At 45.5% G+C, this 1,100,946-nt stretch overlaps 8 protein-coding genes, 4 long non-coding RNA genes and 1 pseudogene across 23 annotated transcripts; 7 read left to right on the top strand and 6 right to left on the bottom strand.

The window, feature by feature from the left end:
* Positions 1–2,937: 2,937 nt before the first annotated feature.
* Positions 2,938–3,951, top strand: LOC124084509 (stathmin-like; annotated as a pseudogene).
* A 37,139-nt stretch (positions 3,952–41,090) lies between these two features.
* Erv3-1 (endogenous retrovirus group 3 member 1, envelope) lies at positions 41,091–49,966 on the top strand. Its single transcript, XM_046431813.2, has 2 exons — positions 41,091–41,531; positions 47,067–49,966. Exon 2 carries the CDS (start codon positions 47,599–47,601, stop codon positions 49,369–49,371), a length of 1,773 nt encoding a protein of 590 aa, XP_046287769.1. The 5' UTR covers positions 41,091–41,531; positions 47,067–47,598; the 3' UTR covers positions 49,372–49,966.
* Positions 49,967–55,782: 5,816 nt separating this feature from the next.
* On the bottom strand, positions 55,783–68,710 carry Tm4sf18 (transmembrane 4 L six family member 18). 2 transcript variants are annotated; one of them, XM_046431949.2, is made up of 5 exons: positions 68,205–68,710; positions 65,384–65,473; positions 61,531–61,589; positions 57,418–57,598; positions 55,783–56,506 (listed from the first exon to the last, which is right to left on the bottom strand). In XM_046431949.2, exons 1-5 carry the CDS (start codon positions 68,379–68,381, stop codon positions 56,492–56,494), a joined length of 522 nt encoding a protein of 173 aa, XP_046287905.1. In that variant the 5' UTR covers positions 68,382–68,710; the 3' UTR covers positions 55,783–56,491. The 2 variants fall into 2 exon arrangements, with proteins under 2 accessions (XP_046287905.1, XP_046287904.1); XM_046431948.2 differs by having other exon boundaries at positions 61,531–61,673; positions 68,205–68,700.
* A 17,019-nt stretch (positions 68,711–85,729) lies between these two features.
* On the top strand, positions 85,730–87,340 carry LOC124084522 (uncharacterized). Its single transcript, XR_006849124.2, has 3 exons — positions 85,730–85,973; positions 86,592–86,719; positions 87,231–87,340. It is a non-coding gene; the product is annotated as an uncharacterized LOC124084522 (long non-coding RNA).
* A 17,433-nt stretch (positions 87,341–104,773) lies between these two features.
* Positions 104,774–112,989, bottom strand: Tm4sf1 (transmembrane 4 L six family member 1). Its single transcript, XM_046431823.2, has 5 exons — positions 112,679–112,989; positions 111,129–111,218; positions 110,878–111,023; positions 107,617–107,797; positions 104,774–105,600 (listed from the first exon to the last, which is right to left on the bottom strand). The coding sequence occupies exons 1-5, from the start codon at positions 112,853–112,855 to the stop codon at positions 105,586–105,588; spliced, it is 609 nt and encodes a 202-aa protein (XP_046287779.1). The 5' UTR covers positions 112,856–112,989; the 3' UTR covers positions 104,774–105,585.
* Positions 112,990–131,438: 18,449 nt separating this feature from the next.
* On the top strand, positions 131,439–134,067 carry LOC131423715 (uncharacterized). The gene is made up of 2 exons (XR_009225633.1): positions 131,439–131,611; positions 133,799–134,067. It is a non-coding gene; the product is annotated as an uncharacterized LOC131423715 (long non-coding RNA).
* Positions 134,068–142,161: 8,094 nt separating this feature from the next.
* On the bottom strand, positions 142,162–147,364 carry LOC124084416 (uncharacterized). 2 transcript variants are annotated; one of them, XR_006849109.2, is made up of 4 exons: positions 147,053–147,364; positions 143,977–144,040; positions 143,367–143,544; positions 142,162–143,166 (listed from the first exon to the last, which is right to left on the bottom strand). It is a non-coding gene; the product is annotated as an uncharacterized LOC124084416 (long non-coding RNA). The 2 variants fall into 2 exon arrangements; XR_009225629.1 differs by lacking the exon at positions 143,977–144,040 and having other exon boundaries at positions 147,053–147,355.
* A 47,137-nt stretch (positions 147,365–194,501) lies between these two features.
* Positions 194,502–215,562, top strand: Tm4sf4 (transmembrane 4 L six family member 4). Its single transcript, XM_046431679.2, has 5 exons — positions 194,502–194,902; positions 195,603–195,692; positions 205,460–205,596; positions 211,794–211,977; positions 214,951–215,562. The coding sequence occupies exons 1-5, from the start codon at positions 194,729–194,731 to the stop codon at positions 214,966–214,968; spliced, it is 603 nt and encodes a 200-aa protein (XP_046287635.1). The 5' UTR covers positions 194,502–194,728; the 3' UTR covers positions 214,969–215,562.
* A 26,614-nt stretch (positions 215,563–242,176) lies between these two features.
* Il12a (interleukin 12A) lies at positions 242,177–247,899 on the bottom strand. Its single transcript, XM_046431923.2, has 7 exons — positions 247,881–247,899; positions 247,140–247,288; positions 244,434–244,547; positions 244,118–244,159; positions 244,004–244,045; positions 243,764–243,907; positions 242,177–242,377 (listed from the first exon to the last, which is right to left on the bottom strand). The coding sequence occupies exons 1-7, from the start codon at positions 247,897–247,899 to the stop codon at positions 242,216–242,218; spliced, it is 672 nt and encodes a 223-aa protein (XP_046287879.1). The 3' UTR covers positions 242,177–242,215.
* A 41,935-nt stretch (positions 247,900–289,834) lies between these two features.
* Schip1 (schwannomin interacting protein 1) lies at positions 289,835–852,831 on the bottom strand. 6 transcript variants are annotated; one of them, XM_058574880.1, is made up of 10 exons: positions 852,547–852,831; positions 735,626–735,690; positions 721,787–721,922; positions 396,431–397,111; positions 315,816–315,934; positions 298,761–298,878; positions 297,595–297,792; positions 296,766–296,889; positions 294,090–294,183; positions 289,835–290,456 (listed from the first exon to the last, which is right to left on the bottom strand). In XM_058574880.1, exons 1-10 carry the CDS (start codon positions 852,553–852,555, stop codon positions 290,405–290,407), a joined length of 1,596 nt encoding a protein of 531 aa, XP_058430863.1. In that variant the 5' UTR covers positions 852,556–852,831; the 3' UTR covers positions 289,835–290,404. The 6 variants fall into 6 exon arrangements, with proteins under 6 accessions (XP_058430863.1, XP_046287198.1, XP_046287197.1 ...); XM_046431242.2 differs by lacking the exons at positions 721,787–721,922; positions 735,626–735,690; positions 852,547–852,831 and adding an exon at positions 416,912–417,219; XM_046431241.2 differs by lacking the exons at positions 721,787–721,922; positions 735,626–735,690; positions 852,547–852,831 and adding an exon at positions 397,295–397,468.
* On the top strand, positions 397,625–425,253 carry LOC124084233 (uncharacterized). Of its 2 annotated transcripts, none has more exons than XR_009225627.1 (2): positions 397,625–398,302; positions 424,620–425,253. It is a non-coding gene; the product is annotated as an uncharacterized LOC124084233 (long non-coding RNA). The 2 variants fall into 2 exon arrangements; XR_006849062.2 differs by lacking the exon at positions 424,620–425,253 and adding an exon at positions 400,707–401,654.
* A 158,782-nt stretch (positions 852,832–1,011,613) lies between the features above and the next one.
* On the top strand, positions 1,011,614–1,012,630 carry LOC131423722 (P2Y purinoceptor 4-like). The gene is given in 3 exon segments (XM_058574916.1): positions 1,011,614–1,012,207; positions 1,012,210–1,012,511; positions 1,012,513–1,012,630. Coding segments are annotated over 3 exon segments (1,014 nt in total).
* Positions 1,012,631–1,030,610: 17,980 nt separating this feature from the next.
* Positions 1,030,611–1,050,403, bottom strand: Mfsd1 (major facilitator superfamily domain containing 1). Of its 4 annotated transcripts, XM_046431837.2 has the most exons (16): positions 1,050,250–1,050,403; positions 1,049,125–1,049,177; positions 1,047,770–1,047,882; positions 1,046,269–1,046,311; positions 1,045,948–1,046,015; positions 1,044,759–1,044,867; positions 1,041,652–1,041,754; positions 1,039,880–1,039,978; positions 1,039,187–1,039,298; positions 1,038,045–1,038,101; positions 1,037,537–1,037,693; positions 1,036,007–1,036,104; positions 1,035,329–1,035,441; positions 1,033,480–1,033,527; positions 1,032,639–1,032,696; positions 1,030,611–1,031,248 (listed from the first exon to the last, which is right to left on the bottom strand). In XM_046431837.2, exons 1-16 carry the CDS (start codon positions 1,050,392–1,050,394, stop codon positions 1,031,245–1,031,247), a joined length of 1,380 nt encoding a protein of 459 aa, XP_046287793.1. In that variant the 5' UTR covers positions 1,050,395–1,050,403; the 3' UTR covers positions 1,030,611–1,031,244. The 4 variants fall into 4 exon arrangements, with proteins under 4 accessions (XP_046287793.1, XP_046287795.1, XP_046287794.1 ...); XM_046431839.2 differs by lacking the exon at positions 1,047,770–1,047,882 and having other exon boundaries at positions 1,050,250–1,050,371; XM_046431838.2 differs by lacking the exon at positions 1,030,611–1,031,248 and having other exon boundaries at positions 1,032,635–1,032,696.
* Positions 1,050,404–1,100,946: the final 50,543 nt, after the last annotated feature.

The following is a 1,100,946-nucleotide window of genomic DNA, read 5'->3' as shown; positions in this document are numbered from 1 at the left end:
TGTGCCTGGTTATTCTGTAATGCTATATGAAAATTATTAGCAGAGCAAAGCAGGGATGGATAATTTTGTTTGAATCAAAGAAAGAAGCTATAAGACAGGCACCATGTTACATGCCTAAAGTCTCAGCTTTTTGGGTGGAGACTGAGGCGGGAGGATTACTTGAGCCCAGGAGTTTAAGAACAGCCTGGAAATCTAGTGAGACCCTGTCAAAAAAAACCCCCCAAAACAAAAAAACAAAGAAATCTGCCATAAATAAACCTGCCTTCAAAGTCAAAGAATCATCTTAGTAGGTAGTCATAACCTAGCTTATTAGCCTTCGATTTCTCTCCTTCAAGTGGACATGAATTTTAGGCTGGAAGACTTTTCTTGGAACCTTGTTTTCACTCATGAAACATGTATCTAAATGTATAAAAGTGTTTTTTTTAGATTGAAGAAAATCTTGATAGCAGTGGATATCGCTTGTTAGTCTATTTTTTTTTTCCTCTAGGACACCTTAAAGCATTACTGAGTATTTACCAAAGACCGTTGATTGAAATAAGCTGGCGTGGTAGGAAATAGCTGGCATTTGAACGATCCGTCCAATGCTAATGAATGAGCCCTACTGTGTGCCTGGCTCCTATCTAAGCACAGAGGATACAGCAGCGAATAAAACACTCCCCTTGCAAAGCTTACTTCCCCCTCAGGAAAAACTGCCAATATACAAATAAGAAATGAAATACACAACATTGGTGGTAAGTGCTATGCCTAAAAATAAATCAGGAAAAGCAAATAATAATGAGTGCTGGGAAAACAGCAGGATGAAGATCAAAATCTGATGCTATCAAGCAACCTCAGGCAAGATTCTTAACCTGGGGTCCAATTTCCTGTTAAATATCTGCCTCAGAGGGTTGTTGTAGAGATTAATTTAAATGAACCATGATAAAACACATGATAGAGGAATTCTTTCCACCAGCTGGTAACAGTTGTGTGCATGCGTGTGTGTGTGTGTGTGTGTGTGTGTGTGTGTGTCTGGGAACTGAACCCAGGCCTTTCACATGCTGGGCAAGTGCTCTACCATGGAGCTACATCTCAGCCCTGGCTGGTAATCATCTCAATTAAATGGCCTGATACAGAGAGCAGTGTCGCAGCGCTCAGGATGCCCCAAGACTCCTTCCAGAGCTGCTTTGATCCCTGTGCCCTCCAGTCCACCCAGAGAACTGGAGTGGGGCTGAGATCCTGCCCAGATTCCACGGGCCAAGCCCTGTGCCTTGCACGGGCTGCTCCTTTTATAAAACAGGACCTAGAGGGCTCTTTGCCCCAGATGGCCACATGAATGGGCATCCTTTAGCATTTCATTTTCTAGAGAAGGGGCATATTTCTATCTGGCACTAAGCCACTGTGTGAGCCAGCAGATGTCCTGGTCATTTCCTTTTCAATCTCTAGTCTGTGCTCAAACTCAGCACCAGTGCTAGGGGTGGAATGATGGCAGTCAGAGTAGGGCAGCCAACTCTGAAGTCCCTCTTCCAGCAAATTCTACCAACCAACCATCCGACAAACCACCTTGAATGGTTGCTGAGGGCCCTGCAAAGTGCACTCATTAGGGCTCGTAGTGGAGGTGATGTGAAATGGCTAAACAGTGACCCCCGGGCTGGTCCCCGTGAGCTTTCTATGGCTCAATGGAAGAAGGTCACGAGGTCCATATTTCCGTTCTGTTTTGTGGTGATTATCTTCCCATCAAAGGCATGTGGCTGCTATGTGGCAGGAAGTGGGCAAGTTCTCTAGACCTACGGATGTTGAAATAAGGAGAAGCGTTTTAAGGGACCAGTGGTTGGCAGAGTCTTTGAACGTCACCATCTCCATAACTATAACTCTGGAGTTGGTACTTTGGATAATGGACTTTAGATAATGTTGCCCTTGAGAATTTTCTGCACTCAGAGCTACATGGCAATGATATTGACTTGGGTAAGTCAAGGAAAGCAGGATTGGGGACACTAGCAGAAACTCGGCAAGGACAATGACATGTTGGCTGCCAAGCAGCATGTCCTCCTGACTGGGCTGCCAAAGTTTTTTAGAAACCCCAGGATCCCGGTAGACTGTGTAGGTTGTTATAAACAAGTTAGCTGTTTGATCATCCAAGTAGAGTTACATAGCACAAGTTTTAATCGTTTCCTGGTTCCTTTTTTGTTGCTGTTTCCTTAAAGAATTCTGGAGTGTGTGAGTCTTATCTGTACTTAGCCACTGAGATTTTCTGAGACTGCATTTGGCTTCTGTTGATTCCTGTCTGGCAGGATGGAGCCCCTCCTCACCTCCCCTATTCCTGCTTCTACCCCTGGTTGTTCTTGTGGGTCCATGAGAATTGGCTCCTGACCTCTGCTCTGTGCCAGAGGAATTTCTAAGAAGTGAGCCTCCACTCCGGGCTGTCATTCACTCTGACCGTCAGAGACTTAAGTTTAAAACAGCAGGTCATTCTATCCGTGGCCAGGCTGACCACTGTTCTGCTTTCTTTTTTACAGGAAATTGTGTAACTCTGTAAGTTTACTGGGGTGTGCGGTTATGTACAGGACTGATAAGGAGCACACCTGCTGACCTGCCCTGGCACAGAATGAGCATGGCAGACCCTCTTCCCCCGTGTCTGCCAGTTCACTGATACGTAGGCAATGAGTTCTCAGCAGGACTTTGGTCACTCCATGACCCACCAGTGGGTCATGGCCCTGCTCAGCAGATCCTGGCATGGAAAGCGGTCACAAGCAGGGCAACAGGGAAAGCCCTGACTCTAATGTGCTGAAACCTGATGATATCAAGGTCTGCAGGAGCATGGGAAAACGGCTTTTTAAAACATAGCATGAGGCTTTCATCCACCCTTCATTCTTATTCTCTCACTAATTGAATGAGGCAGAAACAAAAGCACGTGACTCAGGAACAAAACAGAACCACAATAATGGAATCATTTTTAAAAAGATTAAAGAAAGTGTGGCCAGGCGGCTTGGACAGAGCAGGGCTTTCCTTACCAGTGGATTGTGTAGAACACACTGCCAGTCTCTTGTCTTCTATTCACCATGGTTTCTTCTGATATTCAGGTGAAAGAACTGGAGAAGCGTGCCTCAGGCCAGGCTTTTGAGCTGATTCTCAGCCCTCAATCAAAAGAATCGGTCCCAGATTTCCCCCTTTCTCCTCCCAAAGAAGAAGGATATTTCCCTGGAGGAAATTCAGAAGAAATTAGAAGCTGCACAAGAAAGACGCAAGTCTCATGAAGATGAGGTCTTGAAGCAGCTTGCTGAGAAACGAGAGCATGAGAAAGAAGTGCTTCAGAAAGCAATAGAAGAAAACAACCACTTCAGTAAAATGGCGGAAGAGAAACTGACCCACAAAATGGAAGCTAACAAAGAGAACCGAGAGGCACAAATGGCTGCCAAACTGGAGCGTTTTCGAGAGAAGGATAAGCACATTGAAGAAGTGCGGAAGAACAAAGAATCCAAAGACCCTGCTGATGAAACTGAAGCTGACTAATTTGTTCTGAGAACTGACTTTCTCCCCTTCCCCTTCCTAAATATCCAAAGGCTGTACTGGCCAGTGTCATTTTATTTTTTCCCTCTTGACAAATATTCTAGAAGCTAATGTAGGACTGTAGAGGTAGATCCAGACTGTAAGATGTTGTTTTAGGGGATAAAGGGGAGAAACTGAAAGTGTTTTAATCTTTTTCTAAAGTGTTGGTTTTTTTAATGTAGCTATTTTTATTGTTGCATCTTGTCTACTTCAGTGCACTTGGTGTACTGGGTTAATGGCTAGGTCTGTATTGGCTCTGTGAAAACATGTTTGTGAAGAGTATGTAGTGGCTTCTTTCAAATTGTTAGATGCTGAATATCTGTTCACTTTTCAATCCCAATTCTGTCCCAATCTTACCAGATGCTACTATACTTGAATGGTTACTAAAACTGCACAGTGCTGTTGGTGAAAAAAAAAAAAAAAGATTAAAGAAGAATTTGTTGGCCAGACTTGATCACACCAAAGTTCAGTGGCTGACTTTTCTGAAGCATTCTCCTCTCTTGACATCCCTGACTCCATTTTCCTCTGTGTCTATTCTCTGTGTCTATACTCCCCATAGCTCTTAACAATTTGATTTGTCCCAGGTCTTCCTTTGTAAAAAGTGACTGAGTGACAACACAGGCCAACGCCCTTGAAAGAAATGCTTATTGCTACCTATAGTTCCTCTAGAAGCAAGAGGGTTGCATGCCACATAGGGATCCATGGTGAAGCACTGGGGTTGGTCAGGAAGCAGCCTCGATTGGGGTTTTCATGCAAAAGGCAAGGGACAGCAGGGTCAACTCCTTAGGCTAATCTGAATAATCTCAGTGGGTTTAGGGCATAATTGCTGTCCCTAGTTGTCTAATGCTTGGCCCTGTACTGATAGAGGAAGTCATGGATCGGTGCATGAGAATTAGATAAAGAAGGTTGCTGGAATGGATGAGAGACTGGCTTACCAACCATTTCTATTATCTCCAGGAACTCACTAGCTCTGGGAAGAGCAGTCTCTTCTGGACAGAAAGATTGCCCCCAAGATATTAAAACACCATAAACTATAGAAAATGAAAAACATAATTTATACATACTTCATATTAGAATTATCTACGTTCATGACTCTCTCCTCAATTAGATTGGGACAATGGTTGTTCCTGTTTTGTATTGAGTCCTCAGCACTCAGGATAGTCTTTGACATACAGTTTATCAAATATTTTGCCTTGTGTGGTGGCACATGTTAGTAATCCCACCAACTGGGAGGCCTAGATAGGAGAGGAGGATCCCAAGTTTGAAGTCAGACTCAGCAATTTAGCAAGACCCTGTCTCAAAATAAAATGTTTAAAAGGGCTATGAGTAATACAGTATTTTCCTAGCATACCTCCTCCTTCAATACTCAGCACTGAAAATAATAATAATAATAATAATAATAATAGAAGGGAGAAATAAATGTTAACTATAACAATAACAATATTAGATGATTATGATGTGCTGGGCTCAGTGCCAAGAATTTCATAAATTTTATTTAATCTTCACAACTATTAGGTAGATGTATTAGTTTTCTATTGCAGCTATAACATGTTACCACAAATAGTAGCTTAAAACAGCACAAACTTATCTTACCAGTTCTATGCATCAGAAATCTGAAACATATCTCACTGGGCGAAAGTCAAGATGTTATGGGGCTGAATTTCTTTTGGGAGGCTCTGAGAGACAATCCATTTCCTTGTTTATTCCAACTTCTGCAGCCCACCCAAGTCCCTTGGCTTATGACCCTCCACCATCTTCCAAGCAACAATGGCAGGTGGAGTCCTTTGTCCCTTGTGCCATTCTGAGCTTTTCTTTGCCTCCTTCTACATTTCCAGAACACTTTTGATCTCATTGAGCAATCCAGGATAACCAACCTATTTAAAGGTCAGTTGATTAGCAAATTTAATTCCACCCGGAACTTTAATTCCCCTTTGCCATGTGAGGAAACATAGTTTCTGGGATAAGGATGTGAACATCTTTGTGGGAGGAGGGATCTTTGTTCTGCCTACAAAATATTATAAATAAGTATCCTGAGAAACACACTCACCTCTCCAAACCCAAAGAACAGACAAAAGGTACAATGGAATGAATGAGAGACTGGCTCACCAACCATTTCTTTATTATCTCTAGGAACTTATTAGCTCTGGGAGGAAAGATTCCCCGCAAGATACTAAAGCACCATACACTATAGAAAAAGAAAAACATAATTTATACATACTTCATATTAGAATTAACTTTTTCTGATGGTCTTGCAAGACTGGTTGTTTGGGTGAGCAAAAGCACTAGAGGGGTTACAATTGGTATTTTATCCCTAGAGTGCAGGGTCCCTCCCCTGGGTTCCTCGCTGGTGGAGTACTATGGGGTGCAGTTTCCCAACATGGCCTAGGTTTTGCTATCTTCTTTATTTAAAGAAATGTGCCTTTAGTTGTCTCCACCTGCCTTTGTTCTCTGGTGTCAGGAAAGTGCCCTTGGATAGAGGCACGTAGGTAGTTGGTCAGGTGGGCCCCTTCTGTCTCACCTCCTGTTTGTTAGGGGGCTATGAAATTTTCTCTCCCTGGTATTAACTGTTTGCAACTTCCCATTCTGCTCTGCCCTCCTTCTGTGTACATCCCAAGTAATTTTATATTTAAGGATAAATACTGTATTCTGAAAGTGGACCACAGGACGTTCAGGTATTATTATTGTCTCTATTTTACAGATGAGGAAACTATGGACAGGAGACGTTTTATACCTTGCCAAGACCCCACAGTTAGTGAATGGAGCAGTTGGAATTCATGCTCAGACCCACCTGACCCAGAGACATTGTGGCTCTGAGGCCATCAGCAGGTGGCTCCAGGCCCCTGAGACTGGGCTTCCCAGTCTCTCTGCATACCAGAAGGATTTCATCTGACTGTCATTTGGCAAATTTGAAACCTTCATTTTGACAGTTTACTTAAAGCAACTAGGTTTAAAGGGTTGTGTTGGAAAATAAATAAAAATGATGATTTATTCACTTAAAAGTCAAGGAAGACGGGCATGACTTAGGCTTTTGGTCTTTTATAAAATTCAAATTTAGGGGCATATGGATTTGCATTTTAAAGACGGATTCAAATGCTTGCTCATGTGGGTGACAATATGCTGTAATTTAAATGTTTACTGGTGTTGCACTGCAGGGTTTTCTTGGATCATGTACTCTTGTTGGTAGGGTTTTTCCACCTAATTGAGCAAGACTTCAATTTGCACTTGCTCTCTGCCCCTTCACCTTCCCCACTGCCATTTGCTAGAAGTCTTGCTGAATCACTACAAACAGTATGGATATCTCTGCAGGGTCAGTTTACAGAGAGGCCATAGCTCACACATGGAACTAGAAAAATTCTCCTGGTACCCCAGCATGAAATTTTTAACTGGCTCCCAGGCCCCTTGGTCCCTGGAGTTTTCCTTCTCTGTGGCTTTGCCTCTGCTCCTGGACCTCTCACTGTTCCTGTCACGAGACATTTATGCCGCAGAGAAGAAAGCTTCCAAAGTTTACTTGACATTACAAAATAGTGCACAGTTCCACATTACAACACTAAACTAGAATTACTGCATACATACAAGGAAGAAGTGCAATATTTATATTAGTCTTAAGAGCATCCTTGGGGGCTGGGATGGAGCTCAGGGGCGGAGTTCTTGACTGGCCTGTGCAGGGCCCTGGGTTTAATCCCCAGTACCCCTGGGGGAAAAATAAAGAACACCCTTAACATGATTATCACCACTGCTGTCACTAAACTTCATTTATTAACAGCAACATTCCTGCCACCCTCCCACAGTGACGGGAGATTTGTAGACCCAGCCATGCAAGGCTTCATATTATCTGAAATGCAGGATCTAGATTCCCAAAGAAGCAATGTTAAAAATGGGTAATTTATTTCTTGTACAGCACACCTCTTCTCTAAGGATGCAGGTGACAGCCATAAGAGTAGGTATAATAATTATCATTGTATGGGGAATTATATTATTATTGGTATTAATAGGATATTGTAGGTCAAAGTTATGTTTTGGTAATACATATATATATATATATATATATATATATATATATATATATTTTTTTTTTTTTTTTTTGGTGAGGAAAGTGTCCTTATATTCAGACAGCAACCCGAGGACCCGTGCTCACAACACTCCTTCCCTGATGCTGTTGCTTCTCTCCGTTGGCCTAGCCCCATGAAGAAACAGCCACGGAACAGAGAGCTGTCTGGCTCACTTTAAATGGGGCATGGTGTCTATGTCAAGTAGTTTTCTGGCTCACTTTAAATGGGGCATGGTGTCTATGTCAAGTAGTTTTCCAGATTCTGGAAGCAGTTAAACTTTACAGAAACCTTGGAAGAAATAGAAAATCATAGAATAAAATGAACATCTGGGAGAATAGGTGCATAGCCTTTGCAAAACTTTGGGTTCCATTCCCAGCACCAAAAAACGAACACCAAATAAATAAATAGACCTCACTTATAATTTCACCACTAAAAGTGTCTGTCAATATTTCAGTAAATTAATCTCTTTCTCATATAAATACATGTGTATATACATGTAATTTAGACAATATTTTATATTCTATTTTATAGAATGTTTTATTATCATTCAATATGTTATTATAAGTGTTTACCTATTAAAATTTTTAAGGTGTGATTTTAAAAGTTGAATGACACTTAAGATGAAAAAATAGCAACATTTATAGATCATTTGCTTGTTTTCGGTTTTCCACTAGCATCAGATAACATGGTGATAAATCTTCTCTGCATAGTTAATAATTTTTCTGAAATCAACTGCCAGGTGCAGTTACTTGATTAAACTCTTAGGATCATTATTTAGGTTCTTTCAAGAGCCATCAAACCAGTTTTTATTCATCAAAGCCTATGCAATTCATCTGCCTTACCATACTGTTATTATTACTATCATTACTTAAAGAAAATTTTGCCTAAGTATTGTTACTATCATTAAAAAAGAAAAATTTGCCTAAGATACTTTGATGAGGTATCCTGTTGTTTAAATGTGATTTTAAATGATTTATTAGCAAGTTTGGATATTTTTCTATGTTCCAAAGACATGAATATTTCCTTTTCCATGAATGTATCATGTAAATCTGGAAATTACCTTTAACTCAGAGCATCTTTTATCAGATACAAGTTCTGACATCTTTTAGGTACATTTTTTATGGAGTCATAGACCCCAGGAGGAAGGCTATAGGATCAGATAGGTAAGTCCTGGATCCTGATAAGGAGACAGAACACTATCAATGGCTTATAGATCTCAGTCATTCACATATCTTGCCATCTGACTGCCTGACTGTAATATATTTTTCTAGGTGACAATTTGAAAACATGAGGCATTGTTGTAAAGATCCAGTCCTTAGGGCTGTTATTTTCTCCACTCTGAGTACAGTTGAGGGTTTACAGTTGAGGTGAAGTAAGTCTCACAACATTCTTGGGTTAGACACACAGAAAACATCTCCCTCTGTGGTCAGTTCTGCTGCACTCTGTCTAGTGGAGAGCTCTGGATTTCAGAGAACCATCCAGTCTCATAGATCCTTCAGGTTCTAACTGAAATATTTCCAACTAGAGGTCCTGGTGATGTCATTTCTCAAAATACAGCTAATTAGGAAAACCATAGTTACCAGAAAAAGAAGAGCAGAGGAAGGGGAAGGGGCCGCCGAGCTGGCTCCCCAGGCACCTGCGGCCATGTCCGCCCTCTCAGGGATTGGGACTGACGGATGAGTACACTGGATAGCTAATTTCTCTCCTACAGAGGAAACCCAGTATTTAGGAAACAATTTCTAAATTACTTTGAGTTTGAGAGATGAAGGGGGGGCCAGACCTGAAGAATTAGGAGGCAAGAGGCAGAAAATTTGTTCTGTAAAATAAAAATGAGGGGTGTTATGTTTGGATTCCCTCAAAGCTCATGTGTTGACAGCATGGTCCACAGTGTAGACAGATTCTGAGGTGAGGCCTATAGGTTAGATTGGATCTTGAGGCTCGGAGCTCATACCTAGGTTAGTCTAATGGCTCCATCAAACAGGTAACCCTATGATGGCTGGAGGGACTACTGGGAGGTAGGACTTAGATGGAGAAAGTAGGTGCCCGGGGACATGCCTTGGAGGGGTTTGTCTTCTCCCCCGCTCCTTACTCTCTCTTTCTCTGCTTTTCAGCTGCCCCGAGCTGCACAGCTTTTCTCCACCACACCCTTCTGCCATCATGTTCTGCCTCACCTCTGGCCCAGAGCCATGGAACCAGCCAACACCGACAGAATCCTCTAAATCTGTGAGCCCAAATAAACCTTTCCTCCTCTAAGCTGTTCTTGTCAGGTATTCTGGTCCCAGTGATGTGAAACTGACTGACACAGGAGGCATTTGCAGGTTGGGAGTGAGTAGGGAGGTGAGTTTGAGGACTGCAGCTCAAACTGGAGTCCAGAATAGTTCGAGGAAAGAGGAGGTGATGGAGCAGTCTGGAGTGAAGAAATGTGGAGAAGCAAGTCCTGGAGTTGGAGTGGAAAGTAGGGGAGCCAGGAGCTCTCAGGGATGCATGGTTATTGAGGACAAGGGCATTCAATGTCAAATGATTAATTAATGCTTTCAAAACATTGTATTGAAAAAAAAATCCTTATTTATTCCCTGGCCCCGCTCCAACTTTCATTAAAAGTCTATGACCCACAATGACCTTGATTTTGTGGTTGTTAAAGAGTATCCAAGGAAATGGGGTGGATTCCATTTCTGAAACTGCACAGAGAGATGAAAGAGGAGGTGAAAGACAAGGCGGGAAAAGCAGATGCCAGAAATTAGAGCTGGGCCACTAGAAGATATTTGGGCTCTCAAGGCTCCCTGAAGGCAGTGGGCAGCAGGCAAGAGGAGGCCTGAGCTATTTATTCCAGGTGTAAAGTGGGAGCCCATGCCACTGTTAGTCAGGAAGATTGATTTTTTTTTTTTTTTGCATCTAAGATAAAAATAACATGTTGTGTAGGATGCATTTCTTTGACGTCAGAAAATACTGAGAACGAAACGAAAAATTTTCACAATGAATTGGCAATCTAAAAGTCGCCACAATCAAAATGGAGTCACTTGTGTTCATCCTAACAACAACAAAAAAAAAACCAGAAAGTTATAAAGGAAGCATTCTCACACATGGTTGCCTAGTAGTAACAATCACAAAGACTCTGCCAGAATATAACCATACAAAAAAATATGTTCACAAGGTCATTTGCCCAGCAACTGTGCTTAATCTCAGATGGACTCATCCTTGCTGTGAATCCTTGTGACCAAGGATTCGTGTATCAAAACATCTTATTGTTCTCATTGTTGCCTTTGAAAATTTCCCCTTACCTCATCCTCTTTAACAGGTTCCTGGATTACTATGTCACAATGCTTTGCTAGACTCAAAAAAATATCATTATTCTTTGGATTATCTCTTTCCAGTTGTTACTTTGATTTGACAAAATGTTCTAGTCAGCTTTTTCACTGCTGTGACTAAAAGACTCAACCAGAACAACTGTAGAGGAGGGAAAGTTTATTTGAGGGCTCACGGTTTCAGAGGTCTCAGTCCATGGACAGTAGGCTCCATTCTTCTGGCCTCAAGGTGAGGCAGAACATCATGGCAGAACAGTATGGGTGGAGGGAAGCAGCTCACATTATGATCAGTAAGGAGAGAGAGAGAGAGAGAGAGAGAGAGAGAGAGAGAGAGAGAGAGAGAGAGAGAGAGAGAGAGAGAGATATTATACTCTAGATACAAATGTATACCCCAAAGCCACGCCCCCAATGCCCACCTCCTCCAGCCACACCTTACTAGCCTTCAGCCACCAATTAATCCCATCAGGTGATTGATTCACTGATTGGGTTAAGATTCTCACAACCCAACCATTTCTCCTCTGAACCCTTTTATATTTCCTCACATGTAAACCTTTGGGGGACACCTCACATCCAAACCATAACACAAATATTTCTAAGACACTAGTAAATATGCAATAAGTATCTGGAACCCTGGGCCCCAGGGAGACTATTGCTTTAGGGGACAAACCCTGGTTGGCTGGCTTGTCTCAGAACCAGGTTAATAACCACAAGGTGTGAGCTGGGGCTAGGGCTCAGAGGTAGAGTGCCTGCCTAGTGATAGGCACTAGTTCGATCCGCAGCACCACATAAAAATAAAATAAAGATATTCTGTTCACCTACAACTAAAAAATAAGTGTTTAAAAAAAATAACATCAAGGGGCCACTCTGCTATGCCCACAACCCCCAACCCTGCCCCTAGAGTTGTGGAGAGTAAAACTCAGAGGCCACATCTTTCTGAAGTAATGAAATTCAACCTCAAAGTGGGATCCTAGGTGAGCTCACCTGCAGTGGGTTGAGAGTAAGTGACTTTTGAGCTAAGAAGTGGTGATAACAGGCTCTGTGGCATAAATAAGATCATTTTTTTTTAATTTTTAGGGGAAGTTGTTTTGTGAAGCAATTAATAGTGAAAAGCAGCATCTAAATTCAACTCATACCACTTTCTGCTTGTAGGAAAATTCTTTATCTTGCTAACCTTTCATATGAGGGGATATGAGGGGATTTGCTGAGATGACAATGTCAAATATGCTATGACATTTAAAACCCGATTTTAACCTGATTCTTTTTTCTCTTAATTTTTTAAAGTCTTTAATATTACATTAAGAATAATCCTAATATCTAGGCTTTTGCTTCAAAATGTGTGGAGTATAGAAATAAGCATGGAAGGACCGTGGTGGTTGAAGCTGGCTTATGTGCAGTGACATTTTTGTCTTATTACTCAGTCTACTTTGTTATATAAAATTTCCCACAAAAAGACTTTTTTTTTATATATGCCAGAATGTTAAGTTTAAGAGGAACAAATTTGCTCATTAAAGGGTGGCAAAGTAAGCAGTACACGAATGAGGCTTTGTGCAAATCAAGTCAGGTGTGCTGATTTAATTTATTTTTACAATGGACACTGTGCAGGAAGGAACTGTGAACATAATACATCTAGAGCTCAGGAATGATTTATGTGCAACTTTATCAGTGTGAAGATGTGGATTGCAGTAATTTAGTGGTTGGGTTAAGTAGCCAAGGTGTCAAGTGCAAAGAACATAATTGGTTCTAACTGAAACACTGTTTATATAAATAATTAAGATGAGGAGGTTAAAAAAAAGTTCCATAAGTAAATGAACAACACTAACTTGGAAACTAAGACTAGAAGAAAAAAATTTGGAGGAGGATACTGGGGATTCAACCCAGGGGCACTTAACCTCTAAGATACACCCCCAGCCCTTTCTTATTTTTTATTTTGAGACACAGCCTCCATGAGTTCCCCAGACTGACCTTGAACTTGCAACACTCCCCGTCCCCACACCCTAGCCTCTCAAGTTGCTGGGCTTACAGGTGTGTGTCTCTGCAGGGCTAAAATTTTGAATACTTATAATCAATTAGAGAAATGATGCGTCAAAGAGCTCATAAGAGCAAGTGGAAGGCAATGAGACTGTTGGGGGGAGGGGAAGCAGTTCAGACGTAAAAAGATCAGAAGTACAAAAAATAGAGAAAGTGACTACGAAGCCAGCTGATGCCTATCCTGCTGTGGCTGTTTTGATTGTAACTACTGAGAAATGATAGAAAGTCATCATTTTATAATGCCATGATAAAAATTGAGTCAGGCAACCATCAGCAATGGCTGCTTTGTAAAGCAACAAAAACTGTTGGAGAATAAGTAAATGAATGCACATCACAGATCATTTGTTGGTTCCAGAGGAGGAAGAAATGCAGAGAATCACCCATCACCTTCATCAAGGTGGCAGACTCAGCCTCACTGTGGCCGTCACTCACCTCTGGATGTGCTGATGGGAAGTACATGTCCCAGGCAGTGTTCTTGCCAAATCTGACCTGGATCCAACCATAGGGAATTATCCATCCAAGGTTGAGTATGGAACATCCTACAGATCTACAAGCCTGAATCCTTCAAAATAGAAATTTTACAAAAGAACAAGGAAAACTATGGTAGGGGGCCCCTTGTGATTTTAGAAAAGATGTGCAGTGGGCCATCAAATGCTATCGTGAATCTTTATTGGGTCCTGGATTAAGAACAAATATTGCTAAAAAGTGTAGATTCGGGACATCTGGGGATCTTTGAACGGATTGCACGTTTAGTCCGTATGACTGAAGTAAGTTTAATGTGGGGGGTGTTATATTGTTATTGTGGTTGGCATGGGGATTGTCCTTGTTCTTAGGATGCTTTAGTATTTAGAAGTAAAAGTCATGATATTTGCAATTTACTTTCAACTGGGTTCAAAAGAAATAAATAGGAGAGAAAGCAAATGTGGCAAAAGGTGTATTCGTGTTTGGTGTATTTTTCTTGTAGGTTACAGAGGGTTTGAATTTTTTTTTTAAAGAAAAGAAAAGTTAGAGACAATGATAAACATGTTATTTATCTGTTGAGTAAGATCAGAGTAGAGTGGAAAGGCACTTCGTTCTCAACCCCCCCACATTTATCAAATATCCATGGGAAATCAAGAGCTAGGTGTATAGCTATTGCCTGGGAGTGTGGATTGGGCATGTTGAACTTCTAGCATGATTTTCCCTTTCCAGTTCCGTTATCTTGCTCCCCCAGTAACTGGCTTGAAAAGACACCACAATAATTGAATGACTGGGGTTGCTGAGGACTCTCACGGGTATCAAAGCTGTGGTTGTGAAAAAAAATTGTGTGCAGGTCAGGTTCACCACCCACACCAATCAGATCCCATCCACTCGATCTCCCATATGCAATGACAGCCCTTCATTATCTCCAAACATTCTTCTGTTAATGCCGAGTGAGAGACACAGGTTATCATATACAAGGATTTAAAATGAGGTGTTTCTGGGCTGGGGATGTGGCTCAAGCGGTAGCGTGCTCGCCTGGCATGCGTGCGGCCCAGGTTCGATCCTCAGCACCACATACAAACAAAGATGTTGTGTCCGCCGAAAACTAAAAAAATAAATATTAAAATTCTCTCTCTCTCTCTTAAAAAAAAAATAAGGTGTTTCTAAAAAAATCATCACTCCCGAAGTATCATGGATGTTTACAGAGGATATGAGGATTTTAAATCTAGCTCAAGGAAGCTTTTAAACATGACCAGACCATCTATTCCTGGATCAGTCTAAGTCTGGAGTTTTTCTTGCCTGAGGAAATGAAGCACTGACTGTATTGACATGAGGTTAAACTTCACCATTTTACAACTACAAGGACTTAAGTTGGGGGATACTTACATACATATATATATTTAAAATTAACACAAGAATCTGAGAATATTAGGAATGGGTGTCCCCATTTAACTGTTCAAAGTCAGACCTCTGTGGCCCCTTGCCTGAGGTCCAGGACCCCCTCTGAGCAGCCATTAACTGTGCCCAGCTTGGTGAGGGGGACCTGATCTGTGTCATTGGGGAGGAGCACTCTGTGGGTTCCAGTGGGTGAGTCACTGTGCAATCTGTTGCCAAGGTCACAGTCATCATCCTTCCTGTCTGTTATGGTTCCGGAAAATAGGTATTGATGCTTTCTTCCAAGTTCCAGGATTTGTTTTTATTTAAAGTCATGAAGTGAGAACTTGGCAAACTTTGCTGGCTTTGGTGATTTTTGTGACAGATGACCCAAGGGCCTACCAGTCACAGTGTCAGAACCTGAAGGAGAAAGCTGATGTTGCACTGTGGTTTCAGCTAAAAATATCTGCCAGATAATAAAAAAGAATAGAATCGAGTTTTAGTTCTGGTGAGAGGAAGGCACAGTGTGAAGCACTTGACAACCGACTAAAGACATACCGAAGCTTGGCTCATCTGAGGTGAAGTCCTTAGAGAACAGTGAGCTCCTGAAAGGCCGTTGGGCCGTTGGACACATTTCCTGGTGGACTTAGCTCTAATTCCTAAATTTTAATTAAAAAACAGAACTCAGTTTTAATTAGAATCCCCTAATGTTGGAGCAGGAGGGCGGGGACATCTAAAGGACTCTCTCTTCACAGTTAGACCTTTGTCCTGCTGCATCCTTCAGTTGGGAATCTTTATTTATCTTCATTTGGTTTTGGGTTAAATCTTTGTGTAGATTCTTGTTCCCCGCAGATGGTGGGCCAAGATAAGTAAGAATTCAAAGAGAGAACTATTTTTTTTAATGGAAATAAACTTGAACTCCAAAGTCAAAAACTTAAAAAAAAAATGTATATTGACTTCTTGTTCATTATAGATAGAATGTTTAAACTCCATGGTTTGTTTTCTGTAACCCTGATTCTTTTCAATGGAACAAAGTGTAGGATGTTATTATGTAATCAGATTTATATTTCCCACTCACAGGGACATTTTGGAAAATATCACCATCTAAATAATCATCATAATTTCCTAACTCTTGAAAATGCAAGGTTTAAAAGTGAGTTGTGGGCTGGGGATGTGGCTCAAGCGGTAGTGTGCTTGCCTGGCATGTGTGGGGCACTGGGTTCGATCCTCAGCACCACATAAAAATAAAATAAAGATGTTGTGTCCACTGAAAACTGAAAAATAAATATTAAAATTTTTCTCTCTCTCTCTCTCTCTTCTCTCTCTCTCTCTCTTAAAAAAAAGTGAGTTGTATTCATGTTACTGAAAGAAAGTTTACATAAAACTAAGATTTTTTAAAAAAAGAATGATAACAACCCCCTCTCTTTCCATTATAATGTCTAGGAGGAGGTGTAGAAAACTGTGACTGGATTGAAGTTTACCTTAACCTTGACTACAATCCAATGGTAAAGCCAGGGCACTTGAAGTCCTGGGAACCAGGACTAGTAGTAGCTCTATCAGGACCTGCCAAGTGTATGTTTGAATCTCTCCTAAAAGTAGGCAAATAAAACCGGTTTCAATAGAACCCTTCATAGATGTCTTTGTCGAGCATTGGAGGAAGAGGAAACACTGAAACTAAGGAAGTGTCAGGTCAACTTTTAATTCCAGCTTTGTGATCTAGGTCCATTTGTTTACATTGTCTGAGCTCCTATTTCCTGGACACATAGAATGGGCATCTAGAGCCTACATGATTTTTCTGTCTCTGAAGTCTTTGACGTTTGCCTGGGCTACTAGGCGTCACTGGGCTGTTAGGTTTCCAGAGTTGCTGGATTAAACCTGATATATCCTGCCAATGAAAAATGTCAGTCGTTAAATATCTAACTTATTTGTCCAGTGATATTTTAGTGAAAATAACTTAGGATTTGAGATGTGACAAAGCCTGAATCCCACCTCTGAACCCTCCAGTCTGTGGCCCACACAGGCTTCCTCCCTGCCCCCCAGCTGTGAGCACCAGCCCTGTTAAGCTTCTACTCTGTACTATTGCAGGTCAAGGTCTTCAGGGGACTGCCCTTTGATCCTGCATCCACCCTTTCTGGAGGCTTCAGTTAATGATTTTAAGTTGACAGGGTCTTCTTCCTCCCCTGCCCAGCCCTGGTCCTAGCCTTCCCCTTTCAAATCTTCAACAAAAGACTTAGAGCCGGCCCTCACCTTCAGGCACACACAGGCCTGGCACATAGCAACACTTGGAAGTGTCTGGAATGTGTATAAGACAGCTTTCCCTGGCTAATCAGAGTAGAATGCTAACTCTCACACTCCCATGAAGGGTCATTCCTGTTGAATTGTCTGTTTTTAAAAATAAAAGGAAATATTTCACTCACCCTCAAAGTCTACCTCTTACTCCTCTGCTTCACAAATCTTTGCTTTCTGAATCTGCCTCTTTCTTTGATCCTCTTCATTCCCAGGAAAACTTGCTCTGGTGGGCAGCTGCCCAGAGGTCCCTCAGGAATGGAGGACTTGCTGTAGCAGGGGGGTCAGCCACCTCCAGAGACAGCCTCGGCTGAAGACACACTTTACCTAAGCCTGCGACCAGTGACCGCCGCAGGATCCAAAGGCCCGGCTCTCACGCCTGCTCAGGACAGCTGAAGGTTATTCCACCTTCAGGACCTTCCTAGGGCTGCTGTGACCTCAGCTGAGGCTATGTCAGTGCTCAATGTCACCCCTGCCCAGTTCTACTTAGTCATTGATTCCTAGGGGTCTATGTGCTCGCTTATCTTCATTTCGGAGTCTGCTTCCTGGGTGTTTTAATAACCAGTATTACTCTCTCTGGGGCTGAGTGTGTTGCAGGGCAGGGAGACCCCAGCCGTGATCACATGGGTGATCACTCCTGTCCTTCCTCTTATCTGCTTGGCACTCTCCTGCCCTGCCTCCCTTGCCTTCTGCATCATGTCCTCACTCCCACATCAGCATCTGATTTGGACATAATGAAGAGTCTCAGAATGCCATGCATCTGGACAGGTATAGAGGGGAGGACAGGGTGGCCCCAGAGGAGAAAATGTATACACTGGTGGGAGGGGTGAGCCCGAAGACCAAATACTGCCCCCATAGTTCTACCCAGGGCACCCCAACATGGAAAGCAAGCTCATCTTGCCAAAGGAACCCCCCTTCCAACTGTTCAGGCCCTTCTTAGTAGTTCTCAGCAGTTCCCTCTCCTCTGGAACTCGCATGTATTTCAGGAAGAACATCAGCCCCCGCTTTTCTGCACAAAAGCCTTGGGGGTGTTCTTTCTCCCAAAGTGGTTAAACTGGCTAAGCTAGAACAACAGTGGAATGATGTGGTTTCACTCCTTGAGCAGGAATAGAATATGGACCCCAGGCTTTAATTTGGAACACAATTCAGAGCATTTGATCAGGACTGAGAAACATTGACAGATCTAGGGGAGATATAAAAAGGAAACTGTGTTAGTAATTGGGGTTGACTTTACATTATTGAACCATCAGCCCTCTGAAGTATTTATGCAATTGACTTATCTTTTGACTGAACACACGGTCAGATTAAAAAAAAAAAAAAACAAAAACACTCCAACAAGCTGCTCCTCGCTCCATAAAACATGATTTTCCCCTGAAAAATTTTAAATCGGCTAGAATTTTTATATCTTCCTTCTGTAGAAAATGTACTTTAGTGACCATGAGCTAATGTCTGGAAAACTACACTGTTTAGGAATGGAACTATCATTTTCTTTGATAACCAATACCATTATTCTCTTGCCCCTTTACCCTTGTGGAACATTCCAGCAGTTGGGAAGCCTTTTTATTGAGGGAGGGTGAAATTTTTCTCTTGAAAATATCTCCTCATTTTCCCATCTTTCTCTCCTTCATCTTGGACAAGAACTGCAGGAATGAAATTTGTCTTAAATTTTTTTTTCTATCATTGGCTCTAAAATTTCTGGTTTTGAGATGAAATCAACAGAAAAATCTCTCCTCAAACTGCTATATTTACTGAAATAAGAACCCGAAAGCCAGATCTGTTTTCCAACTCCACCATCCCATGACAATTCTGTCTTCCCAGTGGGCTTCTTTCCTTTCTAGTAACTGCATAGCCCAAGCACTCAAAGGCCTTCGTCCCTATTGTAAGGTGCAGATTGAGCCACAAGGTCAGGTGTCTACACAGGATGACAGCAGCCATCTCAAGAGTCATGCAGTCATCCCCAGGACAAGTTGACCAGGACCCCTGATGGTGGCAGCTGGGGTCTCCTGTAAGACATAAACATTTTTTGGAACCATGCCCCTGGCCAGCAGAAATTTATCAGCCTCTAGCTCATCCCAGCCAGACAAGACAAGCTGGCATCTCTTCTGTTTGGGGTCCCTGGTCAGTGCTGCCTGCCGGCCACTAAAGCCCAAGGTAAAGGCCCACCTGTGTGGCTACGCCCACTCGACTTCATCCTCCTCCAAGAGAGACCCCTGGAGAAGGGTCTTTTTTCCACTCTAAGTGCTCTCCATCACATGTCTGTCTATTAGGAAATAAATTTTAAAAATTTGAAATGGACAAAGTGAAGTCAAGTGTATCATCTATTTCACAAAGTGTCAAGATACCTGTGGGAAGCCACCAGTAAATTATTTGAGCATCTTCACTCGGCCTTGATCAGGAAGATTTAGGTCTGGCATTGCAAACTATTTTGTGGTCCTTCCACTCAGTGGATTGACAATGCACGTGACCTCTGTCTTTGCTCAGCTAGGAAGACCACTCTAGTGGGGGTTGTGATCCACTGGAAACTGGCCAGCCCACTTCTTAACTTATTTGGCAAAAGAACATTCTATGAAAAATCTCTGATGTTTCCCCCATATAAATAAAGCAAACATGGGCTCTTGCTCTCTTTCCAGTGTGGAAGCTCTACCCCTAACGTCAAAGAGCCATCCCATCTCTGCTTTCTAAAATTACTTTCTGTGTCCTGTGGTTTCTTCCCCATTTTCTCTTTCTTAGCTTTATTTCTCAGCCAGCCAGTTACACGCAGAAGAACGCCAAATTTCATTGCCTGCACAGGACATGGACGAGAGATACCAATCTATGGGACTCGTAGAGTAGTGAGCTCATTGCACAGCCAGTATTTGATTGGTGTCAGTAATTTTTGACCAAAACAGACAAATTTTGTTTGGGGGGGCGGATTGGGGATGTATCTGCAGGGATAAAGACAAAACTGATGATTTTTGAAAGTCTAACACACACCAGGTACTTCAGTGCATTCCATCCATGTCATGGGGGACATTGCCTCTTCCTTCCTGTGTAGGATGAAGTATTTGCGAGGTGTCTTTTACAAATGAGCAGACTTAAGTCAGAGGGGAGACGGGTCCCCTCTGATCTCCAGGCAGTTCTCTGATAGGGGTACCTTTTCTAAAAACCGTTGCCAGCAAGGAACTACCTCACTGAGGCTAAAACAAGTACCTAGAGAGCCAAGATACTTAGGAAAGAGGTGGAGAGTTCCCCACAGAGGAAGATGATGGGAAAGGTAGAAAGAGGAAGGAGGCCTCAGAGACAGACAGAAGAGCAGGAAGTGCTAGAGTAAAACAAAGTAAAAGGCTTCAAGAATCTCAACTGCTTTTGAAGAGGGTGGGTTGATCTAGGGCCTGGAGGGGGTTGGAGTCCAGAGTGGTGGATACTAAGGCTCCTACTAGGTAAATGGATCAGGGCAAAGCTCTCTTGAGCACTCATTGTACTGGTTCTGTTTTCTTATCCTGTGTTGTACAAACAGGACGTCTGGTGCCTGAAGGCTGTGCTTTTGCATACTCTGGACGTGTCTCAGGTTGGAGGAGAGGATCTGCAGCTCACCTGTAAACTCAGGTATCATAGAAGGTATCTCAGAAGCATAGGGAAACACAGCACAAGTCCCTTCCACTCCTAAAGAAGTGGGGTATTTCCTGAACGTTGCAGCCCATGTAAATTTACCTCTAACCCCATATTAAAGATCAGCCATGAAACATTGTGTCCTAAGCATGTGAGTAGTCCAGGCTGGTTTCCATATAATTTTACCCATGTATGATTGCAAGACATTTGTGACAAAGAAAAGATTTAATTTACTGGTACTTGTTACCTTTGAAACTCCACACAACACTAATTGTGATACCATTCATGATTTGAAATGAACTGTTCAAAGTTTTTTTTTTTTAACTTAATTTTATAAAGTTGTTCACAACTTTCCTCATAGTTAGTCACTTCACAAAGATTCCAGTGATACAGTAGAATTTTCGATGGCTAAACTGGGTGATTCTCTCACCAGATCCTCCAAGTCAGTCTCATCTCTCAGAGATGAGGAAACCAGGGAAGCAGTTGTCTCCTGTCATTCAGCTCATGAAGGGTGCTGTTGTCCAGATTCTAGACCAGATTCTAGACCAATGCTTTTTTCCTACCTTCTAGAGTCTACAAAACCCAACAAGCAACAACCCACTCTCCCACCCTGCCAGCTCAACAAACACCCACCCCACCCTCTCCACTTCATCTGGCAATGAAGAAATATGAGACTCTTCTATTTCCCATTCAGTGATACATCAAATGATGTATTATACCAAGAAGGTGTTGCAAATATTTAGCAAATAAATTCAAGATAATTACCCTAGTAGACAATATTTCTACTGGGAAATTATATTTAAAGGAAACATGAAACGTGTTAGCCAATCATTGTCAGGAAATCTCTCTTAATCTGGAATTCTTTAGACAAAATGAAATTTGAAAAGTGCTTAATGCATTTATCTGGATGCCCAATTTCTCCTTATGGTACTTTTTGTTAGAGTCTTGTAGGATGGGACCCTCTATACCCACTTTTTCCTGGCTCTGTGTTCAAGGTTCTGATATTTTCATCCAAGAGATAATGTTCATCTTTCTCCAACATGGTGACAGCAGGTATGACTCTTGGTCTACTCCTACCAGGTGGCAATAGTAAAAGAAATAGATGTGAAGTATACATAATCCATATTCAAAATCCAGTCAAAGGGCTGATCTCCATCCAGGATTTCCCACCAAGGAGCTGCATCCAGTGCTTTCTCTATACACTTCACAGAGAGGCAGGGTTCCCAGTGATTGGCTGCCCCAGAACTAACAAGTTGGGAGAAATTGCTTTTTTATATGCAGCTCTGACAGTAGGGACCCCTACATCTGAATTCCATAAAGCTAAGCCATATAATCACAGATGGTTATAGTGACTTTTTACATAGGATGCTCTGTGGAAAGTAAGTTAAAGTGTTTTCCATTCCTAAGGCTTATGAATACATTAAACATATATAATCCATATTTTTAGATAAAATATAGAAATCATATGCACTGTAAGAATGAGACTATTCATATGACTTTTTATTATTCAGATGAATATGAGTATATTCAAAGTTTTGAATGAAACATATATTCAATTATACATATATTTGTAGATTTATGAGACTTTATTACCTATGAATTTTTTAATATAAATGCAGAAGAGAATTTGGGTATTCATTCACTTGCAAGTGAAAACAAAGGGAAACATCCATTTAAGCATCTATCGAGCACCTACTACATGTCAGAGAGGGGTTTTGGTTTTTACAAAAAAATTAGTAAAACCTTGTGTATGTTTTCAAGGAACTTACAGCTTAGTGGGAAAGTTAGGACTATAAAAATAATTGCCTGGGTAAATGCTCTAACAAAAAACGTTCCTAAGAAACTATGTAACCTTCAGGAGTTTGAACTAACTTTAGTTAGGGAGTATTGTTTCAAGGAATGTACCCTCCGGCTGAGTATTAAAATGTCTCCCCTTTGGGCAGGTAGATAGTGAGAAAAACCATTGCAGATGGAAGAAGAGGAGATAAAAAATCAAAGATGTGAAGTCAGTTTTCCCTACTTGGGGGCTTCCAGGCCAGTCAAGAAGGGCAACATCTGCCAATGAGCATTAGCCAGCTAGGAGAAGCTAATTCCGGATCTGAGGGACTGGCAGATCTAAGGTGTTGGCTTCTGAGCCAAGGACTGTGGGTGACTTTTAGAGTGGGGAGTGTCATAACCAGATTTGAAAGGGAGGAGTGCAGAGCTAGATTGAAACATGACTAGAGTGAGAACAGGAGGAGTGAGATAAAGGAACTCAGGCGATGGTGCCTAAAATAATCTCTGGTGTAAGACTTGATGATTAATATGGAGATGAGAAAAAAAAAATGGAGTTGTTCCTGGAAGACCCAGGTTTGGTGGTGTCGTTAAGGAAGAGAGAGAGAGAGAGGAAAAGAAGTGACTTGGGGGAGGGAGGGATGGTAAGTGGCTTCTGAAGATTAGTGTTGAAATGATTTAGAGATGCCTGCGAGACCTGCCAGGGTGGGTGTTTATAGGGATGTAGGTCTGGAGTGGAGGAAAGATGGAACTGGGAGACACCAGCCCCCAGAAGTTGAAGCAGATGATCCCCTGGGGCCCCAGGACATGGACATTCCTCTGCAGTCCTGCCTAACCTGCCACCAAGGCATACCTGGACACAAGCCTCATGATGTACCTGTTAGCCAGCCTCTCCAGACTGCCCTTTCTATACACAAGGAGAGGCCCTACAGGGCCACTGCTGCTGCCTCCTGTTCCATTTATGGAGTAAGAGACGAACCAGGGCAGCAGTTGGGACCTGTGGAGGCAGGACCTGCATCTTTTGGAACTCTCCATGTTACACAAATGAGCCAGGATTAACACTGTTGCGAGGAGGGTGCTAGTGTATCCAGTAGGAAATAAAATATTTATAAAATGAACCTAGAAATGTGGATATCCTAGTCTCCACTGAGGTCTCTGAGGGCAGGTGCTGTGCTGTTCTCCCTCTGAGCATCTTGGGAGAGAGTTAAACTGGGGGCTGAAGGAGTAATTTCCACAAAAGCACACAGAACTGTTACAATGTAAGTTTAGAAGTTTTATTCTAGAAGTTTTATTTTCCTACCTCCTTGGAACCTCCCTAGAGCTCTCCTCATGTCCTCCAGGTGTTTTATAGAAGGAACCCTCATTCTTCTATTACTGCAGTCCCTGAGGCTGAGTGCTAGCTGAGGGCAGAGAAGCATTGTTAGAAAAGTGACCTTGATGGAGCTCAGTGTAGTGGCCCACGCCTGTAATCTCAGCTGCTTGGGAGGCTGAGGCAGGAGGATCTCAAATTCAAGGCCAGCCTGATCTACTTAGTGAGACCCTGTCCAAAACACAAAAACAAAACAAAAAAAAAACGAAAAGGACTAGGAGTGTGGTTCAATGATAAGTAAAGCACCCCTGGGTTCAATTCCCAGTACTAAAAAAAAAAAATGACCCCCCACCTCGATGGTCTGTCCCACTCTGCCATAATGACAGGGCTTAGAAACCAATTATTGGTAGTTAGAAGTTTTCATAAAAGTAATTGTCAGGAGGTGCTGCTTGGCTAAGGTTCTTTTGAGAAGTTACAAGGATAATGCGTTGAACCAGAACAGGGTCCACTTGCAAGAGGTCTAGATGACTTGGCTCCTATAAAGTCAGTTTGGATCATATGAAGACATTAATCTCATTGTATTTTTAGGGATGAAAGAATAGAATTAAAATCATCCTGTGGATCAATGTATTCTTTTCATGATGTTATGAAATTATAGCACATGTCCCCTAAACTGTGAGTTGATAAATACTATTTTGATTGTGTAAATTACATATAATCTTACCAAGGGTTTCAAGGAATTCTCTTGCTCTCTGTATTTGGAAGGAAGCATCTGTGTATTCACAGTAAACTAGTAAACTAGATTTTTTTTTTTTTTTGTAAATTCTTCCAATTCTTGTTGAGCCATGTTCTACTTTTCTACAGGGAAAGTAGATACGTGAAGAACTTCTGTATTTATGGTGAACATGAGAACAGAAAGCAAAAATCTATAATCACCTGTTTAAAAATACTTGTAATTTATTTTTGATTGCAAAATAATATATGTTCATTATAGAAAATTGTGAAAATACATTGAAGAAAATTAAAATTTCCATAATCCTATCATCTAAATATACCCACCACCAATACTTTCCATAGAGACCCTTTCATTCTTTTGTCATATGTAATTGTCTGTGTGTATCTACCTAATTATTTTTCTTCAAATTTTCTTTTGAAATAAAAATGAAAAAGAACTTAGCTTTGCTATTTCTTCCCAGGCAAGTAGTCACAATACTGTTTTGAAACTACTATTTGCAGAGAAGCTGAAATATGAAGGGGAGAAATGTCATTCTCACTTTTTTCTATTATAGGCACAAGTGGAAATATCACAATAAAACTCATGAATTTGTAAAAGAAATGTGTGCTAATAATTAAATTTAAAAATTTAAAAATGTTTGTCAGTAGGAAAATGGTTTAAAAAAGTAGGCTATATCCAAAACATGGAAAACTATGCAACCATTAGAAGGAATGGGTTAGGTGTCACGTTTCTCACGACTAAAACACTCAGGGTCACTCCAGGTGACCTGGGCTGCATGAAATAATCGCACAAGAGACAGAGAGATACCTTTTTCTTTGGGTCCTGTGATGGCTTCTCTGATCTTAGGGGTCCATGGAAAGAGAGAGAGCAAGCCCGTGCTGAACCCTTTTATTGAGGAGAAGCTATTCAAATGAGGAAAGGGGTCAGGTTTCCCAGAGTTGAATCTAGCCTTGTGATGTCTGCTATCAACAGTTTGACTGACATTTAGGAAGGCCATGCCCAAAGGCAGAACAAGAGAAGGGGACACACAAAGGGTGCTTTCATGGCACATTCTATCTCAAACAGGACAAAGGGGTAGTATTCTAAAAGAATAGGTAAGTGGCTCAACCCCATGGGTGACACGCCTATACCTGAAGACATACCTTCTACTTCCTGGGCTGGGATAATGCCCAAGTCACCATGAAATGTTGTGGTTGGTCAGAACCTCTTGCTTCGACAGGAAGGCATGGGTCATTCAGAGTGGCTCCCCACAGTTAGGTATGTGTGTGTGTGTGTATGTATGTGTGTGTGTGTATGTGTGTATATATATATATATATATATATATATATATATATAATATATGGAATGTCATAGAAAAAGACTTGGAGACTTCAATATGATGAAAGCAAGTCAAACATATCATATACAGTGTGATCTGCTTGTATAAAACAAAACCCAAAATAGCCATGTATTTTTCGTTTCCCATTGTTCATATATACTATGTGAAAGTGCATAGTAAGCAGATTTGCAAGTGTTCACAGCAAATGACACCAGTGGTCACTTTTGGGGGACAAACTGGGACAGTGGTGTGGTGGGGTTGGACTAAGGCAGCTCTCCAAAGCAAACTCTCAAAAATCTGATTTATGCACTAATTTTTGTTGTGTAACCCTTCCTCGGTGACCATTTGTAGCTACCAGGAAGCTACCAGCTGGATTATTTAATCATCAGTGCTGTTAAGCCATTGTGAACTGGTCCCTCCCACCTCCAAGGCTGCGGCTTTCCCCCAATCTCTCCTTTCTCCCACTCCCTCCTTCCCTCTTTCTCTGACTCTCTCCCTGCTCCTTTCCTCCCCTGTTTCCCAGCAAAGGTCAACTTACATATTCTTGTAATTATGACAGAGCCCAAAAGATTGGAAGTAATTATAAAAAACAACAAAAACTGTAGAGGGACACAGAAAGAGAGGAAACATGAAGGAAGTTCTGGGTTCCACCAGCCAGGGAGCCTTGTCCTGCTTTTTTGCCTGTGTCCAGGGATGGCCTTCATCTTCCTGTAGCGGAGGTGGGCAGACCTGGCCTGAGGGCACCATCTGCAAGCAAAGGGGTCTGCAGGGTGGCTGGGGCTAGTGTGAAGTTCAGCACAGAGCCAGGGTTCCTCTCTAAGTGACAACCATTTATTGTTAACTTTAGTCTTTTATTTATAGTAGCAGCAACTCTCTTTCCCACAGCCCAAGGAGAAAAGATAGGAAATACTGACAAATACTAACAAATGTTTTGGATTTACGTGAGGAAAGTTTTTGATCAGAGAAGTAATCTCTGAGAAGAAGTTACATTCTTCAGTTCTAATGGCAATTATGTTTTCTTATAAAAAGTAAAACAAAACATTTATACAATTATATATAGAGTTTGGTAGTCTTTAAAACTCAGAAAGATAAATAACTTCAAAACTGAACATCCTATCAATAAATGGTGAATGTCATTGGAGAGGGAAATATACTAAAATAAGGAGGTTTGCTGAATGCTGGATGAGAATTAATGGGTCCTGCAAAATGCCCAGCTCTGCTTCTCATTGAGTTTGGGCAAGTGTTTTAATCTCTTGAAACCTGTTTCTTCCATTAGGAAAACAAACAAACAAACACACCATACTTGTAATGATATTTGCTCTATCTGACACTCAGGGTTCTTATGAGACTCACCAGCTAATACATATAAAAGGTTTTGTTTCTTTTTTACTTTTTTTTTTTTTTTTGGCAACAACAACAACAACAACAAAATTCTAATAGGGAACAGAGTTCATGTAGGGTGAAAGGTCCAGCCTTGTCTTCATCTCCAAAAGAAATGGGCTCACCTCTTGGACATCAGTTTCTTCATTTTAAGATGACACGTTTGTAAGGAGTTGTAACCTTGTAAATTCTCTGGTCCCATATTATGCAAAAGTAACAAATCTTGAGCTGGAGCTCTGGCTCTGTAGTAGAGTGCTTGTCTAGCATGTATGAGGCACTGGGTTCGATTCTCAGCATGACATATAAATAAATTAATAAACAAAATAAAGGTCCATTGACAATTTAAAAAATATTTTTAAAAAGTAACAAATCTTTTCCATTTATCTGACATCTCAGCATCCACTTTTGGGGACCTTTGGCCACCATGAAGACATCTTTCCAAGAGATAAGAAAGATGGCATGGGGTCCTCTCTATGACTTTGAGAGATCAGAGTTTCTCTGTAGACAGATGAGGTGTCAGATGCACCATCCATGCCAAAAAAAAAAAAAAAAAATACCACTTGTGCCTGTCTTCTGCACAACTTGTGGATTGGGCTGGTTTCCACAAACGTATCCATTTATTGTTGAAAATAAATGCATGTTAGCCGATTAAGCATGATTAACCATGACCAAGTGGTAACAACTCTAAGCATTTCCTCCTGTATAAACAGCACCATCAGCATTGTTCTCACACTCAGTCTATAACATTTGATTTGTATGTCTTGAAAAAAAGATCATACATGATTTGAAGTGAGGGAGCACAAAGGTTTAGAGATAAGAGGAGGAAGATTAGAGAAGTAGAAAGATAGGGAGAAAAACTAAGTTTATGAAAAAAAAGAAAGCAAGGATAAAAATGACTGAGACTATGAAAACATCTTTTAAAAAAAAAAAAACAAAACAAACATTCTATGTTGGATTAAAACACATTTCCATAAATATTTGGTTAGTTATGTCTTTGGTCTTCCCATAACAGCGAAACCGGATTTCTGGTCTCAGATGCTGTAGTATACGCAGACCCTAGCTGCCTGCCAGTGCCTTCCCGTGAATTTGAAGAATGAAATCAACAAAGAAGGGAAAGCTTAAAAAGTAGGTTTTATTCCAGTGAGAAGAAAAAAAGAACTCCCACAGGGCAAGAGGGGACCCCAAAGAGGTTGCCACTTAAGCATACTAGTCTAAGGGTTTATGCAGCTACGGAGTGGGGTCATTGATCAATATCTATGCTAATCTGGTATTGGAAAAGTGCTAACACTACTGGTCAAAATCTATGCTAAACAGTTATTGGAAAAGTATCAAGGTTATTGGTTCTGCCTGTGACTTCCAATTGGCTATGCCCTTTTAGCCCCTGAATTTGAACTTTCTAGTTACCTCTGGTTGGGTCCACCCCCACTTCCATGTTCTCTCTGTTCCAGCACAAAGGCTTGGCTGGAAGGTTTGGAATGGTTCCGACTATTTTCATGGAGTGGCCTTTGTGTTTGAAAAAAAGCCTGAATTAACTGGGGACCATCACCCTGACTGCCTGATCATTTTACTATCTACCCTGTTTTATTAAATATTTTATCACTTTAAAAAAAAAATTTGTAGAGCACTTGCCTAGTATTTTAGTCAGGTTTTTTTTTTTTTTTTTTTCCACAGTGACTGAAAGACCTGACAAAAACAACTTTAGAGGAGGAAAAGTTTATTTGGGGCTCACCATTTCAGAGATCTCAGTCCATGGACAGCCAGCTCCATTCCTTGGGACATGAGGTGAGGCAGAACATCATGGCTGATGTGTGTGGCTGAGGAAAGCAGCTCAGGAAATCCACACCAGGAAGCAGAGAGAGTTCTGCTCACTAGGGACAAAATATAAACTTTAAGGGCACACCCCCAATGACCCACCTCCTTGAGCCATATCCCACCTGCCTTTAGTTACCCTTCATTAATCACCTCTCAGAGAATTACTGCAACAATTAGGATAAGGCTCTCTGAATCCAATCATTTCACCTCTGAACTTTCTTGCACTGCCTCACACATGAGCTTTTGGGGGACACCTCACATCAAAACCATAGTACCTAGCATGCACAAAGCTGTGGGTTTAACGCCCAGTACTGAGAAACAACAACAACAACAACAACAACAACAAAAACCCTTGTGTTTCTTGTGTTGTTATCACCTACTTTTAATCAATATCAGACTTCAGAAAACAAGTGTGTGATTCCAGTTTTACTTGCTATAAAACAGGAAGTGAGAAGGTCTTACTGGAAGAACTTCATGTCAACTAGTTGGTACATTCTGAAAGAAAACTGAAAACCGTAAAGTCAACTAAACCCACAAAGAGAACTAAGGGAAATGACTAAATAGGATCCACCTTAAGGCATAAATTTAAAAGTAAAATCTTGCACCTGTATGGATGCAATGCAGGGAAATCACCATAGCCCTTCTCACTTTCCTATCTCCTCCCAGCAATGTCTGCAAGGAGTCCAAGGAGGCAGAGATTTTGCCAGAGGGTGGGTAAGGTGAAGTTTCCTGGGCTTGACTGCCACTTAGTGGCAGTCTACATTACTGACTGCACTGAAGGTGGGATTTGGGATTGCTCTGTAGGGCTGAGTCTCAGAGGGGAGGTCCATTCTCCACTAGAAAATCAAGGGCAAGAGAGCAACTAGAGCAAAATCCCCCAGGAGAGTGGGGGAGGGTGTGCTTGACTCTATGGCTGCAATGGGATTTTTAAAATGTTTCCTCTTTTACAAGTAAGGATGGTCCATTAAGTCCCATGGCAACATCTTTCACAATGTCAACACGGGAGCCTTAAGTACTAGTCACATGGTTCCTGTCACCAGGGCCAAGCAGTAAGTACTGGTCACTTTGTTCCTGTCACTAGAGCCAGGCCCCTGGGTTTCTGATTTTCTTCTGCATGCCACTTGCAGGTGAACTGCTTCCCTGGCTCCAGAGAGTCATCTTCTCTTTGCAGTCCTGCTGGATGTAAGGGTAGAGGACCTAGGAAACCCCTGGCACTGTGGTTTGGGAAACCAGTGGACACGCTGTGTTGAATGTGACATGTGCTTTCTCCATTAAGCCATGCGTGGGTGTTAATTTATATTTTAGGACAAAATGAATTTCTCTTCACCTCTTCCCCACCTCTTGTCTCCCTAAATCCCCCTCAGCTGACTTCCACCTGCATTTCAGCTGGGGCACAATTTCTAGATTACATTGTAATGAGACAGGTAGTATACTAACAGACAATCACCACCTTTACTAATGGATTCAACCAATATTTTTTGTACACCTACTATGTGTCTAGATTTCAGTCCCAGAGGTGGCCTCTGGACCCTGAACCAAACTCCATATTTTCTTCTTTGCCCCTCAGACTCAGGACACAGCATCAAGGGGCATCCAGGTCACCTCCACGTGGCCTCAGAGGTCTGAAGGCGGTCCTTGGCATTTTTCATTAGCTCTAGTGTTCATTGACTTTCTGATTTTGAGAGCTTTCTCTCTTTTCTTTCTTCTTCTCTGGGTAGAATTCTCCTTATCCTAGATAAAATTTCTTTATTTAACAAAAGCTTTGAAGCATGAACAACCTACCATTTTCTACCCATATTTTGGGACCCTCCTGCTCCACATTGAACATGAAGATGCCTGACCAACTTCTGCATTTTCTCCCTGCTCAGCTGCCCATCTAGAGCTATCTGCAGCTCAATGCAGTGTCCTTTGTATCTGTCTCAGTCCAGAGAATTAATTCAGGGTCAGTTTCCAACTTCCTCCTCATGCTCTTCAAACCTCAATGGAAGACTTGAGTGTTGGGTTAAAAACAAACAAACAAACAAAAAAACCTTTGTCTACAAAGAGCTGAAAGCCCTTGGTAGCATTTATCCCCTTACAAGTCTAGAATATATAATGTCTTAAAGGGCAGCAATCACTCAAGAAGTTCACGTCACATGGAAATAACTGTGATGGGCGAGTGGATGGATATGCTATTTTCACTGCCCTGTATTTTCCTCACCCCTCTTGGGGTTGCTACTCCTATCAAGTTGGACTCGAGTTCTAAATTGTCCACACATTATGCTGGACCTTTATAAAAACACACTCCAAACATGGGGACAAAATACCTCTGTTCCACACAGACGGGTCCAAGCTCTCTTTCCCTAGCTTTCCATTGTCTCCTGAAATCTCACAAACCCTACTGGTTGGAGTTCTTGTCTCTGCCTCTTCCCAGCACCATGACTCTAGCTGCACAGGAGAAAAGACTCTGGAAGGTGGTGATTTCTTTTGACACTGGTATCTTCCAAGAGGTGAGCTTCCTTTATCAGGAAAAAGAAGAGATGGGGACAGAACAGGGTTCCTGCTGACTGAACATTCCCCTGCCAGTGTCTCCTACAAAAAACTTGACACCTTCAGTAAGTGAGGGAAATGTGGACTTTCTTTCTTAGGAATTGCAGAAGGGCTGTCACTCACTCAAGATGAGAGGCTGAGAAGGGACCATATTGGGTATAAATATTAAAGACATAGGAAGCGAGAGTGCATTCACCCCAATCTAGGCCTGGGACTTTTAAAAAAGACATATTGAATTATTTGGACTGACTGCAGGTGGGTTGCTAGCCCCCCTGTTGGGGTCACCTTTAGCTCTCAAGCTTTAGATCGGCCTCCATGACTTGGGACTGTTCACACAGTTAAGTGGATTTATGGGTTTATTAGTATAGTTGGAGCATTTTGTCCCCAACCTTTGCTAAATCAGAATCCCAGTCATAACCTCTAGATTTCTCCCTCCTAATTATCCAAAGAGAAAAGCCAAGAAGATCAGTGCACTCATGTCAGAAGAAGAGCTGTTGTTCTCCACCAGGTTGTTTCATACAATGGGAACAGGACTGATGCTGAACACAGAATTAATTAGAGATCGGTGACATCAAGTGTCAGGAGGGCCAGGGTGGAAAGGATGGCAGGAAAGAGCAGCTTCTGATTTAGATCGGTATCTCTCTTTCCTTCCACATTATGCTAAACAAAGTGGTCCATCATGAGAAATTCTTCACCAGCCGCATTTGGTCAATGAGGAACGATGACCAAGTTTGACTTATGACAGTGACTTTCTCAGTGTCAAGGTGTTACAGATCTGAACAAGGCTTTGATTATCTGAAGGTTAAACAGTGCAGATGTTCTTTTTTAAAAATATTTATTTTTTAGTTGTAGATGGGCTCAATATCTTTATTTTATTTACTTATTTTTATGTGGTGCTGAGGATCGAACCTAGGGCCTCGCACATGCTAGGCAAGCGCTCTACCGCTGAGCCACAACCCCAGCCCTAGAACAGTGTCTTGGCCAAGGTTACCATTAATAAAGATACCTTTCTAGGTCAGTGCTGGAAACATACTTTCATTTAAATAGCATGGTTTCCCCAATATGAATGGCCTATAATTTATTTTTTTAAATACACAAAATTAAAGTGTGTTTTCCTCCGTGTACAGAGATATCTATATATGCTTAAGAAAATTCCCCCTAAACACAGCAAACGAAATACCATTTTGAGAGGAAGAGAGATTATCATACTTTTAATTTTTATAAGAATGCACTTACCTCTTACTTGATTTTTAAAAACCAACAAGGTGTTTGCATTTTTCCTTTTTGCACACACACACACACACAAAAGCCTCCAATTCTTCCTTATAAGCCACAGTTACTATACAGGTTCAAAGTCCTAGCTGTCATATCACAAAACTCTGCATGTTATGAGTTTTCACAGGAAGCTGGGTCAACACCCAACAGATCTTGCTTTGACAGACTAGCAGATGTTGGAAGGAATTCAGAGAAGTAGGCCCAGAAACACATTGGCAAGTGGATAAATGATCCAAAAAAGGGATTCACCTGGGCCCCTTAGGGAAACATGGAAAAGGTGGGATGTGTCATAGGAGGAAGGGATTAGAGATGGACTGCCTTGAGAGAAGATGCAGTTGGGCTGGAAGCTACAGGCCCACAAACTCTGTTCTGTATGTGGAAGGACCTTTGTGTCCCCCATGGCCCAGTGGTCTGGACCAACAGTGGCAGAAGGACCCACCCATGCCATCCAAGGGCTGGAATTCCTTTAACGGGCTTTGAAATGCCCCTGCATCCCGAGATCCTGTGACTTGCAGCTCATATTCACAGGAGTATTAATTCTTCTCTGGAATGTGTGATCGAGGGTTCCCTCAGCTGCCATAGTTCTTTCACAGTTGGCACCTCGACCAGAGCAAGTTGGTCTAGGGTCGTCAGATCCAAGAGATCCATCTCTAGCTCAGCCCCACCTTTATTAGCTGTGTGACTTGGAGTGAGTTGCATAATCGTTTCCAGCCCAAGTCCCCTTATCTGTAGCACACAGGTCATCACAATTAAAGTTCAAGGCTCCTGTGAGGATCCAGCTTCCAGTCTGACACACAGTGAGTGGGCAGAGAAAGTTCCCTCTCCCCAGATAACGAAAATGGTGTTGGCAAATATTGTTTTCTTTTCAACAGGTGACTAGGAAAACTGGTTTCTATTTTTTTTTTTACTCTGGGGGGAGGAGGAGGAGCACATTCACTTAATTAATGTCATACTTTACGGTTTGTGAACATGGAAATAATTTTTGCAGACCTGTTCCTCTTTTACCATGTCGCCTTCCATAGATCAATCTTTTGCGATGTTCACGATTGAACTCAGGGCCTCATGCAAATGTTCTGCCACTGAGCTACTCCCAGCCCTGCCAGCCTTTTGATATGGAATTATTTAAAGCTGGTCACCTTTCTTGGTTTGTAACTAAGAACATAAGTCTACTAGCTTAGTTAAGCTTTGTTGAATTTGACCAGAAAATGTGAACACCTTGGAGGAAAATTTTCAATTCCTTCCTGGTTTTCCATTCCAGGACTGTAAATAAGTTTAACAAATATAGCACATGAAATTGTGCCTAAAGGCCTAATGATAACAGCATCTTGTATCTGTGAAAAGCTTTACAAAATATAAAACACCTTGTAAATGAAACATGTGACCCCATGTAATTTTTCCAACATTCTGTCCCTGAGACCCCACACCCGCCTTAGAGCTGCTTTGTTGATGAGACAGCAGAAGCTCAGAGGTCAAGGAACTTGCAACATACACATTCCAAGTCATGGTGCCAGGAACGGAGTGTAAATTATTGGGTTCCAAGTCAAACATTCCTTCTGCACGACCTTATTAATTGGCCCTCATTGTTTAAACATGTCTACTTCTACATTAGCAAAAATTCTAACTTTTGCACAAAACATAGGGTGGTAATTGTGTCTTCCAACAAGGCAGAAAAATGGGATATAAATGACTTGGAGGCAAGGTGGGGAGTTTAAGAACAATGTGGCAGATTTTAGTAACTGCTACATCTATTTCTATTCTTTCCATTACTTCTACTAACAACCATCATTTGTTGAAATTCTGCTCTTCATTAGCCACTTCCTAAACATTATCTCCAATGGTGTCAGTGACCCTGAAAGGGAAGTCTTAGTGCTTTTTGTAGATGAGGAAACCAGAATATGGACATTTTTTCAATTACATATTTTTATTTGTTCTTTTTAGTTATACATGACAGTAGAATGTATTTGGACGTATCATACACACATGGAGTATAACTTTCCATTTTTTTTAAAGAGAGAGAGAGAGAGAGAGAGAGAATTTTTTAATATTTATTTTTCAGTTTTTGGTGGACACAACATCTTTATTTTATTTTTATGTGGTGCTGGGGATCGAACCCAGTGCCCCGCGCATGCCAGGTGAGCGCGTTACCGCTTGAGCCACATCCCCAGGCCTAACTTCCCATTCTTGTGGTTGTATATGATGTGGAGTTATACTGGTCATGTGTTCATATATGAACATGGGAAAGTTACGTCCAATTCATTTTACTGTCTTTCATATTCTCATCCCCCACTTCCTTTCGTTCCCCTTTGTCTATCCAATGAGCTTCTATCCTGCACCCCCCCACCCCTTATTGTGTATTAGCGTACATAACAGAGGGATTTCTGGGGATTGGCTTATTTCACTTAGCATGACAGTCTCCAAGAACATGAGATTTTAAACAACTTGCCAGAGCAACCAAGTTTCATTGCTAGAATTTAAACACTGTCCTTAAAGGCTAGCAGATGTTCTTACCATGAACTTGTCTTGTAGTCTGGGTTACTCTGTGGAAACCATCAACCAGACCAGAAGAGCTTAGGAGCTGCTGGTCGCTGGGGATAGATAATAGGTCCAATTGGGCTGGTGCCATGTGTCCTTCACAGTTATATAATGTCAGTCTTTCACAATGTGGGGGTAGAACAAGGTGCAGAAGGGAATGGAGGTAAGAGATTGAGGATCAATGAGAAAGAAAAGAACAGCCCAGATAGCCAGGCCTGGAACACTAGGAGCTGGCTCAGCCTTCTCCTCTTGCACGTAAACAGTTTCCCAGAATGTCAACATCTGACCACACCACTCTGACCAGGACAGGTCAACACTAAAGCAATAGCTCTCCAGCATTGATCTGAATGCACGTGAGAAACACAAACAGTATCTGTTCAAAATGAAAGTTTAGTCTGGGCCCGGGTAGAGCTCAGTGGTAGAACGCTTGCCTAGTATACACAGGACCTTGGGTTCCATCCCCAGAAGCTGCCCACCACAGAAAACCCTGATTTAGACAAATCATTAGACAAATTAAATCAGCAGAGTGTCATTGAGCAAAGAATCATTTCTTTATCAGGCAGCCTTAGAACCAGAATGTATTCAGAGAAATTCTGGTCTGCAGTGTGGTCTGGCAGTATTTATGCCCAGAAAATGGAAACCGGGTGCAGAACATGGAAGTGAGGTACAGAGGCAGCGTGATTGCTGGCTACTTGGCCTGTACCCTACTTGAATATGATGTCAACAGCCGGTCTCCTGTGATTGACCCAAGCTCAGCTGCTGTGATTTTCAGAGACTCAGCACACTGTACACACCTAAGTCAGAATTTTAATTGTTTTACTTACTAAGTGAAGTCACAGTGTGTTAAGTAAGGACATGGAGGACTTTGAAGTCTTAGGCCCTGTAGCTACAGCAAGAATTAAACAAACCTCCAATTCTAGCCAGATTTTCATAAATCTTCACACTTAAGGTCTATTTACCTCAGTTCTTATTTTACCCAGTACAATATTTTAGCTTAAACAAACAAGCAAACAAACAAAACATACAAGTCATGCCAAAAGGCAAGAAAGAAAAGTCTGAAAAGACAAACCAAGAATCAGACCTAGATATGACACAGATGTTGGAATTACCAGACAGGAAATTCTAAATAACTCAGATTAGTACATTCAGGGCTCTCTTGGGAAAACAAGACAACCAACAAGATGGAGCAATGTAAGCAGAGAGGACATTCTAAAATAGAATCAAAGGAAATGTTAGAAATAAACAACAACAACAACAACAACACTGAAACAGAAATGAAGAATGATTATAATGCAATCAATGAACTGGACATAAAGGATCAGTGAACTGCAAGACAGGTGCATAGAAATTTCCCAAACTGCAATTCAAAGAGAAACAAGCAAAAAAGAACAATGAAACAAAGTGTAGCATACATGAAATTGTTTTTTTTTAATTGATTTTTTAAAAAAATAAATGACAACAGAATGCATCCCAATTCTTATTACATGTATAGAGCACAATTTTTCATGAAATTGGACTACCAGAAGGAGAAAAAAAGAAATGAACTAAAATAAATATTTGGAATAATAATAACCATAACTTTCTGAAACTTTCGGACTACAGATCCAGGAGGCTCAGATAACTCTGAATGGCAGAATCAGCAGCAAAAACACAAAAGATAAAAACTCCCCAAACTGCACCTGGGCATGTTCTATTCTAATTGCAGAAATCCGAAAACCTGGAAAAAAGCCAGAGAGCAGAACATGCTTGACCTCTTAGGTGATGAACCGACCTTGATCACACTCTCAGCCACTTAGGCACCACCTTCCTCCTTTCAGTTCCTGGCAACTCTAGCCTTGTGGTCATTCAGGCCAAAAAACCTCAGCCCCTCCCTTTTTCATACTTGATATCCAACCTGGTACCTGTTCAGAGCGCATCCACACCTAGCCATGACCTCAACCTCCCCCAGTTCTGCCCCGTGCAAGCCACCTGGGTGCTTCCCTGCACTACTGCATGGCCTCCGAGTGTCTCTGTTTCTACCTCTTTTTGATTTATTCTTTTCACAGCACCCCGAGTGACCCTTTGAAAATATCACTCTGATCAAGTCACTGTACTGTTTAAAGACTGGCAATGGGTCCATATTTCACACAGTAAAAACATGGCATCCTCTCCATGGGCTTTTGAAGCACTCCCATATCTCTTCTTTATGCTTCTTCTTGCATCTCTGAATCTTCTCTATGTCACCCACTGGGCTCCAGCCAGGCATGGCTCCTTGCTGTCCCTTGAATAAATCAGCCATTCTGGTACCTTAAGGCCCTGGTACACACTCTGCCTCGCCTGGAATGCTCTTCCCTCTGACCTATTAGTGGCCTCCTTCTTCCCCTCTTCCAAGTCTTAACTGAAATGTCCCCTTCTCAGTGAGGTCTACTCTGACCACCTGTTTTATGTCACCATCTCTCCCTTCCTCACCAAGGGTCCCAAATCCTCAGGATACCACCCCCTCCAAAGCTTTTTTCCGCATGTTGCTGTGTATCTTCTAATTTACTATAAAATTCTTTTAGCTGTTGCTGGAAAAGGAAATTTATCCTTTCTGCACCATAGACTTTTTTTTTTTTTTTTAAATTGCAACTTGTGCCAGATTTTTTAAAAGTTCTATTTTGGGCTCACAAAATGGCATCCCTCTGCATCACAGTTGTATGTGCTCTGATGCACAGCAGACAAAATGTCCAGATAATGACTCCATAAAGCATGGAACTTGTGGTTCTGTGAACACAATCCCTGTTTTTGTAAACAAATGACACAACAGTGCCCGAGAAGACCATATTTGGGGGCATGATGATAAACTACTGACAAATGTCATCCATTAAGGCTCTTCTTGTATCCTCAAGGACAGGAACATAGAGATTTAATATATCAACATTCTTCAAAGAAAACAGAACTGTTTTAAACAGACACATAAATCAAAACTAGACACAGCCCAAGTCCCACTCTTAGGCTAGGTCAGGACTCTTGGAGAGAGATTCCAGGGTGTGGAGGCTGGTGTAGGTCAGTGATATCCAACTGGCAAAGATTATTGGAGTGAAATAAGGTGTCAGGCTTAATGAAGAAAAGTGTACCAGAAAAAAAAATTGTCTTCTTTGTCCCCCAATCACGAGGCATTTCTAACTGTCACTGTACTTGCAGGTGACAGTTCTAGAGAGTCAGGTCTTGATTTAGGTATTCAACACATGTTTGACATTCGGCGGATGTTGGAGGGTTTCTCTGTGCCCACTCTTCTGCAATTGCTAAAGAAGGAATGAGGTTTACTTATTGAAAAGGTGGTATAATGAGCACAGAGGGCCTGCACAACTCTGAACAGTCACAAGTAAGTATGGACAGGCGAATCTCCTTCTTACCGGGACCTTCTTAATTCCCAGCTTGCTGACATGTGGATTTCTAAACCAACCCCATATTCAGTGTGTGAACATTGGCCATCTTGGAAGGAAGTCAAAAGAATTGTTGCCCCAGAATTTCAGGGCAAGTCCAGAAGGAGACCCAGCAATGGTTAGAAGCTACGACCCCACAGCTAAAATGTCTGTGTGACCTCCCAGGGAGATGACTAAGGACATCTACATTTACCTGCAGGGCTTATTCTGCTGCCTCTTAAACAGTCATCATACGTATGTCATAGTTGCAGCTCTCAGCACAGGCAGCTTAAAAAAAAAAAGTAGGTGAACTGCAAAACTTAATCTGCAATTCGTCAATTCATCGTTTGGACCTGAAATAACTCTTCTCCACCGACAGCATGCTGTAGCAATTGATGGCCTTTCCTCTTTGGCCCTCCAAATGCCAACAAAGGTAAAATAACCAGGGATACAAATATCGGAAAATAGTCACTTCAAGTGACTCCACTTGAAATCAGAAGCAAAGTAAAATATTTTATTGGGACTTTATTATCAGAAGTAAAATCAGTTAAGAAAATACGCTTATATTAGTTTAAACTTTACTTTTTGACTTATAAAAATGACAAATCTGCATGGTTCCATCTCATATTTAACATGATTTTGATTAGGCTGTGAGTCTGCACCAATACTTAGAATGAACCAAGAATTAATCAAGTGTCATTTGAATTTGAAAGCTACAATTTTTTCCCCCCTGTGGACAAAGCTTTAGGAGAATACGATATGAAAACATGAAGGCCTTTTGATTTTTTACAGCACCTTCATAAATAAGGTCTTCTTGCCTAAACTTTAGATATTTTGCCTAAACTTTTCCCAGATTATCTTCTTGACATACATAGCCACCAACATTCTGCTTTACTTTCTTTTCTTCAAATGTTTACTGATGTAGCCAGATCTTTATTTGCCAGAACTTTGTGTAATTTGAGGACTTCCTCCCTTTTGGTAACATTGAATAGACATTTTCTTTGCACCTTGAGAGTTAGGAACATATCGACACAGTAAATAAAGATGTTTGTGGAACCTGGAAAGACTTGTTTGAATGAGGACTAATATCCTGAGAGGCCCTTCAAACAAAACCCAGATTCTCATCCATTTAAATTATAAGAAAAGGGTAGAAGGCAATGCAATTCAACTCTAACAACTAAAAAAAAAAAAGTTTAGTTTAGTTTCAGAAATCTTATCTTAAACATTGAAACTTTTTTTTTTTTTAAGGAATCTTTAATTAGAGAAAATTCAGCATAGGCTTAGTGATCCAGAAAGAGCCCTTTTAAGGACTGTACAAGCCAGCTGGACATTGGCCTTAGAGGTTAATGAATCAATTCTTTATTATGTGCAGTTCATTTGAAAAACATATTTTCCTCTTCTTCTTGAAAGTGCTCTTTCAATGGGATATACTTAGACATGTCACTTCAGAGCTGGGAATGTGGCTCAGTGGGAGAGTGAGGCCCTGGGTTCCATCTCAACCACCCCAGCACTAAGGGAAAAAAAGTTACTCCATAGAGCTGTTTGAGCCTTTTATGAAAGCAATTTTCAAAGCCACATTGCCAAGTCTCTTGATTTGTAAATAGTCTATGCATTTTTATATTTTAAAGATTCTTCCTTGGCCCCATCTGACATTTTAGTGAAAGTTCAAAATACAAAAAAAAAAAAAAAAAACTTGCAGAAAATTAATACTATAAATACTTATATCCCCTAGCTCTGTTTACCAATAATTTTGCTGCATTTTCTTTGTCTCTACATATTTACTTTTTCCTCTGAATCATTTAGAAGTAAATTGTAAATATGTCTCTCCTGATGTTTCAGCATGCATCTCCTAAGAATAAGGACGTTCTCATATGTGACCATGATGTCATTATCACAACAAAGAAATTCAACACCAACACTAAAAATTTGTGTAATTTGTAGTCCATAATCAAATTTCAGCAATTATCTCAATGTTGTCCTTTATGGATGTTTTTCTTCTCTGCTCTGATCTGGGGTCCAGTCAGAGAAGGTGCTTGCATAGGCTTGCCATGTTTCTTTCACTCCTTTATTTTAGAACAGTTTCTCCACCATTTTTGATCTCTGTTGCATTTGCGTTTTGAAGAGCATAGACCAAATATTTTGTGGAATGTTACACCATGTGGATCTGTCCAGCCTCAGGCTAGACCTTCTTTGGCAAGAAAACTATATAAATATTGGGTGTCCACTGCAGGGCATCTGGAAGCATATGCTCTCCACGCACACCTGTGCTGGTGATGTTAGGAGTCTTTTTTTTTTTCTCCCAAAAAGCAGACCCTGAGACAAAGAGTTTAGTACAAATGGTTTATTTGGGACATGATCTCAGGAAGCACGTGGGAGTGAGGAAGCAGGGCAGGAAGTGGAAAAGTCCACTTGAGATGGGGTGACTGCTATGAGCACGTGGGGCCAGCCCAGCTGGGGACTCTGAGCAACTGAGCCACACCACCGTCAGAGTGACCTTGCTGATGATGTAGGACAGATGAGGCTGGACACCCGAGGAATTGAGGCTCATACTGAATAAAATCCTCTGGACCACTGCAGCCAACAATCTGCTTCCTGCTAATTCCTTGGGTGCCCAGCACTAACTGTCCTACATCATTTGGTGACCCAGATGGGATGGTGGAGGTGAAGATGGCTTTTCTGCCTTTCTTGTCTAGGGGTCTGGCTTTTCTGGGACAGTAGAGGACAACACTTCTCTTTTGTGTGACACAGGTGACTCTTTGCCTGCAGGTGAAGTGACTTACCCAGTGCCCTGGAGTGGCTGCCCCAGCACAAGGGAGCCCAGGAGGAACAGGAAGCAAGACTAGGGAACTTGGAGCACGGCCCGACTGAGCAGGTAAGACCCAGGTCCATTAGTGGTAGCCCACCCGACTTCCCCATAGAGGCCTAAGCCGGTGGAAGATAGGCTCGATCACCCTCTGAGGGTCCTGAGTAACTTCCAAAAGGAGTTGGAGCAGAAAAGGACCCAGGGAGTCGCCTGAGTAGTCTCTGTTTGGGGTCAGCCTGCAGAAGGGAAACCATGACTCCTTCTTTGGTTTTGGAATTTGTGGAATTTTGGGGATTTGGGCAGTATAGAAATTTTGCTCTGATCACGTCTGTGTGAAGGTGTGTGAAACGTGTGAAGAGACAGATGAAGGAAGGGCTCCAACCTGACCCGAGGGCCAAGCGAGTGTGAAGTTTCAATCTGCGGTTCTGTGGTGCCACGTACAGTCTGTGGTGGACCCCACCAATCAACGTCCAGGTGAAAGCTCCAGGTTGGGGGTTGATGCCAACCCTCAAGGCTGAGAGGACCTTAAGTCCCTGGGAGGGGAATGGCCCGAGAGGGCCAGAGTGAGTCTTGTCCTAATTGTGAGACTCCATGCAGGGTGGAACATGGGAGGCGCACAAAGGAAACTGAGTCCCTTAAACCCCTTGGAATGTATGTTGAGAAACTTTAAGAAAGGTTTTAATGGAGACTGTGGAATGAAACTCACTCCACAAAGGTTGCATACTCTCTGTGAATTAGAATGGCCCATCGTAGGTGTGGGCTGGCCACCAAAAGGATCTTTAGATAAGCCTATCAATGCTGAGATCTTGGGCTGGGGATGTGGCTCAAGCGGTAGTGCGCTTACCTGGCATGCGTGCGGCCCAGGTTCGATCCTCAGCACCACATACAAACAAAGATGTTGTGTCCGCCGATAATTAAAATATTTTTATTAAAAAAAATTCTCTCACTCTCTCTTTAAAAAAAATGCTGAGATCTTTTAAATAGTTGTTGGAACCCCCAGACTAGCTCCCTTACATTGATTGCTCCCACGAGATAGTACAGAAACAGCCCCCTTGGTTGAGAGTCTGTCTAGATGGACAGTCCAGGTTGATGTTAGCTTGGACTATAGCGGTCTGTAAGACCTCCCAAAAATGCAACTAAGCAGAGAATACCTGACAAAGAAAAGGAACCAGTTTTGCCCAGTGAGCCAGAAGAGAACCCATCAACTTACATGCCACACTACGGGACCTTTCCAGGACCACCAAGACAACAGGCTGGCCCCTCAGACCCTTTGTCCCCAAAGACAGCAGATGATGGCCTTTTGACACAGGCTACTCCTTCCTCCTTGATGTCCGTAGGGCCAGAGTCTTCCCCAGGGCCAAAGATTCCTCCTCTGCCCCCCAAGACCAAGATGGGAACCTGTCCCAAGACCAGAGTCACGACCCAGTTAAGAGCTCTCCAGATGCTCCTACGAGACACAAGAGGACCTGCCAATGTTGACCAGGAGGGAAATGTCTGCGGAGGACAATGCATTTTTGTGTATCAGCCTTTCATCATCACTGATCTCTTGAATTGGAAAAATCATACTTGCTCCTACACAGAGAAGCCCCCGGCCATGATTGATCTGTGCAATCCATTGTCCAAACACATCAGCCTACCTGGGTTGATCACTGCCAGCTCCTTCTGATTATTCAATATAGAGGAGCATAGATGGGTGATCCAAGCAGTTCCATGTGAGGCCTTCCACCTCTTCACTCCCTTTGATCCCGCGGCACCAGACATCAACAGATAATCAAGGCTGCCTTTGTGGGACAGGTTCAGGGTGACATTTGCTGAAAACTACAAAAACTAGAGGGTTTTTCTGGGAAGAATGCCAGTGAGCTGGTTGAAGTGGCCACCACAGTGTTTGTCAACCAAGACCAAGAGGCCCAGCAAGAAGCAGACCAAAAGATGAAGAAGAGGATGGGTCTCTCCTTGCACTTGCCCTTACTGCAAACCTGAGAGCCACCCAAGCCGGGGGAGGGGGTGTCCCACCAGGACAAAGCCAAAACAAATATCAAAATTGGGGCCAGATGCAGGGTGGGAGGAAGGTCTGGATGGAGGGACCACCTCACCAGGGGAATAGGCTGAGACTAAACCAATGTGCCTGCTGCCATCTAGAGAGCCACTGGGAAAATGAATGCCCCAACTGAAGGGAGACAACTGGTTGCTACTACTCCTTACCAGGATGAGAGGCAAAGCCATTCAAGGGTAATACCAGGCCTAAATCTGTCCCCCATGAAGCTCAACACCGCAGACACCCCATGATAAAATCACCCGAGGAAAGATTTTGTGGGACTGGCAGCCATGGAAAATTATGATGAGTGCTAGGACTGACTGGGCTCCATCCCTCTGGGGTACGAATGCTTATAGGGGGCCAACCTATGGAGAGTGAGGCCCTCCATTCTGTGGTGACCCAACCTGTGGGCCTACTTTCAAAGAAGCATACCACAGTTGTGGGATCCCTGGGCAACAAAGCTTGTCATCCTTTCCTGTTGTCTCAGTGTTGCAATTTAGCAGGTCACGAAGTGGTCCATGAGTTCCTGTACCCGGTGCCGCTGATGGGTTGAGACCTGCTAGGAAAGCTCTGAGCCCAGATAATTTTTGATGCAAAAGGCCAGGCAGCCTTACCATTGGGAAAACCTGAGCAAGAATTTTAACCCTCACAATTCCCTAGGAAGAAGAGTGGTGCCTCCTCAACCTTGTACAGACACCATAACATGGACCAGAGCTCCCTTGCCAAGTACTGGGAGTATGGGCAGAGGACAATCCACCTGGACTAGCCCAGAACATTCCCCCAGTGGTGGTGAATTTAAAACCAGGAGCCATACTGGTACACCTGAGATACTACCATATTCCTCATAAGGCACAAGTTGGAATTCTCAGGCCTTGCCAATCACTAGCCAATCAACCTTTTGTGCCTGTCCAGAAACCAGGAACTGATGATTACTGGCCAGTCCCAAGATTTATACGCAGTAAGTCAAGCCACAGTCACCTTATATCCTGTGGTCCCCAATCCACAAACTCTCCTAAGTCTTCCCTAGCTGAAGCAACCTATTTCACATGCCTGGACCTTAAAGATGCCTTCTCTGCATTCAACTGGCACCACAGAGTCACTACCCTTTGCCTTCCAATGGGAAGACGCCAATGAGAACAGAGGCCAGTGGACCTGGAATAGGCTATGACAAGTTTTCAAAAACTCACCAACCACCTTTGGGATAGCGCTGGCCTCTGACTTTCCTGAAAAGCAATGTGGGTATACATGGCTGCCATACATAGACGATCCGTTGCTACCCAGAACAACCAGAGAGGACTGCATGAAAGGGACACAGCTGCTTCTCACTCTCCTATATAAGCCTGGATACAAAGTTTCAAAGAAGGAAGCCCAGATCTTGTCAAGAAAAAGTCAAGTACCTTGGTTTCTATCTGACTCAGGGTCAATGGCAACTGGGCCCCAAGAGGAAATAGGCAATCTGCTAAATTCTGGTCCCTTCAACCTGCTGTCAAATCAAAGAGTTCTTAGTACTGCTGGATTCTGTCACATATGGATCCCCAACTTTTTATTTATGGCAAAACCCCTCTCTGAAGCCACAAAGAGGGGAGAATGGGAGCCTCTGATGTGGGGGCCCAGTGCAACAAAAGGCCTTTGAGGATATTAAACAAGCCCTCACCAGTGCACCTGGACTAGGGAATCCCTGACCTCCCAAAGCCCTTCTCTCTGTATGTCCATGAGCAGTCTGGAATAGCTGTATGAGTCCTGACTCAAATGCCAGGGACGTGGCATGGTCCAGTGGAATATCTTTCTAAACAGCTGGACTCTGTAGCCCAAGGTTGGCCATCTTGTTTATGGGCCTTTGCAGCCAGAGCCCTTCTGATGTTGGAAGCTGATAAACTGGCTATGGGACAAAAACTGATTGTCAGAGTTCCTCATTCAATTTTGGCATTGTTAGAGTATAAAGGATAATATTGGCTGACTAATGAGAGGATGGTCAAATACCAGGGCTTGCTATGTGAAAATCTATATATCCGTGGTGAAGTCGTCCCAACTCTAGACCTAGCAACTCTGCTGCCTGTGGAACTGAACAACCTGATCACAACTGTATTGAGGTCAGTGCAATAGGCCTCCAGCAGACCAGACCTGGCAGATCACCCCCTCAAGGACTCTGATGCAGAGTACTTCACAAATGAAAGCAGTTTCATAAAGGATGGGATATGTCTTGCTAGATATGCAGTGGTCACTCTGGACTCCATTGTTGAGGCAGAACATATTGCTCTGACCTGAGCACTCCAACTGGCAGCAGGAATCTCTGAAAATATCTACACAGACTAAAAATATGCTTTCACCACCCTTAATGTTCATGGGGCCTTATATAAAGAGAAGGGGCTAATTAACTCAGGAGGGAAAGGCCCAAAATATAGACAGGAAATTCCTAATCTTCTAGGTACAGTACAGGCACTCAGAAATGTGCAGTTATAAGTGCCAGACCACCAAAGGGGAAACACCATGGTTGCTCAGGGCAACCCAAAGAGCAGACAGAAAGGCCAGCTTAGCTGCCTGCAGGAAACAGGAAGGAAATCTAGTCTCAGGCTTAACTGCCATTTCTTCTGTCTGACCCTCGAAGAAAATGGAAACCCAAATACTCCCAACATGGAAGTAATTGGTTTAAGACTGAAAAAGGAAGATATCTCCCAGGCAGATGGTAGAGATTTTCGCAAGCATCTCCTGGGTGATCTGTGAACAATGTGAGATTTGTGCCCACAACAACCCCTTGCCAGGGGCCAAGGCTTCCACCAGAAATCCAAACTACAGGAGGATCACCTTGTGAGGACCTGGAAGTAGACTTCACTGAACTGGTTTTTGTGTGCTTACTCTGGCTGGGTTGAAGCCTTTCCAACCTGCACAGAGAAGGCTAGAGATTTTTCCCAGATTTGGCATCGCAATAACCATTGGCTCAGACAATGGGCCAGATTTCGTGGCAGAGTTTAAATATCAGATGGCAACTGGGTCGTGGCTCAGGAGTCGTGCACTTACTTGGTATGTGTGAGGCACTGAGTTCAATTCTCAGCACCACATATAAATATATAAAATAAAAGTCTACCAATTAATTAAAAAATAGATCAGATGGAAGCCACATACTGGCCGTAGGTCACAGAGTTCTGGTAAAGTTGAAAAGATAAATTGGACTTTAAAGGCTCAACTGGGTAAACTGTGTCAGAAAACTCACCTGCATTGGGATGAACTCCTCCCTATTGCACTGTTAAGAATTAGATCCACTCCCACTAGGAGTACTGGATTCTCTCCTTATGAGATAATGTGTGGGAGCCCCCCCGCCCCACATACCAGGGGATTACAGGGAGACTTAAGAGACATAGGAGAATTAACATTGAGACAACAGCTTCTGGCTTTAGGGAAAACCTTACAGACTCTCAACCAATGAATCAGGGGAAGATTGCTAGTAAGTTTGACCACAGATGCACACTCCTTCAAGCCTGGAGATTTGGTCTGAATCAAAGAATGAAACGCTCAGCCCCTGAAACCTCTTTGGAAGGGTCTTTTCACTGTTATTTTATCTACCCCAACTGCAGGAAAAGTTCCGAGTTGGTCCCTGGATTCATAACACCAGGCTCAAGCCCGCAGCTGTGGACTGAGTTGCTCTCCAGACCCTGCTGCATCCCTGAAGCTGCCCATCCAGAGGAAGGAAGCTCTGGAGAAGCTTGAGGATCAGAAGGACAACAGCCCTGTTCTAGTCACTCCGCAAGCTGACTAGACTGCGCACGGTCGAAGCTCGAGAAGACCACAACCCTGCTTTGGCCACTCAGAGGCTGGCTGATCAACACACAGAGGAAGATAGACTTACCATCAGGACAAATAGACTCTTTCAGCTGCCAAGATAGTTCTTATACTGAAATGCATTGACACCCCTTACTTCTATCCCTATATATAGTTTTCTGCTTGGTTTTTGCTACAGGTTTGATAACAGTGACTCCTACTGACTGGACTCTTGGTAACAAAATTTTATTTGTCCTTTTTTACCTTGCTTTATAGGTTTACTCGGGTTTGTTTGGTGTTCTTAGTTTGGCTTTGTTAACTTACACTGTTTAGCCTATCCTAACCAAAATGTTGGTCTACCATTTAGTTTGGTTTCCTTTGATAATCTTAGGAAGCTCTACCCCACTCCTGCCCCAAGAGTGGAAATCATGTGAACCATGTGTCAAATCAATCTATTATAATGAAGGGGTGATTCAAACTATATATTTAGGATCTGCCCCACCAGAAAGATGCTATAAGAGGATGACTGTTTGTCTCTGGGAAAGAAAAAGAGTCTACATGGCTTGGATTGAATCCCAATATAAGGGGGATATAATTTGCCCAGGGAATTTCCCCCCTACCAATGGAATTTGGTATTGCTGGCCGCTGGATCCTCAGCCTCTGACATGGGAAAACTTTATAAAAAGTGATTCAAGTTCGATTGCTCTAAGACCCACCGTAAGTCCTAGCCCTGCTGCTAAACTATATGGGGGATTAAGTCCAAATCTCAACCTTCCTTCTTTGGGGAAAAATCTCTTTCTGGACCTAGCAGAAAGAATAGCTAAAAGCCTTGGGGTTAAAAACTGTTGGGTGTGTGGAGGGGCCCTGATGAGTGAAGAATGGCCCTGGACCGGAACAAGTCTAGATGCTTACTCCTTACTACTGTGGAATAAGACTCATGTGGAACTAAAAATTGAAAGGCCCCAGGGCTGGGTCCTCACTTCAGAAGTACTTGGTAAGGAATGTATTGGAAGATTTGGACCTCACCACACCCAGTGGGTAGGTGAAACCCCGTGTAACAGAATATTGTTCTGGAATTCCACCTGGTGGCCTAAAAAACCTACTTGGTTTTGGGCAGATAAACCACATTGGCTGGGGATTAGGGGTCTTATATGCAAAAAGCCCTTAAAGAAAAGAGTTCTTTTTAACTGTACCAGTTCAGACACTAACCAAATCAGTTCTTTTCGGAGCATCCCTGAGATCCACAAATTCTGGAGCAATCCAGCCTCCTCTAATTGGAAAGCACCTGATGGACTATTTTGGATCTGTGGAAAAAAGGCCTATACCCACCTCCCAACAAACTGGAGGGGAACCTGCACTATTGGTACTATTAAACCTGGATTTTTCCTATTGCCAAATACAACTGGAAAAGACCTAGGGATCCCCTTGTATGAGGACCTAGGGCCAAGGAAAAAGAGGTCCATTGGGAAAGGACTTGATCTAGGAGGTCAACAAACTTGGGCTGAGGATGACTGGCCACCTCAGAGAATTATTGCCACTTATGGTCCCGCTACCTGGGCACAGGATGGCAGTTGGGGCTATAGAACTCCTATTTACATGCTAAACAGGATCATTCGCCTACAAGCTGTACTAGAAATTATTACTAATCAGACTGCCACAGCCTTTGACCTCCTAGCCACACAACAAACACAGATGAGAGCAGCTATCTATCAAAACCGCTTGGCATTAGATTACCTACTGGCTGAGGAAGGGGGAGTGTGTGGAAAGTTCAACAGCTCAGACTGTTGCATCCAAATAGATGACAATGGACAGGCAGTCAAAGACATAGCCAGCAACATAAGAAAACTAGCACATGTGCCAGTTCAAACCTGGAAGGGTTTTAAAGCTTGGGATCCAAGCTCACTGTTTGGAGGATGGTTTTCAACTCTTGGTGGATTTAAAAGCTTAATTGGTATAGTAGGTCTTCTGCTATTAACTTGTTTATTGCTCCCATGTTTGGCTCCCCTGTGCATTAAAACTATTGGGTCTACTATGGAAGCAGCTATTGAAAGAAGGACAACAAATAAGATTTTGGCATTATATAAGACTTTAAGGCAAGAAGGTGATAATGATGCTCTTTAATTTAAAAAATTAAATTGTGGAGCACAATATTAAAGGGGGGGATTGTTGTGACACCCCCCCTCCACTAAAAATCTCAATTAAGCTTCTCTAGAGACCCTCACCACAATTGTTCTGTTTTTTTTTTTTTTTTCTCTTTTGTGGTGCTAGAGATTGAACCCAGGGCCTTGTGCATGTGCGGCAAGCACTTTACCAACTGAACTATATCCTCAGCCCACAATTGTTCTTATTAACAGAATTGCAGCAAAAATCTCTGTTAAAAAATTCCATACGGGTTAGGAATTCCTATTTTTTGTGAGGACAAAGTTGTTCTGTCTTGCAAAGCTAAGTTTGGCTGAAGACTTGATGATGTTACTTCTGCTTTTGTGATAAACCTGTAAAACCTGTCTAATCTAAAAAGAAAACTGGGACGAAAAACACTTTCTGTGAATTAAAATTTTATGTAGATTCCTACAAATATGTAAACCTCCAAGCCCCCACTCCCCACCCCCAACTGGGTATGAAGTTCCAAGAATTTCCAGACTCGGGGTCCAGAGGACTTTCTTGCACACGGGCCTCACTCTGAATCACTGTAGCCAATAAACCTGCTTCTTGCTGATTCCTCCGGTGTCCAGCTTCATCTGTCCTATATCACCCAGAGGCACGGAAGTCATGGGATTTATCCAACAACACTCACTGGTCGAACCACATGCTCCCATCTCCAGAGAGTTTCTTCAGGAACAGAGATGCAGAAGTTGTCTGCCTATTCTGGAACAGTCTGGAGAGGCCCTGTGTGGTGGAACAAGGGAAATTGGAGGAGGATCCAAGGGTCTGCTATGCTCAACTTGGTCTCTTGGGAAAGGTGGTGTCTACTAGGTCTCTCCATTGCAAAGGTAACATTTACCTTTGTGATTGAGAAGTCATTCTCAAAGATGAAGCTTGAGATCAAATGAGCATCTTATTCCCCAAAGACACTTTAAAAAAATGATTTAGTATGATTCACCCAGAACTCCTCTTAACATGAAGAATCTGCTGTGGTTTCCATATGGTTTGAGAGTGTTCCCCAAGAGTTCAGGCCCTTGAAGCCAGGTCCCAGTGTGATGATATCATGGTAGGACCTTTAAGAGCTGGGATCTCATGGAAGGTGATTAGATCATTAGGGCTATGCTCTCAGAGGAGGTTAATATAGACATGGATTGTTATAAAGACCAAGCCTCAGCCCTGAATGCTTCTGGCTTCCTGCCTCTTGGTGTGATGTCCTGCTCTCATATGTTCCTGCCTTGATGCCATCTGCCATGTTGCCAAAAGGCCTTTACCAGAGGCTAAAGCAATGGGGCTAACTGATCTTGGACTTGCAGCTTCCAAACCAGTGAGCTATTTAAATAAGCCCCCTTTCTTTATAAAGTACCCAGCTCCCCATATTCTGTCATAGCAACAGAAAATGAACTAATTACAGGAGCAATCTCTATTTCTGGTCCCTGAGCTCCAATAACCTATAATTAATGGAGTTTAAAGATACCTGGCCCCTGAATTCTTTGAGTGAGCCTCATTCTGCCCCTTGCTGTCCTCTTATGTCTTCAGGTCCACAGGGACTTGTCCTTAGTGGTTTCCTGCTATTATAGTCTGACTCAAGACAGGAACTGCTTCCAGGATTCTTGTAAATACTCCCCTTTAATCTCATCTCCTCTACTCTTAGGGTTGGTTCTAACCACCTCTCTGCCAAAGTAGATGAAAAGGAGAGGCTCAGGGCTCAAAGTCAGAGCAAAGAGACTTGCTTTCTCATAGCCAAGAGCATCAAGAGCCTCATTTCCAGCTCAGAAGAGCTAAGAGACCCCTCCCTGAGGGGAAGTATCTGCACTTAATGGAGATTCCCACCTGCAGAACCATGGCTTCCTAGACTGCAGGACTTGGCCAGCCCCATCCTTCCCTGATGTGGAAGCTCCTGGGTCCCACTCATGTCCTAGGCTCTTCATTTCTAGGGTCCCTTTTCCCTAGATCCTTCAGGAATGGCTTCATCAGGGGCCCAGAGACCAAGACAGCCCAAGGCGTCTATTCTGTAGGGTTGTGTGTCTGGGGTCTGCAGAGGAGACTGTAGCTTCCATTCCAGAGAAGCTTACGCAGCTCCCACGGCCTGATTCCTTCCCCTCCCATTCTACCTTGTGTTTCTCACCCTAAGCAATATATTATTTACTTTTGAAGAAAACAAGAACAGCAAGCGTAAGCCCATCCAAGTGAGAAAAGGCAGCTCTGCCAAGGTGGGAAGAGGCTTCCTGGGAGAAGATGAGGGAGCTGCCTCAAGGTCAGTCTGTATCAGCCCTGAGGTTCAAGAGTCTTTCTCGGGATAAACCCAGGGCACAGCAGTCAGCCTCTCTGTCCCTCTTGCTTCTAAGCTCCCAGTGGAGAAGCCTTGCTGTGGCGTGGAAGGGATGTCCTCAGCTGACCCAACAGGGGGGAAGTAGAGGGGAAGGCGGGAGCAACATCAGGATGCTTAAGTCCAGCCACGGAAGATAAGAACCTTGCCCAGGTGTATTGTCTAGAAGTCTAAAGGGCGGTGCTGGCAGCAGGGCTCCAGGGCAGTGACTGTGCTTGGCCTGCAGGTCTCGGTCTCTAAGTCACAGGCTCCCTCCAGTGGACTCTGTCCCTGGTGAACAGCTGCCATCCTGGGACACCCTTTCCTTCTCCCTGGGGATTCCCTCACCTACCTCCTCTTTCCTGAATCCCATTTCTCCCTCTTTTTGGAGGAAGACAAATTCTCTCATTTGGAAGGAGTGCATTCTCCAGTGGCTTCTTGGTAAAGGGGATTTTTTTGGGAAACTTGCTCATTGGAAAATGTCAAGCATCAGGAAGACAATTTCCTTTAGAATTCTGAAGGTGCCGCTCCCTGGTTGGTCCAGTTTAGCCCATCAGAAGCCTGAAGCTAAGTGAGTCCCTCTATTTTCTGGGTGACCTATTCTTTTTGTTCCTGGAAGCCTGTAGAATATTCTCTTTTATGCCAGGATTTTATTTTATTTATTTATTTATTATTATTTTTTTAATTTTAATTTTATTTTTTTTATTAGCTACACTATGCCAGGATTTTAAAGCAATGATTGTGCCCTCTGATTCTCTGCTCCTTCTAGAAATTTCTGGTATTTGACGTTGGACTATTTGGCTAGTTCTCTAATTTTCTTTGACTTTTGGTCCAGTTTTAAAGATTTCTTATTCTTTTTGCTCTGGTCTCTGAGGGAGTCCTTGACCTTATTTTTTAAATCTCCTATCAAGTATTTGCTTATTTAAAACATGAGAATATTAGCTTCTTATTGCGCTACGACAACCCCCACAAACTTAGAGACAAAACACAGCGCAAATTATCTTACATCCAAAGTCAGCTTCCCAGGCCTGAAAGTGCTGGCTGGCCAGGGCTCCTTCCAGGGAGAAGTTGCTCCTTGTCCTCCCAGGTTCTGGTGTCCACTGTGTTCCTTGTTTGTGCCCCTTACCCCATGTCCAAAGCCAGCAAGACTTTCTGCTCTCTGGGTTCTTGCATCATATCTCTCTGTGCCTAACACTCTTGTCCCTTTTTGAGGATGCTGGTGATGTGTGAGGCTTACCTGGCAACCCAGCAGGGCCATCTCATCATTCAAAACTCCTCAACTTAATCACTTCTGCTAAGCGCTTTTCTAGGTAACATACTTGCGGGTTCCAGAGATTAGGACATGGCATTGGGGCAGTGGTGGGTGGGGGTGTTATTCTGCCTAGCACAGCCAGTGAGCTTTTCCTCCTGGCCAGACTCCCTAGAGAGTCTGTGTAGGGAAGTGATAGGCTGGATGGCCACCAACTTTCCGAGATCTGTGTGGGATAAGAGGGCTCACAGGGAGGAGTGTCCCAGCATCCAGTATTTGGGCCATGCAGTCATTTGGTCTCTGGGTGCAGTAACTGTGTCTAGTTTTCTCCAACTCTGGGACCCTCTGTTTTTACTTTTCCAAAGAATAAAATTTCAGATACCTGCCACTTCCTAGTGGCATAGAGAGAAGAGAAATGGGACTCACAAAATCCTTCTTGGTCCAGTGGTCCATTTGGGAGTCTTTTTAAGGTCGGGGTAAAAGGACAGTGTAGGCAATGGATAATTGGGCCAGGAAGATGGAGTTCAAAAGGAAATAAAATGCTGATACCTCCAGAGCACTTCCCCCTCCTCCAACCTGTTGCCAAGGTGACCTGCCTCCAGGGAGCTGTTCCTCACAGCAAGGGATTGTTAATGAGTGCCTCCCTGCCCCACCTCCCCCACGGTCCCTACCCTTCTGAGCAGTTCCTCTCTGGGAGGAGAGGAACTAGTCACATAGGCAAGATAAGAGGAGGAGGGCGCATGAGGAAAAAGGAAATCTGAAATGAAATAAAACCAGCTCTGGATCCCCTCGCCCTGGGTAAAGTCTGTGTCTGTTCTATCCTTTAAATAAAACTTCTTTTCTGAGGTTGCCTTGGTGTTTCTTGGGTGTTCAATCTTCAACACAAGGGCAACGGGGACCCGGATCCTGATTTATTCTCAACACGGGTATCATCTCTGGTCTCCTTTTGAGGTTTCTAATATATAAACCAGGTTGGTTCTCAGTGTTCCGTGGACAGCTCGAGCTTGCCGTGATTCTTGGGTTGGTTACTCAGATACCTCTCAGCTTCTACAATTTTATTGTGGTTATCTTTTCCCCTCACCTCTCCACATTTGTGGTCTTGTGTCTTTAAAAAAACTGGATTAGGCTGGGAGTGGTGGCGCATGCCTAGAATCCCAATGGCTCAGGAGGCTGAGATAGGAGGATCCTGAGTTCAAAGCCAGCCTCAGCAATTTCACAGGGTCCTAAGCAACTTATCGAGACCCTGTCTCTAAATAAAACATAAAAAGGCCTGGAGATGTGGGACAGTGGTTAAGCACCCTTGGGTTCAATCCCTGATACAAAACAAACAAACAAAACTATTATAAATTCAGTGTCATTTTAGGCAGGCATGAAATTATAGGGACCTATGTGTATCTGTTTTTATCTCAGTCCTTAAAAAGCATTTTGTCTGATTTGGTTAAGTTCTTTGGACCAGGCACTGTGTTATTTCTGATCCAAGTGGCCTGGCACCAAATCCAACGCTCTTTCTAAGTAAAAAGTTGTTGTGTCTGGTTCTATATGTCCTGCCGGCCTGCCCAGCTACCTGGCTGCATCTCCACTCCTGACAGATGCTGTAGCTCCTTCAGGACTGATTTTGACACCATCTCCCACAGCAGGAAGCACTGGCCAGTGTCTTTCCTAACATGACCTTGAATACCCGCCCCTCTCCAACCCCCAGCTTCCCAGGGATGGAAGTGCACAGGCCACAGGCAGGACTTCCAGGAACCTGAGGACCTGGCCACTAAGCTCATAGTCTCAGCTGGTGACATAAGGAAAGTTGAGCTTCTTGTTCTAATGGTCTTCCTTATACTCTGGATTTGGGAGTCTAACCTAGTATTGCCTGCCTCTTACCTTCTCCTCCTTTCTCTCCCACATTTGGATGCCATGTCACCTCTGTGGCCCTATTTCCTTCCTCTGCCCTTTTCTTTGGTTGCTTTTGTAGTACTTCCAAGTCTCGGCATCCCAGATCTTGGGCTCCAAGTAGACCTAAGTTCTGATTTAAGTTACCCCATTTCTAACGGTGTTACATGTACTAACCCACTTAATCTTCACAATAAAATGATGATTATTCCTGTTTCGAGGCACAGAGAGGCTAAGTAAACTTATTAGTCCCACAGCTAATAAGGCAGAGCCCAGACTTCAACCTGAGCAATCTGTCTCCAAAATACATTTTTCCTCACTATGCCATAGACCACATTCGTGTACCAAATACTCTTTTCTGAGAAAAGTATGCAAGTTTGTGTGTGTGTGTGTATGTGTGTGTGTGTCTCAGAGCAGGTGTTGACTGTGTGCATGGAGGATAGCAATGGGGAATGGCAGAGTGCTGAAGCCCAGCAGGTTTGTGATGGAGACGGTGCCCAGCAGAGAGATAAGGGAGAAGGGCCTGGCGTGCATGTTGACGTGGAGGGCCTGCAGGCCCACTCTATGCTAGGCCCCACAGACGATGGGAAAATATAAGACATGGCTGGTGTCATGGTGTGTGCAGATGGAAGGTTTGTAAATGTTCTACCTTAAATGCTTTTGACTTTAGCAATACAGGTCAGTGGTAATTCCCAGGACACAGGCATCTACTGATCCATAGATTCTCCATTGCCCAGGTGGGAAGGTCCCCAGCTGCTCATTTATTTCAGTGCTACTATTCTAGTCCAGCATCCCCACCACCAGGAGTGAGAGAAGATCAAGATATGCGTTTATATAAAACTTCTTGGGTTATCTAGGTCACTATTTTCCTCATTGAAAGTTGAAGTGCTATTTCATGATTTTTATGAATATTAATTGTTGAAAAACACTTGAAGAAAGCATGTACTTTTAAGGGTTGAAAAAATAGAAAATTTTAATAGTAAAAATATGAGTTTTAAAAAACATTTATAGTAAAACATATTTAATAAACACAACTTTAAAAAAGTATAGAAAAGTAGGAAGATAGATCATCTATGACCCAAATCAATCACAGTTGATATTTTGTTGTTTCTTACTAGATTTAGTTTTTATCCTAAACTTTGATTATTTGGTGGTTTGTTTTAAATAGTTATGCTAATGCTGTAAACAGAAATTTGTAACCTTTTTTTATGTAGCATTATTCCTAACCTCTAAAACATCATTCATAATTATCATATAATTTTACATTTAATGTACCACTCTTTAATTCTTCCCCCAAAGTTAGATTTTTGGAGGATTTCCTATTTTCCAGAATATTAGACCATGTTGTAATACACATTTGCAAAGAATTTTCTCTTATATTCTTACTTGTTTTCATAGTACAGATTCTTGGAAATGGACTTATTTGATTGAAGGGTATAACTACATATACTTGTGAAGTTCCTGACACATTAGTTCGAAAAAAATTCTCAATGAAAAGGTGGCCCGATTGGCACTTCCAGTGAGGACTGTAAATTTCACAAATGGGCATGATGAACACCAAATGTAGGAAATGCCCTCATCCAGGGTCACCCTCAAAGTACTCAGTGGGCCTGAGGCTTAGGTTGACAGCTATATCTTGACAATAAAAACATTCTTGTCCATATTCAGATGATTCCAGGCTATGGAAAAGAAAAAAACCAAAGTGAGTCAAGTTATAAATTGTCTTGATTAATAACCCATCATCCAGGTAGCAACTTAAACATTTAGCATATTCAAAACATGATAGGAGCTGGGCATGGTGGTGCATGTCTGTAATCTCAACATCTCAGGAGGCTGAGGTAGGAGGATCGTGTGTTCAAAGCCAGGTTCAGCAAAAGCGAAGTGCTGAGCAACTCGGTGAGATCCTGTCTCTAAATAAAATACAAAATAGGGCTGGGGATATGGCTCAGTGGTAGAGTGCCCCTGAATTCAATCCCCAGTAGCCCCCACCCCCACTATTTGAAACTATCTATTTGAAACTGCTCCAGAGAGATGTTGACATTATATGTTGTTAAAATGTGAGATTCCTTGTTCAAGATTTCTCTTCACTCTTGACTTGTTGAATAGGTTTAGTAGTTTACCATAAGTAAATTATCAGTATTTTAGCAGATGAAGTTGAATAGTTTCAATAGGATGAGACATTTCCCCTCTTCTCAAACCACTTGTTAGTGTCCTCAGTATAAAGAAGTATTATTACTTGAATATAACAATAGTGAGATAAAGTCCTGAGCCTTCCATTATCTCATAAGCATGACAATTCTTAATAACAGTAAAATATCATCATGCTTTTGGTTATCTCTACATAGAGAAATGAAATGCACTCATTCAAAACTCTTAGGCTATTTTGACCATACAATATAGTGCATCGATTTGACAGTTGTTGACTTAATTCATTCCATTGAGGCCAGTCAACAAATGACTGGAATATCAGAAAAAAAAATTGAGATTTTAGAGTTTGAGGAAAAATAAGGGCAGTAGAAATGGGGGTAAATGAGGGATTGCAGAGACCTTCCCCCAGGATAAAGGGGAAAAGGCTGGCGGCCAGCACTACCTGGATGATGACGGAGTAGGTGCCGCACAGGATCTTGGAAAGCTGAATGGAGATTCTGACGAGGCAGACGATCACCTGAAGCCCACTCAGGGCTATGAGGATGGAAAACAAAATCATGTTCCACTCCACCACGTGCGTGGGCTCCAGACACTGGCTCCACATGCTGGAATCTGTCAGAAAACTGAGAGAGAGGAGGGAATGGCCAACCAGAGCCTGGGCTTGGGCTTACATTGGATCCAAGGCTGAAATTACAGCCACTCATATGTTTGGGAAGTTAGTACCTTATCATTAAACTGTAACAACTATAACATCATATTAGCGTGTAGTAATATGAATTAATATATTTGAAAAGTCATTCAGGTGCATCTATTGAACACTGTATGCTTAGTTACTGAGTTAGACCCTTAGTTTAAACATGGTGTCTGCCTGGGAGGCACTCTCAGTTGATCAGGAGGTAAGACAAACCCCAGACAGGTCAACCACAGCGGAAGGCAGCAGAAGGTTGCAGATTCCAAGAAGGGGAGTTGAGAAGTCAGTCAGGGATGGAGACTTGTTCTGGACATAAAATCACATTTATGGCAAAAGGACAAAAATTGCGCTAGAAATTCCTTGACACTGTCCAAGCCCTTTCAATAAAGGCAACCACGTGAGCCAGCATCGGGATGACAGGAAGGCCCGTGAGAACCCAGCATGCAGGCCCCACTCCACTGCGCTGGCTCGGCAGGTCCGGAGGAACCGAGTTCCAGTTCTAAGTCTCCCAGGGTGATGCTGCTGTTCTCAACTCTGGTCCCCATAAAGAACCTCTTTTTTTTTTTTTTTTTTGCAACATTGCTGTCCCAGCTGAAGGAGACTCAGATTATGGGATGGGAGCACAACGGCCCACATTTCAATGCATCCAGTTTAGCACAAGGATATGAGATCAAACCACTCCCAGGACAAACCAGAAGCTACTTTGGACCAACCCAGTTGGCAGGCTCACCCTGGCTCTCTCATGGTCGTGGGAACTTCTAAGGGCCAGACTGTATGTTCAGCAACACTGAAATGGAGAACTGGGCTCCCCAAAACCTGCCCCGACAAAAATAATTGTCACATTCACAGGGGCAAAATGCTTGGCAGGGTGGCTTTTCTCAGAGCTGTAGCCGGCAGCCCATGTCCCGGCCTTGAGGCTGTGGGCACCAGGGTCAGGGGTGGGAAGGGGTGGATTCCTACTCTGGTGACCATGCACCCCACCTTGACCTCTCCTCTGTTTTTCTTCCTCTGTGCTCCATTCCTCTCCTACTCCTTCCTCTGAACTCTTTCCTCTTCCTTTATTTCCTTCTCTCCTATGCTCTGGAAACTCAGAAGCACTCTGAGAATTTCTCGATATTGCTAAGGGTCCTCATCCCCAGCCATAAAGAGTCGGCACCTGGGATTGCAGGGCCCTGGGAAGGGACTTTACCCCTCTGACCACCAGAGTCTTATCTGGATGATGGGTTAAAATAGCCCATGATTGGGGCTGGGGATGTGGCTCAAGTGGTAGCGCGCTCGCTTGGCATGCGCAGGGTGCTGGGTTCGATCCTCAGCACCACATAAAAATAAAGTAAAGATGTTGTGTCCACCGAAAACTGAAAAATAAATATTAAAAAATTCTCTCTCTCTCTTCTCTTTCTCTATCTTTAAAAAAAATAGTGCATGATTGTGAATATTTGGTGAGACGTGTGTAGAAATGTTTTGGAACCTGTAAGGCATAATACAGATGTGATTTTCTGCAACCCTTGCCCTTGACCCATCCCATTCCCTGTCACAGCCCAGCTCCCTCTCAGCCAGCCATGAGGGAGGCGGGTCCCTCCTGATCCCTTCTCTAGACTTCCCCTTGCACGTTGTGCACAGATCATTCAGCACTTAAAACCCAGTCAGAAGAGGGTCTCTCTCACCCAGGCTATGGTAAGGTTTATTCCTCTTATAAATTGCAGCAACAGGGTGGGGGAAAATAGAGAAGCTGTCTCAGAATTGACTTTAGGTATGGGAACTCCACCTAGATGTTCATTCTATAAATCTATGTCTGCATCTGTGTCTGAATCTGCTTCCATTTCCTAACCAGACTGCCGTCTAAGGGCCCTGATTCTCTGAACAGCCAGGTCTAGACCTAAGGCAGTTCCCAGTGTCACGAACAGATTAACAAATGTTTGTTGATTGAAAACTGATTCAGGATCCTCACTAGTCATTTTATAGTGGCTGGAACTGCTAGCTAGCTGGCAGATGGGGAATTCAAGGGACATAAAGGAGTCTGCAGAGTAACTATATTAATAATATTAAATCTTGGAGCTGGGCACGGTGGTGCACGCTTGTAATACCAGCAGCTCAGGAGGCTGAGGCAGGAGGATCATGAGTTCAAAGCCAGCCTCAGCAAAAGAAAGGCGCTAAGCAACTCCGTGAGATCCTGTCTCTAAATTAAATACAAAATAGGGCTCGGGATGTGACTCAGTGGTCAGGTGCCCCTGAGTTCAATCCTGGTACACCCCCCAAAAAATAAAAATAAAAAAATAAATAAAACCTGTCACACCATGAGCATTTATTACATCTTATTTGTGCATCACATCCATTATAATTCTCAGCTCTAAAAGGTGGATATGATTATTTTCCCCAACTTAAGAGGCTCAGAGACAGCCATATATTTGTCTAATATCATACAGCATAGAAAGAGGGGTTTGGAGACTTAAGTCCAAACCTATAAGCATCAAAGACCTGTGTGCTTCAAGGGCAAACTTTACCCTAAGGCTTCCATCTCAGTAGACTCTTTTGTCAGGTCTGTGAATTCTAGAAGGGAGGGAACCTCTGTAATTTAGCTGTGATTCTCTAACACTCATCCCAAGTTCTAAACATAATAGATGCTCAATAAATATTTGCTGCATAAATGAAATACTAATATTCATCATTTTGATATTAATCCTTTCTCTACCCTGCATTTACTAAACCTTGGAAACTTCTCTAGGAGACCAGAGACTTAGCTTTCCTGCATGGTCTGCAAACAATTTTTCTCCTCTAAACACTTTTATGTAGTCAGAGTCAGGTGAAGACCAACATTCAAGGTGTCTGAACAAAGTGACGGAGAGACTTGTGGAAGGGAAAGTGGCTTTGGTTTGGGGGTAGGAAAAAGTTGGTATAAAAAAGGTCTTTGTCCACTCGGGAATTTCTATGTTGAGATCTTCTTTCCTGAGCCCCTTCAGTACCACAGGAGTGTCACCTCCAATGCACTAGAAGGCCTGAGGTTATTGTCTGTGTTCTCCTGACCTGAGGAGAGCCCTGTCTACTAAAAGAGGTCAGCAGTGCCATGCAGGCCCAGGTTGCATGTGAGACCTCACACAGACAAAGCCCTGGAACAGATAGTGGAGCCAGTTATAGGGCCTGGGGAAGAAAATGCAGCCTCCCCAGGGAACGGTATATGCTCCCCACTGTATTCCATTCTATTCTGAGCACAGGATAAAGACAAGGAGATGCACTGGGCTTCTCCTGCATCCCTTTCTGGGCTCTGCTTCCTCCCGAGCTATGTCTGCAGGTAGCTGAGTAAGGCCAGCGCAAGGCCAGTGCAGGCATTCTGAGATACAGGGTGGGGGTGCTCAAGCCACCAGCCTTCTGAGCAAGGGCATCTCTCTGGATCTTTCTTCATCACCGGCTGGGGAAGCCTCTGGATGCCTCCACAGCCTCCTGTCCCGAGTTGTGATCCTGGATCTGACTGCACCTCTCTGCTCGTCCAGCCTGGTTCTATCTCCATGTCCCCTGCTGCTATAGCTCAGAGTGGCACTCTCCAAGGGCACCACGATTCCTATCCTGCCACTGCAGCAGACCATGTCCAAACTGGCTACAAAAGAAGACTGAGTCACTGAAACCCGACAGATCCCAGCTCCGTTAGTTGCCAGATAATCACGAGGTTTTAATCTGAACTATGGGAAAAACGTAACTTTCAATGATGGCTTGCCTCAAAATATTGAGTACATATCACATTCAGAAACCAGAGAAGATTACCAAAGGTGTGTGTCCATGTGGAACCCCAGGGCAATCGTGGACGATGGAACTGAGCATGAGGACAGAGTTTCTGATTTTCTGAGCTCCTTGGTTTGGGGAATGAGTCCTTACCGTCCTGAGGTGTCTTCGAAGGCATATTCCCAGCCATCGAGGGTGCGGCAGTATGGGCCCTGGAGGAGACCCAGAGCAGATATGACCAGGCTGTATCCAGAGAAAGCAATTCCCAGAGCAGAAAAGATAATCGACAACATGGTCTAAATAAGATACAGAAGAAGATTTAGAGAATGAGCAAAACAAGGAGGCCCTTTATTCACAGTACCCTTTGGGACCCGCCCCTGCTTGTCTGAACCCAAGGTAGCCCATGTAATTCCAAATGCCATATAAAAATGGGAAAATTTGGTGCTGGGGCGGTAGCTCAGTGGCAGAGCACTTGCCTCTCATGTGTGAGGCTCTGGGTTTGATCCTCAGCACCACATGAAAATAAAGACACTTGGTCTATCTATGACTACAATTAAAAAAAAAATGGAAAAATTTGATCCAAACCTGTCTGATCATAAAATACATTTCCAAATGATTTTTTTGGTTATCATTCAGAGGGTATCAGATCATTTACTAAATTTCTTCTATTTTTCTGGAAGTCTGCCATCAAAATAATGATGACCTTTTATAGAATCATGGTGAAGGGGCGTGATCCATCAGCCTGTAGCTATTTGTTGGACCTGTTATTTTCTAGGTAGGGCAGCTTCTCTAAGAATAAGCTCTGACTTCTGGTTCCCTTGTGAAGATGGTGTTTTAAAATCTTCACATGTAAGAATGTAACGGGGGTTAGAGGTGTTTGCTAGGTGTTCATGTTCAAGTTCACACAGAATGGAAAGGACCTGAAGGGCTTCTCTGTGTGGGGAGCAGGAGCAACGGCACAGGCAGATGTGAGAGAGTGGGTAGTGCTGCTCTGACCTGAGAAGGGCTCATTCAGAGGCTCGAGGGAGCAGCTCTGAAGACCAGATGGACCTGGGGTTAATGTTGGGGAGACAGGCTCCACAGACCCTATTCAACCCCCAAGGAACTTGGGAAGCAGCATGGATCTAGGCTAGAGATTGCTTGCATACCAGATCAAGGAGTCTGGACCTCTTCATCCTTGGCAGGGGCATGCCCTGCTCCAACATTTTATTAAAAAATGTTTACATCCACAGCAAAAGTTGAAAACATAAAACCACAAAGCCCTCTGTACTCTTTATCTAAACTCACCCATCACAAACATCTTCCCATGCTGTGCCCTTGCTCTGTGTGCATGTGTCTTTGCACATGTGTGTACACATATGTTCGTACCCACACACACTATTGTTTTGTTGAACCATTTGAAAGTGGGTCTGCAGACGTTATGATCTTTCACCCCTAAATACACAGCATCATCTTTCCTAAGGTTAAAAGCCTTCCATTATTTTGGAACTCTTTTTAATGGATCCAATGAAGGTTTATGTGCAAGGTTATGTCTCTCTACACTAGTCTGACTTTGTTTCTCATAGTATCAGATTTTATGAAGAATTCTACCAGTCATCTTGTGAAGGTCCCATATTCTGGGATTTCCTGCCTATTTCTTCACGTTTGGGTGCAGACGTCTAGGCAGGAACACCGGAGTGGTGAGGTGCACTGTGAGCCTCTCCTACTCTGAAGCTGAGCATGTTCCCTTGGCTAAAGGTGCCCCTTGGACCTCTCTCCTATAGGTACATTTTCCATTTTGAAATTAGTAAATAACTGGTGAGGGAGCCCTTTGAGACAGGGTCAAAGTCTGTTTCCTAACATTTCAAGTGATAGACCTGGCATCCACTGATGACCTCAATGGTCACCAGTGAACACACAGGGTATTGCAATGAACTGCTTTATTGATTCTATCATTTCTCTGAATTTTAGGTGACCCTTTCTTACCCAGAAGGACTTCCATTTCCCATTTCTCTCTCCTCTGCTTCTCTCTTTCAATATTATTGTGGACTCATTGATTTTATAATCCAATGTGCAATAATCCATAGCTGCTACTACTTTCTCAGATGCCCAGAGGGTCCAAATTTGGCCACAGGAACCCCCTTTGGGTCAATTCCTTGGCCTACTCCTATCATTCTTGAACAATTCCTTGTTTCCTGGTGCCCCAGGTTCATTTGGAATTTAGCCAGCCCCAGACTTTGAATAGGCTGTTTTTCTAACAAATCTTGGAACTGATTTTTGAGCAAGGAAATAACGTGACCCAATGTGCTTCTGGAGGCATGCTCTGGCAGTGGAGGCACAGAGCTGGAAGTGAAGAGCCCACAGGTGAGGGCCCCGCTGGAAATGACTTGGAGTTGAGGTGACAGACAGTCACTGGAGAAAAACACATTAGGGAGAAATGAGACAGGAGATGGAATTATTAAAAAAAAAAATCCAGAGTTGAAATTTAGATGAAAAGGGGAAAAAAACAAGGATGCCAAGAAGTATAGTTTGGTTTGGGAGAAAAACTAATTTATTTCAGAAATGTTGATTGGAAGGGGAGAGGAAGACAGGAAGGCAGTGACATGCAGATAAATCTAGAAGCTGAGACCAGAAGGCGGAGGACACACCTGCAACTTTAGGAATAAAAATGATGCCAAGTTGCAATCCTTTGTTCAAAATTATGTCACTGGCTATAACATCAGACTATTCCTAGCAGCCTTTTGTGCTGGAGATGCTAATTGGAAGTCAACATAAATTGGACATGTTGATTTTGGTTCTGTACTTAATGATACATACATTTGTTTCCTAGAATTTCCTTGACTAGCATGGCTTACGCGTTTACCTCAATCTATTGCTTCACCCAAACAATTCTGAAAGCTCTTCTGTAATTGTAATATAAGTAGCTATGGGACAGAGATGTCTAAGTGTATTGGTTGAGAACACACACACACACACACACACACACCCCTCAGGAACATAGTGCTAAATTAAGTAATTAATTTTCCAAAGGCCAAGAAATTTGGCCAAACCATCTTGGCTATAAATCCAAATCTGCTGGGGAGATTTTTAAAGAAATCACACCTATGTTGTATCTCAAACCAACTAAATGAGAGACCTGGGGTGGGGCGGGGGTGGAATTCAGGTACTAGGTTTTTTGCATGTTCCGGGTGGTCGCAATGGGAGCCTCTGCTGCAGAGTGCCCAGGAGAGTCTGATCAGGCTCCTCCTAGTCAACCAACACCAAGTTCACTTGGACCCACAGGTGCCTCCTCTGTAAGACAGCAGCCACGACAATCTACCCACTGGGCAAATGTGAAAGAACTAGAAATTGTCTGTAAATGTGATTTTAGGAAGGAGAGGAAGAGGAGATGGTGGGGAAGCCAGAGCCCAGGTGTGCCTGATGAGCTTGGGCTTAGGAGACTGGGTGGAACTATTCTCTCTGATTCTATTTTAATTATTTTTAAAGTTTTAAACCCAGCAACATGGATGAATATACAAATCATTAAGTCAATAAGAGAAATCATATAAAAAGAAAAATACGATAAGATTCATTTTTATATAAGATACTAACCAATCTATAATGACAGAGTAGATCAAAGGTTACTTTTGGGGGGTTAATGGAAATGTTCCATATGTTATTATTGCAATAGCTTCAAGGTGCATCCAATAGCCCCAACTCATAGAATGCTGCACTTTCGATGGATGCCATTTATCATATGTAACTTGGTCCTCAATGAAGTTGGCATGGAAAAAAATAGACTCCTGGAAACCCAGTGAGGAAAAAATAGTGCTCTTTCCTAATTCCATGTGCCTTTCAATTCTGGGATTCTAGAAAAGTACCATCAGAACAAAGGCAGAGGAAATAGGTAAGCGAAGTGGAAGACATCTCGAGTACTCTCAGTCTGAACCAAGGACCAAGAGTGTGAGATGACGTCAGTATGCTATGGATTGACAGGAAAGGAAGCTGGAACCCACCCACCCCCCATCCCCTGAGCTGCTGCTCTTACCATGTATTTTTTGGTGCAGTTTTCACTCTGGCAACACTTATAGCGGCTCTCATTGTCCAGGACAAGAAGAACCACAGCTACCATCAGCATCTGTGGGAGGAGGAGAAAATGTCAGAAATGGACACTCATTTGACACTGGTTCTGAGCAGAGGACCTGGATTCGAAGCACTGAGTCTGGAGTCAGGTGGACTTGGGTTCAAATCCCAGCTCAGCTGCTTTCTAGCTGTGTGAACTTGAGAGTCATTCTCTAAAATGTAGGGTTCAGAACTCACCCTGCTGAGTTATTATCAGGCACTATATAGCGCTTTGAGTTCAGTGCTGGATTCATAGTGATTGATCAATACTGGCTATTACTCTCAAGGTTTGCAATAGTCAAAGCTAATGGATAAGGAGGATTAGGCGGTACAGCCGTGAGCACCCCACTTTGGGCAGCAAATCTGCATTTTCTCTGCCTCAGTTGTGGAGGATGAAGGAAAATCCTTCACCAGAGTTTGCAGCCTGCCACTCTCTCCACTAACTGCCCTTGGGAAGGGTTAGTCTGAAACTTTATCTCTTTAAAGGAAGCTCAGTTTCCCATGCAATCAAAAATTTCCAGTGTGTTTTGTCTGTTTTAGGCCAACATGCTGGGATAATTCAATGTTTTCTGCTTCTTTTCTTGGTATCTTAGGCAAAGGACTCAAGCTCTGGAAAGGACGTGGATTTTGTTACTCTGAATTTCTGGCTAAGAGAGGTATGAACCAGAGCTTATGGGAAATTCCCCACCCATCCTTTGATCTCACTGTTGAGCACTAAATCCTAAGGTGAGGTCACTGTCACTCTACCATTGGCAACACCTCCAGTGTCCAACACCTTCAGCTTTCCTTTCTTTGTCTGTCCCTTTAACTGTTTATCTGTATTTCTCAAACTTCTCTTAACAAGGAATCAGAACTGCAGGAAATCATGACATTACAATAATATTTTGCAGCAATCCTTAGAAAATGAAAAATAAAAAAATGGGTTCTTCTTCCAGTTTTTAATCTTACCTGGAATACAAGTCAAGGAGTCCTATATTTTTTCTCCTTCCAACAATGTAATTATTACAGATTCTTATAGATTCTGGTTTAATCTTATTTATGTGTATTTTCCATTCATTACAGATACTTATTGAGGAAACAATGTTAAGATAAAGCTGAAGTAACAGTAACCAGTATCATTATAGTATTGGTACTCATAATTAGCCTTAGACCCTAGAGTCCTGTTGCTTAGCTGTTGACTGTTGAAAGAGAGGCTGCCTTTATTTTGTTAATACCACATGGTGGAGGACTCACAAGCAATGGAGGAAAATTACCCACAATTCCGCCCATCTTCATGTTTCCATATATTTATTTCCAGAGTTTTTTCATTTCCATGTTTTCTATAGTTGTAATAACAAATGTATCTAACTTTGTTGCATCTTTGTTCACTTAACATAAAATAATATACATTTTCGATGTTGTTATATTTTCATAATTACAATCTTTATCACTGTATGAAGGGAGTGTACCATAATTTATTTAGACCCTTTTCTGCTAAGATGCTTTTTAAAATAATGCTATAACAACCATGGTTCATATAACTCTTTCCTTATTTTGGATTATTTCCTCAGAATGAATGATGAGATTTAGGATTATCAAATTGAGAGACAACAGCATTTTCATGGACCTTGATGTTTTGCACCAAACTCTTCTCCAAAGGATTTGCTTTTATTGGCAGTGCCACTAACATTAGTTGTATACCCATTATGTGGCAACATCCATAGCATTGGGTATTAATACTTAAAAGTCTGCCAATTTAATATGCAAAACCAAAATGAAATCAAAAGTAAATGAAAACTGCTTTCCAACAATAGCTATTCAAATGTTGTAATAAGTAAATTCCTCCAAATACAGATAGATATAATGCCTTTTCTTCCACGTTATTGGAAGTCTCAGGAGATTACAGTGCACAATGTATTGTTTTCAGGAATGGGACCACCAGGAAGAGCGTCTTTTCCTCTGAGTTGCCAACATGAATTACTATCAGCTCATTTATTTTTGAAGAACACAAAGCCATCAGGAAAACATTCACGGATTCTTTCCAGTGATAATTTTGAGTTCCTATTTAAGAACATCCTCCATCATTGGAGAGGTGATTTGGACTCCTTACTGATAATGTGGCCCATTTTTAAATAAATATTTATAATTATGACAGTCACTGGCTACATACTACATGTCAGTCTCTGTCCAGGGCACTTTATCTGATTTTATTTAATCCCTACAATCACCCTGGGAAGTAAACATCATTATTCACATTTTGAAAATGTGGACAGGGAGGCTTTAAGTATCTTGCCAAAGGTCTCCTGACACAAATGACAGAGCCTAGATTTGAAAGAAAGTTTGTCTGCATCTCCAAGTCTCTGATTTTTCCATGCTGTTTTAGTACCCCTGCCCCCAGGCTAAAGAAATCCTGCGTGCAGACAGGAAATCCATTCTAGAAAAGAGTAATGCCACTGGAAATTAAGTAGCTTAAATTGATACACCAGGTTCATGATTTTTTTCAGCATAATATTTTTATAGGCCAGTGTCCCCCAAACTTTACTTGGACTAGTTTTCTGTATTGCTAAAGCCACATTGCTGAATAAGTTTATCCAAAACAAAGCTACGCCCCAAATCTTAAAGGACTCATAGTCCCTCCATCCCCTCCCACCTTCCAAATCTGAAAGTCAAGATTCATAGAACGCTTTTCATCACTTTGACTGTGTACAAGGCCATGCTTACTAACGGATCCCCATTCTGCAATCTCAAGTCTCCAAAATCACACTTACCATGACACCCGAGAAACAGATTCCTTCAAAATACCACACGTAGTTGGTAAGCTTATTGCTGGCTGCGTAGGAGACCTGCCCATTGGGGAAATACAGTAATATGTTCACAATGATGCTCCAAAGTGCAAGTGGAATTAGCAGGCAGCTCAGGCAGCCCCCGCACTTCCGAGACCCCATTGTATCCTGCTTACAGCTCGCAGAGTCCAAGAGAGAATTGCATACGCCGGTGGTCCTTTTTCCTGTCTGTCTTTTTCTTTTTCTTTCCTTCTTTCTTTTTTTTAAAAATTACCTGCCACTTTCTGGGTCAGAGCCCTTCACTTCAGATTCATGAGGAGCCAGGGCTTGGAGTACAACTGCAGCCCAGAACAATCCCTGTGAGTACTGGTTTACTATTTGGAGAACAATAGACAATGATCAAGGGCTGAGGAGCTGAGCTGGTCTTCATCCTGTGCCAGAGGAATGTGCTGTTTGACACTGCTTTGGAGAATAAGTCATTTTCCCCTGGATTAGAGCACTGCAGACTTAACCCTGAGCAAGTCTGGAGAAGGAAGTTGGGGGAGGCAGCTGGAATTGAGTCTGGCAAATGTCATCCAGCAGTGGAGACAAGGTTCAAGAGAAACCACCCAGGAGGCTTGGGTTACAGCATGGCCTCTTCATCCCTTTTCATCTCTCTCCCTTTCACCAAGGCTCTTGATGATTTTCTGTAGCTATTATTAGGGGTCATTCATACTGAGAGGGGTGCAAGGGGACTAAGGGACAGGGGATGGGGAAAGCCAGTGTCCCAACTGATGACTTGACTGTCCAAGTTCAGCACCGCCTTCCTCCCAAAGCGCCCGTCCATCACCTCTGCCTCTCTGAAAAAGTCACAGCAGGCACAAATGCATACGTTTCCTACTGTTAAGGAAAAGGAGATGAATGAAGGTGGTTTAGGACTCTGTGACCTTTTAATGAAGATCAGGAATTCTCTCTTTCAAATGACTGCCTTAAATGCAAAGAGCCACGGATGCCCTCTAATTATGATGACGTGAGAAGAAATTACTGCAGCAGGTTAAAGACCGAGTGGACAGTGGTGGATGCAAATCCAACAATTGCTGGACCAGTTCCTCCCCTTTCTGCTGGATCGGCTTGACTTCTCCTAAATCTCAACTTCTCAAATGTGAAATGGGAATTAAAAAAAAAAATAGTACCTTGCCCAGAAAGATAATGTGAAGATGTTTAAACAAGATTATGTGCACAAAACAGTTCCAGCTGCACATATAGACAGACAGACAGCCAGCTATCAATGGGAGCCATTAGTAATCATCTTTTATTTTTTTTAGTGCTGGGGATTGAACACACTTGCTAGGCTTGTGCTTTATCACAAGGCTACATTTCCAGTCTAGGGGTCATCATTAATAAAACAAAGAGTTATTAAAGGAATATAATTATCAAAATAGTACAGAGATTAGAAGAAAGTTTGCTTATTTACTCTTCAGTATACTCATGGAGTTCTGAATCATGGTCCTAAATCCAGACCCCATTATAGTCCTCTTTATAGTCTTCCTGAAACTGTTAATACACTTCAACATATATGCTTTTAATTTGGGAAAACAAAAATTTATTTTTATGAGAATCATTTTCAGATTACATGATTATAAAAAAGCTTTATTATACTTTTTTAGAAAATTAAGATATGTGGAAGCACTTCTGGATTGAAAGGAAACAAAAGTAGAAACCAGTGGTCTTGCACTATGATGGTCAGAGAGTTCTTAGCACCCCCTTATGTGCATGTGTGTGTGTATGCCTGTGTGTGTGTGGTGTGTGTGTTTTCTCTAGCATTTTTGATCCAAGTGCATCACAGTTCTGGACAATAGATCTCCCTCCCAAAGACATGGAAGCAGCCTAAAGTCACATTTATGGGCGTTCTTGCAATGATTGGAAAGAAAAGCATCACTTTTGATTGAATATTAATTGAGCACCTACCATCTGCCAGGTACTGTTCTAAGAGCAGAGAAAAGATCTGTGAATAAGAGTCCCAATCTCGGCCTCTGTGGAGTGGACACTCAATGGAGCACCTTAGGTGGCGATAAGTCTGGCTCAAATAAATCAAGAAAGGGAACTCGAGGCACCAGAGAATAAAGGTAGGGATATAATTTCAAACATGGTGATCAGGGAAGACCTTAATGACAATGTGACATTTGAGCAAAGATCTGAAGGAGGTAGAGGGTGGGAGCTGTTCAGAGAACTAGGGGGAAAGCATTCCAGATGGTGAGAACAGGAAGTGTTAGGAGACCTGGAGGTCGAAGTAAGCCACAGCAATGAGATCACTGGGGCTAGAGCCAAGAGAGGGAGATAAGAGGAGTTAAATATAAAAGATGACTTCTGAGCAGAACAATGATTTGGTGTTAACAGACTCACTCTGGCTGAAGGGCTGTGAACAGATGATATAGGCTGTCCATCAAAGAAAGGAGATGAGTTCTGACAGTGTCTTAACCATCCAGTCAGTAGCTGAAGGTGGCAGACCATGAATCCAGCAGCAGAGCTGCTGAGGACAGGCTGGACTTCGGAGGTAGAGCTGACAGAATTTGGTAACAGATGGGATGTGGGTGTAAGAGAAAGACAGGTGTCAAAGACGACTATCTGGTTGGGGCCTGAGCAGCTGGGGCCATGAGGCTGTGATGAACAGAAATGAGCAAAAGAGCCATAGTAGGTTGGGGAGGGAAGATGGCGTGCTCCGTTTCAAACATGCAAAGTTTTCAGACACTGGTAAAAAATCCCAGTGCAGATGCCTGATAGGCAGTTGGATGTATAAAAACAAGTTCAGGCAAGAAGATGAAGTTCAGGCAAGAAGCCTGGGATGAAGTGTACCCAGGACAGTCTCCAGTGGTGTGAATGGTATGTGTCAACAGGAAAGACGACTAAGGACCCACTCCTAGAAAGTCCAGAGCTGAGCTTGGGGACACGAGAGGAAGCCAGCAAAGAGCCTGAGAAGTGACCAGTGAGTTACAAGAAACACCAGGAGCCCATCCTGGAAGTTGAGGTTCCTGGAAGAGGGAGTGGACCCTCTGAGTTAACTGCTGCCAGTCAGACCAGTGGTGTCGGGGACTGAGCCCTGCGGAGTCAGTGGTGGCCTTGGTAAGAGGAGCTTTCATGATGGAGAGAAGAGACTCAGCTGGTGTGGGGTTGTGAGAGAATGGAGGAGAGGAACTGGAGAGGAGAGGTGACACATAATAATGGAGCCATCGCCAGAGGGAACGTGGGAATCAAGGAAGACTTTCGGGTGGGAGGTGGGGCCAGACAGTGCGGAGAGGAAGAGGAGTGCTGGGGTGTGTCCTTGAGTCAGGGAGAGGCGGGGAGCAGGGCTTAGGTGGCAGCAGGGGCAGGTCACTCCGGCAACAGAAAGGAAGACAGAGCACTTGGGCCTGGAGGTCATGAGTGGGAAACTCTGATGACTTCTGCTTCCTCAGTGAACCAGCTCATCAGTTGAGACGAGGATGGGCCGTGTACTAGCTGAGACCAAAAGACCTGACAAAAGTCACGTAGAGGAGAAAACTTTATTTGGCTCGTAGTATCAGAAGTTCATTGCCAGGTTCGTGACTCCATGACCTCCTGAGGTGAGGCAGAACATCTGGTGGAAGGGCATGGTGAAGGAGAGTAGCTCAGGACATGGCCACAGAGAGAGCTCCACTCACCAAAGATAAAATATAAACTCCAAAGGCCTGGCCCAGTGACCTCCTCCAGCTACATCCTACCTGCCTACAGTTAATCCACATAAGCGGATTAATCCACAGATTAGGTTATACCCCTCATGATCAAATCACTTTGTCTCTGAAAATGCTCGCATCCTCTCAACCATGAGCTTCTAGGGGACACATCATATCCCAACCAGAACAGGAAGGATGTTGAAAGCTTAGAGAGAGAATTTCAGACAGTTGGCTTAGAAAGGAGGGCGATGAGTGGACTAGGGCAGTGGGGCAGGCGCTCCAGTACGTGACCATGGATTGAGGATGAGGCCAGGCAGCTTGGGTGCTCTTCCCTGGGAGCTCTAGCTGCAAGGCATAGGCAGAGTGGGAAGAGAGCCGGACTCAACCAGGACTCGGAACTTGCTAGGCAAGAACCACGTAGACAGAGTGGGGAAGAGGATCAGGAATAGACGCAAAGAGCGGTTCTAGTGATGGGCTGGGAACACTGTGAGAGAGTGGGAGGAACAGGAAAAGAGCAGCAGGATTTTTAAATTGTGCGTCCCAGTGTAACAGGGGGGCTGTTGGTTTGGGGTGACAGAGCAAGAGTGGGCTCTAGGAAGACGACTGAGAGCAGGATGCTGAATTTGAGGCTCTAGAGTCATTTCGGGAACTGGTGAAAATGAGGCCTTGGAGGGCTGACATGGACTGGAGCATGTTCCCTCCAAATTCCCCACCTGGAATCCTGCTCTCATGGAGCCTCTAACCAGCACTGAAGGAAGGAGCGAGAAAGGAGAGAACAGGACGATCACAGAAGAGGGCCACTGGCTACCAAGATCCCAGGAGCTGCTGGGTTGTACAGACCAGTTTGCAAGGGTCTAAGAAGGTTCAATCAGGTGAGATGTCTTTCGAAGTGCTGATTGCCAACACTGGGTACTTTGGAGAAGTGTAAGCATACATTTCTCAATGCTTATGGAGACTGGAGTCTTAGAGGTTTTCCCACCTTGCGGAAAGGCCATGGCTTGTGGGAATTGTCCATGTCAGTGAGGACAGCTGTCATTCTCAGTCAGGGCCTCAAAATAACCATGTCCAACATCTCTTGAGAATCCTCTAAGTGAGTCAGTGAGCCAGAAGCTTTTGCAAGTATTAAAAACAAACAAAAATCCCCCCTAAGAAATTCTTACAGTGACACTGAGGTGGAAGACATGGTTAGGCCCATCTTACGTGAACACAAAAGCATGGATCTAAGGAAAGTTTTAAAAACGCACTCAAGAGCTAGAAATGAAGCCCCAGACCTTCATACAACTTGAACTCTTCCATCACGTCCTTCCTTGCTTAATATATTTCTGTGTATGGATTCTCCTTCTTCATTACAATTAGTTTTCAAGTGCGGAGCGACTTCTTAATAGTGGCTCCCTGTGGCACTGTTTGGAAGGGATGAGGACTTCAGGGGGAGGGACATACAGGCCAGAGAGATTACCTAGATAGATTAGTGATGTCTGTGATGGAGACGGGGTCAGGGAAGGGCGTCGTGCCTGGCCAGTGTTTCCCAGTCTCGGTCACTCCCAAAATAGTGTCTCTAATGATGGTTTCAGTTCATCAGTAGTTATGAAAACTTGAGGGGACACGAATGACCAGTTGTCATTTGGGAGACTGTCCAGAAACAGCAACAGGAGTGAACAAAGAATGCATAACTGGCTGGAACATTTGATAAGATTATGAAAAAGGAAATTGGAACAAGTTCCTTGTCTTTGGTTATCCCATCAGCGAAAATATCTAATGAAATCTCCCCAGAGAACTAAAAAATGTACTCCATTTTATTTCTAAGAAAACGTTTTTAACTTGCCTCGGAAAGAATCTGTCTGATCATAAATGACATCCTTTTGAAGCTATTTGCCTCCCGTAAGCTCCCGATTTTCTTGCCAAGGAATTTCTTACTAAATCAGGACTTTCTTGCTGATCCCCAGCAACAGGGAAGGGTCACGGGGGGGGGGGGGGGGGGCTGTGTTCATTGGCTGCTTGTGGCCTTGGCTTCCTGTTCTCCACAGCGGAGCTGAGGAAATCCGCAGGATGCCTGCTCTTGGGCTGGGTGACTCAGGAGGAAACACTCCACCTAAAATAGTCTTGGCGCACAACGTCTGAGTCACCTCAGAGTCAGAGTTAATGTGTGATCCTGGAATTTGTCCCACAGGTGATGGGAAGGGGGGATTGGAAGAAGCATCTGAAATCAATGTATTGACAAGAAAAGTTTGCCACGAAGACTAAACAGCAGAGAAGGTGACTATTCGGGAGTAATCTCATCCTGAGAGTTCAAAATAAATGAATGGTGATTTCCTACATCGTCTAAGAGCACACAGTCCTGGTCAGGGTCCAGGTTAGAGACCCACTGGGAGTAAATATTTGCTTAAAAACACATTAGAAAAAACAGCAGGAGAACAGCTGTGTAAACAGATGTGGGCCCTTTGGACAAAGCCTTCCTGAGTTCTGTGTTTATGATTCTTCTCTAGAATTATCTGGCCCAAACGCCAACAACGCCAGCAGGCTCTGGGTTGATCTCCAGCTAATGGTGAACATGGAGCTTTTTGCCCACGGAGAGGAGGAAATGCGTAAGCAATTCCTACCCAAAGCTCCCCAGCAGCCGTATGCCGGGGGGCACGTCCACCTGGATCACTGTCATGCCCCCGGACGTCAAAGTCCATTGAGTTCTTTGAGCTTCTCACAGTGAGAGCATGAGAAGCTGATTTTGGTCTTTATTCTGAAGATACATGTTGGGCATCGACAACCAAGGGGAAGAGCACCACTCCTGGCCTCAGGATGCCCAGAGTCGAGTTGAGGATAACAATGTGTTTAGCAGCAGATTTGCAATACAAAATGTTGAGCCTCCAACCGATTTAACCTTGGCTTCTTGAAGGGAAGCTGGGGTTCAGGGGGGATTTCTCACAAGGTTGGAACAGAAATGAATCTTCAAGTTAAGATGCTTGTGACAGGGCAACCAGGGACTCGATCCAAGTGAAATGTGCCATGGTAGATGAAATGTAGGATATGAAACTTGAAAGTGGTAGAAGGACGTTGTGAATTGGGGTCTAACAATGGTGCTATGAAGAAGATTATTTTAATATTTAGGAGACACATACACCTTACTCTTAGGAAAATAAGGAGGAGGAAGAGAATAATGATAGATCCATAAATAAAGCAAATGTCCCAAAATATTAATCATTGCTGAATTTGAATTTGGAGGTCCATTGTACCAATTTTTTAACTTTTATGAATTTGGAAAATTTCTCATAAAAGATCATTGAAGAAGGTGCCTAGGTAGCCACTTACTTGTGTGAACGGCAATGCTGCCCAAAATTTGAAGGGTATTTTCATCTTGGGAATTCCAAGTAGGAGCTGGGGTTGGATGTGGGGAGTTGACAACCAAGGGGTGCCTAGAACTTTCAGGGGAGGTAGAAATACTTTATCCAGTATTTTTATATGTTCCTTAAGCAATTAAAATATATGCAAAATGTTTTTTAAAAAAATTCTAATTTAGAAAAATATACTACACACTATTTTTTATTTTAATTAAGAATACCTGGGGTTGGGGTGTGGCTCAGTGGCAGAGTGCTTGCCTAGCATGTATGAGGCACTGGATTCAATCCCCAGCACCACATAAAAAATAAATAAATAAAATAAAGGTATTGTGTTCATCTACAACTTAAAAGAATTCCTCGTTTAGAAAGAATTTAAGAGAGCAGAATTTTTTTTTCTAGGAAGTGACATTTTTTATAAGATTTTTATAAGATACACAGGGGCATATAGATCTATCAAACAAAAAACCATAACTGTAGCATTTGATGAGAAAAGACTGGATATCAACCTTTCCATGAATAAGAAACTGGTTAAATAGATTGTGGCATAATCTGTATAATGGAATACTATGATGATACTACAAATTGTGGCATAATCTGTATAATGGAATATTACGATGATACTAAAAATGATAAATCTACACATGCTGATACGCAGTGATGGCTGAATTTTTTAAAAACCCTGTTTAGAATATATAAAGCAAATCAAGTGACTGTCTGCACTTATACTTACATAGGCATAGGGTTTCTGGAGGACTATGACAAGAAGCTATTTTACTGGTCAGAAGTCATACATTGATTGGAATAGAGAAGGTTTAGTATAAAGAATGACTATTTGTATATTTCCAGAAATGGAAATTTCTGAAGAGGAATAAAAGGACTCTGAAGAGTCCCCTAGGGCTGAAAATTCCCCTATATAAGCATATCTTATAAGAAATGTCACTTCCAAGGAAGGAGTGGCCCCGGAAGGGGTGCTCCCCAGGGCTGGATGCAGACCTCATGGAAACAGCACAGCCTCCCAGGTGGTGAAGGATTTTTCTGGGTTGTCCCAGGTCAGTGCTGATCACTTGGCAATCTGGGAGTCACAGGCCAGCTTGGGCAGGCCAGAAACCCCATCACTGGGCATCCAGCAGGCTGAGGCTGAGGGCAAGAAAGCATTTCCTGGGAGGTGCTGACTTGGTGGGGAGGCCGCTGGGCCCTCACTGGACTGCTGGTGAACTGCCAGGGAGCTTCCTGAGGTCTGCCCTGGATCTGCTGCAGGGGAACCAGTCAGGGCACCCCAGACTGGTTCACCCTGCTGGGGTGAACTCTGACTTCAGTCCCTCCACCCCCCAACCCACAGCAGCCCAGGAGCAGGAGAGACAGATCACCAGAAAGAGCATCTTCTAGCTCCTCCATTCTCCCTCTACTGCCCTCTACTGGCAAAGCCCAACACTGTGTCCGCTGAAAAAGGCAAGAGGACTCTTATCACAAGCAGAGACTTGGAGGACGGATCTGGCCCCAAAAGGAAATAAATTCATACATGCCTCGGCTAATAATAATCATATCCATGGAGAACAACTGGTTGATGAGGTTCAGATGTGAGAGACAAACTTACTTTCCTCTGTAAATCTCTGTGCTGTTTGATTTGAGGGAAGGACATTGGGAAATTTCCTTTATGAATGTAAGTCCACTTCGTGTTGCTATAATAGAATAGTACAGACAAGGTCATTTAAAAAGAAAATAAATTAATTTGGCTCATGGTTCTGGAGGCTGGGAATTCCAGAGGCACAGTATTGGCATCTTTTTGGTGTCTTTTGAGGGCCTTCTTGCTGTGACATTCCCTGGCAGAGGTGCAGGGGAGAGAGCATGAACCTGTGCTGCAGTCAGTGAGGACCCAACCTAATCCTCAAATGCAGATAGCATTGAACTTCACTGCAACACATCAATAGGTATCTGCAAAGACCAGGAGCATCCTTCTATAGGACCACACAGAAAAGCTTGGGTCCTGATGGTATTAGTATAGTTGCTTTTATTCTTTATGATATAGATAAAGCAGCCTTGGAATAACAATACTAATATTACTGCTAATCATAAATCTAAGAAGTTTAGATTTTTGGTGACCTCTTTTCTCCTAAGAATATAAGGACACTAGCAACATGCAGTCTGGTATTGTGTTGGGTACAGAAGAGTTATCCAAGGGCTGCGGATGGAGCTCAGGGGTTTCACGTGTGCCTTGCTTGGTGGAGCTCTGGGTTTGATCCGTAGCACCCAAAACACAAAACAGCAAACGTGCAACTCAGTCACTTTTGCACACAGTTCTCTACACATCCTTGGTGACTATGATCCAAGGACAAAAGGGCTGCAAAGAAATCTTGTCATAATTTGATACACTTGTTCATTTCCTTTTATATTCAATTTTAAAGTTTACTTTTAAAGATATTTTATGACATATTTCTAATGAGTCACTTGGTTCGAAAGTCAAAGCAATATAAAAAGATAAATGTGAAGACTTGTTACTCTTGTCCTTTATTTTCACTCTGTTTCTACCCTCCTCCATAAGCAGGCATTTCCATTAGTCTTGATTTTATCTTCTCTGTTACTTTCTTTCCCTTTTTTGGAAAAATAAGCAAATTACATATATACATATATGTAACGTGTATATGTATTTTTTTAAGAGAGAGAGAGAGAGAGAATTTTTTAACATTTATTTTTTAGTTTTCAGTGGTCACATCTTTATTTTTATTTTTATGTGGTGCTGAGGATTGAACCCAGCGCCCCGCACATGCCAGGCGAGCGCGCTACCGCTTGAGCCACATCCCCAGCCCACGTGTATATGTTTATATACACATTTTAAAAATTTTCCTCTATTTTTCACACAATGTGCCATATATGTGTCTTGTTTAATTTTTGCTTTGTACTACAGCCTGGGAATCACTCAGCATCAGTTTTTATCCGTCTTTCTTCAGTTGGTTTTTTTTTTTTTTTTATGTCTTCATGGTTTCCATCATGTGGCAACACTGCCGTTTGATTCGTTAGTGGTTGTTGGTGTCATTTCTGATATTTTATCTATGATAATAACAGTGAAAGTCTTTGTACAGGTAATCCTTTTTTATTTATTTATTTTTTGTGGAGGTATATCTTCAATGTAATTTCCTAGAAGTGTTTTTTCTGGGCCAAAAGGTAAACAACGCCATCATAATAGTTGGCTATTGCCTAATTCTCTCCACCGAGGTTTGTACAGTTTTGCATTTCCATAAGTGTGTTTGTCAGTTCATGTTTCTCCAACAGCCTTACCAAGATGGTGTCATCAAGCTTTTGAATTATTGCCAGTCTGGTAGGTGAGAAATGATATCTCTATGTGGTTTTAACTAGCATTGCTCTTACTATGAGTAATGTTGAATGCTGTTTTACATGACTAAGGGCCCCCTGTGAATCTCTTTCAGTAATCTGTTTATGATTATGTCTATCGTCCTCCATCATGTAGATTTTTTTAGTTTTATTCTTTTTTCTTTTTTGTTTAGGGAATCTTTATATATTAAAGTGATCTGTTTTTTTGTCTGCAGTATAAGTTGCAAATATTTTCCATTAGTTTTCATTGGTCTTTTGTCTTAGGACATTGTAGGCCTTGCTGAAAAAAAATGCCTTTATTTTTATGTTGTCAAGTTTATCAGGATTTTCTACTATTGCTTTAGGAGCCTTCTTTATAACTTTAAAAATCCTTTTAAACCCACTTACAAAGAATTCATTTGTATTTTCTTTTAGTACTTTTACTCCTTCCTTATTTTTACATTTAGACTGCTGATTCACTTAGAATTTGATCTGGAATATGGTATCATATAGCGATCTGATATATTTTTTCGAAATGGCTATACCATTTTGTTAAAATTAATATTTTCCTAGTGACCTTTAAACTTCCATATGTCAAAAATAAAATCAGATTGAGTTAGACGAATTTAAAGAGTTTATTGTGCATGCAGAAGAATGGTTCGCCAACCAAGAGACTTAGAACAGAGAAGCCAAGGTGGTGTATGCAGTGTGAAGGGGGACATGAGATCAGCAGTTATACACTAGCACTCTTTTTTAGGGAGTAGAGCCCTGTAACCTGATTTACCTATTGCTGGTTGGTCTAATTTCACAGAATCACACTGATGAAGACATAAAGCTCATGTCTTGTGCAGAGATTAGTGTTGGAGGAAAATCAGGATGACTGAGTTGGGGTTATATGGTTATGGGCAGTTGCCCTTGGGACACATCTAATGGCAGCCTCCACTTTTATTTTTCTTCAACACTTACACACTTGAAGTGTCTCACCTCTTCCACTTGTCTGTCTACTCCTGCTACATAGTTTTAAACCCTATGCAAGTACTGCTTCTCCATTCCTCTTGAAAGTAATTTTATAGAGTGCAGTGTCCTTGGGACCTGGTGACTAATTGAATGTGGAGACTGAAAGGGTGGGAAATTGTGCAGGCTAATTCCTGGAATTCTTTCCTAGATGCCCTGAGTGGAAGGAGGCTATCTATTAAAAGGTGCCAGGGACAGAGTGTACGAAAGGATCAGCACCAGAGTGTGCCCTGGAGGAGGAAACCACATAGGATTAGAACAGTCCACAGGATGTGTATTGGTTTCTTATAGCTGCTGTAAGAAAGAACACAAAGTAGGAGGCTCAAAACAGCAATGATTTAGTGTCTCACAGTTTAGGAGATGAGAGGCCCAAATGCAAGGGGACTGGTGGCTTGGTTCTTGTGGAGGTCCTGAAAGGGGCTCTCTTCTGTGCCCATCTCCTGGCCTGGGTGGCTGCCAGCAATCCTCAGCATTCCTTGGTTGGAGCACATCCCTCCCTCCCCTACTTCGGTTATCACATGGCCTTCATCTCTGTGTCTTCACTTGGCCTGCTTTTAAAAAATTGAGTTCTTAGCACAGCTGATTGCACAAAATGAATGGGTGTCATTGTGACATCTCAGTGCATGCATGGATTGTATCCATCCACCCTCTAACCACTCTTACTATCCCTCCCACCTCCTCTTCTTCTCCTTGCCCTGCCCTAAAAATTCCCCTTCTGCTTTCATGTCATCTTTCAGATTCTACAGATGAGGGAAAATACATGATATGAGTCTTTCTTATTTTGGCTCTTTTTGCTTAACATCATGACCTCTAGTTCCATCCATTTATCATCAAATAACATAATGTCATTTTTCTTTATGCCTGAATAATACAAATATAAATAAATATAAATACAAATATAAATCAGCTTTTTGGCTCCTGTGATTAAAAGATCTGACCAGAACAATCACAGAGGAGGAAAAGTTTATTTAGGGCTCATGATTTCAGAAATCCATATACAGCCAGTTCCATCATGGTGGAAGCCTATGGCAGAGGGAAGCAGCTCACATGATAATCAGGAAGGAGAGAGAAAGAGAGAGAGAGAGAGAGAGAGAGAGAGAGAGAGAGAGAGAGAGAGAGAGAGAGAGAGACTCCACTTTCCAGATACAAATATACACCTCAAAGGCACACCCACAATGGCCCACATCCTCTAGCCACACCCTACCTGCCTTCAATCACCACTCAATTAATCCCATCAGGTGATTAATTCACTAATTGGTTTAAAGTTCCTACAACCCAATCCTTTCCTCTCTGAACTCTCTTGCATTGTTTCACACATGAGTTTTCAGGGACACTTCACATTCAAACCATAGCAGTACTCCATTATGTGTATAGACCACATTTTCTTGAACCATTCATCTACTGATGGGCATATAGGCTGCTTCCATAACTTGGCTATTGTGAGTAGTGTCATGATAAATGTGCTATGTAGGTACCTCTATAGTATATCCACAGATTCCTTTGAGGACAAACCCAGGAGAAGTGTAGCTGAATCATTTTATTTTTAGCTTTTTGAGGAAACTTCATATTGTTTTCCACAGTGGTTGCCCTAAGTTGCATTCCCAACAGTGTATGAGGGTACCTTTTTCTCCACATCTTCACCAGCATTTGTTATTTTTTATTTTCTTGGTAAGAGGCATACTGACTGAGGTGAGATGAAAACTCAATGGTTTTGATTTGCATTTCCCTGATGGTTAAAGATGTTGAACATTTTTTTTCATGCATTTATGGGCCATTTGTACTACTTCCTTTGAAAAGTGTTTGTTCAGGTCATTTTGCCCATGTTTGATTAGATTAATTGGGGGTTAATTTTTTCAAGTTCTCTATATATTCTGGATATTAATCCTCTGTCAGATGAATGGCAGGAAAGATTTCCTTCCATTCTGTAAACTGTCTCTCTATTCTGTAGATTATTTTCTTGCTATGCAGAAGCTTTTTAGTTTACTATAACCCCATTTGTTGTCTCCTGTTATTAATTCCTATGCACTTGGAGTCCTACTCACAAAATCATGGACAATACCAATGTCTTGAAGGGTTTCCCCATGTTTTCCTCTAGTAGTTTCAGCTTCAGGTCTTATAGTAAGTTTTTTCATCCATTTTGAGTTGACTTTTGTATAGGGTGAGAGATAAAGGTCCAATTTCAATCTTCTGGATGTCCAGTTTTCCCAGCACCATTTGTTAAAGAGGCTGTTTTTTCTCCAATAAAATTTTTTGGTTCCTTTGTTGAGAATCCAGTGGCTTTCAATTAATGGGTTTATTCTTGGGTCTCCTATTCTATTCTATTGTTCTTCATTCTATTTTATGCCAATACCATGGTATGTTGTTACAGTGGCTCTATAGGATATTTTGAAGTCAAGTATTTTGATGCCTCCTGCATTATTCTTTTTGTTCAGGATTGCTTTGGCTCTTCAGGGTCTTTTGTGCTTCCATATGAATTGTGGAATTGTTTTTTAGTTCTGTAAAGAATGTCATTGGTATTTTGATGGGGACTGCATTGAATCTGTAGGTCACTGTCAGCAGCATGGCCATCTTAACTATGTTAACTCTCCCAATCCAGGAACAGAGAAAGCTTTTCCATCTTACAGTGTCTTCTTCAGTTTCTCCCTCCAGGATATTAAAATTTTCATTGTATAAGTCTTCCACTTCATTGGTTAGGTTTATTCTGAGGTATCCAATTTTCTTTTGAGGCTACTGGGAATGGGATGGCTTTTCCAATTTCTCTTTCTCTGACTTAATTATTGGTGTTTAGGAAAGCTACCAATTTTTGTATGTTAATTTTGTTTCCTGCTACTTTTCTAAGTTTGCTTATCAATTCTTAAAGATTTTTGGTGGAATTTTTAGGGATTTCTAGGCACAGAATCATGGCGTCTGCAAACAGAGATAATTAGGCTTCCTTCTTGCCTAGTCATATCCTTTTTTAATTTCCGTCCCTTATCTGTTAGTTCTGGCTAAAGTTCTCAGTATTACACTGAATAAGAGTGGTGAGAGGGGACACCATTGTCTTTATAGAAATTGTTATCAGTTTCCCCCTCATTTAGTATGATATTGGTTATAGGTTTCTGGTATAGAGCCTTTGTTATGTTGAGATACAATCCTTCAATGCCTCATTTATTCTGGTTTTTTTTTTTTCCCATGAAGGCCTGTGAGTTTTATCAAAGGCTTTTTCTGCATCGGTTGAGATGATCATGTGATTTTTATCCTTGATTTTGTTTCTGTGATGGTAGAACATTTGTCGATTTGCATATTCACATGGTCTTCTTATAAGTACAGCATTCATTGAATTTAGGGCCTGTGTTTGGCAGCTTTTTGTCACTGTGACAAAATACCTTGGGAAAATCAACTTTGGAGAAAAGATTTATTTTGACTCAGTTTTACAGGTACCAGTCCATGGCCAGCTGGCTCTATTGCCTTGAACCTGAGGTGAGGCATAAGATCATGGCGGAAGGACATTGGAGAAGGGATGCTGCTCAGCTCTTGGCCACCAGAAAGGAGAGAGGGATGGAGAGAGATGGAGAGCGAGAGGAAGGGGCTGGGGACAAGACACACTCTTCAAGGCACTGCCCCAGAGGCCTTCCTCCAACGAGGCTCCACCTCTTTGTAGTTTCTACCTCTTCCCCAAAATGCCATCAGATTCTTAGTCCATCAATGGATTAATCCACTGATGAGGTCAGAGCCCTCCCTCATGATCCAGCCGTTTTCCCATGGCTCCACCTCTGGACATTGCTGGGTTGGGGACCAATCCTTCAACACAGGAGTCTCTGGGAGACATTCTGGATCCAACCCATAATAGGGCCCACTCTCATCCATCAAACTAATCATCTTAGCTATGCATATCTGGGAGGACCTGTTTAGTAAGTAAGCTCACATTCAGAGGTTCTAGTTAGATGTCAATTTGGGGGACACTCTTCAAACTATTGTAAGATAGGAAAGAATCTAGTGGGGGGAAAGTTGTCTCCAAAGGGAGACATCTACAAGGGTCACCAGGTCCAGGTCAGGAGCCTGATGGAGAATTGTCCCACCACTGTTCATGCCCCCACCCCTCACCAGTTCCTTTCAGCTGCCCAGATAGCAGAGCATGTCCTAACCTGTCTTTGTTGCTCTTTGGGGAGCATCCGTTCTTCAATTCTCATTTTGGAGCCTGCAAGGGTGCTTCACATCTACTTCAGAAAGAAGTGAATCCAGAGTCTCTGGCCAGGCTTGCTATGTAACAGGTTCCTAACATTTGTTCAATGAATGAATGTATTTTCAGGTAAAGGACACTATGCAGCTATATTATTTTATAAGTTGTTTTTTCTGTTGTCACCATTTTTTTTTCTTCTTAATAAACCAATCAGTTTACTTCCTGGGCCCTTCCTGCACACATGACAATATTTGAAGTTCTGTTCTCAGCCGCCTGGAGTATGCACTCTCAAATTCGGTATTTCAGTTTAAGGTCTCACCACTAAGACGTATGTGAAAGTTAACTTGCCCTCCCCTAGTCTGGCCTTTCTCATGCATCTTGGAGTAAATTACAGGTGACATAATGAGTGCTGAGTTAGACATGGTATTACTATGTTCCAGCTTCTGTCTTAAGCATCCTACTGATATGAACTCATTTAGGCCTCACATGAACTTCGTGAAGTAGGTACTATTATTACCCCATTTGATGGGAAGGGAAACTGAAGCACAGTGAGATTAAATTGATTGGCTGAAGTCACAGGCCTGGTTGAGTTAGCTGGGACCCACACTTGGTCATGCGATTCTGGGTGGGGTATGGGCGTGGGGATGCCTCTCAACACACCTTTCATGGAATGCACTGGCACTTTCCAAGCCTTCTTCTGCCATGGGAGATGAAGAGATCAGCCTGCCTGCCTGTTCATGGTACCCCACTGCGTGCTCCACAGGTGCCCTGAGCTGTTCCCAGCACAACATTCTACCCATCATTCAGTTCAAACTCAGAAACTCACAGCAAAAGGACTCTATTTGAGCTCTTGGGAATTGCAGTGCTGGAAACAGGTTCAGATAGCTCTGAATCAGGGTCCCCAAGAATGCAGAAGATGCGGGTGCATGTTAGGTTAGCTGCACAGAGCAGCAAAGCTTCCTTGTGAGAAATGTGTGTTGAATGGAGAAGGAACATTGCAATCTGCCAGGAGTTATGTGACCGTGAGAAGGCAGAGAAGAGAATGTATATTAGTAAAAAAACACCCATAAACATGAGTCTGATGACCTCTTGCGTGCATCTCGAGTCTCTGGGCAGAGTGTCTGTTCCAGCGGCAGCAGTCACAGGGTCACCAAAGTTCACCCTCCCAGGAAGCAGCTGGAATCATGTGTAAGTCCTTCTCCCTGAGTGGCCTCCTGGCCTCATGTCGAAAGTCTCTCTCCTAGTTTCCCCACCATGTTCACAGTGCACAACTCTATATCTCACTCAATGACATCACACCAGTCCAGATCAGAGCAGGAAAGCATTCCCTAAAGTCACCATGATGCAGAAGGGCATACTTCTGCTTAAAATAGTGACCACTCCCTTTACATCACTAACCAGAACTCTTAATTTAAATCCTGGCAACTTTCCTCTTTCTCAATAAAATTGCATGGACCCTTGTGCTTTTTATTTATTTAACAAAAACTCATTACAACAGGGCAAAGGGGAGGGAGGGGAAGGGAGGGGGCAGGGGGATGGGAAGAGGGTGGAATGAGATGGACATCATTCCTTAGGTACATGTATGAAGACATGAATGGTGTGACTCTACTTTGTGTACAGCCGGAGACATGAAACATTGTGCCCCATTTGTGTCCTATGAATCAAAATGCATCTGCTGTCATGTCTAACAAATTAGAACAAATAAATTATTTAATTTATAAAAACTCATTACAGCACTTGTTTTTCCACAACTGAGGAGTCATTGTGCCCCGTAGACCCAGCCCTAGATGGGTACTTTCCTAGGGCTTGTCATGAGAGTCATTGATTAGGACAGATAATAGGGTACTGCAGTACTGTTTTTGTGATAACTTGTATTCCAAGTTGTTTTAAGAATGTGATAGGGTTTATATATCTGAGTCATCGTGGTTTTGCAATAAGGTGGTGGAAAAACTAACAGCAGTCAGCAGAAACTGTAATTCACAGAACAGCAGTTTCTACAGATTCAAAAGCATCATGTCTCTTCTCCACTGGGCATTTGGTTCCGTCGGTAGGTTATGGTTTACAAAGTGCTTTGCCAACACAACCTCACTGAAGGAACAACCCTGCAGATACAGAGGAAGGTCCTTCTCATCTCCAAGGACACATGCAACAAAGCCCAGATGGAAGGGGCCGCCAATGCCCACAGCTTCTTGGTGGATGAGGGCACAGCGGCCTCTGCAGTCTACTCTCACTCCAGCTCTCCAGGGACCTCACAGCTGCTGGCCAAGGAACAGGACTGGTACTGAAAGGGACTAGGGGTATCTCGGGGGGCTGGAAGTATGATTTTTAGCACTGATTGGTGGAGGTGATGCCCTTCTCTCAGTGGTAGTTTCTAAGAAACTTCTAGCTCATGTAGGTGTAAGAGGGGAAGTCTTTATCAGCGACTTCTTCAATCACCTGTGGTCAAGCACATTTCTGCCCACCCTCCATAGTCGGCGAGTCCCAACCCCGGCTGCACACTAGTTCCTGATTGAAAATCCTGATGCTTGAGGTACACTCCAGGGCCTGGCACTGGCTAGGCAAGCACTCTAGCTCTGAGCTACCCCTCAGTCCCTGGATTCATCATTTTAAAACTAGGCAGCTGAGTCAAACAGGCAGCCAGGGTTAAGATCCAGAGAATTAGAGAAGTACCACAAATCTCATCTGTTCGAAGCCCACAGCCTTTTATTAAAGGGGCCAACTCCTGATTTGAAACATAACAAAAATGCATTCGAGGTCAGATTGATCTACAAATTTGGGGCTCATTATGATTGTTACAATAAAATTCAACTTACAAAGATTTCTTCCCAGCACTGTACTTTGCCAGCGTTTTCTAACTTAAACCTCCCTTAGGATAGATATTCTTTCCAACTCGCAGGTAAGGAAGCCAAGATACCAGAGGGATGCCCAAGATCACACACAGATACGTGACGGAACTGGGATTCAAAACCAAGTGGCCTTGACTCTAACACCTGACACCAAATTCCTGAGCAAACTGCCTTCTCAGTGAGTTGCTGATTTCATGTTTGGTTGTTGGTATCCGTGCTTTTATGCCTCTCAGACTCAAGGGTGGCAACAGACATTGGCTCAAGTCTTCCTCCTCTCTGCTCTTAAAAACACCCTGTGGTTTTCTATCTGTTCAAGGAGCCTCCTGAGTAGAGAAGCTGGCTCTGCTGTCTACACAGTACCTTCCATACCCAGAAAAATGCCTGACATCAGTGGAGCTCACTCTAAGCCAAAAGAGCTACTAATTTACACGGTGTTACTCTGATGTATTAATAAATGCTTCCAGAAACTGATTCTGTGGTGATCACCTAGGAATAAAACATTTCAACAACTAGACCTCCCCAGTGAGTGGCAGGCCAAACTTTCCCAGGAGATCCTAAAATAATTAAACAGTTCCATAAAAAAATTGTAGACATTTGAGCTGGAATTTAGAGAAAAATGTTAGGGCCATAGAGTAGTCCTGTTTGAAATTCAAAATGTGGGTCCTCCCTCTTCCTTTTCTTCTTTTCAGAAAACAGGTTGGCATCCCAGGCAGTGAAGGAGGAAATGAAGCCAAACTCAGGGTCAGTGGCCGGGAGCAGTTCTCTGGACCTCCCACAAGCCTGCAAAAGATGATATTATGTAGTTGCAAATTTTCAGAAATAAAATTGATTTTTAACATTTATTTTAGAATTTATGACTGGTCCAGAGCTGTCTTTACTTCTCTAGGCCACACGGTGTCGCTGTTGAGGACCTGTTGGTTCATGGTAAAATCCTCTGCTCTGAGCAGCCTGGAGTCAAGGGGTCCTTCATGACATACAGGGGCTTCCCGCTCAGCTCTGTCAGGTGCTCCAACATGGCAGCCCTTTCAACCTAGCTCTTTCAGTCTTTCGCACCTGCAGCTGGCCCCAGAAGCTCTGGGTTGCAATGGATTCTCCTTTTTACAGAACTCCCTCCCATCCTCTTGTGATGACCAAGGGCTGGTAGCAGTGTCGTTTCCACATCCACTCCCAAGCTCTCAAAACTCCAAGGGTCTTCTTAATACCGCCTCCCTCTAGACAATCTAGGACCACCTTTTGTCCTTGTATTCTCTGGTTTGACTGATTTGTATCCTCTTAAGGAAAAACTTCACACACTGGTCCATGAAGGCTTTTTCTATACTGGCCTATGAAGAAAAGTGACTTAGCACCTCTCCCACTAAAAAGTGAAGAGTTATAAGTTCTTGTCTCATGGAAGGCTAAGATAAAATAATGCTGAATATCTTTTCATTCTATCATTTTTATTTTTCAGCGAGGTTATAGATCTGTAATATAGTATTTTTGAGATTGCAAATACATCCAATCCCCTTTGGAGTATTTTATCCTTCCATTTACCCTACCCAGGCCCTGCCTATGTTTTCACCATCCTCTGTGTAAATGTCTGGTCTAATGCCATGTGCACTGGGAAGGGAGTGAACTTGACCCAGCCAGGGGTAGACCAGGGCCCTCATTCTTGTCTGTGCTCTTTTGTAGAGTGATCCTGCATCTTCATTTCTAGGAATACCACCAGGCTGGGAAGGCCACAGCATTGCCCAGAGGCTGGATGGGAACTGGAAATGAGTGGGGTGGGTGTGGTCAAGGCAGCCCCTCAGCGTCAGCTCTGGTTTTCTGCATTCTAACTTGGAACACACATGCTTCTGACCAAGGACAACTTAATTCAAACTGCAGCTGGAACCACTGTATTCTGCTCCCTATTTCCCACGTCCCCCTCTCTCCATCTCAGGAAGAAAGTATTCCCACAGAGTATACTCACAGTGACCATGTATTACAGCTTAAGCTGCCTGAGATTCAGTTTTTCTTTCCTTTTCAGAACTACCCTCCAGCATTTCACGTGATTCTGGTGAGTTTGCCAATAGTGGTGGCCTGTCCCTGCTTCCCACTGGATTAGAGACATGTCCCATGCCTGGATAGTCAAAATATCCCCACTCCAGGGCTGTAGTGAGTTGGTCTTGTGATCTGTGTCAGTGCATATGTGCTGCTGTAACAATCCCAGAGCAGATAATTTATAGACTATAGAAACTGATTTCTTTCAGTATGGGGTCTGGAAAGTTAAAGATCAGGGTTCTAGAATTTTGTGTCTGATGAGGGTCTTCTTGCTTCACTCTCAACAGGCAGAAGGGCAAAACATGGCCTAAGCTTTCTTTCAAAAGAGACACTAGGGCCCTGAGATTCTCCATCTGTATATAAGCCAGACTGCATCTGGCACCAGCCATGCGAAAGAGTCAAACACAAAAGATTCTCTTCAACATCCTTCCACTTTGATTCCAGAGGCCACCCGAGCTGTGCTGCCTCAGAGGTTGGCGCTGATGAGTTTGATGGCAATACAAACCCAAGCACGGACACACTTTCTTCTAGCTGCATCCATATCAGGTAAAAAGGAACGTTCCATAAATGGGAAAGAAACCAGCGTTTGCTTCTTATGTTCTTTGTGTCACTGTGTGTGTTGATGCTGTAAATAGCCAGGCTCCAGGCATGGTGGCCTCCTGTGGAGTCCCCTCTTACCTTGCAGCAGGGTTAGTCTGTGTGATAACAGAAGACTGTAGAATGAAGGATGGGTGACCTCCAGGGTGGTGTAAAAGACAGCAGCTTCCATCTTGGGCTGTCTCTCGGCTCCTCTCCCTCCACTCTAGGAGAGGCCGAGGGCCTTGTGAGAAGCCCTGCAGAGAGGCTCACAGTGTCCAGAGCTGGGGTGTCTTATCAACAATCATGCTAGTGATCTGGCAAGTAGATTCCAACCCAACTTCATCCAGCTTCAGCAGACCCAGTTGATACCTCTTGAGAGACCCTCAGCCAGAACCTAAACTGCTCCTAGATTTCCTACCCACCCAAACTGTGAAGTGAAAAATCAGGTTGCTGCTGGCTGTGGTATAATTCCAATGACTTAGGAGGCTGAAGCAGGAGGTCACAAATTCGAGGCCAGCCTTAGCAATTTAGTGAAACTCTGTCTCAAAAAATAAAAAGACTGGGGACTGTCCCTCTAAAGTAAAGAACCTCTGATTTAAACAAACAAACAAACAAACACTTGCCACATTACAATGAATACACATACTTTTCCAATGTCACCCTCAACAACTTTGAGTGATAATATTGCTCCATTTCCTCAAATCTAAGATGCCTCCATTTCAACATACCCATTTATTTTAGGAATCACTTAAAAAGGAAAGAAAAATGCTGCCAACTGAACCATGACCTGCCTTCAATTTTAAGATGTACTCTAATTTCAGGTACATCGCAGGGCAATAATAACACACATCTTAGGAGAGATGAGACGTACTTCTGCATTTTGTTACAGGGTCTTCTTCTGTGCTGAGGAAATGAAGTTTTCTTCTTCAGTGCCACTGTTCTGCTTGGTGTGGATTCCGAAGACGTCTGGGTCTTGTTTTGCATAGAGAGGACTCGTGTCCAGATGGCCAGATACAACTTTCTGACTACAACTGGACTCCGAATAAATCTTGAACTTAACTATAAATACAAACAGGAAATTGTTTGAAGACACAAATTCTTGGAATTCTCACTTTGCTGAAAGGAGGCCGCCTTCTGAATTCATCACCAGCACTGGGTTCTACATTTCCCCCTTCTTCAGTGCTGATTTACTTCGCATTTGGCTCCTGAAAACCAGCCCCAGGCTCTCAGTCTCTGCTTAGCTGACAGTCACCGTGTCTGCTCTGGGCTGGACCGTGTGGCTCCCACCAGACAAATGAGAGAAGAGAGACTGAAAGATAGTAGGAAACCCCACTTCAAGGTAATGAAACAAGACCAAGGAAAAGGCTGAGTCCCACCTGGCCACTTTCACCAGAACCTTGGGCCTTCTGTGAGGAGCGGTGGTGGGGCCTGGCCCAGTCCCTAGAGGACTGTGACAGCAAAGAAGACAGCCAAGTCCTCTGAGAATTTTCAGAGGCCTCTAAAGGTGCCTTTCCATGAATAACATACTGTCTTTCAACTGGGAACACTGAGTGTTTTGTAAATATTATCTCATTAGTCCTCATAACACCAGCCATTTTCAAACAAATGAGTTAATGTTTGCAGAAAGTCCTTGAGATCTAAAGATTGTACACACGGTATGAACTTACAGCATTGTCCTGAAGCCTCAGCAGCTGTCACAGAGTTGGTCTGTGACAACATCAGACCTTCCATGTCATGAAGGTGGAGGCAGGAAGCCCAGAGACAGGTGTGACGAAGGCATCATTGGCTCTGAGAGTGAGTGGATCTGCAAAGCAGAGGTGCCCAAGGGGATTCCATGGGCATCTCTGATCTATTACTGATGCCTGTCTGGCAGGTGGAGGAGAGAAGCATCCCACGGCCTTATCCAGCTCCCTGGGGAGGAGTTCTGGGAGTGAGGAGTGATGTTTCCCTTGGGTGCAGGACTGCAGGATTAGAAGTACCCACCGTAGGAAGTTACCCTTCCTGAGATCAGCACTTCTCAGTGTGGGTTGTGTGTCTGAATCATCAGAAGAGTTGGCGAGGATGTGGGGAAAAGGCACACTCATACATTGCTGGTGAGACTGCAAATTGGTGCAACCACTCTGGAAAGCAGTATGGAGATTTCTTGGAAAATTGGGAATGGAACCACCATTTGACCCAGCTATCCCACTCCTCGGTCTATACCCAAAGGACTTAAAAACAGCATACTACAGGGACACAGCCATATCAATGTTTATAGCAACACAATTCACAATAGCTAAACTGTGGAACCAACCTACATGCCCTTCAATAGATGAATGGATTAAAAAATGTGGCATATATACACAATGGAATATTACTCAGCAATAAAAGAGAATAAAATCATGGCATTTTCAGGTAAATGGATGGAGTTAGAGAAGATAATGCTAAGCGAGTTTAGCCAATCTCAAAAAACCAAATGCCGAGTGTTTTCTCTGATATAAGGAGGCTGATTCATAGTGGGATAGGGAGAGGGAGCATGGGAGGAATAGAAGAACTCTAGATAGGGCAGAGGGATTGGAGGAGAAGGGAGGGGGCATGGGGTTAGAAATGATGGTGGAATGTGATGGTCATTATTATTCAAAGTACGTATATGAAGACATGAATTGGTGTGAATATACTTTGTATACAACCAGAAATATGAAAAATTGTGCTCTATATGTGTAATAAGAACTGCAATGCACTCAGCTATCATATATAAACAAAAAATAAATAAATTAAAAAAAACACTGCTAGAGAGCAGAAAAACTGGATCAGAATTTCAGTGAATGGGGCCTTGCCATCTATATAGTTTTGAAAATGGCCAGGTGATTTTCATTGGCAATTCTACTCTAACTCTAATTGCAATTTAATTGGTAATTTTACATTAACTCTAATTGAGATCCATGGCTGTCTAGGGCTGTAGTTCTCAGCCTTGACTGTAATTGGGATTTCATGGGGGTATATTAAGTGTATATTAAGCTGACGATATCTAGTTCACACCCCATATATCCTGATTTAATTGATCTTGGGCATAGTCAAGGCATTGCAATTTTTTTTTCTCTGATAGAGTCTTGCTGTGTTGCCCAGCCTGGTCTCAAACTCATTCAAACAGTCCTCCTGCCTAGGCCTCCCAAGCAACTGTAACTACAATACGTGACACTGTGCCAACTTTGGCATTGGGAATTTTGAAAGCTACAGGGTGGGTTTCTAAATAGAAACTTTATTTTTTAGAACATTTTTAGGCTTACAATAAAATTGAAAAGAAAGCACAGAGAGTTCAGTTCACATACACTTCCTGTCCCCACATACACAGCCTCTCCCACTGTCTACTGGAAAACTTGTAAATATGTGGAAATTAAATAGCACACTTCTGAATAAACCAAAAGGGAATTTTTTTTAAATCCTAGGACAAAAAGTGGAAATGCAGTGTATTCCAAGAACTAGAGAATGCAGTAAAAGCAGTTCTAAGGGCGATATTAAGAAAGGCCAAAATGAAGAAAAAAATTTTAAGTTAAATCTAACTTTACACTTAAGGAAATAGAAAAACAACAAACCAAGCCCAAAATTGCAGAGGGAAGGAAATAAATATTAGAACAGAAACAAATAAGAAAACTAAAAATACAATTGAAAAGATCTATGAAACTAAGAGTTGATTTTTGAAAAAAAAAATTACAATTGATAAAGCTTTAACTAGACTAACCATGAAAAGAGAGAGGAAAAAGAAAGGATAAATGAAGGAGGAGAAATTATGACATTACAAATGATACTACAGAAACATAAATAATTATAAGAAATGATTATGAATACCAAAAAATTGAATAATCTAGAAAAAAACCCAGATCATTTTCTAGAAACACACAACCTACCAAGATTGAATCTTGAAGAAATAGAAAATCTAGCTGGGTGCAGTGGTGCACCCCTGTAATCCCAGCTAATTGGGAGACTGAGGAAGGAGGATCACAAGTTGGAGGCCAGTCTGGGCAACTTAGCAAAACCTTGTCTCAAAACAAAAACTAAAAAGCTCAGTGGTACAGCACTTGTCTAGAAAGTGCAGGGCCATTGGGTTTGATATCCAGTTCTGCAAATAAATAAATGAATGAATGAATAGGCAAGAAAGGAAAAAATAGAAAATCAAAACAGAGCATTAATGAGTAAGTAGATTGAATCAGTAATTAAAAACCCTCCTCCAAAAAAAAACCCAGAACCTGATGGCTTCACAGATGAAGTCTACCAAGCATTTAAAGAACTCACGTCAATACTCCTCAAACTCTTCCAAAAATTTTAAGAAGAAGAAATACCACCAAACTCATATATTATGAGGCCAGCACTACCTTCATACTAAAGCCAGATACAGACACTGCAAGTAAAAAAAAATATTATAAACCAAATCTACCCCCAAAATAAATGCAAAAATCCTCGACCAAATAACGGCACATAAGAAGGATCATACATCCTGATTAAGTGGGATATATACCTGGATTGCATGTATGATTCAACATATGCCAATCAGCAAATGTTAACAGAATAAAAGATAAAAACCTTGAGATGACCTCAATAGAGGCAGAAAAAGCATTTGATAAAATTCAATGTTCTTTCATTGAATTAAAAACTCTCCACAGATCATATAGAGAAGGTATTTCAAGATGATAAAAGTCATATATGACAAGTTTACATACTCAATGATGAATTTTTTCTCTAAAACCAGAAATAAGACAAGGCTGCTCACTCATGTCATTTCCATTCAACAAAGTGCTGGAAATCCTAGTTGGTACATTTAGGCAAAAATAAGAAATGGAAGGCACTCAAGCAGGGAAGAAAGAAGGTAAATCCCTTTTGCAGACGATGAGAACTTATATACAAACCCAAATACGCCACCATAAAATTATTAGAACTAATACACAGATTCAGTAAAGTTCCAAGACGTAAATCAACATATAAAAATCAGTTGCATTTCTAACCACAAATTATTGGAAAAAGAAATGGATCATTCCATGTATAAGAGCATCAAAAAGCACAAAATACTTAGGAATGAATTTATCCAAAGATGTGGAAGAGATAGTTATTGGGAACAGTGCTGCAGTGAGCATAGAGATGCAGACACCTCTTTGAGATTTCATTTCCTTTGAGTAAATACCCATAAACAGGATGTTGGATCATATGATAGTTCTACTTTTAATTTTTTGAGGAACCTCCACACTATTTTCCATAATGGCTACACCAATTTACATCCCCCCTGGCAGTGTATATGGGCTTTCTTTTCCTTAAGCCCTCTCTTTTTTTTTTTTTTTTTTGATAATCATCATTCTTATTGGGGTGAGGTGATTCTCATTGTGCTTCCAATTTGCATTTCCCTGATGGTTAGTGATGTGAGCACCTTCCTCTACTCTTGTGCCATTTGTATATCTCCTTTGGGAAAATGACTATTCAGGCTCTTTGCCCATTTTGAAATCAGCTTTGCTACGGGTATGGAAATAACATAAGTGTCCACTGATGGATGAAAGGATAAAGACAATGTCTCACACACATGCACACACACACACACACACACACAAACAATGGAATCTTAGCCATAAAAAGAAGATCCTGCCATTTGTAATGATATGGATGAATCTGAAGGACATCATGCTAAAATACATAAGTCAAACACAGAAAGAAAAAATACAGTATGATCTCACTTGCGTGTGGAATCTAAAATAGTTTAATTCCAAGCCAGGTGAAGTCTTGTGTGCCTGTGGTCCCAGCTACTTGGGAGACAGAGGCAGGAGGATTGCTTGAGCACAGGAGTTCAAGATCAGCCTGGGCAACCTAGTGAGAAATTGTCTCAAAAAAATATACAAAAAGAATAAATGTAGTAAAGAAATATTTAAAACTTAAAGATAAAAGCATTGAATTTGTAGAAGCAGAAACTAGAATGTGGGTTTCTAGGAGTGAGATGGTGGGGAAAACTGGGAGAAGTTGGTCAAAGGATACAAACTCAGCTATTAGATTGTTTTTTTTTTTTTTATATTAGATTGTTATAGTTAAAGCTTCGTCCCAGGGTTTCATAAACTGACTTCCAGACCACTCACGTATAACCGAATCAAGCCTTTATTGAAGCACACCGGTGGCAGCTGACCAGAACATAAAGCTGTTCCCCTGATCAGCCCCGAACAATTGCAAGGGCGCTCCTTATAAGCCTGAAAACTGCAAAAGGGATGTTCGGGGGCGGGGGGGGGGGGGAGTCTAGCCAATGCAAGCAAGCCAGGTTACAGAAGCGGGACAGTCAGTCAAGTGGAGGGAAGCCTAACCAATCATAGTTAGCCCAGTCACCCCAGTTACAGAAACAGAGCCCTGTTACCCTAGTTACAGAAACAATACCCCATTAGGTAGTTCCGTGTTCTTAAAGGTTTCTATAGCAAAAGGAAAAGAACATCTTGCCCCAGTCATGACTCTTCTACGTGGCATGGTTGTTTTACAGGATGAAGTCATAAAACAAAATGGAGTCACATTTGCTCCTACTATCACAAGATAAATAAATTCTGAGAATCTAATGGTGGCTATAGTTATGTATATCATAGCATATATAACATTATATATATATATACACACATGCACACACACACATATATATACACACATATATATCTATATAACTAAAAATTTGCTAAAAGAGTAGATCTTAAGTGCCCCCACCCCACATACACATGCACAAACACACACACAACACGGTAACCATGTGTGCTAATGGGTATGTTAATTAACTTGATTGTTGTACTCAACTCACAATGGAAACATTCATCAAATTATCCCATTGAACGTCTTGAGTATATACAATTTTTATTTGTCAGTTTTACCTGAATTAAGTTGGAAGGGGAGGAATCCCAGATTGCACGAGTTGGGTTAGGAGGAGGAGAACTATAATATAATCAAACTCTAACTCTGGTTGTTTTTTTTTCCTTCATGGCCAAAATAATAATATCTGAAAACTTTAGAATTATAGCCAAATTTCATGTGGGGTTTCATTTAACCCTGGCAAGCAGCCCGGGCAATATTATCATCTTCGCGTTACAGATTAGAAAACTGAGGCTCAGAGAGAAAATGGAACTTTCCCAAGATCTTGCCCATGACTCAGACTCAGAGCTCCTGAGTCTCAGAGTCCTCTCTGTGTTCCTTCAGCTGTTCTAACTTCCCAGGTGCCCCAGCCGCTTCAATGTGCTTACCAAGTATGAATTCAGTTGTCATCTAATTCCTTGTTACACTAAAGGAGAAATAATTTCCAACGAACAACAGAGGAGTCTTCAATAAGGCAGAAGGAGAGAGCCACCTACTTTGGGTCTTGGGGACCGTTTGGCTTGTTCTACCTTTAGAACTGTTTCTGAATGCTGATGGGAGGGAGGAAGATTGGAGCTATGAAAAAGTGATGTCCAAGGTGGGTTCAGGGACCCTTCATGGTCCTCCCCACTCTTTCTCCCTAATCTTGAGCCCATTCTGCCACCTGACTCATCCCATAACCACTAACCCTAATGTTTTCAGATGCTTTAGGAGGTCTGGCTGAAGGACACCGATACTTGATACTTGTCTTCTTATGCAAGTTGATACCCATCATTGCCTCCAGTGTGCTACCTCCCTGGGCCAAAGGAGCTCCCAAACACTCCAGATGACCTGACTCACAGGGCACGTTGACCTTATGGCCAGAGACACTGAAGATTGAGTCATTTTGTTTACATTTGCAGAAACTGTTGACTAACTTGTCATGTCATTCGACTCTTTCAACATTCAACCTTGTCTGCCCCACATCCACCCCATGTTCTGGCCCCCACCCTTCTATGCCACACACAGAGGATGTGTGGACAATGTACATGGAAGTTACTTTTCAAACTTTGCAGGGATTTGTAGGTGACATATACCATTGCCCCTGCTTCTCACAAGTACACCCATATAGGCACATTGGGACTCAGAAATATGATTGGGTGGGAGAATTGTCTTGACCCTAAAGTATGGGGGAATGAGAGGTCTTTTTAAACATTTTTTAAAATTTGTTTTAGTTAGTTGTACATGACAATAGAATGCATTTGTGCACTTTGATATATTACATAGATGGGATATAATTTCTCATTTTTCTGAGTGTACATGTTGCATAATCATATTGATCATGCAGTCACATATACACATGAAGTAATAATGTCTGTTTCATTATACTATCTTTTCTATCCCCACATCTCCTCCCATCACTTCTCTCTACCTAATCTAAGGTAACTCTATTCTTCTCTGGTGCACCCCCACCTTATTGTGAATTAGTATCCACATATTAGAGAACCTGCCTTTGGTTTTGTGGGATTGGCTTTTTTTGCTTAGCATAATACTCTCCCACTCCAACCATTTACTGACAAGTGCCATAATCTCACTCTTCTTTAAAGCTTTGTAATATTCACTTGAGTATATATGCCACATTTTCTTTATCCATTCATCTATTGAGGGACATCTAGGTTGGTTCCATAGTCTAGCTATTGTGAATTGAGCTGCTATAAACATTGATGTGGCTGCTTCAGTATAGTATACTGATTTTAAGTCCTTTGGGTATTAACCAAGGAGTGGGATAGCTGGATCAGATGGTGGTTCTATTCCCAATTTTCTGAGGAATCTCCTTACTGCTTTCCATAGTGGTTGCCCCAATTTGCAGTCCCACCAGCACTGTATGAGTGTACCTTTTCCCGCACATCCTTGCCAACATTTATTGTTGCCTGTATTCTTGATGATTGCCATTCTGACAGGAGTGAGGTGAAATCTTAGAGGAGTTTTGATTTGCATTTCTCTAATTGCTAGAGATGTTACTTACAGTTCTGAAATTCTATCGTCTCTCCTATTCAGATAAGTCTTTCTTGGAGACCAAGTCAGCTACAATAGAAATTTTTTCCCCCAAAACTGCAACAATGGAGTCAGGATTTCCTCCAATCATGCCAAACTTAGGGAGCATGATTGTTTAAAGGGCACATCTGTTCCCCTGGAGAACTGGAGCAAAATGGGAGGAAACACTGCAGACCGACTGGGGAGCAGAAGACAGTAGCCAACTCTGTGAGGAATTTTCTGCTTCCCAGCTAAACTCTGGTTGTCATCCAAGGACACCTCTGAACCCACCCACCTATTGTCATTTAATGAGAGACTATTATGTCCTCAGCTCTGTGCTTCTGTTTCCATCTCCTCTCCTCTTACGCTCTTTCCAGAGATACAGTCCTAGGGTCTGCTGGTCAAATAACTTGCAAGTTTTAGGTAAAACAGGTTTTGACAGCGATGCTTTTCAGAATGAGTGAAATGTTAAATGGGGCAAATATTCAGAAAGATTTGCACATTCTGCACTATTTCCCAGACTTTTTCAAGGGCATCTTTCAGGTCTTATATCTGATGAGGTCTTTGACGGAGACTGCTTTGTCTTCCTCTGTAAAGGGTTAAATTGTGTCCCCTTCCAAAACAAAAGCAAACAAACAAAAAAACACAACAAAACCAACCAACCAACAAAAACCAGGTTGAATTCCTAACACCTAGTACCCCAGAAATATGGCCTTTACAGAAGTAATCAAGTTAAAATGGAATCACTAGGGTGCATCCTAATCCAATATGACTGGTGGCCAAATTTGCATACAGAGACAGACCTGCTGCACAGAAGGGAGACAATGTGAAAAGGAACCTGCAGGCAAGAGATATCTGAAGTCTCTAGAGGCTAGGAGAAGGGCCTCCACAGATCCCTCCTGGGAGCACAGACCTGCCACACCGTGATTTTGGGTTTCTAGCCTCTTTCTAGCATGAGATAATACATTTCTGTTGTCCTAATCTAACCTGTGGAGCTTTGTTATTGTAGCCCTAAGAAACCAATACAGCCTTAATATCTGTTCTTCTAGCTGGATGGTAGGCAAGTCAGATTCACGTCTCTTCCCTCTACTGAAAAAAAAAATACAGCCCCCCCACACATATGCGAACACATATACATGCATATATGAAAATTTCTACAGCTTTAAACTAACAAAACTACTTATTTTTCTCCTTCTCCATTGTACTAGAAGCACCCATTTTTAGCTAGGCGAAGGCCAACTAGACAAACATTTTCTGTAAAGGGCCAGGGAAGAAATATTTTAGGCTGTGTTACAACTACCTAACGCTACCAGTGTGGCAGAGAAAGAAGACAGGTGACAGGTAAGGAACTGATGTGACCGTGTTCCCATATTGCTTCGTCAATAAAACAGGCAGCTGATGAGTGAGCGTTGGCCCGCAAGCCACACTTTGGTGACCATCCATCACTGAGTACCTACTGAATTCTGGTCGCTGTTTTAGAAGCTGGGCATGAAATAGTCAGCAACGTGATCAAGATCTCTTTTTTCACAGGCCTTGGATCGCCTTCACAACGGTGCCTGCAGCACAGTTTGAGGATTTGTAAAACTCAGTTGATGGGTCGCAAGCCCCTCCAGTGGATAGAGATGAGCCAAGCTAGAGATATGAGCCTGGGGAGCATTCTGGGACCCCCTGGGAGGCTAACTACAGCAACACAGAAGAAACACCATTGACAGCTTCATACCTCGTCAAGGCAAAAACAAATATCATTTGCACCAGGAGATATGGGTGGAATATCATAGAAGCACACTCCCTAAGATCCCCAAACTGGAAGTGTCCCAAGTGTTCATTAACAGAACATGAGACAACATGGATGAACCTCCCAGAGAACCAAAACTATCTGTTGCCCCCAGTCACATGCGTGCACACACACACACACACAAAAAAAAAACTTAGGCACTGAAGACTAAAACCAGAAATTGCTCCTCAGCTACATGAAATGATTTTCTCAGTCCATCTCTTCGTTAGCACAGTTTTCCTGATATAGGAGACTCTTGCCCAGGCGAATAACTTCATTATTCACCATTGGAACTTCCTGAAAGGGTCATCTTCTCTTCAGTAGAAAACATCACAGTTCAAATTTGAACCTCTTGAAAAAACAGACACAGAAAAGGACCTGCTTTATGCATAAATTTATGTAAAATTCAAGAACACATCTATGGAGATAGAAAGCAGAGTTATGTTTTACGTGGGTGTGTCATGGTGTGTGGGTTGCACATTACCTGGGAAAGACATGAGGGGGTGGCCAAGGGACTGGAACTATCCCAAATCCTGATCTGGATAGTGGTTATGTGGTGTAAATATATATAAAAATTTACCAAGCTGTATATTTTTATGTGCATTTATGGCATGCAAAAATGTAATGTATTAGGAAGGGTAAAATATGATAAGTTCCAGCAATTATTAGAGAGCTGTGTTGGCTTGAGGATCCTGCTTTAGTCATGACTGCCTCCGGTGGAGTGGAGTTGGCTATGTGGGAGATCCCGGCCCACTACTCTGGTTTTGCTTTCAAGCTCTTCTCGGCATGGTCTACTGTCTGAGAGAGGAGGGGCCATTGCAATTGGCCCTGAGTCCTGCACCAGAAGCAAGGATATCTGAACACAGGTAACAGAGAGGGGTGTGGTGAGAATCAGAGCAAGTGGAAAGTTCCTTAGAGGCTTCCAGCGGCAGAAGGCATCTGGCGAATGCAGATGAATGCAGACACCTTGAAACAGCGTCCATGGGGAATCGAGCATTGCTCCTGTATAAAAACGCTGTGAGAAATGTGCCCTCAAAGGGAGCCACCTCTCTGTTCTAAGGATTTAGCTGTGGTAGTTGAGGTTAAACCAGAATTGTCCTCACAGATCACGGGGATGGTGTGGAGAAATGGTTTGGGTTCTCATAATTTGTAAAACTTCATCCAAATTGTCTCATGTAGCAGTAATTTGCTCTTTTTAGTTGCTGAATACTAGAAAAATGTGTGTGTGTGTGTGTGTGTGTGTAGGGGGCGGGGCAGAGAGGGAAAGAGAGACTGATTTCAGGGAAGTAAACCTAAACTTGAGCTCTAGAAAAACCTAGCAGTCTTCTTTAACTGCAGTAATTCAAATAAGTATCTAAACCAACCCAAACTCACACACACCAAAAATTTAATGTTAAAAGAGAAGGAGTAATTTGTACCAGCTTAGTGTGGATGGCAGTTTCTCTTCGTGTGAAGGCACGTTGGGGTCATTTCCCTAAAGAAGTTGGACCGAGTCCTTTATTTTTGCTTTAACCTTCCTTTTACCTTAGAATAGGACAACCAGGAACATTGAGGCTTTGCTACCAAAAGCCCTGATAAAAGGCCAGCACACAAGGTAAAGCTCTGAGTAGAAGCCACACACTCACTTCACCCAAACCCAAATAAAAGTGTGGCCCTTTCAATGCTGTCAGCCTGCGGGGCATCGGCTTTGCCCGCCCCTCCCTCCACCCCATTGCAGGTGTGACCCTCCAGTGTCTGGGCAGAATGAATCTTCTGTCTGAGAGGAGAACAATGGCTCCTCACACACCTGGGAGTCTCTTTAAAGACCGTGGACTGCTTCCTGAACAATTTGGGGCCTGAATCTTTTCTCATTTTTGTTTTCTTTCCAAAAGAACTATGCCTTTATTATGTAAACTTTAGAAAATACAGGTAAGAATTAAGAAAAAAAATCACCTAGAATCTGTTCAAATTACTTTTTCATACATATCAAGTATGTACGAACAAATCTGCATAGACAGAAGCCCATCTTTTCTCTATTGAAAAGCCTTCTCTTTCATGGACGGTATGGTCAACATTATTTACTTTAATTCATTATTTACCTTTATCATTTCATTGTATTGACTACTTTCTAACAAAGCAATTCCTTGCTGTCAGACATTTTGGTCATTTTTCTTGGTATCATAAACAATACAGCCCATAATTATCCCTCGAAGCTGAACTACTGGGATCATCCTTGATTATTCTCTTAAATTTCTAAAATTTAAAAAAAAACTGGCTAAAACTGAGTTATGGACTTTGTAGATTGTTGATACACAGCACCAAATTGCTGTTCTGAAAATTTACACCAAATTCCACACCTGTTCCCACCATGAGTAAATATAATCAGAGGAAACAGAATCCAGGAGATCTCAACACATAGAAGAAATTCAAATGGCAATGAAGGTAATGTTCCATCGGTTTTCTTAGATTTCAAGAGATTTCTTTCATGCGGGTTGTTATCTGTGAATTTGGTAACTATGGTGAATAGACATTCAGAGGCCAAGAGTGCTACTGAAATGATTCAGATTCTACAGTAATTTGTATTGATTTTATGTTGCTGAGTAAGAGTGAGCTGTTTCAGAACAATTCCGTAGGGAGTTTCCAGCCAAACTGAGAGATCTAGAATATTTCAGACCAGGACATAAGGCTATAAACAGAACTTTACAAGGCTACATGGTAATGTGTGCAAGCTCTTTCCTCTGGGCAATTCAATGTCTATTAAAGAATTTACAGACCAGTGGAAACTCTGAGTCATATACTCTGGGATAGGGTGATAGAGAGTCCCAGGGGTCTGTCACAGCCCCCAGTAGGTGGGTGGAACATCTGAGTTTTAGTGTTGGACCATGAGAAGACTCCTGCTCATGGGGCGGAGGGCGGGGGGTGGTGTTGCAGAGGGAGGAGGCAGAGGAGAGGGTGGGAAGGGCACAGGTCTACAGGTTAGACTGACCTGGATACAAACCACAGATTCTGTTTGCTAAACATGAGGTCTTGGGCAGATAACTTAACCTTGCCAGAGTATTTAGTATCAGTATTTTGTGTCGGCAATATTTCTGCTCTGTAAAAGAGAGCAAAGAGAGATTTTAGTGAAATGAAACGTGTAAAAACTAATTACAATAACTGGCCCATTGAAGGAATTCAATAAGAATTGCCATTATTACCACAATGATTAATAATTATTATTTCCACTTCCTTTAAGGATAAATTTAAGTAAAAATGGTCTCTAAAACTGGTTGCTATGCACTTTTTCTTTCTTTTAGGATTCTCTCTTTCAAAATAGAGCTCCCTAAAAACCCACCCATAGACATCTTGCTGAGGGCAAGGAATAGAACATGAATAGAAAAAGAAAGGATGTTATTGATTTTTTCTAATGGTTAACCAGATTTAGGTATTTCCTTTAATCATGATTTTTATGCAACAAACCAAAATAGCATCAGCAATACTGATTGCACTTTGATCTATAGGATAAAATTTATGGGTGTGTTTTATGTCTTCTTGGAAAGAAATATATGTTTTAATATCACATTTAAGTTGCTGTTGGAATTTCAAAATATCTTTTTACTTGCAATCGCATTTCAAAAGCACAGTATGTTCTTAGATGGATTCATTAGATAGCAGCTATAACACACTCTGTCTACAAAGGTGAAGTGATAGAGCTGTCAGGACAACTACAGTATAATTATGAAAGAACATTTGGATAGAATATCCTAATATGTTGGTTTGCTTTGTAATCCTATGTAGCTTATGTATTTATAAACTTTTTTTTTTTTTTTTAGGGAAAGTTTGTAGCCTTCACCAGACTGACAGAGGGACACAGCACAACCAGGTTAGCAGCCTCTGTCATAGGCCACCTGGGGCATGTGGCTGGCAGGAAGAGCCAGCTGTTTAATAGCCAGAGAAGCTCTCTATTAACCTGCTATCTGCTGCCCAGGGCAGTGGACACCAAAAGCACACTATTCCTGTAGATGGCCAGGGGTTCTTGTCAATTCAGAAAATTTTTCTTTCTTTTCTGTATAGAGTACAGAAAGAAAGACAATGTCTGTTGCCCTCCCCAGGAGTCTGATGTCTAGAGCATCTTGGAGAGAAGAAAGTCATCTCACCAGGGTGGTGACCCCAAGGGATGGCACAGAGATGACAATATCCAGGTAGTAGAGGAAAGCAGAAGAGGGGTTGAGGAAAAGAAAGTGACATTGGGAAACCAGAGAGCAGGATGCCCTCAGCAACAGGGATCATGCAACCTGCAGACTGGGAACTAGTAGTAGACAGACTCGAGTGGTGGGACACAAGGCTAAAGGAATCATTCTGTAAACTGGGTCCACTGTGCTGACCCCCACATGCTTTCTTTTCCAAGAAGCAATTTACCTGTAGCCCTGCCTGGCTTAAGTGAACGGGATATGTCACATTCCTCAGCAAACCACCTGTTAACTGCAGAGAAATGCAGGCCTGAGATAATGTTGATAAGAGGAACCCAAATTACTCTAAATAGGAAGCCTTTTGTGACTCTTTTCATAGACCAGATCCTAGAACTCAGGGAGAGAAGGATAATTCCTCCTAACCAAAAAACATCTGTAATGCTTTTTGGTAGAATCCATTTAGAATCTGTCAGCAGAGGACCCAGTGACCTAAAGTTGTCATGGCAATGGGGACTTGAAAGTCAGATGTCATCCTGCTGCCAGTCAGAAGACAAGAGGTGACCTGGATAGGACTCCAGAAACTTCTCTGGGATCTCCAATAAAACTGGAATGCAAGTGAGGCACGCTGTCCCTCTCCTTTCTGAGAGGACCCACTCTTCCTTGAGAGTGGCCCCCTTGCCTTCTCCTAGGTCTTCTAATAAACTTATGCCCATTACTCTGAGTGACATGTCTGAAATTTCTCTGACTTGATCTCAAGAATTGGGGCTTGACGGGGGAGGGGGAAGGCCTCAGCCCTGTAACAGGAACAAAAACCAGAAAGAAAAAAAAGGAGGAACTTTAAGGACCACAAAACAAAGCAACAACAACAAAATGGTAGCAAATACTTTATTTCATCAGGGACATTGCATTTGGGGAGTATTTCCTGTGGCTCTCAGTCTGAGCTCCTCTCTCCCATCTCCCCATGATGTGGGTCAACTGCTTTTCCGTTTCCCATCTTTCTTCTTGTCTGATTACCCAGGCCAGAAACTCTTTAAACACAGAATCCTCAGTACTTGTCTTTAAAGGACAAAAGCTTTTCACATGTCAGAAAAGCTTCGGATCTGTGGTGCTCACAGAACTGTTAGAGTCTAACACAGAACCAGCAGAGCCACGTGGTTTGGCTTATTCATTTGGGTCAAAGCATTCTCAATGGACTCTCGTGATGGGGCAAGTACTGGTCTCCCTCAGAACAGGAAGCAGTTCAAAAGGCCTCTTAGTAGAGATCTGGGCATAGCAATGGGAAACACCATATAAACAGTGAAAAAAAAAATACATCTTTTCAGGTTGCTGGGTTTCTTCTTCACTTTAAAAAAAAATCTAGACATCTTTCATTTAAACACACACACACACACACAAGCAAATGTAATGTGCTTTTACCCTAAACGTTACAGATTTAACCTCAGATATGCTGAGGACTATCACTCAGTCTGTAAGTTACCTCCAGAGCATAGTTCGTTTTTGTATTAAAAAAAAAAGTTTAAGTTCAAACACTGACATCATGTGAAGACGCCAGTTTTTATACACCTTTATAAAAGTAGAATATGCAGAGTATGATACACTAGTACAAAGTTTTACAATAATACAAGTAAAATATATAAATTACAATGAAATAGAGGAAGCCTGTGGTTTGTCTGGGTGGTTCTTTCAGCAGTCATATCGCTGTAAAGAAAATGAAAGATGCATTAGTTTATGATCAGGGCACATGAACAATGGCAATTCTCTCCTTTACATTCCTGTTTGAGCAAACACAAAACAATAATCTCAACTTCAGTGGAGCTTCAGCTAACCACTGCTAGGGTGTAGACAATGCCCATGACAAGTTTCCTAAACAAACAGGCCCCATTGTCTTCCCCAGTAAAGCTGCAGAAAGTGCTCATGGAAACCATGGGCCCACGGTGTGTTTGTGTGGGGCTCTCCTTTTAAGGATTTAGAAGATAATGTCATGGGAGTCTCCCACTGAAAACTCAGTGTGGGTAGTTTTCTAAGTTAGGAGTTTCATGCCTCAAGCTCCTGGCTATCAGTTTCCTGGCCTGGCAGTTTAGCAACGCTAACCACAAGTGCTAAGGATGTGGTTTCACTATCGGCTCGCTACAGCAGAGCACCCCATCCTGTAGGCATTCCTATCAGATTCTTCAAGCACTCATAGCTGCTCATAGCTGCTAGCTGCAACTGTAAACTGAAAGTTATTCCAACAGGTAGCCTTTCAAATTAAATGCTACCAAGTTAGCAACCCACTGTTCTACATGAAAGCCCTGTGCTTTGAAAGTATTTTTGTCTAATTACAAGCTAAGGGATCTTGTGCAGTGTCTGGGGAGAAGCCCCTCCTACAGTGCAGGATGGAAACCCAGTGTCTTTGCCTAAGTTAGGGAAAATGTCACCTCCTGCCAAAACAACCACCAACTGACTTCTTATGCCTGTCCTCAGTGCCAGGATTCACTGACTTTAAACTCTGCTTCCTTGTGAAATTCGAGGCTAAAGAAAGGTCCATCAGAAGTCCCAAGAGAATTCTTTTCTGCAGCCCCCGATGTTGTGTCCTGAACACAGCCCACACCCAAAGGGTTCCCACTCAGTTGTTTTCCTGGAAATTTGGCAGGATCTCAAAGAAATTATTAGTCCCACTGTGCTTGCCTGATAAGGAAAACTAGATTTTTATTTTAACTTCCCTTCAAAAATTATAGAAAGTTTCCATTTATTTACAACCAAGGTTTTCATGGTTGCAATCAACTTTCAGTTTTAATTAGGTTTTTGTATTATTTTAAAAGAAAGTTAAGCGAACTGGAAATAGAAGAGAATGGTTTGGAATATATAAATGAAATAAGGGTCAGTTTAACCAGAATCCCATTTCACAGACTAGGACCTAAAAGGTCCCCAAAATTAGACCGAAGCTTGACTTTTATAAATTCAATAGTGTATATTTTTCAGGAGAATATAGAAACAAGAACTTTCCCCTGCTTCAAAGAAATGCATATTTCTCTCCTAAATCATATCCCCAGGAAACAAGTGCTTCCTGGTTTTCTTTCATGATGAAAGGTTTTTTTTTATAGCTGCTATTCAAAGGCTGCTAGTACTTGGCTGCTCATGTACTTTTGTGACTCCCTGTTAGGAAGGAATGGTATAAAATCCAACAGGACAGTGAGCATAGTACCCGGTTAAGAGCAAGAATTGTGGTTCAAGATGACCAAGGGTTTGAAGCCTGTTACTTCCTGACTAGGTCATCCTAGACATATTACTTAATATCTGAATCAGAGTTTCATCTGAAAAGTGGGTTGAGTAATGAATGTGGCCTCTTCCTTACATGTACCAGTTGGGAACATGAGAGCGAGCAAAGAGAGGGTAGCCCAGACATCTCTTTTGTGTCTCTGCAACCAGAGCAGAGCGAGTGAAGGGAGCAATGGATCTGACCCTAAAGCAGGCACTGTGTCCATGGGCAGCATGTTCCTGTGCACATAGAGCTGACTGCAGAAATCCAACATGGCCCAGAGACCATGAGGGTCACGAAAGTCTGGGATTGAGAGCAAACGTCTTGGGTGCATTGCCACAGACATGTTATAAGAACAAGTTCTGGTAGCCTGAGCAGATTTGGGTTTGTCATTTCTCTTTGATGAAACAGAACAGTGCATCATGGGAATGGAATATACCAGGACCAGGCCAGGACATAGTCACATAGGTTCTTACCTGTTGGCGAGAGCAGCAATACCCACAGATGCCTCCAAGCACTCCATTTATTATTTGAATGAGACACAAGATGAATTCAATTCCACCAAGAGCCAAGAGGATAGAGAAGAGAGTTACATTCCACTCCACAATGTGCCTAGGCTCCCTGCACTCGGACCAGGTGGAGGTGTCCATCAGGTACCTGTGGGCAAGAGGGAAACTCTGACATGGGTCCACACCCAATGGGATAGCTCATGAGTTACTTTTTTAATGGTGGTTAGAAATCCTCACCCTATAATGATGTTTATATTCTCTAACAGATATATGAATATTTGGAAACAAAAAATGCAAAACCGTATTTATGCCATGCTTAAAGCTATAAAACTCATGTATGTGTATAGATTGTATGGATGTGAACTAACAGCAGATGTGGAAAAGTGAAAACACTTCATATATTAAGGTAGTACAATTACAGAGAATATCTATATTTTTTTACTCAGCTTTCCAAGTTGCTTAATTGCTGTCTATGTAAAAGGCAGTTGAGTTAATATTTATTTAGTTATTGAGTTTAGTAATATAAAATATTAATATTGAGTTAATATTAATTTAGAAAATATGATTTCTTTACATTAGTTTTTTTGAACTTTAAGATATTGATTTCGATCATTTCATTAAAACATAATTTGTTTCTTCTGAGAATTATCCAAGTTCTGGATAATTTTGGAGGCTTAATATGCTAGAGTTTGGAGGCTTAATATGCTAGAGTTTTCAACTGAGACATCATAAACAAAATTAGTTTTTGCTTTTAAGAAATAATTAATTTGCAGTGAGAAACACAGGTATTAAATCTGACCAATTTGAAGCCTTTTCTTCACTCTCAAGATGCTGTGCCCACACACTTAGAAGAACATGTAGCACACTAAATTCAAGACAATAAGAACGATGGAGTTCTTGGTATAAGTCGCACACCAAGCAGGAGGTGGGAATATGATGGGGGAACTTATCATGGGTTCTGTCCTAGGAGAACCTTGTGTCTAAGGGAAGAGACAAGTACTGGCAGTCTCAATGCCAAGTGCACTGACTAGTTACTCTCAAGGCACCTAACCTAGAGAACACCTGTGGATGTACCTATTCAACAAGGCTGAGCAAGGTAGGAATTGGACCTATTTGGCTCTGTATACCCAGCTGCCAGAACAGTATCTAGTACATAGTAGGTACCAAACACATTTTTAAAGTAGCTAAGTGATAAATAACTACCTGAGGTTACTTTGTGAAAAAAAGTCATCAAATTGTGCTGAGGTTCTTTCATTTTTATATATACATATATATACCCATACTGTTATTATTATATAAATGATTTCAGGCATTTTCTAATACCTGGATATTATTCCTGTCTGAAAAACAAACAACAACAACAACAACAACAACCAAACTACAGCTCTGATTACCTTCCCAGAATTTCAGCCTTTGCTATATCACAGAACATTTGGAGTCTTAATGAAGTCGGATTTAATCATGTGGGAAAATCAAGAATTGACTTAACTCCACAAAGAAGTCTGGTACAATTCTTTCCTTATCACTTCTTCCTGCCCCAGCAGAACAAAGCAGCTTGAAACTCAAGACATAACTGTGAAACAGCCCATTAAGTCAATCAGAGATTCAACTTACTGATTTAAAACAAATGCAAAAACAAAATTCTGTCCTATCTCTGCCTCTCTACATCAGTGGAACAAAAAAATCTGTATTTTCAGGTCATGACATCAAAAATTCCTTGGCTTCATTTGGCTACTGGGAAACGAAACCAGTGGTGTGGGACTGTTAGTTCCTCCCATATTGAAGTCCCTGGACAGGCTCAAATGAGGAGTGACGCAGAACAAGAGCTTCTTGCAGAAGCTCGAGCAGATGATGGGAGGGGCACATAAACAACTATAAAATTTGACCACTGGTACTCCTAGCTCTCTCTGCATTCCAACTGCATAAATCACAACTTTTTTAGAGACAGTTTCATGATGTAGTTTTGCATGTTTGCACAGATATGAGTGATCAATTTCCACTAGTACATTCAGTATGTTCTGAACAAGGATGAATTACATCAATGGCAATTTTGAAGACTAAAACTTAGAACTCCTGTAAGTGCCAATTTTCCTTCAGAGGCTACCGTTGTTTTGTGTTCATTGTGAGCTAAGTGAATAGCTAACACCTGTAAGGAACCTTCCTCTGTGGGAGAATTGCATGTATGTTATCTCATTAATTCTCATAACAACTGCCACTGGTTTTATTTTACAGATGAAGGAATCGAGATGCAGAGAGGTCAGTTCACTTTTCCCTGTTTTTGGAGAGGAAGTGTAACTAATTCTAAGTTCATGATCTCATGAAGGGGGGAGACATATACATATACATAGCATCACTAAATGCTATACAGGACAACACTCTTGATGATATAAGGGCAATCCAAATTCACCAATACTATTTTCACTCAGGAAGTTCAAACCCAAAACTTTCCAAATTTAACTTTAAAAAGTTGAATCAGGAGATCAACTCAGGATTAACTCCTGCCAAGAGAAATCCGTGGCTCATTCATTACTACATACATCAGTTTCCTGTTTCTCTTCCTTTCTCCATAAATGATCAAAAGGAGAGGCCAATGTAAAAACAATGGGAGCTCTTAAATCACTCTGATTTTAAAGCTATATCGCCTCATAATTTTAAATAAAGGATACATCATATATAGTTCTGATATTATGTGTGTGACTGTGTGCCAATGGGGATGGGTGTAGGATCTGCCCTGGGTTTTATTAAATTCATATAGTTGCCAATCCTATTATATAAGGATACTGTAGCATTGTCTTATAACAGTAAAATGTACCGCATTTAATCGGCCAATTATTCTGGTATAACACAGGACCTATCTGAGCTCAAGTCCTACAGCGGGACTGCCAGGTTCAAATACTGACTACCACTTCCTAGCTCTATTGCCTTGGATAAGTTATCCATCTTTCTGGGCCTCATTTTTCTCATCTGTAAGATAAGATTAATAGTGGAAGTAACGCCAAGGGGTCATTAGGAGAGCAAAATCCGTGAATCTATTAAAAAGCAAGTAGAACGTGGCCGAGTCAGTAACTGGCCCTCCACCCTAGGACACCTGTCGCCTGAACTGTGCCCATGTCAGTGTCAATCAAGGCTGGCTGGGTGGATGATGAATGGATACTTAGTGTGAGGGGGTTGTCCCTTGATGTATGTGGTAAGTAAGAACAGATCGTCGTGAACAGAGCAATTACGTACTGTCCCTCGGTTTTGGCAAAGGTGTAGTTCCACTGGCCGAGGTAATCCTGACACAGGGGTCCTTCCGCGAGGCCCAGAGCTGCCACGATGACGCAGTAGCCGGACCCTGCAATTCCGATGAGAGCGGCCAGGACCGAGGAGAGCATCTAGGGAAGGAGGAACACAGGCTGTGAGCCATGGAGCCCCAGGGCCTCCCACGGAGGGATCCTGCCCCGTGCCCGCCCAGCAGGCCCGCCCAGCAGAGGACCTACCGCGCATCTCTTGCCGCAGTTCTCCTGGCCACAGCAGCCGCAGCAGTCTTCCTCCTCCAGCCCAATGAAGACGAACGCCGGCAGGAGCATCTGCTCAGGAAGCAAAAGGAAGTCACTACTGTCCTCCCAGGTTCATGGGGGCAGTCCCAGCATCCTTTAGTAAAATGGATTTACTTCTGATGGTGTCAACTGGCTTTAGGTTGAGGATCTCAAAGAATGAAAAAGTCAGAGGAGAAACAAACTCTGACTTTTGCTGATTTTCCTGTGATGCATCAAAGCACTTTTCAGGGGGCTGGGGTGGAGCTCTGATGGCTATGTGTTCACGAGTTGAGGACCTGGGTTCCTTCCCCAGCTGGGGCTGGGGGAGCAAGCGAGGCTATAGAACAGAGGGGTGAAATATAACCTGTGTGCTTATGCCACAAAGGTTCATAACAGTTCCTGACACAAACTGTTTTGGAACCTTAAATCTTGTGTTAAAGTCTGACCTTTCCCCCCTAGTAAAACATAGTAGATACCCACAAATCCTTAATAGAATAACTGAAACTATTTTGTAAGTGGGACAGATGAATGCTACCTATAACAAATATGATTTACTTCTTTGAAGATACAAAACGTACTGTTTTAGCATTACAATAAAGCTCTTTAAATAAGGTGAGTTTGAAATATTTGAAGTTTAAAGCAAAAAGGAACTTCGAGGGTAATGTTACGTTACAGATTATGATCCCGTTAATTCATATTAATTATATTTGTATTAATGACTGCATGATAATAATGCTTAAACTCAAAGAAGATTTGCCCTACTATAATGTCTTTTAGTCTCTTTTACTTGACTAAGAAAAATTATTCTGTATGGTATTAACACTTGCATAAAACTGCTTAAAATTCTAATCCCAGCATTTTGAAGTAACAAACTCAAGTTTGCCCACATTCTTTCCATGCTGAGGCTGAAGCTAATACTTTCAGCTCCTAGGTTGGCAGGCAAATTCCTTTCACTTCAATAAAAACAGACCTTGGAAAAAATAACACATTCCACTATTAACTTCAGACTCTGATCTGCTAACTGTAGGATTTTTTTCCTAGACACCACACCTCAGGAGAAAGCTTACATTCTTTCTAAAGAGCAATGTACTCAATTCATTATTTTTCCCCTGTCACATATGCCCAAGAATAAACAGCAGAGAATTTGGATCCTAAACTGTAAACTTAGAACCAGCCAACCCCTCTGAGCTCCCCAGAGCAAATGTTAAACAACCACCGGAGTTTCTCCGGTGCCAGAAACTCCATGGTTAACTGAATATGGGTTTCCTAGCTGGAGAATAAAAGAGTTTAACAACAACAACAAAAAATAGTTCACTTTCAGTTAAGATTTGTGAAATATTAATAATAATAATAAAAGTCTACCCTGACCTTTTGCAATCTGTTTTCAAAAGAATGAACAAAACAAGTCATTAGACTTGGAAATATGCATGACAGAAACTTTCCATGAAAATAAGGAACACTTCTGATCAACAGAGAAATTTCTGAGCTTATGATAATTGGGAAGGACTTACCAGCACGCCCCCTCCCACAATGCCGGAAAAGAACCACACGAAGCGGCTGAGGTGGTCATCAGAGGCATACTTTGTTTCCCCATTGGGAAAATAAAGCAAAATATTAGCTACGATGCAGAGGACGGCTAGCCACACCAGAGAATGTCCGATGCATCGGGCGCACTTGCCATAGCACATGGTGGCGGCTGGAGCCTGTGAGGTTTCTGTCCCCCTTCGCTCTGTCTTCTGTTGGTGATCCCCAAATCAGATGACAGCCCTCGTGTGTACAGAAAGCAAAAGCACTCCCCAGCCCATTCCTGCAACCTCTTAAATACTGGCAGTTCTTAATCACCGGAGGATGAGGTCCTTTGCTTTCATTGGTCCTGATTGCAGGCTCCCCGTGGGGGTGGAGTGTGTGGAGGGAACGCCCTGCTCTTCAAGTGAAATCTTGGGACAAGCGAAACCAGGGGCAGGACGTGAGAAACAGCTCCAGTCACAGGCAACAGAGAAAATGATTAATTCTCCACAAGGAATTCACTGTGCAACTCGTCCCCAGGATAAAGCATCCACAGGAAAGTCTAACTGAACTTTCCAGTAACTGCCAAGTGTCCACGGTGTGGCTGGCTGAGTTGAGACTGAAAGGCAGCAGGCTGAGACCCTCCTCCTCCCAGCCATCTGGAGGACCTCCAGGCAGAGGGAGGGCTCCGTGCTCACTTCTACCTCTGTGCTGATTTAATTTGTGACCTGGGGCAAGTTTCCTGAGCTCTGAGCTCCCTTCCTTGTCTGTTAAAGACAAAATGTCTTTAAAATTACAGAGTAGCCTTCTTTCCTCTGTCCACAGCGAGCTCTGCAGGAGGGATCCGACAGCCCAGTCTTCCTGGACATCTGCCTCCAGAAGAAATCTGCGCCACACAGAGGTGGCATCTGTCAACACAATGGGCTCAGGCACTTTTATTCCTGAGTGTTGCTTTCAGGCAAAACCATGTTAGGAAGGGCCAAGGAAGGCTCCAATGCTGGGAAAGGATAAGAGGAGGAGGAAAATGTAGACAAGGAGGAGGAGGAGAAGTAGGAAAGAGGGAGGGAGGGAGGGCAGAAGGGAGGAAGGAAAAGGACCAAACCGAAAAAAGACTTGGCAAGGCAAACAGAACCTGGAGTGATAGAGTCAGAAACCATGGACCAGGGTGTGGAGGTGAACAGGTGATCCAACCAACTGGATCCCAAGACAAGATTTCATAGACCACCCCCGTGAAGGCAGAGACAAGCTGTGAGTCTCATGGTTTCTTGCAGAAGGCAGGGTTGGACATGGAATAAATTTAGCCCTTGAAGAGCAGTTGCAGGGTAGGGGTGGTGACCAGGTAAGGTCATGACTGGAGGGGCCCTATTATCAGGACAGGAAAGACGATATAGAAGAAAAGATGAAAAAGGCCAAGGTGGAAAGTTGTTATTTCTTAAAGAAGGTGAGCAGAGCAGATGAATCCTGAAACTTAGGGTATGGCCAGAGTCTGAAGGATTCAGCCTCAAACTAGAGAGGCAGGGTGTGGACCAAATTTGATCAGCCTGGGAGAGCCCAAGAGGCAGTGTGGACGTGGACGGAGCATCCTGGCAGCGGTGAGACCACAATGTATCCTGGCCTGAGGAAATAAATCAGCTTTGTCTTCAAGTGCTTAAACCCTTACCTTCTTCCCCCCACCCCATCCCTGAAGTCAGCAGGGCAGAGAGGAGGAGAGAGTGAGGGTCTCTAAAGAGATCACCATCTCTGCTGTTCTTCAATTTCATGGCCTCAGGTGAGTCACTTACAGTCCAGGACCGTTTCCTCATTCCTAAAAAAGAGCAGGACTAGACAAGAGGCACCTCACCACTTGTTAAGGGGTTCTTTATCAAGTTTGTGAGAATCTTCAATGATATTGATCCTCTCCCCAGAGAAAGAACTGAACATATATTCAAACAATCATATTTTTTCATTCTATTTCTGGGGGTTCCCAGATTCCCTGAAGCACAGTAGTGAAGTCTCTTCCACATTTCCCGAGGTATGTCCTGTCCTGTTGGGGGACCACTAGAACTACACATGCAGATTTGGGGCCCCGCCCTCAACATAATGAACAGGAATTTCTAGGTGGGGTCCAGTAATCTGAAAAACTGAAAAACATTCTCAATGAGTCATTTGTTCCCTGGTGTTTGGGGATCACAACCCCAGGTAAGTATTATTTGTACTAGATTTTCTAGGAGGCTGTGCCTGCCTCCAATGGTTGCTCAGATCCGGTCCACATGCGGTGAGGATGCAAACTGTGCTGGGGACACGCTGCAATTTTAAGGTTGTATGTAAGGAATTTTCAGACTTGAGCTGACAGAATTCACTCATAATGAGGAGTCTCTTCTCCTTACCCACCCTCCTGTCCTTCTGTGAAGCACCCTTTGCTTCTGCCCTTCTGATGATCACCTCACCCTGGAAGAAGCAAGGTCTTTTCTGGTTTGGCTCCTGGCTTATCTGAAATCCCAAACATTCCCAAATCTGGAACCCAATCCTGGAAGGGATGCCACAAGTGAAAAATTCCACACCTGACCTCCTATGACAGGTTGCATCAAAACAGAAATACACTGAAAATATTGGATACTATTACCTTAAGCTATGTGTGTAAGTTACATGGGAGATAAAAGTGAATTTTGGATTTAGACTTGGGTCCCTTCCCCAAGAGATATCATTACGTATATGCAAATATTCCAAAATTTTGAAAAAGTCCCTGAGAATCCAGGTTACTTCTGGTCCCAAGTATTTTGGATAGGGGATACTTTCTCAAAGACACTCTCCCTGAAGACCTATATGATGCTCTGTCCCCACCAGTTACTCTCTAGTACATTGCCCTGGTCTGTAATTATCACAGAGTTTATCATTCCCTGAAATTATTCTATGTATTCATTTGCTTCCTTTTCTATTTCTGTTTCCCCTCCCTTCCGATGCAATTCCAGAGTCTTCTGCCTTGCCCACCATTGTTTCCCCCCATGATAGGAGCTCAGTAAATATTGTTGACTTGTCGAGTGAATAATACAAGGGAATCAGTGTGTTGTTAAACCTCCTCTTAACCAGGCAGATGGCTCATTCCCTCCACCCTCAATTCTGTCGCGCCTCTCGGTGAGCTCAAAATCTCATTACAAAGTCCTCGTAACTGCTCACACTGTTGCTTCCAGGCCTTGCCACTGCCAGGCTATTTGTTTTAACTCGAATTCTTGATCACTGTGTACCTCAGTTACTATCATTCATTTATTCACTATTGAATTCTGATTAGTTTTATATTTCCTAAGTGCTGGGAATAGAGCAATAAGCAAAACGAAACAAGACAAAACAAAAATCTCTGACTTTAAGGAATGTCTACTTGTTATCTTTTGAATCTGGAATATTCCCCAAGAGCTCATGTATTGAAGGTTGGTCCCCAATGCAGCAATGTCCAGAGGTGGGACTTTGGGAAAGTGACTGGATTGTGAGGGCTCTAATTTAATCAGTAGATTAATTCACTTGATGGATTAATAATTTGAATGGACTACAGGGAGGAGGAGAAAAGGTAGGCAAGGGGGTCATGGTTGGAGGAAGTAGTTCACTGGGGGAGCTCTTGGGACGATATCTTGTCCCTGGTCCCTTCCCCTACTCCTCTGTTTCTCTTCACTTCCATCCTTTCTCTCAAGCAAGGGGTCTCTGCTCCATTTATGATAACTTTTATTTACTTTCCTGAAATTCCACCCCTCCAGTACATGTTAGATCCCTTTGTTGTCTTTCATGACAAAATTTTAAATACTAGAGTTCCTATGGTTATAGGGTTATAGCACAACTCACTCCTCTTGTTTCTCTCTGCTTCTCACCATGAGGAGAGATGCTTTTTTCCACCACGCCCTTCCGCCATAACTTTTCTGCCTTGGACTCAGCTGACCAAGTACCTAAATCCATGAAACTGTGAACCAAAATAAGTCTTTCTTCTTTCAAGTTGTTTTTCTCAGGTAAAGTAACACAAGAGGATCAACTCACCATTCTATTGAAAGGAGCTCTCTCTTTAAAATAATCATAAGTCAATAAAATACAGAGTGTCTTAGATGGTGATAAATGCAGAATAGGTGGAAGACGGTGGAGAACTTACTGAGGGAAACCCTCTGAGACAGAATAATAATAGAATCTACCTCCCAGAGTTGTGATATGCAGAAGTGAGTCAACGTGTGTAAGCTTGAAGCATGTCATTAGCAATCACTCAACAAATGTTACTTACTGTTTCCACCCACATTTTTTTCTCAGGCAAGATGTCTCAGCTTCATTTATGATGCATTTTATTTACTTTTCTGGGATTCCATCACTCCAGTGCATGTGGGATCACTTTATTATCTTTCTTGACAATTTTTAAATACTAAAGTTCCTACCATTATAGAAAAACTCACTTGTATTTCTCTCAACCCCCATGGAATCACCCTCTATCCATGGCTACTTTTGGAAGGAGCAGTTTTATTACTCTTCAATAGGACTGCTGGCCCCTGAGCACTGGGCATGAGTTCTTAACCCCATGTTTAAGTATCCAGTCCCACTAGGAGGAAGACCCTGTGTCTCTTGTCCTGGTCTGTCCCACCATGCCTTGTTCTCTAGCTGAGCTCAGTATTTCTTTCAGACGCCTTCTGGCACATCCCTGCCCCTGGCCACTCATGACTTCACTTTGTGCTTCACATTCCACACTCATATGGCAACACCCATTAGACCATGATGTAGGAGTATATATTCTCAGCCTCCCCAGCTGCTCTGAGGTATCAGGGAGCAGGGACCTTTTATTTTCTTCTTTGTGGACCCGACAGTTAGCATAGTGTGAGGTATATAGCTGGCTGTTAATAAAAGTTGCCAAATGTCCAAATGAATAGGGAAGGTCAAGTAGGTTCACTTCTAAGACTATGTGCTTTTAAGCAAAATTAAAACAATTTATGAAAAGTTAGGCAAAATTGACATTTATTGTATTTAAATTTGGAAATTTTAGTTTTATTCATAATTCACATAAGCAGCTGGTATAGGCTTTGTGTGTCTGTGGGTGTGCGCATGTGGTGCTGGGGATAGAAACTAGGGTCTCATGAATACTAGGCAAAGTGCTCCACTACTGGGCTACATGTCCAGCTCTTTAAAAATTTTATTTTGAGTCAAAGAATTGCTGAATTGCCCAGGCTGGCCTGGAACTTGATCCTTCTGCCTCAGTCTCCTGAGTGGCGGGGATTACAGGTGTAATCTGGATTTCCTGCAGAGTTGGTTTCCCCTTGGCCCTGAGTCCCATCACCCCTCCTGCCTTCTCATCTTTGGGCTTCATAGTGAAGGCCCTTTTGGTTTAGTTTGCTGAACTGGCTTCTGCTACTTGCAATCAAAAAGCTCTAATAAGCATGGTCTTTACCTATGAATCATAACATCTGTCATATAAATGAGCAAAAAATTTAAATAAGAGACAGGAAATCTGGGTTCAGATCTTTTTCTTAGTATCTCACAATCACATAGAATCATAGAGCATTGTTGTTAAATCTTAAAGGTAATCTGATTCCACTACCAACAAGCTAGATGACTTTAGGAAGGGTTTTTAACTCTGTGGGCTTAATTATGAGATAGTCATAGTGATCCATGAAGGGGTGAGAGTTGAACAATGTTTGTGCCCTATGGAGGCTTCCTTCAACATAAAAACCACGCCCAGATGGTCCATACTCCTTATGGTTATCTCTGTTGTTCATTTGATGTACAGAATATGGCTTCAAGAATAATTCCAGGGGAAACTCCCTTTGATAGTATCAAGCATAAAAACACAGGTTCTTATGATCATCGTTCATAAGAACATCTTATGAACATCGTTCAGCTCTCACCCCTTCATGGATCACTATGGCCATCTTATAGTTAAGCCCATTAAAAGCCCTTCCTAAAGTCATCTAGCTTGTTGGTAGTGGAATCAGATTACCTTTAAGATCTAACACCAATACTCTATGATTCTATGTGTTTGTGAGATACTAAGAGAAAGATCTGAACCCAGATTTCCTGTCTCTTAAGTTTCTTGCTCATTTATATGACAGATGTTATGATTCACAGGTAAAAACCATGCTTATTAGAGCTTTTTGATTGCAAGTAACAGAAGCCAGCTCAGCTACCTAAACCAAAAGGGCCTTCACTATGAAGCCCAAAGATGAGAAGGCAGGTGGGGTGATGGGACTCAGGGCCAAGGCGAACCCAACTCTGCAGGAAACCCAGAATGCCCCACTCATCCTCCCTCTTGCATCTTTGACTCTTTCTATCCATATACTTTATTCTTTGTACTGCAGACTCTGCTTCTCAGTTCACACAAAAGAGTATGGCTGCTCATTTCATTTCAAGAGACTCAATCCAAGCCCAGATTCTGATGGAGGCAAGACTGGGATGGGCCCACCAGTGGGTAACAATGGGTCCTGGAACCATCTCTGCAGCCAGTTTCTGAGTAGTTGTTCTCAGGAACAGGTGAGTATAAGTCCGGGCAGTGAAGCCAGTTACTGTTCTTTATTTGAAACTAATCAGGGCATTCAGAGGAAAGACAGACTCTGAAGCCATCTCTCAGCCTCCTGGCTTTTCCCTGGCTTATAGGCCACAGTTCAGTATATTCACATCAAAATAAACTTCTTGGCCCAACTAAAACCAGAGTTAATCTTTACCCTCATCCCCTCACTCCTGGATTGGCTCATTCCCCTCTGGTAGTTTTAGTTGTACGTCTTGCAGCCGCCATCTTGGTTGATGGATCAAGCCAGAGAATCCCTCAGGGCTCACTTGCTATTTTCACCTCCTGTGGTGCCTGCTGAAGATGTGGGTCTGGTGCTCTCTTCCTAGGTCTCACTGCTCCAAAGGACTGACTTACTTACTCCTGTGAGATGGCAGAGATGAGGGCATTCAGAGTGAACCTGAGACAACCAATGCATAAATTCTTTGAGAGAGAAGGCTCTTGTTTCTGAGTTGAGTACCATTTCCTTGGGTTTTATAATAGCTAGAGACTGACATGTGAGATGTAGGCACCTTCAAAGACCACCTCTGTGGCTTTCTAAAACTAATCTACCTTTTAAGCATCCCTATCCTCAGTCACCAACTGATTCTGATGAACTGATGTAGGCTGTCCAACTTTCTAGTTTTATAAACGAGGCTACGAGGTCCAGAGAGGTTCATTTCAGTTAAGAAGAAAAGCCAAAGGTAAAAATAAACAAAAATAAATCTGAAAACATTAAAACTGATGAATTAATTTGTTTGTATGTTTTGAGCTTGGTTGATCAGGTAGCTTTCTTTGTGAGGCCCAAGAAGCTGCAGATTCCCAAACTCCCTCCTTCACATGGGAAATCAGGTCCTCCTTTAGAAAAATGGGAAGCCTTCCTCCTGCTGGCTTACCTCCCCAGGTCCCAGCTTCCTGCAGGGAGGGTGGCAACTGCTCAGGGTTCCTGGGTAACACTTAACTGCTTCCTGTGCATTCAGGGGCAGGAGGTGGGAATAGGAGGAGGACAATTGAATGGTGCATTTCACACACATGTTCCAGTCACTCCCTGGTTGTAGTTGGACTTGATAGTTCCCTTGTATGAAGGGTGCTGTTCACAGGTGAGGAATCCAAGGCTAATGGGGATTAAGTGTGCAGGCCAAGGTCACAGGCCTAGCAAGTGCATGATCTGGATTCCTCTTACACAGGTCCCCCTGACTGAGACATTCACACTCTTTTCTGCACACCTTTGGCTCATCTTCACAACTTCTGTTAGGTAGCAGCTAGCAGTGAGCAATGAGATGCATGGTGAGGTCACAGGTTTTCTTGAAGTTACTCTTTAAGTTTTCTTTAAGTTACTGCCAAGGCAGATGAGTCAATCATTCATAGCAGACAGCCTCTAGGGAAATATCAGTACAGAAACCTTGAGGATAAACAAACGTAAAAGAGACAATGAGGGGGGGTATCTCAAGAAAGAAGGATTTATGGGACTAAGTCTTAACAGGACCCGTAAAAGTCAAGATGAGGTGCCAACTGTCTCCTACCAGCTCAGAAGAGGAGATTCTTTAGTGGTGCAGGTGCACTAAGGTAACCTCCAACTGGCCACTGACCCCAGTGCCCACATTAACAGGGATTGACTTGAAGATGAAGCCCCCATGAATGACATGACCACCATGACAGTTCTGGAGAGGACCAACTAGGGTCGAAAACTCCATAGCCCGATGTGATATGAAGGAGGAGTTGAATATCTGACTGGCAAAGAGTGCACAAGGTGTTCCCCAGTTCTCAGGGTAAACATGAAGCAGTGATGAACTTGGAGCACTCTCAAGACAGACAGTGGGCCGTCTCCACGAGTGCTCTCTGCTTGAACCTCACTTTGGTTTAACTTCCTTCTCACCTCACTTCCACTCCACTGCCACTTTTAATAAAGTTCTCTTGCACGACTTTTGGTGTCTGACTTTACGTTTCCTTTCATGGGAACACAAGAACTGAGGTTTGGAATTTCAGCTCCCTGCTCTCCTGTGACACTTTAGGGTACCTGCTTCTGATGAAAAACATTGGCCAGAATTAGGAGCCTCTTATCTGCCACTTCTGAATGAGATGATTTTGAGATTCATCACTTGGGTTCTACTTTCACAGGATAAATCATTTTAGGTTAATCTGGCATGGTTCAAATAAGATGCTCCACCCTTGTGGTGAGACTCTGGTGAATGGGTCAGAGCTGAAGCATGGCTCATGGTCAGTAAGCTTGGTTGTACTGTAATAAAATGGAAGAGACAAGAGATGTGCACAATTAAAAAAATTTTTAAATGAATTTTCTGCAATAGAGGAGAGAATTATTAAAGCCTATTTTCATTTCCTTCCTGGGTCTAACTAGTGAAGGCTCCCCCCCCACACCCCTGTCCTCCTGCCCTGGGTCCAGAACACTCCCTCTCCTGCTTTCATGCCATTGACAGCTCAGCCCTGCAGAGCTTTGTCAGCAGGGAGTGAACAGAGCCACAGACCAAGAAGTGACTGTGCTTGGTTCACAGCTGGTCTTTAGACACCACTTTTCCAGGATCCCTGGTGACAGTGGAGCTTTTTAATGTGGTCAAGTTCTGAATATAAAAGTGTACATTTGCTCCGCCGTCTCTGTGACTCCTGCTCTCCTGCAGAGTCAGGATGAAGCGTAAGTAACAGGTAATGTGGTCATTCTCCAAGTGTCATTCCACGGTGGTGAGCTCAGGCTCTGCTCAGACCTCGTGACCCTGCAGCTCTCAGTCATACTGGTTTTTGTGGCTGTCAAACTCCAACATGGCAAACTTCCCACTGATACTGAATGAGCAGAAAACTCAGATTACTGCTGATTTTGCCAGAGGGAATTTTATCAAGAACAGTCTTATAGTGGTGGGGAGTTGAGACTCAGGGTGTGTGTGTGTGTGTGTGTGTGTGTGTGTATGCGCGCATGCGTGTGTGTGCCTGCCTGTCTTGGAAACAGACACCAAGGAAGCATGACAGATTGTGATGGGCTGTGATTTCGCTGCTGGCCAAGGTGGGCAGCTGACCCTCCACCCCCTTCCTGTTCTCAGTCTCTGCCTGGCATGGATGCCGGAGGGCTGAGTTTGGAATAAGCATTACCCTGGCGTCTAACATAAACACCATGCCTCATATTTCTTCCCAAGAAAGGGAGTGCAGATTCTAAGTAGCTGAATCATCTGGGGACAACTCCCTTCATTGTGTAGGTTACAAAAACATAGTTGCTTACTATGGGAACCCAGATGGGAAATCCATTCCACATTCAGGTTAGACCGTTAGCCTGGCCGGTTTTAAATGACTAAAAGATTCTACAGGCCGTGATTTTTTTTTTAAAGAATGCCTTCACAGTGATTTGGAATTCCTTTTTGAAGAGCTGAGAAAAAAAATTGAGCAAGAGTTTTGAAGGGACTGAGGGAAGGACCGATTTGCAACGTAAAAATTACCTGGGGTACTTAGAACATGTTTATTTCTTGCTCCCAAAGCAATCAAATAAGCTGATGTGTTGAGACCCTTCAGGGTGACTGTCCCTGAGAGTTTTAAGTCAGGAATTTGGGGTGACTGGTGAGAAGGGTTATTAAAAACAAGCTCGGGTGGAGTCTCCGTGGTACTTTGGCAGGAGCAGGTCTGTGGTCCTCAGTGCCCCTCATAGGTGCTCCAGGGGACAAGGGTGACTACAGGACCCCCTGCTTCCTGACCTCCTCCTCTCATGCCCTGTCTTCTCAGTGGCTCTGGTGTCATCAGTGATGACTTGATGATTTTAGGAGTCAAAGCGCCAAAGAGTCCCAACATCTAAGTTTGGCACCAGGCTTAGGGAGCTTCATTCTGGCTTTTTTTTTTTTCTTTAATGAAGAAAGAAGAACATAAACAAGAGAAAAAACCTTCTATCCCCTTCTAGAATCACATATAGATAGTTGGCAGGGATTTATTTCTTCAAGCTTTTCACAGAACAGAAAAAGACACTCAAAAAATTATTGTGGGGGGATTCTTAAGGGGAAATAAATATTACCATAAGAAAATGAAGATCTCTGACAAATTCACTTTTTATTTTATTTTTTTTAAGGGAATGTGGGGCAGGATTCCCCCTCCCCACAATTTTCATTCTTCAGCCTGAGGCTCTGATCCACCTGAGGTTCATTCAGTCGACAATATTTCCTGAGCAGCCTCTGTGTGGCTGGCCTGAGTGTCTCCCTAACTCTCCCAGCAGCTCTGAGGTGGTCACTATTTAACTACCACCCATAGGCCACAAAACTACACTAGCTCAAGTGACTTTTCCACAACTTGGCCTCACAACTTGTCCATGAGGGCAGCCTTCACTGGGCACCAGGCCAGGGATAATTGCTCCTATGTGAAGAACAGTAGGAATTAGTCACGAAGCACAAGTTTTGACTTCAAATTCCTGACAGCGCTACAAACCCAAATAATGTGATAAAAGATTACATGTCATTTGCATTCTTTGTACCAATGTGACACTGGTGGTACCTTAAGTGTCAGTGGTCCCCAGTCTCTGGAGTTCCCAAAGTGGCAAAGGGAATTTTTAAATTATTTCCAGGTGTTAAAGGTGAAGTCTAACAAGAATTGTTTTCCTTTGAAATAATTTCGAGTTTACTGAAAAATTGCAAGAATAGTACCAAAATCTCCCATATATCCTTTCCCCATATCTATAGGCTGTGGTGAGGCTGTCTCTCATTCTTGTCCCTCTGTCTCCTGCCCACCCATGCTTTGCCACAGACCCTGCATGTCAAGCTACCTCTTGTCTCTAGGACCTGTGAGGGTATGAGATTGTCTTCCTGAGCCTCTGCATTTTGCCATATTTATTTTGTCATTTGCTATATAACCAATATGATGATCAACATCAGGAAAATCAACAAAATAGTCTTAACCACAGTTCATACTTGAATTTCACTAATTGTCCCAGAGATTTTTTTTTTTCCCCCTCTGATCCAGCATCCACTCCAAGGTCACATCTTGTGTTTAGTTGTTAAGTGTCCTCAGTCTTCTTCCCTGTTGCACATTTTCTCAGTCTTTCCCTATAGCCATCACCTTGATATGTCTGAAACTTGCAGGCAGCTTTGGAAAGAGTATTACAGAAGAGCCTGTTTTCCTTCTCCACATGGCACAGTCACTGACCACAAATAAGCCAGCAGTTTGAAATAGCTGACACTTATCACATCGCAGTTCAGTGCATCAGGACGCAGGATTCTGGAATATTTTGTGCAAAAGTTGTGTGTTCTTTTATGAGATGAACAGTATGGGTACTCTACACTGTGACTGAGGTACAAACGAGAGCCAAGTCCTCCTGTTGAGGTCCTGTTGGGAAAGGGAAACCCGCTGAGGTATTGACAGAGTTTATCTCCTTGGGTTCCTATGGCTCACTCTTCTTCAGAGTCAGCAGGAGATCAAGATTCCTGAGCAGGTCCTAGCAGGACGAGTCCAGTATGATATTAGATAATCACTGGAGTGACAACCCACTACCTTAGCCATCTGCTATTAATTAGAAGCCAGTCACTCAGAGAAGGGGGTTTGTGAACTTCAGGAGGCAGCTGTTGTGGGGGATACATGAAAGTCTGATGGCATCCTGTTGACAGCTGTGCTCATCTCTTACTGCTGGTGATGTCGTCATGAATCCCTTGACTAAGGTGGCATCCACCATCCTCCTCCAGGGTGAAGTCACTCTCTTTTCATAAGTAGTATTTATAGGGAGATACTTTGGGACACTGTCAACATTGCATTTTCATCAAATTTTAAATTAATTAATTAATATGTATGATCTCATCCATCCCTGGTTTATCCAATGAGTTATAGCTCATGACTAATACCCAAATTGTCCCAGACTTGGCCTGTGAAACCCTTTAAAGCCTGCTCCTATGTCCTTTGAGCAGGGATCCATCATCCTCAGAACACTTTCTTATTTTCTGGCTGTATTTTTTATATTTTTTTTTATTTTCTGCATATTATGCATAGTGTTTGGACATCTTGGGAGAGATTGTCCATTTCCACGTTCAACTGTTCTTCAGAGAAGGCAGAAGGATCAGCCAGGTGCATGGCTTCAATATGCAACCTAACCAAGTCAGACCTTGTCCCCTCTATTGGGCCTGCACCCCAGGAGGCAACATGTCCCTGCTATAATCACTCCAAGGCCAGGCACCAGGAAATTAGGACTGCCTCTACAGTTTAGAACCTGCCAAAATTATTCAGCTACCAACCCTAAACTTTACCCTGCCCTAAACTTTAACCAATGAAGGCTGGGGTGAGGCTGTCCCTCACTCCTGTCCCTCTATCTCCTGAGCACCCATGCTTTGCCACAGGCCCTGCATGTCATGCTTCCTCCTGTCTCTAGGACCTGCCAGGGTATAAAATTGTCCTCCTTTGCCTTTCTTTTTTCTTCTTTTAAGGCATCCCCTAACTGATCGTCTCATAAAATAACACACAACTTTGGCACAAAGTATTCCAGAATCATATTTTCTTTGCTTCAGCCCTGAAACCAACCATTTCTCCAGAGACCCTCCATTTCTCTTATTGGAGGATGGTATTTAGAAACCAATGTCTGGATGCCAGGTCAATTTGACTTCCACCTGTGGTATTGACACCTGTGGTCCAGCTGGCTCCCATCAGACCCAGCCCAAGACTGGAGGCAAAACGGTGTGAACTAAAATCCTGGCCACTGTGGACAAGTTGTGAGGCCCTGGGAAAGTCACTTGAGCTCTTGTAGTTTTGTCCTGTGGGTGGTAGTTAAAATCGTGACCACCTCAGAGCTGCTGTGGGGGTTAGAGAGGCTGCTCAGTAAATATCTGCTGACTCAATGAGGCTCATGTTGATCAGAGCCTCTGGCTGAAGAATGGACATGGCTGGGGGTGGGGGTGGGGGGTCCTGCTCTGCATCCCTTTAAAAAAAAAAGTGAATTTGTCAGAGATCATCATTGTCATGTGGAAATATTTCCCTTTGAGAATTCCTCCCAATAACTTTTTTTAATATTTATTTTTTAGTTGTAAATGGACACAATATTTTATTTATTTATTTATTTTTATGTGGTGCTGAGGTGTTAGAGTCTGTAAACAAGTCAGGATGGCGTCTGGCATTTTGCCAGAGGGAGTGGTTTATGAAGTAACACCAGCGAGCCATTAAGTGTGGAGAGTCCTTATTGGCTGACTGCTGTATCTAGTTTATGTTAATTAGATAAGCTGTGTGGAATGTATATACCCCTCGGGTCCTACGATAAATGGCTTCCACTCCTGCTGTATCAATCTACACAAGTTGCTCGTCGGCCCCCCCCCCCCCCCCCCCCCCCCCCCCGTTATTCTGCTGCAGCCGGACTGCGGCAGATGGTGGCCCGTACCGGGAGCCCCGGGACACTCGGGGGTAAGTGACGGAAAAAAAAAAAAAGCTGCCCGTCCTTAGAAAGATAGGACGGGTCGTCCCTAGGCAGATAGGGCGAGAGGAAAAATGGCCATTTTGAGAAAATGGAGAAGATTGATACAGTATGTTTGTGTCTTGTTTTGTCTTAAAATGTTGTATTGTCTTTGTGATGAAAATATGGAAGGGGTGTTAAGTAAATTACTAAGGGAAGAAGGCACCCCAGTGGAACCAAGAATAGTTAGGGCATGTGTTGATGGAAGCCCAGGAACTTTAGTCAGAAAGAAAAAGAAAGTTCAGAAGAAGAAGGATTATCAGGAAAAAAGCTGCAGCAAAAGGCTATCACTGAATACTTTTCATTACCGGAGGGTGCGTGAATAGGTGCAGCAGCTGCCACGTGCGTGAGCCTATCATGGCACAGCAAGGAATTTCCAAGCAGCGGCAGCCAGCTCTTCCCCGCCCCCTGCCCGGGGAGTGGGAAGCCACTACCGAGAGCCCAAACCCAAACCTGACCCAGAGGCACAGTCTCGCAGGCTCTTGCTCCCTGTGCCCGGAAGCAGTTTGAGCCCCAGACTCTCCCTGGGGCCATCTGGGGCTGCCCGGGATGCTGCAGGGGGAAGACAGCTGTCCCTGAAGTTTGATCATTTCCAAGGCAAGTAACTACAATGGTTCTCCCACACCTGGAGGCTAATGAGTAATGAGCGCTATTAAGGCTTATTTCAAATGTAAAAAAACCTTGAGATAATGTACTAAATTGTTCAGAAGGTTGTTTTCTTAGTGTAATGCTACAGGATTTTCTTTAGCAGCATTGCTAGAGTTCACGCCTTCATCCCAGTGCCGGTGAAAACGAGGGTGGAAGAATTTCCAGTGTTGCTGAAAACCGGAGGAGACTTCGGATCAAGCTAGCTGCCTGCAGAACTTACCTGGACTGTGATTTACCTGGACTGTGAGTTAATCTATTGAGACACTGCTTTACCTGGACTGAGACAACAAACTGTAATCTACAACAAATTGTAACTCGGTATCTTTGCAAACTGTGTCATTGCTGGTATAATTTTTCCAAGGGCTTTTTGCATGGAGCCATCAATTGGCTTGGTATTGTGGCATTTTGTATCCTCCCCTTCTGCTTGTAGCAGATTATTTATGGTGTTTGTGTAAAAACCACTATGGTCGTTATTTAAATTAAACAAAAGGGGGAAATGTTAGAGTCTGTAAACAAGTCAGGATGGCGCCTAGCAAATGTTAGAGTCTGTAAACAAGTCTGGATGGCACCTGGCATTTTGCCAGAGGGAGTGGTTTATGAAGTAACTCCAGCAAGCCATTAAGTGTGGAGATTCCTTATTGGTTGACTGCTGTATCGAGTTTATGTTAATTAAGATAAGCTGTGTGGAATGTATATATACCCCTCCTGTCCTACAATAAATGGCTCCCACTCCTGCTGTATCAATCAGCCCCCGGTTATTTTGCTGCAGCCGGACTGCGGCACTGAGGATCGAACCCAGGGCCTCACACATGCTAGGCAAGTGCTCTACTGCTGAGCCACAACCCCAGCCCTGCAATAACCTTTGTGAATGTCTTTGACGTACTGTGAAAAGCTTGAAGAAATAAATCCCTGTCAACTGTCTATGTGATTCTAGAAGGGGCATAAAAAAGTTTTTCATTTTTTTTTATGTTCTTTCTTCATTAAACAAAAAAAAAGAAAAAAGAAAAAAAAAAGCCAGAATGGAGCTGCTATAAGCCTGGTGCCAAACTTAGATGTAATGTGATGGCAGGTCATCATCCTGGGTGCTGTGGGCACGGTCCCCATCTCCTTCCAGCCAAAGGCCCTCCTGGGCCACCTGCTGCAGGGATGCTGAGAGTGTCAGCTGGCCACAGGCAGCTCTCCCTGGTGCTGGAGGCTGTCTCCTAACTCTCTGAGGGCAGCCCACTTCTAAAGACTGAAAAGGAAAATACATCTAGCCTGGTAAGGCCACCCCAGCTCCAGAGCTCCTGTGGGCCTGGCCCATGCATCTACTTCACAGTTCTCCTCCCCTGCTGCCCAGCACACCCCCTTGCTCCCCGACCTTACACGTGGTGACCCCAGGGTTCTCCCTGAGAACCTGAAAGCTCTTCTCTACCCACAATCCTGTGCCCAGAAACCAGTCTTCAGCATGGACCTCCTTCACAGCCCACCTGCCTCCTCTGAGCTCTGGGCTGCCTGACTACATTGCCCCTCCTTCCCATGGAATGCAGGCAGGAACATTTCTGATCCAAAGGAGTAAGGATTTTTAAATTTGGATTTTTAAAAAAGAATGTAGCAACAGAACCTCATTCAAAAGAAGTGATCCTCTACCCCTTTGTTTTAGTCAAGTTTTGTGTCACTATGACTGATACCCAACGAGAACAACTTAGAGGAAAGAAAGTCTATTTGGAGTTCACAGTTTCAGAAGTCTCATTCACAGATGGCCGACTCCATTGCTCTGGGCATGAGGTGGGGCAGCACATTGCGGAGGAAGAGCCTTTGATGAGGAAAGCTGCTTGGCACATGGTGGGTCAGGAAACAGAGACAGAGGGAGGAAGGGGCTGTGCAGGGAGCACACACCCTGCCATGGCATGCCCTCAGTGACCCACCTCCTCTAACCACGCCCCGCCTGCCTACAGCTACCACCCCATCCTCCAAACTAGGATGATTGATTAGGTTACAGCTCTCACAATCCAGTCATTTCACCTCTGAATATTCCTGCATTCACAGGAGCTCTTGGGGGACACCTCATATCTAAATCATAATAGCCTCTGCTGCCACAATGTCCTCATTCAGAACAAACTGACCTTTCATGATTTTGCTTAAATTCTTAAAATATATATGAAGTTAGAATAACATGTAAACACCTACAGATCTTCCTCGCCTCAGCTCCAAAAGTTACCCCTGGCTAATCCTCAATACCTCAACTGCTCCCAGATCACTTGGAACATATTCTAGATGTAGTATTTCATCTGTAAGTTTTTCAGTATGGATTTTTAAGAGAATGGCTCTTTTAAAAACATAACCACCAGCTGAGCATTGTGGCAGACTCCTGTAATTCCAGTGGTTCGTGAGGCTGAGACAGGAGGATCACAAATTCAAAAGCCAGCCTCAGCAATGACAAAATGCTAAATGACTCAGTGAGATCCTGTCTCTAAGTAAAATACAAAATAAAGCTGGGGATGTGGCTCAGTGGTCAAGTTCAATACTCAGTACCAAATATATATATATATATATATATATCACACCATGATATTGTGCAAAATATTATAAGTTAGTAACAATACTGCCTTAATATCATCAAATATCCTTTTCAGTGTTCTCATTATCCAATAATTTTGTAAATGTTGGAAAAGCCATTTTGCTTTGTTTCTACAGTTTGTGTGTTTGAATCAAGATGAGGACAAGGTCTCTGAGGCTCCCCTACCTCTCTTCTCCCCTCCTTCTGAGTTCCTTTGTTAGAAAAGCTGCAGAGTCAGGTGCAGTGGCGCACGCCTGTAATCCCAGCAGCTCAGGAGGCTGAGGCAGGAGGATGGGGAGTTCAAAGCCAGCTTAGTAAATTAGTGAGGTGCTAAGCCACTCAGTGAGACCCTGTCTCTACATAAAATATGAAAAAGGGCTAGGGATGTGGCTCAGTGGTCAAGTGCCCCTGAGTTCAATCTCCCGTACAAAAGACGGAAAAATAAAAGCTGCAGACTTTCCCACAGCCTGAAGCTTGTGGTGTCCAACAGACAGGTTTGTATTTGCTGCAGGTTCACAGTTGGGCCTGAAGCCGTCATCAAATTCTAGTTTCCTTCTTGCTTTGCTCTCTCTCTTATTTTCCTTTTTGGCAAGACAGCTTTTACCTGGGGTGGTATTCTTTTACCAGGAGGACTTACAGTTATAATGCTCACACCATGGGTGACCAAGGCTTAGATACGACCATCCATTAGATGTTAAAAAATAGAATGTTTTATGATTTCATCTTATTGTATTAGCCAGACTACTTTTTATAAGAAGAAACTTCTCTTTGTCTATGATGTGGTAACCCAGAGACAATATGGATAAGAAAGTTAAGGTAAATGCTAGATAATTCTTTCTGTTGATTTACCAATTTTTAAAGCAATAAGTTGGTTCCCCATTATCTTTCAGTATGGCCAATTAATTTTCCTTTAGTTCAGTATCATTATGAACTTTGCAAGTTGTATACAGTTCAGGCCATTAGTTACTGATGCTGCAGTGGCTTGGTCTTTGGTCACTAGGAGCCTCTCAGTCTGGCGCTTGAGTCCTCTCCCGATGTTCCCGTTGAATTTGGTAACTTTGCCACCTGGCATGACAGATGAGAGGTGACAAGCTCATCTCCCACAATCTCTGCAATCAATCATTTCTCTAAGGAACTCTGGCCCTTTCTAGTGGCAAAGAGTATTTCAAACCACAATATAGGCTCAAGGAGAAGTGCCTAGTAATTTTTATAAAACTCTTACTCTGGAAAGAGGTAGAAAAAAGGGATTCTTGTACTGCTGTTTTATACCCCTCTGCATCAGTGAATTTTTATCATGTACATTTATTATTTTATTTACTGTGCACAGATTACATATAAACACATAGTTGAAAAAGATCAAAGTAAAACTTCCTTCCATAGCCTTCCAGACTACTTCTCTCGCCAATGAAAGCTACAGTTAATGATTTGCTCTGAATTCTTGCAGACATTTTCTTAAACAATATTGTTACCTAAATAAGACAAGTGAATTTTGTATTCCATATTTGATTTTAATCTACTCAGGTGGTTCAAAGAAACAGAAATCTGATGGAAAAGTACAACAAAGAACAATGTACATCTTCACTGGGACCATCTGCTGCAACCCCAGGGGGTGCTGTTTACACTGCTGTCTCAGGGACTGGTGTCCACTGCTGCTTGCAACACACCAGGAACCTGCCCAGGAACCAACAGGACAAAGAACAAAGGGCACTAACTTTTCTTTTTTTTTTTTTTGTACTGGGTATTGAACCACATAGTCAAATTCTCTTTTTATTTTTTATTTTGAGACAGGGACTAGTTGCTGTGGGCCTTTCTAAGTTGCTGAAGCTGGCCTCCAACTTGAATTCCTCCTGCCTCGGCCTCCTGAGCCACTGGGATTACAGGTATGTTCAACATGCCTGGCTAAGAAAAGGGTTCTTAAATACAAAAAAAAAAAAAAAAAAAAAGGATTTTCAAATGTGCTGGTATGAGATAAGTGCAAAGTAAAACTAAACCAAAATACAACTTTTTTTACTTCTCAGATTGCCTAAGGTTGAACTACTTACTAACACACCCTCATTCAAAGCAGAAATGACTGTATATTTCTGGCAGTTTAACAACAGGCATTTAATTATGAAGGTATTAAAAGCGCTTCTAAGAATATACCCTACAAATATGTGTGAATGTTTGGGAAATACTGTACATATAAAGTAGTGAAATACTGTACATATAAAGTAGTGAAATACTGTACATATAAAGTAGTGAAATACTGTACATATAAAGTAGTGTTTCTTGTCTCTAGCTGAAATTTATAACTTCCTCTAATTATGAGGCAGACAGAAAACCACAAAAGTGCCAATAGCTGTCTTTGTTACCAACAAAAATCATAGATACTTTTTTTTTAACGGTATCATTAATCTTTACTCATGACTTAAGTCCTTACATTGTTGCAAATATACAAATCATAGATACTTTATGTCACATTACAAGTGTGGCCAGGATTGTGAAATAACATTTATACTCATCTGAATCCCCCAAAATTACAGTTGTAATTAAGCTCACTGATAGACCTTGTTATTTAATTCATTAATACATAAGTCCATATATTTCTAAATACAAATATGTTTATGACTATATTCCAGCATAACCGACTTTCTTTGAGGATTGTATTGTCAACATTTTAAAACATTAGTGTGAGAAGAAATTCCTAAGCTTCACCAAATGCCAAAAGGGTTCTTGACACAGAATAAGTTAGGGATGGCTAATCCATAGCCTATATGCTTCCTCCCAGATGGCAGCAAGAAAATAAGGCAGATCAATCTAGGGAGTGGACTCTACCAGCAAAAAAAAAAAAAAAAAAAGAAAAAAAAGAAAGAAAGGATGCATATGTATAAAATATATCTTTGCTTGGTGGCTTGAAATTGCTCTGGAGGACACATAGCAGCTGGGAATGTCGGTGGCCTCCAGGCTTGAAAACTGAGTAGCTGGAGGCAGGAATATTGAGGAGATTTTTCCCTAATAAACCTGGTAGGACCTCTAATGCTTTTGAATCTTGTGAATATATAATCTTTTCAAAAATTAAATAGATAAAGTCTAACACTTCAAACTCCTTGTAGACTCTGCCCAGGGGACAAGTCTGTGGCCCACAGCGACCTCTACCTTGCAGTCCCTCCTCCTCTCTGGACCTCAGCCAGCTCTGCAGCAGAGCCCTGAAGGATCTTTGCTGCCAGCTCCTTCAGATCTCAGTGAAAACTCTCTCCAAGGCTTCCTTGGTTTCTGCCTTTCTTTACACCCACAGCATTTTCTCCTTCAGAGACAATTTTTCATTCTTTCAAATGCAAACACCACATCTTGTCCCTATTTGGGTTTCATCACAGGTTCTCACAAACTCAGTTGGCACTGGTGGAATTTTCCAGATGGCACTGCAGGAATGCAGGAGCATTCGTGAGATAAGCAATTTTTTTGGTCTTCAATATTAATCATTCGTGTATAATGTTTATTTTAAAATGGAGTCCTACTGGTAGGAGGGAGGCAGATTTTTTAGTTTTGTTAGTTACAAATGGGACCTAATTACAACTATTTGTAAGAGGATATAAATATTATGGGGTTGGATCATTAAAATATTTTTTCTTCCCAAACCCCTCTAAGGAATTTCCTACTCTTTCCAAAATGAATTCAGGTTACAGCATAACACAGAGAGGGCTACCATGACTACCCTTGTCCAATACATCTCTGGAAACGGAAAGTTCATTTATAACCCCAAAATAAAATATTTGGAAGAAGACATGAATGCTAAGTCCTGAGTAACAATACTATCGTGAATGATTATCGAAACCATGCAAATTGCCAAACAAATTGTGGGCAGGAGTTATAAATATTTGTCTGGAGTCTTCTATATAACAAATGTAGACTCTTCCTGAGATTTCATTCTGAAGCAGGATGCTCATTTGTTTTATATTTTGGAAAATATTTTTTTTAGAAGCAGACTTGATTTTCTTTGTACGATAAACAAAACTATAGCAGGGTCTTGACACAAGAACTCACATGGATAAATCATTTAAAATTAAAATGTAACCTTATTATTTTTACAGCAGACTCTGGGAAAATATTTGAAGTCTCAACAGAAACCTCCAGCTTGTTTTTGAGTGAGAAACGTGTTGTTTTTGGAGTCATGAACAGGATGAAGAAACCTAGGACAATTGCCAAGACCCTGTGTCCTTGTGCTGCTGAATGAACAAGGGCTGGGACATCAGGGAAGCTCAGGGCCACCAGTAGATTGGGGAGGGGGGCGTGGAGAGCAGGGGGGACACAGTACTTCTGAAGAACTGCATAATAAAGTGAGTTATTAAGAAACCAGTAAGTGGTGTCTCCAGCTCCTTTGCTGACCCATGACATTCAAAACAAAAAGTTGCCCAGACTGTATTCCCTGGAGAAGGGGCATGGAGGTTAGGGCTCGGGAACTGAAGACACAGACGCTGCCTAATTGAGAAAGAAGTTTCTTTTCCTCAGGCCAGGAGTAGGGGTGGACTCAGGAATCCTGCGGGTTTCTGGAAGGGTCTGTGCTCCTTGGTGTGTAATTGGCTGTCAGAAATGTCTTCCAGATGTGTTTGAGAAATTCAGTGCTTCCCTCCGGGCCCATGTGTGGCAGAGGAGTGGCCAACCTGAGGGGCATCTCTGTTCTGACTGGGTCATGCAATCTGTCCAGTGCTTTGGAAACCTGGTGAGCTACAGCAGATGGAGTAGCTGATAGGGACCCCACAAACTTCTGGCACCCCAGGTATTGGAGTACCTTGAATGAACACTCAGTCTGCCAAATATGACTGTCATGGAATTTTCTGTCATTTTAGAGTGAAAATGCAGGATTATTTTTTCTAAATTATAGAAATGTAACACCTATAAAATGGCAGAGTGATATTCATACTTGCTACATTGAAAGTATGTATATATGGTATAAAGATTTCATCCTTTATATCATTTGCCCCATGCAAACACACACACACACACACACACACACACACAAACCCCTGTCAACCTCTTGAATGTGAGACTGGCCGGGGCCAACTGGCCTCATACCTTTCCTCATACCTCTTAGTCTCCATGTTGGCTGGCACATCTCATTGTCTTACGTGATTGCTTCATTCACTTTTCATTCAATGAATTCTGCAGAAAACCTTGAAGACCTCGTTTTTGTCCATAACTCAAAGGCATCATTTCAGTTTCAAGATGTGCAATGTTGAGCAGAGGGTGGGAGAAAAGGAGTGAGTGAATGGGTAGGGATGTGAGAACAGTTCCTGGTTCCAGGAGAAGCACTGAGCTCAACCTGAGTGAGGAGAGGGGCCACATGAAGGTTTTGTAAGGAACAGATGAGTTCATAGATATTAGGTTGTAGAGAATAAATGGGCACTGAAACCAGGGATATGGATTAGTCAGGGAAAGCACTTGGGGACATGAAAAAATATGGTTGTCTCCACCACCATGGAAGTTAGCATCATAAAAAATAGAAGCTACCAGGGGAACAGTGCAAATCACATATGGTAGATTCTGCATACAGCCCTTGACAATTTTCAAACTCTTTTCTCAAAGGTTCTGCCCAGTGTGGTTATATGTAAGACCAAATAGCACATCAGACAAAAATGATTTCTAGAAGCAAAATGGAAGATTGAATCATTAGGAGTGTTTTACTTGACAAATCCTATCTATGTAGGAATCCTGAAGTCCCCTGGTATATAGGAACAATCAGAATACAGTAGTCAAATGCCTAGACCCTTTTGTTTTTGTGCCCAGGTTAAGAATCGTGATATAATGGTTTTCTGAGACTAAGCACATATTAGCAGATGTTACCACAACAAATATATTCTCTCATGTGTACAGATCTAATGCATAATTTAGTGCTCACCAGTTGAAAATGAAATTATAAAATTACTTCATGCACAATTTGATTACCTGTGGTTGAGAGGACACAGAAGGGTTGGCGCAGGGCATGGCTTTTCCCATAAAGACAGATGTTGTTTTCAGACTCGAGGCAGAACGTCCTCTTCAAGGTAAAATCTCACCGGTGGCTAACTCCTGCATGCCAGTATTCCTTCCCTTTCCACTTTATTCTCCATCTTAAATCTTCTCTCCTTTTAGAAATTGTTCCATGAACCCAATTTGGTGTGTTTTCAGCCTTCTGCTCATCTTTCCAAAAGGAAAAGGGATTATAATTTCTATGAATATTTATTGCAGTTGTACTGTTTGTCAAGAGTTCCTTAGACGGAGTATACCAATAGAAGAGATGATGACATTCAGGAATTGTCCCAACTTCTCTCTTCTTTAAAATAAATGTTTATAAAATTTTGTTCCCAGTGAATAATTTAATATTTTACAGTAAGTTTTTAAAATATTTACTTGTACTGTGGACTCAGGTGGCCATGGACTGGTACCCATACTCCTTCTCAGACTAATGTGTTTAAATGTATAAGGTAAAATACCCAAGATGACAATTGCAATGGAAAAATAATTATGTAAAAATACAGTGATCAAAATGACTTTTAAAACTTTGTGGAAAAATAACGTGTCACGATTAAAACATTAAATAACAAGAGCCAGCTGCAAGTCTAATAACTGCCATATTTTGAAGTTGGGATAAGCGTAAAGGTTATTTTCAATTTATCTACAATCATTGTAATGTGACAGGAAATTCTCTTTGGTCTCCCTTGGTGACAGACTCACGGGAACCACTAGTGATTGCTATGATTTGGAGTCTAAATTCATAACTGAGAGAAATGATAGAGGTTCAGGAGATCAAAAGGAGGGGATGTTTCTTTATCCAAACCCATGGCCAGCCTGCACTGAAGAATCCACAGGCCTCTTTTTGCTCAGGGTCTGAGATCAACACAGTGACTCCATTTCTACTGTTAATGTGGCGGTGACCCTAATGACTCCAATCCTGGCACAAGAGGCCAGGGACTCCTACATTCTGAGTAGAAGATGAGAAAGGAGAGGAGGCCTACCATCATGTTTCCTTCCTAGATATTTACACTGCAAATTCATTCCCACTCTTTCCTTAATCCTTTATAAAGATTTCAGAATTTTTTTAAAAAGCGCTTTCATTCAGAGGCAGCACAGAAGAATCAGACAGCCATGGCTTGTCAGGGGACCATGTGGCTTCAGCTTCCCCTCTTGTCTGATCTTGGTAAGTCCCTTAGCTTTGATCCCCAGGGTTCTCACCATAGAGGCACAATCTTCCCTACCCAGTGTCATTAGGGTTATTTGTGAACATGATAACATCTATGAAAATGATGTGTAACCCTACCAAGGTCCATCATCCATTATAGAGGGTTGGGTCTCCTCTATTTCCTTTTCTTTCTATCATTTTTACCACAGGGCCTGGAAAGGCAAAATCAAGGACAGACTGCTAAGAAGTGGCTGGGCTAGAAGTGGCACAGAGCAGAGAAACATGGACTATCCCCTGCATGCCAGAGGATCCCAGAACTGCTTTCCCCACTCCTTTATGGCTACAGGAAGCCAGCCTGCTCTTTTAGCCCCTACAGAGGCCAAAAGTTCCCCAAGTTGGCTTTAACCACCCAAGTCACCATTTATCCACCCACAGTTACCAAAGGAAGTGAGAAATGACCTCTGCAGATGCCAGCCAACTGGAATTGCAGAAGATCAGGGAATACAATGATCCTTCTGTTCAGAAATCAATACTTAAATCTGCAAGTATTTGTGGGCAAATTGTTAGATCTCAGTGGACAATTCTTACTCTTCTGCTTATATTCCGCCAAACTCTCCCAACACTGAAATCAAAGCCCATTTTCTGTGAGTGGCAATTGTTTGGATACTCACACATATCCATTAGAATACACACAGAGGTATTTTTGGATAAAATGATATGAAGTATGGGTAAAATGAGGCTGGCTATGTGTTACTATTTGTTGAAGGAGAACACCGGAGGTGTGAAATTTTATCATATTATTCTTTCTGCCTTTGTATATGTTTGAATTTTTCCCTTAAAGAATATTTTAAAATTTTACATGTCCAGAAAAAAAAAAAACAAAGGTATTCTCTACCCACATTAATCAAATGAAAGTAAATATAAAGTGAATGGTATTATCAGAAAATTTAGATTCTATGAGGCTCATTGGAAGATAAATATTATTTAATCCTAAAATCTTTTTACTAATATTATTGATACCTTTGTGTAGCAGAGAACAATAAACATGGTGATAATCAAGAAAACATTTTTTTTTCTGTACATTCACCTTTTTTTCAGCTAGATTGATGGCCAATGGGGACATCTTTGAGTTCTCCTTGTTTAAATATTTGTTGGCTTTTATGATAAAAGATGGGATGCCTGCGTTATTCTATGTTGAAAACACATATGGCTGATCAACAAGGCAATATATTTAAGAATCCTGTGTATAAAACATGCAGTGTGTATTTAGAGTAGAATCACAATTCATGATGAACACACTGTGTCATTTATTGAGTGGTTTCAAGAGTTGTTGTTTCTTCAGTACATGCAACACATATGGCAGTCCTAGAACAATCGAGATATCTATGCACAGCAAGTTACAAGCAAGTCACAGTTGGAGATAACGTATCTCTACGTAAGTCATTCACCACTTTATCTCATAGCCAAGCCATAGCCCTTTATAAAAAGCATTATCTCATCACAACATGAAACCGGTGAGTACAGTTTATTAAGGCAACGGGATAAGATGGCGGTAACCATTCACAGACCATCCTGAAGATGAAAGTTGAAGAAATTTTAAAAATGCTTCTCTGGTGGTTTTTCTTTATTTTTTCCTTACCTCCACTTCACTAAAATTTTATACTAGAACAAGTGCGTTGCATTCAGGAATGATGGCTCAAATCAAAAGGAAATGAGAAGTTCTCCATTCTAAAAAAGGAACACTTATTCCTTCTGTGGGCTTTTATATCTCTTTAAATTCATATCTGTCTGATCTATATTTATATCCTTTCCTATATTTCCATGGCAACTGGTCTCAATGTTAGGGTTGCACCATACAACAAAAACAAAGTAAATGAATGTTTTGTTAATTATTCTTCTCCCATTCTATGTCAAAACTCACAATGTCCTGTCATACTGAGAGTGACTTGCTACTACAGAGACCAGCTCCTGGTATGACCAATCTGTTTTCTCTGGGAATTGGGAAGTCTTCCTGCCCCACCCAGGGAGCTGGTTCATAGCAGAAAGAGATCAACTCTCATGCAGCCATTCTATGTACCATTCATTTTCTAATTAGTGCAAATCAGGTCAAGGATAATTGCCCAAGTTCTAATGCCTTTAAGAAAATCTAGTAAGTCAGAAAGAAATAACAAGTTATATATGTTTATCCAATGTGACTTGATTCTGGTTTGGTTTTGGCAGCTGTGATTTAGTTATCTTCCAAATGAATAGGTTTTGTCATGATTTAAATATTTCAATCACATATGGATAGCATTCAAGGTCACATTTGCTTTAATCCTTAGAGTGATATTTTGCTAAGTTCAAAAATGGGAAGCAAAAATTCAAAAATAATATGGAGAGTATATTCTTGACTAACAATAGCTCCATTAATGTAGACTTTTATGGTCTTGGCTCTTCTAAATTCATAAACAAAACATAGAGAAAAGGGCTATATGATTGTCACACTTAGTAACACAATTGAGCTATTCCATGTAATGCTAAAAACAATGTTATTATATAGGCAGAGAAGGTGTTATCATCATGATCACCATTATCATTATTGTTATTTTATAGTTGGGAAAAACAAGACTCAGAGAGGTCGAATGCCTTGCCCAGAGTCCCAGGAAAAGGGGCCCCAGACCAGAAGCAAAACTCTTTCTCCTTGATCCTTGACGTTTTATCCTCCTGACACACTATGCAATTTCTAAGCTAATTATGAGTGATTGACCTTAAATCACTGTTTACCCTTGGAAAGCATTTTTTCTCTCTGGGTCCCCAGCTGCCTGGCACCAGCCTTTGGTCCAGGATCTTGGAGTCATGTTGAACAGGAGGGGAGCAGGTGGCAGCTTGGCCATCTGCCATGGAGAAAGCCTGGGTCACTTCCTCTGGGTTAAGTGTTCCCAAGCTCAGGTTTGTCAGGCATTCTAAAACAGAGAAAAATCCATCTACTTCTGGAGCGAGTGGAAAAATAAATACCAAAGTCAGTGTTTTTGGGTTCCAAATGCAAACAACTTTCTAAAGGTAATTCATTGGTTATTTTTAGAAAGAGAGAATAAAATTTCAGCTCTGTGTACCAAAACTATAGTATCCTCCATTAGGGGCACTAATGCAGAAACCAGTAGAAACTATGCAAAGCCTGTAGTTCCTATATGACTAGGTAATGCTTAAATAAATAAATGGTTCCCATCGTACAACCCCATGTTTAGCCAAGTCCAAACATACTGCTGCCAACATTTTAAAGTCAACACTGATATCTAAAATAAACATAGGGCTGACTAGCACACACTGGTACTTTGACAAAAATACATTGCGAAATAACTCCTGGCAAACAGAAGTTCTTGGGGTCTTCCTCTGGGTAGTTGATTATCTGGAATAATATTAAGCCCTTAAATTTTTTTTTTTATTCATCTATTCAATAATCTTGTTCGTTCGGTTTTGGTTTTGAGCACTTACCCTCCAGAAGGAGGATCTCAGTGAGACTTTCTCCTAGTCTGAAGCTAAGCTAACCTGACAGTTTCACAGAAGCTGGTACACGTCACGAGACTCCTGGGTCAGAGAGAAAGGACTTCCTAACTCACAGCAATAGTAATAGCAGTGTCAGCATTTGAGAGGGACCCGAGGGAAACCAGGCATGCACATTGCTCTTGGGAGAGACACTTTCTCACTCTTCCAAGGCAGTTTGCTCTACAAACATACTTTAAAAACCAGTTCAGAATAAGTGAGTCCGTGTCTACTCCCAAGACCTGTAGACATGTGGGAAATCCACGAAGAATTATCTCCTTCACTTACCTCCTACCAAACACTGTGATAGATGCTAAAGATATGAAGATGAAAAGGAAGAACACAGTATCTACTTCTTGATAAAAGCTGACAGTCCTCATAAATTGAACCATGACTTCAAACTCACAAATTTTGCCTATAGGCGATATGGAAATTTCAGTTTGCTTAATATTCTTCTTTAACTTGATCCTTGTAACCAAGAAAGGATCCACCAAGCAGAAATCCTGTCCGTCCATTGCCAACATACTTACCAGTGGAGTGTTACCGTGCTAAGTGCTGGCAAAATGGAACCCACGTGTCGCGGTTGCATTAGAGTGCAATATTCCAGCCTTTCTAGGGCATCCGCCCTGCCACATAATGATCCAAATTATATAAAGGTAAAGGTCATTGGCCCAGGTAGTAGATAACAGTGTTTAAAGAAAGAAGTGAAAGCCGATAGATAAATATCATGAGGGAGACTTCTCTTAAACGTATTGGTAGGACTTTGCTAAAAAAGAAATTTTAGAATCAAACATCAAAATTCAGACCAAAATAGCAAGCTCTAGTAAAAAGGGGACTTCCAGACACCTTTAGAACATTATTTAAAGGTGAGACTCTCTATGCAGACGTGAGCCCCATCATCACAGTGCATTAAAATTCCACCGAAAATGCACTTTTGAGCCTTTGAAAAGGACCTAGACATAGTGTCCAAATCATTTCAACTTCAGCTGATTATCTGTAATGCCACATCTCCTTGGATTCTGACCCATCAAGCTTTGTTCTGACCTTGTTTGACTTCCTTGCAGGTTTTCACAGGTGAGAAAAAATTCTGACAGAACACAAACATTCCAGATTTCTTAATAGCACTATTTTTTTTTTCCACTCCAAATTAGTTAATTGGCAAACAGGTTGACCAATAGGCTCTTGTGGATTTAGTTAGCACCAGCCAATTCCATCAGAGCCTGACTTCCCCTGAGGAACATGAAAATAATGAAGGAGAATTTTTAAAATGTAAGTCTACCATCAAGAAACATTGTATCCATCAGTGGGCTTGTCCTGGGTCCCCACTGAGGAATATAAGCTTTCTGAGGACTTGGAATGATTTACCAGCTGGCCCTTCTCCTTTTGACACTTTTTCAATGTCATAATGATTCTGTTCTTTTCCTTTGACTTTTCCATAAAAGTTAAAATTCAAGAACCTCATAGAGATCTATCTATAGTTCAGTACACAGCACATTTCCTACATCTGAATATTATATATCAGCAACTATCATATTCTTTGGTTATCTATGACAATTTCTAAATTGTTTAATATATAGTCATGCCTGTGATTCTTGGATTTATCACAGGTACAGATGTTTCTTCTAAGATTTTATATATATATATATATATATATATATATATATATATATATATAGCATATACACATGAACCAAGAAGAATATATGTCATGCTGGATCTTAGTGGTATGTATGTACACACACACACACACACACACAGCCCTACACACAGCTGGCCCTCTGCAGGTACAGGTTCTGCATCTATGGATTCAACCAACTGCAAATTGAAAACATTTTTTAACAACAGTCCTGTACTAAAGGTGTACACTTTTTTCCTTGTCATTATTCCCTAAACAATACAACATAATAACTATTTACATATTGTTTACATTGTATTGTGTGGTATAAGTATCTAGAGATGATTTAAAATATACTTAGAAGATGTGTGTGCATTGTATGCAAATACTGCATCATTGTATATAAGGGACTTGAGCATCTATGAATTTTTTGTATCTGAGAAACCAATACCTGTGTGTACTAAGAGACAACTACACACACACACACACACACACACAGATGGTCCCTGACTTGAGACTTAACAATGCTTCAACTTGCAATTTTTGCCTTTACAATGATAGGAAAGCAATATATATTCAGTAGAAACTATACCGCAAACTATACCTTTGATCTTTTTTCCAGCTAGCAATTGTGGTAGGCTACTCTCTCCTGATGCTGGTGGTGGTATTGAGTCACAATTCCAAGTTAGCCACTGTATTGTGAGGGTAAAGGACCAATACTCCACTGTGTGGTATGTTGATAAACTAAGATGTTCAGTAGGCTATAGGTATTAAATGTGTTTTCATTTTATACTATTTTCAACTTATTGTGGGATTATTAGGACATAATCCCATTACAAGTCAAGAGGATTTGTGTGTGTATGCACATTGCATGTTTCTGTATGTAATTATTAACATATATGTGTAATACTTTTTAGATATGGAGGAATATTGGATGACAAAGGCCCAATTGGAAATACTATATATGCTTGAGCTATTTAAATCTATTTAATTTTAATGATATGAGTTTATTGTTCCAAACTCTTGAACTCACTCAAGAGGAAGTTGATTCATATCCCAGTGTCTTGGGCTCTTGTCCTGAGGATATTGCCTCCTGTGTTCTTCATGGGAAAGAGCTCTGGAGGGAGTCAGCATCTTCATATTTGCATGCATCTAATGTTCTGAGGGCTCTTAGAAAAAAAGATCAGATTATAAAAGTCATGAAAATTACTATTGTGAAAAAAATAATTAAATTTTATTTATGGTATCTATTGCCCAATGTCTAAGGAGTTGCTCAACTAAGCCTCCTGGGGGTGTGAGGCAGAGATGGGCAGAAAAGGTGCAGGAGGCCCTGGTAGAAGTACCACTACAGCCTGCCGCATAAACTCACCTGCTCACTCACTGCCAGGGAAGACTTCCAGAGCAGGTGTTCCTTGGGTGTGTAGGGAGGAGGGAAGGAAGGAACAGGGCACTGGAGCCAAGCTAGCTTCTCTGTGCTGTGTTCTTGGATCCCCATCCATCAGCAGGTGTGTGCTTTTCAGGGTGGTCATACCTCACTCCATTCAGAACTGCAAAATGACAAGCCACTTGATTTAGCAGGAAGGGTTGCGAGCATGTTATTTGGAGACAGATAAGACATGCATATAGAAGGAGGGGGGTCTGGTAATAACACCTTGAGTGGCGTTTCCAAAATTTGCACACTTTAAAAACAAAATTCATTCTCATAAAATTTGATGTCTTTAAGGAATTACTATGAAGGACTGGGGATGTGGCTGGGTGGTAGAGTGCTTGCCTAGCATGCCCAAGGCCCTGCGTTTGATCCTCAGCACTGCAAAAAATAAAATAAAGGGGAGGAATTGCCTTGCTATCACAGTTGTGAAGGTTATTATGAAAAGACAAAACAGGAAGGAGTGAGCAAGCAGGAATCCAGTACTCCTGAGAAGGACAGCACCTTCCCCTCCTGGGCTTGTTCCTTACCACCCCTATGAGGGTTTGCTCACCAGCAGTCTGCCCCAGAGATTGCACTGCCAGGTTAGAACCTGGTTACTCCCCTGAGCAAGGAATCTGGAAAAAAAGGAAGAGAGATGAAAGAAAGAAGGAAAGAAGAAAAAGCAAAGTATAGCACGCGTTTACCTGAGTAAATCTTAGCTGTTCTCTGTCTGGACTCAGTTACTTGATTGAGTCTCAGTTTCCTCACCTATAAATTGTCTGTAACACCCACCTTTCAGAGCATTATGAAAATAAGGTAAAGTTTGTATCTTGTGTAGGTTCTCAGAAGGGACCTTAAACAAGGATTTGAGTGCAAGTAGCTTATGTGGAAGGGGGAGGGGTTCTAAGGAGAGGGCACTCTGAGCAGGGGGCATTAAGACAGCAGCATTAGCCAGCCACCTGCCCCTGTGGCTACTGCAGCTTAATAGGTCTCAATAATTCTGTAAAGAAAGAAAAAAGTTACACACACGTGCATACACACACACACACACACACCCCACAAATATGCATGTATATTTGTTCAGGCAAAGTATACATTTAAATATATGGCAACAGCCTCTGGATAAGAAATTGGAGAAGAGGAAAACATGAATAGGAGGGCTTTTTTATACTGCCCTACTATTTCCATGTTTGTGTATATTTTGAAATATAAAGAAATATAAAGTTTTAAAAATTTGCCAATTTTGGTCTTTTTTCTACCTTACTCTCCTTTCTTCATTGATCTTGAGGTTCATTATCTAACAAACTCAGTGCTGCAAAATGACTTTTAAAAGTTTTACATGGGAAAGACCTCAAATGCCCATTAGTGGATGGATTGTGGTATATGCAAGGCAGTGTTATGTAGGAATGGAGTGCTAACACATCTTGTGTATGAACTTGGAAAATTTAGGCACAAAGGCCACATGTTGTCAATTTCTGTTTATAGAAAATAACCAGATTAGGTAAATCCATAGAGATAGAAAGCAGATTAATAGTTGCCAGGGGCTGGGGAAGGAGAAAACAGAGACTGGTGATGAATGGATATGGGATGATAAACATGTTTTAGACCTAGATACAGATGTGGTGTACAACACTGGGAATTCATTAAAAAGAACATAATTGTTCTCGTTAAAATGGTTTATTTTATGTTAAGTGAATCTTACCCCAATAATAAAATAAAATGTTCTTTAATCATGAAAGGAAATCAGTGTTTAGGTTTGATTTAGAAAGCAGAGGTATAAAGAGAAAGAAAAGAAAGAAGGGAGAAAAGCCGGAAGGCAGAGAAAGAGAAAGATTATTCTATCCCCTGCTCAGAGGAAATCATTCATTTTGCTATCTTGGCATTACCTGGTAATATATATATATATATTATATATATATATATATATATATATATATATATATATATATATATATATATATATATATAATATAGTCAAATATATCCCAGATCATAATGCAAGGTATAACTTGCCTGTCTTTTTTACTTTGCATGAATATACTTCATTTAAAATTTGAAATGGAATTATGTTGTATGTATACTTTCACTTCTGTTTTTTCACCTTAATATGTCACGATTTTTCATGTCATTAAATATTCATCTGCAGTATGATATTTAATACTGCATCGTATGCCAGAGCATGGAATATGTATATAACTTACTCAATGAATCCTTCAGCATGAGCTACTGAGGCACACAGGATTCGTGTTAAGAGTTGAAAACGTGAGGACCGTGGTAATGAAACTGATCTGTGAGTGACTTGAGGTAAGGCCTCCTTCCTAACAGCTGCACCTTATCCATGTGACATTATCGCTGCTCTTCCTACTTTCTCCAACCGAACATCTTCCCTTAGCCAAAATCATACCTGGAGTACTTTATAAAGAAGCCTTTGTTACCAATGGGTAGCTGAAAAAAATATCATGCATTCAAAGGATTCTTCAAATTATTTTGCTCAAGATTATAGCACTGATTGGAACTAAAAGATTCTGCATAAGACTAAATTAAAGGAATTATCTTTTTATATACTTTTTAGTACATTTGAGTTATATACAATAGTGGGGTTCATTTTGACATGCTCGTAAATGTATATAACATAGTTTTTTTTTTCCATTTAATTCCCAGTATTATTCCCATCTCTCCCCCTCCCTGATAAGGGATTGTATTTTAATTTTTTATTTATATATATTTTTTTATATACTGGGGATTGAACTCAGGGACATTTAGCCACTGAACCACATCCCCAACCCTCTTTGATATTTAATTTAGAGACAGGGTCTCACAGAGTTGCTTAGGACCCTGGCTCAATTGCTGAGGCTGGCTTTGAACTCATGATCCTCCTGCCTCAGCCTCCTGAGCCACTGGGTTATAGGTATGCACCACTGCACCCAACTATATTTTAATTTAATTTTAACTGATACATTAAAACATGAAAACTGGACATATTAATGGAATGCCACGTGATGTTGCTATACATTTGTGTGTTACATAACGTTTAATCAGGTTAAGCCTATTTACTAATCTCCTCAAACATTGATCATTTCTAGCTAGTAAAACTTTTTGAAATCCTTTCCTTGAGATTTGGTATTATCTTTTTAAATGTTAAGATACAAGGAGATTTTCATTTTATTTTACAGAAGGTATTACGAGGCTTGAGAAAATTTATCCAGAAACCAGGACATTTACAGAACAGAAATGCTGAGAGAAAATGGAGCCTGTTCATCAAATAATGTAGATAAAGTTATCAGCGGTTTGATAGCTTATGAAAACAACAAACTCTTATATTTAACAATGCCATTTCCACCATCTGTTCAAAAGCTACAGTTCCATTTGAGGTCAGTTTACAAAGGTATAGAGCTGAAGGGAACTTTTAAAATGCCCCCAAGTCCCTTTGTGCCTCCACCCTCCAGGCCTTGAAAGGTACTCTATCCACAGAGCCACTCAGGACAGGGGCCCCTGTTCCAATGTTTAGACTTGGAGGATCTGGGTAGTGCCTCTGTAGTAGCAGAGAGGTGCTAGCTTGCTAAAAGTATAATGGAAATCATTATCAGAATAATACTTATTTTTAGAAAGTATGATATTACAATCCATAGATATCAAACTTGGCCCACCTGTTCATAAGTTCTTCAATGTGTATCTTGCACCTTAAATAATATTAATTGATGCTTGTCATTCATTCACTAGATATTTATTGGGTGCTTAGTGACAGATACTTTCTTCAGTTCTGGGGATATGAAGGTAGAAAGGGCAGATAAAGCACTTCTTTCATGGGTCTTACATTCTCTTGGGAGGAACCTGCAATCAGATAAATGAGCCAACAAATAAATCAAATAATTGCAACAAATAGCATTAAGTGCTATAAAGGAAATAAACATGGGCTGCAATTGAGAGAAAGCAAGGGAGATGTCCTGATCTAGTTGGAGGCCCCTTGAACAAGGCCTGCAAGCCGAAAAGAAGCCTGGATTTTTCTTTTCCTTTTTTTTTTTTTTTTTAATTAATGTAAGGCCAAGCATAACTTCTGTAATAATGCTTTCCTAAAAATCCTACATTAGAAGTTAAATAAACTCAAAGTCAATAAAACTCGAATTGTTTTATTTTAATAATAAAGACAGAAGAGTATCCTTTTAAAGATATTTGGGAAACTTACAACATCAGTTAGCTAAATCCAAGGAAAATCCAGGAAAAGTGGATGGGGCCAGGGTGCTGTATATGCTGGTGTGCTCTGAAGAGCCCCAGGTTACACCTCCATTCCCAGCATCCTTTTGGTGTACAGTGTTTGTCCCAGATATTTCCTTTTTAAATGGAGTGTGTTTATTAGCAATTGCATTAAAACAAACTGAAAAGGGTAGAAAGCCACTTTGTACTCCCAGTTTCTCTTCTGACCTCGGGGGCTAATGGGTGGCTTGTGGCAGTGCTGTCTTCACTTTAGCATACAGTAAAGCCAGAGAGAGATCAGCAATAACCCATTTCTCTCTTCTCAGCTTATTCAGAGTGATGTCGCTAATGCTTCCTCTTCAGGAGCACGGCTCAGAGCCACCATTGTTAAAATGAGGTTGCTTAGTCATGTGCCGCAGTCTGGCTGGGCACAAATCACGAGCCACTCCGACTCGGCTGTGGCCCTCAACAGTCATGGGCTGGCACGGACAGACAGCTCCTTCCTGTCTCACGTGGAGATTGAAGAAAGGTCGCATGACACTGAAGCTGTAAGACCCTTGGGATATCAGTTTGTGCCACTGTCTGTAGATTCACAAAGTCACCGAGTAAGTGGGAAGGACTGGAAAGTACAAGTTAGGTGTACATAAAATGTGTACAGAAAGTAGACAAGCAGTCCTGTTGATGAACTCATTGTGCTGTCTTAATGCTAATGCCAAGTTCAAATCAGTGTCATATAGCAACTGAAATAAAAATTCAATTTATTATAATAATAGTTAAAGATTTTTGTCCAAAGTAAAACTTTTAGGGTTTTATTTTGTTGTAAGTGAAACATCTGAAATTATTATGAATGTCCTTGGGAATTCAGTTACAGGTTCAACATTGAGGAATAAATCATATGCTTTTGCAGTTATTATATGATTACCAATTTTTGTGGTGTGCAGCATTGTGGAAAACACAATCCTCTTACTAAAGTAAACCCTTGGATTAGAAATTTACTTGGAACCCACTGCCATACAAACAATGCACAATTGTGTTCTACCAATTGAAATAGAAGCTGTGTTGTCCAAGTCCACAAGTTTTTTTACATACATGCAGATAGGCCTAGTGTGGTCACAAGCTTGTTAACCACTCCCTGGCAGACTGAAGCAAGAGAATAGCAAGTTTGAGGTCAGCCTCAGCAACTCAGAGGGACCCTAAGCAACTTAGCAACAACCCATCTCAAAATAAAGTCAAAAGGGTGGGGATGAGGCTCAGTGATAAGCACCTTTGGGTTCAATCCTCAATACCCCCCCCCCAAAAAAAAAGAAAAGAAACAAAAACAAACAACAACAAAAACACACAACACCACCAACAAGAAAATGTACACCAAAAGAAATGTACATATATGAGATAAGATTACTGAACTACACAGTCTTCATGGTGACACTGATACTGAAGTGAGAAAATACTTAGATATGGCAGAATGTGAATTCATTCTTCACTGACTATCATTAACTAGTTTAAGAAGCATTCAAGTCTTTGAAGAACAAATTTGAAACTCAGCCCAAATGTACTACAATGGCACTGAATGCTTTTTGCAAACGTGTTCTTGAAATTGTGGTGTGTTTTCTTCAAAATCAGATGTAAATCCTTAATCAAATTATTCAATGAATGGAGTATCCCAACACTTTAGTACTTAAACTTTAACAAATTGCGATTATTGAAGACAAAAGCTTGTAACCAAGAAGATATTGAAATCACACCAAATAAAAGCAAGTGAAGAACTGAAAAAAAATAAGAAGTGAGAATTCAAATGGATTATAAGATTTAAATTTAAAGTCTGTGATTGCTCTTTGGGCTATTTAGACTTATATGAAGAAATATTTGATACATTCCTTATTTTTAATTGTATAATAATTCCTATACAACAATAAAAAGGAAATTGAAAACACCTATATTTTGCAGCATCTATAGTTGTTTAAAGTTCTAAAGAATCATATTATGGAGTGTTTTTTTTTTGTTGTTGTTGTTGTTTTGTGGTGCTGGGGATCACACCCAGGACCTTGTGCATGCAAGGCAAGCACGCTACCAACTGAGCTACAGCCCCAGCCTGTTATGGGGAATTTTTGATGTTTCTTTCCTTTAAAAAAATGTGTCAAACAAAGATATGAAATTGATAGTCAAAAGAAACTACCTATGGAAATATTTGAATTAAAACATTTACACATTTAAATACCCCCCAAAATAAATAAATAAAATTAGAGTTAAAACTCTTACAATTGGTGTGAATATACTTTGTATACAACCAGAGTTATGAAAAATTGTGCTCTATATGTGTAACAAAAAATATAATGCATTTCTGCTGTCACATATAAATTTTAAAACATTAATTTTTAAAAAAACTCTTTTTTTCTTAGAATTTTCTGTGAGCTTATCAGGGATTATCTAGACCTTAAAATTTTTTATTTTTCTATTTAAATTGTAAAGATAAAAAAGTGCTAATAATTTCAAATTCATTACAATACAAATTTGAAGGTGGTTTCAGTTACTTTTATTTAAAAATTAAAAATAAAAAGACCCTACTGAAAAGATAATTTTCAGAAAAAGTACCCATGATGTTATTGGAGACAGAGTTTATCTAAGAAACTTATTAAAGTATATTACTATGTACCAAAAATATTATCTTTCTTTGTCTTTATTTATTTATTTATTTAATTTTTTTAGTTGTAGTTGGAAACAGTACCTTTATTTTATTTATTTATTCATTTGTATGTGGTACTGACGATTGAACCCAGTGCCTCGCACATGCTAGGCGAGGGCTCTACTTCTGAGTCACAGCCCCAGCCCCATCCTTCTTTGTATTTTTATGTTCAAGAATCAATATTTTTGTTTAATTTTTAAAAATTTTGTCTTACTGTATAAGAATATGCTACTTTTACTTTTAGAAACAAACTTACTTATTTATTTATTTGGTACTGGGGATTGAACCAAGAGGTGCTTTACCATTGAGTTACACCCTCAGCCTTTTTTATTTTTGCTTTTGAGACTAAGTAGCTGAGATTAACCTCAAACTTGGAATTCTCCTGCCTCAGCCTCCCAAGTCACTGGGATTATGGTTGTGTACCACCCACCACCATGCCTGATACAATTTTACTTTTTAAAATAGCTTTTGAATAAAACTATCTTGTAAGTTCAATTACAATATAATGAATTAATGATTCAACAAACATTTTTTTAAAACTATATACTGTGGTTCTAATTATTTTTAGCAATATCTTTTTTTTATTAGTTACACATGACATTACAATGATCTTGGCAATTCATACATTTGAATCATTGGGGTATAATTTCTCATTTTTCTAATTGTACAGATTGCAGAATCACACTGGTCATAGAGTCACCTATATACATACAGCAATCATAATGTCTATTCTATTCTGCTGCCCTTCCTATCCCCCCTACTCCTCCCATCCCCTCCCATCATTTCTCTCTATCCAATCTAATGTTACACACTTTTTTTTTCTTTTTCTCATCACAACATCATACATGTATTCTGTATAACGATGAGGGTCTCCTTCCATCTTCCATGTAACTCCCCTTCTCCCTAAAAAACAAATGCCGAATTCTTCTCTGATATAAGGGGGGTGACTCAAAATGGGATAGGGAGGAAGAGCATGAGAAGAAGACTACCACTAAATAGGAAGGAGAGGTGGGAGGGAAAAAGAGGGAGAAGCAATATCTTTTATTCTTAGAAGTGCCTGGCCTGTACGATAATTTTTGTGGTCCCCCTAGTTAGGCCTGTGTCTCAGACACTTGCTGGTTGGGGCTGAAATGGTGTGGCGAAGCCACCTGGGAACCCCTTTGTTTAATTTATGTCTCAGGGCATGAATGCTTGGTCCCTGCTGGCCCTGAGGCCTTCTACGTTTTAAGAAGTAAATTTTTAAAAAATGCACACAATCCTGGAAAAAGGCTGCCCTTGGTGCACATGGCTCTGCCATGAGAAGAGCCTGAGAAACTCTGATTCTCAGTGTTTGGTATGTGTCAGTCACATGCCCCGAGTGCCTTGCCAACTAAAGAGCAGGTGCTGGCCAGGTGTGCCCTTCCTGCGCTGGTCCGGTGTGGCAGAAGGACCGGCGCGAGAACGCCAATGAAAGGCGAGGTCCAAAGAAAGTTCTGCTTTGAAAATGCTGGCAAAAAGGTGTTTTCAAAGAGCCAGCCTCCAGGGCTAGAGAGGAGGGAAAACATTAAGTGTGGAAACTTGTGGATCCTCAGGGGCAGTTTTTAAGCTGAGTTTGAAAACAATTAAGGAAAGTTGGAAAAATTCGCAGTTTCCCTCCTAAGCCATTTGATCCCAAAGGTCTTGCTCCACAAATCACATGAGATTCCAGTGTTTTCTCAACTACAAAAACTTGGAAAATTCTCCTTTCACTGTGTGGAATGGTGTGTCCAGCTCCACCCTGAAATAGCAGAGTTCAGAGGTGTCTTAGCACTTTCCATTTCTCATGGTTTCTGACTCTCAGAAGTGGAAAATCTGCGACAGATGGGTTGGGATTGCTAATAAGGAAAAAATCAGACATTTTAGTTAAAGTTAAATATTCCAGAAAGTTAGATGAATCAAACACAATTCATTAAAAAAAAAAGAAGAAAAGAAAAATCAAGCACACCCTCATCATGTCACTTCAAAAACATTCCAGTTTACTTTAAAATCTAACTTCTGAGACACTCCTTTTCCAGGTTCTGTATAACACCGGACCTCTACATTTTATGTTCTTATAATTCTTGAACTTGAGCTTCTCTGCCCCACCCTTTTGTCTTTGTACTGGGGATTGAACCCAAGGGTGTTTAACCAATGAGCCATATCCCCAGCCCAATGGTGACACCATCTATCTAGAGCTAGTAGAGAGGTCTGAATAAATGATAGAGCCCTATGGCTGGTCATAGTAACTGCCAATCAATGTTTGCCATTGCACTGGGGGGCAGCATGCTCCTAAGAAAAATGGAGTGGTGCTCTGGAGATAGGTATTTGGATCTTCCAGCACTGGGTACCAACATCACTTGACTCCTGCTTATAAAAAGGGGGTAGCAATTCCTATCTCATAGTGGAGGCAAAGGTCTTCCTGACCTTGGTATATACAATTTGTTTTTTTCCATTCTTATTTCCTTGGTGGTAATCTATTCATTCACTCATTCCCTAGATATTTGTTAAGAGCTTAGAATCCAATTGTGAATGAGACATCAACCGTTTCCTCTTCCATGAATAGGCAGTGGTCCTGCTCCAATGAGGACAATGTGGAAGGACAACTGATCCAGACTTGGGAGGTCAGGGAAGTGGGAGCTGAAGGAGGGTGGGGATTGGTGGCTGGGAGAGAGGGCTATGGTGGTCATGCATCCCAAGCAGAGGCACAAAGCCCATGCAGACACCTAGATGTGGAGGGTCCCAGCACAGGTGAGTTTGACATGATTGGACCCAATGTAGACTAGCTAAGGCAGGACAGGTGATGTGCATGTAGATATGTGAAGCTCTTTAATGTGTGTAAATACCATCCGCTCTGATCTTAAATCAGCCCAGAGATGGTTGAGGTAGGAGAGTGGTCCTCATTTTAGAGATGAACATACAAAAGTTAATAAAGATTAAATAATTATTCCCAAGTCAAAAGCCAATTTAGGTGAGGTTTTGTGGCAGTTCCTAGGCTACTATCAAGGACATACTTAAGCTCTTACTTCCTTAGTTTTGAGCCAGATAGTAAGAGTACTAAGACTAATCCTTGATTTAAAATATTACAGTCCTCACAATGCAAGTCACTTAGTAGGTATTCAGTAAGTGTGTGTAATCTTCACATGAATTAATTTACTTTCTACACTTCATTAGGGAGAGACAATGAACCACAACAGTATTAGAGCTGATATGTGATAACCAAAAGCCATGGGGTAAAATTAAATCTTATTTAAACCCATTACAAAGCCTCTGCATTATAGTTAAATAGTAGGTAAGTAAATGATGCAACATCCATCCACAGTTCTATTGTGCAGCCATGACTCTGACAGAGAGAGAGGGAGATATGATATATCCAGTTGGGAACAAGGTGCAAAACAGTGTTAAAGTATTTTAGAGCCCAATTTATATTCAAAATGATATGGCTGGGGGAAAATAGGCCACATGCTTGCTTTTGTACAGACTATCTCAGAGGAGAAGTTCTCCCAGGGTCGAGGCATGCTGGTAGGAGGGAGATTTTCACAGTATACCTTTTGAACCATTTTATTGAATTGTCTATTTTAATTGCATCAAATTTAAAATATAGAAGATATTTTATATCAGAAACTCTAATTTCACTGTCTGGTTTTCCTGGGTTTTTGACCTCCCATGAAGCGTAGACAGAAACTAGTCTTGTAGACATTAACAATCCTTACAGTTGTCTGGAGTTTTTATAATTTCAAAGGCTCGTTATCCTAGTATCAGTAAATGTTTAACCCTGGCCCTCGAAGTAGTTTCACTATGAATATTGGTTGATATTTTTGTTTATGTGAACAAGTAAGGTGAAAGTAAAACAATAAAGATAAACATCAAAACCCAACTCATTCATCAAAGATGGGAGCAACTCTGCTGAATTGTGTAATGTTTTTCAGAAGCTGAAAGAGTATTTTCTTCCAGTTTTATTCTAGCGGCAGAACACAGCAGCTGCAGATGTGACACATTTTAAAATTGAAGCTACATTATTGACATTTTCTCCATCGTGTTCTTAAGTTTAGACAATAAAAAATGATAAACTGAACATTGATTTATAGCATTTTAAGTTTTGTGGTGTAAACACTCTCATCGAGAGAGATATGATATATCCAGTGGGGGAACAAGGTGCAAAATAGTGTTAAACTGAACATTGATTTATAGCATTTTAAGTTTTGTGATGTAAACACTCTCATCGAGGCTGATTTCAGGCTACCCACGTTACTCCACTGAACGTAGAACTGGGAACAAACATGCAGCAGGGATGACAGGGGTAAAAACCTCAGAAGCCCAGGTGACAGTAAAATGGAGCAGCATGATTATGAATCAAGGAGCTTTTAGTATTTTTAACTTCATTTTAAATATATATTTAATTGAGATTTTATATTTTCAATTTGTATAATAACTGCATTTAGCTTCTAAAAATGTAATACTCAACTCCCAGGAGCCTATAGGATTGTCTCCAGGGGACCATTGCTCTGCAGGAACACAGGCCTGCCTTGTTCCACAGAGCCTCCCAGAATATTTCCCTATGGCAGAAGCATATTAGGAAGTAATGTTAATAAAAGGGCAAATAATTTAGCAGACAGAGTAGGACCTGCTGACTCTACCCTGAATAAAGAGAGATGGCTAGTCCTGGTGGCTCACAATGCAAATCTCAGCACCAAGCCATTGAAAGTAGGAAAGAGGGGGAGAGAGGGAGAGAAGAAGAGAGGGAGACAGAGGCCCAAAGTCTCTTTTAGCTCAAATACTCTAATAATGGAAGCTTCTATGCTCCAGATGCTGTCTTTGTACCTTGGACAAGCTGCTTGGCCTTTTGGAGTCTTGGTTTCATTAAGAAGACTTTAAATGAGAAGAAATAGTGACTCTGACGGTTGTGAGGAGATGAAATACCATCCGTAAGTCATCAGAAACAACCAAGCCTGCCCCAGCAGGTGACTGGATAAACAACTGTGCTTGCCATACAATGATGGACTGCTAGTCAGAAAGTGTGAGGACTGGGGAGGGTGTGGGGTGTAGAGGGGGGATTCACAAGGAGCACAGGCTTCAGGGAGGTCATGCAGACGTCCATTTTCTTGAGTGCAGTGAGGTTTCAAGGCAGATACATGTGTCAAAATGCATCCAATTTTACATACCTTTTAAATACATGCAATTTATCATGTCAATTCTGCTTCAATAAACTGTTAAAAAAACAAAAAAACAAGAGACCAAAACCAGATTCTTCCTCCAGGACTTGAGTCTGCAGTGAATCCCTTCTTTCAAGGAGCTGCTGAGTTAGGGAGCAGTGCTTCCCCATCAGGAAGGAGATACAACTCTCACATAGTTTGTCCCCTTAGAGTGTCCCAGGGGATCCATCCACACGACGGGTGGATCACAAGCTAACAAGTCTCAAACACCCAAGTACTTACAGGAAGCTTGCAGCATGTCTATCTTTCAAATTCCTGACTTTGAACTCTTCGAGCACCTCGCTTTACATGGTGCTGCCCACGTTTTACATGGGCACAGCCGTTTTGCAATCTGCTGTCTACCCAAATTGCACACTAACTCGACTCTTGGGAAAAAGTAAAAATAAATAAATAAATAATAATAACATGGATAAGTTAATTGAGAAATTGGTTGGAATTAGCATTTCTATTAAAATTTCAGGACAAAACTATATGATTTAATGTTTTCAAGGTGATATGTTCACATGGTACGTATTTAAAAATCCAACAGGGTGTATGATAAACAGTCATTTTCTGGCCACTCCTTAATGGTGACTGCCATTAGCATATTTGTTGCTATCTTTACAAATGCATGAGGAAGTGTGTATATGTCTACATTTCCCCTGCCCCCAAATCCAGTCCTGTGGGTTAAATAAGCTCACCAGGTGAGCCCCATACATAGTGAGGTTTGAGAAGCAATGAGTGCCATCAGCTCAATTATGCTCTCAAATTTGTGTCTTGAAGCCCTGACTCCCACGTGACTTATTTGCAGGTAGGGTTGTTTAGAGGAAATTAAGGTTAAGAGGTCATTGGGGAGAGCCTGACCCCAATAGGACTAGTGTCCTCAAGAAGAGAGACGGCTCCCTTTCCACATGCACACAGAGGGAAGGCCATTGAGCATACCCAGAGGATGGTACCTGTGAGCCAGGAAGAGGGGCCTCAGGAGAAACCAGTCTTCCCCTGGCACCTTGATCTTGGACTTCCAGCCCCCAGAACTATAAGAAAATAAGTTTCTACTGCTGACACCACTTAATCTGTGATTCTGTTACAGCAGCCCATGAAGACTAATACCCTGAAAAATCTTGTCCCTTTCAGTTTTGTCAGTTATAAAATGTGGGTGTTTTTGTCAAATTTGTGAAGAGTGTGTGTGTGTGCACACGCATGTGTGTGTGCACACGCGCGTGAGTGTGCATGCTGGGAATTGATCCCAGGGTCCTGAATATAACAGGCAAGTGCTCTACCACTGACTACCTCGGGTCCTGTCCAGAATTCTTGAGGCTATAATGACAAAACTTGACTGAGCTGGAAATGGGGATGAGGGTCAGAGGAGAGGACAAATGAAAGGGAAAGATCCAGATGACATTTCAATTGGCCCCTCTACCTCATTTATTATTTTAAACTATAGAACAGCTTAAGTCACAATATATAAAAGTCATGAAATCCTCCCACTCATAGATAGCATATTGATGGATCGATGAAGGGAATGGGACCTTATTTAAGATGTATATATGCATAAGCTCAACATTTTCCTTTCCTCACTAGTGATCCTATTTCATGTTTTTTTTTCTTTTTTTATTTATGAGTATCATAAATCATATTTCCAATGAGGAAGAGGAAACATGGATCCAGTAGCCAGTGGGGACAAGGGTAGGTCACAAAGCTGCAGACCTGTCTTGAAGGCCCCCGGAAGGTGGTGGTATCTGCAGCCATCCAAGCAGGCAGATAACACTGAGCAGGCCACTCCAAATGGAGGGACAACTGGTCCCTTGAAAATCAGTGGACAGTGGAGAGAGAATAGAAAGAATAAAATCGCAGGGACCCCCCACCCCGCATCCAGTAGTGTTAGGATTAACCTTAGACTCAGTCTAGACCAGCGCCTAAATTAGGAGTGCAGTTGGAGGGACGGAGAGAGTGGTGTAGACTCAAAGAACAATGGGTAGATGAAAACGTATGTGAAGGTGACCACAGGAAAAGGAAAGGGAGGGGAATAACAGGTTTTCCAACTTTCTCTGCCAAGAATCATCTTGGTCTTGCTAAACCTACAGAATTCCCAGACGCCTTTCCTAGAGATTCTCACTTAGTAAGTCTGAAGTGAAGCCCAGGAATCCACGTGTCTTTCCTACTGTGAGGGCAATGACTTCCAGGTCTCTGGCTCAGGTGACTTGAGTGGAAGGAACATAATTAACTGACTTCAGTTTTGGATGTGTTCAGATTGAAGTATCTTTGGAAAATAAAAATTATGTTGATTAATTCTATTGAGCATTTACTCTTTACCAGGGCTTTAAATACACTAAGCTTTTAAAATCTGTACATCTTTCATCTGAAAGAACTCATATTATTACACCCATTTTGCAAGTGAGAAAGCTGAGCTGTTGAATACATCAAGTCATTTTCTATTAATGACACAATGAGTAAAGGGCAGATTTGGGTTTCAACCTAGTCACATCTTACTCCAAATTCTTCATTCTTTCCAACTATGCTTTTTTAACTGCTAAATGGATACAGCTTTGGGAAGGAACACTGAGTCAAATTACAGATCCAGTCTGGAAATGATGATTTGAAAGTGGAAATTTGTTTGAGATTGTGCAAGGAAAGCCCAGAGAGAAAAGCACTGGACAAAGGTGGAGATGTGTTTCTGTTTGAACAAAAGGGCAGAAAATGAGAAAGTCTCTAGGGTCAGAGAGATCCAAAGAGAATGAAGGGATGAGCATTGTATAAATGGAACAAGTCCAATTGCCAGACAGAGTACATTTAAATTCAGCAGAGAGTTCCAGGAAAATAAATTTTCATTGCTTGGGACAATAGGGGATAATGGTTGACCTTGTCCTGGAAGGTGGGGAGAGAAGCCCTGTCTCTACAGATTATGAATTGAGAAATGAGGAAATGAAATGTGAGAGAGAAAACTGTTCAATGATACTCATCATAGTATAGTGAAGTCAATTTTATTCAGGATCTTTGTGATAGACACTACATGCACTGGGGTCTTGCAGTGGAGGAGAGAGATTGGGCTCAACTCAAAATACAGAAAGGGAAAGTGGGAATTTATAGCCAAGAAGTAGGGGAAAGCATTTTCATTACAAAACACCATTTCATAATGTGATTTTTTTCACTTAATTTTATGGCACTTTATCATGTCATTAAATATTATTTTAAAATATCTTATTACCTAGTGATTTCTTATGTAGGTTCTCTATGTTTAGGGCTAACGAAACATTTTCAGATTACTCTCTAGGAAAATTAGATCCATCTCTTTTTCATCAGAAATATATCGGTCCTACTTTGCCATACTCTACTGGGGGACTATCAATCTTTTTCATCATTGCCAATTTGACAGGGAAAATAGGAGGTAGAATTGTAGATTTTAATTTGCATTTCTTTGATTATCTTCAAGATTAGCCATTATCATTACTTAAATATATCTCTTTTGAAATGTCCACATCTTTTCATCTATTATGAGAGTCATGCTTTTATTATTTTAAAATAATTTTAATATCAAAGACATTAATACTTGTCTGCCATCTTGATCACATTTTTTAAGAAAAAAAAATTCTAGGTGTAGTCAGACCTCTAAATATCACGGTACAGACATTGCAAAATAATGGATGGTAAAATTTGCAAATATTTGTGAATGTTCTTTCTGTATTATATGTTTTAAATATCAGGAGACATCTTCATCATCATCATTAAAACCATTGCCATGCTTCAACATTTACTCCAGGTATTCTTTTCTTGATTCCTTACTGGAACTAAAGATTTTCCCACTATTATTGTTGCTCGAATTTTACCAATGCCAATAACAATGGGCTTTCTTCATGGAACACTGTTTGTAAAGCAGGCATCAGATGAGCTGTAGGGCTTTTCAATGAAAGGTCTAATTCTTTTAATGAATTCAAATGAAAGGAAAATCAGTGTGTCATAGTATTAGGAGTGGCTGTAGACTTTGGAGTCCTTGTTCCCCTCTTAATAGCCATAGATGTATCCATGGGCCATGTTTCCTCTGAGTTGGTTTCTTCCTCCGTAAAATGGGAATGCCCAGTCTTGCAGGATTTTTGTGAGACTTAAATGAAAGGATGCAAGCCAAGTATTTGTTTCCTAGCCTGACACATGGCAAGGACCCATAAATGCTACTACCATTCTTGGCTAATGCAAGGCCATCCCATGGCTTTGTTCAATGTGAGTCCGTTTCACTCATCTTTCTAAAGTCCCTACCTCCACCGTCCCTCTAAAGTTCTGTTCTACTTAACTTGATCCTTTTGTGAAATTGTGATGGAATAACACAAGGAGAATGTGATTATTATTTCCCAGTGACAATTTTTCTGATAAGGAACTTGGAAAGAGCGGCTAACTTCCTATCTAACAACATCAAAACTGGATATTATTGTGATCAAATACCCTCAACAATTGCTTGAAGAAATTCCAAATATTCAAAGATATCAAGGGAACTTATGAATGAGAAGGGCATGGAAAAGGTAAACATAAAGCAAAATGGTCCCTTTCACCTGAAAGAGAAGAACGGAGCTGGGATTCTTTTGGTGATTGCTAATGGATGGACATGGAGAAGCATGGCTCCTGGGGAAGATGTCTCCTGGTCCATCGCAATTGCTTGAAACACAGAAAATAGTAGTCAGGGTTTGATTAGTAGTTGATTTGAGTTCCTTCAATGAATCATAATGGTGCCAGACAGAGGTTACAATAATATTTATTCTCCCCCATGTCAACTTTTCCAACCTCCAGACCAATAGCCACTTTCTGGTTAGCTCACTTTCAGGATCTAGGAAGTGGAAACAGGAGGCAAGATCTGTATCTTTTTGAAGAAACCAAAGTCAATTCTATACAGTACTTCAGTTTCTGGTGGTTCCTGGGCAAATGCCAAATTTATCTCCTCCTTTAATTAACTGTCATCTCATATTGATGGGCGTGTCCCTGACTGCTCTAAGGGGTTCCTTGGTGATATTTCTGTCCAAACACCTTGGAGGGTGTTGCTTGGTTCCAAGTGGAACACCTTCTTAATCACTTATTTGTGCTGTGCCCAGGGATTGCCTTCCTTTCTGGAACGGGAGCTCCATGGGAGCAGGGCAGCTGCCCCAGCATGTCCACAGGAACCCACAGTTGGCCAGGCATCATGGAGGTGCTCCATTCATTTCCTCCATGCACACTGCTGAGTGAGATAGACACCTTCTAAGACAACACTTCAAACACATCCTCTCCACATCCACACTTCTCTTGGCATATGCTTCTCTTTGCATTTGATGGAGACATTCCTGAAATTTCTCCAGGCAGATCAGCTCAGCCCCTTATCTGCTCTCCCTTTGTCCATATTAACTCTTTCCATGGGTCCCAGGGTGGCAGATGGAACCCCCCATGGAGATGGAACACCCCCCACCCTCACCACCGTACTGGAATTTGTTCAGAAGATCAGTAATCCCATAGCTAATCTAGGAACCCTCCATGCCTTCAGTTGTTCAATAAATATAAAGCTAAAGATAGTCAAAACAACAATAACCAAAACAAACAAGCCAACCCTCACCCCCTTGCAAATACTGGAGCTTGCCTTTATTCCTCACCCCTCAACTCCAGGCCAGCCCACTTGGGACAGAGCTCTTGAGAGCTTGTATTTTTGTTTTTCAGGTAACTTTGTTACAAAGTCATGGTTACACAGAAACACAGGCAGCACTCAGAAAACACTGAGTACTTATATGAACTGTTGAAACCAGCACCAGCCCACATGGAGCAGGGAACATCACCAGGTTTCTGGCATATCCTTCCAGAACTTTTACTTCCTATGTTCTTATTTATCTCTGTAGGTACAGAAATAGCAATGGAGCATTTTCAAAAGGAAACATCTTTTAATCTGCTACAAACATTTACTTGCTTAAAAAGGGCAAAAGTTTTGTTGTAGTAGGAGGAGAGTAATGATTTGTTAGTTTAGTTTAATGGCTATAACTCAGCGCTTGGAAGAGTGCTTGACTCCATAAACTCTTGTTTGAATGGGTAGATAAATGAATGAGTGGATGCAAATGACATCATTCTGTTGAGCAGAAAGTTTTTCCATATTGAGAAGATCATTTGTTGATGTATGTTTCTTTCCTGGGGTAACTGTCCCTATCTGCAATCCTCCCCACAATTCTTCAAAGCAAATTACAGGCTTCCTGTTCAGGGAGGTCTTTTGGAGTGCCTTGAGGTCTTTATAGTGAGCATGTCTAGGGTCTTTAGCCAAAGTTTAAGGGGTTTAATTTAAAAATTCAAGTCAGTGGAAAGTATATATCTTTGTTTATTAAGAAGAAAAACTTTTGAATTTCTGGCCTGGTCACAATATAACAGAATTAAAAAGCTGCCATTTGAACTTGTAGGAGGACAGAAAATTTTTTGCCTTCTACCCTTCTAGGTACTCTGTTGGGACCCCTGTAACAAAGTACAGATTAAGAGGAAACCAGAACTCTACTAGCATGCAAATCTCATGTATACAAGGGAGAAACCCAGGAGATGGATAACCCAAAGAAGAGGCTTCAAATTTAGGCTTAGATACCATTTTTTTTTGCTAAAAATAAAGAAGTAAGGGTTCAGAGGTTCTCAGAGGCGGAGGCTCACAGTGTTGCCTCTGTGTATGTCACATTATGGTATGTGGCATGGGGTAAGGGCTGGGGGAGGATAAAAAGGCACCTGTGTCTCCTACAATCATCTAGGTAGAATTTTTACCCAGAATGTGTAAATTAATTTTGATACACAATCACACAAACCCAAAATATGTGTGGGGGGCATTCTGGGAAGGATTGTAAAAAATGAGCCAGCATGATTATGTTGACTACCAGAAATTGCAGTAGAGTTTAGAAAAGAAAGACACTTTCCCTACTGCCTCTTATTTCCACTGTCGAGATTCTGAAAATGAGCCAGCCAGGAAGTGGACTCTTGGGCTCTGGAAACTAATAAGGATGGCACAGCAAGGTCCATCCTTCACCTACATCATTGCCTCAGGCCAGAAGCTGGAGACAGCATCCCTGGAGTGCACATTTGTGAGTGAAGGAGTAAAAGCCAGATCACACTGTGTCACTCAAAGTTCTGCCGCGTGCCCTCCTGATCATGGGTGCCCCATGCACTTGCTGCCTGATATGAGAGACTGGCATCTCGGAGTTTTTCTGTATTTTCTATCAGCTCCATTTTGCAGCATGGAGATCATTGGTCTTAGCCATAGAATGAAGGCCACATCCACTTGGGGAGGAATGGAAACCTTTATTCATGTAAAAAATGAAGAGGATAAGCAGTTCCTACCCATTCCCCAGCTTCCACCATGATCCCCATATAAACAATCACTTTCCATCCACACCACATGCAGGCCCAGTCAATCCCCAATAGATAATCTTGAACCTCATTCTAGACATCAGTATTTCATTTATACTTTCGCATGTTTCTAAAACATAAAAATACTCCTTGTTTTTCGTTTAACTACAAGATAAATATAGCTGATACTTTTCATAATTCTTTAATGTGTTAAAATATCCACATTGTATGGCTTAAGTAGTTTTAAAGCTTTTGATGTACATTGTTTAAACCGCTTTTTAGGAAGTCTGAGCAAATTTGTATTCTTACCAACAATACTAGAGACTGATTGCTCACCAAATCTTCATTAGAATTATTTTTCTTACTGTGACCAATTTTAATAAGCAAAAAAAAAAAAAAGGAATCTTACTGATGTCTGAATTTACACTTGCTGGTTTGCCCATGCTGCTGGGTATTTTTCCATTAGCTTATGAATTATTTATACTTCCTCTTTGGTGCCCTTTCTGTTCCTGGCCTTTACATCTGCCAAGGAGCCATCTGGCTTCTGTTTGATATTTCTAGCAATAGAAACTTTACTATTTCAGGGTCAGCAGTTCTGAACAAGGGCTATAATTACTAGGGAATGCCTTCCATTGAATTGAAGACTGTAGATAAAACTTAGTAAAGTCTACCTAGCTCTATCAGGTAGAGTGATTCAAAATGTCTTTCTTAGCAGATGTCATTATTTAAGTTTTGATGGTAATTAGGATGGCCCCTTACATTCTCCAAACCAGCATCCAAGTTCCTTTACCTACCCAGTTACTGTAATTTCTAAGCACCTCATTATTTGGTCCAATCCCCTTTTACACACACCAGAGCTTAACGTCCCTAAAAGAATGTCTCCAGCTCCTTGTTTCTCTTCCCACAAAATGACTTGCAACACAAAAAGGTGATACTCAAATTTTTACCTTCCTGCTCTGTAAAACAGTATAATTTAGTATTTTAAAAGAATCTTTAAATGGTCTACAGATGTAAGTTCAACCTTAACACGAAATCAAACTTTTAGAATTAGGAACCATTATAAATCATCTTAGTTTGTAATAAATATTATACTGACATTTTCTACCAAAAAACAGTCCTACCAGTTGTAAAGTTTTCAGATGCTTTATAAATCCAAGACCAATTTAGGTTCTGTGTGGATTTCTATGTTAGAGTATATAACTGTCCATATGTATTTTCCTAACCTTCAAAAAATTTGCAAAAATGAGATTAGGAAATATTTCACCCTTTTTTAGGGCCAAATGATTTTTTTTTAATGCATTGAATTTCAAGTATGGAGAACATCTAGGGCCAGCTTCCTTTCCCAGTTTTCTGGAGAAACAAGTTGGAGTTCAGGGAGGGTAGGAACTTTTCTCCAGGAAACAGGAATGGGGGCTAGTTTCAGAAGTAGAAGTCAGGAGGTCAGTCCTTTCTCTGAAGGTCTGTCTGCATCTGGGATCACTCACTGGGATACAGGGACTCATGATCTCTTTTCATTCTCAAAAGTTTTCCCTCCTCAAAGATATAACAGGTGGTGAAATCTGCCAAAATAACTAAAGTGAGACAGCAGGAAAAGAGATCATAAGAAATGGTACCTTTGAATATTAATTGTCAGGAATTTAGGGAGAACTTGGCTGTATCTTTTCTAAAAATACAAAAATAATAAATTTGTTAAGAGTTCTTGCCACCGTTGGGCCCACAGATCTGTGAGAAATAATGAACTTTTATTTTATGCTATGAAAGTTTATGCTATGAAAGTTTAAAGCAGTTTACTACATAGCAATAGAAAACTAGAACGAAATTTCTAAAACACCCCCAATTCTTATTTGTCTTTTTTATAAACCTTTTCCCAATAGATACAATGTGGGAAACCAACCTCACATGTGACTGAGTCACACTCCCCGGCTCAGTGCTGAAGTGCTCAGTCACAGAAATGTGGCAGAGCTTTCCTCACCCTTCTTGGGTTCCAGGGTCGGTGTCTTGTGCATGGGTGTGTCTTGCTACAGCCCCATGGGTGAAGCTATGTTCACCTGTTCCTTTGTAATATAACCCCTTGCACTGTTTAGGATAGAATCTTCCATGGAAGTGCCTTGTGTGTGTCCCCTTCTCTTACTGTGCCCTTGGGTGTAGCCTACCCAGATGTCAGTCAACCTGCTGACATCATGAAGATAGACTCAGCCCCCTGAAACCTGACCCCTTGCCTCATTTGAATAGCTTCTCCTCAATAAAAGGGGTTAGCACGTGTGCACTCTCTCTCTCTTCCTGCGGACCCTTAAGGTCAGAGGAGCCTTCACAGCTAATACCAAAGAAAAAGGTATTTGTATCTCTTGAGTGGTTATTTTGCACAGCCCAGTCAGCCCAGTTCAACTGGAATAATCCCTGAGCCTTTTAATCTAAAGAACAGAAACCTGGCAATACAAATCATTATTAGAAATTCTAGTGAATGGTGTATTTGATTCCTTAATACTAATTCTGAAAAGCATTGGCCCTCTTTCCCTACCCTAGATATTTAGGTTTCTGATGATAGTTTAACACCTGAAGAACCGTTTAGGAAAGACACTCCCAGTCCCACTTCACAGAGGAATCACAGTCTGAGACTTCGAAGCCTGACCTTCAGAGGACTGGCAGCCGGCTATGGTTGTTGCTCAATGGTAGAGCACTCGCCTAGCATGTGTGAGGCACTGGGTTTGATCCTCAGCACCACGTAAAAATAACTAAATAAAATAAAGGTATTGTGTTCCATGTACAACTAAAAATATACATATAAAAAGAAAGAGGACTGGCAGCTTGGGTTTCTTCTCTCTTAAAAGGGTCTTTTGAAACGCTTGAGAATACCCCACCATGAGGAAACCCAGGTTAACCATTGGGGGAGAACCGGGGCACACTGGCCCACAGCTGCAGTGACCCTCATCCCCCAGTTCACTTTGCCTCCAGCTGAGTACAGCCACTCAGACTCCAGGAGGGACCAGCAGAACAACTGCCCACCAAACACTCAGGACTGTGGGAAACAGTGAGCAGTGTTATTTTAAGCTACTGTACTTTGGGGTGATTTATTATTTAGCAGTAGATATTAATGCTCAATAAAAATAATATTTATTATACTATCATTCAGAAGACTGCATAAAGCACAATGGTGTTTATTTAGATAAAATTGCTAAAATAAACCTGTTTGCAAAGTGGGAAATGAGAACAAGGTTGAGAAGATGGAGAAAATGCTCTTAAGCCCTTCATGACCTGGGAAACTACCACCACTATGATTGTTAAAAAAATCCCCCAAATGAAATCTGAGTCACTTCATCTTTTTTTTGTTGTTGTTGTTTTTTTTTTCCTGTTCAGTCTGGAATCATGTGACCATCAAATGCCTTTTAAATACATGTCTTTACACAGTCTTGCTTTCCTGTCCCACCCTCCGCCCCCAACTAGCAACTTTGAAAACTGCTAAGTAGATATTGCAGCAATTGTTTATCAGATTTCCAGATCCAAACCCACCTTCCTGGGAGATATGAGCATCTTGTCTAGGCCAGAATATGGACATTCCAATTTTCTGCCACCCCCAGAGTGTGGTGAGCCACTTCTGCCGTTTCTGCAGACTATGGTCGCCATTACAAGATGGCGCTGGCTCCGCTGTGGTCTGTGACAAACAACTCCTTATTTGGGAGAGTTGGCGCGTGGTTTTTCACCACCCTATGAGAAAGCTCCACGTGGCAGCTTCGCATTGGGGCTTGAGATGCTTTATTAAGGCTGGGAGGGGCATCCGAGGGAGAGAAGAAGAAATATCAAAGGCCTGAATAAACTGCTGAAAGAAGATTCCTGAGTTGCGTCTTCCTTGCGGGCAAGGGGTCGCGACACCAGAGATCTGGACCTTTCATTTTCCTTGTGTACTTTAAACAAGAAAGATGTTAGTGGAGATCTCTCAAGTTAAAAAAAAAAAAATCTTTTCTTCCTTTAAACAGCACTTAGCACCTTAGAAGAAATTTTAATTTTTTTCCCCCAACAATAAAATATTTTTTCCTAAGGAAATTCTGAGGAGAAAAGGAAGGAATCATGTTTGCAAATAAGGATGTGAGCTCTGCATACATTAGAAAAGATGGTGAATGCTGCACCCGAAGTTGATCACAGCTCCCTCCCAAATCTCCATTTACACAACTGGAAAGTGTTTTTGTTTTGTTTTTTTTAAGGTATAAACCCATGAAGATGTGGTGATCAGGGGAGGAGGTAAGAGCAGCTCTGCAGCAGGACAGGTGACAACTGAGTCTGCAGAGAGGAGAAAACTGCACCCTGAGTGTATCTGTTGGCCAGAGCTGCTGTAACAAAGGACCCTCCATTGGGTGGCTTAAAGAACTGAAATGCATTATATGGAGCCAGAAGGCCAAGTTCAAAGTGCAGGTGGGCCTTGCTTCCTTCTGAGGCCATGAGGGGCTCAGCTCCCTCCCTCGCGCCTGACTGGTGTGCCTTGCTGGCAAGTCGTGGCCCCTGGCTCATGGAGGCATTGACCTCAGTCCTCGCCATCACCCTCACGTATGGGGCACGCTCCCTGTGACTCTGCCTTTGGGTCTAACTTCCCCTTTCTATGACAGCATCAGTCATGTTGGGTTAGGTGGATCCTGATGAACTCAGCTTAATTAATGGAAGGTGCAATGATCTGCTTCCAAAGGAAGTCACGTTCTGAGATATGGGCAGTGTCAGGACTCAACCTATGAATTTTGCAGAGGACGCGGTTCAACCCATAACACTGAGCCTGCAGTGAAAAGCTGAAAACCAAACAAAATGTACCACAGAGTCCCTCAAGGTCTAATGTGCATGAGCGCTGGCTGTGCAGGAGTGGGGGTGAAGGGACCAGGCTGACGTAAGTAGGAGGAGATGGCACCTGTGCAGGTAGCTGGGCAATCGAATGCCCACCCCAGTTGGAAGCTAATTCTCCAGAGTTGAGTCCAATAAGAAAGTCAATGGCCAAACCTGGCTAACTAATTTTAAATTTCAATAAATTAAAATTAAATAAAATTAAACATTCAGCCTATAGCTACTTTTTAAGTGCTCCGTAGCCCATGGCTACCTTATTGGAAGGTGCAGATATAGGACATTTCCATCACTGCAGAACATGCTCCTGGACAGCTCTGCTCTGGGGAAAATACAATAGAAGCTATCTGAACCCAAGGAGTGGCAGATGCAGTGCAGGTAGACACACACTAATAAGAGACCTGTGCTACTGGATGCTGAGAACCCATAATCTGCTGCTCTCTTCTTCCCCTCATCCACCAAATCACGCCTTTGGACAAAAACAGTGCATAAATTCTTTCCTCTAGCCACAAGTGACTTCAGTGCTGTCCTTGTAGGAGGAGGGAGAAAAAGGAGGGCATGTACACCAGCTTTTCAGATTTATTCAGTACCACATACCAAACATGCCACATACATTATCTCATTTAATCCTCACAACTCAATCAATGCAATGGGAGTGATTCTCATTTAGCAGATAAGAAAGCAAAGAATCAAGAGGGCTAAAAAATTTGTTCAAGTTGCCTTGCGTTTAAATGCAAAAACAGTATTTAAATGCCAGGCAATTTGAATCCAAAGCCTACATTTTACTTCCATTACTCTACACCACTTGCCTACATGACTCTCCCTCACTCACTGGGTAAGCATCAGCAGGTCTTTTAACTTCTCTATGTCTCATTTTCCCCCTGTGTAAAATATGTCAAATAACATCTGCTCTAAGAGACTACCTAAGAGAGGCCTGAGGGCTTTGAATGAGGGAACCTGTGAATGTTTATTTAAAAGTTTGCACCACTGTATGCAGAAATAGCCTTTTATCCATGCAGGAGATGCTACAGGAAAGAGTATGCACATAACCTTAAAGACATATTTGGGTTACTTTATATCACTCCACCACTCACTGATAAACTAAGGATGGAAATTCAGCGGCTGCAGGTGGATGTGGCTAGCCACACTGAGTCAAAACTTCAGGTATTTCCTTGTCTTCCTAAAATAGGTTTGCCAGCTGGATCTAGTACTTAACCTAGGGCAAGGTTCATGGCTGGTGCTCCATGAATAATTAATGAACCATTCAATGAATAAAGACATCAGTGAATTCTTTAATCATTTTTTTTTAGACTATAGGAAACTGAGACTCTAACCAATGCATGAAGTCCTCCTCTGGTATATGCCACTCTGCTATATTATTTAAAAATTCCAAGTATGTGGGACCATTAGGGGATCCATCATAGGCCTATGTCTCCTACAAGTGACTCACCAATAGCAAGAGACACCTGATATTTTATTTCCATTGGAGATGGCTTGCATTTGGGCTGAGCCCACTGCAGGCATGAGGACAGTGAAGTCTTCTCTGGCTTTGTCTTTGCTACATGGAATGAAGATAGTCCTAGGAGTTCCTTGCAGTGCAAAGTACCATCATGACTGCCAACAGGGAAAAGAGCACAGAGTTCCTGGCTGGCGCCAAGGAGCCTGGGAGTGGTCCTCCTTGGCCAGGCTTATCCTTAACAGCAGGAGTTGGCTGTAAAATGTCCCCGTATGCAACTTCTTAAAGGTCAGTGACTCAAGTGAGTTCTCTGGGACACTAATTTCCAAGTGGACGTGAATTTGTTCGGTGCCACCTTTGGTATTTGTCAACATAGGGTTAACTCTTCCAAGCTGTAGCATTGGTTTTTAAATATTTAAAAAAATGCAATGACATTTTAAAATCCATTTAGAAGCAAAGATTGTTTCCTGATTTTTTTTCCAGGGCAGGATATGGTTTCTAGAAAATTTGATTTTCTTTAGTTTCAATATATCTTTTTTTAATTGGAAATTTTCTTGGGATGATTATAGATTCATGTGCAGTTGTAAGAAACAACGGTGGCATCCTGTTCTCCTTTTACCTGGCTTAAGCCTATCCTTGTAAGGGTTTGGGAGGTGCCGTTCTTTTCACTAAGTGATGGAATTACTTTGCTTCTGACTCAGTATTGATGTTTTATAAGCCTACGAAACATCAACCTGGCCTGACAACCCTGTCTCTCTCTCTCTTTTTGCAACCTCTAGTCCTCATTTTTTTTTTTTTTATGTTTAAAAGAAAGGAGTTGTTCTAATCTATTCCTGAGGTTTCATCCAGTTCTGATATTCTATTAGAATCTGAGATTATGGTCAAATCAGGGCCATCACTGTTTCCGTACAGCCTACAAGCTGAGAATGGTTTTACTTTTTTTTTTTTTTTTTTTTAATGGTTGAAAAGGATTATTCTTTTAATATGTGAGAATATACAGGATTCAAATTCAGTGTTCATGATCAAGTTGTACTGGAACATGGGTAATGGATTCATTTACCTGCTGATTTTGCTGCTACCTTACAATGACTGTGGTAGATACCATCTGTCCCATATGGCCTAATATATTTGCTATTTGGTCCTTTACAGAAAATGTTTTGTGATTCCTTTTTTGAACTATTCATGCCCTTTGATCCCTGCAGTGCCACTTTTAGGAATTTATTTTAAAGGAAAAGCAGAAATTCCCAACACTAGGGATTCATTACATAAAATGCATTACCTTTATCTGATGGAGAAGTCTGTAGACCAGGCTTCATAAGGTATGTAATGATGTAGGAAATTCTCAGAACATATGTTCTACTAAAAATAGAGACAAAAACAAACAAACAAACAAAAACATGCCCATGACACCAATTTTGTGAGGAGAAAAAGCCAAACCTCTCTACACATTTATATGCCTGAAAAAAGACCCCAGATAATGTTGTGCGTGCTCATCTTTGGGGGAGGGTTTGTAAGTGATTTCCTTTTTCTCTTCCTTGCCTTCTGAATTTTCCAATGTCTCTAAAATGAACTTATTTTAATTTACTTCACCTGTAAAAACTTTTAAATTTTATGCTAGATTGTTTACTTTCTAATTCTGCTTACTAGAAATGTTATTAGCTGAAAATTAATATATTTCTTTGTGGTTTGGCAAAAATCATCAGAATGTATAACAGAAAAATTAGAGTAGGAGGGAACTGAAATCAGAATCACATTAGAAACTAATGTCAACAAAAGGCCAAAGCATTTAGCTGACAACATGCAGTTATTGCAGTCCAAATTGTATAATATATTCATATTCACTTTAAAATGAAGGCAGTTTCTGAAATACCATTTACACCTATCAGATTAAAAAAAATCTTAAAAGTCTGAGTGTGGTGGAGAAACATGAATTTTTATACACTTTCCTTTGGAAAACAATTTGCCAACTTCTAACAAGATTGAAAATGTACATCTCTTATTTCCTAGCATGTCTATTTCCAGGTAGAAATTTTTTTTGCACGTGCATAAGAATAAAAAAATCAGGGCAAATATGTTTATAAGCATATTTTAAAGAAGACTTAGAAACATTCTACTGTATATGGTCACATTTAAGAAAATATATTCATAGCTTGTGCTTTATTCATGTGACAATCGCATACTGTAATTAGTGTGAACAGATCATACATCTCATCTGTTTTGTAATCTGGAATGAAAAGTAAGGTATGTATAACATAGTAGCTCTGTAAGTGTTAAAAATTATAAGATAGCAATTATTTTTTACATATGCAAATTAAAAACATGAAAATATAAACTTAAAAGGCACATTTCAGATTTATGACATCATTGACTCTGGAGAGGGAGGAAGAGAATTCAGAGTGGGGAGAGGTAAAAAGGGGATTGCAATTTTTTACTGTGAAGTTTTTTTTTTTTTTTTGCAGATTTTAAATAATTTGTAATAGTCTAAGTTAATAAAGGTTCTCCATGTGACATGTGTAAGGGCAATATAGTTTCCTAAGGACAGTTTTTAATGAACAAGTTATTTTTTTCTTTCATTTTTTATTTATTTCTTACATATACTGTGAAGTTTTATTTCATTTCTAAACAAACTTATAAAAAGCAAACATATATGAAAAAAACATTAAAAATAAATATATATGAGAACTTAAACAGATATGAAAATAAACATGAAAACTCTTGTTTTGGTTAAATGTGTGCTCATATAGTTGTAACTGTTTGCTTTTATTTTACATAACTTGAGTTTTTCCTTAATGCTATTTTAACAGCCCGAAAAACTGAGGTGGACAGGGTTCACTTCAGTAGGGAAGTGGGAAGCTTTCTCAGAGTGGGTGGGCTCCAGCTGTGGCACAATTATTGTAACTATTCTGATTCCCTGTATTTAAGGATATTCTTCTGAGCCCTCCTTCTGGACCTTATCCCCCCCGGAGGTCCGAGGTTGCTGGCCTGCTTTGGTTTCATGTTGTGATTAGAATCAGAGCCACTAAGTTAGTAATGCTTCAGAATTCATTTATAGTTCTGATCATTACCAGCCTTTAAAATAGCTAGGGAAAGGGTAGGGGTCTTCACATCAGAAGATAAAGACAACATCTCACACTGCAAGAATTACCAAGTTTCTGAAGAAAGAAAAAAAGGAAAGAAGAGAGGATGAAGAGAGGGAAAAGGGGAGGGAGTTGGCTATTAAGAAGATAATTCACAGGATTCTGTTCTCATAGCAATTACTAATTAGCATCAGCTTTCAGAACAGGTACCTATAGTTCACCTACATTTTATCAAATTCTGTACACAAAATTTTAAATGAATTTCTATCCATATATAATATTTTTAAAATATATATATATATATATTTAATATGTGTATTTGAATTTCTATCCATATATAATATTATTTAAATATATATTTAATATATGTATTAAATATATATAATTTATATATTATGTGTTATATAAAAATTTTAAATATTATATATATATATAGAGAGAGAGAGAGAAAGAGAGAGAGAGAGAGAGAGAGAGAGAAACACAGACACCCACATAAATACTATTTGTAAATAACCGAGAGGCCAAGAGCACCAGGGTTGAAGTCAAAATGCCTGGGCTTGAATCCAGATCATAAATTTGCTACTTATGCAACATGAGGGAAGGAAGTCAGCCTCTTTTAGCAATTGAGTTATTTTAGGTATTTAGCCTTCAGTTATTTTAGCTTCCTTGTCTGTAAAATGAGAATAGAGTTCTATCTCACAATTACATTGATTAAGTAGGTTAATAAATATAAAGTGTAAAACATACAAAAATGGCTGGATAAAAGTTAGCTCTTTGTATTCCTTCAATACGTTCATTACACGTACCTTAACAGCAGCGTGATTTTCCCTAAATGTCATGCATGAGTAAGTACATATTCACAAATAAGGAGCCGCCTCAACCAGGACATGGAACCCAGTGAATCACTAGGAAAATAATTGCTGGAGCTTTGCATCTACTCCTACATGTTTAGGCCCACTGTTCTTATTGTTTCACATCACAACGTTCTCCCCCATCACAACTGCCTCCCCAGTGCCACAAAGAAAGATGACATATGAGCATGGCTTCCGGAAGGCATCTAGTTCTGCAGAAATGGCGTGGCCACTCCAAATTTAGACAGTGACAAAATGGTAGATGCTTCGGAATGTTGAGCTTCCTATTTAACTTTCTCATCTCGGAACCCAATCATCCTAACTCCTTTAATCTTTTCTTACAGATGTTGCCCACTCAATTAATGTTTCCTTTGATTCTTCCCCCTTGTGGGTACCTTAAAGAGATTCCCACATTGAAAAGGAACATCAGCTGCTTCCCCACTCAAGTCAGACCTGGTCCTATCAGGACAGAACAAACGCCAGCCACCTTCCAAAATAAGAAAGCTACAACAGTCACAAAGGCTCTGCCTCCAATGCACCATGTCTCCAGCTCAGAAATTATGGTTTAATATTAGCTTATACACAGATATATGATTAGCATGCAGTAGCCCTATGCTCCATAAAATTGAAGTCTGCCATGTACAATAAATTTTGTGAAGATATTGTGACCATATGGTAGTAATTCCATATGTCTATTTTGATAAGTATAACCATGATTTTCCCTACATTTTCACCTTTCCATAGATGTTTCTTTGGAAGCAAACCAGAAAAAAAAATATAATGAAGATTCTGTGATTGAAACATAAAGAGTCATAAAAAGAAAAAAAAATCTTGTATCTTATTATTTGGATATGTGTACTTTGATTCTGTTGAGCATCAATCATATTCAACTTCTCAGCCAGGAGTAAGAGAATCAAATGTACTGCAGAGTTCTATTAAAAACAGCACCATCCAGGTCCTCCCAAATTAAGACTTTAGCTTTTATAACTGAAGTGAGAAGCTCAATAAGCTAAAGTCAGCATGTGGAACCCCTCAGGACCTGAAGCTGCCAGTTGGGCCTCCTGAGCTTCACACACTTTCTCTCAGGTCTTAATGGAAAGATTCCTCCTTTCAAACCACATTAATTTCATGTGGCACATTCTATCAGCCAAGCCCCAATATTAGGCAAAGGCTTCAAAAATAAATAAGCAATTAAAGAGAAGGAAGCAATTAACTTTTATTATGCTATTTTGATATGATTAGACTTCTTGGTTCCCAGTCATCTTGACTGGGTTTGCTCTACTTATTTTTAGCAGCAGTAAAACAAGTATTTCTTCCTATCGTCCTGCCCATGTGTTCATAGACCTGACTGATACCTAAGGCATTTTCTAAATGGAGATCTGCCTGAGGAAAGAACAGCATGTAGCCTGAGGTTCTTGGGGCTCATCAGAAAATGGAGATCTGTTCTGTTTGTTCGTGTGTGTGTGTGTGTGTGTGTGTGTGTGTGTGTGTTTCCTTCAAAATGGCTGGGTGATTGGAATACAAGGTGTAACTTCTGATGAAGGCACCTTCCTCACTGTCATCTGTGAGTTCTGGGTCCAAACCTTACTGTGAAATGACAAACCAAGACTAGCATTCCAGTGTCCCTTGCCTTGTCTGATGCGGAGTCCTTCTGTGCTCCAAACCCTGAAGGCAATGATCCTGGGTGAGCCTCTCATCTCCAACTTCAACACTTAAACTCAGATAGAAAACACTGTCCTGTTTTAACCCCCGCCCTTTGAGAACCTAACATGGGTTTTCTATGGACTGAGTTCTTATTGATGGCATTGAAATGTCCTTTTCAAAGGAGTTCTTCTCCTGTGAATACAGGAGCTATAAGTTCTTATCAAGCTGGAAAAATAGAAAGCCTGTTCTAAATGTCAAGAAGGGAACAAAGGTTACAGGAAGCATGATGTGACACAGGGCACTTAGTCACCAAGCCAGGCCCCAGGACATGACTGTGAGTGATGACTAACAGGCTGTGAGATAGCTCTGCTCCAGGCACAGCAGGTCTCCCTGCTATTGTAGGGGAGACTCCCAGGCATGGCCAGCCCTCCTGCTGAGTCCTGATTTGGCAAGCCTCCCTTTCTTGGTCATTGGCTCCCAAAGAGGGCTCTACCTGTAGGTTCAAGAAGGGTAGGGCTGAATGGGACCTGGATACTGAGGTCAAGAAGAACAATATGACACCAGTGCTCTAAACTGGGGATGTCACTCAAGCCATCATCTCAGTGAGATGCCAGTTAAACCAGGGCTTTCATTTCCAGAGAGAGATAGAAAGCCCTTGCACCAGCCATGGGAGAGACAGCTATAATTTCCTATGGAGTTTCCTGAGGATCCACTCTGAATCCCACAGAACTCTGGTAGGCCTGTGGCTAGATACTCCTAGAGGTTACCAACTTGGGTCTAAGAGCGTCACCATGATCTATATGGGGTAAGGTGAATATCACCCCCACTTCAAAAAGCCTCGTACATTCTACACACACTACCATCAGTTCTATTAAGGGATTCAGAATCAAAACCATCAGATCTGATATTGACAGGGAGCTGGCATCATTAGGAAAAATGCCAATGACAGAGGCCATCAACATCTCAGATGGCTTCTCTTGCAACTTCCTGGTAAAAATGTCTGGGTGATTGGAATACAAGGTGTAACTTGTGATACACTTCTCACTTAAACTTCACAGGGCCTGAAACCATCACCTTATTGCAGAGGAAACATAAAGGGAAAAGAAAATCAATCTTCTACTGTAGACAGAGTGCCATTTTGGTTTGGGCTGCAACATTTCTTTGGCTGGAGACGAGGTCACTGTATTCAAGTACAATTTTTCTACTCTTTGTTCCCTAAGCAGGAAACTTCCACTGGAAACTCACAGCCAGATGAAGTATTTTCAAGGAGACTTGATGACCTATATGGGGTAAGTTGGAGACTTAGATTTTTTTTTCTACCTGAGCATAGTTTTGTTTAAAAACAAACGTGCTTAAATGAATCAAAACTAAACTGTTGAATCTTAGAGGGGAGTTTGAAAAACCACCTCCACCTCATTTTCTTCAGATAGCTCCAAGGAAATACAACTGTTTTCGAAATCTCAGTTCTGGGTCTAATGCTAAGTTGGCAATTGTATAAAATGCTAAATGGGAAATTGTACTAATTATAAAACATGGGAAAGCCACAGAGTCACTATACTTGAAACTGAAATTAAATTTTTGACCAAGGAAGTCAATATATATTTTTCGATTGCATTTTTTTCTAATATTTTTTAGGGGGGTACCGGGAATTGAATGCAGGGACACTCAACCACTGAACCACAGCCCCAGGCCTGTTTTGTATTTTATTTAGAGACAGGAATCCACTGAGTTGCTTAGCACCTCACTGTTGCTGAGGCTGGCTTTGAATTCATGATCTTCCTGCCTCGGCCTCGCCAGCCCTGGGGATCACAGGTATGCAACATCGTGCCTGGCTCTAATAATTTTTAATGTATTGTTCCAATAATTTTATTTGAAACCAAATAAAATGTTTATGTAATACTTTAGATGGTGCTTTATGGTTTGTAAAACATATTACATATATCACCTCATCTAATCTTCACAACTGATAGATGAGAAAATTGAGGACAAAGGAGCCTGCCCTCATCCAGGGACTCCACACTGCTAATGTTCCTGGGTGCAACTTAAGCCAGACTGCAGACTCCAAACCCAGAGTTCCTCCTGCTGTGCTTCACATTTCTCATCTTCGGTCATTCTCCCAAGTGGTCCATTTTCAGATATTTTCCTGAAATCAGGTCCCAATCACTGTAAGATGGAAACATGCAGTGGTTGTCAAGGCCTGTGTTCTCTTCTGAGAGTTATCATGCAATCGAGTCCACACATGTTTAATTAAGCTCCTTGATGGGAGGCGGTATTGCCGTAGGCTGAAGCTCTGGAGACAGACCACCTGCCTCTGAATCCCACCCACCAATTCCTTTAAGTGCAGTGTTGGGCCGCTTTCCCTGCCTGCGCTTCCCCATCCGTATCAGAGTCTAAGGTTCTCTACACTGTGGAGTTGTTATGGGAACTTCATGATGTGATTTATCTCAATCATGTAGAGCAATGACTGGTAAGAACCAAATTAATACTGGTTAATATTATCTGGAGGGACAAAGATTTGTGGTGATGCTAACTCCATAAATGACTCTTCGACAAGCATTAATAACTCCACCACCCACACGAGACTGATTAGTGCCATGAAGCAGTAATTAGCCCCGTGTTATTGTGGCCCAATTAAGGAAGGGAGAAGCCCAAGGAGAGGCTGTTTGAGATGGTTGGTGAGCAGTGGAGGATTCAAGAATCTGGGGTTTTAAAACAAAATGGCAACTAAAATTTGTAGTTGATTTAGTGTTTGTTTAAAGAAGCACAACCACGGGGCTGAGCTTCAGGAGTGGAACACAGAAAATGGAAGGGCTTCCAACTCCTCGTCCCAAGCAAGCCCCTCCCCTGGAGAGCTGAGCTTCTCCCCACGTTGCAGTACAGTGATGTCATCAGGTTTCAAGAAGACCAGGACTCTGGATGCCTCCCCCCCCCAACTCTGTGCAGCTCTGACTCACCTAGGTAAAACAGCTTCTTAGGGGCCCTCTTCCCTCCCCTCCCATATTATTCTACTTAATGATGTTCCTGCGGAGGCTAAGACTCACACCATCACCCTGTGAAAATACAGAATGCCCTGTGGTTTAATGATGACTAAACAAGGAATAAAATTTAAACCAACAAAGCGTAGCACATCTTAATCTTCATGTGAACTACTTGCTCAATGACCCCAGACAATTAATTGAATCACGTCTCAGACCCTGAGGCTTGATACTGCTGTTTTATAGAAGAGTAAACAGTGACATAGAAGCAGTTTTCCTGATAGAACTCGTGAGTCAGCAGTAGGGTTGGTGAAAGGCCTCCAATCCCTGGCCTCTGGCTGAACCAGCAGCCCAAAGGTGACTTCCACTCACTTCCCTGACACCTTCCTCTGCGATGGCATTTGTGGATCAGGGAGCTGTCATCTGGGGCTTAAAACTAAGCCACAGGAAAAAAACAAGTAACCACATTTTAATAGCCTTGAAAAGTCCTCCAGCCTTGTTGGCAGTGACTCTGTCCTTCAAAATAGCACCTACACACACACACACACACACAAAAAAAATGCATGTACATGTACATCCACTATATATCTGCACACACACACTTACTTATATGTGACTTGTACTTTAAACCTACCAAGAATCTTTGCAATTCAATAATAGGAAGACTTCTGAATAGAAAATGGGCAAAAGCTTTGAGCAGATACTTTCTAAAAGAGGATACACATGAAGGACCAATAAACACATGAAATGTGTTCAAAATCACGAATCATTGGAGAGATGCAAACCAAAACCACAACCTACCATTCCACATCCATTGGAATGGCTTAAATAAAAAAGGCTGAAGATGCAGACCCATTCAACCATAATTCAACTCATGATTCTTTTGACTTTGCAACAATGCAAAAGTGATAAACTTTCAGAAGAAGCTATATGGTCATTCAACATTTTTACTCTTATTATAATATTCAATAAAACACTTGAGATACTCAATGAATTATTATAAAGTAAGCTTTATATTAGGTGAGTTTCCCTAACTTAGACTAATGTAAGTGTTCTGAGCACATTTAAGATAGTCTTGAATATGATGTGAGAGTTACATGTATTAAGTGCACTTTTGACTTAAAATATTTCCACATTACACTGGGCTTATCGGGGCACAGTGCCATCAAAAGTTAAGGCACATCTGCTCTGATTGTTGCCAGGCTTATACAGCAAATGGGACTCCCCTACCTTGCTAGTAGGGGTGTAATAGGACACAACTGCTAGAGAAAACAATTTGACAATCTCTTATATAAAAGGATTGTGTGAAAGGATGTGGATATAGCTCAGTGTTAGAGAGCTTGCTTAGTTTGCTTGAGGCTTCAGGTTGCTCCCCAGCCCCATAAAAAAAAGAAATAAAGTATTATAAAATCCAGCAATTCCATTCCTAGATATTCACCCAAGAGAAATGACAACATGCTGCTTTAGTCAATTTTCTGTTCCTCTGACAAAATACCTGACATAATTAACTCATAAGGAGAAATATAGGGTTGTTCGTCTCTTTGGGTTTTACTTGCCATGCTGGGGATCAAACCCAGGGGTTTACATGTATTAGGCAAGCACTGACCACTGAGCTGCTCCCCAGCCCTAAAGGTATATTTGGGCTCACAGTTCTAGAGCTTCTAGTTAATGTCAGCAGCTACATTTCTCTGAGGCTCTGGAGAGAGTGGTACATCATGGTGAGAATGCGTGGTGGGAGCAAACCACACACTGGGTAAGCCAAGAAGCAAAACCAGACAGGAAGAGATAGGAGATGAGGGTCCCACAATCCCCTCTGAGGGCATGCCACCTAAGGACCTCAGGACCTCCCACTAGGCCTCACCTCCTCTCAGGAGCTCCACACTGGGAACCAAGCCTTTAGCACCCGGACCTTGGGAACACACTTATCTAAACCATAGCATGGGTCCACATGAAGACTGTACACAAACTTCCACCACAGGCAGCCTCTGAGATGGAGCCCAGTGACCCCCGCTGCAGATAATTCAAGTATTTGCATAAGACCCTCTCCTGAGTGTGAGCTGAACCTTAACCAAGAGAACATGGCAAAAGGCATGAGTTGTGACTTCTGAGATTAAGTCACTCCAAGGCTACAATCTTCACATTGTTTGCGCTCTCTCCCTCTCTAGCTTGCTGGATTTGATGAAGCTGGTGGGTACATCAGGAGCTCTGCTACTGGAAGGTCTCCCCCTCCCGTGACAAGAAATGCCTCTGACCAACAGCCAGGAGGAAAACTGAGGCCTTGGTTCAAAAGACTGCAGGAAACTGAGTCTGGCCAACTACCCCAGCGCAGGGGAAGCAGCACAGCCAAGGCTCTGTGCACTGCTCTGAGACAGTGAGGCAGGAGTCAGATAAGTGGCACCCAAGTTTCTGACCACAGAGAAGGCGAGGTCTTAAAGATTTGTTATTTAAAATCATAGGTTCTGCAGTAATTTATTACACATCAATAAATAACTAACACATATCCACAGGAGTCCACATGAGCTTATTTGAGTCAACAAACACTAAGCCCTACCTTTTGAGACTCTTCCCGAGAAGACTCCCTAGCTCCTTAACATAGGGCAGAGTTTTGACGTGTTTTTATTAAAACTACACAGGGAAGAAGGAGATGTCCTGAGAAAGTTTTAAGCATGTTTAGCACATACCCACTCTGCAAACTCTAGACTACCATGATATAGCTCATTCTGTATCAAAGATTGCTCAGAAGCCAGGGGTGGTGGCACATGCCAGTAATTCCAGCTACACAGGAGGCTGAGGTTAGAGGACTGGGCAAGTCTGAGACTTAAGGGGGCAACTTAGCGGTTGCAGAGGTCTAAGTCGCTGTGTGCTGTGTGTTGTGTAGCACAGCTGAGTGCTTAGCATCAAGCTGGGGGGAAGATGGATCCCAATGAGCCCTGGAAGTCTGCTGCTCACTGCTCCAGGAGCAGCCTCTGAGCCCAGGGTGGAGACTCCACTACCTGGGAATGTTGGAGAGGTGCTGAGCGGCTACAGCTTCCTGCAAGTTTGGAGGTCTGAAGAATGTGGCAGGTCATTTCTGGGCCTGCCATACCTCACAACTGTTCCTCTTAATCTCCAAGATCTGTGCATGCTCTAGGCTTTCAGATAGCTGTTGGAGCCTTCTGTATTCTGACCTGGGTGATACTGAATGCCAGGGAGCATTTCTCTGGATAACAGGGAGGCTTTTATCCAAGGGAGTACCAGGCTTTTATCTGAGGGAGTGTGAGTGAATTCTTATATCCTCTGCACCTCCAAATTCACTTCTTCCCACACTCACACAAAGAAAAGCAAACGTCAAAGAGTTCGGTCAGGCTCCAAGAGACAGTTGCTAAGAATCTGCCACTCCAATGTAGAAACTTTTCAGTGATTTTCATGGGAGACTTGTGAGGAATTTCCCTCAGACGGGTGTGCACATTTTAGGCAAGGTACCTGGCATTGAAATCAAATAGACTCATCAACTAGGCTCAGCTATTCAACAAATTTATAACCTTAGTTTTCTTATCTATAAAATGGGGCTATTGCATTTCCTCTTTTCTATAGTTGTTTTGCAAAGGAAACAAGACAGCATATGCCAAGTTGCACAGTACGGTCCCTGGCTCATAATAGAGCCTCCACAAATAGCAGTCTTCCCTTGGCCTCTGTGCTTTCACACAGGTTGGCTTGGAGTGCAAGACAACCCACCCCATCCTGTTAAATTAATCTCTGTTCATCCAGGTATCAGTGATCTCCAGCACATAAATCTTACACTGGGTGCTCAACAACATTCTTTGAATGAATTGAATTGTTCCTTCTCTCCAGAATCACTTCATACTGACAGACGATCAACTCCATTAATATGGAAAGAACTTTTAAAAATTATTTTCACAAGCATGGTGTTTCATTTTCAAGTATCAGACCTTAGAAATCTTGATATTCAGTTTGAGAAAAGGGAAATCATTTGATTAGTGGCTCAAGCGGTACACAGAAAGGAGTTTTCTTTGAGAATCTCCTCCATAGCAACAACCTTCTGTTCAGGCATGCCAGGCTCGGCTGGGGGATGTTTTTGGATTGCAATTTCCATTCACCATTGCAGACCCCCTTACTATGCTCCTGTACCTCAAATTCTTTTGCAATTGCCTCCTACCTGGTGGCCCCACCACTTCAGAGGGATGGTGCAGCCGGAGAGAGCATGCGGCTGAAAATCTCCCTGTGCTCCTTGTTCCCCTTGGTCATTTGGTCATTTCCTTGTGCAGCCTGTGCTGCCTCCCCTCACACACATACAACGCTGGAATCTTCTACTAGATTCCAACCTCCCGCTTCCCGGGATGTTTAGATGTAGGCTTATTTTATTTTGGTGGTCCCAAAGTGGGAACATTGATGAGCCTTTGGACTCCAAGAATCTTTTGATTAGCATTTTTCATTATGGAGATAAAAATAATAATAAAATAAACTTTGATATACCCATCACCCTGCTTTGGTTATTATCAGTTCATGGTCAGTCCTATTTCCTCCACCCCTACTATGTTCCCTCTTCCCTGGATATTTTGAAGCAAGTTCTAGACATCATTTGAGTTTATCCATTTGAATTTCAGTGTCTGTCTCCAAAAAATAAGTAATGTTGAAATACATTGTGCACAGTTGGAAATTCCCTGACACACACACACCCTTACCAAACTCAACATATTTATCCTCACTCATAGTGATTTACCCCCAAAATTTTCTGAGTGCTGGCCCTCCCTCTTTGTCACCCTCATATAGAGGTAACCTATGTTGGGAAGTATCTCAGGATGCTCATAACTGATTTAGACTACATCCAGCCCTGAGTTGTCAACACAGAAACAATGACACAAAGAATGACCTCTCCTTCTGTATCAAGGCATGCCTGCAAAGAGCGCCTGTGGCAGGCAGGCCATCAAGTCCCATCCCCACCCTCATCATTCTCCGCATTAGTAAAAAGAAACCAGATTTATCCACAGGAAGTTAAAGAGATCCTAAGTGGAGTTTTCAAATTTACCATCAAAAGAAGACTTAAACTTGACTTTGAATATCCAGGGCCAGAGAAGTCAAGAAGCTGATCACCCAGAGCAGATTAGAGACCAAAACAGAACAGAGTAAGCCAGCCCAGGCAGAGAGCTGTAGGGTGGACCTATGGGAAGTGGGAGGGTGGGGGTGGTGATGGATATTGAAATAGAGGGCGCATTGCCAGAGTGGAGGCGAGTGGGAGTCATGCTGGGAGGACCTGACCTGAGGGGACCCTGGACAAAAGTGGAGCTGTGTTGGGCTGCCCAGCCCTGCCAGAGTGAGCATAGCCTTCACAGAAGGAGGCTTTGAGCCAGTGCCTTCGCCTGCCTGTTGTTGCTCACCCAAGGACAGCCCTTCCACCTTCCTGAACTTAGTTGTTTTGGAGTGTAGGCCCCTTTAAAAGGAAGGACATTCTGGCCTACAGTGCAACATGAATGAACCTTGAAAACATGCTGGTTGACATAAACCTGACACCAAAGCTAAATATTACCCGATTCTGCTCCTATGAGCCTCCCACTGAACGTGAACATAAACAGAAGGTTTCTGACCTTCCTGTGTGTTCCAGCACCAGGCCCTTTGCCTTCTCAGCAACCTGCCAGCTCTGCCTTCCCCCTTGCCCCACTGCCTCTGGGGTGAGGCTTTCCCACCTGAGGGCCTTTGCCTTGATGTCTCCCCTGCCCTGAGAGAGCGAGGCTCCCCTCTCACCCCCAGGTTCATGGTGACCATCCCTGAGCACTGGCAATGCCAGTCCTGCCCTCAGCAACGCCTCCTTCATTGTTCTCTATCTTCCTGTCCCCTCCGGTTCCACTATTGGTTTTTTATCTCCATTTTAGTTGATTTTCTTTGCCTCTGTCTGCGTTCTCCAATTCAGCCCCACGAAGGCATGAACAGACCAAGCCTGCATACCCAGCACTGCAGGCCACAGAACTGGCACTCAACAAAATATCTGTTGAATGAATAAATAAGAAGGACAAGGGAATCACCAGCAAATAAAAAGATTATGAAGAAGGAAGGCAGTGCCGGGAGAAAGAAAAGTGTGTGTCGTTTGCTTTCAGAGTCAAGAGAGACTTCTCAAATGCATGTGGAGGACGGTGTGTATGTGTGTGTGGGGGGGGGGGGGGGGGGGGGGGGACAGAGAGATTTGATCAGAGAAAGGTACAAGTAATCACATTTTTAAAACATATTAATTATGTCCATGGCATATGGAGCACATGCAGCTGTTTTACATTTTGCACTTTTTGTTTACCATGTTTCAAATGTGAATACGTTTTTTTCCATGATGACCTAAATAAATCAGGCATTTTCCCCTTGATCTGCATTTCTATGGAGGTCTAAGAGAACTCTGTGGTTTAAAAATAGTTCTCAAACTTTGGGTGATTGTAAAATTTTGATATATGATCTGGGAGAGATTAAGGAATAGAGTCTCATGTGACCCTGGGGAAACAGGCATGAATTCAGAAGGCTGGAATCCAAGGCCTTGGGCCCCATCTCCCCAGGCTCCTCACCTCCTCTAGAACATAACCAGTTTGCCCAGCTGATGTTCCAGCTCGGTCAGTGTCTGATTCCAGAGCATAAAGTAGTCCTATCCATTACTTATATATAATATGTATCTTCTTTAGCACAGAATATATCTTATATACATTAGATGGTCATTTCTATAATTTTATACACATTAAATGATCATTTTACAATATATATACATATACATACCTATGATATGTATCTTCTTCATCGCAGCCATCACAGGCTTCTTTGGCCACTAGCACTGTGTACCTGCACCCATCCACACCAATGGTGATTCTGAAGCAAAACCCTAGGCATCAGATCCTGCCATCTGCCTTTTTTTTTCTTTTTTTTTTTTAAGAAAGGAATGGAGGAAGGAAGGAAGAAAATAAAAAATTTTAAAAAGGCTAGTGCTTTAATCTGGTGGATTTCAATGTCACCTTTGCTGATAAAGATCCACAGATAGTTTTTTGTTTTTGTTGTTCTTTCTAGATAAACATGATAGTAGAGTGTATTTTGACATATTATATATACATACACAAAATAAGTATAACTTTTGTTCCCATTATTTTGGTTATATGTGACGTGGAGGTACACTGGTTGTGTGTTCATATATAAGGATAGGAAAGTTATGTGGAATCCATTCTTCTGTCTTTTCTATGTTCAATCCCCCTCCCTTCCCTTCATTCTCTGTCTAGTCCAAGGAACTTCTAGTCTTTTCCCTTGCTGTGGGTTAGCATCCACATATCAGAGAGAATATTCTGCCTTTTCAGTTGGCATGATAGTGTCCAGTACCATCCATTTACAGGCAAATGCCATAATTTTATTGTTCTTTAAGGCTGAGTAATATTCCGTTGTGTGTATTTACTACATTTTCTTTATCCATTCACCTGCTGAAGTACATCTAGGTTAGTTCCATAGTTTGGCTGTTGTGAATTGAACTGTTATAAACATTGATGTGGCTGCATCCCTGTAGTATGCTGATTTTAAGTCCTTTGGGTATAAACCAAGGAATGGGATAGCTGGGTCAAATGGTGGCTCCATTCCAAGTTTTCAGAGGGATCTTGATTTTGCTTTCCAGAGTGGTCGCACCAATTTGCAGTCCCACCTGCAATGTATGGTGCGACTGCAAACAGGCAACAGTTTTAGAACACAGAAGTGATTTTAAGAGGCATGATGATCTAATAGTAAAGAAAAAGTAAAAAGTGAAGACATAATTTTTCTCAGTGTATTCTTGGCATTTAAAGGCAGTCTCTGTAAGCCAAATTGGCTGCTCTGATTGACACAATCCAGATGAGTGGTGTGGAGGTAATGAGCTAATGTGTGGGCTACCAAGTTCAGGTCCAGCAAGTCAGCCACAGTCTGCCATTTCCCCAGAGTCTTAGCTCCGAGAAGGTGAGGGTCATGTTTGACATGTTTTTCACACAGCACTTGCTAGCTGATGTAGAAGAAAAAAAACAGAATCTTTGATCCTGATGTTTTCCATTTAATGTGCATACGAATCAAGTCCCTCACAGGTACTTCTTCAATTTGCCTTTCCCTGACCAGGGAGGGAAGGGAAAGAAGGTGGTGAGGGTGCAGGAGACTTGTGCACAGGAGTTGAGAGCAGTGGCTGGTGTCACATGCTAGAAGGCTTTCTCCTGTGGACACTCTGCCCTTCCCAGCCCAGGAGTAGGAGGATGTCATGCTCACTCTGGGCCTGTCACTTGCTGGCCATGTGAACTCTTGAGCTCTCTTTACTTCTGGGGCCTCATTTTCTTCATCTATTAGAAAAATGGCTACAACAACCTCTAGCTGGCTAGATCACCTTGCCGACAGGGTTGAGAGACATGAACAGTGAAGACTAAAAGATGGTCACATCATACTCTGGCTTGTGGTGGCTCTGGCTGGGGCTCAGGGGTCTCAGTAGGTCACACTGTGTTTTTGTCTAAACTATTCGAAACGTCTGACAAAATCCATTCATTTGAAGGGAAATCTGTGTTTGGTCTGGTAGGATGCCAAACGCCTGCATTGCATCCTGTAAAGTAAATACAGTTTTGTGGATCCTAACATATGTAACCAAGGCACTTGACTGTTGCATGCTTGGCCAACCCTGGCTGGCTCACTATTCTACATCTGGGATGAAGTGACTGAGGCTCCGTAGGCCACCCACTTTCTAAAGGACCACAGTTATTCATTGGTAGAGCCAACACTTAGACTCAGGAACACTTCCCATTCTCCCCTAGCAAGATCTCTCAAAGAACTAAAGGCAGGCTGGCCTCAAAGGCACACACGTGTCATGGGCCTCCAGAAGATAACTTCATTTGCCATCATGGCCAGGAGTCTCTACAAAAACAGAGCTGAAACTTCAGAGGATGAATCCCTCAGCCAGGGGCTCCATGGACCTTTTTATTTCTCCTCTTCACTTGCTCCAAAGCTGGTGGATGCACCATGGGGCTCGCAGGAGCTCTTGAAGGCCACCAGGAGCCTAATGGACAGTAAGTGAATGTTAGACGTGCCCTGGTGGGCAGAGGAAGGCCTCGGTGACTATCAGATCATGCCCACTTGGCGCTTGTCACCTGGTAGGAGGACTTTAGCCGAAGTTTCCATGCACCTCTTCGGTCTAAAACACAATTGTTTTTTTTTTTTTTTTTTTTTTACCAGAATGTGTTCCACAGTATGTCTTTTTCAGATCTTCATTTTTTTTTTTTTCTGATGATAAGGACAACTGTGCTTGAATCAAGAAGAATAATCTTTCCTCATCAGCTTTCCTTCTGTACCCCCACAAACCTCATTCTGCCACTTACATCTGCACACCTAAATGGCTCTTGATTCAATTGTGAGTGAGTGGTTTTCTGAGGTATAATGGCAAAAGTTTTAATATAACCACTGATCTTCATAAAAATAATTTTGATATTTTGTGCCTGGGCTCTGAGCAGCCTGTACTGACATTCCTACATAAGCACTTCAACCAAGTACAGATGCTAAAAGCAGAGTAACTAAGCCTAGCCTAAACAAAGGTACATAGACACTGTCATGTGATTTTTCTTCTTGAATCATTTTTGCTACACTCTAAGTCACAATTACACGTCAATATGTAACTGATCTATAGAATACAGGTTGAACTTGAGGTAGTGAAGCATCCTAGGTGAGGAAGACAATGTGGAAACCTGAACATTTTGATTTTAAGATTCCTGATCAACTGAATTTTTTTTTTCCAGTGCTGGGGAACGCCAGACCTCATACATGCTAGGTAAGCACTCTACCACTGATTAGTTATTTTTGTGTTAACTTGAATTTTAAAATACATTCAAAATGACCTTAGAATCACAAGAGCATGGAAATTCCAGCCTCAGAAGCTTAGGTAATTAGATGCAAGGTTAATCCAAAAAGCAATCAAAACTAAGGGTTCAGGGTCAGATAAATGGTATCTTGTGTTTTCTGCAGTCCAGCTGTACAGTGGTATGCAATTGACAGTCACCATCTTCATCATCACTGCTATCAGATAGTATTTATGGTGCCTTGATTAAAGGAATGCACTATCCTAGGAGCAGTTAAGAACTTTACCTCTCCAGAGAGATAGTCACCATCTTGAAGGAGTGTCCTGTTTCCACTTCTAGGTCAGAGTTAAGATTAAAGATTTTGATCAGAAATAAGTTTGAAAAACAAATATAGCCCCAAAAGTGCCAGAGCAAGCTTCAGAATGTTGATGTCCAAAGTCCTCCCATGGAGAGCCCATGGTAATTCCAGCTGCCCAGAGATAGGTCTCAGAAACCATGAAACAGTTCAAAGAGGTCAAAGAGGAATGGAACCTCAAGAATGGCCACTGAATTCTCTAATGCATAATGGCACCGGTGAGGTTTTCAGAGTGAAACCAGGCCAGGAGCCAGATGGCAAGAGGTTAGCAAATCAGAGTGGGCCAGAAACTGCAGAGAGGGGGTTGGTCACAGAAGGAAACCAAGATGTGGGGTGGTAATTGAGAGCAGGAGCAGGGCCAAGGAAAGGTGTTTCCAAGAAGGCAAGAATTCCAAGATGGCGGATTATGTGAGAAAGTTTCTTCAAACAAGCAGAACCAAGGTCATAGGTCTGAGCAGCCCAATTATGATTATCAGCTTGCACTCATAACTTTCTACCCCCTGGGCAGCTGGAGTCTGAACCTCAAGGTCAAGGACTGATAGCTCTATGGCTGGCACAGAACCTCCTATTGAACAGGGTATTACCATAGCAACGGGGCATTCTTTAATCAGCACCTTCACACAGAAAGTTCTTGGGAAAGGTATCACCTCCGTCACAGGACTGCTCAAGACCATAATTCAGTTAGTTCTCCCAATAGACCTTTTATTTTATTATTGTTTTTGATATTTTTCTGAGTATTTTAAAAGTAAAATGATTGGGAAAATAGTAATAGTAATAATAATAATAATAAACAGTTGGGGAAACACCCAAGCAAAGGCACAGACAAAAGAATAATACATAATCACACTAAGTCAGGTTTCAGGAAATAAAAAAATTCAGTGTAAACTGGGGAGGGAGTGGAGTGGGGGAGGGGAAGCAATGAGGGAGTGGGCAGAGGGCCTGTGCAGAGGGCTGGGGAAAATTTCTCTGTACTTTAAACCCATATGAATTTCTAAATTCAGTGTCCTTTAGAACTCTTGTGTGTATTTAACTTTGAAACGAAGAAAGGGAAACTTGATGAGTTCTCCATGATGCTTGGCTTCATGGAGAGTGGTCAGAGTGAGGGTTAACTTTTCACCTGTAACCAAGGCAACGTGGGAGCATGCTAAGAACAAATCGATCTGTAGACAGGTTCATGGGGTCAGATCTATCAGCCAGTGTTCATGCCTCTCTGAGAGGTCACAGTTATGCCTCTTGTACTGACCTGTGTTAGGGAAGGCCACAGCACGGACAGCACCTCTCTGAGTCACGAGGCAGGACTGGACTTGCATCTGTGTGTTCACATTTTGAAGCCAACTGGAGATACTGATTTTTAGATGGTCCTCCTTGATCCTTATGTCCAAATCCTAGCTCAGACTGTGGCCACTGACTCAAAATGGAGGGAAGTACCCAGATAATTAAATCTGTAGCTGAAAAATGCCTTTGAGTTGAACCAAAATGAATGTAGACAGCTCTGTTTGTGTTGATCGAATGGTGAGTACAGGTTTTGGTGTTTGAAAGCCTTATACTGTAGTGGTTAGCATGATCCCTGGAGACAGACTCCCTAGGTTCAAATCCACCATTACCCCTCTGGTAAATTAAAGATGGCCTCAAATTCTCTGATACTCTTCTCATGAGAGGTGAGGTCTATTCCTCTCCTTTCCTCTGAGGTGACTCTGTGACTATCATGACCAATAGAATATAATAAAAATGACCCAGGCCTGGTTTCTAGCCCTTGCCCTAGAAAATGGCAGTTTCCATTTCTTAGCCTCTTACAGCCTTGAGCCACCATGTAAAATCTGACCATAATGCTGAAAGCGCCACATGAAGACCCTAAACAGAGATAAGAGGGTCCAGCTGAGCCCAGTTCTATGGCTGTTCCCATTAATTTCTGACACGCGAATGAAACCATCTGGGCTCACAAACAAGGGCCCCACTGGCTGAACCAATGCAAATAACCCCAGTCAGTGTCATCTGGGGCAGAAGAACCACCCTGGGGATCTCAGCCATGTTCCTGACCCACAGAACCATAAGTTGTGATACCATGGTTAGAAAGTTCTATGCATTAACCAATACCCAGAACAGCACTTAGCAGTTGTTTTGGTTTCGTTATCTCTAAAATACGAGCAATAATTATAGTACCTGCCTTCCTCACTTGTTCTGAGGATTGATGATTTCATAGCACGGAGCATGGCCATCAGACTAGTGCCCAACATACAGCAAGGGTTATGTGGATGTTGGCTCTTGTTATCTCTGAATATCAGCTCTGGATGCTGACAGAGAGAAGTTGGTGGGCCGGTGAGTCTCTGTATGGCCCTCACCTCTGCCGGCCAGTTCACCCTTTTGTACTTTGGCCTCTCCCAGGACAGTGGCTCTTTATGGAATTTTTATGTTGGAAAGGCCTGTGCATGGAGGAACCAGACATGCCAGCTGGAGTTCCTTGTTCCACTGAAAGAATAGCTCCTGCCTTCTCCCAAGCCAGATATTCCCATCCTTTAGGTCAGTGAAGGCCAAGTTGGTTCCCAGCCCTGCTCCCATTTCCCCATCCTAGGAAGGGATGTGCTGCTCATCTCATTCTGTCCAAATCACTCCTTACACCTCGTCGACCTTCACACTGGGTATAGTTCCATCACCTCCCATGACCACTCACCTTCTCTCTACCAGCACAGACTCCAACACAAGCACTTGGGAAATGAGCTAGCTCCAAGATTCCCAAACAAGGTGCTGGAAGTCCTGGTCCTACAAACTACCCTACAACAGAAGAACTCCACAGGCACGGAAGTTGGGAAAACACTGGACACTCTATTTCCCAACCCTCCTTGGATAATCACAAGTATAGCTGCAAATTAAAAACCTAGAAAGTACTGCCATTTAGGAGTCTGTTTGGCTTTGCTTTGCTGAATTTCCCAAACACATCTGGACCGTGAAATGCTTTTCTTATAAAGCAAGCTGCTTAGGAAAAGCAACGGCTGAGCTGAGTCCTGGGGAGGGCAAGGGGGAAGCAGGTGAAGGGGCAGAGGAGGAAGCAAGAGGGTGGGAGGCTTGACTTGGCAGGAAGGTAAGTCAGGGAGGCTAAGTTTGGACCATAGGGCTGTGGGAATCTCCTAAAGCCTTTAAGCAAAAGCATGGAAGACCAGTTTTGCATATTCAAAGCTCACCACCTCTCCTTTGATAAATGTCACTAACCCACACTACCTTTTTTTTAATCTTTTGGTTTTTTTACTGGAAACTTATGAAAAGGAAAACATGGTCCATTAATACCAAATATCTATGTGTACATTACAAAAGTTTCCTAAGATGGCTCTTGTTACACTCAGTACTCATTGATATTTTCTATCATTTTTTCATACTTGGAAAATCACGTATAACAATCTGTTCCAATAATCTGGGCAGGCTAAGGTGGGGCCTGAACATCGTAACCTCTGAATGCAAGTGTGGGAAGACCCCCTTATCTGCTCCTCAGGATTCTGGGAATAAAAGACAAAGAGAGGGAGCAGGGGTTGTGGCTCAGTGGTAGAACACTTGCCTAGCATGTGTGAGGTACTGGGTTCGCTTCTCAGCACCCAAGTAAATAAATGAACAAAATAAAGACCCTTCAATGTCTAAAAAAAAAAAAAAAAGACAAAGAGAGGAAGCTATTCTTTGTTTTTATGCTAAGAAGTCAAGCACTCATTTAACAATGTGCAGGAATTCCCTTATCTCTTGGCCCAAGCAGGAGGAGATTCTTACATTTAGTTCTCTAGGACAATATTTGGCATGTTGTGGATGCTTGGCGGGGACATCGGAGACACTGACGGACTGCCTTTCATTGGGCCAGACAGATGGCTCTTCGCCCTTTGCCAGGTGAGGAAGCCCAGCAGGCTGATCAACGTCATGTCAGTACTGCGCATGCCCCCAGCAGGCAGCAGAGGCACAGAGACCTCCGCGGTTCCTGTGCAGGTTGGTTCAGGACTGAGCGGCTGCAGCACCACAAGGAACCTCTGGACTCCTGTGGCACAACACTGTGTGGGGAGGCTGAGGCCACGAGGACAGCCACCCACCATGCTCCCAGTCTTCTCCCTTTCTTCCTCCGAGGGTCCTACTGTCTTTCTGTCTCTTCCAAAGCTGCCATCTGTGCTGGTTTCCAAGGTCTTCTTCCCAAAGGACAGTCTACATAGCGAGGCTTGGTCTCCCTAACCATCTCCTGGCTGGCTGACCAGGAGGGCTCAGACCCTAAGCTCCCACAAGCACAGGGACCGAGACAGAGACCATCAAGCAGGGGCATCACAAGGATGACTGATGAACCTCTCACGATTTTCTATAAGGCTTCCAGAGTCTGTCAGGGACCACTGCCTAATGAAGGTGCATTTCACCAAACCTCCCTTCCTCCCACCATCCCCCTTCCACTTCCTGCCTGAAGGTCTGAAGGCACAATTAATAGTCAAACAATTAATGAGTTGGTCATTAATTGTGTTTGGAGTTTCAAGCAGCCAAAGTATTCCAGAAAGATGTAGTCCATCATCTCCCTTCCTTCCATCTACTCACCCAGACAGTATAGACAGGCAACTCCAGTTGCTGGTCTGAAAAATCTAGGACCTTCCGGCTATGCTGGTCACCGTTATCAAATGCCACGATGGTAACTTCTAGAAGAAAAAGGCCCAGTCCATGGAGCAAGAAGAAAGCGCCTGGTTCCCAAAGGGGAGCTGCCTACCTCCAAGGTGGTGTACATAGGATTAGCCATGTTTTTATGCTAAGAAGTCAAGCACTCATTTAACAATGTGCAAGAATATAAACAATGTTTATATTCTTAGAACCTTTGTCTTCTTTGGTCCACTTGTTCCCCAGGCTCCCTGTGGAATGCTGGTGGGTCCTGGGTCAAGGCCAGGGCACCTGCTGGGGTACTGGAACATAGCTGCCAGCAAAGTGCTAAGAGACCTTCCTTGCTAGTAGTGGGAACACTGCTGGCTTTCCTTTCCTTCCTCCTGCTCATCTGCATACTAAATTTGTCTCCCAAAAGAAAATCACATATTATTTTGTAATAAGAAGTAAAATCATGCCATGGCACACACCTGAAATCCCAGCAGCTGGGGAGGCTGAGGTAGGAGGATTGCGAGTTCAAAGCCAGCCTCAGCCACTTAGCGAGACCCTAAGCAAATTAGTGAGACACTGTGTCTAAATAAACTATAAAAAAGGGATGGAATGTAGCTCAGAGGTTAAGTGCCCCTGGGTTCAATCCCTGGTACCGAAAAACAAAACAAGGAATAATCCCAATTTTTGTGGTTCCGAAGGAAGCATCACTCATTTCCCACAGTGTTCCTGTTGACAGAGTGAATTTGCTTGATTGTTTCCAAAGGGGAAATGCTGTTAGAGAGACCACAGCCTGGGTTTTGGTGACCCAGAGTCTTGATTTAAAGTCTTTCTCCTTCTCTTATGCTGGGAGGACCTTACTCACAGTAGCCTCTGTGAGCCAGAGCGGCCTCATGGGCAGAGGACTGCTGATGCCTTCCTCGGGGACCTTGAGGGGCCCTGGCACTGAGCTGCCATGTGGGTCTGCTCCAGGATCTCTCCCTGCTTTCCTTCCTCTTTCCTGCTCTGCCCCTGAGAGCTCCAAGTGTCTCCAAAGGGCCAGCAGCACACCTCACAGAATGGCTAGGGGGGCCTCAGGGTCCCTCCAGTCCCGCCTCTTGGAATCCCTTCCCACAGCTTGCCTGGGCAGTGGTCCTGGGGCCTTGGCAGGGCACAGTCCACTGCTCCCTGGAAGCCAGTGGTCATTCCCATGACAGGACAGGTCTTGCCACGATGAGAAAGTCACTTGCTTTTTATCTGGCAGAGCTTTGGCTCCCTAGAAAGCCGACCTGTTATTCTTAATTCTGACCTCTCAACACTCAGGGAAGAGCCAGCAAGATGGCCTGCTCCACCCTGCTGTCCTTCAGCTCCTACGCCACACTGGTACCAGGGAGTGTCATCGCACGATGGAGAGCTGGGTCTGGGCGTGGCAGAGACTTCCTAAGTGACACAAAGCAAGCTGGCAGCTGAATCACACTGCTGAAAGCTGGCAAAATGTGCAGTGGGCGTGCCGCTCCCCCACCCCATGCACTCTGCCCGCCCTTCGGATCTGTCCTCTCTGCCCCCGTGGAAGCACTGGTGCCTCTCCCCCTCTCTCCAGGCTCACCTGGGGTCCTGGGTTTTTATTCCTATATGGAAGAGGCAGCTGAGCAAGTAGTTAAACCGTTTTATGCTAATTCCATGACATCGTGAATGGAGGAACACAGAACTTAACTTCTCGAGTCATTACGAAAGACAGCCATCAGGCAATAAAACAGTTCTTCTGATTTTTATCCTTTAAGAAATCCTCCAGGCCTGAGCTCAACAATATCCAATTAGACCATCATATGATTTCCATACTGGGGAAAACAGCAGTTCTTTGAGGGTAACCCTGCTCTCCAGGCTCTCAGTGGAAAAGACCAAAATGCACACTGTAGACATTAAGTACCGGGAGATATGAGTTTAACCAGGATGTAACTCGATTATGTGAGTGATTTGCAGGGAGCTGGTGGAATCCTCCTGTTTGGCAGGGGCATGGTCAGATTGAAGGTGCAGTGCTTCTAAATGTTGCTTGCTCCAGCCTCTCTCTGAGCACAGCCACAGGGTGTCTTGTCTGTCTGGTGGATTATTAACAGAGGCTATTGGTCTCCATGGCAAAACCATTGAACGATTGAGCTGAACGTAATCTCATTTATGGGGGTGCAGGAAAAAAAAAGGACTTCAGGTCAGGGAGAATGTATAAATGCCCATCGTCATCGAGGGCCCGCTAGAGTTGGGACGTCAAAGCAGCTCCGTGGTTCACAGAGATCGCGTTCTCCGTCCCAAAGTACTGATTGGATTGGGGACAATCACTGGGACACCCAGTCCAAAAGCCTTGAAGAGGCTGGTGGAGGGGGCAGCGACCAGACTTTATCTCTGAGCCTCAGTGTGCTTCCCCAGCATGTGTACTGGGAGCTGTGCCAAGTGCTTGGGGGGCAGCCTCATTCCCCTGGCTCTGTTTGGCTTTCTGGCTAATGTCCTGCTGTTCTTCCCTGGAGGAAAAGTGATAGAGGACAACAACAATCTTTCTGCGGAGATCTGGTATTTTGGAGGAATACTGGGAAGCGGGGTCTTGGTAAGTAGGGAAACTTTAAAATCCCCCTTAAGGAGACCCCTGCTCCTATCCTTTTTCAGTTGGGTACTTAGGAACAGGAAGCTATGCGGCAGCTAGCGGAAGCCCAAGCACCCACCACAGGACAAAAAGGTGGTGCTTTCATGTACACCCCTCGTCTTATGGGCTGACTAGGACATGTCCCTTTACTAAGTGATTTGTCCCCGGGATTGGGCTGGCAATTCTGTGGGACATTTGAGTTCCATGGATCAAACTGAGGGCCACATAAATTCTTTATTCTAACTAAATGATGTTGAAAAGAATTAAGTCACAAATAGTGCTTTCCAACAAGTGGATTGACTTCAAACCACCAAGGGACACAGATGTCTGCAGGGATGGCTTTACCCTTTGTTTCCAGTAAATTGGGCTGGGGTGGCTCACTTTTTATGATAGTCGAGGGTAACTGTCTTAAGCTTGTCCTAGTCCCGCTTCTGAATCAAAACTCGGGGTGCCAGAGTGGGTGTGCCACCTCAGAGAAACTGAGGTCATTCAGGGCACCTGGGACCCCAGCAACACACCACCCGCCCCACAGCCACTCTGTCCCTTCTTGGCACCCACCCCCCGGAGCCTCCAGGTCCCACATTGCAGATGGGGCTCCATTCCTCAGGTAGGCAGGGTGCTCCCTGGAACCCCGGATGCCTCTGAGCTGCTTGTCTTGCTACAGATGATCTTCCCTGCGCTGGTGTTCCTGGGCCTCAAGAACAATGACTGCTGCGGCTGCTGCGGCAACACGGGCTGCGGGAAGCGCTTCGCAGTGAGTTTCCAGAACTGCTCCCGGGGCGCAGCTCCCTGTGGTAGGCAGTGCCCAGCCATGACTCTGAGGGCAGCTGGTGCAGGGCTAGAGCTGTGTTTCCTCCCACTGGCCACACACTGAGAGGCATGGACACTGTTCTGGGTTCCCCACCCAGCAGGGAAATTAGAGCCAGGACAGTGCCGCCATGTACCAAGGCAGGCTGGGAGGCTGAGGGTGTAGCTCTCCCTCTGTCACTGAAACCTCAGGCAATGCACTTCCCTTCCCTGGCCCTGCTGACTTCATGCGTAAAGGGGATGTGGGACAGGGTAAAAGATGGCAAGGTAACTTCACCTCCTCACGAGCCCCCTGCGTTCCCCATCTTTGCCACAGCTGGGCTTACTGACTCTGAGCCCCCCCCCCCCCCGCCCCACTTCCACCCAGATCCTGCCTCAGGACTTCTGCTTGTTCTCTTGTTTCCTGTGACCATCCATCTTTTAGTAAGTGAGCTAGAGAGATCAGAGATGCACATTCCAGGGAGGAAGAGAAAGAAGGCAGGTCTGTGGGGTCCGGCCCCTCCCTGCAGCTGGCCAAGACCCCGTACTGCCCTGACCCCCTTTGCTTATCTGTAAAATGGGGAAGCTGGACTAGATCAGAATTCCTCAAGCCTGGGGTCAGATGTGTTCCAAACCCCAGAGGATGTTACTTACTCCCTTTGCACGTCTCCTTCATCCTTTCGGTTCTATAAAGGAAAAGAAAATCTTATTTTGATGGAAATAAATCTTTGCTCTTCTTAACCCTTCACAATCTGCCCTTTGAGCAAAGGAAGAAGGCGCCTCAGGCTCCAAGTAGCAGCATTGAGCTAAAATCTATTGATGCTGTGTTTGTGCTTGCTAGTGATTTGGCTGTTCTTTTGTGACAGTGGCATAAGTGAATAATATAGAAGTTGGTTTAAAGAAAAATATTAAGCCTTCAGGTACGTGAATGTGGGAAACACACATCAGGTGGGGCTGGAGCTGCCTGGCACAGTGAATGAGGCCAGAGCTGTGCCTGGAGGATGGGGTGGGGGCTCGGGGTTCTATCTAAGAGGCTCCGGGCACCCCAATAGTGAACTGTTCATACTCTACCTTCTTAAAGGTGTATCTGTCTGTCCTGAAACAGTCATTTTAACATTTCTTTCTCATCATGATTTGCTTGTCCGTTTAATAAATAGTATTTATTGAGCACCCAGGAAGGGCTGAGGCTGGGGCAATGTGTACAGAGTTTTCAACACAAGGTCACAGTTCATTTAAAGAGAATGTTTCCACCTGCTCTGTGTTGTAAGTCCCAAATAAGCACAGATAATTGTTACTTTATCAATTTAAATCATTGCTTATAAAGAAGGTAAAAATAGCCACAAATTCTTTGATATAATTATGTGATATAGCTGGGCTTGGTGGCACATTCCCTTAATCCTAGCAATTTAGGAAATTTAGGAGACTAAGGCAGGAGGATGGCAAGTTCTTAGGCCAGCCTTGGCAACCTAGACCTTGTCTCAAACTAAAAAAATAAAAAGGCTGGGGATGTAGCTCAGTGGTAAAGCAACTGAGTTCAATCCCCAGCATCACACACACACACACACACACACACACACACACACACACATAAATTATATAATAAATGTCATATATAATAAAGATATTTGTGTGTAATTATAAAGGAAAGGAAGCAACATATAACTCACTTTCCCCTTGAAATATAATGCCATTACACCTTGTGAACTTTCGGAGAATAAGTTAGAGATGCAAAATAGAAAAAAAAATAGTAATTAACAAATTTGAATGAAGAGAAAGAATAATCATGACTTAGAAATCTGACATTTCATTCCTGGGCAGAAGGCTAAAGACTCATCAGTATAAAACAAAGGTATAACCACAGCAAGAGGTGAAATGGTGTTCAAATATTACATGAAACTTGGGTGTTTTAATTAGATTTATGTAACGTCCAAGAGGAAGGCAGAAAAGTTTGTTTTTACAAGCACAGCTGAGTTGATAGGGTCTGAATTATTTGGTCTGGCCAATAAACACTCTCTGTTGGGGCTCCCTAGCCCTCCCAGGTGCTCCCCCTTAGTCAAGTTGAGGATGCCACCCCCAGGGACCAGGCAACGCCCCAAAGGACCAGCTGTGCCAGACATAAAGCAAGCCCCACACTGTCACCCGGGACCCAGCTCCCCACTTGCTTGAGAGCCGGCACAGGGGCCTCTTGATTTTTTGTTTGTATTTTAATTAACTACCAACTAAAAAAAAAAAAATAGAGAGATAGATGGCTTACCTTTGTTTTCAAAAAAGAAAAAATTAACAAGGCAAGCTAGGTCCACGCTAAGGTCCAACAATGACCAGGCCAGAGGGCTGTGTTCCATAGGCCCATCCTGGCTGCTGCATTAGGGTCCCTGCCCCAGTCCTGGGCCACAGCTCAGGCCTCTGTTTTGGAGTTCACATGCTCCAGAGCACCAAGCAAAGACATTTGCAGATATTTTGTCAGAAAAAAAGGCACAGCCTAATCAGGACTATAATGCCAAAGGTGAGAAAGTGCTCAGGATGTTCCCCTTCAAGTGCTTAGCAGACCCTGTCTTCTGTGGAGCTTTGTTTAAGAAGCTCTGCCAGGTGCTTGCCTTGCAAGCACAAGACCCTGGGTTCAATCCCTAGCACCTCCCTCCCCAAAAAAAGAAGCCTGCCAGGTCTTTCTGGAAGTTTCCACAGATGTCAACGGTACCATTTTCTTCCTTAGGTAGTAAAATCAGGAGTAGGAGTTGGGAGATAGGAGAAGCAGGATGTGGTGGCTGTGGAGATGAAGTTGGACCCTGGGCTGGAGAATCTCCACATTACCTAATTCTTCATGTTGAATCTGAGAAAAGGACCTAGGGGTTCTGTGAGGAGAAAGGCACTGACCCCAGAGGTTTGCATACATTCAACAGAACATACTAAAGGAGGATCAGGAAAAGTGAGAGATGGTGACTTTCCAAGAGGGCTTGAAAGTCCTGCCCTGGGTCTGTGTTCAGGACACAGTCTCCTCCTCCCAGGACAGGGTCCTGGTGGCTCCTGGCTGGTCAGTGCCTCCTGCCCTCTACTCCTTTAAAAATTTTGCTCTCTCAAGGCCCAAAAGGACAGCTAGTTAATTTTATCAACCTGTTCGTGTTGAAGTATGTGCTTTAATCAGGACCTTTGGGAGACCTTGGCCTTGACTCAAAGGAGTGCCTTTAATAGTGGGATGGGAAGTAGATTACAATGCAGATACGTGGAAGCAGGTGGCATTTCAGCATCCTTAAACCATAACAGGCAGATAAGGCCCCTCTGGGCCCTCCCAGGCAGGGTGGGGTAGTTAACCCATTCTGTAGGAAGGTCTGGGTGCATCTGGAAGCAGTGTGTGGCCATCCTCAGCACTTCTTCCCCAGCTCAGCTCACCCTCGCCCCCTAGGGACACCTCTTGGGAGAGCACTTCTGGGGACTCCCAGAAGCCTTTACTTGGAAAGATAGCCAGTGGGAGGGGGATTTAGGAAAGGCAATGCTTTTGAAGGATAGATTCTGTAGAAGAAGAAATTATAGAATTATTTTTCCTTCTTCATCTCCTATGTTTTGAACTCTTCTGCTGCAAAAATAGATAATGTCAATTGCTGCCTCTCATAAACTTGTTGAAAGGACTGTGGTAGGGGAATCCATCACCAGCATCAGCATAAAGGTTGGGGAGCACCAACTAAGTGCCTGGGGTGTCAAGGACACACAGGTCATCCATGAGTGCTTGTTGGGTGAGTGAAGCTATGAATGCCCAGAAGTTTCAAGGGATTTCCACACTTTATCAGATTCAACCTTGCAATGACCCTGGGAATTAGGCAATAAATTCCCTGTTCCGTAAATGAGAGAACTGAAATTCATGGGAGTTAAGTTCCTGACTGCCACCCCCACCCCTTTCCACGCCTCACTGAGGCAGAAAGTATAGGACATTGATTTTTTTTTACTTTTAATTTTTTTCTTTTTCTTTCTTTCTTTTTTTTTCTTTTCTTTTTTTTTTTTTTTAGTTGTAGATGGGCACAATACCTTTATTTTATTTATTTATTTTTATATGGTTCTGAGGATTGAACCCAGTGCCTCGCACGTGCTAGGCAAGCGCTCTACTACTGAGCCACAGCCCCAGGTCAGGATATTGCAGGTGGTCTCTGTACAGCTCTTAGCACACTTTTCAAGGAGGCATGCCCATGTTCACCAGAGATGTTTCCCCACCACTTGTCATAGCCCAAGTCTCCATACCACCCACATTTCTTTCCTTTCCCGCCCTCACTGTCCCCTCCATTTGTTTTGGCCAATGTAAGCATAGAGATGGACAAAGACCCAGTACTAGCAGGGACAGAGCTGGGATCTAATGCCGAGCCTGGCAGACTGGGAGGTCCTAGGCTGGCAAGGGTGAATGGGAAGGAATCTGAATGAGGGTACTTCTGCTCTTCCATTTCAACGGAGGCATTTGCAGCATGAACTGGACACCTGTTTCTTTCACAGTGTGAGCAGAACATGTGTACTGAGCAACCATTGGAGAACCAGAGTGCTTGCCTTTATTTTTCTCCCAGAGTTTTGCTCTCTGTATTTATAGAGAAGTGAGAGTTGTGAGGATTGGACTATAAAAATAGAAGGATAATCATGACATGAATTGAGTGCTTGCTAATGTCATGGGAAATTATCCAAACCTTAGGAATAGGCCAAGGAGATTTCTGTGTTCTATCAGTAAAGTCCTGGGCCCCACCTAGGAGCCCCGCCCCACCCTACCCCAGTGGTATCTAAAGGTGTGCCCTTGATTTCTCCTGTCTATGGGTCAGGTCCCCTTGCACATCATGACCTCTGTGAGGCAGTACATATTATTGAGCTTTATTTTGCAGAAGAGGAAGTGGAAAAAGAAAGATTAGCTTCCCAAGTTCATGAGGGAGGAACCAGCTCCATCAACCTGTCACCCATGCTGGTGACGAGGATGCAAATGTTCATCTTCACTTTTTGTCCAACTAGGAAGAGCTATCCTGTAAAACTGTAGAGAAAGCTCCCATTTCTGACTCCAAATTCAGCAACCCCAGAGGTCTCTCCTTCTAGAGATATCCCAGGTCTTTTGTCTACTTTAAGGAGTATCAATTTTAGAGTGTCAGTCCTAACATATTCCATTTGATCGAAATAACTCTTTAGTTTTTTTGCATGAAACCCATGATAAATTGAAGTTATTCCATGCTACTGTTAAGACTGACCATATCTATGAGTGGTGAATTTGGCAATTTCTTCAGATTTTCCAATGTAAAATAACCTAAAGAAACAAGATGTATAGTGTACCTTCCTTTGCATGGATCATCCATTTTGGAAAAATTATGAAAACTCAGTATGGGATGTTTATTTTGCTAATTTAAGGTGAGATTTCAAATTTGAATTTGAAAATGGAACATATCACTTGTAGCATTATGAAACAGAAAACTATTGATATATCTTCTAAGAAATAAAACATTAATCCAACTGAGAGTCACCACATTCTCTCTCCATGGCATATTCCCCCTCTTGAGAACTCAGTGCAATATATCCATGCATTTTTAAATTCTGTACTACTAAAAATAAACTTCTCAAATGTTCTAGATTATCCACATGTAGCTACTGAGACCATGAATGTGGCTGGTCTCCATTGAGATATTCTGTTTGAGTGGAATACACACCAAGATTTCAAAGAAATGCTACAAAAAGAAGCATGTAAACTATCTTGGTGATTTTTATTTTGTTTGCATGTTGAAATGATGATATATTAGAGATACAGAGTTAAAGAAAATACAGCATCAAGCTTAATTTCTCCTATTTCCTTTTAATTTAATGGTGGTTGCTAGAAATGTTAAATTACCCAGGTGGTCAACACTGTTTGCACTGGATGGTGCTGATCTGGAGGTGCTTATGATAAAGGGAAAATCATCTCCTCGTGGATACTTTATGTTAATCTGACCTTCCATCTAGTTGGACTTACTCAGCTTTTGCATCGCCCAGTGCCTACCTGCTGACATGTTTTGTAAGCATTTTCTAAAATCCTTGGTGTAGCCAGTTCAGCCCAAGTCAGAGTTGTCATCTCACTGCCAGCTACAGAGGCGGAACTGGGCTGTTCCATCTCTGGGAACCTTCTAGATCCATCCACCCTTTCCTTGTTCACGATGGTGAAGCTGAGGGGGCTGAAACAGGCCTCCCCAGAGACCTCACTGTCTTTCTGAGAGCACAGTGTCCTCTCTCATGGCAGCAGTTTAGACCGGCCTATGGCCCTCATCCTCATGGCGTCTGGTCTCTGCAAGAGTTGGAACCCAACATGAGGAAGTCTAGTTAGCACAAGGCTGTATTTTTTTTTTAATATGTTGTTTTATTTCTGTGAGAACACCAGTGTCATTCACAGGGAAACTTGCAAATAACAGAATATCCAGAGCTAGTGGCTCTGTGTGTGTGTATGCGTGTGTATGTGGTGTGTGTGTTGTGCATGCATGCAGTGTATGTGTGTGGTGTTTGGTGTGTTGTGTGTGGTGTCTGTGTGGTCTGTATTAGGTGTGTGTGTCATATGTGATATGTAACATGGTGTGAGTGGTATGTGTGTGTGTATGGTGTGTGTGTGGTATGGTGTGTTGTGTTGTGTGTGTATGTGGTGTGGAATGTGTGGTGTGGTATGTGTGTGTATGGTGGTGTGTGTGTGTGTGTGGTGTGTATCGTGTATGTGTGTGTATGTGATGTGTGTGTGATATGTGTGTGTGTGAAGGGGCAGAGGGTTGAGGGCCCTGGGCTGGGAGGAGATTTGTGTTCTTAATCAGACTTGGTGCCTCCTAGATGTGACTCAAGAAACCACAGATCAGGGGTGTGGTCTTGGAAAGCCAGGGCCATGTGCTGATCCCATATCTGCCTCTTTGCCATTGTCTTAGTTTCTGGGGTCTCAGTTTCTCACTGGAGAATGTAGATGAGTACACCCACTCACAGGTGTGTGAGAGTACTGCCTGAGGTCACGCACACCAGGCTGCTATGGGACAGAGCTGCTCTTATTAGCTGGACCGTCGGATGGTTGCACTGGATGGCTTTTTAGGTCAACTCTCTTATTAAAATATAATGTTAAGTGTATTTAACCATCTACTTAGTAGAGATGCTGGCTTTTGAATACTGTCAGCCAGTTTTAAGAAGTGAGGGACCCTTCCTTCATGGAACCTGTTTTTCTGTGAGACCACCCATCTGTCATGAAGACAACCCAGCCTGCCACATGTCAGCACTGTTTTTAGACCTCTGAACCCTTGCTCTGAGCCTAAGATCACTTGCTGGGATATTCTGGCTCTCCCTGCAGTCACGGCAGCTGTGATCTAACTGAAGAGCAATTCGGGTTGGAGCAGGAGGTGGATCAGAGACAGAAACCCAGCCAGATGAGCTCTCACTAGGAACCACATTTCTCAAAGTGTGTTCTCACAGGGACTCACAGAGAAGCTTCCAGGACTCAGACGAGACCAGAGAACTCTGCAAATTACCACAAGTACCATCGTGGAAGGCAAAACTGAGTATAAAACCATCCCTTATTTTCTCATAAAGAGACTTCCCACAGAGAAGTTTTCAAAAGCTGTTTACCAACATTCATATATAAACTTTCAGCAACAGAAATGTATTTTAAGTCACATGCTTATAAAATATAAAACAATTTTAATATGCCCACTCTTGAACTCTGATGTTTTAAAAATAACTCTCAGTTATTTTTAAGTGCTTTCACGTTTCTCCGACATCAACTTTTGCTAATACTGAAGATACTCTTGGGACCATCAAGAATTTCCAACATCACTTCTTCCTTTCATTTAAGTTTGGACACCGTTTTTCCATCCATGTCTGAAGCTGCCCTTTGAAGTTTTGTCATAAATGTCAATTCCCAAAAGTCAAAGGTGGGGTGCTGGCATTCCTCTTTCAGAGGAATAATAATTACTGTTAATAATCCCCACAATTTTAAACACTAAGCATGCTCATTTTAGAATGTCTTTTAAAAGGTTTAAAACTATAGTCCTGAACTAGGAATTGCAAGGTCACCCTCCCTAGAATATTGAGCAAATATATGTTAAGAAAAAAGTTTAAACAATGTTACCATCTAACATTGATGGAGTTTCTGACTCCTGTCTTCTCCATGAAGTTTTTGTTCCAAAATGAAGTATCAGAGGCAGATGGAATAAGGGCTCAAGCTACTCCTTCCTTTAGCAGGATCACACAGAGCTGGGGACTTTCCTTAATCCCAGAGCAAGAACATACCTTCCCTTGGAGGTCACACACGTTAGCAATAAATGCCCTCAAAGTCCAACAGGAGTGAAACCAATTTAACTGCACATCATCCAGAAAGTTCCCCAAATTATTCCTTTTGGAAAGAGATTGCCTGTTCTAACACGAATGGACCAAAATTTTCATTTACTAAATTTTCATTCTAACCTAGATGGAGCTCACGGCTGGTTTGTGAAAGTGTATTTAACATATCCCAGGCATAAAAACTGAGGGGGGAATCTTGTTAAATGAATCACATGAAGCCTTAGTCATTGAAAAGGTCTACTGAGCTGTTCTCCAGGGCTGTTGATAAGCTCTCAGGGAGAATACCCTGCCCAGGGTGGTGAAGTGTGAACATCCATCTCCATAGGACTCACTGTCATGGCTCCAAGGGCCTCATGTGTGTCCATTAATGTCCCCTAGGCCTGTGCTCTGACCCAAGTTTGCATGATCCAGAGTACACTGGGCAGAATGGGTCAGCGCTATGAGAGCCACACGAGGCTTCATAAGGCAGGCAAGGCCAGAGCTCGGGCTTGCCAAATTGCATCCAAAATGCATGCATAAGCCAGGCACGGTGGCACATGCCTGTAATCCCAGCAGCAGGGGAAGCTGAGGCAGGAGGATTGTGAGTTCAAAACCAGACTGAGCAAAGGTGAGGCACTAAGTAATCCAGTGAAACCCTGTCTCTAAATAAAATACAAAATAGAGCTGGGGATGTGGCTTAGTGGTCAAGTGCCCTGAATTCAGTTCCTGGTACCCCCCTTCAAATGCATTTATATGGAACCAACAGTAGCTAAAGTATGAGTTCTATTACTATGAAATTCCAATTGCCCAGGCACAGTTTCTCTTCATCCCTATATGCCCTAGCCCCCCAAACATATACTATAACACCAATATTAATAATAAAAGGATGGGGGAAGGGATGGGGCTGGCATTTAACTCAGATTCCTACAACTAATGTTCACAGTAGAGCTTTATGTTTGGCTCTAACATGCCTATTTTACAGATGAGAAAGCAGGACTCTGATACCTTCATAGCCTTCACACAGCAGAAAGTATCAAGGCTAAGATTTGAGCCTCACTCTCCTGATGGTTCAAACCCTTGTGTTTTGTTTCTGAAGCTATAGAAGTGATCATTTTCTTTCTTCATTTCCAAAATCATGCATGTTTTCCATATTGCTGCTAACTACCATGTAGAATGGACATTGCAAACACTCTTAATGTCTCCAGGCCTGGGTTTTTCATCTTTAAGTGGGAGTTAGCTTGAATGGGCTCCAGGATTGCTTGGGCTGCTCGATTACTGAAATTTTATTTGGATTTTATCACTGAAAAAGAAAAGACGCTAATGCAATCTAGACTAATTAATCTCTGACATATAAAACTATTTGGAAGAACATAGAAGCTGTAGTTTTCCTGGGTCACCACGCTCAACAGGTGGGGTGGGTTTGCTGAGCGTCATCTCTGTACCCACGAGAGCTTGACTGTGTCTCTTCTTCTCTTCCAGATGTTCACCTCGACCATATTTGCTGTGATTGGATTCTTGGGTGCTGGCTACTCGTTTGTCATCTCAGCCATCTCGATCAACAAGGGTCCTAACTGTCTCATGTCCAATAACACGTGGGGCTACCCCTTCCACGACGGGTAAGGCTCACCTGGCAATGCCCACAGGTCAATTCAAGGGCTGGGGAAGGTGGACTACCAACAGGGAGAGGTGGCTCACCAAACCACATCGTCCTTGTTACCCAGATGTCAGGCAACGACACTGTGGGGTAGGGAGAGGCTGCACCAAGTCTCCCCTCTGACAAACACAGGGAGAGATAACTGAAAGAGGACACCTCAGTTGGCCCGAGGGGAGGAGATTTATGGTATCACTACTTGCTCCCAGATGTGAACTAGCATTACCACAAGGCAATCAATAATATCAATACCCAGTAGCGATTTCCGTTGCAGACCTTACCATAGAAAACAAGAAGGATTTCTCACCAACTGGGCTCAGAGGCTTTCCCCACACCCAGACTGCCTATAATTGAACAATCTGGTTAACATGTGACATGTGCCACTATGGCCACAGGAAGGCTCTTTGCAGGGTGGGAGCCAGGCAGATGGTGCCTGGCTACACCCCTCTGCCACCTACAGCACCTCATTTCATCCTGGCCTCCTGTTCCCTCTCTTCAGAGACCTGGATGCACAGCACATTCCTTTTTGGTTTGATGATATGGCTGGTTCAAGGTCTTCCCTGTGACTCATGAGGAGTTTCTTATCACAGGAATTAATCCTCTATTGCTTGCTGGTGTTTAGTATCAAAATCGAGTCACTCACAATGTGTCATTTGATTCTCATCCAATGAGATTTGTAGCCTTCTCTCAGAGGAAGGTAGCTGAGGCCTGGTGACCAGCTCGAGGGAACATGGCTTCTAAATGACTGCAGCTGGACTTCTGATTTTCTCGCCCGGAGTCACCTGGCTTTTTTCTAAAACACAACTCATGCCGATCATGCTTTCTGCTCTTTGCTGAGATTCCCTCTGGCAACGCTCATGTGCTCTGGCTTCACTTTTCCTGGCCAAACTAGACTCGTGTCCCCATCAGATCCCCAGCACAGGGGCATCACAGCCATGGTGACAGCTGCTGAGCAAACCACTGTGAGCAGAAAGGACAGACTCCAGACAGCTGTCACCCCTCCCACCACCAGACGGCAGCGCAGTATGATGCAGGGTGACCGCTCCTCCTGTTCTCTTTCTCTTCCTCTCCCTCTCCTCCTCCTCCTCCCCCTCCCCCTTCTTCCTTTTCCTTCCCCCCTCCTTCTTCTTCTATTTTTTCTTCCCCTCTTCCTCCTCCTCCTCCTTTTCTTCCCAATGATAATTGCCAAGCGTGGGTGCATTATCTCAATCTTCCTGTCAAACCTGAGAATTCTTACCCCGGAGGAAAAAATGAAGTTCAAAGAGGCTAATCCCCCCAGGGCCCCTCAGCTAGGAACCAGGAGAAGAAATGTTTTAGCTGCACAGCATCAGTACCTGACTTAGTGCCGAAGCCCATCAGAACATGGAGTGAGGAAGGACAGATGAGGCGCAGTCCCAGGAGCACGTGGTTAGTTGCAGGGGCAACAGGAAACAGAACTTGTCAATGTGGAAAGTAGTGGAACCCTGAGGAGGGGACATGGCTGGTTTGGGAGCATGAGCCTGAGTTTGCCTTCCCCACAGGGAGGGGAGGCAGGCGTGGGCCTCGGGGCTCAGGGGATCAGATGTCAGGATGCTGTGACCTGAAGCTCAGGGAAATGTTGGGGGGAGGAACAGAAGGGGCACCATTGACTGTGGCAGGCTGGACACTTGACAGAGGCAGGCTGCAACTTGGGGACATCAGAGGAGAGCAGAGAACATCAAGAAGGATGTGAGGCAGCCACTTGGGAGATTGGAATAATGACATTAGTGACGTTGATGTGGAGAATGAATGGAAGAGCTCTGTCACTGAGGAGGGGGAGAGAGGCGGGGGCCGAAGTGATGATCCAGGTGAGGTTCTGAGCTTCTCCAAGGTTACAGAATTGGGGCAAATTTCAGAGACTGTCAGAGATGGGCTTGCCCAGCATTAGGTGTGAGGAAGGGGAAAGGTTATTTAGGCAAATGCTGAGATTTCCAACTTGGGCATGAAATCCAGGGCTCTTTAATGCCATAGAATTTAGCACTGTTTTCCTCAGAAATGCATGTTGGTGAAAATATTAAAGAAGCAGAGTTAATTAACTTTATCCATCATGAGAACCATATTAAGAAGCATTCTACACCAGGTACAGTCAACCCTAGCAACTCGGGAGGCTGAGGCAGGAGGATCGCAAGTTCAAAGCTAGCTTCAGCAACTTAGTGAGGCCCTAAGCAACTCAGTGAGACCCCCCTGCCTACCTCCAAATAAAAAACAAAAAGGGCTGGATGAAGCTCAATGGTAGAGCATCCTTGGGTTCAACCCCCTGCAAAAAGAAAAAGAAAAATTTAAAAGAAGCATTCTGGAAGGAAAAAAGAAACCTGGGGTATTTTGAGGCAAGCTATTCATTTCCTCTGGAGTCGAGCCTCCTCCTATCCAAAGGCTTCTGTACTGAGACAGTTGCCACCCCACCCCTGATCCAGAGCTGCTGGAAGGGCAGCACTTTGCCCAGCATGTTGGGTCAGCCAAGGTCGGGAAGCCAAGGAAGTTCAGTGGTGGGAGAGGGTAGCAGCCAGTGAGCAGGGCACCTCCCGTTCCCTGGGCAAGAGCTGACCCCTGAGAAGCCAAGAGCAGCTGAGTGGCTGGCACACTGACACCCAGAACTGAAAATAATTAAACCCTCCACCTGGACTCCCAGCCAGGACCATCTGCATTTGCTCTTTAAGATGACTTATTAGCAAGAAGCCCCATAAACTGTTCAAGAAGACATTCCTGAGGCTGAAAGTCTCCTGGGTAGGGTGCGATTGCATTGCAAGCACACGCAGTGTTCACGCCGCAGAAAGAGCATCACAGATGTTAGCAACCTGTTTTGCCCCAAGCCAACTTAAAAGCCAGGCACAACTCTTCCATGCACCAGCAGTGGGATCTTGGGCCCTGCAAACTCAGACTCCTCAGTGGTGAGATAGAGGTGGCAGCAACATCTGCTTCACAGCTTCAGGTGGAAATAAAACAGCAAAAAATGAAGAACATCGTGGAATGTCAAAAATGCAGTGGGCATTGTGCATTTTTGACATTCCACGATGTTCTTCATTTTTATGAATTTTTGGAATGGAATTCATTCATGTGCATTAGAACTTTCTAAAGTGTTACACTTTTCTAATGATTTTGTGACTCGGTGTCAATCCTTTCAGCCAGACCCAGGAAGGTTCAAAGAGACTCATCTCTACGATGACACAGTAAACCTTGGTTGGCATATTATTACAGATAGCATAAAGAAAATTTCATAAAGAAATCATATTTCAAATGTTCTAAAGGGATATAACTACTTGAGTACAATTTGTATAAGGGCACTGGCTTTGAAATTAGACCTCAGATCAAATCCAGCTACTTCTAGTTACAAGTTTCAACTTCTTAATTTGCAAAATGGATATACACATCCATTCACTCAGGAAATATTTATGAGGGCTGCTCTTTGCCAGGCACTTTTCCAGAAGCCCATCTTTGTAGTGTTAGGAAGGATGATATAAAGCAAATGGCCCAGTGCTCAGTCCCTGGTCAAGACCCAGTGAACGAGGGCTGCTGTGTATTGAACATCCACTGTGCTGGACCTGGGGACACAGTTGGGGGGACATGGTCTCTGCCCTTGTGGGTTTCTAGTCCTAGAGCAAAGAGACTTGTGTAAACCATAGCTTTCTGCTCCCAAGTTGGTGGGATTATTGTGGTTCAGGTGGGAATGCCCCTCGTGATAACCAGGTGCTTTAAAATACCAGTTAAGCTGGGCATGATGGCGCACCCCTGTAATCCCTGAAAGGATTGACATTGAGTCATAGGAGACTGAGGCAGGAGGATTGCAAATTCAAAGCCAGCTTCAGCAATTTAGTGAGACCCTAAGCAACTTTGAAGTCCCTGTCTCTAAACAAACAAACAAATAGGCCTGGGATGTGGCTCAATGGTTAAGTGCCCCTGATTCAATCCCTGGTACCAAAAGCAAAAAACAAAACAAAGCAAAAAAGAAAACCACCAGTTAAGTGGATTGACACTGCCTCAGCTCTCCCTGCCTCACAGAAAGTAGAAACATGTCAACTACCAGGTCCACGAAGAACCCAGGACCCCTCCCACCCTGGGCTTGGGAGCACACTGTGCGTGCCTGTAGCCTTCTTTGATCAGGGTCTCCTACACCCTGAGATTTGAGAGTTGTGAGTGGAGAAGGGCCTGAAGATGGCTACCAGTGGCCATTTGGGAGCAGCTGGAGTGCAACTGGATTCTCCAGGCATCCAGATTATTCCTAGTTTCCTCATTCCCAGAGTATTTTATCAATCTCATCACCAGGTGGCGCTGTCGCCCCATCTCTGGACAAATTGCCTCTAAGTCTGTTTTCTTTATATAAATCAGCGTGCATGAAAATTACCCTATCTTTACCAACTTTCATAATCATCAAACTCAAAATTGTAAAGATAGCAAGGATTGCGTGTAAGAACAAGTGAAACAGAAAGATGGATGTTTGATGTGAAACAGCAAATTTCCAAAATGCAGGCTCTTTTCATTAGACTGTGTGGATCAAGTGAGAACATGACAGTACAGGTATTCAGCAAGCACTTACTATGTGCATGTCCTGAGCACGCTACTCGTATTAGCTTATGTAATGCAGTAACACTAAGACGTGGCTCCAGTTTTACAGGTAAGGATGAGGCCCCACGGCAGGTAACCCACTAGAACAGGCCTCTTAGGGAAACTGAGTCAAGGGTATAAACAGCTTTGCTTCTGAATCAAGAGTGAAGCACTTGTACCTTCATTTCTTCACCTTTGTTCAACCCCAGGACATCTCCCATCATTTGTAAGAGTTTCTAAAATCATAATGTATTAAATAAATGTGTACTGGTTCACCTGAGAATTCCTAGGACACAGAGGTCATCATGAAGATCTACATAGCTGGGCACAGTGGCACCTGTAATCCCAGCCACTCCAGAGACTGAGGCCAGGGGAGGACAGCAAGGTCAAGTCCATCCTTGGAAGCTTAGGGAGAACCTGTCCAAAATACAAAATAAAAAGCTCTTGAGAATGAGCTCAGTGTGAGAGAGCCTCTGGGTACAACCCCCAAAACCAATAACAAGAACAATCACAATAAAGATCTGGAGCAATAAGGTGAGTGCTAACTTGGTAGCTAGAGAGTTTCTCACAGAGGTCCAGAGGGTGGAGGAAATAGAAAGGAGAGGGGCGGATCTGTGGCTCTAGGAATGTGAGAGAGAATCTTAATAATCCAAAAGCATCTGCCCACTTTGCTCTTTCTTGTCTTCTGGGGAGCAGAGCAGATTCACCTCTCCTCTGCAAGACACAAGGCCCTGCGTATGACAATGAACTGGCCCCCACCCCCCGCTCTACACACACACACACACACACAGTATAGATGTGAATATGAGAAATTGCAGTATATATATATACAGCAGTTTCTCTTAATTCAAAGTTTATGCAAATTATATGTATTAAGATAGTAGATTACTTCTAACTTTTAAAGATAATTAATTAAGCATTTTTTCACATGGAATTCCTACGTGTTGAGTCAAATTCACAATTTGGTCAAAATCAGACTCTTCCCTTTAGTTGATATGACATTTGTATTTTACATGGTTTTAGATCTCCGCTGAGTTTAACAGATAATTTGTCAAAAGTCAAAATGTCTCGAATGATGGTACTGCTAAAAAGGCTGTCATTTGTGCAATTTTAACTCTGACGTGTTTTTGTTTTTCTGCCCTGTCACAAATATTGCTCTGCTGCTTAGTAGCTGTGTGACCTGGGATAAGCCACTTAAACTCTCTGTGCCTCAGTTTCCTTATTTGTGGTCTGGAAGGAAAGAATCATAGGTTTCTGTGAGGAATAAATGAGAGAATATGTGCAAAACATTTAGAACATGATCTGGCACATAGGATGTACTCAAAGTGTTAGTTTGGGGTTGTTTCATTAATTTATTTGTGTATTTTTCTCATGGAACTTGTTTTGGATGGAAAGGTTTTGTCTTGTCTTGTTTTTGTGGTGCTGGGCTGGAACCTATGGCCTGGTACATGCTAGGTAAGTGCTCCGCCACCAAGCCACACCGCCCCCCAGCTCCAGACGGGAAGTACTGCACAAGAAAAATCTTTATGTAGACCTCCCAGTCTAGGGGATGACTCCGTATTTAACAAATGTCTCCTTCCACCTTCCCCACCCCGTCACCTGCAGGGATTATCTCAGTGACCAAGCCCTGTGGAGCAAGTGCCTGCAGCCTGACAATGTGGTCTCCTGGAATCTGACCCTCTTCTCCATCCTGCTGGTGATCGGAGGAATCCAGATGATTCTCTGTGCTATCCAGGCGATCAACGGCCTCCTGGGGACACTCTGTGGAGACTGTCAGTGCTGCGGTGGGGTAAGTCCCAGTCTCTAGCACCACTTCCCTGCTTGCAGGGGACCCAGCCAGACACCAGCACCATCAGGATGAGGGATGGTCAGTGTGGGGTCCACAGGGAAGTCCAGGCTCCACTGCCAGCTGTGGGACGCAGGGGTGGTAGGGACTCTGAGTTGACATGCCCAGATGCACAGTGGCCACAGCTTCCAGCCTTGTCTCCAGTTGGCCTAGAGACCAAGGACCCCATCCACATGTAAACTTCACAGAGACGTTCACGTGAGGGCCCACAGGGGACGAGTCCTTGTCCTGTGGGCACAGTGTCAGCTGTGGTCCTTCATGGTCTGGCCCAAGACTTCTTTAGGTCCTCAGGTGCATAGTACCCACTAGGGCACGACCTGTCTTCTGGTATAGAAAAGAGAAGCCATTCTCATAGAAAAAGGAAAAAAAAAAGTGGAAATCTCTCAAGATTTAGTCTCTAAACATCCTCATAAAATTTCAACCACAAAATATAAAAATAAGCTTGTGGACATTAAGATAGTCTGATTGTTTGAACTAGTGACCAAATCAGATCAGGCAATTATTCACTCACACACACACATGCACTGATGTATTCAAAAGCACGCAGATCAATGCATGAGAAAAAAATATAGAACTCATGAGCTCCCTCACTGGAGAATTATATAATATGCCAAGGCCTTAAATTATTCAAATCACTTTATTTACATTTTACTAAGCATCATATGCACATAGTTCAAAATTAAATATGCATATATACATACAGACAATTTACAGAAATATATAAATATACTCAGTGGGAAAGTGTTCCTCCCGGCACCTGTCTTCTGTCCACCAGTCACCACCAGTCTTTCCATCACATAAGCCTACATAATTTCTTATATTCTCCCCGTGTCTTTATTTATTTTTTAATTTCCACAACATAAACGTTTCTTTTCCCCAAAATTTTAATAATACTGAAAATGCTAATAAGATAGTGTCATTTGAACAAAGCAGGATACAAAAATTGTACATAGAATACCATTTCAAAAAATAAGAAAAGAAAACCACAATGATAGACAAAAAGAAAAATGCCTCGAGAAGAAATGTCATCAAAATGTTAAGTTCTAGCTCCTTCTGGGTTTGAAGATGGATTTTGTTTCTTCCCCCTATCCTATGATATTCAAAAAATTTAAATTATCACATATTGCTCTTAGAATATAGAAAATATAGTCTCTGAAACCAAAAGTGAAATGCATAGTACCCCCCAGGGCACGACCTGTCTTCTGATGTGATTTGTATCACATCATGAATTTGTATCACAAATGGATTTCACTGACTATTGAATTTTTGTTCTATAAAATTTTAGTTCTATTTTGTTGTATTTAATTTTTTTAAATCTTCAAACATAATTGGGAATGGGGGAATTATTAGCTGGCAACCGTCACTAGTATTTTTATGACAGCAAGTAGAGATATGGAATACTTAAATATTATAATTTATCAAAAATGAATCAATGCTTGCAGAATTAGCTAACAGTCATAGTTTAGCCAGGCAGGAAATTTTCTTTGGAAGATTTATCCAAAATTTGATTTCTCTTTGAGTGGATGGTAGGACTTTATAAATCTAAGGATTTCCTGTTGACTTAAAAACATATCCCCAGGTGCTGGTACATTGGCTCTCTTCAGTGAGGTTCAGGCACCATGTTCTGTTGACCACAACTACTGATTACCTGATAGGTGAAAGACAGGATATGGCTCTGTGGCTGTCGATGCAGGGACACTGCAGAGTCCCCGGGAGAAAGCACACTGTCAGAATTGCCTTCTTTGCTTCCTTCCTTTTCTCACTCTTCCCCCATTCCCACCTTTCACTTTGAAAACTTCAAGTCCACATAAAAGTTGAAGGAACAGCCAGGCAGGGTAGTGGACATCTGTAATCCCAGCTACTTGTGAGGCTGAGGCAGGAGATCACAAGTTCGAGACTGGCCTCAGCAATCTTGCAAGACCTTGTCTCATCACAAAAAGGGCTGAGGATGTGGCTCAGTGGTGGAGACCCCTCAGTCCCCAGCACAGGGCACGTCTGGGCACCCCACCTCTACCCTCTGTGGCTGGCATTTGCTTCCCCTCTACCTTTCTGACCTCTTGGAAAGTAATTTGCAGGCATTGCAAAACTTCAGCACTAAGCATTTCAGTGCACAAGGGCCACAGAGTTTAAAATTCCGAATGCTGAGGATTTCTGACCACACCTCACCAAGTGCCAGCATTCCCACCCCAGGGGAATAGCGTGTAAAGTTCTGCTCTGGCCCCATGCCACACTTACCAATGGAGAGGCCAAAGTAAGCCGACTGATTTCTCAGGGTCTTAGTTACCCCGGTTGCCTGTTGCCTAACTCAGGGAGGTGTGCCCATCTATCTCCATCCAGCAGGGCAGAAGGGACCTAGCCAGAGCTTCCCGAGTCTAGCCAAGTCCTCGACTGGCGATGGATGGGCACCGGCCTTGAAATGCAGGCTCTGAGACCTGATGGGATGCCAGCTGCATGGTCTTAGCCATATCAGTTGCCCTCTGTTTGTCTGTAAAACATGGACACTGACACCTAGCTCTTCAGGCTGCTCCATGCCTCCCAAGGGCTATGCAGAAGCCTCCGTCAGTGACAGGAAGGCAGCTGAGCTTCCAGGAAGGGAAAGCAGCTTTGGGGTTCCACCTCCTGGTTTCAAATCCCAGCACTCCCAGTAGCCCTGTGGTGTCCAACACAGTGCTTTTCTCAGCGTCTTCTACAAAATTATGCCTAATGAGGCAAAATAAAATGGATTTTCCATTCCTATAATCCAAACCCAGGTAAGTCACAGATTGAAGCTCTGAGACAAAGGAAAGTCCAGGAAACATTCACTAGGCCACCAAGAAGGACAGGAGTGACCCGTCGGGAGAGGGTGGAGGGAAGAGGAAGAGGGAGGGAAGAATTTTAAGAGGACATCATAACAGATTCACCTTTTCTGCCCTCTAGGGAGATGGACCAGTTTAGCAGGCCTGAGAGCACTGCCCACCCTGCAGCAGGTGGACGATCCTCAGTTAGCCTCCTCTTCCCTGCATTGCTCATGTCCTTCTGCTTCCTCCACCAAAGCCTGGGGGTGGCGGGGCAGGGTGACCCCCTCCCCTTTCCAGCCAACTCAGTTCAAGGTAGAAGTCTGTTATTTTCAAATTTAAAAAAATGGTTTGGTCACTTAACAAATTCTATTTATAAGTCTTGCAAATGAGCTCCTCTTAAATTTAAAAACAGGGATCAAAGCCAATTTTGCAGATTCTTTCCTGAAGAGTGTAAAAGGTGCCAAGGCGCATGTTCACCATGTGCCCTCTCTGTACATACAATGTATCTTTGGAAGCTTTCCTTAATTCAAAGAAGGAAAGCAAATGAAATACAAGGAGCTGATTTTTTGTTTTCAAGATTTATGGGAGAAATAAGAATGATTGATGTACCATACATAATTTTTATTTGATGCCTTTTTTGCTGAGTTGTTTGAGTCTTTTGAGCCTGTTATTTGCTAGGATTTCCTTATGTGTATTAAATTAAAATCAAAATTCAAAGGTAATATAATAAAGGTGGTGTGTGTTTTTAAAAGGAGGTGTAAAAGGCTGAATGAATAATGCCTTCTTCTCACCTTTTATACAAATGCTTTCTCTGACCAAACCAAAAAATGTTTTAAAAAATTGACAGGATGATAATTTTGCAGGCTGTTACCCAGGGTTAAGATAACAGGTAGGATTAACACTCTGTTGTATTAAGACATTAACTTTGGTTTTACGAATCAGGCACTAGTATGGAGTCCAATGCGTTCTGTTGACTTGGGTTCAAACCTCAAATCCACCATATACAGCCTAGGGGTGCCGCAGTCCGGCTGCAGCAAAATAACCAGGGGGTGACGAACAACTTGTGTACATTGATACAGCAGGAGTGGGAGCTGTTTATTGTAGGACAACAGAGGTATTTATACATTCCACATAGCTTATCTAATTAACATAAACTAGATACATCAGTCAACCAATAAGGAATCTCCACACTTAATGGCTCGCTGGCATTACTTCACAAACCACTCCCTCTGGCAAAATGCCAGGCGCCATCCAGACTTGTTTACAGACTCTAACATTTCCCCCTTTTGTTTAATTTAAATAACGACCATAGTGGTTTTTACACAAACACCATAAATAATCTGCTACAAGCAGAAGGGGAGGATACAAAATGCCACAATACCAAGCCAATTGATGGCTCCATGCAAGAAGCCCTTAGAAAAATTATACCAGCAATGACATCGTTTGCAAAGATACCGAGTTACAATTTGTTGTAGATTACAGTTTGTTGTCTCAGTCCAGGTAAAGCAGTGTCTCAATAGATTAACTCATAGTCCAGGTAAATCACAGTCCAGGTAAGTTCTGCAGGCAGCTAGCTTAAATCACAGTCCAGGTAAGTTCTGCAGGCAGCTAGCTTGATCTGAAGTCTCGTCCGGTTCTCAGCAACACTGGAAATTCTTCCACCCTCACAGGCACTGGGACGAAGGCAGGAACTAGCTTCCAGGTGTGGGAGAACCATTGTAGTTACTGGCCTTGGAAACGATCAAACTTCAGGGACTCGGGCCATCTTCTGCCTGCAGCATCCTGGGCAGTCCCAGATGGCCCCAGAGAGAGTCCGGGGAGTGTCCCGGACTCCCGGGGAGAGTCCTGGACTCAAAGAGCCTGCGAGACTGTGCCTCCAGGTCAGGTTTGGATTTGGGCTCTCACAGTGGCGTCCCGCTCCCTGGGCAGGGGGCGGGGAAGAGCTGGCTGCCGCTGCTTGGAAACTCCTTGCTGTGCCATGACTGGCTCGCGCACGTGGCAGCCGCCGCGCGGCTTCACGCACCCTCCAGTAACGAAAAGTATTCAGTAATAGCCTTTTGCTGCAACTTTTTTCCTGATAATCCTTCCTCCTCTGAACTTTCTTCTTTCTGACTAGAGTTCCTGGGCTTCCATCAACACATGCCCTAACTATTCTTGGTTCCACTGGGGTGCCTCCTTCCCTTAGTAATTTACTTCTCACCCCTTCCATATTTTCATCATAAAGACAATACAACATTTCAAGATAAAACAAGACACAAACATACTGTATCAATCTTCTCCATTTTCTAAATATGGTCATTTTTCCTCTCGCCCTATCTGCCTAGGGACAAGCAGATTTGCTCCTGTCCTATCTATAGACGGGCACCTTTTTTTTTTTTTTTCATCACTTACCCCCAAGTGTCCCCGGGGCTCCCCGTACGGGCCACCATCTGCCGCAGTCCGGCTTCAGCAAAAGGATAAGGTGGAAAGGTGGTTTTTCTAAGTCTCAGTTTCCTCCCCTGTGAAAGGACCATCACTCCAGAAATTGTGAAGTCAAGGATGAAACTAAGACTTGCAGTGTTGCCAACCTGGTGTGAACAGGCAGAAGAGCCTGGGAAGGGGTCATGAGCCAGAGCATCTCACTTCTGTACCTGTCAAGCTCACAGGCTGCCCGAGTCGGTTAGGCATGCCCAAACCCGCACTCCAGTCATCAACAGAGCAATTAAAAATCTCCTGTGAGCTGGCCACCACAGCGCTACGCACTGAAGCCACACAGAGCACATCTCTGATCTTGCCCTCACCATAACACTATAAGATGACCTCTGTGAGATCACAGATCATGTCTGGCACCTGAAATCCAATAGGCAGAAGGAAGATAATCAGGCAGCAAGGCCCTTACAATCTCACTGGGGAAGCCACACACACACACACACACACACACTTCAATTCACTGAGTCCTCAGTTAGACCACTGGTTCTCCAATGTGGCCACTGATCACAATTACAGATTCCTGGGTCCATCCAGCCCTGCTGCACCTGAACCCTGAGTGTGAAGTCTGTTTGGTCAGTTACTTACTTTTTAAAGGTCACTGAGGGATGCTGAGAAGCAACCACCTAACCAAGGATCGACGTGGCAGGCATCGAGGGTGAGGATCAGGGTGGGGATCTGGGCCCCATCACCCTGTCAGGAGCTCATAGCTATGGCCCACAAGCAGGCCAAGGCCAGATCCTAAGTGTGATCCTACTGACAGTGTCTGGGGGTGCAGAGACGTGAGAGCATCAGGACCAGTCACCTGAAGTCACCTGAGTTCTTTGTGAGGACAAGGAACATGGGAAAGAGGCATACATTCCTTCATTAGAGGTTTTTACTGGTTCCGAATTTTAGGGGGGTGGGATAAAAAGGAATTGTGGTCACCACCACATCTGTTCTTTTTCTTGTATCGATGAAGGAGTAAAACAAACCTTCGATAAGTTTTCACATAAAAATCTATTTTTCAAATCCAGTTTTTATAAGATTAGAGAAAATAGCTTATTATGTGGAAGAGAACTTGGAAAAAAGGGTAAAGATGAGAATCTCCCAGATGAAATCCTTCTTCTCCATGGTTGGTCGTTGGACTCCAGAAACTTCTGGGAGGTAGCAACTTGGCATTGCCTGCACTAGCACCTGACAGCCTCTGTCCTTGGATTCCGTATGCAGTCTGTGGTGGGACAGCAGCTAATTCAAGTCTGTGACCCTGGTGCCTAGCAGGGGCCTGGCACATAGTAGGCAATTAGTGAACTTGTGGGAACAAGGTCCAGGGCCCTCTTTTTCACCCTCCTATACTGAGGTTTTCAGCCCTAAAATAAACCATAGGCAGACTTCAAAGATTCCTGGGGAAAATAAGCAGGAAGGTGGCACCTGAGGGACCAATTGAAGCTGGGGCTGGCACCACTCCAGTGCCCACACCTATGAGCATAAACATTAAAACGGAATTCTCTACAACCGCGTTACGTCCCTGGCTCTGAAGGCCTTTGCAGCCTTCTTCAGTGTGGGTCCTCTTGGGGCTTCTGCTCTGCCTCAGCAGTCTACAGGGCCCACGAGCACAGGCCCTAAACACTCCTTGAACCAGGGAAGGAAAAAGGCAAAATCCTGGGAAGAAATACTAAAAATACATTATTATCTCAAAATATTCTCAGGCTATGGAGCAGCTAAGATGTTCCTAGATTCTTAAACCACAGAAACGGTAATAAATGCGTGTGATTTTATACAAAAAAAACCCAAAATATTCCCCAGCTACTACACATTCTATGGGGACACACCTGGGTCATTCGTGGTGGTAGAAGAGAGGGAGGACTGTGGGTTCCATCCAACACAGCAGCCACATGCATGGTCACAGCCAACATGTGTCACCCAATGGCTGCAAAAGTGAAGGTAAGTGACATGGAGCTCCACCCTCCACTGGTTAAACCCACAGTGTCAACCCAGGGGTTGAAGACAGCTCTGAGCTGAGCAGCTTATGGAAGACCAGGGCCATGGAGGAGATTCAGTGGGGGCAGCAGACAAATGGTCAATAGCCTGTCCCTGACCAGGCATCACAATTCTTCAGTCTACAAAGACCCAGTGATAGCAACATATGATTAAAGACTCCAGATGGATCTCATAAAAAGGACATGCGAGGTACACAAGTTAGTCACCCGGCCATGGTTGTACATCCTGGCACATAACCCTTCAAGTGCAAGAGAGAGAATTCCAGGGCAGAGAGTGGTCTTAGCTTAGGGTCAGGACATTGTCTTACTTTTCCATGTTCCTTTTCCATCTCTAGTTCATTCTTCTAGAACAGAGTGATTTTAGTGATGGTAGCATGCTTGGTCAGAGTGTCACAGTTAATGTCAAGTTCAGGGTCACTCACTTCTCTCTGTGGACAGGCAGGGTGTGCCTGCAGCAGCTGGTTGAGAGTATAAGTGTGTCTGGTGAGCTTCTGCTGCTCTGTGGAAGTCTGCTCTGAGATGAAGCAGCATTCGGCCTCTGAAGGGAGAGGGGGACACCTGTCCAGAGGTGGGGATGGCAGGGCATGCATCTGGGAGATGGTTGCCACAGGCACAGCCAGGACCATCTACTTCCCTCCATCATGCTATCCAAAATGGGATCTGAGGGCCAGAGCATCACACGAGCTGGGAATTGTTAGAGCACAGACTTCGAGTGCCCCCAAGCCCAGCTACGCATCAGAACCTGCACAGGGTGGGATTTCCAGAGGACACAAGGCTCATAAGGGCTTAAGAAGCAAGGAGACTACAATTCCCTGGGGTCCTGTTTGACATCTGTAGGCCAAGTGTGGGGTGAATCGAGATTTTATCTTATGCTACAGCTCCTCGGATAAGATGGGCTTTCCTGCCAACCCACTTCAGAGACTGTGAAAATTGTCCAACAACCTGGGTTTTGAGGCAACAAAGAACATATAAGCGCCTGTGTTGCACAGGGTAGTGTGGCTCAGGGAGTGCACCATACCCAGGGGAACCAGTTTTCCAGAGTATGGGATAAGACATGATGGGCAGCCTAACCCACTTCTGTGTTAAGTAAGGAAAGCACTGGCTTGGTCTCCACTCACACTCGGACCCCACCACCACATGCCCCTGCAGTCAGCACAGAGGTGGACACAGAACTCACATAGGCAGCAGAGACAAGAGCATCACCCCCAGAGGTGAGGCCTAGCCCCAGGAGGGGGGGCCCACATCCCTCCGGGTACACTAGAGGGGTCGGGGCCATGGCCCCTTGAGGAGAGGGGGGCCTCAACCTAGAGGAGGAGGGGCCCCCTCTCACCGGGTGGCTAAGGGCGCCAGGGCCCCTCGTCGGCCCTCCAGGAGGCCCCTTGTAGGCCCTCGAGGAAAGAGGGGGTCTCAATTCTCCCATGAGGGGGAGGGCTAAGGCCCCCCCTCAGTGTGGCCAGGTGCGCGGGGCCCCTCATTGGCCTTCAAGGAGAGGGGGGCCTCACCCCCTGAAGCCCCCTCTCCCTCTGGGTGTTGAGGGGCACTCCTCTTGTCCCTCGAGACGAAGGGGGCGACCCCCTGCCGTAGGTGGTGAGGTGCACTCAGACCAATCACCCCTAGAGGCGAGGGAACTCTCCCCTAGAGGGGGAACCCCCTCTGCCCTGGGTACCGAGGGGTACTCAGACCCATGTCTCCTAGGGGCGAGAGGACTACCCTCTAGAGGGTGAGACCCCTCTTCCCTGAGAGGCAAGCAGCAATGGGACCCATCGCCCCTAGGGGTGAGGGGACGCCCCCCTAGAGGGGAAAACCCTTTCCTCTAGATGTCAAGGGGCACTCGGACCCATCACCTCTAGGGGCAAGGGGATTGCCCCCTAGAGGGGAAGAACCATCACACCTGGGTGGCGAGGGATGCTCAGACCAATCGCCCCTAAGAGTGACGGTACTCCCACTAGAGGGGGAGCCACCTCTCACCTGGGTGGCAAGGGGGGCTCGGACCTATCACCCCTGGAGGTAAGGGGACTCCTCCCTAGAAGGGGAGACCCCCCTCCCCTGGGTGGCAAGGAGTTCGTGGACCTATCACACCTGGAAGAGAGGGGACTCACCCCTAGATGGGGAGACCCCTCGCCCCTGGGTGGTGAGGGGAGCTCCCCTTGCCCCTAGGGAGGAGAGGATTCCCCTTAGAGGGGAGACCCCTCCCCCTGGGTTGCAAGGTGACTCACCCCTAGAAGTAAATACTCCTGTCCCCTGGTTGGCGAGGGAACTCCCCCCTAGAAGGGGAGACTCCTGTCTCCTAGGTTGTGAGGGGAGCTCTCTTCTCCTGCTAGGGGTGAGGGGACTCCCTGATAGAGGGGAGAGACCCCTTTCCACTGGGTGCTGAGGGGCGCCCGGGACCATCGCACCCAGGGATGAGCAGGCTCCCCACTACAGGGGAGCCCCTGAGTGTAAGGGGCTCCCAGGACCATGGCACCCAGGGGTGAGCGGGCTTCCCACTACTGGGGGGAGACTCTACTCCCCAGGGTGCCTAGAGGGACCAAGGACCATCACACCAAGGGGTGAGCAGGCTCCCCACTACCGGGGGGGATACCCCTCTCACCTGGGTGCCAAGGGGCGCCCAGGACCATCACATCCAGGGGTGAGCAGGCTTCTCAGTACCGGGGAGAGACCCCTCTGCCCTGGGTGCCGAGGGACTCCAGGGACCATGGCCACCAGGGTGAGCCCGCTACCCACTACAGGGGGGAGACCCCTCTCTGCTGGGAGCCAAGGGGCTCCCAGGAATGTCCCACCCAGAGTGAGCGGGCTCCACACTACAGGGTTAGGAAGGAGACTCCTCTCTCCTGGGTATTGAGGGGAGATCCCATTGCACCCAGGGGTGAGAGGACTCTTCCCTGCATGGGGGAGGCCACTCCCCCCTGGCTGCCCATGGGAGATCAGACCCTTCACACCCAGGGATGAAGGGTCTCCGCCCCCCCCCCCAGGGTGGGGAGACCCGACACGCCCGGGTGTCTGGGGAGCTAGGATACAGCTGCACCCAGGGAGAGGGGACTCCTCAGACTACTGGGGGGAGATGCCTCTAACCTGGGTACTGGGGGGAGATCCCACCTGACCGCACCCAGGGTAGAGGGGACTCCCCCAACCTCCAGGGGGGAGGCGCCTCTCACCTGGGTGCCTGGGGGAGCTCCCACCCCATCGCAACCAGGATAGGGGGGACTCCTCCCACTTGGGGGGGGAGATGCCTCTAACCTGGGTGCCTGAGAGAGCTCACACCCCCACACCCAGGGTAGAGGGGACTCCCCTCCACTCCAGAAGAGAGATGCCTCTAACTGGGGTGCCAGGGGGAACTCCCACAACACCGCGCCCAGGGTAGAGGTGACTCTCCCCTCCATGGGGGAGAACTGTCTAACCTGGGCGTCAGGGGGTGGTGGGGAACAGGGATACCACAGCACCCAGGGTTATGGGACTCCCCCTGCAGGGGGAGACTCCTCTAACCTGGGCGTCAGGGGGAGCTCTGTGTACCATCCCACTCAGGGTAGAGGGGACTTTTCCCTCCAGGAGGAGACCCCTTTAACGTGGGTGTCTTTGGGAACCCGGATACCACATCACCCAGAGTAGAGGGCACTCTCCGCTCCAGGGGGGAGACCCCTCTAACGTGGCCATCGTTGGGAAGCCCCACCACACACAGGGTACAGGGGACTCCCCCCTCCAGGGGGGAGACCTGTCTAACGTGGGCATTGGGAGGAAACCAGATACTTCCACGCAAAGGCTACAGGGGACTCATCCCTCCAGGGTGGACACCCCTCTAACGTGGGCATCAGAGGGAACACGGATACCTCCGCGGCCAGGCTACAGGCGACTCTGCCTCCCTGGTGAGTGACCCCTATAACGTGGACGTCGGGGGGAACCCAGGTACCGCCGTGCCCAGGGTAGGGGGGTCTCCCCTCTCAAGGGGGAGACCCTTTTAACCTGGGCGTCGGGGGGAACGCCCACAGCACCCAGGGTAGAAGTGACTCCCCTGCCTCCAGAGGGGAGACACCTCTAACCTGGGCGTCAGAATGAACACCCAGGCACCAAGGGTAGAGGGGACTTCCCCTCCTGGGCATGGGGGGGGGTGGGGACCCCGCATACCACCGACCTGGGGCAGAAGAATTCTGTCCACAGGGAGGAAAGCCCTCTAATCTGGGCGTCGGGGGACCCCCGAATACACCGCACCCGGAGGGGGAGACCTCTCTGACCTGGGCTTTGGGGTGGGAGGGACCCTGGATACCACCACACCCGGAGCAGAGGAAACTCTGACCTCCAGGGGAGAGACCCTCTAACCTGGCTGTCAGGGCGGACACAGATACCACCACACCAGGAGCAGAGGGGACTGGGCCCTCCAGGGGTGAGACCCCTCTAACCTAGGAGTCTAGGGGACCCCCACATACCACCCACCCAGGCAGAGAAAACTCTGTCCAATGAGGGGAGACTCCTCTAACATGGGCATCCGGGTGGGACCCCAAATACCAGTGCACCAGGGCAGACAGGACTCTACCCTCTAAACTGGGTGTGGGAGGAGGACCCTGCATACCACCTCACCAGTGGCAGAGGGGAGTCTGCCCTAAGGGTGGAGATCCCTATAACCTGGGGGTCAGTGGAGGGGGGGGGAACCTCAGAACCACCACACCTGGGGCAGAGGAAACTCCACCCTCCAGTGGGGAGACCCTTCTAACCTGGGCATTGGGGGGGTCCCTGAATACCACCGAACCTGGGGGAGAGGGGACTCCGACCTCCAGGGGAGAAACCCTCTAACCTGGGCATCAGGGGGACCCCAAGACCACCGCACCAGGAGCAGAGGGGACTACACCCTCCGGGGGGAGACCCCTCTAATGTGGGCATCTGGGGGACCCTGCATACCACCAATCCAGGGCAGAGGAAACTCTGCCTGCCATGGGGGAGATTCCTTTAACCTGGGCATCAGGGGAGGAGCCCGAATACCCAGGCAAAGAAAACTCTGTCCAACAAGGGGAGACTCCTCTAACATGGGCTTCAGAGTGGGACCCTGAATACCAGTGCATCCAGGCAGACAGGACACTTCCCACCAGTGGGAGACCTGTCTACCCTGGGCTTAGGGGGGACCCCCACCGCACCCAGGGTAGAGAGGACTCCCCCCTCCACAGGGGAGACTCCTCTAACCAGAACTTTCAGAGGGTACCTTGGATCCAGGGTACAGAAGACTCCCCAGCCAGGGTGGGAGACCCCTCTAATCTGAGCATTGGGGGGGGCACCCCACCACACCCAGGGTACAGGGGACTCCGCCATCCAGGAGGGAAACCCCTCTAACCTAGACGTCGGGTAGGGACCCCGAATATCTCCGAACCAAGGATAGAGGGGACTCCCCTTTCCAGGGGGGAGAACCCCCTTACCTGGGCTTCCAGGGGACCCCCCACCGAACCCAGGTTAGAGGGAACTCCCCTATCAAGCGAAGGGTGAGCCAAGGGGTCCTAGAAAAGGAGCAAGGATGTATTTCTCATAGGGAGCCTTCAGGGCACAGGGGCCAGCCAATTCCACTTCTCTGCCTCAGGCGAGTATATCATCAGAGAGAGACAATCTACTCATGTGTCTGGTAGCTGGTGGGGTGGCGACCAGGACCCCAGCAAGGAGCCCAGGCTAGGGACCCGGAGGAGGGCCGTGCCAGGGGAGACCAGGGAAAGGCAGGGCCGGGCAGGCGGGCAGCACTAGTGGACTGCAGTGCAAGGAAACCAAGGGGAGCAGGGAAGCTCCCAAGCAGGGGGCCTGCAGTCAACCCCTAGGGATGCACTGGACAACCAGGGCCACCAGAGGCTCAAGCCAGGAACCAGGCCAGGGAATGGAGAGCCAAGGGCTGGGGCTGGGGCAGGGGGCTGGGGAGGGAAGGCAAGGGATCCGGCAGTGGGGAGGCAGGCTTGAGGCCCAGGGCCACTGCCAGGTGTCAGGGTTCAGGGTGCAGGACCAAGGGCCCAGGGAGAGCAAGGGGCCCGCCCAGGCGAGGGGCAGGGTTCTGTTTCCCAAAAGGCACCCTGGCCCAGACGAGACTGCTGGGCCAGGGACCTGGCAAAGGGGGCCTGGCAAAGGACGGGGGCCAGGAGGAGGGCGACAGGAAGGCTCCACGTGGGGTTGTGGTGACTGTGGACAGGGATGAGAGCCAGGAACCAAGCAAGGAGCCCAGGCAAGGCACTCACCCCACCCGACTAAGAGGAGGGACCCAAAGCGCAGGGGGACCATGTGAGGGGAAAGCGGGAAAGAGGAGGAAGGGAGAGCAGGAGGAGACAGTGGCAGGCGGAGCAAGGGGCACCGCGGGGAGCGCGGTCCCACCCGACACACGATGCGACACCACGCAACACCACGCCACAATCGGGAACAGGGTCAGGGGCCCAGGCGAGGAGCCAGGCCCCGGGACTGGAGTGCAAAGGGTCAAGGTTCCGGAGGCCTGGGTTAGGGTAGGGGCAGCATGCAAGGCGGGAGCGCAGGAGAGGGAAGGTGGGGTGGGGGTGGATCTCGCAGGGCAAGGTCTGCGCAAGGCCCACCTCCACTGCCAGGTATCAGGTTGTGGAGGGGGTCCCATGGGGGGGAGACCCCCCCAACTTGGGTGTCCAGTGGAGCTCCCCACCGCAACTAGGGTAGAGGGGACTCCCTCCTCTTTGGGAGGAGACCCCTCCAACCTGGGTGTTGGGCAGAGCTCCCCACCGCACCCAGGTGTTAGGGTCTGTAAACAAGTCAAGGTGGCGCCTGGCATTTTGCAGAGGGAGTGGTTTGTGAAGTAACACCAGCGAGCCATTAAGTGTGGAGATTCCTTATTGGTTGGCTGCTGTATCGAGTTTATGTTAATTAGATAAGCTGTGTGGAATGTATATATACCCCTCCTGTCCTACAATAAACGGCTCCCACTCCTGCTGTATCAATCTACACAAGTTGCTTGTCACCCCCCAGGTTATTTTGCTGCAGCCGGACTGCGGCACCCAGGGTGGAAGGGACTCCCCGCTGCGGGGGGAGAACCCTCCAACCTGGGTGTTGGGTGAAGTTCCCCCCCCCTCCAGGGGTAGAGGGGACTCCGAATCCCGGTGTGGGGGGGTAGACTTCCCCAACCTGGGTGTCCAGTGGAGCTCCCCACCACACCCAGAGTAGAGGGGACACCCCCTCCAAGGAAGGAGACCCCTCCAACCTGGGTGTAGGGCAGAGCTCCCCATGGCACCCAGGAGGAAACACCCCCTGGGGGGGAGACCCCCCAACCTGAGTGTCGGGAGGGGGAGCTTTTTACATCATTGCATCCAGGGTAGAGGAAACTTCCCTGGAGGCCCGTCCAACTGGGGTGTCGGGGTGGGGGGAGCTCCCCACTGCACCCAGGGTAGAGAAGACACCTCCTTCCACGGGGTAACTCCTACAACCTGGGTGTCGGTCTGAGCTCCCCACCACACCCAGGATAGGGGGGACTCCCTGCATGTCAGGAGGAGCTTTGTACACCATTGCACACAAGGTAGGAAAAAACTCCTCCCTCCAAGGGGGAGACCCCTCAAACCCGGTTGTCAGGGGGAGCTCCCCTCCGCACCCAGGGTAGAGAAGACCCCCCTCTCCAGGCGGGAGACCTCTGCAACTTGGGTGTTGGGGGAAGCTTTTTAAACCATCGCACCCAGGGTAGAGGAAACCCCCCCCCCTCCAGGGGGGAAACCTTCCCAACCAGGATGTCGGTAGAGCTCCCCACCCCACCCAGGGTAGTAAAGACTCCCCACACAGGGGGGAGAGACCCCCAACCTGGGTGTTGGGGGTAGCTGTGTACACCATTGCACCCCAGGTAGAGGAGACTCCCCGCTCTAGGAGGGAGACCCTTCCAACCTGGGTGTAGGGCAGGTCTCCCCACGGCACCCAGAGTAGTGGAAACTTCCCCCTTCTGAAGGGGAGACCTCCCCAACCTGAGTGCCTGGCAGAGCTCCCAACCACACCAGGGTATACGGGATTCCCCCCTCCGGGAATGGGGAGACCCCTCCAACCTGGGTTTTGGGCAGAGCTCCCCACCACACCCAGGGTATAGGAGATGCCCCCCTCCAGGGGGGAGACCCCTCCATACTGGGTGTTGGGGGGAGCTCCCCACCACACCCAGGGTATAGGAGATGCCCCCCTTTAGGGGAGAGATCCCTCTATTCTGGGTGTTGGGGGATCTCTGGATACCATTGCACCCGGTACAGAGGGGGTCTCCCCCCTCCAGGTGTGAGAACCATCTACCCTGAGTGTGTGGGAAGGGAGCTCCCCACCGCACCCAGCGTAGAGGGGACTCCCCCCTCCAGGGGGGAGACCTCTCTCACCTGGCTGTTGGGGGCAGCTAGGACCTGTTTCACCCAGGGCAGAAGGGACTTCCCTTCTCCAGGTGGGAGACCCCTCTGACCTGGTTTTGAGGGTAGCTCCCATTGGTACCCAGTACAGGGGACTCCCTCTTTCAGGGGGGAGACCCCTCTGACCTGATTGTGGAGGCCAGCTCTGATCCAATCTCGCCCCTTTTGGAGGGTACTCCCCCACATCGTCCCCAGGCGAGAGGGGACTCTTCCCCACCTTCGAGGGGAGAGAGAACTTCTTTCAGGGGAGCTTGGACTCCTTTTCCCTGTGCAAGAGGTGGCTTTTCCCATTTCAGGTGGGAGGATCCCCTACCCAGGGGTGTGGAAGAGAGTATGGACCGCTAGTCCTCAGACAGGAAAGGACTCCCCCCTGCTAAAGGGGGGAGAGCTCCCCTCCCCTGGTGTGTCTAGGAGAGCTAGCACCCCTTGCCCTTGGTTGGGAGGGGACTCCCCTTTCTGGAGTGGAGAGAACTCCCCTCCCCCAGGGTGTTGAATGGAGCTGGGACCCATGGTACCTGGGGGTGTGGGGACTCCCTCCCCCTCAAGTGGGGAGAGCTCCCCTCTCCTGGGGTGTCAAGGGGAGCTTGGGCCCATTGCAACTGGGGGTTAGGGAACTCCCTCCCCCGACAGGGGAGAGCCCCCCTCCACCAGATTGTGGAAGGATGCTTGGAAGCATCACACCCAGGGGTGGGGGGACTTTGCCCTCAAGCGGGGTGGCTCCCCTTCCCTATGGTGTCGACGGGAGCTCAGACCCATGGCACCTGGGGGTGGGGGCAGCCGATGACCCCAGGGTGTCCTGGCCAGTTCTAGAGTACCCATTGCATGCAGAGCGGGGGCCTCTGGGGTGGGAGAGGCCGCCGACCTCGGTGTCTGGGCTGGAGCTTGGGCCCGTGGTACCTGGGGTTAGGGGGCCTCCCTTCTCTGGGGGTGGGGTAGACCTCTCTACCCTGGGAGTCAGGGGAACTTAGACTTGTTGCACCCGGGAGTGAGAGGACTCCCCCCCCCTCTGAGGGGGGGGTCCTCTGTCCCCTGTGTGTTGAGGTGTCACCCCCCTCTTTGGAACCTCTCTCGCCTGGGTTTCGAGGGGAGCACCCATTGCATCCAGTGGTGTGGGGACTCCTCCCTCTAGGGGGGAGACTCCTCTAGCCTGGGTGTTGAGGGGAGCTGGGACCCGTTGGCACCCAGGAGTGAGGCGACTCCCCCCTCCCCAACCTCTGGGGAGGCCCCCCTCCCCGTGGCGACAAAGGGCTCTAGGGCCCATCACCCCCCCCTTGAGGCGGGGGAGACTGACCCCCACAGTGGTGGGGAGGGGAGGCCCCTCTGCCCCCCGGGGTCGAATGGCAGGGTATTTGGGGCCATTGCTCCCCGGTTGTGGGGGATAGGGGAGACTGCTCCCCAAGAGGGCGACGAGGGGCGCTTGGACCCTTTGCCTCACAGGGGTGAGGGGGCCTCTCTCCCCTAGCTGGGGGCCCCCTTCTCCCTGGTTGGCGAGGACCCATCAACCCTTCCAGAGGGGCTGCCCCCTTTTCCCTGGGGGACAGTGGGGACAGCACTCCCCATCGCCCCTAAGGGTAAGGTGCCTCCCCCTGAGATGGTCAGTCCCCCGCCCTGGGCAGCGAGGGGTGCTGGGGCCCATCACCCTTGGAGATGGGAGGCCTCCCCCACTAGAGGGGGAGCTGCCTCCCCCTGGGCATCTAGCGGTCCAGGTGCCATGGCTCCTTGAGTGAAGGGGCCTCCTCCCACTATGGTGGGGGGAGGCCCCTCCCCTCTTGGTGGTGAGCGGTGCCATTAAGTGGGGGAGCCCCCTCCCCTCTGAATGGTGAGGGGCCCCGATGGCCCAGCGCTTCTATAGTAGAGGGGTTCCTGCCCCCTTTTGGGGATGCCCCCTCCCCTCTGGGTGGCCAGGAGCACTGGCAGCCCACCCCCCCTAGAGTGAGAGGCAACCCTCCAGAGGTGGAGCCCCCTTTTTCGCAGGGCGAGGGGCACTGGGGCCCCTCACCCCTAGAGGCAGAGCAAGCCCCTTAGAGGGGGAGCCCCCTCCCTAGCAGAGTGAGGGGCAATCCCCGAGAAATGGAGCCCCTTTTATTACAAGAGGAGCACCCTTTAAAACAGGAACCTAATTTCTAGTTGAGAGGCACCACTTTTCTTACAAAGGGGCACTCCTCTATATGAGGACTCCGTTTCAACAGGAGGGGTACCACTCTTTAGGGGAATCCACTCTTGAGGAGGAACACCCAATCCTTTAGAGGATTGGCACTTCATCAGAGAAGGAACCAATTGTTACCAGAGGATGGGAGCCCCAATCCACACCCCTTCAGAGAGGGTCACAAGTTCTAAATGAGGGATACACCATTTCCTAGAAGAGGGGGACCCTTTAAACCCCAATCTTCATGGAGGAGCAGTGCCCCTATCCCCTAGAGAAGCTGTCTGCTTGAAAAAGTGACGCAGTCCTAATTGATTGAGAATCCCAACCCAAAAAAAAGAGGCACCAATGGAGAAGGTGACCCAATCTATAGAGGAGGGGCACCCCATGCCCTAAAGAAGGGGAACACCTTTAGAGGGGAAATAAATCTCTAGAAAGTTGGGGACACATGACCCATTTTTAGAAGAGTGGCACCCCGTGAGAGGGCCCCCATCCTTCCAAAATTTGAGGCACAATCATATATGGAAGAGGGGTAACCCCCGAGAAGTTAACCCCATTCCTCAAGGAGGCAGTATGCAGGCCCATAATCCATCGGGGTCTGTCACCCCAAGAGGGGGACCACATGCTAGAAAAGGTCTGTCCAAATCCCACATAGCAGAACACCCCAAGATATGCACCACAACTCTAGAGAAAGAGGGGCACTCACATTCCCTAAAGATGGGGCACCCCTGGCAAAAGGAAACCAATCCCTAGAGAAAAGTCTCCCCAAAATAGGGGGACACTGACAATAGAAGAATGGCAACCATCCTGTAAAAGAGGGAAAACCTACAAGAGGGCGAGTCCCATCCCCCACGGGGAGAGGGGCACCAGGGCCCATCCCCCTGGACGAGTGAACCTAACTAATGCTGCAGCTTCTCTGAAGCAGAGGGATGCTGTGGTTTGAACGTTTGAGTCCCTCCAAAACTCCTGTGAAGCTCACTCCCCAGTACAAGAGTGGCAGACGTGAGGCCTTCAGGGTGGGTTCAGGCCTGAGTGCGGAGCTCTTGTGAGTGGATTAGTGTCCTTGCAAGAAAAAGACTTCTCAGGCTCCAGTCCCTGAGAGACACATTTCTTGATTCTTCTGAAGGAGGTTTCAGAAGAGCAGCCATGGGTAGTGATGACATTTGGGGCCCTAAAGTAGGCAGAAGCTGTAAGTCAGAGGTGAAGTCACAGTGGTTCAGTCCCAATCCTGGGGTTACCAGGCTCCAGTGGGAGCCTGGGCCAAACTCTCAGCCGTCTCTCCACCCATGTAGGCCTGCAGTATCCTCACCTGCAAAGGGGACTGCGGCCCTGACTTCCATCCCACAGGTTTGTAATTGAGATTATTTCTGCATCATTTGCATTTAGGTTATATTCTAACTCTTTCTCAGTGCCACACATCATCCAGGACCAACCACAATGCCATCCCAAGTAGCAGCAGCACGGGGATAGAGATAGCCTGTCTCCTTTCCCTTCCTCTCCCATAGGATCTGTTGCTTAAACAGTTTTGGATCCCTTTCCACCTATTTCTCTGTATCCATTGGATTCTAAGGGACAGAGAGATTTGGCAGTCATCCCTGATGTCCTAAATGAGTGCTGTGTGCAGGTGGCACTCCTGTTCCAGGTGAGATGCCTGCCGCCCTGGAGTCTGTTTCTGGCATGTCTGTATCACAGGAGTGAAACCTGACTCCTCATACCTGGTAAGCCCCTGAGCCTCACTGTCACACTTGCATCTAGCCCTTGGAAACATCCATGTTTTTCTAAGCTAAAATGACCCACAAGAATCCAATTTGTAGGGGATTGTGTGGTTTTTCTTGGTATCCATTGCTTTCTTCACAGAAAATGAACCTGAACTTTTTATCATAGAGCATGTAACAGAGGTAGTCAACCAATGGCATTCAAAATAAGGAGATTCTCTATAAGACTTCTGTTTCTATTTTTAACAACTTTGCAATTGATACTGTGGCCTCCATCCTTTCCTGGGCCTCAGCCAACCACAGCTCTATGAAGGCATCTTCCCAGTCTGGGCACCTGTCAGAATGGAGCCAAATTTCAAATGGGGAAATTGGTGTCCAATCACCAGGATGCGTCCTGAAAGAGCTCTCCAAGCGCAGCGTTTTCAGAGCACGGAGCAGCCCTAAGGGCGCTGTTAGGGGTGGGTTCGTCTGTTTTTGCTCTGTCTGCAGTGCCTTTGATCAAACACAGGCTGCACACAGGCTATGCCAATGCTCTGCGAGTCACATGGTTAGAATTGTTATCAATACATTTAACATAAAGTGTTGGCTTTAGTGGCTTCTATGCATGGTCAATGACACCACTATATCATTGTTCATTGCAGGAATGGATTTAAAGAAGATCAAGGAATCACTTTCAGTTGGCATGTGGCAAAAGCCACAGTGGTAGGTGGCTTGGGACCCACTTTCCTCGGAAGGCATCCTGCAGGGCACACTGACCCCTCAGACCAGGGCTGCAGCTGTGGAGAGTGGCCGGGTCTCAGAGCTCAGAACAGTTGCACAAACAGGTTTCTTCAATTCAGATGATGTCTCACTTTTTTTCCCCCTCACTGATTTTCCTAATCAATGCAAATTGACAGGTGGCTGGGTCCAAGAGGACCAGAATGGGACTTTTGGAAATAGCAGCATGAGGGACACCTCCGGAGATTGGAGGGTCAACCTTTTGGGGGTTGACAAGATAGTATATTGAAATCAGTAAGTTAGTGAAGATTTACTTGGGGTGGTTTTTTTTTTCAATGTATAAGAACCAAATCCAAGATGGTAATCAGCATTCCCATCTCATGGATTCTTTTTTTCCCTTGGTTTCACAGTGCCAGGGCTGAACCAGGCTTCATGCTTGTTGGCAAGTGCTCTACCACTGAGCCACAGCTCAGCCCTCATTGCTTCTCTTTTGGGGCCTTTGAAGTCCTCTCTCTCAGTTCTTTGTGAAATATGTAGCAGCTTGCTGTGACCCACAGTCGTTCTACTGTGCTAGAAAACAGTAGAATATTTATTGCCACCTTGTTAGTACCTGTTGTCTAAGTTCCTTATCTCCCTTTATCCCCTCCCAGCCTTTAGCAGTCATGATCTGGTAGAGTGTGTGTGTGTGTGTGTGCATGCCCATGTCTGTGCGTGTGTGAGCCTGTGCACATGGTCCTGAAGATAGGACCCACCCACATATGCTAGACAAGTGTTCTACCCCTGAGCTATATCTCCAGCCCTTTTTATTTTGAGACAGGTCTCACTGAAGTTTTCCAGGCTGGCCTCCAACTTGCAATCCTCTTGCCTCAGCCTCCTGTGTTGCTGGAATTACAGGTGTGGCCACCACCTAGGCTTACTCTTCTTTCTTGAGACCCACATTCACTTCCAGGTGTGATTGAGAATATGCAACTTTTGCCTGTCTACATCTGACTTAATCTGCTTCACATATTGTCCCCCAGTTCTGTTCATCTGCCACAAAGGAGAGGGTCTCATTCTCTTCATGACTGAATAGACTTCCACAGTGTATATGTGCCACATTTTCATTTGTCTGCTGAAGGACACCTTGGTTGATACATCCTGCTGCGATGACCAGGGATGTGGGCATCTCTGACACAGGGATTCCCATTTCCTTCATCTCTATTCCCAGCAGAGAGATGGCTGGGTGAATGTGGCTTTATTTTCAGTTTCCTGAGGAGCCCTTGCACTCTGCTCCATGGTGTCTATACCAACATACATTTCTACCAACACTGTACATGATGCCCTTCCCCACATCCTTGCCAGCATTTTTATTTTTTTTTTGTCATTTTGAGAATAGTCTCTCTGACTAGAGTGAGGTGATACCTTCCTGTAGTTTTTATCTGCAATTCCCTGATAACATTTTACATATATACTTGGTTTTTGTCTACCTTCTTTTCTTAGGAGATGGGGTGTCTCTTAAGTTTAATCAATCCTCCTGACTCAGCCTCTCGATTATCCAGGACCCACAGGCCTGCCCCACTGTGTCTAGCTGTATTTCATAGCGAAATGTTAATTCAGACCGTCTGCCCATTTTTCAATCACATTATTTGCTGTCTATTTCTGCAATATTCTTTGCAATATCCATTACTTCTGTGACACTTTCAGAGTCAGTGTATCACTGTGGTGATTCTTAAATTTTGGCTAGGACTCAGTGTTAACAGAAGCACTTTTGAAGTTCAGAATCTGATAGGGTGATTTTTGAGAAGGCCCCTGGCATGACTTTCTTTGGGACAGAAGTTTCATCAGGTACCACTAGGTGGCGCAGGCTGTCCTTAGAAGTTCTTCCATCTAGACGTTCCCAAACACCAAGCCTGTGAAGTGGGGAAGAGTCCAACCACAAACCTCAGATGCTTATTGATACATTGTTGACTATAGACAAAAGGAGCAGAAGAAAGGGCAAGAGGAACTGTGTCCTCTCTCCTTTCTAAAGTCACCCTCAGGATTTGCAAGGCCTTTACCTTTAAACTCTGTAATCAGTGAGCTTCCCTGTGCCAGAACACAACCAGCTCAAAAACTGACAGAAGAAAAATGAGCTTAATGAGAGAGCCATGTTTTCTATGGGGCCAGTGGTTTGGTAACCAAATCTATGACACTATTGCTAAGAAATTAACAGATATTACAAGCTAGACATGAAACAGGTGTTACCATGTGTATCATCCCTAATGAAATGGGAGACAGTGAAACACCTTTGTCCTGAAGCCCCTTTTTGCTCCCCAAAACACAGCCAAGTCAAGGGAACAATGAAAGCGAACCAGGGCTGGGAAATCCAGATGACACTCTACCTGGAAGGACCCTGGCTTCTCTCGAGCACACAGGGGGCCAGGGCAAGTCAGTGTTATCTGTAGAAAGCTATTTCCTGGCACGTACTCCAGCACAGCTGCCCTTGGGATGCTGGTCATGTAGGCAAATGAAGCCAGCTCATGGTGGTGATGTCCCTGCTTCTGCATCCTGTTATGAGCCCCTCTCTCAGTGGGAATGGGCACAGAACTGAGGACACTGTGGAAAAGAGACACATCACTTGTCCCACAGGCCACCACTGGACTAAGCACCTTGAAGCAGAGGAGGTGATGCTTGGCCAAGCACCAAGAGGGATGGAGGTGCTCCCTGGTAGCCTATCTCCCTTGAACTCTTCTTGTGGCAGTCTCTGATCTCTCATAAGCTTTTCCCAACAAACATGCTGTTTCTGGGCACTTTCTTTGACTGTCTGCATTCTACCCCATCACCCTGGCACGGCTTGGCTGTGGGCAAGACACCCTGCCATGAACTTTCTGCAGGTTGTGCTCTGTCCTTTAGAAATGCATAATGGAGAACAGAGTTCAGGCCTATTCTGTCCTATCCTGTTGGCCACGCAGGTGATGTCTCTGTGTTCTGCTGACACGAAGACAGAGCCATGGAGATAAGCAAGAATGAAGACGCATATTTTTCTTTTTGAGACAGTTAAATTGTTTTTGTCGTCTGATTTTTGTATTCCAACATAATTTGTCTTGTAAAACAGTCTCATCGCCTGAATTTTCATTGTGAATATTATACCCTAACAATTTAATGCTATATGAAAGAATATTCTCCAGTCTTAAAGTAGTTGAGTAAGCAGTGTGTTTTGCTTGTAGATACGCTTTTAAAGTGGCTAAAGTAACAGCGTAGTGTACATAGGACAGTTTATTTTCACTATAAATAGCTACTAATGATTGAAGGATTGAGAGGAACTATTGAATTCCTCACCTCTTTTAGATGAAGCAGAGACTAAAATCTCCTTAACCCCCTTGGTGGAAATTCTGGGGAAGCAGATGGAGCTGCCACGGCCAAGCTGGAGTGGAAGTGAGTGGCATTGCCAATGCCAGGGAAAGGACAGGGGGTTCAGCAATCTGCATTAGGAACCTGAAGGGGAGAGTGAGGCCAGTGCCCAGTAGTCACAGAACTGCTTAAGGACGATGCCTCTGCTGAAGGCCAAGAGGGGCTGGCAGGTGAGCAGGGAAGTGCCGGGATGAACCGTTTACTTGCAATCAAGCTGTGCTATGGAAGCGTGGCTTGGTGATTGATATGCTTTGATCCATATCCAGAATTACACATAAGCAGCGGGAAGCCTGCTGCTGCCTGGGACTTATGAGGACTCCTGCACCCGGGGGACTGGAAGGGCTGGAATTCCCGCTCAAGTGCTAGGAGCTTTGCGACCAGAGATTCTTCCTCAATGTCAAATGCCTCTGTCCTGGGCTCATGCAGAGAGTGGAAGGAGATAATGTGTCTTAGCACTGGTTAGGCAGGAAAGGCCCGGAGATATGGACATGTCAATCTGGCCCTTGAGACTGGGCTGAGGCATCAGCTCTGCAGTGCTTGGGGGCATGTTGCTGGTCTCTATCCAGAATCCCCAGGTGCTTGGTTGGTCTTTAAGCACTTCTGTGGCTGGACTTTCATGTTGTCGCTCCTGTGCCTGCAACAAGTCATACCTTCGATTGTCTATTGCTACCACAATGAACAAATGCAGAGCTCCTTCTCAATATCTCTCAGACAGAGGCTTTTCTTTGGAATTCGATTTCAACTTTTTCTTCCCTAAAGAATACAAAAGTGTATAAATACTCTAGTAGGTGACATCAAAAGTCCAAACAGACCAGAGATGTGGTCAGTGGTGGCATGCTTGTGTAGCAGAGGCCCGCACTGGGTTCTATCTGCAGCACTCAAAAGAAAAAGAAGGAAAGTGAAAGTCTGTACTCCCTGGATGCTCTCAGGGCAGGTGACTTCCCAGGGCTCATGAGGCTGCTGCCCTCTGGTGTTCACAGGAAGGAGCTGGTGATCAGAGAGGGTGCCAGGCTGCCTTGCTATAAAAAAACAAGCACTCACCACCTCTCAGAGTCCTTTTCAAGAAGTGACCATGCTCTGAGACCACCAGGCCAAATGCTGCTGAATTTTGCCAGAGGACCTCTTACTTTGGGGGGGGGGGAGGAGAGATTGCCAATGCTTATCAGAAACAGCTCTGGCAGAACCATTGAGCTCTCCCTAGTGCTGGGGATAAAACTTACACTCCCTGGGCACCTGCTGTGCTGCTGAATTCTGCTCCCAGTGTCCTTTTTTGGAAGGGCTTGGCCAACAATGTACTGGCCACATTCTTTGGCTCTTGGTAATTGGTAAAATGTTTTTGGGGAAACATACAGATATTGTATCTCTGGGCATGATGCTTATGGTAGTTACTGTTTGCATGTGTTTGTTTAACTTATTCAAAGAATCTTCAAAATATAGACAAAGGGAAGGAAAAGAAATATGCCCCTTATAGTGGTCACATGCCTTCTTTATACTGCTACTTACAAGTCACTGTGGTTTTGGTTTTGAGTTTTGCAGTACTGGAGATTGAGCCCAGGCCTTGCACATGCAGGACAAGTGCTCCCCCAGTGCCAAGTCACTTTTTAAAGGATGCTCCTCCATGACCATTGCCCCTTAGCTCTGTGTGCAATGGCTGGCTTTGAGCTCAGTTCTCTGTGCTTGGACTGAGGCTAAGTGAATATGAACAGGGCCACTGCTTCCCCCAAGTGTCCCACAGGCCTGGGACACCTATCTGGCCCTTCCACACAGGGAAGAGCAGAGATCCCTCCACCCCAGGGAAATCTCACTTGCAACCCACACTGGGAAAGCACTCGAAAGTGGGGTTGCTCAGGTTCCTGCTAGACCTGGGCCTTTCACAGACATCGTGGGCAGTAAATACGAGATGATTGTGCATGTCTCAGAAAATTGCTGTCTGGTAGTGACCTCTGCAGTGCCATGGGGAGGAAGCCACTCTGTAGTGAACAGGGGTGCTGTGTTGAGGACTGAATCTGAGACTTCCTGCGTGCTAAGGAACAGAACTGCTCCTCCATGGATCTCCGGTCCCCATCCAGCTCACTGATTTTCAAGGATAGTAACCAGTAACCCCAAACCATAGACATTTCATTGCTTTTAACTAAGTTAAGAGGCTTATGCATTTTGGATCTTTCCCCAGTTACAAACATGTATAATTATTTTGAACCAAGAAAACATATGCATTTTTTCATGATGGCTTGAAATATTTTTTATTATTGACAATTTAGAAAATATTTCCTCTCTGTCATACTCAGTAATACATATAGATTTTTATTGATACATGTTAATTATAGAGTGGCTTCTTTGTAGCGTGTTTGTGCCTGCACATACATGATCTGATCAGATTCGCTCCCATGATCTCCCCTTACCCTCCTTGGTCCTGCTTTCCCCCTCCCTCCAGCCCAGTGTTTTCCCTTCTGCTTTCATGAGGTGAATGGATCAAGCACATGCATTCTATATACACAGTGGAGTTTTATTCAGCTATAAAGAAAAAGGAACTGATGCTGTTTGCAGCAATGTGGATAGAACTGGAGAACATCATGTTAAGCAGAGTAAGCCAGACTTAGAAACTATCACGTGTTTGCTCTCCTATGTGGAAGCTAGAGGGAAAAAAATTAGATCATATGTATTTTTTAAACTTTTAGCCTTTTCTTTTTGTCATTGAACATAATTTTTCTTTTAAAAGCCTAAAGACTTTCATGTCTACACTTTGAAAAAACAAGAAACACAAAGGAGCCATGAAGATTTCCTTCATCACCTGCTTTGAGTGCCAGTGTAGCACGAAGCTTCCTGTCTTTGAGTGTCTCATGGTGAAGTGAGGCAGAGGAGAGGACCTGAATCCTGGTGATGGCATCTGATGTCTGTGGTGCTGGTGTCCCTGACTTGCTGTGACCCGAACAAGATGCACAGGGTGTACTGGGTGCATGGTGGTCTGGGAACAGGCTGCGTGCTCTCCCTCTGCCTCAGGTTCCCTGTTGACAACATAAAACACACCTGGAAGTCACTAAGCACATGGTAACCGTGAGCTCCTTCTCTTTCCTAAACAGTTCCACGAACATATGTTCTGATATTACCTTGAAGTCATAATTCATTCTGATATTCTTGTTCTTTGTGGTACTGAGAATGAAACCCAGGACCTCCAGCATGCTCTACCCAGGAGCTAAACCTCAGCCTCTACCTCACACTTCTATTTTTATTTTTTTTTTCTTTTTTTTTTCTTGTTGGTTGTTCAAAACATTACATAGTTCTTGATATATCATCTTTCACACTTTGCTTCAAGTGGGTTATGAACTCCCATTTTTAGCCCATATACAGATTGCAGAATCACATCAGTTACACATCCATTGATTTACATATTGCCATACTAGTGACTGTCATGTTCTGCTACCTTTCCTATCCTCTACTATCCCCCCTCCCCTCCCCTCCCCACCCATCTTCTCTCTCTACCCCCTCTACTGACCTTCATTTCTCCCCCTTGTATTATTTTTCCCTTTCCCCTCATTTCCTCTTGTATGTTCTTTTGTATAACCCTGAGGGTCTCCTTCCATTTCCATACAATTTCCCTTTTCTCTCCCTTTCCCTCCCACCTCTCATCTCTGTTTAATGTTAATCTTCTTCTCATGCTCTTCGTCCCTACTCTGTTCTTAGTTACTCTCCTTATATCAAAGAAGACATTTGGCATTTGTTTTTTAGGGATTGGCTAGCTTCACTTAGCATAATCTGCTCTAGTGCCATCCATTTCCTTGAAAATTCTATGATTTTGTCATTTTTTAATGCAGAATAATACTCCATTGTGTATAAATGCCACATTTTTTTAATCCATTCGTCTATTGAAGGGCATCTGGGTTGGTTCCACAGTCTTGCTATTGTGAATTGTGCTGCTATGAACATCGAAGTAGCAGTGTCCCTGTAGCATGCTCTTTTTAGGTCTTTAGGGAATAGACCAAGAAGGGGAATAGCTGGGTCAAATGGTGGCTCCAACACTTCTATTTTTAATAAAAAATTTAAAGATACATAAATACACAGAAGCTTTCATGCTCATTTTCACAAAATGCATTTCAACCAAAAAAAAAAGTTGATACACATTCAATTTATATAACAACAACAACAAAAAAAATTGAGACTGGTTCTATGCTGCCCATGCTGGCCTCCAGTCCTAGGCTCAAGTGATCCTCCCTCCAGGGCCTCCCCAGTATCTGGAATGGCAGGTGTGTATTTTTTTTGTAATATATTTCAGGTACATGTTTGGGAAAGTGTGACTGCAGCTTCTTCTTATTTTAAATATGATCCACACAGTTATGTCAACTGGAAATAAGGGCTTGCCCATGCTGGAAAGGATGGCTGAAAGGACTGAGTCACACAGCCAATGACTCCTGAAGGCTGTCCTGCTGGCCGCAAGAACACTGTTCCTCCTACTGTCCTGTGTTTTCTGTCCTCCTGGGGTGTCCAGGCCCCTCGTAGCTCGAGTTTTCAACACCCACTGGTCTGGCCAGACCACCCCCCAACCCTGGGCCCTCAGCAGGCAGCTGCCTGCTGGTTACTTTGATGGAGTCCCCTGGGTATGAGGAACACCTCCATGGGTTATTTCCTTTGCAAAGCAGTAGCTCTTGGGCCAGATGACTCTGCAGTGGGCTACAGCGAGGGTTGGTTTGGGGTACTCAGCCCTACTAAGTCACATTGCTCCTTCTGTTCTTGGAGGCAGAGTCTCTGCCTTTTCACTCTGTTCCCCCCACACCAGGCAGCCTCTGGGCTGAACAGGCTTTCCATGCTCAGTGCCCTGGAGGGACAGGCAGAAGGCAGCTCTTCAGGCGAACAGCCCAAGAGTTAGCACACTGACCTGGAGCACAGCTGCACACTAGCGCCCTCTGCCTGTCTCAGCTCAGCAATACTGTGAAGTGGCTCCTCAGAATCTCACTGGTGACAGACTGCAGCAAAGAGCTTGAACAGATCTGGCCACTTGCCAAGCCCAAGACTAACAGCAATATTCAAGACTTGCTGATATTCACTGGGCACCAACTGTGTTCCGGGCTCAGGCTGTCCCACCTAACCCCACTCAGATCCTACAAGGTAGGCCCCAGCACAATCCTCACTTCCTACAAGAGCACCTGACAGGGCCCTTAAGCAGCTTGGTAGGCTGAAGCTCCAGCCCTGAAGGAGAAGTGGAAACTCCCAGGTGATGAGGTGGGTCCTGCTTTTGAAGCTCATCTGGTAGAGTTCTCCAGAACCAAAGTCACACCATGTTCCTCCGCACATCCATCCACTCGCCCTCCCTGTTTGCGGCCAAGACAACCAGCAGGACTCAGCAGCAGCTCCACAGCATGAGGTTCCACCCAGGTCAAGGCTGCAGAACTGAGCCCACTCCGGGAAGGAAAGGACCCTGCATGGAGGAAGGACGGCATGGGAGGCCTGGATTCCTGTGACTTCCATTGGACCAATCTTCAGTGAGAACCTGAACAGCCAGCAAGTTTGCCTCAGGGAGGCCCTGGAGTCTCACTCACACCTGCCCCAGTTCAAAGGGTTGAGGCTGGGTCTGGCAGATTGGTGGGGAGGCGGACCTGATAGCACTCATTAAATATTTCAGGTCTGTGGCCTTTTCCTGTGAAGTAGGATTATCCCAGCACTAACACACCATGGCATTCTGTTGGGAGAATCTTTTCAACATTGTTTGAAGAATCAAAAGGATGGAATTCAATATTTCCCTCATGAAGAAGGCCAAAAAAGGCAACAATCACTGTGCTTCCAGGAAAAGCTCTACAGGCTCTTAGGCAGATGAGGTGTATTTCTAATTCTAATTCAAAAAGATCTCCCCTGAGAGCCCTGGGGGTAGGGGCGGGGTGTCAAAAAAAAAAAAAGTAGAGTGATTTAACTAGAAGCCCTCTTGGTGGTATTTTCCCAGTTGAAGATAAGATGGGATGGCGTATCTAACTAAGGCAGTGTCAGGGGACTGTGGGTGACAGGGAGAACATTTTGTGTGTTTTACTTTTAAAGTCAGATGATGAACAACAAAGCAAGTTTTTTTTAAAAGATAACTGGCTCCAACCATTCAGCACCAAAGCAGTCTAGTCTGACAGGTTTCCTGATAAATGAGCTCCAGGAACCTGGGATGGCTGGATGAGGCTCATGTTCGTCTAAGCAGGGACATTTGTTCCAACTTCGCCAGAATCCTCAGTTCTTTTGCACTATGTATCCAAATCCTTAAAGCAAACCAAATACTCCAGAAACACTGAAATTACTTTCACTCCACCACTTTATTACTGGAATATTTATTTGAAATTCACTTGATAAGAAATACTTTAATAAATAGAACATAAATAAATATAAATTAGTTCACATGGTTTCATGAACATAAATTATATCAATAAATATCTTTAAATAAATGATGCTTGAGTGTTTCTGTAAACACCTCAGTACAGAGATAGCTTATTAATTCTTGCTCTTCTAGGAAAGGGAAAGAAAACGCCTTCAGGAAGGACTCTGTCCCTCCTTAGCAACCTGTTTAGCAGCAGGGGTAAGCAAAGGGAGCACAGAGAAGATTCTCGCAGGGGCTTAGGTACAGCCAGGTCCCCTCCCTGGCTTGACCCACACATCATTAAAATTTCTTTGGTTCAGACTTTTATGCAAAAGACACTAGGCTGGGAGGCCCCTCAGCTTCCTAAGAAGAATTCAGATAGCTCATCACCCTGTTGATGGTCACCGCCCGGATTCGCAGAGCATGAAGAAGTATGCAGAGCTTGGTTTTCGTTCTATACAAATTAGGGGAAGGTGCTTCAGGGGAAGGTGTCTGAGGCACAGTCTCATTGTTGACATTCACGGCCTAGAAGGATAAATACTGAGTATGACAGATAGAATTCCAAAAGGAAAACATTCATCTGTAAAAATGGCTAAAGCAGGGCCTGCGGCACGGTGCCCCCTCACTCTCCAAGCCCAATCAGACCAGAGGGCCAGGCAGACCTGAGAGAAGACACACACATGCTCAGGCTATGCACCTTCAGTGAGCTCAGGAGAGTTCCCTATGCTGCTCAACAGGAGTTGTTCTATGCATGATTCTGTTAACATGGCACCTGTTGCTGTATCTAACTTTTAGAGCTTACATGATGAAGCTCCTTCCTTTTTCCAACAGGGAGGTATGGATGGCTACTGATCCGGATTTTATCAGTAATTGATCTGCTTCCTGTGGAAATGACGTCATGTAAGACACAGAAACCTGGCAATGCATTTCCCTATTTTAGCCTTAGATTTGCTAACACTATATAAGATCTTACTGCATGAGGGTCAGTACTCCCACTTGCTCCTCAAAAAAGTTCTAAAAGAAAGGAAAGGTATGTACAGCCATTGCATTTGACAGAGGAGCGAGCTTCAGGACTCAGGGATTGTTTGGTTAAGCCCAAATCATCTGACTAGGTCCTGAAAATGAAATATCAACTGCAACTCTCTGGTGGTAACACTCTTCTGTTGCAAAAAATCACTGCCTTTCAAAAAAATTCATTGTGGGTGCACACACACACACACACAAATGAAATACACTATGCAGCAAATGACTGCTTTTCAGAGGATGGTTTCTGCCTCCATGCCTGCAGCCTGTGCCCCGATGAGAAAAGCACTCTCCCTCTCTCTAATGTGCATGTCTCTATATTTTGTATTAGCATCATGGGCTACAGTGATCCAGAAACTGATGCAAGTCCTGCTGAGTGCACTGTACATGTCTACCATTTTGTTCATATTTTTGTTCTGTCTGGGACATAGCCAGGCACCAGCTCTGCTTGCTTCCCGGGCCATGTTTGCAAGTATGTGTGCTTTCCCTCGCCTGCCCTTTCTGGACCCTCTGAGGGTAGGGAGAAGTGGAGTGCAGCAGAGCCCTTTGAGGGATCCTGGCTCTGCCTCTAGCTCAGGCTGTGTGTCTCTTAAGCTTCAGCTTCTTCCTTTGTACAGACCTCAAATGGCTGTTGTGGTGATGATGCATGAAAACACCTGCAAACAGCTTGGCATTACCTTGTGGTGGACACGGGAGGTTTCTTTTCATAAGTGACTGCTCATGTTGGCCCTCCCTGTAGAGGGTGTCCTGAAGGCTGTCTCCCTGGGGATACTGCTCTGAAGGGGACTTCAAAAGGGGCTGAAGGCCTCTCCTAATTCTCTGTAACAAGGGCCCTGGCTGGCAGGGCTCGGCATTAAAGGTACTTCACTGACGAGACGGGGGCCTTACCTGCATCAGGTAATCCACAGCAGCCAGCAGGGCTTTATCTTCATAGATCTGCCCCTTAGGATCCATCAACAGCTTTTCACTGATGGCCTTGAGCTCCAGCTGGTACATCTTCAAGTCCTCATAGATACTACTAAAGCACAGCGTCTGAGTGATGGCACAAAATGGGAAAAAAAAAAAACCATTGAGATGAGCCAAGCTATCTCCGCACCCCATGCATCTGAGAAGAGTGGTGGGTCTTACCGTATTCCAGGAGGTCCTCCCCGAGGTCAGGCTGCTCCTCTTCTAGCGGAAGAAGAACCAAACATCAGCATATGAATTCACCAAGTGGGGGAAACCTTGAATTTTTTTACTTACAATTATAAAAGAGGTCTCTCTGGAAGCCAGGCAGTTTTCATTCTAGAGGGAAAAAAGCCCATATTGAAGGTGTTAACTCTCAACAGAAATATATCTGGTGTTTCACCTCAAACCTTCTATTATGGCAACAATGCATAACAAAATCTACCACCTTAACTATTTTAAGCATATAGTTCAGGGGTGTTAGGCGTATTCATGTGGTTGTAAAAAACATATCTGCTTTTATCAGTTTTTTTCTGATGGGAACCAGAAGCATGCAAGCTTTGGAAGCAGTGGGGTGAGCTGCACTGGTGCTCTGGGAGGGAAGTCGCTGTACCTGGGCTAGTTCCTGGGGCAAGCAGGCCTTCACTGTGTTGGTTCTGTTCTTGGTGATATCTTCATGATTGACCTCTTCAGCACTGCAGGGATAATACTCTAGGATTTCTATGGCCTAGGAAGAACATGAGAAGTTCAGCTGGGGTCACCGAGAAGGCCCCAGCTCCTGTGGGGCTAGCAGCCCGGGTACCATCAAAGCTGTGGCTGGCTGCCCTTGACCTGCACCTCTCTGACCTACAGGAGATGCCTGTTCTTCATCCAATGAAAGAGACAGGCAGTCAGCATCCCCCTCCCCTCCATGTCCTTGGCTTGAGACCTGTCTCCCTGGGTCACATCTTTTTTCATTATGTAAACACTACAAGTCATTCCAACAGGCTGTGCTAATCAGCATCCACACCAGTTTTGCTTCTGGGCAAAACTGTTTTCTCTTGCCAAAGTGCCTGTATTCTATGAGTATCTTCAGCTCCTACAGGGGTGCTGTTAAGGCCCCATCTTGGTGGCTGCAACACACATGCAAGCCCTAAAGACTAGCCAAAATTTCACTTGTGATCCACACACATGTAGTCTGCACAGATGGCATCCCACAGGCCCTGTTGGAAGACCCTGTTGGATGGAATCAGGCAATGTGTCCTGAGAAGGCAATGACTTTCTGATTAAAGGTTGACATCACTTTCCACCAATGAGCCTATGGACCAAGGACAAGGCAAAGAGAAGGATGGCATGTCCCTGTGGATTCTGAGTTCAGCTGCAAAGACAGGCATGTGCCCAGATCACCAGAAGATGTGTCAGCAGGTGAGAAGCACTGGGGAGGGCATGGAGGCTCTGGGCAGAGAGGAGAGCTCTAAAGCACCACAGAGGGAACCTCAAGAGCCAGGATCAAGGCCAGAGAGGGCAGAACACATTTGGGTGCAAGTAGGGATGTCCCTATCTGCAGCAGGTAGACTGACGCCTCACTGCTCATCATCTGATATATACCTCCCCACCCTGGAATCTGGAAATATGCTGCATGACATGGCAGAGGAAGTAAGGCTGTAATAGCAGGGAGAGAATCCTGGCCCAGGGTAAGCACAGGGTCCTCCAGGAGGCAGAGAGCAGAAGTGTCGACCACGAGTGACAACATGAGGAAGAATGCAAAGGCCTGCCAGATTTTTTCTTTTTTCATAGAGCTGGGATTTGAACTCAGGGCCCACACCCCACATCAGGCACATGCTCTGTCACTGAACTACACCCCTCAGTTCTGGTTTGGAAGGTGGAAGGGAGCCCAGCCCAGGAACTCAGCAGTTTCTAGAAACTGTGGAAGGTGAGAGACATCACATTCTCCCCTGGAGCTTCCAGAAAGGGATGTAAGCTCTGAAGACACACTGATTTTAGTCCCATCAGCCCACACTGGGCTTCTGACCTCTGGAGCTAGAAGATGACACATTTTTCTTGTTTAAAGCCATGTTAGTGGTGATTCAGGACAGCAGCACGGAAAGTGTGTGCACTGCTCCTGGAGGTACCCAGCAGCCCTGGGCCACAGCCACTTGAGTAGATTGTAAAGAGATTGGGCAGGGGCCTGGAGTTGTGTCCTTTAGACCTTTCCAAGGGAAGCTGGAAGTTCAGATTCTCCTAGGAGAAGTCCAATTTTTCAATGGCATCAAACTCAAAAGTCAAAATAAAATGAAAACAACATTGGCCCGACTCTACAAATTCGCAACAGGCTGTGAATACCATGCAATTGCCAACTCCATGTTCTGCAATGCGGGTTGGTTTATTCTGGCAAATCTGACAAGGCAAGGCACAAAAGCTTCCAAATAAATTTTGTGATGCCACGACTTCAGCGCTGTGGCTGGGAGTGGAAGTATTTGCTTCCTCACACAAAGCATCCATTCTAATCTCAGCTCTCACATCCTGTCTGTATTGAAAGTTTCTTCAGAAAAGAAGCTGTACCTCTGCAGGCTTCACTTGGGGTACCCCCTTTTAATTACAACTGAAGTCCAAGAAGCAATCTGCAGTGCATTATGGAAGAAGATGAAGGACTTCTTCAAGGCCCTGTGGCATTGAGCTTTTTCTAAGTTATTCATAAGGCAACAAGCTAGAAATTTCTTCTAGTGAGCAGGATTGCAAAAGGATTTTTTTTTGACACTGCAGGGGTTCTAACTCACTTCTATAACTGAGCTAAACCTCAGCCCTGAGTAGCTTCTGCTATGGCTTTGCAGCAAGAGCTCATTGAAGCAGCTTTAAAAAGAAAAAGAATTTTTTTTTGCATTAAAATACAAAAATCCCCAAAATGAAAGCTATAAACAAACTCAGACAATGCTTCCCTATGAAACAAAAGCTGGACACAAATGATCACCATCCTCCTTGAGGTATGTGACTCCCACACGATGCACATCACCACACTGGACATGGCAATCTAGTTCATCATGTGGCCCCACAGAGACCCACCCAACTGCTCCGTGGATTGACCTCATCTGCAAGGTCTTATTCCTGGCGCAAATGCCCCTATGCTGGCTTGCTGCTGGGACACTGCACACATTGCCCTGCTACTGGCAGAGCCAAACTAACCTCCATCATTTACCACTACTCTGCTTTCTCTAAGTCCCTTAAACTGACAAGTCATTTGTGAAGTCCCTCTCCCCTCCTGACAGCTATCCTGCAGTTCCCCAGTTGCTGCATTGTCTCAGCAGGTCCCTTCAGCAGAGCTCAAGGGGACACTGGCACTTACGTTCTGTAGGGCACTGTCCACAGTGCTCAGCAGGGTTTGGGAGAGGTTGTGGCACTCCTGGGACACTGCTGGGACTGGGGTGCTCCTGGGGAGGTTCCTGGCAGAACCAAGATGCTCCAGGAGGACAAGGGAGGCCAGGAGAAGGAGGCCTGCAAGTGAATTGGGGGCAGCTGAGCTGCTGATCTGCCCTGGTCATCTTTGCCTATCCTTTCTCCTTGGTGCTGACCCCCTCCGCCCTTTACCAACACTTCCTTCCCACCTGAGAGATGGATCCAGTTATTGAAGGGCAGCTCCCCTTAATATCAGGGCTAAGAATCTGCTCTCTGGATGCCCCAGAGCTCAGCACTCCCTCAGAGAAAGCCTCCATATTTTGAATAGGGAAACCAAGCCCAGGAGCAGAAACGACTGGCTCAGGATCCCAGTCTTTTGGAACAGCGGGGGTCAAAGCCTCCTTTGCAGCTGACTTGAGATCTGCTTATAGCTGTAGCTGTAAGAAGTCTCCTAGGCAAGACACCCCCCTGCTGGGCCTTGGTTTCTCGTCTCTAAAGTGAACAGAATGATAGCTAATGAGCTGCTTCAAAATGAAAAGAGACGCTGTGCTCTGTGAGCCCGGGGCAGGCAGGTGCCCATTCGTCCTTTCCCACTTCTATCCCTTTCGCGACGCTCCAGTCTCCGGGCGGGGCAGCCATCTGGGTCCTGCTGTCTCCAGCCTCCCCACCGCCGCCCCTGGCGGCTACTCACTGCGCGCTGATGGACACATGCCGGGCGGACCCTGAGCAGGAGCTGGACGCTGGCAGGTGGTCCTGGCAGGTGAGTTGGCTATGGGCTGGGGACCCAGAAGGCCACATTTTTATAACTCCTCGAGGCGCGGCAGGACTTTCCCAGGACTTAGGGCTCTTGCTTTCTCTCTCTGTCTCTCTCTACATCAGTTTCTCGGTGACACGTGCGGTCCTTCCTGCCCGCGGGGCTGGCGGCGCTTTCGGATTAACTCTCGGAGTGCCCGGCCGGATCCCGGGGCCGCCCCGCCGCCTGCGCGCGCATATTGAAAGTGAAATTAGCGCAGAGTCGCGGCGGGGTCCTGGGCAGGAGGGATCCGCCGCACTGCGACCTGGGCCCGCCAGGTCTAGAAGTTCTACTGTGTCCCAAAGCCTCGCCCAGCGCGCAGAAGTGGTGCCGCCCGTTGTCCTTTTCCTCCATCACCAACGCGCCCTAGCGGTGACATCTCTCTTGTTTCTGGGTGGAGTGGACAGATTGTCCATCGCTCATTCCTTCAGATGATCCATTCATTGTGCGCCAGGCCGAGGAGGTGCCGGGCACAGGACACTGGGGTGAACAGGACCCTTTGGGAGCACCCTATGACCCCAAACCTGATGCAGTATTTTGTCACAGGACCTCTTAGGCATGAGAAGGGTGAGATGGGGATGGCTGACAGTAGCTGCTCTCTTAGAGAACCCACTTTCTGATGGCAGCGAGAGAGAAGTTAGGGTTTGGTGGGAGAAACCCCAAGGGCCTGGAGGAAAGGCCCAGAGAGAGGACACTGCTCAGCGGGAGCAGCCCGGTCCTGGAGGTAGCAGAAGCTCCTAGGGTCCCAACCTGACAGGGAAGGAAAAGTGGGTACCAGAGTGCTTCCAAGGGTGGCAGCAGGTTCCAGCTCCAGAAATAATATCAGAGCAGTTAGGGAGGCGGGGAAGAGAGAAGTGGATTTAGGGATCAGGATGCGGGCATTGATAAGGGTAGTGGGCACCATGCTAAAGAGCACAGTTCTATTCTGAGGGTAGGGAGGTGTGGTTGGGTTTGCAGGGTGAAATATCCCTTCAGTGGTACTGTGATCCCAGGAGAGCAGAGTAGCGGGAGCATTTGGCAGCATATGGCCACATCTCCATGCTGGACGGAGAACAGCGGGTGGGCAGAAGGGATTCTCAGGGTGGCCACTATCCACAGTCTGTTGACTTCACCGTGGGAGGCATAGGAAGGTATTGAGGATGGCTGAAGGGAGACTGTTCCAGCTCCTGCAGCCTGGGTCACTAGAAGAGGAGTAGAGTTCAATCAGTGAAGTTGTACTTCAGAGGTGCTGGCTGAGAGGTATTTATTTCCCCCTTAAACATCAGTCACTCTGCCTATGTAGAGGGGAGGGATGTTTTAGTCACCAACTTGGAGCTTTTGCTTTGATGTGTCTGGCTGCCAGGGTCTGCCTTTGTACAGAAGCACCAATTTCCCCAATGAGAAGCCTTTGGAGACACAGAAGAGAGGAGTGGGTGCTCCCGCTGGTCTCCATTGAGGTCTGGATGGAGGAGGTCAGCATATTGGCATGTTATCAGGACCTCTGAGCAGGTTCAGCCTCTGCTGGAGGCCATGGCCAGGTGGATGGAGAGGACCCTAGGCTGATGCAGGCCCTTCTGAGTCCTGGCATTAGCCTGGCCTGGTAGATCATGTGTTTGAAGGTGATGAGGCCCCATCCTAGGGACTTTCAGGTACATGTAAAGCAGGCCCCTTCCAATGCTGCTGTCTGAATTGTCCATGGTGCACAGACCAATCCATTGTCAGAACAATTGTATTTAGTAGTTTGTGGGAAGCAAGTACATGGCATAGAGACCTGTTGCACCACATGGGTTTAGGGTGGAGTTAAGGGTACTTCATTTCAACAAAGTCAAACTGGTTGCAGCTGAGCTGTTTCTCCCTGGAAGCATTATCTCCTACAGTAACATAATTTCTGATGCATGGATGAACACAGGGCCTCTGTTCAAAATGGATTTTTGGCCACCAGATACAGTATGTGACCTAAAGTTTTATGGAGCATGTTTCTAATGTGCTGCCCATACTTGTAACCAACATGAAATAAACAGCCCTTTCTGCACTATCATTACTTTTCTATAGAAGGCATTCTTTGTCTGTGATAACTACTGTATAGTGTGGAACATTGCACTAGAGGTTTGGGCCAACGCAATATGAAATGAAAAAAAAATGAGAGATTTATTGCAAAAGAAAAATTAAAACTGTTATTTTTTTTTTTAAATAATTGATCTGGGTTAGAGTTGTGGCTCAGTGGTAGAGCACTGGCCCAGCATGTGTGAGCCCCTGGGTTCAACCGTCAGCACCATATATAAAAAATAAGTAAGTAAATAAAAATAAAAGATCCATTGACAACTAAAAATATATTTTTAAGTAATTGATCTGCAAAACAAACAAACAAAAAATCTAGAATGAGTATACCAAACACTAGAAGTATTGAGAGAATTCAACAACTTCACTGGACAACAATAACAACTTGAGAAAACCAGCCAGGCTAGTGGTGGCTCAGGGTGGGTACTTGCCTTATACTCATGAGACCCTGAACTCCGTCCTCAGCACTGAAAAAAATTAATCTTTGTACAACTGAAACCATCAGTTAAGAAACACCATTCACAATATCAGCCAAACTATAAAGCTCCTGGAGATAGAGTGACCACTAAGTGGCTGAATCCAGCTCTGTTCCTTACTTGCTAGGTGTTCTGAGAAGTTATTATTTTTTTAATCTGAGTTCAGTTTCCTCATCTGAAAAATGATGGCAGTGAAAATTCCTACAATAAATATAAGGTTATTGTGATTATGGCATGATTTAGCATAACTATAGAAGAGTCTTGGAGACAAAATTTAAAAGTGTAAGAACACAGTGAATATGATTTAATGAAAAAATTCTGTGCCCCTTAAATGGGAAGTCCCAATATATAAAAAGCTGGTGTCTCTTCTAATTAATATATTCAGTAAAATCACATTGGAAACTATAAGAAGACTTTTTGAGAAATTTAATAAAATACCTATTCATACACACACATATATGATTAATATCCTGAATATTCAAATATAATACAAATATAGTACGAAAAACACCAACAACCCAATGCAGAAATAGAAAAAAGACATACTCAGATAATTCCAAGACAAATGCACATTATTGTAGACATATGAAAACTACTCTGCTGCATTATAATTAAAGAAATGCATGTCAAGTTAATAAATATGCTTCTTCTTGTTGTTGTTTTGTCTTTCTTTGTAGAACAAGGGATTGAACCCAGGGCCTCATGCATGCTAAGCAAGCCCTCTACCATTGAGGTAATCTCCAGCCCACAGATATGATTCAACCTATGATTACAAAGCTGGGAAGTAAGATGGTTTGTAAGAGTATCTGCAGTTGTGTAGAAACAGGTTGCAGTGTTCTCTGGGAGGGAGTCTGACCTGCACAAGCAGTCTAGAGCATTGGTTAGCAATAGCTATTGTGATAAAAAATGGACTCACTTTTGTTCACAATTCCAATTCTAGGAATTTCTCTTGTAAAACCATTTGCACAATCCAGAAAGACTTATTTACACTAAAACTACTGTCTTTTATATCAAGACATGAAACACTGGAAATATCCTTTAGTAGGAGAAGGTTTAAATAAAACATGATTCATCTTTTCAAGGGGCTACTATGAAGCTATTTAAAGGATTGAAACAGATTTATGCATGTGATAAGAAAAAAATCTTCATTATGTGAAAAAATCAAGGTTTGGACCAGCATGTCACATCACAGGCTTTTTTATGTGCAGGGAAGAAAGCACAGACATACAAACACACAGAGATGCTGGTACAGCGTATACACACACGCTCATGAGAGCTTAGAGAGGCAGTGGTCACTGCTCTGGAGAAGGAGAATGGATTTTTCAAGCAGAAGGAACACCTGATTTATATTGAATAAATATAAATCTGTATCATTTGAATTATTTAATATGAAATATTAAATACAGTTTGGTTTTGCTTTGCTTTTATTTGCATTTAAAAGATCGCTTAATGGAAGGTGATGTATTAAGAGAGCTGCTAGGTCACTGTAACAGCTTTTGAATGGAGGAGTTCCTCAAGGTTGTAGCATTCTTGTAGGATTTACCATACAAACATAAGTCTATAGTGGATTGATGATCTACTACCAAGGCAAGGCCTTTTGTGTCTGACTCTATCCATTCATCCATCCATCTACCCATCCATCCACCCATCCATCCACCTATCCAATCATCCATCTATCCATCCATCCATCTACCCATCCATCCATCTACCCATTCACTCATCCACTCATCCATCAATCATCCATCTTCTCATTCTGATTTGCAAATATTCTCCTTGTGTGTTATACACATTTAAAAATTTCTCATAAGCTTAGAGAATATTAGACTTTTAGCTGGAAGAGCTGATCCGATGTCAATGCACTTTTTATAAATTATATTTTCTGAGGTGTCTTTTCTTTTAACATTTTGTCTTTATTCTTTCCTAAGTCATATTTTATGGTTGCTATACAGAATTAAATGAATATAGAAAGTTCAATTAAATAAGACATCTACTATATTAAATGTATATTAAAATTTTTAAGGGCAATTATAATGATAATTTTGAAGTTATTCTTCTTTTGATGAGCTAAATCATCTTGCTAATCATAGTGGCAAGATACATATACCACAATTAACTGATTAATTTTTATTAAAATGTATTTAAATTAATAACAATATCAGTGGAAAAGGAATTTGGTTGGCAGCTATCTTAATTGCATTTCTGCAAGTGACTCACTCTTGCTGCTTTACTAAACAAATAGCCATTTTATCACACTGAATCACATTGAAATAATCTTAAAGCTTTGAATTTTTACATGAATACAAATTTCCACTTTTATTATTAATTCTACCATTAAATACAGAATTTTACATTAAAAATTTAGATATACCTTGTTAACTCTACTATGTATACTAACATAATTTCACCGTCTAGGACCTTTCTGGCCTATGCCCCTGTACAGTGGAAAGACCATGGGCTTTGAAGTCCAGGGTTAAAATCCAAGTCATCATTTTCAAGCTGTGCAATCTTACTTAACCTTTCTGAACTTTTATAAAATGAAGAAGATGCCTAGCCATTGGGATGGTTGGAAGGAGTTATTGGGATAGAAGACAGGTAGTGGGTGAGACAGGGTAAAAGCACAAGCAGTGTGACCCAATAGGCTGTTGGTTCCTTTCATGGTGTCAATCTATTAGCAGTGACTTGATGGGGCTTGAAGAAATTCTTCAAGTGCTCCCAGGGCCCTCATTAATCTTGAAGGAAACTGAGCTTCCTTGTCAAAGTTAGTGTGTAAAGAAATGAAGACTTCTTAGGATGGGACTTGACAGGCAGGCCGCTTGCATCAGATTTTAAAAGTGGCCAGAAAGCCACTACTTTCATTGTTCATTTATGTTTAGTTTCCATAATGACTGAAAAGTCATTCCAAAGCTACATGCTCTTCCATCAGGACCAGTGTTCCTTCTGACCCTTTAGACTTTTTTTTTTTTTAATCAGGACTGCTGCCAACAAATTCTCCTACCTTTCCTTGTGAGGATATCTATATTTTTCCACAATTTCTGAAATACATTTTTGCATGACAATTATTTTCTCTCAGCACATGAAACACATCATCACAGCGTCTCTGGCTTCCACTGCTTCTGCTGAGAAGTTACCTGGCAGTCTTATAACTGCTTCCTCTCAGCCTTTGGCATTTATGTTCATGACTGACATTTGCCTGTAAGATTTCTTCCTCTGCCTGTGTGCTGGGGTGGGACCCGGAGCCTCAACGTGCTAACAAGCACTCTAGCACTGAGCCACACCCCAGCCCCTTTAATACTGCTTCTTTGAAGGTATTTATTGGGGAACATCTGACTGCTTTCAGGTTTTTCTTTTTTTTCTATTCCTAGCAACTTAGCTACTAAATTCCTAGATTTGTTTTTCTTTGTATTTATTCCTCTTCTGTTTTCAGCATTTATTGAATCTGTCGCTTGACACTTTAACTCAGCTTTGGACAATTCGCTGTCTTCCTTTATTTCTTCAAATAATGCACCTATTGTTCTTATTTTTGCTCTCTTATTCTTTGGGAGTCCTAATTACACAAATATTAGACTTTTCCAAATGTTCTACATGAGTTTTGTGGCATTTTTCTTCCCTTTTTCGGTGGGGAGAGGTTTGGGTACACCCATCTGTATATTTTCTACTAACCAACCTTCTGAGTCACTAACATTTTCTTCACCTACAGACATAATTTAGACAACCATAAAGTTTTCTTCAACTACTTTATTGAAGTTTTCAGTTGCTGTACTCAGCAGTTTCAGAGTTTCTACTTAGTTTTTTTTTTTTTTTTTTTAAATACACAGCTCTCAGTTGTAGGGCAAAATTTTCCAACTTTTCTATTTTCTTGGATGTGTTAATCACAGTTAAATATTCTGCGTCTGATAATTTCAATATCCAGATCACCTCTGGGTGGCCTTAGCTTCTGACAGGCAGGCAGAGTAACAGCATTCTAATCCTTCAGGGGCTGACTGATTTGAACCTACCCTTCAATGTTGTAAGGTTTTTGTTTTTTTTTTACTGTTCACAAGTACTTCTAGGTGTGGGACCAGGAGTTCCCACTGAAAGCCCCAGGTGTCCCCAGGATCCTGCAGTGGTGGCTCTGAACCTCAGGGTGTACCTTCAGCCAGGTGGCACTGTGGGAAGCTCTGTCTACTTTCTCATTCTTCCTTGCTAACTCTTGTCCTGCTCTGCTCACTAATTGGGAAAATAACAGAAGCAAAGGCAGCTCACTGACCTGAAGCCATACTCCACTCTCTCCCCCAGCGTCTTGGCACCTAGAATTCTGGTTGCCCTCAGGACCCTGGACTTTTGTTCATTCTTGCCAATAAACCTCCCACACCAGCTTGTCACGTCTGCCCCTAACAGCCACCCTCTGCTCAGCCTCTCAGTCATTCCACCAAATGCGTTGTTGTAGAGGATCCACAAATGACCCGCTGGGGAATTTCAAGCCAGCCTTGTCTCCAGAATGTTCCTTTTTCAGAGATCTTGACCCTCAAGTCCTGGCAGCTCAGATAGCTCCTGGTACATTCAGAATTTTAAAAAATTTAGCTCTTCTAACTGTTCTCATGGGGGAATATTTTCCCTACAAGCTATCCTGTTATGGTCGGTACTGGGGATTGAACACAGGACCTTATGTATGCTAGGTAAGCTCTCTGCCACTGAGCCACACCCCAGCATGAAAGTAGAAATCATTTTAAATATAGGATCTGCTCAAAGTTTCAAAGTCAATGCTTCAACTTTGGAATCATTATGACAACTGATGTTGGCTTTTTTTTTTTTTTAATGAAATACTGTCCTGGGTACTAGAAAATCTCTCACTGAGTAACAGTAATATCCTAAGCCAGATATTATCGTCTGCACAGACATGGAAACTGAGGAAAAGGGCATCTACATCAGGCACTAGAAGCCAAACAGCTGGTGAGTAGCAGTGGGGGACCTGAAGCCCTATGGGATGACTCCTGATGTCACTCTCCTAACAGAATGGGAGACCTTAGAACAATGTCCAACGATACCCAAGAAGAGCCTTGCCATCACCTCCCTCAGGAACTCCTAGGATCCTTTGTGTCCCTGCAGGTTTTACATAGAAATCAGTCTGTGGAGGAGTTTCTCCATGAACATTTTGATTTTCATGCGAGAGCTGAGGTCTGAAGCTATAGTTCACCTCTTGACCCTGTTGCTCTTCTTGAATGGTGACAGATATTTGTGGAAATGGAATTTAGGCTGCAGGGCAAGGGCAGCAGGTATCGGGGGAATCGAGCCTGTGCTTTGCTGGTCAAGCTGGGATCCTGCTGTATCACCAAGGAAGGTGGACACCCCTTTCTTGCTCAAGATCCAGGCCACTCTAAAATCGGGTGTTTCCCTAATCCACCTCACTTGAGTAGTTGACCATGTGGATAGTCTAAACCCAGCTGTTCATCATCATACACCTCTGCCTACCTGACGACCCACTGCATGGGAAATTTACAGCTTGATGAGAATGATCTCAGAGAAAGGAGAAGGAAAGTAAGACAGGAAAACACTGGGTGTGTTTGTTCTTCAGAAAAGGAAGAATTGAATCAGTTTTCTGTTCCCAAATGCTTTCTTGGGTGTCAGAACAAAGCTTTTTATTTAGTACACTCCCACAAAAGAAACTCTAGGTGAAAGAAGCAACCATGACCTTTTCTGACATGGTGCATTCTCTCACCTTTACAGCATGAAATGCCCCAGTGTTTCTCTGCTAAATAATGTCACAAATTCACCCAATGTCAGGGAACTCCAAAGCCTTGGCAACAATTCTGTGCACTTATCTCCTGGTACCAGTGTCCTTTTAGTCAACGGCAGGAGAGAGTCTTGAGTACTTAGAAGCTGAATACTAATACCTCTACATCCAATAAATATGTAGCTCTGTGAAAAGATTAAGCAAGTACATTCTTGTAATGCAATGGAAAAATGATCCATTTTGTATTCAAATAGAGCTAAACTAATTTCATGCAATCATTTCAGGGCATCTATCTGACAAATGGCTTTCTACAAGAGATTTTGTTTATCTGGGTATTATCTCAACCAAAATCTTGGAGACAAACTAAAGCATTTATTGAATTCTACCCGAAGTTCCAGCAAGACCTTCAAACTAATTGAAATTATTTTTCTCCATTAAATTGCTCAGGGACCCTTTTTAAAGGTTCAACGCAGATCTCTTTTGGGGTCAGAGAACCTGATGATGAATTGTGAAAACTTATGTCAACTTAATGTCTTTTTGGAAAGCATAATGTCTTTTTGGAAAGAAATTTTAGCCATTCTTCCTTTAAAGAATATTAGTTTCTCTTGGAATAATAAAGACAAATATACCATTATTAAAATAATATATGGGAGGCAGAAAACACCTATCAAAGACGCTCTTTATTTCCAGGGGTAATCAAATACAGAACTGTCTAGAATACTGAGACCTTGTGTGCCAATTAAATTGTGGCCTTTGTCCGCGATGCAGCTTCCTTCAGCAGGGAAGCTGGGTACTTTTGTCCCATCCTGTTGAGGGGATTTTGCGCCTGATGGAGTGATTTGGGGAAGAGTGATACTGTGTTTGCTGGCAGCAGCTATGCACCAGGGCACACCCAGCTCACTCAGCCCTCCTAAGCCCTAGAAGCTGGCTGTGTGGCTCTCCTGTTTCACAGATGAGCAAATGGCCTACCTGAATTTGAATGACTTCTCTGAGATAGTAGACCAGGGATTCAAATCCAGCAGAGCTTTGGCTGCTCTCTTAAATGTCGAGGGGGCCAAGGGATGATTGAGGAAAGACATTGGAAAGCAGTTTCAAAGGACTTACAAAGGCTTTTAAAAATGGCATCTGTGTTCACCATCTAGTTTCCCTCTAGGCTCCGGTTCACAGCACTAACCAGAGACTTGGGTGACAATCTTATGCAGGGATCTCAGTGCAATGCTACTTACAAGACTGTCCATTAGGGTGTGAGGGAGGAGGACAGCTGATGTCTTTCCTCTCCAGTCTTAAACACAATGCTCCACGGTGCTGTGCCCAGGCTGTCGGGGACCACACCAAGCACCTTCTTCTCTGGATGATTTTAAAGTTGCTATCTTTGTCTCCGTTTTCTGTACTCTCACTATGCTAACATTTTTATATGTATCGCTTTGGGATTAGACCAATTCTTGAATCAGTGGATTGGTATTTTTCACCAATTTTTGAATATTCTCCGTCATTATTTCTTCAAATATCAGCTCTGCCCCATCCTATTAGGTTCTTCTGACACCAATTAAATTTTTGGTAGAACTTCAAAGTCTTTTTTCCAAGTTTCTTACCTTTTTTCCCTGTGATTTCAATTTTATGTCTCTGTGCCACACTGTGTGTACTTTTTCTGACCAATTTTTCATTTCACTAACTTTTTCTTTTGCTGTATCAGGACAGCTGAAGTAAAGACTGAATGCCATATGCAAGCTGGATCAGTTTACATTCGTCCACTGAGTTTTTCATTGTTATTCTAATTTTCTTTCATAGAAATTCTACTTGTTTTTTTTCAAATATGATGATTTTTATGGTTTTGTGTTCCCTACAGATAACTTTGTCTTTTAAAATTTTAACATCATAATCACGATTGTCTCATAGTCTTTATATGATAATTTCAATACCTGAGGTCTAGTATGTGATTTTTTGTTGTTGTTGTTTATAATGATGCTTATTGCTATGTAGTTGTTAGGTATATGCTTGCGTTGTATTTGGAAAAAAATAGCCACCATAATTCAAGGTCAGTGATGGATCTCCAGAGAGAATTTTCTTTGCTTCTCCTGGAGACCTTAGGCTCCTGATGGTCTAGGACCATATAATGTCAAAAGTAAGGACTGGATGCTCAGCTTCATTCTGAGGCTTCACCCTTTGGTGTCTGAGCTCGCTGGGGGGTCTTGGTGTGTCTCTTCTTAGACCCTCCTCCTTGTGTGGGTCTGGGGCTGATGAGTCTTCCCATTGCCTCACAAGGACATCAGAACTGAAGTTTAAATCTTTCAGAATGCACAAGTGCTTCAGCAGCCTTTGACCTTTGTAGCCCAACAGGTTCTCGTTTTCTCAGCATTTTGTAATCCCTTGATGTATTCTCATCTTTTTTAAGGCTTTAAAGAAGACTTGGAAATGAATTCAGCACCTTTAGTTCTTTTTAGTAGAACGTGATTCCAATTATTCCACGATGTTAGCAGAAATAGGGAGTTACAAGTTTCCTTATATGAATGAGGACTCCAGAGAGAATAATAGGAAAAAAAATCATAGGGATGGGAGGTGGAGGAACCATTCAGAAGAATACAGAATTAAGAATATGTGAGGCACTAGAGACCCAGAGAGGATGGCAAAGCATTCAGAATGTGGTTTAAGGATCTGAAGAATTACAAGACAGTTGGCCTGGAGCTTTCAGAGAGCAAAGGAAAGACCCTGTATGTCACTCAGACACAGAGATCGCAGTAATGGGCACCTGATTTCCTGGCAACACAGAAAAGCCCTGGGGAGGCATTGCTCTGGAAATACTGGAGACTCCTCTCCCTGGCAGGTTGGGAAGGGGAATCCTGCATTCCAAGAAATGCTCATCTCTTGAAAAAATTATCATGGAGCTAAGAGGCTTAGAAGCCTCCATGTCATTATCACAATTCTGGGTACTGTCTGCAGTAGGAATTGTGAACATTGGTTGCTTTAAAGAATTATTTCATAATTTTAAATGGCCAGAGAAGTTTGTAGCAAGGTTCTATGTACATCCTTTGTGGCCTCTGAAATCCAGTTCAGAAGGCAACCCCGATTATAACATCGTTCCTGTGGTAAAGTAGACCACAATTCCCACTGTTCTAATTACAGATTTACTCACAGATATACAAAAAAAATCCCTAAGAAAACACATCGGATTTTGCAAGGGAATTTGTTTTTAAAACCTGATACATGACATGAAAGTAGAAGGGGGACCATTAGGGATGGGGAAGGGACTGAGGTGGGCAGAACAGAGGGTGGCATGATCAAAGTATGTTACATGTTATCTATGAAATTGTCACCCAAAGCCCATTATTTTGTGCAATTAAGTAATACTAGTTACTGCCAAAAACTTATGTGATAGGTATATTGTATAGACTCAGACACGGAGTTTGCAGCTATGGGCACCTGATTTCCTGGCAACACAGAAAAGCCCTGGGAAGGCATTACTCTGGAAATCCTGGAGACTCCTCTCCCTGTCTGGTTGGGAAGGGGAAAGTAAGGACTGGATGCTCAGCTTCATTCTGAGGCCTTACCCTTTGGTGTCTGAGCTCGCTGGGGTAATAGAGGAATGGATAGAGTAATAGAGGAATGGGCACAGTGTTGTCTATTCCAAGCCCGAGTCAGAACCACCCAGAGCTCCCTGCAATGGGGACTTAGATGTAAGGAGACCATCACTGAGACAGACACTGAAGACACGGAGTGGGAGGAGTATGGGAGGAGGGATCTCATGCCCTCGGGTATAGGAAAGGAGCTCTGTGGCCAGCAGCTCAGGGGAGCAAGGCTGTGACCTGGTCCAGAATAGGTCATCTGTAAACTTGAAGTTGCCTGTCTTTCTAGAGTCCAGGAAGAGTGATGGCTTTACTCTCTCCCTCCAGAAGATTCTCCTGGAAAGCAGTCTCATATCAATCAGTGACCAGTGGGTGTGAGAGAGAAAGAGGAGACGCCATCCCACTTCTAGATCCTTCCTGACTCAGTCCTGTCTCACAGTCCCACTGAGTGGAAACACCTGTTCTTCAGGCAGGTCAAGGGTAACTGTTTTAACACTCTAACCACTCATGGGTCTCACCCTACCACTGCTTTGGGCTCAACTTTTGTAAATAAAAATTTCAAAATCTTATTTGTCAGAGAGTTCCACTCTGATTTTTCTCCGGCAACTCAGTAAACAGTAGCTATGTTGGGGAGCTTTGTGAATCAGGAAGCTACTGTACCAGGAGAAGACCTGCTTGGGATTCTGCTCTGAGTTTGGACAAGCAAAACCTCATGGCTTTGCATTTTCAAGCTCTGACCTCAGGCCATACTTCTCCCACCATCACTGTTTCAAGGACCTTCAACAAAATCAATATGAAAAGTGGTAGATCACTAAAATTGCTCTTTATAGTTCTGCCCAGAATGGTCATTCCATTGGTCACTGTTCTTGCATGAGGTCACCAGGTGACCATGGATTCACTTGCAGGTCTTGGAATTGCTCGCATCATTTGAGAAGGTCTCTTTCCCAGTTGGCTTTTCACACACACACAACTGGTCTTTCTATCCTCCACAGTCACATGTTGGTGGAATTCTGTGGACTGGATGGTCTGCCTAACTCACCACACTCGAGCCCTTCCAATCTCTGTCTGCTCAGGAATCCATAGTGGGCTTTGGCTGCATCCAGCATGACAATCTGGATCTTCTGAGAAGGTGCCAAGCCCTTTACAAGCTGGACAGGGCCGACCCTTCTCCCTTCTCTCCTGTGGCTTGCCAGCACCACCTGCCCCACGTCCTGCTACTGATCCTCTCCTCCAGTGACAAAACTTCACTCTGAGGTCCACAGAGGACAGGACTGAGAAGGCTGGCTAACAGGGACAGAAATGCAGCTTGACAGAGGAATGAGCCTAAGGATCTGCGGCACGGTTGGGCAAGCATAGTTGAATTAACTGTTTCAAACAACTAGTTTTGTTTTAATTTGCATAAGTCTTGTTAGCAAAATAGGTTGGTTTACTTTCACTTGAATTAACTTCGTCATTTTGTAAAAAACATCTTTCCCATTTTATGCTAATTCATAGTTTGATAAAATTTAGTAGGTGATCCAGTAAGTGAGTGGGCTATCCCACTTCTATGTACACTGCATGTCCTTGCCTCAGGGTGCTCGAAATGTCCCCAGGGACGGTGTTGGTCCTGGGATGGCCTTGCCTCTTCCTAGCCTTGTGTCTCGTGCCTCTGTGATGCCCTCTTTACCTTCCCCACCCATGGCACCCCTCTGCTCCTCCTCTTCCCTTCGAAGCTCTTGGTTCAGAGTCGTTCCTGGGGGCTCACACAGGGTGACTGTGAACCATATGCTCAGCAACATCTCGAAGGCCAGTAACTCCAAAGGCCTGTGCCCTAATTCTCCAGGGCTTCTGGCTTGGGCCCCTCTCACAGTTTGTCCTGTGCATATTCTGTGGATCTGCAGTCCCAACCCTGGTGGGTTTTTTTTTTCCCTCCAGTTTTGCTTGTTTTAAGACAAGTGCCTGCTGCTGCAGGTGCAGGGCCCCAGGAAGATCATGCCTAACCCTGACTGCGATGCAGCGTGGCAGTGTCTCTCCAGGAAGCCTGAACTTGTCGGTGCTTCCCCTTTTCTCTGCAGTTGAGATCATCCCGTGAAGTCACTCTTAGTTAGAAACTGGGTATAAAAAGTTGAGAAGTAGGTCCTTTGATCTCTCATAGTAGCTTTCCACAAAAGAGGGAGATCCTACCAGCTGAGATCATGCCTAATTTTAGCTGATGCTTCTGGAACCCACTTGGCCTCTCTTCACCAGGTGGGCGACAGCAGATGAGCAAGGTACTTCTGGCCTGTCTTTCCCCAGAAAGAGGGAGGAACCTCAGAGAAACCCTGTCCTCAGCGTCAAGGAAACGTGAAATCTTACTCTCCCGCCCGCAGATAACCCTTGCCCTCCCGTGGAGAAGCCGGTTGCTCCTCTTTGGATAAGCCACTTGTCATGAGCGTAGCCGCCTTGGTCACACTCATACATCCTGAGACACCTACTAAGAAGCCTGGTTTAAATGATTGAAAAGTCCAGGGAAAACCCTGCCCTGAGTACCTCCCAAGGGGAAGGAGTGTCAGCCCCAGAGATTAATCCTTGTTCATCTTGAAAGCCTTTCTGGCTTTTAGCACTTTTGTTGAAACAGCTCTCTACCAGAGGTGGATGCTGAGACGTGCCCAGGTGGTGGGTCAGGGTCACAGGCTCGCTGACCCCACATGAGCCCTGTGGTCCTACCCCACAATAGTAGTCTGTGCCCCCACCAGGTGGACAGGCACCATGGAGAGAGGAGATTATCTTACTCAAGGCCTCCACTACCCCTGCACGCAACAGGGCCTCGGTAAGTGTCTCTGGATGACCAACATGGCCAGGTGTTTCCCACTCTAGACAGAAACTGAACAGAGAAGAAAGTGCAAATACGAATGCAAGGGACAGCAGAGAGATGATGTCCCTAAACAAAAAGAAAAGGGGCCAAGACCCCAAGCCATTCACCAAGGCTACACAAACACAAGGACACAGGACAGCTGTCTCAGCAGGGCAGAATCCAAGGTTCCCAGGGCCTTCTGCGTTTTACATGTGATTTCTTGGTGCTGCTGTACAGCCAAGGCACCTCCTTCAGTGCTGTGAGCAGAGTGGCTCCATCTCAAGCCAAGCAGGAAATCTGCCCCTGCTGGAGAGTTTGGGGTGTGAATGTTAAAATGTAGCCGGGGACCTGCTCTTTTAATGAACATCGGGAGTCCGCAGGCTTCAGATTTGCCTGTGTCCGGTCTCATCTCCCCTCGCAAGGAGAAAGCATTTCCTTGCCTTTCGTGTGCTGTGGAAAGGATTGTGGCTGCGGTGTGGCTGGGTGGTGGTTCTCATGGTGCACACTGTGACAGACGAATGAACCTAATCCCCCCACCCCTCCCTGATTTTCTAAACACTGCACAAGCCCCTGATAAGCCAAGGCCATCTGCCCTGATGCTTGTGAGAGTTCTATCATGGGGTCAAGGTATTTGTCACTGGTGGTGAGTGGGTGCCTCTGGTCACCTCCTTTCTAAAAGTGTCAGTGCTTCGTTTCAGCCTTGGGAACAAGGGCAACCCGAGTGAATCCCCTGTCCCACTTTATCACATGCCACATGAATTTGCTGATCCTCACGACAGTGCCCTGAGATGGACACTGCTGGACCCCGTCCTACAGACAGGAGCGTCACAGGAAGAGAGCAGCTAGAGGCAGCACCTTTGCAGTCCTCTGCCCCTCTGAGGATTTAGGAAAGCTTTCAGCTTGGGACTTCCCCACTCAGGGGGCCTCTGTTCTGTGGTCTCCTCTTCATGGCCCCGTCTCTGAGACCCTTAGTTTCCATGGCTCCAACCTTTGGCTCCTGTGTGCCTGCTCTGGACTCACAGCCTTGCCCCAGCCTCTCACGGACTGGACACTCCTGCCTGGGGTCAGATGGTGATCTACAGATCGAAAGGATGCTGCCAGGTAGGAATTCCAGGTGGGAATGCCGGGTCCTGAGTGCCAGGCAGATGTCCACATGAGCATGAGGAGCACCTTGAAGGTGCAGTCGGAGGCTCTTTATGTTTTCTGGGTCTTTAGAGAATAAAATGGAGAAGAGAGTAGACTTACTTCTCTGAAACTCTGTGTTCAGCACTTCCAACAGCACTTGGAATTCAGGGTGAAACTCTACCTAGACCGTCCCCCACCTCTGTGCCACACCTCACATGGTACACACTGTGACAGACAGGAGACACCTCCCTTCTGCCACCTCATAGCGGGGGCCTCGTCCCACCCTGCCTATGCTCCTTGTTTCTTATCTAGACCAGATCCTAGAAGACATCTACAGCTTCTGCTTTCCCAGCATATAGCCCAAGGCCAAGCAGAAAACACGCGACTCAGAAACTGTCTGCGGTGGGCAAGACTCTGCAGGGGCTCCCAGGATGGAGGCCTCCTTGAAAACTGCCTCCTCCCCTTGCTGCCCGCCTCTCGTCTAGACCATTTGTGATGCCATTCTAACCTCCTGGCTTCTTTTACATTTTAATACTAAGAGCAGTTCTAGGTTTTTACGAACTTTTTTTTTTTTTTAGCACAGTTTATGTTCACAACAAAAAAGAGTGGAAAGTAGAGATTCCCCATGCAGCCCTGCCCCACGTGGGCCATCTTCCCAGCTGCAAGCATCCCACTGCAGAGCAATGCACATGCTGATCTTGCTGGGCTTCCATTGACCCACTGGTATCACCTGAAGTTTGTAGTTTGCATCAGAGCTCACCCTCACCTGTCACTTTATGAGCTTCAGACCTGAGGACAGATGTCCACAGGAGCAGTGGAACCGCTCACTGTTCTAGAACCCTGTGATATGCCTGTTCATGCCTCTCTTCCAACTGTTGACCACCATGGAGCTTTCTACGATAGCTATAGTTTTGTCCCTTCCAGGATGCCATAGAGTTGGAAACATAGAGGCAGCTCCTCATCTGGATCCCTTTCAAATCCAGCATTTGGGTCCCTGGGTGAACATGGTCTGGAGGGTGTCTACCTAGAGAGAGCCCGGGGAGAGCACCTTCTGGGGCCTCTGGGACCTCCAGGGCTGAAAGTCCCAGGTTAAGACTTCCCTGCAGTCTGACATCAAAGTTCCCTGTTAAAGCAAAACGTCTTCTCTGGAAGGATGTTACACAGTATTAAATATTAGCTTGCTGACTCAAAAGAGGTGAGCAGAATGTTGTAGTGGAAAGAAAATATTTTTGGGAGCTGAGGAACAGAATGAGACGTTAGTTATCTGTAGTTGGTATATTACTTATTTTTGGCTCTGTAGCAAATTTCCCCAAAACTTAATGGTTTCATAATTTCTATTTGTTTATTTTGTGGTAATAGGGATTGAACCCAGGGTGCTCTACCACTGACCACACCTCATCCCTTTTTATTTCTTATTTTGAGACAGAGTCTCAAAATAAGTTGTCTAGCTTGCCCTCAAATGTACAATCCTCCTGCCTCAGTATTTCCCACTGTCCCTGGAATTATAGGCACATGTCAACACACCAGGCTCAAAAACTTAATGGTTTTAAAGTAATGAATATGTATTACTGGCTTCCCGTGTCATGGGGTTGGGACCAGCTTGGCTGAGGGGTCCTGGTACCTAGTCTCATGATGTTGCAGTTGAGATGTCACCAAGGCTGCCATCATCACCCAAAGAACATCTAGGGCCAGGTGTCTCTGCACAAGGAGGGAAATGTCCTCAGCAAAGTCTCTCCACACACAGGCCAGCACTGCCTCTTCCCTGTGGCACTGCCTGGCCTACCCTTTCTTATCCTCAGGGCAGGCCACAGCTCTAGAACCAGGCTCCGGGCTCCAGGCCAAATTCACAGGCTGACTCACAGCTTGGAGGATCGGGTAGAACTTCCAAATGGGCCAGGCCCCTCAAGAGGGAGGCTTTCCTCCTCAGGTCAGAGCGTGGGCTTCGTTCTCTGTGCCCACCTACATTTCATGTCCAACCCTACTTCCCTGTCATTAAGCTGCACTGATCTTGTGTTTTATTCACTTACCTGGTGGCAAATTTCTAGCTCGAGCGTCGAGATAGCATGAGACCAATGTGTATGCTGAGGATGCTGGGGTTTTTCTTTAAGCTCACCTCCATGGTTTGTGGCCTGTTAGGTTCTTCACAACAGAGCCCACAAGCAGTGTAAAGGGTGCAAATTTGAGGCTCGTGGAGAGAGGTTCCAAGGGTGTGCTTGTCCTGGGTCTCTGTGACCCACTCTCCCAGCCAAATGTTTTCCAAGGTGGGGATGTCCTTGGAAGTGTAAAGGAGAGTGATGGGTGTGGCCGTCCAGGCAGCCGTGCTCTGAGGCCCTCTAGCCTCCTATAAGGGCAGAAAGTGACCTGGATCAATGGAAACAGGCTTGTGCACAGTTCATTCGCAACCTTAATTTCTCAACCAGGGTTCTGCATGGTGTAGAGCTTAAACAATATCCTATTTTTGTTGCTGAGTTCTTAGTCTGCCTGGCATTTCTATTCCAGAATGTGATAGAATCTGGTAAATTGAACCCAGATTATTAAGGGCAAATATACCTTATAACACAGCCTAGAGAGTCCTGTTTATGTGCATCTAAAACTCCTACAGTGACATCAGCATAGTCTACAGATATTTAATAATAGATGATAAGTAATGTATTTTTTTTAAGGTGCTGTGGAAAGTAGAGGAACGGAGGGGTTGGTATGATCCCAGCTCCCTTCATTTCCAGGGCTGGATTGCCACACGTCCCAATCTCAGGTCTCTTATTTTAGACTCTAGAGTTTGGGCATGTAACTCTGGTGTTTTAGCTGGACCGAAGTTCACCCAGCATCACTTAGACATGTGAGGCGGCTTGGTTCTGGGCTGTGAGATGAGAGCAGAAATGGTACTGTCCCTCCTGGAGGTTTTCTTGGAAGGAGGGTGCCTGACCTGCTTCTCTCTCCATCTTCCTGACAACCAGAGCGCACACTGGAGCAGCCCTCCTGACCACACTGGGAACGGAAGGCACACACAGAACACACAGAACAGCCACAGAAGAAAAGGCACCTGAGTTAACCCCAAGGAGATGACGCCAGCCCTGGCCCATCCTCCAGCCCATAGGCTCCACTGGAAGATGACCCAGCCTCCATCTTCACCCCTGTTGCCCCTGGAGCTGGGGCCCCAGGAACAGCCTCCCGGGGTAGTGAGGAGTGCAGATGTCAGAGCAGGTGACCTTGGGCTGGGCTCCTGGCTCCACCACTTCTGGCTATCTAACCTTGGGCTGACTGCTGAACTTCCCTGTTAGATGGTCATGCATTTCCATATAACAGATTGCCCTGTGCTGCGTGTGCATAAGTGCTAGAGTCAGATACTCAGACGAGGCAGAGTCAGGCAGTTTGTCTCTGGAGCACAGCACCAGGGCTACCTGGGAGGTTTGAGGGCTGGAGGCTGAACCAACCCAATCTGCATAGGGCTGGCCGAGCTCGCAACTCCCTCAGTGGCGTCTTCGACATGGTGGGGACAATTCTGTGGGCAGGGCCCTGAGAGAGAGCCAAGTCACTCCTGCCCCATCCTGCTCACTGAGGCAGCCACACGGACTACCCAGACTCCAGCTCTGGACAAAGGACACCTTCTTGAAGAGCACACACAACGGGAAAGATCACTGGGGCCAGTTTTGGAAAATAGACCCTGCCAGGCCCTCTGCACTGCTGGCTGGTCATATGTGGATGAGGATGACCATGTCCACCCCCGGGCAGGGCTGGCCCTGAAGATATGCTCTATGGGCTCAGCTTGGACACTCACCAATCACCACTGCGCTGCATCAACACTCAGCCTTAGATCGTGGTCAGCCTGGGAAGGAAGAGGCAGGGTGTGCAGGTGGGTGGGGCTGTCCCCAGGAACCCAGGCCAACCTGTCTCACTGCAGCAAGTATCTGGAGAGCTTGCTGCTGTATGCTGGCTACCAGCTCTGCTCACAGGGTCACCTGAGATAGGGTAAGAGAGTGCACAGGACACTCTTGGTACATGATCCATACAGAGCAAATGTCAGTTCTTACCATTGTGGCTCTTTTTGGTATTTGTCCATCCTAACATGAAGTATAGACACTAAAGTTCTTGAGGACACGAGGGCTGAATATTTTAACATGAGGACTGGCTCCACCTCCCAAGGGTAAATGCACCACAGACCATCAAATGGTTTTTGTTTGTTTTGATTCTGTTCTGAGGATGAATCGAGACCACAGAGCTCCATCCCTAGCTCCAGAGGTCTTCACCTTAGCACACTGATGGCATTTCAATGGGAAGGTTAATTTTAAGAAATAAGGAGTCTGGCTTTTATCCTCTCGTGGGAAAACTAAGTCAACTACAGAGACTTGGGCATTGGAAAAGACTCTTCCAACAGTTACAGAAAGCTCAACACTTCCTAATGTTGTGGTACAGGTTGTCTGTGGATTGATGTGATAACAGAGTAGAGACAGAAGAGGACCACCGAGCTGTCCTTCCAGAGAAATTTCTGTGGCTTCCCTGAAGAGTGCTGTGCACCATGCCACCTACGGTCTGAGGTTAGAGGGGGCTGCCAGGAGCAGAGCCCAGGTCCCCAGTTCCTCATTTGGCCGGAAAGCGCCTTCATTTTGAAATTGTGCATGTAGCGCCTTCTCACTAACACACTCCTGGACAGGAAGGCACAGCCCAGGGTTGGGCCGGCAGACATCTGAATTCTCTGGAAAATGCCTGATCTGGGCTGCAGGAACTTCCACGCTGACAGGCACCCTATTCCTGCCAAGGCACATCAGCCGGGGGAGGTCACGGGGTTGCTAATACAGTGACAGGAACCAGAACTGTATTTAGCTGTGAGTGGTTTCCCAGCCATTTGGATGAGAGCAGGAGGATTCTCCTGTCCTCAAAGTCTCTGAGGCACTGCAATTCAAGCATTTTTGTGGCTACTCAGGGTTCTGTCCTTGATGCCTTCCGCTGGAGGGTCTGAGAAGAAGCTGTTCAGAGTTCCCCTCCCACTAGGGAGTAGCCCGCAGGCCCTGAGAGTACCACTGCTGTTGGGCACAGTCCCAGCATGCACTGAGCAGAGCCCACCCTCCTCTGTCCTGTTACATCTCCTGAGCAGCACAGAGAAGGCGCCCCGTAACCTCAGTGTTTAACAGCACTCTTGCAAGCACTGGTTCTGAATTCCCTTGGAGCAAAACTTGGTGCACAGACATCAAGCAGATGCCCCCCGGAAATGTCTCCTCAGCAACCTGAAGCATCTCAGCTTCTTCTGTGTCCTGAGGTTCCCCTGACCCCCAGCAGTTCTCTCTGAGTAGCTGGCTTGACTCTGCCCCCTAACTCTGATTCAGGAGTCAAGGTCTCAAAAGTAGTCCTCCTTCTCTTGAGTGTTCTCATGCAAAAAAAAAAAAAAAAAAGTCCTCTTGCAACTTACTAGAGGCCGCACATTTCCTGAATCCTTCACAGAAACCCAGAAGCCTTCATAGAGTCCCAGGAATTGAAGGAAGAAGTATTCTAATTGGGTTCCAAGTCAGATTTTTACTATGGGGCGAATCTCATTAGCTCAGCGGTTAATGAACAGCCGTAACAAATAGAAATGTGGTGCTAGCTGCTCTTAAATGATAGCCGATCTGCTCAATTTTAATTCACCAAACATTTAGGAAGTGCCCACTGGATACCAAGTTCCCAACTATGGGAACCAGAGATGGAAGACACAGTTCCAAGCACAAGGGACTCAAGTGGGGAGAAGCAATGATGAGGTTGTAGCCCCCAGAGTGATCTCCTGCTATGGGAGCGCAGAGTAGGGCCACTCCTCAGCCTGGGCTCACAGCTAACATGCTTAGAAATGCCACCTGAGCCCAGTGCTCAGGACTACCTGAAAATGTTTTGGAGCTGTTGTTTTAGGAAAATCAGCACCAGAAAGAACTCAAGACCATGGAGTGTCCTCAGTCGTGGTGACTAGGTTTCTTCCCCTCCCTGCCTCTCTCTCACCCTTTCCTTCCTTCCTTCAGTGCTGGTATGGAACCCAGGGCCTCACAGATGCTGGACAAGCCTCCACCATTGAGCTACTTTCCTAGCCATTTTAATTATTTTTTATTTCAAGACAGGATCTCTCTGAATTGTTTGAGGCTGGCCTCAAACTTGTGATCCTGCCTCAGCCTCCCGGGTAGTTGGGATTACATATATGTGACACCATGCCCACCCATCCATCTATCTTTTCTTTCTTTCTCTTTGTTTCTTCCCTCCCTCCCTCCCTCCCCCTCCCTCTCCCTCTCCCTCTCTTTCTTTTTATTTATTTTTTGGTATTAGAGATTGAATCCAGGATGCTTTTGGATTGAGTCACTGAGCTGCATCCCCAGCCCTTATTTGTGTTTTGTTTTTGTTTTTTTTTTTTATTGTGAGACAGGTTGTTGTTAAGTTATCCAAGTTGGCTTCAAACTTGCAATCCTCCTGCCAGGAGGATTGGTGCTGGGATTACAGGGGTGTGCCACCCTGGCCAGCCATTTGCATTTTTTAGCTGAGACTTAGTAGCTGTTAGAAAAGCCCCCTCTTGGTGGCGTAAGGTAGGGCCAACAAGCTCTGGAGTCTGGTTTTGCTGTTGTTAAACTTAGCCTTGGTCTGCTCTCTGTCAAATGGGGACATAGTGGTTGTGCAGTTGCAGTCATTAAAAGACAGACTGGGACATGCTGGCCCCTGAGGTTCACTGTCACCGTCCTGCAGCGTCCGCTCATTCCTCTCCACTGTTGCTCAGACTTGCAGTCTGCATCTGTGCTCTGGAGACGCAGTTCTGCTGACTTCCTAGTTGTGACCTTCTCAGTTCCTCCTGCAGGCTCCCTCCCTTCATCTGCTGAGGGACAGGAGAGACCTCATCAACAGGGAAGAGACCTCTGTTCCACCCTTCAGGAGGATGTGTAAGCCAAGGTTCAAACTGCCTGCAAACCCCTGCCTGGGAATCTTCCTGATGATATCCTCTGTCCAGGAGACTTGCCCTGTGACAAGATGCTCGGCTCTGCCCAAATTTGGTCATTTGAGTGACAGTGATGATCTGTCATAGGGGGCAGGGAAGAATGAGAGATAGCAGTCCCGTGAACACCAGAAATCTGGAAGGCATTTTTGATAAGCATTTATTGTGCGCCTACTGTTCACATCACCCTGTACTAAAAATACAGACTCCAGGAAGGGCTACTAACTGAGGTGAAGTACAGTAACCTGTGCTAACATTAAGAGCAATCCATGAGCCAGACGCGGTGGTGCATGACCGTAATCCCATTGGCTCAGAAGGCTGAGGCACAAAGATTGTGAGTTCAAAATCAGCCTCAGTAATTTAGCCAGGCCCTAAGTGACTCAACGAGACCCTATCTCTCAATAAAATATAAAAAATGGCTGGGGATGTGGTTGAGTTGTCGAGTGTCCCTGGGTTCAATACCTGGTACCAAAAGAAGAAAAAAAAGTAATCCATGAAAACTCACAGCCATTGCATCACGGCCCCCACACCTGAACTCCAGGCAACAGGTAGGTTTGCAGAGATGTAGGGCCCGAAGCCATGGCTTCCTGAGAGCGGAGTCTAGATTAGCAATTGGAGGCCAGGGAAGCTGGCACTGGGCAGAGCACGCCCTGGAGTCAGCCGGGATGGAGTCCTGGAGGCAGAAGGGTTGTGTCTAAGAGAGAAGAGAACAAGACCAGGGCAGAGCAGGATGCCAGGCAGAGTGCCCAGGACAAGCAGGACGCCTGTATCCACAGCTTCTGTCCTTAAAAGAAGAAGCCTGAGCCAGAAAGAAGTAGGACTAGTGTTAAGTCCAGCAGATGTCCCATGGCAGCTCAAAACACAGGGTCTGGCAGACAACTCAGCTGATGACCAAACACACTGGTCAGACTCAGCTCTGAGTTGGCACCGATGGAATGAACTCACCAGGAAGGGAAGCAAATACGAGTCCCATACCAAGACCTTAGGCTGCAGACAGTCACCAGGCCAGAGACCTGGCTTTGAAGTGCAAGTTGAGGGCAAACAGCACCAACAAGGACAATTCGAAAGATACTGGCTGGACCCCAGAGTGGCAATGAAAGTGACAATGGACCCATCCTGGCCCCTTCCCTGCACCCTAAGCAAGTGGTGTTTTCTTAATGTTTAGTCCAGGGCTAGAATGAACAAGGAATGAATAAGAGACAGAAAAGGAAAGAATAATCTTATGCTCATGTTATGAGCCCCAGATAACTGAAGCAGATAATGGTTGATACCTGGGCAGGAGTGGATACCTGGGGTAGATGCCTAAAATGGATAACTGGGGTGAATACCTGGAATGAATGAGGGGACACCAGAGATGGCTACCAGGGGTGAACAAGAGGGATGGATATCTGGGGTGGAGATCTGGGAACAGATAACTGGGAGCAGATAATTGCAAGCTTCTAGAAGGAAGGACCAGTTTTCTGTCATCTTTCTCCTTATTCTCTGAACCAGTATCTTTCCTGGTGAATTCAAACCAATAAGCCAGCAGTGTGACATACCCCAGCAGTCACAGCTGGGAATCAAAGTATGAGCAAGACTTGGGCCCTCCTGCAAGACACTCCGGTCCAGGAAGAGGCAACGCGTGAGAATGTGAAACGTACTGTACAGTGGCAGATGCACCCGCTCACAAAGAAGGATGCCCTGGGAGGTGTCGTGGTGGCCCTGCAGAGGAGACTGTAGATAAAGGATCAGGCAGGTTCGACTGGTTGAAGAGATCAGCACCTCTTTGTGGATGACAAGTGGGATGGAAGAAGCCCGGCACAGAGGAGGGTGGGTGGAGCCCCAGGTCTGCTGAAGGAGCGCTTGTGGCCAGCCAGGGGAGTCTGCATGTGCAGTCTGGAGCACCGCTGTGCAGTCAGGGGGTCAGGTCTGCTCGCTGTGGGTTTCGTGCGTGGGAAGCTCCAATGCCAAAGACGCTGTATGGGCCTTGGTTGTGTGATTGCAAAAGGTCTATCCTTCCCTCCCATGGGCTCTGTCCTGGCAGAGAACTGGTCAGATTCCTTGGTTGGTCAATTGCAGAGACATCAAAGGCACCCACCAGTGAACAGTGTCTATGGTTCCTGTGAGGGGACAGGTCAACGTCAGAGCAGAACCCCCATAATCCAAGTTGGACAATGCCGCGTGCGTGCAGACACACATATGGGTGCAGATCTGTGCTGGGTGCACCTCATGCAATGGCTGCACCCATCACAGGTGCTGGGAAGCAGCTCCGCATCCTACCCTTCTGCCCAGGTGGACAGTATCTAGGACTGAAGCCTCATCAGACCTACTTACTGATAAGCGATTGTCCAAGGAAGAGCTGGGCATGGCTGTTGGTGGGCTCAGATGCCCACACACGTTGCTTCTTTCTGTTGCCCTCAGGTTGACCTCACCTTTCTTTTCAGGGGGGTCAGGCCAGCAGTTTTTAGACGCAGAAAAGGGCTGGCCTAAGGGGGGCTCCCTCTGCAGAGGGGACAGAGCTAGAGACTGTGCCCTGGCATTCTGCTGCCAGAGCAGGCCCTAGAGCCAGTAGGACACGCTCTTCTCTCAGTCTGTGTTTCCAGGAGTGCAGCTTCCAGAGTGAGACTCAGAGGTTGAAGGGGTGGTAGCCGTGGATGTGAAGGCCAGGGGCAGCAGGACAAGGAAGCCAGGTCATCCCACAACAGGACACCTGTCCACATGCTGAAGCCCCATCTGCTAGGTCTCAAACCTCTTAGAATCGTGTGTGTGTTGAGATGCGCTGGCTCTGAGAGGTGGGAGGCAGCAGCTCCCCCTAACAAGCAAGGCTGCTGCTTTCACGACAAACCTCATTTGGCCATTCTGAGACCATTTAGTTCTCCTTTGCTGTTTTGAAAAGTGGTTTCTGGATAGAGAGGATATTATTATAAGTGACAGAATATGCTCAGGGCACAGAGGCATGAACAGCCCTGGGCCCTTCCACACCTGTCAGCTCTCATGTTCTCTGACATTGGTGGACATGCACAGGGCGCAGCAGATGCATTTGTGTCGGGGCTGACCTGCACATTAGCTTCCAGGGTAGACGCTCCTTGGAATGAAGCTACTGCATGAAAATCATACTGGTATTAAATTTTCAGGCTAGAAAACAATATGGAAAATTATAAAAAAGCCTGCAAGATCTGGGGTCCAGCCAGGCATTGACAGTTTCCACCATGCCACCTGGCTGAAGCAGAGGTCTCTCTGATGGCATTCTTTTGTGGACCCCGCAACATGCCAAGTGCATGGGCAGGAATCTCTTATACATGTTTATTATTCATGTTTGGAAAAAGATATGTCTCTGTATAAAAACAAGTTTAATTTTTTTAAGTAGTCTTGGCTCAAAAAGCATGAGTAGCTAAAGCCTAGTGACAAGTGACACGGGAGAGGATGGGACTAGGTTGGCTTTTCCCTGGCTGCCCCTCTGCATAATGGTGGCCGTAAGCTGGTGAGCTATGCTGCCCAGGCTGATCTTGAACCCTGGGATCAACCAATCCTCCTGCTTCAGCCTCCAAAATAGCTAGGACTATGAAATCGTGCCACCGGCCATGACCCCACACCCCCATTAGAATCCTGGTTTTCTGCCACCCTCTAACTTGGCTTGCAGAGTGCTGTCCAGGACTTCCTGTCATGCGTTAGCCTTGTGGCCATAGTGCCGTGGCTCCTCCAGGAGAATAGGGCCTTCTTCAGCAAGCCACAGCTCTGGAGCTGGCCAATGGTGTGAATTTGCCCCTAGGGTATGAAATGTGAAGCCCAAGAAAACAAAGGGGGAAATAGGCTGAAGTGAAAGGAAACCATTATCTCAGGATAACCGAGTCAGCCCCAGAGCCTGTGGGCTGCTTCCACTCTCTTGTGTGCCTTAAAACCTTCTCCTAACCTTCATTCATATCTTCCTTGTGACCTTTCAGATGCCACATCCCCAACCAGCCCACAGGCAGCAGTTGCTTCTCCTGCGATGGCCCTGATGTTCCACAGCTGTCCCCATGGGTGTCCCACCCCTTGTTTGTAACCAGTGAAGGTCAGCCTGGGCCGCTCTGCTCCTCCCTCAGGTGCTCACCGTGAGGTACCCTGGCTGTGGACACTTGGAGGACTCTTCAGTTGCTATCCAGCCTGCTGCTGGGGACTGGGGGCATCGCTCCTACCCTGGTCCTGTCTCTCTCACTAGCACCAGTGAATGACTCAAAAAGTGCCCTTGTTCCAAAGAACTCTCTGGGTCCAGAGCTCAGTCCATCACAGGTGGGTAACACAATTGCTCCTCTCTTGCCTGAGAAACCAGCGCCACTCCTGTTTGCAGGATCCGGGTGCAGCCAATATCACACTTGTCAGGCTTCCCTCCATCCTCTCTGCGGCCTTTAGAGGGTGAAGCCTAGCGAGAACCTCAGCACTGGGCCATCTTTCTTGCTAAAGGCCCTTTGGGGACGGAGAGATATAGGCGAGTGTGAGCCCCAATGCTGAAGCCGGCCTGTGGCTCTCTGGGTACAGAGGCCTGCCTTGTGACACAGCCCTCCTGACAGCAGAGGGCTGCACTCCTGGCTCTTCCAGCAGACCCCAAATCTCAGGTGTGGGATTCCCAGTTTTCCTGTTGGTGGACACCCAGCCTCCTTCAAACCACCCTGAGGTGGTACGTCCTTTTCACTTGGCTTCCAAAATGGGTGCGGAGCCCACTTTCATTGAGGCCCTGGATGTCCTGCAGCAGTGCACCCAGGGAGAGGGACACCTGCAGGATGGAGAGGGGACCTCCTGAGGCAGCACTCCCTGGGCCCTGGTCAACCTTGGGACAGGGACATCCACAGGCCTCTCCTCTTGCCTCTTTCTTGCACAGTGGCTCTGGGCCCTGTGGGGAGAAAAAAGAGAGGAGGGGCTCAGCTGCAGGGTGGGGCTATTTTCTTGGTCACCTCTATGATTCCAGGGGCTTTTCTGTGTGACTTGGGAGATGCTAGGAATTGATCTCTAGGCTGACCAAAGGCTGGACAGGAACAGAGAACAAACTCTTCTCCTGTCCTTGGCCAGGGCTGCCTCTGACTCCCTTCCTGGTCTCTGGCTCCTGACTGGGCCTCCTCAGGCATGCAGGTGGTAGAGGGCATCCTGGCAGGTATGTGGGGAGAGCTGGCAACCCACAGTGTGCCCAGGCCTGCAACTCCCACGGGTGTCCACGGGCCCATCCAGCTCCTCCCCCAGCAGGATGCAGGATGGCGGTCAGTGGTGAACGCTGAAGCAAGGCTCTGGGTGTGAATCCAGCTCAGCCCCATAGGCTTGGCCATCTGATCTTAGGCCTGTGACCTAAAAGTTCTTATCTTTCACTTCTTCCTTTGAACTATTTCAGGTTTTTAATGTCCTTAGAATGCATAAATACTTAGAAGGCCGAAGCAATGGTTCCATCTGTAAATGAGAAGGTTGGGTTCCTTGAACTCCAAGAATTCTTTCAATTCTATAACCTGCCTTGGTTCAAATCCTGCCTCCACCACTGGCCAGCTGGTAACTCCCAAGGTCATGGACTGCACCTGGTCAGCTCATAACCCCAACATGCCTTGGACAGTGCAGCATGTAAAGAGGTACTCAGGAAGTCTTGGATGGGTGCAGGTGTGCAGGAAGGTCACCAGGTGAGGACCCCTAGAGGAGGCCAGGAGAATTGCTAAGGAGGACTGTTGCTGGTCCTGCTCCCACAGCTGGACCTCAACCCAGGGCCAAAGCCTTCCTGCTCTCCTGATGGATGGGGCTGGTCTTGAGGAGCACAGATGCCACGAGGAAAGGGGGCGCTGGGAGGCCAGGCACAAGGGAGCATGTGGGAGCCCTTCATGCAGTAGCCTGGCCCCCTCCCCGCTCCCCTGGAGCCCATGTGTCCACCAGACTCAGAACAGAGGCCTAGGTTTGAATCCCGCCCTGCTCTGCTCTGTTGCACCCTTAAGCAACAGATTGATTAACAAATGATTGACTGTGAAGTGTCAAGGAACTGAGAGAGAGGTCCTCTCTGTTGTACACATCAGTACAGTACTGAGAGCACGCGTGACAAGGAACATCACAAGGTTCCCTCTCGGGATGCCAATTTTAAGGCTTTTGCATGAAATTTTTAGTTTTCACAGTGCTTTTTATCTACTTCCCATAGCCCTGCCTGACAGGGCCTTTCTGATGCTGTTCTGCAGGTTTGACTCAGCGCGGTTGCTCGAGCACTCCTAAGGGGTGGAAGTCAGGTCTTTGGACTGCAGATCTCGCAGTCTTTCTGCACCACTCTCCAGACTCCAGTGAAATCCTTTGGAGGGTCGAATAAGAAATCTGGAGAGCAGGGATGTGGCATGGTTGTGGCTCCAACTCCCTCACTGGGAGCCATGGAACCTGAAGGGCCACAGTGCCTTTGCCCTGTGGTTGACCATCAGGGCTCAGCACCTGCCGACAGGGTCTCCAGGAAGCAAAACTTGCCCTCAGTGTCCAAGACATGGCAGATGCCAGGCTGGCTGCAGGGAAACCCTTCTCAAGAAGGAAGCCCTGTAGGAAAACCAAGGTAACTGCTTCTCACTGGGAACTTCAGTAGAACATGCTGCTGTTTCTGGAGTGTGTTCTGAGCAGAGGAAGATTGGGGTCCTCGGTTTGGAGATTCTAGGCCTGGCATGAACCACAGAGAGGATCTTTTATGCCTCTGCACAATCTTCCCTGAGTGTAGCCACACAGGTATGTGTCCCTTCTACCCCAGAATGCCTGATATGTGCCTAGCATCGTCCCAGGCTCTTCCTATAGTCCCTGGAAGTGGGTGAGTGGTGTGGCCAGGCTTTGGGCCCAAGCAGTCTGACTCTGCTTCAAGTCAACACAGCTTGGCCTGGAGCAATTGGGGGGCTTCTGAGATGAGGCAGCGCCTGAGCTGAGCTGAGCTCAGCAGGTGGATGAGAAGGAAGGACTTTCTATCAAAAGGTGTGGGCGAGGGAGGCCTGGAATGGCATAAACAATGGGGTGGAACATGCCTGGGGCAGGGGAATGAGGCTGTGGAGCCCCCCTTTGCTGAGCTTCACTTATGGGTTATAAAGAGGAATTTCTAACCCTGTTTTCCCCCAACATGCTTGTTCAGAGCAATGGCCCATTGAGGCCCATGGCCAACATGTTTTTTCAGATCCTAGAGGTGCTGCCTGCTCCTGCTGATTAGAGCAAGCACCCTGTCACCGCAGGCCAGAGACTGATGCAGACACAGGACAGTGCAGATGTGGCAGAGGAACTGAGAGAGAGGTCCTCTCTGTTGTACACATCAGGACGCTGAAGCCACAGGAAGTCAAGCAGAACACGCTCAGCTTTTCTGTCCCCTATGTTCATCCCCTCCCCCCCACCCCACTCTCAGTGACAGCCTGGATCTGAGAGGTCCCTTCTCCACTGTATTAGACTAATTTATTTTCTTTTTTTTTTTTTGATAGAGAGAGAGAGAGAGAATTTTAATATTTATTTTTTAGTTTTCGGCGGACACAACATCTTCGCATTTGTTTGTATGTGGTGCTGAGGATCGAACCCTGGCTGCACGCATGCCAGGCGAGTGCGATACCGCTTGAGCCACATCCCCAGCCCACTAATTTCAATCACTACTACAGAACACCAGAAACTGGACACTATATAAAGAAAAAAAGGTTTACTTAGCTCACAGTTTTGGAGGCTGAAAGTCTAGCATTGGGCAAACCCATTAATGCTGGTCTGGTGACTGGGTGTTTCATGGAGGATGGCATCAGAGAGCAGTTATATGGTGAAACAGGAAAGAGAGAAGGAAAGGGAGAGGGAGAAAAGCACATGTGCATAGTATTTGTATGTGCACTCACGATGTGTGTACTTGTGCATGTGAACCACATTCATACACACAACTGAACAATGGCCACACACACATCCTCCTCAAGTGTCTTAGAAGCAGCACAGATGGACCCCACACAGGCCAAACCATGACTGAAAATACAATGAAAAAAGTTCTGTGTGGTTTCAGGACATGCTGGTTCTGGTTATCCAGGAAGGTGGAGGTGAGGGGACCGTGTAGGGGGCTCCCACTCCCTTCTTCACCCGGTGGAAACTGAACCCCAGGAGGCTCCAAAACTGGAAAGTCCAGACACAGGCCCTCCTCCAGGACACACTGGTGAGTGGAACAGGCAGTCCCTGGGCGTGAGCGGGCAGCAAAGCATCCCTGCAGAATTACCAGAGGACAGCAAGACACACGTGGGAAACTGCAGCCTGCCCAGGCCTGCTGCTTGCCCCTTCGCCCTGCTCCCTCCTGGTGACCTTCTGTGGTCCCCACGCTGAGACTCCAACTCTCTCCCATGGGTGGGGCTCCAACCAGACTAAGGCCGAGCCAATGGGCAAGGAGTTCTGCGGCCACAGTTAGTGGCCTGTGGACTGCTTTGGTAGGTACTTCACTGGCTCTGAGCCCAGGCGAGGAAGGTTTGTGGCATTGTCACTATTCAACTGCCCCAGGTTATGTGGCCACCAAGCTGTCACTTGTCGTGGGTGTTAGCAAGGATCTGCTTTTGATCTTTGCCAGGGCTTCAGGATACTGTGTCCTGATTTACCTGTCGCCTGTTCTTAGTGAGGTCAGACCCCTTTCTGGGCTACACAGCCATTCGCATTGCGTGTCCGCCGTCTTCAGCCACTGGTAAGTTGTACCAGAGGTTCCTAACGGAGAGGTAAGATCTTTAAGATGCTGTAGATACAATACTTATGTGTTTATGTTCCAAATATTCAATTAATTTCTTTTCTGTTGGTTTTAAAGCCATTACTGGGCTCCGTGTGTCCTGGGACAGATAGAAACCCACCACACTTTCAGGTGTCCACAGGATTTCAGGAGCAGCGGTCAGCAGCCCCTCCACACCTGCCTCCTGCAGGGCAGGGAAATACCAGAGCTCTCCTTCACATTGTGAGGGCAGAGACTAGGTTCTTATTAAAATCTTCAATAAACAGAGGCCCATTTGCATAGGCTTTTTAAAAAAATTTCTTTTTTTAAAGAGAGAGAGAGAGAGAGAGAGAATTTTCATATTTATTTTTTAGTTTTCCGCGGACACAACATCTTTGTTTGTATGTGGTGCTGAGGATCGAACCCTGGCTGCACGCATGCCAGGCGAGCGCGCTACCGCTTGAGCCACATCCCCAGCCCCTAAAAAAATTTCTTACATACATGACAATAGTGGAATGCATTACATTCATAATTATCCATTCACAGCACAATTTTTCGTAATTCTGTATATAAAGTATGTTCATGCCAAATTGTGCCATTATACATGAGCTCTCTTATGTCCTTCATTGCTCAATGGGAAGCTTTTTACAGCAGTCCTGGCTAGACATGAGGACTCCACTGTGGTGTTAGCCCTTGACCTTCCAAGGAAGAAAATGGTGTGGATTCACTGAGGCAGATAGGCCCTGGTGACCCCTGATGTCTAGTGGTGGAAGTGTGAGCCCGGGACATTGGACAGATGGTGTATGTGCTGAGCAGGAAGAAGCAGGAAAGTGGTTTTAGGGACGAAAGATCCTGGGCCTGGACCTGAATTGTCTCTGGAACTTGCAAACTGAGACTTCTTGGAGTGTGTGTGAGGTCAGACTTGGAGCTCAGGAGAGCTCGTGTTGGAGCTTGACATCAGGGAGCCACTATGGGCCTGAAGGCACTGTGAAGTGTCCTCTTCTGTGGTTCCTTTGGTTGCTACTCTGAGTGTTTTCCAGGGTTTCTTATTCGAAGGCCGTGAGCAGGATCTTCTCACGCCTGTACCTCACCAAGTGCCACAGAAATGAAAAGTGAAACCACCTGGGATAGAGGCAGAAACCAAGCCAGATCCTCCTCCAGAGGCTGCCTCTGTGTCCAAGCCCTGGGCTTCCACTTGTTCCACTGTGGTGAAGCCTTGCTGTGTCACTGGGAACCTCTTTATGTGACCACAGGGACTTCCCTCTGGAGCAGCAGCAGTTGCCACAAGGACTTGTTCTTGAGACCACAGGACAGAGGCAAGGTCACTTCCAGGGACTGTCGCTTCTCTGCTAACCCTTTATGGGAAATTTGGCCTCTGGGCCAATTACAGAGATCAAATTCACAGTGAAACTGCAGGTTAAACATGCCATTCACACGGTCCACTCCAACAACTCAAAACTGTGTTGGGGTGTAGACAGGATGGCTGTCTGCTTGCTGTGGAGTCAAGGGACACATGAAGCAACCACAACATTTTCTTCCTTTGCTTTTACGTAGGGCTCCACTGGGAGGTTACCTGGGAATGGGACAGCGACCTCCTCAGTGGCAGCCATCAAGCTAGGGCCATGTAGGGGTAGACCAGGTGCAGAATTGGCCTCGACTGCATTATCTAGAGATGGCCACTGTTCCTGGTGAGATTCCTGAACTGGGAAAATCACTTTATCTTTCCAGGCTTTACTTTTCTTCTTTTAGAAAAGAGCCATGGGCTCAGGGGTGACTAATTTCCCTTCTGGATCCAAACATGGTACAATTTTATGAATGGCTTTACGGGAGTTCTCATTAAAAGGAGAACTGAAACGAACACTTGTGAGACCCAAACACAGCCTTGGGGACTTGCCCCTTCACTCACTGAATTAGGTAAATACACAGCCTGTTATGTGCTGTGTGTTCTGCTTGGCACAGGGAACTTAGGAACAAGCTCTGGGGACCCTGTGGTTGCAGGCCACCAGGGAGACAAGGTAGACATCTTCCAGGGGCAACAGCCTATTCTTTCTGGTCATGTCCTAGTTAGCTGGGTGTTAATGGAGTCAAGTTCCAACAGGCAATCAATCACCTGTCTCAAATCAGAGAATGAGGCAGGAGGATCTCAAGTTCAAAGTCAGCCTCAGCAAAAGTGAGGCCCTAAGCAACGCAGTGAGACCCTGTTTCTGAAAAAAAAAAAAAAAAAAAAAACAAAATAGGGCTGGGGATGTGGCTCAGTGGTCAAGTTCCCCTGAATTCAATCCCCAGCACCCCGCTACCCGCCCCAAAAAAGAAATTTACAGAATTCCCTCCATTCTCACCGACTTCTATATGGACAGGTTTCCTCAAGGGTCACATCTATAAAAGCACCAGCAGCAACGCATGAACAGATAAACTAGAAGAGAAAATCTCTTCCAGGCGTGTTCCCTGTTGAGTCTACCACTCCATCATAGAGACCTCTAGCACATTTATGTTATTTTCATCAAGCGATGAAAGACAATGGCAATGATAACTCAATACAGAACAATTTTATAGCTCAGAACCTGGGGTCACAGGAAACTTTGAAAAAGGTAATTTGACCTTTATGTACCTATCTTTGTGCCAAGAGGTTTGATATGGTGTCAAAACATTTTTAAAATGAAATAAAATTACATGAGGTCTAAATTCTGAGGAGTAGAAGAGAAATAAATATAAATAAATTTGAGAATAAAGTAACAACATAAAACTTCCAACAATTAATATACAAAAAAATTGGTTCTGTGTGTGTGAGAGTGTGTGTATGTGTATGTGTGTGTGTGTACACGTTTAAAAATTAGGACTTAGGATTCAATCCAGGGCCTTCTGCATATTAGGCAAGTTCTTACCACTGGGTTAGACTCCAGCCTGTTTTGGCAATTGTTTAAACACAGGATGGAAAATTTGAGAATTATGTGAGGAATACATAGTTTAAAACACTGTGGGGGTAGGGGGGAGGGTGGGCTGAAAGCAGCAAATTTGACGACTATAATAACTCAAGTGTATATTCTAGTCCTGACTCCAGAGTTACCACTATGTCTTGGAAATGCCCTTCTTAACCCCTCTGCATCCATTTTCCTTTCAGCAAAATCAAAATCACACCAGCTTGCTTTTCCTTATTCTTAGGAAAATTATGAGATCATATGAACTAATGAAATTATGTGAAAAGACCTAAATTATTTCCTGATGGCAAGTTAAACATCTCTGGGAAGTTTCAATAACTTTTTCAGACTAATAAAATGCTGGTTAGTTCCCCAAAAAACATAAATGAAAGGTATTCTTATTACTGCTTCCATCTAACCACAGCTTCCCATTTCTCTCAACTTTGATTCAGCCATTGGAACTTCATGCACCAAATCCAACAAGGTGAGATTATTCATCCCTGTACAAAAGGACACTTTGGAAGGATCTGAGTCTATCCAGTCAGAAGCATCTGACCCTGTCCATGGATAAGTCCAAGCTTGGCCATAAGTGTCTGACTCCATCCAGGGTTAATCCTGTGCTTGGCTAGACAGATCTGACTCTATCTAGGCCATATCCAGGACTCTGTCCTAACATTCAGTAGGGTCATCTACAGGGGTACCCAGCAGGAGAGTCAGCAGTTCAATCTCCCTGCCTGGTGTCTATGGGAACTCACATGGCTCAGATGTGGGCAGAGGTTCTAGGTACATAGCCTGTTACCCACCGCTGGGTAACTGAGGACATTAGCCCACACCACGGGGGACACTTCATCCTATCAGATCCCCCGCCATCTGTCTCAGACTCAGTCCCTTTCCTCTTAGAAACACTTATTATTTTGTAAGTGATTTATAAAGTACAAGGGCTCTGAGCTCCACCAGCCCTAATATGCTTCAGAATTGGCTTTGGCCTCACAGACACCATAAGAACACTGACTCTCAACGGTGAGCTGAAGACAACTGCCTTTCTGATAAGAAGTGAGTCTTACATCATCGTGAGTCTAAGAACTCTCAGGGAAGCAGAGTGGTGAGGAAACTGGGTGAGAAGCTAGGAGCAAGGTCTCTGTAAGATGATATTAAACGTTCCTTCATTGACCCTGCCCAATTTCCAGGTATTTAACTACTATGTGCTGTATCTTGGCTGGAAAGGAAGAAACAAAGACAGTGGCCTTCCCTGCTCACTGGGAGCTTCCATTCTGACTGCAAGAAGGCGTAAGCCAGGGTGACGCTGTAGGACCCCTGGAAGGGAGACCAGTGGAAGCAGAGACGACAAACAGCAGCTCTGCCTAGGAAAGCCAGAGGGCCTCCCAGGGGCGATGGCACCTTAGCTGAGCAGGGAGGACTTTCCAGGAACAAAGAGTGCACCCTACCCAGGCCTGGAGGCTGGGGAGTGTCTGGACCCACCCCTGAGGTTTAGCAACTTCAGGGTCATGTCCACCTCCAGGGAAGCCTGGAATTGGCCCTGCTGGCTCACATGCAAATTATTAAGGAGAGCAATGATTAAGAAGGGTGAGGGGCAGAGTGCCAAATGCAGAAATCCCAGAGGGACCACAAAGAGCTGGGAAGAGATCCCCAAGAAATGAGAAGAATGGGAACATGCACCTGTGTATCTCCCTGTAGCTGCTGTGACCACAGAGAGGAGCTTGACTGTAGGATGATAATGGAACGTGACAGACAAAGGAGGTTTGCAGAGGCATCACTGATCCCAGAACTTGGCTTTTATTCACTTGATCTTCTACAACAAATGCATTTCTACCTTCGGCAGCTCCTTAGATGCTGCTCTGGGAGATTTTGGATGTGGATAGCCATACACTTTAAATAAATACACAGAGAAAAGTATGTAAATAAAAACAGAGAACTCAAAAATAAATTTGCTTATGATCTATTTCCTGGTTCCCCAAAAGAGTTCGCAGCAACTTAAGGGGCTAATACTTAAGCAAGGGGTCATGATACTCCAGCTCTCATCTCCTCTGTTGCAGGGTACTGAAAACCTCTCCCGATCCCTGCAAGAGGGCAGCAAAGCCAGAGAATCAAGAAGGACCGCAGAGGAAATGGCGTGATACCAGTACTGACGTCAGGAGGAGCATCTCCCAGAGCTCATGAAGCTGTCACTGTGTAATGTAGAAACTGTCTGTCCTAAACATGTTTTGTGAAGCCATTTCTTAAAAAGACTTTCAATAGTGACCAGTGTCACCTAGCTAAAACATTAGCTAACAGGGGAAATGCAGTCTGTACGATAAGCCCCCAAATATTTTGCAATCCTAGGAAAGCCTGGCAGAAGCCAGCCCAGCCCACCAGATGTGTGGCTAGGATTTCTGTGGCTGCGAGCTTCTCATCAGGACCTGAGCTTCTTGTCCTTCTTATGGTCACACACCCACCTGCTGGTCACTTGTTATCAGCATGGGCCCTCAGTGCACGTGCATTGGGGACCCCGGAATGACGTGCGTGGCCTGCGGGCCAACCATTGTCTTACTACCTTCCAGCCTGCGTTTTAACATGGTTTGATTATTTTTCTCTCCCAGCTACCCCTGACACGACTGTGATGAATATTTCTTCCATTCTCTCTCAGTCCTCTTGGAGGAAGAAGGTCTCCCGCTCATTCCTCTTCTCTCTTGCTTCAGGTCCTGGAGGCTACCGCTGCCATCTTTCTACAGACACAGCACCCCATGCTGGGGGCTGAGGGTGGTCCTTGTTTTGGTATGGTTTCCACGACTGGCCATGAAACTGAAGCCAAAGGAATTCCCAGTGAAAATGCTCTCACCTTTGTCCAGGAAGCCAGGGTAACTTTGACTTCGGAATGGCCATGACTACTTATCTCAGAAATTCAAAGTTGCCCTGAGATTTGGCTTTCATTTTCTGGGATGATGTGAAAGCAAGGCTGCTTGTCTGGCCAACCAGTGGAGGAGGAAAGTCCATGGGGCATGGCAGGGTCACTTGTATCTGAACTTCAGGCTTCCTTTGAATTCAAAATTCTGAGAAGGAGGAATGCATTTGGCCCTGTTTACAAGCACAGAGGCTCCTGCAAGGTGAAACCAAGGCCATTTTACTGTTTTTGGAGAGCAGTTAACTGCCTTAGACTGTAGCGCTCTCTGGATGATTTCGTAGCCCTGAGTTCTTCATGAGTCTGATATGGGAAGCGATGTGTACTTTAAAAGACAGGAAGTGGGCATTCTTGCTTTTTAGTTTAGTGGGTTAGGAGGCCTTCCTGGTATGATATTGGCACAGCAGTTATGCAAATCAGGGGATTGAGCTGGTTATAAAAGGAACAAGACAGGCTGGGTGTCAATCACCATGCCTATAATCCCAGTGGCTCAGGAGGCTGAGGCAGGAGGATCAGGAGTTCAAAACCAGTCTCAGCAACTCACAAGATCCTGTCTCAAAAAATAAAAAAGGCCTGGGGATGTGGCTCAGTGGCTAGGTGCCCCTGCGTTCGGTCCTGACACCAAAAACAATAACAACAATAACAAACAAACAAAAATAAAACAAACAACAAAAAGAAACAAGACAGAGAAAATAGGACTTAAGCACAATTAGATTCAAAACCAAGATGATTATCCAGGGCAAATGCACAGCCAACTACAAGTGTGGCCAGAGGGGGCATGCTCAGCGTCCACGCTCACCTGCTCTCCAGGAGGAGCCCCTGTGTTCAGCTTGGGAAGCAGGGCAACTCAAAAGAGGTTTCCTTGGTTTTGTTCCTCCCAAACTCCCCACCCAGTGCTGGGGACAGAACCCAGGGCCTCAGGGACTCACACATGCTAGGCAGGTGCTCTACCCCTGGAAAGAGATTTTTAATTGTTTCCATGTTGCCTATGAAAAGCACAGAACTCCCGTCCCATGCCTCAGGGCCTCAGCACTGCAGGGGCTGCCCGTGGCCTGAGCTCTGCGGGGTCCCACATGGTGGATGAAGGCCATGCTCCTGGCAACTGCGGATGGTGGAGCAGGCAGGCAGCCCTCTGGCCAGGAGTCCCAAAGGCACAACCCAGCAGGACACTGCTTACAGGCCCAAGCTGCCACCAGGAATCCAGAGGAAGAGGCCACCACGGCCAGGCCCTGCCTGAGGCCCCCAGTGCATCTGTCCCTAGGCCTCATGACCATGGCTCTTCCTTCCACCTCAGTCCCTATATCCCTAGGTCCCCAGGCCTGGTGCTGATGGCACTCATGTCCTCCTCAGCCTTCCCTTGGGCAGGGCATCCTCTCTGCTCTTGGGTGGGTCCAGGCAGTTGAAATGCTGTCCCTCTGAAGTCCCAGCACCTGCTGGCAGTGTGGTGAGGCCCCCTGGAGATCCTGGAGGTCCGTATCATTTCACTCCCACTCTTGGTTTAGCCAGAACTACAAGGAGGTGATGCAGGACTCCCTAAAAACACCCCCACCTGGTTATCCCTCCTGAGGCTTCCTTACTGCCTCAGGAAATGACGTCATGGGGCAGAGCTGCCAAGAGCTCCCCTCTTTCTGATTTGCATCTGAGAGTGACACATTTTAAAATCAGCCTACTTGGCAGCAGCATCAAGCACCCTCCAGTTCCTGGAAAGAGGAAACGGATGCGTGGTGATAGACAGGAAAGCCCTCTCTGCCCAGCACCCATGCAATTGTCGATGCTTCCACCCGGCCTCACAGCTGGGCTGCTGTGGGCGACCATGGGCTCCGCCTCTTCTTATGCCACCATAATATGGGGAGCTCTGTGACCTAAAAACCCCTCACAAGTTGAGAGAGACGTCAGCACGGATCATGATTCCTCCTGAGAACTAATACATCCAGGAGGAAGTAACTTTAGGAGACAGAGAATCAAAGAACCCACTTCTGGCCTCAGCTGTACCTCACCAGGGTCAGAACAGACCACAAGATGTGGAAAAGTAAATAGGGCATTGTGGGAACATAAAAGAATCTTGTAGCAAATTATCAGCAGGAAGTGTGAATGTCTGGTCTGGAGGGTGGAAATAAAAGTAGTGCTTTTCCATCTCGTTCTCCTGCACTACAGTGCAATAAGTAGACCCAGTAGCTTTTAAAACAAGGGCTGTGTTTCAACCACGGGCCAATGCAGAAGAGAAGTGTGTGACAGTGAACTGATTATTTCTGGCAAATTGTTATCATTTAACCAAAGCGACTGAATGAAGGGCCTTTGGGATTTTTCACTCAGAAATTGGGACACTTTCATTCTGCACAGTCAACCATTGTCAACATACTTATATAATAATAATTTATATTACAACTGACTGCAAAACTGCTTACCCACCAGCCTATCTCACAATGAACGTGTCAAATCTTAGTTAGAAAAACTAAGTGATCGCCAGCGCTAAAGGCGATTGCTCTTTGTAAGTGCCAGAGCTGGGCTGGGGTTGTACTTCAGGGCAGCCTCAAGGGCCACGGAAATCAAGGCTTTGCAAACACATCCCAAAGCGCGTTTGTAGATACATCTGTGCTTCTGCTGCATCTTGATATCCATATTATTGTTTAGAGCGAATGATTTGCTCATGAAAGATCTCAATTAGACCGTCTAGTTTCAGCCCCAGTAGCTAAAGGGAGAGATAGAAAGGTGAACAAGATTTAAACTAATTTTAAAATTAGGGCATGCCCCCAGTTACCTACCTCTTCCAGCCACTCCGTCCTGCCTAAAGGGACAGTTGGGCATTGAAAGAAGGGATGAAGCCATAAGCTGAAAAAGTACGGGTCACTGCCCTGGAGATTTTCTAGAGGAGACATCATAGCATGTTGGTTCAGAACACAAGGCTAGCGTCCCAACTCTAAGGGACAAGGGTTGCCCCTGCTGAGGACTTTCACTCACTGGTGTAATGCTAGCTGTTGGAACAACTCCACAGAGCTCAAGGGCTTGAAGGTCATTCCTGCATATTCCTCACTCCTGCAGGGGTCCCAGGAGAACCCTGCTGGACAGTAGGTGACCTCCCCCCCCCCCATGCAGGCACTCAGGGTGGAGGTCCTCCACTTTGGTCATCTTCCAGGTTCCTGTGGTTGCAGCAGAGGGCAGACCCTCTTGGGAGGGGTCTTGGGTGGCGTAGACACCCCTCACACCCATGGACGTTTCCTTGGTGACAATCAGTCCTGGTTCACAGCTAGATGCAAGGACACTGGGAATATCCCTGCCCATTTAGCCACTTCCCTGGGACAATACTATAACCATGAATTTGTTAATCAGGTTTGTATCACTGTGACTAAAAGACCTGGCAAGAACAACCTAGAGGAGGAAAAGCTGGTTTGGGACTCATGGTTTCAGGGGTCTCAATCCATAGATGGCCAACTTCATTGCTGTGGGTCCACGGTGAGACAGCACACATGGCAGAAGGATGCAGTGGAGGAAAGCAGCTCACTTCATGGTGACCAGGAAGAAGAAAGGCAGGGGGGACAGCAGGGAAGATAAATCCTTCCAGGGCACACCACCAGTGACCCACCGCTTCCAGCCACACCCCACCTGCCTAAGGGAGGAATAGGGGCACTGAAAGAAGGAATAGGGCCAAAGCAAGACCTAAACCCAGTCTGAGTACAGCTTGTAGGACACATGGCTGTGAGAGGTGGACTCAAAGGGCTTGGGCAACACCGCCCCTTTGGCCTTGCCAGTTGCAGCTCACATGGGCTCCTTTAGACTGGCTCTCTCCACAGTCAGCAGTTTTTCTGGATGACAGTCACATCACTGGCATCTCTTAATTCCTAGAGTTTCCACTCCAGCTTCAGCTTCACTGTCACAGTTTCATGCATGGGCCTCTCAGGGACAGCCTTCAGAGGACTCTGACCCTGCTATACCTTGCCTGGTTTCCCACTGAAATCTCCGTGGAATTGCCCCCTCCTGATCCCTTAACTCCAGAATCCTGCATTCCTGCAGAACCAGCCCCACATGGATGATGCCAAGGTCTGCCATCAGCTCCTGCAGTAGGTAAGCCTCCTGGAATCACAGCTGCAGCAGCCTCTGAGTGCCTGAGTGGTTGAGCACAATGCAACAGCGTCCTGTGGCCCATGTGTGAGCAGGGTGCCTCCACAGTGGTCTCCTCTCAAAGGAATTTCCCCTTCTACATCTTTGAGTCTGTAGTGAGTGTGGTCTCCTGAGATGCCGTCAAGGAATCATTCCTGGTATCTTTGTACAAAGTACTTAGCATCTCTTTATTGGCTGCAATCTTTTTAACAATCTTCCTTGATCCCAGTTTTACATGCACTTTTCCGGTCAAACCCCAAGTTTTAAAAATCCTTCGGCTCTGGTTTCTGCTCCCAATTCTCAAAGTAAACCTGGGTAAACCCTACCATCAATGTCCATGGCACTGACTCAATGACGGACTGTCTTAAAATTTCCTCCACCAGATTAAGTAGTCTACCTTTGAATTCAGCCTCACATTCAAACCATCACAAGGAGCATGATGGAGGCATGAGGCCGTTGCCCCAAAGCTCCTGTATTAATGCTGAAATATTCAGAGGTGAAACGATTGGATTGCAAGAGCTGTGACCTGATCAGCCCACCTTGCAAGCTGAAAGCAACTGGCTTTCACGGACTGTGGCTCCTAGGTAGGGTGTGCAGTTGTGAAGGGGAGAAGAGAGAGAGAGACAAGCCGGCTATTGTTAGTGAGCAAGAAGACATATCATATGAAACAAAGTTTTAATTTTATTTTACATATTTATACATAAAACTTCCAAGAAACCTTCTGAAGCCAACAGAATGTTAATAGCACATCTGAAAATGAACTTCAGGTAGTCAACATTCACAAAATGTTGAGAACTGATTAAGATACACGTTAAGGAGAGCTACGACTTCACTAGGAGGCAGGCATGTATTTTGACTTGTATAGCACCGTCATTTACAGTTCTTAAAACTACAGCGAAGGATGAAGTAGTCAATGCAAAATACCGCTCCAACCGAAAACCTCTAAACAAGTAAAAATAAAGTTAAAACCACCCTCGGATCAACCATGGTTTGTGATGGTGTAAGTACTGTACATTTTTTTTTTGTAACAACATTTTATTAAAATGCCTGATATTAAGTGGCACAAGTAAAAAATTAAAATAAATTAAGAAGCAAAGGCCGATCACTGGACATGAAGCTTCAGACACCATCCATGAATGACAAGGCTGTTGGTCTATCTCTGTGCCACCTTCAGCAACAGCACTGCAAACCACAGAGGCAAAGTCAGCTCCGCCGGGCTGTGGCGGGTGGCTCTCACTTGGCAGGCATCTTCTCTGCCATGTGCTTCTGCTGACTCTCAGCATGTCTGTGAAACGAACAACACGACCATTTAACAAGAAAGACCAGACTGCTTTCCAAGCAACACTGTGATCTCCTCGGAACTGAGCTCCAGAGTTGCTCAAAACGAGACGTGCGAATCAAGGAGATGTGCTTTATTCCAACCGACCTGACCTCTTTTATTTCATGCCCTGTACATGATTCCTTTCATTTAGTAAGCTGGTAACCTGAGGTGGACTGATGGGTCTACCCTTGAAAACAAAAGTGCTGTGTTTAAAAATGGAGAGGGAAGTATGATTTTAGATTGGGTGACAGTTCTCTTACCTCGGAGGCTATAATATTTTCTGATGCCAGTTACTGCCTGATTTCCTTCTTAGAAAACCCGTTGGTGTATTGGTGTATGCTGGTGTATGCTGGTGTGTGCGCGCGCGTGCGCGCGCACACACACACACACACACACACACACACACACGTGTATGGGTATAGGTTCCAGCCCTGCTCTAGGAACTGTGGTTTAATTAGCTACAGGGCAGGCTTAGCTCATTGGGCATTAGTGTATTTCCTTTAGTGTGTACCTTTAGTAACAAACATTTAAAAAGGGCCTTTGACGTGTCAGGCATGGCACCTGAAGCTGGGATTTCCTGCAGAGCAGGAATGGGGGTCTCTGTTCTCATGGGAATATGTTACAGGGAAGATACAAGAAAGGAAGAATAGCAAATAAGAGAAAGGCAGATAGAAAATAAGTGTTAAGCAAAAAGTCACCGTGAGGTGCTGTGAGCGCACACACACACGCACTCCCAGACCCAGAACCCACGCCAAGGACCTAATTCCCTCTGGCATAGCCAGTGTCCCACAATGTCCCTGTGGGGGTTAGTGCCTCTCTATGTGCATGAGTTCTCCTTGGCTGGGCCCAGGGCACCGTCACGGCGGTGGGGTGGGGATGAGTCTTTTTATTCACCAAGCTCTGCTGCACCATGAGCCCAGAGTTAGCTGACCCAACAGTTGGACAGCAGGGACAAAGGGTGGCCTGCAGGGTGGACACATCCCATAGCATGGGGCTTTGTGGGCTGAAGACAGTGGTTCTGAAGGATGAATATAGAAAATGATAAGTTAGCAAGAGATTAAAAAAATGTCTCAGGCTGTGGTTTGCAGCTGTAATAGCGTTTAGGGGCAGGCTCTGTGTGCTGCCTGCACCCAGGGAGCTGGTAACATCAAGTCTAACTCCCGGGCTTAACGCAGAACATTCAGCGCCTCTGGTGCAGGGAAGACAAACTGCAAATACTCTCAAAAATAAGGAAGTAAAATAGCAAATAAGAGAAAGGCAGATAGAAAATAAGTGTTAAGCAAAAAGTCACCGTGAGGTGCTGTGACCACACACACACACACACTCACAGACCCAGAACCCACGCCAAGGAGCTAATTCCCTCTGGCATAGCCAATGTCCCACAATGTCCCACATGCAGCAGCCCACAATAAATGGTTATGTCCATCTAAGAGTAAAGGATCTCAGGGAAGGACGCTGTTAGCTCTCCACTTTTTAGAAACATCACCCATTAGTAGACCTGCCACGGCCCTGGGTATGTGCAAGAAAGAACAAGGGTCACTTTCTCAAAGTACCTAATGCCTGTTGCTCAAGCAAAGTCAGGGAAGTTCCTAGAGCAGGGCTGGAACCTACACCTACACACACACACATGTGTGTGTGTGTGTGTGTGTGTGTGTGCACAGACATACACCGATACACTGACGGATTTTCTAAGAAGGAAAACAGGCAGTAACTGGAGTCAGAAAATATTACAGCCTCCGAGGTGAGAACTGTCACACAATCTAAAAGGAGGTGTCAGAAGTCCTCGGCACTGAGTAGACATCGCTAAGGAAGGGCCACAGTTGAAAATCAAGTCTACCTTGGATCAGGGAGGGTTCTTTAAAGAGGCTAGCACCAGGGGAGTGCCAGTGTCACTTGGGAGCTTAGAATTTCTGAAGCTCAGGACCCATAAGACAGCTTAGTAAGACCCTGTGTCCAGGCCCCCAGGGGACAGCTGAGCCAGAGCCCCTGGGGTGGGACCCTGCAATCAGTTTTTTTCCTGGGTGGCTCCCATGTGCAGCCAGATGTGATGCCCAGTGGCTTGGACTGAATCTAGAATGGCTGGTGGAGAACAGCCGAGGGAGAGGTGAGCCTATCAGCCCACAGCTATGCTCCTGGCCTTCTGAGGCTGTGGGGCTCTGAGGCAGCTGCTGTTGGCATGTGTAAGAACCCCTGGGCTCCCTATAGTAGAAGGCTGTGGAGATGCCATACCCCAGCCTCCTGCAGGACTCCCCAAACTGCAAGGCAGTGATGTCTCTGTTCTTATCCCGTGGCTCTGCCTGCACGCCCAGGACCACCCCCCTTAGAGGTGTCAGGAGGTACACTGCCACCTGAGTGTGAGCCAGACCCTGAGAGGCAGGAGAAGCCCCTTGGTGCCCCTTTGTGTGAATGGGGCTGTGAGAAGGGCACAGGAAAGTCCTGCATCACAGCGAATCAGAGAGTGCAGAGGGTTGTGGAGTGTCAGAGAACGTAGGTCCTGGTCATGTATTTCACAGGCTTCCCATGATCTCGATATCTAAATGTGAGCTCTCAGATTAACCAGAGGGGTCTGCTGTACAGCTGCTGTTCACGGTGTCTGGATGTGTCTGCAGGTGGCAATAGTGACATCTGAGTGTCACTGTGAGTTCTTGATGCTGGCAGACATGCTTAGAGGGCATGAGAAGACTACAGGATTTTTAAAAAGGGCCTGCATTAGCTCTGCAGCATCCATTCTGCTACCAAAACTCTTTCTACGGCACACACTGGTAGCGGACTATTGAACCCCATGTTTTGGGCTAAGACATTCCTGTGGGAGGTGCCAAGAGCATCCGTGGGAGGATTCTGGGCCTGCGGTCAGCCCCCTGTGCTGTGAGACGAGTACTGGTCTTTCTCGGGGCCTCTACTCTCTGAGCCACATTTCTGGTATCAATAGCAATTATTATCTCCTGGCTTAGGGACTTCATGCGCACCGTCTCAGGACAGGTGAATGGTAAACATGAAGTCACGAGAACTTATATGCAGTTCATGTCCCTCACACACGTAACCTATGCTGCTCGTGCTTGATGAGGGATGCATATGCATGGCAGGGTTTCTATAAGAGAAACTACTAGGAAATGGAAGAGGCTGACCATGCAGGCTGGCTTCCTCATCCCCCAGGAGGGATGCATTCTTTACCTTTTCACAGAACGGCAGGAGGAGCTAGGAACTCAAATCCTAGAGCTTCCTATGTGAGAAGAATCTGGGGCACAGGGCTGTTGACAGAGGCCAGAGTGTCCCTGCCTCCTGGGCATGGCAGGGGCGCACTGACCACCCAGCTGCTCATGTGCTGGGAACACACCAGCATGGAATGGCTGAGAGCCACTACTAGGGGACAGTGTTCCAGCATAAGGTCCTCCTAGGCTAGAGCTGTTCCCAGGGTTCAAGAGAAGTCGTGAGAAGTCAGAACGCACAGACACTTCATCACGGGAGGAAGACACTGCTAAGATATGTGCTAAGGACGCACAGGAGCTGCGTGCATGCAATCAGAGGTGACCTTCCCCAGGGCCTGCTCTGCCCCCATGGGGGCTTCTTCCTGCCTGTGGAGAATGTGACCAGACCTACCTGGTCAGGTCCTCGATGTCCACCAACATGGCATCTTGCTCTGTGTGCAGCTCGTCTCGGATGAGGAGCAGCTGCACCAGCTCTTCGTTCAAGCCTGGGGCAAAGAAAGGACACTTAGAAATGGGTCCAGCTGCATCCGGGTTAGAACATGTGCTGTCTGCAGCCCCCGAGCGAGCACATATGACCCGCGACACACACACAGCCAGATATCACGGCAGACACCACAGAGATTCACATTCTCGTGCTGACTTCCCCTAAGCCAGGGAGCAGTCATCAAGAGGGCATGTGACCTGTCCCCAAGCTGTGAGGTGCTAAAGGAAAGGAATGGAGCCAGGAGGATAGGTGGAGTCTCCCTGTCCATTGCTCGGGACCAGAAAAGCTTCAGATTTTAGTTTTTTTTTTTTTTGCATTTTGGAATACCTGCATAGATTTTACCTGGTGGAGCAGCCCTAATTTGAAAATCTTCAAACTGAAATTGCTCCAAAATCTAAAGATTTTGAGCAATTTGGAGCACTGTGAATTTCAGATACAGAGATGCTCAATCTCTCTCTCTCTATTTTTTTTGGGGGGGGGGGTACCAGGGATTGAACTCAGGGACACTCAGCCACTGAGCTCCATCCCCAGCCCTATTTTGTATTTTATTTAGAAACAGGATCTCACTGAATTGCTTAGCACCTTGCAATTGCTAAGGCTGGCTTTGAACTTGTGATCCTCTTGCCTCAGTCTCCCAAGCTGCTGGGATTACAGGAGTGCATCACTGTGCCCGGTCTCAATCTATATTTTCAATTACATTCATATCACAGTGGAAGAAGAAATTATAGCCAGGCATGGTGGTACATGCCTATAATCCCAGCGGCTCAGGAGGCTAAGGTAGGAGAGGATTGCAAATTCAAGGCCAGCCTCAGCAACTTAGTGAGGCCCTAAGCAACTCAGTGAGACCCTGTTGCAAAATAAAAAAAATTGAAAGGGCTGGGATGTGGCTCAGTAGTTAAAGAAATTGTTACTGGTACAAAAATAAGTTGTTAGGGTGGGCTGGGGTTGTGGCTCCGTGGTACAGTGCTTGCCTAGCATGTGTGAGGCACTGGGTTCCATTCTCAGTACCACATATAAGCAAATAAATAAATAAAGGTCCCTCGATAACTAATAAAAATATTTTTTTAAAAACGTAAATTGTTAGGGAAGGGTGGGATTCTGTTTGGAAAAAATGTGAACGACGCATCTGGAGCATATTAAGTTTCCACCTTCACCTTCAGGATGCTCCTGCTGCACTGAGAGTCAGAGGGGCCCCTGGGCACCTGATAGATGCATCAGACACCCAGCCAGAGGTGGCAGGCGTGACAGAGGTGCAGAGCCTTCCTGTACATCCCTGGTGCAGCCTAGTCTAGGAAGACAGCGGTGGGTCAGGTTTCAGGGATAGCTGGGTGTGTAAGGCCTGAAGAAATAATCCCTGAAATCTCTGGACAACAGGGAAGACATGCCTCAGACTAAACACTGGGTGACAACATGAGTAGGTAGAGAGTCACTAGTGACCTACCCGACGCCATGCCCTGGGCCAGTGTGGCTCCTGCTTCTGACAAACTCCAACAAGCGTGGGCTCTCTCTGGCTTGTCCCCCCCAGAGAAGCCAGGAACAAAGGCTGTCAGCCCAGGCGTGGGGAGGGCCCTCACTGAGCTTGAGCTCCAGGTAGTCTACAGGCCCTGGAGGTGTTCAGACAGGGCCCGGAAGTGCTCTCAGAGCCCTGCTCCCAGTGGGTGCTGCCTGCCCTTAGCTCAGGGAGCTTCCAATTTAAAAACAATGGGAATGAATCACACAAACAGGTCGAAAATTTCACTTCCTGAAAAGGACGGGATGGTAATCTTATTTACAAATCTCAGGAAGATGATTCATGATAAAAAATCTCAGAAATCCCCCTCAGTTCTTGAAAGAATAACACTCCTAGTAATTAATCCTCAACCGACATTAAAATGGAAGCATGGTTTTGTAATCCTGGGAATCTATGGTTTCTTCGTCAAAATCTTATATCTTATCTTTTGACTTGAAAACCATCAGGACTGTTTTAACTTGGTGCTAAACATGTATTCAAACCTCTGGGCCCCAGAACTTTTTTTCCTAATACGAGATTTAAGCTTTTATTATGGAAAACTTAAAATTAACACAAAAGCAGAGAAAAGTTCAGTGAATCCCAATGTACTCAACCAGCTTCATCAGCCTCCTGCCAACCTCGTGTCATCTAGAACCCTCCTCTGCATCCTTCAAAGCAATTTCAGATGCTGCACCAGTGAACCGTCAAGGCTTTGGAATCCATCTCTAATACTGAATATGGGAGCCCATGCTTAGTCACCCCATAATTTTCACACATTGGTAATATATACTTTCAGGGCCTAGAATCCCACAAAATCAGTCTAATTTGATTTGACTGAGATGATGCCTAAAACACATGTCTACACCAGGAGGTCTAACTGTGTGATAAGTGACGTCACCTACTGCACCACGTGTGGAGGCAGATGTGAGTTTAAAGATAACGTGCTGGGAACTGGGAACTCCAAACTCAAACAAGAGCCTGACAGTTCCCTTCCTTTCCCCATGAACAAAGGAGGCACCCCAAGAAACTCGGCACAAAGGCACCAAACCCAACAAGGGGCGCCGACTACCAGGTTCATGCGCGACGGCACTCACTTTCAATCTGGGAGTGGAGGTCATTGACGATCACCTGCAGCTGGCCCAGCGTCATGCCACGCAGGTCGGCTGGCTTCAGGCTCCTCTTCATCAAGCACTCGCTGATATGGGGCAGATGAGGCAGCTGGAGAAGGGGAGAACCCGAGGAGTGAGTGGGCGCACGCAGCCTGAGCATATCTCAACTCAGGAGACCCACCACCCCTGCCGGCTTCTGGGGCCTCACCCATCACACTCCCTGTGGGCCACCCACACAGAGTGCTTGGCCACGGGCACTAAAGCCTTCTGCCTGGTCTTAGCATGAAGGATTACCAGGGACCAATGACACCAACATGGGTAGGACCATCGACATAGCTGCTGCTTAGAGGCTCACCCCACGCCCTGCGCTTGGGACACCACCAGAATCCTCTCTTGCTCTGACCCAGAAGCTACCAGCCCTGTTTCACTCCAGGGCCCCACAGCAGGTCCACAGCAGGACTGCACCAAGTCACAGTGGTCACTGCAGCAAGAGTGAGTCTGTTGCAGCCTCCAGTCCTGTCCTGAGGCTGCTTCCCACATGCTCCCAGGGTGGCTCAGGCCGCCCCTAACAAGCAGCTCTGAATCAAGAGCTTACTTTTGTGAAAGCTGTTGCATGGTCTTTCAGCACAACGATCGATAGAAATAAGAAATGAGCTGCATTATTTCTCAGGGACAGTACTTTTGTGAACTGCCCCAGAGAAACCCAAGTTTGCATCACTTGGGGAAAGGACAGGGGCAGCACCAAACTCTTGTGGCTCCCCTACTCCCCACACACGCGCACACACGCACTTGCAGCCCAACCACTGCCACATACCAGATCCGCCACGGGAGACTTCTTCCTGTTTTGCTTCTCCACCTCCACTTGCATCTTGGCCATGGGCTTGGCCATGGCAAGGGCCATCTTGGCTTCAGCCTGCAGTTTCTTTTGCCTTGTGAGGAAGTCCATGTCGTCCAAGGACTCGGACTCCTCCTCAGTAGTGTCTCTATCGGAATAGGAAGAGCTCTGTTTGCTCTGCGAGGGAAGAAAGAGCAACCTGAGCTTCCCAGCCAGTCACGTCCCGCTGGTAAAGGCCCAGCCTTCCCGGGGCTGAGCACTGCTCTGTTCCCTTCGACCCGTGTCAGTCTCAAGTAGCAGGAAAAGGTCTATTTTAAAACAGGCTCTGACTCTGGCATACATTAGTATAATCAATAACAGGGAAAAATACTATCAGAGCGAAGGTGGTGTGCGGGTCCTTGGGCAAACAGGACTTGGGTATCCAGTGATGTCTGAGGTCGCACCGCTCAGCAACCAGCACAACCTCCTACTCGCTGGTCTTTGGTAGAGAGGGTGAGAGACCTTCCAGAGTGGAAGAGCTTCCAGCAACAAGAACACCACTGTTGGGCCAACTTACGCAATCGTGGCAAAGAAACGAGTCCCATTCCAAGCCCAAAGGGGAAGGATTCTGAGCATCTTTTCCCTTTAAAGTTTTAACAGCACATCTGATCTCTCCTACTGTCTAACATAAAAGTAGTCCTTAACTTTAATAATGTTTACGTATCCTGATTGTGTCTCAACTTCTCCTTTTCCATCACTACTGTCCAGTTTTAAAAGCATGCGATTCACAGAAATGTTTTTTTCCCATCTCTGAACATTTGCTCCTGACTCAAGACAGAAAAACAGCCAAGTAGCCACAGACCCAAGGGCACCTCTGCTCGGAGCAACAGCTTGCCACAGAGAATGGGGGTGTCCAGGCTTGGCTGGGAGCACGGGCTTACCCTGGGGGATGAAGGAGTGTCTAAACTCAGCTGGGAACACAGGCTTACCATGGGAGTAAGGAGGTGTCCACTTTGGCTGGGAAGGGGGACATGGGAGTGTCTACGCCTGGCTAGGAAGGGTGGGGGGCACATATGTGCTAGGCCTGGAGGGGGAACGAGGAGGTGCCTATGCTTGGCTGGGAGGGGGACGGGGAGCACGCGCAACCGCCTGGAGAGCAGGCTTACCACGGGGGACGAGGGTGTGTCCAGGCTGGTCTCGGTCTTGCTGTCGTCAGCATCACTGTCCTTGTCGCTGCCGCTGTCGTTGACAAAGCAAATCTGCAGGTTCATCCCACTCTGGAGTCTGGAAAGAAATGGGACACAATTCTACTTAGTGGTTTGTCACTGCAGGGGACAGCATTATCCGAGCTGCCAACAGAGGTGGTTTTGCCTATTCCTCGTGTGGAGAAACGGCTGACGATACTACCCTCCGCTTACAGACCACTTGCTAGAGGACTCCTGATATTCTATTCATTATTCTACACCAGGTTCATGTTATGTGAAAAATGATTACAGGCCAGACATTATAGTACCCAGAGTAACACCAGAAGAGTCAGCACCCGATACAAATGTGCTGAGCCACTGAGTGCGCGGGCTTGTCAATCAAGATGAATGGGGTCCTTGGCCAAATAAGGCCACCTTGGTGTCCTCAGGGTGCTGTCCCGGGAACCATGCAGAAACTTACTAGCCAGCATCCAAGGGCAGAGCTCTTGAAGACAGTCCTTTCTGGCCCAACAGAACAGGGTGGTCTAATGGAAGGCTTTACGTATGGTAGTTGCCAAAAGCCAGTGTCAACTGGCTAAGAGAGAACACCCCAGGTTCACCCCAGAGAAGTACAAGGGAACTGCAGACTCAGTCCCCAGGCCTGGTCTCAGGGCAGCAAGCTACAAAGGCCACCCCCTGCACAGGTCTCCAAGCAGAGACCCCTCAGAGCCCGGCATGGGCACAGGGGCCCTGGAGCTACAGGAGGTGTGAAGGGAAGCCCAGCTGGGGACACTGTGGGTGTGACTGTCCTGAGCTCCTTTTCAAGTTGAACGCCTTCCAGTACTAGTTGGTAAACAAAGCAATTTAAAAAAGTGATTTCCCAGCATCTCTAGCAGCCCAGCCTCGTGTGAATGTAGGGGCATCAGGGGGGCTCCTGGCAGGAAGGGATCCAGGAGCACAGCTCAGCAGGGTTAGGGCAGAGGACACTGAGTTTGCTCTGGCAACTTTACTGCTACAGGAGAAAGGCGGAGAGGAGCTTATTGGACGTTTGGCACTTTTTTTTTTTTTTAGTTTTTAGTTTTCGGTGGACACAACATCTTTATTTTATTATTTTTTTTTTATGTGGTGCTGAGGATCGAACCCAGCGCCCTGCGCATGCCAGGCGAGTGCGCTACCGCTTGAGCCACACCCCCAGCTCCTGGCACTTGTTTTTGAACCTTAAAATTCTAGTGGTAGGGACGCATCACAGACATTGCTCACATGATGCATTTAAAGTGCCTCTGTGAAAATAACAGACCCCAGAAAAGAAAATGAAAACAAAAACAAAAACATCCAATTTAACAGAGGCACAATTATGAAGGGTGTGCACTGCCACCTATTGTCACATTCCATAATGACTGGAAGTTTCAGCTTATTTCCCCTTTAAGGAAATCCACCTTGGCCCACAGTACTGTAGGTGAGGAGGGCCTGGCACAGGGCTGCCTTCCTGGAGGAAGACACAGGTTCCCATGTGATCAGCCCAGGGCTTGCAGTCAGAAGGACTGAGGGTCCAAGTCCTCACTTCCTCCCCAGGCACAGCACATCACACTGCTATGAACCTCTTTCCTTGGGGTGAGTGACACACACTTCACTGTTGTGCAGGAGGGACGAAGAGGCTTTCAGAACCTGGCACAGGTGTGTCAACTGTCCTCTCTCTTCTCACGGGAGCTCTGGACCAAGGAGCACAGGCTTTTTAGAGGAGATGTGACTTTCTAAGGGGACCTCTTGAGCCACTTGCTCAGGTTCCACTTGCCTGTCTCCAAAATCCCTGATGCAAAGTCAGTTCCGAAAGAACATCTTCAGCTCAACCACAGGGTCCTTCCGCTCGGTCGGGATTCACCTCCTTTTAACTTTCTTCTACTGGAGGTGTTTCTTGGGGCCACCTGTTATAGTCAGGTTTCCTTTTGATCCACATGAACTAAGTTTTAAAATTTTAATATCTGTAGAGGGCCTAAAACTAAAATGAATCCATTTTAAATCATAAAACTCAAGGTCTATGGTTTGGAAGATGATGAAAAAGAAACTTTGCAAATTAAAAACACACATTTTTAAAGGCAAGCCTAATTTGAATCTAGGATTATGCAGCTTTTTCTATTTGTTGAATAAAGTCTTGCAAGAAGAGCCAGGCCACTGGATATACAGATTATAAAAATACACACATAAAAAAAACCCAACATAACATCATTCCAAAGCAAAGCCTAATTCTGAAGAAAGCTGACTTTAAATTCTGCCATTCTGCATCACAACTGGCCTTCTATTAAGGATCAGTCGGTACCCACATTGCCCATCTAGGCCATTTCTAACTCAGGAAAGGAAAAGGGAAACACTTAGCACCAGGTGAGCTGAGAGGCCACCCAGGAGAGCCAGGACACCACCCGGGTACCAGCTCATCACCCTGGGAAACAGCAGGGCTCCATACAGGGACACCGACCAGAACTCACAGGAAAGGCACGTGCAGGAAACACCGCAGCCAGTGATCAGGAGATTTGGTAGAGACATCTTAAGACCGGCTCAGGAGGGATTTGCTTGCTTTTAGCCTGCAAGTAGGCTTTAAGAGGAAGGCGGCTCTGGGTGAGATTCAGCCTGACCGTGTGGTGAGCCAGCTACCCAGCCCACTGAAGGCCTGTCTGCCACAGGCTGGGGAGCAGATGACCCTCTGGAGGCTCACTTCTGAACACTGCGGTTTCCGGCTGCAGAGCATCTGGCCTTACTCTCAGCCAATCTCAGGCTGCAGGGGGCTGACTTGCCTGCACCTCTCAAGCAGTCTATGGTGGGAACAAAGCAAGATCCTCGTCTTCTTGTTCGCAGACGTCATCCACGGTATCTACTGCCAGGCTCCCTGGTGTTCTGAGTGGCAGTGGGCAGGCACAACCTGCAAACGCACCTGGCTTTCTGCTGCTGGTTGGTTTTACTTCGGGAAGGTTTGCGTCCTGGGTAGCCCAGAACCCTCCTCTCCTCAGGTACCGAGGTGACTCAGCAGCACCAGGGCCACTGACAGGGGTGCCGGAGCCTGGGAAGAGGGTATTCTTTAGTGGAGGAGGCTCAGAATCTGAGAAGATGAACTAGGGACTCCTGCAGACAGCAGCAGGAGCAGAAGTGGCCTCCCTGGGAGGTGCCCAATGGCCAGTGCTGGAAGCACACCGAGTGGGGGCCGTTCAGCACTGACGTCTGCTCACACTCATAGAGAACACAACCATGGAGGTGCAGCCAGGCGCAGTGGCCATGACTGTGATCACAGCAACTCGGAAGCTGAGGCAGGACGATAGCAATCTCAGGACCAGCCTGGGCAACTCAGCCAGGCCCTGCCTCAACATAAAATAAAAGGGGCAGATGGAGCTGAATGGTAGATGTCTGCCCAGCTTGCTCGAGATCCTGGGCTCACCCCAGCACTGCAAGATAGAAACAAAACACCCTTGCCGACGCCCAGCTGCCACTGCCAGAGTGTTCTTAAAACACGTGGAACTGAAGAGAGATGAGAGCCTCTTGGCACTAAGGGAATCTCAGAAATGAGATTCATTTCCCAAGTGGTAGATGACTTCCTATCAAGATGCCACTCCCTTCAAAATGCAGGGACAAAAAGAAGCAATGTGACTACTGACAGAACTCAGCTGCAGAGGACATCCCAGGGTAGGGACCTCTGGGGGTCAGGTCTCTTGTCTATGGCCCTGGAATGTGGTGACCCAGGGCTGGAGGAGTCCAGCTCTGAAGCTAAGAACCATTGGCTGCTTTCTGGTTTGGGAAATGGAGATCCATCAGCAGCTTGGATCATAAGGGGCCAGGTTCTTGGATAGACTTAAGGTGTCAGGTTCTTGGGTAAACTTTCCTGCCTCAGTTTACCTCACAAACCGGCTATGCTGAATTCTAGTTTGGCGGTATGTTCACTTCACTCTCCCTGGGCCACATGCTCACTCAGAGGAGCCAAGGACCCCAGCCTCGTGACAGCCAGTTCTTCCCTCCCCCGCACCCCCAAAGTGTGACCTTGCCACTTCTCCCTGTGCCCCACCCTGGGTGACCTTGTGACTGGCTGACAAAAGGCAAAGGAAGTGAGCTGCCTCCAGCTCTAGGTCCTTGGGGACTCTGCCCTCCTTGGGACACGTCCAGGCTGGCCCAGGGACTCGAGCACAGAGCTACATCCTGCAGGTGTCCCAGCAGGTTGATGTCTGACACCCATGAGGGCCAGCCAGGAGCAGTGAAGGCCCCTGCTGCCCTTGGACTGACCACAGACTCAGAAGAGAGCCTTTCCACACAGGTCAGAACAACCCTGCTGACTCCAGCTAAGCCCTGCTGACCTCCTGCTCATGGGGGTGGTTCCTGACAGTGCGCCCTGCCTGGAGCAAGAGATGACCTGTGCATGACTCTTGGGCTGGACATGTAACTTTTGACCTAGTGGCCTTTCCCTCATGCTACTCCTGACCTTGGGGTTAGATTTATGCAATCCTGCTGGCAGTGTGATTTCAAAGGGCATAAACGTTCTGTAGTTGTTTATGATCTCAAGATAATTCTAGGGCTCTCCTTAGGAAACATAGCAAGAGGAAGCTTCCTGTGTGCCTGCAGATTTTAGGTCCGTGTTGTGCATTATCTGCCTACAACAGCATAGCCTGTGAGCCATTTGTCACTCAACATCCCCAACTAGTCTGTGGGCATGATGCATTAGTCAAAAGACTTTACATATAATGAATAATTGCTCATATTTTCATACTATATTTTTTTCTGATTTTTTATGAGAAGTTCAAAGGAGACAGAACATAAAATATGGATGGTAATCACCCAAGGGTCTAAACATATTTCAGAATCTGTCATGAAGGAAGAGTGTGGGAACAACTGAGGCTTGGGAAAGCTTTACACACTGTGGAGGCGCCGCTGCGGGGCATGCGGGGCTGATCAGACAGGTGCTGCCGCTTGTGGTAAGCTGAGGAACACTCTTCCAAACCACGAGCTCTGCCTCTTCCTTTCCCTACTGACTGCTCCATGCGGACACGTCCCAGGAATCTCGGAAATACCTACAAGTGTTCAAAAAAAATAAGGAGAAAAGCAAAGCCAGGTTTCTGTCTGTCTACATGTGTGACTGGGAAAGCCAGCTGCCGCATCCACTTTGCTGTGGTGGCCCGTGCTCAGTTTCTCTAGCTCAGGTGTGTGATGCTGCAGGCCGAAACCATGGTGGACTTCTGAAGAATGTTGTGTGCAGCTGCCAGTGCTGCTGGTCCCACTATGTCACCGTCACACAGGGTGCTGTGAGTGATCCGGACAACTGTGGAGGCAGGAAAAGGCCTGTTCAGCTAGTGCCCACAGCTCCAGGTCCTTGCAGGGCAGGGGTGAGTGGCAGCTGACCAGGCCCCACGACTCCTAGTGTTCTTATCTGGGCTACTCCACTCATTTGTTCCTGTTGGCTCCTAAAGTCATTTTAGGCTCATGACCATCCGGTATGTGGACACTCGGGAGTTGAGCCAGAATCAAACCAGGACTTCTAACAAGTCCTGAGTGCCTGGATCACGCATTGCAGTGTTCGAGCAGAGATGTGGGGAACGCATAACCCCAGCAGGGATTCACATTCAGCAGACACTCCCTGTCTTACCTAGGAAGAGACAAACACTTGAGCTGCTTGGATATTCATAAAGCAAGGTCCCAGAGCCATGGTGCGGGGGGGTGAAGGCAGGAGAGCTGGGACAGCGCCCTGCAGCAGTTATATGTCCAGAGAACTTCAGAATTCCTCCTGTGTGACAGGACTCTGGGTGGAAGGCATCATGTCCCTTATAGCCTGTCCTGACCCCCACATCTGTGATTTCTGCAGCAGAGCTGGGGGTTGCAGGTGTGTGGACAGCCCTTCTGGGCTCCCTCTTCTAAATCCTCTTGGAAGGCTGGTGCTGGACTCTCCCACATGTCTGTGCTCAGAAGACAGCTCCTGAGCACCCAGCCCTTCCTGCCACAGAAATGTCTCTGGCCTAAGTGGCTCAGACGAAGGGGAACAGTCTTGGCCTGGGAGAAGCATCGCCCTGCAGCCTGACCCGTCTCCAGAGAGCCGTAAATGCTCATGTTCCTCAGGCAGCTGGTGGTTCTTATTCCACATTAGCATCCATTTCCTTCACTAATGACCACTTCCCTGTAATTGAATTTGGAATTATAAGACCTTAAGGTTGGGAAAACACATTTCCAACAGGAACGTTCTCCAGCACCAATGGTCTCTCCTGATCCTAAAACAGCCACCACTCCTGGACACCACACGAGGTCCACTTTCATCTTAATTATGGCCAGAGGATCTCCAGGAGGTCTATATTTGGAAATAAGAAGTTGCCATTTTCAAGTATCTCTTCTGTGCCTGGCTCTCTATGTATCTGACTTTGGACTCCCAGATACGACCAGGCCCCACGATTCCTCATGTTCTTATCTGGGCTACTCCACTCATTTGTTCCTGTTGGCTCCTAAAGTCATTTTAGGCTCATGACCGCCAGGTATGTGGACACTCGGGAGTTGAGCCAGAATCAAACCAGGACTTCTAACAAGTCCTGAGTGCCTGGATCACGCATTGCAGTGTACGAGCAGAGATGTGGGTTACGCATAACCCCAGCAGGGACTCACATTCAACAGACACTCCCTGTCTTACCTAGGAAGAGACAAACATTTGAGCTATGTGGATATTCATAAAGCAAGGCCCCGGGAGCAGCAAGGGTCATGAGTCCTATTGCACACATGAGAAATCAGAGGCTGAAAGAGGTTGAGCTGCACCAGGTCACGGTGCTGGTGTCCGAGTGCAGGACAGCATCCTGAGGGGCCAGGGCACTTTGAGAAGAAGGAGTAAATTCACAAATGGAAGAAAAAGGCTAAAGAAAACAAACCAAAACATAAAGCTGGAAACACCTCCAATGCCTAACCAGAGAGTGATTAAGTATGTTAAAGTGAGAGGCGTCACGTGCAATTTTGCAACTAGGAAAAATACAGCATAGCTGTGACCACAGCCAAGTGCTCCTGACATGCTTTGACGTGAAGCAGCCAGAGAATGACTGCACTCTCTAAATGAGCACGGAGGGTATATGTAGGAAAAGTGGCAGGGGATAAATACACTAAGCATTTTGGTGGCAGAGTTGGCACTGGATGTGTCTCCTGAGCGCCTCCGAGTTGCCACATGTGGGCACTTAGCACGATTAGAAAAGGAAAAGGAGAGAAAATGAGAGCTGGTGATTAGCACTGTATGTTGGGGGGTAGGTGAGTAGTTCAGTGTGGACAGCTGGTGGGGTTGGGGGCTGACGCAGAAGTGTCCTGCGGGAACCATGACTCAAGCGTGAGTCAGGAGGAGCTTTTGTTCCTGGCAGGGTGCTCGGTGGTGGGAGATCCGTGGGCAGCAGGAAACACATTTTCTTAGAACTGTTCTGTGCTGGACTCTTTGTTCAACTGTTGGCATGGATCCTTAGCCTCAATCCCACTCTCCTTGGATCTCAGTAAATTATAGGCCCTAAGTAATCAGCATAAATGAACTGTTTGTATTTTCGAAGCTGTGCTGCCTATTCACCTGCCAGCCTGGAGTTGAACTATCTGTCCCACCTACTGCGGGCAGCTGTGGAGCCAGGTGGGCTAGAGGAAAACTCTGTGGGCCCAGACCCAGACTATGGCTCCCATGGCTGGGGAGGAGGCATGGCCCTGGAGTATGATTAAATTAGGTGAAAAAAAATTTTTGATTTGGCGCATGTACTCCACCTCTGAGCGCCACCCGAACCCCTAGTGTGAAAGTCCCAATTCCAGTTCTCCTCTTCTCAACCCCACAGTGCTACTTTCACCACCGGCAATGTCTGTGCTGAGAAATTGTTGGGGGCTGCCGCTGAGGCTTGGTTCCTCTTCCAGGATTCAAATTCTAACCACTGTATTCCAAATGGTTGTTGAAACAGTGGTGGGTCTACGGGGCTGCATTGACTCTGTGAAGCATGGAAATTCACATTGTGTCATCTTTAAAACCAGGGTGTATCACAGATGCCATCCCAGCAGCCGGCGGCCAGAGTGCACTTCTGAGTCAGGTGAGGGCCTCCATGGGAGGAGGCTCTGCACGCTGTCCCTGGATAAGAAGGTGCTGTGCCTGCTGAGGGCACCCAAGTGACCAGGAGGAGACAACCGGGAAGCAGCATCTGGTGAGAGGGCAGAGTGGCAACCACTCCACCAACACACATCCCCTTCCTTCTTCTGTGTCCAGGAGACATGATGAATGCACATGTCCAACTGAGTCCCAAAGGACTCTAATGACGGAAAGGATGCTCATGGTGCTGAGCGGGCACATGGTAGCTGGCAGAGGTTTTTTTCTGTGATACATAAAACAATGGCCTTATAGCCAGCGGTATCCAGGAGTAAGCGACAGTGATAAAGTGGGCACAGCAAAACCCAGTGCAGCGTAGACGCTGTCCAGGAGCTCAAAGGAGCAGCAGGCAGCCGCTGCACAGAGGACGACACTGAGGGAAAGGTGGTGAAGCGCCCCTGGGTGGCAGAGCCAGGCCGCAGGCCACCGCCCGGCTCCCAGCACCCCACACACTGCCTTCCAGGACACGGGTCCCAGCAGGGCTCCGGAATGTGGTGCAGTGAAAGAGCTTGTGACAGTGGAGGACAGACACCCTCCTCAAAGTGGCCATCTGCCGAGGGAAGTGGGCACCAGAAGTTGGGGGCTACGGTGGGAAGATGTGAGCTTCAACTCAACTTCCAATGATGCTGCTCAGTTTTAAACCATGCACAAATTCTCATCCACTTAAAAACACGTCACCTACCATGGCCAGTGGCTCCACCTTTCCCTCCCAGTCTGGCAAACAGCAGCATGTGAGGGCTTTGGGCCCGAGTGAGACATCTTCCTGGGGTTTAATGCATGCACTGACCCAGATGAGAGCAACCGCAGGGCATAAAGAGTTGTACTGCAAGCCTGAATGAAAGGGCCGCCTGGCTGTCTGGCCAGGGCACAGGGCTCCCAGCAGCAGCAGATGTTTCACGGTGCCTGGTCATCCCTGGGCTGCGTGTATTCAACACACATGAGCAACCACTGTCCGCAGGGAATGCAAATGCAGTGATAAAGTCATGAGAACTGTCAATGATGATGCGCCAATGAAAAACAACTCCTGGAAGCTCTTTTAATTAAACACTCAGCTGTCCACCAGAGCTGTTTTTAAATATAAAATGCAGCCCTGTGGCCTCTTCTCTCCCTGCCTCCCGCCCCTTTGCTCAGGCAACTGAATTCTCATTGGTGATTAAAAAAAAAAAAAATTCATAAGACAGGGTACAGCTGGTCATGCCTCCAGCAAGATGTCAGATTCTGCCTCACAAAATTAATTGCACCTAATTAAGCCGGGTCATTGGCATGACTGTAAAGCTAGGCTACTTATTAGACAAAGAAGATTTCACAAATACCAATTTGCTTTTGTTTCAGGTTTGTGAAAGAGAAGACTTGCTTACCTAATAAAATATGTTTTGTCATTTTCATTTTATTACTCTGCAAAAGATCCACTTTAAATCTTGCATTGCTTTGAGAAATTGTGCAATATTTTAGAATACTGAAGGTAATTCTTGCAAGAGGGCATAAAAGAAGGCGGACTTTCTATAGATTGCCCAAAGACTTTCTGAAAACTATAAAGAAGGCACTGGTAAGCTACAACAGGTAATGACATGTACCTGGAGCTACCTACATGAAGGGTGTTTTTTTTTTTTTTTTTTAAAGCAAATTATTAGCACACATGAATGAGACTGATGTGAAGTTTTAAAGATATGCCATGTGTGATAGACAGGTGGCATGAGTGAGTACCTGTTTTCCAGATGCCAGAGACAGCTCAAGCACTGAAACAGGTCCACCTCCTCCTCACTTGGGCGGGGCAGACCTGACCACTCTGCTAACTCCTTCTAGTACACTATGCAACATACTATTTTCAGAGACAAGAGGGTGCACTCCTTTCCTGGCAGAAGGAATAGCTGGTCCCACCTGGGATTGCATAATGTGTTACATGTGCAGTTCTCCCATTTGAAGCCCAAGGACCCTGTTTCTTTAACACCTCTAGGAGTGGTGCCATTGGCCTAGCTAACAACACTTCCCTGGGCCATGTGGCCCCTGCATCCAGTGCTGCTGCCCAAGGGCAGGAAGAAGGCAGGTTTCGACAGTCTGACTTCTTCAGCCCGGCACCCATAAACCTAAGGCCAGGAAAGCAACGTGTTGTGATGAGGGGAACTGGCATTGGAGCCAGCTGCTCAGGGCTATCTGGGAGCCTGCTTCTCATATGCTCAGCATTGGAGGGAAGGGTGCAGCCTGGCCACAGCAGCCCAGGCACACCTGGAAAGGAGACCATGCTGCCCTGGGTTCATGCACAGGCATGTAAGGAGCACGTGTCTTGGGGTAAGGTAAGAAGAGTGGGGATCGGAGTTATGTTGCTCCTCAGAGGAAAGGAGAATGCAGAAGGCAGGGCAGGTCTTCTCTAGGATGCAGATCAGGTTGCCATGTTGATAATGGGGGCTTCCTGGGTGTCCGTTACTAATGACCAGATTGCTTTGTGCCCTCACAGCAGCAAGACTGGTTTCTACTTCCTCAATGACACCAAGCTGCACAAACTCTGGCACCCAACAGAGGATGTTAACTGACCATTAATTTGGCTGATTAAAAAAAAAATTATAGGAAGTATGAAAACTGTAAAAAGGATATTTATTTTTTTCAAGAATATGACTAAATGTAGAATTTCTTAGAGACCTTATTTCGAAAATAGGTAATGCATTTTTCCTCATTGCCTTTTAAGTTTCTCACATGCTTTTACTTTTGTTGTTGTTGATGTTGTTGGGACAGGGCCTGCTGAGTGGCCTAGGCTGGCCTGGAACTCACGATCCTTCTGTACCAGCATCCTGAGTTGCGGGGATTACAGGCGTGCACCACCACACCCGGCTGGTTGCTCTTTTTAAAGAAGAAAATGGCAGGATTACACAGGCTCAGCTTGAGAGGCCGATTCTGTACGGGTTAGCACACATAAAAAATATGACAAAAATGACACCCCTTACATTTGCCACAGTTGGGTACAGCCAAATTTAATTAGCTGAGTTATGAAGCGATATCGAACATTTCCTTGCTGCGGTTGAAGGCATGAAATGTCTTTATGGGATTACTGTAAGCTGAGCTTATGTTGAGCGGCTTGTCACTCTTACAAAGTACTCAAGGAGAGAGCACCACCTAAAGAAGCCCAGTGCACTGAGACCTGCACTCCACCATGGAGAGCCTATGCAGCTCCACGTCCCCCCAGTCCCCTGACCCCTTCTGAGTCCTCACGTGCTGAGCGTGACAGGGGCTGTGCATTGGAAACCACATTGCACCCCAGTCACTTCAAGGATCCTGCTCACCTCGGCGGTCCCAGCCTTCACAAGCAAGCCAGATTTCAGAATCTATTATGTGGCCAATTAACGAAACCCCAGCTTCATTTAAAATCGTGTCTTGAGCTCTTCAGAGTAGTGAACTACTGTAGGATTTAGATTCTGACTTGGAGCTAACTGAGCTCTGGTGCATGTAGCAGCAACACCTGGTGAGCTCTATCCAGCCTTCTGTGAGCAAGAGGCAAGGCACTGCCCACCCAGAGGAGCTTCAGTCTGTAACTCAGTAGCAGAAATCAAGGGATGGAGAAAGTGGGCTCTCCAGAGGCAGGGAGACTTACTGAGCATTTTCCTGCTACATTATTACTAATGAGGACAATTAGTCTTTGCAGATTTTAAATTCACAAAGATAAAAAAAAAAAAAACCCTGAGGGGGATCCAAAAAGTCATGGTGTTCTTGCAGAGGATGAGCTCATCCCACAACGTGGAGATGAAAACCTCTGAAGGAACAGGATGTAAATAATCCTCCTTATGGTGAGTCCCCACATGGCTCATCCCAGCTACTGTGGGACACGTGTTGAGTTGGTGAGCTGTGTCTGCAGAGGGCAGATGACTCAGGGGGCGTTCAGTGCGCTCTGCCAGAAGCTCCGATGGCTCTTAGGGGAAGTGCAGGGTGGCACAAGGAGGATAGTGGGGCGGAGGTGCTGGGTAGCTGAGGTGCCTCAATTCCCTCTTGGTCCTGCTCGGCCAGGGAGATGCTCTGCTCACACTTAGAGTTCGGCAGGGCACTTACTTGAGATGATATTGAAAGCCTTCATGAGACTGAACCACAGCACACTGAACACAGAAAACAGGCTCCCTTCTAAAATCCTACTTAGAACAATGGACATCGACAAAGAGTCCGTGGGGTTCAGGAAGAAAACAGAAGCTAAAAGGCAGATGCAACAGCCGTATCCGACATGCAACCTCCAACCTGACCATGGCTGCAGGAGGCTGGTGGAGCCAGCGCGTTCAGGTGCCCTGGAGCCCTGGAAATGCTCAGGTGCATCTAAACCCAGGGGTGCACTGAGCACAAGGTAGGGCTGCCCCTGAGTATCACGGAGAACTGCCACCTTCCCTGCCCTCCTGGGGCTGGGCAGTCAGGAGGTTCACTGCCCTGAGTGGTAAATCACAGGAGCTCTGGACTGGCCATACCTGAGCACAGCAGAGATGGCAATGAAGTGCCTGACTGACATCTATGCCTACTTGTCATAGACTGTATGAAAGATGGCACAGTTTCAACTCACACACACACACACACACACACACACACACACACACCAGTGATTGAACTCAGGGGTGCTCAACCACTGAGCTACAATCCCAGCCCCATTTTGTATTTTATTTAGAGACAAGGTCTCACTGAGTTACTTAGTACCTCACGGTTGCTGAGGCTGAGATCTTCCTACCTCAGCCTCCCCAGCTGCTGGTATTACAGGTGTGCGCCACTGAGCCTAGCTCTCATTTCTTAAGCCACTACACCCATATACTAAAACCAGACAAAAATGTTCTAAGAATGCAAAAGATCCATGTAAATCATGAATATAAATGTAACAATCCTAAACAAAAAAATAAATAAAATCCAATAGTGTCTAAAAAATGATAACTCTCTTAAAACAAACTTAGGTCTATATCAGGTATGCAAAGATGGTTTAATATTTTGAAAATCTATATGTGCAATGTGGATAGAGCTGAATGATAAAATCATCTCAACAGATGCTAAATACCCGTTTGATAAAAATTCTTTGAAAATTGTTGATAGATGGAAACATCATTAAGGAGAAACACTAAACATAAAACTAACATCATCCTAAGGGGGGAGAAACAGTAGAACTATTCCATTTAACATGAGAAGTGAGCTAAGAATTCTATTTTAGTCAGCTGTAACCAAAACACTTGGCAACAGCAACTTAGAGGAGGAAAAGTTTACTTGAAGCTCATTTTCTTTTTCAGAGGTTCAGTCCATAGATGGCCAATTCCATTGCTCTGGGCCCAAGGTGAAGCAGCACAGCATGGGGGAAGGGACCAGCAGACAGAGGCTGCTCAATTACAGCCATCAGGAAGCAGAGAGAGCAAGAGAAATGGAGCCACATGGAAGCTGAACCCTTTCAAGGCAGTGACTCACCTTCTCCAGTCATGCCCAACGTGCCTACAGCAAGCACCCAGTAAGTCCATTCAAGCCAGGGTGGACCAATAAAGTTACAGCTCCCCAAGTCCAATCATTTCACTTCTGACTATTCCTGCAACAATAGGCGCTTTGGGGAAGAACTCACATCCAAACCATAGCAGATTCCAAATACTACTGTTTCTAGTCCTTGCTGTATGGGAGTTCCTACCAAGAGCAAAGGAAAAAAAGAAGTAAACAAATAAGGCTGCCATGATGCATGCACAGTGCTACTGTTTCCAAAGCCCAGACTTTACAGACAGCTTTATTAGGACTGACAGGAAGGCTGAGTAACAGGAGCAGGAACACAAAGTGGCTGGGCAGGGGGCTTCTACAAAGGTAGCTGTATTTCTGATGCCAGCAGCAAGTGATGCTTGCTGAGATATCAGAGAACAAGTGCCTAGGAATTAATACAAAAAAAGATGCACAGTCTCTCCAAATGAAAAGTTACAAGACTTAAGAAATATTAAAAAATATTTAAATAAATGGAGAGACAGACAATGTTTATGGATAGGAGAACTAAATATTGTGAAAATATAATCCTTCCTAAGTTGATCTTGGACTCAAAGATCTTAAGAAAGTATCTTGCTGAACTTAATTGGATAATTCAGAACTTATATGAAGGAATGGAAAAGCAAGATTAGGCACGTACTTCTGAAGAAAAAGAATGTGGAGAGGAACTGGCCTGTCCAGATGCCAGAATTTATTCTGAAGCTATGGTGATTAAGAGCATAGCTTTGGTGCAGGAAAATAAGGGCAATGAGACGATGACCATATGAGGCAACAGGAGAGGTTAGGCTTCTCTCCCATACCACAGCGAGAGATCAACTCCCCATTGGTTATAGACTTTTAAAGTCAAGGCTTTAAAAGGTCTTGGTAGAAAATGTAGTGAATATCTACTGAATCTTAGGGTAGAAGAAAATTTCTTGTACAAGATATTGACAGCATTGCCTAGAAAATAAAATTTGGGTGTAATTAACGGTATTAAAATCAAGGATGGCTGACTGTGGTGGCACATGCCTCCTACCTCAGCCTCAAACTCAGGAGGCTGAGGTAGGAGGAGCACAAATTCCAGGCCAGCCTCAACAAATTAGTGAGACTCTGTCTCAAAATAAAAAGGACTGGGGATGTAGCTCAGTCGTAGAGCACCTCTGATTTAATCCCCAGTACTAAAAAAAAATCAAGACTTCATGGTCATAAATCACACATTAAAGAAGTGAAAAACAAATCACAACTTGGGAAGTGACTTTTGGAAAGGAGAGTGTATTAAAGATTAGTGTGATGACTAAAGAACTTCCAGAAGTCAGTAAGAAAGCACAAAGAATACAACAGAACACCAGATGTAAGACCCAAGCAGATATTTCCCAGAAGAGAAAACAAAATACAGCTAATAAATCCAGTGGTGTACCTTTTAGACCTAACCAATCAACAGCAATTTAAGAGCAGCTGGAGTGTCAAGCGTCGGAAGCGCCTGGTGCACAGGCTCTCTGGCATGCTGCTGGAAGAAGGGTCACTCGTGGTGACCTTGCTGGAAATGGCCTCAGCAAGCCCGTTCCTAGCAGGTTCAATCACAGGCCACACCAAAGAAAGGCCTACACATGGAGCAGGCCACAGCCCTGGGGTGCAGCAGTAGTACCTTCACAACAGCAGCCCACACACAGCATGGTGCCACCGCAGAGGAGCAGCTCCACCAACAGGTACCGTCCCTCGGCGAACCACACAGCAGTCACCCTATACAGCAGGCAGCTCTTAAATCAGATGGTTACTCAAGATAAAAACTAAGAAGCTTAGCATTTTCTTTAGAGATAAATAGCAGAAGAAACAGCCAAGGAATTAAGTTATTACTTCCGGAGAAGGGAGAAAGTGCCTGTGTGTATCTACGCCTAAGTGTAAATGTATTGTGTCATACATGCACCACTCGTACGCACACTTGTAGATACGTGTGTGCACACGCTTGATTCTACAAACAGCTGCTGAGCATTCAGGCGGGGCTTCCAGGTGAAGGCATTTTGGCACTTTGGGGACATCAGCAATAGCAGAGATCTACGTACAGCATACAGTACAGTCCAATCCCCCTTTCACAAAAAAGAGGGAAAACGAGGTGTGTCAAACAAAGGTGAAGCGGCCTGGGATGGACCTGCAGGTCTCCAGGTTCCTTGGCTGGACGCTCCCTGTCATGTCCCACCTGCAGAGGAGAGAGATTCCCCAAGGCCTGGGGAAGCCTGAGGGCTCAGCTCTGCTGTGACACGTGGGACCATTCTTTATCAGTCTTGAGACTGGCTACACACCCCAGTGAGGGAGATGCCTTTGCACCTTGAAGCTAGCTAGAGCTCCTGCCCGTGCATAATAGCCTGCAGGGCCTAGATAGCGCACACTGGAGTGAGCATGTCCACATTCTGGTTCTGCTGGGTTAGATGGCTCTCTGTGGACCAAGCCTAGCCTACTAACAGCCAGATGAATAAATAAATGCAGGCCAACATTAAGACGCCCAGTTCTGGCCTCACATGAAGCAGACAGCGGAAATCTGTTGGCGGGATGAAGGCATGGACACTCTCATTTGCCTCCAGCTCTGGCTGCAGGTGGTAAATATATGTGGTGTTTACTCAGGATACATTTGCCCAAAAGCAGACTGAGAGAAGCAGACACTGGGGGTGGGAGTCAGGGAACGCTGATGGGTCTTCAGTTACCATCTTTCTTGGAAACATGTTCTAAGTGCTTGCATCCCTTGGAATATCTGCATTTGGCATGATTTTGTTGACTGTCTACATCTTTGTTAACCAGAGTAGATTATGGAGTGTCAGCATGGACCTCCACTGCGAGCATCTTAGAAATACAGAATCTCAGGCCCCACTAAGACCTAATGAATCTGAGATGTCCCCCTGACACAGCGCCTGAGGACCCGTGGAGGGAGCCAACTGGAGTTGGAGAGGCTCTGCCCTATAGCCCCGTGTCCTGCGTAAAGCTATAATCTACACGCACTTTATTTAGAATTAAAAGTCATGCAAGTTACCAGTCATATCCTGAAATAAATTATGATAAGCAGGTAAGGATAGCGTAACAGAGGAAAACCGCCTGGAGGACAGGCTGAGACAGTGATGAACTGCGGATGATCAAAGCAGGAGTTGCAGGTCTGTCACTAGTGCTGGCTGCTATCACAGGTACTGGGTGGTTCTGGGTGCCTTGGGGCTGCCTTCTGGGGATTCTAGTGCTCTGCCACCTGTTGTCTTAGGTATTTGCCAGCATGCCCACGAGTGTGGCTTGACCCTGCATCAGTCTGCAAGGTCAGTGCTGTCTACAGGAGTGAAATAGCAAACTCTGACCTCCTGCCACTGGGCAATGCACCACGAGGAGCGACATCAAGAGTACCAACCAGCAGCTGGGGAAGGTCTGCATAGAACCAAGGATGCCAGCACTGTGGGAAACAGCCGCCCGGATGAGGGGCTTCTGCTGATATGGAGCTGGGCGGAGACTGCAGTCTGGATGGACCCACCCAGGGCACTCACCGGGAGGAGAGGCTGGGCTTGCCGCTCCTGCTGCAGCTGGTGTAAATTCCTGGGCCGTCATCGAAGCAGCTTCCGAGCGCCAGCTTCTGTCTGATAGACTCTCTCTCATTTTTCTGTGCCTGAAATTTCAAGAGAATACAAGATGTTGATGAGCAGGCAGAGGCATCCCGAGCTCAAGCAGCCCAGCGTGCCAAGCTTCTCAGAACTGTGCTGCTAGAGGAATAAGGGGCAGGGCTGCGACTCAGAACATATGAATTACTGGAAGCTGAAACTAAACCTCTGGCTCCAGGCTCCACTCTTCAGAGCCCTTTGTGGTTGCAGCCGGGAAGCAGGACCCTGCTGCTAAGTGCCCTTCACCAGGACAAAGCTGAGCACCTGGCTCTGTGACCTTTCTTCCCACCTGCTGGTGCAGGGCAAGCTGTGGAGATCAGCACGCTCTACTAAATTCAGTCACTTGATCTCCTCCCTTCCTCCCATTCCCTTCAGCCCACATCTTCTAGGGCACAAGCGTGGGTCAGCTCCTTGGCCAGTACCCACTGGCCTCATGAGCTGGTGATAGCCACAGCAAGGGATAGCCCAGGCCAAGGCCAAGAAGCAAATGGTGCCCACCTACAGCATGCCCAGGTCCAGCTGGGGACCCTGGCCAGGTCTAGAGTGTGAGAAGCCCTAGGAGAGATGTGTGGGACAGCTGGAGAAAAAGCGGCCAGTATGCATGGGAGGAGCTGGTCAGTGCAGTGCTGTGACCTCCTGGATTTGTTTCTAGTATCAGCTTCTGTGTAAAACCTCACCTGGCCAACTTTCAACCCTTTAACAATGGGGAAGAAGAGTAGAAGGTGTTTCTTTAGTTTGAAAACTAGTGTGAAAGCAAACGTGGTGCGGTAGAGACCCCAGGCCAGGGATGAGAAGGGGTTCTGTTCTGGTTGGGGATGGTGTCCTAAGCAGGAGCTCAAGGCTACCTGAGCAACTCCTATTAAAACATTCGGTAAGGAAGCCTGGAAGGTGAGACAGGGGGATGCTTGGGGGAGCCTGGGAAATGACTGGGTTCACCAAGGGAGATAGTCAGGCAGCCAGGGCACTGTCCCAGGTGATCACTGGTCACACGTGGCCATGTGCATTTAAATCTGATGGTCAATCAATCACAATTAAATCCAGATCCTTAGTCAACATGGCCTCATTTCAAGAGCTCAGCAGTCATTGGAGCTGGTGGGCCTGATACTGGACAGCACAGAGAGAAACACGACAGTGTGGTCCCTTGGGAACAGGGTTCCCAAGCTCCAGCTCCGACAGCTGGGCCATTCATCCTGCAGGCCTCTAATCCAGGTCCCCAGCTCTAGCTCTAAGGGTCAGTGGGCTTGAGGCCTGGCTCAGAGAGAAGGCTCACCTCTCCTTTGCTTCTCTCGAGCACTATCCAGTTCTGGGCCCCAATGCATTGTGCTTAGCTACCCTGCTTAGCATGTTCTGAACACTCATGGTTGGTGAGAACGCCTGTCTGTGTAGATGGTCACGTAACCTAGGAGCTCTCGGGTGTGTGGAGCTAGAGGGGACCACAGATTGCTCCCAGATGTGACACTGATTCACCTTTTTTGCTGAGCAGGATGGCTCTGGGCCCTGGAAAGTGACCTAAGGATGCAAAGGGAAGCAAGATGCCTTCCATCCCAGTGGCCACTTGCCATTTACTGCTGGGAACCGCAGTTAAAGCAAAGCACCTTCTCAGCACACACGGCTGGCCCTGGAGACGATGCTGCCCAAGAGAAACAACACAGCATCTTCGTCAAATACAAACTACCTTCAGCAGCCTATTTCTCAATCTCTATAGCAAAGAGACCCTCACCCCATGTCCTCACCATCAGGAAACTACAGAGCAGAGCTGAATACCCAAACACGTGAGATCGGGGTAACCTGAGCAGAAGACCACGTCACCATGCTAGGGGCCAACGCTGGCCCAGGCTGAGAGGCTTTGCTTCAGAGAGCATCTACCCACTGTGCCTGTGTGTCTGTCTCTGTGGCTCACTTGGCCACTGAGCTACAGACACCGAGAGGCCCCAGTGCATTGTGCTTAGCTGCCCTTGAGCACTGATGGCTTGGAGAGGACTGTTAAGCACTCTCTTTCCACCTCTCTCTGGATCCCACCGAACAAATCACATATGGAGAATATAAATGTCACCCGTGATACTATCACTTAGTGACAGATTGTGGCTAACATTTTGGAATTTCCTCCGATGTTTTATCTTACGTGCTCATTTTTTCTACTTTATAAAGTTGAGATCACACTGTTGATTGTATCTGGAGGGTATCCCTGATACCACTTCATATTCTTTAAAAACACAGTTCTTAAGGACCACACTCACTCCATGCTATGATGTCTCCTCCACGGCCAGCCATCTGAGTGTGCAGAATGAACAACAGTAGGAAAGCAAGTGGCTTCACACTGGTTCTTGACACATGCCTGGAGGCTTCACGGGGACAAGCCCTGGAAGTGACTTGTCAGGTTAGCTGCATGTGAGCATGTGAGGAGTCCATCAGGCTGCTCTGGAGAAAGGCTGCTCCATTCCGAACGCCTGGTAGCGTGAGGGGCTGCCGGCCACACACGGGCTCCCACCCAGCATGTGGAGAATGCTGCTGCTTCTAATCTGATGGGCACAGGGAGGTGTGCTTTTACTTCACTTTCCTGGATTCATTATCAACAGTAAATTCCTAAGTGTTTTACCTCCTCTACTTTCTTTTCTCTGAGTTACTTTTCTTACTCCTGGCTTTGCTTAGATTTCCACAAGGTCTGAGAGCATGAGGTCTTCTGTATTAAAGGTGCTTGTCCTTTGAGCTGACTGTCGATGAGGATGGCTTGCCTCCTCCGTGACGTCACGGATGTCCTGTCAGTTACCAGTTAGTTACCAGTTACCAGACCTCGTTGCGCTGCAGGGCTGAGGAGGACCAGAAACATCCATGACAAGCTGCAGCAGTAGAAGCTTTGTGACTCGTCCCATAACTTCTGCTTTCAAGTCTCAGGGTCTGAGGATGGCGAAGGGTAGTGTTATGCTGGGCAGAAGGGGCAGAGTTCAAGTCCACACATCAGGTGCCACTTCTCTCTGCTCTTCAGCATCAAAGAGGAAGGCGTTCAGGCTAAAGAGGTGGTGCACACCATGCTGGAGAAGTTACATGAGACTCAAGAGGACATGATGCTTCCTCAGAGGAGGACAGAACACCAGACTGCTAAACACGGCCATGCACAGGACACAAGCCACCCCCAACCACCACTGCCTGCTCTTTCTTTAGGGACAAATGTGATCCCTGATGTTGCGAATAACTATGATCCAGTTGAACAGTAAAGTGCAGGTTTTTTTTTTCTTAAGATTCAACAGGTGGAACCTAATCTTGCAGTTGCATGCACATGGATGTGTGTGTTGTATGTGTGTGATCCTGTGTGTGGTTTCAAGACCCGTTGCTCTCTAGGGAACTACCCCTGCAGGGCAGTTCTGTCTTCTATCCCAAAGCCCAGAGATGCTTCAGGGGAGGAATAGGTAGCCACAGGAAAAGGGAGAGACTGATTCAAAACAACAGTTTGGATATACCCAGGGCAGGCACAACCATGTCCACTCCTAAAACAGCCTTCAGGAATAGCCACATAAAACAACAGTGAAACACCTAGATTGACAGGGCACCAGGCAGCCAAAGGGCACTCGAGGAATAGTGGCTCCTTACTGTGAGGCAGAATGCTATGCAGGACCCAGGGAGAGTAAAAGTGCTAAGAAAGGGGGCCTTGTCCCCCACTGCGTTCTGTCCTTCCTCTCCCTGCTGCCACCTGTGCTGAGCAGAAAGCTCAAGGTGACCCTCAAGGGGGCCTGCAAGCCAGAGCTCAGGACAGACCAGAGGACAGGGACTCAGCCTTCCCAGGGCGCCCCCTTCTACCACAGCTGCCCAAACTTGGGAAGAATACAGGGGTGTTTAGTAAAGAAATAATGGCAAAATGTTCGCTTGGGTAGATACTGTCCAGCTCCAATCCAGTACGTCCCCAAACCCTTGCCCATGCTGTCTTCAGGACACAGTGTGTGCCTATCCTTACCCACCAGCATCATCCTCTGTCCCTCCCAGGTCCCGCTGATATGCATTGAAAGTGACAAATGGAGAAATGGGCATTTTCTGTACTTCCATGGCTTATTTGATATACGTGCTTTTGGGGGTGGGGGCACGTGTGGGTCCTCTAGGGTTCACAGGAACGCACTGCAAACTAATATCTTCAGCCCAAACCTAAAGCCACCAGGTGCTCAGGACACGAGCCACAGCACTTCCTGCTGAACCCTGCAAATAGGATGCAGCTGGAAAAGGCTGTTGCACTCAGAGCAAGGGCTCCTTAAACTCCACGAGAGTGGGCGCAGGAGAATCAGGGAGCCCAGGCAGAGCAGCCCTGGAATACAAGCTGACGTCATGTTTGGAGCAGGGATGGTCCAGGCGGGCCCTGGGAGAAGGAAGTCCTCCCCCACCTCCTGTTTTCCACCGCTACCCTGGTCCAGCTTCCTGCTCCCAGTCCATCTGCTCCCTGCTTCCGCCTGCTCACCATGGGAACGGAAGCCCTCCTTCTTATTGGATGCACTGTTTCATGAAGCTGCCTCTGTACTCGATTCACTGTGCGCCCCCACGCACGCACTTTCTGCCCGCTTTTCTGCACAGCTAAGTTGAACCCCAGTTCAGTGACTTCAAGGTGCGTATGAGCATCTCGTCAGGGTGCAGAGTCTGGCTCAGAGTCAGGCTTAGTCTGACTAAACTCGTATTAGTCAGGGGCATGGCTAACATGAGTTTAGATAGATCCTTCGCAGGACCTCGTGTATGCACCACCATAGATCCGGGCATCTGCAGGGCATCCTGGAACTAACATCCCTGGATACCACCCCTGGCAGAAGGGAAACTCATTAAGGAAGAGCTTCCTAAGGACAGTGGGTTGCACTGGCCCAGGAGCCACAAATGCAGCAGCCCCCCATGGCCTGGAAAGGACCTCGGTTGCTGGGACTTCTGCCTTCAGGTAGAGAAGGGGACGCACGCACGCCCAGGCCTTCTCCGCCACACATTTCTTACAGCTTCAGATCTCAAACTTGACAGCACACCAATCATCAGAAGGCTCATAAAGCACAGGCATTCTGCTTGAGAAGGTCCACACTGGGTTGAGTGTGCATTCCTCACACTCCCCGGGCTGCCCGCACAGCTCTTCAGTCACAGAGTAGGTTCCTCTTTACTGAGCCGCATCTGCTCTGCCTGGTGTTTGCCTGGAGCTGGGTGGAGCGGGTGAAGCTCATTCGTAGCAGTCTGACCTCTGCCAAGGCCTTGCGGGATGTCTGTTTTGAAGCAAGTGTTGATCCCCTGGCCTCAGTGCAATCTACTGCCTGGTGACATGTGCATCATTGCCATTAGCAGCATCCACCAGGGATGCAGCGGGCACTCTGGAGCTCCCTGTGGAAAAGCGCTCCTCCCTTAGCACGAGAAGCCACTCCTGCCTCCTGGCCCAAGAGACAGCCTTGCTCCAGCCATGACCAGCCATATCCTGGAGCGGAAGAGTCTGAGGCTTCCAAACATCAGGAACCAGGAGAACAGAAGTCAGTGGCAGATTTTACTCACTTTCTATGGAAAAGCAAAGACAAACCCAAATATATACGGATGCGGCTTTCTAACTTTTCTCATGCAGATGAACCATGGGTTCGTCCTGAGAGTAAACTATGAAAACAGCATTGGATGAGAAAATGACTTGTATGTGTCTGAAAGTCAAGTGCACGGACACTTGCAGCACACAGGTCCCTCAAGTTGCTGCTTCTCACTCCATCCCGGGAGGTGCTTTTCCATCATCAGTGGAAATGACAGTTCAAAACCTCAGCACCTTCCCCTTGTGTCCCTGGGACCGAGTCTGGGCACTTCCTTCTCATTCTGTATTTCTGACACTTTCCATTCTAGACACGCATACTGCAGGCTCCAGGAAGGTCCTGATACAAGTTCCTGGGTGACACTGAGATCTCTGATGTCTGCACACTTTCACTAATCTCCCCACAGGTGTCGGCCTGGGCTGGCCTCGGTGCTGAGCCTTCAGAGGCTATTTGCTCAGGACCAGCAATTGTGTCCAGGAGGGCCACCCAGGGGCAGGCCTCGGGCTCACCACTCCACCTGAGAAGGGACTGGGGAGCCAGTTCAGAGGATGGATGCGTGTTCCCAGTGGCCAACTGTGAAGAGTGGGCCCGGGGTCCTCTGTGCTCTCCCATCCCATGAGGGGATGACACAAGCAGGAGAGATGCCGTGTGTCCCCAGCACTGGCCTTTAACTGTGAAGGGCTGGGGCAAGGTCTTGACAACACCAGGTTAACGCTCAGTAGCCAGAAAAACTTCAGTAAAGGTGAAGGAGCACAGAGTATACCCCTGAGGACCCCTGTGGTGGACGTGCATGGACATCAAGTCCTGAAGGGAGTTGAAACCAGGCATCTTCTTGTCCTTTGAGAACCTCGCCCCAATGCCCGGAACTGCTGGGAGCAGCCTCGGCCCCCCTCTGGCTCCTGAGGGAGACGGCCTGAGGAGGCCGAGGAACCAGGGGCAGTGTATCTGCAGCTCTATTTTTACCAGGTGTCATCTTTAAAGCCTGTAAGCCCATCATGGACACTTGGTGTCACTGCCAGAAACACAAGGGCCCAGACACGGACCACGTGCTTGGCCATAGGGAAGCCCAGTGTCCTCCACCTCCCACCTCTGGATGCACTTGGGATCTGGGAGAGCCGGACAGCCGTGTGACAGGAAGAGACAAGGTGGCTGGCACAGCAGCGGGGCCAGGCACAGAGCTGGGGAGGCTCAGGGGATCACAGACACCAGCTCAAGTCACAGAAACTCGCTGAGCCTGCTTCTTTTTTCAGAAAGGGGTAGTGATATCCGTCTTTCGGCTGCTCTAGTGATTAAATGAAATACTAGACAGACAGCGCCTGGCACAGAGGAACTTCCTCCGCAGGAGCCAGTGCTCTGTGCCGAGGGAGGGTGAGAATGGATGGCCAGAAGCGACTAGAGAGGCTGTCAGAGGCCAGCGGGAGGGACAGAGGCTGAGCCGGGTGTGAAGGGTGCAGCCCCACCTGCGGGTATACCAACCCATTATAGCGTGTACTCCAAAACGGTGAACTCCAACTCAGTCAGCACAAGAAGCCACCTGGGTACATAAGAACAGGAGAGCCGGAAGCCTGAGGAAACTGGGTAACGAGGAGGCAGACAGGCCAGGAGAGGCTGGCAGGATCAGGTGCGACCTTTGCGTGGGTAACCTGGACCCACCCATCCCTGACACTGGCTCACTGGGGTGAGGGGGTGAGATAGTGGCGAAAGCCCTGAACTTTACGCACCCCAAGCAGGCCTCTGCTGTCCTGGAGAGGAGACTGCCTGGGCAGGAAGGTGCCAAGAGGCCGCAGGTGTGGCACCTTCACGGGGTCCCTGGACAGGAAGGCTGGGGCTCATGGGCTGGGAGCCGTTCCTCCTTGGGGACTGTGCGGGGAGGGCCACCCTACGCAGGAACGGCAGCTGGTGCTCTGATCCTGTTCACTGCAGTTTATTGCAAGCAGTCACTGCCATCCACCTTTGAAAAAAACATGAGGCGCAGCTGCGCTTCAGTTTAAATATTGTTCCTTCCAGCCTTTTAGTTTCTTCACGGGGTCCTCCCTCGTCTTTCACTGTAATTGGATGTACGACACTGGAGACAGCACCCCTGAGGGGCAGAGCCAGGCGGCTGGCTTGCCAGGCCCGGCTGCATGCCTCCCCTGCTCTCGGCACAGAGACCTGGGCCGGGCGGAGGCCAGCCTTCCGCCACACGCTGAACTACATGTCCCCGACTTCCTCTTTCTCTCTCCACTCGTGAAACTGGCATGTCCCCCACTCTGAAAAGCCTGTTGCGGTGCGTGCTGACCCTGAACTCCTCCAGGCACCCTCAGCTCCTGGAAGAAAGGCCAAGCCTCCTGCTCCTGGCTCTGCAGGATTCCAGGCCCCAGGGAGGTTCTTAGTAAACCACAGACAGTGGACTGAACCAAAAGGGAGGGTGCCTTGGGGCCAGTTATGGCTCTCCACCAGGGAGCAGGAAGGCAAGGGGCCCAACATGCACTTCAAATGTGCCAAGGCCTGTGTCGTCCCTCCTAAGCACTAGGACCCGTCTTCTGCTGCAGGAACCAGAGGTCCCTCATGAAACCTCTTCCTCACACGCAGGACCTTCCCCGAGGAAAAGGAACGGAGGCTCATCTCTTCCTTCCTCCACTTGGTGGAATCTAATTTTAGTCATCGGAAAGTGACCTTCCCCTGAAGGCTGTTTGTCTGACTTTAAAACAAACCTGCAAAATAATCCCCACACGCATGGTATTTATTAGTGAAATGGTTCAGGGAATTCTGAGGTGCCTGGCAGGGAGTGGCCTCAAAGTGGGGTGACAGCACCACAGGGCACAAAGAGGAAAGCAATGGAACTAATGCTGTTAATACAAACATCTATTTGAGCCCACACTTTATACATACACGATATATTTTTATGGTGGAGAGTGAGTGTAACTTCTGAATAACACATGTGCGAGAGAGGTGTGCACTCATACGTTCTACTGATGGGTGCGCGGTCACAAGGCCTGCAGACCCTGGCTTTACGGAATCTAATTTTATCTTCTACGTAGACAAAGAGCAAAAACACCAAAGGAAAAACTTAGGAAAGGAAGATTCCACTTAGGGAAAGTGATTTGCATGTCAGGTAACTCTTTCCTAATCTTAACATTTTTTTTTTTCCTAAAAAGCCCAAGTTGCCGTGTTCACTAGAAGCTCTTGATGAAATCACCCACCATCCTGTTTCCTCCCAAGCACAAAGAAGCCTTCTTGTAACCACAACTGCAGGAACCCTGAAGCACTTGCCTGCGGAAAGCAGCAGAAGGCGGAAATGACCGAGTGGCCCTGGGGTCCAGGGTGGGGCTCTGCAGCCTGAGGACCCCACACACGCTCACAAGCTTCCCCTGGTGACCCTGCCCACCAGGCACCCTTGTGGAGGAGCCTGTGGGCCTTCTGCTGCCCCGCGAAGTGGGCTGCCCAGTGTAACTGCACTTCACTCAAGTTTGTGCGCCTGCTTGTGGCTTGGGCTGGCTGATTCGGGCTGCCGGCTGGCACAGCCCTCTCACCACAGTCATCTGGGTTCTCCCCAGTCTAAGTGGGATGCCACTGCAGTGCGAGGGTCCATCCTGGAGGGTCAGCATGGACCATCTTTCATTCTTCCTCAGGGAGAATCGCCCTGCACTTTCCTAGGAACAGGCTCACAAAGGCAACTTGGCCAGTTCTCTGGGACTGAGAACAGAAAGAGCAGAGAACTCCCACCTGCTCCGAGGGTAAGTGATCTGACCCACTGAGAGCCCAAGTGTCCTCTGCACACCACGTCTGGGGCAGGGGACAGCTGAGCAGGGCTGGGGCGCCAGCACTCTGCAGACAGAGCACCCCACACCCCCTCCTTTCCTGAGGATCCCAGGCGATAGCAAATGCACAGAGCAGCATGTCAGGCCACCCACACGTCCCCTATATGTGTCCCCCCAAGGAAGGAACACGCAGCGGTCACGCTCTGAGATAAAGCACATACATTAAGGAGCCCAACACGCAGAATCTCACATGCAAGATAGCAGCTGCCAGGCTTGATGTCACTGCGCAAGGGGCCTACAGTGACAGAAGCACTCTAAGAGAACAGCTAATGATATTTTTGGTCAAATTAAAAATTCAGCAGCATGTTTTACTGTGCTATCAGGCTACATATGAACTGACGCTTGCCTAAGAGAAGAAATCGTCATTTCTTGGTCCCCGAGGGCAGGGCCCCTATTCTTCACCCCATGCTACACTCGACTCTGTCAAATCCTAGGAGGGAAGGATTCGGTGTGTGTTTGGCCTTCTGCGGACAGAAAGTATATACTTGTAGTTCAATTTCATGACCTCAGCCATGTAACTAAAGCTATTTTTAGTTGAGCCTGTTATTACTAGACAATTACCATCCACAACATTCCCAAAATACATTTACCAACTTTCAAAAGAAAAGACAAGCAAAGAATGAACAGATAGTGTATCAATTTTTATAAAACCCCAAACTTTTCTTTATAAAACTATGTTTTTCATTCTTAAAAATATCAAACTTTGATAGGTTAATCATTCCAGTAAGTATTTATTTTAAGGGAACTGTCAATATATGTCAATATTAAAAAAAAAAAAATCTTGCTTTACACAAAAGACCCGCCTAGCTCTGAAATGCACAATAGGATCTTTTCAAGTCCACAATAAGGGCACGTATATTTCAGTCACCACTATAACATATTAATGAACAGAAGGTGGGAGAAGCAGAAGGAAGCCCTCTCTTGGCTTAATGTGTTTGAGTCTGTGCATTTAGTTTTCCTGGCTATATTGTGGCAGCGGCCTGGAGTGGAATTTGGCTACTCCTCAAGGGCGCTCCTTCCCCCAGTTAGAAAAATGGTCCAATTGTTTATAAACAAAAGCGCTCTCCCTTACCTTTTTGTAATTCCCTTCCACGTCCAGAGGGCATTCTTGGCTGATGACGTCATCTATCCCATCACTGTACAGATTCATCCTTAACTCCTCGGGATCTCACTTAAGAACAGCCTCCCACGAATCCCGACAGGGACAGGCTCGAGTGCCACTTGCCAGGCCACTGGCGACTGCTCATGCTGGCACGAAGTGTGGCAGCGAGCGTCTCTGCAGGCTGTCCTGCCCTTGCCCCTTGGTCCCACAGACACGCCCCACTGGCCCGGGCTGGGTCCTGCCTCTGCACGGGGCAGCTGCCTCGCTGGGGCTCCCTGCTCCTGACAAGGCTTCCCACCATCTGTGGCCACCTTCCCCAAGTGCCCCTGCCGAGCCCCCTTCCCAGCACCTTTCCAGTTTCCAGCAAGGGAAGAGGGTCACTCCATGCCGCAGCCCCAGCCCCAGCCCAGTGTAAACTGGAGCTCTGGAAGGCAAGCTAGCACTCCTGCTCTGAGTGGGGTGGGTTGTGGATAAAAATAGATGCACAAACTCCCAGCTGCTCAGACTTCCCTGGTGAGTGGCAAGACGGGTGTCCCACAGCAGAACAGCAGCAGCGTCGTCCAACGGCTGACCAGTGAGACAGGGTCTGCTTCTCTTTTTGTTTGTCCTTTCCCCATAACTGACCTATCGTCACATCAGATGTAAAAGTTTCATTTTCTGGTAGGAGCCCCAGCACAAAACCCAAATTGATTCCAACACAGAGAAGGACCCCTCTGTCCCAGGAGCAGCGCTTTGTTCTACTAACACAGGCAAGAGAAAAAGACCCCTCGACTTTTCTTTAAACTTCAGCCAGTGGCGGCCCTTCCCACAAAAGCAAAAGCTCCTTTCTGGTCTCTCCCTACCCTTTTCCCAGGGCTTCTGTTTTGTTCATGGGCTTCACATACAGCAAGGAGGGAGAAAGGCCCACAGCTGGAGGATGTTTTGACGCACCAAGCAGACAAACAGAAGCGCGCCCATGCCGCACGCGCACACACACACACACACACACACATGCACACACACTCATCTCCATCAATCACTACTGCCATAGGCTAAAAATAATACCTCTTCCCTGCTTTAGAAAAAAGTCTGCAGGAGAAACAGGGCAGGGAAAGAATTCAGAAGCCTCTACTTAGCAACACCTCGACATGCTCACATAGAAAGCAGCAGAGGTACTAGGCCATCACTTTTCCAAACTGGATTCTCTGCTTTTGCAGTGCTGGGGATGGAATCCAGGGCTTGGTACATGCTAGGCATATCTTTCCATAAGTTTTCTTAATTTCAGTTTGTGTAAGACTCATGGCATGAACACGACCCGTTGTGTTTTTTTTACTCAGCAGACACTCTTCTCTGCAGCTCTGATCCAAAGCTAACCTTCCTTCCTGTCTCCCAGTTCCCTTCAGACAGGACAACAGTCAAACCCAGCTCACTGGAGTCCCTCACTTCTGTCATTTGAGACCACAGCAAAGTGCCCCTCATCTAAGTGTTGGATGTGACACCTCAACTGGGCAGAAAGAATGGGTGTTCCAACCAGGCGCCAAGTTTATGTCTCTATACAGCAAAAGGATGGAGTAAAACTTGGTAAAATTCAGTCTATCAAGAAGGGCAGCGTGGGGTGAGCGCCTTCCCTACTGGCTGCAGGTGGTATGAAGGAGTGTTCTCCACAAGTGCCCATGGAAGCGGGATGCCCCTCATTTCTGCCATTTGCTCATCCTGGCACCTAGAACATTTGAAGTGCTGGCTGAGGGGCAGGTGCTCACACTGCTGGGGTGGCCACACCAGCTCCAGAGGCAAAGCTTGGCCTGAGCTCTCACTGAGCTCTGACAGCAGCTGTGATCCTTGGGCCAAGAGCAGCAGCACCCACAGGAAGCCCTACTCAGTCCACCGGCACGGGCCCATGGGTGAGGCAGGGTTCCTGGGCACTTAAGCAAGGCCTGTGTCATCAGAAGCTCTGTCTGCTGTAATGGGGTGCAAAAGAAGGACATCTGTGTACTGGAGGGCAATCTGACCTGATGAGAGCACAGGGCTTCCGCAGGAGGTGGCTCTGGATCTGGAAGCAGCAGGAGCCTGAGTAGGTGGCAGAAGGTGGGAGGCTTCCTGGCAGAGGCATCCATCCAGGAATGGAACCCCAGCAACCAAGGTGCCAGAGCCAGGGCTACAGGGCCCAGACCCTGGAGAGGCCTGAGGCCAGCAGAGGGGTCTGGAGTTAACCCTAGGAACACTGTGTGTGCTTCTCCCCACACAGAACTGCTGGAGGAGGGAAGTGTGCCTGGGAGCTTTTAAGCCAAAGGGACCCTTTGACCCAGACTTGTGCTTGCAAGTCAACAATACTTCCAAGCTGTCTCTCAGAGGTCACTTACAGGAATCTGGCCTTTCGAAGGCTGCCGGGCTTTGAGGTTGTGGGCAAGGCTCTTCTCTGAAGAGACCAGAAAATGGAAGACAACAACTCTGTCTTCTAACAGGGCTTCAGCCAAAATGCCAGCATGGGCCTAGTGCCTGTTACCAAGTGGCTCTGTGAGGGAGAATCCACAAAGGCAAAGCAACGCGAGAGTCTTCACGGGCAGCAGAACCACAAACCTGCACCAGCCCCCAGTCCCTTCTCTCCCACTCACAGGGGTCAGGGCACAGCGGGTCCAAACATGCTCACACGGGGTTGTCCAGCTCTTGAGAGTGGCAAAACCCCCTTTCTAACACGGTCATCTCCTTGGAAGAGGAATGTACAAGGACCCACTGTATTTCCACATTCTGGCAAGAAGCAATTGGGAAATGGTGGCAATTGGGAAAGGGTGTCCCAGACACCCCTGGATGTGCCTGTTATTCATAACTGCCTTGCTGGTACAGAAAGGTACTCTGCCAGGGGACCTGCCAACCCTCCCAGGATGATACAGGTGGAAAAACTCACAAGAAAAGGGGGTAACCTGCCCCCATGCCACCCAGGGGAAAAGTGCAGCTGATGGTGGGAGAGGCATGAGGTGAGAAACCTCAGAGCTACCCATGTTTGCAAAGCCTCCTTCCTAGGCAGTGTCATTGCCCAGGCAGGCACACCCATCCTTGACATAATCCCTGAGAAGCAGAGAGGACAAAGAGGAAGGTCCCTGACCTCAGGGAGCTTATACAGAGCCAGGGAGGCAGAATCAGGCAGTCAAATAAAATATGCTCCAGGCTAGGTGTTGATAAATGGATGTGTGAGAGCAAGGCCAAGACAGAACTTCGGAGCTGGAGGTTCACAGAGGAAGTCCAGAGACAGCTTCCCCAAGAAGTGGCACTGGAGTCAGGCCTGGAGACAGGGGTGGGACTGCCAGGCTGAACACAGGATGGCCAGCTGAATGATGGACAAGCTTCAGGACTAGTATATGCCGACACTACAGGTGATCTGCTGCAACGTTGGCCCGGTATTGGCACACTGGGCAGAAGGCCCAGCGAAGGAGGGCTGACCCCAAAGGCAAGCAAGCTGAGCAGGTGCTCAAAGACAGTCCCTGCAGCCCTGTGAAGGTCGGGGCTTGTACTCCAAGTAGGACAACAAACTTTTGAAAAGTTATGCTACGTGCAACATGATCTGACTTAGGTTTTAAAGGCTTACTCTGGTATTGTGTTGAAAATAGATTCAGGGGAGGGGGACAAGGCAGGGCAGTGGGTACAAGGGGGTGATGGCGGTAATAAAGTTACACCTCTATACATATGTGCCAAAATGTGCATGTAATTGGGGGAGAATGCTCGCTGAAGTCTCATTCAGGGACTCTCCATCAAAGATTTCTCCAGAAATCTTAGTATGTATACTTAAAGAAGGAAAGGAATCAGTTCTCCAAATAAATTTTATTAACTCATAAGAAATGCTGTACTAAAGAATTTGCCTTAAGCCCTGCATTATCATGCTTCAAAGATAAAGGAGCCCTCATCCCAGACGGGGAAGTTTCTGAAAAATTTCAAGCTGTCCCTATCACCAGAGATGAGACCAGATGGAGCTAAGGACTAGGGAAACCACCTTTGCTGATCCAGTTGCTTAGGTCAGTGGGGCTCGAGACCTGAGGCTTCTGGCTGGATGGGGACTTGGCTTCAAGGTTAATGCTTCTGCTTTTGCAGAGCAGGGTATCCTGGAGGGCTTTTCAAAAGCACACACACACCCAGCCATCTGCTGCAACCCCATGGTCATACAGTCTATTCACTATCGTCACCCCCCAAAACCACTCAACTCTCCTACAGCAATAAACATTTGAAACTACCAAAACACACCATGTCTTTGCCACACACTGCAGGTCATATGTAACAAAACCAATGTGTCTTCCTTTGGAAGAGCAGTAGGCTAACATAACCCTCTCCAGATGACATTGATGACACTTGACCAATGCTCCACCCTACAAAAACAATAATTTCACTTTCAGCTCATTGAAAAGATACTCAGGGAATAATCTTATATTAGCTTGGTCTGCAAAACATAAATTGTATCCCTTCTCTGAAAACACAGAAGAAAAGAGATTTCAGTTGCTACAGTAATTTAATAATGAGCAACAGCAGCCACATATCTGCCGCTGGATGAGGCTCTATGTGGGAACCAGGTCTCTGACCCTCCAGAGCTACACTATATCTGTGTGGTATGAGGGCTATTTTCTCAACATCTCTGCACCGTTGGCAAGGAAAAGAATTTCTGTGAACCACAAATCTTGAGTCCCTAAGTGTCCTATAAAAGGAAGATACTATGAAACAAGCTAATAATTATAAAATTTCAATTATTAGGCAGAGAAAGAGTAAGTGAGTATGTTTTATAGGCATGCTTTACTTAGGAACCTGGCCTAAGGTAATCTGGCCAGTGTTCTGTTCTGCCAGCATAGGTTTACTACTGCGAAATCTGACCTCATGAGAAACACCTGCCTGTCTCAGGTGACCCACCTCACACAGAGAAGAGGCCTTGCTGGGTTAGGCACTGGTCTCTAGAGCTTCTGAACTTGATCAACAGAGTGATGGCCAGCAGTGACTCCCCAGGACCTGGCCTGATCTCCTGTGGCTGGAAAGGTCAGTTTCTCTGAGACATCTTTTCTGTTTACAGCAAGCACACTTTTGATGCTGCCCCCACAGTCCACCTTGCAGAAGGCAGAACCCTGAACTGACTCCTGGAAACTGTCTTGGTGTTTAATTCATAACTCCAGACAGCAGATCAGCAGGAAAGAGTAATAGGCATTGTTAAGATTTTTCTACGTGTAGTTTTAATGCACAGCGCATCCTGATTCCCACTAACCATTTAGTCCAGTGCACTGGTAAAACATAAGTTCGTAAACACACAAGTACCCAAAACGCCAAGCGCTTGCTGGCTAATTTTTTTTTTTTTTAATTTCTAAGATCAACTATTGACTTTCTATTTGCGTAATTTTCTTAAGAGAAAATTCTAAAAATTTGAGGAGGAGAAATTCACATCCTACCTAATAAGCAAAATCACATTCTTCAATGTTACCGATGTGAAATTCGAACCCGATCTCCCTCTAAATCCCCCTAAATGCAATCGCAGCTCAAAGCTGGGGGCCCCTCTTATTTGCACAGGCAGAACGTGCGCAGCATCAACACCTCAGAGGATGGATTCACCGAGCTTCGCAGGCCAAGGCAGCAGAGCTATCTGCCCATCCCTCCCCGGAAACCCCCACTGCGATTCAGATGCTGCCCGCGATGGAGGCCCAGCCAGTGGAGGATGGCCAGCCCTGAATCCGAGCAGAGGCACCTGCTGCGCGGGAGGCTGAAGGAGGCCTCTGCAGAGGCCCAGTCCTCGGCACGGCTCGCGCTCACCTGGTACGCGCAGCTCTCCTGATGGACCATCTCGGCGCATCCTAGGGCGCAGCCCCACAGCAGCGCGGCGCGGCGAGGCTGCGGGCAGGCGCGGGGCAGCGCGGGCAGCGCCCGGGAAGATGGATGCTGCCGCTGAGCAACCTGCGCAGCCGCCCAGTGCGGGCGGGGCTGGAGAGAGGGCGGGCACAGCCCCGCGCCACCAGCCAATGGCACCGCGGCACGGAGGGCCGCCGGGCCGCGCGACCTGCGGGTGCCGGCGAAGGCGGTGACCGAGTGGGCAGGCCCGGCCGCGCCGAAGGCCTGGCTGCGGGAGGGGCGGCGGCCGACGGTACGCGGGGCGGCGGGGCCTGCGCGCCCTCCCGCTGCCGCCCCTCCAAGGGAGGAGAGCTGGAACTTTCAACAGGCTAAAGGACCCGAGAGGGGCGCTTTCAGTGTCGGGTTTTGATATATTCGTCAACTTTGCAACTAAAGGGAGGGCTTTCGCTCTTCAAAACACTGTATTTTGTGATGTTTTGGAGTCTCCATTTATTTTCGAATTTCTGCTTTTAAGGCAAATAGAATTAAGATGGAATAATTCCCCCCTTTTTTAGGGAGAGAGCTTATTAAAATATTAGTATAATTTATTCATTTCATGCAGGTGTTTGTTGCTAAAAGGCTTTGTACATATGTATTTCTCAGTCTGTGAGCCTAAGCTGGACACTCCAGATGCAGCAGTAGGACCCTAGAAGCCCACCACCCCACCAGTGGGTCAGCTCTGGACATGCAGACCATAATAAAGGAACATCAGTGAGCCACCTGTGTCTGGGAAAACCCCGGGGGCCAATTTCTGAGTGACTTCAAGGGCCCTGCTATGCCTTTAGGAAATGTAAATTCTTCACCACAACTTAATGACAGAAAATTAAGGGAGAAAAATTTCCTCATCCACATTCCTTAGTCACCACAGGTGACTCTTAATTTCCCTGAGCACATAAGTGACACTCAATAAAAAGGTGACTGAATTTTAAGTCACCAAATTAAACAAATCAGAAGGGCTATTATTTTAAGCCACTTTAATATCCTTCCATCTCCTTAAAAGCTCTTCCTTGCAACTAGTAACCAGTCTCCACCCCAGTTTGCCTGAGACTCAAAAGGAGTAATCTTCTGAGGAATCCTGAGTTTGTTAGGGAGGTTTAGTAGTGGTTTTAAAATTTTCTAACAACAGTTGTTTCTTGGAAAGAGGAAAAACTCTATTTTTATAAGTACTTTTATTTTTTTTTTTTATTTGAGGCTCAAACAAGAGAAAAGCTCAACCCATTAATTCCACTCAACTCCCCTATTGTGGGTGCTGCCCAGAGGTGGTGGGAGAGGTGGCTGCAACACCAGGGCCCAGGGGAAGGACAGGCCTGCGGAAGCCCCCAGCCTCCTCCCTGGGGCCCAGATAGAGGCAGGCCACATACAAGGCACCGAACCACAGTGACAGCTTGGTGCATGAAGCAGAAGCCAGGGCAGGTGCTGAGCCTTGGGCAGTGAGGGGTACAGAAAGAGGACAGAAGCATCCCAGTGGAAGGAGACAACACACCCCACCCCAAGCGCCATCCTGCCACTGGGCCACCCACACGGCTGAGATAGACTCCCCTGTGCAGATCTTAGCCACTCAAGCAACACCAGCAAAGGTGCTGGGCCCTGGGTACAACAAGGGAGGTGGCCAAAAGGAAGAAGCCTAGAGCATAACAGGTGGGCTGGGTCAGCAGGCTCCTCCTGGGGACAGAGCTGCCTTCAAAGGTGCCAGTGTTTCACATGCCAACTTCTCCAAATCTGGGAACCTCTGGGCTCAGCAGCATGCTCCCAAGTGACGGCCGCTTGCTGATCTCTGCTCTCTTCTGGAAACACGAAGGGGCTAGATATATTACATAAGCTCCTGCAGACATTTATCATGTGTGGTTAAAAAAGTCCACACACGATCTTGATCTTCACAGTTGTTGCTCCATAAATAGGGTCGGTGACTCAGAGTGGCTCTGGGGAGGGCGGATTTCTGACAACTGCATCCAAATCCTGTCAAAAAACCTCCTGAGAGATACAAACAAGTCGGAAAAAGGACTAGATGAAGCAGGCTTCTCTTTACAGTCATTCGTTGGAAAGGACTTTCTGTTATAATTTGGATTATGATTTGGCAGTGAAAAAAAATCTTTAAACAAACCCCAGCTGTCACAAGAACATATGAGCTGGAACAATTTGCCAAACAATATTAATATTTGTTGTTTTTGACTAAAACACTTTGACAAACTTTTAATTTTAAACACAGTCTGCGTAGCCCTGAGATCCTTTCCTGGTGGTCCTTACACTTCCCTTCCCATTCAAGTGCTCTTTTCCTATTTAGATGGAACCTCTCGAGGTCACTGAACCAACACTGTTCCTCTCCACATGTGCAAACCGAGGCCTGAGAGAGCTGGGACATGCCCATCACCAACAGAACAGCATCCAAGTATGGAAAGCAAGCAGCAGACACGATTTTCTGGATGGGTGCCCAGCGAGTGTGCTCCACATCCATCAGCTCTGCCATGGCCTGCCACAGCAGGGCACAGCAAGTGGGGCCAGTGGGGCCAGAGAAAGTGGAGCCTCATGAGGGGTGGGACCTCATGAGGGGGCCCCTGCCTGTCCTGCCACCAGGGGAGGACACAGCAAGCAGGGAAGCAGCCCTCCCAGTCTGCACAAAGACAATGTTGAATGGGGTCTCTCTGGACTTGAGATATAACCCATTTCCACGGAGCCAAGCAGGCTGGCTTTCAAATCAACCTACCATACAGTCAGAGGGAGGCCACAGTGAGGTTTTACCAGAATCTAGATTAGAGTCATGTTTTACAGGAAGAAAGATGAGAGTATTTCAGCTGAAATGTTGTTCCTGTTTCTACCACAATACAAATGACTGTGTCTTTAAACCTCCATTTTTTTTTTTTCAATTAGGTAATTAGTAGCAACAGAATGAAAGGTTTTTTTTTTTTTTAACATTAAATATAGGGTAAAAAATCATATCAGCGGCCCTTCCTAGCTTAGTTTCAGAAGTGAATGACTGGGGTCAGGAGCTGACCTGGAAGGGGTATGGGAAACTTCCTGGCCCATGCCATGTGAGCTGATTAGGTGTTTGGCTTACCCAGGTGTATAAACCTGTCAAAACTCACTGCATAAAATATTTTAAATTTGTGAATTTCATTATATATAACATTTACGTTTAAGGGATAGAAAAAGCCAGTTACCAAAATTTGAACTCCATCCACCTAACGTTGTGCAGGCTGAAGTCTTCAGGGGACATTTGTATGTTTAAGCTCACCCTAAATTCATCAAATACATTGGTGGGGAGCAGAGTGACAGGCCGAGGAGAGCCATGGCAGAGCAGGCCCTAAGGCCTCACCTACAGTCCAGGTGGCACGTGATTGGCACTTGTGAAGAAATTTGAACTTCCGCACATTCACAAAGAGATGCTGGGAAACACGATGTTCCTGACCCAGAGCACAAGTCAGTGTCACCATCCAAATACCTATAAGCTGCTTGTCAGAAGCACAGAGAGCAAGGGATGGTTTACGTGGCTCTACGCTGTGCTACTTCACGAAGCAGCAAGAGAAAAGAAGTAGTGAGATCAGGGAACACGATGTCCTCCGACTGGCCCCCAAAGAAGAGTGAGCTGCTGCTGCGGCCAGGTACACCCGGTGTGGCCTGACAGGGGCTCTGGCAGGGCTTCCTGCACAGAGCTTCCCCGTGTCCCCTGGATTCTCAGGACCTGGTGGGAACAAGGTCTAGATGCTCCTGCAAGCTGCCCCTGCCTCCCAGGATTGGTGAGGCTTAGTGGCTGCTGAAGGAGCCTCATGGCTCCCAGGGTCCTGCGCTTGCTCAGGAGAGCCCAGGAAGAGCACTGGGGCCAACATGATGCGGTGTTCTGCAGCCGCTGGCTTTTCTGGTGCCTCTCAATGTATCCAGAGCACAGATCGGTTTCCTCACCGCTGACCCCCACACCTGGACCTGGTGCCTGCATACTGCAGGCCCCCAACAACAGAATGAATGAGGCCACCACTGGGGGCCACCTGGCTTCTCTGGCCATGGTTTCCTCTCCTGCTGACCACAGGGTTGCTGTGGGCTCTGGGATGACAGCAGGATGAAGTGGAGGTGACCTCTGAGGCTGCAAGGGGTTCCCAGCAAGGGACAGGAGGGTTTCTCTCTGTCCTAATTACAGGCAACGGCCACCACCCAGAGAGTGCAGAGGCCTGCAGGAGTGAGGATACCATGGGGATTGGAAGGAAAAGACAGGGACACACTCTGAGACACGGAGGGAAGAGCTGTGGCCCTGCTGGTCAGCATCAGGGTGGACAGGACAACGTTGCGAAGCCTCGAGACCACTGATGGATGGAACTAGTGCCCTGGAAAGAAACAACGATGTTAGGAGAGTGAGTTGGGCTGACGGAACTGAGGGTCTTCTGCACAAGGAGGACAGCCAAACCTGTAGAAGTGGACTGGTTGAGGGAGGCACTGGAGAGACTCAAGGCCATCACTTGGGACATGACCCCCTCCTGCTTCCCCTGGCAAAGGCCCTCACTGCAGTCCCCACCTGGAACTAAGGTTGCTAAGCTGCAGGCATTGAGATGAGAAGAGAACCCCGGGTCCCAGGGGCCCACAGGATGACTACCAGGGTCTGCAAGGGGAGGAATCGGGTAGATGGGGGCACAAGAAACTAGTCCAACACTGTTGGCTTTAAAGACAGAGGGAAAGGCTGCAGCCCAGGAGGTGGGTTGCCCATAGAGGGTGGAAAAGGCCAGGAAAGGGGTCTCTGTGGAGCCCCGAAGGAATACAGCCCAGGGAGACACATTTCCAACTCCTGGCTTTCAGGGCTGCAATGCCATAAACTAGTGTTGAGTTCGACGTGGGATGATCTGTTGCTGCACAAGTAGAAACTTAACACGTGGGTGAAGGCAAGAGGGCAAGAGGTGCAGAGGAAGCTGGAATTGGCACCACGGAGGCCTAGAGGGAAGGGCCTGGAGGGAGGGGCCTGCAGAATGCATGCTGCCAGGCTGTGGCCAGCGTAGGAGGAAAATTATGGAGCCAGAAGCTGACTGTGTAGGGGTGCAAAGACCCCAGCTCCAACTTCAGAAGTGCATGTTGGGGAGGAAGCTCGGGGTGTGTGCTCAGAAGGTGAGCATCGGAGCCGGGAGCACTTCTATTAAAGTTCACTGAGCCAGAAGCCCAGGGTGCAGTCTGAGCATGGCAGAAGCAGAGAAGCTGCTGCTGGGCTGGTGTCCCTGTGGAGACCCAAAGGTGAGGTGGGCAGCAGGGACAGAGGGAGAAGGTGAGGATGGAGGGCAGAAAATGACCATAAGGGCCAGTGCTAGAAGAGTTGGATCAGGAATGCCGGCAGTGTTCATGCTGCCTTGTAGCTGAAGATGCAGTGAGCCACATTAAAGAAATGTTGAGTAGGGAGAAAGTCTTGGTGTAGATGGGGGCACAGGGCATGCACCACTGACGGCCTGGGTCCTTGTAGGAGCTGCTGGAAATCAGGGCCCCCAGGCAGGGAGACAGACAGGGCGACCAGAAGGCCAGGCTGGTGTGGGGGAAGCTTTTCCATGAGATTCCTAAAATGTGCCAGGTGTGGGTCATGAGGAGGCAATGGCTCACCCAACATAGCAGGAGAGCGTGAGAGGTACTAGATTTAGAAAATGAGCAAGCAGAAGACAAGGCCAGAATCGTGGGCAGCTCCACTTGGGTAAGTTAGTACCCTGGTGTCAGGCAGATGTCCACGTGCGTACTGAGCAGAGGAAAGAATGCAAACATGAAGAAGCACATGCGTGGGCCACCCTTGGGTGCCTCTGCACTGGTCCCGGTCCTCTGCCAAATGCAAACCCAATCCTAGCTCAGCCAGGAAAGGTGGTGGGCTTGCTGTCTGACAGAGCTGGCTGGGTGCCCCACAGTGAAGATCCAGGCAGAGGGTGCATCTGGACCAGGTGGTCCTCCATCCAGCCTTCCCCGAATCCTAAGTGCTTCAGCCCATCCCATCTCACCCTGGCACTTTGCTGTGTGTTTTCAGCAGATTTAATGAATTGTGCCATCTGACTTCAGGGACAGAGTGTGGGGCAGAGGGTGGCAGGTGCTACTTCGTCACAGACCTGGAAGGGAAGCCCCAGAGGAGGATGGTACTAAACCCAGGACGGGAAGACAGGGAAAGGTAAGAACCAGACAGGTTAGACTTCCTATCCTTGTATTTATAAGCCAGAAACCTACTTTTGAATCTTATAAACTATGTAAAATAATTTACTCAGAAGTTTGATTACTCTGGCCTTCATTACACTTATGTTTTATTACCTCAAGTTACATTAAAAAGTTTCCTGAGAAAATTACTAGTATGGTTGTCACTTATTTTCTTTTTTGAAATATTAGAATCTGCTTTTAAACTGTAACCTATACACAAAAATGCTCACGTCTCTCTACACATAAGATGAGGGGAGAGTGCCTGAATTCCCAACTGTGCCTGTCCCAGCAAGATGCCCTCCCCTGAGCACTGCCCTTCACCTCACTGCTGACCTCTAGGCTGGGCAAGAGACTGCGCCAGTGGAGTGCCATCTGGAGTGCCACCTACTCTCATAGGCAGCTCAGATCCCCTCTCCCAACTGCACATGCACAGGAGGCCTGCAGCTTTCAGGAAGGCAAGAACAGGGCTGCACCCCAGTCCAGGAAATGATAGCTTCAATATCGTAAGGTTTGAAAAGCCACCTGGCAGGATGAATTAAATATGCAACTGTCCAAAGAGGAGATGGAGACAAATACTTCACATGGACCAATACGGGACAAAGTCACTCCATGACGGGGAATGTCACATTCTTCTCACACAACCTCAAAGGCCAGTTTTTCTCCTGCCAACGATCTCTGAATTGCATTTGTATTTGAGAACTCTATTTCCAATTTTATTTTCTGGGGATTGAGGATGAGGTGTTTAGCACCTCAGTAAAATGGGTGCAAATTAGTCTAAAAACTCCTGCAACGCTGAGTGGCTACAGACGTTTTGCAACCTGCTGCATCAGGCAGAGCTCCAGCTGTGGCCTCACAGTGCCTGCAGAGCAGACAGGCTGCCCAGGTACGTGCTCATCACACCTGGTCCTCCGCCTCCCCCATGCTGCTTCCTGCCCCGTGTGCACTAACATTCACATGATGCAGGAAATTAGCAACTGAGGTATGGGCAATCTGGGTGACGTCTACCTGGTCTCATCCCCAGTTTAGGTCACGTTTAAGGACCATTACTTCTAGTCTCCACTTCCCAGCCTGGAAAGTCAGAGAAAGCAGTGATGAAAAAGTATAAATCTGCCAGAACTAACTCAAGATTTTCCCAACAGAGTTAAGCTGGTTTTCCAAGAAGGGCCAAGCCCAAAGTGTATGAGGGGAAGTGAGAAGGGGAAGGTCTCCCTGCGGGTCACCTGGAATACCTGGTCCACTGGAATGAGTGCATCCAGCTAACCTGATTCTCCAGTCCTGGAGGGAGGGTGGCAGGTCAGAGCCAGGTGTCCCTTGTGGGGAAGGGGACAGACCCTGCTGTTGAGGAAGGCGACCTCTAGTGGACAACTGTGTTCCCTACTAGGTCCAGGGAGCAGGATAACAAAGAGAACAATGTTAACAATGAGACCCACCATCTGACATTTCAGTGACCTTTTAAATAACAATTGTGACTTAAGTACATAAGTCAGTGGCTTTAGTAATGGCACAGCTTGCACTAATGCTAGTAAGTCCACAGTTACAGTCCAGGCCCTCTTTGATGGTTCTGGAGTCAGAACCTGGACCAGTAATCAAGGAGCTGGTCTGGGCTTGGCTGTGCATCTCACCAGGGGTGTTCCCCGGAGCTCCTTCTTACTGATGGACCTCTAGTCCTAAACTATACAAGAGCAGGTGTGTGTAGTACAGGGTTTAAACCCAGGGGCACTTTCCCACTGAGTGCATCCATCCTAAGTCCTTTTTATACTATTGTGAGTCAGTCTTGCTAAGCTGCCCAGGCCGGCCTTGAACTCATGATCCTCCTGCCTCAGCCTCCTGAGTAGCTTGAATTCCAGGGGTGCACCATGGCACCAGGCTAAAATGGGTTGATTTACAAAGGCCTCCACCCTTTTTAGGCTGTTAGATGGTATGTCAGTCAGTCACCTTTTCATCTCTGTGACCAAACACCTGACAAGGACAACTGGGAGTAAGAAAAGTTTATCTGGTGCTCATAATTTCCAGAGGGTCAGGCCATGGCCAGTGCTCAGGAAAGGCAGAGGAAGAAAGCTGCTCAGCTCATGAGCCAGGAAGTAGAGAGAGGGCAGAGCCAAGGACAGATGTAGTTCAAGGCTGTTCCCCAGTGATGGCTTCCTCCAGCAGCCCCACCTGTCTGCAGTAACCACCCAGCAGCCCATGCACAGGATCAGTCCATTGGGCGGCTTAATCCACTGATAAGTTCACGCTCCCGTAATCTAATTACTTCACCTCTGAACATTCTGTATTATGAGCTTTTCATATCCAAACTGCAAGAGAGATCTGTCCTTTTAAGTGAGTTTTCCAAATAAGCAACACAAAATTAATATCACAGATATAGTATGTGAGCATTGGGTGAGTCAGCAACGCAAGACCAGACTTCAATCCCAGGTCTTCTGGGCAGCGACCTAAGGAAGGCGGAGGTGGGGCTGTGTCTTTTTGCACTGATCATGAAAACATTTCAAATGCTGAACACACTGGATCACTAGCTTGTGAAAATATAGTTTATCATGAAAGTCTAGTTTCAAAAAGCTTTATTTCTGATGTAAAGAGGGAAAGGAATTGGGGAGCATATCTTTCCTGTTCATCAACTGATGACACTTTTTCCTGGTGCGTCACTGGGATGCAGCACAGAAATCGGTGGAACTAGAGTAACTCATGGTTGAACTGTGACACAACCTCTAAGGAACTGTCAAAACTCACTGACGTTCCCCAGATCTTCTTTCTTATATGGGAGCAGTGTTGAAAGCCTCTCGGTGACCCTGGGGTCAGCTCCTGAGAGCTGGGTTCCTCCAGCTCTAAAAGGACAAGAGGTGGCAACAGCACTATTTCACAATCCTTCTATCCCCAGCTCCTCGAGAACATGTACAGATTATTTTAGTGGCTGAAATAACAAGTGCTAGTCTAAAAAGTTTTCTCAAGTATAATAAAAGTGCCAAAAAAAGTTAATGATCCCATGAACTTGCTTTATCTAAAAGCTATAGAACTAGGAAAGTTTCTCCGCTTCCAGAAGCAAATTCTATCAGAGTCTGAGCCATTGGTCAGGGTGTGACCTGCTCCACGGTGACGGGTTGGACCCAGGAGGGAGGCTGGCACTGCCTGGGCTGTCCATGACCCCGCCTCCTGGAACCCTCTAGCTCAAGCCAGCCTTTGTGAAGAGCAAAGCCAGCCTTCACCCACGGCATGTTCCTTGTTGAGAGCACTCGGGCTTTTACAAGTTCGCTAGGGCTGCCACCAGAGAAGTTGGGGGTCTTCAGGGTCCACGAGAAACCTGCCCTGCCCCACTGTCTCCTCCATCACTCCAGGTGATGCCCAAGGACCAAGAGCTGGTTTGTTTTTTTCTCTTGACATTCAATCAAAGAAAAGCCCCAAAATGAGCAGGATTCCTTACTGCGGAACACCCATGTCTCCTCTGGCTGTCCCTGGCTCTGCCCCAAGTGGTGTGAGGATTGGGGGGCTGGCCCAGCTCTGCAGAGCAGGAGAGCCCTGCACAGACAGTGGAGGCTGCTGTGCTTGTTTCAAGGCTTCTAAAATCAAATTCACTGTCCAAAGGACCTTGTGATTCCCTTAGCAGGGCTGTCACTACCAGGGGAAGCAGAAGGCAGTATAAATTTGTAGAATACCATTTGGAAGTAAACTGAAGCCACTTGCTCCCCTGGCTGCCCTGATGGGATGATGCTGGTGGCCTCAAGCTTCTTGACAACAACCCCCAAAGGAGATAAGCATTAAGGGCTCACAGCCTCACCCTTTGTGAACTGAAGATACTTCTGAAAACACAGTCAGGTGGCAGCACATCTAGGTTCAAACCTCCAGGGTTGTTTCCAATTTCACTGTGGTTGGAACCCCAAGTCCCTGGCAGACCTACCGCTCTACCTTCACATGCCCTCAGCCCCTCTCAGAACCTCACTCCCTGTTGTGATTTGGGTCTCAGATGTCCCAAGGGCCATGTGTTGAAGGCTTGGTCCCCAGCTTGAGGAAGCTGGGAAGTGGGGCAGCCTCTAGGAGGTGGGGACACTGGGACTGCAGCCCCTCCCCCTCTGCTTCCCAGGCTCCAGGAGGTGAGCAGCCTCCTCTGCCACATGCTCCCACTATGAGGAACTGTCAAAGCCAAATGACCAGAGACTTCTGAAGCCATGAGCCGGAATAACCCTTTCTACCTAGTAGGCTGATTTTCTCAGGAATTCTGTTAAGGAAAGCTGCGACATCACTAAGCTTGGGGTGCAGGTGGCCTGGGAGTTTCCCGGGCCACCCAAGTCTGCTGCTGCTCAGGCCTTGGTACAACTTGTCCCTCAGCTGGACGCAGTCCCCTTTGTTGGAGTCACTTTAAGAGCCAGAGGCCTTTCCTCGGTCTCCATGCTCAGTAAGCTCTGCTACCTTCCCTTAGCACACAGTGCTTCCTTCTCAGTCCTCTGCCCAAGTCTGACTGCTCACTAGCTCCCGGGATGTATGACGTTGGTGTCCTCCCTAGACAGGATGCTCCTGGGGTCCAGTGGATTGTGTCTACCACAGTATACATGGCCTCTCGCATGTGGTGGGCATCTGAGCAAATGCGTGAAGGAAGAAATGAACAAAATTCTCAGACGTTCTCTCACCTCAGAGCCTCGGGTCCTGTGATCAGCCGTGATTAATGTGACTGACCCTGTGGCCAAGCGGCACCTGCTCACCTCAGGAATGGCAGAGCCCACCTGTGAGCCCAGGGCCTCTGAAGCTCCTCTCTCCTAGCTGTGAGCTGGCTGTGGCAGGCTCAGAGGGGAGGTGGCTGGACAAAGGATGAGAAGCCCCATTGACGGCTTCAAGCCTCCCCCTTCCTAAGCTGCAGGAACCAGAGGACCACCCCAGTTCAACTCCAAATTAGCAAGAAGAAAAAAAAATATATAGCATAATGTTTTGCTTCTCCCTTCTCAATTTGCCATTTATGAGATGAAGTTTTAGTTCCGGGAGGTAGCTTGGCAAAATTAGCAAATGATTCGATGTGCCAACTTGTGAATTCTAAAAAAAAAAAAGCCAAAGTGTAAAAAGTCAGAATTTTTAAAGAATGGTGAAGTTTCCCAACTATTCTTCTAATCAAAAGAACAGGATGCCAAATGACCAGTAGGATGACAGCTGGGTCTGTAAGAGACGGGTATCTTTAAATTGGCCTGCCTACTACAATGTAGACTGGAGTAAAAGGAATTAAAAAAAAAAAAGGAATGAAAAAGAGATGTTTCCTTTCTTAGAGGACAGCAAGCAAATCAAAGTGATCAGTAAAACCAAGAAATAACCTACAATTTAGCTGTGGCTTTCCATGAAGTTCTGCAGCGTCTGACGAAGGCTCAGGAGTGCGGCTGAGTCTCCCCTTCAAAGGCATGGTCCAGTGCAGCCGCAGCCCTGGTGGCCCCCACTGACAACTCCTGCAGGCAGGGCACCTGCCCTGCTACCTGCCCAGGTGACAGGTGACTCCTGGCTCTGGCCCTGTGTGCAGTAACAGCAGGTCTGGCAGGCTGACCAGAAAGCCCTGTGCTCTCCTTCAGCAGTGGCCACCAAGAGCTGGACAGTGACACCTACATGGGCCCTGAGCTCTGCCCAGGGTGAGTGGAGTGCCCAGGTGCCATCTGTCCACATCAAGAATGATCCTCCTGGTGTGCTCTGCCTGCCCTGCCCATATCACCACCCTCTTCACCCCAAGCAGCTGGATGTACACACTGGGGGAAGTCGATATCCCTTACAAAAGGGGTAAGGAACAGCTTCAGGAAGAGGCCACCTCTGCCCAGCATGGATGCTAATCCACCACCCTTTGCCTGAGACTGGGAGAGCTTTCAGATCTAGACTTACTAGTCAGGGAAGATGATCACAAGTGGGGCACCCTCCCAAAAGTGACACGGGCTCTTCATATGCAAAAATGTGACTGACAACCAGGAGTCCTGAAGTTTTAGGTGCACTCAATTATCCTCTTGTTTATAAACAACATGGTTGAATGTTTTCCATTATTTTCAAAATACCTTTCACCTCTGAATGTTAATGCATGGATGGGACAATGAGCCACCTGATGGCCCCATGGTCATGTTTATGGGTTATTTGTTTTTAAGGGCTGGAATGGGCACACGGCTAGCTACCTATGCAAATGGAGGTTCCTTATTAGAAAATTATTAAGAATTTCAGGATGAAGGCTGGGCGTAGCTCAGGGATAGAGTACAAGCTTAGCATGCGCAAGGCCCTGGGTTGATCCCCAGCCCTGAAAAAACCAAACCAAGACAAACAAGGATTTCAGGCAGAAACAGCAGCACATGAAACACAGCGGTTCCCTCAGCCTGTAGAGGTCACCTTCCTGAAGCCATGTCTGCTGATTTGGGCCTGTAAATCCCTCCTTCTTCCTTTGGACCCATTTTCCCTGCTCCCAGGGTTCAACTGCGACTTGCTATTACCAACAACTTCCGTCCTCTGCACTGTCACTCAGAGCCTCTCGTGCTCCAGCAACTGGTCCTGTCATTCCACCCACTCTCTTCATTAGCCACTGCTGACAATCCAACTGCACCAGGCTGTGTGCCACGGGCACAGTGGCTTTTGCACCCCACTGCCATTGCGCCCTGGCTCCTCTACACCTCCGAGTGCCACCAACACCTCTGGAGCCATGTCACCTGTCCCAGCACTTCCTGCTTACCTCGTTAGACCCCATGGATAGATTCAGCTCTGTGCCACTCTGTGCCTGGAGGAAAACGTACAGTGGCACTGAGGAATCTTGTGTTAAATCCATGACCGTGAAACTTTGAGGGGGCTCTTAGCACACCTGATTCCCCACCCCCAGGCCACTCAGCGCCCCCATCTCCAGATAGCTACCAAAGCCCTCCAAGAGGCTGCAACTCCCTACTCCCTCTCTCCTTTGTTCTCCTGAGCACCTCCAATCAGGCTTTTGCCCCAGGTGCAACTGAAGGGGCTGTGCATTCCCAAGTCCCAAGAGCAGCCCTGCAGAGCTGGCTCCCAAGGCCTCTGGCTCCTGCTGGCTCTCTTCCTGGCACAGCCTGTCCCTGCTGTCCTCCTCAGTCCTCCCTTTAGCTCACAGGAGCCGGCGTCCAGCGTGTCAGCCCCTGGCTGCACACAGCTGTCTAAATTAAATAAAGCCCAGACTGTTCCTCTGCCCGGGTCACGTGAGTGTCCAACAGCCTCGTGGGCTAGGCCTTCTGCACTAGACAAAATGCTTCCACCATCAGAAAGTCCTCCTGGACAGCACTCCACCAGAACGCCCAGGCCAGTTGCTGGAGGCCTGTGGCCAACCTTCAGCGCATCCAGCACTGGCCCTCACCGCCCTGCCACTGCCCTCTGCTCAGAACCATCGCCTCCCACCAGCAAAGCTTTCACCTACACCCCCTGCTGCTGGCTCCCACCCTCCGCCTGGGTCTATTCTCTACAAGTAGCTGAACAGTTTTGAAAAGAGGGTCTGAGCCCACCACTTCTCAGGCCTGCTGGAACCCTGTGGTGGCCCCATCTCAGAGCAGAAGGGAAGCTCTGTGGAGGGCCAGCTGGGACCACTTCCACGTGACGGCTCTTCTGGTGCTCGCCCAGTCCCTGGAGGACACCCTCTGCCAGTTCTCAGTGGAGTTAAGTCCTTCCTCCCCAGGGCCCTGCCCTCTTTGCTCACTGCTGTGACTTGCTCACGCGCCCAGCTGCTGCCCCACAGTGAGATCTCCCCGATCACCAACCACTGGTGAGGCAGAATCCCTCCCCCACGCCTCCCCTGCCCCCAAACTTGCTTCTGTAACATTAGCCACGTTTTAAATGCCACAGCAGTGTCTACTATTTAACTCAGAGTCACAGTAGTTCCAGAAGCATTTGCATGGCGCTTCCCACGTTCGGGTGACCCAGGCCCACCTCTCCTCCTGTCGTCTGTTTCCTCAGTGTCCAGTGACTTTGCCCTGGTAACTGCCCCCTGCCACAGTGTAAACTTCTTTTTATTGCAGACAGAATGAAAGTTAAAGATTTTTTTAAAAAAAATATATTTTAGCTGCTGATGGACCTTTATTTTATTTATTTGTATGTGGTGCTGAGGCTCAAACCCAGTACCTCATGCATGCTAGGAAAGCACGCTACCACTGAGCCACAACACCAGCCCCAAGATTTTTTTTCAATAATATTTTTAGTTGTAGATGAACACAATGACTTTGTTTTGTTAATTTATTTTTCATGTGGTGCCGAGGATCGAACCCAGTGTGAGGCAAGCGCTCCACCACCGAGCCACAACCCTAGCCCCAAAGTTAAAGATTTTTGAACATTCTCTACTAAAGAACTCATAGGAAGAAACTGTAATGCTCCATATTTTTTCCTGGCATCTAAGGCCGTGAGGGTAGCCATGAACACACTGCGATTTCACACCTGGTTCTGCTCTTTCACAGGGGACAATCACCTTGAACTACACAACTGACCTCAGGGCTGCCCTCTGGGGCCCACAGAAGTCTTCTGGCAGAGTGTCCATTTGGAGTCTGGTCAGAGCTGGGAATGGCCACCTACAGGGTCGCCAGAAAAGTGACCCTGCAAACCAGGACAGCACCATTCAATCCCAACCAAGACTCTGGGTCATCACTGAGGTAGGAGCAGGGCACAGCCCCACCTCAGAGTCACCCCACCTGTTGAACAGTCTGGAGGTCCCCACAAGCCTGCAATAGAAAGCAGAGTCAGATCCTAGACAGACCATAGGGGCCCCTGTGAGGCTCCATCGAAGACCACCACTGATTATTACCAGGTAGCTCCAGGCCCTGCAAATCACCTGGTGAAAGCCACTGTGCCAAAAGCCTTCTCCAGGGACTGCTGGGGTGGGTCTCTAAGGAGCCACTGGTGGCCAGAACACAAGGGGATGATGAGTAGAAAGAGCTGAGCTTTCCACCTAGTGGTGGTGATCAGCGCTGTCCTCTGCTCTTTTGGTTTTTGTTTGTTTGTTTGTTTGTTTTTGCCTCGGACAGTGGATGGATATGGATTAGGGAGGGTGGAGGGTTTTAAAAATATGTCCATAAACTCTTTTTGGGGGGTAGAGGGGAGGGATACTGGGGATTGAACTCAGGGACACTCAACCTCTGAGCCCCATCCCCAGCTCTATTTTGAATTTTATTTAGAGACAGGGTCTTACTGGGTTATTTAGTGCCTGGCCATTGCTGAGGCTGGGTTTGAACTTGTGATCCTCCTGCCTCAGCCTCCAGAGCTGCTGGAATTACAGGTGTGCACCACTGCACCCAACCTGTCCATAAACTCTTTGACAGTCTTCTCTGGACGGGATGGAGCCTAATCCCTTCCCCTAGAGTAAGGGCTGGACCTGGTGACCTCACAGAGTAGAAACAAGAAGTGCCATGTCAGGTCACATGAAGGCCTACGGAGAGGGTGATGGAGAAGAGCTAAGGCCCAGCCTCCAGCCACATAGGAGCATCCTCTGGCCCCCACACGACTGCAGCCCTCATGGACATGCTGCCTGTAGCATCAAGAGAGGACTGGAGCCAGAACCACCTGCTTCGCAGCCTTAGGATTCCTGACCATCAGGAAATCGGAGCCAAGAGACTCTGTTGGGCGGAGCCGAAGCACACTGCTCTAAAGCAATGAATAATTAAGACAGTGAACGCTGCATAGTTAAGCTTCCCGTCATCTGAAGATAAAGAAGCTGGCACACATGATTCTGTTCATGTACATAAATCAAGGGTTGTCAGAGGGGAAAAGGGCCTGTGGTGTGATGCAGATGGACAGGGCCTCCCATGGCCACAGCTGACCCCCTCTGCAACCCTCCGCAGGCTACTTGGCTTCTCCATACTTGGTTTGTGTGCAGTGTGGCAGGAGGTGTGTGAGCAGGAGGGCAGGCCCTTGGCAAGGCTCCTGGCACAATGACAGATGGCAGTGCTGGGCAGCAGCAGGAACTCCCTGCCCAGGTCACCCCAAGGCCCTGCTGAGGCTAGTGGATGCTGGCCCTGGGAGCCTCAGTAGTGCTCTTCTGAGGCTCCAGGTCACCCTTCCTGGGAAGAAATGAACCTGAGACACTTAGGAACCCTATGAGAGGTAGGGGCAGAGGCTGAGGCCCAAGGGTCAGGAGGCCTATAAGCTCAGAGGCTTCTGTACTATTCCAAGTGCTTCCAGGTTAGCTTTGAATCTCAGAGGTTGCTGTCCCCACTTTAAATGAGATTAGTTGTCATCTGCAGCTTTTTGTCCCTAAAACTCCTCCCTAGAACATCAGTATTAGGAATGGTGTTCTGACAGGGGCCGTGTGACTGGAGCATCAGGGATGATCAAAGCCCTCTTTGCTTGATGGCACCCAAGGATGGAGGTGCCACAGGGCAGCTGCTCCTCAGGCCTGGCCTGGCCTGAGTGGGCACAGTACAGGGGCATTGCAAGCCCTCCTCTGCTGACCACCATCACAGGGCTGTCTAGCCCGGGGTCCACATCGAGCTTGGCTCAGCCACGGCTGCTGTGGGTCTGCCCCACCAGAGGACAAGTGAGGACTGTGAGTTTATTTCACATCTGGGCTCTTGGATGGTGGCACACTGCAGGTGAAAAGAAAACCTGAAACAAGGAGGGCAGTAGGCAGAGTCCTGGAAATGTTTCCCGAGGTCATTCAAAACAGGCTTAGAGCTGTGACAGCCTGAGTCTGCCCACGCTCAGAACTGTCACAAAGCAGAAAGGGATTTATAGGAGGTGGCATGTCACACTCCAATCCTCCTCTACCACCATAACAAGCGCCAGTAAAATGCAGTGTGGACCCAGCTGCCATCGGGGCACCTGGTCGGCAAAGCCGATTAACCAGTAAAAGGAACTACAAGGGAAACATACCCAATGGTGGGTGTCAAAAATGCCAAGCAGAGGGGCAGTCTTGGGTGAGCACCTGGAGCAGCCACACCAGTCTGGGGAAGCTCCTTAACCCACTTAGCACTGGCAGTGACCTTCTCTGGCTGGAACCAGGTTGCTTTGCACCTGAGGTTTTAGGTGAGCTGCAGTGGCTTTCTCTTGGGACCCCATCAGCCAGCGTGGACAGACTTTCTGGAGAAGGTGACGCTGAGCTGAGTTCAAGGATGAGTAGAAACAGGCAGGCAAAGGACAGGGCAGAGGGAGTGAAGCTGGGGACAGCAAGCATGGCATCCAACAGGTGGCGCTTGGTAGAGTGCAAGGAGGTGGCCAGGGATGAGGCCAGATGTCAGCAAGCCCATGGGACAGAGGGCCCATGATGCCAAACTAAGGAAGCCACCAAGGGGTCTGAGAAGGGGACACACCTAGATAGGTGGGTGGATGACGGGAGGATAAAGGGTATGGACCAGAAGGGAGACAGGATGGGAGGAGATGAGAGCAGTGTCTACACTGGGGGCACCATGGGAGGGAGGGAAGGCTTCGGGGAATGAAGGGGCCGTGCCTGAAGGCTGCTGTGACCTGCAGGGACGGGGAGTGTGAGCATAGCCTCAGAGTTAGTTTTGACCACGGCACTGAGACAATTTAAATAATTTGTTTTCCACCAAAAGCTTCAAAAGCTAAAAAACTATGTCAGTTAAATGTACCTGTGGTTGGAAACACAGGTGGAAATGCTGTGGATAAAGGGCAACTCTGTTTCCACCCTCTGCTTTATTCTCAGCTGGCAATTGGGGGCATTTTTTCACCCACTGTTCTGTCCTCACCTGGTGGCCACTCCATGTCCAGGACACCTCAGCCTCTTCCAGCCTGATGCAGAGGGCGCATGGGACATCTGTGCTTCTCACAAGTCTAAAAGTTTGAGAGTTTTCCTCAAAAAAAACACAAGGCTTGGATACAAGGTTTGTAGGTATCTTTGAGTAAATTACCAACCACAAGTGCGTTGATATCAGTCATTGAGAACCTCAGCCTATCTCTGAGCTGTTCTTACTTTAAGGTCAGAGCAATACAGACCACTGATCAGTGGTGATGACAGCCATTTAAAGTTCATTAAATGTCTATTATGTGATGGACCAGGGTTGCTCAGCACTGCTTCATCAGGACACAGGCCTGTCAGATGCTCTTGGGGTGTCAGGAGTAGGAGAGATTTTCCGGATGGGCTAAGGTAAGATGATTTGAATTGCATCCAGTAAAGAAATCCATTTGACTTATTGAGCCCAATGCTGCCTTGAACTATCTGGCCACAGGGACCTCTTATCTCAGGACACTCGTGACCAGTCCCTAAAATTAGGATGACTTAAATGATCAGAACAGCTTTCCCTCAAATGAAGCTCTAAAATCATAAAATTGGCAAGGGGGACCTAAATTAGATCTCTCTTTGCAACTTCAGGGCCCCATTTGCAGGACCCCAGATACAGGGGGCCATAAACATTAAGGCCAAGGCTGACATCCGGGGCACACTCACTTTACCAAGGGCATATCACAGTCCTCACGGGTGTTCTCAATGGCAACACACGGGGCCCAGGGCCAGCTAAGGCTTGCTGGGGTGTCCACCAGGGCTGACCTCCCATCCTGACCTTCAAAGACCCCAGCATTGGCGCCTTTTTTCCATCCTCTACAGAACACTCTTCCCACCCACAGGAGGAATTGTGGCCCCCAGGCCTTTGTTCACAGGATTTCTGCTGTCTAGAACCTTACAGGCCACTGGGGACAGGAAGCATAAGCTCGGGCAGACTCAGAAGTGGGAAGTTAATAAACTCATAAAGTCCCAAGGGCGTATCTGAAAGTCCCTATCATAGTGACTTTAAAATTGGGGAACAAAGGAAGTACAACGCTTGCACACAGAAAACTATACAATGTCTCTGAAAGAAACTGCAGATCTGAAGAGATGGACTGGAAGACTATTATTAAGGGCACTTCTCCTCAAAGTGACCAATACATTCAATACAATTCCTATAAAAATTCCAACAGGCGTTTGGGCAGAAATTCAAACTGATTCTAAAATGTATATGAAAGTATAAAGGACCCAGAAAAAAACAAAACTCTTTTGAAAAAGAACTAAGGCAGGAAAATTATACTTCCCAACCCCAAAATGTATCACTACAAAGCCATCTTCATGAGGATAGCATAGGGCCAGAGGGAGTGTTGAGGTGTCAGTCAATGGGATAGAGCTGAGAGTTTAGAGACAGACTTTACTTCTACAGTCCACTAATTTCGGCAAAGGTGCCAAGGTAGCCCATAGGGTCAGGACAGTCCTCTCAGTAGATAGGGCTGGAACAGCTGTGTACACACATGCAAAGGGGGGTTTAGGAACCTCGCCCCGTAAACATACTCTCAAAATGGGCCACGCACCCAATACAAAGGTTAGTGCCATAAAACTTGTAAGAAGAGCAAGCAGAAGATGCCTGCAACCTTGGATCAGACAAGAGGGCTGAGACCCCAAAGGCATGATCCCTGAAAGAAAAAGCTGAGAAAATGGACTTCATTAAAACGTGCCTCAGAAAACATGGATAAGAAAATAAGAAGTGGGCTGGGATGTAGCTCAGTGACAAAGCGTTTGCCTTGCATTCGCAAAGCCCTGGGTTCGACCCCCCAGTTCCCCCCCCCAAAAAAAAAGACAAAAAAAAAAGATTAAAAAAAGATAATAAGAAGCAGGCAGGGTCTGGAGGACGTGCCCAGGTGTGCAGCCTCTGGATGAGGGCGTGTACCAGGACCGAAGACCACTCAGAAATCAAGAGGAAGACGGACGGTCCAGAAAAGATGCTCAACATCCTTAGTTACAGGGAGGCGAATACTGAAACCACAGTGAAATGCCACCTCAGGCCCACTGGGATGGTTGGATCAGAAGGACAAATCACCACTGGCGAGGATACGGAAAAACAGGAGCCTCTGTCCTGCTGGTGGGGATACAAAACTGTATAGTCACTGATGAGTAGTTTGGAGGTGTCAGGAAATGAGAGAGAAATCCATCACAGGACCCTGTGATTCCTACCTGAAAGAAATGAAAATGTATGACAGCATCGTGTGCCAAGTCTGAGAGTGGGAGCAACCCACGTGCCCATCGACTGAGTGGTGAACCTGATGTGGTAGAGCCAGATGGGAAATATTACTCAGCCGTAGGCCAAAACAGTATGCAGGAACGTCTAAAGTACCTGGGTAAGCAAAAGAAGCCCTGTGCAAGATGACATATGATAATCTAACTTCATGCCCAGAAAATGAATATCTATAGAGACAGAGGGCAGACGACTGACCACCAAAGGGCAGGAGGGGCATCTGGGAGTGATAGAAAGGCTCTAAATTTGGATTGTCATGTTTGCATATCTTGTATATTTACTGAAACTCACTGAGATGCACCGTTCAAACAGGTAAATTTTATGGTCTGTAACTCTATCTCAATAAACTTGTTAAAAACATTACAGAGCTTCCTTTCCCCACATAATGAGTGGGTTGCAGTCAGTAGACACCTAGACTTTCTGTCTTTGCCTCAGCCAACCTAGCACGTGTCCTTGAACCCATGGTTACAGCTCTACTTCCTTCCAGCCTGGAAGAGAAGAAATAGAGTGAGGAGACATTGGCCACTGCTCCCTGGCCAGGTGCATATCTGCTCTTAGTTTAATACCTTGCAAGTCCTCTGCTTGAAGACAATACAGCTAATAGAATTTGGAGCAGGGAGATGGAATCAGAGTTTGCTCCACCTACCTCACAGGTTGACCTGGTACTGCAGCATCCTCCAGGTGGAATAAAACAGGGTGGGGGGCTGCTAGGTCAGCCACTCCTGGGGAGATGCTTGGAAGCCCCTGCCCCACCCCTAATACTCGATACTTCATATCATGGGCAGTAACAGTAGTAGTAGTAGAGTAGTAGTAGTAGTAGTAGTAGTAGTAGAGTAGAGTAGTAGTAAGTAGTAAGTAGTAGTAGTAGTAGAGTAGTAGTAGTAGAGTAGTAGAGTAAGTAGAGTAGTAGTAGTAGTAAGTAGTAGTAGAGTAAGTAGTAGAGAAGTAGTAAGTAGTAGTAGTAGAGTAAGAGTAGTAGTAGTAGAGTAGAGTAGTAGTAGTAGTAGTAGAGTAGTAAGTAGTAGAGTAGTAGTAGTAGAGTAGTAGTAGTAGTAAGTAGTAGAGTAAGTAAGTAGTAGTAAGAGTAGAGTAGTAAGTAGTAGTAGTAGAGTAGAGTAGTAAGTAGTAGTAAGTAGTAGAGTAGTAGTAGTAGTAGTAGAGTAGTAGTAGTAGTAGAGTAGTAGTAGTAGTAAGTAGTAGAGTAGTAAGTAGAGTAGTAGTAGTAGTAGTAGAGTAGTAGTAGTAAGTAGTAGTAGAGTAGTAGAGTAAGTAGTAGTAGAGTAGTAAGTAGAGTAAGTAGTAGTAGTAAGTAGTAGAGTAGTAGTAGAGTAGTAGTAGTAGAGTAGAGTAGTAGTAGAGTAGTAAGTAGTAGTAGTAGAGTAGAGTAGTAGTAGTAGAGTAAGTAGTAGTAGTAGAGTAGTAGAGTAGAGTAGTAGTAGTAGAGTAGTAGTAGTAAGTAGTAGTAGTAAGTAGTAGAGTAGTAGTAGAGTAGTAGTAAGTAGTAGTAGTAGTAGAGTAGTAGTAAGTAGTAGTAGTAGTAGTAGAGTAGTAGTAAGTAGTAGTAGTAAGTAGAGTAGTAGTAGTAGTAAGAGTAGTAGTAGTAGTAGTAGTAGTAAGTAGTAGTAGTAAGTAGTAGTAGTAGAGTAGTAGAGTAGTAAGTAGTAGTAGAGTAGTAGTAGTAGTAGAGTAGTAGTAGTAAGTAGAGTAGTAGTAGAGTAAGTAGTAAGTAGTAGTAAGTAGTAGAGTAGTAGTAAGTAGTAGTAAGTAGTAGAGTAGTAGTAGTAGAGTAGTAGTAGAGTAGTAAGTAGTAGTAGAGTAGTAAGAGTAGTAAGTAGTAGAGTAGTAGTAGTAAGTAGTAAGTAGTAGAGTAGTAAGTAGAGTAGTAGTAGTAGAGTAGTAGTAAGTAGTAGAGTAGTAGAGTAGTAAGTAGTAGTAGTAGTAAGTAGTAGTAGTAGAGTAGTAGTAGTAGTAGAGTAGTAGTAGTAGTAGAGTAGTAGTAGAGTAGAGTAGTAGTAAGTAGTAAGTAGTAGAGTAGTAGTAGAGTAGTAGTAGAGTAGTAAGTAGAGTAGTAGAGTAGTAGAGTAGTAGTAGTAGTAAGTAGTAGTAGTAGTAGAGTAGTAGTAGTAGTAGAGTAGAGTAGTAGTAGAGTAGTAAGTAGTAGTAGAGTAGTACAGTTCACATGACTTCTCTCACCTGAAGGATGTCTAGGAAACGTAGCCCACTGCTGCCTGCAGTCAAGGAGCAGGGGACACCAGAGTAGCCCAGTCTCTGGGCTTAGAAACTACTTCTCAGTGTCAGCCTGAACACAAACAGGACCAGCACCACACGGTGATCCAGCAGCATATGGTTGTGAGGTGATCAGCCAGAATGTGCTCATTAGTAATGGTCTCATCACAGCAGAGACGAGAACAATCAGGTTCTTGGTGAAAACCCAAGGGCTCCGGAGAAGCTGTCTGGGAACCAACACGACAAATGTTCACTGTAATTCATATTTTCATTTCTAAGACAAAACCTTAGACTGGGACATGGAGGTCAGGGGAAGAACGGGGCCCTTGAGCTAGAGAGATCTGGATTTCAAACCTGCCACACCCTTTGGTAACTATGCCTTGGGCAAATGCTGTAATTTAGCTTAGCCTTGCCCTACAGTCCACACGGAGTGGTACTGCCCACTGGTTGTGGGGAGCACTTAGTGAGGCAGCAGGTGCAGAGCCCTTGCCCGCACCAGCCCAGTCCCAACTCAGAGCCTCATGCCTGCAGCCAAGAGAAACCCTGTTTTTTTCCTTGCCAGAATTAAACAGCTGTCCAGCTGTGGTTTCCCAGCACTAGCAGGATGTTATTTCTGCAAGAAAGCTATGTCTCTCAAAGGAAGACTCCAAAGCAAGATGTGAAATATGTCAACTAAAAGGTGGAAAATATTCAGCATTTATCTTTACTGTCTACACAAAATCAAAAGTGTATCAATGGTCATCCTGATGATAACTGCACTTAGTTGCCTAATTAAGGTACAAGCGCAGGCTGTTGAAGGACACAGTGCTTGAGGCGTGATGTCACAGTCCGGCTCTTCGGTCATCTGTGTCAGGGATTTAAATTTCTTCCCATCCCATGTCCCATGTGATCACTGTGGAACTTTCCTGCCTGCTGTCTTCTCCCCTGTGGAAAGGGAACAGGAGGGCAGTGGGGTCCATCCTGCAGGGGCTGTCCCTCTGGGGAGCACACAGCACAGCCCTCACCTGCCAAAACAAGAGCAGCTGCCGGGTCTTGTACAGTGACAGTGTGGCTACCCTGTCTCCCAGAACCCTCCCCTCACCCCCAGATTGAGAAATCCTGTCCTTCGGTGCCCTCCACGGCTAATGGCAGCTGACTTCTAATCCTGGGCTTTTGCTAAATCTCTCTGAGCCTCAGAACTGCCTCATTTCACACATGAACTAGAAGTCAGCTGAAAGCAAAACAACTCTTTCTCTTCTTGAGTCATCCTATATTATAATTTCCACGCTCCTGCCTTCCTCTTGACCCATAACCCAAACCACAGAGAGTGTCACCCAGTTCCCACAGAGTGTCACCCAGGTCATAGAAGGGCCCCATCCAACTCAGCTCTGCCCACAGCTCACTGCGGTGACATGGTACAGTGAGTCCTGCACAGAGGGTGCCCTCTGTGATGTGGCCACACCTTGCCAACCCACAACACAAAGGCAGTTGCATGCTGTGCACCAGGGTAGCTGGAACACGTTCACATTTGTGTGAAAGCCTCAACACATCACTGATGGCAGTTTCTTTCTCGAGTACAATTAGGCAGACAGATCTCGCCCGCATGCAAAGGCAGTGCCTGCAGCGGGTTGGGAGCACTGGGCAGCGGTCCCCACTAGGCAGGGGTGCTCAAGTGAGGAACTGGGTGTTTCCCACACAATGACACCCTTGGGAGGCTCATCCTGCACCTGGGGAGCAGACAAACTCTGGATAACTGCAGGTGACAAGAGTCACAGAACACATGCATGGGATGCATCTCTACAAGGTCAGAAGAGGGCTATCCTAGGTCTTTGGAAGGCTTCCACTTAAACTCATGTAGTCATGAAGTGCTTCTGGAGGCTTTGCTCTGCTCACAATCACCTGTGTGTGGTGGCAGGCTGCTGGGATTCCCACAGAGGAGGGAAGCCCAGAGCTTACTATCCAATGCCTCACTTGGGCCACTAGGGGTCAGCAGCCCTCCAGAAGTCCAGTGAAGCCTGGCCCAGCGCTGGGGTGCTGGCTCTCAAGGGAGGCACTGTGGTTGCCATCCTAACCCCATTCCCACTCCTAAGTACAAATCCTTGACGTCCGCCTGGGTATCTGCCGCAGAGCCCAGACAGGGGAAGCAGACGGTGCTGGGCTTGCGGAGCAGCCTAAGCTCATCTGCAGCAACCCATCCCTGGCTAAGGATAAGCGTGTGACCCGGTTTAGGCAAACAAGATGGAGAAATTTGCTAAGGATGATGGACTTTTCTGAGAGGGTCCCTGGAAGTGACTATTTCTCCCTCTCTTTCACTCCAAAAATGGGAATGAAGAAACTCAAAGCTCTGGAGATGCAGAGAATTATCAGGCAACCGCCAGGTGTGTGATGGGCGCAGCTACACAATAAAGCTGCCCACAGGGAACAGAGCAAAAGAATAATAACAAGGAGGTTCCTGAGCGGTCCTGCTGAGTCCACAAAGCAAACCATCCTGTCAAAGCAAAACACCCTTTGGGCTGAGGCTAGAACCCAGGGCACCGAAGCCTTTCCCATCCAGACTTCCTACCTGCATAATTCAACAGCCTCCCGGCTAAGAAGCCAAGCACTTGGGTTTCTCCTGCGTGTCAAAGGCCTCTGAAGTGACACCCTAGAGGACAAGAAAGCCTGGGGGAATGAGGGGCAAGTGAGCTAAGAAGCCAGTGCTGAGGAGGCCTCCTGCTCCCCCTCTGCCAAAGATCTCAGCAAATGACCACAAGGTGCACGGATTTGGAGCTCTTGATGGGAAGGAAGAGGGGTGCAGAGACATGGAGGGGGGCTGTGAAGCCCTTTCTTAGGAATCAGCTCTATCTACTTCCCTCCCACGTCCTTAGTAATGAAGAAGTACTTTTTTGGAAATGTGTTGATCAACACTGAATTCCCCTACACAGCAAGAACCAGGAAGCTGCAGGCCAGAGCCTTTGAAAATCCCTTCACACTGAAAGAAGAGGTGCCCAGCCCCAGCTGCAGACCACCCAGTTCCCTCACTGCCCAGCCCTAAGTAGTCCCCCAGCCCCCACAACTCTAAAGTAGGGGGCAGTTCCTTTGCTCCATTAGAAATGGGGGTTTATTTGTAAGTCAGCAAGGAACCACTGAGAGGGTTAAGGGAGCCCCAACCCAAACCAGTGGGCTCTGCACCTACAGACTCAAGCAACCACAGGGCAAAATGTTTTACATAAACTTGCTTCTGAACAGAACATATGCAACTTTTTCTTGTCACTACTCCCTACATAAAACAGTATGACAACTATTTTCAAAGCATTTGTACTATGTTAGGAATTATAAGCTCTCAAGAGGTGATCTAAAGTATAGAGGAGGATTACAGAGGGAAAATGTAAATTCTGAATCCTTTTACACAAGGGACTCCAGCATCCCAGGATCTCTGTATCCACAGAGAGTCCTGGTCAGTCCCCCAAGGATACCAAGGGATGACATGAAACTCCAGGGCCAGGACAAGCAGACCCCCAAATACCTGCCCTGATTATCATACAAAGAGAACCTTGGAGAGGGTCCTGGCACTTCCCTGCATCAGTGGAGTGTGAGGCTGCCCTGATAAAGATGAGGGACCTGCTGGTCACGTGGCTGCATCCTGAGCTTCAGCATCTGTAGGACGGGCGCTCTCAAGTTCAAGTGTAATAACACTTGTTATAGTGGAAGAAAGCAAGAAACTACTGGCTCCCTCAATATTCCCAGGGTCTGTGCTGAGGAACCTGGAAACTTGTGTGGTCTTACCCACAGGGGGAGCTCAGGCTTTGGGAGGAAGTGCAAGCTTCCCAGGTAGCTACAGGCTGAGCTAGTGACTCATCAGTGATCTAATCCCTCAAGAAGTTCTCATTGGCAGTAAAGCTATGTGGAAAGGAGCTCCTGAAAGAATAAGGGCTGCAGGCATCTTTGCTTTTCTTGTTAAGGACATAGATTCCTAAGGAGTTTTGTCATTCACTCAAAAGCAGGTGCTTGGAGGAAAAGTTTGGGACCCACACCCCACAGGATTCAGGACTCCTGTCCATGGCAAAGGCCACAGGGCGCCTGCACAGAGGCGGGGGAGGCAATCTCTCTATGTTGTGCATTTCTTTCCATTTTTTTTTTCTATGGCAAACTTCACTAGTCTCTCAACCCCCCAACCCCAACACACATGCACCCCTTTTAGGTGGCATGTGTGGGCCTGGGATGAGAACCAGTTTCCAGCCTCTTCTGGAACCAGCTTGGAGGGGGTGTCACAACCATGGGACTAAATTCTAGCCAGATGGACCTAAGTGGATGGTCACATGTGACGTTTGGAAAGTGTCCTTGAAAGAAAGGGACATACACTTCCTCTTCCTTTCCTCTTTCCCACCAGGCTGGACTGAAGCAAGGCAGTAGGAGCTCCAGTAACCAGCTTGGGCCCTGGGGGAGAGTGCTGTGTGCGAGGTCTAGCAGAGAAACCAACAGGGCTTCAGTCGTCTTGAAACTGCCTTGGATTCCAATCTCCATTGGCACACGAAGCGAAACTCTACTCTGCAGGAAACATTGATATTTGGGTTTTCTGTCATCCATGGCTGAGCCTAATCTGAAGGGAGCCTTGGCTGGATCTACTGTGGACAGGACATCCTCTCTGCCACCCATGGTGCAAACCAGTTCTCACAGGACCTGCCATTTACAAGAGGCAAGGATCACTGTCCACGTCCCACAGCCCTGCAGCCCATGCATCCCCCACTCAGGGCATAGCACCAGAAAGGTCACCTCCACATATGGAAAGGAACCTTTCTTCATTTTATGGAAAATTCTTTTCAGGATGACTTTTTCCTACTCTGGCTGGCAATTTGTATGAAACCAAGAATAAATACTTTCTCTGGGAGGAAGTGACACAAACCTCCCTCAATGCCTCCTATCACTTAAAAAGACAATGCTTGCTGCCTGCAGGAACCAGTAGATACAGTGTACTCTGGAGGGAGGTCAGAGGCCTGGGATCCCAGCCTAGGAGCACTTTCTGGCTTTGCTACATACTTGCCAGGGGATCTTGGTGAGCAAATTAACCCCTTTTAATCTCCAGTTTCTTCATCTGTAAAATGAAACCTCATCCAGAACTGGAAAAAAAAATTAAATAGCTAATGTGCACATTGCTCATAGTACAAAAAAAAGTTTTCTAAGAACAAAAGATCTTTTTGTTTGTTCTTTATTTTTTTTTATGGGTGTAAATGAAAGGCTGTGGATTTCAGGTCAATAGAACTACATTTCAGAAAGTCTTAGTCTCTAGTTTTATAACTGTGACCTATAGTACTTAAGACTTGGTTTCTGCCACTGTCAATCAGGCTTAGAACAACAATGTTACTGATTGTGGTGATAACAACTGCAGGCGTGTTGCAGATTATCAGGTGTCAGGCACTGTACCAAGTTCCTTATATTCATTATCTCATCGAAACCTTTTATCCCCAGCCTTCTGGAGGTGCTTTTTAGGATGTAAATAGAAATAAAAAACTGATAAGGATACTGTGGGTAAAGACATTTTCAAAATTACAAATATATACAAACATGGATTTACTATTTTTTTTTTTTTAATTTTTTATTGTGGGTTGTTCAAAACATTACAAATTTCTTGACATATCATATTCCACACTTTGATTCTAGTGGGTTATGAACTCCCACCTTCACCCCATACACAGATTGCAGATTCACATCAGTTACACATCCATTGATTTACAAATTGCCATACTAGTGTCTGTTGTGCTCCGCTGCCTTTCCCATCATCCACCCTCCCCCCTCCCCACCTCTCCCCTCCCCTCCCCTCCTCTCTCTCTACCCCCTCCACTGTATAACCCTGAGGGTCTCCTTCCATTACCGTGCAATTTACCTTCTCTCTCCCTTTCCCTCCCACCTTTCATCCCTGTTAAATGTTAATCTTCTTCTCCTGTTCTTCGTCCCTACTCTGTTCTTAGTTACTTTCCTTATATCAAAGAAGACATTTGGCATTTGTTTTTTAGGGATTGGCTAGCTTCACTTAGCATAATCTGCTCTAATGCCATCCATTTCCCTGTAAATTCTATGATTTTGTCATTTTTTAATGCAGAGTAATACTCCATTGTGTATATATGCCACATTTTTTTTATCCATTCGTCTATTGAAGGGTATCTAGGTTGGTTCCACAGTCTTGCTATTGTGAACTGTGCTGCTATGAACATCGATGTAGCAGTGTCCCTGTAGCATGCTCTTTTTAGGTCTTTAGGGAATAGACCAAGAAGGGGAATAGCTGGGTCAAATGGTGGCTCCATTCCCAGCTTTCCAAGAAATCTCCATACTGCTTTCCAAATTGGCTGCACCAATCTGCAGTCCCACCAGCAATGTACAAGTGTACCCTTTTCCCCACATCCTCGCCAGCACTTGTTGTTGTTTGACTTCCTAATGGCTGCCAATCTTACTGGAGTGAGATGGTATCTTAGGGTGGTTTTGATTTGCATTTCTCTGACAGCTAGAGATGTTGAGCATTTTTTCATGTACTTGTTGATTGACTGTATGTCCTCCTCTGTGAAGTGTCTGTTCAGGTCCTTGGCCCATTTGTTGATTGGGTTGTTTGTTCTCTTATTGTCTAATTTTTTGAGTTCTTTGTATACTCTGGATATTAGGGCTCTATCTGAAGTGTGAGGAGTAAAGATTTGTTCCCAGGATGTAGGCTCCCTATTTACCTCTCTTATTGTTTCTTTTGCTGAGAAAAAACTTCTTAGTTTGAGTAAGTCCCATTTGTTGATTCTAGTTATTAACTTTTGTGCTATGGGTGTCCTATTGAGGAATTTGGAGCCCGACCCCACCGACTGTAGATCGTAGCCAACTTTTTCTTCTATCAGACGGCGCGTCTCTGATTTGATATCAAGTTCCTTGATCCATTTTGAATTCACTTTTGTGCATGGCGAGAGAAAGGGATTCAGTTTCATTTTGTTGCATATGGATTTCCAGTTTTCCCAGCACCATTTGTTGAAGATGCTATCCTTCCTCCATTGCATGCTTTTAGCCCCTTTATCAAATATAAGATAGTTGTAGTTTTGTGGATTGGTTTCTGTGTCCTCTATTCTGTACCATTGGTCCACACGCCTGTTTTGGTACCAGTACCATGCTGTTTTTGTTACTATTGCTCTGTAGTATAGTTTGAAGTCTGGTATCGCTATACCGCCTGATTCACACTTCTTGCTTAGCATTGTTTTTGCTATTCTGGGTCTTTTATTTTTCCATATGAATTTCATGATTGCTTTCTCTATTTCTACAAGAAATGCCATTGGGATTTTGATTGGCATTGCATTAAACCTATAGAGAACTTTTGGTAATATCGCCATTTTGATGATGTTAGTTCTGCCTATCCATGAACAGGGTATATTTTTCCATCTTCTAAGATCTTCTTCTATTTCTCTCTTTAGGGTTCTGTAGTTTTCATTGTATAAGTCTTTCACCTCTTTTGTTAGGTTGATTCCCAAGTATTTTATTTTTTTTGAAGATATTTTGAATGGAGTGGTTGTCCTCATTTCCATTTCAGAGGATTTGTCGCTGATATACAGGAATGCCTTTGATTTATGCGTGTTGATTTTAAATCCTGCCACTTTGCTGAATTCATTTATTAGCTCTAATAGTTTCTTTGTAGAGCCTTTTGGGTCTGCTAGATATAGAATCATATCATCTGCAAATAGTGATAATTTAATTTCTTCTTTTCCTATTTTTATGCCTTTAATTTCTTTCGTCTGTCTAATTGCTCTGGCCAGTGTTTCGAGAACTATGTTGAAGAGAAGTGGAGAGAGAGGGCATCCCTGTCTTGTTCCAGATTTTAGAGGGAATGCCTTCAGTTTTTCTCCATTCAGAATAATGCTAGCCTGAGGCTTAGCATAGATTGCTTTTACAATATTGAGGTATGTTCCTGTTATCCCTAGTTTTTCTAGAGTTTTGAACATAAAGGGATGCTGTACTTTGTCAAATGCTTTTTCCGCATCTATCGAGATGATCATATGGTTCTTATTTTTAAGTCTATTGATGTGGTGAATAACATTTATTGATTTCCGTATATTGAACCAGCCTTGCATCCCAGGGATGAATCCTACTTGATCATGGTGTACAATTTTTTTTATATGTTTTTGTATCCGATTCGCCAGAATTTTATTGAGGATTTTTGCATCTAGGTTCATTAGAGATATTGGTCTGTAGTTTTCTTTCTTTGAAGTGTCTTTGTCTGGTTTAGGTATCAGGGTGATGTTGGCCTCATAGAATGAATTTGGAAGTTCTCCCTCCTTTTCTATTTCCTGAAGTAGCTTGAAAAGTATTGGTATTAGTTCTTCTTTAAAGGTTTTGTAAAATTCTGCTGTATACCCATCGGGACCTGGGCTTTTCTTAGTTGGTAGTCTTTTGATGGTTTCTTCTATCTCCTCAATTGATATTGGTCTGTTTAGGTTTTCTATATCCTCCTGACTCAATCTGGGCAGATCATATGACTTAAGAAATTTATCTATGCCTTCACTATCTTCTAATTTATTGGAGTATAAGGATTCAAAATAGTTTTTGATTATCTTCTGTATTTCTGAAGTGTCTGTTGTGATATTGCCTTTTTCATCCCGTATGCTAGTAATTTGAGTTCTCTCTCTTCTTCTCTTCACTAGCATCGCTAAGGGTCTGTCGATTTTGTTTATTTTTTCAAAGAACCAACTTTTAGTTTTGTCAATTTTTTCAATTGTTTCTTTTGTTTCGATTTCATTAATTTCAGCTCTGATTTTAATTATTTCTTGCCTTCTACTTCTTTTGCTGTTGTTTTGCTCTTCTTTTTCAAGGATTTTGAGATGAAGTATGAGATCATTTATTTGTTGGTTTTTTCTTTTTTTAAGGAATGAACTCCAAGCAATGAATTTTCCTCTTAGAACTGCTTTCAATGTGTCCCATAGATTCCGATATGTTGTGTCTGTGTTTTCATTTATCTCTAAGAATTTTTTAATTTCCTCCTTGATGTCTTCTATAACCCATTGATCATTCAGTAACCTATTGTTCATTCTCCAATTGATGTATGCTTTTTCCTTCCTTCTTTTATCGTTGATTTTCAGTTTCATTCCATTATGATCAGATAAGATGCATGGTAATATCTCTACTCCTTTATATTGTCTAAGAGTTGCCCTGTGACATAATATATGATCTATTTTTGAGAAGGATCCATGTGCTGCTGAGAAAAAAGTGTAACTGCTTGATGTTGGGTGGTATACTCTATATATGTCAATTAGGTCTAGGTTATTAATAGTGTTATTGAGTTCTATAGTTTCCTTATTCAACTTTTGTTTGGAAGATCTGTCCAGTGGCGAGAGAGGTGTGTTGAAGTCTCCCATGATTATGGTGTGGTGGTCTATTAGACTCTTGAACTTGAGAAGAGTTTGTTTGACGAACATAGCTGCACCATTGTTTGGGGCATAAATATTTATGATTGTTATGTCTTGTTGGTGTATGGTTCCCTTAAGCAGTATGTAGTGTCCCTCTTTATCTCTTTTGATTAACTTTGGCTTGAAATCTATTTTATTTGATATGAGTATGGACACGCCTGCTTGTTTCCGAAGTCCATATGAGTGATATGATTTTTCCCAACCTTTCACCTTCAGCCTATGTATGTCTTTTCCTATCAAATGCGTCTCCTGTAGGCAGCATATTGTTGGGTCTTGTTTTGTGATCCATTCTACTAGCCTGTGTCTCTTAATTGGTGAGTTTAAGCCATTAACATTTAGGGTTATTATTGAGATATGGGTTGTTCTTCCAGCCATATTTGTTTATTTCTGTTACTAAACATTGTTTGTTTTCCTCTTTGATTGTTTCCCCCCCCCCTTTACTGTCCTACCTCCCACTGTTGGTTTTCATTGTTATTTTCCATTTCCTCTTCCTGTAATACTTTGGCTAGGATGTTTTGAAGAGATGGTTTTCTAGCTGCGAATTCTTTAAACTTTTGTTTATCGTGGAAGGTTTTAATTTCATTCTCCATCCTGAAGCTTAATTTCGCTGGATACACAATTCTTGGTTGGAACCCATTATCTTTCAGTGTTTGAAATATGTTATTCCAGGATCTTCTAGCTTTCAGAGTCTGTGTTGAAAGATCAGCTGTTATCCTGATTGGCTTGCCCCTAAATGTAATCTGCTTCCTTTCTCTTGTAGCTTTTAAAATTCTCTCCTTATTCTGTATGTTGGGCATCTTCATTATAATGTGTCTAGGTGTGGATCTCTTATGATTTTGCACATTCGGCGTCCTGTAGGCTTCTAGGATTTGGGATTCTGTCTCATTCTTCAAGTCTGGGAAGTTTTCTTGTATTATTTCATGGAATAGACTGCTCATTCCTTTGGTTTGGAGCTCTGTACCTTCCTGTATCCCAATGACTCTTAAGTTTGGTCTCTTAATGTTATCCCATATTTCTTGGATGTTCTGCTCATGGTTTCTTAACAGTCTTGCTGAGCTGTCTATGTTCTTTTCCAGTTGAAATACTTTGTCTTCATTGTCTGATGTTCTATCTTCTAAGTGTTCTACTCTGTTGGTAGTATTCTCCATTGAGTTTTTAAGTTGGTTTATTGCTTCCTGCATTTCTAGGATTTCTGATTGCTTGTTTTTTATAACCTCTATCTCCCTGTATAGTTGATCCTTTGCTTCCTGGATTTGTTTGCGTAATTCGTTGTCGAAGTGATCTTTCATTGTCTGATTTTGCTGTTTAATGTCTTCCTTGATACTCCAGATCATCTGAAGCATGTATATCCTGAATTCTTTATCTGACATTCCATCTGCTGCAGCTGTTACCTCTTCTAAAGTTGCGTTGACCTGCATTGCTTGTGGTCCTTTCTTTCCTTGTCTTTTCATACTGCTTGCGTATCTTTCCTGCAGGTGCGGGCGGCGGCTCTGCTCTCTCCTTATTCCAATTGGGGTGTCGTGGCTACCACGCCGGCAGGTCACTGGGCCTGTTCTGGGAGCTGGTGGCGGCTCTGTTCTGCCCCTACTCCAATTGGGGTGACGTGTCTGTCGTACCAGCAGGCCACTGGGCCTGTCCTGCTGGTCGGTCGCAGATCTGCCCACCTTTCGGGCACGAGTGGAGGCTCTGCTTTGCCCCTACTCCAATTGGGGTGTCGTGACTACCCCGCCTGCAGGATGCTGGGTCTGTTCCTGGCAAGGGAGGCGACTCTGCTCTGTCACTACTCCAATTAGGGTGGTGTTTGTACCCCGCCGGCAGGCTCCTGGGCCTGATCCGCCGGTCTGTTGTAGGTCTGCCTACCTTGAAGGCGCGGGCGGCGGATCTGCCCTGCCCCTCCTACCACGCCTGCGGACCCCTGGGCCTGATCTGCAGGTTGATCACTGGTCTGCTCACCCTGCGGGCACGGGTGGCGGTTCCGCTCCACCCCCACTCCAATTGGGGTCACGTGACCACCACACCGGCAGGGCCTGATCCGGGCGTGGGATAAGGATCTGCTCTGCCCCTACTCGAGTTGGGGTGACGTGTGTACCACACTGGCAGGCCACTGGGCCTGACCCGCCAGGCTGTCACAGGTCTGTTTACCTTGCAAGCGCGAAGGGCGGCTCTGCCCTGCCCCTCCTACCACGCCCATGTACTACTGGGTCGTGGGTCTGCCCACCTGGCGGGTGTGGGTGGCGGCTCCGCTCCGCCCCCTCTCCAATTGGGGTCACGCGGTCACCACGCTGGCGAGCCGCTGGGCCTGCTCCGGGGGCTGGCGGCGGCCCGGCTCCTTCCCTCCGGCTCGAGGACAAATTGAGGAGACTCGGGTGACTGAGCCTCACCCCCCTTACCAGAAGACCAACTGCTTATGTCACCGCTGGTATTGATGAAGATCTCTCCTCCACCGCTTTCTGCTGACATCAGATCTCTGCCATGTTGGTATCCTATGCGAATGGCAGCATTTCGTTCCCCTTGCCAGGCAACCCAAGCAATGGGTGAGTCCTGACCTGCCCTCAGCAGGACCCGGACCGAGACACAGTTTCCGCGGGCTCCTAGCCCCGGTCCAGGGAAGTTCCGGGAGCCGGAACTCGGCCGCTCCGTGCTCGGTGTAAGCTCCTATAAGTGTAGGCTCCAAGAAGCAGCCCCCGCGGGCTCAGTTCCGGGAGCCGGAATTCGGCCACTTAGTGTTTGGTGTATGCTCTGATAGTAGCAGGGTCCAAGAAGCAGCCTCCGCGGGCTCCGCAGCCCTGAGCCAGGGCGGTTCCGGGACGGTTCCGGGAGCCGGAACTCGGCCGCTCTGTGCTCGGTGTAAGCTCCTATAAGTGTAAGCTCCAAGAAGCAGTCCCCGCGGGCTCAGTTCCGGGAGCTGGAATTCGGCTTCTTGGTGTTTCGTGTTTGCTCTGATATTAGCAGGGTCCAAGAAGCAGCCTCCGCAGGCTCCGCAGCCCGGAGCCAGGGCGGTTCCGGGACGGTTCCGGGAGCCGGGACTTGGCCGCCCCGCGCTCCGTGTTCACTCCGATAAGATCAGATTTTAAGAAGCCCCCAGGCGCTGAACCCTAGCAATCTGTCTGCAAGCCGCAGGCGAATTGCAGCCTGAAATTACATGTTCTATGGCTGAATGAGCTGCGGTCAGTCAAAAACAGGTATGGTGACGTCAGTTTACCAACATGGTGGCTGCTGGCCTCCTCTGTGGTCTGACCGGTGTGGAGAACCGAGATGGACCGCTTCCTTCCCCGTCTCGAACCCAGAATTCAGCCCTGAGTGCGGTGCTTGCGCGTCTGGCAGAAACTGCAGCGCTGTAACCCTGCGTCTCTATCCCAGCGCGCCTTGCAGACTCTAGCCGCGGGGCGATTTGCTGAATAAGCAGTATTACCCTCCGTGCGACAAACCTCTCGCGTTTGAGTCCCCGTAGCCGATCCTCATGCGATGGAAATCCTTCCTCCAAGTTCCGGCGCACCCCACTATTGCTGGAAATTCCTAACAAGATATCCTTTAGCCGTCCTGACTTGTCATACTCCCACACAGTGAAGCAGCGCACGGGGGTAATGCACTCCCCTCGCCGCCATCTTCCCAGTCATGGATTTACTATTGATTGAATAGATAGCTTCTTTTGGAAGAAAATATCCCAATGTTTAAAAAGCAATTTTTTAAAAGACTTGTATTTAATTTAACAAGTAACTTGAAATCATGTAGTGCCAAAATATTTACAAAATTGCTTATCATAAAAGTGATGGAAAATGACCACCACGCAGAATATATTGGCTTTCTTTTTTACTTTGCATAATTTTTACCATTTGATCCAGAAACAAAATAAGTATCTGACAATTCCTAGGAAAACTCTACTAAGTATTCATTTGTGTAATGGAATAGACATGTAACACACCTGCAGGTACTTACCCTCTTTTACTCAGAGATAAATGTTTATGTTTCAGAACGTGTGTTTGTAAGTTGACTGGAATTCTGAAACTTTTCTCCTTGAAGAAATATTTACAACAGTATTTCACTTATGGTGACTCTATAATCCCCGACCCAAAATCCTTCCTTACCGAAAATTCTTGGATACAGAAACTCAATTTTGTTTATAACTTTTCCATAAATGCAAGGAAATTCTGACCCCATTTTAATTCACTCCTCTTGGCTATAATGAGGGACTCAAGGGCCTAGGATGGGGAATGAAAAGGAAAGAAAAGATTCCAGAAGTGGGCTTTTTGCAGGGCATCCTTAAGGAAGATAAAAGAGGAATGTGGTTTATAGATGATTAAAAACTGCATGGTCGAAAACTGCCACCCGTAGGGACTTTCACATAACAATCCCATGGTGTGCATTTTTGGGATACCACAAGGGTCTGGCCAAGGACCCTTAGGCTGAGCCCACTCTGGCTCTCCATGGCCAGGACTCTAGGAATCTATCTGGCCTGTGCTCAAGGGTATAAGCTTGAGATAGGCATTGAAGGAACCGGGGCCTGCACACAGCTCTCCCCGGGTCAACATCGAAGTCAGTACCACTGCAGGTCAAGTCCCACAGCAACAGAAGAGATCTGGTAGGGCCCATCTGCCCTTCTGCCACTGCGACCCTCACAGCACACCAGTCGGCAAAGACCAGAAGGACAATCGCTGTCATTCAGCCACAGAGTAGCAACAATGAGGCGGGTGTTCTCAGAGCTGGTGCTCTCGCTGCAGAGTTCACCTGCCAGCAGGGGGCACCATTTGAGAAACACAGGACTGAAAATGATGCCTCACCTGTGGGTGTTTGAGTTGCGACCCTGGCTTTGAGCTTGGACTCAGTCCCTTTCCCGCATCATCAGTTGGGTAGGGTGGATACCTAGGAGGGACTCCTGGGACAGATGAGAGAAATCTGCTTTGGGGACTCAGGCATGAAGTGATTCACTCAGGGACACGCCCGGGGGTTCTGCACACTGGGGAAGTGGCCTGAGAACACCTGCTCATCGCCAAGGTGGGACTAGGGTGGCGGGTATCAACTGTCTCTTAAGGTGAGAGTGGAAGGTGTTCCATTGGCCTGGTGCGTTTGTACATCCATCTGTTACATGACCACGTAAGGTGGGGGCTGTACTCACTACCGCACCCTCAGCAGCTTCGAGAGTGAACATAGCAGATGCTCCTAATAACTGTGGAACAGCTGTCCACCAGCTTCCTCTTCCTGGAGGCCTGCACCGCCCCTGCTGGAGCATACTGACTGACGTTCCAGCTGGACTGGCCTGGACAGCACCAGTGTCCTCTTCCCAGAGGCCTCCATCTGCCCTTGCTGGAGCATCCCAATGGACATCCAGCTGGACTAGATGGCACTGGCTGTGGCGTGGCTTCTCCTCAGACCTACTCACTATGCCGCGTTATCTTCCAAGACTCCTGATCTGTTGTACCACGTCACTCTAATGCTGCAGCAGTGTCTCACTTTTCTTAGGATGAAGTCCATGTTTCAGTGAGGCTGGAAAATTCCTGGCCTTGTCCTATCCCAGCTGTCCTGCCTAGCTCCCTTGGGATGAGCTCTGGAAAGTGCTCTGCATCTGTCCCCCTCCATGTGTGTTACACAGGCCTGGGCCAGGTCTTCCAGGTGTCCTTGCCTGCTTCTTCCCTTACATTGGGCTCCCTCTGCCACACCTAGGGCAGCATATGTCAGCTGGGCCATTGATTGCCAGGCTGGTTGAGCTGGACCTCAGAGTCAACTAGGAAGCTTTTCCTGGATGAACATTTTACTTGGTGCCAAGTTCAGAGCCATACTCCTTGTGGTTCTCTACTCAATGGTTTTGCAGAGGAGAAGGGTGGGGAGTCTGTGATTTGCCGGGGCTGTGGACTCATGGACCCATGGCTGCTCCCCCACTGCATAGGATTCACCCTCCTGCCCTGGACCAGCCCTGCCTGTGTCTGCCCACGCGCCAGCACTGAATCCCTCACCTGGGCAGGTGTGCGCCCAGGGGAGGAGCCTGCTGCCGGTGCTCAAGAAGCACACAAGCAAGAGGGAAGGCTCTGCAGCAGCAGGGTGGGGGAACGCAGGCCAATAACAGCCTGCCCCTCCTTCCCTTACCCAACTCTGTCATGGCACCCAAGAGTGGAGGGTCCCCAAACGGAAAACTCTAGGACTCTGCAACTGTCAGTAAAAGCAGGCTCAGGGACGAAGGAAAGGACTTAAAGCCACTTTCCATGGCAGCTCAGCATTATTCTAGTTCAAAATTTCAGATTCATGTATTTGTTGACAAGCCAACCAGGTTAGAAGGCTGCCTGCCACAGGCCTGGGGAAATAGCCATGGCTGGTACAAAACCAGAGTACATAATTGTGGTGCTAAAGATGAGAAAAAGCTACTATTGATTATGAGCCAGGTGCACATGTCCCGCTCCTCCCCGGAGCCCCTGAGCCAGGTGCACCCATCCTGCTTGTCCTCACAAGCCCATGGTCCTCCTAACCCCCACCTAGGGGTGGAGATCAGGGCACAGACAGGGACATGGTTTGCTCAAGTCTAGGCAGCTCAGAGAGACCCATGAGCAACCCAGCTTCCTGGTCTGTGTGATGCCAATGTAAATGACACTTTCCGACATCAGTCTTACATCTTTCCAAAAGAATTTACTTCAACATGCAACAGAATCAGTCTAGCAACATTTCAATATCAATTTGTATCTACTTAAGGTGTTGGTGAAGAGATGTCACAAAGTTGATATTATATTTGATTCCTCTCAAAGTAACAGTGGAAAAGAAGAAAGACAGAAATTGTCTTGGAGGAAGAATGTGAGGCAAGACAGGAATTACACAGGCAAGTTTTCTTGTCACCTGACTGATATTATTATCAACGGAAGAAAGAAAGAAAAGAAAGGTTGGTTCAAGTTCAAAAGTACATAAAAACTTTCCAACTTCCTAGCACAGGCTGCAAAAATGAGAGCTGCTGTTCCCTCCCGCTGAGAGGTGGTCCCGAGGATGTGGGGGATAGATGTGCCCTAGCAGGAGACAGTAGTCCTATATATCACTGCAGCCCTTCTTGTTAAGGATGAGTTTGAAGGCCTGAGGTTGAAGAGGCAGATGTGAAAGTCTAGCAACAGAGAGCCCAAGATAAAACACAGCAGCAAGATCAGCCAGCTGAAGAAAGATGGCAGGACCGGCCCTAACTGAACATCATCTGGAAGAAGCACTGGGCTTGTCCAGAGACTCCAGCCACCTCCCTCGCTGACAACCAGAGGCAGTCACCATGATTTCTGGTCTCAGTACTGAGAGCGATCATGACTCTGTTTCTCTGCTGTCCTGCTTCTTCATCACTCAAGTGCTTGCGGGATGCACACCTTGCTTCAGTACACTGCTCAGCCTCCTGACTGTAGCTTGAGGCTTCTGTCCTGAGCCAGGTCCTCCTTGTCCCGAGGGGCTACACCACTGGTGCTGTCCTCTTCTATGGAAAATCTGGGAAGGACGGGCATATGCCACTCCTTCCCCAGTAGGTCACCTGGCAAGCAGATGAACTCTTGAGTTCCTGTCACTTCATGCCAGTGGGTCACTTTATTCTCAGTGGGTTCTGATGGCTGTAGGCTGCTCTGCTGTCTTCCATGGCCACTCCATGTCATTAGAGAATCTTCACTTAGGACTACTGTCTCCTGCTAAGATACATCTATCCCCACACATCCTTGGGACCACCTTCTACACTGTGTCCACAGCAACACAATGAAAGCCCAGGTCTGTCTTGTGGCGGCTCTGTCAACACACACAGCTTAGCAGGAAATAGGCTGTCCACGGGGGTATCACCATCTGCATGTGCTCACATGGCTTCCTTCACCTACATGCAGATTTCAATACTCAAACCAGCAATTCTGAGTCTTTAAACTGGGTTGGGGGAGTGTGGAATCTGCATATGGAATACTCCTTATATCACTGCAGCAAAGCCTGGAGAGAAACAGCTCCCTCCAACCAACACCTGCAGGTCCCCCAGGCATCCTACTATTCCTGCCTTCATAATCCTGCTTGTGTGTCCAATTGCTTGAAATGTCTTCTTCCAATGCTAATTATTTTTGAAGAGCAAGTTCAAGTTTGTCCTCCTTTGAGCTACTCAGCCCCTGTGCCTGCAGCATTTAGTTCTGAGACTGTTGCATGATAGACACCCCTATCTGGGAATCAAAACTGTGGTTCCAATCCCCACTCTGTCTCCTAGTTAGCTGTGACATCCTGGGAAAGTTCCAAAGCATCAGAAAATGTCATCTGTAAATAGAGCCAGAGGAAGTACCTGCCCTCTGCTGTTGCTCTATCCTAGGAAGTGCTATCATTAGTGGGGAAACCGAGGCTGGGAGATTAGGTAACTTTCCAAAGGCCACACGGTTAGGAAGTGAAGAAGCTGGTATGAGCCCCCAAGGGTCTCAACCCCCAGAACCCAGTCTTCCCTGCCAGGAAATGCACTGGCAAAAGAAGGGTTAGAGCTGGTCAGCTATCCCACTCAAAGGCCAGTCATCCTCAGCCGCCAATGTGTGGCAGGTGAGTTGGGGTAGAAGCAGGGTGGGCTTAGGGCTCATTGGCCTTGGGCATGCTCCTAGAGGGGACATAGGACCCCAGCACCCCGCTTTGCCTCCTGGCCACCCTGAGGTGCACAGCTTTGCCCCACCATGAGCTCCGACCCCCCATGACACTCTGTGCTGCCACAGGTCAAAACAGTTCCAAGCAACTAGGGACTGAACCTACAAGCCAAAATCAACCTTTCTTCATTTTTAGCTGATTATCTTGGGCAGTTTGTCATAGCACGGAAAAGCTGACTAATACTTTCTGGGCATGCTTAGCTCTCCAGAGCTGTCCACACTCCTTTACTAAGGTCTTGACCTCCACATACTTTCCTTCCTAGAAGAGTTCCCATTCAGCTTCTTGACCTAACTCAGTGTCACTTCTGTGACAGAGCCTCCCAGATAGATCAGGGCAGTTCTTCTGGGGCTGGGTCCCAGGCACTGCCTCCTTCCACCATCAACCAATGAGCAGCTGGATTGAAAGCCATGGCTCAGGGCCTCTCCACTTGCTTGGGCAGCTTCCTGGGTCTCCTGATCATCTTTTGGGTGAGACCTGCCATCTTATTATTGGTCTCTCATAGGAATTCTTAATCATTTTTGCCATGGAGGACCCATTCTCAGGATGGTGTTTTTAATGCATATAGTGAAAACCAGGCTTACAAAGAAAACCAATCACTCTGACACATGAATATACTGACCATGAGAGGTGACTTCTCTGACCCCAAACTTGGGTTTAGGAATTTGTTCTTTTTGTATCTAGAAGCCCAACATACCTGGTTCTCCATAAATGCTAGTTAGAAGCACAAATTCAAGTTCAAGGCACACCTACTCCTGTTGAGACTCACACTTCTAGTGACAGAAACACGCCTTGCTTCGGAGCCAAGGACATTCATGCATTATACCATCTATTCTTGAAATGGGTTCCTAAGATCTGAAATTTAAAAAGTGGTAGCCTTTTACAAAATCAATGGAATTAAAATTCTGAACATGATCTTATCGCTTCTAGTCTTTGCACAATGCTCCTATCTCATCCACAGAACCTCTAAGGAAAGGAAGGTGTGGCTGATGTGGAGGTTCTGTATACTGGAATAGAAGCTGAGGACTGGGTATTTCCCCCCGCTGCTGTAAGCAGAACAGCACTTCCCACATGTCCCGAGAACCTGTGGCCCTGAGAGGAGATGGTCCTGGCTTCCCTGGTTCATCCCAACACAATTACCAGGGTCCTAAACAAGGGGGCAGGAGAGGTGCAAGGACTGAAGCAGAGGCCAGGATGATGCGGCCACAGCCTGAGGAAGGCAGGTAGAGCAAGGGATGGTCCTCCGAAGCTCCAGCAGGAGCCAACCCTCTGATACACCCGTGTCAGCACTGCAAGACATTTCAGATTTCTGACCTCCAAAACTGAAGATGATGAATGCATGTTGTTTTAAGTCACCAAGTCTGCAGCAATTTATTACAGCAGGAAGCTGATACGTCTACCATGTCCAATGAGCAATGAAATGGCCAACACACACAATGTAAGAGGAGGACCCAGGCATGGGTTGGTATTATCCTTCACAACCGTGGTTTTCAACCCTGCTGCACGTTGGGACTACCACAGAGCTTGGATGGATAGTAGGTAGATGGTGGGTAGGTAGGAAGATAGATGGTAGGCAGTAATGTAGGGAGATGGTACATAGGTAGGAAGATGGTAGCTAAGTAGATAGATGATTAATAGATAACAAATGCTTGATAGATGATAGGTAGATGGTAAGTAGACAAATGATAGATAATTGATAGATAAATAGATATAGATGATAGGTTGATGACTGATAGATGACAGATAGATGGTTGATAGATGACAGATGATAGGTATATAGATAGACAATTGATAGTAGATGGTAGATGGATACAGACACAGATGTTCTCACTGTGTGCACACTAATGCTATCATCTCAAGTGAATCTAAATCCTAGGGTTGTGACACCCCATATGACATGTGTTCAGGGCATTAAGGGTCACGGCACATGGGAAGGACCGAGACTCTCACTAATGAAATGAGGTTAAATCAGCACGTAGTCCCTTCATCCTAGATGAACATGTGCTGGGTATAAACAACCTCATTAACTGTTGCCTGACCTTTGTGAGCCCAGGAGCAGGCTACTACACTGAAAACAGAATAGTTTGCCTGAGGCTGTGGGTAAAGTAAGAATCAAATTTTGTCTAAAATTTCCATTTGGCACTCCAGTCACTGAGCAGAGCAGGTCTCCTCCACCCCACAAAATCAACCTCCAGGTGAAAACCAAGGGCCTGAGAGACGGTGAGCATACCAGGCATTAATTCAGCTCTCATTAAGACCTCCCCTAAGTGACCAGCCAGTCAAACCCTTTCTAGAGTGGGGAGGGGAATTGTGCAAGTCCTAAACAAGCTAATGATTGCAAATAAGTATTCCCTTGAAACAGCACACTGAACCCATTAGCGTGTACAATTAACACATGCCAAACACACACACACACACACACACACACACACACACACACAGTGAGCATCTCCCCAGTCCAAGGCTTGAAACAACTACAATGCTAACTGTGCAGATGAAACGAAAATATTCAAGCAGATGAAACCTCTTTTATTAAATTAAAAACTGTCTAAAAGTCTGCACCCAAACCACACACAGCCAACTGGTTCTCCAAGCAATGAAAATGACAAGGGCATGTGCCCATGGATGGGGCAGTCAGAGCCCCTTTGCCTCTCACCCCTGTGGTGCCATAGAGTGCCCATGCCAGGAGAGGGCGCTGCTGCAACCAAAGCCAGGTCCGCACCAGCCCATGAGGGCTCCCTGCCCCCTGCCTCCACATCTATAGGGCACAGCCTGGCATGAGACCGGCCCTCAACAGAGGCTGAGGGAACAAATTCAACTCAGCACCAGTACCAACTCCACAGTCTCCAGCAATGAACAAAGGGCTGTGCCAAGAGATGCCCAGGGAACCCTGAGAAGAATGAGAGCATGCTCCCACGGAGGTAAGAGACACACAGTGGGAATGGCATCTCGGGATACCCTGCACACCCAACCAGAGCGGGATTCGGAAGATCTGAGAAGGGACGTGGGGGTATTTCATAACATCCCCTGCCCCAAAGACTTAAACACTACACAACGTTCCTGTCTCCAGGATTTTAAAAGTGTAAGTGAGGTTTTTGTTTCCCTTAAATATAAAAGTATTTCCTACTAATGACTAGAGAATAATCCATTGGGGTTCATTAAGACAGATTAGTGGATTCCCTCGCTGGTTCTTTAAGACACCAGACCCTTCCATCACTAATGGTGCCCTCACCTGAGATAAACATAAGCGAACTAACTCAGAAAGGAGAGGAAAAACATACAGCCAAGGACCGTGTACCCTGGTGCTTCCAGGACCCTCTGCCCCTGCTCCCCACTAGATGTGCTGTGGGAGGAGGGAGGGACATAGTCTCTGTGCTGTCCCTGGGATACTCCTCTAGTGCTGCAGGACCCAAGCCCCAAGGCCACCTGCCCCAGGGGCTATGGCTTTGCATGGCCACAGGCAACACCTCCCAGGACAATCCTGGCCACGTCACTGTCACCTCTTCCCTGTCTCTGCCTTGGTCCTTTGGGTGGTGGCTGCTCGTTCTGGATCACCTCGGTGTCTACATTGAGCTCCTTTGGCCTTCTGTATAGCCAATGCCTGGTATCAGAGCTGTGAAGTTCTCAAAATGGCCTTAGTTTGCTGCCTGAACCCTGGATCCAATAGGACAATGATACAGGAGAACAATGGCTGAGACTGGTGTGGCTCTGCCTCCTCAGGCATAGAAGACTGGGTGCAACCCCTGTGTCTCAAGGACAGGAGCCCAGAGATGGATCTAGGACCTATCTCCCCGCGTCCTCAGCTACTTATCCACCTGTCTCCCACCAAAAGTTCCAGCAGGCCAAGATGGTGGGTCAGCACAGACTCAGCCCACACAGGAATTCTCAAGAACCCATCCTAAGGGTATTTCTTTCTTCCAAAGGCCAACTTCCCTGCCAAGGAAGACAATTCCAGGATTCCAAGACAGGAACACTAAAGCAAATAATATAAACTGACTTTTTTTGCAGAACAATTTGGTTCAAAGGTCTTCATTAAGAAAGGAACTCCATTGTCCATGTAAAATCTTCAACTGCATGACCGAGGCAGGAAGCCAGCACTCAGTGGGAAAGTGGTTTCTAAATGGACATGAAAAATGCTGAGAGTATAAAATATATCAATATTTCCTCGAAGTCCCCTCACCATGCAAGGAGACCTGGAAATAGACTTTTAAGGGGACACTGTAACTTCACTCAAACTACAAGCAAGAAAGGGACCGGGCCCAGAAAAGACATGCTTCACAAACCAACTCCACCCAGGTTCCTCTTCCATTAAAAGCAGCCTGTGTGAAAAAGTTTCCCTAAGAACTAAAATCGTAATGCCTCACGAGAAGCATTTCCAGCAGACACTGAGCCCTGCTGCTCGTAGAGTTTGGGATCAGAGAGGAACATCCCTTCAAGCCAGTGAAAACTGAGGACTCCCACTTGACACATCTCCTCCTGCACACAATGCCTGGCTCAATATCCTGAAACAACTACAAAGTCCAGGGCAGCAGCGGTGTCCAGCAGCATCAGGGAATATGGCCCCTCGGGGTGGCTGCAGTGAGCTCACTCGGCTCTGTTCCTTGGCTGCTACCCTAGCTCCTGAAGGTGACTACTTTGCTTTCCCTGGAGCTGCAGGGAAAAGCAAAGTAGTAGCCCAGGCTCTTAGTCCTGGGCCAAAGATTGTTCCACTCACTGTGTGGTTTCAGTTCTTTCTGGAAACTAGCAAACTGGTATTGATAGTTCATATAACAGCACTGTAATCCTGGTTCATTTGGGTGGATTCCTAAGAAATTAAACTATCTTTCTTGAAATCACAAAATCAGTTTCTGAACCACAAGACTAAAGGGCAGACTATCAATCACACAGACCAGGGGTTGTCAAAGTGTGGTCCCTGGACTAGCAGCAACAAGCTTCACCTGGGACCTGTCAGAAGTACAAGCTCTTGGCCCCACCCAGGCCCCTCTAGGGAGTGGAGCCCCACAGCCCATTTTAACAAGTGCTCCAGGGGATTCCTAGGCCTGCTTAAAATCGAGAGCCATGAGATTGATTGGCATGTTGTTATTTGGAAGTGGGTGTAGGGTGGAGAATGAGGCTGAGTTTTATGTATCAACTTCACTAGGTCAAGAGGCCCCATTGTTTAGTCCAACACCCGACTGGATTTGCTAGGAAAGTTTCCCTTAGAAATCAGTTGAATTTGAATGAAGCAAATTATTCTCCAATAAAGTGGGTTGATCCAATCAGAACCAACTGAACACACCTTGGAAGAAAAGACTCAGTTCCCTTGAAGAAGGGAACTGTGGGCAGTGGGCTTTGCTTTTATTAATCCCTTGCCGCGCTGCACACACAAACAGGCACACCACACGTGAATGTGCATTCACCTGTGTGTGAGCTGCACACACTCCCACACGCATGCACAGATCACAAGCATCCTGACTCCCTGACTTGCTCTCAGATGCACGTCTGTGCTTCGGGTGGGAAGCAAGGAGCTACACGTATTTACAGCCATTCCATCTCTTTCACGTTTCAGCAGCACCAAGTCTGCTGCTCAGCACATTTCAAAGGAGAACAGAGTCACTCACATTTTAGGAAAATTACATTTCCGAACTGACATACACCAATACCTGTGATAGGAATCATTAGCAGCTCACATCTGTATGAATCCACTTTTGCTGAATCTGAGTCACTTGAGGAACATAATAACCTTAAAAAGGTGTCTTTGAACCCCACCACGAAGATGGTGGTACTCGGATGACAAATTACACTCGGGCTTACAGTCCCCAGGTTAGGAAATGTCTGTAAAAATGTGCTGGAGTGAGAGGCAGGTTTCTGAGGTCTCCACATTTACTGAAAAGGAAAACAGACTTAAATCATTCTAACAATAAGAAACAGATGGGCTTGCTCCATTGCAAATACAAACACCCGGGAACCACTACCTAGCCAGTTTTCCAGGTACTTGTTGCTAGGTATAAAAGTCATGGAATAAAAATAACTAGATATTCTAACAAATCTCATTAACAAGAAAAAAATGAAATGAAATTTTTTTCTTTAAAAATGTAAGCAAAGCATCTGACCTCACCATGGAGGCGATAACTAATCGTGCTTGTTAAATGGTCACTGTTCACAACAGCAGCAAAAACAAAAAGGCATTCAACAAAAAGAGAGTGGGAAGATGTACCGAGACTCTCCAGTCCCGTCCCAGAAGTGCGCCTGTGAGGTCAATGGCCTTGTTTCACATGCAGCACACAACAGTCCTCTGTGAGGTGCAAGTGCCCGTCACGGGCAGCCCTCTTGTTTCTGCCAACAGCCTGTTCAGTGGGCACCCTGGTCCCCTGAGCTCTCAGACTGACATTCTCTATGCAGACTGATTAGGAAAATGTGTTTTCCTCTTGACGGAGTTGGGGTGCTTTCTAAGGAAGCACTTGTTTCAAATTACAGTCTTCCTTGCAGTACCTGAATTTGACACCTGCCCCATAACTCACAAATGCCCAAGGAAAAAGCCCTGGCCCTGCGGCTAGCTCTGCCGTGACACCCAGCCTCCCACGCCCACATGGGCAGGGCAAGGCCTGTCAACTGCTGGCCCGCAGTCAACACTGAATCACTGTGCAAGGAAAAGCTCCCTCTCCTGATGACAGGCCTCAGAAAGAAGCCCCGTCTCCCTCATGGAGGGAGAGCTACGCTGTGTAGAAAATCTGTCACATTGAGAAGCTCCCACTGCACTGTCCTTAGGGTAACAAAAAAGAAGAATATATAACAAGGTTTTCAAAAGTGTTACAGAATGTTGGGTTCCCTTAAAACCATTTGCTTATTTATTTATTTATGAAGAAATATGTCTGTCTTGTTCCTACCTCTGACTCTGGTTTGGTTTCTAGGTTACAAAGCAAAGCAATCTACCAGGGAGAAAATCCAGATTGGTTGTACTTTAACTTAATATTAAAGCTTCCGCAATTTTATTATTGACGGAAATTTGTAAATAATTTTCTCAGGCCCAGCACGATGCTCTAAAGCTGTTCACTCTTCCCTCTGTTCTGCAGGCTACTCAAAGAGCAGAAGCCATAGATAGGCCAGAGGAAACAGGGAGGCTCATGGGAAGCCCTGGGGGGTACAGGAGTCCTGACAAATGCTACATGTTTCCAGCTGGCAGAGAGCTCTTCTCTGGAGCATAGGCCACCCTCAAGAGACCCGCAAGGTCCCGGGGAGGGCTCTGCACTCCAGGCAGCAGCCCCAGAATGGAAGAAGAAGGCAGGGGTGATGGCTGGAAGGTGGATCCATGCAACAGGCTGCAACACTCAGCTCAAGCCAGTGCCTGTCCATCATTCCTCACCAGTGACCAGAGGAGCAGGTGAGGACTTGCTCAGCAGGATGACATGAGACCAAGAACATTTCCACTCCAAGGTGCAAACTATGTCTGACATTCGGCAGCTTTTCCTTGCAGCTGGGTGGAAGGGAGCATTCAGCTCTACCTTAGCTCCTTAGGATTCTGTGCCCATGCTCTGGCACAGTATATCCTCCATTTCTAACCAAGGCAATCGCCACACATTGGATGCTGATGTTGGGCCTCCTGACCCCCCCACCCCCCACAGCCTGCCTGCACAGCCTGTGGGCTCCAGAGTGGCTGGGACAAGAAGTGCTCTAGTGGCTACTTCAGGATGCCCAACCTCAGCCCTGATTCTGTGGGCACTTGGCACATCTACACCTCTGCCTCATCTCAGGTGACTGGGCTAGAGCTACAGGGGACACCAGTGCCACATGAAATCTGTTTTAACATGTTTCTAGCTCATCACGTATGCAACATAGACTCAGAAGAAACACTTGGGAATACACCAACTCCTTTCAACCAAGTTACTCACGAAGTTCCTGAGCCTGAGTTTACCATTAATTCTCCACTGAATTCAGACAGCTCCTTCCCACTTGGTTCCATAAAAGCTCAGCCCGCTTCTCTAGGCACAGGAAAAGGGCATGTCAAGAACCCTGTCTGAAGCATAAAAAACTGTCCAGTGAACCACGGGAAAGCTGAAAGGTTTTTTGGTTGTGTCTTCATGGCCATTAGGGGAGGTGGGAAATTCCACTGTGAGGCAGAGGCCCTGATCTCCGGGTGTGTTTGCTGGGAAAGAGTGAGCCTGGTCAGGGGCCTCATGGCTTCAGGGTCCAAAAACATTGGCAAACCCCTTTGCCCTGGGCTCTCTTGCCACCCTCCTCAGCTGGTTCCTGGAAGCTCCAGGGGTCTCCATTCAGGGGCCTCCCTTCAGTGCCGCTCCTGTGGTACCCTAAGGCCTCCTTCACAACACCAACTCAGCTGCCTCTCCCCACCAAAGTCAGTACCATTAGGGCAGAGATGATGGACAGCCCGCCTCCCCAGGCTCCAGCACAACACGTAAGAACAGGACTGTCAGTGAACTGTACAGGGACCACAGAGGACAGCCTCTCCTGCAGCCTGAGTCCTGGCTTCACCCCAGTTGGGCTCCCCTCTAGGCCCTTGAAGACTTCTAGGAGCAGGACTTGCCAGGCCTGTTGCCACCAGGTGACCAGGGCTCCTTGGCCTGACTACCCACTCAGGCTGCCTGTAAACCCAGGGATCCTCAGTCCCATTCTACACAAAGTCGAGGCACCTGAAGAAGCCAGTTCTGGCTAGGTGTCAAGACAGCAGGACTCAGGACCACTCTGAATGCCCCACTAACCTCCTGCACTGAGGTTCATTGTGATCCCTTCAAGCCACAGAGAGCGAGGACTGAGAAACACCTAAGGACCAGACAGACGTTAGGACCAGGCACAGAGGTAGTACGGTGGAGTCCTCCAAGCAAAGGGAGGAGCACTTAGGTTCAAAGGAATTTTTAGGCAATTAAGTGTAAAGTCACCATTTATGACAATTTCCCAACTGGAAGCATCCGGGCACAAGAGAGTATCACATATCAAGAGAGTAGAGATCTCAGACGTGGCTGTAGCTAATAGCAGAGCGGAGTAACTACTGCGTGATGAAGGCCAGAGGAGCCAAGCTCCCAGACATGGTGCAGAGAATTGTCCCTAAACATGGCTTCCTGGTCTGTAAAATGAGGTCGACAGTATCCCCACTCCCCTACTCCCTGTGAGTGTGGACACATCCGTGACAAGGGCCAGCTCCCTGTACAGCAGGCCTGGGGAGTAAGAGGGAGGCTGAGCTGCTGCTTGTCACTATACTTGCTCTGTGACAGCCTCTGCCAGGGTTTCAGAGGCTTGGAGGGAAGTGGGGGTAGGTTGACAGGGCTGTGCCACACAAAGGCTACCCTGGCAAGGGGTGACCATTGCTCTTCCTGAGGTCAGCACATGTCCCTGCTCTGCTCACAGAGGGTCACCCTCTCCGGCAGTGCCAGCAACGCAACTGCATGCTCCTGTGACTCACACCCAGCTTCAATCCTGCCTGCAGCTCCCTGAGGGGCGGTGCAGGGTCAGCTTCTGCCCCTGTACCCACACCCCACATGTGATGGGCATTCAGTGTGTATTTACAGAACATGGCTATGAAGAAAAATAATGGTGTATGTTAAGGAAATTCCTGGCAGACATCATTTTGTGAATTAAGCTTTGCTGAAAGCTTCACATAAACTATTTTAAAGCAAAACTCTTCTTCCAAAATGGATTTGGAATGTCTATCCCTTTGAAAGTTAGAGACTCACCACATGTAGAACACACATGCGCAAAAACACGGTTTCCGCAAAATAAGGAATAGCTAGAAAACAGCTTTTAATTCAGATTAAAAACGAGATATCGACAGGCACAGTGGCACACGCCTGTAATTCCAGTAACTGGGGAAAATGAGGTCGGAAGATGGTGAATTCAAAGCCAATCTGCCCAACTTAGGCCCTAAGGAATTAGTGAGACCTTGTTTCAAAATAAAAAATAAAATAAAATAAAAAGGGCTAGGAATGGGGCTCAGTGGTTAAGCAACCCTGGTTTCAATCCCTGGTACCAAAAAAAAAAAAAAGAGAGAGAGAGAGAGAGAGATGTTGACCATAATTGTCCTCACCTCAGTAATCATAGGAAGTGCTGCCTGTTCTAGAGCCTTCTGAAAGTCACTTCCTTATGAAGTTCTAGTCACATGGAGAAGACCCACCTGGGCTGCAACCAGAGCCTGAGGCCGCAGCCAGCCACCTGTGCTCTGCTCCTGCAAAACCCTTGCCACCACCACCAAAGCCCCAGGCTGAAACCCCCAGGCAGTCCAGGTATCCTCGAATCTTCCAGAGGTCACTGTCCCCTTACCATAAGTGGACATCTGGGATCCTGAACAGGGGGGTGTGGACAAGCAGTGTGGGGCAGGTAACCCTTGAGGTTCCTTGTGCAGGGTGCCAATGAGGCATGTCCTGTTGAGGACACTTGGAGGCCATTTCCTCACTGTACCTGGGGGCCAGGGCCGTACACTGCCACCTTGCTGTTCACTAACTGGGGCCAGCTTCCACTCAGTATCCTGGGCTCTTTGGCTGACTCAGTCCTGTGACAAGGGCCGTGGGCCTTATCAGGGAGGTTCCTGACTTACAAGCAGGGTAGGATGGGGACAGCACCTCAGAAACAAGTAGAACCACAGATAGGGAGGCGGGAGGAGAGACACAGCCAGGGCTCTGCTGGCACTGGTCCAGCAGTGGCTACTACCAAGGCCTCTGGCCCCCTGAAGACCTTGCAGCATGGGCTCCAGACCTAGAACCCAGGATCCTTTCCACCCCACAGAGGTACCAGAGCACCAGGCAGCACCTGTAATCACCTCCCACCCAAAGCACACTCCAGGAAGAGGCCATCCCCAAAAGGGACTCTGAAGCCATTATATTAGAAAGGGCAGTTCCTCTGGCATGACACCCAAAAGCATCCACGAGAGGAAGAGCCCAGAAACGCAGAGGCCATGATGCAACCTGTCCTGGCCCCAAGCAGAGTGTCCAGTGAGCTTCAAAAAACCTTTTGGCTGAGAAAATGCTTGGTTTTTCTGAAAGAAATACTGGGTTAGTGCTTTGGTCATCTGTCCACACTGCTCATAAAATCAGAGAAAGAATTCTGGGTTAGTGCTGTGATCATCTGTCCACACTGCTCACGAAATCAGAGGAAGAACTCCAACAAGCCTGAAGAGGAATGTGCAGTCCTGTCAGCCAAAAGCAGGATGAGTAACAGGGAAGCCCCTTATGAGGAGTCACCAAGTCACGGGGAAAGCCTTTTATGGGTCACAAACCATGCCTGCTGCCCATTTGTAGTTCAGTTTTAAAATTCTGATCATTCCATCAGTCAGCAAATGTTGAACGACCCCACAGGCTGATTTCCCTCCATGTCTCCCCTTCTGCAAGAGTCTCAAACCCATCTACACCACTTCAAGCCTGTGAAATCTCCCAAGCACATTCCTCACTCTGACCCCACTCTTGCACACATTTGCACATGCGAGTGGCATCTGTTCACAGCCTCTGAGGTCACCTGTGACTGGCCCTCCACCAGACTTACCCCACACACAGCTTCACAGTCCCACCGGAAACTCAGTTTTGAAGAAGTTAGTTCCTCAGTTAGAAACAAACAAAAGACCTGCATGCTGGTGAGCCACAGAACAATGGCAGGCTGGGGCGGTCCAGGGCCGCTGGAAGGTCAGTGGGACAGGGTCAGAGTCCCTGGGTCTGCAGAAGAGTTTCAGGTCTTTTCTCCCTTTCGGGACCTCAGCCCTTCACTGCCTGTGCCCTCTCCAGGGCCCTGCAGAGCTCCTAGGAAGGCAGGCAGCAATGGTCTCCATGCCTTGCAAAGCTAGTGGGAACCCCTCATGCATACACAGGCGTGGGAGGGCTTTGTGGGGAGGTGCAAGGACCCCAGGGACCTTCCTCCTCTCTCAAGCCACAGCCTCTGGGTAGGGGATTCGAGCTAATACAACTCCTAACCATGTCTGCATTCGGGTCATAGCACTGTACCCACGTCCACTTCTGAAAAATGTGGCAGTTCTAACAGGTGCACCTGGGGGGAAGCCCATGGAGGACACTTGGAACTTTCTGTGCCACCTTTGTGACTTCTGTTCATCTAAAATAATTCCCAAATAAAAATTTTCGAGAAAGCTAACATGAAGAATGTTCCTTTTTTTTTTTTTAAGAAAATGAATCACCACCCCAACCTCATCTAGTTCGCTTATGTGAAATTGTGTAGTTGCCTAAAGTAAGCAGCTTTAATAAGAGGAGGCCCACCTAGGGGTTTGGGCCAGGACCCTCCCTGTGACACAGCAAGGGCTGCACAAAGACCACCAGGAGATTCAGCAGTGTGGAGGCTCACGAGGTTCTGTGGACAAGGAACCTTAACAAAGCTCACGAGGAGCCCAGGAACTAACCATCCCAGAGAGCTTGCAGCCAGCAGAGAACCAAGGTCCCAAGCGCCCTGCAGGTACATGTGTGCTGAAGGCAGTCTGATCGGAGAGAGCCCTTCCCCTTCCACTACTCATGAATGATGAAAAGTAAACCAGGATCATTTCAAAATAACAAATCCATTTTGAACAGCTTTGAAGATGAACAAGAAAAGTAATGTTAAGTAATGGGATGCTAAAAAAATTAAGCGGCACAGGGCGAAAGGCGTGGCGTTTCTTGGTTTTGTTTCCTCTTGGTGTCATTAAGTCTGATTAGCTTAACCACTGAAAGCAGGCAGTTCCTCTGGTGTCAGTAAACAGTAATGGACGCTCCTGCCAGGAACTTCCTCCAGAGGCCTGGCACTTGCCAGACTTGCCCTCCTTCTAGTGAGTTGCCCACCTCTGGGGTCTGTGGAGGGAGAGCTGGGAAGCTGAATTTTGAACCATCTGTCTGTCAGGCCTCGGGTGCATGGGTGTGAAGCTATTTGCCAGCATTTAACAGTTAAGCAACTTCTCTGAAAGCCAGGTCTGGCTGCTTGTGACATATCAGAACATTGAGACCATGCTCTAGTTTGGTACAGAGTCAGCCTGCAGTGGACAGCAGTGGTCCCTTTGCCCCTGACATGCTGGCCAGCTCACAAGTCCCACCCAACCTGTACCTCCTGGCTCCAGAAGCCCTGAGTTTGCTGCACCTGCCCTGCAGAACCTTCCAGATCTAACGCAAACTGCTCACTGGTAAAGAATTATCTGTGCAGCTCCCAGCACATGGGAACCTCTATACGGTTTACACGTGTGTTGGTACAACACACCAACACCTCTGCATGGTGGGGAGCTTCTGTATGAAGCACAAGAAAAAAGTCCCAATACTGATGCCCCACAGGAGGGCGGGCTCCAAAGCCCTCAAGTCACTATGCCCAGAGCTGCTCAAGGAGGTTTTCCTGTGAGGGCTATTTGGGTCAGACCACAGGGCCACTGCAGGCAGGATAACAACCTTCCAGATCACTGTTATATAACTCAAGTGTTCTAAAGTAAAACCCAGGGCTCTGCTCTTTGACTCCTTACAGGACCAATTTTAGAGTAGAAACTAAAAGGACAGAGCACTTGAGATGTGGTTGTTCATAACAGTGTCAGACTGCTGCATCAAAGTGGACTAAGAATCAGGTAAGATGACCCAAAGAACATACCTACCTGAAATTTTCATAAGTAGGATAATTTTTAGCTACTGGAGCAATGAAGAGAAACACAGGGGAATAAATTGGTTTGAAACTATTTGAAAAACATGTTATTTTTAGAAGAGTGAAGATTGGCCTTCAGGTTCTTTTCTAACAAGATGTCCCAGAAGTTCAGAGGCCCTTCTTATTTGAAAAATAAGTTTAACACTTTCTCTCTCTCTCTCTCTCTCTCTCTCTCTCTCTCTCTCTCTCTCTCTCTCTCTCTCTCGGCAAAAGCTTTGGTAAAGGCCATCATGTTGCTGAACTTGACCTTGAAAATGCCCAGCATTTCATAACACAGCAGCTTTTCTGGTTCGGCTTCTACTTCTCAACACTCTACCTTCCAATCAACACCCTGAGCCCTGCAGGAATCTCAGGAACTGTGAGGAAACTACCTCCTTCCCTCTGAGCTGCTTCAAAGGCCAAGTCCCCTCTGAAGAAGGGGACCGACAACAGAAGCAGAATTAGTCACTGTAGCCCAGCTGCTGCCAGCACTTACCTATGGTCTTGTCCAGACATGTCTGCCCCCCAACTGTGAGCAAGGGGTCCTGGCCACAGCTGCTGGCCAGGGAAGACCTGTCCTATTTTGTTCCCAAGCAGCATAAGAGGGCCAGGCAGGGGTGGCCACTAAAGGTGTCCCATCAGATAAGCTACTTTCTAAGGACTTCAATTGGTTCTCTGCATGGATGGATAACCTGCTGTTTCAGCCAGCTTTTTCATTGCTATGACCAAAAGACCTGACAAGAACAATTAGAGGAGGAAAAGTTTATTCAGGGCTCACGGTTTCAGAGGTCTCAGTCCCTAGAGGGCCAACGCTATTGCTCTGGACCACAGGTGAGAGAGAATGTCATTACCAAGGGGTGTGGTAAAGGAAAGCAGCTGGGAACCTGGTTCCAGGAAGCAGAGAGAGTTCTGCTCTACAGAGACAAAATGTAAACCCCAAATGCACGTCCCCAGGGACCACCTCCTCCAGCCACACCCTACCTGCCTACAGTTACCTCCAGGTTAATCCCTATTGAGATTAAGACAGGACTGGGTTAAAGCTCTCAGAATCCAGTCCACCTCTGACCCTTCTTGCATTGTGCGTCTCACACACAAGTTTTTGGAGGCCACCTCATATCTAAACCATAACAACTGCACAGGCATGAAAGGGGAAATTGGCATGAGCAGAACCCTAGAGGAAGAAGCAACGGTGCACCCTGCCGAGGGCAGCAACACAGACTGCTGTGTGCCTGGGAGACACTGCTGGGCATTCCTGATCAGAGACCAGTCAGCTGTGTAGGTGATGCTCAGGTCTCCACCTTCCCCCAGCCATCCTGGAAACCAGCCCCATCCTCCAAGTTAAGTGGAACTTCTCCTCCGTGCCTGGAAAAGCCTAACCTGACACTTTCTCAATAGAAGGTTTTTGTAGGTTTCGTAAAACATAACTCCGTGAATAACTAAGGTATTTACTTGGACAAGGAAGAGTTTTGAAGGGATCAATCATCTCTATTAGGACATGGGCAACAAAACCCTCTTGAACAGATGAATTTGCAGAAATCATGTGCTAGGTAATGTGCTGTTTCCTATAATCCATAAAAGCTTGAAGCTTTTTTGGTATTCTATGCTAGTATCCCAAGGAAGAAGACTGACAGCCATGTGCATGAGCCTTAAAAAGTAAGAGGAGACATCAAGAAGCAGAAGACAAAAATGAACATGGTATTGCTGATGGCAATTACTCAAAAGGTCATATAACTGCAAATAAAATATTTGGGTGGAGATGTGGGGTTGTCAGTACCACGTACAGATATATGTGACAATCACTGGAAAGTTTGGCACAGAAAACAAGATTGCAGAAAGCCCACCCCCCCCCCCTCAGCTCCCACCAAGTTATGCTTTAATAAAGCCTTGGTCGGCAGCAACTAAAAAGTGTGCTTCCAAGTACCTGAAGAAACTGTCAAGGCAGATAACAAAGTTCAGTGATTGGCAAGCTTGACATAATTAGTTAACTAGATATAAGGAAATGGTGACTATTCTTAGTAGGGAAGCCAGAGACAAACCCCAAACGAACAGCCAGGCTCAGGTGGACCAGTGAGGCTCCTACAGCTTGGAAGGGCAACTTGGCCAAAGCAGGACAGGGATTGCCACAGCCTTCCTGGACCCGGTCAGTGAGAAATGCCATGGCCCAGGCTGACAGGTGAACTGAGACTCGGAGCATCCCGCAGGGAGCACAGGCTCTGACTGCCCCTTGGTCTCCTTGCTCTTCTCACCAAGCCACGCGTCCCAGTTCAAACTACTTCCTGAGCTGCACCTAAACCCCAAAATGTATTTTTCTAGTACTTTCTTGGCTCTCTCTCTCTCTCTCTCTCTCTTTCGCCTTATAACAAAATACCCACTCAAAACTGTCTAGAAGAACTGAAAAAACAGCCTCTACCTCAGAGCAAAGACTGTCCAAGGAAGGAACATGACCTTTGTCCTTGGAAAGACCCACAGAGCATTCCTAGGCACATTCCCACCCTGCTAAGTTGTTTATCTACAAATAACAGGAGAGATCTGCTGTGCCAGGTGTCCCTGACTCAGTCAGGCTAGGTGGGGACCCCTAGCAGCCACCAATCAGCATGAGACAGGGAAATACCTGGGATGCTAGATGACCCTCCCAGTAGTTTATGGTGGTTGATAACGTGTTGGGAAACCATGTAGTTCAGCACGTATACCCCTCTTGGCTCAAGCCAATCAGTTCAAATGAATACCCCTTTTGTACTGACCAATCACCCCTACCCAACTTGTTCCCGCCAGTGAATGTGCTAATCATATTTTAGAGTTGTTATTTGATTTTCCCTTGGTGTGTGATGATTTGCTAAGAGATGCTATGATGTATGTGGGGGTCCCTGCCTTCTCCAAAGAATGTATAAAACTGCTGCAAACCCTGGGCTGGGGCCTCTCAGCGTCACCAGTTGCCGTGTGTGCGCGCGGAGGACCGAGCTAGCTCGCAATAAACACCTCTTTGCTGTTTACATCGATCTTGGTCTCTGGTGGTCTTTGGGGGTCCCGAATTCAAGCATAACAGAACAAAATCCACGTCCCCCTGAAGCTGCTCCTCTCCCAGCCTTCTGAAACCAGGCACACCAGCCCCTCCCTGATGGTTCCAAGACTGGCAGATGAATGGAAGCATGGGTGGAAAGGTGACCCCACACCCTAACACCCCTATTCAGCCTCCTAGAACACAAGTGGCTCCCTGCAAAGCTCCCAGGCCCTGTCCCGCACAGTCTCCATGAGGGGTGGGCTGTGCATCACCAGAGGCAGTGTGAGAAGGAGGCACTGTCCAGGCAGAGCTGTCCCCAGCTGGCAGAAGCATAAGGGGAATAGTCAGGCCAGTAGAAGCACACAGCCGTGAGCCTGGCTTGAAGTCTGAGGGAGGAAAGTCATTTCATATCTATTCTGACAACATGGGTCTAACAGGAGAAGCGAGAACTATTTGAAGGCTCTTCTACCCAACAATGAGAGTTAAGTCTGCTCTCAATTCTGGGAGATCTCAAAGGATGAGTTTCTGTCTATCCTTCAAATAAACTCAGGGAAACATTCTTTCATTTAAAAATAGTGGACACCAGTTGAGTGAGACAGAGGCCCTGAGAAGCTGGCCTTAGGAGATGGTGGCACTGTGTGACCAGGGGCCCTGGCAGGTGAGGATGGCAAATCCCACAGAACTCAGTCTCCTCCTTGAGAATGGTGAGGTCTGAGGAGACTTCTTGGATTCTTTCACCTCCAAAATCCATTTACTTTCCATTGAAAAGGCTCAATTTCACAAGCAATACTTGATTTTCTGCAGAAAAGACACCCAGGGAGGGACAGTAGGGAGTGCCATCTGTCCTAAGAGCTCCAGAAGCACAAGGCAGCTGGGGAAAGGACTGCAAAAGCCACTTTTGTTAAAACACTCGGGCTGACTTTCACAAGGAAGGAGACAAAACCACTCAAGTCTTCAGGCCAAAGTTCCACAAATGAACTTCTTCGATTTTAACATGCAAATGTAAGATCACAGAATTTAGATAAGCTTTTAAGAAAGGACCTGGAACTACTACTGTCAGCACTAATAAGAAAAGTTCAAAGTGCAGCGGTTTGTGTAAATCAAAGAACTGGACAGAAAGACTAACCCATAGATAAAGTGCTCCTCAGAGGTCTGCACTTGAAGGAACCGGACAGAGCCGGTAGCACACAAGTCTCAGGGAGGGAGGGGGACTGCACCGCCGCACAGGTGAGAGACATTCCCAAGGACAAACCAACACAGGACAATGAGTCCTCCTGATGTCACTGGGAACCCCAGGGCAAGGGCAGTCCTGACAGGCCTGGCCTGACTTTCCCAGAAGGACTGTAGGAAGCTGCCCCAACATCTCTGGGCTCCAGTTTCCTCCTCTCTAAAGTGGGAACTGTAAGTGCCTTGCCCACTTTTCAGGATGACACAAATACCAACCCAAAAACACAAGTGCAAGTAGTGGTGCAAGAATCAAAGAAACTTGGGGACAGGGATGTGCAGAGATTAGAGAACAAGGCCAACTTTTGGGGGGATCCTCAGCCTAGAGGCCAGCCTTCCCCAGGAGGGAGGTAATGAGTCCCGAGGAGGCCAGGCTTCCCCCAGAAGGCCAAATCTGAAGGCCAAGCTTCCCCAGGAGGCCAGGTCCTGAGCCCAGAGAAGGCCAGGCTTCCCTGAAGGGAGGCAGGTCCTGAGTCCAGAAGCGATAGCCCTAGGGAAGCCCAAAGGAAGTATATGTGGACAGCAGCTGGTCCTGGGACTGCAGGGGTCCACTGGGTCTTCCCTGTAGGAGTAAGGATGCCAGCAGGACCTGGAGATGGAAGGATCCATCTCCAAGCAGGGATAGCGGGGTGGGGGGGATAGGGCAGGGTGAGACCTTCAAGAGCTCCAGAGCTTGAGGTCAAGACTCCTGCACTGCATTTTCAGATATGCACCCTGAAATGACAGCTAACCTGTACACACATGGCCACAGAACAAATGCATATTTACAAAGCTTTAGGAGCTGTTTGCTTGTGGTTGGCTTGCAACCAACTTTTTTTTTTTTTTTTTTTTTGGCAATGTTGGAGATGGAGCCCAGGGCCTTGAGTGTTGAACATACTGGCAAGTGCTCTACCACTGAGCTTCACCCCACCTCTTGCAACCTAATTTTTTTCAACCCAAACATTTTCTTTCAAGTTTTGAGTACATGCTGATTCCTGGAACAACCTTTGCAGCTTTTAAACAAAAATCAACAAACATTAGAAAGGCAAATAACTTTTGGCACTAGACATTTCAAGATAAAAAGGTAAAGTACAGAGCACATTTAAAACACTGGTAATTTCTAGTTACGCAAAAATGATGATTCCAGCATTGTCATAAGGCACATGCTTTGACAGAAGCAGACCTTGCACACCGTACCATGTGTTTTCAAAGCTGCAGCCTGCAGAGCAGGTAACTTATTAAACTCACAAACCTTACTACACTTTGTAGGAGCAATAAAGACATCTTAATTCAGACTATAAAAAAAAGAATTCATGTAACCTAAGGAAAAAAACCACTCATCCATGCAAGAGACTTCAGAAGCATCATTTATGGGAAGGAGTAGCTCCTTACAGAATAATTCTTACAGAATAATACATCGAAAAAAATCTGTAATTAGCACTACCCTAGGAAGATATATAGGTAATTTAAAGTTTGTGATAAGCTAATAGTATCAACAAGTAAAAAGACATTATTTTCAAGTACTTTTAAATAACTTCATCAGCAGAATTTATTTTCAATTAACATGTCAATTAAAATTATTCTTATTTTCTCATTGAATGAGTAAAATGCACCTGTCATGGGCACTAAAAAATAATAAAACTGCACTTCAGTGTGTCAGTCTACTGTTAAACTCTCTTATAGTTTAAAAAAAATGACTCCCTTCCTTTTTGGAGCAATGGCATAATGACTTGGTTGGATATAATGTATCACTCCACTGCTTTTGGTCTTTCCTCTTAAGAGGGGGGAGGGGAGCAGCCCTTGGGAACCTGAATAGAGCTTTCCTAAGAAGTGAAGGATGCAGGCGGGGTAGCCAGGGTTCAGGTTTGGGTTCTTGATGTGAGTCATCACATCACAAGGGCGCCCCCCCCCACCTCCCCTGTGCGATGGCCACACATAGGGCACTTCTCTGGAAGAGAAGGCAGCTTTTTGAAAAGTTGAATGCACGATGCAGCCATTCCACTTAGAGGTCTTCACCCAAGAAAAATGAAAGTATGCGACCACATACCAGGGCTTGCACATGCACGTTCATAGCACTTGTGTACATGACAGCCAAAAACTAGAAACAGCCCAAGTGCCCATCGGCAGGTGAACGTGGCAGATCCATAAAATGGAACACCCATTGGCAACAGAAAGGAACAAGCTATTGACTGGCACAAGGCTTGGTGAATGTCAAAACAGTCCTATGGAGAGCACTTTGCTGACAAGATGAGTACTCACTGCGTGACTCCACTCATATAGAAAATATAGGCTGATCTGCAGTACAGCAGTCAGATCGGGTTGCTTAGGGAAGCTACTACCAAAGGCACAAAGGATACTCTGGGGGAGAAAGACATAGCCACTATCTTGATTTTGATGGTGGTTTCACAGATGTGTCAGAAACCATCCATAGGTCATATAAGTGACTCACATGTCAAAACTCATCAGATGATGCATTTGAAATACAAGTCATTCATTGCACATCAATTATACCCCAATGAAGCTATTTTTAAAGAAAAAAGCTAAAAGAAAAAAAAAAGGAAATGCATTTGCAGAGACAGACAGGACAAGCTAAACTTGGAGGACTACACTCTCTGGAGGAGGGAACCTTCATGAAAAATCATGGAGAAAAGAGGTGAGATGACATCATCTAGAAAGAGAAGGACTCTGAGGCCTTCCCTGGAGGTGCAGGGGTCCCTCAAACAGAGAAAGCCTCAAGTAGACATGAACTGAGGTCCTGGGCATGCAGAAGAAGACAGAAACTGGCTGCTTCTTGAAGAAGCTCCTGGTTTCCCTCAGGACGGTCCTGCCACTCAGGAGAGAAGGAACAGGACAGCAGGCAGGAGTTCATCATGAGTGCAAACTTAAAGGAGCAGGCCTCCTAAGTGACATTCAAGGACCACCACTAGGAATGGCTTTCCCCTCTACATGGCCTTGAGTTTACCAAGTGCTCACATACCAGAGGGTCAGGGCCAGACCGGGTGGAGGGCCGGCAGGGCTGCCCAGGGCAGGCAGTCTTGATTATGGGTAGGTGCTTCATACTCCCCCAGGTGTGGAGCACCTGTAGGCACAGGGGGCAGGGCTGTGGAAAAGTCAACTTGCTGCCAGGCTTGCTGCCAGGCAGCCCTGTCACAGCAGTGTCCTGGCAATCAGTATGTGCCCTTCAGGGCTTCTCGGGGTTGCTCAGTACTCCTTCTCCAGAGCATAAAGCATCACAAGGCTTGTGCCCTCCCAGGGCACCAAGGGAGGGGTGGCTCCCTTCACAGAGCAAAGGTCTGAAATCTCTCCTAAACATAGCGTATTTAGAATCTGCCCCTAAATCTTCCCTAGATCAAGGATAGCTGATGGTCAGCACAGTTCCCACACCTCAGGACCTAAGTCTTCCTGAGGCACATCCCTAAGCTGAGAGGACGGAGGAGCACTCTGCCAGAAGAGAACCAAGTAGTGAGATTGGGTTGTTTCCGTTTCCTTCTGTCCTTAGTAGCAAGGATGTTAAAGACAGAAAGCGTCTTCAGGAAATCCTTTAGGTTATGGCAAAAAAGGGGGGGCACTGCTTCCTTTTCTTTCAATTATTTTAAGCATTAAAAGAAGGGGGACACTACCCCAGAGTCAGGCCCCACAAAAGACAAAACCTCTTTCTCAGGGGTGGGACCAGGAAAGGGCAGATGTGAATGGGGTAGGGGTGGGGCTGTGGCCAGGGCTGGGGCTAGGCAGGAGGACAGGTGTGAGGCTGGGGTGGAGTAGAAGTAGGGTTAGGGTGAGTGGAGGAGGGCAGGGTTGGGGCAGGAGGAAGACAGAGGTGGGACCAGGGTGCAGCTGGGGTGGGGCCTGGTGTTCTGTTTCTGGGAGGATGGTCAGAAGGCCTCCACAGCAAGAGAGAGCTGAGTCTGAGATAATCAGAGGAACTGGGTACTTGAGTTCTGGCATAGGTAAAGGTAACACAGGAGCCCTGAGACAGTATAAGCTTCCAGGTGAAGAGAACCCTGGATCCACCCGCCCCTGCTGGTAAGCATGGGAGCCCCAACACACTAAGGAAAAATATTCTTTGAACCCCTTCAAGACACAGCTCCTCTTCTACAGATCCCTGTGCTAGTCCCAGGATCCTGTCCTCATGCTCACAAGGTCTTCCACTTACACAGGCAGCACTGAACAGGACTTCACTGAAGTGTTTTTAAAGCTAATGATAGAAACCCATAGTAAAAATAAACTTTATGTTATATTGTAACCTAGTGCATATGCAAACAGAAACAAGTTTTCAAATCACCAAGCTTCCTGTGACTACTTCCAATACAGTTCACTTTATATTACGGAAATGCTAAGGTGACTTTGCAGATAACTTAAGAGTTTGAAAAACAGCATTCAAAGGCATTTGCGTCTAGTAATTTTATTCAAATGCAAATCAAAACATGAAAAAATTTTAATATTAATTTCCTGTTTTCCTATACAAATACTTACTTTAAAATAGTGGAATCTAAATTTCTTTGTGTGCTCATGGAGAAAATGCCTAGGGGGACATGTTCAGGAGACCTGGGGGGTAGGTGGGGAAATAGTTTGGGAGGAACCCTAACAGAAACATTGCTTACTAGGGGAGGAGACACCTTCGGTTTCAAAGATGGCTCAATAATTTTCACAATGTTCACAAAAACAAGAAGAGAAAGCAGGACCATGCTTTGGGAGGGACTGTTTGGACTGCTCTTAAGTGTCAGGTTGGAGGCATTTCTATCTCCCCACAATAGAGCTTAAGCCACACATGGACTGCAATGTGGCTGGGACCCACACCTGGCATACTGGATGGACACGTGCTGCTCAATACATTCTGCCTCATAACTTTTGAGTAAGAGCTCATTGTTACCATCAAACCCTAACTTTGCATGTAGGCCCAATTTTTAAATTTCTCCAAATGCAAGTGTCTGTGTGATAACAACTGAACCTTTTGCTAATCTTCAAGTCATTGGTCAAATACATGGAGTTTAATGAGGTATATTCCTCAAAACACTAAGATAAAAGGATGGTTTCCATTAAAAGGTACAAGAAACAGTATTGGCTGTAATGGAAAGTTTCCATGTCTGCTAGCTGCCAGGGTAAACTCTAAAACCAGCTGGAATTAAAATGAGTGTGTTAATGTAATAGGTAGTTTCTCCAGGGACGTGAGCCAGTGGGCTGATCTGTCAGCCAAGGGCTCTTTAATAGAAATGGTGCCAATTTCTCCGGGAAACAAAAGTTCCATGCTCACCCCTGAGGTCAGAAGAGCTTGCACCCAATTTCCAGTAGCCCCAGGGTCCCGGAGAGAGAAATCACACCTGCAGGGAAGCATTTCCCATACTGCCACACTGCCACCACGCACAAAATAGCGCTTTTAAACTGTGCCCTTCGGCCCTATTTAGGGGCATCATTAACGATTTCAAACTCCAACTATTGCTTTATCTCACAATAGTGAAAAATGGGGGAGCTACATTCATTATGGTTTTAAGTCATTTAACTGCAGTCCTCTCGAAGGCAAAGGAAATGCCGCGACGGAACCTGCGGACTTAGGAGGCAGCCGTTCTCCCCCACCGCGGCTGCTTTCCTGAATGGAGGCAGTAGCCTCCGGGAAGGAGCAGTTAAGTGGTTCCTTTATCAAAACAAGGAGGGAATCACAGCAAAGGCGAACGCAGCGAGAACCCCTCCTGCATCCAGGCAGTTCAATTCACCCCGTCGCCCCACCCCCTACCCCATCCCTGACCCACTACAGCTCGGGTTTCAGAAGGGAAGAAAGTCTGGAGGAGGGCGGTCAACCTTCCAAACGCAGGCCCCTCGGCTTAAGCGAGAAGGAGGTGTGAGCTGGGGACTGCGTGCGTGCGCACAGGGACAGCCCAGCCACGGACCAGACAGCAGTGGCCAGGAGGGAGACCCACCAGATCGACAAAGCCTCAACTAGTACGATTTGAAAAATCCCCCGCAGGCACTGGCTTCGGTGCCAAAACCTCCCTGGGTTTATTTTCAGGCAAGTGACTCACAGCCTCCTCTCCATAAGTAATTCCATAAAAACCAGTCGCCGGTTCCACTAGTTCCGCTGCCCTCTGGCTGCCCCTCCCTCCTCTCCGCCCATCCTGCAAACCAGACAGCGCCCAGACAGAACAGTGGTACCCCAGGGGAGCAGAAAACAGGCTCCGGCCCCGCCCCCGCCTCCCGAGTGATGAATGGGGCGCGGGCGGGCGCGAGCCCGAGAAAGGGAGTGCGGGGTGTGTACGCGTGTGTGCGCGCGTGGGCACGCACCCGGCCAACTTACGGAGGTGGAGTTGGTCCTCGCCTGGCCCTGGTTTCGCACCTCCTGCTCCCGGAACTGCAGCCCGGCCAGATGCTTCTCTAGCGCCTCCCAGTCCATTGGGGGCACCGGGGGCTCTTCGGGGACTAATGTCCCGCCGTCCAGAGGCTGAAGACAGGGCGCCCCTGCCACCGGGCCCCTGCCGCCGCGCCGGCCCTCCGCCGGCTGGGGCTTCTGGATCGCCCGCCCGGGGCCCCGGGGGCCGCTCTGCTGGCCGGCCACAACCACATTGCCATTGTGCCTGAGGTCCTGGGGTTCGCAGGGGCGGAGGTTGCCGTTGGGCATTGGGAGCGGCGTGACAGTGGTGACGCTCCGGGCCCCGCCGCTGCCGCTACGGGTCCTGGCGCTCAGGTCCCCGGACTCCCGGGCCGGACAGCGGTCATCCTGGTACCCTCGCTCGTCTTCCTCTTCCTCCTCCTCACGGTCCTCCTCCGGCGCCCACTCATCAATCACCTTCTGGTAGACCGGGAAGGGCGCTTCATAGTCCTCTAGGGCAGATACCAGGTCCAGGCTGCCCCCCGGCGACGACGAGGATTTGCACTCCGAGCAAGGGGTCACTTTGGTGGAGTTGGACTGCGAACTGGAGCGGCTACTGCTGCTGCTGCCGGCGTCACTGCCTAGATCCATCCCATCCTCTCGGTAGTCCTGGGGGAGGAGGCAGAGAGAGTGAGTTGCCGGGCCGAGCTGCTCAGCCGCCGCGCCGGTTGCGAGCCCCCCACGCCCCGGGCCGAGGAGCCCGAGGAGGCCTGGGGGCAAGGGCAGTCCCGGGCCCGAGGTTTCCCTTCGCCCTCCTCCCCCGCACGACCAGACTTCCTGCAGTTAACTAACCCTCAGATTCGCACAGAGGTGCCCGGCCGCCAGCGCGCACATTTCATGCGAGGAGCCCCGGGGCGCGCGCGGACTTTGTTTTAACCATTTTGAGTCGGGCGCGCCCCTGCACCCCGCCCCGGGGATTCTCCAAGAACCGGACGCTTCCCACAGTATTCAGATTCCCTGGGGGCGGGAGCCGAGAAGGGGGAGGGCGCCCACTAATTTCGCACCTCACGGGGCGGTGAGACCACCCCCACCCCGCCCCGCCCCGCCCCTTCCCCGCCCGCCGCCCGGCGCTGCCAGCCGCGGCAGCCAAGGGCTGACTGCACTTTCTAAGGAGCGGCGGGCGGCGACAAGAAGGCCGCCGCCTGCCCCTCCTCCCGCTAGCACAGGGTCGGGACCGGCGAGCTCTGCCCGAGCGGGGCAGCTTGGCCTGCGCTTCCCGAGGTGCGCCTGCCCAGGCGCGGCTCAATCGCGGCGGCTGCGCGGGTCCCGACACCGAGCATGCCCAGAGCCACCAGCGCGCGGTCGGCTCCCGCGTCCTCAGCGGCCGGCTGGAGCCAGAGGCCTGGGGCAGTCGGAGGAGCCCGGGCTCGGGCGTTGGGGGCGCAGGCCTCCCGCTGGTGAGGGCGGCTCCCGAGGGTGCCCTGTGCCCACCCTCCAACACTCGCGCCTCCTGCGCGCGCTCCTGGCCTCCTTGCGGCGCTAGCCACCCAGCCCGAGCCTCCTGGCGCCGCCTAGTCCACGCGGAAGTCCCCGAGTGACCTGGGGGAGGCCCTCCCTCCCCACGCACGCAGATTCACGAGCCCGCGCGGAGCACGAGTGACGCGTGCTCGCCGGCCCGGCACCGGCGTCCCCTCCATCCTCCTCCCGCTTCCTGTCACCGCGCCGCCCAGCTCCTGGCCTCGAAGCCACGTCCCCTCCTGAGCCCAGGCTGCGGTGAAACCTGTTGCTGTGGCTCACGTTTCTATCCCCTCCCGCGGCCGCTGAAATGGCTCAGCGAGGCGTGCCTGTGGGAAGCCAGGGGTAAGTGTTAGAAGGGTAAGTGGCTTGGTGGTGGGGGCCGCGGTGGGTTTGGGGGCATCCAGAGACTCTCCTCCCACCTCCTGGCAAGAAGACCCGAAGGAAGGGCGAGGCTGTGTCCTGTGAGGTGCGCCTACAACATTTGATGGCTTTGCTTCCTTCAATTTCTCTGGAATCCAAGAAACCTGTGCTGGATTTTTCAGATATGCAAGGGTGGTCTCAGGTTGGCAGCTCTTTTTAGGAGGGAGCGTTCTTGGAGTGAAAGGTACCAGCAGTTGGAAAACTTAGCTGTTCACAGAATGCCTTTTAAGGGCTAAGAATTTCCTGTGAAGGAACCCGTCCGCCTGCAAGAACTGGAAACTAGGAAATGCCCTCCTCCCTGTGGTGATAATGAAAAAGAGCACTTAGCCCTACCACAGATTGGGAAAGTCAGCCCCTGGACTTCCAGATTCAGGCTGTTACTAATTATTCCAGTGAATTCTGTCCAGGCCTGGCATAGTGCAGATGGGGGACAGGGGATGCCTGGGATTCTTTTGCAGGGAGAGGCTGCCACCCTTACCATTCTTCTGTGCCCTTCTGGGGACTGTATATAGCAGGACTGCTTCCACTTAGGTAGTCCTGAGCCCTGAGCCTGAAAATTCAAGCTGAGCTTGTAGCTTGTCTAGAAGGAACAGTGGTATGAATAACAGGAAAAGGGGCTCTCTGGTCTGACCAGCTCTTCTGTAAAAAGCAGCTGATTGTAACTTAAAATATACTTTATGCCAACATCTGTAAACAACCTGCCTTTATAATCCAAATATGGTTTGATTTCAGGGTTGCTGCAGAGCCCCAGCTGCCTGCTTGGGTGTGGAGGTGGCCCTGAGAATGTTTAAAGAGCTAGGAACTAGAGAACTGCTCTTCCGTGCCCCTTATGACCTCACAAGGCTTAGGTCAGGAAAAGTGTCTGCTCTGTGGCAGGACACAGGGAGACCAGTAAGCATTGGTGGACTGGGGTGACAGGGAGATTCCATTTTTATGCCTTAGGCCTCCCCATCTCCCACCCACTCTCCCTCCTGGGCACCTGCTTACTCCCCTGCCATCCAGATGGTCCATGTTGTGTTCAGGAAATGCAAAATAAGGCCTAAGAAAAACATTTGGCAAGGTAAATTCACTGCCAAAAATGCATGGTATTTCAAAGCCAAATATAAATGTCTTTGAATTATCTGTATTTTCACATTATTATTTGACCAGATATTCCAGATCAGATGGGAAAGTACCCAGTTTCCCTTTCCTCTTCTCTTCATGCAAGGTGCTTGGCTAGACTACTTTCCATTCTGTTTCCAGCTTTCCATCTCCTGCCAAGAACCCACCCACTTGGGAACTGGAAGCCCTGCTAGCTCCTAGGCCCACTACAGTCTACAGCTCTGTCCAGCAGGATGGAGAGATGATTTGCAAAGTGATTGAAAGGAACATTTTCTCAAGTTAAAAGTTGAACGTCATAGGTGCCAGTCAAGTGGGAGTCACCCCAGAGCCCTCTAGTTCCTGAACCTTCCCCATCCATCACCAGGTACAGGGTCCCTCTTGAATATCCATTAGCCCCTGCCCATTCTCATGCAGCCAGAGTGGCCTTTCTAACAATGCAAATCTGCTTTCTTCTCTCCCTTGCTCCATTAAAACCCCACAGGGCTCCTTCAGGGAACTGATGCCCACCACTGCCTCCAACTTCCTTTGGCAAATTTTAACTCAGCTAAAAAGTCTCAATGTAAATGTCACTTCCTATTGGGCAGCTCCTCTGATTCCTGCCACCCCCTGGGTGATTGCTGGTCCAGTCCACTAGACTCAGGCTATATATATATATATATATATATATATATATATATATATATAAAATACATGTATCTGAAAAAAAGTTTTATGAAAATCTTATATCATAAAATCTTATTCTAATGTATTTAGAACAGAATCTAGTCATACCTCACCATGGGGCTTTCTAACCCTTTGTGGGTCAGGGTTGTTAGGGTAAAAGATGCTCTGATTTCCACAAGGGCAGGGCTATGGTGTTTGTTGCTGAGTTTATGAACAACATTATCTAACTCATTTAATTCTCAAAAATCCCATGAGGAAGCCATTATTGTCTCCATTTACAGGTGAGAAGGTCAAGGACAGTGAGGTCAAGTATCTTGCCAAAGTCAAAATGCTAGAACAGTAGGTAGTGGAGCCAGTTCTAGAAGCTGGACAGTCACTCAGCCATGCACTTCAGATCCCTGACCTGCTGCATACAGAATTTTTCCAAGCAAAGATGTTAGGAGGCAACACCTCAGACTAGGTCTCAGCCTCCTGCCCTCCAATCTTGGGCATCTTACACCTGCAGAGAAGAAGCACTGAGGGCACCTTCCTCCTCAGCCCCACTGTGTTCCATCTCCTCCAGGGCCACCCAGCTCAGCAAGAATCAGCAGAGAGTTGATCATGTCCAGGAAGGCCCTAGAACTCCAAAGATGAAATCTCACATTGGATGAACTCTGCATTAAGTTCCCTCAAAACAAATCCTATAAGAAGGAAGCCACAGTGAGTATGGATCTTCAATAGGAAACCATCCAGACTCATCCTCAAAGGGTAGAGACAAGATGACATTCCTCAGGATCAGTGCTGTTGATAGGATTTTAAATGTGTAAGTCAGAGAGTTTGAAAAGGGAAGAATAGATCTATTTGCAAAATTCCCAAACCAATTTTGAAATCATCAGCCTTGACTCTGAGCTTCCCTGTGCTGTGGCATTTAGAGTAATAAAGACATGGCTGGCAGAGGGCTTGCGTCTCATCTTTATTGCATGAACTACATGCAGGTCATGCCACATGCAGATGCTGTGTGAGAGTGACTGGAGTGAACTGTATATAGAATGTCTGGAACCCATCCCCCATTTCTGACCCAGCCTAGGACCACAGCTTCCCATGAAAGGGGCCTGACTACTTGGCCGTGGTGTTTGGCAGATAGAATCAATGGGATGCCCTAATGGATGAAGCTAGAAAATACAGCATAAAAATGGCCCTGAATCTTTTCATCACCATCCTTATTGAAAGGCACAGTGTATCCCTCTGCTCACTCAAACCAGGGTCTTCCTGTTAGCTACCTGCAACATTTCTTCTTTAATTCTGCAGATACTGTGGCTTGATCTTCGCTATATGTGTAGATATTTTCAAGATGGAACCTAAGTATATATAATGTGGTTTTCTTCTTTCTTTCATTTGGACAGAGCTGTACTTACATAGAGAAAATTCCCTTTAAAACACATACACACCTTAAAGGTTTTGGTTCTGTAGCAAACTGTGAGATTGTATTTATTTCCTACGTTTTCCTCAATAAAACCAAAATGGTACTTAAGAGATGGCTCCAATAATCTCTTTCCCAGACCTGAAACCAGGATGCCTGGCTAGAGGAACATTCCCCCTCTAAGGGAACTCACTAATAATGTGTTTGAGACCAGGATACCCCCCGGGCGCTGGGATGAGCAGCCTTTTGTGCAGCAGAGAAAAGTCAGTGCTGAGTGGGGCCTCCACATAGGGCTTCCCAGAACTAGCCTCTGCTGTGAACTACTCAACAGGACCTGCTTGGAGGGACCACCTGGCACCATCCCCATGGCTGGCAATTTCTGTGTATTGTGGTATGCACAGGGCTCCACCAGGAAGGAACCAGCTGTTCTTTTCTTAGCAGAGTCATACCTCAGATTGGAGGAGAGTGACAAAACTTCAACAACACAAATGCCCTGTCTCTTCTTCCAGAAGTTTTCTGCCATCACCTTGTGCTTTCCTGAAGTTTCTAGCAGATCTTGAAAAAGCAAATGTGTAAGCACCCCTAGTTTCTTTTGGAGCTTTGTTGATGGGTATAGATTACCTAAAAGGGCTTATTTAGGAGGAGCTGGGGAGCTCATGGGTGTGTTCACTGCAGGAACATAGAAAAGTATCTGGAGCAGTAGCACAAAGCCCACATGCACAAGACCCCAGTAAAGATGAACCACCTTGGAAATTCTGGGCCTTGTGCTCCTGTGTATTGTGCTTCTTAAGAAGCACATCTTGCAAGCTGCTTTACAAAATGAGCAACTACAAAGTGAGAACTCTGCTGGTCCCTTCTTGACATCACTTTGGAAGTGTAATGAAATGGGAAATAGCTGCTGGTCTTGCCCCATGGTGCCTGGGAAAGATGGAGGCAGTGTGGAGGGAGAGACGGTCCTCTCAAGAGATTTGGCCTGCAGTCAGGGCCACTGGCCTCATGGTAGAGGTTATTTCAACCTCAGAACCTGCTGGAATTTCATGGGCCATCACTCAGATACCTGCAGAAGCCAGAGAGATCAGAGAAGTGGACACCAGGGGTGCAGGGCCAGGTTACTGAGCTGCAGGGCAGGCGTGGAGATTCCATGTTAGAATTCAAGACACCAGGCAGCTGCCACTAGAACCCTGGGGCAGAGTTCTCATCTGTTGGAAAGCCAACACTAGAGACACCATGGGTCTTAGCATGGTGGGACTAGGGCCTGGCATCGCTACAATGCTCCGGCTCAGGCCAAAAGTGTCTCTATCCGCGTGATGCCCCCGACTCCCACCAAGGTAGGGGTCAGCAATGGCTAAATATCAACCTTGAGGAGTGGGATCCCTTATCCAGTGCTTGAGATGAGGGTTAACTAGACTTGTTACTTTTTAAGTAGAAAGATAATTGACCTAAATAAACTTTCAGAATATCACAATAAAAAATGGTTCCACCAAAGCAGTTTGTGATGAATTTTAAAAAATCACAAAGTACATAAGGGCTCTCAAAAAGTAAAAACGCCCAACTTCACTAGTAATCAAAGAATGCAATTTCAATTACAGTGAGGGGACAGTTTTCCTGTCCAGGTATTTAGAAATGACTGAAAACTGTAACACTCAGTGTCAGAACACACGTGGTCAAAGGAACACTGTTACACTGCTGCTGGGTTTATAAACTGGTTGCTTCACACTTTCTAGAATACTATTTGATAACACGTCTTAAAAATCTACATAGCTGTGCCCAGCGACCTGTTATCAGTTCTGCAAGTGTTCCTGGAGTGCCTGCTGCCTGCCGGGGGGATGTGGTGGTGAAATAAAAAAAACCTTGCCTCAAATGGAGCTTCAGTCAGTTGGGGAATAGACATTACAGGCAGAAAACAGAATAATTTAGATTTAAAATGTAATAAGGACCCCAAAATGGGCTGGAGTGCTGTGGAGAGAGCAGAGGTGTGACAGGGACATTGGCAGCTGAGACATCGTAGGCAGAGGGAAGGACAGAATGGAACCTTGAGGCTGGGAGAGGTCTCGGCTGGAAGGAGGCCCTGGATGGATCAGGAGGGAGTGGCAGTGTCAGACCAGGTGGGAGTGAGAGGGGTTGCCATGAAGGTCTTCATCCCGAGAGCCACACATGGGTCTCGGCAGGTCGGTGCTTGGGGACCTGCTCTGTGTGGCACGGGACTGAGCTGGGCTGGAAGGACGGGCAGGGCAGGACTGGTGGGGAGAGCCCTGTTAGAAGGCAGCAGTATCTGGAAGAGGCTGCAATGGGTCTTGGGGAGGCATCTAGGAAGCAGTCACAGGACCTGGTGGCTGGGAATAGTGGTGAGGGGGACACAGGATGGGTCCACAGGCAGCCTAGTGGAAGGGTGGAGCAACCACTGAAGGGGATCTAAAAGGAAGAGGGTTGGATAGGGGAGGAGAAAGGGCAAGCAGCCTGGGGAGTTCTGGAGGGAGATGAATGCCAGCTCTGGTGGGAGAGGGATGCCAAAGCCTCGGGTGGAGTAGCATGGCTTGGAGACAAAGCAAGAGGAGGCCAAGCCTGAGGGTGCCACATCGACAGAAGCAGGTTTGTAAGGAAGATGTGGAGAGGAGGGACCCTTGCCACTTCCTGAACTCCTGGCCCACAGAGCCCACAGGGATCCAGATTCACGTAGGAGGCGCTCAGTGCAGCATTTACAATAGGACAAGTTAACGTCAACCTGAAATGTCAGAACCGGCAGGAAGATATTCAGACTCGGACATGGCATTCTATGGAATAGATGTCAATAAGATATCTTCCAAAGCTGCAGCATAGAGAGGGTAGAATGTCAGGCTTACTACATGATTCACATTTTCAAAAAATTAAATGTTTATATGGCTAGGGGGAAAAAGTAGGTGGGTATTAACAGTGGTTAACTAATGGTGAGATCGCAGCTGATTTTTTTGCCTTTTTGTCTATGTGTATATTTCAGTTTCTTTGTAATAATCATAAAGTAAGTGTTAAGCATATTTATTGTACTTAAGATGCATGATTATAAAATTGGTTGAGGAATTCCTTTTTAAAAATAATTGTTCAGAAGAGCTAGAATTAATTTATATAAAGTCTGATGAATCCTTTTAGAAAACAAATCATTTTATGGTTCTGTAAATCCCCAGCTAATGTGAAGTTTTGGGTATACACTTCAGCTCGCACACTTCTACAAGACAGTTTGAGGTCCTAGTGGTCTGAAGGAGAGATTGGCAACTTATTTGTGAGGGACTTGATAGTAACTATTTTCAGCTTTGTGAATCATACAGTCTCTGTTGCCCAGTCTTATTAATTTTTTTTAAGCAGCCCTGTGAAAGTGCAGACTCTCTTGGCTCTGAGTCCATGCAATAACAGAGAAAGACAAGAGAAGACTTCACTGGGCCCCAGTGAGACCTCTGCCCTGAAGGACAGATGTCACGCAAGGGAGCTTGGCTGCCTTTCATAAAAGCTCATGTAATGTTGGGACTGTAACCAGATGAGTCTTCAGTTAGTAGAATAATGGCAGCAGTTCATGTCTGTTTTTCATGGGAGGCAGACCAAGTGGAAAGGTGAAAGAGCAATACTTCAGAAACCGTTCGCATGTTTTTAGTGGGAAATGATCCTATGCAAATACGTCAAGGAGTTAGTATTTTTAACCTAGAAAAGTAGAAGCTAAAGAAAAGTCTTGTTGTAAAACAATCTTTTCTTATTCTATAATCTTAAGATTTCTGTTCTGAGGGAGTGTGATGGGTATATACATCTACCTGTCCAGTTGTTCATGCTGCAGACTTGAGAGCACCCTCATCTCCCCTGTTCTGGACCCCTCACCAAATGTGGTCAGTGCTGCACCCAATCCCCACCTCAGTCTCTTCTAGAGAGCCTGACATGAGTTGCTGGGTTCTGACATTCTACCTTCCCAGGCATCTGTGTGAAGAAAGGCTACTGGGCTTGATACTCATCTCATGTACTAACATGATAGGACAGAATGCTGTTCTGTGGATTAACACCAAGCCTTGGTGACTCTTGTGAGTATCTTATAAGTTGTTCCACAGTGATCTGATACTCAAAGACACCCATAGGGATAAACAGGTGGAAGAGGTTTAGCTTTCGATTAAGACTTCGATTCAGAATCATAGCTGGCATTATTAGCACTAGTGAGTGGAGATAGTTGCATGTACAATACTGTTGGTGTTGCTAATTGTATCTGATCACATTTTTAAATCATGCTAATAACTAATAACCTATAAGTAATCTCCTGTTATAAGACCTTTCCATTTTATTAGGCTGTAATGGGTTCACTGGTGCTTAATATGATGTGAATATTTGCTGACTCCAAAGAATGCCTTTATTAGAATATGCATATGTGTTCAATTTATCGTCTCAATTACACTTACATTAAACCTTCAAATTAAGTTTGTAAAAGCAGGTGATATGTAAGCTGCAGAGCCTGTGGGTTGCGACCTCTAGTTCTGTTACCTTCAAGAATGAGCACTCTGTGAAGCAGAGGGTTCTCCTGTCAAGAATGAGTGCCCCCAGCAACTTGGAGCTGAGGCAGGAGGGTGGCAGGTTCAATGCCAGCCTCACCAACTTAGCGAGGCCCTAAACGACTTAGCAAGACCCTGTCTCAAAACAAAGAATGAGTACTCCGTGAAGCAAGGGTGCGCCTGCCTCCCTGGGAGATGCTACCCAGCACCCTGCAGTGCCACTGAGCCCAGGCAGGGAAGGAGCTGCAAGCAGGAGGGACACAAATCTCCTACAAGGGCCAGCAATTTCCCCGACTCCATCTAAAATGATTCCCTCTTACTGTTTTTTTTTACTATAGAAGTAAGAAATTAGACCCTCCGTGTATTTTTCCAATAAAATACACTTTGCTCAAGTTACTCATAATCTTTTCCCACTGGCAAATCTATTATAAAAAATAAAGTCGACTACTGTTTGGTTTGAGAATCAAGAAATGGAATGCCTAGCGTTCAGTTAGCCCTTGTTTGTAAATAATTATCCGATAACAGAGACTTTCCCCTTCTTGTGGAGAGTAGATTCAAAACAAAACAGAAATCTGTCCCCAGGTTGCCTATACAAAGTACCTCCGTTTAGAACCTTGAAGGCCTCCGTTTCCTAGGACTTCTTTTGAATCGGCTTTGGTGAGTTGAAGCCACACTGCTCAACCTGGTGTGGGTACAACCACCCACCCCTTTCCCTGGTACCTTAGGCATCCAGCACAGTGCTGGGGGTGGGTGGATCCGGATGGCGCATGGGGCCAGGAGACAGGACTAGGCCAGGGCGATCAGGCCAAGCCGTGAGCACTCGGAACCCTGCCTGGGATTTGCCACATTATATTCCACCTCTCCTCCTACTTAGATAAATTTTTTTTTAATTAACTCATTTTTAAATCAAATTCATTCAAAAAGACTTTTATCACTATTATTAATGGAACACAAGTATCGTGTGCTAAAGTAACTGTGGTATACATAGACTGTTTTTCATCCATTATAAGACACGTTTAAGCTTAGTATTTCTGAAATTGGGGCTTGTCTTATGATCAGTGGTCTCTGACAATTACAGTTGACTATGTTCCTTTTCTCTCCAGTGGTGGGGATCAACCCAGGCCCAGCTCATGCTAGGCAAGTGCTCTGCCACTGAGCAAGGCACAGCTAGTTTATGGCACATTAAACAGTGATGTGTTTTACATGTCAATACATATTAAGATTGATGAAATATAATTGGTTTTATAAAAGAATAGTATTAAACTTTAAAAAACAAAAAGTTAAAATAGCCGATGGAAAATGGAATCCGATGCACTGACATACACTGTGTATCTAAAGATGAGTTTCTTACTGATGGGACGAGCTTTTGCTCAGGGATAGCTGCATATTTTACTGTGCAGTTTCAGACAAAGATCAGGATCCATATTAGCGGGCTTATCTGTCTGTTTTCATGTTAACCATATTAAAACCCCAAACTCATGACGTGGTTGGACGGGGTTCTGGGTTCTGGCAGCCTCGCCCGTCTTTGCCTCCTCTGCCCTCCTCAACCACCTGCCACCTGGCTCCAGCAGGGGCCCACTGCTCCTGTCTATGCCTAGCACTGCAACCAGGCCACCAGAAAAGGCCCTCATGCAGGGAGCTACCACCTCAAGGAAAGTGTTCACTCATTCGTTCTCTGCTCATTTGGCCACTAATCCACCCAAACACCTACTATGTACAGGCACAGGATTGGGTTCAGGGGAGATTGAAAGAGGCCAAGAGCTTGTGGCCTAGAAGGGACCAGAGGGTGCCAGTGATCACAGGGGTTCAGAGTCCTAGGGCGGCATGGCCAAGAGTGCTGGCAAAGCAACCTGGGGGCAGCTCAGCAGCCTTCCAGAGGACTGTCACTTGGATCCATCCTGAGGGCTCAGCAAACGTCGCTGGAGCCCCCAGAGGCTGGAGGACAGGGGTCTGAGGAGCCATATGCTCTAAAGCTTGGAGATCAAAGAAAGCCTCGTTTGATGCCTGCAAGTGAAATAAGTTTCATGTCCCTGAGAGGAGTGAACACTGGGGATGTCAGCATAGAGAGTGGGACGGTGAGAAAGTAGGCTGGGAGAAGGACATGCAGCTTCCATGTGAACTTGAAGTTGAAAGACCCAAGGGATTTCAGGACAGGAATGGCTGGATTGTATACAGTTGATGTGTTTGATGGTGTGAAAAAACACACCTGAAGGCCTCAGCCACAGCGCTCAAATCTTTGGTGCATGTGGATCTGTGTCATTTTAGAAATTATTTTGTGAGAATCGGGGGGACAATAAGAGTGTGCAGATCATTAGTGGGGACAGACCCCACTCAGGCCGTGTAATCTCCCTGGAGAACTGGAGTGTGCAAAAGGGAAGCACATGCAAAACCTCACAAGGAACTTGAGGAGGGCCAGGCCACCAGGTTAGACAGACCAGCGAGTGACAGTGGCAGGGATGGAGGACTTCCCCTCCAGGAATCCTCAGGGAATTCAGACAGCAGCTTTACACCCACATCTACAATCCTGCCTTTAAGAAGCAGTCTCTACTTTTAACTTTCTTTTATCCTGGCGACACTTAAAAAGCCTTTGTATGATCACACAGTCCACAGAACCTCCAGGTACCTGCCACCAGCCCCTGGAAGCCTTACTTCACCCATGATCTCCTGTTTCCCTTGCCCCACTGAATTGCTTTGAAGAAATTCCCAATTACCATACAATTTCAAGACAATGATCTTTGTCCTCAGTCCAAACCTGTCAGCACCAACGGCATTGGCACACCTCACACTGAGGCTGATTATGAAACCACTCGAAATTAACAAATGCTGGGGTGAAGGCTACTTTCTAATAAAGAGAAATAAAAATAAAAAATGTTAACATGATCATGAGTCGTTTGCAGAAAGAGAATATGGAATAATTTTATAAATTAAGCTAATGTAGTCAACAAGATCACTAATAAACTCCTACAGCGTGAATTAAATTAAGATGGTTAAACACATAAGCAGGAAATAAAAGGAAAGTCAACTTGAAAAATGTGTAAACTAAAACATCAGAGAAATAAGCCAGAAAGAAACCCCTGACAGCAGGAGGCCTGGGTAGAGGGGGGCCGGAGCATTTAGGAGCAGGTTGGAAAGTGCCCCGTACTGGAGGACACCCCAATCTCTGTGGTGAGTCCTTGCTGGGCACCTGCATCTCTCTGGCTCTGGACCATCTGATGAGCCCTCTGCTTACAGAGGAGACCACTGAGAGGACAAGAGATGAGTGGGCAGTGCCTCTATCCCCTGATGCTCCCTGGATCCTTGGCCCCCACAACTGGAAGGGTTCAAAGAAATGAAGAGGAAATAATTAGAGGAAGAGAGTGATTTTAGTGGAAAGATCAAGGAGCAAAATGCAGGGAACTTGGGGCTTGAGAAAATGTGCTGAGGCAGATAAAGAGTGGGAAACTAAGAAGACTGAGCTGTGCACAGAAGTGTTCTGTCCCTTACCTCTCTGCACTCCTAAATGCAGCTCTATCCCCACCCTTCCTGTGGTCAGGTTTAAGACTTGGAGAGGATCCCATTTCCAGAGACGATTTAGAGGCTCATGTGGGTGTTCATCCAGCTGGCTGAGTGAAGCCAGCCTGTCTATCTGGAAACCCCCAGAGTACTCTTACGCCTCCTACCAGCGGTGACCTTCTGCAAAAATGGAGAGGCCTGTGCAGCCAGGGGATGACATCCACACTGCCAGGTCCTGCCCTCCGGTGTCCTGAGTCCCCTCTCAGGGCCCCGCTGGCCCTTCCTTTATCCCTGGCAACACCACTCTGTTCTCCAGCTCTGTGATTTCTGTCATTTCAAGTACACCATGTCAATGGAATCCTCCGCATGCAGCATTTCAAGGTGTTGTTTTCACCAGTGTCACTCTCTGGAGGAGTGTCCACTCCTGAATGTCTCAGGAGTTCATCACTGTGAGCCACCAAGGTGTACATATGTCCACATCATGTACTTGCGCGGTGTGTACCCATGAAGGGACGATTGGGTTGGTCTTGCTTTCTGGTAGGCTTCTTAGTCTTCACCTTCTTAATGTGAGAGGACATTTCACATGTTTTAATGTCCTGTTTCTATTCCAGATTCAGAAAATGACCAAGAAGTGCAACTACCCTTAGGGAAGGACTGGCACCCTGCTCAGCACAAGGCTGAGGGGGAGGGACTGCTGGACCCATGCAAGGGAGCTCGGGGATCCTCTCAGTTTCAGCAGCTGAGAGTCAGTCTAGGGGTTGCTGCTGTCATTGACCTGGTTCTGGTCTGGTGGTCTCATGGACCCTCCCCACCCAGGATGGCACCAGGACAACTCCAGCGGACCTGCCTAAACTCTTGGTACTTGCTACTCACAGTGCATGAGGGGCTTAGAGAATGGAAGGTGAGCCAGGCAGGGAGGAGAGTGGAGATGCCAGCTGTCTGCCTCGTGCACAATAGTCCTTAGGGGTTGCCATGGGGGACCCCACACTTTGGGGCAGTGTCTTCCATGCAGCCACGCTGTAACCACCAGCATGCACTCAGCAGAGGGCTGAGTAAGGAAGAGGCTTTTTTCCCCCCTGGAGGCTACCATTGCTCTGGCATAGTCCTCCCTGACTTCTCTAAGACTCAAACACTGGCCGCTGTCCTCAAGTCCTGCCCCTATACCTGTCACAGCCCCTCGAATCCCAGCCCCAGGAGCAGGACCAGGATGGGGTCTCCCAGCCCCTCTATCTCAGCACCACACTAGCAAGGCCAGACAGACCAGGTGCCCCCACAGGACCTTCCCCAAGGCCTTTAGCAGTTCTAACTGTGAGGCCAAGGTAGTTACAGGCTTCAGATAAGAGAAAGGAGCCAAGCTTATGCCAATGAGAGAAGCCTCAGACTTCCTGGGGTAGAGTTTTTCCTAGGAAGAGCTAAAGAGGCATGAAGTCGTGGAGCAAGGGGTCTGGAAACTGCTACTCAGCGATTTTATGTTAGTTCTCTGTAAACACAAGACACATCATGAAGGCTAGAAAAATGGTAGTATTTCTAAAATCTTATGAAACCAGGGCATCTCAGCAGAGCCATAGGGCATTAGACAGATGCTGGCTCAGAGTTATCGTTACAATACCTGAAACTCGCTTCTGTCTCTCTAATTCTAAGAAGTCCAGGGTCTTAAGGGTGGAATCCATGGCTCTAAGCCAGAGCCGCTCTGGGGCTTTGAACTGACTGGCTGGGCTCACTCTTCCCTCTGCTTACCTCTTCCCATCCTCTCATCTGAGAGCAAGGCTTTGTTGAACATCTAATAAGTACATTGCTCAGCCCAGGAGGGTCAAAGAAACAGAACCATGACAGTGCTGGTCTCAACCCTGAGCAGACTTGAGAGGTCCAGAAGAGGGCTGTAAGGTCAGAAGAAGCCATGGTGTTCTAAGAGTGGACGGGCAGTGGCAGTGGCTGTGTAGAAAGCTGTCAGCTCAGAGGGGTGGCGGGCAAGGTGGATGGTTTGGGCAGGTTTGCAAGAGTCTTTAGGGGAACTGTAAAGATCTAGAGTGGAATTACAAATCAGCCTCAGGGTGACTTGGGCTGAGCAAACTTTTCATGCACTCCGTCTTTCTGACCCATGAAGGTGACCTTGTCCAAAGTTTGCATGGCTAGTTAGTAGGTGAGACAAGATTTCTTGATGAAAACTGTTGTTTTTTCCTTGCTAACACACAATCCTGGCTCCCACTTCATGCTTAATGTGAGGTGGACTGCTCTTAGAGGCTGTGGCTGGGCCCAGAGAGGAAAGCTCATCACCATCCCCTGGGGTTTACAGCAAAGGAGGCCAAATGATGTTCTAATTCTGGAGCTTGCCTATGTAGATGGGTGATGGGTTTAAGCTAAAGAAGCTTTAACTTGGGAGAGGGTGGCCCTTCTCCTTTCTGTTTCCCTTCCTCAGTTTTATCCAGAAATGGGAAAGCAGGGAATGGATTGGTGAAGACCTGATTTCACTCACTCAGGTGAAGACTGTGGCTTAGTCCCTGGGACATCTACCTCAGCTCTCAGGGTACAAGATTCTGGTGGGGAAGACCCATGTCCTGATGGCAGAGGCTCGCTGTTGTGGCAGCTGGGTGTGGCCGACGATTTGCAAAGACCATTTTTTAACAAATGTACTTCTCCAGCAGCTGCCCACTGTGGAAGTTTCACCTGAGCTTCTCACCTGGCCCTCGAGGCCCTTCAGGACTTCTCAGTAGAGACACGCTTTGCAGGATACTGCCAACAGGGCGAAGCCTCTTGGGAGTCCGTACCTCCAGGCAGCACCAGAGGCTGAGCCTCCCTGACCACCAGCAGCCGGCAGTACTCTGTGATCAGATACCAGGGGCACCTCTGCAGAGGTGGAGCCCATTGCCCCAGAGAAACTCCACCAGCCTGCCCAATCTGGCCACCGCCTGCCTTGGTCCTCAGGACCTACACACTGCCAGTTTCTCTGCTTTGGCGAGATTGATCCCCCACATCTGCCCATGTGGCTTTTCTCCTATTCAGAGTTGCCTCCTCAGAGAGGCCTTCCCTGTACACCCCACCTAAAATAGGTGCACATGTGCACATGTGCGTGCGCGCGCGCGCGCACACACACACACAGTCTCTCTCTATGCACAATTACATTTGCACAATCTCCCCTCTGTTTCCTTACCTCCTCTCTGCTCTAGAATGTAAGTTCCATGAGAACGATGCTTTATTTTCTGCTGTATCCTCAGTGTCTACAGATACATCTTTATAAATATTTGTTGACTGAGTAAAATAGAGGCCACTGTTGTATGTCATTTTACCACATTTATCACAAATGCAAAGAAGCAGTGAAAGACTTGTCAGCAACAAGGCCACACTGCATACCAAACGCCATCACCTCCTTGTTGAGTCACAGTGATCACTTCTGTGTGACAGATGGTCACACCGAAAGACACAGGGTACCACAGACCGTCCTGAACATAATCCCCGTGTCTCCACTTCAGGGCAGTGCCCACGTGGGCTACCCTGCGCAGGCCCTGCATCTCCTTTGCTTTCCAGTTGTTCTGCCTTCTCAAGGCCAGGCCCCAAGCAGACTCACCTTCAAAGAAAGGGAGGGAGAGGAAGCAAGTTGCATTGTTTCCCACGGGAGGAATTTGAATATACATTTCTCCTGATTCTAGGTCCTAACAGAACTGATCCAGAAGCATCAGAAGGGAGGGACACCTTTGGGGTCGGGACAGTGGGTACAAGGCACAGGCATAGCTCAGCATTCCAGAACCCCCTCTAGCCAAGCCCCTTCCACCTGGGACTCCCAGTCCAATGCTCCAGGAAGCTGCTGCTACACAGCTGGCATCCACAGACAACCTGACATTTTACTTTCCAGCCTTGGAATAGTGGGAAAAGCCAAAGCTTTCAGGATAAGTGTGAGTTTGAGTACCACATCTTCCTCTTGTCACTGGGAGAGGTCTTTGTTTCATGATCCAAACATGTAGTTCTACTAGGTGACAGATAATGTGTGTGTGGTACTTAGGTTCATGGGATCAGCACACGCAAACAGCAGCGTGCCCCTCTGGGGAGGAGAGGGCCATACTTTCCCCCAAGGGTGGAGGACATGTTACCTTGGAGGTGAGAGGTATTGTGGCTCTCAGGCCACCTACCTGCCTACTAGTCAGGAACTGCAAATATTCAGGTCCCACCTAGAACCTTAGATGAGAACTGGGATGGGGCCCTGTGACCTGTTTTCAGGGAACACAGGGCTCTCTGGGCTGGGAATATCTGTAATAGGGAGAAGGAGGCTGAGGTCAGGGGAGAAGGTTAGCTGTCTTCTGGCTAGTGCAGGACCCCAGGCGCTGCCCTCAGAGGCCCCATGGGTACCCCTTTACCACAGGCTGGATACCAACCTGTCACAAACAGACCAGGGCATATCAGGAGGGCGTGGGCTTCAGTTGCAGGGCAAGGTGTGGGAGAGTCTCCCTGCAGCCCCGGAGCCCCTGGACAGCAGACTGGACTTGAGTCTGTTTCCCTAAGGAGCGAGGACCAGCCTGTTCTTGCGTGATTCAAGAAGGCAGAGGCTGGCTCAGCTCCTGAAGCTTCCCTGGCTTCAGGGTTGCTTCCTGAGTGGCCGAGATGGACAGGTGAGGGCTGGGGCAAGGGGGAGCAGGTGTGTCTGAGAGTCACTTCAAACCCACCAGGATCTCTCCACTCCACCTCTTGCCTGGGCAGTATTGGCTTCTCCTCTGCCTGTTAACCAGAGTCAGAAGCATGTCCCATGGGGTTAAAAGTTTTAAAATATTTGTAAAGGCTATAATCCAAAGCCCTGTGAGATTCAGCAGCTTTTAAACCACATTTCATGTGTTGGCGGTTTCTAGTTAACCCCACAGCAGAGCCCCGGCACCTACTTCTCTTGGGTTTTGTCTAGAAACTTGCATTTTTATTAACAATTAAATTTGCACAGCCCTGGATACAGGATCATACTTGCAGATGGTATTAGTGTGCACCCAAGTTCCAGGGCTAGTGCTGTCTCAGGAAGGTGCACAGATTTTGCTAGAGACTATCAGGCACTCACACCCTACATGATCATAGAGCATCTGTCCTCGATGTTTCCTGCCTTCCCCACCATGGGCATAGATGATAGCATCCCACCTTGTAGACTGAGGCACAGACACATAAAGGAGCTAACTCAGAGTCTCGGAGCTACTCAGGTGGCCAAACACAGGCTCTGACTGTGGATCCCTAACAGACCATGTGGGTCTACCATCAGCAGATGACTGGGGCCACCCGCCTTTGCTGAAGCTGGGAAGGCTGCACTGGGCAATGTGCTACCTATCATGAACACTGCTACTGCTGCCCTGGAGTTCACCACTGCCTCCCAAAGCTGGAGGGGGACTGTTTTGAGTTTAAGTTCATCATGCACAGACCAAGTAAGGCAATCCTGCTCTTAAAGGGGCCTGAACAATGCAAAGGGTGAAAGTAGCAGTCGTCTTCTTACAGACAGCTGTGAACACGTTAGGAGACTTCTAGAAACTAGCTGTTGTTTACCATGGAACATCTGTAAGAGCCATCTTATAGTAACAAAATTGTTCCCTTGAGATGCTCCCTAGACTGACTTTAGGAGTAGACCACTTTACCGAGATGCCAAGATTTTCTTCCATTGTTCTTCAAGTGCATAGAACTTTTGAAGTGGGGTGGCAAGAAGAGGATCGACCAACTCTGGCTCTGAAGATGTGTCACCAAGTTGGCTTCCACTTTCAAACTCACCTCCTCCTCCAAGGAACAACACAGTTCCCCATATCATAGTAACAAACACAAGTGCCATTTCCAGAGCTCCTGCTGTATCGGAGTCTCCTCTGATCTTGATAACCTTGCTAACTGTTTACTGTCTTACAAGTGAGCACACAGATGCAGGCTGGGTGAAGTGACTTATCCAAAGTTCTGGAATAAGTGCAGGGACCTGAGATGTAGCCCAGATCTGCTCAGCTGATCTCGGCACTCCTGGTCTTTTACCTTATTGCAAAGCCCCTCTCAAAGGTCCACACCATTAGGAACCAGGGCTTCATTAAATGAAGGCCTGGCGGTGGTGACAGGGATCACACTGGGCAGGGGCTGTTTGTTTTCTTTTAAATACCTAGTTATTTGACAAAAGATTAGAGTGTGTTAAAAGTTTTCTAAGATCTTGCTCTCGCGGGCTGCATTCATGTTGAAAGCAGGATATTGGCCACTGCTTTCTTTAACTAGATTGATATAAAATGAAGCAGTCAGACCCACGCGCTGTGTCCTGGACACGAAGTTGACGCTGCTGGGGCACTGGTGTTTCTGAGTGGATAAAGTTCAAGCAGAGTCCTATATGATTTTGGAGTCAAGAACAAATCTTCTTATTCAGCAAGAAGAAATCCCCACCCTGATCACCCATCAGCAGGGAGAAGTGAGACACTCTAGCAAATCCCTGTTGATAAAACAAAAATCTCTGTTCAAGAACATTCTGTCTTTACAAAACACAAGTGCAGCCAGCACTCGTAACACTCATTTGTTAATAATAAAGAGAATTCTTCAGTGACTACTGAGATGAATGAATATTTTTTAAAAAGCATGGAGTATGTAAGGAATTTTAATCCGGCCTCTGTTTCATCCCCCAACACAAGGACTATCCAGACACCAGTGGCCTCTGAATGATGAATGGCCCCAGACTCTGCTAGGAGGGGGAATGACCCAAGCCCGCTAATGCAGCATCTCTTTATAGCTTCCCTGGTGGACTTCTTTCTTGGCTGGCTGACGAAAGGGCTTTGGATAGGACGTAAAATGACCGTCCAGTTTCTCCTCTTACACCACACCACCTCTTTTTTTTTTTCTAACAATGAAATCCCAGCCTCAGCTGTATACCTCTTAGTCTGTCATAGACACTTGCTTCTGCTAGCAAATCCTTTGCTGTTAAGAAGTTCCATTAGTTAATTTTACATTAGTATCTTAAGAAGCTCTCGGTCATGGGCAAGAATACCAGGAAGTTGAATTAGTAAATGATGGAGCCATAATCAGCTTAAAGAGACGTCTTCCAGCCCCCTGCTAGAGGATACCACAGAGTTTCTAAGCTTAGAAAATCTCTTCTCTGCACGTGGTACCTCAGGGATAACCAGAGATGCTTCTCCATAACTGCAGTCCTACTCTCTCAGCCTACTGCAATGCTGCGCTCATGCACACACACACACACACACACCAAGCCCTGCTAGCCAGTGGCTACCAGCTAGGCAGCAGGCTGCAGGGGGTTAAGGCTGTAGACTTCCAGGCTTGTACTTTCTCCTCTGCAGTGAGTCCTGCAGCTGGCTCCCACGGAGCATTCAGCTCTTGCAGAAGCTGTATTTCCTCCCAGCAATCTTTGCTTCAAACTTGCCTTTCACGGGGTAATATAGCTCAAGAGTCCAAACTTACCCGTCACAGCATTGCCCAGACTCTGTCCCTTTTCCTGCTGGATCTGTTGCCCCTGCGGGGTCCTGGAGTACCTTGGCCTTCTTAACCTTGCTGCTGCTGCCCTTGGGGAGCTGGACGCATCCTCATTGACTGGGCTGCGTGGCTGCACATTTCCCTAGCAACCTCATTTTCCCTTCAACTCAAACTTCTCCGAACAACACATCTCAGCCTCTGGAATTCTCTGACCCTTCGGTATGGTACCTCCAGCCTACTATGAGAGCGCCACAGAGGGCAGATTGGGGAGACAAGGTCTGGGAACTCACCTGCAGAGCAGCAAGGCTCCGACAGGGAGGGGCTGCCTGCAAACTTCCCAGGGACTGTCTGCAGCCCAGTCCCCTGGCCTTAAAGGGGCAGGGCACTTTTTTCACCATATAAGGAAGACAGTTGACCTGTCGGCCTGGGAACCTGTCTGCAAGGCAGCTCCTTCTTCTGAAGTCCAAGTTCCTGGGGGCATCTGAGGATCTGCATGGGTAGGCAGTTAAGACTCCTGGATGAGGCACAAGAATGAGGTTGGCAGGCCATCTTTAAGGCCAGAAGGCCCTCACATGGAGTTCTTCTCCTTAGAAGGGCTTCTGGCAACAGGAAGCCTACCTTAATTTACAGGAAGAGTGTCTGCTTCTGTTTCAGTTTTGGCTCCCTGCAGACCAATAACCCTGCTCACCTCAAGAAGGTGAGGCAATGTGACTCCTCTCCTGAAAGGGAAGAAGGACTGTTCAGAAACCAGTGATCTCTGAATGATACATGGCCCCAGACTGCTAGGAGGGGGAAATGACCCTTCTGGGGTGAGGTTCTGACCGCTTAAAACACTTTAGCTGCAGGGTGTGGGAGGCTGAGGCAAGAGGATTGCAAATTCCAGGCCAGCCTCAGCAACTTAGCAACATAATTTTCTGTCTCAAAATAAGAAATAAAAAAGGGCTGGGGATATAACTCAGTGGTAGGGCATGCCTGGGTTCAATCTCCAGTACCCGCCACCCCCCAAAAGACATATTAACCCTGCCCCCTGAGCATGAGATGGCCCTGCCTCTTAGCCCTTGCTAAGCAAAAGAGCTCACAGTCCAGGACTGAGGCCCCAGGGCACCTCCATTTTCCCATCCCTGAGTACCTCTCTGGCTCTTTTGGCTCAAGCCCTTACAGCTGCAGAGAGGAGAACCTGTTTCAGCAAGAGGTAGCATTCCTGGGGCTGATATGTAGGCACAAGCTGTCGTGCTCATTTGGGGTGATTAAAAGCAATTATATAGAATGCTGGATTCTAAGAAGAAAGCAGAGCTCGACTTAATCATAGCCTGGGTGATGATTTCCTCCTTTGCTGCTAACAGATCCTTTGAACGCTCTCCTCAGTGGGCCAGGTAGGTCCCCCAGCACCTCCTCTTTGCTGCTTAGCTGCCTAAGCAAGAGGTGCCTGTGCCACTGAACTGGGCCTTTACAAACGTCACCTGGTACCTGATCATCTGGTCTTGACTTAATGTCACATCTCACCTTCTTACATATGTGTTTGAGTTTCCAAGGACTAAGATGTCACGCTCTGAACACCTGGTACAGAACAAACTAGGACTAGAACATACTTTTGGATCAAAGCGAGTAAATGGAACCCAGGATTTTTGTGTGATGTCTCTATACAGTTTTACGAACAAATTGTATATTTAATTTTCTTTGTTTTATCATCTCTTTTCATACAGACTAATATTATTTTTCATATCATCAAACTTTCTTCAAGGGCAGAGATTTTTTTTTTTTTTTTTTTGGTACCAGAAATTGAACCCAGGGGAGCTCAACCACTGAGTCACATCTCTATTCCTTTTTATTTTTATTTTGAGACAGGATCTTGCTAAGTTGCTTAAGGCCTCACTAAGTTCTGAGGCTGGCCTCAAACTTGTGCTCCTCCTGCCTCAGCCCCACCAAGCTGCTGGGATTACAGGCATGTGCCACCATGTCTCACAAGGGCAGAAATTTTTAAAAGTTATCAAACTTACAACTCTTCGACCCAACAATCTGATTTCTAGAAATTGAATCTAAAGAAATAAAGGAGCAGAAGAAAAACAATATATAAATAAAAATATTCATTGTATCTCTATCTGTAATAGAAAAAAATGAGAAATGACTGCAGGACTCCACGGTCATTTTATATGTCAGTAGTAATAGCCCGTGTTCACTGGTTGCTCAAGATGTACCAGGCATCGCTCTAAGAAGGTCACAGGGACTGACTTACTCAATCCTTAGCACAAACCTACTTGACAGACATGGGCATGTCCCTGTTGGGACACTAAGGCAGGGATTTGATGCCAGTACCTAGAGTTTTAGCATTGTTCTCTGCTCACATCAGAACTCAGCATGACAAAGGCGCTGGGGATAGATGGCAAAGCAGAAAGGCTTGCTAGTCACCTAGAAAAACAGCTAAGATAACCGTGTAGCAGTATGAATCTGCTCATGTTAGCAAGTGAATAGAAACAGAGTGTAAAATTTCTATGACGGCAACGAGCTAAATATCTGTGTCTGTAAGAAATGGAAAGCGATATGTAACACCCAAAATAGGTGTGCGAGAATGTTGGAGTATGATACGACTTTCTCTAAAATTATCTTCAGAGGAAAGATTTTACCATGTTCATTAAAATTAATAAAAATTAATTCCGGCCACAAAAATCTCGACCTTGGCATCTTACTGCTTGTAGCACGTTGGTCTTACGTGATACTAAGGAATAAGTGAGTGGGGACTGCAGGTCCTCTTGAAGGTGCCCTGGTCAGGGACACTCTGCTAATGAGAGGCTCAATGTTGGGGGCTCCATGCTTCACCTGTGCTGCCCTTCATATCCTGAGGTCAGCTGCAGATAAGTGCATCTTGCAGTGTCCATTTCACTAAACCTCAGTGTTTGGGCCTGGTAAGAATAGGGCATACCATAGAGATATTCCTGACAGACAGGTCACTGAAATTGTCTCCTTAGATGGATTTCAACAACACAGTCCAAATCTGGAAATGTTCCTCAGTAAGCAAACACACACATCTCGGAAGATAAAGTCAGTCTATGAAGAAAGAGGAAGATTTTGGTGTAAATTGACTACTAATTTAAATTATATATAATGTTTAAAGCTGTTGTTAAGGATGTAATGAATTAATGTGTTATAGATCGTGAGGCAAAGTCAAAGAAATTAAGCTATAAGGACAGAGGTGGCATAAGGAGGTAGTAAGATATTCATAGTCTTTGACCCCAATAATTATACTTCCTTTTCTGAAATTATTTCAGAGATTTTCTTTCATGAGAGGAGGTAGAAGAAAGAGAGAGAAAACCTTGTGATTCCAGATAAATCAGTAAATAGATTAAGATTTTGAAAAAGTATAGAAAGTAGTGTTTTTTTCCTGATGTTAACAGTGTAAGCTATAGTTTGTACAGTAAAGATGTGGGCTGATCTAATTTGTTTAATATTCTTCTTAACTAAATATACACCATTTAAGAGTGTATTACCAAACTTGGAGAATGAAAAGTGTGTCTAGTAAAATCCAAGTAGAGAGTGGTTGGTCCTGGTGCCCAGGCCTCTGCCTGCCATAGTGAGAGTCCCCAGCTCAGGGAGGGCACTTCACAAGCTAAGTCCACACTCAGGGCTAAGTGTATTATTTGGTGTGTCACACCTGCTTTGTTTTGTTTATGTGCATATTTATGCTTATTTTTATGGTTTTATAAGCTGTTTCCCCAAGGTATGCACACGCCGATTATAGAACACACACAGTGGCGGCCGAGGTTCCTGTTGGAAACGCCTGGAGACTCTGGCTGGGGCATTTTGATGGTGTTCCCTCAGGTCTCAGGAACACATCAGCCCTGCAAAATTCCTCAGAAGCAAGCTGCTTATGGAGAGGCAGAGTAGGAACCAGGGGCGACGTTGCCAGGGGCTGGAAGAGAGCCCTGCACCCCCAGCAGAGCTGCTAAAGGCCAGGCTGAGCCCCGCTGGCCAAGATACCCATCCAGATCAGAAACCTCTTCTTCTCAGGAGGAGCAGCTTGGCCTGGGGAGGGGCTGAGTCGATGCCCCCCCTGGGCTCTCTGTGCTTCCTTCCACACTTTCCATGATACCCCTGCACACATTTTCTCCTGTGGTATTCTCACTTTGCACACCAGGGCGTGGACTGACTGCCTTCAGCATCTGTGCAGAATTCAGCTGTGTCAACCTTTGTCAAGCCTACCCTGCGCTGATGGACATTTGCTTCCATTTTTGTTGTTGTTGTTGTTGTTGTTACAAATGTGAGCACTACAAGCAGTAGGTACCACGGAGGAGGAGGAGGAGGATAAGGAGACCGTTCCCGCCACACCACCCCTGTCTCCTCCTTGCCTACTCGTGAATACCCACAGGATTCTGTAGGGTGGGACTAGAAATGGAATAACAGGATCTCTGGGGTCCCATTTATATTTGAATAAACACTGCTATGCAAATAAGGGCTTTTAGTAAATCTATGCTTTTTATGCATTTTATTGCTTAAAAACAACTATGTGTTTTTTTCTTGAAAAGCTAAGAAAATATATAATAGAAACACCAGTGTCAAAAAGAATATAGAGTAAAAGGCAAGTCTGTTTATTCCATCCTGCATCTTCGCCCCCTCAGCAGTTTCATGTGTGTCTTTCAAAATATGCACATGAGTGTGCATGTGTGTATATTTATAGTTTATTTCATATACATACTACATGTTATTATATATGATTATAATATGCAACATGTATTACATGAATAACATCATAACTGAGCTCTACATACTCACATGCATATACATAAAGATACATTATGATCTCATGTGTGTTTATCTATCTATCTCTCTTGCTCTACACCTTGATCATTTCATTTAATAGTATCTTGGAGACTATTCTAGGTCCCCTATTTATTTAGTTTCTTTGTTTCTGTTTTCGAGACAGAGTCTTGGTAACTCTCCCTGCCTGGCCCTCAAAACTCACCATCCTCCCGAGCCCCAGAGCCTCACAGGTGTGCACCTCTGCACCAGGCTCATTCTCTTTTTTTTGTACTAGAGATTGAACCCAGGGGTGCTTACCATTGAGCCACATCCCCAGCCCCTTTTTTATATTTTATGCTGAAACAGTCTTGTTGAGTTGCTTAGGGTCTCACTAAATTGCTGACGCTAGCTTTGAACTCACATTTCCTGTCTCGGCCTCTTGAGCTGCTGGGATTACAGGTATAGGGCACCCTGCCTGAGAACCAGGTTCATTCTTTATAAATAGCAGGATATCATAACTCTGTCCTCTGTGAGCCCAGAGAGAAGAGACAGAACCTCTGACATTGGGGTCAGGTCACCTCCTGAATCTTGTGTCCTGCCCAGGATGATCAACTCCCAGAAAGAGCCACCTGTTTCCAGGAAGTGCTTGTCCACCCCGACTGGCACAGGTCTCTCCTGGCAGGATGATCACAGTGCAGTTGGACACCATGCAGGAGACATATTTGTTCTTTTGCTTTGCTTTGTTCTGTCTTGGTGCTGTGGATTGCATGCAGGGTGTCACACAAGCCAGGCTGGTGTTCTGCCACTGACTGCACCCCACCAGCTTCTTCAGAGATGCCCTCTATTTGCCGATGACCAGGGTGCAATGCACTGGAGGGGGAACTGAGAACCATCCAAACACTCACTTTTGGGAGGGAGTGACCAATGTGTGATGGTGCTGGCCAGCTGTCCGAGAAAAGACCTCTGAATCTGCTGACATTGGTCACTGACTGAGGCCATTCCCAGTGACCCTCTTTTCCTATAAAGCTGTAGTGTAGGGCCACGCCCTCCATGTTCCTTGTGTTTCTTCTCCACATTGTTCTTCTTCCTAGCTCCATACTAGCCCACAATCCAAGCCCAAGCTGACCACTTCCTGTAGGGGACTCATCTTTCCGACAGGCCCTTCAGCTTGTCAAGCCATCGTTACTTTTCTTTATAGACATCTGAGTGGACATTGCTGATACTCAAGGATTCATTTCCTTTCCCTTATAGGTTCATACCCTTCCTAGGGTGGGGATCATTCATCTGACACAATGTGTTGGAAATCTGGGACATGCTGGCCCTTCAGAATTTTGTCTGGTAGTGGACAAAACAGGCAAAATCCCCACACTTATGGAACTCATGTTCTTGTGGGGAGACAGAATAATGGAAAACGAAGAAGAAAATGACAGGTAGTGAAATTTCCATAGTAGGGAGAAGATGGGCCTGTGAAGGGTGGCTGGGTGTTGGTCTACCCAGGGCTCTGGTTTCCTGCCCAGAAGCTAGTCATGTCTATCTTTTCAGTCCTGCAACTACCAACCAGTTCACCTTGAGAGCAGTTGGGGTAAGTACCTATTATGGAATCATTTAAAATTTCCTCAGGCGCCAGACCGGCGTTTCTACCTCATAGTTTTTAGCTTCACTGGCTGGTAGAGTGGAAGGCTTTTTGACCTCGGAGTCAGGTGGTAATCTTCTGACTTAACCTGAGCTCCCTCTGGATGTTTGCAGCATATTGCCGGTGCCACTTATACCAGTTACCAAAACAGCAAATTCAAAAGGAAAGTGATCTCAAATTCCCATCAAGAAATACCTGCTAAACAGTTGGCATTCCATTCTACAATTTTCTCTCCAAGCAATTTTGGAAACCCCCTGGTTGGACTTCTGTAAAGGCTTGCACCTGGGGAACGGCGCGAGGCTTTTACGGGGAGTGCTATTATAGGTCTCTGTAGGGCCGTGAGAGGAGGCCTCGGGGAGCTGGGCTTTACGGTCCAGTGAGGTTAGCCATTTACTGTTCCCATAAGCTTTTTCACTTGCAATAAAGGTCAATGGGCCTTTTTAGGGAGGAAAGCTAGACCCCGTCTAAAGCTGCAGTATTCCGTAGTCAGAGAGAGAGAGAGGCTGCTTTGGATTCTTCTGGAAAAAGGCAGTTTGTTTACCTAGCTGGAGAGTGGCCAGCTGATGAGTCAGGCCCCTAGGAATCCAGACTTCAGGCTGAAGGTGGAGTCTTAGACTGTCTGACCTGACCGCAGGCCGGGGTGTGCAGGCTGGGTCTGGCTGCTACCTGGGTGTGTGATCTGCCAAGAGAGGTGGCACGTGTGTACCTGGAACTCCCATCCCTAGACTTCCCAGGCAGCTCGAGCCCCTGAGGACCACAGTTTGTGGCCCATGGAGAGGTAAATCCAGGACAGCAGACCAGTCCCACTAACACTTGATTTTTCTCTTTTTCTTCTTAATTTTTAAATAACAAAATCAAACTGAGTGGGTATTTCCCTAAAGACATTGGTGTTCAACATTTTTTGTTGAATATAACCTAAAGGACTTTTGAGAACTATGTACTCACTTCCAGTTTTAAGGTTGAGATCTAAAAGAACTCATCAACAGCTTACAGCAGGAAAGGATACAAGTCATGTTATGTTGCAAATATTGACTTTTAAAAGAAAGACGGATGCCCAAGTACCCTCCGTGGAATATAGATGGTGGAGCAACTTGACACTGCACCATCCGCAGGTAGAAATTAGGATGTTGTGTTCTATCTTTTCCCCTTGAATTTTTTCATTCCTTTACAGAATTTCATACTAGGTAATATGTACTTTTGTGTTTAATAAGAGTATAGAATTATCTACCTCAGTACAGTTTTCTATGATAAAAACAAAGTGAAATTACATGAATTCTCTCTCTCTCTCTCTCTCTCTCTCTCTCTCTCTCTCTCTCTCTCTCGTCTTCCCAGTTGGACACAAGGAACTCCCCATGGCAAGATGCAAGACAGAAGCAGGATCACCTAGGGAGTCCTTGGGACAGAGCCCTGAGAAGGTCCCTTGTCCTCCTCAGAATGAGATGTGAATGCGCACTAAACATCTGTTGGGCTGACCCCTGGGCTTTTAGGGTTAGTAGTTACCCTAAGGTAGGCTTCGCTGTCCTGATGAATATAGGGTATGACTGATCAAAGTGACATAGATGAATTACAACTTTTGGAAGGTAAATATTAAGATTAAATATTTTTTAATTCTTGCCAGCCGCAATGTAATCCCAGCAGCTCAGGAGGCTAACACAGGAGGATCACAAATTCAAAGCTGGCCTCAGCAAAAGCAAGGTGCTAAGCAACTCAGTGAGATCCTGTGTGTAAATAAAATACAAAATAGAGCTGGGGATGTGGCTCAGTGGTCGAGTGCCCTTGAGTTCAAACCCTGGTACCGCCCCCCCCTCCCAATTTTAATTCTTGAAAAATGCATCTCAATAAAAATCAAGAATCTTGTTCATATAAATGGGAAGGAAGGTGGACATAACAGGGTCACTCAATTTCCATGGAGTTACACACACTTAGTGATCTATAATAAAAAATTAAACCACCTATCAACTGACAACCGAATCGAGTTCCATTGCAATGTTATTGAAGGCAAAGATTTAGCCACCCCTTGACTTACAAAGGAATTTTCTACCCAGACTTTTATCTTACCAAGATTTCAAATTATTATTATTTTTTTTTCTGGAGCTCCAGAGTTACACCCCAGTGCAGATCAGTACAGGAAGATTCTGTAAGATGGGAGAAATTGCCTTTGGAAAAGGGAGATAGGGAAGGATCTCTCAGGCAGCCAAGTTTAGGAATGTGTCATATGAAATTTGAAAATCTGTGAGTTCATTTCCTCTAAAAATTGTGTCTATATATCTTTTGAAAGTCTCTATGAATGAATGTCCAGTGATACCTGTGCCCCATGAAAGTCACCGGGGAGAGGGAGAAGAGGCCAGAGGTGAGGCACCTCCTTGCTGGATCCCCTCTGGCTGCAGATATCCTTTTAGCCCTTGGCCCATCTCTTCTGCCTGACTCCTAACTCCCATAGTGAGCAAGTTCCTAATCAAGATTCAAATCTGTAGCATATAGGCAGTTATTTAAAATCAGTAAGAAAAATGTGGTTATTCCCAAAGAAAAAGACAGCAAATGATACCAATAGGCAGTTATCAAAGGATGAAATGCAAGTGGCCAGTCCCTAAAGAAAATGTTAAAACAGAAATCATAGATGTGCAATTTAAGACAAGATACCATTTTGGAAATCAAATTGGAAAAATAAATAACATCAAGTGGTGGTTGGGAAGAAAATAAACTGGTTCAATGCTTTTCTAAATAGCAGGAAAGCAATATGCATTAAACATCTAAAAAACAGTATTAAGTTGACCTAAAAATCCTCAGTCTAAGTGTTATTCTAAAGATCAGAATTCTAAAGAATCACATACAAGGAAGAGTCAGTCTCAAATTCTATCACAATGGACATGTTGGGCAGGATTCCTTGAGCATCTTGTATTTGAAATGCCCCCTCTCAATGTCACTTTCTCGGCCTCTTGGCTAAGACTCCTGATGGATTTGGAACAACTGATTGCACACTGAGCGCCAGTGGATTGGCCTCTTGCAATGGGCTGCTATTGTCTGCAGAATGTGATTTGAAGGGTAGGGGTGCCTCCTCCAGGGGCACACGAGGCAGGAGATGAGTGAGCACAGCACACCTGTAATAGTGAGGTCAGAACCTGCTGTGAAGTCAGTCCAGCCTGGGACATGCACTGAGCTCTGTCCCCATGCAATGAGAGCTACTAGCAAGGTTCTCGCAGGGGACCATGACATGATACATACTTGGGATATTTTTGTTATTCTAATCCCCCCCAAAAAAGAAAAACACTGTAAAATAGAATATTCAGTCTAATTTCATTTTTAAAATGTTTACAAAGAAAGAAAGGATATGTAGCAATACTAGGGAATTAAATGGATCAAATTATATTTTGTGCATGTATGAATATGTCACGATGAAGCCCACTTTTATGTATAATTAGGATACACCAATAAAAATAGATACACTTGGGTGGTGGGATGATGGATGATAGTTAATTTCTTATCTTTATGAAAACATTTTGCATAAATTAATTATAGTTGACATATAAAAGCATTTGGTACGTTAAGCATCAGAATTCAAGAGAGTCCTCTGATTTTTAAGAGAACTGAAAAGAAACAAAGTAGAATCCAAATTCTGGAAGAGTGAAGATTATGGTAAAGACTCAGACAGGGGGCTGCAAAGTGCCCCCACCTCCCACCCCCAATGCCTGGTGCCTGCCTGGCCTCAGTGCAGAGCTCAGGTGCTGTGGGAGGGGAAGAGCCCTCCTCTGTTTTTCCTGCTCCCCACCTCCTCAGGAACTCAAGCCCCAGCTATACTGTATGATTTCCATTCGGGGACGTGTGTTATGATTTGGATGAAAGGTGTCCCCCAAAAGCTCACGTGTGAGAGAATGCCATGTTTGAAGGAAAAGTGATTGGGTTATGAGAGCCTTAACCCTTGATGGGATTAACAAGTGGTGACTGAAGGCCAGTGGGGTGTGGCTGGAGGAGGTGGGCGTTGAGAGCATGGCTTGGGGGCACATATTTTGAGTCTGGCCAGTGGAGTCTTTGCTTCCTGATTATTACGTGAACTGCTTCCCTCTACCACACTCTTCCACCCTGATGTTCAGCCTCACCTCCAACTCTAAGGAATGGAGCCATCTGTCTATAGACCTGTGAAACTGTGAGCCCCCAAATAAATTTTTCCTCCTCTACAATTGTTCTTGTCAGGTCTTTTAATCACAGCAGCAAAAAAACTGACTAAAACAATGTGTCATCCAGGGAGTGAGAACGGGATTCAGATGTAGAGGATCCAACTCTGATTCTGGTAGGTCACTAGTTGGGTTATCCTAACGAAGCCATTAAACCTCTTCCAGACACAGTAAAATGGAACTGATGACAGTAACATGTTTCTTCACGTGGTTGCCATGAAGACTGAATGATGTAATATGAGAAAGTGCAGCACACAACACATTCATGGCTCAAGATAGACTACACGTATGCATGGTCTTCAAATGTACGACGGAACAGCTGCAGAATTGAAGATGGAAGCCTTCACCTTGACACAGCCTAGGCTCAGTGTAGGTAGAGGCCCTGGACCTGCGGAGATGCCCAGAGCTGGAGATGCCTGGCCCACCCCAGCACTTTGAGAAGTGCTGATTGTTTCTTTTCTCCATAAACAGAGGTTAAAGAATATTTACTTTCTCGTAAAAAACAGGAGCTAGTAAATAAGGAACATTTTTGAGAAACAAGCTATGGAAACAATGATGTTATTTAAATTTAAATGTTTGCCTACAGTGTTTTAGAATATAATAAATTATAGCTGCTCTTCTTAAATATTTACTGAGGAGACATTCTCTAAGATATTTGAATATTAACAATAAATGTGACCGCTAACTACAGTCTGAGATTACCACAGAGCTTGTAAAACACATCTGATACAGGAGATTTTATTTGCTTGTCTACAAAATATAAGGAATTATGCTTATTCCAAGACTGAATACACACTCTTCATTGGAGGGTCATTTTACTCGCAAGCCAATTTAAGCCCCCATGCTGGATATGGGTTCCAATTGGCCCAGTGCTTTGGCTCCACCATGTGTATGGGTAGGTTCTCATTAGTCCAGTGAGTGTACCATACATTTTGGAATACTCCATTGCTTTGGCCCCCTGATGACAGGGTATATATAGGATGGGTTCTTGTTAGTTCACTGCTTTGGCTGTAGGTTTCTCTTGGTAGACCATCGGAAACAAAGTGTGCTTCTAGTAGATTTCACTTCTAGCAGATTCACGATTTTACACAGTGAAGTGTGATTAATTTATTTCACAATGCCATTCAAGGTGACATTTGGGGAATGTCAGAGGGCTGTGAGAGATGATAAATTGATCTTATTGAATGAACTGTGTGTTCTTGGAGTATTATTTTGTCAAGCACTCACCTCCTTTGAAATAATACACATAATTTTAAGTGCTTTGATTATAGTATGGTGTATAAGAAGGTTCCTTGAGCACAGGGGTGGGGAGCAGGACCTCATCTCTCCCTCCAGGCCCTACAGTGGACCAAGAACCTGATAGTTACTTGCTATGAAGCTGAATCTGCTTGCAGATGTATTTTCTCAAGTTCCACCTTACTGGCCTGCCCATTATTAAATAAATAAATAAATGCCCGGTGCTATCATTTGAATACGGCTTTTCCAATACAAAACTTATATTAAAATTTATTCCCTTTTATGAGATGTTGAGGGGTAGAAGCAGGTAGGACCTCAGGAAGTGATGAGGGCTGCACTCTGGAGCATGGATTAACCTACCCCTGTGATTAAGGGATTAATGGGTTATCTGGAGTGGGGGGGATCTGCTTTAAAAGCCAGTCTGGCCAGGTCCCATGTGCTCCCTCTGCACTGCCTTGGGAGCTCTGACAGCAAGAAGCCCTCACCAGAAGTGGCTCCTCAACCCTGGATCAGGACCAGAAGCCAAAATAAACCTCCTTTCTTCATAACCTAGCCAGTCTATGGTATTGTGTTATCAGCAACAGGAAGTGCACTAAGACAGCCTTAAATAGAGCAGATGGTTCTTACATAAAAATGCAACATAGTGGAAAACATGGCTTACTATTCTGTGTGCATTCCACCTGTGGCCCTCCCTGCCAGCCCCAGATGCTGGGCAGTGAAACATCTGTGGGGTGAACATGCATTTGTGCCTGAGCTGCAGCTCTGCAAACTCAGGGCACATGGGTGAGGTGTAAGAGGCGGTGGTCGGGCTGCTCCAGGTGGCAGCAGGGTCAGCTTGAGGGCCCCTTGGGTTTTGGAGAAGCATTCCTACCACTGGCTTTGGGGACGGGGACAGTGGTATCTTTTAGCTATCGTTGTTTGGTTGCCTAAGATGATCCCAGTGCCACAGTCCAGGAGCATTCTGCTTCTGCCTTCCTAACCCAGGCCGAGTTGGGACCCCCTGGCTCTCCTCCTGGCTCAGCTGGCAACCAGTCTGGAGGCCTGGCACACGGGGAGCTCCAGTTCCAGCCTTGATGCCCTCTGCCCCGCATGCCTACCACACAGGGTGTCTGTCTCCTGCACCAGAACTCTGACTGGCATCCCAGGAGAACGTGAGGCCCAGTGGCACCTGGTGCCTGCTCCAGTTTTGGTGACAGGAAGCATGTAAGTAGCAAAGGCATCTTCTGGTTCACGGTCCCTGCCAGCCCTCACCCACTTCCCCAAGCAGGGCCATGTCCAGTGCCATTGCTTGGGTTGTATTTGTAGCATTGATTTTAAAAGACATCTAGTTGTACCTTCTTGGACCCTATATGGCTTTGAGTTTGTTGAAAATGAAATTTTGATTTTTAAGAATAAATGTAATTTTTCCATTTTGAACATATTCCAGAATGTCCTCAAAGCCAGAAAGCTGTGCACCTAAGTGGCCCTATTAAGATCCCTGTTAGAACTATTTTTACCAAATTATGAATCTGCTTTTTTTAACACGAAAGATGTCAAGTAAACGGTGATCCCCGCCATGAGGTCACGGCACTGGCTTCTCTCACAAACACTTAGAGTCAGGAACAGAGCAGCTTTGCTCTGTGCCCTGGTCTTGGGAGAGGTGGGGCCCATGGCGCAGGAGGGGTGCACTGCTCAGGCTGGGCTTGACCTCTCCCTGTGCCCAGTGTCCATGCTCCTGCTGGGTCTCACCTCACTACCCATGTCTTCACTTCACTCAGATTTATTCTCATGTTCTAAGAAAATTCTGTTTGCTATTTTGCTTTGACTTTTTTTTCTTAATCTTTATTTTTGCTTAGCTAAATAATTGTATATATTTGTGGGGTATCCTGAGGTTTTGATGCATGTATTTACAAAGAATAAGCCTGAAATCAAGCTAATTGACACGCCCAACACCTCACATACTTAGCATTTTTTTTTGTGGTGAGAGCATTTAAAATCCACTCTTTGTGATTTTGAAATGGACAGTGCATTATTAACCATAGTCTCCATGCTGTGCACAGATCACCAGAACATTCCTTATTACTGAGACTTCAGAGCTTGTTGATCTTTGGCCGGCATTTCTCCTCTCCTGGCTGATGGCCCCAGCTCCTGCTCCCCACCACTGTGCTTGCCTTCTCTGGGTCCAGATTTCAGATTTCACATGTGAGTGACACAACATGCAGCATTTGTCCTTCTGTGCCTTGCTTATTTCACTAAGTGCAATGTCCTCTAGATTTACCATATTCTCGTAGATGTCTGTTGGTTCTTTTTCAAGGCTGAAGGGTCTTTCACTATGCACATACACCATGTATGAAAACTTCTTTGATGGGCACTTGGGTCACTTGGGTCACTCCCATGGCTTGGTGTTGTGAATGGCGCTGAAGACCTACCCTGAGCACACTGACCCCTTACCTGAGATGCATTGTGGCAGGGCAATGCCTGGTCACATGGTAGCTGTTTTCAGGAAACTTCATACTGTTTTCCAAAGGGGCCATGCTGATTTGTATTCCCAGCAGAAGTGCACAGGGTCCTTTGTCTTCATTTGTTATCTTTCATTTCTGAGGTAATACCCATTCAAACAGTTGTGAGGTGACTGATCTGCCTCACCCCTTAGTCATCCCCACCCTGTCTTCCTGCAGCATGCAAGAGAGTGGGAAGATATTTAAATCACCTCCTGGCTCCTCCTGCTCTGCATAGTGTCTGACAGACATTTGCTTTTAGCTTTCTCTGCCTCCATTTCCTCCAATGTCTCAACAGATCAAGGTGATTCGTGGCTGTGTGGGAATTTCCAAACCAACAAACATTCTACAGATGTGGTCAAGTTGAAAGTTGAGCAAAAACAGAATCTGTTCCGTGATTATTACTAAGTAAAACTCCTGGAGCTACAGATTTCTGTGTCAATCAAATGGAAGACTCAGTCTTTTGGGGAAGGAAGTAATTATACATCTTATGATATAACAAGACCAGGAAATATCCAGCATCTGAGTTTAAGCTAACCTGTTTTCCCTTTTTAAAATTAAATGCTTTTGTGGTGAGCGCCTATAATCCCAGCAGCTCTGGAGGCTGAGGCAGGAGGATTGCACGTTCAAAGCCACCTTTAGCAATGGCGGGGCACTAAGCAACTCAGTGAGACCTTGTCTCTAAATAAAATACAAAATAGGGGTGTGAATGTGGCTCCGTGGTCGAGTGCCCCTGTGTTCAATCCCCAGTACACTGCCTCCCCCCAAATTAAACACTTTCTTTTGAGATGATTATGCGCTGTTTTAAGAATGGCAGTGAGATTTTGTGCACCTTTACTCAAAGCCAGTATCTTGTGAAGCCGCAGCACAGTAACCACAGCCAGGCCACAGGCATGGAGGCCTCCCTTCCCCACAGGACTCCCTCCTGCTGCCCTGTTACGGCCTTCCTGCCTCTGCTCACCTCTCCCCCTTTGGCCTGGCAACCAGGCAACCACTCTTTTCTTTACAAAAGTGACATTGGCCCTTTCCATTTCAGGAAGGAGCTAATCTCCTCTGACTGTTCGCTTCAGTGACCCACTGCAGGACCGTGCCCTGGCATCTGCGCTCTTCTCCCACCTGCTCTGTGCCTGAGAAGGCTGACCTCGAGGACCCCACTACCTGGCTGCCTGGTCTTCCAGCTTCCAGTTGGCCTCAAGCATTGATGGGAGGCATTGGGGGGGGGGAGGGGAGAGGTTTGTCCTTGGCGCTGGCTCCCTGTTCCTTGTCACGGCTCCAGCACTGGCCCCTTAGCTGTGCTAGGGCTGAGGCTCCAGTGAGGTGGCCACACTTCTGTGACTCGGGGCTCTCTAGGCTCTAGACTCGTGGCTTGTTCCAATCAGGCCTAGGGGCGATGGCGTCTCTGGCTGGCTCACAGGTATCTCACGATCCATGTTAGTGTCCTCAGCTCTGTGAATGGATGAGGGCTCCATAACCCTCAGCCAAACTCTTGGAGCACAGGCCATCTTCTGCCATGGCTCACTGATGGGGTGACTTTGAGGACTGATTTTAAAATAGTCTGTCTACTCCCAGAAAGCTTTTCAGCACCAGGAACTCTGATTCCTGTGAGTCTGCATCTACCCAACCACCCCTCCATTCCCTTTCCTTCTGCCTGTGCTCTTCATCTCCTCGTCCTCTTGACCCCAGCCTAGCTCCTGTGGTGCTGCAGGAGGTGCTTTTAGGTTTGCTCTTGGGGTCTCCAGCTCAGCCCCTTTCTAGTTACCGTCCTTCCTTGGTCCCCAAGGAAGACCCAGCAAGCTGTTTCTGGAGACACATCCCGAATCAAGGCCTGTCGCTTCTCTGCCGCAGCCTGCGTTTGGAATGAGTGTGCAGGTTGTGGAACTGCTGGCGCCTGCTCTCTCCTCTGCTTTGCCACCTCTACCTTCCCCAGAATGGACCTAGGCCCCTGTGTCCTCTGGCCTAGACCCACTGGTGTAAGGCACTGTTCTGGCAGGGGCCATCAAGGACGCTGGCTTCATGTTCTGGAAGATGGGGTGACAGGCACACTTTGGGAAGGGAGAAGAGAGTTAAAAGAGCAGAAGGAGAAGAAAAGGAGGAAGAGGAGGAGGAGGAGGAGGAGGAGGAGGAGGAGGAGGAGGAGGAGGAGAAGGGCGCGATGGAAGAGGGAACAAAGAAGTACTAGAGAAGACAGAGTGCCCCAGATGAAAAAAGGATGAGACCTCAGAGACCTGGGAGACCTTGGCAGCTGAGTTGCCTGCTGTCAAGTGGGAAGACTTGTCTTGGACTGTGGATTTATCAGTAATGACCTTAACAGATAGAGGAGTACAGAGGAGGAAGAAATCTGATAGTGATGGAGATTGAGTTCCTCCATAGAGATTAAGTCTTTGATCTAGAAAAAAAAATTTCTTAAGCTATGTAAGTTTTAGTTGGATTCAAATAGAGATGAAGAGTCACGGGATTTCTTTCATAATGAGTTTGTGGACCTCGGTTCATAGTCCCTCCCATTAATTGTTTGGTGCCGCAGCCTTAATGCCGAGATGCTCAGCATCCTGGAATTCAGTTCAAAAATTCCTGGTGTTCAGTTCAAAAGGCTCACATTCTCCTTCAATGACAGCAAATACCTCGTCACTGTCATGTGGTGTCCGTTATGGATCAAAGCCCAAGCTTAGCAAACACTACATGTTTGACTGAGGTTAATCATTTTACATCCATTACCTCATGTATCTTAGCAACAACCCTGTGAAATTTCCATAATTTTGCAGATAAGAACTTAAATAATTTGTCCAAGGACACACACCCTCAGCAGAAGATTCAGAACTCAATGAGCCAGGACTCAATTCCCTCTGAGTGGTTATGCCCTGTGGCCTCCATTGGTGGATTACTTCTCACCTGGACATGGGTGGAGAAGATGGCTCTTCCCAGTGGCCCTGGTTGCCCATCCCTTTTTTCCCAGGTATTCCTACAGACCCTTGGTCTTTGATCAGGAGACACATGCCTCTCTGTCCTGTCTAGGTGGACCTTCTCAGGTGTCCTCATCACATGAGGGACCATTCATTCTCCTTAGTAGCGGTCAGCATCACTGATGTTTGTATCTGCAGTATGGTTATTTGATCAAAATCTCTCTTCTTTCATCCGGATCCTGAAGTCCAAGGAGTCTAGGTCTTGTTTTGCTCCCTGTCATCTCCAACATTGATGCATGTGCCTGACGCATGGGAATGCTCCATAATTGTGGACTGGTTGCATGAATCTTCTATTTCAAGAACTACAGACTCAGAGTCAGAGTGGCCCCAGCTTCTTGTGACCTCACTCACCCACCATGGGTCCTTTGGCCCCATCATAACCAACTGGTGGACCCTGAAGTTTGAACACTGTCTCAGGACACAGATGCTGGTGTTGGCCACTGGCAGGGAAGCATGCTGAAGAGTTCAGCACACCCCCTTCTCCTCCACCTGTCTCCTCTTCAGGCTGTGCCAGTGCCCTGCATCACCCTCATAGGACCCCTGTGCACATTCTGAATAAGTACTCCTCAAGTTCAGTGCTCAGGGACAGATCCAAAATGGCCAGATCAAAGTGATCAGATTCTGAACCCAACCTGCTGGTCCCCACTTGACTCCTGGTCCCCACCTGACTCCCAGGCTGTAGCCTGTCTACTGGTCTTCCTTGGGAGGTGGGGAGACTGGTGGCTTTGCTCTTACTCAGTCTGTTTCGATTTCTACATCATAATCTCAGGGCTTCCTTGGGATAGCTCTCTGATTCTCAAAAGCCTGCTCCCGATTCACAAAGTGGAAGATGTGCCACTTCTCATTCTCAATCTAACTATCCCATTTTCCTTGACACTGTGAGTCACGTAAGGAAAGCTGGGGAAGACGAGTATAAATTCAGCCTTGAAAGTTATCCTCCTGGCACACTGGGTCACCACCCAGCCCCGTGTGTACTGGTGCCATTGATTCTTTCAGCCTTGAGAAAAGAATCCAAATATTTTGGAGAGGAGACCGTTTTAGTAAAGAGATCATTTTCTTTTGAGGACATTCTCATTTTAATCTAGGCTTTCATGAAGGAGCTCATCCATTCATGGGATATTTACTAAGCCACCCTGGGTGCCAGCACGCCTGCCTTCAGACTGCTCTTGTTGAAGGGGACGTGCCTGCGAATCACAGGAATCTCTGTGATGAACAAGGTCATCTCTGTTCTGACGAACTGACTTCTGGCATAATTTTAGCACAGGTCTGTTAATCCACTCACCAAGTTTTCTGAACCACAGCTCCACCTTTAGATCTTGGTGGAGGAAATACAGGGCAAGCACTCATGGCTCAGTGGCAGACATGCAGATAATCATGACGCCTTTAAAGAAGGCCTAGAGAAGGGCACTCAAAGGACGAAAAGCAGGGCACATCCTCGGTCAGTTATCCTGCAGTTGCTCTAGAAGTACCCCCCATCTCCATAAATGGAAATGCAATAGGAAGAAAACTTTGCCTATCCACTGATAAGCATACCTGTTCCAAGAGGTTGTCACACACTCTTGCCATGAGAATGTAGGGGAAAGGTACACTTATACAACGCTGGTAGGATTGCACTATGGAAAGCAGTATGGAGATTCCTCAGAAAACTGGGAATGGAACCACCATTTGACCCAGCTATCCCACTCCTCAGTTTATACCCAAAGGACTTAAAATCAGCATACTACAGGGACACAGCCACATCAATGTTCATAGCAGCTCAATTCACAATAGCTAAAATGTGGAACCAACCCAGATGCCCTTCAACAGATGAATGGATAAAGAAAATGTGGTACATATACACAATGGAATATTACTCAGCCTTAAAGAAGAATGAAATTATGGCATTTGTAGGTAAATGGATGAAATATCAGGCTAAGTGAAATAAGTCAATTCCAAAAAAACAAAAGCTAAATGTTTTCTCTGGTAAGTAGATGTTGATCCACAGTGGGGCGGGGTGGGGGAAGATAGGGAAGAATGAAGGAACTTTGGTTTGTGTAGAGGGGAGTGAGGGGAGGGGTAGGTTTGTGGAGATGGGAATTAAGGTAGAATGAGACAGATATTATTACCCTATTATGATTACACTACTGGAGTGACTCCGCTCCACGTATAGCCAGAGGAATGAGAAGTTGTGCTCCACTTGTGTACAATGTGTCAAAATGCATTCTACTGTAAAATAAATAAATACATAAATAAACAAACAAAAGAAAAGAAAAAAACCAAACTCTTGCTATGTCCTGGTTTGGAAAATGAAACTCTCACTGATCTGGAAAAAAAAGGTTTAAAGTTGTGAAATGTACAGGATAAAGTTGAACCAGGAGGTCGAGGGCTTGGATGCAATTACACGCCGTGTCAAAAGCTCGCCTCCTTTTCTGAGAGCGTTACTCAGAGGTAGCATCAGGTTCCAATTTGCCTGCGAGGGGTGGCGGGGCCATTGGTTTTCAGGGCATACACTTCCTTGCCACTCAGTTCAGCATCATCCTTTTAGCATCTGACTTTTGTGAGTACAGGAAGCTCGGCACCAAGCATTTGAAGTTAGGGTGACTGCAGGTGCAATTATTTCACCCATCTTCTTTGGTTAACAGCAAACATTTTTTTTCCTTCCCATGTACAACATTTACAGGCTGTTTTCTTTGAAATATCTCAAAACCATAAATGTACAAGTTTGCTATAATAAACATCAATTCAGCAATTACTTTTAAAAGAAAAATCTAGTCCGACTTGCTGTAGACCGTTTTATATATTTAGTGCCCGTTTTTTTTTTTAAACTAAAGAAACCTTAAGACCATTCTTTGCTGCTCCAGAGACTCCTGCAGCCCATGCAGCATAGACTTTGTATTTATTAAAATAATTTTGTGTAGAGTCTGTAGTTCTGTCGACACAAGGAGGGTCAAGGCACAGCCTGTGGGCACGGCAAAGGTGATCGCTGGCTACACAGAAAACCACCTTTCTGGTCCAGGACAGGGGTCCTGGGTCTCCAGGCTGACAGCCACCAGGCAGATACCCGAGCATGTAAAGTAGCTAAGTGGAGACTGCAGGGAGCTGAGGACACATGCTACCCCCAGAGAGCGTTGCTTCCCAGTTCTGTCGACGGTGGCCCTGAAGGGCTCTGACTCCAGAATGTTCTACTGCCTGCACTTATTGACTCTTCCAGAAAACCCAGACCCGTAGTCCTATTTGAACTCTCTGGCTAAAAAATGTGCATGACCCATGGGCAAATGCCTGTGGGCTGCCTGTTTTCAGGCTCTGGTGTAAACCTGTGTGAATTCACCACCTGGCTTGTCATCACAGTCCAAGATTCCCCCACCATGGCCACATCTGGCCTGTTTTGGTTTTCTCAGTTCCTAGAACAGTGCTTGGCCCTTAGTAGAGGCAGAGATCACTGCTACCAAACTGCTGATCTGCATGGATGTGCCAGAGAAGGTTGTTGTTTGAGCTAGAATATCATGTTGGATCTTGTGGACACTTGGCGAATTCATCGTTCAGGACTGTTACACACTGTGTCCCCTCCAGGCAGGGGGCCCCAACTGCAGAATGAAGCTCGAATCTTCGGATGTGTTTGATCAGGAGAAGATGAGGTTGACATTATGAATTTGCATGGAAAAAGAGATGAACAGAGGGTCTTTTCTTACATAAGGAAGCAGACATTAAGTGAAGGCCTATTCTCTTTTGCTCATTATTAGTTTCTTGGGACATCAGGAATGCTCTAATTAACAGCTTACCTCAGTTTAGTAAGACTTTACTCACAAATGATAACTGAGGAAAGATTTCCCTCTAGTTCTGAATGTGTGACAAGGGGGTTTCTCCTCTGTCCCCAGTTCCCCTAGGGCTTCTGAAAACAGGGCTCATGAGCCATGGCTCAGGAAGAACTGTCATACTTCATCACCTCCTGGGGTTGCAAAAAATTAGTGAGAAAATGTTTTTTACATTCCCTTCCCACAAGTAAGTAAGCCAGCCCACGAATACATGTCAAGTCCATGAATTATTTGATAATCAACATTGATATTTTTCCCAATTAAAAATCTTCAGGATTCTGCAATTTCACCCCAAAAGCACCTCAAAGGGTGGGTTTGGATTGGGGTTTGTACTGTTAATATCATCATCCTTGTTTTGCAGATAAGTAGTTGAGAGCTTTAATTTTAATCTAGATCTGTGGTCAAAGAATGTGTTAGTAACCACTGCACAGTCCTGAATCACCTCCTCAAAGTCTTCCAGTCTTGTCAATTAACTACCTTATGTAAACAGTTTATGTAAGGAAATAGAATACAAGGTGGAAAGAACCCATAATGACTGAGAGGGCCACTACATAACCTTGAAAATAGAAGAAAATCATAGGAAAAAAATTACAAGAAGAGACAAACCCACAATTCTAACTCGATTTTTAAATACATACCAAAAAGAAAAAAATGATAAAGTCACCTACACAGCTATAGTTTTGAGAGAATCTATGTTCATGGTAGCTTTCCATGTATCTGGATGTTTTTGTGGGAACTCTGTACTATCTGCTCAATTATGCATAAACAGAAAACTGCCCTAGAAAAACTTATTAACTTAAAAATTATATACACACATACTCTTAAAATGCACATGACAAAAATGTTAGAGTCGAATGACAGTGGAGTCTCTTTAAAGCAGAACTTTCTCTCTGGACAGCAGTGCCATTCTAGAAAGTCAGTGTATGTCATAGGGGACCTTCTGCAGGTTGCATCTGCCTGCCTTGTGCTTCGGTGGTTGTGTTCAGTCTGAGAGCCCCCACCTTCTTGTACAGAGGAGAAAAGTGAATCTCAAGAGAGTCTATCCTGCATGAGACCCTCCACACTGAATCCAGGTTATGCGATGGCACTACTGCCTACAGCCAGTGCTTCCCTTTAAATTTATTTTTCTTTCTACTACATCTTTTCCAATGGATGCTCAGTGTTTCCACCACTGTAAACAACAAAGCAGCGAATGACCACCTCCCTCATATTCTTTGTCCAACTGTTTAGAGAAGTTACTAGAATCTGCATTATTACACCAATAGCTTATTTTTAAATTAGTATCTGTTAAGTATCATGAATCCTGAAATCTACCTCCCTATATTTCACGATGTTAGTTTGCTGGAGAAACAGGGGCCGTTTCTGGTTGGAGGAGTTGCCTCCCTGGTCCTGAGGAGGGGCTGGTCCAGCCAACTGCTTTCCCTTGGCATCATCTAACTCGTTCCTCCATCTCCTGGTTGACTGTGAACTGGTAGTTAACACAGAGGCTCCATTTGATTTTTAAGCAATACTTGGTAAAAGCTAACTGTGTTGGATGAAAGCAGTCCCCTTCCAGTGTTTCAATGCCCTTCATTAACACCAGAAGCTTCCTAAGTCATGGGCCTGGTTCTCTTGGAGGTCTGCTCCTTGTGAAACTGGGTGGGCTGACATCATGGCACCCTTACCCCTCTGGCGTCTTGCTGGTTGGAATAGACCTATGAGCTGCCTTTCTAGTTCCTGTTCCATTTCTTCTTTCCTATCTGCCCAATCTAGAACCACTGGGAGATGGTCCAGCACAAACACTGCCCACGGGGGCTATGGCCATGTTGTTTTGGGGAGATGCTACCTCTTCTCCTTATGTTGCCCCTAGGCATGGTTTGAAAGAGCAGTTCCATGTGATCCTGTTGTGTTTGGCCTTGGTGAGGAAGACCTGGAAAGAAATCCAGAAGGTGTCTACATGCTACCAGTGTCCCCACTCATCTTCCCATGAGTCCTTCCCACTGTGACATGAAGCTTCACCTAGCCTGACTCTGGTCAACAGCTCTGCCTCATGGGGGTGCTTCTCTGTTCCTTGCTCTCCTCCCCAGTGTGTGCTTGGTGCACAAACATCCCCAAGGGAGCCATTCAACACTTGACTCTGGGTGCTACCTGTCTGTACTGGGTTCACTCCAGCCCCCAGAGCAGGACCCAGAGGTCCAGATACAACTTCTTGGTCAGGAGCACAGGCTCAGGAGGCAGCAGACCTGAAGCAGAAATCCCATCATTGCATTTCCTACCTGCCAGTTCACCCATTCATGCACATCCCAGTTTCATCTTTATAAAATGAGAATATTAATATTACTATGTGGGGTTCCTGAAGATTACACGAGGGAGCCAATGTCTACACCAATGCTTGGACCAGGGAAATGCCTCAAAGTGGAGTGTCACTGGTAGTATCATGTGCCTGTCTCAAGGCTACGTCCCTGGCCCTTCAGTTTCCACAGGGCAGGAGAGGTGATATATCAAGATTTAATATTTAATGAAACAATGAAGCATAGTTAACTTTAATGCAGCTACACGGTTAAAAGCAATCACATGTTCCTGAAGGTAGACTCATAAAATCATAGAGCTGGAAGGGGTTTGCAAGTCCCTTACTTTACTGATGCCACAGGTTGGGCATCTCCTCTAGAAGTCTCCCTGCAGCTCCCAGGTCTGGCTCTGGCTGGCATGGCCTCCAGGGTCCACTGGTGCTAAAGGCTCCCTTGAGTTGCACGGTTGAGCCAGGCAGGATGACAGGTAAACTGAGGATACTTCTGAGCTGTACCTCGTGGGTATTCCAGTGAATGGAAAGAATCAAGAACAATTTAATCAAGAGACTGCTTAAAAAGTACTGGGGACACAGCCTTCTTTAAGCATTGAGCCATGATTGTCAATGCAGACCCTGGTCCCAGAGAATGTATCCCTATGTTTCAATGTCACCTTCAGGAAAGGAACAGAAAGACACAAAGAGCTCCCTTTGAAAATAATTACCAAGTTGCCATATTAACATACACGGTTAAGGTTAAGCTCTGCCAGGGGGCATGGAAATGGAGGGCAGCCCCCATGCCGGGTGAGCTGAGTGCAGGGGTGTGTGCTGTGTGTAGCTTAAAACTATCCTTTTAATCTTTTTGTCTCTGGCTAATCATTATGCACAGACAAACACGATTATCAAATTTTAATTGTGCTCTCACAGACGCTACACAAGCCGTGATAATAAAATGGCATTTGTGATCGGCTTTGCTAGCTTGTGGACTCAATTGTGCCCTAAGTTGTATGCGTGAAATGCATTGACTTGTCTGCAAAGTAGTTATGATTTAGTCCAGCTGCTTCTTTCTTGTTTAGATTATTCCGCCTAGTACTGCTTCTCTAAAAACAGTTGATGCATATCAATACCATACTGATTTTTATCTTTCAACATTTTATATGCAGAAAGCTTAAAGAATTAAAGGTAGTTGCACTTCACATTCCCTAATTCAGAGCCCCTACTCTGCTGCAGGCCTGTATCACACCCTGGATATACAGAGATAACTGATACATGGCCCTTGCCTCATTAGACTTCAGTCCAGGGGGATATGTCCTTCCCTGTGGCCTTAATTACCCTCTAAGTGATAATGACTTTCAGACTCTCAGGACTGTTTCTCTCCTCTCCTTTGAACTCTGGATCCACGCATATTCAGAGACCTACTGGACGATTCCACTTATTTGTTTTAAAGGCCCTTCAGCATCAGCACGTCCTAAACCAAGCTTATCATCTTTGTTTCAAAAGTGCCTCTCCGTCCAAACCTTCCCAGTTTCAATAATGTCACCCACAACCCCAGAGACTTGGGATTATCCTCAAGTCCTTCTTCTCTCTTGTGTCCCTTTTAACAAGTCCATGAATCCTGCAGTTTTCCTCCCAGCCTCACAGGACGCAGAAACATTCCCTGGGTCCTCCTGGTGCTGTCTGGTTCAGCCCACTCTTATTCCTCCCTTGGTAAGTGGGTCGCACTTGGTTTCCGTGATTCATGATCAGCCACAGTGGCCATGCCAGAGGTGGACCTGGGCTTGCCACTCCCTTCCATAGCCATCAGGGGCCTCCCTCTGTCTTGGGCCTAGACATCTCCTCCTTGGCTGGGGCTCCTAGGCTGGGCCCCTTTGTCCTGTCCCTCTGGTGACCTGCACTACCTGCAAGGAACTTCCAGCCACCGGAGAGTGCCAGCCTGTGCTCTGGTTTCCAGTCCTTCTGGGCTGTCCTCTTCCCAGAACCTCCTCAGGTTAAGGGGAAGGACAATTCCTTGGGAGCCTTTCCTGACCTCCCGACAGCACTGAGAGCCTTTCCTGACCTCCCAACAGCACTGAGAGCTCTGCCACCATAGAATCCTCCACTTTCCTTCCTGTAGCAGCTGCTCATGGTTCTGCGGTTTCTCAGCTGTCCTTCCTTGCTAGCATGCAAGCTCTGGAGAGGAGACACCCCAAGTTGCTCACTGTTGGAAGCATGCAGTAATAAGTATTTTCTGAATAAATAAATAAGAGGCACAAGGTAAATATGCTATTTGTGATAGATGCTCTAGGGGAGGTATTCATAGAACGGCAGGCATGCTATCCATATTTGTGGGATGTGCTAATAAATAAACAACATGCAAGAGTGAGTTCATTTAGGAGAAAATCTTTCCCTGGAGAAGAGTGGAGCAAGAAACCCTGGAGAGGGGGGATGGTGCTTGTGGTTCATGGTGCATACAAGCCTTCCAGGTAGCTAGGCTTGCTAATTGCACTACGCAGCAGTCGGCTGGGCACTGAGACCTGGTGTGACAGACACATTGAGAACAGTCAACTGATTTATCAAGGATCACAAGCAATTGAGAAGCTCATTTGGAAGAGACTGAGCACTGCTGTGTTAGCCTCAGAGACCTGGTTTCAGGCAAATTGAGCTGAAATATCCCCTCATTCTGTTAACTCAAGCTCTGAAATTAGCGTCGAGCCCAAGAGAAGGCTTCTGTCTCTTAAATCAGTGACATGGCTGTTGCTCAGCTGTAAACTTAAGGGTTCGGGTTGTTTCAATAGGTGATCGTTCACTTTTTCAAATATGTATTTGGTCATAATTTTCATTACCAAAATATTTAAGGTATTGGAAAGCCCTAAGACAGGCTCTGTTGGTTCCAACTTGAAGGTTGAGTAGATCATGACAAAAGGGAAACCCCAGTGCTTATGGGGTTTCCATGCACTCCATGCACACAGGTGTGTGATCCAGGTGTGTGACCCTGAGTCACACACCTGTGTGCATGGAGTCTACACTCACCTGTGTGCTCACCTGGGCTACATTTATCACCACAGGTTGAATGAGGAGGTACCCCATGCACACAGGTGTGTGACACAGGTGTGCAACAAAGGTGTGTGACACAGGTGCATAACTCTACATTCACCCATGTGCTCACCTGGGCTGCATTTACCACCACAGCATGAAAAAGGCACAGAATGAGGACTGTCAGAGAGAGAGAGGAGAGAGAGAGAGAGAGAGAGAGAACATACCACAGTGCCCATTGATCACTTTTGAAACACTCTGAAACTTCTTAACTAAAATCTTAAAAAATGGAAAGGCTCTGTAGGTTTGTTCTGGTAAGTTCCAGCTCTAGGGGTACCTTCTTCTACTCTCCTGAATCTCCCTGTAGGTGGATTTTCAGACTTGCTTGGGTTTAGTGCAGGTGTATAGAATAATGCTGTTCCATGGGACTGATATCGGCTCTCTCCAGTCACCATCAGGAACGTGCAAACACAGCCATGGAGACTCCCTACTTTCCTAATGCTTTCTCCAGTGTGTGGGCATTTCAATTCCTGCTGCTGAAAGGGACACTGTTCCCTCATCTAAAGCATTAACAGCTGGCATACCAAAAGTGGCAGTTCAATTACGGGTGGGTTGGGATCCAGGCAGTCCTTTCTGATAACTTTATCTGCTTGGTCTACATCCAAGACTGCTGGCAGGAAATCATCTCTGAATTTCTTCCCAAATATAAAGTTGGATGATTTCATCTCCTGTCTTTATATATATAAATATATATATTTTATTCTTGAAGGAAAGAGACCTTAGGATTTGTATTCTTCTGTATAAAAATAGTCTCCGCTTCAAAGAAACTCAAAGTACTTTCAAAAATGTCTGATATTGTAATATTTTCAGGTAATGAGTAAAGTCACTTTTGAATAATCCCTTTATGACATCAGTTCTTACCAAAGACAACAGCTCTCTGTTGATATTCAAGGGTGACATAATCACCCCTGTCGTATGAATATAGCACTCTTAGTTTTGAGATTTAACAAGTTTCATTCTGTCTTCCTAGTTACCAGCCAAAGCTACTGTAAGTCTTTGCCTCACAATTTCAGTGATCTTGAGAGCACTATTTAGATCTACATTATGAGAAGATTCCCTGGTCTTCTCTTGAAACCCAGGGACTAATCAAATCATTAGATAAGAAAATCATATGGTCCCACATTTTTTCCAGTCACAGGATAGTTTTTTAAATACTGAGTTAATCATTTAGCATGTTTTCTTTTTGTAGGGCCTGGATAAGAAAAGTTTTTGTTGCAGCAGAGTAATATTTTGAAATATTACTAAATGTCTTTTTCTGTCTTAGTAATTTTCCTTTGCCCTCAGCTTGAAAGAAAAAAACACAAAGCAGCTGGTGGGAAGAGTCATTACCCTCAGCTTTGAGTTTCGAAAGCTGGTCTTCAAAGTCAGAATTTTCCACCCTGAGAGTAAGGTTCTTGATAAGAGAGGTTTTTAAAAGTTTTTTTTTTTTAATTGTAGGTGGACATAATACCTTTATTTTTTATGTGGTACTAAGGATTGAACCCAGGGACCCACACATGCTAGGTGAGCGATCTACTGCTGAGCCATAACCCCAGCCCCATACACTGTTTGCTTTATAATCCCCAAAGCTTGATTATCAAAACAAAGCCTAGAGAACATAGAGTTTCTACAATGAACATAAAATAGGAAGCTAGGAAATAGAACCATTACTTGGATCGGTGGAGATCCTGACAAAGAGGGGCAGGTAAAAAAGAGAGCTCTCTCCCCCATTTTAGCTGAGTCTGGGTGGGAGGGCAATGGGTGAGTTTCTAGGTCTGAGGGGATTCTGTGCTACTTCCTGTCATGGAACTAGAGCTGGCTGGAGGAGGTTTCAGGTAGAGACAGCCTTAGGCATTCCCACAGGAGGCACAGGCCCTAGAGGATGATTCTGCAGGTGGAGATGGTCCACGTTTCCTAAAGTGTAGATTGGAACTGGGTGCAGATCAGTGGACCTAAAAACTCCATACAGCTAGGACAAACAGGGTTGCATGAGTGACCACAGAAAGAAGTGTGGCACTTACATGTGGAGACAGAGAAGAAAGAGGCCAACAGATACATAAGAACTGAGAACAGCAGGGTTAGGACAGAGGACAGAGGGCCACACACACCTGCTCTGAGGATGTGCCAGGCTCCAGAACTTAGACAATTAGTTCTGAGTTTCTGAGTACTGAGTTATTCTTTCCTCCAAACAAGCTGAGTTTAACCTGGTGATAAGCAAGTTATTTTTAATCATGAATACATTTGAGATTTTGACCATTAGCAGAAATAGGAGTTGACTTCAATTATGGAAATAAAGATATTTATATTTTAATGTTAATTATATTTTTAATTTCTAGAGATACTGTCTCTTAAAATTTTTTGGCATTTTTATGAGTTCTTGCTTCTTTTTGCTATTTTTCAAATGTTAAAATTTTTTAAATATAACATGCATTCCCTTAAAAATCTGTATGGTAATTACCATATCCAAGCCTGTGAGTGTCCAATTTTTCTGTCTGTATTCTTGCTTATGGTGCCTTGTTTCTTTGTGTGCTTGGTTGTCTTTGATTCTGTGCTACTCATAACTCTTGAAGCAAGAATATCTGAGGAATACCCAAAGGAGCAGCACTCACATGTGTTACCTTAGGAATTCAGGCAAACTCTTCTTATAGGGGCAGTGGAATTTCTTCTATTTAAGAAGAAAGTGTGAATAAAATTTTATTCACATTAATAATATTATGTTAATTATAGAATTAGAGTTGCAACCCATTGTTTATTTTTTTCCCCTCCAAAATTTTGGATCTTTGATTCTAAAGAAATCTGAAATCTGAACAGGAAATGGGTAAAAAACTATTTAGTAGCCAGTAAAATAGAATAATTTATTTAGGGTTTTGAGAGTAGGATACAGTTTTAGCTTTGTCATTAATTTTCTGGTTTTTTTTATAATGGATTTAATAAAATTATTTTTACTAAGTTCTGTGGAAGGATTCAAAACAAAAAGAAACCCAGCTACCTGTTGTGGAATTTACCATCTCTTTGGAGAGGCTATGCTAGGAAAATGCAGTTCCTCAGAGAGCAGGGATATGGTGTACTTTGTTCAGTCTGTCTATGGGGCCCAAGGCGGGCCCTGATACGAAGTAGTGAGAACATGAATGTGAATTGAATAAGTAAAATGGGAATGAGGTGGACACTGTGGCAGAACACTCACCTGGGCTCAGGGTGTTAAGGACATCTGAGAACCAAGGCTAGATAAGACCCACTGCATCCTGAGAGAGGTTTTGGCATTTGATGGGCGGCCATGGGTTATTGAAGAGGAAGCCTCAAAGTGGAAGAAGGCAAAGTGGAAGAAGATTTTTAAGTGTTCACAAGATTTAATTTATGGAGGTGATGTGAGTACAACATAAACAGGCCAATCCCACAGAGAGAGGAATCTGTCCTGCCACACTTGGACACGGGAAGGTGCTGGGGTCTTCAGGAGGCAGGAAGAAGTAAGGCAGACATAGACACATCCATGTTTATAGTAGCTGAATTCACAATAGCTAAACTGTGGAACCAACCTAGATGCCCAATGCTGGAATATTACTCAGCGTTAAAAGAGAAGAAAATCATGGCATTTGCAGGTAAATGGATGGAGTTGGAAAATATTATGCTAAGCAAAGTAAGCCAATCCCCCCAAACTAAAGGCTGAATGTTTTCTCTGATTAGTGGATGCTATTGTATGATAGGGGCGGGGGAGAATGGAGAAACTTTGGATAGGGCAAAGGGGAGGGTGGGGAGGGGCTATGGGGGTAGGAAAGATGGTGGAATGAGGTAGACATCATTACCCTAGGTAGATGTAGGATTGCACAAATGGTGTGTCTCTGCACTGTGTACAACCAGAGAATTGTAATGTTGCCCTCCATTTATGTATGATAAATTGAAATGCATTCTGCTGTCATGTACAACTAAGTACAACCAATAAAAAAAATAATGAAAATAAAAATGAAATCAAGTGTGCTTTTTTGTCTGCGTTAGCAATCAGTTCAGCTGACCAAATTCTAAGGGCTCACAATGAATCAAGGCTGCTTTGCCTGGAGTCACCAGCAAAATGATCACATGCTAGATGGGTTAGAAGACTCTCAGGTGGCAGTGTGGCCTTTAGTCACCAGCGTCAATCCACCAAGCTGTGGTCTGTGTGCAGAAGAGATGCCTGTGTATCCAGACGATGTGGGAGCATGGATCAGACCATGAGAAACCCACTAGGGAATGCTCACGTGGGTGCAGTGCATCACAAAAGGAGCTCACAGGAGGTGGCACCATGTCCAGAGGAACCTGACCTATTCTCCGAGGAGAGCTTATGCCTCAAAGGAGGGAAAGAACTACACATCAAAATGCGACACTTCAAAATGGCTGTGATGGTGAAGACTGGCCAGCTCATGGGCTGTCCCTGCAATCCATTGTTCCTTTATGGTCCTGGGATTGGAATCCAGGGCCCCACGGACACTAGGAAAGTGCTCTACCACTGAGTTGCTTCCTTGGCCTTGTTTTTACCTTTTTATTTTAAGACAGGGCCTCACTAAGTTACTGAGGCTGACCTGGAACTTGCAGGTCAAGTCCTCCTGCCTCAGCCTCCCAACTTGCTGGGTTTACAGGTAACACCGTCACACCAGGCCATAGTACACTTTTTTTATGTGAAATTTTATTTAGATTTTTTAATCTCACTACATGAAATTGTCAGCATTATGTTTTATAATCAGATAATCTATGATTTCATCTTCACATCATATCTGATACTAGAGACAAAGTCCCTACTCTCTAGGACTTACTCTGTAAGCTTTGACACATTTGTAAGGCGAGCTCTAATCTGCTTACTCGCCTTGCTAATCTGACTCTGTGAAGGTGTGTCATTTATCTCAAGGTGGATTTTGTGTGCAGACATGATGTGCAAATGCCAAATGTGAAACTTCCTCACTGAATGGAGAGATGTCCTTGTTGTACTACTGCATTCGTGAAAGATAAAGTTTCTCAAGATCTTGGCTCACTGGCAACTGCAAACACAGAGGTGGCTCGTGGAAGTTTCTGATTAGTTTTAGTCTGTCACAGTATTTCAGGTGACTGCAGGTGCAAAGCTGATGTACACAATCACTCACCAGACTGATAAGCCTTCACACATTTTGCAGTTGACCTATTTCTTTATTAATGTGGTTGTTCTGCTCAGAGCCATTATAGCTGTGTGGCTGCCTTTAGTGTACCTGTGTCTATGCTTGCAAAAATATGCGTGCTGTTATTGCCTATTTTATTGTGGAAAGTGGCCTATGAAGTGTTCTATCATTTTTGCATTTTCAAATAAATCTCCCTTTAAAAGTAAACATTTTTTGAAAACTAATTTTTTCCATAATTGCATTTTTAGGATTTGATCTTTCGGGATTTCAACATTCAGGATTATAAGGTTCTAGATTGCGTCTTTCAGGGTTATGGCTCAAACCCAATTTCTCTCTCTAATTTAATTTTTTTAAAGATTCACCATGTACCCATTCTCAGCTTTGAATGTATCATCTATGCATTTAAATTCTTCCTGAAATTCGTGATTCACGGAAGATGTCATTGTAACCTACAGGTAAACAGGCACAGGTGAAGGAGCGGCAGACTTTGAAGATGTCACTTAGCTGAGCTGGGTCCTCTGCCTAGAGCCAGTTCCTGCTGGGCAGCCTTTTCTGGCCGTGGTTGGCTTCCTTAGACACTTGGGGTTCACCGGACACCATAAAGGAAGGGGAGGGGAGGGGAGGAGACACCTATGAACTGTTGCCACTGTGTACAGACCTTTTAAACAGGTCACTTGGTTTGGAGGGAAGACCAAGCCTCGAGCAGAAAAAGCAGGTGAGCATGCTCACCATGGTGTCCCACGGGGCTCCACCAGGACAGCTTCCTGCTGATGGCCTGAGCATGGTGCCCTCCAACACCACAGAAAGGGGAAGGCAGTGAGATGCAGGTGGGGACACCATGCTGTGCCAAGCTCAGTAAGTACTGGAAGAGCCTGTTAAAGGCAGCTAGTGACAGGCTAGGGAAGAACAGAGCTGAGAGAAGTGGCCAGGAGGAAGGGAGACCTTCCTACACAGCAAGCTGTGGCACCGCAGTGACTCAGAGATGATTCAGGACCAAAGTGGGATGACTTCGAAAACACTAGACCAAGTGGGTGGTGTTCCCAGCAAATCATTAAGTAGGAAAAAGCCTCTGAAAATGCAACATTTTCATCCATGCTGATGACAACTATTTGAAAAATTAGGAGAGCGTGTGAGCAGGGAGTGGAAGGAGATGGCAATGGTGGAAACGAGTCTGTCTTAGGGTCGTGGACTCACCAGAGCCCTGACTAAGTACTAAGTACTGTGACTTGTGGTGGCGTTAGTTTTACAATAAAGAGATGTCACCTGATGGTTCAATTCCCCCTCTTGTTCATTCAACTTATTTTTCTCTTCTTCCAACTCTGGGAACCCAATCCTCCTGCAGAATAGTGAGGAGTCTCTGTGCACAATTCCCAGTCCCAGAAGGAGGTTCTGGACGCAGTGTGTGTGCCTCACATGCTACAGAAGGGAGGTCAGTGCTACCTGCCCAACCACACGTGGCGCTTGACCGGCACCTGCAGATAGGGCACACCCACGAGCCCAGCAGCAGCCATGTCCCGATGTGCACAGTACTTTGCTGTTTTTTTTTTTTAGATAGATTTAAGATAAGTGAATTACAAGTCCAAAATTCTAATAGTTATATCTAAAATACATTGCAGTACACTGGACTTAGAATTTGCAGTCATAGTGATATAATAATAAAAGTAAAGTTTAAAATGTGTATTTTTGGCTTAGAGTTCAGGAGAGAATGGGAAAGTCCCCCTCTGAAGTTGTCCTGACCATGCTCTTTTGTGTAAAATCCTGAAGCACACTAACCATTGCAGCAAACAACTTTAACAATAGGTGCAAAGCACATGCTAAGTGTTTAATATATCAAGCTAAAAACATTTATTGCCTGCCTGCTGTGTGCTGGGTGGAGTTCATAGTCTAACAGGGAGACGTATAACAAACTGGGCAAATAGAAGCAATACAGTGCTCCATTGTTGTAAGTGCTGAGGACACTTCATGGGGGTCCAAAGCTCCAAGAGAAGCCACTGTGCAGCAGAAGTGTTGGGTAGCTAGAGAAGAGCTTGGGAGCTGGGGTCATAGGAGGAGAGGAGACCTATGAGGCACAGATGGGATCATCCAGGAATATTCCTGGCTAAATCCCAGAACTTTCATAGGCTTAAGCACCAACTAGAAGGTCCTGCAGAGATAGACTTGCAGTAGCCTCCACTGTGTCCTGAGGATGCTCTGTGCTTAGAATGGCTGATGCTTGAGGTGCATGCAGGAAGCAGCTTGGCCCCTTGGGTGTTCCCAGATGGCGCCATAGGAGGAGGATCCCAGCAGCACAGGTTCCCGGGCCACCCCACTTCTCTAACACTGGTGAACCAGGGCTAGGAGACAGAAGCTGTTTACCACATGGCTAAGTATTTGGAAGTTGTCAGTTCACAGCTAGGGACACAGGCAAGGCCTTCAGTTGTCAAGGTAGCTCTTTGTGCTAAGGGGAGTCCACCCAAAGATCTGGACTTCATGTGCCAAGGGGAGTTCACTTCAGACCTCAAGTCCAGGTGCTAAGGGAAGTCCATCCAAAGACCTGGACTCCTTAGGTTAAGTAAAGGGAGACAGTCCATCTGAAGATCTCAAGTCCATGTGCTAAGTGCGGTGTGTTCCTGAAGTTGTAACTTCTAATGCTGTGTATTGGTTGTTTTAAGGGATTAGAAGAAAAAACATTTTGTCTTAATTCAGGTCAACTTGACAGTATTCTAGTAATGAAAAAAGAAAGCTCCTCACGATGGGGGTTTGCTAAAAGCATTCATTCTGACAGTGAAATAGACATTTCTGAAGTACTCAATGAGCTTAATTTGCTAAATAGCAATTAGCTATGATTTAAATAAATTATTTCAAGAACGGAACATAATAACACTGTTTATTTGCCACATAATCTGAGTAATTGACTTCTCTCTACCACTGATGCAGACCCGGGGTGCTGCCATCTGCTTCTTAAGAAGAGAATTTCCAGAGGAAGCACTGTAAAGGGCGAGACCTCCTGGGACCTGCTCCCCCCCCACATCCAAGCAAATATTAACACACCATTAGCCCAGACCTAAGGACACGCTCTCTGCCACAGACAGAAGTGGGCGAGTGACGCTTCTCAGCTGGGCTTCAGTTTCCTCTCTCTCTGGTGTGCCAGGGAGGACCACTGTCCCAGCACAAGTGGCACCAATCCCAAGGGAGGTGTTTCGGGCTGCTGGGGTTCCCAAGTGCCCTCACAGGAGCTGCTCAAATGCATGGTTTTGTCTGAGCCTTCGGTGCAGACCAAGCTCACGCAGGCATAGGGCAGCTGCTGGCTTTTGTTGGGACATTCTCCAAAGATTTCCTGGTGATGCAACTGTCTCCCTTCCACTTAGGTAGCTCTGCTACACCCTTTTCATTGTGTTCACTTCCGATGTGCGTGACAGCCTTGCAAGCGGGCTCTATTTCTTTGGCTCCCTAATACCATCTCCTAAGAAGCCATAGATTTTGACATTTCCTAAATCAAAATCAGAGTTCCAGAAAATAAATGTGACTGAACACACTGGTTAAGCCAGTGACTTAACAGTGACCATCTCACAGGAAGAAAAAGCAAAGTCGAGCATCAGTGGAGGGCTCTGACCATGGGCACCAGGCTGCAAAGGGAGATGGAATGTGGTCTGGGGTCTGCGTAACAAACTAAGCTGTGTTGTGGATCACAGAGAGAAGATTCTAAATTGAACGTTAATTAACCACACCAAAAATCTGCACTGTGCTGTTGGATGCTTTGCGGGATCCAGTGAATTAAAAAACAGTTGGGGAGGAAGAAGAGCCTAAAGTCTCCCTCAGGCCAGAGGCCTGGACTACAAGAAGAGGCCCAGAAAGAGGAACCCATGAGGAAAAGAGGCCCAAGTTGGCCAGGGTTCAGAGGTGGGCTGGATCCCCGGAATCCCACTGGGTGCTTTCCTGAGGCCTCTCCATCCCTGCAAGGCCCTCACCTACCCTTCCTTAAAGCAGAAGGGCCTTGCGAGCACGTGTAGAACCAATAGACTTCACAAGAATGTATGGTGGAGCTACTCTTATAGGAGTTTACACCGAGCACGGAGCGGCCGAGTTCCGGCTCCCGGAACTTCCCTGGCCCAGGGCTAGAAGCCCACGGAAACTGCTTCTCGGTCCGGGTCCTGCTGAGGGCCGGTCAGGACTCACCCGTTGCTTTGGTTGCCCGGCAAGGGGAACAAAATGCTGCCATTCGCATAGGATACCAACATGGCAGAGATCTGATGTCATCAGAAAGCGGCGGAGGAGAGAACTTCATCAATACCAGCGGCGACAGAAACAGTTGGTCTCCTGGTAGGGGGGGTGAGGCACAGACACCCGAGTCTCCTCGATTTGTCCTCAAGCCAGAGGGGAGGAGCCGGGCCGCCGCCAGTGCCCGGAGCAGGCCCAGCGGCTCGCCAGCGTGGTGACCGCGTGACCCCAATTGGAGAGGGGGCGGAGCAGAGCCGCCACCCGCACCCGCCAGGTGGCAGACCCGCGACCCAGTGGTACATGGGCGTGGTAGGAGGGGCAGGGCAGAGCCGCCGTTCGCGCTTGCAAGGTAAACAGACCTGTGACAGCCTGGCGGGTCAGGCCCAGTGGCCTGCCAGTGTGGTACACACGTCACCCCAACTGGAGTAGGGGCAGAGCAGATCCTTCTCCCACGCCCGGATCAGGCCCTGCCGGTGTGGTGGCCACGTGACCCCAATTGGAGTGGGGGCGGAGCGGAACCGCCACCTGTGCCCGCAGGGTGAGCAGACCTGTGACCAACCTGCAGATAAGGCCCAGGGGTCCGCAGACGTGGTAGGAGGGGCAGGGCAGATCCGCCGCCCGCGCCTCCAAGGTAGGCAGACCTGCGACAGACCGGCGGATCAGGCCCAGGAGCCTGCCGGCGTGGTACACACACCACCCTAATTGGAGTAGGGGCAGAGCAGAGTCGCCGCCCGTGCCAGGAACAGGCCCAGCGTCCTGCAGGCGGCGTAGTCAGGACACCCCAATTGGAGTAGGGGCAGAGCAGAGCCTCCACCCATGCCCGAAAGGTGGGCAGATCTGCGACCGACCAGCGGGACAGGCCCAGTGGCCTGCCGGTACGACAGACACGTCACCCCATTTGGAGTAGGGGCAGAGTAGAGCCGCCGCCCGCGCCTGCAGGGTAGGCAAACCTGCAACCGACCGGCGGATCAGGCCCGGTGGCCTGCCGGCGTGGTACACTCGTCACCCCAATTGGAGTAGGGGCAGAACAGAGCCGCCGCCAGCGCCCAGAACAGGCCCAGTGACCTGCCGGGGTGGTAGCCACGACACCCCAATTGGAATAAGGAGAGAGCAGAGCCGCCGCCCGCGCCTGCAGGAAAGAAACGCAAGCAGTATGAAAAGACAAGGAAAGAAAGGACCACAAGCAATGCAGGTCAACGCAACTTTAGAAGAGGTAACAGCTGCAGCAGATGGAATGTCAGATAAAGAATTCAGGATATACATGCTTCAGATGATCTGGAGTATCAAGGAAGACATTAAACAGCAAAATCAGACAATGAAAGATCACTTCGACAATGAATTATGCAAACAAATCCAGGAAGCAAAGGATCAACTATACAGGGAGATAGAGGTTATAAAAAACAAACAGAAATCCTAGAAATGCAGGAAGCAATAAACCAACTTAAAAACTCAATGGAGAATACTACCAACAGAGTAGAACACTTAGAAGATAGAACATCAGACAATGAAGACAAAGTATTTCAACTGGAAAAGAACATAGACAGCTCAGCAAGACTGTTAAGAAACCATGAGCAGAACATCCAAGAAATATGGGATAACATTAAGAGACCAAACTTAAGAGTCATTGGGATACAGGAAGGTACAGAGCTCCAAACCAAAGGAATGAGCAGTCTATTCAATGAAATAATACGAGAAAACTTCCCAGACTTGAAGAATGAGACAGAATCCCAAATCCTAGAAGCCTACAGGACGCCGAATGTGCAAAATCATAAGAGATCCACACCTAGACACATTATAATGAAGATGCCCAACATACAGAATAAGGAGAGAATTTTAAAAGCTACAAGAGAAAGGAAGCAGATTACATTTAGGGGTAAGCCAATCAGGATAACAGCTGATCTTTCAACACAGACTCTGAAAGCTAGAAGATCCTGGAATAACATATTTCAAACACTGAAAGAAAATGGGTTCCAACCAAGAATTGTGTTTCCAGGGAAATTAAGCTTCAGGATGGAAGATGAAATTAAAACCTTCCACGATAAACAAAAGTTTAAAGAATTCGCAGCTAGAAAACCATCTCTTCAAAACATCCTCGCCAAAACATTACAGGAAGAGGAAATGGAAAATAACAATGAAAACCAACAGTGGGAGGTAGGACAGTAAAGGGGGGGGGAAATAATCAAAGAGGAAAACAAACCATGTTTAGTAACAGAAATAAACAAATATGGCTGGAAGAACAACCCATATCTCAATAATAACCCTAAATGTTAATCGCTTAAACTCATCAATTAAGAGACACAGGCTAGTAGAATGGATCACAAAACAAGACCCAACAATATGCTGCCTACAGGAGACGCATTTGATAGGAAAAGACATACATAGGCTGAAGGTGAAAGGTTGGGAAAAATCATATCACTCATATGGACTTCGGAAACAAGCAGGAGTGTCCATACTCATATCAAATAAAATAGATTTCAAGCCAAAGTTAATCAAAAGGGATAAAGAGGGACACTACATACTGCTTAAGGGAACCATACACCAACAAGACATAACAATCATAAATATTTATGCCCCAAACAATGGTGCAGCTATGTTCGTCAAACAAACTCTTCTCAAGTTCAAGAGTCTAATAGACCACCATACCATAATCATGGGAGACTTCAACACACCTCTCTCGCCACTGGACAGATCTTCCAAACAAAAGTTGAATAAGGAAACTATAGAACTCAATAACACAATTAATAACCTAGACCTAATTGACATATATAGAGTATACCAACAAACATCAAGCAGTTACACTTTTTTCTCAGCAGCACATGGATCCTTCTCAAAAATAGATCATATATTATGTCACAGGGCAACTCTTAGACAATATAAAGGAGTAGAGATGATACCATGCATCTTATCTGATCATAATGGAATGAAACTGAAAATCAATGATAAAAGAAGGAAGGAAAAAGCATACATCACTTGGAGAATGAACAATAGGTTACTGAATGATCAATGGGTTATAGAAGACATCAAGGAGGAAATTAAAAAATTCTTAGAGATAAATGAAAACACAGACACAACATATCGGAATCTATGGGACACATTGAAAGCAGTTCTAAGAGGAAAATTCATTGCTTGGAGTTCATTCCTTAAAAAAAGAAAAAACCAACAAATAAATGATCTCATACTTCATCTCAAAATCCTTGAAAAAGAAGAGCAAAGCAACAGCAAAAGAAGTAGAAGGCAAGAAATAATTAAAATCAGAGCTGAAATTAATGAAATCGAAACAAAAGAAACAATTGAAAAAATTGACACAACTAAAAGTTGGTTCTTTGAAAAAATAAACAAAATCGACAGACCCTTAGCGATGCTAGCGAAGAGAAGAAGAGAGAGAACTCAAATTACTAGCATACGGGATGAAAAAGGCAATATCACAACAGACACTTCAGAAATACAGAAGATAATCAAAAACTATTTTGAATCCTTATACTCCAATAAATTAGAAGATAGTGAAGGCATAGATAAATTTCTTAAGTCATATGATCTGCCCAGATTGAGTAAGGAGGATATAGAAAACCTAAACAGATCAATATCAATTGAGGAAATAGAAGAAACCATAAAAAGACTACCAACTAAGAAAAGCCCAGGTCCGGATGGGTATACAGCAGAATTTTACAAAACCTTTAAAGAAGAACTAATACCAATACTTTTCAAGCTACTTCAGGAAATAGAAAAGGAGGGAGAACTTCCAAATTCATTCTATGAGGCCAACATCACCCTGATACCTAAACCAGACAAAGACACTTCAAAGAAAGAAAACTACAGACCAATATCTCTAATGAACCTAGATGCAAAAATCCTCAATAAAATTCTGGCGAATCGGATACAAAAACATATCAAAAAAATTGTGCACCATGATCAAGTAGGATTCATCCCTGGGATGCAAGGCTGGTTCAATATACGCAAATCAATAAATGTTATTCACCACATCAATAGACTTAAAAATAAGAACCATATGATCATCTCGATAGATGCGGAAAAAGCATTCGACAAAGTACAGCATCCCTTTATGTTCAAAACTCTAGAAAAACTAGGGATAACAGGAACATACCTCAATATTGTAAAAGCAATCTATGCTAAGCCTCAGGCTAGCATCATTCTGAATGGAGAAAAACTGAAGGCATTCCCTCTAAAATCTGGAACAAGACAGGGATGCCCTCTCTCTCCACTTCTGTTCAACATAGTTCTCGAAACACTGGCCAGAGCAATTAGACAGACGAAAGAAATTAAAGGCATAAAAATAGGAAAAGAAGAACTTAAATTATCACTATTTGCAGATGATATGATTCTATACCTAGCAGACCCAAAAGGCTCTACAAAGAAACTATTAGAGCTAATAAATGAATTCAGCAAAGTGGCAGGATATAAAATCAACACGCATAAATCAAAGTCATTCCTGTATATCAGCGACAAATCCTCTGAAATGGAAATGAGGACAACCACTCCATTCAAAATATCTTCAAAAAAAGTAAAATACTTGGGAATCAACCTAACAAAAGAGGTGAAAGACTTATACAATTAAAACTACAGAACCCTAAAGAGAGAAATAGAAGAAGATCTTAGAAGATGGAAAAATATACCCTGTTCATGGATAGGCAGAACTAACATCATCAAAATGGCGATATTACCAAAAGTTCTCTATAGGTTTAATGCAATGCCAATCAAAATCCCAAAGGCATTTCTTGTAGAAATAGAGAAAGCAATCATGAAATTCATATGGAAAAATAAAAGACCCAGAATAGCAAAAACAATGCTAAGCAGGAAGTGTGAATCAGGCGGTATAGCGATACCAGACTTCAAACTATACTACAGAGCAATAGTAACAAAAACAGCATAGTACTGGTACCAAAACAGGCGGGTGGACCAATGGTACAGAATAGAGGACACAGAAACCAATCCACAAAACTACAACTATCTTATATTTGATAAAGGGGCTAAAAGCATGCAATGGAGGAAGGATAGCATCTTCAACAAATGGTGCTGGGAAAACTGGAAATCCATATGCAACAAAATGAAACTGAATCCCTTTCTCTCGCCATGCACAAAAGTGAATTCAAAATGGATCAAGGAGCTTGATATTAAATCAGAGACACGCCGTCTGATAGAAGAAAAAGTTGGCTACGATCTACATTCAGTGGGGTCGGGCTCCAAATTCCTCAATAGGACACCCATAGCACAAAAGTTAATAACTAGAATCAACAAATGGGACTTACTCAAACTAAAAAGTTTTTTCTCAGCAAAAGAAACAACAAGAGAGGTAAATAGGGAGCCTACACCCTGGGAACAAATCTTTACTCCTCACACTTCAGATAGAGCCCTAATATCCAGAGTATACAAAGAACTCAAAAAATTAGACAATAAGAGAACAAACAACCCAATCAACAAATGGGCCAAGGACCTGAACAGACACTTCTCAGAGGAGGACATACAGTCAATCAACAAGTACATGAAAAAATGCTTACCATCTCTAGCTGTCAGAGAAATGCAAATCAAAACCACCCTAAGATACCATCTCACTCCAGTAAGATTGGCAGCCATTATGAAGTCAAACAACAACAAGCGCTGGCGAGGATGTGGGGAAAAGGGTACACTTGTACATTGCTGGTGGGACTGCAGATTGGTGCAGCCAATTTGGAAAGCAGTATGGAGATTTCTTGGAAAGCTGGGAATGGAGCCACCATTTGACCCAGCTATTCCCCTTCTTGGTCTATTCTCTAAAGATCTAAAAAGAGCATGCTACAGGGACACTGCTACATCGATGTTCATAGCAGCAAAGTTCACAATAGCAAGACTGTGGAACCAACCTAGATGCCCTTCAATAGACGAATGGATAAAAAAAATGTGACATTTATACACAATGGAGTCTTACTCTGCATTAAAAAATGACAAAATCATAGAATTTACAGGGAGATGGATGGCATTAGAGCAGATTATGCTAAGTGAAGCTAGCCAATCCCTAAAAAACAAATGCCAAATGTCTTCTTTGATGTAAGGAGAGTAACTAAGATCAGAGTAGGGACGAAGAGCAGGAGAAGAAGATTAACATTTAACAGGGATGAGAGGTGGGAGGGAAAGGGAGAGAGAAGGGAAATTGCACGGTAATGGAAGGAGACCCTCAGGGTTATACAGTGGAGGGGGTAGAGAGAGAGGAGGGGAGGGGAGGGGAGAGGTGGGGAGGGGGGAGGGGGGAGGATGGGAAAGGCAGCGGAGCACAACAGACACTAGTATGGCAATTTGTAAATCAATGGATGTGTAACTGATGTGATTCTGCAATCTGTGTATGGGGTGAAGGTGGGAGTTCATAACCCACTTGAATCAAAGTGTGGAATATGATATGTCAAGAAATTTGTAATGTTTTGAACAACCCACAATAAAAAATTAAAAAAAAAAAAGACTGTATGGTGGAGGTGGATGCCATGGTGCATGCCTGTATTCCCAGCAATTTGGGAGGCTGAGGAAGGAAGATCATAGGTCAGGGACAGCCTCAGTAATTTAGGGAGATGTGTCTCAAAATAAAAACTAAAAAGGGCTGGGAGGCAGCTCAGTGGCAAGCTCTTCTGGGTTCAATCTCTAACACTACAAAAAAATTTTTTAATAAAAAAAATTTTAAAAGTCTGGCTGGCCTCGCTGGGGGTGGGAAGGTGCAGAGTGCGGAGTGTCAATGAGGAAGGGCTTGGTGAACACGGAGGCTGGTGCAGAGTTTGAGGCACTGCCACTTGCACCGCAGGAGCAAGCACAGCATGTGAGCTGGACAGGTGCAGGGTCCCTGGGCACAGCAGGGCTCCCGCAGCCTGCCCCGTCCTCCTGGGCTTTTGAGCAAGGCTTCGTATGTTCACTATGGCTTGGGTTCTGCTAGTGATCGGTGGGTCCTGGTCAGCGGCTCTGCCCTGATGCTCTGCTGCTGTGGTTCTGTCTATAGCTCCAGAGACAGGGTGGACGGGCTATGGGAAGCTGGGCAGTGACTCAGGGCTGTGCTGCAATCATTGGAATGGAAGCGTTTGGGGAGGATGCACAGGGCTCTACTCCCCAGAGGCCATCAATATAGCAGCCCCTGGCCCAAGAGCCTCTGACTTCCATACAAAAGCAAGCACATTACCTGCCCGTGTAGAATGCCCAACCTATACTGACTTAAGGGACATCACGCTGCGTAACAGAGAGAAAGTGTGCCTCACATGTGCAGAAGCTGTTCCTGACACTGATCAACCTCAGGTGACCACATTCACCATGCCCTGGAGGCCCTCCTTCAGTGCTGGGGCACCTGCCCAGCACATGGAAGGCCCTGGGTATATCCGTGGCACCACCTAAACAGCAAACCAACCAACTGCCCTCTCAAAGGAGCACTTGAGATGTTCTAATGGACTTTACATCATTATGACCCTTTGAAAAGCCCCTAGTTTGTAAGGAATAAAAGACGGAGTAGGATTTTTGTATTATGCATAACAGATCAGGAATGTGATGTTGAGTGAATTTACATCAGCATAAGTAAACGTAAAGTAGACGCAGGTTTCCCGCCTTGGCCCACGCAGCCAGAGACCTCTCTCCTGGTGACTTTGCCTCTGGATGTTGGGCAGGGGACGGGGACACCATCTCCTCCTGCAATTCCAACTTCCCTTTCTGGCTCCTCTACTCCATTCAACCCCCTCCAAGACCAGAGAGAGGAAAAGTAAGTAACCCTCAAAGTACAGGGTCTGAGCCACTGTGCACCTGAAACTTCACTTTTTTCATCCTGAGTTCGTGATTTTAAAAGTAAGAAAAACAATAGGTCTGTCAAAATCAAGGTCTAAAGCAATAATTTTTTGCACCTCATATTTTACTATATATTTCATTGAAATGAATAATTTCGATGTGATTTTTGTGAGTGAGGAACTGCTGGACAAAATGTGGTGAAAGCATTTTATCTCTATCAATCATCTTTCCATTTATAATCTATCATCTACTTATCATCTTTCTATTTATCATCTGTCTATCTATCTACCATCTATCTGTCTGTCTACTTGGTATATATCCCTTTTATTACAGTAAATCTAGTTACATTTTTTTTAACTTCAGTTTCCTTTCTCAGATTTGTCCATCTAAAAAAACAGTTTGACAGGGAGAATGAATATTTGAAAGACAAATATCTGTCCAAACAATGAAAATAGCTACCGGCTTTAGAAGTTATTAATGTCATAGCGGGTGCTCAAATAAAAATAAGCAAACATCATTTGATTATAGGCGCAGTCTACTTTTAAACAGTGTATAGAATGTTTAACAAAATCTATGCCTATGATGCATACAGAGCTGTGATTGAGATAGAAAAATAATCATTGTACCATTCCTTAGTATATGGAGCAATATGGAAAGTGTCTATAAAACAGATAGATAGGGAGGGGGAGCATGGGAGGAATAGACAAACTCTAGATAGGGCAGAGGGGTAGGAGGGGAAGGGAGTAGGCAGGGGGTTAGAAATGATGGTGGAATGTGATGATCATTATTATCCAAAGTACAGGTATGAAGACACGAATTGGTGTGAATATACTTTGCATACAACCAGAGACATGAAAAATTGTGCTCTATATGTGTAATAAGGATTGTAATGCATTCTGCTGTCATATATAAATAGATAAATAAACAAATAAATAAAGTGTAGAATGTTTAGGTCAGTTACAGGGTATAAATAAAGAGATGGTGCACTTTAATTCTGTCGGAAAGGAGTTGCATTCTAGCTCTGTGGAGTCAAATCTCAGCTGGTTCTTGATGATTAAGAGCTGCTGGTCCCTGCACCCACCAGTTAGCACCTACTCCACCCTCCTTCTCATAGCTCAGCACACAGTAGCCAAGTTACAGGGTCCTGTTTCTCTCACCCATAGGCTGAGAGCTGGCAAACTGAGGGGTTCTTGCCTTTATTTCATACCCACAGCACATTGCACAGAGCCTGACGTCAATATATACTTGGCATATAAATAGATGTGCAGGTGGATGGGTGGATGGATAGATGGGTAGTTGGACAGATGAGTAGATGGATGGATGGAAGGGAGGATGAGCAGATGGGTAAATGACTTGATGGAGAGATAGGCAAATGGATGAATGGGCAGATGATGGGTGGATAGATAGATGGGCAGATGGTTGAATGGATAAATGGTTGAATGGAGGGATAGATGGGAGATGGATGGGCAGTTGGGTGGATGGTGGGTGGATGGGTGGATGGTGGATGGATGGATAGAGGGAAGGCGGCAGGGAGGGAGGATTGGTGGATGGATAAGTAAGAGGATTGCTCTTTCCTCTGCTCTGAACTGCTACCTGATCCTGTGAGCTGATTTCTAATCCCTTCGGGCCAACTTTTAAAAAACAGCCCGCAGCAGCTAATTTATGGATTGACTGAGTGCCTATTGATTCATTTTCTACTGAACCTCTGAAAGAGAAGCTTAAATTCACATCTTCCTGAGGTTAGTCTTGACCTAAACACTTAAATTCTGATTCTTCATTAATTTGTGCATTGAGCACATTCACAGCGGTTTTCTTTGAAAAGATTTCATCCTGTGCTGTTAAACACATTCACTGGGAGAATGTCATTTGTACATGTGTATGTGTGTAAGTATGAACCTACACAGGTAGTGTCACACACATATTAGATCTACATAGTGCAGCAGTATCCATCATGCAGATCTGGTGGAGACCCAGCCTCACTCGCAGCCCATCCCAAGCTGTGCTCAGCTGAAAGACACTCTGCTGTTCTTTGGCACATATTATCTGTGTTCTCAAAAATAGCTCAAGGGAAAAGACGGACAGCAAGAGTGTTAACCCTAAAAGGTAGCTGTGTGGGGGTCCCTGGAGCTCACACCACCACCTGCCCTAGCTGCTCTGGCTGGGCCTCTCTCAGGACATTCTGTCTTCAGTCCCCAATGTCCCTTGCATGGTAGTAACAAGCCTAGAGTGCATGAGCCACCCCCTGGGCTATTTCCTGCTGTCTTTTCCTTGTGGGGACTCTCTTTCAGAACTCAAAGATCTGAGCTCAAAATAGACCTTGGAGTACTGGACATCAAACATCTTGCCAGCAGTTGCCAGAGCCAAGAGGAACCAAATATAGTGCCAGAAGTTTCTGACATAACCTCTCACTCAGGCTGGCTAGATGGACTTCTGTGTTGCTTGAACCTGATGAGCCCTCCGAGTGCCAGGAGACGGCTGGATGGTAGGATGCAGGAACCATCTCCACAGAAGCTCCCGCCACCTCTATTCATGCTTCAACCTTTTGCAAGAAGAAGAAAAAAAAAAGTTGTCTTGTTTGAATTATTCATGCCACTTTCTGTTCTGCCGATTCCAGCGCACATTTGAGATCATTAATATATCATGACTTCTTCATCTGGTGTTCTCAGACTTTTAGAAGGGAAGCACCACAGAAAGGCATCACAATTCATTAGCAAAGGATGCTACCTGTATGCTTTTAGCTCCCAAGGCTCATTTTGGAAGTACTGGATGTTCCGTGAGGTGGGCACTTGGATTGCACACCTTTAGGGGCCGAGGCGGCACTTGAAATGAAAGTGTGCAGATTGGCCCTCATGGAGCTGAGCTGTGCAAGTAAAGACACCCCCCATGCATTGGCCTCCCACTCATGGGAAAGGCACCACTTGGGTAGCCCAGACACAGCCTCGGCCCAGTGGCCTTTTGCTCTCACCAGCACTCTAGGGAAGGTAGATGATTCTGTACATGTCCCCCTACCACCAGGCAGCAGGACAGAGTAGGGCCATGTGGCCAGCTTTGGTCCCCACAGGGCTGCCATAATTGCCACAGCATTGGGGTCCTGAGAATAAGCCAAGGATGTGCCACTTAGGATAGCAGCACATGGATCCCTGAGGCTTCTCGCAATATCACAGAGGAGTCTGATCAGGCAACTGTGGATTTAAATCCAGCTCCTATTAATATCGAGCACATGCTCCCTTTCACCAACACAGTCTCATGCTGTGTCATTACAATTAAAGCACACTGACCAGTGTCCATTAAGACACAGAAGTTCGTTCTGTGTGGGGAATTCATGTTGGTAAATTTGAAAAACCAAAACAAAACCAAAAAACCCCAGGGCGCTTCTTGTGTTAGATGTGGGTGTGAAAATGCAGAGTGGTCCCAGGGCTTTTGGCTCATGTAACAGAAAGGTGAGACGAGAGGCCTGCAGGAAGGGCAGGAATCCTGACACACCAGTGGACATCCAGGTGGATGAGCATAGAGACTCCAGGGTTGAGCCGGGGACAAGGCCACAGAGGGAAGGAGCCTGCAGGGCCACTAGGAGCTGAGCCCCCTGGGAGTACCAGCAACTGTCATTCCTCCCTGACATTCCCCAGACGTGAATGTGTCAGGATTTCTGAGCAGTGTGTCAGAACCCGTGCTCTCTATTCCATCTGTAATTGTCCTTAGGCAACCATTACGTTAAGCATCTGCCCTCCTTCCCCTTTCTCAAGGGCTGGAGAATCTGACCTCTGCTCCTCAGCCTCAGATTTGGAAATGGCCCCTGACACCGTCATCTAGGCCTCACAGCCACGAAGGCGGGCCATTCACACTCTGTGAATTAGGAAGAATGTCGATGGGAACTGTGGAGTCTGAAAGGAATGCACCTCTGCCTTTGCGAGGTCGGGCTCTGCTGGCCTCTGCCCACTGGGTCCCTTTTCAGGGACCAACGGCAGGAGGAAGTGGGCCAGGCACTGCTTCTGGAAACTCCACCAGAACTCAGGGCATGGGTCAGGGGCTGTGGCTCCAGGGCAGAATCAAATGGCCCTTGGTGGGACCCTGGGAGCTTTGCCACCGAGTGGAGGTGTAGGGAAAGAGGAAGCCATCGGGCCATGACTTCCTGGTTCCAGCTCTGTCCCCATCACCATGGCAACCGTGTCCATACTGTGCTCTGTGGGGCAACCAGACCCTCTCAGTGCCTCTGCCCGTGGACGGCCCTAGCTAATTCCACATCAGCTTGGCCTCAGGAGGCCAGTGCCCCACTGCAGCTTTGCACCTGACGTCCACGGCCCTTGTCACTGTGTCCTGAAGAGTTAAATGACATTTAGGCAGTGGAAATGTCTGCCGATAAAATCAAAATCCAAACCAGTTGCCTTTTATTATTATCTAAATTATTCTCTGCACTTAACATGGATTTATTGGTCAGTTTAGAGTCTGTGGCAGGTTTGGTTCTGGCGACACGGAGCATGACTAACGGACTGAGCTACAGGCCGTCGGCAGGCGTGATGCACATGTGATTCATCCCCATCCGGGATGCCCTGGGCTGGCTGATACGGACTGGAGCTACTGAGCACAGCAGCCGCTGCAGCGAGAGCCCAAGAGTGGGAGTGGCCAGCAGCCCCCCAGTGCTCAGGGCAGCTGGGGCAGCAGAGGGGTCACTGATAGACCTGGCTGTTTCCCATGCTGTCATGGTGTGAAAATGATCCCTGGTGTCTCTTGGGTGATTCCATCTTAGGGGACATGTGATGTCACTCGGAGGCAATGGGAGGACATGTAGGCACACATCACCACCCAATAGGACAGTGCAGAGGGAGGAAGCTCCTCAGGTAGCAGCCAGGACCCCAGGCCTAGGTGGCTGATCTGAGGCTGCGTCTGGGCATTTGTACTCTGCCTGAGCCTGGCTTGCTCATCTACAGCATGGCAACAGTATTTATCCATAAAGCTTCACTGAGTGGAGGAAATCAATGGTCACTGAGCCACAGACCCACTTATGGCACATCCCCAGCAGGTGCTTCCTCAGACCCTGACCCATACAACTTGATTTCCCCTCACGGAAACCACAAGGTGCATACCAGGTGATCCAGACAAGGAGCCTGAGCACAGAGTGGTTGAATAACTAGCCCAGAGTTCCACAGTGCTTGTGGTAGTCCACAGTGCAGCACTGCTGTGCAGTGTCTTTAAGGCTAGTGTCACCTTGAAAGGGCAGGAGCCTGGGGATGCCTTCCTGAGGACTTCTTTAGGGTTCAGGGATGGCAGTGGGGCAGCAGGAAGAACGTGGGCTCAGGAGTGAAGACACCAGGGCTCTAACGTCAACTTTATACCTGCTGAGATGCTGCAGGGACCTGGGAAAACGGACCCTATGGAACTCAGTCTTCCCTCGGTAGAGGAGAGATGATGTCTCCTGCTGTGTGGGCTGTTGAGGTTCCGCAGATCTGCCATGCTCATAGCATCTAGTAGACAGCAGGTGCCCTTGAATGCAAGTCCCACCCCTCCCCCTGGCTGAGCAAGGAACAGCCCACCTGGCCTGTCCCGCGTCTCCTTGGTGCTGCACAGAGCATGGGCCGCTGCTTCCCCACATGGCCAACCTGTCTGCAGCCTCTCTGGGTCCACTGTGCTCCATTAGAGAGGCTCCCTCCCTTCCCTTCTGGAAGACTCCTGTTCATCCTTCGAGGCCCAGCCCACCAAGTGTCTGCACAGCAGCATCTCCCCAGGAGAGTCCAGGTCCTTCGTTCTTAGCAACACTGCCATCCCCTGTGTCCATAGACACTTCCTGAGAGGGGCCAGGAGCCAGTAGGTTGCCTTTTCTGAAGGAGCTGAGCACCAGCAAGAATGTAATGTGCCTGGCCCCGCTGGCTCGGAATGAGAGGGGGCTCTTGTCATTGCTACCACTCACGTCACCAGCCTCAGGACCTTCTATTCCAAATCGACTTTCCACCCATTTGAAAGTTACTTGACAGCCAAGACCAATCACCTACACAATAACAGCTAGCAGCAGGAAATAAGTAGAAGCTTCATAGGCCATTTCCATAAAACCTTTGAAGCAGGCTCAGAGAGCTCAAGTGAGTTGCTCAAGCTCACACAGCAGATGACTGTTAGGCAGGGTCCAAGCCCAGTGTGTGTTCTCTTTTCCCCTTTGCTGCACTCCACGGAACAGGGACCAGAGCTGCAGTGAGCCTTCCCCTTCCACAGCAGGAGGTGGTCCTGGGCAATGGCATGGAGTGGGGTCCTACTGAGTCTGACCAGCACTGCTCACTGTCTCCTGGTTGGTGACAAATCAATGTGCCACTTTGAATGTGTGCAGATTGCCTTTGCAAGTTCTATGAGGAATTCTGCTACTTAGGGTCATGTTGTAAAGCAGCTGCATTTTTCCAGGGGATAGTAAAGGACACACGTTCCCTGCAGTTCTGCCTAGGCTCAGACTGACCCCATCTGGATTCTCACCCCTGTCCACCCCCTGCCTCCTCCACATGCTACTACCCCCCTACACAGACCCAGGCCTCAGAGCACAGCCATTGGCTCTCATCCACCTGTGGCTCAGATGCCAGGCAGCAGCGAGAGATGGCCATGTGAGCAGCGTTTGCAGGTAGTGAGCTGAAGACGGCAGTGTGGTAGAGCTGACGGAGACTTTTGAGCAATAATCCAGGACTTGTAACCCTAGATACAGAAGAAGCGGATGCAAAGTGGCTCAGCAAGGTAACTGGATCTGCTGAGTTGATGGCAGCCTGGGTGCAGGTCTGAGAAGGGAGGACCAGGTGGGCAGGACAGAGAGGCTGCGGGAGTCTGCAGGGCTAACACGAGATGCTCAGACCCAGGAGGCCTCCTAGTTACATGTAAGTTAGTAGTTAAAGGCAAGTGTCTGTAAGAAAGAAAAAGTAAGGAATAGTGTCTGTGCTGAGTACTCAAATCAATTTCCCCCAGATTTCTGAGAGTGCATTACAGACTTCTCTAGAAAATTCAGAGGGAAGATTCTTAAATCCATCACCTCTTGACACGTGAGACGCTCCTCACTAGAGGCTAACCCTAAAGAGCTACTTCAAAGTCACTTATCGATGCTTCTTCATGACTTCTCCAAAGCCTCTCCTCTCCTGTAGTCCCTCATTCCTGCTCTTCCATCTCACTCCAGGTCTTTCCTCTGAGGACCTCCTTGGCTGCTGCCTGGCACACCCCTCCCCACCCTGGGGGTCACCCTGAGCCCATCCTTCTCAGCACTCATCATGGGCCTCTCCCCTCTCTGGATCTGTGACCTTGTGTCTCCCCACAAGGATGGGTCAAGGTCCACCTGGGCTGACCAAGGGCCTGTGTAGCTTGCCACTAGCTGGGGAAAAGCTTATCTTCCAGAATCTGAAAACTAGTAGAGATTATAGATTTTATTCCCTTGTAGAGTTCAAGTTCTTATGTTAAACCCATTGAAACTCACAATAGCTGCATTAGCAAAAAGCAATAAACGTAGCAAAAACTACCTTGCAATAATAATAATGTCCCCAATAGTACTTGACAGGTGTCTTGAGGTTGTTAGATCAGACTCCTAGGAAGATGGTAGCCTGCGCAAGGAACCAGTCACTTCTAGACAGCGAGCACTGTCAGATGCACAACTAAGTAGCAAAGTGCTGCTCCTCTTCAAGTTAAAGGCAATATGTATAATTTTGCTACACTTATGGTAATATTTTGCATAGTTTAGCAATAAAATGCTTTAGGCTTTCAGCTTTACATTAGAATTTCAGTAAAAGTTTACTGACTTAAAAGTAATAGAAATGATAAGAAAAAATTGGTCTAATGCTTCTATAATTATACAATTTTCCTTTTATTTTGCAACTACTCTCTACAGAGGTGCTAATGGAAACTGTCAAATCTGCAGTGCATTATAGAAACAAAAAAGCACTTTAACGCAGTTGAAGCAATAACGTAACGACTGTGTTGGTGATAATGGCCGTGAACATCCAAGGTGCTGCTCCTGTACAGGGGAGGAGAAACATGGCCATCTTTGCATGAAAAGGCCCCGCCAAAAGTTCCTGTCTGCACTGTTCACCTGTAGGGTTCACGCATATGCCGACAGAATTATCTATCACACCTTACTAAAAACCTCTTCCTATCGTTTTAAAATTTCAGCCATCTGAATTGCAAAGGTAGCACATGTTTGTTGCAAAAGTTCAAACTGAAATTAAGTATCTATGCAAAATTTGAGTCTTTGCTTCCTTTTCTAATTCTATTCTTTTCATATAATTGATGCTAAATCATTAGGCAATAAATTCCATGTTTTCTCTTTTGCTTATGTAAACATGAGTATGAAATATAATAATGAAAGTAATAGCAAATAATCCTTCAGTAGTGCTTAAGCTATGCCAGGTATTTTCTTAAAGAAAAAGACATATATTATGCTATTCATAAAACCCTGTGAGATGCATGCAAGTATTCATTTCATTTTATAGATTAGGAAGCTTGACACAGAGGAGGTGAGTAATTTGCCAAAAGCCATACAGCTAGTGGGAAGCAGACATACCATTCAAGAATCAGGAAATCCCAATATCTAAGCTGCACTGTCTCTCCTGCTCAGCCTTTCTGGTTTGTTCACCTGAAGGGGATTGTACCATGCTGCCTACAACTTTCTCACATACCTAGCAGATCATCATTGCTCTCTTTTCAGTACAGGAGGAGACATCCCAGATACTTAGTCTGCCATGAGCATGAGATTGTCTTCAGGTGTCTGCTATGTCAGACAAGGTGGGATAAACCACCTCTCACACAAATCTCTATGTACTGGCGCGATTGTTTTTCCTCAGAATTGAGCTTTTGGGGTCAAAGAATGTGCACATGTGAAATCCTAGAAGATAATACCAGCTCCTCTTTGCCAAATGTTGCAGGAATCTGTAGCAGTATCAAGATGAGTCAGGTAACTCATTCACCCCACCCACGCCAGGTCTTTCCTTGCTGCCTAACATTTGGAATAAAAGTAATTCTGTAAATACATAACTTTCACGGCAACTGTTATTATAGTTTTTGGAATTATAATCTATTCCTGAGAAAACACGTGTGGGCTGGTCATAAGGTGGTTAAATATAAGTAAAATAATTAGATGGAGGTATTGCAAATAACAGTTTGGAATTTCTTCCTTTCCCAACTTCAAATACAGAGTTTAGATTTTTCCCTGGCAACAGCATTCATTTATTATTCATTTTCTCCCACCTCTCTCATGCTCTGGGGAGGACCAAGAAGGGGCAGACCACCATTTGTCCTAGGAAGTTCATACCATACCGTCTCCCTGGGTCTCTTCCAGCTTGGTGGTTCTAGGAGAATGTGAATCTCAAAGTGAAACAGCAAGCTGCAATTTCCCGGATGCCCACAGGTGATCTTATAGGATGTGTGCACAGATCTATAAAACACAAGCCGTGCTCCTGAAGCAGGTAGTGTGTACAACACCCGTGAAAGGGAGACCCAGCAAGAGCGGCCACCATCAGGACCAGGGAGTCTGCATCGCCAGGGCACCTGGGCACCAGTGTGGACTCCTCCTCCCCACTCATCCCGTTGGGACCCCAAGGACGCCTTAAGTACACATGCTGTGATCAGAACCCAAACAACACTGACAGATTCACATGGGGGAAATGGCTCCCTAGATGAACTTCTCAAGGCTAGTGTGAATCTTTAGATCAGCTTTTCACATGGGATAGTTACATCACATCTATTTTGACCAGTTTAACTTATTTGCTTGTTTTTAAATTTTTCTCTTTGAATTAATAGCTAATAATTGCACATATGTATGGGGTACAATATGGTCATTTGATACAGGTATACATTGTGTAATGTTCCCATGGAGCGGTTAGCATTTCCATCTCCTCAAATATCTGTTGTGTCATTGTGTCGGGAAACAGTGAAGTGCTGTCTTCTAGTCCTTATGAAATACACAATAAACAGCTGTGGGCTAGGGCCACACTAGAGTGTGTTCTACCTGTGGACTGTGTGTTTTGGCTCTTGTTGTCCAGCCATCCAGACCCTGCCCACCAGCTAGTGACCACAGTTCTACTCTACTACAGCAGCGTCCAGCTTTAGTGAGGACACATGGCCTGCACCTCCGGGCTGGGCTTATTGCCCTTAATGGAACGATTTCATGAGATATTTGCATTGTGTGCACTTCTTTTCCATTTAAGTCTTACAAATTTGATACAACAAATTAATTTTCTCGTTATATAAAATGCTGCTGATGCTAACTTGTGGTATTTTTTTTTGAGGTTCATTGTTTCTCAGCTCACTTTTTTGAATCTACCTTTGAAGGTCTAACTCTCTTAATGATAACTTTCTTTCATCATTTTTATTAATTTCACAGTGTACATTTTTAGCCATTATCAGTTTTGAATGGATTTCTTCAGCCATCAAAATTCAGTGTATATTATGCATTTTAGTGAAAGATTGGTGGCTTGCATTTATCGCCTAGCTAATCCATGATAACACTGTGAGCAACTTTGTCATGGAGAGCAAAGGAGGAAAGAGACCGAGTGAGACAGATGCCTGGAGAGACTACTGAGGAGTCCTCGCAGGGTCCCTGACCTGCACACATTTGCAGGTGTGACACAACAGAGTCAAATGACCTTGGGTTGGAAATGACAGAACCCGAACCTCCAGTTTCAGGCAGATCATGGAGTCCATCAACGGCAGAGGTGGGATGCAGAGGGGTCCTCTGGCCCAGATCTCCTGGCCCTGCTGCAGTGCTTGCCCTCTATGCTGCAGCTGGCCTCCCAGGGATGTAGCCCTGGTTGCTTGAAGGGCCTGGCACCATCTCCTTGCTGCCCCACGCATGTCTTCTGTGCTCCACCAGAGCATTTGGAGAATTCTTCACCAGGGCTGTTTCCCAGGCTCCAGGCTGTGTGCTTTGGAGGAGGGTATTGGGACCCCTATGGCTGGCCGCCTGCTGGGGTGAGTCACACTCACTCTGTCCTCCCTGTTTGCACTTTTCCTGGAAACGCTGCTCTGTTGAGATGTCGTTTCCCGGTAAGTTATAGGATATGATTGCCGTTTTCAAATGAAGGCTTGAAGAAAAAAAGCCCAATTCATACCTAGCTGCTGAAAACCATTTAAACTCATCTCCATGAAACTGATGCTACAATTCAAGAGCATCACTGCACTGACTCTCAAACAAATGAGAAAATAGACGGGGAAAGCCTTTTGAAGAGCACAGATCTATGTGAGTGTGGCAAAGGTCGTCATGATTAAAATCTGTGCAGAGCGAACTCATCAAAACCTATCTGAGATGCAGTAAAAATCACTAATGCTGGATAATTAACCAACAGAGTACAAATCCAGATCAATCATAAATGCTCCTAAAAGCAGAGCTTGGAATTTTGGTTGCATTTCCAGGTCAGGCAGCTGAGATAGATCTGGGAATGCAAACCCACATTAGAAGCCTCATGTCATTTTAGGGCCTGGTGCCTTGTAGGCATTTTTTCACATCCTTTCAGTCAGTTTCCCAGTAAATCTATGATGTTGGTATTATTTCCCACACTTTACATAAGAGAAAGTTGGAGCTTATAATTTAGGAATACTTTTCAGGCTCACATAGTAGTAAATAAAAACAAACAAACAAACTAACTAACTAACCAGGATTCTAACCCAAGTCATCTGATTCCAAGTCAAAAATATCTGTCCACCACCTTCCCAACAGATTGTGAAATTTAAACATTGTCTTCTAATGTAGCAAAAACTGCTTCCCAACTGATCAAATTTATGTGCATTTCTGCTCAGAGGGAAAGAGTACCATCCAGGTATGTGTCCATCACTACAGAGGCTTGGGGCTGGGGTTTTCCTGGCCTTTAAGGTAGGGAAACCAGAGGGGTGGGGCTGCCTTTCTGTGTTCTCATAGTGAGGCTGAACCTTCTCTTGGGCTGACATTTTTTTAATAACCTGCTTTCTTTTTGGGGGACTAATGATTAAAATTCTGGCGCAGTTTTCTTATAAATTAAGGCAAAGAATTCTAGAGCTCATTTGACTAGCTCTGCTTTTCTTTTGTGTACACATAACACTGTTATACAGAACCTAATCTGGCCATATATGGAGAGAAAAGCCAAGGGCCCTGCTTCCCCCGCAGGAGTAAGATAAGGTTTATCCCCAGAGATGCAGGCTGGAGGATTACCCAATCACCAAATAGAGGGGATTAGACTCGACCCCCCAGAGCAGAGACCTGCATTGTGGAATTGACCCTGAGAAGGGATTTGTGGATCTCTGAGGCACAGCTGCTGGTGGATGTAGATAGTGCAGCTCATTGCTCAGGCACTGCAGAGCTCAGAGATGCACACCCGGGGGTCCGTGCCCGTGGCTGCAGGGGTAGGTGGCTCTACCCAGCACACCGTTAGTGGTTGCTATGTTGCTGGAGATCTTTAATCTCCAAAGTGTAAGAACTGTGGGAGCATCTTCACTTCTATGGAGTTAAGTTATCAAACGGTAGGAGATTACCTGTGTTGGTCAATGGAAGAATGTTTCACATTAGCTCCAGCTAAGATTCTTGCTTGGCACTAAATGTGAGGATGGGGGTGAACACAGACCATAGTCTTTAAGGGTTTATAAGAAGAGGAGAGTAGTAGCCACTGCGTGGATCTGCTATGCTCTGGGCCCTGTACTAGCATCTCTGAGAACACTCATCTCCCCATAAGGTTAATAGGCAGAGATGCCGTATTTTGCAGATAAGAAGCTGAGTCCTGGAGGTTAATGATTCAGTTGTTCAAGGTCACACAGTCAGTTAATGATGGAATGAGTGAAAGCTGGGACTCTGGTTTAAGATAGTACACTGCACTGCCCCCCAACTCTGGGGGCAGGGATCTACAATGAGATGACATAGGCTTTCAAACACCATACCTCACATGATTTCTTTAGTGTGCACATTGTTTGTTGCTGATTATTAGGATGCTGTCATCCTAATAATGGTAATCTTTGGAATTACCATGGGACAGCCAGGAAACGTTGTTTTACAGAATCTTAAGGCAAGTCTTTGCTGGTTTAATCTTTAAACATAAAGCATGTTTTGTATAAAAAAAAGTGTTTTGGAAGCGATCAAAAATTATTAGTGGCTTAATCCAGTGAATGAATTGTGATTAAGCTGAGTAACAGAATTTTAAAAAAAGAAAGAAAAGAAAAAGAAAGTGTGATCCCAGAATCACGAGGATGAGAGAATGTGCCTTCTGGGTGTTCCTCACTGACCCAGAGTTTCTACCTTTTTGCCACCTCATCTGCGTGTAAAAAAGAGGATTTTCCTGTAAGAAGGAAACCACAGTTGATATCCAATAAACGGGAGAGAGAAATGAGCACTTATAGGGGAGTTTGGAGGGCTCAGATGGGTGAAGGGTCTTCCTAGCGAGGATTTAAACTAAGATAACATGCCTGGTAGACTTGACTTCCTCTCACAAAAACAGGTATTTCCTAAAAATACAAATTTTAAGAATGTAAGTAAGTACTAATGAAGAATTACGAAAGATTAGAAAGGATAGGGCAATGACATAAATGTCCAGGTCACTCAGAAAAGTCAGCTTTGAAAACTAATTTTCAAGAAGGGCATGCATGACGGTCCCTGGAGTTCAGAGAAAACATCACATCCCATTTCTCTTTCTTGTCTAATCTCATGTTCTTAGAGGTTCTGTGTTTATGTTTTGTAATCCACAGGACCTGTTAATTGAATGTTGTTCATGAGCAGGCACATGAGGCATAGTAATGTAAGAACAGAAGTACATAGAAATATCTATTGTTAATCAAAGCAGTGGTGTGTGATCAGAAATCTCTGGGACCCCTGCTCTAGACCCATTCAGGAGAAGCTGAGAGGGACTGGCTCAATAGGAACAATTTAGTGCTATCAAAGAGCAGAGATGAGGTGATAACATTGTAGAGCCACAGGAGATTGGAGAAGGCTTTCCTGTGGTCTGTGTGTTCGTCTCTTGGATCTTTCCTAATCTCCCATCTGAGGACTCTCCAGGCCTGAACAAGGTCCAGAGAGACCCGTGATTCCGGGACACATGACAGTTGTTCGTCCTCAGGCTCTCTGTGTGCTGACTTGGACTTAGACTATGTGACCTAGTGAGCTGCATGGCTGGGGGAAGCTTAAAGGAAGAGCTCAGGTCTTAGTCCAGTGCACTCCACTGCGGGCAGAGAAATAGGATTGTGATCCAAGCGGCTCAGCCAGCCACCCACCGGATCTCTACAGCTGGGACTCTTGCTGAGGAAGTGCTCTCATTGACGGGGCTGGGAAAGTTATCAGAATCCAAGCAAGAAATGAACACTTCTGGCCTCCCTGTCATCTGCAGTAAGCAAAACGGAGGTCCACGGAGTTAGAAGGAGCAGGGTCCCTAATGCAGGAGGCCAGCTCAGCCCAGGGTCTTCCAGGTGGGCCCACATCTTAACTGGACTGGGAAGGAGGACTTGGTCATTGAGAGCATGGAACATCCTGCTTCATGGGTAACAAAGATTCCACAGCCCTTCTCCTCCATCGCCTGGGAACTAGGCTGTGGGGAGACATTGAGGTACAGGGATGTCCTAAACTCTCCTAAACATAGCTCCATATTGAGCAATCACTCTTGCTCTTAATTCTATAGGCATAAGCATTAAATAATTTACTTACCCTCTGGGGACAGAAATTTATAATTTTATAGAAATAGGAATGACCAATGCTAGAGTCTTTTCAAGCATTTTTATAGTTAAATCCTTGGAGAGTTTTCCACCTATTTTTTTTTATTGAAAGAAACTGAGAATATAATGTAATGAAACTCTCAAAAGGAAAAAGTTAATTATTTTTACCCTCAATGACTCTTTTCTAGAAGATCTTTTTTTTTTGTCTTTGTATCCCAGTAATTTGAACCCTGGGTTTCCTCCAGGGACTTCCGGTCTATGTTAGGCGTCAGCAGTCCCACACGCATTTCCTGAGCTCTCACTTCCCATCAGGATGTCTGTTCCACCTGGGCTGAGGGTTCTGTTTCCTTACATGTAGCTTAGAAGAGAGCTTCCGGCTAAGGCTACTTCTGCTCCTAGCAGACAGAGTTTCTTGTTTTTCTTCTGTCTGGGAGGGACAAAACACTTCTATTATGAATTTCTTAGGCCTTATTGAAATTATTTATGGAATTGTCTGTTGCCCAAACCAGATTTTGATTTCCAGGATGACAGAGATTACGTCTTTTTATCTTGACATTTTCAGCATCTAGCAATAGTCTAGCACAAGGGAACTCCTGAGCATGTTATTAGAGAACCAGAAATTATTTTCAAAATCTTATTAAAGAACCACTAAAAAAATCCCAAAGTCTAATGTAGACTGATTATGGCCATTTATAGTTTATTTCAAATGACCAATGCCTCTTGCATCAAATAAACCAGCTGCTTGGAGCCAAATACTCTGCATTGATCCCTGTCAATAGCATGGTATCAATAAGTCCACTCTGCTCAGAGCTTTAGGTGGAGCCGAGAGAATTCCAGGTAATCATTTTTTTGAGAGCATGCAGAGCTAACACAGCAACTAATAAAGTATTGGTAAGGCCAGATGATGGTTTAGCCTTGGTCTTTTCTTAGAAAATTGTTTGTTTTGGTCTGTTTCTATCATCTTATATTAATAGCCATAGTTCAAAAGGAATCATTACTTTAATATCCTGGAATTTTCCTTTTGCCTAGGCAGCTGCATGGTGCATGCTTTAAAAGTGTAGTCCCTTGACAAATGTATTTCAGGCCAATTCACTCTGGATGAAAAATAAATGTCCTAACCCACGGATCCACGTTTCAGGTCCTGCTGGATTGGCACCTCACAGATGTCTCTCACCTCTCTGTTTAAATTAGGGAAGGAAAACAGCTGTACATTTTATGGCCTAGATAAAAATCATCTTCCTTTACAATCCGTTATCCTTATAGCTTGCTAACTTCTTAGGCCCTGTGAATTGATTTAAAAGAAACAATCTAATTTCCTCCTTGCTATTTATGGATTTCCCTTCCTTTCTGTTCTTCAATTAACATCAGCAGGGACAGCAGAGCAGCCAGGGTGGTGGTGCTTATGGTTTGATTCTCTTGTATTAATTTAAACCAAAAACATTGCAAAATTAAAACAGCAAAGATCAAGTCTTCATTTTTCTTGGAGAGAAGGAGATTCTACGTGAGATCTCTTCCACTGCTCTCGGCGTCCACCTGCACAGCGCACAAACCACAAAGAATATGCTTCGTCCTTTCTTCGAATACCTGTTTTGCCAAGGACTTCTCTCCCTTGGATAGCGGTCTGCTTATCTCTGAGTCTTTGTCCTCAGAAAGGAGTTATTTGTGATTATGAAAATTCCTTCCCTCTCTAAACTTTCAAATGAGACTCAGCTGGAATGTTGAAAGGAGGGTCAGTTAAACCATTGGGTTGTTTTCAAGTGAGGTGAGAAGTCAGGTCAAGGAGCAGAAGTAATTTGTGTTTCACAGGCTCCTTTTTATGCCCATCCAAAGGATGCACATTGTCACATAGATCTGAGTCCCAATCTCCCCTCAAGGAATGTGTGGGGCAGGAGGGAAGAGGACTTGGAACCATGCTGTGGGCAGCACAGCAGTCCTGAGGGCTCAGTGCTCAGATGTGAAAGTACTTAAATGTGGCTGGGTGTAGCCGGGCCTCCCACACATCCTGCTGGCCCCCAGTCTGTGGCCAGAAATCCCTTTCCTGCCACCTCTCCTGCATCCTGCAACTAGGGCCAGGCAAGCTCTTGCTGGACACTTACTGGCCCTTCTCTTTGGCTGTTGCTGAGGGCAGTTAGAGTTGGAGGTATTTGGCCTATCACTTTCAGACAAATTACACAAAGAGAACAGATTCCTAAGGAACTTGGTCCCTGACTGGATCTTGACTGCTTAAGAAGTTAGAATGTGAAACTCTGAGCAAGAGGAAATAATTGAGGCTCTGTTTTGAAGCTCTGGTTTGCAGAGTATGTTCAGAAACTTCTGGTTCTTGCTATAAAATGCGAAAGCCTGGGTTTATCTGCAGGGCTTATCGCTCAATGCATGTGCTTTACAGACCAGGTGGGGCTCCAAACACAGGAGTGCCCATCAGCTGCTTTGTTTGCTACACTGAATTTCCAGCTTTGTTGTCAAATTTGCATTTGAAGGCGCTATCAAACCACAGCATCAAAATAATGATGACAGTTGCTGCATAATATAAGAAATGGTAAGAAAAAGCCCTCTGAAAAGAAAGGGTCCAAATGTGGCAATTATGCAGAGCAGTGACAGCTCATTCACAGTAAGGCACTTAGGGTAGGGGGAAGTGCTGCCCCAGTAGGCCTGAGGCCACCTGATCCCCAGCAGCCCAGGCACAGCCACCCAGGGAGATCAGCAGTGAAAATCTGCCAGGAAGTCACCATGGGGGTGGTGGGGGAGACAAATTTGGTTTGTTTGTCTTTGTTAAACCAACTACTAAACTTGGGGTGGTGGGTCTCTAGCTGTTCACTATTTCCTGTTTGCTTTCTCTGGCTGGAAAAACTCTGATTCTTCAGAATTTTGATGAAATCTGGTATTCTGGTTTAAAAATAGGTGTCTTTTAAGCAAAGCGATGCATTCATGTGTCTTGTGTCTGTTTGTACTCTACCAAGCATCACAGAAAGCCAGCATTTGCACCGCCTGGGACAACCCAGGCCAGTGCTCCTCACTGACCCTCCGCGGGAACAGGCACGTCATCCACCTCTCTAGCCAGCATGTGGTGGTCTCACTGCTTGTTTAGCACTTGATACGTTCCTTCCTGTTAGGCCTTCCAGCCTACACAACCCTTCATCCACCATCCCCAAACTTCCCCAAACCTAGCCTCTTCCCTCTTAGGATCCTTGGTCAAATCTACAGTCAGTCTTTGTATTTTGTGACTAGGAGCTCAGAGGTGCTCTAAGGTGACAGATCCCCAGGAGAGAATGACTGTCTCCTACACCTTGTGCTCCATTCCTGTAGATATCACGGTTCTCTGAGTTGTCCCTTTGGCATAGTAGGTACAGCAGACAGACCTCAGGGGACCTGGAGGTGGCTCTCGTGCAGTCCCCTCTTTGTACACCAGCCTCTAATCAACAGAATGTGGATGAAAGTTGGCAACTAAAGTAGGGTACAGAAAGCCTATTTAAAGTGCCTTGGGGCTGACTGATCATGAGAGACACCTTAGCTTCTGCTCTCAGGGGCCTCCATGCTATAGGACTAGCTTTTCCCTGGGGCCACCAGGTTTTCCAGAGACAGACGGTCACTCCCTCTGGTGGTGAACACCTGGTTACTGCCTCCTAGGAGCAGGGAGGGAAGAGGTGGGCTTAAGGGACTGCTGTGGGCTCTGATTTTAAATTCTGAGATTTCCCCCAGCCCTGAAACACACAAGCAAGCAAGAAGGCTGACCTCTACTGCTTGCTGATTTCCATGGTGTGGATGCTCTCTGGGGCTGATTCCAGTGTGAACTGGATGTGTGAACAGGACTGGGCACAGAGGTACATGGCTGGATCTTACAAATGCTTCTGGGTTGTCTCTGGCCTCTCTCTGGCACCGACTCTGAAGGTCTCCCTCAGCATGTCCCTAGGGAGCAGTCTCCTGACCACAGTTTATTGTAGGCAGCTGCAACAGAGCTGGGTGTCTTAATGCAGAGTGACCCATGGAAAGGGCGGTAACCCTCGGTTCAGTTCTGACTTTTTCGTGCTCAGAGTTCAGAAGCAAAAATGAGATCCCAGGATGAGGTGTTAGCTTTCCTTGGACATAGGAGGTTCCTGTTTTGGTGCTTATTCTCTGGACTGTTCTGGATGACAGAACTAAATCCAGAGTCAATCCCAGAGGAAAAGGCAGCTGTCACTCTCAGCACCCGTGTAGCAGTCTCCCGCTGCCCATAGCACTCGAGAGCCTTTAAGTGAAGGTTCCCTTCTCCCTGACTTGTGGGCATTGAGACATCCTGAGCATCATGGCACAAGGGACAGGCTTACCCGGCCCACATGACAGCTCCCTAATCTCTAGCAGTACAATTTGCCCCTCAGCCAGAGGGCAGGGCCTGACCCTGAGCAGACTAGCAGTGTCCCAGAGGACCCTTCTCCATGCAGGGCTGGTTCCAAAACCACTTGCTCCAAGTTGAGAGGCACGCCTATAACACTGCTCACACTTTCTCTCTGACACAGGGAAGAAGAGTGGGGGCCAGAGACCAGTGTGTGGGACACAATCAGCTTCTCCTTTCCCCAAGGTGAAGAGGGAGCCGTGGCACTCTGCAGCGGACACCTGTGTGTTAGGCAGAGGGAGTTGCTAGTAAAACTAGCAGGTGTGTGCGTTCCTCCCCTGGATGGAAGGGTCTGATCTGGCTTTTCTACCCCTGTGGAGTCCCTTAGGACCGGACAGCTGTGTTCCATGGGAGAGTCACTTTGAAGTTGGACCGTAGTTGTTTTGTCCTGTGTGGGGCTTTGGCATTGACCTGGGGCTTAAAGAAGCATCAGAGTCATCAGGATTGGTGTATCCCTTCCCAGAGAGAGCTCCTAGGCCATGTTCTTGAACCCTGCAAACAAACTAGTCGTGAGGTGGTGGTAGACTGGTGGCATGCAGATGGTATTCCAGTGTTTCCAGGGCATCTGCTCACAGGTAGAGCATGGATTCTTATCTTTCCAGTGAGAGAGAACATTTACAATTTAAAAGATTTTGAAATACATATGCATTAAGGAAAACACAGAATATACATTGAGAGTGGGAGAGATACCACTCAGAGAAAACCATTAACATTTAGAAATATTGTTCCACTCACTTTTGTCTTTAAAAATTTTTATTTTATACATAAAAATAAAATTTGCCATTTTGACAATTTTAAGCATACAATTCAGTGGCATTGAATGCATTCACAATGTTGTATCACCATCACCACTAGAATTCAGTTTCATTACCTCAGATAGGAATTCTGCAACCATTAGGCAATGATCCCCTGCCCTGCTCCCACCAGCCCTGGCAGCCACTATTCTACTTCCCGCGTCTGACTTTGCCTATTCCTTGCAAGTCACTGAGAGACCTCAGACAATATTTGTGTCTTTGCCACTGGCTTCTTTCACTTAGTGTAATATATACAAAGTTTTCCTACATTGAAGCATGTATCAGAACTGAGTTCCTTTTTACAGTTGTGTAGTGTTCCACTGTGTGCGTTCTCCACATTTGTTTATCCATTCATCTGCGGGTGGACACTTGAGCTCTTTCCAGCTTTCAGCTATTGAGTGTCATCCTGCTATGAACAGTGGTCTCCAAGTATCTGTTTGAGTGCCTTAAATTCTTTTGAGTACATACTTAGGTATTTCTACATTTAACTTTTTGAGAAACTGCCAAACTGTTTCCTATAGCAGCTGCACAGTTTGGTATTCTCACCAGCAGGGCCTGTGGGCTCCGATTTCCCCATATCCCAGCTAACACCTACTTTTTTTTCTAAGTAACAACTGTCCCAGTGGGTGTGAAGAGATGTTTCTTTGTGGTTTTTACTGACTTTCCTAATGACAAGTGAGGTTTAGCAGGTTTTCATGTGCTAATTGACTATTTGTGTTTTTTCTTTGGAGAAATCAATTTAGGCCCTTTGGCCATTTTCAGTTGGGTGATTTTCTTTTGTTTTCAGTCACTTTTACAGTTTTTTTTTTTTTTTTTTTTTTTTTTTTAGGAATTTCACTCATGAAATCATACAGGGTGTAATTTGGGTTCTTAATTTCCCACGTAATCTTTGACATGACTTATATGCGTGCTTTTCTCTTCCAAGACACTGAGCCCCGGAAGGCTGGTGACTGATTACGTGAGAGTGCGCTCTTCCTTCTTCAGTACTCTCCACGTACAGCTCATGTTTTAATAAAGGGGAGTGGGAGCCTTGCAGTTTCTCGCAGTTACAATGCTGGCTTCTTTGTGCCTCTGGACCTTTGGCCTCCCACACTCCCAGTGCCCAATACCTGCTTCTCTTCCCTGAGCTCTGAAGCAGATCCAGCAGTGCTCGGCCAGTCCTCTGCTTATCACACTGTAGTTCTCTGCTTCCCTGTGTCTGCCTTCCCCCTGGACTGTGTGGTGCTGGAGGGCAGAGCGCATGCCTTATGGGCACCTGACAGGAGCACAGCAGAAACTTAACACACGTGTTCAATGAAAGAATTAAATGGGGGAAAAGTGTTTTAAATGTACAGGAATTGTCTGGAAACACAAATAAAGTCCATTTCCCTTACATACAGGGACAAAAATAGCAACAACTCCATAACCATCCTTACGGGCTTTGTGGTCTCCATGGGGTCTTTCCATGCTCAGGTTTGGCTGATTTCTACAACGGCTTTGTGGAGGAGGCCAACTGGCCCCACTAGGGATGCAAGGCTCCGGGAGGTGATTGGTGACTGGCTGAGGCCCCCAGCTTTCAGGTGAGTCCTGCAGCAAGAGCTGTCCCCACGTATAGCAAGCCAACCATCTGGTCCCAAGCCAGTGACTCGGTAGAAACTAGGTGCCAAATCTGAAGCTCCAAGAAAGCTTAGAGGTGTGTGCCAAATGGGCGGAGCAAACGAGTTTCCAAAAAAGCAAATCCCAAATGAGCAAACAGAGAAGGTTCATCTGGAAAAGGGATATTCAATGTCTTCCTAAAGACAACAGGTTGCAAAACACGATTGTCCAGCGATGCTTTGCTGTCTGGTGTTTCAGAATTACTGGGAGTACTGCAGGGCCATGTGGTGATTGATTTTTTTTTTTTAATTTTTCTTTAGTTGTAGATGGACATAATACCTTTACTTTATTTTTATGTGGTGCTAAGGTTGGAACCCAGGGCCTCACACATGCCAGGCAAGCGCTCTACCATGAGCCCCAGCCCCAGCCCTGTGATTGGTTATTCTTGACACTGTTTTACTGCCTTCTTTTTATACAGGGAAACATCTGTTAGTCACTATGTGTCCCAAGTGTTGTGGGTTTCTCTGGATTCTGGGTTTGAATGAGTAGCTGCACGTTTGAACTCCTGTTGGGAGCCAGCCATGGGCTGTGTGTGTGAGCTATGCACATTGGAGTGCGTGAGGAACTGGACTGACTGCTGCTCTGACCGGGCTGTGTGTGATATTATGTGTCCTTTTCTCTCACTCTGCCTGTGATCCCACATAGCACCTGAGATGGGTGTGACTTTCCAAGATGTCAAACTGCTGACCACAAGAAATCCCCAAGCAAGACTCCACCCTCTGAAACTCTACCCTTCTCCCTATTTGGATGGAATGTTCTATCCAACAGCTCACCCCAATAAAAACTAGGGTTCGGGGCATGCTCACTCTCTTGCCTGCCTCTCTCGCCTCCTTTGTGGAAGCTGAGGTTGAGGAGCCATCACTGAACCCCCAAAATGGTATTTTCTGTTTCTGTGTGGTTATTTAGTAGCCAGCCCAATTCACCTGGAGTGACCCTGACTGATTCAGTTGAGTGTCGTGGCCAACTCCCTTGACTTTTACTTTCTGTTCCTGTATTTTTCCATTTCTAGAATTTTCATATATATTTTAATAAATCCCATTCTCTCATGAAATTCCACATTTTATTCTGCAACTTTTTGTTTTTTTATTTTAAACTATTTTCTTTTTTTGGTCAAGCTGACTTACCCATGATTCTAAGATATATCATTCATTATCTGCTAAATAGTAAATAAATCTGAAAGGTGTTATCGAAAGGTCAAAGGGCATGTAACAATTTTTCTTTAGAACTAGAAGGTAAATATTTAAGCAGCAAAAGAATAAATCTTTCTTAAAATTAACTACTGACATTTACCCTAATAGAAATTTTGTTCAATTTCAAATTATGTCATATTAATAAGCAATGACAGAAAAACGCACAAAGTTCCAGAGTAAGATAAAGACAACACAGCTACCAAAGTAACACAGACAGGACTCCAGACTTTAATCTGCTGGCCATGAAGTTCAGGTCTCTCCTCCAAATCACAGTGCAATTTCTTTAGGGGTTTATTTATTTATTTTATTTTTGAAGTACTGGGAATTGAATCCAGGGGTGTTCTACCACTGAGCTACACCCCTACTCTGTTTTATTTTTATTTATTTTGAGTCAGTGTCTCCCTAAGTTGCCAAGGCTAGATTTGAACTTGCCATCCTCCTGCCTCAGCCTCCCGAGTAGCTGGGATTACAGGTGTGCACCATGCGCCTGGCTCTTAGTGGTTGATAACCAGAAGACTTAACCCAAATGCAAATTTGTTTAGCTTCCATTTCTTCTTCTGTCCATCGAGAGGTCTCCATGGCTCTGTGGACCTGGGGTCTGGTGGGGGTGGTGGGGCTCTTGATGGCAGCTGCAGCTTCATCTGTCATGGGCTTGGTGATTCAGCCCTTGCCTTCTGGTGGCCTTAACTCTGGGCAGTCCTTGGCCCTGGGGCATGACCTGCGCTCTCTCCTTTTTCTTACAGTGTTCCTCTTGTCCTTTTTCTTGGTATTTGCTTAAGAGTTCTCTTTTTTCATCTTTTTCTTCTTCATCTTTCTTCTTTATTTTTTTCTGTTATTTTTCCTTCTGCTATATCCTTTTCCTTTTATTCCAGTTTTTCTTCTGGTCCTCCATAAGCCCATTGTGTTAATGAACACGACCCATCAAACATCTCAGATGGGATCTCACAGCTACCACATTAGTTTCTCCTTATTCTGCTCAGAAAGATCATCCATAATTTCCAAATCTCCTGCTTGCTCCTAAGCAATGGAGGCTACAAGGCCTTACCCCCATGCCCAGCATAGGCTGAAAGGTTTCTTGCTGATCTCTTTGTTTTAGCATTTATGCAAACTGTTTTCCCCACACTCCCTTGTTTTGCTTTCTAGCCTTCCTCTGAGGATTCTCTCTTCTGTCCGTTTTTTTTTCTCCCATCCTCCATGAGCTCATCATAATTCTGGCAGATGTTTTTTTGTTCCCTTTGTTTCTTGGATGATTTCTTCTTTTAAAAAGTGGGTTTTCCCTCATCACCTGGTTTGTCTTGATGTTCTTTTGGCACCTCTTTGTATCTAATGTTGGTTATAGGGTGGCAGTTCAACTTTTGGGCCAAGACCTTCAAAAATTTTATGAGCTGCTTCTGCTCTTTTCTGATTCTCATCGTAAATATTTTGGACAGTTCTGCATTGTTCTGTACATCGGGAGGAGGGGGCCCAGGCTTCTGCGGCTCCGGAGTGTTAGCTGCTGCTTCTTCAAGCTGTTGTTTTTTTCTATTGAGGATCTGCTCTTGTGCTTTTGCAATTTATCAAGCTATACAATACACACTTAGGGTTAACTCTTCTTTAGAAAGCCTTGAAAGTGAAGCATTTTGATCATCTGCACATGGCCATCCAGAGATTGCAGAGGATGGAGCTTCACCTTTGCCTCCAAATGCTGGATCCTTCTTGGCATTGACAGATCTCGGTCGTCCTGGCAGTGTGAACACTAAAAGGTGAAACTGTCTCATGGACATGCTGAAAATGGGCATGAGCAACCTATTCCAGATGCTGTCGCTCGGATTCCTGAACGCCCCCAGGGGTTGGGCCTCAGTGAAACTCTACCTATCTGGTTCTCCTTTCTTGAGTGTCAGAGCTGGGGTAAAATTCTGAAGGACAGGAAAGTTGTCTTCCAAGCTGCTGCTCCTGCTGCCAGAGCTATCTAGTTGGGGACCCAAACTCCTACTTGTGGAGGGTGCTGGGAAGGCATGTGGACCAAGTGGGGAGGACAGCACTGTTCTCTGCAGAATGTCCCTTAGTTGGGAGGGTAGCCTGAACTTGACATCATCAGTTAAAAAGTCCTCACAGGGCTCTGAGATCAAGTCTGATAAATGGTCATGTTTCCAGGAAGCCATAGGGAGCCTGCGGAGCGTGGGAGGCGCTCACCCCAGCTGCTGCTCCTGCCACCTTCTGTTTATGCATTTTCCGAACCTGCGCATCCTGCTATTTCAAAGTCTGTGTCTGGAGATTCTGGTGCCTGCCCCACCTGGTTTCAGCTCCACTGCCTGTTCTCTCTTCCTAGTTGCTGACATGCGTGGCAGTTTTCAATTGGGTGCTAGACATTGTATACACGGTACTCGGGAAGCTCTGATGCTGTTCCTTCTTCCAGGCCCTCCACTCTGCAGGCAGGAGCGAGTCTCCACAATCCAGTCACTTGAGGCTAGCAGCAAATGTTCTGAGTGCTTCCTCTGGTTGCCTTCCTTCTCGGATTCGACCCTCTAGTGTTGTTCTGGGTGTTAAGTTGGGCTCTTGAACTTGGTGTTTGATAGTCTGGCTGGTCCAAACAGGTTTCCTGGTAGGGAAGGGTGATTCTGAGAAGGGAAGAGGAGAGAGACCTGTGCTGGGCAAATGCTTCGTCTGCCCCAGGAACTGCACAGACTGGATGCCAGGCATGCCTCTCAACAGCCCAGGTGGCAGAACAAAGGCCTCATTTTATCGGTGAGGAAATGCAGGTTTAGGACCTGAGGTTGTGGAGCTGGGGTGAAGGATGGAGACCTGGTCTCTCCAGCTCCAAGTCTGCTCTCATCACATGGTCCTGAGGAGCCCTGCTTGCACTGTGACCAGCCTCAGGGGTTGTCAGAGCTCATTGCTCATCACTTGCTCTTGGAGGACACCTTTCCCACATTCGCCCTCCCCAGTCTGTCGCCTCCTCTCCTGCAGTACCTCCTTTCATTCCAAAGCCAAACAGGAAGAATCGGTTCAAGAGCACTGATGAGTTTCACTCCAGGGCGAGGGCTTGGAGGGTCAACCTTGCACAAGGGAAGCTGTGGTTTAATCTTGGCCCACTCAGGGAGATGCTGATTGAGCCAGCCCCTCAGATGAGTGGCTATACCTTTCTCTTTGAAGGCTCTTGTAGCCCTTGGTTTGGGCCCTGCTCCTCTAGATGACGTTTCTTAGAAGCTGGTGCAAGCTTCCTGCCACTGGCTGAAATGGAGCTGTGACCTGCCTCCCACCTGTAGACTGGCCTCCAATGAGTCCGTGAGACCTGGGCCTCTCTATCCAGACATTGCTGCGCTTCCTCTCACTTCTTGTTCTCTGCTTGGGCCCTGCATCTTTGCACATCCACAGGTTTCTGTCTTGGATAGAAGCCTCCTTTGCACGGGGAGGGTGTAAACTCTGTCTGCAGTGTCCTGAGCCCACGGTTCTTGTTTTACTTCTAAGAGTTAAAAGAAACCACTTGCTGGTCGAGGGAAAGTTAGGTGGGCTTCAGTGTTTTGAAAACTTAAATGTATCTGGCAGGCCAGGGTCCCTCAAGGGCCTGGCTCTAGATTGGCAGGCAGGATCCCTTAGGGCTTGGTCCTGGAGAGGCAGATCAGTCTCTTAGGGAATGGCTTTGGAGTAAGAGGCGGTGCACTTTGAGTTCCCAGCTGACTGCTACTTCGACTCTCCTGTTTTGTCAACCGGAGCAGGAGCTTGGTAGTGGAGCACATTTTACAGGGTCCCTCTGAAGCCAAGTGTGATAATGCGAGTCCAAGGCTTAGTCCAGGCTGTCAGTAAGCAGCAGCCCTTTCTGTAACTGCTTCTTAGGAGGGAGCGCTGCACGCACTGCCTAACCTGATGCCCTTATGTGGGGGTGCCAGAGGCGGCAGGAACTGCTATTGGCTCGTTACACTGGAGGCATTAGATAAGAGCAGCCTGCCCTGCTACATACATCCAGGGCTGCATGTGGGCTGGGAAGGCAGACGAGTCAGGACAAGGCTCCCGCTCCTAACCAATCGCTCCAGAGTTGTCCTGCCCTTGTGAAAGGGGGTAAGGCCAGCTTAGGGACTCTTTTAAAATCAAGGCAGAGCTGACTGTGTCCTGGGGGTTTCCTGGGGTACACTGTATCCCCTTTGCAGGAAACTTTGAACCCAGACTTTTCAAACTGATGAAGCGCCCTGCAGATGGCACCTGGCCACTTGCATTTCCTGGAAGACAGGTGGGAATGGCTGCCAGCAGGGAGGAGTGTGCTTTGCCTTCCCCTCTGTGTTCTTCAAACATGACACCCTTAAAAACATGGACCCCAGCTACCCAGGTGCAGGCTTCCTCTCCCTGAGAGGCCCCCACTCTCTTCACACATCCTCTCTGTCTCCCCTAGACATTTATTTTTTCACAATTACGTCCACAGTGTGAAACCAGTTTCGAATTTTACTTTTAAAAGTATCAAGAGTGTTTAAAAGTTTTCATAGCTTCAGGTGTGTTATTCCTGATGCCTGGAGATTCTTCAAGGGGTATGGGTGGAGGGTCTGCTGTGACTCAGTCAGTGCCTCCCTAGCAGAGGCTTCAGGCTGCGCAACCTCGCAGGCCACACCACCACAAGCAAGTGCACACACGCAAGTGCACCAGCACAACACAGTTGAGTTCACACGCATGAGCACATACAAACTCACACATGTGCACATATACTGCACATATCTACACAGTTTCCTCTGTGTGAATTGGTTCATAGTTGGGGCCACAGAACCTGAAAATCCAAGCTCTAGGTATAATCTGATCGCTAGGCCAATTCTTTGACTAGGTGGTTTAAGTTCTGCTAGGAAAAGAATAATTTTTTTGTTTCTTTTACTTTTTGTCCTTCACATTTTTATTTGGTGCATTATAGTCCTACAGGATGGTGGGACTTGTTACATGTTCAGGCTTGCACATAACGTAACAATGTAACCCAGCCAATGTCACTCTCAGAATTTCCCTTTTCCCTCCCCACTCTCTCCTAGGGTCCCTTTCTTCTACTGTTCTGTCTTTGATTTTTAAGAGCCTCCCCACCCCCTGCTTTTCTTTTCTATTTTCCTCTCTAGATTCCACATATAAGAGAAAACACATGACCCTTGACTTCCGAGTCTGCCTTATTTTTCTTAACATATTAGCCACTAATTCCATCCATTTTCCTGTAAATGACATAATCTCTTTTTTCCTGACGGCCAAATAAAACTCCTTTGTGTAAACATGCCACATTTTCTTTATCTATTCATTTACAGATGAGTACCTAGGCTGGTTCCTAGGCTGTTTGCATGTCATGGTTTCCAGAAGAATTGAATCTTCAAAGGCACCTGTCAGGCCACAGGAGAAAGTGTGCCTGTCTTTGCAGGTCCATGTGCGGTTTCTCTTACCTTCTCTGTTTTCTGTTTCCTATTTTGAACTAAAACAAAAGATAGACATGGAACACTCAGTGGCATCTGGGATAAATCTGAATAGCTATGAAATCCACGAGACTCTGCCACACATCCTTACAGTCTCTTTTGTGTCAAGTATTATCCTGCAGAATTATCTTTAATACTCTGCCGGTGGGGAGTGAGCACCAGGGTGAGGGTCTGGCATTCTGTGACCCCTCTGTGAGTGGCCTGATGAGTACAGCCATTAGTAATTCACGGCACTGTCCTACATTTACCCAGATGCACATGGTGAGAAAGGTAAGTTTGAGTTCTTCGGTGCTCTTACCACCTGACAAGAACCTATTCAACAACACGGACCGCGCATGTTTTAGTTCCCCCTTCTTTAAGATTTCACTTGGAAGGTGATAAAGCCAACACCAGACACCAGCAACCTCTACTGTACCTTGTTACAAAAGCACTGCTGTTTGTTTGCTCTTCCTAGGCCAGATAAAACTAGACAGCAGAGTGACACAGTTCACGCAGGCTGCAAACTTTTGGATGGTGGCCTGGATTAAAAGCAACAATAACAACAAACAAAAAGGGTACGGGGTCCCCAGCCATAGAAATTTGTTTTATGGGCTCCAGCAAATTCTTAGCAAATAAAAACTCTAAAGCCATCTGCAGCCTCCGTTTGGCTGAGGCCAGTGGGTACCCACTACGGGAATGGGTGAGTTCCTGGAGAGAGGGAGCTGGGGTTCCGGGACTCTGCTGGCCCATGGCCACGGCCGGCTTAGCTCTTCCATCTGGGGCTCTGCTCATGCTGTGCCGTCACCAGCAGCAGGAGACCCAGGTGGCCCTCAAATGCCCAGGAGGTGAAGGGGGCCATGCTTCCCATCTGCAGCCAAGGCCCCGGGGTCCTGGGGGAATGGCTGGTGACACGGAGGATGCCCTTGTCCACGTATCACAGGAGAGACCTGTGAGCCCAGCTATTGAGACGCTCTAGCCAGTTGCTCTTCATTAAAAAAAAAAAAGAAAAATATACATTCACTTTTTTTTCATTGAAAGATAAATGCTGATGGAAACTCTAGTTACTGGATTTTGTTTCTTCCTTTTTAACTGAAGGGCTTTCCATGGTTGACCTGCTATGAATTTACAGCCTAGCCTACCAGCCCCGAAGTAAATCTGCATGCATATTTTATCAAAAGTCGCCTTTAAAAGTGCTGAAATGGTGCTGTTTATCCACTGAGAAGTGAGGAGGGGAGAGCGGAGCCCAGGCTGCCTGCCACGTAGCTTCACCACCCACAGGTCCCAGAAATCAGAGTCCTTACCCAAGTAGCACCCAGGAAGCAAGGGGTGCAGGAGCAGGCTCCTGACCAGCCTTGGGATGGTTGGGAGGCCATAGCCCCCACATCCACATGGATCAGGGACTGCCACCTCTGCATCTGAGGAGGTGGAGAGCTGGCACGGGGACAACAGGTAGAACAGCAGTCAGCATGGTAAGCATCTCCCCATCGCAGCCAAGCTCCCTGTACAAGTTCACATACTGAGATTTCCAGGACTTCCGAGGGGCTCGGCCACGTGCATGTGGATTTCAAGAGCACGCATGTGTACACATATGCTTTCAGATTTCCAACCTGTGTGCTCATGGCAACCCAAATAACCTACCCGGCATCTCTAAGACCTGTCTTGGACCATTTCTCATTGCTAGTTATGCAACAGCTCAGGCTGGCCAAGTTATAAAGAAAGAGGTTTATTTTGGCTCATGGTCCTGGTCCAAGGTCATGAGGCCGCATCTGGTGATGGCTTCCTGCTGGCAGAGTCACAAGGCAGCATGAGTCTGGCCAGATTGGCTTCTACAGCAGGCCGGCTCTGGAATAAACCATGGACCATTAGCACCCTGGTCTCCTCCAAGGTCCCGCCTACACCTCCTTTAACAATGGCACACTAGGGATTCAATTTCCTCACGAGATTCAGAGGGAGCAAGTTAAGTCAATACCGTAGGATCAGAAGCTAGAATTTGGGTGATATTATGGAAATGAAAGGTAAAGATAGAGAGGCCTGGGAAGTAGTGTTTTCCATCTCTGAATACACTTTGAGGTCATGTAGAATCTGCTAGGCAGATCACTCAACTATTCTGAGCCTCAGGTTCCTCATATTTAAAGTGAGGATTGTGATACACCTACACAGCGTCATTGGAAGATGACATAAGGTGCATAATGCAGAGGATCTCAGGAACACTTCAATAGCTGTTAATTGCTATTTTCAAAATTTAATTCTGAGCTCACAGCTTACTTGTGACATTCTAGAGAAAAAACACTAAATTGTTTGCATTACTTGTTTTCATTCACCTTTTATAAAACGTAATTTTAGTTGTAGATGGACATAATAACTTTTTATTGTATTGATTTATTTTTATGTGGTGCTGAGGATTGAACTCAGTGCCTCACTTGTGCCAGGCAAATGCTTCACCATTGAGCCAAAACCCCAGTCCTTCCATTCCCTTTTACATATCTAAGTCATGATTTCTCTTCCTGGGTGATGATAAAGGAAAGGGGGAGTAGTGAGCTCCTTGGAGTCACAAGTGGATGCTCACCAAAGTCTTCTGTCTCTGTTTTCTGGCACAGAGAAGAATTGCACTATAGGCCCACCCCCTGTGATGTTTAATTGTCCATGCAAGTAGCCCAAGCCCAGTAGTCTGGCTCAGCACGTCCAGGGAACTTCCTGGGATGGAGATGTGTTTCTCTGTTGGCAGAGCAGCCAATGGGTACTTGCAGCATCCAGAACTTGCCATGTGTCTAGCACAACCAAGAACTTTAACTGCTAATTGTGTTGAATTTTAACAAATTTTAATGAAAATGCAAGTGGCTGGGGACCATGCCATTGGATGGCACAGCCCTCTCTGGTGGCTTCTCATCAGCCTGAGTTCAGGAGGCTAATGACAGGCAGTGCAGAGTCCCAGCCAACCTGCTGGGACTTACAGCAGGAGTGAGAAGCTCCTATGTCCCCTTGGCCCCTGGGGTTTGGGTCTCTTGCTGCTGCTGCTGCCGGGTGGGCAGAGCGTGTGTCCTGCTGCTGCACCATCTACTGGAGGACAGGCTGGTCCTGTTGACCGATGACAAAGAGCTCCTGAGCCTCCGCCCCTGCACAGGACACTGCCTCTGGTCCTGGAGCTCCTGAGGGCAAGCCTCCTGGCTGCTGTCCTCACGTGGCTGCTGGTGTCCTGGGTAGCTCCTGATGTGGTTATGTTGCTCTGTCACAGGACAAGTAGGGCCTGCCTCAGTCCCCGTTGGACACAAGGAACAGTGTTGGTGCAGCTGCCTCACCCCTGCCTTGGGAGCCCCAGATGCTGCTTGTCTTTTTCCAGGTCACCTCTCAGGAAAAAGGGACATAGGAGCCAGCTCTTCAAGGAGCTTGTCCTCCTGCAGCTACATCCCCACCACTGAGAACTGAGGCACAGCCCATGTTTGTTGGGACAGGGGTGGGACACGGGCCTTGGAGATGCTGGCACCATGGGGCTGAGGATCAGGGCCCAGAGCAAGTGCGTCCTGGCAGAGCCGGGCACTGCTGACCATCAAGAGGCCCCTCTGGACATGCTATTAGGTGCCCATTGGAAGCATTCATTCTGACCAGGTTCTCTATTCCTTCGGGCTATTTTTATTACTTCATCTTCTTTCTTGGTGAGTGGAACCATCACTGGCGTATCACCATTGTAGGAGTCGGGAGTCATCCCAGGCCTGTCGTTCCCTGAGTCTGTGGCACTTACCCCCTTCCTCGTCACCCTACAACACCCCAAAGCCACTGCCTGCTGCGAGTGCACTGCAGGTGGCTCTAGGCTGGGCTGGTGAGGTCACCTGTATCCAACAGCGGGGGGATTCACAGCCTGGGGGCTTTTCCTGTGTTCCACAAGGGTGTCGGCCAACTCTGTCCTCGTTGGCCTCAGTCTACCCTCAACGTCTTTCAGCTAGTGCACGGGCTTCTCTCCGCCCCTGCTCTCTGACTCCTCCTGTTCTGTCCAAGCTGCAGCCAGCACAACTACAATCTGCTTGTCATCCCACTGGCTTTCCTCTGCCCCCAGGAAACACAAACTCTAGTGGGGCCCACAGCCTCTGTGCTGGGGCGGAGCCCCCCAGACCCTCCCCTCCCTGCACACTCTTCCCCTCAGTGTCAAACACTACCTGGACCCTGTGAAACCCTGCATAGGCCCCACGCTTTAAGCCTGGGGTCTTGGTGCCTCTGGACGTCCTGCCTGGAACGTGCCACCTGCACCCTTTTGCTCTGCTCTGGAAACTCTTCCCTTGAGACTCCCATGAATCATTGCAGCCTTGATGAAGCTTTTCCTGACCATGAAAAGGGGAGCTGGAGCTTCCTCTTTCAGCCTCTCTGACACACCACCATGGCTCCTGATCAAGCTTAATTCTCACTTCTGCCTTCCTATCTGAGTCTCCCAGGTCCTGAGAACCCCTGGAGGGTCTGCCTGCCATGCTGCACTGTGTCCCTTGCACCTGTCACAATGCCTGGCTCTTCTTTAACATCTAAGAAATGAACAGATAAGAAGAGCCATTCCATTTTATTTTTAGGGGTTAAATGCATAGCTTTCAGCCTGCAGCCCCAGTCCCTGCAGCTCAGCCCCCGGAGAGCAGGGGTTTGGTGGAGCACGACAAGCAGAAATCTAAGCTGCAGCAGAGACTCAGTTCTGTGAGGTAGAAGGCAAGGGGAGAAGTTGAACAGAAACTTGTCTTAATTGTAAGCTTTCTCCTCACCTGTTCGTTTAAACTGCACATGGCCTTTCTGGACCTGGTGATCTTCAAGGACACATCAGAATTGCGAAGGGTTGGACCAGGAGGAGCCTGTGAGGACAGCAGAGCCTGGTCTGCTGCATCCTCTGGCTCTGCTCTCCCAGATCCTCCCAGAAGGATCATGGGAAAACCTAGCACAAGGTGAAGTTTAAAGAGATGAGGAAAACGCCAGAAGGACACTCACCAGGAATCCTTAAGGGACAACGAGCCCCCAGCAGCCTTTAATGGTCATTTAAATAGAAAGGGAAACTCATATGAGAAATTAAGTTCGTCCTGGGAAAGGACATACTGTCACCTGGTCAGAGAAGTGCAGCCTTCAGAGCTGCAGCCTCGAGGGGGTTGCCTTCGATGGGGCTGCACGCTGAGCTGGTCTGAGCACTGCTGGTTGGTCTGAGCTAGTGGACAGGCTTCTCTCTGCCCTGTGAGACAGGCAGGCTCCTCACCTGTGCATGGGGACCTGGTGGGACCACCCCACGGGGCCTAGTGGGAGCCAGTGTGTACAATATGCCTAATTCTTTGCCTCAGCTGCCACTGTCCTCTCCGTCACCATGTGAAGGCCACCACTGCCAAGCCCGCAGAGGAGTAGAGTCTTGGTCGCCTCTGAATTTTCTTCTTGCCATAATTCTACAAGGAATCTGAGTTTTTGTTTGAATGCTTTGTTTTATATGATGCCATCTACACAAAAATGATCCAAATGGCCACATTTGCTTGTTAACCTTTGTTTCTAAATTATATGTTAGTCAATAAAACTGTGCACACTTGTGAATCACAAAGTGACATTATGATTTTCAATATGATGTATAATGGGCAAACCAACCCTCCTTTTTGGGTTATTTAAAATTTGTTCAATATGGACATTAGTTGTCTAAACCAAGACCAAACTCCTATGGTGGGTCTGTGGGCTTCCCTGGACAGACCATTGCAGGGCAGTGACTTGGTCAAGCCTATGTGCTCCCTGAGGGCTGTCAAGATGTACCCAGGGTCAGAAAGTGGCTTGCAACAACCTCAAAACTAGAAGCAGGAATTAGTGAGAATGACTTCAAACAGGAATATCCTTACAGTGTTTAATGCTGTGAGATCAGATACATGTGCTGAAATTAGAGAACAGACTCGTCACAAAGTAAATTCATGCACATATTGATTAAGTAGCCCACTTTTATGCTGACCATCTCTTTAGTAATCATGAGTTACATCCATGATCCTTATTATCTGTGATTGCTGGGAATGAAGTGTGTAGTTCAACATTAAGTGAATTAAGAGAATTTAAAGATTCTCTCTGGCCAACAGTATAAAATATAGAATAATAAAATTTTGAGGATTTTACCCTAAACCTGACCATTAGATAGATTCTACAGGGTCTCATATTCTATCTTGCAGAATCTCAGAAATGAAAAATGGAGATTTTTTTTTGTCTTGCTTTATAAAGAAAATCTTTTTTTTGTTCTTTGTCTAAGTGACAAAGTGTTTTCACAGCTTTAACTATGTCATTTATATGATGAGTTATCTCAGTCTTCATATTGTGTGACCAAAAGGGATTCTCCCTGAGTTTATTTTGATCTCTTTCCATTCATACTGCCTTGGAAGAGTACTTACCTGGATAATCATACAATAAGATCAACATGAGAAATTTATTCCAATGTTTGTCTGAAATAGATGAAAACTCTGTAATCCAGAAAAAAGCTTTTCCTGGCTAAGAAAACCGCATGTGAGCTTGGCTATCTGGGTCCATGTGGAGGAAGGTTAGCATCTACTGTGATGACCTCAGTCTGTGGACTCTGAGGACACTCTTACTACAAGCACTTAGTCAGAACTGCATCAGCAGTAACCTGACTCAGGGAAGTCCTCCTGGAGCTGGCCACAGCACCAGCTTAGCTCCTGATTAACTCTCAACAAAGCGCACTTAATGGTTTGTGATATTTTTCCATTTTCACTTTTATTTTACTAAAATCACTTTCACCAGAATCCATTCTTTTCACTTAAGGTTTATGTGAGCATTCATTTTTGTCTTCATAAATCATTTTTAAAACAAGATGATAGCTTTGGCCATAAGTTTTTTCTTACAGCCATTATTTCTACCAAGGGTGATTTTTGGGGGGTCAGTGTTTTCCTAACTAGATTTTCTCAAGAAAAATTTGTATTTTCTCTAATTTTTTAGTTGATAGATTTTGGTGGGTATAATTTGCATGCTTGGAGAGTTTTGGTTCTAAAAGTGGTATTAATCATTTCTAACAGGAATAATTCATAATGAAATTTAAAAATATTTAATAAATGGACACATGATAACTGTACCTACTTATAGGATACCATGTGGTGTTTGAATCACGTATATATTGTGCAACAGCCAAATCAGGTTCCGTGTACCTATGTCCTGAAAGATTTATCATCAAATGGTGAGAACATTCAAAACCCCCTGTTGGAATGCTTTGGATGTCATGGCCTGTTCTTTCCGCATGACAGAACACAGCACTGGACTCCTATACCATCATACCTTAGGCCCCCTACTGTTCTCTGTACTCATGAGGAACTTTATTCAGGGCTTGTAATTTGTGCTCACTTCTTAGGTAACCATGAGGAAAATAGTAAGGGATTTTACGAGGGAGGAGAGAAGACGAAGATAAGAAGAGGACGGGAGGAGAGGAGAAGGGACAAGGCAGGAACAGTCAGAAAGGCACAGGGGTCAGAGAGGAGGTAGACAGGAGTGGAGGGTGCCCACAGTGAGGTGGGTGGAGGCAGAAGCGGAGGCCCTTCTGCTGTGTGGATAGGCAGCCTCTTCAGGGTGCCGCTGGGCTCTTACCTTCACACATGGGAACCTGGAGTGGGGGTTCACCTATACCCCTGTGGCGAGACACTAGTCCCATTTCCATCTGTCCCCTCATGGTCCCACAGGCCTTCAGAGCACCTGATGCCCAGGCAGTGGAAATCCAAGGATTGGCTGTGTCAGAGCTGGGCATGGATGTCCTGCAGCTTCTCAGCTGTCATCACGGATGTCCTGAGACGGATGACTGCAAATATAGCTCCCAGGGCCCCTTGTGCTCAAGGAGGTGGACTTTCTCTTGCTGGGGGATGGTCCTGGAGCCTCACACAGGCCAGGCAAAGGCTTTGCCTGCACGCCTGCTGCCTTGCCTTCCAGAAGTTCACCAAGTGATTGCCTCTGAGCTAACCTGACAACCCTGACTTGCCTGCGACTTCACCTCTGCTGATTAAGCTTCACCCCAGGCAGCCCACGCCCGCCATGGAGCTTCTTCCTTATGAACCAGCTCTGAGGGCACTGAATGGCCTCCTTTTCATTTGAAAAGTGCTTTCAGACTCCATGGAGTGTCCTGCTTTTACCTCTTTAGAAAATGGCTTTTTTTAAAAAAAAAAAAAAAAGAAAAAAAGAACAATGTGAGATATTTGAAGAGGACAGATGTATAGAAGGAGAGACTATCAGAAAACACAAGATTTTGTCTCTTTGCTTTTGGCACTGCCACATTTCATTGCATGCTCTCATGTGGTCATTGTAAAGGGAAGGCCTCACCGGGAGATCAGGGCGTTCTCCCAGCTCTCAGACTCCACCAGTCCTGGGAGCCTGGACAAGCCGCCCGCAGCCTGAGCCCTCTTCTCCTGTAGGTGGATACTGTTTACCTTGCCTGCGTTTCTTCCTGTTCTTACTTGGAGTCATTTTATACTCGTTCTCTGTGACCTGGGGCCTCTGCTTCAGTACCAAGGGCCACACTCCTATGTCAAGAGGAAGGGATTTTGCCTTTAATCCACAAGAACAGCTGATAAAGGCTTTGACGGCTGAGGGTCCCCTGTCTTCCTCCCTTACCAACCTTGTTATGGTTTTGGAATTTAGTTTTCGACTGACCAATATAAGGAGACCTACCTCTTTCTTCCTTAGAAGTACCTAAAATCAAGTTCAGTTTTAAAATAAAACTTCCCCAGATTATATGACTTAATAACAAAACCAAGAAGATGAAATGTGCAAACCACTCTTGGAACTGAATGGTTATAAATCCCAAATATATACACAATGAGAAAGTCTTAGAGAACCAAGCAGACGTGTAGCAAGGATTTAATTTGTGCATTGAAAACTTTAGCAGGAAAATGATAGAGAAAAGAGCGAGACAAGAGGAGAACCTATCAGAACATTCTCATGTTGACCTTTGCTGTTTAGCTCATACGTAGGGTTTTAAGTTTCCAGCCACTGAAGGTGCTCAAAACTAGAACGACCCCCATAATAATTTTGGAAGGACTGGCCTGTGTCCACCTTCCCCACCCTACCCCTTCCCCCTGCCACCTTCTCCTCTGCTCTGTTTGGTCCAGGAGGCTGCTCCGGGCTGGATCATCTCTCCAGGCTTCCTCCCACCAGCCTCCCAGCTGTCCAGCCATGGGGGCAGCGTGCATGAGGATGGGAGGGCCACATCCTCCCTGCTTTTCCCTTTTCTAAGTGGCGCCTCCTGGAAGGGCCTGGGTCCTCACTGGCCCGGGGCCTGCTGGTGGCCCTGCCGTCTGGTCTCAGCTCTCCTGAGCTTGGGTGGGGTTCCTTCCCCACTAGCCCTCAGGCCGGGTGGCGCCAGCTTCCTGCCTGCGCTCCGGCTGCCTCTATTTTATGTCTCTTCAACTCTGCCCACACCTCTCCAGTTGTCCCTTCCTTGAAGTCTCTCATTTGGAACCTGTTTCCTGCGGGAATAGAAGTTCTGAACAGATATTTGTGGCAGCAGAGGTCTTTTCTGATGGGGTAAGAGCTTGATTTCCAAATGCTCTCTGAGGGCTGTTTGGGGATGCCCACCACAAAGTCCCCACTGGAACTGAGTGAGATTTTAGGATGGGGTCAGTGGTTAAATGAGCCTTCTTTTATGATATGGACGTGTTTAAATCGCCCTTACTTGGCAAGGTAGAAAGTCACCAGCGAGTGCCCGAATTAAAGTTGGCCATTCTGAAAAATCCAAAAGCTGGGGGATTGCCAGACTCTGTGGGGCTCCTGAATCAGTTCTCCCAGAAAGACATTTGTGGAGACTGCCGATTCTGCAGTATTCTGGGAGATCCATGCAGGAACTCTACCCTAGGTGTCCCTGGATGCGTCCTTAGCACACCAGCTCTTAGCTGGGAGTTGGGTGCTTGCACTTGCCAGGCTGAGACTGGCATTTGGAGGTTTCCAGAGAAGAGCCCTGGAGGGCAAGGCTTGCACCCCAGATGTCACACACCTGGGCTGTGGGATCCTGTCACAGCCCACTCCCTAAAGGCAGCTCCTCGGCATGTTCAGAGTTGAACCAGGGGATTTCTCAGCTCAAGGGCTTCAATACTTTGTAGGCTAAGCCTCACGGGTCCATTGGCCTAGCCAACTGCCCTCCTGAGACCTCGGGACGGAAGTTGTTGATCTCTCTGCCCCCGTGACCACAAGAGCAGGTGAGTGGTCTCTGCCCCTCTGTGCCCTGCCTCATCAAGCTTTTACACCCCTCCTCAAGTGTGGACTGTCACCTGGGCCTGCTGCTGCTCCTCACCATCTGGGGACCTGTACCAGTCCCTGACTCCTCAAAACGTAGTCCCCTCCTCTAGGAGGTTGATGGATTTGGTCCTAAAGCTCCCTCATTTTCCTTCCATTTCTGGCCTCTGATCTTCCTAGCTCTGAGTTCATTCAGGCGTTCAAAACCAGTTCCAAACCTGCAAATTAAGTCCTGAGATTTTAATTCATCCTTGCCAGCATTTTCATGCCTGCTTAGATGTTACTGTGAAATTTAATTTGGCACATCAGGGACAAATCTGATGAGGTCATTGTCAAAAGGCTGCTGTCCTGAAGTCCCACAGCTGTTGTTCCACCTTCCTAACTGCACCCCTTAGGTTGGCCTCTGATTGTGAGACTACAGTCTTCAGCCTCATCTAAACTCCATCTCAGAAGGTCTGGTTCTACTGGCGATTGAACCCACGGGTGCTCTACCACTGAGCCACACCCCAGCCCTCTTTTTGATTATTGCTATTTTTATTTTTAATTTTAATTAATTAATTTATTTGTTGTTGTTGTTGTTTGAGACAGAGTCTCACTAAGCTGCCCAGGCTGCTTTTGAACTTGTGATCCTCCTGCCTCAGCCTCCCAAATGCTGGGATCACAGGCATGGCTGCCAAGGCCTGCTGTTGGAGAGTTTTAGAGCTGCCCTGTCAGGTACAGGTTTTGTGCAACCTGTGTCCCTTGGCTACTTTCTTCTGACAGGAATTTCTTTTTAAATTAAATCAGAGGCTCTGTCACTGTCATTGAAAATATCCTAGCTCAAGGAGTGCCTCATTCTTGTTTTAAAATTCATTGTTTTAACAGTTTGTGATCCTTGTTGAGCGTCTCTGGGGAATTATTTTCTTTGGGTTGGGTCCACACCGTGTCTGAATAGTCCCTTGGAAAACGGTCAAGTGAGAAAAGCTCTCATTATCTGCACCTGGATCCAGTCATGCCAAATGTTCTGAGGATGAAAGACAGCTGGATTATCACCAACGTGCAGACAGATGTGCCACAAATCCCAGGATCTTTACCTTTAAGTGGTACTTGGGTGCTGACAAGATTTCAAATGTAAGTCTGATTCATTTGCCTGTTTTTACCCTTCGTGGAAAGATCACAATGAAGCACGATTGCTGAATGACCTGAATAGCCTCCTCCCTGTGCTGGAGCCTGGGCAGGACTGGTCCTCTGCCTCTGCCTAGCCTGGTGTCCCCAGCCTTAGTGTATAGACTGCCACGAAGACACTGCTGGGCGTTGCTGGGCAAAGCAGCAACCTCACTGCTATGGGGCACCCTCTTGTACCCACCAGCAACTAGGTTCTCTGCACAAAGGGGCAGCAGGAGGGGGCGGTGTGAGCCCAGATCATTGCAAGGATTTTCTTGGGTCCCCAGCTGACACCTTTTCAGAAGAAGGTATTACAGTCACCTCCTAAGAATGTGCCTGGGATTCTCCGGTACTGACATCAGGGCAGAGACTTCTGCTCATGTTTCTTTAGGGCAGGACCAATGTTGATCTTTACATCAAACTTCTGCCACTCTCCATCCAATGGAAGTGACTTTGGGGATGAATCCTAGGCTGATGTCTCCATCTCCAAGGTGCTGCCGACGGGGGCTCAGATGGAGGAACTGCCCACCATCTCCTGCCTTGGGCCCCAGGGGTGCAGGACTCCTGAGGGGAGGGCCTTCTCCAAGGCCAGGCCTCTCTACAGCCTGTGCCTTTGCCTCCCTTCAGTCCTTCCCTGCTCTGTGACTCCCACCCTCCCTCTGGCCATCTCCCAGGACCTATTACCCTGCCTTCCAACCTGCCTTCAGGTGTCTGGAGCCTCAGTGGGCACTGATGCAGTCATGAACTCACCTAGCACTTGCTCAGATTGCCCAGTGGGTAGAGAGGACTTGGGAGCCCTGTAACTGTGAGTCTGACTCCTGAGCCTTGTCCTCTCTGAACCTCAGATTCTTCTTCTGTGAAATGAGGGTAACCACCCCATTGCGGGGCCATCTTCCTTGACTGTGGGATTTTGGTTGGGTTTAGCCAACAGGGAGCACCAGCAAGACTACAGGATGGGAGAAGAGAGGGGGGGCATTTTTCCATTCTGAGACGGTCCTGGGCGGGCTGCAGACCTCCACACCAACTGTGTCCCATCAGGGCAGTGCCACCTACACCTTTAACTCCTGGGTTTTGCTGGCCACCCTGAGCTCCTGCCCTGCAGGCCCAGGACTGAGGGCCCCTACTCTAGCCAGGCCCAGGACACTGAGCTTCTTGGTCTTCCCGGAACAAGTCCACATGTCTGTAGTAAGCTCTTTACCAAAGTCAGCCCCAGTCCTAGTTTAAGTCTGTCATCTGTTCCCCACCAGGAAGAGTAGCTGTAGCCACAAGGCCCGAGATGTACATGCAAGAGGCAGCACTGACCGGCTGGGAATGCCTCGCATGTCCGAGATCATGTCTTTGCCTTCCCTCTCCCTCCTGCTTTGAGCCTTCGGCTTCAGAGCCCTGCCTCTGATGGTCTTTCCTGTCTGGTACTGGAGCGAGTCATGGCTCCTCTGGAGCTGAGCAGCTTCAGGTGAGGCTCTGCAGCCACTCATGTGGGCGCTGTCACCCCGGCAGGAACAAATCTCCCAGAATGGCGGAGAGCACCCTGGACAGTTCATAGACACCTCTAGTCTCTCAAATCAATGGCCACAGGTCTCTGCACCACCACTCTGGGGACAGCTGGCTGGTGGGACTCAGTAGGTGTGAGACCTGCTTAGACCAGCAGAGCACATGCGGTCACCTGAGTCAGCAGCACAGGGTCTGCCCTCCCGGCCCAGCTGTGCCCATGCACTTGCTGCATGCAGAGTGGCCGCAGCTGGCCCTCAGATGACCTGGGAGCCACCCATCCTGGGCTCCCTGGAGTGGCTGAGCCCAGGGCTGTCCTTGCCAACCTCTTTCAATTAACCTGCTTCATCTGAGCAGACCAGCATGTCCCTTGCTGCTCTGTGTCAGAAGGCAATTAACCTTCTGGCAGAACAAGAGGGAAAGCACTGGAGCACCTAGCAAGCCCACAGATGAATCACCAGTTGGTGATGTTCTTCTCCGTTAGCTTCCCGGCCACAGAGGCCTTCCCTGGCTGGGCTGCCATGCTCCTTTCCTGCCACCTTGCCCTGTGTCCAGCCCTGTGAGCACAGGAGGCCAGTGAATCTGTTGAACCCGAGTGCAGACACAGCAGCAGCCTCTGGAAATGTGTGGCTCCTTCCCCCAGGGAAAGTGGGTCAGCAGAGGGCAGCACCGAGGGGCTGCAGAGTGGGCTTTCTGGAGGGAGGTGTGGGGTGGCAGAAGGGGTGCCACAGAGGCAGGCAGGAGGGGACACGGCAGCAGTGCTGAGCCAGCAGGTCCCAGGCGGCCTTGGGATGTCCATAGGACTCCAGAGCCACCCGCAAGCAGCACCTGCACCCCATTGTGAGGGTAGTGACACTTCCCTCTATGCAGAACTCATCTGGAAGGTGTGGAGGAGGAGTCGGGGTTCCTCCTTCATTTTGCATTGGGTCACTAGGTCTGGGGTGGAGGGACTTCTCATGGGTCCGCTATCTCTTATTGGAAGAAGCCTCACAGACGAGGCCTTGGGGGCCCAGAGAGGTCAGCTGCTTTCCCAGGCTCACACAGCTGTGGTGACTCTTATACAGTCCTCCTTTTGCCCAGGGATGTTCTGGGCTGGAGTAGTGGGTCCCTGGGGAGTGGGGACCTACATCAGATCAGTCCTCCCATAGGGCGGGTGAGGGGAGGTAGCCTGCAGGAGGGGGCTGCTCATCTGGGGGGCGCTTCCCTGCCAAGGCACTGCTATGATCCTCTGCCAACTCAGAGTCGGGCTGAGCACCCCTCAGAACTCCAGCTGGGCACCTGCACTGGAGTGTCCATTGGTCTGTTTCCTCCAACTGATTAAGGTCACACTACCTCGTACCCCCGTTTACTATGGGCAGGGTCTCTTCTAAGTGCTCCAGAACACGGTCCTTCGAATTGTCACAAGAGACTGTTGTCCTCATCCTGCAGGTGAGGAAACAGGGCTCTGGGAGGAGGAATCTTGTTTGAGGCCAGACTGGACCCTCCTCACCACGTTCCAGGGCAGGGCCTTCAGCATAGTGGAGACTCCCAACGGTTAGTTTGCTTCATCCACTGTTGCTTTTCCAAGGTCAGGCAAGTCATCCCTCTGAAGACACAGGCTCCAGCAGAGACTGGGTTTGCCCCTTGGAGGAACCCAACCAGGCCTCAGCCCATTCCTGTGTCCCCTCTGTCCACTTACCCAGTGTGTGCTGAGCATCAACAGGGGACAGCAGGACATGACGGTCTGACGTTTTGTACAGAGTTAAACAAGCTAAGGAAAGGGAGCTGCCGCTAACTGGGAGCAAGAAGAGATCTCAGAGAAGAAAGCACTGGCCCTGGGCCCTGCAGGAGGAGAGGTCCCTACAGGGCCAGGACCAGGGCCTGGGCATGCAGAGTGGCAGCCTGGGCACAGGCATGGTGACAGGAGGGGGCCGCTGTGCTCCTGGGAAAGTGTTGAGAGCCACAGCCAAAGGAGCCCCAGCAAACTTCCAGCTGATTGGCTCACCGTGGCCCCAGCAAACTTCCAGCTGCCAGCTGATTGGCTCCTCTGTGGTGATGCTCATTGGGCTGTTTCCCCGCCAAGGAGCTGCTCATTGGGGGACTCTTTTGGCTCCGCCCACACGACCCAGCCAATAGGCCTCAAGAGCAGGAGGAGTGGGGGTTGAGAGGCTGGTGGTGGCAGTTGGGCTCTGAGGGAGTTCCTGAAGAGCTTGTGTGGTACCGCGTGTGTTCTAAAAATAAAGTTCATTTCTGCTTGACAAGTGGCTTGTGAATTGTGCCCAGCCAGACTGCAGCAGGGGACTTGGTGCTGCGGCAGGTTGGGGAGTGAGTGTGGAAGGTCCTGAGGCCAAGACAGGAAGGCGGGTAGAGCCCGCTGGGAAAGGCCTTCACCTGGAACAGCCGGGAGGCTTGCCAATCGATAATTTATACTGAATTAAAAATTCTTGATTATTCAAGGAGCTTTATAAAACATAACAGCTTGAGGGCATTTGGATATAGCACAAAGTGGCTGATAGTGGCTTTCTACATGCTAGGGTTCCCCTGTCCTTTTCTCTGTTACCCGCTGGGGCTTGCATCTGGAGGCCTCAGGGTAGTGGTAGTTTAGAGATCCCTCTGCACGCAGCGGAGCATGGCCAGGGGCCTCATCTCTGTTGCCTTCTCTAATTTACATCCACTACCAAGGTCAGCAGTGCTCTTGTTGCTCCCGGCAATGGCCAAATCAATGCCACACCAAGGAGTGATTCCTTTATGTGAAGTTGGCTGTATTAAGATGAGATGATTGAAAACATTCTCAGAGTTTGCTGTCACGGAGCACCCTTCCTGCCATTGTCACTTTCCTGTTAAAATGTCACGAAGATGGGAAGCACATCAGAGATGGAAACGCACGGCCGCACCTGGCCTTCAGGCCCAGAGAGCTGTGCTGGACGTCAGCAGGCCTCAGCCTCGTGGGAAGGAGAGACTTAGTGCTGTTGCAGGATGGGGAGCTCCTACCCTATCCACTCTCAAGGGAGCTGGGCTCGGACACACTGGCCTCCTGCTTCGACAGGAGTGGTCTACACCAATCCCATGAGTAGGCAGCAGCCTTTCTACCTCCTGGAAGCAGCTAAGTAGATTCACCACTTGTGGGGATAGAAAAAGACGCACCCTTGGAGATGCCCTGCCCCAGGAGAAGCAGAGGACCAGGGTGCAGCCAGGAGCGCAGAGAAAGTTACGGGACTTAGGAGACCTTTCACTCAGAAAGTCAAAGACATAGGAAGTGGGGGATCAGTGGTCTCATCTCAGTGCAGCCCTTTGCGTGCCCGGCCACACCCACCTGCTTCTGCTGCAGAGCTAAGAGGTCTGACCTACCATAGCAGAGAGCAAGCTGCACAAGAGCAGTTCATACATGATTTATAGACACTACATCAGGATCTAGGAGCCAGAAGAAAGTTCTAGAATACTATCTGGGGTCATGAGTAAGGTACAACAAGGGATAGCTTTTAAGAAACTAGAGCAGAAACCAAGAGGAGAGGGTTTATTATAAGAAAACAGGGTGATGGAATCCTCCCTTTTCCCTTTCTCTCTCCCCTCCCCTTATTTTGGACTAGCTCCTGCAAATCAAAGAAAACAATTGACTTTTGGCTTTCTGAGTCTGCCTTCTTTCACTTAGCATGATGAGCTCCAATTCTATCCATTTACCAGATAAAGCCATAATGTCACTCTTTTTTATTTCTGAGTAATACTCCACTGTGTATATATACCACATTCTGTTTATCCTTTCATCTGTTGAAGAGCACCTAGGTTGGCTTCATAGCTTGGCTATTGTGAATTGTGCTGCTATAAATATTGATGTGGCTGCATCACTTTAATATTCAGATTTTAGAACCTTTGGGTATATACTGAGGAGTAGGATAGCTGAATGATGGTGGTTTCATTCCTAGATGAAGGGAACTGTGGGGGAAGGAGGAGGGTCAGGATAAGGGAAGGACAGCAGAATGAACCTGACCTCACTTTCCTATGTACATATGTGAACACACCACAGTGAATCTCACCATCATCTACATCTACCAGACACTAACACAAAACAAAACAAACTGAAATAGAGATGACAAACAAAGAAAACAAAGATGAATAGAGAAGAGAGGAGGGACCAGGGGGAGGGAGGAAGGGAGGGATGGGGAAGTACTAGGGACTGAGTTGGAGCAAATTATATTCCATGTTTTTATAATTATGTCAAAATGAAACTTAAAGTTATGTATAACTAAAAAGAATCAATAAAAATATAATTTGTCTCTTAAAAAAAAAGAAAGAAAACAGGGTGAGATGAAAGGGCTGTAGGTCCAGGTCAGGGCTGCGAGGACAGTAAGACTGAGGGGGCGGAATGAAGCCACTTACAGGGAACAAGGGATCAGCGTGGAAATGACAAGGTCCCATCCTGAGCAAACTGGGAGCTCCCTCGGGACGCAGAGAGGAAATGGGGACTGTGGAAGCAGCAGGTCCTCCTGAGAAGTTTGTTTTCTTGAGAATGAAATCATAAGAACTAGAAATATAGGAATGAAGAGAGGCATTGACCTTTCCTGAGCTACACAGAGATAAGGTGTGTACCTGGGCAGGGTCCCCAGGAGTAGAGGCTTGGTCCAGTTAAAAGCCCTGGTGTGAGGGCAGGTGTGATGCTGCTTCCTGTGACTGGGAGGGTCTGGTGGAGCCTTCGTGCCGGCCTGGGGTTGGCGTGTGAGGGGAGTCTTCATGTGATATAGCTCGACAAGTCCTAAGGCAGGTCAGAGGTGGGAACCTTCCTCTTGACCCTGGTCTTACACTGGGCATCTGCCCACCGGCCACCTTCCACTCTCACCATGGCCAGCTCCCCCAGGGTCGCCAGAGGTAGCAGATAGAAACAAGGCAGAGGTCCTGCTAAATCTGAGTTCCAGATAAACAAGTCGGGATGTGCTTAGACGAAAAAATTGTTTATCAGACGTTGAAATTTAAATTCTAGATTTTATCTGGCAATCCCACCCTTCCACCTGCTTCCTCTGTTCCCCATCCTTTCCTTGGGTTGCTTTCTTCTGCCCTAATAGGACCAGGTTCATATTCGAAAGCTTCTGGGTCACTTGCTGATGTTTTGCATAGCACTCACCTCAACAATTCTATCATGGAATCAGGAAGAGAATTACTTAGCCAACATTAAAAACACCTGACAGGTTTTACAGCACGGTCCCGTCTGTCTGAGGTCCTAGGTGGGGCCCTGATATTATTTCTAACTTTGCTATAAAATTTTTGTGGAGGCCTATTGTTAGAATACATATTCTTGGTTAGTAGAATGATTATTACATATGTGTCAAGTTTATGTAAGGATACTGACACCTATCTAAAATTACAGGCATTTGTATGCCAGTTGTTTGAAAACAGTTCTGTAAAATGTCAACAGTGATTACCTCCATGTAATAAGACTCTTGGTTTCTTATTTACATTTTTCTAGATTTTTGATGTGTTAACATGTAGCATTTTGTCATAAATAATGAAGATACTTTTGTTTTAAAAAGTCTATTGTGGGGCTGGAGATATAGCTCAGTTGGTAGAGTTCTTGCCTTGCATGCACAAGGCCCTGGGTTTGATCCCCAGCACAATTCTCTCTCTCTCTCTCTCTCTCTCTCTCTCTCTCTCTCTCTCTCTCTCTCTCTCTCTCACACACACACACACACACACACAGTCTTATTGTGTATTAAGATAAAACCTGATTTAAAGTCTTGCTAGTGGCTCCTAGACTTGGTAGTACAGGGGAATCGCCTGAACTCTTAAATGTTATAGGTTGTTTCCTGCGTTTCATTTCTGCCCTGATGAATCAGAACCTCTAGCACCGGGCCTAGAAATGTGTATTTTTGAAGATCCACTCGAGTGGTTCTGATGGAGACCAGCAGCATCTGCCCTTGGACTGTCCTTGAGTAGCAGGGCCTAGAAGCCACCGCTGATCCTCCATGGGTGGAGAGGAGCCCGCCCTCTGCGGACAAGGCTATGACAGCTCTGATGAGGATAAATGGCTACTTTCCGAAGCTACCACTGCCAAGAAGTCTCCAGATGCCTTCGGAAGCCTGAGGCGGCTGCTGGGATTACCTTGACTGTGAGCACTGGGTAGGTACAGACAAGGAATCAGGATGGAGGGGCTAGAAGCCTCAGCACCCCGCTGAGGACAGTAGCTATGGGGTCCACAGGAAGGTCTTGGGCCATCCTTAGGCTCAGCATGCAATGGGCACACTCCTTGTTCCTGCCCACCTGGAGCAGGGGCAGGAGGTGAGACAGGAGGTGGAACCATCCTGTTGAGAAGAAGCCCGAGCCTTAGAGCATTCTCAGGAGATCTGCTGAGGTGCCATCCATTTAAAAGAATTTATCATTACATATTAACAGGTCTTTTCTGTATAGCACTTAACAGATCTGGATAGAAGTGGGAGGGAAGAACAGGGCAGAAGGACTCCCAGGAATGCTAAAGCAGTTTGCATCCCTCCAGCATCCTCTCACTGGGGCATAGCTTGCTTGCCTGCTTGCTTTAATTTTATCACTGGGTCCTGATTGCTTATGGAAATTCGGGTCCAGTCCTTGAGGCTGAGGCCATCCACACTTCCGCTTCCACTTGGAGGAGAAGGGCCAGGGCCTTTGCTTCCCCTGCTTCTGCTGCAGCTCTCTATCTTTCTGAGGAGGAAGAGGAATGATTCTGGGAAAGAGCTAGTCCTCCGGCCAGAAGGATTGGAGATAAATGCCCTTATCACTCAGTTTTCTTTATCTGATCCCTTGCACACTTTTTCAATTACAAAACCTCAGGTCTATTTGACAGATTTAGCTTGGGGGAAAAAATGAAAGCTCTTAATTTATTTCTGGAGTTTCAAAGTTTAGTTATTTAGAGATGAATGGAGCAGCCAGCATGAAACTTATATCGTGGTCCATCCATCCACCTGCGCATCCAGCCATCCCTCCATCCTTCCATCCATCTGTGCCTCTGTCCATTCATCATCCATCCATCCTTCCATTCATCTGTCCATCTAGGAACTTTATGCTGGGCACTGGGTAGGTACAGACAATGAATAAGAAAAGGTGTCCTTTTAAATATTTTTCAGTTATAATGAAGCATCCTGAATGCTATCACGCAGGCATGACTCACTCTGAAATGGCTGGCTGTTCAGAGTTACTGGGAGAGCTAGACTGAGAGGTACGGGTCCTTTCTCTCCTATATACCTCCTGTGTAAACTGGGGTAAAATACTGACCCACACTTACAAAAGAGGGTAATGTGGTCTCGGCCTCTTAAGACTCTTATGAGGATTGAATAAGTTAACACTTATTGATTCCCAAAGCTCAGACATCACAAGCTGAAAGGCAGAAAGGTAATCCAACTGGGGCCTGCACAGGTGTCTCTCCCTTCTGCCCAGCACCACTCTTGAGCCTCTTCTGTGCGGTCCACCTCCGCCCTTCCTGAGCATCGTGCACCTGTACAGGTGGCAGCCTGGACCCTGGTGAGTTGGTTATGAGTAAGGGGACCCTGTAAAGGGAGGTGGGGAGTGGCCTCTGGATGGGCTTCCCTCCCCGGTGGCCAGGGGCTTCAGTGTACACCTCACTTAATAATTACTTGGTGAGTTCCTGCTGTGTGTGGACCCTATACTAGCACTTGAAGGTCAAAGCCAAGCTTGCTGCCCTGCAGAGTCTCCATTTCCGTGGGCAAAGGAAGGAGAGAGCAGTAAGTGCACACACACAAGTGAGGTATCTGGTACCTAAGAAGCAGCATGTGCTCCAGAAAGATTAAAGGGGCTGGAGGAAGAGGTCAGGAGTGCTGTGGGGTAGAGGAGGACAGGGCACAATGAGAACAGGGGCTGGGGTAGAGCTCTTTGTGCAACAAAAGCAGGGCAGTGGGCTGCCAGATTACAGGAAGAGTGCATGAAGGGCAGGCCCAGGGCAAAAGCCTAGGAGGGGAGGCATGCCTGGTTTGGGGGGGCGGGGCGCCTGCCTGAGCAGGGCTGTCCCTCCTTTCCTTGGGGCTGACATTCCCAAACTTGAACAGGCATCAGGGGTTATAGAAAGGCAGCACCCAGGCCCTACTCCCTGAGCTTCTAATCTCTAACCTGCTCAGGTGACTTTTCTGCATCTGGTCCACCCCATTCTGAGGACCTCTCCCTGGGGCACGGTTCACTGTTTTATGTGTATTTGCTTTGCATTCCAGGCTCCTGTCGTCTGTCTTCGACCCCAATTTGGGAGCCCTGCTTCTGGGGCAGGGCATTTGGATCCTCCTTGAGGATCACTCCCAAGGTCCTGCCTCTCCCTCTGGCTTCCAGCCCCTTGTTTTGGATGGGGAGCCCAGGTTAGGCTGGAACAATTTCCGATAAGGTTTTTGACTTAACTCTGGGCCACAGGTAGTTCTTCAGTCCTCCTACAAACGTTTTATTCCATTCACTGAAAATTTGTGGAGTCTAGGTTCAGATTTGGGTTCCTAAAAGACCATGGTAGAGGCATTACTAGCCCTTCCTGCACAGGCGGTGGACTGGCTCCTTGTCTGCCACTGCAGGGGAAGGGGGCATGGCTGGAGCCGAAACCCTTATCAAGATGGCACTCAGACATCTCAAAGGAGGCAACGGACCCCTGGACTTGTACAGAATGAAGGCACGGGAAGAGCTGAAGCGACACAGAGAGGACCCCAAGTGTTGGCTGTGAAGGTGGCGAAGAATATTAAGTGGAAAACGGAACATGGGCAAGCAGAATCAGAGAGCCTAATCACAAAAGCAGGAGGTCCAAACGGTGCAACACCCACTTTGTATTTACTTGCTTCTGCAAATTAAATTGGAGTTTGATCTGCAGGCTGGACGTGGGCAATTATGCATTCCTGGGACACCTCCAACAGAGTGCATGGCAGGAGCATAAAGAGGCAGAGGCACATGCACATGCAGAATGCAAATCGCGGGGACGCAGACAGTGCAGCCCGAGATGTGGCTGGACACGCACTGGACGTGCACCCTTCTCTACTGTGCGGCTGCGCCAGGAGCCGGCTTCTCTAGGGCTGGCTGAAGGATGCACGCACGGGGCTGATGAGGGCATCTGCATGGCCAAGCCTCACGCTCTCCAAGTCAACATGACACGCGCGCGTCCTATTTTCTCTGCCTCACTGTGCTGTCTGGGGACAGTCCTCTCTCAAGTGAAGCAGGTGGCTCCACTAGGCCATCTTAGCTGGGCCTGAGCATATACGTCAGCCAAAGCTGCGCTGGGGAAATGATGGACTCCGCTGTCATGTTGCTGGGTCTCCCAAAGACGTTGTCACTGGAGTCTCAGCCCCCAGCTAGTGTTACTAATATTATAAAAATCATTCAGTACCCTGACCCACCCAGGGCTCTGAAGCATTCATGCACCAGAAGTCCTATTAATGGCTGGGAGGTGCAGCTGGACCTGGGGCTGTGACCATGGGTTCAGGACTCTAAGGGATCTGTTGCTGGGCAGCCTTGGGAAAGTGCCTTACAAATTCCTGCAAATGTGCACAAGGATTCTAACTGAGGCATTCAAAGATTAATCGAGCTAGCTCACATAAATGGTTTTTAGACCCTAAAGTGTTGCATAAAAGTTTGATGGCAGTATGATCTATATTTGAGAATTGAAATTTTACATTTTTTTTTCAGAAATATTGCTGGATGATGCAATAAATTTTAAATAGATGAACTGCATATCAACCAAACATTGTATTAAGAGTAAAAGTTCAGTTAACCAGTTGCTTAGTGGTTAAAACTGAATATGGGCCCCTGTATCAGAAAAGAATAATTACCAACTGTATTAATGAACACTCATTTGCATTTAGTGAGCTTTCCTGAATTAGAATTAGTTCCTATGAGTTAAGAGTAATGACTGTGAGGCAGTAGAATGAATCGGCATAAATTTCCTATGTTCATATATGAATACTGAACAGTGAAACTCCACGTCATGTACAACCACAAGAATGGGAAGTTATACTCTATGTATGTATAATATGTCAAAATGCATTCTATTATCATGTATAACTAAAAATAACAAATAAATTTTTTAAAAAAGAAAAATGACTGAATTTTGAGAGTGTGCTTTGTTAAAAAGATGTGTGCCTTGCACATTTTTACCACATAATCCTGGCCATCTCAATCCCGTTACTTGTTGACATAAGGAATTCAGACTTAAGTTCTACTTGAATTAACACATGATTAGGTTTCAGAGGACAACTATACATAGAACCATTAATTCCCAATTTTATAATTTCTTATATGGTCATACTGCAAAACTATCCAGATTATGTAATACAGTTAAATTATTTAGGTCACAGACTGATTTATGATTTTACATCTGGATTTACAAATCTTATTCAGAAATGTTTTAAATATGAGGCTAATTGTTATGTAAATATGACCCACAATTCAATGTTAGTTTACATATTAAAATAATGATTCATCTAGCTTTTGAAGAATTTTTTGGAAGAAAACTCCTCAACACTTGCAATATTTTTATATTAACACAGGTTCATAAAAGAAAATAAATGAACCATCTCTAAATAAAATGGTGGTAGCACACGCAATTTTTTTAAAAAAAAAATTAGGCCTTTTATTCTGAGATAATTGTAGGTTCTATCTCCCTTCAATACTGCACTGTCTGGATTACGGAAGCCCTATACTGTCTTGAAGTCAAGTATACTTCCTTTTTCTTAAAAGCTATCTAGATATTTGGGTGCCTTTCCCTTAACTTTAGAACTTTGGAGTCATCCTGCTGTGGGAGTTGGCATCCAGGTCTCTCTGGTGGCCTCTATTATCTCCGGGACAGGAGCACTCTCCACAGAGGGCAGGGAAGACAGTCCCATGCCTTACTGGGTTCACCCTGGCACCCAGGAGGGGCTAGGCTGGAGGAGGGTGTGGCTGGACTGCTCACTCAGTCTTCTCTGACTCAGGGTCACTGTGACTTCTGGGTGCTTCTACAGGACAATGGCCATTGTCTGCTGGTGGGTCTTCCAGGCCGCAACTTCTGGCTCTGAGATGCCTGCACTTAGGTTTGCTTAATTAACTAATGACCATGACAAAACTGAGCCATGCATTCCTAGATTGCTCCCCACAGACTCCTTAAGCTAGACTCCTGGTGCCGCCCTCAGGATACCGTTGCTATGGAATAGATGGATGGGTACCGAGAGGGTGCTGTGGTCTATATTTAATTTATGAATATGAAAATTTAAGGGTTGTATATTTAGACCATAGCAGAGTCTTAAATGTTTTGAAATATATAATAAGTTAGACCACGTGCCGCCAATATTCCTAAAAGTCAGCCAGTTTCTGTTATTTTGACAAGCTGGTTTCTGGTTATATTTTGTCAAATCTAAGCACACATCATTTTATATTGTGGACAGGAAGTATGTAGGGGACACTGCAATCATTTCTATCACTTCTTTGTTCCCTCACCCTCATTTCTGTATCCTTCACTCCCTTCATTGAGGTTAAGGACCTCCAAGGTTAATGTTTAAGATACAGGAAAAAATAAATAAATTAAATAAATTAAAAAGCGAAACTCAATGCAGTAGGCCCAGTATCTAAAAATGTTCCACCTGAACAGAAGAGTCATGGGATAGCTGTCCTGGATGCTTAAGGTATTCAGACTCGTTTCTGTGACCTAGGTCACAGTTTCTTCTCCCATGACATTTCCCCCAATCCTGAATCATCAGCATCTTATCTAAGAAAACCTGGTGGGCTGCAGCCCTTCTTTCCCCCAGCTCCCTGTACCCAGCTGCATGGGAGACGTCTTTCACCTCTGGATGTGTGCAGCAGTGTCTGCATCCTACTTCTCTGTGGAGTTGCGAGCTCCAAGGGTGCAGATTCACCCAGTCCTACCACAAGGCCTTGTATCTAGGAGTGTCCCCAAATATTTGTTGAATATGTAAGTTTTAAAAGGCAAACCAGCCCCCAAAACCTTGTAGAGATAGAATGCTATAACTGGCTTAACTCTTCTGCTTGGGCTGTGTCCTATCTATTCAGTAATATTTCACACACACCATGCTTTATCTGCCAACGCAGGGGCATTCACTGAGGCCACAAGAAGGCTCTTGAATTGGCAGGAGAACCTAAGACTCTCGGTTATTTGCAATACGAACAAGTACAAAACCTCTAACTACTACAGTGAATGTATGCAGAAATAGGAAACATTTCACTCAAACGTAAGTTAGGGTTTTTGATCTAAGGTTTGGCATTGTGATACTAAAATAATAAAATCATTTGTTTCTTATTCCTGAGTTCATTTGTGCTGTGGCTGAGGAGCACAGGTGACTATGGTGTGATGAAAACAAACAAATTGTCTAGCCCAGTGCCCTCCTGCCCACGAGATGTCCATGTCCTAATCTCTGAAACCTGGGAACACGTGACCTTGTTGGCAAATGGGCTTTGCAGATGTGATGAAGTTAATGATCTCGAGGTGGGAAATTGATTATCTGGGTGGACAAGAAATAATCACAAGCATCCTTATAAGGAGGGAGGTGGGGACAGAGTGAGAGGAGGTGATGACATGATAGCAGTAAAGCTGTGTGTGAGGGAGAGTCAGAGAAAGAGGCTGGACCTTGAGGATGCTCTGCAGCTGACGATGTTGTGAGCAGGGCCATTGGGGTAAGGCATACAAGCACTTCCAGAAGCTGGACACGGAGGCAGGTGAGGTCTCCCCCAGATCTCTGAAGCTTGAAGGACTCAGAACTGTAAGGCAGTAAATCTGTGTTGTTTCAACCACTGTTGACGGTGGCTTGTTATAGCAGCAAAAGGAAACTACACTAGAGACAATGTGAGCCACTAATGTCAGGCACACATGGAATTTTCAGTTGTCACATTGAATAGGGTAAAAATTGAGGATGGATTCATTTTAACAATGCATTTTATTTAATCCAATATGTCCAAAATATTCTTTCAACACGTAATCAAATTTTAAAAGTTAGTTCTTTATTTGATATCCTTTCCCTCTTCAGGTCTTCAAAAGTAAGTATGCATTTGGTATTCAGCACATCTCCACTGGACCAACCATGTGTGGCTGGTGGCTACCATATTGGATCACATGACATGGGTGACCCAAGTGTCACCTCCTGCCGCAGTCTTGTAGTCATTGCCCCTTGCAGTGAGGCTCACCCACACCATCGGCCTCCTTGCACATGCTGGTCACATGAAATCTTAGCCCTGTCTGTGGAAGCAGGCTTCATTTTAACAAGAACACCAAGTGACACACGTCCTTAAATCTTGAAAAGCACTGCTGTAGATATTGAACCAAGCTTGCACAATTCACATAAAAGTTGCTAACATTTTGTTTCAATTACCTCTTTCCCAAATGCTTGGCACTTTCAGGGGCTTTATTTGCAAAACTTTAACCATCTCTGAGAGAATCAAGGGTTTTCAGTGGAGAAGAAGTTCCTCCCACGGGAAGGCCTCTAATATGATAATCTGGTCCTCTTCCTTTCTAGCTGCTCAAGGTAGAATGGGAAGTGCCACTCGCTGAGAGGACCCACAGCCCTGAGTGGCAACAGGAGAGCACATCACCTGTTTCCATGCTGGGGCAGATGGTCCGTGAGAAACCCACCCCCATCACTCCAACCATGGCTCGTTCCTGCAGGTAAAAGACTCGTCAATGATGTGAAGGCTGTGACAGTTGGAACTTTAGGCCCCTCATGCAGCTGCTTTTCACTGGAATTTTATGAGACATGTGGCTCCTGAGCAAATTGAACACAGTACATTTGCGTGCTCATGAGTGTTAGTGGGTTATTTGACAAAATCAACACCATTTAAAGCCTTAGGTGAACCTGAGCCACTGGCAAGGTAAGGAGAGCAGAGCGCAGACTCACTTCATCCTTGGCCTGGTCCTCCGCCTGAACGTTCATTTACGTTTTTAGTTAAAGAGAGAAGTTGGAAAATGAAACCATAATTGACAGGAGACAAAAGCAAATTCTGTAATATTTTTAGTGGAAAGTACATCAGAAGAATGAAGATCGTGTTCCTTAAGGATGTGAACATGACAACGGGAGGCCTGAGGCAGTCTAAAATCAGGATGGAAACATAATTCTGCGTTTGGCAACATAAGACCTTGTAAGAATTCCTTTTAGCTACAAAGCACTTATACGTGCTTTAAGGAAAAAAAAATGTATGCACACACATCGAAGTCCTGCAGAACATGACACCAAAAACAAAGGCCAAATCCAGGAGAAAAGATGGACAATTTAAAAGGAATAGAAGCGGAACGCTTGCCGAGTGTGGGCGAGGTCCTGGACTTAATCTCCAGCACCGCAGAAAATGAAATGAAACAACAGAATTAAATTGAACTTGAAATAAGATAGGAAAGATGTAGCAATTAGATTGGTACAGAGTTCCTTGCAGTAAACATAGCCCTGTGAACTGTGCTGAGTGCTATGAGAACATATCTGTCACTTATCATTCAAAAAAAAATGGTGTAACAGTCATTTCATGGCAAGACAAAACAAAAACCTAAAGTTTACCACCACTGGCAATCGCTAAATACACACCCAAAAGCTCCACTCCCCAAAACTTGACTTGAACCCAGAAGGGTCATGTGAGTGCAGAAGGGCCAGTGAGCCAGTTAATTGGAAATGGAGGCTGGGTACCAGTGAGCATCATCAATAGCAACAATGACATCGGTGACTGATCTAGGGCAAGAAAAGTAGTTGTAAATAATGAAAACCAATTAAGATATGCAAATGGTGGAGGAGGATCAGAGTTGGTGATTATTAGGAGCCTAGAACTATTGCTCCATTTAGACTCAGTGAACATTTTAAAGGTATCTATAAAAATAGAAGCAGTGTATAGTTTCCAGGCAACTAGAGGGAAAGAAGGAAAAACAGAATAAAAATAACTCAAGTCTAAATATGAAAGAAAGACGGGGAAAAACAAAGAAAGATATAGGAAAATGACCACAAAATAGTTGACAGGGCTCAGGTTAATGACAAATGCAGGGAATCTGTGCAGTGAATCCGGTTGGTTGAAAGCTGCCATCAGATTGTAAGAGGTCCACCCTGGTTTGCTTGTGAGCTCCACATGCAAACATAAGACTTAGTAGGAAGGCTAAGAGGGATAAATGTGGAAGAATGCACTGTAAGTCCTAATGGCAGGGAGCCTTGTTGCATTAATACTATCTCTTAGGGCAAAAGGCATTATCACAGTAAAGGAGAGCCACAGCACCTGGATGAAAGGCTCATCACACTAGAAAGATGCACTCTCTCATACCCCCTCCTTCCTTCCCTTCTTTCTCTTCTTTGGCTGCTGGGGATGGAACCCAGAGCCTCATACATCCTAGGTGAGAGCTCTACCATTGAGTTACATCCCACCCAAGTGTTCTAACTACTACATGCCTAATAACAAAATATTCAGAGGTAAAATTTGCATACTGATAGGGAAGATTGACAAATCTTCAATTGTTAAGGGAGATCTGAGTGTATTATATTCTGTAATTGGTAGAGGAAGAACACAAAAATCTGGTAATGATATAGAATACTTCAACAACATAACTACCAGCCTTGATCAGTATGCGTGCTCATCCAATACAAAACACATACCTTTATTCTTCAAACAATGTGACATGTTAAAAAGAATCAACCCAAGCTGCAATCAATTCCAGCCAGCCATGTGAAAGTGTATCATGCGGATGGGCAGACCTGTTAGTGAAATCTACCTTAATACATTCAGGAGGGACACATGGTCATGCCACAATCAAGGCAGGACAGGTGTTTGAGAACACTGTACACCCTTAAATGTAGCCATTCTTGGTGAACTAGGCATTTCATTAGGTTATAATTAAAAAAAAAAAACCCTTCATTGTCCTGCATAATGGTAGGCTTTATCCTTTGTAAAGTAAGAAATAAGGCAAAGATGTCCCCATCTCTACTTTAAGATTATGCTGAGCTGGGCGCAGTGGCACGTGACTATAATTGCAGCTAGTTGGGAGACTGAGGCAGGAGGATTGAAAATTTGAGGCCAATCTGGGAAATTTTGTGAGACCTCCAGCTCAGAGTAAAAAGGGTTGGAGATGTAGCTCAATGGTAGAGCACCCTGGGTTCAATCCTATCACCTCCTCCTTGCCCCTCAAAGAAAAAGAAACCAGAAAAACAATTCCCACCTCACATCATTCCAAAGAGACATAATTCCAAAATATTAAAACTGAAATTTCAGTCCATTAGGAGAAATCCAGCAGAGATCGTGACTAGTTTGTGTACAGGAAAGGCAGCTTAAAGGAGAGTAAGTGTGCACACTAAAGGAAGAGATGAACACACTTGAATCCACTGAAGGTCAAAACTTCTCTGCACCAGTATGTGCCATCAGAACAAAGCAGTCACGCCACAGGCCTGAGAAGGGCAGCAGCAACAGTGACGTGTTTAACTAACAGTAAATTACCAGCCAGAACTTTCAAAGAACACCACTAAGAGAAGAGCAAGCAACATACCGGAGAATCAGGATATGAGAAAAATGTTCAAAAGGAAAAATCTGGAATGGCCAACAAACAGAAGAAAAGATCTCCAAATTCACTTGTACTGGAGCAGGAAACACCAAAAAATGCTCAACAGACAGCACTTGGGAGTACCCCACACATCCCCAAACTGCAGCATTTCATGCCTGTCAGACAAGCAGAGATTCAAAAGTCTGCAAATATCGTGTGGAATAACTGGAACTCAAATAAAAGCTCATGAAAGTGCAAAAATGAGAACTATGAACAATTTGGCAAAGTTTAGCAAAGCTGTAGCTGCTGGTATCTTGCAGCCCAGCAGCACCACTATTGTGTTGGGTCCTGAAGAAAGTGCACATACCCTGGGAGGCGTAGCCCCTGCTTGGTCCCACTTCCTCTCTCGGGTTGCTTCCTGCCCTTATTCCCCTCATTCAGCTGCCTCTGCTACACCAGCCCATCTCTGTCCCAGGGCCTCGGCCTTTGCCGCTCCCTCTGCCTGGAGTACTCTTCCTTGAGGTCCTCCCATGACTCCTTTTAATTTCCTTTTGGTTTTTACTGGAATGTCAATTGGCCATTGATATTTTCCTGGCTCTACTCTTCTCTATTACCTTTACATCTAGATTTCTTATATTACACCGTCGTTGCCATAATATACCTCTTGCTTATTTAAGAATGGAAAATTCATAGATGCGGGGTGTTTGTTCTCATTCAGTTCAGTGTCCCCAGGATCTAGAGTGGGCCTGGTGCCTAGTAGGTGTTTATTAAATGTCAGTTATATAAATAAATGTGCATAAATGTTATTGCAGCATTGTTTGTGATCCTTCTATCACTGGGTCAAATAACATTCCCATCTACTTCAGAGAGCCCTCAGACACAGGCATGAAGAAACAAGTGGGCAGTCATGGCAAAGGTGTCTCACAGAACCTCAAGTACCCGAGGACACCCTCTCGGATGTGAAATTATTCCACATTTCAATATATTCTAGTAAAAAAAGTGTTAGAGTGGCAAACAAGTTTACTCTTTTAAGTGTCATATAATCTCCTGGAAAACATATTACTTTGCAGAGAATTTTTCTATTTATTTCATAAATAAGTGTTATTCTAAGCAAAATTGAGTGCAAAAGCTTCTCGGCCATGCTTGTGCTGATGTATGTAGGGGAAGCAGTTACCCTAGTGCGAATTTTACTAGTGAGGATTTTGAGGGTTAGATATTCGTTATGTGAGACATGTGGAGAATGCTAGGAATATAAATGTTGTAGAGGACATGCCTTTACAGAAATCATATTATAGTACCATTTCTTCAAACAAGACTTTCTCTTCCACTTTGTGTTAAGTCAGAAATGAAGCAAAGAAAAAATTCATTCTGTGGAAGATACGATTTAGCTTTTCCTTACAAAATAGAGAAGCCCTATACAACACATGAATACCCATCGCTGTTAGTATCAGTGGAAGTCCTGAGCTCACGTACAGAAGAAAAGATGGAAAAGTCCTTTTAGCATATCCATGTTTAAATGCAGTCCATCTGTGTCCATAACCTTCTCTCTCCTTCTCCACAAGGGAGAGGAAGGATTGGTGTGCATGCCAGAGCAGGAAATGGGAGCGAAGGCTGCCAGAAAGCAGAGTGTCACCAGCCAGTGCCAGGCGAGCCTGCCCTCAGGCATTAGTGCCAGGTTGCAGTGTCTAGGGATGTGCTCCCCAAGGGCGTGGAGAGTCTGAAGACTTCAGTGGAGCCCTGTTCTTGCTCTTGAGGGTGCTGGGACTGAAGACAGTACATATGGGGACAAATAAATACACCCTGCCTCTTCACAGCTGAGGCCAGCAAGTGAAAACATGCTCTGCTAACCAGTTCCCCGGATATGAGACTAAGCCGGAGTCAGGGGCACCTCTGTTGCCCAGCTCGTCAGCAAGATTGCTGGCCCGTCATGATGGAGAGAAACCCAGCCTGATGTAACTTCAAAGACCAACACAGCATGTGGCTGGGGAGCATGTGTGACATGATCTGTTAATACTGCATCTACACGCACACGTGATCGTGCAAATACCACTCCTGAATCCGTATGTTCCATGAAAGATTTGGAGACATGATTCCTATCAGTCCTCTTCACAATAGTGCAAACTGAATGTAAATCAAATGTCCATCAAAACCCAGGGGACAGGGATGAGCGGTTGGTGGAATAAGGTACAGCAAATTGCTGCCCCCGTGGAGCAGCACGGATTCATCTTCAAGCCAGGATGCTGAGTGGGAGAAGCTGGGTGTCAAGAGGCGCACTGCCTGCGTGACCCATGGGGAACATGGAGCAGAGCAGAGCGGCTGCTCTCCACCTGACTCGCTGTGCAGGGACGCCTGGCATCAGTAAAGTCTACATCCCCACAGCAGCATGTGGGCAAGTGCCAGTGCGTGCAGAGGCAAGCCTGGCCAGCTCAGGGCAGGTGGCCAACACTGCTGAAGAAGTTAAGCCTTTGAGTGTCAAGAGTAGGAAGGACACAGTGTGGCGGAGTGTGAGCAGCTTAAAGAGACAGGAATAATGCATTACGTATTAGGATGGGAAAACACGGGGCAGGCAGGAGGCAGGCAGAGGGCAGGGAGTGCCTTGTGGAGGCAGAAATCTAGTGAAGATGATACTCAGAAGACACATGTGCCTGGTATGGCCTTGGGGTGCCATTAAATATAAAAAAATAATCATACGGGTCTTAGGTGCCACCTGTATTTATATATAAGAACAGTAATGTAGGTATTTACATAGAGATATAGGCAGACATGGGTATTTTATGTATTTGTATGTAACACATGAATAATTATATATAATAATACTTCAAAAATAGTACAGAGAAAAATCACTTGTAACTGCATTCCCCTGATAACTGGCAGCCTCTGAGAGTCTGTATCAAAAGTTGTGAAGATATAACTTGATTAATGTGAATCACGGACAGGTTTAACATTAAAGGAGAGGGTCAGCAGGTCTGGGGCTTCTTCTGCCTCTCTGCTGCTTGCCAGGGCATGCTGGCGTGGTCTCTGGCACAGCCTAGCTGTCGCCTTCTCTTCTTCTCCCTCTTAAGTGACTGAGTTGAAATGTCTCTATTAGAACACACTTGTGTAAGGAAGTTGAATCCCATTGCACCCAGATGCCTTCCCAACTGAGGGCACTTGGGAGGGTGGAGAATGAGGGTCTTTTAACACACTTCCTCCACTAGGGCATTTAGGGTTTAGCTGCTCAGCCCTGGTCCAAGTCCCTCTTAGGCCTGGGATAGTACCACTCCACCCTCAGGCCTTGTGGTAGAACTCCCCATGGCCAACAGAACCTGAACATCTAGATCCTCAGGGTCCATAGCAGCTCCCGAGGGTCCTGGAGGCCGAGGCAGGCTCATGCCATCCTCAGTTGCTCCTGCACACAGAGGTAGTGGCTGCGGCCACCTCCGATCCTCAGGAGCAGCAGCTCTGAAGTTCTTGGAATGGCTTCTTGAGGAGGACATTCACCTGCAGTGGACATGCTGTGACTCTCTGGACACTGTCCACTGTACCTGATGCTTTCCTGAGTAGGGAGCACTTTGGAATTGCCCTCTCCTCGAGGATGACCACTGCTCATTGAAGTCATCAAAATGCAGCTAGACTGGCGACAAGGATGAGAAGACAGACTACATGAACTCTAGGCACGGAGCCCATTGGCTGCAGAACTGAAACTGAAGCAAAGCATTGTGGGATTTGCGTTCATTCCAAGGACGTGCATCAGGAGCGCTGAGGCTCAGAGGCCCAGGTTGACGCCCTCCCAGCAAGAGCAGGAAAGCACGTGCAGGCTCAGTTCAAAGGTGTTGATGCTCCTGGGGTTTGTTAAGACAGGAAACTTTTCACAAATGGAAACTCGAGTTTACTCTAAGGAAGCAATTACCAGGAAAGGTGAGACCACTGTGGGAGGGGAGGGGACCTCCTGTCTCATGCCATCTCACATTAAGAATAGCAGCAGAGAGCTGCCTGTCCAGAAAACTGATTTGTCCCTGTGTTTCACTGAACAGTTCCGGGGTCCCCTGGGTACTTCAGATCATCAAAATCCATTAAAAATAATGTCCTTCACAGCTCACAAATTCATGCCTAGAGCCCTAAATTGACAAAATATGGATTATTTTCATGATGAAAGAATTCTTTGTACAAAGATGAACTGCAGCCCCTCCTTAGGTAACCCACATCCCTGGAGTGTTCACAATATAGTTTCAGGTACAAGAGTTGGACCTGTGAGCGGTTTTCCTAGGAGCCCATCTTGAAGTCAGGAGTGGATGTCTGCTGCTGGGTGAGGTTTCTGTGCTAATGTCCCAGCATGTGATGGACTGCAGTCTGATGATTGACAGGGCATGGCCCTCCTGACCAATATGGGATGTTCAAGAAAGACCCCAGAAAGCTCTATGCTCAACTGCTGCCATGTGGGGGAGATGCGCCAGGAAGACAAGGCTGCGCCGGCTTTGTGAACAGAGCTGCTCTCCTGATCAGCCCCCTGCGGACCCACTATGCACAGCTGCTCTGAGTTACTTGCTCACTGTCATGCTTGCAGACACCTTTGTCTTAAATGAAAAATAACGACTGGGGTTTGCATTCAATGCAAAATGCGTGCAAGAACACACTTTCCAGAGAACAGTGATATAAAAATACAGGTGACCATTGCTCCACCCTCCCTCTGTGAATCATAGCAAAGAACTCTTGACTCCGATGTTAGTGAGCAAATATTAAGTTTGCTTCTGATTCCAAAAGATGGCACCAAAAGTAAATCTTCAATGGAGAAGTGTTTTCTAAAGTATCAAACTCCAGGTTTTTTGAAAAGGAATACAAGAAGGGAAGCATGTAGGCTCATCAGCTGGGACTCAGACTCATGGCCTAGCAGCTCCATGAGGAGCACAGCTGGGGTCCTGCTCCTGGCTACCAGAGTGCTTGCCAGGCGACAGCCCTGTGTAGGGCCCACAAGGGCTGCAGCCTTCCAGGACCATGAACACAGGTCATCAGCAGAAGAGCATCAAGCAGCTGGAAAGAGAAGCAGACAGGACAGCCCGTGAGGGGTCACAAGAGAGCAGGGGGTGGAACGGAGGGTGGGTTACTTATGCAGCAAGATCTGCCATGGGACTAAAGCACAGTGGAGGAGGGATAGGAAACACTTGCAGGGATGCAAGGAACTTAGTGGAGACAGAGAGAGAGAGAGAGAGAGAGAGAGAGAGAGAGAGAGAGAGACAGAGAGAGAGAGGTTCCATAGTTAAACAGGAAGACTGTCAGCTGTTAGAAAGCAAGTGCAAACAAAAACCAGGGTAAGACCTGAGTTGCTTGTAAGACACCATGGGAACCAACACCTATGTGGCTTGAGAGCAATGGGCCAGAAGGCTCCTTCCACCAGCAGCTGATGTCCTTTAACAGTGGACATCACTCCCTTGAGCCTTCAGTGCCCCTACTAAGCACAGGGAGACAGGTGACATGCGCCTGGAGTGGCTTATTCGAGTGGTAAGGCAGAGTCCATGGTTGAGTTCTTCCTAGGACACCACAGTGTTTTTCAAGAGACCATGACTGACCAGAACTTATGGAGCTGGTGATGCTATATTCTAAGACCAGCACACGTGGGGACACTGTTCAGAAGCTGAAGGTCCCTTTGGATCCACCACCCTGAGATACATGAACTTGCAGATTAACTGAGTAGGACACGGTGGACATTGTTTCCACTCAGCTGTTAGCCACGAGTGGACAAGAGGCGAAGATGACAAATGCAGAAACCTGATGCTCCTTCCTCTCACTTTCCTGAAATTGTCAGTCATTTGTAAAATCCTAATTTTGGGGGCGGTTGAAGTCAATGTTCCCAAAGTTTAAGACCATTAATGTTCAATCTAAAACCATCATTTGCAGGAGCCTTGGATAGGCATGGAAATACTCTCACTTAGGAGCAAAACTCACAGGAATTGATGATGCTGGCGAGACTGGAGGGTGAGAATTGAGGAAAAGATGGAGGGGATGTCGGGGAGGGTGGCAATGTGGAGATGGTCTGAGAAAGCATCAGGGTCACACAGAAGTATGCCTTTGCTAAACTCAGCAGATGAAAGACACTTGGCAGGTATACACTTAAGGTCTGTGTACATCCTCATACGTAAAGTCTGCATTAGCCTATAAACAATTATTGAGCTCTGGACAGTGATATACCTACTGAAGTATTTGGTGATGTTTGGGTTTTAAATGCATAAAACAGCAGTTGGTTGATGCTAGAAGGAGGCACAGATGGATAGATTTGTAGAAGCAAGCACAGTAACAGATTAATGACATAATCTAGATGGTGGGTTAAATTGGCATTCACTCCAAAATTCTTCTAGGTGTGTTATGTTTGAAATTTTCATACTAAGATGTTAGGATGAAAAAAATTAACACTTAAATTCTGAAAAACAATGAACTGAAAGCAACTGTGTTCTCTACTTGGAAAGGAATTTGAGATAAGATCCAGGCCTAAGAGTCAGTTAGGGATGCATACAGATGTTCTCCATTAAGAACTGGGCCTCCTGCTCCTGGGAGGTTACTTCCACCTGAGAGAATCCCCTTTTTAAAAATGGGCAAGCATGTGCAGACCTAATATGTCCTGCCCCTTCACAGACCTGTTGCTTGATGTTTGTCACAATCCATTTCTCTTGGGAAAGGCTCAGACATGAAGGGTCGGCCTCAGAAGTGGCAGTATCATGGGGAGTGTGAGGGCCATGGTCATAGACAGTGGAGACAGTCTGTGGTCATAGAAAGACCAGACCTTAGATTGGTTTGGTGGGGGAAGAGCTCATTACCCAGGGAAAAGGCGATGAGTGTGAATTCTTTTTCTTCTTTCCTCTGGGAAATTCTTTTTCTTCTTTCCTCTTTTCCTTCTTCTTTTCCCTGCAGCTCAGAGCAAGGGACTCAATCCTTAAACTACATGTGGACTCGGGTTCTTCAGTGCCTACTAACCCAGAGTTACAGCCAAGGGATTGTACTGATTTCTGGAAAGCCAGTGACCATTCCATTCTGGCTCAGTCTCCATGGACTATTAAACAAGCAAATGGGACCCATCCTCGGAAGGAGAAAAAGAGGGCATCCTGTGAGTCAATGCTGTGGCTACTCAGAAAATCATTCTTATTTATAAAAATATTACTCTAAGGAATGCAGTTGTGAAATGCACATCAGGCAAGACTGTCTTTCATGTCCTTGTAAGAATGGTTGCATAAGTAGGACCTAACGACACTCTGAAGGGAGTTGTTTACCATGACACATCTCAGATCTTGGTTGGAAAACTCGGTGGCCCTAGAGGTAGGAACGTGTGGCCCGGATGACAGCAACATGTCCTTGGCTTTCTAGTTGGAGTCACAGTGAAGGCTTAGTCCACTTTTCTTATTATAAGGAAGGTCGTGAATTCCAGGTTGATTTGTGTCCTTCAGTAGGGAATGAACATTGGATTTAAAAAGCCAGACCTGGCTCCCACTTCGAGAACAGCACACACATGAACCCTCATGCACACATGTGTGCATACTCACACACACGTACACATGAGTGCACACTTACAAACTCCCACTCATGCACACTCACAGAATGACACACACTCACACACATAGGCACACTGACTTGTATATACCTGTGCAACTCACACACTCACATGCACACTTACTGACATGTACACATGAATGTACACACACACAGTATCACATATACACATGTGCACACACGTGTGATTTGCTCAAAAGAAAGCAGTGGGACTGGTTATGTCACCCAGGGTAACTTGGGCCAAATGACATTTAGCTTTGCAGAGTGTTCAGTGTCTATATCCTGTCACCACTAGAAAACCACTCGGGGAGTGGATCCTGTACAACAGAAGCAAAAAGAAAATATGCCGAGTGCTAAGCTGCAGAAGTCTCATAACCACTTGGAAAGATCATCGGGAAGTGGGTGAACAGCACGAGTTCCCAGAGGGGGAGGTTGACGCACACCTGCAGCTTCACGAGCCTCCACTAGACCCAGGGCCAGAGTCATCGGTGATCCTGAGTCTCCCTCATCTCTTCCAGCAGCCAGGGGTAGGAATGGCCCTGTCCCTGGGCCTTGATAGAAAAACAGAGGGACAGTGCCATTCTGAATTGTCCACCTGGGTTTTTAACCTAAATTAGAGGTGGTGTCAGCCAAGACCATTTAGGCAGAAAAGATTAAATGCAGTTCTTTTTTAAAAATTAATTAATTTATTTTAATTAGGTATACATGACAACAGAATGCATTTTGATTCATTGTACACAATGGCAGCATAATTTTACATTTCTTTGGTGGTACATGATGTAGGTCCTACATGTACCTAGGGTAATGATGTCCATCTCATTCCACCATCTTTCCTGCTCCATGCACTTTCCCTACACTCCTTCTTCTTTGCCCAAAGTTCCTCCATTTTTCTCATGCCCCACCCCTAGTATGGATCAGTATCAACTCATCAGAGAGAACATTCAGACTTTGGCTTTTGGGGATTGGCTTATTTCGCTTACCACGATATTTTCCAATTCCGTTCCTTTACCTGCAAATGCCATAGTTTTATTCTCTTTTAATGCTGAGTAATATTCCATTGTGTATATATACCACATTTCTTTATCCATTCATCTCTTGAAGGGCATCTAGGTTGCTACCACAGTTTAGCTGTTGTGAATTGAGCTGCTATAAACACTGATGTGGCTGCATTATTGTAGCATGCAGATTTTTTAATTTAGTATTTAGTATGACAGCAGAATGCATTACAATTCTTATTACACATATAGAGCACAATTTTTCATGTCTCTGGTTGTTTACAAAGTATATTCACACCAAGTTGTGCCTTCATACCTGTACTTTGGATAGTAATGATCATCACATTCCACCATCATTAATTACCCCATGCCCCCTCCCTTCTCCTCCAACCCCTCTGCCCTATCTAGAGATCATCTATTCCTCTCATGCTCCCTCTCCTTCTCCCACTATAAATCAGCCTCCTCATATTAAAGAAAACATTCAGCATTTGGTTTTTTGGGATTGGCTAAGTTCACCTAGTATTATTTTCTCTAACTCCATCCATTTACCAGGATTTTATTCTCTTTTATTGCTGAGTAATATTCCATTGTGTATACATGCCACATTATTTTAATCCATTCATCTACTGAAGGGCATCTAGGTTGGTTCCACAATCTAGCTATTGTGAATTGTGCTGCTATAAACATTGATGTGGCTGTGCCCTGTAGTATGCTGTTTTTAAGTCCTTTGGGTATAGACGGAGGAGAGGGATAGCTGGGTAGTATGCTGATTTTACTAGTTCTTTTTAATTAGTGTGTGTGTGTGTGTGTGTGTGTTGTGCTGGTATGTATCTGTTTTCCTTTTATTCTCATTTTTCTAAAAAATTCTACGTATCCACATCAGTTTGGATCCTTCCTTTCCTTCTCCTCTTCCTGGGATTGCAAACTCCTTTGGTTCAGTACAGGAGAGTATTGGGAATGGGCCTGGTATTTGCCTCAGTAACTTGGGGAAGTAAAAGGAGAAGTCCTGGTTATAAAAGCCAATCTGGATGCAGAACTGTGATCACTAGAGGTCAGGGTGGGGGTGGGGGGGTGATGGAGGAGGTTGGACTTGATCTGCATACACTGTGGAGGTGTTGAAGTCCCGCCCAGAATCCCCTTAATATAGACAGTTAATACAGGCAAATAAAAATGAAGTATTTAGTAAAAGATATTAGAGGAACTGAAAGAACAGGAGGGAGGTAGGGCAGCTCAGAGGTGAGTAGTTCCAGAGCCACGACCACACTTAGTGCTACCCAGACAAAAGACAGAGGTGATGGCTCCAAGCCTGGAGGGGGGCACTGGTGAGGACCCAGGGCAGCCACCCAGAGCAGCTGGAGCCATGGAGAGGGCAGGGCGCTTTGGGACAGACTCTAAGCACACTGCGAGGAGGTGAACCACCATGCTTCTTACTTTTCCCTGTTCCTTTCTACTTCCAGGGTCCCCCAAGGCCAGAGGGGAAAAGGCTCAAGCTGGGCCTTACAGGGTGATGAGCCTTGTGCACGGACTTCCTAAGCTCAACCTGCACCTTTCAGGGTGGTAAGCCTTATGGGGGGACTTCCCAGGCTCAAGCTGGGCACTAGAGGGAGATGAGTTTTGTGGATAGACTTCCCAGGCTTAGCCTGGTCCTCATAGACTGGAGAGCGTTGTGGGTGGACTTTCCATTCTCAAGCTAGGCACCATGGGGCTGTGTGGGGAAGGGCCGAAAGCACCAAGGGCGACAGGACAAGAAGCCCAACAGTGCTGGCTCCCCCTTCTCTTTCCACTGCCCCCACTCAGAGCCCCGGTTGATACAAAAGCTCTTCCACACAGACAAATCAGGGTGGCAGACAGGACATGCTTCACTAGGCTCCCCTGTAGTTCTGTGGCATGTGGTTTTCATTCCAAAAAGCACCATCAGGACCCAGCAGATGGGGTGAATTCTGAGGAGCAAGGTGCTTTTAGAACACGAGCACAGTCAGGCACAGTTGAGAGGAAGAGGAGAGTTTAAATGCACACAATTCAATTCTATCCATCAGAATAAAGGGAGCACTGTTCATCCAAATTCCTACTTTCCTTTCCTAGGGAGAGTAGCTTAGTAATCCTTACAAATGGTAAGTACCCTGCAGAGCCTGCATGGATCATCTTGACAGTAATCAGCTCTTGTCCCCAAGAAACTCAAAAGTCATCTCACAGTGAATCTGCAAACCTTTGTGGGGAGATTGGAGCAGAGAAGTCAACAGCGGCTCCTTCCCCCCTTCTCCTTTGCTCCTTCTCCATTTGAAGAAATTCTTATAAATATTTCCACTGTGTTTCCTGATGTGAATCAAGTGACGGTTTTAAAATTTGGCCATAGCACATAGCCAAATAAATAATTTCTATTTGTCTGAAAAAATGTCTGCAATTGGGAATGTCGGTTCATCAGAAGGGAACACTGTTTCCCTCGCCCACCCGCAGTTAATGGGGGCCGCCAGCCCCACGTTGCCTTCCAGCTTTCTAGTTTGTAATGTGATATGATGGCACTTTTTGACAGTAACAAAAATGATCTATGGCCATAAAGATGCAGTCTTGTGGTTATAAGAAAGATTTATGGTTCTGGTTATGAAAGATATTTTACTCCTCAGCAACATCATAGGCATGGCTGAGAGCCTAACAAAATCGAAATAAATGTCCAGAGTGAGCAAGCTTGTCAGGCCATAAAGGAAGTTCTTCAGATCAATGGCGAGGTTCACCGGGCTGGGGTTGATTATAGGGATCATTTTAACGCTGTCTAATAATTTCAGCTCATATATATATAGACTTGTGTCTACTTATATTTAGGAAAGTAATTTTCCCTTAGAAAGCAATTGGAAGGCCAGAGGGACGGACTTAATGCTTTCCAAAATACTGAGCACATCATCCTATGCCCTTGGGCTGGTTTCAGGGACACGCTGACTGTGTAGACTGTGCGCGTTGCCTCTGTTCAGACCCCTTGCTCTTTGGCAGAAAAGTCTTCTCAACCTGAATGAAAGATGGTTGCTCACGGTATCAATTTCATCAGGCTCCCAAACCGCCATACCCCTTTTGTTGACTCATCTACTACCGGGTGGGGGGGCGGGTGTAGGGAGTGGGGAGGTGAAGATTAAGACACTGAAGGTCAGCAGAGGTACCCTCAGTCATTGTCCAGAAATGAAGACTTCTAATTAAATCTCAGTGTGGCACCCTGAGGGATTGCCTGTTCAGGTGGAGCAACTCTGTCGAAAACCAATGCACAATTGGCCATCTCCCCTCTCTCCTCTTGGAAACAGCACTAAACCTCTAGCCAACAGCTAGTTTTATAAACAACTTTTGTGCTGTGCGATGGGAACATAAACTGGGGGAGCTTGCCCCCAGTCTGAAGAGTCGCATCTCCAACAGAGCTTCTTGCACCAACAGAGTGGAACAATTTGAACTAATGATGACTTTCGACTATTTTATGCACATTGGTTAAGCTTTGTTTTAAGAATAGACAACCACAAATAATTTTTTTTGTGGATGGACACAAGAAAATTTTATTTATTTATTTTAGGTGCTGCTGAGGATCTAACCCAGTGCCTCACACATGCCAGGAAAGCACACTACCACTGATTCACAACTGCAGCCCACATATAACATTTTAATAGGAGTTCAAAGATAAAATCTCCAGGGTGGTAAAATTTAGCAGATGCTATATTTGAAAAACATATAAACCCCGAATTTTCTGTTGAGCAGCCTGTGGGATGTAAACTAGAAGTATTTTATAGTTCATCATTATTTTAGGAAGTGGCAGTGGAAACACTTTCTACAGGCTTTAATTCTACTGGAGGAAATCTGTTTTTCCTCCATAATCCCTGTTGTGGTTTTCCCTGGTACAGTGCAGTTTTGATGTAAGGGAGGAAAAGAGCCGAGTTTACAAAGCGCTGCTGCACAGGGGCCGGTCGAGGTGGCTTGGCGGGCAGAGTTGGAACATGATCTGGGCACACCTCCTCAGGACAGGTTCTGTCAAGGAGCCACGCCCTGCGCATGCACTGTGGGCACCCGGATTCCAATGCTGATGGGATGTCAGTCATCCCTAAATTTGGGGACTGTTTCAGGAAACAGATGAACACTTTATATCCCACCCCTGAAAATAATAGAATTAGCTGTCAGGAAATTAATAAATAATACAGCCAGTGGTGGGTTCAATTCCCCTGTGGGAGCACTGAGCACCCCTTGCACCTTGTGCCCAGGCAGCCGTGGGTGGCACAATTCCTGCTGCTACCAGTTGCATTCCCAGCCCTCTATGGAGGCCCAGTCACAGATGTGTGAAATATCTAAATAAATCTTTAGAAAACCTCAGGCTATCAGATTCTCTAACATTTTTCCAGTCACCCAGCCACACAAAATTTGGCATAAAATTTCAACTGGCCCATGGCTACTAAAGGTGGTCTGACAACTTCATGGCTCTCTAACTTGGGACTTTTGTTGTATTATGAACACAATAAATATTCTCGATGAGAATCAACAAATATGTTTTATAGACCAAATACAAAGTTACTCCCAATGATTAATAATTATTTATAATAAGCAAATATTGCACTTATAATAGATGTGAATTTACTGTACGGTGGGGCGATATTAATTTCTGATGATTGACTGGTCTGGTCCTGCTTTCTGGTTAATTTTTAAGGTTTGGCCTAACCATGAAGGTGTCTTGTGCTGTTCTTACCACACGACAGGTACACTAGCGGCTGTTTCCAGTGACATGATGTGAGTGGAGAGCTTAATTCTAGAGTGGAGATTATTTATAGTTCATTCTAAACATAGAATGGGATTCCATTGATCATACTCATTTTGTCTTAGCATTCCCGCTCTGAGCTAAAGATAGTCAGATACAAATTTGGATACAAATAGAAAACCCAACTTTATCCTGCTTGTTTTAAAATGACCTAGATACAATAAAAAGAAAACTTTTACTTTCCCATGAAAAAGAAATGTAAAAATACCATGCAGAATGAGGTCCAGGGAAGGTGGGCTAGCTCCGGGAACACCAAACAATGTGTTCTTTAAAGCAAGAAGCATCAGTGACAGAAGATGCTTGTCTAATACTATCCAAAGGATGTTCCCCAGAGTATAGAGCAATTAAAATCTGGAACAATTAAACTCAGAGATGCATACTAAAAGAATATGAAGCAAAAATCATAAACCAAAACAAAACAGAACTAAAAGAAGAAACAGGCATTTCTAAACATAGTCTGAGACTTCACTAACTTCATTCAGAAAATAATAGAATTAGCTGTCAGGAAATTAATAAATAATATAGCCAGTGGTGGGAGCATATCGCCACAGAGCACCCCTTGCACCTTGTGCCCAGGCAGCCATGGGTGGCACAATTCCTGCTGCTACCAGCTGCATTCCCAGCCCCTGTCCATGGAGGCTCAGCCACAGATGTGTGAAATACTAAATAAATCTTTAGAAAACCTCAGGCTATCAGATTCTCTAACATTTTTTTCCAAAAGTTTAAGGGAGATACAAAAGCAATTTTTTCACAAAAGCTTTTAGAACACAGGAAAACAGGAATGCTTTGTTTTTAAAAGCCAACTTAACTTTAATGTTAACCCCTTATAAAAATATCACAACCACATCAAAACAGGTATTTGGGGTCAATCGTTTCATAAACTCACACATAAAAAATCTCAAATCAAGTATTAGGGAATCACAGGGCCGAGGGCACCATGGTGAAGACAAATCCATTCAAGAACATGAGGTTGGTTTAATAGCTGAAAATCAATACGATTCATCACGTAATAAAGTCATCAGAAAACAATGATTCTCTCCATAGAGAGAAGGAGAGTGTGTGTTTAAGTCCACATCCATTCATAATGAAAAATCCTAGCAAACTAGGAATAAAAGGAACTTTTTAGAGAAAACATCATAAAATATTGTCAAATATCTTTGAAAAAAAGAAGAAAGACTTAAAGAACTGGGGTCTATGCTCAGTCCATGGTCAGAAAATTCCATTATTGTAAAGCTGTTAATTGCTCCAAACTGATGTGGCCACACTCCACAGGTGCACACACATGTGGATGCTTGTGACCTGGGGCACCTCCTTACTGTGGGTGCAAGGCCAACTTAACCCATGGTGCTAGGTGATGGGTATTTGTGAGGACAGGCCATTTGTCCACTGCAATACCTATTCCAAGCCAATTGCTGGGTTAAAGTGAGAGGCTAAAGATTCTAGCAACTAAGAAGGGAGAGTGTCCTCAGCTTTTGTATGGAGCTGACTACCGTGAAGTTCAGAGCTTCTTCACAAGACACTTGCCAAGGGAAGAGGCAGCCTCCAGGATGGGAGAAAGTGTCCACCGCACCCAGAACTAACAATGGGCACATGGATGGAGCATGCAGTGGCTCCCCAAACGCCAGCCAGGAAGAAGTGTAAATAAGTAACAGGAAACTTAAACATGAGCTGTATAGAAGAGAGTACTCCTGGGGCTGGGGCTGGGGTTCAGTGGCAGAGCGCTTGCCTAGCATGTGTGAGGCACTGGGTTCGATTCTCAGCACCGCGTATCAATAAATAAAATAAAAGTCCATTGACAACTAAATATATATATATGAAGAGAATACTCGAAGTACGCTTGAAATGGTGCAGGTTTGTCAATCATCAGAGAAGATAAGCAGTATCACTGCAAGCCCACCTGAAAGGCTGAAGCCTTTGCAGCCCAACCTCACCAAGATTCCCTTGCAGGAGTTCATGTGCCAATAGTGGACCTGTAGGCTGGTGTGACCCATGCTGGAACACTTCCTGGATTCACCTACTTGAGCTGAGCCTGTGCAAGCTCATTCCTCAGTCATCCCCACTGAGGCATGTGTCCAGCATCTGCAAGAATGCTCCTGATCCACTGTCCACAATGCCCTGGTACCGGTAACACCCACAAACACTTAAACATTGGCCTGGATGAGTAAATTGCATTACATATGTTCAAGGGAACCTAACACAGCAATGGAAATGCAAAGTCATCACAAGGAATAGTCTCATGAATATGCTGTAGATGGACAGAGTTTGCACATAAACACAGAAAACAATACCTGATGGCATCTAAACCAATCTGTTGGATACAAGTCTGACCAGTGGTTACCTGTGGACAAAGGCAGAGGTAATGGTTGGCAGCCGACGCAGGGGGCTCTCGAATGCTGACCAGTCTCGTTCTGTTTCCAGGTCTAATTGGTGGTTGATATTTACATCTGAACTCATTTTATTCCAAGCCGTTCTTTTAGCATTTTAATTTCAAGTGTTCAGAATAATCCTCCAAGTACATTTGAATTAATAGAATTTGAAAAAGGTTCTGAAACTCTTGGGTCAATTTGTTAGGTACTAGCTAGCTAGCAATGAGCAGTGAAATGCAGGCAAGGTCACAAATGTTTTTTAGATTACTTTAGGGACTGCTTTATACCACTTCCAAAGTAGACGAGAAAGCAAAGGGTTGTAGTTAATTTGCAGAAAATAAACAGAAGCAAGGAAGCTAGTTGAAAATCACCCCAAGAGAACAGGATTAATGAGACTAACTCTTGACAGGGTCCACTGAGGTTGAAGTGAAGTGAGGAATTATGGCTATCAGTGTCTCCAACTATCTGGGAAGGAAGATTCCTTTAGCTGGGCAGGTGCACCAAGGTGCCTTCTGACCAGCTGTTGATCCCAATGACCACATTAATATGGGATTGATTTGTAGATGAAGCCCCCCTAAATAGGAAGGCCACCATGACACTTTCCGAGAGGACTAAAAACTCCACTACCTGACATGAAGGGGGAGTTGAACATCTGATTGGCAGAGTACAGAAGGTGGTCCCCAGTTCTCCTGGTAAACATCAAACACTAATAAAGTTGGGGACAGCATCGTCTCCTTCATCATTCTTTGCTTCGAGATGGACCACTCTCTCTCTTGAGAATGCTCTCTGCTTAAGCTCACTTTGCTTCTACTTTACTTTTACCTATAATGAAGTTCTCTTGCATGACTTTTTGTGTCTGACTTTAAATTTTTTTTTTCATCAGAACACAAGAACCAAGGTTTGGAGTTTCAGCTCCCTGCTTTCCTTTGACAAGTTGATTTATCAATTCTGATGCAGAAACAACCACACTTGTCATCTGCACTACTTTTGTTCCTCTCTTTCTTTTTATCTCAATACTGAAAGATGCAACAGATCCCTTGAGGGAAGCAGAAATCTACTAGCTCAGTTGCAGTGGCTCAGTGGCACTGCAGCAAGTGGCACTTTTGATTCCCTGGTTGGTGCATGTCACCACTGAGCTTGCACCTTGTGCCCAGGCACCTGTGGGTGGCCCGATTCCTGCTACCACCAGCTACACTCCCAGCCCCCGTTCATGGAGGCCCAGTCACTGGATAAAGCATGCAGCTGCAAGGCCAGCCAGTGACTCTGGGCACCGTCCAGCAAGGGCTCTGCCTCCACTCCTGAGCTCAGAGTTTCAGTTTGATAGCCTAACACTGGCAGACCGCTGGTGCACTTGGTTTCCATTTATGAGGGAATTAGAGGGGAATAATAGGGATGAAGCCTCAACTATGCTGCCCCAAATCTTCCTGGAAGCCATCGCATACTGTTCTTTCATAGAGATTGGAACTTCATCTGTAAATTGTAGCTGGGTAAAGCTGTAGTCTTGAAAATCCATGCTCTACATATTTCAAAGAAATTTTACAGCTGCTTTAAACTTTATTATTTCTGATTTTTTCTCCCCGAATAGACTTTGAATTTATTAGTTTAGGTAAAAGAGAACCTTTTCCCACATAGATCGTGAACCCCATGGAACATTTTAATATTCAGAGAGGTTTGAATTCTGCTTTATTTCTAAAACATTTGCAATCCAGAATTCGCTAAAATTGCCTGCCAAACAGGAGCAAAGACTTGCCTCAATTAATTTAATTAAATTAAGGAACGACATGAGTTTTATGCGTGCATTTATTCCCAGCTATCCCCTGCTTTGCTTCCCCCTCCTCCTCTTTTCCAGGCTGAGATTTAATCTGGAGAGATACCCAGGAGTCTGTCAGCTGTGTGGAACGTGTCATCTTTTCACTGGATTTGCTACGGTGGACCTATGAAAGCCCATTTACGTAACTGCTCTCTGGGAGGTAAATTAACCAGACAGAAAAGAAAGCAAAACTAGTTATAACTCCATTACTTTTAATCCATTCTAAGGCCCAAATGCACATCTCCCATAAACAGCTTCCTTAAGAAAGCATTTGAGAATGTTTATGCCCCACAGCCATCTGCTCAAACGTCTTGGTGTCATCTTGGTTTATGATCCTCCAAAGCACACATTACCCATTTTCTGAGTGGGCTGGCTGAAACTCTGAGCTGTGGCTCTCACCTAACCCCCTGGTCCTCTGCATTTGAGATACAGGAGGGCAACCAATGTGCCGGTCATTCGGAACTGCACCAGCAGCCAATCCTGAGGCTTAACCTTTGGTTCAGTGTCTTCCCTGCTCAGCTCCTCAGAAGCACACGGAGGAGTAGGTGAGCTGGCTCATCTGTAGCCTGTTACTCTAATGAGTTTCCAGGCAGTATTTTATCAAAGCAATGTGTCAGAGTCTTTCTGTTATTTCTTCTGGTTTTGATGGGTTAGTGTTGGTTATTAAGGGAGAACCACATTTTTTTTTCTCCCCTTGACAGTCAAGTGGAGGGCTTTCAGTAATAGGTGCAGAACAGAACCATCTGGTGTACACTTAACGATGCATTGTTGTGTGTTAACTTAAAGCTGTTATACGCCTTGATAAACACATAATGGGCCTCAAGAAATTCACAGAAAATTAAAATGTAAATGTTTACCCAAACTCTATTTTCCTTTTCTTTTCATTCAGTCATCTAAGAAACGGTCAGAGCAAAAATTCTCTCCTTCCCTCTGTGGTTCACATTGCCAGAAACACAGAAAGGCTTTATTTTCCTGTTTCAGATGGGTCTACAGCAGAGGCCAATGGCACCATGGTGGTCACGTGGGCATTATGTTTTCCAAAGATAAGCTCGACCATTTATAAAGTCCATTTCCCCTTCGTGCAAATGACCCAGGTGGAGTAAGTATACCGCAAATATGTAGAAAATATTTTTATCATATCACCAGTTTGAGGCTCCGATTTTGCTCATGGTTAAATGATGAAACATGTTGCCCTTTAGCTATGCTGTTGGAAAAAGTGCACTGAACAGCCCTTCACCCCTGAGAATTCGCAGGTCCAGGAGCAAGCATGGTGGGACCTGCAAATTCCCTGGGATGAATAACTCTCAGAAACACCCTACCTGGGCATTCTGCAAAAGATTGACCCCTCCCCACTCTGAGGAAGGATGATCTGTAAATGCAGTGAGTTGACCAAATGATCAGAGAGCTGGAAAAGGGAAGGAGGAAGAGACAGAAGGTAGGTGTAAGGGTCACAGAGGAAGAAGGAGGAGCATAGATGTAAGGCAGGGGAGGAAGAAAAGGAAAAGTGAGGACAAAAATGATTTTAAAAGCTGCTGTGAATAGATACCTCCTGAAAGAAGATTTAGGGATGCCCAAAAATATATGGAAAAGGGTCCACATTATTAATGACCAAGGAAGTGCCCATCAAATGCATCACTGCACCCCAATTAGATGTCTGTAGTGAAAGAGCGAAGAGTGAGCAGGCTGGGAAAGGGGGGCTCCCACACACAGCTGGTGGGAATGGCCATCAGCACGGCCATTGTGAAGACCACACGGAGGTGCATTTGAAGGACAAAAGTACATTTCCTGTTTCAGTCAGCTTTCTCACTCCTGTGTCCATAACACCCAGAAAAACAGAGGAAGGAAGTTAATCTTGGTTAATGTTTTCAGAGGTCTCAATCCAAAGTCTGCTGACTCCAAGGCATTGGGCATGAGGTGAGGCAGAATAGCATGGTGGAAGGGCTTGGGGTAGGAGGGAAGCTTAGGACATGGCAATCAGAAAGCAGAGAGAGTTTCACTCACCAGGGACAAAATATATACTCCATAGGCATGCCCCTGTGACCCACTTCTCTAGCCATACCCCTCCCGGCAGTGGATCAATCCACTGATTATGTGATAATTGTCATCATCTTTCACCTCTGGACATTCCTGCATGGTCTCACACATGGGCTTTTGGGGACATCTCATATCTAAGCCATGTCATTTACCACTTGATGCAGCTAGCCCACCTCTGGGTATGTGTCCAAAGTCAGTGAGATCAGTTTGGTAGAGATAGTGCCTGCTCACGTGGATCACCCCACTGCTCATATTAGCCAAGACATGGAATCACTAAGGTGTCCACTGGGAGATGAATGATGGAAATGGTGTGGTGCACATACACACGGACAGCATTAAGCCAGGAAATAACGGAATTGTGCCATTTGCAGCACCGTGGATAGACTGGAGGTCATTTTGTGAAGTGAAATAACCTGGATACAGCAAGACATGCACCCCAAGATCTCCCTACACGGGGAAGCCCAGGGTGCTGGTTTCACAGGTGCGGAGAGCAGAATGCTGGTTACCGGAGGCTAGAACAGGTGGGTAGAGGGGAGGTGGGGGGGGGGGGGGGCTGGGTGGTGGGTACAGAACAGCCTTGCAGGAGCCATAGGCTCTCAGACCACCACAGGGAGGCTGAGCCCACAAAAATATGCCAGATACCTTATAAAGAACCAGGAGAAAGGCACTTGAGGTTCCCAACACAAAGAAATTAAGTGTTGAAGGAAATGGAAATCCTGATTGTCCACCACACACATACACGGGAATCGAGTTGTCATGACCACACACCAATATGAGGAACGGAAGAGTGCCGACTCAGGGACCTTCCCAAGTGGAATACACTGAGGCTGTCCTAACAAAGGCTCGAGTGGCTTCTGAATGAAAACTGTGCCCTTGGAACCTGGCACCTGACACACAAGAGTCTCCACTCACGGCTAAGTTACTTGGATATAAACTGCCTAATGTGGTTGTTTGCATATTTCCAGGGTTTTCTGCCTATCAAGTTCTGGTCCCTAGAGGTAGCCTGATAGAGTGCATTTTTTTTTTTTAAGTAGAGTACCATTTAAGGGGCTCCATAGCTGGAGGCACCAAGCAGCTGCCAGTGTGTGAGGCTATGTCATATCATGAACAGTAAAGCAAAGAGGAAATCTTTGAAAAGATTGAATTTTAAAACAGAATTCTATCCAGACTGTGAATTAAAACAATGAGGCCAGCTTATAGAGGTAGGCACAGCTGGAATCTCTTGCAGGCCTGCAGAAATCTTTTCTCAAGAAAGAACAGAGAGCAAATAAAATGGTTTTTCTCTTTGAGCTCAGCATGATCTATGGTAGGAAAGTTTGAGATTGCCACACTCAGCTTCCTAGGTCCTGAAAGACACCCCAGCATCTCCCAGATGATCACCACACCCAGGACAGATGTTTCTCAACTGGGGTCACTGGTCACTGCCCCTGCAGGCTGCTGTTAAAGTGGCCAGCCTCTTAGGAACTTCATTGAATGGACTCCAGGAGGCAGCTAGGGGTCAAAGTGGAGGAGACACTAAGCTGGTGAGTGAGTGTGAATCCAATTTTCTGAGAGTTAGAGATGCCTGAACGTGCTCCTAGGAGAGCCTACCATTAATTACCTCATTTCTGGCAGAGAGACCCTGTGGGAAGGATGACTTCTCATGAATTCCTAGAGTCACTCCTAAAGTCATTCCTAACGTGAAAAATGGCCAAGGCACTGACAATTCTCCAGGAGAAATGCATGATCCTGTGCTCTTTTGAAAAACACCTATTTTATAGCACAGGCACCATTAAAATTCAAGAAATAGAAGCACCAGAGGTGACATTGGGAAAGGCTGAATACAATGCTCTTTTTTGAAATAGCTTTCGATTTCTGTACTTGAGAAATCCTAAAGGGGAGAGGAGAGAAGAGAAGACCCAGGGAAGGGCGGAGGAATACGCACACCAAGAAGTCAGGCTCCTGAGTCTCGGGGTGCGGCGTGGAGACCCCTATGTTTTTCTAACTTGAAGGAAACGTGTCTCTAGAATAACACATCATGGCTCTATTTCCTGAAATTCTAAACCATCTCTTTAGAGTTCCCCAGATCTCCACGGAAGATTTAAGCACACACACACACATCTTTCTGCTTCCTACTGGGTGCAGGGTACTGGGTGAGAGAGTATTGTCTGGGCCCCCCTTTGTCACATAGTGGTGACAAAGCAGAACCAGGGAAAGTAACCAGAGGAAAAATGAAATAGCACCGGTGTGGACAGCTTAGCCTTGTCACATGGTCACTAATGGCCTGCACATGCTCCCAGACATCCTGCTGACAGGGAGCACACCAGGGCGATGTGTCCAGCCTCAAGGGCCTGCTGCTGTAGACATGGTTAGGAAGGGTGACGGGCAGAACCCACAGTGCTGTCACAGAGCATTCCTCACCATGCCTGCTCCGTTCCAGGTTAAAGTGACACACTAACTGAATGGTGCTGCAGGCGGGTTTCTCTGCTTCTTTTGTTTTCCACTTTCTTTTAATTGACCTTTGTTCCAAACCCTGCACTCCTGGCTTTGCCCCTCAAGCCGCCTGAGGCCATGTCCCAGGGCTTTCCTGTCTTTCCTCCACAATCTCTGCAGCACTGGAGCCTCTTGATGGAGAAAGCGACTTCTTACATCACAGGTTTCCCCTTCCAGCCCAGGACTCCCTGCGCTCCCCCAGTCACAGGTATGAGGAACCAGCCGTGCCCTTGGGCTCCTTCAGGAGAGAGCAGCTGCTGTCCACCAGGGCTCTGTGACTGGTCTCCCTCGGCCCTGCGGTCACCCAGAGAGGATGCCTTTTCATAATTTCTACGGAGAGTTAGATGGGTGTGCCTTCTGCGAAATGTCTTTAATACAATACATACATTAATCTCTGCAGTTTATGACTACCCTTAGATTAGGTTGTTTAATATCTTTAACAGTTTCTCATAAGTCCCTTGAAAAATCTCATCTGATTTTTATAAAAATGCCTTTGACAAACGCAAACATAGCTATAAAATTAGTGTCCTGCTAAAACCCCATTCAGAATGGTCCCTGGGCCACCTGTTGCGCTCTTCCCTGCAGCTGTGTGATGATTAGCTATGGCTGTGCGACTGCTCTGGTGAGTGAATGTGGCCACACACCACCCAGGCCGGCCCTCAGGATCTGCTGCCCTTGCTCCTCTCTCTCTTCCATGTGCTGGTGGCTGCTGACTCTCAGGATGACCCTGGCAGCTTGTGCTCAAGACGGCAAAGGCCGGTCTGATGGAAGAGACTCAGAAGCACACCAGCAGGACAGTCTGGGCCAGGAAGGCAAGTGGGAAAGAGCAAAGACCTATGCTCGGGAGGAAAATCTGCAAGATCATTCCAGGGAGGAGCTAGAGGGAGGTGAACGTGAGCTGGGACTGGAGCCGGTTTGTAATCTGTGTTATCTAAACAGAGGTGGGCTGGGAATCCAGAGGAGTCCTGATAGCAGGCTGCAGCAGAAGCCCCAAAGGTAGGTGTCATTAAGAGGCTGGCAGCAGCCTGTTGAGAGGCTTTGGAGGGCTACCAGGCTCCTTCAGCACTCGCTGCTTCTGAGGCCAGGGCCAGCAGGACCTCCAACCCTTAGGTCTGAGGACCTCTGTCTTGCCTTTCCTGGATGATGTTGGGAAGCTCCCTAATGTCTCATTTCTTCTCTTCTGGCTTGCGCAGGAGCAGACTGTTCAGCTAGTGGCTTTCTGGTAAAAACAAAACAAAATAGAAATTCCACTACGGTTGATTTCAAGAGGACATCCTTGAATGAGGACTCGGGAGGAGATGTGAAAAATGGTATGTTTTCCCTCATGTACAGCACCTCACACCCAACCTTGAGAGCTGAGTGACAGCCCAAAGGCAGAGAGGTCATCAAGAAGAGATGACATATGCACTTGTTGCCTTTGTTCTAATGCAGTTCACTGAAAGTTTATATAATCTAGGTTAAAATAATGTCTGTTTAACAATAGGCTCATGGAATTCTTGAAAGCATAGCAGTAGGTTCTGGCCTTCCAGCAGAGCAGCCAGCTCACCTAGAGCTGCTGGTTCGTGTGCCTTCACCTCTCCCTGCTTCCTGGTGGCACCTTGGCAAGGCAGTGTCCTCTAAAACCCTGCTTCCCAGCTCCCAGAGCTCTGTCTTCAGTGGTTGGGATGCAGCCAGATCTGAGAGCTGGCTTCCTCATTCCTTCTGTCTGCAGGGGAGCATTGAGGGTGTCCTGATGCTTGAGGACAGATTGGTACTGGAACTGGAACAGCATAGATAGAACCGAGAAGGACACAGCCTTGACCTATGGGGGATTTGAGGACTCATTGGCTAATTTCCATCAAGAGTCTAGATTATCAGGAAATGAATAATTTGCAGGCAAAATTCAAGTTTACAAGCTTGCTGCTTCATTTTTCCTGATCATGGTACTGTGATTTGTGAGGAAATGATGTGGATCGTTCAGGTGATGAGGTGGGTGAGGTCCCCAGAAGAAGGAGGGAGCAGATGTGGAAAAGGGGCCGCAGTGTGGAAACTTATTAATCTAAATAAAATGCTACGGAAGCTGCCAGTTTGCACTGGTTTCTATGCCTGTGGTGACCAGCGGAATCTTCTGTGACTGATAATGAAAGGTCTGTCTTTTCTGTTCAACTTGGCAGCAAAATGGGGTTACACAGGCTATTAAGCACCTGGAATATGGCTGAGCTGGTACAACAGGGAGCTGAGTTTTATGCAATTTCAAATAAATCAATTTTGAACCCAAGTAGTTTTCTGTAGCTAGTGGCCACCATATGGGGTGGTGCAGCTCTGGGCCAGGGGTCAGCAAACCAGGCTGCAGGTCAAATCTAGCCCCTATGTGCTTTGTGTGGCCCATAAGCTGAGAATGTTTTGTTGTTATTATTGTTGTTTTCAGTTTTGAGTGCCTGAAGAAAACAAATACTCAAAAAATGTATATACAGACACTGTATATGACCTGTAAGCCTCATTGGTCACCATGCGATCCTTTATAGACAGTGAGTGCTGACCCTTCTTGAGACAATTAAATGCTTCTATAATGCAATGGTCAGGAAAGGGTCAGTATGCTATTCCAAGATGCCACAGCCCAGTAATGTTCTCTGCATTACCCCAGGGTCACCAGGAAGGACAAAGCTGCTGTAGAGAAGTACTGGTATTGGTAGCAGAAGATAGGAACTGAGCAGGAGGAAGCAGATACCTGAGAGACCAACCAACCAGGTACCAGAGAGTCAGGAACAGGGGTGGGAAGATGTGAGGACGTGCCCCAAGGCTACTGCCAGGTTACTTTGGGTACAATGGCAGTGAGGCTAAGCCCACAGACAGGAGCAAGCTGTCCTGCTTCCAGTATTAGAGCAGTGGCCTGAGAAGCCTCTGAGGTAACAGGCCCTCCTCCTAGCCTGCAGAGGAACATGGGGCTGGTGCATGAGTTGAGAATCAAGATAAAAGGGGAAGTCACAAAGATTTAGTGTCTGTCATAATGTGTGCTGAGCACCGTGGTGGGTGTTTGAAAAAATATTGTGCCTTTTGTTTCCCTTTATCATGACATCATTGTCTCTCCCAAGATGTGGTGTCTAAACAGTTCTCTGCATCTGGGGACATAAATGTGCTGAATGATGTTAAATTCAATAGTATACTTATTTTACAGTAAGGAAACTGGGGCTCAGAACAGTGCGGAGCAGTTGTGTTTGCTTCTCTTTGTATCTGACAGGATGTGCTGTTAAGAAGCTTTTTTTTTTTTCTGTGAAAAGCAGATTTGGGAAACATGGAATGTTCATCAGACCTGAGGGGGTAAGTGAATAGAGAAGCCTTCCTAGAGATATAAAGCTGGCTTGATGTCAAGACATGGCTCACATTTTCTCCCTATTCCAGATCATCAGACTAGACAGAGGTTTGCAAAAAGAAAGTAGACTTCTCCTACACCTCCTATGCAGGCTGGCTACTGGATTTCCAGCCTTCCTCATTCCTTCAGCTCTAGGACACCCAGTGAATCTGTGACCACACATCTATTCTTCCACTGATTTAGCTGTGGCTGTGCAACTGTGCTCTGGTGAGTGAATGTGGCCACATATCACCCAGGCTGGCCCTCAGGACCCACTGCTCCCAATTCTCTCTCTCCTCCATCTGCTGGTGGGTGCTGACTCTGGGGCAATCCTGGGAGCATGTGCTAAGGATGACAAAGCCAAGTCTGAGTGGTGCATGGAACATAGCTCACCGCCATCATGCTGAGATACAACAGCAAGAAGACAACCAGTACAGAGTGAAAACCCTAGGCTGCAGGCGCTATCAAGGCAGCCACCATTCCCTGAGCAAACCCATTCCTGCACCCCAGCTTCGGCATCGACACGGCAGACGCTAACAAAGTCTTGCTTCCTGAATCTGTTGGCAGGACTCAATGCGGTTCTTTCTTTCTGGAGGAAGCTCATTTTGTAGAAGCATTTTATTTTCCAGACTATGCCTTCATGATGTGGCCAAGAGGGTAATTACCAATTACCTACTAATCTAACTAGCAAAGTGGTTAACTTGTGCCTTACTTTTTTTTACACCATGTAGTTTCTTGGTGTTGTTTTGTCAAGTTAACTTTACAGCATCCTCATTGGTCACACTCATAAATAACTAAGTGCCTCTGTAATAGGGAGTTTGTCTTGGGACTTGAGGGTCACTCAACACCAATGCACTCTTTCTTTTGAAATGCAACTAGGGCTGCAGCTTGGCAGGCCTAGACCAGTGTGGTAAGGAAAGTCAGACACCCTCTTAGCCCCTGGGGCATTTCCTGTAGGCATTATAAACAGAGGTGATTACCAGGGCTGGGGTTTGGTCTTGTGGCTGGAACATTGCATCCTACTTCAGGAAAGCCTAAGGAATTATTTTTCCAGTGCATCCCTTGCCTGGAGTTTCAGCTATCTTTCTTTTATGACACTCCATTACATTTACTTTGTTTCTGTGTTTCTCCCTATGACTGAACAAAGGAAAATTAAGGGAAGCAATAAAAACAAATTTTCAAATACTAACTATGTTTACAGCCTAGAATATTATGGCAGAGTTCAGACGGCTCACTGTTTTGTATTTGCACTGTGCACATGAGTGAACCAAATGATGTTTAGATTTTTCTTGGTTCTTGCTCCACAATGGGTCAGATAAATCACCCTCTGATTGCCTATTGCATTCTTGAGACGCTTGGGGAATGGCTGACTGTAAAAGGCCCCGATTCAGACTCGCTTGCTTGCAGACAATAAACATTGTTTACCACTTTTATATTTATGCCAATGATTATAAAATAGTCAACAGCCAAAGAGTCTTAGAAAAAAGTAGCATCTTGCCTACAGAAAGAAATCTTTGACAAAAAAAATCTCTCCGTTTCCACTTGGTTATGCTGCTCCACAGCAAGGTGATAATGTGAGAGACTCACCCATCCCGAGGGCCACAGCAGCTTTGTTATCAATTACCAAATAATAAGCCAGAGAATGCTGACATGCATGCTGAATATTAAGAACACATACTCGTGTTGGGTGCAAATATTCTGTTCCTAAGCACATATTTCAGACTCTTCACATTGACCCAGCTTCCTGCATAGATTCTCCTCTGCTTCATTTCCCCACTTTTCTGAAATAATGCTGGTGATTACTGATGTGTGCAACATTTACCAAGCTTTTGCTCACTCATCCTCTCAGTGGATTCAGCATTACGCTTTCTTAAAAATTGAGGAAAACAATTCCTAAGACATGTAGAATAATTTGCTAATGTTTGGTTAAATAGCTACAGCTTGAACTTCTATCTCATTTCTCCAAATCTGAATCTTTACTTTCAGGCAAAGATTATACTGAGCTTGAGGGTGTGACTTTCTGGATCAAGTTTCTCATCTAGGCAGTTTTGCATGGCTTGATTGACTGATGGGTTGATTTTCTTTGTCATTTATGCACTGGCCGTCAGTTTGGTATCTTGAGTTCTGCAGGATGTTTGATCTTTTGTATGCAAGTTATTTTACTAAGCTCTGTGAAAAAAAAACAAAGGAGTAAAGAGAGAGTGTTTGCCCAAACAGAACATAAGCATTTACAAAGCAGCCCCTGCGCACATCGTAGCAGAGCTGGAAGAGGATTCTTGTTATGTGAGACTTTGTGGGACTTGCAGGGATGCATGATGGATATTATGGAGACAGGAGACAGAATGCGAGAGCAGTGTCTGAGATTGGTCTCTGATGACCTCATGGCTGTGGCATGCCTGGTGTCTGGGAATGTTCCTGTGCAAGGGCACAGGATGCCTAGCTGCTGTGGTAATACCCTGCATGAGGCGGCTCTGTGCAAGAGTCTTATTGCCTTTGACTTGATCTCAGGCTCATAGCTCCTGGGAATAGAGGAACCTCTCTTGCTAAACAGCCACAATGTTTCATCAGCACAGCTGCTCCTGAACCTGCTTGCTTAACAGTAACTTTAAACCAGAGACTTTCTTTAGAGCTACACAAAGCTCCTAACATTGCACATTGCAAGTGTAGATTGCAACTGCAGAAAGGATGCATAATGTTGTAACTTTCTGAGTACAAAGAATGATACTTGCATAGTCTTTAATCTGATGATGAGATATATATAAATAAAAGATTAGGGGTTTTACTCTTTAGACCTGCTTCTCTACCAGAAAGCAGTGCTCCACCCAACCCCAGCTTTATCTTCAAAATCACATATGTATAATCTTTATTTTTCTTAACCCCTTTGGCCCCTATCTGGAACCTGCTAGTTTGGCTGCACTGGTCATGGCAGATCCACATTACAAGGAAGAGGCGGGCAGCATACCATGCCGTCGAGGCCTCATGAAACTCTCTAGGAGTCACTTTGTGGCTGCAGTGAGTAATTAACGTGGTTATTCCCTGGTATGTCTGCACACTTTGCATTTTACATGATAATTTATCATTATAAGTAGTGTCTGATTCTCATGAGTGTTAGTTAAAACTTATTCCATACAAGTTTTATTAATTAAAAATGTCCAACCTCCATTATAAGTTTAAACTCTTTCAGTCTCCTGGGGTAAAGACAAGTGCTGTGCACCAGGAGCCAATATGTAGACTCAAAACTGGTGAAGCTCTCAGATGGGGACTTGAGCTGTCAGAAGGGAGTTTTATATCTGAGGATTCTTACAGGCCCAGGTGTGGCTGCTGTGGTATTGAAAGCCGGCACCCCCCTGGAAAGAGATGGGGGCACAGGATACTTGGCATGTGGATTTCAGCCTCTTGTTCTCTGATCTTCTGCAAGCAGAGCCTGATGTGATGACACTCTCGGCAGGGCAGTGCCCACGTGGGACAGGGAGAGGCACTAAGGCCCCCATCAGGGTGCACGCATGGAGGGCAGCATGAGCCAGCTCTTGCCTGCTGGTGTGATGGAGGCAGCAGGGAGCAGGCTTCTATTTACACCTTCTGCTAGTCATGGCTCTGGATCTCTAACAGTAGGGCGACATCCAAAGGAAAACGCAGGGTGAATCTGCTTAGGACACACATGGGAAGCCTGAATGGGCAAAGGGGATGCTGAGGTAGGTTGGGGAGGACATGGGGCCAGGCACGCAGCACACCTTCAGCTGCACTCCCACAGGACTGGCCCAGGCACAAGGTCACTACTCCTCAGGTGCCTCCCCCAGGACTGCCCATGGGAGCTGCAGGCCGGTGGTGACCACAGGTGCAGACACCACATCCTCACTTCCAGCCTCCTTTTTAATTCACGCCTTGGCCCTCCTGGTCAGTGAATTGCTGTTCATTCAATCTCACTTTTATTCCATGTTTGTTCAAAATCTATTTAGCTAGGATCAGAGGGAGTGATTTGCTATCAGCATAGCATGTCATTGATGAAGGACTGCTATGTGCCCTGTGGTTACCACCTTTTACCCCCTCAGATTCCCTTGGTTCTCAGCTCTTCCCTTGCGTGGACACACACATGCCTGGCACATGTTTGACACCCACACTCTACCATAATGGTGACATTTTCATCCATGTGGTTACCGAGGCTCGCTACCAGCAAACAGGAATAGGCAGCTTTTGAATTTTAATGGACTTGGCAGCTGATGCCAAAGGCTGTCAGGTAACTGGTCTCCAGGTGGACTCTCTGGGTGCAGAAATTGTCCTGTGCACCCCAAAGATTATCTAACAGAGTCAGAGTGTCTGGGTGAGAGTTCTTATTGAGTTTTGTCTTCTCATTTGAGGAGTCAGTTCTTTGGGAGCATGGTGCATTAGATTTTACAGGCCTGGGAGCTGTGTGTGGAAACAAGTCATGTGTGTTCCCATGGCGACCTGTCCTTTTCCATTATGGCTGGAACTCCAAGTGGCTCAGCTCTCCCACCCTGGCTGCAGCCTGGAGCATAGGGCATTTTGAGGTCAGTGTGGCCCACAAAGCCACCTGTTCTCTAAATCATGGAAGGAGAACTGAACTTTGGGGGAATTTCAAGAGATATGTGTTGGGTAGGTGTGTATCTAGGTGTGCATGTGCCTATGTGTGTCTGTGTGCATGCATGCCCATGTTTATGCATGTGCATATGCCTATATGTGTGCATGTGCATGCACGTGCATGGGTATGTGTGTATACACATGTGCATGTGCCTATGAGTGTGCATGCCTGTGTGCATGTGTGGTGGGGATGTGAGTGTGAGGGAAGTGACGTGTAAATCAGGACTGGGAGAAATGAAGGAGGCAGAAAAGACAGAGAAAGAATGGAGTGTGAGTAGAGCCCCAGGCACTAGTATCCCTGTTTGCCATCACTGACTGGCAGGTGGCACACCTGGCTCTTCTTCCAGGAGTGAACAGGGATCAGCACCAGCCCCTGGGTCATGTCATCCTCTCCTCTGGGTGGGAGGCTTCTGGTGGTCAGAGCATCACTTATCTAGATTCATACAGCCTCAGCCAGGCTTTTTTACTACAGGAATCTGCCCATGAATGCAAATGAGCACATTTAAATATTGGGTGCTCAAGGATTTGTGTCTTGTTCCAAGCTCAGAATAAAGCTATCAGGTTCTCTCTCTCTCTCTCTCTCTTTTTTTTTTATAAATAGGACTAAACAAACCTTAGTATTCATTGCAACAAAGGAGACAGAGTTACCTCTACAGATACAAATAATTGTAACACTTTTTAAAGTAGGAAACTGCTAGAGGTAATTAGCATATCAGAAACATTTTCTTCAGCACATTTATCAGCTTTGACTTGCAACGATCTTTTTTGGATGAAAGCTTATTCTGAAACCCACTGAAAGTTATCTGTCATCACTTTATGACCATGGTGACTTTGTATTATCATGGATTGTTTTTAATTCAAATATTTGGCAAACAATTTAAATGAGATTTGCAGCATACATTGCTAATCTCATGGTTGAAATATTAAAACTTCATGCATGAAAGATTTGTCCTTTTAATAAGATTGATCACACTGGACATTGCTTAGCCTCCCAATTAAAACTCACTTAGCTTGCAAACAATTTGTTAACAAGTCTGTCTACTATAAATGCAAATTAGCGTGCTAGCTCTTCTGACCCAGTTAAAATGGACAACAAATAATCAGTGGGAATTTCCAGAGCTAGATCCACACACTCTTAACTGAGGGTTTGGTTGTTTGTTGGCTGATCAACGTCACCTTGGGGCAGAAAGACTTCTGCTGAAGGAGCCCCCTAAGTGCCTTCTCAATACTGTCCTGGGAAGCTGTAGCTGACGTGAGTCAGCCTGACAGGGGCCCCATTTCCCATGCTCCTTGGCTGTGAAGATCCAGTGTTGCTGAGGAAGAGTGGGGGCTGTCAGGTGCCAGGGATCTTGTTGGGGAAGACTGAGATCCTGGCACCTTCTGTGGTGAGGTGTAGTGTTTCTCTTGCTTGGAAGTTGCCTCTGTAGAGGTCAATTTTTGTGAGAATGCAGAAAAATATTAACAGAAGTTTACCCTAAGCTTGGGGACATCTGAACAAAAGAGCTGTGTGGCTCTGGCATGTTCTCAAGACTGACCAAGGAACCAGGCACTGGCTTTGGGTATGGGTGGAACTGGGTGGGATCCAGGAGCCAGGTACATACAGCATTTAAGCTGGAATTTAACGCTGGTGAGGAGAGTTCCCTTCATTCCTGCTGCTACCTGAGAAGCTACATATGGGGACAGCATCCTGCACAGCAGGGTCCACAGCAGTGGTAGTGGGGAGAGGGATCATGCTCTTCAGAAATCGACTCCCTTCCAGGGGGTGATTTCCACATGCCACACAGCTCAACGTTGGCAAGAAGCAGCCTGTCCAGCATCAGCTGGGGACTCCCTCTCTCCAAAGCAGAGGATGTGGTCCTCCAAGCAGGCTATGTCTGCTCTCCCTGGTGGAGGTCAGACTCCTCCATAACCCTCACTAGCATTTGCCATCCCAGGCAGAGGCTGGTGCTGCTGAAATGGAAATTAAGCAAAATCCCAGGATCAAGCAATTTATTTCACTTGTTCAACTTTAAACTCTCTAACAACAGCTCTTAGGAAGATGTCTCATTTGCAAAAATATGGGAAAGTCAAAGAATAGTGGAAAATACTTTGCCAACCCAAAGGCCAGAAGAAAAAGACCATTTAAACCTGTTCTAAGTATACCCATTGAAAGGAAGCATGTTTTCACGCTTGGGTTTGATGACTACGTGTAGCTATGGGTGGTAGAAAAACTGCAAAATGAAGCAATTCCAAATACATTTTAGAATCACAGTGTTATTATAAGAAATAAAACAAATACCTCATGCTGAATATAACCAAAAAGTTTGCAATTTTTCTTAATAGAAAATATTTTTTTCTACACACTCATTAAATGACTGTTGAACAATGTGAAAAATAAGTATTGAAGGGGATGCCAGCTCACTAGGGCAACTAGTCAGCCCAGTTGTTCGGGTGCACCCTGATAAACCCATCAGATAGTCCGCCGTCCCATAGCTGACATGACCTGGACACCACTTCAGTCCATGTTTACTCTAAACCAAGGACAGCTGTGAATGCACATAACTGTGCCTTCCCTCTGGCATCCTGTGGCTGTGACCTATGTCTGAGCAATCTTGGCACGACCAGCTCCCCCATTGCCTCCCATGCCAGCACAACTGTCCTGCTCCGTGACTGTGTTGGATGCAGCAGCAACCAGAGGGCTAAATTCTTGTTCCTGTAGAACTTTCATTTTATTGAGACAATGGAAGACAGCAACAGACAGATCATTAAGGAGAATAGGCTCCGTTAGGAAACAGAGAAAAGGGAACCTGGGAAACCATGCTGAGACAATGGGTATTGGTGTGCATGTGCTATAATTTTAAGCAGAGGAGGGCGTCACTGATGGGTTGACTTTCAAGCAGGTGTTTGCAGGGGGTAGAGTGAGAGCACCAGGACACTTCAAGGAGGAGCTTCCTGCAGAGCAACAGGGGCTGTCCAGGTCGGGGCAGGGAGATTGCAAGGCTGATCTGAGAGAGATGATGGCTGGGTGGGGTGCAGGTGGGCTGAGGGGGCGTGGCTGGGTTCCAGACACACTCTGAAGAAGGAGTCCCAGGATCTGACGAATTGCACAGGGTGTGTGAAAGGGAGCAGGGCTCTGTGGAACCAGCCAGCTCACCAGCTTCCCTGCCCCTGTGCCTAACTTGGCCACCCACATGTGCCGATTCCCATGGCACCATGAGAGGCCAGCTCCTGCTTGGGCTTAGCCTTTTGTTATTTACACAGCTCCTAAAATCAATCACATCAGAGGCTTTTATAGAAGCAGAAGAGAGACACTTGGAGGTAGGCAGACAGAACTGAATGGGTTTCCCAGAGGGACATGCATATACTTTTGGACCTATGAGTTTTGGATGTTTAAGCAAGGGCTACAGGAAGAATTTTAGCCACCTGGAGACCCTCTGAATTGGACAACACAGAAATCTGGGCAAGACAAAGTCTTTGCAAGCATAAGAGGGAATTGGGTTGCAAAACTTTTTTGACTTGGATATGCTAAAGTGTGAACTCTGAACAGGATTACAGTCAGCTCTTGGATAGGCCCAGGAGGGAGAGAGGCCTTCCAGTTTTTATGAGGAAATCTAGGCTGCAAAACCAGTCTCTGGGCATTTCTACATGATGCGCAGTGAACTGGATCCCAGTGAATGCTGGAGAAGTTTCAGAGTTAATTGATGAGTGACAGTGTATGCAGGGACACTCTGGGGCTGAGATCAGTAAAAATCTTTGGAGAATAGAAGTCATGTGATAAAGGATGATGATAACCTTGCATCAGGAGATGCTGAATAGCCACTGGAATTAATCCCCAAGGTATAGAATAGACCAGGGGGTGTTGTGGCCCAGATGTTTAAGGAATTCAGCAATAAACTCAGAAGTGCAGCAAGAGAGGGAGGCAGGTCTTTCTTTCCTGGGTGATTGGACTGTCGGAGTAATTGGAGCATCCATCACCTCAAATTTGTGTCAAGTTCTTACTCCTAAATAAGCAAGAAACTTGCAGGCAAGGAGTGGTGCCTTATTTTACTTGGAAGGTTCTATTAAGTGGAGAAGCATTGGCATGTAGAGTGGTCAGAGTTATAGTGGGCAGGTGGGTGGAGGGAGGGATGTGTAGATGGTGAGCTGGAGGAATGGATGGAGGTATGGATCATGGGTGGATGGTGGGTGAATGGTGGGTGGATGAGTGGATAATGGATGAATGGTGAGTGGATGAATGGTGAATGCATGGTGCATGGATGGATGGTGGATGGGATGGTGAGTAGATGGATGGATGAGTGGATGATGGATGAATGGTGGGTGGATAGATGGTGGATGGATAGATGGTGGGTGGATGGGTGAGTGGATTAACAAATGGATGGGTAGATGGACACATTGGTGGGTCAATGGTTGGTAGATGAAGAGATGAAAAATAGATGGATGAATGGATGGATAAATGAATGCATATGTCAGTAATTGAGTGGTTACATTGTTGATAAATATTTTTAGCAAATGATGCTTTGTCACACCTAGGCAAACACACACACACACACATACATGTCAATATACATAGGTCTTCATACATTGATTCTTTCCCCCCATTTTAGTCAGATAATTCTTTGAAAGATAAAAAAGAGATAAAAAAATTCTGAATATTGTTTTCTATAGTTGTTTGAATTTAGAAACCCAATTTTCTTTAAGAAATAAATTTTTAAAAAAGAAAGAGATGAAAAGAAGCCCATCAAATTAAAGCAACATAAAAGACAAACAACAATGTGAGCACTTTATTTTAAAAAAATTAAGCTGAACAAATTATAACCTACATGAGACAAATTTAAGTTTAAACTCTAGTTGGATGTTTTCAATTTTGAAGAATTTTTTTTCAGGTAGTGTGGTTATATTTAAGAAAGCAGAGACTGGTTACAGAGGTGTACACCTGTTATCCCAGTGATTCAGGAGGCCAAGGCAGGGGGATCTCAAGTTCAAGGTTCCTGGACAACTTAGTGAGACCCTGTCTTAAAATAGAAATTGAAAATGGCTGGGGACCAACGTAGTGGAGGAGCACTTACCCAGCATGCACAGGGCACTGAGGTAGATCCCTAATAGTGAAAGAGAAAGAGCCTCTGTATTTTACAGGTATGTAATTTACAGATGAAGTGTGATATGTGGGTTTGCTTCACCCTAACACAGAGGGATGGAGGAGGTCGAGGGGTGTCATGCAAGAGCCCTTGCCAGTGTTTGGTGACTCCAGAGGCCAGGTGATGGGTGAAAGAAGTCCCCTATCCTACTCTGTGTTTATATATGTTTGAAGTTTTCCTTGATAAATAAATAAAGCATAAAAAACTGTAGTGGGCATTAAGATCAGAGAACTGGCATAGTGACACGGTGGTGATCTAAGCTAATCGCATTAGGCTTGCTTCTAAATTCTTCATTCCTCTGATCTATGGCTCCCGTGTGTGACTCTTCTTCACAGGGCAGTGGACAGCTTGCTGAGGGAAACATCTATTTTTATCTTAAACATTATTTAAATGAAGCAAACCTTGAGTGCATTCTCTTTCTTGCTTGCAGTATAAATCTCTATATAAGACATCTTAAGCCTCATGCTTTGTGCTTCAAAAGAGCTCTCATTACTTGCAAACCTTAGTGTAAATCCTCTTGATGTGTTTAACTAAGATTTACTAAAATGAAACCGCAGGCCCCTTCCTTCCGACAAAGTTGTGTCCCCCGCTTCTTATTTGTTCATATTTCCCAGAAGGCCTTGATGTCTAAATTCTGGGTCTGTTTTGCAACTGAAAGGGCTGCAGAATACCTGTTTCACAGGCATTAATTCCTGCGTGGCCTCGCATGACTAACTTCCTGCAGATTTTTGACACCACACACAGAGACATATCTAATTATGCTTTTGAACCTAATGCAACAAATAGAATTCTGTCCTCTGATTGTAAGCCAGATACTTGAAAATTGTAATTGGCTATTATTCTTCCAAGTGAGCTTATTACAGTTTGAGGTCGAATGCAGCTGGAAGTTTTGTGTGAACACACTGTTGTATGAAGCGTATTCCTGCATGTTTCTAGGTAGACTGGCAACTGTGCGACCTGTCGCTGTGATAGCTCAGGCATGAATTGCATGTGGGCTTGTGTAAATGTATTGTGGGAAAACTCCTGCATTGCAGAATGCGTCAGGACCCCAGCTCAGAGCCTGAGCCTGCTGACCCTGCTGCCTTCTGTCCTGCTGTGGATTGATCTTCCGTTTGTCTGAGTCTGCGCTGCACATGTGTTCCAGAAGACTTCTCTCTTACTCCAGTGAGGAACCCCTGCTTGGATATTCAAGTCTTCAAGTGCTAAGGCTGACAGTGGCAGGCACATAACACTCTCAGTGACAGCAGCAGGTGCAGCAGGTACAGCAGGGAGGCCTGGAGGCAGCCCTATTCAGAGGGTGGTGATTCTCAGTGCTGGCGCATGGGATCTATATGCAGATAGTTTCCAGATGTCCCAGGATTTCTCCAGAAGCCCTAAATCCTGACTTTATGTTTAATCTAATTTTAAAAAGCAGGGCAAATATATCATGTGTGCTGTTTGCATGCAGCAAACACTAATCTAGGATAATCACTACTGAGGACTTGGCCTCCCCGCGTTGCTCAGAATTTCTACAACTTGTTTAGCTTTCTGGGATCTGTGTATTAGCTCACCAGTCACCTCAAAGGAGCTCCAAGTGCTCCTCTGCATGTCCAGGGAAGAGAGGTGATCCCTTTGTAGATGCATCCCAGCCCGGCAGGGCCTGGACACTTCTGTCCTATGACTGTAGGAGGCTGAGTTGGATCAACTTTCCAGAGAGCAGTTTAACAATATGTTCGAAAGATTTTATTTCGAACATATTGAGCTCAACAGTGACACTTCTCTAGGTTTATTCTTTAGGGGGAATGGCAGGTGTTAAATCACACTGAGATACAGAGTTAACAGACAGCTGTCCATTGCACAGGCTGCAGGGAACAGAAAGCAATCAGGATAATGAGGTGTCTTCGCACTAGAAGGAGGAGTCCAGTTCCGGTTCATTCAGGGCCAGTAGAAGTAAGGATAGCAGCTCTGTTGGTTGGGTGGTTCCAAAGCAAGTCCAATCTGGCTTTGTGAGCAGTCACATGATTACTGCCACCCACGGGCCCTGTGCTACTCACTGCTGTAGCTATCAGAGCATGCTGGCTGCATCTTGTCTCTGCTCCTATTTCCACTACCCACCTTCCTGGAGGATGCCTGTTCAGCTTTCTCCCCCTGAACTCAGGTTCAGCTCAGGCAAAATCTCTTTGTCACCCCGAGTCCCTTTCCAAGCTACTTCAGTCTCCTCTACTTCCATCTCTGCCTCTAAATCCCAACTTTCTTTGTAATTTTCTATTAATGCATCTACTTTCTCCACTGAGCTAGAGTTTTTCTGCAAGGGAAGCTGTGCCTTCCTCATGTGTGTGTGCTGCAGTAGTGCAGTATCCAGTCCCCGTATAAGTGAACAGCTCCATGATTTCCCCATGGTCTCTGTGAACTGCACTTCCCGGAGTTGTGCTGTGCCCCAACTGTGCAGCAGTATATGGTGGCCTAGAACCCCAAAGATCTTTAATTTTATCAGATGTTTAACATTTCTCCATGTCTGAAAATGCCTCCAGGGCCTGTTCTGTTTTTAAATGCCCACCACCCTCTCCTAACACAACACCCAGTGCCCAAAATACTGTTTTGCGCAATCTTAAGACAGCTTTTTAAAAACGTGACTATGTATTTTTATTATATAAGCTCAAACTGTTTAAGTCTAGGACACTAATTTTACTTTAAAGGGGAAGGGAAAAGAGGGCTATTAATGGAAATACACTGTTAATTATTTCCAAGAAAGTTAATTTTTTTTCTAAAAATACTTGCTTTTTCCTATTTTATCTACTGGAAGTGAGTCTTCTGGGATCTGTATCCCCAATAATTTGAAGATGACTAAAGCAATTTAGAAAGTGAAAATGAGTTTGTCGGGATCTTCTGAGTTTCTTATGCTGTGCTCTTTTAGATATTTAGGGTACATTGGCATTGAAGAAATCAAGTACTAGTGTATAAAAATGAAGTCACTTTCATTTTAATTGATTCTCAAAGAAATCTTATTATTGTCCTTTTACAAGTGTGCAAAGTAAAACTATCAGAGTTATAATGACCCCTCCAACTGTGTGTTTGTTGGTACCTCGGCCCACAAATCCTCTCCTCTGCACCACCTCCCAGAGCTGCCTGTGTTGGCTTTTCCTCTTGGAGGCACAAAGGCACCCAATAGTGGCCTCTGCATCCACCCACCTGGTCTTCATTATTCCACATCATCTTTACTTTGGACATACAATGAAGAGCCCTCAGCTTGGGCTACTTCTGCTATGTTGATGATGTTCCATTAAATAGCGCCTTCTTGGGTCCAAAGACATATGTTATTAGTATTATAGAGTTTGGTTTCTTAAATGAAAGTCATTCATTAAATAAATTAAAAAGAAGTATCCCCCTAACTTAAGTAGAAAATTTTCAGTATCTTGATGCAGACGTATAGATTATCTACCAGCTATTTACTTGGGTCTTTAGGAACAAATCTGATCTGAAATAAACTTTGACACAATTTAATGGGAACGGATTGCTTTATCTCCACTAATACATTTCTGCCTGTTTTTTTTTTTTTTGTGTGTGTGTGTGTGTGTGCATATGGGAGACACTAAATTTCTAGAAATTGTGGGAGGGACACAGAAAAGATTATTAAAGTCTGAAGAAGAAAGTGTTGAGCTGCTCCCACCCCAGGTCCCACATTCCTCTTGCTTTTTGATCCTGCGGGAACGTCTCTGTATTCAGCCATCTAGCATTTTGCATCTAATACTCTGGAGAGTTTTCTCAACAGTTAGGAAGATGTGATAACACTTCCAGATACCCATAGCACTTCCACACCAGCCTCTGAAAGTAACAGGGCGTCTCAGAATGCTTTCTCCAGGGAGGCAAGTCTGAGGTTTCTCACTGTTGTGATTTCCTTCAAGGGATTGTAAAAGAAAGCCATCCACAGTTGCAGAAATATTTTCTTGTGAAACATTTCAGGTGCACATAAAAGCGCAGAGAATAATAGGAGGAAAACTTACACCTGTGCCTGGAGCATGAGTGACCTACAGAAAAGTGCCACTCCAGCCCTTGGTGTCTTCTGATCCCACTCTTCCCTGCTCCACAAGTGCCACCCTCTGGTTTCTGTGTCCCCTGCCTTGCTTCTCACTTTCATGCAGATGACTCGAGAACAATAAAGGGAGACTAACATGTTCCCAAATGACACATAAATGGTCCCAGCCTTTACAGATCTTTCTGTAGCTTGCTTTTTACTTTCTGCTCAAAAATATTTTCGAAAACCATCCCTATTATTAATGCAGCTCTAGGTTTTCATTTCTGCCGTTGTGTGGCTTCACGTTGTACCAATAAGCTGTGATTCATTTCCACTCCCACAGTGGTGGGTGTTTTGGCTTGTTCACCTGCTGGTCACTTCCAGCAGTGCCCAGTGAACATCTGCTCGACGCCTGCAGCTCCATGTGAGAAAAGTGCATGGAAGCAGCACTGAGTCCTATATCCATCCCTGTCACCAGCTGTGCTGACACTTTTGTTTGTGGTTTTAAAAAATGGCTATCTTCCGTAAATACATGAATGCCAATATTGAATGCAAATCAGCTGATTTTGGAAACTATTAAGAAGGTTTTTTTGCACACTATAAATACAGAGAGGGATAAATTGATCTCTCTATTATATACATATCTATATCTATGCACACACATATATAAACATATCTGTATATATGTATAATAGGCAGATACATATGTGTAGATTGTGTATATATACAAAATCTACTACATAGATGAAACATCTATATATATACATATATATGTGTGTGTGTGTATATATATATACATATATATGTGTGTGTGTGTGTATATATATATATATATATATATATATATATATATATATATTAGATACACACAAATGGGTTCAAAAAGCCATTAAATTGTATATTTGGAAAAATATTTAAGCAAGTTGGAAAGTTGAGCTCCATGTTTTTAGGGTTACAAGTTGGGTATTTTAATAGGTGACAAACATGTCATTAATAACATCTGTACCATTGCTGTAGTTGCATTACCAAATTACTCTTTTTGTAGCAAAAAGTATTTGAACAGTTTTTCATCCATAATACAAATACAACTTTTTTGAAGGAGTGTATTTATTTTGTAATTTTAACTATCTGCTGGGTAGTGGGTCTGAGAGCTCTTTTTCCTCATAGTAGAAGACTGAGATTTCAGACAGTTATCATTTCTAAAAGATAAAAATGACAACTCAGGGGCTGGGGATGTAGCTCAAGCAGTAGCGCGCTCGCCTGGCATGCGTGCTGCCCGGGTTTGATCCTCAGCACCACATACAAACAAAGATGTTGTGTCCGCCAAATACTAAAAAATAAATATTAAAATTCTCAAAAAAATGACAACTCAACTTTAAATTTTCTTTCCCCTAAACTTCCATGTGATAAAAAGGCCTTGTGATCATTGCTCATCTCAGCACAATGAAATTCTCCCTTCCCTTGTATTGAAATTCATGAAGCCACTGGGCTGACTCTGAGACTGAGATTCTTTGCAGCCTTGACACTGGGGGGAGAGGGTGCCCTGCACTCTTGGTCTGGAGGGTCTCCTGTCCACACCAGGGGGACTGGAGGCCCAGCGTGCCTCTTACATGGGAGCACGCACGTTTATAGAGGTGGAGACACCCATGTTCTATTCTGCCCCATGGATAATCATGTGCAGCTCCTTTCCTGGTGCCAATGACTGACAGGGTTTGAACGGGGGCTGTCCAGCTACGGCTGTGTCCAAGCTGGGGCTGGAGCCAGTGGGGCACCTGGAGACAGGACTGGGTGAGGTGTTGGTAGCAAAGCAGGTGGCAGGGACAAAGATGAAAGGGAAGATTAGGCCCCATGTGTAGGGCGCTTTCTGCAATGCTAGGGACTGTGCCAAAGGCTGGAGGAGGTCTTGGACAGATGAGCCACAGGATCCCATTTTCAATTTTTAAAGTTTTCTTAATTTTTATATTGTAGCACTTTACATCCACACAGGGTGTGGCGGGGGCTTTAGCACCTGTTCAGCATGCTGACCTGTCCCGGTGGCGTAGCCCACTTCTCCTCACCATGTCTCTGTGCCTGGAGGCACTGACGCCTCTTCTGGTTCTTCACGAGATATGTGAGGCCTCCTTGAGAACTACTGTCCCTGCTGTCCTGGGAGCCTGGAGCTCGTTCCTTCTCTTACTCCAGGCCCCACTTGTAAGAAATTCACCTGGCAGCAGAGTGGACACGGGGTCAGGAAGGGTGGAGGAGGATTTTGATGGAGATAGAGATGGTTTAGGGCAGTGTCACAGGACAGCGTGCTGTTGTGGAGGTGAGGATGATGGAAAGGAGGATTTGAGAGACTTTCATAGAAGAAGGCCAGCAGGCTGCATCTGTGTCTCTGTCCCCAAGGCTGCAAAGCGGGAGTCATAGTCCTCTGAGGGGTAGACTGGGAGGCCTAGAGGGTGATAATGTCCCCCATCAAGTGGGCAGATTTGGGTAAGGCCAGACTCAGGGAGGGAAGGAGTAAGTCACTCTGTACCCCTCCCTGTGCATTCCATGTCCAGATAGAGGCATTCAGGGTGAAAGAGGAGGTGTATGCCCTGCCTTAGGAGATTATCACTTGGAGGAAAGAAAGCCCTGAAGGGAGTCCTGAAATTGTCTATGAAGAGTCCAGGGAACTGGAGGAGAGGGTGCAGAGGTTTCAGATTCTGAAACAGGGGAGCCACCAAAAGGACCCAGTACTGTCTGTAGGAGGAGATGTGGCTGACCCCGACTCTCCTGCCCAAGCTTCACCCTGCTCTTTTCACCCTCTTTGTGCTTCAGAGTTTTCACCTGGCACTGGGCTCCAAATACCATATATGCTTCCTGATCTCATGCACGTTGGGTTTCTCTGCTTACATTTAAGCTCTGTGAGAGCAGGAGTTGTCCATATGGGGCACTGTCACCTCTCCTGTGCCAGAGCGCCCTGAAGAGAGAACAGGTTAGTACGTGTTGGCTGAATGGAGGAATCAGTGGGCCAACTGGGCATACAGTATCCCAGATGCCAAGAGGCCTGATGAGGGTGGATCACAGCAGGGCTCACCTCTGCCACTCAGAACTGACAGGGAGTTTGTGCTCCATGCAAGCCCCAGAACTGTGCTGAAAAGTACATCCCTGAAAGCTGGGGAGACAGTAACAAGGCAGCCTCTCTGCAGTGATGGCAGGCAGCACAGGCATTTACTCCATTGCATAAGAACTGTATGCAGCACGTCCATTGGTAAGAGGGAAATCAAGACCTCAGACTCCTTGGCCAGGTAGACTATAAATGGCTGAGCTAGATTGAAGTCTGCACTTGTCTCTCCACACAGGGCCTGCCACCTTGAGATCCAGAGACAGAATCTACCACTCATCCCTTCAGGGTTTATTCAAGAAGGCCAGAGAGGGAGAGAGGATAGATGAGGTCAGGGGGCAATGGGAACGCAGGTCTGGCTTGCCTGCAGAGTGCCGTGGGAGCAATTACAGAGTCTTGAGCAGAAGGGTCCTCTCATCGTTTGGTCGTGGTTTCTAAAGCAACACTGTGAGGTATTAAGAAAACACTCAAAGGGAACAGGGGCTAAAGGAGGAAGAGAGGTTTAGAGAAACAAAGCAATTCAGGAAAGAGAGGAGGACGGATTACCCCAGCCACATGTCAGCAAAAAAGAACATCAGTGTGTGGCCCACAGAAGGGACAGGCCCTTCTGAGGCCCATCTGCAGCTTGGTGGGTAAAAAGGAGCCAAACATGAAAATCCTCTCACTGTGAAATGTCAAGAACTATGGTCAAGCAATTCACAGTTCACATGGAAGAACTCTTGCATGGAGCTTGTCACGGATTTCAGAAAAATGAATATTGGAGGCATATAAAAGTGTCAGGAATAACAGCTAACACAGAACAGCAGCCACAGCGGTGGATGAGGAATGTAGCCTTTAAAGGTACACTTTTTAAATGTAATGAGATGTAAGTATGTAGTACTGGGGCCACTCAAAGTTTAAACAAATTATATCTCTTTGTATGAACCTGAAACTTTCTTATCCAATTTGATGCATGCAAGTATTCCAATCATTAAACTGGTTGTATTTCACAGCAAGATTAAACCACAGTTTACATACTATATCCTTCCCAAGACACACAGCACTTCAATAATGATCTTTTCATGCCTGGGGTGGGTGAGTGAACTGCTCTCTCAAGACCCTGAGGGCTGAACTGCTGGGCTCTAGGACATGAACACTTGGAAGTTTGCTAATGATTGCCACATTGTTTTGAAAGTGGTGGTAGCAGTGTACACCACTTGTAGCAAGGCTCAGATGCCTTGTTTTCACCATTGTTTTGTGTTGTAAGAATCTGAAGTTGTTATCCATCTAGTGGGCAGGAGACGCAGCCTCCCTGTGGTTCTGATCTACATTTCCCTGGGTAGTGGTGTGTCTTAGTGCTCACTGGATCCCAGATCGCCTCTCTAGTGGGTCCCCTCCCTGTCTTCCTCCTTTCTCCTCCCCCCTTTCTCCCCCTGCATCTTTTTCAGTGCATCTTGCTGTTGATGTTGGTGTTTAGAAGTTCTTCCTACTTTCTGGATACAAATCCATTGCTTTTATCTTTTTCTATTGGTGCATTATGGCAAGATTTCTCAGTAAAGGATTTAAAGTGCTTTTCATGTTTGGGTGTTTCCTTTGTCTATCATTGATTTTGTGTGTATGGTAAAGTTTCCACTTTGTTTTCTTAAATAAAACCAATAATCTCAATATCACTTAGGGAACCTTGCTTTTGACCTTCAGTGCAGACTTTGTCAAATGCTATGCCCTCCTGCAGGTCCATTTTGGGACCTGGGTTCAGGTGACATGTTTATCTGTGCTTGTATTGAAGTCACACATTGTGATCCCTGTGGCTTCAGGTGAAAACACTCCTGGCCAGTCTCCTGGCCTTGCTCCCTTCGTAACTGTCTTGGCTAGCATGACTCCTCCACTTTGTGTTTGTTTCCAGATCATCTTGCCAAATCATTTGGAATGCCATGAGAGGCGTCATGGCACTGCCTGGCACTCGAGGGTGTTCTGGGGCAGGTGCTCATAGGAGCTGGGGTCCTTTCACTGATCCAAGAGGTTTAAGCGCTGCCTTTTACCAGTGTCACCAGGAGTGAGGTCTGGCTTTCCAGCCCTCCTGCTCTGCTTCCCGCCTGGCTCTCTGCATCCAGCCGCAAGGAGCCTCTCTCCCAAGAACACACGCACCCCACTCTCTGCGTCTTGCTGGCTTTGCATTCTCTTCCTCCTGCCTGCAGTGTTTGCTCTCTCCTTGTCTGGTGAGCTCCTTCTTGCTTTTAAGTCCTAGTGGTTGGAGGAGCTTTCTTTGCCCCTTAAGTGGGGTGCTGTGCCCCAGGTTCCAGAGCAGCCCCTGGGCCCTGTCAAAAGCCTGTCCATGTGGTACAGAAACTTCCTGGTCCCTGTGTCTTCAGCTCAGTGAGGACCTTGATTGTTACATGTTGCTCCTGGAAGTCTCTCTGGCACTGATGGCTTCCTAGTGTCTGGCACCTGGTTGCAACTCCAAGATTTTGATGTGAAGATGAATGTTGACCCTCTCCTGGAGGCAAGTCCCTGTGGCAGGCAGTTTGGGGGATCCAAGGCACACAAAAATTGAACATGTCGTCAAGGAGGGAACTTGGAGTCAGATGGGCTAACCTGGTGTGTGTGTGTGTGTGTGTGTGTGTATTATAATACAGAGCAGAAGGTAGGAATCACTGGATCACAGGTGGCATCCAGGGTGCAATGTGCTGAGCAGGCTTCCCAGGCTTGTGAGGACCAGATTGATACTGGATGTGTGCAGCTCATTATCACTGCTGGTGTTTTAAATAATTGGAAATATAAATGGACTTTGAAATACACTAATTTTTTTTTTTTTTTTTAGCAACATCATGATCTGTTAAAATTCTGAAGTCTCTACCTCCACTGCAGGTAGAGACTGGTTCTGCTTCAGATGCGAGCTGAGCAGAGAGAGGAATTTCAAGGAAACCATTTCTGGTCAGGTCCTGGTGTGTCTCTGCCTCCAGCTGAGTGCTTCCTGGGGCAGGCAGGCTTGGCGGCTGTCTCGGGGGCCTCTCCCCTTCCCTCCAGGCCATCTCTTGCTGTTCCCTCCTTCCTCCTCCATTGATTTCCCCCACGCACTAGAGTTTGAGCCCTAGACATAGATCTGAACAGTCACCCCTGTGTGAAGAGCTCAAGGCAGCTCCAACATGGGAACCCTGAGCTGCCCCTGTTATGTGATGCCTGGCACCCAGGGGTTCTCAGCCAGCATTCAGTGAGTCACTTTTATGAGACTTGGGGAGGTGTTTCTGAACTCAGAATGATGGTTGGTGACAATAAATTGAGAATGTCTTACCTCTTCATTGAATGTTGGAAAGATATAATTGGTGTCATAGGGGAGAAAGGAAGTTCATGTAGTAAAACCCTTAACCATCTTTTCTACTTGAGAGCCCTGCCGTCAGCAGTCCCCCTGTCTGAATTCTTCATGAAAAACCAGACAGAGGCCAAGACCCTCATGGCACTCATAGCCCAGCTCCTGCTGTGATGATGGTGGCATCTGGAATGTGGCGATATTTGCTAGAAGCATGCATACCCAAGTTGGAAACAGCATCCCTGGGTGTCACCGTCATATTCCTGCCACTATGTGAGTGTGTGGATCTGTCTACGACTTCACCATCACTCGCCATGTGCTGTAAGATGGAGGAGAAAAAAAATAAAAGAACTAGTCCACATCGGCACGCTGGGGAGAGGACACGGTTGCTACTGTCTGGGGATCAGCCAAGAAGGGAGTGAGCCAAGTGTATGTGGAGACATTCCACCAAGCTCCTGGATAGAGATGCGCCTTCCATTAGTGCTAACCAACTGGGGGAGCCACCTGCCTGGCCCTGAAACGTGACAATTCAGAAGGAGCCCCTGGCCTCCACCACTCCTTCAGGTCCCCGTGAAGTGTTGGGGCCATCTGCTCTGCAGGGAGGCGAGGTGGGGCAGCTGCTGGGCCTTCTGGGGCACAGGAAAGTTTGGAGAAGGAAGTGGCCATGCTCAGTGCAGCCCCTCCTGGCTCATCTGCTGTTTCCACATTGCTCCATAGAGCCTGCCAGGCCAGGTCCCCTGGGATGGAGCACTCGGTGGGTCAGATATGCCTGCACCTGGCAGTGGATCTGTCTAAGAAGCAAACGTTAGAGAGGCCACTGTGGCCTCGTGATTTAGGCTTGCACACCCACCAGGACCTCATCAGTCTTAGATGGCTTGGTCACTGTGTGGGGGCCTGCCCCAAGGGGGTGGGAATTTGGGAGGAAAAAGGAAGCACTTTGTGCCCTTCACCCACCTTTGTCAACACTACAGTCACCCAACTGGCCTGTTCACCTGAATAGTGTGGCAGATGCCCCTCACAGTGTCCCTTTCACACACACATGTGCACATCTGATGCAAGGAGCACAGGGAAGTCTGTACCTGTCTGCTCCCCATGCCTGCCCAGAAGTAACTGGAACCAACGGGTATGTCTTTGTTCCAAGAAAACTCGAGACCAGCTCCCAGCTCCTAGCTCACTAGATTTCTTTCTCCCCTTTATACTCACATGTTCATGTCATTATTAAATTTGTTTTACTAAATTTATATTTGGCTGGGCACAGTCGCCTATTCCTGTAATCCTAACAACTGTGGAGGCTGAGGTAGGATCACAAGTTCAAAGCAAGTCTTAGTGAGGCCCTAAGCAACTAAAAGTAACCCTGTCTCAAAATAAAAAATAAAAAGAGATGTGGCTCCATGGTTGAGTGTCCCTGTGTTTGATCCCCAGTACCAAAAAAAAAAAGTTATCTTTCTAGAAACTGAAATTTTTCTTTATTAAGTCTGTTAGTGGAATTAGTACAAAAGACAGTGCCCTGACCTAGAGGTCAGGATGACTACAGAAGTTTGAAAACAATAGAGTCAGTTACCAAAGACCAGAGAGGAAACTTGCCGCGTGATTATGAACAGGGGACACTGCCCCAGGCCCTCAGTAGCAGAACGAGAAGCCCTGTGGCCCAAGTGCCAGCTTATGGGGAGTGTAGAACTGATGGCATATGTGAGAGGTGTCAGGCGCTGCTCACTCCCCACACCAGGAGCTCTCCAAGCGAGTCCATGTGTCCACTAGGAGTAGCAGGCAGGTCCCGTGCCACTCTAGTTATGTGGATCATTACACCGTAGAGTTGCAGGGAAAGGGGGAGGAACAGGAGATCAATTGAAAGGATAAAACTATTATGTGCATCTATGAACACTTCAGGATGAACCCCACTGCTATGTATAACTAAAATGCACCAGCAAAAATATAAAAAAATGAAAGACAATAAATTGTTGAATTGCTGTATATGAAATTGAGGAAATATCATAATTTGAGAAAAAGATATTGCTTTGTTTTAACACATGATTTACTAGTGGAAACTTCCAAGACCTGGCAGGAGTATATGGCCTTGGACAGACTGTGAAAATATCCCATGAATAATACATAAGTGAAAATTTTAGTCCTGAGCTGTGCTTCTAATGCTATCAGTGTTTACCTGGTGATCCTGGCTGAGTGGTAATTACACAGTGTCCACTGTGTTCTTAAAAAATTATTGGTACATATTTTATTATACAGGATAGTAGGATTTATGGTGACACCTTTGAACACACACATGAAATAAATAATTCAATTTCACTCCCCAGCACCTCCCTTGCCCTCCTCTCCTCCCTCCCTGAGCTCTTTCCTCCACTCTGTCTCCCTTCTGTTTTCATGAGATTCCTGTTTGTTTGTTTTCCCCTCCAGCTTCCAAATATAAAAGAAAAAAAAATACTTTTTTTCAGTACTAAGAATTGAACTCAGGGCTTTGCACATGCTAGGAAAGTGCTCTACCACTGAGCTACATCCCCAGCCTTTCTTCTTTTTTATTTAAGATAGAGTTTCATCAAGTTGCTGAGACTGACCTCAAACTTGCCATCCTCCTGCCTCAGCCTCCATTGTGCTTTTTAACAGTAACAAAACATAAATATGCTTCTTGGGAAAATGTAAAATGTTTGGGGATGATGGGAAGTGCAAAGAAAGTTAATCTGTCCTACGGGCTGGGGATGTGGCTCAAGCGCTAGTGCGTTCGCCTGGTATGCGTGGGGCGCTGGGTTCGATCCTCAACAACACATAAAAATAAAATAAAGATATTGTGTCCACCTAAAAAAAATTTAAAAAAATATATTTTTTAAAAAAGAAACTTAATCTGTCCTAAACAAGGGAATCAACAGAATTTTCTTGGTTTCCAAACTTTAGTACCAGGCAACTTTCTGCCATCCTTTGTAACAGGTGAGAAAACACACGTTCCCAGTTGGGACCCGCAGGCTGGGAGGAGCCCACCGAGGCGCAAGAGCACAGCCAGAGTGGAGGCCTCAGCCCAGGAGGCTCTGGTTTCAAAGCTGAGCACACACAGCTTCCCTCCCAGGATGCCTCTAAGCCCTGGGCCCAGTGTGCTGAGCTGGACTGGGAAGGCTTCGATGGTGAACAATGATTCCTATGAAACCCCAAATGTTCTATGTGAGCTGTTTGTGTACCTCTCTGTCAAGATCAGCACTAACAACTTATTGATTAAAGCAAGCTATTAAGAAAACTATAGATGTAATTTGAGGTTGGAACTGGGATAGGCTGCACAGGTGACCAGCTGCTTTTAAATATGCAATTTGACACACAAAGACAACCTCATAAAATCATAAGAATAGAGCAGGAAAATCAAAACAACAGTTTGGTTTTAAGGTAAATATTCTAATACTGCAAAGGTGCCAAAAGATCACAGATATCAGAATCAATAGCATTGTGTGTGTGTATGTGTGTTTTAAAGGGCATGATAACATTCAACTTATTTTCAAGGAAGTTCTAATACAGTAGCAAGGCTAATCACTTAAAAATTGTCAACAGCATTAGTCGAAAGATGTTTGAAACGCCCTGGCGGGTATCTGAGGTCCCTGAGTGTCCCATAAAAGAAATAAAAAGTATTTTCTCCAGGAATAAGATGAATCCCAAGAAGGGCATTTCACGAGTGTCTATTGTCACTCTTTTAAAACCAGATTCTGCAAATGAGAAGCTTCAAGTTTTCTTTTCTACATTTTTTCTTTTCTACTTCAGCCTCTTGCATTCGTTTTTTGAGTCTTGGAAGGCAGTGTGGGCACGTGGGAGATTGGGGTGAGATTGTCACTGTGTAACTGTCACCAAAGCTTCCCAGTGCTCCACAGATTCCAGCTTGCACCAAAGTCATGGGGCAGGGCATTGTCACCAGATTCCCAGGGCAGTTGGAGGCTGCTGTTCCAGTACCATGCCGAGGACGACCAGCCTCGTTTCAGGTGAGCTCACCAAGGCTCTGATGCAGATGGCGAGATTTCAACAGAGCACTGAAGTAACATCCAGATCCCACCGCAGGGAAATGGGTGCTGTCACTCATGATGGAAGACTCATTAAGCTTAACTTTGTTATATGGCCAAATGAGATTCCAGTGCTGGTATTTCCATTTCCTACGAATCTTTTTTTCTTTTTTTCATTGCAATGTTTTTTAAAATTAAAGTCTGTGAAAGGTCCGTGTCAAAGGAGCACACAGGTCATGCAGTGGAGTCCTCAGCGGGGCGAGCAGGACAGCACTACACAAAGACTACGGTGCAAAGAGGGATGGGAAGTGTGTCCATGCTCATTGACGGTATATGAACTTGAACTTCATCAGTGTGGATTCCCAGTGATTTCCTAATGACTGGGGCTTCTAGAGAAGTCGTGATGTGCTGTCCTGTCCCAAGCAGTAGATTTAAAGGTGGCAGAAACTGTCTGGGTCTTGGAGTCGGCAGTGGAATCTTCAAGGCCAGGAGAACAGACGCTATTCATGCGTTGTGACGGTGTAGCTCAGGCACTAAACCCCTCTGTCAAAGCTTCCAGATTGCGTGGGAGGGAAGCTATGTAATGTGATGTGACTGATTCAGAAGAGGAGGAAGTAGTCCCAGTTTAACCCCAGAGGAAATGCAGACCAAACCCCAACCTTCTTGCATATGCTTAGAGTTTAATTGATCATCCAGCTGTGAGTGAGGCAGAGGGGGCTGGCGGAGAGACCAGCATGCTTCTGCTGAACTGCACACGCTGCTCAGGGTCCAAGCGCTCTGAGGAAACTGATTCTAGAAGAGTGAATAAGAAGACCCTAGCCTCAATTGGAAGGAATGTGTGTAATTAAATAGATAAACAGCAGTGTTGGGGAATGAAGACCATTTGGTGAGGACTTGGAAATGTACTAGGGATTTTCCCCAGAGAAATCTGTCAGGCAAGGTGGCATCTCCCAATGAACAGCATCTATACTTCCAAAGGATGTGCCAGACCTTTGCCTCATCATCTGTCAGTCCCCTGTCAGTGATACCCAGCTGTTGTGACTGTAAATAGGTCTGCTATGAACATCTTGATCTACACATCTTTCTGAAGCTGATTATTTATTTAGGCGAAATGTGACTTAGTCTTGAGGAAAGAAGATTTTGAAGATATGCAGGGGGAAGCCCAGCATCGCCCTTTTCTCTCTATGTCAAAGGAAGGACACTCCTGAATTTCCTCATGAGGAATCTGCTCAGCTCTTTGGTTGATTGCTTTAGGAAGGAGAAAACAGACCAATTCCATTTCCTTTTCCTCTGACATTTATCCAAGTTAAATGATGAGATCATTTTAATCTCCCTAACCTTTTCTTTTCCTTTGCAACCTGATGCCATTTTCTCACAGTACGAGAAAATATTGGGGGTTCTTCTTTCACTTCTTTTTCATGTTCCTGGGCAGAATTGCTGCCCTTTGAGCAAGACAATTATTCCCTAAAAGATAAAATGAGTTTACTTCCCCTGTGGTTCTGAAGTAATTTTATAAACAAAATTTTAGAATGCAAGGGAGGATAGAAAAAAGAAAGAGCTGTTGGCAGAGTTAATTGGTTGATCTTTTTATGTAGATCTAATTTGGGATGTCAATTGAATTTTTGGAAATCATTGCTTATTTCCCTTGAGAATTATTTATTGCGCTGTGTAATTTGAATATATAATCCGTGGTTTGTTCACTGCTGTATTATAGCTTCATTGAGAAAAACTTATTTCTATCAAGGAAAGATTAAAAAATATTTGGAATCGGTTTTTCTACCCTTCCAGTATTGTTGTAGACAAAATACAGATGCAAAATGAGCACATAATGAAGTGTTAGATTTGTCATGGTTTCATTCTTTGCTGACATTGAAGAGGCAGCAGAGCCATAGTGGGAGTACTTAGGGAGGTGAGCTTGCTGTGGCTTCGGCAAGCTCAACTAGTCTCTCCAGTAATCTGTTTTAAATGCATACAATTATGTAATCAGTGGAAGTGACCTCCTTCCCTCCCTCCCTCTCTCCCTCTTGCTTCTTGTCCTTCACCTCCTCCCATTTCTTTTACTCGCCCTCCTCCTTCTGCTCCTCTTTCTCTTCCTCCTGCTCCTCCTCCTCTGCCCCTCCTCCTGTTCCTCCTCTTCCTTCTGCTTCTCCTCAGCCTCTGCTCTTCCTCCTCCTTTTCCTCCTCCTCCTCCTCCTCCTGCCTCTTAGGAGACAGTACCCTGGCTTCACAATGAGATAAATGTTATCTGACACCTTAATTCTGCCACGTGGTAATGCTGGCACTTTTCCTAAGCCTTCTGGCCCCCCATTTCCTCCTTGGTCATGTGGCAATGATCCTTACTTCCAAGGTGATTTTGAAGATGGAGCAGTGTTGGCAGAGCAGCTGGTGTGGCACAGGCACACATTAGGCCCTCCGGACATGGTAAGAGTAGTGATGGAACACAGGGGGGTAGCCTCACCCTGAGTGCAGACCATGAGCATTGCACATCTGTGGTCTGTCCTGAGAGTGGCGGCTGGGGCCCAGGATGATGCCTAGACTTGAAGAGCGTTTGCTTCCACACCTCCATGAATGTTAATAAGTTCATAAACTTGCTTTCTGACTGCTGCCAGGACTTGAAGAGCATTTCCACACCTCCATGAATGTTAATAAGTTTGTAAACTTGAAGTCCTGTGGGACTTCCTATTAAGAGTGGTTGTCTTAAAACAAACTTAAGCCGGAACCTTACGTGTCAAGCTGGGAAGTATATTAGAGACAAGATCTGGACTCTGGCGGCCACCCAATGGGCCATTCTCCCTCTCTCCTTGATCTCCTTGCATAACTGGTTGCTTTGCCAGTTAGTTTTTGGTGGAAAGCTAAAGACGGATTCTTCCTATCTCACCTTAGGGCAGCCCAGCCATCCTCCTAGGGAGTGTGCTGTGCAAACCTTAGAACTCACGCCCTCACAAAGGCTCTGATCTGTATTTGCTTGCTATTGATGTCATATAAGAACTGGGTTATTAATGCTCTATACTGTTCACATTGGCTGTTGCTATTGTTCATTTTTCCCTATTCTGTGAGGTACTGAGAACCTCCAGGAACACTACAAATTCACAGGGTAGAGATTCTGCTGTAAACTCCGTAAAAAGACAGTGCACCTTGCTCCACACACAAATTAATGATAATCTTCAGCTATGCTTTAATACAAAGAACAGGTAGACAAAACCCAAACTAACAACCAGGCTCCAAGTAGAAATAGCTTGAGGTGTACCCCCAGGTCCCACTTATGGACATCCACAGCTATATCAAAAACAGAGAATTAACACAAAGTCTGTTGACACCACACCTATGAGGGAGTTTCAATCTTCACTTTGGAAAGTGAAGACTGAGCCCTAAAAGGGTCTACACATAAAAGCAGAAGAGAAATCCTTCCCAACAGATGAATAAAATCCAACACAGAAACACAAGAAATGTGAAAAAAAAAAACAAGCTAACACAACACTTCTAAAGTTCATAATTCACCATCAACTGACTCCAAAGATATTGAAGTGAATGAAATATCAGATAAAGAATTCAAAAGAATTATCATAAAAATGATCAACGAATTCCAGAGAACACAGAAAAACAACTGAATAAATTAAGGAATTCAGTATAGGCTACGAATGAGAAATACAATGAGGAGGTGGAAATAATGAAAAAGAACCAAACAGAGATCTTGGAAATGATTGACACAATAAATCAAATAAAAGTCAAAAGTCTCTCTAATGTAGTCGAACATAGTGAAGACAGAATGTCAGAACCGGAAGACAAAGTGTCCAGCCTTTAACATCCAGACAGCATTAAAGAAAAGAAAATAAGGAACCACAATCAGAATATACAAGAACTCTGGGACAACATTAAGAAAACAAATTTAAGAATCATCATAATCAAGGAGGGTTTTGAGGTTCAGGCTAAGGGAATTGATAATCTCTTCAGAGAAATAATAATAGAAGACTTCCAAATCTTGAGAATAAGATGGATATCTAGATACAGGATGCATGCAGAACCCCAAATAGACAAGATCAAAAAGAACCGCTCCACCACACATTATGAATAAAATGCCTAACATACAGAATACAGTTAGAATTTTAAAAATCTTAAGAGAAAAATGTTGGGTCACATTTAGAGAGGTGCTTTGGTCAGCTTCTTTGCTGCTGTGACTAAAAGACTTATAAGAACAATTGTAAAGTTTATTTGAAGGCTCACGGTTTCAGAGGTCTCAGTCCATAGAAGGCTGGCTCCATTCTCTAGGGCTCCAGCTGAGGCAAGACATCATGGAAGAAGAGTGTGGCAGAGGGAAGCAGCTCACATGATGATGAGGAGGCAGATACAAATATGTACCCCAAATGCTCACCCCAATGGCCCTCCTCCTCCAGCCATGGTTACCCACCTTCAGTTACCACTCAGTTAATCCCCTCAGGGATTAGTTCGCTGAATGGGTTAAGACTCTCATAACCCAATCATTTCTCCTCTAGACCTTCTTGCATTGTCTCACACGTGAGCTTTGGGAGACACCTCATCCAAACCATAACAAGAGGCAAGCCAATCAGAATCATTTCTTCTTTCTCAGCACAAACTAAAAACCAGAAAGTCTTGGAATAATGTGTTCCAAATCCTGAAAGAAAATAACTGCTAATCAATACTGTTATATCCACTAAAGCTATCCTTCACAATCGAATAAGAAACAAAGTCTTCCAAGATAAACTAGAAGAATTAATAACAAGTAAACTAGCACTAAAGAACTTACTTAAAGAAATACTGCACACAGAAAAAATAAGAAACAAACACAAGAACTCACAAATGAAGAATTCTCATTTGAAGAGTAGTTAAGCAAATGAGAAACAGGACCAAAATAAACATTATAAATAAATCAAAATGACAGGAATTAATAAACATCTACGTAATAACATAGACTGTAAATGGTCTCAGCTCTCCAATTAAAAGACACAGGCTGGCAGAATTTATTATAAAACAAGACCCAACTATATGTTGTTTGCATGAGATGCACTTTACAGGCAAAGACTACCACAGGATGAAAGTGTAGGAGGAAAGTTGATATACCATGCAAATGTAACTTGAAAAAAATGCAAAAATAGCTACTGTCATATCTGACAAAGCAGACTCCAAACCAAAATTAATCAGAAGAAACAAAGGCCACATGGGGAACAATCCAACAGGAAGATAAGACCATAATAAATATTTATTCCCCAAACACAGGTGCACCTCATTTCATAAAAAAAGACATTCAAATTGAAACCTCAGATAGACCCTCATAAATAATACTGGGTGATTTCAACACAACTCTCTCACCATTAGACAAACTTGAATTCAGAAAAGACCCTTTAGACCTGAAAAATATTATAAATCAAATGGACTTAACAAACATTTATACACTATTTCATCTAACAATAGCTGAATACACTTTCTTCTTAGTTGCTCAAAAATAGACCAGAATTTAGGCCACAAAACAACTCTTAGCAAATACAAAAAGAAGTTAATATAATTCCTTGCATCTTATCAGATGATAATGGAATGAACATGACCAAACACTATAGAACTTATATAAACACACTTATATAAACAATATAGTTCTGATAAATGGATGATGGAAGAAATCAAGGGAGAAACTAAAAAATTCTTAGACTCAAATGAGCGACACAACATATCAGAATCTCTAGGATACTATGAAGGCAGTTCTAAGAGAAATGTTTATAGCTGTAAATTGCCTACCTAAGAAAATGAGAAAGATCCCAAATAAACAACCTAATGTTCCATCTTAAGGCCCTTGAAAAAGAACAAACTGATCCAAAATAGCAGATTACAAATTCAACATACAAAAATCGGTAGCTTTCCTATATACCAACAACAAATCTTTTGAGAAAGAAATCAGAAAAACAATTCCATTCACAATAGCCCCCCCCCCAAAAAAAAATCCTAGGAATAACTCTAACCAAGAAGGTGAAAGACTTCTATAATAAAAACTGCAGAACATCGAAGAATGAAATTGAAGAAGACCTCAGAAAACAGAAAGCCCTCGATGTTCATGGATAGGCAGAATTAATATTGCTAAAATGGCCATACTATCAAAAACAATACACAGATTCAAAGCAATTGCCATCAAAATACCAGTGCACACTTCACAGATCTGGAAAAAGACAGTCCTAAAATTTATTTGAAAGAATAAAAGACTCAGAATAGCCAATGCAACTCTAAGCCAAAAAAAGCAATGCTGGAGGCATCACAAAACCTGACTTCAAATTATACTACAGAGCTATAGCAACAAAAATTGCATGGTACTGGCATAAAACAGACATATTAACCAAGGGTACAGAATAGAAGACACAGAGACAAAATCACACATCTATAGTCATCTGATCCTGGAAAAGATGCCAAAAACTTCCATTGGAAAAAAGATAACTTTTTATGTAAATGGTGCTGAGGAAACTGGTTATACATATGTAAAAGAATGAGATTAGACCCTTATCTCTCACCCTGCACAGAAATAAATTCAAAATGGATCAAAAATCTTGGAAACTATGCAAGTCCTCAAAGAAAATGTAGGGTCAACATTCCAGCATATAGGAACAGGTAATGACTTTCTCAAAAGGACACTTAAAGCTCAGAAAATAATGCCAAGAGTTAATAAATGGGACAGCATCATATTAAAGAACAAAGAAAACATTTAGCAATGTGAAAAGAGAATCTACAGAATGAGGCAAAAATCTTTGCTAGCTACTTTTAAGACAGAGAGTTAATATCTAGAATATAAAAAGAACTCAAAACACTTAACCTTAAAAAAACCCTAATAACCTAAGTAATAAATGGGCAAACAAATTAAACAGATATTTCTCGAAAGAAGAAATACAAATGACCAAAAAATACATGAAAAAAAATGTTCAGCATCATAAGCAATTAGGAAAATGCAAATCAAAACTACATTGAGATTTCATTTTATTCCAGTCAGAATGGCAGCCATCAAGAATACAAATAATAACAAATGTTGGAGAAAACATGGAGAAAAAGGAACACTGTTGGTGGGATTGTAAATTATTTCAACCACTATGGAAATCAATATGGAGATACCTCAAAAGACTAGACATGGAACCATGCTATGACCCAATTATACCACCCTCAGTATTTATCCTGAAGAATAAAATCATCATACTATGGTGATACATGCATACTCATATTTATAGCAGCTCAATCCACAATAGCTAAACTATGGAACCAGGCTAGGTGTCAATCAGTGAATGAATAGATAAAGTAAATGTGGCATATATACACAATGGAGTTTTATTCAGTCATAAAGAAAAATAAAATTATGTCCCTTGAAGGAAAATGGATGGAACTAGAGGCATTATATTAAGTGAAGTAAGTTAAACCCAAAAGGTCAAGGGCCATATGTTTTCTCTCATATGTGGAAGATAGAGAAGAAAAAGGAAAAGAAATGTGGGGATGGATGTCTGGAAAGGAATCAGGGGGTGGGAGGTGGGAAGGAACCAGGAAGCTATACTGGCTAAGCTATATTATTACATTGTATGCATGCACAGATATGTAACAACAAATCCCATCAGTATGTACAACTATAATACACCAATAAAAAGATGCTGGGGGAGAATGAACTTCGTGTTCAAGGCCAGCCTCAGTAACAGCCTGTGTCAAAATGAAAATTAAAAAGGGATAGGGTGTTAGCTCAAGGGCAGAGCAGTTGCCTAGCATGTGAGGCCCTGGGTTCAATCCTAGTTCTTGGGGTTCGAGAACTAACAAATGCATAAATGTAGTCTCTTTGCAAAAGGTTGGATTTATATAATATCTCAGTAATATCCTCCAGATGCTTTTTATATTCAACCCCTCTGTTCTCCAGAAATAAAGAACTGAAATTTGGTGAGCATCTTTCCTATATCTTCCCTACAAAATTACCTACACATATAAACATGCAGATGTGCAGGCTTTTAAAGCAAAATACACCTCTCTGTATTTATTCACTGTTCCTCGGAACTCCTTCTACTATCTCTATACACCTTGATCACCTTTTTAAATGGCATAGAATAATCCAAAGTATGGATCCCTTGTAGTTCACTTGATCACTGAGCTCTTGATAAGCACTTGTATTTTTCTCCGTGTTAGCCATATTGCAGTATTATGCATCAGTGTTTTTCATATGTGTGTTTCAGTAGGATATTCCCAGAGGATGGTGCTGGAAAGAGCATATGCTTCAACTGTTTCCTGAAGGTGTCCCTCGTTGTCTGTGGTATTTCCTGTGTTGCTCCAGGAAGCCCTGGGTAGGCTGTCTCACTCTAGGGAGGACAATGGGCTTCACCTCTCTCCCTAAGGGTGACCTGGTGCATGTAAGGAGTGAGGTGAGCTGCACAGAATGTCAGCTCTTTGCACCAGTCTGCCATTGAGAGTCACGTGTCTGACTCAGTGGTCTCAGGTGGGAAGACAGGTTCATGATGTTGAAGGAACTGGACTAGCAGAGGGGAGGTCGTGAGGACATTTCACTGTTCCTCAGGACACACCAAGAGCCGCTGGTTCAAAAGAACATACTCTAAAAGTATTGCACGAGTAAACTAGAGAAAGGACAGGACTTCTGTATCACTCAGTCAAGCAGTGACATGGGCTGGTGCTGTGCCTTCTGCCCCTGCACCCCAAACAGCAGCACCTGTTCCAAACATGCATCAGCTCCACTTGGGAACCCGACAATGCACGTGCTGAGAAAGGAACCGAGGGAAACTGGAGACACGGACCGCTTCTTCATCCAACCTGTGCTCCACTACCTCTGGAACGCCAGGATCAGGGGTTACATTCTCACAGCGAGGCTAATTACTTTCATAAGGCTTGCTTTGTTTAAAAATAAATTCAAGGCAGATGTCAGAACTGAACCTGAACCCATACTTCCTCGTGAGCATTTCCCATGGCACTGCACAGTTGGTTTCCGGTCTGTGCAGTGGGGCCCAGGGACAGCATAATTCTTGCCAACTGCCAGTTTTCTCCAGGCTTCTGTCCCCTCTGCACCCCTTTCCTTAGCTGCCAGTGCACCCATGCCCAGGAGAGCCACCTGCCTCTCCATCTCTGCCTTCCTCCTTCTGTGTCCCATTCTCTCTGTCACCTCCAGCCAGCACTTGCTGATGCCACCCTGTGCTCCTTGTTACACCCTTGAAGAAAGAAGAGCACAATTCTTCTTGCAGGAAGAAAGCACAATTCTTGCTCCTAGGAAACTTCAGCTTTGTGGAATTTTCTAGAGTTTATTTGAATTAAGTAAGTTAGACTTACTGTGGATCAAGTGTTGTGGAAAATAAAGGCTAATTAATTTGTCATGAATCCTATATAGTATCTGTAATTTAGCAGGGACTTTAAAGAATGAAGATGTCAGCCACAGGGTCCAGAGGTCAGTGCAGAATGACTCTTGTCCTGGAGGTGAAGGCACTTTGGTACCAGGAAGGCGACTGTACCCCGCCCTTAAGAGTCCCCTTCTAGGAAACAAAGATACTTTTCTTAGGTGGGCTCATATCACTGTCACACTGGCCTGCTTGGGACTGTAATGAACTCTTTTGTATTTACAATCTTGATTTCAAATTTATCGTCCCTTCACAGATGGGGAATTCATGACAGTACCTCTGCAAAGCAGGTCAAGCTCCTCAGAACAGGACACACATCTCAGTCAAGTATCCCCTCTTCACACCATAGGAAGAAAGCAGCACAGAAGGTGAACTGTGAGCTGTGGGGTCTCTGCCTGACATGCTCTGCCCTGCAGAATTTCCACACAGTACAGGAGAGAGCCCCAGAGGGGGACTGTGCATGACAGCTGTGTCCCTGGCCCACTCTTCAGAGTCCAGACTGCTGTGGCCTCAGTGCCAGCCACCAAGAATTGACTCCACGTCCCTCCGTCCTTGCCACTGGGATCTGTTTCACTGGGACATCAATATGTCCAGGGAAACCCTTCCTCCTCCAGACTTCTTTGCTGCTGGGATGACCATGTGGCCCAGATCTGGCCTGTGAGATGACAGTAGAAGCCACTGCCACCATCTTTCCCAGCTAGAATCTGCACAGAAGTTGTGAAGACAGCCAGGCTGAGGAACGGTGGCAGGTGGAGAGGCCCTTGTTGGGTCTGCTGAACAGTCATGGGCTGCCCACATCTTCTCCACAAACCCAGGTGTACAATCTGAGTTTCTGGTACTTGCTGCAAAAAGCAGGTCTCAGACATAACCACTTTCCAAGTAATGCCTTCTCTTGGTACCAGAAAGCATCATGTTTGAGAGTCCAAACTTCATGAGACCCCAAACCATGTAACTCCCAGAAGAAAGTACGGGGCAGAGTTCTTGCTGTTGGTCTTGGCAGTGATTTCTGGGTATGATCCCTAAAGCACAGGTATAAAGGGCAAAGACAAAAAAGGGGACTGCATCAAACTAAATGCTTCTATACATCAAGGAAACAACCCACAAAATAGAAGATCACCTGCAGGGGGAGAAGCAGGCGTTAACCAATGCGCATAGGCAACTCATGTCACTCATCCGCAGAAATCCAAATAACTGGATTCAAACTGGACAAAGGATTTGAGTAGACACGTACGCAAAGAAGACATAGGAATGGCGTGAAATGGTACTCAGATCACCCATGACCAGGGGAAGGCAAAGGAATGACCAGCAGGTGTGCGGAAGGTTCTCAGACCGCCAATGACCAGGGAATTGAGTGTCAAGGCACAGGTGACAAATCACCTCTCATTCCTCAGGATGACCACTATCAAAACCCAGAAGGTCCATTTTGGTGAGAATGTGAAGAAGACACAGGTTTTGCATACTATTTGAGGGGATGTCATACAGCTGTTACAGAAGGCAGTTTGTAGTTTTTCACCAAAATGGAAAAAGGACTACCATGTGATCCCCCAATCCACTTATGGATAGAAATCCAAAGACAGTGAAATCAGTACCTCAAAGAGACATCCATACCCCCAATTCATTGCGGCACTGCGCACAATAGCCAAGATATGAAAGCCCTGAGTGTTGGCAGCAGTGGAGTGGACCAAGAACCCGTTAGTTATATACACCGTGGAACAGCCATTCCATCTTAACAGAAAAGGAGTCGTGCTGTTTGCAGCCACATGGTTGAACCTGAAGGATATTATGCTAAGTGGAATGCTAAGCCAGGCACAGAAAGACAGATGCTTTGTGATCTCACTTACATGTGGAAGCCAGAAAGCCAAATTCATGGAAATAGGAGAATGGGGATGCCAGGGACACAAGGCTTGGGAGATATGGGGAGCTGTTGATCAAAGGGCATGAGGTTTCCATGATTAGAATGGGTGAGATCTAGAGACCTAATGCAGATGAGGGGTTTGCAGCTAATAAACTAATAATTCTACATATATCCTTCAAACTTGTTGAGCAAGCATGTCTTAAGAATTCTTAGTGCACACATAAAAGTGTGGAGATATGGAAGGGTTAATCGGTAAGATCATTATGTACCTGTGTATCAAATGTCACATTGTATAGATAAATAAATATCTTTTTGATAAAATTAAAACAAATGACCAAAGTCAGGAAACCATTCATTTCCAGGTTTGTGAATGGCATCCCAGGAAGTAGTGACTGGCATGGTTTCTGCATGTTCCCTAAAGGGGTTGGGAGAGAGAGCTTATGGACCCATCTTCCAAAAGAGCACCCAAAATGTGAGGCGAAGCTGACAGCTGGTGTCCAGGGTAGCCAAGGTCCCATGGGCCTGCCCAAGTTGAGCCTCTGCCCCTGCCAAGCCCCACTGCCCACTAGGAAGTTTGCAGGTAAGGACTCCAAGTCCTGATGGGCACCGCAATGCAGTTACTGTGCTGTTTTTAGAAATGAGGAGACAGAAAAAAGCAACTTCCCAAGGTTCCAGAACTCAATGAAGAGCTGATATTCAAATAATGCACGCGAGGCCTAAGTTGCCGCACCTTCAACACCATTTCCCAGAAGTGTGTTGTTTTATTTCCACTTCATAGCAGGTCCCTGAGGGAATTATATTTGCCATTAGTCTAGGAGAAAGTGAGCACTCGGAGACATTTGCTTCGTGGCCCAGTATTTCCCAATCCATTTCTTCAGGTTCCAATGCATGGCTCTTTCTGCCAATGCACAGGCCTTCAGAGCTTTCTGGAAGCCCCTGCCCCCATGCTTGCTAAGTGCATAAGTGCTTGCTGGGTGCCTGGTACTGTGTGCTGTTCTTATTTCACAGACGAGGGAACTGAACTCAGAGGAGTAGCTGTTGCAAAGTCTCAGCAGGGTGAGCGAGTGCCCAAGATCTGACCAGCCAGCTGGCTCCTGACCCCTCTTGCTGCAGGCCTGGCAGGTGCCCTGAAGCCATCTGAGATAGTACAGGCAAAGGCTGACTACCTGGGAAGCATGGGGGAGCAGGGGAGAGAGGGTTCCCGCCAGTTCCTGGGAGTTAAAAGTTGATTTTGAGGACTCTGCTTCTTGGACCTCAGCTCAAGCACATAGGTAGTGAAGGCAGAGATGTGAAATCCCTCTGCCTGCTCCAGATATAAAGTGTCCATTTACTTTTTAAAACCAGGAGAGGAGAAGCCAACACATTGAAAGCTAAAGGTTATTGTCCTTAATAACCCAGCATGGGAATTAAGGCGATGCAGGAACATAAGGGGTCATTTTGTCCTGATCTGGCAGAGGACGATGCAGCTCTCTCCAGTGTGCCATGCAGCTCCATGGTGGTCCTTCCAGACAGCTAGTGGCTTTAATTCCTATGGGATCATGGCTTCAACCACTGGGCGACTCATAGAAGCTGTGATGTGGTGATATTGAAGTGGGGCTTCTCATATTTAAGAAAATAGAAACTTTTGGTGGTGGTGGGGAATGTCAATGGCATAGTGGAGTTCCCTGGAATCACACAGTGACACAGTGACATGCCCACTCAACTCTGGATTAGAAAACCTTTCTGGTGTCAACTGGTCACTGCCCTTTGTGCCACTGAGACTTTCTAGTACATTAGGAAACTCCACAAGCGTGAAAAATTCAGCTCCGCCATGATCACTCTCATGGTGGTTCCAATTACACCCACTTCCTGACATGCTGCTTTTCTTGTAGGTCAAACTCTTAACTTTTCGTCCAGTTTTACTGATGTCGTTTTGATATCCTAATTTGTTCCATTTAGGATATACTTTCAATAAAATCGTGTAGATTTTGCATTGCTACTAAATGTTTGAGAAATGAAGCCAGGGTCCCCCACAAGATGAGTACATTCATGAGAAAAGAGAATCATGTACCTTCTGACCTTTGACACACAGGAGTCATAATCCTCAGCTGATTAATCAAAATGCAATATAAATATGATTATGCCTGCTCACAGGTGATGCGGCCAGCTCAGTCCTCCTAGCCTCATGTTTAAACTGAGGAGGGTGCTCTGCCTCTTTAGAACTGCCACAGTTTACATTAAGGTCTAGAAAGTTCACCTTATATGTCACTCTGTGGGCTTTCTGAGGATATTACAGATCTAATGAAAACATTGTTTTGCATTTTTAAATAATTTCACAGCAAAGTGAATCCTTATTAGGTTTCTTGACCTCTACTTTCCATACCATCATGGGGTCCCACTGTGCTCAGAAACTGGCCGAGCAGCTACCATGCGCCAGAACACCAGGAACAGAACCTCACACACCTGGTACTTCAAGGTGGTCACTGATTCAGAGGTAAATACATAAATAGCAAAATGCTACCACTTCTATCATGGGTTTAATTTCTAATTAATTCTAATTCCAGGGAGCCTTGACTTGGCAAAGTGCAGGGTGTTCAAAAAGGATGTGGGCTTTCTCAGTTTTCTGGGGGATCCCAGAGGGCCTGCTGCCAGAGCTTTCCTCAGCAGGGGCACCCCGACCTCCTCACATGCTGTGGACAGGCCAGGGGATGTCTGCAGAGGTGGACACACTTTCTGGACCCTCAGATTGCTCTTACTGCTTTCTGCAGATTAAACTGAATTAGCTCTACACCTAGTTGAGAAAAGATAATCATTATGTTAGGCAATCCTTTGTCTCTGGGTTAGAAATCACAAAAACAGCATCTTTGATGGGGGGGGAAAAACAGCAAAGCAATTTGAGTGTCCATGAAAGTGATTCCTAAGTTTGAATTAGTTTTGGGGAAAAAAAATCACCCCAAACAGCTGTGTGGTTAATGGCTGGAGAGAGACCAGAAGCTGTTTCAGCGATCCCCAAATTGCAGCTAAACTAATTGCTTGGGAAGCTGTTTGGAAGACAGATAAAACATTTTATGGGAGGTTGCAAGGGGTTTCAGGAGCCCAACCTGGCCCTCTGAACCAGAGCCAGGAGGTCCAGACCCAAGGCACAGAAGCTCTGGCTTCCTGGTTCTGTGCTCCCACTGCCCTGGTCCCATTGCCCTGGTCCCACTCCCTGGCCACTGCTCATTTGTTATTCAACAAAAATGTACTGTGCACCATCCGTCACTGCCAGGAATGTGATGGGGCTCCTCCCCTCATGCCTGCCCCGCCCTGTGGGTGGGCAGAGAGGACCACTGGGGCTGTGGGTACTCCCGAGTCTCTCTCCTGCCTTAAATTCTCCAGCAACTCAAAGGCAAGGGGCAGGCTGGGCATTTGGCAGTGCACATCTCTCTCTGTAATACTTAGAAGCCAGAGCGTACATCTACCAGAAAAGCAAATTCAAAACATCGACCATTTCTATTTCTTAACGAGAAATATGTCTTTAGGTAAGCCAGTTCATATGAGGTGCATTTGCTGTCATCTTCACTGTGGATCCAGCAGGTCCTCCTGCATTATTACCTGCAGGTCAGGGTCCCCCATAAGATGAGTACATTCATGAAGCACTTTCTGCTGAGTCTCTTGGGACTTATGTTACATCTCATGGACTTGTGTTACATCTCATTTGAAGCCTTAGAATGCAGTTAGAAGGCACCTTGTCAAGGCAGCCTCAGAGTTAACCCTTGTGGGTTGGGACAGGTTTCCCCCTGCTCTGAAAGTATTCATGTGTCCTTGAAGAAGAGCTCTGGGCAGTCTGTCAGGTGGGCGCATTCTCCCATGTAGGCAGGAAAGACTCCTCCTCCACCGTGGGGCAGGTCTGAGGGAAGGGCACCCCCGCAGGTGTCCTCAGTGTCCAGCAGTGAGCAGTATGTTTTTCTTGAATGAGGAATGAGTACGTGCCAGGAAGAGGGAACAGGGCAGAGAGAAAACAGAGATGGGAAAGATGGGAGGGGGTCCACTGAGAAGGATGATCCTCACATGCAGGCACCACTTCCTTGTCCCAGCACATACCTCAAGATCTGTGTTGCAAGCCAGGTGTGGTGGCCCACGACTGTAATCCCAGAAGCTCAGGAGGCTGAGGCAGGAGGATTGCAAGTTCAAAGCCAGCCTCAGCAACTTATCAAGGCTATAAGAAATCTAGTGAGACCCTGTCTCAAAATAAAATATATATTTTATAAAAGGGCTGGGGATGTGGCTTAGTGATTAAGCATCCCTGTGTTCAATCCCTAGGACTGAAAGAAGAAGATAAAGAAGAAGATGAGGAAGAAGAAGGAGGAGGAGGAGGAGGGAGGGGAGGTGAAGGGGGAAGGGAGGAGGAGGACACTGTAGTAGCACCAAGAAGTACATCTAGTGCACAGGGGCATGTATGATCCCTACACCAGCAGCAATGGAGCAGGTGGCCCTATCTTGCACGGCTCCCCCCACCCCAGCATGCCCTGTGTATGCCTCTTCACCACACAAGCACACACCCCCTGACAAACTCCAGCTCGCTGGCTGCCACTCTGCTCTTTATGTATCCACCTCCCCATCTCCATCCTCCTTTGTTTTGCTCTGCCTGGTTTTCTGGAATTCTCTGGAGGCACTAATGAAAAGGACATATTGTGGTTTCCTGTCAAGGTTAAAAGGGAGGAAACGTTCTTTTTTTCTGATACAAAATAAACAAGTAATGTTAAGTATAGTAATTGCTGTTTTCCCAAATCACGGCATGTAGTAAAGTGCTTATAAAAGGCAAAGGCTTTGATTACGTGTGCTTTCTCCCCTCACCCTACTGTGAATGCAGAAGAGAGGCCCACTGGGTTCCACCTGTCTCCCTCAGAACTCACTGAGAGAAGGGCTGGAGGTAGGGTTGCCAGATTTAACAACAACAACAACAACAACAACAAAATACAGTGAGTGCAGCTAAATTGGAATTTCTATCAGCAGCAGTTCTTGAGTATCTATAAAATACACTTTTACCAACATTTTATTTGTTGTTTATTGGAAATTCCATTTGAACTTAGCATCTTAGATTTTCTCTGCCAATCCTAATAAGTGAACATGCAAGAACTAGCCTGCCAGGTCACTCTGTCTCAGGCAACTCTAGAGCTTGGATCTACCCCACATCAAAGTTTTTTGTTTTTAAAGAAACAATTAGGAATGTTAAGAGACAACGTGCGGAATGAGAGAAAATCTTTGCTAACTACTCTTATGACAGAGGATTAATATCTAATATATATAAAAAACTCAAAAAAAACCCCTTCAAAAATCAAGTAACAAATGAATTAAACAGATCCTCTCAAAAGAAGAAATGCAAAGGGGCAACAAATACATGAAACAATGTTCAGCATCATTAGCAATTAGGAAAATGCAAATCAAAACTACACTGAGATTTCATCTCACACCAGTCATTAAGAAAATAAATAATGGGGCTGGGGTTGTGGCTCAGTGGTAGAGCGTTCACCTAGCACATGCGAGGTGCTGGGTTCGATCCTCAGCACCACATAAAAATAAATAAATAAAATGTATAAAAAAGAATATAAATAATAACAAATGCTGGAGAGGATGTGGAGAAAAAGGAACAATTTTACATGTTGGTGGGATTGTAAATTAGTACAACCACTATGGAAATAAATATGGAGTTTTCTCAAAAGATTAGGCATGGAAGCACTATAGGACCTGCTATCCCACTCCTCAGTATTTATCCTGAAGAACTAAAGGCATCATACTATAGTGGTGCATGCATACCTATGTTTATAGCAGCACAATCCGCAATGTCCATCAACAGATGAATGAATAAAGATAATGAGGTATATATACACCACATCCTGAATGCAAAACCATGCTGCATTGTCCCAATTGTATATGTCCCATCATGTGGAGTGACACCTGGGAAAATCAGCATGCTGAGACACACCTTTTAAATTTTGTGAACTTTATTTTATTAAACATTTTTTTCTTAATTAAAAAAGTAAGGCAAGGAAACTTGGAAAGTTTCAGAAATATATAAATGGGAACACAATGGTTATTAGTAATCTCACTGTCTAGAAATAATCACTGTTAAGACATTAACATAAAATGTTAGTCTTTATTCTCAATATTTTCTTGTTAATATCACAAGATATATAGAATTTGGCATTCTATTTTTCTACCTCAATATGATATTGTATGGGTTTCCATAAGCATTTTAAAACATTTGTAGACATCGAAACTGGGCAGGAGAGTGTAACTTGTAATCCCAAGGACCCAGGAAGCTGAGTCAAGAGGATAGTGAGTTCAAAACCAGCCTCAGCAATTTAGTGAAGCTGTAGGTAACTTAGCAAGACTCTGTCTCAAAAAAAAAATAAAAATAAAATAAAAAGGATGGGGATGTTGTTCAGTGATTAAGCACCCAAATACCCAAACAAACAAAAAACACTTTTAGACATCATTTAAATATTGCAGTACCCTAGGAAAGAGAAAGAAATATTAAAAAAAAAAAACAATAGGAAAGGAAGAAGTAAAATTGCCTATTTCCTGATGAGGTATCTTATATATAGAAAACTCTAATGACACTACTCCCCCCCCAAAAGTGCTAGAACTGATAAAAATTCAGTTAAGTTGCAAGATACAAAATCAACATGAAAATCAATAGTGCTTCTGCATACTAATGCCAAACTGCCCAGAAAGGAAATGAATAAAACAATCCCACCACAATAACAATGGCGAATGAAGTAAAACACCCCAGTGTGAATATAACCAAGGAGGCAAAAGGCTTGTTTACTGGAAACAATAAAACACCGATGAAAGAAATTGAAGAAGACACAAATAAATTGGAAATGCATCCCATGTTCATGGATGGGAGTAATTAACATTGTGGAAATACCCTTACTGCCCAAAGTTATCTACAGATTTACTATCATTTCTATCAATTTCTGTCATTTTTTTTACAGAAAGAGATAAAAAAATCTGAGTCTGCATGGAACTATTAAAGACCCTGAGTAGCCAAAATTATCTTGAGCACAAAGAACAAAGCTGGGAGCATCACAATCCCTGCTTTCAAAACATATTATAGAGTGATCAAAACAGCTGGCACTGGCCTGAAAACAGATATGTTGACCCATGGAAAAGGACAAAGCCCAGAAATAAATAAACCCACACATTCGTGCTGAACTCATCTTGGACAACAGTGCCAAGTACTCAAAATGGGGATGGACAGTCTCTTCAGCAATGCTGGGGAAACTGGAGATCCACATGCAGGAGAATGCTAGTGAATCTCTCACACACCATACACACAATAACTCCAAATGGACTGAAGACTAAAACAGGGGGGGAATTGCAAAACTACCAGACCTGTGCCTGAGAAATACTATGACGAATGTCAAAGAAGCTCTGTGATATTGGGCTTATTGTGGATGTGACCTGAAAGTAGGCAACAAGGACAAAACGGGACAAATGAGGTGGCATCAATAAAACATTTCTGCATACAAAGGAAGCAATCAGCAAGGTGGATCGAGTCCACAGGGTGGGAGGAAACGTTTGACGATCATGAAACAAAGAGGGATTCTAGCAAAAAGACATCTTGATTTAAAAACGGAGACCTAAGGAGACATTTCTCAGCAGAAGACATGCAAGTGGCCCACAACTCATGAAAACAAAGCCTGGCATCATTAGTCAATAGAGAACTGCCCATTAAGTTGACAAGGAAATATCACCTGGCACCTGCTAAAATGTCTTATGTCAGAAAGATGAGTGTTGGTGAGCGTGAAGAAACAGGAACTCTTCTGTGTAGTTGATGGGAATGTAATCTAGTACAGCCCTCAGGAAGAGTCATACAGAGATTCCCTTAAAGTAGGAGTAGAGATACCTTATGACCCGCAATCCTACCAGCAGGCATGTATCCACTAGCATTGCTATCAACGTGTTAAAGTGATATCTCTATACCTGTGTTCACTGAAGCCTTATTCACAACGACCAAGACATGGGATCTAAACCATATGTCAACAGAAGAATGGATAAAGGAAACAACATGGTATGCACATACAGTTGAAAACTACTCAGCCTTAGGAAGGAAAGTCTACCATTTGAGAAAATGTGCATGAACCTGGAAGACATCATGCTGAGTAAAATAAGCCAAGCATGGAAAGACAGGCACTGCGTGAGTGCGTTTATGTGTGGAGTCTAAAAAGTTGAACTCACAGAAACAGAGAGGTCATGGAATGACAGTGTTCAGAGGCTGGCTGGGGAGGGAGGAACAGGAGTGGTTGGTCAAAAGGCATAGAGTTTCAGAGATTCAGGAGAAATGCGTTTTGAGATCAGCTATTCCACAGGAAGATGATAGTCACTAAAAATATGTTGAATTCCATGATAGCGAGAGAGTAAATTTCAAATCCCTCACCATAAAAAAATGATAGCTAAGCTTGATTTAATCATCGGCATTGTATTTATCAAAGCATCAACTTATATACAATTATAGTTTGTCAATTAAAATGAATATTAGTAAAAATAAAACAAAAGATTGCTGCCTAATATCCAGCATAAAATTTATCATGATATGTATTTTTTTAAGCAGGTCTAGTTTTGTTGTCTTGTTTTGGTTTTGGGGACATGGTCTATGCATAGTAATGCATATTGACAGCTTAAATAAAAAACCTTCAACCTGCTCCTGTAAAGCCTTGCGAGAACCACGAGTTCAAAACTTTCAATCAAAGGTAGCTGTTCCCTTCCCAACCACCAATGAAAATCCCTCTATACCAGAGAAAGCAGTGTCCTGAAAACCCAGGGCTGGAGGTACAGATTAAAGGTGTCAGTGCTGAGGACAAGGAGCCACCACGCCCCTTCTTCCAGGGGTCACCACAATGTGCAGCGCCATAGGCTAATCTAGGCAGCACAGTATGACCAGTGTTGATGGACCAGCCCCTGACTACCTTGAGATGTCTCAGAGTCTCCCTTGAGATCTCTTTCAGGAGCCTGAAAGTCACTTTGGCCCCAGATGAGCCGCCCACTGGATACGCAGCTTCTCTGTGGCCCCCATGCTGAACTCACGCTTTCAGAGGCCTCTGCATCCACCCAAGCCCTGAGTTGTGACCACCAGGCAGAGCTCCTGCTCTCTGGGGTGCACAGCTTAGCATTTGCCTCCTGGGGACACAGCCATGCCCAGGTGCCTTCCCTCTGCACCCTCTCGTTCTCCCAACTCCTCACTGTATGACCAAGCCCAGACTCAACTCTTGGCTTACTTCCTGATTCTTTTAGCCATCCTGCTGGGTGTGGAGGGGCATCCCATTGTGGTCAAGGCTCGCTTTCTAAAGTAATGGTCACAGACATCCCTGGGTAGGCACAGGACACCCCCAGTTTGATGATGGGCATTGAAGGTCTCTGGTTCCTCCAGAGCCAGATGTGGTCAGCAGGATAGTCTTGTTTGGCCATGAATTCTCCAGCTCCTCAGGGGCCGTGGCACCCCACCCTTCCTGCTGTCCAGCCCCTGGCTGGACTCACCTCCATCTTTTCCCATCCTGCTCTCATGGGCCTGAGTTTGTGACTCCTCCCTAAACCTTCTGTTCTGTATCTGAATATCTTTATTCCATGATTATTAAAAACAAAGACTCTAGACATAGCTTGGAAAGATTTTTGAAATGCTGAGTTTTGAGGATTAAGGCTTCTGTAATGCAAAACTTGAGTTAGCCAATTGCTGCTGGTTGAGATCTGGAACATGCCCCCACAGCTCTCTGGTTGGAAGCCAGTCTCTAGCACAACAAGGCTCAGAGTCAGGGGTTTTCAGCAGTGATTAGATCTTGAGGGCTCGGACCTTGTCATGGACTGATGCACTGATGGTGGGTGACCACTGGCAGGTGGCTCCTTTTCAGGTGCCTCTTGGCCTGCCGATGCTTCCTGGCTGCTGTGGGCTGAGCAGCTTCCCTTCCCAAGTTCTGCTCTTCAATGGTGATGTTCTACCATGCCTCAGACCAAGAGGAATGCAGCCAGCAACCAGGGACCGAGACTGCTAAAACTCTGAGCCCACATCTTTGCTCCTCGAAGTTGTTCTTTTCGGGAATGCTGGTCACAGTGAGGAAAAGCTGTCCAACACACAGCGTCCAACTGCACTGAACGTTCTCTTGAATCAGGACCTCAACATTGCTTCTTCAATCATAGCAAATCCTGACATGTCAATCTAGGGTTGCCAAAGCAACATGTGAGCCCACAGGGATACCCTTTGTAACACATGCCATCTGCCCTAGATGCGTTGCTTTTAGAAAACTCGACATTTGCTTAAAGCCTCTGGGGTCTGACTGATTCTGTGAAATGCTCAGAAATAGGTAGAGGTGAGATCACAGGACCAAACAACTCTGCTGGCTTTAGAAGTCCTTTACAGATGGGGGTGCTGGGCTTTGCATCTGTGGCAGCAGGACTCTAAGACACTAGACAGTGCAGAATGACAATGGCTGATAGTGCTTTCAAGGATCAATGCATACAACACAGAGAGGAGAAAGAGCCTGTTCTCAGAGTGGATCAGTGGTCCCTTAGGAGCCAGCTCTATTTAGAGGCTATTTCACCTACTGTGGAATGAGACTCCATCTATGTAAAGATTGAAAGACAATGGAAGAGGAGAGGAGGGGACCAGAGAGTCCACAAAGAAGAGGATCTTTCCAGAGTAGTTCAACAAACCACTTGGCACTTAAAACACTGGCCATTCCTGCTTCTTCTTGTTTCCACAATTTTCTTGTAGTAATTCAGTATATGGCTAAAATTAAACTATCTGCAAACCCAACGGTTTATGTAGATTCAGTGTGCCGGTGGCTTTGTGTGTTCATGTGTCTTTTTTGGGGTTTATCTATCATTCTTCCACTCTCTCTTCCCTCCTTCTGTCCTTCCTTCCTTTCATTTCTTTGTTTGTCTGCATGTTTGGAATCCTCCAGTTGCCTTTTGTATAGAACAGATGTTGAAGCATCGGAAACCCCTTTCTCAAATTCAATGAAAATAGGTCTCAGCACCAGACACTGCAAAGGCACATGGGGAAGCAAAATCTGCTTTTCGGAATTAATAGGATTTCCCAAAGGATGCATTTTTTTCTGTTAGACCTAATCCTCATGATCAACAACTGTAGCTCCAAGTAATTCTTTCTATTCCTTTTATTCATGTTTTCTGAGCTTATTCATACATATCCTCCAGGTAACTTTTATTACAGGAATCGCTGGCTCTTCTGCCAAAAGAGAAGAAGGCTTTATATTGAGATGACAAGGTGCTTTTCTTCCTAGTGATATTTTTAAAATATGGGCAATTTCTGTAATTCTTATTTTTCCTCAATGGCAGCCTAAAGCATTGACATCGTCTCTTCATTTTCAATAACTGGAGATAAATTGCAGGCATTAGTCTATACTGTTCCCATAGACTTGAAAAAGCATCAGCCTATGGTTATGTAGCTATACATACAACTGCCATAGCTTTTCCTTTCCACGTGGGGTAATTTTTATTATTGAATTCATTGAAAAAAAAAGCAGAACAACATCCATTACTTATTTTTCTATAGGATGCAAAGTAATGGCTGTGTGCTGGGACTAGTAATTCGGGGTTCTTGTACCTCTGAGTTGATAGAGAGCAGCACAGGTGGATCAGAGACCAGATATTGGACTCGTGGGCATCACAGCCAGCTGAGACTGCACAGCAGGCCCAGGATCCTTCTTTGGCTCTCAGCTTCAGGGGAGGCCCAGGGAGAAGCAGAACAGCCCTCCCCTCCTGCAGCCTGAGGGCAACACACAGCCACCTCCTTTGGCATGAGCCAATGGCCCTGTTTTCTTCTTCCACACTCCCCTTCCCTCAGGCCAAGCCCTTAAATGCCTCCCACCCAGACATTTTAATATTTCATTAAGGATATTAGAGAAAGATGTGAAATATCAGCCAGGGGTAGTGTTGATACCTTCATCCTTGCTTCTCTGTTTTGGGGGTTTGCTGTGGTCATGCAGCACTGAATCCAGAGACTAGAGCCTTCCAGCACAAGGGTTGCACTGTGTGGCCCAGGGCCAGTAGCTGCTTCCACTCCTCAAATTCCTAACTGGTGAAATGAAGGTTGTGAGGTCAAGATGGCTCAGGAAGATAGCTCGCAAAAGGGTCCTGGAGCAGAGCCTGGCATGGAGTGTAAGCATTTTCTGTCAATCTTAAATAGGATGTTCTTCTTTCTTCTCTACATAGGTCTCTAAAAATGCAGTCAAGTAGGTAATTTGCACACAATTGTGTATCATGCTCGTTTCCTTTAAGATAGGAACAATTGCTTCCCATGCTGCTTTATGGTTTTTACATAAGTAAAATTGTAATGCCTGCTTACTATTCTGTGGAGTCCAAGTGTTATCATTTTGGTCCATCTCGCTTTCCCTCTGGTGCAAGTAATGATACAATCTTTATGCAAATATTATTTTCCTTTTATTTGAAATGACACAGGTAAAAAAAAATGATCAGAGATGAGGATAGTTTGATTCTTCAGAGGTGTCTTTCTGAATAAGATGCACACAATTGGACTACTAGCAAGAAGAAAAGAACTCATCGATGTATTAACAGGGTGGTATACTACAAAAGAGCTGTGTGCACTGTCCTTATTTCCATAATTTTTTTTTGTTAGTGATGTGATTGCTTTGCCCAATTATCAATTGCAGAGATTTAATATTTTCTTATTAATTGTATTTCATTGTCGGGTAATGGATACATAGCTCTTTGGCTGCATTTGCTGCAAATCTTCATTGCTTTTCTTTCTCTTTCAATTTTATTTAGTGGGGAATATATTATTAGGCAGTGAACCAACTTTTATAATCTATTTATAACATTTCTAAATTTCTTAGAGACCTGGAAAATAATTTATTTTTTATGATTTTATGCTGATTATCTAATAAACATATGAAATTGATTTCATTATATGGCATTAGGAAAACCTAAATGGAAAAACTGTTCTTCACTGAGTATCTCACGGCAGTTCCCTGAGGAAGCTTTCTTTCTGCTATTTTGAGAAGCCTCTGTGTCATGCCTTAACTACCAGGCGATTAGGTGTGGTATCCACATTTTCCATGCCGGAATTGGTCCCCCCCCCCTTTTGAAATACATTCCATTATTATCATGTTGGTCCAGAGCCAAGGATGCCTCTCCAGCAGAGTTCTAACCTTCCTGTTGCAGGGCCTATTGTCTGCTGTCTATTTGGATATAGTTCACACACAGCTCCCTGGTGAATCTGGGATCACGTCTAATGGTTGCTCACTTACCTCTTGGTGTTATTCATTGGTCCTGACCTCTTTCTTCTCCAGGGTATCAAACTGCTAGTTATGTCTCTTGTCCTTTATTTAACACTACTTTGGAAAATCTTGTTCATTGCAATCCCATGATCACCATGATCATTTTTCATTTGATTTTGGTGAAAATGATGCTATAGATCATAATCAAATATAATATTGACTGGTAGTTCATAATAATGCCATGTAAGTATTTTTATTACTCTTTTCCAATGATTTTTGAAATCATGGTATTAAATTTTATCCAATTAATTTTCGTGTCTCTCCATGCTTGAGTGGGTTTCTGTATTTAATGAGTTGGTGCAGTTTTATGTATAAATAGTTCATTATATTGAATTATCCTTGCATCACTAGAATAAAAGCTACCTGGTCATGTTAGGTTATTATTTGACTGCATGTTGAATTCTTTTGTCCAGTGTTTAATTTAATGTTTTAACATTTCTATTAATAAGTGGCCTTGACCCACACTGTGGTGGCTCGTCTTTGGGTGATCCAGTTACATTTGCCTCTCTGTTGGCACTGGGTAGCTTTTGTCATATGATCTGTTCCTGGATAGTGCAAGATCATGGATTCCATTCTCTCAATAAATGAAATTCATCAGGAGTTCATCCAGGGTGTTTTCTGGACTGAGTGAGGGAGAGCTCTTTGCTCCTGGTTCCTCGGGATGCTATTTCCCCACACACTCCTTCCCCTCTGCTCAAAGCCCCCCACCCCCCATTACCCCTGATCCTGCACACTTCCATCCCGAGAAGGAAAATGGATCTCACCAAGTGAGTGTTATTGGTTGGTATTGACGACCTCTTGTTCTCACACTGCCCTGTCAGGAGGCTGTCATGGTTACTCCTACGAGACAGGGCTCTGAGAGGTTGGGAGGCTTCTTCCCCTGTGTCTGGGAATCCACTGGGCTCTGCACTAGGCCAGGCTCGAGGCCTGGCTTCAGCCATCAGCATTCATGCTGGGCTTCCCATCCCATGGCCCTTCCCACCACACCATACATAATACTTCATATTTTCACATTTTGGGTTAATTTCCAATGTCTATCCAGTAATATTGGTTCCCAGAGTTGTGAAGTTTCTAAACTGATCTTGCTCATGACGGGATAGAGCAGAGCTGTCTATAATTTTGCATTTTCTTATTATGAGTCTCAGGATCTCTGTAGTCCCTACACCTGCCTCTCTAGGCTGGAATATGGTGATGTTACTTGTTATTTCTGAGTATAAATACTACAATTGCAAGTATTCTCTTAGCCTCTCTATTACACTTCCAGGAATTTTTTTTTAAGAGAGAGAGAGAGAAGAGAGAGAATTTTTTTAAATGTTTATTTTTCAGTTTTCGGTGGACACAACATCTTTGTTTTATTTTATGGTGCTGAGGATCGAACCCAGCGCCCCACGTATGCCAGGCGAGCATGTTACCACTTGAGCCACATCCCCAGTCCCACTTCCAGGAATTTTTAAGGGGATAATCAGAGGGCTAAAATGAATATGCAAATGTGGTCACTATAGCACTTCGACACCTTTTTGGAGAAAGACTAGAAACAAGCAGTATGCACAATGAAGGGTTTATCGAGTTATGCTAATATCGGAAAGTAATGCACCCACTTAAACATAACGAAGCCATTCTTTGACCTGGAAAGATATTTATGTACATTGCATATTTTTTTTGAGTGAATTAATGAGCTCAGATGACTGTGTGCACATGCGTCTGTTGCAGGTCGAGACAGACAGGGAGGTGTGGAGGCACGGCCAGTGGAACACCAGTGGGAGGCTTCCTGTTAACTGGAAGGGGAGAGGCTGGGTTATCACTTTCACCATTTTATTTTTAATGTCGTTTATTTATTTAAGGTGATTTTTCATGGAGGGGGGTAAAGAAAACAGGCAAAAAAAAAAAGAAGTTCTAACAAAGGAGACCCAGAATAAATGGTGGAACATGCTGTGAAAACTGGGCAGATTTTAGTGTGGCCACTGATGAAGGAGGAGGCCCTGAGAGCAGGGGCTGCAGGTCTCACATGCTCCGTGGCCCTGTGGGTGCTCATGTCCTCCTCCACAGCTGATGGAAGTCTACTCCCATATCCATCTTTAGTGCAAGCCCTTTCGTTTCTGGAAAGTTAAGGCAAAAGCAGTCTGCTTCACACCCAGCTCAGGGACTGTCCCTCCCAAGTCAGTGCCCCAGGGTTCACCTATCACTTAAACCATGTGTCAATCACAAAGCCACCACTGACAAAGCACTCTCAAGACAGCCCCTTTCTAGAGCATTCTAGACCTTCCATTCTTACAAAAACCCTGTGAATTCAATTTCACTGTCTGATATGAACAGATTAAGAATGTAAGTCTCAGAAAATCAGGTGAGAAATCAGTGACAGAGCTAGGACTCAACCTCATTGAGATCCCAACTCCCATATCTTCTTTCTTTTCAATTCCTGGGGATTGAATACAGGGGTGCTCTACCACTGAGATGCATCCCCAGCCCTTTTAATTTTTTTTTTTATTTTGAGACAAGGCCTCACTAAGTTGCCGAGGCTGACCTTGAATTTTCAACCCTCTGCAGCACCCTCCGGGGTCGCTGGAGTTTCAGGTGTCTGCCACCAGCCCAGCCGGATACCATGTTCCTAACGACTGCCTTGCTTGCCTCTGATGTTATGCCCAAGCGGACTGCAATCTTCTCAAAGATTCACTTCTGTAGTGTTCCTGATCCCAAAGCAAATGACATGCAAATGTTTTTACTTACTTTAGTTACTTTTCAAACAATTTTTATTTTTCTCTAAGACATGTGTTTATAAGTCACCTCTCAAGCATTGTCTAACACTGCACAGGACTTGGACATGCTTGAGGGAAGACAAGTAGCTCAATCACCAAGCAGGGCCATTTAAAACTTCTGCTAAAGTCAATTGCTCACTTTACTGAAGTCAATAATGCCTCTTTTTTGATGTATTTAATTTTCTGATCTTTTTATAAATGAATTATACTTACCTGCTTCTCAAAGATTCTGGCAGAGCAGGGCTTGTGCCAGCATCTACCTTTGCATCTCAATTGAACCAGCAGCGACTGTCTCCTTGCAAGTTAAGCAGGGAAGAAGCAGCCCCAGAATCAGCCTGATGATGCACTTCCTTTTTTTTTTAGATGTTTAAAAATTTGTTCTAATTAGTTATACATGACAGCAGAATGCATTTTGATTTATTATACACAAATGGAGCACAATTTCTCACTTCTCTGATGATGCACTTTCTGCTCTGGCTGTGGGTGGTGCTTGATCATGATCCATAGCCTTGATCTTACCTCCAGGCACAAAATTTCTATTCAACTCAAAGGAAGGACAGACCTTGGCTTTGTCCCATCAGCATTTTCCCCAGAGTTGGCAGATTTCATGTTTACCTGAGCAGAAGTGGAGAGATGTTTCCTGGAAGCCTGGGACACCCCAGTCCAGCTACCAACAGCCACATGCTATCCAGGGAACAATGCAGCTCCATCAAGATAGCTCACAGGCCTCACACCTCCTAAGCCCTAATTGTGTCGATGGACACACAGAAAGCATCAAGCCAGTGGTGCAGGGAGGAGCCTGGGAATGTGTGTCTCAAACACGGTTTTTCTCCTCACAACCAGTGACAAACTTTGTGGGATAAAACTTGACATTTGGTCAGTTGCATGCACTAAGAATTTGGGGGGTTGTTGTGTTTTTGTTGACATGTAATGACTCTGCCTGTTTATGGTACACTGTGATGATCTGATAAATGTGTATGGTGCATAAGCAAAGCCAAGCCATGAGAGAGAGAGTGCCATCTCTTCCAACATTTGCCTCTGCTTTCAGCTGGGAAGTGCAGACTTCCTCGCTTCTGTGAGCCAGAGTCTTCCTACCAGGCTGTAGAGCACGACACCCTTTTCCTCCCACCTAGCAGTATCTTGGCACCTGCTCTTCAGCCTCCCCTATCCTCCCTCTATTCCCTTCCCTCTCCCCTTCCTAGCCTCCAGAGGCCATTACTCAGATCTCTACTTCTGTGAAATCAACTTTGTTAGCTACCATGTGCTACCAGGAAAGACAAATTTTTTTTTAATAAATCAAATCTTTCATGTTTAATATATATTTCTCCCAAAATGATGGGCGAGTATCTGTAATGGGGCAGAGATGCTGCCCCAGCAATGCATTCATGTACAGATACGTTTTCTGAGAGGATGAGAATAAAATTAAGTAGAATGTTTCCCCCCTTAAAAATGGGATTTTTATACACTTTCTTTTGTCCAGATTTCAATTTGATTTCTAACCAAAGAAACAGGTGTGTCCAGTTAGAATGACAGCCATCAAGAATACAAACAATAATAAATGCTGGAGGGATGTGGAGAAATAGAAACACTTATACATCATTGCAGGAATTGTACTTTCATACAACTATTATGGAAATCAGTATGGAGTTTCCTCAAAAGACTAGGCATAGAACCACCACATGACCCAGCTCTGTGACTGCTGAGTATGTTCCCAAAAGAATGAAGAGACAGCATACTATAGAGATACACACGAACCCATGTTTACAGCAGCACAGTTCACAATGGCCAAACTGTGGAACCAGGCTAGGTGTCCACTGACGGATGAATGGATAAGGAAAATGTGGTATATATACACACAATAGAGTTGAATTCAGCCATAAAAAAAGGGAAATTATGTTATTTGCAGGATGAAACTAGAGACTCATGTTGAGCAAAATAAGTCAAACTCAGAAGGTCAAGGGTCATATGCTTTCTCTCATATGTGGAAGGAAGAAAGGAAAAGGAAAAGAAAGGGATCTTATGGAAAGAGAAGGGGGCCAGTAGAGTGGACGGGAACCCCGGAAAGGATGGGAGATGTATGGGGAGACGAGGGGATGAAACAGACCATTATGAAAGGTGCATTATGAACACATCACAGTGCACCCTATATTATGTAAAACTGTCACACACCAATGAAATGTTTATGGAAGAAGCAGGCATGTGTTTGGAGAGCTTCTGGACAGCATGCTTTCCAGGTGGAGGAATCTGTCTGGAGGATGCTGCCCTACACCATGCCATTTGCCAGCGTCCTGGGGAGGAGGATGCCAGGCCTGGTCTGAGAGGCTGCAGGCTGTGTTTTAGGCAGCGTTGAGTATGACACAAGATCCGGGCCTCAGATCACCCATGAAGAGTGGCCTACAGTGAAAATGCTGCCACCTCTATGCCAGTTTTTAGCACGTGCCTGTTCTTGTGCCAAGCACTCAAGGGCAAGAGCAGCACCCGAGACATTCAGCTCTGCCATTCTCAAGTGTGAGCAGGATCAAAGCCAACAGACAAGTTGCATGATGAGCATCAATGCTCTTGGAAAGGCCTCTCGTGTGGCTGCAGCAGGCTTGGGTAAGAGGACTGCAGTGTGAACTGCTGCTCCTTCCCCTCCCCAGCACCTTAGTGGTCTCCCGGCTTCTGGCTTCGGGTCCCAGGAGCTTGGACTCCTGGTCCTGGGTGTCTGTGCCTCCAGTACAGTTCATAATAGAGGCACATACAATCATCTTCCATAAAATATCAAATCTATGTGTGATCTTAGGTACCAAAGTTTAGAACAACGATGAATAACACACTCCCAGAAGGAGCAGAAAGCTACGTGAGTATGCATTTTAAAAGGCTCTCATTTTGTGGGGTGCACGCTCAGGAAGCCTGCATTGCAGGGGAAAGCGCTACTCCTGGGATGCGTTTCCTCATACCCAAGCAGATTAAAAAAAAAGTCAAGTTTTCTTTCTCAACTTTTCAGCTCTTGGGTTAAAGACCAGTCCCCAGGCCTTTTCACTGTCTTTTATCCTGTTGAGGTGTGGCCCGCTGTTCTAAGTGTGGGAGTTCTGTGAGCAGGCATTTTCCAAGCTTTTCCAAGGGTGAGTCTGGCTTCAATCCAGGATACTGTTTCACTACCTATTTCCAGGAGCTTTACTACCAGCCCATACCATTAACTTTTTAACAAAAAAGTTACAACACTGTACTGAATGTATGCTTTCTGGTGACACTGGAGCTGGGTCCAGAAGCCAGGGCACCTCACATCCTGAACACCTTCTGATGCTCAGCATGCCTGCTGGGACTGGCTCTGGGTTCAAGGCTTGACGTGGGAGAGATGTGGCTTCATGTGTTCTCCCAGGAAGGGCTTAGGGTTGGGGATCCTGGGGAAGGTGGGGGAGGTGGGGAAAGCATGTTTTTTCATAAGGATGAGGTAGCACAGGGTTGGCTTCCTGCTCCTGAGAAAGGACCACTGTTGGGGAGGACAGGAGGGCCATTACTGGGTCAGCACCAGGGAGTCACCCCAAGTGATAACCCATGAAGACTTCATGTTATCTTTTCTTTAAACTTTCTTTGGAATTATTTCTTTAGAACTCTGCATCACTTTGCAAATACATGCATGACCAGTGCTTTAAATTCCCTGCCTAGAAGATATCCTGGAAGGTTTTATTAATTGCCAAGCTGATTTTGAGGTTGGATATATTTTAAGCATTCCTGTAACAACACATATTTTCCTGTGATGTGTCCTATGTTCGTGCTGAGTCAACATCTAATACATAATGGTGATACCTGACATGTCAGATATCAATAAAGCAAAGGCTCCGCTTGGACTCTTGCCTTCCCATCATCAAGGGATCCTGCATCCAGACCTTCCATGCTCATCCTGTCCACACACAGCAGTTACTAAATATAGTCCAAAGCCACATCCGGGTTTGCACCCTTCTCCTCAGATGGAATGCATACAATAAGACCTGCCATCTTTGAGGCTCTCAGTCCCCACACTCAGAACCTCTCTGTCTTAGTATAAGAATAGATTGCATAAGAATATAATAAGGAAATAGTAGTGCCTACACACCACTTAATTTTGGGCAGATATTCTTATTTAAAACAATTCCAAATCATAATTACAGGGAGGGTTTTATTTTGCCACTCTAATTACATCAAATCAGGTCAGCACATGTGTACTGCGTGAAGACTATTATTTCCCTAAATAATCCTTCTGGGTATTCTGTTGTTAACATTCTGTTAATGTCTGCTTTCTTTGAGGTTCTCTGCTGGTTTCGGAACACACATACTTATTCAAGGATGCTGTGTGTGATTTGCTCATGCTTTGGTATGTCAGGGTCAGCCAAGATCACCAGGAGGTTTGGGATAGAAAAATGCCCTCGTGATCTTAAGGAATCATTTTATGAAGGGAAGGCCTTCCACGCGATAAACTCCAGTCTCATTCTGAACACCTGCTAAAACTTCTCTGCCCTCTCCTGAGCTCGGTTGCCCCTCCCTCTCCAAATGACCTTGGCAACCTACTTGTTTCCCGCACAATCACGTTCATGCAGTGATGTGCGAGTGCGAGCATCATCACAGGGTCAGAAGTTGGGTTTATTTTGTTAGATTTTGTTTCCGCAGTGTGGGGAGGAAGGAAGGTGTAGATTCTTATAAGACCTCTTTCCTGTGGAGGAGGCCTTCCTGGGACACACAGCATTTATTTAGTGGGTTATGAAATTTGCTCATCTTTTCAAATCAAGGATTGAAGACTGCTAGCATCCATACAAATAAAAAGATCAATTTATCTGGTTTTCTTTTAAAAAAAAAAGTGCATCATTTCTGTTCCAGGTTCTCAACAGAGAGAAAAGACCTAGAAATATCTCTGTTCTTTTGCTGAACAACCTATGTACATCTCACCACAGCAGAAACACCCGAGAGGCAGCGTCACTCAAGTCCTGTCACCAAGCCATCCAGCGAGCTCCTGCAGAGGGGGGCTGAGCAAGCTGCAGAGGGAGTGAGACCCCTTCATCCTGAACAGGGCCTGGAGCCATCTGACCAGACGGAAAAATTTCACAACGTTATTTTATTAGGCTGTCCCTGCACCTAGTGGCCATTCCAGAGAGATGATGCTGCCCAGCTGGGCTTATACCCTTAGAGTGGAATGAGCTGGGCATGCAGAGGGCCCAGGACTGCTTCTTTTAGAGTGACTCAGCCTCTACCCTGAGTCTGCCCCTCCCGCCTCCTCCATGTCTAACTCCTCACCAAACACTTGAAACATGGAGAAGACTAAGACTTCCAGCCCAAAGTGATTTCAAATTTACAGAGGTACAGAAATAAATAAAACCCCAAAGCTAACTTTTGGACCACACAAATTCTAATTTTGTCTGCCACAGGAAGCACCATGTCCACGGTGCTGGGGGCTCTCCCCTCTCCCCAGGGCCTGCTAAAGGAATACGCTGTGGTCTCACCAAAACTGTTCCTGCTGCCTGAGACAGGGTGACCCAGTGGATCAGGCTGCCCTTTCGACCAGTCTCCCTGGGATTTGGCTTCTGGACAGATAACACGTTGCTGCTTAGGAATGATGGTTTTTTATTGTAGATTCAGGCCAGAGCGTCCAGTGCAGGTGAGAGGAGGGTTGTCCTGTCCTCACCCCATCCCAGGTTACGACTTGGCCGGGAATAACCTTGGCTGCCTATCGTAATCACAGAGCAGCTTTGCAAAAAAACCCTGGTGCTCCAGCTCTATTCCAGACCCATCGAGCCAGACCCCAGTGGGGAAGCTGCACCCACACATGTTGTTTTATTCCAGTTTTAAATCATTGGATAATACAGGGATTCCAACATGCAGCCAATGTTGACAATCACATCCCAACCAGAACCTTCCAAGAATGAAGTGAGGGAAGCCAGCTGGGAATTTTGAGTGTCTGAAAAACAGGAAGTTTTAGGTCCAGGCAAAGATACCTGGAATTGCCAAGTTCTGAAAATATCCTGAACAGGGGGCTCAGGGTCAGGGCAATGAAGTAGAGGGGCATGCTCCAGAAGTAATATTGGGTAGAACAGTGTTTTACTCAGCTTTTTCACTGCTGTGACTAAAAGACATGACAAGGACAATTTTAGAGGAGGAAAAGTTTATTTGGGGGCTCACGGTTTCAGAGGTCTCAATCCACAGACAGCAGGCTCCACTCCTTGGGTAGGTGAGGCAGAACATCATGGCGGAAGATGGTGGAAGGAAGCTGCTCACATGATGATCAGAAAGCAGAGAGGGCGGTTCCCTTCAGCCAGATACAAAATATGTACCCCAAAGGCATGCCTCCAGGGTCCACCTCCTCCAGCCACACCCTATCTGCTTTCAGTTACCACTCAGGTACTTTCCATCAGGGAATTAATGTGCTGATTAGGTTAAGGCTCTCATAACCCAATCATTTCAACTCTAAGCCTTCCAGCACTGTCTCTCACGTGAGCTTGTGGGGGACTCTCACGTCCAAACCATAACAAACTGGCACTGCAGGGTACAGTCTTTACCCTAATGTGCATCATGGCTGCCATCAGAGAGGAAAGTGAGACTTGGAGGACAAGCAGGACCCTTAGAGGCTTGAAGGTCTGAGCAGGTGACAGGCCACATCTGGTGGGTGGGTGGAAAAACAGGAGCCAGCTCTCCTTACTTGCTCTTTAGGGGTCTCTTCCGGGGGATCCCCTGCATGGGCTGATGGTACCAGGAAGAACCAGAGAGAGCTCCAGTACCCAAGAGGAGCCTGGGGGAGCCCCCAAATGGGTATATGGTACCTAGGAGGAGCCCCTGCATGGCACTATGGTATCTGTAAGGAACCTGGAGGAGACCCTGCATGGCACCAGGGTACCCAAGGGACCCTGGCGGAGCCCCTCTGGGGTCACCATGGTACCCATGGGGGCCCTGGGGGAACCTCTGCATAGGCACCATAAGACCAGGGAGAGGCTGGGGTCAGGGAACCCCACGTGGGCATCGCGGCGTCTACAGATGCTTTACATTCATGATTTGCCCTTACATTCCTTCACCTGCTCGATCATCTTACTGAACCTCCAAGTTGGGTGTCCTGCACAATGACAGTGCCTCTTCTTGGATGAGAAACAAAGGCTCAACAGGACGACAGGACCACCTCAATCTAGCATTCTGCTCACCTCCTGTCTTGTGCTCTCATTCCCTCTTGCACTGACAGGAGAGCAAATCAGTTCTAAGAGATGCTTTGAGGTTTCCATTCCTGTATTCAGGCTTGGTTGTCATGGCTAAAGGAAGTGAGGGCGTTGGGGAAAGCTTGATGCACACAGCTCAGGACACTTGGACCTGTGATTGACTCACTCTCTGGAACTCATCTCTGTGATCCTCTTCACTGCAAGGTTAGAGAAGCCGGATTCTTTTGTGTGTAGGGAAACATGGCAGGGTGTTTGGGTTAAAACTCGCCTCTTCAGTGTCAGCCGGGGTCCCATCTGGCCCTCAGGCTTCTGCCTCCCACTTCCATGTCTGGCCACATTCCCTGTGGGCCCTCTGCGCCCTCTCCTTAAGACTTTCTTCCTGTACATTCTGTGTGCCAGGGGGCTCGGCATGCATTACTTCGCCCTCTGGGGCAGCACCTGCCTCATCCAGCTTGGAATCATTGCCATGAACAGCAGGTGCTGCACACTTAGAAAGAAAGAGTTTGCTTTGGCTTTTGGTTCTGGAGGTTCAAGTCCAAGGTCAGGTAGCCCATGGGTTCGTGCCTCTGAGGAAAGGCAGCACACACAGGGAGCACAGCTCAGGAAACAGAACAAATGGGTTGGGGTCCCACAGCCCCTTCAGGGACACTCCCTGGGTGATTGCAGGGCCTCCCCAGCCCCACTTGCTCAGGGTCCACAGCACCTCCAACACCACCACTCAGGACACACCTTTATATGTGCACCTTGGGGGCCCCTGGTACAAACCAAGCAATCCCCAGGGCAGGCAGCCTCACTCCCCATGGCACTGGGCAGGCTGATCAGTCAAGAGGCTCAAGGTGACTAAGTGACCCAACAACTAGAAGTGAGTTCAGACGCCAGCCAGAAATTTGTAGACATGAATTTTAAGGGGAGTATTGATTGAATCTTTTCCCATGAATACAACTGGAGTGGTATAACCTAATTTTCACTGAAGGTGGGTTAGAGCAGTCAATGTTTTCCTAATTGGCTGTTTAGCAAAAGCCCACATGATAAAGAGCATCATTAGGCACTCGCGGTGGGAGCGTGCGCTCTTGAAGGGAATAGATGGAGGTCGGTGATTCCCATGTGGCCTATCCCCAGTATCCTCCTTTTATTTCAGTGGCTTTGTTGAATACTGTCCGGCACATGGATGCAATCAGACAAGAGTCCTCAGAACTGAGTGGAGTGTGCAAGGCTGAGTGAAAAAGGAATGGCCACTGTGAGAATCTATTTTTTTTTTAATTTTTAGTTGTAGTTGGATACAACACCTTTATTTTATTTATTTATTTTCACATGGTGCTTAGGATTGAACCCAGGGCCTCACATGTGTGCTAGGCGAGCACTGTACCACTGAGCCACAACCCCAGCCCCACTGTGAGAATCTTAACATGTCCTCACGTGGAGAGTGACCTTCCTGCTGTAAACTAAGACAAAGCCCCTTATTACTGCAAGCCAAAGGTCAGTTTAAGACCTCACAACTGTTGAATGACACCGGTTGTGCAAAGTTCGGTGTCTGGTACATTTTCAAAGGAAATAATTTTATTCCAGTAAAGGCTCCAGAATTGCGATTCAGGAGGGGTTTTGCAAAAGCCTGATAGATGGGGAAAGGCTCGAGGCTTGAAGATGCACTTGTGTAGGAGGTCTGTGCCACTGTCCTGATCAAGTATGTTTCATCATGGTGAAATCCAAAATCCACACCCGGTACAGATGTGTTACAGAGATGTCCTCCTCCACCTGGCTCCAGCCCCATACTCCCAGCTCTTTACCACACTGATGTTGGAAGAACTGGTGTGAGTGGTGCTGTGGCAGGTGGAACCTGTGCCCTTGGAGGCCTGCGGCTAGTCCTCTATCAACCTAAGCAGTGACTCTGGTTGTGCCCTGAGGGAGGGGCCCTTTTTGACATGTAGGAGCAGGCAATGGAACTCACTGATGAAATGTGTCCACTTCCGGTACCTCCTGGAGTCATTTAACTGTGGATAGTATGACTCCCTTGTTGTGATTTTACTGCCAACAAAACCCACAGCCATGGGGCACATTTTGAAGGAGGGCAGCACATTGACATGGGGTAAAGCACTTGTGTATTAAAAGCGACTCTGCCCAGAGGCCTTAGTTCTTCCACATCCCCAGAGGCCTCTCTTCCTGCTCCTGCACTTCCCTGTCTCCTTCTTCCCCTCCCTTCCTTCCTTCCTGGCTGGAGCTCACTTCCTGGCCATCTCCATTCCACAGGCAATGATTTATTTCCCAGACCAGGAAACGGAAGCTCAACCAGTTTCTGTAAGATTAGGCCAAGAATTCCGTTTCTAGTTTTAAGCTGACGATCTGGGTGGCATTGGACAAATCATTTTGACACAGGGGAACTCTGATAGGTACCCATACCTTTAGGTTCTACACAGTTAATGAAGTATTTGACTTTAAGTTTCATTTAGTATCCCTTTGCTTATTTCTTACTTTATGATGTGGAAAGATTATGTGCATAGGGCCTTTTCTTCTTCACATAATGAAAATATCCTGTGAAGTATTATGATATACGACTGAGAAGAACTCCTACTCATGTTATTAAAAAATTTCTCTTCATTATTGTTAAGTCTTGGGGCCGGCTGAAATCCTGAGCATCATCTGCAGAGGCTCAATTAAATCAATACCAACCCCTTTTTCCATATTCCTAACGAAAGGGGGGAGGTAAGGCCATGCAGGGGCACTGCTCCTTGCTGAGGACTCCTCCCCTGCTCTGCGTCTGTTACTGTGTCTCCTCCTTGAGTTCACAGCCTGGCAAACAGGGTCTGACTCAGCTCCAGGGCTCGTATCCTAATGCAAGATGTGCTCACCATTTTAAAGATGGATCTGAGAGGCACGTGAAATTAAATATTGACTTAACGGTAAATCCATCCTGCCAACACCTGGCAAAGCAGTAGGGCATGAGGCTGGCTGCAGGTGAGGACCCAGGTCGAGGCAGGGCCTGGCTGTGTGAGCCCAGGCCTCTGGCTCCAGCTAGAGATGGGTGGGAGTGGCAGGGCTGGATTCCTTCACTCTTCACACTCCCACAGGCCTTCAGGAATTTGACCTGGACAATATCTTTAAATGGGGATAGACAAGGAAGTTGGCGAGGTCCCATGGGGAGGGGAGCCCAGTCCCAATTGCTGGCTCTCCTGCGGACCAGGCAGGGACAGCTCCTTGGGGACAGCTGCTCCTCAGGACCACTTCGTGCTTAGGACACAGAGCTCAGGGGTGTGCAGGGGTGTGGGATACAGGCTGGGGAGGAGAGCTCAGCACTGGACAGCACACTCAACCTGCAAAACGGACTCTTGTGTCTTTGCTTCACTTTTGCCCCTTGACTTATTAAAGCCAAACATGGTTATGGGTAGCAGAAGTTCTACTGGTGTCCTGGACACCCTTTAAAACCCACACTGTATGCAGATCTTACAATGATACAACCTAACCAGTACACTGCAGACTCCTTTGATGCATGTCCATCCTACAACACCCCCACCCTGCACAATTCTTTTGCAACTGGTGCTTAAAAGGAGTAGACAGAACAATGTCAACAGTTTTCCAAACACCTACATGTTCATGGGCTTATCTGATCCTCACAATGTCACCATCGGGTCTCCAGGAGGGGTGAGTACCCTCTCTGGAAACAGGAAACTGGGATTCAGAGGAGGTAAGTTCCTCATGCCAGTCAGCAAAGGAGCCTGTGATTGGACTTCCAGCTCCCTAAATAGCCCAAGTGTCCTGTCTGTTCTTGTTGGGATCCCTGTGCTCCTCCTTCCCCAGGACTGTAAGACCTTGACTTTCCAAAGGGTAGGGTGCCCTGATAGCCCCAAGACCAGAGTGTGAAGAGATATGTACTTGAAAATGAATGCGAGGGACAAGTTTGAATATGGGCAGTTGGAGATTTGAAGGCGGAACCAAGAAACTGCAGGTGTGATGCTAATCTTGGGCAAGCCTGGTCAGAGTGAACCTACTTTGGGTCAAGCTAAGCCTGGGAGCTGGGTGGGGCAGTCCACAGGAACTGATGCTCATGGATGATGTAGAGAAGGAGCTGCAGGCTCCATTTGGCCCTGCAGGTTCCATTCAGCCCTGCAGGAGCTGCTTTCTTCTGCTTGAGTGCAGGTGCCTGTCAATCTTGCTTTTCTGTGGAAGCTGGAATCCAGGGTCTGGTGGGCATTAGGCCTGGAGGTGGTTTAGTTTGGACAGCTCAGTGTTTCAGATATTCCTGAATTTGAAGATTTTATACTCCCCCCAGTCTCCACCACCCCAGTTCCTTGCTCTTAGATGCCTCATACTTCTACAGGCTCATGAAAGCATTTCAGTTGGTGATTCCAACCCACAGGCCAGGTTACTGGGTGTGGCGCTGAATCCTGCTGGGGCAGGATGAATGCCACCTTTACAGCCTTGTTTCCCATCAGCCCAGCACAGCTGCCCCGCATCCTCTATGAGTGTTCTTGACCCTTTCTGTGGAGGCTCATCACTCCCTCTTCTAAACAACCATGACACAGATAGCCCCTGACTTAGGGAGGTGCCACATAGGGTTTTCTACTTTAATATGATGCAAACACAGTGCACATTCAGTTGAAATCTTACATTGCATTTTTGTTTTGATCTTTCCCTGGGCTAGTTAGAGGCTGTAGGAAGCTCCACTGAGGCTCCCGGTGAGCCACGGATCCCAAGGTGGAGGGCCCACACTCAGTGTGTGCTGCTGAGCCAGGTGCTCAGGAATTATCCAATTCAGAGGGATCATTGTGCACACCCACAGTGGCAAGCAGCATCTCATTCACTAGCACAGTTAACCTCTGTGCTGCTCCATGCTATTTGAGAACATTCCTTTACTGGTATAATTTATACGTCCCCATCCTTCCTTCTTTCACCATCCCTTAGTGCTCCCAAATTCCCTCCTTGGGGTCTGAAGTTGGGAAACTCAAGTTAAGACAAATTCAACCCTCCCTACATCTTCTGGAGGTTTCCGAATGTTCTGGATTGGAACTGGGAAGCAGTGAAGGTAGGAGCAACTCCTACAGGGAGGACACACAGAGCTGGGATGAGGTTCTCGGGAGCAGGCAGAACGATGCGCCCGCAGGCTAAGTTCATCACAGGGGCTTTACCTAGAGATGGTAACTGTTTCAGCATTGAGAAAACTGATTGGCTATGCTGAATGACTTGAAAACAACACACCTGTTGATATTTGGATAACAAAATAAAATAAATAAAATAGTTATCATATATTTAGGGGGTTTCAAAAACACTTGCTTGTAAGTTTGGGGATTACCAAGCTGGAAACTCAGCTGGAGATTCAATACCTGATCAGAAAGATTAATGTAATGCTCTTCGCAGTAATGACATTCTCACTGTTCAAAAAGAGCAATTTGCTTTTCCAACTTTTGTTCTTCCTATTCCAGATTGTCTGAGAAAATCACAGTCTCACACATGAAATATTTTTGAACTAAAGGGACCAGGTTTATGGGAAATTGCTCTGGAAATGTCTGGGCTCCAAACAGTCCTCCCACTCTGCTTGCTGAAGAGTGTGGCTTCCAAGCCTCAGCCCTGCTAGATTTCCCAAGTAATGGTTAATGCAAAAGCTGAGTCTTCCTGGAGAGTGTGCTGTTTTCCCACTTATAAAATCATAAGCCTTGGGGTAATCCCTCATTAGATCTATAATGTTCTCATGAAGGAGTGTGGCACTGTCCCAGTGGGGGAGGTCACCTCTGTGGCCATGAGTGCTGCTCCCACCACTGACTGAGTCCTCTCACCTCCACGTTCACTCTAGAGGCAGCCCTTCCCACCTGGACCAGGGCAGCAGTCTCCAGCAGACCCCTGCCTTCCCCTGACCTCTCCACTACCCCTGTGCGGTCAGGGCATCCAGTGCAGAGAAAGGCCCATGGTCACCCTGCCCTGGATCCCCTGATGGCTTCTATCAGAGAATTTACAATCCAGCTGCATCTGCTGCCCTCCCAGTATAGCAAGTCCCCTCCTTTCTTACAACACCCTCCTGCAGCCTTTCCTCTCAGGTCTAGGGAGGGTAGAAGACCTCAGCCCAAATGGACTCTGGCTTTTTGGGTCATCAGTCACAGGGGCTGGTAAAAAGGTGGAGCTTGACCCTGACAGGTGTTTCCTGGGGGACCTTTCCTGATATTCCTCTCTCCTGGCCCCTGGAGGTGCTGCTCCGAGCCCCCTGTGTACTCCCGGGAAGTTCCTTCAGCTCGACTCAGAATCTGTTTCTTCTAAGCAAGGAGCCCTGGCTGCTGCAGCTCTCCTTGGCCTTCAGGGTGGGGGTCAGACTTCAGCTCTTGTGGTTCCCGTCCACGCGCTCCACCCAGTCGCACCAGCTGACCCACCGCCCCTGTACAGTTCATGCCTGCCGTTCTTCTCCAAGACCAGCTGATCCTTGGGAACCTTGCCCTGCACACAAGGCCAGCCTTCCTTCCAGGCAGATCCATGCCTCCCCAGCCCAGGCCCTGCCCTTATCAGTATTGTGTACATGAGGTTCCTAAATATGGGGTCGATGCATCTTCATCTTTATGATTCTGCACCCTGCCCCAGGAATCCCTGTGCTGCATGGTGGACCAGAGGGCTCGTGTGGCTCCTCATGTCTGGGTCCAACCCCAGATCTCCCCTTGCTTCCCCGCTGGACAGAGGCTTGCCTTTCTGCTTCTCGCCTGAGAAACTAGGATCACAGCATGAGGCCAAGCAGAGCCCAGAGACCTGCCCAGCGTGGGCTCAAGCAGTGCTTGTTGAAAGACAGCCACAGGCCTTGACTTCATCTAGCATCCCGATACCCAAGCAATCCACACGAGATGCACTCAGAGTCTTTAGGGACTCGGTACCTATTTCAAAGAACAAATGCGTGTGCACATGTGTGTCTGTGTCAAGGCCTCTCCTTTGGTCAAAGTTGAGGAAAACAGACCAAGGGGAGAAACTGGCTTTCTGTGACAGTCACCTGCTCTCACACAGGACCAGGAAGATGGAAGTGCCCGCCCTCACCACATGTGACCATGTTCTCCAGACTCAGTCACATAAAAGAGAAAATGGCGCACACTCTCCAGTGTGTTGTGGTCAGAGGGTGGTGCTACAGGACACAGGCACATCTCTCCCACCACCTGCGCTTTCCTCCAGCTGTGTGGCTGTGCTCACCTGCTCTGAACAGCCTTCGGCCCTGTAAATCAAGTGAGTAGAGGGAGCTTACCGGTGAAGGTGTGGCTGGGCCAGTTCACAGTGCGTCTAAGGATTCAGTGAAGCAAAAATTCTGATTTAATTATAGTGTAGGCTGTCTAGCCCCAGCCTGTTTGTGGACATTTTCAAATGATAGCATATTAGGAATAAAAAGTATTTTTGGTAATAAATTAAGGGTGGGAAATTCTTCAGATATTCAGCAAAAGAGTGAATTCCAGATCTAATTTTACTGAAAAGAGCAGGACAAGTCACATAGTGAAAATCACATCTGCACTAGTTGACCCCCTAGCATCAGACTCTGAGGCAGAGGTCCTAGAGTCTGTAGTCACACTGTCCCACTGGACAGAGGGTGAAGGGGTTCATCCTATCATAGAGCAAGAGTGTCAAGGGGCCACTCAGGACTGACTACACAGGGGAACATGAACCCAGTGCTGTTGAATCCATCCTGACCCTGAACCCCTGCTCAGGAAGGAGGTTCTGGAGGGAGACTGGTCTGGGGTTGAGATCAGCTGCCCGGGATCCTAGGGCATTCTTTGCTGCTTGGAGGGGACACTCACGAGGGGGGCCTTGGGCAATCTAGGCTGAGGCCCAGTCTTGGTCCTCTTTCTAGAAGGTGAGGGGCTTTCATTGTGATCAGACCTTCCCCGCCATCCTTCAAACTCTCAGGGTTCTCAGGAACTCCCTAGGAGTGATCAGGGAGGAGCTCTGGGCTTCACCCCCAGCCCCTAATCCCCAAAAGACAGCTCTGCATTTTTAAGTGTCATGTATGGACCTTTCTGGAAGGCCACAGCTAGATGTTTAGGAAGCTCTTGGTCCAAAGAGTGGTGACGAGAATGAGTACTTGTGCTTTTCTCACCACGCACAGCACAGGTCCTTTTCTAAGCACTTTTCATGTGTCCAATCCTTCGTCCCTGCAGCAACCCCTGAGGAGTATTATTGGTATCCCTCATTTCACAAGAAGAAAGTGGGCTGCTGAGCATCTCGCCTAGACTGATAGAGCCTGCAGGTGGAAAGCTGGGCCTCCAGCCATGGCCGCCTGGCCACATGGTGTTCTCAGCCTGGGCTCTGTTCTAACTTACCCATGTCTTTCCTTCCCAAAGACCTCATGGTCCCAACATTGGAAACAGTCTTATCTTAAACATAAACCTGCTGTCATAAAACCAACCTGGGCATCCACATTGGTCTCCCTGACAAGGCTTCCTCTGAGCAAGAGTTTAGGCTTATGGCCTTTCAGCCAAGGTGGGCAAGAGCAAGAGCGCAACTGGACTTCCTCAGCAGAAACCAGAGTTCCAAATGACAGAGGGGGATCAATATTCCTCCTCCATGCTTCCTCTCTTCCTTCCTCCCACCCATTCACTGACTGTCCTAGGCCAGGAACCAAATGGAGTACAGAAAAGGGTGGGCATCAGAGTCCCAAGACTCAAGCCCGCGGAGTACAGAGTGGAAGGCGTTTCTACACCCACAGGACATATCCCCCGGTGGCCACAGGCAAGGGTGGCATGCTGACAAAGAAGAGCCAAAGGGCCTTGGTGGCAAGAGACAAGGATCCCAGAAGCAGAACAGGACAATTAGAGAAGAATGTCCCCAGATAGACAAGGCAGAGGGACCTTGGCACAGTACAGGTACAGGGAAAGTCAGCATAATGACTGAGCTGGAGAGGCCACTTTAGTGACAGGTGAGCATATTCAAAGGTCTATGGAGAGGGTTCAGCACAGGACTCTTAGGTCATTAAGCAGCTGGTGTGGAGGGAAGCCAGGGAGTATGCGGCATCATGAAGATGGCTCAAGCGCAGAGCAAGCAGAGGCTTTGCACCCTGAGCACCCCTTAAGTTGAGGGAGAGTCTCGTGGATTACTATGTGGACCTAGCAAAGGACTGTAGGAGAAAGTGTAATGGCAAAATCAGACCCGGTTGTAAAATGAAATTATAAAAATGTATGGTAAGAAACCAATGCCCAGGAAAAGGGTCAGTTTCCCTGTCAGCCTTTCTTCAGGAACCCTAATTAACCAAGGATCCCTACATTTTGGATTGAAGATAACTTCCCCAAGAGTCCGACAGGCTTTCAAGGCTAGAGATTTAACAGATGCTGTGAAAAGAGTCCTTCCTTCTTACCTGTTTCTGTGAGCATGCTTTGTGTTAGAGAACCTACACAAGGCCTTCAGACAAGTAGAATGGGAATTTTTTTAAGAGGAAAAACGCCCCAATGATAGGATTTATCTAAGATGACACCAAATAACTTAAGAATGTGAGAAGCTGTGGATCAGGGCTCAGAGTTTGGAGTTTGTTCTCCTCTGCGCCCCATGGTAGAAAATAAAGTTTTGCATTCTCCCCCCTCACAGTGCTGCTTGCTGCTTCTCCAGTGACCTCTTTCCTGCACCGATAGAAGGGTTCATGAGTGGCATTCCAGTGACCACCAAGAGCTGCAATTGGGCACCTGTCTGTGGAGGCTGAGATGTGGGGCAGTGGGTCATCCTCCCTAGGACTTGGCATGACAGCTCCTCACACTGCCGAAAGGACAAAGGTGGCCCTCAGGGATGGACAGCTCCACCAGTGCTGATGCCTGGTACATGCCACACAGCAGGAAGCAAACACATCCAGGCAGGAAGCCTCACTCTCACCGAAGTTCACCTGCACCTGGCACGGAGGCACTGCTGCTCAGGTGGTGAACAGCCTCACCTCTCAGCAAGAATTCCCTTTGCAAATGCCAGGTGAGTTCAAATCCCTCCATTCTGTATCCAGCTGACACCTGCTAGCACAAGCTTGGATCCAGTCATTCTGTATTCAGATGCTACTTGCCAGGTGAGCTCCAGTTTGGCCATTCTGTATTTATTGTAATGTGGTCAGAATAGACTCAACCCCTCAAAATCAATGGAGAAACTGAGGTGCTCATCAACTTTGCTATTAGTTACTATAGCCATTAGTATTTGGAAAAATAAAGCATGCCTGGCCAAGAAAACATACCAAGCTCCTCTGGGCTGGGAGAGAAGGGACAGGAGGGGACTAGCATTAGCCACCTATCACAGAGACAGGGTTTGCTCCAGTCTCTCTGGGAGTTAGCATCCTTCCATCCTCAAAGCAACCGGGTGAAGCAGGCATTCTTCTCATTTTAGATGAACAAAACAAGGTGCAGACATGAATATCATGGAGCCAGTGCGTGCTGACAGATCCAAGACCAGCCCTGCTTCCCAGCAAAGCCTGTATTTCTATTCTCACACAGCTTGTTTTCAAAGTTGTAAAAGGTTAAACTTTAACTGGCAGAGTGTGCATGGCTCTGTGGAAAACTCTGGTGTGATTATGAGATGCCAGTATTGATTAAAGCACTTCTCACATTGCAGGGCGTCCCTGGGGAGGGCTGTACCACAGAGCACTTTCATCAACTCATGGTTCTTCATCTTCCAGGTCCCATCAGGTATAACTCAGCTCTCAGGAGCTCCTTAGCACGCAAACAGATCCAATCTGCTCCCCTTCTGTCTGGCCTGTCTGTCTCTCCTGCTGGGTGAAAGAATTCAATGCACTTGGCTCTCAGAGATGTTGAGCTGGGTTTTAGCAAATTCTTACACCCCCAAGGCTTCTCAAATGCCTCCAAGGATATGAGCCTGACAGGAGAGAAACTTGCACCTATTTGGTGTGAGAGGTCACGCTGGGTCTGGGGCATTTCCATTAGCCTAAGTAAACACAAACACACCTTCTCTCTAGACTGCTTCAAATGCTTACAAGATCGAAACTACCTTCCCATGCACAATATCTGGAAAAAGGTGCCTTCTTTGGGAATGCAGTTTGTAATGGCAGGATACCTGGAGCAGGCTCTTCACTGCCTTTCCCACTTCACACCTAGTCATTTTGAAGACACCTGAAGTCCAAGGGGACATGCCAAATCACTCACACTAACATCTGTCAGAAATAGCACTGCAGGGAACACACTTCTGCCATCCTGGGATCTGCAGAGCTGGTCCCCACAGGAGCAGCAGTACTGGGATTGTTTGGTATGTTAGGTGGCCTGGATTTGACTGTTCTGATAGAGTCCCATAAGAAGGTAACAGTAGTATCAGCTTCCCAAGAACATCCCCTTCAGCACTCTGTGAAACCGGGTAGTCTACAACTAAATGCAAAGCTCTATTTAGCCCCTAGTGAGGCTGCTCCTGAGCTGAGTGTGATCATCTCCACTCCAACGATGAGAACACTGAAGCTTGGAGAAGAAGTGTGACTTGTCAAAACCCAGGCCTCTGAATGCAGCCCCAACCTGCTGACCCCCATTCTCCCTTCTAGTGAGAGAAATTCATGCTCCATCCCCGCCCCCCAGGGGTTACTCCAGGAAATGCAACCTGGTAAGTTTAGGTCTTAACCACCTGCCATCTGTTTAACAGATTCTAGGAAGCCAAAGCCAAGTGAATCTTACGCTACCCCCTTCCTCCTCATCTCACAGGTGAGAACAGAGCACAAAGTCACAGGAGGTCATGAGAAGAGCAGGACATTCCAGAGTGGCACCTGCTGCTGTCTGACCCCAGAGGCCACTGCCACCACCACTCTCTGCCTGCTTCTTACCCATGCAGGTAGGGTGCTCTGTGACCCCCACCTTGCACAGTGACATATAAGGGAAGATCTAATCCAAGGAGGGGCACATGGAAGTTCCTCACACTTACTGCCCCTGGAAGAGATGATGTAGCTTTGTTAGCCCTTTGTCCACCTGAGAGGAAGCCATGAATATTCTAATACTCACCTATGACCCTGGAACCCATGAGCTGGTGAACAACCTTCAGAGCCATCTACTTCCAGACTTGTGCTACTCGGACAAATGCATCCTTAAGGTTTGAATGGCTGTGTTTTCTGATGATATCCAGACTGATTGGAGTGGACATCAGCAGCAGCATGCTTGCCTGCCTTCCATCTCTGCCAAGGTCCTGGGGGACCCAGGGTTCTGCAAACAGCTCTGCCAGATTGCTCCATGAGAGCAAGGACTGTGTCTGTCTTAGTCCTGGCTGTCTTCTTGCACCTAGTAGGTACTTAACCCATGATTGCTGATTGATTTTTAATTAGGTAATTAATCCAACACTCTGTTCACACACACTGTGCACCCCAAGCATATACCAGGCACTGAGACAGTTGCTGGGGATATAGAGATAAACAAGGAACGCACCCCCCACACAGCAGGCCCAGGTGGGATGGAAGAACACCCTCTAACAATGGACTGTGGTATGCTTTTCAGGCTTGGTGCTCAGTTCCAGTAACGTGTTTCTTCACCTACTCTGTCCACATTATTCTTGGTAATGATTAGTGATCAACATAAATAGCTAACTTGCCAGTGCTGGTGATGCATATCACAGTTCTGTGGCGTAGGTACATACGTTATGCACAACAGCTCTTGGAGGTAGGAGCTGTCATTGTCTCCACTCCACAGTTGGGAAAACTCTTTTTGCAGGTACTGGGGGTTGAACCCAGGGTCTCGCACATGCTACACTAGTGCTCGAACCCTGAACTACATCCCCAGCCTGGATCAGAAAACTGAGACAGAAAAATCTCATGCTAATTTGCTAAACTCACAGCTAGGAAGTGGCAGAGAGGGAGTAAGACCCAGATGATCTGGATGCAAAGGCCATATTGTAAACAGTCTGTGGATCCATGGTCACTGTTTTTCCCAGTCATTTGAGGAGAACAGAATCGATGCTCTCATCATGCCCTGGTTCCTGATTGGACCTGGACACAGACTTTGCTGGATTTAAACCCCAGCCAAGGACTGGCAGAGCTCTATTCTTCAAGCAGTCATCCCTTTCTGCGGGGCATATGAAGAATCTCTAACATGACCATGCCGATTTCCACTTCATCTTAAATACAGTCAACCAAGGACCAAGCTCTGAGTTGGGGCAAAGAAGTCTTTTCTGCCTATGAAAAATGGGTTACAGACACTTTCCACTAAATGTCATTTTTATTTTATTATTATTTATTTATTTTTTACAAAATGAGAGAAATGTGGTCTAATTACTTAGCTATGCCAGATATGCGTTTTCAGCTGCTGCTACGCTTAGCACAATCAGGCCGGGCCTACCCTACGTCAATTCCTCCTTCCTCCAAGATCACTGGAGGAAAATGATAACAGAGTGGGGAACAAATTTATTTGATTTTAGTGAACCTGTGCTAGAAGCTTCCCCTCAAATCTGGCTCTTTCCACTCTGCCAACAGCTGCCCTGCTCTGACCAGCTGGATGAGAGGGGCTTGGGACATACAGAAACTGTGAGACCAACAGCTGCTTCTCCTGGGAAATGCTCCACCAAAGAGCACTGAGATCTGCAAAGAAACAGGGACACATGAGCCATGAGCAGCCACTCTGCCTCTCCTGGGGCTTCAGCAGCACTGGCAGTCACCTAAACTACCTCGGGGTCCACTGCAGATACAGCCAGAGACGTCAGGCCCAGAATCACACCTGCTTCTAGGGTCATCTGTGCATATCAAACATCTCCAACGTCAGGCCCCAAACTTCCCATTGTTACAGCACTTTTAAAAGATGCTACAAGCTCCTTATGCTCCTCACTTGAAAAGGCAGAGGCCAGCTCCGTTGCTTCTCACAGTAGCTCTGCTCAGAGCCCTGCTTCTAACTGACACAATGCTGTGAAGGCGCCTGACTTCCAGGTCTGTCCAGGTCAAGAAAGATCCCCTTTCGCACCCCTCTTCCTCTCTCTGCCTCCCTTCTCCTCCAACATCCCCCACCCAACTCTAGGGGAGCCCAACTCTAGGGGAGCAGCTGCCATGTTGGAGCACTGGGCTGCCCTTGGTGGAGTCCAGGTGGCATTCCTAAGTCCTCCTGCCACCAAGGGCGCTGACTTCTAGGTGTGTGATGGTGGGTGCAGGAGGTGGATCCCCAGCCCAGTGAAGCCGCAGCCTAGGCAACATCCTGGGAGACTCTGATCCAAAGCCACCTGGCCAGGCTGACCCCGGGCTCCTGGCCCAGCATCAGTGTGAGAGGATAAGTGCTTACTGTACTGAGCTGTGTTTCAGAATCATCTGTAAAGCAACAAGTGACAGCAGAGTGCTGGGCAGAGGCAGATGACCTAAACGTTCATGACTGACACCTCATCAGCAGTGGCAATGAGGTGTCAAGGACACTGCTGAAATACCTGATGCGTTCTCCAGAGAGTCCTAGTCATGGCCGAGATGTGAGGTGTTCCCAAAAGCTCATGTGTGAGAGTTTACAGGTGAAGTGATTGGTTTCTGAGAGCCCTAACCTATCAGTGTTAATTCCCTGAGAGGGATTATCTGGATGGTAACTGTGGACAGGTAGGTGTGGCTGGAGGAGGTGGGTCCCTGCATGTGTGCCCTTTAGGTTTATATTTTGTCCCTATTGAGTGGCACTCTCTCTCTCTGCTTCCTGGTTCCATGTCCTGAACTGCTTTCCTCCTCCATGCCCTTCTGCCATGATGTTCTATCTCACTTTGCTCCCCAAGAATGCATCCAGCTGTCTATAAACTGAGACCTCTGCAACTGTGAGCCTTGAAATAAACTTTTCCTCCTCTTAATTTGTTCTTGTCAGGTCTTTCAGTCAAAGTGGTGAAAAAGCTGATTGAAACCTCCTCTTGGACCTCTTGGTTTCCACTCTACCTGTTACTATCCTTTAAGACCTCTCCAGTTTCTGTGTGTGTGTGTGTGTGTGTGCGCGCGCGTGCGTGCATGCACGCGCACATGCACCTCTTACCTTTACATTTGTAAAGATCCCTTTAATCCTCAGAGATCACCCATCAACAAATGGAACTCTCAACAAATGGAGACCTCCACAGTTTTCTTTCCCCCTCCCTTTCTCCTCCTCCTCCTCAGCTGTGCAAGACCCCAGCTGTGCATGACCTGCTGCATACCCATGCTCTCTAGCCTCTCCAGTGGCCTGGCCCCTGCCCTGCCCACCTATTGTGCTCATGGTCAGCCTTGTCTGTGCTGCCCACTCACCACTGCTGGCTCCCCTCCCTCCTACTCTTCTGTCTGGTTTTGTTGCTCCTGAATTCAATGCTCTGCTTCTTGAATCTCCTAAAACCTGCTCTTTTCCGTAGGAGCCATTCCGGCCAGCTGCACACTGGGGCTGAAGTTGGACTCTAAGTGTGTGTGTGTGTGTGTGTGTGTGTGTGCATGCACCTCTTACCTATACAAATGGGGCTGCAGCCCCATTTCCTGCACCAACCTGGCACTCCCTCTTGGCTCCAGGGTCTTAGTAAAACCCTTGCCTTGTAGCTAAAATTAAAGCAGATTCTATCTAAAAAACAAATCCATTTTGATAATTGTAAATATAAAATAATGGCCCTGCTCTGTGTTCCTGTGAAAGGTGCCACTGCTAGGGCCTGGCTGTGTACGTGGGGACAGGGACACAGCTGTGTCCGAGTGGCCCACTATGTCAGGAAGCTTCTTTTGGCCCATCTCTTGTGTAACCGCTTGGCTGTCTGACTCCCCCAGCAGCTGTCTATGAGTCCTGGAGGCACAGGAGCTGTGGCTTATCCTTCCTTAGAGGTTTCTCTAAGGGGTTTTCCACCACAAACGGCCCAGGTGGATAGAAAGAAAGGCATCGTGACTTCTTTGTACAAACTTATCCAGCCCAACATCCACCTACGCCCCTCCTCTTGCTCTCATCAGGATCTCCTGGAGCCTCCAGTGCCCTCAATAACACAAAATCACTGGAAAACGAGACTGCTGGGAACTCAGAACCAGAACAGAACATAGCCCCAGGAAGAACTCTCTTTCATCAGGTAAATCACCAGGTCTGATGACTTTCCTGGCTCTTGGCTTTACAAATGCAGGTTGTAGCTAAAATCAAAGCAGGTTCTATCTAAAAAACAAATCCATTTTGATAATTGTAAATATAAAATAATGGCAATTTTCCGCAGGCCTGGGCTTTCTCCCATTAAAAGTAATAGTTCAAACCAAACTAGTTTAGCAGTTACCAGCTGAGTATAGACACCCAGAACTTAGAAGAATGTCGTCATTTCCTACACCTGCAGGAGAAATTCATGACAAACGTTTCTGCTCATAGACACATGGGAGACGGGCACCTTTGCTGCCCCTGTGTCTTTACATCTGTGTGTCTTTCATCTGTGCTTTCTCTTCTAAGCAAATTTTTAAAAATTCTCCTTGGATGGGAGCAGGGTGCTCTGAGGAACCTCCTCGATAGCCTTTGCTCCACCCCCTGACCCTACTCCTGGAAGTGCAGTCATCTCTTCCTCCTGGCACCTACAGCGTTACCAACCTACCATGGGCTGGCTTGTCTCTGACACCCTGGAGCCCAGCCAGCCTTCCTGCCACTGTGACAGCAGCTCTCCCAATGTGTTTATACGTGGTAATTTTATTTCACAAAAGCCCCAGGTGCCATCTATTTGTTTTGCAGCCCTGGACCTCATTGAGGATGTTCTTGTGTCTATCTCTCTGCAAGCAGCTGTGACATAATTTGGAGATGCCACCTGCTTCTAAGGTAGGAGGGCAGGAGGGAAGTGGAGGGTTAATTAGTTGGTATCTGTGAAGTGCTTTGCAGATGGAGCGTAATATGCCAGGGTGTCTTCACTGTGGCTTTGCTCTCCATGATTCCTGCTGGAGGGGCGGGTCCAAATGATAGTGGCTTGTGATATAAGCAGGGTCCAGCTCCTCACTTAGCTGCTTTGATCCTGGAGAGTCAAGTTTGTCAGGATGATGGGGATATTTTTTTTTTTAAAAGAGAGAGGGAGGGAGGGAGGGAGGGAGAGAGAGAGAGAGAGAGAGAGAATTTTTTAATATTTATTTATCTTTTTTTAGTTTTCGGCGGACACAACATCTTTGTTTGTATGTGGTGCTGAGGATCGAACCCGGGCCGCACGCATGCCAGGCAAGCGTGCTACCACTTGAGCCACATCCCCAGCCCCAATGATGGGGATATTACTCCTCATCCCATTCTCCTGTGAGAAAGATGAAGAATTAGGATTCTTGGTGGCATCAGAGGCAGGTTACACAGGGGAAGCTCTGTGGTCCCCTTGGGACCTGCACCCACATTCTCTGCCCCTCTGTGCATACGTGTGTTTTCCTTTCGGGAGAGCCGTGAGTTCACTCCACTCCTGGGTGTGCATCAACAGTTGCCCCAACATTCCCACCATACCTCCATGCTCTGGAACATTCTAGCAGTGTTGTTCACAATCAGAAGGTGTTCCGATGCCTGTCGAGAATTGAAAAGGAGGGTGTGGCAGTCACACAGCACTATGTGGGGGCAGGAATGGATCTACAACCAAGTCCATAGTAAAGGGCATGCCTCTCAGATAAAAACGGAAGGAGGGTGTGCACCGTGTGACCCAATCATACCAAGAACAAAAAGGCCTAGGGACTAATCTGTTATTCCAGGAGGGTGGCTGGGTCACAAGGCTGCAAGGTGGCTGAGTCATGGTCCAGGTTCTGGGTGGCTACACAGGTGTACTTGGGCTGTGGATCTTCACAGGTCATTTACAGGCTTTTCAAATAGCAAATGCCAAAAAAAGATTTGAGAAAAACAGCAGCACTGATATTCCCCAGCACTGGCTTAGCTCAGTCCAAGTGCCACATGCCCCTTATTTCTGGTCTATAACTTAAAGCATAGTGAAGCACTTGCTAGATAGAGCCGCAAGAAATGATATCTGAATTGGGGCATTTTAGGTGAGATTCAGAGTCTTTCAAAGAACTTTGAGTCAGGATGAGGAGGTCACATGCCCCACATGTCCTTTGCTCCCTTGCAGCTTGGTGGTAAAACATGAGTCTTCAGGTTCCTGCAGGATGTGTTACCACACTCAGGCCCCACGGAGAGCCAAATGGACAAGACAAGGTCCTTTCTCTTGTGGAAGAAATGCCAAGTGGCCCTTAGACACTGAATCTAGCAACTAAGTACCAAAATGTAACAGAACTCTCACTCAGATTGGGCATTCACTCTCAGAAGGTAACACTGGAAAATCTTGTCTGTCTTTCCCAGGCCTCTGTCTGAGTGTTCTGGTACTGAAAAAAAATTGCACCATGATTTAGCAGTGCCCTTGAGGGCTTGGGAGAGAGGGTGGGCCCATGAGAGTGCAGGGACCAGGTGGGTGATAGGGATGCAGAACTCCTATGGAAGCTCAGTCAGTACCTGAACTGTGTATCCAACCTGCCGGAATTACAGCCCCAGTCCCAACTCCAGTGGTGAAGCACAATGGCCAAGTCATTATCTGGCAAATCAGAGACACAGAAATACTCTCGTTTGACTGCTGGTGTGACCTTCAGAGCAGAGTCACCAATCACCGCCAGCATAGAAACATTTCAGTAAAGCTTTTTGGGAACTGAACAAATCTACTTGCTTCCTGGGGTTATCAAATGGAACCAATTACATTTATGGAACATCTGCCAAAAATAATGCTCATTTGAAGGGGTCGGTAATTATGCCATCATTTCCAACGACAATCAGAGAGCGGGACAGACTGTCTTGGAGGCCTCTTCTAGTCTGAGCAGCCCATCAAGCCATCCATGCAGAAAGCTCCCTCCTGTTCTCAGTGGCCTAGAGGACAATCATCCGTGAGCATCCAGTGCTCAGCTACAAATTATAAATAAAGAGGGACATGCATGCCACTCAGAGGTCACACTGTGGCCTGCACCTGCCTCTTCTGCCCTGCTCACCACCTTTACCAGGTGGCCTGTGGTGCCAGTCTACAGAGGGTACTCATGGCTCTCAGTGCCTGCTAACTGCCTTCCTGTTGCCCCTTGTTGTGTGACCCCATCCCCAAAAGGTGGCCCTTTCTTCTAAGTCCATCTCCATCCAAAGCATCGCCCAGTTCTTACTCTCGTGTGCATGAGGTCCCCTCCCAGCTGCCCCTCTTTCCTCTGCCTCCTGCTTTCCTGGAAGCAGCCACAGACAGCTCTGTACGACTGTCCTACTCCTCTGCCCCACTTCCTTGGGGCTGGGGCAAGGCCTGAGCTTTGCATTTCTGAGTCTCAGCCCAGACACCATCACCTCAAAGCTCAACTGACAATAAATAAATGGCCATCGAGGAAAGAGCCAGTTTCAGACAACGAGCTGGAGTCACTGCTGTAAGTGGCCCTCTGATGGTCTGAGCATGGAGACCTTGGGAGGCCCGCTGTCCCTCAAGCATAGGCTGTGACCTGGAGCTGTGGCTGCAGCCTGGCTAACGTGACTACAAGATGCACAATATCCCAGTGTAGGCCACCACCAGGCCTGGAGCCAGGTGTTTTCACATGTGACTGCAATCTCCTCCCACCTGTTTCTGAGAGGCAGAGCACAGGGGACCAACTGGCCCTATGCAAAGTCCTGGGCCAGCAGGAGGCTTGGAGCTCGATGTTCAGGGCTGGGGCCTCAGCCCTCTTCAGCACCTTTGGGCTGGGTGTGCCTTGCCTCTGGCTGCCTCTGATTTTTGTTTGTTCACAAATGGCGACAGCGTTGGGAAGTGAACTGTATTTCAGCAGGTGATGAATAGCAAGGCAATCACTGCTCCTACAGGTGGGAAACTGAGGCCCCTGGATGTAAGGAGCACACCCAGGTTCACACAGTATGCTAGGGCACAAGGCTGGTCACCTGACCTCCAGGAGCTCGAAAGCTTCCAGTGCTGGAGGCCATAGAGCTCCACCCACACCCCTGAGCTCAAATGAGCACTGGATCTAAAATTGAAACTGAGGTTCCTGGACCTTCTGGTTTGCCAGGAACCTGCTGAGCAAGTGTGATCCATAACTTCATGTTTTTAAAAACAAACAACAATAAATGCAAAGTCAACAAGTACAGGGCTCTGTGTATCAAAGAATAAGCAATGATGGCTATGGTCAGTATTTTGTACAACTTGAAGGAAAAACCTAATATAGTGCATACAATTTAGAACTCAGTGACTATCAAGTTCCTGCACACTGTCTCAAGAAGGGCATAGTCCTAGGTCCTGGAAGAGCAAAAGGGCTTCTTGTCCTTGAAGTCATAGCCAGTACAAACTCCTTAGGACAGAGTTTCTGTGAAGTTACCAGCAGGTCTGAAATGCATGTGTCCCTCTGCCTGGCAACTCTGCCTCAGGAGTTTATGCTTTGTGTGAATGTGCCAGGTATGAACGCACAGTTCTCAGACCCCAGAAACTTTGGTGTTATTAGAAGTTTGACAACATTGCATAATCTCCAGCCTCACTCACTACTGGTTTGTGATCTGCATTTCAGAGACTCCAGGTGATTCTCAACTTTTGTGCCAGTTGAAGTTTGAGAATCAGTACCCCAAGGATCCGTTAATTGTGTTACTGTGATGTGGGAGTAGTGCTACTCGGGGCTCCTACAGGGTAATTATGGTGCCACAGAAAGAAAATAAAATGTGGCTTTAAGTGCTCAGCCGAACTCATTCTGTCATACATACTCCTTTCTTGAGCACCCTGTGCACCAAGCACAGTCTGGGCCCTTGGGATTCATCAGTGAACAAAGTCCCTTCCCCTGTTCCGTTCCTGCAGGGGGGAAGAGATGATGAAGACAAGGTATAATGAATAAATACGTGACATTGTATGACGCCAGAGGATAAGAATTACAGAATAAAGGGTGAATAGAGCAAGCAAAGAAAGATCAGTAAGCAATGTACTGAGGAGGGACTGGAATCACACTCTTAAATAGTGGGGTCTCCATGAAGCCACAGAAAGGACAGATTTGTGCAGAGCCTTGAAGTCATGATGGAGCTGTGAGAGAGGAGCCAGGGAGAAGAACATTCCAGGCAGAGAGGGGCCGCACGCTGCTTTGGGGCTACAGCAGGCTGGAGGGCACTGCTGGGGCCACCTATAGTGGCAAAGCCATGCAGCTGGAGTAGGTGATGTCAGGTGGGCACTGGGCTAGGAGGCTGGGAGGGAACAGCTCTCTGGGCTTTTCTATGGCTTCCTTGTACTTTCCGCTCTTGTTTGAATAACCTCCGTGTGTCTTGAGTTATAGGTGGTCCATCTGACCATCTGTGGGGCATTTCCACCTGGTGCCCTAAGGCACTCCACCTAAGGATGAGCACAAGCACAACATACTCCCCTCCAAACCTGCCCATTCCTTCTATCCTGATGCTGCATCTACCTGGCCAACCAAGCCAGAAGCCTGGGAGTCGCCCGAGTCTCCTGATCTCATGCCTCTGCACCATGTCAATCATCAAGCCCAGGACAGTTGACTCCAAAGCCCCTCCCAAGCCCTGCCACTTTTCTGCATTTCCTGGGCCTCAGCTCCAGTGGCCTCCAGAGTCTCCAGCTCCACAGCCTCTGCCCACCCCCTCTTCACCTCCAGTCTTGCTTTCCTGCCACCACCCCACTGTCACAAAGACTCTTCCAGAATTATTTTCTGAAAGAGTCAATCAGATGATTTTTATTCCCAAGTGAATACTGCCTTTCCACCACCCCTCACCTGCCAGAGCCTTCCCTGTGGCTCTCAAGCCTTCACTCATGAGGACTCCTCAGGAAGAGCCTGCCAGGGTGGATCTGGAATCCCTGCATTGGCACCCTGCCCTGGGGCAGTGCCTCGGGCTTTGGGCTCAATGTGAAGCGAGGATGCTGAGTGGAAGGCTCATGTATGCCATGATGGGCAGCCAGGCAGGCATTGGAAGGGTCTGGAATGCTTCCAGGGTCACGGAGAGCTAAGAAGAAGAGCTCTTTGGAGACCTCTTCGTTCCCACTATGAGCAGAAGACAAGCCCTGGACAGGTGGCCTTTCCTGACTCAGGGAGACCCCCAAAGGCCTCCCAGCAAAGTAGCAACACTGAGTTTGCAACAGGAAGGCCTGACCCTGCCCTCTGCCTCACACTGTCACCTTGTAGCTGCCTCAGCACCACGGCCTCAGGTGCTCTGTCCCTGAAATGTAGCCATTGGCTTTGGTGGCTCTGAAGGTCCAAATGTTATTCCATACATGTATTTGGGGGTGATCAGGGAAAATAAAGGAACTTTTGAGGGAATGGAGAGGGAATAGACAGGGGGTGACATTTCTAATGCCACTCATTCAAGAGAAACTCACTGTGCTTCTGTCATGAGCCAGGTCTGTGGCTTTGACTTCAACTCAGGAACCTGACCTGAGCAAGAGGACACCACACTGCAGACGACACACGGCTTCACTGCCTTAGACTGAGCCCTGACGTCAGACGGTTCTCCGTCCAGAAGGCGTCCCACGTCTGTGCTATCTATGTCATCAGCATGGCTCATGAAAGCCTGGCCATGAAGCAAAAGGGGTCCTGGCTGCTGCCCTGAAGTCCCATCTCTGGAAGAAACCGTCTTAACTCACGAACGTATCGGAGTGCTTCCAACGTGACTGAGGCAGCAGGATGGTCCCAGGGCAGCCCCGAAGGATAATGCTCTGTTGGCAGCAGAAACACGTCCACCATAATGGGACAATCTAAATGCGTAACTGTTACAGCACTCTCCTTAAACCGTTCCCTGCTTGTGCCAACATCCATCACATTGACTACCAAGCCATCTATTTTTCATAAAATGCTCTCTATCTGAGAGGGAGACATTTAAAAGGGAGAATAAAATGGAACTTGCTGTTTCAGCTGAGGTTATGATGATTCCAGGGTTTCCTGAGGGGCTGACCGATGGTGGGGAAGGGGGCCATGTGCCTTGCCATCCCCTGCAGGCGGAACCCACCCTGGCCATGTCCCCATTATGTGCCTGGCCTCCCTTGAGGAGACAGCACTTCAGGGAAAGAAGCTGATGGTGGTTGACCGTCTACACTGCTGGGCCTGCTTCTGCCTCAGGGACTAACCCACGTGGCGGCCCGTCTGTGCTGAGGGACTTTAGCTGGCACAAGGGTCTGAAGTGAAACGCCTGGGACAGACCACTTCTTGGCCAATGGGACAGAGGCGAACAGTTCAGGGAATAGTTCTAATATGCTACATTGGAGCTGAAGGGGTTGTTTGTTTCATTTTTTAAACTTACTTCACTAATTTAATGGTGCCTCAGATTTTTGGTGTTGGTGATCCCTTCTCCAATAGTGCAGATGTCATCTTAAGTCTGTGTAGGAAGGCCTTTAGAGGGTGGCACCTCCATCCTACTTGTCCCCATGTGCCCCAGACATTATCTGTCCCCTAAGACAGCACAGTGAAACTCACTAAAGAAACTCGGGCCCTGGGCAGCCACAGTAAAGCTCATTTTGATTTTAATAAAACAAATGATTGAAGCTCTCAACCAGGCAATAAACACTTCTTGTGTCCTAAAAAGCCTCCACTTTAATCCTGTGCTGATGCATAATTTTCAAAACAGCACAATCCTGACTCTCGGACAAACATAAAATGACCATATCAAAGTGTTCTCAATTCATAAATTAATGAGGGAATCAGCAACACTTTAAGAACAAGTTGAAGTAGGACTAGAAAATAGACATTATAAATATAGACATTTAGGAACAGCACAACGGATTTGTTAAGATGAAAATTGGCTAATAATCTGTGGGGCACCAAATGTAATATCAGAGGTTCTTTTTTCTATTAGGTGGAAGTCAGTGGGACATAATTCATTTGCTTTCTTACAGACAAGAGTCATTTGCATTAATATTCATTTTCTACAACTTAACTTCTTCCTTTTCAGTGTTATGAAAGAGAAGAAATAGAAATCCAAAGGTGCGTGTCACACACCTTAAGAAATAAGATGATCCAGACTCTGCAACATTGAAAGAGCCACTCAGTAATCTCTTGGCTGTTCCCAACTCTGGGGAAGATTTTCAGAACGCTCTGAGATGGAGAGGCTTCATTTCCCTCTCATGCACTGGTAAGTAACCTTTAGACTGCTTCCCAGGAGGAGAAATGCACACTGAGCATCCCTTTGTATATATTCTCAGATGTCTGTGTGGTACACACAACAGTTTCCTGCAAGTGGGGTTGCTGTCAAAGGCATGGCCACTCCAAAGAGGGACCAGCCAGCCCAGCTACCTCCAAACATGCTGTGCTAGCTTTATCACCAGTAAAACACAGTGGGGGGGACCCTTTCCCCAGACCCAGTTGACACTCAAGTTATAAATATTTGACAATTTCATTGATCACATGGAGGGAAATGGTTGTCTTAACATGGCCTTTCCATGATTGTATTGGAAGAATATCAATATCTTTGTCTATATCATAAAATTATTATAAGGATTACATAAATAGAGCTCTTAAAAATAGTCCTTGTCATGTAAACTCAATATGTGTAGTTTTGTTCATTTTCCTTTAAAATCATTTTTAAATTTTAGTTAATTTGAGCAAGACTTTCTATATTAGGGATAGTAAACCTTTGTCTAAAATATGTAGTGCCACATGTAACATATATGTAAAATGCAGCACAGCACACACATACACACATATACACCTACACATACCCACACATACAGGTCAAAGAGCTCAATATTTTCCTTCCTAAGTCCAGGGTTTTATGGTATCTTATGCAAGGTTATTTCTTAACTGAAGCTTATGAGAATACTTTAATGCTCTTAGGGCACCTGGAATTTATTTCGGCATGATGTGAGAAAGATAACGAGCCACGTCTGTGTGGTTTGGGATGGATGAGCCAGATGACCGAGCGGTTGGTCTGCTCACACTAATCTGCAATGCCAGCTCGGCTGCCCTGGTGTGCCCGACCTTACCCTTGAAGGTCCTTTCTGCCTAGAATTGCACCACTGGCCCGGTATCTTTCTTGCTCCCACAGAACACTGTTCAATTACCCTGGCTTTGTGGGAGTTCTGATATTTGGAGAGGCAAGTGCCCCCTAGTGTTCTTTTCCTCGTTGCCTTAATTCACCTTCCCATTGTACCCTCAGCTGACATTAACAGTGCTTGCCTGGTTCTTGCAAGCCCTGCAGGAACTTTGCATGTGCTCGCAAAGAATCCGTAAACCTACTTGGGGAAGGTCGTACTTTAGGCTCGCAGAGCTTCACTAGAAGCTCGACTGCCCTTCATTGCTGGGATGTTACTTTCCTCCCTTTAGAAAAGCTGTGTGCCAGGCACTTCTCCAACCCTCCAGGTGATCAGTGAAGCGGGTGGCAGTTCAAATCTCATTCAGGCTGCATGCTAGCAGGAGAGGTCACCAGTGTGCGCAGTGTAGGAAGGGTGCAGGCCAATAGGGTAGGTTGCAATATTCATTGAGAAAGAGCATTCCTGAGAAGGTGATGTCCAGCCAAGGCTTTGGAGAGATGTGGTCATTGGTGAGGCTGGCTCGGAGAAGAGTCTTCCAGCAGAAGGAGCAACCAATGCAAAGGTCCTGGGGTGCAGGTGGATGGGGCACTCAAAGAAAAGCAAGGGCTGGTGACTGAGACAGGAGAAGGTGGAGGAGAGAAGGTCAGAGAGGAGAGGGGGAGGGCTGTAGGTTTGCACTGGGAGGGCCAGGAGCCAGTGGATGTTCTGAGCAGGGGAGTGGCTAGCTGACGGCTTGAAGGATCAATCTGGCTGCTGTGCTAAGGCTAGACCATGGAATGGAGGAGTGGGGAGATCAGTTCAGAGGCTGCCACAGGAACCCAGAGTGAACAAGGGAGGCAGAGAGTCCAGATTATAGCTGCAGAGGTGGGGAGAAGTGTTCAGAACCCCATGTGCCAGGGCCTCTGGGTGGGTCAGGTACAGGTACAGACAAGGGCCAGAAGTTCAAGGCCAACTCAACACTGACCACTGTCAACCTCATGCCAGCGCAGTTTGCTTGAAATTCCAATTTGTATTCTATTAATCTACTCTCTGTGTAACTCTGAAAATAAACCGCCCTGAGCGATCCCCTTCACACAAGAGCACTCATGAACAAACTAGTAAATTAAGCACCTCCTTGTAAATCTGGTTCACGAGGTCGTTAAAATCCACCCACATGAAAGCTACATCATCTGGCATATTTATAGCATTAAGAGAGACTAAAGTAGCAAGCGCTCTTTAGGCTCCCTCACAGGCTGCTGCAGACTCTCTCTCCCCGGCTCAGCAGGCCTTCAGCGCGACCACTGCTCAGGAAAGGCGCAGGGAAAACTGCTTGGGTTTTGGATTCAGTCCAGACTGCACTTGAGCCCAGGTCTTGCCAATTGGCACTGAAGAGTTGCTAAGCCTCTCTGAGCCTTGCTCACTGTCTGTGTCTATAACCTTGGGACAACAATCTCCATGCTGCTTGTCTGCAGTGAAGATTTAAGCAATATGCATAAAGCCCGTCACTTGGCAGGTGCAGGCGAGTAGGGATACCTTGATAGCACATAGAATGCTCATGCTAATGACAGCTCCATGCATTCCTGCTGTCCTATTTCAACACTGGCATCGGCATATGAACGCATTCTACATACTACTATGATCATAATGGTGACAATATGAAATGGCAAAGGCAGATCAGGGCAGAATTGATCATATTTATTAGAATAACTCTGACCAGCCATGCTAGTTCTGTAGTCTCTCCCCAGCTGCCTTCTTGGTACAAAGGAGGCACGAGCTGAAGGCACATCATGTCAACAATGGGTGACTGCCCTGTCATGGGTGACACAGCAGGAGTCAGGACAGGAGGGTTCGGTCCTTCCTGAGGCCACTTGAAGAAGGGATTCTCAGGGTGCCTGTATTTAGGGAAGCCACACCATTTTCAGGAGAGAGCGTCACAAATATTCCCAGGAAATCCTGAGGCTGAGGGCTGTCCCTCGGCATTTCCAACCAGAAAGTGTTCCTTTCTGCCATGGCTTCTCTAAAGTCGACTGCCAGACTGGGATCTCAGTTGAAGTTATACCCACGTCCCAGGGCTCTGAAATGCAAAATTTTATCTGTGACTCCCCGCTGGAAGCCAAAGGAAGACTTTTGAGGTGAAAGGGCCCCGGTGCTCCTGGTCTTGTCTCACATTCTCTTGAGGAGATCAGGACAAGACTGCGCCTGCCAGGCTGCGGTACGCACAGAAGGGTCTGGACTCTCAGACCAGGAGCTGCACACAGCATCGTCCAGAGACCGTCCCATCCATCTGAACAAGGTGGTGTCACATTCCACAAATGGGGAAACGGAGGCAGGGCAGGATCAGCACAAGCCTGAGGCCACACGCGGGGCACACAGTGGAGCTGTGTGCTTCTACAGAAGCACACTGGGACCTTCAGGATCATGGGAAAGCCCTGTTGGGTGAATTAAAACTAGCCATTTCCAGTAATTACAAATTATATCACCCCATTTTATGCATGGATGGTTAAAAAGCCGCCACGGGCTATAAAATCACTGGCTAATGAAAGAACATCCCAAGGTTTGATTTATGGTCCTGCTATCAGAGGCGGCCGCAGCCACGCTGCCAACCTGTAAAACAACCCCAGTGATGGCTTCATGTGCTCATCACAGGCCACCACCGTCTGCTGCCCTCGAGGTGGGGCTCTCTGCTCCTGGGCCTCGTGTAATTAAAATCCTTTCACTCCAAAGAGAAGCAGAGACAGTCATCAACTAATTTATGAAAGAGACAGAAGAATCTTGTACTACCAGTGAGTTATCTGGGAATTCTGAGGTGGGTATAGATGTGATTAATTGTCACCGTGACTTCAGAGGCAGCCTTCACAGAGGCAAAGCTTTTACCACAGCTGTGTCTGGTCAGGAGATGGCACCTGGGCGTGGGCAGATCCAGCCAGCAGGGTGCCTCCGTGGATCCAGCAGCTTGGAGAGTGTGGTAGAGTCCCACAGGAACATGGGGCCATGAGCCATGACCTGGACCAACCTGGCAGGCACAGGACAGAGGGCTGCAGATTGCCACCTCTTTTTCCTCAAACAGTACCTGTCCCTGCAGGTCTGAGAGATGAGAGGTAACAGCTCCCAGGGGCTTTGAAAGTTTAAAATAAACTACACAAGAACTAGTAACATCCCAAGAATCAAGGATCCGTTTGATGTTTTACCTCCAGGAAAGATGCTTGAAAGTCAACAGCCCAAGAGCACATCGTTCCTTTTGCAGACAGCTGTGTGTGTGCTGCCTTGTTACGGCCAGAGCTGACGGCAAGGCTGCAAACCTGAGGCTCTGCACAGCGAGCTGCCACACCTATGGACACCAGTCGACCGCAGCTCTGCCTGGGCCACCCCTCCTCTGAGAGGCAGGCAACAAGACCAGGTGGAGGGAGGCTCCAGGAGACAGCTTTCAGCTAAGAAAGTGCTTCTGCATTTGAAGGGTCTTCCTCATTAAGGACCGCTCCTGCTTTCAAGGGTGTCAGTGACGCTGGCTGCTCTGGATCCTTCCCAAGCCCTGTCCTTCTTGCAGGGTGTCCTGCAAGTCCATGGCCAGAGGCCATGCTGCCATCCTCCATCAGTCCCTCTTGTGCTCAGGTCCCACAGCCCTTCCCTTGGTCTTTAAACTCTAAACCAGTTTGGTTTCACTTAGGAGGCAGGCTTGCTAATACCATGACATTTTTTTTAAAGTATTTAAATAGCACAGGAAGATGAAAGGCTAGCATACCAGATTAAGTTTGCATTGTTTAGTTATCAATGGAAGAGGAAAGTCACTCAACGTAGATTCATGATCCCCAGGAGAGCTACTTCTTCCCCTTACCAAAACCAGTCACTTCCTGAGCCAGTCAGGAAGCAGCTCAAATGACTATCATCTAGAGATACTGCGTGCCAGCCCATCTGGACAAGGCAGGGGGTTCACAGGTCTGAGATTCCACCAGGGCAATGTAGAAGGGAAGCCGACCCAGCCTTTGCCTGCAATGAGCGTGGGCAACCCACGCCACAGCAGGAAGAAGGCTGTGGAGAATAGACCCCTGGTAAGGCTGTGCTCTGTGAGTGAGGAACAGGACTGGACACTAACTCTTTGGTGGCAGGATAATATTGTCCAGAATGTTCCCATGGAAACCAGACCAGTAACCAGTGTGCATAGATGGGCTGTCTATGTCTCACAGATGCTTGGCTTTCAGAATCATGCACAGCACTTTCACAGTCCAGCTCAGCAGTTAGTTAATGTACCTGCAACCTCCAGCAATCAAGGCCACATTCTAGTTCAAAAGAATTAAGGAATTGAAAACGACCAAAGTGGGACTTGAGGAGTTAGGCACTTGGAAGGTTAGGCTCCAGTGTCTAATGGTGGAGTTGTTAGCCTGTGAGGAGACCACCTGGTGCCACTTCTACCTGATAGTGAGTGCCAATGGAGGGTAGGTGCTCCCAAGTCCAACAGGGTACCCTTCTCACCACGCATCTTCAGCACAGAGTCTAAAATAGTTCTGGATGCAGGGCAGCAGGTAACCAAGTCCTTGGACTATGCCACAGGACCAGGGGTGGTACAAGTTCCAGAATCGGGACATGCTCACTGTAGGGCAGGCTGCAGAGGTGCGGCATGAAGGGCAGCCAGGAAGGTGGCCTGCAGCCTCAGATGGGTGGGGAGAATGGCAGGTGCCTTCAGAGACATGGGGTCAGGACAGGTTTTGTCAGGGCCTAGCTGCCAAACATGCAGTCAATAGGAGAGTGTCCTTACTTGGGAGTCAGCTGGCCCAGGTGCAGGGTGAAGCTGAGGTTTGGCTGGAATTAGGTGCTGTGGGTGGCACCTGTATAGGCCAATTGCTGACCTCATTTCTCTGCAGGGTCATCTCCCTAGGGTCTTTTGTCTTCTCAGGAAGGGGGTAGAGCTTGCAGAGCTGTGCTGGGTACGGGAGCACCATGCCTATTCTGCAGAGAATCAGAACCTGGGGCCTCCACCCCAGAGGCTTTTGCCTCCTCTAGCCACGATGGCCATGTTAACTCCCAGGCCCTTTGGCTTTCCAGTGCCCTCCTAGGCAGGATTTGTCATCTACATGTTAGACAGCAATACCATTGACTGTCTCGTGGTCGACTCACCCTGAGATGCTGATTCACAGAAGGATGCCAAGGGACAGCCAGGATGGTTTCTAGAACTCTCACTAGGCCAGGCCATCCTGGAGAAGTTTCACTCCAAAGTTTGTAGATGCTTCCTCTACACTATTGGAAGACTGTGTGTCTTCAGATGGGAGAACAAGCTTAACATCCGAGTTTCAAAGCTCTTCATCATTGGTCCCTGTTTGCCGCTAGCTTATTTTCCCCTTTCACGTAAACCCAAAAGTTTGCATAGACTGAACTGTGACTGACTAGAATACCACTGTCACGCCACTGTGCATGTGACATCCTCTCCCTAGCACATGCTCTGCCTGAGGGAAGGTGGTCTCCTGCTTGTCCTCACAGACTCAGCCGGGGCATCTGCTCCCACCCAGCCTCCTCTGATCCCCCAGGCCCTCTGAGGGTCTTGCCTGGATACTACCAGAAGCAGCCCACGTTTGTGGCCGCTATCTGCCCTTGCTAGCGTACTTACAGGTCTGTCTGAAACCTGAGGTCCCCGGATGCTGAGAGCCATGGCCGAGTCTGTATGGCCCCTGGCATTTTGCCAACAGTATTGATTGACAGGCGAGGCATTACTATCCGCCTCTGCCGCAACTTTTGAGTTCTCGCACTATTTTGGAGTTCTCATGGGGATTTCCGGGGATTCCCCGAGAGTTCCCATTGGTTGGGGAAGTGCAGGAGGAGGGATTTCCGGGAGATATATTTCCGGCTGGGGGTTCCTGGACAAGCCTCGTGGCGTTCGGGAGGTTTCCCCGGAGCTGTGTGAAGTGTTTTCCTGCAGTTTAAAAATAAAGTTTGTTCCTGCTTCAGTGGCTCGTGATTTGTGCCCAGCCAGACTGCGGCACCCGAAGATACTTTTTCTCCCTTAGACTCCAGTGCTACCCAGTTGGAAATTTAATAGCAGTCATCATATGTATGTTTTGAATTTTTTCAGTGAAAAATTATGAAAGGCAAAAAGAAATTTTAATAACATTTATAAAACCCATTGTAGTATAATTAAAATATTATTTTTTGACATATAAACAATGCAAAAATTTATAATTCTAAGAAATCTGCATTCTTTATTCTTTTCAAAGAAGTCTTGAAATCTAGTGTGTATTTTAAACTTAGAACACATGTCTGTTCAGACCAGCCACAGTTGAAGTGCTCGGCAGCCACAGGTGCCCTAGGGCCACCCGATTGGGCTATGCAGTGCTGTTCCCCAATCTGTAGTCCTGACTCACATGGAACCACATAGGTGTTCATTTAATGCTGCACCGAGTCTCAAGCATAAGCAGGATCTAGCAATTCAACTCTAATGCCATAGACTGAAAGTTCTTTGTGAGTTCATGATAGATAATTGTGAAATTAAACCTTAATTCTAGATTCCTAATAATTCTTGGGTGTGTGGATTGATTTGGTCATATCTCGCTAACGGGCAAGAGCATGACTGGTACTCCTACTGCGCTTGAACACGTGGAAGACAAAGCTTTTCCTAGAGCTCGTCCACTTCTCAGGGCCTGTCTCCTGCCACAGGGCAGAGAGACACACATGCCTCTCTCACTCCAATCTCCCCATTTCTCTGCTTTTTAAATTTCTTCTGTTAAATGGTTGATGGTCCCTTAGTCTGCTCTCCCCTACCCCTACTCTTGCTGCTCTTTTCTGTGTGCTCTTTCACAACCCCCCAATGTGGCAGAGCCCTGGGCATGAGTCAAAGGGAGCCCCTCCCACCGTGTGTCAAGATACTTGACTTGGTAAAAGAAGCCAGGTGCTGTGGTGCATGCCTGTAATTCTAGATAATCAAGAGGCTGAGGCAGGAGGCTCATAAGTTCAAGGTCAGCCTCAGCAATTTAAAGACCCCTCAGGAATATAGTTAGACCCTGTCTCAAAAAATAAAAAGAGCTGTGGATGTGTCTCAGTGGTTAAGCACCCCTAGGTTCAATCCCTGGTACCAATATATACATACACATATACATAAATAAATAGTTATAAATCAAGTCACTGTTGAATAAAACATGCTTATTTCTCTCCCACTGACACAGACTCAAAGTTGTAAAAAAAGCTTTTTAAAATGCTCAAAGCTATGATTTTAAATGTTCTGTTAATAGGTTAGTGATATGTAGAAGAACAATGAAATTTAAAAATATTTCGGTGGGCATGTATATTCGCATAGCCATTATGGAAATTATATATGGATTCCTTTAAACTAAAAATAGAATTACCACATGATCCCCCCAATCCCACCCAAAAGATGTGAAATTGACAAGTCAGAGACTACTGCCCTCCCTGGATCCCAGCATTGCCAATCACAGTAGCCACGGTGTGAGGTCCCCACAGTGTCCTTGATGGACAAGGGCATGAAGACAATGTGTGATGCACATGGAGGACGTACTGGGTCTTCCAAAGGAAACTGCAATGTGGTGGAAGCCTCAGATGTCGTGCTGAATGAAGGAGCCAGCAGCAGGCGGGAGCTCATACTGTCAATCACAGGAGTCCAACAGTCACAGGAGCAGGGAGTAGAAGCGGAGAGGCGGGGCAGCAAGGTACAGGCTCCTGAGGGCCAAGGGCAGGAGCAGTGGACAGGAGCAAGCTCCTCCCAGTGAAATGCTCGGCCCAGGTGATAAATGACAACACACCACACTTGTCAAGATCCCCAGGAGGGACATTTCAAAGTCCTCGCAGCTGTACAGACACACATTTGAGGTGATGGATGTGTGAAATAGCTTGTTTAATTATTCCACATTATATTAATGAATCACAACATCACCTTGTGCCCTACAAATATATGCAATTACAACATGCCAACCTCAGTTTAAAACATTCAAAATTTAAAGAGACACAGAGAGGCTACTTAGAGAATTTCAGCCATTTTATCTTTAGTACAGAAGAACCCAAATATGTGCACAGCTTTAAATTTTCCTTTTATTTCAAAATAACATGCTTCTAAGCCTTGTATTTTTCTATTTCGAGGGTAAATAAACTGTACCAAGCTTTTTTTTCCCCAAAAAATATGTTTGGCATTTGTAAAAAATCAAATTATGTATATACTTGATAAATTATCATGTATTTATAATGCAAATAAGTTATTTTCTTTCAGATATGCTATGTTAGTGTGAGCTACATTTTTTTTTTATAATTTGTGTCCAGTTGACAGTAATAATCTAAAGTGGAGGCCAGCAAACTCTTTCTGTTAAGAGACAAGCAGGTGGGGCTGCAGCTGGGGCTCAGTGGTAGAGCACTTGCCTAGCACACATGAGGCACTGGGTTCAATCCTCAGCACCACATAAAAATAAATCAATAAAATAAAGGTATTCTGTCCATCTATAACTAAAAAAGAAAGAAATAAATAAAAAACAAGAGACAGCAGTTAATATTCTCAGTCTTGTGGGCTATAAGATTTCTGTTGCTGCTACCCAGCCCTGCTGTTGTAACCTGAAAGAATTTTTAATGCATTATTAAAAAAAAATCAAAGTAAAAACAAAATGCAAAAATAATATTTTTAAAAATAATTTCATTCTAATAGTCAAAATTTCCTACCAAAATAAAAAGTGATTAAAATACCCATTTCAATCAATAAATATAAAGAAGTTAAAGTTATTTAAATATTTCAGAAATTCTCCACTTGCAGTTTAACCCCCATAATTCTGAGCTCCTCATTAATATGCTAATGCCAAACATGGTCCATTTTCACTTTTGATTTGAAACTGAAGGTCTTTATTTTAAGAACCCTTCTGTTCACTTCCCAATTCTAATTAACAATTTGTACACTTGAGAAATATAGCATGGCTTATTTTAAGACTAATTTTTTTCGGTGTCCTATTTAATTTGCACTCAGCCTGAGAAATTAAAGACAACAGCTTTTAATTACTGCAAAACAGGTTTAAGAGATGCTTAGGCATGCTAAATATTTCATTGAGTTATGACACATATCTTCATTGACCAAAATGAATACATCAATTTTGATCATCTGTTCCAATAAAACTTAAATGCATTTTTGCCATAAAGTGGCGTTGTGGAATTTCTTTTAGAAGAGGCCAGGAAGGAGTTGATACAGGTAAGGATGCTTCAGGTACTGCTTTACTTCATGAAGCAGCCATGTGCACTGTCTTGACTTTTGAAATTCCAAGGTGTAGGAAGTGCTCACTCACAACCTTTTCCTCTACATGGTGCCTCTGCCTCACACAACCAAGGAAGTTGCCCACAGCTCAGCCCCGCATCCCCTCCTCTAAGCGAGTCCCCCCCCTTGACCAACATACCTTGCAGCTGCCTGTCTTGTTAGTCTGATGCTGCTTTGGTGAGGCTGGCTGATCCCTGCAGACTGGCCTCTCCAGGATTCAGAACTGTGATTTTATATACCCCGGGACATTCCGCGGCGGTAGGCCACATGACAGGCCACACGGGCAAGAGATGTGTGGCCCACTCACTCACCCAGTGAACACTTGTACAGTGCCTTTCATGTTTCTGGTGTGGTTCTAGTGCTGGGATGAATAGTGACCAACCCAGATAAGAATCCATGCCCTGCAGAGCTCTCGTTCTGCCCAGAGGAGACAGCCAGTAATCAAAATAAGTCAGTAGGTCAGTGAGGGGAGCCACAGAAACAGGACCACCAGAACACACAGAGGTGGGAAGGAGGAGACGTGTTATGAGGTCTGACCCAGGTGGTTGTGAAAGTGGAGTAGGCCTATCACCTCCACCTGAAACTGGAGACCCAGGAACCGGGTGGTGTGTTTAGTCCACAGGACCCAGGACTGAGCAGCCAGTGATGAAACGGACACCTGGGGAGGTGGCAGAGCGGAGTGCTCTGGTTTAAGGCCCAAGAACCAGATGCTCCAAGGTCAGAAGCAGGAGGAGGTGGGAGTCCTGGCTCACGGATAAAGAGTTCACTACCCCTTGTTGTGTGCTCTACCTGGGCCCAGGTGGATTGGATACTGTGTGTCCACACTGGTGAGGGGACTCTGTCTACTGGTAAGAAGGCCTTCCTCCAGAAGCAGCCTCACAGATACCCAGAAATTGCATTTCACAGGTTCTCGGGGCATCCTTTAGGTCATGGGCTGACATGAAATCCTCCATCACAGCCAGCAGAAGGTGTGGCATGTTTGATGATAATGAGTGGCAGAGAGACACTGAGCAAGGGAGGCTAAGCGTGTAACCAGGGTTCACCTGATGCTTTGACTCTATCTCCCTTGTGGCTTTAAATCTTACATGTCTTTTTCTTTTTCCCAACCTTCTCCCTGAACTTCTCCTCCCTGATCTTCTTTTCCCTAACCTTCTCCTTCCTGAACTTCTCCTCCCTCATCTTCTTTTCTCTAAACTTCTCCCTGATCTTATCCTCTCTGATCTTCTTTTCCCTAACCTTCTCCTACCTGATCTTCTTCCCCTGCCCCCCATCTTCTCCTTGCTCTCCCCTCCTCGATCTCATTTTCTCTAAATCACCTCTTTAAAAATCCCTTGTTCCTACTGATGGGCAGAATCCCAGCCTTTGGGAGCTCCCAGTGTTTCTCCTTTGCCAGCAAAGCAATAAACTTTCCTTTTCCTTTTTCTCAAAACTGTGTCCTTGTTATTATATTGGCACTGGGGACAAGGACTGAGCTTTGGGCAACAAGAGCAGTGTTAGGTCAGGGGTGGTTCGTTGAGTATGTGGCAGGATGGAAGTGGGCCTCGCCTGCATTGCTAGGAGGGGGAATGTGCGGGCTGGATCGGAGACCAGTGTGGCGTCTGAAGATGAAGAAGCTGAGGCAGGAAGAGGAAGGTGCTCATGAAGTCATCCAGCATGCAGGTGGCAAAGTGCCACTTTCCCATGTAGGCTGGACCCTCTGACATCACTCACCCAGAAACAGGGCTCTCGAGACACATGTTTTGAAAAGAATGATTCAGTTTACTTATAAATTACTCATTGATTGTATCGAAAGTCCGTTGATTCCTTCAAGAAAAATCCAAAGAAATTGATGGATCCTGATATTTTAACTGGGCAGCCCTAACATTGTCCATACATTGCACATTGAGAACACGCATGCCGATCACTGAGTGAAACTTAGTGGGGGGGAGGCTACAATGTTCTCTGGCTGCTGTTGGAGTATTTATGGACCAAAATGTTTCTTCGACTTTATTTATATTTACAATTATCACTTGAGATAGTCACTCATGAATTTGAAAGCTTCCTTTCTTTCAGAATAAAATACCCCAACAAATCTTTGCATTTAAGTAAATAGCAAACAAACCTGCTTCATCTCCAGACTAGAACCCTTTAGCTACAGATGTCAACCTGGTGTTGAAGTTAAATAGATACAACATCCATCACTTATCTCTGAAACATCATATTCTCTTTTAGAATTTGTTCTAATTAGTTATACATGACAGTAGAATGCATTTTTAGACATTGTATACAAATGGAACACAACTTCTCATTCCTCTGGCTGTACATGGTGCAGAGTCACACCGTCATACAATTATACACATACATAAGGTAATAATGTCCATCTCATTCCACTGTCCTTCCCACCCCTACAGCCCCTCCTCTCACTCCCCTCTGCCCAATCCAAAATTCCTCCATTCTCCCCCCCCCCACCCCCATTATGGATCAGTATCAGCTTATCAGAGAAAACATTTGTCTTTTGGTTTGTTGGGTTTGGCTTATTTCACTTAGCATGATATTCTCCAACTCTATCCATTTACCTGCAAATGTCATAATTTCATTCTTCTTTAAGGCTGAATAATATTCCATTGTATATATATACCACATTGAAACATTATATTCTTGAATGAGAGTGAATGTCTACTGGAACAGCTGACAGTGCCCAGCACCCCAGGTTTCACGAGCAGGCAACATTGCCAAAAGGCCATTGCTAGAATACAACTCTTGAGCAGCACAGGTGTATCCATTACCATTTCATTGACAAAAAGATACAAAGAAAAATGGTTAAACAAGTGATGTAAACAAATAAAAGTAAAGCCAGACCAGGGATCTGAACAGAGGCAGAGCTGTAGGTGTTCAGCAAGCCCCCTGAAGACCCTGGACCACAACAACTGAAAACTAGTGGGCCTTGACATCACAGAGCTTTTGAAACCAGAGTAAAGGCTTCAATTTCTTCAAGTGAAAGTACAAAACCCCAGGGAGACAAAGCCTTCAGTGGCCAGGGTTAGGTCATGACTTCTCCATCCGCAGACGCCCTCTGGTCCGGCCACACTGGGTACCTGAAGGGAACGTCAGCAGGGTCATGAGCTGTGCACAGTGCTGTGCTGGCTGATGTGGGCAACCCACAGTCTGCAGAGTGCATCTGCACACAGCGGCTCATTGTGGATGTCTGGGTTTGGTGACACTCCGGTGGCTTCCTGATGACCATGCCTTCCCGTGCTCTTCAGGCGCCCCCATAGGTGCTCCTGGATTGAAAGTTCAGCCTCCTCTGGTGAAAGCCACATCACAGTCGCCCACCGGGCTCTGCCATTCTGGTGCCCAGCCAGGACTGGTGGGACGTGGGCTGGCACAGGGAGCAGCGCTTGCAGAGGCAGGTGCTGCTGGGCAGGGCTGCTCCACGGGCTCCAGCTTTAACTTCACCAAGTAACCGGCTTCCTTTAAGCACCCACCATTCTCTCTGTGGTCACCACAGGGTCCGTGGACTGTGCCAAGGTGGACCACGGGACTCTTCAGCACTTATCCCTGCCCTTCGGACATAGTGCTAAGAATCCAAGGTGAGCGCTCAAAAATCATGGGGCAGTTAACTAAGAGTGAGCATGATGAGGTAAGAGAAAGGAGGGAAGGAGGGTGGGACAGGGGGGGAGACAGGGAAAAGCTGAGAGATGAGGCCTGGTTGGCCAAGAAGTGTCAGCCAGGGGAAGAGGAAGGCCAACTGCAGAGGAAGCACAGAGCCGCAAGAAAGGGGCTCCCCGGGAGCCTGGAGCCTAAGAGGAGGCACTAAGGAATTTGTGACCTTGGTGCATGAGAGAAGCACAGAGGTGTGGTTGGGGGCTCCAGAAGAAGAAAGGGCTCAGCACAGGAGCAAAGGGAGACGCTAGAGGTGGTTGGGGAATCTCCTGCTACGTCAGGAATAAGACAAGAATTGGAAGGCTGGGATAGAAACAGGGAGCAGGGTGAGAGACAAGTAGGAGTCACAGTGAACAAGGACCCAGGCCACCCTGGTGCTCCCTCTGGGCCGCCGATGTCTACACCATCAATGCCATTAATTTGGCAATTAATCATACACTGTCCTCGACATTCTTTATATTGTTCTTTGAACAGTGACTCTCGCTTGCATTATGTAACTTTTTATCCCATTAGGCCTTATCCCAGTGGGAGTAAAGTTTTATGAGACCTCTGGTGTGTGGATGTTATCTGGAATTTCTAGGAGGGCCTGCGTGTCCCTGTTCTGCAGATTATATAAGCACAGTGTCTGATTCGCAGGCATCTGACTGGAGGTGAGGAGAGATGATGGCCTATTAGAACAAGTCACCAGCTATGACGTCTATGTCCTGTGATCTCACGTGGGCTGAAATTTCTGACAGTAGGACTGACCATGAGGAGGACTGTTCACAGGAGCTGCAGACTCTGCCCTGCATGAGGCAGTGGAGGACAGTGCAGGGGGTTTCAAAGCCACCTGAGCATCAGTTCTGTGCTATTCGCACAGCCCCAATGAGGCGAGCCAAGCCCAGGCAGCGCAGCAGAGACAGGTGTGGTGGATCTGCTGCCGCAGCTGCTCAAAGACAGCTTCTTGGTGCTCTATCCTGAGCTGTTCGTTCTGCATTTGGAATGGAAACCTTTTCTAATTTGAGGGCATTAAACTATGTTTAATGAAATCATGGTGATAGTAAAAACTACTATTTTAAAAATGTTAGTTTTTAAATAAAGTTAGCATCCCTGGGATGTAAACATCTCGCTGTTGGAACCGCTGCAGACTCCCTGGGCTGGTGGGCATGGGGAAGGGGTGTCAGGACAGACTGTGGCTCACTCTCACTTGGTGACTCCTTGGGGGAGGCCATCATGTCATGTGACCAGCATTTTCCTCTCATGATCAGCTGAAGCACTGTTGGTCACTTCCCATGATCTGGCCACTTTTAAGTAGCGGAAGATGGTAGCCCCGATCTTGAGGGTAGTAAAAATGCAACCAAATGTGTCTTCATGCATAGGTGTACCTTCCTACAGCCCCATAGGTCGAGCTACACTCACCTGTTCCTTTGTGATATTACCCCTTTGCCCTGTTTGGGATAGAATGTTCCATGGAAATGCCCTTTATGTGTCCCCTTCTCTTGCCCTGCCTTTGGGTGTGGCCTTCCTAGTGGTCAGTCAACCTGCTGACAGCAGACATCAGGAAGCTAGACTCAGCCTCCTGAAACCTGACCTCTTGCCTCATTTGAATGGCTTCTCCTCAATATAAGGGGTTAGCACATGCTTGCTCTCTTTCTTTTCTCCTCCCTCCCCCTCTCTCTCTCTTTCTGCAGACCCTTAAGGTCAGAGGAGCTGTCACAGCACCCCCAAAGAAAAAGGTATTTCTGTCTCTTGTGTTATTATTTCACACAGACCAGTTCCCCTGGAGTGACCATGAGTTTTAGTCGCGTGGAACGTGGCAACTCCTAACTTTAAATCCAGTGGAGACTGACAGGCAGGTCTGGGGAGGTGGCCGGGTGGACCCTGGAGAGACGTGGCAAGACGAAGACCTGTTAGTCATGTTTTAATGAGCAATGTGTGGCATGAGCACAGGTTGAACTCAGGTTTGCTTGAAGTCAACCTTCCTGTTCTCACTGCGCCTTCTGGGCTGTCACTCACGTGGAAGCTCTGAGTGTAGAAAGCCTGCTGAGAGGACCAGGGTGGGAGGCCAGACTAACAGCCAAGAGAGGGGAGCCTTGGCCAAGACCAGGTGACAGCAAGATGTGCCATTATTTCCCCATCCAAGGTGAAAGGCAGCCGAGGCGCAGGAGCTGTTGCTTTTGGCCACGGCGAGGCTGTGGGAAGTGAGGGGGGCTGAGCTCTTCATGGAGTCGTTGGGCCAGAAGCAAGAGAGGGCTGCTGATGCAACCCTGGCCCCAGATCAGAGCAGCCAACCTACCAACTGGAAGTGGAGCACAGAGAAAGGCCTAGTGCTTACAGTGTTACACAGTCCAGACACCAGGGGGCGTCAGTGGGCTGACCAGCTTGGACCTCACAGTCCAGCGTGGGAAGGGATGACAAACCTTGTCCATGCACACATGGGTAAGATGGAAGATATGCGATGTCACATGACACAAAAAACAATAATGTGTTTCTGCTGTGTTATACAAGATGTAATATATAAAATGACATGTACCACGCTGGGCACTGTGGAGTTGGCTCCCGGCCCTGAGTTGCTCCTTACTCCCTTTCAACATGTCTCTGTTTTCTTGCTGGTGAAGCTCTTTCTTGACTCAGTTCTCCCAGGGACCTGCTCTGACCTTGCACAGATGTGTACTCAGGAGTGGATCTGAAGTCAGGGTACTTGCCTTTTAGCCCCGAATGGTCAGGTTTGGGGCAATTTGAGTCATGTTGTTCAATGGCTGGTGAGGCCTTTTAAGAAGGAGGCATTTTTGTCAACATCTCTGGCCTCCCTAGAAAACTTGAAAAGTCTAAAGTGGTCCCCATTGGCTCAGGCTGGTCAGTGAAGGCTTCTTGGAGGAACTGAGTAGTCAAGGATGACAGTGAGCACCAGGAAGCTGGGTGGGGAGGGACAATGTGGCCAGTGGCCAGCTGCTGCTCCTTTCTCTGCTTCCTTGGCAGTGAAAGTCCCTGGGAGTAGTCAGTGCGCACGTCTCTAGGCCCCCCTTCCATTCTCTCTCAACCCACCCCAGGGTGTGCTTGCCTCCATCCCTCCTGCAAAACTGCCTTTTCAAATCTCTTCAGTCTTCTTTCTCTATCTCACTTGATGAAAATCCCAACATTTTAGTTCCTTGGGAAAAAAGTAAACAAAGTATTTTGGGGGGTGGAGGGTTGTAGACAGGGTCTCACTATGTTGCCTGGGCTGATCTCAGACCTATGGACTCAAGTGAACCTCCCACCTTGGCCTTTGGAGTAGCTGGGACCACAGACACATAGCACCAAGCTCAACTCCAAAGAAAGCTATTTTTGAATACTTTTTTCTGATCACAATCCACATCCAAACTCTTACAGAATCAGGTTATATCTACCTTAAAAAATACACCCAGAATCCAAGTCTCTTCCCCTCCCCAACGATCACCATGGTCTGTCCCACCAGTATCTCTGTCCTGGATAATACAGGGAACACCTGCATCTCCACAGCCCCCAGAACCTTATCCAGACCCATGCTGGGAGCCTTCTGGAGTCTAGGGCAGGTCAAACAGTCTCTCTGTAACCTTGCATCGCTCCCTTTGGCACACATCCCAGGTTCTTTATGTGGTCCCACATGACCTTAACCCCAGTTACGTGTCCAATCTTCACTACTTTTTGGCTTTTTGCTACAGCCACATTCTCCATGGCTCCCACCTCAGGATCTCAGCACTGGCAGGACCCCTGCCTAAAAGGCCCTCTCCCCAGAGGAGATTCATGCCTGCCTCCTCACTCCTGTTACTTTACTGAAATGACCCTTTCCCAGGATGCACCTGTCAATCACTCAGAACAGCAACCTTGTTCTTCATCACATCCACACTCAATGCTTGTTTAGCATGTCATCCTGCACTTGCTAACATACAGTGTATGTTAACATACACTTATTTATTACAGTTATGGTATACCATTTGTCTCCACCAACCAGACTGTTGGTGCTGTGAAGATAGGGATTTGGGTTGCTTTGTTCCCTGGGTTACCACAGACATCAAGAATGGTGCCTGTAGCCAGGTCCAGTGGCTCTCACCTATAATCCCAACAACTTGGGAAACTAAGGCAGGAGGATCACAAGTTTGAGGCCAGCCTCAGCAACTTATCAAGTCCCTGAGCAGTTTAGTGAGACCCTGTCTCAAAAAATAAAAAGGTCTGGGGATAATGTTAAAGTGCCCAAGTTCAACCCTGCTGCCAAAACAAAAGAAAAGAAAGAAAGAAAAGACAAAGAATGGCACCCAGCTTGTCATACATGCTCACATATTGAGTAAATAAAGGTGAACACACTAGGTGTGTGAGGAGAGTTAAGAACTCCGTAGGTGCCACTGGCACTGTGAGTGGCTGATTAAGGTCTTGTCTCTCTCGAGAGAGAAGAGATAAGGGCCTTTTGCCTCCACATCACCAGCATTTGCACCACATCCTAACTCAGCTGCAGCCATCAGTAACTGACCAGGGAATAAAGCTTGGCTTCATCCATGATAGAAGCTGCTGGTGCTCTTGACAAGACAGGTCCTGGGCAAATGCTGGGAGGACAGGATCCTGCCAACTCGGGTGGCAGAGCCCCAAGGACACACGGAGCTCCCCAAGCTGGTGCTGTCCCACCTGAGCCCAGCCCAGGAGCACTTCTACTATGACTTACAGCTCAAAACCCAGACCACACACGACTCTGCATCCTGTCCTGATAGGGCTCCAAGGCAGAGAGCAGGGTGTGAGGCAGGGGTCAGAGGTGGGAGAGTCCAAGGGCCGCGGGTCAGTCGGAGACTTCCTTGGGTGTTACAACTGCTCCTGTCCACAGTGGTGGCTGAAGAATCAGTGCATGCATTGGAACCCTCAGAGCTGTGCCAGAGAAAAGTGAACACCACCATGGGCAGATTTGTTGAACCAACACCCCATTCACAAGGCTCTGTTGGTGCTCTGCTCAAATCTAAGCTCTAAGCCCTAAGCTCCTAAATTTGGAATCTGAATAGTCCCTGGGCCCCAAGCGATGTCTGTACCAAGCAGCTCTAGACTGCCGAGGGGACTCCTCTGGGTCCTGATATTTACACCTTGTCCAGTCACGCACTATTTGGCAGTGAAGTCCTGTGTGTATGTTGCTCTAGGTGTCATTTGTCAACCTGTCCTGCCCGTCACCTCTGTGTCTGTGCTGTCTGCTAACATGTTAGGGAGGTGCTCAGGAGTCCTACTAGGGATCTGGCCTTTCATAGGAGGCCTGCCATCAGCTCCGCCTTCCCTCAAGGCTTGCCTTCACCTGATGAATCCACTGTCCTCCCCCAGGAGGGTGCTTTCCTGAAGCAGTGCTCAGTTCCTTGGTGACTGGTCCTTTCCCAGGAGGGTGCTGTTCTAGAGTGGTGCTTGGCTCCTTAGTGACTGGTGCTTTCCCAGGAGGGTGCTGTCCTGTTGTGATGCTTGGTTCCTTGGTGACTGGTACTTTCCCAGGGGGGTGCTGTCCTGCAGTGGTGCTCAATTCCTTGGTGACTGGTCCTTTCCCAGGAGGGTGCTGTTCTTGAGTGGTGCTTGGTTCCTTAGTGACTGGTGCATTCCCAGGGGGGCGCTGTCCTGCGTAGCACTCAGTTCCTTGGTCACTGGTCTAAAGCACAGCTTCCTTAGAAGTAGGCCATTTTGTCCTACTCTAATTCCTGGTTCATACAATGTATGACTCATTTTCAAATAAACTCCATCTAAGACATTTTAAAGTTATAATGTTAACTACTTTGATAGTTCCTAGTTTTTAATAATTATCTTACATTCTACCCACCTCTTTTATCTGTGTGGCATCTCTAATTCTCACAATAAACAATTAGGTTGACATGCAGGTAGTGTCATTTCCATTGACAAATAAAGACTCAGAGATCCAAAGTGGTTAAGTAATTTTCCCAAGGTCACATGATCCATCAGACAGGTAGGGCAAGGACTAGATCCTGTTGACGTAACAGATCCGATATCTTCACATTCTTCATGAGAAATGAACCCTCATGCCATTCCACCTGCTCTGAAACCCGTCAGCATAAAATCAGGCTCTTCTCTGCCTCGTGTTTTAAAAAACTGGAGAACACTGAGTGACACAGACACTGGGCTCAAATGCCACCTGAAATGCCTTGTGCACTCCAACTCAAAACGCACACTTGCTCTTTCATCCTCACTACCCAGGGCCTCCCCACAGCAGGCGGAGCTCACCTGTCTCGCCTCCTCCACAGGCTGCCTGCTGGGGCTTCTGTATGACATGAAGCTCCTTGACACATAGGCTGCAGGTCAGAACATGGATAGACACCTGGCTTGGCACATGCCTTGGACACTTTGCAGTCTTTGCTTAGGAAATGTAGAAGCTAACCAAGTTCTGCTTGAATGGGCTCAGTGATGATGGGGTGGCTCTTTGGGGGAAGTGCAGACACTGAGTAAGGGTCCCTGCTGTACAGAGAAAACAATCCAAGTGGGAAGTGGGGCCTCCCACAGGAAAGGTGTGCACCTCATGCCTGCACCACCCTCAAGCCACTTCCCAACTGTATGCACAGTATAGCCTTTGCTTAGGCTGCTCCTCTGCCTCGAGGTCTGGCCCTGCCCTGGTCTTGAGGCCTTTGGTAAAAACTGCCCAGGTTCCAGGGATGTGAAGAGCAGCCAGCAACTGGAGTTCCTGACCTGACCTCCCCCTCTGACTTCCCATTTGCTCGGCCTCATGTGCCCACAACAATCCCAGCTGGCTCTCCTGGCTTTACAAAGGCTCAGGCCCCTCCTGACTGCCACATGGCTGCTGTGCATGTGCCCTCAGTTCCCAGGTGCAGAGCCTCATCCACAGAGTTTGAGTCAGCTGTTTCTTAACCCTGGCTCTGTGACCTTTGACCCCCCATCCATTCTGGCTGCTGGGATGTGGGACCTTGTAGCCTACTGGGCAATGGGACTCCCAGGGCAGTGTTGTTGAGCTGTTGGGTGCATCTGCTACCATCAGGATCTTACCTGCTACTTAAGAAATCCCCAAGGAATGCTTCTTGCTTCAAAAATAAATAAGTGCTATTTTCTCCTTTTGTGAGATATTTATATATATATTGATGGTGGAGGAAACACTCCACTGAAGCAAATATGCTGAATCCCAAAACAGGACGAAGAAATTAATCTTGCTCTCCGGCACACATGGCCCCTGCAAGATAGAAAGGGGCCCCGGGGCATGTGTCTGCCATCACGAAGCCTCTGCTCTGTCTGTCCGCCTCCACGTGAATTGCTCCATCAGACAGAAAGTTAAAAACTGTAATAAGCCCAAATATTCCCCTGGCCTACACCAGTTCTAAGGAGCAAATTAGACATCTTTCCAAGCTTTACTCTTTCAGACCCTAAAACACAGTTTTAAAAGTTGCTCGTAATCAAGTTTCCAACTGTCAAGGTTGTCTAATTAGCTAATGAGGAACAGTTAATCTCAGGTTCTCCCTAGACTGTTTTGTCATTGTTAGTTTTTTCCTTACTAAAATGCCTAATTCAGATGCTAAAAATAAAGTCAAATTTTTGCCAGGGACTTGCTAAATAGCCGACTTCTACCCTCCAAAACAAAACCAAAGTTCTCACCAAAGCCTGAGCATGACCTACCCACTGAGGGCCAAATCCCCTTTCAGCACTGAGGGAAGAAAGCAACTGGACACCAGCAAGAGCTGCCTGGGGCTGCAGGAGCAAATTCCAGGTTGAGTATGGGGTTGAACCACACCACTCACCCTAAGACAACAGAATAGACCTTTGGGACAAAGTTTTGAATTAAATCACTCCTCCCAAATCCTAATATAAAGTCATTAAAAAATTAAAAAAAAAGCCTTCCTGAAGCAGTAGTCAAAAGAGCATAATCCCCCAGAATAAATTCTAATTTAAATGTGCAGGTCAAATTCACCCTCATCCGGGAAAACATATAAAGGTGGGATGCACAGAGGTCTGTAACTATGGGACAAGGGACAGAAGGGTGGGTGGAGAGATGCAGAGAGGAGGGGATGGAGCAGGGAGGAGACAAAGGGAAGAAGCTCTCACACCAGGATCAGGAAGCAAGCTGAAACTCAGGGTGAATACTGAGCACCAGAAACAGTAGATGCTTATCAAGTTTCTATTCTATGCACCGAGGATATTGTCCTCAGATCTCTGGGTTCACAGCTATCTGATCTGCTACAGCATCACCTTCTTGTGCTCCAGTGACTAAGATAAATGTGCTCAGCCTGGCTGCTCTGATCCACCCTTCCCTCCTGTGTTTGTTCTGCCATGGTCACGGTGTTGGGGGTTCAGTGCATGAGACGCTGTGTTCAGAAGGGCATTGCTGACGTGTATCCCTTGCTGGCTTCCAGGGGATTACTGTCTCCTCTTCATGCTCCTGAGGACTTGTCCTGTCTCCTCACCCTCTTCCCAGCATCTTGGGTGGTGGTGGGTGCACCTGTGAATGAGTCTGTGAGCATGTGTGTGAGCATGCCTGCGGGTGAGAAGCATGGGGCTGTGTAGACTATCCAACTTGGGTAGCTGCTAGCACAAAAGGACTGGGTGGGACGCAAACCTCATGGACCTCAAGTTTTTATTCAGGAATGAAGTTTCACCCACTCGGATGACACCTCTGATGGACTCACTCTCCTAGTGGAAAAGGAGCCACTGATCATGTTGTAGGACAGACAAAGCTGGACACCAGGGAGTTACCAGGAAACAGGTTTATTGGCTACAGCCAGGTCCAGAGGGGGCTTTCACCTCTACCAATACATCCCTCAGAACCCTAAATTCAGAAAGTTCCAGAACTTTATGCCCAGTGTGTAGGGGAAGGGGCTCAGAGGCTCACAGTCTGCAGAAGTCCACATAACAGTGGGAGTTTTTCCTACTCTTCTGGGCACCCAATTCAGGCCGAGGACACATTCTGAAAATCAGCACCCAGGAAAGGGAGAATTCCCCTCCCCTTTCTTTTTAAAACTGGCTCCACAGATCCTGACTATTGTCCTTTGAAATGTAAACGCCTCTGTGAAGCCCAAGTTGGTCTTTCTTATCACACTCTGCTTCTGCAAGCATACCCCTAGGTGAAAATTCTTTTGCAGAAATTTTTGCTGAGAGGCTAAGAACAATTATGATGAGGGTTTCTGGAGAAGCTTAATTAAGATTTTCTGTGGAGGTGGGGATGCCACTATAGTCAAAGACAGTGTTTGGGCTTATACAGGTTATACTGAGACATGATTTAGTGAGCGTGTCAGTTTGGGCACTCAGGAATTTGGAGTTTTGGGTTAAGGGCCTATGGCCAGCACCTAGAGAAGATTTGTCTTGGAAGAGATGAAAGTTTCTCAGAGACTATTATTCTAGGTTTGATGAAACACTTTCTCCCCACCTGTGGCCAGCTTCTGAAAAGGATTTATCTTGAAAGAGATTAAAACTATCAATGTATAGCTTTCTTTTTCACTCTCTTTTCCTGGGCCGCACTATCTCGGGGTTTTTCATTTTCCATATCTAACAGAAACACTCCAGGGAACTGCTGCCCTGACTTGGCATCTCTCCTTCCTGCAATCTGGGCACAGGGCTGGCACATCTTCTAGCAGCCCTGGCAGATCCTCTGTCCATTACCACAGAGTTCACCCGCCCTTGGGAGGCAGTGGATTCACCTCGTCACTCCCAGAGCAAATCAGCAGGACAGGGTAGGCAAGAAATCCTTCCAGTAAGACCCATTTCTGTTTGAGTTTCCTTTCTTTTAACACTGCCATGAAAAGTTAAATTAGAATACTATTTGTATTTTCCTGCCTGACAGTGCCAGTTCTTGATGTGGAAACAAATGCTACAAGTTTGTTTCTTATGCATATCTGTTCTACTTATCACGCAAAGGTTTTTTTAGGAATGCTAACCCTGTAGTTCTCTGTATGTACTTCTCCTTCCATACGCTGGCCAGATTTAGAAGTAGGACTTACTCTGGTATCACCAGTCCCTCTTCATTGAGATAATTTTATTTATTAAATTAGATTATCTCTTTGTTGAGATAATTGCCAAGGGGCTATTTTTACTCCTATTCTTTCTTTTCTTTTCTTTTTTTTTTTTTTTTTTTACTGGGGATGGAACCCAGGGGCTCTCATCCACACTGAGCCACATCCCCAGCCCTTTTTATTCTTTATTTTGAAACAGAGTCTGGCTAAATTGCTTAGGGCTTTGATAGTTGCTGAGGCTCCTGAGGCTGCCTTTGTACTCACCATCCCCCTGCCTCCCCTAGGTCCCTTATCAGCTCTGAGTTGCTGGGATGACAGGCTGTGCCACCGCATCTGGCTTTGCTCTTAGTCTTTCAAAATTTCGAAAGACTATCAAATAAGAGTGGCTTATAAAATTTAGAACATGAAATGGAGATTTCTTCTGTCCCATAACAACAGTTGAGAAGCTCCAGCTACATCCTTCTGAAAGAATTTGCCGGGGCTGCCACCCTGCACGGGGGACTCCTGTGAGTTAACGCAGTGACCATCCCTGCGGCTACTGCCCTCTGCGTGGAGCAGCCTGGTACTTCCAACTGGGGTGCAGCCAGAGTCTCAGGCATAAGGGCTCCTTTACATTGGGATAAGAACAGCTGTGTTAAAGACGCCACCTGCAGCCCAGCCCCTCCCACTGGGCATTTTTGGTGACCACATCTACTTTTGAGAAGGAAATTAAATCATGGAGTGCATCAAGTGGAAAGGACAAATTTGTTTTCAGTGTTGCAAGTCAGCGTAACAAAAGTTTTCATTCTGTTTTGCTGTTTTCTGTTTAGGATTTCCTGGGACAAGTAGGAAAACACAAGTAGAAGTTTAAAACAACTCCTCTGAGGACAGTTCATTTTTGTAAAATGCAATTTACTTCTCCCTGGGAAAGAAAACTGTGACATCCAGGTTCACTGGTGAACCAGCCAAGGTCACCCTACACTAGATGAAGAAGCAGCCCCCACAGAGCTGCGGCATCTCAAAGGGACACAGGGCTGCAGAGGTGAAGTTCGGTGGCCATGCTACTGCCCTTCACCTGGATGGAGACTTCCCCTAGGTCCCTTATGGGGATCTCAGTTTGCCACTTAGAAAACATGCATTTGCTATGGAACTCTTGTTACCAAAGGCTGCCCTAATGAGGACAATTGTAAAACACCTGTACGTAAGCTCTTTTTTTAAAAAGACATATTTCCTTTCTTCTGACCACATCTAGGAAAAGAATGAATAGTAGTAGTACTTTAGCCTGAAGGGTTATTTTTTTAGACCCAATTCTTCCTCTTTTTTTTTTAGACAGGAAGGTCTGCATGAGTTTTGTAGACCTGTGCAAACTCCTCAGAAACAAGCAGTTTCATTTCCTCCTTCCATGTGAGATAAGTTAAAATCTACTGAGGCATTATAATTTCTGTCTTATTTTCCTCTTTAATTTAATAATAGTAAAGGATGAATTCGAAGAGGAAAAGCAAAATTAATTCCAATGAGAACTTCAGAAGTTCAGGCTGTTTCACCAGCTAACTCTCCCCTCCAGCCGCTCAGCGGGGAACAGAAGAGCCCCTGTGCTCAGCCCAGGGTTGCTCAGAGGTGTGAGCGGAACAGATGATTGCGCCTCAAGAGCCAACTAGAAATTGGCTCAAGCTACCAGTCACCCGCATGGCAGCTTGGCATGTCCAAGACAGGCTAGGGTAGGAAGGGGCCATCGACTTGCCTCTCAAACGCATCATCTTCCACGTTTACAATTTTGGTAAAACCTGTGCACCACACAAACTATAGTTTACTTTTATTTTTCTTTAAATTGACTCAAATATCCAAGTTACCTTGATCATGGTCCTAAATAACTATTTTTTTTTCTAGTATATGTTAAAGTCAAAACACAGTCATTCCTGGGCTGGGGATGTGACTCAAGCGGTAGCGCGCTCGCCTGACATGCGTGCGGCCCGGGTTCAATCCTCAGTACCACATACAGACAAAGATGTTGTGTCTGCTGAGAACTGAAAAATAAATATTAAAAAATTCTCTCTCTCTTTCTCTCTCTTTAACAACATAAAAAAATAAAAAATAAAAATAAAAACAAACACAGTTATTCCAAATGTTCATCAGGAACAGGAAATAGAGAGGCAGATCATGAGGCAGCCATGTGACAGAGCTGTCCTGCATCTCAGCTGTGGCGCTAACAGATTTGCATGTGGGAAAACTGCATCAACTACACACACACACACACACACACACACAGAGTGTATAAGTCTGGTGAAACTTCAGAAAGTGGGGACAGTAGGTCTTTGCTTTTCCTGGCTGAGATACCACTGTCCTTTATTTATAGACGATGTTTTCATTGCAGGTAACTAGGTAAAAAGCATGCAGGATTTCTGTATTATATTTTACAATTACTTGTGAATCTACAATTATGTCAAAATAAAAAGTATAAAAGGAAAGGGTTCCCAGAAAAATTTGAATTTAAGATAAGAAATGAGCAGCTTTTTAGTATAAGTATGTTCCATGCAATATTTGGAATATGCTTATTCCAAAGAGGTATCTGTTTACCTAGATTCAAGTTTGGCTGAACATCGAACATTATGGGACAATTGTACATTTAACCTAAGACCTCAATTAGGAGAAGAATCTAGCTATGTAAGAGCATTGCAGGCAGAGAAAATCACATGTGCGTGCATAGGACCTGGGGTAGGAGGAGCACTTGGTATATTGAGGACCTGGGTGCAGCCTTGCAAGCACATTGGAGAGCAGCAAGTAGGAGCGGTGGGTACTTGCGACTCCTTTGGCATGTCCAAGACAGGCTAGGGATCCAATCTCCACCATGTCTACTAGGGCTCCAGTCCTGGAACAGAGAGTCCCTCAATGACTCTCAAGGCAAGAGAGCTGCTTAGACTCAGATGAGGCACCACTTGGCCAACAACCCAAAACCACCTATGATTCTTCCATGTCTTTCCCAAAAGCAAGTATAAAAACAAATATCCCAGGAAATTTAAAAAATATTCTCATTGCAATAGCACCAAATTACCCAGGTTAGTAGTGGTCTGCACGCCCACACTGTTGGGGACAACCAGGATCCCTTGCTTCACTGTGTCCTAGGCATGTTGCATTTCCTGGGCCCTTCCCTTCATATCTGAGGTTGGTCGCCCTTTTGTAAAGCAAAGGATTCAATAGACTCTAAAGTTCTTTCCAGCTCTGGTGGACTATGGCTTCTCTACCCACCCTACTCTGCACTCAATGTACAATTTGCCATAGACCGGAGCTAAGCCACTTGGAGGTATTAGAGCACAACAGTCCAATAAATTATCTTGCAATTCCACGTCCCAGTCACCACAGGAATGCAACAGCTCCTACAGCAGCAGCAGGCCCTGCAGCTACTCTGGTAACCAGAGCTCTCAAGCACACGCAATGATGGCCATTTCCCTCCCCGTCTCTGGAGATGCAAGACGTAAGTAATGTTGGGTCACAGCAAGAGTAGGAGGCATGTGTGGGGAAAGACTGGAATTGGATCCAAAAGATCTGGATCTGATTCTGGCCCCGTCAACTTACCGCCCCGAGAGTTCAGTGCTCACTGACTCCTTGTGACACTGCCTTCCTCGCCTGTAAAATGGGCGTGTTCACCCCTCAGCGCTGATTTGCTGAGAAGCCACAGCGCTGCTCGGGAAATCACATCAAACAGGACACTAGCCACCACACACCCAGCGTCCCCAGCTCTGTAGGACCAGAACAGGAGGCACGGCAACCACAAACCCAAGGTCCTCAGCTGAGGACCAGAACAGAAGGTGTGAACACCACACACCCAGTGCCCCCAGCTCTGCTCGACCAGACTAGGAGGAGGGGCCTCTGCATACACAATGTCCACAGCTCTGGGACCAGACCAGGAAGGCCTGAAGAGCTGTCCAGGGCAGAAACTGGCATTCCATTTCTTCTGGTGGCCTCTGAGGGTCCCTGTCAGGTCTCCAAGTAGCTGAAACATGGATGCACTCACCTGGAGAACTAAGTTTGGAATAACCAACAAGTGTGTTTTTAAGTTGCTTATATCTTTTTTAAAAAATATTTTTTAGTTGTTAGTGGACCTTTTTATTTTATTTATTTATTTACTTATATGGGGTGCTGAGGATCGAACCCTGGGCCTCAAGCACGCCAGGCAAGCGCTCTACCACTGAGCCACAACTTCAGCCCCAAGTTGCTTATATCTTTATATTAGGTAATTTTGCCTAATCACTATTAACAGCAATACAATTTATAAAGTTTATTTTTTAAAATATGAAAAGCAGCTTGAAAGTATTTGTCTATATTCCCCAAAACTCCAGATAAAAACTTGGGGAAATCTTATGATTACTCTTTAAAAATAAATATTAAACATACTATGTTTGGCCAGGTGCAGTGGCGCACACCTGTAAACCCTCAGCTCGGGAGGCTGGGGCAGGAGGATCACAAGTTCAAGGCCAGCATCAGCAAGCCCTTAATCAATTTAGCAAGACCCTGTCTCAAAATAAAAAATAAAAAGGACTGGGATGTGGCTCAGTTTGCCTGGGTTCAATCTTGGTGACAAAACAAAACAAAACAAACAACAACAAAATAAAACCCACTATGTTCATTGAAAACACTTATTTTCTCCAATTCCTATTTTAACCACTTCTAATTAAAAGTGAGAAAACAATCAAAATATTGTCTAATGATTTTCAGACTATCAAGTTTAATAGCTCTATTTTTCACATTTTAGGATAAATATTTACAAATAACCCCTTTTAACTGTATAATCATCTCTAATTTTTCACAAAAGAGTTCTACTTGTTGGTCATAAAATGGATTAATGGCATTTGTAGAGTTTTGAATATTGTTAAATAATAATAGCGTGTAACCCACAGCTCCTCTGAGCTCTATGTACAGCGACAGCAACAGTAGGTGATCATTAAATGATAGCAGTGTACTTGCAGTGGGGTCAGATCTCCTTGACTCACAAAATGGTAAAACTGACCCAGCAAACTGCAAATAATCAGTGAGGAAGAGGGTAACATGGTCTCACCCATGTGCGTGTAGGGCTACAGCCTGAGGTCCATCACCAGGGGATCTAAAACAATAAGGGTGGTAACAGGTGAATAAAAGCAGATCCAACTCTCTCCCTAGGACACAGGGAAGTGTCTTACAGGGGGATATGTGAGCTTTAGATGGCAGTGACCCTTCACAGCCGGTGCCCGTACAGGTTGGCTGAGCTCAGAAACGGCTCCTTGGTCCAGGCTGCCAGGGTCTGGGGCAGCAGCTGCTGTCAAGGAGAGTTGACACCATTCCATTTTTGATGCGAGAGCTTGTGTGTCTCTGCCCTCCAGAAAGCTAGCTTCTCTCAGCATCTGGGTGACACTAAAGTCCCTGCTTTCCAAGCACCTCTCCTGAGTGCTGAGTGCCATTTTCTGGGGTCAGTCACACCTGACCAGGGGGCCAGGGGAAGTACCAGAGCTCCTCATGTCCAGAGGCTGTTGTCCTAACACTCAGTGGGAACAGGAAAGGTTGGGCTCACCTGGGAGGAGCTGGCTCCAGGGAGTTAGAACTAGATGGAGTGTCTTGCATCTCAGGCCTGGCCTTGCTTTAATTGTGAGGACGAGGTTCAGCCACATGAATCCCCACCCAGAGACCAGAGGCTGATGGATCTGGACAGAACCCAGGCCCTGACTCCAGGTGTCCCTTTCTCTATTAAATCACATGCAATGTTGTTCGGGAGAAGTTGGTTAGTGGAGTTTAGGTGGATGAGCCACAACAGGAGGGTTTAGTAGTAACATCCTATTTGCTGGACCTTTGCCCATGATGGCCCAGGGCGACACTTGATGTATATCATCTCCCTTAATTCACAGAAGAACCGGGTGACTGGTACTCTTGCTGCTACTCATAAGGTGAGCAAAAGGATAAAAAGCTTTTAAGGAATTGGCCCAAGGTCACAGAATTTATGAGACAGAGCCAAATGCAAAGCCCCTTCTGTCTGGCTTTGAGTGATGCATAGCCACCTGAACGTGTAGGACGCTTGCAGAGTATGAATGCTTCCTAAAGCAGTTCACGGAGTCCTCTCTCCTCTCCATCCTCACCCTCACCTGTAACTGCAAACCTCCATCCAGAGCTCGGAGAAAAAGTGCCTCCCTCCCTCCTTCATCCCTGGAAGCTTGGTGAGCACACCAGCCATCACCAACCTTGGAAACCCAGCTCTGAGGAGGAAGGCTGTCTTTGCACTAAAAAAGAGAGCATCCACTTAGTGAAACAGAAGGTTCTTGCTTCATACAATCGCCATCCGAGACAGTCTCTGTCATTGACTCATTCCTTCAGGCCAGGTAAAAAGCTGGGAAAGGCAGCCACCACCCTTGAGAATTCACCCTATAGAAAGCAGAGCTCATTGTTTCAACTGCTCATTCCCCAGGACAGCGAGTGAAATACGTCTGGAGGACAAGCGATTTCCCCAGGACACTTGGAGACAGGAGAGAGCGCTATAGTAATTTCCTTGCAATTGCACAGTTCCCTTGCTTATTAAATTTTGAAGAGGTTATCAATTTGGAATATAACCTAAAGAGTTTATGCTTCATAATTTTACTTTATTGCTGAAATATTTATGCAAATATTCAGTTTGGGAAGATGCTGCCAGATGGGAATGCAATAGTTGTGGAATCCTTCCTGGCATTTCCGACAGAATGTATAATATCAAATCGCTTTATGCTAATGTTTTGCAATGGAATACATATTTTACAGCTACTTTGAAATGCAAATTTGAAAGATCTGAACACTTTAGAAATCATGCCAATGCAAATAAACTAATATAAAAAGTAGGAGTCAGATAGATAAATTACTGCAGAGCCATATCACCATATCAACTGCATTTGAGCCAAGTCTTTATAACCTTTGTGTAAATACACTTTAATATTTAGAAGTAAAGCGGTGTTGGCAAGATTAACATTAACTAACCTCAAGATGGATATGACATCTGGCAAGTAGCTAACTCTCTTACTCTACTTCCTTAACCTAATTTTCAGCGTTGATAAATTCTTTGATATAGGGCGAGTGGTATTTTTGTTGCATCCAAATATGAATGAAAAATCTGAGGTGTGTGTCACAAATGAGCTTGAGCTACGAGAGGATTAAAATTGTACTATTATAAAAGATCATCGGGTCTGAAATTCGCTCTTACATCTTATCAAGTCAACTTTATTTCCATGTGTTAAAATAACCTATGTATACCATACCCCAACCCTGTCATTCCTTAAACCTATGGTCAGAAGCTCAGCATTTGAACACTAAAACATTCTTTAATGACACTAGAAAGCACAACCTTTTCACAGAGCTCACTGAGCTATTTCCTCTTTCTAAATTGGGATATATTTCATCCCAGGGTTTTGAATGAAATGGCACTGTGCTTTGAAAGGCATGATTGCTCTTGACAGTGCTTTCCATTTATATTCACCTTTTTAGAGCTATTTTAATACCAATTATGACTCAGGGATCGAGTCTGGGCATGAGCAAGAAAACTATAGGTTTCTGGTGAATGGCTGGAAGTGTAACCCTGAAGCTTGAAATAACTATTTTGGTTTTTTAAAGGCTCTAAAAGGATCCGGAGCACCTTCCCCTTGCCACATTCCTCCCCAGGCTCAAAGAAGATGTTAAAGAGAAGCAGAAACAACAAACACCATCAAAGCCACTGGGTGTTTTGCAGACAATAGAAGATTGGAAAGCAGTAGAACTGATTGAAAACAGTATTGCTGAATTCTCTATTAACAAAATACATTGCCCACTAACAACAAGCATTGCATTTCAACCATTGCTCCAGCAGCTGCCACAGCAGGCAGGTGTTGTCCTCTCCTCCCTGGGGACAGACAATAGGTGCAGGGAGGCCAGGCCTTACCCCAGTCCACATCCAGGGGTGCTGGTTTCCCAGTGGTACTTAAGCCTGGACATTAAGGTCTGGCGTAGGTGCATGTCAGGGCTGTGACTAGAAGTCTCAGTCTCCGTGTCATCCTCTGGCCCCTCTTTCTCTGTGGTCCAGACACATAGGACCATACCCGAGAAGTGTGCATGACAGTGCCTCCTTCCATGGCCTGCAGCTATAGAGAGCTGAGGCAGAGCCACTGTGCAGGGCAGAGTTTGTGAAGAATTAAGGCTTGGTCATGAGGCCCATGGGGTGTGCAGCTGTGGCAAAAGCAAGGCAGGGCAACACAACACCTTGTCGGAGGCCCTGACCTCCACTATGAGTGGGTCCAGTCCAGCAGGCCCTGTCCACCCGGCCCCTCCAGCAGCTACCACCCAGCAGGTTCACCTCATTGGCCCCCTTCAGCAGACCCCTCCAGCAGCACTCTCCAGCAGGATTCCCCAACCTCACCCTGCAGCAGGCCTCATCCAACAAGTCCCCTCCAACAGGTCCCTCTAGCAGCACCCCCAGCAGGCCCTGTCCAGATGCCCCCTCGAGCAGGCCCCTCCAGCAGTTCCCCTGCCTAGGTCCAGCCCTCAATGAAGTGCTGCACTGTGAACCTGAGCCAAGCCCCTGAGGTTGTATTTATTGACCCAGATGCACAAGCCCCTTTTCTCTAAGAGGTCTGCACTGGAGTCCTATATGAAGACCTCCTTCGGGCTTCAAGCATCGCAGGAGAATATCCCTGAGTTTCACCCTCTCGTGCCGAGGACCCCCACCCCATTAGAGGGGTGCTGTGGGTGACAATTCCTCAAGATAAAGTCACCACTCTCTGCAATGCACAACCCCAGGCTCACCCAAAATGTATCCTGTGGCTCCCGCACATTCGAGGCAAATTAGGAACCTCCATCTGGCAGCGCGCTTCTCTTCTTAAAATTGCTCTCTCCTTTTTTAATTAAAACGTGTTTTAATTAAAAATAGACATGTCAAGAAGCTCTGTAAATCAATTACATGACTGACAATATGCTTTCTTTTTTTTTTTCTAAAGCATATGAACCAGAAATGGATGTCATGATTTCTTTCAAGAAAAACAGTGAAATATAGAGCAGAGAAGGGGAGGGTTGCTGCTGGGAGCCGTGTCAGCTTCGTCAAAACCCAACCAGATCTTTTCACTAATGTTTCAGGGCTTTAAAAAACTTGAAAGGCTGTTTACTCCTCATTTTTCAATGCAGCTAATGGGACTTTCATTCATACCCTTCTTTCAACAGTTAAGGAAATTTCTCCAATGTTCCCAGCCAGTTTCCTCCTAGGACTGAGGTCTCCAAGCCCTGCCCTCCCTGCCAGGCCCTCCTGAGAACCCCTTCCTGTCCATGCTCCTGTCTCAGAAGCAACAGGGAGAACAGGGCAGGGTAAGGATGGGCAGAACCCACAACAGGAGGAAACAAGAAGCCAGAGTAAGGATGGGTGGCACCCTACTCAATGTGGTGACAGAGAGGGAGGGAAGAAGAGAGAAAGAGGAGAGATTGCTGTGGAGTCTCCCTTCCCTCAGGACTACATCTGAGCCTTCCAAGCACTGTCCCGTGCAGTCCCAGCCCAATTTCGCCAGGACCCCACCCAGTTCTGAACATGTAAAGGCCAAACAATGAACAGGATCAGACACATTTAGCAATAGTCACAGAGTTTCTGATTTGGTTTTCTCAGCTGCCACAAACCTTTAATATAAACATAATTTTCTTTCCTTAAAGCTTCTTTCCAGGCATGGTGGTGCACACCCACAGTCCTGGCTACTAGGGAGGGGTGGCATGGGCCCAGGAGGTCAGAGCCAGCCTGGGCAACATAAAGACCTAGTGTGAAAAAAATCCCTAGCATTTCCTTTTGTCTCTTAGTGTGTTGGAATCATGCCTCTTTGCATTATCTCACTGCAACAGAACATTTTCTGTTAAGTCTGGAAGTTATCTATTGAGAATGTAGCACTAAGTTCTCATGGAGCCACAGACTCAGTATTCCATGCTGTTAATGTCTCCCCTCCCTGTGACATGTTTGTCATAGTCAATCAACCAAAATGGATGTATGCTTCTTAGCTCTGTCTGCATTTACCCAGGCCTTCCTAGTCTGGGCTCTGTCCAGGACGCAGTTCAACACTTCCTTCTCAGCTCCTCTTGGCGGTGCCAGTTTTCTCAGGCTTCTCTGACTTTTGATGACCTTGAAAGTTCTGAGTGCTGGTTTGATGTATTGCCATGCTCCCTCAGGGGTGATGTGCCAAGCCTACAGTTTGGGGAGGACGTCATAGACATAAAGTGCCCCTTCCTCACATGGTGACATTGGTGGCTTGTCCCTGAGCTCAATCATGACTCCCAGAAAATGCTGAAGACACTTATATTCCCTTTCACATGTTAGAGAGTATCTAAATATTTCTAGCATAAATTTAAACAGTTCTGAAGGATCTAATTCTTGGCATAGAGTATATATTAATTTTAACAATCAAGTTGAAGCATCATTTTTATGTAGAACCAATGAATATAAATACCAAATGATCTGATGTCCACAACCATTGATTTTAAAACAGATTTGAACAGGAGTTTTGGTCTGGGTATAGAGAGTCACAGAAAATGGAACAACCCTCACCTTTTTTTTTTTTTTCAGTACCAGGGATTGAACCCAGGGGTGCCTAGTGAGCCACATCCCCTGCCCTTTTTATATTTTATTTCCATACACGGTCTCACTGAATTTCTCAGGGCCTCACTAAATTGCTGAGGATGGCTCTGAACTCGTGATCCTCCTGCTTCAGCCTCCTGAGCCACTGGGATTACAGGCATCTGCCACGGTGCCTGGCCACCACCATCCTCACTCTTAAAAGCAAAACTTCATTTGAATAAATAAGCAAGCTTCCAAAATAGAATCCAGGTAGAATGTAAAGATACTCAAATAAACTAAGCTCAGAAAGTGGCAAGCCCTTCACAGGAAAGAAGAGATCCATGGCTGGTCCCATGAAGGGATGCAAAGCCAGCATGGCCCTGGGCACACACTGACCAGCTGCATCAGTGCTCGCAGGATGCATCCATCCTGAGGCTCTCCACCAACCTGTGATAGGCTTTCTCCTGGGCATGTCTACTCCCCAGTCTTGACTGAGTACAGAGGATAATTTTCCCAAAACAAGGGGCCAGAGAAGGAAAGCTGAGACATATTTCCATTTGAGTTGCACAGAGATTCTCCCAAGGGCAAAACTCTTTGGGAAGGTGGAGGGTGTTGGGGGAAACAGAAGGAAAGTTGGGAGAAATCCACCCAGAGCTTCTAGGTCTCCATAGCACAAGCTGGGAGCTACTTTCTATGGTTCCAGAATTTGGCAGCTGAACCTTAAAGCTCAGGAAGGTTTCTGGAATTTTTCCAGTGCTTTGGTATGAGGCCCAATGGAGAGGAATGTCTGGGCCATGCCCTTAAAGCATTTGAAGCCAGTGATGAACAAAAAATCCTACAGGTGCAAAAGGAACCCCAGGTCACAAATGGCTCAGACTGTCTGGGTCCTACTTGGGAAGCTAGATGAAAAACAGGTGTTCTCCTCAGCATATATTACTTTCTCTAAGCTACTGATCTCTTAAAAATGGCCATCCTTTAAAAGGTTGCAGTGCATGAAAAAGAACAAGAAAATGTGACTCATGATCAAGAGAGCAAATAGTCAACAGAAATAGACTCCAGGACGCCCAGCTGATGGACTTTCCAAAAGAGGTAGAAATAACTGTGATGGAAATGCTGAGAGCTCTGGAGTGAAGGTGGGCACAGAGTGAAAGGATGAGGGATCTGACACCCAACCTCACCTGTAAAGCGCAATGTGAATTTTATGCAAATGCTGTGTTTGGAAGTCCTTTATTAATTCCTCAGTCACATTTCTCTGCATAAAATGTGTATATATTTTGAAAGTTTATTTCTTATGATCGTAAAACTTTTGGGATTTTAAACTTTTTCTCATTTTTGCCATTTTAATTATCAACATAATTATTGGTAGTATGTAACTGATTAAAACAACATAAATATACTACAAATTTTGATGGATGTTATTAAAGTTTAAATGACTTTACTGGAATTGCATCATTTAATGAGATAAATTGAGTCGTTTCTTTCCTATTAGTTCATATATCCTTAAGTAAATGTTTCCTCTTAACAGAACGAGAGAGGGTTTTTCCATTGATTCTACTCCTGTTAGCTGTTATGGGCCAGGCTATATGGGCAATGACCAAACAAACTCCATTTTACCCTGAGACTGCATGTCTTATAAGAAATGCTTTTCCCATGGGAACACTGTATCTATCAATAGTTTCTTAGCATAGCATGTTTAGCAACACAAAATGGCAATTCTTATACAATGTAATATTGTTCTCTCTTTGGTTCCCATTTTTTTCTTGAGCAATGTATCCTGTCAGAGATTGATTGTCTAGGGGTTAATAACCATTCTCTAACTCAACTGGGGTCATTTTGACCTGCTTCCCTTCTGCTTGCTTGCTGCTATGCCAACCTGGAAAGACACATGGGAAATACTAATGTACCCAATGCATTGTTTTGCTAACTGCTCAATTCAGCTTCTGTACCCCTGCTTGCTTGCAGCTATGTCAACTGTGGTTTTTGTGGGTTTTGCCTTTAAAGACCCTGAAATGCTCAGGCTGGAGGCTGTTTCCTGCAGAGACAACTTGGTCCTGTAGGAAGCAGTCCTAGTCGGACAATATAGACTCTTCAATTTCGACAAAACTGGGACTTGGTGTGTTTTCTGAGCAACCTGCCCCACAACATTTACCTTTTTAAATAAACCTGAGAAAACTTAACATATAAATACACATATGAGAGTGCATATGACTTTAGTTGCTTCTCAAGTCTCTAAACTCCAGTTATACCCTTGAAATTACAGTGTCCATGATCAAGCATTGTTTTGACTGATCTTTTGGCTGACAGTTGGATTGGGTCCTCTTCAATTTCATTGAAAACAAAGAACCAGAAACTCTATGATGTGCAGAACTATACTGGTTGCTGAGAGATGAGAATATGTTCCTTTCTCAAAATCAGCATCTGCATTTCATGTCTTGGAGGTTTTTTTCAGATTGGCAAATACAGCATACTAAGTTTGGGCAGATGAGGAAATGACACTATTTTTCTAAGTAAGAGGGTGGTTGTGAAAGAGGACGTGGAAAAGGAGAAATAGCAGGAAGTGTGTTTTCAAGCCCACGGAATTGGAATTCTGTGAACTTTTGTCCATAAATTCCATCCAGACCCTCAGACTCCATGGAAAGCCTTTGTGTGCCCCCAGTTTGAATGCCACAGGCTGGAAGCACCCACACAGGAGGCAGAACACGGAGGCATGCCTCTGGGCGTTTGTGGAATGCAAGGTTGCTAGACAGGAAGCGACCATACCTCTGCTTCCTCACCAGTGATAATGAAGGTAACACCCAAGGAAATGTGATGTCTACTGAGAGCTTTTGACAGTTTTCAATCTAAACACATCAGCCAGACACAATGGAAACCATGATCAGTGCCACATGGTAATAACAGGGTGTGCCCAACAGCTAGCCCTGAGTACTCAGCATGTCACGGAAGGGAGATGATGTGATTTTACAGGCTTCATGGTATTTGGACAGGTCTTGTGCCACCAGATGCTATTCTGCATTGAAACAAGGCTTATATTATAAATCAGAGGGTGGATCCCAAGAATTCTTCGCAGAATGATTTGTGCAGAAAGCTGAACTGGTGGCCTCCATTGGTACAAAGAACAGCAATGTGGTAATTTGAAGGTGGGACATCTTCCATAATGGCTAAAGTGAAATCGACTCACTGTACCAAGGTCAACAAGGATGTGGGAGGGCATGAAATAGTGTAACCTCTCTGTAAAATCACTGGGCAATTTCTTATACCACTTAGCACAGCAATCCCACTCGTATTATGTTAGAGTCTGTAAACAAGTCAAGATGGTGCCTGGCATTTTGCAGAGGGAGTGGTTTGTGAAGTAATGCCAGCGAGCCATTAAGTGTGGAGATTCCTTATTGGTTGACTGCTGTATCTAGTTTATGTTAATTAAGATAAGCTGTGTGGAATGTATAAATACCTCTGTTGTCCTACAATAAAGGGCTCCCACTCCTGCTGTATCAATGTACACAAGCTGTTCGTCACCCCCTGGTTATTTTGCTGCAGCTGGACTGCAGCAGATGGTGGCCCATTATGGGGAGCCCCGGGACACTTGGGGGTAAGTGATGAGAAAAAAAAGCTGCCCGTCCATAGATAGGACAGGAGCAAATCTGCTCGTCCCTAGATAGGGCTAGAGGAAAAATGGCCATTTTGAGAAAATGGACAAGATCAAAACAGTATGTTTGTGTCTTGTTTTGTCTCAGTGTATTGTATTGTCTTTGTGATGAAAATATGGAAGGGGCATTAAGTAAATTGATAAGGGAAAGAGGCACCCCAGTAGAACCAAGAATAGTTAGGGCATGTGTTGATGGAAGCCCAGGAACTCTAGTCAGAAAGAAAAAGAAAGTTCAGAAGAAGAAGGATTATCAGGGAAAAAGTTGCAGCAAAAGGCTATTACTGAATACTTTTCGCTACCAGAGAGTGCATGAATCAAAATCAGCATGGCGGCTGCCACATGCGCGAGCCGGTCATGGCACAGCAAGGACTTTCCAAGAGGCGGCTGCCGGCTCTTCCCCGCCCCCCTCCCGGGGAGCGGGAGGCCACTGCATGAGCCCAAATCTAGACCTGACCTGGAGGCACAGTCTCGCAGGTTCTTGCTCCCTGTGTCCAGAAGCAGTTTGAGTCCCGGACTCTCCCCGGGGCCATCTGGGGCTGCCCGGGAAGCTGCAGGTGGAAGACGGCCAGCGTCCCTGAAGCTTGATCATTTCCAAGGCCAGTAACTACAACCATTAAGGCCTGTTTCAAATGTAAAAAACCTTGAGATAATGTACTAAATTGTTCAGAAGGTTGTTTTCTTAGTGCCTGCTGGAATACTACAGGATTTTCTTTAGCCATCCAGAGTTCCTGCCTTCGTCCCAGTGCCAGTGAAGACGAAGGTGGAAGAATTTCCAGTGTTACTGAAAACTGGACAAGACTTCAGATCAAGCTAGCTGCCTCCAAAACTTACCTGGACTGTGATTTAAGCTAACTGCCTGCAGAACTTACCTGGACTATGATTTACCTGGACTGTGAGTTAATCTATTGAGACACTGCTTTACCTGGACTGAGACAACAAACTGTAATCTACAACAAATTGTAACTTGGTATCTTTGCAAACGGTGTCATTGCTGGTATAATTTTTCCAAGGGCTTCTTGCATGGAGCCATCAACTATCTTGGTATTGTGGCATTTTGTATCCTCCCCTTCTGCTTGTAGCAGATTATTTATGGTGTTTGTGTAAAAACCACTATGGTTGTTATTTAAATTAAACAAAAGGGGGAAATGTTAGAGTCTGTAAACAAGTCAGGATGGCGCCTGGCATTTTGCCAGAGGGAGTGGTTTGTGAAGCCAGCGAGCCATTAAGTGTGGAGATTCCTTATTGGTTGACTGCTGTATCTAGTTTATGTTAATTAAGATAAGCTGTGTGGAATGTATAAATACCTCTGTTGTCCTACAATAAAGGGCTCCCACTCCTGCTGTATCAATGTACACAAGTTGTTCATCACCCCCTGGTTATTTTGCTGTAGCCGGACTGCGGCAGAACGATTTGTGCAGAAAGCTGAACTGGTGGCCTCCATTGGTACAAAGAACAGCAACATGGTAATTTGAAGGTGGGACATCTTCCATAATGGCTAAAGTGAAATCAACTCACTGTACCAAGGTCAACAAGGATGTGGGAGGGCATGAAATAGTATAACCTCTCTGTAAAATCACTGGGCAATTTCTTATACCACTTAGCACAGCAATCCCACTCATATTATTTACCCAAGGGAAATGAAAACTTGCATTCATACAACAACCTGTACAGGGATGTTTAGAGCAGTGTTATACATAAATTGGAAACAACTCAAACATTCTTCCATAGGAGGATGGAAAAAAGAACAGAGGCACAACCATGCCCTGATGCTACTCAGCCACGGAAAGTTGCTGATATTCACAACAAGGAGAATGACTCTGAAAAGCCCGCATAAGTGAAAGAAGCTGGGCTTGCACACTAAGTAAGTCTGTGTGTGTCCTAGCAGGAAGGCACTGGATGGAGAACAGATGAGCTATTGCCATGGCCTGGGGCTGGAGGATGATCTGACTATAAAGAACCACCCTGAGAAAACATGGGTGAGCCTGCAGGATTCTTTACATACTTATTGTGATGGTGGCTACCTGGATCTGTGCATATGCCAAGACTCATAGAAGTTTATAGAAAACAGAAAAACCTTTAACTTTAAAAACTCTTAGCATTAAAAGGAAGAAAGGGCAGGATTTGCTAGCATGGCTGGTGGGGAGAGCCTGAGGACTAGGATGTGCCAATCAAAGCAACGTACAGTTGCCCCTGCAGGTCCATATGCTAACCAGGCGTCCTTTCTTCTATCCCTCTCCCTGCACTGTGTGCAAAATCAACTGGTGAGAGAGAGTCTCACTCACAAGGTTTCATCATGTCCTATGGTCCAAAAGAACAGTTTAGGAAGAGCAACTACTACCAACCAGTATTTCCACACAATGAAGTTCATTCTTCAATGAAACCTCTCTAGGACCTTACAAGTTCAAGGGTATGTAACCTAGTTTCAGTTTCCTCTCCTTAGAACAATATCCTTGTGATATATTTGACTAAGCTGTGTTTCAAAACTGGTATATGTATGTGTAATTCCTGCTTTCTTTTTCTATTATCTTTTTTTTTTCTCAACAGGGAAGAGATATTGTTCATTCCTAGAATTCAAAATTAAGTATTTGGACCATGGATTCATCCCCTCGGGACTAAAGACTAATTAAGCGGGGGACCCAACATGGCGGCCGGCGAGGAAGCAGCACTTTCAATACCTCCATAGTAACGGGATAAGAGAGACACCTACATGCTACCTGCTGAGAAACCTCTAGCAAAATTCCGCTGAAAGGAGACCTGCCAGGAATTAGTAAGTCTATTGGAAGTATCAGTTTGTCTCGGCCACGAGGTGCAGGGGCCCAGTCCCGCCGGCGGCCACCTAAAGGCCGCTGCCAGCCCGGCGGCGAACGTTCAAACAGCCACTGCCTGCCCGGGCCCCTGCCGGCCCGGCTCTGTAAACCGCCCCCGGCGGTTCAGCGCTGCAAACGACACTCCCTCCCCCCGCTCAGGTGAACAGCTCCCGACCCCCTGCTCTGCGAACAGCCCCACCCGCCCCGCACTGCGAACAGCCCCTCGAACACCATGCGAACGGGATACCACCTTGGCAGACAGCTGACTTCATGGGCGGAGGAGATAACTTCATTGAAACCAGCGCGACAGGTGTGTAATCCCCTAGCCATCTCTCTCCACACAGCGGGGAACCTTAAGAGCCCCTCCCAGCTCTCCTGTGAGCTCCATAGCCAGACTGAGGGAATCAGGAGTGGCACAGAACTCCCAGCTACCGCTCTCACCAGTGCTGACAACTGAGGGCTCTTGCACCAGCTACTGGGGGTGTGGCTACTGGAGGGCAAGCAAATTCGCTGGGGGTTCTCACCCCCAAGCTCTACAAACGTAGGGTCTGAGGGAGGCAAACAGGGAGAGTGTGCCCAGGCGTTCATGAAAACAGGGCTCCCAGGAGCAGCAGACCTGGCGTGTAACCAGTATTGTGGTAAGCGTCACAGGTGAGCAGGGCCTGGCTTCAGGAAATACAAGAGCAGGCCCTAGGCACTCAGGATTGGAGACCCGCCCAGTCTGGGACGAAGAACTGCTGCACAGTGAATGGTTCCCACCTATTGAGAGGAGAAACTTGGCCCAGTGGGCACAGCTCCACCTACTGGAAGAGAAGTTAATCGAACTCTATGACTGCATTTATTATTATTTTTTTTTCTTTTTCTTTCATTTTCGTTTTTTTGTTGGTGTTGTTGTTCTTTAACTTTTTTTAATGTTTTTAATTTTTTTTAAATTTTTTCTATTTTATTATTATTAGTATTATTTCTTTAAATTTTAATTTTCATTTTTTATTATCTTTATTATTTAAAAAATTTTTTTTCTTTCTTTCTTTATTTTCTATTTTTTTTTGTCTTTTCATTTCTTTTCAATTTTCTTATTCCCCCTTCCTTGAATTCTACCTGCCTACTCTCATTCTCTTTAGTGACTTCTTCCCTTCCCTTCTATTATACTTCCTCCCAAGCATCAAATAAATTTATAAGAATAAACAGTAACTCAGCAGTCAAATAGAACAAGAAGTAACATGAGCAGCATAAAAAAGTGAGGAAGAAAAGGAGTACAAACAATGAAGGACAACCTAAATATTCAGGAGGATCTAGAGTCATTAGAAAAATGGTCATATAAAGATCTCAAGGAATACCTTAGACAGGTGGAATGGAACCTTAAAGAGGATACGAGACAGCAAATCCAAACAGTGAAAGAAAACATTGAAAGTGAATTACATAAACAGATAAAAGAAGAAGTTGAGCATCTTTATCAAGAGATAGAGATTATAAAAAAAATCAAACAATAATTCTAGAAATGAAGGAAACGATAAACCAAATTAAAAACTCAATTGAGAGTATCTCTAGCAGAATGGAGCAAGTAGAAGCCAGAACGGCAGATAATGAAGACAAAATATATCATCTTGAAAAGAGTCTAGCCAACTCAGAAAGGCTGGTAAAAAATCACGAGAAAAACATCCAAGAGATATGGGATAATATAAAAAAACCAAACTTACAAGTCATCGGGATAGAGGAAGGTACAGAGATTCAAACCAAGGGAATGAGTAGCCTGCTGAATGAAATAATTACAGAAAACTTTCCAGAAATAAAAAAGGAAACGGATACACAAATTTTAGATGCATACAGGACACCGAGCACACAAAATCACAGTAGACCAACACCAAGACACATTGTTATGAAGATATCCAATACACAGAACAAAGAGAAAATATTAAAAGCTACAAGAGAAAGGAGGCAGATTACATTCAGGGGTAAACCAATAAGGTTAACAACGGATTTTTCGTCACAGACGCTGAAAGCGAGAAGATCCTGGAACAACGTATTTCAAACACTGAAAGACAATGGTTGCCATCCAAGAATTCTGTATCCAGCAAAATTAAGCTTCAGGTATGACAACAAAATAAAAATCTTTCATGATAAACAAAAGCTAAAAGAATTTGCAGCCAGAAAACCAGCATTGCAAAGTATCTTGAGCAAAACACTACACGAGGAAGAAATGAAAAACAATAACCAAAACCATCAGTGGGAAGTGCCTCTGTAAAGACAGAGGGCGGGGGAAAAGCTAATCATGGAGAAACAAACTAATTTAAAAAAAAAAAAGAAGAAGATAAATAATCAAACATGGCTGGAAGTACAAACCATATATCAATAGTAACTCTAAACGTTAATGGCTTAAACTCTCCAATAAAGCGATATAGGCTGGTAACATGGATTAAAAAAACAAATCCAACAATATGCTCTCTCCAGGAGACACATCTGATTGGAAAAGACATACACAGGCTGAAGGTGAAAGGTTGGGAAAAAATATACCACGCACACGGTCCTCGTAAGCAAGCAGGGGTGGCCATCCTCATATGGAATAAAATCGACTTCAAGACTAAGTTAATCAAAAGGGATAAGGAAGGACATTATATACTGTTAAAAGGAACCATTCACCAGCAAGACATAACAATTATCTTTTATTATCAATTAATATTTATGCACCAAATAATGGTGCTGCGACGTTCATAAAACAAATTCTCCTCAAGTTCAAGAATCAAATAGACCACAACACAATAATCATGGGTGACTTCAACACACCTCTCTCACCATTGGACAGATCCTCCAAACAAAAGTTGAATAAAGAAACTATAGAACTCAATAAAACAATCAATAACCTTGACTTAACTGACATATATAGAATATATCAACCATCATCAAGTGGATATACTTTTTTCTCAGCAGTACATGGATCCTTCTCAAAAATAGACCATATATTATGCCATAGGGCAACTCTCAGTAAATATAAAGGGGTGGAGATAATACCATGCATTTTATCTGATCATAATGGAATGAAACTGGAAATCAATGATAAAAGAAGGAAGGAAAAATCCTACATCACATGGAAAATGAACAATATGTTACTGAATGATCAATGGGTTACAGAAGACATAAAGGAGGCAATCAAAAAATTCTTAGAGATAAATGAAAATACAGACACAACATATCGGAATCTATGGGACACAATGAAAGCAGTTTTAAGAGGGAAATTCATCGCCTGGAGGTCATTCCTCAAAAAAAGGAAAAACCAACAAATAAATGAGCTCACACTTCATCTCAAAGCCCTAGAAAAGGAAGAGCAAAACAACAGCAAATGTAGCAGAAGGCAAGAAATTATTAAAATCAGAGCGGAAATCAACGAAATTGAAACAAAAGAAACCATTGAAAAAATTAACAAAACTAAAAGTTGGTTCTTTGAAAAAATAAATAAGATCAACAGACCCTTAGCCATGCTAACGAAGAGAAGAAGAGAGAGAACTCAAATTACTAACATACGGGATGAAAAAGGCAATATCACAACAGATGCTACAGAAATACAGAAGACAATTAGAAATTATTTTGAAAACCTATATTCCAATAAAATAGAAGATAGTGAAGACATCCATAAATTTCTTAAGTCATATGATTTGCCCAGACTGAGTCAGGAGGATACTCACAACTTAAATAGACCTATAACAATGGATGAAATAGAAGAAGCAATCAAAAGACTACCAACCAAGAAAAGCCCAGGACCAGATGGGTATACAGCAGAGTTTTACAAAACCTTTAAAGAAGAATTATTACCAATACTTTTCAAGTTATTTCAGGAAATAGAAAAAGAGGGAGCTCTGCCAAATTCATTCTATGAGGCCAACATCACCCTGATTCCGAAACCAGACAAAGACACCTCAAAGAAAGAAAACTACAGACCAATATCTCTGATGAACCTAGATGCAAAAATCCTCAATAAAATTCTGGCGAATCGGATACAAAGGCACATCAAAAAAATTGTGCACCATGATCAAGTAGGATTCATACCTGGGATGCAAGGATGGTTCAATATACGGAAATCAATAAATGTTATACACCACATCAATAGACTTAAAGATAAGAACCATATGATCATCTCGATAGACGAAGAAAAAGCATTCGACAAAGTACAGCATCCCTTTATGTTCAAAACATTAGAAAAACTAGGGATAACAGGAACTTACCTCGACATGGTAAAAGCTATATATGCTAAGCCTCAGGCTAGCATCATTCTGAATGGAGAAAAATTGAAGGCATTCCCTCTAAAATCTGGAACAAGACAGGGATGCCCTCTATCACCACTTCTATTCAATATAGTTCTCGAAAAACTGGCCAGAGCAATTAGATGAAAGAAATTAAAGGCATAAAAATAGGAAAAGAAGAACTTAAATTATCACTATTTGCAGATGATATGATTCTATACCTAGAAGACCCAAAAGGGTCTACAAAAAAACTACTAGAACTAATAAATGAATTCAGCAAAGTGGCAGGATATAAAATCAACACGCATAAATCAAAGGCATTTCTGTATATCAGCGACAAAACTTCTGAAACGGAAATGAGGAAAAACACTCCATTCACAATATCCTCAAAAAAAATAAAATACTTGGGAATCAACCTAACAAAAGAGGTGAAAGATCTATACAATGAAAACTACAGAACCCTAAAAAGAGAAGTAGAAGAAGATCTTAGAAGATGGAAAAATATACCCTGTTCATGGATAGGCAGAACTAACATCATCAAAATGGCGATATTACCAAAAGTTCTCTATCGGTTTAATGCAATGCCAATCAAAATCCCAACGGCATTTCTTGTAGAAATAGAGAAAGCAATCATGAAATTCATATGGAAAAATAAAAGACCCAGAATAGCAAAAGCAATTCTAAGCAGGAAGTGTGAATCGGGCGGTATAGCGATACCAGATTTCAAACTATATTACAGAGCAATAGTAACAAAAACAGCATGGTACTGGTACCAAAACAGGCGGGTGGACCAATGGTACAGAATAGAGGACACAGAGACTAATCCACAAAGCTACAACTATCTTATATTTGATAAAGGAGCTAAAAGCATGCAATGGAGGAAGGATAGCTTCTTCAACAAATGGTGCTGGGAAAACTGGAAATTCATATGCAACAAAATGAAACTGAATCCCCATCTCTCACCATGCACAAAAGTTAACTCAAAGTGGATCAAGGAGCTAGATATCAAATCAGAGACTCTGCGTCTGATAGAAGAAAAAGTTGGCTCCGATCTACATATTGTGGGGTCGGGCTCCAAATTCCTTAATAGGACACCCATAGCACAAGAGTTAATAACAAGAATCAACAAATGGGACTTACTTAAACTGAAAAGTTTTTTCTCAGCAAGAGAAACAATAAGAGAGGTAAATAGGGAGCCTACATCCTGGGAACAAATTTTTACTCCTCACACTTCAGATAGAGCCCTAATATCCAGAGTATACAAAGAACTCAAAAAATTAGACAATAAGATAACAAATAACCCAGTCAACAAATGGGCCAAGGACCTGAACAGACACTTCTCAGAGGAGGACATACAATCAATCAACAAGTACATGAAAAAATGCTCACCATCTCTAGCAGTCAGAGAAATGCAAATCAAAACCACCCTAAGATACCATCTCACTCCAGTAAGATTGGCAGCCATTATGAAGTCAAACAACAACAAGTGCTGGAGAGGATGTGGCGAAAAGGGTACTCTTGTACATTGCTGGTGGGACTGCAAACTGGTGCGGCCAATTTGGAAAGCAGTATGGAGATTTCTGGGAAAGCTGGGAATGGAACCACCATTTGACCCAGCTATTGCCCTTCTCGGACTATTCCCTGAAGACCTTAAAAGAGCGTACTACAGGGATACTGCCATATCGATGTTCATAGCAGCACAATTCACAATTGCTAGACTGTGGAACCAACCCAGATGCCCTTCAATAGATGAATGGATAAAAAAAAAAACGTGGCATTTATACACCATGGAGCATTACGCAGCACTAAAAAATGACAAAATCATGGAATTTGCAGGGAAATGGATGGCACTAGAGCAGATTATGCTTAGTGAAGCTAGCCAATTCCCTAAAAAACAAATACCAAATGTCTTCTTTGATATAATGAGAGCAACTAAGAACAGAGCAGGGAGGAAGAGCAGGAAGAAAAGATTAACATTAAACAGAGACATGAGGTGGGAGGCAAAGGGAGAGAAAAGGGAAATTGCATGGTAATGGAGGGAGACCCTCATTGTTATACAAAATTACATATAAGAGGTTGTGAGGGGAATGGGAAAATAAACAAGGAGAGAAATGAATTACAGTAGATGGGGTAGAGAGAGAAGATGGGAGGGGAGGGGAGGGGGGATAGTTGAGGATAGGAAAGGTAGCAGAATACAACAGTTACTAATAGGGCATTATGTAAAAATGTGGATGTGTAACCGATGTGATTCTGCAATCTGTATTTGGGGTAAAATTGGGAGTTCATAACCAACTTGAATCTAATGCATGAAATATGATATGTCAAGAGCTTTGTAATGTTTTGAACAACCAATAAAAAATAAATAAAATTTAAAAAAAGACCAATTAAGCACCCCCTAAATCCTGATGTTTACTTGAAAAAAATCACATGAATATTATTATCTCCTACTTCAAGTTTAATATGAATTTTTTTCACAGAGTTGGAGGAAAAGGGATCCTATCATATTTTGATGATATCAGAACTCACATAAAGGTGACTTCAAACAAGCACCTTTGAAACAGGGATTGCAAGAAGGCCAATATAGGAAGTAATAGGCTTTTATATCTTCTCTTTGATGGAATTGTGAGCATCTGATAAATTTGGAGTTTTAACTTCATTCTCATAGTCAATGTGTATGTGGTGGGAGATTGCCAATAGCTGAATATAAATTAATTTCAACATGGAAGAAAAAATCTGATTCAGGAACACTATTTTCTTTTAAAATATTAATGACAATCATAGAAAACATTTCTTGACTGTTTATTATATTCCAGGTACTATTTTGATTTACATTCATTTTTCTCATCTATTCCTCTGCTAAATTCTCACCCAATACTTGGATTTCCCACCCTACATTTTGCATCGGGGATTCAACTGTCCCACACCTTAAATGAGTGTTTAAAAAAACTGCTTTGCCACTTTGGATTTATAGGCAATTTATGAATCTTTGTACACAAGCAAACTGATATTTTCTTTAGGTTCCACTGCATAAAAAGTAAAAGTAAATGCAACTACTTTGAGGCTAATGTAATTTTATCTTGGGAAGTTGTTTCCTTATGACTCCTGAGGGACGTGCTCTATCTCAGGAGTGGCACTTTTCAGGGCTCTATGTTCTGTCTTCAGCACAAGCTGAGTGGACATGCACATCAAGCAAGGACTGCACCTGAGCGACTGGCAGAAGATGCTCACGTCCCTACGGTGGCCTCCCCTGATGGGTCCACAGTCGGGGGCGCATGCAGGCATTTCTTCACCTCAGGGCTGCATATGAACCCTCTTGGACACTCTGGTGGCTGTTATTTAAACTCCAGGAGCTCAGTCTCATTGCGTCCTTCTGTGGACAGTCTCCCCACACCAGTGAAGTCCCTCTGCATGGGCGGTCCCTGCACCAGCAAGCCTTGGCCATCCTCATAGGCACGACTCCTGCACTCTGCTCCACCTTCCAGGAGAAGCTACCTGTGAACAAGGGAACGTGCCTATCTAAAACAGCATGAAGATTGGGCCATTTTCTTTAATTCCATAAAGAATGAACCCTTCAGTGTTTTACAAGATAAAAAAAACCTCACAGACTGAAGGGGAAGAACATGGCTGTGGAGACAGACTGGAGGTCAGGCCCTGACTGGATTGTTGATTAGCTTTGTGATTTTGAGCTTCCTTGACCTCAACATTTTTGACCATGAAGATAAGAATACTTACAGAACTGCTCTAAGGACAATAATGTATACCAAAAAAAGAGCAGCCTTTTAATGAGCAGCTGCTATGAGCAGGAACAGGCTAGGAGCTAGAGATCCAGACAGAGTCTCTGACTTCGGACACTTACAGCTGAGTTGTGATGAACAAATAAGGAGGTGACTTCACTAGAATATGCTGAGTGGTGTGGACGGGGCAGCACAGCCAGGGCAGTGGCCATCTTGGGAGGGGATAGCTTGAAGAGGTGGAGCCTGAGCAACAGTCCTACTGAGGACTGGGACCAGCAGAACATGTGCAAAGACCCTGGACCTATGCTACTGTGCAATAGACAGTGGCACAGGTCCCCACTGCCACAGGGCTCCATGTGCAAGCACTTTGTGGCTCTGGGTGATTTAAACAGAAAAGATCATGACCAGGTCTGTGCGCTGGAACACCCACTCTGCAGGAGGCAGGTGAGGAGGTGGATATGGGAAAGTGTGGGGACAATAGAGTCTGAGTGATGTGGTGCCCATGGTACCCATGGAGAGAGAAGAGCGGGTAGAGTCACTGAGCAGGCAAAAGGGGCAAGATTTGGTCTTGTGATGTGGGAGCTTCTGGATCAATGTGTCCACTGTAGCATTCTCCTGAGGATGTGGAGGGATAGCAAGCTAAGAAGCCAGGTTTGGACATGCAGACCTAGAAAAATCTATGTGATGTTGATTGGATGCTGTGGATGCCTTCACCTGCTCTGTGCACACACCTGACTCACTGGCTCAGTGCATGCACCTGGGACTCACCCCCTGAAGGCATATCCCTGTGTATGCATATTCTGCTTAGCACATACACCTTGGACTCATCTGCTCAGTGCACACACCTGTGACTTTTAACCTGCTCAGTGTGCTCACCTGTGACTTGCCCCTTATTGCTTGAATGGTGCATACACCTGGGACTTTTCCACCTGCTCAGTGTGCACACTTAGACTTTTCTACCTGTGGACTTTTGCTCCTCTTCTCGAGGGACATCCAAATGAAAGTGAAGGTGCATTAACACCCTCAGAAGCACTTGGGCAGTAGTGGGTAGAGTTAAGGACAAATATTCCAGTTTTTGTCCTTCTGGTGGGCTCCTGAGAGGAAGGACATATCTAAAGTGTCTTCTTACTGTGCCCAGCAGAAGCGAGCCCCAGTGCCCACAGTGGGACTGTGCTTCATGACACAAGCCCGCTTCCTACGTGGCCTCCTGAGGGCCCTGCTGGAGCCTGCTGAGACACCTAAAGCAGCTCCTTCCACTGCAGCCCTTGCCTCGGAGTCTGCCTCGGGGACTCGCCCCTGGACACTCCCAGGAGGCTTTGCAGCACAGAGGCCTGGGTCTTGGAAGAGAGGTCTGAGGGGGAGAAGTCAGTGCAGAAACTCCTGGAACAAGAGGTAGTTGAGACAGAGGAGGGGAAAAAAAACCCTGGAGAGGGGATGGGTGGGGAGCCCTTGGGATGAAGTTAAAAGAAAAATAACTCAAGCATAGTATGGATACCAGGTTCCAGATCCCTTTCACATGACAGTCTATGGCAGGAAAGTTACAAAAGTTGTCTAATTATCTTGTAGTTATATAATCAATTTAATTTATAGTTTTTCTGCAGTACCTTGAAAACGGAGTATTTACTGGTTCTTTATGAGCTGTAACACTTTATGGCCTGTCAGGGCGTTGATTGATAACAGTGCACTGAAAAATAATCATGTAAGATTACCTTAAAACACGTATCGGTATCTGTCATTTTGACAGTGGAATTGCAATACTATAAATCTACAAAGATTAAAAATTTTAAGTGGAATGTTCTAAGTCAAATATTTATTAAAATACCTCAGCTGCACCAAAGGAGGAAACAGAAACAAAATATTAATTCGGTTGAGGACATTTAGCACTGGGATTCTGGGACCATAGAAGGCCTTACATTTTTCCAGACCTTGATCTGCCATTATCATGACAGATAATTCCCACACTAGTGTGCAGTCTTACAAGATGCCACCTCTCCAGTGACAGGGCCAGGCAACATATAGAAAAGGAGTTGCGGACAGGCACACTAGCAGCAGCCCACCATGTGCACCTGAGCTTGCCCCTGGCACCCTAGCGCTGGCTTTTCACTGCCACACACCACTGAGGCACTGGCTCTGTTGCCTCTTCCTCCTGTGTCTCCTGCACTCCCTTCTGTAGACCAGGGCTGTTGGAAGATTCTGAACCTAGACCACACAGATTGATCATTAGTGTTCCAATGTTTCACCAACTGGAGATCGACAGATGCTACTCAGAGTTTGGATGAACACGACATAACCGGGCGGCCACTCCGGCTCCAAGACAGCTCTAGGCAGTTGAGTACTGAGGCCACACATACCTCTCTTTCATTTCTGTTTTCAGCAGGAAACTCTCCAACAGATTCAGTGAGCACTGGAGTTCTAAAACGCTACCGTCATGCTACCCGATGCACCGCTCCATCGTGAAAAGGAAACAGGTCGCGCTGGGAACTGGAAGCAGAGGAGAGCTCCTGGCCACGGGTGGGCGTGGCATGACTCTCAACACAGAGGCTTCTACAGGAGCACCCAGGAACCTAAGTCTGGAGCCAGGTCCTTCCCCTGCAGCAGAGCAGGAAGGCAGGAGGGAACAGCTAGGGCAGGGGATGTGCTGGCTGATTTCCCCATGGAATGCTGTCTCTCCTGTCCCTACAAGGGCACACAATTTTATTTTACAGATGAGATCACACAAGTGAAAACTTTGGCCAAGGACATGTAGCCTCTGAAGCCACACACCCTGCCCCCAACAGCAAAGGCCAACTCCCAGTCCATGTAGACCCGATGAGGGACTCAGCCTCCTGCCTAATATCCTTCACTGATTCCCCACTCCCAGAAGCAGAGCCTGGCCCCCATTGTGTGCCCAAGCCTTCTGATCGGGCCGCAGTTACCTGCCTGGGTCAGCTGGGGGCGCATTCTAGTCACAGGTGCCAGGGCACATTGGACAGGCCATGGCACTGCACCACCGGGGCTCCACTGCTCCTCCTTCTGTCTGAAGTTGGCCCCCTGGAAAAACCGCTCACATCTCAGATCATGTCCCCAGTGTCCGAGTAGCGTTTTCTGGAAAGCTGGCCTTCCTTATCCTTGTAACTGAGCACCGTCTCTCGGGAGCTGCCTTGCCCTGTCCCAATGCCCATGTCAGTGTGTTGACACCTTTCTTCACAGCCACAGTAACTAATTTACGCTTTTCATATTCCTCTGCCTTCCAAGACTTCAAATTCCTCAGGGATGAGAGTCCCATCCTGCACCCATATACCTCTCGGGCACCAATGTGTAGTAGCATGCTCTGTAATGGAGGAAATGCTGCCCTTGCTGTCCAGTACATAACCACTAGCCATACATTTTTGTGGCTTGAGACATTGAGCTGTGATTTCATGCAACAGAGGAACTGGAGTTTTCAACTGCATTTAATTTTAAGTGATTTAGATCAGAACAGGTACAGGTGACTAGTGGCTGCATGTTGGCTGGTGGAGCTCCAGGGCCCGGGAAGGGTCTGGGGCACACTAGGTGCAGAGCTTGCTAAGTTTGGACTCCATCCCAGCACCCGAGGCTCCCCCTTACCAGCGAGTCTTTGCAGGGCCCTTCACTGTGCCAGCTGCCTCATTGCCAGACCCTCTGGTCATCTTTCCTTGTAGGCCCTCCAGGCTTGCTGGTGGAGCATCCCTCTCTGACTTGGAACCCTTCTGGCCACCAATTTGATTTTTTTTCTGCTTCTCCTTTCTACAGAGGCTATAAAACAGGCTCATATTTCCACCAGAGTCTCATTCTACAACGTGTAACCGTAAAACATAGAAGCAGAGTTATTAAAGCCTCAAGGGAAAATGGATGAACAAAATATCAGCCTGATTCATTACGAACAGTTATTATAAACAGCAGGCTTGCCAGCAAATGACAGCAAAAAACATTTGCATTTGCAATGAAATTATGTCACACACACCCACTGTGGCTCCCACTGCACTACCATACCACTAGGAGTGTTTATAAGAAATCCCGCCGACACAGATTGTGGGGTTTGGGACTTGTGTTCAGGAGGGCTTGACTTGGAATCCTTGCTGGTAATCTCAGTCAGGCCCAGACTTTCTAGGTGGACAGGAAGTCCTCCAGACACCCAGAGGAGGAACTGAGACACAGCCTGGGCACTGACAACACTCAGATTCCAGGAGCACCCGAGATTTCCCAGTAGTTCTGATATTTCCATCTGCCCAAGGAGCAAGAGGAGACAGAGCAAAGCCACTGCTTCCCACAGGCAGGAGCTGCTGACCTGGGGATATGGCGCAGCTGCTCTCTCCAAAGCCACATCCTCCAGCTCTGCCCGAGGTCTCCAGCCACCAGCCTCGCAGTCAGTTGACTCCAAAGCAGGTGGTTTTCTTTACTAGCAAAATTTTAAGTGCAATCATTTTCCCTCCCTATAAAACCCTTGGTCACCCATAAGTTTTGTTTCTAAAGCTGTCCTTTGGGTTCTTTGTGTGCACATTAAACAATCTTAATTCCTCTCACTTCTCTTCAAGCCTCTTGCTTTGTGGACTTCTCCAGATCCCCACACCACCTCAGGGATGGTGCTTCACCGGAGAATGTGATCAGGTCTGCCAGGTACACATGGCCACCCAACCTGCAGTTCTATTGCTGCCACGCACTTGGGGGAGGAACCAGCCTCACACTCAGGCGCTCCCAGACTGCCATGCATACTGATGGATTATCAAGGTTTACTTCCAAAGTGCAAGTGTGCCATTGAATTATCAAACTTGGAAATGTTAAAACAAGTACTTTCTGGAAAGAACACTTCCAGAGTGATCAAAGCACAGTTTTGGGAGAAGGAATAGACCCTGCTGGAGAATATTGCTAACATATGATTCGACAATTAAGGTGACTGGGAAAGATGGTGGTTTCATTCCCCTATGAAGTCTGGCTCAGTGATCGGCATGTTCCACACCACATGGACACACTGAATCCACCGGTACCTGGCAACTCTCAAACCCAGAGAATCTTAATCAGGAAGCACCATTTGCTCCAAGTCTGCCCATGATCTTGTGAAGATAGAAGCTTTTCTGAACACACACGCATGTGATCAGGAGTAGCTGAGCTCAGAGGATGAGTTATAATTCCAACTTTAAACTCTGCCTCCATCACCGATCCCTTTCCCCTTGGCATCCGTTCTCTGTAGGAGGCTGGTGCAGTAGGAGAAATCTGGTAAAATACGTAAATATTAAGTGGCATTTTCTAGACCCATGCTGTTAGGAGACATCTGGGGGAAGTTCTTGGTTTCACTAATAATCATGCTCTCCAGTGTTTCAGACATGCCCCACCTGATTCTAGGTGGAGTTCTTAAGATAATTCAGAGACTTACTCCCTGGGGAGTATGTACACTGCCTGGGAGCACTTAAAAATGTACTAATATCCAGAGCTTGAGCAGACAAGCCACAAGAAGAAAGACGTGGTTTCACACACATACATCTCTCAACCACAAATGCAAACTAAAGTACACTGAGATGCTCTTTTCTTACCTTATGGATGGGCAAAGTAAAAATGTTTGGTAATATGCCCTGCTATATCCCACAGGCCACGGGGACCCTAAATTCATCAAAATTTGTGGAAAGAAATCTAGTAAAATACATAAATACTAAATGGCATATACCTTTGACTCAGCAATTCCTCTTTGAGAAATTTATCATACAAATATATTCACATATGTGTGTTGAGAGACTAGAAATATAAGTGAGCAGCGCTTGGAGCACATATAAAAACAGACCTACCCCATGGCCTGCAGCCACCAGTCTGGGAGGCCAACTCCTCCTTTCCATGTGACCAGTAAGCCAAGAACCAGGCTCACAGGAGCCGGATGGCTGCCTCAGGAAGTTGAGCAATGACTTCTGTCACATCGTCCCCAAAGGGCCAGGTATGATAAACTGAAAGCTTCCCTAGTTTTTGTCCCCTTTCAACTTAGGACCAGAGAAAGCAAAATGTATTCTCCTGAGCACTCCCATGGGTGCCCCACTGCATATGTTTAGAAACCAAATCTAAAAGAGACACATAGTAGTGTGAAAAGCATGCAACCATATCTGCCCAAACATCTCTAAATCAACTCACAGAAAATTTTAAGAATGTTTTCCATGGGAGACAAACTGAAAAACTGAAGAGTAAAGGTGGGATGTAAAAGTGCTATGCCCAATGGCCTTTTGTTTCTTTGTAATTTTGTATTATGCATATAGTTATCTAGTAAAAAAAATCTGTGAAACTAATTTTTAAAATAAAATCTAACTTTTGCAATAGCTGAGATAATAGGAGAGCGGCCGTTTTCCCCAGTAAGATATTTACTCATATTTACTCATACTCATACTCATATACTTATATACTGATATAAGTTTTTGCCTTAAAAAACATAGCAATGTTACAAAAATAATTTCAACACTAATCCTTTCAGCAGGGAAACCAAGCTAATCAAATCCAGCACATCTTCTAGCACTGAACCATCAGGAATGTGGCCCTTGTAACACAGTCCCAAGCTGGAGCCATGGGAAGCAAGGAAATTGTTGCCCAAATTGTCTCTATGGTCACTGAATGAGTGCATGGATCACAGACAGAAACCTCAGGTATTCCCCAATCTTACATTCAGAACAGAGACCCTGGGCCTCACCTCTGCTCAGTAGCAATCACAGGATCATAAGAACTTGGTCACCCCCCAGCCTCTTCCCATCTCACAGCCAAACTCACAGTTGGGTGTCTGCACCCTGCATCACTGGGGCTGGGGAAGCATGCATAGGGCATTAGAAGCTCAGGTTCCTACCCCTGAATCTGCATGAGTAACAATCCTTACACTCGTGGACAGGATCCCCATGTACACCCTGCAGCCTGAGTTACCCAGCAGGGTGGGGATGAGTTCTGCTGTGTGGCCTGGAGCATGTGTTCCTGAGCACACTGGCTCAACCTGCCTTTGTGACTGTGGCAGCAGTGACATTCAGCACTCAGGATGATTCCCTGGACTCGTACCAGAGCAGCACCCTGGACCAGTCTGCTGTTTCCAGTACGTTCTAAGAATCCAGAAACTGACATTATCAAGATGTCAAGGCCTGCTTCTACTGAATTCTGGTTTTATGCTCACGGTAAGTGTAAGTTACAGCCTCCACTACAGAACGCAGGCTCTGTAGAAGAGGGTTCGGGTCCATTGTGTCGACTGGTATTGCTGAAACACTGAATAGTGTCTGCCACACTATGGGCGCTCAACAGCAGTTAGACAAGCCAGGAGCCAGCGCCTCACACTCCAGCTTAGGAAGTTGCATGTAGGTTGTAGTAACTAGTCACCCAAATCTAGTCCTTTTATTTTGTCCTAAGTGCTGCCCAACTTTAGTGCATCCTGCCTGGGCAAAGTTGTATGGACTGCTGGTCAACAGGTAGCCCAGAAAAATCCTTTCTACATAGATAAAATTGATTTAAAGCAAAAGATGCTGATGTATTCTCTGACCACAATGCTGCTCAGGAAAAAAAAAAACCTCAACAACTACACATCCCAACTGTCAGAGTTCCCGGATATAATGTTGAAGTCACAGCTCTGTGAATCAAGAGGATTATTACAAGAAATTCCACAATCTCCATTATTTGATAACAATGTTTAGGATGCATGCCATTGTCTAGAAAACCTCAAAGATGTCCCTTTTATTTTATCTGAGTAGATGATGACTTAAATATTACTTGGCAGACACATAAAGAGCACCTGATGGTCACAGAAGAGGGAGAGGCTTTCGCCTTGGGCATACATGGAGACCGGAGCCCAACAGCAGATAAGTGTTTCCAGAAAAGAGAGCCACAGATATTCAAAGCAAATAGAAAAAGAAGGTTCATGTCACAGAAAATATTTGCTTATTCAACTAGACTTTAAATATTGACATAGCACCCAGAAAACATTGTGCCCATTGACATTTGATAGGACTTTAACTTGCTCAGTGGTTCCAGCCAGAATCTGTGGTCTTAACAGCTGACCCTATATAAACCTGCAGATCACATGGAGGTTTGTAGTAGGCGTTGGTCACCTGCATGAGGAAATGCTCTGCTGGGAGCTCTTAGGCCCTACAGCTGTTCATCTCGTGGCTAGCGCTCTCCCTTCTCAAACCAAGAACTTGATCCTCCTGTGCCTCCACCTGCGACTGCTGGCCTCCTTCAGCACGATGGGACAGTAGCCTTTCCTCCAGAAAGATACCTGCCTCTCACACCACCTGGCCACATTCAGATGTTGACCACGTCCTGCCTCAGGGCACCTGTACTCCAGGGGTCATGGGCAAGGACTACAGGCTCAGAGCCTCCTTGACTCATCTCAGGGTGTCGTGGGTGTGACAGCAGCAGTTGCCTTGAAAGACCATGAGAAAATGTTGGGAATAACTAAAGAATCCCACTGAGTTCCCCGCTTCACAGAGAAGTCCAGAGAGCACGGGGCTCCTGAAGACCTCCCTTCTTTCCCCTGTTCCTTTCACGTCCATCCGGTTGGCAGCGTTTTGTGCCTCCTGTGTGGTGAGCTGGAGCAGTTTCTGCCTTCTGCTCTATCTTGCTGCTCTGCTTCCCAAAGCCATTGCTCTCCTTAAAAACCTGGTCCACAGCTTCCCCGTGGGAGAGCACACTTGGGCTCAGTATCCCTCCCTTCTCCCTATTGCTTTCAACTGCAGCATAAAGGCCTTCCATTTGCAGAAATATCCACTGTCCTCTGGTGGTTTTCCAACAGTTTCCATCTAGGCTGTGATTCTAAAATGATAGGAACACATAGAGATTGACCAAGAATGGCTGTGAACAGGAAGATGAGTATGTGTGCAAAGCCCCCGAGTCACAGTGTGGTCCACTCTGCACACACACACACCAGAGGCCTAAACAGAAAGCCTTGTGATGCCAAGTGTTGGCAAGGATGTGGAGCAACGTGACTCTCACACATTTCTGGTGAGAGTAGAAAGTGATAGAACCTCATTAGGAAAGTGATAGAACCTCATTTGGTCATGTCTATCAAAGCTGAATATGAACACAGCTTATAACTTAGCAATTTCACTCTTGGATTTACACACAAAAGAAGTGTGGGCATAATCCCCCAGACATATATTAGAATCTTCACAGCAACTCTGTTCCCCAAACCTAAATCTGGAAACAACTCAAATGCCATCAACAACAGGATGATAAACAGATGGTAATAGATCTGCACAAAAATCTCACTTCCTTTAAAGTGGGTATCATCCGTTATAAACCAGTGGATCCAAGTAATTGAAGCACCAGACTCAAATTGGTTTAAACCATAAAGAAATTTTGCTATTGCACATAACAGAAAGCTGCAGGCAGGCTCAGCTTCACAGCTGGCCAAACTGCAGCTCAGCAGTGCTGCCAGCCATCCAGGTTTTTCCAGGTCTTCTGTCTCCTAGCATTTGGCTTCATCTCATGTTGGAGACTACAGTGGAAGTAGATCAGATGGTGTGTCCAAGTATGGCAAGGTCCCAAGAGAGAAGGAAGTACTCTGACTTACTTACTTACCCTCATTAGGGGAAAAGAACTTTCTCTTGGGAGGATAACATCACACAATGTTCTATCTCATTGACCAAAAGTCAGTCACGCCCCCCCCCCCATCCCCATTCCAAAGCCTATCACTGGTGGGGGAAGCAGGATGCTGGCATCCAACCAAAGAGCAACCTTCTGAATGGGGTGAGACTCCCTACAGCTAGCATGAGGAACACTTACTAAAACCCAAATACTGGATCTCTTGTTCCCATAGAGACGGGGGACAATGCTATTCCATATAATGAAATGACTAGTCAGATAGCAAGTTCACACATCTTCTCTTACTCATCAAAGTGCTGTGCTGGGAGCAGGACCAACTCCCAGAACTTAGGGAAACCAGGTTCTTTCTGCTGGAAGCCAAGATGCCGTCACTGACCCAAGAATATCTGCCCCAGACATCTCTGCATTACAAAGACCTCCACGAAGAGAAATGGCAGGTGCTGCCTTGGCCCCGTGAGGACAGGAAACACCAGAGGGCTGCTGGGTGCTCCTGTGGGAGGCAGGAGGGGAGGCACCACCCCTCTGGTGATTCTTTCCAGAACTGCAAGCCCAGTCTCGCCCTGGGACATTCCAGGCACACCAGAACTGGGAGTGCCCCACTAAATGCTCAGCAGCATTCATGTGAGAAGTCACGATGTAGAAGATGAAGGAATGTCAGGAAGCAGTATGGATCAGAGCAGAGGGCAAGCATGACTACCAATGCAATGTGAGAGCCTGGCTCAGGAGCTGGGACCCAGAGAGGACGCCAGTGGAAAACATGACCAGAGCAGAGCTGTGGTCCAGGATAATCAACAACACCGCTGATAGGCTTGGCCCATTGTTCCACACTAGGCGTGCCATTAGGAGATGCTGGGGACAGACATACAGGAGCTCTGAGGTTGTGACCAACCATGTTGAATCATTCTAGATTCAAGATTTTAACATGCAACTGCCAAGTATTGCAGGATTTGAAATCTCCAAGCTTTTATGTATTTTCCTGTTTTTCTACAGCAGTGGTCTTTGTGCCAATGAAATGAAGTGAAAGTCATTATGACTCCCAGACTCTAACTTTAAAACAGGCAAAGGCTGCCATCCATGAACTGTGGGTGAACTAAAACAATGCTGAAGCCATTAGGCAGAAAAGTCTGGTATCAGGAACTCCCAGCAACAACTCTGCTGGTTTGAGAATGCCTGGTTCATGTGGCTTTCTAACTAACTCCATCACCAGTTCAGCACAACATCAGAAATGGGGTGAACTATTGGAGCCACACAGCCTTTCAGAGATGGGTGTGGCTTGCCAAGATGCCAATCAACCTGTTTACTGTGAGACCCCTGCCACAAGGAAAAGCAAGACTCCTCCCGATGAAACCTCATCCCTGCCTTTGACTTACTCCTCCTTAAATAAGGAATCAGGGCCATTTTTCAGTGGTTCAGTTCCAGCTCCTATCAGGACTGGAAGACCTATCAGGCGATCCACTTTTTATTACTAATTTCTGGCTCTGACTCTATTTCTTACTAATTATCTTAGACTTTTTATTTCCCGGGCAGCTCATACCTCCTGAGCAGGAACCCTGGAGGGGTGCTGGTTACCCTGCAATAAAATGCAAGGCTCCCAAGTTCAGGAAGCCAGAGGCAGGCGCCAATGGAAATTCAAATAACTATGCTCACATTGCTTCCCTCAGTCCTGTATGTCTCGCTTCAGAAATAATTTTCTCGACTCTGAGACTCATAAGTTGTCTTCCATAATCCTTATAATCACTGATAAAGAAGCTCCTTTTTTGTTAACTCCATTATGTGCTTTAAATAATAAGGGCTGTAGAGGATTTTACTAAGTGGCTTTAAGGTTGCTAATCTGAGCTACAAGAGAGCAAACAGACTTAATAGGTTCTTAACATGATACAAATACTTTGGCAATTTCTCAAGAGAAATAACAGCCAAAAGGAGAGACGACATTTGTGATTGAAGGTAAAGTATAGTGCAAGTTTCTGCAAAAACCAAGGCAAGAAAAATGCTTCCTAGTTCACTGCTGATCCTCTGTTTTTCCCTGCAGAAAATGTCACCCATAGGGTTCATCCCTGTTCAGCCACAGCATGCTGAACATGTGGAGGAGGTTGCAGGGTTGCTAATCCACCTCCTAGCTCAGCAGATCATGAGGAGCCACCTCTGGGCTGTGGTGGCTAGCACCTCCCAGAGGTCCTAGACTTTGAGGATCATGCAGGGACTCAGATTTCTTTATTTTATGAGTGGGAGTGAGAATGCAGCGAGCACTAGGTGACCACAATGGAGGCGAGTGACAGATGGCCATGTGTGCATCAAACCTCACTTCTACGTCCTCTTAAGTGGACAGCCAGTGCCCTGTCTGCCTCGGGTTAGGAGACACCATGGAGCTAACTTTTGGCCTTGGAATATGCAAGGAAGCAATGCGTTCACTTGCAGAGTTAGCTCATGACCAACATTCTGCAGTCTCCCACAGCCTTTCTCCTCCATCTCCCACCTGGGTGTTCCACTGCAGGCTGCCTTGCTTGTCCCAAGTTCAGGAGAAGGGTGCTTGGTCTGCCAAGGCATCCAAGTCACAGCCCATCAGTCAGCACTCCCTGACCACCCGGGATGAACGTGATGGGTGAGAAGCAAGCACCTGTTGTTTCAGGCCACTGAGGATTAGGATTCACTGACACCGTGCTAGCTAACCCTCACTAGTACTGTGTCCTTATGGTATAGGACATAGCGAGAAAGGAGGTTCTCACCTCTCAATCTGTTGAGTGACTCTGTCACTCATGAGTGCTGCAACTAAATAGGTCAAAGCCACAGACACGTGCCAGTATGCTTGTCTCCTACCCCTTCCTTCTTCGTCCTTCTGCCTCATATTGTTTAAGCTCTGGCTTCATTGCATTTGGGCTTTGGTAAGTGGAGTGACTGGATATTCCAGCCTTCCTGGGTCAGTGTTAGTTGCCCACATATGAGGATTAATACTACCTTTCACTCCCAAAAGTTTGGATATTAAATTATATGGTTACCCGAATAACAGGCCACTTATATCCTAGGGAGATATTTTAAAAGAATGACTAAAATAGATCTGTCATGAAGCAACACACCTTATGAGCATTTGATGTTGCCATTTTTCTCCCATTTTTTTAGACAGCCCCAAATGGTACTTCTTTCTAGAGTATTGTACACATATCATTTCTTCACAAGTATATCAATCACAATGATTAGAAAAAGATTAAATGGGACACCTGTTTAAATATAATGTTGAAATTCTTTCAATGATTTAGAACAAATTGTTTTGATCTATGTTATATGACATTCTTCCAATATACAGAGTTATAAACTTCTTTATTAAATGCTATAGTTAAAAAATGTGACCATAATAGTTTGGGGAAAAAGAAACTCTATATATAAACTTGGGATTCTCATGAGAAACATAACTAGAAAAGAGATACACATCACATATCACACCTGGGTAGCTGGAACTTAAATGTACATTAGAGATTATGCATAAAAATTAATTCCAAAAACATAGTTCTCGAAAACTGGCCAGAGCAATTAGACAGACGAAAGAACTTAAAGGCATAAAAATAGGAAAAGAAGAACTTAAATTATCACTATTTGCAGGTGACATGATTCTATACCTAGCAAACCCAAAAGGGTCTACAAAGAAACTACTAGAGCTAATAAATGAATTCAACAAAGTGGCAGGATATAAAATCAACACGCATAAATCAAAGGCATTCCTGTATATCAGCGACAAATCTTCTGAAACGGAAATGAGGACAACCACTCTATTGACAATATCCTCAAAAAAATAAAATAAAATACTTGGGAATCAACCTAACAAAAGAGGTGAAAGACTTATACAATGAAAACTACAGAACCCTAAAGAGAGAAATAGAAGAAGATCTTAGAAGATGGAAAAATATACCCTGTTCATGGATAGGCAGAACTAACATCATCAAAATGGCGATATTACCAAAAGTTCTCTATAGGTTTAATGCAATGCCAATCAAAATCCCAACGGCATTTCTTGTAGAAATAGAGAAAGCAATCATGAAATTCATATGGAAAAGTAAAAGACCCAGAATAGCAAAAACAATTCTAAGCAGGAAGTGTGAATCAGGCGGTATAGCGATACCAGACTTCAAACTATACTACAGAGCAATAGTAACAAAAACAGAATGGTACTGGTACCAAAATAGGCGGGTGGACCAATGGTACAGAATAGAGGACACAGAGACCAATCCACAAAACTACAACTATCTTATATTTGATAAAGGGGCTAAAAGCATGCAATGGAGGAAGGATAGCATCTTCAACAAATGGTGCTGGGAAAACTGGAAATCCATATGCAACAAAATGAAACTGAATCCCTTTCTCTCGCCATGCACAAAAGTTAACTCAAAATGGATCAAGGAGCTTGATATCAAATTAGAGACACTGCGTCTGATAGAAGAAAAAGTTGGCTCCAATCTACATATTGTGGGGTCGGGCTCCAAATTCCTTAATAGGACACCCATAGCACAAGAGTTAAAAACAAGAATCAACAAATGGGACTTACTCAAACTAAAAAGTTTTTTCTCAGCAAAAGAAACAATAAGAGAGGTAAATAGGGAGCCTACATCCTGGGAACAAATTTTTACTCCTCACACTTCAGATAGAGCCCTAATATCCAGAGTATACAAAGAACTCAAAAAATTAAACAATAAGAAAACAAATAACCCAATCAACAAATGGGCCAAGGACCTGAACAGACACTTCTCAGAGGAGGACATACAATCAATCAACAAGTACATGAAAAAATGCTCACCATCTCTAGCAGTCAGAGAAATGCAAATCAAAACCACCCTAAGATACCATCTCACTCCAGTAAGATTGGCAGCCATTATGAAGGCAAACAACAAGTGCTGGCAAGGATGTGGGGAAAAGGGTACACTTGTACATTGCTGGTGGGACTGCAAATTGGTGTGGCCAATTTGGAAAGCAGTATGGAGATTCCTGGGAAAGCTGGGAATGGAACCACCATTTGACCCAGCTATTCCCCTTCTCGGTCTATTCCATAAAGACCTAAAAAGAGCATACTATAGGGACACTGCTACATCGATGTTCACAGCAGCACAATTCACAATAGCAAGACTGTGGAACCAACCTAGATGCCCTTCAATAGATGAATGGATAAAAAAAATGTGGCATTTATACACAATGGAGTATTACTCTGCATTAAAAAATGACAAAATCATGGAATTTGCAGGGAAATGGATGGCATTAGAGCAGATTATGCTAAGTGAAGCTAGCCAATCCCTAAAAAACAAATGCCAAATTTCTTCTTTGATATAAGGAGAGTAACTAAGAACAGAGTAGGGACGAAGAGCATGAGAAGAAGATTAACATTAAACAGGGACGAGAGGTGGGAGGGAAAGGGAGAGAGAAAGGTAATTGCATGGAAATGGAAGGAGAACCTCACTGTTATACAAAATTACATACAAGAGGAAGTGAGGGGAAAGGGAAAAAAAACCAAGGGGGAGAAATGAATGACAGTAGAGGGGGTAGAGAGAGAAGATGGGAGGGGAGGGGAGGGGAGGGGAGGGGGATAGTAGAGGATGGGAAAGGCAGCAGAACACAACAGACACTAGTATGGCAATACGTAAAACAGTGGATGTGTAACTGATGTGATTCTGCAATCTGTATATGGGGTAAAAATGGGAGTTCATAACCCACTTGAATCAAATGTGTGAAATATGATATGTCAAGAACTATGTAATGTTTTGAACAACCAACAATAAAAATTAAAAAAAAATTTTAAAAATTAAAAAATAAAAAAAATTAATTCCAAAGTGAATCTGGTGAATTAAAAAGAATTTCAGATGATAAAAATATACATTATTGGCAAACTAAGGCATTCTTGATTTTCTGAATTATTAATTGCAAACAGACATTTCTTCACACTCCCTAGACAGTTTTAGGAAATCACTTTAGTTTAGATTATTTTTCCACCCACAACAGGATTAAAAAAAAAAAGAAACAACAGAAAGGAAGCACTAATGATTATGGTGAACTGGACATTGTCCTTAAAACAACTTCTTTTAAGTGATTACAGTGAAGAAATTCCCTCTTGGGAAGAGACCATGGAAATGGGGAAACAAGAGTCAGTGCCTGTGTATCTTAAAGTCACAGAGCCTCCTGAAGCACAGAGGGACCCTGCACATGTCCATGAGTGACTCCTCTGCTGTCTGCCATGAGCTTCCATTCTGAAGACAGATCACAACTCTACTTTAGTTCTAGTATGCAATTCAGTTTACCCCCTCAATCTGCATTTGGGAATCTTCTTCACCTTAGGTCTAATTTATTGTAAAAGACATCATCAACCATTCACGAGAATCAATCTTAAAAAATGCTGAAATTCATGTCACAGCTTGTATCTGCAAACCTGTTTGAAAGGTGCCCTACACACATTGAGTTTCTGTCTGAAATAGCTGATTTAAGCCCTTGATAGAGTAGAGCCGGTCCCCATCCATTGTGTTATCATTTTATACACTCTGTCCATAAAAACCCAAGAGAAGAATGCACTGTCTGTCCATGAAAAATAACCCACCGTCTGTGGCTTATGGAAACCACGGTAGAATCTTAAATACCTTGAAAGCCAGACATAGTCATCTGCATGACTTTTGCCGGTGAGTCCCTGGTCAAATGGCAACACGCAAATACCATGAACAAAGGAAATGATTCAATATGCACTCTAATAGAGGAATGGAGACGTGAGGGTTGTGTCATTTTTCAAAACCAAAAGCTTCGAAAATTTAAAATAATGAAGCAGCATGGCTACTGGAAGTGAGGGATGCGTTAGAGACACAGCAGTAAACGTCAACTGTGATATACTACCACAATATTCGCCAGTGTGACTACGGCTCTTTTATTTCTCTTTTCCATGTATCTCTTGCTGTTAACTGTTCATCTCCCACCAATTTTATTCTCATCAGCAGTTGCCCTGGTCAGGCAGGACGACTATTTGGTTCATTAAATGCCCCACTAATGAGAGAACGCAAGTGGACAAGGCCTGCCCAGAGAGACCTGTCACATCCAAACAGGTGGTGACAGGCCTTGGGCTTCCACTGAACTCTGAGTTTTACATTTGCTTGAGCTAAAGACCCAGGAAACCATTCTTCTAAAAATTTCTCCAAGTCTTGAGAAGGAAAATAATTTACACCAAGATAATTATTATTGATTCTCACCACATGGAGCTGTATCAGACTGACTTCAGTGGTTTTGCTTTCAGTTAAATTTTGATCCCAAGATTGCACTGTGGATCTCACCAAATGTTCATCTGAATGACATTTATAAGAAGGAAGGGACCGTGACGTGGGTGCTTCTCACTCATCCTTAGCAATCTGTCTGATAAAGGGAAGCTGACCAAGGGGAAGATAGTCAGCAGTGTGTGGTTTGATGACCAGGAGAGTTAAAGGGTGCTTTCCACACATGAGCTGAGATCAAAGGACCAGGCAAGATCACTACCACCTGGCGCAGGCAGGACCCCAGGCACCTCATCCATAAAAACATGATGACAGGTCTAACTCTGCACTCTCTTTGGAAACAGGGGAGCCTATGGGTGGTGGTGGAGTTCAAGGATCCTTGGGCCAAAGGAAGCAGAAGACTGGGACCATCCTCAGGAACCTTGGTGCCCTAATGGTGCCCTCCCTGCAGTGGGCTGGGGAAGGTGATTCAGCTCTAACCTAATCTGTTAGTGATTTTTCTCCTCCCACTGGTTATTATTTACTTCACATGCACTGTATAATATGAGACCTTTTTGAAAATTAACCCACAAATCCCTCTACTCAGAGGTGTCCATTATTTTGTCTTTTCCCTGTTCCTGCCCAGCCTCACCCTGTGCATGCAACAGATTGATGTGGCAGTTTGGCCTTCTGATGGAGTCATTCCTAGCATGTAGTCCAATGCTATCCTGGTCCCTGCTGGTTTAATCCCCACCATGACTCTCAGAGTATCCTGCCGGGTTGAAGGGGAGACTGAGGTAGGAAAGTTAAGCAGCCTGCCTTAGGTTGCAAGACCAATCAAAAGATCCCAAATTGAGCTCTGATTGGTTCATACCCAAAGTCTTCTCTCCTGGTGGCTCTGTATCTCGGCCCCTGTCTTACACAGTCAAGTCATGCATGGATGTCTATGTCCTACTTTTACTTTTTCATCTTGCTAAACAAACTTCTTATCTTTCTTATTGGCTGCTCAAGATTAATTTGAAGGGATGTGTGTGATGTAACTGTTCCACTGCTTTGGGAGGTGTACTTACATCCCAAGTCTAGGCTTCATAGTTAACCCTAAATTGAGTGTATTCTTGCATGATCCTTTGGTCTTTTGTCTTTAGAATTAGTTTCTAAGGATAAATTCCCAGAACTGGTGTTATTTTGTCAAGGAACATAAACATAAAATATTTAATGAATTTGAACACTTATGCAGATCTTACAGAGGTTCCAGGGACTTTTAATGAAGGGCTGAGAATTACTATATCACATTCCTTAAGTGTTCCTAAGAGCTCCTGCTATGAGCTGGGCACTGAGCTACACACTGAGTGTGCGAGCACACCAGAAGAGCAGATGTCTGCTTCCCTAGCACTCAGTTCCACTAAGGCAGGAGATTACTTATTTAAGTGTACATTTTCAGATCTGCCAAGCAATTTGTCTTTCAGTTATATTCCATTGATTCTGTCCCTGGATATTTGTACTAAAACCAAAAGTCAAAAATCATGTTATTTAACTGAAAATTGTTCTGATGTATGTTGTTAACAGGAATTGTGAACTGTGTACAATGGCACAGGCTGTGATCCCAGCTACTGGGGAGGCTGAGGCAGGAGGATGGCAAGTTTAAGGCCACTTAGTGCCTGGATAACTTAGCAAGATCTTGTCTCAAAATTAAAAAATAAAAACAGCTGGAAGTGTAGCTAAGTGGTAGAGCACCCCTAGGATACCCCCCAAAATGAGGAAATTAAAAATCTTATTTCCAAATTGGTGATGCCACATAACTTCAGACAAATGTGAGTCCAGGGTATTGTGACACTCTCTATGGTCATACTTCACTATATGTTTGCTCCAACAGGCTTCGTGTACGGGTTTGCACACCCAGATGACAGGAGGAGGGGTCGGGATCATGTGATTTACCTGAGCAGAGTGGAGACCCAGGAGAGACTGAGAGTGATTCCACATGGCCTGCAGATCCAGCCACCATGCTGCAAAACAGCCGGCAAGCTTTGGGGAGAATGGTTGCAACCATGTCCAAATAACCAGCAGCTGGTTGAGGGGTAGTGTCTACAAGACCCACATCCCCACATTTCCTGCGACGCATGGCTGTGATGATACTTGCTTTTGTGACTATAGCAGTATTGGTCAACTTGCAAGTCATGACTCTCAGGGGCCAATTATTCAAACCAATTAGAGAATTTGACCCACAAGGACAAAATGTTTAGTTGATCCACATTTTCTTCCTAAGCAATATGATGACAAAATTCAAGCCAGATTCTTCCCAATTACTAAAAATGGAAAGTGACGTGTGTAAGTATTTCTCTAGAAGGAAGGTAGCATTTTCCGAGGCCTAGGGCAGTCCCAACTTCCATGTTTTGGGCACATCCTTGGGCAATTTACCTAACCATTGTCCCTGGTCTGTGAAATAGAGGAGCATGTGTTACAGGCCGAGATGACAATTTTTAGCACTCAGGAGGGCAACCAGCACCTGGCAAGGGCTCCATGACTGTTAGCTGATCCAATGGGGGAGCTGGAGGCAGCTCAGAAAGACTGTGACTTCCGAATTTCCAGGGACTCTTCAAAAGAGCCACTGGACTTTCTCACCCTGATATTTTTCACACCACACAACCAGGCACATGACTAATGGAGGATCTGGTTCAGATCTGGTTCACCAGCCTGCTCCCACCCATCATCTCTCCTGCATTATTCCCGCCAATCCCATGGAAGATGTCGCTGCAGAGCCCAGACCCAATGTCTGGTAGAGGTTGTGGAACAGGGGCCACTGGGTCCCCTGCATGGCTGGCAGCCTGCCTGGCAACCCAGTGTGCTCTGGTAGCATGGAGGCTGCTGCCTGCTTCACCACAATCCCCACACAGGCAGCTGCCAATTAGCCAGGCTGACACAGAATTTCAGCAATTTGTTACTTGATTAAGAAACATGACTGTGGAGGGGAAGAGAAGGGACTTGGAGGGGGCCTTGCAGTACAGACTAGGTTGTGCCACTAGACCAAGCCAGTCTCAGTCATGGCTCTGCTACATTCTAACTTAAGACTTTAGTCCACTGAGCTTCTCTTCATTTTGGGTTTCTTACCTGAAAATGATGGCATTATAACACCTGACTCCTAAGACAGTTATGAAGAGTAAATAAGATAAAGTGTTCTCAAGCCATCAACACCAAAAGGCACTCGATACATCCTGTTTTGCTTTCCCTCTTGAGATAAGAGAATCTAAGTTGTGTCATAAGTTGTGGAAAAATGAACAGGAACTCATTAGTGATGGACGTGGTTCAGGGGTCTCTGGATGGGCCTGTGTCAGGGCAAAGTGGGAAGGTTAGCTTTGAATGTGAAGAAGAACAATGTCTCCTCTGAGGAAAGCAAGGAAGTAAGGCATGATTGAAATAAACTTACAGATATGGAATGGGAAGGTCACGTTGGCACGTGACAGCCTCTGCTTCCCCATGATGCAATCACAGAGTTGTCTTGTAAGAATCAAGAGTCAGGGAGGAAGGTGGACATGGCATGTGGGAGACTGGGGCCCCTGGAGAGAAGGACTATGAGCAGTCCAGAGGACACAGCTAGCTGGGGGATGTTTAGAGGGGACTGTGGAGCTCCCACAGTAGAGACCACTTTTCATGAAGGTGTAACCACCTTTGGACTGTGGAGCTCCCAAGGTAGTAACTACCCTGGCCTTTGCCTTCTATAACGATTCAGTCACCTTTAGGGAGATATAAACTTAAAAAAAAAAATCTGACCAAATCCTGAATTCTAAACTCACAGATACGATCATAAGTGCCAGATTTCCTTCCAACCTTTGAAAAGGCCTAGATTTTAATTATCTCTGTAGTATGAGTTATTTCTGAGCATTGAAAGCTGGTGCCTTCTGGTTGCTTGGAGCTGAGGATTCCTTCTTCTGGAAGAGCCCTAGCCCAGGGAACGTGAGGTTGAATTGGCTCCTCATCTCACACCAAGCATCCTCCCTGTTCCTAGCAACCCGCAGGAGGCCTAGCAACACAGCCGGTGCACCGAATGGCATTGTTTAAAATAAATACTTCCCAGTTGGCATTTGCAAGTGATCTTTTCATTTCCACCATTTAAAATAAAAGTGTGAACATATTTTAAGAAAATGCAAAACAAATGAAAATGAAAGCTACTTAGAAAGGTGTGTGAGGGAGTAGCAGCTGTGCGCAGAGCCAGCTTCCTGGGGCCCACACTATATCTTCACCAGCATAACTTCACTCTCCACAGACAGACATTTCCTCCCAGTGGTTGGGATCCTGTGATCCCTGGGACAAGGCCCCCCATACCTCCATCCTCAGTGCTTGGGGACACCTGCCCTGTGCTAGCATCCACAAGCATGCCACAGCAGGAGAAAACGGCACAAAAAAAAAAAAGGACATCTATAGCTAAAAAATATGTGGTATCTAGAGAAGGCATATGTTATCTCCAGACATGGACATGTGCCAGAGGATTCCTTGCACATGTGTCTTGGCCACTGGTGGTGATGTGAGTTAGCAAGCCCTTCTGACCTTTACGTTCTCCTCTGTGATATGGGGGTGACAGCAGCACCCCTTCCACAGGTGCTGTGAGGCCCAGTGACCAATTCACATGAAGAGCTTCAGACAGGGCCTTGCACGCAGCAAGGGCTACACATGTGTGTCCTGTTGTCAACTAAAGGAGTGTGACAGGAGACAGAGGCAAGTTAGAAGACATTCAATGGCTATTAGGGAAGAGGGCTCATGTCAGGAAGTCGGGGGGAAAAGCCCAGCAGGAGGTGAGGATGACAAGGACAGCTGGGGACAGAGTCCCAGGACAGAGGCACCCTCAGGACAGAGAGGAACCCTGTGGCCTGAAGAGAAGCCAGAGGGCCTGGAGCAGTGGAGGCCCTAGGACTTCGGGCAAAGGGCTCTCTCTGTGCCAGCAGGACTGGCCACTGTGGCCAGTGCAAAGCTCTGGAGTTGGACACAGCTCTGTGTGCCTGAGAAAACTGTAGGGCTGCAGCGTTGCCAGATGGTGTCTCTACTGGCTGAGTGGCATGGAGGTGAGGGAGAGCAGAGGAGGAAGCCGGGCTGGCCACCGGGAAGGCCTGCGCTCCACCCCAGGAACCTGGCTTTGCTGTAGGGGCCAGTACTGCGCCCAGTCCCTCACCGTAGTGCACCACCTTCTCAGGTCTCTGCTTGGACCTTCCAAGGTGTGGTTTAAAATGTCCATTTCTTAGGTGGGCAGGATCTAGAGATTAAAGTGAGAGGATTACCCAAACAGGTGGCAAAGAGAGCACCTAGGAGCTGCCCTCTGCAGGCCCGGCTTCCACCTCCACCTCCCCTTCTCTGCACAGGACAAGGGGATGGTACAGCCAGGTCAGGCACCCTGCAGCTCCCTGCCCTCCTCTCCCCATGTGCAAGCTCACGCCCAGCAGGCAGTGAGGCTCAGGAAAGGAATCAGCCTGTGGCCATCCACAAGCTTCAGTAACTCAGTGCAGAAGGCTCCGAGTGGCCTGCAGATGCACAGGACCCTTGTGAATCCCCCCACCCCTCATAGAGGGCCAGCCCCACAGCCAGAAAGGGGCATGTTAGACAGGCCACGCTGCAATGTAAACAACAGGTGCCCCAGCAAAGACCTCAGAAGCCAGACGCAGGGGTACCAGCAGCACACATCTGGGCTCCAGTGACTGGTCCACAGAACCTCTCTTCATGGCAAAGTGTGTGCCCACGAGGAGCCGCTACCATGCTCTCATGAGTATCCCTCAAGTCCTACTCTTTGCCTCAAAGGTTTGTTTTGTTTAAGGCCATCTGGACCTTTCCCTTAATTTGATAGAATGGAGGCTGGGTCCCTTAAGAATTTCTTTACTCAAATCAGTACCTCCAGGGACTCCCTGTCCACAGGCAGGCCGGTAATGATGTAGACTGTGGGGCTAAGACATGGTCACACGACCGCAGCACTGGGCATTCCCGGCCAGGCTGGCCTGATGGTTAGTGACACTGTTTTGTTTGCCTGAATCTGATGGGACAGTTAAGGTGTCCTGGTGACTCGGATACATGAGATGGTCCCTGTGCTCGGTAGCAAAGGTTTGGGTTAATTTTTCTGTGGTGATTGACAGGCAATGGATGCTTATCAAGGCCCCGTGTGGCACAGTTTGGAGACTTTAATTAAAATACTCTCTTGACAGGTTCTGGAGAGGAAAGCAAATCATAGAGCAAATTCTGTAACATGGAGGATAGATATTCTCAGTTCTATTGTTTGTGTTGATATGTGAAATAATTTTGGCTCAAATAGTTTCAAAGATTTTTTTACCTTAGGGAAAAGGAAAAGAAAAAAGCACATCAAGAACATTGGCTGCCTCCAGGGTCTGGTTTCTCCTCCCTCCTGTCTCAGGAAAGGCATCAGCTATTGAAGCTGGATTTGGGCAACAAAAGGCAAACACCAGTGACCGCTAGGTTTCTGCCCATGGTACCTCTTCACGGGTAACTTCACTTAACTTTTCCTGGGATTGACACACAGACACATCATTATTACACATGAGGAAAGACTAAACATGAGTGAATTCCATTTGAAACATATGCAATACCCACCCCCAGTGTGTTTGGTTTTTGTGAGGTGAGTACAAGTGTCAACACCTCTGTGTTGAGATTACAGTCCTACAGGAGGCCAAAGCATGTGCAGTTCTGACCCAGGGCACGGATGTGAACTCCATCTTTACAGGAGATGCCACCTGGAGGCCAGGCCGAAGGCTCTCTCAGATTCTGAGAGACGGAACTGGAAGGGGCCATGCTTTGAAGGGAGGCTTGTGAGTGGATATGTCAGCAGAGGTGAGAGGGTCCCTGCAGGAGGCAGAAACAAATCCAGAGCAGCCCGAGGAAGGATTTGAAGGAGGAGGGAGGAGCGAGGTTGCTGAGGAGGGTATCATGAGTTTCCGTTCCTCTGCTAAAGTCAAAGCCTTCCAGCTATTTTGAAATCAGAGACTGAATGGGAAGAGAAGAGTGGTTCTGGATGAGGTGGAGGCACCCTCGATGGACTCTGCACGTCGAGGAATTTGAGTTCGCCTTGATTGACTCCTTTAAGGTGACGAGCTATGCAGTACATGCCAATTCTCTCTGTGGCATCTCTGTCTTCATAACCTGAACTCAGATCAGCTGACAAAAGTCAAACTTTATAAACCAAGGACCCAGGAGAAAACTCTCTCCCCCTGCTAATGGTCTGGTTTCTGACCCATTCTAAGGGGCTCAGAAAGAGCATCCTGATTGCTATGGGCCAGACACAGGGCATGAAGAGCTCTGAATAAATATGTGTTGCCAGCCCAGCCTCCATGCAGCCTGAGACCCCAAGGTCTCCTTCCCATTTCTCTAGGGAAGAGGAAAACTCAGCCTCTTTCATTCACTTTCACCCTTCCCTGAAAAGTCGAGTCTTGATTCTGGCTGGAGACCTAACTGTTTTGAGGAAGGAATCTAAAAAACAACTGTAAACGCAGTTGGCAGGATTTGAATATTTTTTTCAACTTTCTGCAGCATGTGCAGACAGCCGCCACATAAAATCATAAATCCTGGTGTGACACTCGAGAGTTGCTTGGAAAAAAAAATGTCACTCCACATCTCAGCCGGAAGGTGGGCTGTGAATGAGTGCCCGGGGATTTCTCAAGTGGCAGTTTCTGAAATGTTCTCAGCATAGAAAGGGGAACGTGTTTAAAGCACCTTGTTAGCAGCTCCAGCTGTGATCACTCACTGAAGACCCCCAATTAGCCCAGCGAGGTGAGTGTCACTTAGTGTCTATGCAGAGATGGAACCACACAGACACATACTAATACGAACACACGATACTAATGAGATGAAGGGTTTCTGCGTTTTCCTTCCTCTGCTAAAGCAAAGGTTTGAGTGTTTGGAAGCAAGCCACCTGCTGTCAGAGATCCTAAGGAGGAACTAATCCAAACTCCTCACAAATGGAAGTGGAATCGGAATCCTGAGGGGTTAGGGAGCTGTCCACACTTCAGCAGCAGGCGAGCCTCACAGCCCAGAAGACAGAGCGCTGGTGGAATGTCAGCTCAGGGGAGAGGCGGGGCCCACCTCTCCTGTAGTCTGAGGCCTGGTTGCTAAGCGGGCATCTGCTACCAATCACTGGATCTCTTGGTTCTTGGAAATCCCCAGCGCTACTTTCATTTTCCTCTAGAGAAAATACGTATCTGAAAAAGAATAATTATCTCGATTTCTTATATACTTTCCTCACTTCCTCCCTCTTAACTCCCTCAGAGAGAGAAAGAGGGAGAGAGAGATTAGCTAGTGTGAAGGGCATCCTGAGAATCATGGGCTTTCAAGCCCCAGCAGCTAATTTGATACCAGGACAATAAACAGAGGCACAGGGTAATGGGGAGTGTGGCTCCCACTTGCCTGAGGGGACTACAGCACTGACCACCTGCTCTTTGTCTCACTTGGGATCCTCCCAGAGAGACAGCTCCCTGACATTTCCATGAGAGCCCAGCAGAACCACAGCCCTGCTCCAGACCAGAACAGAGGAGGACAAAGGAACAAAGCTGTGGCTTCCCTGCCACCTTCTCGCTGCTCAAATGTTGCTCCTCAGGATGAAGGAACGGAGCAGGCCTGGCTGCCAGAGGAGCTCACCAAGGCCGTGGGGACTCCCATCAGCCTCTTGGGAGAACGACGCTCTGAGCCCTACCCCCACCCCCAGGAACATGGCTGGACAGTGACCCAAGGTCACTCTCTCCAATAAATTATGTGTAGCAAATGCTCAAACAAGGGACTTCAAAGGTGATGCTAGAGTCTGTTCCAGCCTATGGGGACATCCACAAAATAAACCAATTGATCAGAAGAAGTCATTATAATCACTGACCATCCTGTGGTCCTGGGAGAGGCTGCCTAGTCACCATGGTTTCAGCCTTCATCAAAGGGTCTGTGACATACACTATCATCTCGTGGCGTTGAGATGACCATCGAATGAGATAGTCATTTGGGAGCTGCCCCTTATTGGCCGTCATCCCTAGAAAAAAATACAAGGGGGAATCTCTGGATGAACGAAGAAGTCAGCACAACCTAGGAAGACCCTCACACACCCATGATTCCCCAGACAAACTGGATTGGAACCCCATGCCCATGCCCTATGCACTGTCCAGTGATATACACACCACTGAACAAAATTAAGGATAAGCAAAATCATAAGTATGTGTACTACAGTAGAGTGGTTGGAGACACTGGAAAATGGTTTGGCCCTCCATCACTCACCCAGCCTTGCTCATGCCCAATGGGTGCTGTATGCCTAGTCCTGTACATGCCCCTAGGCGTCCGGCTGAATGAAGGCTAAGCACTGCCCTCCGCCCCTCCCTGGACCTCAGCAAAGTAATTCTTCCCTTTCTGGGGTGCTATTTCACTCTCTTTTTAAAGCACCATAATCCTGATGTCTCTGTAGCAGATGGCTGGAAAACACAAGGGGCCATCTATCACTTGTAATAAGGAATAAAATATCTGTATCGTTGATGAATCTGCTAGCCCAGTTGAGCTCACCAGGTAATAAACTCCACACTTTTACTTTTCTAAAAAAATGTCAGACACACAAAATCAGGGAGAATATCACAAAAAATCCCCATATATCCATTGCCCTGATTTAAATACCATCTACATTTTCACACAGTTCACATCTCTTTTCTACCACCACCCCTTCTCTCATCCCTGCTTGTCTCCCTCTCTCCCTCCTCCCCCACCAGATTATTTTATGGTCAATCCCAGACATTAGGTCATTTCTTTCTTAAAACTTTAATATGCATAGAATTTTAATATGTATCTCTAAAATAACATGGAAATTTTTAACCAATAATTATGGCCTAACCATGATGTTATCATCACACTAAGAAAAGTACTAATAATATTTTAGTATTATCTAATACCTGTTTATAGGCAAATATTCCTGATTGCCTCAATCGGTTTATCTGGGTCTGCAGTCAAACGAGGCCCACAAGTGGTATTTGATTGTTCTGTTCTTTGAATCCCATTTAATGTAAAGTAGATCCTTCGTGTTTTAACTAATATCTTTTCTATGCATTAATTTAGACAAAGCTTGGTCTGTTGTCTCACTGAATGTCACACACTTGCAGTTTTTCTGTTGGTGACTCTATTGAGGTCATTTAACTCAGTCCTTCACCTACCCTATGAATTAGATCTGGACTTCACTCCTCCACAAGGACAAGCCGTGGGTCGCACTGTGTAGTCAGGTTGAACGAAATCGGTAGAGACTGACTGATCTGCCCCACAAGGTGGCCAGAGGTGATGTCTGGTGCCTCCTTGGATGGCTTCCTGTTGGCCTCTCACTGTGGCTTCACCCAAACGCCATCATATTAATTCATCATCTATTTCACTGAAGTTGCAAACTGTGGTTTTTCTAATTCTATCCTTCTTCCCACACGTTGCTCAGAATTTTGTAAAGAAATTTCCATTAATAGCTAGATGTATTTGATTGCCCCAAATGTGGCACATATTGGAAAAAAACAGACTACTTGCTTAATTCTTTCATATTAATTACCCAGTTTTAGAATACTAAATTGTTCCTCTACTTAGTGGTATCCCATGATTTTTTTTTCTTTCTACTGCTTTATTGTCAACTTAGAGGTCTATATATACTTGCTCTATTTCTATAATTTCATTCATTATCTTTTAATACCCAAATTTTCTCATGTTTGGCCAGAGAGAGTTTGTGTCTTCAACCTGAATCTGATGGTCTGGGCATCTTCCTTGTGTATTTTGAATTTTTTTCTGCCCAGACCTGGGCTGGCCACTCTCTCCTAAGTGACCTGATCTTCTGAGAGTGGCTTGGCGTCTGGAAACCACCATTTATTTATACTCCTTTGTACTAGGTTATTTATAATATGTATTTTCACTGACTAGGACTAGGAAATACACATTTTTAAATAAAAATAAATTTTTAAGTTATATTGGTACTTTCACTTACACTTAATGATGCAAGAGTTCATCTCACCCACTTGGCTTCATACTGAATCCATTTTACCATATCTGAAATTCCCAATTCCTTACACCAAGAGGATAATGGCCTGCAAACTATGAATAACTATGAATCAAGAGACTGTGACATGCCTCCAATGTAATAATGACAGTATCACAGATGGTGAGCTCAGTCCTTCTCTGGATCTCTGTATGTCTTTAGATGTTCTTTTAAAGAAAGATAAATGTTAGATCCTAAAGTCACTTGAAATGATTATCTTCTCTTTGTGATTATGGCACATATATCTAGATTTTTTTCCATTAACTTTCCAGTTTGGGGGATTGTGTTATTTTCTCTTTTATTTGAATTTATTCTCTGAACATATTTATATTATTCCAAGTTCAAGTCTTTAGAACAGAGTGTGCTCATGGAGGCTGATTTCATCACTGCCCACTCTGCTAACCTATGGAACCAGACTAGATGTCCTTCAACAGATGAATGGATAAAGAAAATTTGGTCTATATACACAATAGAGTTTTATTCAGCAATAAAAAATGAAATTATGGCATTTGCAAGAAAATGGATGAAACTAGAGACCATCATGTTAAGTGAAATTAGTCAAACTCAGAAGGTGAAGGGTTGTATGATTTCTCTCATATGGGTAAGTTAGAGAGGAAAATGAAACTGAATTAATAATTATTTGTTAATATAGTTATTATAATGAGTTCTTTAAAAAGACAAAGGTATTTTGGTTTATAATAAAATTCAGTCACATACTGATTATTTTTAATAAATATTTTTTAGTTGTAGATGGACACAAAATTTTACTTATTTATTTTTATGTGGTGCTGAGGATACAACCCAGTGCCTCACATGTGCTAAGCAAGTGCCCAGCCCACACACTGATTATTCAGTAATCACTTAAAACGAACAATTCAAATGTTGTGAATAGATTTTATAACTTATAAAAATGCAAAAGTAAAGTAGGAGCAAATGTACGAAGCAATCACTAAATAGTAAATCTTTGTACTCTAAAAATAAAGGGTACACAACTTCGTTTTAAGTACTCATAGAATATTGACAGAAATAAAAAAAAACATTTACGTATGATACCAAAAAATCACCCTGAGCGAATACCCCAAAGCAAAAACTAGATTTTATACTTTATGGCCTCAATTTAACAAAGAAATTGTTAACACGTTTAGAATTCTCACTACCTAAAATCATTCAGGGGCTAGAGGTGGAGAGTGTGTGTTTAGCACTCAAGGCATTGGGTTCAACCCCAGCATCAAAAGGCTATACTTCTAATAACAACAGTAACTTAATAATAATTGAATCCAGGAAAAATATATACCATTACAAAATCTTTAGAAGAAAATGAGGTTACTGCTTGGCATGCTGAGGATAAAGCAGAACTAGAAGCAGATTCCAGAGCCTAATCTTATTGTTAATGAACTAGTTTATTAACATAAGCAAATTTAGCTATCTATTAAATTGAAGAAATAATAAGTGGAACAATAAAATACAGATGAACTTAACAACGGGCAAAGCAAATTTCAAATATAAATATTATGTTATTAGAGAATACAGCAGAATCGGTTAATATGGTAGATGTTATAAAAGAAAAAAGTTAAACAAAATTATAGAATTAAAAGCAATGAAGGAACATATGTAGAGGAAATTTTAGAATAAGAAATTTTAGAATAAAATACTGATATGTTTGTTAACCTCAATGTATTTCCTGATACATCTTAGAAAAAAGTACCAGAATTAACTTATGATACTGTACAAAACACAGTATCAAGTAATTCTGGAAGAAATGAAATCGTATTTTAAATACCTGTAAGACTTTGTGGTTGAACAGTTTTATTTAAAAGCATTTCAGGTTTTCAAGAAGCATAGAATTAGTGTGCCATGGACAAAGCTTGTGAAGCTGGCCTGATCCTGATGCAGAGCTTGAGAAAAATGGCACAAACTGAGACTCATCTCAAGAGTCACTTGGTTTTACAAGCAGAGATGTGAAAACTCAAATACATAAAATACAAGTAGTAAAAAACATACTAAGAAACTTAAAGCCAGGGAGCAAGTTACCACCCTGCAAGAATGTTGAGTGGATGGGAGGTGACGCACCCAGGTGGGGACAGCAGGGCAGCCACACTGTCCAGGCTGGATGTCCCAGCAATGTAGCGGGACAGTTGGAAAGAGTAGGCACCAGTATTGCTATCCGCACTTGAAGAAATTTACGAGTCTAGAAACCCAAAGTCAACTAAAAAGCCTTAGGTGGTCAGAAGAGATTTGGTAAGGTGAAAAGGTACAAATCAACATGACACAGAGTCACTGCTTGCTGTATCCTAATGACAGGCAGAGGAAGAAGAGAGAAATGAAAAGATACACACATGCACAAAATAAAGTTCAAAATATTTCCTGATGTCTATATCCACATCTATGCTTGTGACTGCCCATACCATGTCATAGATGGGAAGAAAAAATATTATAAAAATATCAATTCTGCTTCGTTTATGGATCTGGTACAATTCCAATTAAAGTCTCCAAAGTGTTTCTTTAAAGTTTATTGAAAATGAGTGAATAATCTACATGAAAATAAATGAAATGAGAGTTTCCCTACAAGATATTAAAATCCATCATAAAATGTGGACCTCAAGACTGTGAGATCCAGGGATTGACAAGCAGCACCAGAGTGTGGCTCAGAGGATGTTCTAGTGGACTTTTGACATGTGACGAGCACCACTCACAGACTAAAGACAACAGAGTACTGGGCGACAGCTGCCCAGGATGAAGTAAGACTGCTGCTTCTCTTCATGCCAGCCATCAAAATTCCAAACGCATTTGAGACAAATGTTAAAAAGAAAGCCATTCAAAAGCCCCAAAAAACACCATTTGACCCAGCTATCCCCTCTCCTCGGTCTATACTCAAAGGACTTAAAAACAACATACTACAGGGACTCAGCCACATCAATGTTTATAGCAGCACAATTAACAATAGCTAAACTGTGGAACCAACCTAGATGCCCGTCAGTAGATGAATGGATAAAAAAAATGTGGTATTTATACACAGTGGAATATTACTCAGCAATAAAAGAGAATAAAATCATGTCATTTGCAGGTAAATGGATGGTGTTGGAGAAGATAATGCTAAGTGAAGTTAGCCAATCCCCAACAAACAAATGGCGAATGTTTTCTCTGATATAAGGTGACTGACTCATAGTTGGGTAGGGAGAGGGAGCATGGGAGGAATAGACGAACTCTAGATAGGGCAGAGGAGTGGGAGGGGAAGAGGGGGCAGGGGATTAGCAATGATGGTAGAATGTGATGGTCATCATTATCCAAAATACATGTATGAAGATGTGAATTGGTGTGAACATACTTTATATACAAACAAAGATATGAAAAATTGTGTTCTATATGTGTAATAAGAATTGTAATGCATTCCACTGTAATGTATTTTTTAAAAAAGCAATTAAAAAATAAATAAAAATAAATAAATAAAATAAAAAAGTAAAATTATAAATCAGTAAAAAAAAAGCCCACAAAAATAGAGGACATACTAAGGACATTTTAGAAATATGATGATATAAAATTCTATAGATCTGGGGCTGGGGTTGTGGCTTAGCAGTAGAGCACTTGCCTTGCACATGCGTCGCCCTGGGTTTGATCCTCAGCACCACATAAAAATAAATAAACAAAATAAAAGTATAAAAAAATTAAAAAATAATAATAAAATAAAATTGTATAGATCGTTGAATTACTATAACGGACCTCATAGAGATATACAAATATTACATCTCAAAAAATAAAATAAAATTCTACAATTTGATGTAGCAAAAATGTAAATAAACATACAATCTAGGAAAATAATACCCACAGATGTGAAGCAAAAGCTTAATATACATAATATTTAAAGAACTTATACGAATAATTGATAAAAACAACAAAACGGGAGACAATGTGGTCAAACAACTCACAAAATAAATTAAAATAGCCATAAAATTGATAAAATAGTTATATTTCAATAATTAAAAAAAGATTCATATTCAAAAATAGGCTTTCATTAATCTGACAAATTAATGGTACTGGTAGAATAATTCCAGAGATACAACCACATGTACCAATATCCTTACAAAATTCATAAAAATATTAATCTATTTACAGTGGTCTCTTGTAAGGAAACAGAAATGTAAAAATACATAAAAACCCCATGATGTTGGCATTGATAACAGCAGTGGCGTAGTTCACTGGATTGTATCATAAGTATCTGTGCAATTCATATTATGCAACGTTCATATTAAACTATAGGACTGAGAATCTGAACAACAGAAATTTAAAAATTGAGTTTTATGTTTTATATTTTTTTACTCCTTTTTTAAATTAATTTTTAAACTGATACATCAAAACATAAAAATTATCCATATTAATGGGGTACCATGTAACATCTGGACACTTGCATACATTGTGTAATATTTAAACACTGAGGATATGTGTGTGTGTGTGGGGGGGGGGTACTGTGTGCTACAGCCCAGAGCCTCACACATGCCTGGGCTCCATCTCTGAGTCACATCCTCAGCTGTTTTTCCCTTTTATTTTGAGAAAAGTTCTCCCTAAGCTGACCTTGAAATTGTGATCCTCCTGCCTCAGCCTCCTGAGTAGCTGGGATTACAGAAGTACACCAGTGCAATCCAGCCTTAAATACTAAGATTTTAAAAGCAATGTTAAAAATATTGAAAATATTTCTTAAGGGTCATGTGTGTGTACATACATACTTTTTCCTAATATTTGTGTGTTTCCAAAGAAATTCCCCAAAATATTAACTGTGGTTTCTGTTGGATTGAGGGTGAGATGATACTTTTAAACTTTGTCCGTATTTTCTAAAATGAATAAAGGTACATATTATAATTAGGAATAAATAAGCATTGTGTTTCAGTGACAGGAATTTAATAATCTAATTTTGAAATGATATTCGATGAAAGTTTTGCAAGTAGTTTTTATAAAGTAGAATCATGCCTCAGTTTTAAGGTTATGCACACTAAATTAATTTGTATAAACATAAGTTAATTTGTACAGACAGAAATTAATTTGTACAAACAGAACTCTATAGGAAATCCTGTGCCTTCCCCTGTGAGCACAATGTTGCTTGAGCAACAGTTAGCTATAAGAAACATCCAGATTAACCTCCATTAACATCTATATTTACTTTGTGTTTAAAAATTAACTGGTAGTTCTGAAGCACTGTAGAATAAGTAAAGATTGTTTTGTGGTTATAACTCTTTGTTGAACTGGAGTATTCTTACAGCATTCCTTGTCATCAGAAACATGGTTAAAGTTTAAAACTAGAAGTGGCAGAAAACGAACTTGTACAATTTATCCAAGTAGCGTGTTTGGCTGTCTTGGGAAAATAAACATTAAAACTCAAAGCAAAAAAAAAAAAAAATTGGCATTAGAAATGTGTTGACGGTGGCCTGCCATTACCCAGGGCTCTTAACTATGCAGAAGCCTCATTTCTCAGCGCTGGTAGATACATCTGTGATCACTGGACTTTGCTATAGGGTGTTAATGGCTCTTTCTCTGTTGACACAGTTCAGATTTGTGAGTCTTCAAGTTGGTGCAAAATGCACTGGTGTTGGAGCAAGTAGCTCAAGACTGCATTGGCTCCTGATGCTGAACAATGCTGACCAAGCCCTTGGCCCTGACAGCCAGCACAGCTACCATCTTCTAATTGTGTGAATGTGGGTGTTTTAGGGCAAGAATGAATGCCCACATTCCTGAAAATGAACCTCATCCAGGTGACATCAGGAGGAATAGGGAGACTGGGAGGATAGGGAGACTGGCCCTGGGTCACTTTCTGGGCAGTAGAGCACAAAGAGCACTGCAGACATTTGCTAAGAAACTTACAAAAAGGCCATTTTAAAGTCAGGACACACATGACTGGGGTCCATGCCTCTCCAAAGGAGGAAAAATGCCTGATTGATATTTTGATAGGACTGAAGGCTGCATGAACACCTCGTGGACCTGAATGCCTTCCCTAGGGTTGGGAGGGGGCTGATTTCCTTAAACCTCTAAATCTATATAAACCCCCAGACAACAGCCATCCTTCGGCATCCCTCTCTTGGGACCCTCCCTCTCTTGGGACCCTTCCCTCTTTGGGAGCTCTGACTTCTTTCTATGACTATAGTAAATCCTTTTGCTTTGCTCTCACCTTTCTATCTGTGGATTTTATTCTTCAAATTCACAAGACAAAGAACCCAACCCCAAGCTCCATGCTACACAGGTGGAGGAAGCCATCAGGCCACTAGAAGAAGAAACACTCCCTGGTACCAGAACACTGTGTTCCTCTCTCCTTCTTTCTAAATGGTCATGATGGAGTTTCCAAAGGGCGTGTGTCTCTTTCTTCTGCCTTCCAGTTAGCCCACTCTTCAGTTTTGTCAGAAAAGGTGACATTTGAACAATCTGAAAGGTCCTGTGACCACTGCTAGGGTCCATCTGCCCACTCAGAAGCCACCCATGCACCAACACCCGCGCGGCACTACCATAGCCAGGAACATGGATCCCGTCTTCCCGTACACATCAGGGTGCCACGGACTACATGGGGAGAGGCGAGCAGAGGCCCCAGAAGTCTCATTTGTCTGTGGGTGCCGTGGGTACTGGGAGACAGCTCGCACGGTGCAGCCCTCACAGGGGTTAATGCCATCTCCAGAGACAGGAGAACCAAGAGTCAGAGAAACAAGGCTTTTAGCTGCACAGTGCTGAAATTCTCAGGCAAAATTCCAAAAGCCCTCAACGGTGATGTCAAATTGACAAAGTGCCAAAGCCTCTCTGGCATTAAATTTCTACTCTTTATTTCCCCCTTCAGGTTAACAGCTGTGAAAATAATAATGTGCTAATGCCACCCCTTGCCCCTGGTATCTCCAACCTCCGTCCTGCAAGGCACATGTCCTCTGAGACCAACACCAGCAGCCTGACACTCTCATTGCACAGAGGAGCAAACCCCAGGAGATGGGCCCAACGTCTGGGCCACGTCAAGTCAACCTGGCACCAAGGTCCCAGGGTCTGAATCAGGTTTTCCAGTAAGGCAAGTGTGTAGGTAAGGGCCAGAGTGAGACTCCCAGGACGCAGGGTGGACTAGGGTGAGAAGTTGTGAGAGTAGCCACACCGCTCAGGAAGGGAAGGCTCAGGGCAGCATGACAGCAAGGCCAGGCTGGGCATGTGGCCCCTGGAGTCAGTGAGGGCCAGCATGGTACGTGTGGTGTGTGTGGTTGTGTGGTGTGTGTGGTTGTGTGGGGTGTGTGGTTGTATGTGGGATGTTGGGTGTGGAGGGTGTTGGGTGTGTGGAGGGAATATGGGGGTGGGGGATGTTTTAGGGGTGTGTGTGTGTGCTCCTGAGCCTCTCCCCGTGTCACCCAGCCCAGGCCTAAGGCAGTACCTAGGAGGAACAGGATTCTAGGCACTGACCAGGAACAGCCTCCCCTCCCTGACCCTAGTAGTTCCACAAGCCGTCCAGTCAGTAGGATGGTGGAGCTCAGATCCTTTCTTCTGGAGGAAGTGTCTCAGAGAAGCAAGGGCCATTTCAGAATTGTGGCCACTGCATGCAATGTCCAGTGAGGCCAGTACAGTCCATCAATGTTGTCCCTTGCCTGGGGTTCAGGCTAACCAGTTTCTTAGTTCTTCCTTGATTTCTGAGTTTGATTCCTAGATTCTGTCCATTTACTATGCTACCTAGTATGTTGCTAATAAGTTATTTTTTATCTAGAATTAACTAGGGTCAGATTCTGCAGTTTGCAACCTAGAAGATTGAATCAAGCCATGGCAAAGGCTGCCAAGAATCCAACATTAGGCAGAACCTAGCATTTATGCCAGGTTGGCTGAGATGAACCCCCTCCAGATGACCAGAGCCCAGGGCATGGCAGAAACCACTGGTGCTCTAGAATCCACGTCTCCCGTTTTCCTTGCAGTTAGAGCAAAAGAAGGCGAACTGAGTGGCGTGTGCCTCTCAGACCTGGCCCTGAGAGACACTGTTCCATGCCTCTCTCTCCTTCGGGTTTGCTGGAGGGGAGATGACACTTTTGTGGCTTTGGAAGCCATGTGTTGAAGACGGCATAACCCCACCACCTGAGTTCTCTGGACAGTTATATAAAGAAGGACCCCCCACATACACTGAACTGCTCACCTGTCCAATACTGACACCTAAGGAAGAATGAACTTTTTCTGCTGGTTTCAGCTATACATTTTGGGTGTCTGTTGGAGCACAGCCACATGTGGTTAAATCTAGTTGATGAGCAAAGATTCAGAGCCCTTGAGGTGGTGGATGTTCCACCCCTCGGAATCCCTCCCATCGGGAAAGGAACAACTGGGAGGTTCACTAAGGTGTGCTGGTGAGCCGCAGCCACAGAGCTTGGAAGGATCAGGCCCAGAAACAAACAGGCTCACTGCAGGGTCACATCCCTGAGTAGCACCTTGGAACTTCTTAGGAATCAATAAATTCTGCCCTTGCACTTCCTTTCCATGCATCCCGTATCCTCATGCTACAGATAATGATGAGATAACTGGTCTGCTTTCCCCTTCAATCTGTCTTTCCTCCAAAACAGCTCCAACTGAAGCATCTCACTCACACTCCTGGGTTTTCCACCTCCTAAGGTGTAATCTACAACCTTTCTTTCTCCTTCTCAGGGGAGTGTTTTCCTGTGGGGCTCAGGAGGGACAGGGCAACCATGTCCCATGTTAGATACACATGGGGCTAGGGGCATGTGCACGGTAGAGTTCAGCAAATGAAGGTTTGTTTTCTCTTTCTAATGCACTGCACTGACACCTCCTCTCCCTGTTCAAGTTGGAGGAGACCTCAGGAATGACTCTGTGGTGTATGCCAATGCACACACGCATATGCCCACACCCTAGGGCTCTCCCTCTGCAGGCCAACCCTTTGGGCTCTCATGCTCCTGGGTATGGGAAGCTCTGCTTTCTGAGGAAGACTATCTCATTGACAGGAAGTTCCAAGGGTTAAAAAGCTGTACTTAGGTTTTAAATTTCCATACATCTTGATGTTGGGGTCCCTTGGAGGTCACACCTCCCAGTAGAAACTCCCTTGCCTGGGAGTCAGTAAATGCTCCTAGCTCCATTTCAAGGTGACCTCTGCCCTAAAGGAAGTCACTTCTCTTCTGCAACTAGGATGTGAGAGGTCAGAGGAAGATTATATTTAATATTTGATAAAGGTGTCTATAATGAAGCCCTTGCACACCTTGAGAGACTTTGCTCCAAGCTAACTCAGATTCATTAGTTCACATTATCTTGCTGAGACTATCTAGCCAGCCAAAAATGCATTCATTTGTATTATTATTGCATTCACAAAGGCATCAGGAGAAGCCATCATCATGCTGACGTGCAGATACAATGCCTACATTTGTATTCCTAGTGATCCCAACAGCAATCAAACATGGATACACTTGTATTACTTGTCAAGCGTGTGTGACATGATGAGTCAAGCTCAAAAGAGCAGACAAGAGGAACCCTGCAGAACTCCAAGTGAGGAGAGATTTCAAATGGCAACAGACCGTGTCCCCCACCCTGTGGCTGGCTGCCTGGGCACATGTCTGGGCATCCAGCCTCTGCTGTGAGTTTATTTATAGGAGGAAACCAGATTAACCTAGAGGCCCTAGGGTTGCAAAGATAAATGAAAATGCAAAGAATATGGTACCCAGAATCGTTTCTCCTGGAGGCTGCTTCTGGTCTTTCAGCTGTGTGGATGCTATCTATGCCAAGTCTCTAGGCTCTTCCAAGTTCTTTCTCCTAGACAGTCTAGACTTCTCTACTACTTCTAATAGCATTTAATACAAGCCCCAAATGGATCCAGTCATATTTGCCCAGGTTCATCATGCACCATCTAGCAGGGACACCTTGAGAGCACAACTGAGACAGGGAGGGAGCACAACTGAGACAGGGAGGGACAGCCAGCAGTAAAGATGTTAATCAAGGATGAAAAACTTGATACAGCTTGAGCATCCACAATTCAAAACTCCAAAGTCCAAAATGCCCCACATAGGAAACTTTTCCAGTGCTGATTCCATTCCACAAGTAGAAAACTGTATACCATGAAACTTTGTTTCAAGCACAAAATTGTTAAATATATTATAAAAAATTACCTTCAGGCTATGTGTATTTGTATATATGAAACAAATTTTGTGTTTCAAATTGGATCCCATCCCCAGGATATCTCATTACGTAGATGCAAATATTCCAAAATTCACAACAATGCTGGTCCCAAACATTTCAGGTAATTGATTCTCAACTTGTAGAAAGTGAGGTGGGATCATCAGGGCAGGGGTGATTCTCTGGGAAACTGGAATACTGTCTTCTAAGCCCAATAAATCCTGTTGGACACATTCTGAAACAATCCTTGAACCCATTTAGAACCAGTGGTGTCCTGTGTGCTGAAACAACACCACGAACCCATGTCCCTTGAAAAGCCACCTTCTGGGAGCTTCTTGCAACCCCAGCTGCTCTCAGTCTCTCCCTGCAGCTGTCTCCAGGAGGACTACAGCTGGAGGAGCTGCCTCTGAAAGAAACTGTGATGGAGACCCATGCAACAGAGACACCTGACAGCAGTGTGGACCTAAAGGCCATGTCCAAGGTCAGCTTCTCTGGGTGCTGAAAAGGGCTCAGATCTGCAGCAGGAACCACACCTACCATCTCACTCTATGTTCACCCACTCTGCAATGCCTGCAAACTGGGTAGATCTCACCAAGCAAACACACCCTAAACCCTTTGTGCCAGCGGTGACAAAGCCATGCGAGGGAGGGTGACCACAAGATCTGTGAACATATTTTTACACTGGCAAGGAAACCAAAATGTCAGTCAACTAAATTTAAGATTGTTCTCACACATCTGCCACCACCAGAATGTTGCAAAAGAAAAAAAGAAAGAAAAAGAAATGTGAGCAGCTCATATAGTCTAATTAGCTTGGGAGGTTTTCCTATTATTCAGGTGACTTGCACTCTGTCAATAATGATTGAAAGGCTATCAAAGCAGAAGCCAGCATGTTCATGGCTCATCACAGAGCAGCAGTTTCTGGTTAAATAAATACATAGACAACTATATTTCAATTACCAAGTGTATATGGTCATAAATATATCACTAAAACATTTGGAAAAAAACAACTATGAAATGCTACACTTCTGACACTATGGGGTGACTCACATCCTAAAGACAGAGACAAAGGCTGATAAAGAATAGCTTCCTGGTTCTTGAACAGTCTCCTCCACCCCTCTTACAGCACAGAGCAGATCCCATGTCCTGACCCATCTTTAGTCCTCTGTAACAGACTGAAGGATCCAGCCAGCTGGAATGGCTAGTCCAGGTTCACTGCCAGGGAGGACACGGCTCATAGTAAGGAACCATCTGAGTCTATACCACCAAGGCACACTCACAGGAGAAACTACTTACCCGGAAAACCCAAGCAGAATTATCAAATTCAGGGAAATGAAACTTAAAGAACTGGAATTATAAATCTACTTTCTCCTCTTTTCAAAAAGCTGAGTTATTTGAAATGTTGACAGCAACCAAGGAAATCATCAGAGGATCTAGGAAGCAAAGCTGATAGGATGCATAACAACATCTCTTTAATGTAAAACCAAATCACAGCTTTCAAATTGTGCACACTGTTGAATGTAACTTCTATTTATCCAAATATCAAATGCCAAGTGACAGAAGAGTTAAGAAGCAACAGGGATTCATGTGAAAATCACCCACAACAGAAAGAATTGGTTACATCTGAATTAGGGGTTTAGCTAAGTAAATTCACTTACTACTAGTTTATAAATCTGAAAACTCTCAAAGGAAATAACTTTTGTACTTTAAAAGTATAAAAATATAGCTTTATTAGACCTTAAGATAAAAGTTTGAGCATAAAATAATGTCACAAACTACACTCAATCACTCTGAGAAAAGGAGTGTTATTTGTTAAATTACTTTTTTATGGCCATCATGTTCTCTTAGACAAATTTGAAGAGTTAACGAACATATCCATTAGGGTCATTCTTGGCTGGAATTCAAAGAATCATTTCTTCATGGGTTGTATAATATCACAATGTCATAGTATCACACTTGGATGGTTTTAAGGGATAGTTGAAAGTGCTTTTAAAAAACACTTTTTTTGTTTTATTTGAACAGTTAAATTGGACTACTTTCAAAGTAATTAAATAATTTTTTAACATGTCTAAAATACTACTTCAAGGGCTCAAATCTACTTGTTTTATAAAAAGATCTGTCCTTTTCATTTATAATACATTTTCACCGTATATATTTGATTCTTGTAAATTTAAAATTCTATAGAAGTTATCAAACATCCATGCATCTCAACATTAGGATGCCTAGATTTTTTTTTTTTTTTGCAATTGAAATTGTACTCTACAATCATAAGTTTAACTGTTCTTCCAAGCCAGTATAATCCAGAAGGAACTTCACACAGGACAACAAATTACATTTGGAACAATTTCTATGTGTGTATAACATGCTATTTCTAAAGCAACTGGTTTGACCAATTGCAACAAAATTAGTTTGCAGTGGATTTTTAAAAAGCAAAGATTCTCAAAATATAAAACACAGAACAAATACCAACTAATAAAACAATAAAGTTACTTTAAGTTGACACATTAACAATTTCTAAAATGACATTTAAACGGTTGATCCTTAATTTAAAATGCACCACTTTTTGCAGTTTACATTTCAGTTTCCTCCCTCCATATGTCCAGACTATGATGGATCTAAAATAGATGACAGGTGTTTGGAAAACTTACAGTGTCAGAATGCTTGTCCTGGTCACCATTCCACAGTGTGGCGGGCTGCTTGTAGCTGTCCATGGTTCTGAAGAGCGTCTCTTGCCCATTTGAAAGGAAAGAGTCATTTATGCAAACTGGCTTGGAGAGAAATCCATGGAGGGCAGCCTGTGTCAGCAGGTGAAGGTACCTGGAGCACTTCTGCAGTGTGACTCCAGCAGGGGCTTCCCCCTCAGTGGCCAGTCATGCGCAAGCCACTCAGAACTTATTTGGGACCAGAAATCTTCAAGTACTGACCAAATAGGCAGAGCTCTCTGGGAGGAAAAGTTCACAGATTTTTGCCTGTGTTGTTCAAATTGAAAAGAAGTCTGCACAGACAAGGTATTCAGACAGCAGAGGAGAGGCTCTAGGGAAGTTCTTGATCTTCATGCAAAAAGCACGCTCCCAAGTCCAAGGCGGCCAGCTCACTTCATCCCATCAGTGCATCTGTGCTTTTAGTAATAAAGCAAAGCTGAGAATCCTGCCAGGGGCTGCATACATTGAGGAAACCAACGTATGCAATGTATGCCTCCCTCCAGCCCCAGCCTCTGTCAGCTGAAGACCATCACAGCAGAAATCGCGCTGTGCCTTCCACAGAGTGTCTCTTCTGAGGCTGAGACATGTGAAGAGCCACATGACACCAGATGATGTCATTTCAAGGCAGGTCACAGTCACTTCTCTGTGCAGATGAAGTCCTTCTTCCACGCACTTAGCATGGTGATGCTCTTGAAAAATCCATCTGCATTAAACAGCATGGCCTAAGACCAATACGCTTAACCCTGGACGTGCAGCCAGGGAGGGCAGCTGCTGGGCAAGGTTGGGGTCGAAGTCTGCTGCTGCTTTAGGAAACCAACGCTTGTGATCAACTCTAGAGAATGTGTCCAGAAACAGTCTCCTCTGGAAGTCACTGCCAAAGGTAGGGGAATCTACCTCTGAAATCCTCAGAATTATTAGCATATTTAAAAAGTGAGTGTTTAGAGGATCAGCCCATGGTGGATGCAAAATAAAAATCAAGGCACATGTCTTTAACTCCCCAAAATATTTATTTCATGGAATAAAAATATTTTGAAAATAAAAAGAAATATTACTAACACTGTCTCTGAAAGGATTTTAATGTTTTAAAATTTGTTATTTTAGATTTATACTGCTCTGAATAAAGTAGCAATCAGGATTTCAGCTATAGCATAATGAATGCACATACCTAACTGGGAATGAACAGGCATCATTGTATAAAGCACATGGAGAGATGCCCACCGCCACTGCTCCAGGTTTCTCTCCTCTGTGTGTCCACGTGCCCTAGCTTAGGGTTTTCAGCCATAACTGACCTTCTTGCCAGCTAGTGGCTAAATTGTTTCTTCTCCTTCATGGAGACTAAGCAATTCTCATAGCTGAAGCCCAGAGTAGTCTGAAATTAATCTGTGCTTAGCGCAGTCCCTCTTTTAATAAAATCACAATAACTCAAACACCAGAAACTTCTCTTGAAGAGCAAGGCACTCTGTCGTACCTTGAGGAATAGCCATGAGACAAGGGAACAGGGACCTGTAGGACGGGAGCCCCTGGGCAGAACTCGACTACACATGGGGACTGTGAGTATCAGCTCAGGAGTGACCAGCCCAGCACATTTCAGGGATGTCACACACATCAAAAAGCCAAAGAAAATCAAGAAAAAAAAACAAGCACCTAGGTGGTTTTGTCCTGCCCATTTCCTAAATAAAATTGATTTATTTTTTGATTTGTACAACTCAATATTTTCTATACTTTAACAATGATGAAGATTACTTGGGACATTTTTAAAATACAAAATCCCAAACCCTTTCTCTTAGATACTCTAACAGAATAGATCTACTGAGGTTCTGGAAACTCTATTTTTTTAAAAAAGTACTCAGATTAATTCTTATTTCAAAAAAGTGCAATAGTTAGAATACTTACAAGCATGCAATCATGTAAAAAACAACACAAGTAAAATCTTGATCTGAATCGGAAGCCCCATCCTTTACCTCCCCCAGGCTGCAGAACAAGGACACAGTCCACCTGGAGACGAAGGCCAAGCCCCAAGCCAGGTTAACCACAAAAAATGAGTTTTTCACAACGGTGTGTATCAAGGTGGGTACTTGACTCCGAGGCTCTGCTCTGATGTGTAGTTCTGCAAGTTTTGACCTTGCAAAACAGGGTTTGTTACATTACCAAGGGCGAGTGGGTTGGGGATCAAGGAATCGTCCACTTTGCTGTCAGGCAGCCAATGTTCAGTGTTAGCAGTCCGTGAAACATTTAATCCTCAACCCCAAACCACACGATCACTTTAAAACCTTTCAAGAAAAAGCACCCTCAAAGAGTGAATGAAAAGATCATCTAAGGAAGGGACCCGTCAACCTATAGATCTAATCAACCAATACTCAAAGACATGAAGAGGAAGATGTGAGTGTATTATTTTCACACAAAAATACATGCTGCACACTGTTACCCATAAAATTTTTAAAATTTGGGAAAATAAGACACATATTTTCTAAGGTTTGGGTTTGAAGAAAAGAGACATTGGCAGCTGTGTAAATATAGTCTTTTTCATATGTGATCACCATATTCTCTGATCTGAGTTTGGGGACATACAGACAGAAAAAGAATTTGTTCCCTTGGGGGGCCTGGGGGGCCTGAGAGGAAGGTTGGAAGACAGTCTGGATGCGGAAACAGCAGAACTCCGGGGACCTAGATTGAGAACAGCTGGGCTAAGATGGCAACTTGCTCCTGACCTGGAAAATCTAGGCCATTCAATTATTAAGTAGCATGAGGCTTACAGATGCCATAATTCACAGCTTTCAGGCTCACATTGGAAAGGGCCTGGAAATCCCCTTTTAGGGCCCAGTTCCCCCCAAGTGGGTATGATGTGACAAGGCTTCCTCTCACCAGATCCCCTACTGTATTTAAAGCCCTGAGACTGAAGATCTAAAAGGGCCATGCATCTTGAAAGCAAGGTGCACGCCTCTGGCTGCAGGGGCAGCACCAACTGAGCTGGAGCTCTTGATAAATGCCAGGACCACTCACTCATAGACCCCACCAGTCTAGGGGCTCCCAGTCTCTCTCCAGGACCAGTGAGGGCCCAGATCCCCAACCCTCCCAGACCCCTGCTCTTGAACTGCTCAGAACTGTAACTCCTCCTACTGCAGGGGGTGGGACCAGCTGGGTGGGGCTGGGCCTGTTTCCCAGGATGCAGGGGGTCCTCCCATTCCTCATTCCTGGGGTCTAGAAGGAAGTAGAATGAGTTAGCCTTGCTTTCACGACCCTGAGGCTGGGCCCTCTGAGGAGACCCCCCCACTCATTCAGAAGCAAAGGACTTAACCCTGATTTCATCTTCAGAACTTGAAAACTCATTTTTAATTAGAGCAACACTAAAACAAATGATAGATGTCTTACTTTGCAGTGTATAGCTCCAGTCTCAGCTTAGGAATACAAATTCTGGGACACACATCAGTTCCCAGGGATTCACAGGGAGAACGGGCACTGTGCCCCACAATCCGTACCAAGTTAACATGTCCATCTCTCATCTCCACAGCATTTTGAGTTTACATTGGATAAGATCAAGAGCAGATTCAGCTAACACCTACTGAGAATTTTCTGGGTCCCAGGCTCTGTGAGGTTTTATACTTGTAAAGTAGAGTAGCCATGAGGAGGCCCAGATCCCAGACCCCACCCAAGCCAATGAGACAGAACCTCTGCAGGCCATCACAAAGATCTTTCTGGATCTATTTGCAAAGTCAGACAATACTGACTTGGAAAAGTTATCAGTCTCAGCTGGGGTTGTAGCTCAGTTCATAGAGTGTTTACCTTGAACGTACAAGGCCCTGGGTTCAATCCCCAGCACCACAAAAAAAAAAGGAAAAGAAAAAGAAAATTATAAGTCCCAGAGTTTATGATACATGTTTCATAGTTTCTTTTTGTTATATCCTGTTAGATAAATTACAGGTGTCTCAGAGCTGAGAACTGATTGCAAGCATCTTAGCATGTAAAATTGACTAATAAAAATTCAGGGAGCATTTTTCTATTGTCCTCTATGCAATGACTGATATTTTAAAATAAGAACTCTTTTCTTTGATGGGGGAGGCATGGGAAATTGAACTCAGGGGCACTCAACCACTGAGCCACATCCCCAGCCCTATTTTATTTAGAGATAGGGTCTCACTGAGTTGCTTAGCACCTTGCCATTGCTGAGGCTGGCTTTGAACTCGCCATCCTCCTGTCTCAGCCTCCTGAGCCACTGGGATTACAGGGGTGCACCATTGAGCCCAGAGATAAGAAGTCATCTCTTGCTTTTCCATTGTGACACCCACAATTTCCACTCCCCAGTAACGGTAGCCATGCAGAATTCCTATTTCTAAAACAACTTTTTTATTACCATATGATACATTGTGGGGTGAGAGCACGTACTGTTCAGATAGCTAACATAACTTAGTATCGTCTTTCCTTAACATTGGCTTCCCTCCTGTTGATCTTTAACTTGGTATTGAATAGTTGAGGTGTGAGATTTGAACCAAAGAGCATGGATCAAGGCAATTTATAAAATCACATGGAATTTTTCTAGTGTCTTACTCACTGTTTATAGCTGTCAAATTGTAAAACAGTCTTAGAAATGCAGCAGCTGATTGCTACCGCTACCGCTTGACCAGGCCTAAATCCAGCAAGAAGGACACTAGCCAGCTCCACCCAACATGCAGCCCAAGGCAGGTTAGCTATCTCTCCAAGTCTCATTTTCATCGTCTGTAAATTGGAGATAATAACAGAGCTACCCTCATATAGCCATTGAGGGGATTAAATAAGATAATCCACAAGAAAGTATCAGCAGAGAGCCCAGCACCCAACAAGGGCTCAGCTCTTGTTAAGATGAAGAATCTGAAGCTCAGACTTAGACGGTGCTGTCATTACATATTTTAGAGCAGAAATATCCTGAGAGCTGCCTTAACCACTATGTTTAGATGCAAGGATCCGAGCAGAAGCACACAGAAGCGGCATTCTTAGTGCAGCACAGGGACTCAGTCAGATCAAGGAGTTGGTTTCCCATGTGGCCTGTGTCTGGGGCAGACAGGGGAGACAGGCAGTGGTTACAGTGACTGCAGGCCTGGGGATGGTGGCACTGACCAGGCTCGGGGAGCAGGCAAAGAAGGCCTTCCTCTGGTGGAGGCTGTGTTGGAGGCTAGCTGAGGGAAGGCTGGAACTCTAGACAAAACAGCAGTTGATCAGATTTGAGAAGACTGACTGTGGTCTGGAGGCATCTGCAACAGCTGATCCAGAGAAAGCGGGCTGAGAGTCCATGAGCTAGCAGAGATCAAGCCAGAGTCAGGCCAGGGGGCTCCCCAGGGAGAGCTTCCCTGGCAGATGGCCTTCAACTTACACAGGGGACTTTAAATTTACAGATAACAAAGTGTGATTCCATCATGGCTTGGTCAGCGCGGGCCAGGGTGATTCTATTCCCTCCATAAATGAGGTCCATCCACTGGCGGGTGGAAAAAGTGCATCTTCCTGCCTGCAGCTCCTATGGGCTGGGCAGGATCACCTTCCCACCTCATCTCCAGGAAGGTTAGAAGCCCCAGAGGAGATAAGAGTGAGTCCCCCGCAGGGGCCCAGGGCAAGTGACAACCGTGGGAGAAAAGGGTTCAGAGATGTGTCCATCCACACAACTAGGTGTGCGGTTTTTAAAAAATTACATCTTGGATATTTCACCTGCCTGACAAACAAGACTGGAAATATCCTGACATCTTAAGCTTTTGTTTTACTTTGTATGTTGAGTGGCACCTCATGGCCATCGCTGACATCAAAGTCACCCTGATAATCAGCAGCCTCTATTAGAATTCCAGGCTGGGTCTCTGATTGCTCTCTGATAACTGGTTCCAATAATGAGTTTTGCTTTGTTTTGTTTTTAAATCCGCCCGACTCTTCATTTTTTTGCAGGCACTAGGGGTTGAGGCAAATTTCCACACACTGACACCATCATCATCCCTGTCCCATGACCTCAGAACTAAAGGAAGATGATACAGGGGTCAGCTGGATGTCACGCCCACCACCCACCGTCTGACACACATTATGCAAACCCAGGTGCTGGGGACATTTGAGAGAGAAAATCTCCTCTACCGAAAACAGCAGGGGCTGAGAAGCCAGGATGAATTAGAGAAGGTGTGGCTGCTGGCAATGGTGTGTGGAGGCTGGATCATGGTGGCCAGGTGGGGGAAGGGCATGCTGTTAGCCCCTGAGCTGCTGGCATGAGTGGGTTGCCCCTTGAGGAGGTCAGGTGTTCTCTTCCAGGGTCTCAATCCACCAAAGGATTAAGCGCCCAAGGTGCTCACACCAACTCCCCACCCTGGCCTAGCAACCATGGTCGTCAGTCACCCTGAAGTGTGGCCAGGAGAAGTCACAAAAGCAGGAAATCTAAACCTCAGACCTGAGGGATCAACTTCTGACACTGCATCTCCATCGTGAAAGTTCAATCGTCTAAGACCCTGGATTTGCACTTCCTGTGGCATTTCAGTCACAGCCTGCAAAACACTCACTTTGCACCCTATTTTTTACTCACAAATCATGCACCGTCTGCAACCTTAGGCCTGGTATCTCCCACTGTGGTCTACCTGCACCCTCTAGTGACAGCGTGCTCAGATACAAGCCACCCCACAAGACACTCTCCCAAGAAATTCACCAAATATTCCATTGCTGCTCTCAGTTAAAAGTGGACCTTCTATCCCATTTATTTCACAGCTATGAAAGCAACACATTCCCTCCCTTGAAAAGTCCATCTCTAGATAAAACCAGTTACCAAAGAATGTGCAAATCGGTCATCAGAACACCTCTCAGATAAAGTAACTTTGGCTTGATCCCAATGTGAATACACCATTCTGCATCTTGAGAAAACGTTTTCACAACTGAATGAACATTAGAGCAAAGTAGCAAAGGAATATTTTTTTACTCCATTTCTCTTTCTTACTTTTCAGCATTACAGTGGCTGAATCCATAACATCCTGGTTTCTAGGCACCCGACAGACACATATGTCATTCTCTTTAACACACAGACATCAACAGTTCCTTCATTCCTTAGCCTACTTCTGAGTTGTGTGCTGGTGGCCTGTAGCCCCACTGTAGTCTCCAGCTTACCTTCCACATCTTCTCCGTGGATTTCTGGCATCTCCTGAAGAAGGAGCCACATTTGACAATATCTGGCCTGCATCCTTACATGGCAACACCTTTCCAGGTGGCTGCCCCTCAGGTGGGGTCTGTGGCCCCATCTGGCCATGGTGACTTGCACACACCAGCCAAGAGTGGCCTACCTGGGCTCTGAGCTTACTACTATTTCCAGTTCCCTCTGGGAAAGTTCTCTTTCTCGTACTAACCTTCTGACACATTAGTATCACACAAGGCTTCTAGAGGCACCAACTGAGATGCACGTCCACAGAGAAAAGGGGATGAAGTGAGCCTCGGAGGCTGATTTCAAACCCTTTCTCTAGACTCAGAAAAGCTCACTTTAAGTTGCAAATTGGTCTGTTCTTAGAGGACAAAACCCCTACCCCAGGTTTCAGGTAGCACCTGAGCAGCATGGAGCCTCGCTGTCACAAACCACCTGCTCACACCCCACAACTTCCATCCTAGAACCAGAGTCCAGGCGACACATAAGCGGCGGTAAGTCAACCAGGAGAACTGAAGGTGCACTCACAGGTGTGCTGCTGTCAGAGAAGGTGTTCACGCTACTGGAGTTGCTCAGCCTGCCAGAGGACACTGAAGGTGGCGACGGGCTCCTCTTCTCCAGGGGCTCCTGCCGCTGCAGATGCTCACGCCACGCCCGCTGGATGCTGTGAGGAAAAAATCACACTGTCACTACTAGGCCACCACCAGCAGGCCCAGAAAATCCCAGCCATTGGTTACAGGGACAGAGAAGTTTATCACATGGAACGTGCCCAAGGAACAAACCCTTGGGGTCCCAGGCCAATTTCTGATGCCATGAATCTTAAGCCTCAGGGCTTTTACCTGGACCCAGGTGCCTCTGCTGAGACCTATGGGCCTTGTCCATAGTTTGCATGGAATTGCACAGGTAAGATTCATAAGGGCCTAAGTCACATTGCTCATGTCCTGGGAAAGAAGATTCTGGCTCTGCTTGGAATTGCATGTGGGCTGTTTTATTATATAGTGCTTGATTATTGCTCTTTGACATAAAAATTTTAAACAGAATCTCAAATAAGACTTTGCAAGATTACCTGCCTGGGGATGGGACCCACACTGTTTTGCAGGACCTGTTTGTCAGAGAGTAGCACTACTTTGGCATCTGTGGGTGTCACCACATGCCTGAGGCTTTGGGGGTTCTCCAGGTTTTAGCTGAGGGGTCCTGCCCTTCAGGATACTCCAAGTTAGTGGACATTCCCACCAAGGGCACAAAGTAAGTAACATTCTAAATGTTGTAAAAATTAGAAAATTTTGGCCACCCATATAAAATACACAAGTGTATAATATTTCAAAATAGTCTGTAGTATCATTTTTTTTCTTTTCTTTTCCTTTTTTTTTTAAATGTCACTTTGATTGTTCTGAAAATAAGTACAATTGTAAGGGGCTATTTGAGTCAGTATTGCATTTTAGCAAGTTGAACACCAGGGGGCGGTGTGGTGCCTTGGAGAGCCCAAGGGTCCTGCAAACTGCAAGGACAGATTCACAAGGGTGAACTTGCTCAAGCAGCCTGTTTCCTGGCTAGCGTCCTGGAATCTAGAAAGTGACAATTTTCCTTAGTTCAGAAATAACAATCCTTAGCCAAGAAAATAACATTCATTTTCCCTAAGTGAATAGATAGCTTATTTTAGTGATAAGAGAAGAAAACATTTAATGCTTTTTAAAATAAAAGTGTATTAAAGCCAGGTGTGGTGGTGCATGCCTGTAATCCCAGTGGCTCTGGAGGCTGAGGCAAGAGGATCAAGAGTTCAAAGCCAGCTTCAGCAATGGTGAGGTGCTAAGCAACTCAGTGAGACCCTGTCTCTAAATAAAATACAAAATAGGGCTGGGGATGTGGCTAAATGGTTGAATGCCCCTGAGTTCAATCCCTGGTACCAAAAAACAACAAAAAAAAGTGTATTAAAAACATTTTATGCCCACTGACTTCCTTAATGCAAGAGTTCTTTTAGTTTTGGATATTTAATTTATGGTCATTGCCAACAGATTATGGAACAATTTAACTTAATTTAAAGCATGTTAAACTATCTCATTCCTTTTTAAACTTCATATGATAATATTTCCCTCTTACCTCTTGCCAGTCATAATTAGAGTTTCAAAGGCTGCAGGACAGGCTGGACAATGTCTTTAAACTACCTGCAGAAGCTAAAAGCGCCAGGCCATTTGCTTCCTGTTAAACTAGCACCCTAAATTGTTACATTGTTTTTTAATGGTTTCAGCCATGGTATTAAGTCTCTGTATCCTAGAAAAGTTGATATCACACATTGTGACTTCCCTTGGGTCACACCTCCAGCATGACTTTCAAATGACTTCCAGTGGTGACCAGGACTACCTGTGGTGAGTTGTCCCCACTGGGTCATGAGCCTGAGGAGCCACTTGCGCTGCAAAACAGACAGCAATACGTAGAGAAAGGGTGGAGTGGGCGATGCCATCTACTGTGAGAAATAGGAAGTCCAGTGGTCCTTTTCAGAATAGAGCATTTAGGCTGAAATGTAAAATTGGATTGTAGGAAAGGCAGCTAGAGGGGACCTAGAGCAGAATGGAAAGTTACAGGCAGTTAACTCACACAATAGCACCATAACCTATGGATATGGCAGATCCAAAGTCCAGGCACCTGAATAGCCCTTAACAAACAGGAGATGGGGGAAGAGCTCAGCCTGACCAACAGCGATATAGTCTCTTGGTTAAGAAAGAATAACTTAGGTAAAGAAGTAAGAGCTGCCTGTGTCAGAATGTGTTCACCCCAAGAAGTCTTTCCCACCACAGAAGAACAAGAGGAATGGGGACAATTCAAGGTCATTTCTTTAAATAACCCAATAGGAGACAGGAAAACACAGGGGACATTCAGGAAGTCCTACTCAGGCAATGAGGAATCACGAAAGGGCCCTTGCACCCTAATGCATAAAATACTGACTGTACCATCTCTGGGTGTCTGACCACAAGACACCTGATCTTGCGAGACCATCATTTAGGTCTCTCTTCTGCGGAGCCTGAGGTCTCCCAGTTGATTCTTTGGGTTTGGGCAGGTGAGCGTGTTTCTCACAATACGAACTGGCCCAGCCACACAATTATTGAAAAGGATATTTGGCATCCATTTAGAAGTAAACCCTATGCTTCCTTGATAATTCAAAATGTAGGAATAAACAAAATATGTTCACTAACTTCAACTGGCCTTTGAAAAATGGTATCGATGGTGTTAATTTAATGGTAGTAATGTCAATGCCACCTGTCATTGTAATAGTGAGCTCTCTCTGTGCTATTTTATGTAAAAGAGAACCCCACCTCATGGAAATCACTTTCCAGCCTTCTCCTCTTGGCTCCACCTTGACTGCAGACTAAATCACTGGTGTTTTTAGCTTCTGCTGGTAGATCTCCTACTGGATCCCTCCTTGGCTGCAGACTAAACCACAACTTGCTGTTAGTTAGCTCTTTTGCTGTTGTGACTAAAGGGCGCGATCAGAACAACTGTAGAGGAAGAAAAGTCTATTTGAGGGCTCAAGGTTTCAGAGGTCTTAGTCCATAGAAGGCTGGCTCCATTCCTCAGGCTTGAGGTGAGGCTGAACATCATGGAGGAAGAGTGTGGCAGAGGGAAGCAGCTCATATGATGATCAGGAAGCAGAGAGAGACTCCATCTCCAGATACAAAATATATACCCCATAGCCACGCTCCCAATGAACCACTTCCTCCAGCTACACCCCGTCTGTCTCCAGTTACCACTCGGTTAGATTCACTGATTAGGTCAAGGCCATAACCCAGTTACTTCTCCTCCAAACCTTCTTGCATTTCACACCTGAGCTTTAGGGGCACACCACATCTAAACCGTAACAACTGCCTTGATACTGTTATTTTTAGATTAAGCAATGCTGAGGATGTCATCCTTTGAAGACTAGATGAAGTAAGGGAACACATTTTGTTGGTTCCTACATAAAGGAAGCCTAGGTTTCTAGACAGATGCTAAATATCTTTTTTCATAACTTTTTGACTAGGCCTGTTGCTCGTTCCCTTCTCTCATATTGGAGATGGCACTGTCACCTGCCCCTGCCCTTTCTCTACATGTCCCTGTTTTGCAGGGTGAGCGGCTCCTCAAGCTCATGACTACCTGGGGGCTCACCATATGTGGTCCTGGTCACCCCCGGGTGTCCTGACCCAGAGGACAGAAGAGAGGGCACTCTGAGAGCCAGGTGCTTGGAGAAAGCTCCAGAGAGTCTTAGTTCTTTAGTTGGGCCTGGCAGGGTGGAGGGAGGGAGAAAAAAAGCCTTGGGGCAAAGACATGGACCTGAGGGCACAGGCAGGAGGTGGGAGGTCTGCAGAAGACAGAAGGGGGACCTCAGGAGCTGCTCCAGGCCAGCAGGGCACCCTGTCCCAGATTTCCCACTGCTCCTGAGTGGCCAGGAAGCTGGGTTTTCATATGAAAGTTACTAGTTCTTTTATGTTACTAAATAACTTTAAAATTTTCAAAATACATTATAATCCTGTATGATGAATTCTGAACCAGCCAAAAGAGGGTGCCACCCTAGGTGGCCTGCCACATGCTGACTTAGGGCAGATGAGGAGAAACCCTGTTGTTCAAGTCTTTGTTGAGTTCTCCATGTGAAGCTGTGAGTTCTCCTAGCAGGTCTGGTGTCCACCCAATCCCTCATCCTGACATGCATGTGCCCAGTGATGTGAAGGGCCACGCAGGCCAGTGGAAGTCTGCCCATAGCCATCCGTGTCTCAGCCCATCTCCTCCCTGCCTGTCCCTGACTTCACTCCACCTAGGATTGGTGGGACTTCCAGCACATCCTGAGCTCTTGCTCTTCCAGATCTTTCTTAAGGTTTCACCAATGCTAAGACCACCTTGATGGCAGCAACCCCGGCTCCCTCCCAGGTGAGCATTTGGGCATGGTCCTGCATCTGTGACACTCTGTGAAGATGACAAGACACTTGAGAAACAGGACACAGAGGGGTGACTGAGCATGAGAAAGAGAAGAGCGGCTGGGATGGTGTGGACCATTCAAAGACAAGAGCATCCAACAAGGCCAGCTACCGGGAGGCTGTACAGCCCCGAGGCAGTTCCCAGCGGCCAGCAGTGCCCTCTGCAAGTCAGAGGACCTGGTCAGTAGCTGATGAACAAACCTATTCTTCATACGTTTGTCCAGAAAGTAGCTTGAGAGCACGTTTCTTCTCACAAGGAAGTGGCCAGGGAACTTATCATTAGCCTGAGGCCGACACCAGTCACTCTGGCCTGTGTGGGGCTTACTCACAGAAGCTCAGCCTCAACTTCCCCAAGGCATGCAAGAAGTCAAAGGTCACCGTGCTCAAGTCCCTCAGCCCCAAAGTCCACACGTAGAGGTCCTGGGTAGACTATGAAAACAACATAAAAACAGACGTGTCTAGTACTTCTAAGTATTTTGAGGTAATGTGAAAATCACATACACTGGAACCCTGGATTCCTGAATGTCCCTACTGGCAGTATTTTGTTACCCAAGTTCACAGAAATATGTTGGGAAGATCCATTTGGATGGAAAAGACTTAAGAGGCTTAGTGATTTTTCTGGGTTTTTCTCACTGAAAGCTCATTATAATCCAGTTACTGTTGTCATTTTAATGAGTCCAATCAAGGAGGCCCAAAGAGGTCACCAGGCTGCTCAAGGTAAGGAGCAAAGCTGGGGTTTGAACCTACATGACTCGAATTGCAAAGTCTGCACTGTATCCATTTATCTCACGCCTTCTCTTAATTAAATTTTTGGACACAATATCTTTATTTTATTTTATGTGGTGCTGAGGATCAAACCCAGCACCCCGCACATGCCAGGTGAGCACGTTACCACTTGAGCCACACCCCCAGCCCTCAAAATTCTTTTTAAGATTGTCTCTTTCACCCTTCATAGAAAATCTAAATACTGTTTCATCACAAAACCAAATACACCAATAAAAAACAGGAAAGGAATTGAAATAGTTACGGAGTGGATGTTAAAAGCTGATTATATTCAATGCATCTGTGTGTTGCTTCATCACTACATAAATACATTGCTAGAACCCAAGGGAAAGGGTGGCACTCAGTAACAAAGACGTCCAGTGACAGTTTGTATTGGAAGACCTGCTGAGATCTTGCTGCTGCTAGCAGAACGTGGCCGGGACCTGCGGGACCACTGTTGGGGGTAGAGTCCCCTTGCAGGCTACCTTCTGGCTCCTTCTTCTTGCCCTCCGTCATGGCTGCTCCCTGGCTCCCCAGTGCCCGCTGACCCTCCTCTAGGCTTCATGGAGCCCTGGCTGGTGCTGTCTCTGCTCTCACTGACTTTCTGACTTGTGAAGCTTGCCTTTGCCTGTTCGCCAGGGACCCTGCCTTCCACCTCCCAGAGGGCCTTTCCCCACTGGCTGTGTGCTCTCGATGGCTTTTACCCCTTCCATGTGGCCTTTTGGTCCTGCGGGTCTAACGCTCACAACTGCCTCTTCCCACTCACATCCATGAGGCAGGCAACACGCCCTTCTCAACTTTGCCTCTAGATCACAGCCCCTGCAACACTCACACCCCCCCGACAGAGCCACCCCTCCTGAGGCCTCTGGTTCTTTGCACCTCATATAGGTGTACAGTTTGAGTGCTCAGGATGGAAACCAGGGCCTCAAGTATGCTAGGCTGGCACTCTATCCAGTTGTTTTATTCTATTTTGCGACAGGGTCTTGCGAGGTTGTTGAGTCTAGTTCTAGGGGAAGCGGAACATGCAGTCCTCCTGCCCCAGCCTCCCGAGCTGCTGGGATGGCCGGTGTGTGCACTGGCCCAGCTCAGGGTAACTTACCAGATTCTTTCCTTTTGTTGTCCTGCTGATGAAGAGCTGACTGAAGCTCCCCTGTCACCTATCCCCATCCTGGTTCCCACTTATACAGGTGTGTAGCAGAGGCTGCTTGCCCCTGATAGTTCCCATCTTGCCTTGTCTACCAGGAGAATGCCTGCCCATGTGCCCACCATCCCCCATAGGCTGGCAGGGACTGGGCTGAGTAGAAGTCCTGCTGGGACCCTACTGCTCTGGCCTGTCAATGGTGACCAGAGTGGTTTTCAGGAGAGCAGATTCCATGGTGCAGTGACCTCTTTTCTCTGCCCGCTCCAGAAAAGGTAAACTCTCATCTTGTCCCACCAACAGAGGTCACAGGCCCAAGGAGAAAGCTGTGGTGTTGGAGGGGAACCTGAGACCAGGGCCAGCTTCATGTCGGAGGCTCTGTGGGTCTGGAGAGCTCCCCGGGGGAGCAGGATTGGAGTACCCTTCCCTCTGAGGACTCCCAGGTTGGCCAAGGCTCTGCCGGTGGTCACAGAAGGCAGCCCAGCAGAGCAAGGAGTTCAAGCCCATGAGGGGCGCAGCCAACACCTCTGGGGGCTTGAGGGAGACCCAGGGACCCCTTCCTCCAGGCCTCGGCCATTTTAAGGTAATACGCCTGGAGGCCCAGGTGTGCAGCAGAGAAGGGAGGACAGAGGAGAGGCACGGGCAGGGGCAGGCCACACAGCTTCGGGCATGGGCTTGCTCCACCCGCTTCAGGAGTTCAGAATTTAATAACCAGATTAGACAAAAGTCACTGAACAGCAGTAAATTCTCCAATGGGACTCGAATTCCATTATTGGGCAAGATTAAGTTTTCTCTGCCTTGCCCCCTCCAGTGAGGGAAATGGGGTCCAGAGTTATTAGAGGAGATAAACCTATTCATCTGCACCTCAATGAGCTGAGACTCCGCCATCAAACCAGCAGACATAAATCACAGCATTCGGGCTCTGCGCTGGCTGGACCCCAGGCAACTTCTCTGCCTGCTTCTGCAGCTGGTGCCCACCCTTGGCTTCCACATGATGGGGAAGGGGTGGGGCTAAGAGGCCAGCAAGGGTCCCAACTTGATCCAGCACTCAAATTGGATGCTCTGGCTTTTCATGCTGCAACCTCCCCCCAGAGCCTTTTCACTGGGCAGGACCAAATGAATGAGGAAAATCCTGCCACAGATAGCCAGTGCTTGCAGACCATGTCTCAAGTCACTTCTGTTCTAATTCCTCAATCCAGCCATGGTTTGTTCTTCCAGGTTGCACCCCAAGGGTAACTTCTACACTATTCCTCTTTTCTCCCCCAAATGATCAGAAGCTCTGGCCAAGCTCAAACGTGTGTAAATTGTCCTGTGTCTTCTTACGTGTAGAGCTGAGTGTGAAAGAAGCAGAGACAGCACACACCGCCCACTGCTGGCGATGCTTACAGGCACCTGAAAGAATCCCAGAAGGCAGCCCTGGTTGGCATCACTGCCAAGGAGATCCCGATAGGCCCCTTCTCCATTTAGAAGTAGCTTTAAAATCTGATATATTGTTCTATAATCGATTCTATCTCAGTCTGGATCTTACTATTTCTTACTATGTGTTAATATCGAGGCACTGTTAGTACTATCTTAATATAATAGTCGATTCTATAGAGTAGGGAAAATGGGCTCAATTTTGGCATTATTAAAATAGGATAGGAAGTGATAAAGAGATAGAAGAGATGTGTTTTTTTTCCAAAAAATAATTGGAGGGGGCCAGAACAGAAATAGGAAGAAGGAAGAAGGTCTTAAATAAAAAGGTGTGTGTGGCCCCAGGTGGGGGTGAGATGAGTAGCGGGTAGTGCTGCTGAACTCTGGAGAACTGCGCTCCCCATGAAGGGGAAGGGGTGAGGGGAGCTGGCACCACTGCCCAGAGCAGGGAGGAGGCACAGGGCACCAGTGTAGGATGGTTCAGACATCCCCCAAGCCAGCACTGCACACCGCCTGCCCAATGTGGACCATGTTGCAACGGACACTTCATCCTTGATTCCAAGGGCTGCAGATTTAGGGATATTTTTCAACATTATTCTGCACATCCGTGGCCAGCCGACAGCTGGAAACAGAAACCACACCTCCCTGCCGCCCAGGACATTAGCACTCAGCAACAGTGCAGCTCAGTCACCAGCTTCTGATAAGGCTGATGAGGATTCAAGGCCTTTCACTTGACTCTATTAACAGAGTCCTGAGGGAGGGCGGCAGAAAGTGACCACACCCCAGAAGACACGGCTCCACCTCCCGGGCTCAACCCTACACTCAAAGCCAAAGCAGAAAAGTGGAACATTGGACCATTCTGGGGGCAGATGGAATACAAAGAATGTCACAATGCGTGATCCTGCTGACCAGTGGCTGTAGGAGGCCCCATCCCCGCCCAGTGGTGTGCTGTCCCAGCTTCCTCCGCTCCCCACGCTGTCTAAGCCTGGCAGTGTGACTCACGGATGGTGGGCTCTGCCTCAGGGTGCTGCAGGTCTCACTGAGGGCTCAGCCCCTGCAAAGGTGGCCCTAGGCTGGGTTTCACAGGACCTGAAGGAAGTCTGCAGTTGAGAGTGTCAGGTCGTGTGTGTAAGGAAGGCCTGCAATAGAGGAGCAGAGGCCAGAAAACACACAGGCTGGTTTTAGAAAACAAACAGGGATCTCGCACAAGAGAAGGCACACGGGTGGATAGAAGGAAATGATCCTGTATACAGATGGTCATGGGTCACACGTGTGTACAGCCCCTATCACAGACATTGTGCATTTATGATCTTTAATTCTGTAAATTACACCCTGTATCAGCTGAGAACCCCAAAGCGGATGTAGCTCAGTTCGCCATTTGGGAGAAACACAGTAAAACTTGTGTCTTAAGAATCCGGCTTATGTGCTTCATCCCCCTAAGAGCCTGGTCCTCTGTTCCTCCCAGAGCACAGACCCTGGCAAGGGTGTGTGTGTCAGGCATCAGGAAATTTCAGCTCCCACGTGCGTGATGTGTGCTTTGACCCCTCTCTCTGGAGCTGTAAAAGGCCAGTGCTGACACCCAAATCCACCCAGTAGGCCCTCAGTGACTTTAAGGTCCAGCGCCATCACCCTGCCCCTGGGAAACAGGATCTGGAGCCAGGGAACAGGAGGAGTGGCTTGCAGCAGGAGGGAGCAGGGAGAGAGGAAGAAAGCTCATTAGAAGGCTGTAGGAGCTGTCAGCCATGAGAACAGGAGTGTGGTGGCATCAAAGAAAAGGATACAAAGCCTGCTGAATGTCCCAGTGCAGTGCCATAAGCCACAGTGCATCTCCTCCTCCTTAGGGAGGAGTGGCTAAGCACTGAGGGCACACATGGGGGCTCACAGGCACTCATGTGGCCACTAGGTGGTGCCGTACGCCCAGGAGAGCAGAGTGTGGCGGAGCTCCTTCTGCCTGGCTGGGTGAGGAAGAGGCTGTGTTCTGTGGGTACCCAGGGCTCCTCTTAGTTCTCCTCATTCACCATCTACACACATGCTCCAATCATCGGGTGCTGGAACGGCATGGAGCGTGGGGGATACGACGCAAGGCTGCTAGGCATCGCCCATGCTCAGGACTCCACCAGGCAGGAGATGGCTGGAAACCAGTAAGACGCTTGATGGGGGACAGAGGGACCCAGATCAGGGTGGTGGACAGTAAAGTCTCACCTCTGTAATCCTGCAGCTTGCAGGGACAGCAGCCTGTAGCAAGGACACTGCAGGGTCCACTGAGCATCCCATTAAGGGCAGGTAGAGACACAAGAGAGCATGCAGGGAGACCTGTCGCCATGCAGCGACTGTAGCAAGGTGGCATCTTCATAAAGAGAACCTCTCCCAGCAATTTCACTAATCCAAGGGTAGAATTCATATTTCCTCAATGATCTGCGAATGCCTATTGGTTTAATTGGCCAGCATTTGTCTATGCCATCAATAGCCTCCATTGGTTAATCAAGTGACCGCATACTAACAAAACATGTGGCCTGCTATCACACACCACCCACCAGAGATCCGGCCCATTCAACAGTTACAAAAATGGCAGTGAGCCTGCTGTCTTGTGCCAATGAACGATCGTTACGAACAATAGCTATAAGCAGCCTCCAATTCATGAGTTGACAGAGCTCTTCTCTGATCCTGGGCCCTTGCCAAGCTCTGTGGGTCTGTGTGTGCATGTATGAGTGTGTGTGTGTGTGCCCATGTGTTGGTGTGCATGTGAGTATGCAAGTGTGTGCATATGTGTGAGTGTTCACGCACCCTGTGCTGCCCTCCACATGGTGAGCAAAGCTCTCCCTCTGCACTGATGGAGATTTAGAACAAGGGGAATGTTCCAAGGGGCCACCCGTCCAGGCACTTAACTTCTGGTGGGCGTGCCTGGCTGGGCTGATTTGCACAGTGCCAGGACAGCTGCAGCTCACCCAAGTGCACCCATTTTTTAATCAAATCCGACAGCTTTCAAGGACACACAGTCTTGCCCCGAGCAGGTCAGGAAACTCCCCAGAAATCCACAGAATGGTTGCAGCTGTAGGGCAGATGGCCAGAGCTTGTTTTCTCAGTGTCCTGGACAAGCATGAAAGGGAGGGTCACCCCAGGGCCAGTGTGTTCTGAGGGGAGACAGTTCCCGAACTGGGGCTCCTCAGTCATGGCTGGAACAACACGTGTACAAAACCCCAAGAAGCTCGGGCTTGCCCAGGCCTGCGATAGCACAGGAAGAGTGGGTGCAGGAGGTGGAGCACATGCACCTCCCCCTGGGGCAGAGGGCGGAGCAACATGGTGGTGGTGGTGGTGGTGGTGGTGGTGGTAGTGGTGGCCAGCAGCTCCGTATACACTTGCTGTCAATTAGCAAGGGAAAAAGAAACACTTCTGGGGTTCATTTCCTACATTAAAATCAGTCATGACATAGCCAGGTTCAGTAAATAAATGGGCTGAACATCACAGGGTGTCCTGAGACCTCGGAGGGTGATGCCACAGGAGGAGATGGATGAACTGGAAGAAGCTGAACAGTGCCTGTCCACTGTCTTCAGTCCCTTTCCTCCCCTGAATCACCAGGACGCTCTCAAGAAAATCAGGCGGCCCTAGGGGGATTCAGGTCCAGCCTACCTGGACTGAGCACAACCTCCCTGGAGACTCCAATGCAGCAGGATGAAAAGCCACCAGCCCTCTGTCATTACAGCAGGGTCACATGGGAGAAGCTTCTCTCTAAGGTCAGCTGGAGGCTCTGGTCATTGTTCACACATTGGTGATGGCAGCAAGAAGATGGGGGAGACAGAGATGTTCTCTTGTGTTTTAAGTTGAATTTATTTTTAACTCATATATAAAAACAAAAGTGGTGCATAACAGTGGGAAACACCATGTTTTGAAACTCATATGCACCGTGTAATGTTTAAACCAGGTTAAACTTTAATCTCCTCAAGCACTCATTGTTTCTTTATGGGGAAAACGTTCAATGTACTTTCTTCTAGCTTTTCAACATGGACCATTCATTATTGTTATCTGCAGTCACCCTACTGTGCCAGACAGACCAGAGCTTCCTACTCCTGTGTGATGTAGTGCCCACAGATCAACCTGCCCCAGCCTCCCCTCTCTCCCTGCCTCCCCACTCTCCTGGCCTCCCTGACTCTCCCAGCTTCTGGAAACCACCACTCTGGTCTCCATTCCTGTGAGAGCAACTGCTTCATGTTCCACATGACTGCAGTGTGCGGTGCTTGTCTTTCTGTGCCTCTCTTATTTCACTTAACGTCCTCCACTTCCATCCACTTGCTGCAAACGACAAGACTTGGTTCTTTTTGTGGCCAAGAAACAAACATTCCATTGTGTGCACCACATTGTCCACACCCTTCACGGACACCTGGGCTGTCCCCGTGTCTTGGTTGCTGTGACTAGGACTGCAGTGAAACGGAGGCACTGGCTGACTTCGTTTCCCTCAGGTGTGCACCCAGGGGTGGGACTGCTGGGTCATAAGGCAGCCCATTCACAGTCTTTTGAGGAATTTCCAGAGCTTGGTCCATAATGGCTAAACTGCTTTTTTCTAAGTCATTCACATTACCTGAAAACAGCCACAGTGAGGATAAATAAAATCCATGGCTAACCCAGGCAGCTCATTTGCTGGAAGGTCTGATGCTGTCCTTCTAAGGGCATCTGCCCAGCAGATCCACAGAGTACTGGCTGGACCATGCCTGGGCCACCTCCCATGGGGTCAGGTCCTCATCGATGCCTGTGAGGACTGACACTCTGTCCTTCCTCCTTGAAGCTGAGGGTCCTGGGCTCAGGTGGTGAGGCCATTTGCCTGACTCACAGAGCTGGGGAAAGGCAGAAAGAAGAACCAGACCCACCCCAAGCTTTTCCGTTTTCAGGAATGTTCTTAATGTTTTCATTTACACCCTTCCTGGGATGAGTCAGTTCACTTCTTGACAACATCCTTTCCGTTGTGGGCAGCCTGAAAACTGTAAAAGTCATGTTTTCTTGATCCCAAGGCTGCTTCTCCTCATCTCCTGTTGGTAGGTCTCGCGCCACTCTCTGGAGACAAAGATGCAATTTGGCTCCCAGACGTTCCTCCTCTCCTCTCCTCCATGGGGCACCTCCTTGGTTCCCTGCAGTGGTTTCACAGGGTCCCCTGGCCTCGCAGCTTTCCCTGCCCTGTCCTCTGGGGATGTCAAGGTACTTTGTAAATGCATTGACCAAGCCAAGCAGGACCCACTGGGGCAGAGATCACTAAGACCCAGCCAGGCTAGAGCAACAGCTCCGTGGGCATCCAAACCTGGGTTGGCTCCCATCCTCACTGTTCTCTGGCAGAGCACGCAGAAGCCTCTCTGAGCTTCTTTCCTCTCTGTAAGATGGAAACCATAAGGCTCCTACAGAAAGGCCACAGCCAGGACTTGAGAGAAAGTTGGCGGGCATTCGCAGTACAGAGCACAGCACAGATCCTTCATAACCGGGAGTTATTTTTAATTCCCTTATCCTGACAATGGCTGTCAATCAATTTGATATTATGCTAATATTTTTAGAAGTCTTATAAAATCACAAGCTACGTTAATGTAAAAAAAATACCCTCTAAGCTCTTCCCATAACGTGAAATCAGGATACATATCTCACATGCCTAACTGGACAGTTTTTAAAAACTTAAGAGGTAGACACTATTTTTGTCTTTATTCATTGCTTTTCTCTCTCCCCACCCCTGCCTTTCCTTTTGCTCAGTCTTACATAGTTTTGCAGTGTTATTTTGAATGTTCATGCTATTATTCTATTAATTTTGGGGTAGCCTTATACTTCTTGCACATTTAACGCCTTCTATGAATATCCCTGACTAAAGTTAAAGATGGAAGTGTTAAGTCTCAATCCATGGAGTACACACCATGGACATCTGAGTACCATGTGATCCTAATTTTTATTTTGAGACAGGGTCTCAAAAAGTTGCTTAGAGTCTCACAAATTGCTGAGGTTGGCCTTGACCTTGTGATCCTCCTGCCTCAGCCTCCCAAGCTGCTGGGATTACGGATGTGCACCACCACATCCAACTGAGTTTTTTTTTTCATGAAAGCCTTTTAACCTGGCCAATGATTTAGATCCCTTTTAAGTTTCTTTACTTACTTTTCAAGCAAATACTTCCCATCGTTGACTTGTTCTAAAGGGTTCTGCAATCTTTTCAGCTCTTCCTGTAAAAAAGGAAAAAAAAAAGTGTATCACAAACTAGTGTCAGGAACTTATGGCAACAATACTCAGGGCAGTTATTAGTCAAATTGAGACAATACCCCATTCAAGTTCCAGACATTGTTATGAATGTGAACACACAAGGCAGTTTCATCCTTGACTTAACTGGATACAATACTATCACTCAGACGGATTTTCCATCTCTGAAGATGCTGCTCCAGTTGCTTTCCAGGGTGGGGATACAACCCCACCTCCACTCTTCTATTTTTGGGACTGGGGATTGAACCCAGGGAAGCTTATCCACTGAGCAATATCCCCAGCCCTTTTTTCTTTTTTATTTGAAGACAAGGGTTCACTAAGTTATTTAGGGCTCACTGAGTTGCTGAGGCTGGCTTTGAACTTGCAATCCCCTGTCTCAGCCTCGGGAATCACTGGTATCACTGTGCTGGGCTCCGACCTCCATTCTTTCCACCTGGCTCCGTCCACAGTGCTGGCTCCTGGCTGCTGGGAAGAGACTGCAGAAGCCTGGGGTCTCCAACTCTGGAGGATGCTTCTCCCTCTTAGAAACCTCTTCCCTGAGCCAGGTGCTCAAACGTGCATAGACCTCCCCTGCACTTCAGGCACCCATAGTGCTACAGAGTGTGAGGGACACAGCTCCGCTTCCTGGCGAAGCCCCTGTCCTCAGCCCTAGCAACACTGAGGATTTGAAGACCTCACAGATCTTCATTCCATTCCCTGAGACCACAACCCTTCCTGGCCACCCTAGCAGCCTGCCCCAAGAGGCAGCCCCTGTGGGACGGCAGCCATCCCTTGCTCTCTGCAGGGCAGAGGTCACAAGGTCCACTGACCTTTGACATGGTAAGGCAGCCCTACAACCTACTCCGTATGTTTTAAGTCAACCCTGAGTCCTCACAATGAAGACTCTGGGCCAAGAGTGGTGACACTGTGCTGTTGAGGGAGAGTGACAAGAGGAAATTCATGCAAGCTCCATACTGACACATTTTCCTGAATGATCTCCATCTGCAGGTATTTGATTGTGCAGACAGAGGGCTGACTGATCCCTGTTTGGGGGCCTCCACTGTGAATCACGTGCCACACATGCAGGTTGAGCTCCTCCCCAACTTTCCCCTTATTCAACAGGTTTTCCCAACCGAGAGGAGGGCAGGGCACTCACCCTGCTTTCTCAGTGGCCTGTGGTGGTCCCAACGTTACTAGCCCCTCTCCACTGCCTGCTCTGCCAAGCTTGGAGCTCAGCAATGCCAACACCTCCACCTGATTGCCCATTCCCAGAAAGAAGCACTTGTGCATGCTGAAGGTGTGTCTGCCTCGGTAGCCTAGTGCTGAAACATCCTCTCGCCTCTCTCCTCTGTGCCCTGGAAACTCATAGCCTTGGGCTTCATTAACTAGGACACTTTGTTTGTGGCTTTAGTGGAAGGGGGCACTGGAGAGAGAGGGGGTGGGAAAGGAGCTGGAGTCCCAGGACTCTGTCCCTTGGCAGGGTGGCTCCACACAGGGTGGCCTTGCCCCTCCTTCCCTCCCTGCCTCCCCCACTTCCTTTGCTCTCTCTCCTCCTCCTCCTTCCCTGCCCTCGTCCCACAACCGTTCAGGCCCAGATGCTTCCCAACCCTGCGGTTCCCCTGCACCCAGGCCCACCAGTGTGGAGTTGCTCTGTGAAAGTGTCCATGCCCTCACAAGTCACTGTCTTATCCCTGGATCCTGGCTCATGCACCCCAAGACCCTGAGTTGTCCTTGTTTTCTACTGTCAAAAGTTCAATTAACTATTGACTAATCATATTAATTGACTGAAGAACGGCACTATGACTGACCCATTGGAGGAGAAGCTGTCCTCAAGCCAATTTTCTGGCTCCATTTCACTGACCAAATAATAGGATGATTTCTACCATGCTCTAAATAGCTTCTGTCTTTTTTTTTTTCTTTTTTTTTTTTTGGTACCATGGATTGAACTCAGGGGTATTAAACCACTGAGCCACATCTCCGGCCCTATTTTGTGTTTCACTGAGTTGCTTAGCACCTTGCTAAGTTGCTAAGGCTGGCTTTGGACTTGCAATCCTCCTGCCTCCGTTTCCAGAACTTCTGGGATTACAGGTGTGCACCACAGCATCCAGCTAGCTTCTGTCTTTAAGATGTAGGTTAAACCTCTCTGCTAGGTACAAGTTGAGTTATTCAATACAAACTCAACACACTGAGTTCCAAATTCCCCTTGTGAAACCCAGGGGGAGCCTTGCTGAGTGGCAAGGCGTGAGCACTGGCTGCCATGCTAATGATTGGTTGACGACTGGTCCTGCTGCTCACTGGACTAAGGGGCCTTCTGAAGTAACCTGGGCGTGAACCATCAGAGTGGACAGTAGCTCATGGCTCTTTCTTGGTGCCTGGCCTCCCTTCCTGCATCACTCCTGTAGGTGTCTTCCTGGTGCCAGCAGTGGACATGGCTGGGGGTGGATGTGCTCACCTCTGCAGCCACATGGTCAGCCCCTAGGCCTACCCAGTAAGGAAGCACTTTTCCTGCTTTTTGCTGGCCCTTCCATTTCCACAGTCTAAACAAGCAGGGTGTGTCTGGATAGGCTTAACATCAGAAATTTTCTCAGAATTGCTTTCTCTCTGAAGTGCACTCCTGTCCAGACGCAGCCTCTTGACTTTCCTGGCATGTCCACGGTGTTGAAGGCCACACAGCCTGTGAGCCCTCTGCAGTATGCTCCACTGTGCAGCCACAGCTGACACACCCGTGACACTCACTAAGTCAGCTTTCTGTGCTGGAACAGCTCCATGTTAGCCTGAGGGTGGCTATTTAAAAGAAGTGAAAAGCCAACATTACTTCTGATGCTTTCAACGGTTCAATTGTTCAATTAAATATTACTAGAATTCCCCACCCCCACATGCCCCTTTTTTAAATGAAAGTGTGAAAAGGGCACTGGAAAGGGGTTACTGGTATTTGCATAATTTGGAAAAGTAGAAGACATAAAGTCTATACTAATTTTGGCTCTGCATGATTAAACATGAAATATTGATTATTGCTCTCCGTAACAGAATTTATGAAGCCAGCAGGCTGCAGTGTCTACACAAAGTGATTCTGATGCTTTGCCCTGGACCTCAGTGGCTGTAAATGACGCTGCTTGGTGACAGCTGGAGGAGGGCATTCTGATGCACAGCCTCAGAGCCACATTTCCCAGATTAGGCCAGCAATGACCCAGCTGCACAGCCCGACTTCAGGAAATTAAATTGGAGGGCGTCCAAACCTCTGTTGAAATAACCGTGTGAGTTACAATGCTTCTGTGGGCCTTGTTATAATGTAAATGTGCTTTACAATTTACTGCCATTTCCCTTCTCCCCTACTGTGAATTCGGGCATTAATAGTCATCTCATATATTTAAGGCAAAAAGGCGTCAAACTGAAAATGCAAGGTTCATGCTTTTTCCCTTTAGAAAGCAAGGATTATCGCTTCTCGGCCTTTTGGCTAAGATCAAGTATAGAAAGCAAGGACTGAATTCCATTCTTTCTTTTTGGCCACCCCCCTCTTTTTTTTGCAAAAAGAGCATAGGTTTTGTTTATGTATTATGCATTAATGTTTTTTTTATGGCTGGCAGACCTGTAAATTTCACACAAGGAGGTTACCTAGCAGCTAAACACAAATTTCTTTGGGAGGAAAACAGGGGCTAATAGGACATCAACAGCGCATTTAAAGGATCATTCTGGAAAGTTATAGGCACATGTGAGGCAGTATACTTGAGAGACTTGCCTGCTTCTAGCACCTCGAGGACATTTTGGATGTCTGATGCATGCAGAGGCTGTGACTGCTCTGGCAGTGACTACCACCACTGTATGAGGTGCCAGGTGAGCACTGGCCTTGCCATGCTGGGGCCTCACGGTCAGCCAACTTGCAAACTTAGGAACATAAGGTATGGCAACGGGAACTGCTGCAAGAGCAGGTTCTTTACTCGTGGGTGAACCAGGCTCTGTTCCAAGGTGGCAGGACACAAGGTCTCAACTCCACATGTGAGAGGGCAGAGCAGCCAAGCTCACCTGAGCAGATGCCAAGGAGGTAAGAGCCCAGTTCTGACTAAGTTATTGTCTGTGAGCCAGATGGTCTCAGACCTCAAATTCTCCTGGTGTAGATGACATAAGGGTGCTTCAGGAAAGAAGCACCTACAACCAGCCACCAGATGGCCCTTTGCCCTAATCTGCCTGAGCTCCTGCACACTACAATCCAAGCAGAGGATCCAGGACTACCTGACTGTGGCCAGCCCAAAGTAACGATGAGAAATACCCTTTGGGATTAAGGGTCCTCCTCTCCTTCCTTGAGGATAGAGCATTGTCTCAAGAACTCATCCCAAATCTATGGCCACAGAGTGAATCCTTAGCTCATTTCAGTCTAACCCCTTCCGTAAAATCTAGGATACAAGAAATTATGACTATCAGTAATGATGTTAAGGGGATCGCTGTATTCAAAATTAGTCCACTTAACAGCAGGACAACCAGCTGAGATTGAAATGCTGGGCACAGATATTTTTGCATCTTATATATTTCTGCATTCTGAAAAAGAAAGAAAAATCCCAAGACCATGCTTTGAACTGAGAACTCAAATACAAACAAGCACATGAACCTGCAAATGAACACTCTCAGAATGCAGACAGAACAGCAAACATGACAAGTAACTCCATCCAACTCCAGATTCTCTGGCCAAGGACAGCAATTGAGCGCAGGTAATCAGAACTCCATGCGACCCTCAGGGTGCTTGCACCTGACTGGAGTGTATTTCCTCCTGGTGTAGCAGATCACCTGGATTCGATTTTTTGCTTAGTCCAGTTGGAACATGAATTTGCAATTCCTATGTATTCACCCAGCCGTGCTGAGGAAGTAGCCTAGGGGCATGCTGGGAAGGGGCCTCCAGTGGGACCTGCAGCCTGGCTCTCCCTCCTCTCCCCTTCCCTGCCCTCTACTGTCCCTCAGGACTCTTACCTTCGGCTGCCTAATTGCCTTTCTTTAAGTACATTTCCAATAATTCAATTCTTCTGTATAAACCCTACTGCTAGCCTACATGAGAACGCTCTTCTGGATTAAGAATACTCCCGAGTGCCCACCCCTAGTTCTGCTCCTCTTGTCCTTCAGAACTCATCTCGGCCTGTGATCTGCTCTACTTCTGCATTTCCTCCTGCAGGTCATTTCTTTGAGCTACTGCCATCACTACTGACATCCATTGAATTTAGTATGTGCCAGGCACGTTGCATAAATTACCTTCGAAAAAGTATGATTCTAGCCCCATAAATGCAGCCAAAGATGCAGTTGTTATTCCCACTTCATGGATGAGAAAACAGGCACCCAGAGTGAGGCAACTTGTCCACAGACTCACAGCAGGAACCGGGTGCCGACTGGAGTGGTCTCCACTTCTGCTCTCTGGGGCTGTGGGGGTCCCCCAACAGCTCCTGTGAGGCAGCCCTGTGGTGTCTGCAAAGTGCTCAGACTTGCCATTGACCTGGAAGTGTTACTTGGCTGTGCGATCCTACACATCTGGTCAGCTCTCTCCAGGTCTGTTTTCTTGTTGGTAAGGTGACGATGTCAGAGCCCCATGCACTGCCATGAGGGGTAACCAGAATCATATTTTAAAGTGCCTAGGTGACCTTAGGTGCTGCCACCCTAGGGAAACTCCTTAGTGTCCTACTCAAGATAGCAGTGAGCTCTCTCCCTTGTCTTATCCCAGGGGTACCTGGCACTGCTCTCTCCTGGATGTGGGACCCTGGCAGTGGGGCCTCTCTGAGCCCCAGTTTCATCTTCTGTAAAACGTAGACACTAACTATACCAGACTCCAGGGTTGTAGTGAAGTTAAAAATTCAGGCAATCAGTGCTGAGCCAGGCAGCAGGTGCTCACCAGTGCTATTTTCGTGGTTGTTTATGTTCTTATTACATCTCTCCATCCCCTTCTACACCTGGCATGCACCTAGTCACCTGTGCCTGGCTCTCTCTGAAACCAGTGCTGAGGATCCTGTTTCCCAGCTGTCCCTGGAACGTGTCCTCTGCTTCCATGGTCCTTATAGGATTTGCTGCTACCAGAATGAGCAGCCCAACATGACAGCCTCATCAGAACATCACTGCATGGAACGCCCCCCTGACCTCACCTAGCAGAGCCCACTCCCCTGGGCCTGCGGGACCTCAGGAGAGGAGGTGAGACCTGCTCCATCTGTTCCTCCACCCCACTGCTCTTAACCCTCTTAGACATCAAAATCCCAAGCTAATAACGCCATGCTAGGAAAATGGAATAGACAGTCAGGCATGAGTTTAAATAAACAATGATAAAGAGAGTCTTTATAAAGAACAAAAGAATTGTGCTGCAATAAACATTGATGTGGCCATGTCCCTGTAGTATGCTGTTTTTAAGTCCTTTGGGTATAGACCTAGGAGAAGAATAGCTGGGTCAAATGGTGGTTCCATTCCCTGTTTTCCAAGTGATCTTCATATTGCTTTCCATATTGGCTGCACCAATTTGCAGTCCCACCAGCAGTGTATGAGTGTGCCTTTTCCCCCACATCCTCACCAATACTTATTGTTGTTTGTATTCTTAATAGCTGCCATTCTGACTAAAGTGAGATGAAATCTTAGAGTAGTTTTGATTTGTATTTCTCTAATAGCTAGAGATGATGAACATTTTTTCATATATTTGTTATTGATTGTATATCACTTCTGAGAAGAGTCTGTTCAGTTCCTTGGCCCATTTATTGATTGGGTTATATGTTGTTTTGGTGTTAAGATTTTTGAGTTCTTTATATACCCTAGAGATTAGTGCTCTTTATAGCAGAACAATTCACAATAGCTAAACTGTGGAACCAACCTAGATTCTCATCAGTAGATGAATGGATAAAGAAAATGTGGTATTTATACACAATGGAATTTTATTCAGCAATAAAAGAGAATGAAATCATGACATTTGCAGGTAAATGGATGGAGTTGGAGAAGATAATGCTAAGTGAAGTTAGCCAATTCCAAATAACCAAATGCTGAATGTTTTCTCTGATATAAGGAGGCTGATTTTTAGTGGGGTTAGGAGGGGAAGCATGTGAAGACTGGACAAACTCTAGATACAGCAAAGAGGAAGGAGAGGATGGGTGGAGGTTAGGGGTGTAAAAAAGATGGTGGAATGAGATGGACATCATTTCCCTGAGTACATGTATGAAGACATGAATACTATGAATATACTTAGTATATAATCAGAGATATGAAAAAAGTGCTCTATATATGTAATATGTATTATAATACATTCTGCCATCATATAACAAATTAGAATAAAAAAATAAAAATTTTTAAAAAAGAGCAGAAGTAGTCAGAGGGTATAGCTTGTCATCCAGTAGCCTGGCAGCCCTCAGTTCCAGGGGCACTGGGAAAGCGCAGCTCCCCAGGGGCCCTCTCCATCCCCCAATGCCAAGACTCTCAGCCAGTGCCAGTCTGGAGCCATCTTTAGAAAGAAGTTCTTAAGCAAACTTAGCTTGATTTCCTAACTTGCAACAAACAAAAGACTTCCTACAAGTGAATTTATGGGGAAATAGGAGGTTGGGTGATCATAGACCAGATGTGGAGGATGAAACAGACAAGCATTGAGTGCCGCAGGTGCTGCCACAAGCTGCACAGGGACCTCCTCCTGTGGCCCAAGTGTTGGAGCAGAATCTCATCCTCCCCTTCATCCTACGTGCTCAAACTCAGGCACCCTACCTCTGACGGACCAGGTGCGTCAGCCACCATAGCCCAAGCATGATTTTAAAATGGAGTACAAAGTTTGTGTTAATTTTACAGCAAAAACAGAAGTCCCCAAATAAAGTTTAGGTTTATATATGTCTATCCCACTCCAGTGTAAATAAGCTCCCCAGAAAATACTGAAAAATATGCACACACACACCCCCACACATACCCAGCAATAACACACACACTCAATATTTTTTGCCTTTGAGATTTCTGGAAGAAGAGTTTGATAAGCACTACCCTAGTTAGGCTGGAAAGTGAAAATCTATTTCAAAATTAAGATATGGTGAGCAGTGTGTGATAGTGCAATTTCTATCTACAGTGGACAAAGTTTAAAAATCGTTTGTGTAATGGTGACATTTTCTGTGAAGTGTCGCAGGCGGTTATTGCATTTCCTCGTGGTGCTCCCTGGGTGGTGCTCCCTTGTGAGAGGTGCATGTGCCCGAGGCCCTCGGTGTGCACGGTGTGAAGCAGGTGTCACTGTTGCACCCAGTTGCTCTCCAGGCCCAGCAGACCCTGAGCATTCCGAGCTCCGTGTATCACGGACACACCAAGAATTGTGAATTTTAATTTCCAGCATAATTATGGGCACGCAGTGACAACTCTGTTAAGAGGAATATTCAAGAACTATTACTTAAAAGAAGGAACAGCCACCTTGGTGGAATGCAGCCAGGACACAGAACTCAGGAAAGAATGAGAGAGGGAGCAGGAGCGCCTCGGGTTGCTCACTTTCCTCCAGCCACACAATCAGAGCTCCACTCCTCACCTACCAAACACAGCATCCCGTGTTGACAGCTCCTAGGTGAGGTCCTCAGGGGGCAGCAGAGGCACACAGACACAGCCTCTCCTGTCCGGCTGCAGCCGGAAGAGCCCAACACAGCCAGAGGGCAAGAGCTCTGGGGAGTCCAGGACTATGGAAGGCTGCTGTTCACAGCTGGTGTAGACATTTTGAGGTTCCAGGTGGTGCAGATCCATCTGATAAGCCTGGCTCTTGTGTGCTGATGGGAGTGAAAGGTGTGGGTGGGGAAGGCCAGCCTGAGCTGGGGCAGCTGCTCCTTCCTGGTTGACCAGGGTGGTAGGTCAGCACGCAGAGAGCAAAGACGACCATGGAGCTGTCACCGAAGTTCAGCCATTGCATCGCAAGCTGTGGACTGGGGGCTTATTCAGTAAGATGACATCCATCAGAGCCAGAGACTGCAGGCAGACTTGAAGACAAAAGCAGCATACATCTGCTAACATCCACTGAGCCTCACACGGTGGGTGTTCAGAGACATCAAGGTAGATGGTGGAGAATAAGTCTTTCTTCCATAGCTCCATCCCTTCCAAACTGCATGCTAATCCTCTCGAGTAGACAGGCCACACAAGGGAAAGTGATACTGTGTTTATAGAGAGAGAACATTGCTTTTCAAAACCAACCAGAACTTCCCAGTGAGGTGACATGTGACACTCCCACTATCACACTATTATATTTGACCATGTTAGTGACTGCACCAAATTGCTCCATAACACAGAGCCAAGCTACTTAGATAAGGGGGACTTTATTCTGAACCAAGATATGTTGGAATCGGTATTTCCCTTCAAACAGCTATAGCAAATGTGCAGAGAGAGTGTCCTGATCCCAAGGAGGACATGAAACCTCCGTTGAGATCTCTGCTGTCACAAGTCCCCCCACATCTTCTAGATATGTGATCTGCATATGCTCAAGATATTGACACAAGTGTCATCATAAAGCCAAGTGGGGATAGGCATGGGTGGGGTGAGAGATCTTCCAAAGCTGGAGATTGAGGAAGGAGAAAGGAATTGGGACAGGAAAGTTTTAGAACAGAAGTTGGAAGGCAGCGCTGCCCATGTCCAGGAGCAGCACCACACCCAGTGCAGAGCCACCCTCTGACTCCCTCCCCAGCCTGGCGACCACCATTCTGTCTTCTCCCTGTTCATGTGGAATAGCTTTGCTGTTTCCATTAGTGTGAAACCATCCTACTCGGTGGCTAAAAGTCAGCATCGCCTCCCAAGTCCTTGGACCCCTCACACCTGCTCCGAAGCACCCACATCTCACTTGTAAGGCTCTTCTGGAAAGGTGCTCCTTCTCTGGGGAAAAGCTCCCTCCACAGTCTCAGGGCAGAGCATTCTCCTTCGGAACATGGAAGACTGTCAAAGTCCTCTGAGGACAATTCCAGCCAGAATCACCAAGAACACATGCGCCCCAGGCTCCAGCCAGGTAGTCTGCTGTGGACCAGGACCTGGCCGTGGACAGCTTGGTGTCCATGATGTCACTCTTGGATCCAAGACATTGGGTCCAGCATTGTCTCAGGTGTAAAGTGAGCATTGCCTTAAGGAAGAGGGTCTTGGTGTCTTAACCCACCATCCTACAATGGAATAATAGAGATGTGTGCTCTAGGTAAGAGGGTCTCAGAAATGTCAATATAAGTGGCTATAAACTTTAATAGACTTTAGAATTCAATTAGCTACCATCTCATGGTGGCTAAATAATTTATGGTAATTGCCAACTCATTAGACTATAATTCACCACAGCCAACCCCTGGATTTCCTGATACCTTTTTAAAACATGAATTCTCAAGATGATGACTGGCATTTTTCACGTTTATCGATACCAAAATTGTCTAATTGTAAGAATTTAGAATGCATCCCACTATCTGACTCAGTCTGGAGATTTTTCCTGCAAACCCTGAGCCACGTGTCATCTCCTTAGGCCTCCAGCTCCTGCCTTGGAGGCAATCTACGGTGTGTGCCTAAATGCTCCCATTCACCCTGTTCCACAAACAAAAGCAAATGCAGCACACCTGCCCTGGACACGCACAGGGCACGCCCACGGCTCTCACCCAGGATCCCCGGGGACATAAGGCAATTCCTCTAACCATTGGCAGGGGGAGAACAGAGCTTGACCTACACACCAGAAGCCCCTTATGTGCTCCTGTCTGGTACAGTTCCTTCCTCCTCAGAACAGGCCAGCACAGGGTACAGAGTAAGGACTTCCTTACATTTCTCTGTGGAGCTTTCTCACCCAATTGTATGTCCTGAAATACTTGGCTTCATCTCCCCTGCTTCTAAAATTCATTATTTGGAAATAGTTATAAACACACAGAAAGTTCCAAGAACCACGGAGAATGGTCCCCATATGCTGCAAAAGCACAATTGCACACAGTAAGAACGCTCTTATTGTGAGCTCCTAACCTTTATGATTCCCTGAATTGTAGGGGTGAAGGAGCATCTTCTCCCATGCTGGCTCCTGATGCAAGGGCCTGGAAGACCCTTGGATTGTCCTTTTATATGTTCATAAGATGTCATATGCCTGGGCTCCAACAGCTTCAGGATTGGGGCTGGTCCTTTGTTATTATTGCTGATGTTCCCCGCTGGTTAGTGGATAATCATGGAATATGTAATGGAATCTCCATAAAACCCTGAACAACAGGGTTGGGAGATCTGTACAGGGAGAGCATTGCGCCTGGAGAGGGCACAGAAGTGGAAGTGCCACATACACACACCTTGTCCTGAGGTGCCTCCCACTTGGCTGCTCCTGTGTTGCGGCCTTCATAATAAACCAACGGTAGAAAACGCAGTGTTTCCAGAGCTTTGTGGATGAATTTTCCCACACCAGGAGGGGCTCTGGGGATCCTGATTCACAGCCAGTCGGGCAGGAGTGTAGGTGGCAGCCAGGACTCAGGATCCTGAAGAACTCTGCCAGACCCAGTCCTTAGTGTGAGGAGCTTCAACGGAATACCTGGATGAAATGAATAATTACAGTATGGGGCATGCAGGACCCAGGCCTCATGACACCCCATGGCAGCTGGAGGTGGGGTCCAGAAGTGCCCCCAAGAGGGGTCATGTCTTCACTTGGTCCTAAGTGACTGTTAGCGGTTGTATAGGAGCTTTCACTCCAGGTATTGAGCATTAACTCATGTCATCTTCACCACAGCCCCACAGGGCTAGATGACAAGACCCAGGCAGATCTGCCTAGGATCACAGGGGAGTAAGTGATGGGACGTGACCCAGGTATTCTGCTTCCCAAGTCCTTGCTTAAAGCCGCGATGCGACACTGACTCTTAACAGACATCCATGTGTGCTGTGGATGAAGCAGGTGGTGCTGCTTGTCCAGAGAGAGCATGCAGAGGACCAGGAATCATCCAAGAACGCGGCACAGTGACGGGGGTATCTGCTGTCTAACTCATTGTGCTTTTTAGTTTAAATTCAGGTGATCCAGCAGCCGCTGTACTACTGAATTCCAGTCACTTCTTCCCACGGTCCACAACTGTCCATCACTATCCACTGCATGAACCTGCCTCCCTCACCCCTCCCTTGGTCTTCCTTTTCACTCCCCCTGGCTTGACACAGGCTTTGGTAGTTTTCAAATTCTACTCATAGCCTCTCTTCCGTCTAGACGTGGATCGACACTGTCATTCCTTCCAAAACTGCCGAGCAAAGCAGCAGAAACTTGGCAGCCCACAAAGCGCTTGCCTTCTCAACGCTGGTCTGCAGGTCCTGCCAACAAAAGTGTGCCACTGGTGACCGTGAGCAGACACATGATCCCCTCACTGCGGCTGCTGCCCAAGGTCCACAACTCACAGAGGCAGGAGAAGTCAGCCACCATTCTTACCATGAAAGATCCTCAGTGTCCACGGAGTCAGAACTAAAAGTAAAGTTCCAGATTCTAAGTTTTGTTCTCTATAGATACAGTGTGCCCCCCCCCCCATCTAATGACAACCAGCGGGGACACTTTTGAGAGTGAAAGAAAGTTCTGTGGACCATGATGTGGGCATCCTAGGTAAACCAGGGGTGTGCTCCTCATTTGCTGTGAAAAATTTTCTCAAGATAATGTTCACATTGACCAGGATGATCTTAAGAGGCAGACTTAAATTTGGAGGTATGTATGGACGACCTGCCTCTCCTCACTCCTATGTCCTGCTCCTCTCTATCCACAGAGGTGCGCCTCACATTCTTAACCCCAGAGGGAATTGGTGCTAACTCCTCCCCCATGACAATAAGATGATTTTTAGAAATAAGTGTCTGATAATATTTTCTTGATTTGTTTTTCAACTTTCAAACAGTAACTTAAAAATAATTCCATTAATTCTAAAGACATTCAAGTTCAAGTTCAGTAAAATATGTATGAAATGAAATTTGTACAAAATGAAAACTAAAATAGCATACCTTGCAATCTACATTATATTCCATTAAATAAAATTAAATCTCAGTCACAAACAAAAACTCAAGGGGTTTATAGAGAGACAGAAGTGAAGCTACTTGTTGCTGTGTCTAGAAATCCCACACCTCATTACTTTGATAAGTCTGTTATTTGCACTCAGGAATATGAGCTCAATATAAGTAGGGGTCATGAGTACCACCCAAAGCAGCCTTCAACAGCTTTGGCCACAACACACGTCCTCTTGTCTTCTGGTCTGCTTTTTCACTGCTGTGACTGAAAAACCTGATGAGAGCAATTTTAGAGGAGAAAAAGGTTATCTGGGGCTCATGGTTTCAGAGGTTTCAGTCCATAGACAGCAAGCTCCATTCCTCGGGGCCTGAGATAAGGCAGAACATCATGGCAGAAGAGAGTGGCAGAAGAAAGTGGCTCAGGGCATTGCAGTCTCAAGAATCAGAGAGAGACTCCACACACCAGATACAAAATATATATCCTAAAGGCACACCCCCAGTGCTCCCCTCCTCCAGCCACACCTTACCTGCCTACAGTTACCACTCAGTTAATCTCTGTCAGAAGATTAATTCACTAATTGGGTTAAGGGTCTCATAACCCAATTATTCCACCTCTAAACCTTGCATTGCCACACACATGAGCTTTGGGAGGTCACCTACTATTCAAAACCATAACATCTCAGAACAGGCACGTGTGGCTGAGGCTGTAGTGGGATGGCCCATGCTGGATCTCCATTAGCCTCTAGGAGAAAACAGAGCCTTAACGGTTAAGGAATAAAAGCCTGCTGATCTGTGATTTGCATATACAGTATCAACACTCAGCTATATTGCCACAGAGGTTTAAAGCTTTCATCAAGGAAAATCTTGCTGGGAAAAATATCACTTATCTGCTCAGGTCCATTCTTGTCTGGGCTCTGTTTAACCTAGGCCATGTGTCACCTCCAGCCACCAAACTGCTGCTTCCTCTTGACAGTGGCCTGGCTTTGCCTTAGCTTTCTCAGTCTACTTGGGATGCTTGTGTCTGTCCTTACAGTTAATTCATGCAATAACATGACATTTAAAATGCATTCAGGAAAGGCAGTGGAATGAATTGGACATAACTTTCCTGTGTTCATATTTGAATTCACAACCAGTGTAACTCCCCATCATGTACAACTACAACCACAACCTCTGTGGAAAGCAGTATGGAGATTTCTCAGAAAATTGAGAATGGAACTACCATTTGACTCAGCCATCCCACTCCGTGGTTTATACTCAAAAGACTTAAAATCGATGTACTATAGTGATGCAGCCATATCAATGTTTATAGCAGTTCAATTCACAATAGCTAGACTATTCAACCAACTAGATGTCCCTCAATAGATTAAAGGATAAAGAAAATGTGGTGTATATATACTCAATGGAATATTACTCCATTTTAAAGAAGAGTAAAATTATGGCATTTTCCAGTAAATGGATGGAGTTGGAGAATATCATATCCCATCTATGTAAAATAAGGCAATCCCACAAAACCAAAGGCTGAATGTTTTCTCTAATATGTGGATGCTAATTCACAATAAGATGGGAGCACTAGGGAAGAATAGCATTATCTTAGATTAGGTAGAGGGAAGTGGTGGGAGAGGAGAGGAGGGGATATGGGGATGGGAAAGATAGTAGAATGAAACATACATTATTATTGTATGTATATATGTGATTACATGACCAATATGATTCTGCAACATGTACACTCAGAAAAATGAGAAATTATATCCCATCTATGAATGATATATCAAAGTAGATAAATGTATTCTACTGTCATGTATAGCTAAGTAAAACAAAGTTAAATTTTTTAAAAAGAATGGAAAGTAATACTCCATGTATGTATAACATCTCAAAATATACTATCATGTATATCTAAAAAGAATGATAAATAAATAAATATAAAATGTATTCAGGACTGTCCACTGGAACACAACCTCCTCTCCAACTCAGAGTACATCAGCTGTCACATCCATGGGAGGGTCCTCCCTTGCCTTCCCCAGGGCTGCAGGGGCTCTTGGACCCAGTACCAGTCCTCTTCCCCTTCTATGGCCCCTCTGTCTCTCATTATAGGGAAACCTGTCATTAAATGCAGGGAACACCTAATCCAGAATGATCTCAAGAGACCTCCAGACCCTAATCATGGCTGCAAATATTCTGCTTCTAAAGGAGGTCCAGGTCATGGGTCCCTGGGGTCAAGACACAGACACGCCATTCTAGCACCTTCAGCCCACTACAGATATGCCTCACACAAAGGGGGCTTTGGAGAACAGCTAATTCCTCTTTGCAAAATGAAGACTGTTAGGAGTGAATGGGTCCCAGGCCATGGTCTCCAGAGTTGGCATGAGGATAAGTGCTCTGGAAGGATACTGAAAACCTCAGGATGCCAAGATGTGAGAAAGAGGGGCCCATATTGGCACCCCCCTCCCCTGGTGGGACAAGAGCACTGCAGGGCACACACCAGGGTGGAGGGTGCACAGGAAAGCTGTGGGCCCTGCAGTGCGTGCCCTGGTGAGTGACAGCCGACCTTGTCCCACTCATGTTGGAGGAAGCCTAGCACAGTTCTGCTGAGGGTAGCTTTCCCTGAGGAAGGGCCTGGGCCTTCTCTCTCAGCTGTCAGGAGCCACAGAAGCACTGACAAAGGGTGTCTTCACGCTGCAAGGCCTCGTGCCTGATGGCCCATGAAGGCTTGATGAGCTCATTCCCTTCCTGCTAAGTCGCTCCACTCCCACACCAGGAAACACACCTTCATTATCTTGTCAAAGCTGCTAAGGACAAATTTTAAAATAATGGTGCTCTGCACTACAGCCTACAAAAACTATGTGTATTTGCTTTCTTTGCATGGGTACAAAGAAAGACAGAAGATATGACCACATTTGTTTTTCAGCTTGCTGGGCTGTTGATGCTTCCTGAAAAAAACGCATGCAACTCCCAGGTGCCTGCAGGGTCCAGATGGAGTTAGTTTTCACTCTCCAACCACAGAGCTGGAGTCCTCATGGCTACTGTGAGTTCCCCCCAAAAGATAGAGATCTTCAAAATCAGCTTCCTAGCCTTGTTTTGTTCTATTCCCCAAGCACAAAAACTTATCAGCTTTTGATGAATGATCAGAAACCTTTTTTACAACTTCCATGAATGAGAGGTCCACACACCCCCAGCACCAGGCAGCAAGGGCTTTATATCTTAGCTTTTTTCCCCTTGTTTTTCAAAATAGTATGATAGACATTTATTTTTCTCTTTGATCATTTTATGGTATCCTGTATTTCCCCATAGCTCTTCATTCTGAAATGCCATAGCTTTTAACTTTCATATTTTATTAATAAGAAAAAAATTGATGGAAAAATAAAACAATAAAGACTTTGTCTACAGTTTTTCTTGACTCCACACAGCTAGGATGCTGAAACCACAAGGGTTTTGAAGTAGAGTTCTGAAGCAAGGAAAGATGCACAGAATATTAACTATGGAGTTTGCCCATTTAGCTCTGCAGCATGAGAGAAATAAGAAGTTACAAAACAGGACTATAGATGGACACTCTGTAATGCCTTCTTCTCCTATCAGATGGATCCCTGGCTGCTGGGCTCCGAGGCGCTGTGCAGCAGGTCAGGACCTAGGGGAAGGCTAATGTGATACTGGTCTAATGTGAAATTAGAGGACAGCAAGACACAGAAACCAAACTGTTAGGGTTCAAAGACTGAGAGGTGGCAGATAATGGAGTCAGCAAAAACAGAGGCCTTAGAAATTTGGAAGTGATGAAACCAAGACACCTCTGAACATTCATAACTGTACTTAGATTAGCTAAATGAGAAAATTTGCTTATAAATATTAGGTTTTCCCCTCCACCATCTTTGTAAGATTATGGGAGAATCAAATAGAAGATGCTGTTGGTTGCTAGCAACAGAAGCTGGCTGGCTGAGACAGCAGAGTGCATGAAAAGCAGGTGGCAGCCCATAAAATCAAAGCCAAGCTAAAGAGCTGGGTCTCCAGAAAGACCTGGGCCCAGGAAGGTCAGAGGATGTGTGTGGCTGAACCCAATGGACAACCCTCCCCTGTTAGGATCACAGGGATGAGCAAAGCAGCCTCTCCCAATCCTGTGTTCCTCAGAAGGACCCTATTCCAGGGGGAAGTGCTGACCCACCAGCTAGGGTCACACAGCAACCTCTCTGTGAATGCAGAGTGGCTGTCTTGTTGATGGGCTGGCAAAGTCATCAGCCCCAAGTGGGAAGATCATTATGCAAAATCTGTATTATGCTGTTTCCTACCTAAGAAATGAAAAAGGGGTACTAGGTGGACAAGGGTGCACCTGGCCCACGTAGCTTTTGGAAACAACCAGCACCACAGGAGTACCAGCAGGCACCAATACTCTTCTGTGAGTAGGGGGAGAGAGAAAGGAAGAGGAAGAGAAGGGCTAGTGTGAGAAGGGAAGGTAGAGAAATGCAGAAAATGACAGCTGGACGAGTTCAGTGGGTTTGAGTGCGTTCCACTGAAGGGAGAACAAAACTGGAAACCAACTGAAGGTGAGGAATAGAGAGGAAGTGTGGGAAGAACTTCAACATCAACACGCCCATCTCTGCATCAGGAGGCAGAGGAGGGAGCTGATAAAGGAAAGAAGGAAAATCTGTGCCAGCAAGAAGCTGAGGCACTGCCCACCAGGCTCATTCTCTTAGTATCTCTGACAAACAAGAGGTGGTCCCAGGGTGGGGAGGGGGCTGCAAATGACGTGGAGGAGTAGGAGAAGGAGAAGGGGGAACAGGAGCAGAAGGAGAAGAAGGAGGAAGAGAAGGAGAAGGAGGAGGAAGAGGAGAAGAAGGAGGAGGTGGGGGAGGAATAGGAGGAGGAGGTGGGGGAGGAAGGGGAGGAGGAGGAGGAGGAGGAGGGGGAGGAGGAGGGGGAGGAGGAGGAGAAAGAGGAGGGGAAAGAGGAGGGAGAGGAGGAGAAGAGGAGGAGGGAGAGGAGGAGAAGGGGAGGAGGGGAAGGAGGACGAGGGGGAGGGGGAGGAACAGGTCCAATTGGTCACAATCTTATTGTCTTTTAGGGTGGGGGGGGATCACACAGTGAGTTGGCCTGAAGACTGAGGAAATCACAGGATAACTAACCAATTGTGCCAACATTACAGAGTCCCAGTAAGACTCTGAACCTTGAGGCTTAGTTTGCATGCACGTCCCTGTGTGTGCTGTCACACACGGATGCTGGGCAGCAGCAGCCCCTGACTCTGCCACAGGGAGTGGCCCATCCTGACCCTGCCCCATGCTCTTCCTCTTGGCTGATTTTGATCTGTGCCTTTTTCCTGTGATTAACCACAGCGCTGCATGTAGCAGTCGCCAGTGAGTTCTGTGGTTCCTTCCCTAGTTTGGGGAAATCTCTGAGCTTGCGGTTGGTGGGAGGAGCTTAGGCGGTTGGGGAACTGTTCCTTCTGTCTCTGCAGAAAAAGGCCATGTGGTGCAGAACATCTCACAGCTTCTCAATCGAGACACCAACATGAGGGATGAGTAGCCTGAACCCAGAGAGGAAGCCAAGGGAGGCCAGCCACTGATGGTGCTCAGCCCCAGACCCACAGCAGGACACCCCGGCCTGCTGCCCCTCCAGAGCACCTGCTGGCTGCTCAAAGACATGGGAGACACAGAACATGAGGACACTAAGACATGTTCACTCAGTGCTATTTAGAAACCCTCTGCTGTCAATCCTCACCCCTTATCTCACACATCTATAGGGGTCCTGGAGTCCACAGCACAGCTACAGGAGGGAGTAAGGGGGTCTCACCCTCATAGGCCCTGCCTCTCAAGGACCTGAGGACCAGCTCTGCATGTGCACACAGCCTCAGCCTCGGTTAGGCAGAGTGAAGATGGCCAGATTCTCTGACCCTCCACCTGTTGAAAGATGGACTCTATGAATGTTGCCCCAATCTGGGAAGGTTCTGTGGCTGTTTTAACAGTCACTGGTCCCAGGCCTGATGAAACTGACAGCTTCCACCTCTTGCTTCTCAGAGCACCAGCTCTGGGAGCAGCCACCTGCTTGGAAAGGTGACTGGTAGACTTCAGCTATGGCTACCATCCGAGTCCTGGCACCAGCATAGGCTGGAGCTTCCCAAACATCCCACCCTCTGCAGAAGCAACTCAATAAAAACCAAAGGTAGCAACAACAAGGCCAAGGTGCACCCTCCCCACATCTGAGCATCTAAACCCCTCAGCTGAGGCTGCAGAAGGGGCTGCCATCTGTCCCTCCCTGTCCTGCTGCACAGTGGAGGTGGCAGCAATCCAGCCTCAAGCCAGTGGGATGCAGCCTGGGCCACAAGGAACTGCTTTCAAGTGCAATCACACCTTCCCTGGCTGTCCGGAGACTGGCCTGTGGGGATGCGTAGACCAACCCCCTGGCTCCAGGGCCATCATCTTCCAGAGTCATCCCTGGGCAGCTGAAACTATGCTTCAGCATTTCCATGGCTCTGCCCTCCTCTTCCCAGCCCTGTTGCATGGCTCCCTCACAGACTACTCCTGAGAACGAGCCAAGTGCATTCTCTGCACGAGAATCCCCACCTCAGGATCATTCCAGGGAATCTGACCCCAAGACCACTGATGTAGACACAACCCAACCAAGGGGGCTCTTAAATGGGATGGTGCAGAGGGGTGTCTCAGGCTGCAAACAAAATGCTACTCGTGGACAGGGGAGAATGAACCATCTGGTCAAATTTCATCAGCACATGATAGAGGGGAACACGCTGGCAGATGCACTTGACGGGTGTTCAAGGATTCTGGAAAAAGAATCAGTAGTTAGTAAGAACCATGGATTTTATAAGTAATTAATGCATTGGAGAGAGGGAGACTGGCCTCTAATCCAAGAAGTGTAAATTCAGAAGTTCTCCTTGGCAGGGGAAGGGAAGGAGGAAGGAAGTCAGAAAAAGCAGACCATCGGACTGGAGCTCCACAGAAGGTTGGACACACTACCCCTGCAAGTCTGCCATGAAAGACTAGGGCCCTGTTTGGGAAGGAAATGAGACCTGAGATTAGAGATAGGTACATCTACCTTGAAAATCTCAAAACCCCAAATTCCACTGAATCACTGGACCCACAGGAGAGGGCCTTTCTCCCTGTCAAAGGACTGATGATAACATTACAGAAAACTTTGTCAAGAGAGGTAACCTGCCTCCATCAGGGTGTTCTCCATGTCCTCTCTGGACCACCAGAATAAAAACCAGGGTCAAGCCACAAAGCAACCAGTTGATGGTCTTCCAGGAGAAGAGCACAAGACCTAGCAATGGCAACCATCAGGGTCAGGAGAGCATGGGTGCCTGGAACCTAGGGGCCAGGAGGGGCATGGGAACCTGGAACCTAAGGGTCAAGAGAACACGGGGACCTGGAACATAGGGGTCAGGAGAGCATGGGGACCTGGAACCTAGGGGCCAGGGGAGCATGGGGACCTGGAACATAAGGACCAGGAGAGCATGGGGACCTGGATTCTAGGGGCCAGGAGAGCATGGGGACTTGGGTAAAGGGACATAAAATGAGATTAGCTAATGCAGAGTCTTCAGCCATACAGGATTTAGAGTCCTTTCAAGGAGGCAGTGCTAACATACTGGTAGCATGAGTCCTGGAAGCTTGAGTGAATCGTAGTGCATCATCACGGCCATAATTTCCATGACAGAAAATGAAGAAAAATATCAGAGCTGAGAAAAGCAGAATACTAATGTGAGCATGCTATGGAAGTCAACTGCTGCCTTCAGTGAAATCAGGAGACTCAGGGGACACTCAGAGTGACCAAAAGATAAGAATGTGCTGCCAGTAGGTGTGTGAGCAGTCACCAGGAAGCTCAACAGTGGTGAGCCTTGTCACCTAGGGCAGATGGCAGGAGACTCTTTGTAGGACTGGCTCCTTACAGCAAGGATCTGACAAGATGCCAACACAGCAGATACCACAAGGTGACACAGAACCATCAGAAACAAGGTGGGGACATTTATCACAGCAAATGTCAAAGCCAGAGTGGTCCTTGGGGCACTAGCATAGAAAGAGCTACAGAGGTGGTTATAGGACACATTTCCAGGAACAGGATTCATGGGCAGCCACCAGGGAACTGCTTATTCCACATATTAAATTAAGGATGGACTACTAGGAGACATAGGGTGTTTCTTTATGAAAAATGAAAATGCCTTGCATAATTTTTATTTCTGAGAAAGGTCTTAGGCCTGGAGCCCCCAACTGAAGGAGAGGCTGAGCCCCTAGGATCCTGAAGCATCATGTGTGCAACAATTTCCTAGTCTTCCCCCAGCCTTCCCTCAGGCCCTGCACTGGATAGCCTCCAAGGAAAGGGAATGCCGGGCAGTTAGAGGCCCTTGGAGTCAATCTCCTTCCTGAACAAACAGACGGATGCCTGGGCTCAGCCAGCCTGTTGGTGGCTGTTGCAGTTTCAGCAACAGCCGAGCAGCAAAGCAGCCCAGTGCAGAGGTGGCATGGACATGGGGCCACAGCTGGGCCCTGGCACCAAGGTTCATTGAGCTTGGTTCCAACAATGTCTGTCTGCCAGTAAAAAGAGACCAATGGCCCTCACAGGGCACCTTCCCTCAAGCAGCCCAGAGTGGCCAGTTTATCACATTGACCCCTTTCTAATTGAGAGAGCGCGGTTCATCATGATTGGAACTGACATGAATTCTGGGTAGGTTTGCTTTCTCCACAGTCTTAGGTAAAGCTTACAGAACATTTGACTCCTTCCAACGTGGAAGCAAATGCAGCTTCACATTGAACAGGGGAACCCACTTCAGAACAAGATGGTGCAGCAGGGCCTGTGAGCAGGGAGCTGGGGGCGCCATGCTCCATCCTGGCCTTTCCCCCTTGTCTAGTACAGGCACAGGTGGTGCTTGTTCCCAGTGCTGCTCCAAGCCATCGCCCAGCCCAGAGTGGTGTCCCTCACTGCAGTGCCTGCAGGTGGGGCTGTGGGCCTCTTCTCACAAGATGTGCTCTTCAGGGCGTGTGCCAAGGTTCAGGAGTTGTCTGCAAACACCCCCACCCCCGCTTCCACCTGCTGACCAAATGCCAAAATCTCCGGGGTTCCAGGGGATGATAAGTCACTTTCCTCTTCCCTATTCCTCTGTCGCCTTCTCCCTCCCCAGCTACAGCCTCTCCAGATTGTGCACTGTGTGACTAGCTACTGTCAGAAGACTGTCAAATCCCACAAGCTGTGGCCTGTGCTTGCAGGCAGTCCAGTCCTGCCCATTCAGGATCAGCCTTCTCCAGGTCCATGCCTTCCCTCACTGGCTATTTCAGTCAGCTTTTTCACTGCTGTGACTTAAAGACTGACCAGAACAACTGTAGAGGAGGAAATGTTTATTTAAAGGTTCAGGGTTTCAGAGGTCTCCGTCCATCTATAACCAGTTGCATTGCCCATGGGCTGGAGGTGAGGCTGAACGTCATGGCGCAAGAGTGTGACAAAGGGAAGCAGCTCACACCATCATGATCAGGAAGCAGAGAGGGATTCCACTCTCCAGATACAAAAGATATACCCCATAGCCACACCCCACCTGCCTCCAATTATCACTCAATCTCATTAGGGATTCATTCACTGATTAGGTTGAGGCTATGACCCAATTATTTTTCCTCCAAACCTTCTTGCATTGTCTCACACGTCAGCATTTGAGGGACACCTCACATCCAAACCATAACACTGTCTTTTCACTCCCAGAGAAGAACACGTTCCCTAGCATTCCCTACTGGACCTCTCAGGTCCTTTGTCCGGCAAGGCTTCCCTTGTCATCTGCAGAGCAGGTGCTCAGGAGACATGTGCTGGATCAAGTGCGTGCACACACAATGTCTTCCTTAGTGTTTCCCTTTTCCTAGCCAGGAAACACAGGACCCACCCTGGATCAAGCCATGCACAGACCAGAGTCCTCACTGGGCCTCATAAGAGCTTTCCTCATTCAGAGCAGTTAAGCAGGTGCCAGTCCTAAATTCAGATCCATCCCTAATCACGCAGGGTGGAAACTGGGCAGTAGTGCAGACTCATTTCAGGAGCACTGGGGTGGAGGAGGCCCTAAGACTGCATCTGCCACTGGCCACAGTCCTCTGATGCTGAAGCCCTACACTCGGGCTGCCTCCTGGATGAGAGGCGAGCATCCTCTGGTGCTTGTGTCCCTTTGGAGTGTGATTTGGAGGGAGGGAACAAGCCTGAGGACTGGCATGAAGGCCTGTGCCTGGGGAGGGTGGTATCAGAGCTCAGATAAGACTGAACAGTTGCCAGAGCAGTTCTGGCCTCAGGTAGCATTGGGCCAGCAGCTGGAGCTGTTGGTCTGTGAAGGCCTCAGCCCTGGTGCACTCATCCACAGGGAACGGCTGGCTTTCCCGCCTCAGAGGCTGTGAAGAAGAGAAACAGAAACGCTGCTCCTCAGGACCCACCCCAACCTCTCTCCACATCCACCTTCCCTCTGACAGGATACAGCGAGGTCCGTGAAACAGTACTATCCTCTGAAACCATCCCCTGTCCTGTTGGAGCTCTGCCCCAGGACAGGGGACCTTACGAGGGCAGACTAAGGTGCAAAACCCCTGGAGGCACAGCCCACCACTAAATGAACTAGGATATGAGGTCAGTTTTTAAATCCAGCTATCCCACAAATAATGCCTCAATCCCCACTGCAACTGGATGCATTAATTTGCTGGAGGTGACCTTGACTTAAGTCAGGGGAGGCGGCCAAGGAGGGGAAGGAGCTGCTAGAGCCAGGAGACTGGAGACAGTACTGAAGGTATCGCATGCAGAGAGGGATTGGGACAGAAAGGACATCATAGATCAATTAGGTGATCCAAATAGAGCATGGGCCTTACTGAGGAGCAGGAGCTCAACATTGGTTCATTGGTGGTGACAAAGTTGTTACATGATGTAAGAGGGTAATAACAGGGAAAACCCAGCCCATGGCTCACAGGAACATCCTGAACTCCTTACCAAGTTTTCTGTGCATCCAAAACAGTTACAAACATGAAACCTGTTTTCAAAAAAGAAAGAAAGGAGGCATGAAGTCTGGTTCATCCCCTTTCCTAACAGCATCGAAGGCCCTCAGGTGATCTCCCTGCTTAGCCTCCACGGGCTCTGGCCGGGAGTTCTCGTGACGAAGCCTCGGCATCTGGCCCATGCTGGCCACAGCATTGGTTCACATCAGCACAGGGTCTAGCAGCTGCAGCTGAGGCTGGCACAGAGCACTTCTGCTCTGAACTGCGTGTGAAGGCCAGGATGCAGCTGCTGGCCTGCATTGTCACAGGGGAGCAGCATCAGAGGACACAGGGCTTGCCCGGAGAGGGAGAAAATCTGCCATCTGGGCACTGTCCCCACAGTGACTGTCCCAAGGGCAGGGTGGCTGCTGGTTCCTGAACTTGCAGCCAAGAAGGCTCTGACTGAACTGAGGGGTGCAGGCAGTTCCCAGACTGGCCAAAGTGGAGGGAGAGGAGCCACTAAGCCAGAGCCACAGGCAGGGGCAGAGCTGAGCTCTGTGATGGGGATGCAGGACACACAGCTCCCGTGAGCCTCCTCTTGATTGAGCGCAGAGCAACAGGGGAGTGAAGCATGCTGAGCCCCAGTCCTCTGCTTCCCCTCCAGACAGTGCCTGCAAAGCACTTGTCAATGTCAAGGCCTTAGTGGACTCTACATTGAGTGTCCAGAGCTGGACGTTAACTCCAGGAAGGCAGGAAACGTTTCTCTTGGTTCTCCTTGTATCCGGGACTTTGCACACAGCAAGTGTTTTATAAGAGCTCAGTAGGTACACGATGAAAAAAAATTAATGCTACCTTTATCCATAGAATAAGTTATCTAAAATTTTTTTAAAAATTTCAGTTATAACAGCATGTCTAACTTAAGTCTAATTGCAAAACAGAAGCTGGGAAGCAAATCACCAGCCTGGATGCCTGCCTTCAGCATTTTAAAGGGGAGCTCAACGGATTCCTCAGAATCCACCTGTGTGACAAAACACTCTCACCCGTAGGCTGGCTTCTCACTCTTCAGAAACCTCCTTGTGCATGGAGAAACTTTGAGGCCTTCTCACCAGCAACATGTGCTGAGTGCTCCGCGAGTCCAGGCGGATGAGGGAGTTTGCTGCCTTCATTAAGGAAGCAGCTTTTCAAAAATAGCCAGTGATTCAGGCTATTGAAAAGAGGTGAGATGAAAGGATGACAGCTCCGTCCCCCCTCTTGAACTTGCTGAGAAGAAGGGGTGACACATTCCCTACCCCTCTCCTCAATGACATCTGTGGCTCTGGCTGTTGCCCCTCTCTTGACCACAGCTTCCATTTGCTGATTGCAAACACTCATCTAAAAACGCTTAGGCCCATATACAGATTGCAGAATCACATCAATTACACATCCATTGATTTACATATTGCCATACTTGTGACTGTCATGTTCTGCTACCTTTCCTATCCTCTACTATCCCCCCTCCCCTCCCCTCCCCACCCTTCTTCTCTCTCTACCCCCCCTATTGACCTTCATTTCTCCCCCTTGTATTATTTTTCCCTTTCCCCTCATTTCCTCTTGTATGTTCTTTTGTATAACCCTGAGGGTCTCCTTCCATTTCCATGCAATTTCCCTTTTCTCTCCCTTTCCCTCCCACCTCTCATCTCTGTTTAATGTTAATCTTCTTCTCATGCTCTTCGTCCCTACTCTGTTCTTAGTTACTCTCCTTATATCAAAGGAGACATTTGGCATTTGCTTTTTAGGGATTGGCTAGCTTCACTTAGCATAATCTGCTCTAGCGCCATCCATTTCCCTGCAAATTCTATGATTTTGTCATTTTTTAATGCAGAGTAATACTCCATTGTGTATAAATGCCACATTTTTTTAATCCATTCGTCTATTGAAGGGCATCTGGGTTGGTTCCAAAGTCTTGCTATTGTGAATTGAGCTGCTATGAACATCGATGTAGCAGTGTCCCTGTAGCATGCTCTTTTTAGGTCTTTAGGGAATAGACCAAGAAGGGGAATAGCTGGGTCAAATGGTGGCTCCATTCCCAGCTTTCCAAGAAATCTCCATACTGCTTTCCAAATTGGCTGCACCAATTTGCAGTCCCACCAGCAATGTACAAGTGTACCCTTTTCCCCACATCCTCGCCAGCACTTGTTGTTGTTTGACTTCATGATGGCTGCCAATCTTACTGGAGTGAGATGGTATCTTAGGGTGGTTTTGATTTGCATTTCTCTGACTGCTAGAGATGGTGAGCATTTTTTCATGTACTTGTTGATTGATTGTATGTCCTCCTCTGAGAAGTGTCTGTTCAGGTCCTTGGCCCATTTGTTGATTGGGTTGTTAGTTATCTTATTGTCTAATTTTTGGAGTTCTTTGTATACTCTGGATATTAGGGCTCTGTCTGAAGTGTGAGGAGTAAAGATTTGTTCCCAGGATGTAGGCTCTCTATTTACCTCTCTTATAGTTTCTTTAGCTGAGAAAAAACTTTTTAGTTTGAGTAAGTCCCATTTGTTGATTCTAGTTATTAACTTTTGTGCTATGGGTGTCCTATTGAGGAATTTGGAGCCCGACCCCACAGTATGTAGATCGTAGCCAACTTTTTCTTCTATCAGACGGCGTGTCTCTGATTTGATATCAAGCTCCTTGATCCATTTTGAATTAACTTTTGTGCATGGCGAGAGAAAGGGATTCAGTTTCATTTTGTTGCATATGGATTTCCAGTTTTCCCAGCACCATTTGTTGAAGATGCTATCCTTCCTCCATTGCATGCTTTTAGTCACAAGTATGGCAATATGTAAATCAATGGATGTGTAATTGATGTGATTCTGCAATCTGTATATGGGCTAAAAATGGGAGTTCATAACTCACTTGAAGCAAAGTGTGAAAGATGATATATCAAGAACTATGTAATGTTTTGAACAACCAACAATAAAAAAAAATAAAATAAAAAAATAAAATAAAAAAAAATAAAAAAAAAAAATAAAAACGCTTAGGGCTCACCGGCACCTACCACGCTCAGGTTTGTGAGCTGCTTTGAAATACGTCATCTTGTTGTAACTCACAGACCCCAATGCAGCCAGACTGACCACATGGAACACTGTACTTGAGGGTTCCTTTAATGATGTTTTGGGATCCCAGACATTGGGATTGTTTTTCCAGAAATTCTCCCATCCTCCACTCCCCACCCCCGTTCAACTGGTCCTTCCTTCCTTGCACTCAGATGCACTCGGTATCCACATCATCTACCGCATGCCCCAGCACTTACATCACACAGCATCTACTGTGCTACTAGCACTTACATCACACAACCTCTACCAAGCATCCCAGCACTTGTGTCACACAGCATCTACTAGGAATCCTAGTACTTATATTATGGGCAGCCACCATGTGTCCCAGCACTTGCCTCACAGGTGCCTAGCTTGCGTCCCAGCAATATGCAGGTGCTGAGGAAGGGCCAGGCTCAGGCTGACCCAGATCCCTCGGATCTAACCTTAACCCAGGAGCTCAGCCCCCTGAGCCAGCCTCAACTAAGATGACCATGCAGGCCTTCTCCCTGTCTCTCAACCCATGGGTAAGGTGGCCATGGTGGTTTTAAAGCATGTGAACTGGTTCTGTGATATTCTTTCCTTCAAAATGCAGAATATATTTCTCTCCCCTTGAGAGCTGACTGGACCTAGTGCTCTCTCAAACAGTAAATCATGGCAGAAGGAACAGTGAACAGCTTCTGAGATGAGTGCTTGAATATCCATGGGCTCCCGGATTACCTCCCTGGGAACACCTGCTCAGGGGACTCTGAGGAAATCTGGGCAGCTCCATGCAGAGGCCTGCAGGCATGGGCAGGGCCCAGGGAGGTTAGCCTCCTGTGAGTGGCTAGGAGCACCATTTGGACATGATCCCTCCAGCCTCGGCCAAGCCTTCGGATCACAGCAGCCTCTACCAGCTCTTGACCACAGACTCCCCAGGGACACTGGGCACAAGCTGGCCTGGGAAGCTTCCTGCCTCAGCCACGGGGCCCTGATTTTGAAACCAGCAGCTAAAGCAGAAGCTTCTAGACTTCCTGTTTTAAGGAAAAGCAGTGATTCCTTTGGGGATGAGGTTCAAGAGTAGGACTTGGGAGATGTTCTTGAAAAAATCTTAAACAAAGGAAAGTTAAAGCTTAGCATAACACATACCCACCTAGCCTCCACTTAGACCACTATTTACTGGGTATTAATATGTTACCTATTCATCTCCTCTCTCCCCATCCTTTCCTCACTGTCTCCATTCATTGTCCATTGATCTGTCCATCTAAGAGCAGTTGTGTGTGGTGTCTGATTCACACAGACTCACACTCTCTCTTTCTCTGCTGGATCACTGTTAAATGCTGACACCATTGTACTGTACCTTAAGTACTTCTAAGAACAGGATGCTCTGTGAGGGGTAACTTCAAAAACCATCACCATACTGTGTGTGTGTGTGTGTGCGTGTGCGCGCGCAATATCTTCACCAGGGTGTGTGTGGGGGAGGGATGCTCTGTGCTTTGACCCTTGAGTAAATGATTTCAAACCGACTACCAGAGACAGAATTTGCATGTGCTGCTTTCTGCCATTAATGTGATATCTGTGTTTCTACATAAGCATTTCTACAGGCTGCAAATGAACTGCTCTATCTAGCTCAATAACCCCCTTTCCTTCGAGCCCACCTGATGCCACAGCTCCTGCCTCAGCCCCTTCCACCAGGGAGGTCTAGGCTGCATTTCCCACCTCCAAGCTCATCCACACAGCCTCCTCCAAGTGCCCACCACACCTGCCAAGAACTGCTATTCCTTCTCTTGCTTCATCTGTTCTCAGACTTCCTTGTACGTTGTATTCCACTTGAGAAAAGGGGCCATGCCTTGGTCATAATGTCACAAAGCAGATCTGTATTTGAATCAGCTCTTCCACTTTTTAGCAAAATATGTTATTTAACCTTTAAGCCTCAGTTTCTCAATAAAAATTTCCTCATGATATTTTTGGAAGTAAAAAAAAAAGCAATGTTTTTAAGGTTTATTTTTACTAAGTGTTTCATAAATGGCAATTCTATTCATGGCTATTATGGTAGTGTCTTTCACTGAAGTGCACTAAGTACTTACTTAGTCAATACCAGATGGCACCCAGGCCCACATTTGCCAGGACTCTGTTGGTGTGTGGTCACTGTTTCAGTATTAGAGGGCAATGCATGCCCAGGTGTGTCACAAATGCACTGTTGTTATGTTGTTCAGAATGAGTCAGGAGAGTACCTACAAAGCGTAGTCTATCCCAACAGGCCTCTCTCCCTGGGGCCAGGGTAGGCCCGGATGCCTCATCCATAGTTACCATCCTATGATCAGGCACTGCAGGCAGAATCACTGTGGACAGACCAGCCCAGGGTCCTACGTCATGCCCACTGCCACCAATGCCACCAAGCTGTGTCACAGGCTGCACCCATAGTCCACCAAGACCAGCACAGCACTGGGCTGGGATTGAGGTCCACACTGTCACGCACTGCCTATTGCTGAGGTGGCTCATTGCCCAAGAGCCCTGCAGCCAACTGCAGGTGATGCCGGCTGTGGTGGAAATGCCATAGCCTGAAACTGCCGTGTTGGATCTGCTCCAGAGGCTCTGTCCTCAGGCAGGCCTGGGGATGGGGCCCTTAGGATATGTCCAGTGTCATGTTTCACCAGCACAGTACAAAGTCCCAAGGCACTTCCTGTGCTTACTACCCTGTTCTGCCACAGTGAATGGGGCCTTACGCCATGCTGTGCTTCCCAAGGTTGGGGCGGTGCTGGTGAAGGCAGACCCTTGGGTACCATGCTACGCTGGGCTGTCCCTGAGTCTCCTGGCCACAAGGACCTGCATGGTCTCAGGGGTGTACAGAGGCCCACCGTGCAGCAGAGGATGAGGCAGGCCAAAATGGAATAGCCACTCTTATTCATGTTGCCCCCTCCCACTGAATTCTCTCTGAGAGGAAAGAGGAATAGAGAAATCATCAATCCTGCCACCACCTAGGGTCCTTCTTAACGACTCTTGCATGTGTTTTGACACACCAAATGTGTTCAGAATGGCTTTTGCTTCTCTTGGCAGGAGAGTGAAGGTGCTCATCCTGTCCCTGCCTGAGCCCACACAGAGAAACCTGCTCCTGAGGTCAGCAGCTGTGACTTAGTCACCACCTGCCCTGGACCAAGTACAGTGTCTGACTCGTGGGAGGCGCCCAGCTGCATTTATGGAGCTGACTTAAATCAGGGTGATACCGAGTTCCAGGTCACTCCCGGGAGTTGTGTAGGCTGGGGCTGCATTTGTCTTTGTACTTCCTCACCTACTTTGTTTTAGCATTTAACAGTTACCAGTGCATTTTTTGCTTTTGCAAAGTTGAATAACATCTCCATGTCCCCCTTTTAGTGTACAGACCTATGAGTCTTGGCAGATGCCCATGACCAGATAACCACCAATGCTGCTAAAATCGTCCCCCTGTGTCCTCATGGTCAGGCCCCTCCCTAGTCCATGGCAATTGCTCATCTGCCATTGATGGTGTCTATTCATGTCCACAACATCCAGGCGTGGGATCACTTTCTTCATTAGAAACTGTCAAGCTTCTCCAGATTGGCTGTGCCATTTCTTCCCACCAGCCATGAGAGTGCCTGTTCCTGTCACCAGCACTTGGCATCTCTGTCTTGCCAGCCATGAGACAGGCATGCAAAGCCCCAGTGCACATTTTCATGTGGACTGCTGATTAGGGGAGGGAAGGAGGGCACACATACACCCTTCAGCTGCAATAGAACTTGATGACCATGACCCTAATGGAAGCCACTGGCAGGGCCAACAGCTTTGCTGAGCCCCCTACTGTTCTACCCTAGGGGAGGGGACTCCCTGTGCACTTGCCACCTGAGCCTCCCCTCTGCCTTCTGGGCAGTGCTCCAGCAGCATCTCATGAGACCAGCCTCCACTTCCAAAGGTGTCAAGTGACAGAGCTTCAGTGAACCGCCCAGTAATGTTCCCAGGGAGCCTGAGAAGCTGCCATTGCTTTCTGACATGTCCGGGCCACAGTTAGACCTTGTGCACTTCATCATGGCTCTGTATGGTCCTGCTGTGTAGCCCTGGAACCTGCTCAGTGGGGGTCAGTTTACCTCCCCTGAGAGCCACTGGGTCACCTCCAGCCACACATGGCCTCTGAGCACCAGAATGCTGGAGAATGTTAAACTGAAGCAACATAGGAAAGAATGGGAAATAGCTCAAGGACTTTCATGAAGCCATGTTGAAATGATAGTTTTTTCTTGTGTATTGGGTTGGATATAACATTTGAAAACATAAAATAACTAAAACCGATTTCAGCTGTTTCCTTTTAATTTTTAAATGTAGCTACTAGGAAATTTAAGATTACATATGTAATTACATATGCAGCTTGTATTACATTTCTATTAGAAAACACTGCTATTATTGTAGAGTTAAATGGTAGTTACACTTTTAAGATCCATGGGCATTTCAAAATATAATGTTCCTCTTAAATAAATAAATAAATAAATACACACACACATCATTCCTAAGTGTAGTAGATAACTAAGATATTTTATAATGAATTATTGGATTTTTAAAAACCCACTCATTTTATATCAGTTTCTGAAATGGATACATCAATTGTTAAAGGAAAAGATGTTTTAAAAAATAATATTTATAATCAGAGCTAAAAATACAAATAATAAAAGTTAAACATAGAAAAATTAAAAACTAAGAACAACTTTAGCTCTTTCAAAGGCACTGTGAAGAAATGAAAAGACGAAACAGACGCTGGGGGAAAATATGTTACTCACTGAAGACTTTTATTCAGAAGATGTAAAGAGCTCCTATAACTCAGTATTAAGAAATATGCAATGTGGTTCAGAATTGGCAAAAGAGTTGAAGAGAAATTTCACCAAAGAACCTACATGTGTGAAAAATAAGATGTCCAACATCATCACTCGCTAGGGAAATGCATGCACCAGCTGAAATTGCCAAAACCAAGTTGGCTGACCATGTGGAGTGGCAGGAATTCCCACAGGGCCATGGGGGGACAGCAGTGGCCAAGCCCTGCAGCTGGGAGCCTGGAGTCTCTTGCACACTGAGCACATGCTTCCTCACCTGCCTCACTGTTTACCTGTCCAAACCAAGACTTGCCTGTGGGTAGAGCTGTATTCATGGTAGCTCAAAGCGGCAGCCCACCTGCACCTCCCTCAATGTGGGAAGATAAGTACATGCACAACATCTACATGGGCTCCTACTCAACCATGAGCAGCAGCCGCCACTGACATGCAAGCCCCGAGCCAGCCAAAAGCAGCACGCTGAGCAGAGTTCCAGGAAAGGGGCTCCGGCTGCTTGAGCAGACCAGAGCTTGCTGCAGCCTAGGAGTAGGATGGTGTTGAACAATGGGGCATGAGGTGGCTCTCGGGATGAACCAGTGTCCTCTCGCCTAGCTGTGGCAGTGGCTATCTGACGGCACACATCTGTTAAACCTTGTGGAATCATACACTGAAATTAGCAAGCTTCATCATAGGCAAATTATACCTCAATAAAGTCGATTTTTAAAAAGCAGAATAAGTAATGCAAATATTGATGACCTTGTGGAACAGGGGCTGCAATGCTGTTGGTAGGAGTGTGAACTGGAACCAACTCTTGGGTCACAACTCAGCAAGATCTAGTAGAGCCAAAAGTGTCCACAGTTGTGACTTCACCATTCTTCTCACAAGCGTGGCTCTGATCAGAGGAGATGCGGACAATATGCAGTCATCAAAAAGTCTCTGTGCATCTTGAGGATGATCAGAAGATAACAGATGATACCACGGTAATAAATGTGCACAAATAGGGAAAATTTTGGACAAGGAATGTAAGCTGCAACTTGAGGATATAGGTCAGTCCTTATAAGGAAGGAGAACAAAGGCAAGGATAAGGGAAACAGTGTATTTTAGGCCTGTCTACAACAATCTATTTCTCTCAAAATGATTTGGCGTGCATATGCATTATTTCTAACAGGTTATTAGTAGGCAAGTGTTTGTATTCATCTTTGTGCTGATGCATACATTGGACATATTTCTTTTTTAAATAAAGAATGATTTTTAAAGCTATATTTAGCCACAAAATATAAATATAGGTAAATTTATAATCAAAAGGAGATTTTACATTCAAGGGGAAAGCAGTATTTGAGTAATCAGAAAATTCTTTTTTAATCTTTAAAGATATCAAGAAGATAGTACTCATAAAACAAGAATAGAAGCTTACAAAAAAAAAACAAGAGAATGTAAAATTGGAACTGGTAGATATTTTTTAAAAATAGTATAAGTCTTAAAACTAAAAAGATCACTGACATTTCAAAACAAATTCCCAGGAGATGAGTTGATTGAGAATAAATGCAATGAAAGAAATGATTTAAAATCTAAGATGACTGTCCAAAAATTAAGTCATTATGGAATCAAAGACCTGAAACTCTGAAAATTCTAGAGGGAAAAAAAAAGAGGAAAAACTTTGAGACATTGGTGTAGCAATGATTTTCTCAATAGAACCTTAAAAGTACAAGAAACAAAAAAAGTGACACATTGGATTATATCAAACTAAAAATCTCTTGCACAAAAAAGGAAACAATCTACAGAGTGAAGAACAACCTACAGAAACTTACCAACTTTTCATCGACAGAGGATTAATATTTAGAATGTACCAAGAACTCAATGAACTTAACAAAATATGTGTTCTAATTTAAAAATATGTAAATGATCTGAATTGGCAGTTCTCTAAAGAAGAAATACAAATGGCTAACTAATAGATAAAAAATATTCAGTCTCATTAGCCATTGGGGAAAATGCAAGTCAAAACTACAATAATATGCCATCTCACCCCAGTTAGAAGAGCTGTTATCAAAAAATGTGTGAAATAACAAATGATGGTAAGAATGTGAGAAAAAGGAATTTATACACTGTTGTTGAGAATGTAAACTAGTACAACCACTGTGAAAAACTGTATGGAAATTCCTCAAAAAACTAAAACTAGAACTGCCTTGTGATCCAGCTATCCCATACCTGGGTATGTATCTTAAGGAAATAAAAGAGATACCTGCATACTCATGTTTATCGCAACACTGTTTATAATAGCTAAAGTATGGATGAAATTAGCCTAGGTGCCCATCAATACATAAATGAATAAAAAAAACATATAGTATATACATAAAATGGAGTACTTTTCAGGCTTAAAGAATGAAATCCCGTCTTTTGCAAGAAAATGAATGGAACTGGAGGACATTATGTTATGTGAAATAAGCCAGGCCCATAATGACTAGAACCAAATATTCTCTCATATGTGAAAACTTAAGAAAGAAAGAATTAATCTGAAAGTAGAATAGTGATTATTAGGTATTGAAAAGAGTGCTGGGAGTGGGGAGGGTGGACAAAGGGGTAGTTGGATTTGATGGATGTACCTTCCATGCATGTAAGGAAATATCACACTGAACCCCATTAATATGCACGTGTTAATACATGGTAATAAAATATTTCCTGTATCCCATAAAAAAATTACTACTCTGCTAAGAGGCAGAACAGCCTGAGCCATAGGGAAAGTGGGCGAATCCGTGAATGTAAACAAAATCAGGATTGACAGAATGATAGCATTTGTGGCTAAGAATTTTAAAATAGCTATTAAATATGTTCAGGTGTTTAAATGAAAATGTGAAATATTGAAGAGAGAAAAAATTTATGTGTTTTATAAATTTATTTTATAATATATTTTAACTTTATTTCAAAATAAATTATTTAGGATTAAAAAAAAGCCTAAGATGAAAAAAATATCCCAAATTACAGAGCAGATGCTATAATTTGGATCATAAATGTTCCCCGGAGGTTCGTGCTAAATGCCTGGCCCTAGCCCAAGGTGCTGCTGAGAGGTGCTGGGAGGTGGAGCCTACCTGGAGGAAGTAGGTGGTGGCTCTGAAAAGCTGATTAACAAGCAGAGAAATATAAAGGGTGAAAACTTTGGAAGAGAATGAAGATACATGTAGGATTATGGAGATGTTTCCAGTTGTGTCTAGAGCAAGATGAATAATGGCTTAGAATTTTCCAGAATTAGAGAAAAATGCAAGTCTTCAGATGGAAAAAGCCATGACACAACAAGCAGAATGGATCAACTTTAATATGCTTTCATGCATTCTGTAGTAAAATTGTTGACTATCAAGGAAAATGAATGACAGAAAGAAAAGAAATCTCACCCATAGGAGAGGCAAGTGGGAGAGGGTGAGCTCAGCAGCACCAGGAGACCTGAGGCAGTGGAGAGCATCTCCAAGGACAGAGGGAAGCAGCTGGAATGCTTCACCTGTCAGTCGGGAGGGCAGGAATAATGATGTATCTGGATGCATAAGAGAGAACTGTCACGCACGGATCTCTGAAAGAACTACATCAAAACCAGAAATCCTCCTGGAAGATAAGAGTGACAAAAGAAATAGCAAAGAGATGGGTAATACTTGTTTATAAATCTAAATGATTTTTCTATAAGTAATAGTAGAAAAAAATGCCCTTCAAAAATACAGAGGACATTTTGGCTAAAGACACAAAAGCCACTCCGAGTTCCTAGGGCAACACATTTCTGAACACAATATTCATATCCACAGCTTAGAAAATAAGCTGTACAATGGCTGGCACAGTTGAAAAGAACCTGGCTTTCAGGATGCTCCATGGCCACCACAGAAGCATGCATACCTTTGTCCTGAGGTGTCCAAGGGCTGCCCAGTTGCAATCTAAGCACATGTTACAGCAGGTAGTTCAGTTTAAGGGGGTCTGTGGAGCAAGCCCAGGTCACCTAAGTCTTGCATCTATTTTAATGACAATGAGCAAGATCCTGAAATGATATTCCCAGGTGCAGAATTTGGGCTGCTGTAAGTTTTCCTGCACAACAGTGTCGTGGAAAAGTGACTCTCAGCTCCCCTGTGCACCAGCACAGGACAGAGTACAGTGGTTCCCTGTGAATCCCTTAGACATGGCCAGCATGGTGAGCAGAGATGAGCTCTCCTATTTCACACAAAGGGACATCAATAGGCCCTACCTTCCTGGGCTTGCTTCCTGCACAAATGTGGAATGTTAGAAATTTTACCCCAGACTAAAGGAAAGCCACATTATCATGAAGAAAAAACGGTAACTTGTAATTTGATGCCACATACATATGTATATATGTATTTATATGTGCATCCATATATAGTGTAGATATATAGCTATGACTACAGTTATACAAGTGATAAATAGTCAAATTTGGAAAGAAAGAATAAACAACCTCATCATGGTACTATGATGCTTACTGTTTTGCTTTGCCTCCTCCTTTCTATGTAGACTTGCTTCTGGTTTCAATTGTAGCATTTGTGCCTCTTATTCAGATTTAAATCACACACCCCCGATACACACCTCCATAGCCCTCATTTCCAGGGGCTATTCTGCTAAGGCTGTGCCATGATTTATTAAACCAATCACGTTATTGTGACATTTTTAGCTATGGAGCGTTTTGACCATTATAAAAATCAGTTCCATGAACATCAGGCTTATAGCCTTTTTCCACACCTACGTTATTTTCTTCGGACAAATTTCCCTAAATGGAATTACTAAATCAACAGGCATGAAGGTGTTTATGGCTCCTAATATGTATATTGCTACAATATTTTCCCAAAATGTGGCAATTGGCAGTGACACTGTGGTGGTGCTATGATTCTGTCTGCCATCACACACATGAGGGTCTAAATTGTGATGCAGGATCTCAGGAAGATCCACTCCTACACCAGAAGCCCCCCAGTCCCAGGGGTGGGCCAAGATCCCCTGCTGAGCAAGCTAAAGGTTCTGATGCACAGCCACTTCTGAGAGCCACTGGTCTAGCAGCAGTGGCTTGCCACCTCGGCTGTCACCTGTGGAGCTTCTCAAACCCCTGGAGAGAACGACAACAGGGGACACTCCATACATGCTCAGAACTTCAGCCACCTAGAGGCTCTGAAGTAATAGTCTGGGAGGAAGACCATGGGGTTTTTTTAAGGTCCCTTTAAAAGGTCCCTTAGAGGGTTTCAGTGTGCAGTTGGCGCGAGGAACTGCTGGTCTTGAGCAGGGCTGACGGCACCCATGCCTTGATCTGCAGTGTCAGTGGCACCAGGGAGCTCCTTAGAGACAGGAATGCTCAGGCCCCATCCCAGAATCCCTAGGGGCATCCAGAAACCTAGAACAAGCTGATAGATGCTAAGGCTTGAGAACCACACATCTAATTGCTGTTTGCACAAGGACAGTACCTCTGGTGCACAATGTCTGTATCGCTGTAATCCGCTGTATCTATCTTTCCCTCCCTCCCTCCTTTCTTTCTTTCTTTCTTTCTTTTCTTCCTTCCTTCCTTTCTTTCTTTGTATATTCCTCCCTTGGTATCCACAAGGGACAGGTTCCAGGACTCCCAAGAAACCAAAATCCACAGATATTCAAGTCTCTTGTTCAAAATGGTATAATACTTGCAAATGACCTTCCTACATCTTCCTTTAGGTTTTCAATCATCTCTAAGTCACCTACAGTACCAACTACCATGTAACTGCCATGCAAATATTTGTTGTCATCTACATTTTAGGGAATAATGATAGGGGAAACTCCATACGTGCTCAGAACATGTGCAATTTTTTTCAAATACTTTTGAGCTGCATTTGGTTGAATGCAGATAGAGGCCCATGGGGCAGGGGGTTGTGTATGTGTGTATGAGAGAGAGAGAGAGAGAGAGAGAGAGAGAGAGAGAGAGAGAGAGAGATCCAGGTATAGAAACAGAAGTGTGTGGATACAGCTACAGACGGATTAAGACTTTTGTTTCTGGGTATGCTCCTCCAGGCCTGGCTTCCCAGAGGTCACTGTGTGTGAGCCCTCTCTGGAGCCTGTGCCCCATCATGTGCACAATGCTAGGGAATCTAGAAGCTCAGCTCCCTCCATGTGCCACACTCTGCAAGAATGTGGGCTCATTTCTTGGGGGAGTGGTTAAGGGTACCTCATGGCTGGTTTCATTTTATTTCTTTAGTTTCTAGAGCAACTAAACATTGTCCACATTTGTTCACTTACTGATTTCCAAGAACCATGACTGTAAATAAAAAGTGTGGATGTTTTGACCTATAGAAATTTAAAGAGTTGGCTGATTACTAAATGACTAGCTCATAAAGAACACAGGAGGCTAGCCTTCCCACAAACGTGAGGAGAGCAGAGAGCGATTTAAACACAGAGACTCTAGGAGGAGGTCAGCAGCACTAGCCAACCATCAGTGGAAGCTCTGTGTCTTAAGGGGCCTGGAGGGAGGAGCAGCTCAGTTCATATTGACTGACGACTGAGTTAACTCAAGAGCTCTGTCTGAAAACACCTTCTTTCATCTTCAAAACAGTCCTGATGCCTGAAATTCCCACTTACTGGCTTCTTCTAAATTTGCTATTGTATCCCAGGATTGGGGGCAGGTTACCTACAGAGGACAGCACTAGAACCTGGGAAGGCCCAAAGGGAACTTTCTTCAATTTGTTTTAACATGCAGATGTTCTCTGGGTGACGATGGTTCAGCCTATAAACTTTTTACTTTATGGTGGTGCAAAAAATACTAGGATCCAGGGTAAACTGCACTTCTACTTGAACTTTGAGCTACTATCCGGCCCTGAGCTGGGCTGCTCCCAGTCAGCCACGCAGTGTTGAGAAGACAACCCACAATCCAGGCTGCGAGTGTGGCCATGGTGTTCAGTGTTGGGTGTCCTGGATGCTTGAAGTGACATATTGGGACAGAACCCCATCTTAAGCCAAGGAGCATTTGCCTCATTTAACCAATCACTTGGCAGGGCCCACGGGAAATATGCAGAACAGAAACCATAGAGTGCAATACTGTGAGACAGCCTGACCTGAAAGTCAGAAGTCTGGGTCCCGACATCAGCCCCCCCCCCCCGGTATGGGTGACCCCTCTTCCTTATGGAAAAACATGGACCGACTCTTCTGCCTCACCCTGGTGATGGGGCAGCCAAAGCTGTAAGGAAGGTGAAGCCACCTGGCACCAGGCTAGAGAAACATCTGTGTTCAGATGGCAAGAGACCCCGTGCCAGGGCTCCGGGTAACCAGAGTATCAGGAGACACCTGAGAAGGGGCAGCAGAAAAGCAAATAGGGGTCAGAGGCCAACTTCATGGAGTCCCAGTTTGACCATGACAGCCTTGAAGGTGCAGGACCATCAGGCAGACAAGGAAGTTCCTTGCAGAGTGTGGCACACAGGAGGGAGCTGAGGTTCTAGGTTCCCTAGCATGTGCACATGATGGGACACAGGCTCCAGAGAGGGCTCACACCCACGACCTCTGGGAAGCCAGGCCTGGAAGACCACACCTGGGATACAAAAGATTTCTCAGCCTTCCTGCTAGGAGAAATTCTGAGCCTCTTGGGGTCTTGGGGACAGCCACTGATCTGAGGGGTCGACTGTCCCTCTGTAATCCCAGGAACCCACTGCCCAGCTTTCCTACCTTGGCAGATCTGTTGTGTATTTCAATGCCCCATTATACACTGTTGCATGTGATGCTCTGAAGGCTAAGTTTCCAAATTCTTGAGCTGATTCTCTCACCTCAAGTCTCTTGACTATTTTAGGGAGTGAAGAACTTAGTGTTAAAGTTTCCTAACAGTCCAGTGCCCAAAAAGAACCCACTTTTCTCAAGCCTCCAAGACTTCTACCAACCAAAATGTAACTCCAAGGACATCACAAACAGATGCCAAGAGTCTTCATGATGGTGGATCTCAGGCCGACAAGCCCACGGTTGAGAGTGGAGAAGGGATGGCAGCTATACTCGCTATATCCTGCCATCACTTAACAAAGATGCACATCTGCACCTTGAAGATCCTGCCACTGTTGAAGTTTACAGCAGAGCAGGTGATGAAAAAGGACAATGTGGTCTTGAACACTGTGAGCTCGTCTAAGGCCAGATAAAGAGTTGGCTAACTTTTCAGATGCTGCTGAGACTTGGAAGGAAAGGTGGTTTGGTTTTCTTTTAGCACTGAAATGGTTGCTTAGCAACCCTTCTTGCGTCACAAGATTCTGTTACAGTTCCACCTGGTAGATAATAACATCAATAAAATTATTCCTTTGCAACTCAGAAAAGTAGGGAACCGAGCCAATGACTCAAATGGACCCATAATGCCCTTGAAAGATCCCAGACTTCCAGAAACAGATATGCATTTACTTTAAAAAAAATTAATATTTTACAAAAGTTACCTTAACGAAATTTGACAATAACCCAGACTTCCCAAAAAGAGGCTGCTTTCACAGTAATTTCTGTTGCACTGCCAATACACAAAACAGCTTTGTGCTGGAAAAAGAACATGCAGCTGCCTGCATGACATGACCTGAGATTAAAGTCCTACACTCCATGGCTCCTCTGAGACACACAGCCCAGGGTCCCCACTTCAAGCCATCTCCAAGTTGAGTGTGCTCAAAGGATGCTGCAAGAGTCAACTGCCATCTTTGGGACAAAAGCCAGCACACATGATATGTGCTGTCATCGTGTTCCTACTGGGTTTGCAGGTACAATGGTTCGATGCTTCTTGGCCTCCCCAGGGAGCAGAGCTTAGGTATGCCTCCAGTGGAGCCTCAGTCATAATTAGGGAGTCTGAGCAGTTTGTGCAGCTAAGGCTGCCAGTCCTAGGTCTGCATTCATTGTGCCCTTCCTCTCTAGCATTCCAGCCCAGATTTTTAGTTTGGTCCCAATTTTCAGTCTCCCTTGCTGGATGTGGTCACGTGCCTAATTTTGGCCAAAAAGATGTAGATACAAGTATTGTGTTGCAATGAGACTTCTTTGAAAACATTGCTGGACTCCACCCTTGGTTTTCTTCTTTCTTTCTCCACCCATACACTAGATATAAGGGTGCAATTGGGGAGCTGTGGCAGCCACATTAAATCCTAAGGTCAAGGACCAAATGTAAGGAGAGTGGAACTGAGATCTGAAAGTTGCCTAATTGTGACTTATCTTGCACAGCAGCTCTGGCACACCCAGAGAAAAATAAGTCTCTATGGTCCTTAATGCTCTGTTTTGAGTTTTCCTTCACATGCAGCTGAACCTAAACCTAATTTTGTTTTAGTAGGCTCACAATGAAGCGAAGTTTGACTGCGAGGTTAGTGAACACATTTTTCTTCATACTCTTAAAAGCAGCAGTACAAGGTCTGGGCTGGGGCTTAGTGGCAGAGGCTAGCCTGGCACATGTGGGGTGCTGGGTTCGATCCTTAGCACTGCATAAAAATAAACAGATGAAATAAAGGCAGGCTGTCCATCTACAACTAAAAAACAATTTTTTTAAAAAAAAGCAGTAATACAAAGTGACACATCAGAACTTCAGCAGTGTTATGGGTTGGATGCAACATGTCCCCCAAAGCTTGTTAGTGCAGGAAAGTGCAGAGGTGAAATCACTGGCTTGTGAAAGCTGTAAGCTCCTCAGTCCTCCTGGTTTGAATGGACTGACTGGCTGGTAACTGCAGCCAGGTGGGTGTGGCTGGAGGAGGGGAGTCATGGGGGCTACCCTGGAAGGGTGCCTCTGCCCTGCATCCCCTATCTGGGTCTGTCTCTGCTTCCTGGCTGCCATGAACTGAGCAGCTGTCCTCCAGTGGGCCTTCCCCCATGATGTCTCTGCCTCACCCAGGGCCCAGAGCAATGCAATTGGCCATCTGTGGACTGAGACCCCTGAAACCATGAGCCCAAATAAACTTCCTCTTCCAAGTAGTTCTTGTTGGGCATTTTGGTCACCGTGATGCAAAGCTGAGTAAAACACATGGCAAGGAAAACATGGCCATCTCTATTTTATGACCATCCAGCTCAAGTCCAGTGCTGTTAAGGCAGGCAAGTGGTAAGCAGGAACCCCTTCCTGAGACTAGGCTCCTTCTAATGTAGCAGAGTGACCTTGGCCCTGGCAGAGTGCCCAGGGACAGGCTCTGGATAGCACTGTTACCATTGGGATTTGTGGTCCAGAGCCTGTCCCTTGGTGCTCTGCCAGGGCCAAGGTCACCCTGAGTTCTTTGCTATAGTAAGAAGGTATCTCAAGAAGGGCTTCCTGCTCCCCACTCACCTGCCTTAACAGCACTGGACCTGCGGGAGCTGGACTGTCATAAAATAGAGGTGACCGTGTTCTGAAGCATAACCACGATGATGTGGTGTCTGTGCCTGTTCACCAGCACACTAAATGACTAACACACTAGTGACATTCTGGTGTATTGACTGTCCTGTCCTATTTTCTGTATTCTTGGTTCTCTGGCTTTTGCAGCATTCATCCTGGAGAGACTGGCCCTCCCAAGACTAGCGTATTCCTTAGACAGCAAACGAATCCCCAAAATAAGCCTTTGATGTACAAACCAGTTATTATGGTTTAGATGTGGTGTCCCCCAAAAGCTCACATGTGAGACAATGCCAGAAGGTTTGGAAGAAAAGTATTGGGTTATAACTTTTTAGCCAAGAAGACATAGATTGGGTACATCTCTCAGTGAACCACTCCCTGATGGGATTAACTGAGTGGTAACTGGAGGCAGGTGGGATGTGGCTGGAGGAGGTGGTTCACTGGGGACATGGCTAGGGAGTATGTATTTGTATCTGGAGAGTGAAGTGTCTCTGTGTTTTCTGATCATCATGTGAGCCTCTGCCACACTCTTCTGCCATGATGTTCTGCCTTACCTTGAGCCCCAAGGAATGGAGCCTATTGTCTGTGGATTGAGACCTCTGAAACTATGAGCCCCAAAATAAACTTTACCTCTTCTACAGTTCTGCTGGTTGGGTTAGTCACAGAGGTGGAAAAAACTGAGTAAAACACCAGTGGACCCAGGGCCATACCTGGCCCAACTCGTTTATCAAGTTCCCACCAAACCAACGTTCTGTCTCCCCTGAGGCACTCCCACCAGGCGCTGGACAACCAGGGACCTCCAGAAGTACCCAGACCACCCGGTCCCAGCTACTGGCACCTCACTCCACCTCTCCTGCTCCTTTCCACAAAAACCCCGCAGCGGCCCTGACTGTCCCTATCACTTCCTCGACTGCCTCTCAACCAGCCCTGTGCCTGGATGGTGCACCCCACCCACCCCCACCCCCACCCCATCTGCAGAGATGTCCCTCATGAGCACCATTTCCATGTCTGCAGCTCTCACTGTCCAATTACAGCAACCCCCACACACACTCCAGAGCCCAGCCCTGGGACTCACAGTTGCTTTGCTTTGACATAATGAGAAACATAAATGATTGGAGCACTTGCAGCATCTACAGCCATGTTGGTGATCATAATTACCTGTTGGGGGTGGGGGGTTGTCTTCAGAGCAAAGGACGTGCGACAGACTCACAGCTTGAGCCTGCTTCCCTGACAACCCTTCTCCTTGCCCATACTGTGCTCAGGGAAGGCAAACTGATCTCAACATTCCACTAAGCAAAGCAGAGTCAGGAAGGTAAGTTGGCTGGAGGAGACCTAGCAGCAGCACACAGCCGACACACTGGCTGGAGCATCGGGGCCACAAGAAGACAGCAGGAGCGGCAGAGACCCGGAGCCCGGGAGGCTTCCTTGTGCCTTGTGCCGCACCTGATGGAAGCGAATCTTTGACATTGCTCATCCCTGATGGGCTCAGGAACCTTCAATGTCTTCTTCAAGACTCTGGCTCTGGTTTTCCTACTTTGATTTTAGCACTAGAACACTTCTTCAAGAAACAGTATGCACGAATTGAAGAGCTATGTGCAGTAGAAGTGGGACCCCCAGAGCTCCACCCGCACAGCCTCCACCTGCGCCGCCTCCCTACCCAGTGACCAAACCACCTCCAGAGAAGCCCCCGGATCCAAGAAGCTCTTAGGAAAACACTGGTCGAGTTCAAGATGCTCAGGCTGACACTGGAGACAGCAGAAGCAGGTCACCTCTCCTGTCTCAGCCTCCACCCCTCTCCTCTCCAGGAACCTCTCAACTCCAGCAAAACTGGCCTGCCTGTTACTCCTGAAAACCCTTCCTTCTGCTCTGCTGTCCTGCCCAGGAGCCTGCACAAGTCACTCTGGGCCTTCTAAACCCAGCAGGGCCCCTCTGGGCCCTCCTGCAGCAAGTCTTACTGCTGGACTCTTGCTTCTCCTCAGCCCCGACACTCAGCCTTCACAACACAATTAGAAACTCCTCCAAAACAGGACCCAGTTTTGCTAAGACTTGCCTGTTCCCCAAGATCTACCACATTGCAGGACTTATGAAATAGTTCATGAAAAGATGCAGGGAATTAGCTAACTTTGGCGGAGCCTACTAAAATGCGAGGTGCCCTGTGCCTGTGTAGAAGGTGTGATCACTCAATGTTCTCTTCAGGTACGTGCGCTAGAACTGCAAGTCCACTTTTAAAATAGGTTGGTTAATTTTAACACTAGCCAGAAAAGCCAAATTCCACTGTCCCAGAAATCTGGGGCAATCTGGTCTGTGACCATTGCATGCGTGTCCTCTGAGGCCATCTGGTGTGGGCACCCTGCTGGCCTGGGTGCATGGGGAGGTCATATATTTTTTTAAAAGTCACAAGTTCAGAACTGTTCCTTTTTTTTTTTTTTTTTTTTGTAAAATCTTAGCTATTTTTTAGCATTTTGAGTGATTTTTATATTTTTTTCAGCATTATGATATTCAGCTTCTACAATAATCTTTTTTTAAAGCCAATTAAAATTGCCATAGTAAAACCATCCCGAGTGACTGGGAGTTCACCCTGGGTATTTGTTTTCTCATGTCGGAAGTTGAGGTGGAAATTATCTCATTTTAAAAATCCCTGCCACCAGATGTTCCTGTCTGGCACTTCAAAAGCATACAGGAAGGTGGCAGTGACATTTAGAAGCTGCGTGGGCACCTTCTGAGGCCTTTCCCGGGTTGCAGAAGTGACAGAGGTATCCGTGGGCCCAGTGCTTGGCAAGGATTCACCAAGAACAGGCAGAAGCAGCCCTCAGCCAAGAGCACAGAAGAATCTGGCCCCTGCGCACAAGGAAGGGGATTTCTACTTCATTCCTCACCAAAGCCTCAGCCATCCCCATGGGGGTGCTGCAAGAGGAGGGGTGGAGGCATGTGGGGGTGGAGGCATGCAGGGCGGAGGTGGGGTACAGGCAAAGGAGAGCAGAGGGGAAGGACAGAGGGAGAGGGCAGGGAATGACAGAGCGGGGTCATGAATAGTGAATAGGCCTGGCAGAGAGCAGTGCTGACACTGGCCACTGGCCACACTGTAACACCAGGCAATTGGGGCTACAGTGCTGGAGGACACCCTGACCAGAGAGACCAGGATTCACAGTCTCTTCAGAGAGATCTGCAACCCGAGGCTTCTTCTGAGGCACCTCTGGGCTGAGGAAGTCCTGCTGCAAGAGGCAGGTGGATCCAGCCTCCAGAGCTGCCTAAGGCAGGAGCCCAGGGCAGGAAGGACTGCAAGCATGGGTGCCTCCCAGAACCTCGAAGGTCTCCCCACCCAGGAAAGGCTGGCCAATCAGAGGAAAGCTCCCAGGGTAGTGTGGTTCATGGGCCATTTACATTTTATCCTCAGTAAGGCATCAACTCTTGGGTCTGATTGGGGTCCCTCATTCCATGCGCCCTCCCACAAGGCCATGTGTTCCAGCTAATATAAGTTCCAGCTTAGATTTCTTTCTCTTTGTCCTCCTCCTCCTTCTTGTTTTTCCCCTCCTCTTGCTGCTCCTCCTCCCCCACCCTCCTTTTCCTTCTTCTTCTTTTTTGTTGTTGTTGTTGTTGTTTTGTTTTTGTTTGTTTGTTTTTCAGTATTGGGGATTGGACCCAAGGGGCTCTACCTCTGAGCTACATCCTCAACCCCTTTTACTTTTACTTTGGGACAGGGTCTCCCTAAGTTGCCCAGGCTGGCCTTGGAATTCGCCATCCTCTTGTCTCAGCCTCCTGGGTGGCTGGGATTATAGGTTATGCATTCTTATGCCTGACCAGGGGCAGGATTCTGATTTTATTTTCCCTTAAATTTTATTTACGATTCAGCATGATTTTCATAACTCTATCCAATATAAAAAATATTTTGAATTTTTAAAAATGTGATCTTTTGAGATAGAAACTTTAATATAGTCTATACTTCCCTGACTCTTAACATTGTTTAACCTTTTCATAATGACTTGAGATTGTCAACAGGACTATAATTATAGGATTCAGGACAACTTCAGGTGTGAGGCGAGAGTACATTCACCTCTGTGCGGTGGCCCTGGAGGCTCTTCAGAGGTGGGAGCCTTATAACACTTGGCCTGATCTCACTCATTTGCAATAGAGTCTTTCCTCCTTAGGAAGGAGAAGGAAATATATTTCATTGAAACTTGTCTAGGCTGGTTCCATGCAAAATATTAATTCTCTTAAATTGATTGTTACATTTGTCAGCCACATGGTAATGATTTGTTTCTGTCTCCCTTCCTGGAATATGAATCGGTGATGGAGCAAAGTGTGTCTAGTTTTCCTTTGTGCCCCATCTCCACAAACCTAACACAGTAATTGTTTCATAGTAAGTACTCAACAATTATTTATGGAGGGTTCCGTCTCCCTGCTCCAAGAGCCTCCTCCAAGACCCTCATTTGCTCCTGGAGGCTGAGAACACAGACTCATTGCCTGGTGTCAAATGGGGAATAAGAACAATAGGATCAGCAGAGTAAATCCTGAAAATCCAATGGGCTTATGTTCAGGTTGCAACAAATGGAAATACGTGTTCACTCTTGTCACCTAAATGATGCTTATGCCAGGAGCCCGCTGAGGTTTTTCCAAAGCTAAGTCAAAATAAACTCATTGTAAGTCTTCCTTCTCCTCCCTTTTACCAGAAGTCTTACTTAGCATTAGCCCCCAAACAGCCTCTTAATGTTTAATGTTCTGCTAATGCAACCCCCCAAAACTACCCAAGAGCAATCTGGAACAGGAAAAAAAAAGTTCTATTTTTGAAACACCAGCACAAAAAGAGGCTGTCTGTGAAATGAAACAGCAGAGCTGCTCATATCCAGCATCTGAGAGAGCAACCACCGGCATGAATAATTCAGAACAGCTCCAGACAAGTGATCCTGAGATGATATGGAAATAGAAAGAACCTCCGGAGTCTACGCTCCTCTTATTAGAGCCTGGTTCCCATGGAGCTATTTCTGGTACAGACAAGCAGTCAAGAAGGCAGAATGTGCCCACCACAGTGAGATTCCATGTGAGCGCCAGAAGAGGAGCCGTCTTGATCTTCTATTCATTTCTATCTTGCAAATTATTAACTATTGTAAAAATTAAAAGTTAGCAAATCAGTATTCATTTGTTTCTTTTACTTGTCTAGTGGGCTCACAAGCCTCATTACAACACACAGGAAGGTGACGCTCCCCTACACATGTGGACAGGCTGCCCAGGTGACATAATTATGAACAACTACAGGTGCAACTATAAGATAATAAGGGCCTGTGCTGTGGTTGGTACCAAGCTCTGCCTGACATTCATAGTGACGGCATCCCTGCCACACAGTCCGGACCACCCTGAGGAGTGGGTGTCCGGCAATGCAGATTTCCCTGGAAGCAGAGCTGGAGATAATAAGTGACATTATCCATCTTAAGAGACAGCACTTGTAAGAGAAGTTCATCCTTTACAGTCACATCTCGCAGTGTGTTAATAAAGACATTAGGGAGCAGTGATATCACTATGTCAGCAGGGGGGCTTCGACAGCAAGGGAACCCCTGATGGGAAACCTCTCTGCCCTCCAGAAAGAAGATCACCTGTGAGAGGGGAGGGCTTTCTGCATCAGGTATCCAAGTCCGTTCAGCCTCTGTCCTGGAAGGCCACAGCAGAAGGGAGCTTCAAGACATAGTGACCTCACGTGGTTAAGCCCGGCGCTCACAGACTCTCTGGAGGGTCTCTCAAATGAAGTTTTCACTTTGTACATAAAATAAACAAATTGAGAATGACGCTGGAGAGTCCCAGAGACATCCATTTGTCACTCATGTTGGCTTAATACATCAGCCTTCAAAACAGTCACACGATGATGACATTGTGTGGGAGAAACTGGGACAAAGGGAAAATAAGACTGGGAAAGAAACAGAGACCCAGCAAGATGTCCAGAGAATCCTGTGCAAAAAAGAGACCAGGCAAGATGTCCGGAGAATCCTGGGCAGGCCTCAAATTTGACTGTGAGATTCTTAGCAGCCAAAAACAAAGAGAAAAGCATGATCAGCTGAAAAAAAAAAAAATAAAGGGAACCGGAAATGAAAGTAAAAAGCAGCAATATGGCCATGGCCAGGTGGCCTCTGTCTCCACCCTCCTCCCCTTTGGTCTGTCCCTTCTCTGTCCTCCTCTTCAACTGCGCTCTTTTGTGCTCCTTTTCCTTCTCAGTTTTCTGTCTCTGTGGGTAGGGAGTCTCCATAGCAACAATCTGAAATAAATCAACTCAGCTCCTATTTTCTGGATGTTACAGCCTTGTTCTGGGGTCAGATTTCAAAGGAAGCAGAAGACTGACGCTCCTGACAGATAAAGGAGGCAGAGTGTCCTGCTCACCTGAGGAGCAGGATGAAAGGAAGCGGGAGGTGATCTCATCCTCCAAGCTCAGAGTGCAGCGGTAGGAAAAAAGTAGAAAAGAATATATGATCACTCAGACAAGTGATCTAGGACAAGTTTAACCATCTGTGAGCAGAGCCGGAAGAAAGAGTGGAAGCAGTATAAGCGAATTAAAAGAGAATGATATTTCCTTTATTTGAAATGAGGCTGTTTCCTCATAATTAATTCTTTAAAGAAATCTCCTTTAATGACAAGTCACTGAGCTATTTTCTCCTGGAAGTACTGAGGTTATCTTTTCTACCCAAAGAACAGACCAAGATCTTTGGACATCCTACCCACTTTACAGAGACAGAGAGAGGGAAATAGACAGATGGCAGAGACCAGATTAGCTGCAGTTCAGTCATTTACCCAACAATGTGACAGGACACAGGTCCCTTAGTATCTCTGACCCTCACAATTTTCACCAGGGGAGTGGGCTAATCCTTACAGGGTTATTGTGAGAAACTTTGTTGTCAACCCTGATTCTGCCCTACCTGTGGTCACTAGCTGAGATCTTGTGTCTCCTCAATCATGTTTGAAACGGGCTGGCCATTCTCTGCTTGCGCACACCAAACCCAGTCTAGTGTGCCTGCCCCAGGCTGAAGACACTTCAGACAACAGAGGCAGAGAGGATGGTGGGCCCAGGGCCCAGAGGCTCAAGGCCAGCTTTGATCAGCTGGTGGACGATGGGCAAGTTCACATGCATCTTCTGTGTGACAGCATTGAGCACCCCTGATTTCTGTGAATGCCTTGATATGTCAATATCTGTGTATCCTCTGGTGTTCTTGTGGAAACCAGGGCCCCAGTGGACTGGGAATCAGAGGCAGACCCTGGAAGGTGACAAGGAGTGAATTAGCACCTTGTGAAAGGGCTCCAGGACCCACAGATGTCCTCTCACCTATCAGTCTCTTTCACCCTGTGACAACATTGAGTCCTCCCTTGCAGGACCCAGTGTTCACGGCACCATTTAGAACAGAGAGCAGCCCACATGAGAGCTCAGACACCTGAGAAGCCCTTGGTCTCCTCAGGTGGGAGAAATACTAATGAAGGGTTTACTTAGGCCCTGATCTTGCACCAAGGCCTACTTTGGAGCTCCTGGGTCATGGCTTCATGAGCGCTGCAAACCCAAGTGTGAGTGACTGCCTCACCCAGTACCACATGACACTGAAATGGAGACTTCAGGGCTTAGTTCCAAAACCCTAAGTTCCCTTTCTCAAGAAAAGTTACATGAGCATGACGGTACAAGTCAGATGATTAACAGCCACAACAACAGCCAAAACAGGTGTCCAAACGCGATTGAATCCAGTGTGTGCACAGAAACAATTTTGTGTATGATGATAAACAAAGGTCCACCTGAACCATCAAGACCCACTGTGCACAAGGCACAAACATGCTCTCAAACATCCAGGACCCACTGTGTGCTATGTACAAGGCATTTCAAAGGCTCAATCCCTTGAACCTGCAAGACCCACTGTGTGCCAGGTATGAGAGCACACAGCAAAGGCTTAAATATACCAACTGTAGGATTCTCTCAGGTTCTGGCTCTCTGAAACTTAAAATTATAATTTTAACATCAAATGATTATGACCATAAAAAGACTCAGTAGGATGTGAGAAAGAAAAGAATACACATTTAGGGACAGTATTTGGCAATACGTTCCAAATATGAAATAAAATGAAATAAAAGCCCTGTCTAGGCTTCTAGGTGGCAGCCACAGCTCCAGCAGTGGCCATCATCAGTACCTAGACCACACAGCTTCAACAATGGCCCCGTGGTCACCGGTCCCCAGCTCTCTAGGGACACACAACCTGCAGTGTTCACCTCCAACGAGCCCTGAGAGCATGGGGAGTAGATGGACCCAGGATCCATTCAACAGCAGGTCACTGGTTTTAATGGTGGCTGAGAACTGAGAAGGCGCGCTGCATTAGGTGCTCACCCTCCACTCAGGACCAGCTGTTCAAAGGGAGGAAACCAGCCTCAACAGACGCCACAGGAGGACGCCACCCTGCTCCCTTCAGGGCAGAGGCAGGGCGATCACAGCGCAAAGGCCGAGTGGGAGTAGACCAAAGCAAGGCCTGAGCACTGCTCCTAGGGGTAGGTGAGCTCCAGACTCAAACAGACCCATGTGTGTCTGCAAGTGGCTCTTGCAGGATCTCTCAGTGGCCCGCAGGCAAGCAGCGCTCCACTGACTTGGCAGGAAAGCGGCTCTGGTTAGCACTACAATCTCCGCTTGGAGCCACATGTAATCCCATGTAATCTTGGCTCCTCCGCCAACCTTTCCTTCACACTGCATTTGCTCATAGGTGCCTGGGTGGAAGTAGCCTAATGATCTGGCAGAAACTTAAGCGTGGCAGCTCACACCTGGTGGGGCTGAAAGTCAGCAGATGGCAGAGGCTTGCCCCACGCCCAGAGTAGCCTCAAAACTGTGCCTGCATCCGCTGCTACTCCAGGGCTTCTTGACCTTCCTCTGTCTGTCCCAGCAGCCACAGGCACATGGGTGTTCCTAGACTTGGAATCAAAAGGCCCTTTTCACTGCAATCTTAAAGACCATGTCATGGTACATTTACATAAGCACATAGCCTGGGAAATACCAAGCCGAACCCTAATGCTACCAGGACTGTGGGTGCTGAGCAACTAGCAAGTTCATGGGCCCATCCTGGGAGTCTTCTGCAGGAACCCAACAGCTGGCATGCTGTCCTCAGGCCTGGCTACAGAGCTGGTCACCCAGCCAACAGGACTTTGCAAGCAGACCATAGCCCAGGAAAAGTGCATGAGCCTGATGGCATCCAAGAGCACTGTTTGGCCACTAGACCTGGGGGCATACACAACACAAGCAAGACCATGTGACCCAGGGGAGGGAAGCTAGAACGCATACATTCAATTGGCCACAGCAAGAGGACTTAACGTTGTGCCAGCACATAAGATGTGTTCTCTTCAGGTAACCTGTTTTCAGATATAGTTCTGTAAAAAGGAAATCAACAAAGCATTCCATTTCTTTTGTCTGTTACTTCAGGCCCAGTATGTTTACAGAACTGACTTAGGATTCACTTTTCCTTCAATATGTTGGTGTGCTGAGGAAAATAAATACCAACATCCTTACCAAGCAGACCCCCAGGAAGAGTGCCCCCTGCAGTCTATATCCGTTCTCCCTAGGGAGACCTTGTAAGTGCATGAACCGAACTGTAGATATACTTAATGTCTGCTTTGGCTTCTTAAGGAAATGAAAGCATCTGTCTCAAGGCATCAGAGAAAAGGTAATCACTACATTCTGGGCCAGCTGATCAACAGACGGCAGGTCCTGTCCGTGAGTCTTGTTGGAGGCAAGTAATTAGATTTCATATAAAAGTCAAATTGTGGCAAATTCCTCAAATTAATTCTCATCAAAGAGCACTGCCTATAAATGAGTGCACAAAATTCCATGTGACATATCAGGTCTAGATTCTCAGCCCCCTGTGCAAAAGGGAACAGTCCCCATTTGAAAGCATTGGGATAGTCCCACTAGGGATGAAGGGATACAGCAGACCACACTCATACTATGACCCAGCCACATGGGAACCACTTGCTCTACACTGGATCCCTGGCCCATCCCAGAACACATACACCTGAGACCCACTGTCTATCTCCACCTAGGCAAGTCCATGCACATAGAGTGTTTAGAACAAAAGTTTTATTTCATCTGGGGCACATGTCTGTAATACCAGTGCCCCAGGAGGCTGAAGATGGAGGAGCGCAAGTTCAAGGCCAGCCTGAGCAACTAAGTGAGCAAATCCATCTCAAAATAAAAAAATAAAAGGAGTTGGGTATATGGCTCGGTGGTTGAGCACCCCTGAGTTCAATCCTCAGTACCAAAAAATAAATAAATAAAGTATTATTTTGGAAGAAATATAGGAAAGGCACAGACATTTGATTGAGAGGAACACAGGCTTAAATTCCAATCTTACTAACCATGAAGGGTTTGGATAAATCTCATTTTCTCTACAAATGTCTTGTTTTTTCACCTACAGAAAGAAGAATAATTACAAGGACGCCAGGATTATTGTGAGACGGATTCTCTGGAGAAGCCATGTACCCAGCAGATTCTGGAGTCAGCCAAAGGCCCTCTCTTCATTCACAGACTTGGACTACCTCAGTGGAAATATTTGTGGGAACTTGGGTTGGCAGGAAGAGGCAGCAGCATTCAGCCCTGGACCCTCCTGAAGAGGGCGGGGCCTCACGCTGCCCGACACTGGCCAGGGGATGAGAACAGAGCACTGAGCACACTTACGTGCAGCGGAGGTTGGAAATCACAGTGAGGAACATCTTTCATGACAACATGATTAGGAAATTCATCTCTACATCCTCAGTACTCCAAAAATGGGATTGCTAGCATATATAAAGACCAAAGGGAAGTATACAGAAACATAAAGAGTTATGCTAGGAAGATAAAATCCTATGCCCAATTGTTTGCTTTTAAATTTTTCTTTTAACAACTTTATAAGTTTACAAATACCTCATTCTTTTTTTTAACACATTTATTATACTTTTTAATATTAAGAGCATTAGAGAAGAAAAAATAGATATCTTAAGGCAGAGTCATTTGTTACTGATCATTCATAAACCAGGAACCAACAAGCTCATGACTTAATCCAAAGAAACCAAGTTGATGCTCAGGGACTTAAACAAGAGGGTCAGCAAGCAAGCACAGAGAAGAGCCGACATTGTAAAATCGTTTGTAAAGGCAATTGAAGTGCTAATGCAGAGACATTTTTCCAATTTTTTTTGCTCCATGTTTTTGGTGATGTGTTTTACTGTGATGAGTCTGATTAAAAACCTGGAAGTTGAAGGTAAGAGTCTGAAGGACAGATCTTTGGGTGCTCTTCCTGGAGGGATGCAGGGAGCACAAAGACCAGAACATGTCCTCACTACCTCTTTCCTGATGCACAACTCTCCACATTGTTCTCACGGGGCGGAAGCTGGCTGTGTGCGGGATTTCCTTGGGCTGACTATGTCTCCTCATCCAGAGGTCATGGGCCTCACCACGGCCAGTTCTTGCCATGCCTGAGACCCCTTAAGCCTGTAGCTCACCACCCGACATCAATGCCAGTCTTGTATTCCCTTCTGGGATTAAATGAGTTGCTGTCATCTGAATGTTTGCACTTCCCAAGAATCTACCTATTAAAGCACCAGCCACCCAGGCTATGGTGTTGGAGGTAAGTATTCGGGGTGACCAGATCAAGAAGTTGGAGCTTCCTGGATGGGTTAGTACCCTTAGAAACAGGTCCAGAGGGCTCCTACCCTTCCTTCCACCTAGTGAGCACAGGAGGACACAGAGTCAAGGAAGCTGGCAAAAATCCCATTCCTACTGGAACTTTGAAGAACCAATTTCTGTTTTTATAAGCCCCCTGGTCTGTGGCACTTGGCATAACAGCCCAAATGGACTAAGGCACAAGTCTTCCTCCTCGGGGTTATTGAAACAAGTAACACTCATGGTCTCTATGGGACACGGCAACGAACTGATCCTGGCTGTGTGACTTAGGTGCTCAAAGTGTCTGCAGACAGCTCTACATTGTCTGTAAAATAGGAATGATGCCATCCTTCCTCAGGCACTGTGCCAAGACATGTGATTTCCTGACCCATAGAAACACACTGTTCTGATGAGCCACAGTACCGAGGAAGCTGGAGGCAGCATTTGTGGGGGCCAAGCCTGGCCCTGGAGTAGGAATACTGGGTCCAAGTCTTCAATCCTGCTGTTTACTGGTGCTGTTGTCTTGAGCAATCCACTTGACCTCTCTGTGCTGGTCTTCCTATCTGCAGAAAGGATAATAACAGTGCCTACTATATGCAGTTGTACAGGGATAACTGAGCTATTGTTTTTAAAGCACTTAGAGCAGCATCTGGAACACACCAAGTTCTATGTACCTATTTGACGAAGAAATTATCTGTGGTCATATGCCTTGTCCTCAGAGGTGCTGTTGTGAGGTTGCCTGCCAAGCATGTGAGCATAGCTTCATGGCCACCAAAACATCCTATGTGCAAGAAATGCCAGCTAAGCCTCTTCCTCCTGGCAGAATAGACTACACTTCCCAGGCCCCCTTGCAGGTGGACTTGCCTGTGCCAGGAAGAAGTAATGGCATCACTTCCAACTGAGCTCATGAAACCTTCTACACAGTCTTCCATGACCTTTCTCTCCATGGCTTGACATAGATGACAGGGACATAAGAAGCCATGTGCTAAAGATGCCACTGTCGGAGGAGTCTGCACCTGAGCATCACCATCTGTGGGAGCTTACCAGGAAAGGTGGCACTGTCCCTTCTGGCCACCAGAGATAATAGCACCTGAGATTTCATGCTAGCAGCCAGCCTGCTATTGCCTGCATGGGCTGCACACTGTGGTAAGTAACTACTGCCTGCAGGATGTAGAGGGTACAGCTGGGTCAAAACTGGGGTTAGGCTGCAGTTAGATGCCATGATATCCTGGCCTACATTTCTTCAACCAGAGAGGAAATCACAGCTGAGTAATACCAGCAAGCCTCACCAAAAGCAGCAAGGCTAAGGATAAGCACCATTGTCCTGGGAAAGTGCAAGTTGGAGGATGCCACAGTACCTGAACCAGCAGCAGCTCGGCAGCTCATTGCAGACTAGACAGCCCCCTCTCTCTTAGCCAGTTCCCTTCCCATCAGCACACACTCCTGATGGCTAGTTCCTAGGTCTACAACACCTTCCCAGATGGCCTGCCTTGGAGACTATAGTCTCTACATGTTCTACAACCACAAACTGGAGTGGTACACGATTCACACAGAAGCATAATCTGTGTTGGATAGCAAATGCATGCAAATCCTGAGTTTGTAATGCCTCTTAAGAGCACACCCCAGTTGCTTCTGAATACACAGAAAGGGAATGTTGTGTGCATGATTTTTGATGATGGAGAGGTACTAGTCTTCTGAATTTCATGACTTTGAGAATGGCATTTGGGTATGTTGCATTTTGGAGAAATGCTAGCCCCCTGAATTCTACCAAACCATCTACTTAGAGTTCCAGCAGGGCAGAAAGGCCACTAAAAGGAATACATTCGGGTTTGCTCCAGGACCCCCACAAGTAGTGCTGCAATGGATGCTTAGCCAAGAGAGCTGACCTGCTGCATGTAAGTGGGTGGGCCCCTAGGGTTCTCTGAGTGTTGTACGGACCTAAAGGTGGCTCACAGTGATCTCACTTCTCCATGTAACATCTCCCTCCAGTGTGGGAGAGACTGGCAACTTGCTTTGAACTCACAGGAAGTGGCATGGCAAAGGGAAACCACTCCTGAGCTTAGGCCTTGGTACAGACTAGAACCTTCAGACCTAGAACCTTCCTTGCTGGCTGGCTAAAAGAACGGCCATACAGGAACTCCAGCATGGCCAGGCACTGCAGGCCAGCTCCGAAAGCAGAACAAAGAAGTTAGTTCTTACAAAGAAGTTAGTTCTGCAGACAACCCAGGGATCCCCTGAAGGGATTTCCCCCACCAGGGTCTCCAGATGAGACCACAGCCTGGCAGGCCTCACCAAGGACATTTCACACAGCCGCTTGGCTCTTGACTCACATGAAGTATGGGGTGAGCCGATTGCTGTTTAAAGCTGCTAAGTGTGTGGTGATCTGCACAGCAATAGATAGCTATGCAGTCTGTTGACAAAATCTGTGATTCCTGCGTTCCATTCCTTTAAGATCACTCTTGTAAGGGACTCTTAAAATATTAGTGGGGTGCTGGTGCAGGACCCCATTGTCACAATCTGTGAACCACTTGCTCTGTTCACTACTTGCTCTGTTCCCCAGGGTGTGTGTGTGTGTGTGTGTGTGTGTGTGTGTATGGTTTCCTATCTATTCATTTGTTTACTGGTGCTGGGGATTTAACCCAGGGCCTGCACATCCTCTATCACTGAGGTCCACACCAAGCCCAGCCCTGGACAGGTGGGAAGCCTCTCAAAGGCCCTATATATTTTTATCCTGGAGGCCTCAGCTCACATCACAAAAATAATCTCATTAGCACCCACATTGCACATTAAATATAATTTTCTCTGCAGGAAAATTAAAATGAAAAGTTTTTATTTACAACTTTGCCTTGAAAATTAGTTGACTTGAAAACTCATTTAACTTGGAATGTCAATGCTTTCTTGGTAATTATCATACATCCTTGAGAATTTGTGATATGAGAACATCTCACCTTGAAATGTTTTCCAAGATAATAAAATTTTCATGAATACAAATTGAACAATTAATGAAGCTAACATAATGTGAGTTTAGGAAATATTTAATTAAATATTTATTAATTTCATTTTGAAGGGTTCTGTGAGAATTTTGGAGCCAATTATTTCTTCTTCAAGTCTCAATATGGTCGTTTTCTCCTGAGAACCTTGTATGTCCTGGGCTCTGTGCCAATACCTGGTGAATGAAAGGGCACTGCTTTGTTTTTGTTTTTTGTTTTTTAAATACTTCTCATCTTTTTCTATTAAACGTGTAATTTTTCATGTAAGCAAATGTCACGTATAGGTCAAAGAGCATTATTAAGGAAAAAAAGAATTAAAACAAAGAATGCACATGTGTAAATGCAGGGAAAGACAAAGAAAGCTTCTCTGTTAGAATAAAAGCAAGGCCAAATAAACCAAATACATAAGTACCCACACATGCATACACACACACACACAAACACACACGCACACGCGCCCGCACACGCACACACAGGCACACCCAGGCCCAAGCTTTTCTTCTTAATTTTAAACAGAGGATCATGTGACCATTATTCTTAAGCTTCTGTGCTTCTTTTATATATATATATATATATATATATATATATAAAAGAATATATATATATATATATATATATATATATATATATATTAGTTGTAGTTGGACACAATACCTTTATTTCATTTATTTATTTATATGTGGTGCTGAGGCTCGAACCCAGGGCCTCACACATGCTAGGCGAATGCTCTACCACTGAGCCACAACCCCAGCCCTTCTGTGCTTCTTTCTGAAAGAGTCAGTGAAGTAGTAACATTTCTCTGCTCAGTACCCTGAGGTCAATAGCAAAACTTAGATTATGCTTTTGAATTAATTACCTCTAAAAACTAGAAATGATATACTTCCAAATGAGCTTATTTGTTCCCAACTCTGATCCTTGTGCAGTTGTCTTGCATGTGAGTAAGAGAGATTGATGATTAGGAAGCCTCTTTCCATCTCTAAAACCCCAAGAGCCCAAGGGTCCAAAGGCAGGAAATGGACTTGAATTAGACTCTGAAGATGAAAATTGCATCATTTTTTTCTGGTCATAGAACTCCATTATTTGCAATCTTGCAAATATAATATAATAATATTATTATATAATTTTAAAAATATATAATAAAAATCATTTGTGATTATCACAGAAGATGTCAAATTAATTGTACTTATTAGGAAGAAGAAAAATACTCTAACCAGGAAGGTCTTCTAATGGCAGCGTCTTGATCTGGGCTGTTATCATGGCAAGGAGGTTGGATTTCCCTGCTTTTTTTTCTCCAAATAATATTGCTTAATTACCTACAGTTTGAAAGAGCTAGATTATATATAGAAGGGAAGATGGAAGACATGATTCAAAGGTGATTTTCAATACTGAGCCTAAATCTTGAAAACAACAGAATTTTCCCAACTGTTAGACACGCTATAAAAATTCCAGGAAAGCTCTGCTAATTAGCATGCAGTGGTCTGCATTGTGTGTGTGTATGTGTGTGTGTGTGGTTTACAACAGAGGCGTCCCCCAGTGTTTCATGAGTTGAAGGCTTGTCCCCAATGCAGCAATGTTCCCAGGAGTGGGGCTCTTGGGAAGTAATTGGATCATGAAGGCTCTGACCTCATCACTGGATTAATTCATCAAGGGGTACACAGCTGAATGGACCACTGGGTGGTGGTAGAAATTGTAGGAGGTGAAACCTAGCTGGAGTGAGTGGGTTCTTGGGGGTGGGCTTCTGGGGACCACAACCTGTACCTAGCCCCTTCTTTCCTCGCTGTGTGCTTCCCAGCTGCCATGGGCTGAGCAGCTTTCCTCCACTACACTCTTCTGCAATACTATTCTGCCTCACCTAAGACCGAAAGCCATGGAGCCAGCTGACCACTACCTGAAGTCTCTGACACTGTGGGCCAAAGTAAATATTTCCTCCTCTAAGTTATTTATGTCAGACATTTTGGTCACAGTGACAAAAGGCTAACTAATACAAAAAAAAAAAAAACTGGTACACAGAATATGGAGAGGTTACTGTGACTATACCTGACAATGCAGTTCAGAGGTCTCTGGAACTCGTTTGCAGGAGGGTTTGGAGATGCAGGCTGGAGAAGCCTTAGAATGTTGTAAGTGGAGCCTTAATGGATGATTTTGGTGTGATCTCAGAAGACCAGGATGATGATAGGAATGTGGATAGTAAAGACTGTGCTCATGAGGTTTCAGTTGGGAATGGGGACTTAATTGGGAACTGGACTAGAGGCCATTCATGTTACATGCTAATGAAAAGCTTGTCTACATTTTGTCCATGTCCTGAGACTCTGTAAGGTTGAATTTAAAGCTGATGGACTAATTCACCTGATGGAGAAAATTTCAAGGCAGCATAGCATTCAGACAGTGATATGGGTATTGCTGATGAATTTTAGACAGGTTTACTATGAGAATTTGGAGCAGAAAGAAGAACAGAAATATTTGAAAAATGTGTAGTTTATCTAGAAAAGCATGATTAAATTTGGGGCCAAGAAAGCTGTGATTGCTGAAGAGATTGCTAGCACTAAGAAGAAATTAAGTTGTTTTGCACAGAGACCACAGGAAAGATGTTTGGAGAGCATCTCAGGAATCAGAAAGACCACACCCATCTCAGACTCAAGCCTATAAAAGTGAAAACTCAGTTGAAAGACTGCTTTGAGAAAAGCACCCCAGGCTGCCCTGGTCACACAGAGACATCTAGAGAATGCTCTCTTCATGTTTCCTTTCACTATATTCAGCTATCCAGCCACTCAGAGGCCACTAAAGCTTGGTCCAACAGGGCCCAGCTACTGTTCTCACTGACAGCAGAGCTTGGCAGCATTCACGCAGTGCTGGCTTTTCAGGCATGAAGAATGCAAGTTACAGGGTCACAGAGACTTCCACCCAGATTTCAAAGGAAGGTCTGTGAGGCCAGGCCGTGTGTATCAGGGTCAGAATCCCTGCAGGAAGCTCCTGATAGGGCCATGTGTGATGACACGAGAGTCAAGCAGAAGCTGCCAAGGAGACCACAGGAAGTTAGAGATGCCAGGAACAGGGGATGCCTGCCAAGGAAAGCTACAGGCAGCAATCATATCCATCCCAAGAGAGGGGCCATGTGGGCTGCCACCATCAAGGCCACAGGGGCAGGGCGGACCATGTCCTTTGGAGCTCACATCTCATCTCCACATGCCCCAGATGCTGGACATGGAGCTACAAGACTTAATGTTTGCCCTGCTGAACTTCATTCTTGCTTTGGTCTGATCCTTCCTTTTACCCTCTTTGTATTAGTTAGCTTTTTGTTACTGTGACCAAAATACCTGACAGAGACAACCTAAAGGAGGGAAGATCTATTGTGGCTCAGTTTCAGAGGTTCTCAGTCCATGGTCTGCTGCTGCATTGCTCTAGGCCTGAGGGGAAGCAGAACTTCATGGCAGAAGGATGTGGTGGAGGAAAGCTGCTCAGCTCATGGCAGCTAAGAAGCAGACAAAGATGAAGGGACCGGGTACAAGATACAGTCCCCATGGGCCTGTCCCCAAAGACCCACTCCCTTCTACTAGTTCCCACATTCTACATTTTCCACCACCTTCCAATGGTACATTCAAACTATAAATCCTTCAATGGATTAATCCACTGATGAAGTTATGAGCACAGTCTTTACTATCCACATTCCTATCATCATCCTGGTCTTTATGACAATCACTTCCCAGAAGCCCCACCTTTAAACACTGCTGCATTGAGGTCTGAGCCTTCAACACATGGGAATTTCAGGGCATTTCAGATCCAAACCTTTTCAGGGCAAGGGCCTGTGTGTTAGCTGGGAGGGCTGGCAGAGGAGATTCCATGCAGTGTGACCTCTGTGTGGGTTTAGGTTTTCTCTATTTTGTGCACGTGCTTGGTGTAAAAAGAGCAGATCTGATACAAGGCCTGAGAATGAAGGAAAGTTACTCTCTGCACACAAAAAAAGAAAAGAAACAAAGCCATGTAGACAAACCAGAGCCTGAGAATCCCTATTTATTATGATGTGGTAGGTCTGTGGCCAAATAATGTTCATTTATATTTGAATTTAATCCATTCCCCCCTGTACCAGTTGGGATCTCTGTAGGAATGATAATCATAGCTGGTTCAGAGGAACAGACTGTAATGAGGAGCGTGCAGAGGTGGAGATGGGGCTGAGGGAACTGAAAAGGATGCTGAGGACACAGAGACTGGTGATACTAGGGAGCTATGAGCAACCCTAGGAAGACAGTGTCTCTGGAGCCAATGAGAAATGCTTCTATCGAGGGGAAGGGCTTTCCAGGAGGCTGAGTTCAAGGAGGGGCATGCTGACCACCAAGGCACAGGGAGGGCAAAGTGCCCAGCTTCCTTTTCCCCTCTTCCTTCTGATCTTCCAGTGTCTCCCACTGACCAGACAATCTTAACAGGGAGCCACCTGGGCAGGTACTGGGTCAGACACATCGGGATCCAACACTCAGAGCACAGAGACAGGCAGAAAGGGACTGGGCCAGCCAGAGAGGGGCAATGGAGAACACCCAGAGCAACCTTGGGAGAGGTGGGCAATGGATACTTAGTTTAAGTGGCCCTTCCAGGTCACAGAAGGAGCCTGACCTGAAATGTGAACCCAGAACTTAGACCCCAAGCATGTGCTCAGTTCTCCCTGAACACACACGGCACTGCACCCCCCATGGGCAAGTCCTTTGCTCTCTGCCAATCCTTTCACATACTCTACCTAGTCTGTTCCCTATAATAACTCCAAGGGGTAAGAAAGTTGGATTTTAGTTCTACTTTAGAAATGAAGGAGTTTAGGATCAAAAAAGCAATTAACACTTTTCTTCTAAGAGGTAGGTGATAATTAATGGCTTTGAACATATAGCAAAAAGGAACAGATGATAAAGTATAGAGCCTGCGGGTACGCAAATTAGTAAAAATAGAAGAGATTAAGTAAGATTTGACGATATTTAAAATTTAAAATGAGAAAGGCACTAACAGGTATTTATTATGCTAATCCTTATTAAGTTTGAAAATATCTTTCATCATCCGTTTAAATTCTATTCTTTCATAAGAGTTTATAAACAAGACCAGAATTAGCAGCTAGCTAATTAGATGTTGCTGTTTGAATGCATAGCCTCTCAAGATCACCCACTACACCTGTAGATTGGACCCTAAAGGTGTGAGGCAAAACCAGCCCTCCTTCTCTAGCACTCTAAAAACATGGGCATGCAGGGTTTTCTGTTTGACAAAGTGGAAAGGATTGCTAAATTGGAACAAGGGTATAAATTTAATTTTAAGAGAAGAACTTAAAAGTATGATCCCTTTAGATCTAATTGGAAGAGAAGTAAATTAGGTGGGGTTTACTGCTCCTTACCCATATGTTATCTGCAATCACACCCCACTAGCTGGAAGATAATATTTCTTAGAGATTGATCTGTGCTTTCTCACCCTTTGTATCTGACCCTGGAACTCCCTGGCATATAGGAGATACTCTGTAAACATTTGTGAGTTAAATCTACACCTGAGGAACGACCATGTTGCGAACTCTTGTACCAGGCAAGGTTCACACTGTGTATTATTTCCTCCTTGCCTCAACCCTACAAGGTTTACGTCTTATTGCTCCCATTTCACAAATAAGAAAGCTGAACCTATAAAGCTATCAGGTGGTGTAGCCAGGACACACCCACATCTCCAGTTCCTCTGTGCCAAACCTCATCTAATGCAATGTCAATGTTTGCCCCTTGGAGATCTAGGTATTGTGGGCTCAAAGTTCCATCAGGCCCAAGGTCTTTGAAGGTCAGAGCTCTCCCTGAAACTCCTGTCAATTCCCAGGAGCCTGTATCCCATTACATTCTGCCTGCACAGGCAGCAGCAGGCATTGGAGACTGTCCTGAAGGTGACCTTGGGAGGAAGGGTAAATTACAAAGCTTCCTGCAGCCTATGTCCATCCCTGTTTGGCTTCTGTTTAGCATGCAATTCCATCTGCATAATATCTTGGAATAATAATTGCAGAGCTGGAGAACAGGTCAGTGTTCCTAGGGTCTCGAGGGGAAGCAGGGGCTGGCTGTGGAGGGACCGCCCTAGGGGCTCTGAGCTGCAGCCATCTGTACCCCCACTGTGGTATATCTTGCCAGCTACATGTGAGATGGTTGCACAGATCTGAGCACATGCTTGTGCATGCACACACACAGGGGGTGAGTGTAGATCTCGTGACCTCGAATGAGGTCAGTGGATTGAGCTGATGTCCATTTTCTGGTGTAATGTTGAGCTGCACTTAGCCAAGACACCATCCCTGCGGGAGAGTGGGTGGGAGGTAGATGGGGTCTCTGTACTGCTTCTTACAATTTCATGTGAATCTGCAGTCATCTCAAGGGTGGAAAAGACTTTTAGCTGTTTCTGCATGCCAAATCCCTGCTTCTCTCACACCATACCCTCTACACAGGGTACCTTGGGCTCACCTCCCCTCTCTTCTCCTCTCCTGTCCTCAGATTTTCTTCTGAGACTTCACATCCTGTGCTTGTGTCCTGCCTTTTCTACTCTCACCACCCAGGGAGCACAGCCAGCTTGTGATGGTGTCAAGCAAACATGAACTGCCCTAGGTGACCTGTGCCCAACCCCAGGAAGGCAGTGGCCCTGTAGCCTTGCAAGGCATTTCCAGGTGCAGCTGGGTTTGCAGGTGACTGGAAAACGCCAGCTCTGCAGGACTTGCTCTGGACCTCTCAACCTTTGAGCAGAGGCAAGAGACAAACAGAAAAGGAATATGTCTTATTTCACAAACCAGCACAGTTTGGGTGTGCTTGCTGCTCCTTCCAAGACATGGGATCTCAGGCAGGCTCACCTCTTAGAAACCCTCTCCCTCAGCTAGAGTGGAAATGTCAATCATTACACCAGAGGCTCGTGATTTCTCTCCTTTTGCCCCGATGACTGGTAAAGACAGCACAGTGATTTTTTTTTTTTTTTTTTTTTTTAGCTAAAGCCAAACACGTTGCTGAACGTGACGTGTTGGTCCCTGGGTGTTTTCAGCAATGGACAGGGTTTTAGCAGATGAAGATGGGCACAAGAAAGAGCAGGTGTCCAGGCTGCAGAAACCAGCTGATTAGAGTGCAGAGGCAGAGAGCAAAGGATGTGGGCGTTGAGGAAAAGGGACACCCCACCTGTTACGACCGACGTGCAGGAGTGTGCAGGAACGGAGCGAGATGAAGGCAGAAAAGAAATTGACACAGGCTGTGTCAGGAGGGAGAATACACTTGCTCCTAAGATGTCCTAGGAAGGAAAGGTGTTTCATGAGTGGAGAAGGAACTGACATGCTCAGAGCAGATCCCCCAAAAGGCTGGGCTGGCACCTGGCGGGACAGGGACATGTTAATGAGCTGGAAGATGAGAAAGGCTGCCTGTAAGAGGCCTCCCCCAGCATCCAGGCAAGATGTGGCAGGGACTGGAAGGTAAGTCCCGAAACAAGGAGCTGTGTGTGACCACACTCTGATGAGTCTGCAGATGAGACTTGAGAAGGGACTTCCAGTAGACATTCCTGGAAAACATGTGTGAACCCTGCTGGTATATTCTCAAGTGAGAGAGAGAGAGGAGAAGTACCTTTCTCACTTTCATTCCATTACCAGGTAGGTGGGTGAGAATATTCTTGTCCCTACTAAGTGTAATGACAGCCAATCTTAAATCCAGGCTTGATTCTGGATTTCCATCCACTTCTCAGGCTCATAAACAGGCACATCCACACCAATCCTAACCTCGGTTACTGCTGATTCTCAGCCTTAATATATACCTCAAATTCACAACCTCTCAAATTTCTCCTATAAATGCATTCTGGTGATCTCACCCATTGTCCAATATATTTTAACTTGTGCTGTTTCCTGATAATAAGACAGAATTCTCTCTCTCTGGAATGTGTTTTTATTTAGCCAAAGTGAAATGAAAAAAAAATTCAGAGTTGAATCATAGGCTTATGAAAATGGGAAGCTGAGTGAAGATGTCAGATATTTCTCTCCGCAGCCTTTCCAACACGGTATGATAAAAGTGACCGAGGTCTCTTTTTAAATAGACAGCAGCAATAACTTATGAGAGATCAATGATAACTGTTTATCACATAAATAAGCACTGTGAGGCTACAGAAGCCCAGATTAAATGAGAAGCATTTATTATGTGTCTGCATTGCAGCAAAGTCTTTGGTACACTTTGTGCAGAGAACCCAGAAGCACCCCCACTGGTCTTTAATTAAGTGTCATTCCCACTGAGTTAATAAGCATGCTATCAACAACCTGACTTTCCTTTAAAGCTTTGGTAATGGTTCAAGCTACATCTTGTAATTACTGATAATAGATTTGATAAAATTTTCTAATTCCCACCCTCCTCTCAAGTAACATGACTTCAATGTACTGTGCCTCCTTGGGCCCGGGAACAATCCGTCTTTCCATTTCTAGAGCTTTAATGAGCACGAGTTGTGTGAAATTGATGTTCACCCTGAGAATACACAGCTGGGAAGTTCAATCTTGAAACACAAACAGATTGCTGTACGGCTAAAGGAATAAGCACTGCCAAGACTGGAAACCACCGGCTTCCTGAGAGCTTGTTCTGAACCAGGGACTGCACTGGGTGCCTTTAAGAGCGCTCTGAGAGTGCTCACTACAGACAAGATCTGCACAGCACGCAGAGGCAGAGGGAGGCTGGGAGCCTAGCCAGATGCCCACTGCCGGCCTGTGGAGTCAGATGCCCAAGCCTGTACCCTTCCACAGCCTGCCTGCTTCCATCTGGCAGAAACATGCCAATGCTATGGGTAAAGGAAGGAAGTGGAAGAACTCCGAGCAAGCTCTGGCCAGGTGACACCACTCCCTTGGCTGTGATGATGCTCTGCCCACAACACATTTGGTGCATGCTTGTCCTCAGTGGGCTCTCCTTGGTAGATAGAGCGCCCCACTGCCTCGCTCTGCGCCCTGGACTCTGCCACAGGAGCCAGCAGCACAGCACTAGTGCCCACCTAGCATACCACCAACAAGGGCATGCTAACCACTGGCCAGCCCTGTGTCCATCATCACCAGGGTTCAGGTTGCCCCATTTCTTACCCTCCAGCAAGGTCCACGCAGGCTGCCGACAGGTGCATTGCAGCCGTGTGACAGGGACGTGCTCTTGCTGTTAGTCTGGAAGCATCGCACAATCAGAGTCCTGGGAAGATCACTCCACCTAGGTCCACAGAAAGCCCATCCATGCCTCTCTAATCCCCTAACAAGGATCATTTAAGAGCCACCAGCCTTTCAGATCACTTTAACTGATTCAGGTAACTGGTGATTTATTCAGAACCTACTGTGTTATTTCAGGCACTGGAGACACAAAGATGAATTGAACATGGTCTGCCCCCGAGGCATGTGTGGTCCTGTGGGGACACAGCCCTGTGTAGCACTAACAGAGAGGCAAAGCCAGCTTTCTAAGGGCACCAGCAGTGCATTGCAACTCCATCAGGGAAGGAAGGAGGCGGGCAGAGCTCACTCGTCAGCACATGCTGACCCAAGCTGCCCTGTGCACCTGCCTTGTTCCTCTTCACATCAACGCCAGCAGGTCTAGATGTGATTAGGCTCTGGGTCTTATGTGTGCCATCCCCAGCTCTGTGATGGGCTTTTTCCTGTTAAAATAAACTCCAGCTTGTGAATAGTTTTAGGTAGAGTTCCCAGCACCCCACTCCAGATCCTCTTGTCAGCAACTGGTGCCATGATGGTCCCTCTGCTGTGATTAATAAGCCATCAAAGTCTGTCCTTCTCAGATTTCCCATCTTTACCTGACGTCCTTTCTCTCCCAGGACCCCACCCAGGGCACCCAGCTCAGGCTCCTCTTAGCTGTGATTTCTCAGACCGACTCCTTTGGGATGGGCTTGGTCATTTTGAGGAGTACTGGCCAGAGGTCTGCAGGATGCCCCTCAGCTGATCTGCCTAGTATTTCCTCAATATTGGACTCTTAGGGAAGCCAAGTGCCCTCTCAGTACCTCTCATCAAGGGTCCCACCATCAGCACCACTCACTATGGATGCTGACGTTGACTGCCTGGCTGAGGTCATGTTTGTCAGTGTTACCTATGTAAAGCCCCCCTTTCTCCCTTCATCCTGGAAAACTTTGGAAGATGTCATTAAGTGCAGCCCACAGTAATAGAGAAGGTGCCTGGCCTTTGTGGGCCTTAGTGTTCTCATTTGCAAAGTTGGAGCTGATTAAAATGAACTTTGTGGATAGGTTGTGCTTAACGAGCTAATTAAAGCAAAGCATCAGCACAGCACCTGTCACAGAGAGAACAATGTCAATGGCTCCTGCCGCCATTCCCACTGCACGCCATCTCCTCTGTGTGGAGGCACACTGAGGCGGCCATTCATACACCACCTCCGACATCCATTCCTCTAGTGTGTCCAAGCACCTAATCTGTGGGGCCAAGTGCTAGCTCCTGGGTTGTGACAGGGAGCAAGGCTGACTGCCCTGGCCTGTGGATCATGTACAGTCCAGCAGGAGAGAGGGTGGGGCATCCACACGGGGACATGTGCTCTCAACATGGGAAGGGACACTGCATGGTGCCGTGAGGGCATCTCAGAGGAGCCTGTTCCTTCTCTAAAGCAGTGACAGTTGAGCTGGTGAGACAGGACAAAGGACAGGTAGCTAATTATCAAAGAAAAGTAAATGGGTAGGTAGCACTTTCCCATGGAACCAGTTGCTAACATCCTCTGGGGGAGGGGAAGGACCACACTTTCCAACACTGAACCAAAGACAGGGAGCACCCCACTCATCACCCCCACCAGCGATGCCAGGGGATTAAAATGTAGAATCCTAGGACTTGATGGAGTTTAGTACTTAAAGGTGTGGGGAAAGCCAGCTCCAAGGGCTAGTCCCCAGACCCTGGCTACTGGCCCTTCTCTCCCCACCCTGGACCCTGCACCAGGAGGGGCCTCAATGCAATACATGGACCCCCAGCCCACCAACCAAGCTTCAAATCACCCCTGCCACCACCCAGGAAAAGCAGCTACCCCTCCCCACCCCACCCAGGTCCTAGAGGCCAAGTGGGCTGGCACGTCTGGGTGTGCATCTTCACAGTGAGGTCAGCAAGGGGGACCTGCCTTCCCAGGACAATGTGCAGCCGTCCCCATGGGAGGACCACGGAGGACCAAGCAGGCTCTCCAGAACAGGGGCCCAGGAAGACCCCCTTCCTGGGTCTGAGGGCCAGACTGACACTTGATGACTGTTCTGAATAGAGATGCAGATCAACAGGGATATCAATTCAAACATTCAGCGACTGATCAGAAGAAAACCTTCACAGAATACAGAAGTGCCCCGCCCAGCGTTAGTTTTGCTCCACCCCACAACACCATTATCCTGTTCTTTAGCCTAACTTACCTGCTATCTATCACATTTAAAATTTGCTTTTTTTTTTTAAAGAAGGGGCAGAGCTAGGGCCCCCATCTTTCCAAATGCCTGACTGAGATAAACATTGCTTCCCTCCAAAAGTTCAAATAAAAGAAGAACTATGTAAATAATAAACATCATCGCCATTTATCCTGGTTAATTAGCCGTCCGCGCCAACCCCTCTAGAGGTTAAACTCTAGTTAAAATGCAGAGAGATGAGCAGATTGGAAAATGAAGCTAATTTACTTACTTCCAAAGTGAGGGTGCCATTCTGTCACCCAGAGCCCTTAAGACAAACCTCACAGCCTGAACTTCCCCCTTCCAAAAAAAAAAAGATACCAGAAACATTTTGGAGGGAAAAAAATGAATTAATTTTATCAAGCATCCGAAACAAGAGAAATAAGATGTTGTTCTGAGCACTAAGCTGGATCTGAGTTTCCTAGCAGCTAAGGTAAGAAAGAAAGAAAAAAAAATGGAGGGCGGGGGTCATACAACCTGAAAGCTTGCTGAGGGGCATGTCCCTTAAGAGGCACTTTGCCTTGTCAGACTATGTCAAAGGGCAGTTCTGAGTAGCAAAATTCAGAGTTACAAAAACTGTCTCATTATCAGTTCTGCACATAACCTGTTAACCAAATGTTCTTCCCCTCCCAATTTACAGGCTGCTCCCTAATCCCCAGTATAAAGGCACTAGGAAGTGGGGCTTCAGGGACAATAGGGTCATGAGGGTGGAGCCCTCAGAAGCCAGATTATGCCTTTGGAAAGGGACTCCACTAAGCCTGCTGTCCCTCTTTTCACCAAAATGAGGACGGGTCACAAAGTTGGAAGTCTGCTTTCCACCAGAATCTGACCCTGTGGACCTCACCCTGAACTTCCAGCCTCCAAAACTGGGAAAAGCTGATTTCTGTTGTTTACAAGCCACTAGATCTCTGTCACTTGTCATAGCAGCCTGAACCCACCACAAAATAATCTCACCCTAAGGAGAAGACTTTTTGTGGAGAATAACCAATGCTGAGAACAATCCTTCTATGGAGCCAGGCTGCTGCAGGGTCGGTACCAGGAATCCAGCAACAGAGAGCCCCTGTGTCCCTTCTGCTCTGCCCCATGCCAGTCCCCCAGGAGCATGGTGACCAGCACCAAAATGGACTTTAAATGCCAGCTCTCTTCTTAACTCAGAAAATGGGTTCCAGAAGGCTTCTTGTCATGGTTAGTTAAGAGAAAATGCACATGCAAGTCATTTCAGCCTCTAAGAACCACGGCTGAAGTTACAAGGCCAGTTTTAAGAGAGCCCAGCAGCCACCCTGAGCCCAGACTCAACATGGGACAAGATGCAGCTCAACCTTCCTCACCAGGATCCTGCAGATGAGTTTTGTGAATCAGCAAATGGCTGCAGACAGTCATCTTCTCCCCATTTCTTAGTAACAGAACCTCTCTTTTGTTCAGGCTGGCAATATGTCCACCTTAAAGCCACCAGGTTCCCAGACCCTTGTGACAGTGCTGGGGCCTTGCTCTTGGGACACACTGGCTGAGGAGGCAGGAGCCGGTCCACCAGCAGCAGCTTGAAGTACTCATCAGGTGGAACAGACTTAGCTTCATCTCTGCTTTGTGCTTCACCCCGGTCTCCCAAGAAGAAGATTGGGTGTTTGAAAGAGCAGTCTGAGGACAATGAGTTAGGAGCCAGGGACAGAACTTGAGAAGGGAGCTCGGAGGAGCCTGAGCCTGATGCCTCAGGCAGCTCCACCAGCCCAAGCCAACTACCTGCCCACCTGTGACCCAGAAAACGCCCTTTTGCCATGGTCAGGGAACATATCCCTAATGGAAACAGTCATATCCCCATGAGTGCAGCAGGGCGGGGTGGCGGGGGAGCCTCTCCTGTGTGGCTGTGCGGAAATGGTGCTGTATGCCTTTTCTCCAACCTGGGCGCACAACTCACCATGCCTCTCAGCTGTGACTTTCTCGGATGTGACTCTGTGACAGAGTACTAGGCAGCAAAGCATAGAAAGAAATGATGCCTGCAATGTGTAGGTTTGGTGGGGCACCCAGAGGCCCCACCCAGAGGCCCTACCCAGACAGAGGCCTGGCCCAGAGGCCCCAAGCTGGCTTTCCCCCACCTTCTGGCTGAATGTGAAGGAGAAGCTCTGGGGAAGAGCCCCAGCCAGAAAAAGGAAAGGTCCTATGTCCATGCAGTGTGAAGCTGCCTCAGCACCTGCTGGAACCAGAGGAAACATGCAAGGAAAATGCTTCATTGTGTTAAGTCACCAGGATTGGGGCAAGCTGGCACAGTAGGCAGCCTTCCGTGAACAGAATTCTAGGAACAGTCTCCAAAGTGAAGGGCAAGCACCCTAGGGTTTACAAGATGATCCAATAGGATACAGGGGGGAAATAGTACCGCTTCTATTTAGTCACATTTTAAATCAATTTAGCTGGCTTTTGACCATTTTATAGTGCACACATTATGTTAATACAGGGACACATGTATATAATAATGGAATATTCTTGTGTTGAAAGAATGCACATTTTTTACCAGTTGGAAGCACAATTTTAAGAAACCATGGGTGCCATTGTTCCAGAGCTGTGGTTTTTTTAAGCCATAAAACTGATTCTTCCAGTGAAAACTTCCATATGAGGCCAACACAGACAGCAGGTGCAGCCACGGTCCCTGGTTAGTAAGGGTGGGTACCTAAGGATCAGAGTTACCTGGGCAAGAGATGAGGTTCGATATTAAACCTTTGCATAAGATTTGATTTAAAAGGGATCCATAGCACTTAATTTTTAAACACCACGTGCTGCAGAATCCACAGGGCAGAGCAACATGGATGACATGCTGAAGACCCCAACAGCTATGTGTCATTTCTTGGCTTTGGTTTTTCCAAATTTCTCTTTCCACATACTTTCACTTTTTCATGGAATGTGCCTTCTATGGTAAACTTTTCCAAATCTTGTTGGAAAAGATAAGAAGTTTTATAGTTTTTAAAATTATCCTAAAGAAGGCATGGACATAATATCATGTTCACTCTCCACGGACCATTAAACCAAGATTTATTCGGCATCTTTGATTTTAAGCTTCAGTGGTCTGACCTGTGTTCAGAGACCAGAGAAATTGGTTGGTTTTTGCCATCACCAACATGAGTTTGAGCAGGAGATTTCTTACAGAATCTCTAAATGCAGCTGATAGTAGGAGACAAGTGTGGGTTACAGGGAAGAGGGATTCAGGAAGACCTAGAGAAGACAAAGACATTGCTGTGTTGACCAGCAAGGGATAGCACAGTGTTTTCAGGACCAAGTCAGATGCTCCTAATGCCCCTGGTGAAGATTTAACCCTTTCCTGGCAGAAAGATGCTGCATGTCCACTATGACTTGCCCCTTGCTGGGTGCATAGCAAGATGGCAACTCTCGGGGCAGATAGGAGAGATGCCAAGACAAGTGTTCTCCGTGGAATTGGCCACAATTGATATGTCCCACTCCCAGGACCTGCCTCTAAACCCACCCACACAGTCCTCCACACTCCGTCTTTACCATCCCTGTGTAACCAGAAGGATAAGACCCAGGAGAGCCACATGAGAAGAAAGCCTTGTCCTGGACACACATGGGAAGAAAACTTCACCCTAACCAGCCCCAAAGTGCACAGTAGGCCCAAAGTGCACAGTAGGCCCGAAGTGGATTATTACCTGAAACCACTGAGACTCAGAGGCTAGTGAACCAGCAGCTCACCTGCTCTAACCGACCCATAGTGGCAGGAAGATGACTGGAAAGCACCTTTTATCCAGGAGTAGGGTACACCACAGGATGTGCTTTCTAGCAAAGGCAGGGGCTGTGGGAAATCTCAAAGGCACCACGTCAAGCTGGGATCCTAGGCTGGGTCTGCAGTTTTAAAGCATGGATTATACCCAGCCTCCCTTCAGGACGTGGCCAGAAGATCTGACCTCTTACCTCTGCTTGATTTCATTGCCAAATCTTTATCTAAGCCTGGGGAACAGATCTGGAGGAGAGGAAGGGAAGGGATGAAGGAGCAGTTTCTTGAGCAGGTTAGAGACCAGAACAACTTTGAAGCCTCTGGCTTCTGCTCATGGCACATGAAGAGCTCCTACCAGAGCCTGCAGCTTCCACTAGCCTCCAGCTCCTGTCACTAGGCTGGGACACAAAGGAGCTCAGAACATAGCCAAAGACACACCTAAAACCATTTAGAAACAAGAAGTCTTGCGTGAAATTAAACCCATGTTGCTGATAAGTGTGAATACAAAAGAATTATTCATACAGCAAAGAACCTCAGAAAATACAGCACCCTGCTTCTAGGGAATGACGGCAAGAGACCTGAGCCACTTCCAACACTCCCAACTCAGAAAAATGAGCTCAGCCAATTAGCAAGTGTCAGCTTTACACAGGCCTCTGACTAATTTCTTGTGTTTTTTTTTTATTGTTGTTGTTATTATTGTTTGTTTGTTTCTGGGGTGGAGAGAGGGAGAAGAAAATAATAACAGAATCAATTTGGTGGCCCAAAGCAGAGCCGTGAAACCAGGCTTAGATAAAGATTTGGCAATGAAATCAAGCAGAGCTAAGAGGTCAGATTTCCTGGCCACATGCTGGAGGGAGTCGATTCCACTGGAACTGTGGCTTGACTTGGTGACTTCCTGCAGGCTGTGCTGCCAGCATTTGTATTTGGTCTTAAAACGATCACTGCCTCTTGATCTTTCCACGTATGAGGAGCATGTCGGTGCCGTCTCCCGACAGCTCCGCCATCAGTCTTACTCAGTGCTCAGGCCCCACACAGTCAGCACAGTCCACATGGTCAGCGGTCCCAGGTAAGCCTAGTTAATGGACCTGCAGTGTGCCTCACTCAGGGCTTCCAGCCTGCCCCTGACAGATGCAATGATGTCATTGCTTTCAGCCACTTACTCCAGGTGCCAGAAATGCGGCTTCCTACTGTGACTGCTGCTGGGGCAGAGCCACCTTTGAACTCAGCATTGCTTATTAAATGAGCATAAAGCCACTCAAAGGACATTAAAGTTGATTCTTTAAATGGAATGTCCCTGCAAGAATGTCCATTTGCCTCTCTGTGACAGAGGCCTCAAAGGCTGTCGTGTAACTTCTCTTTATTTCCCTCCCCTGGATACGGTTGCTGTCCTGATGATAAATCTACAGTCTATGCAGCACACAAGACAAACAGCCCGGGCTGCTCCGTATGCCAAGGCTGAAGTCACATCTGTCGTCCTTTCGTCTCCATGTTCCTTGTAATTATCTCACTTCAGTCAGAAACTCGACTTCAGATCACAAGACTGAGGAGAAACTGGATTTTAATTTACAGAAGCACAGCTAAGTATTTTTGTTCTGAGACTATATTTCATAATGAAGACGGAGCCTTGGGCCTCCTTCGATGGGATGGCAAGCATGAACATTTTTCTTCGTGGCGTGGTTCTCTGCTTCAAATCAAACCTGAGTTCACCTACAGCCCATCAACCACGAAGTTATTACAAGATTACAACTCCCTTTTCCCATCGGCCACCTGGCACTCTGGCAACCTGGATTAATCACACATTGGAGGGTTTTCTCAAGCTCCCATGTCTTTGGGACCTTGTGGATTTGGCTTAGGCCTCTCACTGGGGCCGTCTGACCATTTCAGAGGCCACAGTCTCCTCTCCACTACAAAGTTCTTCCTCCTTATTTTCCTCCCAGTTCTGCAGAGAAACTAGAAGCTGATGACCTGGGGCCAGGTGAGGTGGCTCAAACACTGCCCACTCACTGGGCAGGAGGCTGAGAGCCAGGCCTGTGCCAACTGCTGCACTGCCCGCCCATGCCCAGGCCTGGTCCCTCACACCACCTGAGAGACAGGGAGGCCAGCAGCACTCATCAGCCTCTGTCAGGGCCTTTGCAGAGATGTGGAAGTTCTCTCCAGAGGCATCCGTTAGTCCCACAGACCCACAGCTTCACGGTAAGTGCTTTCCTTCTAGTTCTTCTCTTTCAAGGGAGAAAGAAAGGATGTTACAACTTCCAACAGAGTGTGGTAGGACAGGACAGGCCCCTGCTCACCCCAGGGCACTAAGTGCTGACCTTGCACCTACAATACAGTGTCAAGGGCTCTCGAGTCACTGACAGACTCTTCCAGAAAAAGCAGCATCTGGAGTTGGACCGTTACAGCATTTCTCACAATGAACTCATTACATTTCAGATAATTGGAACAGGAAAAAAATACAATGTACATTATATTAAAGAGTTAAATGTTATTTAAATGTACATACATATAAAACAAATACCCTTATTGTTCTCTGTAGCAACTACCAAACCAAAACAAATTTTCAAGTTAAATGCAAATAAGACTACAAAACCGATAAAATACGATTAATAGTGTTACTTCAATGTGACAAATTTAGGGGCTTTTGCTGAAACTGAATGGCTTCTGGGAAAGTGAATGTGGTGCTGGCAGCTGAGGCATGATTTCTTCGGGGTTGAACAGGCCCATTCTACTGCATGAGGGTGGGGGTGCAACCAGTGTCTGGTCTGGCTCCGAAGACTAGGAAGATGGGTCACTTGGCACCAACAGGAGCCCAGTGCAAGCCCCATGCTGAGAGGATGGTCCAGAAGGGCTCAAACTCGTCTTCAAACTATCAAAACAAAATCCCTAAGTTTTAAGATGCTCAGTGAATACACATGGAGCCCCAAGAATATACCTCGAGACAAGCTTGAAAGATACTGGTCCATGTAGTACTTAAAGTTTTCAAGATTGTTTTCTACTAAATGTCATAAAACCAAAAACCAGAATTCAGGTCCAAACAAAAATGTGTTCAACATGATCTGGTGAAGACAAGAGGAAAATGGGAGGAATTGTTGAATTCTAGATAGGGCAGAGGGGTGGGAGTGATTAGCAAAGATGGTGAAATGTGATAGACATCATCATCCAATGTACATGTATGAAGACACGAATTGGTGTCAACATACTTTATATACAACTAGAGATATGAAAAATCGTTCTGTATACATGTAATAAGAATTGTAATGCATTCTGCTGTCATTTATTTTTTAAAAAATCAATTAAAAAAGAGAGAGAGAGAGAGAGACAGTCTCCTTTCAAATTAGAGCATCATCACAGTACCAAACTCCATTCCCCTCCACAAATGCCAGTCTGTTTACTGGCAGGAGATCAGAGAACAGGCCCTCTGTGCCTATAAAGGCTTTGTTCTAGAGCAGCAAGTATTGAAATCATAAATGGTAAATGTAAATCCAAACAGCAGGGGTTCACATAAGATTCCCAGCAGGGGACCTGGATTTGGAGGTAGGGAATCAGCATCAGGGGGCTGCAGGGAGAGCCCCACAGCCTATCCATCTGGGATGGCTCACTGTCAGCTTCTTGAAGGACACATTCATTTTCTTATGCAGTTCATCTTCTGTTAAGCTCATTGTGTAGGAGTTCCCCCCAAAATTCCTTTAATCGACATTTTGGATTTTTAATTTTTTTTTCTAATTTATGGAGGGAACACACCAGATCTCAACTTGATGCTGATGGTGGAGAGAAGGGAGTGGGGTTGCTGAAGTCCCAGGCCTCAGATTCACAGTCCTGGGCCTTTCACACCAGGTGCAGCTCAGCCCTGGTGTCCACAGCACTCCTCTGCCAGGCACCGTGTGGGGGCTGGGGAAACCTTGATGGAAGGAAAGGACAGCTCCAAACTGAGAGTCTGCCTGAGAAGACCTGCCTGGCAACGCTGCCCTTAGGGGGGGGGGGGGGCCTGAAGAGTGCCCCAAAGAGCAGGGGGAATACACAGTGTGGGTTGGGAGAGGGAGGCTTCCTGCAGGAAGCGACACTGAAAACATGGAAAGGCGTTTTCCAGAAAGAAGTCTGCATGAGAGAAGATGCAGAGGAAACAGATGCCAAGGCACCTCGTGCCCAGAGCATGGTGGGGCGACTTTGCGTGCCAGGAACCAGGCTAAGCACCCGGGTGCATGGTTGGATCTAATCTTCGCGGCAGATTCACTGATGAAAACTGTGAGCTTAGGGGAGGAACCTGCCCAAGACCATCCATCCCAGAAACGGCTCAGCTCAGGTCAAACCAGAGCCAGACCTCTGAGGACTCGTTCCCACCTCTCCACTTTGTTCACGGGGCCATGAGCAGCCCACTGCTGCTGAGGCAGGAAGCCTCTTCAACAGCAAAAGCCACTCAGATGTCTCAGCGGCCACATGTCCTGGATCACAGAGCTAAGTCTCCCACCCCATGAGCTTTCTTAGCCTGTGACAGATCTTATTGCTGTCTTTGAACTTTGGCTATTTGAGTCAAGTCAGTGGTCTCCCATGTGGAGAGAATGTCACTATTGCCTTAGTGAGGAAGAGTGTCTTGTGGGCTGTGTGAACTTTGATTATACATCCTCAAGGGAGGGACAGAAAGGGTGGACCCATGTGTCCAAATCACCCCTGCTGGAGAAAGGTCTGACAAGGACTAATCCCTTTTTGCCCCAAAAGGAAAAGCTGTAACAAAAACAGCAGCAGTGTTTACACGGGCACCAGCAGGTGTAGGTGCAAGATTCACTGGCACCAATGGTCCTCTCCACCCAAAGCTGGGTGAGCCTGGAGACCCTGTGTCTAAGCTTCCTATAGGGCAGATGCTCGGAACCATAGATCACCATCGATCACTAGTTCCCAGAGCATCCCAGACAGATGGAAGGCAGACGATCCCAGAGGATCAGGCCCTGCGCTCACTAGACTGATTTGCCAACCTTCTGCTGATTTGCCAACCTTCCCCATACCCGCCTCAAACAAACGGGCGGGGGCTTCCTGGCCAGCAGCTGGCCCCACGCTCTCCTTCCTTCACTTCCACCCTTGGTGCCTGTTGCTCCTGGCTGGCTTCTGAGCATCCAGCCCTCCCCTCCTCCTTATCTCCCTTTGCTCCAGAGATGATCTCCAGGGCAGCCAGCTCCTGTGCACAAAGGCTCTCCATTTATACCCCAGGGTCCAGTCCCTCCTCCGAGCCCTGAGCTATTACCCAGGTGAGGCAGCCCCTGGGTGTCTAACACCTATCAGCTGGGCCTTGAGCCAAGCACACTGAGACACAGCTCCCGGCCTGCCATGGGAATCTGCTCCATCCCCATCTTCCCGTCTCAGTCAATGGCTGGCAGTCCCCATGGTCAATGCTCAGGTCTCACCTCTGGGTCCTACCACCCTGCATCCTCCACAGGCCACTCAAGGACTCAGCAGGTCTCCTTTGCTCCACTGGGGAACTATCTAGATCTGACCATGGCACACCACCCCTGTGGCTACAGCCTGGGGCTCGGCCACACTCTCCTGACTGGTCACTGTCCTAATAGCTACCATTGTATCTCCTTTAATTAACCAAATGGCACAAATCAAGTCAACTCACACAAATTCCTGGCTTAAAACCTCCCAGGATTTCCTGCCATGTTCACAATGATGTCCAAGGTCCTCACACCCCAAAAGGCTGTGTGAGCGGTCACCCACCTACCCATCTATGGCATCTCCACTGCTTCTCCACCAAGCTGCCACCCTAGGGTCATCTTGGTTGTCCCTGAGCTGCAGCCTTGTTCCCCCACTCCACCCCAGCCTTTGGCCTGGACACTCCTGCCTTGACCCGTCTCTGACCAGCTCCTTCTTGGTCATGACTTTATTTGAATATCTTCCCTTGACAACCAACTTAAACTCTCCAGTACCACTATAGGTCACTCGCCAGCCCCTCACTACCACCTGAAATCACACCTTGACTGGTTCATCTTGTCTCCCACGAGAATGTCAGCTCCATTAGGACAGAGATTTTGCCTGCTGCCTCCAACACTGTGTTCTGAGACCTACGACCAGTGTCCCTAAGTACCAGGTGCTCAATGCAGAAGTCCCAATGAGTTATTGTCACCCTCCCCTTTAGCCTGTGGCTCCTGAAACAGGCCAAGGATGACAAGTGTCAGCAGCCAAGCAAGTGCTGACAAAGTCATCAGAGAGAAGACACACCCGAGTCCCAGAGTTCAAGGACCACATATTCATATCTCGGGCACATAACTCCCCTGTGTGTGGCTTTCACTGCTTCGTTTATCTTTCTGAGCTTCAGCTTTCACCCCAGGAAGACGGGGTGCTATCCCTGCCTGGCTGTGCCATTGGGTATGTAAGGACCTGGACTCGCAGTCAGTCTTGACTTCATCCACACCTGGGTTCCTCCAGCCAGCAACACCTCTTTGTTGAGCACCTACCACGTTGCAGACCTCAGGAAAATTATAGGGCAGCCAGCCCTTCAGAGTGAGCACAGCAGACATGAGCAGGCCTTGAAAGCTCTACTGGCTGGAAGAGTGTGATAGTTAAGCTTGGTCTCAGCTCAACAGGGAGTGAGGGGTCCAATGCACACAGAACGGGGGGCGGGGGGGGAAAGCCTACCTTGGAGGAAGATGAGGAAAGGCACCACAACTTTGATTATATTAAGGAGAACTCTGAAGGAGGTGTCAAAGGGTGCTGTTTAGGGGGTGAGCATGGGGCCAAAGGCAGGTGCCGAGACCTCTGCTATGTTAGAGGAACGTGAAGATGTCAGTGTGGCTGGGCTCTGGGGATGGAGAACTGCGCCCAGGTGGCCACGGAGGGGGGCGGGGGAGCAGGTGGAGTTGCAGACAGCCCTGCAGCAGCAGAAGCGTGAAGCAGCTCACACGTGGGTATTTTAAAAGGTAGGAAAAAGAAAAACTAGAACGAACTGGTACATGCTCCCTGCCTGCATGCTTTATGAAGAACCAAACATCAGCACACGGACAGCACCTGTGACGGCATGGGAGGGGAAGTGCACAAGAGGAAAGCAACTCATAAATCAACCAAGAGGGGGAGAGAGGGACTTTACCTGGACTACTGACCAGTCTCCAGGGAGCGGTAGCAGGTGGGCTCACTCCTGGGTGCAACACACCTGAGCAGGGTGGGAGGGCCAGACCAGGGACAGGCTAGAGGACAGTGTACTGCAGAAAGAAAAGCTGAGCTGGGTACAGTGGCACATGCCTGTAAACCCAGCAGCTCAGGAGGTTGAGGCAGGAGGATTATGAGTTCAAGGCCAGCCTCAGCAACTTAGCAAGACCCTATCTCAAAAATTTTTTAAAAAATGTTTTGTAAACAAAAGGGCTGGGGATATGGCTCAGTTGTTAAGTGCCCCTTAAGAAAAGAACACTTAAGGCACACTCAGGGAGGAGAAAGCTGGCATGAGTCACACACTGCCCATGTGAACAAGTGTGATTTTTATAGTTTAAACAAAATCAATATAGGATTTCTGTTTGAAAAAGCATTAGTCCTCAAAAAGAAAAACTACCCAGCATTAGTTCTCAAAAAGAATACCTACTCCAGAGTTGAGGCCTGGCAGCCACTAGTGATTTAACATGCTCCTCCTAATACAAAGAGAAGCCAGCGCTGCATCTATCCAGAAAAACAACAGCTCAGATGTCAAATGCCAAGAGAGGTGGGTAGGTAAAAGCTAGCACTGGCTTCCAGACAAATCTCTATGAGAAACAGCGGCACTATGCAATTTTAGATGTAGCCCATTAAAAACAAAATGCAAAACTTCTTTCATAAATATTTTAGATTTTTTTTTTGGTCTTAAATTGCCCTATGTGACACGTTCATTCTTTAGTCAAGGAGAACATAGGTCTTAAAAACCCTTAAATTAAGCCAAAAGCTATTTCAACTCCATTTTGTGTTTAATTTGGTTGTCAAATGCCTCAAGAGTGGCATTCCAGGAAGCTTTATAAGTGTCTATCAAATCCTAGGACAATGCCTGCAAGTGTGTTGACTTTCCCACACAAGAACAATTCTCCAGGTATGAAAACAAACTGGCAGAGCACTGATTGTGATGCGTTTTGCAATGGAGAAGACATTTAACCATTTCAAACATTATTAAGTCTATGCTAATTGGCAAGTAACTTTCAGAATATTCTGAGTCAAAGTAGATACTTTCTCAATGGTGTGAACCACAGGTGTGCCTGGAATAAAGCATTGATTCGCAATAGTATGACCTCAGGTATAAAAATGAAGAGCTTAGGGCCCCAGGCTGGTGCAATATACAGAGAGGCTTGGAAATATACTTCACCCATGCAGGAGAAAGCCTGGGGAAAGGGAGAACCATTTTGTTCAGCTAGATCAATATGGAATGATCATGTCTGAAACAGGGAACTAAACTTCATTTCTGTTGATTCTGGGGGGTCCCTTCACTCAAGACAAAGACAGCAGAAGTCATCAGCAATTGTAATTGCTCCTATGCAAAATGAAGAGAAGAAGCACTGTGTCTGTACCAACCGCAAGAGGAACAGCTGATGATCCCAGAGGAGTCGGTTCCCTCAGGTGGCTCTGCTTTCACATCCCCTCTGTCGAAGCCAGTCATTGGGTTATTTTTTAGTATCGCAACTTCCATTTCAAAGCCATTTGTGCTAACCAAGGATGATGCACTAGAAAGGCCGCAGGTGAGCTGGCCTGGTTCCCTGACATGGATGTTACTTGCTCTTCACCCCTGAGCGTTCACCCTTCCTGCTCCATTTCTGCAACCATTCTTTCCTGAAATTTTAAGTGGGATTTTCTTCTATCACTCTTCTCCCGGGTACCGAAAAGGATAAATACTATTGGCAAGGTATGCCAAGAAAGTGAGTACACCCTGATGGGATTACCTTATGGAGTCCACAGGAGGCTTCCATTCTAAGATTGTAGACTTCAAAGTGAAAAGTGGGCTATCTCCTTAGCTTGGCAACCGAGAGTCAACACCCAGAGTCAGGTTCCTGATGGGGACAGGGTGGCACGTTTTTGACTGGATACTGGCAGGGATCTCTGAACAGCATGATAGCCAGAGGAAATTTAAGACACACCCTGCACATCTCACCCCAGCTGGGATTACTTGTCTCTGAGTGAAATACAAAAAATCCCCTCAGTAGCCAAGTGCATGCAGCCGCCTTGTGTTAGTGCATAAATGAGATTTACACAGAAGCACGCTGTCATGGAGAGGTGGACAGAAACATTCTCACTTCTACCGTAGATCACTCCACCAACTTTAGCCTTTTCTGTGCTCTGGGAAAACTGTCTAATTGGACACAAGATGCAGACAAGGGGTCTTGGAGTTAAGAAAAGGTTGGTTCTGAAAAGATTTGGGCTGTACCTGGTAAAACCTAAAGACACAGGAGATCAGAGTTTAGAAGACAGTTAAGGGGCTTGGGTCCAGGGTCAAGAGGGAGCCCCAGAGGGATGGCCAAGGCCAGCATCAAGAGCTCACTGCATAGAGCCCTGTTGGCAAAAATGAAGTCCAGAGAAGAAGCAGAGACCAGAGAAGCTTCCCTAAGAGCAAAGCACGCAAGAGCCTAGCCAGAGCCCACTCCTCCATGAAAAGCACCCTCACCCCCAGCTGGACAGACCATTGAAGCACACAGAACCCTCAGGAGGCCAGCCCCCACTGCCCTCCAGACCCTCAAGCTTTCCCTCGAAGAACGTCCTCTATGCTACGAAAGGAAGCACTTCTTTTAGCAAGCTTCAGGAAGAATGCTAACTTCACACCCACTTCTACTACTTTATTTTTTTATTTTATGTAATATAATTTTATTTATATAAAATGTACACAATTTTAAATTTTAAAATTGCATAATGAAAAGTCTTTTTATTTTTTTCTCTTATCTTTCCTTTTTTCATTATTTTAATTTTAATTTGTTATATATGACAGTAGAATGCATTATAATTCACATTACACATACAGAGAACAAATTTTTTCATATCTCTGGTTGTACACAAAGTACAGTCACACCATTCATGTCTTTATACATGTACTTAGAATAATGATGTCCATCGCATTCCACCATCTTTTCTACCCCCTATCCCCTCCCTTCCCCTCCCTCCCCTTTGCCCTATCCAGAGTTCATCTATTCCTCCCATGCCTCCCTACCACATTATGAATCAGACTCCTTAAGTCAGAGAAAACATTTGGCATTTGTTTTTTTGGGATTGGCTAATTTCTCTTAGCATTATATCCTCCAACTTCATTCATTTACCTGCAAATGCCATGATTTTATTCTCTTTATTGCTGAATAATATCCCACTGTGTATCTATACCACAATTTCTTTACCCATTCACTACTTTAAATTTTAAAAATCAGGATTGTGGGTTTTCACTGGATATCTGGTTTTGGAATGTAGCTCAAACATCAGTTTGCCAAGGTCTAAGGTATTGACTAGCAAGAAAGCAGAAACTCTAACAAAACGGGGGAGTTCACAAACTCGAAATTTGTAAGTTTCCTCACTTGTGACTGCTGGACTTGGGGAGTGGCCCTGGGTGGCAGTTCTAGAGCTGGGAGGTAGCAGGGAGGCTCTCCTGGGGCAGGGCAAGGGGGCAGCCTCAATCCTACACTATGGGTACAAGTACATATGAGGCCAGCATCAATTTGCCTCTGATGACAATCCATAGCGGATAGCAGATGCCTTCAAATGTCCTTCATGATTCTGTCTATCCAAGGACTGATTCTGCTTCCCAAAGTGAACTCCATGAGGTTAAGATCTGGCAGAGATCAAGGTCTTTAGCAGCTCTGATCTCCTCTTCCTGCTGTCTGGGCTTAAAGGATTCACAGGGTCCCGTCCCTCTCGGGTCCTCAGAGGGCCCAATCAGGGCTGACACAGGGGACCTTTCCAAGATGGAGACATGCAAAGACAGAGCAGAGCAAAGGAGGGCAGTAAGTCTGAGCTACCCCTGGACTCCTCTCCAGGCCTGTGCCTAACCAGAATGAAATCAGCAGGGCTGCATGTTTACTAAGATTCTCAAGGGCAAACAGAAACATGTCTTAGCAAAGAGACTGCCTCTGGAAACCTCTAGAGAAATAAGAACAGGACCCTGAAGATGGCAGAGGGGCCTCGGAGCAACTCCCCAGGCTCCTTTCCCACATCTTGTCATAGAGATCTGCCCCAGTCTCTAATTCCAAAACACCTGTCAAGTCGGATGCCTCATTCTCTTGCTGTAGGATAAGCACCAGTGTTTGCCATAGGATAAGCACCAGGGGCCAGTGTTTGTCCCCTGGAAAAGTCACAGCATTTTCTCAGTGGAGGACTGTTCTGCAGTGCCACTGCCAAGAGTAGAGTCTCAACACTGGCAGGAGGAAAGGTGTGAAGCAGAAAGCCCACCAGGAGGCTCACCCTGCTCCTGCCACTCACCCCTAATCACTTGCCACTCGTGCTCCTCCACCCACCTCTCTTCAAGGTGAGCAGGGGAGTGGCCACTGTCCCGCCAGCCTCCCAGCCTGTGGTGAAGGTCAGATTGGAGGACAGAACACAATACAGCTGACTCTGGCCACCACTCAGAGGTGAGGCATCTTATGGAAAATGGATCCATAAGATGGATCTGAATGTCAATGAAGAGATGGAGAATCTTCACATACACCATTGATTATCAAAGGTGTTGGAAGTGGTAACAAAAGCCCTGACTTCCCTCCTCTCTGAGTGATATCTCTAAGAAACTAATAAGCTAGATTTGTTTTCAGAGTGAAGCTAGCCAGAAACAGGAAAAAAAGCTAAACGCCCTTGCAAAGTTGTCCTGAGAGTTGAATGAAATGGTGAGGATCCCAGGAGCGGACCGCAGCTCACACCAGCAGCCGGGACACAAGCAGGGGGTGCTGAAGGATACGGGAGGCATTGAAGGACACAAATCTGGGCTTTTCTGCATCATTGCTGAAAAGGTGCAAAGGAATCAGACACAAATAAAAACAGGAGACAAAGTTTGACTGCTGCAGAGAGTCCAAGTACTGAATCCTTGAGAAATAAAGAAGTCCATGTAAATAAGGTCAAAATCAACTGTATCAGATCATAAGCCCACTGAAAATTGAGGTATCTGAAGATACTTTGTGGAGGTCACGATATATAACCCCTAAGTCCTGGGGCATGTGTCTCCTAAGAATAAGGGATTCTCAGTTTATTCCACATCACCTTTCCCTAGAACATTCAGTGTTCATACTCAATGTCCCATGTGCACCTAAATGTGCTCTTGTCTCTGAAGTGTCTCCTGGTCTCTGCCTCAGTGTGAAGAGAAAGGAACCCACCCACAGGGCTGGGTCTGATGGACACTGCATTCCTCCTCAGCTTCTTGGCAGCTGGAACAGTGACTGCCTCCCATCTCCTTGTTCTTCATGCCATTGACTGTCATAAAGAAAGCAGCCACTTGTCTCATTAATGCTGACGTTCTGGATTCTTCTCCTTGCTGACTCAGGAGGTCCTTATGACTTACGATTTGTGGAGAGCACTAGCAGGTGGCTCTGTGCTATGCACCCTGGTACACACCAGGAGCAGGGGGGCCAGGTGTCCCTGCTAGTGGTACTAGCTGGAGAGTGGGGTCCCCAGACCTTTCGCTCAGAGCTAGTGCCTCATGCTTTGAGAGCATGCAGTGTTCTGAGTCTCTCATGTGATTTTAGCCTCCATTGATAATCTTTGTGTATTTTAATGGAAACTTCAAAATGGTGATTGTCTGGGTCAATCATTCTCCCTGTATTAGCTGACGTTCTATAAAGAATAGCTTTCTGCAACTCTTTTTCTTCTTACTTCTTAGTAATACTATGGACTTTGAAATTCTTTATTTAATGAGTTATCATCTTCCAGTATTGTGTTTGATGTTCAAATTGTCCCAAATTCAATGTGTGTGTGTGTGTGTGTGTGTGTACACATGCATACGTGCGTGTGTGTGCTTGGTGACCCTTTCAGGGTTGAGAGCTGCTTGGTCTTCAGCATTGCACACTCCCTGCTGTGGTCTGAACATCAGCACCCCACCTCCCCACGCTCAAGCACTGGGATCCCAACCCCTAATATGATGGTATTAGGAGGCAGGGCTTTGGCAGGAAGTCACAGATGGACCCGCACTAATGGGATTAGTGTCCTTCTAAAAGAACCCCAAAGAGCTGCCTCATAGCTCTGCCACAAGAGGGGACAGGGAAATTCAGCAATCCCCCACCTGGGAGAGGCCTTCGCCGAGCCTGGCCATGCTGGCCCTGGTCTCAGGCTTCCCAGCCCCCGGGAGCTTTGCTGACAAGCCACCCAGTGTGATATTTTGTGATGGAGCCCAGTCACACTAAGTCAGTCAGCCTGGTGTCTCCCCATCAGCTGTAATCACCACCTACTCCAGGGGCACTTGCACTAATCAGAGTCATTACAAAGAAACCAAAGAACACAGGGATTGTGGAGACAGCCTTGCTTGGCTGCTCACTGCTCAGAGGACACACTAAGGCCCGGGCCTATATCTCTGTGGGTCAGCACCAATTATTAGTACAGTCTTTTAAAAAAAAATTAGTTGTTGATGGACACAATACCTTTATTTTATTTGTCTGCGGTGCTGAGGATTGAACCCAGGGCCTCATAAATGCTAGGCAACTTCTGAGCTACAACCCAAGCCCCATTAGTCTTGAAGGTCCTCAGTTGGTGCTTTCCACAGCACTTCAGATGAACTGGGGAAATCAGAGCACTAAAGAAAGAAAAAGCCCTTTGAACAACACATCCCACCTTTTATTCCTTGCTCCTGGGCTGGGTGAGGCATTTTGCTATATGCACATGAACCCAGACAACTGTTCGGGTTTATTAATTGTTTACAGTTCATCAATGCAGCAGAAAGGATGAGAATTCCAGGATAATCAATGGTGGGCAGTGGGGTCCAGCTCTGCCTCTCCAGGCCTGGCTGGCCCGGCCCCTCAGAGCTAACTCCATTCCATCCATCCCCTGCTCCTCCACATGACACCTGCACCTCGAATCTCAGATAACAAGCCAGCTAACAATGGGATAGTAAGCTAGTCCCCCTTGCATGGACGAAGTGTACAAGTAATTATTCTGGCAACTGATAGAGCTCCTTTAGTTTTTGTTCCACTGGAAATAATACAAACCTGAAGGTTAAATGACTTGCTGAAATAAGAAATAATGATTATCTGAATGTAATGCATTCCACTATTGTCATGTATGAAAGAAATAAATAATTTTTTAAAAAATAAAATTTTTAAATTTTATTTAAAAATAGATAATGATTATCTATTTGTGATGGAAAAGTGGGCTTCTGCTTAATGTTTCCCAATAAAACAATACCTTTTTTTAAAAGAGCAAAAAAAATGTGCTAGCTGTGGTCAACAGCACCACTGGGTCCACCCTCACATTCCACAGCCTTGCTTTCCTAAAAGAAGTCATGTCAAGAAGGAGGAGGGAAGAGGCGATTGAAGATTCTGTTAAAAAAAATAAGGATGAAGAATTCAATTCAAGAAAGGTGAGACAAATGGGAACGATTTGACTGATCACACTGAAAAAAAAATGGCAAGCTCATTTGTGGATGGTGGCTGCATAAAAATAGAACCTTCTAGAATAGCAACAGTATGCTTTGACACCCTGAAAATTAACCACAAGAAGGAAAGAACTGGGGAGAGGTTGGACAGTGCTACAAAGTTACAGGTCAGCTGCAGAAATAAGCTCAGGTGCTCCCTGCACAGCAGGGCGGCCCTAATTAACAATAATGTTATTTTCATGCCTTTCAAAGGAGCTGGAAGAGAGGACTGAATGTTTTACCATAAAGAAATAAATGGTCACAGTGATGGATATGCTGATTACCTGGTTGGATCATTGCACAATGTATACAAGTATCAAAACCTCACATAATTACAAAAAAACTCATACATTTGTATGATTATTATGTCAATTAAAAGTAAAATAGAACAGAAAAAAAACTCTCAAAAGCTTTGCTCCAGTGTTTCTGGATGTTTCTTCCTGCCATCAAGCCTACCCTGGTTTCAGGGCTCACCCTCGCAGCCCACGGCACATTTTGGGTCTGGGCAAAAAGGCCTAAGAGGGCCTTGGTCCTGAAGAAAGTGGACCTGGGAGAAAAAGCCATTCCTCCGCCCTGTCTCTGGATGCTGTGTTATGAAGACGGGGTTCTGAGCTGTAGTAACCGCAGCACAACAATCAGAGACACTGCAGGCCAGGCCAGAAGAACGGAGCCTTACAACACCACACAGCCTCTGGAGGAAACAGGAGCCCCCGCTCAGAACGGGGTGTTACATGAAATGAAACATCTTCCTTTCTGGAAAGGGTGGTGGGTTTTCAGTTTCTGGTCTACTGATCAAAAAAAAAAAAAAAAGTTTCAACTGACACAGTTTGGGGGTGGAGTCTCTAAGTCTGCCTGACAGATTGAGTTTTAACAGGACTGGTAGTTTGGTTGGCTAAAAGTGTGGGCACCTGCCAACGAATAATCTAGAAGGGAAACATCCAGGCTTGCCCTACAGCCAGGGAAGGAGATGGAGAGCACACAGACTCCAGATGTGGGAACCAGGTTCAAACCCACCTGGCAGCTCAGTGGCTGTGAGCTCAGGTGAGAGGTTCTGCCTGGAGCTCATGGCTTCCTTGTGAGGCCAGGGAGTACTCACCCCACCCGCCAGAAGGGAGGGGCAAATGCAATCAGGAAATAATAAAAGGCCTGCCAAACAGGAAAGGGAATAAGTGCTAGCTTCTTTCCACTAATTAATCCTTTCCAAGATAAAACACTAACTCAGTTTATTAGAGCGTTAATTCAGAAGCTCCCAAGCAGTGGGAGTTGCTCCAACAGTGACAGCAGGGCTGGTGCCATCAAGAGTAATCCCACCGAGTTACTGAAGGTTCCAGCCCCAAGGGTTCTTCTGCAAGGCCACACGTGGTGCAGAAGGGCTCAGGGGCCTGATGAGCGCTACAAGGGAAGGGCTCACCGCCCTGCCCTGCGCTGTTCATCCCATAAGCCATAGGTGGAGCTGGTGGGGCCCAGGGCTGTGTGTGCAGCCATCTTCCCCACAGATTGTCTCTACATTTCCTGTGACACTCCACCAAAAGCCAGTCATGCTCTAATGATGAATGTTCCAACCTCCTGAATACAACCAGCTCAGCCATTTAGGACAGTTTGTGCTCGGAGCTTCAAAACAGAAGTAGGACTGAGCGTTAGCAAGAAACACTCTCACTCTCTGCACAGCAATCGACAGCCTGTTGGAAAGGAACTCAACTCCTACAATAAATAAAATCATATTTACTTAAAATCATCACTAAAGGCCCACTTGCGGCCACACCGCTTCCCCCACCCGGCCCGGAAGTGGCAGCGCGGGCCAGCGGCGTTCTCTCTCCCGGAGGTGGCGGCCCCGCGGGGAGGCCGGGCCGCACACCGGCATCGCCGCACAGGCAGCGCGCCCACATGCGCAGTCCCGCAGGCTGTCACTGCCACCCTTCGCCCTGCCCTGCCTCGCACGCCATCCCGGGGAAGGAATAAACCGTTTCATTTTCTATGAGAAACGGGTTCCCACGTGTTCTGGCACCGCGCAAGGGCTGCTGGGACGTTGGATGGGTCTTACTGAGTTGGTGAGGCTGACTTTGAAGCTGTGATCCTCCTGCCTCAGCCTCCCAAGCTGCTGGGATTATAGGCGTGCACCACCACACCCAGCTATGCACATGGATTCTTAGCAGGCGTACTCTCTTGGATTGACTTGTCTTTCAAGAGTTTCACACAGAGGGGAGAGGAAGATGGTGGCGAGGGGAGTGCATTGCCCCCGTGTGCTGCTTCACTGTGTGGGAGTATGACAAGTCAGGACAGCTAAAGGATATCTTGTTAGGAATTTCCAGCAATAGTGGGGTGCTCCGGAACCTGGAGGAAGGATTTCCATCGCACGAGGATCGGCTACGGGGACTCAAACGCGAGAGGTTTGTCACACGAAGGGTAACACTGCTTATTCAGCAAATCGCCCCGCGGCTAGAGTCTGCAGCGCGTGCTGGGATAGAGACGCAGGGTTACAGCGCTGCAGCTTCTGCCAGCCGCGCAAGCACCGTACTCAGGGCTGAATTCTGGGTTCGAGATGGGGGAAGGAAGCGGTCCATCTCGGTTCTCCACACCGGTCAGACCACAGAGGAGGCCAGCAGCCACCATGTTGGTAAACTGACGTCACCTTCCCTGTTTTCGACTGACCGCAGCTCATTCAGCCATAGAACAGGTAATTTCAGGCTGCAATTCGCCTGCGGCTTGCAGACAGATTGCTAGGGTTCAGCGCCTGGGTGCTTCTTAGAATCTGATCTTATCGGAGCGAACACCGAGCGCGGGGCGGCCGAGTTCCAGCTCCCGGAACCGTCCCGGAACCGCCCTGGCCCAGGGCTGCGGAGCCTGCGGAGGCTGCTTCTTGGACCCTGCTACTATCAGAGCATACACCAAGCACTAAGCAGCCGAATTCCGGCTCCCAGAACTGAGCCCGCGGGGACTGCTTCTTGGAGCTTACACTTATAGGAGCTTACACCGAGCACGGAGCGGCCGAGTTCCGGCTCCCGGAATTTCCCTGGCCCGGGACTAGGAGCCCGCGGAAACTGCGTCTCGGTCCGGGTCCTGCTGAGGGCCGGTCAGGTCTCACCCGTTGCTTTGGTCGCCCGGCAAGGGGAACGAAATACTGCCATTCACATAGGATACCAACATGGCAGAGATCTGATGTCAGCAGAAAGCAGCGGAGGAGAGAACTTCATCAATACCAGCGGTGACATAAGCAGTTGGTCTCCTGGTAGGGGGGGTGAGGCACAGTCACCCGAGTCTCCTCCATTTGTCCTCGAGCCAGAGGGGAGGAGCCGGGCCGCCGCCAGTGCCCGGAGCAGGCCCAGCGGCTCGCCAGCGTGGTGACCACGTGACCCCAATTGGAGAGGGGGCGGAGCGGAGCCGCCACCCGCAAAGTGGGCAGACCCGCGACCTAGTGGTACATGGGCATGGTAGGAGGGGCAGGGCAGAGCCGCCCTTCGCGCTTGCAAGGTAAACAGACCTGTGACAGCCTGGCGGGTCAGGCCCAGTGGCCTGCCAGTGTGGTACACACGTCACCCCAACTGGAGTAGGGGCAGAGCAGATCCTTCTCCCACGCCCGGATCAGGCCCTGCCGGTGTGGTGGTCACGTGACCCCAATTGGAGTGGGGGCGGAGTGGAACCGCCACCCGTGCCCGCAGGGTGAGCAGACCAGTGATCAACCTGCAGATCAGGCCCAGGGGTCCGCAGGCATGGTAGGAGGGGCAGGGCAGATCCGCCGCCCGCGCCTACAAGGTAGGCAGACCTGCAACAGACCGGCGGATCAGGCCCAGGAGCCTGCCGGCGTGGTACAAACACCACCCTAATTGGAGTAGTGACAGAGCAGAGTCGCCGCCCGTGCCAGGAACAGGCCCAGCGTCCTGCAGGCGGGGTAGTCACGACACCCCAATTGGAGTAGGGGCAGAGCAGAGCCTCCACCCGTGCCCGAAAGGTGGGCAGATCTGCGACCGACCAGCGGGACAGGCCCAGTGGCCTGCCGGTACGACAGACACATCACCCCATTTGGAGTAGGGGCAGAGTAGAGACGCCGCCCGCACCTGCAGGGTAGGCAAACCTGCAACCGACCGGCGGATCAGGCCCGGTGGCCTGCCGGTGTGGTAGACACGACACCCCAATTGGAATAAGGAGAGAGCAGAGCCGCCGCCCGCACCTGCAGGAAAGATACGCAAGCAGTATGAAAAGACAAGGAAAGAAAGGACCACAAGCAATGCAGGTCAACGCAACTTTAGAAGAGGTAACAGCTGCAGCAGATGGAATGTCAGATAAAGAATTCAGGATATACATGCTTCAGATGATCTGGAGTATCAAGGAAGACATTAAACAGCAAAATCAGACAATGAAAGATCACTTCGACAATGAATTATGCAAACAAATCCAGGAAGCAAAGGATCAACTATACAGGGAGATAGAGGTTATAAAAAACAAGCAATCAGAAATCCTAGAAATGCAGGAAGCAATAAACCAACTTAAAAACTCAATGGAGAATACTACCAGCAGAGTAGAACACTTAGAAGATAGAACATCAGACAATGAAGACAAAGTATTTCAACTGGAAAAGAACATAGACAGCTCAGCAAGACTGTTAAGAAACCATGAGCAGAACATCCAAGAAATATGGGAAAACATTAAGAGACCAAACTTAAGAGTCATTGGGATACAGGAAGGTACAGAGCTCCAAACCAAAGGAATGAGCAGTCTATTCAATGAAATAATACGAGAAAACTTCCCAGACTTGAAGAATGAGACAGAATCCCAAATCCTAGAAGCCTACAGGACGCAGAATGTGCAAAATCATAAGAGATCCACACCTAGACACATTATAATGAAGATGCCCAACATACAGAATAAGGAGAGAATTTTAAAAGCTACAAGAGAAAGGAAGCAGATTACATTTAGGGGTAAGCCAATCAGGATAACAGCTGATCTTTCAACACAGACTCTGAAAGCTAGAAGATCCTGGAATAACATATTTCAAACACTGAAAGAAAATGGGTTCCAACCAAGAATTGTGTATCCAGCGAAATTAAGCTTCAGGATGGAGGATGAAATTAAAACCTTCCACGATAAACAAAAGTTTAAAGAATTCGCAGCTAGAAAACCATCTCTTCAAAACATCCTCGCCAAAGCATTACAGGAAGAGGAAATGGAAAATAACAATGAAAACCAACAGTGGGAGGTAGGACAGTAAAGGGGGGGGGGAATAATCAAAGAGGAAAACAAACCATATTTAGTAACAGAAATAAACAAATATGTCTGGAAGAACAACCCATATCTCAATAATAACCCTAAATGTTAATGGCTTAAACTCACCAATTAAGAGACACAGGCTAGTAGAATGGATCACAAAACAAGACCCAACAATATGCTGCCTACAGGAGACGCATTTGATAGGAAAAGACATACATAGGCTGAAGGTGAAAGGTTGGGAAAAATCATATCACTCATATGGACTTCGGAAACAAGCAGGCATGTCCATACTCATATCAAATAAAATAGATTTCAAGCCAAAGTTAATCAAAAGAGATAAAGAGGGACACTACATACTGCTTAAGGGAACCATACACCAACAAGTCATAACAATCATAAATATTTATGCCCCAAACAATGGTGCAGCTATGTTCGTCAAACAAACTCTTCTCAAGTTCAAGAGTCTAATAGACCACCACACCACAGTCATGGGAGACTTCAACACACCTCTCTCGCCACTGGACAGATCTTCCAAACAAAAGTTGAATAAGGAAACTATAGAACTCAATAACACTATTAATAACCTAGACCTAATTGACATATATAGAGTATACCACCCAACATCAAGCAGTTACACTTTTTTCTCAGCAGCACATGGATCCTTCTCAAAAATAGATCATATATTATGTCACAGGGCAACTCTTAGACAATATAAAGGAGTAGAGATAATACCATGCATCTTATCTGATCATAATGGAATGAAACTGAAAATCAACGATAAAAGAAGGAAGGAAAAAGCATACATCACTTGGAGAATGAACAATAGGTTACTGAATGATCAATGGGTTATAGAAGACATCAAGAAGGAAATTAAAAAAATTCTTAGAGATAAATGAAAACACAGACACAACATATCAGAATCTATGGGACACATTGAAAGCAGTTCTAAGAGGAAAATTCATTGCTTGGAGTTCATTCCTTAAAAAAAGAAAAAACCAACAAATAAATGATCTCATACTTCATCTCAAAATCCTTGAAAAAGAAGAGCAAAGCAACAGCAAAAGAAGTAGAAGGCAAGAAATAATTAAAATCAGAGCTGAAATTAATGAAATCGAAACAAAAGAAACAATTGAAAAAATTGACAAAACTAAAAGTTGGTTCTTTGAAAAAATAAACAAAATCGACAGACCCTTAGCGATGTTACCGAAGAGAAGAAGAGAGAGAACTCAAATTACTAGCATACGGGATGAAAAAGGCAATATCACAACAGACACTTCAGAAATACAGAAGATAATCAAAAACTATTTTGAATCCTTATACTCCAATAAATTAGAAGATAGTGAAGGCATAGATAAATTTCTTAAGTCATATGATCTGCCCAGATTGAGTCAGGAGGATATAGAAAACCTAAACAGACCAATATCAATTGAGGAAATAGAAGAAACCATAAAAAGACTACCAACTAAGAAAAGCCCAGGTCCGGATGGGTATACAGCAGAATTTTACAAAACCTTTAAAGAAGAACTAATACCAATACTTTTCAAGCTACTTCAGGAAATAGAAAAGGAAGGAGAACTTCCAAATTCATTCTATGAGGCCAACATCACCCTGATACCTAAACCAGACAAAGACACTTCAAAGAAAGAAAACTACAGACCAATATCTCTAATGAACCTAGATGCAAAAATCCTCAATAAAATTCTGGCGAATCGGATACAAAAACTTATCAAAAAAATTGTACACCATGATCAAGTAGGATTCATCCCTGGGATGCAAGGCTGGTTCAATATACGGAAATCAATAAATGTTATTCACCACATCAATAGACTTAAAAATAAGAACCATATGATCATCTCGATAGATGCGGAAAAAGCATTCGACAAAGTACAGCATCCCTTTATGTTCAAAACTCTAGAAAAACTAGGGATAACAGGAACATACCTCAATATTGTAAAAGCAATCTATGCTAAGCCTCAGGCTAGCATCATTCTGAATGGAGAAAAACTGAAGGCATTCCCTCTAAAATCTGGAACAAGACAGGGATGCCCTCTCTCTCCACTTCTCTTCAACATAGTTCTCAAAACACTGGCCAGAGCAATTAGACAGACGAAAGAAATTAAAGGCATAAAAATAGGAAAAGAAGAACTTAAATTATCACTATTTGCAGATGATATGATTCTATACCTAGCAGACCCAAAAGGCTCTACAAAGAAACTATTAGAGCTAATAAATGAATTCAGCAAAGTGGCAGGATATAAAATCAACACGCATAAATCAAAGGCATTCCTGTATATCAGCGACAAATCCTCTGAAATGGAAATGAGGACAACCACTCCATTCAAAATATCTTCAAAAAAAATAAAGTACTTGGGAATCAACCTAACAAAAGAGGTGAAAGACTTATACAATGAAAACTACAGAACCCTAAAGAGAGAAATAGAAGAAGATCTTAGAAGATGGAAAAATATACCCTGTTCATGGATAGGCAGAACTAACATCATCAAAATGGCGATATTACCAAAAGTTCTCTATAGGTTTAATGCAATGCCAATCAAAATCCCAAGGGCATTTCTTGTAGAAATAGAGAAAGCAATCATGAAATTCATATGGAAAAATAAAAGACCCAGAATAGCAAAAACAATGCTAAGCAGGAAGTGTGAATCAGGCGGTATAGCGATACCAGACTTCAAACTATACTACAGAGCAATAGTAACAAAAACAGCATGGTACTGGTACCAAAACAGGCGGGTGGACCAATGGTACAGAATAGAGGACACAGAAACCAATCCACAAAACTACAACTATCTTATATTTGATAAAGGGGCTAAAAGCATGCAATGGAGGAAGGATAGCATCTTCAACAAATGGTGCTGGGAAAACTGGAAATCCATATGCAACAAAATGAAACTGAATCCCTTTCTCTCGCCATGCACAAAAGTGAATTCAAAATGGATCAAGGAGCTTGATATCAAATCAGAGACACGCCGTCTGATAGAAGAAAAAGTTGGCTACGATCTACAGTCGGTGGGGTCGGGCTCCAAATTCCTCAATAGGACACCCATAGCACAAAAGTTAATAACTAGAATCAACAAATGGGACTTACTCAAACTAAAAAGTTTTTTCTCAGCAAAAGAAACAATAAGAGAGGTAAATAGGGAGCCTACACCCTGGGAACAAATCTTTACTCCTCACACTTCAGATAGAGCCCTAATATCCAGAGTATACAAAGAACTCAAAAAATTAGACAATAAGAGAACAAACAACCCAATCAACAAATGGGCCAAGGACCTGAACAGACACTTCTCAGAGGAGGACATACAGTCAATCAACAAGTACATGAAAAAATGCTCACCATCTCTAGCTGTCAGAGAAATGCAAATCAAAACCACCCTAAGATACCATCTCACTCCAGTTAGATTGGCAGCCATTATGAAGTCAAACAACAACAAGTGCTGGCGAGGATGTGGGGAAAAGGGTACACTTGTACATTGCTGGTGGGACTGCAGATTGGTGCAGCCAATTTGGAAAGCAGTATGGAGATTTCTTGGAAAGCTGGGAATGGAGCCACCATTTGACCCAGCTATTCCCCTTCTTGGTCTATTCCCTAAAGACCTAAAAAGAGCATGCTACAGGGACACTGCTACATCAATGTTCATAGCAGCACAGTTCACAATAGCAAGACTGTGGAACCAACCTAGATGCCCTTCAATAGACGAATGGATAAAAAAAATGTGGCATTTATACACAATGGAGTATTACTCTGCATTAAAAAATGACAAAATCATAGAATTTACAGGGAAATGGATGGCATTAGAGCAGATTATGCTAAGTGAAGCTAGCCAATCCCTAAAAAACAAATGCCAAATGTCTTCTTTGATATAAGGAGAGTAACTAAGAACAGAGTAGGGACGAAGAGCAGGAGAAGAAGATTAACATTTAACAGGGATGAGAGGTGGGAGGGAAAGGGAGAGAGAAGGGAAATTGCATGGTAATGGAAGGAGACCCTCAGGGTTATACAGTGGAGGAGGTAGAGAGAGAGGAGGGGAGGGGAGGGGAGAGGTGGGGAGGGGGGAGGGTGGAGGATGGGAAAGGCAGCGGAGCACAACAGACACTAGTATGGCAATTTGTAAATCAATGGATGTGTAACTGATGTGATTCTGCAATCTGTGTATGGGGTGAAGGTGGGAGTTCATAACCCACTTGAATCAAAGTGTGGAATATGATACGTCAAGAAATTTGTAATGTTTTGAACAACCTACAATAAAAAAAAAGGCCCACTTGCATTAATAACAAGGGAAAAATTTAACTGGAAGACAATTTACATCAAAAGCCCTAAAAGTGCTTTTACACTTCAACCTAGATCCTCCACTTCTGGAATTTATTTTAGAGAAAAAAACTAAAGATTGGGACAATGACTTTTTTTTTGCAATAATAACCATTCAAGATTAGAAGATTTAGTTAAGTTTTGGACTATCTATTCCACAAAGTACTACTATACAACCCCCAAAAATGAAGTTATAGGAAAGTATTGATTGACATGGAAAGATGAACATGGTGTACATTGTTAGGTTTGAGAAGTCATGAACTGAAAGAATACTGCTTACAGTTTTTATTAAAATAACTATGTTTATCTATAAAAGTTGCCATAACTAGAGACCAAAACGAAACCATGAATGCTGCTTCTTTCTAAGGATTTAAATTTTCTTCTGTTCTGATTCTGGGTATCTTCTATAGTAGGACTTAACTGTGTGGTACAGAAAAATAATTTTTGAAAACTTGAAAGAAGAGAAGGTACTTTGAAGCTAAATAGCAGATGGACCCTTCATTGTTCATCATATGGATTCTGAGCTCTGGCTTCTCAGAGTCTCCCCACCATCTGATTTAAGAGGTAGAGATTTAGGAGAGAGAGGCAAATTGTGTGGAGAGGGATGTGCTCTTGGGGAAGGAGGCCCTGGTGATGCAGCCCTGGGTGATCTGGCCCTTCCTATCCAGCTCTTCTTACTGTTGACTATAAACTGGAAAAGTTCTGGGAAGCTGGAGACACCTTCAGCAGGGACAACCAGGCCCAGCACCAGGCTTAGGAGTTTTCAATGACTTCTGCCTGCCCTGGTGCTCTGTGGCTTCAGGGGAGTCCCCTCCACAAGAAAGAGGCTAACTGGTGCTCCCTCTATGATGCAGATCCTGCCTGTCCCTGCAGGTGGGAAGCCTGGCCCTGTCAGGACCGTCTGCTCTGCTGACCTGACTGTAGCTTATTACATGATTAGACATCTCACTGTCACCGTTGCTGGCTTTAATTGACCCCCTGCTGTGTACCACACACTCCACCAAGCATTCTTCATGCATTATTTCATGTCAATTCGTAACAGCCCTGGAAGACAAGATTGAAGATGGAAGCTATTTTATAGGGGAGGGGGAAATGCTCCCAAGATTACCTAGGCAGTAAGAGGCGGAGCCAAATGGGAAACTAGTTCCACCTGGATTTGATGAGGGACATGGTAACCATTTAAGTTCACTCTGAGGGGAAAGTCCGTTGGCCATTGTTGGGATCCCTAGACCAGAGTCCAGGTGGATTCCAAAACAATTTCACCCCACAGGAGGGACCGCACACACAGCTGTGTCCTTGGCTCAGAGGGCAGGTCAGCAAGACAGGCCAAGGGCCCCGTGCTCTCAGCTCCACACAGCCCCACCTGCCGCCCAATCTTTGCCAGCCCCAGGGCCCAGCATATAGAAAAGGAGTTTACAACCTTGTCCTCACAGCTCAGCTGTGAGCATCAGCCAGGACAATCTAGGAGTAAGCACTCTCAGAGGAACAAAGAAAGGCAGGGAACCTGACTGTCCCTGCGAGCAAGTCTTTCTGCCCTCAAAACCCAAATGCAGGACTGGGGCTATGGCTCAGCGGTAGAGCCCTCACCTAGCCCATACAAGGCCCTGGGTTCAATCCTCAGCACCACATATAAATAAATAAAATAAAGGTATTGTGGTCCAACTACAACTAAAAAATAAGTATTTTTTAAAAATTTGCAGTATGATCTAATTTGCCACATCAGACTGAGTGAGGGGTTTTAGAAAGAGCCAGAAACATTCCCTCCAAAGAAGTCCCATGTGTGACCCCACCCCAGGCTTAGGAAGGATGAGCCCTAAGGAAAAGCTATGGACCCAGTGCTGCCTGCTCCCATCTACACCTTTGACTCAATGCTTCTCTCCAAGTACACAACGTTCCCACACCAGGAATGTTGGCCACAGGACTTCTCTCCTGTGTCATGACGTTAGAACATCTCCTTAGTCATTTTGGCCTCTTACTCCTCTTTGGGAGTAAGCTGGAGGTTGGGTCAAGTCAACACACTTTCTGTAACTGAAGGGGGCTGTTGGCTGGACTATTCCAGCCACACCAAGGCTCAGGATCACAGTGGCACAAAGATGAATCTTGAAAAATCCAACATCTTGGGGTTGAGGGAAGAAAGGGATTTTCTTGCCCATTTTTTAAAATTGGCTCTTTGGAGTTGTGAAAGCAACACAGGCCCCTGAGTAAACATTCAAATGGTTCCAAGAAGCAATGGGCAGAATGCTCACCAGGCACGTGTCTCCCCTTCCCAATGGCAAACACGGCCAAAGGCTTCTCACAGATATTTTGAAATTTTCCTAGGATGGTACAAGCAGATGAATGTAAATACACACCTGTTTAGCACAAGCAATATTGCTCATAAAGACTACTTTGAAAATGCTTTTTTTTCTCCTGTAAGTACATTTGCACCATTCTTTGTAGTCATGTGCACAGTTCCAGCAGCTTTACACTCCCCTCTGCCATATACCCTTGCATGGATATGCCAAAGTTATTTAAGAATTTGTCTGTGGGTGGATATTTAGCTGTTTGCAGATTTTTAATATCACAAAAAAAGGCTGCAGCAACTTTACCACATGTCTGCTTGAGTTCTGGGAGCACACCTGTTATAAAATTCTTAGAAGTAAAATGATAGGTTAAAGGGTTTGATTCTCAACACTGCATATAAATAAATGAATAAAATAAAAGCCTATCAACGTCCAAAAACATTTTTTTTATAAAATAGAAATGTGCATTTAAAATGTTGATAGAGAGGGATCCAAGATGGCAGACTAGAGAGAGGCTGCATTCTGTGACTCTCTAGGACACAGAGCAACAAGTAGTGGGAATATTGTTTCTCTACGAGTGATTAGAGGACCCCCGAGATCTGCTCCTGTGCAGGAAATACGGCCACTGTGCTGAGGACTCCAGGTCTCGGGGTCAGCACAGGAATCCCAGCCACTCATCCACACAGGTCCTCTGGGTAACCCAGTAGGACCACAGGCATTAGCACCCAAGCAGGACTCCTGGCCTCCCACTCACACAGGAATCCCAGCCACTGCTCCCATGCAGGACAGCCAGCCACTGCCCATGTGCAGGAACTCTGGCCACCACTCCCAGGTGGACCCCCATCTACCAACATGGGGCTCCCCCGGTCATCTCCATCTTGGGGCACTGCAACTACTGCTGCAGTCCCCTACACATAGTAGACTGCACCTGGGGACACTGCACAGGATCTGGAGACGGCCACCAGCCACAATACTGCATGCCACAGAGCAGCATCTCTGAACACACCACCCAATGCCACCGCCCAGCTTCACCCGACCCCTGACACCCCTTCGCTGAAAGCAGCTACCTCCTATCTTGGGACTCCTTCATCACCACCACCTTGAGTTGGGGCAACTTCCATCTTGGAACACTGCTGGGGCTTAGAAGCAATATCAAGGCACCAAAAGTCCCCAACTCCCCTCTCCCTGGCAGCCACTAACCCAGCACGGTGCCTGTGGCTATACAGCAGGTCCACAGCTTGCAAAACCAGGTCACAAAACTGCGCCTGAACTGCCCAATATAAAACAGCTCTCTGCAACAGGTGCATAGCCCCCAGAATGTATCCCACAAGACCGACGGAGAGAAAGGTTCCTGATTGGGAAGTAGAGAGGGAGGGATGAGTGAGATACAGTTTAGAGACTAAATTATAGACCAGGAATTGCGAGGTCTACAGACAATGTAAGGACATAAGACCAGGCACCCACATTACATTAGGGGGCCCCAAAGGGGATCCTTGGAGCAACCCTCACACCCTAATAACCTCCAGCATCCTGAGGGCGGAGATACCAGCAAACAACAGAAGACCCCACATACTGGATGAAAAGGTAAGCTGGAAAGATACTGATACTGAACAAAAACAATCCTTGTATTTTCCTTCGAGATTTTTCTTCTTCTCTGTCTCCCTTCTCCTACCATCATATCCCTAACATTTGTGAAACCAAGAACTTTTCATGAATTGGACTATTAAGGACTGGGATGTCTGAATAGTACATTACAGTGGTGTTGTATATTATTTTATCTCCCGTTTTTACTTTTCTTAATATACATGTTAGTTTGTTTTCTGTATCTACTGTCTTCCCACTTACTTGTCTCCCCAAAATCACTTTCTCCCTCTTCTCCTGCTACTAACCAATGTTTTTAGATTCCTCTTTCACCCTTTTAAAATCTAATAACTCTCTATCTGCACCTCCTATCTCCTCAATATCTCATCCTATACCTCACCCCTGATTTTTTGTCCACCATCGGAAACTGTAGTCACTTTTGCAAACCTACTCTTTATATTGTTGATAATAATTAACTCACCATTTCTCTACATTGTGACAAAACTGTAAAGGTCTTCACAGCAGCTATTTGGTTTAAGATTGTATATTGTTTGTTCACATTGTTCTCCTCCTTAAAGGAGAGGTATTAGAAACCTGCAGGGACACTATAAGACTATAGGGTAAAAACTATAAAGCCTCAGATTTGCAGGGCTAGAAGGGAAGATACACAAACAACATGAAAAAACAAAAGAAGAAAGTACCCCCAACAAATCAAGATATTACATTATTAGAATCCATGGCCAGTACAACAGAAGAAATGACAGAGAAGGATGTATGTAATTAAAATGTTCTGTGAATTAATGAATGATATAAGAGAGCAAAAATAGGCAGCACAAGATCATTTTGATAAGAGGTACATAAACAAATTCAGGAAGCAAAAGATTACTTCAATAGGGATATAGAAGTTCTGAAAACAAAACAACAAAAAAAAGTAATCCTTGAAATGAAAGAAACAATAAACCAAAATAAAAGCTCAATAGAAAGTGTCACCAACAGATTAGATCACTTGAAGACAGGACCTCAGACAATGAAGATTAAATATATAATCTTGAAAAGAATGTTGACCATATAGTGAAGATGGTAAGAAACCGTGAGCAGAGCATTCAAGAATGGATAACATCAAAAGAGCAAATTTAAGAATTATTGGGATAGAGGAAGGCATAGGGTTACAACCAAAGGAATGAACAATCTATTCAATGAAATAATATCAGAAAGTTTTCCAAACATGAAGAATAAATTGGAAAATCAAATACAAGAGGCTCACAGGACACCAAAGGTACAAACCCACAACAGATCCACACCAAGGCACATTATAATGAAAAGGCACAGCATACATAATAAGGAGACAATATTAAAAACCATAAGAGAAAGGAATCAGATTACATATAGGCAGAAACCAATTAGGATATCTGCAGAGTTTTCAACCCAGACCCCGAAAGCTAGAAGATCCTGGAACAACATATACCAAGCTCTGAAAGAAAATGGATACCAACCAAGAATCTTATATCCAGCAAAATTAAGCTTTAGGTTTGATGATGAAATAAAAACCTTCCATGATAAACAAAAGTTAAAAGAATTTACAAATAGAAAGTCTGCTCTACAGAACATCCCCGGCAAAATATTTCATGAGGAGAAAACAAAAAACAACAATGAAAACCAGCAAAGAGAGTATTACACTAAAGGAAATGCTAATCAAAGGAGAAAGTCAAGTTAAATAGCAAAAATAAACAAATATGACTGGGAATACAAATCATGTCTCAATAATAACCCTGAATGTCAATGGCCTAAGCTCACCAATCAAAAGACATAGACTGGCAGATTGGATTTAAGATAAAGACCCAACAATATATTGCCTTCAAGAGATTCATTTCATAGGAAAAGACATTCACAGACTGAAGGTGAAATATTGGGAAAAAACATATTATTCACATGGACTATGGAAACAAGCAGGGGTTTCCATCCTTATATCAAATAAAGTAGACTTCAAGCCAAAGTTAATCAAAAGAGATAAAGAAGGACATTTCATACTGCCTAAGGGAACCATACATCAACAAGGCATAACAATAATAAATATATATGCCACAAACAATGGAGCACCTACATTCATCAAACTGTTCTCAAGTTCAAGAGTCAAATCGATCACAATACAATAATTCTGAGTGATTTTAACACTCTTCTCTCTCTCCCTTCTCCTACCATCATATCCCTAACATTTGTGAAACCAAGAACTTTTCATGAATACTCTTTCACCATTGGATAGATCTTCAAACAAAAGCTAAACAAAGAAACTACATTTTTATGAAGAATGTCATTGGGATTTTAACAGGAATTATATTAAACATGTATAATGCTTTTGGTGGTATTATCATTTTGACAATATTAATTCTGCCTATCCAGGAGCATGGGAGATCTTTCCATATTCTGAGGTTTTCTTCAATTTCTTTCTTTAATGTTCTGTAGTTTTCATTATAGAGGTCTTTCACCCATTGTTAGATTGACTCCTGGGTATTTTTTTTTTGAGGCTATTGTGAATAGGGTAGTTTTCCTAATTTCTCTTTTAGTGGACTCATTGAATAAGAATGCATTTAATTTATGGGTGTTGATTTTATATCCTGCTACTTTACTGAATTATTTTATTAGTTCTAGAAAAATTATTGGAAAAATAAGAGATCCAGAACACCTAAATCAATCCTTAGCAAGAAAAGTGAAGCAGGAGGCATCACAATACCAGATCTTAAACTATACTATAGAGTTATAGTAACAAAAATGGCATGGTATTGACATCTACATAGACTTGTAGACCAATGGCACAGCATAGAAAACACAGAGACAAACCCACATAAATACAGTTATCTTATACTAGACAAAGGTGCCAAAAAATTCACTGGAGAAAAGATAGCCTATTCAACAAATGGTGCTGGCAAGACTGAAATCTGTATGTAGCAAAATGAAGATAAACCTTTATCTCTCACCCTACACAAAAATCAACTCAAAGTGGATCAAAGACTTAGGCACTAGAACAGAGACCCTGTGACTAATAAAAGAAAAAATAGGCCAAATATTCACCAAATGGGCCTAGGATCTGAATTCCTTAACAAGACTCCTAAAGTGCAAGAAGTAAAATCAAGAATCAATAAATGGGATGGATTCAAATTTAAAAACTTCTCAGCAAAGGAAACAATACTGTAAGGACAGCACCTACAGATTGGGAGAAAATCTTTACCACATGAATCTCCAATAAAGCATTAATCTCTAGGGTATATAAGGAACTCAAAAAACTTAACCCCCCCCCAAAAAAAAAAACCCAAATAAGCCAATCAATAAATGGGCTAAGGAATTGAACAGACACTTCACAGAAGAAGAGATACAATTGATCAACAAATATATGAAAAAGTATTCGACATCTCTAGCAATTAGAGAAATGCAAATCAAAACTAAGATTTCATCTCACTCCTGTCAGAATGGCAATGACCAAGAGTATGGGAAACAATAAATATTGGCAAGGATATGGGGGGAAAAGTTACACTCATACATTTCTGGCGGGACTGCAAATTGGTACAACCATATGGAAAGCAGTATAAAGATTCCTCAGAAAACTGGGAATGAAACCATCATTTGACCCAGCTATCCCACTCCTCAGTTCATACTCAAAGGACTTAAAATCAGTATATTACAGTTATACAGCCACATCAATGTTTATAGCCTAATTCACAGTAGCTAAACTATGGAATGAACCTAGGTGTTCCTCAATAGATGAATGGATTTATATATATAGTGGTATGTATACTCAATGGAATATTACTCAGCTTCAAAGAAGAGTAAAATTATGGCATTTTTCAGTTATGGATGGAGTTGGAGAATATCATGCTAAGTGAAATAAACCAATCCCACAAAACCAAAGGCCAAATGCTTTCTCTAATATGCAGATGCTAATTCACAAAAAGGCAGGAGGCACTAGAGAAGAATAGTGTTACCTTTGATTAGGTAGAGGGAAGTGATGGGAGGGGAGAGGAGGGGATGTGAGGATAGGAAAGATAGTAGAATGAAACAGACATTAATACTGTATGTAAAAATGTGACCACATGACCAATATGATTCTGCAACATATACACTCAGAAAAATGAGAAATTATATCTCATCTATGTATGATATATCAAATTTCATAAATGCATTCTACTGTCATGTATAACTAATTAAAACAAATTAATTAAAAATACTATAGAACTCAGTATTACAATGACTTAGACTTAATAGACATATAAAGACTATTTCATCCATCAATGAGTGAATTCACTTTCTTCTCAGCAGCACATGGATCCTTCTCTAAAATAGAGCATATTTTATGCCACAAAGCAACTCTCAGCAAATACAAAAAAAGTTGAGATTCTACCTTGCATTCTATTATATCTTAATGGAATGGAATTAGAAGTCAATGATAAAATGAAAAATAGAAGCTACTCTAACACCTGGAGACTAAATAATATGCTACTGAATGAACAATAGGTTGCAAGAAATATCAAAGAGGAGATTTAAAAATTCCTGGAGGTAAATGAGAACACTGATAAAACATATGGAAATCTCTGGGACACTATGAAGGCAGTAATAAGAGAAAAGTTCATTGCATGGAGTTCATTCTTTAAAAGAATTAAATGGTCAACAAATAAATGACTTAACATTACATCTATTTTATTGCTGAGTAATATTCCATTGTGTACATATGCCACATTTTTTAATAAAAGAAAATAAAATCATGGCATTTGCAGGTAAATGAATAAAGTTAGAGAAGATAATGCTAAGTAATAATAGTCAATCCCCAAAAACCAAATTCTGAATTTTTCTTTGATATAAGGAATCTGATTCATAGTGGGATAGGGAGAAGGAGCATGAGAGGAATAGATGAACTCTAGATAGGGCAGAGGGGTTGGAGGGAAGGGAGGGGGCATGGGGTTATTAATGATGGTGGAATGTGAGGATCATTGTTATTCAAAGTACAGGTATGAAGACATGAATTGGTATGAATATACTGTGTATACAACCAGAGATATGAAAAATTGTGCTCTATATGTGGAATAAGAATCATAATGCATTTGCTGTCATATAAATTTTTAAAATTTTAAAAAAGAAATATTTCAACAGCTAATTGACATATGTGAGCACATGTGATCTTGCAAAGTTGAACACACTTCAGAACTGGTAATTATATTAAAGTAAAATGAATAAAAAAATTACATCTCAAAGCCCTAGAAAAAGAAGAATAAATCAACACCAAAAGCCGTAGAAGATAAGAAATAATTAAATCAGAGCTGAAATCAATGAAATTGAAACAAAATAAACAATTGAAAAATTGACAAAACAAAAAGTTGGTTCTTTGAAAAAAATAATAAAGAGAAGGAGAGAGAAAACTCAAATCACTAACATTCATGATGAAAAAAGAAACATCACAACAGACACTACAGAAAAACAGAAGACAATTAGAAATGATTTTAACAATCTGTACTCCAACAAAATAGAAAATATCAAAGACAACAACAAATTTCTGAGTCATATGATTTGCCCAAACCAAATCAGGATGATATACACAAGTTAAATAGATTAATTTCAAGCAAGGATATGGAAGACGCCATCAGAAGCCTACCAACCAAGAAAAACCCAGGACCAGAGGGATACACAGCTGAGTTCTACAAGACCTTCAAAGAAGAACTAATACCAATACTCCTCAAATTATTTCATGAAATAGAAAAAGAGGGAACACTTCAAAACACATTCTATGAAGCCAATATCACCCTGATTCCAAAACCAGACAAAGAGAAATCAAAGAAAGAAAACTTCAGACCAATATCTCTAGTGAACATAGATGCAAAAATTCTGGTAAATCAAATACAAAGACATATCAAAAAGATAGTGCTCCATGATCAAGTGGGTTCATCCCAGGGATGCAAGTTTGGTTCAATATACGTAAATCAATAAAGGTAATTCATCATAACAATAGACTAAAAGATAAGAGTCATATGATCATCTCAACAGATGCAGAAAAAACATTCGACAAAATACAGCACCCCTTCATATTCAAAACACTAGAAAAACTAGGGACAACAGGAACATATCTCAACATTATAAAAGCTATCTATGCTAAGCCCCAGGCCAACATCATTCTAAATGGAGAAATATTGAAAGCTTTCCCTCTAAAAACTGGAACAAGACAGATATACCCTCTTTCACCACTTCTATTTCACATAGTTCTTGAAACTCTATCCAGAGCAATTAGACAGTCAAAAGAAAATAAAGAGGTATGGTTAGGAAAAGAACTCAAGTTATCACTATTTGCTGACAATATGATTCTATACATAGAAGACCCAAAAAAATTCCACTAGAAAACTTCTACAATTAATAAATGAATTCAGCAAAGTAGTAGGATATAAAAGCAACACCCATACATCAAAGGCATTTCTGTACATAAGTGAAAAATCCTCTGAAAGAGAAACTAGGAAAACTATGCCATTTACAATAGCCTCAAAAAAAAATACTTGGGAATCAACTTAATGAAAGAGATGAAAGTCTTCTACAATGAAAATTACAGAATGCTAAACAAAGAAATTAAAGAAGATCTTAGGAAGATGGAAAGATCTCCCTTGTTCTTGGATAGGCAAAATTAATATTGTCAAAATGACCATACTACCAGAAGCACTATACAGATTTAATGCAATTCTAATCAAAATCCCAATGACATTCTTCATAGAAATAGAAGAAGCAATCCTTAGCAATAAGAGTGAAGCAGATGGCATCACTATACCAGACCTTAAACTATACTACAGAGCAATAGTAACAAAAACAGCATGGTATTGGCACCAAAATAGACTTGTAGACTAATGGTACAGAATAGAGGACAGAGAGACAAACCCACACAAATACAGTTATCTCATATTAGACAAAGGCACCAAAAACATATTGGAGAAAGGATAGCCTTTTCAACAAATTGTGCTGGGAAAACTGGAAATCCATATGCAACAAAATGAAATTAAGCTCCTATCTCTTACCATGCACAAAACTCAACTCAAAGTGGATCAAGGACCTAAGAATTAAACCAGAGACCCTGCGCCTAATAGAAAAAGTAGGCCCAAATCTTCATCATGTCAGATTAGGCCCTGACTTCCTTAATAAGACTCCTATAGCATAAGAAATAAAATCAAGAATCAATAAATGGGATGGATTCAAACTAAAAAGCTTCCTCTCAGCAAAATAATAATAATAATAATCAGTGAGGTGAATAGAGAGCCTACAGAATGGGAGCAAATTTTTACCACACATCCATCAGATAGAGCACTAATCTCCAGAATAAATAAAGAATTCAAATATATTAACACTAAAAAAACAAATAACCCAATTAATAAATGGGCCAAGGAACTGAACATACACTCCTCAAGAGAAGATACAATTAATCAACAAATATATGAAAAAAAATGCTCAACATCTGTAGCATTTAAGAAATGCAGATCAAAACTACTCTAAGATTTCATCTCACTCCAGTCAGAATGGCAGCTATTAAGAATACAAACAATGATAAGTGTTGACAAGGATGTAGGGAGAAAGAAACACTCATACACTGCTGGTGGGACTGCAAATTGGTGCAACTAATATGGAAAGCAGTATGGAGATTCCTTGGAAAACTTGGAATGGAACCACCATTTGACCCAGTTATCCCACTCCTATGTTTATACCCAAAGGACTTAAAAATCAGCATACTACAGGGACAGAGCCACATCAATGTTAATAGCAGCACAATTCACAATAGCTAAATTGTGGAACCAAACTAGATGTCCTTCAGTAGATGAATGGGTTAAAAAAACTGTGGCATATATACACAATGGAATATTACTCAGCATTAAGAGAGAATAAAATCATGGCATTTGCAGATAAATGAACGGAGTTGGAGAATCTTATGCTAAGTGAAGTTAGCCAATCCCCGAAAACCTAATGCTGAATGTTTTCTCTGATATGAGGATGTTGATCCATAATGGGGATGGGGGAGGGAGCATGGGAGGAATGGAGGAATTTTAGATAGGGCAAAGGGGAGGGAGTGGGAGAGAGAGGCAGATGGTAGGAAAGACAGTGGAATGAGATGGACATCATTACCCCAAGTACATGTATGAAGACACGAATGGTGTGACTCTACTTTGTGTACAACCAGAGACATAAAAAATTGTGCTTTATATGTGTAATATGAATTGAAATGCTTTCTGCTATCATACTTAACAAATTAGAATTAATTAATTAATAATAAATAAAATGTTGCTAGATACTGCAAACTGCCATCTAGAGGTGGCTGTGTTAATCTCCCCTCCTCCTTGGCATGTGAGAGCCCCACCTTGGCCAGCAGCTGGTGTACACCACACAAGAAGCTACCACTGTGAGGTGTGAATACCAGTGATTCAGTGAACACTGGATAAGATAAATAGGCCTCGGAAAACAAGACGTTGCAAAAGCCTGTGTGGAGGTGTCCTGTGAATTGAATCCTTATACCCTTCAATGCAAGAAGCAGCAAAATTGAAGAGAACTAAATTCCACGAGAGAGGGTTTGCAGCCATGGAGTCTTCCTGTGTACAAGGCTCTGTTGTGAAGGCGCTTCAGACATCTACCGGCTTTCTTCCAGCATCCCTATAGGGAAGGTGTTTTTAAACCCCACTGTACATGTGAGAAAACCAAGGCACAGAAAATGTAAGTCAACCTCCCAAGGTCACCCACTAAAAGGGATAAAGCTCAGATTTGAACCTAGTAAGTTTGGGTCCAGAGTCAGGAGCCCCTGCCTACTTGTGCCTTCTGTCTCTGTGCTCCTAATGATGAGCTTATCACAGGCTTAAATAACCACTCCACGCCAAGATGGGCAGAGGGAGGATTGGCACACAGGCATGCCTGGTTCAAAGCTTGCATTCACACCATATTATGCTCCTCTGTAGGTGCTGTGTCACTGTGCCCATTTCACAGACAAGAAGGACTGTAGAATGGGGCACCTGAGGGGCTAAGCAGGAGTCCTCCCTGCTGGCTGGCAGCTCCCCAAGAGGCTGTGTAACACCATACCCATCCTTCCTCAGCGTGCTGCTCAGCTGGAATGTTCATGACACTTAGTCACAGGCATGTCACTGTGAAGCACACAGTGCCAGTTTGCCTTCTCCCATCTGCATGAGCTCAAGTCGTCCAGTGTGGACAAAGTGGAAGGCAGGATCAAGTTCTCCCAGTTCAAATGCCAGCAAAGCCCATTTAAAAAGAGTAACACAGTCAGGTGCACACCTGTAATCCCAGCAGCTTAGGAGGCTGAGGCAGGAGGATTGCGAGTTCAAAGCCAGCCTCAGCAACTTAGCGAGGCCCTAAGAAACTCAGCAAGACCCTGTCTCTAAATAAAAATATAAAAAGGCTGGGGATGTGGCTCAGTGGTTAAGTGCCCCTGAGTTAAATCACCAGTACCAAAAGAAAAAATAAAAAAAAAAAGAGTAACAGGCTATGAGGACAAGCAGGGGGCTGCCCTCTGCAGAGACTCGCACCCCTAGAACTTGGCAGCAAGCCATCTTTATCTCAGTGAGCAAGTCTCTAAAAAGAGGTTCAGGGCTGAGTCTCCACTCGGCAGCAGCAGCAAAGTCTGTTACTGTCACTTTGGCAATAAACCTGCTGCTTCAGAGAAGAGCCTTCAGGGAGCCGCCAGCTGAGCCTCTCTGCCCACAGTCCTGCCTGGCTCTAAGGTGAGGTGCACTCCTGGATCAGCCTGTATGGCCATGAAAAACCCTACTACCTCTCTAGCCACAGCTTCCTCACCTGAAAGATGGGACCACCAGGAGCACTGCCTCACTGGACCATCACAGGAGTGAGGGATGAAGAAGGGAGCAGGCAAGAGGACGGGGAGAAGGGCAGGCAGGACCAGAACGAAGGAGCATGGAGGGGGTCTTCTGATGAGGGCGACTTCCTGGTTGACAAAAATGCTCGTGGATATAAGTGGGGAACCCAATCAGGGGACCCCATGAGACAGACGCTTCCGAACTTGTGCTCCTAAGCAGGGGATCCAATAGAAAAACTAAAACAGATGAGTGGACACAGCGTGGGGGCACCAGTGAACATCAGTGAGGAGGGCGTGGCCAGGGAGAGGTGAGGAAAGGAGCAAGTTCCAGAGACCGAGAAAAGAACAGACCCAAACTGCGGACCAGACTCAGACTCCTGAGAAGTCTGTTACTATCACTTTTGCAATAAACCCGCTGCTTGCTTGCCATCGCTGCTGGGAGTCAACCCAGTTCCAAAGACTAACTTCCCCATCCCCCAAGAAGAGCCATCCAATGGTGAGCCCTGCTGGCTCACATGATCCTTACCCACCAATCAGAGCCCTGCTGGCTCACCTGATCCTACCCACCAATCAGACTAGCCCTGCTGGCTCACTTGATCCTTACCCTCCAATCAAAAAGCACCCATGCCAACTGTCAAACCACCCCTGGCTCCATAAATACGCAGAGCTGTTCCTCAATAAATGGGCATTTGCTCCGACGACAAGCCTTGTTTGTTCTTTCAATCCCTGTGTCCTCCTCTTCCTTTTTGCAGAGACGATGAACCCAGAACCCCTAGATGGTAACAGGAGTGCCCTGTAGTGCCCACCTTACTAGACCATCATGGGAGTGCCCAGTGGCTCCCGCCTCACCCTACTACCATGAAGACCAAGCATGTTCTGAGTACCTCTGCCTGAAGTCCAAGGACGAAGCACTGATCACTATAATCCACATAAACAGATCCTTCCTTTTCATGCTCCAGGGTGCTTTGGTTTGGATATGAGGTGTCTCTGGAAAGCTCCTGTGGCAATTCGGGAATGTTCAGAGGTGAAATGTTTAGATTATGAGCTCTGTGACGTTGCTGTTATGGTTTAGATATGAGGTGTCCAGCAAAAACTCTCGTATGAGACAATGCAAGAAGGGTTAGAGGTGAAATGGTTGGGTTGTGAGCCTTAACCTGGTCAGTGCATTAATCCCCTGATAGGACTAACTAGGTGGTGACTGTAGGCAGGTGGGGTGTGGCTGGAGGAGGTGGGTCACTACCTTCCTTTGGGGTGTATTTTTCCTCTGGTGAGGAGTGCTCTCTCTGCTTGCTCACTGAGCTGTTTTCCTACACCATGCCCTTCTGCCTTGATGTTCTGCCTCACCCAGGGCTCAGAGCAATGGCGTCGGCCAACCATGGACTGAACCTCTGAAGCCATGAGTCAGAACCAGCCTTTCCCTGCCCTCCGCTTGGCTCTGGTTGGGTATTCTGCCATAGTGATGAAAGGCCAACTATCACAGTGCCTCCTTCCTTTGGTTTTGATGAATCAGGGGAAACATAGCATCCCTCTCTGGATCTGGAGCTGAGAATTCTCACTCCCAGCCTGTGCCTCTGCATACTCTGGAGGGCAGAGTGTGTGCAGACCCTGTGCTTCTGAGCCTGGCAGCCCAGGTTACTATGTATCACATCTGCCATGACCACCAAAAACCACCCCAAAACAACTCACCACCAGACCACGCCTTCCCACTGTCAGCCTGAGGCACAAGGCAGTGTGCACCGTGGGTCAGTGGGCTTGGGGGTGTTGATTTGATTCAGCTCTTAAACATTGGAGGTTTTCACTTTTGTTTTGTCTTTCTGCAGTTCTGGGGCTGGAACCTGGGTCTTGTGCATGCTAGGCAAATGCCCTATGACTGAGCTACTGTCTCTGGTGCTGAGAGTTCTCTTCGTACACCATGGATGCCAGTGAAATGTTCCTTTAAGTGTTTCTCTGCACTATACAGTAAAATATGACAGCCTGGGAGAATATGCAAATTTGACCATTATGCTGTTCAGTTTTAAGGGCAATTAAATATTAGCTGTAAGCTCCGCACATTGCATTGCAGATCTTTATAAAACGTACTACTCTTTGCTATGGCTAAAGCTTATTTAGCATCAGGGCTTTGCTGTAATTCCCTTTTATTAAAAACTGGGTTTCAATTACACATTACAATCCTACATGGTACAAAGCTTCATTGGAAAAGGCTTCAGTCTTTGTTTCTGTTCCTGTTAAATCTGTTAGCATTGTCCCTGCTTAGGGGGCAGCAGACGGTGCCTCACACTCCCTCCAGGAGAGTGTTTGTAGTTCAGGATGACAGTGTTGCCTCAGAGACAGGTCTCCAATTAGATGGCCAGACCCCTCAGCCTCAGCTGATCAGGATAGGGTCTGCATGAGCCATGACAACGCCTTGGAAAATACAGTATAATAATAGTAATTCACTCAAACTGTCTGCTGGAAATTACATGGATCCAAGAAAGTTGCTTTTGCAGCTGAATTTAGGAAATTTTGTGCCTAAATTTTGTCTGAATTGTTGGTGTTTGTGAACATTAGTTTTGTTTTCTATGCCTTCATCTTTGGTTGAAAAGCTTAAGGACAAAATCTGTAAATAATGGTAAACTTAAAACCAGACAATCTGGGCATGGTGGCGCACACCTGTAATCCTAGTGGCTCAAGAGGTTGAGGCAGGAGGATCACAAGTTTGAAGCCAGCCTCAGCAACTTAGTGAGACCCTGAAGCAGGGCTGGAAGTGAGGAGACAGTGGGAGATTCACATGGCACTCTTTGGGTCATCTGTGGCCACCTCTTGCTCCCTTGTCACCATCTCTCAATCAGAGCCTCTGTCCATTCCTGTTCCCACATGCCAGGCACTATTGCCCAACTCAAACCTCCAAGTCCTTTTGAGCACTATCCCCTCACCCTTCCCGCAATCCAACTTAAAGTCCTACTCACCCCTACTTCCTATTCTTCCTACCCTTCCTATCCTTCACATAGCAGCCCAAGATGCCTCTCTTCTCACCTGTCATCACAAAATGGCCCCAAGTGGTCTCTACCCTTCGAACTGCCTCCGTTCCTTCATTCGCTGTGGCCTCAACTCTGTGGCCACCTTCACCTTCAGACTGACCTTTCAATCATGTCCCTCTCTGCTCAGATCCTTTGGGAAAAGTTAAACCCCATGGCTGTAGTTCTTTTATGAGCTGCAATTTACTTTTCTGGGAATACATTCCATTAATTTTCTGTCTATTCTCCAAATTTCAGCCAAACCACTCCTTCCCTCTAATCACACCCAAATCACCCAATTCTGCTTCCTCCTCCTAGCAAATCTTCTCCACTCCACAGATTCCTCTCAATCCTTCAATCCCAGGATTTAAAATGGCCTTTTCTAAATACAAAGGTAAACACTTCTGATACCCCTAACTGCTGCCCTGACTGTGCCACCACCTGGGGCTCAGACTGGCCATACAATCAGGTATTGCACGGCCCCCAGGTACTGCAGAACAGAGCTTGGAACCCTTCTCCAGGCTCTAGGAAACCAAAGAAGAGGTTAAGTATTGGAATCATAACCCAGGACTGCATTTAACACAGATCAGGTGGCAGGGAGGAGCTAGAGAGAGGAGGACCCACCAAGAAGCTGTTGAGTCCACCTGAGAGAGAAGAGATGGGTGGTTCTGGGAGCTGGGGGATGCAGCAGGGCACCTGGCTGGAGGGTGCCCAGTCTGCTTCCATATGACCCCAAGAGCAAGCACAGCTCTGCACCACAGGAGCTAAGCCTGCCTCAACCTGCATCCCCAGAGAGCAGGAGTAGAGATGCTACCTTGACAGCCAAGAAGGTGCATGGCACAGGCCTCCCCTCAAAAAAGAACCAGCCATCCTGCTGGAGGAGGAGCACTAAGCTGACAGCCCCACTGCAGGCCTTGCAGGATGCGCTCACTGGTGGAGCAGCGCCTCCGCCTCCTGGGAACCCAGGCAGTGCCCAGTAGGCAGAGCCCTGGCACTTCTGCTGCTGTAACAGGCAGTGTCCCTGCAAAGTCATCGCAGGATTTGACGGGACCTTGCAGTCCAGGGCTTCCAGACCCACCTTGCAGTCCAGGGCTTTCCCTGTCTGGGTTTAATTCCCACCTTTCATCCTTAGTCTCCTAGAAACTTTACTAATTCTGTCTTAGTGTCTTTTCCCAGAGAACCAAGATAACAGCCCAGTTAGCAGCCACCTGGGTCTGGACCTGGGGCTAGCGATACAGTGACTGGCGGCTCAGTGAGGCCCAGGTTCCAGGGCACAGGTGGCCCCAGCTCCTGGCAGCACCACAATAGGCAGGCCCCTGGTTCCCAGCCACTCAGCTTCTTCCTCAGCACTATGCAAGTGAGAATGTAAGTAAGTGAGGACCAGGGGATTGCCATGAGGTACTCAGAACAGGGCCCTCCCAGAGCTGCCCACAGAAAATGCTCTAGAAATATTCACTAAAATAATGGCACAGAAGTGCTGTTTCAGAAGTCATTTCAGTTATAAAATAGAAGTAATGCTCACTTGCTCAAAGAATTTTCCACAGTATTTAATAAGGCTGATGAAGATTAATCGGGGGGCCTTTAAAACTCGACCTGGTCCCCTTGTGGCACCTCTTCCCCATGCAAGTCATCCCTCCTGTCTCCTGCTGGGTTTGTTTCTTCCCATCTGACTTTTCTACCCACCACCGAGCCCATACCTCTCCCCACCATCAGTCCTGCTAGAGATCTCCTTCATGACGGGGTTAGGTCCATCTTCTCCAGCAGTGTTCCTGACCAGCCTGCCCTCCTCACACAACTGTAAACCCCAGAGATGGTGTCACTTTGAAACAAGGCAGAACAGAAAAGGAAATAATGTAAGTTTCAAACCAAGCCGAAGGCAACTGAGCCTCTGCAAGCCATCATTAATGGTGAAATAGCAGGGACAGTGCTCCCTTTTGTCCCAAGGCTGAGACAGGTCCAAAATGTAAGGCATAGTAAATGCCCATTTAAATGACTGTTTTCAGCTCTGGATGCGTGGTCAGCCCTCAAATTATATCTTTATATCCTCGATCTATCTGTGAACCACAAAGACTAGAATGTTTGCTAAGACAACCTAAGTCACCTAACAGGGAAACATATGTGGGAAAGTGTTTGACAATTATTTTAGGTATGAGAGTGATGTAAGTCCATTTTATATAATAAAGTCCTGGTCTATACTGCATCTAAAAACCAGTGGGAAATCATAATTAGAGACAGATGGTAAATGTGACATTCTTTCTTTTCACTATTTAGTGCATATAATATTTCTTATAAAATAGTGCTGAATGATTTCCTGCCACCCCACAGTACTAGGTAAGCTCAGAAAAATAAAACCTCTTTTTATGCCTATTAAACCAACTTCAAACAAAATAGCCAACTTCAGAAGGAAGGCAAAGTGTTTTGTAATGTACTTGAACACAAGGAATGCTTTTATGTATCTTAATGCATATGCATATCTATATGCATTAATGCACTTGTAACATGTACAAAAAAAGGGTTACTAAATCTTCAGTCATCTACCCACTCAATTTGAAACCATGATCAAGACATTTACACTCAAAGGCAAGATTCCAACATTGCATAAGAAACACTATGAGGTGTGCTTATGATATTGGAAATGAATAGTACCTAAAGCAGAAATCAGTTATGCCCAGAGCAAGATACATGTGTAATATGAATGGCTGCACAGGTTCTCCAGGGCTCCAAACACAGCAGCTTCTCCAGGAGCCACCCTACAGCTGGACACGCACCTTCAGTGAACCTCTTAGTGATTGTGAATTGAATGTGCTTGAGAAAAATCAGCATTAAGAGTCATGCAGTTTTTCAAAATACACAGTCCTCTACAAACACACAGCTCTGGACGTGGTACAACATGAGCTCTTGCACAATAAAAAGGAAAAGGAGTTTGCACACTGACTTTTAAAAATACTCAGTTTTATTGCCACAACTCAGTGAACTCTCCCACTGAAGTTTGCAATCCTCCTCAATTCAAAGCAAATCAAAATCAATAGTTTGTTTTATAATCAATACCATGAAGCAAAAGTAATGATTAGCCAATATAAAATAATTAGCCTATTTACTGCCTCACTTTAAATATAGCAAAGGAGTGCTAGACAACATTCATATTAATCTAATCTGCTCCACTTAGAAATTAGTATTTACGATGCTTGCATTTTCAAATATCAACACCCCTATACATTTAGAAAAATCACTTGTGAAAATCTATTTCATTTAATTTCTTAGAAAACTTCTCATTCAACCTACTTTGTGGACTCTGTCTCACCACATTGTTTTCTCATCTTTGCAACAATTAATAATCATTGATCTCAAAAGGCAAGAGCACAATGCAAGGCAAGATCATTGCTGCATCTCAGGACAAGAAGGCGAGTTTCTGTCACACAGGTGAGCAGCACTTGAGCCTAGTCACTTCTCCGGAGCACACAGCACATTGCAGTCACAACAGGCACACATGGCACTTAGAAACACACATGCACATTCTTCCAAAGAAGTCTTTTAAATAAAGCAGTGCAAGCATCTTTGCACATTAAGCATTTGAAATAGCAATTAAGTCTGAATCTTCCATCAGTCATCTCTAGCTAGAAGCGCAAGTCTCAAGGATTGTAAATCTCCCCAAGACCAGGGAGGCTGAGTGCGCTATTAATTGCTAAGTAATTTCTTAATTCTAGAATCTAGCACCCAACACTGGCAAGTAAGTCCTGTGATTTATGAGCCTGCACTCTCAAGCTGCTCTGTGGGACTTCAGTAAACACATGTGCATCCTGACACAGTGTGGATGTGGTTTCCACAAGCCGGGCGACACAGCTGGCTTCGGCTTCAGCAGATCTGCCCCATCTACCTATGTTCAATCATCTAGAATACCTACATTACAGCTTGTGTCCCTTGGGGTGACTCTGAAGCAGAGCCACGTCTCTTCCCCTGGGTGATCACTGAGTTTTAAGAAGACAGGTGTTATGGGGCAGAGATTCTCTGGCAGCAGGAAGGCAACTCTTTTCTCCAAATTCACAAAATCAGCCACCACCACTCCCCCTCCCATCGCCTCCAAATCATCATCATTTTTTAAAGAAAGAAAGATTTTTTAAAATAGGTATCTAAAACATAGCATTTGCATGAATTTAAAATAATGTGGTTTTCCTGTACTTGCTGCTGACATGTAAGACATTTACAGATCAGATTAGAAAACCTGGTGTACAGTAAAAGTATTGCTTTCAATGAGATTTCTTTAATGAATCTGCCTGGGCACATGTATGTGTACATAAATAATACATATTTACACACATGCCGACATGATCAAGGACGCATGCCACACGCACCTGACCAGTAATCACCCCCGCTGCCCTGTAATCTCGCCTTGACATTTTTTTTCTTATTTGCAGGCACGCTATTCAAAAGACTGATTTTTAAAAAATAATCATCAGCTGCATAAAATGCATACTGAGGTGGCATGTTTAGAGAAGCAAATACGTTACCAGACGCATTTTGAAGTTTCTGGAACACCTGCAGGTAACAGGAGACGAGAATCAAAAGCTGCCACACGTCGTCCTCTGAATCACCGAGCTGGATGTGACTGTGGGGGAATGCCAGGCGAGGGAGAGGCTGGGAACCTCTGAGTCGAGCTCACTCCAGGAATCAGAAAGCCTCGAAGACGGGAGAGGAAAAGACAGCCACCGACAGCGGGATGAGAAACTTCTGGCACCTGTCCAGCTCAGGAATGGATTCTCTGTAATTTGGAGACGCACAGTGATGGAAATGAGGAGAGGCTGGGATTTACCGGTGAATTTGCTCAGCCATGCAGAAATGGGCAGGTAGCAGTCTGGAGCTCGCTTCCAAACAGGCATTCAGGAGCAGGACTGCATCAAAAATTAACAGAAATCCTTGTTTGAAAAAAATGGAAAGGCTCCTCCAGCCAGCTTCCCAGATGCCTTTCCAGACTTCAAATGGATCATTCTGTCAGCTATTTGTTGCCCATTTTATTAATCCCACTGCAGAGGTAAACTGGAAAATCTAATTCCTTTTATGTAGAACTCTAAATTTATTGCTCCTTTTTATAATGCACCTTAGACATATAAATACATGGATTTACTTACAGAGTTCTCGTTCTCATGTAAAACCACCACTGTTTGGTCCAGATAAATGTGAAAAGGCTTGCACATGGCTCTTCAAGGAAGCAGAGGAAAAAAAATGTCTTAATACTCAAAGCTGAACTGAGTATTGATATTTAAGTGTAGAGTTTGAAGCAAGGAGAGTAAAAAGGGAGAGCCGTGAGTCATCAGGTGGCACTAAGAGAAGTGGTGTCATACAAGCGCTGAGCAGGCAGAAGGGGGCTCGGTCATTAAGTATATACATAATTAAGGATAGGAAGAAAGAGCTCTAGCAAATTAAGCTCCCCAGACAATAGCTCTGTTGAGACTTGCAAATAGGCTCATGATATCAATGTGAGCTTCACCTTTCCTAAAGAACTTCAAACCATAGAGAGTGGGAGGGCGGGCATCACGCCTGCAGTCTATGTTCAGTGTAATGAGAAGGACAGTGTCACCATGAGGAACACTGGACTGTCACGTGTGTGGCTTCACCACCACACGGCCTTGCAAATGCCCTCTGGCCTGAACCCAGCAGCAAGTGTGCAGTCTTTGGCAGGCAGGAGGGGAGCCCTCTCATCTGCTTCGCCACAGATCACCTGTGGGAGGCTGAGGCTAAAACGCTTGGGCGGAACCTGGGAGCGATTCTCTCCAAGGCCACGTTTACCTACAGTAAATCAGAAGTGGAATTAATGAGGACCAATTAAGCTGTTTATTAGTTTAACTCCTGAGGTCAAGGGCAGCGCAGTGTCTGTGTTTATTGACAGGGAGTTGATGGCCAGACTGCTGGAGAAAGCCAGGTCACCTCCAGGCCCGATCGATATGCATATCGCCTATCGCCTATCACCCGAGGCCCCACCAGGCTTCGTGTTCCCGCACCTGGGCCTCCTAGTCCAGGCTCCTCTCGCCTCCCCCTGTGTTTGCTTCTCCCCTTCACTCAGCAGGTATCTACTGAGTTAGACACTGGTGCTGTGGAGGGCACAGTGCCAGGGTCTGGTAGTGCCACAGTGGGCTCCCGGAGCAGAAGCAGAACCTTTCGGGAATGCCCACACCCGATGCCAGCCCACCCTGCGTGCTTGGAAGCCATGTGGTGCTTGGAAGCCACATGTGCACTGGAAAAGTTCCTAGTGACTGACCAACTCCTCTTCCCGACCCTGCAGGGGCAGCTGCAAAGCAAGACACTGACACCAAGCCCTGAGGCCATCAAGGGAGGAGCACAGCCCCTGCCGCTGCCTTCAAGGTTCAGCCACTCAGAAGCTCAGGCTGGCCACACTTCCAGTCTAGCGCAGGAAAGGCCATGCTTCACCGGTTTGACCCAGAACCTTGGTCTGTGAGGTGCTGAGTGGGTTTGGAAGCCAATGCTGAAGGCAGAGGAAAGCCAGGCCCCTGGGCTTGTTCTCTGAAGCTCTTTGGGCCTCGGTTTTCTGTGGGGTGGGAAGGCAGGGCAGGTCGAAGTCTATGATTACTCTGCCAAACACACAGGAGCACCTTCTCCAGCAAAGTCAAGTACTTGGAAGCCATGTGGTGCCTGGGCAAAAAGAGTTTGCACATGTGCACAACCACGGTGATCAAAACAGCCAACAAGAACAACTAAGAGGAAAAGCTTATGTGGGACTCATGGTTTCAGAGGGTCAGTCCATGGTCTGCCCATTCCTTTGTCTGGGCTCATGTGAGGCAGCACATCATGGGGAAGGTGTGGTGGAGGACAGCGGCTCAGCTCATAGGAATCAGGAAGCAGATAGGTGGGGTCCATAGGAAGATGCACCCTTCCAGGGCAGCCCCCAGTGGCCCCCTCCTCCAGCCACACCCCACCTTCCTACAGTTAGCACCCAGTCAATCCACTCAAACACCTCACATCCAAGCCACAAGGTACATGACCCCTGTGCAAGGGCAAGCCTGAATGCAGAATCCCTAACCTCTGACCTCTTATTACTTAGAGTTACCTATCTGCCAATCAAACCTGGTGGAGATGAGCCTCCCACCTGGGGCGCCAATCCCAGTGCACACAGGCCTGAGCTTCCATGCTGTTCCATGGGAGGCCCACTGAGGAGTCCCCAGAATGAGGAAAACATTAACTGCCAACTCTCAATGTCCAGGGCTTAAACAACTGCCTCAGCCCCAGACCCCACTGGGGCCTCAGATGGGGACCTCAAGAGATGTCAAGTGGGCATGGATTGTGGTGGTCACAAGAACACTCTCCAGGCCCTACTCCTCAGTCTCTGGTGGTGAAGAGACACCCCAGGTCACTCCTCAGGGAAGGCGAGAGAGGGTGTGGCCAGGCAGTCCTGGGGTGGCCAGTGCACCTCCACTCCACCTTAGCACAGGCCAGTCTGTGTCCTGCAAGCTCACCCACCTTCACCCTTGCAGAAAGAACCCACTCTTGATGGTGAGTTGAAGACAGAGCTCAGGCAACCAAGTGTTATAATGATCCTACTTAAAAACAAACGTTTTCTCCTTCCTTTCATTAAGAGCACCAGAAAACTTGACCTTGAAGGACAAAGTCATAAGGAAGAGCAGAAATATTCAGATGTTCCATGCATAGATACTGGAGACAGAGCGTAGTTGGAAGGTAGGATTCCCTGTTTATTTAATTATTTCCTCAAAATTTCCTCATACTGTTTCCTCTTCTATAGAAAAACAAACAAACAAACAAAAACCTACTTTATCAGGTTATTTTGAGAGAGAACACCTGGAAAATGCCTGGCACATTGCAAGTCCTCAAGACAGTGACTCATGATGAGAGTCCACTGGCCTTGAAGGCCCTCACTTGCCCACACACCCCTTGCTGACAGGGACCGGTCACATTTGTATCCCTTGTACCCAGCATGTCACAGGCCTCCACAGATGCTCCCGAGTTCTTACTGAGCAGCTGCTCCTATCACATTCTGGGCTAGGTGGCAAGGCCTCAGCAGGAACTAAACAAGGGTGACTCCTGTCCCCACGAGGGTCACACTCCAGTGCCTTAGTAACTAAACAAGGCAGATGAGCTCTCTCGTTAGCAACGAATCTCGTTAGATTTATGTTCATAACAATCCTGACGAGGTCAAGGACACTGTGAGAAAGCCTGGGCCTGCTCTGGGTAATCACCTGCAGATGCAGGGATGGGCTGAGGACCTGCCTCACTGAGTAGCAGGCCACTCCCCAGGGGGCATCCCCAGAGACCAACAGGCTGCTCAGGCAGACCTGGCCCTGTCCACATAGTCCCTGCCACCCGCCAGCAAATTCTCTGGCTTCTGGCCTTCTTTTCCACGTTCAAGCTGTCTGAAACGCAATAACGCTTTTTAAAGAGCAATTGGGATTTTAATTAAAGTTCCAGGGACCCAGCCAAGAATATTTTTCTAAAAGAGAAGCAATATCTGTTTTTGGAGACAGAACATTTCATAACAGAGATCTCATGTACTGTGACAAGTGACAACCAGTGGCACAAGCTGTGCCCTCCCAGAGTATGTGTACGCAAGTGAATGTGCAAGTGCATGTGCACATTCGTGGACGTGTGTGTGCATGTGGGGGTGCACATGTGTACATGTGCCAGTAAATGTGCATGTGTGTATATTAATATATGTGCCTTTGAGCACCAATGAGCCCATGTGTGCATGTGGTGAGCACGTATGTGCATATGTGTACATGTGCAAGTATATATGCATGTGTGTGCACATCTGTGTGTACATACTCCTGTATGTGTTTAATGCTCTTCCCGCACAGTGAGAACAGAGACAGGACAAAAACGGACTCCGCTCCCTTAAACCATCAGGTACCAGAGGCAGACAGCTAATGGAACAGCGCAGTCTCTTCAGGTAGGAGATTGCCTTTGTTCTCCCCATCCAGCCCTTTGATTTAAAAGGCTTTCACCATGAGACTCCCAGCGAGCAGCCTTGATCAGAGTCCAACGTGAGCGAGTTGCTGGTCGGCAGATCCACACTCACCATCTGGGACCCTGCAGCTCCACGCCACACATGCTCAAGGTAAGTGGGCTTAAAGTCAAATGCAGCCCTAGTCTCACAGCTGGCAGTTTGGCAAGATCAGTCTACCTGCGAGTTCTGTTTTTTGTAAATTCATGCTAGCTGCCTGGCCGATCCCTGATAAGTCGAGGGCAATTGAAAGTGAGCTCCTGAGTCAGCAGGTCCATCCATGAATCCAGGGGACACACCTGCGTCAGCCATGTGCACACCCCACAGATGGATAGGGCATATCAACATCCACACTGGCCCATCTACACCTTCAGGGGTATAGACAGGACATGCCTATAGCCAGGTCAGCCCATCTGGGAGCCCTTGATGCTGGAAGGTGGGGGCATCAGAGAGAGACCTGTTCAGAGCTGACAGTACACCTCAGGCAGAAGGGCTGAAGCTGGAGCCCTATGCCTGTCCATTGCAGAGATTGTGGGCTACTGTGGGGCCAGCAATCACAGCTGATTCCCCAGCACTGCTGGTAAGGGCAGAGGTTGCCAATGTACCCTGAAGCCTCAACCAGGGTATTTTGGCCACTACCAAGTCAAAGCCTGGGAACCGAGAGCAGGCAGTGGTGTTCAGTCCCATCCCAGTTCTCTGACATCATGATGTCATTTCTCTGGACCCAAAGGGCAAAGGATAAGGAAGTAATCCTATGAGAAGGTGTAGACGTCTCACTCTAAACCCTTATTCATATTCGGGAAAATGGATCTAATACACCCTCCCACCACAAACCATCAACAACCAGCCAAATTATTGCCAGCCTGGCTTTTTATGCCAATTCTAGCTGGTGATGGTGGATATTAAAATCACAAGATAACATGATGCACAACACGTGTGTGAGGTAGATGAGAACAATGTGCTAACACCACCCACAGGACCACCCAGCATGGAGGGTGAGCCTCCAGGAGCCAGCCAATCACCAATTCAGTTGAAAAGGAACGTCTATGGGACTTGCTGATTCTCAGCTGGTACAGAGGGAGGGGGCTTCCACAGCAGGGCTCCTGTGCCCTCTGTGTTGGGACGAGCACCAAATTGGGGTGCCATTTGTCACCCAACACCACAACCTTAGCCTTAGATCTCCCATAAGCGTAGACAGGCCCAGAATGGGGAGGAGCGGTGTTCTCTCTGCTGCATGGAGCTGCTGTAGAAAACCCACTGTGTACCAACTTCAATGTCAAGTGGAAATGGCAGCCAAGGTGTTGCGGCCACCCTTCCCAAGCTCAGCCCCGACAAACACTGTGGCTTCACCAACACGCCATTTTAGCAAAAGGGGAAATGGTCTGGAAGACTCCAAGAGGAGTCTGCGTGGAAGAGAGAAGAAAACACCATCCATGCCTGGAAGCCAGCCAGATGGGTTGCTGTCCTTCCATTACTCTCTGGGCTCTGGAAGAGCTGTGCAGGTAGACTCTCAGAGTCCTTGCTCAACTAAGCCAAAACCTCTAGAGCAGTCACACTGGCTCAACGGGAATTCCTCCAATCGGCAGTGGTCCAAGTCCATTAACCTGTCTGAGCACAGAAATCAATTGGGGAGGTTGAGGTATTAACTAGCAAACAAACAATGCCAGCCAAGAGCTGGCATGACCTTGAGCATGACCATCACTCAGGGGTTATTTTTAGTACACAAAGAACAGCCCTTGTGAAAAATCATCTTTTCTACAGGTGGTAGGTAGCTCATTAAGAGCAGGAATAAGTCTAATCTGTAGGTTCCATGTAGCACTCTGATCAATCCCACATCATTAACACTGTGTTGGTGCCGTCAGAAAGTTCCAAGATGAAATAAACACACTGTGTTCAGAGGCATGTCATTCAAATTGCTTAACCAAAGATCTGAGCAAAATTAACTAAGTTCACAAGCTATGAAAACATTGTTTCTCTTCAGGGAAAAGATGATTCACAGAACCAGAACTGACAGACAGCTTGGCTAAGGACAGAGGTAGCCCATGAGCCCACCCTGCCTCTTGCCTAGACCCCAACTCTTCACATCACCACTGCCGTCAAGAAATATCTGGGTTCACAGAAATATATATTTGTTTGGTTTGTTTTCTTTATTTGTCCACACCCCAGAAAACAAGTCCTAGCTCCGTTCAGGCCACCATGCCCAGCTCACAAACATCCCCACTGCAACCCCTGGCTATGTGCACACCAGCTGCACAGTTGCACACCCAAGATTGGTGGGAGAACTCTACAGACTTCAGAAACAACCCCTGGGTGCTTCTTCAGGGAGTTCTGGAGTCTGGGTTATGGGACCAGGCACTTAAGAAGCCAGACCCCAAACAGACCTGTCCCCTTGGTTCCTCGGACCCTTCACTCCATGGGGAAAAGCATGAGTATAGATTGTCCTCTAAGACAGGGGCCAGTGCAGGGCGGGCGCCAGTGGCCCAGGCTCAGCAGGTACTACTGGATCACTTCCAGCTAAATTCTCTTCTATGATTCTTTTGATGGTAGAACTGAGTCACCGATGACCCCTGCCCTTGGTCCCACTTGTCCACCACCTTGTGTGTTAAGGCCTTTATGTTTGCAACTTTTCACATCATAAACTGTGTCCTTACTGCCAAGTAGAATTATTTTCACAAGGACACTTGTAAGTTTCCCCACCTCCAATTCAGCCTCCCTCATTGAATGAGGAGACAAGCTTTGTTTGGTTTGTTTTTTAGCGGCAAGCAGACAGTGAGGGGAGCCAGCCAAACTTGTCAGGCCCTTATGCCGCTGCACAGCCCCCTCCCTCTTCCTGCACCCGCTCTCTGGAGGTAAGTTCTGCCTCCAGTGCTACCCACATGTTCACCTATCTCTATGGTTAGATGGTCTCCACTCACTTGTTCAGTTTTCTTTGACCTGGAATACTTTGTACGACTTTCAGCAAAACAAATTTCCTTTATTTTCAAATTCCTGCAGTTCATTCTCTATGAAGTGCTCCACATTAACTGCATTGAGGCCAGTCACAGGCCAGTGCAGAAGCCACTGCTCCACATCCACAGGGAAGTGGAAGAGAAAGAAGAGGCATAGAAGACTGCTTCTACGACCAAGCCAAACTGCCTACTGCATGCATCTCCAGAGTGCAGTTTCTCACATGTCTATAACCACAGGAATCTGCTGGGACCCTGTTAAAATCTCTTCTGATACAGTAGGTCTGAGTGGGCCTGAGAATTAGCATTCTGTAAGTCTCTGGTGGGGCTAACTTTATGGTCGGTGGTCACACTTTGGGTATAAAGTGCCTACAGAGCTGTGTCACAATTTTTTCTGAGTCTTAGTTCAGATTTAGCAGATGAAGAGTAACATGGCTGACTAGAATGCCTGCCAGGGGCACAGGAGGACACCAATGAGGATTAATGATTTCATGATTCTTTGGTTCACTCAACAAATATTCATCAAGCATCCACTCTGTGTCAGGCACCATGGACAGAGCAAACGCAGAGGCCTTGGCACCCCCTTGGAGCTTGGGTTCTGCAGGATGGAGACGATGGTAGGTCAGCCCCATGTAGGTAAACAGGCAGCTCAGGAGGGCAGTGTGGGGGATGGCTGGCTAGGGCACTACAATCTTCCTGCGGCTGGGCTGAGCTGGAAACCGGGAACATCCGGGACCTGTGAACATTGAGGAACCCTGAGTCAGGAAGGTCCCGGTGCCACAGACCTCAGGTTCAGGGAAGCGCATGCAAGCTGACTGTCCCACCTCGGAAAAGTTGCCTGGCCCACTCTTTATCTCACAAAGCTATTTCTTGTCCCTCTGGGGGATGCCATCGATACAAAGTTAAGCAAGACAGATGTGTGCCACCTCCGAGAAACCTCCAAACAGCCCTAGAGACCCCTGTGACCCATTCCTTGTGACAGAAGGGGCAAAACCGCAGACTTTGCAGTCACCCGGTGAAATAACCCTCTGAAATTTTAGTGTGCAGCTCTTAATACCGGCCCATTATTAGAAGGCTTTCTAATAATTCCTGCTGGCAACACAACGCTGACGGAGTTCATACGCCCTCTGTGCATTGAAGATTGATCTGCTACAATCTGCTTTATTTTTCCCTTTGGATTATAACTCCTTGAGTTCCGGGAACATAATCTTTTACAGCCATTTGGCTTCTCAGGAGCACTCCAGTCACACAATTCTTCAACAGGTATTTTCTTGAGTGCCAAACAAATAAATAGGTAGGTCAATTATTTGATAGATGTGTTATTTTAAAAAGAAAGGACCAGAGCAAGGTAGGGGGAAGAGTGTGGGGGAGGCGAGGATGCTGCTGTACTAGGGAGGCCAGGACCTCTACAGAGAAGGCCTCCTTGGGGGGAGAGGGTACTGGGCAGAGGAACAGCACATGTGGAAGTCCTGGGTGCTCCATGTGCTTGGGGAACCTCAAGGGGCCACGGTGGCCAGTCCTCCACTTTATAGAACAGGAAATGGAGGCCTGCACAAATTTCTATGGCAAACTCAAGTGTATCAATTAATCAAAGTTTAGCAGCTATTTACGTCAATTGCAATGGCAGTGTTCCAGAACAGGAGGACTCTCCACCCACAGTGACCCAGGGACCAGGCTCCTTCCAGGTGGCGTCCACCCTTGTCAGCAAGTATCCTCCTGGCACCCTGACAGGAGAGATGAGAGAGGAGGTCTCCTTGCAGCTTATGCCGGGCCAGTCCTGGAGATGGCACAAGTCACTCCTGCTCATGCCAACAGGCTGCAGTCCAGTCCCTTGGCCACCACCTACCACAGGGGCCTGGCAGTGTCGTCCAGCGGGAAGTGCTCGCTCACATCCCACGGGAGTGTGGGAATGGTTCCCACGGGAGGGATGGGCTGGCTGCCAAGTAAAAGCTATGAAAATAGTACCATAAAATAAACACGAGACCAGAATTAAGTTTTCAGAGCGGGGACGGTGACATTTTAGGCCGACAGGAGGGGCACAGCTTCTAGCAAAGGAAGGAACCACGCTTGTTTATTTATAGAGGTACAGATCAAAAACAATCGACAGGAGCTTCTTTGTGAAAAACAGATTAGGTGTGGGGGTGGGCAGGCTGTTCGGTTCTTCACAGGTGGCGCCCATGTCTGGGGCTGTGCTGAAATTGTGATAGAGCCAGGTGGGAAGCCACATGAACCAGGTTCTCAAACCAGCAAAGTTGCTGCTAGGAGTTCCCGATACCAGACTTCCCTGCCTAATGGCTTCAACATCATTTTAGTTCATGCACAGTTCACAGATGGCTTCCTGCAGGAAACCAGGGAACAGGGAGGTGGGAAGCAGCTGGCCACTCACTGTCCATCCAGGCAGGGCTTCCTTCCTATGTGACCCACACGCATGACAATGATCAAGTGATGCGATCTTAATAATAGCTGGCACGGAGCACAGTGACAACATGAAGGGGAGAATTCCTAGTTGTCCGCTGACAGCCCAGACACACGCACTGGTGAAACACTTTCATCTCACCGAGAAGGGCAATGATAAGGAGTGACAGCACTATGTGGAATCCCACGCAAGGGTGTAAGTCGAGGGCATCCACGTCCACCCCCGCGCTCACCTGCCCCCCTGGTTTCCAGGGTCTCACTGACCACCAAATTGTGTCACTGTCACCCCTCACAGCACCAAGGCTGCTGTGGGGCCGTACAGAGGTTACATGGGCAAAGACAAAATTGAGATATCATCATTGCTACGAAATTGAGTTATAAACAAAGGGGAAAATAAAGTGTGAGGGAGGAAAGAAATAGGAGCCAATGAAATTGGATCACTCTATGGAAAGCCTTTTTAGATATCAAAAATGGTCCAGTTAAAACCTTAAAAAGCAATGTACGTGATGCTAGAGAAAGGTCAGGGTGCCAATGATCAGCAGTGGGCAAGGTCTCTGGCTTGAAAACTGTCCTTCATCTCTAATAAGCCAAGAAGCCTTTTTTTTTAAAAAAAAAAGTCTGTATGGTTTAAAATTTCCTAGGATGGGTCTAACATTATACAAAGTCAAATGAACTCATCCATACAGACATCTATGATACCAATATCATGGACAAATATGAGTTGAGGTTTGGGACAAATGAAATTGTCCCCAGTGTTTCCCTTCGGAGGACAGGTGATGACCCAGAGAATCCCCAAGCCTATCAGGTGGGCTTGGTGGAGGCGGTTGACAGTAACATGAAGTGCATGGCATGAGGTACACCCCATACCAAGTCCTCCTTTCTCGGAATCCACCAAGCTAATTTCCTGCCCCGCTGATTTGCCAGCTAATCTGATCACGTGCAGCCTGTGACATTTCCTGTGCTGTCAATCTCTATCAAAATGTTATTCTTATGCCAATGTACTTTCTTCATCTCACCTCCCTAACACTGAGAGTAAAAACCACACACAGCACTTTTTTAACTTCTTTGAAAGCATGTTTGCTCACAGTAGGTGATTACTTATCATATCTGTTGGTACCATCCAGGAACTCAGAACCTGTGCCTGTTGGATCAGGCCGACCAGGGCAGAAGAGAGTCTGGCCTCTGCAACTGGAGGAACTGGGCCTCCACTGGAGTGCTGAGGTGACCTGTTGTGCCACCTGCATGCTGGGAAGCTTTGAGCAGAAGGAAAGGCAGGAGGACATGCAAAGAGGGGCCTGGGGAGACCAGTGACCTGCAAAGCACGTCACAAGCAGACTCATAGACTCCACCTGCCAAAGAGTTGGCCAGTACTTCTGTGAGTTTTTCATCCAGATAAATACCAAAAGCATTTAAAAGATTAAAATCAGATGGTCAGTGGGAGAACACTTAATGCTACCATCCTAATTTTAAAAAATCAACCATTTATAGTAAACTAGGCTTTTTAAATGCAAATATATTATGTCCAGAATAATAAATATATGAGGTACCTTTTGATTAAAAAAATAAATTCATCTATAAACACCTTATAATTGATTCCTATTTTTTCAAGATACATAGGTAACTCCTAGAACTTTCTATTACTGAATTAATGTAGACATGTCTTGTTTCCCCAAAAGAAATAGTAAATTTCCCCAAAATAAAAAAGGCAACATATGAGTCTCACTAATATACATTAAAGTTTAAGTGGATTCCTGCTTCTCTTCTATATGGATATCTCTGAACTTGATAGGAATCCTGAATTTAAAGTGAAGAGTAAGTCAGGATGGCCATATTGCTTCCCTGTTGATTTCTGCAGTACCTGTAGCTGCAATCATGTGATGCGGCTAGGCCACCACACACACCCTTCCAGGAGCAACTGCTGAGAGTTGTTCAGCAAACACCTGCCTCTGCATTAGTCAGCTTTTCATTACTCTATCAAAATGCCTGAGGAAGGCTACTCTATAGAGAAAGGGTTTACTCTGGTTCATAGTTCTAGAGGTGCAGGTATAGGAGCTCCATTTGGTGACAGCCTTCTTGCTAGCAGAGTCTCAAAGGGAGCACACATGTGTGTCTGTGTCTTGTCTCTCTCCTTGTGCTTATAAAGCTACCAGGATTCAGTCATAGGGACTGCACCCTGATGACCTTGTCTAAGCCAATTGCTTCCCAAAGACCCACCTCTAAGCCCAGTCAGGGTAAGACTTACCACAGTCAGGGTAAGTCTCGTCCACTCAATCCCATCTACACAAGACTTGGGACTAGACACCTGCATGAATTTAGGAAGGACAAGGAGTATTAAAACCATACATTCTCCTCTTATATTTCTTAGAAAGCCCATGAATATAAGAAAGAGAACAGATAATAACACCTGAGAGACTGAGTCTTGGAGAGGGCGGGTCCCAGGTCAATTGTATTTGTGTTTCTGAAGAGCTCGTTCTGAAAGTGACACTCCCAAGGAAGTTGGGAACATAATTTCTATCTTTGCAACTCTTGTGATATTGAGATGTATGTCAAATAATCAAGATAGATTTCAAACTATATTCAAAAGAAGTGTAATTAGGACACATAACACAAATTGCAAGATTGCAAATTCAAACTTTTTAAAGTTTAATTCAGATTTTAAAAATAATAATGCTTGTCACTTGCTGCTTTCTAGATCCTGTGTTAGAAATTTTATAAACATGCAATTATAAAATAAAATAACAAAAAACTTTCCCAGGATAAGTGTCATTTCCACTCCAAAACCCATGCCCTTCCGCTGTGCCATTTTTGCCTTGTGATGATGATGATGGTGATGGTGATGGTGATGGTGATGATGATGATAATGGTGATGGTGGTGATGATGATGGTAATGGTGATAATGGTGATGATGATGGTGATGGTGGTGATGGTGATGGTGGTGATGGTGGTGGTGATGGTGATGGAGATGGCGATGGAGATGGTGATGATGAGGTTGATGGTGATGATGATGATGATGATGAGTTATTAAGTTCAAAACGGCCTCAAACAATAGCACCATTAATTATAATTTCGAACACCTAATACATACAGAACTGTTGCTTATGCATGATATTTTCATTTTAATTATTAAAAAATAATAAACTCTATCAGCCTTTGGTGATGAAAGTGAAATTTTCATTTGTATTAAGACATGGTGAAAGTTAAGGGAGAGAAAGTAGGCTCAAATACTTTTCCATAGTTCCTTGAAAAAATTAAGAAAAAAGAGAACATGTAGACAAGGTGGGAAGGGAGTATGGTAGGGGTGGCCAATGTATCCTGGAACTTTGTTTTCTTGTGCTTTGTCTCATGAAACCATCTGAGCATAGAGACAAGTGATGTCATTATCAAGTAAACACTGCATTGTAGTTCGGTCAGGGTGCCTGCTGGAGGATCTGAGGTGTATCCACAGAGCTTCCTTCCACTGAACTGCTGATGGAGAGGCTGAAGCCAAGGGAGCCAAGCCCAGTCCCCACCTGAGGTGAGTGTGTTTGCCTAGGCGCATCCTAGGTAACCTCTTCAGAGAATGACAAGACTCCCTCAGTTTTCCCACACAGTCCCTGGAGCTCAGGCATGCTTATAAACCAAGATTCCTTCTTGGAATACATTTCCCCTCACAGCTCCAGGGTCTACTGAAGGTCTCCTGTGGGGGGAGTCTGCTCAGCCCTCAAGAAGCACAGATGCAGGTGCAGACAGGAGATGGAGATGCGGGTCTCAGACACCTGCAGCTCACTCCACAGGGAAAACTGCCTCCTGGGGAACACGTCTTCCGTGGTGAAGGGTGATGTCAAATCTAGGATAGTGCCAAGGTCTAGATGTTTCCTAATTTACATTAGAAGTAGCTTTTAACCCTTGAGAACATTAGAAAGATAAATGTCTTGGGTCATTTTCTCATATATCAAGTTCCTCCAAAACTGTGCACCCAGATATTATTGAAAGCTCAAACATTCAGCTGGGAGTGATAAATCTTACCCCAATAGGGAATGTGTAAGAAGCTGCATGTCCTGTACTGGTTTCGCTTCTGTTAGAAGGTTTTAACCTATCAGAGCAGTTCTTGTAATACAAAATCTGGAGAAAGGAAAAAGACATGGGGATGGCCAGAGGAAGAACTGGGGGTTGGTGTGATGCACTAGCCTCGCAGGAGGAGGGTGTGGTGTGTGGGCAGGCAGAGAGGGGACAGAGCTGAGGGACTGGGAATGAGGTCGGGTGTCCACCAACCCAACCTCCGGGGTCAGCTCCCGGGGCTGTGAGGCCTTGGGCAAGTGGCTTGACCACCTTTGCTTCCATTTCTTCAGCTGCTCAGGGGAGTAAGTCCTACCACCTGCCTTGCCAATCTCCCAGGGCATTGTGCTATTAATGCAGCAGGGCCCCTTCCCTCTGGCCCCTCAACGCAGCAGCCCTCACGGAAAGCTCTTGTCTATATGCCAGTCTGGCCCTGCTTCCTTGTGCCCTTAGAAAGCAGGAACTGCTCTCCATTCACTCCCACTTCCAGAACCTTCAAGGACCATGGAGGACCCCGGAGGTTCACACTGAACGAGCGGATCGGCAGAACAAGGCCACCAGAGGGGTTCTCAGCCATGCACAGCCACCTCCTTGGGTGCACTCATTAAAATCACAAGAAGGAGAAAAGGCTGAATTCAGCCCCACAGGGCCTGGAAGTTATTTTTATGAAATTGAAAAAAGAAACACTTAAAATTAAAAATACATACTCTGCCTCAAGGAAAAAAAAATAAGGATAAAGAAGAAAGAGTGGCAGAGGACATGAAGGATTATCATCTTGTGCAAGTTTTAAAGCCAAATCTGGTCTTTCCTACACTTACTACAAGAGAAAAATAACTTCTTCAATAACCCCTTATTTTTCCAAAAACTGCTAGTTAACTTGATGAGAGGGACAGGGCCAAGTTGATGAGTACCCTGCAGAGCTTGGATAAGGACTTGATGAGCATCGCTGTGTTGGGGGGCTGAGGCTCCACAGAGCTGGGGTCCTGTCCCTGTTCTGCTGCTCCCTCCGGCTCCCAGAGCATTTCCCAAAGTGCGGTGCCACTAGGGCCTAAGTGCAGTCTCAAGTATTTTGAAAGTCCATGCCAAAGTTTTAGAAATATATCTCTCATTTAACTTTGTAGTTTTAAACCCTTCAGGCAGATATGATGTAATAAACATGATCAGTATGTATAAAGCCTATTTTATAAACAGGAGCTGGTTTATCTCCTGAGTGATATGTTGTTTTGGGTGGTAGCAGGTGGAGAGTTTTAAGCAATATTTTATCTGAATGCCAATGGGTGGCTAACTTGGCGGGCTCGCTTTGTTTAAAGCTAAACCTAGAAAGAGGAAAACAAAAACTCTTATTCACCTCCTGGGAACTAATTAGTGTGGAACTCACATGCTGAAAGAGTCCTTTCCCAGCACCCTGTGCGCTTCATTTAAAACATAATTTACCTTTCACTCCACTTTGCCAGACAGTTCTAAAAATGCACCAGCCTGTGGTTGTTGGATAGTGTGGTTCATATCTTCTGAACTTGGCCTTCAGATTCAGTTTGCAACAACTTCAGGCCAATGTTGTTGTAAGGAAGGGAGAAAACAGCTACTTTCTCTTGGCTGCTGCTTTTCCTTCCAAAGAACAAGAGGCAGAGTTCAGGCTTTCCCACAGGTCTGCCATTGTTGGGAACAGGCTCTACAGATTGCTCCTGCCCTGTGAATTAATTGCTGTCTGTATCAAACAGCACCAGATAACAAATGAGCAACAAACTCCTGAATCTCAGCTTTGATCCACTGAAATGGCCTTGACAGAGTCCAGGGCACCTTGAGGATATCCTTATTATTAAAGATGGCCTGATCTTGAAAATCTAGCAGTAGTGAGGGCAGCAAGCTGAAGGAAATTGCAAGTTGCCTTGAGTCTATTGATGTAAACTTCATGTGAATCGAATATTATGGAATTTGCAAATAAGATTAACAATTCATTTGGTTTGCTCCCCAGAAATTCCTAACTGGCTCACTTCTGAGGTGTGAAGCTTCAGACATATAAATAGCCCATGAGACAACTCTTGTGGGTGATTCATTCAATTCCTGGCACCTGGTGTTAAGAAGCAAAAAAGCACATTTGGCAACTTCCAAAGTCCAATGAATACCCAGCCTTACTTCGCAGGAGCATAACTGAAGGAGAAAGCACTTTTACTTTCCTAATTCATGATCAAGACCGACATTGCTCCCCTTGGGTATGTGACTCCCTTTGTGTTGCTTCTAAAATCTGTGGCTTCAAATGCACAGCTCCGTCACCTGACAGGGGAACATTTCAAATATGAATTTGGCTCTCCCAGGTGCTAAGCCTCCGAGCATTTCCTATTCTGCATTTTTCAAAGGGAATACTTGGGCGATGCCTGGTGTCTCCATGTTGGATCTCACAGTCTCCTGTATTGCCAGAAAGATGGCTGGAAATAATTAAGATCCTCCAAACCATTTTTCCGTGTACTCAGACTTCTGCCACTCAAACTTTTAATTATAAACTGACATCTAATAAAGCAGAATGTCAGAGGGCTACTGCAACCGCACGTACTTGCAGTTTTGTTGCGGAGCCGCTGTATCAAAACCCTGTCCATCATTTTTAATTAAATAAAAGGCAAGCCCTCCCAGAGCAAGGCTCACGGTGAAGGTCATCTCTTCCGAGAGCAGCTGTGTGAACAGTTCTAAAATTAGTCATTTTTGAGCTGTGTTTTACAGCTTCGATGTGTCTTCTGCAGCCCTCGTCAGGATGAGAAAATGAATTTCTCGAGAACAGCCCAGTGGTTTCTTGTTCAGTCCATTTCACCAGTCCCATAGCTGACTCAAACTCTGGTTCCTGGGCACATTGGGTGCAGGGAGATGCCTTTGGATTCAAAGGCACCACTTGAGAAGAGTGTTTGCTTTAATACAGACGGTGTTGACAGACGAAAGACATGTAATAAACCATCTGCCTCTCGCCCAGGGGATGTATAATCTAAACAAGACAAACAAGAACACAGAGAATGACTTGGACTGACAGGCAACAGCTAGCTTCAGATTCCAGACTCCCTGGGAAATTGTTATCACAAAGAGGACATCGAGGTGGAACTTCTCTAACTCCTCTGTCAGCGCCATCAAACCCCCTTCACCCCCAAACCCCAAACCAAACCAAGAAAAGGGCTGACCCACTTCCTGACCCAAGCTCCTGCACTGATATGGAGGAAGCAAAGGGAGGGAGGAGACCCGGGGACAGCGCAGAGGAGCTGAGCAGCAGAAGAGAAGAAAGGAGCGTGGCCTGGCATTACCATTAAAGAGACCTCGTTAACATTAACAGGGAAACATGAACACGAATTTGAGTTTCCCTGAGAACACAGGAACCCACACATAGCCACAGATCAATAGTCGTTCTCCAAGCAGCATTTGCCTTCTCACCCTTTGTCGGCGATACTGTGAAGAGCAGTGACTCAACCCTGGTCTCTGATTTCCTCATGGCTGTGTTGGTGCTGGAAGCTGCCTGTACAAATGTACAGGTCGAGATACCCCAGTTGCTATGGTAACGCTGGCCATAGGTGGCTATGGGCAAACAGCCTGAAACTTGGATTCAGGCACCAACTCCCAGGGATAGAGAATTCTGGGCATAAGAAGATGACCTTGATGTCTCACAAGTTTCTCTGTATCCTTCAGATTGCCTGCTTTGCTAAAATTTTCTCACAAATAACCTGATGACAAAACCTATATAATAAACATGCCGAGCCTCATCAGAGTCAAGCCTCATCAGAGCTTGGATACCCATCTGGACCCAGATTTTTCTCTATGTGTGTCTGTTTATCTTTTATTCATCCCCTCATTGCCCCCTCTGGTTTCTGAATTAACAGCTGTGCTGGTCATGACATGAAACTCTGACATCACAACTACAAATGGCACCATGAGGTTCCAAGACAGGAGATGGCTGAAATTGCAGAAGGAAGAATCATGAATGTTCTCCTCATAGAAACAGGTATTCTATGATGGGACCATGAGGCCATTCTGTCCTGGAAGAGGTTTCAAAGAGCAAGAGGGCAGAGGAAAAAGGCCAGGTCAAGAGGAACCTACTTGTCTGGACTGAATCTACATCAGAAACTTAGACCTAATGGCTCCACAATTCACAGCAGGCCACTGGACAACCTACCAGGAGGTGTCTCCCATGGGTTCCAAGGAGGTGATGGTACCTTACCTGGGTCAAGGAAGTAAAGTGGTCTTCAAGTGACTGGTGATCCTGTGATGTGAGTCTCAAGACTGTACCAGGTTTAAAACACTAGAAAAACTAGGGAGAGAAGGAATATACCCCAGCATTGTAAAAGTATATATGACAAACCCAAGGCCAACATCATTCTTTACAGAGAAAAACTGAAAGCATTCCCTCTAAATATAGGAAAAAGATAGAGATGTCCACATTCCACACTTCTATTCAAAATAGTCCCTGAAACTCTAGCCAGAGCAATTAGGCAAAAGAAAGACCTTAAAGGGTTACAAATAGGAAAAGAATAGTTCAAATTATCTCTGTTTGCATAAGACATGATTCTATATTTAGAAGACCCAAAACACTCCACCAGAAAACTTCTAGAACTCATAAATGAATTCAGCATAGTAGCAGGGTACAAAATTGACATCCAGAAATTAATAGCGTTCCTATATTCCAATGACAAATCAGCTAAAAGAGAAATTTGGAAAACCATCCTATTCACAATAGCCTCAAAAATTTGGGGAGGGGGGGAATCACTCTTTTTTTTTTTTTTTTTTTTTTTTTTTTAAATTTTTTATTGTGGGTTGTTCAAAACATTACAAATTTCTTGACATATCATATTCCACACTTTGATTCTAGTGGGTTATGAACTCCCACCTTCACCCCATACACAGATTGCAGATTCACATCAGTTACACATCCATTGATTTACAAATTGCCATACTAGTGTCTGTTGTGCTCCGCTGCCTTTCCCATCATCCACCCTCCCCCCTCCCCACCTCTCCCCTCCCCTCCCCTCCTCTCTCTCTACCCCCTCCACTGTATAACCCTGAGGGTCTCCTTCCATTACCGTGCAATTTCCCTTCTCTCTCCCTTTCCCTCCCACCTCTCATCCCTGTTAAATGTTAATCTTCTTCTCCTGTTCTTCGTCCCTACTCTGTTCTTAGTTACTTTCCTTATATCAAAGAAGACATTTGGCATTTGTTTTTTAGGGATTGGCTAGCTTCACTTAGCATAATCTGCTCTAATGCCATCCATTTCCCTGTAAATTCTATGATTTTGTCATTTTTTAATGCAGAGTAATACTCCATTGTGTATAAATGCCACATTTTTTTTATCCATTCGTCTATTGAAGGGCATCTAGGTTGGTTCCACAGTCTTGCTATTGTGAACTGTGCTGCTATGAACATCGATGTAGCAGTGTCCCTGTAGCATGCTCTTTTTAGGTCTTTAGGGAATAGACCAAGAAGGGGAATAGCAGGGTCAAATGGTGGCTCCATTCCCAGCTTTCCAAGAAATCTCCATACTGCTTTCCAAATTGGCTGCACCAATCTGCAGTCCCACCAGCAATGTACAAGTGTACCCTTTTCCCCACATCCTCGCCAGCACTTGTTGTTGTTTGACTTCCTAATGGCTGCCAATCTTACTGGAGTGAGATGGTATCTTAGGGTGGTTTTGATTTGCATTTCTCTGACAGCTAGAGATGGTGAGCATTTTTTCATGTACTTGTTGATTGACTGTATGTCCTCCTCTGTGAAGTGTCTGTTCAGGTCCTTGGCCCATTTGTTGATTGGGTTGTTTGTTCTCTTATTGTCTAATTTTTTGAGTTCTTTGTATACTCTGGATATTAGGGCTCTATCTGAAGTGTGAGGAGTAAAGATTTGTTCCCAGGATGTAGGCTCCCTATTTACCTCTCTTATTGTTTCTTTTGCTGAGAAAAAACTTCTTAGTTTGAGTAAGTCCCATTTGTTGATTCTAGTTATTAACTTTTGTGCTATGGGTGTCCTATTGAGGAATTTGGAGCCCGACCCCACCGACTGTAGATCGTAGCCAACTTTTTCTTCTATCAGACGGCGCGTCTCTGATTTGATATCAAGTTCCTTGATCCATTTTGAATTCACTTTTGTGCATGGCGAGAGAAAGGGATTCAGTTTCATTTTGTTGCATATGGATTTCCAGTTTTCCCAGCACCATTTGTTGAAGATGCTATCCTTCCTCCATTGCATGCTTTTAGCCCCTTTATCAAATATAAGATAGTTGTAGTTTTGTGGATTGGTTTCTGTGTCCTCTATTCTGTACCATTGGTCCACACGCCTGTTTTGGTACCAGTACCATGCTGTTTTTGTTACTATTGCTCTGTAGTATAGTTTGAAGTCTGGTATCGCTATACCGCCTGATTCACACTTCTTGCTTAGCATTGTTTTTGCTATTCTGGGTCTTTTATTTTTCCATATGAATTTCATGATTGCTTTCTCTATTTCTACAAGAAATGCCATTGGGATTTTGATTGGCATTGCATTAAACCTATAGAGAACTTTTGGTAATATCGCCATTTTGATGATGTTAGTTCTGCCTATCCATGAACAGGGTATATTTTTCCATCTTCTAAGATCTTCTTCTATTTCTCTCTTTAGGGTTCTGTAGTTTTCATTGTATAAGTCTTTCACCTCTTTTGTTAGGTTGATTCCCAAGTATTTTATTTTTTTTGAAGATATTTTGAATGGAGTGGTTGTCCTCATTTCCATTTCAGAGGATTTGTCGCTGATATACAGGAATGCCTTTGATTTATGCGTGTTGATTTTAAATCCTGCCACTTTGCTGAATTCATTTATTAGCTCTAATAGTTTCTTTGTAGAGCCTTTTGGGTCTGCTAGATATAGAATCATATCATCTGCAAATAGTGATAATTTAATTTCTTCTTTTCCTATTTTTATGCCTTTAATTTCTTTCGTCTGTCTAATTGCTCTGGCCAGTGTTTCGAGAACTATGTTGAAGAGAAATGGAGAGAGAGGGCATCCCTGTCTTGTTCCAGATTTTAGAGGGAATGCCTTCAGTTTTTCTCCATTCAGAATAATGCTAGCCTGAGGCTTAGCATAGATTGCTTTTACAATATTGAGGTATGTTCCTGTTATCCCTAGTTTTTCTAGAGTTTTGAACATAAAGGGATGCTGTACTTTGTCAAATGCTTTTTCCGCATCTATCGAGATGATCATATGGTTCTTATTTTTAAGTCTATTGATGTGGTGAATAACATTTATTGATTTCCGTATATTGAACCAGCCTTGCATCCCAGGAATGAATCCTACTTGATCATGGTGTACAATTTTTTTTATATGTTTTTGTATCCGATTCGCCAGAATTTTATTGAGGATTTTTGCATCTAGGTTCACTAGAGATATTGGTCTGTAGTTTTCTTTCTTTGAAGTGTCTTTGTCTGGTTTAGGTATCAGGGTGATGTTGGCCTCATAGAATGAATTTGGAAGTTCTCCCTCCTTTTCTATTTCCTGAAGTAGCTTGAAAAGTATTGGTATTAGTTCTTCTTTAAAGGTTTTGTAAAATTCTGCTGTATACCCATCGGGACCTGGGCTTTTCTTAGTTGGTAGTCTTTTTATGGTTTCTTCTATTTCCTCAATTGATATTGGTCTGTTTAGGTTTTCTATATCCTCCTGACTCAATCTGGGCAGATCATATGACTTAAGAAATTTATCTATGCCTTCACTATCTTCTAATTTATTGGAGTATAAGGATTCAAAATAGTTTTTGATTATCTTCTGTATTTCTGAAGTGTCTGTTGTGATATTGCCTTTTTCATCCCGTATGCTAGTAATTTGAGTTCTCTCTCTTCTTCTCTTCACTAGCATGGCTAAGGGTCTGTCGATTTTGTTTATTTTTTCAAAGAACCAACTTTTAGTTTTGTCAATTTTTTCAATTGTTTCTTTTGTTTCGATTTCATTAATTTCAGCTCTGATTTTCATTATTTCTTGCCTTCTACTTCTTTTGCTGTTGTTTTGCTCTTCTTTTTCAAGGATTTTGAGATGAAGTATGAGATCATTTATTTGTTGGTTTTTTCTTTTTTTAAGGAATGAACTCCAAGCAATGAATTTTCCTCTTAGAACTGCTTTCAATGTGTCCCATAGATTCCGATATGTTGTGTCTGTGTTTTCATTTATCTCTAAGAATTTTTTAATTTCCTCCTTGATGTCTTCTATAACCCATTGATCATTCAGTAACCTATTGTTCATTCTCCAAGTGATGTATGCTTTTTCCTTCCTTCTTTTATCGTTGATTTTCAGTTTCATTCCATTATGATCAGATAAGATGCATGGTAATATCTCTACTCCTTTATATTGTCTAAGAGTTGCCCTGTGACATAATATATGATCTATTTTTGAGAAGGATCCATGTGCTGCTGAGAAAAAAGTGTAACTGCTTGATGTTGGGTGGTATACTCTATATATGTCAATTAGGTCTAGGTTATTAATAGTGTTATTGAGTTCTATAGTTTCCTTATTCAACTTTTGTTTGGAAGATCTGTCCAGTGGCGAGAGAGGTGTGTTGAAGTCTCCCATGATTATGGTGTGGTGGTCTATTAGACTCTTGAACTTGAGAAGAGTTTGTTTGACGAACATAGCTGCACCATTGTTTGGGGCATAAATATTTATGATTGTTATGTCTTGTTGGTGTATGGTTCCCTTAAGCAGTATGTAGTGTCCCTCTTTATCTCTTTTGATTAACTTTGGCTTGAAATCTATTTTATTTGATATGAGTATGGACACGCCTGCTTGTTTCCGAAGTCCATATGAGTGATATGATTTTTCCCAACCTTTCACCTTCAGCCTATGTATGTCTTTTCCTATCAGATGCGTCTCCTGTAGGCAGCATATTGTTGGGTCTTGTTTTGTGATCCATTCTACTAGCCTGTGTCTCTTAATTGGTGAGTTTAAGCCATTAACATTTAGGGTTATTATTGAGATATGGGTTGTTCTTGCAGCCATATTTGTTTATTTCTGTTACTAAACATGGTTTGTTTTCCTCTTTGATTATTTCCCCCCCCCTTTACTGTCCTACCTCCCACTGTTGGTTTTCATTGTTATTTTCCATTTCCTCTTCCTGTAATGCTTTGGCGAGGATGTTTTGAAGAGATGGTTTTCTAGCTGCGAATTCTTTAAACTTTTGTTTATCGTGGAAGGTTTTAATTTCATTCTCCATCCTGAAGCTTAATTTCGCTGGATACACAATTCTTGGTTGGAACCCATTATCTTTCAGTGTTTGAAATATGTTATTCCAGGATCTTCTAGCTTTCAGAGTCTGTGTTGAAAGATCAGCTGTTATCCTGATTGGCTTGCCCCTAAATGTAATCTGCTTCCTTTCTCTTGTAGCTTTTAAAATTCTCTCCTTATTCTGTATGTTGGGCATCTTCATTATAATGTGTCTAGGTGTGGATCTCTTATGATTTTGCACATTCGGCGTCCTGTAGGCTTCTAGGATTTGGGATTCTGTCTCATTCTTCAAGTCTGGGAAGTTTTCTTGTATTATTTCATTGAATAGACTGCCCATTCCTTTGGTTTGGAGCTCTGTACCTTCCTGTATCCCAATGACTCTTAAGTTTGGTCTCTTAATGTTATCCCATATTTCTTGGATGTTCTGCTCATGGTTTCTTAACAGTCTTGCTGAGCTGTCTATGTTCTTTTCCAGTTGAAATACTTTGTCTTCATTGTCTGATGTTCTATCTTCTAAGTGTTCTACTCTGTTGGTAGTATTCTCCATTGAGTTTTTAAGTTGGTTTATTGCTTCCTGCATTTCTAGGATTTCTGATTGCTTGTTTTTTATAACCTCTATCTCCCTGTATAGTTGATCCTTTGCTTCCTGGATTTGTTTGCGTAATTCGTTGTCGAAGTGATCTTTCATTGTCTGATTTTGCTGTTTAATGTCTTCCTTGATACTCCAGATCATCTGAAGCATGTATATCCTGAATTCTTTATCTGACATTCCATCTGCTGCAGCTGTTACCTCTTCTAAAGTTGCGTTGACCTGCATTGCTTGTGGTCCTTTCTTTCCTTGTCTTTTCATACTGCTTGCGTATCTTTCCTGCAGGTGCGGGCGGCGGCTCTGCTCTCTCCTTATTCCAATTGGGGTGTCGTGGCTACCACGCCGGCAGGTCACTGGGCCTGTTCTGGGAGCTGGTGGCGGCTCTGTTCTGCCCCTACTCCAATTGGGGTGACGTGTCTGTCGTACCAGCAGGCCACTGGGCCTGTCCCGCTGGTCGGTCGCAGATCTGCCCACCTTTCGGGCACGAGTGGAGGCTCTGCTTTGCCCCTACTCCAATTGGGGTGTCGTGACTACCCCGCCTGCAGGATGCTGGGTCTGTTCCTGGCAAGGGAGGCGACTCTGCTCTGTCACTACTCCAATTAGGGTGGTGTTTGTACCCCGCCGGCAGGCTCCTGGGCCTGATCCGCCGGTCTGTTGTAGGTCTGCCTACCTTGAAGGCGCGGGCGGCGGATCTGCCCTGCCCCTCCTACCACACCTGCGGACCCCTGGGCCTGATCTGCAGGTTGATCACTGGTCTGCTCACCCTGCGGGCACGGGTGGCGGTTCCGCTCCACCCCCACTCCAATTGGGGTCACGTGACCACCACACCGGCAGGGCCTGATCCGGGCGTGGGATAAGGATCTGCTCTGCCCCTACTCGAGTTGGGGTGACGTGTGTACCACACTGGCAGGCCACTGGGCCTGACCCGCCAGGCTGTCACAGGTCTGTTTACCTTGCAAGCGCGAAGGGCGGCTCTGCCCTGCCCCTCCTACCACGCCCATGTACTACTGGGTCGTGGGTCTGCCCACCTGGCGGGTGTGGGTGGCGGCTCCGCTCCGCCCCCTCTCCAATTGGGGTCACGCGGTCACCACGCTGGCGAGCCGCTGGGCCTGCTCCGGGGGCTGGCGGCGGCCCGGCTCCTTCCCTCTGGCTCGAGGACAAATTGAGGAGACTCGGGTGACTGAGCCTCACCCCCCTTACCAGGAGGGGAATCACTCTTGACAAAATAGGTGAAAGACCTCTACAATGAAAACTACAGAACACTAAAAAAAAAGGAATTGAGAAGACTTGTAAGACAGAAAGACCTCCTATGTTCTTGAATAGGCAGAATTAATATTATGAAAACATCCATACTACCAAAAGCGCTATGCAGATTCAATGCAATTTCCATCATAATTCCAATGATGTACTTCATAGAAATAGAAAAAGCAATCATGAAATTCATTTGGAAAAATAAAAGAATAGCCGAAGCAAACCTTTGTGAGAAAAGTGAAACAGGAGGCATCACAATACCAGACCTTAAATAATACTACAGTTCTGTAGTAACAAAACCAGCATGATATTGGCACCAAAACAGGCAAGATGACCAATAGAACAGTAGAAGACAGAGAAAACTCCACATACACTTACTTCATACTAGTCAAAAGCACCAAAAAACATACTGTAGAGAAAAGATATCATCTTCCACAAATGGTGCTGGGAAAACTGGAAATCATATGTAATAGTGTTAGAGTCTGTAAACAAGTCTGGATGGCACCTGGCATTTTGCCAGAGGGAGTGGTTAATGTTAGAGTCTGTAAACAAGTCTGGATGGTGCCTGGCAAAATGCCAGAGGGAGTGGTTTGAGAAGTAACAAAAGCGAGCCATTAAGTGTGGAGATTCCTTATTGGTTGACTGATGTATCTAGTTTATGCTAATTAGATAAGCTGTGTGGAATGTATAAATACTGCTCCTGTCCTGCAATAAAAGGCTCCCACTCCTGCTGTATCAACGTACACAAGTTGTTCTTCACCCCCTGGTTATTTTGCTGCAGCCGGACTGCGGCAGATGGTGGCCCGTACGGGGAGCCCCGGGACACTCAGGGGTTAAGTGACGAAAAAAAAGCTGCCCGTCCATAGATAGGACAGGAGCAGTCTGCTCGTCCCTAGGCAGATAGGGCGAGAGGAAAAATGGCCATTTCGAGAAAATGGAGAAGATTGATACAGTATGTTTGTGTCTTGTTTTGTCTTGGTGTATTGTATTGTGTTTGTGACGAAAATATGGAAGGGGTGAGAAGTAAATTACTAAGGGAAAGAGGCACCCCAGTGGAACCAAGAATAGTTAGGGCATGTGTTGATGGAAGCCCAAGAACTCTAGCCAGAAAGAAAAAGAAAGTTCAGAAGAAGAAGGATTATCAGAAAAAAAAGTTGAAGCAAAAGGCTATTACTGAATACTTTTCGGTACCGGAGGGTGTGTGAATCGGAGCAGCGGCTGCCACGTGCGCGAGCTGGTCATGGCGCAGCAAGGGCTTTCCAAGCGGCGGCAGCGGGCTCTCGGGCTCTTCCCCGCCCCCCGCCCGGGGAGTGGGAAGCCACTGCGAGAGCCCAAATCTAGACCTGACCCGGAGGCACGGTCTCACAGGCTCTTGCTCCCTGTGCCCGGAAGCAGTTTGAGTCCGGGACATTCCCCAGGGCCATCTGGGGCTGCCCGGGAGGCTACAGCTGGCAGAAGATGCTACCGCGATGTTTGGTCATTTTCAATGCCAATAACTAAGCTACAATGGTTCTCCCACACCTGGAAGCTGATGAGTAATGAGCACTATTAATGCTTATTTCAAATGCAAAAAAACCTTGAGATAATGTACTAAATTGTTCAGAAGGTTGTTTTCTTAGTAGAATGCTACAGGATTTTCTTTAACATCATTGCTGGAGTTCCTGCCTTTGTCCCACTGCCAGTGAAAACGAGGGTGGAAGAATTTCCAATGTTGCTGAAAACCGGACGAGACTTCAGCTGAGAAACGGACGAAACTTCAGATCAAGCTAGCTACCTGCAGAACTTACCTGGACTGTGATTTAAGCTAGCTGCCTGCAGAACTTACCTGGACTGTGAGTTAATCTATTGAGACACTGCTTTACCTGGACTGAGACAACAAACTGTAATCTACAACAAATTGTAACTCGGTATCTTTGCTAACGGTGTCATTGCTGGTATAATTTTTCCAAGGGCTTCTTGCATGGAGCCATCAATTGGCTTGGTATTGTGGCATTTTGTATCCTCCCTTTCTGTTTGTAGCAGGTTACTTATGGTGTTTCTGTAAAAACCACTATGGTCGTTATTTAAATCAAACAAAAGGGGGAAATGTTAGAGTCTGTAAACAAGTCTGGATGGTGCCTGGCAAAATGCCAGAGGGAGTGGTTTGAGAAGTAACAAAAGTGAGCCAAGTGAGGGGAAGGGGAAAAATAATATAAGGGGGACAAACGAATGTCAGTAGAGGGAGCAGAGAGAGAAGAGGGGAGGGGAGGGGAGGGGAGGGGAGGGGAGGGGGGATAGTAGAGGATAGGAAAGGCAGCAGAATACAACAGACACTAGTATGGCAATTTGTAAATCACTGGATGTGTAACTGATGTGATTCTGCAATCTGTATATGGGGTAAAAATGGGAGCTCATAACCCACTTGAATCAAATTGTGGAATATGATATATCAAGAACTATGTAATGTTTTGAACAGCCAACAATAAAAAATTAAAAAAAAAAAAGTGTGGAGATTCCTTATTGGTTGACTGATGTATCTAGTTTATGCTAATTAGATAAGCTGTGTGGAATGTATAAATACTGCTCCTGTCCTGCAATAAAAGGCTCCCATTCCTGCTGTTTCAACGTACACAAGTTGTTCGTCACACCCCCCCCCCCCCGTTATTTTGCTGCAGCCGGACTGCGGCATAATAGAATAAAATTTAACCCCACTTACCCCCACTTTGATGGGATGCATCAAACTAAAAACTTCCTCACAGCAAAGGAAACAATCCAGAGTGTGAAGAGAGAGCCTAAAGAATGGGAGAAAATCTTTGCCACCTGCACCTGATGGCATCAATTTTCAGGATATGTAAAGAACTCAAAAAACTTAACACCAAAAAAAACAAATAACCCAATCAATAAATGGGCAAGAGAACTCCACAAAATAAATATGAATAGTCAACAAGTATATGAAAAAAAAATGTCCAACATCTCTAGCAATTAAAGAAATGCAAATTAAAACTACACTGTGGGGCTGGGTCGTGGCTCAGCGGTAAAGCACTTGCCTCACATGTGCGAGTCGCTGGGTTGGATTCTCAACACTGCATATAAATAATTGAATAAAATAAAGGTCCATCAACAACTGAAAACAATTTTTTTAAAAAAAACCTACACTGGGGCTGGGGTTGTGGCTCAGTGATGGAGCGCTTTCGTAGCATGCATGAGGCACTGGGTTTGATCTCCAGCACTACATAAAAATAAACAAATAAAATAAAGGTATTATGTCCATCTACAACTAAAAAAAAACCTACACTGAGAATCTATCTCACTTCCATCAGAATGGCAATTATCAAAATTAAAAGTAACAATAAGTGTTGGTGAGGATGTGGGGAAAGGGTACACTTGTATATTTCTTGTGGGACTGCAAATTGGTGCAACCACTCTGGAAAGTAGTATGAAGATTCCTCAGAAACCTAGGAATGGAATCACCATTTGACCCAGTTATCCTACTCCTCAGTATATATCCAGAGGATTGAAAATCAGCATACTACAAGTGATGTAGCTACATCAATATTTATAACAGCTCAACTCACAATAGCTAAGATATGGATCCAACCTAGGTGCCCTTCAACAGATAAATGGACAAAGAAATTATGGTACATATACACAATGGAGTATTACTCAGCCATAAAGAAGAATGAAATTATGGCATTTGCCAGTAATTGGATAGATATGGAGGTTATCATGCTAAGTGAAATAAGCCAGGGCCAAAAAGCCAAAGAAAAAATATTTTCACTGCTATATGGAAGCTAACCCAAAATAAGGGGAGGAGAGAGAGGGGAGAATAGAGAGATATTCAGTAGATTAGACAAAGGGGAATGAAAGGAGAGAGGGGGGAAGGAAAAGGAAAGACAGTGGAATGAACCTGACATAATTATGTATTCACATAATACATATATGAATGTACCATCATGAATCCCACCATCATGTACGTCCATAAGAATGAGGTCCAAATAGAAGAAGATGTATTCCATGCTAGTATAATTATATCAAAATAGATTATACTGTCATGTTTAACTAAAAAGAACCAATTAAAAAAAACAGTATCAGGTAACGAGCAGCACAAACATACCAGGCACTCACCTATTCTCCAAGGGGCCAGAAGGTGAGTGGAGGCAGCTCTACCATGGGCTAATGGAGCTTTGGCCTCCAGGCCCTAGATGGATACCCCCTGTGAGCCCTGAGAGTCACAGAGTAATCCCAGTGGGGAGCAAAGCCAAGAGTTGTGAATTTCCCAAGTAGATCTCAGAAAAGGGGACTTGAATCCACAAGTTTTCACTAATTTGGGGCTTTCTCTCTCCTTTAAAAAAAAAAAGAAAAAGTTACCCTGATATCGAACGTGTTCAACACTTCAGGCTCTTCCTCTGAAGGAGGCCTAGGGTGCAGGCCACAGGAAACTCAGACCCCACCTTGTGGTGAATCTGAGCCTTCTGGGCAGCCAGCCTGGGGCTGGAGAAGCCGAGAGCAGCTGCACTCAGTTGTCTCAATTTGATTGTAAGTGTCAGGTTCCCTGAGCAAAGCCTAAGATGTTACAGCAACAGTCACAGCCAAGTGTGGGGCCTGAACCCATCCCTGTCACATACCAACTACGGGGCACAACAGGGGCATCCATTTAACTTCTGGGACAATGACCTGACCAGGCCAAGGGATACCCATGTGACTGGTTAAATGCTACCCCTGGATGTATCCATGAGGATGTTTCTACAAGAGATCAACATGGGACTTAGTGGACGGAGCAACACAGATGGCCTACCAGGGTGCTATGCCGGGATGGAAAGTGGAGGAACTTGAGTTATTTCTACCTGATTATTGAGCTGGGAGATATATCTACCCTCTGCACTCCTCACCTCAGGCCTTCAGGTCTGGACGGGGGTCTACACTGCCAGCTCCCAGCTCTCAGGCCTTTGAGCTATGCTACCAGACTTCCCAGGTATCAAGAGTGTGGACAGCAGACAGTGAGTGGGCTTCTCAGTCTCCATGATCAGGAGCCTATGACTTGCACTAAGTCCTGTCCCAGAGAGAGATGTGCAGAGTATCATACTTTGACCTTGAATCACACAGCTCCTTTGTGCCTCAGTTTCCTCATCTATAAAACTGGATAATGGCACACACCTTCCAGGTGGCCCTGAGACTAAATGAGTTTGCCATGTGAAGCTGGGGCAGAACCTGGCCTGGGGAAGAGCACGCACTGGCCAAGGCATCCATGTGGTCCTTTGTCACCCAGCTTGTTCTTGAGTCTAACTCCCTCAGTGAGCACTTAGAAAATCCTCCCTTTTGTTGAAACTTGCTTTTGATCACTACCATGGATGGCCGACATGCCCATAGATCACTGTCCCCTAAACCACTTTGGGAATTACCTCATCCCATGTAATTGCTTCAGGACAACAAACTTCAGAGTTGAACTCAAGATAAAGAGGAACGTCCCCAAATGAATCCCATCCCACTGTGGTCTCAGCAGGGCTGGCTTATGAGGTGCTGAGCATTCAACAAGGGCTCCAGCCCCCTGCAGGTGTGGGGCCAAGCTGTGTGTGAGGCAGGTGCTTGAACAACATCCAAGGACATGAATAACCCTCAAACCCTAGCTTCCAGGCTGGAGATACAGCTCAGAGGCCCTCAGTGATCCCTACCACTGAATAAAATTATTATTATTATTATTATTATTATTATTATTATTATTATTATTCACTTCCCATGACTGGTGGCAGGATACCATGTATGAGTGTCTATACAGCTTCTGTCAATACAGCTTAGCTGCCCTTGCTGCTGTGTCCAGCACCCTGGGATCACCCTCTTTTCCCTTAGGGATTCTTGGCCTGTTGATTCACCCCATCCTTGGAGGAAAAAAAAAAAAAACCTTCACAAGTAGAGGTCCAAAATTCACCATAAATGCACAGAAAATTACTGAGGCTCTTCAAACTTACAAATAACAAAGGAGAGTAGAAATGTTCGAGGGATTCAAGAACTTTGTAGCAAGAAAGCTTTAAATATTTAATGTGCCTTGCAAGGTCTTTTTGGAGAGATTGATGTTATTAAAATGCAGTTTGTTTGTACTAAAGTATTTAAATGCTATGCATTTAATGTAAAATACATATTCTCCCTTCTTCCCTGATGCAAAGTCGAAATGGGAATTATGTGATCATGTGTAATTTGTTAAATGCAAATCACGTTTTAAATATTCATATACCATATTTGCATTTTTTAAAATCAAAATTTTCAAAAGGAAGAGGGAGGGCATAGGAAGAACAAGATCTAAAATACATTCTGCTGAGGATACCAAAGAAAAGAAATTAATATGCATGATAAGACAAATTTCTGCTGCGACTGGCAAGACAACTAGAGAAATCTGCACAGATTTGAAATGTGAGGTTCACACAAGGGATGTATCAGAACCTTGAAGCCAACAGGGACTTTGGAGGGCAGCTAGCTCCATCCCTTCACTTCATGGATGAAGCAATAGAAGCACAAGAAGCTAAGTGACCTGCACTTTGGTGTCCTGCTCTTTTAAACCAATAGGAAACCGATGCCAGTTGGCATCCACTACTGAGATGTCCCTGCCTGTATCTCTTCCTGCATCCCTTGGTCCATCCCTTCCCAATGACCCATTAAGCAGGCTGAAAAGATCCAATAGCAGAAAATTAAAAATCAATATGAACACTGAGCCTAATAGGCAAATGATACACCTAATGTTATCTAGGATGCTCTGAAATTTTTACATTGCTGGCAACAGTTTGCACTGGTATAACTTTCTGGAAAGCGATTTGGCAATTCTACTCAAAAATCTTCAGTGTATTCATGCTTTCTTTCCAGTAATTCCAAATTTAAGTAAGTGCAAAGAAATACTAGAAAAACTGAAAAAAGTCTATTCACACCAAAGTTAATTACAATATAGTATATTATAACCCAAACTGGAAACTGCTTAAATATACAACAACGAAGGAATGGCTAAGGAAAATATGACTCGTTGCCCTCAGTAAAATGTCATATTATACCAAAAAATGACAAAAGGTCTATGGAACTTATAAAACTTCATGTATCAAACGATGCTTTTAAAGATGGCCATGCCCTCAATGTGGCATGGAAACTGTGGGACATCTGCCCTATTATCCTAGACGTGGGTAAGTTGAAAGACCAAAAGCATGGCCTGTAGGGATCCTATATCAATATCAGATTCTCCTCACTAAGAAATTGGTGGGACCCTAGGCCAGTGGTTGTGAAACGTCATGATGGGCAGCTGTCATTCAGAATGTGTCAAAAACTTAGAACTGATTGGTGGGTTTGGAACTGGGGGCTCAGGAATGGATATTCTTAGGTGCTCTTTGTCCCCAAGGGTCAAGACAGGCTTCTTCCCTGTCTCTGCCTGGGCTTTTCTCCCCTGGGCTTCAAGAACCACTGCTTTCTCTTGCCCAGCAGATCCACCCAGGGCAAGGAAACCCTTGCATTAGGCCTTAACCTTCCTTTACTCTCTGGAGGAAAGCTAAAAGCAAAAATAAGCGAGCCAGTTTGGCGAGTTGGGTTGGGTTTAGAGACCGCCATCCCAGGTGTGCCATGCTGGCGCAGGGGTACTTTGAGCTAAAGGACGTTGGAAGGCCTCAGAACAAGTTCTTCTGACCTTCTTCTGCCCTTTTTCCTCCTACTTCTCCTTCTCCTGCAAAACAGGCCATAAAACACTAGAGTTCCCTTTCGCTCAAGGTAGGTCATGGACATTAGAACCCCTATCCCTATAAGCCAGTCACAAACTTAAACATTCTGCTGTTACCTTCCCCACCTTTCTGTGTAGAGGCTGGTCTTGGAGAAAGACTCCCACATAAGAGTACATCCCAGGACCCCATTTCATGGGGGCCTGGAAGAAGCTGAGCAGGCCTTACAGGGTCCCCCCATCTCAGACGACCACCATAGGCCATGCTGTTTTCATCCAATCAATTTTATGCCTGGGCAGCCACACTTCACCAAATCCAAGCAGGTCCTTGGGTCTTATCCTTGGAGTTCTCCACGTCACGTAAAGCTTCCCCCAAATGAATCTATTGTGCTTTTTTTTTTGCTGATCTGCCTTTTGACAGGGGTATTTGGCTATGACCCTTGCCATGGCTGAGGAAGGCTTGAAACCTTGGCCTTCATACTGCTACATTTTTCCTTGAAGACTTGACATGAGAGCCTTTGTTTGTTATAGAAAAGATTGCACCCTCTGAGTTTTATGTGTTTCAAGTAGTACACACAGTGAAAAATGGTTATTCTGATTCCCCTCCACCAGTGTGATGGACTAGAGCTAGATGTTGTGAAGGACCTCCCACTTAAAGAAAGAAAGCATAGGTAAACTTAGAGGAACATATTTTATAAAGCATTTTAAGGCTCAATAGATAGCCTCAAGAACTTAGATAAGGAAAAAAGAGAAATGAAGAACTGAATCTCACCTGGTGGCAGTAATCAACACAGATGGAGATGAGAGGCAGAGAGATGTGCTGGTGGATATCTTGGATTTTGCTGAGAGTGAGGCTGAAACCTACTACTCCCACTTTGAGCAAGGACTCTTAAAGGCACTCACATCTTCTAAGATTGGGACAACCCTGGTTTTCAGCAGATGCAAATCCACATCTTCTCTGCAGAAACTTAGGCCCTTAGAATTGCCACAGAATAAGTTCAGTCATGTTTGCTCACAGTTGAAACCTACCAAGCACACAAGGGACTCTTACTCTTCCTGAGTAAGAGTTGACAGATGTTTTCAAAAGCCACTGAGAATCTTGGAAATATCAGATGCCAAGTATAAAATCTTGAACATCAAATGCTTTAACAATTAGTATAAGAAATGTGCAAGCAAGAAGAGACTACCAAAAAAGACTAAATTTGAAAACAGAATTTTGAGTAACAAAAAATATAGTTGAAACTAAGAACTGAATGGATGAGCCACAGAAGTTGAGACACAGCTGGAGAGAAATTCATAACTCATCAGCAGACATCACAGAACACAGAGCCACTATGATAAAAATAAAAACAAACACATGGAAAGATTGAAATCACATAAGATACAGGTAGTTGGAGCCTCTGAGAGAGAGAGAACAGAGAACACAGAACTGATTTTTAAGTCAATAATGATTGAGAGGTTTGCAAAGCTGATCAAAGACACTGCATAAGCTATATAGCTATATATTGCTGTGTAACAAAAATGACCTGAGAAGGAGAATCTAAGGAGAATCTAAGGTTCAAGAAGGATGTGGGCCCATTCTGTAGCACAGTCCTTCAGTGATACTCTAGTGACCATGAGTTACTGATGAAGTACGAGGGCTTCTCTCACCCATGTGAGTACTAGATCATCTAAAACAAAGCCCATGCTGACAACATGTATCAGCTTGTAGCCCCGTTCATGTGTGTGTGTGTGTGTGTGCATGTATGTATGCACACGCGTGCACGTGTTAATGCACATACACACACACACACACGCTATGTATATTGGCAGGCAAACCAATGTTGAAGGAGTTGAGTTCTTAGAGAAATTTAAAAATTCTTAAATCTCTTGTGGAATAGGAAGGATTCTTTTTCAGAACTGAAATTGGCCTGATATTTGGAAAGCCAAGCCAATTGCTGAAGCATTTCTTACTAAAACATTCCTCAAATGTAGAAATGAAAGCCTGAAGCAAAGGAAGTTCTTCTCCTGCACATTAGGACAAGAACCACTGCTCTCAAAACCTGGCTGGCATGGTACTCTCTAGTCTGTTTACCATCTGGGATGTCTCTTGTCAGCCAATCTCTAACTCCTTCAGAAATAGGACTACTCGAATAAATGATATTTTGAGCTATTGATTCCTGAATCAAGAACTGGTGCTAAAAATGGGAGCCGTGTTTCTTAATCTTGGCATCTGTGAAGAAAGGGGCTGGAGAGGATTGAAGGTGAGAAGATGGCCTTCCTAGTGGTGGGAAGAAGGTCTCCCTGGTGGTGAGCACAAGCGGCTGGGTCTTACCTTTCAAGCAGTGAACTTCTGTAAACACTGCCCTGTGGAAGGCACAGAGGCCCTACGTCTCTTCATATCTCCCCTGGACTCTAAGCCTCTAAATCCACCATGCGGGGGTACTGCCTGCCTGCTTAGTCACCAAGTGGTACATCAATTGCGTGTCACATGAATACTTTGTTGAATTATGCTTCCTTAGTTAATAATATCTGTGGGACTGTAAAAATGTAAGGGAATGGAGGGAAGGAGACACAATTCTCATAGCACTGATATGATTGGTACAAACTTGGAAATCCCAGTGTGCTGAAAACAGTGGACTTTGGGCCTTAATTAGAAACTTGTTGTACTGAAACCAGTTTTCTGTGTTTTCAACTGTGAAGGCAAATAAAAATAAATAAATAAAGTACATGCATTGGATTCTGGCACTGCATAATGAAAGATCATATCTGCAAGGCAAAGTGAAAGTAGAGGGTTTGTGTTTCAGCTCCTTTTATAAACTACAGGCAATAGGAGGGGCTGTAATGACATCCACCATCACTCCACCCAGGCCCCAGGTTAGGGCACCTGTCTGCCCTTTGTCTGCAACCTCTCAGTGCTGGAGCTCAAACGTCAGCCTGCTCTCCTTTCTCTGAACCTGCCCCATCCATGATCACAGCCATTCCTGAAGCTGCAAATGCCATCTATATGCCAGTGACCACAGTGTCCACCATCTTTCCCAATACATTCCTTGAGCTACTAATATCCAACTGCCTACTTGATGCTTCCACACAAATGTTGCTGTCTAATCGCACACTAAATGCTAAAACAGAGCTCTTGACTTCAGACATGGTACCTACAGTCCCCTGACTCCCAAAGCCTGTCTTCTTCACCTTAATAAACAGCGCCCACCCAGGTTTGCCCAAGCCACAATGTTGTCGTTATCATTAGTTGGCTCCTTTCCATCTTGCACCTTCCCCAATGCACGAGCAGTCCTGGCCATATCCAAATACACACCACTCAGGCACTTCCCTGCAGCTCCACTACAGCCTCCTGGTAGAGGCCAGCCTCCTCTTGCCTCACGCCATTAGGTGGGCTGTTAGCGGACACCCTGCTGCCACGGTTACTCCTCACCAACCCAGAAGAGGACTGCTACGATGACTATCCAAATGGTCAGAAGCACCTTTCATGAGTGTTCATTGGAACAAGGCAAACAAAAAAAGACGGAGCTGACCGTGAAGAGCAAGGCCTGGGTGCTCACACTCCCAGTCCAGGCACAGTGGGTGCCAGGAGCCTGCCCACTCTTCCGTTTCCTCTCACACACAGAGTTCAAGATGGCGTGACACATTTTCGAAGTGTATTCTTTGTGTTCCCCTGGTTAAATTATTTTGCATTTTAACAAGATTTCACAAAACAAAAAAACAAGAAAGGAAATGGATGGGAAGGGGATGTTAATAAGAGGGATATGTTCCCAATTCTCCTGAGCTGTCCACCCAGCCAAGGGCAGGTAAACCACAAGAAGCTGGTCCCCCAAATCCCAGAGTCGCAGGCCAGAAAGGACTCCAGCTCTCCCCGTTCCAGCAGGTAGGAACTTGAGTCAGAAATAGTGCCAGGCATCTTCCCTGAACAAGATGGATTCCTCTGGATGCAGAACCGGAGTCATCTCAAATCATGTCACACTTCTGCAGAAGCATGCCCTGCCCTGTGATTCTGATAGAAATCCCACCGCAGTCCTTGTGGCTCACAGTGGCCATAGGGCCTTAGGCACAGGAGCACCCATGGGAGCCTGTGAAACCATCAGGAAACCAAAGAGCAGAGGGCACACAGAGCCCAAAGAGAGACAGGCACAGAGCCCAAGGAGAGATGGGCACAGAGCTGGAGGAAGACAGTGCCTGCAGAGGGAGGTGACGGGAGAGGGGCCTCGCTGGGCCACTCCAGAGGCTGCTTGCCTCCATCCTCTTCCTGAAGCAATTTACCTGCTAAGCACCCAGGGTCCCTGCCTCTCTCTCCAAAGCCTCCACCTATCTGCTCCATAAGAGGTGCATGAAGAGGCCGTTTCACACCCACAGCCTGACACCACTGCCATTCAAGAGGACCCACCAACCAAAAGGAGAGAACCCCCTAAAGTAAGCTCAGGCACTGAGGAACAAAGGCAGTCAAGTCCCCAGCTGCTGCTGTCCCTAGAGCCCCACAGTCTGCGTCCCTGAACCCTCCCGATGGTGCAGGGTGATTGGCAGGGAAGGCGAGCTGAGCTAAGGACAGGATGGGCAACACGAGGAAGACAGAAACTGTCACACCAGAACCACGTGAGCCATGGCTCGGGGACTGCATAGTGTCTTCAGTTCTGCAGTCACACGAAGCTGTTGTGAAGTGACAAAAACAGTCACCTGCAGGGAGGAGCAGGCAGGGATGTCACGGGGGAGTGGGGTCCTGCTGGCTGTCTAGCCTGACCTGGATGGTGGTATCATAGATACAAGCCTGGGTTTAAACCACTGCCACATATATATCACATAGTCGTATATCGGTAGCGCGTGGTGCTATTGGGTCTCAGCACCCAGCCAAGGTGACAGCTAGAGGAACAGGTTCTGCACAGGCTCCGTCTGTGCAAGACCCAGGTTGGCAAGCCTGTTCTGGCACACTCTGCTCCCTGGCCACGGGAGGAGCCCTTGAGACAGTCAGAAGGTATCTCCTGAAATCCTAAGGGTGAGAGGAAAGGGAGAGTGGACCTTAGAATGGAGGAAATGAGTGACCTTGACCACACCTGCAGCTTCTTACCCAGTTTCCATCTGCAACACACCTCCTGCCCGCTGAGCCTCTGAACTGCACTCAGCAATTGCTGATGGCCTCCATTAGGGTGACGGAATGAGGCATTTCTATGGTCAGTGGGCTTGACTGCTTAGCAGTTCTTGCCCTCTGTAGACCCTAGAGCTCCCTCCTCTGCCCCGCAAGGCCCAGCCCTCCTGGTTCTTCCATCTCTTTGGTTTCCTTGGGTAGCTTCTCTGTGCTGCTTATCCTAGCCTGGTGCTCTTTGAGGATTTGGTCCTACTGTTCTTTTCTCCTTAGTCTCATTCATGTCCTTGGGGATCTGCCCCCACTCCCCCAAGTCTGTGAGAATCTATTTGTCATGTGAAAAAAAAAATGCAACCCTTAATCCCCCACATACGTCCTCCCCTGACCTACTGATAAAGGACTCACTGTTTTCTTCCTTTAGAAGTTGAATTAACGATTTGGAGATAAATATGTGAATTCCTGCATAGAAGATGACTAAGAGGAAGAGAACTGGAAAAGAAGAGAGGAAGATGAGGAGAGAGATACTGGCCGATCAGGGAGGCTAAACATTGATGAGTGCGAGACACAGCAGAGGGTGAATTTGAGAGAAAAGACCTCCTGCTACTCAGGACCCCATGGCTGAGCCTCCCCACACCACCTCAGATCTCTGCCAAGGATCTAGTCTAAGCCTCTCAGTCAAATGATCAGTGTGAGGATTGAAACCCAATAGATGCTCTTCTGACACCCCAAGTTGTGCTCATAATAAAGACTATCGAGCATTCTCTCCAGAGACACAAACAATGAAGTAACCTTCCCACAGCAAGCACGGGATTTCTTGCTCAGCAATAGGACAGGTCCACCACCTTCACCGTGAGAAATGATTTTTGTCTATCATTACTTTGGCAAGTTGATATGAATTAACTCCTTGGGTCTATAACTTTGTAGAGATCCTTAAGAGGACTGGGGAGTAAGACTATAAAATGGCCAACCTCAAACCATGCTTCTTTAAGGAATTAATCCCTAGTTCAACACAGAACAGCAAGTAGTTCTTTACCATTGTCTTTCTTGAGTGCTAACATCCCACAGAATAAACACAAGATAAAGACTGGGAAGGTCACTTAATGCCATGTCAATGACGTGACCCGGCGATCCCCGCTGTCAGAGCCAGAATACCCCAAACGTGGAAGAAGTTTGGGAGGAACAATGTGATGGAGCAGGAGACTGTAGTTTAAGAGCCAAATACCTTGTCCTTTTCATGTTCCCAAAATAGAGAAAATGTTCCTCAGCCAAGAAATGATGAACAGCACCGTGAAGGTTCATCTTATGTCCAACCCTTGTTCTGATGCCTCACTGTGTGGCCACATGACCAGACCTCAAGAGCAACACTCCCCTCAGTGCCTTCGAGATCGCTCTCCCCCTTGCTGTTGGTCTCAGAAAATAATCCCAGCAGGGCCACAGGCCTGGGATCAGCAAAACCTCCGCTTACCTGAGCATAATAATAAAATAAACCCAGGTTTTTGAAGCTGTTGCCCAAGAGCCAACAGCAAGAGCACCTCTTTCCCAAAGCACACACCATAATGCCTAGTCACCTCCAGAACCTGTGGCCAGTTCATCACCACACTACTGGGCCACGCATAGCCTGAATGCATTGGCCCTAGTTTGGGTATTTTTCTGTGCAGTCTGAAGCCTATCCCCTGAAAAACCTGCCAGCTCCAAACTCAAATTCTTACATATCCAATTATTTTTTTAAATGCCCCAAACCAGCAAATGCCTGGTAATTTATAATTCACTAGCTTTGTGGACCCCAAAGTAAACTTCACCCAGGAGCTGTTACTATTGGTGAGAGGCCACCAAGGTTTTGAAGTGCCCCATCTTTCAGGGGACCTCCTCCCAGTACTACTGAGCTGCAACACCTGAGTAAGATCCCTCTCTGTTCCCCCAGGGAGTCCCCCTGCCCTCCTCCCCTTCTGGACAGGCCCCTCACAGTAAGCTCTGGGGGACCTTGTGCTGTGAGGCACTCCCCCTCCACAGCCCCTATCCAAGTGCCACTCAAACTGTTGTATATGGCTGCCTCCTGTGGCCATAGGTGCTGTGATCAACCCTCAAGTGCCTACACACTGTTATTTCCTCTAACTATGTAATTCAGTCACACGGACAACTGGCCCAGGAGGTCTCCTCTTCTGGAGGCTGGGGACAATGCCACACCCACACAAGGCTAGTGGCAAGAAAGAGTGAGCTCCTGGTGCTGGTGACAGGCCCAGAAACTCATGCCCTTGATGCAAGGTCTCTCCCCTAATGATAATACCAAATAAGCACCATCAGAAGGTCCTGTTAGTGTCCAGCTTTTCTTCTTTTCAGAATTTACCACGATAATAATTACATGATTAATAATACAGTTGGCTTTTTTAGGTCTGTGTTCCCAAAGATAATAAACTCTGAAAAGGAAATAGGACTACATCGATCTTGTTCCCTGGTTACAATGGACCCAAAATACTTGTGGAATGCTCTCTGGAGTGAAGGCAGTAGTAGCAGAACAGATGCTTCCCATCTGAGACAGGAACCATCATTGAAGTATGGTGCAAGCAGGCAGATTTGTGCAGGACTGGGACTTAATCTGAAGGATGGGCAGGTCATACCCTACGACACAGCGTAAGGAGATGATGTGGACCAAGGCAGGAACAGGGCATGGCACAAGGTCTATTGCCAAGAGCATACAGGGGCTGAGGACATGTTTCCTGTGGGAGAGATAAACTGCAAGACCAGGAAGGGTCAGAGCAAAACAGCCGTGGTTCCAAACACCATCAGTGAAAAGGCCCAGAACCCAGAAGCTCAGGGATGCCTGAGGACAGAAATCACACTGCTGAGACCCGCCCATGCCAGCCTCACAAATTCAGTGTGAAATAGGAAGCATCAGACTCCACATCCTCAGACCAGCCCAGCAGGCTGCATTAATCACATTAGGAGTACACCAGATGGAGATTAGCCTGCTTTACAGGATACCCTAGGAACTTCCCGGAGAGAGAGAGAGAGGCTGTTCACTGTTGAGAGCCACAACCAAAGGGACCCCAGCAAACTTTCAGACTGCCAGCTGATGATTGGCTCACAGTGGCCCCAGCAACTTCTAGCTGATTGGCTCCTCTGCGGTGATGCTCATTGGGCTGTTTCCCCGCCCTTTCAGACCATGGAGCTGCTCATTGGGGGACTTTTTTTGGCTCTGCCCACGTGACCCAGCCAATCGGCCTCAAGAGCAGGAGGAGTGGGGGAGGTTGAGAGGCTTGTGGGAAGCCGGTGGTGGCAGTTGGGCTCTGAAGGTTTTTCCTGAGGAGCTGTTTTGTTTGGCGTATGTTGTTCTAAAAATAAAGTTCATTTCTTTTGACAAGTGGCTCCTGAATTGTGCCCAGCCAGACTGCGGCAGTTCACCATCAGGGTTTGACAAGGTACTGGTGCTGGCAGGCTGAGTCCCATAAAAATGTGCAAATGTGTTACAGGGCTGGGACCTGCCATGAAGCTGAGGCAGCCACAGAGGCTCCTCTTCACCCAGGTGCTCATAATTATACCAGAAAGATTTTAGACATGTCTCTCAGAGTAATAGGCCTGAGTTTATTAGAAGGGATGAGAAAGAGGAAAGGGAATATTTTCAAGGGAGAGAGCAGGTCCTCCCAGAGAGGAGAGGGACAGCATGCCTCTCCTACACTCCGGTTTCAGTGAGATCCCAGGCAAGTTTCCAGAATTCCCCTTCCAGATCCACATCTTGACTTTTGACTGACAGCCGGATGACATCAGACTTACAAGTCCCCACCACCATGACAACTCTAGGTCAATTGGGCCCAAGCTGACTGGTTATAATTGGAAGTTGTTCTTACACATTTTATGCTTAGGGGGAATTATCCTTATCTCCTTGAGTTCAGGATCTGGTAAAGGTCACAAAAGCCTCCCCCCACCCTTGGGGGTAACTTGTGTTCTTATCAGCATTTGGGGGCCTGCATTTCTTCTGCAGGTAACAGGTAGTTTGCTGAGGAATGTAACACATCCTATGAACTTAAACCAGGCAGGGCAGCAGGTAAATTGCTTTAAAGAAAAAAAAAGTGTTTGGGGGTCAGCACAGTGAGTCTATAGAATTATTCCTTTAACCTCATGTCCCCAACACTCTGCCCTGTCAGTACCCTCCATGTCTCTCAGCTGATTCCCCAGATTAAGTGACACCCAAGTCATAAAGGAAGTTAGCCTAAGATGCTAAATACCCAGACTCCTCCTAGAGCAAATGATCTGGTATCCTGTTAGCACCTAATCACCAGTTCTCCCCAACCAAAGCCTGAAACAGGCCCCCAAAGACTCTTTCACCCAGCACATGCTCCCCTCTCAGGGAAAAACTTGCCCAGTGCTGTTGGCACTGATCCTTAGTCAACCATCCTTTCTGGTGGCTGATTTGCACAGCAGGAGCTGCATTTCAACAATGCCTCTGTTAGAAGGTTGTATCCTTGCAGGAATTCTAGATGAGTCACCAGCAGGGACAGGATGCTCAAGGGCATGGAGCAGGTATCATGTTCTGAAGCACTAAATAAAGGACACAGATAAAGCACCAGGGCCTGAGATTGAAGGCAGCCACTGCGTGGAGGCTGAGAAATGCCTTGCCTTGCTCAGGTGACATCCACCAGACTCCCCACATCACCGCATGGCCTTGAGGGAAATGGACTTCAACACAGGTCTCAGACATCTATTGGGCACCCAGTGCCCTGTGTCATCTCCAGCACCAGGGCACGGCAGCAGGCTGGCTGATGGGCTCTCACACGGGGGAAAAGCTCTGCCCCTTCCAGTTCTGGATGAACTGCAAGAAGTGGACAGAGCTGTGCTCCCTGCAACACCCCTCCCCACCCCCACCTTTTCTCCAATCGAAATATTTCACATTTGAGTCTTTGTGTAAAATCCCATCCTGCCTGTGACTCTGGAAGGTATATGACCAGGATGACCTGGATGTGCTATAAGGAAAGTCCCTAAGGCAGCTTTTGTATGACAGTCCATGTGCCCTTCCAATTCATCTTAGACCATCACCTGGGGAGCTGGCAGCTTGGGATGGTGGCAGCAAGTCTACCTCCTGTAGACACTATCCTTTGCATGGCACCAGCAAGGGTTATTTACAAATTAATAAAAAATGCATTTTTATAACTGAGCACCCCTTTACTCCCTAATTAAAGGATCCCTAATTAAAAAGAAAAATGAGGCAAAGACAAAAATCTATAAAGGGCAGTACTCAAAATTTTAACAGTGGTCATCACTGAATAGTAGGGGAATGATAGATAGTATTTTGTTTCTCATTTTGTTAGTTATTAGCAGCATATGGACATGGTACATTGCAACATATTTTAAAATGAAATAAAAGGACAATTCAAACCACAGCCTGGGTGGGGCCCTGTGGCACACTCCTGAAGTCCCAGTGGCTCAGGTGGCTGAGACAGGAGGATCACAAGTTCAAAGTCATCCTCAGCAACTTTAGTGAGATCCTCTCTCAAAATAAAGAAGAAATAGGGCTGAAAATGAGAATGTAGCTCAGTGCTTAAGCACCTCGGGGTTCAATCTCATCTGGCTGGATGTGACTCAACCCATGGCCTCCTTGATGCACTGATGCCAACATGCAAATCAGCCTCCCAAGAGTGTCACCCCCCTTACCTCAGTCCCCCTTTCCCTTCCTCACCGGGATGAGGAGAAGGCAACCAGTAAAGAGACAAGTATTAAAGTAATATTTGGTGATCTGAATTAGCTCGGCCAATATAACCTTTACAGGGCTCTTGTTAATAATGTACACAAAGAGTTTCTGTCAATTCCAAACACCAGTACAAGATCCAATTTAAAGCATCTCGTGTTTCAGCTGGAGCCAAGCCACGGCAGCCGGGGAATTTGCAGCCGGGTAAATTCCCTGAGGGACGAGCAGAATGCGCTGAGTGGTGTGTAATAGCTAACCCCCAAGAAAAGGGCGAGAAGCCATTTACGAAATCCCACCATGTAGGAAGACTAATGTGCCTATTAAAAGCAAAATGTGAACCGCAGGTCCTCTCATTGGGGACTGATTTAAATGCAGGCTTGCTAAATGAGCTCCCGAAGAGATCTGAAGGAGAAGGCTAACAATGAAGTCATACAGGCGCTCATCCTGGGTTGGAATAATTTGTAGGGACCAACAGGAAGCAGACACGAGTAGCCAGGGCAAACAGCAGCTTGTCACTGGTGCCGCAGTACAGAAACAGCCGCCATTATCAAACCTATGCCATATAGGTGAGAAATTGTTCCATATCTTCTTTAATGCTAAGAAGAACAAATAAAATAACATTATGTTAAAATGTTAATAAAGTCAAGCATTGATGAACTTGAACTGTACTTTATAAGTGGAAGGCCTCTCTCTCTAAACCACACACACTTGAACCTATAAAGCCAGAACAGGAGACCGCAGGACACCAAGGACCATCGGTAAGCCCCCTTTTAATTCTACAGAACTCATTAAGAAAGACACTTCACAGCATACCCATTGCCTGTTCTCTGGTCTATTCTCCCCTTTCCTCTCAATATTTAGGACTCTACTATGCTTTCAGGGAGCAGCCTCTGTCAATCACTTGGCCACTTTGGGTTAAACTCAAGTGCATCAGTGCCTGGTATAAAGCAAACAAGAGAACCTGTCAGAAGCCTGCAGGAAGGTGCTCTCACAGCCTCAGGATGTCATTTCCCTTAGGAATGACTTCAAATTCACTGCTGCTGCACTGGGCCCACCTACCCACCCAATCCCCTACACACACACACACACACACACACACACAGTTGACTTTAAAACATAATTAAGCAGGAGGATTTTAATAGTATGGAAATGTTTCCTATTGATCAGGGAACATGTAATCCTCTATGCAGCAAAACAAAAGCATCTGCTAATCTTCCCCTCTCTGGTTTTTACACTAAGAAAGCTCAGAGGCTACGCAGATAGCAACAAAAAACACACACCCTAAGGCAGAAGGGCGAGGACCAGGAAAGCAACCGCCAAACAGGCAGCAGCGACAGCAGGCAAGGAGCCCTGGCACAGAGCTCACGGCAGCCTCCAGTGCTGCACAAGACTCTGGCAGAGGAGGAGCAGATGTTTATGGCCACCAGAGAGGTCCAGGCGCCAATCGTGCCTGACTGCCCAGCGAAGGAGACGCCACTGCCCCTGAGGGTTAGCACTGAAGTCTCTGCCTCTCTTTCTTCTCAGAGTTCTGGAAAACAAATGCAAAGGCAGATGGAGTGAAGCGAGTGAGGCAGAAGATGGTGTGATCCCAAAGGTGGCCCTGGCGGAACCGGCTGCTGCTCTGACTGCAGGAGGAGCCCATAGGCACAGGGTCAGTCAATGCACGCTCAGGAGCAGGGAAGGAAGCCTTCTGTCCCAGAATGCACTAGCAGCTGGAGCCATTCCCAAGCTGGGAAGCACGGCTGTGCACCCACTGTGCACTGGTTCTGCCCTGGGTGCTGAGGCCACACCTGGAGCATGCAGGAGAAGGCCCCTGGTGTGGTTTGTATATGAGGTGTCCCCCAAAAGCTGACATGTGAGATAAATGCAAGATTGTTTAGAGGTGAAATGATTGGGTTATGAGGAGTGTAACCTAGTCAGTAGATTAATCTACTGTTGGATTAACTGGGTGGTGAGTATAGGCAAGTAGGTGTGGCTGGAGAAGGTGAGTCCCTGGGGACAGATCCTTGGGGTTTTTATTTTGTCCTGGTGAGTAGAGCTCTCTCTCTTTGCTTCCTGGCTGCCATATCCAGAGCCGCTTTCCTCCTTCACCCTCTTCTGCCATGAAATTCTGCCTCATCTTGGGCCCAGAACCATGGAGTTGGTCGACTACAGACAGAACCTCTGAAACCAAGAACCAAAATAAACTTGTCCTCCTCTGCATTGTGCTCATCAGGTGTTTTGGTCACAGCAGTGAAAAAACTGACCCCAACTGCCCTGCCCTCAGGAAAATAGAAAATAGAAGAGAAGGATAAAACCCTAGGAATACATCAATTCAGTGCGAGTGTGGGAAATAACATGAGGCCAGATAGAGGGAGCACATGGACAGGCAGGGGCTGTTTTTCAGGGGAGAGCAGGGGGACCTGCGTAACCCACACACATCCCAGCAAGCTTTGGAGGCCAGCCACAGGGACCTGCAATAGGCCACCTGAAGAGGACCTGCTCACTTACTAGTTCAGACCATGTGCACTGCTGTGCTAGCCACTTCACTGGGCACTAGGGACGTGGGCAGGAAAAGAAACATGCTGTCATCCATCAGAGCAGGTCCTCATGGGTGACCATCCCCAGAACTGGAGGGCTCAACTGGTGTCATGGCAAATAGTGCAGAGAAGGAAACTGCAGTGATTTCTACCAAAATAGGTGAGCACCGGAGCCCTCAGGAGTCAGACACCCAGAGCTCTTCCAGAGTCCTCAGCCAACCAGGACCAGGGGAAACACTATGGAAGTGGGAAGGACAGGGGTGTCAGAGAGGGTCAGCAAAGGGGAGGTGGGGACAAGTTCTGGGTGTGAGGCAGGCACCTTAGAGGAAGGCCATCCAAACTCATGCCAACTTTCGGATGTCAGCCAAAGCCCAAAGAGCTTTCTCCCAGTCACAGAGTTAAATAGTGGGAATTCCATATGAAACCTCGGAACCTGTCAACATGACTTCATTTAACTCAGGTGGGAGAGGAGTAGGTGCTTCTCTAAAACTGGATTTAGAATAAGAAAATAAAGAGGAATTAGGAGCTAGAATTTGCTACTCCACTTGGAAATATAAAAAATATCTGCAAGTTCTCTGTGAAGTGAATTGGGATTTTGTCTAAAAACCACATCGACCTCAGACACAGTGAACACAACACCCTCCTGGAGATGAGGGTCATGGGTTCATTATTCCAAGTAGGGCTGCTTCTGCCCAGTGCTCTTCCATGTATGTTTTCTTTTTCTTGCTCTTACTCTTTGGGCACGGAGCCCAGTGCTCTCCGACTCCTGGGCCCGGACGTTTGCAGAGCAGCTGCTTCTGGGCCTGCTGCAATGGCCATCGGCCCAGGGCCCACAGCAGGCAAGACAGAGATAAACCACCATTTATCTGGAAGTGCAAACCTTTTAGTTACTTAGAATAGCCATGCTCTAAACAGCTGAAAGTTTCTAAGGGTGACTTATCTACATTCCCCTGACTCAGAGCTGTCAGAGGAGCAGGTGGGGAGGGGGCCCCAGTCAGGAAAAGGAGACTGAGCAGAAGGGATCACAGTGTGATGCCCCAGGACCCCTGTCACACTCCTACACACTCCAAGTGATTGATAAGGGGACTGTTTATCCATATCCACTTGGTAATCCTTTGAATGTAGGTAAATAACCTTGACAGTCACTAATGAGGACTGGGTGGTTTTCTGTTTCTTTTTGGAATTTCACATCCCTGGTCAGTTGCCCACATCAGCTTCACTGACCACTGGGTGCCACCCTTTTACATAAGAATGATAGCCAAGCCAGGCAAGGTGGAGCACCTGGGGATCCCAGCAACCCAGGAGCCTGAGGAAGGCAAATTTGGGGCCAGCCTGGGCAATGTAGCAAGACCTCATCTCAAAATAAAGTTTATTTAAAGGGCTGGAATGTAGCTCAGTGGTACAGAGCCCCAGCCCCCTGAGGGTGGAGGGACAGAGTAAGGTGGACAATAGCATCAACTTCTGCTTTTACCAAGGAATTTGTTTTTCTTAAAAAGCAAACAAAAAAGCCTCCAGTTCGTTTGCCCTGTTTGCCATGACAGGGGCACACCCCTGGCCTCCACGCTGGCCTGCTCTGCCCAACACTTTGTTCCCCATCTGCAAAGCCAGGAGGGGGACCCTGGAGCAGCGGGCAGTGCTATCCACCGGCAGCCTTCTTTTCTTTCTTCTTCCCCCAACCTCCCAGCCTCCTTCCACCTCCAAAGATGTGCGAGGAGCCCGTACCTTTCTCACACAGGCGGGCTCCTCCCAGTCCAAGGAGCGAGGTGGCCATGCTGTGCAGTTCTCTGCCCTGCCAAGACTGTGGCTGTGTCCTCCTGCCTTGCTCGTTGGGACCTGCCAGGCCATTCAGACTAGTTAAAGACACTCGAGACTTAGAGAAAAGCACCATCATGGTTTCTCGGGTCCACCGGTTGGACAGGCAGAGGGCCCATTCACACGCTCGCTTTCTTTTGCTACAACAGGTGATGCTGCCCGCAAGGCTCAGGAATCTGCCTGCTCCAGTGAGTTTGCCAGTAAAAGAAACCCCCAGAAATGAGAGTGCTTCAAACTTCAGGGGTGTTTGCAAAGTTAAACCCAAACCAAAAGGCCAGGGGAAGGGAGTGAGAAGTGAACCCCTCTTAAATAGCACAGGAGAGCAGAACGCAGAAACGTAGCCAAGGCAGTTTACCCAGACAGTACGCCGTTCTCAGCTCTGGCACCGGAACCTGCCTTCCCGCTGCCCAGCTCTGTTTCTCCTTTGCACTCGCACTAGGCTCAGTGCCAGGCCACCTGCAGCCTGCTCCTTTCCCGTGGCCCTTCTTGCTCTTTGCTAATGGTCACAGACTTTGGGTCACTACCTCCCCACCAGCCATGCCTATAGCAGCATTTCCCATGGAAAACAGATCACTGACAGGACAGTCACTGTGGCGACGTGCTCATCCACCCTGTTACTCCCCACGCCCACCAAGCTCATCTGCTTCCATGTTCTTCCCCAGCAAACCAGACACTGGATAAAAACATGGCCCGCATTGCAACCATACAGGCATCTCCCTGTGCACACTCAGGGTCCTCTGCTGACAGCCCTCTTCCTCCCTTCCCACACCACAGCCTCTGCACCTCTGGGCCTGTGTGCTGGACCCACCGACTGGCATGCAGCCACCTTCCACACGCACGTTTGCCTCTTTCTTTCAGGCTCAACTCCTTAACAGCCTGAACTTCAAAGCCCCCTGACACTCTAGCCCTTTGCCCTTCACCAGTCCCTACAAATTAACGAAGAAGTCAGCATCATGCCCATCTGCTTACCAGGTTGCCTTTGTGCCATGTGTATGCCTGATAGAATTCTCTACAGGACGACAGCTGGAAGGAGAGAAATGAAAAAGCAAGAGACCCACCTCAGTGCTGTTTCAGAAAAGAAACCAGAGAAATACTACATTCAACCTTTTCAGCAAACATCCTCAGTACATTTGTATAGCCCAGTCCTTTAATTAAAAATAAGACTCAAATCAAAATATTTTCAGGGATTGTAATGAATAGGTTAGCTGAAAAGGATGCTGAAGGACAGATGATACAATTATCTCATGACAAGGACATCAACACCTGAGCCAGATGGTCTTTGCAATTGAATTTCTCAAGAAATTCACAACCTCATTGCGGGAACCACCCTGCACTCCCAGGATGAAGCTGGACTTTTCTACCAGAGTGTATCTCAGAAACATCTGAGTGCCTGAGTTTCATGCAAATCCAATCACCTCTGCAGCTATTTCCCAAAATAACAATGTTAAGCCTCCTGGAGTGGAGGGGATTAGTTTGGTGTTTGCAGGTGTGGTCTAAGGTGTGGGCATTGCCTGGGTACAGGCATGTGGCGCACTGGGAGGTGCCCAGGGGCCGGATGCTGTGGGAGCACCCAGGAAACAAGAAGGAGCAGTGAAGCAGATACTCCCAGGATAGGGGAGGAAGCTCCACAGAGAATGGACAGAGCAGAATTAACCAGTCTGTTCCCACTCTTTGTCAGCACCAGGGACCCTGCACCAATCCTGTCTCCTGCAATATGAGGTCTTCTGTACGGTACCAGCTGGGTGTTTACAGGAATTTGCCCTTTGGCTCCCGGCCATTCTTGTCCCAAAAGTTCACCTTACAGGACACAGAAGAGCCACACATCGACCCTGCTAAGGCCAAAATGTTCAAGATGACAGGCCCCAGGAGCCTCAGCCTGGCCTTGGCTGCCCTTCACAGCAGCAGAAGGAGAACATGCTCAACCCAGGATGCACACAGTGTCCTGTGGGGGCTCGGTGCAGTGGGGATGTGGTAGGGAGTCTCCAAGAGCAAAGAAAAAGCTACATGGCCCACTCATGCACTCAGGGTGCATGCCATCTCTGCCATGAAACCGTTATGACTGTTGCGACTCAGTTACACGTGAGCTGTCACAACCTTGTTGCAACTCTATAGTGTAAGAATACCCAATCAAAGACAAAGAGCTTGCAAGACGTATATAAGGTGCCACCTCCCTGCACTGAAAGCTCAGCCTTTGGATAGTAATCCACTGGGCCGCTGTCAGCACTAACGAAAGCTGATTCCTGCTGAATGCCCCAGTGCCCTGTTTTACTGCATGAAAATCCCACTACAAGGACTGTCTATGTGAGACCCTTCAGACTTCTCACCAGCTCTTGGAATGCTCTGTGTCCACACAGCCCAGGACTGACTCGCTCTGGGACTCGCCAGCGCCCTTGCCTGGCAGTAGAAGCAGGTCTGAGGGATCTGTCTCCTGGCCTCCGCATCTCACCCCACCTGAGGAGGCACCACCACCTGGGCCTCTTCTGCCTCATGAACTGGGATCTAAGACAGCTGGGCAGTCCTGTCCCCAGGTGACCAGTGACACCCAACTTTACCATGGTCCTCCAGGAAAGCTGTGTGGCTGAGACTACACTGGTCTTTTCACCTTGGCCTGCCGATAGGTAACCTGGACATGTTTAAATGGGCAAGTTTTCCAGAGGCAAAAGCAGAGGGATTGTCAGATATTCCCAAGAACTGAACCATCCACTTCATGCCCATCCCATCAGCACTTACCTCTGTGAGGATGAAAGAGAAGGAGAGGGACCACGTTCTGACATCAGCCTGATACAACATCTTTACTGTGCATTACTACATGAATAGGATCCATTTGTTTAAATCAAGTCCATGCATGTAGAACAATATGTGTCTTTAAGAAGATGTGCACATGAAAATTTACACACTAAACAAGTTGAAATGGTTGTGTATAAGTAAGGAGGAAGGAATTACAAATAAAAGAAAAGGTTAAAGAAGCCATTAATAATCAACACTCAAGTAGCAAGTAAATTAAACTCAACGTTCAAGGGAATTTTGAATGAAAAACAAATACTTTGACTAGAGAATGACCCGGGTCTTAACCCATGGTGAGCATTAGAAGGAGCCCTATGAATGGCGGGGTTCAGATGGAGGGACTGGCAGGTGCCACTCAGGGCAGGAGCCTTGTGGAAACTCACCCTGCCTACCTGGCCAGCCAGCAGTCCCACAGCACTGTCCACAGAGCCCAGTCAGGCCCATGGGCTACCAGCAGGACCTGAGCCAGGAAAGCTTTACCCCTTGTTACCAACAGTCAGAAGACAGGTGACCAGTGGCCACCAGACCCAAGTGATCGGCGGTGAGAACAAGAGGAAGCATATTCTGGAGATGGTTACTGGAGGCCAGATGGGGCTAGACATCTCAGCAGATGCTGGTGAGAGGGATGCTGGCGTGGGCGCCAGGTGGGATGCTGTGCTGTCAGCAGATGGCAGCCCTCAATGGTGAGACTCAGACCTGGTGCTTCTCCCCACCCCACCCCACCCCACCCCGAGGTCCTGACTCTGCAAACCTCAGGAGTTGAGAAACAGTCCTTCAGGAGGAGGGGAGAGGTGAAGGAAGGTGGAACTGACCCAGATAACAAGGAGTAAGTGCACCCTAGATCCACCAAGCTTTTCCCACCAGACAACATGGAGCATGAATTAGAGGGTCAGTAATTCCAAGGGAGCACTGAGAATCTGTTCCTCCTACAACCGTAACTGAAATTCTCCCGTGAATGACATCACAGCCTCTTCCTGTGAGACACCTCAGGGGTCAGTCACAGTGACTCAGGTCAGGAAAGCTGCTGACCACTTGACAGAAAAATAGGTGTGTGGACAAAAGACAAGAGGAGCTGGCCTCCAGTGGAGAAGCCAGGGCCCACAGCCAGAGGCTTGGGCAGGCCCCAGCGCTGGCCCGAGACCTCCAGGCAAATCACAACACATACTTCTTCCTCCTGTCCTCACTTCTAAGCAGAAGTGCTCTGAAAACCACAGACACCACCAATCAGCAGTGGGGAGCAAGCAGTGGAGAAAGCCACGTGGAGATTCTGAACACGTGATGCATTCACAGCAAACATGTATGTGCTGGAAACATCAGACTCGCCCATCCTGTTCTGGACTCCTCAGTAGAATAAAGCCTTCCAAAGCCAGCGATCAAAGGGATGAGCAAAATGAATGTCACTGACTAAACTAGGGTAAGATCAAAAATTTAAATCTAAATTTAGAGTCATAGAGTTACATACATTACTTCCTTTATGATCAACAGCTCTTAACAAGCTTCTAAAATGGCAAGATTTACTCCATCAAATCTTTTTTTTAAATAATGTTATTGTATTTTTATACCTTTATTTTATTTATTTTTACATGGTGCTGAGGATCAAACCCAGTGCCTCACACGTGCTAGGCAAGCGCTTTACCACAGAGCCACAACAGTGGCCCCTCCATCAAATCTTTATAGAATACTAAAAACTATCATACAAAGTCACAGGAAGTTTATACTAAGCTTCTTACTGAAATTCTAAACATCATCTACAAATAATGTTTCACATTTGATCAAATTTTTTTAAGTAGGGTAATGATAATATAAACTCCAAATTACTTATTTTATTCCCCTTCCTCTGTCCCTGACTGCATGTCAGTCATTTCCAGGTAAATGCGCTCTCCCAGGATGTATTAAAGTTATTTGAAGGCTGCACAAAGGGGCTTGAAAAAGTCCTCAAGGGCCTTGAAATGCTCCCTCACAACCCTGATGCGGGTTGATCTTCTCTGACCTAAACCTCTGGAGTTGGAAGAAGGCAGGGACCTCTTATGGGAATCTGATGGCCCACCTGTGAGCCTGAACTGTTTCAGGCAGGGCTCAGAAGGAAACTCCCCACAGGAAAGCTTCCCACTGAGTCCTCTTCAAATGATTGCTCAGCACATGGGTGGCTCTGTATAAGTATCAGTAGGATTAATTAATTGCATTGGTTAATCAGTTTGGTGTCTGTAACTGGTTGCTGAATAAATGGCCTCTAAAATCTGACACGTCCCCTATCATTGTATCCCTCCTGGCCCCTCTTCTGACACCTCCCCTGTATTTTTGGCTACCCACAAGCATTTCAATAAGGGGTCACTGAGAGGTCTTATTCTGTAGAAAAGCAGTACTGGATGTGTTTTTATTTACCCTCTTACAGTAAGTATGTATCACATTTTATTTTCTGACTTAATGGGTCCTGGGTCCTGCAGGGTCCCATTACCAAATTTCTAAAATGGTCTGCCCATCGTTTTTCCCCTTTCTTCTGATTTCTTCCCCACAGGGAGCTCTGGCACCGTCTAGCACAGCAGGCATCGTTGCTCTGGGAGATACATTTATAACCACACAAAGGGCACTGGGCTATTTCTTCCATACCGTTTCTGCTGCCCCGGTCCAGGTAGTGTTTCTGCAGTGTCTCCACCTATCTGTGTTCTATACGAATCCCATGCAGGGCTTCCAACAGGTTCATGATGATCACATTTATCACTTTTATAAATTAAAAAAAAAAAAACAACACTCTAAAAAGACCTTTAAAAGCTCTCTTTTTAAAGCCAATTTAGACTAAAAGAAGCAAGAACAATAATAATTAAGGCCCTGTACATGAGCGAGCTCTTTAGATTTTGAGTTCCGCCAAGTCCCTTCTTCACCCAAGGAATCAGACACCTACTGATAATCACTTTATCATAACAAATTTGGGGGATTGTGCTCTGCTTTTGTATAGGTCTTGCAGAAACCTACTCTTTGGTGCTTCCTGGGGCAATTCCACAAATTTTAAACACAAAGGCCTGATGAGAGCCTGGGTTACAGGGGCCACTTTGGTCCATCCCACAGTGCAGCTGAGGTTCTCATGACGGAGCCAGCTGCAGGTGTGCCACCCTATGAGACCTGTGCTGACGTCAGATGGACTCTGAAAACATAGTGTTGTCACTGCCTGTCTGTCATAGATGGTTCAGCAGCAGGAGGCTAGAAGGGAACACTGGGATTGGGGACACCAGAAAGCAGAACCTAGAAGGAACAAAACAGTCACTCAGACCCCAGGGGCCGCACACGGCACCCTGCTCTCCGCCCTCTTCCTCCCCTCAAGCCCCGTGTTCAAGCATAGTTGTTCATAGAAGTTCACAGTATGTGAGCATTTAAATGTTTCCTAGCTTAATACTTTATCAGTCACTTTCTCCAATTGCTTATGTATTTAAATATCTAAGCTTTTTCTTTTCTTCTGTCAATAAATGAAGAATTAATTTTGGATTTTTTCCTCCACAATTCTTACAATTACTTTATCTTTATTTTTCATTATTTTAGAAGTTAGAATTTTCTTCACATAAAATCTCATTCCAGGGCTGGGGCTGGGGCTGGGGCTCAGTGACAGAGTGCTTGCGTAGAACACATGAGGCACTGGGTTTGATTCCCAGAACCACATAAAAAAAACTAAATAAACAAAATAAAGGTATTGTGTCCAACTGCAACTAGAAATATTTTTAAAAGAATCTCATTCCAGAGTGGAGAGTCATCTTGTTTTAGGAAGAATGAGGTTAGAAATATTTAGACTGAAAATCCCAAACCACAGCCCCTACCTTCAACCTGCACTGAGATTGTCACACAAAGACCTCAACTAAAGGGACCAACTCAGATCAGCTACACCCAGTACATGAGACGAGTTGACATGTGTTGGCCCCTAACAAGGGCAGTCACCATCATAAAAACCTGTCCCTCACAAAACACAACAAAACAGGTTCTCTTATTAGCCCACTCCATGGGAAAGGCCCAGGGTCACCGCTGGCTCAGTGGCGGGCTGGGAGTTGCCTCAGTGGCCTCTTGCCACCTCCCGTGCTACTTGCCCCATGTTAGATGAGTATGCACAGCCTCGCCGGCTCCACTGTTTACACCACGAGATGTAACATGGAGCATGCCCGCATTCTGCCACAGACTCTGCAGAGCTTCTACTTCCAGCAAAATCTCTTCAGGGCTAAGGTAAACCCTGCTTCACATCTGCAAGAACATCTGCCAGTGGCTCTCATTATAGAAAGCTGCAAGGATGCACCAGAAGTAAGATAATGCATCAGGATGAGGGGTGAGTGTGGATGCACCTTGCCTTGACAAAACCCACAAGCCTGGAGGTTACAGTGAAATCGAAGTTCATACGAGAAACATACAGAAGGCCTCAGGCTACGTAACACCAAATCGGCATGGTTCCTGTCTGGGCAGATTCACTTACGGTTCCCAAAACAGGCCAAATCAAGGACTTCGCTCCTGAACGCTGGGTTTTCATGCTGTAAGCTGACTCCAGGATGAGGAAGCCAGTGAGAAGGAAGAAAACCCAATTCTGCCTCTCCTTATTAGAGCCCCAAACTTCAAACTAACCAGCAGAGAGTGGTGTCCCATCTGCGGGGACAATTAAGGGGGGTTGGTTTCAGCAGCTCTTCCTCCCCACTCTGGTCAGCACGTTCTTGTTTTCTCGGGGGGCCTTTCCATGTCTCTTTTCCTATGGTTCCAGCAGGGTTGACCCTACCTGCAATGTGCAGAAGCAGGTGTGTAGCCAGGGCCTGGCCAGGAGAGTCCACTTCAACACACTCAGCATCCGGAGGATGGGCTGTGACCAGGACAAACCAGGCAGAGCTGCAGGGCATCCGCTCTAAGGCCCCTGCAACTCCAGAGAGACAGGTTCTCTCCTGCTCATTCTGTGAACCTACATGAAAAAGGGTGCAAGTCTTTTTGTTGGCCATCTCTTAAAGAGATGCTGCTGGAGAATAAAACCAACACAGGGCATGGTGGGACTGAGGGAGGCAAGACAGGTTCCTGGCAATGTCACAACAGTATTGAGACCTCAACTCGGCATCTGCACATCCTACAGGCACAACACCTGTGTGTGTGTGTGCGTGTGTGTGTGCCCACGCACTCATGCACATGCTGTTTTTCTGCATAAGCAAGTTCAATTTGTCTTTCTCTCTCTTGCAACAGAAAGCTTCCCTCTAAATCACAGGAGTAAAAAATCATTAAAATTATGGAATGAAAAATGTAGTATGGGCTGGGGGGAGGAAGAGAATCCTCTCCTCATCTTAGGTTCCTGGTCAGGCGCCTGTACATTAGACTGACAAAGGCAAGTTGACATCAAGGAAGAAATAGCAGAAGGACATGACCCTGTGCAGACACATACAGACAGGAGCACTGGGTGGTGGGTGACGCCCAGGGCTTAGAGACTGGGCTTATACAGCATCTCAGCCAAGACCAGTACTTGGTAGAGAAGTGACAAGATAAAGAAAAAGAACTTTGAACTTCTAGGAGCAGCAAATTATAGGGATGCAAAAAGTGGGAGCTGGTGGCAGATGACGGCTAGTTGGCTGGGCTTGTTCCCATGGGCTTTCCCTTTTCCATTAGAGAAGTCTAAGGTGGGGACATCTCCCCAAGAGGAATCACCTTCTGTTTCCAGGTGGAGCAGAGAAAGCAGAGAGCTCAACCCATGTTCTCAGGTCCCTTCAGCTCAAAATAATTCTTAACACAGAGGCATGGTATAGTCTGGCCTGCACTGAACTTTTTTAGGGCAGAGGCAGGTACAGGGCAGAGGCCCCTGGACTATACCAATAATCCAAGAAAGTAAAGCTGCCACTCCTTTTACCACATCTCGTCTCTGCATTTATACAAGTGGAATTTGTTTATGGGAAAGAGCAAAGGCAACCTTGCAGGGGAGAAGAAGTCACACCAAGACAGATGGAGCCATACACTATGACAGGGAGGGACGGGTAGCCTCCAAGGCCACATTGGGCCATCATAGGTAGCTCTCCACACTGAAGGTAAAGTGCAGAGAAAGGATTCCCAAGCAACTCTCTCCCTTCAAAAGCAGACTTTATAGAACAGGTGATATTCTATGAACCCACAAATCTACTTTGATCCCTCTAGCAACTACAAGAAATAATACATTGCAAAGGGAAGATGAAAGAAATAAAAGTCTTATATTTACAAAATATCTTATATTCCAAAACTTAGAGGAGAAAACCTTTTCTGTGCATTAGCAGAATCCACCTCTAGAAGCCAGACGATACCTCACTTGAATTCAGGGAAAAACCAAGGTCTCTGTAAGTAGTAGCTATAGATGAAGAGGTGAATCAGCCTGAGTCCTGGGTGCACATTCCAACATGGCATTAAATGCAGGCTATACCCGCTCCCCCAGGTGGCTAAGACCCTCTCCCAAATCAGTTGTGAAGAACTATCCCTGGAGCCTACTTCATTTCTTCAAATCCATCTCTCATTTGATACTTTTTAATTTTGACTTCTCCAGGTCACCATGTCAATTGCCAAAGGATTTATATCTTTGGAATTCTCTTCTAGAAGGTGGTCAGGTTATGAATCTCCACCTCTGTGACTAGATTACTCTATTGCTGTTCTATGTGGCCCTGAAACAGAACAAGTGGGCTTCTATTCATTACACCTATTCCTACACCGAATGCCTTTAACCCTTTGCTAATACCTGCCCCCGTCTGACTCGGAGAACTTGAGGAGTCTCAGCCAGAGTCTTCCCAGCATGTACAGATCTACCACTCTCCTTCAAGTGCAGCTCTCTCTCCTGATCAGAGTCATATAAACACCCTGTTAAAAATATCAGAGAGAAAGGAAAGCCTAGATTCCTGACACACACCAAACCTGTAGAGACCAAACTACCTGGGGCGAGACCAAGGACTCCATAGATAGGATGAGCAAGACTTGAAGCCCACAGACTCAAGTTGGAAAGCCAGAGGCTTGTGCATTGGGAAAAGTAAAAAAAACAAATTAAATCATCCTCTCATTGATGAACAAAGAATCAAGCAGTGACTTAGTACCTGTCAAACAATCTAGGCCTTTGTGGTGACAGCTGGCCATCACATCCTAAATCAAGTTTGAAACAAACTTGGTTCTTTCCTCACAGTGTGTCGGCTTCCTGCTTCAGCAACAAAATACATGAGAGCATCAGCTTAAAAGGTTCATGGTTTCAGAGGTTTCAGTCCATAATCTCTTGGCTCTGTGGTTTGGGGACCTGTGACAAGGCACAACATCATGGCAGGGAACACCTGGTGGAGCAAAGCTGCTCATTCATGGCAGCAGGAAGTTGAAGGAGAAAGAGAGGAAGGAAGGAAGGAAGGAAGGAGGGAGGGAGGGAGGGAGGGAAAGAGGGAGGGGCGTGGTCATTTCGGTATTTATAGGAAAATTGATGGAGCTTGAGAGCATCATGTTAACTGAAATAAGCCAAACTCAGAAGGTCAAGGGTCCTATATTTTCTCTTACATGGAAGATGGAGAGGTGATGCAGAGGGGGAAAAGGTGGGTGAGGGTGTCTCCATGAAAATCAAAGGAGGATTAGTATAGGAAAGGTACCAGAGGGTGTGAAGAGAGAGGGGGAAAGTGTTAGGGAGTGATATTGGCCAAATTCTATTGCTAAATTTTGTGTATTATGAATATGTAACAATGAATCCCACCGATATGTACAACTATAATGCATCAATTAAAAATGTGGGAGCAAGGCCAGGAGGTGCCAGGCCTCCCGCTGGTCAGAAAGCGACACCCTGCACTTCTGACCACAGCTCTTGGCTGACACTAGTCTTGTGATCCCAGCTGGGAGACAGGTGGGAAGCCTGGTGCGAGCGAGCTAAGTGTAGACACCTCCCCCAGGGGAAACCTCCACTTCCAAAGACTGAGTTCAAGGGACAAAAAGTTTCACAGATCCAAGGTTGACGCTGGGAGCCCTCCTCTCCATCCTCTGCACCATTCCAGGGAGGTGGACATTAAAACTGTTCCTATCTCAACAGTCTTTGCTGGGGCCAGTTATCACAGAGGACAGACAGTGTTAGAATTTGTCATTTTCTTTCAGAAGCAGATTTTCTAATAGATAAACAGAGAAAAGAAATCAGTTTGTAGCTGAAATACTCATCGTGGGAACTCATTCTAGGGCTGTATCCTTCGGGGTTGTGCTTCTGAGGTCCTCAGTCATCTATCACTTAAGCACCTACTATGTGCTCTCTAAGGGCATCAACAGAAGCCTGGCGTCCAAACAGGTCTGCACACCAGTCCTTCAGAGGCGAGACCTACCCTGCTCCTTTTGCTGTCATTTCCCGGCCATCTTGTGCTCCTTGCTAGACATCGGTCTTAGCCACCACAGCCATCAGAGCCCACCTGCCACAGCACCACGTAGCCACAGAACCACCTCCTTGTACGCCAACTGCATCAGCTGTAGCCTTCAACTCAGGAGAGTTGTTTGGGGCCAGAATCAGGAATAGCTCTGTTTAGCACAAGGAGATGAAGGCCCCACGGGTGCATCTGAGGCCCTCTGTCATGTCAGGATTTCTTGGGATAGATGGCAGAGGACAGCTATGGTGAAGAGATAAACTTCTCATGGATGAACTCCAGCTTTTTTGGGCATAATGTCCAGAATTAGCAAAGGCTGAAAATGGCTGCACACCAGTCTCTGCTACCCCAGGTCCACATATTTTTTAAAGGGTGAAACGTTATTCACTTTTCTGGTGGTTACTGAAGCAGCTGAGGTCCTAACGCATGTGCTGACGGCTGTAGTCCTTTTCCTTCAAGCACAGACATGGCCTTATTTGTAGGGTTTGCTCTTCCTCCTGAGCTCATCTGTAAGCCTTTCAGGCCCTGTGTTTGCCATTATCTCACCTAATGGCTTTTGATGGAAAAGTCACAGGACATATCCCTTGAGCAGTGGCCAGAGTGTGAAAATTGCCCACATAATTTTACATCAAGTCAACAATGCTATCTACAAACTTTCCTGCTGCGACCCAAGGCCACCTCCAGAATTTCCATTTTATATCACGTCCAACTGTTGGCACCTCGTTTCCCATGCTCAGTTCAGGTTCTGTGGTTTGGATTCTGAGCCATTTCACCTTGAAGCCAACCTTGCTGTTGTACTGTCCTTCAGCTGTGTTCTCCAAGAACCCCTGCCACCAAGCACTCTCGGGCAACCCCTCGTGTTTCCCCTGCAGCTCTGTGGCAAGGCTCCTGCAGACTCAATCCAGGAAGCTTGCAGCCCCCATTGCTTCTGAAACCATTTGTCTGATTTCCTCTCTAACATGGTGTTTTTCATTGCATTAAGAGACAGGGTGCTGTGTGAAAATAAATAAAGCAGAAAAGTACATCAAAGCACTTGTGTTGATTCCTTGGGATCCAGGTCCTCCATCAAACTCCCTGTGCAGCGAGAGTACCTCTCAACCTGCTCCTGGTCCCTGTGACTCCTGCTCCACCCTGTTCCTGAATCCAGGATCCTGGCTTTCCCCTTCCTGAAAGGCTATTACCTACTCTGTGTACTTCTGTAAACTGAGGAGTCAGCAAAATATCTCAACACTGTTTCATTTACCCACCCATTAAATTTAGACATGAGATAAACCCTATTATGACTTTGACCTGAAACCACAGCAGGTCCTGGAAACAAATTTAAAATTTCTGTGTGCTCTGATATCTGTATTAGCTCCAATTGAAAGAGCTAAATTTATTTTCTTTCCAAAGGCAATGGCATTTATTTTTCCCAGCCAGTTTTATTCTTAAAGCCTTTAAAAGTTTTGAACAGACTTTTTTTACCATACAATTTATTTTTATTTTTTTTTAGTCATACATGACAGCAGAATGTATTTTGACATATAATACGTACATGAAATGTACATACATCAATCATAATGTCTATTCTATTCTGCTGCCCTTCCTATCCCCCCTACTCCTCCCCTCCTCTCCCATCATTTCTCTCTATCCAATCTAATGTGACACACTTTTTTTTTCTTTTTCTCATCACAACATCATATATGTATTCTGTATAACAATGAGGTTCTCCTTCCATCTTCCGTGCAACTCCCCTTCTCCCTCTTTTTCCCTCCCACCTCTCTTCCCTATTTAGTGGTAGTCTTCATCTCATGCTCTTCCTCCCTATCCCATTGGACAGATTTTTTAAGGCAGTGGCGGGGCAGGACTTACCAAATGAAATAACACCCAAAAAATAAATAAATAAGTGCTTTTGTTAACCGCTAGGGCTGTGACTCCCTTTCCAGCACTTTCCCCTCTCAAGTGGGTGAGAGCTCTGGAGCAAGAACACAGCAGTTGGACCAGAGACCCAGAACCACCCAGACCACTGTGTAAGGCAGATGAGGAGATGATCACAACAAGACAGCACCCTAGTGGGAAGTGACCAAGGAAGCAGGCCGACAGTGAGCTTGCTGTTAGCGAAGGGCCACGGCCTCAGAACAGCCATCAGAGGTGGGTCCCAGACAAACTTCAGTTTCAAGGTGGAAGATCTGAGGACAGAGAGGCTAAATAACCCACAGGTCACACAGCCACCAAGTGGCAAAACCGGGGCTCCCATTCCAGGTCCCCTCCCTGCTTCTAATCTGTGCTGCTGCCTTCCAGCTTCCTGGAGGCCTGGAAGTAGCAGGCAGTGACTGTCTTCTGCCCGTCCTTGAGGTTAGCTAAAGGAGATGCTTCTAGACTTCATCCAGGAGGTCTGTGAGGACAAAACTATTTTCACATCAATACTGAGGTGGCACTTGCTCTCAGCACACAGTGTCTCAGAGTGCACAGCAGGGCTTCTCCCTGAGCCTACTTGACGAGCAAGATCATGGCAGAACACAGAAGCCAATCTGAGACCCTGTTCTCTCCCTATGGCCAGACTTTAAAGAGTTCTGAAAAAATAAAGCAAGGCCTCTCTGCTCATTCTTTTGAATTGGAAAACATGACTGTCTTCATCCAGTCCACCTTCTGTAGTGGACTCCAGACTAAGTGATTTATAAGTGATAGAAGTTTCTCTCCCATGTCCCAGAGGTTGGAAGGCCAAGATATAAGTTTCAGCTTTGGCTACAGTCCTGCACCAGGTGCCATACCTCACATGGCGGGGGAAAGGCAAAGGGCCCGGCTCACTCCCTCCAGCACTTTCATAAGTCATGAATCCCACCCTGAGGCTCTCATGGCCTGACCACCTCCTCTATGCTCCACCTCTTAATACCAGCATTGAAGAATCAATTCTCAACATGAATTTGAGAGTGGCCACATTCAAACCATCATGGTAATTACTTCTCATTAAAAATACATTTATGTTGATATGTGATGAGTGCATTCATGCTATTTTTGAATGCATCAGTATATAGGTATTTTAATTTCTAACATGGTATTAGGAATAGATATAGCTCTCATAAACTAAGGGTTTGGGGTCCTCAATTGTTGGGAGTGCAAAAAGGGTCCTAAGAATAAAAAGTCTGAACCACTGTTTTGAAGTATCTGCTACTCACCTTAGCCCTATTGGAGTCGGGGCTGCTTCCTCCAATACCAGCCAAGACCAGTAAGACACCAGAGCTCCAACAATCCAGATACCAAAGCACAGGGCAGGGATGGTGAGCGTGAGAAAACCCAGGATGTCAGTGGTGCTGCCATTTCCCCACACACGTGCCTTGTAGGACAACCCGTGCCTGCAAGAGGAGCTCGCTTCTGTAATCCCTCAGAACCTCCAGCCTTTAAGTGTGAAAGCAAGAGATCTCTGGTTCTCCTGTGGATCTATAGGATTTCTCCACTATTGATGATTAATAAAGACTCTTAGAGACGGCTCTTGAAGATGCTCAATAGACTCAGTTCTAATATGACATAGAATAATGGCTTGATTTATTCCTTCCACCCCCAATACCTATTCATATATCACCTTCCTCAGCTGAAGTGTCCTGCCTGGCTCCCTGATTTCTGATGCAATTGCAGCTAGAAGCAGCCCCTTCCCACTGGGTATGGAGCTCACTATTGTCAAGAGCAGTGTTCAAGTCCCCTGATACAGGGAAAACTGCCCGAGAAGGACATCTGGAGCTTCTTTCTACAACTCAAAGAGAGGAATCAGAATTAGTCAACTGGTTCCTATACAACTCGATCAATCAGGATTAGTCAACCAGTTCCCACAGGAATTAGGTTGGGCTTCTTAGGACTTCTGTTGCCTTCATTAGCGTGTGGGGGTTAAGTCCTTTTATGTTGTACTCTTTTGCTCTTCATAGAATTTGCAGGCCAGTGTTTGCAGAGATAAATAATAGCTGCAATAGTGATTATCAGTCACCCAGCTCTGTGAAGGGGAGGACACCCATTATCTCACTTCCTCATTTTAATCCTGCAAAGTAACTATCACTAGTCTCCCATTTCACACATGGAAAACCAAGCAGAGGGAGGGAACTCAATCACCCAAATTCACCCATCTGGCTGGTAAGAGCTAGGAGGATTTGAGCCCAATAATAAATAAGCACCCACAAAAAGCAATAGTTGCAAAGCATGTCCTCAGTGGGGAACCAACTCAGAAAGGACAAGAGAGATGGCATGGACCTTGACAAGCAGCCCTGTTGAGTGGGGCCAGATTCCCAGGAGCTTTGCAAACACCACCACTGATTTGGCTGATTGCATTCTCTCCTTAGTGGGGTTTTGTGTATTCCTGCCCATTTTTCACGAGCACTGCTACATATGTCTTGATTAGAACAGAACCAGATACGGTAACATCACTCTGAGTTCCCACTCCACGCTCCCTCCCTGGCCTTAATTCAGTAGGAGAATGATTTACTTGCTTGTGAAGCGTGTGCCTCTGTATATCAATGCCATACTTCCCACATCCAGAAAGATTTAGCAGGCACTGTACGTTAGGGGCAGCAATTACTGTATAATGCCAGAACACTAAGTGTTTTACGTTTTCCAAATGATACATGGATAATTTGAGCCTTGTGTGTCCACAGCCCTAATAAATCAAACATTTAATTTTCAAACACTTTTGGAAGCTGTAAAGGCATCTCTTCTTAACTTTAAAATGGCCCTGGACTCTACCTCAGAGCCCTGATTTATCCCCACGGATACACTATTCATTCCTGATTGACAAACACTTGTGCAAGCACCCTAAATTTTTAATACACTAAATTTATTTTAAATCATATCCTGAAGTCAGAAAGCACCAAACATTATTAAAGTGCTTAAATTATTTATGAATGCAAAAAATGAGTCGGCTTTCCAGGCCAAGTTGAAGAGGATCTGGGACAATCTTGAACAACCCCCCAACCCAGATGGTGACAGCTGATGGTGGGCTTCCTTTTGCAGCTCCTCGAGCTAAAACTGAAACAACAGAACAAAATGTCGCCCTTAATATTGCCCACTTTAAGAAGTGGGTGGCTAAACCGGTGCTTTGTGATACCAAGGAAAGCCAAGTGGGCTTTTGTTTTACTGGCTTATTCTGACACTTGTCAGGGAAATGTCCCTTCAGATGACCCAGCTCGTAGTTGGTACTGGTGCAACCATGGTCTTCACCCTTCTCCAGGTGACACAGATACCTGGATGGGAACCATCGCAGAGGCATCCCTCAGAGGGCTTTTGCCGGTCTGCAGCAGACAAAAGCCCCTAGGAGACTTAGAAAGGTTCACCAGGAACAGGAAAATGCAAGCCTCGACTCAGAGTATCGTATGGTCTTGTTCCCTGGAACTTGGTCACAACTCAAGATGACTTGCGTGATGACAAATTTCTTGAGTATGCTGTCAACTGCAGCTCATTAGGAACAGTCCATGTGGTGACAAAGACCAGAGTCAGAGCCTGGTGACCAAGATCTGAATCCCAGGTCTGCTGCTTGCTAACTTTGGGCCTGGGGCTCAAGGGCCATCTAGAGCACTGCTGGCCCTTTGCAGCTCTGACCATCTGGGGCTCTTGAGCACTAAGATCTGGGTGCTCAGAACTGAGATGCCCTGTGACTGAGGGACACACAGACTTCCAAATCCAAGTACCACAGAAAGCATGTGATAGCTTACCAACGTTTCTATACTGAGCACGTTAAAGCAAAGATGCTTTAGATATATTAAAGAAATTCACATAAATTAACTTTGCTGGATCCTTTTTATCTTTGAATGTGCATACCACAACATTTGAAAGCCTGCACTTGTCTCACATCATGTTTCTGCAGGACAGCTCTGCTTTGGAGGAAAAATGAGCCCACTATTGGGGGTGTGGTAAGGAATAAATACTTTTCCAACTGAGAGCCCAGCGTGGAGCTTGACGCGAGGGAGCGCCATGTCTTCTTCCTCTATACCATTACACAGCAACGTTAACGGGGCCACCCCACGTGCCAGGCACTCCTGGGTGCTGGGACATACCACTGAGAGCAGATCCAGACAGGACAGCCCCTCTTGATGGCAGTGGCCGTGGTGATTTTCTACCTATACTCAGCAACTGTTCGTGCTAGCTGACAAGTCTGCTCACAGCTCTCATGAAATAACCCTCATGTGTTGGTCTCGGGCCTCATCCCATGGAGACAGCCACGCTGCCCTTGCTCTTGGCCTCCTGCGGCTACTGGGAACGTGAGGTCCTAAGAAGTGGATCTCCCAGGGACCACAGGAGCCCTGTGTTGTAAGACTCTAAGCACTGACCTTGAAAAGCCCAAGCTAAACACAGATAAGACACCCAGGAAGGGTGCAGAGGGCGGAGATCAGAGGAAGCCACTGAAGGGAAGAAAAATCAAGGAAGCAAAGGGACTTGGGGTCAGGCCTGTGACTTCCAGAGGGAAAAAGCTAGCAGCAAGAGGGGAGTTGTGCCTTGGGGGTTCTGAGCTGTTGCTGAATGGCCCGTGGGAGGGTCCTGCCTCTCCAGGATCTCGTTTTGCAGCATGCACATATGTGTCTGGGAAATTGATTTTTCCTGTCAGATGTTGGCTGGCACCTAGGAGTCAGCTGAGGCGTGACTGAGAAGACAAACACCCATTTCTTACACAGGCAGACAGCACCGCACGGCACCCTCCGCCTCCTTATTAGTGCAGACTTCTGCAACCTGTTCCTGAGTCTGCAGTCACCCCAGGCCCCAGCCTCCCTGCTAACAACAGTGCTACCAAGGCAAGCAATCTAGTGACCTTACCCTTATTAACTAAGCTTATAATTATGTCCTACTGCCTCAGAGTATAGCCCAAGATCCCTATGGGGATGGCCAGCCTCTGCCACCCAAGCTCCTCCCACTTGCAGTCTACACTCCGGCCTCCTCCCTGTCCTTCCACAGAACACTGGCTCCAATCCTGCCCCAGAACCTTGCTCTTCCTGCCTGTGAGGCACCCCATCACTCACCTGAGTTGCTATTTTCCCAGGAAAGCTATGGTTTCAACTCATGTGTGGTGGTGTGACCACCCCATGGCTTCATCTCGGGGTGATTCATATCTGCTGGGGGATTATCTGTGGGAGACCCTTCTCCCCCTGCACTGCAAGTGAGGCAGAGCCCCGTACTTTCTGCTCCATAGAACCACAGCACCTAGCACAGAGCCTGGCACATGGTGGGACTGAGCAGGCACCTGCTCATCATTTCCACAAACATTTTGTGTGAATGTCCAATAAGCAACATATGTACAATATGTATGTATATATGCTCATATGTATGTACATGTGTGTGTGCATATTTCTTAGAACAGAGTTGCACATAGTAAGTGCTATATAATTTTTTTTCATTAAAAGACTTGATTGTGGATTCTGCTCCACTTTCTGGACTTTTAACACCATCCTAGTACTGCATGAAGCCTGAGTTTGGCACATGGTGCCCCCAAGTGAGCTCCCAGGATGTCCTCCAATCCACTGTCACTAATGTTTCAGTAGGGCAGGGGCAACACCAGATACCAAGATCAAAGAATTCATAGGAACTAAACAATTGTGATAGAATAGGGGGAAAATCATAAACATTCTGGAGCAATAGAGATGAAGAAACAGACATCTTGAGGCAGACCTATTCCAGGCGCTGTGTGTCCTGTTTCTCCTGGTCCTCTAGAAACCAGGGGCTATATCCTCATTCACAAAGAGGCTCATTCACTAAGCACAGAAGATCCATAGACATTTCTTCCAGGAAGATACAGCCAATGACCAATGAGCACCAAAGATGCTTGGCGTCCTTAGTCACCAGGCAAAGGCAAAGCACACGGTGAGAGACCAGGTTGCTGCAGAAGTCAGAAGCCGGTAAAGTGGAAATGGTGCAGCTGTCTTGGGAAACACAGTCTCCCAGGTGACTCAAGGCAGCTTCCACAGGACCCAGTGATTCCACGCCCAGCTGTGTACCCAGGGAGTGAGAGCATGTATCCACCCCAAACTCAACCCCCTGCCTACAGCAACCCAGAGGTGGAGGAGGCAACCCAAAAATATTAGAGACAAAGGAAAATCCAGATTCCTGACATGCACACCAAGCCGAGGGCAGGGAGTCGCCTGCTAGGTCTTGCTGCTCCTGGGCCCAGGAATCTGAAGCCTCCATCCTGCTCACCAGGTGTCCTCGTTCCAGCTCTTGGAACTAACTAGATGGCTGCCTCATCCGCCTGCTGACTGTGGCCCTGGGGTCACTGTGAGGGTGAAGAGTGCCGCTGACCTCCAGGCAGACACGTGAGCTCAGGTGAAGCTCCCCACTGTCCAGCATGGCAAGTCGCAACTCAGGAGCGTTTCTCACACAGCACTCACAACCTGGCTCCCCCTAGCTGCCCCATTCCCCCCTGAGCCCACCTGCCCAAGGCTCACCTTCCTGGCCCCTTCCCTCCACCCGGATTCTCTCTCAGATACCCAGCACCACTTTCCTTTCCCCTGGGAAGGCTGTGCTCACCCCTCACTATGCCTCTCCTGAAGCTCACATGGCCTCCCATCATGCATGTGTGTGAGTGTGTACACATGTGTGCAGACCTACATGTGCATGTGCGTGCATATTTATGTGTGTGTCTGTGTACATATGTGTACACCTGTGTTATGTCTGTGTGTGCGTGCCCATCTCTATGTGTGTGCACACTTGTGTGCTTGTGCATGTGTGTGCGCATGTGTGTGCGTTTACCTCCTTTAATATGGAAATATTCTGTTTTCTTCGCCTCCTTTGCTGCAGTCAAGAACAGAAAAGAAATACACAGACACAACTTTCTTTATCTGGGAGTTCTGGAAGATTTCATTACTTACCTCCAGACTGTGGGGTGGGGGGGAATTAGGGGTTAGGAATGTCTTACCAGTAAGTTCTATTATGAAAGAAGAGAACAGAAAGAACAGAGGGGAGAGGTGAGGACCCTAGAAAGAGCTTAGGGGAGAGAGAAGTGGGGAGCAGGGTTGGGAGGGATGGGAGCCTGAGTGCTGGTGAACGCCTGGTTGGAACTGAGTCCTGGACCAAGGTCGGCCAACTTCCCCTTTGAGGTGCTCCCCATTCCCTGGTCCTGGGCATAGGCCTGGAGTGCCCTCTGATGCCCACCAGTGCCATAGAGGGTGCTTTTCCTTCCCTCACTCTCTCCCTTTGCGGGGTCTGAGAGTACTTGGCCTTGACAGCCCGAAACAGCAGGTTCCTCCCAGCACCAGACACCATTGATTCTCATCCCATCAAACTCCCCACAGCCCTGGAGGCCCATAAGGCCATGGAAGTAAGGGGTCCCCCGTGAGGGGTCACCTTCATGTGGGAAGGTGAAGGGTCCCAAACACCACCAGGGGGTGTGCACCAACACAGCAGACTCAGACCAAGACGTAGGACCCCAGTTGGTGACAGCCAGGTACATATGCCCAGGGCCCCCACCAAACCTTGAGCTCAAGGACCATTTATCATTGGTTCCTGAGACAGTATCTGCTGTGTATAAAGTACCTGGTGATAAGTACGTAGTAAATGTTAGTTGAATGAATATCTAAAGGCAAATCTTTCGCTCTCCCCTAAAAATATGCTTTTAGGTAGGTACTAGGTGGAAGTTTGAGAAGCTTTCCTGTAGCCGCTCTTTTTTTAACACTTCTTTACTTAGCACCTAAGTGTGACATACAGTGACAGGTGCAGAAGAGGGGACAGGTGCTATGGGAAGGAATAAATACAAAATAAATACAAAATATATGATTTGTGGTGACACAAAATATAGATCGTTTTATAGACGTCAACATTCACAGCCAAAATGTTAGGATGCCAACATGATTCAGTTTCCTAACATAGAACACACTGCCACTTTGTGATGGGTGTTAAAAGTGGAGGTTTTCTAATAAAAGCCATCCCCATAAGTCTATGGCAGCACATCTTAGGCTGAGGATTGTGGAAAACAACTGAAGACGCCAACTCTGGGCTTCGTGGATATTGGGGAAGAAGGCACAACACCAGGGCATTGTGTGTGAGTGAAACATGCAGCATAGGACCCCTTAGAGAGCAGAGGTCCAGAATTCCAGTTCCAGAAGAGGCACAGGAGAACCCCCCACCCCCCGCCCCTGGTTGTCTTGAAGCACAGTGTTTAACTCTACTATCTGATTATTTGAAACACTAACATGAGAAGCCCAGTGAGGGGGGACCCAGTAGTTAAACACACAAGCCAGAGGTGCACCTGCAGCTGGAGTCTCAGTGGGTCCTGGAAGACAGTGGGTCCTGTGAAGACAGTGTTACCCGTGCTGTGTCCAGTGATGACCTCCGGCCGACTCAGGAGATCCAACCTCCTCCTTGCTGCCCTCACGCCAACCTGCTGGGTCTCTTGGTCCTACCTTCTTATTTCTATTCTAATTCCATGGATTTTCCTCACACGCCAGACTCTAGCTGCACACCAAGCCCATGATCCAAGATGGAAAGATTGCAGTCCTTCCCCTGCGTGTGGCTCTGGAAGTTCCTTGATATTTATATATTTTCCTTGACACAATAAGGCCACTTTGGCTCCCACATTGGTGCACAGAAATGCAGGGGCTGCTCCCTGGGTGGCTCCCTTGGGGGTCTTGGAAAGCCCCGTGCTGCCTGCTCTGGGCTATGCCTTCTTAATGCAGCTGTATGGAGGGTGAGGACGTGGGTGTGCACACCTTTGGAGTAGATCAAACCTGAGCTTATAGACAGGAAAACCCCAGCTATCCACATCACACCTTGAAACATTCACATCAAGTCTGAAGAACTGAGTCCCAACTATGGCTTCCCACTGGTAACTGTGAGAAGCAGGCATTGCAGTCATTGTGAAAGGATGACCAAGGGACCATGTACCAAACAGGCTGCAATGCAAACCATTCAAATCAAAAATGACCAATTGGCAACTTGGCAAATTAGATGACATTTCTCTCTGTAACGGTTAAAAATCCATCAATGGTCATGAGACAACAAATAGGCAAAATCATTATAAAAGAGAGATGGCGGAGTGGATCCCAACACTGCTAAGATAGCAAAGGCTTTTGAAGGAGGCAGGGCAGCTCAGATGGGTTGCATGGTGAAGTGGTAGACAGCCTCTCAGATCCAGGCACTGGGCTAACTCTGGGGTCTCCCCTTATCTTCATCTGTAAAGCATATGCTAAATTGTGACCTGTAAATCTCCTCTAACATGGCAGGACAAGAAAGACTCCCATGTGCACCTGCTCTCTGTTCTTTAAAAGCAGAAACACAATCTCTGGCTCCATGCTAGGCATACTGGAGCATTGGTTAATATTAGACAATTTGTCAATCCTCTCCTGGAAACGTAGGTTCGGTAAGTTCAAGGAGATTTATGCAAGGGGTCTTATCTCTTTTTACTTTTATTATCACTTTGAAATAATTTTATTCTTTCCCTAATACCAGCATCTTAAATAACCACGTACAATAACCAAAAACAGACAATTAACATTTGGACAATAGTTCTAGTGAGTCACTAATAGTTTTAGTTTGTTGAATTGTGACCTCCCCAAAAAACATACCTCTAAGTCTAGATCCCTGAACCTATGAACTTGATCTTATTTGAAAATGCAGTCTTTCTGGATTTAAGTAACATAAGTTTTATATCAAGGTGAAGTTGTCTGCCATTAACCAGGGAGCCTCTAAACTTACTGACCAGTGTTTTATAAGAAAGAAAATATAGAGAAAAGCAAAGGAACCCCAGAGAGAAGGCCATCTACAAGTGGAACAGCAGAATGAGCCACCACATGCCACAGAGGCCAGAGAGGAAGGAGGGTCCTCCCTAGAATCTTCAGGAAGAAACCGGCTGACATGTTAGAGGACTCTGAATTCCAGAGAATGAATTCCCCTTGTGTTAAGCCCAGTTGTGGTACCTTGTTACAGCAGCCCCAGGAAATGAGTACCTCCTTGTAACAAAAGTAAAAGGAGAATATCATCTATCATTCCCACATGCAGTCGCCTGAGCCGACTCCCAGTGGAGGCCTGGCCCCTACAGAGCAGCTGCACCCTGGCCTGTGCCCAAGGCTAGACTCTCCTCCCCAGTGGCCCAATCTCACTATTGCATAAGTGACCATTTAGAAATCGGAAATTTTTAAATTCCAAAAAGGAACGTTTCAAAGATAATTCCTTGATCAAGGAGGATTCTACATCTTCATGAAGAAGTTTATCAAGTATATACACCATATTTTCTGATTATTAAGCTTTAACAGGGAAAATGAGGCTCGGTGACTTCTGCCAAGGAACTAGGAAGTGCTTTTTACATAAACAGTAACACAGATGGGTTTTCATATGCTCAATAATTTAAGATACTTCAAATTTGCATGGCATTCTCAACATATTCCCATTGGATGCTAAGTTAATGAAATAGTTTGGACAGTGTTCAACTTCTGTATTTTATAAATAATAGGTGAAGAGTGATATTTATGGCCTGTTTGGACATACAACCCATGAGCAGCAATGTGGAATACCCTTCTTCTTTTTTGTTTTTTTCTTTTGTTCTTTATAAGATATACGTAACAGTCAAGTATATTTTGACATATTATACATACGTGAAGTATAACTTAGATTCTAAGTGGGATCCCATTCTTGTGGTTGTGCAGGATGTGGAATTTCAATGGTGGTATATCCATATTGGAATACAGTTCCAACTGACCTGAGATCTGTGAGTGCTGGAATCACTCATGACCAGATCCAGTTTGGGGAGAGTGACTAGCAGAGTGCGTCAAGGTCATTTGACAGATTATGAATTAGAGCAAATAATAAACAATTATTTTAAAGACCTTTTGAAACCATCTCTTCACCACCCCACTGTATACAGTGTCAGGTAGGTTTTGTTCAAGTAAAGTGCTCTCAAATTTTCTGTAAAACATAAGAATATGTACCTCATCTGTACTAAGCTAGATCTAGGAATTAAAATAAGCCATTCTGTGTCAAAATAAACACACTGGGACTTAAAGTGGCTCATAGCTCCTTTTCAAGCTAAGGAGAAAGAACTGTATTCCTCATGTGATGGGGCTCTTGGCATTGACCTAAGTATGGAAAGATTCTGGAGAAACCACAGTAGAGATCTGAAAAACACTGGCAGGTTTGGACACTCACTCTGCCCTGGGCCTTTCCTCCTACTGTAGAAGAATTTCCAGAGTAAATGAATCTCGGTGGCTTTCCCTGCTCTCTAGAGGGAAGGTAGACTTCTACTCGCACACCCTGCATGTCCCACCCTCATGCTGTTCCTTCTGTCGCGTAGACCAAGGGACTTGCCTCCATTAGGAAGTGCCCTCCCTCACTCCTTTCTGCCAGCAACAGAGTGAAGGTGGTACTTAACGTATTCCTGAGTCTCAAGTTCTGCATCACCATCCCTAAGACACATAACAACCAATGACAGGTCTGTCATTAAAAATCAAAACATGAGGATTGCAAATGTAAATTCACTTCCCTTCTCAATAAATGTATTCTGCAGCAGCTGCTTAGAAAACGTGGAAAGTTGAATCAGAAAAGCAATCTAGATACATTTCTAAATCTCCAAGAAAGGATGTCTGGTGCTCGTAATGCTAAACCCTCCCATCAAACCCGCTTCTCCTCCAGTGGCCCCGTTTTAGTAAACAGCCCTTCTACCCTGTCAACTGCTCAAGTCTAACATCCAGAGTCCTTCGTAATCCACCTCCTCCTCCAATTCCTCAACTGCTCTTGGAAATATTTCCTGCAAAATACATTTGATTCCTCTATTTGTCCTCACCTCCACCTCTCTCATCCAAAACCACCACCTAACATAGGAGGAGCCTCTAATTCAGTCACTCCTACTTGACCCCAATTCATCATCCACCCACTGGACAACACAATCTTTTAAAAATGAAATTGTATTCCCTCTTTGGAGCATTCAGTCATTTCTCATTGCCTTTAAGACAAACCTCGAATCTTCCACTGGGTCTGCAAAGCTCCCCAACACCGTACCTCTCCAGGCCCACCTCTCCCACCTCGGCCGCTCTCTGTGTGGCAGGCCCTAGGTACACCTCAGGAATACCCATCTGCAGTGCTGTTGGTCCTTCTCCTTACCTGCCACACCTATATGTCCTGTTGATGTACACGATGTACAAGTCTCTGGCTCTTCATCTAATTCTGTTATAAATTTCCACTGTGCACTTCAAACTTTCTAAAATATTTTTATCATACCATATGTATAAATCCTGTGCCCATGTTTGTTTAGTAATCACCCCACCCTTCCTTTATGGAATCAGTAGGGTCTGGATTGTTCACAAGTGACCTAGCACAGCTCCAGAATGACAGGTGTTCAGTAATAATTCTTAATGTGTAAATGGCAAGAATTTCCATCTTCACGTCAAAAAGAAATACAGCCACTACTGTGATCATCCAAAAGCACTGTGTGCCCTCAAAGTTACCTGTCATGGCTGCCACATTCTGAGCTCTAGCTCATCCACAAGCACGGCCCTGGCACATGCTCAGTAGGAAACACGTATCAGTTGCTGTGCGAGGGAGGAGAGAGGCGAGACTCAGTCTGGGTCATCTCAAGAGGAACAGCAAAGAGCACTGGTTCTAGGACATCCATCATCCAGATTAGTTATCCAGATTTTAGCTAAGCTATTGCTGAATGTTATTTTAAAATTAATTGTTTATAAAAATATTAAACAAACGACTTCACAAAGCAAACAAAATTGATCTGGTAGGAGTGAGATTTAAGAGAGTAGCGAGAAAGAATGACCTTCACTCACTCACTCGCACGCTCATTTATGCATTGGACTTTTCTTACCTGCCAAAGAACTAGTTCAAGGCTTAAGATTTTAAAAGAAAAAGCCAGAAAGGACCAGGAGCTGAGCCTCCTGCAGGGACCCACACTGCAATTCCATGGGATGTCAGGACAACTTCTGTCTTTCCCCTTCCCAGACCAGGATACAGAAGTTAGAACAGTTAAGCTATGACTAAGAGCCAGCCCCATGAAGGTGGCTTAGGCTCACAGTCCTGGTTGGTCACCTCCATTCCTAGGTGCAGCCTCACTGTCCTGGTTGCTCACCTCCTTTCCTAGGTGCAGCCTCACGGTCCTGGTTGCTCACCTCCTTTCCTCCACACAGTCCTCCGTGCAGCCCTGTTGTGCTGGGTGTGAGAGCTTCATTTTGCAGTTACTCAGGGTTTGGCCCTCTGGCTTCATGATACATCCCACAATAAACTAAGCAAGTCATAAGATGCAGATTCTGATCATGGTGTGCTTTCTGGGTGATGGAAGGGGAAGTTGTCTTCTCTGATACGGGAGAGGGAAGGGAACTCCACAGGGAGCAGAGGGGGTCGCTGTATGGAGTGGGGTACAGGTGTGAAGCCCAGCACGCTGGCTTTCCATTGCACCTCACCAACCCAGTGGCACAAAATATAAGATAGAAAACTATTTTTTAACACCCAAGGGACCGGGTCCCCTGGAAGCTGTGAGTCTTCCAGCCAGAGAGGCTAGGTACAACCTCACTGTCCTGGTTGGTCACCACCATTCCTAGATGCAGCCTCACTGTCCTGGTTGTTAGTAATCTGAGTGGCGGTTTCAGCTGATGCTAATGAAAGCCCTTGCTGGCTGATAGGCCCTCTGCGCCCTTCCATCTCCCAGAGGGGACACATACGTTCTCCCTGAATTAAGTTGCTGCTTGCTCCAGGAGAACAATAGCTCTTCCAGAGCTGACATGCTAAGCACAGCCTCTGGCCCCACTTTTCTCCTTGGTCTCTGAGAAGGAGTCAGGGAGGTGGCAGAGGGGCTGGTAGCCTCATTTAGGATGGCCCCTGTGGTGGGAACAGCCCTTCAGGCCGGGGTAGGCGGGAAGGAAGGAGGTTCTGCTCTTTGAAGGGGGGTGGTCTGGGGGCGGTCATGGTTTATAAAGCAGGCACAGGTGGCATAAAATGTCAGAAGCTCTTGGCTTCTACAGAAGACTCACAAACATCCAATGCTGCACCTTTAACAGTGCCTAAATGAGGTCTATCAAGAAAAAAAATGCTATACCAAAAAAAGAAAAAAAAATCAATGGATGTTGAAAGACACAAAAAGAGCCATCTTCACAGTCTATACATTTGGGAAACCTAAAGCCCTGGGTTTTCTTCGGTGCACCATACTGCTAGGAGGGACATGAGAACAGTCAGCTCCCCTGACCGAACAAGCCCTGCTCACATGACACTTGGCATGCTGCAGGCTCTGAGTGGCAACTCCTCACCAAAAGCATCCCAAGCCATCCAACAGCGGAAACAACCCCACCCCGACCTCTCTCCTTTGACCTGGGAGGACAGTCTTTCCCTAAAACCACCAGCTGACTTCTGCTTGCATCTCCTTAGCCATCACATGGCCACCACCACAGCAAGGGAGGCCAGGAAGGTGCAGAAGGTTGGGACTTCCCAGGCTCTGCCATGGAAAGTGAGTGAGGGCGAAAGGGACTGCAAATGACCATGGGTCACTAATGCCATGGCCACTGCTGCTCTTGGGCGTCGTTCTAAGTGTGACAGAGGTGGGTTTCACCATTACTGCTGCTTAGCAGAAAGATGGCAAACTGCTTCAGCCCTGTGTGGCTTGCATTGTGTTCTGTCAAAATGCATATGTTAAAGTTCTGACCCCCAAGACCTCAAAATGTGACCTTATTGAGACATCAGGTCAGTGTACATGTGATGAGCTAAGGCGAGGTCTCTTGGAGTGGGGTGGGTCCCTAATGCAGTAGGACCAGTGCCTGCACAGAGGGGAGATGGGTGCTCACACAAAGCACACCACAGGAAGAGGAGGCAGAGTTTCAGGTGACACAGCAGAAGCCACGAAGCACACAGGACTCCAGCACAACACCAGAAGCAAGACCTGCCAGTGACCGCCCCTCCCAGGCCCCAGAGGAATTCACCTATACCTCCTCCATCTTGGACTGCTAAGGTTCGAGAATTTGCAAACAACATTCCTTTGCTGAGGCCCTTGGGTATGGCACCTTGCTGAGACCACCCCAGCAGACTAGCACAGCCCCACCCTTCCACACAGGTGTCACCCTCCTAGGGGGCTGGGCCCCTCCTGCTTTCAGGACATGCAGCATCCTAAGAGGGGAACAGGATGAGGACCAGGCCAAGCCTCTCCCACACATGGCTTCTCTCCCACCAGGCAGCCAAGGGGACATGCGGTTACTGCAGACAGAAAGTCTCCAGCTGGTACTGACCAGAAAAGCAGCCAGGATAGCTCAGCCACAGAGGCAAAGCCTGGCGTCACCTAGGAGACCAGATGCCAAAGCACTGATCCAGGCTCCCTGGGTGTATGGGCAAAGTGCATGTGAGGATTCTGGAGGCTGGAACCAACTGGGACGCATCCATGACTCCCACCTACTCCCCTCTCAGGTTTCCTGTCCAGACTCCCTCTTGTCAGCTTGCAGAGAGCTCTGACTCTTCACATTGTCTCCACAGGGGCTGGCTCATGGGTGAGCAAGCTCTGTGGCCAGACACCTTGAGTGCACAGGGATCTTGAACTTGCTTCAATGCTCTGTGGGTGCCATCTTGAGGGATCTTGGGATTTCATTTTACACTGGACCCTGCAAAATATACACCTGGTCCACTCTTCACCGAAATCCATGCTAAATTATATCATATGCCAAAGCCAAGAATCAAACTCTCTTCTCTTGGCAGTTCAGAAGACCATTCCCTCCCAAGGAGGGAAACTCGGAAGTCCTACCTGACTAACTGGCAGAGGGGCCCAGCTGGACAGAAAGAACGTGCTGGCTGCCACATGCCACTCCTAGCACACAGTGTGGCCAGCCCCAACAGGGCCCGCCTTTCACATTGTAGGGGGTGCAAACTTTAGAGGGTCATGAAATCAAATGCATCAGTTAGGACCAGCATATTTTTAAATGAGATAGAGTGAAATAGATACAAGATATTCACCACTCATTAGACAATAAAGCAATACGGAAGTTACCCAGTATTCAAAATCATTATTGACAAATCAATGGAGCCATACATGTTACAATGATAAATCTAATTGCTTATATAATCTGGGCCTGGCAAAATACATTTGCCCGAGGCTTCACACACATACGGTGGTCCTACCATCCACAGAACCACTGTCAGATTGGCTTTGGGATTCCAGGTACCCAACCATTCCAAGCAAAGCCCACCGATGCAGAACTTACTGAGAAGCCCTAACACATTCCTCCACAGCTCCAACTTTCAAGGCCTTCGTGGGCAGCTCTGAAGCGGTGCCAGTTTCCATCAGTACAAGTATCTTGAGCCCTCCTGTAGTACAGTCTTTGCAAAAACTCCTGTGCTAAAAGTAGCTTTATGATTCATCCCAGGTCACATCACAGAAGATTCAGAAACGCTGGCTCCATCCTGAGGAGGACCTTGCCTCAGAGATGGGCATGCAGCAGCGCACAGTGATGGCTCTTCAACTGTATTTTTATATCAACTCATAAATGTTTTTAAGTTATACAAAAAACACCCTCTCCCATTTTATTCTGTCAAAATGTCTCTTTATTAGATTGTGGTTAATGGTTTACGAAGTAATTTGCAGTGAAACAAGTCGGTACCTTTTATAGCTATCCAAGAGAAGCACAAAGACACGGTTTGGTCTTCATCCTGGGTCCCGCCTTCCCTCAGAGTGACTGTGGCTGAGTCAGCTCTGCTTGTCTTTCTGTAACTAAGTCAAACTCTGCCTGCTGGCCTCAGGACCAGAGGCCGAATGGAGCTCATGCTTATTAATTAGCTCATTACATTTGTTAGGCAGGAAATAAGCTTGTGAAGGGAAAGACTCAATCCTTTGATAACCGAGAATTAACCTTTCCTGAAGTCTATTTTTATGGAGATCAAGCAAACAGTATTTCCACTGGGCCACCAGAATTAAAAAGGTGTTTTATAAACCCAGCTGTGAAGACCAGAATGTGGAGATCGGGAATACAAGCTAGTTCAGTATTCATATCTATTTCTCACGCTCTTGGCATTTGCAGCAAATCTGAGTTGATTCAAGACCAAGCTCGGAGATCATTTGATAGCTGCACAAAGCCACTCAGGCAGCCTCCACTTGGCCTGTACCTGTGCCCTGCTGCTTTGCTATGCTCTCTTGGGGGCACTAGGAATGCAGCCACAGCACCAGCGCTCATGCTCTGGGTTGGGTGCAAGCCCCCTAGGGCCCTATACCCTGTGGTAAGTGGGAAGCAGACACTGGGCTGGGGCCGCCCTATCCTGCAGCGTCTAAAGCACAACCTCCAGCGAGCAGATCCTAGTCCGGGCCAGAGGGAAGCACCAAGACCAAACCCCTGGCTCCCTGGGATTGAGGCGGCCTGGGAAGGTTGCACACACTCCGTGGACTGGATGGAAAGGTCCACCTGGCTGGGCAGTCCTGGGCCCTTGAGGACTTATTTGTATGCGAGACAACTGGAGTTGGCTAGGCATCTAATAATAAAAAGTGCTTTTAAGACACAAGCTCTTTTGTCTTTGGGACTGTTTATCATCAGAAAATGAGAGGAATGGAGCTGTCTCTTGTGGCCTTGAATTTGACTGCCCTGGGCTTCAGGCAATAAACCTGCCGCTCTGAGGTGGGCAGGTTCCAAGGCACCACCCCCACTGCTTCAGCCACCAGCCACACGGTATTAAACTTCCATATGCCAGATGCTCATAGGTACACAACCCAGTAACAAAGGCATCGCGTTATCGCTATAGCAGCATCTTTGTTTAGTGCGCACGGTGCCAAATAAAGATTTACTTTTATTATCTCATTTGCTGTGATGATGAGATAGTGAGGGTATAATGATAAATAAGCAAACTACTCTTTTTATTCCAGATTTTATAGATAAGAAAACTGATGCTTAAAGAAACTAAATGGTCAACGCTTTTATAAAAGGCAAAACAACAGGCTCTGAGCTTTGTGACTGCTTGTTAGTTTGGCCTCCCAAGAAGTTACCATGCCATGATAAATGGACGCTCCTCTTTTAATGTCAGAGAAGCATAAATTCAAAAAACACAAAGGCAGGTGATCCAGGCTTTCACAGGGAGGTCAGACCAAAGGCCATGAGCTGTGCAGGGGCAGGGCTGCTGCAGCCACGCTGGACAGCAGCTGCTACTACTCACCCAGATCGGGACGCGGGGCACTGCAGCCCCGCAGGCCTGCTCCTGGAACCTGCCCCAGGACACCCTCCACAGCTCTATGAGGCAGAGCTGCTCCACCTCGGCACTGCTGACCCTGGGACCAGATGACTCTGCTGTGGGAGGCTGCTCTGTGCCCTGCAAGGTGGTCAGCAGCCCTGGACTCCACCCACCAGCAGCCGGGAGGCACGGCACCTCCCTGCAGGAAGCAAAAGCACCCTCAGGTAAGAAGACCTCCCTGGAGGACACGTGTGAGGACTTCCACTGCGGTGTCATTTGTGAGGGAAGTTTAAGGAATAGGCAAAATGTAGGGAGGCCCATCCCAGAAGGTGACGGGATTTGAACTTCTATCCCCACACTACACACTTCTATCCTTTGCCTAAGAGACTTCACGAGTTCTATAGAAATTTCTAGTTGGTCCCACGACTCTTAAGAATCACCCTGGCTTCATGTAATAACGGGGGTAGCAGCCCGATCATGCGGGCCACTGAGTGGGAGGGAGGCCTTAGGGAGGAGCATCACCCATAGATCAGCAGCTGCCTCTGGGCTGTGAACCCCTAGACAGCTCAGAATGGAGGGTCACTGACAGTGTGCAGTGTGTCTTCCATGTCCTGGATGTGGTGTCACAGTGGAGAGCATAACATGGCCCCTAACTACACCACAGAGAGGACACCAGGCAAGGCGGAGGAGACGGAAGCATGCTCACCAGGGAAGGCATTCAGAAGGAACACTAGTCACATAGGACCCAGACTCAGATGCTAAGCAGAGGTTGTGGGGTGCCAGCAGCTTGGTGGGAGGACCTGGGAAGCCCGTGACAGGCAGGGATGGAGGGCAGCGCAAACCCAGGAGGAGGCACTGCAATCAGGCAATGGCACAGATCAGAGTGGCTTAAGACACTCCAGTGGCCTTAAGGACCATGACATAGAGAGCTGCTAGCACCATCAGCTATGTCTGGGGACCAAATGCCACAGGAAGAGCACTGGAAGGAGCAGAGAGAGTCCTGTTACCCTCAGAGCCCCTCTTTCCTCATCTGGAAAAGAAAAATGTTATCTGCCTTCCTCTCAAGACTGCAGGGAGATTAGAGTTAGAGTGGTGGGCTGGTGGGCTGGTGGGCGTGAGTCACTTTGGACAAAACCAAGCAGACGACCAACTTCAGATCATCATTGATCAGAATGTGCTCGCTTCCCAGTGACATCAGGCTGAATGGTGTCATGAATTTTGCCAAGAAAATACTAGTAGACGTGGCCCAGGCTGGGCCTCAGATGTGCTTGTGCACCCTGGCTGGGTTCTTGAGGACCAGCGAGCGACCCCGGGAACCTTGGCCTAGGCCCCTAGATCATTTTCTGTGCTACATGAGAAACTGCCACAAACTCAGTACTTGAAACAACTTACACATATTGTCACAGTTTCTGTGGGTCAGGAATCTAGACAGATGGGGTCTCAGGCTCGGCCCCCCAAGGCCATCCATGGGTGTCAGAGGGCCAGAGGGTCTCTGCAGAGGCTCCCCCGGGGAAGAGTCCTCTTCCAGGCTCCCTCAGCCTGCTCAGAGGATTAACCCCTGTGGCTGAGGGACTCACTGCAATGCTATTCTTCAAAGCCAGAAACAGGAGAAATCCTGGAGCCACTGTGCTAGGCAGTTGCTAGGCAGGTGTAACCTCACATCACAGAGCAGTGTGTCAGCGGCACCCACGGCCTCTGCCCACTCTGCTGGTTAGAAGAAAGTCTCTGTGGGTGAATCCCACAGAGACATGAGAACCAAGAAGCGGGATCATGAGAGCCAACTTGGAGTCCATCTGTAACAGGCCAGTGTGAGGCATCCCTTCTCCATGGGCCTGTGGTCCCACCATGGCCTAGGGAAGGGCAAAGCTGCCAGATGCCACATCCCACCATGACCTCGCTTCTCTACCATCACAACTGGTGCTCCCTCACCTGCTCCTGGGATGGGAGACCAGAGGACTAGGAGGGTCCATCAGAGGTTTTAGAAGCAGAGCCTCTGAGAGCTGGAGAGAGCCTCCCAGACCGTTCCACTCACTCCTCTGGGTATGCAGGTGGGAGATGAAGACAGGAGGCAGTTAGCTCCTGGCAAGTACCAGGCTGATGCTTCTTCCCTGCTCGCCACCCTCCTTCAGGGCCCCCAGCAGTCTTCTACTTTGGCTCAAGTGTGAGAACCACGAGGAGCTCTTGGTAAAGCCTGTCTCCAGACCCTGCCCCAGACGGGCTGAGGCAGACCCTAGTGGACAAGGCCAAACTCCTGTTTCAGCCAAGCTTCTCTGAGTGATTCTCATGGAGCAGGTTTGGAGAGCCTTTCTCTTCCTTCCTGTAAGTGGCAGCTTGTTTCTTTAGCATCCGTCTCCTCAGTCCCGAGTTCTGGGCCAGACACTACAGAAACAGCCAGATGACCAGAGATGTAGAGAAGACCCACAGAGAAGAAGGTAGCAGGCTGCAGTGTGAGTAACTGAAAGCAGACTGATGGGCGCCCAGCCTGTGTGCAGGAGGCACAGGGCCCTGGGGTGGGAGAGGCTGCCCACCCAGGAAGCCACTAACAGGCTCTGCAGAACAAGAAGGAACAAGGGATGAGGACAGGGTGGGACGAGCAGGCTATGAACCATCCAGGCTCCAAACCATCCAGGCTCCAAGGCCACAGGCAAGGACATGGGGCAAGGCCATCCCAGGATGCAGAACAGACTCGTCAGCCAAGCCAAATGTGCCTCCAGAAAGGCCGTGGAAGCCAGGCACCAAGAGCCTCTGGGTGGGGGTCTGTGCCCACCTGTCAGCCTGGCCAGGGCACTGATTCCCAGCCAGCAGCAAGGCTGCAAAGGACCCAGTCTTGATCTCCAATGGTTCTATGCCTACTTGATGTGGCCTTGGGCACTTGGCAAATCATCGCTAAGCTGGGTGGACTGGGAGGACACTGCCACACCAGGAAAGGAAGGGAGGGAGGGAGAGAGGGGAAGGAGGGAGGGAGGGAGGAAGGGAGGGAAAAGAGGGAGGGATGAAGGAAGGGAGGGAGGGAAGGAGGGAGGTTGGAAGGGAGGGAGGGAGGGAGGGAGGGAGGAAGGCAGAAAGGAAAGAAGGAAGGGAGAGAGAGAGGAAGAGAGGGAAGGAGGGAGGGAGGAAGGGGGGGCAGCCCAAGGATAGCATGGTCAAGGCCAGGAGCCTGGGAGGTAGTCTCCATGTGGCCATCAGTGTGGCAGTCTTGCCACACCTGCTCCCATGTTTCCGGGGGAGGGGATGTCAAGTGTCACACAGGTGTGACAGAAGAAGCGTGACTGCTGGTCCCACTGGACAGCTGAGCTCCATGGCTGTCGCTGTTCAGAATGAACACCCGAAGAGGCTCTCCCTCTCCAGGAAGAGCCTGGGAGGTGGCTGCCTGTGAGCAGGGCTCCCTGGGGTGGGAAGAGAAGAGGGAGGGTGCCTGGTCCATGCTCACGTAGGTGAGGACGTTCTTTAGTTACAACTTCTAAGTTAAACAAAGCCAATGTACTTACTGAGACACAGCCTAGTCGATTCGCTCCATGGAATAATGTTTAATGTTTCCTCTGTCCCTAAAGGATATGAGTGACAAATCACCAGTAGCCCGTGTGGCACCAACAGGATGAGCCTGTCTGTACGTTCATACGCAGCAGGAAGCCTGATCCCACCAGTGCCATCCTAAAGGCTAGGAGGAGCAAGGTGAGGACAACCCCCAGGATTTCCTCACAGCTCCCGGTGCCCCCCATCACAACAGCTCCCGCTCCTTGACCTGCCTTCCTGCTCAGCTCACAGGGCCTCACTGCCCAGCCCCATCCTTCCAGCACCCTCAGCCCCACTGTTTCTCTTCTGCACCTCCCGCCTGTCACCAAAGCAAGCCACAGAGGCTCTGAAGCCCCAGCAGCAGGCAAGAGTGTTCTTGGAAGGCAGGACCAGCGCAAGGGGCTCTGTGACCTGATGCAGAAGTCACGCCTCCTCACACGCGGCCCCGGGCATTGTGGCCTTAGGCAAGCAGAGCTCCCTCACCCACCGACTCCAGTGTGAAAGGGAGATGAGGATGAGCACAGCTGCTCTGAGGCCACTCCATGTGGCAGCAGGAAAAAGAAGAGGTGGGAAATGAGGTGGCCTTCTTGGACAGCCTTCCCTTCTGCACAGCTGCCCAGAGCTGGGCTGGGCTGGGCCAGCGCTGCGCACTTAGGCACCCAGGGAGCAGACCCAGGGTTGTCTTGCTCTTCCTCCTGTGGCTGATGGGTTTTACCCACCTCCCCCTTGTCCAGAGGAAGTGCAGGAGAGAGAAATCCTGTCCCCTGGGCTGCTACAAGCTGATGGCCCTCCACAGACATGGCGCTCAGGGTGAGCAGGGCTTCGTGGGTACTCAGGGGGTTTCTATGTGGCTCTGTGCACATGATGCTGAATGTGAACACGGTGAATATGTAGCCAAGAAAATTTTGCTTACACTTTGGGAGCAGTGAGCCCCTGTGGCCCTCTGGTGAGTTCCCTGGAGCCCAAGCTCTCAGACAGAAGAGTCTGGGCTTCGAACACACCTCTGAATCCTGACTCTGGGCCTTCAAGTGAGGTCTCTGAACTTGGTCTCTGTGATTCTTGGAAGTCCCTTTTACAGATTCAGGGTGGTGATTTTCCCAATGTTGCTGTAGGGACCAAATCAAAATAGAACAAATATGTAGAGGAGGTCCCCATATGTACCAAATAATCAACAAATGCAAGTTCCAAAGTAATGACTGCTTTGAGAAACGGGTTCTTCAATTTTAAGCAACTGACTTAAAAATATCATTTATAAATTATAAATAATAAAAAATAAATTCAATTCCACTAGGACTACTAAGTTTCAAACTCCTGTCTTAGATGTACATACCACCTAAATCATGGCAAAGAACGGAGAATGCATTTTGTGTAAGGAATAAATTACTGAAAGCCTTGCATAAACCATAACCTGCATAACTCATGCCTGATTTTCCCATTAGAATAAACATAAGTCTAAAGATTCTGGCACAGAAATCTACAATGCTTGTAACATATTTTGCTTGAATGCAGTCTTTTATTTCCTCCTCACTATCATATTTCATAAAGTGCTCTCTCTGAAATCAGCAGCACAGTGTAGTAGCTCGCGTTTGTCTCAATAGTGTGTGTGCCTTCCTTCTCAGGTATTTTCTCAGAGCCAGTACCAGCACCAGGACCACCAGTTAGAGAACACATGAGACCCAAGACCACTAAGAGATCCGAATATACCAGCAGTCCATGTTCAGATAAAGCACGGCAGTGTCCACGCCATGAGCAGGACTCTGCTTCTGCTGATGCATGATGGGCTTCTCCTTTTCTAGGGGCTGAAGTGGGGCCCCATGAAACCAAGGTGAGCAGAGCCACCATGGCCCCACATGGCCACCCCAGCCTTGCAGTCACACCATCCTTGATATTTTTATTTTACATGTTTGCATTATTTCACTTGTGCATAAGGTGAAGGTTTGTTACTATTTCTTAATCATACTTCCACACACGTCAACTATGGCTATGCGGAGTGCAAAATAAAAGCAAAGAAAGTGTAGCCTTGCAGAACCGCTCACAGCTTTAATTAGTGAAACTTTCAGTCGCAGGCGGCATCTATTGATATCAGACAGATGAGGCTGGACTCCCGAGGAATTTTCAGGATGCAGGTTTGTTTTTATCTTCAGTGGTCCAAAGGGTTAGTGCTCAAAAATCTCTGGATCCTGAGTCTGGAAATTCTTTAAACTTTATACTCAGTAGGGTGGTTACATGTCAGTGGGTAGGTACATAACAGTTACTCTGTGTCCCATGTTCTTAGGCTAGACAGAAGTTTTACAAGTTTTTACCAAGAAAACAGAGATAGTATCTTTTCATAGCATCAAACTCTCTTTGAGACAGACTCTATCATTCCTTTTATCACCAAACCCGGCACTTACAAGAAAGGGGAGGCTTCAAACCACAGTGCCCTCTGCAGAAACCCTGCTGACATTCTTGGTAAAAAGAAGCATAATTAGGGGCTGGGGTTGTGGCTCAGAGTAGAGCACTCACCTAGCATGTGTGAGGTGCTGGGTTTGATTCTCAGCACCACCCAAAAATAAAATAAAGATATTATGTCTACCTACAATTAAAAAATAAATATTAAAAAAGAAGAACAATTATGGGGAGGGTCTTTGCAGAAGCTTAATTATGGCAAGGGTCTTTTGGGTGAGGGTACCTGGTTTCACTATGACTTCTGCAGCTCGGATCCCCTGGTGTGATCTGTGGTGGTGGTAAAGATGCCCCGCTGCTCCAGCGATTCCCTGGGAGACCCCAGGGCTGAGCCCTGAACCAATGCACCCAACCCAAAGACCTTCAGACACCAGCTCTCCCTCCTCCTAGTCTCAGTGACCAAACCAGGATCCCTGACATTGGTCTCTGGAGTTCCAGTCTCTGCTGTGTGGCTTCTGGTTCTACAGTTGACTGGCTCTTGGGAGATGGGAGACTGGGAGATGGGTGTTAGCCAAGCACCTGTCAGGGACCTGCACTGCTATGAGCTTGGCTTATATAGCCCGGAGGCCAGTGCAGCCCTAGGAAGGAGGCCTTACTGTCAGCATTAACGGAAGAGTGGAGCAGGTGCACAGGGTGAGCAAGAGTCTGCCTGCAGACACACAGCCGTGGGAACCACCCTTCTGACCCAGATCTTGACCCAAAGCTCAGGACCTTTCCAAGACACAGAAATAAAGAGAACAAAGCACTGAGCCCCAGGGACCTCTCCCCTGCCTTCCAACCTGCGGGAGGCTTGGAGGCCCAGGCTTGTCAATCTGCCATCACTCACTGGTCGCAGAGTTAGAAATGCCCAGGCACCAGGTGCCACCAGAAATCAAACACATGCTCAGAAATGGGTTGGCAAATTGTGCTTCTGCAGAAGAGCGCACCCCAAAAGGGGGCAAGCACACCAGCGTGGGCAGACTGCCAGTTTTTATGCCTAACAAAGCACTGCCCCTTGCTCCAGTAGGAAGTGTTCAGGGGTACAACTTATGTGATTAGCCAATTTAAATTTGGGGAGGGCACAGATAGCTACAGTTGTGATCGGATACCTGGTAGGGAATTTTCAAATGGCCCTAACTTAAGGTGGCTCCATTACACACGTAAAATGAAGCCACAGTAAACATGCCTGCACGGCATTACAGGGTTAACCTTGACAGAAAAGAAAACATAAATCTCACATTAGCTCCCAGCTACTTGTGATTTGATAGTTCCTTCTGCATTAGTTGAAAGTCTTCTATAACAAAATTTCCTTCATTGACATTTCATCAACTTCAAATGCAAACCATATGGGGAGGCAGGATACATGCTGAATTATTTTTCTTTCTTTATCATTTTACCATTTTCAGAATATCAAGCTGTCACCCTAGTGACCCTTAGGGGACACCAATACAGTATACATTTTATTTTATTTGTTTATGTCATGAGGAGCCTATGGACTTTTTAAGTTTTATGGATGTATTCAATGACAATTATTCAATGCATTGAATTATACAATTCAATTTAATTATATCCTTAAAGATATATACCATAAATATGTATCACATATAGATATAAATTTTTCAATCCAATCACTGGCACTGCAAATTAGTGCACCCACTCTGGAAAGCAGTCTGGAGATTCCTCAAAAACTAGAGACAGAACCACCAGATCACTATCCTACTCCTTGGTATTTGTTCAAAAGAACTAAAATTGGCAAACTATAGTAATACAACCACCACAATGTTTAGAGCAGCACAAGTCACAATAGCCACAATGTGGAATCAATCCAGATACCCATCAATAGATGAATAGATGAAGAAACTGTGGCATACACACAATGCAGTGTTACCCAGGCATAAAGAAGAATGAAATAACGGCATTTGCAGGACAATGGAAGGAAATGGAGAACACCATGCTAAGTGAAATAAGCCAGACTTAGAAATTCAAAGGTTGAAGGTTTCCTCTCATATGTGGAAGCTAGAGCAAAATAAAGAGATAAGGTAGAAGGATCATATTTCACAAAGATATAAGGCATATCCGTGGAGTAGAAGGAGAACAAGAAGCAGGGAGGAGGGGAGGGGAGAAAACATGGGATGAATTGAACAAAATCATGTTATGTACATATGCAAATGTATCAAAAGGAATTGCACCTTTGTATATGTAGAAAGTACCCATCAAAAATAAATAAATAAACAGGTGAGAGAAAGATCAGTAGAGCAGGGAAGGAGATGGGGAGGAGGAGAGGAGGGAGGGGGAGGGTAAGGGGGATTGAAATGAAGTTCCTTGCATGTATGATTTTGTCAAAATATACTCAATTACTATGTATAATTATAATGCTCTAATTTTTTAAAAAATACCATCCTAGGAACACATTTGACTGAACTTTTCTATATACATACATAAATATACCACAGTGAATTTCACCCATATTCTTATGGTTTGGATGTGAGGTAGCCCCCAAAAGCTCATGTGTGAGACAATGAAGAAGGTTGAGAGGAGAAATGACTGGTTTGTGAGAGTCTTAACCCAATGGGTGGATTAATTCCCTGATGGGATTAATGGGTGGTGGCTGAGGGCAGGTAGGGTGTGCCTGGAGGAGGTGGAGCATTGAGGGTGTGGCTTTGGGGTATAGATTTGTATCTGGTGGTGAGACTCACTGTGCTTTCTGATCATTATGTGAGCTGCTTCCCTCCTCTCTTCTGCCATGATGTTCTGCCTCACCTAAAGCCCCAAGCAATGGAACCGGCCTTCTGTGGACTGAGACCTCTGAAACCGTGAGTCCTCAAATAAATACTTCCTCATCTATAATTGTGCTGATCGAGTCTTTAGTGGCAGCAGCGGAAAAGCTGAAAAAAATACATATGCATATCTATAATGTTCTAATTTTTAAAAAATTATAAATAGAAGAAAGATCAGTAGAGTAGAAGAAAGGGAACAGGGGAAGGAGGAGGAGATTGAAAAGGGGAGCAAATTGCCTTCCATGCTTTTATGATTATGGCAAATGAACTCCAATATTATGTATAATGCACTAATAAAAAAATATTCTTAGATATTTTTTTATCCCACCCTAACCCTCTCCCCAGAGATGACCCTGCAGACTCCCTATGATCGGGTTTCCATCACACCATGGGCTCTGTGTCCTACCCTCTGGGAAGTTGGCAGGATCACTCTCTTTAAAAAGCAATGGTTTCCAAAGAGATTACACCCATTCCTTTGAGGCAGGAACTTTGAAAATGATTTATTTAATTAGACATCAAGAAAATAGCAAAATCAGGGGTTAAGAAAACATTGTCCCCAAAAAAGTTTTTTTTATAAGGAATAAGAGTACATTGGGACAGAAAATGCTGGCGAATCTTAATTTTTTCCCCACTAAACAATGGCCAGCAAAGGCTGGTGTCTGACTGAGCTGGCTGAAGTGCAGAAGTGTAAAGAATCAGCCTCTCTGGGCAGCAGCAATGCCGCAGCTGCAGCCCACCAAACCCCCACTTGCTTTTGTAAATGGTCTGAACAGGCTGCCCCTGCCCCTGCCCACGCAGGGCACTGCTGTCCACCCTCCAGCCCTCAGGTCAGGAGCTGCCTCATCCTGGACTCGGCTCCTCTCTGCACCACAGCCACCAACTCCTGTTGGTTCCACCTGAAAAAGTGTGGAGACTCTGAACCCTTCTCACCCCCTCTGCCTCTGCACTTCTAGGATAGTGCAACAACTTGCCAAAGGGACTTCCTGCTTCGCCCTTGTACCTGGAGAAGCCCCACCCAACACCAAGCAATGACTCATCTCAGAGTGAAAGCCAGCTCGCTGCTGCAGCTACAGGCCCTCCCCAATCCCTTCTTCCCTGCCTGGCTGCTCTCCACCAGGCTCCTCCTCTGCTGCCCACTCTAGCCTCTTGATGGTGAGGCCTTGGACCCTGAGGACAGCCCCCCGCAGCTCCTCCTGCAACACCCTTCCTCAGATGTCTGGGGGTCCCTCTGTCTGTCCCCATCCCATTTTTTTTTTTTTTTGGTACCAGGGATTAAACCCAAGGGTATTTAGCCACTGAACCACATCCCCCCACCACCTCTTTTATTTTTTACTTAAGATACAGGGTCTCACTAAGTTGTTTGAGGCTTTGGCAAGTTGCTGAGGTTGGCTTTGAACTCGTGATCCTCTTGCCTCTGCCTCCCAAGCCACTGAGATTACAGGCATATCCCACCATGCCTGGCTACAATACCCATCCTCTTTTCAGGCTTTTTCTTCATAGCAATTACCTCATCCATTGTGCTATGTGCTTATTTAATTTAGTCTCTTCCACTAAGTTCCATGAGGGCAGGGGTTTGGATCTTTATTCTCCTTTGCTAGAAAGAAGGTCTGAAACTCTAAAGCAGTGGTCTTAATAAAAATACAGGAGGCCTCATCTTACAGCAATGAGCCGGGGCCTTTGTGCTCCTCGCCTGCTCTTCAGGAGTTTCCCAGCAGCCCCTGTGCCGGTCAGCTTTCCATCTCTATGACAAAAAATGCTTGAGGTAACTTACAAGGAGGAAAGGCTTAGTTTCAGAGGTTTAGGTCTCTGGTTGATTGGCCTTGTGGCTTTGGGCTGGGGCAGCACAGGGCATCGTGGCAGGAGGTGTGACAAAGGAGGCCCATTCACCTATGGCAGCTGAGAAGCAAAGAGATACAGGAAGGGATTGGGATACTGACATCCCCTGCTAGAGCTTACCCCTGGGTGTCAGGAGCAACAAATGAATTATGGGTCTTTGAACTGCCCAGAGACAGAGGCAACACCTCTCTTGGGATATGGTGATGCCCTGTTCAAAGAGGGATTCTGTGCCAGCCACACAATTTATTAGTTCATAACCTTGGGTTCAAATGCCTGGGCTGCCCAGAGGTAGAGAATTATAGGCACAAGCTGATAACCCTATTTGGGCTGCTTTACCCTCAGCTTCAGCTCTTTATCTTGGAGAAGCTTTCTCACAGTAAGTACCTCTGAGGTTTAAACTATACAGTAAATGTGCTGAGCTTGCTCTTGGTCAGTCTTCCTCCACTAGGGGCAGGCTGAACCACTGTGCCCGGCTTTTTCTCTACTTTTGTGTCGGTTTATCTTTTCATAATCCCCTCATCTACTGGTTAATGGAGTCTTGAATGAACTGTCACGCAGGATGTGACACCAGGGACCTAACTTCCTTCCACTAAGCTCCTCCTCCCAAAGTTGTACCACCTTTCAATGGTGCCATGGCTGGGGACCATTCACTGCAAGAGCCTTGGGAGACAGTCAAGATACAAACCATGAGAGCCCCCAAATAGGAGGACCATTGGCTCCAGATCACAGAAACCAATAGCCCTCTCCCAAACTAGACTCTGACATTTTAAGAATGCCTTCACCTCCCTGAATCACAAGCTCATTTCTTCTGAATAAGACGAATAAAGACACAAAGGTACTAATCATGTTTCAGTAATGCTGTCCGCACACACCGTGGCGTTTCCAAAAGGTATTTGCCTAAGTTTATTTTAGACTTGGGGATTGTTACAGCTCTCACGTTGTCTCATCATCACTGAAAGAATGCTTTAAAATTATGATGTGACGACATTTAATTAACTTTTAGTTGATATGGCTCCAGGAAGAAAATTAGAAATACCACATTTGTCTTCAGTGTGTTTTCATTTAAAGACACAGAAAGTAAAGGACCGGCAAGGCACAGAGTGGCCTCCAGAAACAGAAGCAGGAAGCCTTGGAGGTGATGGTCTGGGACAGTCACTCCCTACAGGTGACTCCGAAGCCCAGGATGGAGCAACTGGGCTCTACTCAGCATCTTTAAGTACCAGAAATTACCTACACAGTACTCTCTTACATACTAGGGCTGATCTGGGCTGGAAAGCCCCAGCTTAATGGAAGGCTGCATTCTGACACTTTGTCCTTTGCCCTAGAGCATAGAATTTGCCACACTCAATGTCAGCAACAGCTGCATGATGCCCAGAGGCAGCAGGATGTGGAGGACAAAGCACAGACCCTGCCGCCTGGCAGGCTGGGGTTTGAATACTGGTTCCACCACCAATTTGCAATGAGCTCCTCCCAGCTGTTTGGCCATCAGGTCTGGGAGCTTGCTGACCTTCGACTCGTTCTCTCACATCCTGGTTCCCACATCCTCCCACTCCTCTGCCATCAAGGTCCACGCTACCAGCATCTCCCATCCAGATTTTTATACAGCGGCCTCCAAATGATTCTGCATACTGCTAAATGTAGGTCTGAGCGCAGCCCCTCCTGCTCGTGGATGCTGCATCTACTGCAGTAAAAGCCATGTCCCTACCGTGACCAAAGAGCCCTGGGTAGGTTCTGCCCTCAACCTCACTGCAGCCCCACGGCCTCTCTGCTCTCCTCAGCCCACCAGTACCCTCCTCCCAGGACACAGCCAAGGCCACTCCCCTGCCTGGAACCATCCCACTCTCCAGGCAGCTGGATGGCTCACTTCCCCTTGTTGACACTTCAACACCTGAATGATGTTGTGGGCTTGACACTTATGACAGTCATGTACACACAGAGAGTATCTGGAAGGTACATGAGAAACCGTTAGTGCAGAGAACCTCATGTAAGGGGCTTGTTGGGGAGCAGGACTCTTTCTTATCATTTTGGGTATACTTTTTATATTTTTATTATGCAATAATTAATGGTCGCTAACTTAATACTGAGTGAGCAGACGCCCAGTCTGGCTCACAGATTCCAGGAAACCCTCACAGTTCTGGAGCTTCATGGCTCACAAGCTTTGTATGTTTAATTGCATGTTTATGGGCCAGCCTGGGAGGGGAGCTAGACCCTGGGGGTAACCTTATTTAATTGAGGGAAAGCTGCTTGCTGCAGTCTGTGACAAGTGCTCTGTCCTTCTCTTCCTATGCAGCTTCCACTTCTTTCCCCATCTGTCATGTGGCCACTCACCTAAGTCACCTGTAGAGCACCTGGCTGACCCCAGGCTGTCCATCTGCAGCCAGGGGTGTGGGCAGGAGCAAGGTGGCTGGAGGGCACTGCCCCTTCCTCCACCTTCCCGTGTGTCACATGCCCAGGAGCCTGGTTGCCCAAGGGCCAGCCTGGCACCAAATGCGGCACCAGCAAGAGAGGTGCTCTTGGCTCTGAGGCTAAAAGTCACACTGAGAATGCACAGAAGCCAAATAGCCATTGTCTCAAGGCAAAGTCAGGATTCTCGGGGTATTTTCAAAGTGAGCACCAGGATTTTCCCTTCAGAAATTCGTGGCTGACTAAAGAAAAGACAGTGCTGCCCAGAGCTCGAGCCAGGACACAGAAACCATGATCGCCACCAACTATGGCACACTAGCCATATCACCTGTCTTACAGAAGGAGGGGACAGGGTGACACCTGAGGATGCTGCCACCCTCTGACCTCTTGAGGATCACTGCCACCCACTGAGCCTCACCATGAGCCAGACCCCCAAGAGCTGTCACACAGACTCCTGTAGGAGGACTTTGTCATCCCCAGGACCCAGGGAGGCAGGGGCAGCAGAGGAGAAAACTATCCCCGCAGGCGGTGCTTCCGCTGGGCCTCAGAAGCTGGCACCCTCTCCCCACTGAACAGCCGCAGGAATGGGGTGTCAGGGACCTCGCCTGGCCTCAGAACATGCCAGCCTTTAAACAAGAGTTGGCACTCTTTTCCATAAAAGGCCAGAAAGTAAACCTAGGCTTTTCAAACCATTAGTCCAGTCAAGGATATCACACAAGTACTGAGAACAGAGAAGACAAGTCTCCCCGAGTTAAGATTCAAGATTTTATAAATGCCACAAAATAAATTCACAGTCACCATAATTAGCTACGATTTTTTGCAATAGAGGTCCACTAATGAAAAGACTGAAGTTCTTTTGGGGGAATTAACGTTTTATTTAACCGAGTTTCAAAGTTAGTCTTCCAATTATTAGTGGGGGGAAGGTAGAGTCTAAGTGAATAATGCAAACATCAGGGTGACAGAACTGGAGGGGACTTCACAAAGCCTTCATTTTGCACACTTTTCCAGAAGCCTGGATTCCTGAGACCACCTGCTTTCCCTCCCACCATGTCCCATAGCCACAGAGAAGTGAGCCCCTGTCTCATGACTTGCAGTCCCACTAAGTGCAAGCATTGTAAGGAGAGGATTGTGGGACTGCAAGTCATGTCTTCTTCCTGAATGTGATAGGTTCCTTTGACTGTTTGTTTTAGTCAGGTTTTTTTGCTGCTGTGACTAAAAGATCTGGCAAGAACAATTTTAGGAGGAGATGTTTATTTGAGGGCTCACGGTTTCAGAGGTCTTAGTCCATAGAAGGCCGGTCCTCGGGGCTTAAGGTGAGGCAGAACATCATGGCAGAAGAGTGTGATGTAGGGAAGCAGAGAGACTCCACTCACCAGATACAAATATATACCCAAAACCATGCCCCAACTCCCACCCCCTCTAGCCATACCCTATCACTCAGTTAATCCCTATCAGGGGATCAATTCACTGACTGGGTCAAGGCTCCTGTAACCCAATCAACTCTCCTCTGAACCTTCTTGCATTGTTGCACACCTGAGATTTGGGGGAACACCTCACATCTAAACCATAACACCATTGAGAACACACATGCATAAGAACCTACATCAAGAGACCATCTTCTGTTTGCCAAAAACAGATGGAGGTCGCACCGCATGAGTTTGCCCTCTAAGGCACATCACACATTATTGCCACAACAAAGTCACTGTGGACTGTGGTACCACCTTGCCCTTGCCCAGGAGACTGTCCATCACCTTGGACCATGGCACCACCAAGCCCTTTCCAGGAGGCTGTCCAGTTCCGTGGACTGTGTGCACCTTGAAGGGAGAGGCATTACACCTTTCTGTCATCACACCAGCACATGATGGAAGAAGTTTAAGAGATGCTTGTTTATTTAAGTTCAATAATTGGTTAAGCAGCAAGTGGCTCTTCTGTTCCTGCTTAAAACTCCTCAGTCCTGGGATGAAGCCCTGTCATGCTGGTCCACAGGACCCTGCTTGGTCTTCTGGTGTCGACACTTCTGATCTTGTCTATGTCCACTCTTGCCCTTGTCACCCTAACCCTGTTTTGCACTCAGTGGTCACATGTTGAGAGCCACAGCCGAAGAGGCCCCAGCAAACTTTCAGACTGCCAGCTGATGATTGGCTCACAGCGCCCCAGCAACATCTAGCTGATTAGCTCCTCTGCAGTGATGCTCACTGGGCTGTTTCCCCACCCTTTCAGACTGCCGGCTGATGATTGGCTCACAGCGGCCCCAGCAACATCTAGCTGATTGGCTCCTCGGCCCCAGCAACATCTAGCTGATTGGCTCCTCTGCGGTGATGCTCATTGGGCTGTTTCCCTGCCCTTTCAGACCACGGAGCTGCTCACTGGGGGACTTTTTTGGCTCCGCCCACGCAACCCAGCCAATCTGCCTCAAGAGCAGGAGGATTGTGGGAGGTGGAGAGGCTTGTGGTTGTGAGAGAGGCTTGTGGGAAGCTGGTGGTGGCAGTTGGGCTCTGAGGGTTTTTCCTGAGGAGCGGTTTTGTTTGGCGTGTGTGGTTCTAAAAATAAAGTTCGTTTCTTTTGACAAGTGGCTCCTGAATTGTGCCCAGCCAGACTGCGGCAGTCACAGCAAGTGTTTCCTTCTCACCCGCCTCTTCTGTCCCTGTCCCTCTTGGTCCCTGTCCCTCCTTCAGTGGCTCTCATCTGTCCCCACCCTCTCTTCGAGTTGGTTTGTGATTTCCACTCATTCCTGTGTGAGCTCCATGAGAGCACACACACCCGCCTTGCTCGCCACAGGATGCCCCAGCCCCTCCCCACCACTGAACATGTAGGAGGCGCTCAGGACACGTTGAGTGAAGGAGTTGATTCCTCCAGGACACAGCTCCCCTTTCCCCTCCCTCATTTCATATAGCAAATATTTGTTGGATAAGATAAACTAGGATTGAATTAGACTTCCTTTTGAATTCAGGGTGGGATCTTGTCTTGAATGGAACATCATCATTGGCTAGAAACAAGGGGACACTGAGGAGGTAAGACATTGAGAAAGAACCCAAGACAAAGGCTAGTGTGTATGGGAAGCCACTGGACCCTCAGGCTTGTTTTCATCTTAGATTATGTGGCTTTAAACCAGTGCCCAAAAATTACAGCCTCTGGCTGATTGGCATATAAATATTTGACTTTAAGACCACTTGATTTCAAGTTTATAAATAGCTTTTTTCACTAGGTGGAGGAATTGAGGGAGGAGAGCCGGCTCCAGGCTGGGCTGACACTACTTTCTTTTCTGCATTCTGCTCTGCCTGGCAGGCTTGGCAGAGCCATGGGAAGGCTCAGGTGTGGCGTGCGCATCCCTCCTGGAAGGAGCTATGTCAGGAGGACAATTCCTCCTGCCGTGGAGCAGCTGGGCAGGGCAGAACCACAGCGGGCATGCCTGTCACAGGGCCACGCCCCTCTCCCCTACTGTCTCTGGCAGAGCCTGGCCACCAAGGGACGGAAGGATGTCCCCAGCCAAGGTCCTCATGCTTCTCGACCCCCATTCATGACACTCTGAACTTGTTCTCCACACATGACATTTTATTAATAATTCAGTATAAATTTGAAATCAAATGTTCAGTGCCCTAGAATCACCATCCAGTAGAAGAAGAAAGAGAGTTGGACACGCTTTGTAAACACCATCTCCAGGACTGGTTCCAAGTCGTGTAGAAATCATAGGAACCACAGCTGTCAAAGCAGACCATAGCTCATCATCTCCTAAGTGATGAAGCTGTGTCTCCGAGAAAGGAAGTGGCTTTGTTAGGGTCACACAGTTAATCAGTGGCAGCAGGACCATCCTTACAGTCACTCAGCACTTAGCAACGGGGATACATTCTGACAAATATGTTTTTAGGCAACCTGGTCCTTGTGTGAACATCAGAGAGGATGCACGTGAACTAGACCACATGGGTCAGCCACTCTGCATGGACGTTAGGTGACGTCAGGGGAGGGGTGACAACCTGTAGCTACAACATGGCCCACAGCTCTGCAGGGGACCATTCTGAAGTCTAGAATCAGAGTGTTTAGATTCCAGAACACTCTGCATTCAGAGTGAGATTGCTAAAGCACACGGTCACCATGTTTCTAAGCTTTGGAGGAACCACTATCCTGTTTTCCAGGGTGGCTACAAAGCTCACTGCAGATATTTCAAGTTTCCTAATTCTCTGTGACAACTCATTGACCTTGACCTGCTGTAAGTGCACGAGGCTTCAAACTTCTCTACATCCTCAGGGACCCTTGTTAATTTCTCCTTCTTTATTTTCCTGTTGCTCATTTTGTAGTAGCCCTCCTATTGGGCATGAGTTGGGATGTTGTGGTTTTGATTTGTATTTCCCTAAGGATTAGAGATGTTGAACATCATTTTGTGGGTAATTGGTGAAAAACTCCCTTCTCAAACACCTATAATCCCAGAAGCTTGGGAATCTGAGGCAGGAGGACTGTGAGTTCAAAGCCAGCCTCAGCAAAAGCAAGGCACTAAGCCACTCAGTGAGAATCTGTCTCTAAAGTTAAAAATTACAAAATAGGGCTGGGGATGTGGCTCAGTGGTCGAGTGCCCTGAGTTTAATCCCTAGAACGTCCCCCCCGCAAAAAAAAAAAAAAAAAAAAAAAAAAAAAAAAAAAAAAAGTTTGTGTATGTGCTTTGTAAAATAAGTGCCAGGGCTTACCCTTTGCCTTAATACTCTGATGTTCCTTAATGGCCAAGACTAAATTCTATCAAACCCACATGGGTATTCTCACTATTTCAACTTTTCAATGCTGCCATCAATTTTCCATCTGAAATATTTTCTTCCTTTCATTTAACAAAATGTGTGTCTGTAAGGCCATTACTTATTGTGTACCATTAGATGCTCTTCAAGACACTTAGCAGGGCATTTGAAAGGAAATCTCCACAGTAACGTGGAGGAAACACAGAAGTAACCTCTTACCTGAAGGGACTTCCCTCCACACTGTCTTCAAAATGTTTTAACTCAGATGCAGGTTGCCCTGCAGAGGTGTGTGTGTGTGTGTGTGTGTGTGTGTGTGTGTGTTCGTGTGGCTGCTTCACAGCAAGGGAACTCTCTGAAGCTTTTATTTCAGGACTTGCAGACCATCAGACTTGATTTAGTTGAACTTCATCGGGAGGCGTGTGCTCACAGGACCAACAGTGGCATTTCTGCAGGAATGCGGAACTCCACCATTGCAGGAGCCTGGCTGCTCTTCATAAGAACCAGACTTTGGCAACAGAGCGCCCCATGTGTGGATTCAGCTTTTCTACAGTTTATCTCTTGAGCGTCCCTTCCCAGGGCAAGTGCGTGGCTGAGTTTGGAGCTGTGACTGTCTCATTGCAATGTGTGAGGACCCTGCACTCACAAGCCACTCTCCCCTTGACCAGCCGTCTTCCTCACCTGCAAGACTCATGGAAGTACAGGCTTCAGTTTCCATCTCAGCACGTGCTCGGGGGCCCTGCTCCCCTCCCCAGGGATGCAGTTTCACTCTTTCCTTACAGTATTTCAAACACAGTCCAGACTAATTTACATGGGTATTTTTATTAAGTGTTTTACTTAGGGTCTCTCAGGGAAGGTGTGTCTGCATTTGCCTTGGTGTCCTCCGGTGGGCTGTCCCCTCCCCTCCTCTGCCTCCCATGTGTGCCACTTCCTGAGCACCGTGAGCAGCTGAAGCTGCCTTGCAGTCCGTCCACATTGTGGTCCTGCCTCTTTTGTGGCATCCAGAAAGACTCTGCTTTCCCTTCCGTTGGAGGAAATTTTGTTCCCCCAAGTTCAGATGCTGAAATCCTAAGGAGGAAGCTCAGAATGTGATCACAATTGTCTATCAGGTCATTGCCAATGTCGTTATTTAAGATGAGGTCATGTGGAGCAAAGCAGGCCCCAGTTGGACTGGTGACCTTACAGAAAGCGGAAATCTGGATTCAGACACATACAGAGAAAACGCCACCATAATGATGTGTCTGAGAGCCAAGGAACATCAGTGGGAGCTGGAAAACCCCAGAAGCCCCAGTGGCGAGGCAGGGGGGCTACAGGGAGCCTTCCCTGAGGGCTCTCAGGTGAACAAACCCTGCTGTTGACTTCTGGCTTCCAATCATGAGAAAAATAGCATCCCATGCATGCTATTTTACAAGAGGCAGCTAGAAGACAAGAGTTTCCTTTGGTTAATGTCTTCTTTGTAGCATCTTTATGGCTAAACTTTTCTTCACAACTCAAAGCTACAAACTAGGAACAATGGCAGGGGTCTGCAAAACTGCCACCATATGTGAATGCAGGCAGAGCTTAGCAGATCTATCCAAAGGCACCCAAAAAGACTCCAGGGACGCCGGGTCCATCCACTGCCTTGCACGCCAGGACCATATACACAGGCTTTCTATTTCTCTGTGCCTAAGTCTTTACACTAAGAATGTGTACATTAAGAAAAATATTTTTAAAACATTTCAAGCGATTTCAAAATGAATGAAAAAGTAGTGAGTGTTGGAAGGACGCTTAGAGTTCTGGGTTGGCGTGGTTTGGTCCGGTTGTTGTGGTTCTCCTGATCATCCCCCCACACACACATGTCCCCACAGTGACCAATGCACTTGAGGCCACCTGAGAAGACAGCAGATATAGCATCTTGATTTCCCACCCCCTCAGATTCAGGAGAGAGCACCTCCTCTGAGAAGAGCCCGTCCTGCCTAATACCCACTTCCCGGGTACCACTGTTGCACACAAGGCATCTATGGAGTCTGCTTTTCCTGACGAGAGGGTGTACTGGTCCCAGATTCCATCCAGGCCACAGAAGGGATCTGTTCAATTCTTAAAATACACATTGCTAATTTATTTACTTGGCATCTGACAAGAGGAATAATCAGCTTTTATCAATTTTCAAAAAGAATGTGCACATGTCCAAACCCAGTTATTAAAAATATTTCCTACTGCTCCCTTTATCTCATGTGGAATTTCCTCAAACCTGTTGGTTGATCTCTGAATTTGCTATGGCAATGTTCTGTCAGTCCACTCAGGCAGGTACCACACTGCTTCAACCGCAGGTCCTTGGTAACGTGGTTTAATCTCTTGTAGGAGAGATTAACCTCAAGGTTTTTGGAATTTTCCTGAATATATTTGCTTATCCTCTATATAAACAGTACAATAAAATATCTAACCCCAGAGAAACATCAGGAAACGTACCATGGATAAGAAATCCTTTATCCTTATGTACCAGGAAATGCTGAGCCCACCTTCCATCTGAGCTGAATTACAAACATAAAGAGAGCAGCAATCCCCGCACAGAGGCTTTCCAAGGCTTGGCTACAAGGAGCAGGCTCTAAGATAGTTGCAGAAAGGGTGATACATGAGCACACGCATGGAAGCACAGTCAGGTCACAGCTCAAGGCCACATCCTGCAGGAGACCCTGTGTGCCACACTCCTGCACGCCTTGCCCTGCAGCAGATCTGTACACACCAGCACTGTGATGTGGGCCATGTGCGGGATGCGCATCATCCATGGCGTTGGGGGGCGGGATTTCTCAGCCTCTTCCTGTTAAAGCGCTATTCCAAAATCCCAAATAAAACTCCTGGTTTTTTTGAAGTAAAGACAAAGGATTTTTTCTAGCCAGGACCAAGGAAACAAAAAGTAGACAGTTCTGCAGCCCAAGATACTGAACATGGGTGGGGGCTACTTAAAAACAGAAAAACCACAAAGAAAGGGGGCAGGAGAAGCAAGATATAATCACAAGAAACATTTCATAAAGTGTCACCAAGTTCTCAGAATTGGCACCTCTCGTACCTACCTACTCGGGAGGTAAGCTAGCACTAGCTCCATAGTTTAAAGACATTATAGTCAGGGTGCAAGTGGGTAGGGGTGTCAGCTTCTATGCAAATGGGCTCCTATAGGAAGGGGGGCCAATTTTGTTCAGGGTGAGATGCCTGAGCAGAATGGGATCAACCCGACTTAACTTTCAAATCAGCCCATAACTTTTTTTTTAATGTGGTGCTGAGGATCGAACCCAGTGTCTCATGCATGCCAGGCAAGTACGCTACCACTCGAGCCACATCCCCAGCCCCCAAAATTCACATATTTCTTGTTTGTTTGTTTGTGGGGCTGGGGATTGAACCCAGGTCCTTATGCAAGCAAGGCAAGCACTTTACCAACTGAGCTATATCCCCAGCCCATCAAATCAGCCCATAACAATCCCAATCCTGGGGGACCCCCTCATGGGCACAGCAGCCCACTGAGTGGTTCCTGTTCCTGCTGCTCCTCCAAATGTCAGGAGACCACAGTTTAGCACTTGGCCTCTGGCCACACAGGTCTCCACTAAAGACCCCCAGGACAGTTTTCACTTCTCTGCAGGCTCCATGGATTCAACGTGCTCCTGGGGACCTACCTAATCACATCAGGCTGAAGACAGAGGGCAGCCAAGCCTGAAGGGCAGCTCTGTCCCTGTACACTGGGGCTTTACATCCAGCAACTGAGATGCCCAGAAAGGATCCTGCCCACAAAGTCTTGTCAGGTGAGACAATCCCCAGGGAAAGGGGTGAGAGGGCTGGTGCTGCTGCACTCAGCTAGGTTGCCACCACCCATAGGGAGACTTGCACCTTTCAAGGGCTCCTGTATAAGTGAGTACTTGCCTCAGAGGGGCAGCCAGCTGCAGCCCAATAGGTGACAGCCCCACCTTCCCTGTTACTCTCCACTGAACTCTGAGGGAACTGGAGCAGGGAGAGGGATGGACATTGGAAGAGCACACCCCTTCTTCCACACTCCAGGCCTGGGAGCTCACTCCCAGCAGAAGATGGCAATAGATGAGGCATGGAACTTGGGCTTACCTTGGTCTGGACTCATACCCAAATGAGAAATTGTTCTAATATTAAAGGTGGCCAGAAAGCAATGTATGCTAACTGAGCTGTTCCAGGAAGTATGACAGAGCCAGTAATATTTCTGGAATAACCAGCTCGGGGCAGGTGGAGAGACTATGAACACTGAGAGTGGAAGAGCTCAGGAAGCGTGGATTCTGCTTGATGAGGAGTTTGGACTTCACCTGTAGATGCTCAGGAAACTTAAAGTATCTTACTTAAAAGAATGGAATCAGATTACACATATTTATGATGTACCTACTAGGGGCCTGGCCTTGTTCTCGGCATTGGGGATGCATCAGGGGACATGGCAGACAGTGCACCCTGGGCTTGTGGGAGAGCTGACAGATGGCAAGCTTCAGTAAGTGTCCAGTGTGGTGTGGTCAAAGATGGAGAGCCCAGGAAAGAGGGGCTGGAGAGGCTGAAACAGAGAGGACGCAGTGTTGCTCCCCAGGTGGCACTGTTAAATCGAGACTAGGGAAGCAATGCTGAGAAGACCCACCACGACTTACAGGAGGGAAGGGAGCTGGCTGTGAGGAAGTCTGAGGAGCAGCATTCAAGCAGGAGAGATGACCAAAAGCTGTGCAGCAGGACCCTGCCTGATGAGCTCAAGTAGTAGAGGCCAGTGTGGCTTGCATAGAAGGAGAACAGATAGGAGGAAGGAAGGTTAGAGGGCATCAGATCAGGTGGGGCCTCACCAACCCTTGAAGCACATTGACCATTATTCTGAATGAGATGGGGAGATGTGATCCTTCACAGCAAGGGCTGACACACACACTGGGAGCCACAGGGAGGAGCTTGATCTAAACTATGCTTTCAAAAATCACGCTTGCTTCTGGTTGCAAACAGACGTGGCGGAGGAGGTGGAAGGGTCAAGGAGAAGCAGAGAGCTAGAGGCTTAGATGGTTTCCTAGGTGGGCACATCCTTTAAAAAACACTCTGGAGGCAATGAGGAGACTGGAGTGTAAGAAAGTAAGACGGGAAAGATCAAGTTTAGTCAGGAGTCTACTCCAATAGCCCAGTCATAAAATGACGAAGACCTTCAACACGTAGCTACACTTCATACACTAAAGCACAATTGGATTTACAGAAAGGATGAACAAATTGAGGCCTAAAGAAATAAATCCTAAAAGCTAGCCCATCAAAGGGTATGTCTTAATGTTGCATACATTCAAAAACCATTGAGTACAGTTAGCCCATGAATCTAACCCAGTATTCTATGTATAAAAGGTGCTCAAAAGTTTACTTTTGGACTTTCACTTAACACTTAAGGGATTAACTGCTATAGGTATTCTCCCATGAATAATTAGAAAACTCGGAAAAGATACAAAACAACTTTTTCAAGTATTGCATGACAGGCATCCCAGTGGTATGATCTCTAAAAGAAGGGAAATGATGAAATAAATGCCATGATTTCCCCCAACATACTGCCTGGACACATTTCAAGGCTGCAGATTGAAAAGCAAGAACTCAAGCAAAACTTGGCAATCTAATCAAGTTGAAGAAGTAAAGACTATAGTTTAAATAATTCACAGCAAATAGAGAGTGCAGGTCAGAATACTGTAGAGGAGGGAGCAAAAGAGAAAGAGTCCTCCAGAACTCCAAAGACATTTGAAAATTTCCATCAAATCTGTGACTATCCAAGCGCAGTGACACATGCCTGTAATCCCAGCACTTCCAGAGGCTGAGTGAGGCAGGAGGATCATGAGTTCAAAGCCAGTCTCAGCAAAAGCAAGGTGCTAAGCAACTCAGTGAGACTCTGTTATCAAATAAAATACAAAATAGGGCTTGGGATGTGGTTCAGTGGTCAAGTGCTCCTGAGATTAATTCCCAATAACACCCCCCCCAAAAAAAAATCTGTGGCTAAGTACTAATCTGCACATGTTCAGGTGAAACTCCATGAGGCTGGAAACAGAAATACTATAAATCATTAGGCTGAAAATTTCCCAGAAATCATACAATAATGGAAATAGTTCACATTCTATCACTCAGAATGGAAAACGTTATGAGTGATGGGTATAATCCCCAAAAGTGTCCACATTAGTAACAGGGATGAATCAGCCCTAGAGCAACTACTGCTCTGGATCTGCCTTAAAGATCAAAGGAGCAAACTGATCTGCAAGTGCAAGAATGGGCCCAATGCCTTTCAGAGGAGCACGGCAATATCCAGCATTAAACAATATGAAATTCAGGGTCTGGCCCCAATAAAAAATTACCAAGCACATGACAAAGAAGAAAAATACGACCTATACCTGGAAGATTCTATCAATCAATAGAAACAAATGAGAATTTGCATAAAATAACACTAAGATAGCTTATTTGTGAATATGCTCAATAATGTGACAAAACATGATCATGAAAAGCAGAAAAACAAAAGACATAAAAATGACTTGAGTGAAATGTGGGAAAAGAAATATAGAAAATGAAATGGAAAATATATTGGAGAGAATTAGCAGCTCATGAGCTAATGCAGAAGAAATTATCAGTGACATTTCAGTGCGAATATCAAAGATGCCACAAAAGAAACCAACCAACATAGAGAACAAATAGAAAAAAAAAAGACCAAAACCAAAAATGAACAACTTCCAGATAAAAAAAAATTATAGATTCAAGGGATCAGAGATTCTCAAACCTGATAAACTCAAGAAATCTTGCCCAGACACTTCATAATCAAACTGCCTGAGAAAAATGACCTATTATATAAAGAGGAACAACTATTTGAATCACTGAATCACTACAGATTTCTCATCTGAAACTATGAAAACCAGAAGAGAATAGAATAATATTTTCAAGGAGCTGAAAGAGTGCCATTACCCAAAATAATGCCATTAGCCCAAAATTCCTCCAAAAATATTCTTCACAAATGAAGGTAAAATAAAATCATCCTAAGATAAAGGAAAACTAAAAAATTTGTCTCCAACACACTTAAAAAATACTTAAGAAAATTCTTCAGAATGAAGAAATAAAATGCCAGAGGAAAACAAGGAGCTTCAGAAATAAGAGTAGGAGACCTGGTAATTATCTGGGAAAATAAAATAGACCATTTTTATCCCCTTGATTTCTTATAATATAAGTAAAAAATGTATTAAAAATTCTAAAGAATAGACAAAAAAAGCTACCAGAATAAGTGAGTTTTGTATTTTACTTTCCAGATCAGTGTACAAGTGTTTTCTATATTCTATAAATGAATGAAAATTTAAAATTTTAAAGAATATCAATTATAATAGCATCAAAACATGAAACAGTTGTGAATATATTTAACCAAATATATGTATGACCTGTACACTGAACACTACAAAACATTGCTGAGAAAATCAATCATAATTGATATCAATGTAAAGCTTTTCTATAGTAAGTTACAAGAATATTTGATGTACCAATTCTCCTTGAACTGATCTATAGATTCAATGCAGTCCATATTAAAGTGTCAACAATATTTTTAAACTGACAATCTGATGTGAAAATTTATATGAAACATAGAACAAATAATACCCGAAACAAATTAGGAAAAAAAATAAATCATAAGGATGCATATAGTCTAATTATAAAATTTACTATAAGGTTCCAGTTATTTGGAAAATGCAATCTTCATGTAAGGCTTGACATAAAATAATGGAATAGAGGCCAGGAAAACATGCATATATCCATCATCAACTCACTTTCCTCAAAGCTATCAAAGTAGTTCAAAGAAAAAAATACAGTTTTTAAGAAATGGTACTAGAACAATTGGATATCCATGAAAACATAAATTCCAAATCTTATCTCCTGCTGAAAAAAGTCAACTCAAAACAGATCATAACAATAATGTTAAGAATTAAACCACAAAATATACAAAAGAGAACAGAAAAATATTTGCAACCTTAGGTGAAGCAAAGATGTCTTAACTGAGGCATAAAAAGGATAGACTATAAGAAAAAAAAAATATAAAACTGGGCTTCAAAATTTAAAACATTTGCTCATCACAATACAAAGAAATAAAGAAAATTAGGAGGCAAGTTGCAGACAGAAGAAAATATCTGAAATAGTTGTGAATATATTTCACCAAAATATGATTAAAGATTTATATCCAGAACACATAAGGAACTCTCAAAATTTGATATTTGCTCAAATCTCATTATTTTTTAAAAAAAAATCAAATAGAAAACAATATGCCAAAGATTTGAACAGATACTTCACCAAGAAATATACATGAAATAGCAGAAAGTTATGTGAGCAGACTCAAATCATCATCCTGTTTTGAAAATACAAATCAAAACTACAATGAGATACTACTAATTCCCAATATGTCAAACTCGGTGGACTGCGACAAGAATCACTTATTTCTGCTTCATGATTTCCAGAGTCATGAATTCAGGAAAAACTCAGGCAAGTGAATCTTCTGCTATGTGAAAGGTTGGCTCACTCGTGGCATCCAGCTGGCAAGGGGTTGGCCTCCTGGGACCGAGACAGTCTCACATGCAACACAGACTGATGCAGAGGATAGAGAAAGCGGGTAGAACAGCAGTCAACACAACCTCCCGGTCAAAACACAGCAAGGACGTTTTAAAAGAGGAAAGGCAGGTCAATCTCCCTCACGAAAATACACAAGGAGAGCACTATACAGACATAGGGGTTAAAAGACTAGTTCTCCCATAGGGCTCACTCTAGGAATTCAAGATTGGCTTAACATTTGAAAACAATAATTTACTATATTAAATAATAAAGGAGAAAAAATCATATGATCATTATAATAGATGTAAAAAATCATTTGATAAAACTTCAATACTCATTGATGATTTAAAAACAATTCTCTTAGCAAATGAGAACTAGAAGGACCCTTGTTTAATATGGTAAAAGTTGTCTATAGGGACTGGGGTTGTGGGTCAGCGGTAGAGTACTTGCCTAGCACATGCGAGGCCCTGGGTTCAATCCTCTGCACCATATAAAAATAAATAAATAAAATAAAGGTATTGTGTCCAACTATAACTAAAAAATAAAATATTTTAAAAAGAACCTGACTTTAAAAAAAAAAAAAACAGTTGTCTACAAAAATCCTATAATCCACATCATACTTAATTATAACAACTTAAATGCCTTTTCCTGTTCAACAAGCTTCATTTATTCCAGCCTTATTCCTGTCCTAGCCAGAATAGTAAGACAAGAAAATGAATAAATGCTATAAAGTTTAGAAAGCAAAATAAAGAATTTTTTAGTTAGCATATTACATTATCTATATGTAGAAACTCCAAAAGACTCTCAACTCACCTATTAAAATCAATAAACATAGCAAGTATACAATAATCCATTTTATTTCCATACAGAAGAAATACAATTAGAAAAATAAATTTCAAAAATTGCATGTCTTACAGTAGTATCAAAAATTCATCAAGTAATTAACATTAAACGTAATAGTATTATTTAACATTTAAGGACTCCACACAGAAAACTATAAAGCATCATTAAGATATATTAGTAAAAATTAAATAAAGAGAGCAAGAATTGGAAACTGTAGCCTACAGCTTATTTTATACTGCCCTTGAGTTAAATGTATTTTCACTTTTTTAAAGGATTGTAAAATCAGAGGAAGAAGAGTAAGACTGCATGTAATCCTCGAAGCCTAAATAATTCACAATCTGACTCTACAGAATGAGTTTGCCATCTCTAAAATAGAGTAGTGTGTCGTTTTCCTTTATTAGAAGACCTAATATTATAAAGGTGTCAGATACTTTGAAAATCATCTGCATACTTAAGAACTCCAAGTCGAATCCCTAATAGGCACTTCTTTGGAAATTCCCAAGCTGATTTGAAATTTTTATTAAAATGTAAAAAAGTCAAGAACAGCAAAGCAATCTTTGAAGTAGCAGATTCAGGGGTCTGTGCTGCTAGATGTCAAGGTACGTGGTAGAGCCAGGGCATCAAAATAGTAGCCCAAAGTTAGATGGACAGCACAGATAAGAGAAAGCTGGGGATTGACGCACACAAAACAACTACCTTATTTTGATAAATGTGGGAAAGCACAACTTTTCATAAGTAATGCTGGAAGCTAGATGCACGTACAGGAAAACTACCTTGACGCCTATTTTACACAGACATATAGACTAATTCCAAGTAAGTCATAGGCCTAAACCCAAAGGTAAAAGTAAATATGGACAATAACATGAGAATATCTTTTTGCCCTTGGGCAGAGCAAAGATGTCTTAAACATAAAAAGCTCTCATCTTAAAGGAAAAAAATGATAAATTAACTAAAATATGAATATTATATTCATCAAAAGACACTATTAGGAGGGAAAAAACACCCCCAGCCTGGTGGAAAGGGTTTTTTTGGATTTGGGTTTTTTTGTGTTTTTTCCCTATGGTGTTGGGGTTGAAACCCAGGGCCTTGTGCATGCAAGAAAAACACTCTGCCAACTGAGCTATATCCCTAGCCCCATGATGGAAGGTTTTTGAACTACAAATCTGATAAAAATTTATGCTTGGGATATGTAAAATCCTTTTATAAAATGATAATAAAGAATAAGTAAATCTAATAAAATGAAAGGCAAAAGATTTTAAAAGATACAACGCAAAAGAGAACATTTGAGCCAAGCACAGTGGCACACAGCTGTAATCTCAGGAAGTTAGGAGGATAAAGCTGGAGGATTGCAATTTTGAGGCCAACCTCAGCAACTTAGTGAGGATTTATCTAAAAAAAAAAAATGAAAAGGGCTGGGGATGTGGCTCAGTGGTTAAGCACCCCTGGGTTCAATCCTTAGTACCAAAAAGAGAGAGAGAAAATATTTGAATGACAAATTAACGTGGTAAGAGGCATTCAATACCATCAATCATCCAAAGAGAGAGATATATATATATTTTTTAAATGTCCAGTGGACACCTCACCCCTGCAGAGTAAGTGTAAGTGAGTGCAGCCACTTAGAAAGCCGACTGTCCCCTAATGCTAAACACATGCCCCACAACCCGGCAGTTCTCCTGCCATGCATGCAGCTGACCCACACTTGCTTACTACTCATGCAGCTGACTCACTCGCTGTCCAAGAGCACCCAAGGACCCAGGTACAACAACGCTCTAAGTACTATCCACAGCTGCAGACCACAGGGAGTCATGTGATCATCCTTCAGCCATAGAGGGAGATCACAGCAGCATCTCCAAAGAGCAGAAGACCGAGCAGCAAAGAGTAGGGGCCAACTGTACCATGACACAGATGGAACCCATCCCATGATGGGGCAGCACACAAAGAGCACACCTCATGCTAAAACAGCAAAACCAGCCTGCGACCACAGAAGCCATAGGAGGAGGTGCAAGCGGAAGTGACAGGAAGGACATGTTGGGCTCCGGATTGCTGGGACATTGAGCTCCTGCAAAGACTCAACACTACGATGCCAGGGGAAATAGCCAGCTCCAAAGGACAAGTGTTGTCCCTCAGATGCTGAAGCTCTTCCAAACTAAGGGGGGGAGGGGGGATAAATAATCATCATCATCATCATCATCATCAGTGGAGTAGGCAAAGGGGGATGAAGAGAGGCAGGAGGGATGAAAGAGGGAAAAACAGTATGAATCCAAGCTGACTTTCCTGTTTGCATACATGAATATACCACAGTGAATCCCACCATGCACATCCACAGGCACTAAAATATAAAAATTAAAAGTAAATAGCAGAAAGATTAGTAGAGGGGAGGGTAGAGGGGGAGGGAAGAGGGGGAGGGAAGAGGAGAGGGAAAGGGGAAGTATTGGGCTGAAGTAGAACAAATTATATTCCATTATAATATGTCACAATGAAACCTATTGTGTATAATTAAAAAGAACCAATAGACTTCTTTAAAAAAAAAAGCAATAGCTTAAAAAAACACATATAATAAAATATTTACAAAAAATAAGAAAAAGAAATATTATGCATTTGAGATATTTTACCAAAGAAAGGCAATAGACTAGATTCTGATAGTGGCCCTGTACAAGCTGTGGACCAGAATAGCTCTGGGCAGGTACTGGATTGCATTGTGTCCCAAGAAGCCACACCTGCATGCAACCTCAGAGCAGGGACTTGTTAGGAAATGGAACCTTCAAGACAGAGTCCAGTTAAGAGGAGGTCCTTCTGGACTAGGCTGCGCCCTATCCCACATACAAGTGTCCACATATGAAGAGGGAAGTTTGGGCAGAGACACAGAAAAGCACACCATGAAACAGACACAGTACCCATGATGACTGGAGTCCTGGGTCACAGTCAAGGATGGTGACCAATGCCAGGAGCCCCCAAAGCAAGCAGGGAGTCATGCTCAGAGCCTGGAGAGAACATGGCCCAGCTACCAGCTGGGCATAGACTCCCAGCCCTCAGAATTGTGAGACAGCGTATTTCTGCTGTATTAAACTGCTCTGTTTGTAGCAGTTCTTTATAACAGATGAAGAAGTGAGGAGGGCAAGAAGATCCATTCAGGAACAAGCATCCAAAATTTTGAAAAGGGAGAGGATGAAGACAGATGATAGATACATAAGCAGACAGATGATAGGCAGATAGGTGATAAACTGACAGATGATATAGACAGACAGACAGGCAGATAGGCAGATGATAAATGACAGCCGACAGAGAAATGATAGGTAGGTAAATAGATAACTAGCTTGTCTTGAGCCAGGAGGAAAGCCGGCCTTTGATCCCTACAACCCAAACCGTGTCTGGTGACTTGGGGAGGACCCACGGACTTTACAATGCCATCAAGCCCTATCTGAAGGCCCCAATATGAATAAATTGATTCTTCAGGGGAAAACACACAGAGAAAATAGAAAAAAGATTTCTTAGAAAGGAGAAATAAAATAGTTTGGACATTTTTTAAAATAAAGACCTTGGTCTGGTGCACCTAAGTAGAGATGAAAGCACGCTGCTCATACAACACCACTCTGCCAGGAAGAGACAAATGTTTTACATATTAAAAGTCACAGCTGCATCATTTAACTCAACAGAAAAAATATATGCAAAAACACCACCCAGGAGCCCTGAGCAAGTCAGCTGTGAAGGGGAGCCCTCCAGGCGGTGCGGGGGTTCACAGGGGTGGGTCTGTCACATGGACACCTCCTGCAACTGGCCATCAGTCTGGAAGCATGGGGACACCCCTGGCACCCATTGAAAGGGGCACAGGGTGGGGGCAGGTGAAGGGGAGGAGCCACATTTCTGGCCCTAACTCTACCTTCCCCCAGAGCAGCTTCTACAAGATAGAACTGATAGCTCAATGGCAATGGAGAGTCACATGCCCTGAGGTTTGAATGTAGCTGCCAGATCATGCAATTTCTGTTATAAAATTTAATAATAAAAAAAATTAATAATAAAAATTTTACAAGACAGGTGATGCGTTTGGTGGTCTAGTTTGTGCTAACGGGTCTTTTGTTAGTGTTCTGGTTTTCAGGACAAGAAGTGAATCCCGGTCTCAGATTCAGATGTCAGGTGGCCCCAAAGGCCCACATGTTGGAGCTTGGTCCTCGGTGAGGTGCTACTGGGAGGCTGTGGGGCCTTTAGGAGGCCTGGGGAGGCATCAGGTCATGGGGTGCCCGCATGTGAAGGGCACCGTGGACTCTGGTCTCTTCTCTTCCTCTCTCCTGCCTTCCTGGCCACCATGCACTCCCGCCATGAGGTGCTGTGGCACAGGCCTGAAGCCACAGGACCAAGAGAACTTGGGCTGAAACCTGAGTCTATGAGCTAAAATATAAACCTTTTCTCTGACTAAGTTGATTGTCCCAGGTATTTTGTCACAGTCATGGAAAGATAAAATACCAGGAAAGGTGAACTAAAAGAGGCACAGAGCACAGCCTACAGACCTCAACACTCTCCACCTAGAAATCATGCTAACCTGCCTGAGGCCTGAGATGCATCTAAGCTTGTTTTTCCAAATGTGTGTTGCCAGCACAACCTCACGATAGACAAGAGCACAAGAAGAACCCTGACCCGATCACAGGAGCTGTTTCTTAAGGACTCTGAAAGCATGGATTTATGTGATTTGCATATGCTAATCATAAAGCATTCTGATTATTCAAAGTGTCGCAACAGCCTTATTGATTTGCATATAGTCACACATAGTTTAAGATTAATCTGTTCAATCTCTATGGTACATTTTTCACCAGCTCATGACTGTTCTTGTCCATTTATAACATCTTATAATAAACATCTGTATCTTCTTAAGGGAGTTTGATACTCTGGAAGTGTGCACATATAACACGGATTACTTTCAAGGAATAGCTGTTATTTTAACAGTGGGATCTTCATTTTGGAGAGAGATTCACTACAAAGAATAGAGTGTCCTAGTGTGCTCACCGTGTTTGGACATGTGCTCCTGGACTAGATGCTTGGTCTTCAATATGGAGAAATTAAGAGGTGACAGAACCTTTAGGGGACAGGGTTTAGGGCACGGTCATTAGGTCACTGAGGGTGCTGCCCTTGGAAGGGGTTGAGTGGGTGAGCTCCTAAGCCTGGGTTGATATAGGAGAGAAAGACCACCTACCCCACCCCACTTTCTGGCCTCCTGTCTTACCTCACCAGAGCTGAGCAGAAGCTGGCCCCACACTCCTGGGCTCCAGACCTGTGGGATAAATAAACTTCTCTTCATTACAAATTACACAACCTCAGGCATTGTGTTACAGTAACAGAAAGCAGACTAACAGAATGCTTGAAATAAAACTCAATTTATATGCGATTTTTGAGGACTCAGTAACTGAGTAAAAGAGACAGAAATCCAACTCTCCACCATCCCCCTCTTTCCACTCAGAGCTTTTGTTGTGGCCTCAGCAGGTGGGAACTGTCCTGACCCTTCTGTGAAAGCGTCCCCACCATAACTCTCCACCCACCCTTCCTCTGCTCCCTTGCCTTCAGAGTGTCCACCGCCCTCTGAATGGTGCCTATTGTTGGTACTTCATCTACCCAGGAGCATGCAAAGATCTTAAGACCAGTTTTGCTGAGCCTGGACACCAAGTAGCTCGTGGCAAACAGTAGGTAGTGGGTAAGCCACTGCTTCACGGATAGACAGATTCCATAAGGCAACCTGAAGTACAGCCTCCCAAGCTGTGAGGAAAGAGGCTGGACACTTTCTGGAATGTTCTAGATTAGGAAGGAATTGTCCCACATGGGAGAACAAGGGCAGCAGAGTCTGAGGCAGGTTCCTATAACCAATTCCATGGAGTAAAGAACTTCAGGGCAGATCTTCCGCAAGCTGCCCCTCGACCTCCCCGACTAGGGGTAATTAGCTTGGTGTGGATACTTTTTAATAATAAATTTATTAAAAAATGAAACTGCTTAATATGTTAAGAGTTAAGAACCTGGGGGCAGGAAGAACATTAAATCTCTTCAAAGACACAGCAGCTCTTGGCTCAGGCAGTCCCCTGAGCAGTGTGGTTGTGCAGGGCTCCTAGAGAGAGCATGGACCTCCTGTATCAGAGTGGAGGCCACTGCTCTTGTTCTCATTACTGTGTCCCTGCCTGATAATGGATGGCTCCTCTACTTTCCCGAAGGTGGGACTCTGTTTCTGAGTCACCTCTGAAACCTGCTCCTTTCCCAGGTGGCCTTTCACTGGGCTCTACTGTGCTAACACTGTTCCTCATCCCTGTCAGGCCCACATTTTAGAAATGACCCTGATGTGCCCCCATGATTTAGCTGCTCACGCCCACTGCATTAGGTGGTTGTGCTTCAGAGCTGGCCCTGACCTCAGGCACCCCTGTAGTCCTCTCCAGCACCGCAGCTGCAGAGCCTTCTGAACTGACCATGGCCTCTCTGCGCCCTGACCAGCAGCTGCCCACAGGACTCATGTCTCAGTCGGCCTCCACAGGAAACCCTGAAGGGCCACGTGGAATCCACAGGGAAAACGTGTCACTTCCAAGTGGGCCAAACCTCAGGAATCAGGAGCCCCAGCTCTGCAGGGACAGTCAGCTCAGGCTGTGGCCACCAGCAGGAAAGAGCCCTGCCTCTCAGTGGCGCATGCCATCTACCTCACAATGGAACCTGCTCAGGAGGCAGTGGTTACTCTGGCTCTTCATTCCTACTCAAGCCCATGGTGCCCACTCACTGGGACACCAGTGAGTCTTGTAACAACTGTGAGAGTGACAGCACTCAGGCAGCAGCTCTGACATTATTGCCTGTGGTGGCACGGCACCAACCCTGCTCAGCTTTCTTGGCCAAACCAGTGAAGGGGCCAGGCCCAAGGCTGGGGTCCTGGTCCTCCTGCAGGAAGGAAGAGCAGGGGGTGCAGCGAACACTTGTGAGCAATACCACCCACTACCCGCCATCTACAACCCCGAATGGCTTAGCGCCTGGTGGCTTGACCAGGATGGGGTGCTCACACACCCGTCAAGAGCCTGATAAAAACCACCAGACTGATCCCTGAAGACTGTGCATACACACAAAACCAGCCCCAGAAAACACGCAAAACCCTACAAACATCTGCACAAATTTTCAAGAGACCCCCGAGTTCAACTCCTGAATGCCAAACCCAGGATGACAAGCACTTGTTTTAGAGGGAAAATTTACTGATGAATTGTCAAACAAACTTCTTTGTCAAAATGAGGTGAGCTTCCTTGTTCTGTCTGAAGTGACTGGGGAAGGTATTCTTGGGCAAGGACAACCAGGTGCCACACATGCCTGCTAAACTGGCCAGGGGCTGGAACTGGGTCCCTCCTGCCACACTAATGGGGAGCGTCCATTGAGAAGGGATGAATTGGCCTTTAAAATGTATTTTCTTCCTTTTGAATCAAGCACTATTCTTTTTAAGCACTACTCTGTCCTAGTCGATTTTTTCTTTTTGACTGTTTTATAAATCTTACATATTTATGTAGACACATAATCCTTAGTGATAATAAAGTCATCATAAACTGTAATACTAAGTAATAATATTTTAAAATATCTTTAAATCACATTGCTTGTCCCAAGGCCCAAGCACCTGTGAGCATACAGAGGCCTCTGCAAAGCTCTGGCTTTCTGGTCAGCAACAGATTAACTCCAGCAGTCCTCAGATACAGCCATAGGCGATCAGAGGGGAGAGCTCCAGAGAGGGCAAGCCACCTGTCACCCTGCCTGGAGAAAGCACCTGGCAGCAGAGCCCCACAGGGCAGGACTGGCCAGCTGCTGATGAAAGTCTCCTGCAGTAGACTCAGGCCTGGGAGACCTCATCCAGAGGCCAGCAGGCTTGCCAGAGTTGCATTTATTCACACTGGGCTTTGAGCTCCCTTGTTTTCTAAATTTTTGAAAGTAGATCTGTTTCTTTGGGGCTGTGATTTGGAACCAGGAATCCCAAGGAAATCAACATGCGCAAGGAAGTGTGAGGGCCCAGGGAAGAGCCAGGGGGTGGCTGGCACCAAGAGTCTGGGATGACCCTGAGCACAGGCTTGACTTCCTGACCCACCTCCAGGAACTCCACCTCCAAAACTAACCCTCCCACCCTAAAAACCTTCACCATTCTGAGGGTGGAGATACCAGCAAACAACAGACAACCCCACCTGTTGGATGAGCAGGGAAGCAGGAAAGATAATGAACTCCATCAGAAACAATCCTTTAATTTTCCTTTGAGATTTTTTTTTCTTTTCTTTTGTCTTTTCTCTCTTCTCTTTCTTTTCCTGCCCCCATATCCCCAACATTTGTGAAACCAAGTACTTTTCATAGATTAGGCTACTGAGGACTGGGATGTCTGAATAGTTTATTACAGTAGTATTGCATATTCATTTATCTCCTATTTTTACATTTTTTTTATTTTCCCTAATTTTTATGCTTGTTTTGTATAATCTATTGTCTTCCCACATACTCGTCTCCCCAAAATCACTTTCTCCCTTTTCTCCTGCTACTAGTCAAGTTTTTTTTTATTCCTCTTTCATGATTCCTAAGATCTAATAACTCTATATTCTCACCTCCTACCTCCTTAAGATCTCATCCTAAACCCCATCCCGGTTCTCTCTTTGTTCATCATCAAAAACTGAACACCCTTTTGGAAACCTACTGTGCAGATAATAAGTTATCTTGCTGTTTCTGTATATTGTGACAAAACTGTAAACATCTTAATAGGAGCTATTTGGTTTAAGGCTATATATTGTTTGTATTGGAATCTGTTATCATTGATCTCCCCCTTAAAGCAGAGGTATTGGAACCCTGCAGGGACACTCTAAGCCTATAGGGTAAAAACTGTAGCACTTTGGATCTACAGTGCTACCAGGGAAGATACACAAACAACATGAAAAAACAAGGGAAGAAAGTGCCCCAAACAAACCAAGATATTACATTATTAGAATCCATAGCCAGCACAGCAGAAGAAATGTCAGGGAAGGAGTTCAGGATGTACATAATTAAAATGTTCTGCAAATTAAAGAATGATATGAGAGAGCAAATACAGGCAGCAAAAGATCATTTTGATAAAGAGCTACATAAGCAAAAATAGGAAACAAAGGGTTACTTCAATAAGGAGATAGAGATTCTGGAAAAAAGAAAAGAAATCCTTGAAATGAAGAAGACAATAAACCAAATTAAAAACTCAATAGAAATCATCACCAACAGATTAGATCACTTGGAAGACACAAACTCAGACAATGAAGATGAAATATATAATTTGAAAATAAAGTTGACCACACAGTGAAGATGGTAAAAAAAATCATGAGCAGAACATTCAAGAATTTTGGGATAACATTAAAAGACCAAATTTAAGAATTATGGGATAGAGGAAAACATAGAGTTACAAACAAAAGGAATGAATAATCTATTCAATGAAGTAATATCAGAAATTTTTTTAAATGTGAAGAATGAATTGGAAAATCAAATACAAGAGGCTTACAGGATAGTAAATATACAAAATCACAACAGATCTACACCAAGGCATATTATAATGAAAATGCCTAGCATACAGAATAAGGAGGGAATTTTAAAAGCCACAAGAGAAAGGAATCAGATTATATATAGGGGGAAACCAATCAGGATCTCTGGAAATTTCTCAACCCAGACCCTCAAAGCTAGAAAAGCCTGGAATGATATATACCAAGCTCTGAAAGAAAATAGATGTCAACCAAGAATCTTATATTCAGCAAATTTAAGGTTTAGATTTGATGACAAATAAAAACCTCCCATGATAAACAAAAGTTAAAAGAATTTACAAATAGAAAGCCTGCACTACAGAACATCTTAGGCAAAATACTCCTTGAGGAGGAAATGAAAAACAACAATGAAAATCAGCAAAGGGAGGTAGTACCCTAAAGGAAAAAACAATCAAGGAAGAAACCAAGTCAAGTTAAAAATAAAAAATAAACAAAAGTGACCGGGAAAATAAATCATGTCTCAATAATAACATTAAATGTTAATAGCCTAAACTCACCAATCAAAAGACATAGACTGGCAGATTGGATTAATAAAAGACCCAACAATATGCTGCCTTCAAGAGATTCATCTCATAGGAAAAGACATACACAGACTGAATGTGAAAGGTTGGGAAAAAATATAGCACTCACATGGACTGCATAAGCAAGCAGGGTCTCCATCCTCATATCCAATAAAGTAGACTTAAAGCCAAAGTTAATCAAAAGGGATAAAGAAGGATATTTCATACTTCATTCTATGAAGGGAACCATTCATCAATAAGACATAAATTATAAACATATGCCCCAAATAATGGAGCTTCTACATTCATCAAACAAACTCTTCTCAATTTCAGGAGTCAAATAGACCACAACACAATAATACTGGGTGACTTTAACACACCTCTTTCACCACTGGATAGATCTTCCAAACAAAAGCTAAATAAAGAAACTCTAAAACTCAATAATACAATCAATAACTTAGACTTAACAGACATATATAGAATATTTCATCCATCAACAAGTGAATACACCTTCTTCTCAGCAGCACATGGATCCTTCTCTAAAATATACCATATATTACACCACAAAGCAACTCTTAGCAAATACAAAAAAGTAAAGATACTACCCTGCATTCTATCAGATCATAATGGAATGAAATTAGAAATCAATGATAAAATAAAAAATAGAAGCTACTACAATATCTGGAGACTAAATGATATGATATTGAATAAAAAATGGATTGAAGAAGGCATCAAATAGGAGGTTAAAAAATTCTTAAAGGTAAATGAGAACAATGATATAACACATTGAAATCTCTGGGACACTATAAAGGCAGTACTAAGAGGAAAATTCATTGCAGGGAGTCCATTCCTTAAAAGAAGAAAAAGTCAACAAATAAATGATCTAACATTACATCTCAAAACCCTAGAAAAAGAAGAACAAATCAACACCTAAACTAGTAGAAGACAGGAAATAATGAAAATCAGAGCTGAAATCAATGAAATTGAAACAAAAAAAAACAATTGGAAAAATTGACAAAACAATAAGTTGGTTCTTTGGAAAAAACATAGAAAATTGTTAAACACTTAGCAATGCTAATGAAGAGAAGGAAAGAGAAAATTCAAATTACCAAAATCCATGATGAAAAAGGAAGTATGATAGACACTAAAGAAATACAGAAGATAGTTAGAAATTATTTTGAAAATTTTTATTCCAATAAATTAGAAAATACTGAAGACATAAACAAATTTCTAGAGTCATATGATTTACCCAAACTGAATCAAGATGATACACACAAGTTAAACAGATCAGTTTCAAGCAATAAAATAGAAGATGCCATCAAAAGCCTACCAACCAGGGGATTGGGTTGTGGCTCAGTGGTACAGCATTTGTCTTGCATGTGTAAGACATTGGGTTCCATTCTCAGCACCACATAAAAATAAATGAATAAAATGAAGATCAGTCAACAACTAAAAAAAAAAAAATTAAAAGCCTACCAACTGGGGCTGGGATTATAGCTCAGCAGTAGAGCGCTTGTCTAGCACATGGGAGGCCCTGGGTTTGATCCTCAGCACCACATAAAAATAAATAAACAAATAAAATAAAGATATTGTGTCCAACTACAAATAAAAAATAAAATAAAATAAAAAGCCTACCAACCAAGTAAAGCCCAGGAGTAGACAGATTCACAGCTGAGTTCTACAAGACCTTCAAAGAAGAACTAATAACAGCATTCCTTAAATTATTCCATGAAATATAAAAAGAGGAAACACTTCCAAACACATTTTATGAGGCCAATCTCACCCTGATTCCAAAACCAGACAAAGATACATCAAAGAAAGTAAACTTCAGACCAATATCTCTAATGAACATAGATGCAAAAATTCTGGCAAGTCAAATACAAAAAAAAAAATATATCAAAAAGATAGTGCACCACAATCAAGTGTGGTTCATCCCAGAGATGCAATGTTGGTTCAACATACAGAAATCAATAAATGTAATTCATCACACCAATAGACTTAAAGATAAGAATCACATGATCATCTCAATAGATACAGAAAAAGCATTTGACAAAATACAATACCCCTTCATGTTCAAAACACTAGAAAACTAGGAATAATAGGAACATATCTCAACATTGTAAAAGCTATCTATGCTAAACCCAGGGCCAACATCATTCTAAATGGAAAAAAATTGAAAACATTCCCTCTAAAAACTGGAACGAGTCAGAGACACCCTCTTACACCACTTCTATTTAACATAGTCCTTGAAACTACAGTCAGAGCAATTAGACAAAATAAATTAAAGGGATACTGGTAGGAAAGAACAACTCAAACTATCACCATTTGCCAAAAACATGATTCTATACTTAGAGGATCCAAATAATTCTACCAGAAAACTTCTAGAACTAATAAATGAATTCAGCAAAGTATCAGAATATAAAATCAATACCCATAAATCAAATGCATTTCTGTACATCATTAATTAATCCTCTGAAAGAGAAACTAGGAAAATTATCCCATTCACAATACCTAAAAAAAATGAAATACTTGAGAATCAACTTAATGAAAGAGGTGAAAGACTTCTACAATGAAAACTACAGAATATTAAAGAAAGAAATTAAAGAAGACCTTCAGAGATGGAATGATCTCCCTTGTTCTTGGTTAGGCAGAATCAATATTGTCAAATGACCATACTACCAAAAGCACCATCAGATTTAATGCAATTCCAATCAAAATCCCAATGACATTCCTCATAGAAATAGAAAAAGCAATTATGGAATTCATCTGGAAAAATATGAGACCCAGAAGACCCAAAGCAATCCTTAGCAGGAAGAGTGAAGCAGGAGGAATAACAATACCAGATCTTAAACTGTACTACGGTGCAATAGTAACAAAAACAAAATGGTATTGGCACCAAAATAGACTTGTAGACCAATGGTACAGAATAGAGGACACAGAGACAAACCCATATAAATATAGTTATCTCATACTAGACAAAGGCACCAAAAACATAGTGGAGAAAAAGATAGCCTTTTCAACAAATGGTGCTGGGAAAACTGGAAATCCATAAAATGAATTTTAAATGAAATTAAGCCCCTATCTCTCACCATGCATAAAACTTAACCAAAGTAAATCAAGAACCTAAGAATTAGACCAGAGACCCTGTACATAATAGAAGAAAAAGTAGGCCCAAATCTTCATTATGTCAGATTAGGCCCCTACTTCCTTAACAAGACTGCTAAAGCTCAAATAAAATCAAGAATCAATAAAAGGGATGGTTTCAAACTGAAAAGCTTCTTCTCAACAAAAGAAACAATCAGTGAGGTGAATAGAGAGCCTACAGAATAGGAGCAAATCTTTACCACATGCACATCAAATAGAGCACTAATCTCCAGGATATATAAAGAATGCAAAAAACTTAACACTAAAAAAAAAAACAATCAATAAATGGAACTCAACAGACACTTTTCAGAAGATGATATATAATTGATCAACAAATATATGAAAAATGTTCTACATCTCTAGTACTTAGAGAAATGAAAATCAAAACTAATCTAAGATTTCATCTCACTCTAGTCAGAATAGCAATTATTAACAATACAAGCAATAATAAGTGTTGGTGAGGATGTGGGGAAAAGGTATACTTTTACACTGCTGGTGGGACTGCAAATTGGTGCAGACAATATGGAAAGCAGTATGGAGATTCCTTGGATCACTTTGAATGGAACCACCATTTGACCCAGCTATCCCACTCCTTGGTCTATACCCAAAGGACTTAAAAACAGCATACTATAGTGACGCAGCCACATCAATGTTTATAGCAGCACAATTCACAATAGATAAATTGTGGAACCAACCTGCATGTCCTCCAATAGATGAATGGATAAAGAAACTGTGATATATATATATATATTCACAATGGAATATTACTCAGCATTATAAGAGTATAAAATCATGGCATTTGCAGGTAAATGGATGGCGTTGGAGAATATCATGCTAAGTGAAGTAAGCCAATCCCAAAAAACCAAAGGCAGAATATTTTCTCTGATAAGCGGATGATAAGTGGGGGCGAGCTTGGGAGAAATGGAGGGACTTTGGATAGTGTAAAGGGGAGGGAGGAAAAGGAAGGAAGAATGGAGGTAGAAAAGATGGTGGAATGAGATGGACACCATTACCCTAAGTACACATATGAAGACACTAATGGTGTGCTACTTTGTGTACAACCAGAGAAATGAAAAATTGTGCTCCATTTGTGTACTATGAACTGAAATGCATTCTGCTGTCATGTATAACAAATTAGAACTAATTAATTAATAAGAAAGACTTTAGCAAAAAAGACTTTGTTAGTGTTGGTTATCAAAACAAAAACCTTGAAACATAAAGAAGAGTCACATGCTATGATCTGCAAAATCAATAGCTATTTAAGATATTAATAAAAGGAGTAAGAGTTTTGCAAACTCCATAGAAGTACAAATGTTATTATTTTCTGGGCTATGGATGAACTACTACTGATCTCGTTTTCATGGGTCTAAGTAACAAAAGCAAATGGCATATTGTGAACTTTTTATAATAATGGTTGTGAAATCATTAGTAATGAAAACACAGGTGACATTTTCCCCAGATGGCTCTACTCTAAACCCGTTTCAGTCATGCTCTCTCCCTCATGTTTCCCAATACTCTAGAAATGCCCCAGAACAGTTACAAAGGCCACATCAGAGCCAGCAAAACCTCCATCCAACCAGCTCTCACCCTGCTCCCTCTTGGCAGGCTCTGGGGACTGCAGCCAAACACCGTCAGGCCTTCACAGACCCAGGGAGGGAGGGATTCCAGGCTATGGGCCATCTTCACACCCCAGTACTGCAGATCCCCATGATCCCTACTATAGAGAGGTCACAATCAGAAAATCCTAGGGAAATGCTGTTACATGATTTATGACTATTCCCTGGTATTTTAGAATACCACAAAAGCCTCCCTAAGTTCTATGACATGCTACTTGCTGATATTAGCTGAAAATTGAGATAAAATGCCTGGAGTAGGAGGGGGCAGAAGACTTATCAGGAAGGAACTGAGTCCAGAAATCTTGATTAGCAATCACTGCCACCTCGTAATGAATTTCTGGAGCAGCAGGGGTGACATTGCATGCCAAAAATCACCATAAATGACTCTCCACTTAAACAGAGACTACCGTGTCTTCACCCGGTCCTGGTTCTAGAAGAGGGGAACATGTCTAACCCAGTACTGGACAAAAGTGCAGCCAGACATGCCTGGGTGATTGACGGAGCCGGTGGAGGCTCCGTAATGTGGCACAGAGTCAAACACCATATATCAGTGAGTGGCCGTGCAGGGCTGCTGTCAAGGTGCCAATCAGTGAGCACACACTGAACAATCAGTGAACTCAAGAGCTAGAAACTGCTCCATGGGGGACACCACCACCAGGTACCACACTTGCCAAGTTCCCAGTCATAGAAGACTACCTATGTCTTCTTAGGGCAAGCAATACTGACACCTTGTTGACCGAATGGTCTGAAATGGGCTTGAAAGCAGAGTTTAAAGAAACCACTTGATTCACCCCACCCACTCTGACTCTGCATCATTGGAAACCTCATGGTAGAGGGCACAGTGGCTCAACAGTCCCCAACAGGCAGCAGCTTCAGAGAAAACCCAACTGATGAAAAAACCAAGTTATTTCTCTTATGATCTCTGCTTCAGATTTTGTTTTGTTTTGTTTTGTTTGTTCTGGGGATTGAACCCAGGGGCACTTAACCACTAAGCCACTTCCCCAGCCCTTTTTTTGTATTTTATTTAGAGACAGGGTCTCACTGAGTTGCTTAGGGCTTTGCTAATTTGCTGAGACTGGCTTTGAACTCATGATCCTCCTATGACATACTATTTGCTGATATCAGCTGAAAATTGGGATAAAATCAGGCTTCCAAGCCACTGCTCTGCTTCAGATTCTTGATGAATACAAGCAAGGTTGAGAATTTGTATTTATTTGTATTTTTGGTTTCACAAATATGCTTCCTGAGACATTTTCTGGGTTAACGGTGTAATGCTTTTCAGTGTACAAATAATCACTGAGATCCATTCATTCGTTCAATATTAATTCAATACTTGTTGACTGAGTTGGAACATGTGCTGGGCTCTGAGGTCGGCACAGGAGGTACAAAACGGAAGCATCGATCCTTGGCCTTAAGCCCAGTGTTGGGGGAGAGCAATTGTTTAGGAGAAGAAAATTAAGAGCAGGGTAAATGCAAAACAGAGGTAGGCACAGAGCATCATGACTCTGCAAGGATGGCCACTGGCAGGTTGGGGCACCAAGCAAGGAGCTGTGAGGGATAAGAGAGGTAGGTAGACCCATGGCCAAGGCCCTTGATGCAGCTCAGAGGGTTGCCCTGCCCCATAAGCGACAGGGGCAACAAGGTACGACAGGAACTTGAAGGCCTCCCTTTGGCAGCTATGAAAGTGGGTCTGACCAGAGTTATGGGTCCCATTCACAGCAATTGGGAAGAGGGTGGCTGAAGACCCCAAAGATGTGGATAGGGCAGAGGCAAGAACACACTGGACAGGGGAAGCAGCACTGCCAGAATCTGGTGCTCTGAGGGACGTGGGGTGAGGGAAAGAGAAGAGGCAGCAAGCCCCCGGCCCTGTGAGAAGGAGGATGCTGCTGAGGGGCCAGGAAGATGGAGGGGGAGATGAGAGGGCACATAGTGTGACAGGCATCCAGGACACAGTGGGCTGAATTCCTGAATCTGGGGTCAGGGTTCAAATTGGCTGGAGATCAAGACAGAGGAGCTGTTTCAAATGATGCAAGAGTTATGTTGCTGGTGGGGGTCCAGCTGGGGCACCCGGTTCTTGGCATCTGGAACAAAGAATTGAGCAAGGCACATAGAAGTAACAGGCAGAGCACAGGCTACTGCAAGGGAGAGTGAGTGCAAGGCTCCTAAATGCAGCAAAGAGCACACAGTGCCCACCTCCCCCTCCATCCCCCACCCAGCAGGTCCAGAGAGCCCAAAGGCTGGGTGTTCTGTCTTGAATGCTTTCCCTTCCCCGATTGAAGACCCTGCCTCTCTTTTTCCCATTGATTACTTGATGGTACCTAATTAGAATACTGCCTCACTTGCCCCCATTGGTTACTTTATTTTCACCTAATTAGAATACTGAACCTGAGGGCAGGAGTTGCCATAGCGACAAGCCTTCAGTGGCAGGAGTTGCCATGGTAACAGGACTTGCTGTAAACAGGGACAGATGACTCACCTGTCTTGTCCTCCAGCAGGATTTTCCCATACCCTACCTCTGCCATCTAGAAGTCCTTAAGCTCCCACCTAACGGTACCCAGCGAGTGCAGGACATCGTCGTGGAGTACAAACAACCACAGGCGGGGAATTTGGGAAGGCTTGGTGACCCAGTGAGAAGAGGCAGAGGGCTTCCTTCCAGAGAGAACGCTTCCACAGAGGAAGAGGGAGCACATGGATCTTGTGAGGAAGGAGGTGACAGGCCAAAGGCACGAGGCCACAGAGTGCTCTCTTAGGAGAACGGAGGCTGGAAAGAGCCCACAGACTTCACAAAAAAAGATGTTGTCAAGGCACGTGGGACCATGCTGCAGGCCTGGCAGGCGCACCCTCCATAGTAGATCAGGATAGAGTGGGTGAAAGCAGCAGGTGTAGACCATTCTTTCAGGAACTTGAACTTTCTCTCAAGAACTTGCACAAGAAGACCCAGGTGAGCTCAGGCACTAAAAGGGAGGCTGCAGATCACTGAGCAGAATGGATTTAAGATGGGCCTGAGCATGAACCTAACAAGTGAGGAAAGCTGCAGGTCAGGCTCAGGGAGTGAGTGGAGCTGATCACCGGGGGAGGTGGAGGAGCCGCTGGGAGACAGGAGCTGGGCCTCCCAGACACCATGCTTTCTCCAAGCTTTCTGCAAATACACAAGAAGTTATTTGTGCCTTTCTAGAAAAGTCACTGCCACAAGAGAACAAGGTCACCCTTCCGAGTCCCTACTGACCAAAGACTATGCAGAGACCAAGAAATCCACAAACAAGTTGTTTGCCTTGGTGAATGATCTGTTCACATAGAGACAGGCATATTCACGACAGACATGTCGCACCAGCATCTAAACAAATAGCTGTTTGGGTCAACAGCAAAATGGTTTAAAAGATGCATGGAGGGCTGGGGATGTGGCTCAAGCGGTAGCTCGCTCGCCTGGCATGCCATGCGGCCCGGGTTCGATCCTCAGCACCACATACAAACAAAGATGTTGTGTCCCCCGAAAACTAAAAAATAAAAATTAAAATTCTCTCTCTCTCTCTAAAAAAAAAAAAAAAAAGATGCATGGAGTCCTAATAAGCACCTGTGACACACATATCCCCGCCCCCAGCATCCTTGGGGAGGGTGAGGACCAGAAGCGAGAGAGCAGCAGGAACCTCTCCCTCACTCCCTCTCCCCCATCTCCCTCACCTCCCAGCCCTGGCCTGCAGCCTGCACCTGTGCTCCTGCACTCGGGCTCCCTCATGCCATCCTCTGCTTCTCTCTGCATGCAAGGTCCTGACAGGCCCTAGGCCAATGTCACCTGTCACTCCATCCAGCCACGCCTTGCACTGCCTTCTCCACAGCTGCTCCAGATCCCCGTGACTGAGTCCCCCTGGCCCAGCTTTGGGTGAGGCAACCAGTCAACTGTAGCCTAAAACGTGAGATTCAGGAAATTGTATAAATTTGGCAGCTGGGTGCTCATCCCTGTAGAGATGGGGGAGGATTATAATGAGCTTGAGAGGAACCGAAGTACATAACCCGTGCTTCAGAGTTGCTTGGATAATGCTTCCCAACACTATCTAACAAGACAAGCCCGGCCGTGCTAGAGCCACAACCAACCTCTGAATCCCAAAGCCCTGGAACAATAAGGCTGAGTTCCCATTCACCCTCCAGGCCCTGCAAGCCCCCCCCCCACACCCCGCCCAGGCCATCCTCACTCTGGGAACCAGAGATTGGAAGCTCCAGCATCAGAATTGCCTCTGGTCGAGTGCAGGAGTATGGAGACCACACCCGGCCCTTGTGCTGAGCCTAGAAGCAAACCTGTGGCCTGCTCTGGCATCTTAATGACTGAAGTCACACGCAACACCAAATTCAAGTGGACAGGGGACATGACTGTGGAAGTGCCTGGCAGGAGGAGAGCTGGAATACTGAAGGAAAGAGGTGGTGAGTATCACAGACCTTACACCACAGCCAAAGCCACCCTCCACATTTGCTCGGCCCTCTTCATTTCCTCCCGTCTCATTTGTTTCTGAGCTACAGCAAGCAACCAAAAATAATATTAATAAAGGAAAAATTACAATTTTAAGTTATGGTAAAAGGATCCCATATATATCTACTTCGTTGTAGAATTGTTCCATAAGGACTGGTTCTAATCCAGCCACGTGGGTGATATATAAATCTGTGGGGCAGCAGTCCATAAACCAATTACCACAGTGTTGGAAATAATAATCTCAAATCAATTTACCTTCTAAGTGAGAAGGTCAAGAATGTCCCATTAAATAAGAATCCTTCCAGCTTAAAAAAAAAAAAAAAAACTTTATCAGGGCATAAAATCTCATGACTTTGGGTATATTTATGTCTAGAAAGATTGCCAGCACAACTTCATTTACTTGGACCACCATAAATATATATCATGCAGTGGTATTAAATCAAAACAAAGTAATGAGTATAATAATCTGATGATCTTAGATAGGCTAAATTAAAGAAGTAGAGAACAATAAATATATACTAATTCCCACAGCTTACAATTGAGAGTGACAGGAAAAATTTATGACTAAAATACTACACAGGTTACCATGCCCCAAAATGTCCTATAGTACAAAGTATCTTCCTGGCCCAGCTGCAACTCGGAGAGCACAAGAAGGAAAACCACGGAGCAGGCTCACCCAGGAACCACCACAGTATTTGAATTTCAAGGGCAATTAGAAAGTGAAGGTGCCATTGGCAGCCAGCGTGGGAGTTGGGTCTAAATAGTGATCCTATTGACCATTAAATGGCATTGGCCAACTGGACTGAAACCCATACACTTCAAGGTTTGTGATTTAATGATCTCTTCCTGAGCATCTAAGCAGAAAAAGGGAGCATTTACATTCAAATGGGAAAAGTATTTTTTGGTTGTTTTTTTTTTTTGTTTTTTTGTAAATGGAGCTTGCACAATTGTTTATGTGTGTGGAAGAAAAAATGTAGTCACTCCAAAAATAAATTCCAAATGCACTAAATGTTTATACATAAAATTAGTGAATGATTTAAATTTTAAAAAATATATAGTTAAATATTTGTATCAACTGGGAGTAGAGATCTTTTTAAGCTAGAAGGATACCTTTAAGCCATAAGGAAAAGGTTGATTCATTTAATGACAAAAATTAAACAGGTTGGTTTAGCAAAAGAAACCATTAAAAAACTCAAATAACATACAGTTAAAAAGATTATAATAAAATAGATTATAAAAAATTATATAATAAAATATATTATATAATATCATAAAGTATATTATATAATAAATTATATAATAAAATGGATTATAATAAAATTCATGGCCAGGTATCATGGAACATGCCTGTAATCGCAGCAATTCAAGAGACTGATGCAGGAGGATAGCAAGTTCAAAAGCAGACTCAGAAACTTAGCAAGGCCCTCAACAACATAGAAGACTGTCTATAAATAAAAAATTAACAAAGTGGCTCAGGGTTAAGCTAAGTGCCGTGGGTTCAATCCCAGGCATTAAAAAAAAGTATTTTTCATAATATATATATATATATTCATAATATATATATATATTCATAATATATATATTCATAATATACATATATTCATAATATATATATTCATTATATATATATATATATATATATATATATATATATACGTATATCCATGTGTATAGCAGCATGATTCACAATATCCAAACTTTGGAACCAGCCTAGGTATACATCAGTGAATGAATGGATAAAGAAAATGAGGTATACATACAGGATGGAATTTTTTCAGTCATAAAGAAAAAAAAAAAACACTAGGATTTTTCGAGTTTGTGTTTCCTATTTTGTGACCTATTATATTGGTTAACTAGAAATAGAAGTAATTGGAAAAGATAAGAAAGGCAGGGTTTCCAAAAGAGAGCTCTTCCACCCTTCAAGATTGATCTTCATCATTTAGACCTTGGATTTACCACAAACAGAACTGTTTCTATACGCTCTCTCTTCATTTAGAAATATTCTCAAATCAAGACAATATGTATTTCTGTAATGTTGAATAAATTCAACTCAGAGAAACCAATTTATACTAAGATTATAGTTTTAAAATAAGGTCAACCAAAGAAGACACCACTCAACCCAAAGTAGCAAATACCATAAATTTTAGGCACTCTAAGAATGGAAGAGTTTTCTGGGCAGAAGTTTCCTGCTGCCCTCATGTAATCTCTCAAGGGACTGCCCACATGTCACATATAAATCAAACTGTCAGCAGGGACTTTAACAAAACCAGGTGAAATTCTAAGGGCATATTGGCACTTTCTGGCCACCATGTACTGACAATCAGTATTCATAAATTCTAGAAAGCAAGACTTCCTTCTAGAATATGCACTGGCATCCAAATAGTACAAAATCTACCAGGCTGACGTCGGAAAGCCACAGATGAATATAAGTCATTGGGCCAGAGAAATGCTGAGGAACATCAACTAAATCTCCATTGTTGAGTATAATTTAGTACAAGGTCACCAAAGCTTCAAATGGTAATGCACTGGTTACAGCCTTATAAGAAAGGGGGGTGCAGGGCTGGGATTGTGGCTCAGAGAGAGAGCGTTCGACTCGCATTCATAAGGCACTTGGTTCAATCCTCACCACCACATAAATAAAATAAAATAAAGATATTGTGTCCACCTATAACTAAAAAAAATAAATATTAAAAAAAGAAAGGGGGTGGGGTGGCTGAATGATTTTAAAATTAAACTATGGTGTGAAAGAGAGCTTCATATTTACTAAAATTCTCCGTGATGTACCTCGTGTTCAGAATTACAATAAAATCTTTAGAGAAAGACCAGTTTTCAAAAAAATGTTCAAGCTTATACAAAGTTCCATTTGTCCTTTTCCACCTATTTCATTTAAAGCTTCGATCCCAAGCTAGAGAAAATATTTGAATTCTCAAGTGGCTTTTGTAGACATTTTAAAGGTACTAAGCTGCAGTTTTCTCAAGTGGAGAGCATCTCTGAAAGCACTTGGAAAACTCTAGAGAAGTTGAAGGATGGAACCAGCAGTTCCCTCAGCTCAGCTGCTGGACAGATCTCTCTTCCTTGGGCAGGATTATCTGCCAGACCAAGAGGATGTCACTAGTCATGCATTTTACATGTTCACTTCACTTGGTAGTGACGTTTCCACGTTCCTCAGATATACTTCTTAAATAGAAAACGATCTAGCCCTGTTAAGTGGGTTTCCCATGGATCTGCAAAATACAGTATTTGCAAGAAGCTGATTATATATACATTCACCACAGCAACTGTCATCTGCCTTAATAGGTAAGAAGAACAATAACATCTGTGGCCTTTGTGTAAGAATGATATAAGAAAAACACTCATGAGGCCTCCCGCGTGCTCTGGCTACACGACATTACAACATCACCTCCACCACTTTCCCTCCAGCAGCTGCCTGATCTCAGCTCTCAGAAACTGAAGGAGAAAAACAAGATTTAACAAAGGATAAGTACATATACAAGCAAAGTGATGTTTAACGTCTTACTCGTTCAGAATGCTAGAGTTGTATTTATCAATGTAGTCACTATTGATTCTCAGGTATTTTAATACCAGGTCTGCCTATAAAATAAGGATGGGCCTGTTTTTATTTGAGGTGTCAGCCTTATGGGTTTTAATTGTTGTATGTCTTGTTCACAGTATCTCCAAGGAGCTGATCCTTTAATAATGATTCAGAAGAATTTGATTTTTTAAAACTGAACAGTAGGCAGATAGGATGAATACACTGCGAGTACATTTAATTTTAGAGCAAGCACTGGAATGTTTCAGTTTCTGTGAAATCAGACTTGGAAGGACAAGGGGATCCACGTGGACTGAGCTCCTGCCACATCATTGCAAGGCCTCTGCAGACATACCACGCAAGGCTCCCTGGAAGAATCTGTTAGGAAACCACCTTCCTTTTGCTCTGCATGAGGCTGTTTCCCATCACGTTTTCCATCATTGCCAGCCCAGATCACAGAAGCCTTCTGGCGTTGGAGAAAAGTCAGTTCCCAGGACGTGAGAGGACAGCCTCTTCCTTCAGACACAAAAATGGTGCACAAAAGGCAGCAGAATGGAAAACTGAACAAGGCCAACAGCCCAGACCCCTCAGTCCTGTGTCCATTCCCCCATGCCAGGGACTGGCTTGAATGCAAGCAGGCACCTGCCTAGAGTCATCGCGGCTTCCACAGAAACTTCAGGGGCAGCCAGGCCGGAGAGCTCCAGGGTCTGTGCATTCCACCAATCATGTAGACAGCTGCCTGGTAGGCCCAAGCCACATGAGAAAACAGGAGGGAGGTGGGAGAGCAGGAAACCCCTGGCTGGAGCATAGGACCCCCAGGCCTATAGTCAGACCCCTGGGCTCCCCTTTCAGGGATCTATGGTCCTTTTAGCTTCAGTAGTTGGGGATTTTGCCACCTGCAATTAGAGTCTAACTAATCCCCACTCACCCCCAGGGTCTCAGGTAGTCACTAAAGTGCACCTCGGCCTCCTACTCTGGCTGTGTTGCCTGCTCCAGCTTCAGCCACAGCCCTAAACCTGTCCAGCACCTGACACCAACCCCTGTCCCTCCCTGGAATTTGGAGTGGCTCCAACTCCAACTTAGAGTACTAGAACCCCACAAGAATCTAGAACTAGACGTGGAGGTGGAAATACACCACCAGGGTGTCTGTGGTACTCCTGCTCAGCATCCTCAGCCCCTAGTTGAATACCTCCAGAGACAGCAAGGTCACTCCCTCAGGTGCCATCCCACCCCATGTGAGCAGCTTCTGCATCTGAGGACTGTCAGCATGGTGCCAAGCTGACACTTCTCCCTCAAACCTCTGCTGTTTGGGGCTTTTTGTTAGAGCAGCAGAGAGCAAGCTTCCTCCCGTCCATGTCTTGCCTCTTCAAACATTTGGAAACAGCACGTCTCCTATCAGTGTCTGTCACAAGCCATCCACGGTTGCATGTGGGTTATCATGCACATCAAAGCCCAGTGGATAGAAACATCTGGTGTCTGGGAATGACCAATGGACATTTTCTCTGGTCAGTTGCCCAGGGACATTGTGAATTTCTATCCAGCTCTGCCATGTCCCACATAGCACCAGAGATGGGTGTGACCTGCCAAGATGCCAATCAACCTGCTGACTGTAAGACATCACAAAGCAGGACTCAGCCCTTGAAACCTTATTCCTGCCTTTGATGTGCCCCCTTAAATAAACCACTGAGCCATCTTTCCTTATTCTAGCTCCAGCTCTTGGGTAGACTGAATGTAAATATATTTCCAGTTCTTAGCATTTTGTTCTTCACTAATTATTTTAGACTGTAAGTTTTCAGGTGGCTTACACCCTCTTCAACAGGAAGAAGAACCCCCAGAATGAGACTCTGGCTATCACCCCCTATAAGTGTCTATTTTTCTGCAGTTACTCTATTTCTTAAAATCCACAACTTCTGAGTCCTATGACACCCTGACTCTAGGTCTCTGCACTCTGGCTTGTCACATGTGAAACCATGTACTATGGTTTGGATGGGAGGTTTCCCCCAAAATATAATATGTGAGACAATGCAAAAAGGGTTAGAGGAGAACTGGTCAGGTTTTGAGAGTTTTAACCCAATCAGTGAGTCAATCCACTGATGGGATTAACTGAGTGGTAACTGAAGGCTGGTAGGGTATGTATGGCTGAAGGAGGTGGGTCCCTAGGGGTGCCTCTGGGATATATATTTTGGAGTTTTCTCTGTCTGCTTTCTTATAATCATGTGAGTAACTTCCCTCCACCATATTCTTTCGCCATGATGTTCAGCCTCACCTCAGTCCCCAAGGACTGGAGCCTGCTGTTCATGGACCAAGACCTCTGAAACCACTATCCCCAAATAAAATCTTCTTCCTCTACAATTGTTCTTGTCAAGTCACCACAGTGAAAAAGCTGACTAAAACAGCATGTTACCCCTCTCGTCCTGCCCACCCTGGAGCCCAAGTTGCTGCTGATTGTAAAGCTCAGAAGACAGGTCACTTCCAAGGCACTGAGCGCATCTTTATTCTTTCTTTCCAGTTCTGGGATTGAACCCAGGGCCTCCTGCATGCTAGGCAAGCGCTCTACCACGGAGCCACTTCTCCAGCCCCATGAGTGTAGCACTGTTGATGACAAATCCTAAGACATTTTGTGGGCTTTCTCTATTCCTTTTAGCAAACACACCACATGCTTGCTCAACAATTTTACAACAATTCCTGACACAGTGTATTTCCAGAATGTCTATGGCATTAAAGTTCCTGAGGAGCAAAAGTTCCCAGAGTTTTTTTCACAAGAACCTATTGCTGTGAGTGTCCTTCCTTTTCCTCCCTGTTTTGCATAATGGTAGTTTGCATTTTATCTACTTTGTAACCCACGCTCCAAGCTAGACCCTTGCTGATTTGCTCAGCACTGGTATGGCCAGTCCCCAGAACAGTGTCTTTCACGCAGAAGGAGCTCAGTAAGGGCTGAAGAACTAAACAAATTCAAAGGCATGGATTTGTGGAACCTACGTCCATTGCTTTTACTTGATTTTTGAATTCCAGGCTTGATTCTGTTAGTTGGGTAATTGGAGTCTAAACTCAGTATTAGACTTCTAAATTCATGCTCCTCTAAATTTAATAAGTGTGCTTTGTGCCTGCCTCAGCCTCCAGAGCCACTGGGATTATAGGCGTGCGTCACCATGCCCAGCGGAAATTAGGCAGTAATTTGAGAATCTTGCACACCTTACATTGGTGAGCTGTCATGGTAAGAACCTCCATGCTTGTGACCCCTTTTTATTTTCAGATAGTGAGAAAATTTCTGCTTGGCCTGTTGCCCTAAGTCGTCTTCAAAGCCAGCTCTTGAAAGGGATTTGCAAGTGGAACAAAGGTGACAAGTTGACCTTTGCTGGCCACAAAGAACTTTGTCCTAATAACCAGCTGCTTCGTGGTCTGTAAGGGAATGGTTCTCCCAGCTTTCTCTCATTCGTTGCTTCTAATATCAGCGCTGCGTGATTATAAACATCATTCTGCAAGTCTGCAGAGAGCCAGGTTTGAGTGATGATGCCCTTGAAGCGCCCCAGACCTAATTCCAGCTGGAAAAATCAGTCAACGAGGTGTTTTCTCCTGCATTGCATCATCTGGAGAACGGTTCACTGCGCCGTTTAATAAATTAACCAATAAATTAAACAATTTTATTATTTAACAAAATAACCAAATTATTTTCAGTTAAAGGTATGTCATAATCCTTGTGTATTTCCTAGCTATTTAAATGTGATGGAATCTGCCTCCAAAGAGACCCCCAAGTTCACAATAAAAATCATCTTCTAATTCTTCTCCCCCAGAACCCACAGCCATTTCACTAGCACATCTGTATATTGGAAAAAAAGAACTACCCAAACTTTTAGAGATTACTAAACACTGGTTCTAAACCACACTAATTTCTAGAAACCTAAATGCCACTCTGGCAAGGCAGAGCTTAGAGGATCCAGTGATAGCTTAGGTCAGTCTCAAGTTACAGGGAGCCACCTGGTCCAGGGACCTGCTTTCAGGTACTCCCAGTTTCCGAGTGCGTAGTGGAGGTAGGTACTTGGCCACTGAAGGAATCCCCAAGGGATGAGGGCCCCTGGAACACCCCTTCCCTACCAAGATGGTGAGCCTGGGGAATGGCAAAGACTTCAGAGAAGCAAGAAGAGTGATACCTGTCACATACCCTCTGGCAGCTCTCTCTTACTTGATCCAAGAATGTGGGCAAATGGATTTTTATTCAAGACCCAGACACAGGTACACAACTCTGAAGGGGCATCTGAGAGACAATGAAACCCTTCCCACTGAAACCACCTCCTTCATAACCCTCCAGGTTCCAGAAAACCACAACATTGTTGACCACCTTGGACTCAACCCCTGAGGGCTTCTGACAAAGAGGCCCAAGTCTGATGTAGGAGAAACAGCCTGCTGAGTAAAACTCCTTTACATTCTGTTCCTAGAGCCTCTTAAATGCCACTGGATGCTTTGGAAGCACACATGCTGGTTAAGCTTGGATTTGTTGCTAGCTAGAGATATGGCCCCTGTAACAGAAACTTGTTTTCCAAACCAAGTTTATGAGTGTGAGCTTCAGTCAAGTGGGTAATGAGTACATTTAACAACTGTACTTAAATGCAAATTTCAGGTATCACCAGCAAGATCGGAGGGAGAAGGAGATGCTCTCTTAGTTGCTAGGAGACTGGAAAATTCTCACCCCAATTGTTGACAAGGTACCTGGGAAAGACAGAGGCTAGAGAGCCACTGTGGGGTCACCTTCCTTTGGCTTCTGTTGGAAGGCAGCAAAGGGAGAATTATGTAATAGTGGCTTCGGCAGCAGGCTGTAAAACACAGTCAGTGAAATGATCCACTACATTGAAACAGCCAGGGAGCTGCTGATGGAAGTTCAGAAGATTTGGGTACAAAGAACCAAGGCCATGAAGAGTGTCCAATGGGGCCAACAGTCCATGTGAGGAGTGGCGATGACCTCCAGGCAAGGGCTAAAGATAGTTGTGTTAGAGACTGAAATGTGTTGACCAGAGGGAAGCAAGCAGCTGCTCCAGTGATTGCTGGGAGCTGATTCCATGAGCCCCATGCACTCGTACAAGCCTGTGCCTCTACAGCTTATGAACAAGCCCAAATCAGGGGTCAACGAGCCTTAGTGTATTCCCTGCCTGACTTCCACCCTCCCCTGGCCAAGCACCTCAGTGGGACTGTTTGTCCCAGAGGAACCCTTTCTGAGGCTGCTTGTCCCATCTCCAGACCACCTGTGGTCAGAAAAATCTACCCCACCCCATTCACTGGTCCACATTCTTCTAAAGTAAATACAAGCCCCAAGCCATTTCCAGAAGAAAAATCCTTGAAATCCTCTGGATCCCACGTCCTTCAGTCTAAACAGAGTTCCTTTCACCTTTGCACACAGATGTTCCTGGCCTCCATCCTCCTGGTTTTCTGTACCCAAGTGAATTCCCCTTCCTCTGTCCTCCAGAGGACAGTACCATTCAGCCTGTTTTCCCCCAGCAGAGTGGAAGCAATGGCCCTCCTCCTGCCCTGCTGTCCTCCTGTGAGCATAGCACAGCATAGGACAGGCACTGCACAATGCTTCCTCCCTCATCCTGGGCCACGGGCGATTTTCCAAACACAGAAAGGGACCTACCTTCCACTGGCCCCTCTAACTCTAGACCCTCACTTCATCTCCCAACGTCTTCTGTGCCCTTATGCTGTCATCCGGCAGGTCTGCTGGCCCTGGCCCCCTATGTCCAGCAAGAGGAAGATAGCACAGAAAGAGGCCTAGGACCTTGTCACACACCCTTCCCGTGGATGGGGTCGGCTGATGCCTTTAACTCACTCACGTCCTGCCACTAACACAACACGCCACTTCTCTCCCAACCCAAGTCATGCTTCAGATGCCCCTGTGGCCCCTCTCTGGATAGCTGCCCCTGACAACGAAGGACCTGCCCTTTCTCAAAAACATGTCACCTCTGGCCCTTACACTTTGCAGATTGGTAATCGCCCTGCCCAAGTTAACTTAAGTCCTGGAGCATGTAAAGTCAACCTTTTATGAAATACTGAAAAGGTGACTTCACCAACATGAAAGAGGAGAAATACAAGGAGCCTGGGCGTGAAGACAGGAGAGCCAGGGAGCACGCTTGCCCTTCACAAGGGAACCACCCTGTCAAGGTCCAACCTGTGTGCAGGCTTCTGGAATGCACCCCCTGGCCACCACTGCTTGGCTCCTCCTCCTCCCACACTGCACCACCGTTGCACCATTGGTGACTTGGTACCTGTCTGTTCCCAGATCTGCTGTCTCGGTATCACAGCGCCTGTGCACCAGAGGCCCTTGTTTTATTTAATGAGGGCCGCATGGGACCAGAGCAGTGCTACTGGCAATTTACACTCACCAAAACAAGGTCACCAAGGGCTCAGGGAAAAGTGAAAGTTCTTGGCTTTAAGGAGACAGCAAAACACCACTACAGGAACTAATACTACACCTGTGGGATCATGAGGAAGAAAGAGGCCACGTGCCAGGCTCAGTGGTAAACCTCAGACTGCAAAAGTGGGGCCCCGTGCACGAGTCAGTTAAGACGCGAAAGACAACAGATGGCCGGGCTCAGCCCTCTGCAAGCCAGGCTTCCTCTGGAGCCTTGGAACATAACCCTTGTGGGTCAGGGTCTACCCTGTCTCTGTTGCAGTGTTGACTTCCATGTCACTGTGAAGCAGCGCAGAGGACATGTAAATCAGTGGGTGCAGATGCATCCAAGAAAACCTTACTCATCAGCAAACTAGAAGAAGGGCTGCAAATGTTGTCACCATAAAGAAATGACAGAGGTTAGAGGAGGAATGTTTGCCCTGATTTGTTGAGAGCCACAGCCGAAGGGGCCCCAGCAAACTTCCAGCTGCCAGCAAACTTCCAGCTGCCAGTTGATGATTGGCTCACAGCGGCCCCAGCAAACTTCTAGCTGCCAACTGATTGGCTCCTCTGCGGTGATGCTCATTGGGCTGTTTCCCCACCCTTTCAGACCACGGAGCTGCTCATTGGGGGACTGTTTTTTGGCTCTGCCCACACGACCCAGCCAATCAGCCTCAAGAGCAGGAGGAGTAGAGGAGGTGGAGAGGCTTAGGGGAAGCCGGTGGTGGCAGTTGGGCTCTGAAGGTTTTTTGCTGAGGAGCTGTGTGGTTTGGTGTGTGGTTCTAAAAATAAAGTTTGTTTCTTTTGACAAGTGGCTCCTGAATTGTGCCCAGCCAGACTGCGGCACTGATTGGAACATTATTCAGTGTCGACAAGTATCAAAACACCACACCCTTCAGGTTACTGTTGGCATTTGGGATGTGCCCGAAGGCTCCCATGTGGAGGGCTTGGTCTCCCCAGAGCCTGATCCCCAGTGCAGCAGAGTTCAAAGATAGGGACTGGGGAGGGTCTGGATCATAAGGCTGGACTGGAGGATTGATTGTCAATGGACGATTGGAAGGCGGAGGACGCTGTGGAGGTAGGACCTAGCTGGAGGGAGTGGGTTCTTGGGAATGGCCCTTGAGGACCATATTCTGTCTCCATCCCTTCCTCTTCCTCTAATCCCCAGCTGCCATGAGCTGAGCAGTGTTCCTCCACCTTGTCCTTCCATCACGATGCCCTGCCTCACCGCAGGCCCAGAGCAACGCAGCAGCCAGCCAGGGACTGGACCTCTGAAACTCTGAGCCAAATAAATCTTTCCTCCTCTAAGCCATTTTTCTTGGGTATCTTGTCAAAGCAATGAAAAGCTGATTAACACAGTACCCCATAAATATGCATGGTTTTATGTTTTCATGTCTCAGTTAATTTTTTTAATATTTTTTTCAGTTGTAGATGGACACAACACCTTTTATTTATTTATTTTTATGTGGTGCTAAGGGTCAAACCCAGTACCTCACACATGCCAGGCCCTCAGTTAAATTTATTTATTTATATATATATATATATATATATATATATATATATATATATATATATATATATATAAAATTTTAATTCTTTTAGTTGTTTATAGACCTTTATTTTATTTATTTATATGCAGTGCTGAGAATCAAACCCAGTGCCTCACAATGCCAGGCAAGTGCACTACCGCTAAGCCATAGCCCCAGCTCCTAAAATTTTTTTAATTAAAAAATTGTCAAAAAAAAAAAAACCCACAAAAGACTTGGGGCTGCGCTTGTGGCTCAGTGGTAGAGCGCTTGCCCAGCATGGTGTTTGGTCCTCAGCATCACATAAAAATAAATTAAATAAAGGTTAAAGTAAACAAAGGAAGAAAAAGGTATGCAAAAATTTTTTTAAAGTCTTTACTTTGAAACACAGGTGACAGGCTGGACTGGCTTGTGAGTCACAATGTGCCAACCCTGTCTTGTATCATGATTACTTATTTCTGTGTTATTTCTCACCTCTAATCCCCAGCTGCCATGAGCTGAGCAGTGTTCCTCCAATGAGAATATCACTGGCATATCGCATTCATCTTTGAATCCTCCACTCTCACAGCTAGTAAGGCCCTTATTGAAGTCTACAGAGACATAAGCAGACAGCACTTATCAGAGGGGACCCAGTCTTATGCCTTCGTAAGTTCCAGGTGGATGGTGTCTACCCTACTTCTGTCACCTTTAGTCTAGGATCCAAATAGAAAGAAAAAAAGACTCACCCAACAAAAGCCCCTGCTAGAACCCAGGCATGACTTTTCAACTAGCTCTACGTCCTGCTGAAATCAACATGGAGATCACCAGCATCTGTTTTGTGGGCTCTCCCTCTGCGTGCAGTCCATCTCCAAGAGTCTTAGCATTGCTCAAAAGTCCAAATCCAAAGTCTCCGAGGCTCAAGGCCCACTATTGGCTGTGAGCCCCTGTAAACAGCAAAAGGAAAATCACACACTTCTAAGCTGCAACACACGTACTGAGCACCTGCTATTCATACCAATAAAAATATTTCTTCAGTTTTCCATCATTCTGGCTTGGTAGGGGGCCAATAAAGATTAGAAAGCTGGGAAGCTAAAGGCCTTCAGGCCTTTCCTTGGAGACTCAGCCAGAAGTGCACTGGGGTGAGCTTCCCTCCCTGGGTATCAGGCCACTGGAACAACAGTGCTTCTCATTTCTCTGAGCCTTTTTGACAAATTGTCGTCCTTGCCCTGCCGACCATCATGAATTCTTCCCTGTGGAAGCCATTCCTTCAGACCTTCCCGGCTCCTCGGGTCAACCACCACTTCCTGAATGTCCAAGATTAGAACCAGCCTGGTGGATTCCTTCTGACCTCCTGTCCTCTTCAGCACAGACAATGTCAGGTTAAAAATGTTGAGGATGCTCCGCCTTTGGCCACAGGTGACTTAACAGATAGCCAGAGAACCAAAGTCCCCTTCCCCCTGCCATGTCTTGAGCTTTGAGAATGACCACGTGTTTCATAATCTTGTGGGCATTTCCACTCCTAAAAGTGTCATTTTCTGGACGCAAAAATCACAAGAAGTGAGTGGGCGCACGTTTCAGAACGTGGCCTGCACATGCTTCAGAAGGACACATTTCTCAGCCCTACCCCCCTGTCAGGCCCTGGGCTGGGCAGGAATAGAGAAACCAGCTCTGAGCTCCCAGCTGCCTTCTCCAGGCTCCATGGGGCTCTGATAGGATTCCTCTCCTTTTCTTTATCTTCTTCCTCCTCCTCTTTTCCTTCTCCTTCTTCTTCTTATTCCTTCTTCCATTTATTCTCCTCCATCTACTTTCTTAGAAATTTCATCTACCTCCACCCACAGGAACCAGCACACCAATGAGACCTCTCCAGGAGTGGTAGAAATTTTCCTGTCACCAAAGAGAATAACCAGCATGACCAACGCGAAGCAGGGCTCCCCAACCCTCTTGGCTTATACAGAGAGCGGTTCAGGTAAGCCCTTGATATTAAGCTCCACTCCAGTGCTCCTTATGATAGCCTCCGTCCCTGTGCCTATCAACAGAGTCTGACCCCTTCCCTTGGTCGTCCTCCTTGTGAGATCCCTTTTGTTAATGGTGCCAAGCTCCCACCCTCAGCACCACACCTGGCCAGTTCTGAGAGTGGCCACCCAGCTCTGCCTCACACGATCTGGCCTGGACTCCTCTTTCACTACAGATCCACTTACATCCTTGTCCCCGGCCACCTGCCCAAGTCTGCCTGGCTTTTCTGACTCACTCTCATTTCCCTACTACCATCTGGAATTTGGCAGCACCCCTAAAGGAAGAAGCTCTCCCCTCTGAGACCAACCCTTGCTCAACTCCTGCCACTTCTGTGTCCTAACAAGTCCCCCACTCCCCAGGTCTCACATCCTATAAATACTCGTCCTCACTTAGGTGTATCGTTCCCTGCTCAGCTCAGACCCCAGAGCAGAATGTCCCTTGAGAGCTACATAGATGTGTGTTGGAGGAGGAGCCTCAGTCTCCGTCAGTCCATCTCACTGTCCCCACCAAACAGGCTCATCTGATCCAAGAAACTTTAAAAAGGACCAACAAGGAAAATACTTTCCATATGAAACTCTTATCACTAACTGATATGTACATCGTATATTTATATAAAATTAATGTGCATTTAACTTTCTTATCTTGCCTATATGTCATTAGAATGTAAATTTCATGAAAGCACAAGTTTGTTTTATCTTATTTCCTAAGTGTTGAGGAAAGCGCCTAACACATAGTAGGTACTCAATAAACATTGAGTGAATAAACAAATGAATAAGCATTCACAGTCCCAATCAAAAATCTTTTTCTTGTGAATTCACATATGTCCACTTACACATTAAGTCATCTGTTTGGGGCAAAAGAAGCCACCTCTGGCTTGATTAGCAAAGTGAGGTATATTTAGGATGCTACCAACGGGCTCCCAGGATTACCTAACGTAAAAGAAACAGACTGGGAAAGCAATTTCCACTCAGATGGCCAGAAGGCAGGGTGACAGGACAGCAGGATCAGACTGGAATTCGGGACTCCTCAATCCTCCAGGGTCTGTCTTACTCCACTGCAGATTTGGACACTTGCTCGGCTATGTTGGATCAGCACTTAGCCCTTAGGGAAAGATGGCGCCAGATTATAGATGGTGGAGAAGGACTCCCTTCCCCCAGGAATTCATAAGAAGGAAGAGAAATTCTGAGAAACCAAATACAAAAACTCTCCAATCAAAAGATTGGGCAATTGACTTGACTTAGCCACACCCATGCCCACACCAATCCAAAATGGCTTTCCCTCTAAGACGAGAACTTTCATCCACAACTGCATGCTCAGATAAGCAAAACTAAATTGTAGCACGATGTGTTAAAAAACAGTTTCAATGAAGTTTAGGAGTCCATAGTATAAAGACCTGAAATAGATTGACTCATTCAAAGAAACACTCGCACTTTAAACCTTCTCTAGTGGCCAGTCACAGCTCTAGACTCTGCTGATTCATGGCACTGATCACCATAGCCTAGCCATTTAATCTTATGATCAACATCTATCACCAATTTTTATTACGAGATTTTGCAGACTGAGCAAAAAATATTTCTCTTGAGGATAAATTAGGCATCCAAAGTGACTCTTGCAAGTAAACACTGATGGCTGTGCCTCCCTGAGCTGCTGTCCACTCATAGGCATCATGAGAGCCACAGAGGCCAATTCAACTGCACAATTTAAAAAAGAAAAGAAATACCCAAAGCGATTCATATACCATAATGGCCATCTGGTGACTGAGTAAAGATTTTTAGTGGTCCAATGATAACATGTACTTTCATTTATGCCTCCAATGGTTGTCATCCATGGATATTAAGTGTGTCCAAATATCCTTCAAGACAGACCATAACTCACCATTAAGATGATGCAAGGCCCCATTAGGATGGCAGGCAGACCACCCATTGGTTCAAGGTGCTCACCCTGGAGCTTACACTCAATAGTAGAAAAGTAATGGCCAAAGAGAAGACCCCATGCAGGATGGCTAGCTGCCAGACCAGCGTCAGTAAATCAACTGGACCCATTAATACATAATGGAGCTAAACTTACTGTTAATTTAGAGACTCCCGGCAAACCCAGGGAGCTCTTTAAAAGTAACTGCAGTAATAATTCCCTTTATGTAACTCAAATAAAATTAGCATTTAATGCTGGAGTTGAATCCTGTAGAAATAATCATTACAATGCATTTTTTAAATATTTCTCAGCACAGATTCTAGGATTCTGTAGTCCTGGCTTCAAAATCCCAGCTTGGCTGTCAACATTCTATGCAGCTCATTGTCTCTGCTTACCTGTGTTTCTGCTGGAAAAACAGGGAGTCCTAAATATTCCAAAAATAATACGCAAGTCCAGAGTTAATCCCTGTTAGCTACAATAGAGAACAGTCTGCTTCCTGCCATCTCTGTGTGAACTGACACGTTTTTAGCCAGAATAGGGAGGAGTGTTCAATGAGGAATCCAGGACTTCCATCAATGGTGAAGTAGGATACAGTTTCTCCTTAATCTTAAGGTTTTTCCCTGCAAAAGCACTGGTCATTCGCTCCCACTTCTATCTACCAGGTGAAATAATGACTTCAAGTATCTCCCAGGATTGACCTTTCTTAACCCAATCTGAACACTTGCTACCATGTAGGTGGAAGACACAGTGAAAGGAAGCCCTGTGCGCCTGTGGCATCATTTCTTCCCAGCATTCCTGGGACGCCTCAAACAGGGTCTCCCCCACCTGAGGTTCTTGTGAGGAGTAAAAGAGATGATGCATGTAGCAGCACTCTGTGAAGAGAGAAAGCTACCCATACTGGACACGTGTGGCATATTGTTAGTACAACTCAGGAATAACCAGATGCACTTGAACTCACCATAGAGACCCTCCACAGTTGATTCACCCAGGCCTGTCTGCAGTCTGGTGTTTTAATGCAGCATATCCTCTGAGAGCTATTCTGGGCCAAACACATACATTTAGAAAATACCATCACTTCTAAGTCACAAATGATTTTTTCAGAATACCACTTTGGCACTGGGCGCAGTGGCGCAGGCCTCTAATCCCAGCGACTCAGGAGGCTGAGATAAGAGGATCTTGAGTTCAAAGCCAGACTCAGCAGTTTAGCAAGGCCTTGAGCAACTTAGTGAGACCCTGTCTCTAAAATAAAATATACAAAAGGGCTGGGGATGTGGCTCAGTGGTAAGTGCCCCCTGGGTTCAATTCCCAGTACCAAAAAAGAAAAAACAGAATACCACTGTGTCTATTAGAATGGTTAAACATATCTTTAAAACAATAAATGCTTTTAAACAAATGTCTGAAGAAATGTTTTACAGGGAGTTTTGTTGGTCTTCAGGGGGCTGAGCTGATTCACAGGACAGGCTGAGACATCACTCTTCTCCATCTAGCCCAGCAGGCCCCTCCTAGCTCTTGTTTCCCAAGAGCCGAGTCTAGTAACATGTTCCCACCTTCCCACCAATACAAACCACATGGATAACTTGGGTCCTAGGAAGAAACCAGGGTCCAGGCAACAAGAACTTCTAGCACATAAACTGCAGGAATTCCTATATACAATATGGGAATTTTAACACATTTCACATCTTATTTCAGTATGCAGATTTTTTTTTGGGGGGGGGGGGCAGGTATGGGGACTGAATCCAAGGGCTGAACCACTGAGTCACATCCCTAGCCATAGACATATATATAAATATTATATATTAGAGGCAGGGTCTCACTAACTTGCTTAGGGCCTTGCTAAATTGCTGAGGCTTGCTTTGAACTCACAATCCTCCTGCCTCAGCCTCCTGAGTCACGGGGATTACAGGTGTGCACCACCACACCCATCTGCAGATTTATTTGAATAAATACATAAAATTTTCTCAGTTTTCATCAATACTTGTAATCCATTATTTAAAAAAAAAAAAAGACCAGGACCTTCTGTTCAAATTAATAACCAGCTTTTGATATACATGAATTTGCTTAATTGAGTTCAAAAGGCTCAAAGTCTAAGTACATAAATTAGAACACATGAACGAGTGCTACACTGCAGCTCCCTGGAATGCGATATCCGAGACAGGAAGGGTGTATTCCTACTGTCTCTGATACCAGTCATGGTACCATCCTGATTAGAGAAAGCACAGACTCGTGTGACCATTACCACTGTGAGCTCTTGGAGATAGAGGTTTTCAGCCAGGAACAAACTTCCATTTGCCACAAAGCCCTGTGAAGAATGCAGCTCCCCAGACTTGGATCACCAGAAGGAAAGGCCCTGGAAGACGCAGGCCATCACGGTGCTTGGTACAGCTGCCCACTCCATACAAGGGCCTTACTCAGACAATTGCAGAAGCTGCCACGCCCTAGTGGCCTGGCCGCACAACTGTCACACTATGCATCCTGCACTCTCCACACCAAGCAGGGAAGCCTACCAGAATAGGAGAAGCTGGTACAGCAGGTACCAGAGCACAGAGGGATAATACAGGGGTAGCTACAGTTCACGAGGACCCACTGTATATGTTAAGAAGGACTGGGAAAGAGGCTCAGAGCCTTCTCTAGACAGCCCCAGTGAGGAGATGGAAAGGCTAACTGTCCTGATGGGGTGGGTACCATTGCAGAAATTTGCTGAGATGCCATCCTATGCTCCATAAATATGCAAATTATTCCATGCTAATGAAAAAAACTTTTCAATGTTCAAGGGGATGGAAATGCTACCCAACTATCTTGATTTGGTCATATTGCACATATATTACACACAAGATTATCACACTGCACTTAAAAATATACAAATTAAAGTAATAATAATTAACCTCTAAAAACTAAGAAATTAAGACCTGCATTTTGCATGATTTTTTCTATCAGAAGCAGGGTCTTACAAACTGGCAATGTGCCATAAATTTAGATACTATTTAAATAACATTTAAATATTAGTGCATACTTGACTATTTTCATGAACCTTTGGAAATATCACTAGCAAAGGAAACCCATATGTTTTGTTATTATTTAAAATGTAACTAAATTTCTTCTGTGTCAATTTAAATTTGTATTTAAAAATTTAGCATAATAGCATGTACACATGGAAGAAACCATAATGCTTCGAAATACCTGAGTATTTAGAAAGGGTAAAAAGTCTTTTTTTTTTTTTTTTTTGGTTATTGAAAATGCATTTACTCTTAATGTTTATAGTTCAGGTTACAGAGTGTAAATTTTATCAGCACGAGTGGCACTGGGATTGGTCCTCTCAGGGCTGCTAACAGTGCTGTCAATGGCAGGGTGTAGTGACAAGCAACACCAAGGTTCTGCCCTGTTTCATCAGCACATATTTTCAGACATACAGAAACAGTTAAGCTTCAAATCAAGGTTATGGTGTGCACTAAGAAGAATTTAATTTTTTTTAAATAAAATCTATGGACACCGGAGGTCCAGAGGGGATGAGTGACTATGGGATAATGCTGGGAAGGGACAGTGGCCTCCTTTAGGTCTCATCTGCAAATCAGAGGTGAGCACAACACCATGTCATCAAGTCATGGTGAAGGGAAAGGAAGGATTCCTACGAGGACATGAAGATAGAGGCCATGTCTTCTTGCTGTGTCTCTTCCTATTCAGAAAGCCCTGTTCTCTAACAGGATAGAAACAATTCCACATACTGCTCGCTCCAAATTTTAAGCTGCAGGTAACCTGGCTTTCAGGGAGTTCAGGTGAGGGGGGAAGACAGCAGTACCAGATTCATGTGCTGGGTGCTCAGAGCTGCACCTCCAGCCCCCCTTGACCTATCAGCAGACCTCCCCAAATGCACGCAGCAGCTCTCAGAGCCGCACCTCAGCTCAGCCCCTGGGATCTGCCAGTAGATCTCCACACTCACCTGGGGCTCACCACGCAGCTGCTCAACTGCCCCTGGGGCTAAGTCTGCAGGAAAATGGAGCCCAGAGCTCTTCCCCATGGAGAAAGCAGAAGCTGCTGCACAAGGCCTTAATAGGACCAGTGAGGAGACCCACCGGAGAGGCCCTGAGGCAGTAGGGACAGCAAAGGTTGCAGCACCAGTGTGAGAGCTGAGAAGGAGCCGTGCCAGGGCCTCAGAGCCAAGTGCCTTCTGGGATAAGCAGATAAGGAACAAAACTGGACAGGTGAGGGCCGCAGTGAACAGGTGATCAAACACCTTGGCTGAGAGACACAGCCATTGCCCTGTAGCAGCGGGCTGCCATCAAGTGGAACTGACCTCTTCTTTCAGGAGAAGCTGGGACTCTTGGTGTTTGTGTGAAATCTTCCACTAATGAGGAGCCAGTCCCCAAAGGGGACGTCCTCTGCAAACCAAATGAACAAGTCTGTCAGCCCCAGGCCCTTTCACAGCTGCCCTTTTGCACATTCTGTTACCTACTTGGGAGGTGAGTGGAGAAAAGGTAAATCACAAGGAGAAGGAAATGACTTTTCTTCAGCCATTTCCTAAGGCCAGGTAAAAACGACAGCCAGCATGCAACCCAGGAGCGTTGCTCTTTGGGAATCACGGGTGGAAAGGATCAGATGAGGAATTGTTCCACCATCACCTGCCATCAGGAGAAGCTTGCAAATAGGAACTTCCCCTACCCTGCTCAAAGTAGGTGGGATTAAAAGGGCTACACACACACAAAAAAAAAAAAAAGAAGCGGCCATTATGAATTATGGTCCCTGGACACTGCCTGAGACCTAAGATGTGCTGTTGTGGGCATGCGGTACCAAAGTCCAGCGGGGGCACTCTGCTAGCCCAATGCAGGAAAGCTGGACGCACATCCACACCCAGTTCTGAAAACGGAAAAATGACCAGGAGATGGGAGAGGGGCTGTGGAAATGACCACTAAAATCAGTCCTTTGTCAATCACTGAAATTCCCAAATCAGACAGGTCCAGTTTCTTTTCCAAAAGACTATATAAATAAACTGCCTCATCCCTTCAGTGCCAAGGCCCTCTCTATTCTTCCCCCAGAGGGGGTAGGGGTAGTGTCCCTGGACTCCCAAAGACAAAGAAGAAGGTGCCCAAATGAGATATCAGAATAATGCCTGTTAGTGAGACCAGGCAAAGGACAGGGAGCTGATGGTCAAAGAAAAGGAAATGGGTAGAGAGCTCTCCCTATAACCCAGTTGCTAACAGCCTCCGGGGAGGGGAAGATTACACTTTCCAACACAAGCTATCACTCCCTGGACAGCTCTCTTGCCCTTTTGGTTACTTTTGTTCACATAGGTAGGGTGGGAAGAGGGGGCATGAGAAGAAAGGAAACCTGTCATCTATAAAAGAGGCAGGACACCCCCACACCCTCGGGCACCAGCTCTGGACCCCCTCCTCTCCAGAGAAGTCCATCTCTCTCTCTCCTCTCTCTCCTCCTTCTGTCTCCCTCTGTCTCCCTCTCTCTTTCTCTCTCTCTCTCTTTTTCTTCTGCCTTTTATATAAAATTTACTTTTTGCTCTTGCCTCAAGAGCCCAATCCTGACTTTCAGGACTGCCACCCTCAGTGGGCTGCCTGGACATCTGTGTGTCTATGCACCAACCCATGAGGAAGCAAGAGAAGGGAGGAGGAAAACATAAGCAGGACCCCTGGAGAGCTGTGAGGGGGGACCTAAGAGGCGCTCGGAGCCCCAAGCACCAGCCGCATGGACACAGCAATCCCTCAAGGTGGAAACAGAAACCCAGAGCAGCACAAGACTCATAGAAGTCGGCCTTAAGGTGACAGTCCTGCAGCCATCAAAGGGGAAGTGGGAACCTTGCCAATGCAGCTCTGGCTGCCCCAGCCCCACACTCTGCCATGTGTGCCTGTCCCACCCCTCTGACCCCCAAAATGGTAGAGGTTTTTTTGTTAGTGTCAGCGAAGTATTCAAGCGACAGGCTTAAACAGCAAGCTGCCTTGGTGCTGTGACCTCCTCCACAGATGGGCTCAGGATGGGGAGGTGACATGGCCCAGAGAAGCAGCTGGAAGGTAGAGGAGGAGGAGGCTGGGGCCGCATCCCTCCCTCCCCTCCTCCTGAGCAGCAGCTGCTCAACTAAGATCACAAACACCATCCTCAACAGCTACAGGCCCCTGGTTACCGCAACGTGGCTTAGCAGGCAATTCCTGAGCCCACTGGGCTCCAGACCCAGGGTGCTGACACAGTCAGATCTGAAGGGCCAGGTGCTGGGGCTTTGAGCAGCAGCACTACTGCAGTCCCAAGGGGTGATCTGGGGGCCAGAAGGAGGAGGCAAGTGAGCTGGCTAGTGGTCAGCGAGGCTCCAGACCAAATGCATGGGGAGCCACACAGCTCAGTGAACTGTACTGAGTGCTAAGGTGGCCTCTGACCTCATGTAATTATGAGATGAGCCAGGCAGCAGGCACAACCAAGAGCACCACAGAAGCAAGAGTGCACAGGGGCAAGGAACAGAGAAAACGTCCTGTCCAGGAGTTGGCATGAGTCGGCATGAGGAGAACAGAGCCAGGCCGCAAGGCACCCTTCCAAGAAGTCTTGCCTGGCCCTGGCCTCCACTCTGCTTACCTTCTGCACACCGCCCCCTCCATGCTCCAAGCACACCCTAGAGCAGGGTTCAAGGTGGCTACAGGTATCCGACACCCAAGCTACAGATCACAGTTCACTGCTCCCTCCTGTGTCCGTCCAGAGGTCAGCTGCCCACGCAGCACACAGTCCCACCAACACAGGCCTCCAGCTCTTACCAGATGCCACTCGTCTGTTCCTATGCCCAACATGGTCACAGGAGCTCCAGCAGTCACATCTGCATCTAGTGAGCAGAAGAAGACATGAGGAAGGAAAGCCCCAGGAGATGCAGCAGACACAAGAGGTGAATTCAAGATTGGTGAATTAGCTAAATGTCATAACCAGAAATTACTTATCACCTCATCCCATTTTAGTAGAATAACAGATGAGTAAGAATAATGACCTGACCTCTGTATGTTTACACAAGTGTGCACATCTGTTTCTCCAGTTATATAGTGAACAGAATTCACAATGGAGAGTACACATTAGCACGTGTGTCTGTGTACACTATACATACCATGCACACATACCACACACATGCACACACAGCCACATGTGGGCATGCGAGTCACCTTTTTATTTAGTAGACAGGAGTGCCACAGTCTGGCTGGGCACAATTCAGGAGCCACTTGTCAAAAGAAACAAACTTTATTTTTAGAACCACACATGCCAAACAAAACAGCTCCTCAGGAAAACCTTCAGAGCCCAACTGCCACCACCGGCTTCCCACAAGCCTCTCAACCTCCCCCAATCCTCCTGCTCTTGAGGCCAATTGGCTGGGTCACGTGGGCGGAGCCAAAAAAAGTCCCCCAATGAGCAGCTCCGTGGTCTGAAAGGGCAGGGAAACAGCCCAATGAGCATCACCGCAGAGGAGCCAATCAGCTAGAAGTTGCTGGGGCAGCTGTGAGCCAATCATCAGCTGGCAGTCTGAAAGTTTGCTGGGGCCCCTTCGGCTGTGGCTCTCAATACAGGAGTACCAAAATGAATATATGCAAATGTTTACCAGTCTAGGCCTTCCTTAACATAAAGGATTACTGGGCTTAAGTTTAGTTCAGTCTACCACTGAAAAACAAATCAGAGCAAACAAACAAAAATACTCTGAGCCAGGCACAATGGCACACACCTATAATCCCAGCAACCCTGGAGGCTGAGGCAGGAGGACCTCAAGTTCGAGGCCAATCTCAGCAACTTAGCAAGACACTATCTCAAAATTTAAAAATAAAATAAAAGAGGCTGGGGATGTAACTCAATGGTAATATGCCCCTGGGTTCAAAAAAAAAAAAAGAAGGAAAGAAAATACACCAATAAGAGTTTTAAAAATACAATAGCAAAGTGATCAATTTAAATCATGTAATAATGTTTTCTTCAGAGCAAATGAAGGCATTTTATAGTCACCAGTTTTCCTAGGGGACAATTGGCTGCATCTCTCCTGCCGGCAATTCTTGACTGTTTATGTTGAGCCGCTGATACGTGGAGAGATTTATATTAACCACAAGGAAAACACTGAATCAATAACATTGCTTAGAAGAGACCCAGTTCTTCTCGCCTCCTAGCACTCCCAACGCTGTGGAAGGAAACCAGGGCCCCAGTGGGGCCCAAACAGTCCTACTAAGCCACGAGCAGGTGGCCAACACTCTGCCCTCGGCCTGGGGCCCTCAGTCCCTGGAGCCAGAGGTACTGCTCCGGGAACACTCCATCCTTCCTCCCCAGCACTCTGCCTGGAACTCAGGCGCCCCATTGTCTGAGGCATCATGGAAACTGTGTTTTCAAGCCAAAATCAATCAACACATATTGATTTTCTTTAATTACCTCCAGTGGACCCAACGCTGAAGAGCTGATGTGATTTGAAAAATGTATCACCTCTTCATCAGATGTGCATAACTTGCAAGGGCCTTCCATGCAGGTCTGCAATCCAGAGGGGCGAGTCCTGTAAATATTCAGCCTCACACAGACGCCCCAGAGATACCACCTGAACGTAACTTGAGCTATTAGGCTCTCTGGATTCTGACACGGCCCCAAGACACCACCCCTTAATCTTAGTCTCTTCTGTGGTAAACAAGCCTGCTTTCCTTGGCTCTCCTCCTTCCAGGGTGATGGTACCCGGTTCCCTCGGCAGCTTAGTGATCACCACGGAGGACGCCTTCCTGATGTCAGTGTCTGCATGTGACCACGGTCTTTGTATGCTCGTGCTCCAAGCAGATGCTTCCATACAGTGCACAAGACTCTGCAACCTACTTTTCTCCACCCAAGGTGTTTGGGTGCGTGTTCACATTGACACATGCAATTTCAATTTACTCAGGGGGACCTCCATGTGAAGGTCATAGGCTCATCTCTCTCCCAATGGGGATGCTGAGAAAAGGGAGCCCAACAATCATTGCCCAGCCCCATCCTCCGGTCACAAACAGTGCTGCCCTGAGCAGTGTCGTCTCTCCTGGTGCCCATCTGTGAGAGCCTCCCTCGGGGGTACTTACGCTGGAGGAAAGCCACCCACCAAACTGGATTAATATTCTAGTTGCTCGTAGTGATAATGAGGGTGTTGGTATGTTCATATCCCAGGGAATCATTTTAAGCTACCATGCTCAGGATGAACACTGAGAATGTGTGAAATAATGTCAGCTGAGATCACGTAGGTAGAAGTCAGGCTGGATGGTCGGGTGGGATTCAGCAGCTGAGGCTTTGCAGGGTCTGAGCAGCACAGATCTGGTTGGAAGAGCAACGTGTTTCTAATTTAAGATATGCCAAGTAGACCTAACTGGCAAGGAAACCAAGAATAGACGTACTAAGAAAAAAAAAACCTTGACAGGTGCAGGTTACATCCCACCGAGCAAGTTTCTCAAACTCCTGAGGCTCATCCAACATCAGGGTTATACAGAATTGGCTGCACACAGGAGATCTTCAAAGTCTGATTTTTAAAAATGTTTTTTCTTTCCAAAAATTCACAATGTTGGGTGAAGCTGGAGCTGGGGTTTCCATTCACACCTTTCTGTTGCTTTTCCACTCTTGCTCATCAACACAGCGCCTGGCAGAACCTGCCATGCTGAGTAACCCAAGCGTGGACAACCCTTCCTGTGGGCCAGCAGCAAGGCCTCCCTGGAATGGAACTGCACACAGGACCCAACATCCTAAGGAACCAAGACACCAGCCTAAAGCAGGAGCACCAGTGAGCCCCAAGACTGTCAGCCCTGTCCCCTGAAACACCACCCAGCAGGCACAGAGACATCTTTGATTCATAAGGGGCCTGGAGATTATCAGATTAAACTGCTTGTTTTGCAGAAAAGGGAGCCCAACAATAATTCCCTGCACAAGTTCACACAGGAAACACTAACATACAAAGACTCTGAGGTCTTCATTTTATGCCTTTTGACCTGCATTGTGTGGCTGATACATAATGTCAACACATCATGACAATTAAAATATTCATTTTTAAGGGCTGGGCACATAGTTCAGTGGTGGAGCACTTGCTTAGCAGATGCGAGGCCCTGCAAAAATATATATTTATTTATTTATTTATTTCATATATTTTCAGGGATTTTTTTAACTTCCATGCAGAAGTTGCCAAAATTTTCAGCAGCAGTACTTGAGGTCTTTATTAGAAAACCCCCATGGAAGATTGTGCTAACATCTTGGCCACGTGCTCTGCCCCTTGGGAAGGATTCCACTGCACTGTAGAGGCCAGGCTTGACATGTCACCTGGCCATAGTGATAATGAAGGTGATGGTATGTTCATATCCCAAGGAATCATTTTATGATAAGAGCAGGGGCAAAGCCCACCACTTCTGAGCGAAAGCTTTACAAGCCATCGAATGCTCCCTGCGTCCCTCTGCTATAAGAATGCCCAGGGGCTGGGGTCGTGGCTCAGTGGCAGAGTGCTTGCCTAGCATGGATGAGGCACTGGGTTCAATCCTCAGCACCATATAAAAATAAATAAATAAAGGTATTGTGAATCTACTATAAAAATATTTTAAAAAAAAAAAGAATGCCCAGAGAGGGCTGGATGCCAGGATGGAGGAGAAACACAGAAAGGGCTGCACCTGACTCTCAACTGGCACCCAGTGGATGAGAAACAAACCTTCGCCGTCTGCTCCCTTCCAGTTCTAGGCCTCTTTGTCACTGCAGCATAACCTTGCAGAAGCTGACTGGTACAGTTCCTGCAGACAGTAAAAACAAAAGTACTGATGAGCCATGGTGAAATGGCTCAGATCAGACTTCTGGAGGATGAGGACATGCCAAGGTTGACCCATGTTTCTCTGTGGTGTGTTCATGTGACACAAAACTGCCTTCCAAGCACAGGGTGAAAAGCTTGTTGTGGCATTAGCAGGTACTTTCCCCTCATGCTCAAGAGCTCATGCCAAAGGACCTGAGACTGAGCCTGCACTGGAGATGCTCCATCCGCATCTGCTGCCCATAGATGCGCCTGTGTGCTGCACAGGAGGTCATCACACAGGAGCAGCAGAGAAGCCCGGCCCCCAAGAGCCAGGGCCAAGGGAAGGCTCAAGCCACTTTTCCTCATGCCCATCCACAACGGCAGTTGCCACCAGCCTGCCTCAGAGCCAGCCAGTCATTGGCAGCACATCCAGCAAGGACGTCCACCCTGCAGTGGTAACATGACCCCTAGCAGAGCAAGCCTCTGTCTCCCTCTCAGGCAGCAAACAGGTGAGGCTTCATGGCTGACACCTGGGGAATACCCACATGTGCATGGTGCTCCTAGGCCCACACACATAAAGAACATGACAGACACGCTCCCTGCCCCTGATTAACTTATATTTGAGTGGGGAAGGGGACAAAAACCAAGAAAAATATTTAAAAAAGCAGATTTTGGCAAACATGGAAAGTAAACAAGATGATGTAGTCAGAAATTATAGCTCAAATTGTTAGTAGAGAATAAGAAGCCCTCTCAGAAGTGCTGTGTTAGCTAAGATCTGAGGCATGAGAGGAATCCAGCCCTGCAGAGAACAGCGTGAGGGGGACCCCGGGCAAGACTCCGAGGCATGAAAGAGGAAGTGGACTGTGGCTTTCAAGGAAATGGACTCGTGGTCTGGGTCCTGGGACCAAAGGCCATCAGGACATTAAGGGCTGAATCAGAGCAGGGGAGCCAGACTGTGGGAAAGCAGGACGCTGGGAAGCAAGAGGCCTTTTTCAGGCCGGCTGATGCTCCTCCACTTTGGGCAGGGCTTTGCTGATGCCGAGTTAGGATCAAGCCAGGCAAGGCTAGGCACGCCCTACAAAGAACGCTAGTCTCCATGTGCGTCCTACGTGTGAAGGCTTGTGACATCATGAGACTCTGGCTGTGCTCTGAAAACCAGCAGAACCCTGCCCTGCTCAGTCCATCCCAATAGGAAACTTGCAATAAGGGAAAAGCCCTACTGACATACACGGCATCTGCTCCCATTGTCCGTGGCCACCTGTTTTCTCAAAAGCGTCTGGGCCTTGACTACACAGGGTGGGTGGGTGTGAGTGCATGTGTGCACATGTCCCCAACAGGTGCTGGTGCTGGGTTGGTACATGCCTGAGGGGAGAGTGGAGGCCACAGGGCCCTGAGGTCCACAGGAAGACTCCAGGGGGGACAGCGGGAGGCAGTGGGAAGACTGGAAAGTGCATGGTCTTAAGCAAGCACCACTCAGACCAGCCTGGCTGCCCACGCAGAGAGACAGGAGCCCTGGGGTGGAGCTGAAGTGAGCCATGAGAGATTACAGAGGCGAAGACCAGGGTGGCAGGCAGCCGGAGGAAGTGGGTGGTCTGAGGGGGAAGAAGGGAAAGAAGACTAGAGAACAGCTTCTAAGGTTTTGCTTCAGCAGCTGACTCACAAGAGTGCCATTTATTGAAATGAAGAAGATGCAGAACATCAAATTTATTGAAAGTAAAAAGAGGAGATTGAGGGTTCACCTTCAGTCACATTAGTCTAAAATACCTGGATGCTGTCAGACAGTGCATTGTAAGAGTCTAGAGCTCAGAGGACAGCAGAGCGGGGAAAAGCAGATATACTGTTCAGAAATTATTATTCTAGAATCACAAGATGAATTTTCTCAAATAAACCTACAACCAGAAACCTAAGACAAAGGGGCTTATTGGTTTCTCACTAGAAATTGAGTTTGTAGATTTATGCAGAAAAGTTATGGAATGAAGCCTGTAAGGTCAGTGGCCATGTTGTTGGGCACAGGACAGCTCAGGTGCATAGACCCCTTCTCCTACCCAGGCAGGGGATGTGGCTCAGTGGTCGAGTGTCCCGGAGTTCAATCCCTGGTACCCCACTCCCACAAAAAATAAGCTAAATACTATATTCTGAAAATGCATCCCCAGGATTTTCTATTTCTCACCCCACTCAATACTGCTTCTCATGAATCCCATGGACCACAGCTTCCACTGCGAGGTCATCCAGGGTGGCTCCATATGCTGCGGGTGATAACAATCCTCCCCTTTTACAATGCACTGGGTAAAGCCACCTGGACAGCGAGTGTAGACATGGAAGGGAAGGAACCTGGAGCTGGGCCCTGGGGAAATCCAGGGTCAGAGGCCACGTGATACCTGAACGTGAGAGAAGGAGGTGGCTGCTGTGGGCATTGGTCAGCTTTGCTGCCCAGCAGTCTGTCCCTTTCTTTTGGTAAGGGAACCCCACATATGCTTTAGGAAATCTCCCTCTCCCCGAGTGCATGGATTTGGGTGAAGGCAATCTCCCATGACTTCAGAGGTGCATTTGGCCAAGACCTTGGCCACTCAATGCATTCCATCCTTCTGGCCACCATGGTTGCTTCAGGAATGGACACGAAGCTCAGGACAAGATTGCAGGACTAACCGGTCCTTATCCCAGCACTTTCTGGCTAAAACACAATTCTCTTGCTGTGTCTGCACATGATTAAATCAAAAAGTGGAGTCTATGGCAGCCATCTGTGTGAAGGGGACAAAGACTTCATATGACCCTGGAGCCAGCCTGGAGAGACTGGAGCCAGGAAACAGCTTGAGCAGTCCTGTAGCACCATCTGGGTCCCTGCCTCAGACCACCCATACCAGCTAACCAGGATGGCACCTTTGGCACAGATGACTCCCCCAGAAGGAAGTCCTTGGCCAGGGGAGAAGCAGAGAAGAAACTCTTAAAAGAGCGCTCTATGGAGGCATGTGCTGACAGAGGCTCAGGCAAATCAGCAGAGTCCCAAAGGACTTGACCACAGAGCCCCTAGGAGCCTTGACCAGAGCAGCCTCTCAGTGTAGCTGGGTCACGCTCCAAAGTGGCTTCTCTTTGATCATGTGGAACACAAGGAGCCCTGGACAGAGAACCAGGATCTGGAATCCAGCCACCAGCTGAGATCTTGGGCAGGTTCCTCACCCAACTCCTTGGGGGTCAGCAGTCCCTGCATCTATAGTGACAGTGCCTGCCTGGCACCAGCAACCCCTACTCTAAAGTCTCAGTGTTGTACTGTGTTCCACAGACACCTCTGTGCTGCAGTAGAGGAGAAGCACCCCCAGTCTCCTGGGTTCATCAGCATTCTCTCCCATCTTGCTAGCCACGAATCTCTTCTCCTCCCTCTTCACCTCCCCATAGCCATTTGGATGAAGGCCACATCGCTGCTATGGCAGCGAGCAGCACCTACTCAGCAAGCGGCACCTACCCTGGAAATCCTGCCGAGCCCCTCTGTGATCAAGCACAGTGACAGTGTCTCCACAGGTCCACTCCACTCCGGGGCTCTCCACCAGTGTCTGCACGTGGCCCCTCTGCCCCGGGGAATCTGTGCCACGTGTCTGTGTGCCCTCTCCACCCAGGGGACTCTATGCCACATGTCTGTGTGCCCTCTCCACCCAGGGGACTCCATGCCACAGTGCCTCTGTGTGTCCTCTCAGTCCCGGGGACTCTGTCCCACTTCTGCTCTCACTGTTGGCCCAAGGTCCAAGGGATGGGCTCATGGTGTTTCCAGGAGAGTTTCCTAGGCCTTTGAACCTCAGAAAGGCAAAGGCTTTTGCTGGTTGGCTCTCATTCCTGGCAGTCTTTTCTAGGAGTGCTGGGTGTGCACCGATCTCCACATCACACCACAACAGTCCCACTGCAGTTGATATGGCCAGAAACAAGACATGCACAAAAGGTCCGTAGCCACCGAAATGCATTCCTCTTAGTAGCTGAGTTGGGAGCAGGACAAGAGAGGTTAACTTCCACAGGGTAACACCACATAGATCAGCATGAACAATGAGGTTTTGATTTCCCTGAGTCAGCTGTAAAAATACTGTTGACTTCATGGTCGATACATTATAGATTACCATATTTATGTCAGAACACATTGGCATGAAAATAAATCTGTGAAGATTTTAATACACGAGCCTGTGTTTAAATAAGTCCCCTTCCCTGTGTTTCACTGTGGACTAGCCTCTAGCTGTCGTACTAAACATGAAATCAAGACCCATTTTTCATTCTCCACAACTCCTGCTTTTATTTTGTCTTGTGTCTAATCAGATTCAAAAATATCCTCTTTGTTCTTTTACCATAAACATACATAACTGCCTACCATCATTAATAGGACTGTCAACTCACACTTGTGGTGTACACATGAACAAAATATCTCTGACTGGTACACAATTAACAAATGAAATTTTGCACTGGAGACTAGCTTATATGTTACATCCACACTTGTTCAACAGTCCTGAGAAAGTCCTATTAGGTGTTTTAGAAAGCAAGCTTATATTTTAGAAACTATTGAAGGAAAGGGGGGTGAAATGAAATTCATTCTCTTCAGCACGTCTTTCTGATGCTCTGTTCTCAGAGGGACCCAGGTGAGTCTCCAGAAGACCCTTCAGGGAGAGCAGCCCTAACTATTCCTCCACCAAGTGTGGGCCTGCTCCCACCTCCTGACCATCACACCAGCCACAGGCCCTCGGAAGGGCCAGCCAAGTTGGCCTGGCTGCTGCCACCACTCCGAGGCAGGACCCTTGGGGAATGCGCAGCCAACAGTGCCGGGAGAGTTTCTTTGATTCCCGGGCAGAGTTAGAAATCTATAGCAGGAGCAGAAGCCAAAGGGTGCCCAGAGGGAAGGGAGAATCAGAAAGCAGAATCTGGAGACAGAAGCAATGAGGTAGAGAAATGACAGAAGCAGCCGGAAGGCATGGGTCAGGAGGGGCAGGAAGGGCTCTCTTGTCTTTAGACAATTCTGTGCTCAGCAGTCCCTCTCATCTGTGGGCATGTGTTCAGGACCCTGTCGAGGCCTGAAGCTGTGGCGGTCATCTGCCCTCTCCACACTGCTCCTACACACTCGAGCCTCGGATGACGTCTCAGATACAAATCAAGCCCAGTAGAGATCAGCAGCGCAATGACAGAACAATCAGAGCAACACTCTGGGGTGGAAGTGTGTGACTGGGGACATTGTCAAGGACAGGAGGGAGCCTTGAACACAAGCCCTTGAGGGCAGGGAGGACAGCCCTGCAGAGGAGGACTCGCAGGACAGGGCAGGACAGCAAGGGCTCCTTCACACTTGGCAGGACCACGCAGTTGGAAACTCGTGAACTGCTGCTAAAGGAATCTTCCACTTGAAGTTTCTGAACTGCAGCCAAGCACAGGAAGCCAGACCTCAGGTGTGAAACCAAAAACGAGGGGGACCTCTGGGTTCTGTTCCCTCTTCTCACGTGATCTCCAAAGCCAGCCTTCAAGGGGGGCTCTGTCCTCCATCATGAAAGCAGTGCTCGGGCAACTTGAGGCTTGACTTGCCCTTTTATTTCCAAATCTTACTTTTGGGGGGGGGCAGTGGGTGGGGCAGGTAGGTTAGAAAACATTCCCTGGAAATCTTGCACTTTGCTAAATTTTTGTTTGATAAAAAGTCCAGGCTTTCCCTCAGTCACCCAAGACGGGGCTTCTGCCTGACCTCCCTGAACTGCAGTTTCTCAGCACCCCTCCATCAGGGTTTTTGAGGGACCTTTTCTAGCTGTGACTCTCTCTCCTGGTGAACCTGACAGTAACTGCAAACAGGCGGGGTGGGGGGGCAGTTCCCTGTGTCCTCCCCAAGTCCCTTTAATCCACAGCTCACCCAGGTCCATTTGCACTGGGAAAGAACTACAGCCCGTCTGTGGTCTTTACCACCACCCAGTGGTCAGTGCTAAATAGCAGCATATCATCTCCTGGATTTGAAACAAGAAAACCAACTCAAAGTAAAGCACCTGCTCCTGTAATCCAATCCTCATTGAATGTACCTGGGGCCTCCATTTAAAAAACCCATTAAAAATAAAATAATGTTGTGATGTTATTGGTTTTCTGATTCATATTTGTAAATTAAGAAATGTATATATGCCAAGTAAATACACAGGTAAATGGGTATCAAAAAATGTAGGCATATATTAACATATAAATATATATATATATATATATATATATATATATATACGGATAAATGTATATCAATGATTTTTGCAAAACAAAAACTTGTAAAAACAAATTTACTGGTTGATGACATTTATGAGACTCCACTAAATGGCTTCATTTGTTAAAGAAAGTTCTCCAAGGGCTGGGGATGCAGCTCAGTGGTGAAGTGTGTGCTTAGCTTACACCAAGCCCTGGGCTCCATCCCAAGCTCCACACAAAAGTAGTTCATTCTCCCTCAGCCAATCACATGGTGCCCCCACATGGCTGAGGGAGGGTCCTCCTCAGTCCCCTGATTCACGTGGCAGCACCTCAGATGCACCCAGGAACCACGCTCCTCCCAGGTGCCCCTGAGCCAGCCAGGACTCCATTCACCCGTCACTCCAGCCCAGCCCACCATGGTCCTGCTCACAAACATGAGGGGGCTTCATTCCAAAGCTGGTCCCCACCACCCCCAGCACACATTGAACCCTTCAGCTCCCATCCCTTCTATGTGCCCCACACTCCATGCCCCTCACTCTCCTCTGCCTCATAGGCTCCTCTCCCTTCTCCAGGAGCCCCAGGAGGTCCACTCCAGCCAGCCTTCTCCAGGAGGCCCTCTCTAACCAGCCTTCACTCCGTGCCCTTGAGAAGAACTGGCTGTGTCCTGTTTCCACGGCGTTTCATTGACCATTTCCCACATCTTACAATTAGCTATGCCTGTTCTTATCGTCCCCAAAAGACTGGGAGGTTCTGGACAGCAGGGCTGTGTCTTATTCATCTTTATATCCCCAGTTGTCTGACTAAATAAATGTTCAATAACTATTGGTTGACTTTCAGCGAAGTCCCCATTCCTTTGTGTTTGGTAGTTTGTTTTGAGACAGGGTCTCTCTGTGTTGTCCAGGCTGGCCTGAGCTCCTGGGCTCAATGGACCTCCTGCCTCAGCCTCCAGTATGTGCCTCTGCATCTGCTCTCCCTTCCCTGGTTTTGACTGTCCTCCTGAATGTCCAGTCCTAGAACTAAACTTCTCTGGATTCCCAAGGGCTCCATGCTGATGGGCTAACCAGAACACTGACTTCAGGGCTGTAAGACAGAAAAATGGGGTTCCTCCACACGGTCCCCACTGCCACCCAGGCTCACTGACAGGACCTGCTCTGTTATAAGGGATGGGGATAAGAGACAAGCTGCACCTGGCTTCGTGCCTCCAAGTTGTTTTCTTAGACGTCCAGGAGGCTGAGACGGTTAATAAGCAAATCATTCTCAGTATTCAAATAGCAGTTAATAAATCTTGAAAGGAATACAAATCGAGACCCAGCAGAGCCTACAGGCTTCCCCTCCCGCTGGGCACCAGGGACCAGCCATCCGTTGCACAGGGGCCCAAGGTGAGCACCTGATCCGGCAGCATCGCCCCTGGGTTGTCCCAGCTTCTCCTGCTGAAGCCCCCTCCGAGCTTCCTGACTATGCAAAGGGTCCGACAGGAGGAGGAGCTACAGAACGGGCAGCTCGGTGTGCCCTTTAAATGACAGCCCCTCTTTCCCAGGTCATTTGACCTTCCTATCTCGACCCAGCCTGGAGCAGAGCTTCAGCAAGTTTCCTGGTAAGTCCAGACCCTGATTTTCAGGACTGTCTTGCCTTCGGGTTTCACTCTCCTCCCTGGAGCTGGCTGTGCCCCAAGGGGTTTGCGAGGGGACTTGGGAGCAGGGCTGAACCCCAGGTCAGGCAGACATGAGGCCAGCAGAGGTCATGATGCTGTGCTATCCACTGTCTCCCCCAGGGCACACACATGCTCCTGGAGGGACCTCCCCAGGGATGGAGAAGCTGGGCTCAAATGCCTCGAGGGAACCGGGTCTCTGCCAGTACTCAGAGGACTACAAGCAAGTCTACCTTCCCGTGACCTACAGCGCCATCTTCCTCCTTGGGCTGCCCCTGAATGGCACTGTCCTGTGGCTCTGCTGGCACCAAACCAAGCCCTGGAGCTGTGCCACCACCTACCTGGTGAACCTGATGGTGGCCGACTTGCTCTACGTGCTGACGCTGCCCTTCCTGGTGGCCACCTACTGCCTGGACGACGCCTGGCCCTTCGGGGAGCTGCTCTGCCGGCTTGTGCGCTTCCTCTTCTACTGCAACATCTACAGCAGCATCCTGCTGCTCACCTGCATCTCTGTGCACCGCTTCCTGGGTGTGTGCCACCCGCTGCGATCGCTGCCCTACCGCACCCCCCGGCACGCCCGGCTGGGCGCTGCAGCCTCGTGGGCCCTGGTGGTCCTCCAGCTGCTGCCCACACTGGCCTTCTCCCACACAGACCACATCAACGGCCAGACCATCTGCTATGACACGACTAACCCCGAGAAGTTCGATGAGTACTTCTCCTACAGCATGGCACTGATGCTGTCCGGCTTCGTCCTTCCCTCAGGGGTCATCCTGGTGTGCTACTCTCTGATGCTCAGGAGCCTGGCCATGCCAGAGGAGACCCTCGAGAGGACAGGCGGCACAGCCCGGGCCAAGTCCATGCGGACCATCCTGCTAGTGTGCGGCCTCTTCACCCTCTGCTTCGTGCCCTTCCACGTTGCCCGCTCCTTCTACCTGGCCATCCGCTTCCTGCGCTTGCAGAACTGCCAGCTCTTGATAGCGGCCAGCCTGGCCTCCAAGATCTGGAGGCCACTGGTGAGCATGAGCAGCTGTCTCAACCCCGTCCTGTACTTCCTGTTGGGGAGCAACAGAGTCAAGTTCCTGCAGAGACTGAGACAGAACCAGGGGGGAGACCATGCAGCCGGGGCCACCAGAGGGGTGCCCCAGGTAGGGCAGATCTGGGTACTGCCCCGGTGAGTCTGGAGACACATGAGGCCATCTTGACTTGACTAAACAGGGATGAGGGCTGGTGCAGGGTCTCAGCCCTCCCAGAGGAGCCCTGTCAAAAGGGTGAGAGATTTTAAAACAAGAACAAGAGGGAACCACCAACACACAAAAAAAACTTGCTTTTTTTAAGGAACTGAAAATTTATCTCCTAATTCAGGCCTCAGCTCAAGGGCCATCCTCTCTGCATCCATTTCCACGCACCCTGGGTATTGCTGACTTCCCCCCAACTTGGGCCCTCCCTCTTGTGGTCTAACAGTTTCACTACCTGGATTTGATAACCTGTTTGCTTCTTTGTGGTCCATCTCTTCCCACTGGCAGACAGGACACCCACCCCAGCTCTTCAGCAGCCCCGCAGAGGGGCTGCAGGTAGGGCTGAGGGGTGCAGAGCAGATGGAGCCTACCTTGTAAGACACCTTCACGGAGGGGCTCATCCAGCCTCCTGGGCCTCGGAGTCGGGCTGTTGTCCCCCATTCACAGAGGAGACTGAAACACCATGAGGCACCTGACTGCCCAATGCCACCCAGCTCGGGCACATGCCCCTAAACACAAAGCTCAGCCGTCCTGGGCCAAGCAGGGCATGTTGGCCCAGGTCAGCTCCCTGCACAGAGGCTGCCCTCGGCAGGCACCGAGGACACTGGTGCACCTTCAGCTGCATTAACGGTGCTGCATTAACGGTTAGAAGTTTATTGTGCTGCATGAAAAATGATTCGCCTCATTTCTACTCAAATGTGATCACTCAGTTTATGTTTAAAAAAAAAAAAAGCTTTACCACCTGTCCATTCCCTAAGTAAAAAATTCAAAAAGTTAGAGCCAAAGCAATCAGAAAAGACAGCCTTTCTTGAAAACTCATATCTAAACAAGGATGATCTGCAAGGACTCCTTAGATGGAATCATGCATAGCCTAGTAATTCATTATAATCTCCTACAAAGAGGTGGACCACCCTTTCCATAAGAATCAGAGGGTAGCCCCTCATTCCATCCCACTCTGATTATAGCAATGTCTGAATAAGCCATGCCTATGCCTAAGTTAAAAATTTTTATTCTGGAAGCACAGTTTATTGCTTTCAAGGCCATGCAATAATTAGCACTAGACTAAGTGTTGCTTAGCAGAATTCCTCAGGATAATTGGCTTAATGAATAGGCAGGAATGTTTTCTAATTAGCAGGTCAGCTGTTTCCATACAAATGTTTCTATAGGAGCTGAGAGCTTAGCTGTGTTTGCTCTTCTGAACACTCTCAGCTCTCGTTTTTATTACTAATTTCTGTTCTTTTGGGGAGGCTATAGAAGGAGATTTCAGCCAACTTCGTTGCTCCAATTATCACCCCTTACAGTTAATAAGGTTTCATGTTACTGGAGAAGCCGTGCACCAGATGGAAGTTTGGAGCCACCGTCACCCATCAGGCCAACCCCTCTAGTGCCCATCACCTTCCCAACCCCAGAGCAGGAAGAAAATGACCTGGAACCCTCAGGACCCACAGCCTCACCTAAAGAACATCACATACTCCTGGCCAGCCTTCCTACCTTCTGGTCGTGGTTGATATGGGTGCTTGCTATTACCTTTCTGATACCTTTTGCTTCTGCTGAGTTTTGTGATCCCACTCAACAGCATAGAGGCATCTATTTTTAACTTCTGGAAAGTTGGGGTCAAACATAGTTGGCATGGTATCCTGGGTTTTCAGGGACAGGTTTCTTGAGACAGCAGAACCATATTATTGCCTGTGGGAAAAGGACCCCAGTGTGGGTGGAGCTGGGAATCCATGGTCTGACATAGTTAAGAGGAAATTCCCACCTTCCTGGTGATCGGCAAAAATCCACCTACTGAAGGGACAAGGACAGCAGGAAAAAACAAGTTATTCCCAAATGTACCCATTCAAATGTATAGTGCCCACCCCTGTGGGGAAACAGGGCTCCTCAACTCTGTCATTCCCCTGAGTCCTGAGCACCCTCCATGATTTCCTTGGCTGTTTGGACAGGTTCAAACAAAAGTGAAGGCCAAAAAATACTATCATGTTCAAAATGCCACCACTGGAGTTGTAGTGCATGAAAATAGGAAGGCCACTGCCACTGGCAGAAGTATTGGCCACAGCCCAACATGTCAGGTGATCTGGTGGCATCTGAGCAGAGCAGTATGATCAAAGTTGTGACTGAGAAACTTAACCTGGCAGCCCCATGGTTGAGTGAGTCAGGGGAAAGACAAAAACATAACAGCTAGACTCCTGCAGTCTCCTGAGGTGACCTGCCCTCCCTTCCAGCCCTCCTGCACTACACGCAGGTGTCTTCAAACAGCATTTCCACCGGGTGCAGTGGCACACACCTGTAATCCCAGTGGGTCAGGAGACCAAAGCAGGAGGATCATGAGTTCAAAGCCAGCCTCAGCAATTTAGCAAGGCCCTCAGCAACTTAGCGAGACCCTGTCTCTCAATAAAATACAAAAAAGGCTGGGGATGTGGCTCAGTGGTTAAGTGGCCCTGGGGTCAATCCCCAGTACCAAAAACAAACCAGCTTTTCCCACACATCGCCCTTCCAGGGTTACCTGTGTAGGTGAATATTCAAAACCACCGCAGCAAATGACATCTCTGAAGGAGAAGTGAGAAAAAGGAACAGGGACCTACGGTGTACAGAACCATGAGAAGTTCTGACTGCCCAGAGACAGAGCTGCCGTTGAGCCACAGCATAGAAAACCAAATGACAGAACAGTTTCCAGAAAGAGAGAAGTCAAGGACATTACACGAAATGGCCTCATCTGAGGACAAATGTGTATCTCAGCAAAGAGCTCAAATACCACCTCTCCCAAGAAGCCCACCCTAAACCCTACCTGCTGCCCGCCCTCTCCCATCAGACTTCTCTAGGTCATCTTCCCCCCATAAGTAAGAGAGTCCTGACTCAAGTCCCATTGGCTCACCTCCTACATGATCTAGCAAAGGCATGTACTCATGGTGCTTACTAAAACTTTGTAGAATAAATGAATATTCATGATTCTCCGCACACTTTTCCAGAATTACTGCCAAATTCAATTTATGAGTGCCTATAAAACTAAGGCACAAGTTGTTTGGTATTTATTTGTTCCAACACCCACTAACTTCAATTCAAAGCAATTCCAGAACACTCATTACCTGCAAGCACTCTCGCTTTTTCTGTTAAGTCTGTATTACAAGAGAAAGGAGAAATTTTTCACAAAATTACTTGCAGTTAAGCATAACCTGAGCTTATCAACTTGCGTCTTCTCATTATCTTTTACTTTCTCATAAACAAGCTAAATCTCTTTAGAATTTCAATTTCCCAACTTTAGGTTTTGTTGAGGGTTTGCTTCTTTAAAGTATATCAAACAACTTCAAAGGTAATGGCTTCTGGAAGAATATAAGAAGCAGAACTTACATTCTTGCAGCTAGCTGTAACTGGGCATTTTATAGTGCTTAAATCACAAACAAAGCAAAAGCTTCCACCTCGAGAAAATTAAGGAATTGCAGGGTTTGAGAATGTTCCGCTCTGCAAACAGAGAAACACATTCATAACAGAGGCGCTAGGAGGCTTTAGTCTGGCAAACAAATGGCTGCTATCAGAGACTCCTTTCTCTCTACTTTTGTAGCCTCATTTCTTGCAAGGCTAGGCAACACCTTTGATTGCAATTGCTCTTGCTACCTGGAATCCATACCCAAATCATTGCAGCCGGGACGCTACCTGCCCCCCATCCAGTTCCACTGAAACTACTCAACAACACCAAGAATCCCAGATGCAATACATGGATACCACTGACCCTCCCAGGTGACCCTTCCATGCTGTCTGTCACTCTTTTTTTTTAATATTTATTTATTTATTTTTTAGTTATCGGCAGACACAACATCTTTGTTGGTATGTGGTGCTGAGGATCGAAACCGGGCCGCACGCATGCAGCCCTGTCTGTCACTCTTAAGCCACTCCTTCAGCTTCCCGGAGGCAGCTGACTGTCCCAGGACCATGACCCTGGCTCTCTGCTCATCCCAGCCTCTTCCTGGGCCAGCCCACTGACTCCCTGATGCCCACTGCTGACGTCATCAGACCTCCCTCCAGGGCAATACTCTTCAATTCCGCACCCATGTTTCTATCCATTTACGTCCATTCGTGGGTGGCAACCCATATGAGTCTTCTCAAGCCCCACAAAGCCAAAACAAACTCATTTCCTCCCAAGCCTCGCCTCACTCCCAGCAAATGGCTACATTCTGTCATCTGGACCTCGCCAGTACAGCTGGAGCCTGTGCCTCCCTTCCATCCTCACTGCCGCTGCCTCGTGTCTCTAGTGCCACTGCTCCAACCTGTTACCCATCCTCCGGGTCCAGATTTGGATCCCTCAGCCCCCAATTCACCTCTTCCTACAGCATCTTTCTAAAATGCAAATCTTAACAATCCCCAACATAAAAGACTTCCAGACACACAAAAGATGAAGGCCACAGTCCTGAATGTGCAATTGTGATCCACTTTCAGCCGAAACTCCCAGGTGGTGCTCTGAGACCTTTCCTCCTCACTCTCACCTTACTCTCCTGCCAGGTGAACCACCTGCCACCCTCCACACCACGGCTCCAGGGCTGCTCCAGGGTTCTCCTCGAGGGTCCTGGAAGATCCTGTCCTCTCTGAACCCTAACACCCTAGCCACTGCTTTCTGATGGTCCCCACCACACTGCATCACAGTCTCTGAGCCAGAGCTCTGTCCCCCACCCATCCATGCAGCACTTGAGTGAGGAGACCCACATGACCTGCATCTCTGGATTGCTGGCTGTTCTCAAGCCCTGGGTTCAATGCTGCCCCACTGAGTATAAGTGTTTACGCAGGACCCAGTTCAGCACCCACGTCAGCACCCAGCGCAACAGCACTGCAAGCATTGGCGTGGTTTTCCCTGCTACTCTGTTAAGATGCAATCAAAGGTAAGACATACTGATTTCAGAGATTCTAAAATGAAAACCTAAAGTCCATGAAATATGTAATAGTAAGTTGCTTGACCATAAAAGATTGATGTGCTTAGTCATTAGACTAGGAAGGCATTTTTAAAAAGAAAGAAAGAAATCCAGGTGATGGATAATAAACTAAAACTTTAAGACAATGCAAACATCTGCACAGAAGGGAACATAGCATGTCCTAGCAAGCAATGAGAGTATTTTTTCTTTGAGCAATTCATAAGGGAGTTTGCATTCTGGTCGTGATGTCTGCAGCCACCTATGTCTATATTCAAATTCACAGAACTGGAGGGAGAAGAGCTAGCGGGCAGGAGGAAGAACACACTGCCCAGCACTCCTCAGCACCAGGCGTGCAATACGGGAAGACTGTCCGGGGCAAGGTGGGTGACGGAGGGAACTCCCTGAAAGGTAAACCAGACTGTAAAAGAAACCACAGAGACACAGAAGTCAGAAACTTCTAACCAAATTAGAAAAATGTATGTGAGAGACGTGTCAGCTTGGCTGCTGAGGGTCAGGGGAAGGGGCAGAGATAGAAGACAATGCACAGGGTAAAAATATAAATTTTTAAAAATTGGCTCAGCAGAACCTGCGGAACAGAGAGGGAGGCTAGCCTTAATGGATACAGAGTTGGTGGGGGAAGCAGTTCAGTAAAAACCAACCAAAAATCACTTGCCCCCGTGGTGGATAGTGCAGCCAAATTTGGACCTCTGGTGCTGAAAACACTCCTGGGCTTGGATCTGGTGGCCAGCACAGGAACCATCTATAAGCACCACGCAGCAGCAAGCCGAGGAGGTGACCTTCAAGGGAAGTTGCCAGCCATTGCCTGTTATGACTAGGGCTGAACCAGAGTGACTGGAACAGGTGCAAAGAAAATTGTGCCTGGGCCATACAGGGTCCAGATACCAAGGGAGAAGGCTCCCTTGTCACAGGGGCCTCTTTGGAACTACTGGGAAGATGCCGACAGCAGCCACACAGAGCCTCTGCACTGCAGGGCAAGTAGCCGGTAATTCGCATTCATAGCAGTGAAGGTGAACACTGTGGAGGGTTAATCTCTATGCCCCAAAAGGGGATTTTACCAGAGGCCCCAGAGATCCAGACGTCCAGCAGAGACCAGCATCTCCCCAGCGATAGTGGGTGTGGATCAAATCCCAAGTACCCACCAACCGAGAAATTCAGCCACGACTAACCCCCAGCTACTGGATCCTCCAATTTAGAACTCTGCACCACCCCCACTACAGGACTACCCAACATCAGCCCTCCCCCATCCTTCCCACCCAAAACTGGGAGGCTGCAAGTTGAGCTACCACAATCAGCTCTGCCTCCTGGCCACACCACAGCAGCTGGGTGAGGAACAAAGAGGCTTTTGTGTGGACAGTGTTGACCACCTCAGCAGAAACAAGCCCTTTTTTTCCCATTAAGATTTTTTTTTCCTTTTTTTCTTTTTCTTTTTTCTTTTTTATTTCTTCTGTATCCCACCACTGTTTTTTTCACTTTCTTAGCATTTTAAATTTTTTCAAATATAATTTCATTGTATTGGGCTGGAGTTGTGGCTCAGTGGTAGAGCGCTTGCCTAGCATGTGTGAGACACTGGGTTCGATTCTCAGCACCACATATAAAGGTCCATCGACAACTAATAAAAATATTTTTTAAAAAATAATAATAATAATTTCATTGTATTTTATTATTTTTATATTTACCCGTTCTTCAAAATTCTGCATGTGTGAGTGGGCATGTGTTCTCACTGTGTGGATAGGTTCAAATATATATTCATGCATATATATATACACATATATATTCATATAATTTTTCTTTCACATTAATTATTTCTTCTACACCTGTTTATGACTTAGCCTTGGTTTGATGTAGGTGGGGTACAGTTATGTGTAGATTTGTTTGCTTCGATCTTACTTTTGCTTGCTTGTTCATACCTTGGGGTTTTTTTTTCCCTCTTACAGCCCTTTCTTCACCTTCTTGTCCCATTAACAGCCAATTTTTCCTGTTCCTTCTTCCTTTCTTTAATTTTTTGTTACTATTACTTAATTTTTTATTCCTCTTTCTTTATAGTCAACTTCTACTCTCTATCTCCTGTCTCTCCTCTATTCACATTTTTAAATATTTCAAAATTTTTCTTGCCTTTCTACCCTATTTTCTCTTCACCTAAGAAATTGTAACTTCATTAAATAATATAATTATATAGTTTATGTAATTCCTACCCCACTCATGTTTTAATTATTAATAACAGTGGACAATATAATAAACACCTGTTGCCAAATGTCTGGTCTACTTCAGTTTTTGATTATTGGTGCTGAGGTTAAATGCTGACCCCTCCAGTCCTATATAGGAGGCAACTACTGTGATAGATAGATATCAAAGTAGGCACTGGATATTATTTTAAGACTGTACCACTGTTGCTCATATTACTGCTATTCCTGGATCTCCCCTTCCCTTTAAGAAGGGCTGGAAAGATGCTGGTCTCTGCTGGACGTCTGGAACTCATGTTCCACAGAGTAGAGATCTTGCCACAGAGTAATACTCCCAACTCAGCTGAGTAATAGAAAATCTCACCCCACACAATATCTAGCCCCACCTGAGCCTCAACAATACTTCAACATGTAGAATTAGGGAGACAAAAACTCCAAACCAACAGTCAATTCCCAAGAAGGAACAACCCCAGGAGACCTCAGCTCACACCTCCAGGAACACCCAGAAACCCACTGGCTGAAGATATATGGAAAAAAAATTTCAACATAAATGGAGTCTGAAAACAAGTGGGAATAGCTATTCTCATTTCTGACAGTGCAGATTTCAAACAAACATTAATAAGAAAAGGCAAAGAAGGCTACTGCATCCCAGTAAAGGGAACAATCCAATAAGAAGTTATAACAAAAGTAAATATATATGCCCCAAATGTCAATGAACCCAAATATAAAAAACACCAGTGAGGATGTACAGGAAAATGTAGACTGATACACTATGGGTGGGACTGCAAATTAGTACAACCAGTCTAGAAAGCAGCATAAAGAGTCCTCAAAAAACTAGAAATGGAACCACATGACCCAGCTCTCCCACTCCTTGGTATCTATCCAAAGGACTAAAATCAGCATACCATAGCAATATAGCCATTTTAATGTTTATAGCAATATAATCCACAATAGCCAAATTTATTTCATTAGCCCAGATGCCCATCAACAGATGAAAGGATTAAGAAAATGTGGCATATATACAAAACTGAGTCTTACTCAGCCATGAATAAAAATTAAATAGTGGCATTTGTCAGTAAATGTACAGAACTGAAGAACAGCATGCTAAGTGAAATAAGCCAGACTCCAGAAAATCAAAGATTGAATGTTTTCTCTCATATATGGAAGCCAGGCCCCAATAAAGGGAGAAATGTGGAAGGGATAAGATACCACAAAGATATAGGAAATATCAGTGGAGTGGAAGAAGGAGATTGAGATGGAGGGAGGAGACAGGGACAGGAAAGGGGAGGAAATCTGGAATGAATTTAACAAAATCATATTATATGCATATATAAAAATATCACAGGGAATTTTATTTTTATGTATATGTAGAAAGTAATAATCAAAAATAAATAATTAGGACTGGGGCTGCAGCTCAGTGGCAGAGCAATTTCCTAGCACGTGTGAGGCACTGAGTTTGATCCTCAGAGCCACATAAATAAATTATTAATTAAAGGCATACTGTCCATCTGCAACTATATAAAAAAATTGGAAAAAATAAATAATTAAATGAGCAAAAGTAAAATCAGTAGGGAAGGAGGAGGGGAGTGAAAGGGAGAGAAACAGGGGACAAAATCAAATCATATGTATGCATGACTTTGTCAAAATGAACCCAACTACTATGTATAAATGTAATACTCGAATAAAAAATCAAAATAAATTTTTAAAATTGATAGAAATTTGGGGCAGTTTCAAGTCGTGGAAGACATTTTTAAACACCCCTTAAATTTGATTGTTTTCCTGGGACAATTCCTTCCACACTCCCATTCTCCAGCCTGGACTGTACCTCTGTGGGTTCTGTTGGGTCTTTCTTCTCCACTCTGCCTCCCTTTCATGGGTGATAACTGCAAGGTCCTGTGATTTTAATGACCCCAACCAAGCCTACTTTACATCATCTCCAGGTCTCCAGTCCAAATAATTGCTTCCAACATGGGACACTATTCACCCCCCTGCCCAGAGTTTCTCATGCCAGTGTTTGAACCCCAATTGTATAAATCAAACTCAGCATCTTCATCTTTTCTCTCCTGACCTCACCCTGTGGCTCCTCTCGCCCTCCTCATCCTGCTGAGCTAGACTCTAATGAGCATGAGCTGGGCATGAGGAGGTTCTCTTTCTCCTGAAACTTGTTTACCTTTACCCATGGCAAAGAGGGGCTGCTTCAAAGGTTAAAAACTACTTCAACATAGTAGTTTTAAATATAATCTCCACACTTTTCTTGGAAAAGTGAAAATCCCTCAATATTGAATAGAGAGATCAGCCTTGCAAGAAGCTTGGAAGGGTCATGAAGGTCACACTTCCAGCTTCTTGGGAATGACTACTGTAGTCTAGAAATCTCAGAGGGCAGCCTGTTGCCTTTTTGAGTAATGTGCCCAAAGAAATGTGAACTCCATCTTCCAGGGCCCAGCTTGCCTAACTTGTCCAGTAAACACAAGGTGTGGAGCGTGACTTCCTTAGAAAGGTAACCATAGCCTTGTTTCGTAAATTAAAAGTCAAGAGTGCTGCTTGTGTTCAATGTGAGCCTGGACACAACAGCCAAGAAATGGAAGCAACCAAAGTGTCAATCTGCTGAATGAAGAAGGTGTAGTACATGTGCACACGAGAATACTACCCAGTCAAAAAATAATGAAATTCTGTCATTTGTGACAATGTGGATGTCATTACGTTAAGTGAAATAAGCCAGGCACAGAGAGACAAAGAGGCACCACATCACTCCCTGGTGGAATCTAGAAAGCAGTTGATCACATGTCTATCTCATAGAAATTGAAAGAATAATGGTTACATGAGGCTGGGGAGAGCATCTGGATGGGAGAAATAGGGAGAGTTGCTCAACAGGAACCAGTTATAAGACAGAAGTAAGTTCTGGCATTAAATTACTCAATAGAGCACATTGTGGCAGTGGCAGTGTTACCACTGTTGACCAGTGACGAGTCCTTGCTTCCCCAATGTTGAAGAATAACACCAGAGAAGCACGCCGAGGCAAGGTAGAAATTAGAAGTTTATTAAAAGACAGCAGAAAAGACTTCTCCCGGAGGAAGAAGGGGACCCAAGAGGTGGAATCCGTGGAAGTGTGGTTGTTTCCCCTTTTTATAGTTTTGGTGATGGAATGTAGGGGGGAAGGGTTGGGACACAGGTGGGCCAAACAAGTAATCTGGGCAGGAAGGACTTCATTATCACTTCTTTGGGATGGGCTATCTCCAAATCCGTTGGGGGCTGTTTCCTGGGTTCTATTAACATTTCTTTGGGGTGGACTTTGGCCTAGGGCCTTTCTGGGACTTCATTAACATTCCATGAGTTGTCCTGCATTTCAGGAATCATTATCAGCATGGCCTCCATTTTAGATTTCACTCGGTATTAGACCCGATTTACCTAACTACACTGACTACCTAATTTTAAATCTGGCTTCAGCAGCAGCTCCATTTCACCACAGAGCGAGGGAGGACATACAGAAACACAATGGACAAATCCAGCACAGAAAACCAAAAGCCGTCTGAGCTTAGCTGATCCAGAGGCTGCAGTGGGACCTTGTGTTTGAAAAATACTGTCTCTCAACATACATATACCCACACACAAAGGGAAAAAAGATTCTTAATGAAAAATGAAGAAGTCATCTCCACTGAGGTGGTCAAAGTAGTCTATGAGAATGGATGGCCACTGTCTAGCCCAACTGTCTTTCCATTTCTTCTTGAGTCATGTATTGAGAGTGAGAGCAAAGGGCTGGATGTGGTTAACCCCTTCTTTTTGTGTTGCTCTCTGAGCTACCATTGGAGTGGCCTCAGACTGAAGCTGGGTGAAATGAATCTTAGCTTCCCTTCTCCCCAGTATGAAGTAGGATGGAGTGGGAAGTAGGGTCTGCTGTTGAGAGCCACGGCTCATCAGAATGATGCCTGGCATTTGCCAGAGGGAATGTTTGAAAGGTGACACCGGGAACCATTGAGACGATGATTTGAGTTAAGCTATATATAATTGCTGTGATGCTGGATTGATTGTATTGTATATTTGACCTTTACTGTCGGGCAATGGGGCGGCTCTTGCCACACGAATAACCAAGCCTCCTCAAAGCCTTGTAGGTTCAAACAGCAACTACTTTATTTCAACTCTCACCGGCACTGCACGCACGCTTTTCTGCCAACGCCACCCACGCGGCCCTTCCAGAAACCCCACACACCGGAAATCCCTCCTCCGGCACTTCCCCAACCAATGGGAATTCTCCGGGAATCCCTGCGAGAACTCCAAAGTAGCTGGCACCACCTCACAAACCACTCCCCCTGGCAAAATGCCAGGCACCATCCTGACTTGTTTACAGACTCTAACATTTCTCTGGCAAAGTGCCAGGCGCCATCCTGACTTGTTTACAGACTCTAACACACCAGCAACTGACCCAAAAGACACTGAAGTAAATATCAGATAAAGAATTCAAAAGACTGATTATAAAAATGATCAATGAATTCCAAGAGAACACAGAAAAACAATGGAATGAATTAAGTCAGTCAGTATAGGATATTAATGAGAAATACAATAAGGAGATAGAAATATTGAAAAATTTTAATAGTCATATTGATGACTAATAAGTCATATTTATGACATATTAAATATTGAAAAAGAACCAAACAGAAATCTTGGAAATGAAAGACACAATAAATACAATAAAAAAGACAGAATCTTAAAGCTGGAAAATAAAGTGGCCAACCTTGAACATTGATAGCATTAAAGAAATGATAGTAAGTAACTCTGATAAGAATATAAAAGAATTCTGGGACATTGGGAGCCAAATTTAAGAATCATGGGAATAGAGGAGGGTTGTGAGATGCAGGCTAATGGAATGGAAAACCTCTTCAGGGAAATAATAACAAAATTTTTCAGGATGAGATGGACATTCAGGTACTGGAGGCATTCAAACCCCAAATAGACGAGATCAAAAAGGAACCTCTCCATAACACATTATAATTAAAATGCCTAACACAGAGAACAAATATATAATTTGAAAGTATCAAGAGAAGGAGTTGGGATGTAGCTCGGTGGTAGAGTACTCACAAATGTACAAGGCCCTGATTCTAATCCTCCTCGCTGCCAAAAAAAATCAAGGGAAACACATCAGGTCATTTAGAGGTAAGCCTATCACAATTACTTCCAATTTCTCAGCACAAACTATAAAAGCCAGGAGGGCTTGGAATAACATGCTCCAAGTCCAGAAAGAAAATTACTGACAACCAAGGAACTATTTTGAAAACTTATACTCCAAAATATTGAAAAAAGAAATGGATACATTTCTAGACACAATCTGTCAATATTGACTGGAGAGGACATAAAAAATTAAATGGACCAATAACTTATAATGAGATACAAGCAGTTATAAAAAGTCTTCTAACAAAGAAAAGTCCATTACCAAACTCTACCAGACCTTTAAATAATTAATCCCAATGCTCTTCAAATTATTCCATGAAATAGAAGAGGATGAAACACAAATTCATTCTATAAAGCCAGTATCACACTCATACCAAAACCAGATAAGGATTCCTCCAGGAAAGAAAACTACAGATCAATATCCCTGATTAACTTAGAAACAGGAATACTTAACGTTAGCCAGTCATATTCTTGACTATTTAAGTCATATTTATGACATATTAAGAAGATTGTACTTCATAACCAAGTTGGTTTTATCTAAGGCATGCAAGAATTGTTTAGCTACACAAATCAATGAATGTAACTCATCACATAAACAGAATTAAGGGGAAAAATCACTTAGTCATCTCAATTGATGCAGAGAAAGTCACTGACAAAATTCAGCACCCATTCATGATTTTTAAAAAAAAAAACTGAAGAACTAGGGATAGAAGGAATTTACCTCAATATCATAAAGGCTGTATATGAAAAACCCAAATCCAACCTCATAGTAAATGGGAAAAAACTGAAAGCACTTCCTGCAAAATCTGAGACAAGACAAGGATGTTCACTCTTAACCACTTCTATTTAATACAGTGCTAGAAAATCTAGCCAGAGCAATTAGGCAAGAGAAGGAAATAAAAGGGATAAAAATAGGAAATGAAGAATTCAAATTATCACCATTTGCAGATGATATGATCCTACACTTAGAAGATATAAAAAGCTCCACCAAAAGACTGCTAGAGCTAATAAGCAAATTTAGCAAGGTAACAAGTTGCAAAATCAACAAACAAAAATCAATAGCTTTCCTATAATACCAACAATGAATCTACTGAGAAAGAAATCAGAAAAACAATCCTATTCACAGTAGCCTCAAAACAAAAATAAAAATACTTAGGAATAAATCTAATCAAGGAGGCAAAAGACCTCTACAATGAAAACTACAGAACACCAAAGAAAGACATTGAAGAAGACTTCAGAAGATGGAAAGACCTCCCATGTTCATGGATAGGCAAAATTAATATTGTTAAAATGGCCATATTAACAAATCAATATACAGATTCAATGCAATCCCCACTAAAATACCATTGACATTCTACAAAGAACTAGAAAAAAATAGCCCTAAAATTCATTCAGAAGAATATAAGACCCAGAATAGCCAAAGCAGTTTTAAGCCAAAAAAAGTAATGCTGGAGGCATCACAATACCTGACTTCAAATTATACTACAGAGCTATAGGAACAAAACTACATGGTACTGGCATTAAAAAGACACATAGATGAATGGTACAGAACAGAAGACACAAAGACAAACCCACACAGATATAGTCAACTGATCCTTGACAAAGGTGCCAAAATCATACCTGGAGAGAAGACAGCCTCTTTAACAAATGGCTCTGGGACAAAAGGTTATGCATATGTAGGAGAATGAGACTAGACCCTTATCTCTGACCCTGCACAAAAAACAACTCAAATTGAATCAAAGACCTTGGGGAAAAAATCACTTAGTCATCTCAATTGATGCAAAAAAAAAAAAAAAAAAAAAAAATCAAGAAAAAGAAACTATGCAACTCCTAGAAGAAAATGTAGGGTCAACACTCCAGCACAAAGGCACAGGCAATGACTTTCTCAATAGGACCTCTAAAGTTCAGGAAATAATGCCAAGAGTTAATAAATAGGATGGCATCAAATTAAAAAGCTTCTGCCCAGCAAAGGAAACAATTGGAAATGTGAAGAGAAAACCTACAGCATGGGAGAAAAATCTTTGCTAGCTTCTGACAGAGGATTCATATCCAGGATAAATAAAGAGCTCAAAAAAATTACCACAAAAAAACAAATAACCCAGTTAATAAATGGGTAAATGGACTAAGCACTTCTCAAAAGAAGAAATACAGATAGTCAACAAACATATGAAACAATGTTAGCAGTTAGGGAAATGCAAATCAAACATGCACTGAGATTTCATCTCAATCCAGTTACAATGACCATCAAGAATACAAACAATAATAAATTTTGGAAAGGATGTAGAGTAAAAGGAACACTTTTACACTGTTAATGGGACTGTAAATTAGTACAACCACTACGGAAATCAGTATGGAGTTTCCTCAAGACTAGGCATGGAATCATCATATGACCCAGTTACACCACTCCTCAGTATTTATCCTAAAGAATTAAATTCATCTTATATAGAAATACCTGAATATCCATGTCCACAGCAGCACAATCACAACAGCCAAACTATGGAACCAGCCTAGGTGTCCTTCAATGGATGAATGGATAAAGAAAATGTGATATATATATATATACACACACACACACACACACACACACACACACACACACAATGGAGTTTTATTCGGCCATAAAGAAAAATGAAATTGTAATTTATAGGAAAATGGATGGAACTTGATAACATTAAGCAAAATAAGCCAAGCTGGGAGCAGTAATCCCAAAAGCTCAGGAGGCCGAGGCAGGAGGATAGAAAGTTTAAAGCCAGCCTCAGCAACTTAGCAAGGTTCTCAGCAACTTAGTGAGACCCTGTCTCAAAATAAAAAATGGGCTGGGGATGTCTTTCAGTGGTTAAGCATCCCTAGGTTAAATCTCCAGTACAAAAAAAAAAGAGGGAAGGAAGGAAGGAAGGAAGGGAGGGAGGGAGGGAGGGAGGGAGGGAGGGAGGGAGGGAGGGAGGGAGGAAGGAAGGAAGGAAGGAAGGAAGGAAGGAAGGAAGGAAGGAAGGAAGGAAGGAAGGAAAAGCCAAACTCAGAAGGTCAAGGTTGTAGGTTTTCTCTCATATGTGAAAGCTAGAAAGGAGAAAGGAGAAGTGCACGGGCAGCAGGGATCTCACAAAAATCAAAGGTAGATCAGTAGAGGAAAGAGGTGGTGTGGGGTCGGGGGACAAGGAGGGGAGAGTAAGGGGACATACTGGAAAATAATACTAAATTCAATTATATTGTTATATTGTACTCATGTACTATATGTAACAATGAATCCCTATCATGTTAAACTTTAACGCACCAATAAAAAATGTGGGGGAAAAAAACCTTTGAAAAGATAAAATAAATCTAAAATGGAACGTCAAAAATTGGGAGTGCTGGAACTCTTGTGATCCTCCACATTGCTACCAAGAAGGGAGAGGCCAGATGGCCACTGACTAGAACAAAGCAACCAAAGTACCATCTAAGAAAGAAAAACTCCTGCAGGCTCATAGGGACCCCTGTGAAATGTTCTGCAGGCCCACTGATTCTCATTACACAGCACGCAGCAATCAGAATTATGGGGCAATCATCAACTTAGGGGACAGGGTAGGTTAGGCAGGGCAGGTCCCAAGATATGGGATTGATAAAAGACCCACCAAGGAGAAGCATGAGCACATGGGTACCTGGCCACAAAAGTACCATGGCTGCCCAGACTGCAGAAGGTCAGGGCTTCCCAGTAGTCCCGACAGGAGCTCAAACTTCCCATTCACCTCTCAGCAGCAAGTCATGGCTCAAGGCTGACTTCAGAGTCCCTACTGGGCTCTTGTGCAAACCCTTCAGCACAAGGCAGGAGCTGATGTTTTCAGAATTCACTAACAGCCTACAGACAAGCCAGAGTGGTTCTTTGCTACCACAAATACCAGGACCAAAAAAGCATTATTTTACTTAGCCTTTTCCCCACCCTCTCTTCTGCTTGGCCTCTAAGGACAGATACCCTTCCAAATACAGTTTTCTTCCCATCAGTGCACTCCACTTCTAGCCCTGTTTAACTTCCACCTACATCCTTTAGTTTTTTTAGAAAACACTACCTGTTATCTTCAAACAGCACTAAACTTGCAATGGTTATGTTGTAGGTTTAAAACTTTTATGATGGGGCTGGGAATGTGGCTCAAGTGGTAGCGCGCTCGCCTGGCATGCGTGCGGCCCGGGTTCGATCCTCAGCACCACATACAAACAAAGGTGTTGTGTCCGCTGAAAACTAAAAAATAAATATTAAAAAATTAAAAAAAAAAAAAACTTTTATGATGCAACAAACTAATTGTGGAAAAATTGAAATACATAAATCAAAAAGTAATATCACCAATGTCACCCAGATATTGGTGTACATATTCTTCAGACAGATCTGTTTTTATATTTTGACGTTATGGATGGTCCAAAAAAGCAGACACCATGTATTGCTGATTTTCCCTAGCAAAACCACTTAATGACTGCTGAATACATTAAGTGTGACACCATGTACTTAGGGAAGCTCCTACACTTAAGAGGTTTTCCTATTACAAGCTACTAAATCTTGCAATAAAGGTATCATCTTAAAACGTCTTTGTTTGTCCACTGGTTTCTTCAGGATAAATTATTAGCAATGGAAAAGTCAAAGGCATGCAGCCCACCAACAACCCCTTTAGATCCTTCTATTCATGTTGACACTTATTCTCCACACTGGTTATTTCAATTCCTTTTTAGTTATGTATCATTCAAAAGTATTTGTCTTGTCCTCCTTCCTAGGGACTAGGACTATGATTATTATTAACAGAACACACAGTTTCTGTCCTCCTCGAGTGACTATCGAAGGGAGAGAGACCCCCCACACCACACTACCGCCCATTCCTCACTATAACTAAGATGAGCCAAGGAAAAAAGTACAGTTTTTCTAAGAACACAGGAATTTTAGGAGCCCCTGATACACCCTAAAGGGTCTGCAAGAGCTTCCGCAAGGAGTGACAGCTCTGGGCAGGGATGAGGCTTTTAATACAAATCAGGGAAAACAGGGTCATGGGGAGCCTGCGGGAAATGCCGTGAGCGAAGGGGACAGTGCAGCCAACTATGGCACAGGAAATGCCAGTCAGGAAACAGATGCTAACAAAGCTGGCCTGCATGTGGGGCGCACTCTGGATCTGTTCCAGGGTGTGTGTGTTAAACATCAGCAGCTACTGTTATTTACACACTGGCTTAACATCTGCACCTCACATATCTGTAAGCCCATCAATAGAAAGCAAAATTCTCAAAAAAACTCAACATTATTAATGTGGAAACTGAGTGCACTGAAAAGTGCTTGAAGGTCTATCAGAGAAACTCCATGCTCATTATTTTTAATATAAAAAACGCAAATGTTATTTAAAGTTTGACCCTGAAGAAAGACCTACTCTGATAATCTCTCAAAGACTGTCACCAGGCACATTTTTCTCTATTACAACTTAAATTTTCTTACAGATTATCTTCCATATGAATAAAAATTCAAACCAGTGCATTAATTTATTTTATTTTTTTAGTATTTTTTATTTGTTGATGTACCTTTATTTTTTATTTATTTGCATGTGGTGCTACAGATCGAACCCAGTGCCTCACACATGCTGGGCAATTGCTCTGCCACTGAGCCACAACCCCAGCCCCGAGTGCACTAGTATTTTTTCAAAAATCAAAAGACAACTTCAAGTATTCCTTTTGCAGTGTTTTTATTTATCTATATATCATAAGTTGCAGAATGTTTGAGTTATTAACTTGTCTATAAGAAAAAACTCTACAGAAAGTTTGTGTTACAAAAGTATGCCCCAAGTGGTCAGGTCCCCAGTGCAGAGTGTGCTGCCCACTGCCCCTGGCTGTAGCGGAGCACAGCCTCATGGTGGGAGCACAATAGTCCCCACCAAGGCAATGCCCTGCAGGGAACCATCCTTCATTCTGTACAAAAGAGCCCTTCTATCCCCCAAGAACTTCCTGTTTTTCATAGGATTCTCTTTTTTTGAGATAAGAAAAAGCCACATTCCTAAGACACACTTAGTGAAAATCATCTAGATACAAGATGCAATGTTTCCCATTACGGACCATCCTGGCTGAAGTCCACCTGGATGTTGACTGGCCTTTTCCAAAGCAGAATTCTTCAGCCACACAACACAAAAGACAGGCTAAGGCAGTCCTCACAAACACACTTCCAAATAGGTAGATCTGAACCATAAATATGACTTTCCACTCCATTATTTTTCCTAATAACTAAACTCTAAATTAAAAAAATATATAACGGAAGTTTCCACATGAACGGTGTGCACAGCCCATTCTCATGCGTCACTGCTGCTTCTCATCTGCAAAACATGACACAATGGATCATTGAAAAGAGGAAGAAGAAACCATGGAGCCTCATCTGGTTTACAAAAGAAAAGCCATAGCATTTTAAGACATGTGGTATTCAATACAGTAAGTTACACACTTTCCTGGGTAATTCTATAACTCTTCTTGATTATAAAAGTAACATAGAAAATTTATAAAATATGGAAAAGCAGAAAAATAACCCTATAACCTTGCCATTCAAATGGCTTTATTTCTTCTGATATTTTCTCTACTAAGACACAGGTGAGTGGGTTTCAGACATACACACACTGACATACTTTTTCTTGAATAAAATCAACATATTGCATTTCACTTTTGTCTTACTTATTAAGTCCCTTTAACATTAAAAGTCCTCCTACATCATTTCTAATTTTTGGCATGATAAAGACCATCACAGATGGTAAAATTCATATTTCTGATTTTTTCCCCAGTGGTGGAGACTGAACCCTAGTTCATTCATACTAGGTAAGTGCTCTACCACTAAGCCACACCCCCAGCATCTGATATTTTCTTCAGATGTATTTCTAGAAGCAGAATTACTTCGTTAGAGGTAAATTTGATAATATGGCCAAAATCCCACCTTTCCCCAAAAATAACCTGTTCTACAAGACTTCGATCTATTCAAGTCACAAGACTTACAATTTTAAGGCATATGCATTTAAAATAAAGAGTTTAAATCATAAAAAAAATAGTGTCTAAAAATTAGAAATAACAAGAAATAGAAAAAATAAAATAAAATTTAAAAAAAAGAATGAGTAAAATAGCATAATAGAGCTAAAAAAAAAAAAAAAAAGAAATAGAATTACTGTTTTAGTAAACTTAGAAAAAATTAACTCAAACTCCATGCTATATACTCAGTCTGTTCCAAAAGAGTCTGAGAACAGAGTCACATGCTGATACTAGAACAAGATGAAAAATTACCTTAACCACTTAAGCAAAGGTAAGTATCTGGGAGATGGGAAGAGTACAACCGCCCAGGAACTCAGGGCCAGGCCTTTCCTCTGCCACTCAAGAACTACCCCTCTCTCTGCCAGAAGGCAAGGTCAGCCCAATCATGTTTTATTCTTAATTAAGCTGCTGTGATAGTCTTTTTAATTTTTTTTGAAACAGGAATTTTGTCCCCACAGTTCCAGATATAATTGTCAGCTCTCAAGAGAGATTAATTATTAGAATTCTAAACCCAATAACTTGAAATAGAATGCTAATATTTAAAACTTTCAAAATAAAAGACAACTCAGCGGGGTTGCAGCTCAGTGGTAGAGCGCCTGCCTCTCACTCACGGAGCCAGGGTTGGATCCCCAACTCCAGAGAGGAAAAGACAAAAATAAATAAATAAAGACAACTTTTCTCCCTTTTCACACTTACTCAGTATGAGAAAGTTTCATTTCTTCCCTTTTTCTTGCAGAATAATTTAGGTTCCCATCTAAAACACAAACACAGAATCTTTTCATTCAAATATTATAAGTAAAATTCATCCATGCAAATATTTGCATGGACAAAGTAAATATATAAGTAATATAAAAAGTAATATAAAAAGCTATGAAAGAAAAAACAGAATTCTTATGTGATATAAATAATCCTTAATTTTAGTTTTTATCTTTAAATTTGGAATAATGTATTGCTTCAGGTTTTATTAATTGAAACATTATGTCAATATTCAGTAATAGTGAAAATTAAGAGAAAGTAAAGGACATGACCTGAAACTATTTAGACAGCAGGTATATTACATTCTGCTGAGCACATAGCATCCGTCAGCAGCAAAGACAACATCAAAATCTTACAAAGAACAGAAATGTACTAATCTACGTTGTACTAATATGTATTAGCAAAAGGAAAATCTGTATTTCCAATTATAAACCAAACACTTTTGACTCTAAAATGCAAACTACAACTACAAATTTGCCTACTTCTTATTGTTTAAAAATATAGGATGGCAACACATAATGGTTTAGGTTATTTTTTAAATACAATATTTTTGTTCATGTAATAATAACATCTAAGACTTTATATTCCAAAATGACAGCCATTTTAATAAACATGCAAGTCCAGAATACATAATAATACGACATGATCAAATGTGTTTCCAAGACTATTAAATCAATGAAAACACTGGCCTACAAGAGGTGTGCAGACAACCCAGGGATCCCACACGATGACCCCAGGAGCTTGTCCCACAGGAGCTTGAGAAAAAAATATCACTTCTTACCTCGGACACGATTCACCAAATAAAGTAAGACCACAGATAAAAGTGACACTAGGAGTGAAAAAAAAGAAAAAAGAAACAGGGTCTTTTAAAACTAAGTATTTCTTCTTAATAATCTCTATGTAATTACAAAATGTAGATTCATCAAATCTTTATTAATTGGCTTTTTAAAAAATTAAAATAGTAGTCTCATTATTGGGTTTTTCCAAAAGCACTAAATTATAAGTCACACAGCATTTTCTGCATGAGAACTGGCTGCTACTCAGCCAGGACCGCAAGGCCTGAAAGAGAAGTTTAACTCTAACCCCATGTGCCCATCAGCAGATGGATGGATAAAGAAAATGTGGAGTTTTATACAGCTACAAAGAATGAAATTACATTTGTTGGTAAATGAATGGAACTAGAGAACATCATGCAAACTGAAATAAGCCAGATCTAGAAAGTCAAGGGTCAAATGATGGATCTCATATGTAGAAGCTAGTGAGAAAAGGGGTGGGGGCTCATAATATAGAAAGGGGATTAGAGGAAGAACAGAGTAGGGAAAGGGGATGCAGGGAGTTCAGTGGGGAGAACGAGGGAATGAAACAGACCAAACCATGCTATGTGCACATATGAACATGTCACAGGGAGACCACCCCACAGGAGGGGGGGCCAACCCCCCACGCTGCCCCAACCTCCTTCTCTCTCTAAATGCTGGTCCTTCCAGAACTTTCCAAGCCGCTGCCAGCCCCTAGACTGCTTACCATTTCACAGAATTCCAAACAGAAGTAGTCCCTTGGGGATTTCAAGCCTGAAGACACTGTGTACATTTTAGAAATGAAATAACTATACATGAAGACACAGTCACCAGACTCCTGGGGCCAGGAGAATCTCAAAAGTGAGGGCTGGCTTTTCCTTTTCCAAGTCAAGCAGTTCAATTTACTTTAAATTAATATGGCAATAAAGAAGTACTTTTTAAATGGCACAGTGTTTGGTTTGAGACCCAAATATATGTTGAACTGTGGACTGAAATTAAACCACATCCTACAGCATTAAAAACTGTCAAAACACCTCATGACCTCATGCTAGATTCTTAAATGACCCACTGTTAAAAACAAATGATGATATGTCATGAGCTTTGTAATGTTTTGAACAACCAATAAAAAAAAAAACAGAAAAAAAATGATGAATTTTTAAAATTTGATGCACTTATTTCTAAAATTATAATAATAAAATGAACTCCAGGCTTCTCATAAGCAATTACATGCAAATACCATGTCTCAAGCACAGTTTTTATTGCTGCAGATGCTAACAGTTTGCTAAAATCATCACCATGATTTATCATTTTAATGAAGAATGAAACTTGATAGGTTATAGAAGACATTCTCAGATAAATACAATTTACTGTATATGATAAAGATTATCAATGGAAAATGTTGATTTATTTTTATAGTTTTTCAACAGTTTCCTAATACTTTTTATTTTTAACCAATGAACGAGGTTAAACCTTAAATGACAGACTGAAAATAAAAGCAACTTAAAACAGCCTAATAAATGAACCATGAGCACTCACCCCAAAACCACTGTACTATGCATACATTCAAGGACCCTCCAAACCCTTTTACTTGAAAAGGGAAAATTGTTTTTAAACCATGAATATTTAAAACAGAACACAAAGCAGATTCCACTGATGCCTTCATAGACAGGAATCTTCCAAGAGGGGACCAGAGAGTCGACAGCTGTGAAACTCTTATACACAGGCTAAGAACTGGGCAAATCTGAACAATTTTTAGAGATTCAGTCTCAGAGAGGGAGACAGAAAACAGCAATAATAAAACCTAAGGATAAAAATATCATCACATGACATACTCACAATAAACACAGGCAACGAAGAAAACTTCTAGAAACAAATATCCCCAAGTATCCAGTATCATGCCAGCAATAATGGAAATGATGGCCAGCCCCAGGTTCTGAATGGACTGCATGCTGTCATTGAGAAACAGAAAAGCACACTTCACTCTGCAGTCTCCACAGAGCCAGCACCTCCTGCCAGCCACATGCTATCAATGATAAAAGATGTTCCCACGGGGGATGATGGGACAGACTTTTTCCTTCTCCCATAACTACTTCTGCTACTAGACCATCTGCTCAAAGGTAAGGGAGCCTGCCTCCTAAGTGCATAAGTACTCAACTCCTTCATACCCAAGCAAAGGGCTCCGTGCGCACCAGCCACAGGTGCGGCTGCCCCTCCTGCCTTCTGGGGCCACGATGGGGCTCAACATCTTGAGAGGCCCTGGATGGTGGGCAGAGGATGGCAGGGTCAGCAATGACCTCTTACAGCTTAGCTCACAGCAGCTTCTACTGGAGACCTTGAGCTCTTGGGGCCACCACAGTATCCTAAGTAGATTAAGGGACTCTTCGAGCTACCACTGGGTTCAGAGCTATCCCAGAAGCCTTTGATAGCTAGATCCAAGAATCAGAGCTTTACAATAATTAAAATGACTCAGCAGAAGAAGACATAAATGTCCGAATGTGTCAATACTATACTCACAAGCCATATGCAGTTCCCAACTGGTGTTCAGGAACAACAAATGCTACCATTGGCCACAATGCACAGGCAAGCAATGAATAGGAGAGTCCCAGAAGACACTGCAGAAGCCGGGGAAAGGAAGAGTCTCCATTAGCCAAAAGGTGATTTCCTTTGATACAATTTAGCAAAACTGACACAGAAACTTAAATATAAAAACATTCAAGGAAATTTTACTGTGATTAGACTAGAATTCACTCAAAAGGAACCAACCCATCCCCTACCCATTACTCTCTCTAGTGCCAAGCTACACACTGTCTTAACCCCTTTTGCTAGTAGTGGTATTGTCTGCAGACATAGCTGGCTGGAGCCAGGCAAGGACCTGCAAGAAAATACAGTTAATATGAAAACGGCTCTTACTGATGTTCTGGCCAAGCTACTTTCCAGTATTCGCTAGGGTTACATATTAGGCAATTGAGGCAACATATGTCAACAGTCCACTATCCTGCCTCCAGGGCCATCAGTCACACCTGGGAGGTGGAGCAGAGAACCACCAACCACTGGTTGTTAGACATCACCTAATGCTGACTTTAACTTTATGATTTAAGTTTAAATAGGTATCATTTTTACCTATCAGACTGGTAAACATTAAAATAATGCCAACTTCCCATGCTGGCAAGGAAAACAGACATGTCTGTGTATTACTGGTGAGGTTTTAGAGTTATAAATGGGAGCCAGGCATGGTAGTGCACACCTGTAATCCCAGAAGCTGGGGAAGCTGAAGCAGGAGGATGGCAAGTTTAAGGCCAGCCTCGGCAACTTAGCAAGGCCCTAAGCAGCTTATCTCAAAATAAAAAATGAAAAGGGCTGAGGAAGTGGCTCAGTGGTAGAGCACCTGTGGGTTTAATCTCCAGAGCCACAAAATAATAACAATAAAGTAATAAACGGGCAGAAGTTACTGGAGCAGCTTCACAACATCCACCTGGATGGTAACTGCAAAGGCTCTGAAGCAGCATCTCCATCCCTGGGACAGGACTGCCCTGAAGGAAAGCTCTGCGGTGCAATCCTCACCACCAGCCTGAGCATTTATGCACCAGAGGTTCCTGTATCTACAGATCAGAGAGGCAGCACTTGGGCCTGAGGTCTTAAAAATGACAATGTGAATGAAGAGCAGCAATAAGGACTGTGAATTTACTACTGCTTTCTTACCTGCCCAGAATTAAAGATGGAAGAATAGACACTGGGCAGGTATGGGTGTTACTACTTTTGATGGCAGGGCTTCTTTGAATGATGCTTAAGAAAGGAAAGGAAATAACTAGCGTTTCATCTTTCATAAGGCTACTCTTCTTCAAATTCTACTTCAGAGCTGAAATCATCCTATAAAAATAAGTTAAATGAACTAAAAACTCATGAATTAATAATCAATAATTACACTTGAAAAAAATAATTAATTTGCACAAACTGAAATCAATCACGCCAGAGGGGCTTGTTAAACATGCTCCTGACATGGACCCAAAGGAGTCCTCCCTGAAGCCCGGCCCCCAATGGCATTACCATAGCGATCCAAGGGGTCCACATGGTGAAGGCCAGCATCATGTGGGATATGAGAGTGGTGGCCACCGCACAAAGAACCCAGATGATGTTCTTCCCTGTCTTATCCACCAAGAGCCCAAATATTGGGGACATGGGTGCTGATATGATGTACACAACACTGCCCAGAGAACACAACAGTCAGTGAAGTGCAGCACAGCTGAAGAGAAAGTCCAAGAAGTCCCAAAACACTAGGCAATGCAACTCCTAACACTTAATGTAGCATTTTTCTAAACTGACCATCATAAAAACAGAACGTAGTAATTAATTAATTTTAAAAAAAGAAAACAGAACATAAAGAGTAGTCTCAGAATTCTCTGGCTTGCCATAAACACTAAGGTGGGCCCTCAGGATTACAGTCCCAGTTCCATCTCAGGTTCACATGTGCTACTGGGTCACATGCACCCTTCTTGCTTCTTATAACATTTGTTTATTAAGACCTGCAGAAGCTCTTACAGAATTAAGTAAGTACCTGTTAACTGCACTTGCTTCCTGAGGAGAAAATCCAAATTTCTCTATAAAGAAAACTCTAAAATTTAAGAAAAAAAAAAAGCATATTAGAGAGAAATACTGTTTTTTAAAAACAAAAGACAAAACAAAGGTGAATGAAAATAAGTTTAATAAACCATTTTTGAAATAATTTTCCCAGCTTATTTGATATTTGAGCAATCTACTGAAGTGTAAGTACTTACAGAAATATTTCATTTCCTCAAATGCAATGCCAATTTTTTTCCCTTCTACCTATGCTGTGGGCAGTCCACACAGATTTTCAGAAACCCAAGTACACTGCTACAAGGAATTAAGGATGCTTTTTTTTCCTTAAAGGCAGTACTGGGTGGGTTCTTTGATAAATAAGATCCTTGTTTCAAATTATTTAAAAGAGAACATAACCTTAAAGGTTATAAATACATCCTTTTACACTCATCAAACTCACATATTGCTCTGTTTAAGCAGCTATCAATGAAAAAGGAGAGAAGCTAAAGAAGAACTCGCTTTGAGACTCGAATCTAAGTCGGAAAGAATTACAGTCCTAGCAAATGGCAGGACACAATCATAACACATCAGTATGTGGTCTTCAATCCCAATAACCACTTCCTCATCAAGGGATAAAGGGAAACAAAAGGAATACTGGTTCAAAATCAAGTAAAACATCAGTATTAGGAATCAAAGACTATTTCAAAATCAACTACTAAGGCCAGGCATCATGGCGCACACCTGTAATTCCAGCAACATGGGAGGCTGAGGTAGGAGGATCACAAGTTCAAAGCCAGCCTCAGCAGCTCAGCAAGGTCCTAAATGATTTAGTGAGACCCTGCCTCAAAATTCAAAAAAATTTTTAAAAGGGCTGGGGATGTGGCTCAGTGATTAAGCACCCATGGGTTCAATCCCCAGTTCAAAAAAATAAATATCAGTATTATGTGTCAAAAACTGTTATTTTTCTTCAAAAGAATAACAAAAGTATTAAACCAACACTAAAATCCATGATAGCCCAGGATAGGAAACAATTCCTGTATAAATATAAATTATAACCAAAGAAGGTTTAAAAAAACATATTTATAGTTGAGCTTCCTATAATTTAGCCAGAAAAAAAATGGAATACTAGAGAATACTCACTTTCCCAGACCAATAAAAGGGAACACGGCAACATAGTAGCAGACACAAATGATGAATATCAGCCACAGAGGTAAGGAGAAGTCCTTTATATCAGTCAACTTAATAACTTCACCTTAGAGAAGCAAGGGAAGAGGCTATGAGCATAATTCTATCAGAGGAGTTTTCATCTGTAATCAAGAATTTTTTTATTATATGTTTAATCTTTGCAATTCAGTTCAAAAAAAATTCTAGAAAATTAGATAAATACCACCTCTGAGATAACTTACAAATAAGGGAAAGCAGAAAGCAAGAAAGGCACCTACCTTCCCCCTCTCTTCTTGAAACAATAACTATTTCACAAATATAAAAACTAAAACTAAGACTGCAAATTCTGTCAAATGTTAAGAGGGGGAAAAGTATCTAAACATTGAGACAAGGGAAAATAGACATGAAAATAAAACATATGTACTAGTCCTGCTGGGAACTTATTGCATTGTAAACATCAGCTATAATACCAGTTACTCAGGAGGCTGACACAGGAAGATTTCATGTTCAAGGCCAGCTTGAGCAACTTAGCAAGACCCTGTCTCAAAATAAAAAGGACCAAGACTGTAGCTCAGTGGTATAGCACCCAGTGGTGCAATCCCTGGTATCACCAACAACCAAGAAAAGCCACAATTCCCCAGAGCCCAATCTCCTACCATTTAGACATACCTGTTTTTCCTTGTTCTTTATGAAGGATTCTCTCTGCTCTGTGATCCAAGTAAGCAAGGGCCAAGGCACAGATTAGTGAAAGGATACATGTTATAGCCCCTAAATTTAAAAAAAAAAAAAAAAAGGAGATCTCAAAATGAGCAGACTGGAGGCTCCTGAAAAGCAACACATTGATCCACAGTGCAGCAGGGAAGGGGAATGAGGAAAGCCCAGGACCCACCCTGACAGTGGAGGAAGTGCTCGCGCCAAGTGCCCAAGGAACAGCAGTTTCTGAACTCCACTCTCCCAGCACAAGGCTGGAAATCATCCAGTCCTGCACAGCACAGGACAGCCTGGTGGAAGCTGACAGCCAGCTAGCAAGTGAGTCTTGGATAAAGTCAGCCTAAGCACCAGCTGCCGACAGGCACCAAGGACCCAGCCACCTCTTCTCCTGGTGCAGTCTATGCAACCCACTCCTAGCACCCACAGACCCACATTCCCAGGCACAGCTCCCTCGGGGCTTTCCTTCCTACAAGCTCAGCATTTCCACTAAGTGCTGACCTCACATCATCAAAGAAAATCAGGACAGACTCAGTGACACTTATGCATCTCAAGAAGAATTCTAGGAAGAGGCTTAGTGAAATAAATGAATCTTTCATCTTCAACTGACTAACACACTGTAATCCAGTTGAGAAACAGCTGAAATGACAGGAAACATGGGTTCCACTGCTGGCACCAACAAGCCATGTCACACAGGACCCAGAACCTAACCCCTCTGGGCTTCAATTCCCCACCTGTAAAACAAGAGGCTTTGACTTGATGATGGCTTGGGTCTTTTCTGACTCTAAAATTCCCATCACAGAGACACTAGGGAGATGCTGAAGAGCATCTGGAAGTAAAAAAGGAGCTCTGGTGAAGGCGAAAGACTTCAGGGGAGGGTGTGGAAAAGGGAGTCTTTATAGAGGTCTGCCCGCTGGGATGACCTCCACTGTCCCTTTAACAGTACATATAGCCCAGGAATAGCCCATGTCTGCATGTAGCCCATTTCAGCCATTTCTCAACTGGACCACAGTGTGTTAGCCATAAGGAACAAAAGATAAGCAAATATTGGACATAAGGCTTTTACCATCAAGCCGCAGGTCTCAACACATCCACACTGTGGGGCTCAGCAAGACAAAACCACTCTCAGAGAAAAAGCACAGGAGGTAGATCCAGAAAACTTCAAATGCTGCTCAGAGATCCACCCAGTAACTAACACCATTGAGCCTTGGCTAAGAAAATTAGTGGCAAGAGTGACCTATACAGTTTTGTAACCTACCACAATTTTTCAGAAAAGAAAACTGAGACACAAATGATTAACCTTCTTGACCCAGGCTACAGAACTAGTTAGAACTACTTAGAGCCAGAACCAAAACTCAGGCTCCCATCTCCCACATTGGTGGATTTTTAACCACCAATAACATACTAGATCTATCTCCAAGCTCTCCGACACTCTGTCTTCCTTCTGCTCTAAGCACCTTGGAGAACAAATTCCCTGCCTGCTCTCAGTCTGTAGGCTTTCTCTTTGAATATACATAAGGAGGAATAAGACCCTCCCTTTAGAAAATAGAAATCAAAATACAAAGAGGGCACTTGACTGTTACTTCTAGTTAGGTCAAAGAATTCTCCGACTGTGGGGCAAAATCACAACTGACGTGGCTGGACACTAACCCGGTAGTTTTCCTCTCTGCCACAATACCGCCTGTGACAAGCTTCCAGGAGTGACAAGCTGTGGGACATCAGGGTCCACTCACCAACCATAAGTGTGAACCCAAGGGTTGTGTGACCAGCAGAACCCAACGAAGCTTCAATCTCAGAATACAGCCACCCCATGACGTTCATGTTCACTGTACTTCCCTAAAGGAAAAAAAGAAAAACAAACAAACAAACAAAACAGAACTTTTGATTATTTATACATCTGCCTCACTTGGGAAAAAAAGAATTTGAGGTAGCTTAATTATAAAAAATGATTATAATTCAGACTCAGGTTAAACAGGAGATATTTTTCTTAATATAAGAAAATAACGAATAAAGCCACAAAGTTGCTACACGTACACAAAATGCTAGTTTATTAGAAAATGCAAGTATGCAAAATACACAATACATTTACAACTTCCTAGCGCCAAACAAAAAATGAGATAAGTTATAAAATTCAGAGTTCCTAAGACAAAACTATACCATAGCTAAGGAAAAGCACAGCTATTCCTGGTACTGAAATATGGGGGGCCAGGGAGTATCCTTCCTCTGAATATCCTTAAAGTGAACAGTAAAAGTTATAGCAGAAATTGTCACCACTTATTTACTCATTCAGCAACTCCTGAGTCCCTGTTATATGTCAGCCATTGTTCAGGAATATAACAAAGAACACAACAGAAAAATGTCTAATTTTCATGAAGCTTACATTTTAACAGGGTTAAAAATGTACACTAAATAGTTACAGGTACTTAAATAAAGTGGGAAAGGAGGATACAGCATTGTGGGAGGAGGCCTGGCTGAGACTGACTGTGACAGTGGAGCAGACCATTGGGAAGGGAGCCCAGGACATCTGGCAAAAGCAGTATAGGTGGGACAGCTGGTGCACAGCTGAGAGGAGCCTGCCTGGAATGTTCGAGACCACAGGGATGTGAGGAGGAGAGAGGAGAAGTCTGGTGAGGAAACACCAGGATCACCATGGATTAGCCATCAACACCAGGATCGTCGTGGCTGGAGTGTGCCAAGAGAAGGCATCCAAAGATCATGCCCAGGGCACCCCAGCTATGGGGGCCACCAAGACAGTGGAGAAGAACGCACAGAAAGGAAGAGGAGACTGAGACTGCCGCGTCCTGGAGCCCAGAGAGAGCCCTCGTGCCAAACGCTGGCAGTGGACGACGCTAGAGACAGAAATGACCACGTCCCAACAAATACAGCCACAGAACTCACACAGCTGCCTCTTACAAAATGCAGTCAACGGCAGGACTCCATTGGGAAATGAGGTAGTGGACCCTGCTCCACCATCACTGCAGTTCCAGCTCCTCAGAGACGCTGCCCCACATCACTTCACCCACCATCTCAGAGCCGGGCTTGCCAAGGCCTCAGTGAGCACTTGTTGGAATAATAAGCTTAAAAGCGACAAGTTACCGATGAAAATCACATAATGCAGTGGAAGAGCTCCTTTATCCTCTACACCATCAATTCCTTTCACCTCCAACGGCTTCGCACAGCCCCCAAATATGTAAACCAGATGACATCAATAGCCCTGGCTGAAGCAGAGGGGCTGCCAAGGCCCAGCTCCCCACCTTCTCCAGCCTCCCCACCACTCCCACAGCTCTTGCCCTAGGTCCCAGAACTCCCAGCCTCCCTCCAGGAACTCAGGGCTCCTTGGATGCTGCCCCAGGAGTACCAATAGGGTATGAGGACGCAGAGACCCTGGAGGTCCCTGGTAACAACAGAGTCAAGAAGAACAAGTCCTGCTCAGTGAACTATTTTCTTTTCTGAGAAGTTACTCAACCAGATCCACAAACTGCCACAGACATATCCTGACTTGTGCAAGACATATAATGAAGCTTTTGAGAGTGCTTGTAGAAAAATTGAGAAAACGTGGAAAGACAAACTCAAGGCGTTACAAACTGAAATACTATTCCGGTATTTTATCAAAGTGATAAAAGGGCTGTTCAAGGCAGTGATAGCCCTACTGTCAACAAAGGACCCTCTCCTATCCCTCAACAGGGAGGCCCAGCATCTCTGGACGGGACGTGGACCTGTGTCTCAACAGTACTCAGGGCCCCAACGAACCTTGTGACTCTGTCATCCCCAGTCCCCAGGCCTAAGGAAAGAGAAGTAGACGAGTTTCACAGGGAAAATGTCAGAATACAGAACTATGTGCAATACTGACTAGAAAGAACCTGCATGTACACAGCCACATAAATGATAACATAGTCAGTAAAGACTTTTTTTAAAAAATTTTAGTTGTAGATGGACACAACACCTTTATTTACTTATTTTTATGCGGTGCTGCGGATCGAACCCAGTGTCTCACACATGCTAAGTAAGTGCTCTACAACTGAGCCACAGCCCAGCCCCCTGTAAAGACTTTTATACTGGATTTCTTCATACTATTAGTCTTTGGAAGTCTGGTTTTTTAATGGCAAGAATATTTTTTTGACGCCTCTATTCATAAGACTTTATTGGGAAAAAAAAACCCTAACATGACTCAGGACTGCTGGAACATCTTCTAGGATGCATTAATAAAACCATGAAGTCCCCTGGGCAGCCTCTACCAGACCAAACCACTCCTGGATTCCAATGTCTAGGCTTGTAAGTAAGCAAGACAAGAATCACACCAGTGAGGTCACCAGGACCCACATCACATAGCTTAGACAACCACAGGAAATGGATGCCTCTGACCAAGAACTTAAGCACCGTCTTCACATAAGCCACATGCTGTGGCAGGTGGAAGGCACAGAAGGCCAGAGCAGGGACAACAGCAGAAGCTGCTCAGGAAGGAGGCTCCTCGCCACATGTAGCTGAACTTCATGGAGGTGCAGGCAGGAGGCGCCTCGGCACAGAGGGCCTGGGCCTCCCATCTCAGCCAGCAGAACCTGCTTGGCCCTGTGCAGAGCCTTCACAGCAGGGATGCAAAAAATGGTAAGAAATCAAGACAACAAACCCAAGATCATCCCTGTACTCAGACACTGAACTAACGAACATTCACGTGGTCATTTTAGATGGTATACTAACTAAATAAGGTTAGAAATGCCTCATTTAAAAAAAAGTAAATGCTATACTGTGGCCTAGAGAAATATACGAAAATCAATGCCACATCTGTCACCCAAGAGCACACGTCACCCTGTGATTTCTAAGCAGTAACCATCATCATACTTACGATTCTAGCCATGCTAAGCTGCAGTCCAAATACCAGGTTTAATTCTTTGCCTTTAAACCAACTGACAGCATATGTGTTCTGGGCAACTGCCAAGGATTCCCCACCAATCCTAAAAGCAGGAAAAAAAAACAGAAGTCACAGCTTTTAAGAAAACACCACAGCTATCAATTCTGACACACCTTCTTTCAAAAGAAGGGTCCCTATCCCCTCTGCTGCATGTAGGTGGGCCTATGTTTCAACCAACAGCCTGTGGTGGGAGTGACACATTGCGTCCCCAGTACCCCAGCCAGGTCCTAAAAGCTGACACCCACTGCCCACTCTAGGAGGCTACCTACACCTGTGCCAGGAGAAAGCCAGCCACCCAGAGGCCACATGAAGCCACATGTTGGTGCTCCAGTCAGCAGTCCTCCTCTCGTCCCCTACACACTTCCCGACTCCTCTGGTAACCAAACCGTGACTCCTATATGACCCACATCATCCTTCAGGACGTTTCTGAGCACAGGCCCATCTCTGAATCCCCTGAAAGCTCTTATGTACGCTCTGCTTCCTTCCCTCTCCCTCAGAGCACTTGTGGAGGTTTGTCACCCATGGCCACACATCCCTAGTGCTGGTGAAAGCCAGAGTAAGTCATGTTAAAGACAAAGGAACTTGTCATCTGCAACTCTCGAGGCAGGAAGCCCAGGACTGACACTGAACGGGCTTGCTGAATAGACTTTCAGGGCATCCTGCTCCTGCATAGCTCCTGGGCAGGGAGCAAAGGGACCTGCACAAGCCCAGAGAACAGCAAGGCATCCAGGACCACACCCCAGAAACCGACGGCCTATGCTTTCCTAAGTGAGGGTTCAACACAGCAGAACAGGCAAACAAGCCTGGGGATAAGTCACTCTGGAGCAGCAGTTAACTTCAAACTGACACAGGGCCAACCACAACTTGCAAAACTGCTGCTTATTTTAAAGGAAACTGAGACAACTGAGGAAGAGTCTTATATGCACAGAGGCAACATTTCAAGGATTAGAAATGACTCCTCAGAAGAACCATAATATATTTTTTAAACTCTTACTAAGAGGCTGGAGGTAACTCACTGGTAGATCATGTGCCCAGCATGTGCCAAGATCCAGGGTTCAATTCCCCTCACCAAAGAAAAAAATCCTTAATAAATGTTAAGATAAATAAAATTATGCAAACTTACCCAAACACAAATCTTCCAAATTCCATCAGCCAAAAAGCATTAACTATTGCACCCAGAGCAAAAATCACCTAGAATGTAAAATTTAATAATGACTGAATAAAAGAACGTACTCAAGAGAAACAATAAATCTTAACTTCTATAATAGTTTTACTATCCTCCTTAATAAATTTGTGAAATTAAAATGCTAACGTACATGTATTTCAAAGCTTAGACTTAGATATTTATGGGCCTTGCTTGAGTATGCTAGACATTCATTAAACACATCATTAGACAAGAATTCAAAAGTCACTGTCAAATAAATAATAAATACATTGGCCTTACCTGTCCTATGCAAACAAAGCAGCTAAAAATAATTGTGCCCCATCTGTTTGAGAAAGAGGGGGTAAAAGTTTTAATTTCTTCTTACATTAACATTAGTGATCACAGATTCCTTTACTACTCATTCTTTCTGGTTTTCTCTATCCACTCTGCATCTCTCCACAGAAAGAGCAATGAAGTGCTCATCTCCCTCTAAAGTCAGCAACTCTCCCAGCCAAATGCTATTTACAGAAGTCTAGACTTCTGAGGAGCTTTCAGAGGCTTTTATAATGGCATATATTAGTTTAAGCCATTACCATAAAGAAGTTCCCAGGTCAAAACTATTTAAACATGGAAATTCTTTATAAAATTTCTATTAAGAATTTAGGACTGATTCCAGGAATTCTACAGTAATTTTTAAGTGGTTATAATTCCTGATAGCTAAAAACTAGTTTTAAAACAACACACATTAACCATGTTAATACCATTACAAATCCAATATCCATCCAAGTCTGAATAATGATTAATGTTTCCCCAGAGAAACATTAGAAATGCCACCATTAGAAGAGCCCTTAAAGGTCATACAAGTAAACTGCATCTCTGAAACTTAAATCCCTCTCCAGCACTTTGTGAGACGGCCACACCATGTTCAGCTAAACATTCCCTAGTACAAGATTCACCATGGTTCCAAGACAGCATGCATCACTGTCACCCTGACCAAGTAAGCTCTTCGTCATTCTAAGTGAAATGTGCTTCCCTAAAAATTCAAGCCACTTCTACCCCTTGAGACTAAGTAAAAAATACAGTTAACTCCTGCTTCAGACCCTAACTTTTCAGAAATTTTCAAGTCAGCCCCCAGGTCTAAACACTCAGTTTCTTCAGCCTGTATCCTTCAGACACAGATTCAAATATGCTCCATCACCTTCCTCTCTGCCTTCTGGAAATACCCCCAGTGGATCCAAGTCACCACTGCAGTCACCAAACTACACACAATCGCAAGGATGAGAATGGCAGAGCTCACAGTGCTGCTCCCTCTTCAGCATCTAATGCAAATCGCAAAAAGTCGACGCCAAGGCACAAACATAAAACCCACACAGAGCCGAGGAAGTCCACACCACTTATGCCCAACACGGTGCAGCCACCTCTCACAAAGCAGGATATTACCCATGTTTTAACAATGAGAAAACAGAAGCTCAGCAACAGTCAGGAAGCTAAGCAGGCGGCAGCAAGGGGGTCCAACCCTAGTGTGTCTGATGTGAAGTGTGAGCATAATTTAACTGAAAACTGAGTTACCCGCGTCCACCAGCAGCCTTTGCTAGCCCTGACCTTAACTGAAGTATCAAGGAAGTTTCAAACACCAGTTCCAGGGATTTAAATAACATTTTTTAAAAAACTCAAGCAGGTTATCAGTCAATATGCAAAGCCTATTTGGTTCTTTCTAGAAATACCTTAACCTAGCCCTGCATTTTCCTAATAACCAGGTGAGATTTACCCACAGGTAAGATTTTTTTTTCCCCAAGCTTACCGTATTCCAAATACTCGGTCTATCAAAAAGCCACCCAAGAAACACAAAACCACATTGGGCCAAGAGTACCAGGCATACAGCAGCATGAACTTCGTGGTATTCACCTGCATATCCTATATGAAAAGAAAATAGAACCCTCTTTTTCCAAACAGTTAGGTTTAGCAGCTAACAAATGAAAGATAAAAGAAAGTGGTTGCTTTCTTCTTTCTGTGTTGTGAAAGTTTCTTCACCATTTGTAAGTCACTTACTTGGAAATCTCACAAAAGCTACAGCCTCTGCCCCAGAAAAGTGATCACACCTGGGAACTTCTTGTATCCATCTGCCACTTGAGGGGTTTCATGGACCTCAGGACATGCAACTGTTGTGGGGACTGCCTTGGTCTGCCTGAAGGTCCTATATTCTTATTCCTTGGTTAGTGACTGCAGTGGGCATTCACCTAGCAAAAGATAACTCTAGCACATCCACATCCACCCAACCATTCCTCCTCCTCCACCTCCAACACCTACAATGCCTACACTTGCTCTTTCATTCTAGAAATACAAGAGCCAATTTATGCATTTTACTTGCTCAATGATACAAAATTTACCAAGAAAAAAAGGCAATGTTGGGCTGGGGATGTGGCTCAAGCGGTAGCACGCTCGCCTGGCATGCGTGCCGCCCGGGTTCGATCCTCAGCACCACATACAAACAAAGATGTTGTGTCCACTGAAAACTAAAAAAAAAATAAATAAATAAATATTTAAAAAAAAAAAAAGAAAAAAAGGCAATGTAAATACCCAAGAAACTGTAAACATCTCTATTTTTACAGTTCAAAACCAGACTAAGAATACTGACAAGGACAACACTCAAACTGTACACATTTAAAAATGACAATAAAGGGACTGGGATTGTGGCTCGGCAGTAGAGCCCTGGCCTAGCATGTGTGAGGCACTGGGTTGGATCCTTAGCACCATTAATTAATTAATTAAAATCAATGTACTGTGTCCATCCACAACTAAAAATATTTTTTTTTAAAATGACAATAAAAACATTTAAGAAAGCAAAGCATTATCCCCAAATCATTTGTCACTCAGATGTTGGAGCAGCGGGAAAGTGAAATAAAAACAAAAACTAATATTTTGGCAATCCTGTAGAAACAGGATATTATTATTTACCTAAGGTATTAAACAATTTCAAGTCACATATATGCTATAAATTAATTTCTTGTGGCAACTCATTTCAGCTTGAGAACACTCCTCCTGACTTGTGGGTCTGATGACTACAGATGTTAGTGGACTTTTCAGACTAGGCAACACAGGATGTGCTGCTACAACTGTTCCAAAGCAAAGGAACAAAACTGAAAAAAATCAACTTACCCGCTTAACCTGGGTCTGAAGGGCAGCAGGACTGTCATAGCAGAAATAGCTGCCTAGAAAAGGCAAAACATTTTGCAAGTAACAATAGTGCCCACATAACAATTTCAAGTTGCAATGACTACCCTAAGATGGTTTCAAATGTTTATACTACAGGCTCCAGGGCTGAGACTATGAAAACTTTCTGGCCCACTTCCTTATTACCAGTATTTTCTAAGTCATAGCCAAATAAGTTCCACAGTGTAGTATACATACAGCAAATAATGGGAACTTGAATTATGCTGCAAGCAACAGTTTTTCCATTTTATTTTCATATGTCATGTTTATTGTTTTATTATCAGCTTCATGAACCAGCTATATTTTGTTTATATAAAGCTAACAACACACATTAACGATTTAACAAACCTACTGGACTGTTTCCTAACCTTAACACTGATGTCAGCAGATATCCTGGGAGCAAAAGAGCGTGGTTTAGCTGTTCTGACTAGACCAGAATTTTAAACAAATTCTAATTCTACAAGCAAAATACTTAATGTTAAATAATTCAGGGACTACAGTGCTAGGAATAAAGAAAAATAAAGCTGAGAGTTCTAAAGAATCAAGTTAAAAATATCTCTTGGAGGATCAAAAGTGGGGAGAGATGTGATATTCATACACTATGATTTATTTTAAAGGTACAATAACTGACAGCCTACAATAGGGTACAAATACCGCCCCATTTCTACTCTCCAAATACACAAACCTACAAATTCAGAGGAACAAAACTGTTACACGTTAAGCTTCTGAAGCACAGGCATACTACCGAAGTGACCCAAGATAAGGTAGCTGTTGAGTAGGGGCAATTTCTTAAAACTTTTCGTGGTTGTTGCTGATCCCTGTCCCTAAACCCAGAAACTTTCAGCTCCCGCTTTAATCGCTTCCCAGGATGGGCGAATGGGTGGGTGGGCATCTCTGCAGAACGGCAGCGGAGCGACAAGAAGCACGGAAGCCAGAGCCCCGCGCCTCCGGCACGTCCCGTCTCGTCCCTGGGACCTAGCTCCCGAGCCACCGCGCCCGAGCTCCCCACCCGGCCCGCGCAGCACGGCCGCCGGGGAATGGGTGCGGGCGGCCGCTGAGGCCCGCGCTCACCGAAGCCCAGCAGGCACATGAGCAGCAGCACCACCAGCCGGTGCGCCAGGTGGCTCGGGTCGTACAGCGCGGGCAGCGCGCGGGGTCTGCCCGCGCCGCCCGCGCTGCCCGCCAGCAGCGCCCGCGCCTCCTCGACCTCCTCCATCCTGCCACTGCCAGCCGGCCGGAAGCGGGCGCGTCACGTGGCGGAGAGGCCACGTGACCGCCAGGATCACGCGGGGCCGCACCAGTCCACGTGACGCACCGCGGGGCTGCTGTAGTCGCAGGCCGGGTTGATGAGCGTCAGCTCTGCTGCTGTTTTGCTTTTCTGTTGCGCAGTGTCAATAGGGGCGACCGAAAATTAGAATTGCTAGCTCAAGGACAGGTGCGTTTTCAAAATTGCGCTGGTGCCCGACGCTGTATAGAGCGTTTTGCGTGTTTACATGCCCATTAGCGAGGCAGCCGAGGTACCGCGGCATCCCTGATCAGGCACTTTTTTTTTTTTTTTTGGTCTTTGACAATCTCATCAGTGAAAATGTCTATATTAGTGTGGACTCAGTTTGCAACTTCATTATATTGAAGAAGGTTGAATCTCTTCGTATGTTTTACAGCCACTTATATTTTGTTTTCCAGGAATTCTCTTCATGACCTTTACTCATTTTTTTTTTTACATAAGTTATTGAAATTTTTTTCCCTATTGATGAAATTGGCTTTGTTGCTGGCAGGCGTTGCAACTCTTTTTGACTTTGTTTATGATATTTTCTTCCATGTAGGTTTTTAATGCCAAATGAATCTCTATTTTCATGACTTCAGGAGTTTGCTCCCCACATAAGATTTTCAGTAGCTTTAAAGCTCAGGCTGGTGTCTGGGACCTAGAGTTGCTGCTCTTTGGAAGACTGACGCAGGAGGAAGAGCTCAAGGCCAGCCTGAAGTTTCTGGTTTTCAGGACAAGAACCAAGAATAACGAAACACTTTAAAAACGGCTGTTTCACAACACAGACTCCATCCCTTGAAATGTTATTTTCCAACTGCCTCAAGTGGTTTCTACTTCCGCTGCTGCATGCCCATGATACAATGCTCCCAAGGCAATTAGAATGATGATCTTAGTCTTGGGGTTTGGTGTCGAAGGATGATGAGACAGCCATTCAATACGTGAGCAGAAAAAGCCAAAACAAGGTTTTGTGCCCTCCCGGAAGGAGGGGCTATGTCAGTAGGCACAGTCTCACCCAGTGGAGCAGGCTGTTGATCCTGCGTGCATTGGGGAAGAATGGGTCCAGGGATAGGGAATGCATTTCAGAGGCAAAAAGATTTGACACCATCTGTAGAAGAGTGGATTGTTGTTAACTCTCCAATGAATTTATTGGAGAGTATCTGTGATTAGCTGGCGTTTGGGGGGGGCGTGGCTTTGCAAAACCAGATTCTAGGAGTTCAGAAACTTGCGTTTTAGGTTTCTTTTTGATTATAAAAATGTTGGGCGGGGTGCGGGGGGGGGCTCAGTGGTACAATGCATGTGCGGGCTCTGGAGTAAGTCCTTATCGCCCATTAAAAAAAAATTATAAATTAAACCTACAGAAAACATGGTGGAATGAGATGGACATCATTACCCTAGGTATTGCTCGAATTGTGCGTCTCTACACCGTGTACAGAGAATTGAAATGTTGCACTCCATTTGTATACGATGAATTGAAATGCATTCTGCTGTCATGTACAACTAAGTAGAAAAAATTTTTCAACTAAATCTACGGAAAAATCAGAGAGTACAGTGACCAAAAAACGTCATGCATCCCTGGGTACCCAGAGACAACCCCAGAGCGCTGTCCAGCGAATGCAGCGCCTGGGCACGCGGTACTCAGCACTGGGATCCCTCGGCTACATACCAACCCAGCAGCGTCTGTGTTCCCAGGAACACTGAGCCCTTGTGGTGAGCTGACTTCTCCCTGATAAGGAAGGACGGTTGTTGCACCTTTCCTCATCCTAGCACAAGAGGAGTCTTTCCCTGCAGTTTTTTCCCCCGTTTTTCAGTTGCCTTGAGTCTTTTATTTATGATATTTTAGGCTTGTTTTGCCATAAGAAGGATTGTTTTCAAATGTAGTCAAAGCTATCAGTCTATTCTGTTATTGCTATTTTGGAACAAGGAAATCCTTTTTCCTGCACCTGGATAGGGGATTTTTGCCCATGTTATGATATTTTTTCCTAGTACTTGTATGACTTTATTATTCAGACACCAATTCCTAATCCATTTGCTGTTGGTTGATTGCATAGCATGAGGCAGAAGTCAAATTTTATCTTTTCCCAAATGGCTACCCACTTGCCTCAACTCCATTTGGTTGAGATGCCACCTTCATCTTATACTAAATTCCCAAATGGGTTTGTGTTTGCTAACCCTAACTGTTGCTGTCTCTTCCTGAATCAGCACCACAGTTTTTATTTTATATGTCTTAGGCTGTGATTTATTGACTAATTCTGGTCCTTCATCATGACTTTTATTTTGCAATGTTTTCCTGGGTATTTTTGCTTATTTTTCCATTTGAAATTGGTATAAACATGTATAGCCCCATAAAGAAATTTTATTAGTATTTTTAAATTAGAATTGAACTTTCTAAATTAATTTAGGGACACTTGACACTTTTAACCTTAAATCATCATATCCAAGAAAAAGGGTGTCTTTCCATTCATTCAAACCTACTTTTGTATCTTTCAAGAGAGTCTTAAAGATTTTTTTACATACATTTTACATTTTTCTTGTTAACTTCATTCTTTGTTGATTTGTATATTCAGTTTTTTCCAACAGTAGTTCACATAACTGCTCGTATATATGAGGGCCATTGGTTTGGGGTATTAACTTTATATTCTGCCAACTTAGTTCTCCTATCTGACTTTTTTTTCTTGAGCCATGAAGAAGATTATCCGGACACTTTACAAAAATCTAAATAAATAATTTGTTTTCTGTTCACATTAACATCCTGATTTTGATTATGGTACTGTGGCTATGAAAGTACTTGTACTTAGAAAGCTCACACTGAGATATTAGAAACTGAAGAGTTGTTCCACCTGCAGCTTACTCTCAATCTGTTCAGAAGACTGTGTATGTGCACACAGATAAGCATAAAATGGGTAAAATTGTTACCGCTGTTTACCGGTAATGAGTCCTTACTTCCCCGATGCTGAAGTATAACACCAGAGAAGCACGCCGAAGCAAGTTTAGAGTAGAAACTTGAAGTTTTATTAAAGGACAGCAGAAAAGACTTTTCCCCGGAGGAAGAAGGGGACCCGATAGGTGGAATCCGTGGAAGGGCTAGCTAAGGTTTACTTTCAGATTTCCCGAATTCCTGTTGCATGCCTTCCTGTCCTTTGTTCTGTTATCTTGCAGTGATGAAATGTAGGTGGGAAGGCCCAAAAGGTGGGGGACAGATAGACCGGGAGGAGTAATCTGGTCAGGAAGGGCTTTTGGATTAGCATCTCTTTGTTTGCTGGGAGCTGTTTCATTAACATTTCCTTGGGATGGGCTATGGGCCTTGGGGACTTTTTCAATTCCCCTTTTCCTGGACTCCATTCTCAATATGGCCTTCATTATTGATTTTACTTGATATTAGACCAGGTTTACCTAACTATACTAACTACTTATCTTTAAATCTGGCTTCAAAATGAATGTGGTGAAATGTCACTAATTAGTGGATCTGGATTTGGGTTTATTTGGAACTCCTTGTTCTAGCTTACAACTTCTAAGTCTGAGATTACCTCCATAGACTTGACCACCCAGAGAACCTTGGGCAGCTTCACATCTCAGACACCTGATAAATAGCCCAGCTTGAAAATGCTTATGCATATGGATGAGTCCCTTAAATCAGGAGTTACACCAGTAGGCAGTGCTATAACCAGGAAAGCTTATTGTTCTATTACTATGCACACAATAAGCATGTGCGTTCTAAACACATTGACCTATTTTTAGCCAAAGTGCACTTATTTTATAACTACTTAGTGATGGGAAAGTGAGAATGACCTCAGAATGCCGAGGAGACTCCCATCTGGGACCATTCAGTTTCCGGACTGGTTTCACTGGTCTGGGGGAAGCTACAGCTTCTGAAGCAAAGGTAGATACAGACAGAAAAGACCTCTCCTGGTGCACAGTGCAAGTTTATAACATGGAATGTGAGGAAATGCAATGCTTTAGGGCTGGGAGCCCTAAAGCAGTGATAAGCAAGCTTGATCTGAAACCCTGAGCAGGACTGCTGGGGTGGGGAGGTAAGAGCATTCATTGCATCCCAGAGCAGCGGTCACTTGCAGGCTAGTGGGGGCAGCAGGATCCATCCACTGCCATGTCAGCTCTGAATGCCAGATGTACAAGCAAAGTGCAAAGGCTGCTGAAATCCACCAGATTGGAATTTAAATCTAGGTATTGCTTCCACCTATGGACTCACAAAAAACAATTGCTACTCTCTGGCCAAGTTTATATAGTCACAGGAATGAAAATGTATACTCATTTGAATGAAATACCAATCTTAAAAGAAAAATGGCACACCACGAGTATAAAATTATATTTTAGAGTGAATTGAATTGAAAAAACCAGGAGCCCAGGCCCTGGGAGGCCTAGGGCACACATCTTGGCTAGTTGAGCCATTTTTTTTCTGTTTGATTGGCTTTGGTTTTGTATTATTTTGTTTTGCTGTTTTCTTCTGGTTTTGTATGACCATGAATGCCATGGCCTGAGCTTGGGGACTCAGGGAATCTCATGTTCACTCATTAATACTTCTCTCAGCAAGAAAAGACTCACTATCCATTTCCTTCATCCAGATTACATAAGTCACTCATTTGTAAAGAAGGTCAGTATGACTCATGAAACTGAGCTGGTACCTTCATTTGAGAGTTGCTGAAGAGCTGTGCTTTTCAACACCACAGGTTTTGGGCTCATTGTGGATTTTTGCACCCTAATTTTCCCATCAGGAAATGTTCTATTTGTGGCCTGCATACTTTATTGGGATATAAAGTATGTTGTCTGTGGGTTTTTTAAGCATGTTGAGGTCCTCATATGAAAAATCTGAATCAGAGCCAACTAGCCTTAACTGCTCTCTTGGTACCTACAATAACAAGAGTCAAAGAGTTTTATGGATGTGACACTGTGACCAGACTTTTTTTTTAAAGGTCTGAAAGAATATTTATGTGCTGTTACAGTTTTGATTTGGCATGTGCCACAAAGTCTCATGTGTACAGAGGTGGATGGAGCTTTTAGTCAATGAACGGATCTTGAGGCTCTGACTTCATAAATGAATTAATCAATTGGATGGCTGAGTGGACTATTGGGAGGTGGGCAGAGCTGGAAGAAGTAGGTTACTGGAGGGGTTTCCTTCTCCCTTGATGCTTATTCTCCCTTTCTCTGCTCTCCAGCTGCCATTCCTCTAAGTTGTTCTTCTGGGATAATTTTGGCCACAACAGCACAAAGTTGACTAACACACACACTTAATAAATAATGCTTTTTGTTGTATAGCAAAACATCCAGGAATCATTTAGGGTTATTCTTTTTCAGGTCTGATAAAATAATTCTGTTGCTTACATCATTTGTTTACAGAAAGCCTGAGTCCTAAAGGAGCTGATGAATAATACAGGAGGGTTGCAATGGAAATTCATTATTGAACAAAGATTATAAAATACTGTGTACCCTACTTCAAACAACTGGATAAAGGAAGGAAGGTCATTGCAAAACATACATTATTAATATATGACTATTTCAAGGAATAAAAGTTCACTAACGGATATATAAATCTATAGAAATACTGGAAATATATAAGGCAGTATAACAAAATAATAACAAAGAGTTTCATGATACAAAATGAGGAAGAAGAAAAATAACAATACTAAAGCACTCATGGGAAGAACCTAATGAGCAGGTGACGTGGGCGTACCCTTCAGAAGCACAACTTTACCACCAGGAAGAGTGGCAGATGCAAAGGCGGATTCCCATACCGGCTAGTAATGTGACAATAGAGTTGGTGCTCATGTATTCACATGTGGGTGGAAATGTGTCTCCTAGGGACCTCCAGACTGGCTCTTGCCTGTTCCCTATTTTGAAAGCTTGTTAAAGAAACAGAGCCAGGCAATGGTGGCACACACCTGTAATCCCAGCAGCTGGGGAGGGTGGAGGATGGCATAGTTTGAGGCCAGTCTCAGCAAGTTACCAAGGCCCTAAGCAACTAGCTAAATGCCCCTGGGTTCAATCCTCAGTATCAAAAAGAAAGAACAAAAGGAAAAAAAATGACCTAGTAAGTCTGGATGGAGAGAGAAAGGCATGCCAAGGATGAAATGCCACCCAATGGCCCAAGGTTTCTGATATTGTTACAGAGCTGGGGCCTTCTGGAAAACTGAGGCAGGGCAGAGACTCCCCACAAACCCCAGTTCTTGTGATCACTTCAGACATGCCAGTCGGAGTAACAGGCATGAGTTTATTGAAGGAATAGGAAAAGGGAAGTAGGACACTCTCAAGGGACAGAGTGGGTCCTCTCAGAGAAGAGAGGGACAGTGTGACCCTCCTGCACTTCAGTTTTATTGGGGATCCCAGAGAAGTTTCCAGAGAGTCCCACCCAGGTCACCTCTTGACTTTTGATTGACAGCAGGATGACATCTGACTTTCAAGTCCCCACTGCCATGGCAACTCTAGGTCACCTTGGCCCATGCTGACAGTTCTGAACCATCCATTCTTACAGATTTCCTGGTTAGGAGGAATTATCCTTATCTCCTAAGTTTGGGGATCTGATCTATGAAGAGGCACACAAAAGACTCCTCCTTCAGGGTAACTTGGTTCCTCTTATCAACATTATTTTGGGCCTGCATTTCTCCAGCAGATAACAGGTAGTTTACTGAGGAATGTGACAGATCCTGTCCACTTAGACCAGTCAGGGCTGCAGGTAATTGCTTCTTAAAAAAGAAAGCACGTGGGGGTCAGCACAGTGGGCCCAGTTTGAAGAATTATTCCCTTAACCTGTGTTCCCACCACATGAATCTGTTCCCCATCAATATCAATGATTAAATTTAAGTCTTACAATTTTTATTTTAATAAAAGTATTTCTCTCATGAATGTTTTTCCTGGGTACATATTCTTTGATTTTTGTTTGTTTTTGTCTTTTTTCAGGTATCCAATTATGCATTCACCCACATGCCTACCTAATACATCCATCTGTTTCTGTACCGTGGTTGAATGGAAGTCAGTGTTATACACCAATTGCTAAAATAAACTCACTGTATGTTTCCTCCCTCATAAGGGGCAAAGAAAAGAACAGGTGATACTAATTTTTATCATTAGAAAGATCTTAAAGAAGTTCTCTAGCGTTATAGAGGCAAATATATAAGTATATAAGTTAAGCAATGAAAACAACGTGAACATATTTGTGAATTGCATATTGAGGAGGAAAAAGACAAAGGTATAGAAAATAGTTTAAGAAAAGATTAGTCTGAATCCTGTAAAATCCAAATAAATAATACACTAGGGTTGCATATAAGCACTCGGGTGTGAGTTTGGACGTGCTGTCTCAGAGCCCCAGTTGGTATTCAGTATTTCTCCTTTGCCAGGGGTGCAATGTTCAACTCTGTCGGTAGGTGACGCTAGAGAGATGGTCAGGCTCCCTGCCGCCCGGAACGCTCCTTAGAAGAATTGTGAAATAAAGGGGCCTCTGAAATTCAAAATGAGACAAGAGAGAGAGGTGAGAAATGGTTAAATAAAAACCAAGCCCTTTGGAATAACAGAAATGGGGAGAGAATGAGAGACTATCTTTGCAGAAACAGAATTCACAGCTGAAACCAGTAGAGTTTTTCCACCTGATGGCAATGCTCAGCTTTTTAGAACTAAAAGGGAGAAATTTAAATACAACACACACCCAACAGATGAGCATAGAATCCTGGAGTGAAGGAGCTCTGCTGGCCGGGCCACTGTGGCCATGGTCTGAAGCTTCACCTCTCCATGAGCTCTGCATCAAGCAGTCCTGTGGCCCAGGTCATCGCCTAATCACAGACAGGCGCTTGGTATCTGCATTGATGGCTATCTCCATATCTATAAGTGGAAAGAAGCAGCCTGCCCCAGATAGATTGCATACGTGAGTTTGGAGGAGGACTGGGTCTCCTACATAACTTGGAATGCCTTCCCTACCTTTCCTGATCCACCCCCAAATTTCAAGTGCATAAAATTTCAATGCCGGGTACCGTGGTGTACCCATGTAATCCAGCTACTCAAGAAGCTAAAGCAGGAGAAGGAAACGTTCGAAGACAGCCTGGGTAATTTAGCAAAACCATGTCTCAAAATTTTAAAAGTTTGGGGATATAACTCATTAAAGCACCCCATTGTAGGTTTAATCCCCAGTACCAAAAAGATTTCTAAATTTAAATGCTGTCCTACATTAGGTCAAAAGCAGCATTGACACAGTGTCAGCTTGTCACAGGAGAAGAGGTATCTTTGAGAAGAATGGAAAAGTTCCCAGAGAGGGGAAAGTCCACTCAGGACAAGTGGGGCTCTTGGCTTACATGATGGAAAGATCTGGCTTGCCCAGTCAGAGCATAGACAGAGTCCTGCTCAGGAAGGAGATACACACTCAAGGGAGAGGGGGGCAACCTCAAGGGGAACTCCCTTTGGGGGTAAAACAAGAATACACATTTGAGGATGGGTCAAGAGATGAGTTTGGGGTTCCTGGCTCTTCTTTTAAAGGAAACTTGGTGAGGGATGGGTGTGGAAAGGTACGTAGGAGTAAAACCAGCCCAGTGGTCTCAAGACAGCTTCTGGTGGTCTCGTGAGCCTCAGGCTGACGTGGATCAATAGATAGGCCAGAAAGTCCCCTAAGTTAGAGGTTCCTCGAGGTAATGCATCTCTCTTTGCTTAATTAATTTATTTTTTGGGGGGGTGGGGGTTATTAATAGTGCACAGGTAGATTTACAGATTTCCCAGGAATATCGGGAGTAACAGACCTGAAAGAAAGACTGGCTTAGGGAAAAACAGGCCTGAAAATGTACATGTAAATTCTAAATTAAAATCCTCTGCTCTTTTCCTTCCTCTATCAATCCTGCCTACCTATTTCTTACTTCTTCTATCCAACCTAAAGTTGTTCAAAGCTGTCTCTCTCTGCCTAGTAATCCATCCTGGGAGGGGCTCCATATTAACTTACATGGGCCTTCCTCATTCTTCTCAGTTCATATAGGTCTTCCTTGTTCTTAAAACTGCACAGTGACACAATTTTTGTGTGGTTTACTCAGCCACTCTCCTATATTTGGGGTCTTGATAACTATTTCCTATATTTCATGATCATAAAGCATGTTGCAATAAATAATATTGTGCTGATGTATTTTTATATTGTTGGAGGAACTCTTTGGGCTAAGGTGGGATTGCTGGGCTGAAGGATAAATGCATAGATGGCTGTGAGGTGTTGCCAAGTTCCCCTCCAGAGGATTTGTGGCACTCTGCATTATGAAAATCTGTTTTCCCACGGCCTTACCAAGGAAATGTACTGCCAAACCTTTCAAATGTGAGATGAATTTCCACAAATACAGAAGTGTCTACAGTGAAGGATACAAATTTCTTTAAGTAGAAATCACCTGCTCTTGGATAGATGTGTTGGGCTACTTAGAACATCACTCTGCCAGGATCTCTGGTTTGGCACAGCCCACATCAGGGGCCAGCTCTCCACACAGCCATTAACCCCATTTGGCCAGCAGGTGTCACCCTCGCCTACTCTAAGTGACTCCAGGACACCCCTCTCAGTATCTTTTAGCTTTTTAAAAACCCACCAAGTATTTGGCAGATAAAACAGGCAGGACTTTGCAAGGGTGAAGTTCTTTTCCCAAAGCCCAAGAGTGACAGGCTTCACAGAGGAAGCTTCTTGAAGGGATAAAGGAAATCAGTTCTGATTTTTACAACGTGTGGTAGTTTTGATGTGATGACTAAGGTTAACTAAGATTAGCTAAATTAAGAACAAGATTCAAAATCCATGATGGCAGGGGGGGCGGCGGTGAACCATAATTGTGTGGCTCCTCCAGGTGAGTAAGCATTAACAGTACTGTCCCCACAGATTTAGAGAACAAGGGGAATCTACCTCCCTCAGCAGACTGCTAGCAGAGGCTTAGAAGCAGCCTCCAAGAGGGAGGCTGGGAGAAAGGGGAGAAATCCTGGAGGTGACATTGGCCAGGTGACATTGTTTTACATGTACAAATGTGTAATAAAGCACCCCACCACTGTGTGCAACTATAATGCACCAATAAAAAATATAGGAGTAACAGCAGCCTCCCAAAGTGACAGGGACATCTCGGTTCCTGAAGTCCTTCTCACACAGCCTTCAGAAAGTGAATCTTTAAATGAATGGTCAAGGCAGCAATGCATTACAGAAAGGGAAGAAAATCTTAATGCCCAGAGAATCCTAAAACCCGTGACACTGTGATTCCCAGGGGAAGAGAAAGCTGAGCCATCATAGGGTATTAAACTCTGCATCTTTATTCAAGAGGCAGGCAATTTTCACATGGAAAAGAAAGGGAAGGTGAAATTCACAAATTACTTGGGGTCATTTGTCATCAATATCAGGCACAATATTCGTTATTAACATTAATTAAATACCATATCACATAGTGTATGTGTGTATAGGAATTGAATTTAGGGGCACTTAATTACTGAGCTGCATCCCCAGCCCTTTTTTTGTATTTTATTTAGAGACAGGGTCTCACTGAGTTGCTTAGCACCTCAATAACTTGCTGAGGCTGGCTTTGAACTTGTAATCCTCCTGCCTCAGCCTTCTGGGATTACAGGCATGTACCACCATGCCTGGCTATTTGATATTTTTAAATGGGTGTTTTATCAGTAGTTGCAGCAGAAAAATTATATTTCGATATATCATAAAAGGGTTTCAGAGTCTTGATGAAGGAGAGTTCAGGAGGCATAAGCAGGACCAACAAACAGGAGGAAGGGCACTCAGGGAGCCCGGTCCCTGGAGCCTCAGGCAGGGGTGGCCCTGAGGTCCGTGCCAGTCTCCCATTACCCTCACACTTGGCACCTGCCTGTGGGCATCTTGACATCCCCACTCTACCTGCAGCAGCCCTGAGGCTGGCTTAAGCATTGTTCCAAGGTCACCTGAAGGGCAGTTCCCAAAGGTGTTCCGGGAAAAGCCCCTTCCTCCTACCTGGCTTGCTGAACACCACCATGTGGCTGACAGCCTAGAACCGCAGGACTGGCCCGTCCACCCCTGTGTGACACCTTTTTTAAATTGAGCATTATTAATTTCTGGCCTTGCCCCTCTGATCTAGAGGGAGGGATACTAAAGTCTTCTGTGTAAAGGTTGGACTATTTGTTAAAGGGAATAAGTCGTATAGGTGGTAAGGATGACATTGAACTTGAAAGTCACCACATCGTTACCATCTATTTCACTGCCTGGCTACCTCGAGGGTAGGAGCCACACAGGTGAACCATTCACAACTGCTCGAGAGGAAGAGCTCTTGCCTAGAATTCCTGGTAATTTTTTCAAAAGCTGAAGTGGAGCTGGGCACGATGGCACACACCTGTACAGTGACTCCAGAGGCTGAGGCAGGAGGATCACAAGCTCAGCCTCAGCAACTTAGTGAGGTCCTAAGCATAGCAAGACCCTGTCTCAAAATAAAAAAATAAAAAGGGCTGGGGATGGAACTCAGTGGTAAAGCAACCCTGGGTTCAATCCCTGGTATCAAAGGGAAAAAAAATGAAGTTGAAAATCAGCTAAGGGCCCTGAGGATCTAGTGCCACCATGGTGAGCTGCTCCATTGCAATGGGCAGGGTGAGGCTCCCTAGGGGGAATAACACCTAGGTGTCCTCCCCTGCACGTGTCTAGGGAAGGTGGTGGGCAGTGTGCAGAAAGAAGAGACTGTGTCCTTATGGTCACACTGAACCTCACGCCTTCAGTGGCTGTGGCAGGAGTTCCGGCCATGGAGCATTTCCACCCCCTCAGCTTCCAAGCCCAGCTCTGCTCAGGGCTGATGGGACCAGCTGGAGCCCACCTGGCCCATGCAGGGAATGAACACAGCTGGGGAGCTGTGGATGAACGTCCCGGCCTCCTGGCCACTTGAGCAGATAACTCTCCAGTGCCTGTTCTATGCTGATCCTGGCTCCTGTGTGGAGGGCTTGCTCCCCAGTGTAACCATGTTCATAGTTGGGGCTCTTGGTAAGTGACTGGATCATGAAGGTCCTGGCCGCATCAGTGGATTGATCCTTTCAAGGTTCATGACTGAATGGACTACAGGGAGATGTGGGAACTGGAGGAGGCAGGTCACTGAGGGCATTCCTGGAAAGGTGTATTTTTCCCCTAGACTGACTCTCTCTCACCCCCCACCCCCGCCACTCCACCTCTCTCTCTCCTTCCTTCCTGACCACCATGAGGTGAGCAGCTGTGCTCTCCCACATCCTCCCAGCCATGATGTTCTGCCTTACCTCAGGCCCAGAATCAACAAATCAACAGAGCCGAGTGACTGTGAACTGAAACCATGAGCCAAAATACATCTTCTCTCCTTTAGGTTGACTTTCTCGGGTATTTTGTCACAGCAACAGAAAGCTAAGACAGTATATAATAATTTTTATAATTTCTGGGTTTAGTTGACTGTATTTTGTTAGTATTTAACCTCGGTGTTGATAACGGATATTGATTTGTAGTTTTCTTATAAATGTCTTTGCATGCTTTTGGTATTAGAGTAATATTGGCCTCATAGAATAAATTGGGAAAATACTCTATCCTCTTATTTTTTGAAAGAGTTTGTGAAGAATGGGTAGCAACTCTTCAAATGTTTATAGAATTCACCGGTAAAGCAATCTAGGCCTTCTCTATGGGCAGTTACATTTTCACAATTACAAATCCAGTCCTTTTAGTTGTTGTAGGCCTACTTACATTTCCTCTGGCACCTTGGGTCAGTGTTGGTAGTCTGTTTTCTAGGAATCTGTGCATTTCACTTAAGTGGTCTTTTGTAGCACACAATTTCCTGTTTTTTCCACTCATAACCCTTTTTATTGCTGTGATGGGATATTTGTGTCCCCACTTTTATTCTTGAGTTTAATAACTTGAATCCTCTTTTTTCTTGATCAGCATAAATAAAATTTTGCCAATTTTGTTGCCCAAAGAATCAATGTTTGATTTTATACATTTTCTATTATTTTTTAATTCTCCATTTCATTTATTTCCATTGTAACCTTTATTATTTCCTTCCTTTTTTTTTTTTTTTGGTACCAGGGATAGAAGCCAGGGATGCTTAACCACTGAGTCCCATCCCCAGCCCCTTTTTATATTTTATTTAGAGACTGGGAGCCTCACTAAGATGCTGAGGCTGACTTTGAACTTGCTATCCTCTTGCCTTAGCCTCCCCAGCTGCTAGGATTCCAGGTGTGTGCCACTGCACCCAGCTCCTTCCTTCCTTCCTCGGGCTTTGGGTTAAGTTTTTTTTCTTTCCTCCAGTTCTCTTAGGTATAAAATTATATTATTGGTTTGATATTTTTCTTCTTTTTAATATAGACATGTACAGACATTGTTTTAGTCACTTTTTTTTTTGTCACTGTGACCAAAAGACCTAAAAGGAAAAATGTAGAAGAGAAAAACTTTATTTTGACTCATGGTTTCAGAGGTTGAGTCCTCCATAGTCAGCTGACTCCACAGTTCTGGGCCCAAGATGAGGCCAACACCATGGCAGAAGGGCATGGAGGAGGAGAGCACCTCGGGACATGGCAGCCAGGAAACAGAGAGCATCCCACTTACCAGGGACAAAATACAAATCCCAATGGCATGCCCCCGTGTTCCACCTCCTCCAGCCACACCCTGCCTGTCTAAAGTCACCATCCAGCTAACACTCATTGGATTAATCCACTGATTGGTTTATACCTTTACAATCTAATCATTTCATCTCTGAAAGGTCTTGCATTGTCTCTCACCTGAGCTTTTGGGGGAGACCAAATTTCCAAATCAGGTTATTGGTAACAGATGTAGATTCCCCTTAAAACACTGCTTCAGTCGTACCACACACATTTTGGTGTGCTGTGTTTTGTTTTCATTCTTTTCAAAATATTTTCTAATTTCCTTGTGATTTCTTCTATAACACATCCATGTTATTTAGGAGTATTTAGGAGTGCTTCCTTAATTTCCAAACACTTATGAATTTTCAAAATTTCCTTCTGCAATTGTTGTCTAATTTCTTTCCATTGTAGCCAGAGAACATATCTTATGTGACTTAAATTCCTATTAATACTTATTATTATTATCTTATTAATACTTATTATATTAAATTATTATTAATTCTAATTAATACTTAAGCACATACTTATCTATAACTACTTGTAAACATATTAGAGATAAAGGGAGACTGTTCCCTCTGTGCTGCAAACGGGTGTCTTTCCTGGGGTAGTTGGATGGAGGCTCCATTGATACCTGCTGGGTCCAGTTGACTTACAGTGTTGCCCAGGTCTTTCACATCTGCTATGGTGTGAATATCTGTGTCCCTGAAAAATCTTATGCTGTACTCCTAACACCCAAGGTGATGCTATCTTGAGGTGGGATCTTCAGGATGCACTTGTGTTATGGGTAACCTCTCAGAAAACACTCCCAAGACTGATTTGGAAACAAATCAAAAAATTTTACTTGATCTGTTTTGCCAATTTTACGTGGCCAGGGACTGCTTCTGACAGAGAGTTGCTCTCTTGAGAGAAACAGCAGCCAGTTGTTTGGGGTCAGAGTATTTAAGGAGAAGAATAAGGAACCAAATCACATCTTAGGGACTTCCCTATGTAATTGTGTAAGATCTTGCAAAATGCAAGCAAGCAAGCAGAATACCAGGGCTAAAATTGAGGTTAGCAGAGCAAGAACAGAAAATCACATCCCCATTTCTGAGGGTCTACATCCTCATTTGTATGGATTTATACCTCATTCTCGTGGGTCTTTCACAGGAACATTTTATATGTAACAGATTTTTTATAGGAACCAAGAATGTGGAGTCACTATGGCTATACTAACTCATGCTGTCTATAGTTATTTCTTATATCTAACTACTGTTTTAACAACCTATATTTACCTCTAAACTTATCTATAACTACTTGTAACCATATTAGACTTATGAGCTTACACTTATCAGCTTACATTGTCTATATTTTATTACTGACAACATAAACCGTATGTCCTACAGTGGTTATCTTATTGTTACTTTTTCTAACTTATAACTAGGGCCAACTGGAGTATCTTAACAGTACTAATCCTATAACCCTTATCTTATACTCCTATTATTTTTACTAATTAATATTTTATTAGCTTATAATTTCTAATGTATAACCTATAACCTGTATTGATTAAATTCAGACTATAACACTTGTAGCAGTGCACAGAGAGATAGCTAGCCTCTTCCACCATAGAAGACGTATCTAGAAACTGCTACCTGTGAACCAGGAATCAGACCCACCTCAGACACCAAGTCTGCCAGCACCCTGACCTTGCACTTCCAGCCTCGGGAATAGTGGGAAACACATTTCTGCTCTGTGGTATTTTGGTATAACCACATTAATGGACTACTATAATGTACCTGATATTTCCTGTCTCATTCTTTTGCACCTTATTAGGAGTAGTTATAACTTTTGAATAGTTTATTTCTCCCTTCAATTCTGTCAATGACTCAGCACCTTTCAAAAGTTCTCATCTGCCTTTTGAAGAGTATATTTTTAATTAAGTCTTATGTATCTACTTTTTCTTATGAGTTCCGGTTTTTCATCTTATCTGAGACATTCTTCATGAAATTCAAAGTAAAATACAGATGAGATGAGCATAAAATCATTAACCTGGAATCAAGCTCCTTCTTTCTGCAAGATTCTGCATAATGACACGGTGGAATCATAGACGTATTATGATAATGATAATCTGGGGGGATTTACTTCTGTCATATGTCATAACTTAACATCCCTTGGTTTCTCCAGCTATAAAATAGAATCATTTTATCCATTCATTTCTGGTTACAAAATATCCCCCTACCCCCCCCCACACACACACACACAAATCTAGTGATTTTAAATAATAACCAGTTGCGACTATGTGCAGGAAAACACTTTGGAACTGGGGGCACCTTGTAAGCAAGAGATTATTGCAAGACGGATGCTCCAAGCTCCAACAACCATTGTAACTTGGAAGGGAATAAAACATTGATGATCATGCACTAGCAGCCAGCTCTAAGCAACCACTGTCCCCACCAGTGTCTAACCAGCAACGTCGTACCCTCTAAAGGAAATTCCAACCAGAGAAGGAGCAGGGCAGAAGCCTCCTGCCTGCAGTGAGGAGTTGGGGGCAACCCTGTCCTCCGGGGAGGGAAGATGGTTGGGAGGAATGGAGGCGAGGAGGGAGGAGCTCATCCGAGCTTCCCCTAAAGAGGTGCAGCTTCCCATGTTGCTGAACATCCCTGTCTGGTTCAGGAAGACCAGGCCTGGCCTGCCCTGCCACCCCTCCATCCCCATCACATCAGTGCCACCTCCCTGGCTTTAACTGCCTAACTTGGTGAGAGTTTAGCCAGGTCTCTCTGATTCCTCCCAGGTTTAAAATGTTCTGACCCAAAGGCAGTAGATACCTACTAATTAGTAATCAGTTTTAAGTACAGAGCCCTAATACATGTACATTAACTTGGTTTCAAAGTGTGCATAGGTACCAACAGAACTAGCGCCTTACAGTAATGAGCAAACACATAAATAAGAGAAAACTTAAAAGGATGAAATTTTTAAAAGAAATAAGCAATATTTTATTTTATCTTATTTTTTGCAGTACTGGAGATTGAACACAGGGAAATTCTACCATTGAGCTATATCCCCAGTCGTTTTTACTGTTTTTATTTTAAGACAGAGTCTTGCCAAGTTGCTAAGGCTGGCCTTGAACTTGCAATCCTCCTGCCTCAGCCTCCCCACTTGTTGGGATCATAGGTGTGTGCCACTTACTGCATCTCACTCAAAATAAGCATTATTTTAAATGTCTTGTTAATTGGGATATTCCATGTATCATTATCAATATCTCAAGCCAACATACAGACTTTGTGAATAAGGACAGTGAATGTAAATCCACTTTTCAAAGTAACTTAGTAATAAAGTAATAGTAAACTTAGTAATAAAGTTTCTGTCTGTTGGTTTTGGTTGCTGGGTTTATGAGGTTTGTTTCTTCCTCTCATGCTAGGAGAAAGATGCATATCTTGTTAATTTGTCCCTGCCTTATGACTTAGCTGATAATATCTGGTTTAGTCAGCTTTTTCGCTGCTATGACTAAAGGATCCGACCAGAACAACTGTAAAGGAGGAAGAGTTTGTTGGGGGGCTCACAGTTTCAGAGGTCTCAGTCCATAGAAGACTGGTTCCATTTCTCAAGGCTAGCGGTGAGTGGAAGTGTGTGGCAGAGGGAAGCAGCTCACATCATGGTCAGAAAGCAGACAGAGAGACTCTACTTGCCAGATACAAATATATATCCCAAAGCCATGCCCCAATTCCCACCTCCTCCAGCCATACCCTATTACATCAGTTACCACTCAGTTAATCCCTATCAGAGGATTAACTCACTGATTGGGTTAAGACTCTCACAATCCCATCATTTCTCCTCTGAACCTTCTTGCACTGTCTCACACATGAGCTTTTGGGGGCCATCTCACATGCAAACCACAACCATATCCTCCTGGATCTAAGACACAAAGTCAGATGAAGATGAAACTGGCAGGTTAAGGGACTGAACTAAAGGGGATGGTGTGCAGAACATGCACAGCAAGCCTGAACCCCGGCTTGCAAGTCCAGTCCTGGACCAGCGTCTGAGAATTCGGGTCTCAGGAGGGCTGCCCCGGTGAACAGTGAGGGTGGCTGGGTGTGCCAAGCTCCTCACACAAAGGCAGTGTCTATGCTGCACCCAGTTTCCTTCTGGGAGCCCAATATGAGTACAGCTGGACAGTGCTATACCACCAGCCCCAGGGAGCTTCTCTGGTTGGAACCATCTCACACTCCTGCTGCAGGGATGCTGGGTGTCTTTTCTCTGTGACAAATCATAATCATGGGTGTGACCCATGCCAAGTCCTATGAGTCTCCGAGAAGTGCCTGGGGGTGGCTTTGGGAACCTCCAAAGTGTTAGCTTTGGCCTGCTAACACTACCCTGAAATAAACTTGCCACAAACTGCAGAACTCCATCTGTTGAGGTTTATGAAAAGGAAACCGTGTTGTCAACTTTCAATGTAGTTGTGAAAATAAAAGTCATCTCACATGCAATATCTTAGGAACAATAACAAGAATTACATCAGCTAGTCCAAAGGAAGACAATACAAATGTGTGCCTTTGATTTGTGCAGATTTTTTCTTTCCATGAATTTTGGCTTACCAGGTGCACACAGGATGAACTCAATAAATGCTTATAATATTAAAAAAAAAAATCCTGCAGATGCGAAAAGAAAACAGGAGCCCTTCCCAAAATTTTTCAACTTTTCCCAAATATTTAACTGAAACCTCTCCTCAGTCAGCTCTGGAGGATGAGGGCTGCTTTGTGATCATGCTGCCCACTACCTCCCAGACGAACACATTTTATACAAACTTGCTCAAACGTTGTCTGAAAATGATCATTTCTCACTCATTAACAAGGACTCATAAATAAAGTTCTCTTGTTATGAAATCACTTTGAATGTAGACGCCCTATTGTGGTTGTATGGAGTAATTTTTAAGTTAGTTGAGTAGTGCCACCCTGGCTATACTGCCTTGGTGGACAAAGCACACACAACTCCAGACCCCAAGGGAGCTGTGCTGAGGGAAGAAAAAGCCACCTCCGAAGGCTACGAACTGGAAGGTTCCATCCACACAGCCTTCTTGCGATCACAGAATTAAAGAGATGGAAAACAGATTAGTGATTTGCCAGGACTGAAGATTGGGGTTGTGGGTGGACATAAAAAAGGAAATAAACAGAATACGATTATTAATCAAGAATGTACAGAGATGAAATCCTATGTATCATTTATTTATAAAATATTTATCATTATACATTAGATCTTTTTCATTTTCGACCACAAATGGTTTTCACCTTGGTGGCGACCTTGCTGAGTGGGGAACACAATCTCTTTAATACATGAGTTAAATCCGAGATGATGTTCAAATGAACTGCGGGTAGCCGTTTATGTCAATAATAAATACAGTGGATTACTTTTAAAACCTATACTTGGGGCTTTTTATGACAGGTGCAATTGCAGACTTTCCATAAATCAATGTGCTTAAACTGCCACATGATGCCAAATGTTTAGCTTAACAGCATAAAATTGAGCAGAAACTGTAAAACGTGTTTTATGGATGCAATAAAACCCTGGGGCTGGAGGTCCTGTTTTCTTGCATTACTCTGCTCTGTCAAGTGCAGGAAAGTCTAGAGAGCCCATGGACTTGGGTGTCTAAAATTGGCTTTCAACGTTTTACTCACTTGGGTCGTGACCTCCGAGGACAGCACCCACTGCTTTCTGACCTGAGGTGTGCACAGGAGAGATGTGCAGGGGCAGACACGGTACCCTAACAATCCTGTTCACAGCCTGTCCTCCATACCCGGCCTCACCCAGCCCCAGGGGGGGTCCCTTCTGCATGTGGAAAGGGCTGATGGATCAGAGAGGGCACAGGCACTGTGTGCCTTGTACAGCAAGGGACCTTTACCCAGCAGAGTCACAGCTCCCCTCTATTGAGTGCCGCTCTCTGGCTTAGTGATGGGCAAGAGGAGCCTGAGGCAGGAGAGGTGTGAGGATGGAGAAGTGCGCGCGGTGGTAGAGGTCAAAGGAGGAGCCCATGCCCTGGTGGGGCAACTGGTGGGGTGCTCCTGCCTGAGGTGCAGCACTGAGAAAGGAGGCCATCCTTCATTTGAGAGGCCTATGAGTCATACAGGTGGAAATTTCCACTAGTCATTGGTCAGGTGAATCTGGAACTCAAGACCACAAAAGGAGTTTACCATGGTCAGAATTATTGACTTCCTACTATGAACCCTAACATTCCAAAACACGACTGCTGACAGGGCCTTCGTTACCATAGAGATTAAAATACCATCTGCTCATCTTCCCAGCCCCACTTGCAGCTAGGACAAGTGACCTCATTCTGGGGAATGACTCCATAGAAATTGGGTAAGAAACTTTCTGAAATGTTTTCCTTCCTGATCAAAAGAACTATGTGAGAAGAAATGACCTTTTTTGTTCACTGTGTACATAGCTGAATGAAACATGATGCCCGGGGTTATGGCAGCCATCTCCATTTCTCTCAAACAAGGTTTGGGAGAAACCCAGGACACCGAGCAGGGTAATGTTGAAGATGGAAGGTCTTGGATCGTGAACACCACCAAGGCCGATACTGCAGAGGAGGGCAGGGACCCACAGAGCACGTTTGTTGAGTTTGCTTAGAAACTCAGAGATGAAAACTCTCCCTGTAAAACCATAGGAAAGCCAGGATGAGGGAGGACAGGGGGCAAGGCTTGCAGATGAGACCTGCTCCTGTTCTGAAACCACCCGAGGAGCAAAATGAAGACACTGAAAAATCAGAGCTGCTTAATCTTGACTTCAGAATATCAATGACGTGACTGCTTCTCCAGAAACAGAAACAGGTAAAAATTGGTCAGCGTGGCTACCTTTGGAGCCAAAGAACTTTCACTACATCTAGAATGAGTGCAACCATCTCTGTCTTCTGCTGTTGCACACACACCCCTGTCGTTACAAAGGATTGCTTCAAGAACGACCTGGCTCGGCTTTCCATTGCTCCTCATCCATCTGTCCTTATCACACACTGCTCAACTCGGGCACTCAGAGAGCGGCTGCTTTCCCCCATACTCAAATGTGGAACCCCAAACTGAAGGTAACGCTCTGAGTCTGTCCACAGCCAGAGCTTTGCCATGAGAAAATAGAAACAGATAGTGAAGCAGCAAAATAGAATGAATACAAGGAAAGGTGAGCAGAAAGATGCACATAGCTCAGTTCCACTGTGACACACAGTAGATGGGTCAACAAATGGACAAGCAGAGCACAGTAGGTGTAAATCTCGCATTGGCTATGAACACCCCAAGCACAAACCTAAGTGTGAGATTGCATTAAAATGTGCATTGTATGCAATATGCACATTTTACATATCAAAACACAGAACAAGCTTAGAAGTCAGAGGATGGGAAAAGAGTTGTCACGCAAATATTCACAAGGTAACTGGTGTAAGGATTCTAACATCCAAGAAAGGCAAGAAGCACACCCCAGCATGGCCACTTTACAGTGAGCACAGCTGATACAGCGGAGAGATGTCCCAACCCCAAATCTTCACAAGCCAAATAATGTAGCTTTGAATTCTAACAGTTAAAAACATAGGTCCGAACTGGGAGAAGTCACTGATAGAATTCAAAACCAGTCCAAGAGTGAACCACTGTAATTCTGAGCTCTTTATCACAAAGCACCCGCCTTCCTGAGTCCTCGGCTGTGCAGATGTCTTGGGCGCTCGGCAGGGCAGCAGCTTGAGGGTGAGCTGCGTGCCTCCCTCTAGATCTCTCGCTCTGGACGCTCCCAGAAACCCTCCAGCTCTGTGTAGCAGGGGTGAGCCTGCCAGCATGACTGCACCTCCCACTTGCACTTCTCCAAGTGAATTCTGCTCATGTCATTGGTCACCTAGGCCCTGTCCCAACCTTCGGATCCTCTAGCTCCTGGTCCTATTGAAGGATACTCAAACACAGGCATCCAGGGGCCTGGCTGCTCAGGAGAACTTGTCAAACACTTAGCCCAGCAAAATGCTCAGGACTGTGGTCCAAGGGATCATCAATGTGCAGGGAATCTAAAATTCTGGCCTCCACACAGCAAGAAGCACATAGCTCAGTTTACTGTGTCACCAGTCATTTTGCCCCAGGAGCAGCACTCTCCATCCTGCCCACAGAGTGGGCCTGCCTCCCCACAGCACTGACTGCTCTTAGTGTGCAGAGCAGGTGGGCCTTCCCTGAGAGACTCCAGGGTGTGCAGAACAGCAGCTCTCAGGCTAAGCCTGCCCTGAGAGACTCCATGGTGTGCAGAACCTGAGCCACTCCACTTTATAAAGCACTAATTTGTGTGAGCTGCTCCATTTTATATCCAAATGCCAAGATGGGACAACTCTACAGCTTGTTTGTTCAAGTGAACAACCACCATTTGCCCAGCACAACCATAAAACACAACTTGACAAATAATTTACATGCATGCCAACTTATCAAACTAAATCAGGAAAAGCTGGACACATGGACATCCCAAATCCTATAAAACACTGGACACAAGAGTTCATCGACCTCACCACAATGAACTCTCTCACCTGAGACCCATAAAAGAAGGAGCCCCTCCCCCCACACACACACACACATCACAAGACTGAACACAGAAGCCCTCTGACCCTACCACCTAGTCCTCATCACCAGCTTTACCCAGGAAAATCACCACAGGACAAACCTAATTTCCTCTCCTCCCTGGGCTTCAACTACTACAGTTTCTCCTTCCCGTGATGAGCATGCAAGACCCTCCCCAAGCTCAGGTGACACACTGACACCCCAAGGTGACACTCCAATTCCTCAAGGTAACACTCCAAGCTAACACTCTGAAACTGAAACTACTGTCCATCTGGACCCTCTTCTTTGACAAGTCTGTGGAACTCGTTCATTGAAACCCTCATCTGAGCACCTACAGTGGCTCTTCTTCTGCATGCACCTCTCTGCCTGTGTCTTGGCTCAGCGACCTGTAACCTGCATGCACCTGGCCCTTCCTGAGTTCTCTGGCCTATTTATACATCATCATGTGAAATAGGTGTGACTTGAGTGTTATAGATATTAGAAAATAAGATTGGAATAAAAGAACTTGTGTGTCATCTTGTGACTACCAGGTGACCCGGGAGTATTCAGAGAACTGCCACCACTGACAGTGGCCTGGCCTGTGACTTTATTGCTATTTAACAAATTCTGACACTGTGGGCAGACACGGTGTGTTTGTTCTATGTTGATAATGCAGCTGGCTCAGAGCTGGCATAGCCAGCAGGATTCCATTTGTTAAAGAAGGAATCCAAAGAGAAATAGTCCACTGGAAAAATAATTAGAAATACACAATTTAAAAAAAAAACAATTGAAGCCATTTGGCAATATAGATAAAATTTGGTAGCCATACCACCAGAGGTCAAAAGCTCTCTCTGCCAATCCCAGGCCTGGCTTATGTCTTAGTACAAAACATCTGGGGTAAAACCAACTCGTGGGCTGGAAGAAGGGTGCTGGGAGCCATTAGCCAAGTAGGTATGACAATTTCCTTGCCAGCGTACCCCATGTTGCTGACATGTTGCAGTGACATTGAATGTAGGTGACCTTGCTCAAGGACCAAGGCAGATTAGGGTGTTCCCGGTTTTAAGATAATCGTGTTTAGGGCGTTCCCAGTTTAGGTTCCAGGTTTAAGGTTTAAGATTATTCCTGCTGGGAATAGGGCGTATCCTGCTGCCTGAGTTCCCCTTGAGTTCTCACAGGATTCAGACAGTATATTTTGGAGATAGAAGCCCAGTGGAGGTGGATTTGGGCAGAGAATGTGGATTTGGGCAGAGAACATGGATTTGGGAGAGAACGTGGATTTCCCCAGAACGTGATTGTAGACGGCTGGTGTGAGTTCGGGAATAAAGAGTTGCTGTTTGAATCTACAAGCTGTGTGGTGGCTCGTGATTGTGTGCCCAGCCAGACTGCGGCATTTGTGCCCAGCCAGACTGCGGCAGAAGGGCACTCCTCAGATCCGTGAAGACCAAGGGCTGGAGTTTGGGGAGCTGGGGAGGCAGGTTGCCTACACCCCACAAGGTCTCCTTTCTTGAGGAATTGCTTAGCAGAAGAAATATACAAGGCACAGCAAGAAGGGTAGCAAACCTCAGGCCCCATGCCTACGATTATTCTTCTATAAGGTGGACAACAGAGTGACTCTAGACAAAGAAATAATCAGTGTGTAAGAAAATTAAGAGACAAGTTAGCTCTGAGATGGCAAAAAAGGGTCTGAGTAGAAAAGAAAGGCCCTAAAACATGCTCAACTCTGGGGACCCAGGGCACTCCACTGAGGAGGTTAGACCAACATTTGCAATAGCAGCCACAGAGGATATAAAGTTAGGTTTAAAGGATCCTAATGATGTGAACCCATTAATACATAGGGCACTAAGGAAAGAGGTACCTGCAATATTATTAAGAAATCTATGAGGACAGACAGACAATGGGCAAAGTACTTAGGCACCATAAATCTACAGATGAAATAATGACAGACTGCATAATAGATGACATCCTGAGACCATGGGACCTCCATCCTGAGGACCTAGGAGACTGGAATGATCCTTGGGGGAGGATCTATGCAGTATGACCAATTGTGAATTATAAATTACAACCAACAACAATTACATAATGATGATATAATGATTATATCCATTACATGTTATGCTGTACCATGATAATAATATGGTATTGGAGATTATACTATGTAATAATACAATAATAATTATAAAGTATAATTTATCATAAGCAATATATCATAACTAGCCAAACAGTAATAGATTATAACCATGGATAAAGAAGGTCTCAAAACACAGTAGAAGCCAGGCATGGTGGTGTGTCCCTATAAACCCAGAGGCTTGGGAGGTTGAGGCAAGAGGATTGCGAATTCAAAGCCAGCCTCTGCAAGTTAGGGAGGCACTAAGCAACTCAGTGAGACCTTGGAAAAATAATTAGAAATACACATTAATTAAAATACAAAACAGGGCTGGGGATGTGGCTCAGTGGTTGAGTGCCCCTGAGTTCAATCCTGGGTACCTCAAAAAATAAAAAACACAAAAGAAGTTAGGAAATACACCAGGGCAGAATGGCCAAAACTTAAGATAGATTTTAAGCAGAAACAAACCCCAGATGTTGACCTGACTTGTGCACCTGTGGGATAGAAGAGCAAATTCTATAGCCTTAAGTGGTTCTGAAACAAATCTGATTTATTCCTTAGCAGAAAATGCAAAAAAAAAAAATATTTTGTACTGGGAATTTAACCCAGGGGCACTTAGCGACTGAGCCACATCCCCAGTCCTTTTTATATTTTATTTTGAGACACAGTCTTACTAAGTTGCTACGGAGACTGGCCTCCAATTTGGGATCCTCCTCCCTTAGCCTCCTGAGCTACTGGGATTAGAGTGTGTGCCATCACAATAGCAGAAAATACAAATTTAAATCATGAGACTTAAAGCTCACAACTAACCACTGCCAAAAAAGTCCTATCAACATGAGACTGAATATCAGCAGCCTGGAGAACAACAAACCCTTTTTTGTGACCCCACAAAATTTGGGTATAATTTAAAATGAACAGTCTAGATCAAGCAATTAAAAACATCAGAGGATTAGCTGTCTTAGCAATGGTACATAATCAGACAAATTCATGCCACACCATTTGAGGTGCCAGCAACAAATGAGATAAACAAGGCATTGCTACCAGGCACACCAGATGTCTGAAGTTCTCATTCGTGAATGCTCATTGGTTGTCAGAACGTGCATACGCATTACAGACATTCTGCCATCAGAGCTATCCAGGTCACATAGGGTAACAGTCATGACAAAATCACTTTCAAATCAGAGCCCATCACAAGTCAAAAGTTTTTCCACTAGAACATTCAGTAGGCCACATACACCTGAGCCAAATTACATATCCCGACAGACAGACAGAATTTCCTGTCACAACAGACAAGCAGAACCTACAACACACCTAGACACAACTGGACCCCAAGACCACTCCAGGAATACAACCCATAGCACAGAAAAACTTCCAGAGAAGAAATGCATTCCCTCCAGGAAACCAACAAAGAAATGTGCAGAGTAATGTAACCAGATTCTTTTCAAAACACTAGAAGGGCCCAGGTGAGAAATATCTTCATAGGGTCTGGGGATACTAGACCATCTATCCTACTGTCCATGGAAACTCAGGTAAATAGAATCACACACTTTCTCATCTGACACAGGATCACAGATAACCTCAACAAGGAAACTAATTAATAAAAGTAATGACCCACAAAGACACAAGGATTAGGTAGTAATGTAACTGAAGGCAGCCCAGCCAGAGCAAAAAAAAAAAAAAAAAAATCACACAATCATTATAACCCAGTAGAAGTAACCATGGCTCCATTGAGAAGGAAAGCATTTGAGCACAGATGTGATAAAATCTGTGATATACAAAAACTGGTGGCCAAGAAAACACACAAAATTATGAAATACAAACTAGTGAAAGCACAGGTTAAACCCATCATGGCACCCACACCCACGGCTGTGGCATATACAGAACAATGCCCATTAAAACAGATTAATCAGGGGCTGGGGTTGTGGCTCAGTGGTAGAGCCTTGCCTAGCATGTGTGAGGCTCTGGGTTCTATCCCCAGCACCACATAAAGGTGTTGTGTCCATCTACAACTAAAAAAATATAAAATTAAAAATACTAAAATTCTTAAAAAAAAAAAAAAAAAAAAAAACAGACTAATCCTGTGGGCCATTCTGACATTGGCACTCATCTTGAGCACCGCCGGGGTCACGGCAGCAGCATTGGCAAGCCCAGACTGAATCCAGTAAGAGGACGAACACCTGCAATCCCAGGGACAACTGCAACCTCCACTCGTGTCCAAGCTGTAATACCCAAGCTCATGTAAAATGCTTCTGATCTGCAGCACACGTACCACCGTCAGTATGCACCTTGTCAGCACCCACGCTCCCATAACTATCACATCCTAAAAGTTATTTTGTTCACAAAGACAGTGGTAGTATAGCAGCACCTGCTACCAGCACACTTACCAGCCCCACAGATACTCCCACAAACACTTGAGCATGGTAAATGTCACAGTGGGAAACTAACCAACTGGACCCCTTGCATCATAGAGAGACTCACTGAGAGGTAACATCAGTGTGAACAAGCAAGGCAGCTCCCAGAGCCTACAGAAGGTTGCCTTGGAGGAAGTGAATATGCCCCACATGTAATCCATGGTGCAATGGATTGATTATAACAAATGAATAGAAGAGGGAGCATGCAACTTTAGATCCATGGGACCCTGCACAGCATGCCAAGGACAGTTTCTGCCTCAGGAGACTGCTCACCACAGGTAGTTCAACTTTCAAGGGGGAACATCACTGATAGCTTATCCCACCACAGTAATCCTGCAAACATACAATGATCACAAATACCACATTTCAGCTACAGGACACTCATTCTGTGTACCAGGATACCATACTAACAACGAATTGAGGCACAGATGGTCACCATCTGTGTATTACACATTTGAGGAGATTACATCAACCATAGGCTATGATCCTATAAATATAGCAGTTACAGATTCATATGCCAGGGACATAGGAAACTGTGTGCCATTAATCAGTCACTGAGGTATAACATCACAATCACACCTCAGGATCAAATGCTCATGTTATCATGAACTTGGAACATGTGAAGGGACAAATGTAACCCATGTTACCATGATTGGAAAACCTGACCTCACCTCCTGTACCCAAGAATGTCATTCAGGGACCTTCCTGAATCATGGCATGACAGAATTCAAGAAATCCTGTGGGTCATACAACATTCATCAACTGTTAGTGACCAAACCAGGAGAAACTCAAAACATCATTTGATGCCTTCCAACAAGTAATTGGCTAATGTCAAGAATTCCATTGATCTCACCAAACGTGGAGTGGCAATACTAAATGCAAGCTCGGTTGAACTTGCAGAAGATATTGAGGACCTATGTGCAAAATGCACAGTTTTCAAATTACTTGGCAAATCCCTCAAAACACACACACCACACTCAGGTTGGTTCATGGGCTGACTGGAACCAATGACCTGAATCAAGAATGATTGATCTAAGCTGACCAGCACAACTTGGTCTCATCGAAATGAAACATTGCTCTTATTGGCAATGATACTTGGATTCTACTTGCTTAAAACTTACACTGTCATTCCTTGTACCACATCATGTAAAAGAAGAATTTGTGATTCCTCTCCTTCCAGAGTCTTTAGGCTCAAACTTTCAGGAGGTAAGTTGTGAAGAACAGGCTGTGCCCGCCCCAAGTGACTCCATGGTGTGTAGAACAGCAGTCCTCAGGCTGTGCTTGCCCTGAGTGAATCCATTTTGTAAAGCATTAGTTTGTCATAAGCTGCTGCATTCTGAGTCCAAGTGCCAAGGTGGGATGACACTACACCTTGTTTGTACAACCACTATCTGCCCACAACCATAAAGCACAAATTGTTAGGTAACTTACGTGTGTCACCTTGTCAAACTAAATCAGGAGCACCTAGACACGTGGACATCCCAAATCCTATCAGGAACACAAGACACAGGAGCTCATCCACCTCACCAGATGAGAACCCCTCATTCAAGACCCATAAGAGGAGGAGGCCCTAAGACAGCAACACCCTGACCAAGTCACCGGTCACTTCTCAGAAGCCTTGCCCAGGAAAATCACCACAGTGACCAACTCTGATTTCCTGTCCCCATCCAGCTTCAACAGAGTGCTGCTTCTCCTGACCATGAAGACCACCCACAGCCCACTCTAAGGTCAGATCTCAGGGCAACAATCCAAGCTGCCACTCTGAAACAGAAATTGCTGTCTGCCTTGACTCTCTCCTTTGACAATTCCATGGAATTAATTCATTAAAATCCTTATATGGGGCTAGGGTTGTGGCTCAGTGGTAGAGAGCTTGCCTCACATATGTGAAGCACTGGGTTCAATTCTCAGCACCGCGTATGAATTAATAAAATAAAGATCCATCAACAACTAAAATAAATTTAAAAATACCCTTATCTGAGCACCTATAGTGCATCGCTCTCTGCCCTTGTCTTGGCTTAGCATCCTGCAACTCTGCATCCACATTAGCCCATCAGTACTACGTGTACTTCACAGGAAGTCACTCTGCTACATCCATCCGGCTTTGGCCATCCATCACAAGTCTGCCAGAGAGCCCACAACCCCACGGTGCACAGTGTGGTCTTCTTGCCTACAACCTTTGAAGCTGTCAAGAGTAAGCTATGTCATCAACACAGACAGAAAGCTGGTTTCTGTCCACAGGTCAGAATGTACTGAATAACAATAAATCCACAGCAACACCACTTGCAGCAGACTTGGGGTTTGCTCAGGAGCAGGGGCGTTTCTGCTGATGTCAGGAAATCTGAGGAGCTTCCTCGATGGCCCCAGCAGGGACTTTGTTCTGAACAGGGATAGTGCTCGTATGTGTATGGACAACCAGAAACACGGATTTGGGTACTGGGGGAGAAAAGAATTTGTACAATTAACTTGAAGATTTCATGTGACTTGGGAAACAAAGAAGAGAAGGGGTCTGAAAAGGTGGTGGCTTCCTGGGGGACCCAGTGATCCTTCGTGGTTGATCGGGAGACCTTCCAGCCAAACACACAACTGGGCAGCAGACGCCATACAATTTTCTTTGACCAAATAAAGGAAAACATTTCCCTGTGAAGTGAATAAGAGCACTTTGTAAAATAAAAACTAACATTTCTGAATGTGAATATTCTCTCCAAAGGGCAGGTGGGCAGCTCATTTCAGATTTGCTGTGCCCAGAGGGTCAGGAGAAGGGGTTGTGGTTGCAGGTGATGGACAGCAGGCTGGAGAGCAGGGACATGTGTCCTCCATCATGCTCCACTGGAACCCAACAAGCCTTCGCTGCTCTTGCAAACACCAGGACGAGTCCCAGGCTGTCCCGCCAAAGCAGCCTCAGGCCACATCCCCATTGGCTGAGAAGAAATCAGTCTACTTCGCTGATCTGCTGCTTATGGAAAGGAGGTGACTTCTCCCAGAGCGGCAAGAGGAGCTGCTGCTCAGGAAGCGAAAGTGGCCAAAGGTGCTGATCCCAGTGCCTCCAAACTCACCTTGCATTTTCACTTGGTAGGCGTTGTGCCACACAGGTAGAACAGCAAGCAGGCATATGTGGCCTGAGGAACCCAACCTGGAGTTGAAGTGACCAAGATCACCCCACGCCCACTGCCAGTCCACAAAATAACACCCGGCAGATCAGAACCCCTCAAAGAGATGAGTGGTTCCCAAGCTGAGGAACCTAGAAGCCCTGAGGAAGACCTTGTCGCCTGGGGAGCATAGGGCCAGTCACAGACACAGGAAGGAGAAGGAAGACAGCAGAGGACTGCATCCTAGAGAAGGACACAGGGACTGCTTTTTAAGAACTTTGCATATGAATAGAAAACAGAACGACATTCAGAAAGGAACTTTGGTCAAAGAGTGCAAGCAGCTGGATTGGAGCTGTTGGCACTTAATGATATCAGGAGAGGAGGAGCCAGTGGAGGTCAGTTGAAGGTGAAGGGAGAGGAAGAACTGAGGTGGGGGTGGGGGCGTCCAGAGCACAGGCTGAGGGTCTGCCTCGAAGCCACTGCTAACCAAAAAGCAGGACCCAGGCCTTCCACATGCTACTTGACAAAGCCCAGTGCTAGCAATGATGATGGACAATCAGCCAGATGTCACAGTCCAGAATAAGCCCTGCAGGAGGGATGCTCCAGGGAACTGGGGGCTCCTGAAGGGCACTGTTAGGTCGGTGGTGGCTACTTGGTGGCGACTTAGAACAAAGCAGCCCGCAGCCCGGGCCAGAAAAGAACATCAATCAGATGCCAGCGGAAATGCTTGTCAATCAGCCAGATCTCCTGACTAACGCCTGTCAATCAGCAGGACCCCCCTGGCCAATCCTGAAGTTCAGCCAACTCCCCTGACCAACTCCAAGGGGGCAAGGGACCCTAGAAACACCTTTTCCTGTCCCAAGCCCTTCCCTTCCTTCTGTAAGCCCCATAAAAGTCCAGTCCGGTCGAGCTTCCACGCGGTTTCTCCTCAGACCCTTCCCCTGTCCCCTCTGAGTTCTGCCCGGGAGTGACATCTCAATAAAGTCTGTTCATCGGCCTTTTAAATCTTCCTCCTTTGGTCACTGCCTGCCTCGCCTGATCTGACAGGCACCTGGTGCAGAGGTGGGGGCTGGGAAGGAGGGGGCAGCATGGAGACAGAGAGGAGCAGAGATGCAGGAGTCTCAGAAGAGAGCTTTCACCAGGGGGTGCAGACCCTCTGTCGGGAAGCCAGTGATAGTGAGAGAAACCAACCCGTCTTCATGGCAGGGTACAGCAACCATCGCTTTCTTTTGATTCTTCCTGCACCCCACATCCAGGCCTTTTATTTTTTGTTTTTGGCACTGGGGATTGAACCCAAGGTCCTTCTACCACTGAGCCACATCCCCAGCCCTTCTTATTTTTCTATTTTGAGACAGGGTCTTGCTAAGTTGCTGAGGCTGGCCTCAAACTTGTGATCCTCCCGCCTCAACATTTAGTCACTAGCATTACAAGTATTGCCATTGCACCTGGGCCCAAGCTTTTTAAAGGAGGTTATGTTTCCCAAATATTTCTGATTCCATATACACAAAGAGCCCTGCTGTGCCAGCTGATCTTTGTGATTTCTTCAGTGGAAAGAGCTGTCCAGAACCATCCAGGAACTCCCCTTACCCATCCTGTGCACTCCACTCTTGCCTGTCTTCTCTCCCACTGCTTCCCTGGCCTGGGCTGTGGCATAGGACTCCACCACTCCCAGGAGAACACCCACTTGTGCTCTTCCTCAGTTCTGGATGCTCTCCTGGGGCTCAGCCACTGCCCTCTGCAGACCACTGTTCTGCCATCTCGGGGCGGGGGAGGGGTCTCCATAATCCACCCCCATCAGTGTCAGGAACCCACCCCCCACTCTCTGAAGACAGAGCAAATGGGGGGAGGACGCATGGAGTGACTGGTGGCTAATGAATGTGGCAGGATGTTACCTGGAGGTATTATCTTGTGGGTTCTTCTTTGCCTACATCCTTGCGGGGACAAAGTGGCCTCATGAAAGAGAGGAATCGAAAAGAGCCCTATCAAAAAAAACTATCAAGTGATTCTAAAATATCATTTGAGAACCAAAAGGCAAAGTCTGGGGCACCAAGTACACAGATCTCAGACCATGGATGTTGTAGGGAACAGATGAGACATGGCACCGAAGATAGCAGGAAACAGTTTTATTTGGCTGCAGCCAGGTTCAGAGGGCACAGCTTTTGCTGTAATCAATCAATCCCCTGAACCCCGAGTTCAGGGAGTTTCAGAACTTTATACCCAGCATGTAAGGGGAGGGTTTCAGAAGTTCACAGTCTGCAGAAGTTCACATAAAAGTAGCTTTTTCTTTTACAGTCTTGGGCAAGTTAACCCTTCAGGGACAACACCTGAGAAGGGGAGAGCTTCTTCTTTCTTTCCTCCCCCTGCCACCTGTCACCATGGAGCCCAATTGGTAACTTCTCTTATCTTAGAAATGTTGACATCTCTGTGAAGCCCAGCTCAAGGTCAGAGGCCTTGTTAAAGGATCTTTTTATTTTTAATCATATTTTGCATTTGCAAACACACTTCTACAAACTACTATACTGGATAAATGTTTGTGAAAAACTAGTAAAGGGGCGTTCAGCTCCTGGAGTGCTGATTTCTTCCAGGCCAGTGGCCAAGTAAAATAAAGCAACAGGAAAATGGGAGGTTTACCTACATTGAACTCTTGTAGAGACTCTTTTGCTGATAGTCCTAAAATCAATTATGGTGAAGATTTCTGTTGCCCCAGCAACATAAGTGAGCTCCCCAGGAGCAGGAAGGCATGGAGTCAGCAAGCAGGGACCCCACTGGGGGCAGGAGGGCGGGGGGCTACAGGGAAAGGGGTATTAAAAATAGAGGTCAGCAGGCTGCCTGAGATTTGAACTCTGAGGAGCAGACTCCCTGACCTGGCAAAGAGTTGGGGGAGAATCAGGGTTAGGTATAAGTCACAAAAACATAACTCCAAGGAGAAAGTTAGGTAACAGGAAATGTTATCAGTATGCACTGCACGCCACAGCTGGGAAAATGTCCACGATGATCCCAACAGTGTGAACTTTGAATGTTTTCTGGGCATGAAGTTATGATAGAATTACACTGGAAGAAAGGGAGGGAACAAAAGTGCTACCCCCTTACCTTTCAGGGGAGAAAATCAAGAGTCAGCAACTGGAAACAGCTCAAGGTACCACCTGGACAGGCACAGGTGGCAGCTGAGCCCAGGACCTTGGGAGCTTCCTGTCTCCAGTGAGGGGGCTGGGAGGGAAGCAGCCCTCTGTCAGACTACCAGGAATTGTTCTGATCAACAAAGCCCAGACATTTGTGATTCTTTTCGCCCTCATTAGCTGGGTTCAGCCAGAGTCCTCCCCTGAGACAGTCAGGGGTCAGCACTGGGGAAGTACACAGCAGGCTCAAGGAACTCGGCTTGAACTCTGTTTGTCTTTTCTTTTCTCTTCCTAAGCCAAAAGAGTGGTAACAAACAGGAAGGAGCCAGAGCAGCCAGGGACAATGAGGGCAGAGGGTCCGCCCAAGCCGTCTTCATCCACCCTCCTTGCAGAAGAGCCCTGGTGGCTTTTCTGCCACCAAAGCCCTGCCCACTACCCGTCTGCTGGCTCTGACCTTCTTTCCCATCACTCAAGGTTAAATGGCCTGTTGCAGGTGTGTCCCATGAAGCAGGCACCTCTGATGTTCCCAGACTCTCCCTGCCATCAGAGAGACTATGGTCCAAATGTGGAGGCCCAATGTGATCAAGGAAAGTTTAAACTTGTGACCAGGGGTGGTCAAGCCATAGGACCTGGTGCAGAGGGGCCTGGTTCCCCAGCCCTGGCCATAGGCTCCAAGAGCCTCTCCCACCGGTTGTGCGGGTACTGAGAGCAGGGTGGGAAAGGTCACCCAGGCACAGCTGGTAAACATGAGCTCCAGGCTGAAGAATCCGTGCATTTCAAAGAACAATTTAACGCTGCAAGGCTAGAGTTCAACCTGGACCACGCTGACTCTGGTTACAGCCCCAGAGCATCACAGGATGGCTGGGAGCTGCAGGTGGTTAAATTGGAATCCATTTAAATTAACTTGAGGATTGGGTCACACTTGCCACCTTCAGGAGTTGGGTGCTACATGCAGCTAGTATAGCCCAGAGCACGGGGTTGGTTTCTTTGTCTCCCAAATTTAAAGAATGATCCCCAGACTCAAGGGTGAGAGCAAAGTAACAGGATCTATTAGAGTAATGAATAAGGAGGGTCCTGAGAGAGGGATACTGGCCAGTGGCTATTGTCTAGGGATTTAGAAGGATCTACAGGGTAAGGAGCTGGCCCTTACCCAATCGTGGGAAGGCGCTCAGTGTCCACAGCTCTCCATGTGCCCTTTGGTCCAATCAGGTTACCGAGCCCTCTTTTTTTTTTTTCTTTTGGTGGGGGTATGGGTAGGAGGCAGCAGATGTCTCACTATCAGTTACTTCTGTGCGTCCACAGGAGTCAGCCTGACCTCAAGGAAGCCTGGCTTGTGTCTGTAGTTTCTCAGTCCTGCTATCCAGAAACCTGGCCTTGTGAGGCCCATATTTCCTTTCTGCCACTCAGAGCCTCCCTCCTACCTCACTAGTGTCTCCTGTGCTGGGCAGCACAGGCAGAGCCTGGCACCTCCACAGAAAGGCTGGGGCAATGCTGCCAGCCTATTGGGCTATTGGTTTTGTCCTTGCTGAAGGGCTGGTGTGGCCACTGCATGCATCCCACCTGTGGCTTGTGCTAGTGGGAGAGCAAGATAACATATGTCCTCCTCAGCACTCACCCTTCAAGAGGTGTTCAGGCCAGGTACCCCTGGATACAGCCTGGCTTGGCCTCTCCCTTCTCTGTGGGCAGTAAGAGTCCAGAGCAGGCCCAGAACCTGCAGCAGGTAACTGAAGGCTTTGTGGCAGGAAGCCGCCTGGGGAGAAAAGAACCACCTGCTAGTTGCCAGGGGTCCCTCTCCTGGGACCTGGAGGAAAGCTGAGCCAGGCAAGTTTGGGGTCCCCGAGTCCAGTGGCTCCTTGTCAGAACACAGAGAGATCTGGGCACACCACCACCCGGCCTACTCAACAGTAAAGCACATCCTGTGCTTCTCACCTAAGCTTTAAACCTTCATGGAGGATACTGTGTTAGCAATTGAAAGGCAGACGCATGACACATTAGATGTCATCTGGGGTAGCAAGGCTTAAGAGCAGGATGCCCCTTTCACGGCTGGGACTGCTGGCCTGCCCGTGCACTAACGGTCCCCAGGGAACTGCCAGAAAAGGAGAGATAGGGATACATAAAGTCTCCTTCAGTTGCTGCTCCTCTGAAGAAGCCTCACACAGATGGTCACCAGCCGCATGGCAGGCTAGCCTTACTGGTGGGCATTGCCAGCCTTTGCACTCTGGCTACAGTGTGCCACCATGAACACGTTCACCATGTCTCTGTGTGTGCAGTTCTCTCCATCGAATTTACAGAATTGGAACTGCTGGGTCAAAGGGCATTTAAATTTTGTTAAATTAACAAAGAGCAAAATTTCTGAAAAATTGCACTGATTGGTACTCACTACCAGGGAATGGGCGTGCCTGCTTCTCCCATAAGAGGACATCAGTTGGTTGGAGGTCAGTGGGTTGGTTGGTAGGTTGGTGATTGGTTGGTTGATTGGTGGTTGATTGATTGGTTTGTTGGTTGGTTGGTAGGTTGGTGATTGGTTGGTAGGTTGGTGGTTGATTGGTTGGTTTGTTGGTTGGTTGGTAGGTTGGTGGTTGTTTGATTGGTAGGTTGGTGGTTGGTTGGTTGGAGGTTAGTGGTTGGATGGTTGGTAGGTTGGTGGTTGTTTGGTTGGTAGGTTGGTGGTTGGTTGGTTGGTTGGTTGGTTGGAGGTTAGCGGTTGGTTGGTTGGTAGGTTGGTGGTTATGGTTGGGTAGTTGGTTGGTTGGTGAGTTGGTGGTTGGTAGGTTGGTGGTTGGTTGGTTGGTTGGTTGGTAGGTTGGTGGTTATGGTTGGGTAGTTGGTTGGTTGGTGAGTTGATGGTTGGTAGGTTGATGGTTGGTTGGTTGGTTGGTTGGTAGGTTGGTGGTTGGGTAGTTGGTTGGTTGGTTGGTTGGAGGTTGGTGGTTGGTTGTTTGGTTGGTTGGTGGTTGGTGGTTGGTAGTTGGTTGGTTGGTTGTTGAAGATGAAAGACAATTAAGCCAACTTAAAATGATGAAACCAGAAGAAAGGGATGGGGAGAACATGCATGCTAGAGAAGATTAGAGACAGAGAGAAACCTAGGAAAGCCAGAGGGGAGAGGGTCAGAGAACAGGTACAGGAATTCAATCTGGAGGGGATTGGGGACACTTGCTGTCAGACCACTGTGGAAAGTCCCTCAAGACAGGGAGGAAGGTGGGGACTCCCAAGAACCAAAGTCAAGCCTCCACCAGGGTTCCTTGTGAGGAGTCATCCAGGCTCCTCCAACTCCCCTTATGACTAAAGAGGTACCTCTGAGTGGTTTCATGATGGTCCCCTTCCCTCCTGGACATCCATCTCAGAAGGCAAAGAGTTGGTCATTGGCTCTTTGGAGGGTCATGGAGATGATCATTAGAGTCCATACTCCTGGAAGGGCTGGTTGAGTTGGTAGGTTAGTTGGTTGGTAGGTTGGTGGTTGGTTGGTTGGTGATTGGTTGGCTGGTTGGTAGGTTGGTGGTTGGTCGGTTGGTGGTTAGTCCAATCCTACTGCCTGGCCCTTCCATCTGGGACTCATCCCATGCTAACCCTTCCTCAGTCTAGAACACAGCAAGCCCACCCTCTACCTTCCTTTAAGTGGACTGAATAATCTCAGCTTGTTGCACAATTCTTCATGTCATTCAGGCCCTGCTCTGGCCTCAACATTTTCATCTGGTTGATTTTGAGGAAGGCTCTTACCTCTGCCAGGAGCATCACCTTAGGAAGGCTGTCATGAGCCGCCATGAGATACCCCTTGGGAGGAGCCCAGCAGCCGTCAGTGAGCCTGGGGAAGTGCAGCAGGTGGCACAGGGAAGAGCTCTGCTGGGAAGGGCCCTCACAGCTGCCCTCACCTTGAAGCCATGTTCCATGTGGTTCCTTTAGCACATAGAAATGTCATACTTTCCCAAGAGAATGAATCTACCATTTTATTTGCTTTTTGATGAATCTACATCCTTGAGCAGTATAGTAGCACATGTGTTCTGTGCCCAGTGGCTCTGATGGGAACAGTGCCTCTCTCCATGGATACAAGTGACTTCTCTGGACAACTCTGGCTTTGTTTGGTTTGCCTTCAGAGGTCAGGGCCCATTTTTTGTACACAAACAGAATCCAAACATTCTCCTGGACAGAATCGCTTTGGCTTCAACAAGAGCTGTCTGCTTCGTCTAGACCCAGAGGTCCTACTTGGAGCCAGTGAGCTGGCCTTGACACAGGCCCTCCAGACAGGTTTGCAGTGTGGAGTCCTGTCCCCAGCAGTCCACACAGGCTCCGAGAGGGTGGGAGCAGTGACATCTTCAGACCAGATAAGGATTTCTCTAATGGAGATGAAAAAGAACTTTTTTATATTCTATCCCAAAGTTAACTTTCCACTGCTGCACTGAGCTTTCCAGAAGGTTGGGACCAGGATATTTGTGATTAAAAAAACAAACCTAACACTACAGAAACAATAGCTCCACTAACAATTCCACCAGTGAAAATCAGCCCCAATTTTCACCATTGAGGTGTGACAGACGGCTCATCAGTTTACTTAGAAATCTCCCCAATTAATAAATGATCCCCAAAGATTACTAAAGAGCTCTGCGGGTTAGTACAAGAAATCGAAACAGATTTCATGATGTACTAAGATTGTCATGATGAGGCCTGAAGCACCCCACCTGATTCCCCAGCACTGAGGGACTCTTCTCAAGCACAGTAGAGTCAGAGAACTCCTATGAGGTGCTGCTGGGCACCTGGGTGCTGTAGGAAGCAGTGGTCCCAATTCGAAGCTGCACCCTTTGAGTCGGCAATAATCAGTAATGCAGCAACAGCTAGCACTCCTAGATGATTTGAACCCTAAGAAGACCCTCCAGGTCTTGCCATTAGCCCAGCACACAGAGTTGCTAAGAAAGATCATTTTCCAAATGTCATGTGTCACGCTGTCCAGCACTGGTGAGCAGTGTGGGAAGACAGGGGCCCATGTCCTGAGGTCCCACCCTCTTCTGCAAGCTCTCACACAGGTGCCCACCACCACAGTCCACACAGGGCATCCAGGGCCAGTCTCCCAAAACAGTCTGATCACCTGGCTTGAGGCATCAAATGACCCATCATGCTTGGAGCACAGGCCAGATGCTAACAGGGACTTTGGGACTTGGTATCTGTCAGTCCATTCAGATGGCTGTGACAAAATAGCTCAGACTGGATGACTTAGCAGCAACAGAAATTTATTGCCCACAATCTAGAGGCCTGGAAGTCTGAGGTCAAGGCACCATATGTATGAGGCCTGGCGAGGCCATCCCTCACAGGTGGGTCTTCTCACTAGCCTCCTGGGGAAGGGGGCAAACAGGCTCCCCCGTGCCTCTGAGGCCACCAATTCCACACTTGATGCTCCACCCAGCCACTCCTGACATGCTACTTCTTGACACTCATGCAGGCAATAGGGTTCCAACATATGAAGCTGGAGAGAGGGGCACAGACTGACCATGGCAGCCTCCACACCCACTCACTGGCCCCTGGCCTCCTATCTTGCCCTTCCATGCTGGCTCCTGGGAGCTGCCCAGCACTGCAGACCCCCCATTCCCTCCATGTGCCCGTGCTCTCTCCCTATCCCTCTTTCTCCTCACATTCATGCTTCAGATATCAGCTACAGGTCTGTTCTGGAAACTTCTCCCTGGACTAGTTTAGCTTTCTCAGAACAAAGGGCCTTTCCCATAAGAATTTACTGTAGTGTTTGGCTCTGCAGTATGGGTGTGACTGATCCCCGCCACGAGCTGCGGTCTCCACCAGGCCACGGGTTTGGCTCACCATGTCGTCTCCTACTGAATGCAGGTGCACCAGGCCTCACACAGCATTCCACAGGTGCACAAGTGGCTCAGGGCCAAGCCACCCTCACAGGAGCAGCCTGGGCTCTGCACCCACCCTCCCAGCACAGCCCACGGCCAGGCAGGATTCTCTCCCACACAGCACCAAGGCAAACTGAGCACCTCATTCTCCAGAATTGAACAGTGAAATCTGTTTAACTCATGAACCTCTGTCCTGCAAGAAGGAAAGAATAATCACAGACATGCAGGGCTAATGGGGACCGTCTAGACATGAGGTGACAGCTAAGTGCCCCAGTCAATATTGCCTGAGCCTGCTAAAGCTCCTCCCATCAGACCCTCTCCCAGCCCTGGAAATTTAATCAAACTCCACTGCACCTTGATTCATCCTAATGGACAAAGAAATTCCCTCCCCACTTCCATATAATTCTCCAGGATGGGAGGTGGGGGGGAAAGCTGGGAAAAGTGGGGCAAACACCTGTGACTGCACCAAATTGAGCAGGACTGCTTCAGTAAATCATTTCATATCTTCCACGCGGTTCTCTCAAGGCACTTATAGGGTTATGTTTCAAGATGAAGGTCAGGATAAGGACTGAAGCCTAAGTGAACACCAAATCATTTCCACAGGGAAATCCAGGAACAGCAGTTAATGAGGACCCAGCCCCACTGAGCACCAAGTCTCAGAGTAAATAGCCTGCTCCCTCCTCACAGAATGGGCCTGAGGATCAAGTAGGAGCCTGCTGAGAGCTCTGTGCCCAGCACCTGGCACAGGCCAACGCCCCAACACGTTAGCACCAGTGGGTAGAGCTGCATCTTTCCAAACCTGCTTCTTCAGCACCTGGTACCAAAGAAAACCCACTTACCATATGGAATGCAGCCAGTGTGGACTGGTACGTGCATGACAGGTGCACTGAGCCCACGGTACACTTGCAGTGTGCACGGTCCGAGTTTGGAGCTGGGGTTAGTTTAAACAAGCCTGCCTGTCAAACACTTACTGATTCTCAAGACTAACTTTCTGGATAGAAATAACATTGGTAACAGGCAGAAGGTGCTCTTGGGAGTTGGAGGAAGGAGATAAGCTGGCAGAGGACTGGGCGGGCCACCACAAAACGACATCTGGGGCCTGCTTCCTGGAGAGCCTTTACCCATCCTCTCCCAGGTCCTGAGAAAAATGAGTCAAAGAGTAGCTGAGCTGAGAGTTGCAGTGGATTAAAGTAAATTACTGTGCCTTCTTATTAAGGACCCAGTCAAATGGTTCAGGCATTTGAGATGACTTAATCAAGGAGCCACAGGCAGATTTGATTTTTATACATTAAAAAAAAAAAACCTGCCCACCTGTCCTTCTTCACCATAGAGCACACTTTGTTAGCTTTTGTTGCTTTATTCAGAGTGACTTTAACCCCAAATAAGGGCTGCAAGTTTCCACCTGTGAGCATGGAGATCACCAGCCACAGGCAGCTGGATGAGCAGAGCCTCTTCTTCCCGAGAAGCCAGCCCAGGCCTAACCACCTGCATCTTGCACATACGGGAACAGGTAACACACCTACCTTTCCCCTGGAGTGCAGGAATCTTTATCCAAAAAGTCAACTGAGGCTTAGTCTGGGACCCCAAACCCCACAATCTACAAGAGAACTAACTGTGATGCTGCAAGGACACCATAAAAAATTAAAACCTCAAAATGTGAGGTGACTGAACCACACACCAAAACGTAGGGAGATGTTTTTTCTGACCCACTTGAAACATGTACAAAAATTGAAAATTTACAAAACATCAACCAGTGGGAACACAAGGAATCTTATAAATACACAGATCTCAGTATCACTTAGATCAAGCACTCTAACCACAATAAAGTACAATTAAAACAACAACAAAATAAATGAGCCAATTTGTTTGGAAAATAAGAAACATTTTTCTAGCCAGGTGTGGGGAACACCTCTGTCATCCCAGCTACTTGGGATGAGGCAAGAAGACTGCAAGTTCAAGACCAGCCTAGCAACATAGAAGATGCTGTCTCAAAATAAAGATCAAAAGAACTGAGATGTAGCTCATGGCAGAGCACCAATGAATTCAACCCTCTGTGCCGCCAAAAAAAAAAAAAAAAAGAAAAAAGAAAAAGAAAAATTTGAATTTAAGAGTAAATCACTTAAAAATTATAAAATATTTACAAATGGACACCAAAGCAAACCCCACTTATCATATGGAATGCAGCCAGTGTGGAACATAATGAGAAATTAGGTTCATTTAAAAAGAAGAAAAATTTTAAAACTAATGACCTAAGCAAGCATTTAGCTCAAGAAATTACAAAACTATAAACAAAATAAAATAGAAAGATCTAATAATTATAAGACAGAAATGAGTAAAATGAAAAAAAGGTAACTAAAGTGATAGACTTAACAAAACCAAAAGTTGACCCCTTGCAAAGATTGTAAGAGACAAAACTCACACAAAATAGGTGAATTATGAAGAAGAAAAGGCATAGATCAATAATACTAAGTATGAAAATTAAATATAAATACTGGTATAGACTATTTTTAGAATTTTATGAAATACCATTAATAAAATATTAAATAATTAGAAGTAGGAAAATATAAAAAGGAACAACTTGACTCAAAAACAAAAAATACCTAAGCATTTAAAAACAATAATAAGCCCCGGCCTAGGACCACCACAGTGGACCTGTACAGGAGCCCATGGGAGCCCAGGCCTAACCCACCTTCACCTTGGGACACTGCAGCCATTGCCTTAGTCCTCCCCATGCAGTTACCTCCACCTTGCAACAACAGAGAGGGTCTAGAAGAAGCCAGAGTAAAGCCTACCTTTCAAGCCCATCTCTGAAAGAGGTTGCATCCATCTTGGGACACCCCCACTGTGATCTCGAGTTACCTCTGCTATTGCCACCACCAATTATAGTTGCAGTAGCATCCATCCGGGTCAATGGCAGGGTCTGGAAGCCCATCACCAAGGTGAGGGACAGATAATCTGCACGGATACTATAAGATTATAGGGTAGACACTGTAATAACTCAGGTCCACAAGAAAGAAAGAAAGACACAGAGACAACACGAAAAAACAAGGGAAAATTTGCCCCAAACAAACCAGGATGCTACAATAACAGAATCCATGGATAGTACAGTTGATGAAATGTCAGAGAATGTACATAATTAAAATGATCTGTGAATTAAAGAATGACTTAAATGAGCAAATTCAGGCAAAAACTGATCACACCAACAAAGAGATAGGGAACAAATACAGGTAACCATTGATCACACCAACAAAGAGATAAGAGAGCAAATGCAAGTAGCAAAAGATTACTTCAAGAAAGAATTAGAGAATCTGAAAAAAACAAATCAGAAATCCTAGAAATGAAGGAAACAATGAACCAAATTAAAAAACTCAATGGAAAGCATCACCAACAGACTAGATCACTTGGAAGACAGAACATCAGAAAATAAAGACAAAGTACATAAGCTTAAAAACAAAGTTGACCACACAGTAAAGATGGTAAGAAACCATGAACAGAACACCCAAGAATTATGGGACAGCATCCCCAAAGACCAAATCTAAGAGTTATTGGGATAGAGGAATGTTGAGAGCCACAGCCGAAGGGGTCCCAGCAAACTTCCAGCTGCCAGCAAACTTCCAGCTGCCGGCTGATGATTGGCTCACAGCGGCCCCAGCAACATCTAGCTGATTGGCTCCTCTGCCGTGATGCTTATTGGGCTGTTTCACTGCCCTTTCAGACCACGGAGCTGCTCATTTGGGGACTTTTTTGGCTCTGCCCACGTGACCCAGCCAATCGGCCTCAAGAGCAGGAGGATTGTGGGAGGTGGAGAGAGGCTTGTGTTGGAGAGAGAGGCTTGTGGAAAGCCGGTGGTGGCAGTTGAGGCTCTGAGGGTTTTTCCTGAGAGGCTGTTTTGTTTGGCGTGTGTGGTTCTAAAAATAAAGTTAGTTTCTTTTGACAAGTGGCTCCTGATTGTGCCCAGCCAGACTGCGGCAGAGGAAGGCACAGAGATTCAAACCAAAGGAATGCACAATCTCTTCAATGAGATAATATCAGAAAATTTCCTAAACATGAAGAATGAATTGTAAAATCAAATACAAGAGGCTTACAGGACACCAAATGTACAAAATTACAACAGATCTACACCAAGGCACATTATAATGAAAATGCCTAGCTTACAGAATAAGGATAGAATCTTAAAGGCCACAAGAGAGAGGAATCAGATCACATATGGGGGGAGAGCAATTCGTATCTCAGAAAATTTTCAACCCAGACCCTCAAAGCCATGAGATCCTGGAACAACATATACCAAGCTCTGAAAGAAAATGGATGCTAACCAAGAAGAATCTTATATACAGCAAAATTAAGCTTCAAATTTGATGATGAAATAAAAACCTTTTATGATAAACAAAAGTTAAAAGAATTTACAGTGAGAAAGCCCACATTACAGAGTATCCTCAGCAAAATATTCCAAGAGGAGGAAATGAAAAACAACAATGAAAATTAGCAAAGGGAATAACTACACTAAAGGAAAGGCAAATCAAGGACCAAGTTAAAGAACAATAAAAAAAAGAAAGAAAGAAACCAAAATGTCCAGGAATACAAATCATATTTCAACAATAATAACCCTGAGTGTGAATGGCCTAAACTCAGATTGGATTAAAAAAACCTGTATATTGCCTTCAAGAGACTCATCTCACAGAAAAAGACATCCACAGACTGGAGGTGAAAAAACTTACCACTCACATGGACCACATAAACAAGCAGGGGTGTCCATCCTCATATCAGATAAAGTGGACTTCAGACCAAAGCTAGTGAAAAGGGATAAAGAAGGACATTTCATACGGCTTAAGGAATTCTTACATCAACAAGACAATAATCATAAATATTTACGCCCCAAACAATGGGGCATCTATGTATGTCAAACAAACCCTTCTCAAATACAAGAACCAAATAGACCACAACACAATAATATAGGGTGACTTTAATACACCTCTCTCACCAATGGATAGATCTTCCAAACAAAAGCTAAACAAAGAAACTATAGAACTCAATAATACAACCAATAATTTGGACTTAATAGACATATATAGAATAATCCATCCATCAATGAGCAATTATACTTTCTTCTCAGCAGCACATGAATCCTTCTCCAAAATAGACCATATGTTATACCATAAAACAAGTCTTAGCAAGTGCAAAAAAGTTAAGATACTACCCTACTTTCTATCCGACCATAATGGAATGAAATTAGAAATGATAAAATTAAAAAGAAAAGCTGCTCCAAAACCTGGAGACTAAACAACATGCTATTAAATGATGCATGGATAACAGAAGACGTCAAGGAGGAGATAAAAAAAATTTCTTAGAGTTAAAAGAGAACTCCAATACAACTTATCAAAATCTCTGGGACATTATGAAGGCAGGGCTAAGGGGGAGGTACATTGCATGGAGTTCATTCATTAAAAGAAGGAAAAGTCAATAAATAAACTGTCTGACATACAGCTCAAAGCCCTAGAAAAAGAACAAACCAATACCAAAAAGAGTAGAAGACAGGAAATAATTAAAATTGGGGCAGAAAGCAATGAAATCGAAACTAAAGAAACAATTCTAAAAATTGACAAAGCAAAAAGCTGGTTCTTTCAATAAATAAGTAAAATTGACAAACCCTTAGCCACTCTAATGCAAAGAAGGAAGAAGAAAACTCAAATTACTAATGAAAAAGATAACATCATGACAGACATTATTAAAATACAGAAGAAAATTAGAAACTATTTTGAAAATTTATACTCTAGTAAAATAGAAAACCTTGAAGACACTGACAAATTTCTAGAAACATGATCAACCCAAACTGAGTCAAGAGGACATACACAATTTACACAAATCAGTTTCAAAAAAGGAAATTGAAGACACCATCAAAAGCCTACCAACCAAGAAAAGCCTGGGACGAGATGGATTCACAGCTGAGTTCCACAAAACTCTACAAAGAAAAATTAATACCAATACTCCTCAAATTATTCCATGAAATAAAAAAGGAAGGAATCCTTACAAACTCATTCTACAAAGCTTGTATCATCCTGATACCAAACCAGGCAGAGACACATCAAGGAAAGACAATTTCAGCCAATATTCCTGATGAACATTGATGCAAAAATTCTCAATAAAATTATGGCATATAACATACAAAAACATATTTTTTAAAAAGTGCAATCATGATCAAGTGGGGTTCATTCCAGGGATTAAGTTTGGTTCAACATATGGAAATCAATAATTCATCACATCAATAAACTTAAATAATCATATGATTATATCAATTGATGCAGAGAAAGCATTTGACAAAATACAGCACCCTTTCATATTCAAAACACTAGAAAAACTAGAGATAGTAGGAACATACCTCAACATTATAAAAGCTATCTATGCTAAATCCAAGGCCAACATCAATCTAAATGGAGAAAAATTGGAAGCATTCCCTCTCAAAACTGAAGCAAGACAGGGATGTCCTCTTTCACCACTTCTATTCAAATAGTCCTTGAAACTCTAGCCAGAACAATTAGACAGGTGAAAGAAATTAAAGGGATATGGATAGGAAAAGAAAAACTCAAACTATCATTATTCACTGACAACATGATTCTGTACTTAGAGGATCCAAAAAAAACTCCAGAATTAATTAATGAATTAATTCTAGAATTAATTAATGAATTAAGCAAAGTAGCAGGATATAAAATCAATACCCATAAATCAAATACATTTCTATACAGTAGTGATGAATTCTCTGAAAGAGAAAGTAGGAAAACTACCCCATTCACAATAGCCTTAACAACAACAAAACTTGGGAATCAGCTTGACAAAAGAGGTGAAAGACATCTACAATGAAAACTACAGCACACTAAAGAAATAAATTGAAGAAGAATTAGAAGATGGAAAGATCTCCCATGCTCTTGAATAGGCAAAATTAATATTGTCAAAATGGCCATTATACAGATTCAATGTGATTCCAACTAAAATCCCAATGTCATTCCTTATGGAAATAGAAAAATCAATCATTAAATTCAAAAGAGAAACAGAATATCCAAAGCAATTCTTAGCAAGATGAGTGAAGCAGAAAGCATCACAATACCAGACCTTAAATTATACTACAAAGCTGTAGTAACGAAAACAACATGGTATTGTCTCCAAAACAGACATGTAGACAAATGGTGTAGAATAGAAGACACAGAGACAAACCCACATAAATACAGTTATCTCATACTAGACAAAGGCACCAAAAACATAGAGCGGAGAAAAGATAGGCTCTTCAACAGATGGTGCTGGGAGAACTATAAATCCATATGCAGCAAAATAAAAATAAACCCTTATCTCTCACCATGCACAAATCTCAATGCAAAGTGGATCAAGGACCTAGGAATTAGTCCAGAGACCCCGTGCCTAATAGAAGAAAAAGTAGGCCCAAATCTTCATCATGTCAGATTGACCCCAACTTCCTTAATAAGACTCCTAAAGCTCAAGAAATAAAATCAAGAATCTATAAATGGAATGGATTCAAACTAAAAAGCTTCTTCTCAGCAAAGGACACAATCAGTTAAGAGAAAGCCCACAGTATGGGAGCACATTTTTACCACACACACATAAGATAGAGCACTAATCTCCAGGATATATAAATAACTCAAAAAACTTAACACCAAAAAACCAAACAACCCAATCAATAAATGGGCTAAGGAACTGAGCAGACACTTCTCAGAAGAAGATTCAATCAACAAATTCAATCAACAAATACATGAAAAAATGTTCAACATCTCTAGTAATTAGAGAAATGCAAATAAAAACCTAAGATTTCATCTCATGCCAGTCAGAATGGCAGTTATCAAGAATACAGACAACCATAAATGTTGGCGAGGATGTGAGGGAAAAGGCACACTCATGCATTCCTGTGGGACTGTAAGTTGGTGCAACCAATCTGCAAAGCAGTATGGAAATTTATTTAGAAAACTTGGAATGGAACCACCATTTTACCCAGCTATCCCATTCCTTGGTCTATACCCAAAGGACTTAAAGTCAGCACACTATAGTAACACAGCCACATCAATGTTCATAGAAGCTCAATTCACAACAGCTAAACTGTGGGAGCAACCTAGATGCCCTTCAGTAGATGAATGGATAAAGAAACTGTGATATCTATACACAATGGAATATCACTCAGCATTAAAAGAGAATAAAATTATGACATTTGCAAGTAAATGGATGGAGTTGGAGAATATCATGCTAAGTGAAGTAAGCCAATCCCCAAAACCCAAAGGCCAAATGTTTTCTCTGATAAGTGGATGCTGATCCATAACAGGGAGTGGGGAGGCATGGGAAAATTCTGACTGGGAAAAGGAGAGGGAGGGGAGGGAGGGTTCATGGGGGCAGAAAAGATGGCAGAATGAGATGGACACCATTACTCTAGGTACATGTAGGACTGCACATGTGGTGTGACACTCTATCTTGTAGAACCAGAGAAATGACAATTGTGCTGCAATTGTGTATAATTAATCAAAATGCATTCTGCTATCATATATACCTAATTAAAATAAATTAATTAATAAAAAATAACAAAAACATGAATCATTTAATTTTTAAAAATCACTAACAAAAAGAAGAACCTCTGGAAGACAGTCACCCTTACTATTCCACTCCACAACAGTGCTCTTTGTTTCTCCAAATGATTGAAATTTATGTGCATGAAAACGTCCACACTTGGATATTTTTTAGCAGCCATATTATCATAATTGTCAAAACCTGGAAGGACCAATTGTTGTTCAGGAAGCTATGAACGACTGTGGCATCCAGTGCATGGAGTGCTACTGAGCACCAGAGGAGGGAGGGATCCACGCAAAGCAACATGGAGAAGACTCACCTCCCATTTACTCAGTGAAGTCGCTACCTGATCCCAACTACAAGATGTCCTGGAAAAGCCAAAACCCTAGAGACAGTGAAAGGATCGTGGTCATCAGAGGTAGAGGAGGAAGAAATGGAGAGGCCAGGCATAGAGGACCTTCAGGGCAGCGAGACAGCTCTGTGGACTCTACAGTGGTGGATAATGTCAGTACGCATCTGCCCAAACCCACACCATGCACCCCACCAGGAGTGGACAGGCCCTCACGGGCTCCTCAGCTGCAGTGAGCAGACCTCTCAGGCCGGCTGCTGCTGGTGGGCCAGGCTGGGCACACCTGGGACAGGCAAATGGGAACTCTGTGCCTTCCTCTTGGTTTTACTGTGAACCTTAAAATTGCCCTAAAAAATAAAATCCATTTAAAAAGCAAAAAATAAAAGCAATAATCCTTGATAGTTTTATAAATGTTTTGCCAAATATTTAAAGACGGATAACAAATATCTTAAACATTAGCAAATTAAACCAGCAATGTACTGAAGTTTTGCTTTAGAATGTAAGATTTATTCCATGGATGAATATATAATAACCAACCTCACCATTATGTACAACTGTAATGCACCAATAAAAAATACGAAAAAAGAATTAAGGTTTATTCCCAGAGTGAAATGACCGCTTAACTTCAGAAAATCTAACAGATTAACCAGCCTAACTTGCTAAGAAAGAAAAAAAAACATATTTCAACAGATTTAGAAAATGTATTCAACTTTAAAGCCTACCCCTAATTAGAAAATAAATCCTTAATAAAGTAGGGAGATAAAATAAAGCTCATAACTTCATAAAAGATTTCCTCTAAAAGTTTATAAAAATTATACTTAATGATGTGACTAGAATGAAGAAATTCACAATCAAGACAAATTTGAGGACTTTCAACATTTTCTCTTCTATTCATCCCCAGGTGTCCACTGCAGATAAGCTCAGAACACGTGCTCAGGCTGGAAGGAAGACGCTGGCTGGCCATGAACTGCAGCACCATTGCTTCTGTGGGCTTGCTTCCATTGCTGGCCAGCAGATCCCCACAACCAGCAGAGGGGTCAGCGTAGGCTGGTCAGCCACGGCTCTGGAAGTTGGAAGCTTCCTGGCCCAGGGCCTCTCAAGGCAAAGTCAGGGTGGAGCCAGGCTCCCCTCCCCAGTGGAGCCCAGGGTCCTTGGCCACCTCGCAGTTTTTGGAAGAATGCGGCTCTTGTGGTTAAGGGCTAGGAGTTCCATTTTCTGTGGCCGGAGGGCCGCCCACAGCCCCTTGTGGCATGGCCCACACTGTGACAAGTCACCTACTCAAAGCCACCAGGAGGGTCTGTCCCCTCAGTGAGCTAGGTCTGGGTCCCTGATGATACGGCATGGCAATGGGTGAGGATGCCCATCATGTGCGCTGGTCCTGCTGACAGCAGAGCAGAGGGGACTGCACAGGTTGTGCATTGGGACAGGAATCTTGGGGACCGTTCTGGCCTACCACACAGAAAATCCAAGACAGCTTTCAGACTAGGATGATTGCTCAGCAAGGCTGCCAAATAAATACAAGATCCACTGACACACAACAGAAGTGTTAAGAGCAGAAGCAACTAATAAACGAATGTGCTAGTTGATATAAAGAGAAACCACTGGGTACCTCACTAGGAAGGCTTCCCAGAGAAGCAGCACAAGATCCTGAGGAAACTGCCCAGTGGAAATGAAGGGCATGAAAGAAAACTGGGAACAAGGGCAAGCACTTACCATCGCGGATGACCAGCTCTCCCCAGGTTAATCAGTCAGCACGGTGATTCCAGCCAGATTCCAACAAAGTTGGCATGGAACGTGTCAAGTTCACTCTCAAATCAGTAGTAAAAAGTAAAAAAAGAAAAAAAAAAACCAGCTAAGAAATCAATTGAAGGAGGGGCAAAAGGAGACAAAGACTCACACTTCCAGATGCTAAGGCATCAATCCCAGGTTTAGAGGTGGCCCAGGGAGGCCATGGGTGGCACCCAGGTGCTCTCCTCACACACCCAGACTGGGTGGTATTGGGATGAGTGGCTAGTGATTCGAGGGAAAAATCACTTTTCCACACATGCATAACATTGATGGTAAAGACCCGGTACAAAAAGCATTAATTCTGGAGAAGAAAATAAGAGGCTATTTCTAAGACACTGGAGTAGAAAGAGAATTTTCTAAGTAAGACATGAAGGCACAAATCACAAAAGCAGGCAGAGCAAAGTCAGCACGAATGAAGGGAGAAGCTCTAAGCTGGGAGGAGAAATTCCACATTGGTCAGGCTCGGGTGTCCTCTGCCCACGGCCTATCCATGGAGCCTCAGACGGAACAGATGGGCGTGAGCCAAGGCTCAGGGCCTCTGACTCACCCAGCTCCCGAAGAGGCCAGCCCACCGGACTCACTGCCCTGGGCCTTCTCCTGCCCTTTCCCTAAACCCCGCCCACACTTAATGAACATCACCTGCCATTACCTGGTGTGAATATGCCAGCTACTGCTACACCTGCTACAGATCCTGTTAGGGTCATGGTTTCCCCTTGTCGGGCAGGTTCCCTAACCTGTGCGGTTTCAATGCTCCACCATCTCGGGGGCTGCTGTAGGAATCAATCCTGATGGTCTCCAGGAGCTGCCCAGCACAGCCCAAAGCATGGCGTGACTCAGGAAGCACTGCGTTGTTATCAGAGCAGTGGTGGTGACAGGTACCAGTGTGTGACTATAAACTCAGGTGTCTCTGCTTTACCTTATTTGTGTAGGCTATTTATCCCCCTGGTTATGTTGCATGGTGTCTGAGACCTGTCAGTGTTAGAGTCTAAGGTGAGGGAGGGGAGGCTGGAAGGAGGCCCACGCCCTCCAGGTGAGGGGGCCCAGCTGCGTCTTGACAGGGTGCTGGCTTTGTGGATGATGCACTAGTTAAAACTTGTGGAACTGGGACCCCACAGCTGGGCACTTCTCTGGGGGTATTAACTCACTATTCAAAGAAAATCTCAGGTACAGGAAATAAAAAGCTACAACCAATTCTAAGAGGTCAT

Source organism: Marmota monax, unplaced genomic scaffold (genome assembly GCF_021218885.2).
Source record: "Marmota monax isolate L192 unplaced genomic scaffold, Marmota_monax_Labrador192_F-V1.1 WCK01_AAM20220418_F8-fsc00022, whole genome shotgun sequence".
NCBI lineage: Eukaryota > Metazoa > Chordata > Mammalia > Rodentia > Sciuridae > Marmota > Marmota monax.
The sequence above is the reverse complement of the archived record's forward strand: the minus strand, read 5'-3'. Positions and strand labels throughout refer to the sequence as shown.

Bases quoted from the DNA above. Each gene is read 5' to 3' on its own strand.
- Mfsd1 (XM_046431837.2), bottom strand. From the start codon at position 1,050,394: ATGGAGGAGGTCGAGGAGGCGCGGGCGCTGCTGGCGGGCAGCGCGGGC. The intron at 1,035,442-1,036,006 runs GTGAGTATAGTA...TCTCAATGACAG, and splicing joins TTGGGAACTGCATATGGCTT to CATGCAGTCCATTCAGAACC. The intron at 1,033,528-1,035,328 runs GTGAGTATGTCA...TTTCACTCCTAG, and splicing joins CTTCGTTGCCTGTGTTTATT to TGTCACTTTTATCTGTGGTC.
- Il12a (XM_046431923.2), bottom strand. The intron at 244,160-244,433 runs GTACAGCGACTT...TTTTCCCTCTAG, and splicing joins TGCCCCAGGAACTAGCCCAG to AATGAAAACTGCCTGGCTTC. The intron at 242,378-243,763 runs GTAAGGCCCCCG...TTATCCTTCTAG, and splicing joins CTGTGGATTACCTGATGCAG to GCCGTGAATGTCAACAATGA.
- Tm4sf1 (XM_046431823.2), bottom strand. From the start codon at position 112,855: ATGTGCTATGGCAAGTGCGCCCGATGCATCGGACATTCTCTGGTGTGG. The intron at 111,219-112,678 runs GTAAGTCCTTCC...CTTCCTGAGCAG, and splicing joins TTGTGGGAGGGGGCGTGCTG to ATGCTCCTGCCGGCGTTCGT. The intron at 107,798-110,877 runs GTACGTAATTGC...TCTTGCCCACAG, and splicing joins TTTGCCAAAACCGAGGGACA to GTACCTGATGGACACCTCCA.
- Erv3-1 (XM_046431813.2), top strand. From the start codon at position 47,599: ATGTTGGTCTACCATTTAGTTTGGTTTCCTTTGATAATCTTAGGAAGC.
- Tm4sf4 (XM_046431679.2), top strand. From the start codon at position 194,729: ATGTGTACTGGGAGCTGTGCCAAGTGCTTGGGGGGCAGCCTCATTCCC. The intron at 194,903-195,602 runs GTAAGTAGGGAA...GTCTTGCTACAG, and splicing joins TACTGGGAAGCGGGGTCTTG to ATGATCTTCCCTGCGCTGGT. The intron at 195,693-205,459 runs GTGAGTTTCCAG...CTTCTCTTCCAG, and splicing joins GCTGCGGGAAGCGCTTCGCA to ATGTTCACCTCGACCATATT.
- Schip1 (XM_058574880.1), bottom strand. The intron at 397,112-721,786 runs GTGAGTGCACCT...CTCCTCCCCCAG, and splicing joins TCTCTGACAGCAGCACACCT to GACTACCGAGAGGATGGGAT. The intron at 290,457-294,089 runs GTAGGTCTGGTC...TTCGTTTCACAG, and splicing joins GACATCGAGGACCTGACCAG to ACATGCTGAGAGTCAGCAGA.
- Tm4sf18 (XM_046431948.2), bottom strand. From the start codon at position 68,381: ATGGGGTCTCGGAAGTGCGGGGGCTGCCTGAGCTGCCTGCTAATTCCA. The intron at 65,474-68,204 runs GTAAGTGTGATT...CTCCTCCCACAG, and splicing joins TCTGTTTCTCGGGTGTCATG to ATGCTGATGGTAGCTGTGGT. The intron at 57,599-61,530 runs GTAAGGACTCAT...CCTCTCTCTCAG, and splicing joins TTCGAAGACACCTCAGGACG to TTTTCTGACAGATTCCAGCA.